We start from the raw sequence: 1153433 nt of genomic DNA on the forward strand, positions 1-1153433 counted from the left end.
ATCACTATAGATTACTTTAGCCTGTCCTAAAAAGTCACATAAATGGAATTATGTAAGGTGTAGGCTTTTGAGTCCGGCCTCTTTCACCTAGCGTATTATTTGTGAGGGCATCTGTTGTGCAATTAGAAGAGTTCATTTTGTTCTTGTTGTTGTTGCTGGGTAGTGTTCCATTGTATGAATATACAACAATCTGTTGAATATTAGGATTATTTCTAATTTGAGGTTATTATGAAGAAAAAAGCAGCTCTAAACATTCTTGCACAAGTCCCTTTGTGGACACATGTTTTCATTTCTCATGGGCAAATACTTAGGGGAGGAATTGCTGAATCACAGGGCAGATGTTTAAATTTGTTTTTAGAAATTATCATACTGTTTTCCAGTGAGATTGTACCATTTCGCACTCCCGATGTAAGAGGATGAGGGCTCCAGTAGTTTCACATTTGGTAATGTCAGCTTTTAATTTTAGCCATTCTAGTGGATGTGAAATGGTATCTCATTGTGTTCTCAATCTGCATTTCCCTGGTGACTAATGATTCAGAACACATCCACTTAGTTTTTATGAAGTTTGCAAGGAAAGGCCCCACTATTGAGATCTTTCTTCCCCTTAGGTCCTCGCCAGAGGCTCTGTTAAATTAAATTCAGTCAGGTCCACCCTACCACTTCATCAGACAGACTTAAATATTTCTAACTGAGAGGGTGTGGCAGTATATCATTCAAGCTGAATTTATTTTAGAATATTACTATATCATGTGTATCAAGCATCTGCAGTTTTGGCCATTTTGATTAATGGTGAGGACCGGCGGCTTCAGAACTGTACAACTGTGAGGCCTGTCGCTATCAGGACTATCTAGAGCCCTTTTGCAGCCAATGACTAAGGGCCCTGCTATTGACTTCTATGGTTTTCATTCTGGAAGTGTTTCGGCTATCTCACTTTCATATTACACACAAAAAAATTAAAAACCTGACTTGGAAAGTCTATCCTGAGCCTGTAGTTTGCTGATTTCTGCAGCTTTGCTTGAAACTGTCCAAAGACTTTTCCAGAAATATGTAACTGGGAAGGACTTCCTGCATCCTCCATTTGTGAAATACACATTTTTCCTCCTTATGTAGCATGATGTGGAGCAGTGTTGGTGATCTGTTTGTGAGCGCTGCTCTACAGAGCAAATTAATGAGCGGTCTTCTCTGACACCAGGAGCAGGTGATACAAACCAATGGACCAATACATTAGACAAAAGCAAAATTAAATTAAGTAAATTGTTCAGGTGTGAAGGGATGTAGGTCTTAATTGGGCAATTCTGAGAAATGTTCTAAGAAATACTGAACGAACAAAGGAAGAAGTGAAAGAAAACCATTAAGGAGTAAGTCAATTAATCCTCTATGACCTCAGATTCTTCATCTAAAAAATTAGATGAGCTGCCTAAGGTTTCTTTCAGTTTGTAAATGGATGATTCTAAATTATCCTTATCTCTCTCCATGCCTGCTTCTCCACCAAGTTAGGGTCACTCCCATCTCTATCCAAGCATTTTCCAACAGCCTCCTAACTAGTCTCTATTCTGTAGCCAGAATGATTTCTATAATGTGAGTCTGCTTAAGTCACTCTGCTGCTTAAAATCTCTTATAATTTAAAAACTCTGTTGCCCCTGATATAAAGCTCAAAGGACTTAACATGTTCACCAGCTCCATTTCAATCTTTCAAAGTCCTCCCTTCACCACTGCCCCTCGAACTCCAAGCCTCCTTACACTGAGTTGCCCTCACTTCAAGTGTAGCCACATTCACACCTATCTCCCACCTTTACAACGTCATTCATACCACAGATTTTATTGAGTGCCTACTGTGTCCTAAGAATTGTTTTAGCACAAGGGATAAAGCAATAGGCCAAACGGACAAAATCTTTGCCTCCAGAGCTATTTCTTCTTGCTGGATTGCAGTTCCTCACAGCACCCCATCATTGTCCTGAAGGTGCTCCGCATGCATGCAAACATAAAAACACAAACACCCACCTGACTCGGAAAGATACAGCCTACCAAAAGTGTGTCTAAGCTATGTGTCAATAGTTAAAGACATATTGCTATGTCTTTAGCACCAACATCCAAAGAAATGGCTTTCTCCTCCCTGTAACCCAGATCCTACAGGCTCCTCTTTAGTGGTGGTTCATAATTTACATAATATCTTAGACATACCAAAAAAGAGAGGCGCCACAATTGTTACAGGACTTAGTAACAACCAAGAAGTTAGCTAGGCAGCATTGAGTCTTAAATTTGGAAAAAAGTCCTCTTGGGAACAAGGGTAAAGGAATAGAGCTCTCTCCACTCCCCAGGGTGAAGTGAGCTAGCACAGAGACCTCTTCACTGGTAAATGTTGGCAAAGCACACAAGAGTAAGTAGGGAACATACTTACCTATTAAATGTATACACTTGCCTATTAAAACCTTTCCCAGTGATAGACATGCCATTGGACAGTAATTTCTTTGGAGTGAGTGTGGAGCAGTAGAGAATGGGACCAGGAAGACAAATGGGGACAATCAATGGCGTTGGTAATACTCATTTTTTAATGTGGGTGGTGGGACCTATATTTTGTTACATTAGTTTTGTTAAATTATTTTGTATTTTTTTCATGTCATATTAAAAACTCACAGACACGTATAATTCCTCCCTATGTTTCCAGTACAATTTGGAATATATAACTGCAAGCATATATTTTCCCTTGCACTCATTTTCCATAAAGCAAAGTGATACAGGCTTTTCGTATGTAAGTTTGCATTCCTTATGTCCAGCTTCTGTGGATGATTTTTCACCTAATCTTAACACAGCAGATGGCAGTGTAGGTCCAGTTTCCTATAAATAATAATGGACATGTTCATAGACAAAATTTATTTTAGCTGGAAAATTCTAGTTTTAAATGGTTAACATAGAAAATGTAAAATTGTAGAAGTTTATGACCCTCTTCCTGGGGATTTAGAGACACATTTTCTAATTATATTAAACTCATTAAAAATACTTCATCAATAAAGTAAAAGCTAATTCTCAAGCAACAATAAGAATCATCGCCTCCAGAGAGATTCTGAGCAACCCTCATTCTCATAAGATTTGAGTGAATATCTGAACAAGTACTTCAAGTTACTTGGCAAATAACCCCTCTTACTTAAAATTACTTAAGAATTTTCATGTTTTGTTACCATGGTATAAGATTACACTTTTGACAAGACTTTAAAAAAAATTAAACACAAAGAGAGTTAAACTAAATAAATTTTTATTTAAGAACTGCAGATATGAGATAATTGCTAGTACCTTTTCTTTGCAGTTTTGCCCCCCTCCATGTCCCAGATTCTTCTACATCTGCTGCTTCCCTTCCTTTATCAAGAACTTGGGAGCAGTACAGTGAGACGGAGGAGAGTCCAAGCTCTAATTAAACAGAACCAGATTCAAATTCCTGCTTTGTTGCTGACTGCCTGCGTGATTTGGGGAAAGTTAATTGGCCTCTGTGAGTCTCAGGTTCTTTCCTGTAAAATGGAGGTAACAGTAGTATTTAGCAGAGAGGATTATTGTGATAGCATGTTCACAATATTACCACAGATGACTGTTCTTGAGGACTGCCAGGCTCTGCTCCCTATGCTACCCTCTTGTATATATTCTTGTGTATATTCTCTTTCTCTCTCTCTCCCCTTCTACAGAATGTGTGAAAACACCCATCACTGACATTTTCCTTCAGTCTCTGGAATGATGTGTCTCCAATATGCTGCCCTACATTAGGCCCTGATTTTTTTCTTTCCTTCTCATTCTCTCTTCCATTCAGAAACTCTACTTCTCTCTCATTTTGCTCACCAGTGTTCTTTTCCATCTATTCCTAATTTCCAAAGAAATTAGTGACAGACCTTGTTTACTCCTTCCCTGCTGGGGACACAGCCATCTTCTTTCAAGTCCACCCACCTTTCCTAGGGAAAGGCTTCAGCTAGAAAATTCACCAGATGAGCTTTTCTCCTGATATTAGAAATATTTGAAAATGGGCCTCATTAGAAAGACCCTTGAAAGTATTAAATCATTGTAAACTTTTCATTTTCTTGGAGAGATTTTTGGGATCATTTAATTTTGTATTTGACTGTATATATATTTTTGAAAGCTTCCTGAATTTCCCTAAAACAAAAAATATATCAGAGCAAGAATTACCTAACTTTATTTTTACAAAGAATCACTGGATATGAGCAAAAATTTTAATCACAATATTCTTCTTCAACACAGAACAACAAAACAACCAATTGATTATTTCACTAGTAATATGCTGAAATAAGCTCCCATTTTTTAATATTTACAATATATTAGGTATAGTAATAAGTACTTTAAAAGTGTTATCTTAGCTTATTCTTTAAAAAATTTAAACTCAACTGTAGATATTAGTAATATCTCCATATTACAGATGATAAAACTGAGGCTTAGACAAGTCAATAACCTGAGTGAGATCAGACAGTAAGGGTAAAGCCAACTCAGTCTAACTCTGGAGTCTAACCTCAATGTTACTATTCATTTTTTAAATTATTGACATAAAATTGGCATATAGCATTCTATTAGTTTCAAGTGTACAACATAATGATTCTGTATATGTATGTATTGCAAAATGATCTCCACAATAAGTCTAGTTAACATCCATCACCACTCAGCACCTTTTTTTCTTGTGGTGAGAACTTGTGAAATCCACTCACTTAGGAACTCTCAAATATACAGTACAGTACTATTAACCCTAGTCACCATGCTGTACATTACATTTTCAGGACTAACTTATTTTATAACTGGAAGTTTGTACCTTTTGACCACCTTCACCCATTTTGCTCAATGTTATTATTCTATGGTAACTAGTAAGTATAAGGCAAATATTCCTGGTAAAATTGGCCAGTTAGATTCTGAATCAAATCCATAGATTCAATCTGTTTAAAACTAGCTTTCAATTGCCAAGGAGCTTATTCATACACAAATTTATTAAGCACCTATCACATAAAAGCCACTCTTAATTTCTCATTTTTCCTTCCCACCTCCAAGAATTCCACCTACAAATACTGCTGGCTTAATCTAAGAAGCATATCTCCAGTTGATCCTGTTCTCTCCCTTTCCTCCTCCATCACCCTATTCTAAGCTACTATTATCTTTGTTCCCTCTATAACAGCCTTCCAGCTTGGCTCTCTTCTGATCTGTAAATATGCTATACTCTTATATGTTTACTGACTGCCTCTTTCACCCAACGTAAACTCCACAAGGGCAAGGACTCTATCTTGGTCAAAGCTGTATCTCCAGGACATACAACAGTGCCCAGCACATGGTGAAGAGTTCAGTAAGAACTTATTTGTTGGATGAATTTAACACTGGGCATATAAAGATGAAGAAAGCACATTCTGTACCAGCATGGAATGTACTTTATATTAGTGGAAACAGACACAAAATCAAATATATAATGCAATGTGATAAATTTTATAAAAGGAACATATACAAGATTTAGTTCATAGTGGCACAAAAAGGCAGGGGAGCAATTCTACTTGGTGGGGTGGGAAGATCTGGGGAAGGTTTATAGATGCTTAAAACAACCTCCTAGGTTAAAGACAAGTTTACTGAGTGAAAGAGAAGAAAGAATATTCTGGGCAGAAGAAATAATGCGTACAAGGACGGGGAGGTAGGTGTTCGTAAGTGCTAGTTGGTGGGGTGGAGAGAATGATTATAAATATCTTGATATGGCTAGAGCCAATGGTACATGTGGGGGAATGGCTGGGGATGACGGTAGAGTGGTGGGAAGGGGCCTCATCACAAAGACATGAAATATGCCATGCTAAGCAACTCAAATTTTATTCCATAAATAATGGGAGTGCTTTAAGAGAGCTTGAAGCAGGGGAATAAAGAGATATTAATATTTTAGAAAAAAAATAATGTGAGAAGAAAGAATTGTAAACATTTGAGACAAGGTAATCCATTAAGATCCCATTCCAAGACTACCTCTTCTGGTTAATTTGGAGTAACAGGCCTGGATTTGCCCTCCATGTAAACAATAATAACAAACCATATATATATGGTTCTAGACTGTGGTGCAGGGAGAGGAAACCAGGTGAGGCCCAGTGGTCTCCCTGATTGAGGAGACAGAGCTAAGAGTTAGGGACACTAGGACATCTGAGTTCATAGAACAGAGCACCAGAAAGGAGAGAGCTAACAGAGAGAGGTGGAGTCTGCAGAGATTCCCCCTCCAGTATTCAGTAGAGTACTGATCAGCACGTGTGTGAGGCCAGGGAAAGAACCATTCAAAAGGATTGGAGAGGACAGTGCCTGACACTCATGCAGGGTGAGAACATTACCTATTTCTACCAGCCAGACTGGGAAAACCAATAATTCATGGCATGGGGTAGATCAATCAGGAAGGTTTTGTCTCAGTATTGGGGAGTAATTAATTATCCCTAGACTGAATACTTCTCTGGACCTGCCTAACAAATCATAAAAGCTAGACCTGAAAGAATCAGTTTCCAAGTTACTTAACTGCATCTCAGAAAAAATTTTAAGATTTATAGGAATACAAAAATATTCAGTACTCAACAAGGTAAAATTTACAATGTCTGGCATCCAATCAGAGATTACCAGACCTACAAAGAAGTAGGAAAACATGGTCCACTATAAAAGGAATAATCTATCAATTGCCACTGACTGGAAACCCACACAGATGTTAGAATTAGCAGAGGAGGGCTTTAAAACAGTTACTATAACTGTATCGCATATATTTAAAAAGTTGAGTAGAGATATAGACCGTATACAAAATGCCCAATTGAACTTCTAAAGATGAAAAATTCTTGTTTTAACCTTCTTATATTTTTAAATTGAAGTATTTACAATGATTTACGATGTTGTGTTAATTTCTGGTGTACAGCATAGTGATTCATTTATACACATATATATTTCTTTTCATATTTTTTTCATTATAGGCCACTGCAAGGTACTGAATATAGCTCCCTGTGCTTTACAGTAGGACCTTGTTGTTTATCTGTTTTATATAGAGCAGTCAGTATCTACAAATCTCGAACTCCCAATTTATCCCTCCCCACCCCCTTTCCCCCTGGTAACCATAAGTTTGTTTTCTATATCTGAGTCTATCTCTGTTTTGTAAATGTGTTCATTTGTAGATTTTTTTTTTAGATTCCACATATGAGTGATATCATATGGTATTTTTCTTTCTCTTTTTGGCTTATTTCAGTATGACAATCTCCAAGTCCTTCCATGTTGCTGCAAATGGCACTATTTCATTCCTTTTTATGGCTGAGTATTATTCCATTGTGTGTATGTGTGTGTGTATATATATATTCCCCACATCTCCTTTATCCATTCATCTATCAATAGACATTTAGGTTGCTTCCATGTCTTGGCTATTGTAAATAGTGCTGCTATGAACATTGGGGTGCACATATCTTTTCGAATTAGAGTTTCCTCCAAATATATGCCCAGGAGTGGGATTGCTGGATCATAGGGTAAGTCTATTTTCAGTTTTTTAAGGAATAAAGATAAAAGATTCTATCAGGATTTTTCAACCGTTGGATGACAGTGTGGAGGCAGAAAGGGAGAGGGAGATTGGGTGTCATTTGCTGCCATTAACAAGAACAAAGAATAAGGATGGAAAGATGTGAATTGGAGGGGGACAAATTGAGTTTCAGTTTTATTGACTTTGAGGTGCTCCATGATAGAACTCTGACGAACCCTAGTTTTGAAGGATTTGATAGAAAAAGAGGAACTTATCAAATTTATTGAGAAGATATGGTCCCAGAAAGAGAGGGAGAGCAGGTGTAAGAGCTTCATGCAAGCCAAGACAGCCCAAAATTTCAAGGAGGGAATGGTTGGCATGATCAGTGCTGCAAAGATCAAGTAGGAGAAAAACTGAGAAGTGGCTGAAGTGGACCTGAGACCTGGCAGGTAGGAAGTCACTGGTGATCTCACATATGTGATGGAAGGGACCCTATCTATTTGGTTAATGCTGTATACCTAATGCATATTCCACAGTTTCTGGAACAGAGTGGGGGCTCAAAACCATTTGGTGAATGGATGGATGAATTCAATAGAAAATTCTGAGAGACTGTGTGCCTGGTAGATCAGATCAGACCTGCCCTTTGTGATCGTAATTGTAGCAGATTTAATGGGATCAGAAGAGTGAGCTAGACTACAGTGGTTCAGTGAAGACTGGAAAGTGAAGAAAAGACCACAGGAAGATGCAGGATCAAGAAAAACTTGCATATGCGCTGGTGGTACAGATCTGAATACTGAGAAGTTTGAAAAATATCGAGGCAGAGAAAACATAGTGTTGCAGAGCACATGCTCAAGAGTCAAATTATCTGAGCCAAATGTTATTTACTTGAGTTAATTTACTTCTCTGAACCTTATTTCCCTGATCTGACATAGTACTCCCTATCTCACAGGGCTGTTATCAGGATTTAATGAGGTAGCTCATGCAAAGAGTTTGAGGTTGTCCCTGGTTCAGTGAATATTAGCTGTGACTACAGAGATGATGGGTGTATATCCAGAAGAAATTCTAATTCGATGGGACCAGAAGAGACAGACAAGTGGGAATAGGTGGCAGGGTGCTGGAAGAAGTCTCTCATTCTAAAAGGCAGGAGGGAAGGAGGAAGGATGGGGTATTGGAAGGTAAGCTCAAGAGAAATGAAGAAGTTCACGGAACTGTAGTTATATTTTAGGGATGTGAGGCTTAAAAATCTGTTTGAATTTTGAGAACGATTCTTTGGATGTAAAAGGAGCCACACTTCACAGCTTCGCCATGGAAAATAAAGGCGGATTCGGTGAAGGTGTGCTAGAGATGCATTGGAGGGGTGGTTGGAAAGGAGGTGGCCTGGGTCAACTTGAAACAGCAAGTGATAGCAACCATTTAGTTTCAGCAGCTGTGTTGGCTAGATGTAGCATATTCCTTTAGCCGCAATTCTGAAACTTACAGCACTAATCCCTGGTTTTGCATAGTACTACAATATAGAAGTCTTTACATCTGATTAGGGTAAAAGAGGCTAGAAAATAAAACAGTCTGGGTTCTTTGGCTGTGGGCAAAAGAAATGAACTCTGGCTAATTTAAGCAAAAATAAAAATTTTTGGAGTAGCTCACAAGATTCAAAGGAATGTTGAAGAACCATGTTTCCAAGAGCATAGGTCCAAAGGCCTCTCCAGGGTTCCTATGGAACAAAAGCTGACAGCCCACCTCCCCGGGGTCTCAGGCCACCCAGATGACAGCCTCACCTCTAAGAATTTCCCTCCAAGTATTTGCCCTCCTGTGTAAATTTCAGGGAGAGAACAGGTTTGATTGGTTTGCATCGAGGCACGTGGTGACAATCAGATTGCTCTCTGAACGTGTGACTTCAGTCACCCCTACTCACTCTTCAGTAAAGTTGGCTGGACCTGAAGAGGGATGGCTCCAGGAAAATAATCTAGTGTGTTTTCCTTTTCCTTCTTTCCTTCTCAATGAATACTTAATGTGTTGCAGAAAGAGATACAGTCAATAAAGAGCAAAGCCAGACATGGGCTCTGCTACTCTAGAGGGTAGGACCATGAAAGATGGACGTTGATTCAGCATGCCACTTAATGATTATACAATACCAAAGCAAAGATATGATCTGAAGGAAATGAATATCTCTAGGAAAGTGTACGAGAAAGGAGTCTGATTTGACTTGGGGGCTGAGGAAAGAATTCCTACAGGAAGAGATGCCTGAATTGAGATCTGAAGGATGAATGAAGAACATGGCAAACAGTATAAATAGCATGTGCATGGGGCCTGTGGCTGGAAGGAGTCTGTGTTATACCCTAACAGCAGCTCACTCTGAAAATGGGACTTCCCTCTCAGTACCTGGCAAGTTTGACATAAGCACAGGTTTCTAGGTGATGCCACCTGTTCCTATTTGTGATATCAGTATACTTCAATTAATAAAAAATTTTAATGTAGGTTAAAGCAGGTTACCTTCTTTTCCAAGGACGAAAAAGATTACAATTTTTTGTAGTTCAACTGACACATATCTAGAGATTGAATATAAATTTTGTAGTAAAAATTAGGTCAAATTTTATCAAGCTGTAGCTTTCTATGGTATGGTAATAAGGATCATGTTGTATAACTCACAATTAAAAAAACATAATTTAAAGCAAGTTTAAGAATTTTATTTTAAATGGACTGTTTTCTGTGGTGAATAATTCTATGAAATTTGCATAAACTGCAATAGCTAAGATAGGTGTTTTCATATCTGTGCATAGATGTTTTCATATCTGTGCAAGTAATCATTAATTAAATATGACACCTTAAAACCTGTCTACTAAGTAGAATTAAATGTTTATCATAGACATAATTATTATGCTTGCACTTTACAAATTCTAGCAATACTATATTATTAATGGTAAGATAAAATAGCCATGAAAACACAGATCAAATTCTGTAATTGTTCTTTAGAGGCATTGTCACGCACAAATACCTGTTTCACATAAAAGTTGGCACACATAAGTCTTTCTAATATTAGTACAAAGTTTCAGTATCATATTGGGCCTTATTTTTAAATTAATAAGATTTTGGGGAAAACCTTTCCAGAAGTTGTTTATCACCACCATTCAGTTTTAGAACACTGCCATTACTCCAGAAAGTTAGCCCTAAAATTTATGTGTTTTTCTGTCTCTCTTTTTAACCTGAAAGAATAATTACATGTAAATGACTAGACTCTAAAATGTTTGTTGTTGATAAGGCAAGCCAATCAATCTCAAAAATCCAATTTCAAAAATAAATGACTTCCAATCCACACTCTCTCCCCTGACCGCAGGCAACCACTGATCTACTTTTTGTCTCTACGGAGAAATTTTTGACCTAGTTAAAGTCAACTGAACCAGAGAAAAATGTGGGGGAAATTGCAAATACTGTGGTTTCACATGTAATCCATGGCACATAGTAGGTGCTCAATAAATGGGGTCTCTGGTAACACCATGTATAAATGTCAGCTGAAAGTACATATTGAAATTACTCTTAAATATTTCTTTCCTTCTTATACCAATGTGCAAAGTTCTATATCCTTAAGAGTTACAAAGGGGATAAATATAGTCTGACTCTATCCTCTTAGGTGCTTTGTTCAAATCTTCTTGAATAATGTTTCTGTTGTCAATAAGAGCCCCCTGTGTCTGTTCCCTCATCTACTGTCCATTTCTGGAGGTATAAATACCACCAGCTAATAAAGTAGGAAAGCCTTGAGGTTCTCTCTCTTCAAGTCTACTTGAGCCTGTTTAGATTTAATATTATTGCAACAACAAATAAAAGTAGTTTCATCATATAAATATTCTTATTTCTCTTTTCTTGATAATTCTTTTTCCTGAGTGTAATAATTTGATGCACCTTATTTTTGAGATTGGATTTTTTGAGGTTGGATTGCCAATTCAATAGTAAACATTTTATCATCAGTTACGTATAATTACTTTTTTTTCAGATTGTAGAGGTCCCAAAAGAGAAACAAATGTAAATTTTAGAATTTGTTATCTAATTGTAGTAAAGCATTAATTTTTAGAAGATGAGCTAATATGGAAGTTTCACAATTAACACATGTTCAGGAATTTTACTCTCTGCATCTTTTATAAGTTTAGCTACATATTCCAAAATGACAAAGCTCTGAACTCAAGGACCCTACTATTATTCATTATTTTCAGAAATAGAGTCTGAAAGAATTAACTATGGAAATAGGAAAACCATAACTTGAACCCAAAATGTTCCCTATTTATAGATTTAAAAGCATTCATGAGGTATAAAAATTTATCCAACACACGAATTTATTATTTCATTTTAAAGCAGTCCAAATAGTTTAAGAGGGAATGATAATTTAACAATGAAAAATCTTCAGAGGAACTGAGTACATTTTGTGCTCAAACCCAAAGGAACTTCTTTGGCTTCTCTTTCTGTAGATGGAAGGAAGGAAGAGGCATACAGGAGAGGAGAGAATGAACAAGTGAGGAACCTGATGACAACACTTTAGTTCAAATCCATCCATGTTTAAGTCATCTTGACTTCCATAGTCTCAGATATTGAGCCAATAAATTCCCCTTGCTCTTCAGCTAGTATAATTGGATTTCTGTCGTATGCAACCAAAACCATCCTGACATATGTATCTTCTATTTTTCTTTTTTCAAAAAGAAATCTATTATTACAAAATTTTCCAGTGTACAAAAGAATATAATGTAAGGGATACAATAAATCCACACTGGGGTATTCACATAAGAAGTAAAGCTTCACAAAGACCATTGGTGTCTCCCAGGTGCTCCTTCCTGGGCTCATCCCTCTCCCAGCCCCAAAAAACCCCACTATTTTTTAAATTGAAGTATAGTTGATTTACAATGTTGGGTTAGTTTCTGGTGTATTGCATAGTGATTCATTTATATATATATGAATATATATATTCCTTTTCATGTTATTTTTCATTATAGGCCACTACAAGGTATTAAATATAGTTTCTTGTGCTATACAGTAGGACCTTGTTGTTCATCTATTTTGTGTATAGTAGGTTGTATCTGCAAACCCCAAAGTCCTAATTTATTTGTCTCTCTCCCCTGCTTTCCACTTTGGTAACCATAAGTTTGTTTTCTATGTCTGTGAGTCTATCTCTGTTTTGTAAATAAGTTCACTTTACAATGTGTACTTTTTTTATATTGGCATAAAAACAGACATATGGATCTACGGAACAGGATAGAGAGCCTAGAAATAAACCCACACACCTACAGTCAATTAATCTTCAACAAAGGAGGCAAGAATATACAATGGAGAAAAGACAATCTCTTTGGCAAGTGGTGTTGGGAAAGCTGGACAGCTGCATGTAAATCAATGAAGTTAGAACACTCCCTCACACCATACACAAAAATAAACTCAAAATGGCTTAAAGATGTAAACATAAGACAGGACACCATAAATCTCCTAGGAGAGAATGAAAATCCAATATTTTGATTTGAATTTCATCTTATTTTTTGCTTTTTATTATAGCTTTACTCATATGTATGTGTCTATTAAGAGGTGAATTGTGTTCCCCCAAAATCCATTTGTTGAAATCCTAACCCCAGTACTTCAGAATATGACTGTATTTGCTTGTATTGTTTGTTTATGAGGGAGAGGTAATTAGGTTTATTCCTCGATTTCTGCTTGGAGGAGGTATTAAGGATTGAACCCAGGACCTCTTGGGTGCTGAGCATGCACTCTACCACTTGAGCTATGCCCTTCCACCTGAATATGACTGTATTTGGAGATAGTCTTTAAGGAGATAATTAAATTAAAATAAAGTCATTAGAGTGGGCCTCAACCCAATATGACTGATACCCCTTATAAGAAGAGGAAATTTGGGCACAGACAGAGGAAAGATCACATGAAGACACATGGAAAATACAGTGATCTGCAAGCTAAGAAGAGAGGCCTCAGAAGAAACCAACCCGATTCACACATTGATCCTGGGAGTCTAGCCTCCAGAATCGTGAGAAAAATGTCTGTTGTTTAATCCACCCAGTCTGTGGTACTTTGTTATGGCAGCCTGAGCAAACTCATATCATATCCTTGACAGTATATTTATTTAGTTTGATTTGTTCTTCAGCTTTGTATAAGTGGATTCATATTCTAAGTATTCTTCTGCAACTTGCTGTTTTCATTCAGTGTCATGTTTCATCCATGTTGTTTCATCCACGTTGTTTCATCCACGTTGGTATGTGAATAGTAGTTCACTTTTTTATAGCTATATAGAACTTCATTATTTGTTTATGACACATTGAAATTTCCCCTTACCTCTTAAGGGACAAGAGGTTGCTTACATGACTTTTTAAAAATTCTTGTTTTTTATTGGAGTATAGTCAGCTTACAATGTTAGTTTCAAGTGTACAACAAAGCAATTCAGTTATACATAGACATACACACGTATATATATTTCCAGTTTCTTTTCCATTACAGCTCATTACAAGAAACTGAATATAGTTCCCTGTGCTATATAGCTTACATGACTTTTTGTCTGTTAGTTTTTGTTTTTTCTCTCACAAACAATGCTGCTATAAATAATTTTCTGATCATGCAGACTCAACTTTACTAGGTAGGGAAAAAACATTAAAAAATTTTTTTCCGATTATACTCCTACCAGTATAGCACAAGCATTCCTATTGTTCCAAATCCTGACCAACATTTAATATTTCAGATATATTAACTTTTGCCAGTCTGGAAGCAATATAATGGTATCTCATTGTTTCTAACTGGCTTTTTCCTCATTATCTATGAGGTTTCTCATCTTTTTATGCACTTACTATTTATATATTCTCTTTTGCAAAAGGCCATTTATATTTTGTTCCTTTGTATACTAGACTGTGTATTTTCCTCTTATTTGCTCACCTTTATATTGGGTTGTCTTTTTCTTATTCACATTTATATATATTCTGAATACTAATTCTTTGTGGCTTACATGCATTGCACATATCTGCCCTCAGTTTGTGACATACCCTTTCAATTTCTTTATGGTGTTTGTTAATAGAAGTTCTCAAACTGAATATAGTAAAATACCATCCTCTAGTATTTGTTTATGTCGTGTCTTATTTAAGAAAAATTTCCCTACCCCAGAAATTTCCCAAGTTGTATATTTTTTTCTAATTTAAAGATTTTTTTTTTAAAGAGTAATTTTAAGTTTACAGCAAAGTTGAAAGAAAGGAATAGGATTTCCCACATACGCCCTATCCCCACACATGCATAGCCTCCCTCACTATTACTATCCTGGACTGGAATAGTACGTCTGTTATAATTGATGAACCTACATTGGCACACCCTAATCACCCAAGGTCCATAGTTTACATTAAGGTTCACTCTTGGTGTTGTGCATTCTATGGGTTTAGTCAAATGTATGATGACATGTGACCATTATTATATCATACAGAGTAGTTTTACTGCCCTTAAAATCTGCTGTGCTCCACCTATTCATCTCTTCCTGCCCCCCGCAAGATGTGTTTTTCACATTAAAGTCTTTAATCCACGTGTAATTGATTTTTTAAATATACATATATTTTTAATAGAAGCATAGTCATTTACAATGTTGTACCAGTTTCTGGGGTACAGCACAATTCTTCAGTGATTTTTTTGTGTGATATGAGTTTGAGAAACTTCTGCTCTGTGATGCCAGCTAACTCACATATCAATTTTCCATATGTGTGGGAAGCTGGGTTTTATTTTATTTTATTTTATATTTTTGCCATCAGTATATTTACTTATCCTGTGCTAATACTTCATTGCCTTAATGACTACAGCTTTCAAGTAAGTCTTGATTTCCAGTATGACAAGCCTTTCCACTTTGATTTTCATCTTGGAAGGTCTTTCCTCTTCCATTTAAATTTAATATTAGCTCATCAAGTTCCTTGACTAGAACTGCACTGAATCTATAAGCCAGTTTAGGAAGAACTAACAGTGTTTCCTTCATTTGGGTTATTTCTAAATATCTTTCAAAATTTTACAATTTTTAAAACAGAAGTCTTGGACACTCTGCTAGATTTATTTTAAAGTATCTCACAGTGTTTGTTTTTAAAAATGGTATTCTTATAGTTGCTTTTGCTTTGGTAAATAGTATATTTTTAAAAACAATAGTGTAATGCCACTTATAGCAACATGGATGGAACTGGAGATTGTCATTCTAAATGAAGTAAGCCAGAAAGAGAAAGAAAAATACCATATGATATCACTTATACGTGGAATCTAAAGAAAAAGACAAACTTATTTACAAAACAGAAACAGACTCACAGACGTAGAAAACAAACTAATAGTTATCAGTGGGAGAAGGGGGTGGTAAGGGATGAATTTGGAGTTTGAGATTTGCAGATGCTAATATGCATAAAATTGATAAACAACAAGTTCATACCGTATAGCACAGGGAACTATATTCAATGTCATATAGTAACTTATGGTGAAAAAGAATATGAATAAATACATGTATGTTCATGTGTGACTGAAGCATTATGCTGTACACCAGAAATTGACATAACATTGTAAACTGACTATACTTCAATTAAAAAGTATATATATAAAAAATTAAAAACAATGGTGAATGTTTATTACTCATAACTTATAAATTATATCTCGTAACTGCATTAATTTTAATAATTTATAGATTCTTGTGACTTTTCTACATAAACAGTCACATCATTTTCAAATAAACACAACTTGTTTTTTTCCTATTCAGTCTCAATAACTTTTATTTCTTTTTCATCTCTTACTCTTCTGGTTAGAACCTCTGATATAATGCTAAATAAAAGTGGTGATAGTGGGTATACTTGTCTTGCTCTTGTTTTTAACAAAAATGTTCAAGATTTTGCCATTATGGGCCATCATTCAGAAGTCCACAAATGACAAACGCTGGAGAGGCTGTGGAGAAAAGGGAACCCTCCTACACTGCTGGTGGGAATGCAGTTTGGTGCAGCCACTGTGGAAAACAGTATGGAGATTCCTCAAAAGACTAGGAATAGACTTACCATATGACCCAGGAATCCCGCTCCTGGGCATATATCGAGAAGGAACCCTACTTCAAAATGACACCTGCACCCTAATGTTCATAGCAGCACTATTTACAATGGCCAAGACATGGAAACAGCCTAAATGTCCATCAACAGATGACTGGATAAAGAAGAGGTGGTATATTTATACAATGGAATACTATTCAGCCATAAAAACTGACAACATAAAGCCATTTGCAGCAACATGGATGTTCCTGGAGAATGTCATTATAAGTGAAGTAAGCCAGAAAGAGAAAGAAAAAATATCATATGAGATCGCTCATATGTGGAATCTAAAAAAACCATAAATATAAAATAGAATCAGACTCATAGACATAGAAAACAAACTTGTGGTTGCCAAGGGGGCTGGGGGTGGGAAGGGACAGACTGGGATTTCAAAATGTAGAATGGATAAACAAGACTATACTGTATAGCACAGAGAAATATATGCAAGATCTTGTGGTTGCTCACAGCGGAAAAAAATGTGTGACAATGCATTTATGTATGTTCATGTATAACTGAAAAATTGTGCTGTACACTAGAATTTGACACAACATTGTAAAATGACTATAACTCAGTAAAAAAATGTTTAAAACAACAACAACAACAACAACAAAAAAGGTTTTGCCATTATGAAAGGTATTTGCTATCGATATTTTGCAATTATTCTTTAGCAGGTTAAGGAAACTCACTTTCATTCTGAGATTGATGAGATTTTTGCTATGTGTGTTAAATTTTATCAAATAGTTTTTCTAAACCTCGAGTTGATTATATGATTTTTTCTCTTTTAATCTATAAATGTCATTTAGTACACTAACATGTTTTTCTCATGTTAGACTAATCTTACATTCTTGAATGAACCTAACTTGGTCATGATGATAGTGTATAATTTAGTTTATTTTGATAAAAAATAAACAATGTTTTGTTCAGAATTCTTGTTTTGATGTACATGAGTGTAATTGGCCTGGAGCTTTCTTTTCTTGTATATTCCTTATTTTCTTCTGATATCAAGGTATATTAAATTTATTAAATGATGTGAGACTGACTCTTCATTTTTCTTTAATCTGTGGAAGAGTTTGTATAAGATTGGAATTAATTATCCACGAAAACTTTAATATACATATCTTTATCTTACCTATAACCTTCAAAGTTAGGTGTGGAAACAGGGACATAAAGGGTCTGACATTTGCAAAGTTGAATAATAAATCAGGATTGAAATAATTAGTGTTAACAACTCAGCCTCCCTACAGTATTAACAACATGTAACTAACAAGAGAGAAAAGAGAAAGCAATTATGAATTGTGAGAATCTTCTCTAAGCCTAATGCTACCTTGGTGAGCACTTATGTAGATAGGAAAGACAAATACGAAAAGCTTTGAACTTCCATTGAATGAAAGAGAATCCTTATTTACGGAAGACAAATTGAAGCTAATTGACACCTTTCTCCAGATATACATCTAGCTCTTCTCTTTTGCCATCAGATATTTCAGATTGATGCGTCCTGTCAGTACTTAGAATGTTGTGTTGCCATAGACACTGGCCCAATTCTCAAATCCCCTTCATTTCACATATTTCCTTCACAAAAGGAGTGCTGATTGAGTTCAAACAAATTTATTCCAAAAAAAAAAAAGAAAAAAGAAAAAAGCATACATAGAAAGGAAATAAAATTAGAATCTGGCTGAGTTTCTTCCCTTCCTAAACCGCCACCTCCAGATTCTTTTCTTAGTTAATGGAAAGAGCAGCTTCCTTAATGACACATACATATACATTTCACTACTCTTTCTAAACTCATTCAATAATTCTTGAAATAAAACAAGCTAAAAAAGTAAAGGCCACATAAAAATTAATTGAGGTGTCCTGTCACAAATTTCTTATGTAATTGTATCACTCTCCATTTTTTTTGCACTGGAAGACAATATTGACGCTTTCACCTTGTATTAAGTTTGCATTTAATAGATTAGAGCTACTGTTGTTATTTATTATTGTTTTCCCAATACTATCTGGTGATAGAGATAAGATGGGTATCATTCCTATTTTGCAAATGGGGAATCAGGTTCTGCATAGTCATGTATTTCCCAATGGGAATAATTCTCTAGGTCTTCTAATTTTCATCTAGTTCAATCTACAAGGCACCATGTACTTAAAAAGGGTATTAAAATTACTGAGAACTTAATTAGGATTATTCCATCGATAACTAGGCCTTACCTAGAAAAAGGAAAAACTAGACCTTTGGGAAGCAAATGCATCTTTATGCTATTAAATTTTTTTCCCCTCTTGGCTACAGAAGCAAAATGGAAAAAAAACAAAAACAAAAACAAAAAACACATTATGAAACTGCCTGTCTTTCCCGGTGGTGAAGTTGAGTCTACTTTAATGTTCCAGTATTATTTGAAACTTCTGTAACCTGTTGGGTCAGTTTAGATACTGCCTGTTATGAGCTGAATTATGTTCCCCCCAAGTTTATATGTTGAAGCCCTAACCCCAGATACCTGAGAATGTGACTATATTTGGAGAAAGAGCCTTTAATGAGGTGAATAAGTTAAAATGAGGCTGTTAGGATGGGCCCTCATCCAATGTGACTGTTGTCCTTATAAGAGGAAATTTGGACACACAGAGAAACAGCAGGGATGTGCATGCACAGAGAAAAGACCATATGAGGACACAGTGAGAAGGCACCATCTGCTAGCCAGGGAGAGAGGCCTCAGGGAAAACCAAGCCTACTGACACCTTGCTTTTGGACTTCTAGCCTCCAGAACTGTGAGAAAATTAATTTCTGTTGTTTAGGTCACCCAGTCTGTGGTACTCTGTTGCAGCAGTCCTAGCAAACTATTACATTGGCCTAAAAACATTGGCTCGGAGGAGGAGGAAGGGTCAATCAACAATGAGAAGCGTCCTTAGTCTCCTTCAGTTGCTCAAGTCACAAGTTGAGGCTTTCAAAAAGAAGTCTTTCCATCAACTAAAAAAACAAAGATTGGCATTTAACTATAAATACTCAAAGAATCATTTCATAAATAGCATCCTCTATTTTGGAAAAATGACTCCAAATTACCAAACACTTGACTGGACCACATTATGCAAAAGCATGGCAAGGATTCAGCAGCATTTCAAGTTAACAATGAGTTATAAACAGCTTTATATTCATTTTCTGGGCCTTTCTCCAGAGGAAATTATTTAATTTGGAATTAATCTTTGTATTTAAATAAATGTTTAATAAAGTGTTTTTTGAAATAGCACATTCACAGAAAAATATATTTTAGGTGCTATTTTAAAAAACAATTTATTAAGGTGAAATTCAGTTTAAAGTAAACAATTCAGTGGCATTAATTACATTCATAATGTTGTGCAACCACTGCCTCTGTCTAGTTACAAACCATTTCTATCACTTCATAGTAAAACTCTTTAACCATTAAGGAATTTCTCCCCATTGCCATCCTCCCCCAGTCCCTGACAACTAATCTGTGTTCTGTCTCTATGGATTTATCTATATTGGATATTTCATATAAATGGAATCATATAATATTTGCTTTTTTGTGTCTGGCTTCTTTCACTTAGAATAATGTTTTCAAAGCTCATCCCTGTTGTATCATATTATCAGTCCTTCATTCCTTTCTATAGCTGAATAATATTCCATTGTATGTGTCATCCACAGTTGGTTTATCCATTCATTTGTTGATAGGCAGTTGGACTGTTTGGGTATTGTGAATATTGCTGCCATAAGCATACATGTATAAATAAATACTTGTTTGAACAGCTGTTTTCAGTTCTTTTGTATATACACCTAGGAGTGGATTGCTGGGTTATTTGGTAATTCTATGTTTAATTTTTTGAGGAACCACTGAACTGTTTTACATAATGGCTGCACCATTTTACATTTCCACCAGCAATTCATGAGTGTTCCAATTTATCCATATCCTCCACAACCAAAACTTGTTACTTTTCTTTTTTTTTTTTTGGTAAATTATAGTCATCCTAGTGGGTATAAAGTGGTATCTAATTGTGGTTTTGATTTGCATTTCCCTAATAACTACTGATGTTGAGCATCTTTTCATATGCTTATTGGTCATTTGTATGTCTTCTTTTGAGAGATGTCTATTCAAATCCTTTGCCCATTTTAAAATTGAGTTGTTTGTCTATTCGTTTTTGAGCTTGCAAGGGTTCCTTATATATTCTGGATATTAAAACTTTATCAGATACATGATTTTCAGATATTTTATCCTATTCCATAGGTTGTCTTGTAACTTTTTAAATATGTAATGCACTAAAGTTTTATATTTTGATGAAGTTCAAATGACCTATTTTTTTTCTTTCCTTGTGCTTTTGGTGTTATATCTAACAATCCATGACTAAATTCAAGGTCATGATTATTTACTTCTATGTTTTCTTCCAAGAATTTTATGGGTTTATCCCTTATATTTAGGTACTTGATCCCTTTTAAGTTAAGTTTTGTATACGGAGTGAGGTAGAACTCCAAATTTATTTTTTTGCATGTAAAAAGGTAATTGTCCAGGAACCATTTGTTAAGGAGACTCTTCTTTCTCCATTAAATGGAATTGGCACCCTTGTCAAAAATAAGTTTTACTTCTGGGTAATTTCTATCCTGTTGGTCTGTATGTCTATCTTTATGGTAGTATCGCAATGTACTGTAGCTTTGTAGTAAATTTTGAAATTGGGAAATATGAGTCTTTCAACTTTTTAATTTTTTTCAAGTTTGTTTTGGCTACTCAGAGCCCCTTGCAATTCCATACGAACTTGAGGATTGACCTTCCAATTTCTTCAAAACAGCTATTGGAATTTTGATAGGGATTAATTTGGAATTGTAGATTGCTTTGCATCACTGACATCTTGAGAATATTAAGTCCTGAGGGCTGGGGAGAAGGGGAATTGGATGAAGGTGGGATGACAAAATTGGGATGCAGTTTCCAATTTTGGCTTTTACGGAAGTGGTAAGACAGGATCATAGTGATATCCATGTCAGAGTTGTGAGAAATATTTTTGAATGTTGCCACTTATATACATCATTGTGCTTTTATAAAAACTTAAAGAAGCAAAATGAAAGGAGTGATCCTTGGCTCACTTTTTAAAGATTTATGCCAAGTCTCCTTTTCCTAAGTTGACTAGGAGCTCTAGTTACCTTTTCATAAGCTCTAAGAGCTGCCTCTTAGAGGCATTTGGAGCTGGCATTTGGTATTCATTCTTTCAACAAGCACTGTAGGGTTCTGGGGACTCAATGGTGGACAACAGGGGCTTGGTGCCTGCTCTGGAGAAACACAGTTTTGGGGGAGGACAGTCGATTAAACAATCATCTAGTAACTCTAAAGTGTAATAAGAACCTTAACAGTGGAAACACATGCTACAAGCCCCCTACTCCACTAGAGAAGCAGAAGGTATCTTGCTTACCATTGAGTTCAAAACCCCTATTTTACAGGTGTGGAAACTGAAGGCAGAGAAAGGAAGTTACTCACCTTTTGTTAGTAACTAGATCAGGACTAAAACTCTCATTTGTTATTTCTCAAATCAGCTTAAAAAAAATTTCTGCTATACTATCTTTCTAACTGAGTTGGAAAACCTGACCTTTGCTTTTGATTTCTTTTTTTACTCACATAGAAGTTAGTTTGATTGTTCAAAAACCAGAGAATAGTACCAGCAATTGTGTAGGCTATTTACCCTGTGGACTTCCCATGGCGCTCTCGGGGCAGCCAGCCCCTACTGGTTTGTCTGTGGGCAGGACTCTCCTCAACTGAGCCAGCTCCTGGGATGAAGTCTGAAATGGCTGGATGATGCACAAATGCTTCCAGCAGACCCTGGGTGATTTTAATCCCGCTCTTTTCTTTCTCAGACCAATCTGTAACCTGACACCCTCAGATTCACTTATGAACTCAGCCTGTCTTTAAACCACAACTGCATTTAAAGCTGGGCAAATTTTTATAGCTTAACTGTTGGTTATGTGATGACATAAAGAAAACCATATTTTAGTTTTCATCATGCATTGGGTCCAGACCACATAGCCACTGGTAGTTCCTTGGATTTTTATTTCATGTGATATGAGTAGGTTGAACAGAGAGACATGACTGGTTTTACATGTAAAAAAAAAAAAAAAAAAAAAGAAAGTAGGATTTTTGAGGGATCTCAAAAGATCTTCCTTGGAGGTCATCAAACAAACTGATCATCTTCCCCTCACATCTTCGACTACTCCTTTTCCTCAGTCTAGATTTCTTCTCCTAGCAGCTGCAAACTCTTCAGGGTTGGTTCTGAAGGATCTTACTTCATGTGTGGAATTCAGGTGTGCCTCTTGGAGGCTTGAGGACTCCCAAGCCACTGCCCAGAATGCTGCTTGCTCCAGAATTTGCTGCTGCTTTCAGAACCAGAGAGCTGGCATCATCTTCTAATGAAACCCATGCAGGTGAAAAGATACAGCCAAATGGCCACATACACCCACTCTTTATGACACTCTTACTCATGCTGCTGCCACCAAATCAACATTTGGTGTGTTTATCTGCAGTTGGAAGAGACATGGCTTGAGCTGAGCTCCTGGCCCTGTTGGCTTCGGTTGCTGCTGCTGCTGCAGACCCCAAACAAGGCCTCAAAGGCTCCTCAGGGGACGACATGATTTCCCTCTGAGTAATATTTAGGAGTAGTGCTGTTTGCTAAATTGTTGGGTCCCAGGGTTATAACTCTCTAAATTGTCTCATACTGCTAATCTACCAGTAGGTGATGGATTGCATGGGGCAGGTTCTGGTTTTGGCTGTGTTTTGAACCCACAGTGAAGATTTCCTTCTATCTGATTCCTGGTGCAGAGAAGTCAGCACATGTGTCTCTTCCCATCTTCATGATGTTTCCTCTTTGGGACCTCATTGTCCCATCTCATCTCCACTGGTCAGGGTCATCCCTGAACTGGGCCAGGCCATAAAAAGTAGCAGGAACTTGGATGCTGGAGAGAAGAATGATTAGACTTGGTTTAAAATTGTCCTGTCTGTGTTGTACCACTAAGCCAACAAGTACTCAGTACAAAGGACACACATGCAGGACCCAGTGAGTGGACATGGTTTCCTGATGTCTCCTCCAGCTCATAGAGATTCCCCCTTGAAAGTGAAGATCTTACCATTTTGCATGGAGTGAGAAGTCTGCATTGGGAAGAATCCTAATCTTTAGGTTAACTATCTTTTATCACTTGGCTGAGAGTGGAGCCAAGGTTAGCTCCACCTTTACAATATAAGGCAATTCCTTCTGTATCAGTTACGTACTTACCTGATCTATTTCTTATTATGCCATTGTGGCACAGTAGGTCTAATCATGCCCTATTTTTACCCTAAGCTACCAGGTAATTTTCAATAGCTCTGAACTCAAAGGAGCAGAGACCTTAGTTCCAGCCTGAAAGGATTTTCTTTTCTTTTTTTTTCCCCCTCCCCTGAAAGGATTTTCTTGTTGCAAGCAGTAAAACAACTGATTCTGGCTAATCTAAGCAAAACACAAAACAAAAACAAACAAGGATTTAATGGAAAATTATCAGATCGCTTGAAAGATAGAAATCTAGACAGGCTCTGGAATCTAGGGATCGGAAACCAGCAAACATTAGGGGGTGCTGTACAACTTTTTTCTGTCCTTGTGTTTTTCGGTTCACGATTCAGATTCTAAAGAGATCATCTGATTGGTCATGCTTGAGTCACAACCATGTCTGGGCTAGGTGAGACTATAACTGACAATCTACCAAGACTGCTTTCAATGGGTTCTGTGTATTTAAAGGAAAGTCACAGTGCTGTTAACTAACAAAGCAAGAATGCTCATCAGGCAAAACACCAGATATCCACATGGACAGAATCCAGCCAAAGTGTGCAAACCAGGGGAGTGATTAGTAAATACATCATCCTAGATCCATCCTGAAGGAGAGCCATTTGTTACCTTAATGTCAAATGGCCTGAAATGAAATTATTGAGGGAGTCTGATTCCTTGATAGAAAGATGAAGACCTAAATGAACACAAGTTATAACATCTGAGGTGTCTTCTGAACCTGGAAGGGCAAAACCCGATGAGGGCAAAAACAGCCCAGGAATTGGTGTCAGATAACCACGGTTCAGCAGCTTGTCATCAGCTGTGTGCCTATGTGCACCACAGCCTCTCTGCCTGGGACTGTGTCCTCATCTTCAAGATCAAGATAACAATACTTGTTCTGGGGATGATAATAAAGAGAGATACACAAAAGGGCTGACACAGAGAGCAACTCAAATAATAGCCTTTTTTTTTTTTTTTTTGCCACAGAGTAAATTGATGGATTTCTTTGAAAATTATTCTTTAAACTAGTGTATTAACATGTTTATGTTTCAAGCATGCTTTTCAAAGAGCTTCTATTCTAAAAGATCAATGAGTGGGTCAGCTATTGATTGCTTTGCAAATATTTAAATAAAGAAACACAACTCCCATGCAATATCTGGCATGAATTTTATCTGGCAACCCTATGTAAGAGAGTAATCTAGAGTTAAGATGATTACCAGTGAACCTGAATCTACTTATTTGTATCCTCTGGACTTGATACCAACTGCCCACTGATGCTTGCACTGCCCAGTTTAAATCAGTTCTACTTCTTGTTTAGCCGCCATGTTAGTAGAGTACACAGATCAGAAGAAATTATTCAGAACAGATGGATAGCTCAGAAAACAGACAAACTCTGGGTTCAGAGAAAGGTGGTGTTTTCAGTCTTTCACAGGACTCTTGAAATTTTGGCTGCTCTTAGAAACATATTTCTTTTAAGTGGAAGTTGCTTTTTAAATTCAATTTAGGCTGAGACTTATTTCCAGAGGAGTCTTAATAAGGAGAGGTATGCAAACATTGTTTATTAAATAGAACTATTTTCTAGCTCCCTGTAGAATTTTAAAGATGAAAATTCAGGTAGAAATTGATCATTATCAAAATGGTATGTCTACAAAGAGATTTTATCTGTATTTACCTGCCTGTAGGAAAGCAGTCTAAATATCTTCCTGCGACTCCGCAGGGAGAGAAAGTTGGGCAGCAGGTGAAACTTTTATCATTTGCCCATGGTTTCAAAATACATCTGTTATATATTATATATATTTATATATAAAAATGTATATATAATACATATAGATATAATTATATATGTAATTATATTCCAGCTGGGTCCAAAGGTTAAAAACTGCTTTAAAAACTCCATTTGGATACAGGAAGATACAAAAGACAGAAGAGGACAGAACAAGACAAAGTTATTTAGACAACCTGAAAATATTTATTATGGAGAAAGTAGAAGGAACCTCCTCCTCCCCATACACACAGTGCTGATTGCTAAAAAATGGTGTGCATGTACGTCTGAGTAAAGAAAGTCACTTAGCAACAGGAGATTTTTAAATTTCCAGGATCATTTCACAGCATTTGCAGTCATGGGAGGCATAGAATTCAGTAATTTCAAAGTTGGACTAACAGACCTGGTGCAAGTTTTAGCAACCTCCCAGCTGTGTGACCTTGGAGAAGGTATTTCACTCTCAGGTTCACCATTTGTAAATCCACAGTAACACCACTACCACCTTACAGTTGCCGTGAGAATTGAGACACTATTGCAAAGTGCTCACTGTGGAGCTTGGTACTAAAAAGGTCAATAATGTTAGCTTTGGTCATTTTTGAAACTCTGAGGCTGCTGCAACTGACAAGAGACTCAGAATTGTCATTGAGCAGAAGAATCAACACTTCCCAGGGGGCTCCTGCATTGGAGGTGGTGGTGAGGGAGAGGGGTGTCATCCTTCTGACTGAAAAGTTTCTTTTTCACAGGTAGCTTCAAGGTACTAATTAAGGAATATGGTTTTAGTTTTATTATTCTTAAACTGTATAAGTTACACATACCTTTGTATGAATATTTTATAGCTTTGTAAAAGTAGCACTTTTAATTTACTAAGCTTTACTACATTAATTGCTTTAATAGTGATACATATTCTCAGACACCCACAGTCCATATTTACTTTTTATAAATGAAATTAATGACAAAGTTCTATAAATGAAATTAATGACACTGTTCAATAATATTTCACATGGTCTGCTTGGATAGTGGGGCCTTTTTTGTTTTTTTAATCTTCTTGAGATCCAGTAGGAGGCTAGTATATTTGCCCCTTGTTTTTGTCTCTTCTGTCTTTCTGTATTCAAATTTAACTAGATAATTTTTTAAATCTTAAATTCTGTGTATTTTACTTATTTATTTAATGCATTCATATCTTTGGATGCTGCAGTGATATAGTTAGACCTCTGGCATGTTGCACACTGCTTACTGGTTTAATTTATTCTTTTAAGTAGGTAAATTTTTAAATGTCCATATCAGAGTATAAACTAAAACACAAACATCATATTGGGGGAAACCATTTCCTCTAATTATGCTTGTAAAGCATTATAGAATCAAGAGGTATCAAGGAACTCTGGAAGAATGGATTAATACCCTGGATATATGGTGATGGTAGCACAACTTCATAAATTTGTGAAAAATTATTGAATTATACACTTACCATGGGTGAATTTTATGGTATGTAAAATACATCTCAATAAAACTGTGAAAAACTGATATACAAAGAACGACAAAACAGTTGGGAAAAGAACAAGTCAACTACAAAATGTGAAAGAGATATAAGCAGGAGGTTCACAGGAAAAGAAATACAGAGGCTAATAAGATAAAATTAAGCTGAGTTTTACCAGCAGCTAGGAAACTGCGCTGTAAAGCAGCAACAAGAGCACTTTTCACCTATCAAATTGCATAGATAACTTGAGGAGGCACTACATTTAAAGAGTTCAAAGATAAAAATGAAAAAGAGTGTAAACATGCACAGAGAAAGTTCCATTTCCACCTCTTTCTCCCGGATCTCTAGTTTCTTATCCCCCAACACAACCAATGTTATCAGTACCTTGTGTAATTTCCTAGAGATCTTTAATGTACATACAGGACAATACGTACATTTACCACTGCCTTATGCACAAAGATTGGGCCCTGTAGACATTGCTTTTTACCTTACTTTGTTCTTTCAAGAGCTTTTCCTATAACTATATTCAATATCTTGTAATAACCTTTAATGAAAAAGAATGTGAAAATGAATATATATGTATGTATATGCATGACTGGGACATTGTGCTGTACACCAGAAATCAACACATTATAATTGACTGTACTTCAATAATAAAAAAAGGAAGAGCTATGAGAACCTAGAGAGCTTCCTCATTTTTTTTATAGCTGTGTAGAATTTCATTGTGTAGATATACCACAGCCTATTTAAATGTTTCCCTATTGGTAGAAATTTTTTCTTTTGTATTTTTCCATGAGCACTCTCCTGTACATTCATCACTTCGCATATGCATGAGTACATCTGTGGAGTAGATTCCTGGATGTAGTTTTGATAAAAACAGCAAAGCTTCCAAAGGTTAATTGCATACAGCATCAATGACAGTTCAGGGAAATGGGTAGCTCATACCCTGCTTTAGGGGAGCAATCTCTCTGTATATCAAAATTAGAAATATGCATACACTGTGACCCAGAAGCTCTATTTCTAGGAATCTCCCCTGCAGAAATTCTTACAAAGGAACACTACATTGTATGTTCCAGCTTCATTTAAAGTGACAAAGCATTGGAATCAATTAAATATCTTAACTGCAATTAAGCAACTTAAACACAGTAATCTTCGAAAACAAATTATGGTACATCTATACTACAGGATATTATGGAGCAGTTAAAAAAAAAAGGGAGAAGGCTAGATCTTTATGAACTGACAAGATGTGTTAATAGGAAAAACCTGTTATGAGTGTGGTGAGTCCCACATAAAATGGATGGATAAGATAGATCCATCAATCTATATATCTAGATACCATAAATCTCTCTTCCTCCCTCCCTGCCTCCCTGTCTTGCTGCTTCCCTCCCTTTTTTACTGCCGATGCATAGAAAAAGATCTGGATATATACATATTAACATTTAGTGTAGTTAACAAAGGAGAAGTGGAATGATTAAAGGAGAAAAAAAGGTTAATTTCTAATCTTTATTATATTTTTGTACTGTTGGACAGTTTTTACAATGAGCACATGTTCACATGTAACTTCTGTAGTTGGAAAACGACATTGGTAAATACAAATAAAAATTCTAATGAAAGCTATCACGACTACTCCGAGACTTTCTTTTTCTTTCTTCCTCTACCCTGTTTTTGCTAATCATGAAAAGTTTCAAGTGTACATAAGGTACAGAAAATCATATAACAGATACTCCTGAATCCACCATCCAAATTTAACAGATGTTAACATTTTGCCAAATTTGTTTCAGATTTTGCTTTAAAAAAAAAAAAAGAATGAAAATGTTACTGCTATAGTTAGAGTTCTGTGCCTTACCCTCAAGGTGGCAATTTTCTTGAAGTTGTATATCATTTACAGTTTTTTAGATCATAAAATAAGTTGCTTTAGATGATTTAAAAGAAAAAAAAAGCCTTAAGCGTACATTTCCCCCATTTTGTAGACTACCCATAAGAGGGATTGCAAATTGCATCTTTTTTTTTCTGTTTGAACTACTTAGAGGGTTTTCCATTTCCTGTTCGTTCCCCACCACCCCTTCACCCAGCCCTGGACCTTAGTCTCAATCCTATCTCTCTGAATGAACATCTTCCTTGGGCTCTTTGCTTCCATCCTCTTCCCTCTCTTCCAGCTTGACAGCTACTGCCAGACAATCTTCTTAAATCAGGGTTTCTCAGCTTCAACACTACCAATATTTGGGGTAAATAATATTTGGTTATGGGGGTGCTGTCCTTTTCATTGTGTGATGTCTAGCAGCAGGTCCCTGTCCTTGACCTACTAGATGCCAGGAGCACCTTCCTCAGTTGTGACAACCAAAAATGTATCTGGACCTTGCCACATGTCCCCTGGAGGGCAGTCATCCTGGTTGAGAACCACTGTCCTAACTATGACTTTTTTTTTTCTAACTACGAATTGTGATACAACTTTCATGAACAAATAGCTCCTGTTTGCCTATCACAACATATTCAAACTCTCCCCTCACCCTCTTCTGCCCTGACCTGATTTCAAAGCCAGTCACAATCTGCCCTTACTTCCACTAATTTCTTACTTCTTCCCATCAGTCAGGTAGACCTACCTCCCTGTTCTCCTGCTCTCTTATGTTAGGCTAATTCTCCCGTCTGGGCTTTTGTGTGTGCTTTCCCACATCTTAAGGTGTCTTATCTATTACTTTCTGCCAGTTCAGCTCTTGTTTGCCCTTCGAGGTCAGACTCAAGTCCCATTCCTTTGTATAATGTTTCCTGATGACTTTGCCCTCTAGCTGTGTCCTTCTTTGGAGGCAGTGAATTCTAATGGGTCAGTGGATGGGCTTCAGAATCAAGTGAATATGTAGACAGCCCTGACACTCCCACATACAAGCTGTGTGAAACACCCTGCTTTGCTGAGGGCAAAAAAAGCAGAAAAATAGAGTTTGGATCCTTGACAATGCCTGTTAACCCCCAAGTAAATCATCCTGAGGTCAAAAATCTCCAGATTTATTTAATGAGGGTATACAAATTCTTTATTTTCAAGTCAGTTGAAGTTAGGTTTTCCCCTTACTTGCAGCCAAAAGTGTTCTAATTAGTACAATGGAAACCCAGAACAAAACATATTACAGCAAAATAGGTTCTGTAAACCCCTGGATGCCTTTAGACCTGTAAGTACCTAAAAGCATGAACTCCCATATCTAACAAACTGCTTCAGCATAAAATAGCTTTTTTTGAGTAAAGCCCAAGGTCCTTGTGAAGGACTCATTTTTTCAGAATATTGACACCCTTAGAATACACATGCTGCCCTTTTCATGTTTCCATGTGACTGAATAGAGTGAGTACAAGTGGCCAAGGGCCGTGTTGCCTAGCAACCTCAGGGATTATTTAATTGGAACAGCAGTCACATCCCAGCCAGCTAACCTCTGAGTACCCATGGAATGCATAATCCAGGACCCTGTGCTGATGGGAAGCTGGGGGACTATGAAGCATAAGGAATTAGGCCCTGCCTGCAAAATGATTATGTTCAAAGTAGGGTAATACAGATGCGTGGGAGAATCCCCAGATTATTTAAAGACCATGTCTGGGTAGGTAAAAGGGTGGGTACAGTGTTTGTTTTCATTGGAGGAGGGTAGAAAAGAACCAGAAAGTCAGGGCTGTTTCCTGATACCACATATTTGCAAACCATTTGCTATTAGTTTTTCACTTCATTCAGATCCCTCGCCTAATTTCATTCCCATAGAGAAGTCGTTGTTAATTACCCATCTAAAGTAGGGTTCCCCAACTGTCATTCCTGCACTCTCTTCCACGTGCCCTCACTGCTTTGTTTTTTGTTTTTGTTTTGTTTTTTTCACAGCACTTATGCTTATACTGACATGCATCTCTCTAGGGGAGATTGTCTCTTTCAGTTTTTTTTTAAAATAGAGGTACTGGGGATTGAACCCAAGATCTCGTGCATGCTAAGCATGCACCCTACCATTAAGCTACACCCTCCCCCCAGAGATTGTCTCTTAATCGCTCTCTCAGTGGCATTATGCAAATCAACCAATTATGTGGATTCTAGGAAACTTTTGAAGTTAACTGAAAAGTTTTCACTCTCCTGCTGGGAATAGGTCTTAAAGAATCACTTACACATGGGCATGAAGACATATATACTACAGTAATCAGTACAGCATTGTTCGCAATAGAGGAAAACTACAAAACAATGGAAGTGTCCATCAATAAGAGAGCCATTACACAATTTATGATACATCCATGCTCTGGAATTCTGTGTAGCAGTTAATGTGTAATTAATAGTAGTAATGATAATAGTAAATAGCAGCTAAGAGTTACTGAATGTTTATCTGTAGTTCATCATTTATTTCCCTCAAAAAACTCTCCTGAGATATGAACTTTTATTATCCCTACTTCACAGATAAATGCACATAGAAGTTAAGTGACTTGGCCAAGGTCAAACAATTAGGAAGTGGCAGAGTTAGGATTCATGGCCAATGTGTTGCTAGCACACACACTTTCAACCACTCCTTCATACTGTCTTCCAGGAACATGAGGAGGTAGGTATGCTCAAATTTAAATAAAAAAAAAATCCTAGAAATTCTAATAGCTGAAAATAAAAGCAAATAGGTCTAGAATAAATCTGTTCAGAAAACAAAAGATGTTGGTAAATAAGTATATATGAGTGTGTTGTGTATTATCAATGCTTACCTCTGAGTTGGGGAGAAATAAAGGAGAGGAAACTTGCATATTTATTCTCTATATTCCTAAGATGCTTGGGTCTTTTATAACAATAATGTCTTCACGTACTACCAAAGGAGTTAAAAAACAGTTCGCAAAGTGACCACTAGAGGGCACAACAAGATGCTTACCAAGATTTCCCTCTAGAAATCGTGCCCAGAGAGCTGTCCAGGTGCTGAAGTACATAGACTGAGTAGTTCAAGGGAGTGACCCTGGGGGTTTTAGATAGCCTCTTGGAGCCTCCACTGAGAAGCTCTGTGACTTATCTGGGAATACGCTAAATTACTCATCCTCTGTGTCATTCCACCATGAGTCAGCTCTAGCATATCAGGGTAGGCAAGTGACATTATTCAATATGCTCCTTAACCAAGAAAAGGGATAACACTTTGCCATCAGGAATCCTGGTGAGATTGGCAGCTCAGAAACTCAGGGTGGAAGCTTCAGCTAGCAACAGAGGCCAGAAGTTTCCAACTAGTTCTCAAATAATTGGGATAAGATATGGCCTAGGGTAAGAAGATAAGTTTTTCTTTTTTAAGATTTAATTGCCCCAAATTAACTTAAAGAATGCAAACTTTAAACTCCTTTGTCACATACTTTATGAACAGTGACAAGGTCCTTCATCTTACTGTTTTATAAGAGATTGTAAATGCTAATGTGGAAATAAGAACTTTGTAAAAAATGAATACTGCCTACAGTGGTCAAAGTTGGTGAAGGTTTGAGGAAATAAATATGGATGTATGCTGCTACTAAGAGTTTAAACTGTTGCAATCCTTTAGAGGACAATTTGGCAGAACCTATCAAAATATCAATGAGTATTCATTTTGGCCTAGTAAAGTAATTTCACATTAGGAATTTAACCTAGAGAAATATTAGTAAGTATGCAGTATCTTTGTATAACAATCATGTAGATGTTATACCATTGTTTGTTGTAGTGAAAAATTAGTACTAACATAAATGTTATTGGCAAGAGATAAGGTTAAGTTATGGTTCAGCAATTAATATGCAGAATTAATAAGAAGGTTGATTTATAACAACAGGCAAGGAAAAAAAATATTTTGTCAGATTAAAAAACAAGGTAGAAAATGGTATGCATAGTATAATCTATTAATATAAAGAAATTTGTGTATGTGTGGGTAGAAGAATCTAGAAGGCTGTACACTAAAATATAAATGGTAAGTTTTATTTAGAGACTGGGATGGCAAGGGGAAATGTGAGGGACTTTTCACTTGCTGGTTGATACACATTTGTATTATTATCCACACATACAGTGAGTATGTACTATTTTATACTTTTAAAAAGAAAAGATGAAAAGGAATTATATAAGCCAAAATATTGAGGTAGAATGTATTACTATTCCCTGTGTCTGTATCCTTTTAAATTTTTTTTTCAGTTTTGTATTAAATGTCACTAGAACATTTGATTCTCTTTAGCTTTTTCTTTTCTTTTCTTCTCCTTTTTGGTTCCCACCAAGGGATTTTTCCAAGAGGTCTTTTTAAAAGTGAGATGGATAGTAACCTGGAAATTCCTCACCAAGAATAAAATCATGAAATTCCCTTGGCAGCTCAGCAGATCAGCTCACATGTCCATTCTGCAAGAATTATGGTAACAGACAGCTAAAGATATATAAACTACTCATCAAGATTTTTTGGCTGTGAGGTTTTAGGTGCAGCTCTACTGAATTCAAGGATCTGAGACAATATGACTTGAGTCTGTGCTGTTTTATAAGACTCATTTTAAAATTGCCTATGCCAAAAATGGCCATACTACCCAAAGCAATCTACAGATTTAATTCAATCCCTATCAAACTACCTCAGACATTTTTCACAGAACTAGAACAAATAATTCTAAAATTTATATGGAATCACAGAAGACCCAGTATTTTCAAAGCATTACTCAAGAAAAAAAATGAAGCTGGAGGAATAACTCTCCCAGACTTTAGGCAATACTACAGAGCTACAGTAATCAAAACAGCATGGTATTGGCACAAAAACAGGCATATGATTCAACGGAACAGAATAGAGAGCTCAGAAATAAACCCATAAACTTTTAGTCAATTGATCTTTGACAAAGGAGGCAAGAACATACAACAAAGTAAAGACAGTCTCTTCAGCAAATGATGTTGGGAAAACTGGACAGCTGCATGTAAATCAATGAAGTTAGAATATTCCCTCACATCATATACAAAAAGAAACTCAAAATGGCTTAATGGCTTAAATATAAGACAAGACACTATAAACCTCTTAGAAGAAAACATAAGCAAAACATTATCTGACATAAATCTCAGCAATGTTCTCCTAGGGCAACTACCAAAGCAACATAAATAAAAGCAAAAATAAGCAAATGGGACCTAATTAAACTTATAAGCTTTTGCATAGCAAAGGAATCCATAGGCAGAACAAAAGGTAACCTATGGAATGGGAGAAAATATTTGCAAAAGATGAGACTGACAAGGGCTTAATTTCCAGACTATATAAACAGCTCATACAACTTAACAACAACAACAACAACAACAACAACAACAAAAACCCAATCCAAAAATGGGCAGAAGACCTAAACAAGCAATTCTCCAATGAAGACTTACAAATGACCAATAGGCAACTGAAAAAATTCTCAATATTGCTAATTATCATAGAAATGCAAATCAAAACTACAATGAGGTATCATCTCACAGCGGTCAGAATGATCATCATTCAAAAATCCACAAGCAATAAATGCTGGAGAGGCTGTGGAGAAAAGGGAATCCTCCTACACTGTTGGTAGGAATGTAGTTTGGTGCAGCCATTATGGAAAACAGAATGGAGATTCCTCAAAAGACTAAAAATAGACTCACCATATGATCCAGAATCCCACTCCTATGCATATATCCAGAGGGAATCTTAATTCAAAAATATACATGCACCCCAGTGCTCATAGTAGCACTATTTACAATAGCCAAGGCATGAAAACAACCTAAAGGTCCATCGACAGGTGACTAGATAAAGAAGGTGTGGTTTATGTATACAATGGAATACTACTCAGCCATAAAAATAATAAAATAATGCCATTTGCAGCAACATGGATGGACCTGGAGATTGTCATCCTAAGTGAGCCAGAAGTAAGCCAGAAAGAGAAAGAAAAATACCATATAATATCACTTATATGTGGAATCTAAAAAAAAAAAAAGACAAACTTATTTACAAAACAGAAACAGACTCACAAACATAGAAAACAAAATTATGGTTACCGGGAAGGGAATGGGAAGGGATAAACTGGGAGTTTGAGATTTGCAGATACTAAATACTAACTACTATATATAAAATAGTACAACAAGTTTATACTGTATAACACAGAGAACTATATTCAATATCTTGTAGTAACTTATCTTGTAGAAAAAGAATATAAAATGAATATATGTATGTTCATGTATGACTGAAGCAGTGTGCTGTACATCAGAAATTGACACAACATTGTAAACTGACAATACTTGAATAAAAATATATATTAAAAATGAGAAAAAAATTGTCTATGCCAAATTCAATTAGCACTGATTAAACTTTTGGCTTTGGAAGAGGCAGTGAGGTTGGGGAAGTGAGAAGTCTTTAGCATTGGAAAGATTCCTGAGCCAACCATAGAAGAAATAGTTTCTAAAGATTCTAAATTAAAGGATGAATTTTACAACAGATTCTTCATAAAAATGAGCTGACACACCAGATTTATCAGTGTTTGCAAATTTTACAATTGCAGGATAATTCCCCTGACTTGTGTCAGTGAGGTGGGGGAAATGAATCACCACAAAAACTGAAATACTGTAACAGATTACACCCCCATCTGCATATGGGTAATTGGAAGTTTTCTAATCAGATGTTAATACAGTTAAGTTGTCTTTCTCTGCAATCTGTTCAGAATCATGTTTGGGACATTGGGATTTTCAAAAAGTTAAAACAAAGCAAAAACCAGGGTCTTCACATCCAGGGGCTGATAACGCCACTTTTAACATTTATTAATCCTTACTTTTAACATGTTCAGTAAAGAGAGCATATCGAAGTTGATGCTTTAACCATATCAAATTGCTGCTTAAACAGAAACATAACAACTAATGGGACTAGAAAATGTTACAGAGGCAAAAAGCATTCCATTCTGAAGTGCCAGCGGAGAGAGAGGGGAACATGGACTCCATTATTTATCTTTTCCAACCAGTAAAATTCTATCTGGCTCAACTCAAAACAAAAAAAAGTAAAAGGCAAGAGACATATTTTCTCATCCTCTGGAGATTAAATCTGAAGTGATTCTGTGCCTTCTAGTGAGATCGTTTTCCTTTTCCCATATGTTGCTTCAGAACAAAATAATAATGATAATTGTTCTCTTTTAATGGAGCACTTACTATGCGGCAAACAATTTTGTCTCATTATCCCTTACTACAATCTCAGATTAATTCTACTTAGGAGATATAATTTATTCCCCTCGTACAGATGTGAAAACTGAGGATTGATTTATCCAAGGTCACACAACCGGTAACCAGCAGGAGTAGCTTAATTATAACTTATTTAAGCAATTTAGATTTACTGAGTGCCCAGAGTCTAGATCTTCCTTTTAGGCATTTTAGAGTAAAAGAGTCTTGTATCACCTGATTCTTTTCCTTGCTAGTTAATGCTGTGCTTTGGGAGACAACACACGTATTGATGATGTAATATGTGAATAAGGGCACATTAAATAGAATAGACTTAAATCTGATATAATGACCGAGAACAGAACAATGTAAGCTACCAAAGAGGCAGACCAGGGAGAAGGCCAAAAATTTCTAGAGGAAGTGTTGTCATCAGCATGGGCAGCCATAAAAAAATAGCAAAGATTGGGTGATTAAAACAGAAATTAATTTTCTCACAGTTCTGGAGGCTGGAAGTCCAAGATCAGGGTGTTAGCAGAATAGTAATTCTCCTGAGAGCTCCCTCCTTGGCTTGTAGACAGTCACCTTCTCCCTGTGTCTTCATATGGCCTTTCCTTTGTGCACTGCACTCCTGGTGTCTCTTCCTCTTCTAACAAGGACACCAGTCCTACTGAATTATGACCTCATTTAGCCTTAATTATCTCTGTTAAGGTCCTGTCTCCTAATACAATCACATTGGAGGTTAGGACTTCAACATATGAATTTAGGCGGGACACAATTGAGTCCACAAGAAGGTCAGGGTGAGCTGGTGCTGTCAGTAAAGGCTATGAAAGATCAATAAAGTATGGACAAAGTGAGGAAATAACAAGGAAGGCATTTAAGGTGCCAGAACAAGTAAAGGGCTAGTGAGTGACAGACAGAGGGAGAGGGAGAGGGAGAGAGAGACAGAGACAGAGTCGGAGAGAGAGACAGAGACAGAGTCAGAGAGAGTTTGAAATATAGAGCAGAAGAGAGGAAGAACCTTTCCACAGTGAAATAGTAGTCGCTTCCTTTTGGGGTGAGTGTTAATCCCCTTCCCACCTATCTTGAGTGGACTCAACACCTTTGGGAAAAGCAAGAGAGATCAAGGCAACAAGTTGGCTCAACAATTAGCAACACAGGAAAGGAACCTCTGTTGCTTCATAGTCACATAAAGGGATCTTCGTGTGGAGATGCTAATGTCAAGGATACATGAGATGTACCCAAAAGTTCTTGTTTGGCACAACTTTCTCCTTTCTTATTCCAAACCCAAATATTTTCCATATGACCTCAGCCCATGTCCTCTGCTTGGATTGCTCCCAAATTCCCTATCTTCTCTTGCAGCATCAAGATCATAAAAAATATATAGACTCTTTTTTTCATCATGCCTCTTTTGGCTGGGCTGAGTTCTCATATTTATCTGCTTTTACTGACAATGTATTCCATTTCTTTTTCTTTTTCTTTTTTTTTTGCATAAAAAGCAAAATAGTTCTAAATACACATGTTCACATAGTCATACCTTTCTGCGTATAGAACTTTTTTCAAGTCTGAGTTCTTATCAGTACCACTTGATTGAAGAATTTTAACTTGCTTTGATATATTTTGCTTCCTGATTATTTGTCCCTATCCTCGTGATTCAGGGGAGACAAAGGAAGTGATCCAGAATCAGGGTTTGAGACTTTGGGGAAGGACAGGTACAGGGAAGTGGCCTACTCAGCAAGTAATGTTTATTGAGACTCTATTCTGTGCAGGGAACAGTGGTAGGGACTGGAGATTGGAAGACAGGTAACACCGTATTGTTCTTCAAGAAGTTTATCATCAATGGAGAGGAAAGATGAGTACAAAATACCAATATGACATGTTAACTGATGTGTAAGAGAGGTAGCATGCGGAGGGAAATGGGAATACAGGCTTGAGATCCCTCATACTTGACATATCTCTGCCATTTCCTATCTTTGTGACCTTGGGCAAGTTATTAGAGAGCAAGTTTATCCCATTTCCTATCTGATCATACCTATTATGCAGGGTTATCATATAATATTAGATACTTTAGTGCCTTGGGCATTGCAGGTGCTCAGTAAGTTGCAACTATTTTTATGATCGTTACAATGATATATTTGTGATGTATAAAGTGTTACAGAGACTGGATGGGAGCAGCAGTGAATTCTGACTGAGTTCAGGAGAAACTTGATGGGAAATGCTGCTAGAATAGTGCCTACATCTGTAAACCATCTGTCAGGAATGTCAGGGAGGACGCTCTGCACCAGGAAAGTGTTCGATGAGATGACCTCAAAATGCTCATCCAAGTATAAGATTCTGTGAATATTAGGTCAGAGATTTCTCTGGCTGGCAGAGACCTTTTGGGAAGAGTGCTTAATAAACACTCCTGACAATGTGGAATGAACTGATGAGGCTACATTGATCCTAAATGTGCATAAATAATTTCTTTTTCATTTTTATGCAGATAGTGTAGTATTTAAGCATCTAATACTTTCTAGGATTTCTATAAACCAGAAGGTCAAGGGTTTGTTTTCTTGGATTAGGATATTTACAGCTTCTTTAGAGGGTCATCCATTTTCAATTGGATTTGATTTTAAACTTTTTTTTTGCAACTTTGGAACATAAGATAAATGATAAGTGCTTGGCAACCTAATACAGGCTTAGTAGATACTTAATAACTACACTAATACAATGAGTCTCCCTGCCTCCCCCAAAGTTTTCTTATTTTAGGAAATATAAAGAGTAAAACTGTAATACTATGCCTACTGGATGTCAAACATCAGGTTTTTTTTTTTTTTTAAGTAAAAAATTCAGATTTTTTGAGCATGTTGAGTCTCCCCAAGATAAGCCCTCCAGCTGTGCAGGGAGTTGTTCCGTGATGCTCAGGAAATCAGGACTCACGGGAACAAATATGGCCCTCATACAATCTCATCCATTTCCTATTTGATTCTAACTTTTACAGAGGCAGGTCTTGTGGAATGTTTTCCTCTGGCCTTGAATTTCTCAAGGTAATGTGCATTAAAGCATTAAAGTGAGAAGTCGATATCTGAAGTTCAAGGGCAAAAGAGACCATAAGGAATGGAAAAAATTGGAGTTCTGCAACTCAAGAAGGCTGCTGTGTTGTGCTGGCATATCAGGCCACAGCAGCAGAGTAAGCCAATTCTTGAGGTGAAAGCCACAGGGAGGGAATTAAAGCAACTCCGAACCTCTTACTCAGCACATGCTGTTATTCATGCAGAAGCAGGGATACCAGTAAGACTCAATGTGCTGACTCAGTGTCAGCCTACAATTCTTACTATGAATAGAGAAATCTTTGAAAGGGCTAACTCCTAAGGGATGAAACACCCATAATACTTTGGGTTAACATACCCAGATGTGAATTTTGCTGTGGGCAATGGAATGGTGATTTGCCTGATTGAAGGTACAGCTTGAATTGAAATACTTCCACTTGCAAATTGTCCACAAGTTGTGGAGACCTTGAGAGCACTTGTGTGGAGGCAAATGCCTTCTAGCTGTACCCTTGGGCAAAGGGCTTATTTTCTCTATGCCTTCCTCAGTTTCCTTATCTGTAAAAATGGGGAATAATTTGGAGGGAATGGGAAACACTTGCTTTGTAGGTGGCCTAGAGGATTAAATGACACAATGTATGTGATGTGCTTGCCCCAGTGCCCTAACACTTCATGAGCACTCAATAAATGTTAATAGTAATCAAGACAGCACCTCATGATACTTCCTGTCTGGAACAGCAAACATTACCAGTTGCTTTTAAGCAACTAGACATTATTCCTTATGTTTCAATTTCTAGACTTATGCCCATAAAGATTACTTTAAAAAAAAAAAGAAGAAGTAAATATGTAGAGAAAATCAGAAAACTTATTTCAGAAACAGAACAGGAAATTCTCATCAGTATTCTGAAAAAAGTGATCAGTATCACACTGGAATCTTAAAATCAGGATCTAACTCTTGTGATTTTATTGATGATAATTGTGGACACATTGAAACACTGTATGACTGTCACTATACTAAGAGTTTTGCCTGAAATATTTCATTTAATTTTCAAACTATCCATGTGAAATATGATATTATCCCTATTTCATAGATTAAGAAACTGAGGCTTTGAGCAATTAAGTAAATGTCCAGAGCCCTGACAGCTGGCAGACTAGTTATCTACTGCCCTGTAACAAATTTTTCCAAAGTTTAGTGTCTTAAAACAAACATTTTCAGAAATGAGACTAGGTAAAGGTGATTAAGGTATAGGCCTTCAGTGCAAAACTTGGGGGGGTGCCCCAAAAATCATCAACAAAGATAAATAATACTTTTAAAACTCAAAATTAATGCAGAAAAAAGTCCAGATGAACAAAATACCAAAATTTTAAATAAAGATAAGATTAGTATTACTTAGCATTAGTGATTCTTCCTTTGCCTCAGGCTTCAGTATGGCTCACCACAGCACTATTAGTAATCCTGTCTTGCTTTCAGTTTCCCATCTGTCAAATAACCACATATTCTCCGAGCTTTACCTCCTAATCTCAAATTTGTCTGCTTATCTCCATTCCCAAAGCCACTATGTTTAGTTCAAGCTACCTTTTTCTTTCACTTGTGTTTCTGAAATAGTACCCCCCAAATGTCCTTCCTACCTGTGCTCTGGATTCCCCAGGAAGCAGACTCTGCCTGCAGGGGGTTTATTGGTGTGTGCATGGGATCAATATAGAGGGCAAGTGAGACTCGCAGGGTTGGGCAGATGGACAAACTGAACTGTGATGCAGTCACAACAAAGGCCTCAGCTGGAAATTCTGGAGTTGTCCCAAATTGCTGTTGACAAGGGGCCAGGCCTTTATACCAACACCTACCCTCCTCCCACATACACATGTGGATTTGTCATTTGATAGCCCAGAGTTATTATCAAAACAGCCTGGAACTTAATAAAAAAAAAAAATGACCAGTAGAGATGAGTCAAATTCTACATATCTCTAAGTGGTGGTTCTCAAAGGATAGTCCCTGAATCAGCAACGTCAGCATCACCTAGAAGCTTGTTAGAAATACAAATTCTTAGCCCCACCCCAGACCTGTTGGATCAGAAATTCTGGGGGCTCGCTAAGCAATCTGTGTCTTCTCAAGCTCTTCAGGTGATTCTATTGAACATGAAAATTTGAGAACCACTGTCCCAAAGTATGTTCATTGGAACATGAGTTTCATGAGATTTAAATAAATGTTAAAGGGCAAAAAGATTCCACAGACCAATAACTGGGAAACACTGAATTAAACACAGACAGGTTTCTGTACTGCAGGACTTCACTTGCTAATGAGCACTAGGAATCTCTAAGAGAGATTTATGGTGTCCAGTTCCTCTTTCAGGAGAATTTCGTGGAATGAGCATTCCAATTAATTCATTTAGACTCTTGAGGAAGACGCTGCTCTAAATTAGAAACAGTACATAAACTAGAGAAAACAAAAACCATAAAAACAATGCTCTCCCCACAAAAATCAATTACAATTGAGAATTATCTATTGAAAAGAATTTTATAGCTGATCCAGGCTCCACAGAACTTTCAGGTCTAAGTCACTGTGTTGTGTGACCTGCTATCAATTAGTTTGATGGCCAAACCATCTCAGTGTTATTTTCAAAGTTGTGTTATTTCTAAATGAAATCTGGGTTTTCTGTATTATCACCAATTTACAGATAAGAAAAACAAGGCTCAGAGAGAGCAAGAACTTCCCTGAGGTCACAAAGACAATGAGTGTGAAAAGGAGATCTCAAACCAGTACAAGACTTAGGTCCACAGACAAGTTAACATTTACAAAACACTGATGTACCTGGATGTAGGCAGGCAGAGTTCTTTTGTCTGGTTTCTTGAAGGATATCAGTAAGTCCTGGGGATTCAGGACATTTCCAACAGCACTGAGCCCTGACAGGGAGCCAGCCAGCTGGAGCTGCTGCTATTTCTTCCCACATAGTGATGGTACTGAGACCCTTGGTATGCTCCCAGCATTGCCCACTACAGCTGATCCTCACGTCAACAAGAAAGGCCATTCCCCAGCACAACTGGTTGCCAGCTGGTGGATGCTCCAGTATCATTTTCTTAAATGAAGGAAACCTGGTGCCTCCTGCATGGCCCTCATCTGGTGCATTGCTGGTTTTGCAATAAGAAAAGAGCTAATAAATCATGTCTTCCTGCCCTGCTGTTGGTGTCATTCTGGCTTTCTGTTTTCCAAGAGGAAGCAGTCATCACTGTATAATGACTCCTGAACCCTCTCCATCAAACAAAGTCACAAATCTAAGCTTCTAGGAAAAAACACCAACAAAACACCCATTAATGAGAAGTGGCTATTAGCAAAGAAGAAAATAAAAAGTTACAATCTGAAATCAGAATATTTTGCTTATTATAGTTACTTCTCTCCTATTCATTATTAACAATATCATTATGTCACTATGATGTGATAGCAGCCGTCTTTCACTGAGTACCCACGACGTAATGAGAGCTGTGCTAAAGGCTTTGTATATTTCATCACTGAATTCTCATAACACTATAAGGTGGTTTAATATTATCTCCATTTACTGATGAGGTAACCAAGACTTAAAGAGTTTCTCCTGCTTCAGAGCCAGCCAGACTACTGAACCCTTCCACTATCCTATATGTAGCAATGGGAAATGTAGAAATAATTTAAATGTTCCTTAAAAACACTTGCCTGATTTTTTCTTTTTGGCATGCAAAATCTTAAGATAATGTACTTTTAAGGTTCCGATGACTGAATTTTAAGAATTGCCTTTCCTTTCCCCAAGCCATTAATTACAGGAGGCAGCATGGTGTTTTGGGGAGCAGTAATGGCTTTGTTGTGAGAAATGCCCAAATTATTTGGGGAGAGTTACTTTGTGGAATATGGTCACTCATGCTGCAAATGGAGAATACTGTGGCCCACCTCCCAGGATTGCGGTGAGTGCTAAATGAGGAAATGTATGTATGTAAAGCTCTTGGCCTAGCGCCTGGCACACATCAAGTGATCAATGAGTGGTGGCTGGTTCTATTATTATTAGGGGAGTCCTTCAAATGCAGCCAAAGAATCCTCCTGTGTTGTATCTTCCCCCTCCTTGACTCCGTAGTTTTCATATACATCTTTGTTTATTTAGGCTAATATTCCACCACTTCTAAGAGTGTTCAAGACAGGAGCTCTAAGTCAATCTGTATATAAGTATGGTTGGCTATGAATTTATTGGAGAGCTCAGAGGTTCTATCCCCAGCCATGTAAAACTTGGCAAGCCCTGTTCCTCAGTTTCCTTATTTGTCAACAGGTATAAAATCTGCACTCTGTTCCTCAAAGGGTTGTTAGGAGGATGATAAATCAAACAAATGGAAAGCTAAAATGTACTACCAGCAATCATTAAGGTCAACTTCTAGTGGCCTGTAAATGCCACAAGGGATATGTTCTGCAACAGGGAACAATCTTGAAAGATAATGAAACCCAGGGATAAAATTAAACCTTATTTGTTTACTTTGGGTCTTCCTCCATGGACAGCCAATGTTAGAGAGTTGGCCATCCTGTTTTCTGCTTCCTTAAATGAACTCCCTATGGTACAATTACATACCTAACATTGAAAGGTAAGTTTTGAAGGCAGAGACAAGTTGGGAATCTCATTGTCCCTTCTGGCTTACTTCTGACATCCAAGTGCTTCAGCTTCTTGAGGTGAAGGTGCTGTGAATAAGGCTACTTTTAATGATACGCTTTCTCAGAAAATGGATAGAGACAAGGAATACCATAGAGTTACTCAAAAACATATCATACGTATTATTGATATCCTGGGAGAAGTTTCCACTGTCCAGAAGCTGAGGTTTGTTCATAATTTTATGTTTTAGATGCTGGTCTCATGGAAGAAATGTGTCCTTTAACCTTTGTTCCCACCTAAGACTACTTCTGCTCCCCGCCCCCAGTCTTTAAGTGTCATGTAGCGTTTGCTTAGACAGACCACCAGCTGCCTTTTCTCAAAGTGGGTTGAGTGGCCAAATCTACTTGAGCACTGCTGCTGACAATTAAAATCAGAAAACCCAACCACAACCCACTCCGAGGCGGTTGGTACAAATTTATATCCTGCTGCTGTGTGGGCAGCACCTTCTGAGAAGTAGTTGTTTGCCTGGAGGCTAGGATGGGCATTCTGGAACTGTCGAGAATGTGTCAGATGGTGGGAGTCTTTGTTGTCTAGCGGCTGGTCAGGAGCTTGGACTTGGCAGGCAGATGAACCAGTTAAAGCCTGACCTTACTAGCTGTGTGAGCTTAGGTGGGTCACTTCACCTCTCTGAGCTTCCCTTTTCTCTTAGAGTGCAGCTGGAATGATAGCTGTTTCACAGAGTTGCTCTGAAGGCTAAATGAAATTAAGCCTATAAAGCTCTTGGACTAGAGCCTGATAGGTAGTAAGCACTTGCTGGATATCAGCTATTGGTACTGTTCACACACCTGTAAAGTGCTTGGCTCAAGAATGTATCATAAGGGTGGCTGCTGTTACCATTATTATTTTAAGTGTCATCTCTTGCCATCTGGACCTCAGATCAGCTCTGTCTCTGCCCTCTGGTCTCTCAGACTCTTACCCAATGGAAGTGGCTCCATCACCTCTGGCCTAGAGGCTCGCTAAGGACAGAACTCAGGACTTTCCGAGGCAGTGGGTGGACACCGTCACCAGTATCTGAAACAGACTCCAAACTGTCTTTTCCCAGCTCAGTCTTTGACCAAGACTTGTATAACCATCTTCCTCTTTGTCTCAAAAACCCTCCATCAAATGCCTCCAAATCCTCATGCAAATTCAGAAGTTCCTTAGGTAAAATTCTTTCTTTCTCCTCCCAAAACATGCAATTGACTTGCCCCTAGAGTTCAGTCACATATAGCAGGTGTCCCTCTCCCAGTCTTGGTCACTGTTTGGATAAAAACTGTACCAGGGGTTCTCAATCCTGGCTACACATTAGATTTGTCATGGGGTGGGGGGGCTTCTTGAACATATAGGTGCCCCACTGTCAATGATTAAATCAATGTGTGGGTGTGGTCCTGGGTATCTATGTAGCTAACACACCTGAATATTTACTTTATGTCAGGCACTGTGCTAAGAACCTTCTATGAATTACCTCATGGAATCCTCATAACAACAATATGAGGTGTTACCCTTATTCTCCTGAGTGGTTAAGTAAGCTGCCAGGGTCACCTGGCTTAGTTAGAGGTGGAAACTGGGTACAGTTTGGGCGCTCTTGGTCTCCAAAGCCATAGCTTCCTAATTACTAGGCTACTTTTCCCTCAAGTCTGTTTTAGGAATGACTAAATATATGAGCCTCCCTAATATTCTTGCACACTTGTATGATATTAGTGGGTGCCTGATTTCAACTGTAAAGTTAGAGGAGGAGGCAGTGTTGAGGTGATACCCCCATTTCACACCCTCACCCATGCTTCATCTGCAGCCACTGCAAGGTGAGGCAAGTGTTAGTCATATTTCCTGAGACCCAGGACTTACTGGGCATTTATTCTAATTAGAAGCAATTAAAGAATTACTCCTTATGGTGTATGTATTTCCTTGCCCAAAGAAAAAAGATTTTGGGCTTTGGCAAAGCAGACAAAACATTTGACTCTTTTCCATCCTTTGTCTTATAATAAAGATGAGGCAGATATATGGGTTTAGCCCATAATTAAATTTATTTTATTTAAATGCTTTGATTTTAATGGCTTTGAGAATTAACAAAGATGGTTATAAAAATACCTATAGTGGAGTAAGCCTCCAGAATCTTATAAACCCACTTCTATTTATACTGATGTGGCAAAAATACATTTATACACATATACCTGCACCCACATACACACACACATACATGCTTGCTCACAATTCACACACAGAATGAAGAAACTTAGAGGTTAATCATACTTTAAAATAGAGCAGGAAGCCTCATTTTGCCTGCAGAATTAGTAAATACTAATTGATTCACACATCCATTTATTCTGGTTTTGATGAGTAGAACTTTGGTCTTAACATAGGAAGAAACTACCTAACCCTTTGAACCATGCGATAGTGGAATGGACAGCCTTGTGGTATGAGTCCTCTCACACAGAGAGGATCCAAGCAGAGGCTAGCTGGCTCTGGGAAGGGGAAGCTGTCTCAGAATTGTTTTCTATTCCACATTGTGCTAAACCCTAATGTAGTAGGTGCTTTGGGAAGGTAAGCAGCACCATCAGTGACCTGACAGAACTTTGGCTTTTATCTAGAATCATCACTTTCAAGGGCGCCTGTGCAGGGAGGTAAGCTATGACTTCCAAACCCTCTCTTACATTAGTCTCTTTCTATTCCTTTTTGGGTCTAGCCAGTTACACATCCAATTAATGCTAATTGTTATAATTATCACCTTCTTTCCTGAAACTGATAACCAATTAATTTCATAGAGTGTAGATGATATGACATCAAATGGCTATAGTGGGTTTTGTTTTGTTTTGTTTTGTTACAAAGAATAAAGGCATTCTTCTGATCTTTGTAAGGAAAGCTTCTAGCAAATTAGCTATTCTTTGAGTTGAAATTCATAGAATAAAAGGGTTTTTTTTCTCAGATTTTCAACAGGTATCTATTATATCATGACAGTTGACCTGACATTCAGGTCAACATAACAGAAGTGGTCCTATTCCTGATGGAACTGGAGCATACAGTTGAGTGGACAGCACTGAGACCATGAGTCATCAGTTATCCCATTATAGTCATGATAAGAGCCATAAAAGAGAAGTGTAGGGAGCAATGAGATTTGATAGCACAGGCACCTAACTGAGAGCTCAGGGAGAGCTTCTGGAAGAAATGCCGAATTGAGGCTAAAAGCTGAATAGAAGTTAACTAAGTGTAGTGGCAGGAAAGGAGGGTGATAAGCAGTAGAAATGGCAGGAAGGAACCCATTTCTTGGAAGGTATTAAATCAGAGCCCAAATCAGGTTGCAGTACTGTGGACTGAATATTAGTCTGAATTCCTGAGACCTCAAAACCATTATGGGAAGGGCCTTTGAATTCTATTTCATAAACTATTTGCTTTAAGGCTCTAGGAAATTATACTTTTTCTTCCTGTTTGTACTTTGCAGAACATAATCCAGGGAAAGCGTGAGTGCTGTGGGTGTTGTAATAAAATGTAGGACCCATCTTCCTTCTTCAGCCTGAAACACCTGCTAGAAAAAACCTCAGACGTGCAGCGTGTGCTCACATGTCATGAGAAGGGCACGTGCCATTCTAAACAACATCTGACATGTATCACACTCCAATAAGCTTCATTTTTTAACAAGGTCACAGAAAGAATGAATTTTGTTCTTTACTTGTAGTATAATTTTGCTTTTAAAGAGAAAACCAACATTTAAAAAGTCATGCATCTTTTTCTTATTTTTAGGACTGTTTTGCTTCCAAATATATCCTGGCTAGCACTCAGCTTTTTATGTGTGTTCTGAAACTTTAAAAAGAACAGTTTTGAAAGTCACACTGTCAGTAGAGAAACTTGGAAAGTGGAAGCAGCATACAGCCCTGACAATTGAATTTACCATGTACATGATGAGAATGATGTTAGCCTCTATTTTCTGAGCATTTACTATGGGCCCAGCACAGTCAGGAACTTTCCATGCAATTTCTTATTTAATTTTCTCAAATTATTTGTGAGGCAAGTACTATTAATCAAACCTCTTTTTTCTTTTCTTTTCATGAGGAATCAGGCTGAGAGAGGTTAAGTAAATTTCTCAAGACCACAAAGGGTCATAAAGGGAGGGACTGGGCCTTGATGCTGTTACTGTGTGACCACAAAGCCCAAGTCTATCTCTTTCTTATAGTTGCTCCATGTCTTGGAAATATTGAGTATTGGATCTTTAGATATTCAAACTCAACAGTAATGGTACTTACAGCCTTCTCTCAACTTCCCTCAAAATGTTCCTGTAACAGAGGCTTAAAGACCCTTTCAGTGAATGGATGAGTTCAACTCTACCACTAGATGTGGTGGAAAAACTGGGGCACATAAGGCATAATCTTGAGTCACCCAGCAGAGGTGATATTAAACACCACAATGTGGTCTCCTTAAAGCAGGTATGATAAGTACTGATGGGTAGTTGGGGAGTAAGTGCTACTTAAACTTTGTCAGTGTTGGCCTCTCACTTACATAACAATCCTCATCACTCCTGATGTAGCTGCAGCTCTTCCATATGAATATAATTTTCTGTGTTTATCACTTATAAAACCTTCATGAGTTCCTTACTCTAGAAAAAGGTCATAAACATTCATCAATACAATTATTCAGCTATTGAAAAGTAAGAGGGAGATGTGCACTAACATGGAAACTGTCCATGATGGACACAGTTTTAGCTGAACAAAACCAAATTGCAGAAGAGTATGTATATTAGGACTGTTTTAGTTGCACATGGCAGAAAACTATGGGGAAGCTGGTCCATGACAGTGGAGCCATGGATGCTGCCAACTCTGTTATTACATTCTTACTCTTCCTTGACTAGAGAAGAACAGAGCTCTGGTTGAAAAATCCCAGGAAAGGATTCTGATTGGTTTGACTGTGGCCATGTGTTTAGCCCTTGGAGCAATCACTGTGGCCAAGGAGGGAAGGTGATATGACAATTTCTGAAGCCAGAAGAGCAAGGTCTAGAGCCAGAAGGAGGTAAGGGATAGATACGGTTTTTGAAAGACAACAACCATAATTGGGCCCAATTTTTGTTAAAATATACATTCCAAAAATCCAAGGGAATATATGCCAGGCTGTTAAAAAGTGGTTGGTTGTCTTTGAGGGTAGATTTTTCACCTCTTCTGGAATGTTTGAATTTTATTTTATAACCAGCTTTTCTTACTTTTATAAGCTAAGAATATTTTTAAAACTTTCATTAAAAGTTTAAGTAAAAAAAGTCCTAAAGCAGTAAGCTCTTGTTTGTACAGTCGATAAAGTATCTCATTAATCAAACCCAGGAGCAATCATTCTGAAGCTGTTGCCAATTTGGTACATATTTTTATCATTTAAAATAACTTGTTTTCTTTCATTATTCTCCTCCAAGCAAATTAGTTACCTTTCACTTAATTGTGTAGCTAAGGCTTTTGTTTGGAAAAGAATTCTGTTTCTCAGAGCTGATCCAAAGCCTGTTTCAAGAAATGGATGAATTTTTGGCAACGTAAGTTATGAAGCCTGTACTGTCTGTAAGAGTTGCTTGGTGGTAGAACGTTTAGTAATCTGAGCCACTTTTGTAGGTGGTAGGATATATACCTAATGCTTGGAAGGAAAACCAGCACCCTCTCCTGTTCTCTGGGTCCATGCCCTCTTCTACCTTTATCTAGCATTGGTCCCTGGCTGATTAATGGGCCCATCAATCCTATCTTTGCAGAACAACTGTGATTCTACTCTTCAAATTTACACTAACAATTCTCCTATTATTAAAAACTGGCTCATATTTATGGAGTACTTAGAGTGTTTGTTCAGACATTTATCTCAGTGACTTTTCAAATATGTAGCCTTAAGCAGGTATTTTGCAGACTTTTGAGATCCTTGGTCAAGTTGGGTAAACAAGACCATTTTGGTCCCAAGAAACATTACCGGTGGCTGGTTACCCTGTCTCTCACAAGAACCCAACCTTTGGGCAAACGTTTTTCTCCTGCTCAGAGAGGCTCCAGGCTGTAAAGATAATAGATAAATGCAGACATTCTCAGCAGCACTGGAACGTCAGGAAGTTGGCTGTTAGTTAAAAGCCCTAGTATAAGAAATTCTTATTTGGAACCCTAGGATGAACAATCCCTATAAATGAAGCTCCAGACCTTTTTTTCTCTTTGCTTTATTTGTTCCTCAGAAGTTCCAATAAAACTTTATTTACAAAAACAAGCAGCCAGGGGGAAGGCATAGCTCAGTGGTAGAGTGCATGCACGAAGTCCTGGGTTCAATCCCCAGTACCCCCATTAAAATAAATAAATAAACCTAATTACCCACCCCCCCCAAAAAAGTAAAAAAAAAAAAAAAAAAAAAGCAGCCAGCCCATGGGTTGTAGTTTGCTGATTTCTTTTTCAAAAATACCATATTAAGATATGATTTACCTTGATTACTGAGATTCTGGTGCCTCCTTAAATTTTTCACCCAAAGCTAGAGTCTCACCTGCTTTACCCTAGTCCTGCCCATTTAGCAAGGAGTTCACATATTCATTTAAAACTCCTAACAATGTTACAACTATTAAATGCTGAATTTTTGCAACTAAGGAGGAAAAGAGAAAAAAGGTTGGTTTTTTTTATGTTATTGATATTTCAAACAACTTTCATGTTTTAACACCCTCCTCCCAATTTTATTATTTTTCACTTGTAATGAATGCCATTATTAGCTTGCTTAAAATTTTTTGTTGAGTCTTTTGAGCATCTGTATGGATGGAAATGCAGACAGGATTCAAGGTAACAACTCTTCATGGGTTTTTGGAATAGCTTAACTCTCCATAATGCCTTTAGCTTTTTAGAAGGAAAACATGGTGGTATTTGAATATAACTCCTGTACTAGCAAAAAGCACAAGTCTAAGGAACCAGGGTTTGGGTGAAGCCGAAAAAATATGTAAGCCTGTAGCATTTTGAGGTTTTAAAAACCTGCATCTATTAGTTATTTCTCTTCGCGGGGGTCTCTGAGGGGCCTTTTCCACCTTGAAGTTGTTCTTGAAAAATGGGCATGGTAAAAAGTTCTTTTAATGTTATAGTTTTAGCATAATTTAAAATATGCTAATGAACTACCTTTAAATATCCAAGTGAGGGAATGCTGTAGGAAGAGGAGGCCTAAGGGATGGGCAGTAACTCATGGAAAATACCATACAGAAACAGACACAGCCCAGAATCAGGCCTCAGCATGGCAATCTGCCATATCGTTCCAGAAGCAGAGTGAGAAATCCCCAATGACTGTAACAATATCTACTTATGAGGTTTCCCAGGGTTTGTTTTCTTTGGGGAATTTAATCACTGGGCCAGATTTGGCCACTGGATTCTAGTGGACTAGAGTGAAGGGCTTAGTCTAGGCACAAGGAAGCTGGTTTTCCAATTCAGGCAGTACTTGTGGCTGCAAGGAGGAGAAACTCACTCAGGCTACCTGAGACAGAAAAAAAAAAGAAAGGTATGTATCTACTGGAAGGATACAGGGACCTCTCATGGAACCCAAGGACAGTAAGGGTGGCCAGACTTCATAAGTAGCCAGAATCACAGAAATGGAAAGTTACTGGAAACCAAAGAACTAAATAAATTGATGTAATTTCAACATTTAATTAACATTTTTTGCAAGCCCCTTAAAGACTTGCATGCTTTGAGATAGCAGATTTACAGAAAACTATTAGTGGGCACTTAATGTTTAATGAGAAATCCCTACAAAGCATAACTTCATGTTTTTTTTCATATTTACAAACATTTCATTCCATTTGAAAACCATTATAGGTTTGACTTTGTTTTCATCTCACAGTAATTCTTGAATATGCTTGATGATTATGACGAGTTATAGCCACAAGTGAATAAATTAAATTAGTCAAATAATTTTACAAGTAAAGTTTAAAAAAGATTTCAAAAATTTCCACAGAAGAAAAGACATATATTTTGATGGTGCTGGGTTTTGATATGTTTGCTATGATGATTAGGGCTATGAAGCTCTTAAAACATTTTTGGCAAAGGAAATTGCCAAATAGATTGGCATGTCAATCAATCAGTCAATCCAGTTTTCCTTTTGCTTCAGGCTCTGATATGGCAAAGGGTAGAGCTGACAGAACTGGCTGATGGGGTGGGTATGGAATTAGCAAAAAGGAGAAATCAGAGCTGCTCTTAGATTTGGACCTGAGCAACTGGTTAAATGGTGGGGTTATTAACCTGATGGGCAACCTTGGGAGAGAAGAGACTTGGTACATAAAAATCCAGAGTTTTGTTTAGGACAAATCAAGTTTGAAATGCTCGTTAAATATCCACATTGGGGATATCAAATAAACAGCTGGCTAGACAAGTCTTTTAGGCCTTTAGGAATTTCAGTTTCTGTCTATATGGCTCTCTATTCTCTTTACAGACCAGCTTCCTTCGTAAAGGTCTTAGAGCTCACTTCTCTGTGACATCATGGTTTTGGGTGCCATAGTTCTGATTTGGGCCACCATGGTCTATCAGCTCACCATTCAGTACCAACTGGCTGATTCATTCTTGTGGTACAGTTTCAAATACTGTGGAGATAGCCTGTGATGGCCCACCCAGAGGCAGGTATATACTAAAGATCTGATCTTCTCTGGTTGGGTTCACATAGCTTGCAGGCTGCTGCTCCAGACTGAGCACAGGATAGGGCAGGAAAGTTGGATGTGGCAAGCAAAAGTGATGACATTTCCTTGGAAAGCCTTTTCTGAACCACAGGGGGAAAAGTTGGCTGTCATTTCATGCTCCTACAGTTCCCAGAGCTTCGTCCCTTCGTAAGTGTATTATAATGGCCTGTTTTCTTTATTACTCTTGAGGGCAGAGACTCTGAACCCGCAGGAAATAGCACAGATACTCACTAAGCATCTGTTGGATGAATGAATGAATGACAACGTGAGAAAAAAATATCTGCCCAAAGTGCTCCTTCTAACTTGCTGGAAGGGACTGCCATGATGGAGAAAGATGTGAAAAACCAATAAAGCAAAACAAAATAAAACAAAAACCAACAAAAAGCCTGGAACCACATAACAGATTTTACAAAACATAGCATATATTATAATTTTCTGTGCTTAGGGGTAAGATCCCTTAATGGCTACTTGTAAGCATTTTGAACATTGTATACGTACACACACACACACACACACACACAGAAACATAAAGTTAGAGAATATTGGCTTTGGAAGGAATCTTAAGAACCTATAGTTCAGCTTTTTGACTTTTTAGATAAGAAAACTAAGTCTCAGGTGGGTAAAGATGACTTACTTAAGATACCTAAAATACCTAAATGCGAGTCCTTGTTCTCCTATATAAAGTTGCTTTCTATTTAAGGTGATTATTCTTAACTTTTTCAATGACCCAACGTGAGAGAAATCTCTCATATATATATATAACAACTCTCTTCAGCTGAGGTTGTCAAAGATGTATGTGGGAAACTAAATGTAACAGGTGTAGCTTGCTTTTGTCCCTGGAGCATCCAGGTCAACAGAATGTGTACTGATTTCTTGGTAACTGAGAGAAAGAAGAAGATGAGGGCAAAGAGGCCTCAGGGGCCATGAGTCTGTGAAAAAAACCTTAAATACCAGAGATGTAAAAGGAAAGCTTAAGGAACAGGGCATTTGGGCTGAAACAGGAAGGCATCTTCCTCTTCACAGTCCACTTCCTTCATTTAATATTTGAATTCTCACCAGGGGAGGAAAGAAAGGAGTCATCCCTGTTCTTGGATGATTCCATACCTCTGCTCACCCAGACATTCAGATATCTCATGGCTGGATTTGCTTCATTTTCCTGAGCTTCCCCAAAGACTCATCAGGACAGGAAGGAAATCACTGCTCTAGTCCTGCAAATTAACTACTCAGTGAAAGAGACCATATCTGGAGATTCCCAAGAGGTTTGGAGTCCTCCTCCCTAATAGAAAATGGTAGCAGTTGTGGCTTCTGACTTAGATGGGAGCTTTTTCCAACTCAAAACCTATCCAACTCCTCAAGCATGTCATCTTGAGATGCATTTGTTGTGAATGAACAGACACCACCTTTGTACCACAAATAGGACGATGCACACACATTGCAGGGTAGAGAAGCCACTCAATGAATGATGGCGATGATGATGGATTTTTTTTTCTTGCTCCCTTCTTCATCTTTCATTCTCTTTTTTCCCTGGAGAAACAAGAAAGTAAAAATCTTAAGAAATCCCTTCACCCTCCCAGAGAAGATTAAGCCAATGGGAGGGTGCCGGGATAAGGGAACCTCAACTCCAACTCTAAAGCTTAACTCGATAGTTGCATCCCCTCCACCTAGCGTCATCCCTGTCCCCTGTCACCGAAGCCACCTGACTAGTCCCAGGAATGCCAGGCAGCTTTTGGAGGGGGTTACCCGGGAAGGGGCGTCGGGGACAGGAGATGGAGATCAGGTGCTCGAGACGGGAGGCCTCCTGGGAGGAGGCGCTTCCAAGACCCCCGCCGCTAGCACCCCGCGGGGGTCGGGCGCTCTCTGCTGCCCCCCCGCGGAGGCGCCCGCATCCCAGCCCCGGCACCCCCAGCGGCTCCTTGGGAATGCTGGGAATGTGAGTCAGGGCCGCAGCGAGCTAGAGCGAGCGCGCGGAGCTGCCGGGCGGGGGGCCCGGCGGAGCGCAGTTCTGGCAGCGCTAGCGCGAGCGCGCGTCTCGGGACTGCGGCGGGTGCCGCCCCCTCGGCCGTCGGCCCCGCCCGGCCCGGCGCCCGGCCTCGGGCCTCGGAGCGGCACCCTCTCTCCTTTACTCCCTCCCTCCCTTCCTGCCCAGCTCCTCCTCCTCCTGCTCCTGCTCGCTCAGGCTCCGGCTCCGGCGCCGGCTCCGGCTCCTCCCGGCAGCCCGGGGCCAAGGCGACGTGAGATTGTAAAAATCCATGTGGGACGGCCCCGGGGTGAGCATCAGAAAGGTGAGACGTCGACGCCGGAGCCGGGGCCCCTGGGTGCCCGGCTCCTTCGGGGTTCCCGTGCCTGGGCATCCCTTGTGTCGGGTCCCCCTCACTCGTGGGGAGCTGCAATGCGTTATCTGGGGGAGCCAAGGGGTGAACCATCCGCCTCCACCGGGGCTTTCTGGGAGGGGGGAAGGATGGGGCGGCCTAAGGACAGATTTGTCTTGATGTAGAAACCCCTAGATTGGAACAAGTGCACGGCTTTCTCCGGCGCGCGGGCGCCGCTAGCTCGCCCCGGCGGCCCGGGCCACCTCCCGCAGTCCCTCTCCGGCAGCCTCCCTCACTGCCATCTCCTTTCTTCTTTTCAGCTCCCCCCCTTTCGCTTGGCTTTCCCCCTCTTGCCTTGAAGGGTGGGGTGTTCGCAGAGGCAGGGGGCTCGGGGAATCCCCAAGCAGAACAAAGTATAGAGATGTGGAGCCCTAGCCCAGGGGGTGGGGTACTTGGCTGCCTCGGCGTGTTCCGAGGGGAGCGTGTTAAAATAAAGAAATCCGTGTCAGGGAAAATGAAGCCGGATTTATTGGGGAGGGGTAAGGGCTCGTGGTGTATGAAAACGAATACGATGTGAAATTAAACTGGATGACATTCCTTCCCTCCCCTTCTCATCTCCGAATTATACAAGAAAAGGGATACTTAGAGGGTTGTATTTATTCATTTTGATTTATTTTATTTTATTTTATTTTTATTACTGTACGAGCCTTTGAAAGATCATCTTAGGACAGTGAAGATTAAGGGCTGCTTTGGTGCGGGATAATAGAACAGCGCTCGTAAACTCTCTGATCTGCCCTGCCTTATTTATTTTGTACTTAAGGGTCTCTGTTCTCTTTGCCTGAGAGGGAGGGTCCGCTCTGTTACGAGCAGATCGATTTTAGGCGGCTACCTGCCTTTGCTGGATGAAAGGCAATTTACTCCCAGAGCGGTGAATTGTCAGTTCCCTCTGTGATTGACAGCCACACCTGCCACTTATGTGGGCAGAACGGGGACCGCTGGAACCTCAAGAGCCAATCAATGCTCGGGAGAGGAGGGCAGTTCCCACTTGTCAGGGTTAGTTTCCTGGTTGGCTTTTTAAATCAGTGGTTTTACTTAACCATTGGTTTCCACCAGGTATGAGGCTCCAGCTGTGAGAGACAAACAAGCGGGACGAAAACTCTTCGAAAATGGGCTTAGAAGCAAGTATGCTTGATCTGTATTTGTTAACCCCCTCCCCCTCGATTTTTTTAGTTGTAGTAGTTGGGGATGCTCAGGCCATTGGCTTAAAACATGAAATGGATGTGTAAAAAATGAAATGGGAGGAGGTGCTGGGGATTAGAATTTTCCACCTATTTCGAGAATTGCAGATTCCTCTGTAAGAGATATCATTTACTGTTGCGCTATCTGGAAAAGGGTGTGGCACTTTGTCTCCTATGGTCACTCTTGTCCTTGTAAAGTCACGTTGTTTCTCTGTATACAGTATTTGGCTCTTGGCTCTGTCTGGTGGATTTATAAGATATTTTTGAAGCAGGCAAGCATGCTTTATTTGGATTACCACGAACAGAAGGGATTCTTTTAGTTTTTTACAGTATAACACAAGTTCTGGAAGTGAAGGCTGACTTCTTCACTTCCAGTTTGGATGTCAGTTTGGAGGTGGCAGTGGGGTCAAGCCAGACCCTTTCTGGAAGGTAGAAGAGTTTGCCTTTAAGGTGAGTTTGCCTCTAAGGTGAGCCATCTTGTCGGTCTGCTTCTGTGCTTTAATGAAAGCCTCGCACAGTTTTGGGGTAGGGGTGGGGGCGGTATGTGGATGGTGATGGAAACATGACTTTCATAAGCAAGACTTTCAAGGGTGGAAGGATTGTGGGTGGAAGGACCATATCCTTCTCAATTCTCTATTAGTGAAAAGCTTACTTTTCAACACTCTTCTCCCTGAATTCAGTGGAAAAATTACTGGTTGATTCAGAGAGCCTGTCATCTTATAGAAGATGTATTGGATGTGAATATAAAGCTGTGCATTCAGCTTTTCGTGAACAGATTGTGAACCAGAGTACACTGATTAGGATGGTCCTCATGTAGGAACCAGATTTGTCAAGGTAGTATTGTTACTTTTACTATTATCATTATCATTATTATTGTTATTGCATATGCTAACACTTTGGGGAGTATTTTACATGTATTTTTTTTTAATCCTGCATTTCCCCTATGAGGTAGATAGGACTATTATTATCCTTGAATTTTAGATGAGGAAACTAAAAGGAATTAAATATCTTGCCACAGTTTAGTGTGAAAGCGAGAACATGAGCCCAGGTTTCTCTGAACCAGAGCCTATGTCCTTGGACATGGCCTTGAATTTAAATTTTGGTTGTGCACTCTGCATGTGTCCAGTCTGCAATGTGGGCTCTTCCAGATTACATAGGGCCTATTCTGTTGAGTCCACTGCAGTGTTGAGGATCTTTGAATATCCTATTTGCCTTGCCACTTTGAAGGCAGTTGCCCCTACCAACAGGCAAATTAAGTAACTTTGTATATTATGTATTTCCATTATGTCAGCTTTGGCCCAAAGGAAATTTGATTCCAAACTTAATGATGACTTAAAGGAAGGTAAAACAAAATAAAATACACACTCTTATATTTTTCTTGATATCTTAAATTTCCAATCGGAATTTTGGATAGGTCTTAGTTGAATGCATTCTCTTATCATTCAGTTGACCTTTTTTCCCCCTAAAGGATAGGAATTTTATTTTCTCTTTCACTAACAGAGGGATTCTTTTCCATTAGTGATTAAATATAATTATATTTAAAATCACTCTGTTGAAATAATATGCCCCTCTTATTTTATTACGTTACAAAAGCTACAGATGTAAGTCTGTCAGTATCTTCTTCTCACTGATGAAACTCAGAGGTCATGGTTTGCCAAAACAAGTATCCTGAAAAGGAGTTTAGATGAATGGGGTTGGAGTCCACAAGTTCACCTCAACAGATAGTCTTTGATTTTGGTGAGGTTGACTTTGTACCATCAACATTTTAGTCGTTTTACTAGGATTTCCTTTAATCCCTTTTATCGGCTTGAAAGTTAACATTTTGACTGTCACATGGGAGACCTACCTGTCAGCTGACAGTTTAGTTTCAGCAGTGTTTATATTATTCCTTGATACTTTATTGTGATTTTCCTTATTTTAGAAAGATAGTAGAACAAAAGGAAAATAGAAAAGCACTGATATTAATGATAATGCCAGTCTCATAAGTTTAAAAGAGTTGATCTAAAGATAGAGATCATTAGGTGTACCAATGACAGATGTACTTCAACCAGTTATTTCTTACAAGAAGAAAAGGAACAAAATGAATGATTATGTAAGAAATGCTGAATTATATCAAATGGTAAAAGATAAACTAGTCAACTTTTGCTGCATAACAAAACTCCTGAACTTACAGCAACAGGTATTTATTCTCACCCTCATGAGTCTGTAGGTTGCCTGTTGGCTTATCCAGGTTGGGCTCCCGGTGGTGGCTCTGCTGTAGGCTGTAGGTTGGATTCTGGTCTGCTCTATATCTGTTCTAGGGCCCACCCTAAAGGGATAGCAGATACCTGGGGCATGATCTTCTCATGGCAGGTCACTATATTCAAGAGCCAAGCCAAACTGCACAAGCAAATGTCACTTCCATTAACAACATTTTTGGATATTGCAAGTCACATGGTGAAGCCTAGCATCCATGGGTAAAGTAGACTCTGCCTGTAGGAGGGGAGGGAATATTTGATGAACTCCCATAGGGTGTAAAAAGTATAGTGTTTTTATAGAATTTTATAATTTTTTCTTCTCATTCTTGGGGAATGTAGTCTTCATCCCCTTACTCCTACCCCTAGCTTTATGACATATACACCTAGGTTTTACTTTTGCATTTCAGGAATATACCATGTTTGATTCTAGAGGACTGACTGTAAAAGCAAGTATGAGCATATACATTTATTACTTGAGTTATCAAGGCACTAATTTTTAGAACCTACTGTATTCAAGGGAGTATGCTTGATGGAGCACAGGGGTTTTTGTCTGATGTAAGTTCTGCTACCATAGAATTTATTAGGAGAAGGAGTCAGGAAAGAGTTCTTGGATGAAGAGGCATTTTCCTGGACCTTGAAGCAGGGACAGTGTTAGAGATACAGATAGAGCAGTGGATATAACAAAAATGTGAGGAGCATATCTGGATATAATGAGTTATTTCATTTGACCAGAGGGTAGGATGAATGGGTAATAATAACAATAATAGTTATAATAGTAGCAATAATTATAGCTTAACTTTTATTGAGCAGTTAACTATGTGCTCAGTACTGTGCTTAGTACTTTACATGAAATATATAATTTAATATTGGAGTAGACATTGCTGATTGCCTATCCAATATTCATGCTCTCCTTTCTGAGAGAACTTCGATTTTGTTTGAGATGGGAATATGCTCATCTCATTTTCCCAAACTCCTTTACATGAGTGGTCATGAGTCTCAGGTCTTATAGAGATGTAAGTGGATGCTGTTGGATAGGGACTTTCCTGAAAGCTTAATGAGCAAGACGCACTTGGCTGGTGTACCCCAACAGCATTTGATCTCTTTCTGCTTCTTGTTGCTGGGAAAGTGGGTGCAATGCCTTGAGGGGCAGCAGCCAACTACAACAACAAAGATAAGATCACCTACTGTGTGTCTGTCCCTCTACCAGTAACACACAGTCTCGATACTGTATAAATTGTATAGACTTATTTCTCCTAATTCATTAATTTTCAAGTTGTTTTAGCTCTTCTAGTTTCTTTGATTTAAACATTTAAATATTGGAGCAACCTTGTCTGTATGTACAAAAAAATTATTTAGTTAAGTGTATCTTTGAGTAACCTTTTTTTTTTAAAACAGGAGTCAAATGTGGGGTATATTTCCTAGAGCTCATAATAAATATATCAATATATGGTAAATAATAAGTCTTTCTTTAAACGTGAATGAAGTTAGGAATAAATAGGAAATTCCTGGTTAAATCTTAAATTCTTTTTACTTACTCCGAAATTCTATAGACATTGTTCCACTGGCATCTAATGTTCATTGTTATGCTGAAAAAGATACCCCCTCCCCCATTAAAAAAGAAAAGATAAGATCACCTATGAAAATTAGCCAAGCTGGAACCTGGAAGGCTCTTGGTCTCAATGACATTGTTGAGCTATAGTACCAGCCTAGATTGCTTTCCCCTATTCTTCTTTTTTCATAAAACAAATAACTTCCTTACTAATAAGCAACTCTTTGTTACCTGTAGTCAAATATAATCCTCATTGATACATACCTTCTTAAGAGCCTCTCAAAGTAATTGCCATCATATCTATTTCATAGGTGAGAACATCAAAAATCAGATTAAGGCATTTGCACAAGATCTAGGATTCATTACTACGTCATTTTAACTTTCAGGGCCATCATCACGCCTTTGGCTGGGTACATAAGTACCACAGCAGAGATAACAAGTAGGTTGGACAAGTAGGTTGGGGTAAAATTGAGGCAGCAATTGGATTCCAGGTTGAAAAGTTTGAGTTTTATTTCACAGCCTAGTGAGTACAGTTAGCCCTCGATAGACGCGGTTTCTGCATCTGTGGAGGGTCGACTGTAAGGAACTTGAGCATCCTTGGATTTTGGTATCCAGAAGCGTTTCTGGAGCTAATCCCCTGCAGATAGTAAGAGACAACTGTAAAAGGTGATTTTAAAAAGACAGAGACTGGAGGTTGGAAAATCACTGAGGCTTAAGTACATGATACCCAAACCTTTAGTGTGAATTAAGGTAGAGGAAAAGCTGAGCATAAAGCACAACTGGGGACATGAAGAGAGAATGGAATTGAGTGAACACAAATCATAGTTGGCTGTTAACCTGTAATCTGAGAACAAAACGAAAGCCTCCTGAAGGTTAGTATTAGCTTCTGCTAATGACTTCACATTTTGCCAGGAAATAGGGAATGAGTAATGTAGAGAATTGCTAACGGGATGTGAATCATTATTTAGTGCAGTAGGGTGGGGATGGCTACTTACTGTCCATACCATTTATTGAACCTTGATGACCTTGTATGACATGATTTTGGTCTGGATCTGGCTCCATTGTGCCATTTAAAGGAAGCAGAGATGAAAGGTGAGGCCAGAGAGTGATGCAGCAGTACAACAAATTCTGTCAATGGACATATTTTCACAACTGTGAAACATTCTGAAGGTTTCTTAGGGGTGGGGTGGGATCCCTTTAACTTCCCAGGCCTCCTTTTTTCTTCCTCTCTCTCTCTGCTTTTTTAATTTGTAAAACAAATGATTTGGATTAGTGGTTTTCAAATGTTTTTCAGCTGTAGAAACTTCTGTTTCCTGAATAAAAGCTTATCTGGACCCTTCGTATATTTATAGAAAAAAGCAGAGTTGCTGTGAAAATTCAGGATCCAGGTTTATGTAGTCTGGGACTTCCTTATGTTGAGGCTACTGCTCTAAAATGATCCCTACACATTCTCCCAGGTCTAGGATTATGTGAATCTTAGAGCTGTCCAGATGTTTTACTGGAGCATCCTCTGTAACAAATCCCTTTGTTATTCCACAGCTTGTTGTGGCTTAGGGTCATCTAGGGTGGAGATGGTTAATGTTCGTCATAGCTACTTTTTCTCCAGGTGTACCTTGGACTTGACTTGTGTTAATTCTATACTAGAGCATTTAATTTCCAGTGTGAGACCATCCAGTGCTCTCTTCTGCTGTGGTGATCATGGAAGCATGTGTTGAGAAGGAGCCTCTATCTACCATGGTTCCATTAAATAAGCAAAGCTTCCAGTTAACTGGTCCTGGACATATAATGTGATTGGGAAATCAACCTTTGTTGTTTTAAGCCATTGAGATTTTGTGATTGTTTATGCAGCACTTTTGTTTTTAGCTTATGTTTACTGATAGGTCATCTTTTAGCACATCTGCTAAACTTTATTTAACTGACTTTTTAAGTGTCTTCTGGATGAACCTGAGGCCTGGCCAACTTGTCCTTATTTTGTGCTTAGGAAAGCATCAGGCAGCATCTACAGCAGCTGTCTGTGTAGGTCTCTGTACTCATAGGTTCTATGAATTGGAATACTTACGCTTAATTACACTTGCTGTCTTGTTGAAGTTCAAAGATATATTGTGCAGTGTACCTTACTTTAAAAAAAAGCCTTTAATTTAATGTCCTTTTGTTTTTTAAGGTAATAGAACCTCAGTGGCTTGGAGGAAAATAATGATTATCAGTTACTATAATAATGGCTATTATAAAGACTCATTAATTGATTTGTGAAATACTTATTGAGCATCTGCTATATGATAGGCACTGGGGGTATAGGGATGAGCCATAGATAGTTCCTCACTTCGAGCTTACACTCTAGTTGGGGGTTGTGGATAGGTTTGCTCTGTTCTTTGAAGGATACCACTTACTGAGCATTTACTATGTACTAGGTCCATTATATTCCTCATTTCATACTACCTATAAAGGTAGATATATTATCCCCACTTTATAGATGAGGAAACTGAGGCTCAAAGGATTTGATAAGTTCTGTGAAGGCAAGAGCTTTTGCCTTTTGCTGTATCTCCAGTGCCTAGAAGAGTCTTTGACACATAGCAGATGCTAAATAAATATTTGTTGAATTAATAAATGAACGGAGGAAATTTGCTCAAACTTAATGCCGTGGCAGAGCCAGAATTTGAATTCACATCTGCCTCACTCTCTCTCTTTTAAATTATCACTGGGTATAGTAGGAGCAGTGGGTTTACACACAATTACAGCAGAAGCAGCAACTAAGCCCCACTAGTGTCAATGACAAAGGCACCAGGAAGAGCCAGGTTGTCTTTCTTGTACAGCTAGGGCCAAGTCCTCTGCATGATTTGTTACTCATTCCGTCTTAGCTAGGGAAACTCAGGGCCACTACCTCACTGGCTTGATTGCTGATATAATTGGTTACCCCATCTCTTGGTACAGTTCAGCTTCTGCTCTAGCCAGATTTCCTTAGCACTTGGCTGGCCCTGTTTCCCAGGGCTGTGCCTCAAGTTCTGCCTTTAACGTTTTGCACATTTCTGCTCCACTTTCATTTTCCAGATTTATTGCTTTGAAGTTCCAGGAAATCTCTAGTTGCTGGCACCTAGTGGGCACTGAACAAAATTAAAAAGAGAGCTGCGCGAGAGAGTGAGCGAGCGAGAGACAGAGAGAGAGAGAGAGAGAGAGAGAGAGAGCAAGAGAGAGAGAGCAAGAGAGAGAGAGCAAGAGAGAGAGAGAGAAGGATAGAAAGGCAGCCAACATTTTCAGGAAGGAACTAAGTGATTACTTTTTCCTGGAAGTCAATAGTGAGATTGCAGCCCCAGGAGATGAGAAGTGTGGGCCCGGTAGAAAGGCATCTCTGGGAAACACTTACAGATGGAAGGCCAGTGGCAATGTTCATCGATGTCTTGTACGAATAACTTTACTTTGCTGTAGTTTGTTCTTCGGAGTCTACATTTCGCTCACTTAATTCTCTCGCATGGGTGCAGTGTGTGCATGCAAGCGTATGTGTATGTGTATATGTGGGACGTCTAATAACGTTCCTTCTTTCTTCCTGCCTTACAGCTTTATACCCTTAAAAGTAGTTGTCATTCTACGATTTCAGAATATGAATGAATTGCAGGCAGCAAAGTGCATTCCCTGTAAGTGTATTAAGAATGAACTATTAATTCAAGGCAACTTCTTAGTGGCTCAGAAAACGAGAGCTTGAATGGGAATTGAGCAATGTGTTCTTTAGGAATACTCTCAGATCCTTATGCAAACTGTGAGAGGCTTTCCCCTAAAACAGTACAGCTAATTATAGCAAGAAAGAACAGGGTTTTATATAAGAAGTTAAACCTAGTTGTGCACTGTAGTCACTAGTTCTTATGTAGCAAATTTCTCTAAAACAAGTGGATGTGGTCAGGGTAGGAGGTTCATCCTCTGTGGGCTCAAGGTGATTGAAGGTAGGGACCCAAGGTGACTTGGGGTCTAGGAGCTACTCTGAAGGTGGAAAACTCCACTCTGAAGGTGAAAGGTTGAGCTCTACAAGATGTGAGTTTGGTCTGATCCCTAGTTATTTTCCTAGTGAAACTGGTAGGCACCAAACTCTTACCAAGATGATTTTCTTGTGCCTGGTTTAAGGCAGGTTAGCCATGCTGCCTTCCTGCCTGCTGGCTCCAAGCTAATGCATCCCCAGAGGAGCAAGATTTGGTTCAAAGAGCAGGATCCTAGTGGAGCAGTGTTGTTGATCCTTTTTCACGTATGGCTCTCAGGAGATGGCTTTTGGTGTGTTTTCTTTCCTTCCGGTGATGTGTGTTTTTCGTTCCTTCTGGGTAATGTTCCCTTCTACCCTCCTCCCCTTTTCCCCCATTTTGACTCTCTAGCCATCTTGTTTCTGAAACCTCTCCATGGGGGGAAGCAGGAGGTTGGGTAGTGACTGGGATGATAGCTTGGCATTCTTAGGAGCTCCTTGAAAATAAGTTCTGTTTGATGCTGGGTGGATACAAAGGCACCTGAGTTTCAGTGACTGCTGTTCCTCAGGCTTGGAGGCATGGAGCAGTTAGCAAGGGTACATAAGGGCAATTCTTTACCTTTTTTGTTAAGTCTGAGAAAGAACCATCTTTTGTGTATAGGCTTTGAATACACTGACAGGCCACCTTAAATTCAGCAACATGAATAGTTGCTTAGAATAACTTAAGAGCATAGTCTTTTGGATATAGAGATGTGAGCACTGACCTGCCAGTCAAGAGACCTAAATTCCATTTCTGGAATTTGCTTTGCTACTGGCTTTTCTTATTTGGGGATCTCTGTTTCTTGATATATATCAGAATCATCTGGCCCTTTTCCAGATCTAAAATATATTTTTTCTAAAATATATTTTATATCTTTTATATATTTTTCTAAAATATATTTCCAGATCTAAGATACATTGTTAGCGGGAAGGATGTAGCTCAGTGGTAGAGAGTGTGCTTAGCATGCATGAGGTCCTGGGTTCAATCCCCAGTACCTTCATTAAAAAAAATTGATAAATAGACCTAATTACCTCTCCCCCCCAAAAAAAGAATATCTAAAAAAATAAATTAAATGATATATTTTTACAACAGATTTTTTTTCATGCACATCAACTAAGTAATTGTCATTTTATTAGCTATTTTATCCTGGAAAACAACAATGACCAGTGTGCTTTCATGATGGACTTTATTAAAAGAAGAGTTAAGCTGTTATACTATATATTCACCGTATGCGTGTGTCCTAGCTTTATGCCAGCTCTCTGTTGGGCACAGGGGAGGCAGCTATAAACAGAGTAGGTGATTTTAGGGGGCTCGGGGATTTTAGCTTCTAGTGGGGCTCCAGATAAGTAAGAAGGCTATTATAATGGGAACTCCTATGGGGAAATACCCAGGCTGTCCTCCTCTAGGAGGATGGACAAGATTCATGGATGAAGGATGAAGAAGGGCTTCTTTTTTTTTTTTTTTAATTTTATTGACATGTGGTTGATTTACAATGTTAGTTTCAAGTGTACAGCAAAACAATTCAGTTATACGTATACATACATATATTTTCATATTCTTTTCCATTATAGCTTATTACAAGAAATTGAATATAGTTCCCTGTGATATACAGTAGGTCCTTGTTCTTTATCTGTTTTATATATAGCAATCTGTATCTGTTAATCCCAAACGAAGGAGGGCTTCTTGAAGAAGGTAACTCCTAAGGTGAGGTGGAATACTAAGTGGAGTTAGCTGGGGTGGGCTTGATTTTGATGGTATGAACAACAGAGGGAGTCCAGGTCCAAGGGTTAGCAAGAGGATGGCAGTCTTAGGGTTTAGGGAGATGACAGTAGACTTGTGGAGCTGAAGATTAGCTTGGCTGGGGTGGGGGATGGTAAGAGAGGCCACGGCAAGTGACAGGCATGAAGACCCTGTGATCCACTAAGAAGATGAAGTTCAAGCTTAACCATTAAAGGGTTTCAATAGGGACTGACAAATGGAGATGCTGAATTCTCTGTATTTTCCTTTCATTCCACTTTCATGGCAATAACTACCTCCTTTGGTGTTTGTGGGAGTATGGGGTTTGAAATTGGAGTAAGGGAGTGGCAGGATGACCTGAGAAAGAAGAGAAAGATTATGAATATGGTCTTGGGAATCCTAGCAGTGCTCAATCTGGTTTCATTCAGCAAACACACTTCATGCAAACTTTATAACTTTAAAAGACCATTTTTCAGGTGAAGATGCCCCTGATGAAAGATCTGTAGTGGGGCTCTGTGCTGCTTGTTGGTTTTGAGCACTTCTTTGAATTGAATGTCATCTGGGGTCAAGTTCTTTTCAGTGAGTTTTGAGCAGAGCACAGAAAGCATGGGTCTTGTTTTAAAATCTCTGCAAATGTTTGCAGTTAATGGATGCAATTAAACTGACTTTGTTATATCAATAGAAGGAAATAGTTGAAGTAATTCATAGTGTACAACTTCTGAAAGTGGTGTGAGAAAGTTCATGGATAGAAATGGTTTAATTATTCTGTGAAATGTACAGTGTAATTGAGAATTATGTACTGAAACTGTATTCAATGCCCCATGCATGCCAACTGCCAATGACCTTACTTTTGCATGATTTATACCACTTTCGTTGGTCACGTTGATAAGCTCCCTTTCACACATTAATTTTGACTTCTGTGCTTCAGCTTGTGAACCAGCATTTTGAACTACTATGTCATGGCCTTACCTGCTAACAAACAGTTTTATTTCAGTAGCGTCAACATTTTGTATAGTAGTTTGTGCAATCATTTGAACATTTCTTTAATCTTGTCATTATTTTATAAAAAGTAAATGGAAAATGGAAAAATGTAGGCACTAATAAAGGGAGAAATATGAGCTTCATAAACATAGTGTAATTGAGGCAAAGATGGAAACCATTAAACATACCCAATATGGATGGTGTTTACTTACATACATTGGACTTAAGTTGGCCAACTATATAAAGTTGTGAGGGATAAGGACAAAGTTAAAGGCTATGGACATATGAAATTTTGGGGAAAAAAAAGCTTTGGGGATTATGATAAAAGGCAAGACGTAATTTGGGATTTTATCATTTATTTGTTTTGGGAAACAGAGCTTCCCTTTTAAACATGACAGTGTAGTGAACTTTCATTTGTTCAGCTTTAAAAAATATATTAAGAAAGGCATTTTCTCCAAAAGTAGGAGATAGAAATTGGATTTCTCACCAGTCTTATTTAGGAGAGTCTACCAGAGTCATTAACCTATTCCCTGCGTTTGCTAGATGATATAGGTGATCATTGTACTTAACAAAATTCTCTGTGAATTTTGGCAACTCAGTAAAAGAAACCGAAGAAAATAAAATGGTACTTAGCAAAGGATATACCTCAATGGATTTTCATGATTCCATGGTTTCATTTGGTGCACCGTGGAACAGAAAAAGACTAAATGCATCTTAGTCCTCATCATGTGCTTCAGGGATGCTAAGATGGTACATTTGGAGCCAAAGAGAAAGAAGGATAAGAATGAAGATTTGTGTACAATTAAGCTCACAGCCTTCTAACTCCCCAGGACAGCAGGGTATGATAGTGATCTGTCTGCCTTGGAGGATCTAACTGATATTTGGGAGCTTGTTTAACTTCCTTTGTGGGCTGTCCACGTCTAAGCACAGGAGTGAGTTCGATGCAAAATTCCGGTTCCTTCTCATTGTGGTTAACTGTTGAATGTTAAATTTTGGGAGGTGTTAATCAAGTCAGTGATGGGAAAGAAAGCTCTTGGATTTCTAATCTCTTCCTGAAACTGAGAGACATGGTTTATCTTCTATCAAAAAGGCAGATAACTACCAAGAAACTCATATTAAGTACATGTGTCAGGTACTGTGCTAAGAATGTTCAAGAATTATCTCACTTAATCTTGACAATAACTCCATGATCCAAGTATTATTTCTCATAATGAGGAAATTAACATTTAGAAAAGAAACTTGCCTGGGTGTCTTAGTTTAGCTTCTCCCAAAAGTAGACCCTGAGATAAGTGTTCTAGTGGACGTAATTGTTTGGGACATACAGGGAACACCAGTAGGTGAACAAGGATATGAGACAGGGAGAAGGCAGTCAATAGATGGGACAGTATTCAGTAAGTTACTACAGTGGCAGCTGGAGTTTAATCTGACCAGGAAACTCTGAAGATAGTGTAAAAACACTTGCCTCCAAATGATCTCATGTGAGGGGTGAGGAAGCAGGGGTGTGTAACCACCAGTTCCTGTCAGTTGTTTTTCTTTTTATTTAAAAGAAAATTATTTTTTATTATTTTTAGTTTTTATTGTGGTGAAATGTACACAACATTTATCATTTAAACTACTTTTAAGTGTTCAGTTCTGTGGTATCATGTACATTCACAATGTTGTGCCGTCATTACCTCTATCCATCTCCAAAATTTTTGTATCATCCCAAAGTAAAATTCTGTACCATTAAACAGTGACTCCCCACTCCCTCTTGCCCCCAGCCCTTGGCAACCACTGTTTTCTATCTCTATGCACTGATTATTCTATGTAACTTATATAAGTGGAATCAGACATTATTTATCCTTTTGCGTCTGGCTTACATCTCTTAGCATAATGGTTTCAAGATTCATCCATGACATAGCATGCATCAGAGTTTCCTTCCTTTTTAAGGATGAACAATATTCCATTGTATTTATATACCACATTTTGTTTATCTATTCATTCATTGTCGACATTTGGTTTGTTTTACATTTTCACTATTGTAAATAATGCACATATGAACATTGGTGTATAAATCTTTCTGTCAGTTGTTTTTGAGGGTGGTTAATTCCCTGGCACTTCTATCCCATCCCCTGCAAAAGCAGAGTGGTTTTCCCAAGTTCAAAAGAAGTCTTCAGCAGAGACGCTGATATTGGCAGTGTGAAGTCCTTCAGGGGACTCAAAAATGTTCAAGTCAGAGGGACATTAGTAGAGCACTTAACAGCATTTGCTCACAAGGTCTTTACCTAAGTAAGTGGAGAAGCTAGGATTTCAATCTTGGACTCTTGACTGAAAGCCCATGCTTTTAACTGCTCTACCCTGAGTACTATTAAAAGTGTAACAGTACTGAGCTTTGAAGATGAATGAGATTGGTTATTGCCTTTGAGGACCTATCACGGTTGTATCATCTGTTTTGCAAAAGGCTCAAGGTAAGACAGTGGCATCACGTGGCACAATCTGGATCTCACAGAGCCATTGTAAGATGGAGTCACAGATAGCAGTCGTATGGGTTTCCTTTCTCCTGATATCCTGTGCTGAGGCATGCTTGGGCCAGGCATGACTAGACTCTTCAATAGGCTGTGCTCCAGGACAGGGACTCACAATGTGCTGATCAGTGGAGCCATGAGTTCCAGCCCCCACACACTGATGCTTCCTGGCCTTCACTTGAGGCTTTTTTTGCAACTATATTACCTCAGCAGCATTTATCCTCCTCATTTGAGCCTTTCTGATGATTGTCTTCATCTTGATGTCCAAGCATTAGGAGCAGCTACTTGTTAGGAAAGAAATTAGGGTACAGGAATGATAAAGAGAATACAATGGAGGCAGTTATAATGGTTCATTATGAGTATCTGTGTCTGAAAAGACATCATTTACAAGTGACTTGGATTTATCTAGAGACCTCACATGAGATATTTTGTCCCTGAAAGGATGACATCACCTAGATTGGTATTGTGGCAAAAGGAAGAAAGAAATGAGAGATCAATCAGTGAAAAAATTCTGCCCTATTTTTTAACCTGAATGTTAAATATTTTGTTTTAGGTCTGCATTTGTGGGAACTGGGTGTATTAGTCAGATTTTGCTGGGGTATGCTGAGAGAACAACCCCAAATCTCAGTGGCTTATTTCCCTCTCATGGGTTGTGTATGGTTCTATTCCACGTTGTCTTATTTCTGGGACTCAGGCTGAGGGAGTGGTCCCTTTCTTGGATGAGCTATTCTCATGGTAAGGAGAAAAAACAATGGTTTACTCACAAGATGTCATTTACAGCTTCTGTTTGGATATGGCATGTGTCACTTCAGCTCACATTGCATTCTGCAAAACAAGTCGTGGCCAAGCCTTATGTCAGTGGGGCAGGAAGGATTCTCCTATGAGAGGGAGACTGTAGGGATGAGCTGACTAGAGAGGGACAGTGAATATTTTGAACAAATGATGCAATTTACTGCACTGGCTAAAATTCTACTCTTATGTGTAAATTGCTTAGCAGCCTTTTCAACTATCTAACCTTTTTAGATCCATTGTAACATGCTTAATATTGTTTTCCTTTTTTTTTTTTTTTTACTCATAAGGAAGAAACATTGTACTTAAGTCTAGTTTTCTTCCTTGGATCCATGTAAAACCACCTATGTAGCTATTATTATTATTCCTAATAATTCAATCAATTGTACTGTCTTTCAAGAACTAATCTTAGAGATTGAAGGGAACATTGAAGCTCAGAATTTGAATGCCTTTTATAATCATATGTGAAATTAATAGAAAACAAAGGACTAATTATTACCAACATTATGATCATCCTTTAAGAAAACATAATGTGTCTGTGGTTAATATTGATGATGACGAGGGCTGTTGTACTGAATCTTTACTAAGCCTGAGGCACTTTTTTGAGCAGTTACACTTTCTCTGATTTAGTCACAACTCATCTTACTTTTGTAAAGTACCTATTCTTACTCCTGAGTCCATTGGTACTTACTGAGGTACTTAGGCTCAGAGAGGTTTGTTAACTGACTCAAGGTTAAATGGATAATAAATGTGAGTTTCAGGACTGAAACCCAGTATATGTTTAATCACTTAACCAAAGTTTCTAAAAGTTGGACGAGATACCTTTTAAAGAAAATAATTTCTTGTAGAACCCCAAGGTTCACTTAAATTATTGCTATTGTAATACTTTTAACTGTATAAACATAAAGCTGCTGAGGTTTTATTTTAAGCTCCTACACCTTTCTAAAACTTAAATCAATTTAGAAATTAAGTATACTTCATATTACTAACTCAAATTAACAACATTGATTTAACCGCATTAACTAAATTGCTACTTGTAACTGGAATATGATGCCAACTATTCTGGGTGGGTTCTTTGGCAGTCAACTGGTCTATCCTGCTGTGTGCTGGGTGATGACTCAATTTTCCCACCATGTTCACAATATTCAACTTGTGTGAAACTTTGCTTCCAGCTGAGGAACTTGACCTCTCTAACTTCTCACCCAGTGAGAAAACATTATTTAGATTCCCAGGTCCATCTTTTTCCTTTGACACATGATGATTCCTTAGGGTATAGCTTATTGCTCAAACTCACTGAGCATGGCTGCCATGATGATCCAGAATATCCTTACATTATTTGTTTCCAGATTTTTGAAATAAAAACAACCTTAATTTCTCACAAGATTTGTAAATTCTTTAATATACACATCTATGGATCTGCCCCCTTCTCCTCAGTTTTTGCCCAGGTTAAAAAACCTGATTTTCTTTCTCTGGTACTATTCTTTATTTCATGGAACTCTCTCCATCTGAGACCACAACCTATTACTACCAGAAAGATTCTCATCTATTTCCAGTATTCACAATATCTAGCAGGTTGGCACAATAATTAGAGTTACTCATATAAACCTGAATAAAGGGGCTATTGCTCCCTTTTGAAATGGAGGAATTTGCGTCCCTGGAAGGTCAGAAACATTACAGATTTGTTCTTGAAATATTTATTGAATAGATTTAAACTGTGTCCCATAATTTCCCTTTTATGTATTTTTGGGGAGTGGTAATTAGTATGTATGTATGTATGTATGTATGTATGTATGTATGTATTTTAATAGAGGTACTGGGGATTGAACCCAGGACCTTGTGCATGCTAAGCATGCACTCTACCACTGAGCTATCCCCTCCCCCTCCTTTTAATATATTTTTGTTAGATAAGCTTACCCTTATTCATGAACTAAGAGATTTAACTAAGTTACTTGATGACTTAAAGTGATTATTGACTCTTATTCACTATTATTGCAGTTTTTAGAGTGGTTACAGTTTGCTAGTCAGTATTTTTGCTAAAGGCTCATGTGACTCTTCTATGGTGATCAGTCATGTTTTTGAAAGACTCCAGAGTTAGGATATAACATTTATTTTTTCTCTTCTTTCCAGAATACATAAATGAATGCTTGTCTCATTTGCACATTTAAGTCATTCCCCATCCCTTGACACCAATTGTGGTTGTTTTGTTTTTTCCCCTCTTTGGAATAGTGTACAATCTTTACTAAAAATTTTCCTTCTGTATATGATCATGTGTATATTCTTTTCTAGTAAAAGGCTATTTAGACATGCTCCTTACATGTTGCTTTTAAATGTAGAAAAGTGCGTGTGACTGGACATTTAGGGGCAAAGAGGTAGAGTTGTTATTTTTCTACCTTTCTATAATTTTCTCTCTGAAAATTCTGTTTATTGACAGATTGAGGATTTTTTTAGTGTAAGACCCAATAATTCCTAATTTTTTTTGCTAAGTACACTCTAGCTAGAGCTTTGCTGATCGACATTTTACATTTGCAGATTGAAGGAAATGCACAGATGTTTATAAAATATACTTCAAAACCTTATTTATCTCTTCAGTGTATCCAGCTTAATTTGTTACACTTGTGAAACTTAATGAGGCGGTGAATTATGTTGTAATCACCATATTGTATTAACCGTAATTGTTCTTTAAAATTTGATTTAGCATCTCAAATTATTTTTTACTTTTACTGTTTATTGTTTGGGGTTTTGCTATATTTTAAACTTGTGAATTTAGCTGTGGTCTGTTCCCTTAACAGAAGTTTGTAGGTGTTCCAGATTTTAAACTTAATCCCTGAGAATAAATTGATAGAGTTTGAAATTAAAACAACAGAAATGACTGTACATTTAACTAGGACTTGGGTATACAGAGTCCTTACCTTGTAGTACAGAATGTAGTCAGCCTCTTCACTTAAACACCTTACCACAAAATATAGCCAAGGCAGCTGAACATGTAATCATGCTAAATCTGCACATAGAAAACAATAATTATAAAATGAGTTTGAGGGAACTAAAAGAAAAAATAGTGATATGTGGATGAGTGTGTTTGAGTTGCAGAGAGCTTCTTGGAGAAAGATGGGAAAGCACTTTTCAAAATCTCTGCTATGTCAAGATGGACATTTTTTCCCCTGATTCATATCATTGTGGCATTTAAAGAGGAAATGGCTTACTATTGGGACTTTCAATACCTACAGATGTATGCTATTATAGCCTGTAGACAATGGGAAAATGTCTATTTTTCTTTCCAGTTTTAAAAAATGGCTGATGTCTTGAGCATTTTTGAATAGTGGGCTGAGTTTGATTCAGGAGTGCCTGACAAGGCAAACTTAGTGGACTGAGAGAATTCTAAGACAACATTCAGGCTCAAAAGCACTGTACCCTGTTCTGGTAGACTTGGGCTTAACAAAGTTAGCTTTTATTGAGCATTAGCTGTGTGTGGGGCATTGTATTAAGTACTTTTCTTCTATCAGCTTATTTAACCTTTCCCAAATTACTGTGAAAAGTACCGCTTTATACTTATTTTACAGATGAGTAAACTGAGGATCAGAGAAGTGAAGTAATTTGCTTATGGCTACCCATTAAAGAATTAAGAGACATGACTCCAGCCAGGTCTGATTTTGAGGTCCCGTCTTTTCTTTTTTAAAACACCATGTCTCACCTCTCTGGCTACAATTACAAAATTATTGCATTAAATGCCTTGGAAGTAATTTTAATCATACGATGAAAATGTCATAATATTAAACATGTTTTTTCAAATATTCAAAACCCATTTTACGAATCTCCTGTGTACACTGAGACCTCGGCAGGAAGGGCTCACTCTGGCCCTCATCTGACTGCACCTTCCCCGTGGGGGAGGAGTCTGTGGAGCCAAGTGGAGGTTCCCAACTAGAGCCTGTGCCAGGCATTTCAGAGTCCACTCTGGGTACCCAAGATCTGGGACCTCCCTACCTAAATGACCCTGAGTTTTCTTCTAAGATCTGCTTGGGCTTTTTTTTTTGCCAGATCTGTCCTCCTGAGGATAACCTATGCTACCACTGTACCCGCCATTAGGCCTAGAGTTGCTGAGGGGCACCTATTTGTGAAAGTATAGCCCAGGTGTCAGCAAACTACTGCCTGTGGGCCAAATCCACCTAACATCTGTGTTTAGAATTAAAGTTTCATTGGAACACACTCATACTTATTTGGTTACAAATTTTCTATGGCTGCCTTTGTGCTGAAATGGCAGAGTGAATAGTTGTGACAGAGACCAAATGGCACATAAAGCCTAAAATATTTACTACCTGGTCTTTTTTAGAAAAAGATGGCTGGCCTCTGGTGTACAGAGCTAGCTTAGTGTGCAGGCTGCAGAGTTCACATGTATGAGATGCCTGAGGTGTGGTTGAGCCAGGAGTGGGGAGAGAAGGATGTTGGCTGGAGGAGGGCCTGTCTCTTACCACCATGTTTTGGCCAGAGGTCTGAAGAGTCCAGGAATTCTAAGTTCAAAATTCAAACTGCACCTACATCTTTATATTTGTTAAGGTAAGAAGATAGAATGTATTTTATTTACCAGTTTTTTACCTCAATTTATAACTGTAAAATATATAGACATATGGTACTTGGTCCTCTCTATTCTTGACCTGGACTCCACAAATATTAGAACAAATGTGAAGCCCTGGAGTATAGTGTAAGGGTTTAAAGTAGGAGGGAAGAGAAACTCCGAGTAATTACACAAATTAATATTGAATTATAATGTGTGGAAGTCCCTTTATGTCATATATGGTTTATTTAAAAACCTTGCTCCATGTTTCTTTTGTCCAAATTAAACCAAAAATGCTGGAACCCACCTGACAGCTTAGCTGGAAATTCTAAGTCTTTCCATTAGGGCTCCTCCCATCTCTCTCCACTTCTCCCTGTCTCCTCCGCACCCCACCACTACCCCAGAATTACACTGCTCTAAAATCAGGGGAATATGGAAATAAATCCCATACCCAAGCCCAGAAATGTGTTCTATCCAACAATTGTGCCACATGATTGTATCTTTGTTCCACAAGTTTGCTGTTGAGGCTGGTATTCCTCAGATGAAAGATGCTGTGGGTCTCTCTCTGGTCCCCACTATATGGTCCTGCCAGGAAAGGCCAATCCTGTCTCCCAGTGGCCAAGCTCAGCCACTGGTATGCCATGTGTGGTGTAGCAGATGCCGTCGGTGCCACCCCTCCCATCTCCTCAGCACTTGTGGCCTGTATGGGAACATAAGGGCTTTCTCTTGGCCTCCATGTAGCACAGACTGGAAGTGCCAGGGGAGTGGCCTTCTGCCAGTGATGCATGGGTACCTTGCCCTTAAAGAGGTGTATCTGTGAGGCAGGTTTTACACTGTCTCTCACAGCTCCTTCAGCAGGACTGAGTTGCCTTGAAAATGTATCTACATTGACTTCCTTCACTTCCTTGCCTTAGTGCTAAACTCTCCCTTTAGTACTTCCTGGGATTACCTTCTAAATGAACCACCTGTACCCAAATCCTTGTCTCAGCATCTACTGTGGGGAACCCTACTGGGAAACATGGACCTCCTCATAAGTTATAGATCCACCCCATGCACAGCATTGTGCCGCACTGCACAGGCTCCACTCAGCATAGCAGGGTCCTATCTTCAGGCACTTCCCGTGTCACCCAGATGCTTTATCCACACAAGCTTCTCCATGGTTCCTGAGTCACTTATCTTGAGTCCCAGTCACCAACCTGGACTCCCTCTTATCTTCAAGTAATTATTTCTGGAAACTCTAGCCTTGTTTGCAGCCATGTTCATCTCCTCCCATAGATCTCACTTACTCTGAATCCTGGGCATCATGACTTTGGTATCGATGATGTTCTTTCCCATAGGCTCCAGAATATTTGTGCATATCAATTCCTCTTCTTCATGGCTTTCTATTTCACAAATCACAGATCTGAGGAGGGGCAGCCTTGATTGGGTTACAAAAGGCTTTCTTACATCTTCCCTAGAGGATCCAGGCTACTTGGTCACCCTTGTTAGTCTAAACAAGAGAAAAACTCAGACAACCCTTGCAGGGCAGATAAAGTCAGATTCTCTTATTTTAAAAAATTACTGTGTCTTTCATATCATAAAGAAAAATGCATTATGCTTTGAGACTACATAGCTGAGAGACCTTATTTGGGTGGGATAGACCTTATGGAGGGTATGCTATCAAATGCTATGATCTAAATGATGAATAGGAATTAGCCCTGCAAAGAGAACAGCATGTGTGAAGGCTCTAAGACAGGAAGGGACTTGATTGCATTTAAGCAACAGAAAGAAGACCCAGACAGTCAGTGAAGAAAATGGCAAGAGAGGATGCTGGAACCAGATGCTATATGGCCTCAGGCCATGGGAAGGGTTTTGATCTTTGTCCAAAGAGCACTGGGAAGCTTTGAAGGGTTTTAAGCAGGTAAGGGGAGATATTTTGTGATCAGAATTGTTCCTTAAAATAGTTTGGTTGATGTGTGAGAAATAGAATGGAGGAGGATTGGAAAAGAGAGATGCTTTAGGAGGGTATGGAATAGCTTAAGCTAGTCATGTTGGTACAATAGAGTGTGATAGTAGAAGTGGAAACAAGGAACAAGTGGATCAAGGGAGATTTTGGAGGTAGAATTGATAAGATTTTTGTGATGGACTTGAAGTAGATGGTAAAGGAGAATCAATTTTTACTCAAGACTTTTTATATGAATTGAAGTAGTAAAATAAATGCCCGTAGGGACAAAAGAGGGAATCACATTGTTATAAGGTAACAGGGAATGGAGGGGGCTTGGCTGACTGGAGGATGCACGCCCTTTCTTGACAGGCCAGCTGCTGGTTGGTTCTAACCAGTTGTTGCCATGTAGGGAAGTGGGCTTGATATTGTCAGATTTTCAGATTTTTCGGGAGAAGCCTGAATCTGGATTTTAATGTGAAATGTCTGTATTTCTCTATGTTGGCATCTAAGTCAAAATTCTAAAGAATCCTGTGCTAGCCATATACCACACATCTGTAGGCAACGGCAGGCTTCTAGGCAGCTACTTCTTGCTTGAGATCTGTTCTACCTCATGTCCTCCTCTAGGAAGGCTTTAGAATGAACTGTAGTCTGATACACAAAATATTTTAAAAGTTAGGGATGCCAATAAGAAAAAAAGAATATTTTAAATTGGGCTAAATCTTGGGAGATACTGATGATCTCAGCTCACACAGTCTGTCAGCAGGGCTCAGGTGATGAGCTGAACCTGAAATCTGTGGAAATAAACTTAACCTAATTTAGAGCCGATAGCAGGAAGTGCTTTTGTCTTAAAATAGACCATTCCAGACCATGATAGTCTGAGATACTTGAGGTAGACAGGAATCAAGCCTCTCTCCACCTTTTTTCCCCGAGACTACAGTTCAAGAATCCTTAAACCTTTTAAGAGAGTGAGTAGATGAGTGTACATTTTATTTATGAGTCCATATGTAATTAGAGAAAGTATTTGTATAGGTTCATAAAACCTGTAAGTTTTTTTTATGTTTTCTTTTTTTATTTGTTTAAGTTTTTATTTTTATTTATTTATTTATTTTGGTGGAGGGTGGGTTGACGGTAACTAGGTTTTATTTATTTTTTTGATGCAGGTACTAGGGATTGAACCCAGGGCCTCTTGCAAGCTAAGCATGCACTCTGCTACTTGAGATATACCCTCCTCCTCATGAGATATTTTATTTTTTTGTGTGTTTGAGTCTTAAATGGAACCTATCCTTGGACTTCAAATTTTATTTATGAGGTGCTTTTAAAGTGAAAGTTGTGCAGTTAATTTCTTTGATGTTGTATCCAGCAACATTTGTCTGTTTCGGTGCACAGTTTGACCCAATTAATAATTTATCCTTCTGAATATTGTAAATCACAAATATAAATAAAAAAGCAGGTATTTTTAAGGGTTTACAAGAAAGCTTAATGACTGAGCCTATCTTCACTTCATAACAGTATTTAAAACACTAAGATCTTAACTGCTACCTCATTTCCTATAATGCATTTATAGGTGGGTGGCAAAGTATAGAAATAGTTTTCTTGAAGTCAGTAATGGGAAGTCGAAGTCATTGCATTATTGATTGCTGAATAAAGTTGATCATCTTGCTCTTTTTCAAGCATTCATTTTATAGAACTAAAAAAAAAAAAATCAGGATGGATGAGAATTAGGCGACATCCAAAAAAAGCCTGAGTGTCGAAACAAGTACCTAAAAATATATTAGGAGACTTAAATACATCTGGGGTGGGGGGTTTGGGAGTGACTCAGTAGAACAAGAAAGAATCACGAGATTTAGGAGGACTTGACAGCCATGGGAACTTGCCTTTGGTTTACCTTGTCAACTGGGCCTTTTTCCTCATCTGTGAAATTGACATCATTCTATGTACTTCAGCTTTATGGGTGAAATCGTTCCAGGAAACCACCCCTGATCTTTGTGAATTGGGTGGAAGAGACTAATTCCCAAATATAGGATTGGGCCTAGGTTGCTTATTAAAATTTACTGTTTAGAAGCAGGTATATAGTGGTGAAGAAATTATTCTGTTACTATTTTGATGTTTGTGGGAGCTCATTTATGGTTTGATGTGTTCTGTGGAATTGTACGTAATACCTCTTGTCTGTTGTGATCTTGGAGGAAGCAATATCAGCCCGTTTCCTCACTTCTTAGACAAAGGGTCTGCTGATGACTGACTTGTGTTCCCTTCGGCATTTAGCTCCTTTATTGAGTGTTTAAAACAAATAAATACAGAATTATATTTATTTATTGTCATAGAGGGTCAAAACTCCAAACAGTCATTAGTTTGATCTTCCGTATTTCCCTCTTAGAGGTCATTTCTGAGTCTTTTGGGTCAATTTCGTGTCCTTGCTCTTAAAGCAGCACCTAGTTCCTAAAATCATCTTTCTCTCAAACTATGTTAGATCTGAGATGAAGAAAACTCTGAGAAAGTCTATTCTAGTGGGTAAACGTCCCACATACAGAAGCTGTGTCTGTCTTAATCACGGCATTATCCCCAGCTTTTAAGACTTGGAATTAAGCTGATGCTTGAAAAATAATTATAATGTGAATAAAATGGAATGTTCAGTGAAATATTTTCAGGTGTTCCGAAGGGAAAAGTGTTCTCTTGGCAAATAAATTTGGGAAAAGCTATCTTATGTACTCAATTTTGGAACAGTTACAATACACCTTGGTGTCCTAAAGTCTCTGAGACATTTTGGTATAAAATCAAAATCCTGCTAATCCTTGTTTATATGAACATTTACGAACTGTTAGGAAGCAGTGGCTTAAGGCAGAGCTGATGTAGCACACTAATGGTACTTAATAAATACTTCTTTAAAAAAAAAATAGGTACTGCGGATTGAACCTATACATGTTAAGCACACACTCTACCACTGAGTTATTACCTCCCCCCCAATAAACACTTCTTAAGGTATATTTACTGGATATGCTGTGATCCTGAGTTGGATAATTCAGAGGTTTGTTGTTTTTTTTTTAATATTTTGAAGAGAAGATGGTGGCTTTCAGGCTATGTTGAGAGTAAAGACTAGAGGCTGTGGAGGAAAAATAGTCAAGGGTGAGGGGTGTGAGTGTAAATTGTTTCAACAATTCTGAGGGGAATTTTGATAGCGGGTATCAAGAGCCTTTAAATTTCGATCTTGTAATTTTACTTCTAGAATTTTATCCTAGGAATGTAGTAAGAGGTGTATACAAAGATTTATCAATCAGAATAATACCTATGATATTTTTGTTTTTAAAAGAATTCACAAGTCCAGTTCAAATTCAAGTAGAAGGAAAATAGAATCCGTTTCTTGGTAGAAGGAGAGACAAATGTGTACAGGAAGGGGAGGAATTTTGCTGGCCATCTTTGGCCATGTTTTATAAAAATATCTTATGGCATAATGTTGAGTAGAAAAAGGAGATGATGTTAGGAATAAAACATTGAGGAAGAAGATAGTACAAGATTTGTGTAGGCTATCATACTAATTTTGTCTAAAATTATACACACACGTAAAAGGAATTGAAAGTGACAATATCAAGTTGTTAACAGAGATTGTCCCTGATTAACAAAATTGAGAGTGTTTTCACTTTCTTCTGTATACATATTTGTATTTTAAACTTTTCTATAATCATCTATTAGTTGTTTTAAAAATTAAGAAAACTAATCGTTTATTAGACCATAGAAAGTCCAGACAAATTTCAGAGATTAGAAGATACGTGTTATATTCTGTGATCTCAATGCCATTAAATTAGGACTACAAGATTTTAGCCAAAAACTTATATCCACTTTGACATTTAAATATATCCTGAGTATTCCCTGGGATAGAAAAAGTTTGAAAAGAAAAATAGCAAGCTATTTACAAAAGAGTTCTATACTTAAAACATGCAGCGAATGTGTATAACCTTACATGCATTCATCAGAACATATGATTGAAGATCAATGAACATTTAATGCAAAAAGGTGAGAGTAACACAACACAAATGTAATGGAAATTATTATTAAGGATAAAGAGATATTGATGAAATGGAAGTAAAATGTATCAGTAAAACAAAAAAAAATTTTAAAACACTAAAAAATAGATGAACATTTGTCATACTGTCATCAAGAGAAAGAGAAAAATACAAACATTAGGAGTGAGATGGAGACATAACTGAAAGAGTTTTTAAAATTTTAAGGAAAAGTTGTACAAAGCAATACTAGGAAGACTGAAAAATCTAGGTGAAACATACCGTTTCTGAAGAATCATTTTAATGATCATTGAAACAAAATGGGTAGTAAATCTGAGTAGATAAGTAAACATAGTAAAAAGTAGAAGAAATAATCAACAACCACGCCCATTTAATTTTATGGGTATGTTCTACAAACAGTTGAGGAATAGAGGTCTCATTATGTTAATTGTTCCAAAACATGTGAAAAATGGAAAGCTTTTCAGTCCATTCTTTGACACTAGCATAAACCTGATACTAAACTCAAAAAAGGAGAATTCAAGAAAACATGTATTGTCCTTTAAATAAACATTATTTCAAAGTAGTTAATGTATCTGTGCATACTATATGTTATGTGTATGTTGTGCATGTGTTTCCAGAAAGAGCAAATTCTACTTTTTGTTTGTTGATTATTGACGTTCTCCAAAGCCTCAGCCAATTGGGGCTGTTAAAATCACTTAAGATTAAATCTGTGTGGCTGTAAATGTTACTGAATTTGGATTGGGACCTAGCTAGAGACCTCAGAAATGTCTGCCTCTATATACAAGAGAAGACAGGGAAGGACAAGTTAGTTTTCATGATTTCTTCTTGGAAGTTACCTCTATAGTAGTGGCTGAGCTAGGACCTAGATTCCTAGATTCTAAGCACAGCAAAAATAACAAATTCATTTAACTATCAGAATTATAGAAGGGAAAACGTATTTTCTTAAGTTGATAAGCAAAAAACACCTACTTTGAGAAGAAAGAAAGATCTCAAATAAACAATCTAGCTTTATACCTCAAGGAACTAGAGGAAGAACTAATTGCCAAGTTAGTAGTAGGAGGAAAATAACAAAGATCAGAGCAGAAATAAATGAAATAGAGATTAAAAAGGTAATGGGCAAGATATTTATTATAGAAAATTTAGAACATGCAAATAAACAAAAGGAAGAAAATGAAAACTGTTTGGAACCCCACCGCTGTTAATATTTTGATGTGTGTTGTTCCAGTCTTCTCTGCAAGTTAGTGTGTATGTGTTTTACAATGTGAGTCAGCCATAAAAATGTTTTGTAGTCTTCCCCCACCCCACTGTTAGTATGTGATGAGCATATTTCTATCTCTTTAAATATTTGTGTAATGGTCACATTATGCCACTTACTATCTCTCTCATCATTTATGTAACTGAATTCCTAATTATTGGAAATGTTGATTCACTTTTTTTTTTACAGAACAGAATATTCATGCAAAAATCTTAGATATAAAATGTTTTTATATATTTTCAAGTAAAACAAAATTAAGCTCTGAGCAACGTAAATATTTGAACCTAAGTTCCTTAGTTAGAAACAGGTGTATAATTCTTTGGAGGGACTTTTTAGGGAAAAGAGAAGCCTGTATGGAAAATATTTCTTTATTCTATACGTGAGGACTCTCTGGGGTATAAATGACAGATACCTTAACTAGAATTGAATGTAGCAAGAAAGGAAATTTATGGGTGAATGTATCAGTTGTCCGTTGCCTAAGTCATGCTGTGAAACCACCAACTACAAAACACTAGTGACATACTAAGAAGTATTTATTTAGTCCTTCAGTGTATGGGACTCACTGGATCTCAGCTGGTCTTGCTCATCCACTTGTGTTCAGCTGCTGGTTTGCTGGGCAGCTCTGCTGATCTTGGCTGGGCTTGCTCAAATATCTCGGGGTTGGTTGGCTAATGGCTTGAACAAATTGACTCTATTTTATATTTCTCATCTTACAACAGGCTAGTCCAGGTATGTTCTAATTGCTATGGCAGGTGAAAACGAGCAAGAGGGTAAACACACAAGTGCTATTTTAGGCCTCTGCTTGCTTCACATTTGCTATCACTTTATTGACCAAAGCAAGTCACATGACTGAACCCAGAGTCAGACTGGGAGGGGACAGCCAAGGACTCAGGTACAAGAAGAGGTAAAGAATTGGGACTATTAATGTAGCCAGTCTACCTGGCATATGTAGCTAAAATGGCCTAGGGAATAGATGTAGCTTCAGTGATTGCTGGATACAGGCTATCAAGTGATGTCACCCAGTTTGGTTTCACACTATTCAAAGTTTGGCTCTTTTTCCTTTGCGTTAGCTTCACTCTCAGAGAAGCATTTTCCACATGGTAGTACTCAGAATCTCCAACTTGAAAGCAACTAATTTTAGCTGAAAAAGAACTTATCTTTCCCAATTGTTCCAGCTATAGTCATGATATGGAGTGTTTGGGGACCAATGTGGGTCACATGCCCATCCCTAAACTAGCTGTCATGTTGTGGGGATGGAATATGATAAATGGCTATGGCTGGGTCTGGGTCATGTTCTCACCATTGGTACCCTTCAGAGTGGAGCAGAGGGAGTCAGCCTTATTTCAGCCTAATGAACAATACAGGTAGAGAGTTGGGAACAGTTTCTCTAAGGAAAATAGAAAGTATTATCAGAAGAGGTGGGGGTGGAGGGATACTGAATGATAGACAGATAAAAATAAAAGATGCCTTATATAATGCTAGTAATGTACTTATTTCATTGACACTACCAACAAAAACTATTGACTATTCTGTGCTAGGTATCAAACTGAGTGTTTTAAAAATATCATCTTACGTATTTCTCACAATACTATGTTAGGTGATTTTACCCACATTTTATTTATTGGAGAAAGGAAGCTCATAATAGTTAAATAATTTGTCTAAGATCACTCAGTTTATCAGTGTTAGACTGGGGATTTGAACCTTGGTTGACCCCTCTCCAAAATCTGTGCTCTTAGCATCTAAAACCTGAAGAAAATGAAAGTACAGTAAACATAACCCAAGAGGAAGAGCAAGAGGCCATGATGACCCTATTAAGGCCATTTGGGTCCACTGAAGGGATAATCACAACCTTGTAGCCATGACTACATAAAATATGCATCAAAGTACTTGAGTAACCATGACAGTGAGCTTTTTCTCTGCAGGTTATAGGATCAGGAACTCTAACAGGGCATACTGTTTCCCTGTGCCATTTCTGTACAGTTATAGAGTGGATAATATGAATATTTAGGTCAGCCAAAATGGAGAAGAATTCTCAAAACACTAGCCTGAAAGAGATGTGTGAAAGGGGAAAGAAACAAGACTGCCATTTTCTCTGATGATAGCATTTAGGATCTGGCTATATGTGTAGGAGACTTCCTGGTTGAGCTACCTCTTTTCTTCTAACTCCAAAATGGGCAGTGGGTTACCACTCATGTGTCAATACTAGTTGATTGGTAAACCATCTAGAGTGTTGTGTTGAGAAGAGTTCTGAATTTAGTGTAAAAGAGGGCTGTGATGGGTTAGTGATGTATGTAATGGGTATAGGAAAGGAGGGTAGCAACCTGTTTGACTATTATTTGACATCCTAGGAGGCACCAGCTTCTTAGAGTCACTGTCAGGCCACATGTGTATGGGGTCATGTCCCTTGGATGGAGTATCTCATAGCTAAGGTCTCTATGAGAAGGAATTATATTGTGAATTTTCTGGAGGTCCTAGCCTTCATTTTGCACAAACCGAAATGCAAATCTTCATTTTCCTAAGGAAAAAGGAGCTTCTTTTTCAGTCTGCGAACTCTTGATCTTGCTTGGGAAAAGGGTTGGGGGAATTTACAAAGTGGTTACATATAGTAAGTAAAGTTTGGGGTTACTTTTTAAATAAACATGAATGTGACTCTGTCTATCATCTATCATTATCATCACTGATCAATCATCTCTATATATTTTTAAAATATAATGCAGTTGTATTCAGATTTCTAAGGAAACTTGTTTTTGATTATCTTCTTTCCTCATTTTTCAGATCTCTGGAGTCATTTTCTGGTACAGATTGTGAAAAGAATGCAGTGAAAATCCTGGGCAACAGTAGCTTAATTGGCTTAACCTCCAACTTAGTATAGCATTCCTTCTCTTCAGTAGTACCTCATAATAGAAGAAAAATGTATGGAAGTGCAAGAACAATCACCAATCTGGAAGGCAGCCCTTCCAGATCTCCTCGTTTGCCAAGGTCTCCTCGTTTGGGCCACCGAAGAACAAGTAGTGGGGGAGGTGGAGGAACAGGCAAGACTCTGTCCATGGAGAATATCCAGTCCCTTAATGCAGCCTATGCTACATCTGGACCCATGTATCTGAGTGACCACGAGGGAGTGGCTTCAACAACTTACCCAAAGGGCACCATGACACTGGGAAGGGCCACAAATAGAGCTGTATATGGAGGCCGAGTCACAGCCATGGGGAGTAGTCCCAATATTGCTTCTGCTGGACTTTCCCACACAGATGTCCTTTCATACACGGATCAACATGGTGGTCTGACCAGCTCATCCCACCATCACCACCACCAGGTCCCCTCCATGTTGAGGCAGGTAAGGGACAGCACAATGTTAGACCTTCAAGCCCAGCTCAAGGAACTTCAGAGAGAAAATGACCTCCTCCGGAAAGAGCTAGACATCAAGGACAGCAAGTTGGGATCTTCCATGAACAGTATCAAGACCTTCTGGAGTCCGGAGCTCAAAAAGGAGAGAGTCTTAAGGAAAGAAGAGGCAGCCAGGATGTCTGTCCTCAAGGAGCAGATGAGGGTTTCCCATGAAGAAAATCAGGTAGGTTATGACTCATCTTAGTGTTTTTCAGCCTTGGCTTCTCACTGAGTAGTTGATGCTTTGCAGATGGTACCATGGCCTGTGCAGAAGAAAGTCTGGCATTACCAAGAAGGCTATGTCTTAATATGTGTTTGACTTGGAGACTACAAGAGGGCATAGGGAATACATGGTTACAGCTTGTGATCGCCTTATTTTCCAATAGCCTTTTCACACTGTTGAGGAGGAGGGGGGATCACTCCTCATTGGCTAACTTTTATACTTGGTTAATTTTGTTTTCTTTTTCAACAGTTACAATAGCAGCTCAGATGTACTTCCCTCTGAATAGAAGAGGAAAATGTTAATTTTTGCAAGAGTAGACAACAGGAACATTTAAAAGGCCACATTTCACTGGTGAATTGTATTTTTTTTTTAAGCACAAGCAATGTTATTTCCTTCTAGAATGAGAGGATTTTGTTTACTAAATAGCAAACTGAACATTATTAAATGGGATTGGGTGGGATAGGTTTAGTATCATGCTAAAGAAACATAATCCATTTTAACCTGGTCTTTCTACCTTTATCCATTCAATATTTATTAAGCATCTGCTATATGCAAGACACCTTCTTACTCTTCTTTGATCCATCTTCCATGTCATAGCAAGATTAGTTTTCCAAAGGTCTATCTGCACTTATGCCATTGTCCTGCTTTAAAGCCCTCAAAAATTACTCATTACCTCCAGACTGAAGTCTACCTCTGGTTGATCCTACAGCACCTTCTATGGGGAGGCCTGAGCCACCTTTCTAGCCTTATCTCATACCCACCTCCTTCTACATCGCCTGTGCTACCATTTGGTAATCCCTTCACATACTCAGGGTTTCTCACCTCCATTTCTTTCTGTTCCCCTCCATTAGTGGCCTTCTCAGCATCCCCTATCTCTCCCTCTTTCTTTTAAGTCTCAGCCATTCTCCATTTTCAAATCCTACCCATTCTGTGAAGCTCATTTATATGCTGCTGTTCATAGGGGCTTTGGAGTAAGACGTGCTTGGGTTTAAGTCCTAGCTTCACCTCTTATTAGTAGTGAGATAAATGCTAAGAGATGGGGAGTAGAGGGCGTTGTGCCATTTGGCTGCAAAAATTCCCAGATATCATTCAACTTTCTGTAGAAATTTGAGATAATTCTAATTTGGCTGAATGAGTGATTCTCTGATAATTGGTCTTGATGCTGGCCTAATGAAGCTCTCTGCCTTTCTTGGGGTCATCTGCTGACCTCCTGTTTCCTTGGCTGCCACCCCTTTAGAGTCCAAGTGACTGTAGAAGCATTTCTCATCTGTATGAGAATCTACTCTTCGTTCTTTTTCTGTGTGTGGAAAGTGATCACCTTATCCCTTTGATTATCTGACAGGGCCTTTGCTGTTTTTCAGATGTGGTAATGTGATTTTTAGTTGGAACAGAAAGCTTTGTTCTTCGTTCCTGAATCAAATTAATGCCCTTTACTATTGTTTCTGCTCTCTTCTGACTTTACTGGTTTATGAAGTCCTGTTATTGCTGTGTGCATTTCCCCAGTTCTGTACTAGTTTTCTTCCTTTTCTAGTTGTTTTGGAAAATGGTTAAAGCAGTTTAGGAATGATGCAAATAGTGACAAAAAAAATTGGAAACCATTTTTAAAACTGTCAGTTCCAAAATGACTTTTGTCTTATGCTTCTATCATTAATTTTTTTTTTAGCATAGACCCCCTGCTTATACATGTATATTTATTTATAAATTACATGATGTGCTACTATGCCAAAATGTTATGTCTTCTGTGACATTCAGAAAGAATTAAATATGAAAGAGATAAAGTAAAATAAATAATTTATTGAAGTAAATTTTAATGACACATAAACCTTTTTGCTGTTACAAAAAATATTTTAAGCCTCTTATCTACTTTATAAGGGTTAGTTCAGTTTAAATTAGGTAATATCCATAATTCCACTTAACTGTCCTGTGTTGCCTTAAGCCAGAGCAAGTGAATGCTTGAGGGTGTGCCCATTACCTCTTCCTTATTCTAGAACCTACTAAGATCACAGGCTGCCTTGGGCACTGAGGGTGACATTTGACTATGGGATGTATGACCCAGAGAAATCCCGGGTCTTAATCTGTATATTAAATATAAGTAAACTGTAATTGTTTTCTTTTTTAGGGTAAAAATATAAAAGGAAGAAGCATGGAGATTTTGAAAAGTCAATTTACTTGCAATATGAGGTAATATTACAAAGTAAAGAATATAAAGATTGACAAAAAGCAAGTTATTTAAAACAAAATTGAAGCACTCCTCTCCTCCTGCTTGGAAGTATCAAGATCCCTTTTAGGGGTGTACAAATACCTATTGGTCGGACTAGGGTAGATCCTGCTGCAGTAATCAACAAACCTCAAATCTCAGTGTATTAACACATCAGAGATTTATTTCTTATTTGCCTGAAGTATGAAACAGGTCAAGTGACTCTCCAGGGCAGCTCTCCTCCAGTCAGTGACTCAGGATCCAGGTTTTCTACATCTTGGCATGTGACTTCAAGAGTTTCTACAGGAGAGGAAGAGAGTGCCTAGAGATGGCAGATTGGTTCCTCCATTCCTTGGACTGGAAGTGACACAATTGTAAGGGGATGTGAGGTGTAGTCTACTCTTCTTTCCAGGAAGGAGAGGAGAATCAGGTATAAGGGGGCACTAGAAATTGCTACCAGTGGGGTTTTTATGTTTGTCAGAAAGTTAGACTAGATAAAATCAAGTCTGGGAACAATCCAGACTTTGCTTTCCTGCTGTTTGTATTACTACTGGTATTGCTACAAGTAGATATCTGTTGGGGGCTTACTCTGTGGTAGGCATTGTGCTGAGAGCTTTGTGTACATTATCTTATTTAGTGTTTGCATCAATAAACTGAGGTAGGCGCTAGACTTTTACTCATTTTATAGATTAAAAATAAATGTAGAGAGAATAAGCAGCTTGCCCCAGTTCACACAGCTGGTAAGTGACAAAGCTGGGCTTTAAGCATTTGGTCTATTTTATGCCAATATCTAAGATCTTAACTTTATGCTCACTACCTCCTTATAGGATTGCTGAGCTGTGAATAGAATCTTAGCATAATAGGAAGATCATACTTCATATGTTAGATTAAAAAAAGACTAGGTTTGATAGAATTAATAAGAATGTAATTTAGTTTAATTAGGACTTTTATTCTTAATTAGGAATTTATTTATTTTTCCCAGAAATGACTGTTTAGGGTTTCTGCCATTTGCTATTTACCGTAACTTACTATACTTTCCCTTTAGAGGAAAAATCATGAAAACTTTTTCTATATGGAAGAAAAGAATGTAAAAGAGATAAAAGACACTTGATTATGGTTTTATATCCACAACAACCAGAGACTGCATCTACAAGTGTAGTTCTACCAGAGGGTGTTTGGATAATTAGAATTTCACTAAGTTATATTCAGATGATCTAAAACAATCTGAATTGTGCTATGTGGATAAAAATGGGAAGCAGGTCTATTACAGGGTGGAGGTGAGGAAGCTTATATGTTCTTGTATATGAAATTCATAATTCTATAGACTAAATGACCACTAGCACAGACCTTTTGCCCTTATGTGCTGTGTTATAGAGAGCTGCCATTCATCAATTCCTTGGCAGTATATTTTGAAGTGCTTGTGTTCTGTCCTAGGGAGCTGATCCAACTTCAGATCTAAGGGAGGATGTTGAACACCCTCCCTGTGTTACAGGAAGTGCAGACTGTTTGGAACCTTGGAGCCAATGGGTAGGTGGCTGTGACCAAATTTCTTATGTATGAAGGATGGATACTCAGGTTCCTGGATGGAGATTCCACCCCAGACACCCCCTCATTCTTACTCCCTAGGTTCTCTCCAAGCTTACTTTTCAGCCACACAGGGCTGCATGTACAGAAATACATTTGGGATACTGAGTGCAGTACTCAGGTCTGGAATCTTTGGCTTATTTGTAGAAACCAGAGTGCATGGATGCGGAATTATCCTGTGCTGTCACTTGTGCTTTTTGCTTCATGGTGTACTTTCTTAAATGTAGGAAGAGTAGGGTGGAGTATTATGGACAGCTAATCCTTTGGAATGGCATGAACCCATAGTCCATGCTCTCAATGTCACGCTGTAACTGATTTGGGGAGAGTTGAGGAGAAAGATTTAGAATGGATATTCGACTGCTACTTGAGGAAGTCCCCTTGTTATCTTTAATGGCATGGGGTATTAAGGTGGATGTTGGGGGCACAAGAATGCAACTACATATGGGGTTGTAAAGTGACCTAATTTTCTCCAAAAGGTTATATGGTTGTCTTTTCTTTACAACTCCATTCTGTATACCTGTATGATGAAGATTAGAGAGAGAAAACATGGTTGAGGATACATTTTCAGAAAGTTCGTAAGTTCTTGCTGTTTGGTGCATATAAAGTTACTGAATTTCATATTCTGGGATTTTTTGTGCAATTATTAACTTTGTATTTTTAATGGATTATTTTTTTCCAAATTAGATGTACATAAAGCAGTTTTTTGATATTTTCCTAATTTGAGCATGGATAGTCAAGGATCTGCATGAATATAAATAGCATCACACTCTGGGAGACTGTACTAGATCTAATATTTACCTATCTCGTGTGTGCAGAAGTGGGACAAGATCATTGGGAAACGTAACCTAAGAATTGTAAGTAAACCTGTCTGGGGAATGTTATGGCTTTTAATGGTTATGTGATAATTTCTATTTCTGGCTTAACACAATAGAAAATAATCTACTCTAAATCAATATTAATATGGGTTTTTGATGAGTTTTTAAGCTAGTTTCCCAAATGATTTTTTGATTCTAATTTTGAGTCTGTAACTTGAAAAGGTCAAGATGGATCACATTTCTGTGTTTCCTTTATTATTCTTTTTTCTTTTTTTGTATAACTGCAGGGCCATTTCACTAGAGGTCATTCAACTTTGTTTTAAAATACTCATTTCATTTTGAGTGTTGACATATGAAGAGTTGTACCAATTGGAAGTGGGTGATAGGATTAATTCTATCTCCTGTTGAGAAGGTGGTATGGCAGCTGCTTTGCAAAGGGGTGTCCACTGACCGTTAAATGCAGCTGCAGTCACCTTGAGCATTTGTGAGATCAAGGGCTTATTCCTGGACTGTCAAGTCCCATCAGATTTGTGGGTGGGCCTTAAATATATTCACTACTCAGACCCGTCTTATCCCATGTCTTCTTTCAGGCACCATTCCTTCTACTACTCTAATAGTAGTAGACCTCAAAGCCAGGTTTCTAATGTGTGTCCAGGGAAATGACACTTTCCAAGGGTAATTTTCCAGTCAAATAAACTTGAGACACAACGTCCTAGATACTCCTATCCTAGAAATTCATAATGCTGTATGTATATGCATTATATGGTTCATGATAACCATAAAAATAGGAGCAATTTAGTGAGTTGAAATGAAATCTTAAAGGATCTTACACATTAGAATGAAGGAACCCACTTACTAATTTTATTGGGCAATATTCCAAAGCAGTGACACAAATGCTACTCCAAGCCTGTGTGAATGTTAAAAAGGGAAATTTATTAGTTCCTGTAATGAAATTGTAGAAAGGCTCAGGTGTGAAGCTTGGGGCTGACTGGTTCCAGGGCGTCAAACTGGAGCAGGACTTTGTCTTTCCCATTGCTTTATCTCTGGTTCTCAATATCTACCTCTTTGTGTAAGCTCATTTTCTCCTTTATGTGGTGGATCACAATTAAAGTGTTAAGAGACCCATATGTCTTCACTTACCATTTGGAAAATTTCCTGAAGGACTTTGGTCCAGCCTTGGTTATGTCCTGCCTCCAGGATTTAGTGTGTGTGGTGGAGGTGGGGGGCAGGTATGTAAGAAGTGGTTAATGTGACTGGTGACCTATTAGAACTGCAGACATTGGAAGAGGAACAATTCTCTGAACAAACTGAGATGAAGGGTGAGGGCAGGCTCTAGGATGAAAGCAGATGTCCATGGCAATGACTTGACCTGTACTTAGTCACCCTCTTTCTCCAAATATATAAGTCATATCAAGAGATCTGAGAAATTAAGAATTCAATTGTATGTCATATCTCTGTGTAACTTTTCCATTTCAACTCTGATTTGAAGTGTATGTCTGTATGGGTTTTGCCCAATGTTACATAGGTGCATGGATTTAGAACTAGGTAACATGGGCTAGTTTAGCACAACATAACTTATTATGCTGAATTAGAAGAAAAAAAATTGCATCTTTTTCGTCTTGAAATAGTCTTCCTCAGCTATTCAGAGAATAGTAGCTTTTGTCTACCTTTCCAGAAAGGTGGAAAAACTTTGGTCCAGACTTACACAATGACCTACTCAAACTGAAACCACAATTTTAAATGCCTTTCATGGGTAGGTGAAAACTTCCTTTGGTTCTGAAGATAGATGAGATGGCACAGATCCAATAGTTGATTTCCTTGTTTGCTAGAATGTAGGAGAATGATTTGAAGTGAACTATACATCTTTGTCACAGATGTCAGCCACTTTCTGCCTCAGTAATCTCTTGCACTCAGCCCTTGGATCAACCATGTGTGCTGCATTAGTAGCCTTACAGATTTTTATTCCCAGGTTTTCTTATGAAAAACTTGGCTAACGGGAGAAAAATAAACATTCTTGTATGCTGGACCTTGGGAGAGCTAAATGACTTCCATCTTCCATTTTCTCCCTGAATCGCTTTATTTTGGCGATAGGATAGCAACAGCACACAATCAACCAAAGAAAACATTTTGGAATATTTCAACAAACAGATTGTTTTAGTCTCACTTGTGCCAAAGGCACTTATTGAAACCAAGCTTTGAGAGGGGAAGGCAGAGGGAGTGGTCACCCCTAAACATTCACTGCCTAATAAAATTTCCTATAGACAACATCCTCAGAGGATTTTTAAGAAGCAAGTCTATGTTGACAGGAGAAAAAGTAACAGAGTGATTTGATCGGCCAAAGCATATGGGGTGGGTTCCGAACCTGGCCTCTTCTGGCCAGAGTGCAATTTCAGTTTCTATAATTAGTTGCAGGTGGAGCGCTTGTGTTGTTGTTTTGGAGTCCACTGACATCTGTGTGCAAATTCCCACCATCCCCAGTTGACATTTGGGCTCAATAAGTGGTTTGGCTTTGCAGGAATAGAGAAAATTGTAAATCTATTTCACACACATACATAGATAAAGCTGCTCTAAAGGTCAAATTCTGAAAGCTGTGGAAAGCATTTTCAAAAGTTTGGGAAGTAGGTTTTAGGCAGAATGTGGGCATGCAGCCAAGAGCTAGAGCAGCCTGACAAACAGGATTCTGGCACGTGCAATTTCTTCTCTGTTTTTCTATGAAGCCAGCATTTGACTGTATCTTGGAAGTGATGATGTGCAGCCATTTTGTTTTTTCAGTAGGAACATTCTGGAGAGAAGAAGGAATGACTGAGGCAGCTACTTCCAGTCTTATAAACCCATAGTTTGGCTTGTGCTATCTGGTTTGGCAGTACACATTTGATCAATATATACATTGATCAAATTAACTTAGTGATTTTCAGCTGGGGGCAATTTTGCAAACAGCTCCACCCCTCTCCCATCCAAGGGCACATTTGGCAATGGCTGGAGACATCTGACTGTTGCAACTGGATCAGTTATGCTACTGGCATCTGGCGGGTAGAGGCCAGGCATGCTGCTAAACATTCTACAGTGCGTTGGACCATACCCCATATTATCTGTCCAACAATGTCAATAGATGGAAGGTTGAGAAGCCCTTACTTAATTGGATGATTACTGTATCTTCTTTTTTCTTGATACTTTGCCTGTACTCAATTCATTCACTTCATGAAGTGATGATCAAAATGTATATACTTATGTAAAAATAATAATTTAAAAGGTAAAACTTGATTCATCACTGTTGGGAAAGAATTATGAATGATCTTTTTTTTAAAAAAAATCTTGGCCTGGACTAGTAACCATGGATTTCCAAATACCTTAAATTCTTTTAGAAGTGAATATTTGGTAAATAGAGATCAATCTTATAAAGAAATAGACAACTCTTTAAAGGAAATGAAACCTATTTTTTAAACTATCCTTTCTTTATACTTTCACTGACTTTCTATGGTGTTTTTTAATGTCTCACATTGATCTTTAGAAGGAGGGAGAATAAGAATTTTTGAGCTCCTGCTATGTACCAGGAGCTTATTAGCTGCTTTCCATGTGTATGCATTCAACAGCCCTTCAAGACATATGGCATCCCCATTTTATAGATGAGAAACAAGGTGCAGAGAGATTAAGTGGCCTGCCTGAGGTCTCACCGTTAAAGAGAGCAAGGATTTTAAAATCTCAGGTAGGCTTAGCTCCAAAATTGTGTTCTTTCCATTGTCTTGAAAGGGAAAACAACAGAATTGCTTGAAAACCAGGGAATTTGGTGCTGAAACGGAAGAACTAATATAGAGTGGAAGTAGCAGTGTGCTGTCTGACAGTATCTTAAGGACAGAAAGCAAGAACGAAGAAGGGAGCATGTTGCCAGGAGCAACAGAGGAGAGAGGGCAAGCAGAAAGGAGCAAATGCATTCTTATCAAGTGAATAAACAGAGGAGAGGGGCAAAGGAACTCTCCTATCTTGGAAACCCATCCAGAAGGATGGGACGAAGCAACTCCAGGACTCGCTGGAAGATTAAAACCACAGGTGGCAGAGGAATGAGAGATTATCTCTCAGGATGCTCATTAAAGGCCCAACACATCCTTTCAGGTGGTTATGACTTTGACAAATTCACTGGGTCCACAAGAGCAGAGCTTCAGGGATGAGGGAGCTCTTTATTATGGATCACTGGACTCCAATGAGGATGGTCTCATTAATCCAGTTAGATTTTTCCTGACCTTGTCTCCATCTTCAGGAAGTTTAGTGTACATAGACAGTCTCCTGACCCAGGAGTCCCTCAACTGGCACCTCTCAGCTTCCTCTTCAAGTAATTTCTGACCTCTCTGGGGTAATCACACCTATTCAGGATTTGTCTTTTGGATTTTCCCAAACCGTGTCTCTCAAAGTCAGATCTTCCCCTCTTGGGTTCTAGCATTCCTGATTTCTACCTCTCACAGCATCTTTCCCCTATAAAACCTCTTCTCTGTCTTCTTTGAGAATCCAGCTCATTTACTTACTAATTCATTCAGCCACTTCTTATTTAAGGGAGAATGTAGTTGCAAGTAGCAGAAACCCAACTGAGCATGTTGAAGGGAAAAGCAGTGGGATTTACTAGGGACATTTAAGAGTTCCCACCAGACCTAAGGGTAAGTTGTCAGGGGGCCAGGTGTCTTGGGGGACTGGAATTGAGTTAGTTGGAAAACAGTCAGGAGTAAGGATAAAGTCAGTCTCTCACTCTCATTTTTCTCTAATTTTCTCTCTCAATATCTGATTCTATATGCTGCTTGTGAAGAAGTGGCCACTCAGGGAAAGCAAACATGTCTTCTTCATTCAGGTACTCAATAGACACTGCTTAGTTTCTCTGTTTCAATTTCAGATTCAGAGAAATAAGAATCTGATTGGCCCAAATTGAGTTGAGAGTCTTTTCTAGATCCAGTCAACTGTGGCCAAAGGAGTCATGAGATCCATGCCCTGCCCTCCCTTGTCTCACCTTCCAAAGAGCTATGGAGAGTGCCTTTGAGAAGGGGCATGACAGGTAGCTTCTCTATCAAGGGAGCCTGTGGGTAAAGTGGTAGGGAGTAAAGGACAGCTATTCCCAGGAAATATGTTTTGTGCAACACATAATTGGGAGCTTGCCTTATTTCAGTTATTAGGAAGATTAAGACCAGTCAAAGAAAGTTAACTACTATCACCTCTGTCTATAACTAGCTATGTCAGTAGCCATCTGGACTCTTGATCTTCCCACCCACCTTCTCAATCCCCAGCTCTGATTGTGCCCACTGGAGAAATTCCAGAAGTAGTACTGTCTGATGCTAGGTTCATGCTGTATTATCTTAGTGGACCCACATGACTTCTTTTAATAATGTCAGATTTCATCCTGTATGGAACTTGAAAAAATTCTCCACTTTTTGTAAACTCCTTTAGTCTCATTGGAGACTTAAGTCTCCAAATTGGTTGGGATTATGGTGCTAGTTAGGATCTGCAGACTTTTAGAATTAGGCATGTTATAATCTGACATCTTCTATTCTAAAGTGTAATAGTTAGCATGAGTTATACAAATATTGGCTCCTGAGAACATATATTATCTAAAAAGGAATTGAAAAAAATTAAAATTCACTGATTTTTCCCTTGGAAGAGCTTTCTGAAATATCCATGTTCCCATGGAATCCTGAAACCAGTAGAGCTAAGGTAAATATATGGATGGAAGGTTGGACAATGCACATGATGACCAAACTTAGATATTGCTCAAATTTAGGAATGTTGCAAATAATAAATAAAATTTGCCTTCTCAAAATTTTAAAACTTCTGTTTCTGATTTTTAACTTTGGGGACCATGTACTCTTTGAGAAGTTTTCATTTACCTTTGTAATTTTCCCTAGAAAAATGTGCATAATCTGAATTGTGCACAACATTTTACTTCCCTATCCCTGCTCTGAACCTCAAGGGCATCTAATTAGGGGTATTTAGGTAAAACTCTGTCTAGATATTGCCATTTAATATTAAATATTGCACATTATTAGAATAAGTAGTTCCTAGTAGTTAATGAAATGAATGAGCTCTTGGTAATACGAGACATGTCTGGCTCACAGCTATTAAGTATATGCTGAGAAGTGGGGACATGTGCCAGGATTTTGGTGATAGTTAAAGAGTATATATGTTGGTAGGATGGAAACTTATGGATGGACTGTACCACATTCACTAAATGTATTCTGGTACAGTATATAGTGGTGGTAGATTTTAGTTCACACTCAGGAATGTTACCTTGAAAGAGTTTGCATAGTGTTGGATGTCATAGTAAAGTGCACGCTTAAATATTTCATTAAGGACTTTTAGGTCATGTTTGTCTCGTTGTGCCAAAATTCCCACTTAACCTCAGGTAATTCTATTTTATTTCTTTGTGATTGCAAATAAAATCTAAGACTGCAAATTAAATTATGCTATAAGCATTTGTGATGGAGCAAGAAACAAAAGATTTTGGTGAGTTATCAAGTAAAGGTTAATTGGGTATCTACTGTGTTTCCAGTTCTGTGCTCAGGACTGAAGAAGACCGTAAAGAAGTATAAGACACACTTTTGCTCCCATTTCTGTCTCATGAAAATTGTCTGAGACTCATTTCTTTCTTCTGTGGAGAATGTCAATCAGGAACACAGCAGTGATGTACTTTGTTTTTCATGGACAGTTAACTCTACCTTGGAACTTTCCATAAGTATGAAGTTTGAGCTAGGGAAGGAAACTTCTTGTCCATTGTTTTTTAACCTTTCTGAGAAGAGCCCTTGTTGTGAATGTACTCTCTCTTCCGTAGAAGCCTAACCAGAGTCCAGGGGAGTGGGCTCAGCATCCTCCCAACCCTTAGCCAGGGTAGGCCTTCTGGAAGGGGTTGGAGAGGGGGAGCTGGGGAAGATCTGGGCTCCTGCCTTTGTCAGGCAAGCATGTGAGGTCTATGAATCACTTTCCCATTTAGCACACCCACCTGACTACAATATGTTCCCTTGATAAGAATAAAAATGATCAATATAGCTCATAAAGCACTTCCTACATGTATTCTAAATGGCACAGTGATATTTCATACACTGTGCCAAAAGGTTCACATATAGTATCTAATTTAATCTCCACAATGACCCTGTGAATTAGGTACTATTATATTAGTATTATCCCCATTTCATATGTGAGCAAGGCAAGGCTCAAAGGAAAGGTTACTTGTCCAAGGTTACAGTTGGCAAATGGCAGAGCTGAGGTTGAGCCCAGAGAGACTAACTCCAAAGTTGGTCTCCAAACTCAGGACTGGCTGAAGTATTGAGTGGCCAGCCCTGTGTATACAAGGTAATCTTAGGACAGACATGGATTCTGCATTAAACAACTTGGAAGTACATGTTGGAAAAGTCATTGCTTTTCCAAATCTCATCCAGTATTTCTGAGTAACTTCTATGAGAAAGTCTTAACTTAGTGCCAGTCTTAAACACTTTCTTAACGTCTATTGTTTCCTACCCTTATTGTAGGATGTGTAGTGACATTCGTACATGATGCTTATACTGTAATTCTGGCACCCACAGTTTACCCTTTGCATCTGATATGTTGCCTGTTAAGAGTTTCTGTAAGCAAACTGGTAACGTGGCATTAGTGGGGCCTGCCTTTTCGGTTCTTGTTTGGTTGTCTTTGACAGTGGTTTGAGAGCACCAGCTTTGGAGATGGATTGCCTGGGTACCATTTTCAGCTGTGGGACTTTGAGCAACTTACTTTATCTGGCTGAATCTGTTTCCTCACTGGTAATGTAGGTATAATAATAGTACCTGCTTCAGATGTTAATTTACAACTACGGGGTAAATTTAATAGGATTTACATTTAGTTGGATTAAATGGGGGGGTTCAATAAAAATATTTAGCACCATGCTAGCATGAGTAAACATTCAAATAATAGATGATGATGATAACCATGAGGGAAACCATTTTGGGGACAAAGGCAACACAAAAGGGAGTTAGCTGAGAGAGTGGCAGAGAAGTGAAAGCAGAGACATACCCGAGGTTTCCTTGGCTCAATTCTTTGTATTATTTATAATAATGTGTGTGTATATTGTGTGTGTGTGTATGTGTGTGTGTGAGAGAGAGAGAGAGAAAGAGAATGAGGGGTGAGGGGAGGAAAGGAGGGAGGGAGGGAGAGGGGGAAGATGCCATGTCTAAAATGTCATCATTGGATGCATAGGTATTGTTATATGCCAACAAGACTTCATATCACAATCATGGGAATGTTTTTTCCTTGTTGTCCTGTTATTCTTTCTCGTTTATAGACTGAGTGGAATTAGAACATCCTGCTCTTGAATCAGTTCAGATTAGCTTCTTAGGGATGGCTAGGAGAGTTTTCTTGACTGAGGTATTGACCCCCTTAGCTGAATCCAAGCCAGTTCATGTTGTTTTCCAATTGGCTACTCTGGAGAATTTTGGACCATAGCCAGACTTTTCTCATGCTAAAGAAAAAAGGAAGACTCATATTACATTTTTCTCATAGCCTGAAATATTTTCTGCATGAGATGGAAAACATTAATTTTTATATCACTATAGGGAGTAACAGAGAAAAAAGATGAGGATGATTTCCCAATAAATGCTGTTGTCTAAACCCTCAGGAAAGACAAACTCTCAAGTTGTCCAAAGATGATAACATGGCTTCTAGGTCTAGATAGCTCCACATGTTAATCCAACCAAGCTAGACTCCTGAAGACTCAGAGGAGGTGTTTGATTGATTGACTTTTGTAAACTTTGGCATGTTTTGTTAATTTCTGTCTACTGAATCCATCTGCTGCATTATCTCTGTCTAGCTAAAACTCTTATAATGATGCTTTAAAAGTTTGTACCAAATGAAGGGTCTCTCATATCAAATTCTCTAACCCAAATCTATTCACTGGTCTTTAGATGTGTCTACCTACTTTCCACTGGAGATATCACTGCTGTCTGCTAAGGGAATCAAAGATGATGACTGAATGGCTGAAATGGATCAGGTCAACAAATATGGAATTTCCACCAGGTGCTAGGCTGGGTATTGAGGGTACAGTAATAGACGAAAATTCCTGCCTGTATGGCGATTCCATTCTAGTGGAGGAAACAAAAGGAGTCAAAGGTTTTGGGCTTGATCCACTTGGGAAGACAGAGGGCAAAATAGGATCAGGATGCTGGTAGATCAGTTTTTTGTTTTTGTTTTTGATCATGTTTTGTTGTAAAGCTTCACTCATTCAAGTGGTGATAATGAGTAGGGATATGGGTTTAGTGGAACTGGCTTTCTCATGGCCTCTACTGAGACATCATGGAGGTGGTGAGAATGGATATTAAGCTGCAGTGGGTTGCAAATGATAACATTGATTTTTACACTTTTCTTACAAGGAGCTTGGCTTTGAAGAGTGGTAACTGGAGATGATGCAAAGTTTGGGGAATTCTCCCACCAATTTGTGACTCATTTGGCCATATTTTTAACTTGTAGGGAATAGGCCAGTAGAGAGAGGGATTATTGGTAGGATAAAGTCTGAAAGAGGAGGGAGAAGATGAGATCAGCCTTGGGCAGATGGGTTTCTCTTTCCCAAACCCAGGGAGGAGGTGGTCATGAAAGGTCCAGATAAAGAGGCATTAGTAGGTGTGGAGTAAAAGAAATAACTTTCAACCTAAGGAGACTGCTTTGTTTAACAAAAAGAGAAAGCTATGGAATAGGAATTAACTTAGTCTTGATTTTGGTGCCAAATAGGATGTGATGTCGGCCAGATTATCAATTCTTCCTGGACATTAGTTTATCCTGAGATACCACTGAACTGAAAAAAATTGTCTCAAATGCCTATATTGGTTTTGAAACATGCCATAACTCTAAAGCTACTCAAAAATTTTCAGGGAAGTTAAGAGTGCCCTGGTGGCAAAAGAAAAAAGAAGTACTGTTTAATGACTCATAAGTTGAGATTTGATGGTGGGATGGGGCTAGGATGAGGCAGGTGTGATTGAAGCAGGCAAAGGTAGATGTTCTGGCAGTCCAGTCTGATGTGTTGGTGGTTTTATTCAGGTGCTTCTGATGGGGAGATTTGTTTGCTGTGGGATGACCCAGCAAGTCCATTACTCTGCTTGGTGGAAACAGGAGCCAGCAGCATTTCCCAGGAGAAATTTTACGAGTAAAGGCTAATTTTACTTTTGCTATTGATGGCATTTCTCAGCTATACTAATTACTATCCTGATAGAAACAGGGCAAAAATATACCCCATGGTCTCAAGAGTGCACAGTTGTTTTTAAATAATCCAAGAAGAGGTTTTACCTGTGGATTACAAAGCTACAATGCTTCCTTAGTCATGGCTTTCTTAGTGGAAGATGCTCAGGTTTACATAGAATTTCTTTGTTTGCCTTACTTTTGGCTTTGAGGCTACATGATCTATTCCCTATTCAAAGTCAATTGCAAATAAAATTATTTTAGGAAGACAATGATAGTTGTGGATTGAATGTTGTGTCTCAATTTTTTAAAGGTATTTTGTAAATTTGGGAACTATGTTTTGCATTTTCCCCTAGTTTTTAAAAAAATAAATATCTGGCTTTCCATCCATCTATCCAGTTATTTAAAAATATCACTAAATATGGCAGTTGTTTAGTAAATAGCTGTTGAATGAAATACACAAGTATATACAGAACTAAGTCCTCTTGGGCTTCATAAGGCTAGGAAGTCTGGATATAATTCTTACTCTGCCACAAGTTGGCTGTGTGATCCTGGGAATTAGTTGTCAACATTGAAAAACTGGGAGACTTAATGAAAAACTTGGATTTCTGAATTTTCCTGGACCCTGAGCAGATCTGGTACCTCTGAACCCAGTGAGCTGCCTCACTTGGGTTGTTGCTTGTCTTAGGTGGGAAGTGTCTCTCCAGGTTGCTCTAGTCCACCCCTTGGTTGACAGATGTACATTCTTAGTTTGAAGATGAAATGAAGAATATTTTCAAATTCAAGATGTTAGTCAAATACAAGCATCTTTGAGCTTAGACCTGAGGTGAAAATCCTGACTCTACCAGTGGGAGAATATGGTGGCACCATCTTAATAATTTTTTGGCCTCAAGGAGTTTAAGAGCTATCTACACAGGATTTGAAATGGCAAAATACCTGCTTCTGGATATTTGGGGAGAGAGAAATACTAAGGTATATCAAGCATTGGTTAATTCTTGAAAGTCAAAGATAATTGATATGATTAAGAGTGATGGTGGAATTCTCCTATCTTGCCTGGAGAAAAAGGGGTCATATTTCCCAAATGAATGGAATAAAAGGGAAGAGAGAACTATTAAAAATTCACCCTGGATTATGGTGCTGCCCCCTTATGCTAAGAAGGCAGATGCTGAGGCCCTTTTAGGAATTTGCTTTGCAGGAGAGGAGCTGCCTTTGTTTGCTTTTCTGATGATTTGAATTTCTACAGCTGTTCATGGTTCTTGAACTTCCTGGAAAAAGTACAGGCAGATATAATTGTGATGAAATCAGCATCCCAGGCCTACACTTCCTAAGAAGACTGTTAATTCCAATACTATTTAGCTTAATTCCAGCAGCTGGCTTGGATTTTATGTTGGGATGTATAAGACAAGGGGCATGGTGTGCATGCGTGCATGCGTGTGTGTGTGTGTGTGTGTGTGTTTGTAGATCCAGTGCTATAATTAGAGCAGGATAACCATTACAGCAGACTGATGGTTATTTGGTTTGGAGGAGCAATGGCTTTAATCTTCCCAAGTGTTTCATTTTCTTGGTATTCTTCAAGTCTGCATTATCATTCAGATGACTAATAGGAAGTTCATCAGAGGACACTTTATAATAAACATTATTCTTTGAAAAAACATAGCTTATTGTACACATTTTCCATCGGGAAGTAATATGACTTTATTAGGAGTTTGAGTAGGGTTTTGGTGTCTGAATGCTACTGCTCTGTCTGCCTCTCTCCAGAGTCTGATCATCTAAAGACCAGCAGTCAAAAGGGAAAGAGTACTGCTTTTTTAATCCCTGAGGATGGGCTCAGTATCTCTCCATGCAGGGATTTTTTGATTAGGTGAGAGAGCTTGCTTTTCTGTCCCGACCAGACCCAAGATAGCCAAGCCTACTTCATACTGATGCCAGGTAGCCACCATGCTCAGGGGAAAATCAGAGTTAGCAAGAAGAGGAAGCTCTGGTGTGTTTACCACATAAACACCCAGAAGTGAAAGGGTAAAGAAGGGTGGACAGGCCCCTGTCCTGCAAGGCTGGGAAAGGCACTACCTGCATCACTGATCCCCATGGCTGGATAGCTGTGTGGATGGCACATGCATGAGAAAGAAATGTTTCCAGGAGTGGTCAGGAATGGGAGAGCAGGAAGCAGATGGGAGGCCTGAAGTCAGCTTGTCCTATTGGGGCTGCACAAGTGGGAGAGAGGATGTGGGGCTGCACAAGTGGGAGAGAGGATATAGGGCATGGCTTTGTTCTTTTTGCCCTACAGTGACCCTGTCCACTGGCACAACATGTTCCAGTTGATGTTCTGGTCACTTGCCAACCATATTAGGCACTCCTTTTTGGGGATGGGGATGACTCTCAGAGAGGTTCAAGTCAAGGGTGATGGACAATATATCTCTTTTTTTTTGTAAGCTCTGTTCAGAGTTCTTTTTCTTTCTTTTCTTTTCTTTTCTTTCTTTCTTTCTTTTTTTTTTTTAAGTGGGGAGGTAGTTAGGTTTATTTATTTTTTTAATGGAGGTACTGGGGGTTGAGTCCAGGACCTTGTGCATGCTAAGCATGCACTCTATATGCACTCTACCACTGAGCTCTACTCTCCCCTGACATTCTCTTGATGTCCAACCCCCTCATAAGAAATTGGGAAATAAGATTTGTCACAAATTCCCATACATAAAGATAAACCCTGCTAATAAGTCTATCAGTTTTTTCCTAGGCCCTGCCATATTCCTGATTTTATAAATTATCCTTTATCAATTGATAAATAGAAATTGGAATAAAATAATAGTAATAGAATTTATTGAGAGCTACTACATACCAGGCATATGTATTGACTCATTTGTCCCCAGAATAACACTGTGAGGTAGCTGTCATTTCTATTTCCATTTTACAGATGAGAAAACAGAGGTACACAGCTAGCAAATGGAATGAGGACAGTGATATAGGTAGTCAGGCCCAAAACTGCATGTACAATTCTGTCTCTCAAAGAAGTGGGTAAGAGATATGGAAGAAGAGGCTGGCCCAGGCATTAGGAGACCAGAGTGTAGCCTAGAGCCTGCCTTGGCTCTACCATAAACCTGCTGTGTGATTGACAGTATGCTAATGAATTCCTTACTCTGAGCCTCAGCTTCCTGATCTGTAAAGTGAGGATATGATTTCTGTTTCAGGTTTTCGGGCCCATGATTCACTATATTAGCTTTCTGGGGACACCATAATAAATTACCTCTAACCTGGTGGCTTAAAAACAGCAGACATTTATTCTCTCTCAGTTGTGGAAGCCAGAGATCTGAAATCAAGGTGTTTGCAGGATTGGTTCCATCTGGAGGCTCTGAGGAAGAATACATTCCTTGCTTTTCTCCTAGCTTCTAGTGGTTGCCAGCAACCTTTGGCATTGCTTAGCTTGTAGGCATATCACTGTGATCTCTGCCCCTGTCCTCATGTCACTTTCTCCTCTGCGTGTCTCTGTTTCTCATATCTCCCTCTGCCTTTCTCTTATGAGAATACTTGTCATTGGACTTTGGGCTCCCCTAAATCAAGGAAGATCTCATCCTGAGATCTTTGATTTTATATCTGCAAAGATTTTTTTTCCAAATAAGGTCACATTCACATGTTCAGTGGGTTAGGACTTAGGCATGTTTTTCTTTGAGGTCACTATTCAACCTGCTAAACTCCAGCTCTTTTTCTGCTGCAATATGACCACAGATGTTGGAAAAGAAATGATTAAAGCTAGGTAGTGGCCAAAGCCTCCTGGGAAGTTTGGTGCAGTGGCTAAGAACATAGAATCTGGAGCCCAGAGCCCTGGTTTCAAAAGCATTAGCTCTGCTACCATCAGCCCTGTACCTCGAAAAAGTCACTGAACACCTCTGGGTCTCAGTTTTCTACCCTGTAAAATGGAGCTACTAATAGTAACATTACAGGATTATTAAATGAATGACTTTATGTAGAGTGCTTAGAACAATGCTATGTTCCTTAGAACAATACAATTCCTAATAGTGTTACCTGCAGTGATTGTTGTTATTGCTGTTGTAACTTCCATTTAGAAGTTAATTTCATGCCTATGATTTCTGATAGAGAAGTGAATTTTGTGAGGGATGCATTTAAAATATGGCAAGGAACAGCCCACAAGTATGCTATTTTTTCCACCAAATTTTAAATTAGGATGTCCAAATGTGTCTGAAATGTGAGGCTTATACTTTCCAGTGTGCTGAAACAATTTTTGGCTTAATCTTTTTAGACATCAAATAAGCTGAAAACAGAGTGAGGCTCTGCTCACGTTGGAAGAGGCGGGCAAGCAGATGGAAAGTGGCTGAGGGAGCATTTTGATGTGCTCATGGAGGAGGCGTTAATATTTCAACATCTTTCTCGTTATTTACAGATAATTTTTATGAGAGATTTTTCAGAGATGCTCAGTTTTTTCCCTTTCCTCTGAGTGGCACAGAGTTGTTACAAATCAATCTGTTAATAAGAAGCTAAAGAACTTAGCTGTTTGGGGACTGATGGCAGTTTAAGTTTTGTAACTAGAATGTTTAATTTTCAGGATTCTGATTTTTTTTTTCTGTGATAATTCATCACCTTGCAAAATTAACCCGATAGCTTAGATTCAGCAGGAGTGATTACTGGCCTAGGTCTTGTGTTAGAAATAGACCAGCTAATTTATTTGTATTACTACTATACTTCTACTCTATCTCAGGCAAGGAGGAGATGGAGGTGAATAAACTCTTTGAAGGTGGCTTCATTGTGGAGGACAGACTTTCATACAAACCATCACAACACAGGATAGAATAATTGCTCTAATTGAGATGCTTGAAGTAGTTAAGTATTGGCCCCTGGAGGTAGATACACCTGCATTTAAAACTTGCTTCTAAAAACAAAACCAGCTAATTTGGTCTCTGAGTTTCTGTTTTCATGTCTGTAAATTGGGGTTATCTTACCATTTCCCCCAAAGTGAGGTTTAAATGAGATAATATACACAGAGTGCTCAGCATAATGCCTGGTACATAATAATGCTCAGTAAATATTAGTCATAATTACTATAGATATAAAGTTCCATGGGAAGAGCTGTCTATAGAGTCATTTTCTTAATTTATTCATATGGCTTGATATTTATGTATCATATTGTGTGGTATGTTTAATGAGTGATTTTATAATAAGGTAATGCTTTATTACCTGCCTTTAAATCTTTCAACAAAGTTCATTTACTAAGTTTATATTCTATATCACACAGACCTAAATGAAAATCAGTTTGCTTTCTATACATACTGAAAATTTGACATTTTGAATATAGCTTTGCATATAATTTTTTAAAAAGCCATCACTCTGTAATTACAGGCATGCATACATTGAAAAGTATATTCTTTAGATCTTATAAGGAACAGAACCTCACTCAGGCCAGCTCCAGTAACGCGGCTTTGTTCTAAGAAAATGAGAATCAGTTAATCATAATGATTAATTGCACGAACTTTGGGGTCTGAGGTATGCGCATTACAGCTTTATGACTTGGAGTGCGTAACTCAGTTTCTTGGAGATTCTTCGTTAGCTGTAAAAATGGGGATAGTGATTCTTGCTTCATCACTTGCTACCGAAGACTATGTGGGAGAACCTGGGAAACCCTTAATGCAGAGCACGGAATAAACGTTCAATGAAAGTGTTCAAATGGTATTAAGATGGCTGGAATCTTCCAGAAATCTGATAATGAAAACCAAAGTATAGTTGGGGCTTGGAGTTGCGAACACATGGTGACACTAGGGGTTGGGGAGTAGGAGTTTTAAATCTTTACTCAAGTGCTCACTTCGGCAGCACATATACTAAACCTTTACTCAAGAGTTCTGTGATTAACATAGCCACATGTTTTCTTTAATATTCCCGGTTAAATTTCTGAGAGAATCTGACTGGCTCATCTAAGTATCACTTTCCTTTTGCGAGCGGAGTTTTTGCACCAGGTGTTGCCATAGGTTGCTGGGCAGACTACTGATGAACGCTCTGGGGTCACGTGCCAAGTCCGGACCAATGGGCTTCAGGGGGTGGGGCCTCACGTGGAAGCTCGAGACTCGCCCTCTTGCTTTCGTCAGACGCCGGGTCCAGGAGTCCTGAGGAGAGGGTGTAACCCACTGGTAAATATTTTGGTAACTTATTTGGTGATACTGTGAATGGAAAATTTGCTGAATATGGAGGTGTGATTTGGGCCCTGCCGGGCTCGCCGGCTTTCTCTCAGACCCCGTCCTCTTCTTCCCTCAGCGACCGCCATACCTGTTGTTTCTTGTCTGTCAGGCGCGCGTGCAGAGCTGTGCTTTGAGGCCTTTGCACGTCCCGCCTCTGGCGGTATTGCGTCTCTCTCCCTCGCCCTACGCCTCTTGGTGGAATAGCTGGCTTCCTGTCCTTCCTCGTTTCAATTAGACGTCGCCTCGGAGAAGACTTCCCTCCTCACACGGTCTAAAGGAGCCTGTCAGCCCTTGTCACCTCCCCATTTAGTTTCTCCTGTGCACTTATCACAATTTCTGTTTGCTTACTCCTCTATAATCTGTCTGGTAATAGATAAGTAAATATTAGTTACTCATATAGTTCTAGAATCTTCACATTAGAGCAGGGACTGTTGAATACGTTTTTTTTTTTTTGAACGAATGAGTGTGAGCTAGGGTGTCTACCATGCGACTTTAATAAATGTGGCTCCCCTGGCACTGTGACCGTTACAAAGTGTGAGTGTGTGTGTCCGTCCGTGTCCCCGTGTCCGTCTAGTCCCTCATTGTGCCTGTTTCCTTTTCTTAACTCGGGTTGCCTGTGTTCACATTCTGCCTCCTCCACTAGTGACCTTCAGCTGTGAGTCCTTGGGCAAGAAATTTAGCGTCTTTGTGCTTCAGTTTCTCATCCATCAAATAGGGATAATAGTCACACCTACCTTATAGGATTGTGTGAGGATTAAATTAATGAAACCCTATAAAAATGTTGAGAGCAGAGCCTAGCACAGAGTTAAGGTCGCTCAGCACGTTAGTATTTGTTACTACGTAGTTCTGGGGAGCTGCGGGAGTTAACAGTGGTGAGCCGAGAATTGTCCTCTGACTGAGGGATCTGTAGCCTACCAAGGAGTGGGGTGAGGCAGACATTATTTCTTTACCTGCACAAAAATACATTGTTATAAAATATGTGACACTCTGAAGGATGTGTAGGGTGCTATGAACAGTATAAATGCAGGAACCTCATTTGAATTTGCACTGGGGGCTGGTCAGAAAGTCTTCCCTGTGGAGGTGACACTTGAGCTACAGTGTGAAGACAGAGAGTAGGACTTAACAAGGCCGAGGAGTGAGAGGGTAGCTGGTGGTGGAGGAATAGTGTACACAAAGGCTCCAAAGTGAAGGGCAGCATGATGGGAGTGCAGGGAGTTTGGGAGATGACTAGTGATGAGGTATGAATACTGTTCTCATTTTATAGAGACGGAAACTGAGGCTCAGCGGGTATCTACCCACAGTCATATTCCAGGGTGGTGCCTGGGTCCCATCACAGAGATTGTGATTGAGTTCGGATACAGCCAGATTTTAAAAACCTCCCCCATGTGCTGCCAGGGTGGGAACTACTACTCTCGGCTTGTTAGAAATGCAGACTCTTAAACACATACCCAGACCTAATGAATCAAAACCTTTATTTTAACAAGATCCCTAGGTGATGTGTATGCACAGTGAAGTGTGAGAAGCTCTGGTTTGTGCATAGACTCATTTGTTTTTGGTCAAAGATTAGATTTCTGAGTCCCCAGATATGTTGATTCCGAAGATCCAGCGTGAGGCCCAGAGATCAGCATTCTTAAGAAAGCCCCTATGTAGTTCAGAAGCAAAATATCAGACCAAATTTAAGAACATGCTCTTGAGAATGTCAGAATAGAAGTTAGAGAGGACATGAGAAGGATGTGAACTTGGATTTAAACCTGAAAATACTTCTGGCCTGATGAAGTCTGGAGCCTCCCTCCTGTGAATCCATCTGCAGAATTGTAATACTTTTTGATCTTCTAAGCTTTAAATAAAACTTGGAAAAAGGACAGTGTTCACACTTGGAATACTAATAGTCTGTTAAATTTTGGGGTTGGTGTAAGTTGTTGAGGGTAGTAAAATTAGCGGTCTGAGTTCCTCTGGAATAGTTTTTATCAGTTCCTGAGACCAATTGTTTTATGTGGCTCAGAATAATAAAAAGACACTTATGCTGTCTGTCTTAATTTTCCAGATGGCCTCCAGGAAAATTTCCAAGCAGAAATCACATATATTCAGTTCAAGAACCCACTGGGAAGATGATATAGTTGTAGAAATAGCCAAATTCTCATTGACTTTGAACTTAATGATTTTCTGAATTATTGTGTCTCTAGGTTTTAAAAACTTGTTGACTTTTTTGTTTCATGATTCCTCTGAATCTCTGTGATTTCGATTTAACTTAATTGTCCCCTTGATCTCTGTAACTAATGAAATTAAGAGGTAATTTGATAATGACTTAAAAAATACATTCTCTTTAAAAATGCTTTTAATATGGCTTTAGTTTTGATTTTCTCCCCCTTTCCTATAAACACAATAATATTGTGCTGTTTGGGGGAAGTTTTGAATATCCCTTATGTGCATCACAATCTCCTAGGTGTGGGAATGGTGAAATGACCCTAATCACTATTACTGGGGGTCTATCTTGCCCCAGCCCCCCCGGGGCCAGTTTGTTGTTAAAATCCGTATTTTAAATGTGTGCACCCTTTGCCCATCCTATTCTACTTTTAGAATTTATCCTGGAGAAATAATGGATCACATAGGTATATATACGTGGACATTTGTTATAATATTGTTTATTATGGTGAAGATTAGAAAGAACCTAAATATCCAACTTACAGGACAGGCTAAATAAATTATGGAACATTTCTACCAAGAAATATTCTACACTTTGCATAATAAGGTAGGCATGATGAATGGAAGGATGTTGATGATAGAAGTAAATATTGATCAGGTTATAGAATAGTAGTTTATGTTGAAAAAGATTTGCACATATGATCAAATGTTTACATTTGGGGGTATGGGCAAATATTGGAACTAGTTGTTAAGGGATTTAAATTCAGGTCAGCTACTCCTTGACTCTTCTTATTTGACAAATCTGCTAATTAAGTGTCTCAGTTTTTTCATTTATAACATGAGGGTAACTCCTGACTAATCTACTCGCTTCACAAAATGCCTAGACTGAACTATGCTTTGCTTGCCAAAAGGCACTGTGTTTTGTACCTCCAGGTTGACACTGGCCTAATTTAAAATTATTTGAGCTTTTGTGGTATAAAGGTTTAAGCAGAGCTAGAAAAGTTCACAGGCTGTCTCCCCAGGCATTGTTTAGATTGTACAACCTTAGGACTTGCCTTTTCCCCTCTTATCAGGTAATTGCTAGAGAGAGAAGACAAACTGCAAGAGGATGCAAGAGAAGGGCAGCTTTGCCGCCACCGCAGCTCCCCAAGATTACAGCTAATAAGGCTGATAAAAATTATTTCACAGTATGGCTGTTGAGGTTTCTTACTAGCAACTTAAGAAAAATGTTTGGAGCATAGGTTTCTTATCTTCTATTAAAATCAGACCAAATTATCTTTCTCTTTTGATATTTGATTGATGTTCCAATTATATGTCACACTAAAAACTGGACCACAGAGTAATGAACATAGCAAAAACAGGCATTAGGAAAATTATTTCTTAGGGTTCTATTTACAATTGGTTGGTAGAAAATAGTAATTGGTTTTTAGGAATGAGGTCTTGATATTGCTGGCTTGTAGGAAAATTAAATGTTTTTGAAATAACCTTAGCATGTAGTATTTTTCCTCATTTTAATTCATGACAGGTAAATCAAACCCTTCCTTTTGAAAAATGTTCAAGACAAAGGGTTTTATCTGAATTAATGCATTATTCACAGTGGGATCTGAAATAGTGGGGTTATTTACATTTTTTCTGGTGGAATATTGTCGTATTTCAGATGTTTACAACTATACTACTCAGGTTTTATTTTAATTTGTTTTGGCATGTACTGGAAAAATTTTTTTTAAATTATGGAAGATTTCTAACATGCAGAAATATGAACAGAAAATAGTATGATGATTTCCTGTGTATCCATCACCTTCTCCCAGTCCATCAACGTATGGCTATACCTTCTTCATTTACACCCCACCTGCTTCCTTCTCCTCAGTTATGTTATGGTAGAACCCAGACATCCTTTCAGTTCATCGGTAAATATTTTAGTCTCTATCTCTAAAAGAGAAGGAACTTAAAAAGAGTTTTAAATATAATACTATCATATGCACTGAAAAATTAACCGTACTTCTTTAATACCACCAAATATGCAATGTTCAAATTTCCAAATGTCTCATAGGTGCTATAGTTTTTCTTTTTTTAAACAATTTGTTTAAATTAAAATTTAAATAAGGACCACACATTGTGATTGGTTGATGTTTTTAAGTCTCATTTACCTATTTTTCATTTATTATTTAGTTATTGAGGAATCCAGGTTGTTTGTCCTGTAGAGTTTCCTACAGCCTGGATTTTGTTGATTGCATCCCTGCAGAGTTTATAGTGTTGTCTCTTTGTGTTTCCTGGAAATTGGTAGTTGAATCTAGAGACTAGATAACAATCAGAGGTTGTTTGTTTATGCCCATTGTGTTAAGTTTTCAGGTAGTTTTCTTTTAGGGAAATAACGTACATTACCCAACATGCAAAAATGTACTTACAGCATGGTTCTTGATTTTTTTTTGTTATAAAATGTGTGTGTACCTGTAAAATCTTGTGATATGAAAAATCCTTCAGAGTGTTTCTTTGTAATCAGGAGGAGGGGATATGAAGAGTTCCTAATTCTTAGGTTTTAACTTTTTAAATCATACATGTAGAATGTAATGAAATATATTTACTGGCATAATTGAGATTTTCAGCTTGGTTCCCCACTCCTAGACATTATCACTACTATGAAGTGACTGAATTTCAAAGGAGTTCTGACTGCTGTGTCCCATATTTGTGTCCTTTTCTACATGTGTAATAAACTAGAACTCTGGCAAGATTTGCCTACTTTTAGCCTCTGGGAATTTGTGTTGATTTAAGGCTAATTTTATTTTCAATAGGACCACCGGGGCTCTAATGGCTTTGGATTGAAGCGTTTACTGTAACCTCTGTGGAGTGGTTGGTTTGTTACCCATGTATCTATGACATAGAAAAATTCAGTTAATTTAAGCATATGGCATGGATAGCATGTCTCAGCCTATATAAAAGCTAACCTTTGGTAGGAGATATTTTCTTTGTCTGTGGATTATTGGTATGCATGTTGACTTTATGTCATTTATTAAGGAATGTCCACTTGATATGGCCATGTAGTAGATAGGAAAAACTGGGATAGAAAGTCAAGAGATTTAAATTCTAAACCCAGTTCTGCTGTAGAATTGGTAGGATTAGCAAATAAAAATACAGAATGCCCAATTAAATTTGAATTTCAGATAAATAAAGGATAATTTTTCAGTATAAGTATGTGCCAAATACTACATGTGATGTAATTTATATTAAAAATTATTTGTTTACTTGAAAGTCAAATTTTGTTGTGTGTCCTGTATTTTTTCTGACAACCTTATTGTGCTGAAAGCTAGTTATGTGAATTTGGGCAAGTTATTTCAGCTCTTTGAACCTCAATCCTCATCTGTAAAATGAAGGAATTGGAGTAGGATCTCTAAAGCCTCTCACATTCCTCTTATAATTTGTTCAAACATACACTCACGTAAGTGTACAAAGGCAAATACATAAGGATGTTTTTTGCTGTTTTGTTTGACTCGCGAAAGATTAGAAGAAACCTGTGATCGAGAATGTATTATTTCCAACTCTCTGTTTCATCCCATATACTAAAGTAAAATAATTCTTAATTTATGGTGGGCACAGGGCTGCGTTGGAGTAGAGTACATTTCTCAGCCTTCTCTGTAACCAAGTATGACCGTGTCACTAAGTTGTAAGTGTAAGTAGTATGTATGTGCATCTTCTGGAAGTGCACTTAAGAGAACTTGGTTTTCTCCTGTGGTTTTTTTTTTCTTTCTTTTTATTGTCTGGAGAATGGACATTGTAGCTGGAGTTGGAGCCATCATCTTGGACCATGAGGTGAACTTGGAATAAGGCCATGCCTGGCAGAATAATCAAACGGCAGAGACATGGGTGTCTGACATTGCAGAGTATCAGAACAGCCCTGTACTACCTACTTCCACACCTTTTTGTAATAGAGAATTTTATCTTGTTTAAGACTCTTATCATGATTATAGTTAGACCTTATCCTAAATAATATACAAACTATGTTAGGGAGAGACTGGCTAAATTAGTTTATGGTACAGCCATAAAATGCAATATTGGGAAGCCTTTAACAAGATTAATGTTACTGAACCAAACTTGGGTATGCTAGCCCACATGCAATAAAGCCAATCTACAGACATTGGGTGCCAATACAAGGAGGACAGGTGGCTTGTGCTCTAAAAGCCTAAACTCCCTGAAGAGTTCCAGCAAATCAGTTTTAAAGGCCAGGTTAAGGGGGGGTGGTTCCCAGGGTATGGGATCAGCTCGTGCACAGTTCTCTGACTGGTTGATGGTGAGGTAATAAGGTGTATCAAAGAAGTTAACATCAATCCTTAGGCTCCAAGAGGCCTGGGGGCTATGTGCTCTTGTTCATCAAGTAGTTAACATCTTCTGTTTGGTGGGGGATTTTCACATCTGTAAAACAATTCAGGAAATGTGCATTAGATACTATTATCTAGGTACTCAGAGAGGAGCTAAAGCAGAGGGTATGGGGGAGGGGTCTGTCCTGGGAAGGCCCTGTGGGGTCCTGTTCAGGTACATTAATACAGTTTTATTAATTAGATCTGTATGTACCAAAATGAAACATTTCTATAATTATATAAGTGAAAAAGCAAGCTGCAGAACAGAGGGTGTGCTACCATTTGTTTAAAGAAAAGGGGCTACAGGAATGCATTTTTACATGTAACTGTTTCTGAAAGAAGAGACAAGACACGGGTAACAGTTGCTGCCAGGCAGTGGGAAACTGAAAATCCAGAATGAGAGAAAGACATTATAATCTTTTTGCAGTGTTTGAATTGTAAAACCTAAACCATTTTAGTCTATTTATTTATTTATTTATTTGGGGGGGTGGTCCATAATTTTATTTTTATTTATTTAGTTACTGTTTAGTGGAGGTACTGGGAATTGAACCCAGGACTTCATGCACGCTAAGCATGCTCTCTACCACTGAGCTATACCCACCCCTCCTGAAACCAAAACCATTTTAAAAATTTTAAAAAGAAAAGCTGTTTTTTAAAAATTCTGATATGCTTGCTGAAGTTCTCCAGAATGCTGTGTACAGATATTGTCCTTTGTGCTGTGGAGGACCTAGAGATAAGTTGAATTGGGTCCTTTGTCTTTTGTCTTCTAGGATCTTGTGCTCCAGCAAGAGGGTGAGGACATGAATTGATTGTCATTTAGTGGTTTGAAGTAGAAAGTGGTCAAATTTGAGAGTAGAGAGAGGAAGGGCTGTGGAAGATTAAGAAAAGTGGGACAGGAAGCAGGTGGAGAGACTTCACAATGGAGGATAGAAAATTGCCATTTTCCCTAGTTACTGGAGACAGTTGCAGTTTCTGAGGGTCTCTTGCCTCTTCCCCACCCCTCAACCTGCCAGTTCTCCAGTGAGTGAGAGAAAGGAAAGGGAAATTAAAAAAGAGATCTTTTCTTTTTCGGCTTGAAAGTAATGCAATTCAGATTTGAATTGTAAAATATTCAAACATTAAGGAAATATTTAACTAGAAAATGGAAGTCCCATCATTCTAAGACAACTATCATTAAATTTGGAGTATATTCCTTTATATTTTTCCTATGTGTGTATTAACATTGTAAATGCATATTATATGCTAACTTGCTCTTTTTGTGTAAAGATACATCTTGGACACCTTTCCATGTTAGAACATGTCAAACCACTTCATTCTTTTTAATAATTGTCAAATATTCTATTGAGTGGACTGATTATTTTATTTAGCCAATCCCTTACCATTGGACATCTGGTTTGTTTCTGGATTTTTAGTATTACAAATAATTATCCAAGTGAGCAAGCATTTCTGAAGAATGAACTACTAGGAGAGCATATCTAGGTGAAATGGTATGAGTGTATAAGATTTATTTTTTAAGTTTTTAATTGAAGTGTAGTCAGTTTACAGTGTTGTGTTAATTTCTGGTGTACAGCAGGATGATTCAGTTATACATATATATATTCCTTTTCATATGGACATGTAAAATTTTAATAGCTATTGCTAAATAATTTAATAGCTATTGCCCTCCAAATGGTTGTGTGAATTTCTACTCCACCTAACAGGGAGTATGAATTCCTATTTAACCACAAATTTTTTTATCTTCAGCTTTTAATCAAAATTATAAGCAAAAAATTAAGTCTCATTTTAATTTGCATGTCTTTAGTTTTTTCTTTTTGTAGATGTCATAGCTTAGCACCCATTTGGAGTTCCTCCTTGGTGAACTGTCCATTTATGTGAAAGGTGAGATTCTAACCCACTGGTGAAAGGTATTCTTTCCCAAACATCTCATTAAAAATACAGCAGTCTCCAATTGGATAATTTAAGCCACAAAAACTCTAGTTTCCCCTTTAACAATTGAAGACTGAATCCAAAGACAAGTTAAAGAACTTAAGGTTTGAAATAAAGAACTTAAAGGCTCTAGCACTTCGGTTTTTATAGCTTAGAGCCTGCAATTTTTTAAATAACGGCTTTAATAAGATGTAATTCACATGCCATACAATTCACCCATTTAAAGTGTACAATTCAGTGATTTTTAGTATATTCAAAGAGTTGAGCAACATTACCATAATAAATTTTAGAACATTTCATCATCCGGAAAAGAAACTCTGGTTGATGGCTCATTAAACTTTGTGCTACGATGATTTTGTGGTCTTCACTGAGGTTTGTGGTAGTGTAGATGATGGTTTGCAGATTCCAGCTTTCAGTCAACTGGCCCATGTTTGATTTGGGGAAATAATTAAAGGAGAAAGGTTCTTAGTTAGAGAACTTTATAGTTACTCAGTTGAGTTCATTCGTTCATTTATTCTGTAGATTTCTAAAGCTCTCACTTTGTGCTGGAAAAATGTCTTAACTATTTGGGAAAAAGTTAAAAAAGAAAGACTTAATTCTTGATTTCAAGAACCAGTACTGTAGGTGATAGTTCCCAAATAGACAATTACACAAATAATTATAGATGTGTTATATGTCATGGAAAGGGCACATAATTGGGGGCCATAACTAGAAACCTTACCTGTGTGAGACACGGAGAAAGCTTCCCAGAAGGAGTGACACTTTAGCTATAATACAAAGGATGACTGGGGAAGAGTGGAAGCACCAGACACTCCAGGCAAAGGGAGTAATGGCTGTGGGAGGAAATGGTGAGTGGGAGGAACTGGGAGGGAATTTTAGACAAAAAAGAGCTGATGGGAGAGCAGTTTCGGGTGAGATTATGGAGACTGTTTGTTGCCATGTTAGGTAGAACTTCCTAGGCCGTGGTAGCTTGTTTGGGCTTTGCCCGCTGCAGTGAGTGGCCATGAGGAGAGTGGAGAAGGTTAGAAACAGGAGGCCCTTGTTCTCTGATATCTGTTGATCATAACCACTGTGTTTTTTACCAGAAGCCATTTCTGTTAAACTTTGTATAAAAATCTTGTGTCCAAATGACACTTTAAAATACATATTCAAAGATTATCTCCCCCCGCACCTTCTACCTTCATAGAAAGCTAGTTAACTTTTCCCTATTCTGATAGTTTGCCCTGAAAAAGAATTTTATGCCATGGTGAATTCTAGTATAATGGTCAAAGAAGGGGGGTAGGCAAATGTTAATGAGTACAAGTATCTTTGGGCAAAATGCATCTCTGTAAGAGAGTCCATGTGAATCATTTTCATCTCTTGAGAGAAACAGAAATGTCACATGCTTACCACTGCCTTTTTAAATTATCCTATATAAGCCCAACAAGATAGATAGAGGATGCTTTTGCTGGTGACAAATACCATGGTGAAATAAGCATTCCATGAAGTTAACTTGATTCGGGATAGAGAACTAAAGATATAAGTGAGGTATTTCCACAGCTAGGATCCAGGAAACGTTGTAAGGAGATGAAACTATTTTGGTGACATTAAATGTTTTTGGGCATTCCTATATTCACACATACACATGTTGCATGTTTATACTTTTGATATTTGAAACATTTATTTAAAATAGTTTGTCTCTTTGAAGGGCTTCTTGATCTTTATCTAGAAGAGGATAGCGTCTTTGCTATTATTTTCACTAGGATTCTAATATGTTTACTTGAATACTTTGCACAGCATGTCATCTCCTTTACTGTGCTTTGTACATGGTAGGTGCACGGTAAGTACTTGATTTTACTTAAAATTGAATAGCATCTATGGAATGGAAAAAATTAATCTTCCATCAGATATGATTTGGGATATTATGATGCCCAGGGGATGGAAAAGTTTATTTTTAATATTTTTGCTAAAGCTCAGAGACCGATTTTAATTTGGCAAATAAAAAAAGTATCTGATTACAGGCACATTTTTTTCTACCCCTGGAGAGATATTCTTCACAATCTCATTAGTAACCCATTCTTGTGTGTGGTTGACTTATCAGTACACTCTCCCTTATATGAAAACTTAATTTCTACCTCTATAATTATATCTCATTTTCTTTGATTTCTTTTGAAGTGGTAACAGAGAATACAGGGTCACTATGCAGCTGACACAATTTACCTACTTACTTGAGTTGATAATACCTTAAACAGAAGACATGGCATGGTATTTAGGATCAAGGTTGCAGCCTTCTCCCTGTTCCCCACTTCCTTTTCCTTTAATCTTTCCCTTTTTCAGGCTCACTCTTCCTAAAATGGGAATGATGGTAATACCTCTAGTTGATGTGAGGGTCTTCTTGCAATCAATGATTTATTAACTCTAAAGTTCTAAACAGAAGTTAATCACTGACATTATTTTGTCCTTATCCTCTCACTGGTGATGGAGGAATGGTCAATGGTGCCCATTGAAATCTGTGACCAGGCAACTTAGATGGAGTGACATTGTGGCCTCAATCCAGGGGACAGAGGGGAATTCAGCCTTCTACTCGTTATGGTGATCTTTCAATGGAGAATAATTTGCAGTGTTGGTATTTGGGAGCCTTACTTAGCATTTATTTTTGGAATGTCTCCAAAATAAGTATAAGATCGAAAGGTGTTCAGGGTATGTTGTGCTCTTAATTCTTTGCTTAGATTCTCATTTTAGCCCCCACAACATCTTCTGAGATGAGTGCAAGAGCCATTATCCCCATTTAATTGATGGGGTCAGTCTGACATAGTATGAGTCACATTTAGAAGCTGAAGCAGGTGCTCTAAGCGCAGTGCTTTTTCTCCACAGCACTTTGCCCACAGCTCTGTTAGACTGTCAGAGTCCACCATTAAGTGGGTGGGCTTCTCCAACATGGGAGGGGTCCTTAAGAGTAGTACTTTTTGCTAATCCTCGTTGTGCCATAGGCCCAAAGCATTAGATTATATCCCGTGGCATCATAATCCCGCTTCTTCATCAGGCCAGGTCAGTGAACTCTTGATTATATTGCATGTGAACTAGCTGAATGTTAAAAACAAAACAACTTTTAAGAATCTTTTTGCTATTGAAAATGTTTCTCAATTCTTTCCTCTTCTTTCCAACTAGTGTGTATATAGGTTGCCCGAATGACAAATATACTGCCACTCTCCATTTTGGTTCGAATGGTAGAAATCACTAATGAATCATGACTCTTTCCTATCAAACCTAGTTTTGGCTTTAGAATTCTTCTAAACTCAACGTACCAAGCAGCCAGTCTCTACCATCTGCTGTCTTTTGTTGCTTTTCACTGTTAATATAGCTTATAACATTCTCATTACTTAATCACTTGGTTGGGGGGTGGGGTGGTGACCTAGAGTTAGTTTAGTTTGAAAAGCAAGCTGTGAGAAGAAAGTTATGAAATTCTATTTTTTGTGTAGGAATAAAAACATTATCAGAAACCCAATGTTGAGTTGGTTGAAATTTTTTTTCCTCCTGAAACTCGGTGGGAGGATTTCCAAGAAGCAGGGTGATAGATCTTTTGTGGAAGATAAAATACATTTGATGGAAAAACTGATGGAAAAGCTAATTAATGGATAGTTACTAATCAGGGCATTTTATCCTGTTGAGAGAGGTTTTGAGGAAGGCATTATTTTTTTCATTGTAAGAATATATTATCCCATTCCTGAGTTCAACATGATCATTTATTTTATTGACTATCACTGGTTCAGAATGGAAAAAGGAATTATTAACTGAGGTGATTTTTCATTGTTGAAATTTCAGCCCTATTTTAGGCTTCCTTTCAAAATTAGCTGTGGATTTAACCACCAAAATTTAGCAACTTTCGTGAAGTTGGATTTATAGAGCTGTTGTTAGCTGCTGTTCATTTCCTGTTCTTGGCCTCCATCTGGATGTCTAGCTGTCTTATGTCAAGGCATGGCAGATTGCGTCAGGTTTCTCGAATGCTCTGAACCTCTCTTTATCTGGAGAATTACATCTATGGGTTCTCAGCTTGGGCTTCCTGTTTCTGGGATTTCCTTCTAATTCGCAGAATCCAAGTAGATAGAATGAGATCATGGCACCAGGCAACGATTTATTACCTCTACTGATACCAATCAAAGTTAGCTGCAGAAGCAACAGGCCAGATCCCTTGAGAGCACAGGCTTGACTTTATGTCTGGTCTTCCTTTCTTAGGACCTCATTCTCTGGCGCAACTCCTAAGGTGGTGCTAACAAGACTACATGTGAACCTCACCTTTCTTTGTAGGTGGGATGGTTTCATTTCATTTGGAGGTGACTTTTCTCATTCTCATCCTGTGAACTGGGGTTTCCCTGTTGAGTAACTGAAGATTACGCATGTAGCTCTGGACATCATGAGCACTGCTTGGTAAGGTTCCTTCTGTGTGCCTTAGGTAGTTAAAAGATCATCCATGGTGAGACTTGTTTTGTCTCTGTATTTTCCTCTCTTTCTTCATGAAGTACGACTCTCCTTCAAAGTCTGGCTGACTGGCACAGTTTCTCCTGCATTTGTTAACTGAACTCCTTGATTTATTTCCCTCCTCCGTTGTAATAGATTCTCCTTGTGATCAATACTTTCCACCTAACAGCTGTTACTTAACTGGCTTATATTTTTTGCTTTTCCCCATTTAGAATGTGGTCAGACTAGAAAGAGCTATTCCTTGTTCATTCTTACAAGGACGGTTCTTTAAAATGTGTACTATAATTTCTTGTACTCTTTGTTAATACTGTAAGTGTTCTATGGCCCCATAATTTTCATAAATTCTCTTCCTAGTCTATAATTTCTCTTTAGACTCTGAAAATGTAATTAGTGCTGAATTTAAAGTGACACATTTCTTCTCCTTTCTGTTTTTTTATGCAATTCATAATTTTTGGGGGGGCACCACCTATAAGTGAGGTTATTGGGTGAGATGTTGTTGGGGTTAAAAAATGAATGAAGGCTTACGATTCTTGTGAATGGACAGGAGAGATGAGATACGTACACAACTGCCATACAAAGTAGAAAATGATATGGACCAAAACCATAGGATGAGTAGAGTGCTGTGAGGATGTAGAATAAGAAATGGACTCATGAAAGGCTTTCTGGAGGAGGTGGCATTTGAAATAGCCTAGGAAGTCTAGACTTTAAATTCCATGAGGGCAGAGTCTGGATTTTCTTTGATACCTTTGTATGCTCAGTGCTGATCACAGACCTTAGCCCACGAGAGGGGCTCCCTAAATATTTGTTGTGAAAATGATGATTTGGAATTTGGACATGTAAATATGACATTAAAAAAGTCTTACTGAAAAGCAAGGCATGATCATGGAGATAAACAGAATGGAAGATCAAACTGGGAATCATCTATAAGAATCATATCTGTCTACAAATGTGCAAGAATATATCACCTGTTAATTCCAATTTTTGCTATACACCAAATTATTCTAGTCACAAGCACAGAGCCTTTGTTGAAAATGAGAGTTTGAGATGGGAACATGGAACTTGCTCTATCCCCTTATCCAGTCATGTCTCTTTAGCATTGATGGCTGGGTCATACACTTCTTGCGAGGACACTCTTGGAAAAGAAAGAGGTGACAGAAGGGCAATGATATTCTTCCTTGAAATGGAATTTGATTATCCTCTCCTCTGTTAAGGTGGCGAGAAGAGCCCAACTAGAGAGGTTATAAAATCTCATCATATTTGAAGACTTGGATGCATTAGCAGAGACGATGGTGTTGTCATGGTGAAAGAATATGATCCTGCACCTGCCTGACCTAATCCCAGGTTTCACAGACACAAAATGACAGAGAGTCTGAATAGTCAAATAAACAAGGGAGGAACAGCAGGGAGATAATCTTGAGTATGGTCCACTGCCCATTTTATTGGCATGTTCATTTTCGATGATTTGAAAAATCACTTTGCATTGTGCAGGTTAAAGAGAAACCAAGAACACCCATAATGTGATGAGAATCCTTAAGACTTAGACAAAAGTAGACAAAGGCCAAACTGCTGAATTTTGTGACAGATATCCTGTGTGTGTTTATGAGGCTGTATAATAATAACATATTGTGAAATACTTTCACAGTGATTATAAATGATTTCAATTTATAGCATTTTTGCATTTTCAGAGTTGGTGTGATATTCCTTAATGTCTATATTCTATTTATAATGTAGCTAAAATTTTAACATACTTTAATTTTAATACAGATATTAAATTCTTATAGATTGGTGACTTTTCTATAGATGCTATTTCACTATAGTACATTTTTGGTACACTTTTAATAGTATATAATCATACATCCTAATGTGCCTCAGTTCTGGTTGACTATGGTCAAACCTTATCTTCTGGCTTGACTGTCTCAGTTGGTAAGTTCCAGATAGAGCCACTGTCTGATCCAACTCTAGCCCCTGATGTGACTTTCATAATAGTAGGATCATCATAGTTCTTCAAAAACTGTGGGATAGAATTAAAGCAAAGCATATCATTTATTTTGTTGTTGGGACATTTATTTACAAAATTGAGTCAGGAAACTTGTGGTAGATGTTATTCCTACCCAACAACTCTTACTCACCCTCTTTACTGATAACAGAATCTGATTGTGTTTGGATCAGCAATTTATCCAGGCCCAGCAGATGAACTAAGATTGGTATAAACTAGTCAAGACAATCCTCCCTTTGATGGATTTAAAATTTTCCAGGATCCCTTATAGTTAGGGGTGGTCATGTAACCATGGTTGATTCATACATAAGAGGAAATTGACTGGAAAGGGGCATTGGCACAGCTCATGATTCCTTTCTTTTCCCCTTTCTTTTTTTAAAAATGAATTTTTATTGAAGTATAGTCAGTTTACAATGTTGTATCAATTTCTGGTGTACAGCATAATGCTTCAGTCATATAGGAACATACATATATTCATTTTCATATTCTTTTTCACCGTAAGTTACTACAAGATGTTGAATGTAGTTCCCTGTGCCATACAGTATAAACTTGTCTATCTATTTTATGTGTACTAGTATCTGTAAATCTCAAACTCCCAATTTATCCCTTCCCACTCCCTTTCCCTGCTGGTAACCGTAAGTTTCTTTTCTATGTCTGTGAGTCTGTGTTTTGTAAATAAGTTTGTCTTTTTTTTTTTTTTTTTTACATTCCACATATAAGTGGTATGATATGTTATTTTTCTTTCTCTTTCTGGCTTAGTTCACTTAGAATGACATTCTCCAGGGCCAACCATGTTGCTGCAAATGGCATCATTTTATTTTTTTTATGGCTGAGTAGTACTCCATTGTATAAATATACCACAATTCTTTATCCAGTCATCTGTTGATGGACATTTAGGTTGTTTCCATGTTTTAGCTATTGTAAATAGTGTGCTATGAACATTAGGGTGCCTGTATCTTTTTGAATTAAGGTTCCCTCTAGGTATATGCCTAGGAGTTGGATTGCTGAATCACATGGTAAGTCTATTTTTAGTCTTTTGAGGAATCTCTGTACTATTTTCCATTCCCCTCCCTTTTGCTTTGAACGTGGATGTGATGCCTGGAGCTGAAGTGACCATTTTGCTATAGTGAGACAAGTATGAAGATAAGAATAAAGAAAGACTGAAAGAATCTGGGCGTTGGGTGACAGAAGTGGCACAATTAATGCTAGCAACCACCTGTCTCTAGACTTCTTGCTTGTGACCTATTGCTTGTAATCACTCTAGTTGGGTTTCTGTTGCTATTGGAATAAAGTAGAAATGCTGTAGTGGAAGGAGAATGTCTATGGAAGATCTTCTCTTCATCTAAGAGATATCTGTGACAGGAGAACACTTGAAAACCACCTGAATCCCTCTTAGAGGTGGTTCCAGGCAACTCCTTTTGCTATCAACAAAAGATTTCAGGTTCAGTTATGACCATCTTTATATGCTATTCATGTTAGGTGAAAAAGCTTCTGTTGTTATTTTACTGGGCCAAACTCTTTAAGTTACATATAGTCCTATATTTGGTGTTTGCTTTTTAGTTAGCATTTTACTGTTTGCACTTCTCCAAGTTTCTGTGTGGTCTAGCAACTCATCATCTTTGATAACAGTACCTGTCGCCTAATGATCATGATGCCATATTCATTGGCAGAGCCAATCATTAATGCTGTTTCTCCAGCATGGAAAACAAGTAGAGGTATGGGGTCTTGACCAACAGGTCCCAAGCTCCACCTATTATCAGAATCACCTTGGGGAAACTTAAAAAAGCAACAGCAAAAAAGCCCAGAGAACAAAATCCAACTGTAGAGATTTTGATTTAGAGAGTCTAGGGTGGATCCTGTGTTTTTAACACTTTCCAGAGGTTTGGAGGACTGCCAGGGTTGGGAAGTTTCAAGGATAATTCCACTATCCAGTTCTTCCTATCAAAATGAGATAAGAGAAAAGTGTAATCAAAGCTGATCTCTGTAAGCATCATATTGGGAACAAGAGTCAAAGAAACGTGGGATGTTGAGGTATTTTACTCTGATTTACCTATTGTAAATATCTGACTTCACTAGAATATTTTGAAGTTGACATCTTATTTTTTGCTGTTACTGAGTTTTGAGTCTCTCTTAACTTTCCATCTTTAGTCCCTCCCCTACCAAGTGATCTGGCGTTTTGCTGTTTAGATGTGAACCTTTGTATAAGTGTTTTCCTAATCATTTCCACTGGATTTCTAATTTTTATGGAGCTGTGTTCACTCTAGAGAGGTAGTTTGGGGTATTCTTTTCATTCATAATGAAACTCTTTCTGTTCTCTTTTTGCTTTATCCAAAACTGAGGTGACTTTGTAGAGATTTCAGTATTACAGAAAGAATTTGGCATGTGACCTGTAAAGCCTTTATAAGGTACACATTAGATTGATTTTTTTTTTTAACCCACTGGTTGCTCAAATATGGTGGATTTAGGTACATGTGAGAGTTGGGGGAATTATTCTTTGCTAATACTGGCTGGACTTAGGGTGTTGTGTAGAAGGGTTTTGGCTGTGTTTTGCAGTCATAGATAACTATATAGTTGATAAGACCTTAGGTATTCTCTAGCCAGGGTGGCCCCAGGTTTCAACTGTGTGCCAATTCGGACTGCCTGTTAGGGGCTGCCTAAACTTCCTTTTTGAGGAGTCTGATAATATAAATGAACCTATAGGAAATAGTGCTGTGAATGGTTAGTGATACTGTCCTGTGCTTTGGTTGTGGGGATGTGATGTGTGTGGCACATATATACCATTCCTACTGGTGGTGACTGTTCATTTTGCATTTGGAGGAGTTGAAGTTGGAGAGGTTAGGAGAATTACTCAAAGATATAAGGGACAGCCTAGAAGTAAACCCTCACATATAGCCAAATAATTTTCTCCAGGAGCGCTAAGACCATTCACTGGGGGAAAGGACAGTCTTTGCAACAAATGGTGCTGGGAAAACTGTATATCCACCTGTAAAAGAATGAAATTGGACCCTTATTTTATATTATATGAAAAAATTAACTCAAAATGGATAAAATACTTAAAAAAACACTTAAAACATAGGAGAATATCTTGATGACAGTGGACTTGGCATTGGTTTCTTGGCCAGGAGAGGAAAAGCATAGGAAACATACAAACAAAAAATAGATAAATTGGAATACATCAAAATGAAAAGTGTCTGTGCATTGTAGAACACTATCAACAGAGTGAAAAGGCAACCACAGATCAGGAGAAAATATTTGCATATCATATATTTGATAAGGGGTAATATCTAGAACATATAAAAAAAGTCCTACACCTCAACAACAAAAAACCCAAGAAACCCGATTAAAAATGAGCAAAGGACTCAAACAGACATTTCTCTAAAGAAGATACACAAGTGGCCAATAGCCATTAATAAAAAGTCCACAAACAATAAATGCTGGAGAGGGTGTGGAGAAAATGGAACCCTTTTACACTGTTGGTGGGAACGTAGTTTGGTGCAGTCATTACTGAAAACAGTATGGAGATTCCTTAAAAAACTAAAAGTAGACTTACCATATGATCCAGCAATCCCACTCCTGGGCATATATCTGGAAGAAACTCTAATTAGAAAAGATACATCCACCCCAATATTCATAGCAGCACTATTTACAATAGCCAAGGCATGGAAGCAACCTTAGTGTCCACTGACAGATTATTGGATAAAGAAGTTGTGACACACACACACACACACACACACACACACACACAATGGAATAGAACTAAGCCTTTTTATTTATAAGAATAGAATAATGCCATGTGCAGCAACATGGATGGACCTGGAGATTGTCATACTAAGTGAAGTAGGTCAGAAAAAGGAAGAAAAATACCGTATGATATCACTTCTACGTGGAATCTAAAAAAATGACACAAATGAACTTATTTACAAAATAGAAACAGACTCACTGACATAGAAAACAAACTATGGTTACCTGGGAGGAAGGGGGAATGGAGGGTTAAATTGGGAGTTTAGGATTTGCGGATACTAACTACTGTATATAAAATAGATAAACAACAAGTTTATACTCTATAGCACAGGGAACTATATTCAGTACCATGTAATAGCCTATAATGAAAAGGAATGTATATACATATAAATGAATCACTGTGCTGTGCACCAGAAATTAACACATTTTAAACCAACTATATTTCAATAAAGAAAATGGCCAGTAAGCATATGAAAAGATGCTAAACATCAGTGTTCATTAGGGAAATCAAAATCAAAATCACAATGAAATATCACCTCAGACCCATAATGGATGACCATTATAAAAAACAAAATAATATGTGTTAGTGAGTATATGGAGAAATTGGAGCTGTTACGCAATGTGGAAGGAATGTAAAATGATATAGCCACTGTGGAAAACAAAATGATGATTCCTCAAAAAATTAAAAACAGAATTACTATATATATCCAGCAATTCTACTTCTGGATATATACCCAAAAGAACTGAAAACAGAGACTCAGATATTTGAACACTTGTGTTCATAGCAGCATTATTGTAACAGCCAAAATGTGGAAGCAACCCACATGTCTGTCAACAGATGAACGGATAAACAAAATGTGGTATATACATACAATGGAATATTTTTCAACCTTAAAAAGGAAGGAAATTCTGACACATACTATAATATGTATTACATGTATGAAGACATGCTAAGTGAAATAAGCCAGTCACAAAATGACTAATACTGTATGATTCCACTTATATGAGATACCTAGAGTAGTCAAAATCATGGAAGCAGAGGGTAGAATGGTGGTTTTCAGGGGTTGGGGAAGGGAAGAATGGGGAATTATTGTTTAGTAGGTATGGAGTTTTAGTTTGGAAAGATGAAAAAAGTTCTGGTGATGGATGGTGGTGATAATTACACAATAATGTGAATGTACTTAATGACTTTGAACTGCACACTTACAATGGTAAATTTTATATGTATTTTATAATAATAATAAAGAAACAAGGGACATGACAGAAATGAGATGAACTTTCTAGTCCTCAGATGTGATTTGGTGCTTTTCTTCCTCTCACAGGTCCATTTATTCAGATATTTTGTTGAATATCCACTATGTGCCAGATACTATTCTAGATGTTAGAAATATAGAAGTGAACAAAAACAAACAAAACTCCTGCCTTCTTGGAGCTTACATGCTAGTGGAGCAGACAATAGACAATGCAACAAAGTAGAATATATGGGATGTGAGATGGAGATTAGTGGTATGAGAAGAGTAAAACAGAATTAGGGTGTAAGACGCCAGATTATGGAGGGCTTTGTTGTTCATTTTAGGGGCTGGGCTTTTGCTTTATCTGAAATTCCACTGGAGTGAGAGACTCTGGTCTGGGTGAGAGAGGTTGGTGACTTGGACCAGGATGGTAGCAGTGATATGGTGGGAAGTGGACAGATTCTGGATATATTTGATGATAAAACTGAGTAGATTTACCAGTAGATTGGATGTGGGGTGGGAGAGAAAGAAAAATTAAGAATGATTCTAAGGTTTGGGGCCTGGGCAGTTGGTAGGATGGAGGTGCCATTTACCAAGGGGATTGTTTAGAGGAACGGGTTTGGAAGATAAAACGAGGGATTTGGTTTTGGCTATCTGAGGCTTGACTTGGGATGTCTATCAGACATCCAAGTGAAGATGATTGATCAGCTGGCTCTGCAGGTTTAGAATTTAGGGGAGAGACATCCAGACTAAATACATAAATTTAGGATTGATACACAGAAGTATGGATCACATCACCAAGAGGGCAAGTATAATATAAAGTATATAGTATAAATACTGAAGAGAGGATGGCCAAGGACTGAGCCCTGGGATATCCCAACATTAAGAAGTCAAGTAAATGAGGTAGAATGAGGCAAGAGACTATGGTGTCCTTGAAGGTGAAATGAAGAAAACTAAATAAAAAGGCAGGACACTGTCAGTTGTTTCAAATGCTTCAGATATATCAGGTAATAAGAAAACTGAGGATTGACCATTGGATTTATCAAGGTCACTGATGACCTGTATGGTTGAGAGCTCTTTTGGAGAAATGGTGGGGGGAAAAAACTTGATTCTAATTGGAGGACATAGCCTTAGACAACATTTCAAAGAAATTTTGCTGAAAAGGAGAACGGAGAGAAATGGGAGAGCAGTGGAGGAGGAAGTAGGGATCGAGAGAGGGTGTTTCTGAGATGAGAGACATGACAGTGTATTTGTCTGCTGATGGATATGACTTGGTGCAGAGGGCACTGCTCGAGTGGTGTCCTTGAGTAGAAGAGAAGGGACGGGATCTGGTACACAGGAGGGCTGCAGATAGGCATATGGACAGGGCATCCAGTGTTATAGGAGCGATGGTAGTGACAGGTGCAAGTCCATGGGTTATTGAGGTGGCAGCAGGTCAAGGAAGTTCTCTTTTGCTGCTTCCATTTTCTGGGTGAAGGAGAAGGTATGAAGTACTTGCTAAGGGAGGTAGGAGGATGAATGGGTTAAATCAGGAAAGGAAGTTATCCCTCTCCAAGAGGTTGAGGCTATAGGGATTCTTTGCTATTGAAGACCCTGGATTCCAGAATGCAAAGTTGAAAGAATTTTGAGCGTTTCAAAGGGGGGAGAGAGAGAGATGTAGTTAGATGAGAGGATATAGAGCTGTGGGGAGTTCAAAGTCCCACATAAGCCATCAGAAGAGATCACTCTGGTAGTTTTTTCTTTTCTTTTTTCTCTTTGTTTTCCTTAACATTTTTTTTTCTGTTTTCAGTTTTTCCTCACATCCTCTGCCCTCCCTTTCTCTCCCCCTGCCCTCTTCTCTCCCTTGCTCAGCTCTGCCCTTTGGGACACTAAGAAGAATCTGCTGTTGAATCTATTTTCTGCAATTAGCCAACACACTGAAAAAAAATAGTATGAATAGAAATCCTCTTTCCTTCACTGGAATAGGTACAGGCATTAAACAAATCATACAATTCTTTAAAAATATTGAAGATGATGTGGTTAGAAGAAATTACCATTTTTTTCCTTTAAAAAAATTCTCTGTGAGCAATATCGGAATAATGGCTTGTTTTAAGTGTGAGAGTCATAGGATTTTCCTTGACATACTCAAATCAAATAATGTAAAACTTTTAATGCTTGAAAAGTGCTTCCTTATTAATTCGTTGTGTTTAGTTAAGCTTTCCTGATTTTCTCTCTTTTTAGCCTGGGGACTGATGGTTAAGAAACAGGAGGAAATTGACACACAAGAAAGTGTTTTTCTTTTCTTCTGCTGTTGTCTCAGTTTTTAGGTGGTTTCAGAGGGATTGTAGGTGTAAATTGGCCTAGTTTGATAGTCAATTATCATTTAAAATGATTTTGAATTGTTTAACAGGCAGATTATAAGTAATTTTCACATACCAAAATAGGACAAAATAATTAGCTTCTGTTTCCCATGTGTTTAATATTTTAAGAACAAATTGACAACTCATAGCAATATAAACTTTAGCTTCATTTGTGAAGTTTACATTTTGAAGTCACATCTCACTTCATGTTAAAGGTGATGTGCCAATAGCTTAATTTCCTTATAAAAACATATTTGTGGCTTTTAGTTGCAGTTTGTCAGACGTTTGTATTAACATGAGGACACATTCTCCATGGGTATGTATCCAGGCTTTAAAATATATTTGTTCATTCATACTGTATCTATTTCCTGAAAGGTGATTAGCCATGAAAATATGGTACAAATAGAGCTGAAAGAGTGCAAGATGAAAGGGGAAGCTTAAAGATGGTTGTGGCAGGAGGAGAACTCAGCAGTGAGCCCTGCAGCTGTCATTTTGTTTATATTCCTCTCTGGGATCAGATGAGAGAGTAGCATGCAAATCGTGCATGGATCAGAGAGAAGAGGGGAAGTTGTGTTGACTAGCAGTAAAAATATGCTTTAGAGTCAGATAAACCTGGATTCCAGTCCTAGCTCTTTCATTTATTAGTGGGACCTCTGGTCAGCTCCTCAACCAGACCTTCAATTTTCTCTTCTGTAAAGTGAGAGCAATAATATTGCTCCCTTTAGGGCTGCTGTGAAGAATAAATGACATGATGAATACGAAGGACTTAGTACAGGAGTTCATCAATGGCGGGGGGTGGGGGGAGAGTGCAGTTGTGCTCCAGGGGGACATTTGGCAATGTTTTAGGACATTTTTGATTGATACACCTGGTGGGGTGGAGGACTGTTAATGGTCTCCAGTGGGCAGAGGCCAAAGATCCTGCTAAACATCCTGTGGTGTACAGGACAGCCCCCATAGCCATTATTTGGCCCCAAATATCAATAGTGCTGAGGTTGAGGAACCCTGACTTTAACACAATGCCTAGCCCAGAGAATAGGATCCCAAGAATGTTGGTTATTATCATCATCATCATTGTCATTGTCATTATCATTTGTTGGCACAAAAGTTTTCGGTTGGTTGCCAATTTTCCTTGCCCTTGAACATGTTTCTTGCTCTCTTCCCTTGCTAGGTTAATTTATCTCTGTACCTCAAGCCTAGATTTCTGTCTCAGCCTTTTCGAATTCTTCCCTATCTTTTCTGATATGCACACTAATATCAGACTAAAATTTCTTAATTATTCATCTCCTGTTCTTCCTTTACTCCCTATTGTTACATTAGTGCAGTGGATAAGAGTGTATGTTCTAGAGTCAGCCTGTGTGGGTTGAAATCCAAGCATTACCACCTGCTAGAAGTGTTCCTTAGACAGAATAATTTTCTGTGTCTCAGTTTTCTCATCTGTAAAATGGGTATTATGTTGTACCTGCTGATAGGGTTGTTGTGAGCACTAAATGAAATGAGCTATATAAAGCTCTTGTCTCAGCCTAGCGCAAAGAAGGTTCTGAGTATAATTTTATGAGCGAATAGAAGCTGCACTAGGTTATTTTGCCTTTTCATCATCTCTGTGTGGTTGGACTTTTGTTTAAATTCCTGAGAGATGAGCTTTTTTTTGTTTTTTTATTGAAGTATAGTTGATTTACAATGTTATGTTAGTTTCTGGTATGTAGCAAAGTGATTCAGTTATACATACATATATATATTCTTTTCCATTACAGTTAGAGATGAGCTATCTTGATAAATAATAAACAACACAAAAATTTCTCTACTGAGTAATCAGATAGGAGAAATGCATGAGCTCTGCACTGTCCAATACAGATGCTACGAGCCACATGTGGCTATTAAGCCTTTGAAATGTGGTCTGTCTGAATTGAGATGAGCTTTAAGTGTGACATCCTGAATACTAAAAAAAAAAAAAGATTGTAAAGTATATCAACAATTTTTAATACTGATTACATGGTGAAATTATATTATTTTTGATATATTGTATTAAATGAGATATATTATTGAAATTAATTTCACCTGCTTGTTTTCACACTTTTAAATTGTGACTACTAGAAAATATAAAATGATATACTTAGTCCATTGGACTGTGCAGGCCTAGGAGGCAAGTCTTCTTTTTTTAAATTGAAGTATAGTCGATTAACAATATTATGTTAGTTTCAGGTGTACAGTATGATTCAATATTTTTGCAGTTTATACTCTTATAGATTATTACAAACTAATGCCTTCAATTCCTTGTGCTATATAGTATATCCTTGTTGCTTATCTATTTTATTCATAGTAGTTTGTATTTGTTAATCCAAGGTTTCTTTAATAGAGATGGCATTTGCCAGAATTAGAGTTCCCTGTTGCAGCAGAGATGTCCCATACATGTTACTGGCACACTGTGGATACAGTCATAACTAGGGATGAATGAGAGCCTGTCTGAGTCCAATTCAACTAACTTAATTGGTGAAGTTCTAAACTAGTGACACGTGGATGATTTTGAGCTCTTTAAAATTTGGAATTATGTGAAAGAAATGTTTTCTCTCTGTATAAATCTCGAGTATATCTGGAGAATAATTTCAGGTGGCTGCCTTTGTTTCCAAAATAAAAGGTATTGAGCTTCTGGTTGAGTTGCTGTTCTTCGCTGCTTTTGTGATCTAGTCCAGAGACTCACAATAAAAATGTGAGGTTTACACACACACGTGCAAAATTGCTTTCCAGTTAATTGATTGCATTTGGGGGTAATCTTGTTTTGTAGGTTGGATGCTCCAATGCATTTTAAAGACTGGTTGGAACTAATGTACTGAGCAATCCAAAGGTTCTCCTGTGGTTATTTTTAATAGAACGTGTTCTCTCATTTGATACCTTTTTTGAGGCCTAAGGTGTGAAGTGATTAATTCTATTTAAAGATGAAAATCAGTGATAACTAGTGTGCATAATATTGCTCTGCAGCTGTTGATTGCTTAATTTATATTTGAAAGTTACTGCATGGTACTTAAGAATTCAGTTTTCAGGTTGAAAAATTGGCAAGTGAGATGATGATCTATGATAAATAAGTCTGAACTTGAAAAGTTATGTTAGAACATAAAATTGTAAAAGTAAACTGCATAGAATCTAAAAGATCAATTTTATGGTGGTCTCTAGTGTGTCTTTTGGTATTAAAGACATTCTGGAAAAAGGCAGACAGGTTTATCAAAGAAAATTTTAAGATTATACTCTTAAATTTAGTGGTTATCATTTTTGGTTTGTTTTGATGCATTCTTTCTGATCTTTTTTCTATGCATATGTCCTATCACAGACATGGGATCATGTTTTACTCATTTGGAAAAAATATTTTGAATTCTTACTGGGTGGCAGGCACTGTACTTGACACGGAGAATTGGTGGTGCATGAGCTGACACTGGCCCATCAAGCCTTGACAGTAAACAGTTCATTTACTGTATAGCATATAAAGAGATTTGATTGGGGAAACATAGGGTGTTGTGAGAGCTTTGAAGTACCCTTGAAAAAGTAAATCTAGGGGAAACCAAGTTGATCTTTTGCCTCCTGAATGATGTTTTAGAAATAGCTTCCTGTTAATTGTAACTTACTTCCTGCACTTTTCTGCCATTCTGGTTCTACTAGAATCCCTCTACTGGGCCCCACTCTTACACTCAGCCCATTGGCAAAAGACTTTCTTTTGTCACTTTTTTTTTTTTTTCTCAGAGCAAGTGAGATTCTCTGCTGAATAGTTGCAATCAGCTCAGCTTCCGCCATTGGGAGGGATGGTTTCCATTTGTCATATCAGTGTTACTATGAGCTTCTGGACCTTAGTAGTGAAAACGCTATGAACTGTATCTTGTGTGCAGAACAAGAGAAGTTTGAAAAACAGCGTGAGGTATTTTCTAGGCAACTTGATTTGGCATTTCTATTAGTTTATCTATTGCTATCTAACAAATTTCTCTAAAATTTAGTGGCTTTAAACAATGATATTTATTATCTCACATTTTCTGTGGGTCAGAAATATGGGAGCAGCTTAGCCAAGTCCTCTGGATCAGAGTCTCTAACAGGTTACACACAACATGCCAACTGGGGCTGCAATCTCATCTTAAGGCTTGGCTAGGGGAGAATCTACTTCCAAGCTCACCCATGAAGTTATTGGCAGAATTCCGTTCCTCGCAGGCTATTGGACTGAGGGCTTCAGTTCCTCATGGGCTGTTGTTGAAGGCTTTCCTCAGTTTCTTGCCACTTGGGCCTCTCTCCATTGAGTAGCTCACACATGGCAACTGACTTCCCTCAAAGTGAATGAGAGCAAGGAAGAGAGAGGGTGCAAACAAGGTAGAAGTTACAATATTTAATAACCTAATCTCAAATGTGACATCCCAACTCTTTTGCTGTATTCTGTTCAATAGAAGCAAGTTGATAGATATGGCCCATACTCAAGGGGAGGGAATTACATAGAGCATGCATATTAGGAGGTGAGTATTATTTGGAACCATTTTAAGAAGCTGCTTAACACAGCTTCTGTAATGGTTTTCTTCAAACTGATATTCCCATTGGATTCAGCATTTCTTCATTTTACATTCCTCTACCATTACTGTCAGTAATTGTTTTGCCTTTCATCAATAGCCTGTATACCCAGAAGGCAGGGACTATGTCTGTCTTATCCACAGTTGTGTCCCCAAGACTTAGGCTTGTGGCACAAAATGATGTTCAGTATACATTTGTTGCCAAGTTCTTCCTCCTGTTGGGTTTCCTGGACCTACTCTGCCGGACCCCAACTGAGGACCCTTGACCTTGGACCTAATTCCTGTGTCTCTTCCCACTCCAGATCTGATGTTTTGGGAGTCACTTTGGTGTCAGAGCTCATGTCCCCTTGCCTCCATTCTCCCTTTCTTGCTCCTTTCCCATGCTTAGCCCTGCCTCCAAGGTCCCAGCCTCATCTTTCCAGGAAGAGATTTTGAATCTCTTTCCCAGAGGAAAGATTTTGGTGAGAGATTTCTATGTAAATCTCCCTTACTGTGGGCAGATATGACCTGGTAACCTTGGGAGCATCCTTGGTCCCCTCCCTTAATGCAAGTACTGAGGAAGAACATATAGGGATGGCTGGTTTCATTCAATTCCAAAAAAGGTAAAATATGACGATGACCTTCTTGTACACTGAATAAATGCTCAGCTAGACTTTGGGAGACTCCATTTCTTCACATTCAGTGATAAATATTGTTACATTGAAACTGAAAGACTTCACTGTTAAATAAAAGGGGTAATTGAGACTAGTCATTTTCAAAAGAAATGCGGAAATAGGAACTTTCCTTATTGTGTTGGTGGTTGTCACCTTTGCTTTGTTGATATCTCTTGTTTGTTACTCTTCATATTAAGCTTCGTGGTTGACTGTTTTTTTCTCTTCTGCCTCCTGCCTCATTGAGGCCTTTTTAGGAAGGCATATAGTAGTGGCATAATAAGAGCAGGGATTGTGGTAGACTGCTTAGCTCTACTACTTACCAGTTTCATAATCTTGGGTAAGTTACTTAACCTTTCAATTTTCTCACCTGTAGAATGAAGATAATGATGGAACCCACCTTTAAGTTTAAGGAGAGAAATAAATGACATGATCCACTCAAGCACTTTATGAATTACCTGACATACAGTAAGCTTAATGAGTCAGCTGTGTTTACTATATGTAACAAATACTGGATGACCTCTGCAAAGAAGTGGGGATATGAGGTGTGAACTTGATTGAGGATGCAATTATTTTAAAAACCCCAAACTGGGCAACTTTGCTTTAGACCAGGAGTCAGAAAACTAGGACCTAAGAGCCAAGACAGTCCCACCTCCTGTTTTCATATAGCCCACGGGCAAGAATGGATTTTTCATTTTTAAATGGTTGGAAAAGATCCAAACAGTAGTATTTCAGAGCACATGAGACCTCTATGAAATACAAATATCTATAAATAAATTTATAAAACAAATTAACAGTAAGTAAGTAAAATTTAACAATAAAATTAATTAAAATGAAATAAAGTTTATGCAGTAGACACACAATCATCTAAGCATTGTCCCTGTCTGCTTCATGCTACAGTGGTAGAGTTGTGTAGTGGCAACAGGCTGTCTGGTTGGCAAAGACTGAAATATTTACTGTCTGACCTTTTATAGAAAAACTTTGCTGACCCTTGCTTTAGACCAATATGCTGCTGCTGTCTGTATGAAGCAAAAAGTTGGAAAGAGTAGAGACAGATGGGAAGCTGAAAAGCTCTGCAGCTAATCTGTTGAGTCTTAAGTATGCTTTCATGATATGCTGATATTCCCAATTATTCATATCCTATATTCAGATTTAGAAAGTAACAAATCCTAAGGTTGAAAAAGCTAAATGACTTCTAATTTTAGTTGATAGAAATTGACTCTGTATTAAACAGTAAGTTACTGAATCTGCTGCTTCTGAAATAACACACTAGGATTACTTTGTTAATATTTCAGCCTGGCTTCCTTATAATTTTATAGGATCATTGTGGTTAAATTATATTAGTTAAATTTCCATTAATACTAGGCTGAAAAATGCTGATGAAATGCTGATCTGGTACAAAAAATAGACTGTTACAATATATGAAATTACTTTAGTGGTTATCATCTCTAGTAATTTGGAAGACAATTGCTGATGCAAAGCCAATTTTAAAACCACAGTAAAAAAAAAAAAAAGACAAATAAACATATATAAAACAGAAACAGACTTAGACAGAAAACAAACTTATGGTTACCGGGGGAAAGGAGGTGGGAAGGGATAAATTGGGAGTTCAAGATTTGCAGATACTGACTGGTATATATAAAATAGATAAACAAGTTTATGCTGTATAGCACAGGGAACTGTATTTGGTATCTTATAGTAGTTTACGATGAAAAAGAATATGAAAACAAATGTATTTGCATGTATGACTGAAACATTGTGCAGTACACCAGAAATTGACACAATATTGTAAGCTGACTATACGTCAATTAAAAAAACATAAAACCAAATGGATCAAAGACTTAAACATAAGACAAGATACAATAAACCTCCTAGAAGAAAACATAGGCAAAACATTATCTGACATACATCTCAAAAATGTTCTCCTAGAACAGTCTACTCAAGCAATAGAAATAAAAGCAAGAATAAACAAAAAGGACCTAATTATACGTACAAGCTTCTGCACAGCAAAGGAAACCATAAGTAAAACAAAAGGACAACCTACGGAATGGGAGAAAATTCTTGCAAATGAAACTGACAAAGGCTTGATCTCCAGAATATATAAGCAGCTCATACGACCTAATAAGGAAAAAACAAATGACCCAATCCAAAAATGGGCAGAAGACCTAAACAAGCAATTCTCCGAGGAAGAAATACAAATGATCAATAGGCACATGAAAAAATGCTCAATATCACTAATTATCAGAGAAATGCAAATCAAAACTACAATGAGGTATCACCTCACACCAGTCAGAATGGCCATCATTCAAAAATCCACAAATGACAAATGCTGGAGAGGCTGTGGAGAAAGGGGAACCCTCCTTCACTGCTGGTGGGAATGCAGTTTGGTGCAGCCATTGTGGAAAACAGTATGGAGATTCCTCAAAAGACTAGGAGTAGACTTACCATATGACCCAGGAATCCCGCTCCTGGGCATATACCCAGAGGGAACCGTACTTCAGAATGACACCTGCACCCCAATGTTCATAGCAGCACTATTTACAAGCCAAGACATGGAAACAGCCTAAATGTCCATCAAGAGATGACTGGAAAAAGAAGTTCTTTGGTATATTTATACAGTGGAATACTATTCAGCCATAAAAACCAACACCATAACGCCATTTGCAGCAACATGGATGCTTCTGGAGAATGTCATTCTAAGTGAAGTAAGCCAGAAAGAGAAAGAAAAATTCCACTTGAGATTGCTCATATGTGGAATCTAACAAAAAAAACAAAGCATAAATACAAATCAGAAATAGACTCATAGACATAGAATACAAACTTGTGGTTGCCAAGGGGGTGGAGGGTGGGAAGGGATAGACTGGGATTTCAAAATTGTAGAATAGATCAACAAGACTATACTGTATATCACAGGGAAATATATAGAAGATCTTATGGTAGCTCACAGAGAAAAAAATGTGACAATGAATATATATATGTTCATGTATAACTGAAAAATTTTGTGCTCTACACTGGAATTTGACACAACATTGTAAAATGATTATAAATCAATAAAAAATGTTAAAAAAATAAAACCACAGTAAATTAAAACACTAAAAGGAATTTATATTCCATATTTGTCAAAATGTAACATAAATGTCTAATTAGAATTGACATAGTAATAGCTGACTTGATATAAATTAGAATTTAATTTTCAGTTGCTGAATAATGATGAATTTTCTCTTCCGTGTCACATTTGTTTTTCTTTATATTAAGCTGTCATGCCTGAGTTGCTAACATGTTCTCAGTCAAATTTGGGTCATATGTGAGCTTGAAAATTAGAGATTAGTAGCTCAGGGTATGAAGTTTAACAGATTATAGCTGGGTTCTAGCTCCTGCTCTGCTGTGTGGCCTTGCTCCAATTTTGTTAGCTTCAGTTTCCTTATCTGTACAATGGGTTCATTAATAGAACCTGTTTCATCCAGCTGATGTGAGGATTAAAGGAGAAAAAATCATGTCAAGTACTTGATAATAGTGCCCAGAATACAGTGAAAGCTCATTTAGTGATAGTTGTATTATTAGGATATAATCAGCCTTAGCAATATTATTTAATATTTAATGCTAATCAATACAATTTAGATGTCCTGCTGTCATTGAGAATGTGAGAATATTATGGGTCCCACCTGTTTGGAGCCATGCTGTTGCTTGTAGCTTGTATAGTTCTCAGATTTTGAAAGCATGGAACACCTCCTAACCAGAGAACATTTCAACTCATTTCCTTGGGTGGTAACTCCCTTAACCCATCAAAAGCATCACATTCATGGCCCTCTCATTTTGGGCATCTTGCCAAATCCCCATAGGTCCATACAAATTCCTAACAAGGATGAAAGTTGGCATATAGCATAAGAGATCCAAGGTCTGAGTGGCATGGAAACTCCGTGGTACCTTTCCAGTTTTCTTGAGCCATAGCATACACAAATAAATTATAATGTTTCTATGTCACTCTAGAGTGAGTAGATGAAGTTTTCCATGGCTGGAGATGCCTGACTAGGGTGGTGGTGTGAGAATAAGTGACTGATTACTATACTGGTAACCCATTTGTGGCTATGCCATAGCATGTGGTTAGGAAACTCCATCTCTCAGCAGAGTCTAGATGCAGTGGTAGGATGACAGGCAAGTTTTCTTACCTAGGAAAGGTATATTTCATAGATGGGAGCGATTATACCCTAGTCCTTGGCAGGTGGGGTGGAGAAGTGAGAATGTGCTACATCTCTGAAGAGTGACTCTCCATATTTGGCTGCTGGGATTTCTACTGTGTTGCACGTTGCCCTGCTATTTGTGTATGTGTACATTTGTTTGTGTGTGTGTGGCTATATGTATTGTGGAAATGAAGCCCACCCATATGAAAACAAAGGCTGTTTATTCAGCACTTGCTGAAACAAGGACGGCAACCACCATCACTTGCATTTGACAGAGACTCTCAGAGGCAATTGGTAGAGTAGGAAAGCTCTCCAGTGAAAAAAGGGGAGCCTTCAGGTATATACGATTTGATTGGAGGTTGTTGGCGTGGGGAAGTGACAAGCAGACTAACTGAAGCAAGTAATCTTATATGATTGATTTGGGGGAGAATGTTTGGCTTCCTCTCATGGGTCATGAGTTGGAAGCAGGGACCAAAAATAGGGAAGCTGGCAGTCATTGATGAAATCTTGACTGTTTCAGGCTGGTTGCAGCAGGTTTTGGGTCAGAGTTCTACTGTAATGGCCGTATTTGTTTGTATCGCCATTCTTGCAGTCCTCTCTTTTAACCATTCTATTGCTTGTGAGGTCAAGACAGGTTAGAGATCCAGATGTTCACCTGTCAGAGATTATCCAGTTGTCTGTATAGTCAACTGTAGTATTGAAAGTTCTTCTTGACCTTTTTGTTGTTCTATTACCATGGCAGTCATTTGACCACTTGCCAAAAATGAAAATAATTATTAGTACCTGTAAGGTGCTTCATTACCAGGTACACCAACTGCACAACCCCGACCAAGAGACCAAATTTCATAGGCCATGAGGGTCAACCTTGGAGAGCCACATAATTGTTTTCTTATGGCAATGTTTAGCTTATTCTGTCTACCTTTTCTGTTTCATTGATTCATACATAACAAGCAGCATTAGCAATAACACAGACATTACAAAGACTAGCCAACAAGAAATGTAGAACAATGCAGTTGTTCATCGCTACTTGTGCCAGCGAGCTGAGACTAATCTGTATCCATCTAGGGCAGAAGTAGTATTATTATTAATAATTTCTGCAAGAGTTAGTTATTAATTTCTTACAGATGTTTCTATTTGTAAGATTCTCATCATTGGGAACATTGCTCTGATTGTTTGCATAGTGAGTCAGTCATTTCCCCAGGTAGAGTGCCTGAGTAATCAAGGGTGGCTTCATTTTGGAGCTCATATCCAGCCTTGGTGATTTATAGAAGTAGAGTCTCTGTGCATGGAGAGGTCTTGGACTATTATTCCTGAAGTACAAGAGGTATTAGTTTGAGGCAAGTAGTATCAGGCGTCTTGGCTGTAAAAGGAGTAATATCCAGTGGATGATCATGGAGATAAAGGACATAACATCAGATCAGAACTAAAGCATCACATTAGCTGGGTTACATATTTCAATCTTTGAGAGTCTCCTTCACACCTGAAGGACCATTACTCAAGGAAATTTTTTGAATTCAAATGTGAAATTACCTAGGATTTGAACAACAGATTGTAATAGTTTTTTATTTTCTGTCATTAGTAAAGTCACAGATTGATTTGTTTAAGGTCATTTGGCCACATAGATGTAAGTGGAAATGCCATCAACTGTGATTCCACATGGTTTCATTTGATGAGAATAGAATTGCAGGAAGAACTATATCATGGGTGTCCAGTGATGGATGGGATATCTGGCAATCAATAAGATTAAGGTAGTGGCTACTGTTTGGGATAATCTAAGAATGAGTATTTTCTAACCTAACAATTATTATGAAAAGAAAAGAGAAAAAGGGCTATTATGGGTGGACAACAATCAGGGTTTTATAGAAAATTAGAAGAATGATTTTAAGGAGGCAGATGAAAAACAAAACAGGAATTGGCATAATGCCTTGAGTGGAAACTGTTTCCTGTTTGAGGTCAGAAGTTTGTTCCAAAGGCCTTGGGTCAGCTGCCTACTTCTGGAAACTGGCTACTTCTAGAGGATCTCTGAGAATTTTCAATTTGAGGTCCCAGTATTGGAGTAGTTCTTTGGAATTCTACTTCTCTAGTTGTGAGGCATGAACCCAGGTACTGACTTCTTGGAGTTTCACTGCTGGTTTTATTGTTGACAGTACCTGATAATGTCTCTTCCAACAAGGTTCAAGAGCAGTTTTTCTCTCATATTTCTTCCAATTGATGAATCTCCTCAAGAACTTGAAAAGGCTGTTTAGGAAGATGTTGTAAGAGGGGTCTTAACCTGTTGGTGATAGGGCTGGATGTAGTACATGAGTCCTGGGCAACATTTTGCTATGTCGTTGAGTCTAGTATTTGGAACGAAATCCTTAAACATATGGACCTTCCAGTTATTCATTCATAGGAGAATAACTAATGTATCCCCAAGAGAGTGGACCACATGGCCTTAAAGGCTAGTGGGAATACCTTTGGACAAGATGAAAGAGCCACTGTTACATCATCACCTTCTTTAACTCCTGAATATTGTTGAAAATTATTTTACATTCTGTCCTGAAAATCTCTTATAGTTTCATCTTTTCTTAGCATGATTGAATTATGGTCCAATCTATTTTTATTGGAAATGTTTTGGATATGGCTTTTAAAAGACTTTGCCTTACTCTTCAGGGTTTTTAATTTATTTTTTTACTCTTAGGTTTATTGTGGAAAGAGAGATCTTACAGATCTTTTTGTGGGACAGTCCAAGTAGGATTTAGATTCCAACAAACACATGTACAAGTTGATAAAAGTCTGGTAACGCTGGATCATTATGCACTCAAAAGAATTCTAAACTCTATGAATGGTTGCTGGTCTTGTCTGGATTTAGGAAGACCCTTAATTATAGCTCTTCATTCAGCTCAGGTTCAAAGTTTAAATTCTGTAGTTGCTTGACTACCAGGCTCATTGGCAGGATGGGTCAGCTGGCATCTTGGAGTCTTAAGAGAGGTTCTGGATAAGGGGAAGAGAAGTTGACAAAGATGCAGAAGGAGAGAGAACAGAAGGATGAGGGGATGCTGGGCATAGGGAGGTAATTGGAGGACAAAGGGGGAGGATTTACTAGGGAAATAAGTCTAGTATGTGGTTGTTCAAGATTGTTAAATTGTTAATTAGCATTGGCCAAAGGATCTTTTAGTGAAGCAAGTTTTGAGTCAATTTTGTTTGGTGGCCTCTACTTGTCAATAAAAAATGGTGCCCATTGATTCTGAGAACTCTTATTCTCCTTTTTTCTCTCAGACAATTTTATTTAAGTCAGATGTTTAGATGTTTTCTAGATTGTCCATTGAAGATGTCCTTGGTGAAATTAGGTTTAAGAATTAAGATTATAATGAGAGTATATATGAGAAGCGAGAGTTTTTCCTGGAGGATGAGAGGAATTAGATTTAGATGACCCCATAAGAGCTGGCAACGATTGAAAGTGATGCTTGTGTGCTTAGTGTCTTAGACCCTCAACCTGAAGGCTGACTGCTTTCAAACTCACATCTGAGAACAGATTGGTAGTTGCCAGAGTAGGGGGTAGGGGTTGGGTGAAATGGGTGAAGGGAGTCAAAAGGTACAAATTTCCAGTTATAAAAGGAGTAAGTCCTGGAATGTAATGCACAGCATGGTGACTATAGTTAATAATACTGTATTGTATATTTGAAAGTTCTAAGAGAGTAGATCTTAAAGAGTTCTCATCATAAGAGAAATAATTGGTGACTATGTGTGGTGATAGATGTTAACTAGACTTACTGTGGTGATCATTTTGCAATATATACACATACTGAATTGTTATTTTGTACACTTGAAACTAAAGTTATATGTCAATTATATCTCAGTCAAAAACAAACAAAAAACCCCAACCCCTTCTTAAAAAAAAAACAAAACAAAACCCAACCGACTTGATAATTTTTGCCCATATAGCAGGAAAACCAGAGAGAATGATCTTTCTGAATTGAAACTAAGCTCTCAGGACAAAATTAAAGATGGAAGGAGAACTTTGTCCAGTTTTATTGATGACTCTCATAAAAGCTTGTCTGAATGGACACTTGTCCGGTGGGAGCCACAAAATCACCAGTCTATGAGACTGGCTCCAACAGCAGGCTTGTCAGGGCCTGTTTTATGGTGGGTGTATACACTGCCTGTTTTCTATACCCTGTGTTTCTTTTTATGACAAAGAACACCTTTTAAATAGCACAACACAAAATAGAAAGTTAAAAGAGAGCAAAAAGAGATGAAAAGGAATGATCTGATTCCTCCAAACAAATGGGTACCGATAACAAAACCTGGGTACTACCAAACAGAATAAACAGCCAAGGAACTCAAGAAAAAGAGTGATGTTCGGACCCTGTGCTGACTTACCAAGTTGACACAGATTTGAAAAGCTGAGAGCAGCCAGGCACAAGGGACCGACCTTCTTGGGTTCCGTACTTGAGAATCAGCAAACATTTTTTGTGAAGGGCCAGATATTTTAGACTTTACAGGCCAGACAGTTTTTATTGCAACTACGTGGAAGCAGATGTAGATAATACATACATGTATAGGAGTGGCTGTGTTTCAATAAGACCTTATTTTTTTGATACTGGAATGTGAATTTTAAAATAATTTTTACATGTCACAAAATGACATTTTTCTTGTTTTTTTCCCCCCCTAAACATTAAAAAATGTAAAAACTACTTTTAGCTTGTGGGCCATACAGAAAAGAGGTGTGGGTCAGATTTGGCTGTTGGGCCATAGTTTGTCAATCCCTGCTCTACTAGGGGATAGATAACAAATATTCACATGAGCATAACAGAGCAACAGCAGCAATAGAAATGACTAGCAGACAATAGTTGACTAAACACTTAGGTCAAAGTAGAGGGTGTCAGACATTGTTTCATGTACTTCATGTAAATTAGTTCATTTACTCTCTTGATAACATTGTGAAGTAGGCACCGTTATTATTCCCATTGCACAGATGAGGAAACAGGTTCTGAGAGGGACTTAGTGGGTTGTGGAATGCTGACAGTCTTCCTTCGGAGTCCTTGGTTGCATTATAAGCTCTTTTGGCCACCAGGACATAGCATCATAAACAGACACATGGAAGTGGCCAGGGGCTCACTCAGTGAAGAAGAATATAGGTAGTGCTAGGTGCCTGGGGTCCTCTCTGACACTTCACCGCTATGCACCTTGACCTGCAGCAGGAGAAGATCATGCTTATATCTTATCTTCTTTAAACTTTTAGCATTTTAAAAATAATTATTCTTCCTCTTCCAAATACAAAGGCAACACAGCACAAGCTCATTATGAAAAGTTGGGAAAATGTAGAAAAGCTCAGAAAATAGAATGTTCTGCATCTTGCCACCCAGAGTTAATCCCTGTTAGTAATTAGGAATATATTCTCCCTGTCTTTCTCCCACACTAATATGCTATGTACATTTTAAAACAGCTTTATTGAGGTATAATTTACAAATAGTTCATGCTTATTTAAAGTGTACAACTCAATGGTTTTTGGTGTATTACATTATTATTTTTTAAAAATCATGGTAAATATATGTAACATAAAATTTGCCATTTTAACCACTTTTAAGTGTATAATTCAGTGGTGTTAATTATAGCCACAATGTTGTGCAACTGTTACCACTTTTTCCCAAACTTTTTCATTACCCCAAATAGAAATTATGTATCCATTAAGCATAAATACATACTCCCCTTCTCCTCCAAGCCTCTAGTAACCTTCAGTCTACTTTCTGCCTCTATGAATTTTCTTGTTATAGATATTTTATGTAAGTGGAATCATACAGTATTTGTCTTTTTGTATTTGGCATGTTCACTTAGCATGTTTTCAAGTCTCATCCATGTTGTATCATGTATCAGATGTTCATATTGCTTTGTAATGTGGTTTTTTTTTTTTTTTTTTTTTTTAGTTTAACAGCGTATTGTGGAAATGTTCTTGGTTGGGCAGGGCTATATGATAGATGTGGGCTGATTTTTATAAACCATGCTAAGGAGTCTGGATTTAGTTCTGTAGGCAAAGAAGGAATAGCAAAGTTTTTTTTTCTCCCCACTTCTTCCTTTTTTTAAGCAGGAGAATGACATGATGAAATTTCTGTTTCAGAAAGAGCAACCTGACAAAGATATGAAAGAGGTCTGGGACAGGGTGGTTTTGGAAGCTCTGGTCGTCAAAGTTGAGTAAACAGTAGAGTTGCCCACAGTGTTTATAAAAATGTGTATTTCCTGGCCCTACCTCAGAAGTCTTCCTTCAGTGGTCTTGGATGAAGCCAAGGAATCTGCATTTTAAACTCATGTCTCAGTTGATTCCTATGTAGATGTCTCCTGGACTTCGAGAAATACTAAAGGTTGGGAAACTAATTTGTAATTCTGTCTAATTTTATTTTTAAAATTGTATTGGAAGAAAACATACCTTTCTATTTAAAGTGGGGCAAAAGTCACTCTGTAGTTGCATCTTTTCTCAATACAAAGAAAAGTGACTGGGACTTACTTATTTTGACAAGGAGAAACACATGAGGCTACAGTGTCATTGCCTAATGACTTCTGCCTCTCATTGTTTAAATTCTCTTCACTAATTCAGTTGTGTATAACTTGCTTGTACCAACTTGAGTTTCAGGCTGCTTTGGATAAGAAGTGTACTCTACCTTTCCCTCCTATGTCCCGCGTTGTTTTGTGTCTGTTGGCAGTCCTGAGTGCTTGATTAATTGATTTCAAAATGAGAACTTGACTTCTGAGGTTGAAATATTTTATGTTTATTTTTTGAAATTCAGCAAATCTATTTTTGTTTTAAAATTTAGTCATTTTCATTAATCAAGGTTTGATTACACATTTAATCTATTTCTCATTATAGTCCTTTTAATTATGTTCTGTTGTTACTCTACCCTTTAATATGTTGCCCTCCACAGATTCAATTCTTTATTTTCCTCTGTGTCATAAAAGTCATGAAGAAATGATGTTCATTATACTGCTATATAGAAAGACTACTCTTCATTTCTGTATGTGGCTGTCCTAAAAACAACTTGCAATCATTCTGTTTACCTATTCCAAAGGAGACCAGGCTATAAGAAGACAACATCTCTGTTAGATGTGTCTGCCAATTTATGTGTAGATTTTCAAGACACCTAGAAAGCTTAGGCTCAAAAATCCCAAGAAAGGCTGCATTATAAGTAAGGAGGAGACTCCTCCCAGCTGTTGGGCAGAGCTTCCAGAGCAGGGTCCCTCTACTCCAATGGGACAAAAGTTTTCATGGGAGGAGGTTGGCATCTGCCAGGAAGAGCCCACTATCAACCTTCTTGCAGATGTAAATAGCTAATTGTCCCTTCTGAATAAACTTGCATGTAATTGTTCATGCATTTTCATAGGAGAAAAAAAAATTTGAGGCACACTGGAGACACTCACAAAATAGGAGTAGGCTCTGAGAGTGGAACCATCCATCACCAAATCAGCAATTCAGAGTGTTCCAGAGCCAGAGTGTGGCTGGTTGGTCTTTCATTCCCCAAGAAGGGTTTGAGCCCACTAGTAAGAAAGAAGGGCTGCTTTACCTAAGGACTTGGGTTCTGAACTCTGGGAAAAGCAGTGTCTTGGAATGGAAATTGTGACAAACCTTGTTTTTTTGTTTTTTCTCTTTTTCTCCTCTCAATGTACTGCCTGAGACTAAGGGTATCTTTCTTATTTTGGTCTTTATTTTCTTAATCTATAAAGCCGAAAGTTAGACAGGATGGTTTCCAAGGAACATGGCAGTTCTAACACTTAAAATCCCTCCTTGATTTCCTGATAGCTTGGTCCATGGATCTTTCTTCCTGTGTGTACTTGGTTTTGGTAGGCCAGTGTCCTTCCTTCTGTTTGATGGGAGATACAGTATTCAGTCTTTATTTTTTCTTATTTGAACTCTGTTGAATCCTCCTGACAGAGGATTGGCTTGTCTTTAAAGTTCTGTCTATATCAATAGAAATATATCACTTTCTTTTCTGTAGAAGTGGTGTGTATAATTGAGACAGGGCTTTTTGGAGAACTGTTAATTCCTGAGCGTGAGTCATGACTTGCAGCCAGCATCATGGGAGCAGTGTTGAGGATACCAAGGAAGTTGTGCTGTTATTTCAGATCTTAGTATTTCATGGGTTGTACCCTGTATCCACACCCCTTATCTATATATGATTTATGATGCATTTCTTAGGGGAAAATACAAAAAGACTAGCTCTATGAGCATGACCCCCATCTCTCTAGCAATATGTATCATCTCTACTGCTTGGGTCAGCTTGGTGGACCATCATCTGCTCTAACAGTGCTGGTTCGCTTCTTGATGTCCTTGTGAGTCTCCCATGGTCCAGTGGCTTCACCTCCAAACCAAACTTATTGCATTTATTTTTAGTTTTTGGTTGCTTTCAATTTCTTATTCCTTTTAATTGGATTCCTCTTCAAACATAGAAGATTGAGTCTTTTCTTTTACATTTCGAGTTCTGTTGATCTCTGTGGAAGACATTGTGCTAACCTCCATCACTTCCACTTTTGAAACTTCCTCTCCCTTTTTCTTACTAGTCTAAATCAAATATGTTATTAACTTGTTCCTTTTTCAATTCTGTTTCCTAAATATGAAGGATCTTATACTATTCTTATTTTTTCTTGTTGGGCTATTTTTTGCCTAGCTGGACCTCCTTTGAGAAGGCATTATCTTTCTTCCATGTGTTTCATGTCAGCCTTTGATGTCCTTGCCTCCCACAACATCTCTAACCCATGAATTTGCCTTCACTTCACCCCATTGTCCTTACTCTTCACCCTCTTTACTGTGTCCTGGGACAGCAGCTGCTTTGTTGGTCTCTTTCTGCCTGTAGTTTGTCTAGGGTGTCTACTCCACACTCTATCACATGGCTGACAAGACTTCATCATCAGCCTCTAGTCTTCCTCTCTAGCCTGTTTCCCTTTCCTTCACAGCTCAGTCATATACCTCCCATCTTACTACCTCCAACATGCAAGGATCTTTCCTATCTCTGTGCTTCTGTTTGCATGATTACCCCAAGCCTTGGATGCCTGTTTTCCTCTTTTCTGACTGTCAAACTCTTATTCATCCTTCAGTACCTAACCCTTACATTGGCTCTTCATTGCTGGATTGAAACCTTTCTCCTTGGAGTCTCCATCATAACACGTTTTTAGTCCTGGAGATCATGCTTTACATTGTATCACCATTACTTGCCTCTGTCCTTCCTTCCCATTAGACTACATGCTCCTTGAGGGCAAGGGCCAGCCTTAGTTTCTTTATTAAGGACCTATGCCTGTCACAGGGCTTTGAGAAGTGGCAGGGGCTATTTGGAAGAGTTTATATTACCAGAGAAGGTAGAGTTCAAATCCTTACTCACTACTTACCAACCTTTGGCCTTAGGTAAGTCACTCCATATATATAGGCCTTGATTTCCTGATCTATGAAATGGCAATAAGAATATGTACTTTGCATGTTGGTTATAAAGATCAGAGACAACAACACAGCAGTTCATAATCTGGTGCTGGTCAGCTCATAGTGTTAATTATATGAATAATTGAATGGTGCTGCCTTTTGATTTCTTTCTTTGATACCCTTATTCTCCTAGGTTTTTCTTTTTCATGTTAATTTTTTTCCTGATCTCATTTCTGAGCTGTATATTCTTGGCTTGGATAAGCATGTTCATTTGTGGGAGGTTGATGAGAAGTGGAGAAAGAAAAAGGAAATTGAAAAATTGCCTTCATTTGGACAGCGAGGATCCAATTTTAACTTCACAGTTTTCCTGTGATAGACTCCCCAGTCTGGTTAGGTTCACAAGGCATGATGATAATATGGTGGAGTTTTTAGCAGATATGCCAGAATTTGCACATATGCACATCTTTCCAGATGCATGCACATGTACACACATGTTGAAATACATTTCTACCAAGTGAACTAAGCCCTTGTCAACGTGTCACCTTAGATCATCCACCCTTCCCTGTAATTTTATTGCTCGGCATTCTCTTTCAGCTCTTCTTTCAGAGCTGCCTATTATTTAGCATCTCGTCAGCAATAATAAGCCAGCATTAATAAAACACTAATAATCATAACCTACAGGCATTGAGTCCTTACAAAGAGTCAGACAGTATATTAAATGGTTTACATTCAATATGTATTTATATGGATTTATTATGCATTTATGTGGATTATCTCATTTCACTCTCATAACAAGCTCATGGGACAGATACCATCATCCCATATTATAGATGAGGATAAAAAAGCTTAGAGAGGCTAGGGACCTGCCCATATCCTCAGTAACTTAGTGTCAGAGTTGAGATGTGAACAAAGGCTTTGGCTCTCATGCCCTATGCCACCAGGCTGAGCGGTCATCTATTGCACATTTAGGGATGTATTTACCTTTTGGAAACTAAGCTATGTCTGGCTAATTAGGTATTAGTTGCATTATGTTAGCTACACTGACTGTGTAAGCTCAGTTGAAATATGCTTTTGATTTAACTATTTCATACACTTGACTGTGGACCTAAAAAGAAAATCCCGGAAGACGACCACTTTAGATAATTCCCATTTAAATTATCACAGTGCCTCTTTTACCTTATGCTAATTTGGAAGTTTAAAAGATTGGATGTGAAAAGTTAAACAGTAGCCACTATGACAGCTATTCTGTTTCGTGTGTTTTAAAATAAAATCTTCACTTAAGAGGAGAAAGAGAGGAGGGTGGGACTAGTATTGGGGCTAATCTCGTTAGAAATATTGTTTTATTGAATCAGGAACCTGTGCCAGAGCCACTTCTGTTCTCATGCTCTCGATGAGGAACTTGAGGATTAATGAGGTTCAAGGTCACTCCAACAGTGAACTACTTTTTTGGCTCTAAACTCACATTTGCTCCACTGGATGACATATCAGCCTTATGGGGAGAGGAAAGATGTATTCTTTTGTAATCAAGATCCTTTTTCCCCATTTCTCTGCTCAGCCAGCGTCAGGGCTTGTCTTTCTTTATCCATTATTTATATAGTAAGGGTAGAAGTCTTATGGGAAATAAACTTTATATGAAGAATGTGATAATATGGCAGGTTGATGCCTCAGTGTAGAATCAGGCACACATGGAGTGGAGACTATAAATGAAATGGTCTCTGGGAAGTGATTTTGTTGGTGCTTGCAATATTTATATATAATTAAAAAAATGACATTGTGAAACATGATGTGTTTGATCCTTTAGATCATTCATTCCACTGAATGTAATGGCTCATGAAAGTTTAACAATAGCATGTGAAATCGGGCCTTCTGAACTGACCCTTGACCTTTAGTTAGCTAGAAATGTTTTCTGTCTATTCAAAGTGGTGTGAAGTGGCACTCTATGTGAGACCTGCCTTGGGAGCAGGGACTGCGGTGGCCCCGTAAATATTTCCTGTGAATGTACATGGGTAGCAGAGCATCCAGGAGACCAGGACTTTGTTCTGGGTGGTCACACTGAAGAGTTGTGGGTTCCAGCTTCTGTCAATCTGGGCATATATCGGCTGTGGAGGTGGAAAATGCAGCTCTGGGTTAAAACTGCTTGGGTTCAAATCCTAGCCCACACATCTAACCAGCAGGGAGCCTTGTGAAGTTCCTTTACTTCTTGAAGCATGTCCACTCAAATGGGAATAGTGATGGCCACTGCCTGGTGGGAGGGTTTTTGTGAGATCTTTGGGAAATAGGGACAGAATCTGGCTTCTAACAATCCCCTAGTTCAGCTTGCTGTTACTGTGGGTAAGTCTAGAGCTGTGTGCACTGGGGTGGGGGAAACATTGCCAAGGGGCTTGTAGCCCATTGACTTTACATAGGGGAAAGTTTCATACAGGCCTACAAACCACCTGTTTTCATACTGCTGGTAAGCTAAGAATTTTTTTTAAATTCATTTTTAAATGTATCGTCTATGCTATCACACATCAATAGTGGGCAGAGTTGAGAGGTTGCAACAGAGAATATGTGGCCTGTAAAGCTAGAATGTTTACTATTTGGCCATTTACAGAAAAACTTTATGAGCCTGATTTAGTGCCCAAGACAGACATAGGCTCCACTGTTTACTTGCTGGGTAATCAAGGGCAAGTAGCTTTTCCTCTGTTGGTCTCAGTTTTCTCATCAGTGAAGTTGGGGAAGTGATATACCTGGCATAGGAAAATTAAATGAGGTCAGTTATGTGTAAAGAATTGAGCATGATGCCTGGAACATCATAGGAGCTCCTCAAACAGCTGCCCTGATGCCCTTTAGTCAGAGAATAATGTGACATCATGTTGGCTGGAGTTGGTCAGGATTGACTTCTTAGAAGAGGTAGAGCTTGATTTAGGCCACTAACTCAAGTGGAGAAAGTATAGAAGATAAGTGAGCAGGCACTAGAAAAGGAAGGATAGTCAGAAAAGAGGCCCCATGTGTGAGTAAATGCTTGGCTAATGTAGGTGGAATGAATAAAGATAGCTATATCCTCCTAGGTCCTGAGGTCTGGGCTGAGGAATCAGATGTGAATGACTGAATGAAGGGGTGTAGACTTAATGCCAGCTAGGTGCATACTCAAACTCCAAACCAGATTTTAGCTCACACGAGCTCACCGACCCTTGTAGAACCAGGTTAATTCTTAGGTGAACTTTAACCCCAGGCCACTTGACCCCAGACCTTGATAAGTATTGGTATTTCCTGATGCTGTTTAGTATATGCTCAGGCATGTGCCTAGGAAAATTATATTTGAAAAGTTAGACCTGTTGTTTCAAAGAATAACCTTTAGAAAATTCCAAATGTGACTATTAGTGATTTTGGAGGTCCCCACTGCTTTGAATCTCTCCTGCCCCCATTAAAAATAACCTGTGGTTCTTGCGTCTTCCCATACATGGGAAAGCACTAACTTGAGATAGCTATTCTTTGTGACTAGCAGTAACCTTTTTACCGAGATGTATGCCTGATTGCACGTATTCCTTAGCAAAAATGCATATAGAAGCTAGTTTCTCCCCTACATCTTCAGAACTTCTGAGAGACTGTCTCCTAGGCTACAGTCCTTAGTAAGGTCCCTGAATAAAACAAACTCACACACATAAAAAGTAATCTGTGGTTCATTTTTCAAAGTGACCACTATCTTTCACAACCAGCTTGGATTTGATTCTTTGAGAGGTAGGAAACAGCATGAGCTAATGACATTGGTTTTCCAGCTCTGCTGACTGCTAGGTTTCAAAGCTGTCTGATTCACTTGACTTCTGTGTGTGACCTCACTAATTGGGCGTAATCAAGATGCTTCTGAGGAATTTCGGAGACACTCGTACTCCTGTCCAGTCTGATTCATCAGCTCCCCCATGGAAAGTACAGTGCTGGAGCAGACAGAACAATTTTGGAGTCTTCTCAGCAGTGTGAATGTGGTCCCAAAGGTTTAAGTTATTTGGGGATTCAGTGGACTTGTTTTTTGTTTTTCTGAGAGGGAAAGAGGAGCCAGACTGTACCTTGAGATTGGGTCACAGAGGCATGGAAATACACAACATGGCGATTCCCTACTTGGTAGAAAATTTGTTGAAGTGATCATTTGACTCATTGTCTGGAGTACAGGTTTATATTGCTTTATGTTGAAAAATAGAATAATGGCTCCTTATCCTTCTTAGAATTATGTGTATTCTACTTAATATACACACAGCTTCTACTTGTGCTAGCAAAAAGGGCTCTTTCATCATTCAGCAAATTCATCTGACATGCTTAAGAACAGTGTTCTCTTCTTTCACAATGATTTGTGATTGAAAAATAAAAAGAATCATTTTTGGAAGCTTGTCTATTTGCATGTCCTTGGCTTTTATGTGTTTAAGGGGTGAATGGTTGTATGAGGAAATAAACATCTTCCAGCCCTTGGCATTTGATGATGCTTCTGAGTCTCTTTATTTGTCTCAGTCTTGCATATTGTTTTATTTATCTCATTTTTCTAAACCAGAGAATTGTTTGCTAATTCAGATAGACAGGTGCTGGAGGCTGCTCTGGATAGGCTGTATTAATTTCAGAAGTAAATTAGCCTTTAGTAAATTCGAAGTGGAAGTTTTGGAGGGGATATGTTAATCATTGAATAAGTAACTCTTGGACATTCACCATGTTTGGAGCTTTGGTGTAAGTTGGGAAAGGTGAGGTGATGAGAAACTCAGACAGTTGCTGCTCTGATGGCATGTAGGTTTATCTTGGAGAGTTAGGGACAAATACATATAGAACAATGAGAGAATTTTATATTGATATACATAAGGGTTTCTCAGGCTTGACATTACTAGCCCTTTGAGCTGGATCATTTCTTGTTGTGGAGGGCTGCCCGATGTATTGTAAGAAGTTTAGCAGCATCCCTGGCTTTTATCCTCTAGGTGCCAGAAGCACCCCTCCCTAGTCATGACAATTAAAAATGTCTTTAGACATTGCCAGATGTCCCCAGGAGGGCAAAATCACCACTGGTTGAGAATTGCTGATGCAGATTATAATTCAAATACCAAAAGAACGTGACAGGGGCCACTGGAACGTGGAGGAGCCAAGAGGGGAAGGCTGTGAGGCTCTGCAAATGGTTGCTAATCCTCACTGACTGGAGGGAATAAACATTTGCACATGTATGTACTGTGTTTTGCAAATATTTGTAGATTCTATTGTGGGAAAAAACTACAAATATATTTACAATTGTTATTGAACTCAAAGTAGCTTTTGGCAGTTATGTATTTTCTCACTCAGAGGATCCTAAAAATGCAGCTGGTGATGTTTCAGTGCCTAGTCTGGCTTTGAGTGTGGGCTCTGGAGTCAGACTGCCCATTTTGAGGATTAAACTGATATTGCTTATATGTTTTCCAGTATAGTCAGTGATATATAGTGAGCATTTGATAAGTGGTAGGTATTATTATTTCTTTTGGTATGGAATTTTTTGACCCTCAAATTTTGGAAATCATTATTTTATTTTATTTTTTACATTTTTTTATTGAGTTATAGTCATTTTACAATGTTGTGTCAAATTCCAGTGTAGAGCACAATTTTTCAGTTATACATGAACATATATATATTCATTGTCATATTTTTTTTTTGCTGTGAGCTACCACAAGATCTTGTATACATTTCCCTGTGCTGTACAATATAATCTTGTTTATCTATTCTACATTTTGAAATCCCAGTCTTTCCCTTCCCACCCCCGCCCCCTTGGCAAACACAAGTTTGTATTCTATGTCTATGAGTTTGTTTCTGTTTTGCATTTATGTTTTTGTTTTTTTTTTTTTTTACATTCCACATATGAGTAATCTCATATGGAATTTTTCTTTCTCTTTCTGGCTTACTTCACTTAGAATGACATTCTCTAGGAACATCCATGTTGCTGCAAATGGCTTTATGGTGTCGATTTTTATGGCTGAATAGTATTCCATTGCATAAATATACCACAGAACTTCTTTATCCAGTCATCTGTTGATGGACATTTAGGCTGTTTCCATGTCTTGGCTTATAAATAGTGCTGCTGTGAACACTGGGGTGCAGGTGTCATTTTGAAGTACGGTTCCCTCTGGGTATATGCCCAGGAGCGGGATTCCCGGGTAATACTGTAAGTCAAGTCTATGACTAGTCTTTTGAGGAATCTCCATACTGTTTTCCACAATGGCTGCACCAAACTGCATTCCCACCAGCAGCGTAGGAGGGTTCCCCTTTCTCCACAGCCTCTCCAGCATTTGTCATTTGTGGATTTTTGAATGATGGCCATTCTGACTGGTGTGAGATGATACCTCATTGTAGTTTTGATTTGCATTTCTCTGATAATTAGTGATATTGAGCATTTTTTTCATGTGCCTATTGATCATTTGTATTTCTTCCTCGGAGGATTGCTTGTTTAGGTCTTCTGCCCATTTTTGGATTGGGTTTTTTTTTTCTTATTGAGTCATATGAGCTGCTTATATATTCTGGAGATCAGGCCTTTGTCGGTTTCATTTGCAACAATTTTCTCCCATTCCGTAGGTTGTCTTTTTGTTTTACTTATGGTTTCCTTTGCTGTGCAGAAGCTTGTACGTATAATTAGGTCCTACTTGTTTATTCTTGCTTTTATTTCTATTGCTTATGTAGACTGTCCTGGGAGAACATTTTTGAATTGTATGTGAGATAATGTTTTGCCTATATTTTCTTCTAGGAGGCTTATTGTATCTTGTTTTACGTTTAAGTGTTTGATCCATTTTGAGTTTATTTTTGTGTATGGTGTAAGGGAGTGTTCTAGCTTCACTGATTTACATGCTGCTGTCCAGTTTTCCCAGCACCATTTGCTGAAGAGACCGTCTTTATTCCATTGTATATTCTTGCCTCCTTTGTTGAAGATTAGTTGACCAAAAGTTTGTGGGTTCATTTCTGGGCTCTCTATTCTGTTCCATTGGTCTATATGTCTGTTTTTGTACCAATACCATGCTGTCTTGATGACTATTGCTCTATAGTATTGTCTGAAGTCTGGGAGAGTTATTCCTCCAGCCTCTTTCTTTTTCTTCAGTAATGCTTTGGCAATTCTAGGTCTTTTGTGGTTCCATATAAGTTTTACTATGATTTGTTCTAGTTCTGTGAAATATGTCCTGGGTAATTTGATAGGGATTGCATTAAATCTTGGGCAGTGTGACCATTTTAACAATATTGATTCTTCCAATCCAGGAGCATGGGATATCTTTCCATTTTTAAAAGTCTTCTTTAATTTCCTTCATCAATGGTTTATAGTTTTCTGTGTATAATTCTTTCACCTCCTTGATTAGATTTACTCCTAGGTATTTTATTACTTTGGGTTATTTTAAAGGGGATTGTTTCTTTACTTTCTTTTTCTGTTGATTCGTTAGTGTAAAGAAATGAAACTGATTTTTGAACGTTAATCTTGTAACCTGCTACCTTTCTGAATTCTTCAATCAGCTCTAGCAGTTTTTGTGTGGACGTTGTAGAGTTCTCTATATATTGTAAAATGTCATTGACATATAGTGACACTTTTACCTCTTCTTTTCCAGTTTGGATCCCTTTTATTTCTCTTGCCTGATTGCTGTGGCTAGGACTTCCAAGACTATGTTGAATAGGACTGGTGATAGTGAGCAGCCTTGTCTTGTCCCAGATTTTAGTGGGAAGCTTTTGAGTTTTTCCCCTTTGAGTACTATGCTGGTTGTAGGTTTGTCATATATAGCTTTTATTATGTTGAGATATGTTCTCTCTATACCCACTTTGGTGAGAGTTTTTATCATACATGGGTGTTGAATTTTATCAAATGTTTTTTCTGCATCTATTGAGATGATCATGTGGTTTTTGTCCTTTCTCTTGTTGATGTGATGTATTACATTGATTGATTTGCATATGTTGAACCACTCTTGTGTCCCTGGGGTGAACCCCACTTGGTCATGATGTATAATCTTTTTTATGTGCTGTTGGATTCTATTTGCTAATATTTTGGTGAGGATTTTTGCATCTATGTTCCGCAGTGATATTGGCCTACAATTCTCTTTTTTGGTAGTGTCTTTGCCTCGTTTCGGTATCAGGGTGACGGTGGCTTCATAGAATGAGTTTGGGAGTATTCCCTTCTTTTCAGTCTTCTGGAAGGGTTTGAGAAGGATTGGTATGAGTTCTTTATATGTTTGGTAGAATTCCCCAGTGAAGCCATCTGGTCCTGGACTTTTATTTGTAGGGAGGTTTTTTATTGCTAATTCGAGGAAATGATTATTTTAGATTTTAACTGCTGTGAGATCAGAATGAGGCAGAGCAGGGGTAGAAGGGAGAGCCTCCTTGGAAAGATTTTATGAAAGAGATTGAATTGAGAGGGATGTATGGGTTGTAGATCTGTATTTGCATACCTGGTGGTATCTAGCTGGTTAGACTGTGGAGCCATAGGGGGCGAGAAAGCAGGTCCAAGGGTTTCCAACTTTTGGGGGCCAAATGAAAATGAGTGTGGTAAGTAGACTCTAAGGTGGCCCCCATGACTGTCACCTCCTGGATTCATGCCTTTCTGTGATACTCTGCCCTTGAATGAGGTGGGGAGGAGGGGATTTGTGACTTGATTCTAACCAATAAAATATAGCGAAGTTGATGATATTTATGTAATTACATATATGTGATTATGTTACATAAAATGTAATGCCTGTGTTGCAAGGAGATGCGCATTCTTGCTAGATTTAAAGAAGAAATCTGCCATGTTGTCGGGTGCCTATGGAAAGGGCTTTGTGGCAATAAGCCTAGGATGGATGCCAATCAGTAACTAACTGAATGCTCCCAAGAGTCATGTGAGCTAAGAAATGGAGGCTTCCCCGGTTGAGATTCAGAGTGCAACCCAGCCCTGGCTGACATGTTGACTGCAGCCTTGCAGAGGAACCAGCTTAAACATACCTGGACTCCTGATCCTCAGAAACTGTGAGATAAATATGTGTTTCTTGAAGCTGCTAAATTTGTGCTAATACTGTTATGTAGCAATAGATAACTCAAACAGTGAGTAGGATATGGTGGCACAGGTGACTAGGAGCTCTCACCAGACAAAGACACTTTAAACTCAAAATGTCGAAGTTTGAACTTGTCATCTTTCCCCAGTTTTATCCTGTGTCCCTTCCTTAGGGAATGTTTCCTACATCCTAACCCCATCGCAAGCAAATCACACACTTTGAGATTATCCTTGACTATTCATAACCTCTGTCCTAATGGATCCCCAGTTCCTATTGATTCTTTCTGTGTGTCTGTTGATTCAGTTCCCTCCTTGTCATTCCTCCCATCTCTACCTTTCCATATTTGTAGCCTGAACAACTGAGTAGTCTCTTGAATTACCTCCTCTCCTCCAATCTAAACCTCTTTCCAATCTGTTACCTATGTTTTCTCCAGATTTTTCTTTTTTAATGCCAATCTGGACATGTAATTCCTCTGATAAGGAAAATTGAATGGATTTCCATTCTCTTCAGGATAAAATATAAAGATCTCTCACTGTGGCATGCAAAACTCTATCCCTGATAACCTTTCCAACCTTGCTTTCCTTGGTTATCCCTCCCTTCAAGAATTACATGTCATTTCTGAGCAGCCTTCCTCAAACCTTGCTCTCGTAGGCTGAATTACTAGGCTCCCTAGGATATATCCCATTTTGGGTAGAATTAATTGATTTGTTACTTGCTTGAAGTTTTCCAGCAGATGGTGAGCTTCTTAAGGTCAGGGTCTATGTCTGATTCCCCACAATGTCTCCAGCTACTGTTGATGAGCCAGGTTTATAGTCAGGCATGGTAAATGTTTGTTGCATGCATGCATGTATAGATGAATGAATGAATGAATGAATAAACATACCAGAGCTACATCTATGTACTAGTTCTCTAGGCAGTTTGCCACCTCCTCTAACAAATCTCCCCAAAATAGTTCTCTTGCCTTTCTGAGTGTGAACCTTCTTCCTTTTCACATCTGTCACTTCGAGTGTGATTCTGCAGAATTTGGAAGGGAATACATAATGAGCTGCCTAGTTTTCTAGATTGTTAGTTTTCTTTTCTGTCTGTCTCTTTCTCTCTCTTTCCATTCTTTTTAGTGATGATGTCTTACATCATTGTCATGGGTAAACTTTTCAGGGGTTTGGTGCATAAGTGAAATTTTGTTGCAGAGAGAACTGTTCTCCTTTGCTGATCTTACTGCAAATTATGTTATCTCAAATATTAAAGGAAAGAAAAAGAAATGGTATAAAATGTCTGTTATTATATATTGCCAAGTAGTTCTGCTTTATTTTTCTTCCCAGTATTCCATCGGTCATTTGGGCAGTCAAAATACCTCTGGTTTTATCTTTCACTGGGAAAGTTTTATTCCTTCTCTTATAGACCAAATGCTTTAAAGAGTAGTGGTTTATTCAATAGTTAAATGGGAATAACAGTACCTACGTTATACAATTGTACTATGGAAAGAGCCATACACTCATTCATTAGCTATAGAGAGCACAGACCTGGGCCAGATGCTGTGCTGAAGAGACACGGTCCCTCACAGAGCAGTGGTGGATGAAGAGTGCAGAGTGTCAAGGGCAGGGTGGGTACGTTGCATATTAAATAGTATCAGCCTTTTTCTTTCTTCCCTTTGCCTCTTTTTTCCTCCCCAGGGCAAACTCCGGAACTGGAATTTGATTCTGGGTATGTATGCCCTTTCGTCGCCACGAGACCTTAGGCTTGAACTCTCCAAGCCTGTAGCTTCATCTGTAAAATGGGTTTCTGAGAGGGTTGATTAAGAGAAAGTAGGTGAAGCACTTGTTATTGAGCCTGCATGCCTAAGTCCACAATAAACATCAGATGCTACGCTAACAACTGTGAGAATCATGTTATTTTGCCAGTTGGTCTGTTTCGTATTGGTTCCTTTCCTATTGATTGGAGCATATTGCCTATTTCTGTCCTGTCTTCTTTTACCTGGCTCCAGTCTCTTCTGGCCTTTCAAGTAGTAGCACTGTCTTTTAAGGCCCACTTTGAGTGACAGGCTCATGCACTCCTCTTCATTTCATTAACTTATCTCCCTTTCTCTTCGGCATTTGGTGTCTTCTATATGTGCTCTAGTATTTCATAATCTATATGGCCTTTTTTTTACCCCCAAGTGCCTTTGATTTGTCTCCATACTGAAATTTCCTGGTCTGATCTATAAACTTTGAAAATAAAACAGACTAATTAGAATTTGATGTCAAAAAAGAGTCAGTGGACTGAAGATCTTGTAGGCTTCAAAGGAGTCTTTAGGGCATGGCCTTTATATCAACCATATGAACTCTGCAGAGGCCTTTTATGGCTCTTGGACAGTGAGGTTGTGGGTTTTAGATGGGCTAATTCTTATTGTAGTTGACATAATCATTTGTGGAGGTGAAACAATTTCCCATAGCCAACTTAATTTGTGATTTTTCCTTCTGTTGTAATAACACAGAGGGGCATGTTGGAATAGGAATGAGAAATTAACCACTTCTGTACCCCTTCCTGGGCCCACTCTAGCATTACTGGCCTTGCTTTGTCCCCCAGCAGGTGGATTTCACATTGCTCTGTGTCGTTAGACATTCCAGGCAGCAGGCATCACACTGCTTTGGCATTTGCTCTGAGGCTGATAAAGTGTGGCTGGCAAATGTAGCTCAGCTTTTAAAAGAGCATGATTTTTTAGTTCACATCTAGTAATTATAGAGCCAGTGTGTCTTTCTCTTGCAGACTGGGTAATTGTACATGGGGGGCTTGGGAGGTAAGTGGGTGTGTGCCCTTATGCATACCCAAGTGGCCGACTTATTCAAATGATGCTTTCTCCATTTTGGAGCCTTAGGTGTTGGTGAGATGAGCAAAGGGGTAATTTACCACTGAATCAAGCCCTAATTTCATTGTCACCATTTTGGCGTGTGTATACCAGGCCTATTCTATTTGTATCATTTAAAACTCTAGAACAAACTGTTCTGTAAATATTACTTAAAAAATAATGTAGCGCTACCACCTTCTTCTAAAATAAACTTAAAAAGCTTTGCTTTAGGGAGCTGTTTTTCTTTTGTTAATCTTTTAAAAGTTGAATCCCAGATTTTGAACCCAGAAGGTTTAAATCAAGTAGTATCTTCTGTTACTTAGCTCTTTCTCACTTTCTTTCATTTTGGTGGTAACTTTGAAAAGTGGCAGGGGAAAAAAATCCTATTTTTGGTTTGCTGTTACAGTTCAGAGCTCTGTAGGTAACTATTAAAAATAGTTTTAATCATCAAATCTTTGCCAAGAAAATAGAATGTATCTAACGCACTTGAGGCTAACAGCGCAGTCGTAGCAGGCAGGATTGGGCATGTTTCATTTAACCTGCACAGAATGGTAAAGATCTAATGTTTAAAAACCTAGAGATTTCACATAAAAAAATCTCGATTATTTTGCCTCCCTTGAAAAATTGAAGCTCTGTTATCTGGACAGGCATATACTCTGCAGTCCCCACTTGCCCCACAACTCCGAATTTCCCCCAACTTTGAGGCTGAATGTAGTTGCAAAACTGTACTTAACACAGTGATGATGTTGGAGTCCCAGAGTTCTTATGCATGGCTGCCTTCTCTCCTTTATTCTGCCTTGTTATCTTGGGCATTTCAGTTTGTGACCTCTGATGTGAGGAAAGGAGCCCAAGTGCCTCAGCTGTGCTGCCTTCTGAGGCTCCTCTTTTTTGCAGAGTTGTTCTTGGGATTTTGTGATGGATAATTAGGGGGAAAGTTGTTGAAGAGGAAGACAAAAGAAACCAGAGGAGAAGCAAATGGTTGAAGGAATCTTAGGGGAAGAGGATACTCTTGAGGAGTCAGCCGTGGGAGCAGCTGTAGTATCTGAAAGCAGCAGACGGGATTTTAAGTTCAGAATTATGTGTCTGCTTCATAGTGCTCAAGAAACAAGAGTGGAGGATTAGAGTTATTTTGAAATTCTTGGACTGTGTTTATATCAGTCACAGTTGAGTCAGGAGACAGAAACTACACTAAATATTTTAACAGAGAGAATTTGGTATTAAAAAATATCAACCAGATATTAAAGAACTGAAAAGGCAATAAGAGAACACTAAGGCATCCTGGAAATAGCAACTTTAGGAGGCATTTGCCACTCCTAGGGTTGGGGTTATTAAAATTTAGAAGCTTGGAGGAGGGGCCCTGTGGGACTGAACTCCTATCTCCAAGATAATGGCTGGTGCTGAGGCCTTTGAGCTCAGAGGAGGGAAGCTGAGGGTCTGGTACCCAGAACTCTGAGAGATGGTACTGCCTGGTTGGTCTTACGGAGTCTCTGGGCTCAGACAAGGGGCAGGGGCTGGGACTGTGGTCCCTAAGGGAAATAATGGTTCCAGAAAGACTGCCAACTGGATTCAGCCAGCAGCTGCCACAGAAAGGAAGTGCAGCTGCTGGAGTGAAGAAGGAGGGATAAGCCCACCCAAAGAAACAGGAAGCCAGTAGGGGCCAGACAGGAAGAACAGGCTACACCTCCTTCTTCTAGCCTCATAGCTTCCATCTAGTGCCCTCTATGAGCATAGCCTAATAGGCAGCAGCTGACAAAGTAGTGCAGTTCACAGAGCCCAAGCCCTAGCTTCATAGAGATGGTATTGAAGGATGGGTTTGGAGCTAAGACACAGTGGCTTAATTACAGGCTCAGTGTCTCTTCAACTGGTATAGAATTTTGAGACTGAACTGTGGAGGGCTTCACAAGCACTACACAAAAATCCATAGTTCCAATCTTATAAGGGTAATTTAGGAGAGTAGTTGTTCTTGTGGTCTCCAGATTTTCATCTTGTACAACACTAGTTTCCAACTTGGGATTTAATTACTGAGCTCTTTATAATACACCCCAAAGTAGTAGTATTATTAATTGGTTTTGTCCTTTGGTGAAGGGCTTGGCAAACTGTAGCCTGTGGTCCAAATATGGCTGGCTGGCTGTTTTTATAAATCAAATTTTATTGGAGTACAGCCATGCCCATTTGTTTACCAGAAAAATTTTACAGACTCCTTCTGTAGTGTACATTTCAGTCTTTCTTTAGTTCTAATTTAAGAAAGAGGACAATGACACATATAAGTTTAGAAAAGTAACTTTCATACTATAAAAGTCAAACACACAGGATAGATCTTTATGTGCAAAAAATAAAGGCATTGTCCAAATGTGAGTGAGTGCCACCAGAATTTACCTTGGCTTTCTGAGAGATTGGGCAAATATGGGCATTTTTTTTTTTTTTTGATTTGCTGATAAAAATAAAAATAATGGCATCTTTCTTGAACAGATAATTGCTACTTGAATAGAATCTGTCTAAATAAGACATTCCACCAGAAGTATCTTCAGAAAGAATGTTGAGTTTGGGGTCAGACTCCTGGAGGCCTGGTTCCATCACATTCATGCTGCTCTATGACTGTGGGTAAATCAGTTAACCTTGGAGTTTCATTTTCACATTGATGTCCTAGGGACTAGAACTTTCACATTTGACCTTTGACCTTTTAGCTCCTTTGTATCTCCCACTCTGATACTTTTCCTGAGCTTTAGCCTGCACATATGATGGTCCTCTAGATGGTATGCTTAGTTTGTCCAATAGGTGCTTCAGACCTAACATGTCTTTGATGGACATCGCTGCTGACCACTGATATCTGGTTCTTCTCTACTTCTGGGCTATTTCTGGGCTACTTCTAGGAGGATTTCAACTTCTCTACTCTGTTAAAGTGAGGCACAGTCATATGTCTATTTCTGACCAATAGATTGTAGGTAGAAGTGATGTGTGCCACTTTTGTCAGGGTATGAATCTTTAGCACTCTTTTTTCCTGCTTTTGCATTCAGCAGTGTTGCAGATGGCAGGGCCTCCATCAGTCTGGGCCCTGGAGGGAGACCTGTTGAAGCACAGTAGACGTGTAGCATGAGTGAGAATTTAGTCTTTGTTTTTTAAATCACTGAGATTTGGGAACTGTCAGTTATCATAGTTTAATCTTGCCTGACCAATACAGTGTTTAACAAGCACTTACTATCTTCTGCTTCATGTCTGTTGCCTCTTTATTCCTTAGGTCATAGGATGGCACAATTATAAATTTACTTGCCAGAAACATGGGAATTACATTTTTCTTTTTTATGTTCTCTTGCTCTTAATGTCCAGTCAATTTTCAGATTACTTAGCTTCTATTTACTAAATACCACTTATATTATACCTGTCTATTGATTTCCACCACTATTGTCTTATTTCAGGGTATATAACCTCTCACCTGGACTATTATTTTCTAACTATTCACTCCTTTTATAATCTTATTCCTGTCTACCCCATATAGGGAACCTAAATTGGATCATGTTCCATTGCTTCTCATAAATATTTATGTGTTCTGTGTTGGCCCTGAGAGAAAGCAAACTACTCAGCATGGTGGGCAAGGTTCTCCATAGTCTTTCCATTCTCCCAGTGTACCCTCTGTGTCTTAAGGAACTCCTTTTAATGTTCTCTACCTAGAAAGACTTTTCTGTCTGCTTGTCAATCTCTTGTAAGTCTTCAAGATTTAGCTCAAGAGTTACCTTCTCTATAAGCTCTTTCTGAATTTTCCAGATGCATGTAGCTATTCCTTTCTCAATATTCTCTTTGTTCTTTGCACACATTTCTTTACATATGCTAACATATTTAATATAACAGCTTGCATGCTTGGTTCTTTTTACTAGAAGGTCATCTTCTTGAGGGCAGGTTCTGAATTTTGTTTCCTCTTTGGCCTAAGTAATTAGCAGAATGTCTAGCATTTGGATAATTATAATTAATGAATGATTTACTGTTACTTTTAAATAAAGAATAATTGTTTTTATAAAATAAAGATAGGGCAAAATAATTTAAGTTCAATAACAAACATTACTAACATTCTTTTTGAGGGGAGGATGGCATGCACGTTAAGAATCAAAGAGCTTATTTTTCAACACTTAGGCTTAGGTGACTAAAATACTCTAATTAATATCAATGAAAAGTTATTGTCATTTTTTTATTGTCATGTTCTTATAGAAGGATGAGGAATATTAAAATTGGCCAATATCAGCCTTTAAAATGTTCCAGTTAGCAAGTAGAAGCTTAGAAAACACTGACACAGCCATGGAGATCACATTTTAGTCTTCAAAAATATGTTAGCAAATTCAGGAAGAGCAGCTCTTTTAATATGTATAGTGTATCTTTTTTATTCAGTGTTACACTGAATTCTGTTCCGTAAAGATTTTTAGTAACATAGGAAGCCAAAATGAAATGGACAAAGTATCTCAAAAACCTCAAAAATATTCATATCCTGTGGCCCAGTGATTCCTCCTCTGGGGTGATGTCTATTTGGGTGGTTTTGGTCTCCTGTGGGGTGAGGGGTAAGTCTCCAAATAATAAACAGAATGAGACTTCGAAAGCTGTATGAAGTCATTTTCTTTCTCCCTTTGGCCTGGCACAGGCAACAGGCAGAATGGGAAGTGATTCAGGGTTCCTGGCTTCCCAGAGGCCACTCAGAGCCTCCATGCTCCCTGACTTAATAGTTAATGATTACATACCTCTGTTTGCCCTACAATCTCATAATATTCCCAAATGTGACGTCCATGTGGGGAACAGGTTGTCTAAGACAGTGGAAGTCTTCGTACTGCTCTGATGCTCTTTGTACCACTCTCACACACTCTCACGTGTAAGCTCCCTGCAGAACCTTCCAGCTAAGCCCTGCAGCTACTTTTGGACAGTTTTCTTTAATGTTATCATTGTTCTCTTTCTCTCCCAAAGCCCACAGTCTTCCTGTTTGTATAAATGTCACATTGTTTTTGAACTAGACAACCTTCCCTCACCTCTGCAGTCCCCAAATGCCATTTTCTCTTTTACTGTACAAATGATTGTTTCCCCAAACCAGTTGTTTCCATTTGCCTGCCTCAGTTGAACCAGAGCACCTGTGTTTTAATTTCATAGCCCCTGAAACTTTTCTGGGCAGTATTTGGCTAGATGCTTGCACTTCTAGCTTGACTGTAAGCTCCATGAGGGTTGGGTTGTGTCTCTCTCTTTCAGAGTTGTGTCTCCAGGGGCTGGCATAAAGTAGAAGTTCAATAAAAGCTGTTAAATGAATAATTGGCAAACCTGTATTCAGACTTCATTGCTTTCAGAGAATATAAGCTGGATCTTTGCAATGCAGCTCGGTGCTGTTAGTGGCCTTGATAAAAATGAATGTGTACTTTGGCTGGTATGTGTGCTTTTCGTTGACATATCCCATGAGGATTTTGTTGACACATCCAGTGAAGGTTTGTTATACATCTCTTCACTTCTCTGTAACTGACACTATGCTTAGAACTGGGGATATGTGTCATTGTCCTTGAAACACTTAACAGATGAGTAGAAGACAAAGTGTAATGACCTTTGGCACATAGTAGGCACTCAGTCACTGTTGAGTAGTGAATGACCCAGTATCACAGGGACATAATGGAATCAACTGATGTTCCATTAGTGATAGTGTTCCAATCCCATTTTTATTTGCTTGGGGTTAATGGTGTAATGGAGTGGCTTGATAACAGAAAAAAATCACTGAGGGAGTAACTTAAATCCATTTTCATAGTAAAGGGATCATATTTTTGTCAGGGCTCACCTTTTACTGAAGGATGGTATTTTTTCCTTGCCACTTCTTGAGGTTTTGGTGTGGAGTGGGTGAGCTGGAGAGCAGCTGGGAGCAGCTCCTGGCTGGGAGCAGCTCCTGGCTCTTCATTCTGAGCGACGGTGTGGGCATTTATTGGAGGCAGACATTAGGGCATTTGGTTACAGTAATTGTGAGCTTTGTACTCAACAGACCACATGAAGGCGTGTTGCTGTCAGGCTCCCTCAGTGAGCTAATCAGGGAAGGTGGAGATAAAGAGGAGGAGATGCAGAAGGATGGAAGGGTTGTTGGCCTGAGCACTGAAGGCCTGATTGTGTTTGAAGGCTCTAGTGGCCAGCTTAACTTAGGTTATTAAATATTCTGAGAGGCCATGGGTCCTTATGTTTGTTTTCTTTTTGCCACTTTATCCAGGAGTTATGAGCACTGAAATGGTATTTATTTTACAAATGTAAAAGGATATTTTGTTTTACGTGATATTCGAAATATGCATCTGCCTCTCTCTGCCTGTTTACTCTGATAAGTCCTAGTAACACAGGCATAGCTGAGTCAGGAGTGAGGGATATGCAGTGTATTCTCTGGGGAAAAAAGAATGTTAAATTGCAACACATAAGATTGTTGAAATAAGTAATCCTTTTTTTGTTGTTACTGAATTCTTCACTCTGACATTTGAATGCAAACAACAGAATCTGCAAAGCTAACAAGGACAAGACTTTATGAAGGAAGAAAATTTTTGATTAAAAAACTTTACAGTAAGGAACAATAATTTAATTAGACAACTCTGTCTTGTGGCCTAAGGTTTGCTGTTTATTTATTCAGTGAACATTTTGGTGTACTTTCTGGAAGCCAGACATTTTCAGTCTTCTATGATCTTACTGTCTTTCAAGGGAGAAAGTCAAGTTATCTAAAAATTAAACTTTATAATTCAATAATTATCTATTAAGTGCTTTTCATGTTGCAGGCATTGAGGATGCAGTGACTAACAGGACAAAGCCCTGTCCTCAAGGAGTGTACAGCCTAGTGGGGAAATGTTGGCTATTGAGCTTCTAACTAACACAGCCTTGTGTGTGTGTGTGTGTGTGTGTGTGTGTGCACTTGCCCGTGTGCATGTGCACATGCGTGTAGCTTGGAAGGCTGCACAAAGGAGGTGGCTCCTTAAGGACAAATCAGAATGTGCCTGGTGGAGGGAGAAAGAGCATGTGATATAAAGGGAAGAAAGCTTGGTATGGTGTGGTACTTGCTTCTAAAGGAAGGGTGTGATCAGCCCAGAGTCTGAATAAGGGCAGAGAGAACAACAGGCAGAGGGTCTTGAACTTCATCAGAGTAAATGGCCCCTTAGAGAATTTATTTTTCCTTGGTGAGGTAAAAGAAAATCCTCATATGAGAGATCATTTCCTCATCCCATGGAAAATCATTCCTCAGATTCTTAATGACTTCTCTATTTGTCTATTCAATTTTGTATTCCATTTTATTCTTCTTTCTTCAATTAAGGATTGTTCTAATAAAGGTGGGGTCTAGAATACATGGATGGGTAATCACCCCCTCCTTGGGCAGTACCTGATATATACCTCACAGATGCCTTGTATTTGTTCTCCTTCCCTACTAGGGTGTAAGTCCTTTGAGAGCAGGGACCATTGCCACTTAACCTCCCTGTCTGTCATGGTGCTTGGCGCAGCCTGGTGGTGTGTGTTGAATGCTACAGGAGGGCACACTCAAGGATTTGTCTTAGGTCCTTTGGAAATTTGCAGTTATGATATACATTTTTAGAAGGAAACTGACAAGTGCTTAGCACAGTAGCTGGCACATGGACAATGTTGAATGAATGGTGGTTTTCTACCTATTTTAATCAAAGCTGCATCACTGGGGATGTTTATTGTGGATTCCAACTCTGAAACTCATCATGCCATTCCCCGTTAAATTCTTATAATTTTTGTGTTGCTTGGTGAATTAAGTGAAGTGATACATGCTTTGTGATTACAGTATTTTATTGTGTGAATTTGTTCTTCATTCTGTGATGTCAGTAAGTTAGTAATGTTGGTTTAAAAATCAGCATAAGAAAAGGCTTGTAGCAGCATTTTAAAAATGATCTGGGACGTTTGAGCTAAAATGTTGGCCAGATTGCCCTGTACTTAGACTGCTTGGAAGAGAGTTATGTTCTGAGAAACTAGAGTTCTGTGTTCCTCATGTGGAGGAAGAGGCAGAGTGGAAGGGTCAGCACTGCCCGTTTGCAGAATGCAGTGTCAAATGAGCAGACTGTAAGATCATTGTTAATGCAACCACACCCTTGCTTCTCTTTGCCTCCCTGCCTCTTGAGCCACCCTGTGGGAGGGTCTGCCTTGATGGACAGCACTGCCTGCAGACAGCACCCTGACAAACCTCCCAGAATGCCTTGTCCCTGAGATCTCAAACCACCTGCATGTGGTCTAGGGGTGAGCAGTGCCTTACCTAGGAAACATAAATAAGTGAACATGAAGTTTACTTTGTGTTTTTAGGAATCACAAATATATAGGCTTGTAATTAAGGGTGTTTCCTTGGTGGAGCAACGTTCTGGAGGCTGAACAAATGACTCAGGATTGTTAACAGGATTTGAGAACCTTCTCAGGCATGCCCAGTGGGATGATGCTTGATGAAAGGTAGGTTGGTGTTCTCAGAAAGGGATTTATCTACCTTGTTCCTTTAGTTTTTTTTTCGGTAAAAGTTTGATGAACTCATGACACAAGCCTTTCACAGATGGTCACTCTTATCTGTAGTGGATGTTGCAAATGGGAACAGCTAAACTTCTCTTCCTACCAGGTTCTCTTTTCATGCTAACAGGAAGCTGAGCTCTTTGAGGATAATCTAAAGCTCTGCTTTTTAAAAATGGAAGTCTCGGCTCTCAGGGGCTTTAGCCTAGCGCACTGTTTTTAATTGGCAGAAATATCCCCCAACCCAACAGTGATGCATTGTGCGTGTTCCCAGAATGACTTTCATTATAGGTTCTGAGAGCTCTATGCCAGCCGGGACCAGTTCACCTTAGAACAGCCTTTGTAGGATGGAAGAGGGTGGAGGAGGGTAGGAAGGAGAGGGTCTCCAAGAATAGATCTCACTCTTTAAAAATAACCATGACCAGTTACATTAAGTATTAATTACAACTCTGTCTCAATTTTTAAATAAGATTCAGTTCTTTAAAGATTTATATCGGCTCATCTAAGCTCAATCAAAATAAAATTTAAAATGAAGTAAAGAATGATCAACTTCTGGGCACCGTTCAGCGCGTTAAATTAGTTTTAGTATTTTTTCCTCTCAAGAAGTGGGACATTTATTTTTAGGATTTATATACTTTTTTTTTTTTTCCGTTGAAAACTACTGCACAGAAGTAGAACAGGTCTATCTTGAGAGGAGGTCTGTCTACTTTTAAAGTTTTCTTGTAGGCAGTGTTAAGTTTTAACTTTTGTATCATATAGGGAGAAGAGGAAACATATCTATAAATCTGGCTCATTGTTGAGGATAAGCTGTAAAATAAGTGGTCTGCTGAATATTTGAAACGTCTGCTTTCTGATTAAAAAAATTCCCTTGGTTGTCTTCTGGGCATGAGTTTGGTGCCACCTTGTGGGCAATTGTCAGACTATTATGCATTCTATTAAAAGAAAACTCGCCCCAAGGCAATTAATAATGCTAAAAAAAAAAAAAAAAGCTCTGTAAATTAGTTAGATTAATAAACCCCAAACTTCGGTGATTCTCCAACTAGATTCATGCAGCCTCATCTTAGAAGCATATTGCTACCTAATTTCAGGAAACTTTTGATTCTTCCTCGGGGATTTTGATACCCTGCTCAGGTACCAGTGCCTTAATATCTGTAGAAAACATTGTTTGAGTATCTGTATTCTTTTTTTAAGCCTTCATGTTTTCAACGTATTTTAACATTTTTTCTTTCATTTTGAGCTAAAAGGTATCTAGCAATATATATCTTCTTAGTGGTAGTACTTAATGTTGTCCTTGTTAGAAAAAAAACAATAAAATCAAAACAGATTACCTCAAATATAATATTAGACATGTACAGGTATGAGAAATTATTGCTAATTTATTTTAAAGTTTAGATGTCATATTTATATGTATTTGCCAAGTCATAGAATTTATATACTTTTAAATAACAAGAGAACAAATAAAGTGTGTTGTGTGATGCTATTTTGCTTCAGGATGCTACTTTTACCAAAGTCCTTTGGCAGGTTCAACTACCCTGGGGATGTGATCTTTGACCCACTTTATCACTTCTCAAAACAGCCCTCTAAGATAGCTAGAACCGATCTCCTTAATCCTTATATGGCCTTATTTGTGGAGAAGATGTGGTGGACAGCATGGGTGGCTCAACCTAGGTCACAAGGCCTGCTAGTGGTGGGACAAGATTAGAACCCAGTTCTCAGGACAGCTAATCAGCTGCTCTTGTCAGTTGCTGATGCTGTCTCTATTGTTTACATCATAGGGTGACAAATGTGAGAAATAAACATGTCTTTGCTGATGGGAGTTTTAGAGAATAAGAATGTTGGGCTGGGATGAGAGGAGGCAGGAGAAAGAAAGAGGGAGAGAGAGAGAGAGCAGGGTGGGGGAGTGGAGAGAGAGAGAGGTTCTTGATGCCAGACAGTGGACTTAGAAGACACCTCCTTTTTCTTTCTAAAAGGTAAAATTGGACCTCATTGTTCCCCTGATTAAGGCTTTTCAAAAGCTCTCTCTGCCAACATGACGAAGTCCAGACTCCTTTAAGGGGCTCTTAGCTCCCTGGGTTCTGCCAACCACACCTCACTTCAGCAACACCTGAGGGCTCTTATTACCTCCTCCACTAATTCCTTTTAATACCTTCCTACCTTTGAACAGTCATCCACGCCTGTAGCCTCGATCACCCTTTCTCTTCTTTTTCCTAATGAATCCAAATTATTCTACAGGGCTCAGCTCACAGATGGCCTTCGCTGACCCTTCCCTCTTCTTCTCTAGTCTAGTTAAGGTGTTCCACCTCCGTACATCCCCATAATGCTGTGCAACTATGTTAGAATATCTGTTTTCCTAATTAGTGACATCCTTAAAAGGAAGTCCTGCATATTATTTACCTTTCTGTTATTAGAGTTGAGCACACGATCTGACTCATACTGTCTCGCCATAGCTGGGATGGGCAGAATTGAGGGTAAGTTGCAGAAATTGGGGGCATCATTGGTGGAACTGGTGACAAGGCTTCCAAAACCTTTTTCTGTCTTCACTGGCTTCTGTTCCTCCTGGGCTGAGGCACTGTTTTCAGACCCTTGCCTTTTATCCCTCCAACCCTCAGCTCTCCTTCCGTCTTCTGTCAGCCTTGTTTTGTCCATCTACAGACATGGCTTCCTCTATAAGATTTGAGAAAGTGGCCTCCAGAAGCTCTGGGCTCATCCTTGCAGCCTGGCATCCTCAGGGAGAAAAGTGCTTCCCTCCCCCAATATCCCTGTAGGATTTTGGGGAATGACTTTGGCCCAGCTAGAGTCATATGCCCATCCCGGGAACGATCACTCTTTGTCCTGGCACTTTGTGTACGTTAAATGAATAGCCTATGCAGCATTTCTCTTTGTGTCTCTCATTTCTCACCTGTGCCAGTTATAATCCTCTTCATTCACTTTTCTTCATTTTCATCTCTCAGAATTGACATGACAGGGGTGACTTGGGGAGTATCCCTTGACCAAGACAGAAAGTTTAGGCAGTTCTGTCTAGACAGTGGTGGTGGGTTCACCTCCTTACCTCTCCTGCATCTTCCCTGGCTGTCAGCTTCCACTAGGATTTTGGTTCAAGGAGACAGGGGATTTGGAAAGCTAACTAAATAGATCACATTCCTCAGACCTTTGACACTCCTAGAAGAGGGCTCAGATTAGATGGGGCAGGCAGAATAATTAGTTGTTCGACTATTGTGAAATACAGAAAGTATGTAAAATCTAAATATACAGCTTAATGAATCAATATAACATACATATAACCATCATCCAGGTCAAGAAATAGAACCTGAGAAGCCCCTGTGTTCTCCTCAGTCACAACCCCTGACTCCCCCGTCCCTGACTTCATGGTAATCTCTTTTCTTTATTCTTATACCCCCTAAGTGTGCATCTTTAAACACTAGCGTTAACTTGATTGTTTTTGAACTTTATATAAATGGAACAATCTAGTATTATTCTTTTGTGTCTGGCTTCTTTCATTCAGCATTGGGTTTGAGAAATTTATCCCTTTTGTTGAGTGTAGCTGTGATTTTTTTCATTTTTGGAACCATGTGGTATTTTATTATATAAAATACCATTATTTAATCATTTATTTTTCCATTCTACTGTTGATGGACATTTGGGTTGTTTTCGATTTTTGGCTATTATGAATGATGCTCCTGTGAACTTCCTTGTTCTTATTTCTTCATTCACATGGGATGTGCTTCAGTTGAGTGTACACTTAGGTGTATCTTCACCATTAGTTGATATGACAACTTTTCAAAACAGGTAGCCCATTTACCAGCAGTGTTTTCTTTCTCTACTTCTTCTGATCCCCAATTTTGGTGGCATTGCAGAACCACAGAGAGATAATAATCTTAACTGCCATTTATTAAATGCTTATTCCATATGAGAGGTGCTTTATAAATAGTATATCAAGTCATCCTCACAACAACCCATAGAGACAGGTGAAATTGCTTTCCCCATTTTGCCAGATGACAGTCCTGATTAAGTAACTTACTTAGGGTCACATAACGAGTCTGTGGCGGAGTTAGAACCCAAAACTGAGTCTGAACTCCTTGATTCCATAACCTGAGCTCTTACCTCTATGCTGAAAAGCTGGGGTTTGTCTGATAGCCAGAGTGTGGGAACTGTGGTTTGGTACTGTGGGCATGTGCTTTCCTTCCGTGAGTCCCTGATATGATGTGGATCATACCTGTTGGCAGCCATTCCTTTAAAAAGAGATTTTTAGATTTTAGATTTTTAGATTTTAGATTTTTCCTATTTTCCAGAAGGAAAACACATGGAAGAAAATGGGGATATTTGGGAGCTAGAAGCACTTATGTCTCTTTTCGCTTATGCACTATTAAAGCCGGGCTCAGCTGGTCCTGGTGCTGAGACTTTGCCTCAAGTATTTGTCCGTTTAAATTTGTTTTTCTCAAATTGTCACAATTGACCATACCTCCTATGCCCCTATTAAAATTCTGAGGTTATAAAATATTCATGCGTTTTTCTAGTAGGAATTAGAGTAATAAAGATTGATGGGTTAATATCTGGTTTTTCTATCAAGTTTTTTTTATTAGTGATAAAATTGAAATCTTAAACATAGAGTAATATAATCTCATATAAACTCTATAAACATATAGAGTAATATAATCTCATATAAACGTTTTCCAAGACCTTAACGCTATCTTCATTGACCTTTTCTTCTTTTTCAGCTGCATACCACAGAAACTTTCTTACTGGCCAACTGGCACATCTGTGTTCATTACCGTACCCCCATCAGTCTTTTTGATAACAGCCAGTGGGATCTTTAAAAAAAAAAACCTAGTTTGCTTATATTTCTTCTCACCAAAGCCCTGTATGATTTGGCCCCAGCCTCATTCATGCTACTTTCCCCTTTTTCCTTCGTTCGAACCACAGTATTCAATAAACACTTTTTCATGTGCCAGACACTGTTCTAATAATTCCATTGTATAGAAATTATTATTCCTATTTTAAATACGAAGCACAGAGAGGTTAAGTAACTTAGGTCACCCAGTTAATAAATATCAGGCAGAGGTAGGATTCAAACCCAGGTCCCTTGGCTCTAGAAGAGTCTATGCTCTCACCCAATGCACTGAGCTATCTCTTTCCTAGACTTCTCTAAGTACCTTTAGTACACCTTACTTCTCTCTTCAGGGATTTTGCACCTGGTGTTCCTTTTTTCTGAGATGCCCTTCCCTCACCCTTCCTCATCTAGTTAGCATCTCTTCCCCTTCAGAGCCTGGTTTCAGTGAACTTGCTTTAACTACTTAATCTTATTATTATTTTGAAAACACTTAGTGCCATTATAATTACTTTTAGACTGTAAGCTCCATGAGGGGTGAGGCCCACCAACCCTGTTTATCCCCAAGTATCCCATGCTTGGTGCACAGCTGCATACTTTGTGTGTTTGTTCAGTCAGCAAATGAATGAATGAATGAATGAAGGGATGGTTCACAGCAGAGTGTTTTTGTATCCCCAGATACAGCTTTCAAGTAAGCCCTACTTTAAGTGAACTCAGCTTCTAATTATTGTTTAGATGGCTTTTTTGGTCTGGTGCCTATTGATCTGGATTTTTAATATGTATTTTTAGTTCTCAATCTACTTTTTTTCAGGCACTGCCTTCTAATTTACAAGGCTCTATTAGCATAAGGTGTTTTGCCCATGGTATTGCACTTCATCTTATGTTGTATGGGTCATTAATAATACTTAGGCACAATGTTCCAATTTATTACGTAGTGCACACTGGAGCTGCTGCCTATCAGAATATCCTCTCACTTTTTTTTTTTTTTAAATTACAGCTTTCTCAGTTGACTTAAAACAATCCCTTAGTCATGTATCTGTGGAAGTCATGATCTATTTTAGGTGAAATAATGGAAGAATTGTGGCTGACATGTGTTTGTCCCATAAGGACCCTTTATGTGCTAACTTAAAAGAAGGTAGGAACTTGAGATGAAATGAGTTTTAGTTGGTTCTTTAATTGTGAGCATGTTAAATAGTCTTCTTACATTATCTAATTGAATAGTGAATCTGCCAGCCTTTTTTCAAGTCACATTTTAACCTAATGTGCTAGTATAAATGCCACCCTTCTATATGTGTGTATATATATATATACACACACTTATATTCTAATCCCGAGAGTTTTGCCTCACATTCAAATTTTTTGAGAGACTTTTATGATCAACTTTATCATCAGTATCAGTCAGCTTGGCAACTTTTCAAGTGTTTTCAGCTATTCTAATAAGTAAGTTTATTAGGCGTGGTCTTTCCTTAGTCTCTCAGAAACAAAGCAGTGGTTTTTTTCCTATACAGTATTTCTTAAGGGTTCTAACTTGATACTACATGTTTATAGTTATTGGAGACACAAGGAAGTCAGGACAGTTTTGGTTGCAAATATGGATACCCAAACCAAATCAAGAAAAATGGGAATTTATTGTCCCACCATTTCTGGGAAGGACAGAATTCAGTCCTAGTTCCAGGAATGGGGTCATCTGGGCTGTAACTGGGGTCTCAAGGCTTTTAGAACTCTCTCCCTCTCTCTGCCTTCATTGGTCTCTGCTCCTCTTGATCTAGGCATCATTCCCCAGCGCTTGCCTTGTCTCTGTTCATCTTATAATCCTCCTTCCCTCTGCCTAGCAGCCTCCTTTTGTCCTCCTGCAGGCGTGGCTTTCTCATGTGGTTTCTCGTGTGGAGAAGGTGGCCTCCAGATGCTCTAGGCACCTTGCACCTTGGCATCTGTGGTACACTGGGAGGGAAGTGCTTCTTTCCCTCAGTATCCCCATGTTGATTTTAGGGAAGTGCTGTACCCCTGCTTGGTCCATTCCCCACTTGAACAGTCCCTCTGTCTGGTCAGGGTGCTGTGAATGACAGACAGCCTCACCTGAGCTGTGAGGAGGGAGCATGAGGTAGCCAGAGCATAGGGGGACTGTTGCTGGAAGGAGGATAAGAACATTTCAGGAAATAATGAAACCATGGCTTCTATAGTCCACTGGATGGTTGCTCTTGAAATTAAATAAACATTTACTGAGTGATTCCTCTGTGTCGTTCACTATGCTACACTCTAGGGATTCAAAGACTAATGATGAAATTATAAAGGAAGTTAAATGGGCCAAAATTACAGTGGGAGGGAGCAGGCTAGATGTAAGGAAAAGCCTCCTGGGAATGATTGGAGTTATACTTTGGAACATGTTTCTTCTTATTCTGTAGAATTTTCCGTTTTGTTATGTTTTAATGAATCGTCACTTCTCTGGGATGATTTAGGTATTGCAAATTCTCTGGGATATCACAGGTATTGCAAATCAATTTCCTGGAAGGTGAACATAAATTACCTTTTCTTTTTCTGATAAAAAAATGTTTATTTAGAAAAGATGAAGTATAAAGAGGAAAATAAAAAGTAATTTATTCATACAACTCAATAACAACAAAAAGCAACCCAATAAAAAAATGGGCAGAAAATGTAAACAAACATCTCTTCAGCAAAGACATACAACTGACCAACAGGCACATGAAAAAATGCTCAATATTGCTAATAATCAGAGAAATGCAAATCAAAACTACAATGAGGTATCACCTCACACCTGTCAGAATGGATATCATTAAAAAGTCCACTAATGATAAATGCTGGAGCGGGTGTGGAGAAAAGGGAACCCTCCTACACTGCTGGTGGGAATGTAGTTTGGTACAGCCATTACAGAGAACAGTATGGAGAGTCCTTAAAAAATTAAAAATAGGTATAACATATGATCCAATAATCCCACTCCTGGTCATATATCTAGAGGAAACTAATTAAAAAAAATACATGCACCCCAGTGTTCATAGCAGCACTATTTACAATAGCCAAGACATGGAAACAACCAAAATGTCCATTGACAGATGATTGGATAAAGAAGTTGTGGTATATATATGCAGTGGGATACTACTCAGCCATAAAAAAGAATAAAATAATGCCATATGCAGCAACATGGGTGGACCTAGAGATTGTCATACTAAGTGAAGTAAGCCAGAAAGAGAAAGAAAAATACATATGATGTCACTTATATGTGGAATCGAAAAAGAATGACACTAATGAGCTTCACAAAACAAACTCATAGACATAGAAAACAAACTTCTGATTACCAGTGGGGGAAGGGGGAGGGGATGGATAAATTGGGAGTTTTGAACTTGCAGGTACTAACTAGTGTGTATAAAATAGATAAACAAGGTCCTGCTGTATAGCGCAAGGAACTATATTCAATACCTTGTAATAGCCTATAATGAAAAAAATATGAAAAAGAATGAATATATGCATACATATGTATAACTGAACCACTATGCTGTACACCAGAAACTAACACAACATTGTAAAAACCAGCTATACTTCAATAAAAAAAAATAATTCTAGCAGCCAAAGATAGCATTTTGGTTAGTTAGCATTTTGGAGTATGTTCTTACAGTTTTTGATATGCATATGTTAAGGTAAAATAACTTAACCTAATTTTTATTGTTTAGAAAAATTTATTTAATAATGTTAAAGTTTTGAGTCTTGCTTTTTTATTTAATGTTTTATTGTGAGCATTTACCCATGCCATAAAATATATGTGAGAGATAGGATTTTTATTATTCTCTGCTTCATAGTCCACCAAATGGCTGAACCACAGCTTATTTAACCATTTTTCTATTATCCTACATTGAAGTTGTTTGCTAAATTTTGTCAACATGAGAAACTCAAAGAATGTGCTGCAACCTAAATCCTTGTCTGCTTTTCAGATGATTTCCTTGGGTTGCATTCCTAGGGGTGGACTAGGGAGATCAAAAGGAAGGCACACATTTGAGTCTCTGGATCCAGATGGCCACTCTGCCCTTTGAGAGGTTGTTTCAGTTTACATTCTTACCAGCTGTAGAGGAGAGAGAGCATAAGAATTTAATGGACCATCTCTGACAATTAGCTCATGGGTCCAGTCAACTGATTTTATCCTATCTGTGAGGGGCTACTATGTGTGAACCAAGTGTGGCCGCATGTTGGATACTAGAAAAGGCTCTGGCAGCATGAACTGAAAATTTTAACTTTTCAGTGAGAAATGAATGCATGACTTCCTCTAAAGGATTTATCTCTTGTTTCAAAAATTCCATATTTTTATGTTGAGGCCAAGTAAATGGAAAATGTAGTGTCCACGATAGGATTAAAAAAATTCTTTTCCTCCTCTTCCTTTTTCTTCTTTCTTTCTCTATCTCCCTCTGTCTCTCAAAATAAAAGAACTGATTGTCCTCTTGACTATGATTCTTAGGAGTGCAATTATGGGATCAAAGGGTGTCTTAGTCAGTTCAGGCTGCGATAACAAAATACCATAGACGTGGTGGATTATAAACAACAGAAATGTATTTCTTATAGTTCTGGAGGCTGAAAGTATGATAAGATCAGACTGCCAGTATGGACAAGTTCTAATGAGGGCCCTCTTCCAGGTCATATATGGCCATTTTCTTGTTGTATCGTCACCTAGCAGAGAGAGAGCAAGAAGCTCTCTGGGGTGTCTTTTATAAAAGTACTAATCCCATTCATGAGTGCTCCACCCTCATGGCCTAATCACACTGAAGGTTAGTTGTCAACATAGGAATTTTGAGGAGACACAGGCATTCAATCCATACCAAATGGATATAATAATTTTCATTGTTGTTACCAACAAAAGCAGGAAAACTTGGTGAGAAGAGCCCTAAATTAAAAGATATATTCTTTAATAAACTTGGAAATACAGTTTAAGAACCTAAACAGATTGTTTCATTCAGCACCTACTCTGGTTGTAGTGTGTTACTGTGTGAAACTAATTGGCTTAGGAAGGACTTATCCTGAGACACTGAGTATTGTGTCCCACCCATGTGTTTGATGGAAATGATTCCTGATGTGAATTTATGGATGAGGTGGAGAGGATGCTGGCCTTGGAATTGGACAGATTTGGGTAGAAATCCTGACTCTGCTAGGTGCTGTTGGACATGTTACTTCACCTCTCTGAAGCTCCGTTTCCTCATTGGGAAATCTAGCCAACTCATAGGGCTGTTAGGAGTAAACACAATGATTTAAGTCACTAGTGCATTGTTGGCATTAGCAGGAGTTCAATAACTAGTAGCTGCTCTCATTTTTGTTATAATTATTATCATTATGGCGATGACTCGGGTAAGATGAGTTTGGATACTTTGACAAATAGTTCCCAATGCTTCCCTAAGTACCTTTCATCTCAGAGCAAAAGCAGCTCTGTGCATTTGTGTGTGTGCGTGTGTTTTTGTGTACATGTGTGTATGTGAAATCTTGTGTATGTATGTTTGTGTTTTGTAATATAAGAAGTCTCTTCTCTGGAATAGGTCCCCAGAGCCTGTTTCAGGAGGGTTTTCTTGTGACTGTTAGATTCCCATCTTCCCTGCTCTGTGTCCTGAACCCTGAAAACTCAAGATGGAGGCACATGGGAGTGAGCTCCCCAGTGAACCTTCAGCCTGAAACAGGCCTTATATGATCTAGATTGTGAGGTATAATGAGTACCCTTTTTGGGTTGTGAGGTGCTTGGCCCTGAAAATCTAGATGTGAGGTTTCATCATCTCTATTCTAAGAGCTTTCGGGGTCCAGAAGGCAAATGTTGGTGATGGAGGAGAGTAAGAAGGTGATGTGCCTCACAGCCACGTGCCCACAAATCGTTGGCTGGGCTGGGGGAAGCAGCGGTGCTACTGAAGTGTGGTTGATTCCACATGCACTATCAGCCATCACTCCGATGTTTAGGTGCTTGATGCTCTTGTACTTCATCCTCCTATCAGATAAAATACTGATATAAAATGAGCTTGAACATCTTAGTCTATATAAGCTTGTAGGATCAGGCCACCCAAGGTGACTGTTCTCTTGCTCTCTGTACGTCCCCTGCTTTATCAGTGCCTGCTTCACCTGTACCTTACTTACGTGACTGACCTTCCTACGTTACTTGCCCCTACCCCAGCTGGTGATTGTTCTAACCTTTAAATCAGAACATCTCTACTATGATATCAAAGGACCAGTGAGGGGTGTGTCCTTCTGCTAATTTCCCTGGTAACCGAAGATGTCAGTTCTCCCTATAATTGGTAAATTCCCGCTCCCCCAACCAGGAAGGAAGACTGTCCTTATGTCCTGCCCCTGCCATCCACTGCAGGGATGGGTTGTCATTTTAGGGCCTTGCTTCAGACATGTAAGCTCCCTTCACCCATTAACTCATTAATATGTCTGTTGCTGACTTCAGGCTCTTTCTTCGGTCTTGAATCTGGGCAAGTATAGGCCTCATAGGCCTGCAGGGTGCAGCCCAACAAAGCGTCAGAGTCTTCTGGATGGTAGAAACTTGATTCCAGATCTCCTGAGAACTGTTATTTTGTTCGAGTACCATTCCTGTGTTCACACAAAAAAATTATTCTGACACTTGTTAAAATAGTAAGGAAGACTTTATTCAAGACTGCTGCAATAGGGATATGGCATTAGAGGAGAGAGATTGGGCTCAATTTGGAATACACCAAAGATAGTTGGATGAACAGAGTAACGGGGTCGGTAGATGGAAAATTACTAAGGGGAGACATCAAGGGTAGGAAGAGTCTTCAAAAGGCAGGACAGAGAATTAGACATCAAAGGAGGAGAATGAGGGACATCATCAGATATCTAGGGTGAGAATTCTCTTTAAACTGACTTAACAAGATTCTTGTTAAGACTGGGTTTTTCAGGCCTGACAAGGACAGAACAGAGGCCAAGTCGAGGTCTAGTTGATGAGAGGGTCCAGAGAAACCTAACTTAAAGTTGGATCAGGGAGAGAGTCATTTCTACCTGCTGTGATTAGAATGAAGCACGAGTGGTTAAGAGTTCACCTTTGTAATGACACTTGCTTGATGTGTGACTTTCGGCCTTTATGATCCTAAGTCTCTTACTGGAAAATGGACCAAACAGTAGTAGCTTCCTCATAAGGAATGCAGTGAGTATCAAATGAGATAATGCATGGGAAGAACTTGTCACAGTGTCCATCCTAAATTAAGGGCCCAATAAATGATATTAGTATTATAAGTTGGGGACTGTAATTAAGTTTTGATCCAGTAAACTTAATTTATTGAACTCTTTCTAATCTATAAATTATACAGGAATGTATGTGGTTTAGTGAAAAATGCTCTGGACTGAAAGGGTTTAAATAGCTGGATTTAAAGTCTGTCCCTACCAATGTTTAGCATCCTCCCAGAGCTTAAGTTTTTTTTTTTCACTGCAAAATGAGACAATATCCTTTTCCTTGCCTGTTGGACAGGTTGGCATGAAATGAGAAAATATATGTGAAAGTACTTGGTAAACTAGAAATTTGTCTAAAGTTGTTCCTTAATAGTCCTATGATTACATTTCTGTCTGTTAGTGAGCCTGTGCTCCCAGACTGTGACCTCCGCTAGTGCTTCTCAGTTTTGTTTTGTTTCCCACTTAGGAGAGACAGGAAGGCTAGAGGAAGCTGGAGTTGGGTATTTCCCTTCTCTCAGTCAGTTAGATTTCTGGTAAAAGTTTCCTTTCAGGGCAGACCTTGTAAAGAAGAATATAATACTCTGGGAATACAAAATGATTACTTTCCGCAACTTCCTTGTAGGAAGATCCAAAGGATTTTTCTCCTTTCTTCATTGTGAAAGCCTGATAGGGCTCCCAGAGGTAAAACTCATGAAAAGTGTGAGGGCTGGCCAAGACTGGATCCCCTGGAGTTTTTTGTTTTTTTTTTTAACATTGTTTATTTAAAAATTAATAAATAAAAGAGTAACATTTTTCTTTATTCCCATCAGGCTATAGATTAGAGATAGGAACATGGTTAGCAACCATTTAAGGAATTTATTTAGAATAGTGATAATAGCTGGCAGCAAAAGTATAACTGTTTTGTGGTTATAACCAGATGTTTCTAACACAAATGTGTGGTCGAAAGGAAAAGGGAATGGATGACAAGAATAAGCCACCTGTCGTTTGGCTCCTTTGGAGGAAACCAGGTAGTTAAGTGGATATTTTACAAAACAGAAAACTGAATTGTATCCACTTCAGGATATGGTGAATCTTCAAAATCTACTGAAAGCTGGAAAGTTGTAGAAGTCATTGGCTTACTTTAAGTATCAGATAATTATTTAACCAGTCATTGCTTTGGAAGTTCCCTTAAATTATTTTTAAAAAGTACTATTGTGTTGAATGATTTTAATTATTAGACATTTTATATAACTGGATTGATTTCTGATTAATGTTCTAAGTGAAATTAGAGTAAAAGCGTAGAAGATAAATTCTTAGCTTTCCCCTCAAACAGAACTTATACTTTAATTTGTTTATAACAAAATCTTTTAAATATCAGAAGTCTACTTCCCATGTTATAATTTGCAAAGAAGATTTTGCTTTTAATTATTTTCAGGATCCACAAATGTCCTTTTATTGGAAAATAAAATAAGGGTTACAAGGAGGGGTTGGGGAGAGGCACACTGGGAAGATATAGGGAAATGTCTGAACTTTGATGTTGATGGACTTGTCTGTTGCTCTGCTCTTCCACCATTTTTACTTGACTTACTTTTAGGATGCCCTTTTAGGGGTGCATCCTTCAAGAAGCTAGCTCTCAGAGATGTTCCTGTACTTTTCCAAACACCAACTCTAGGTATCTTTCTCTCTCTCCTCACAAAGTCTACTTGTTCTTTTCCAGATTCTGTGTCGGGTGGTGAGGAGTTCAGCATCTGAGATCAGACTCCCTAGGTTCCAGTCTGGCTCTTAGTCTTCATCGTGTGTCCTTGGGTGTATATAACCTTAGTGATTACTTGACTGCTCTTTACCCCAGTTGCCTTGTGTGTAATACTAATACAGAATAATAGCTACCTACATCTTAAGAGTGGTTGGGAGGATTAAATGAGAGAATCCATGTATGGGGCTATTGTAAGTGGTTGGTAAATGTTGCTTGATGCTATCATTTACCATCTCCCTTTGCCTCTTCTCTCTTCTGTTCCTTTCTCACTTCTATGCCTTTGCAAAGGCTATTCTGAAAATTCACATTTGTACCTTCTCTTTCTCAAATACAGATGTGATACATCTTACTCATTTCCAGCTCAGTTTCATTATACACACATATACATACACACACGGGGACATAGGCATATATTTCTTTACTGTGTACCTGTAGTGTGAAGAAGCACTCAGTAGATATTGAGGATGAGATTCTTAATTTTGTGGAGTTTGCAGATAGAAAAGTACACAAAATAATGAGTCAGTTATAGAAGTGAAAGAAGCATCAAGGTGCTGTGGGCTTATACAGCCAGGACACAAACCCAGCCTGTGAGGTCATGGAAGCCTGTGTGAAGGGGTAACATTCAAGCTGATACTGGAAGCATGAGGACCTTCTCCTTGGAGCCCTTTCTGGTCACATTTATTTTTTACACTCCTGATTTACATTACTATAGCACTTTATTTCTGCCTCAGGTATAGAATGTACAGATACTTATCTTACCACATAAATATATGGTTGATCTCGCTCCCACTGAGTTACAGATTCCTTGCAGAGGATGTTACTCATTTTCATATGGTCATAGCTTTCTGCATAACGCTATTGAAATTGACAATCAGTTAGTGTTTTCTGAACTTAACCACATTGTGCTTGAGGAAGGTGAATTCTACAAAGGATTCTCCTTACTCATGTTTGTCTTTTTTGGGCCTGAGGTTCATTCTTGCCTTGTTATAACTCAGTTACATAATATGGAAACTGGAAGGAATGAATTAGGTTCCTTCTGGTTAGTGTTTCTTTGATTCCCTTGAGGGAATCTAGAGGCAGTATGTGTAGCATAGACAGCAGTACAACTGAGTACTAATAATAGTGGAATGTAAATATGGGTCCATTATCTTTCAGTGGTCTTCTAATGGGATATTTTGACTGGGACCGAGTTGAAACTGGTCAGCAGGTAGAGTTAATTAGCAGCAGCACCCCCTTTGTATGTCCCAGGCCTCCCAGGTATCATGTAACATTTATGGGGAAAGAACTTGAGCTTTTTAGTGAAATCTAGACGTTTGCAGCCCCAGTTTGATGGACTGAGGATCATCAAAGAAAGACAGATGTAGAGACAGAGATCATGGGACCCTTGAGAAAAGAAATCATCAGTGAAGAGAGTTCACAGAGAACAAAGGAGTAGAGGAGAGGTGGAGCAGGTGCTTAACCATGGTCTGACACAGCCTCTATCCTGCTGCTTCCTGAGAATGAGAGGACTGTGGCGTAAAGAAAGAAACAAGTCACCAGGGCCCCACAAGCTCTGCTGAGGGAACATCCTGAACAACCTGGCCATCTGTGGCTGCAGGAACTGTCCTTATGGCCAGAAATAGCCAAGAACAGCAGAAGTTGGTGACCTTTAGAAGTCAGCAGTGGTGGAGGGAGAACAATCTGAAATCTGGAACTCTCCCAGCTCTCACCTTTACATGTCCAGAATTAGTAAGCAATTCAAGGTGGTTCTAGAGAAGAGTTCCAAAGAGGGTCCTACTGGAGAAAAATACTATTTCTTATGCTATACTTTGTTTTAGTCTGACCAATATGTTACACTATGATTGATTGGGTAGATTGAGACAGTTCAAGCTACATCAAGAAAATGAAGCCAAGGGTTCACTGGAGCCAAAACTGAAGTGCTGTTGGGATCTAAGTCAGCTGTTTTCTTGAGCATTTCTTTGGCTTTCCTGCCCTATTTTGTCCTCTTTACCATCTCCCTTCCACAGCCTTCCATATTTAATTGCTTCTCCAGAACTTGGGCTTTCCTGGGACTTCGGTTTGTCAAGGCTCCATATCCTTCTGACGAATTCTTTACAACTTTGCTTCCTCTGTTGACTTGCTCAGGCTCTCAGTTTCTAATTCCAATTATCTGAGAGACATCTGATGGCCCACTTAGGTCATGAGTGAGAGGCCTATTCCTTAGTCCATTTAGTCATGGAATGGGGGGAGGCAGGATAAGGCTCAAGTGACATGGAGCTTGGCTGTGCATGGGTAGAGTTGCTTGGAGTAGGCTATGACTAGAGCAAGTCATGATGGGCTTCTCTAGTTCATAATCCAGTCATTCATTCGTTCTGTTTTCCACCTGGCAGTGTAGCATTGGGATTAAGAACTTAGGTTCTAGAGTCAGAGTCAAATCTTGGCTGTAACTTCCTCTGTCTTAGCCTTACTTTCCTTATCTGTAAAAAGGGGATGGTAATCATACTCACTTCATAAAGTTGTTTTGAAGAAGACTTGGGGAAATGCATAAAAGAGCTTAGCGTAAGGCTCAATGCAGAGTTAACACTTTATAAATTTTAGTTATTATTTTTACATACAGTCCATAAATGAGCAAGGCAAATAGAACACCTATATTTATAGAGCTTATAATTCAATTTTCATGAGCCATTCACAGCACTATTGATAATACACTTACAATGTATAGAAGACATTGTATAGTTACTAAATTAATTCATTGAACAAATATTTATTGACCACTTACTAGGTGTGTGGCTCTGTTTTCTGCAGAGTATATAGTTTTTAGCAAGTAATCAAACCTATGCCCTCAGGGAGCTCACATCTAGTTAGAAGACAGACACACTAATTAAAGACAGATAGGATGGATAGATAGATAGATAGATAGATAGATAGATAGATAGATAGATAGATAGATAGATAGATGAAAGAAAGAAATGTCTGGTGATGGTGTGCTATGAGGGGAAAAAGCAGGTTAAGGGAATAGAGAATGCCAGGGTGTATGTGAGGGGCCTAATTTAGATGGAGTGGTCCAGGATGACCTCTCTGAGGAAGTGATATTTGAGTGGAGAACTAGATAAAGTGAAGGAGGGACCCATTCAGTCATCTAGTGGAAGAGCTTTCCAGGCAGAGGGAAGGGTGAAGGCAACAGCTTTGAGACAAGAGTGTGTTTGCCATGCTCAAGGAACAGCAGGGAGACTAGGGTAGCTTGAGCCTAGGGAGTGAGGGTGAAAGTGTTGGGAAATGAAGTCTCTGAGATAGCCAGGGGCAAGGGGTGATTTTAATTTTTAACTTTCCAACAGGCTTAGTTACATCTTGTGTCTGTGGCTCATCTGGGCTTTTCAGATTGGCCTGAACTCCTTCCTGGCTTGTCATTTTCCTGAGACCAAGGGCATCAGACAGATGCTTATTTTGAAGTCGCCTAACTTTGGGAGATTCACAAAAGCTCATTAGTTTTGAACTATATTGTGGACTATTGGCCCTTGAGACTGCACTCATTATTTCTCCCCACCAGGTTAGTGTGAGTCATGGGGTGAGATGGGGTCCTGAGAAATGTAAAGCCAGCTCCTCTGTCATCAGTACCATAGAACTGCTTCCTTAGTCATCCTTTAATCCTGTCTCTGTGTTCTGACCTCTTTCTCAAGGATTAAAATAGTTTAGCATGCTGCATCCAGTGTAGTTACTGTTTAGGGACAGGAACTGTTCTTAGTGACTCACCACATGTAAGAGGTGAACTGCTTAGCTGTGCCTGGGGCTGACTGCTTCTGAAGATAGGAGGTCCACAGAATACCCTGACATAGATGTAAGAGCAGGGCTATTGTCAATGTTCCATGGAAATGAGGAAGGAGTGGGTATTTCCATCAGCAGAATCTTGGGAGCATTTTACAGTAAATGTGATATTTGAGGTCTGAAATTTCAGGATTCTCTGATTTGAAATGTGTTTCCACAATAGTTTTGACTTCCTCCAAGAAGGCTGTGAATCTTGCTGTAGTTGGGGCTGGCTGCCCTTAGATACTGGTTATGCTTGCTGATGGGTGGCAGGGAGGGGCCATTTACTGGACAGTTATTACTCATTTTCTGTGTATACAACATTGTTTTAGACCTCTTGTATATCAGTTATCTATTGCAATATAATAAATCAGCCCCAAACCTGGGGACATAAAGTAATACTTTAATTTACTCATGGTTCTGAGGACTGTTAGTTTTGGCCTAACTTGGCTAGGCTCAGCTCGGTGTTTCTGCTAATCTCTCCCAGGGTCATTCATAAGGCTGTGGTCATCTGGTGATTTGACAAGGCTCTTTGGTTTAAGATGAACTCTGTCACATGTCTGATGGCTTTTGACTGGGCCTTTCTTCTCATGCTCTCCTATCTTCAAAGAGGGTGGCTTGAGTTTCTTCATATCTAGAGGGCAAAGGTGTGAGCTCCAAGTAAGAATTCCTCTACCTTTCTGAGTGGTTCTTTTCCTGGCCTCAGGAGTTTCTTCACACACATGTGATGGTTGATAGTTGAATACTAAAGGGGGACCCTCTGTAGCTCTCCACCCTGTGAACTTTAGTTGACTTGATCTTTCCAGACTCGTCTCAAATAGGAAGACTAAAGGTCTTTGCCTGGGATTCTCCTCCTAGTGCTGAAGACTGGACATTGTCTCTAGGCAATAGCTTGGGGTGGTTATTGTTCTCACCTCATTTGATTCCCATCTCTCAGGGATCACTATTCTTGAAACCATTGTTTTATATGTTGTACAGTTTATTAGTTGTTTCAGGCATGAAGATTATTCTGTCTCTGTAACTCTTATCTTGGCCAGAAGGTGAAAGTTTCAAGAAGGTGAAAGTTTTAATACAATCAATGCTTACTTAGAATTACATTTACCATATTTATTACCTTTCCTTCATTCATATAAATTCTTCCTTCTAGTTTTTTCTTTTTCCTTAAAGTCCATGTTCTAGAAGGTCCTTAACATTAGTAGTGTGCTGGTAAATGTTTAACAGCTGGTTCCATGGGGGCAAAAAAGCCTGATTTTTAGTGTTAGCTGACTTCCGTGGTGTAAATGCTCCCACGATGACCGATTCCAAGTAACCAACATGTTGTCAACTGACTCAAAATTTCTGAAAATTTGGCTCTTATCAGCTAGTATAAGTACAGTGCTATGTCAGATAGATTATATTAGTGGTAAACTGTTTTTGTCTGAAGATACCTTTATTTTACTTTTATTCTTGAATGGCAGATTAACTGGGAGAAAAATTCTAAGGTTGAGAGTTGTTTTCTCTTAGCAGTTTCAAGCTACTGTTGTTGAAATAATTTGTTACTCCCTTGAGAAGTCTATTGTCATCTTAAATTGTTCCTTTGTAATTAATCTGTTCCTTCCCTCTGGTTGCTTTTAAAACCTTTCCTTTGTGCTTGATGTTCTGTAATTTTGCTTTGCTGTGCTTGGGTGTGAATTTAATTTTACTTATCTTACTTGGATACATTTTGCTCCCCTCAATCTTTATGAGTTTTAGAAAACTTTTAGTCATCCTTACTTTGAATATCATTTGATTTCTGGGATTCTGCATGATCTGGGTTGAGAAACTTTACCTTCAAAGCATTTTTGTGTTTGTTTTTGCTTTTACAGGTATCACCTTGATATTATTTTTATATTTAATTTTATTTATTCATTTGGGTGTTCCCTAGACCTTAGGCACTGTAAAATGAGCCCCATATTCACATGAAGGTAGACCCTTGGGGAAACTAGTTCTTGTCATGAGTCCAGAATTCAGGCTATCATCTTTCTGTGCTGTCATCTACCATTTCACTGCTCCAGTTTTATGGAGACTCAGCTTTAACTTGTCCAGAGCCTATTCTCCTGGCACACTTAAAGGCTGTTAACCCGAACTACCTCCCTTTGTCTCTGTCTGATCTTGACAGACAAACCCTCAGCTCCTTTGACTAATCTGATTTTTTAGTTTTCCTCTTTATTTTTGACTCTTGAGGATTTCTCTCACTTTCATGCATGCTCACCTATGCATGCAAAGTAGTATTTTTGTATTTTATTTTGATTTTGTATTTTCGCTAGCTTTTCCAGTTGTTTGTAGTTATCTCTTCTGCCATGTTGCTTGAAACCAATGTAAACATTTAAAAAAAAATTCTTACAGATCCTTAAGAATGTTTGTGACAATGGTGGGGAAATAAAATCTCATTTTCTGAGGATACCTTTCAAATATCTTCCCTCAGATCTTTGCTCAAATGTCACATTGATGAGGAATTAGGACTGACTACCCTGCATAAAATTAATATCCTCTTACTATGTTCATGTTTTATTTATCTGTGTAGCACTATTTCCTGATATGCTATACTATTACTTGTTTATTGATTGTCTCCCCTTTTTTATTCTAAGTTCCACAAGAGTACCTGACCTTTTTGCTCATTGTTGTATCTCCAATGCTTGGTATTGTACCTGGCATGTAGTGTATGTTCAGTAGATAATTTTTTGAATAAATGAATGAAATATAACTTGTCAGTACAAACAACAGTTACATTTTAATTTCCAGGTAATTTTATTTTTATTATTATTAAAATTAAAACAAAGAAATTTCAAATTGTTATAGACCTCACAGACCTCTGAGTATGCATTCATAAGCTCAGTAACATGCCATATTGAACACTTCATTTACATCACTCTCTACTTTCTGAAGTTTGTATCCTTTTTATAACATTTGGGTCTTTTACTGATAAGCATTACCAGCTTTCTGGCTGCCTCCTGCCACTCTTGATGCTCATATTTGGCTACCAGTCTCTATTCTTTTCTGACCCAACGTGCCTTGGTTTTTCCACACTTCTAGTCTTTGCTCATATCCTTCACCCTGCCTGGAATACCTTCTCTTTTTGCCTCTGGGAAATTCTCCTTTGTTTTAGGCCCCACACAAAGTTCACATCTTCTGTGGAGTTGTTTCTTGTGCTCAGACCAGATTGATGCCTCCTTGCACTATGCTGCCTCAGTCAGCACTTTGTACACGCTCCCTTATGCTTACATCCCTTTCTGTTGTAATTATTGGTCTCCACATTTCAGTTTCTCTTGACTAAGGACTTCTCAAAGCCAAGGACATCTCCTGCTTTATCTGTTCTTGTATCCTCAATGCTTTAACGTAGTGCTTATCACACAGAATAAATGCTTAGAACAGTGAGTTGAGTGAATGTTGCCTGGGAGTGGTTATGACAGAAATGAATAACCGGTTTATATTCTCAGACTCTCTGAGTGGACTCAAATGAAGGAAGAATAGATAGTAGGTCGATGGGTGATTATGTTACATCCTTTAAAAAGCTTTTTTTTTTTTTTTTAAAAAAACAAGTCTTTCTGAGGAAGTAGGTAAATGTTATCCTGCCTAGAGTTTATTGAATAAATCGCTAAATAACCTTTAAAGATATTTTCTAATACAATGGTGGTTTTCACTTTTAATACTAACATTAAGAGAGGTTGTTTATTGAATTCATAAATTGTACTAAGCTATATATAAAAACATATGTATATGTAAATTTACATATATAAATGCATATAGATTTATTCACAGCTGCGTGTTTCATCTTCATTTTACAGTGGGAGAAACTGAGGGCAAATAATTTGCCAGAGATTAAGCAGTGTAGACATAAACAGTGGTAGAACCAGTTCTTTCTTGAGTCCAGGACTCAGGCACTTAACTGAAATCCACACTGGATTTCAGTAACTCTTCTAATAACAAAATTTTCTTTGCCCCTTTAAAAGATGACTTAAAAGCTTATTTAAAGAAGTAAGTGAGGAGGCTCTTCGCAGACACTGTAAACTGTAAACTCGTCCTGTGTTTATTTTTTCCTCCTTTCTAAGACCATAAAGACTACAATTCTTTCCACTGTTAATTCCCTTTGGATTTTTAAACTAAAGAAATAAAACCTTTAAAACTACAGCAAAAATTCTACTCATTTCCCAGGCCCCTGTCTTCACTGGTTTTGTACAGCAATCTTCACCTACTCCACAACTAAGAGCTCAAACCATGATGAGAGAGACAATCCTGCGTTTTAAATAATGTACAGATGCATGGATTCAAGAGAGCCATTGGCTTTCCTGTAACTTGCTGAAGGCTCTGGTATGTTGACATTTATGTAACCCAGAACTAATAGTTTATCTTATTAGGAAAAATGGCAGTAGGACTTGGAGTTACTAAGGTATTACATTAGGGCTTGCTTCAATTTAAATTCTTCTTCCATTCAATAATGCTTTTGTTCCGGGCACCAGCAGTATCTGCACTGTTAGTCACTTTCTTTATATCCCTGTTGGACTTGATAGGTCAGCTCTGTTCCAGACTCAAATTTGAAAGCCATTTTTTTCTCCCTTCCTAACTTTAAAAGTCTCAAATGAATTATGAAATAAAATAAGTACCCAGGGATGAAAAACGTACTTTGCAAGTCTTTGTTTAAAAATAATTTTTACTATCCTTTTGGAGACTGTTCTATTCAGTTTCACTGGTTTAAAGATTTGAGAAAGACTCTTAAAGCATATGAAATGTATCCATGTGATCAAGAATGCTTACATGGATTTCTGAGTCTTTGCTAAAGAAAACTTTGGTATTAATAATACATATAAAATTATTCAGGTAAAATAAAAATAACCTCAAATTGATATTATTCAGGATTGGTATCAAGGGATCTTATTACTTAGCCATATAACATTTTTTTCCAGTGATAGTATCTGTAAAAGAACCATTCCTTCTTTCTGGTTTTTGCTTTGACTTTCCCAGTGATAACATGGATCTTCTGTGACTTACCATTATTGTTTCCAGGTTCCTAAGCGGCCTCTTCATTCTTGACATTTATCTCACATTTTTTTGGAGGGGGGGGGAATTACTCTAAACCCTTCCACCTGAAGCTCTCAGGTGGAAGAATGCTAAATCTTTCAAAATTATCTAAAGGTATTCTTTAATAACCCCTTTCAGGGAGAACAGTTACTTCATCGTGGTTGGAATTAACCATCTGTTCCAACTCCTGAAGTCCTGGAGCCACTAGGGTATGGAGTGTGGTTATGGCAGTTGCACCACCAGTGGTATGTGGTGGAAGGGATGTGTCTGGGCCAAAGATGTTTGACTCTAGTGTGGAAATCTGGCTTGTGGCAGCTGTTGTACATGCCCTGGCACTAATTATATGTTAGCAGGATCCTTCTGCAGTTTGGTGGTCAAATAAGACTTGTGCATGGGGTGAGAAGGGAAAACCGGGACAGAACAATGTGCTCTGAGTTTGGTGCCTGGGCTTTTTAACTAGCAGTGCTGCTGTCTCAGCTGTGACTGAGTGAGAAGTGGTCCTCCTCTTTGGGCCTCAGTGTATCCTTCAGTAAAACAAAGCAAAGATAATTGTTCTTCTGATGTCTTTCATCACTAATGTTCAGTAATTTTGTTGTTAAATATTTGCTGTCTTTAAAATGCATGTACCAGCTTTTGGAAGAATCTACGGTTATTCTTTCAAAGTGTTTTATTTACTATTGAAAGGTTAGCATCTGAAATGGCTAAGCCAAAGAGTTCCTCTGGGTTAAAGGTTTTATTTGTATATGATACAGCCAAACGTAATTTTACATTTTTCCCCCACTCTCTTTCATTTTTTCCCATTGCATTTTGGGTTTGTATATTCATAATAATAGTGGCTTTTAAAAATGATGGCTTCCTGTGGACTCTACTTGTTACCTGTTTAACTTTATCATAGTTTTCGGCAATGTTTGTATTATTAGCAGCTTGTAAAAGAGCTAGGAATTGAAATCTAGAGAACAGAATTGACCTGCTAGTGTCATACAGCCTACACAAGGCTATGGGACCCTGTAGCTAGTGAGTGATCAGATTGACCCCACAGCTAGTGAGTTACCAAGCTGGAGATCGACCCAAGGCTGTTTGACTTCAAAGACAGAGTTCTTAACTGGTAGTATTATTTTCAATCAAATATTTAGTACTTTCACTGTCAAATAAATTATTCCTTTATTTCCTCCTGGAAGTCTATAATTCTCTTTAAGTTTTCAGTCTCTTAGCTCATCATGTCTGTTGTTGGATGTCAGAAGCTTGAACTGGCATGGTTATGTTTCTACCATGAAGATCACCCCTAAGTCCTGTATGTATAGTCCTTTAGGAATTCCTTGCCCTGAATTAATATAACCATTGTGCTATTATATTATTTATTTTGCTTCTTTCTAAAAATATTTAATTATAACAGCAATTGTAGTAGAATCTTCTAGGGCTCTCTGCCTACCTCACTTTTAAACAAATATCCTTCTCTTTCAAGTAGCTCCTGATGAGGAGATTCAGCTGCCCCAACTGCCTGATTCATGGTGGACACCTGGCCCATGCCAGGATCATTCTGTCTTCTGTCCTGAGTATTTACAATTTGGAGCAAAGTGGTGTTAAATCCACGCCATGACTTCTTATAGAGATTCCTACTGTGTCCTACTTGCTGCTTTTCCTGGGTTTTGTTTCCACATTTGCTGTTTTGATTCAGGGAGATACCCCGGTACCTTTTTCATACATTCCCTTCTTTGGCTTAATGTAGGCCAAGTCAGTTTCTGTTGCTTGCAACTCAAAGAATATTAACTAACCCAGTAGTGATAAGGACATGGCAGGTGCCTTAGTATATTTAGGCTGCTATAATGAAAATACCATATCCTGGGTGGCTTATAAAAAGCAAACATTTATTTCTCACAGTTCTGGAACCTGGAAAGTCCAAGATCAAGGTGTCAGGATATTTGGTGTCTAGTGAGGGCCTACTTCCTAGGGTTCACAGGCTGCTGTTTTTTCACTGTGTCCTCACATGGTAGATAGGGTGAGGGAGAGACTGTATGACACTAGCAGGTCACTTCTGTTCTCCTACATAAGGGCACCATTCCCATTCATGAGGTCTCTACTCTCAGGATCTAATCACCTCCTAAGGATCCCACTTCTAAATACCATCACTGGTGATTAGGTTTCAACATATGAATTTTGGGGGGACCTAAACATTCAGGCTATAGAAGTAGGCATTCAAAAATTATTCTTGGAAAAAATATTTGTGGATGGCCTCCATAATGCGCCCACCTTCCATCATTTTTAACAGCTTTATTTAGGTATAACTCATGTGCCATAAAATTTATGCTTTAAAAGTATACAATTTGGTGATTTTTAGTATATTCATTTAAATTATTCTTATCACCTTCTCCCCCAAATCCCATACCCTTTAGTAGTCATCCCTTATTTCTCTCTCTCAGCAATAATCATTTTGATGTATTTTATTTTAGTTTTTTCTTGTCTATTCTTTACTTTTGTATAGTATGTTGGCCATAATTTTTATTTGTGGGATATGGTATATTCATTCACATTCATTCATATTCTCTCTCTGTGTATACATTATATATGTATATATATGTATAATATTAAAGATCATAGGATTTAATCTTTAATATATAATATTAAAGATCATTGTGTGGATACAGTAGTAATCTTACCTTCATATCAGAGAAAAAAATGAAGGTATAGGTCTTTGATTCTAGTTCATTAGTAAAATGGAAAAACTTAAGGAGTTTAAATAATTAGGTTACTTAGGAACCAATATATTCACATTTTCCCTATGTATTGTTGAAATTATAGTTTGTAAAATATGATTAATCTCAGACTCCTCATGGTTTTCTCAGTCACTTAAAATTTCATCGAGAGCACAGACATGCATACGGAAATGCTATTTAAAAGTAAAAATGAATAAAATAGTAAAATAAAATAGTACTGTCATTTCTGATGACTCTTTAAAGGTTCTCTCAGATTCTTTAAAATAATGATAACAAAAATAACTATAGAATTAAAATTCAGATATTTTGTAGCACTTAAAAATAAATAGCATATATAATAATATGTAATTATATATAATTTATTACATATAAGCATGAATTTTATATATAGTAAAATAGATATTGTTTATATATATAAAAAGTTTATTTATTTATACTTTCCTTTTCGACTTGAAAAGGAAACTTAAGTATATATGTCTGTCAAATAACACATAATTCAGTTAGGATTGAATGAATGAACTTTGTCTGCTTTATCTAGTATTGTCTTGTATTAAGGGGCATTACTTATAGTTTACTCAGATTTTATTAATCACACAAACTGACTTTTCAGTGTCTCCTTAGGACTATACTATAGTACTATTTTCATGATGTTTCTCTTACCCACATTCAGTTACCAAATAACCATTTCTTAAAGTAGTAATAGAGCTGAAACTTTTTTTTTGAGGTCTAGAGATGTGCTTCTCAAACCTTTATGTGCTACAGATTACCTGGTGGTCTTGCTATAATACACATTCTGATTCTGTAGGTTTGAGTGGGACCTGAGATTCCACCTTTCTTATGATCCCAGGTGATGCTGATGCTGCTGGTCCAAGGACTACATTATGAGTAGCATGGTCAGTTATCTTCCCTTCCTACGGGTGCAGTTACTCAAGAAGCAGAGAGGAATAGGAGAGTGTTTAGGAAGAATCTTTCCTCATGAAATCTCTGAATAGTAAGCATTAGAGTTTGGTTGAGCACACCATGTAGGTCAGAGTAGGAAAAAATCAGTCGTTCAATGCCTGCTACCCAGCTATTTAAAATGATATTAATTTAGGTTCTCTTGTTTTTAAAATACTTAGCTGCTTAGTACTTTTGTTAAATGAACATGTTGGGGGTGGTGAAGAGGAAGTAAAAGGGAAGGAAATTGCAATAAAGATTTTAAAATGTTATTTACATGAAATATTTGCTAAGCAATTAAAATGAGATAGAGGGTCTTCAAGATGTTGGAAAAGAGGGAGACAGAGCTCACCTTCTTCCACAGATACATAAAAAATACATCTACATATGGAATAATTCTCACAGAATACCTACTGAAGTCTGGCAGAAGAACTTGTGTAAGACAAGTAAAACTGCAAGAAAAACCTCTGCATAACCAGGTAGGAAGAATAAAAAAGAGAATTGGGATGGGACCTGCAACCTAGGGAGGGAGCGGTGAAAGAGGAAACATTCCCTCACCCTCACCCTTACCCTAGGAAGCCTCTCCATCAGTGGGAAGATCAACTGGGACAGAAAGGGTGCTTCAGAGGCTTGGAGGAGAGTGCAGCAACTGCTTTGCAGCAGACAAAATAGAGAGAAACCAGGACAGAGGATCCATGTAGTCCCCAGCCTGAATTGTGAGTCTGCTGGTGGGTGCTGAAACTCGGGCTTCAGAGAACAGACCTGGGGAGAAGACTGGGGTTGCCTCTGTGGAGATGACCTGAAGGGACTGGAGTATGGTACAGGCTGAAACTAGCAGTGTGCGCAAAGGAGCCCAGGTCTACCATAAAAAGCCTCATTTTTTGGGTGTGCAAGGGAAGGGGCAGACCCTGCCATAGCATGTTCCGGAAGGGTGCAACTGCTTAAGAGTTGACCCTAAGTGGAGGTGGGCTGAAATTGAGCTGCCAGTACCTTTGTAAACTGAGTTCCTGTAAACTGATGGCTGAGCAGAATATTGTTGCATGGCTCGGGCAGGTCTGGTGTTAACAGCGGATGTGCACACATGGAGGTGAGGCTGGGGTCAGAGCTGACCCTGTAGCCCACAGTGGATCCAGGTGTGCGACTGTGGTGGGTCTTGCTGCTTGACTTCAGTGGATCTGCGTTGGTGCCTTTGTGAGCAGCACTTGAGGGCATCAGGGCAGACTGCCTGCATTTCCGTGGCTGAAGTGGGACCAAGTGCAGCACCCAAAACAGTGTACTTTGTGAGCCTGCACAACAGTGACAGGTGACACCACAGAGTGTACTTCCTAGTGAGCAAATCCCATGGAGGTATACTTGGTGGCTTCTCTACCAGCAGAAATGCTCCAGTCCTGCCGACCTCACATCACATTCCATCCTCAGAAATGGATCTGGGGGCCTTTATTCCAATGACTGGTGAACAGACCCAGCCGTCGACAGGGCTGTGACAACCACAGAGCAAAGAGGAGACCCCACTCAACATCCAGTGAAAGCTCTGGTCACTGTAACACCAGTCACACCCACTATCAAGGGGATAGCAGCCAGCACACGTGGAGGAAAGATGTGACATCCATCCATACTAAAAACATCTCTTACAATAAAAATATTAGATGCATGCAGGCTACACAGGGGTTCTCCTACATAAAAACAACCCTTCAAGACCACAGTAGATAACTATTACTCCTAAATCACAGAGTCAGAGAAATATAAGTAAAATGAAGAAGCAGAGGAACAACACCCAACTAGAAGAATAAGAGAAATATGAAAGAACAAACAATGAAATAGATCTCTCCACTCTATCAGATTTTGAGTTCAAAAAGGAGATAATAAAAATACTGAAGGAATTAAGGGAGGCTATTGACAGAAATGCAGATTACTGTAAAAAGGAACTACAAACTATAAGGAGGAGCCAGATAAAAATCAGAAAGCTCAGTTTCAAAGATGAAAGCCAAGCTAAAGGCAATAAATAGCGTACCAAATAATGCAGAAAAATGAGTAAGTGATCTGGAAAATAGGATAATGGAAATCACATAGTCAGAACATCAGACAAAAAACAAATGAAAAAAAATAAAATCAATATAAGAGACTTATGGGATAATATAAGATGTGCTAATCTACACATAATAGGGGTCCCAGAAGGAGAAAAAAAAGAAGAGGGGGTCAAAAACGTATTTGAAGAAATGGCAGAAAACTTCTCAAACATAAAGAAGGAAACAGATATCCAGATATAGGTATCCATTCAAAGAAGATGAATCCAAGCAGACCTACATCGAGACATTATAATTAAAATGGCAAAAGTTAAAGAAAAATTCTAAAAGCAACAAGAGAAAAATAGTTACAAAGTTACAAGGGAACCACCATAAGGCTATCAGCTGATTTCTCTACAGAAATGTTGAAAGCCAGAAGAGACTGGCAAAATGTATCCAAAGTACTGAAAAAGTAAAAGCTGCAACCTAAGATACTCTACCCAGCAAGATTATCATGTAGAGTAGAAGGAGAGATAAAGAATTTCTCAGATGAGAAAATCTAAAAGACTACAGCAATACTAAACCTGTCCTGAGAGAAACATTGAAATTTCTTCTCTAAATAGAAAAGAAACAAAAATCTTTATGGAAGAGAAAATCAAAATTGGAAACAAAACAAGAACGACAATGAACAGCTAAAGAATATACATGAAGATGTGAAAGAGGACATCACAATCATAAAATGTGGGACAGGGGAGCTAGAAGATGTAGATTTCTTCTTCTTCTCCTCCCCCTCCTCCCCCTCCTCCCCCTCCTTCCCCTCCTCCTGTTTTTTTGTTTTTAGGAATGTGTTTGACCCTATATGATTACCCCCATAAAGCAAGTATAGTAGATATAGTAATGTGTTAACATACTTGAAAAACAGGGCAACCATAAATCAAAAACATAAAATACTGTCACAAAACCCAAAAAGAAAGGAACTCATGCATAAAACAAAGGAAAACCATCAACCACAAAAGGAAAAATGAAAAGAAAAAGAAGAAACAAAAAATACAAAATCAACTGGAAAGGAAGTTTTAAGTTGGCAATAAATCCCTACCTATCAATAGATCTTCCAGACAGAAAATTTATAAGACAACAAGGATCCTAAATGACACAATAGACAGTTAGACTTAATTGATATTTTCAGAACATTACATTAAAAAAAAAAAAACCCAGAATATATATTCCTTTCAAGTGCAAACGGAACATTCTCTAGGATAGATCACAAATTTGGACCCAAAACAAGCCTCAGCAAATTAAAGACAATGCAAAATATTTCAAGCTGTTTTTTTTTTTTTTTTACCACAACAGCATGAAACTAGAAATCAACCACAGAAAGAGAAATGAGAAAATAACAATTGCATGGAGACTAAGCAACATGCTACTAAAAAACCAATGGGTCAACAATGAAATCAAATAGGAAATTAAAAAATTACCTTGAGACAAATGACAATGAAAACTTAACTATAGAAAATATATGAGATGCAGCAAAAGCAGTCCTAAGAGGAAAGTTCATTGCAATACAGGTCTTTGTCAAAAAACAAGAAAATCTCAAATATGCAACTTAACTTATCACCTAAAATGATTAGAAAAAGAACAAACAAAGCCTAAAGTCAGCAGAAGGAAAGAAATAATAAAGATCACAGAGGAAATAAAATAGAGATTTAAAAAAATAGAAAAAATTTATAAAACTTAGAGCTGATTTTTTGAAAGAGTAAACAAAGTTGATAAACCTCTGGTCAGGCTCACCAAGAAAAAAAGGAAAAGGACACAACAGATAAGCAACAAAAGAGAAACAAATTACAACTGATATACAGAAGTACACAAAATGTAAGCGAATACTATGAACAATTATATGCCAACAAATTGGATCACCTAGAAGAAATGGACAAGTTTCTAGAAACATAAAGTCCACCAAAACTAAATCAAGAAGAAGTAAAGAAATAAATAATTTGAAAAGACCAATCACTAGAAGTGAAATAGAATCTGTAATAATAACTAAAAAAACTCCCTGCTAACTAAAGTTTAGGACCAGATAGCTTCCCTGGGGAATTTTTTTAACATACAAAAAAGAACTTACAGTGATTTTTATCAAACTCTTCCAAAGGACTGAAGAGGAGGGAGCACTCCCAAACTCATTCTATGAAACCATCACCCTAATATCAAAACCAGACAAAGATACTACCAAAAAAGAAAACTGTAGGCCAATATTGTTGATGAACATAAATGCAAAAATTCTTAACAAAATATTAGCAAACTGAATCAAACAACACATAAAAGAGATTATACACTACAGTCAAGTTGGATTCACTCCAGGGTCACAAGGATGGTTCAATATATGCAAATCAATCAATGTGATATTCCACATCAACAAAAGAAAAGATGAAAACCACATGGTCATCTCAATAGATGCAGAAAAAGCATTTGATAAAATTTAACATCCGTTCATGATAAAATCTCTTGCCAAAGTGGGTATAGAGGGAACATATTTCAACATAATAAAAGTTATTTACGACAGACCCACAACCAACACAATACTCAACGGTGAGAAGTTGAAAGCCTTCCCTCTAAAATCTAGAACAAGGATGCCTACTCTCACCAGTTATATTCAACGTAGTATTGGAAGTCCTACCCATAGCAATCAGACAAGAAAAAAATGAAAGGGATTAAAATCAGATGGGAAGAGGTAAAATTGTCACTATATGCTGGTGACATGATACAATATATAGAAAACACTAAAGACTCCATGTAAAAACTACTAGTGCTGATAAATGAATTCATCAAGGTAGCAGGATACAAGATTAACATACAGAAATCTGCTGCATTTCTTTACACTAACAATGAAATGTCAGAAAATGAAAGTAAAAAATGATGTTTTAATATCATATGAAATACTTAGGAATAAACCTGACAAAGGAAGTGAAAGACTTCTTTGTAGAGAACTATAAAACATTAATTAAGAAATGAGAGATGATTTAATGAATGGAAGGATGTTGCATGCTCTTGGATTAGAAGAATTAATATTTTTCAATGGCCATACTACCCAAAGCAATCTACAGTTTTAATGTGATCCCTTTGAAATTTCCCAGGACATTTTCTGCAGAACTAAAACAAATAATTCTAAAATCTATATGGAATCACAAAAGACCCATAATTGCCAAAGCAATCCTGAAGGAAAAGAATCCAGACTTCAGACAATTCTACAAAGCTACAGTAATCAGAACAGCGTGGTAGTGACACAAAAACAGACATGTGGATCAATGGAACAGAATAGAGAGCCCAGAAGTAAACCCACATACCTATATGGTCATTTAGTCTTTGACAAAGGAGGCAGGAGTATACAATGGAGAAAAGACATTCTGGTTGGCGAGTGGTACTGGAAAAGCTGGACAGCCACATGTAAATCATTAAAGTTAGAACACTGTATCACACTGTATACAAAAATAAACTAAAAATGGCTTAAAGACTTAAACATAAGATAGGACACCATAAATCTCCTAGAAAGGAAGATAAAACATTTTCTAACATAAATCATAGCAATGTTTTCCTAGGTCAGTCTACCAAGGCAATAGATATAAAAGCAAAAATAAGCAGATAGGACCTAATTAAACTTAAAAACTTTTGCACAGCAAAGTAAACCATAAAAAAAAAAAAAGAAAAGATAACCTACAGACTGGGAGAAAATATTTGCAAATGATGCGAGTGACAAGAGCTTAACTTCCAGAATATACAAACAGCTCATACAGCTCAATAACAAAACACAAACAACCCAATCAAAAATTGGGTCAAAGACCTAAACAGATGTCTCTCCAATGAAGGCGTACAGATGGCCAATAGGTACATGAAAAGATGCTCAGTATCGCTAATTATCAGAGAAATGCAAATCAAAACTACAATGAGGTGTCATCTCATACCTGTCAGAATGGCCATCATTAAATGGTCCACAAATAATAAATGCTGGAGAGGGTGTGGAGAAAAGGGAACCCTGCTACACTGTTGGTGGGAATGTAGTTTAGTGCATCTGCTATGGAAAGCAGTATGGAGAGTCCTTAAAAAACTAAAAGACTTACTATATGATTCAGCAATACTACTCCTGGACATATATCTGGAGGAAACTAATTCGAAAAGATGCATGCACCCCAATGTTCATAGCAGCACTGTTTACAATAGCCAAGACATGGAAACAACCTAAATGTCCATTGACAGATGACTGGATAAAGAAGCTGTGGTATATTTATACAGTGGAATACTACTCCTGTAAAAAAGAATGAAATAATGCCATTTACAGCAACATAAATGGACCTAGAGATTATCATACTAAATGAAGCAAATCAGAGAAAGACAAATATCATATATCATGTTATATCCCATATTATATGTGGGATCTAAAAAAATTACACGAACTTATTTACAAAATAGGAACAGACTCATAGACAGAAAACAAATTTATTGTTACCTAAGGGGAAAGTTATATATATATAAAACAATCACTATGCTGTACACCATAAACTAACACAATATTGTAAATCAACTGTACTTCAATAAAAAGTAAAATGAAAGAACTATACTCTAACTGCATGTTGACTATTAATAATGTAAAAATTCCAATTTTAATCATTGTTTCTATGATTGCATGTGTAGCGTTGCTTCTCTAATTACATTTAAAGATATTAATATTTCTTAAACTTGTATTTTTTTCCCCACTTGTAACAGGTTGTGCAATGTTAACATCAGGTGATGCAACTGTCCTTTAGGTGCTTATATATTACTGGGTAATAGTAGGGAAGGAAACCTGACCTTCAAAACAGAAATGTTTGGTATTCCCAAGAGCCCCGTATAGAGTTATTTATAGACCAGTTAATGGGAAATCAATTTTATCCGTCTTTGAGTTGGTCTTAAAACAACTGTTTTCTGTTTTCTCTTATTCAAAAAAATGCCAAAGTACTTATTAGCATTTTGTTTCCCACTGTTGCATGTATTTGATGATCACGATTTATGTTTATTGTGCTCATTTCTTTTCCCTGCCCAAATGGGAGGAGGAAGGAGAGACATTTTAATTCTGGGTCTCTAGCCACCAGCACTGTCTCAAGAGCAGTGATAACAGTGAACATTTATTGAGCACTCATGTACCAGGCCCTGTGCTTTATGCTTTATGGGAACTTGTTCATTTGATGAGCATCTTATGTGGTCTTTGTGCAAACCGTCTTAGTTACAATGATTCTTTTCTGTTTATGGATGAATAATTTGATGCTCAGAGTACTTAAGTAATTTGTCCAAGTGACATAGGCTGTCATAGATAGATGCATAATTCAAAACCCAGCTTATCACTACTGCTGTTGGAGGCCCAGACAAATTTGGTGATTTTTCCCCAGATCGTGTAATTAGTTAGTAGCAAAGCTGGAATTAGAACTTAAGTCCTTAACTCTCAGCTCACTACAATATTCCAGTACTGTGCCACCTTACAGTATTTGTCTGTAATGAAAACCAGAACTCCTTCTTGCTTACAAAAGCAACTGTCAAGAGGGCTTTCTCATGTATACTGTTCTTAGTATTATGAATCTTGGCAAAATGTCACATATTACCAACCAAAGTAGCTTCTACAGTTATCACTGACAGTGCATCTGTGTGAGGATCCCAGGATTCTGGTGCTTTGGTACTTAAAAAAAAATCACCTATCAATAATTTCTATTAGCTATGTGCTTATTTTACCCTAAAGGGGAAAGCCTAGTACCATATGCCTAAATACTAATTTTTTATACCTTTCTTAACAGAAGAATTCTCCCACAGCACACTTGGGCCATATGTTTTTAGCCAATGCATGCTGTTTGTCTTTTCACACACGTGATGCAGTCTATGGAAGGTTTGGAGCCACAAGGAGTGCTGCACATCCTGCACACAGGATTATGGAAAAAGGGATCAGAGAAACTGCCCTTAATATTTGATTAGGAACAAACTGTAAAATGATAAATAGGCAAATAAAGCCACAGCAGAAGTAGAACAGGCCAACTTGTCTGCAAAGAAATTCTGTTTTCTTTGAAAGAATTATGTAAAGCCCTTGCTTGAGAAGGAGTATGGATTTATTAAAAAGAAGTTCAAGACTTTTGGGTATAAGCCAATTCATATTTTTATATAGCTTAGAGACAGTTTTCATAGCAATGAAATCTTACACCACTTTATAGTACAAACCTTTATCATTTTCTGTTTTTTCCCCATAGTATGGAAAAGAGCTTAAGGTCACAGATTTTTTTCAAATCTGCCAGGAACTCATATTTTCCATGTTTTGGGGATAAGACATAGTAGATTCTAAACATCTGGCTAGTCCCTATTTAAATAATTGTGTGTTCTATGTGCATCATACATATATAATTGTATTTTCATTCTATTTACCTTTTTGTGTTTTAGACATTCTGAAATCTGGATTAGATTCTGACTCCAGTAGCTATTGGAAGTCACTCTCCTAAACATTGGCTAAAGCAAAGTATATTCCCCCCATCCCCTTTTCCACATAAACTCAAGTATGGCTTGGTTTCTTATATTTTCATTGTTCTCCTTTTTTCAAAATTAAGTGACTACGGGAGCATATAAGAGTTGTGCAAAATGAAGTGCTATAGTATTTTTAGAGCAGGGGAGACTTTAGAATTGGCTGGAGGAAACCTCAATTTTAGACCCTGGCCCATATTTGCTAACAATGTGATTGCAGTCAAATCCCTTAAGCCAGCCCAACTTATTCTTTTGTGACGTGGACATAGTGCTGGCAGCTTTGGAGCAGTATTGTCAGACAAGTGAGCTGGTGGACATGAGGAATTTTGAGTTTTGCGGGAGAGAGCAGGACAGAGTAGTCTGAGGTCAAGGCTACTCTTCCCACTCCTTTCCCCACCCCCACCTGCCTGTCTCTCCCAACCCCCAAACCTAATTACAGCAAAGCAAAGAGGAATGGAAACTGTTCTCCTTCATTGTTCTGTGCTAACCATTGGGTAAGACAGTTCCTCTTCTGGACCTCTCATCTTTCTGCTTATATTTCACTCACTATTTATTGAGTACCCATTATGTGCTAGAGTTGGGGATATGATACAAATTTGGTTCAGAACCTGCCCTCGAGAAGCTCACTTTCTCAATCTTTCTCTCTCTTTCTCGGAGATTTACCTTACTTTTTTTTGTAAGCACAGCAATATTTAGAAAGATATACTTTTACCTGACTGTTGAGTACTAGGAGGGCCTATCAGAAAATGTAGCCTGCCGTAACATGAGAAATAGAAATCGGTATGGCCTCATTTATTGTCTGAGACTTGGAATGAGGTGGACAGACATATCTTCAGCTCTATTCTGTTTACCTGTGTTTAATGGACAGACCAATGATACTAAACTTTTTTCCTTCTGTGGACTGGAGATGCGGCTAGCCTTTATTCTCCAGAGCACAGTTCAAAGTGCAATTAAGTGTAGGGTGGGGAAAAGATTAAAAAGAACTGGGTTAAAGGCCAGGTATTAGGATAAATGTGATGCATTCTATTTGCACTCCAACCAGAGTGACTGCAGAGAGTAGCCTAGATGCTTGTTGTCACAGCTGCTTTGCTTCCCTCATTGGTGTCCTCAGTGGTCAGCTGTGGAGAAGGGAGTTTGCCTGTTTAGCTTTGCTTCTTTGAGGACAACTGGAGAATGATCTCACAATCAGGATGGTAAGTAAAAAGCTTTCTGAATATTCATCCAGCCATAGACTCACTTTTGTGCTTGAGGGGAATTAGTTTTGTAACAGACAGCAGTTACTCCTGTGCTCTAAGTGCCACATGGATAGCAGCCTGATTGGGATCCAGGAATGAAGTTGATCACCTGGTGCTGTCCCATCCAGATGTAGATGAATGTTGAAATGGCTTCTCTCTCCTAATGTGCAGTGGAGTGGAAACAACAGAAGGAGTGGTTGAGGCTTTGGAAAGTTGAGACCACAGTGATGACTGGGAGATTCCAAAGAGATGGTCCTAGAACAAAGTCTTACCAGTTGCTGGTTTGTAGGTACTTGATGTGTATAACAAGCTGAAATGATACTTTTGATTATTGATCCAGTGAGGTTTAAGTGGCTGCCTTAAAAGTAATGTGCTTTCACAGTTGAGAAGTGGAAATTGATTGAATCTGAAGGAATTGAACAATCAAGGATGGCAGGAAACTGAAAACTGTGCACTTTTTTTTTTTTTTGAAGTCTTTTGACCCTTAGAGAAAGTGCTTTGGCCTTGCCAGAGTTTTCACTTATACTATTATAACCTGATCTTTTAGAGCTAGTTCTTAAAAAATTGAACTTGTCTTCTAATAGCTACACAGTAGCCGTTACTAATTGCAAGGACTTAGAAAGGAGGTCTCAGGAAATTATTCTTGGAGTGTCCCATGCTATTTAACTATTGGATGGGACAAGTGATGCAGAAGTGAAATGATTTAAGCTGTCTGTCATCCTCCCTGTAAGAGACACCACTGCTGTCTCCTTAGCTGTCAAAGCGGAGAGCCATCCCTTTTTGGTCTACTCTTAGGATTATTAGAATACATACCAGGATGGAGTCCAGGATTCCAGAAACTAAGATTCTGGCTTTAGTACTGTGTGTGTGCTCTTGGGTCTGTCACTTAACCTGCATGGATCTGATTTTCTCATTAGTGAAAAGAAGTTAACAAGCTGATCTTTAAGATCTCTTTGAGCTCTAAGAGTTCTTACTCCATGACATCAGCATGTCAGGTGGATTTTCTCTTTCAGAATGTAGATTTTTGTGCTGTTGTCACAGCAAAATACGCTAGCCTACGCTGATTGATATAACTGATTACTGTCTACTTGGTACTTTTTAGAGCTTTGTATGTATTAACTCACTTAATCCTAGAACAACCTTATGCAGTAGGATTATTAGTCTTACTTTGTTTTTCACAAATGAGGAAACTAAGATACAGAGAGAATATTTTTTCAATGGGTTATTTATTAAAAGTACTGTTATTATATTTTGAAATCATGTATGTTAAATATCCAACTAGAGATGTATATTTGACAAATAATTTATGAAACTTAGGAGTTGAGGGAGGGAAGGAATGAGAGAGAGAGAGATTGTTTAAAAATCCCTCCCCATCCTATGAGCAGAAGGATGATCATTGTTCTATAAGGTGCCTTCCTTTTGCTCAAGAATCCCTTTTTAGAAACAAAGAGATTCCTCCTTAATTTAAATATATTAAAAGGGAATGAAAACTAAATGATGTGGAAATTTTTGAACACTAAGTTTTAGATTGATCATCAGATTGTGTTTGGTCATGCTGAAGTCATTCGGTGACTAATAAAATGATTACTTGGAAAATAAATTTTGCTTCTAAATAAATGTACAACCTGGAAGTATCCATTATGACAACCTCTGAGTGATGAACAGCTTGGTAAGGGTGGCTAATTTTTAATTTTGAGAATTGCTATACCTGTCATAATTGCCTACCTATTTGCTCTCACTCCTCTTGTTCACCTCCCTACTCTTTTTTTTTAGCCATCCTGAAGTATTTGTGCCAATTTAGAGGTCAGATGATGCAGTGGTTCATGCAGAGGTGTTGGGGTCAGACTTCCTGGATGAACACCTGGCTGTGCCACTTACTAGCTGGGTAACTTAGTGCAGGTTACTTAACCATTCATCCGTTAAATGGAGATTATAACAGCAACTGTCTCACTGGGCAGTTGTGAAGGTTAAAGAAGCGTAGAACTGTGGCATGTGGCAGGGGCTACACAGATTTTTGCTGTTACTGTTCCTTAATAGATCTGGTCTGTCTTTGCTTCTGGGCTTTTATACTTTCTCTACTCTTTCCATCATTCCTCATGGGACTGACTCTCATTTATTCTTCAAAACATAGTTCAGTGGTAGCTCTTGGTTTGAGGTATTTTCTTACATGTCTCTAGCCTGGGTTACATCCTCTCTGCATTTTCAGCCACCTTGCTATGACTTCTCTTGTATTTCTATTATCAATTCACTTGTTCACATGGACTGGAAGCATGGACCATTTCTTTTCCTTTGTTTTCTTTTCTTTTTGATATTTCATATGTATGAGGAAGACACTGGGTAGTTGCATGTTGAATGGATAAATGGACTGATTCTCCTTTCTATTCCTCTCTCCCTCTCATTCTTCTTTTCTATTTCCTTTCCTTCCTTTCTACCAAACTTCCTCCTTCCTTTTGCTCTCAAACCTGGCACTTGATGCATTATATTAGATATTCCTCACAGGAATCCTGTGAGGTAGGTATTATGATTATCCCTGTTTTGCAGGTTTGGAAACAAAGAATCAGGGTAATAGGCACCTTGCTCATCCAAAGGGGCAGCCCCCTTTACAGAGTTATCTTCCGGTGTTGCAGTCTTTGCTTGAAGCATTTTGGCTTTTTTTTTTTTTTTGGAACTCCCTTCTGGCTAGTTTATGAATCACATAAGAAAACCAATCTTATTTTTGGTCACTTTCAGAAAAGATGACTTCCAGTCTAAGCATCCTGATTCATCATGTTCGTCTCCACATAAACTTAAATTGTCTCAAAAATCCAAGCCACTTTCAAAGGATTAAGATTTGGCATTGTCAAGAATGTTTAAATGACCCGAAGACAGTTGCACACTCCCAAGGGGCTTGGCAGCAGCCATATCACTAAGCTGAAGACTGTTGATACTCATGTAGACTTTGTTTTGGTGTAGTTTAGGGATGGGCTGCTAGTGGAGGAAGGTCACATGACCTTATAATCCTACCTGATGTTTTCTGTGACAGCTTTATTGAGATATAATTTATGTATCATACATTTACCCATCTTAATGTAAAATTCACTGGGTTTTGGTGTATTCACAGTTTTGCAACCAAAACCACTAATTCCAGGACATTTTTATTATCCCCAAAAGAAACACCACACTCTTCAGTAGTCATCCTCTGTTTCCCCTTCCCAACACCCCTGACAGTCACCAATTTATTTTCTGTCAATGGATTTGCTAATTCTGGATTTTTCCTACCAATATAATTATATGACAGTGGTCTTTTTTGACTGGCTTCTTTCACATGGCATCTTGTTTTTAAGATTCATTCATGTTGCAGTGTACATCAGTATTTCATTGCTTTGTATATCTAAATAATACTTCATTGTATGCATGTATCATGTTTTATTTGCTCATTCATCAGTTGGTTGACATAGGTTATTTCCACTTTTTGGCTACTATGAATAATGCTTTTATGAATATTTGGATGTGAATCAACTATTGAATGGATAAATACAATGTAGTATGTCTCTATAATGGAATAATGCTCGTCTATAAAATCAATGAAATACTGATACATGCTACAACATGGATGAACCTTGTAAGTGAAAGAAACCACTTATTGCATAATTCCATTGTTGTGGAATGTCCAGAATAGGCAGATTCATAGAGAGAGAAAAATAAATTAGTGTTTGCTAGGGCCTTGGGGATAGGGAGGAGTGTGGGGAGTGACTGCTGAAGGCTACAGGATTTCTTTTGAGGATGATGAAAATGTTCTAAAATTTATTGTGTTTATGGTTGTACAACTTTGTGAATACACTAAAAACGGAATTTTGCACAAGGGTGAATTATGTTTTAAAAATTCATAATCAGTACATATATACCAATTGCTTACTCTGCATTCAGTACCCTGTGAGGCACTGTTGCACAGGACTTAGAAAGAGAGTGCTCGTTCCTTGTGCTCTAGGAGTTTCTCAGTGGATGTTCCTAAATATAAAGTTGAAGTGGATTCCGATAAAGAGTTTAGTCAGTGCATCACTCGATGCTAGTTTCTGGGTACAGACCACACTCAGAAAAATCTCAACTCCTCTGAGTGTCAGCTGTGGGAATTCAGAAAAATTTCCAAATGTGGACTGCTCCAATATTTATGTATGTATCTTAGACATGGTATTATCCATTACTTGCAATACTGTGAGTTCTTTGCAGGCAGAACCTATGTTTAATGTCCATCTTGATTCCCACGCTTAGCCTTGTGTCTGCCCTACGGACAGGAGAATGTGTTTGGTGAATGGATGAGTGACTATGTTTTGGAAGCCCCTTGGTTTGTTGCTAGGACGAAAATGCCTTCAGCTTATAGCTGCCTGCTCTCATCAGCCTAGGGGTTACTCCTGTGGAGAAAATGTTGCTGAATTCACCAACTGTCCTCATGCAAGGGTTTCTTTTCTCACAACTGATAACTATTTTGTTTCTCTGATACTTTCACTGATTTTGGTTAAAATGGTGACCTGGAATGATATGTGAGTACATGTGGAGTATTATGCTTTCCTCCCTGGTAATATACCCAAGACATTGGGTTTCTGGGTCAGTGAGATTTAGGAACACAAAAGAAGAAATAACCCTCACTTTTTTTTTTTAAATCATGCTTATCAGGCATCTCTGCTATAGATTCTGTGTAGCTTATTGGTCTTTACTGTAATATGAAATTGTTTTTTTTTTTTTCTCTATGAAGATACTTTATGTTGATTAAGTTCTTTCTGTTAAATATCCTTCACTTGCACTGGACTTTTCTTTGTGTTGATTTTTGCTTCATTTTTTTTTTCATTTCCCATGCTGTTCAGTTACTGGATGCCAGAAGAACCAAGGTTTGTCCACTCTTTGCAGCTTGTTGTTTTGCTCTTCACAACCTCACCTCCTTGTGTGTGTGAGTGTGTCTGTCTCTGCATTTGTTCCCTTTTGCTTGCAGATGCAGTAATCCTGTTTACTAAACCTATTCACAGTTCTATTTGTAAAAATAAAGTCCTCGTTTGTGTCTACTTGTAATGGAAGCTATTATTTTTATTTTTAAATGGACATGCATTTATCACAGAAAATAACAGACAGTAAAATAAAGAAGACCTTAGGAAACGAGGAATACTGAGTCTGGAGCATTGTGGGTATAAAGAAGGTGTGTTTGTGAAAATTTCCCTCTAACCCTTTCCACTTCCTAAAATTGAAATGCTGTAGATGTATAATTTCCCTTGTGACTGATACTAATATACTGTTTCTGTGTATGTGTACATTTCTCTTCTCCTAAAACATTCAGAAAGCATCATTGAATTAATTCCCCCTCTCCATGTGCTGTCCCATGATTCTGAAGTCACCCTGGAGGACTTCTCGGCTGGCCCTCTGGACCTCATGATTAACATTCCATCTTCATAGTGTGGTAGCAGCAAATAGCACTTGGCACGTCCATTGACTTTTTTCTCCTTTCTCCTTTCCTGCTCCATCTTTCTCATCATAGCACCTGCAGTTGACAATCCAGGCACTTCAAGATGAGCTGCGAACCCAGAGAGACCTCAACCATCTCCTGCAGCAAGAGAGTGGCAACCGAGGAGCCGAGCACTTTACCATTGAACTGACCGAGGAGAACTTCCGGCGGCTCCAAGCTGAGCATGACAGGCAGGCTAAGGAGTTGTTCCTATTAAGGAAGACCTTGGAAGAAATGGAGTTGAGAATCGAAACGCAGAAACAGACCCTCAATGCCCGAGATGAGTCAATTAAAAAGCTCCTTGAGATGTTGCAAAGTAAAGGTTTGCCGTCCAAAAGTCTAGAGGATGACAATGAACGGACACGGCGGATGGCAGAAGCTGAGTCTCAAGTCAGCCACTTGGAAGTGATTTTAGACCAGAAAGAGAAGGAAAACATACATCTTAGAGAGGTAAGGACATTCACTCTATTTCCCCAAAGCTGTATTTTACAAGTTAAAATATGTTAAATATGTTATCAAGTTATTTTCACAGGTTGGAAGTTATCTACAGTCTTAACAAAATTCCCTTTGTCATCTGTTTTATAATCTTCTGTCTGTTTATCACCTTTAAACTGGAATTTTTCATTAGTCTCTTTTTAACTCTGCTTACTGCACATATGTTCCATTATTACTCAATATGTTTTCAGGATCCAAGTGTATGCAGCACATGTCCATTCTAAGGTGGTTTACAGTTGCTTTCCTACAGATCTCCATTGTTTCAGGGCCTTTTAAGTACAGTACTGTTTAAGTTTAGACGTTTATCAAATATTCTCTTTTTAAAGGAGAAAAATAAATTGGTGATTAGCAAAACAATGAACCTAAATACTTTTATAGCTGAATTGGGGGTGGGAATTTCAGAAGGTAAAGTGTAAGGATATTTCTGGAAAATACGGTAAAATGTACAGACCAATTTTGGACATTTAGATAATCTTTGTCTGCATTTACATTCATGTAGGACAGAGTGTTCCAGGTTTTTTGAGTATGTGTTTTGCATTTAGTAAATTAAATCATTTGAAGTCCCTCAGAGGCAGCTTTTTTGGCTTGCCACCACCATTGAATGCTGGGATGCTCAGATATCTGAGAATATGCGATTGGATAAATCTTAGAAAGAATGTGGGTGACAGCCGAGGTTTGAAATTTTTACAGAGTTCCTTGCCGCTGTGGTGGATATGGATCTCAAAAGTACCATGAGGCAAAATGCTGTGGCAGACACAGATTACACAGAAAGTAGGAAGCAATAGAATCACATTAAGTATGTTTTCAAAATATTCTACAGTCATAAATAAAAATTCTAAAAGATATTTGCTTCCAGACCAAACTAGATTTCTTGGTATTATATACCTTTTTGGATGGGCAGCCCTTCCAGTGAGTCACTTGTTTGAGTGTTCAGAAAGCATGGCTTCCATGTTGGGACTTACTAATGCCAATGCTTCCAGGAGTTTTCTTTGATATAGATTGTTGTATCTTCAAACTGAATATCCTCCATGCTTATTCTCCTTTGTTTCTTTTTTATGAGACCTTAGCAATGTGTTTGGGAAATCACATGATTTGGTTTCACATTGAGATAAAGGTATGTTTTGTTGGGCCTTCCCATCCATTCTCCAAGAGAGTGAATGTGGTGGGAAGACTTCTGGGATGGCCCCAATGATCCTATCTTTTGGAATTCATATGCTTATGTCCCCCTTGAATATAGTCTGAACCTAGTGATTTGCTCCCAAATAATAGAATGGCAAAAGTAATGCGATGCCAAGGTCACTTGCATGATTAGGTTACAGAAGACTGCTACTTTCATCTTGTTAGCAGACTGTGCTGCCTTTTCAACTTGCATGATTTGATGAAGCAAGCTGCCGTGTGGGAGAGGCCCTGAGTTAAGGAACTGAGGGCAGCCTCTAGCTGACACCCAGTGAGGAGCTGGGACCCTCAAACAGCCACAAAGAACTGAAAACTGCCAGCAATCACTTAGTAAACTTGAAAGTGGATCTTTTCCCTGTCAAATCTTTCGGTGAGATGACAGGTCCTGGGCTGACAACTTGATTGCAGGCTTCTGAGAGGCTGTGAAGCAGAGGACCCAGCTGAACTGTGCCTGGACTCCTGATCCACAGAGACTGTGAGATAGTAAATGTGTGTTGTTTTAAGCTCCTGAGTTTTGGGGTAATTTGTTACATGGCAATAAATAGCTAATACTGTAGAGTGGAAACTAATCTCTTCCTGCCTTACTCCTTACTCCATAGACTTTCCATTTAGTTTATGGAAGAGAAGCAATAACCACCAGCATGTTATTATTGCATGTTGAGAGTCTGTGGATTTTGAAATTTTAGTTGTGTTATCTCAAAACTCTGATTGTTTGAAAAAAGATGCTGTTTTATTTTGAGTGCCAAGAGATCATGACGCATGTATAGCAAGGCTGTGTTACGAGAGAAAACTCCATCTGCAGCACTGACCTTCACTCCATCTTGTGGTCTTATGGTCAGGGTAGAGTCACTCTTCTTCTCTTATTAGATTCTGCTCATTGGTACCATTTAATAGATGGTGCCTTGATTCTATTGTGTGGATGCCTCCACTTAAATAAATCTAAACACAATTCAATTTCTGTTTTATGAGATTAGTTGGTCCTCACAGTGGTCTGGCATGAATATACGTCATGTTTAGAGCCTTACACATCAGTCTAAGAGTCTACAGAGAGTGGTACAGAAAATGCAGACGAGCACATCCAGCTAATTTTCTTGAGCATCAGACCAAAGTCAGTGGATAGCTCTTATTTTGGCTCATCAAGAAGGGAGAATGTGGGAAAGGTGTCTATATAAAAACTAATTTTAAACTTGAACTCAACGAGCAAGATTTGGAGGCCTGAGAGAACCCTTCCAAAGATTATACTGGCGTGTGAGAGCCATTTGTTACATTTCCAGGAATTTTGTGAGCCTGCTTTTAAACCATTAGCAGTTTGAAATTTGTGATGGGAGCATTTGCACCATGGAAATCAGCAAATGCTACTCTCAGGGTCTACTGCCCACTTCGCCCCAGCCCTGAAAGTCTGTTTACCAACACACTTCTGAATAAGTGCTGTGAAATGTTTACCCACAATACAGCAGGAAGAGACAAGTTAAATAGTGCAAGAATTATGATTATGAATGCATCAACTACTCATTGTTCATCAAACATTTTCGTAACAGCATGTGGATAGGTGCTTAAGTGTCAGGTGCTATGAATAGTGCTTTACATTGATTCACATTTAATTCTTACAGCCACCACATTTGTTCATTCTTTTATTCATTCATTCATACATCCATCCACTCATCCATTTCATGAATACTTCCTGAGGGTCTATTTTGGGATAGAGTAATGATAAGTGATAAAGTTTGACTTCATGATGCTTATATTTTATTGGGATACAATAGATAACAGTTAAATAGAGAAGTATCAGGAAGAAAGAAGAAGATGAAGTACTGGTGACCTGTGTGGGGACAACTTCGTATTGGATACTCAGGGAAGGCCTCTTGGAGGGGGTGACATAGTGAACTTGAATGACAAAAAAGAACCAGCCATGTAAGGCTCTCAGAAAACTGTTTCAGTTAGATGGAAAGACCCATGCCTAGGAGATAGGTGCTATTATTTTGCCTATTTTGCCTAGGTAACTAAGGGACAAGGACATCAAAAAGCTTGCCCAGTGTCCTACAGCTATTAGTGGTAAAGCTGGTATTTGAATCAGTCTGCCTCCAGAGCCTCAACTCTTAAACCACTTCCTTGTATCCCTTTTAGAAGAGTATTTCCCAAAGTGTGCTCTGCAGGACAGCCATTTTGTGGGATGTTGATATATGTTATGAGAGAAAAAGGGCGGCACAGCCAAATGAACTTTGAAAAATGTTGAATTCTATAGAGCTTACTGCAGGACTCTCAGACTCTTTAATTTGCAAATATTCATCAGTCATTTATTTCTGAGAAGAGGACTGGGGAAGGCAGAGCCTCTCAAATTGATTTGATTTACAACATCTTGTTGCACTGATGTTCTTCGTAAAACACTTTGGAAAAATGCTATGCTAGAAAATAAAAATTGTGCTTTTAATTTGTGACCTACAAAATATATAATAATATACAAATAGTTGTTTCCCATGGCCAAAAAACTGGGTAATTTCCTCCATTAGTTATTCTAGAAGGCAGAGTTTATTGTAAGCTGTTTCCATATTCTCTACTGAGTTTTAGAATGTTTGTTCTCCTGTCAGGGTATTTTTTTTTTTTTTTTAGTGGAAAAATGTGGCTGATTGCTTTTGGTATTAAACCAGTAAGAGTAAACCAGCTTAAATAAAGAAGTTCCCTGACCTTTGTTAATTTAAATGAATCTAAAACAGGATTTAAAATATACTTGAGGTTTTAAAGTTCAGTGTGTTCCTGATTTCTTTTTCATTTTGCATGGTTCAACCCAGTTGGGTTTGGATGGTGTAATGCTGGGGAATGGAGTGCTAGTGGTTTTATGATTCATTCTCGGGCTGAGGTGTTAGACCTCATATAAATCCCATATCCTGGAATACTGGCCTTGTTTAGCCTATTGTTTCAGGAGATTTAGAAATTGGCAGGAGTTGCACATGGGGAGGGTCAGGTTGCTTTAGTGTCTTGTCTTTTGGTGGTCTGGAAAATGCTGAGGGTGAAACCACTTCTTTGCCTGGCAGGAAATAATAACAAAAAGATTATGCTCTCAACTTATTTGGAAGACCAAAGCTATTGCCCAAGAAGTACAATTGACAGGCTAATGTGAGAAGTGTTGGCTGAAATGCAGCATTACTCACTGGTGTTGTCTGATGCTTTTGGATACAGGTTGATTTGATAAGACATTGTTTGATGTGGTAACAGTTTACCTTGCTCTCTAGCTTCTTCCACAGAGAACATATTGTTCCATGTAAAGGTTTTAGTAATCAGGTACCCACAATAACTACTGATCTCACTAAAGAAAAATGGGTTTATGTTTATATACCAGGATCCTCCTATACTCACTCTCCTTAATATTTTCTTGGCTGATCCTTATAAGAGAGTCAGGAGTCTTTGGATTCATCACACTGTAAGATATTTGAAGGGAAGGGAAGTATATTCTGCTGCCATGTTTGTTGATCTCCTGTACTAATCTCTTTGGGCAGCTTGCCTTTCTTTGGAAGCAAGAGCAGAAGAGCACTCAAGTCACTGAGTCTCAATTGCTACTATCCCAGGACAAGTAAAATCCCCAGGAGACTGGGCCTGGGTTTCCCTCCATGCTGTTGGGGGGCAGGAAGGAGGAGGGAGAAGGAGGGCAAGGCAACAGGAATTCTTGGACTCCTAATTTATTTATCCAGGTTGTCCCTAGGCCAGCAGGAGATTCACCAAGGTAGAGTCTGTGACCTAGAAGTTCTTGAGCTCCTAAACCTTTTACTGACAGCTCAAACCTCCCCTATATAATTTTTGCACAAACTTCCAATACCTCCCCTAGTCCTCCCTCTCTCAAAACCATATGGCCTCTTTTTCTTTAACACACACTTGTCTCTAATTTTGCTGGTTGCCATGATTTTGCTGATGCAGACATTTCTAATTCTGACTCTACAGATTATACATTCTATTTCTATCAAGAGAACTTATCACAGAAAATATTCCCAAACACAAGTGACCACACAAACATAACATTTTATATATTTTCTTTTGCAAGAGTTTTCCCTATATATATAACGGAGCCTAACAATTGCTCCCTATTTTAATAAAGTAAATTTTTTACCTGATCAGTACATTCCATCAATATTCCTAGGCTTCAAATATTGCCTGCAAGATGCTCAACAAATATTTGAAAGAGTGAAAAAAATCTTAAAAATACCTTGAGAGTTGCTTTGTTGTTTATTTTGTCAATATTGTAAAAGTTTAAGATTGTACTAACATCAGTTTCTTTTATGTTTTCTCTATCATTGCTTTGTGTTTGGAGTAAAGCAGTAGTTTTGAGGGTGACCTTAACTGGAAGTTTAATTTTTTTTCAAAATATATTGAATATCCATATGCAGGATGCTGTGGGAGCACCCATGGCAAGTTTGTGGTTTTGTTCAGGGATTCAGAAGGGCAATAAGAGAAACAGTTCACACTTACTGAGGTTTATTCTGTGCCAGGTGCTGTACTAAGTGAAAAATGTTGTCATCATCCCTATTACACAGGTAAGGAAACTAAGGCACAGAGAAGTAAGCAATTGTACGTTTTCATGCAAAGCAGGCGCTGGAGCCAAGATCAGAACCTGGGAAATGTGGCTCCAGAGTCTATCCTTGTCACCACTACACATTACTGCTTCTTGAGGTGATGCGTGGAGAGGACCTCTAATGGCGCTTAAATGCTGTGCAGCTTAAAAGCAGAAGACCTGATGACAGGTTCATCCATAATAGAGCTGGTCTTCAAAGGCTGGAAGAGGTTTGGTGGAGAAGCATGGCTGGAGAAGAGGTAACTGAGTCAAGAGTTAGAGGTGGGAAATGTGGTGAGTTTGGGGCATAGTGAGTTTGAAGCAGCTGAAACTCCACCTGTCAGGAGAGAAAGGAAATAAAGCTGAACAGGTGGTTTGAGGTCAGGTCCCTGAGAGCTCAGAGCATGTGACACAGGGAATTGACCTTTACTCTGTAGGCTCTTCCGGGCAGCCTCTGAAGGAATTTGCCCTGGAGAATGGCATGATCAGAGAAGATTAAGTGCTAATTGAGAGGGTTACATAGGAAGAGTCTAAAGGCTTGGAGATAAGTTAGAAGGATCCCGTCACTGTTCAAGTGACCAAGAGTCTGAATCTGGGTGGTGGCCACAGAAGTTGAAGGGCAAGGTCATCTCCACCTGCTTGCAGAACTTTGACAACTGAGGAACTGAGTGCTAGGAACTGTGAGGAGCGGATAGGCACCGTGGGCCTGGGTTTAGGCAGCTGGTGAGACTGAGGGCGGGCAAGAATCGTCAGTAGGCGGGGTTGGGGTTGAGGAGAGACTTTGGATATGCTGAGTTTGATGGAAGCCTGGTGGAGCTGTCCAACCAAGGTTGAAGAAATGATTGTGAAGTTCTGCCCAGGTGCACAAGGCATTTCTAACTATTGGTCGCGTTTTGTTGTTTTTACACACACCTTCTCATTTGTGGCCACAAAGCTCCCAGTTTGTGTGATTGTTCTAAAAGCTTCCTTGTTGCTTACTTCCACTATTATTTAGGAGGAGACCCTTAGAACTGCATACTTCTCCTTCATGTCTCTTTTCTGAATAAGCATTTAGTTTTTAATATGGTATATCTTTTGAGATTACATGGACTTTTCATTGACTGATGCCAACTTGGTACAGATTTCCTTTGTTCTCACTGAGTTGCGTTTTCTCCAAGCGTTTCATTCAGGATAGATTCCAGTGAAAAATCTTAACAGAAAAATGGTCTTTCTGGACTCTGCTAACAACACATTGAAAAGAAGGATTTTGTATCTTTTAATCTCACATTTATGTTGACATAGGGAATGTATTCATTGCTATTTAGCATCATTTACCTTAACTTTAAATTCTAATACATTCTTTAAAATTTGAACACATGCTAATTTGAAATGGTTCAGGTTTTACCCCATATTGGTTTTAATGAGTGTAATTGATTCTTTTTACAGTAGCAGAAACTAGTGGAGCTCCAGGGGCCATTAGGCACAAGGCACATTGCAACCTGCTGAGAAGAGAAACTGGCAGGGTAGAGAAGGGTATTGGGAGGTGCCAGAGAAGGGGGGAGAAGTCAGGAAGGATTTATGGTGGGAGAGACTCTGATTACTGTCCTAATCACCCTGTCTTCCGCTCTACCTTGAGTGTGACTGCTTTTTGAAAACTATGTTTTGGGTGGCTGACCTAATTTATTCTTGTCATCATTTGGTAAAACAGTGTACCTCAAATATAATCTCAGCGGTGAGAAAGTGCTCCAAGCACCAGTACTGTGGATACTGCAGTGTGTTTCACAAGCTGCCAACAATGAAGTTGAGACCACTCAGCTATACCAGAATCCTGAGTGTCTTGAAAGGGAACATTAGCTAATACCTTACATGTGGAGAGGCTTTGTAGTTTATAGAACGCATTCCATTTTAATGATTTCTTCAGATGCTTCTGTTAACCCTGTGAGGAAACTGAGGTGCCGAGAAATTAAGAGGTGATGACAGGTAACATTTACCGGTCACTCGAGCTCATCATTTTTCAGGGAGTGCCATTTAATCCTCCCAACAATACTCTGGGGTGGGTGGTAGTTTCCTGTCTCTCAGATGAGGATGCCGAGTCCCAGAGAGGTGGTGTGTCTGGTCCAGGTTCTCAGAGCAAGTAGTGATGGATCTGAAATTCAAAATTGGGCCTGCTGGTTCCAGGCATCTGACCCTAACCACTCCTTGATACTGCCAGGGATTTCAACCTAAAATCTCTGAATTGACCAGAGATTTATAGAATAGAATTCTGGCCTTCTGGTTTCTTTTTGCTCAGGGATATTTTCTTGTAAATGCAAAAAAAGGAAAAAACTATAAAAGGCTCTGATTTTTTTTTTTTTCTTACCACAACTTATCAGGGCCTGTTGAATTGGGACTGTAAATCTGTGAGGTCACCGAGCAGTAGAAGGTTAAACAGTACCATGTAGAAGGCAGCATCAGGGCTAGGCAGTTTCATTTGCAACTCATGAAAATGAGAGTACTTGCTTAAAATAGGAAGAGTGGTACTGCGTAAGTAAGCCCTTCATGAATTCCTAAGGAATAGATGAATTTTTGTGAGCAGAGAATAAGGGAAAATGGGAGGTGTTTAGAGTCAGACTGTTTCCATTTCATCTGTTCAAAGTTAGCATTCTTTTTAAAATTTTTTTTTTACTTCATCATTAACTACCTTTATCTAAAAGAAAAAAAAACTGAAAGAAAAAAAAAGAAAAAACTACATTGTCTAAAAGAAATGTTTTGCCTCCTCAAACTGACTTTACTTTTTATCTATTTTTGTTGGGCATTTTGAGCATTTTGGGTTTCTTTTTGTGTCAGTTGTGAGACATCAAAATTATATTTATAACCTCATAATAAATTCCCCATTTCATTGCCCTTCTAATTGGCTAAAATCTAGTAAAGCAAAATGTACTTTCCTACCCACCTGATTGGATGAAAGGGATAGCTTTATTTATGTTTCCAGTTTGGCATATAGGTTGAAGGCTATCTTAAATGTTTTGGGTAGCATGTTAAATAAGGCAATGAGAACGGTTGATAGTTGATTCTTATGAGTTGCTTATAGTTACAGCAGTTTTAACTTAGATAAAGAATGAATTAAACACTCCTTACTAAAGGAAAAATATAATTATATATGAGTAGTTTGTAGAAAATGGAGAAAGAAAGAAAGATGAGTGAGACTTCAGAGAGAAAATTACTAAGACTTAACAACCCACTTAGATCAAGAGTCGGCAGACCATAGCCTGTGGGACAAATGTGGTCCACCACCTGTTTTTTTATGACCTGGGAGTTGAGTGTTTTTTACCTTTTTAAGTGGTTACATTTGAAATGATTATGTAAGTACCTATGTAATATCTTCTATTTTGCCTTGTGGCTCTCAAAGCCTGAAGTATTAACTACTTGTCCTTTAAAAGAAATTTTGGAGACTCCTAATTCAGAAGATAGTTAAATAGTTTTAGAATCAAGATGTTTGGTAAAAAGCAAATGTGCAATTAGTTATATTTAGAGTATAAAATCTTAATACTTTAATGTATATAGTTTTTGAGTTTTTTTTATTAAATGTGGAGACAATTTTTTCATCATTTCTGCACATTTTTCTTTTACAATTATTAGACCAGTGTTTTTAATCTCCAGAGTCACGGCACATTGGGTATTGCCAGTTATCACAAAAGTCTGCTGCTCTTTCAGGAGTGGTGAGTATTGAGAAAGGAGCCTGTGTGGATTAAAAATGGACTCTGTGTGAAGTGTTCCCTAACCTGTAAAGTACTAGAGAAATGGAGATTGCCATTAATATTCCAATAGAACTAGCAAGTCCTGACCTAATTAAGACACAACCCTCCAACTCATCCTTCCCTTACTTTTTTTAAAAAAAATACTGTGTTTATTGATACTTTTTAGGCCTGCACAGTTAGTGCTTTAAAAATCTGTGGCTGCTGTGAAGGAACAAGTCTGAAAAAGAAACTGCCTATGTATATACAAGTTGTATTAAAAAGTATTTACTCATAATAATTGTTGATGTGCCATAGAATTGCTAGGTTTTCCTATGGGAAGTATTCTTATTTAGGTAAAGCCAGGATCTGGTCAGGATGACAACTAAGAAATCCTCTTACCACCCTCTGTCCTTCCTTCAGCCTCCAAGACTGTCAGATTTCTTTCAGCCATATCTGAATGTATGGGCTGGGTTGCCAGTTTGAGCGTTTTTAGTGTTGGGGGAAGACCATGCCCATTAATGGAATTTTGCTTCATTGATACAGACCAGGGTTTCTCAATCTTAGCACTTTTGATATATGGGGCAGGATAATTCATTGTTTTGGGGCCTGTCCTGTGTTTTGTAGGATGTTTATAGCAGCATTCTGGGTCTCTACCCACTTGGTACAAGTAGTTCCTTTCCCCTTTACCTAGTATGACAATTAAAAACATCTCCAGACATTGCAAAATGTCCCCTGTGGGCCAAAGTCACTCGGGTTCTGAACTCTGGTATAAGGTGACTGACACATCCTTCTAGTGGTTGGCTTGTGAACATGGCAAATACAGTAATTCCCAGCCGACCTGCTTGAAACTGTTTTACTAAGGAAGGGCAGCCCAAATCACGATACTCTTGACCCAAAGACTGACTGCAGGGGATTGAACTAGGAAACAGATGTGCTGAGAGAAGGTGGGAGTTTGAGCTTGAAAAGAAACAGAAATGTGTGCAGTGTGTGTATTCGTGTGTGTGTGTGTGTGTGTTAGTGAGTGAAAGCGAGAGAGAGAGAGGAGCTTCCTCCAACTTCTCCCTCCCTTTCGCCTTCCCTCTCAGAGAAGGTAGCACCAGGAATGAGGCAAGTCCTAGAAAAGAAATCTAAGGGAGGGATTGGAAGTGGTGTTTTGATCTGAGATACCACGTAGGAAGACTGAGATTTTGTGAAAATAAGAGACATTTGATTCTCAGGAGGTAATGGTAATGAATCTGAGAAGACACATAGCCTTACTTTTTGACTACTGGACTCTCACTGTTAATTGGCAGTTTTATTTTACAATAAATGTTGTCGTCCTTACTTTCCCTCAAATGGTCTTTGAGTCTCCCTTTCTGTTTTTTAAATAAACATTTCTCTACATGAACCAATATACCCCCTCCCCAGCTCCACCAAACTTGAGAATAATTTTGGAGTGTGGTGGTTTTATCATGTGGAAATGTAGTACAGATGTTCAGAATTACTTTTTCTTTCTCCTCTTTAAAATATCATGACCACACACGCTTTGCTCTAAGTACTATTAAGCATTTTTATTATTACTATTAAAAAATCTTGCCTCAGGCAGAGTCCCACTAAATCTCAAGTAAAGGGAAATATTAAAATAGCAGTAAGTACTTATGCATACATATCACACTAAAAATCTGAACTCAAGTTTGGCTTTTTATGCAACTGAAACCTTTATTTTTTGACTCTCTTAACCAAATTCTCTAGTTTTACCCTTTTTTCCTGACTCTCTATAGGATTTTGTTCACTATCCTTCTCCCTTCCCCTAGTTTTTTCTAGACTTGAGTTTTTCTCTTTATCCTGCATGTATCTTTGAACTCAGCCTGATCACCTAATGAAGTTTGATGGGAGGATTTGGACTGCCAGCATGAATTAGTTAGTGCATATTTTTAGAAGTTATTAATGGAGGAAAGTTCTGTTCTTGCAGAGAACTCCACAGATGCATGGCCGAGTTTCCACGCTGTTCAAGTGCTGCACGCTGGGGCCAGTGGTCATATACAAAAGAAAGACTTGATCAGCACTCAACACATCCCCCACTCAAAAACCTATTTATGGAGATTAGCCACTCCAACCTTAACTAATTTTGGGTTTATTAGTGTCATTTTCTTTATGTATTTCTTTGTGAGACTTAACATGTATTTCTCTAATAGTTGATAAAAGAAAAACCTCTTGATTTAATCACTCAAACCTTCAATTAGGAACTCTCTCACCCTTATGTGCACTTTTTAGTGTGTTGGAAATTAGTTATGGCTTAGATGAATGAACTTCTTTAAGGTATTACTTTTTCCATGCACATCCAAGTAGAAATGCATTGCAAGGTGATTTTCTTTTAAAGGACAGTGGAGATCTTTGTCATTCAGGCAGAGTTCATACAACAAGGAAGAGGCAAAACCTGATTATGCCTTAGACATTAGCAATAACACTTAATATGGGTATTCCACTGCAGCTTCATGATACCACGTGGTGTTCCTGCCAGCAGTTTCTTTTCAGTACTTTCATGATGCATGTCAAGGTTTAGACAATTTTAAGGACTCCAGCTTTAGTTGATTTAAAAAACAGAATGTTGCCTAATGACTGGATTCTTGCCAATTCCACACTGGAGACTGGAGACACTTCAAAACCTGCCTGGTGCTAACCTTAATAGGTATCCTTAGGATGCTTCTTCAACCGTTACAGGTACAGTGATCATGGGAGGCTAGTAGAGACTTGATGATGTTTCTGCTGAGTGGGGACTTCTGACATGTGATGACCCAGGATTCTCCAGAGGACATGAAACCTTTTTGAAAAATATACTCTCTTTTCCTTTTCTAGACTGTGGTTATCTTTGTATGCTGGCTCTTTCTTTTGTTGCCTTATAGACATAAATATGCTACTTCTTGCATGGAGAACTCAAGGAAAATGGTCCAAAATGACCACATTTCCTGCAATCACAGCAGCCTTCCAAGGAACCTGTGTAGCATTGATTGTCTGAGGGTTATGCAGATAGAGAAAGGTTTGTGGAATCTCATCTTGGGAGGTCCTGGCAGGGTGTTAATACCATAAATCATTGTGGTCATCATTACCACTGTTAAATGGAAGGCTCTCTAGGTGCCAGCCTGGAGCACAGTGCTGTACTGAGTTACTCCTCAGTGCAACCCTATGAGGTTCAGGTTCTGACATTGTCCTCTTACTTAATCAGGGCAGCTAAGTAACTTGCCTAAGACCTCACAGGGGCCTTGACCTCAGAAATGAGAACCATTGTATCGTCTACTGTTTTGTAGAAAGTCAAAATAACTTTTAGTTGTTTCTTCTTACCCAGTTCCTCTCCTCTCTGATTTATTTTCTTTGAAACTTTCCATTTCTATTTAGGTTTTCCATCTGGTTTCTATTATGACTTCATTTAGAATCTTATCCTATCTCTCAATATTTTGATTTCTTTCTCTTTTATTTTAACCTCACTCATTTTCTTCCCTTTGTTTTCATCTGCATTGTTTTATGGGGTTAATTGCCTTTGTTGTCTTCTCCCAAGCAGCAGTTCTGGGCTTTTACAAGAGACCTGAGAATGCTAGTTAAACTTACAGGAGACTTCCGGCAGGCCTAATATAATTTTAATCAGCAGTTTTCTCTGCCTCCTATAAAACCTTTTCATCCACCTGTGAGTTTATTCTTTGGTCTCCAATGAAATGATCTGTGCAAAGCACTTTTCACAGAGTTTGGCTCAATTAATGCCATGTATATTTTTTTGAAGAAAGGTGAGAAGGGGATAAGTAAGAGTTACCTTCACATCAGTTGGTCTCCTTGTAAGTCAAGTCCATGTATCCTTTACAAACCATTGATTTCTTTCTTCAGAATCAAAACTTGCCTGGTAGCATTTTATAGGTCACTTGTTTGGGCATAGGTGCTTGTACTGAGCTGTGCAGACTCAAGAGTAATCTTCGCTCCACTATCCCAGTTTCCCTTTGTAATTGCTTCAGAATGTTATAGAGTGGATTATATTGTATGGTAAATACCTGGTTTGAAGGCCTTGAATAAAATAACTTTAATGTAATGCATGTGATACATGAATTACATGTAATGACTGGCACATAGTAGATGATAAATAAATGTTATTGTACTATTCTTTATATATATTTGTCTCCTCTCAAGACATTCCCTGAGAGCAGGAATCACATCTTCCTCATCTTCAGTATCACCAGCACCTGGCACACAGTAGGTGCTGACTGTTGGTTTATAATTATCAATGCACATCTGCCTCCTGCCAGGACTGTGCACTCATTGTGAGCAGAGATCATGTCTTTCACACCTTTAATATTATATAGTAAACAAGTGTTTGATGTATATAGAAAATGACTGGGGAAAGAAAAGAAACAATTAGAAGTTGTTACAAGTTTTGGGATGACATAAAAATTATTATGACGCATCAAAATATTTTTAATGAGTTGTATATAAGCTGTACCTACAATAGCTATCTTTTTTGGGGCAGTCACCTAAGTGCCAGCCACTCATTATACATTTAATCCCAGTTAGTTTTTATCCTTCTTTTACTGATGATGAAACTGAGACATACAGAAGTTTTGCCTTTCTCAGGGTAATACAGCTACCATGTTAGAGTCAGAATTTGAATAGAGTTCTTTCCACTATCTCACTCTTACCTGTGGAAGTAATTACTCCTCACAGTGTATTTCATAATCTTTACAATAGTAACAGTAATACTCATGCAGCTAACTTTTTATTAAAAGATGAAAATTCAGTAGACCTATTTAAATATATACTGAGTACCAACTTTGTGAAAAACCCCATCCCCAGACTGGACCTGTCTCCTGAGTATCAGTACCGTATATGTAACTTTTAAGTGAACATTTTGTGTGTTTCAGAGACATCTTAAGCTTAGCCTGTCTAGATTTGAAATTATTCTTCTTCCTGTGTTCTTTCTCTGTGTCCCTGTCTTTCTGACTGCCACTATGGTGTGGCTCTCAACCTAAGCCAGATACTGGAGTTATCATCGATTTCTCTTTCTCCATCACTCTTGTATGAGTTTTCTATTGCTGCTATAATAAATTACTATAGACTTAGTGGTTTACAACATAAATTTATTTTCATACAGTTTTGGGGGTCAGAAGTCTGAAATCATTTTCACTAGACTAAAATCAAGGTGTTGGCAGGCCTGTGTTCCTTGTGGAGTCTCTAGGGGAGAATTCATTTCTTTGCCTTTCACAGCTTCTAGAGGCCAGCAATGCTTGGTTTGTGGCCCCTTCCTCCATCTTCAGAAATTCTTCCTCCATCTTCAAATCTCTTTCTATGACTTCGGCTTCTGTTGTCACATTTCCTTCCCTCTGACTCTGACACCTCTGCCTTCCTCTTATAAGGACCATTGTGATTACATTGGACTCACCCAGATAGTCCAGGATGGTCTTCTCATCTCAAGATTCTTAATCATTTCTGCAAAATTCTTGCCATGTAAGGTAATATATGCACAGATTTTAGAGATTAGAGTTTGGCCTTCTCTGGAGGGCCAGTGTTCAGGGTACTATACTCCCTATATCCAGTGTATCACTAAGTCCTATTTACTCTCTCTACAAACTTTTGGATCTGTCCATGTTTTTTTCATTTTCATTGCTCTTACTTTTGGCCTGGTCAAGAATAGAGAGTTCATTCATTCATTCATCCATTGATCCTGTCTTTCATTTTATTGAGAGTCTTGAACTCTAAATTATGTTTTGAGGGGGACACTAGGATGACAGAGACCCAATCCTGGGGGCTGTATTAGGGTGGGACCTTCAGGCTAGGCCCCTAGGGGTGAGAAATTCATTGATAGATAAGGTAGGAAAGACAAAAGGATGTATAAAGCCCGGGGCTTGATATGTTAGCACATGTGTTCTATATTAGATGACCATTCTTCCCAAAAACACTATATGAATTTAACCAAACCTTACCTTCCCACAAATTATATTTAAATGTACAATCTTCTTAAAGCATATGCTGTGAACAAATAGTAAGACATTTGAAGATTCTCTTAACACCACAATAAGTCATGGTTACTTCAGTAAAAAGTACTAAAAATTGAATTAGTGTTTTGGTGCTATGAACATTAAAGATTGAGATAAATAAGTAGTTTCTTTACTGAGTTTTGGGAATTGGGTGGATGCTGGGTGCAAAGCACTGCAGTATCCCAGCATGATATTGACGGTAGATAGCAATAGCTAGTGCTGAATAATAAAAGATGGTTTCATGTGGTCCTTGTCAACAGGGTAAATATTTGAGCTGCCAGAGCAGGAAATTATAAAATTTGCATCTAAAAATAATCTTATCCTCTGGCTTTTCAATTGTGACCTCTAGTGCGAAGAAACAAGGACCTCACAGAAACTCCAGGCATATGTGAAACCCTTCTTTGTGATCAGCTGATTTGATTTTCTTCAGTATAATGGCAGAGTATTTGTGAGGAAATTAAACTTCACCATAGTAGCCATTTGTTGCTTGGCATCAACTTTTCTATCTGGCTTTCAGGAGAATTTTTGAAATACTAGAGCTACCTTTGACCTCAGCGCAAGTTTGCAAAACTACAGCAGCTCTGGAAGAAGTTTAAATGAACTTAGGATCTCTAACGCAAAATTTCTCAGCTGTATCACTACTGACATTCTGAACTAGATAATTTTTTGTTGGGGGTGGAGGGCTGTTCTGTCTGTTCTAGGATGTTTAGCAACATTCCTGACCTCCACCTGCAACAGCCAGTAGTACAACCATCCCTAGTTTTGACAAAATGTCTCCACATATTGCCAGATGTCCCTTGGAGGAGTGGAAGGCAAAATTGTCCCCAGATGAGAACGACTGGTCAAACTGCACTACTCAAAATATGGTTCAGCAACCATCAGATCATGGACATCTTCTGGGAGCTTGTTCGAAATGCAGCATCTCAGGGTCCCCTCAAGTCTCTGGAATCAGAATCTACATTGTAACAAGATCTGCCGGAGACCTGTGAAGGTTTGAGAAGCACTGACCTAAAGCTCTGACCTGGGTAGTGTGATGTAACATAAAGATATAAGGTGGTGTAGTATAAAGGTAAAAATATGGCTTATCTGTGTGACCTCAGGCAAGTTGTTCAACCTCTCTGAGACTCAGCTTCCTCCTCTGTTAAAATGGGACTGAGAAAACCTTCTGTGCTATGAGAATGAAAAGGGGGAATCCAGCTGAATCAGCAAAAAGGGTACCTGGCCCTATTAGGATCTCAGTTGGTCTAGTTTCCTTCCCTCTCTTTATAAAGCTGTTTTACTCCGCCCTGCTGCCAAGTAAAGTGCTGCACTCACTGTTACTTGTAATGATAATACAAGAGGGTGAAAAAAAGGAGTATGTCTTAAGTGCTCCACAAGTATAGCAGGCTGTAGAAAATCTGCTTGTTTACCGATTTTTATTTTTGAATTATCTATTTTCTTTAAGCTGTGGCTCTTGTGGTCTGGCTTTCTCATTGCTTGGGAAATTGGGATCTCATTTCTGGAAAACCCATTATCTTGGGCCTTGTGAACTCTTAATGGTCTCATTTAGAGATCAGAATCTAAAGGTGGAAAAGGTGAAGTTGATGGCAACTAGATGTAAAACTATTTAAAGGAAGAAGACACTAACATGGTAAACTTTATTCCTGTGCTATAGCAAGTAGATTTTGAAATAAGGCAATTATTTTTATGACCATTAATAAAATTTTTGGTTATGCAATATAAGAATAAATATTTCTGCCTGTTGTCATGGCTTTGAGCCCATAATCTAATCTGACATAGATAATTTTTTTTGGCAAAATGTATTACAAATAATATTAAATGCAGGTACATACATGCACACATGAAATTACAGACCCACACAAATGTGACTTGTCAGGATAATTTTTGGGTAAATAGCAAGTAGTTTATCATAGCTGTGATGCTATGAAGATGAAGGGACATTGTCCAGAACCAATGTACAGTTGTATAGATTGGGCACTGCACAATGTGCAATGTATATCATTATGACAGTTTGTCAGAAGATGGTGATACAGTCTCTTGTTCCAACAGAATCATTATATTGCAACAGTTTCCCAGCAGATTAAACTTAAATGTCTTGAGGAAGGTGCTTTCTTTCCTGATTTGCATAAAGGAGCCAGATGGGCTAGTGGCAATCCTGTCATCTCACTTTTTTTTTTAAATAAGTTTCTACTCTGCTGTGAAAAACAATACAAATTATTATCCCAGAAATCATAATGTGGCTGAGAGCCACAGGAAAGGTATGATTGGTTTAATTTTTCCATTTCATGAATATTGAAAAAGAATCCTCCGTTAAAGTGTCCTCGAATATTACTTTCATCTTGAAGCTAATGCTGATGTCTGTGTGTTTATTGCCATTTTTTCCAGTAAAGGAGAAATAATTTAAGAAGTAGAAGAGGTTTGCCCATGTAAGTTGAGCAGATAAATGTCAGGTTATATCAAAGAATCTTACCAGCTCAGATTAGTTGAAATCAGCTGACACCATGAAATCAGCTGACACCATGACAAGGTGATTACGCTGGAGAAATGGGGGTTATGATACTCTTTTTACACATGAGACTACACCTAGTGTATATTCTTCCTCAGAACTTTGCCTCTTGGACTTGAGTGCTACTCACATAATTTAGCATTGGTCATGTGAGCATTTTTGGTTTGTCTAATGTCATGCTTTGAGTTGACACATTTTACACATGTTCTTGTTGTGATTCCACTTTAACCTCCATTTCTGTCTAGAAATAGACTACAGTTTTACATAGAATTGCATCTGGAAAGCCACTGAAGAGGGGAAAATGTTTCACCTTGGCCTTTTTAATTGCAACGGTGTTGTTGGTTCAGGTAACAGAGAGCTCTTCTAGATGGGCAGAACAGGAAAGGGAGAATGCAATTACTGACAGGGACCCAGGCAGAGGAAAATCTTTTTTGTTCAAGTGGTTAACTTCTGGAGTTATTTTTCTTGAGTCTGGATGTGCCCAAATTGATAATTTGACTGAATTGCAAAGAAGAATCTCACTTGTATTTTTTGGTGGTGATGTCATTTTTATGGTTGTGACCAGTAGAGTTCTCTACTGTGAGCATAAATTGTGAGGTATAGGGGAAACTATTTGTTCTTAGCTGTTAAGTTCGTGAAATTTGCAATTTAGTTAAAACTGCATGATTCTAATATAATGATGATAAAATAATAGTCTCAATATTAGATAGTTTATATAATAGAAAGCTTAGTTTAGGTTCATGATTTCACTTGATTCTCATATAATTCCCTGAAGAAGTTTCTGTTGTTATCTTTATCTTGTAGATGTAGAAACTGAGCTTAGAATTTGAACCCAAGTCTAACCAGCAGACCCCCACTCACAGTTATGTTTCCCTGAGCTAAAAAGACAAGGGATAATGCATAACCGTTTCTGGATACTGCCATGGGATGTGTGAATGTTACAGTTCCTGAGGAGAATGACCAACTGTCCCAGTTACCCAGGAGTAAGTGGGTCCTAGGACATGGGACTTTCAGTTTAAAGACTAGAATAATGCTGAGCAAATCAGGAGGAGTTGGTCACTCTATTCCTGCATGCATCGGTAAGAACAAGGTAAGGATAAGGTGGGAACCACTGGATTGCTTCATCCTCCTTGGAACTGTTATATGTATTCTAGATAGTTTTGATGAGGGTGTGGTTTTTCTGTTAAATTTTTTCAGGATATAAAGAAAATCTGTGAAGAAGAGGCTCTTTTAGGCAACTCATCAGCCAGGATCCTTGAGGTCTGTCTAGAAGGAAGTGAAGAAGTTATAGATAGATAGATAGATAGATAGATAGATAGATAGATAGATAGATAGATAGATAGATAGCCTGCCATGATGGTGGGAAACACACTTACTGTACTTCAGATTTGGCCATGATGGTAACATTTCAGCCAAATATCTAAGTCCTGTTTTGCACTAAGTTGGTGGATCTTAGTAATTTGTTACTAGGGGTTGGGATGGGGATTCATACCCTCATACAAACCTGCCATGAGTATGGGTTGTTATTCTTCCATTACAGGAGTTTAGAAACTAGAATTTAATGTTTAACTGCCATTCACATTGTTGTATTGGAGAAAATAACAATAAATATTCTTATTCTGAAATACAAATTTGATACTTGGAAGTATCTATTCCCTTAAGGAAATTTTTCAGATTTGACCATCTCATACTGGAAAATCTGCCTGTGGGCCTGGCAGTTGTACAAGGAGAAATTTATTTGGTTCCTTTTTTGTAAAAATATGAATGATCTATCTTTTTTTTTTTTGAAGGTACTCTTGTGCCTTCATTAGAAACTTGGAAATTTGTTTTTCAACAATTGATAGTTTGCCTATCTGGTCGCACAATTTTTTGTCTATTTTCCTCCCTCTGAAACAATTTGGGTGTGGAGCAGAGATATCTGTGCCTCTTCAGGACATCTGCTATTTGTTATTTTATAGCTAACTTTGGAATGCTGTCCTTGGAATGGAGTGTCCATGTGTTGTGCTTCACTAACTGATGGTGTGGGAGAAAGGAGGTTTTCTTATAAGACAGTTCCCCAAGTGACTAGAGCCTCACCCTCTACTTGTCAACACTTTAAAAAATGATTAACCACTTTGAGGGGAATCTTTATAAATTATGATTATTTGAATGCTTCCTGGCTTTCTTACACACATTGTATCTTGAGCATATTGGAGCCTTTTTTTCCATAGCTCAGAGTCAAGATTAGCAGTGTCTGTTATTATTCTTTCCCGTGAAGTGGTGGTTTTGGGAATATAGGGTTCTTTTCCTCTCTCCTAAGTGGTCTCAGATGATCTCCTTTAATGTCCACTTTTGGTGGTTTTGTTGTTGTTGTTGTTGTTACATTTTTTTTATTGAGTTATAGTCATTTTACAATGTTGTGTCAAATTGGTGGTTTTTTGTTTGTTTGTTTTATTCTTCCTATGCTGCTAGAGATCACCTATTCTTGTATTGGTGTCTTTAGCATGTCTTTCACATGTTAATTCCTTATGGACTGGGAATTAGATCGTCAAGCTTGTTAGAAGTGTGTAGAATAACTAGAAATTTGAACAGCCCACCAGGAGTAAATTAAGTATGTTCTAGTAAGGTTGAGCTTGGATCTTCTGAGATAGGACTTCTAGATAATTGTGGTGCAAGTGTGTTTAAATATCTCCAATGGGTTTTGTCACAGATGAAATAAAGTTTGTGAAAAATTTGAGATCAGGATCAAGATCTCATGTCTCAGAATGTTAACTTGATTTCACTTCTTTTTAGTCAAAAATTCTCAATTTTTTTCAGATACCCTTTTTTCCATCTGGATGGTTAACAAAATTTTATTCAAGCTGCTTGAGTCTTGCATATTTATAATGTTAGCCAAAGTACTAGTATTTATGAAATTTCTTTTGTTTTTATTTTTAATGATGGATCCAGAAGTTTTTTTATCTTAAAAGATTTAACCTCCAATTTACATCTTTATCCCCAACCAAGCTGAGTGTAACTAGAAAATAGCATCACATTAAGTAACCAAATTTGGAGAAACCCCTAGCAGATTAAAATTCATATTTCTTAATACTTTGTGGAAGTCAGCTGAGTATAGTGTGAAGAGGTCTGGGAGAAGGCAGGTGAAAATTAGAACTTTTAAAGCAATACGTTTCCCCCGGCCTGTTTTATTAGACTGTGAGTGTAAATTTTACCAAACCACCAGCCTTTCTCTTTTTGATCTTTTAATGTTTCTTTGAAATTCAAAAGCAATTAGACTTGCTTTGGATTAAGTGGGAAAGTTAAGCCATTTTTACCAGTTAGGCTTAATATAATGTAACAAAAGCTGTTTCAGCTTGTGCATTACAAACTAAAAATTGTTTATTATAATGGCCTATCAAAAATTTCTCAAGTTTTAACTTTCTGTGAATGTGTAGTGGGCTAGAACAAATATGTGTATTAGCAATCTCTTGTATTTATGAGTCAGTTAGAAAATCAAAAGCCTATTGAATTAATAGAATAAGAAATCACTTTGAATTTGTTCTTAACTTGTAAATTACATAAGCCTGAGAGTAAAAGTTTCTTTTACCTGAAAGGTCATAAACTGAACGGAAATGGGTTAGTATTGTTGTATTTCTCTTGTTGCTACTGTGGATCTTCTAGTTCTGAAAATGCCTTCTCAGTCAGTCTTCAAGTAGGTGATAAGAGGATAATTCTGTTTTAGGGAAATTAGCTTGTGGCTGTGAAGACATCTAAGGTTATAACTTCTGTAGCACAAATGTGAGACAAGAAGTGACAATCTTTGGAATGTAAACTTGTTACAGGGAATTAGTTAAGATTGTACCATCATGAAAGAAGTCTTCCTTACATGAAGATACTCATACTGGGACCAAATTGAGATAAAAATTTGTATAAGTAAGGAGAACAAACTTAGTAAGTTTAGATTGGACCCTCATCTTACAAATGGAATTAATGGTATGGAATGAGTTTTTAAATCTTACATTTAACAAAATATAGGTTACAGGCATGAACTATGTGCTAATTTTTAGAAAGAACAAAGTGAAACTCAAATATCAATTTTCATTTGGGCAAAATGTTTCTGAAAAAATTGACAACTACCATGCTGCAATATCTGTCACTCAATGTTTGACCTTCACACTGCCATTTTTAAAAGAGTCATTTTGCCAAAACTATATTGAAGATCTTCTTCACATTTCCCAGAAGCCTCTTTAATCTGTTGTTATTCAGATAATTCTCTTTTGAAGTTCCTATCCTGCTGTGTTGCTAATCATTTCTGCTCAACAGTTCACCACTTGTTGATGGTTCTGTCTGAGATTCAGTAGTTTCCTACTGCCTCACTCTCACTGAGAGTAAGATGTATGTCACTATGGTGCTGGGTCCTGGGATGATGTGGCCCCTGCCTTTCCAGTCATACATTAGGGGCAGGAGAATGAGATATACACACTTGAAGAGCCATAATGCCAAACATGGTCTTTGAAAGGTGCAGAGAATGAGCGATTTCCATTAATGTTGGAAACCCTTTTGGGAAGTGCCATTTGGAAGGGGGCAGATTTCAGGAGTTGGAATGGGATGGGGTAGCATGACAGGGCACAGCCAAACAAAAGCTCAAGGGTAGGAACACACAGGAGTAGTCAAGAGGGCAGTGGGTTGTGCAATTTGACTAGGAAGTAGGAGAGGTAGGGAGGATCAGAGGAAGTCCAGGATGAAAGGTAGATGAGGCTTCTCCTTCTTGCAAAACATTGTACGCTAGAATGAAGTTAGTAAGTGGAAGAGTCCTTATTGACTGCCCACCAGCTGCTGCAGACACAACTGTCCATAGGATCGACAGCACTGATCCTTATGGGAAAAAACATAGTGTATGTAGTTAAATCATTTCAGTTATTAAATATGCCTGGGAGTGTTTAACAGAATTACTTAACCTAGTCATGGGGACAAAGAAGGCTTCTCTGACTCAGTGATATTTAAGCTGAGACTTGAAGGATCAGAAAGGATTCAAGGACAAGGTTGGGAAGGGGAGGGGAGGGATGCACTGGAGGCTAAAGGATTAGCTTCATAATGGCTGAAGGCAGCAGAGAGCTGGGTCCATAGTAGGAACCAAGGGAAGTCTAGAGCTGTGCTGTCCAGTATGGCAGCCATAGTCACGTGTGACTTCGTGTGACTTTAAGCACTTGAAATATGACTATTGCAACCAGAGGACTGAATTAATTGGCCACTCTTGGCTGGTGGCTACCATATTGGATAGCACAGGTTTAGAATATCTGTAACAGAATGGATAAGAGGGAGAGAGGTTTTCATCGGTCTAAAGAGGCGCATAGGAGAGAGATTTTGTGAGTTATGATAGACCATTGTAAGAAGTCAAGACTTTATTCTAGAGCTTCAAGAAAACCACTAACAGGTTTTATGAAAGAGTGAGACATAATCAAATTGGCATTCTGCAGTTGGCCTGGGAACAGGATGCTGCTGCTAAGTATGAGCAAGGACTCAACAGTAATAAAACTGTCCTTAAGGAAGATTGATCTGGAGTAGGACTGGACAGGGGATGAAGGAAGGTGAAGAGATCAGAGAGGGAAGAGGGAAAGCATAGTGTTTAATAACACAGGCTCTGGAGTCTGAATGCCAGAGCCAAATTATGAGTCCACTATCTTCAGTTTGCCTGGAGGAAGGGTACTTCAGCTGTGTGAGCAGGGCTTTGTCCCAGAGCTGGGCTAGCTTACACAGCTACAGGGCACATGACAGAGGGGCTATCTGAGCTTGCAGCCATGTCTCTGGGAGTCACTGTGGGTTACCATTCTGCGGGTTGGTCATGGGGGTGATTTTCTCCTGTTTTTTAATTGTTTCACTTGGTGCAGAAATTAAGGGCCTTTGGTGACATCTCATTCAATCTTCCTTTACTTTATTTGGTAAGCTTTTCACTAAACTTTTATGAAAAGTCTGTCATTCTCATCTGTTTCCCATAAGGAAGTGTTCAGCAGTGGCAGAAAGTCCCTGGACTTACGGGAGAGGAGTGGTTTCCTGAGGTCCCCCACAGCATTCCCATAGAGCTTACTTTCCCTGGTTGCAAACTGAACAGACTGATGGAACAGATTTGCTTTCTCTCTGGAGAAGACTGAGAGAAGTGGCTAGGAAGGTTCAGTGAGAATCTGAGCAGGCAGTGTATGTGGAAGTTAAGATTCTGGTTGCAAGAAATCATAGCTAGCACAATTAGAAAAGAAGTCTTTACTGAAAGGGCAATATGTGGAATCTAAGTGCTGGATGTCACTGGCCCTACAGAAGTACTAGAGGTAGAAACCTGAGGGCTGCCAGGATGTTCCAGTTTCTCTGAGCACAGTCTTCACCTGTGCTGTATCTTGGTCCATGTGGTCAAATCAGCCAATCCAAAGCTCTTGAATTTACCTTTTATAGATCCAGCTGGGACCTGGGAGGGGGCCCAGCTCAGGTCAGTTTTCATCTTTGCTCCAGTCAGATCTGGCTTGCTGTGAATGACCACATGGAACAAATAGAGCTTTTGGACTTATCCTTTCCATAACCCTAAAGGGTTATGGAGTTCTGCCTGGTTGTCAGAATGATGTTCAGTATGGTGTCATATCATATCGTACATAGAAAATATAATATATGTAAATATAATACATTATCCTAAGCAGTGTCTAGGATGTTATATAAAAAACTACTCCAAAACCCTAATCCCCCCCCCCCGCCACGTCCCCCATACCTATTGCATCCTCAGCCACTCTGGTCTAATGCTTATTATAAGGAAAACTCTTTTAACTCTGCTTTTTTTTTTTTTTTAAATAATATGAGCTATTTACACAGGAGACAAGGGCAAAAAGTAATTTTATGTGATATTTATGAGATATTGGTATTTTTGAGGGGGAGAAGGGAGATTAATGTGTGGAGCTGCATTCTCTAAGAATGTCTAATCATCTTCATTGTAAGCTGAAGTGGTTACCTTGACATAATGTCTCCAACTAAAAAATCCTTGATGGGAGTTTAGATGCTGAGATGTACATCTGTAAATATTGACTTGCTGGAAATTGCTTGTTAAGTCTCTGGTGGCCCATTTTCCTTTTTTGTGTGCAAAAGCTAACCTTTCTCTACTGCAATCAGATTTTAAAAAGAAGATATGACTAGAGTTGATGAAAGGGTAAAGTTCATACTCACAAGGCAATTGCTGAGAATTAAAATGTGCCAAATTCTCGACTTTGGTTCTAATTTTTAAAGCATCAGCATATTAATTTGGACTTGAACCTGATGCCATGGAAAATGACTTCTTACTTAGCTAACTTCTTCAAGTATTTCTGTTTTTGTCACTTAAACAAAATCTAAATGTGAGTTACAGTAGTTACTCAGGGTTGGAAATGGGGCTTTGGGATGAGGCTATTCAGTGCAGTTTAGGTTAAGTCACTTAAACTGCAGGTGGTTATTAAGCTTGCCATGTCTGATAAAGATTTTAAATCATGATGCATTAAGGTATATGCCAAAAGAATCTCAAGGTTTTGCCAATTTATATGGGCATAAACTTGGGGCATATGTTTGCAAATGAATTTTCAGGGTGTTAGATCAGGGAGGGTGGGTTTTATAGTTGGAGCAAGCACAATATATACATATGGATGCAGTGACTAGAAGGTCATCTAGAAGGGAAGATCCAGAAGTGGTTGGGGGGTGGGTAGCACTTGCTTCATTCCAGAAGTTTTACATACGTTGTCTTATTTAATCCTCATAGTTTCCCTCTGAGATGAGTATTATTATCCCTGTTTTACAGATATGGAAACTAGTTAATTAAGCACTTCTAAAGGTCATGCAACCAATAAGGACTTAAGCATGTTGGCCCAGTTTTTTCAAAGGGGATGTGGTTGAAGTTGGAAAGCAAGTGATTCCTGGGAAGAGATCCCCTGAATCCCGCCCCATTTCACATGAAGGAAGAGAGAATTAGATATGGTATCCTCAGATCAGAAATCTTTCAGGACAACTCAGGAGGAATCTAGAGCAGTGGGGGAACTAAGCTTGCTTCCCAGAGCATCCTGGGGAAGACTAGATGATGCAGTTCATCTGGCGTCTTGAATGAAGTGGCAGTGGCTGAGGACAGCCATGTAGGATCCATGCTCCAGTGTGCTATGGGAAAAACATCCAGGAGGTCCTGGGCCTTCAAGGGTAGCTGTGGCAGATGCTGAGAGGCTGGAAGACTGGGGAGACCTTAAACAAGGGAGGAGGAGGACTCAGAGTGTGTAGACCTTGTTGGAGTCCATGGTGGAGGCTACAGTCATCAGTAGTTGATGCCACAAGTCAGGTGGCACCTGCTACTTTGACACTAGCTATACATGGCAAGTATGCCCCCAGGCTGCTTTCCCAGTGCCAGGAAGTTAGGGGTAGATGAGAAGATGGGGAAAGAAGAGAATCTTAAAAGGCAGATGTTTAATTAGTGTTGACTGAGTTGCTTCTAATTGCCAAGGTTAAATCACCTATACCTTTATTCTCCACTAGGAATTTATAGGTTACATTGAAATTCAGTTATAGAGATATGACATTATACTTTTGTGCTTCAGATGTAAGATTATATTTTGCACATTGTCTCTTTTTAAAAAAAATTAAAAATTATTTATTTTTTCCTTTTTTAGTTTTATTAGGTAAAATTATTACAGTTTGCACATATACATTATACTGCATGTAAATACATATATACAATATACTGCACTTTTTTTTTAGTTTACATATGTGTACTGATCACTGTTTCTAAGAACAGATTAGAACTTTAGCTTTTTAAACTTACATAGTTATCAAAGAATTATAGCCAACCGTAACATAAGAATCAACAGAATGCAATAATCTAATCATTAAAGGGCAGTCAAATTGTGCTTACACATATTCAAAAAAATCAGTCAGCTAAGTTACAAATAATAAGTAGTTCATTTGTGTCCTTACCATTTTATTTTATTTTACTTTATTTTATTTCAGATTCCACATATAAGTTATAACATACGGCATTTTCCTTTCTCTTTTTGGCCCACTTCACTTAGAATGACGATCTTCAGGTCCATCCATGTTGCTGCTGATGGCATTATTTTATTCTTTTTTTAATGGCTGAGGAGTGTTCCATTGTAATACACATACCACAACTTCTTTATCCAGTTATCTATTGATGGACATTTGCACATTGTCTCTTAGTAATTGTTATAAGTTTTAAGCAGAATCAGCTGAATTAATGCTTCTAATTTTTTCACATGTGTCACTAAGATATACTTTAAAAATATTTAACAGATGTTGGAAACCATGTTCATTATGTGTATTATCTCACTTAAGTTGGAAGATATGTATAATTAATTAATATTGTGAGGCATATACCATTATTATCCCATATTTTACAGTTGAGGAGACTGAGACTTGACCAAGGTCACACAACTGATAAATGAGTGAGGCTGGAGTTATTGATGCAGCATCCATTTTGACCTCTCAGAGCCTGAAATGGGACCTGACACATAATAAGAATACAAAAAATATTCTGAATGAATGAATGAATGATTGCTCAGTTATGTGGCAGCATTAGCTGACTAGTGGTATGTTGGGAATCCTGGTCTAAGCAAGGTAAAGGAAGAAAAATTAATTAGACCTGAATCTTCCTCTTGATGAATTAGCTATCCCTAATGTGCTATGCATTCTAACTCATAGCCAAGCCTTTGGAAATATGTGTGAGTGCTGTCAGAAAATATACAGAGAGCAAGAGTTTTTAGAAGTGAAAAAAATGTTTTGTGGTTTAGGGACTCCTGAGGAAAGTTAACTCTTAGCTGAGTAGATGAGGGGAAGTACGTGAGGGGCCAAGAAGGTATTTCAGATCAGTCATGCCTGTTGGAGTCACTTTACAACATCCCCTCATGTTGCTGTAATCCATGAGCAGAATAAAAGTGGATAGCCATGCAGGACAGATGTAAAGAAATTACAGCCAGCTCTCTGGTGCAAAGCAGTGCCAGTTTCAAACTTGGGCGCCAGCCCTCTCCCAACTGGTCCAGCCTAACTGACAATACTTTCATCTGGTTTCTGCTTTGCACTTGGGTCTCTATTAATCTGATTTAAACATCAATCCTATATGTAGGTGTTAAATCTTTTGTGAGTATGTTGAGGGTGGTGTCTTAATTAAGAGATTTCTTTTCACCTATTGGAAGCACAAGTCCTTTTGAAAACTTAGTTTTGTAAATCTTTAGAATTTGCATCTCATATATAGGAGAGGATTTTTTATGTTGAAATCTGAGAGTGTGTGCAAACAAGTATTTCCAGAGCCTCCCAGTTGCTGTACGTGTTCCACCTGAACTACACGGAGAGTGGTCTGCACCTACAGTTATCTCTCAAGCCTCCTATTCATAACTGAGGGATAAGAAGTCTCATATGTAGTGTAAATTGGGACAACCATACTGGGAAAAAGCTTGCCAATATAAATGAGCCTTACACTTTGATTCTGCGATTCTACTTCTGGAATCTATCCTTTGGAGATAATTCTTAGTGCAGAATACGTTTTGTGCCCAAAGATACTGAGAGCAATTTCTTCCTTTTTTAAAATAAGAACTTAATTTTTTTAAATAATAGAAAATTATTTTAAATAGGACAAAACTTGAAAGTTTCCAAATGTGAAACAGGGATGGAATATTATATAGTCACTGAAATGATTTTAGAAGTACCAAATAAGGTACTTATTACTTGTGTTTATTCTTTAATTTTCGTTCAAGTTATTACTATTCCATTTTTCAGTCTTGAGAGAAGGGAATGCGCTGTGGAGCCAGAACTTGTGAATACGTAATTCCTTCTTAGTATAAACAGCTCATAAAGTACAGCAGTGACAAACACTGAATCAGGTGTCAGGAGACTTGGCTGGGGCTGGGCTGTCTAAAGAAGATGTGGATCTGGGGCCCCTTCACCAGTACCACCTGAACAAAGTACCCTGAAAGGAGCTGTATAGCTGGTGCTTCATAGATTCTCTGGGATGCAAATAAACACAACACCCACAATAATTTTTTGTTGTTGAAATTTTACATTTGTTTTCAAATGCAAATATACCTTAGTTTTTCAGGATAACTTGTAGCAGTAGCCTTAGAAGCTGCTTTTTAAATTCCATTATATTATTCTATGCAATATTTTCTGTATTTGGGGTAGGGGAGCTATGTAAGGCCTGCATTTCTTCAAGCTTATTACTTTAGCCTGTAACTCTTTGATTTTTGATCTACATAATCACTGCTAGGCATTGTGGTTGTCCCCAGGCTTATGCTTAAATGGAACATGTGTGGGAATTATCAGAAATAACTTGTATGCACTCTTAAATTGTCTTTCTACAAAATGCTAACTTTAAAAATAACAAAATTTATAAAGATTAACAACCGCTCCTGTTGATATGTAATATTAAGGTCAATCTGTAAACAGATTTAAAAATAATGGCCATCAGAGCTTGAAAGGAGAATATTATTTTAAGTTTTAAAATCAATATTTAATCTGAGCGCAATAGAATTTCTTTGCAGCTAACAGGCACTTTAAATAAAGCCCCCAGACCTTCTGCAGTAGAATTTTAATGCCAGAGAAGAGGGGTAAGGGAGAGTTGATAGCCTACCGCCCTCAGGTGACTTCCACTCACCCCTCAGGTTATAAAGACAGACCTGCCTTGGGGCTTGACAGCTACAGGCAGTACTGGGAACCAGGACAAGTTACTTAAATTGCTGGAGACCTTATGTGTAAAATGTGGAGGCAGGAGTTGGATTAGATCAGCATTTCCTAAACATTATTTTATGAAACCCCAGTGCTCTGTGAGGAGTTCAAAGGCATCCACAAATAAAGAGTTTCCTTGAGCAAATACATGTGAGAAATGCCATACCTCTCTTTGGAGATTTCCCAATGTGTGTGAGCTTATTCTAGGTTGTAAGATATTCTGTAGTAAAGACATAAAGACATATTTTCCACAGTGTTTCACCTACCATGTCTTAAATGTATTTGATGACAGAATGCTGTTAGCAGGGAACATATTTTGGAAAACACTGAACTAAGTTTTTTCTAAGTTCCAAGATTCTGGGGTTTTAAACATGCCCTTCAAATGTTGCTTAGCAACAGTACATCCACCTGATTTCCCCACTAGATGGCACCCTTGAATGAGATTTACTTTTTATTTTTGACTGGTTTCTTTTTGGACATTGCTTTTCCTATGCACTGGGAGAGGGAAGATCAGTTATTAAATTGATTTTAAGGCCATTCTTGTAACATTTTACAGACCATTTAAAATAAAGCAGTGTGTCAACTGTAAGGATAACACTAGATTGAAATTGTATATGAATTTTTCTCACTAGAGCTAACTTCAAAAAAATGACACTATTTGAACAATACCAGTATGTCTTCTTTTTTCATGTTGTAAATCAGACTTTAGCCAGACAAAATCTAATTGGATATTTGGGTTGTTCTGTTGATCAACTTGAAATGTTGATGTGTGAGGCTGTCAGGTTATCAGGAGGCAATTGAGAATGTCGTTTAATTTCTATGATGGATAAGAAGTGTCTTCAACCATTACATATGTATTATTTTGTTAAGGATCACTGAAATATCGCATTTAGATGGCAGTGTACCTTCAGAAAGTCTTCCTTTCCAGGCTGGCTGTGTTAAGTGGTCTCTTAAAGTCTCTTTCATGCTCTGGTACATTTTTGCTAGGCTCTTTATTAGAAATAATTTGCTATTAGGCATTAAGATTTTGCTGGTCTGTGGGTTCGTCAGTCTGTCATTCACTGGGTCTCACTGTTGTACTCTTAAGCACTTTAGCTGCACCTCCCCACCTCCTGCCTGGAGTTCATGGAATTTCACACGTTGGTTTAAGTGTGCCCAGGAGTTTTGGAAAGTGAAGGCAACTTTACTTAGAAATAGTCATGCTTCGAGTTTGTTCAACTGAAGGATGTTTACCTATTAGAAATGTGTGCCTTTTTAATGATGGAAAGGGAGCTTTTAAAAATATAATGAGGAGACTTCCTGAACAACTTCCTGAATTATCTGAAATATGTATATATTTGCAGGGGGCAATGAGAAGCCACATGCTGTGACTGGAGTCTCATCTTGCTCTTTCAATGCTACCTTTTGAGGGTGAAACTTTTGTAAGGTCTTTTAGATCTTACTCCAGTAAAAGATTCTTTCTGGGCCCCAAATAGCACTCCAGGGAGGTTAAAATTGTCATACTTTCCAAAGGTCAGTTGTCTGAATTATGATTTTAGCATGACTATCAGATCTGCTACTGTCTTTTGCTTTATGTTTAGCATTTTATCTTAGCTTTGTTCCTCCATAGTGTTCAGCATAGCATGGACTCTGGTTTTTAGTTTGTTTTGGGCCTTAGATTTTTAGCATAGTTCATATGTTACACTCTTATTTGATTAGACCATCTGAGAAATTTGTTGTGGATTTTGTGAAGGGGGTAATAGAAATATCAGATAAAATAGACAATAACAATCATAGTTAATATGTATTGATTGTTTATTGTTTTAGGCACTGTGCCAAGCATTTGACACATATTAGCTCGTTTGATCTTCACAACAGCATGAGTGAGATAGATCCTATTTCTATGGTATTTTCAGATGAACAAATTGAGAGTTAGGAATGTGGAGTAACTTAGTTAATGTCACACACTTTGTAAGTGGCCCAGCAAGGACTGCTGATCTGGCCTCTCATGCCTTATGTTTTACCACCACATGAATAATATGGAATATTCACGTCCTGAATGTTTTGTGAAATGTGCATATGAATCTTCATAAGGTCAAGGCAGGTTGAGCCAAGTGGCCACAAGGCAGGAAGAAATCTCGTGATAATGAGAACTCAGCTGTCAATTTTGTTCTTCGCTCTAGACACCAAGATTTCTTGGCCTGATGGCTTCATATTCAAATATGTTTGGCCATGTTTCTCAAAACACTGAGTTACTATACTTTACATTAACAGTGCTTGGCTTTGTCTTTTATGCAGAAAGCCCCTCCAGGCCTCTGTAATGTGCTAAAAAAATCTTGTCTAAAACTCATGAAAATAAATAACATAAAACTGTTCTGAATAAATTTGAGTTAAGTGAACAGAACCCTTTTCTGTGTCTGTGTATTGCATACATATAGTTGTGTGCACCCATGAACACATGTTCTGTCAGAGAGCCTAGGACAAATATCCTCCATAGTGAAGGACATCTCAGAATTTCCATTATAAATTATTTTAGAGGTTTATAACTAATACTGTAAAAAAAAAATTCAGCCCCACCTGTAACTTACTTTATTGTGTTTTCAGGATTAGTTGCAAGGAAGAAGGTAGATGAGAACAAATCTTTGTCTTAGAAGTTGAGGGTGGTACAAATGTTTGTGTAATTGTTGGAAAAGATGGGAGTGTTGTTAGAAATAGACTTGGGACCTCAAAGATTCAAGTGGCAAAGAGTAAGTAATACATCTGTTGAATATCAGATACCTAAGGGGCAAATGCAAAGCCTGATCTTTAACTTGCATGTTAATTATAAACAGGAAGTGCATACAGCATGTCACTGAATTCTGTGAATCTCTCTTTTTTTTTCTGAAAAAAAGGTGGTAGGAATTAAAACATTATTAGACAAAGGTCCATAGATTTCTTTTTACCATCAAGACCAAGACTTAACTTTAAAAGTCACCTCTTCTGGAAAGCCTGCACTAATTACTAAGATATATTAAGCCTTTTCAGGGAGTGTGCTAAATGCTTTTTATGAGTTTTCTCATTTACTCCACTGAACATCTTCATTTTACAGATGAAGAAGCCAAAGATCTGAGAGAAGTAAGTTGGAGTGTAAGTTGGAGCTGGTAGAAGAGATGTGCAAGAGCCTATAGTACATACAGGGTGTGCCCAGTGTTTTCTGATTCCCCCTTTGCTCTGACATTCCTTTTGCCCAATTGTCTCAACCCTGGGGCTCATTGGAACAATCCAAGGAAATTAAAAATGCAGACATGCAGGTCCCACCCCAGATCTGATTAATTAAATCAGAATCACTGGAAAAGAGGCCTAGGTGATTCTACTATGCAGAGAAGGCTGCCTGAGAACTCCCTTCCACTTTGCCCTTAATTTCTGGTCAGCTTTAATAGTTGTGCGGTCAATTATTTCTCAAGTAAAAGATTAATTACTTCATTTATAATTTGCATCAGTTTTTATGGGCTGGGAGAAAGTTTGCCTTTGCAAAAGATTTGCTAAGCAAATTAATAGGTTACACTGGAGTATAAGGGAAATGCTTATCTTATTTAAGAGCACAAACAGCTTTCAAGAATAATAGAAAACTATATTCATTATAAATAAATTGATAGGTGAATTTCAGGTCACTTTAACATCCATTAATAAAATTTTTAAGTCCAGTTAATCCACACATTTTATTAACTTGATTGATTACCTGCTTTTAAAAATTATTTCTAAGAAAAATATTCTATAATTCTAATTTTTGGTGTAGTCAACTTGGGTTCCCCCAACCTTTAAAGAATTGAAATTAGTTGTTACTGTTTGATATGCTGTCAGTCTTCTTAATGTCATTTTGTAGCTTAGTGTTTTGCCTAATCTATGAGATTTTAAGTTTCTTAAAAGCAAGGATCTCATCGCTTACTTTTTTTTAGTACCTATGCCTGTTTTTGGTGCTCTGCATCTTACAGGTGCTCTATGAATGCATGCTTTTGACTAAGGCAGTGCCTGCTTGGGCAAAACAAAACTTCAGTTAAGGAAAATGTAAAGCTCATATTCAGCCTGTAGGCATCAGATGGTCATACTCATATGGGTTGCTTATGACCTATGCCCATGGGTTTGGTCCATGCCTATTATTAAATAGTTGAATTTTACTCCTGAGAAGATGCAAGAGCTCCTGCTGTACAGATATCCTTAAATGTGTGCTGGGTCTCCTAGATGACTCTGGGTCACAAAATGGGGAAGATACAGAGAGAGACTGTAACTGGTTTACTGCTGTCAATTTTGTGCATTTCCAGAAAGGAAAAATGGTACAGTAGTTAAGAGGTAAGTGGGCTTAAATTCAAAAAATGGTTTACCACTTCGTAGCAATGTGACCTTAGAGAAGATACTATTTTCTCTATTTCCTCATCTTTAAAACGGGGTATTGTGAAGATTAAGTGAATTAACTTATAAATGTGATTGAAATAGTGGATGGCCAGTTGTAAACCTCAATATGTATGTTACCTTTTACTGTTAATATAAAGTGGAACTATTAAGTTTAGTGTAGTGATTATTAACAGAGGATGATTCCACCTCCCAGCAGACGTTTGGCAATGACTGGAGACAATTTTGCTTATCATACTGTGTCATGTGTGTTACTGGCATTTAGTGGGAAGAGGATAGGGTTGCTGCTAAACATCATACAATGTATAGGTCAGCCCTCCACAACAAAGAATTATTTGGTTTCCGTTGTCAGTGGTGTCGAGGTTTAGAAACACACGCACATGAATACAGGCCTAGCAAATTAGGTGGAATATTACAGTAAGCTCATTTGGAAATGACCCCTAATCCATAGCCAGCAGTACATTGGCTGCTAGACTAACATATACTGGGTCCCTTCTGTTATCTCAAAATAATGAAGAAATGATCAAATTCAAGCATTTGAGAATGAGCAGTGGCACTTTTCTTAGTGAATTGAATTCGTATTTTGCTCTGTACTTTGCTATAAATACAATTGGCTTTAAATACTAGTGTTAAGAGTGATCTCTAGAGTGATAGAGTGCATGCCTAACATGCATGACGTCCTAGGTTCAATTCCCAGTAACACCATTAAAAAAAAAAAAAGATAAATAAACCTAATTACCCCCCCAAAAAGAGTGATTGATCTCCACCCTAAAATGTGAGTAGAACTTGTATTATAATGTATTAAGTATGCATATGTATTTAATTTATTATATAAATACTTTAAAATATTACAAATATTCTTTAGAATAGACTCCAGCCTCTTTGGTCTGGCATCCTAGACATGTCACAGTTAGATCCCCAATCTACCTACTGAGCCTTATCTCCCACCATTATTCCTCACCCATACTGTATTCTCTATACTAGAGTGATGATAATATGAAGTCAACTTTATAGGCAGTTTTTCTGCCTCTAGAGAGAACTTGTCTTGCTCCTAGATATGTCACCTGGCACAGAATAGGCATTCATTAAACATTTGGAGGATGTATAATAATATCTCTCCTTGCAGAGTATGTATAGACATACTAGGCACTGTGCCTCCCTATTACTGTGCCTTTATTTCTTCCTCACTCTGAAAGGTTTTCTTACTAAAATTCATCTTTTCTTTTAAAATTTACCTGAAAGCCTTTTTCACACAATCTTCTCTTATTTCTTCTTCAATCTCCAGTCTTATACAAATTAATTCCTCCCTCTCCAGGGGCCCAGAGGACTATGTTTTTCTTCCATTTGCCTTTTGTTAGATGTAATCACAACAATACCCTTCTCTCTGTTTTGTGTACAGTTCAAGGTAAGAAGCCATGATTACACCTCCTTCTTTTTGCCAGAGGGCCTTTGCACACAATAAGCACCCATGTCCTCATTGAATAACACAGTGGGTCCTCCCTTTGTCATCAACTTGAAGTTCTGTTTGCTGTCATGCTATTTACACTGTACTTATTTTGAATGAGTCTAAGGAGAGTAAGTCTAAGTAGACATTTATCCCCCAGAGGGTAAGTGCTGTGTCTAATTCTATTTGGTAGCTCCTTATCTAGAGTAGCACAGAGAGAGTGCCTGACAGATGTCTGGGAAATGATTGATGCCTTGTATTGCTGTTAAGTGGTTAATGCTTCTTTATTATATATTGTTTGTTGTGCAAGAGACAGTTGATGATCCTTTAAGTGTCTGCTTAATGAACTTAATCAAGGGGTGTTTCTCTCTGTATTAATCATACAGCTAGTATAGAACTGAATTATATACCAATTCTTAACTTGTAAAAAGGATAAGATGGAGGGTAAAGAGCTTCTCTAGAAATGGAAATTAGCTTCCAGAAGACTTTTAGCTTGATTTAGAGGCATGTTACTCTTAGATTTCTAAAATCTACCAATAAGTATTCATTAACTGCTTTTTATTTGGAGAGTAAGACCAGTTCATAATATGGCTCCTGCCCTGTAGGGCCTATGCTCTAGCACAGTGCTTAGCAAACTTTTTCTTCTTTAGAGGACCAGATGACAAATAGTTGAGGTTTTGCGGACCATACAATCTCTTGCAGTTATTCAGTTCTGCCATTGTAGTGTGGTCATAGCAGCCATAGGCAAAATGTAAACAAATGAGCATGACTGTATTCAAAGAAAACTATGTACGAAACTGGCAGTCTGGTGTAGCTGTGTGCCATAGTTTGTTGACCCCTGCTCTAGAGTGTGGGTAAATGTATAAGTGGATACATGTATGCATATAAAACTAGTGTTAGGGCGTGTGCTTTTTACTGCCAATGTTGTAGAAACCATGAGATGAGAGAGAAGGCTGGGCCAGAGTAATAGAATAGGGGCCTGATGAAGGGGGACTTTTTGTTTCTATGAACACATATATAAAATTTTTCTTCATTCCACTTTCTTAGCAAGAAAGTTTATAAAGTCATTCAGTTTTTCATATATTTTACAAGTATTTGCTAAGTGGTCACTATAGACTAATGTTCATTCTAGTTTTTTTTTTTTTTAAACTGAAGTATGGTCAGTTACAATGTGTCAGTCTCTGGTGTACAGCCCAGTCATACATATATTCATTTTCATGTTCTTTTTCATTAAAGGTTATTACAAGAAATTGAATATAGTTCCCTGTGATATAAAGAAGAAATTTATTTTTTCTAATCTGTTTTTATATACAGTGGTTAATACTTGCAAATCTTTAACTCCCAAATTTATCCCTTCCCACCCCTCTTACCCCTGGTCTCCATAAGATTGTTTGCTATGTCTGCAAGTTTGTTTCTGTTTTGTAGATAACTTCATTAGTGTCTTCTTTTTTTCTTTTTCTAGATTACACATATGAATGATACCATATGATATTTTTTTCTCTTTCTAGCTTACTTCACTTAGAATGATTATCTCCAGGTCCATCCATGTTTCTGCAAATGGCATTATTTTATTCTTTTTTATGGCTGAGTAGTATTCCATTGTATAAATATATCACAACTTCTTTATTCAGTCATCTGTCAATGGACATTTAGGGTTTTTCCATGTCTTGGCTATTTCAGTGCTCCTATGAACATTGGAGTGCATGACAGTGCTGCTATGAACATTGGAGTACGTGTATCTTTTCAAATTTGAGTTCCCTCCTGATATATGCCCAGGAGTAGAATTGCTGGATTTCATTCTGGTTTTTTTCAAGTTTAATAATTGAATATATTTTCCATGTTTTAATGTCTTATTTTACACATTTTAGTATCTCTGAATTTGGGATGCATCTCCCAGTTGATGCTGTTATTACCAAATTTTCCTTTCTCTACCGATATAAATTAAGATGTGTCTTACAATTGGTGGAGGCTTAGAATCTAGAACAGAGGCACTTACTTTAGATATTTTACTTTTTACTTTTATATTTACTCAGCAACCTACTAGACACAAAGATTCTGAGACCATTTAAAATGAAGATTGGAAACACCTTTTTAAAAAAAATTAATGCCTTAAATCCTGACAGAGATTGGTTACTTTACATGTCTCAGTTAATGTTCTGTTAAATAAACTCTCATGTCAAGCATGGCCTTTTCTGTGCTCTTCGATGATTTTGGCTTGTTTCACAGATTTCCTTCATAAAGGTAATATATGGACCAAAATTTCAGAAATACCATTCTGTGGCCCAATGAGGAACCTGGTCACAGTACTCTGTGTCTATTACCTATAACTTTCCCTTTGTTAGAAGCACAGAATTTGAGAACAGGTGTTGGAATATGTGTGTTTTTCCCTAATTTATCTCATTTTTATTTCATTGCTCTCAGATTTTCTAAAACTGTGAAGTTCTTTATGCAGGTCTGGCCTAATTAGGAGAGCTTGGGAAGGTTTGTAAAAGGTTTAATGTTCCCCCTCTTTCCTGTCTATATAAATCAATTAAAATGAACTATGAAGGAACTCACACTCAGATCATGTATAACTCTAGATTTCATTGCTATGTGCTTGTTTTCGACATTCAAGGAGGAGGTTCTGCCTAACTATTTATGATTTACAGTAGCCAGAGATACATTTCAACCAGTTCCATAATATATGGGAATAAGACATAATATAGAAACATTATTTATGCCTCTGATCAGAAGGGGAAAGCTGTTTCTTATTCTGTGCTTATGGTCTAAGCAGTGTGAATAGTAAGCACAATTGTCTTTGTAATTAGTATAAAAAATCAGAAAAATTAAAATTCAGATTGGTATTTCACAACCAATATGTCTAAATATTTTAAAGTTAATGCTCCTAAGTAAAAGTAGTAAATACTCCTCAGTGTTCATAGTCTGGTTCCTTTTGGCATGGCTTTTGTGTTTTTGTTCTCTATAAAGTTATTATTTGAATGCTGAGTCTTGAAATAATCTCTACATGTATTTTTTCCTCTTGTGTATTTTAGAAAAGGTCTTCAGTGCAAGAAAGTGGTTAACTATTAATTGGCAATTGATCATTAGAGAGAGATAAACTGTGATTCTTATACCACATGGAGAATTTTACAGTGTGGTATTTGTGGTACTTTTGTGTATGTGCGTTCCTCAAGCATTTCAAACCATAGTTTTACGTAATGACATTATTTTTTATAGGGCTGAGAGGTAGGAAAGGGAAATCCAGAAGCTGCAATTTATTCAAAGATTTCTTCTTAGAATAACTCTGGAAAAATAAATTTTATTTTATTTTTTCTGACATCTTGAATTGCAATTTTTACCTCTCTTTACCTTAAGGTACTTAAGTGAAAAATATAATGACTTTTTAGAGCAGGTCCAAACTGTAGAGCAATTTAATTGAGTTCTCTTATTTTTAGACAAGGAACCAGAGCAGGCTGCTCTACCTACCATTTGTGGAACCAGGACAAATGCTAATGGAGACCCACAGACCAAATATCTAAATATGCTAAAGGTCTAATCAAGCTATGCTTGCCTTCTCTCCTGAGGGCTTCAGTCCAAAGTCTGAAACTGCAGGACTCTCAGTTTCTCCAGTGCCAGCCCTGTGGCCTGTGGGTCTGTGTGGCAGCATGGGTTTGATGGAGCAGGACAGTGGGAACTGGACTCAGGCCCACTGAACCCAAAATGAAGATGGCCTGCCCAGGCTCCCCAGGGAAGTGGGTTGGGCAGGATCTGTACCTCCAGGCCCCACTTGTCTGACTTAGGCCTTCCAGGGAGTTCCTTAGACCATATCCTCTGAGCCAGGGGAAGGATGTGAACAGAGAGATCTGGGAGATCTGGTATACCTAGACATCCATTTTTGTCCTTTGTTTCCAAGGGCAGAGGCTGTGGTTCATCCTATCATGGGCTCTCAGCTCAGCATCCTCTGGCCTGGGGGCCAAGTTTAGCTAGTAAGTCCCTCCTGTTGGCTCAGGCAGTCACCAAATAAAAAAATTAACAAAACTTCCTGGTGAGACTCAAAAAAAAAAAAAAAAAAACCTTGCTTTTTGAGGTTTGTCCTGTGTGGGGCCCTCAAGAGTATGTAGCCCAAGAGAATAGCCCCTCTGGCCTAGGTCTAAGAGAGGACAAGGGATTGGACAACATTACACAGCTAACTAGTGGCAAAAGCATGATAATATCTCCAGAAACTATAAATTTGTTCCATCCACGTTATAACTTACAAACATGCTTGCTTTGGATAAAGTGCAAAAAAGGGAAGGGGGAGGCAGAAATCATTTAAATGATGTATTATTCACATTATCATTATCCCATCTTAAGCTTTCTTCCTCTACTGGGTAAGGAACCCTTAAAACTCACATGTACATCGTGACTTTGAAAGAAAGAAAAGCTATCAAAATACTCCACTGTGAGAAATTTTCCATTTTTTGGGGAATTCAGGTGTGTGAATCACTTCCTTCTGTCCTGTCATAGAAAAAAAGAAAGCAACGTGACTTTATAGCTCAGCTGAGGAGGCCAGGGTTGGCATTTTCCAGGGAAGATTGCTTATCATGGAGCAAAGCTATATTCTTAAATGGATTCTGCATAGACCTTACAGGAACGGTTTGCAGATGTGGACGGCCTTCCCAAGAAAAGATTTTTACAGTGACTGACATCCTCAAAACCTTCCCAGTAAAAGGAAAACGTGTCCTTTCTCAATTTCACGTATGCTTTCTCCTTGATCAAAAGACTGATTTATCCATGGTGGCATCCGAAAAATAAATTTTTTAACAAGGTTGCTTCACAGTAAAGATGAAAGTACAAGCAAGTATTAGACAGGCCAACTGGAGGGACTTGAGTGTGGAGGATTTTTATTTCTTCTTGCAATAAACACATGTGTAGTCCAGGAAGAGTGATGTCGTCATCTGGTGGTGTGATGGAGATCCCCACTGATGCTGGAAAAATACCAGGTTAATGAAGTATAAAATATAGTGTTAGGTACAGGCAGGTATTTTGTGGGTTTGGGAATCTGTTGATTGGAATAAAATCTTAAATCTTGTTGGTCTCAAGGATCTGGGAGTGGGCAGAATGGCTTAGGCCAGGAAGTAACAAATTGGATTTGCTTTTGCTTCAAAAACTTTACCTGGATATCTGGTGAGAGGTCAGTGGAAGGACTGAGTGGTGGTTCTCCTGTAGGTTTTTTATGTTGACTTGCTTTCATGTTTTTATTAACATGTGTGTTGGTTGTTCATTGAGCACCTGTAATATATGTCTGTTTTTGCATTGTTTGGAGGGATTACACTTGCTTACATGCCTGGCTTTGTCCCTGGGCTGTGAGATTTTTAGAACAGTACTTAGTTATCTATAGTTTTTCTCTCTATTCTTAACAGAACTAATGAAGCTTTGGAAATAGTTGTCACTAAAGGTTGGTTGCATGGAACCAGAAAAACAAGGTCTCCCTCAATGAAAAGATCAGACCTACTTCCATATTCTTACCACCAAGCCTCCCAAAATGCCTCAAATAATAAATAAATCCCAGCACTCAAGAAGCTGTTAGCGAAAACTTGGCTTTAGAAGCATCGATCTGAAACAACTCCCAAAGCACGTGATTTTTACAGAAGATGCAAGTTCTAAAAAAGATTGAGTATGTCTTCCACAAAGAGAAGTCACTGTCTTTTAGAAAGGAAAAATATTGCAGTGGAATCCTCAAGAAGAGCATTTGTTGTTCTTAGGGAAACGGTCTGCTCAGCAGATGGCCTTCACATTTAGGGCCTTGATAGTGAGCATCCTGAAATAGAGAGGAAGAAAAGTTGATTTTTCTGGGTGTGTCCTCTTCAGATGGAGATAGTTTCTCAAATGATACTTGAGAAAAGAAAGTATGGCAATATATCTGAAGCTCCCAATTTATTTGTAGCCCTGTACTGCTTGGATATGCGCTAACCAAGGATGTTTTTTAGTACGGAGACATGAAGTGAGCTAAGGTCATCAGGAAAGATTTCCATAAGGATAAATTCCCACCTTACATTCCCTATGCACTGTTCTTTCTGTCTAGATCACTTTTCCTCCAGTTACCTTCAATCAACTAATGTTGGCACATCTTTCAGATCCTAGCTTTGGGCCACTTCCACAGGGGAGCCTTCCTTGAATCCCAAGATTCATTCTGGTTCTCCTTTTGAAACAACTCCATATGATTCTATAGCAAGGTTTGCAAATTGGTATGCACATGTGGTGTTATAAGTAGAAGTGCAAATGCATAATCTGAAGAGGTGGTCAGGAAGGGCTTTCCTGAGGAAGTGATTTTTGGGTTGAGTTTCAGATGCTGACTGGGAATTAGCAGGGAAAAGGAGATGATGGGGAAGAGCATTCCTGGTAGCAGGACCAACATGTGTGAGAGCCCAAGGAGGAAGTCTCCGGTGTCTTTGAGGAATTAAAGACTTCTTTAGTTGTGTGGATAGAAGGAAAGGTGCAGGAATAAGCCTAGCCCCCCTAGGCCTTGGATGCCAACATAGTGGAAAATCAAGGAAAGATTTTAATCTGGGAAGGAATCAAAGACTGTAGTAGTGTAGTAAGTATCATTTTGCCTGTGATGTAGAGAAAACGATTGAAGTGCAATGAGAATAAGTGAGAAGTATAGTGACCATATCTCATCCAAACGGGAACATTTCTGAGAGTGAGAGGAGGTGCTATTAGTACTTCCTGTTAATAACTTCTGTTAATACAGAATTAACTAGGACTCTCCCAAGCAGAGTGGACAGTAGGAAGCTATTAATTTACTTCATTAAGTTATGAATGTACATCTTGTTGAGTAGGCATAATTCTGAATTTTTATTTGTATTTAATAATGTAGAGCAATTTCAGCTGAACTTTCTTCCTTTTTCTTATTAGTTCTCAATTGTGGTATAGTTTTTAAAAGAAGTTGTAAGATTTATTTTAAAGAATTTTTCCCACAGTTTGGGCCATCTTACTTTTTTCCTGAATTACTTAGGTTTTGCTGTGTAGTCAATTTCTAGTATATTTCATATGGCCTTTGGTTGTGTCAAAGTTTGACAGTGTTGCTAGGAAGTAATTGTTGAATTTATTTTTGAGTGTCTTTACTTCATATCCTCTGGGCTTCTCTTAAGCTTTCCTTTTAGGGAAGGCTTTCAGAAATGTGTGGTTTGGTGTCCATGAATTCCTGAAAGTTCTGGATGGTTGGAAAATGATTCACACAGTAAATATCTAGGACTGGATTTGCAAATCATATGGTAAAATATTGCCAGCATCGTTGACCATCAATCATTACCCTGTTGGAAGTAAATAAAAGAGATTAGTGTCCATGAAAATCTTCTCTGCTATGGCTTTGTCATAAGGGACATTCTTCAGAGTAGTGGTTATCAAAGTATGGTCTTTGGACAAGCAGCACTGGCATCAGTTGAGAACTTGTTAGGAATTCAAAGTTTCAGGGCCTACCCCAGACCTACTGAATCAGAGACCCTGAGGTTGGGCCTAGAAATCCACATTTTAACAAGTCCTGCAGGTGATTCTGATTCACACTTGATAGCTTGATTACCACTGCTAAAGAAGATAGGGGGGAAAAAAGTATTAGAAATTGTCCCATCTCCTGCATGTACTTGATATTTAAGACCTAGAGTAAACCTTGGTTTTCTCTTTAGCTCCTTTTCTGAGCTTCCTCTGAGAAGGTCATCATCCTGAGATTTTGTTCATTTACTTATTTAGAATCTGGAAATTACAAACCTCAATGCTATATCTGAAAGAAAGATCTGATTCTTCGTTAGGAAGGCAGCTGGTAGAATACAGGAATTTGAAAAAATTGTTATAAATGGTTGCTTGTGACGTTAATTAGTTCTCTCACACCTCCTTCCCTAATGGAAAGAGGTTTGTGTATAGGAAGATTTATTTTTGTTCTGTCTTGAACAGCATTGTGCCAAAATTACAGCTGGCCAAAAATCTTGGGTATGGCACAGTACTTAGGGTTTCACTGCATTAGAAGAAGAACCCCATTGTGCTGAGAAGCAAGCAGAGCCTTCTCCGGGAGGGAAGCCACTCATTCAAGGTCCTGTAGCTAATGAGTGGCTGAGCTGGGGCACACCCAAGCCCTCTTCCACAGTCTCTGCTTTTAACTCCCTCACCAGTGTCTCTGGGCCTTGCAACAGCATGTAATTGCTGCTCTCTGGGCCTCTCTGCCATCAGAGGATCCATGTTCTTGAAGCCCTTAAAACTGTACCTCCTTCTCCCCTCTCCAAAGTATAAACTTCCAGTCCAAGAAAAGTAGTACCTTCCAGGAAAACCTTTGAAAAACTACTTAAGATAGCAAAGGGAGCTGGAGATACTACTTAGACTTATAGTTCTCTCTTAGGACTTGGAGTAAAGAAACAAGATATATCAAAAATAAGTTAAAAACATGTATAATTATTTATATGTATATCACTAGGTCTTTGAAAATGGCTATAGGGTTGCCAGCTTTTAATTTTTCCAATTTAGGAAATTGAAAAAAAAATGCAGCTATCATCAGCTACCTTCATCATTTTCAGTCTCAGACTTCTTTTTTCTTAACAGTCAGTCCCTGCATGAGCTCATCCAGTTTATGGCTTTAGATACCATCTGTTTATTGATGATTCTCAAATTTATATCTTTGACCTCATCCTCACCTTTGAATTCTAGAGTTGTCTGTTCAATTGATACTCCACCTCTCTTCTTGTATGTCTCATAGACATTGCAAATGCAATGAGTCCAACTTAGATTCTTAATTCCCCCCATTCATTTCTTTCAATGTTTCCCATCGGATGTTCAAGTTAGAAATCTTTCCATTATCTTTTGACCTCTCTCTCACATCTCACATTCAATTCACGAGCAAATCTTGTTGGCTCTTCCTTCAGTATGCATCTAGAATTCAACTCCTTTTTACCATATCAGCTGCCACAATCCTAAACCACCATGATCATCTCTCACAGGAATCATTCAGTAGCCTCCTAATTGCTCTCCATGCTTCTTGCCTCCTACAAACTCTTCTCAACACAGCTCCAGAGTGATCCTTTTAAAAGTGAGATCGTGTCCCTCTTCTGCTCAAAACTCTGTGGCTCCCACCTCATTCAGAATAAAAGCCAGAATCCCTTAACCAGTAATAAATCATGTGGATATCGTATCATCATCTGATAGAATGTGATGACAAGGGCACTTTATCTCTGTGATATTCTCCCCAAAACCCGTAACTCTAGGCTAAACATAAAGAAAACATCAGAGAAACACATATGGAGGTTAATCTACAAATACCTGATTAGTATTCTTTACACTGTGAGGGTGTGACAAAGAATGACTGAGAAAGTGTCACAGAAAGGACTCAGGAGACATGTCTAAATGCAATGTGGTACCCTGGATTGGATCGTGGGACAGAAAAAGACATGAGAGAACTGGTGAAATCTGAATAAAATCTGAAGTTTAATTAATTTTATTGTACTGATGCTGTTTTCTGTTTTGACAAGTGTACCACAGTTGTATGAGATGTTTGACATTTGGGGAAATTGGCTGAGAGATCTATTTTCTGAATTACTTTTTAAATCATTCTACAAATCTAAAATTATTCCGAAATTTAAATTTTACCTAATAGTCTTTATAGTGTCCTACCAGGTCCTGTGTAATCTGGTTCTGATAAATGCCCTAACCTTATCTTCTATAACTCATCCACTTTAGCCACACTGAACTCTTTCTTGGATATGCCGAGTTTATTTTTGCCTCTGGGCTTTTGTAGTTGTGTCTTTTGCCTGGAATGCTTTTTCTTCAGTGCATGGCTAGCCCCTTCACCTTCTTTAGATATTTGCTCAAGTGCCACAGGATGATAAAGGGCTTCCCAGACGCTTTCCCTCCCTATTCTACTCTTTATTACCTTATCGTGCTTTATTTTTCTTTGTGGACTTCTGTGTGGGTTTATTGTCTTTCTTCCTCCACTAGAATGTAAGCTCCATGAAGCAGGAAAATGTTTTATTTACTCTGTATCCCCAGAATAGTGCCTGGCATATAGAGAGGACTTATTGTTGAATGAATGATTAAGTTTCATAAAAATTTATAGTGAACATCCAAATGCAGAAGGAGCAATAGTCCTTTAAATGGATAGATTTAGCTTTCTGAAAAATTCATAAAATTTAACTTTTTGGTTTGTTTTGCTATGGACTATTGAGAACTTGATGGCTGATTGGTACTGGCCTACCAGTTGGGATTTTAGAGCTATTAGGCTAGGTCATTCTCTATTTACTTTCAAAAGAAAGTGGTATTTTAATTATTCTAAACTCATGCTATGCAATACAGTAGACACTAGCCGCATGGGGGCTGTTCATATTTAAGTTAATTAAAGTTGGATACAATTAAAAATTCAGCTTCTCCATTGGACTAGCCATATTTCAACTGCTCCAGAGCCACATGTGGCTAGTAGCTAACATAGTGAACAGCACAGTTATAGAACATTTCCATTGTCACCAAATATATTGGCAGCACAGTTTTCGACAAAGTCTTTGTTTTAATACCTTCAGGTAATGAAAATCACATGATAATAGCAGCAACTGTAATTTATTGGCATTTATATGGCATGGACTGTGCTGTCAGCTTTCTAAGTGTTGTCTCAATTCCCAGATCACTGGGAGAAGTACTATTTTTATTTTATAGGTGAGGGAATTGAAAGTCAAAGAGAGTAAATTTCCCAAGGCCACATACTTGGTAAGCCAGGTTTCAAACTCAAGATCACTGCCAAAGTAAGGCCTGTGAATAATACATTTCAGAGAAGCAACATTTACAACAGTGGTGTGTCTTTGGATAACCATCTCCCATTGTTAGGCAGCAGAGTTGTCAGGATATATTTTTTTCATTTCCTATTTTTCAATCTCATCAATAAACTCCAGCATTACTCTGCAGGGTAAATTTTGTCACTTTATGCCTCCTCACCATTCTGATTTTGCAAGTATCTATCCCACATCCTTTTAAGTTCCCTAGTGTAAATGTTAGTTACAAGCACTGCTCACTGCTGATGGGTAGGGGTCTTCCTTGCGATGTATGATAAAGGATGGACGAATCATATGATGGCCCTGGCCATTTCACTTTCCCATTTCTCTTTGGATTGCTGATTCAGTTTGTTATCTCTGCTTGTGCCCCAATGGGATTGTGACTTGTTGCACATGGGTGAAGTCCCAGACATCAATAGAGCCAATAATTTCACACAGCCTCTCTCGAATGGAGGCCACCAGAGCACAGGAGGATGTTTTCTGAAAGAAAAAAAGAGAAATTCTAGATTATTAAGAGAAAGCCCTCTGAGAGAGACCCAGCTTGGTTTGGGAGACTATCACCAAACTAGTCTTTTTAATCTCATGTCTCTAGTTCAGAGAGGAATTTTGTTTCTTATTTAGAATTGTTTTGGCTTACAATTAAGAAATATGTCTGTATCTTATGTATTTTTTCTAATGTAAATTGTATAATGCTTATTTTGTGTGGCCAAAGGGTATTTTTAGAAGCAACTGAAGAGGTAATTTATTTAGAATGATTTTTCTTTCTTATTTAAGTATTCCATGAGGGAAATGGTCTGACACGTAGTAAGTAGGCCATGTGTCTGTTATTGAACTCACTGTTGACAATTTGAATAATATTATTCTTGAAAAGAACAGCTAACGGTGGTGATTGACTGCTAAAATACAGCCTGTCAGGCCTGACCTATTTTTCTGTGGCTCAAAAAGGATAGAAAAATATGTTAATGCAGATAAATGTGTCCTAACAGTAACCCCTGCATAATTGCCACAAGTTTAACAACTTTAATTTATAATGTATTATGTACAGTTATATCATGGACTCTCAGGGAGTACTGATTGGAATGTTCAAATACAAGGCAGCGAATCAAAGATGCTATACCACATGCACAGTTGGTTGAGGGAATGCCACAGAGGTGGTGACTTTTGAGCTAGGTCTTGATTAATGGGTTGGTTTTTGACGAGAAGAGATGAATTGGTGGGTCATTCCTAAGAGAAGAGTGTGCACATAGGTGAAGGGTTTGGGAAGTCTTATATATATTGAGGGGAAAAAATGCTCAGTTCAACGATTAAAGTGTGAGAGACTGGCCTTGAAAGATAGGTTTGGGGTAAGGGCAGGAAGGGCTTTGACTGCTCAGTAAAATAATTTTTTCTTCATATGGAAAGACTTATTCAAGGTTTTAAAGCACCATGCTTTAGAGAGCTTAATTTGAATTTAGAGCAGAAGCTTTGAATCTGTATATAGTACAATGCTTAAAGACATGAACCCTGGAATCATACTCTCCTGTTTTGAATTCCAAGTAACTTAAAAGCTTAAGCCTCAGTTTCTGCATCTATAAAGTGGGAGTAATAATAGTTCCTACCTCTTAGGGTTATTGTGAGGATTAAGAGAAGATAAACAAAGTACATGTCATGGTGCTTTACTCTTAGTCAGCACCTGACATAAGTTGTTGTTATTTTAATTTTAATGTTATTATCACTTGGGTGAAATATGCCTAAAAACTATTACAATAATCTGTATAAGAGGTAATACATATCCTGGAGATGATAGGAGAAGTGGCAAAGAATATTTGAATGCCATTAGTACTATTTTAATTTTATGACACAATCTTTAGTTTACTTTTTTATTCCTATTTTAACAATAAAATGCCTAAAAACACAAATTTAAACTATAATTAGTTCTATAAAGAGGATAATATGTTCTGACATACACAATTCTGGCATGCATAATTTATAAAGTTCTTTCTATTTCCTCCCTAATGACTTTGAATTCAAGGGTCCCAAGGGAATATCCTACTACTCTGTAATAATTTGGATAATTTTAAAAGCACTTTACTATAATGACATATGGATGCTGACTTGCCTTATTCAATACTACTGGGTTTGAAATTGTCTTTATCATCCTTTCAAATAGTAGACTTGAAAATTATTTTATAAATATAAGGCTCAATAGTGTGATGAGCAGCATTTAAAAACAGTGGAGCTTATTGTCATTTTCTATTTATCATCACAGATGTCTCATTCAATATCATGTGTTCTGCTTAATTATTAATAAGCATTTCAATAAGACTAGGAACCTTCTGGGAAAATTGGCAAAGACTGTCACATCTTATTTGACTGTTTTATCTTGTTGTTATTGTTTTTGGTTTTTCTTCTTAGTTGGTTCTCTGATCAAAGACTAAAACCCTTCAAACTTTGAACTTGAGTATCGTACTTAAGTACCCTTAGTTCTTAACAGTGTGCTCTGTATTTGAAAGGTCCTAGAAGGAAAGCTGGAGACCCAAATTCTATTCAGCTTGATATCATTTAACAGTGTAACTTGGGTGGCTATTGTCATTTCTCTGAAACCACCTTTTTTGTTTGTAAAATCTGAAGCTTGGCTGAAAGTGCCTTCCAAGTTTCTAAAGAGTGGTAGAAGTGCCTTTTATGTGTACAACACTGTGCTTGGGCCTGGATAGAGGACAGACCTTGCCCTCATGGAATTTATAGGGCAAAGGGAGAACTGGTGAAAAATGAACACATGAATATCTTTACCAGTTGACCCATTAAAAAAGTATCTATTGATTAGTATGCAAGTGCTTGAAAGGGAGGGACATTTTTTGATCTGTTTTGTTTACTACTATACCCTTAATAAACACAAACAACACCTGGAACATGGTAGGCACTTGGTAAATACATTCTAAATAAATACATTATCTAGGCTTTTAAGAATTATAACAAAATGTATGCAGAATTGAAAACTCTATTCTGTAAAATCACGCAGTACAAATATTGGGGCTTATGGAAAAAATAGGATTGGTGCAGACTGTTCCACACCTATGTACTTGTGTGACCAAAGTACTAACAAAAACAATACTTGGCATCCCTGCCCTGGCCCCCATCAGGAAAACATAAACAGCCAAAGCAGGCGTGTAAGCCCAACTGGAAGCTGTTTCAGGGGAATTTTTTGTTGTTGTTTAGGGTTTTTTTGTTGTTGCTGCACTTTTTAAAATTTATAGTGCCCAAATCAGTAAAGTGTACATATTTTAAACATATAGTTTGCATTTTAAAAAATGTACCCTTTGGATAATATGCAGAAGAACTGAAAACAGAGACCCAAACTATTTGTCTATTATGTTCATAGCAGCATTATTCACAATTAGATTAAAAATAGTGCAAGTGTTTCTATTGTGAATGGATAAGCAAATGTCGTGTATACATACAATGGAATGTTATTCAACCTTAAAAAGTAAGGAAGATCTCAGACAACCTGTAATACGGATGGACCGTGAAATCATTATGCTCAGTGAAATAAGGCAGTCACGAAAGGATAAATACTATGTGATTCTGCCTATATGAGGTATCTAGAGTAGTCCATTCACAGAGACAGAGTAGAATGGTAATTGGTATGGACTAGGGGTGTGGGAATATGGGGATTTATTGTTTAATGAGTATGAAACTTCAGTTTGAGAAAATGAAAAAAGTTCTAGATATGGATGGTGGTGATGATTGCACAACAGTGTGAATGTACTTAATTGCCACTGAACTGTACACTTGAAATGGTTAAGATGGTAAACTTTATGTATATTTTGCAAGGAAAAAATACAAAAAAACCCAAAGAAAAAGTGTTTACACTCATATAATTACCACTCAAATCAAGGTATAAGAGATTTCCTGTCTCCAGCTGATCTCTTGTGCCCCTCCCTATCACTTGTGTCTCCTCAAGTTGACCACTGTTCTGCCAGTCCTTGAAGTTGACATAAATGGCTTATATTGTATGTACTCTTGTGTTTGGCTTCTTCTCTTACCTTCATGTCTATGAAATTCTGCCATGTTGCTGTGCATATTAGTAGTTTGTTATATTTTATTACTGTGTGATATTCTACTATATGAATATACTTGTTGATATCATTTGCTGTTGATGAAATTTAGGTTGTTTTCAGCTTTTGTTATTCTTTAAAAATTTTTTTAACTAAAGTATAGTTAATTTATAATATGTTAGGTTCCGGTGTACAACATAGTGATTTGATATTTCTGTAGATTATACTCCATTTAAAGTTATTATAAAATATTGGCTGTATTCCCTGTGCTGTACATTACATCAGCTTTGTTTATTATAAATAAAGCTGCTATAAACCTTCTTATATATGTCTTATATATGGACATCTTCACTCATTTCCCTTAGGTGGAATTGCTGGGTCATAAGGTAGTTTAGTAGATACTGCCAAATAGTTTTCCAAAGTAATTATACCAATTTACACTGCTACCAACATGGTATGAGCATTCCAGTTGAGCCACCTGTTTATAAACAATTCTTGCTATTGTTGGCATCTCAGGGAATAATAACAAAGCCCCAAAAATAGTAGGATGGAAAGGCTTATTTTGGGGTGCCGAGGCAGTTTAGATATAAACAGAACTGAGTTGTTGGGGCTTCTACTAAGGAGGGCACAGGAAGAAGTACAACTTTCTACAACCTGATAGCCAGGTAGGGATGAGTTGTAACTCTGGGGAAGGAGGAAGGCATGCAGGAGGTTTTTGTTTCCATTTTTGTTTTTTAATTAAAAAGTATAGAGCTGAAAAGGCTTTATTTAGTCAAGTTGACAGCTGTTTCCTTTCTTCCCTGTAGGAGGTTGTAAATCTAATCTTGAATTCTTACTCCCCACTGCCTCAGAAAAATTGCTTATGAATCAACACAACTTCTACATTATACTGAATTCACTCACCTATTCATCAGTCACATTTGAGCTAACTGGTTTTATGAAAACACATTTTGTAGCAGAACACACTGTGTTTGTATATATAGTTAAGAAAGAGGTTGAATGTTACGGGATGAGAAGAGCAGAGGATGTGAGGGTGTTTGCAAAGAAGTAGTTAAGATGAATGACTTAGAATCTAAGCAGGGCAAGTGATGAAGTGACCAGGGAGGGCTGATGATGATGTGTTGGAAACCATGGGTTAGAGATCAGGATGTGCTTTAGTTGAGCAAGGAAGATGGAAGGTTGAGGTTAAAGGGCAGGTTGTTAACATAAAGATTGTTAATAGGAGTTAGTTTTTGATGTTGACAAGATCTTGAGAGTAATCTTGGGAATATTGCAACAGAGCATATAAAAAGATAATTGGAGATGAGGAAGTCAAAAACAAGGGGTCAGGGAGTTTGAGTCTTCCACAATTAGGTGGAGGTTACCAAAAAGATGTTAGGAATTGAGATGGATAAGATGGATAAGATGGGTAAGTCCTGTGAGCCTATGATTTCTAGATGGGACTGTTTATATGCTTTTCCTTCCTGATCACCAGCTGGGAGAGTAAGCTGGGAGTGGGGTTCTCTCATACCCACAGTGCCTCAAGCTATCTTCTCATCTCTGCATACTTTCACCTTTTCACATCTCTTTCCTGTCTTTTTTAAAATAACCACTTTCCATGTACTTTAAATTTTATGCAGCTACAAAATGTTAGCAAGTATTTTAAGCCTCTTTTATGTTGTAAGCATGGTGCTAGGTGCTGGGGAGATCATGGTAAACAAAATAGGATTCCTGACCCAGGAGATCACACAGGATTAATTTAAAACAAAAGGGAAAAAGTCTCCTTGCATGTGGGCTGGAGGTATTTTCTCTCACTTGCTCATAGGAACAATCATAAGTGAAATATAGGTCAGGAAGTCTTTTGTAGGTGGATATTGTGTGTCTTGGAGCAAAAAGAATAGCATCTCAGTTGCAATAGTAGTTTAATAAACAGAAAAATGGTACAGCTGCGTGCTGCATAGTTCTTGTTTTCCATAAATGCTAGTGCTTGTGGAGGCAGATTGCTGGATCTGAGGAGGTAAAGTTCTGGCCAGAGCCCTGTGAATTAGGGGTAAGTGATGAGCTGATAGCATCAATAGAATGACATCCCAGTTTCCTTCAGAACATGGAGCTTTGTTTTCTTTCATGTTAGCATCAATGCCATCCAGCCAGTGACCATCAAGAACCCACTTTGAACACTTTGAATTTATTACTTGTTGCAGAAAGGGAGAACACGCACTAAGGGGAAATGAGGAGTTTCAGTAAGAGGATGTTGGGAAAAAAGTAGGATTTGGGCTTTGGTTGGGTAACTCAGGTAAGGGGGTTTTGCTTTAGATTGGAAGCCATGAAAAAGTAGGCACAATCTGTGATTGAGTAGCTCAATAAATCTTACCTATAGGGAGAGCGAACTAGAGTGCGGACAAAACCATCATCGGTAAATAGGCAGCAGTCACGCATTTTAGCTAAGAGAAGGGAGTGTTTGGTATTAATGTTGGTGGCATAGTGTCCTTATTAATATCTGTACTTAGACAGAATTATGCCATGGGCTTGTTTTGTCTAACTTTACCATGGTCTCAGAATAACCTTGTCTGAAGTCGGTGTTCTATGAGGTCATTTATGTCCAACAGGAGATTAACATGGCCTCATGTGAGCACCAGGCCTGCGTCTACATGCCAGATAAGACCTTTTCCCCCCCTTGTAAGTATCTTGACAGTTTCAGGCTTCCTCCTGGAGCAATTAACAAATGGGAAAAAAGAGGGGCATGCAGAAAGAGGGGACCAAATTTTAAGAAGTAGAATTTACTGAAGAACCTAGGTAGGGGATGGAAGGCTGAAGTGAGGGTAGAAGAATGGAAAAAGAGCTGGTGTTTATGAGAAAGGGGTTGTCTGAGGGGAGATTAACAGGATAAACAAGGGACAGATGCGGAAAAGTGAGAGAAAGGGATGCAGATCCTCTCCTACCAGAGACCAAGAAATGAGGTGATGATAGGAAATATATGCCAATTGAGAGAGTTAATTCTCTGGGTGGGCTGCCAGCCATTGTGTTGGCGGCCATGTAAAGCCTTTAGCATGTGCCTGGATCATAGTGGGTGTACAGAGTCTCTCTTATTTTTACTGGTATCTGAGTCTCCCAGAGGGTAGAAGTAGAAGAGAATGATGTGCGAGGGCATTCCACACTGTTTGGATGTAGAATACATATGAGTTTGTGGAGTAAGAAAGGGTTTGTGACCTTGGGTATACTTCCATATTAAAACCTGTGTGTGTCACTGAAATATCACTTCACACTTGTCAGGATGGCTATCATCAAAAAGACCACAAATAATAAATGTTGGTGAGGATGTGAAGAAAAGGGAACCCCCTTGTCCACAGTTGGTAGGATTGTAAATCGGTATAGCCACTGTGGAAAACAGCATGGAAGATTCTCATAAAATTAAAAATAGAACTACAATGTGATCCAGCAGTTCCAATCCTGGGTATATACTGAAAAAAATGAAAACACTAATTAGAAAAGACACATGAACCCCAATGTTTGTAGCAGCATCATTTACAATAGCCAACATATGGAAGCAACCTGTCTATCAACAGATGAATGGATAAAGAAAATGTCGTACACACACACACACACACACACACACACACACCCATGAATACACATTCAGAGAAAGACAAATACTGTATGTTATCACTTATATGTGGAATCTAAAAAATAAAACTAGTAAATATAACAAAAAAGAAACAGACTTACAGATATAGAGAACAAGCTAATGTTTACCTGTGGGGAGAGTGAAAGAGGGAGGGGCAAGTTAGGGGTAGGGGATTAAGAGGAACAAACTACTATGTATAATATAAATAAGCTACATAGATATATTTATTGTACAGCACAAGGCATGTAGCCATATTTTATCATAACTTGTATATAGATTATTACCTTTAAAATTGTGAATCAATATGTTGTACACCTGAAACATATAATAGTGTATGTAAGTTAATTATACCTCAATTTAAAAAAGTGTGTGTGTGTATGTGCTTACTTTTTAAGAAAGCCTAGACCTACTTAGTCCATTCTTTACAATAGTGTCTCTGATTATCTTGCAAAAACAACAATAATTTCAAAGTAGCTCAAAGCTCTGTAGTTAAATTTCTCAAATACTATGAAGAAGGATAAATAGACTGTGGCAATACTTTCATATAATAATAAACAAGGACACTCCTCACCTGCTCTGTTTTTCTTAGTCCACCATCCTTGTCCCTATTACCATGAAAACCCCTTACCCCCCACTGGAGCTGTAGCTCTGAGAACTTGATTCTTTTTTTTTTTTTAATCTATTTGATTTTTTCCTTATTCTGCATTTTGGACTTTCTCTGGCCATAAATAGACATCCTTAGACATCTTTTTACATAAACACCAAAGTCCTTGTGTAAATAAATTCATGGGGTAAATTCCTAGCAGTAGGATCAGTTGGTCAGTCAATTGAGATTTTGCCACATTACCTTACAAATGAATTGTGTTCATTTAGACATTCACCAATAGGATGTGAGAGGGCTTCTTTTTCCACACCATGATCAGCCTTGGCTATGCTAACCATGAGCATTTTTGCTGATTTGAATCTAAAAATATGATTATATGAAACCCTTTCTGTGCATATGTATATATTAATTAGTAAGTCTAATTGACGTATAGTGAATCTAGACAAACTTAAAATCTTTATATCATTTTCCACTCATATTCTGTGTTGCTACAGATAGCTTTATATATTGACATAAAGTTATCGAAAAATATAATGCAGAAAGATATGGGTGAATTAACATGTATATTTGGCAGTTTTTAACTTTCAGAGATGATATTTGGTGGAATTTTTAAAAAATGTTTTTGGTGGAGAGGAAACACTGTAAATAAATTTTGACATAGAAATAGTCACTCAAGGAGTAAGGACCCTTTGATAAAGAGTCCACCCTCTGGTTGACCACCAGGGCTGGGAGATGATTAGTTACTACAGAGAGATGCCAAAGAGAGCTTTAGTAGCTAAGGTGCAGGTGCCAAGAAGCAGTGGATTGAAAAAAGGGTAGATTTACATAAATTGCAGGGCTAAAGTGTCAGCAGAAATAGTGTGGTTATCCTGCCAAGTCAACTACTGGTTGTCATGTTTTAGCTATTTTTCTTTGGTAGTCCTTGAGTTTGTTGTCCCTGTTTTAATTTGTCCCCTCTCTATTTGACAAACATGGTTGCCATTTCCTAGTAAATGTTGTCTTCAGTTTATTTGCCATCTTGGTTTTGGGGAAAATGTTTTTCCATCTAAGAGACGTAATTCAGTCAGTGCAATGTGAAATGGGGACAGTGGTTAACGGGTCCCACCACAACGCTGACAAGCCTTGCCCTCCCAGCAAAGGAATCTCCTCAAATGGGATCATTCATACTGACCTACTTGGATGCTCTATTTCTGGTTTCCAAAATGTTCATTTTAGGCACAAAGATTCCTTTGAAAAATGAAATGTGAAGAGGTGAGGACAGTCCAGATTCCACAGAGCTCTATTTGTTGGCAGACATGGACGGCTGCCTTGTGTTTGGGAGGGAACTGGTTAAATTCTCTCTGAGTTTAGTCTGTGGTGGCTCAGTGTGTGTCTTCATTCCTGGCATGGCAAAAGGCACCCAGCTGGAATATGGCTGCTCATTGGGAAGATGAGGGGGAGGGGAAGTATGATGGCCTCAGTCAGAAGCCAACTTGTTCTGGGACCTGGTTGTTCCCATGACAGAGGAAAGGTTTGGGCATAATCTGAAGCTTGGTCAGGCTTGAATGAGTCTGTCTGTAGGTCTCCTTTTTTTCCCATTTGACATGTCACGACCAGGGGGCTTCTGTGTGGTTATTTAGACCATAGAAACAATATGACTGTGATGTCTTTTGCCTCTATCTATAGCAGCTATTCATCCATCCATCCATCCATCCATTCATTCATTTATCTGTTTAACATTTGTTGAGCATTTATTAGAGAATTCATTGTCAAAGGAGATCTGCATGGTACCTGTCCTCTGACCTTCCATTCTAGAGGGAGCCAAAAACTGGATAAGTACTTAAAAGTGTTGTATGGTTCAGAAAGTGGAAGGACAGAGCATGTGGAGAGTGTTATGCAAGGGTACCTAAACTTATTTTAAATGGTCTGGTAAGGACTTCCCAAGGAAGTGATGTTGCAGCTGTGAACCGAGGGAGGAACTGCAGTTGGCCAAAGGATGATGGCAGTAGCAGGTGGTGGTAGTGGTGGTATGTTTGTGCCCATGGTGTTCCATGCAGAATGACATCATCTGCAAAAAGTCCAGGAAAGAGAAAAAATTATTTGTATAGGAAACTAAGAGGAAAGTAGTATAATTGGAGCTAAGAGAACTGTGGACCTTGGGTTCAAACCATACCTTGTGGACATTTCTCACAAATGAAAACAGTGGATATAATCTATGACCATAAACTTCTGTTCCCTTCCAGTAAACCAGAATACATTTTGTATTAATTCTCAGCCCAGAGAATTTTCATTTGGGCTCACCACCTTAAATAATTTTTAGCATCTCGAGTCCCAAGGTTGTTAGTAACATTGTCTTTGACTACTAAAAACATTTTAGTATGTTCTTGACAGTAAATGGCAGTAAAATGTTATCTCTCCTTGTACCAGTGAGTGAATTATCTAAGCTTCCTCCATGATTTGTCGTAACTCCTTGTGTCCTCAATTTTTATTTTTTACTTAGAAGATGCCAGAGCTTCTCATTGTTTTGTTGTGCAGATTGTTTCAGGAAGTTTGAAATACTTATTAGATTTTAGGCAAAAATGATGGACTATTTCCATGGAGGTAGGTAAGCGTGCCTTGGAATTGAGTGTGGCTCTGAGCAATTTCATAACCTATATGGCCTTTGATTTGCATCCTGTAGAAGGATGCAAAGAACTGAGCCAAAACCCCATGTTAAGCACTTGCTCTTCTCTAGAGCATGCTGCATAGTAGGTCCTCATTAAACAAGAGTTACCATTTTTTTTTTGATGAGCTGATAACTTTTATTGGGCTCTGAAATTACATTCCTTGACTTCTGTAATCAAAGCCAGCAGAATATTATTTAAACTCACTCTCCATTTTTGCAGAAGTGGGTGGCTTCTGTGTTGACACTTGGTGTCAACTGATGCTTAGTCAGTACCTAATATTAGCCCAACAAAAAGCAGAGAAAAAAAGAATCTTAGTAACAGATGCCAAATTGCCAAATTAAATTATGGACTTTTGAAGTGTCTTACCTCAGTCAGTGTCTCTGACAGATATTTGTTTATGTATGTGACTTCCAACAGGTTGCTTCAACTAACATAGTATTAGACTATTACATATACTTAATTATTTTTATTCATAAGAGTACCTGATCAGAACATTTAGAGCACACTGATAGAGTAAACATTCTTTTTTTTCTCTCAGTATCATAATATCATTTTTATATGTGGTGAAGGAAATTCTTTTACCTTAGGAGTCTTAATAAGAAGCAGAACTTGAGTCCCTGAAAGAAGTGGAAAATACCAAATGCTTACTTTCCAAGTTCCCATGCAACCATCCCTCAAGTAAGTGACCTTGATTCAGCCAATCAGATGCATTTTCTATGGAAGTTGAACAGGAACTAGTGACACTTTTTGTGGCATTGGTAAAATCTGAAGCACTCAGGCCGTATGGCCCATTGCAGTAGAGCCAGTGGCAATGTGCAGCTGTCAGTGAGTGCTGATGGTTGGACAGCCATGCCAGATGCAGTGGTGGTGCTTTGGGTTGTGATCCTAACTGCAAGGCATCTCAACCTGGTTCTCCACCCCTCCCAGTGATCCTGTGAGATGCCTCATGACCTTTCAAAACATTTCCCCTTCATTCATCTAATTGCTGGCTTGCAACCTGAGCCCCTGTTGACCTACATTGTAGGCAGTGTTTATAAAATTATTTGCCCATGCAACCTGTTTTTAATAAAGCATTTCATGGGATTACTATGTTGGAAAACATCGTGGGAAATGCAGAATAGCATGATACAGCAAAACCTGGAGATAGAGCTGAATTAGGAAAATAACAATCCTTAGAAAGTCCCTGTGTGTGTCTGCAGCTAATCTTGTCTGCAGAAGGTTTCATAATTATAGTTTAAGGTATTGTAGGGGATAAATAGGTAGACAATTATTAGTACCTCCAAATCAAGGCTAGACTTTGTTTTGTTCTTTGTGCCATCCAGAGGAGGCTACTTTTGTTTGCCATATTAATCTGATTATAATAATTATAAGCAATCATAATACACAACCAACTTTTTCATGCTCTTACCATGTCCTAGGCACTTTCCATAAGTTCCATTTAAATCCTCATAACAGCCATTGTGTGGGCAATGTTATCTTTATTTTTCAATTACCAAAATGGAGGCACAAGAAGATGAAATAAACTGTCTAAGATTATCAGCCATAAAGCTGTGATTTGAACCTGGAGCTCACACTCTTTGGGCTGATTGAAACTAAGGTGTTAAAATGTCTCTCAAGTCAGGGAGCACGAATTTTCTTACCTTCTTTGTTTTCAAAGTATCATGATTTTTCTGGCTCGTTCTCTATGCCCAGCACTGTTTCTTACTGTTCTTTGCTGCAGTTGAGCTTTCTTGGCCTTTAGATCTCAGCCTAAAGTCTCTTCTGTGAAGAGGTAGTTTCTGCCTTTCAGTCATGTTCCCATATTTTTCTATCAGAGCACTCTGATCTACATTTGTGTCTCCCATAGGTCTGTAAGCTTTGAGAACCCCAGGGTCCATGTTGTTTTGTTCACCACTGTATACTTAGCCCCTGCACAGTGCCTGGCCCATAGACTTCCCTCAGATATCACTTAATAAATGAACGGGTCCATCACTTACCAGAGGTTAGGTCAGTGTTTCCCACCTTTTTCATTACTGCCCCACCTAGGAAGAAAAATTAAATTATGTTTGAATTCTTCCTAATGAGAGAAATTAAATTCTAGGGAATAAGATTTTATGGGGGTGGGGTTGGACACCAACCATTATAATATGTAAGGTTTTCTCATCACCTAAGAACTATTTTTTGCCTCCTTGGTGGCAATATCACCCCTGTTAAGAATGCATGGGCCAAGTTTTTGGTTTCTTCTGTGAAATGGAGCTAGGAACATCTAATTTGTAGGGTTGCTAATAAGATTAAAGCATCGATATGTATCAGTTCTTGTTGTATTGTAGGCGCTTAAATGTGGGCACAAAGTGTTCTCTTAAATCTTAATTGAATATCAAGAATGATGTCAGTTGGTCAAATAATTTTTATGTTAATGCTATAGTTTTTATAACATACAAATCTGAAAGAGGAGACATAAAATAAAGTAGCATTTACTGAGAAGTCACAGAGGTTTATCCAAGATTTCTTCATATAATGGAGATTTCTGGCCTTGACAGTTTACTTAGTATAATTCAATTTTGAATCTTTAGTTGCGGAATTTCCTAAGGAATGCCTGATAGTGTAATTTAAGCACAAAGTAAAAGCCCACACCTACAATGTGGATGCATTACTCATTTTAGAGCCTAAAACATATTATTTAGTACAAAGCATACTTATACAGATTCCCTCAAGAATATGCCATCAGACCAGTAATTAAATTATGTAAAAACAGATTATCCCTATTGTATATGCATTCTCTGGGCTTAAAAACAAATTTGAGTCATAAATATTAAAATGTGCCATTTTGGGCATGTTTTCTTCTTTTCAGTTAGATAGGCTCAGCAAATTATTTTTCCCATGGATAACAACTTTTATTAAAGGAAACATCACAAATGCACTTCTCCATGGCAACTGACTAGAATTTTTTTACTAAGCTCTCTTAAGTGTCTGATTTACCAGCCCCCAGGTAGTTCACTCTTGCACAAAAGAAAACTATTGTCAGTTAATTAGGAGAAAGAAATAAGACCAGGAACTTGTAATTTAATTTACTATAGTATGTGTTTACATATGTCCCATTGATGATATTAGGAAAATGTCTGTTGATTGTAAAAATACTCTTAAAATGTGTGCTTGGTATTTGTTTATGTGTAAAGTATATATTTTTATACTGTATTATTTTGTCAAGGATGAAATAAGAAGGGAAATATGCTGCCCCTAAATTCCACAGAGCAGCGCTCTTTTGTCTGAATGAACTTGATGCCATGACTTTATGGAAATTTCAAGTGTATTTTTCATGGTCAACTTGTTTTGAGAATTCTCTGAAGCCTGGAACTGGTGCTTGTCTGTAGGTTAAAAATGAAGAGGATGATACTAGGGTTTATTGAAACTATTCAGTATGGTAAGAGTGAGCAGCCAAATTGGGCTGGGCCCTCTGACAGACTCTCATTTCGTCTCTACTTGTGAGAGGACTTTGGGGATACCTTCACCAGGTAAGACCCAATAGTCTTCCTGCCAAGTCCATTTGAAAGAGGAACAGCACAGTTTATCTGTCCACCTTTAAATGAATATTTACAGAGCACTGGTCATGTACTGCGTGCTCTGCTAGGAATTAGAAACAGAGTGAATTGACAGAAGTGTTCTACATCTTCATGGAACTTACAGTCTAAAGGCACCTCAAAGGAAGTTTACAGAATTCAACGAGATTTCAAGGTGAAATCAAGGAGAAGTGCACTGTTATCTAGAGACTACAACCTAGTTTGGGGGTCAAGCAAGGCATCTTGGAGACCTGATTAGAAGCTGGAAGCAGTCCAGGTAGAGAGGGGAGAGGTGCATAGGAGGGAGGCAGAGCAGGGATGAAGATTCAAGACAGGGAAGAGCATAGCATGAAAGATGTTCTCCAGAAGCTGAAATCAGTTGAACTCCAAGGCTAGTGAGGGAAGGAGGGAGGGTAGTGTGAAAAGAGACTGAGCAGGATAGCAAAAAGCCTTAAATACTTGGACTTGCTCTACTGAGTAGTGGGGAGCCTTTGAAGGATTTAGGCAATGGAGAAGAATGATCAAAGTTGACCTTATGGCAGCTCTGCATAAACTGGGTGGAGGGCTAGAGTAGACTTGGGCCCTGTACCATCACCATGTATCCCATTTTCTAAGCCTGTGCTCTTAAAGGAGACAATGGCTGTGGACATCCTACAGTTTCCATCCTTCCTATTCTAGCCACTGGTTCCCCCGGAGATGTCAGTTGAAGTTGTAACTTCAGTTTTTGCAGAGGGGCCCCCACTTCTCTTTTCAACACCTGAGTTCCTTGCTTTATCTAATGGACATGCCCCTTAACTGCAGAGCAGTTCACCACCCCACAACACTATCTGGACTATACTTTCTTATGTCCTGTACTTTCTTTCCTGTGGGAGAGCTTAGAATCTACCATTTGCCTCTTCTAATGAGGCACCAATATGTTATTTGCCACTGAGTCAACTTCTGAAAAGTTATCAGCTCCTGGCCACAGCCTAAGGATAAGAAAGATTTTAAGTGTGAAGAACAACACAAATTTCCACCTTACTCAGCTGTTGCTCCTTCTTGTTAGCTGTTCTGAACATTGAGGATTTATAACATCTTAGCACCATTTGCCATTACATCTGAAAAATGACAAAATGTAGTGAAGTAGTGCTTTAGAACTAGAATTTGAGAAAATATGGGTAACATAAGCAAGTGTCCTGAATTTCTGACCTGTTGACTCAAGCAAAACTTGCTAGAATTCACTTGTGGCAAATAATTTTATTTTGAAATACTTGTTCAGAATCTCTTTATGAACTCTGGAATCACCGTATTTTCAGTCAGAAAGAACAAAATTAATATTCCTGGCAGCAATTAATGATCCATTTGTGGTAGTCCCTCTGATATTTTTATGATTTGATAGGCTGATCAGGCTGACGTTCCAGAAGAGATTGAAAAATCTGCCTGAAGATGCGTCAGTTTATTCCCACATTGTCTGGATCTGATAAACCCTTATGCGTATTGGGGATCAAATTGCCGCAATTGACTTTGCTGTGTTGCCAGCTAGTTTGCATGCTGCAAAATGGAAGCAGTTTACACTTAGTAGAAATGCCGTCTGTGAAACAGTAAAACATTATTATGTGTGCCAGCCTTTTACTTCTTGATCTCTGATTAATCTAGAGGAAGCTCACAGTGATTGAGGAACTGAGTTTTCTAGAAATTCCAAGTGTACAACTCTCTAAGTATATCCTCCAAACTCTTAACACCTGCCATCTGTTCTCTTTCCTCCCTTCACATAAATATTTATTGTGCCAGGGACTTTTCTTGGCCCTAAAGATATCATGGTGTGGATGAGGCGGATATGTACCTAATCTCATGGTGCCTAGGTCGGGATGTGTCCTTTTGTTTGCCGTTTAGTAAGTAACTGAACACCATAAAATTCACTTTTAAAAGCATTTTTTTTTCCCTTCAAAAAATTTACCTTCTCCCAAATCTATGTTTAAATTTCTAAATGTACGCAAAGGTAATTGTGATCTTTAAGATACTTTAAACCTATAAGATGGAATATTCTAATGCTATTATATATATTTTTGAAGAATAGCTGGTGGGAAATACCTCAGAACATAATGCTAAATGAAAAAGTAAGAATATAAGCTTAACATATCATATGATCCCATTTTTATTTTATAAATAACTACAGAGATATAGACAGATCTGTAAATTGTTTGACAAATAAACACATAGATAGGAGGCTGAGTAGAAGTACAGAAAAATGTTAATAGTTACGTTTATGTAGGGGCATAGTGGCTACTTTTTTTCTTAAACTATTCTGTATTTTTCCTATATTCAAAAATAACATGTATTACTTTTATAATCAGGGAAAAATGTTATTGAAAATAATCTCTAGTCTTGAATCCCTATGAAATAGACATGTTATTGTCATAGAGACTCTCTCACCAAACATCTTGAAGTTTTTTGCAACAGGGAGAACAGCAACTGGTGATAATTCTTCTCTATTTCTCATATTGTAAACACTTTACTTTCCTCCTTGAAGCCACCCTTCATTTTGCTTATCTCTGTCCAGTTCTGATTATTTAACTAATTATTATTGGTATATAGGAGAAATTATTATATTTCAGGTATAGGGTGACTTACCTAGCTGTGTTGCATCTGCTTAAATACCAGCTTAGACAAGAACTTAGTTATGTTAAAAAGTTATGAAATTAAGTAAAGATGTGCATGATATGCAAATCTATTTGGGGTACCTTTGGAAGTGTAGGGTACTACTGCTATGAAAATTTCAAGAAAGGAAGGAAGAGGACTGCAAAAAGATTGTGGAATGCCACTCTGTGAAAAGTTGGGACCTCTAGAGGAGTTCCCAATCTGGTGTTGTGTGTGTATTTGTGTGTGTGTGTGTGTGTGTGTGTGTGTGTGTGTGTGTGTTTTACAAGGTCTGCCTACACATGTATGATACAAGTATTTTTTTTGTACTCAGAAAATCATATATATGTTTTGGGGTCTAATTATATATATACAGTAGTATATATACCATATATATAATACTTTTTTTCTGTATCATATGTATTTTTGGGATCAAATAATATATACAATAGTATATATAGTACCTTTTTTCAAATGAATGTAGATGCTGTTATAATAGATACAAAATTAATTAATTCATTGGCATCTTCATCAATGCATCGTGAAAGTACAGTTACTATTCTGAGGTCTTCTGTAATAAAGGTAATGAAGATAACACATCTAACATTTCTTGGGTCCTTAGTATGTGTCAGGCTCTTCATTATATGTTAACTTATGAATGTTGTTTTGTCGTTGGAAAGGTGTCTTTATTCTTGGAAAATTGGGAACTACCAGCTTAAAATGGTGTAAATTCTAAGACATAAAAGCTTTGCAGGCAGTGTTGTTTCTTGGGTTAGAACCTTAATCCTGGTGTCAGCGAGATTTGGGTTCAAACCCTGGCTCTGCCCTTTTCTGGCTGTGTGACTTTGAGAAAGTTGTTTAGCATTCATTGATCTCCTTCCCCATTTGTAAAACCAAAATTATTGTTACAAGATTAAATAAAATAGGCAAAATCCTTAAAAGTGCCTGACAAGTAGAGGGCTCAGTAATGATACCTGTTCATAATGAGCTTATAGTGACAGGTTATCTTGAAAACAATATCAGTGAGTGGCATTTACTGTAAGAAACTATGTATGTGATTTTTGTGGAGTTGACTCTTATGGCTGGAAAAAATGAAATAAATTTTGTCCATTATTCAAAAATTTTAAACCTTGACCAAGATAAAATTTGACAAGAAAGGAGATAAAAATTTTAAGAGACAACTGAACAGAATTAGGCAAATAACTTGAGGTACCACCATCTATATTCTCCATATCCATGGGATTTGCTGCCCGATGCTCTCCTTTGCTAACACAGATGGATTTGTTTTCTTGATAGTGTGTTTCCTCTGCGTTAGTCTTGTTCTTGGCATCTCTTGCATCTGGCCTTGTGACCTGATGGTAGTTTTGATAGCCATGCCCACAGCTGGCAAGACTGTTGTTATTTTAATGCCTTTAAATAGTCTGTCTGAACCTCAGCCCTTGGATACCAAGAATCAACACTGTAAAAGATAATGGGCTTTAATGATATGGGTTGTTAGGTGGTTAGCTGAGTTACAGAGGGTCTTGTTACTAGGCCAGAGTTTGGACAGACATTAATCAGATGCTGGAGTAATTGGGGTCCTGCTAAGAATGCAGTGTTCTCCAATGACTCTCACTGAAAAGATACTCCCCTTTTCTAAGAGAGCATCCTGGACTGGGGGACAACAATTTGGAGATGGGCTTAATGAGGAAAATGTCCGTGGTAATCATAAGTATTGCCATACATAATCATGGAGCACAGGCTCCTGCTTGCTCGAATCAAGTATTTAGTTGTCTATGGACTGAAAGATAAAATCTGAGAGATTACCCGGTTACTATATTCCCTGCTAATTTCTTCAGTGAAGGAAATGTTTATGTTTGGGTGGCGGATAGTAAGGATTGGGCCTGGATTTTGTTTTTTGTTTTTGCTTTGTTCAAAGAAATGGGTATTATATGTGAGATAAACGATTATGTTAAGATAAGCAGCTATTTTTTTATGGAGTGTTAAAAGAGTTTATGTGAAAGTACTTTTGAAGAAACAGAATTCAAAGACAATCTGAATTCAACTTTGTGGCTTTATAATGAGACACCCCCACCATTCAGTTACAGTCATTTTACAATGTTGTGTCTTTCTTGCTGAGTATAAGTGACTCTTTGGGGGGGAATGTTATGTCATATTGATGTGACTGTAAGATTTTTTCAATGCTTTCTAAATATGCATCTAATTAAATGTAGATGTCACATTAAGAACTTCAGGAGAACTAATTACAAATGTTTGTGTGTCTTAAAATAGAGTTAGCAGAGCAAAAGTAAAATTAAATCATGCATCCAGTCCACAAATATGTTTTGAATGCCTACTCTGTGCCAGGCCCCATATTGGGAGATGGGGTACACTGGTATGAACAAGGCAAACAACTCCTGCCCTCATGCAACTTTGAGCAATCTGACTAATACATTCAAGGCTGTCTTATGAGTTTCCCCAAGATAATAAAAAATATCTCCCATCAAGTCCTCTACATAAGGTTGTTCTTCGGGTTAGTTTATGAGCTTATTATGAGACAGCATTTACTTAGCACTTACCAAACTCATTGTAAGTAAGTATTAGAATCTCTGTTCCCAGGGTTTCAGTTTGTCCTTTGTGTTTTCTGTATTTAATATTTAATAAATGGAGAATAGTGACAAGGTAATTGGAATGAATCAGGGGGGTGCTCAATCCCTAATCTGTCATAAACAAAATATGGGTGGGAGAAAGTGCCTTTTCATCATATCTGGAACATTTTCAGTTGGCATATTATTTAATAAGTCATTTAAGAAAAGACGATGCAGATTTTTACAAAATTGCTGTAAAATTATGTATAGTTAGAGAGTATACCATAACTTGATAATCAGTTTTTCTCAAGTGAGAAATAATTCTTCCTTTTGTCCTAATTAGAATGAATAGAACTTAATTGTACCCCTACAAAAGTGATCAGAAAAATCTAGCCTCTTCCAGCTTCCACAGATAGCTCTTAAAGTTACTTTAAGGTCGGAGGCTGTTAGGCCACTGTCCTTCTCTCAGGAACTTAATGATAGTTTAATCAAGTCAAGAAGGAGATGCTGGATGATCTCATTCTTGATAGACTCTGATAAGATGGTAATGGGCAGAAGTGTTTTCCCAAAGAGGTTTAGGTTTCAGCTGCACAAAGAAACTATCTTTCTGGAAATATGAGCCCAGGTGCAATACAAACTTGTCTTTTGCCCAAAAGCTGTCTTAGCTGCAAGGTCCAAGAATCTTTGGACTTCAGACATGTATGATTTCAATGTCAGTGGTTGTGGGATGCATTTTATTTTTCCAAAGCAATTAGTATCATAGGCTTGGTTGCCTTTTAAGAGCTTGAGGTTAGAGATGCTCAGAATTCTGTATTACGGTTGCCAACTGTCTTTTGTTCTAGAGTGCCGTATAATTTCATATGAGCTCCTCAATTGGGACATTTGGGGAGGCTTTATAGAGACAAATCATTATAATCAGACTTTGTAATTTTAATTTACCTTTACAGCTATTTATAAGAGTGTATAATATGTTTTGGATAATTAAGAAAAACCAGTATTCATCCTCAATATGAGACATTTTTATGTCCCCCTAAAATGCACAGTAATTCATCGATGAGGTAACTTGAGGCTTTCAAAATGGAAAATAGAGTTTTCACCTGAGGACATTCTTGGTTACAAGTGGTTATTAGGGAAAGTGATTGCAGACTTCGGATACTGCCAGCAGGCTAAAACCTCCTGTTCCATTCAGATGGCCTGTGGTATTCTGGAATACAAAGGTGGCCAAACCAATGTTCTGATGACTGTTTTGATCCAGGCATTGGAAGAAGCTGTGTTTTTGCAATTTGACTCTGAATTCATTAATGGCAACATTTGTTTCTCGTGTAGCCAAGCATGTTAATAAAGCTTCCTTTCTGAAAGTGGTCCAGAGAACCAGCTTCCAGAGCAAGGAGGAATTCTCTAGAAACATATTAAGACTTTATGCTCCTCATGCTGTAAAGAAGTTATTCCATGAGAACTAATTTATTGTTCATAAGAGCGTATTATTAACTCTTTGTTCTTTGCTGATAGCAAAATGTATGTATCTGATGGTTAGATATTGTCTTAGTGTGTGTGTGTGTGTGTTTTAAAGAGGTCACTTAACAATCTGGGTTTCTATATAGGGTATGGTTTATTGTACCCACAGAGGCAAATGGCTTTGATCAATTCTCCCCTAGTGGCTGGGCTATGTATGCATAAAGGTTTTGGAGTGTTGGGAAGGGACACTTAGCTAGGCTTTTGTTTTAAGAGATGCTTAGAATTGCTTTAAATTCTCTTTTACTAATCCTATTCCTAGTTCCTTAAAAAGGAAAAGAAAATTAATGAAAAAAGGGCTTGGGCAATGCTGATTTCTTATACAAGTTTTGGTTTACATACAGTTCTCCCAAGAGGAGCAGAGTGACTCCAAAATGACTCCATCCCCTGTTTTCTAAGAAAAAAAAAAGTGAATATGAGCATTTTCATGTAGTACAAATAATAAATAATGATTAATTTCCAAATAACAAACTTCCATAAGAGAAGTCTATACATGGAACAGAAGGGACACAGAGGAAATGATAATTAATTCTATTTGCTTGATACATGCTAGATGGTTTGCTGATTTTAATTCTTGAGGGATCCAGTCAAGGTTTCATAAGGAGAGCTAAGCTGATTGTTAGGTAGATGCTAGTGAAGATGGGATGAGGAGAGAAGGGAAAACTACACAGAAGGAATGAGGCTACAAAATGAGTGAGAGGAACTCTGAAAAATTCAGTGTCCTATCTGAGGGTTACTGAACAGAGTGCTGAACAGAGTAAGGCATTTAGCACAGTGCCTGGTACCCAGTAAATCCCTGTTGAATGGTACCTTAAAAATAAAAGCTGCTTCCAGTGGTGTTCTGGTAAAAGTTTAACAATAGAAGGGAGGGAAAACCCTGATTTGTTGCCTTTGCAGATTTAATGGGTGTAAATTCTCCCATTATGGCTGATTTCAAGTTACTAATATGATGTCTTTGAACTCACAGTTGGGAAGAGGTGTACCATCAGCTCTCCTAAGTGGGTGCAAGTTTGATCTAGCACATCTCTGTCTCCTTCTGTCTTGTGTGTAATGCTCGAAGTTTTTGCAATCCATCTTTTATGTCTGAAGGGTATTCTCCGCAAGTCACCCTGGCCTAAGCAGCAGAAATTTAACTCAATTACTAAAAGATGAACGGTGTTAATGTGAGGTATGTTATTGGAAATAATTGCTAAGCTCTGGGGTGTGAATTTTGCTTGGGGGAATTTCTAGACTCAGATCTTTGGCTGAGAGCCACTCTAAGTTTTAGACTTGAGAGTAGGAATGGTTTTTGATTCTCAGCTGGATGAGGGTGGCTCTGGTGGGAGGAACTGACTAATGCGAGTTACTTGTTAGAGTTGGGAGGAAAGATATTTTTGTTAGCAGGAAAGAGATACTAATTATTTTTCAGTTTTTTTCCTGCTGATGAAGGTTTGAGTAGGCAAAATGTGTAGGAAAGAAGAGAAAAGTCCAGAATTCCGTGTGGTGGAGGAAAGTAGAAACTGAGGACAGAGCAGTCTTTAAACCTGCTTTCAGTGGAGGTGTTGTGGGGGAGTCCTGGGGGAAGAGTAATAATGATAAGAAAGACACTTGTGTACAGCTGCTCACCTAACATGCTGGCCTTGGTTCTGAGTGATGTACGTGTTATATTTTTTCATCCCTGACGACTGTCTTGAAGGATAAATACTCAAATCCATTCAATTGCTCAAGCCAGAAATTTAGGAATTAACCTTGATTATTCCTCTCACCCACTACATCCTATTTATAACCAAGTCTTGATGATTATACCTCCACTTATATTTCACAGCCACTTGACTCCTCTCCATGTCCTCGTCTAATCCCCTGGTCTAGGCCACCATCATTGTTCACTTCTTATTTGGTGTCCCTGAGTCCACAGTTCCTCTTTCATTCTTTTCCTACCTGGCAGCAAGAATGATACTCTCAAAAAGGTCATTTCATGTTATTCTCCTGCTTAAACACTTTTGATAGATCTCTGTTACCTTTACAGTGAATTCTGGACTTCTTCACATGATCTAACCCTTATTTAGCATGCTCTTTGCTTTCTAAGCCTCAGAACACTGATTTGTCAGTTTTTCAAACATCCAGTATCTTTTTTTTTTGCATTTGCCTAAAACTCAATTCCCTCTGCTTCCCTTCCCCTCTTCTGGGTTCTTTCTTATCCTTGAGGTCTCCATTTAAATGCCATCTATTAAGAGAAGACTTCTTTATCTTGTAATTCAGGCAGATCCTTCCCCTTCTTGATAGTCTCTGTCTTAACACCCTGTTTCTTTCATAGCATTTTCTGTTCAATTTAAAAAATTTTATTCCTTATTTTTAGCTTCCTTGCCCACTAGACCATGGATTAGTACTATGTCTCTCTTGTTTATCATGGTTTCTTCAGTTCCTGGCACCATGCCTGTCATATAGTAGATGCTTGATAAATCCCTTTTGAATGAATGAAGAAACTGTGTCAGAGTTCAGGGTCACTTGGGTTTTATGCTGTTGCCTCTTCTCTCTAATTGAGTACCTTTCCCTCTCCTACCCACCACCTTCTGTTGTACAGTGGCCTGGTTGCAGTGGGGGTTGGGATTTGGCCTGTGGTGTCTTTATAGTCTGATCCAGTCCCAGGGTTACACCCTGACTTTACCCATCATTCGTTTGCTGATAACGCATGAATCTGGGTCTTCACAGCACTCTTACTTCACCTCTAGTCCACACTTCCAATGCCAACTGGGCACCTTTTGACTGAGCCTCGGGTGCCTCAAACATAACTTATACAAAACTGAATTATCCAAATTCCCTGTTTCTCTTTCTGTATTCCTCATCTCAACAAATGGCACTTTCATCTACTCAGTTTTCCAAGTTAGAAACCTGTGCATCTTCCTTGAGGGATTTTTCATATCTCCAAGTCAGTCAATAAAACCTACCAGTTTGAACCTCTGTATATCGTTTGACTCAGGACCCTTCTTCCTCTTCCTGCCATCTCTGCCTTAACCCAGGCCACTATCTTCTCTGACCCATTGCTATAGCAGCCTCCTCACCATCTCCCTGCTTCAGGTCAGTTCAGCTCCAGTATATCCTAAGGTATCTATCTGAAATGCACATTTGATCAGGTCACATCTTTCTTGAACCCTTACATAGCCTCTTCATGATTGGCAGGAGGAAGTTCAAATCCCTTAGCACATTAAGAAGGCCAGAGAAGTACACTGTACTAACTTATGCACAAGTTGTGAGGAATATATAGGGCAAGGATATGAAGAGCAAGATCTGATGCATCACGTGCACTTTTTGATAAAGCAGTGCCTTACATCGTCTGGGTTCTGTGTTGGCTGCTGTGTATTTAGAGAGGACAAATATTCCTTTTTCTTTTCTTGGCCCATTCTTCTTTATGTCATCTCCGGTCTCCTTTTAGTGGTCATTTTTCATTTGTACGCACACACACATATGTGTGTATGTTTATTTCTATTAGTTTCTACACTGTACGATTATAATTATGTGTTCTGCAGGCAGCCTGGGCTCTAGGAATTGATCAGTGTTTCTAGATTCATGTTTCAGATTCCTAATATCTGAAGTCAGAACCCAAGCATGTCTTTGTTGTAAAGTCTCATGAACCCAAATGCCAGTAATTTTCTGAAAAACTTGAAAGTATCTAGTTTGTCTTTTTGCTCACTGTCGCTGTCACTACTATTGTCAGTAATGATACTTTGCTGATCTGATGGTGAATTGCAAAATATTAACAGATTGTGAAAATCAGCTGATTGGGTCATGACCAATATGTTTTAAGTGAAAAAGATTAGAATGAAGTGTAATGGAATAGAATCAGAGTTTTTCGTGTTTAGTAAGTAGAGGAATTGGTTCATGAAGCTTTCATTTCTGTTAAATTCATGTTGTTATAGACTACTTGTTGCTCATAGTACCCCATTCTTCCAGTCCTTTATGGGTACACAACTGGGCCACATTTCCCATGTGCCCTTATTGGCCCTGTGACTAAATTTTGGCCAATGGAACATGAGCAAAAGTTAATATTCTACTTTCAGGCATTGCCTCTAGAAACCTTGACTCAACTTGTCACTCAAATTGTTTACTATAGTTGGAGGCCTGTTCTAAAGTGTATTTCAGAAAACTGCAGTCAAAAAGTTTAGAAGCTTTGCATTATTACATTTAATTCTCATAACCCTGTGGAGCAAGTAATACATTACAATTCCCATTTTACAGATACTGAAGCTGAGACAGAGAGAGATTAAGTTACTTGCTCAAGGTCACAGAGCTAGAAATTAGTAGACCCAGGATCTGAATCCAGGCCATTAGTCTGTAGAGCCTAGGCTTTCCATCGTGACATTGTGCTGTCTCTTATGATGATGCCTATCTCAGGCACAGGCACAGGCTCAGCCAACGCCAAGAGCTTTTCTTACGCCTAAGGTGGCTGGAGCTCAGTTTCCAGTTATCTTTTTTCATTGTTTTGAAGCTGTTTTAATAAATATGGTCTCTACAGACACTTTGAAAACACTACTGTGAAATCTGACTCTGAAGGCTTCGAAGTGTCGTGTTGGGATTAGCAGTGTTATTCCCAGGGATTCTAATGTGAGTCTGGCTGCCAAAAATCCCTTCCACTGTTTTGGAAAGGAGAAAGGGGGGTATAGTCCCATTTACAGGGGAGTGAGGGTAATTTCTAACATATGGCTCATGATTTACTATCTTGAAGAAACTTTTATCTGTGGCTCAGTAGCTAGGCCTCGTCAAGCCAAAGATGATGAAAGTGTTTATGAGGAATGGACTTACTAGTTCAATTATTATTTCAAGGGAATGGCCAACAGGAAAATTACACCATTACAGTTTTTAGAAGCTAAGCTCCAATCGTATCTTTGTGGACAGCTTGATTGTTTTTAGAGCAGTTTATTCAACTTCCCTTATATCTTCTCAATAACTCATATCAAGAAGTTTTGGTCTTTGATATGTTAAAAAAAAGAGAAAGAAAGTCATCTGTCTTGTTACTCAGCAGTGAGTTTAGAGGGGGAGCTGCCTGACTATGGATGTAGTTGTCTGGACTCCACTGAAGATGGGCTGCATTTTTAATATATTTTGCATTTTTACCTTTTCTGGTACTTCCCACAGCATGTTTAGATTGTCCTATTTTAATTAAAGAGAACACACACACACACAAACACCCCCTCACCCCACACACATATCGCATTTATACACATCCATGGTGAAAAGGTCTGAAAAGCAAGTTTATGCCATATTGCTGATAGCAGTTATCTCTGATACTGGGATTTTTTTCCCAAGCATATGAAAAAATAAGAGAAAAAAGAAAAAAAACCCACCACTTTTGGTGGTGGTTCTTATGATCAAATGATTTTTTTTTTTTAATGTTGCTTCCTCCAGCCGAATCTGCTCACCAGCTATTGTCTCTGTAGCCATACTTTGTAGTGGGACATGGGGGCACCTGAGTCAGGTGTCAGTTCAAGGCTTGCTTCCTCTTTTCCAAACTGGGTACCTCAGGTGAGTGCTTCAATCTCCAGATTTGTGTTTTAAAATGGGAATAATGATGGTTACCCTGTGAGGATTAGAAATATAGTAATGTCTCTCAGCAGTTGGCATGAGGCCTGGCCTAGAGTAGGAGTTCAGTAAATAGCAGCTGTTGTTATTTTCCTGAACAAGTCAGTGTGGCCTGCTTGTCCCTGTCCTCTCCACGCTCACAGCCTCACTTCTCTGCAGGCCCCATTTCCTCAGTTACTGAAATAGTTCTTAGTGATCTATGTTCCTTGAACTCCCCAGCCTCCAGGTGGCTGCCTGATTCATCTTCAGGGAGCATGTTTCTGATCTTGTTAATTCTTAATGCTCATGAACTACGCTCGAGCAGCTCATGAGAATTGGCCGCCACCTCTTTATCTTCATTGCACCCCTACATTTTCCCCTGTGCCAGGGTAAATCCAACTACTTGTTGTTCATGTGCTGTTTTGAAAATTGGGTCAAACAACCTTACATTCCCCCAGGGCTTTTGTGAAGGTCAGTAAACTAATGTCGCTGCAAGTGTTACAAACTAAAGTGTGGTACACACCTGCATTGCTGTAGTAGTGCTATCTAGTAGTTTCCTAAGGCTACTGTAACAAATTACCAACAAACTTGGTGGCTTAACACAACATAAATTTACTTTCTCACAGTTGTGGGAGACGGAACTCTGAAATCAAGGGGTCAGCAGGGCCATACTCCCTCTGGAGACCTTATAGAAGAATTTGTTTCTTGCTTCTTCCAGCTTTGGTGGCTCCACGCATTCCTTGGTTTCTGGCTGAACTCCCTCCAGTGCCTTCTTGCATCTCCATATCACCTTCTCCTCTGTGTGTCTGTGTCTTTTCCTCTCCTGTCTCAAATCTCCCTCTGTCTTTCTCTTATAAGGACACTTTTCATAAGTTAGGGCCCAGCTTGGTAAATCCAGCATGATCTCATCTCAAGATCCTTAACTTAATTATATCCACAAGGATCTTTTTGCAGATAAAGTAACATTTGCAGGTTCCTTGGAGACATGCCTTTATGGGGTGTGGGTGGGATGAGTACCGTTTAATGTACTACATGCTATTTTCTGAACTTCACTCTTTCATTCTTCAAACAAATCTTTATTGAGTGCCTACTCTTTGTTTGATCCTTGCTATGTGCTAGAATACAGCAGTGACTAAGACGGATGCTTCACTTGTCTTTAGGTACCTTATGGGCATGGGAGAAGATGTAGATACTAGGCAATGAATAATTTGACCAGACCTGATGGCTACCTTGTTGGATAATCTTTCCAAATTAATTAAGCTCCCCAAGTCTCAGTTTATTGGTCTATATAATAGGGATAAAGGTGGTAGCCCTGCTTAATTCACAAGAAGGTTATGAAGATCAAAGAAGACCATAGGTGTGGAATTGTCCTTGACCTAGCAATTTTATTGCTATGACTTGGCTCATGATGTCCCTATCAGCCCCAGAGTCTTGGCTCTGGGTTCAAACTGCACCATCACGAGGTTCTGAGACCTTGGGCAAGTGATTTAACTTCTCTGAGCCTCAGTTTCCTAAGCTACAAAATGGGAATAATAATAGTGCCTCATTGGGTTCTCATTGCAGTTGAAACAAACTCATGCATTGGCAGTTTTATTTAAAACATTTATGTATAAGTTCTTAAAAGATTAATGCATATTTCCTTTAGCTAATTAAAAAAGTGTAGATTCACAAGAAAGGAACATGAAAATTACTCATGTTCTTCTTACCTGTAACTAATCTCTGGTAGCGTTTTGATATATATTCTGTCAGTCATTTTTCCCCATACAGTTTATAATTTTCTGTTAAAATAAAAATATGCACTGTTTTGTAAACAACTCTTTTTATTTAATTTATTAAGAACATTTCCCAATTTTTCCCCCAACATCATTAATACAGGCTATCAAACCATCATATACCAGTTTTGTAAATTAATTGAACAGTTATACACAGAGATGAATCAAAATGGAGTAGATAGTTCTATGAGCAGAGGCAGTTCAAAGAATGCCTCTACCATAGGGGCCCCCTCTCTTGGGAGATGGCTGCTGGCCTTGGCTAAGCGGCTTAGCGGGGAGAACTTACGGGAAATTATCTGACACCTAATATCAAATAATTGTGTTTCTTGGAGTCTGTGTTTAGGTTCTGCCTGTATTGCAGTCTCCAAAGCTCTCCAACTCCTCACTGGGCCATCACTGAGGCCTGTGGGTCCCATTCTTCAGGTTTAGCTCCATCTCCAGTTATGACTCCATGGGCCCTTTCTTTGAAGGGAATTCATCTGATTCAGGTAACACAGTATCAAATCCACCTTGAAGTGACTCCCACTCCTGCAAGATCCCAAGCTTGGGCCCCATGTAACAGAAAAGCATGATCTCTGCATTTAGGGAGGCCTGAGTTCATATTGCCTCAGTTGGTCACTCACTGCATGACTTGAGTAAAGGTTCATGAATTCTCTTACCCTCAGTTTTCTCAGTTGTTAAATGGGGATAATAATGTATCCCTTAGAGCATTAGGGAAAAGGTTAAACATTGTCTTAAATCTCTCCTAAAACAACATTGAGTAGAAATAAATGGATAGAATATAAATGAGATTATGTACAATATCTCATGGAGTTTGTCTGTTTGCTTGTTTATTTATTTATTTATATTATTTCATACTTCCCATGTTACCAGGTCCTGTTACAAATAGTAACCTCATTTTAAACATGGATGCAATTTAAGGAAGCCAGCTAGACTTAGTAGTCAATGGTGAGTGTCAACAGTGGGCAGGCACTGTGGAATTATGTTAGGGATTAGGAGGCCACCTTCTGCTCCACTTTCCCATTGCCCCAAGGAAGATATACACATACACAGACAGAAGGAATATAGGAAAGATCTGGGTAATAACAGCTAAGAGCACAGGAAGGGGATTGAATCTGAACTGTGTTATAGGCCACTTAGTTACTCAGCGTACTTGCCTGTAAAATGAAGAGAATTGTGAAGATTGACGTTCATAGAACAAGTACAGTTTTGCACAGTATCTACTATGTAGAAACTAGTCTAAAATGTTGGCTATTGTTATCAGCATTCTAATGAAAATAAAAGAAAAATGCAGGATGAGAAGAAAGAATTAATGTATGTGTGTGTGTGTGTGTGTGTGTGTGTGTGTGTGTGGCCTTCTGCACTACATGGGATTTGAACTGAGCATCTGAGAGATCGCAATGAATGAGGGAATATAAGGGACAACCTGAGGGCTGTGCTGGGGGAGTGTAGATGGATGAGCATGACTGCAGTGCAGGAATATTGGGGCAGTTATGGTGGGGCATGAGAGTAGAGGGTAATGTGTATCATCTTTCTAGGAACGGCTTCTGCCTTATGTTTGAGACATTTGCGAAGTTATTTCATATATTCATCCATCCATCTACCCATCCATCCATCCATCTTTCCCTCATCTGAACATTTAGGCTAGTTATTTTACCTCTGGGCCTTATTTCCCTCATCTGTAAAATAAGGATAATCACAGGACTCTGGGAGTTGTGGGTGAGGGTTGTGTGAGAGAAGCCATAAAGAAGACCTAAAGTGGCTGAGGCATAGAGTAGGCACTTGGTAATGGATATTAGGTGCTCTTATTTTAGCCATGTGCTAGAGAGTGTGCTGTGTGCTGGGGATTAGGTAGCTACTCAGAGCCTGCCCTCAGATAGTGTAGCTTCTCCAGGTCTAGTACCTGGCTTGGCATTCCACTATTCTTGCTTTTAGACTGGGGCCTAGGTTTTTTGCTCTGGACCTTCTGAGGACTAGAGCTTGCCCCTGGGCTTCCCCCTGCTGCCAGCTTGCTCAACGAAGTCTCTCCCTGTGAATGAACTCCACATGTGATCCATCACTGTCCTTGTGTCTAGGCTGCCTCTTGCCCATTACACTTTGCCAAAGGGACCATCTACCATCCTGAGGGCATCCTCCTCTTGTGACCATTCCTGCCCCTATCAGGGTGCATACCTCTTTTCTAGCCCCTTGCCCTTCCTGCACTGGCTTATCTTAATGCCCTCTGAACCCCAGATGGTCATGAGGAGTGGGTCATACTACTACATAAATGTTAAATAGCCAATATTTATTGAACTATGTTCCAGGTACACTTCTAGGCACTATTGCATACTGGATTTATACCTGTTAACTCATTTCATTCTCATAACAAATGGGTGCAGCTCCTGTCCTCATTTATTGATAAGCACATGAGACACAGTTCTTGCTGTCTGAAGTTTCACAGCTGGTTAGTGGTAAAGCCAGAAGTGGTTTGTAAATCAGACATCCAAGAGTTAGTTATTACACTTACATGTTTTACGGGAGGAAGAGACCACTGTTCTTAGAGATGTGAAAAAAAAACTCAAATTAGATTTCATTTTTTTAGACATAGTCATTAGAGATCTCTGGGAGTGTTAATAGTTTTGTTACTCAGCCTCATACTTGACCAAAGTGTCAGATTTATGCTAAAGATATGAGACATTTAGAGCTGTGCACTAGTGCCACCTGTCTCAGTTCTTTGGTTTGTACTTGTCACTTATGTCAGTCCTTTTGCTTGAGCTTTTCCTTGAGTTTTAATAAAATAGCAAAGGCAAATGCAATATAACATTCCAGAGTTATGTAGAATCTGCTGCAAAGAAAGGCTGTATGTTGAGGATTTTGAGCAGGTTTAGGGTTGGCTTGCAAGCAGCACCAACAGGTTTTGTTCACCATCTGAAGCCCTAAAGCTCTGATTGAGTGCATGGTTGGTGGTTTAAACGGCTCCATCTGTGATGCCTGAAAGCCAAATGTTTGCAAGTCCCATAGGGGAAGCCAGTGACTACATGTGTATTGCGTACTTCTCTGGAGTGGGGATTGGCCCTTGGCTCATTCCTGTGAGGCCCCTACCTTGCCCCTTACACCATTTCTGATTCATCTTTGGGGTGTTGGGTTTTGGTTTTGGGTTTTTTTTTTTGTTTTTTTTTTTTTTACTATTCTGTAAATTGAAGTACAGTCAGTTACAATGTGTCAATTTCTGGTGTACAGTACAATGTCCCAGTCATGCATATACATACGTATATTTGTTTTCATATTCTCCATTTCTGATTCAGGAGCATCTCTGATGCAGAACAGTTTCAGCTCACAGTGGCTGAAATGGCTGACTAATTTTTGGCTGCTTGAGAAGTTTAAGGATGGACTTAATGGACTCTCCTGTTGTCAGGCTGTGTGTGGAATGGGCAGTTTTTGGCACCATGTTTTAGAAGGAGTATTAGAAGCTGGAGCTTTTCCAGAGAAGGGAAGCCAGGATGATTCTTATTTGGGCTCTTACGTTCTACCAAGAATGGCACAAGGACTTGGAGATATTTCAGGTAGAGAATAAAAATCCCTTGGAGAGAGAGGTGAGCTGGATTCCCATACTTGGAGTGACATCTTTTGAAAAGGAGGTTGCATGTCAAGAGCTTGGGTGAGCTTTTGCTGAGTGACAGCTGTGGGTCCAAATCTCAGTAGTCTGGTCTTGAGTTGCTCCATTATCCTCTCTGAGACTTAGGTTTCCTCCCAGTAAGTGGGGATAAGATTAGTTCTCCCACGTTTGGGTTGAAGGCTAGATGAGATATTTTATATCAAGTACTTAGCAAAATGCTTGGGACATGGCAAGACCTCAGTGAATGTCCAGTGTGGGTGTTAGTATTAAATTCTGTGTAATGAAGAACCAGACCAGATGGAGGAAAGCTAGAGGGAGCTCTAGAGTTAACATATATAAGGAGAGAACTTTCCAACTGTGAGTTGCTTCATGAAATTGTGACTGCCTGGATCTAAAATTGTTCAAGCTTCAGCTCAGTGAGCCACATCAGGGATATGAAGGGGTTCATACTGTGACTGAGAAGCTGCACCAGCTAGTTCCTGTGGTGCTTTCTAATTCTATGAGCGCTCAGTATCTTACACTGTAAGATTTTACTACAGATGGGTGTTTGAAATGAAAATCTGCAGCAAAAGAAAGACTATGTCCTTTTCTATAAAAATGTCACCACCACTGCCACATTGTGTTCTCTCATGGGCTGTAGTATGGCACGTGTCTCCAGCCTGGGAGGTCTTTCTGTGTAGGAGCCTCCTTCTGCTCCTGTAATGTGCAGCCATCTGGACCGTGGGTGTGTTCAGAGAACACACTGTTGATTCATATGTCATCCCCTGCTGGCATCTCTAAAATGGGCACTCTGGTTGGAGCTGTGAGGCAGCCAGGCCCTCCCTCTCCCACGCCTTCTCCAAGTCCTTGAGTGAGAAAGGGACATGAGGAAAAGTGTATAAAGGTCCAGGAATATAGAATGATGGTTGGGTGGTCCCTGAGAGCAACTGGACAGAAAGGCAGTGACTTTCCTCAATCCAGTTTTAGAATCTGTGACTAGAAGTATGAGACCTGGAATGATAGTTCTCAAATGGCATTCTAAGGAGCCCTGGAGTTGACAGAGGTGCTTCAGGGATCCCTGGAGTGAGTGGGCTCTCTAGGCCTTTCCTCTCCTCCCACCCGATCAGTCATAACAGAGCCACTTTTTTTCTACTTCTTTGTTCTGTACCTGGACTGCTCTCCCCACAGGTGTTTGCATGGCTGGCTCCTGCTCATCCTTAAGGTCCTTCAGGTATTTGCTTGAGTGTCACCCCCTCTAGGAGGCCTTCTGTGACTACTAGATTAAAGGGGGATAATAACAGGGAAAAATAAAATACCTTAATTGATACTACAGTTCAGAGCTAGAGAATTAGAAATTTGACCACTTGTTCAGCATTGATCTGGATCATAACAGTTCCTGTCCCCATTTTCTCCATCTCAGCATCCATTTATTGCTATTATTTATTACAGCACTTACCTTCTGTGTACATTAGCAGTTTTTGTTTCTTTACATGTTTCTTCTGCCTCTCCTACCAAATGGTAAGTCTCATAAGGGCACGGACCAATCTGCTTTACTTCCTCCCTGTCTAAAGGTACTTTCACACTGTCTGAAACATTGTAAATGCTCGAATAATTTTATCGTGTATGTGTGTGTGTGTTTGTGTGTGTGATACAGAATTTTGTTTGGGGACAAAACAGACTTATACTGTTAAAATGAAAGTTTTAAAGCCAATTATCTAGAATAAAAGAAATGGAATCCAACCTTACTCACTCCATGTTGATTCAGACCAAAGTTGGCATTCTGTGCACAACCTCTGAATCATAAACTGTAGCAGATACTAATTTTGCCTGGTTCAGACCCCCTGGCATCCCATTTACTTGGCAGATGTACCCATCTTCCAGGGGCTGTGGGTGCTGCTGCTAAGACTCATTGCCAGCAATCCCGCAGCAGTGGTGACTCAACCCCAGACGACGTCACGGGAGGGAAATTGAGAAAGAAAGATGTCTTCCTTCTGTGCTTTGGTGGAGCCCAGTAAGTTCACAGATTTATGTCAGGTTGGAACTGGAGCCCTGGCCTAATGGAACTGACCATACTTCAGACCAACTCAGACATTTTCAATTAGTTTTATGGACATTCACTATTGCTGTGATGCTCAGAGAGACTTGTTAATGTGCGCTACAAGCATGAGGTCACGTGCCAAGCCATTCCAGACTGAGCATCCCATGAGATCTCAAAGAGAATGTATGTTTTCTTCTAGAGAATAGGGAGGGTGGTGCATTCTTGCAGAATAAATGCCCCAAAGTTTGGCATGAAGTATCATTAGCTTTATAGGAATTTACCCCTCAAAAATAGCATGTATTATATTGACCTCCTCTATACCTGATCTTTCTTAGAGGTGTATCTTCAGGTGACTAGAGTTTCCAAACTTCCGCCTGTCCATAAGCCTCCAGGCAGTGACTGACTAGAGCAGGGTTAGAGAAGCCCAGCCCCTTGGCCTCAAGTGGAACAGATTCTGGAGCACAGTTTACTCCCTGGAGATTGTGCAGGCTCAGATTTTCTTTCTTTTTATTTTTTAAATGAAGTATAGTTGACATACAATATTATGTTTGTTTCAGGTGTACTACCTAGTAGTTTGACCTTTGCACACATTATGTGATCACCACAATAAGTCTAAAAACTATTTGTCCCCATACAAAGTTATTACAGTATTATCGGCCATATTCCTTTTGCTATATACTACACCTCTGTGGCTTATTTGTTTTATAATTGGAGGTTTGTATCTATTAATTCTCTTCACCTATTTCATTCCCTACCCTTCTTCCCTCCTCTCTGGCAACCACTTGTTTGTTCTCTGTATCTGAGTCTTTTTTCATTTTGTTTTGTTTGTTTTGGCTTTTAGATTTGCATATAAGTGAGATCGTATGACATTTGTCTTTCTCTGACTTATTTCACGTAGCAGAATACCTTCTAGATCTATCTGTGTTGTTGCAGATGGCAAGATTTCTTTCTTTCTTTCTTTTTTGGCTAACATTTCATGAAATATTTATACTACATTTTCTTTATCCAGTCATCATTGATGGGATACAAGTTACTTCCCTATATCTGTTATTGTAAATAATGTTGCAGTGAACATTGAGGGTGCATGTATCTTTTTGAATTAGTGTTTTTGCTTTTTAGAGGGGTAAAACCCAAAAATGAAATTGCTGGTTCATATGGCAGTTCTATTTTTAATTTTTTGAGGGCTGTTTTCCATAGTAGCCAAATCAACTTACAGTTCCACTAACAGTGCACAAGGGTTCCCTTTTCTTCACATCCTCACCAGCACTTGTTATATGTTGTCTTTTTGATGATAACCCTCTGACAGGTGTGAGGTGATATATCTTTGTGGTTTTAATTTACATTTCTCTGATGATTAGTGATGTTAAGTGTCTTTGCATGTGTCTGTTGGCCATCTGCATGTCTTCTTTGGAAAAATGTATTTTCAGGTCCTCTGGTTTATTTTTAAATCAGGTTTTTTTTTGATGTTTAATTGTGTGAGTTCTTTGTATATTTTGGATATTAAGCCCTTATCAGATTTTTACCATTTTAATTACAGTGTGTCTTGATGCGGACCACTTTGGGCTCATCTTGTTCGGGACTCTCTGTGCTTCCTGGACTTGGATGTTTCTCCTTTCCCAGGTTGGGGAAGTTTTCAGCTGTTATTTCTTCAAATAATTTCTCTGCCCCTTCCTTTTTCTTTTATCCTTCTGGGCCATATAATGTTAATGTTAGTATGCTTGATGTTGTCTGAGAGGTCTCTTAATTTGTACTCATTTCTTTTATTTTGTTTTTTTGTTCAGCTTGGGTGATTTCCACTACTTTGTCTTGCAGATTGCTGATCTATTCCTCTGTATTATCTAGTCTGCTGTTTATTTCTTCTAGTTCATTTTTTACTTCAGTTATTATATTTTTCAGCTCTATTTGGTTCTTCTGTTTATTTTTTAATTCTGATGAAATTCTCACTGTGTTCACCCATTCTTCTCCCATATCTTTACGATTATTACTTTGAACTCTTTATTGGGTAGATTGCTTATTTCCACTTTGTTTCTTTCTTTTCCTGCTTTTGTCTTGATCTTTCATTTAGAACATATTTCTCTGTCTCCTCAACTTGCCTAATTCTCTGTGTTTATTTCTATGTATGATGTAGGTTCATTACATTTCTTGGTCTTGGAGAAGTGGCATTTGTGTAGGAGACATTCTATGAGATCTAGCAGCATTCTCCCCTCTGATCATCAGAGTTGTATGCTCTAGGGGTGTCCCCTATGCGGGTTGCTTATGCCCTTCTGTTGTGGGAGATCCAACTACTGTGGGAGTGATGTTAGGGGGTGCTGGCCTCTGGCCCAGGGGGCTACAAGGTCTTGCCTTGTGCAGTAGCTGTGGGTCTGCTGGTGGGCAAGGTAGCCTTTCTGAGCCACTAGGTGTGTGGCCTGTGGGGTCTGGTGCTCATGCCAGACTGCTGGTGGGTTGACTGTGTCTCTACATGGCTAGGTATGCAACATCGGGGAGCTGGTACTGCTGCTGGCCCGCTAGTTGATGGGGCAAGGTTCTGGTGTGGCTGGGAGCACAGCCGGTGGGTCATAGGCCTGGTGCCAGCCCACTGATGGCTGGGTAAGACCCCAGTGATAATAGGCTAGAGGGAGGGTTCCAAATTGGCCCTTGTGGCACTGGTGTCATTGCAGTAGAGTGAGATCCCCCAAAATGACTGCTACCAGCATCTCTGTCCCTGGAGGGAGATGGCTGGGGTGTGGGGTCCCAGTTTCCTCCTGCCTCTCTGGGAGACTCTCCAAGATCAGTAAGTGGGTCTGACCCAGACTCCTTTCAAATTATTGCTTCTGTGTTAGGACTTAGAGTGTGTAAGATTTTGCATGCGCCCTCTGAGAGTAGAGTCTACTTTCATGTAGCCCTTCATCTCCCTGGAGTGTTAAGTTTCCCTGGTTTACAAAGCCAGAAATCCTGCAGGTTTGCCTTCCCAGTGTAGGACCCCCACACTGAGGAGCCCAACATGGAGCTTGGACCTCTCCCTCCTTGGGGAGGAGCTCTACCATTATGATATTCCTCCTGTTTGTGGGTTGCTTACCTTGGGTAATGGGTCCTGACTATACTGTGGCTCTGCCCCTCCCACTCATTTCATTGTGGTTCTTTCTTTATATATATCTTTAGTTGTGGAAGATCTTTCCTGCTGGTCTTAAGATTATTCTCATGGATAGTTGCTCTGCAAGTAGTTGTAACTTTCATGTGCCCATAGGAGGAGATGAGTTCAGGGTCTTCCTACTCCACCATCTTGGCCTGGATCAGGCAAGATTTTCTATATAACAGCATCCTTGCTTAACTTTCTTCTCTTCTTCATATGGTTTCCCTCCCATATGGGTTCCCCTATGAGCTCTCTCTTAAGAAATCACTTACAGAAGCCCCTGTATCAGACTATGTCTCTTAGGAATCTGACCAGATATAGAAATGGACTAAGATAAGTGACCCAGGTACAGCTGAGAGCACCTGATACATATCATATAAGAAACAGTGGGTAGAATAGGACTCTTTAGTAAGAAAGACTTTGGACTGGGAAGCTGTCATCATGGAATAAGAACCTGTTATCATGGAAGAGGAACCTGATTTGTTCTTTTGTCCTTGAATGAATAGAGCATACATCTGCATATAGAAGCTTCAGAGCCATGTATGCCACCGCATTGTAGAAAGAACTGCCTAATAGGGCATTCCAAAGATTAGTGAAAGATTAACCACCTTTTATTAGTTTTCTGTTGCTGCCATAGCGAATTACCACACATTTAGCAAGCAGAAATTTATTAGCTCACAGATCAGCAGTTCTGGTATATCATGGCTCAACTGGATCCTTTGCTTTGACTCATAAGGCCAAAACCAGTGTTGTTAGGACTGTGCTCTTTTCTAGAGATTCTTGAGATCAATCTGCTTCAAAGCTCATTTAGATTGTTGGCCAAATCTAGTTCCTTGTGTCTGTAGAGTTGAGGTCCCCACTCCTTATTGGCTATCAACTGGGGACCACCCTTATTTCCTAGAGACCTTCTCATATCCTTGCACATGGCCCCTACATCTCAGAACCAGCAATGGCACATAGAATCTTTCTCATGCTTAGGATCTCTCAGACTTCCCTATCTGCTACAGTACTCTCTTCTGTCTTCAGTCAGAGTAAGTTATGAGCTTTGAAAGAGCTCATATGATTAGATTGGACACACCTCGATTATCCAGGATGATCTACCTATCTTAATATCTATAGCCTTAATTGTATCTGCAAAGTCCCTTATGTCATGCCATATAATATATCAGGCTTTAAGTGAACATCTTTGGTAGGGAGCATGACTCTGCTGACCACAACCTGCCCTCTGCCCCTGGCAGATTGACGTCCCTCCCAAATAAAAAAATACATCTGCCCCAACCCATGTTCTCTAAAGGTCTTATCGCATTACAGCATCAACTCAAAGCTCCCAAATCTCATCTAAATCTCAGCAGTTCAAAATCCCCATTGTCTAAGTCATCTAAAATTATGTATGGATGAGGCTCTTGGTATAATCTATTATGTACAATGCATGAGGCACAATTCCTGTCAGTGGACCTATGAAACTAAAGAAGGAACTTATCTGTTCCCAATAGACAATGATGGGCCAGGCATAGGATAACAGTTACAGACATTCCAGTTTAAACAAGGGAGAAATGGGAGATAAAACGGAGCCACTAGTCCAGTGCAGTTTTGAAATCCAGCTGAGTGAGCTTAACTAGGTTTTAAGGCCTGGAAATAATCCTCAGTGTTTCTTGGCTTCACAATAAAAACCTACAGCATCCATTTTTCTCAGGTGCTTTCCCATCTAAGTACTAATCAGGCCCAAGCTTGCTTAGCTTCCAGGATCATATGAGATCAGGTGTATGGGTGGAGGTAAATGACCAGGAGGCTGCTGAGAGCACCCAACATTGTGCCATATAAGACATAATGAATAGAATAATGACTGCTTAGTAAGAAAGACCTTAGACCAGGAAGCTATCACTATGTGAGAGATGGATCCTATTTTCTTCATGTTTTCAAATGAGGAGAACAAAGGCCACTGTATATAAGGTTTAAGGAGAAGTATTTCAGCTCAGAAACAGAGTCCAACAGAGAAATCTACCAAAGGAGTCCCCAAATGGTTAAGATTAGCTACCCACCTGTACTTGTCCATGCAGTTTTCCACAGTCCTTCCCTCATTAGGCTTGGATACTTGCCTCTCATTCTCTCCCACAGCATATTGTTCAAAACTGGTGGGGTCCTAACAGGGAACTGAGGAACAAACAAGAAGACAGATTTAGTTACCTATTAAAATCCTAGATGTTTGTGAAGCATGAAGGGAACACAAATAGCAATATAAAGAAGTGTTAGTAAGTAAGGTGTGAATTTAGGTGTCAGACGCCTTGGTCACACTCTCAAGTCTTACTGACTGTGATCTTGGGCATATTATTTAACCCTCTGACTCTGAGTGTCTGCAGCTTTCTCGTGGGGGTGGTAACTGCTACCTGTACGAATGTTGTGCAGATTTAACCAGGGGATAGATGGGAAGCATGGAGCTTGGCAGATGGTAAGGATTCTGTAAGTGGCAGCTGCTATTATTGTGGTCTGGTATTCCAGTTACATACTCCTTCTGCTAGACTGTCAAATTCATTGAGAGTTGACAGGTAACATATTCACTTTGTTACATATCTTTTTAAAATTATGTTTCCTTTTAATTACATTTTTTAAAGTTTTATGTTTTTATTAACATTTTTATTGAGGTATAGTTGATTTATAATATATAAGTTTCAGGTGTACAAATAGCGATTCACAATTTTTCAAGGTTATACTACATTTATAATTATTATAAAATATTGGAATCTGTGCTGCATGATATATCCTTGTAGCTTCTTTATTATACATAGTAGTTTGTACCTCTTAATCCCCTACCCCTATTCTTGCCCCCCCTTCCTGTTACATTTATCTTTAATATCTCCACATTGTTTAGCATGGGCTAGGCACACAATAATTATTAAACTAAATAACTAAACTTTATTATTTGTCCTATGACATTGCTAACACCACTGGCCAAATATTTGGAAGGTGGCATCTCTGCTATTAATTTCTATGATTCTCAAAACCATAGCATCCAAAGGACTAAGATAAATCTGTTAAACAATCTTTAATGCAGATTTAGCAAAAATAGTAAGTTATGTATTAAAACAAAGTAGGGGAATTGTGTATGTGCAGAGATTCAGATGGTATGGCCTTCGGTTCCCAAATATCCGTTTTTTTTGCGAAAACTAGAAAAATATTTTAACAGTAAGTTTGTATAATGTGTATATATTTCCACATAAACTTTTTCTCCATCTCTCTGAAATTCTAAGTCTTTTATATAAGACCAAGAGGGCTTATGAGGTCCTACATGGCCTTGTAGAATCTGTCCTCTCCCCAGCCCTTACCTCTTGGGCCACATCTCCCAACACCTTATTCATCACTCTCTTCACTGCAACAACACTTGGTAACTTGCTGTGCCCTGAAGCCTCTAGGTACGATATCACCTCCATTGAGAACGCCTGCACTATGCTGTAAGGCAGGCATTCTGTGTGTGTTTTACTTGGCTCAGAGTGGTCCTTCAGTATTTCTTGAATTATTCAGGCAGATCCAATGGCAGTGATAGCTAGTATAAGATCACAGAACAAGTGGTCAGGGAAGGCATTCTGCCAGGCTGCATTCTGTAATATACTTTCAGGAATACTAATAACCATTCAGGAGCAACAACAAAAATAAGGATAAGTCTCAGTGATTGAGAGTGTACTGAGTGCCAGCCCAGAGAAGTACTATACATGCCTTATTTCATCTCAATTTCACCATGGTGAGGATTAGAAAAAATTCAGGAATTTACCTAAGATTACACACTTAGTAGGTCAGCGGATAGGATCTTTTTAACTTAGAGCATGAATTTTAACACTCTGTAAGTTTTACTTTCCAAATAGTGAGGTTTATTTTTAACTTTTGTTATCAGTTTGTTCTATTATGTTTGAGTGAAGAATGTGTCCTATATCACTCTGCCTTTTGGAATCCATTTGAGGTTTTTCTTAGTGGTATGGTATGTGATCAATCTGTTTAAATGGAGTCTTGAAATGGGGGTCTGTAGGGTCCAAAGTTCAGTGTAATTTTCTATTAATGCAGTTTTACTAATTATAACATTTAAATCTTTTGGATAATTTTTTTTAGTGCTTTATCTGTCAAACATTGAGAAGGATGTTAATACTTGAAAGTAATTTTTTTTCTCCACTTCTGTGTGTCTAACTATGTTTGCCATTTGTTTTAATATGTAATGTGGATATCAGTACCAGATAACTGTTACTAAGCTAAATTTATGTTAAATTTCAAGTACTCCAGAGAAGAGTGAGAAATGGAATACTGAATCAAAGGAGGATTAGGGAAGTGACTACAGTGAAAGAAGCCAATGGAGATGTAGGTGTCAACCTCAAATATCAAGTCAAAACCAAGTGGTGAAACACGGGCAGTAGAACATGGTGGTTAGAAACAGAGACCCTGGAACTAGACCTCCTGAGATAAATCCCAGCAGAGCAATTCAGTAGTTTGGGCAAGTTACTAACTTCTCTATGCTTCCATTTCTTGGAGTGAAAAATAGTAATAATAATAGTACCTACCTAAGGAGGTTATTGTGCAGACTAAACAAGTTAACATTTATCAAGTGTTTAGAATAGTGCTTAGCACATAGCAGTGTAAAAGTAACTATTAGCTACTATCATCCTTCACATCAGACTCCTCTTGGTCAAAAAGTATTGTAGAACCACCAGGCTTATAAATATAATGTCATTTGTACTGTTTTGTTGAATGTCAATTTTAACTGAGCATGTACTCTTGGCAGGCAGGTACCATGTTAGTTACTTGGAGTATAATGGATACACAGAGTCCCTGTGTTCGTGGAGCTTACCACTCAGTGTTGAACACAAACATGAATCTGTTAATTTTATAAGTTAGTATAAAATTGTAGTCATATCCAGTGCTATGAAGGGAAGGTACACACAGTGCTATGGGAGTGTTAATGAGGGTGGAGGATGTAGACTACTTTGGTGGGTCAGGTAGTGACCTTTCTTTGACATATTTGTAATATATGGGTTCATAACAAATTACTTCAAACACTTGGTGGCTTAAAACAACAAATATGTATTATCTCACACATTCTGTGGATCTAGGAATACAGGAGTCACTTATCTGGGTGGTTCTGGCTCAGAGTTCCTTATGAGGTTGCAGTCAAGCTGTTGCAGGGCTACAGGCATCTGAACACTTCCCTGGGGCTGGATAATCCATTTCTATGATAGCTTATTACATGTGGCTATTGTCAGGAGGCCTCAGTTCCTTGTCACATGGGCCTCTCCTTAGGACAGCTTGAATGTCCTTATGATGTGGCAGCTGGCTTCCCCGGGACAACTGATTCAAGAATGTGAGCAAGAAGGGAAACTATAATGTCTTTTATGACCAAACCTCAGAAGTTGCACGTGCCACTTCTATCATATACTCTTTGTTAGAACTGAGTTACTAAGTTCAATCCACAGTCAAGGGGAAGATATTTAGGCTTTACCTTATAAAGCAAATGTCAAAGAATTTGTGGACATATTGTATGTAAATGAAAAACGAATGCACTCTATTGTTAGATTTATACTATTTATGAGGAGTTGCATATGTAATAAAGACACAATACATGTATGAGAAAGACAGACACCAACTTTAAGATAATGGTTTCTCTTTAGAAAAGGAGGTGGAGAGGATTATGGTACTTTAACAGTTTCTGTTATGTTTGTGGTTTTTAAAATTTTTAAAAATTACGATGAAGTATACACAACATAAAATTTGACACCTTAATGATTCTTAAGTGTATAGTTCAATAGTGTTAAGTATAGTTTCACTGCTGTATAACCAATCTCTAGAACTTTTTCATTTTGCAAAATTGAAACTCTGTACCCATTAAACAACAATTCCCCATTTTCACTATCCTCGGTCCCTGGCAATAATCACTCTACTTTCTGTTTCTAGTTGAGTTTGACTACTCTAGATGCCTCACATAGGGGAGATTGTACAGTATTTGTCTTTTTATGACTGCATTATTTCACTTAGCATAATGTCCTCAAATTTCTTTTATGTTGTAGCAGGTGTTATAATTTCCTTCCTTTTAAGGCTGAGTAATACTGCATTGTATGTATATACCACATTTGGTTATTCATCCATCTGTTGATGGAAATTTCAGTTGTTTCCACTTTCTGACTATTCTGATAATGCTGCTATGAACACGGATATACACATCTAAAACAGAGTTTTGATAAAAGAAATGATCAGTAAAATGTACCCTGTGCAAATATGGTAGCCTGAGGCTCTTTTCTCCTTCCATTCTCCCACAGCATATTCCAGTCAAACTTTCACTCACACTGTTCACTAAAACTGATCTAGTCAAGGTTATGAATGACCTGCATGTTGCTAAGTCCTGTGGTCAGTCATCTGGCTTCATCCTATTAACTGCTCAGCAGCACTTGATAAGGTGGTCATTCCTGCATCCTGGACTCATTTTCTTCACTTGAATTTCCGGATGCTACACTCCTGGATCTCTTCCTACCTCTCTGGCTAATTTTTCTCAGACTTCTTTGCTGCTTCCTTTTCATTTCTCAGACCCCTTAATGTTGGTTGCCCCTGGTCTCAATCTTCTGATGTCTCTTCTCCTCTTTATGCTTAGTTGATTTTATCTAGATTCATTGCTTTAAGTGCTGTCTATTCACTGATCTCAAATTTGTAATTGTAACTTTTACTTCTCCCTTCAAATCAAACTCATCTATTCAGCCACCTACTCAACATCTCCACTTGCATGTCTAATAGCATCACGAACTTAATACATGCAAAACCAAACTCAGTTCCCGTTAACTCCCACTCCTCCCCAGTCTTCCCTATCTTGGTATTCCACCTCCATTCTTTCTGTTTTTCAGACTAAAAGCCTTGAAGCCATCCTTCATGTGTCTCTTTTTCTAGTCTCAGGCAATCTATCGAGAAGTCAGGTGAGCCTCACTTTTAAAAAATCCAAACTCAATTCCTTCCCATTGCCTTTAATCTGACAGCCTGGTCCAGTGTTTTATCATCTCTTGCTGGGGTTATTCCAGTTGCTTCTTTCTAGTCCCTCTGGTTCTTGTCTTAATCTCCCTCTTCAATCCCAAATCCCATACTGCAGTCTAACAGCTGAAATATTCCTTTAAGAAAATGTGTCGTATCTATATCATGGCTTGTCTTTGCTCAGAACCTTCCAATGGCTTCCTGTTTTTCTTAGACTAAAACCAGTATCCCACACAATGGACTCCAGATATATATCCATCTTCCCCCCACCCCCCACCCCTGGGCTCCTCTGACCTAATACATTCCTCATCTCTTATGTAGCTCTAGCCAGGTACTTAAACGTTTGGTATTCCCACTGCCTGGAATATCTGCACAACCAATTCCCTTACATCCTTTAGATCTTTGTTCCATTGTCACCTTTCCCTGAAGCTTTCCCTAAACACCCATTTGAAATGGCTACTGATTCCCCATCCCCTGAATGTCCTGTTTCACCTTCATGACTTATTTTCCTTTACAGCATTTACAGCAAACTTGTTTGGTCTCCTTTTGAAATTGTCATGCCTCTCTCCTATTGGAATTTGAAATAAAAAACCTGTGAAGACTGGTTCACTGCTGTATTTCCTATATCCCTTGCTTCAAATTATTATTTGATATATAAATTTTAAGACTGATGTGAGTTGATTTTGAAATTATAGCGTTGCTTTTCTGTAAGTTTCTCCAGTTGGTTTTGTTCCTTAAAAGTGACAATTAAAAAATATGGCTTCAAAATCTTTGACACTCTTCCGTGGAATCTGAGCAGGCTTGTGACTGCTTGAACCAACAGAGCATTACAGAAGTGATGCTATGGGACTTCTGAGGTTAGGTAATAAAAGGTCATGCAGTCTCTGGCTTATCTGCTGGAACACTTGCTCTTGGAATTTTTACACCTCAGGTTGGAGTACCCTGAGACTGCCATGCTGTGAGAAAGCCCAGGCCACATGGAGAGGCCATATATAGTTGCTCAAATGGACAATTCCGGCTAAACTCAGCCTTCAAGTCATTTTTCCAGCCAAGGCACCAGACATTTGAGTGAAGAAGCCATCTTAGAAGTAGATCCACCAGCTCCAGCTGTTCCAGCCCCCGATATCATGCCTTAGAAACAAGCCTTCTTTACTTTATCCTTTGTGAATTACTGACCTAGAATTCATGAGCATAATAAAATTGTTTAACACCACTAAATTTGGGGAGATTTTGTTACACAGCAGGAGATTACCAGAACGGTAAGGCAGAAAAGTCAGGTAAAAATAAGAAGTTACTTTTGGATAGAAAGTTAAGTTTTGATTTTTTTTTTTTTTTGTCTACTGAAGAAAGTATATGGTATGTGCAGACATTATTCTGTCAGGCTCATCTTGGATGCTAATGTCCATCCAGATTAACTCAGTAGACTTTAGATTCTCATTAACTGCCAAGAAATGTCATCCCGATGAACCACTTGAGATTTCATGCTCAGAATTATGGATTATTGGTAAATTTCCATGTTGATCACCTGGAGGAACTGGCGATTTTAAACCAGCTAAGGCCAACCTAGTCGGGAAATTACAGAGAAATACATAACCTCAGTATCAGTGTCATTGTGCTATCTACTTTTCTTCTTTTAATTTTATTCTGTTTTAAAAATTGAGAATGGGTGTAATTAGAAATACCAGCCAGAGATGAACTTTTCAGAATCATCTGGCTATTAGAAATGGATGTCCTCAGACCTGGAAGGGCCATTAGAAACCCACTCGTAAAGGTTCTTATTTTATAGATGAGAGATGGGAAGGGGCATGCCCAAGGTCTCAGGCTGAACTATAGGGTCCTGACTCCACACTTCCCATATGGTGCTCTTTCATCTCAATAAGTGTTTTTTAGCTTGTAGTCTGGTTCAAAAATGAACTTCTTGGATGCTGGGCCAGGCCCTGTGAACCAGCCAAAATGGTATACCATTTTGTTTATGTTTGCTTTTTTGTCTATTTCTGGAGAGAATCCACATTTTCCATCTGATTCTTACAGAGATCAGTGACCCAGAAAAGCACTAGAACCATTGCACTTGATGATTTAATACTGTCATTTAAAAACTTCCAGAGTAAGTTAAATCTTGTGCTTCCTCATCCGTATATCAGATACTCCTGGGGAAATTCTTTAGTTGAGATCAATGCATAATGGGTGCATCTTTCAGATGGTTAGGGATAGTTGGAACACCCAGCAACCAACTCATCTTGCTGTCTGTTTGATAACACTCACATGTTAAAATTAGTTTTGTAATTCAAAAGCAGCAAACAATACAGGACTAATTAGATATTATTTTTCCTTCCAACCATTGCAGTAGTTAAAGCAAAGACAGCTGGGTTCTCCCCAGATAAAGCCTGAAAGCACAGAGGCTAACTTATTAGAAGTTTATTTTCTTGTGTACCACCATCCAATGTGGGTGTTCAGCAGCCTTTTTACATGGCATTTCAAAAACCCATTCTCCTTTTATCTCTAGGTTATGCCATCTTCTTGGGTCTTGGAGTCCTTTACTTATAGTCAGCAGACAGGAAAAGAGAGTTGAGGACAGGGTAGGAGACTTTTTATGGAGTTGAGTTCCTCATTTTTACCCATATTCCACTGGCCAGAAATAAGTCACATGGCCCCATCTGGATACAAGGGTGGTGTTGGTGGTACTTCTGAGCAATAGCTTTGCAGTACTGAAGAGGAGCACAGATCTTCATTGGGCAACTGGTCCTTTCTGCCACAGACAGAGTGAGCAGTTTAAAGATCCTGAATCTCAAGAGATGGATAAAGTATCTGGAATGGTACTTTCAGACAATCTGTGAAGTCTGCATATGGCTTATAATCTTCACTTACCTGATACCTTAGGAATTAAGGTGAACCTCAGAAACTATGAAGTCAACATTGATTGAAATATAACGTAGTAGGATAGGAAAATTACAATTCTTGGGTAATTGGATATTCTTTTATTTATTTATTATTTAAGGAGTGACAGAGGGTAAGGGTCCAATCTGGATTTTGAGCTGGTTTGTATTATAACAGAACTTGCATAATTATAGCAAAGAGGACTCTGTTTTCATTTTTGTAAAACTGTTGCTACAACTTTAGTTTTGTTAATGCATGTTTGCCCTTAAAAATGTTTTCAGGCTTGGCAGAAATTATAATGGCACACGTCGTTGCCCTATGGTTTTTATTTTTGTTGTGTTGCTTAGTTGCTTCTTGATTATTTCTATGTGTTTTATATAAGCTTAACCTCTCCCCTCAAATTATCATGATTTATATTTTGGAACCAGATTGACTATGGTATTAAATTATTATGAATTTCATTCTTAGTTTTAAAAATTATGATGCCTTTGGTGCCACAAGGTATCAGAAATGGTGACCTGTGAAATGTGTTTCTTCTACCACTTATTATGGAACAGCTCTGACAAGTGACTTACTTTCTGTTTTCTCATCTATGAACTTTTATTGGTCTGGTCAACTCCAGCAATCTTGGAAGTAATGTTGAGGGTTAAGTTGCTTCTTTTTTTTTTTTAAGGTTGAAGTCCTCACATGATACCCCCAGTGGTGTGCTAGAACTGGATTGCACTGGCCTAGGAAAACCAAATATTGGAAACTTGTTGTAATAGCTGATGTTACAAATACAAACTCATGATTAAAGAAACTGTATGAAAAACCGATAATTTCCTAATTTTTGTTACATTACTTTATGACCTATGCTCTTGATGTTATCTGTTTTGTCCATATGGTGGAAATACCATATGATGGGGTGCTGTTGCAACTCTCTGCCCAACTCTGCATTCAGTGATGCCACTTCAGTAGCTTGAGGTTGGCCATGGTGGGTGCTAGTTGTTAAATGTTTACCAGGAGTCCACTGGACTCACCACACAGGTCAGTCTTTACAGGGTAGTGTTGAGGATTGACAGAGACAAGTGGTGTCAGGGACATTGTAGATGTTCAATAAAAGACAGTTGCTTTTAAGGATATTCCTTCAGAAAATCTCTGCCATCAGCACAGAGCTTCAAAATGACCTGTGTTGTCAGGTCATTGCAGTCCAGGGCCTCTGAAAGGACACTGAATCTCTTTCTGTTTCTCTATTTATAAAATAGGCTCATTAATACTTGACTCCATCCCTTCCAGGGATATGTTAGGGAGAAAATGTCCCAATTGATGTGATACCATTTTGAATAATGAGGAAGCACCAATTCTAATTTTTCTCAAATTGAAGGTTGAGAGGTAGTTTTGCACAGATTTTCTGATTTGTGCCAATGACAACTTTGAGAAGAAAAAATGTTACAGTCCAGAGCTGTAGCAGTAATTCTCTAGTGCTGGTCCCTAGGCATGTGCACTATGGTCCATGACCAAGTCCTCTCGGGCTGCTGGCAGATAAGGACAATGTAATAGGATATAGGTGAAAAGTTGTCTGTTTTCTCATCCTGGGACCCAGGGAAGGACTGTCTTTTATTGTTTGTTGGTTGTTTTATTGATTTTGTTCTTTTGGCAATTTTTATATTAATATGTTCTATCTTTATGAAATGATGATGATAGTAGATGGTAGTGGTGGAGGTAGGGTTCATTTTAATGTCTTTACTTGGAAAAAGCCAGAAATGATAGTTGGTCCTCTTCTTTAATGCCTAAGGTTTTTCTTTTCTTTCTTTTTCTTAAAAATACCCGTGGTCCAATGAAATGTAAGGACCTAGAACTCCTCCATGTTGACTTTCAGTGATTTTTCTGGAAGCAAATAAATCTTATGGAATTATCCATAGGTGGCTTTTAAGGCAAATAAATCTTACGGAATTATCCATAGGTGGCTTTTAAGTCAAATAAATCTTAATGGAATTAATCCATAGGTGACTAATTGTTTCAGCAGCATGGACATGCATGAGCACTTTTGTTTACTCCTGTCATTGGCTACGTTCATAAAACCATTGATAATTATTATTAAGAAAATCAAAACATGAACTGAACAAACCTTATCTTTATCTCTTCTGCCAAGGGCAACCTTTAAGAGTCTTAACAGAATTGGTTTTTTTTTTTGTTTTGTTTTGTTTTTTTGAGAAGAAGCATGTGAAAAGTGAGTCTTGAAGCTTAAAATTGTAATTATGTTGTTTTCTTTTTAGCTAAAGAAGTACTTGGGTCTACATCTGGCTTTAACCATTTTTGTCTCCCCTCTAACACTGTTGATATTAATGCCAGTTTTAATTTTCGGCATCATGAGTGCATAAATATATCACACACAGATGTGGTTTTGAACAAGGACTGAAACTGTAAATTAGGAAACAAGAGATTCACAGGGTTTCATCAGATCAGTTCACTCCAAAAAGTGACACAGTTGTACTGAAAATGTTTTAAATTGCTCATTTCAAACCTACCTCAGTAGCAAAATGCCATGCGTGCAGCGGGTTTGCAACCACGTTAGTCATTTTCTTTTCTCCGTTTTCTTGCTATGTTTGTATTGGGAGCACAGAGTAATGTAATTTAGTAAATTTGATGGCTGGGCAACAGCCCCAGTGTTGAACAGTATTTGGACTATGATTACTTGCTGGCATTGTCACAGTTGACGTTAATTATTGATGGAAGTTTCAGAAATAGCGCATGTGCCAGGAGCTTTTCACCGGAACGCAGGGCTCCAGGCAGGAGGGATGCTAAAGAGGGTGGGGGAAGAGGCACCTGTGGCTTTTTCGTGTCTGTGCACAGTGAACCTGAATCTGGTGGGCTGTGTGATGCCTGTGTAAAGGTCATGGTATAATGGAAGGATGAACCGTCAGGCTTATTTCTATCGTGTTCCTCCCCAGGAATTACACCGAAGAAGCCAACTTCAGCCGGAGCCAGCCAAGACGAAGGCTCTCCAGACTGTCATTGAAATGAAGGTAGGAGCTGTTCACGTTTGTCAAAAACAGCTGTTCCTTTGGAGTTTGTTCTAAACTTGATGGTGCCTAACATAAACACATGAAATTAACCTTGTATTTTTCTCTAGGCACCCTGGTGGGTGCTTTTCTTCTGGATTTCTTTGCCTTCTCCAGTGCATTTAATTTATTGCCCCTTTAAATAGGATGCCTTATCTGGGCAAAAGAATAAAAGGCTCAAGTATCCCTTGGCTGAAAGGAGCTGGATTTATTTCCAGGGCATAGCCAATGATTTCAACCCTAAGGGAGGTTTTGTGTGTGCTTTGAAAGTAAATTTCTAAGGCTAGAATAATTCTTTTCCTCACATTCACATTATAATGAAAAGACACCTTCAGAAACTAAGATTTGGCAAACAGAAGTTGTTTTAATGCAACAGAAGTTTTAAATAATTAAAATTATACTATCAGCAAAGTTTACTTTTCAAAGAATAATACTTTCCTATGACTCCGGTATTTTCTCCTAACTAAGTCTGGAAGTCATGGTTACTTATTAAATATTCACAAGGTATTTTATTTAGCTGTGGAGGAATAGAGATACAGTATTTGAAAGAAGTGAAGATCCTCTTGGATGGATTTAGAGCATTTAAAGAATAATGAGGTAAATAATGATGACATAGCCATTGAACTATGATTAAGAAACAAATCTAAATGAAACCCAGTTGCTTTGTCAGTGTCTAGAAATTTAAAGTCTTTTTACTTCCAGTATTTGCCAGAAGGAAACAAATAGTATTTATCTTAAGAATAAACAAAACTTATGCCAATGATGTTTGCAGTCTGATTATTCTACTTATAAGCTTAACATTCGAGAGTTCGCTAGTCACCATCAGCCTACAAAAGAAGTCTGAAGCTTGCTGATAGGATAATGATTTTTCTGTCTTTTTTGTAGCACATGATTTTAAGTTGTCTGCCAAAAATTTCCCAAGTCCTGGGGAAAAAGAAACTAATATGAACTACTGAATTCTTGGCATGTACAATTCTGACTTGGGATTTTTTTTTTCTGGTCAATGACAGTGTCTTCATCCAAGTGGATTTTTGTGGAAATAATGTAGAACATTTACTTTAAAACTTTATGTCCCCTAAATGAGGTTACATGACTCAGGGCACTTATAATACATTTGCAGCAAATTAGTTTGAAAAATATTATCAAAGGGACTAAATACCAATATGATTAAAAAATAATTGCTAATTTTGACTCATCAATTCATTATGAATTTGTGTAATTTTAACTTATTTTGAAAAGAAACTTACCATTCTACACATGTGGGGGAGTGATTCATAACTGAGATTTCATCCTCACTTCACTTTGGAACCAAACTTGAAACTTGGCTAAAGCTTAGAAAAGAAAATAAAAAAGACAAAAATTTTTATTTTATTTTTTTGCAAAGAGTCATTCAGTTCCCCATCCACCTACCTCCATACCTCCCTCCCTCCCCAGTTCTTAGCACAATTAGTAATAGAATAAAGGATGCATATAAAATCTATTTACAAATTATCTTTAAAAAAAAAAAAAAAGAAAGCATGAGTTCCGAATCTGGAGAAACCAGGAATGACATCTCACCCAGTGCAGTGGGTATTTTCCTGGTAAAGGTCTCTATGCAAAGACAGTTAGTACTTTTTAGTGACTTTTATAAATTTTGTGTATGGATCTCTCTTCCTAATATCATGTTTTTATTAGAAAACAAAAAATAGTAAATAAACACTCATTTAGGCCATTTATAAGAGAAGGCATAACAACATAATTTTTAGGGCAAATTCACATCCATATATTATCGGTAAATTGAGTCTGGAGTTTCTTTTTAATGGGTGCCAATGACGCTGATTTGTAGAAGAACACATTTTTAGGACAAATGATGATCAATACACTTGTCAGGGAACTGACTCTGGAGGTTTTCTGTTGTCTTTTGGGTGCTTGTTAATTTACAAAGCACTGTCTTCTGTTTTGTCAGTGGAGAAGTATGGGTCCCAGTATCATCTATATTCAACCTGCATAAATTGAGTTATGAAGGTACCTGGTCATCTTCTCAGTCATGTGTGTAGGTTGTGACAGAAGCTGTGATCTCTTCTAATTTTGTACGTTTCATGTCTATGAAATTGGAGGGAATGTTGGAAAGCCATATTTTGCAAGCCTTGGGGTTGATTACCAAATAGAACTGACCCTTAAACCTTGTGGGTGGAACTTGAGACACAATTGTGTTACACCTTTGGGTAAATATCAGTGTCATCTAATGCCTTGGCACACCTAAAGTTTAAAGGGGCTCTCCTAGAGTAAACTGGACCTGTAGTTTCAGACAGATGACATGAATTAAGGGTTTAGAAGTTACCCATACCTTTTCCCTTGCTTCTTAGAGAAATTGAGGGTCAGATTCTTGCTACCCATCTTCTCCAAAAATATACTTTGCATCTACTTAAGAAAGGTGTTTGTTGTGAAAATCTGTGAAATCTTGCTCATTTAAGGAACTTGTAGAACCACAGTCTGGTAGTTCTAGTAGATTTATTTGCACCCCTCTGGGCTTTTATTTTATTTTTTAAACTTTTTAAAAATCTCTTTTTGTCCTTGTTTTTATTTTTTATTGAAATATAGTCAGTGCACAGTGTGTCATTTTCTGGTATACAGCACAATGTTTCAGTCATACATATACATACATATGTTCTTTTTCATATTCTTTTTCATTATAGGTTACTACAAGATACTGAACATAGTTCCTTGTGCTATACAGAAGAAACTTGTTGTTTATCTATTTTACATATAGTAGTTAGTATTTGGAAATCTTGAACTCCCAATTTATCCCTTCCCATCCCTTTTCCCCCTTGGTAACCGTAAGTTTGTTTACTATGTCTGTGAGTCTGTTTCTGTTTTGTAGATAAGTTAATTTGTGTCGCCTTTTTTTTTTTTAAAAGATTCTGCTTATGAATAATATCATATGGTATCGTTCTTTCTCTTTCTGGCTTACTTCACTTAGAATGATGATCTCCAGGTCCATCCATGTTGCTGCAAATGGCATTATTTTATTCTTCTTTTTTTTAATCCCTCTGGGCTTTTAGAGTTGTGAAAAATGTGTCTCAGTGGGATGACCATTGGGGAGGGCCAACTGCATTCACAAAAGCTGGGACAGCTCTCTTGAAGCCATCATAACTATTGCCAGCCAGTTGAGCCGGGGGGCTAAAGTCACCTGAATGAAAATAAAAGGAAGCAAAGTGAATGAAGTTATTTGTGATTTATCTTCTTGCAGGAAGCTCCAAGTTTTAATTTTAATCCTGATTTGGTCTGGCAGGTATGTTCCAGGTTTGCACTTAGAACATTGTGTGTGTTTTTCAGAAAAATTACTTTTCTTGTAGATGTTGCAATGCTTCTCCTTTTCTTTACTAATCTTCTCTTTTCTGCTCTTATAGAGAACTGTCAATAAAAATGGTTGTTAAAAGGCTTTTTCCCTTTTTTCTTTCTTTAATGTTAGTTCCTTTAAAAGAATGTGTTTTTAACCTACTTTTGTTATAAATTTGACCTAATGTAAACATGATGTTCAAAAGTTTCACTTTCTTGGGTTCATTCATAAAGCTGTACCTAGTTTGTTTTTTTAAGAAAATGAATTACAGTAATGACAGTACTTGTCAAATAATCTCAAAATTTTTTTTGTTTAAACTTCTTAGTGAATGAAAATCTACTTCAAAATGACTGAAGCCTAAAGGAAATGTATTGGCTCACTTAACTGGAAAAAAACAGGGTATTGCTTCAGGCACAGCTTGGTCCTGGGACTCAGATGTTAACAGATCCCATTTTCTCTCATTCCATCTCTTGTTTTGGCTTTCTTCACATGAGTTCTGTATTCAGACAGCCCCTTTTTGCCTGTCTGAGCAAAATGGCTACAGCAAGCAGTGCCAATAATCGCAGATGGAAGGGACAGGCAGAAAGTTGTGTTTTGAAAAAAAAAAATGCACTCCCCCCCCAACAAACCAACCCTAGAATAATGATAATTACTGAGATGGAGCATAAAACTTCACTCCAAATTTAACACCCCCAAATTTAATTTAGGCTGAAAGAAAAAGCATGAAATCCCCTAATTCTCATTTGCTTAATGAGTTAAATGACACTCACTCATCAAGATAAACATTATGCTAACACTAAATTCATCAGAATTTGGGATATAGATGAGTGATACAAGGGTTTTAGTAAAAGTCACAGAAAGCATACTTGATCTGGTGAACTTGTTAACTAAAGTGGATTAAGAAGGTAGGGCCATAATGTGAATATGTGCCAATATTTCTGTGGCAACTGAAGTGAGGATTATAAATAGTTGAGTTTCTAGTCACACGACCAGCCAGGGCACTTGTATGTCACAAGAAGAGTGATTCTTCTTGTATAACATTTGTCTCCACCAAGCTTTTCTATGGAAACTGAGTAGTAAGCAGTTCAAGATTGAGCATGACTAAATTGCTGTTTTGTGGATGTGCTATTGTTGAAAGAATATGAATTCGCATTCAGGTGCTAAACTCCAGTGGTGAGGTTGATCTTTTGTCATTAAAGCCAAAACCAAGCCTTGTCTTTGTGTTCTGGCGGATGTCTTCTATTCTTCTGCATGGGGTTAACTGACCTATAGTTGAGTTAATTTTTCCTTAAAAGATAACTTGTTATTTGGTCAGATTCAGCCAATTCAGTTTCACCAGGCATGGGAAGGATACACTGGAATATGGAGAAGGCAAAGACTACTTGGCAGCTTTTCCCAACATTACATAGCTAGGAATGGAAAGATTTCAAATCCAAACTTAGGCCATTGAATGCATCCCACTTCCCAGTATGATTTTAATTTGAGGCCTGGGATCTAATCAGGAATACCTAGAATTGGCTGAAATGTTTTTTTTTTTTTGGCTTTAGGGCCTACCTAGGTTTATTTCATCCATCGTTTGAACTGTTACTTATTTGAGTTTAAACACTGCACTCAGAATTGTTTCTTGTTTCAAGATGATGTGTTCATAGAAAATTTTTGTCAAGCCTAGTTTTTCTATCAGCCATTATGATGGCTTTTAGGCCTTAAAAATATGCCATGACATCTTTTGTGGCTATTAAAAAGAATAACAGCAATAACAACAAAACTACACCTGTATCACCAGTGACAACTATAGCCTGAACACCAGTGAGCACACATGGGGACCTGAGTACAAAGCACCTGACATATAATAACCCATGAGTAGGCATAATTAGCCCCATTTCACAGACGAGAAAGCCTTGATTTAGAGAAGATAAGCAACCAGCCCAAGGTCCTATAGCTAGTAGGTTGGCAGCTGAGATTTGAACACAGGTTTCTTCTCTGTAGTTCTTATACTCTCTACTCCTCCAGTCTGCTTTTACTAAAGACAGTCCGTAAGTTCAACTGGTTTTTCTTTCTACATCTACTTTGGAAATTTGCACTGAGTTTTGCATCATAGAACAGGTTGAGGCAACTAATGAGAGCTAGAGAGGTCTATGATATTTTTTGGAAAGGTATGATATTGTACTTTGTGCTATAAGGCACAATTCATCCTTTTTACATGTACGTTATCAGTCCTCCAGATAAGCCTCCAAATATGTACCCTACAGCCAACATATATGCCATTTCCTTGCCCCTGAGTTTTAAGGCCTGCCCTGAAGACTTTATAACAGTGTGGAGCGTAACTCATTTAGACTTGCAAAGCCCTGTTTTTGATGTGCACTATCCATTTACGATACCAGAAATTATCCTTTAGCTTATTTTTTTCGTGAGAAATTTCATCTTCTCATCTTTCAACTTTAAAAAAAAAAACCTTATCCCATTTAACTAGGTCCCTTAAATAAGGGGGAAAATGTGGGTTTTAAGTGATAGCCAGAAAAAGCAAAATGTCAAGTTAAATGTTAAGTTCTGGATGATATATGGTTGTCATTTAGAAGCAAGGAAGATTTTTTTTTTTTAAGTGAGACTTTTTCTTTCTTTTTTTTGCCCAAACTCCTTTTTATATGCATTTGACTCTAAATGTTTGAGTTGCTAGTCAATAATTCCTGCTATAAGCAGGTTTAGTTTGTGTGAATATAACTCCTGAAGTTGAATTACAAATACCAGTGTTTACCAAGCAGCTATTTTGTGCACAGCACTGTGGTGGGTCTTTGAGAAAAAGTGAGCCCTCAGTCTTTAAGGGCTAATGGAAGGAAGTATATAAGCTAGGATCTAAATAGTGACCTAAGAATGCAAAATGGGCTGCAGAGACTCAGAGGATATCAAATAAAACAGGGGCAGAGAATGCTTCTGGGAGGAGGTAGCACTTGAAGAGGTCCTGGGAAAAATGGCATAATTTTGATAGTGGGGACAGGGATGATTTATAAATAGTGGGAACGGAGGCAAGGAGGTTGGAAAGTATGAGAAGTGTCTGGCGAAAAGCAGGTCATTCAGTTTGGCTGAGAGAAGACTAAGTTTAAATAGAAGATCAGATGAAACCATTGGAAAGTGGGAGAAAATAAGTAGTAGAGAAAAAAGCTGAAATTAATGAAATAGAAACTAAACATGTACCAGAGGGGAACACCAAAGCTAAACCCTGATTCTTTAAAGAGATAAACAAAAATGATAAATCCTGGTTAGAATCATTGAGAAAAATAGACAGCACAAATAAACAATGTCAGGATTGAAAGGGGACATCACTATCAATCTTATTGATGTTAAAAATATGAAGAGACTTTATTAACACCCTCATGATAGTACAGTTGCAATTTTAGACACTTTTTTAAAAACACAACTTATCAAAACTATGTGAGAAGAAACAGAGTATCTGAGTAGTCCTTTATATTATACAAAATGTTTCTATGACTCAAAATCTCACCACTAAAAAAAAAAAAATCTAAAAACCAAACCAAGAAAAACAAACAAACAAAAAACCCTCAGAACCCTTGCAGGCCCAGATGGCTTCTTCAATGAATTTTACTAGACATTTGAAGAAACAACTATATTAATCATACAGAAACTATACCAAAGAATAGAAAAAGAGGGAACATGTCTCATCTCATTTTGTGCAGCTGGTATAACCGTGATACCAATACCCGACAAAGCCATTACAAGAAAGGGAAATTATAAGCAGTCTCTCTCATAAATGTCAATGCAAAATATACTAGTAAACTTAATCCAGTGACAATGACCAAGTTGTGCTGATTCCAGGAAAGCAAGGTTGGACTAATATTTGAATATCAATCAATGTTATTTACAACATAGAATAAAGGAGAAAAATTAATATAATTTCAATGAATGCAGAGAAAGTATTTGGTAAATGCAACATCCATTCATGCTAAAAAAAAAAGGAAGCTTTTAGCAAACTCTTCGAAGGAGAGAATTTTCTTAATCCAATGAGAGGTAGCTACAAGAAAACTACAGCAAATATATTTAATGGTAACATGTTGAAAGTTTTCTTTGTGGTATCAGGAACAAGACAAGAATGCCTCTTACTATCATTTCTTCTCAATAATATTCTGGACACCCTAGGTTGGGAAGAGGCATGAAGGAAGCTTCTGGAGTACAAGTATATATTTCATGATATAATTTTTATGTACCCAAGTGTATTTTCTTTATCATAATTCATCATGCTGAAAACCTATGATTTGGCTACTTTCTTATGTATAGTTTACTGTAATTAAAAAGTTCATTTAAAAATAAAGGAAGAAAAACTCAGTGATAAAAAGATAACCCTATTAAAAATTGGGCAAATAATTTGAATGGACATTTCTCCAGTGAAAACATACAGATGGCCAATAAGGACATGAAAAGATGTTCAACATGATTTGTCATTAGGGTAATGCAAATTAAAATCACAATTACATACAACTTATCCCCCAATAAATAAAACAGTAACATTGGCTGAAATAAGACAAGGGTTATAGCAGAGTCTTAATATTGTTGATACATAAAGAATTTGTATTTATCAGTATAGAATAAAAAGCTTGGGGAAAAAATGTACCCAGATTTTGACACTAACTCTGGAAGGAGAGATTATAAAGGATTTTTTCTTCTTTTTCCCCCTAAATTTTTATGTTTTCAATAATGTGCATTCATGTTTTAGGAATAATCAGGAATTATTATTTAGGAAAAACAATAATACGTTTTCTGAAAGAAAAAATCACCTATCAAAAAGCTTAATAAGCATTCACAATTTCTTCTATTCCAGTTTCTTTTGCTAAACTGAAAAGGCTCCAAAGGGGAAAAGATTGTATTGTTTATGGAAATTGAGAATCTGGCTCTGCTGCTTACTGCTACTCTGAAGAATAGCTTTCCCTTCTGTGAAATGGGACCATGATACCAGCCCTGTAAGATTGTGGTGGAAATTAAAATGGATTAAGGCATGGGAAAACTCTGGCATACAGTAGATGCTCAAGGAATTCTCTGTTTCTCCATCCTTTCCCTTTCAGTCTGGAAATTGAATTTTACCTGTAAAAAAGAGGTTGTACCTTTGAGCAAGGACCACCGAAGAGAGAGAATATAACAAGCTTACCTCAGGCAGAGTCTTAGCTCTGAATACACACATAATTTGCATGTGGAAAGACTTTAAAAGCATCTTTGAAATGAGAAACGAGTGGGAGTGGTGAAAATAGCAACTCCCAGTAGGCCTGTGGCATAATAAATGACCTAGGGGACTTAGCTTCCTGGCTGTTGGGCCCTTGGCAAGTCAGTTATCCCTGTAGCACTCACTATTCTCATTTGATTCATGAAGGAATTGAACAAAATGTCCTGCTTTAAAAATTCTACCAAGTCTGGAGGCTTGGTGACTGGCAATCTTGACTCTCAAAGGGCCTGCTGGGGGAGTCTGAATTGACATGACATTCTTGCAAAATTTAAATCTTTGCTTTGTTTGCTCCATCTTGGCCAGCCCTGCCCAGGCCAGCAGCCCTTGCCCTCTCCCTTGTTGGTACTCAGGTTCCCAGCTTATTGTTTATGTAGGGATTGCAATTTCCTATTGGCGTGCGCCCCCCGCCAGCAGGGTTGAGAAGTCAACCACAGGCCTCAAGTGAACTTCCCCCTTCAAGTTTCAGTAATGACAGTGTACCAGCTGTCACATGCCTCATCCCTAAGGCATGGTCCAGTTTCCACATCCCTCAGGCCACGCTGGTGACTTGGGGTGGCCTGAATTCCTCTGCCGCCTGTTGCTTTTTCCGTAAGATAAACTTGTTGAACATAGAAGGATTTGCGATGTATTTGGAGATCCTAAGAATGAGGCCCCAAACCAGGGCTGTTGGGAGCATTGGAGGGTGGTAAAAGGAATGGGAAGAGCTAGACCAGGTTGCTAAAAGACCAGTAAGGAGAGCTTCTTTACTGATCTTTTCCCAAAGAGCCTTAAGCTTAAGCTTTTTTATTCAAAGAGAATAAGAAGTGTCAAATGTCCTTTTTTTTTTTATTATTCCCTGAAATGTATTCACAATTTTGCAAAGTAATATTTCACTGAATTTCTGGGAATTCAAGCCCTCTTTGTTCTCAGATGTTTGTGAAAGACGTCATGGATCCAGCCTTTGGGAGGGCAGGCTGCACATACCAAGGGGCTACCCTCTCATCTGGAAGCAGTTTCTGAAATTTCTTCCTCCCTTTCCTCTCTTCCCAACCTCTTCACTATTTTCTTTTGACCTTGCTCTGTGATCTTTAAAGACTAAAAGTACTATGTGGAAGAAAGGACCAAAATAGCCCAGCTTCTAGGTGGCACATTTTCTCTGAAGCCAGTTTGTCCTAAGGTTGTCCTGGGGACAGCAGGGTCTCAGGATGTGGCATTCTCTCTCCTATTCAAGGGAATGCTATGTGGAGGGAACCTTTCCAGTTTATTAAAGGTGTTTAAAAAATGATCAGAGAAGACAATTCAGGTGATACAAACAAACACCTCATAAAGTGTTATCATGAAGCAGACTGTCTCCATTTGGAGAACTGCAAAATGAATGGAGGGCAGGAAGCTCTTGTAGGATAATGAACAAGGAAGAGAAAAATAGCAAGTATCTAAATGGCTAGGGCCACACAGGCAAACTTGTTTGAGTTGAGAAGGAATAACGAAATAAGTATAAAGCCCAGAGTTACCTTAGTGTTTGGGGATTGGCTGACTGGATATACTGCATTTCTGGTCAAGTGGAACATTTACAGGGACATGAAAGTTACAAGTTTTGTTTTGCTGACATGGCACCCTGGCCAAGAGTGGTGCTATCTTGGGCCTAGAAAGTTATTTCAGCAAAAGGGAAAATCTTAGTCAGGTTGTTTACCTTTTTGTAAGTATCCCAACCTGTAAAATGGCTAAAATAAATACTTAATTCGTAGGGTTTATGGGGAAGATTAAATGAGATTTTCTAGCACAGTGCTTGCATTAGTAGTCAGTACACATTAGCTGTTGCTGTTATTAACTGCATTTTTTAAGAAGTGAAAGTAGGTTTATTCTGTGAGATACACACTCCACAGATAGAGTGTGGGCTCTTTCACTCAGAAGGGAGAGCAGCCTAACTGCATTTTTAATACCAAAATGGAGAAACATTGCTTCTGTACTGTGCTGTTCCTTTCTACATATTCAGATACAAATATATTTATATTTTAACATAAATGGAGAAGAAAACATAAGTATAAAAATCTTTTGATGTATTTGTTTCCCCCAACTGAAGGAACTTACAAAGTACTTAATATTAATTGAGGCAGTTTTCTATGTTGGGTTGATACTCAGTTGAGTGGCATAGGAACAACTATCTGGTTGTTAAAACACTGAAACACTTGTATGGTTGCCCCAAACCCTCAGAGTACCCCTCCAGCCCTTACCCTTTGATTCCCAAATCAAGCAACTAAAGAGTTAACCTCTCCCTGTGAGAACTTCCCAAACCTGGTTTCAGTGCTCCAGAGGGAATCTGTTCTGGTTGGTTCTTGCCCAGTGCAGTGCTGGTTGTTGAATGATTCAGCAATCACCCCTGACTCTATGGGATTTAAAACACTGGGATTCAGTTTCTGATTAAGGTAACTCAACTCCATTGAAATTGCCCATATGTCACCAGTGATATCCTGGTTTTCTTCTTAGTCTTTAGTCTCTTTAAACCTTTCTTTGACTCTCTTTCTTATTGTATGCAACTTTTTCATGATTTTTATCCATCTTTCTCTGATGATTCCTCCATTGTTTTTTCTATACCCGATTCTCGACTGTGTCTAAGAATTCTTTCACCACTAGGCTGATGAACCATGATCTTTACTGTCTTAACTTCCACTTTGGCTTCTGGTTTTATTATTAACTGCCCAAAGGCTATCTCACTGCCTTCTTTTTACCAGCTTATAAATGACTCCTAGTCAGACCCAAGTACAGACTCCTAGTTTGATTCTGAGGACTGCTTATCATTCAGCCTCACCTTCCTTTCATTTCTGACTCCACTGCAACTGAAAGTGATCTATACTTTTTAATCTGTCCTTACTTCTCCTTGATACATATTCTTATTCCTTCAAGTTATGTTGACTAATTATTATGTACTGGACATCATATTGAGTGCTCTTGACTTTGAATGTATTATTACTTCTGACTGGAAAAAAATTAATCTCTATGATAATGTTATTCAACTCCACACCTCATAATCGCATCCTGTGCTTCCTGGAGATTTCTTGCCTCTTTTATGGTGGTCTTGCCCATTTTTGACTTCTCTATTTGTATTCTTTAAGAATATTACATCTAACTATATTTTGCTGTTCTCTTTCACACAGTTACTTGTGTATTATACTCTTCTGGTTACAAGTGACCAAAACCCTGCTATTCTATTTTGGTATTCTGGAGAGTGGGTGATTCAGATGTAGCTGTATCTAACTGTTCAAATGATGTTATAAGGGCCCAATCATTCAGGCAGATTCTTAATACCTGGTATCAAAGAAAGCCACTACCAGCCACAGGCCCATATTTTTCTTATCATTCATAATCTCGGAGAAGGAAGGGCCCTTGAATTTGTATCAGTCCCTTTAAAGATTTCTGATTGGTTTTGATGGCATAATGAGTTCACCCCTGGATCAGTCAGTGTCCTGAGCATCCATAGTGCTTGCCACTGAGGGTCAGACATGAAAACCCACTGAAACCACAGGGAGCTGGGGAGATGTAGTTCCTGAGAGGAAGAGAAGTTGAACAGATAGACAAAAAGAAACAGCTATGTGCTACAGCTAGAAATAGGAAGGAAGGTAATCTTTATAGAGCACCTACTGTGTGTTAGGTATTCTTCTAGATGGTATACGTGTTCACTTACTTAATTCTCATAACAACCTTAGATTATAGGATTAGCAAGGCTAGGAACACACTCACAAAAGTAACTTGGGTGAACTAAAAATAGAAGCTACTGTCTTCTACATGTGTACCTCATAGAAATGGGGAGGGGATGGATTGGGATTTAAAATAGTGTTGTTGGCTTATGATAATAATGGCAACCTTTATTTCCTGGGGGAGTTTCATAATAGGTATTTTTCATGCATTATATATAGATCACTTATTATTTTCATACTGTGCTCTTGAGCATGGTCTTATTTCAGAGGCTCAGTTTCTTGCCTAAAAACATAAAAGCCTGAAACAGGATTTGCATCCAGGTTTGTGATTCTCTAAGGGTCAGCTGGATTGTTTTTAGCTCGTTTTGTGAGACTTGAGTTTGTTAACAACAGCAGCAAATTCATACATGGAGACCAAAACCTCAGAGATCACTTAGTGTCCAGCAAGAATGACTAGAGATATATCTTCTCCCTGTGGATCATTAGTAATGTGTACACAGACAGGATGACAGGATGTATTCCTGGGGCATAGGCTTCCTGAACAATGAGTCAGAAGTAGGCAAATGAGACCATGAAAAGAAACATCAAAGCACCCTAATTGCTTTTAATATAGACTAGCCCAACCTGATTCTGTGCTTGTACATTTTGCTCTAAAGTATTAGATACCATCTGAATCAACAGAAAAACACAACCACCAAAAACCAGCAAGTCCCCTGTCATCTTTTAATCTAGGCCATCATGTTTTTATAATTTGATAAGGCCCAAGAAGAAGAGTTTTTGATTTTTTGTTTTTCCTGATAACATGCCTTAGGCCCAAGTCGACTTCTTTCTGGAGTGCTTAACTTGGGCTCACTTAACCACAGTAAATCCCACACAGTAAATCCTTCCAAAGGCAGGGCATTACTCAGATAGCAAGACCAGGGGCTGCTCAATTATGTTTGCAACTACAACTAGATGATTTTTTAAAAGTTAAGCCTTCAAGAGCCTCTGTGGTATCCAGTAATAATAGTCTAGAATTTTATTCTAAATAAAGTGTAATATAATTATGTAGGGACGTTTCCTGAACATTAGCTCACGTCTTCTCTTTAAACCAATTGGTCCTAAATTTGTTGATTAATGTCCCCAGACCAATATGTGATCACAGTGAGTTGTATGCTCTGTAAAAACAGCTTGTATTTTCTTTCCTAGCCTGATATTAAAATGAAACCAGTAATTCTTCCTGTATTTGAAAGGAAAGCACATTGTGACACTCAGCAATAAATGTAATTGTTACTTTTTGTGACTAAATGATACTGCTTTTTTGATGTTCCACCCACTCACCATTTCAGTGTTCACAGTTCCTAGAGAGGAATTGAAATCTGATTCTTGCTGTTTAAGAGGAACATAATGTTTAACAAACACAAAAAGGGTGATAAAGGCATCCGTCAGGATGGCAAAGATGCTCTGTAAAGTTTCTACCAGGTTGTTGTACACTTAGGCCAAGTTGGATAGCTCTTGAGAGTAGCTTCATGGTTTTCTAAATGTATATGGCCAATAAGGTTGTCTTGGTCTCTTGGTCTTGTCCTTGTGTATGCTGGACACCTGAAGTCATTTAGAACGCCCAAGTCATGTGAGGACCTTATAAAAATGCAGATTCAGATTCAGTAGTTCTGAGTGTGGTCTGAGATTCTGCATTTCTAAATAGCTCTCGGGTGACATCAGTGCTGCTGGTCTATGGACCACACTTTGAGTAATAAAGATCTAGATGGTACTTCATGTTAGGAGAGAAGGTTGCCTATGAATCTTATTGAGATCTACCTGGTATCTCACACATCTAGCAAGGTGACTGGTACCCAAAAGATGCTCAGCAAATATTTGTTGAATGAACGAGAGAACTTCCTGTGTCTAAATTTACTATCAACTATAGCAGACATATTGTAGAAAAATCCAGAGATTATTTAAAAAAAATATAAAGCAGAGATAAAGTAAATTTATTTGAGTCTTCCTACCTGATGTTCATCCTCATTGCTGTAGTCCCTGCAGTCATGGGCTTGCTAATATTCATGGCTGATTTAGGGGTTCAATTCTAGTGATTTTTTTTTTTTGGATGCTCATCAAATACCTATTTTGCATCTTTTGGATGATAGGTGTGAAGTAGTCTTGGTTATAAATCTTTAAGTAGGAGTTATGATCTGTAATTTATGTAAAATAAAGTTTTATTACAAGTATTATTTTATAACTATGTGGAAAGGCATGACTTAAAGAAATATTCAATTCAGATATTTTTCTAATTCATGGAGAATGAAGCAAACATTCTTCCACTGTTTTTTTACCCCCTGAAACTTAAAGCAAAACAGTTTTATGTCTGTCCTATCTCAAGAGTATTTGAAAAATGTCACCTGAGACATGAAGTGGTGAGTTCGGGGAGCATGGAAGTTTATGTCAGTTCTTTCACTGCTCTGGGCTCAGAGCAGGCTCTCAGTAAACCACTTTTGAGTGACAGAAGCTGACAAGGTGATCTGAATATTCAAGCCTTCAATTATTTTAAATTGGCAGTAATCATGCAAGTTTTCTCTTGAAGACTTCAAATAATTGTTTTGACTTTTCCTTTTAGTATATGACCCACAGCTTAGATCATTTAGAGTCTTACTTTTTTTTTTCTCCAAAAATTGACTTTTAGAGTAATAATACTGGAAAAAAATCAAAGTAAATAGAATACTTTACTCTAGGATTTCCCAGGGCCATTAATGCTAGTATTTTGGGGAATCCACAATAATCATTTCTCAAACTTACTCGACCCTGAAACCCCCTTTTCACAGAGCGTTTGGTTTCTCTGGACTTTGGGAAAAGCTGTTCTATGTTGTATTTCACTTTCCCCATCTCTAAGGAAGCCTGCAATTATCTCCTTTGAGAACTTGCGTATTTGTGAAACAATCTAGGTGAATATTTGAAAATCACTACATAAATTATTTTTAAGTAGCAGTTGTAAATAACACGTAAAGATGTTCCAGTGATAACTCTTTGGTGATTGGGAGTAAAATGTTGCTCTACTTTCTAAAACGCCACTTTTCAGGATGTTACAGCATATGTCTTCACTTAAGTTTTTCCCTCTATTCTAGACCAGTGCTTAGGTTATTGAGAATGTGCATTTAGTATCTATTTTGAAAGGCAACAACCATGTACCACATTGAGCCATATCAGGACTTGTGAGGTAGTTTCCTTCCATAGTCTTCCTTAAATATGTAAGTTTTTAGTCACTTATCTTAGATTCAGAGTTGGTTTTTTTGTTTTGTTTTGTTTACTGAAAAAGATAAAATTTCTTCTTGAATTCTTCAAACTGAGGCAGGGGAGAAGCTATGGTCAGAGAAGTAATTTTCTTTGCTTTATGTTTCATGGTTATATTTTTCACGTCTTCTTCTGGCTCAGCATTTTGAATATCTTTTTGGGCAGTCAATACATCATCTAGTATACCTGTGTATTTTGTATCTGTTCTCCTCGCTAGATTTTACTGATCTTACCCACCTCTTTTTCTCAATGCTTATGATTTTAGGTATAAGTTCTGTTGCCCTTGAAATTGACTCTTTATTGTAAGAACAAAAATATAAATAAGGACAGAAAAAAATTTGATCCTTATTAAAGTGACTTCCACAGTACTCATTTCTCTTTTCTTTCATCTTCTCTCCTTCCCCACCCCCCCCTTTTTTTTTTTTTTTTTTTTGGTATTTTGGGACACCCATGGCTAAAGGAAAAATGAAGTTTGTGAGGAAAAAGAAAGGCTGGTTAATTTAAGAAAATTAGTAAAAGTTAAAAATACTATTTTAAAAATTGTGTTTAACCTTTTGGTGAAATTTTAACTCAGATGTACATAGGTCAAGAGGATTTTCTATGTTAAGACACTTTATGTCTTAACTTCATTCTGATCTTTCTTTAGCAGTATGTAATTTTTTAAAGTCCAATGAAAAGCTCCTTCTAATCCATTTAGAACTTGGCATTTGTGGTCATGGCTAACTAAAGCCTCAGGAATTGACTGAGAGGAAAGCTGAGGGTTTCTTTTCTCCTTGCTTACATAATTGAGACCTGAAATTTTAACAAATGCTATAAAGAAATTAAGGTATAATACATATTTGTACATGTACATCGGTGTATACATACATACATATAAATATGATCACTTTAGACTTGAGTTTAAATTCCAGATTTTATATCAGGAAGGAGTGATGTTGGCCCTTCCTTTCATGCTTAACTTATAGTTAACTCTTGTAAAGATTATATTTAGGTGTTTATAAATACTGAAAGATTATATCTCAATAAAGAGAGGAAATCTACATTATATTCATTAGTTTTAATTGAGAGCTATCTTTTCATATGTTTTAAAGAAATAATATAGTTTTAAGGCTCATGGGGATAAATAAATTTGTTAATAGTGGATATGTCTGGGTGATGGGATTGGGGTGGATAGTGTAATTTTCTCAGTGGCTTTTCAGTTTTTCTGTAATGAGCATGAATTTTTATAGTCAGAAAAACTGTTGATTCAAAATGATTGTTATTTACTTACAAAACTCTTAAGAACTTTTAGAAGCTCTTTTTCCATGGCCTTTTCCTTATTGCTTCCTTTTTTTTTTTTTTTTTTTTTAATTGCTGCTCTTTTTATCTACAGAGCTCTCATAGTGTAAAACTCAAATGAGTCACTAAGGATGACTCCCAACATTCATCAGCTTGGGCTGCTATTACAAAATACCACAGACTGGGTGGCTTAAAAAGCAGAAATTTATTTTCTCACAGTTCTGGAGGCTGAAGTCTGAGATCAGGGTGACAAGCATGGTTGGATTCCTGTGAGAGCTCTCTTCCTGTCTTGCAGATAGCCACCTTCTTGTGGTGTTCTTATAGGCAGAGAGAGAGAACAGCTCTCTGCTATCTCGTCTTATGAGAGCACTAATCCCATCCTGAGGGCTCCATCTTCATGACCCCATCTAACGCTGATTACCTCTCAAAGGCCTCATCTCCAAATATCATCACATTAGGGATTAGGGCATCGACATACAATTTTTGGAGGCACATAGGCATTCATTCCAAAACATTCTCCTCACTCAAACTGGCAGTATACAAGATTACAGGTATGCATTTAAAATAGGAAAAGACTGGCAGGCTATACATAAAAACATGAAAGTTATTGCTGGATGGTAGGATTAGAGAGCATTTCTCCTTTTTCTGTGAATTTAAAGTGTATTGCTTTTATAACTGCAAAGATACAATAAAAATGTTTTTAAAGAAATATGAAATACTGTAGCTTGTAACATTTCATAATAATTTTGCAAATTTCAGTGTCGTTTTCTTTCATTTTCTTGGGGTTTTTCTGAGAATTAAGAAAAGTGTTGCCAGCACATAGAGCACCCAGATATGGGCACATAGTGGAGCTCAGTAAGTAGCTGTCGCTGCTCCTGATTTTTCTCTTCTTTACAATGATGGCAATGATAATGATAATGATGATGATATTGCCACAAGAAACATGCAATTGGGCATATAATATAAAAAAGTAAAATAGCTGCAGAATCAGGACAGATATATTTGTTGCAAAATTTTTTCCATAAGTTAAGTTATAAATAGAATAACCCATTTTGTCTTTACTTTGGGAACTCTTTAGTTTTTTAGATTCTAAAAAATGAATTGGTAAAAATATGAGTTTGTGGTATACTTATATAGTGGAATACTATTCAGCCATAAAAACAACAACATAATGCCGTTTGCTACAACATGAATGTCTCTGGAGAATGTCATTCTAAGTGAAGTAAGCCATAAAGAGAAACAAAAATACCATGAGATCACTCATATGTGGAATCTAAAAAAAAAAAAAAAAGAACATAAATACAAAACAGAAACACAGACTCATAGACATAGAATACAAACTTGTGGTTGCCAAAGGGGCACGGGGTGGGAAGGGACAAACTGGGGTTTCAAAATTTGTAGATACTGACAGGCATATGCAGAATAGATAAACAAGATTATACTATATAGCACGGGGAAATATATACAAGATCTTGTGGTAGCTCACAGCGAAAAAAAATGTGACAATGAATATATATATGTTCATGTATAACTGGAAAATTGTGCTCTACACTGGAGTTTGACACAACATTGTAAAAGGACTGTAACTCAATAAAAAATGTTAAAAAAAATCTCTTCATCAAAAAAAAATATGAGCTTGTTTTTCATTAACTTTCAATTACAAAAGTAATATAAGCTCCTTGAATCTACACAATAAGATGGCAGGTAGATGGTGACAGTGAGAAAACTTGAAGTCTAATTTTCAATGTGTTTCATTCCAAAGACTGATTTGAGTTTAATAGTTGAGGTTGGGGAAAAGTTTTTTTCCTCTATGAGAGCTCTCTCTTCTCTACTTCTAATGCATCATTTCTTATTATGCTCTACCTTGTGTGTAGAGTCTGTCATTTCCTTTTTAAAAAAAACTTCTTTATGATTATTTTTTTCTCAACTAATCCCACATTTGAGTGTAATATTTCTAGTTTTTTAACTCTGTAAATCAAAAGTTAGAAATACCCTTCAAGGTAGTAATGTTTTTTGTCACGCAGGGAGCGGACTGCTTGCCAAATAAATCATGATGTTGTGATATATTATTTCCAGTTGCTATAAATTTTCAATATTTAGTGTATCAGTCATACTAGGTCATGATTCAGTTATTTAATTTCACTTATGTCTGCATTTTAGATGAGAATCCTTTTCCCCATTAGTAGATTTTAATTTCCTTCTCTCTCACAGTCAAATTCCAAGCATGCCTTATAAAACCAGCCACAGAATACACACATGAACAAACTATTTTTGTGTTTACAAGCAGACTCAAAAACATACACTGGCAAACTATATGTGAAATTACAAATTTGTCCCCTTAAATGGTGTTTTTTTTTTTTTTAACACTTTAGATCAGTTTTATCATTATTGCTTTGATGATTTGATTCTTGGATATAAGACAAATATATCTAGGTAATTTTCTGTAATGTATTGGCACATGATCTTTATTGGGAGCTTAAAAAATAATCTGACAGATAATCTTCACAAGTGAAAAAATAAATTGTTCTGAATTTAGGGCTATGTCTACACCATGTTTAATATATTACTAAAATTGCTTTCTGAAATTCTGTTTCAATGATACTGAAAAAACAATTTTCTTTGTCTTGTTCTTCTTCTTTTTTCACCAACAGGACACAAAAATCGCTTCATTGGAGCGAAACATAAGGGATCTTGAGGATGAGATCCAGATGTTAAAAGCCAATGGTGTGCTGAACACTGAGGACCGCGAAGAAGAGATAAAACAAATAGAGGTTTACAAAAGTCACTCCAAGTTCATGAAAACTAAGGTATGGTCCAAAGTTATAAACTTTTATACTCTTAGTATGACTGGAAAGTTATGGTTTACATACATACTTTCCATAAATACCCAGTTAATCTGATTTATGTGATATATGAAATATATAGACAATAAGGAAGAATGCAGAAGATGTTACAGAAGCATAGATTACAGAAAGAAATTAGGGAAAATCTTTGGTAGAATTTCTCCTTACTAAAGGTTTCATAATTTTCTAATGTGTTATTTTGGTGTCCCTCTGTCTTGGGAATTAACATTTATTTTTAATAGTCCTCTCTCTTCCAAAATTCCTAAATTTTCAAAAGTGTGCTATTTTTTAAAGTTTTTGTCATTGCCAAATTTTTGGCTCATCTCTAGAAGAAGATTGTCTTAAAAGATACTAATCTTGGAAGTCAGTTTAACTGATTTCAATGCTATGAAGACATTTTGGTTTTATTACAGTGTTTAAAACAGAACTGGCTTTGAATTCCAATGCTGCTATTTGCTTAAACTATTCAACCTCTGTAAGCCTCAGTTTCTTCATCCGTGAAATATGAACAAGAAAAAGAAAAGTACCTTCGTTGTTAGATTGCTTGACAATTCCATGAGATTATGCATTTAAAGCACTTAGTCCCTTGACTTATCTCTAGAATGCATTCAATAAATGTCAGGAGTTGTTGCTGAGAGTTTTATTATCATTATTATCTATTGCTGTGAAATATTTATGAAATACCATTATAGTAATTGGTTCCATTATTTTAGATTGATATTACCAGTTTTAAAGAATTTGGCTTGTATTTTTCAAAATTAAACTTCGGGCTGCAAACGGACCAATCACCTGAATATCTATTATTTTTATATATGAATAATTATTAAATTTATGAACAGCCCCAAATAGGCCTTTGAGACTTTGAGATGCTTTTATTTATTCCTCTATTTAAGCAATTTTCTTTTTTTAACCTTTATTTTTAAACCATTTTCTTTCTGAAAATAGTGACCACACCAATTAAATTTTTTTTCTTACCAGTTGCTCTTAAACATCTCTGTTCTTGTCCCAGGTTTTACTCTTGTTTATTGCCTTATAAAATGCAGCAGAGTTAAGAGTAATGCAGACTGCTGTGAGAAAGCAGTGGGAGTGGAGAGAAAAATGTTTGAATGATAGCTATGATTTTTATCAGTTGTGAAATACATGCATACTCATTGCAGAGAATTTGCAAATTATAGAGGGAAAATAATATCTAATATCTACTTCAACATGTATGTGTGTTGTGTATATATGTGTGTTTCTCTAGGGAAAAAAAAAGCAAAAGCTATTGCTTACTTCTGCCAACTTTCCATCTGTAAGTTGACATTGAGATTATGACTGAAAATTTGGATCGAGGAGTAGAGACATGAGGGGGAATGTCCAGTGGATTTGAATGTAACCCCTTCTTTTCAGGGATGGCCACAAATGCAGGATGGTTTTCCCTGCTTAGTCCTCCCTTCTGGTTCCTTTTTTGCAATCCTTCCCTCCTTGAGAGTTGTACCCTCCTGTGGTACAGCAAGCACAGAAGTGGGGTGGCCTGCAGACAATGACCAAATCACTCTACGAATGAAGATGAAATGCATTGAGCACAGATATGAATGAAGGCATGAAGTTGGGGGAAATTACTGTTTTGGCTGTAACTTTTCCTCCCCACCCTGTCCTGTCATTCAATAGTTGGAGATCAACCCACTTCTACAGCTGAAAATGTCATGTAATTTGTTAACTCTGTCCCTCATTATTGATTCTGTCCAGGTGAATAAAACAAGTATATGGTCTTCAGCAAGCAAATCATGACCTTTATTAGTCCATAGTTTTCTGAGACACCATCACTCCTAGAGTTTTAACTTTTAATGGTGAGTTACTTTCAAGGGTTTCCAAAATAGTCAGGTCAGAAGGATGTTTGAGGAGAGAAATGGAGTAAGGTGGAAATAGTGCAGGCTAAAGACTGAAGCAGACTCTGGCAAACCTCTAGCCTGCCGTCGCTGACTGCGTGGCCTTGGGGAGTGACTTAAGTCACTCAGTGATACTTTCTTTTATAAAGTAGGGGCAATACAGCAAACCTTAAAGGGTGACTCAAAGGGTTAAATGAAATAATGTAGTTTAAGTGCCAGGCTCAAAAAAGCAGCTAATAATTACATGCATTATTATTGAAGAAGTATAACCAAATATAATAATAATAATAGTAGTAATAAATGTTATATTTTACTTGACTAACAAGGAAAAATGGATTTCTAAGTAATACAAGTAAAAGTGAGTTGTTATAATATCATGCAGATATCCATTATAGACTGATAAAAATTAGCTGAAAAGTACTTGTAAGAGTTAGTTTTTAATGTTTTCTCCATTGAAAGAATATTTTTATTGGATTGAATCATAACATTTATTGCTTATACCTCATAACGTTACTTCAGGTGCTATTTTTCTTACTTCTTCCTACTTTGAGAAGGTAGTGTGATTCCTTATTTAAGCTTGGGTATGGTTGAGCAGGTCTGTTAAGACATAGTTATTGCTAAGCATTTAGTTCTGAGTGCTTATGTTTTGTACTTTGGGGGATCCCTTAGGCTGTGTGAACTGATTCTAGTAGGGTGAATCATTTATCATGGAACTTGTTAAAATTTAGGGACAGGGGCTGATAGCCTGTAAAACTAGGTTGGTAGCATAGTTCATGGTCCATTGTGGCCTATTTGGATAACTTTTCTGCAAAGTTTATATGAATATGTTGCTTGTCAACATCATCACAGATATCTGAGGAGTTAATTTTTGCAATAATTCGCTACAGACATAGACAGGAGAATTGTTTAATGTCGCCATTGGAATCTCTTGAACTCTTTCATTTATGCAGAGTTGCATGGATAAAGCTTTCAGTGGTGGATTTTGAGCTCTCTGGTCCCCAGAGACTTACTAAATATTGTTCTTAGTACGTAGTACTGAGCTAGCTACTGAGGGGCATTAAAAGTAGTGCATGTTCAAAGTATCCTCCATTTCCCAGTACTGACCACTTAGTTGGAAAAGTAAAAAATCTTCTAAAAACATTACCCTAAAGGTTTAATGGCAGCAGACTTCACTTCTGGCTGCAGTAATGCAAGTTGTTTAAGTTTAGAGTTAAGAGTTTTTTGTCTAAATAATCAGATTGGCAAAACTGCAGTGACAGGTTTGGTGAAGAATGCAAACTCAAATTGATGTCTGAGCAAACCTAGAAGGATAGGTAAAAATACCATTCCATCCCTGTTCCACACAGATAAGGAAGTAAGAAGAACTCAAGTCTATATGAAATGACGGTGTTCCAAAAAAGAAAAGAAATGTTAGATTTAAATTGCAAAAATCTAGAGGCTCTGAAACTTACTTGGGAAATGGAAATGTAATTGTTAAGCTCATTGGGTTTACTGAAGCAGTGATAGAAATGGAAATCATAAGGTGACTTTGGATCCCAGTTGGTAGAAAATGCTAGGTTTGATTTGCATTTGATTTTTGAAAATGGTTGTTATTTCATTTTATTTTTTGGCAGGGGAGGTGATTAGGTTTATTTATTTGTTTATTATCATTATTTTTTAATGGTGGTACTGGGGATTGAACCCAGGATCTCTTGCATGCTAAGCACACACTCTACCACTGAGCTATACCTACTCGAAACTGTTGTTTTAATAGTTTATAAGGACTCCAAGAGTCATGGTAGACCATTTCAGAAATTCTTATAAAATGCTATATAAGGAGGAGAGTAGTACTCTTTGGGAACTAAACTTGTAACTGCAGCTAAATATTGTTACTTCTTCTTGCTATTTGTAATGAATATATAGGAAACTTTTAAAACTGCCCCCAGAGAACTTTCCCTTTACCAGGTCTTTTGGAGAGGCACCTTCAGAATGATCACTGTTCACAAAGGCATCTGTCTTGGTACTCTTTAATCTGTATATTTCTTTAATAGAGGTCTAAAGTGTGTTCTATCATGATTACTTGGACACTTACTATTTTTTTAATTAAAAAAAGATTTTAAAATTCAACCTAATCATGAAAAAACTCCTAAAATTTCTGTGTTCTTATTTGCTTATATTTTTGAAATTTTAGCTGAAAATTACTTTTATGACCCATTGGTGATAAAATTGAGTCAGCATTTGATTCCTCTTCATTAACAGGGCATGATTTCAATCAATCTCAATGTCAGTATGCAACTGTTCGCTACAAATAGATAATAAAAGCAGCTAATAATGATTCCTATATACAGATTCATTTAAAGATACAGAAGTATGTTGAAACAAATAATTTAAATCTTTCAATGAGAATTTGACATAGAAAACAATGTTGTGGTATGAAAAGGGAATACTGCTTGCATTAATTCTTAAAATAAATAAAGAATGTAGGTTGAAGGGAAAAGAAGTATTTTAACTGGCCATTTGATACGGCATGTGCCCCCATTTTGATCCTGAGCAGATGTCTGGGACTGGTAGGGCCTCTTGAAAGCTTTGTGATTAAATTAAGTATCAGTGAAGACCTAAGTTGCTTTTGTAAATATAACATAGAAAAACCATGACATAACATTGTCAGAATAGTGGAAGGTGAATTGCAAAAATGTAAAAGCAGAGTTTAGAATCTCAGCTTGTGCAAAGGCAGGAATACCAGACATTGTCAGCCAGGATGGAAATCCCCACATCTTGCGAGCCCTTTGGCACGTGCATGTTGTCTCTGAGAACTGAGACTCTGGGAGACCTCCTGAGCAGTACAACTCTCCCCTGTTTGAAACTCCAATTTCTACCCCAACTCCAAAGGCTTAGAGGAATCAGACTGTGAGAGCAGAATCTAAGGGGCCATAGAAAGCATGAGTTACCTTCAGGAGCACTGTTAAGCCTTTAGGAATGGAATGTACCATACAAATAATTGTTTTTCAGTAGGGAAAGAATTATGGCATCCCCTATTCTATGCAAAGCTTTGTTCCCAGTCTAACACATTTTTCATATACTGATCCCAGCACTTCTATATTAGCCACTTCCTCTGTTTTCAGAATTGGCCAAAGATGCCACTCTGCTGCCTTAGAGCTCCTCTTTTATTCTGAATTTGTAACACATTTTCTTATTAACCTCTCATGGATTACAAATCTCATAACCCAAACTGCATGATAATAAGCATATCACTTTGTAGACATGAGAGCCATACCTGCAGTGAGAAGGAAGCTGTTTTCCTTGGCAGAGTAGTTTTTTCAGGGTGTTAGTTGTGTCACAGACGTAAGTGGTGGAAGAACTTTCAGATGAGATGAAGTGTGCCTGATGTCCACATGGACTTGATATAAAGCATGTGATGTAATTCCGATTGGCTTTTCTTCTTGCCATCATGGAGACAGACCTTCCCTGGCCTCAGTTCTCATGTATGTTTGATTGCATCACTTTCCATTTTTATTGAGTTTATGGCTATAAAAGAAGCCAAAGGCATATTTTTATGAAAGAATATGATTTTTTACCCTGTAACTATAATTCCCCTCAGAAAAGCCTTTTTCTGTTATTGTCTGCATAAAATATTTATTTAAAATTTACCTCATGGCAGCAATAGTCTGAAAACTATTTAAAGCAACTGCCTATTTAATATTTATAGACTGAGGTAGTTTTATCATTACCAATCTATTTTTATTGAATAAAGTAGGTGAATGTAGAACCTGCCATATCTTCCTTCCTATTAAATACCATTCCATTGATCAAATTAATTTCATTCAAATTCCTCTCTCAGTACCCTACTCCTACATGATATTTCTACTCCAATATTTGTAGAAGTCAGCACAAATCAGGTGTTTTTTTAACTATAAATATCATCTTTGCTTAAGCATTTAGAGTTGAAAGGTTTTTTTTAGTTTTATTTTCAGATGAATCAGTTTCATATGTGGAATCAACTATATAGTGTGCTGTTAACTATAACTGCATATGATTTGGGGCCATACCCCCCGAGAAGAATGCTGATCAAACAGGTTTAATTTATTTTATAATTTTTGTTAATCCTAATCCTGATTTTTTCCCTCATTTTATTTATACTCTGTTTTTGTTGTATGTGAGAGAAAGAGAGAGGGGCAAGGGGAGACAACTTACTTTTGTTCTAGCTAAAAATAATAGATTCGAGATTTGTTAAATTATAAAGACATGATGTATTTCATGGATTCCACAGACCAGAGCAGTGCCACCACCTGGTCACACATATCCAGAGCATGTTGATTATCTATCACAATTCTTTTTCAGTGAATCTTTAAACATAATCAAAATCCTTCTCAAGACTGCCTTCTGGCCAGCCACTACCAAACCTTTAGATTTGGCAAACAAGATTAAACCTATTTGTCCCTTGATCTAGTCTGACTTCTCCCTGCAAATGGAATTCTTTATCAACTTTTCTCGTAAATAGTGCAAGCTGCACACTTCTGAGGATTGGTATCTCACTTCTTTTTAAGCATCTCACTCTGTTCATTCTCAGCAGTTGTTGTCAGTAGCTTGGTTCTTGTTTATGCCAGTTTTAGTTGCTGAAAACAAAAATGATGGCTCAAATATAGTTTAAAAACATACATTTTAAAATGTATTTATGAGCTTTCAAGTTAGAATCTCAGGGGCTGAAACTAAGCCAAAGCAGGGAGCTGAAGTAATAAGTAAAGCACTGGTTATGTCTTCTTGTTGGCATTTGCTAGACAAGTGAACTTGAGCTTCAGTTTTCACAGTCACAGGGACACTGAAGGAAAGAGATAGAAGCCTAAGCCTGCTCAAGGTGAGCAGTTAAATAGGAATCCCAGGACCATTACCACACAAAGCTGGGAGCCCAGACAGCTACACTCTTAGTCCAAGGGTAAAGTAAAAATAAACTCCTCACTACCCTCTCCTCCCACATAGACTAGGAGGCTCCAGGGCACATTATTTTTCTATTTTAAAACTTTGGGCCAAGAAAAAAGTGAAAAAAACTAGCTTTGAGAATCCATAACCACAGCTGGCTCTTATGCAGATGTGCAGCTTGAGGTGATCCAAAAAATTTTAAGTATAGAATGTAGTTTATAGGGGGCCTTGGTTGGTACTACCCCAGGTATTGGCAGACACAAATGCTCTGAATGGCCACATATTCAACTCAGACCTCAATGTATTTCTCCAGATAAAGTTCCAAAACACGTGAGCACACAGTAAATATTTTTTTAAAAAATTATAAAACCTGCAAGAAAGCAAGCCACCATAAGTAAAAGCCAGTAGAAAGGATAAACAGCAGAACTGAATGTAAGGACTTCAGAAATTGGAATTTTAAGACAAACATTATGAAATAAGAATGTTTAATATGTTAAATAAAAGGAGTTTAAAATATGAATAAAGGGCAAGGGACTATAAAAAATACCAAGCAAATTTTAAAAGAACCAAATTAAATGTCTGGAAATGGGAAAATATGAAAATGGAAATTTAAAAGTTCGATGAATAGATTTAAATGCAGAGTGATCATAGCAGAAGAAAAACTCAAACTAGAAAACAGAGCAAAAAAATTAAATAAAAGATAAATGTATGGAGTACATAAAAGACAAATTAATATGCACAGAAGATAGAATAAGGAGAACTAGTACAAGTCTAATCAGAGTTTTCAAGAGAACGAGAGATGGAGTAGGGACAACCACTATTCTGAAGCCATATTTGAAGTGATGAAAGCTGAGAATTTTCTAAAATTGATGACAGGTACCAATCCAAAAATTCAGAAGCTCAAAGTACCCCAGATAGAAAAAATAAAATGAAATCTATCCATTTACATCAAAATTAAGCCATAAAATCTCAGAGGCAAAGAAAAAGTCTTAAGAAGCATTTAGAACATTTGTCCAAAGAAGATATATAAATGACTAATAAGTATGTAGAAAGATGCTTGATAGCCTTTAGTCATTAGAGAAATCAAAACCATAATGAGATACCACTTCATACTCACTGGAAGGGCTATAAGTAAAACAAAAGATGAAGAAGTTAGAACACTCATATGTTGCTAGTGGGGATATAAAATGGTATAATCACTTTGGAAAACAGTTTAGAAGTTCTTCAAAATGCTAAACATATAGTTACCATATGGCCTAGCAATTCTACATCTATATATATACCTAAGAGAAATGAAAACATACGACCACACAGACTTGCACATGAATGTTCTTAGCAGCTTTATTCATAATAACCACAACATGGAAACAAGTGTCTATCCAACTGATGAATGGATAGAAACAATATGGCATATTCATACAGTGGAGTATCATCCAGCCATAAAAAGCAATGAAGTACTAACACATGCTACAACATCCATGAACCTTGAAACATTGTGCTATGTGAAAGAAGCCAGTCACAAAGTTATGTATTTTTTTGAAGTTTTTGTAAAATATGTGTATTTTAAGAGTCCATTTTATATGAAATTCCCAGAAAAGGTCAATCTATAGAAACAGAGTAGACTATTGGTTGCCTTAGGCTGGGGGTAGAGGGTGAGGAATGGAGAGTGACTTCTAATAGTTACAAGATTTCATACTGAGATGATGAAAATGTTCTAAAATTGGATGATGATGATGGTTGCACAATTTTGTGAATATACATAAAACCATCACCTGTACACTTTAAGGAGGTAAATTGTTTGGCAAGTATATTATAGTTCAATGAAGCTGTTAAAAATGGCAGCTAGTGGGAATAAAAATCCCATTACCTTCAAAGGAATGAATTTGGAGTGAGAGCTTGACTTCTTAATAGCCTCTTTAGGCAGAAGGTAGAATAATATGCTCAGTGTGCTGAGAGAAAATGTCTCAACCTAGAAAATAGCTTTTAATTGTCAGAAACAGTATTCACAAAGAAGAAATAAAGTTGATATATTTTTAGACAAAAATTGAGTTTGCCACCAACAAAAGTCCACTAAAGGAAATTTTAACAGATGCATTCAGGCAAGAGGAGATTCCTAAAGGAGTATCTGAGATGTAAGAATGAATAAAGAAAAAAGATAGTGATAAATGTGGGGAGTAAATCTAAGCAAACATGGACTGTAAAAAAATAATGATGAGTTAAAAACAAACAGGAAAGAGCTAAAATATATGATGACAATGTGATTATCAAGAGGATGGTGACTGGACTTAAAGGGTTTCAAGATCCTTATATTCTCAGACAGAAGATAAATATATGGATTGACTTTAGACTTAGGTAAATGTAAGCCTGTTATAATTTCAAGGGTAATAACCTAGAGGTTAGAAATAAATAAAAATATAACTTTTGATGGTAGAGGCAAAAAAAAAAAGTCATTCAAAACAAGGCAAGAAAGAAAAGAGAAAAAATAGAAATGGTAGCATAGATAGAAAGCACAGGTAAGATGGTTGAAGTAAAATCACATATCTCCATAATGATAATAAGTGTGCCACTTAATTTTATAAGACAGGATATAAGAATCTGGGTATATGCTATTTACAAGAATCTTCTGTAATGTTGTGTTAAAGATACATTGAAAATGAAAAAAGACACACTAACCAAATACCAACTGTAAGAAAGCTGTTGTAGATTTTGAGGCAAAAAGTCATTTTAGAGATAAAAAATTGGCAGAGCTGCAAGGAGAAATTAATTATTTCATCATTATGGTAGATGGTTTTAACCCACTCTCAAGTAATCAACAGAAGAAGCAGATTAAAAGATCAAAATATAGAACACTTAAACTACCCAATTAAAAGTGCTATCAAATGTCATGTACATATACAGAATATTGCACCCAGTAATTGTTGGATACATATCCTTTTCAAGCACATAGTATGCAGAGTACATTTATGATAACTGACCACATACTGTGTATAGGGTAAGACACACCAAATTTCAAATGCATAGTATTGAACAGACTATGTTCTCTATTCACAAAGCAAGTAAGAAATAAAAACCACAAAGATAACTAGGAAACATTCATGTATTTGGAGATTAAGAAACATATTTCTAAATTATTCATAGGTCAAAGGATAAATGATAAAGGGGACTGGAAAATATTTAGGACTGAACAATAATGTCAGTTCTACATATCTAACTAGGGAGATTGAGCTAAAATGATACTGATAAGAAAATTTATAGTCTTAAGCCTTAAACATGGAAAGAAAAAAGGAAAGTTAGATAAATATTCAATTTAAAAAAATTAGGAAAAGAAAACAGAATAAATCTAAGGAAAGTAGTAAGAAAATAATGTAAAAATGTGAGCAGAAATTAATGAAATAGTAAAAATGTTAGATAATCAACACAGCCAAAATTGGCTCTTTGAAGAGGTTATTTAGTTGGACATGCTTCTGCTGAGATTCATCAAGAAGAAGAGAGTAAAACTAAAGTATATTAGGAATGAAAAAAAGACATAATCATAGATGCCATAGATATCAAAAGATATATGGGTTTTATGAAAACTTCCTGCTATTTAAGGTGAAAATTTAGATTAAGTGAAACAAGTTTAAAGGAAAAAACTTACCAACATTGATTCACATAATTAGAATATTCTTCTAATCATTAAAGAGGGCTGAAGTAAGTAATGGTCTTTGATAAAGAAAATACAAAGTCTAGATGGCTTTGCTGGTGATTTCTAATGAACACTAATGGGAAAAAATTTCAATTTTACACAGACCATTTCAGAACACATTAAAAGGAAGAACACTCCCTACTTTATTTGGAAGGCTAAGTTGATACTAAAATCTGATAAGGATAGCACAGGATTGGGAAATTACAAATCAGTCTTACACATAAAAATAGATGAAAGATTCTGACAAAGTATTAGCAAGATGGATCCAGTAACCTAAAAAAAAAAAGATACATCATGATAGAGTAGAATTTTTCATGTTAATGCAAGAAGAGATAAATATTTATACTAATTTAAAATTAGTATACTTTATTGTAGTAACATTAAAGGTGAAATGTGATAAATTATGAGATGCAGGAAAAAATGTTTGCTAATATGAGGTATTCCTTAATGATTAAAAAAAAAAACTCTTGGCAAAGTTGTAATAAAAGTGAACTTTCTAAAATTTAAGAATGCCTATAACAAGCTAAAGCAAACATTAAACTTAGTGATGAAAAATTGAAATTCTTCCCTTTAAAATCAGGAACAGGACAAAGAGGTCACAAATTTCCCCAGACCTCTCTGTCTTTCTGCATGGCCTGACCATGTGGCTGGTATGGACTTCTTCATAGCCTGGTGGTCACAGGGTGTTTGGACTTCTGTCTTGGTGGCTGGCTTCCAGTGAGAGGAAGCTGAAGCTGCCAGTCCTCCTATAGACTAGGACCAGAACAGGCATACTGACATTTGTGCTGCATTTAGCAGGTTGAAGCAAGTCACGGTCTAGCCCAAATGCAAGAGGAGGGTGAATAGATTTCTCCTCTAGTTGTGGGGAGTGGCATGTGTATACAAGTATGAAGAAATTGTTGCAGTTATTTTTGGAGATCATCTACCACAACTCTACCAGACTGGCAAAAATGTAAAAGGCCAGTGACATATGATATTGCCAAAGATGTGGAGTGATTGGCCACTTACACACTGCTTGTGACCGTGAAAATTAATATAACTGCTTTGGAAACCACTTTAGTGTTATCTAGTGGAGCTGAAGATGTGTATGCTATGTGGTCCAGCAGTTTAACTCCTAGATTGTTTTTGCTTTGTATACCAGGTGGCATGTGTAAGGATGTTTATAGTACACTTTTTGTAATAGCAAAAAACCCTAGAAACGAACCCAAGTGTTTACCAACAGCAGAATGAACAAATAAGTTGGAATGAAGTCTTTCAATATAATACTGTACTTCAATGACAATGAACAAATTGCATGGGCAATAAGATGATCTAATCTCCAGGACATAAGATTTGAGTACAAAAATGCGAAGTACTAATTAAATATACACAGTGCAAATAAAGTTAAAAACTATGCAAAACTAAATAGTATATTATTTACAGATGCAAAAAAAATATGGTAAGCCTAAAAGACAAGCAAGAAAATGACAAACCCGAAATTTGGGGTGGTGCTTATTTCCAAAGTGGTAGAGAAAGATATAAATGGGTTGGGAATGGGTAATTCTAATAATCTTTAATGGTGACTGAATGATGGATATCTCTTGTATTATTTTTCCTTGTATGATTTTGTATGTATTTTATGTTCTTTTCTGTCTTTTTAGTATTTAATGTAAGGGGAAAAAAAAAGGAGAAAAACCCTCAATGCTTGCTTGCTTGCTTGTTTGCTTATTTATTTGTTTGTTTTTGATGAAGGTTCTCTTCTGTTGAGTGATGTCCTTGAATGGTTGTTTCCATCATAGAGTAGCAGAGAAGGTCTAGGTCCTGTCTTGGGTAATTACCTTTGTCAGTTCCTTGTTGACCCTTCTGAAGACTATGGTGAATAGGCTTTGTGGTTTCTTGGATGAGTTGTAGGTTTAGCCAGGAAGCCTTCATTCCACTGTGAACCTTAGTTCTCTGTCAGGTGGAAGACAGTCTTGCTGACCTTACCTTTCCTGTTTGCCAATCTCAGCCACCTTTACAGAGTCTCCCTAGACCCCTAAGACTGAGTGACTACCAAGACCATAGTTTTAAGCAAACTCATGGTTTGCCTTGTTGGGTTAATAGTCACTGGCTATTGAAAATTAAGAGAAATCAGTAGTTCTCATATGTGAAGAATAGAATAGGAGCTATGACTTCTAATTTCTTGTAATTTTGTTTTTTCACAGATTGATCAGCTGAAGCAGGAACTTTCAAAGAAGGAGTCAGAACTTCTTGCCTTACAAACAAAGCTTGAAACCCTTAGCAATCAGAATTCAGATTGCAAGCAACACATTGAAGTGCTTAAAGAGTCGCTTACTGCCAAAGAACAGAGGGCTGCCATCCTTCAGACTGAGGTAAGGCACTGTTTCAGGATTCCAGACATCAGGCGTTGACTCGATAGAAAATGTCCTACCTGAACAGCTTTCTTTAGAAGATCCTTTATCCAAACCTTTGGGGTTAGATATATCTTGGATATCAGGTATTTTGGGGATTTTGGAAAGGTAAGACCCATTGCATGTACCATAGATTGTGTAATGTTCCCAATAGGGTTGCAGCAACATCCCATAAACAAGCACATGGCTATTTCTATGGAAAAAAATCTTCTTACATTAAAGTAGGATAAATGAAGACTGTGTAAGGAGACTCCTGTCAGTTCATGTTATGTTGCGCCACCAGAAGAGTTTGCTTCACACTTGTATTTTTCATATTTCAGAGGGGTTTTTTTGTTTTTTGTTTTTTGTTTTTTAATTTGGCAACCACAGATAAATGATTGGATCTAGAATGGTTTCATTTTATCAAAATTAATTTAAAAAAGTCAAAATGTCATCTACCATACTTGACTGTGTATCTGTATAGGTCCCCCTCCTGGCATTTTTGGTTCCAAGGGTTTCCTACTTCCTAAGGAATACCCTCAATTTTCAAGATTCTTTTACCCATTGAAGAAAGTTGATATTGTGTGAGTTTCTTAAAGGAAATATTGGTTTGTTATTTCTTAATCATACTTAGGAAAAAAATTTATGTTAGTATCCTATTTCTTTGCTATTCCTCATTGGATTATATCTTTGAGTATGCGAAGATATGCAAAACACAAGCTAGTTATTATGTAAGTAAAACAGCTGCCAGAAAATATAATTATTACAGAAAATAAATTTAAAAATAGATTATTACGTGTGGGCAGTAGCAAAGAATGTGGTGAATCTCCCTGGTTTTTGTGTTGAGGCAATGTGTTAGGTAGATTACTTTAGGAGAAGGCAATATAATTGAGTTGCACTTTCTTTCTTGTGCTCTTGGAGCCATGTGTTTGCATCTATAGAGAGGTTTGGATTTTCCATAGGAGTTAGTGGGCCTGTAAAGTAGGTCTGTGTCCTCAGTTAAGGCGAGGGAGAGTGGCCAGAGGAGAAGGGAAACAGGTTCCAGGTTATATAATTATTGGCATAGACCTGACTCAGCCCCTGTGCTCTTGATTGGCCAATAAGCAGTTACTTGATTGCTTCAAATCAAAACTGTCAGTTTGGCCTCAATGATGTAGATATTTCACATTTAAGAAATAACATGTTCAGTTGTGTATAGTTGCATTGTGAATGTAGAAGCATAGATATTTTATTTTGTAAGGCAGAAATGTAAACTACGCGATAAATAGGAAGGGGGGAAGCATCAGTACATAGTATCTAGAACTGTGTAGTCTAATACTGTATCCACTAGTCACATGTGGCTTCCCAAATTTAGGCTGATTAAAATTCAGTAAAATTTATGCCCCCCAAAGCAAGCCTTAGTAAATTTGAGAAAACTGAAATCATATCAGGCATCTTCTCTGACCACAACACTATGAAATTAGAAATCAACTACAAGAAAAAAAAAACTGTAGAAAGCACAAACATGTGGAGGCTAAACAATATGCTACTAAACAACCAATGGATCACTGAAGAAACCAAAGAGGAAATAAAAAAATACTTAGAGACAAATGAAAATGAAAACATGATGATCCAAAACCAATGAGATGCAGCAAAAGCAGTTCTCAGAGGGAAGTTTATAGTGATACAAGCTTACCTCAGGAAACAAGAAAACACTCAAATAAACAACTTATCCTTACACCTAAAGCAATTAGAGAAAGAAGAACAGACAAAACCTGAAGTTAGTATAAGGAAAGAAATCATAAAGATTAGAGCAGAAATAAATGAACTATTGACTTAAAAAGAAAAATAGAATGGATCAATGAAACTAAAAAGTGGTTCTTTGAAAAGATAAACAAAGGTGATAAACCTTTAGCTAGACTCATCAAGAAAAAAAGGGAGAGGGATCAAATTAATAAAATTAGAAATGCAAAGGATCCTGAGAGGCTAATATGAGCAACTATATGCTAACAAAATGGACAGCCTGGAAGAAATGGACAACTTCTTAGAAAGCTATAATCTCCCAAGATTGAATCAGGAAGAAATAGAAAATATAAACAGACCAAGTACCAGCACTGAAATTGAATCAGTAATTTAAAAACTTCCAAGAAACAAAAGTCCAGGAGCAGATGGCTTCACAGGGGAGTTCTACCAAACATTTATAAAAGAGTTAATGCTTATCCTTCTGAAATTATTCCAAAAAATTGCAGGGGAAGGAACATTTCTGAATTCATGGTTTGAGGTCACCATCACCCTGATACCAAAATCTGACAAAGATACCACAAAAAAAGTATATTACAGGCCAATAACACTTATGAATATAGATACAAAAATCCTCAACAAAATACTAGCAAATTGACTCCAACAGTACTTTTAAAAGATCATACACCATGATCAAGTGGGATTTATCCCAAGGATGCAAGGACTTTTCAACATCTTGAAATCAATCAATGTGATACACCACATTAACAAACTGAAGAATAAAAACCATATGATCATCTCAATAGTTTCAGAAAAAGCTTTTGATAAAATTCAACATCATTTATGATAAAAACTTTCTGGAAAGTGGGCATAGAGGGAATATACCTCAACATGATAAAGGCCATATATGACAAACCCACAGCTAACATTATTTTCAGTGGTGAAAAGCTGAAAGCATTTCCTCTAAGATCAGGAGCAAGGCAAGGATTCCACTATTGCCACTCTTATTCAACATAGTTTTGGAAGTCCTAGCCACAGCAATCAGAGAAGAAAAAGAAATAAAAGGAATCCAAATTGGAAAAGAAGAAGTAAAACTGTAACTGTCACTGCAGATGACATGATACAATACATAGAATATCCTAAAGAGGCTACCAGAAAACTACTAGAGCTCATCAATGAATTCAGTAAAGTTGCAGGATACAAAATTAACATACTGAAATCAGTTGCCTTTTTATATACTAACAATGAAATAGCAGAAAAAGAAATTAAGGAAACAGTCCCATTTACCATTGAATCTAAAAACATAAAATACCTAGAAATAAACCTACCTAAGGAGGTGAAGGACCTGTACTCCAAAAACTATGACATTGATGAAAGAAATTGAAGATGACACAAACAGATGGAAAGATATACTGTGTTCTTGGATTGGAAGAATCAGTATTGTTAAAATGGCCATACTACACAAGGCAATCTGCAGATGCAGGGCAATCCTTACCAAATTGCCAATGATATTTTCACAGAATTGGAACAAAAAATTTTTTAATTTGTATGTAAGCACAAAAGACCCCAAATAGCCAAAACAATCTTGAGGAAGAAGAACAAAGCTAAAGGAATCATGCTCCCTGATTTAAGACTATGCTACAAAGCTACAGTAATCAAAACAGTATCTTACTGGCACAAAAACAGACATATAGATTAATGGAACAGGATAGAAAGTCCAGAAATAAACCCATGCAGTTATGGTGAATTAATCTACAGCAATGGAGGCAAGAATATACAATGGAGAAAAGACAATCTCTTCAATAAGTGGTGCTGGGAAAACTGGACAGCTGCATGTAAGAGAATGAAAGCAGAACATTCTCTAACACCATATACAAAAATATACTCAAAATGGATTAAAGACCTAAATGTAAGACTGGATTACTATAAAACTCCTAGAGAAAAACATAAGCAGAACACTCTTTGAGATAAATTTCAGCAATATTTTTTTGAACCAGTGCCTAGAGTAATGGAAATAAAAGCAAAAATAAACAAATGGGACCTAAATAAACTTACAAGCTTTTGCACAGCAAAGGAAATCATAAACAAAATAAAAAGACAACCTACAGAATGGGAGAAAATATTTGCAAATGAGATGACTCACAAGGGACTAATTTCCAAAATATACAAACAGCTCATACAGCTTAATACAAAAAAACTAACAACCCAATCAAAAAATGGGCAGAAGACTATATAGACATTTTTCCAAAGAAGACATCCAGATTGCCAATAAGCACATGAAAAGATGCTCAATATTGCTAATTATTAGAGAAATGCAAATCAATATTACAATGAGGTATTACCTCACACCAGTCAGAATGTCCATCATTAAAAAGTCTACAAATAATAAATGCTGGAGAGGGTGTGCAGAAAAAGGAACCCTCCTGCACTGTAGGTGGGAATGTAAATTGGTGCAGCCACTGTGGAGGACAATATGGAGGTTCCTTAAAAAACTAAAAATAGACTTATTATATGATACAGCAGTCCCACTCCTGAGCATATATTCAGAGAAAACTGTAGGTTGAAAAGACACGTGTATGCCAAAGTTCATGGCAGCAGTATTTACAATAGCCAAGACATGGAGACAAGCTAAATGTCTATCAACAGATGACTGGATAAAGATGTGATGTATGTATACACACACACACACACACACACACACACACAAGAATATTACTCAGCCATAAAAAAGGATGAAATAATGTTGTTTGTAGAAACATGGATGGACCTAGTGTTGAGTGAAGTAAGTGAGACAGAGAAGGACAAATATAATGTGATATCACTTATATGTGGAATCTAAAAAAGAGAAGGATACAAATTCTATTTACAAGCCAAAAACAGACTCACAGACATAGAAAACAAACTATGGTTACCAAAGGGGAAAGGGCAGGGAGGGATACATTAGGGCTTGGGGATTAATAGACACACGTTACTATATATAAAATAGATAAACAACAAGGATCTACTGTATAGCACAGGGAGCTATGTTCAATTTCTTGTAATAACATAATGGAAAAGAATCTAAAAAGAAAAAATATATATGTATATATATGTATAACTGAATCAACTTTCTGTACACCTGAAACTAACATAAATCAACTACACTTCAATAGAAGCTTTTTTAAAAATAAAAAGTATCCCCCCCCCAATTCAGTAAGATTTAAAACGTAGTTTCTTAGTCACACTAGCTACATTTCATGTATGTAATACTCACATGTGGCTAGAGACTAGTGCATGGGATAGCATGGCTATAGAACATTTCTACCGTCTAGCACATGTCTAGAATAAGGCTTGAAAGCTACAGCTTGTTGGGACAGTCCTACCCTCTGCCTGCTTTTATAAATAAAGTTTTATTAGAACATAGCCACACTCTCATCTATGTGTTGTCTGGCTGCTTTTGTGCTGTGAAAGCATAATTTAGTAGTGACACAAACACTATGGCCCACAAAGCTGAAAATATTTACTCTCCGGCCCTTTACAAGAAAAAGTTTGCACCCATGATGTTGTGATATTTTGGGAAGAGGGTTAAGTGGGAATTGGAATGCCTGGCTTGTCTTCTGTTTAGCAGTCTTACTCTAATCAGGGCCGGATTTGCTGACCTCCATTCTAGAGCACAAGTTCTCCTTCAAAGTGATCATTCACAAAACAATAGGTTATAATCACAGTTGTCTTAAGTTGGCAATAATACCAGGATTAATAGTAAATTTACTATAATTGTGTTGCTGTGTATTGGATAGAAGGAAATTTGAGAAGCAAGGCAATCTGCTGAGGTATTACCCAAACAGGTGTTCAGGGTTCTTGATAGTTCCTCTTCAGAAGGAAAGAATGAGAAAAGTCAGCTCAGGTAGGTTTACTACCTTCCTCTCACTGCTTTGTACTGATGAGTGCTGTATTCCTCAGCCTCTTTCCCATTTCTTATTCTCTCCCCTGTATTTTACCTTTCTTGAATTAATGTAGTCCAAACTAAACCTATACATATTTCATGAAGAGGATAGTGGTGACCTTATGTGGATAGCTTCCATCCCACATTTAGTAATTAAAATGACCCAATAAAGAGGTGCTGCTTTGAAGTAGAAAAAATTACTCTCCACGTGCAGAGAAAGTGAGATGATTTTCTGGTTTTCTGCTTTGAAGCTGGGAGTATGAGATTAATGATTTTATCAGCTGGAAATATCCAAAGAATTTTCTTTTGCCTTTTTTTTCTTTTAAAATCTTTGAAACGGGAAACGGAGAGAGTTGCCTAATGATATCCATCTCCTAGAGGAAGGAATTTAGGTTGAAATTAGCCCTAATTGTTGGATCATAGGCAAAGGATTTTTGGCAGCAGGATAAGATACACTAATGTGATTTTCCCGCTTCTTGGAGAAACAGTGAAATAAGAGTCTCCCTGTGTAACATGTAGTGGCTTAGTGGGTGAATATTCAGTCGGTGAGGTATGTTGTTTCATTGTGCCCTACAATGAAAGAACTGAGTTTACATTTGTGTGAAAGATATGGTGCTCATCCTTGGAAGAGGTTACATATAATAGCTCCTTCCAATTAGATTCCTGAGTCATTACTGAAAGCTGTTGCCAAACAGAAGAGGGCTCTCTCTAGAATGGGAAGAGCCCTGCTCATTTCTCTGGAAAATCTGTGCCATCAACTTTCTTCGGCTATCCTTTTAGAATATGGTAGAAATGACAGATGTCACTGGCTTAATGATTCATCTCTTCAAGGATGGCTTTTGCCACTAAGGCGTTTGCGTTTAGGAGGTTGTAGGTTGAAGGGTGGGACGAAGCGGGAGGCAAGTTATCTGGGTTTGTGGCTATGTGGCTTGGCTCCTGAGAAGGTTTGTTTTAACTTGTACAGATGCCCAGATGCTCTTTGACATGTGTGCAATAAATCAATAGAATAATAATTACAGACACACACACACACACACACACACACACACACACACACACACACAGATACCACATGGCTCTTAACATAACGTTTTACTTTTTAAAATAGCTTCAAAGGACCCTAGGGCCAAGTATCTTACTTTGCTACTTCCCTTGATGTTTCCCACATACAAATTTACCCTTATGTGTCACCACATTAATTTTGTGGCAGTAGAGATAATAATAAATTAACTTCAGCATCTTGATTTTTATGGATTTCAATGAATAATTACCAGCATACCCAGAAGTTAGGAAGAAGAAAGGCCTACCTATTATTTTATGATCTGAAGTAAAATGTGACATGAAAAACACAGCATTTAGAATTGGGAGATGTGTAGACATGTCTTAGCTTCCCCGTTTAATCACTGAGATGTGAACAAGACTAAAAGACATGGTGGCTCAGAAATTTATCTACAGAACAGCAGTCATTGTGCCAGCCTGATGCATCTATGTGAAAAGTACTTTGATTCTAATAAAGGGTTTTAGCTATAAATTGTGTTATCGTCATTAATGTGATTGTTGTTACTATCATATATCAGTATGTTTGGGGAATGCTGTACCTCATTTCTCTTCTTATCATCCATTCTGTGTTCTGCCTTTGTTAGTCTCCTTTGAATTTTTGGTGCCTGTTTTTACTGAGCTCAGACTTACATATTTTGATTGAGTCACTTTTATATGTCTTAGGATGATGCAGAGAAATGAAGATACTATGAAAGTACCATCTATTTTATTCTGTTTCCAAATTAAAAGATTTCTTTCTGTTTTCTGGAAAGTGCAGTTTTCCCTAGCCCAGCGTGATTTTCAAACTATCAGGCATGACAGCTCTTTTGCATGTTTTCTGGAAGATTTATTATTTGACAGTAGTATATAATGCTTGTTTTTATAATCATTTCTGTTCAAAATAGATCAGGGAAGCATTATATTTATCTGAGAGTAAATGATTGACAACTTATTAATTAAAGAATGTAGAGGTTTTGTGTCCATGAAAGTGAGGGACAATGCATGCAGGTTAGGTTAATGGCAGCTCCATAGCAAGGGTCGATAACATTTTTGGTTTTGTTTTTAAAACGTAATCAATATAAGAAAATCTCATGCAGTCTGCTGGCTCACTCCCAGAAAAATCCCCCCTAGCACATATGTACTCATTTTCATATGTAATAATATATATACTTGTAGGTAGTTTACAGATGCCCTAAAGCATGTCCAAGAGTTTCACATTAAAGATCCCTGCCTTATAGGTTTCATGCATTTTTTTCATTCAACACATTTTTTTTTGAGTGACTACTATGTGCCAGACATGGTTCCAGCCCTCATCCAGTTTACATTCTAGTAGGTATATGGATACATGAGAGAACTGATTTATAGTGCCGTAAACACTCAGTGATTTCATTATCACTGGTTAGTAATAATTCCACACAAAATCTTAATTGGATTTCATCTTTCTTTTGTTGTTAAAAAGAGATAAGTAAAGGAAGGAAAGAAGATAGAACTAAATGTTCAGCTCTTTGAAGACTAATGTATGCAAGCTGTCTGAAATGTCCATTTATATCTCTTATAATTTAAGGTTAATATTGCTAAGGTGATTGCTCTGATAATATTAAGACTTTATGTCTTGATTAAAACTGACCCTTTTTGAGCCCCACATTCAAGCAACCTGACTCTGCTTGAGAACGAGAACTGTGTTTATAGGCTTACAGATTATTTCAGGAGTTACTGCATCTACTTAGAAATGCTTCAGTCAGCTCTACTTTAGACAGACCCTTCCCTCAACTGAGTAAGGTATCATTTGATAATATTTTAATGAGTGTCTACGATGTACAAAGTGCTGAACAAGGTGGGACCCATAATCTCAGAAGCTATTTGACATGGTGCTATATTGATTTCAGTGAACTGTGGCTGAGTGTTTTCCGTATAATATATTATTTTAAACTTGACTTACAACTTGTGAATTTGGTATTGTTGACCCCCCTTTTTTAAGCTGAGGAAGTAGGGGTTCAGAGGGGATGTGTATCTTGCTCAAGTTCACATAACAGTGAGTGACAGGGCCTGGGTTCCCAAGTGCTAAACTCTTAACTAGACATGTGGCACTTTCCACGAGAGGTGGGATTGAGGGCTTTCTTTGTCTCAAGTAGCTGACATACATTATCTTATTTAATCTTCATGGCAAAAGTTATGGCCAGTTTTATAGTTATGTCTTAACAGGTAAGTTCATTGGGGTTTCAAGAATGCTTACTAGGTATAACCATTTACTGGCTACGAAGAGGGATAAAAATGAATAACTCTGGGACTTAAATTTTTATAGTAAGATTATGGCTGTAGCAGTTACACTCTGGCCATAGAAATGAAGGTTGTTACCCAAACTTTATGGAGGATACCATTTTTCATGAAATCTAGAATTTTAGTATATTAAGAAGAATTTATTGTATAATATTTAGTTTTTATTTCTTTTAAAGATGTTTATGATTATGTATGTATATATGTATATATATATTCATACATGTGTGTACCCTTCAGAAAAAAAAGTGTAAGAATAGACAATAGTATCTTACTATGCTTTCTTTTTGTGCTAGAGACTCAGATGATCTTTAAAGGGTCTATGATATACATGCTGTACATTTGTAATGTAAAAATTAAATGCATTTTTAACAGAAGTGGTGATGATCACTTCTAGTGGAGGAGGAGGTGTTTTCTGAGCCCATGGCAGCATTTTTTGGTCTCTGAGTCATGGATGATTCAGTATGATAATAACTAGACAGCAGACTTGGGCTGTCAGTTTTCAAGATGAATCATAAAAAGCAAGTTTTTGACAATGAAAATGTTGGTGTTACATGGAGAGAAGAACAAGTTTTATGAGTCCTTATTTCTTGGCTTATTTGCACTGAAATGGGCCCTCTGCCCCACTTCATGGTGAGGCTGGGACTCTTGGGTATAAAGGTCACCATGACAAGAAATGCTTTCTGGCCTCCAGAGGCGATGGGATTAGATCCATTCAGAAGGGCTTTGAAAACTATTCAGACACTTAAGGAACTTGTTTCCTCTGAACCCCACACATTTTGAGCAAAGGAGTTTTTTAAGTGGCTGGAAATAGTATTTGCTACAATATATAAGGTGAGATTTACAAGAAGTACTCCTTTACTTTTAAACAGTAATGTCAGTTTTCCTTTTTACCTCTTGCCTTGGCAGACTGGCAAGCAGTAAAGTCCTTTTAATCACTTTATCCCAGTCTTCAAAGGATAATATTTGAAATGTTCTTTTTGAGATAATCTTTTGTTTAATGCCCTTAATAATTATGACATTTAAAGTGAGATATTTTTTCAAAAAGTTAGCAGCATACAACAAACCAGCTTTTTTAAGACTATCAAAATACCTCAGTGCCAAATCAGGGTGCAATTGTATCATTTTTAAGACTTGCAAGAAATGTGGGCCTTGGTGAAAAAATATGCAAAACAAAATCCTGGTGTCACTTATATTTTTCCATTCTAATTCCATCTTTGGCTTCATATTTTAAAATGTTTTTATTTGACCGGGAAAGGCATCATTTGAAATTTTTACTGATAACACTCTTAAATGCAAGAAAAAAGACATAAACCTGCAAAGCTGTAACTATCATGGTGGCCACAATCGGGAGGTCTGCAAAATGGTTTATTACCAGTAGAAAAAAATGTTGGGAACCACAGTCATTATAGGGGTCACCACCTCTGCTACGTACATTTTAGTTTTTTCCCCTTTTCATTTTGAGGGTATGTATGATGGCAGTGCCAAACTACACACTTTCCCCTCCCCTAATGTCTGTGGGCTTTGTTTTGATTCTCTTTTTATTAATGATGTGAAACCTTTGGGGTCACATAAAAATGAGCCAAGGTCAGCCTTTGTGGGCCCTAGAATGCTGAAAATATGCTGGTATCTAGTGAAGACATTGTTTAAAGGGGCCAAATTTTACTTCCTGAGATTTTTAGCTGTTTTGCAGATTTTAGGATTTTAGATATCCGGGTGAATTTTGCAAGGCAGCCTCATACTGTTGCTTTCTTAAGGTAAAACATGAAAGGCTTGTGGTGGAGGAATTAAAATGTGCTATGATTATTGGCTGCAGTTAGATGACAATTTTTTGGCTTATTAAAGGATGGTGCAGGTAGCGACAGACATTATTTTATTCCATAGGTCAAGACTCTTGTGCTTTTGTTGTTGTTACTGTTGTACAGGCTTTCAGAGAATGCCGTATTTAACACCTTGTTAGTATAAAATTGCTTTTGACTTCATAAACACAGGTGTTCAGTTTGAATCTTAATGAACTGTGAAATAGGTAGATGTCTAAAAGGGGATTCTATAAATTGTGAACATGGCTCTGTCAGCACACTAAATGGATTAGGAAAATTCATTGTCTGCTTTGTAACTGAATACCAGCGTGATGCATGGACATGAATTAGTCCTGAAAAGCCAATAAATCGGAGGAAAAAAGTAGAACCTAGGAGATGTTGATTGTGTGGGTTCCCCCCACCACAAATGAATGCTGGTGCAGAAGGTTTCGGAAATCAGAATGGCTATTCAGAGGACAGCCAAGAAGGAATACATATGAGCAGACAACACAGAATTTATAGAGTAAAACCACAAACACCTTATTTTCCATTGTACTAAAATAATGATATTTTATAGTGCTCATTTTATATGTAATTCTGCTTTCAATTTTATATTGTTACTGCAGCTCAAATCTCATTATAAATGTTCCAACAAAAATCTCATTTTAATCAAGAACTTTCCAATCCTTAGCCCATTGTCAACTTATTTTGATCAACTTATTTTTCTAGTGAAATAAAGGAATTTGGTCCTTCTTTTTGAGCTCATTGGCATGTTATTTGATCTGTGTGGCTAAATATGTAATTAAGACAACTGAATCATTTTAATTTCTGCATTAAATCTCTTCATAATGTACGCCCGTTGTTTTTGAGGTGTGGAGATACGGAGTCAGAGCCCTTTATATTCTTTGAAAGAAAATAAATAGATCATTAGTACATTTGCTTGGTTATACTTCTGTTTAAAAAAGACATTGTCTATGCTATGTTAAGCTGTAACTGGAAGTGACAATTAGCTAATCATCTATGAGAAAGTACATGTCCATGGTAAATGTTACTTAATGGTGAGTGGTTTGTAGGAAAAATAGAATGTATTTCTGTCATGTCTGTGGGAAGCTGACATGCCACTTTAGAAAAAGAGATGACAATTTAGGAGGAGGGATATCCAACAAAACTCTCACTGACCTCCAAGCTCACATTCTTTCTTTTTTTTTTTTTGGTATGAATTTTGTGGAAAACAGAATTTATTAAGTACTTCCATTCATTTTTTTTTCCTTTTGGGGGACACCATTTGGAAATAACCAGTGTACATTGTGATTATGTTCTCCCTGACCCTGGGCCCACATTTGTAACACTTGCTTCCATTCCTTTGGAAAAAGGCTAACATTTGCTGTGGTTGGGTTTCTTTATGTGTATATTTACATACCAAACCAAAATGTAAAGAGCAAAGTTAAATTGCAAGGCTCCTGCAAGAATCTTTTACCCATTTTCATATGCACTTTATTCTTTTAAAATTAAATGCAGATATTTATTCCATACAGGTGTATTTTTTTTTTAAAAGGGGAGAGAGAGAATACAACTTGAGGAAGTAAATTGTGAAGAAAAGGATCATTTTAACCCTAGAAGTTTGTTTTTATGGCCAGCATTTCTTTCTTGAAGTGTGTGAAATTTATTATCTTGCATTTATTATTTTATTTTAAAATTTTCAATGTAGATGATTTCTTAAATCCTTGTTATTATAAGAGAATGACGTTTGGCCTCTAAAAAAACTACTTGGTGGCTGTTTATTTGAAACTGGACAGATCGCAAGTTTTGTCATTAAGATCTGGTGAGATGTGAAGGAAAAGAAAAGATTGAACTCCTCATTTTCTGAGTGTGATTCCTTACCTAGTGCCAGTGAAGCTAGGCGTCAGAGGATCGGCTCTCTCTGTAGTAATGACCACCTTTGACACCTCTTCTGAGAGCAATTGAGGAAAAAGGGAAAGGCATGTCTAGGATAATTGCTTGGGACTACCAGAGATTTAGACCTTATGATTCATCAACTCTTCAACCTTACTTCCATCCAAAGTCAAAAAGTACATTTGTGGAAAGCTGTATATGAATTTTAAAGATTTAATTTGGAAAAATGTAATCGTATTTGCTCTTTGCTGTGCTTGTGTGCATAAGTGCATGTATGTGTGTCCAATAGAGAAGACAGAGCACTTAGATATGGGAGTTAAGTGTACAGCATCATTTTGGTGACCTTTGTTGAATCTGCAATAGATTAAATAAACCTACTAAGTAAAGTACCTACTGTGTGTTAGGCATAGTGCTAGGTGTCAGGATACAGGAATAAATAAGAGATAAATGTTGCCAAAGCTACTGCTCATAATACGATTATTAAAAATGTTTAAGAATTTGTAGTTCTTTTTGTCCTTGAGTATCCACTAGGATTGATTCATGGAAAATTCAATCTAGTGGACTGTTGGTTGCTTGTCAGAGCAACCCCGTGAAGACCTTTGGTGTATAACAGGGCCTCTGAGTAAGCCCACAAAAGTAACTAACCAGAAGGAGAACTTTTTTTTCATGCTTTTCATTTACAGATCTTTAAATTTTCAAGGGTCACTTTCTTGTATAAAGTCTCTAAATACGTTGTATATGACACAAGAATATAATCTCATTTCTCAGAAACATTGATCCTTTATTAACATATATATATTTATATAAGAAAACTTTATCACAATATAAGTTTCTTGAAAAAAAAGTTGAATATCTCTATATACTGGTATGGAGTGACCTCTAGGATATATGGTTAAGCGGGGGAAAAAGGTATAGAAAAGTGTATAGGCTATGTTACTGTTTGTCTAAGAGATTGAGGGAATGCAAATATATATGTATGAATGTGTATATTTACTTATATTTTAAAAAATTGATGGACAAACCACAATATTAAAAAACAAGTTTTTTTGTAATAGAATGTGGACATGGAGAGAACCTAGACTTCTTTGAATATAGTTTGTTTTGCAGATTTGACTTTGGAACCATGTATTTTACATAATTATAAAGGAAAATTAAATTTAAAAAAGCAGTCTCTGAAAAGTTAAAGGAAAATGAAACAAATGAAACGATGTGTGTATCTGAGTGGTATTACAGCCACTCAGGATCTATTCCAAGTGCTTATAAAATACAGTACTTTGAGTATACATCTCTACTGAGATATAAAAAAATCTGCATAGAATCTTAAACTTTTCAGTGATTATATCATTGGTTGTAGTATACATATTATTCTAAGACAGGTGTGTGTGAAGACTGGGGTAAGACAAATGTATATTTCTGTTGGTTTCAGTAAGAACTTGGATTATCAGAGCTTGGGAGAAAGGAAATACAGATGCAAAATTGATGAAGTTAAGTAAAAATACTGCAGTCCTAGGATGTATTTCATATTTTAAAAAAATCTATATTAATATATCTATTTCTATTATGTCCTAGCTGTGTCCTTTCAAAGTCTTAGAAACAAGGACTGATCAATCTGGTATTGATGACCATTCCTAGTGTCAAATTTGCTGTTTTCCCACTAAAGGCCTTTGTAGAAATGGATAATTCTGTGTCTGGAGTAGGAAATGATGCCTAGAACATCTTGTCATGCCAAAAAGTAGGGAAGCTATCAAAGATTTGTAGGATATGTCAAAAGGATTCAGGAGCAAATTTTTAAAAATGTGCATACTGGACAAAGAATTTGAGCATCAATAACACATAAAATATGCTTCATTCAATCCATGAGTTCAGAATGAAAACTACTTTAAAAAATCTTTTTTGGTAAATTCTAGGGAGCCAGCACATTATTTTTAAAGCTGGTAAATAAAGGGAAAAAAATAATCATTCATCATAACTCTTTTATGTAAATTGCACTTCAGGGTAATAAAGAGTTGATGCTGAGAAGATTCTCTTTCTAGAAGTATTCCAGCTAATAAATGAAGAAAGAATGCTAGACTGTCATCATTTGGAACTTCTAATGATTTAGTGGATCTGGTCCTTGAGTTTTAATGGATGCTACATCAAATATTACATGCCTCCTGATAGAAGTATGCTCTGTTGCCAATGAAGTAGTCTTGCCAGAAAAATCAAACCTGAATCTTACTGGAAACATAGAGGACAGAGAGGAACTTAGCAAACCAACTCCAAGGGATGCAGTGAGCAAGCTCCCCACGATGGGAAACTTTGTCAGGATAGATGACTCCCTGTTTTGTTTTTGTTTTTTTAAAACAAAAAAGTTTAGAAGAAAGAAGGGAGAGAGAGTTAACAGAGGGAAACCATGGATTAAAAAACTTGAGACATATGAACCAGTTATAATATATGAACCTTATTTGGATCCTAATTAAAATAAGCAAAATGGTAAAACTGTGAGCCAACTGGGAGAAATTTGAAGATGAATTGTTGATAGTAAGGAATCATTGGTAAATTTTTCTTAGGTGTGATGATAGAATTTTTAAAATATAGACTCCTTATCTTTTAAAAATACCAAAATATTTACAGATGAAATGATATATTATCTAGGATTTGTTATAAAATAATCAGGGACCTGGGGAGGGGGAAAGGTGGGGTTATAGAAGAAACTAGAGTACCCATGTGTGGATCCTTGTTGAAGTGGGAAATGGGTACATGGAGATTAATTATATTATTTTATGTACTTCTTGATTTGATATTTATGTAAGAAAAGATTTAAAACAAATGAGTCAGTGGCTTGCATACACTCTTTGAATTTCATTCCCAGTGACATGAAGATGCCACAAGATGTCTCCCACCTACTTATCCTGGGACTTTATATTCTCATTTATATAGATGTTGTTGCAGCTAAATTAATCTAAATTTGATGGTGACCATGAGGATGATTTCAGAACTTTTATCAAATCAACTGAAGTATACTCTGCAGAGGGAAAAAGTCTTGTTTTAACTTTTTGTAGTTTTTCTAAGTCTTTGTTTTTATGAGAGGGTAATTTGGGTGTAAAAGACCTCGAAGAAAGAATTTTGGAAATCTGATAGGGAAGCTGAATCAGTTGGGCTTTTTATGTTGAAACTTTTGGAAATCTTTTTCAGTCCAGGCAGTCACTGTAAGACTTTGCAGCTGGCTGACGTCAGGGACCTGTTGATGACTCACTCCACTTAGGCAGGGTTGATCCTCGATAACTTCTTTGGAAATGGCTTGGGCTGCCAGGCATGACTATGTCCACATGATTTTTGCTTGACATCATTTCTTTTACCCAAATTGGTGGGTATCAGTCATCAGAGGATCTAATTTCTATCTTACTCTCAGTCTAGAAGTTTAGAAGACTTTATTTTGCCTGCTTGGATCCTTCTATTAATCTTACAATCTGGCTGTTTTCTGATTAGTAAAACAGACGTCTGACTCAAGGAATCCTAAATATTTGTCTTACATATTTTAGAAAGATAAAATATATAAAAGATGAAATATAGGTAGTAAAACCTTGTTAATTCTATTCTTTCTCCATGCTGAGTTTTTTTAATATTCTTGGATACTACAAAAGGAAAAGTACTTTCAGTAGGGACTTTTTAGAGTGTGCCAGTGTGTGTTTTGTAAATTGAGTTTATCTAAATCCAAGTCTAGAAGAAGTAAGCCAGTTTTCTCTAGTCTTTTTCTAGAAAGTGAATTTTAAAGTAATATCACATGTTGGGTGAAATACAGTAGAGCTAAGATCATTATCAAGATATCTTTATATATGGTAGAGTGCATTTACAAACATTAAAAAAGAAAGGGATGCTCATTAATTTTGGAAGATTTGAGAGAAAATTAAGACATAGGCGATTTGAAAATATATCTTTTGTCCAGTTATAGAACTTGCATAGGTAAGTTCCTGGCAAGATCATTTTCAGTTCTTTCTTTTCTTTAGTACATATTTCTCATCTTCATTTCTCTACATATCTTTAGGTAATGGCAAACATCTATTTGTGCTCATAATCCCTGGATGATGTGGCCTTGATCACTTTGCTCTGCTCTCTCCTTGCACAGTGCTTAACATTGAGTTTCCAAAATTGTTCTTCCAGAATTGAATTTGGCTGTAAGTTTGTTGTTGGTGGAGCCATCTTATATTTGTTCCTCCTTCTGCAATGTCTAGTTCTGCTCAATTCCCCCTCTTCAGCTACTGTGGGTTTATCTCAGAGTCTTTACAAGTTTTAGGATTATTTCAGAGCCCAATAAAATGTTGCATTGACTGACCATTCTGGGAAGGTGAATGCAGATTTGCATATATTTTCACTTTCATAATACTTTGCTATAATGCCAGAATTTTACAGAAAAATTATTACACAAAGCCTTATCCTGGGCGTTATACTATCTGCAGGCTGAAATTTGTAATTTCAGTTAGGAATATTGCTGAAGCTCACAGTTCTTTTTATTGGCAAAACTAACCCTTTCTATTGATGATTAACAGAATTAAAGTGCTTTTCCCTTAGGTGCCTACAATTGGAAAAATCAGTAGAATAAAGTTACTAGTGTCATCAATGCAATTTGACACATTTTGCCAACAGGAAGTCTTACATACCATTAACATAAACAATAGTAGCATATCATGTTTATTAAACATTTATCGGCTACCAAGCCCATTTGTGATGCCAAATAATCCTCATATCAATCCTATGAGATTGATGCTACTTGATTCTGATGGACTTTCTTATTTTACAGAACTTTTATATGGGCAAAGTGACCATAGTTAAAATGGATTTTAGTAACTATCTGTAATCATAATAATTGAGAAACCTCAGGGTTAGTTAGATGGCATAGCCTTGTCCTTAGGATTTCCTCATGTATAGACTCAAAACCAAAACCAGCATAATGGAATATGTTCAATTATAAAGGCGGAAACAAAGAACTATGGTGGGGAGTAATGTGCCAATGGGGGAGGGAGTCAAGGCAGGCATAACAGAGGAGGGGACTTTCAAATGGACCCTGAAAGATGAAAACTGTTTTCTTTGTTGGAAAATGTCAGGGGAAAAAGGGTATTTGAATCAGAAGAAATAATACAGAGGGTGAAAGTGTGGCCTGTTTAAGGAACAGTGAGTTATTAATTGTGGCTGGAGTGCCCTTTGGGGTGTGTGTGTGTGTGTGTGTGTGTGTGTGTGTGTGTAAGAGAGGGAGGTAGGGTGGGATGGGTAGACAGGGCTGTATACCATAGTGACCATAGTGGTTGAGTTGATCAGGTTGGGGGTCTGAAACAAGCCTGGTTTAGAGTCCCAGGTCTGTGTCTTCCTACCTCTGTGTCAACTGAAAATTTGCTAATTCATTTATTTATTCAACAAATATTCATTGATGTCTTCTAGGAAGCTGGCATTAACCTAAGTACTAGGAATGGAGTAGTGAAAAAAATAGGCAAAACCCCCTGCTCTCAGGGAGCTTGCATTCTAGTGTGTGGTTTTTTTGGAGGGGTGTAGTGTAGAGAAATCAAACAAAAATGAAAAAAACTATTTAATGGCAAGCACAATAGATTAGATAATAATTCCAGGTGGAGGGAGGAGCAAGTGCCCAGGCCCTCAGGCAGGAGTGAACTTTTATGTACACAGAGCAAAGAGAAAACTAGTGAGGCCCAAGTAGAGTGAGTGAGTGAGAGGAAAATGGGAGAAGGTGAAATTGGAGGAATGGGCAGAGGCCAGGCCAACGAGGGCCTTGTTGGCCACAGTAAGGAAGTGAGATTGTGTTTACAGTGCAGTGGGAGGTCACTGAGGGATTTAAGCAAGGTGACAAGTGATCTGATTTGTGTTCTTAAAAGACCACTCTGGCTGCTGTGTGGGTAATGGCATATATGAGGCCAGAGAGGGGGCTGAGAGGTCATTGGAGACATACTGGTGAGGAGTTATGGTGCCCTGGACCTAGAGGTGATGTGGAGGTAGAGAGAAGAGGGTGGTTTTGCCATCCATTTTGGAGGGATCGTTATCAGGATGTGTAGAGGAATTGGATGGGGTTGGGGAAGGGTGGTGAAAAAAGAAATCAAGAGGAATCAAAACAAATTCTGAGGTTTCAGTTGGACTAACTGGATGGGCAAGTCGCATAACTCCTTGAATTCCAGAGAGCTATTCCAAGGATTAAATGGGATAGGAGAAATACAGTAGATGAGTTCATTAAGTACGCTTTGTGCTCTTTTGGAGTATTTGAACTCAAGGTATAAAGACACAAAGCACATAGAGTGGCAGAGAAGTTGAGAGAGGGCTAAAGAGTAAGTACTTAGCAGAAGCCATGTGGCAGCAGAACCCAAGAAAAGGCAGAAGCCATGAGATGGAGAGAAAGGTGGGTGATAGTAATAGTAGTAGAAGCAATGGCCAAAGAGAGATTGAATTTTAAGTCCAGTTGACATTCTGGTGTCGCCCCTGAGCTACCTGGTTTCTGGGATACCAGAGAGGGAATTTCCGTTCTCCCCAAGACATTACTGTACTGTCGTGCACAGTTTTCTGGTTTTCCATTTGCCTCCCATGAGCCCTCTCTACTTGGGAAAAATCCCAAGCTATCTATTTATTTAACCTGAATAAGACAAAATAAGATGACTAGATTTCTTTGATGTTGGAGGACCCATCTTTCTTATTACAAATAGATTTTTATTAATCTTAAAATTCTAAAGTAATGCACATATATATTGGTAGTGTCATTTTAAAAAGTAGGGTAAAACAATTTAACATTGAGAAAAAATTCCTCTTCAGTCTTTCTGAACACAGTGAAGTTGTGTCCCCTTATCATTTTGGGGATGTGCCCTTCCATATAATTTTCTAAGTAGTTACATACTTGTTAAATATATACATATACTATTGTGGGGATTTTCTGAGCATAAATGAGATTATATTGGATGTTAGAAACAATACCTTTTTTTTTTTTTCACTTACTGTTTCTTAGTGGTCCTTCTATGTCAGTACGCACAGGCCTGCCTCACTGTCAACAGCTGCCCATTACTCCACTTACCATGCTTTAGTCAGTCATTCCCCTATAGATGAATAGTTAGGTTATGCCCAAAGTTTTTGCTGTTACAGACTTATGTTTAAGAGCAGGACTGTGCTATTATGCAACCTTTCACTCTTGTGAGCAAAACCAAAATGGTCTTAGAGAAGTCCTTTGTCAGTTGGGGCTGTGCAGTATATCTCAGCCCTGGGGTTGTGCTGAGCTATAGAGGGAATCCATGAAGCTTGTATGGATTGCAAATCAGGCACATGTGGCAGCAATTTTCCCCATTTTCTATTGCTGCAGGGAGGAATTAGAACTGCTGGGCAGGGTGAGCCTCGAACATTGCACTATCCTCAAGAAAAACTCTTAAGTAACGTACCCTGTTTATATTAACACCTAGTAAAAGAAAATATTAACTTTACTAAAATAATATTCTAAAGAGACAGGTTTAATGAGAATTTCTGAATTAAATTTAAGGGTTTTAATTAAACATGGAAAGGATAAACAGTATCTTCAAAGTTTACCCTCAAGAAGTAATAGCTATTTCTTGAGAAGAAAAAATATTTAACTGCATTGAATGCCTGGATGTTTGATCTCTGAAAGTTGGAGCATTTGTGTTTTTGAAAATTAATATAAAAACCTGAAGTTTTATAATATAAAGACCTAAGTTATAAGGGCACTCGTAATTTGCATGCTTTCTGTAGATAGGTTTATGGAAGCCATGGATATCTCTGAAGTAATACACCTTTGTTTTAGAGAAAGACATTGTACTTGATGAAAATCAACCAGTGTTCTAATTGATCTTATCATACCATAACTATATATTTTGCAAATACCCTGTACCTAGTAAAAGGAAAGGAAGTAAAGACAGTAAAATAATGCAAATGGTTAAGTTTCCATGTCTGTTTCAGGGAGAATGGAAGGCTGGAAAAGAGCAATTTGTGTGTCCTAGAGACATTACAGACCTTGTCTTAGATTGTTATAGCAATTCTGCAAAATAGATGGTGATATCCCCATTTTACAGGTGAGAACACTGTGACCCAGAGAAGTAAAGTAGATGTCCCAAAGACATACAGCTAAAAGGTAGTAGTGTAGGATTTGAACCTTGGGTTGGCATGACTTCACTAATCTTTCAGCTGTGTGATTCTGGGATTATTTTTGTTTGCTCTCCTTTTTGGATTTGTCAATGATTTTATTACCAGGAACTCAAACAGCCTTTCGTCATGATACTATAAAGTATCATGATTATTAAATTTACTGGTCAACCTTGACTCTAAAATAGACTTTAAGGTCTTAGGTTAACTCCTAAGGTTACCAGAGGGCCTGGCAAGCAGAATGGTCGACATCTATTTACAGAGTAGTTTGCTGGCCTCTACTCTTAAACACAGTTTCCAGATGTGGAGGGTTTGGATGAAATAGTTGCTACTATTTCTGCCTATGGATAACTCTCGTCAGGTATTGAGAACCCCTTGCATCATGTAATATTAAATCAGATCATTCTACAGAAATTGCTGTGGATAGTCACTACATTAGTGCCATGTACTCTAGGAACTGCTTTCTCTTCCTTCTCCTATCCTTTATTTGAACATTTACAAAATTACAACTGAGGTGAAAACCTCCCACCTCCTCGATGTTTCTATTTTGGCTTCTAATCTCAATGCTATAATTTCTTTCCTTTTTCTCTCTCTGCCTCCCTCATTCCTTCCTTCTTTCCTTTCAATATCCTTTCCAAAGGAAACTAAACAATCACTCTCTCCTGTCTTTCTACTCAGCTTGTAGCCCTCTCCCCCTAAATCACCTCCACTGAGTCTCCCTATAACCTAGGGGATCCTATATCAATGTGACAGGGGCCAGGCAGGTTTTGTAACTCAGGAAAGTCAGCTGAGTGGAGACTGTTGAAACTGGAGAGCAGAGGCCCAATCTAAAGCTCATTCTTGCCCTCAGGAAGTAGGGGTCCAGTGTTGCCAGACCTTCTGATTTTAAGAGAGGCAGGAAATCCAGACTTTTGGGTGGAATCTTTCTTTCTGAAATGCTGGTAGCCAGTTTAAAAATTATTTTGCAACAGTGTGCAGTCAAGCAGAAGACATCTGTTAGACATCACTTGGAATTTCTTAGCAGACCAAAGAAAAATTTAGAGCTTTCTTATTTTGAAGGTAATCACAAAACTCCTTCCATACTTCCCTACCTTTTGACTAAGGTAATCTTATCTTTGGTACACTTATGTCCCACAAATGTTATCCCTAGATCCTTAGGAGGCGGTGGCATGTTCTGCTTAAAATCAACTTTAGTATCAGCCAAATCTGAGTTGAATTATAGCTCTGTTGCATAATGATTTTGTTACGATAAGTCATTGCAGCTTTGTGAATCACCAAGCAAAGGTGGCCACTAATGATTGTCTTAATTGCTTTATGGTACATGATGCAATAAATATTTATTGAGTTCCAACTATGTACTAGACACTGGGTTAGGTATTGGAGATGCCACAGTGAACAAAATCAGACATGGCTCTGGCATTCCTGGGGCTCATTGTCCAATGGAAGAGAAAGATACTAATCAAGTAATCTCAGTAATACAATTATAATGAGAAAGGGAGATTAAAGGCCCTGTCCAAGTGAAAGGTGATTAGGCTGGGCTTCCTGGAGGAAGAGATGTTTGGTCTGAGGTTTGAAAGATGAGTTGAAGTAAACCAGGTAAGAAAGGGATGAAATAGTTTTTCTGTCCAAAGGACCAATTTGTGCTTCCTTTCCAAGGCATTGAAATCATACTGATATTATTCAACCAGATTAAATAATGATCTGAATCCAAGTCAATTTTACATGGTCCCATTTAACAAATATTCTCAAAGAGAAACACAAAAGTCCTGTTAATTTTCTGCAGCTCCCTAACAAGATTCCCTTTGTCAAGTGTAGTCGTAGTTATATCAGATAGTATAGTCTAGATTATGCTGCAGTAACAACCTCAAAATCACAATGACCTAAGGCAGGGATCAACAAATGATGATCTGCAGGACAGATTCCGTTTATGCCTGCTTTGGTAAATCAATTTTTATTGGAACTCAGCCATGCCCACTCATTTACATGATGCTGGTGGCTGCTTTCCCACTACAGTGGCAGAATTGATTAGTTGCAAAAGAGACTATATAGCCTGCAAAGCCAAAAATATTTACTACTTGGATCTTTATAAAAAAAAAAATTGCCAATACTTGCTTAAAAGTATTGGTAGGAGCTTCCTCAATGGAAAACTGGAAATTATACTGTCTGTGCATGGGACTGTATAAGGGAACAAATTAGTTCATGGAAAGGACTTAGCTTGGTGCTTGGCATGTAATATACTGCTTCCGCTATTTATCATTATTCTTAACTTTTTCTTTTTTTTGCTCTACTTAGAAACCTCTGCTCTAATTACTGAGCCTTGTGCATGTTACATCAGTATTATTACTGCCATTACTAACAATAACACTTCACATTTACTGCTCACTATGGTGTTTAAGGTATTGTGCTGGGAACTTTGTGTGTCATCATCTTGAACTCTTACAATGGTCCTATGAAGTAGAAGTATTAGTAACAAACACTACCATTGACTGAGCATTTACTCTATGACCAAGCATAAGTAATGGGTCCTTATAAAACCATCCCATTTTACAGACAAGGAAGCTGATACCTAGAAAGGTGAGTAACTCGCTTTGGGCTCCATGCTCTGCCCTGAAGTGGTAGAGCTGAGATTCTAACTGCAGCCCTTCTAACACCAAAGCCCCAATCATACAGTCCATCACTATACCATCCCATGTCCCATGAGTAGTCAGGGTAGAGTGGCTAAAATGGCAGCCTCAGTCATTCCTTGGCCAGGCTGACCCATTCCCTGTCCCAGAGCCAGCTTCTCTGTCACATTTCCTCTGTTCAGAGTAGTCTTGTCTTTTCCTTCCCAATGTCTAAGATCTGATCATCTCTAAACCCCAGTATCTTAGAGAAGCTTATTCTCATTGCCATTGTGACCTCTCCTTCCTTGGAGCTCAGCTGAACGTTGGATTGCTCATTGGATGCTGAAGTGACAAAACAGTATATACTAGGATGAGCCCCTTGCAAAGAGTAGACACACATTTAGCGTGGTTTTTCCCTTGGATTTAGTGAGCTTCACCTATCATTTCTCTTTCTCCTCTCTTTTTTGGAACAGCTTACTAAGCACTTTTATGTATGACAGTCTTCATGCCACACACATCATGCCATTTTCATAGCACTCCTGTGAAGGGGTCCTCTTATTATCCTTATTCACAGGTGCAGAAACTGAGGCTGGCCCAAATCTCTCAGCTAGGGAGGGGACATCCAGTAAGAATGAAGATGTTCGTTGTACCAGTTGTCTTTGTCTTAGTAGCTACTTATGTGGAATGGAGGCCAAATAGTTCCCTTCTGAGGATTATATCAAATTTACATTGACAAGGAGAATCCAGGTAATGGCCCATTACCAAATAAGTGACGAAGCACAATGGATGAACAATTGCAACTTATAATTTTCAAACATAATTAGAATTATTTGTTCAGCTTCTCAGACATTAAGCACCCACTATCCACAGTGAGTGAGCACTAAGCTGAGCATGGTGAGGGCATTTGCCAATGTCAGAAGCAGTATTATCCTCCTAGGCAGTATGTAACCCAGGAGGAGGCAGCATCATCTATTAAGAAGCAAGGCTTTGTGTCCAAGGGACCCAGGTTCCAATCCAGGCTCTACCACTTGACTAATATTGGAATCTTGGGCAATTTGCCTAAGTTTTCAGAACCCTAGTTTTCTCAACTGTAAAACAGTGATGATAGGCATAACTGCCTCAAAGGGTTAGTGTAAGCTTTCAGGGATAGGATGCCTGTAAGACATTTAGCACAGTGCCTGTTACATGGACCACTCAATGAAGTCTTAACTATTAGTAGATGTTATCTATAGTAAAGATAAACAGGGTCCCCAAGAAGGACCAAACAGGGAAGCATGAACAAGGTATTGGAGAAGAGGGTAAGAATCAATTCCTTCAGGCTACAGGTGTGTTGGGGAACCTCCACTATGGAGGCAAACTGGAACTTGATGGATAATAGAATCCTGATGGGCAAAGCAGCTGTGAGAGGGAACAGCATTTGAGGATGAGGAAACAGTGTGAGCAAAGATACGGAGACAGGAGAGTCAAGGGTATGTTCAGGGAATTCTTCATGGTGTTGGGTGGCTGAAAAAGGGAGGGCAAGTGGAAAGATGTGGAGAGTCTGAGTTTATGAATATTGAATAAAATATTTCTGGCTGCGAGTACGTGGTCTTGTCCCAATGAATGTGCAGCTGTTCCTTCTGTAGATGCCTGCCATTCCTGGAGCCTGCAAAGTGATCTCCTTCTCCTGCAGGAAGATATAAAGGCTTGCTATTCTGCTCTTGAGACATTAGTGCCTTGACTCCACATTACTGGCAGGACAAGTTTGTACCTCCCAGGTTCAATATCAGAGACACATCTGCCCTTACAACTTGTAATTCCATGATGGAAAACAGGCCTCTGATCATAAATGTTCCTAAAGCCAGGCTCCTGGGTCACACTTGCTTAGGTAAAGGTGAAATAGAGTTAAGCATGGCTTTCTTATTGTTTTAAAATGTAGATTTTATTTTGTTCAGGTCTAGTGAGGCCAACAGATTGGAAGACTGCCATTGAAAAGATTGTTACTCACAGTTCTCAAGAGGAGGTGGGGGCACGCCATGCCATGGTGGGGTACACAGGGATGCACCAGAGTCATTCAGGAGGCAGAGGGACTGGGGGGAAAACATGGGAAAGTGCCTTTACTGTGGTTTCCATGGGAAGGAACGGATGAGGTAAGGTAAGCAAGTATAGGACTGGCTAGCCTGAATAATTTCAGCAGGTTCTGGGGCATATGAGCTGTCCCTAGTTGTTTGGTACCTGGCCTGGGGTGATTAGGGCAGGGGAACAGTGGACCTGAATATGAGATCCTAATGGAGGAGGAGGTAGGGATGTGGGCTCTGGATTGGTTGGTTTTCATATGAAAGGCACATTTGCAGGTGAGCCCTTTATTTTTTCTAGGATTTGGCTGGCCCTGTGAGGGGCAGTCTCTTCTGGGTCATCAAGGCCACATAGATCAAAGCATCATAATAAAAACAAAAAGGCATGATTAATATACTTGTGTCCTTGATAATGCAAGAAAATTGTGCCCTTCAGGAATTTAAGGAAACTCTGGTGTTTCTAAAGCACGCGCGTGCGCATGCACACAGACACACACAGAGCAAAGCAAAGCATGTAGAATTTCAGTATGGGTATTACATCACAGAGGGCTGCTGCACAAAGGCATATTCTTACCTGCTTGCTCAACACCAGGAATGAGACTTTCTTATGGCCAGAGGCGACTGATGCCATGGAACACCATGAACACACCCAATTCATCTTTTCAATATTGCTCAAGTAACTATTTTCATAGAAGCTTTCAGAGTAATGTTCTCAACTTGATTCCTTCATTTACTATCACTTTTTCCTAAATGCACCCCTTCTTCCTGTATTCAAAAACAAGAAAGAAAAAAAACAAGAAAGAAAACTTGTGTTCACACAGTGCACTAGTACAAGCTGATGTCTCCTGTGGACTGGAGCTTGTATGTTGACCTCTGTCAAGTTGTTTAATTCTCGAGACGAATATTCACACCCTCATCTATAAGATGGAGAAACACGTATGTGGAGTTGCTCAGTAATTGTCCAGAGTTTTCTGCACAAGAGCCAGAGAAGCTTTTCCTGATTTTTCATATTGCCTCTTCGGGGACCACTTCCCTGAAAGACCAAATGGTTTTGGTCTATTTTTCCTGCTTGGATAGCTAATATCTCTGATGTTGGGCCTTTATCAAGTACTGCTCAAGTTTATTTGTTAGATCATGTTTGCAGGAAATCTGAAAATTTTGCAGTCAGAGGAGTGGCACATTGATCTGCTAGTAGAAATGGGAAATTTAGTCTCTCTCCTCTCATTCTCGCCCCAAATCTTTAACGTGTGTTATCTTTATCATGGTAAAGTACTTTTTAACGATTCCTACTGGTTTTCTCATAATGTATGAAGTAGTTAGCTAAATGCATAAACCCTGCTTTCCAGTTTGTCCCTGAACTTAATATATTTCAAATTATGATTTTAAAACTCCAGGATCATCTTTTAATAATAACCATCCAGAACTAAATTGTTTAACGTGATATTCTCCTTAGAGACTAAAGAGGAATTGATAGCTGCTCTAACAGCAATTTTGTACCTTTCGTAAGTGTGTGTGTTTTATTCTCTCACTCAAGGCCTATTACTCTTTGCTAGTATGCTATTACCCAGGATTACTTAATTAAACATGACTTAAAAGTTTGCATTGTACTTTAAACTAGTGACAGAAATTGCTTAACATGATTTCTTGGTTATATGCTGCCTTTGGAATGGCAAGAAAGCAGAGTCAAGAAAATACATTCACTCTGTTAAATCTTTATTTATTTTCTAAGGAGTGAGAGAGCATTTTTATCCAAGTGGTGAGAACCTCCTGGAGTTGATTGACTTAAATTAGCTTGATTGCTTTTTATCAATTGCAGCTGCACTGTTTAGCATAAAAATGCAAAACATCTAAAAAGCATTTGCCTTGCAGCATACTAGAAAGATGTTTTTAGTTAGTTTTAAGATGTTTCAAATTTTTATTCTGCACAGATTCTCTGAGAATGTATCCAGAACGTATCTAGTTACAGAGAATTAGTACAGATATTGTAAACTTTGAGAAAATGAATTAAAGAAAATATGCTGTTTTATGAATTACATATTTAGAATTTGGGCTTTTTAGCTTTTAAATGTCTCTCTTAAGTTAAACAGTTCAGCAATATTTGTTGCAGTGGCCGAGCCAAGCAAACCGCTGCTAAACATTAAAAAACAGTCGTTGGAACTTTTCACATAATGAGCCATTTGGCCTTTCTTGTGGAGCTGTGACATGGTTCAGTGGAAACTGGCTGTTGTAAAGTTAGGTAAAACCAGCTTTGTCTTGAAAGCCTATGAATGAATTTCAGACTATCATCTCCGCTTTCTCCCTGGCTTTAGATAGTTTAGTAACAGTATGGCCGACTTACTGAATGTCTTGTGTGGGTGCTGCTGGGAGTGGTCTGCTCTGGAAGGCACTCCAGTTCTGTTTCTGAATCAACTGCTGTTTCTCTGATTTCCTCTTATTTGGCAGATATTTGCTCTTTGGTGTTTTTGGGCATTATCAACACCCAAATCAGAAGAAGGTGCACTCTCAGTTGATGAGAGAGAGGGAGTGAGAGCAGGGCAGAGAGAGGTGGGTGGAGAGAGAGAGCAAGGAGAGCAAGCTGGTGCTTGTCTTCTTATTTTAGTCAAAAACCACCCACTAGTCTTGGTTGATAGAAAGTGAATTTCTTGCAGACTCTAGGACTGAAGACAGGACTTGAATTCATAGAATAGAGCTTCATGGACACACCAGGGGCATGTTCCTTCAGCATGAGCCCTGGGTTGCAATTCATACCTGAAAGACAAATTTTCCCTTTAAGTATGTTTTCTGAGTGGAATATCAACATTTCTTTGCTGGACATTATAGAAGTTCTGTGTGTAAGAATGGTACATGCCTACCTTTACTTGTCCGATTTTTCTCCCACTTTAAAAAGTGTAAAGAGTCATGCTCTTGGGTCTGTAATGAGGATATGAGGCTACATGCCCCCAGTTGGAGAGAGAATTGGAGTCCTGGAGTCATGGTCAGGCTGTGGGCTTCCCCTACCCCTGTGAAAGCAGTTGCTGGGTAACAATCAAAAGTGGCACAGGAATTCCACATGAACAGGTAGGGCCTCTAATAAAAGCAGATACGTGTCCTGTACTCCAGAGGTAACCTTGGCAGATACGAGATTAACAAGCTGAAGGACTTTTCATTCTGGATAAGTCTCTGATTTATCGATTTAGATTTGTAGAATCAAATAAGCCTGTATTTGATGTGTCACATCATTCTGGGGAAATTTTTGAAAAATGTTTATCTGTTTCAATACTGGCTATGGGGCACTTTTCAAAAAATCCTTTTTCCCCCCACTTTTAATATATTATTAATATGTTCTAATGATATTATTGATGTTTAAATCAATCACAAATTTAACATTATGATAGAATTTAAAAAATTATTTCCATATTCTCTTCTCATCTTTTTTACGCTGTGTTCATGCTGTTTATGTCGTAGTTGCTTTTATATATACCTAGAATTTAAGATTTCAAGTTTTAAAATTTAGCATCATTATTAAAAGTGTTCCTGTGTGATTATAAGACTCCTTATTTTTATTGTTAATCACATTGGGTTCCATGATTTCCCCAACCACACTTCTACTTTTGGTTGTTTCTAAAAATTTTCACTGAAACAGATACTATTTCAGTATGGATATCTTTGAATATTTGGGTTGTTGGATCAAAGAATATAACCATTTTTATGGCATTTCATGTGCACTTCTAAACTGCTCTTTAAAAATCTACCAAGTATAATGCCTCTGAAAGATACTGATACCAAATTCCCTACACCCTTGCTAGCACTTGGTCTTTTAACATTAAAATGTTCAGCATAGCATTATTATGCTTTGTTATGACTTTAATTATTAGATAGAGTTGAATGTATTTTAAATATATTTGTACACTATGTTTATGAGGGTATTTTCTCCATGAATCTCACATGGTGTATTCTTAGAATAATTATACATTAGAAATGGTAACTCTTTGTCTTAGTCAGTGCAAATATTTACTCCATTTTATTACTTATCTTTTAAATTTTCATTTTGTGAGTTTTCATCAAGTTTTTGGCTATAAATGGAGTTGACTCTGTCAACCATTTCTGATATCTTATTTTTTTGGTTCTCTAGAGGTCAGAGAAGTACTCTGTTCTAATTTCAGCTTATTGTCTATGCCTTGGTACTTGTTATTGTTATTTTAAATATTTGTTTGTTTGTAGCTTGCTCTTTTTAAAAGCATGATCCATGTACAAGATCAAAATAATTTATGCATTGAAGTTGAATGTGTCCCTGTCCATAGTTGTGTACCTTCATATTCTTCAGTTAGCAGTATGCCCAAAGATTCATTCCACCCAAAGAGATAGCTGATCTCATTCTTTTCAGTACTGCATCATATTCCATTAGTAGTATGAAGTGTAATTTAAGTAGCTAGCTTGACTTTATTTGAAAAACTAATTCTTTAAAATCTGTCCAGAGTCTATTTTACCATATATTGCAAAGTATAAATCTAAGGTCAGTCTTTCCATTTGACTAATTTATCCTAATGCAATTTATTTAAATGGTCTTTCTTTACTGTTCAATCTTGACTCAATCTTTATCTTATTTGCCATACATAATTGACTATTTCTGGGGGGCTGTCTTCCTGTCAGCTTGATTATTCATGCTATATCTTGCATCAGGCTCCTCTATTTTGTGTTCTAGATAGGAAGGGAGACTGCTTCCCTAAATCCAAGTTTGCTTTTTCAGAATATTTGATATGCTTATCTGATTTTTCCCCAGTTTATTTCTAGCACCATTTTCTTTTCATTTCTAAAAAGAATCATCTGTGGGGTGCGCTCAGTCTGGAAGTTCTCTTGGGACAAATTGATTAAATTAAACAAATTAAGTGAATGATATATTCTGTATCCTGTATCAGGTATTTCCCTAATTTTAGTATCTTTTATGATACTTATTAAGTTTATTCATATGTTCTTTATCTTTTGTTATTATAAAGTATATATTTATATGCAGTAGGTATATGTGTATATATGTATATTTGTATTCAGATCACTTACTCTTTTTTATAAGAATTATGAATTCAATTTTCATATTATAATGTTAAGACAAATAATAATGTTTTTATCCCTTTGTTGTCACTGTTTATTTTTTAAAAAACTTTTCATGGGTCCTTATGTAGTGATCAAACTTCAAAACAATATTAAATAATTTTTGCTTCTACTTTCTGAAGGAATGCCTAAATAGTTTCTCCAGGACACTATGCTTTTTTGCTATGGTGATACTTTTCCTTAATGTTGGAGAGCTTCTATTTTCCTTTAAAAATGTTATGGGAATGAAAGTTGCATTTTATTAAGTATTAATTTATTGACATGAATATATAATATCAGTTAAAATGCTCATGGTTTTTCCTGCTTTGCTTATTATTATGACATTTCTATTAACGAAAGTTCTTATGCTGAAGGATTCCAGGTGAAAGCCTGTTTTTTGTGCTGTGATTTCTAAAGTATTTTAAATTCCATATGCTAGTTTCATTTGAGACTTTTGCATCTATATTAATAAGGAATATTTTATACACACACATAGCTAGATGGGTTTTAAGATGAGAATCATATTTTTCTTGGTAGTATAAATTAACATTTTTTGCCATTCTTGAATAGTTTATTTAATATGGAAGTTATTTGTTCCTTGAAAGTTTGAAAAAATTCACCAGCTGTTGTCTTAGAAGGAATAACTGTCAATTTAGGTGTTTCTCTTTGGGTAGGATCACATCTCAAGTTTCTCTCTTACTTTGTTTAGAATGAGAAGGTTGGACAATTACTTTTTTATTAACTATTTCGTTTTCCCAGTTAATTATGTTTTATTTAGGTAAATTTGGGGGGTATAGTTAAAAAATCAGAAAGGTGACTTTCATGATAAGGAGCAGTTTCCCAGTGTTTTAATCCTTGTGGCTGCCTGCATATCTTTAGAGTGAAAGCAGAGTATCAGAGGTGGACAGGGTCCTTGAGATGCCCTCATTTTTCAGATGAGGAAACTGGAGGATAGATAGGTTATAGGTTATGGCTTGACCAGAACACATCAGTGGAAGTGCATCTTGGGAAAAAAAGGAACTAGGACCTAAAACTCTTTAGTATTTTATTCAGGCTTCTTTCTGTTATACTCTGTTGTCTTTTGTGAACTGAGAAGATACAACAATGGATATGAGGGCTACCAAAATGTAGGGAGAGTAAATCTGGAATCCCATGACAACCTTTAGACTCTTTAGTCTTTATTCAGGCTTCTTTCTATTATACCCTGTTGTCTTTTGTGAACTGAGAGGATACAACAATGGATATGAGGGCTACCAAATGTAGGGAGAGTGAATCTGGAATCCCATGTCAACCTTTAGAGCTTAACCTCTGAGTCAGAGATCACTGTATTAAGCTTGAGGATTTATGTTCCATTTTAAAGAACAGTTGGGAAGTTTAATGGACTGTCGTTTATATTAGTCAGCATTCTTGTGCTGGCAAGTACCTGGAACCCATTTCAAATTAGTTTAGGGAAAAAAGGGGATTTAGTGATTTGTACAATTGAGGATTTCAGGATTGCATTGACTTTAGACATGGCTGGATCCAGGAACTCAAACATTATCATTGCACTTCTTTTGTTTTTCCCTGCAACTTCTTTGTCTTTGTTCCTTTTTTGGTTGTATTCTGTAAGAAGTTAGGGCCACCAGTGACACTCAAATTATATCCTTCTATCTTTGCAACCACAGCAGAATAAAATGTGTTTCCTTATTAAGCGCATTGATGGTTCTAAGAAGGACTGTAATTGGCTGGGCTTAATCAACCACCTGATTATCTCTTATCCAATCACTGTGTTGGTTAGGTCACAGTCAGTGAAATATCTCTAGCAACCAAAGTAATTAAAAAGTAATCTTCTTTTATAACATAAAGAATAGTTACAAGTCTCCAATTTATAAACAACAGCAACATTTCTCTCATTTTTTAAGAACACCCAGGGCTACTGCTACTCTATCCTTGTTACTCTCTGACCTCAATGACTTTTTGTTCCTCATCTTTCTACCCTTTCAGCACTTAAAAAAAAAATCGTAGACCTAATCTTTGGGGCCGTTTTTATGTTCCCTCCTTTTCACATTGTCTCTGGAGTCCAGGAGGGCCCCAGAAACAACCCAGAGTAAGTAAAAGTTTGCTCCCACTTCAACGCTGGTACAAGTGGAGAGGAAGTGAAGAATAAAAATATTTATTATTTTGTCCAAGTGAAACATTAATAACTTTGGTCCCTTCTTCCTAATTGTAGACATCCACAGAAGAGAATCTAACATTCTGGTTACAGATAAACATCTATCTTTTCTCCTCTTTCCACAGGGGCCAGTGTAATTTTCCTGTGCATCTGGAGGTACTGCCAGACAGCTTGGCAGTGTTCATTGTGATTCCTCCTTAGGAACTTTCCATCTAGAGAATAGGCCCTTCTCAAGGGTTCCACTCACCCTTAGTGCAAAAGGGACCATACTTTCTTAACAAACTGGATTCCCATAGAGATTACAGTAAAAACTAATATATAGTTTGGAATTTCATAAAGGAATTTTGAAAAGTTCTTTTAGTGAACTGAAATATGTCTTGTAAGTTTCCTTCTGTATCAGAAACACCCAGTTCTGCAGTCCTGAATTGTACACTCGCTTTAAAATAACATGCTTGCTTTAGATCATTTCCCCATTTCTCTTTGATTTTGAGGTTGTATTTTAAGAGCAAGGACTTCTTTTGTCTGATATACCCTGATTCCATTATAACATGAGTCCAACAGTCCAGTAATCATGTTGAAGTGCCTGCCTGGGCTTTTGCTAGTTTATCCCTCAGTCAAAAGGATGTGAGGACATCCTCTTGAATTGGTCCACTGTTCCACATTGTTACTGAGGACTGTCTGGATTGTTGCAGCTGCCTCCTAACTGGTCTCCCTGTTGCTCCCAATGCCTCCTCACAGTGAGCCTGTTAACATGTCAGTCCAGTCTTGTTTCTCTTCTGCTCAAAGCCTCCCAGAGGCTCCTCATTTCACCCAAAGTACTCACAGTGACATCAGGCTCTTTTCACCCTCACCCTTAGCCTATAACTTCATGTCTTTGTCACCTAGCCCATGTCCCCTTGCTCACTCCACTCCAACCACACTGGCCTTCTGGCTGTTCCTCCAACATGCCACTTTTGATTTTTTGTAATGGTTCCTTCTACCTGGAACCCTTTTCCTTGGGCTCACCACATTGCTAACTCTCTTCATCTCATTCACCTTCTTAGTGAGGCCTGCACTGGCCACCTTATTTAAAATTGCAGCCACTTCCAACTGCAGGATTCCCCTTGCCCTGCTCTATATAATTTTATAGCCTTCTATAATTTTAATTACTTGCTATATTCACCATTTATTGTCTTTCTCCTCTCCTTTTCCTTTCTCTTTAACTGAAAGCTATTTTGTTCACTGATATTCCTAAGATCTAGAAAATAGTAGAACAAAGTAGGTACCCTATGAATATCTTTAAATAAATGAAGTTCTTTATGGATGTTTTAAGATACAGTGCAGCTGGGTACTTAAACTTTGGTTCAAAATCCCAGATATGTCCTAAAATATAACTCAAAAAAAAAATCTAGCATCTCATATGACCCAGTCCTGTCACATTTAAAGACACATAGCCAATAACTACAGAAATTAAAAAGTAATTCGATTCTGTTGATTTCCCTAAAATATCACCAGCTGAATTTATTACAACTTATTTTAGTGAGGGAGAATACCACCTTGACAGAGCCTTTGAGGCTTCTCAGGAGGGGGAATTAGAAGTGGAATATTTATAGGACTTTAAGGTTTGGGCTCCAGTGGTTTAAGATGACTCTTTCCGGCATTACTAATTGGAATTGGCCAAAGTTTGTTATAATAATTTAGAGCTGGTAGACACAGCAAAGTGAGGGTCTTGAAGAGAGTCATGATAAATAACTGGTTGGTAAGAGAATGGTTTGACTAGGTGAATAGATTTTTGTTTCCAATAAAAGTGGGAATTTCTGGAAGCTAATGGTGAACTTATGTATTGGTTTCCAGCCTTGTCTTTTCTGGGAAAAGATTTCCTGGAACAAATAACCAAGATGTTGACATGGGGGTCTACAGTCATATTGAAGTTATCGTGACAAAGATAGTCTCAATTCTCAGTCCTTTACTTGTGACTTGTTAAAGGAGATGCAAAGCCGTTTATTCATCAGTTTGATTGTTTGCTAATTAAGCAATCTGCAAAATATTTATTGATTTCCTACAGTGAGTCGACACCAGGCTAGTAGTGCAGCAGATCTTCCTATCAACCATTCTTTCCTTTTATCCCAGGTGCCTTCCTTAACTTACTCAGCTATTCTATATCTTCTCTTTTTTAAAATCCCTGCAAACTCCTTTTGTTACCAAGCTCATACAACATTTTGGAATCTTTCCCCCTCTCCTCTCCTGCCCCTTTAAAAAATATATATATATATTGACTTTTAGCTTTTTCTTAGCTTATTCCAGAGTTTCTCAACCTTGGAACTACTGATATTTTGAGCTGGATAGTTCTTTGTTGTGGAGGGGCTTCCCTGGATTCTGCCTACTAGATGTTAGTCACACTCCCTTATGCCCCAATTGTGACCATCAGAAATGTGCCAGACATTGTCAGATGTCCCAAAGGAGTCAAGATTGCCCTCACTGGTTGAGAACCACTAGCTTAGTCCATTGCTTGGATTTTGTGCAATGAAGGGAAGTGTGAGAGCTGACCCAGCAAGTGAAAATTAATCTCTCCTAGAAAGAAGAGGGAAGGTTTTGTCTGTACACACGGTAATACTTTGGCCCAGTACATCTTTGCTGAGTGATCCTTCTCAAGAGTATCTATGATCATGCCAGTGCCCGTGGCCATCAGGATAGAATCCACAATATGGCTCAGTTCATCTTTCTCATCTCTCCACTGTCGCCCTCCCTAGCTCTGTCAAGTGAACTCTATAGGCATCAAACTCTTTTTAGGTTCTCTAACCAGTACTCGATCTCCTGCCTCCAGAATTGAGGGATTTTCTGTCTCAAATGATTCTCTCCCTTTCACTGACCTTTATTCCTTCAGTCTTAGCTTCAATATCTCTTCTTCCAGGCAGCTCTCCCTACTTCATCCTAGTCTAACGTAGGTGATCCCATAGCACTCTGTCCCTTCTCTGTCATAATAGGTGGTCACGATTTACTGGGATTGCTTATTTAATTGTCTGTCTTTCTTGCTAGGTTATCATTCCAATGAAAAAGATAGGACTATCTCATACACCATTGTTTATTTCCTCAGAACATGGAACTGGGTCAATTTTGACAAAAAAAATTTGTTAAATAAATTTTTAAAAATTGAGTTAATATACCAATTTGGTGAATAATGCATATGTTTTTGACAAGTTTTCAGTTAAAGTCTAAAAAACTACCAACTACTTATAGTATTAATGGGTTAATTGGAAGAAGAAATTCAACTAATTTCCTCCCCATCCTTTTAGAAGTTCAGAATTTCAACATATCAATAAAAAGGACACAGTATTGTGTATTATTCTTTGTCTTATTGTAAATTCAAAGTAAAACTTTTCTTAGGAAAAAAAGAAGCTGTTATTAACAAGCTATTTCTGCTGTTCTTTTAAATGAAATGATCTTAATGTTTAGCATAAATTTTATAAGTTGGAAGCCTACAAGTTGTATCCAGTCCACAAGTTGACTTTTCTGGGCTCACCCACTGTTCTTTTTTTTTTTTTTTAATAAGGAAATTTTAAAAAGTTGTTAGAAATGAAAAAAATCAGGATGTCACATAATAGTGTAGATTTCTAGTTTCTCTTAAGTGATCTAGCACTGCCATGATTTTCTCCTGGCACCCTTGCACAGGGTTGGGACAGTGGCTGCCCCTTGAGATGAGGTGTGTGCTCCCCATTTCTCTCTGTCCCCAGCCAGCCAGAGGCACTCTTTAGTGTCATTGGCCTGACCTCCTTGGCGTTTAACTTGTGACTCCAGTATTCAGTCTACTTTGTAAGTGAAATTAAGGGAGGGAAAGGTTAGCCAGTGAATGTTTGAATAAAATATGAGTGTAAGAACATCCAGGTGACAAGGATCTGGTAACAATTGTTATTAAAAGTGCCTGCCCATTTTACTGGATCTGAAGTTTAATTCTGAAAGGAAGCCCAACAAAATCCATTTTTATGCTACTAACACCAACACAGGTTGCAGAGGATGTGGGGAAGCTGTGAAGCTTCTTTGCTGAGACATACTTAGTCTACTTTCCTTAGCTCAGCAGGTCTGAGCAGAGATATCTTAATTCTTGCCTCTGAGGCACAGAGCAGCTCAGTTTCCTCTTGCTGGGTGGAGTATTTCCAACTTAGTACACTTTCTTCTCCAATGAATAACTTCCTCCTTTATATATTGGGACAGTAAAACTACAATGGCTCCTCTGGGCCCTGATGGGGGAGGCAGAAAAGTTGAGTTGTTGAATCCTGTTTGTCACTTACGTCCTTCAGATCCCCTGGGGTCCAGACTATTCTGATGGACAGATGAGGGTCAGTTCTGAATTCTAGCCAGGCCGGGGGGCGGGGGGTCATGGGATAAGTCCTTCATTTTTCTGAGGCGAACTTTTCTTCTCTGAAAACAGGAGAAATGATACTCTTTACCTCATCATCATACCTGTAGGCTGGCATACAATGCTTAAGGCTTTCGATAATCAGCAGTAGGTTTTATTATTATTACAGTGTTGTTGTTTTAAAGAGGGACTAGAATGAGCCCTGAAAAAGCATACAGGAATAATGAAGGCATATATATGAATAATGTGAACTCTTTGAAGGAAAGCAGTCTCTTTCTTTTTTTTAAAAAAATTACAATATTATTGTTATTGTCCATTGTGTAAGTGCTCTTATCTTTATTGGTGACTAAAAGCAGCTCTTGTGGTGTCTGTTTTCCTGAAGTGTGAAAAAGATTATAGAGGTGCATGCTGGAGGTCCATGTGCCCACAGCTCGAGGAGTGTAGGACCTGCTCACTCATCTCCCATCACATCGGAGTATGGCTGCTTTTCAGAGCAGGCATCATCCTATCCAATGAAATAGATCTTTATTTTCACAGTCTTTTCAGAGATTAGAAAGAGCAGAATTTCATTCATCATTGCCTGGAAAATAACTTTGCATTCAGAATTGTACCAAGAAGAGAAAAACAGGAGGCATCTTTTCCCCTCCATAATTTGATTTACTCCCAAATTTCTGTGTAGAGGACAATTGTCAGAGGTAAGAGAATGAGTTTCTAGACTCCATTCCTTGTAATTCCATCTTTTTCATAATTTTTATAGCATGTGCAATCGTGAAGTAACCAAGAGATTATTTTTCAGCTCTTATTTTACCATGATTCAAGCAAAAATATATTGCAACTTAATAATGTTAATGAAAGTAACTTGTGATGACAGGGAATACATAGAAAGGAATGTCATGGAAGCATACCTTAGCCCTGATCTTCTGAGGGAAGATATTTTAGAAAATGTCTTTTTTTTAACGTTCATAGTGATTCTTATGAGTATGAGAAAATTTGACATTTGAAAAAGGTAAATTTTGTAGGCTCCTTTGTATAAACAATGCTTAGAATTGTTAGCAATCAAAATGAAAAAAATCTCCTTCCAGTGGGATTACTCTAACCCACTTTTAGTATGTGGCCATTTTGTCAAGTGTAGATTTAAATCATACTGCTGCATTATGTGTGGCCATGTAAGCGTCTAAGGGCATCTTCTAAATGTTATGTTTCCAAGACCTACCACTGTGCGCTGGATTTGGAGTGCTTAGTCTGTACTTGCTCAGTGGTCCAGAGGGCATTTGTTCAGTCCGATGTGTTCTGCAAAAGGTGCTGGGTTCTGGGTAGGAAATGGGAAAACACTCAGACTCTGAGCTTAGCTATCAATACATATGAGAGTTTGCTGAATATAGAATATAATATTAAACTTACATTTGAAAAATAATATTATTCTAGTGCAGCATTTTCCATAGTATGTTCCCTGGGATATTAATAGGATGTTATAAAAAAAAAAGAGAGCATTGGAGTTAAGTAAGTTCGGGAAATGCTGATTAACCAAAGTTAAAGTGGACTTCACAGAGTGTTCTGCAAATTCCAGAAAGAGGAGTTCCCAAATTAATTCTACTTTGGAACATTTCTTCCCCCACTCCCAGTCCTATTTTCCCCAACGAGAGTACTTGTAGAACTGGTTTTCTCTGGAAATACTTTTTGGAATGCTTGGATTACACGTAATAATAAATTACCACAAACTTGGTTGTTTAAAACAATAAAAATTTATTGTCTGACAGTTCTGGAGGCCAGTTATCCAAAATCAAGGTGTTGGCAAAGCTGTACTCCTTCCAGAGGCCCTAGGGGAGAATCCTCCTTTGTCTCTTCCAGCTTCTAGTGCTCCAAGCATTCCCTGACTTGGGATAACTCCAGTCTCTACCTCCATCTTCAGTGGCCTTCTTTCTCTTCTACTGCCTGTGAGTCTTTTATGAGGACTTTTATTGTTCTATTTAAGAGCCACCTAGATAAACTAGGATGATCTCATCTCAAGATCCTTAATTACATCTGGAAAGGCCACTTTTTTTCCAAGTAAGGTCACATTCACAGGTTCTGGAATATGTGCACTTCTTTTTGGGAGCCACCATTCAACCTACTGCAGATACTAAATAGATTTTTCAAGATCGGAGATACTTAAGAAACTCCATAAGCAGCTAAGGAATTCAAACTTAAAGGACATGGGACACAAACATATTTTATCCAGCAACAGATGAATTGCTGTTAGTGAATGCTTTGGGGATAGGTGGAAGTGTTTGTGCATGTTTCTGGTCATTTGTGTGCTTACCCACAAGATCCAAAGTGCCTGGTGAGAAGAAAGTCAGGAGGGAAGAAATGCCCTCCTCCATGCTCTACTTCTAAATCTACAGAAGAAATTGGGACCATTCTGGTTAATGGTGACAGCTTCTAAAAGACTCAAATTCTGCTTTCTACGTGGGCATAAAGGAATCTGGCAATATGTTTGTCCTGATAGCATCCTTGCTCATCTTGTCTTTTGTATAAACTTGCTTGTATTTGAAATGCAGTGGAGTGGCAAGCTCACTTGGTGCATTTGGTTTCTTCATCATCAGAAGGTTGTAGTTTCTAGACATATTTTTCCCCTTCTGTCTCAGACAGTACTTCCTTTTAGATTACTGCTCTCATTTCTGGGTATTTCTTGTGTTTCAGCTAGATAGGATGCTGTCAGCACAACCGCACCCCCACCCCCTGCTGGTATAGCTGGTAATTGTGAAAGATAGGGCTATGATTTTTACTTATTTTCTATCTAAGACACTTCTATTTGTAAAACTAAATGTGATGCAAATTGCTGTCTGTATCCCCCCCTTATACTGCAGTGAAAATGCTTACTGTTTAAATGCATAAGTGCCTAGTGACCAGGTTTGCTTATAGGATATCAGGCTGCTCAGAAATAACTGTCCCTTAGTTTGTGGGTGGTTTGATGGGTTCCAGTGTTGTAGAATGTGAACCAACAAAATGGAATCATAAAACCATAGAATGGAAGATTTGGAATTGGATCAGTAAGTTCAATTTCCTCATTTTACAGATGTGAAAATGGTGGGAACTCCCAATCACCAATTGTTACTCTTTGAGCCACTCACTTATGATTTCTCTCATAAAATAGTAGAACTCTGAACAAAGAAACCACTGCTGGAAGAATAATATAGTAGGATATGATTGATTCATTGCACACATGGTAAATTGATTTACACACACACTCAACAGATACATACACATACACACACTGAAAATTTGCAGGATGAAACATATTTTCCATATCAAAATGTTCCCTGCCATAATAGTGTGTGATCACAGTAGATATTTTCAGGAGCAACGATGGTGAACCCAGAAAGAGATGGCTGTTCGTTTTCTTGTAGGGAAAAAAAATGACCAAAGAATGTATATAACATGAGCTTAATTTTTTAAGCATCATGACAGTTCTTGCTTCTGGCTTAATTGATTTTTGTAACAATCTTGCTTCTGGCTTAATTGGTTTTTATAATGATCATCTTCTTCACTCCTGGAGCTCAGTTTATTTCCAGCTCCATGTTCCTTAGTAACAAAATGCTTTCAAGTTGGAAGAGTCTGTAACAAGTCCCAACAGAGAAACAATTGCTTGCTTTGGCCAAGGTAAATTTGCACAGGGTTTGGTGTTACCACCCTTTTCACAATCATTTATGCTCTACCTAAAAGTCAATGATGTGAAGCCTCAACTTGGCTTAAAAGTTAAAGTGTTTCTAAATTCAACACACACCCTACTGGGATGTGTTAAGGTGGAACTTTAGTAGTGAACCTTTTTTTCCTTCAACTGTTTGTATGTGTAAAAGATGTTTCTGAGTATCTTAAGATAGGAGAATTGTTTTCACTATTTTAAAAAGCAAATCGATGAAAACTATTTCTGTAGTAAATATTTGGCTCATGTTGAAACATCATAGCATAAGACTATGTAGATGGAATGGTGTGTGTCTGTGGGCGACATTTTTCAGAATTTTATTATTGATGACTTTTTGTTCAGGGCATTTTAGACATGAATGGAAAATAGAGCTATTGTTTGCTGCCACATGTTATATATTACATATGTTACATATTACACATACATACGTATGTAATATGTAGTATATAATATATGGCAGCAAATAATATATGTTATAAATTATTATTTATATATAAACATCATTATATAGTATATAGAATTTAACATATAATATGTAAACATAGATATAGTATATGAGTATATATAATATGCAAATATATAAATCACAGCTCTAACATGTTAGCCTGGAGACTCCTCAGAGCATCTATGTTTTCACCTGTAAACAATGCCCACCAATACCAGTGTGTCAGAAAGGATAAAATACGTATCATAATTTTGCAACTTTTATCTTTTTTTGCTTCATACTGTATTCTTCTTGACTCCTGTGGTTGTTATTTATGGTGTTCAAATATTTCCAACTTTCTTCTTTCTGAGCTTGATTCATAGTGGGTCTTTTGGAGTTTGGTAGACATGTGCTCCAGTCTTGACTTTGCCATCTATAATCTGTGTGGCTCTAGTCTTGTAAAATGGAGAGCAATAATTCTCCCTGTCTCAAATGAGCACATGGAGCTGCTTCACAGGTGTTAGCTAATGTTAACATTGTCGTTATCAGTGATAGCTGCTAAAATATAACATAAAGTACGCTAATGACTAAATTTACTAATCATATATGGATTATGGAATGTATAATTATCATGATAATCATAATTTATGTTGCTATTCACTATTAAACAACAGCCATTGTTCATTGATTGTTGCTACTTTCTTAGTGCATTTTAATGAAGCACCTTGCAAGTCATGTTTCAATTAATCCTTGTGGTATTGGAAGTGCTATTATCCTCATTTTATGGATGGGAAAACTAAAGTGTTGAGAGATTGTATCATTCTCTTGGTCATGGCGAGTAAGTGGAAGGTTAAGATCTTAATTTGAGAAGTTTAGCTCAATAGCCCCTATTACTCTTTCCTGTCTTTGAACAATGTATTTTGCCTTAGCTTACAACTGGAGTTGACTAGTGTGTTAATTTAATCCTTCTTTTTATCACTTATGTAACTGAACATGTAGTAGGCATTTAATAAACTCTTATTTAGTTGCTTATACATCATTCCAGAAAAATTCTGTGTACACACAAACAAATGTTCTTCTCTTATTCCCAATTGGAAACATATACATAATGAGACACACATTACATTTTACTTTTGGCTTCCACAAAAATTTTCTGCAGTTTGCATTTTGTCTTTTTTTTCATGAAAATATTTTAATTTGTATTTAATTTTATTTGTCTAGCTTTTCCTTTATGGCATCTGAGTTTTTTCTCTTGCTTGGAAAGAATCCCCATACTTGAAAAATAAAAAGGACTCCAATATTCTAGAATTTTTATGGTTAAATTTTTTTACATGTAACTCTTTTTTAGGAATTCATTTTTGTCATAAGGAGTTTGATAAGTTTTTACCTTTACTATTATTTTTCTAAATAGGTAGTCAGTTTTTAGCCATTATTAATTAAATAATCCATATTTTTTTCTACTGAATCTTGTACCACTATCATCATATACTAAATATCTGTAAGTATGTGAATTTATTGTGGATTTCTTCTGTCTCTTTCTTTCTGCATCAATACCAAGCTGTTTTAATTACCAAAGCTTTAAAATATGTTTTAACATCTGCATCACTTACCTCCTGGCATCATGAAAGTTTGGAGTAGATGATGACCTTAGAGGTCATTGAGCAAATTTTGTTGGTTTATAGAGGAGGCAGATGAGTTGCTAAGAAGCAGGTGACTTCCCTGAAGTTTCCATCCTCAGGTGCTGGCACAGCCAGAAATGAACTTGGGATGTAGGCTGGAGTGGATCCTGAACTAGAAGATGGAGCTTTAACATAGTCTACCACTTTAGCCCTAAGAGCCCTCAGAGCTTCAGTGTTTTTACTTATAAATAATACCTACCTCACGGGTGGCCCCTGAGGAATGCATAAGACATGCTGGCACATCACCTAACTTACTGCTAGCCACAGAGAACATCTCAAATGAATTTAGTTGACTCTGCACTAGGGCCTTCTGAATCTAATCCAGGGGTGTGTTCCCATTTCACCACACTCAAACATTTCATATCCATGTCATGCCTTAAAAATTCGATGGCTAAAAGATACTTGAGAACAATCTTTTCTAAAAGGAGAATATTGTTATGTGTTCTTAGAAAACACAGGTTCTGTTGTTAAACAGATGCAGGAAAAGGTGGGTCAAATCAAGTTAAGTAAGATCTTTGCTCTGGGGCTTCAGAACCTTTAGTATGATCATATCTACCATAAATCAGTGGGGCTCCCGTGTTTCTCAAGTTAGCTTTATCATAGAAAACAAACCTCCACTCCCCATTTAATTTTTGCACAACACCCAGAGGGATTTTTAAAAAACAAATACTCTTTACTTTAGAGAGGTATGTCTCACACTTGGGAAGAAATTCCTTTTAAAAGAAAAAAAAAACATTATGAACACCAAATATTGCTTTATGTAATAATTACTACTTATGTTATTAATTAGGTGCAAAGATAAGACTAGGCATAGCTCTTACAGAAGTATGAAACCAAAATTACACAATAAATGAAAATGCAGTGTCAAAGCATATAAAATTTAAATTAATAATACTAACTTTATATGGAAAATGATTGTGTTTGCTGGACATAAATTTACACTTGATATGAATATGGTGCCAACCACTATGGATCAGAAGCTAGCTCAGAAGTCTGCATAGTGGCATGCTGTGTGATAACCTAGTTTCCTTACTGATCACTGTTTCTGTAGTGCTGATAAACTCCTTGTTTGCATGTTCACCATGATGTCCCACGGCCAAGATTTGGAGGGATTATATAAAAAAATTAAGAAGTCCTTCTGTGCTTTCTTCGGTCCCAAAGGAAACCTCAGTAGAAACACAAAGGCAGATATTGAGATTTCTTAACAATCTTGTTCATAAGGGGTTATTTACACGATCTAGAATTAAGTTCACTTTAACTTTTGAGATAATCTCAAAAAGAAAAGACAACATAAAACTAATAGATCGTTGAACACAGGTCCCCATCCTCCAAGAGTATGGGCCCTGATTTGAGAGCCATGACTTTAAAATATGGGTTTAATTCTCTTTTAAAATAAAAGGACTACAGTTCCTAATTTGTTAGTCATTTACAAACATGTCAAGCATACCTGGATGGAGGTATGCTTATTTGGATTTATTAAAAAGCACTGACCCTGAGATCACAAAGTTATTACTTGATCTTGGTACTAAATTATCCGTGATTTAAGTTCTTTGGGCTTCAGTGATAGTTTAGAAAGTTCATGGCATATCTAAGTAGGACCAATATTTTAAAAATTTTATGTTAAGATACATTTTCATGTTTAAATTTGATGTGCTTACTTGGAGAGAAAGTACAAGGTGAATGATACATGGTGTTTTCTCAAACTTGTTTTTTTTTGGTAATAGTGTTTTGAAGATGGACTTTTCAAATGTTAGGAGGTACTAAGATTGATAGTTTTGCAAATTGGTTTTAAGTATTTAGAATTTATAACTATCATCATGTTGCAAAATAATATTGACTTTGGAATGGCTTACTTCCTTTTGTAGTAATTCAAAAATATTATGACAGCTATAGTTTTATAGTGAGCATAAAAACCAGTGAGGTAAGTTCAGTGAGGTAAGGTTAGTGTTGGAAGTTTTATTAACAAAAACTTTAAGTATTAACACATGAGTTACAATTCCCATGTGTTTTCAGAAATTTTCTGGAACCGAACTGAACATTAAATTTTGAACTTTGGACTAGTCTCTTAAAACCACCTAATTTTAGTGTAAGAAGTAGCCAAAAACTTAAGTATGAAAACAGGCTTTATAAAGTTGGCTGGGTTATTAACCCACATATGATATGAATTCTTCCATGTAGGTGATATGAAGCACTCTTTACCCAGCATTGTTTTCTTCAAGTAGGTGGCATGTGGGAGTTAGGTGTAATTTTTTGACGGGTAGGTAAGACAAAAATGCATCTTTACAACCTGAAAATCTCAACTGTGTTATTAACAAGCTGGTGATTGTAACTGAACTTTTATAAGCACAGCATGTGGTTATGCAATACTAAATATCCCTGAATTTTATTTTTTGAATTAAAATTGTATAAGAGAATAGACTTATAAGTTAAGAGTAAGGCTATTGTAAATTATGAAGCAATCTATAATACAGTCATTATTGTTTTTCATTGTGCTATTTAAATATCTTAAAGTATAATACAGGTCCCCCCCGCCCCAGTCAAATGTGTAAATTTTGGGTTGCTGGATGAAAGCCAGCACACAGAATTGGGATTATCTAGTCCTTCTTTCCCCCGTCATTATCACTCCACTGACTCCAATGATCAACCCGAGGGTTAATACATGATTGACATTAACTAGCCACCTTGAAGAGCTTAAGAGCATAATTGAAAAGACCAAATCTCTTGTTACTCATGACTGTGCAGGGGAGCAAGTCCTAACTAAAGATTGAAAACCAGGGACCCTTTTAGGAAAGGGATTTCTCTCAGTCTTCAGTTGTATAGCTGTTCGTTTCTTACAAGTTTTTGTTAGCTTAATCTCAGTGGGAGTAAATGCATCTAAGTGAGAGTAAATCTGTAAATATGCAGAAGATGTCCTAATCAGTCTTCTTGAAGAATGTTGATATAACTACAGGACTGCTCATCCACAGTCCTGTAGGTTATATTCTAATTCAGGTTCTGTTGTCTCAGGAGCTTCCAATTTATACAGCCATTTACCTTGTGGATGTTTCCTAGCATCTCAAGCTACATATACCTAGTCCTGAACTCTTATTTTCCTACCTTAAGTCTGATTCTCCCCAGTCTTTCCCAGAACAGGCAATAATTCCACTGTCTACTCCAGCCTGTTACCCAGGAGTTCCCTTTGATTCCTTCCTTTCTTCCATCCTCATATATACAAACCCTTACCTCTCCCAGCTGCCTGCTGATTGTATCTCAAAATATGTCTCAAACACAGCCATGTTCTCCTTCTCCACCACCTCCATCCTAGTTGTGGTGGCTGCTGTCTCTCCTCCAGTTGACAGCCTGTTCCTGACCTCCATCCCCACCCCCTAGTGTCTGTTAATAAACAGTGTCAAATTGTCCCATTCTTGGCCAACAAGAAGACTCTGTTGGTCTTCCATAGGTTCCTTGCTTTCTGGTTCAACAAGATATTCCATACTTATCTTATATTTCTACAGATACAGATCTGAAATCAATCATTGCTACAATAAAACTGGTTTCTTTCATTGAGAAATGGTTTTAAGTGACCGCATTTGAGGTGGGTGATCATTGCTATTGAGGTGGTCATTTTTACCTAAGCCTTTTTATGGACAAAGCTAGAAAATAATATTTTAAAAGAGAAAATACATCATGTGTTCATACTTATTAGTATTACAAGACTCTTTTTTAAAGACCCAAATTTACTAAAATCCAAAATTATCTTGAAAGCAGTGGAGCAAGTATAAAGTACAATTTACTTAAAGGTCAGTAAAGACCACTTAATGTTCCAATATGGGACAGTAAAGAGTAGCCATCAGTTAACTAAACCACTTTATTGAATACCAAGGGGTCAGCTCAAGTCTAATTTATAATAGCTGATAGACATTTGCTAAATCATGAATTTTATTATTTTGTATGCACACAAACACACAATATACACTTTTACCAATAAACACAGGTATCCACAAATTAGCCTTTTGTTATCCCAGCTTTTTTAAATAAGGCTTTTACATAAGTTCTTAGATTTTGTATTTGTATTACTTTCCCTCTTAACCCTAAAAATCATGTTTACTAATGATATTTATGTAATACTTACTTGCTCTACCTCAACTCCAGCTTCTCAAATACATGGTTCAGTAAGTCATGACCTGATGGTCTTGTTAAAAGGCTGTATCTCTAACTTAGGACAATGCCTGGCACAAAATCAATTCTTCATATTTGTTTAATGAACAGATGAATGAATAATTTTAGTTCCTGGAGATAAAAAGGGTACCTGCAGAGAAGAGAAATCTGAAACCAAAATAGCTGCAGAAGTCAAAGAGTGAAAAGATGTAACCCAAGCATAGGGTAAGAGATGGACATACCTTATCTGTATAGCTAGTTTTTCATGGTGCAGTTGCTGAAGGTCATTTTTTTCTGGAAGACAACTTTTCCTATAGTTACAGATTTGTGTGAAATAGTTTTTAAAAAGCAGTGATTATTCTGCATTTTTCTTTTTAACAAGACTCCAGAAAGATCTTGGCTAACTGAATCGCCAAGCCAATTAGGTAATTCTCTTTGTAGAGATCAGTAGCCTCTGATGCTGAAAGAAGGGAAGGCTGTAGGACTCCTGCCCCAATACCTTGCCCCCAGGTAGTATGTCATAGTCATACAGTCTCTCTGAGTGCTTCTTGAAGTTCCACCTCTCTGTCCTTTTGAGACTGTAAAAGGTTCATGCTAGGTCAATGTGATGATATTTTTTGTGGCAAGGCTCAGCCAACCTTGTTTGCTGTTGGTCCAGAATCCTTCCTGAAGTGTCTCTATGCAGGGGAGATCAAAATCTAAGAGTTAAAACTTTTGGGCTTACTAGAATCATAGACCTGCAGTGTCCAATATGGTAGCTATGAGCCACATGGGGCTATTGAACACCTGAAATGTGACTAGTTTTAACTGAGATATGCTGAAAGTATAAAATAAATGCTGGATTTTTAAGAGAATACTAAAAAAGTGTAAAATATATTATTAATATTTTATATTGATTACATCTTAAATAATATTTTTGATATCGTGGGCTAAATGTATTATTAAAATTAGTTTTACCTGTTTCTTTTTACTTTTTAAACTTGGCTGCTGAAAAATTAAAAATTACAGATGGGGCTTGCATCGTATTTTCATTGGACACACTGTCTTAAATCTTGTTTCTGGAAGGGTAAGGGTGCCCGTGCAACGTTTCTAGCCAATCCACACATCTCAAACACCACTCATTTCACCAAGAAAAGAATCACTCCTCACATCAATTATGTTAATTGACCAAATTTCAGATATTCATCAAATACAAAGAATATTGAGGCTCTTTTGGTAGCTAACTCTGGCATGTCAGCTTTTAACTGAAGTCTTTCATAGACTAATTAACTACCCCTGGAAAGTTTATTCACAGTTAGGAAATACACCCATCTGCTCACCCACCCAGACACCCTCTTCACATAGACACATGGATCATACTGTGTATACTGAAATATTTTAAAGTAAATGACAGACAATATAACACTCTGGTACATGTTAGAGCACAACATTTTATTTGCTGGTTTTCCACTTTTCCTGAGGGCTGTTGATTAGCAACCTTTATTGCATTCCTACAGTATATAAATCACAGGGTTAGAGGCTGTGGAAAGCAGAAAAATAAAATATAATAACAATAGCAAAAATTTATTGAGTGTGTCTAGGTGCCAGGCACTGTGCTAAGTGCATTACATATGTTATTTAATTTAATCCTTGAAATAACTTGATGAATGAGGTTGTCTCATTATCCTCATTTTGGTTATAACACTTTAATTTTGTTCCCTGATATTCGGAAGGCCTGTGGGTAAGTCCATGGCCACTGCTGCGAGTTGCTTGAACACCTATATTTGCAATGCAGAGACTGCAAAACAGGTTTGTCTGCTTGAGCCACTTGATAAAATCTGAAGTTCAAATCCATGCACTTAAGGAGACTCTTCCTCTTCGATCTCTTTCTCTCTTCTCCCCAAGGTCTTGATTTTTAACTTCTGTGTTAACTCCCTAGGCTTCTGCTACTTCTTTTTTAGCTCTGTCCTTTACTTTCTGTCCCTTTTCCTCCTTCTTTGGACTTGGGGTGAAAGGCCAGGAAAAGTAGATTTTGAGGTCTTACACATAGAAAGAGCAGAGGGAGGTACAATGGCCCTATTTCATTCAGGTTCATGGTAACCTCTAAGACAAACCTTCCTAGTTTTAAGGTGCCCACTTTTTAGCAAAACAAAAGCAAATTATTATAATAATTGATGAGTGGTTTAACACATCGTACTGGAAGTCGAACCCCTGTTGGGGATGGTAGGAGAGGAGGCTGGAGGTTATCCTGCTTCTCCTGGTCACTTGAGGATCCCGATTTATGGAGGTTCTGCCATGTTGTAGCTCTACCTTCAAGATCTCTGAGGAAGGGAAAGGGTATGGGGATGACACAGGCAGGAAGTGATGTATGTTGTTTCTGCTTACATTTCATGAATAAAACACATGGCCCCATCTTCCCACAAAGGGGCTGGGAAAGGAAATCATCCCTGTGTTCAGGAAGGAAAGGAGAATTGGATGTGAGTGAGAACTAGTGGTTACTACCACAGCAAGTTTTATATTTTAGGTTATTTTTAGTGTTTGTGTCTTTGGAGGCTGTGTACATTATGCATACTTACAACTTTGAAACTTTCTCCCCATTTGAATGATTGCAAGTTGAATCAAATTCAAATATACTCTTAACCCAAGTCTACTATTAGGAAAAACAAACAAATGAAACTTTGAATGGGAAGTAAAACTATATTGGAAGCGTTTGTGTGTGTTCCAGTTTCTTTTTCTTTTAAAGTTGTTCTTTGTGATAGCATGTTTATTCAGTGCCTGAAGTGTTGTCAAGTAAGTAGTATTTAATCTGTGAAAATTTTCAAGTGGCCCCTTTTTCTTTCTCAAGTGTTTTTTTTTTTTTTCTCTCAAGTGTTGCTGTAGTCATTTTAAGATTGAAATGAACCATTTGATTAAAAAAATTATTTATGGCACATCAAGTAACACTTGGTATTCTGTCACAACATTGAAACCATTTGTGAAGGCCCATGTAAAATATGAAAGAAAGGTCAGAAGGCTTATGTATAGGACTTCTAGAAACATACCTCACCATTGGAATTGGTTATAATTCCTGGGTGCTGACATGAAGATTAATAATGTTTAACTCTGATTTTGGCAATTTTTGCCAATTTCATTGCCATGGTCCTTTTCTTTCAAGTTAATACCTGGAACTGAAGTGATAACAAGTGTTTCATGTTTTATACTGCCAGATAAAAGGTTAAATTTTCATATGTTACATGCTCTTTAACGTACACACACAGATATACGCACAACTGGATCAGAAAGAAGTGAGTAATTCACCTAAAATGAAAAGATTGTCCCAATTTTTCCTTCTGGTGACTGGTCCCCATGCAGTTAAGTCATATGTAAAAATTGGAAATTAAACCTGTGGCTCTTTGTGCCCTGACTATATCATACAGTTCTAATTTTCTTTTGTTTTTCTGGGAAATGATGGTGTTCTTTGCTTTGCCAAGTTTTATTACTGAGTCAACTGCCAAAGTTTAAGAGAGAGAGTCAAGGGCTCTTAAAATTATTTGGTGTTGAGCAAAGAGGCAGAGATAGGTATTTCATATTCCCAAACATTTTAACTTTTATGTCTCTACCTGATGTTGGAATATAACCTAAACTTCAAGGCTTTTCTGATTCTTTTAAACATGATGTGCATTGTCTAGTTAAGTTTGAATGTTAGTGAGAGGAACTTTAATCCTACAGATTGATACTCAGTTTGGAACTACAGATTCTAATTTTTAGTAGACTATATTCTTTCTGGCCTGATCTTCCCTGTATTTAAACTTCTGTGCATCAGAAAGCCTGTGCGCCTGCTTGTGGTTTTGCACCATCTGGAAGTTAAAATTTGACTTTAGAAATGATGTCATACTTGCTTACTGCAAACTGGGCTAATGTTGGTTGAGAATTGGATGCAGTTCAGGTCAAAGTTTTGTCTTGAAAAAAAAAGATCCTTAAGCTTCGTTTCTTGATTCTAGGAAACTGTGCAAAGCTGTAAAGATAGAGTGAAGGTGATTGAAGGACACAATTCAAGTTCCTTTGAAGCTAAGTACATGCTTTGGGGTATATGGAAAATAAACTGCCAAACAGAAGACCTCAGCTGGCACAGACTGCCTCTTGCCATGTAGAGTTTGGGTGTTGTGAGTAGTGTGTTGATCACGACCATCCTTACTCTCTATTTTATTCCTGGGAAAATATTCTTACAGCTAGGGTTGCTTTTTATCTCTTCTGGGCTCAGTAAACTGGGGCAGGGCACTGATAGATCACACGTGGTGAGAAGATGCTAGAAATGTTAAGCTTATTATTTACCAATACAGAGTCTCTCTTTCTATACTCTCTCCAGCACCACTCACTACCTCCCATATTGTAATTTATTTATATCACAGTTTTGGATATTGGGCATTTCCTTTGGTCCAGATATAGACCATCCATCTTTGATAGCTAGAATGGGACCACAGTTTCTTCTCAGATTTACAGAGTCCTTGTCAGCCTGTGTGCAAATCTAGAATTAAATGTAACCCCTTCTAACCACTGTTATAATCTCGAGTGCTCGACATGTTCTGCCAGTTTCCAAGGAACCCACTAAATGCCATCCTTTATGTATAAACTAAAGATCATATTTTTTCATCAGGTAAAATGAAAACCCAAAGAGAAGTATTGCTGTTATTCCAGGTTGGTAGATGAAAATAACTTTAAACAAAGATAGGCCACTTCAGAATCTGGGATGTTTAAGCCTTAGTGCAACTGGCATGAATTTTCATTTAGGAGTAGGCATGAATATCTCCTTCACCTCCCAACCCCTAGATCTCTACCGCCAGTATGTCAGAAGAGCCATAGCTATCAGATGTTTGAAGAATCTGCAGTTCTTACCTTCTGCAGGCACGGAATGTCCTCTCTTTCTCATAATGCACTCAGGATCATTTTGCCAACAGGAATTCAAGCACTCTTCGTCCCCTCTTCCCTTGCTGGGACCTCCCAGCTTCATCCTCCTCTCTGGGACAGAATCTGGAAAAACACTCTCCTCACTCACCTACCCATCACCTTTGACCTTTAAAAACACAACTTTGGCAGCCCTTTCTCGGAAAGGGGTGGAGAATAGGAGATTCAACCTCAATTACTTTTTTATCTCTACTATCATTATCCTTCCCTGATGCATTCTGCCTAAGACTGATTCCTGACTTTAAAATCATAAAATGTCAGGCACTTAGGGATGATCTGTTCTTATCTCTTTGTTTTATGAATGAAGAAACTGAGGCTGGGAGGCTGGGTGTGGGGAAGTGAGAATTATTGTCCTGATACTCACAGGCAGATAGAAGTAGAACCTGGCCTAAAACCTAAGTGCCCTCTTTCCATTGTTCCAAGTTGCCTTTTGATTCCATGTCCTTGTAGTATTTACATGTCTGTTTGTTTTGGCTTATTACGATATTCCTACATACTTTAAAAAAAAACTTTATCTTTTTTCCTTTTAATCCAAATTTTACTAGTAGTATAATGAGCAAATGTTCAACAAGATTTGCTGTGAGATGGAGCAGCCTCCAACTTACCCCTGTCCCATTTCTTCTTCCTCAAGACCACCTGTTTTAACTCTATGCCTGGTTATATGATATCTCTGAATAACGTCCTTGCATTGTTATTTCCTGATGGTTGACGTAGCTACTATCAATCAAATTTCTGTTATGGAGAGTGAGGATTAAAGTCTTCCATCACCCCAATCGCCCACATCACCCATGTAAACTTTTTTTGCACATTTTTTGGAATTATTTTTGAAATGTTAACATTAAAAAAATAAAATTTATGTTTCCTCATTTTCTTACCAACATTTGAAAAGCAGGAATTATAATAAGATAAAATTTTGAGCTAAGATAGAAATAGGATTTTTTTTTTGCATGCTTTGTCTTTTTTTTCTTTAGTATTTGGAGAGCAGTCATTCATAAAGCTGGAAAATGGGTGTCATTTCCACAGCATTTTCTTCCTCTAGCAGCATTTGCTTCCTCTTGGCAACATGTCTTTTTCTAATTCAGGAGTGTTTCTCTACGTGTCAGTCTTGTTCTCCCAGATGTCCGTGGCATGGCTCATTGTGTTCTCCGTATTCCTGGAAGATACTGCACAGCATGAGCAGTGTTGTGCCCACCCTGGGCTCCCAAAGACACGGAGAATTAATGTGCTTTGTTTCTCAGCTTTTGGTTTCACAACATGGAGAAGTACTACTGTTTTATAATGTCTTATTTCATATAAACCTTATACTTTAAAAAAGTATTTCACTGTTCAGGCATACATGCAACAGGACTTCAAGGTGGTTTAGTGTAGGCTGTTAAAATGCCTAGCATGGAAGTACCCATGAGCAGTGTTTGATCATGCTGTGCTCAGAAGGCATACTACTGCCCCATCCTCCTCCCAGGGCAGGACTGATGGTTACTGATAACCTCTGAGTAAACCTCAACCTTCTTTCTTTTTCCTAATCTCAGGTAGATGCACTGAGATTACGACTAGAAGAGAAAGAATCTTTTCTCAATAAAAAAACGAAACAGCTGCAGGACCTCACGGAAGAGAAGGGTACACTGGCTGGAGAGATTCGTGACATGAAGGATATGTTAGAAGTGAAGGAAAGGAAAATTAATGTTCTTCAGAAAAAGGTGAGTAACTAACATAAGCCCTTCAGGTTGAGAATTGGTATCACCCATGTTTTGTCTTTTCAGAGAAATTTTGAGCATGTGGAAAAGAAGAAATTATTCAAGAATTTTGGATTAGGGAGTGTAAACTTTAAACTTACTGATATGTAACTGACTTGTGGTTGTAACATAGCATTTTTAGCATGGCCTGATGAATTTTCTATTTGATTACCTGAAAACTAAATAGTGATTTTTTTTTCTTTTGCCAGCTTAAGCATGCAGATAATTTTACAAACTTAGATATAAATCTAAAGTAATAAAAAGTCTAAAATTTAGTTAATTTTTCCTTTTTCCTTACTGAGAGTTGAGCAGTGTTTTTTTTTTTAATATATATATTTTTATTGAAATATAGTCAGTTTACAATGTTGTGTCAATTTCTGGTGTGTAGCATAATGCTTCAGTCATACATGAACATACATATATTCATTTTCATATTCTTTTTCACCGTAAGTTACTACAAGATGCTAAATATAGTTCCCTGTGCTATACAGTATGAACTAGTTGTTTATTTATTTTATATATGTTTGTTAGTATCTGCAAATTCAAACTCATAATTTATCCCTTCCCACTCCCTTCCTCCCTGGTAACCATAGTTTGTTATCTATGTTTGTGAATCTATTTCTATTTTGTAAATAAGTTTGTGGGGGTTTTTTTGTTTTTTTAGATTCCACATATAAGTGATATCATATGGTATTTTTCTTTCTCTTTCTAGCTTACTTCACTTAGAATGACAATCTCTAGGTCCATCCATGTTGTTGCAAATGGCATTATTTTATTATTTTTTATGGCTGAATAGTACGCCATTGTATACATATACCACAACTTCTTTATCCAGTCATCTGTTGATGGACATTTAGATTGTTTCCATATCTTGGCTATTGTAAATAGTGCTGCTATGAACATTGGGGTGCATGTATCTTTTTGAATTAAGGTTCTTTCTGGATATATGCCGAGGAGTGGGATTGCTGGCTCATATGGTAAGTCTGTTTTCCATAACGGCTGCACCAGACTACATTCCCACCAACAGTGTAGGAGGGTTCTCTTTTCTCCCCAGTCTCTCCAGCATTTATTGTTCATGGTCTTTTTAATGATGATTGTTCTGACTCCTGTGACTTGATACCTCATTGTAGTTTGGATTTGCATTTCTCCAATCATTAGTGATATTGAGCATTTTTTCATGTGCCTATTGGCCATTTGTAAGTCTTCATTGGAGAATTGCTTGTTTAGGTCTTCTGTCCATTTTTGGATTGGGTTGTTTGTTTTTTTATTATTAAGTTGTATGAGCTGGTTATATATTCTGGAAATTAAGCCCTTGTCAGTCTCATCTTTTGCAAATATTTTCTCCCATTCCATAGGTTGTCTTTTTGTTTTACTTATGGTTTCCTTTGTTGTGCAAAGCTTATAAGTTTAATTAGATCCCATTTGTATATTTTTACTTTTATTTCTATTGCCTGGGTAGACTGCCCTAGGAGAACATTGCTAAGATTTATGTCAGAAGATGTTTTGCCTATGTTTTCTTCTAGGAGATTTATTGTATCTTGTCTTATATTTAAGTCCTTAAGCCGCTTTTCATTTATTTTTGTGTATGGTATGAGGGAGTGTTCTAACTTCATTAATTTACATGTGGCTGTCCAGTTTTCCCAACACCACTTGCCGAAGAGACTGTCTTCTCCATTGTATATTCTTGCCTCCTTTGCCACAGATTAATTGATCGTATGTCTGCGGGTTTATTTCTGGGCTCTCTACTCTGTTCCATTGATCCATATGTCTGTTTTTGTGGCAATACCACACTGCTTTGATTACTGTAGCTTTGTGGCATTGCATGAAGTCTGGGAGGGTTATTCCTCCAATTTCATTCTTCTCCTTCAGTATCACTTTAGCAATCCTGGGTCTTTGTGATTCCATATAAATTTTAGGATTATTTGTCCTAGTTCTGTGAAAAACGTCAGGGGTAATTTTATAGGGATCACATTAAATCTGTAGACTGCTTTGGGTAGTATGGCCATTTTAACAATATTAATTCTTCCAATCCAAGAGCATGGGATATCTTTCCATTTCTTTAAGTCATCTTTAATTCCCTTAGTCAGTGTTTTGTAGTTCTCCACATATAAATCTTTTGCTTCCTTGGTCAGATTTAGTCCTAAGTATTTTTTTTTTTGGTATGCAATTTAAAAAGGGATTGTTTATTTACTTTCCTTTTCTGATATATCATTGTTAGTGTAAAGAAATGCAACTAATTTCTATATATTAATCTTGTATCTTGCTACCTTGCCAAATTCTTTTATCAGCTCCAGTAGTTTTTATGTGGAGCCTCTGGGGTTTTCTGTATATAGTATCATGTCATCCGCATATAGTGACAATTTTCCTCTTCTCTTACAATTTGGATCCCTTTTATTTCTTTTTCTTGTCTAATTGCTATGGCTAGAACTTCCAATACTATATTGAATAAAAGTGGTGAGAGTAGGCATCCTTGTCTTGTTCTGGATTTTATTGGGAAGGTTTTCAGCTTTTCACTGTTGAGTATTATGCTGGCTGTAGGTGTTTTATGAGTCTTAAAGGTATTTTAGGTGCATTTTTTATTTACATAAACTTTAGTAGCTCCTATCCTGTCACACTCATACAAATTTTAGTGGGGGAGGGGTTATGTTTACACCCAATACTTAATTGGAATCAGAGAATATATAATAAGTTGTAATACAGTTACTTAACACAGAAGATGCTTTATCTCATTAAGGTTCTTCTTTACTCCCTTCTTTCAGTAATTTGTAGAATTACTGTTTGCTACTGTGTACAGTTTTGATGGGACCATAGGGTCCGCTGCCTTCCCCAAGGAAAAGTGTAGGCAAGAAGAGAAACCAACTCCTGCTCTTTTAAGAAAAAGAAAGTGTATTGGAAACATATAGGGCTTTTAGATTAACAGGCAGGCAGCATGGAAACTGGGCAGGAACTAGTAGGAGGAAGCAGGAACTGGCTGGCCAGAACCCTGCCATAGACAGGCATGTTGCCAGACACCCATGCTACCGCTACAGGCAAATGGAATCTAACTGGCCCTCCTCTTGGTGTCATTTGTCACCAGTACCTCTCACCTTGTTTTTATCAACAGTATCTTAGCTATTTTTCCTGCTTTTATCCTTACCTTTTGTACAGGCTGTTCTTAACATAGAAGCTGGAGTAATCCTTTTAAAACATAAAACAATTCTTATCACTCTCTGACCAAAACTCTCCAGTCACAACCAGCTATATAATTTGTAGGTCCCGGTGCAAAATGCAAATGTGATGCTCCTTGTTTGAATTTTATTGAGATTTATCAGGATGTTAGTAACAGAGCATTAAACCAAGCATGGGGCCTTTCTGAGTGTGGGCCTTCTGCATCTATATAAGTTGCATGCCCATGAAGCCAATGTTTCCATCCTCAGTGGCTTCTATCCTTACTCTCAACAGTAAGGTGATCTGATAGATCATGTTATTTATTTCTGTCAAGGTCTTTACAGATAAGGCCCTGGTCACTGTCTCCCCACTTTGCAGCTCCAGCTAATTGATATAGATAATTAGAAGAGGGCTGGGAAGAGATGACTAAGGACCCTTTGAATCAAAGGACTTTCTAGGGCAGGTGAGACTTAACAGAGAAATAGTTACAGTGGCAGTTCTTGTAGCAATACTAAGAATTTAAAAGAAGACTTTTCATATAAAATCCCAGCAGAAAATGATAACAAAAGCTGATGTTTATTGAACTTAGGTTGAACACTGTATGCTAGACACTCTGCTATACTCATTATGTGCCCTATTTACTTTTTACCATAACCCTGTGAAGCAAGTATAGTTATTGACCCCAGGGATACTGAGGCTTATGGTAGGCTTGCCCAAGGTCATACAACCTAGATACAAGTTTTTTTGTCTTTAGGAAAATAGAATAAAATAGTTATTGCAGATTAAGAGAATAAGCTTCATTTTCCTTTGGCTCTGAAGTTTATAATGATGACTCCATGTGTGAAAGTGAATCGACGAAGAACACCACAATTGCTGAATCAGGAGTTGAAACTAAGCTCTCTCATTCTTGAGAAATGAATGGCAACAATTTTCTAGTAATGATTTTGGGAAGGCACTTTCAGTGCAAAAGTGGCAAATGGCCACTTTTGCTGATGTGAATATTTTGCAAAATTTCTGTCTTTCCCCTACAGCCAGACTCAAAGGAAGTTCTAGAGCAAAGCCTGTTGTGTATTACGGCTCCCTTGGAAAATGTGATCACAATACCACTTATTTAAACCATGGAGATAATGGATTTGAAAATACTTCATGTGTATTTGGAGAGGTTGTTTAGCTTCAAGTTTTTTTTTTTTTCCACTGAGTATTTACCAATACATTTGGGGAGGAAATAGAACCACTGGCAACATAGTGAAGGGGCATGAATACCACTATACCTCCAGTGTGAAAGAGAAATAATCCTTTAAGAAGTGATGCACACAATTCAGGAACCAACTCAAAATGTGGAAATAATACAGAAACTGATGGGCTAATGGAACATTGTCTTTGGACTGGAGACTCCGTACAGTTTTGATCACATTCAGTATAATTGGCTGTTTTAGGGCAGGCCTGGATTGGAATAGCATAAGCTTTGGATTAGGGTGTGTTAGCATGGAAGAATAATAAACTCATGTCAATGTCAGAAGTGCAGTATTACTTAATATTTCTTTCTCGTAGACTCTTTGGCAACCAGCACTGTGCTTTGATGCCAGTAGAACTGGGTATGCTCCCTTCATAGCCATGTTTAACCTGGCGAAGCTAGGTTTGCACCTCGTATCCGTCAGCTCTGCCTTCAGAGTACTGGGTCTCAGAAGTCTTGTGCGCTCCATCAGCCACTTGCACAGGTCATATGTCTGAGCAGCAGGAACAGACACAATGCTCTAAGCATTTTGTTACTTGAGGAAGGAAGTGAAATTGAATAAACAGAGAACCTCAGGTGGCATAATATCTCTGACCAAACTTTTGTAGGAGAACAGACGTCATCAAGAATGGATTTGGTCGCCATGTTTTTGGCTCTACCCCATAATTCCAAGAAATGGAGTTCTTTTAGTAGAGGTCAAAAATATGCATGTATGAAAATTGTTGAGTGAATTATCCCCTTGTGGCTATGATATTGAAGTCAGAGAAGCAGCACAGTTTTCATGCTGCAGCCATAGCATTCTGTTCCCATACCTGAATTCAAACTTCCACTGATGAAGTACTACCTGAATATTGAGTTTTTGTAGGAAACGTCATAAAACCTTGATGACATTGTACATTTGGAAAGTATATAATGTCCAGTGTATAATTTTAGAACATGGTAGCAATATTTGTACCAGATCAAATTCAGACTGTTGTGTAACTCATAGATTCTTGCAGCATAAACTTACTACCCAAGAAATTTTTTCTTCAAGCCATTAAGTTAGACAAAAATTCTATCTCAATTTTCATTCTAGTTCTCAGTCCCACAAGCAATGTGAATTTATAGAGCAGAGGTACTTTATTTATTAGTGGTAGAAAAACAGATGGTGATATCTCTGGAAGCCAAGTTCACTAGCTGCTTACTGAGCTTCATAGATTACCCTATGGGTTGGAAAAGGCAGGGAGAGGGGCATGTAGTTGGCTCCTGGGAGTGGTGTATATGGACCTACACACTTTAACAGCTTTATTCTACCCATTGGAAATGTGATGGTGAAAATTCTGAGTGATGAGAGAGGTAAGAATGCTACAGGAGTATGTTTACTAGCATACTGGGTTGCTTCATGTAGTTTATATATATATATATATATATATTTATATATATATATGTAATATCTGAGAAGATGACTATGGAACATAGAGATTTCCATGTTAGTGTAAAATTGACTTAAGGTACAGAGGACTTTTTGACTCAACTGAGTTCTTTCTCAGTGTTAAACATCCAGTTGAACTTTTATATTTATTATTGGCAAACCTCCTAATTTCCTCCTAATTTTTTGAACATGTGCAAAATCATAGTCATTTTGCATTTACTGAGTGTCAGTCATTCACTACCCTAGGTCCTGGAGGTTTAAAGAGAAATAAGACATTCTTTAGTCCTCAAGAAGCTATGATAGTCTGGTTGGGGAGATGGACTTGTATAATGTGGCATGATACCAGAAGCAAACCACTTGATGGACGCAAAGAGCAGAAACTAATTCTGGTTACCTTAAGCAAAAGGGAATTTACTGCAAGAATGTCCAGAGCCCCAGTTTCTGGCTGGTAGAACCATATTAGGGATGATTAAGAACCAGGGCAGCTCTTGGAGACCAAGAAAAAGGAGACAGTGCCCTGATCGCATAACCAGAAGTGTCTGGTCAGGTGTCTTCTCTGCTGATGGCTGCCCTCGCACCCTCGCCACTCTGCCCTTACATCCTGCTGTTGGTCTAGAGTTCAAGTACTAGGACAGAGCTCCAAATTTCACACATGTCTCTCATTAGCAGGATCTAACCAGACCCTCCCAAAAAGGAATCTGGGAAATGTGATTCCAAGCTTTACACCTGAGCTTTCCACTCAGTTACTGTGTCAGTTAGGGAAGTCTTTGTTAACACTGTAGGCTGGGAGCAGTTTTACACTCTTTGAGAACCATTTCTTGTTTCAGTTTGAAATTATGCATCCCTTTAGTGAATGTTGGCTTCCCTCCCAGGGCTAAGCTCCTTGAGTGTCCGAGCCATGAGCATCAAGATACCTCCAGCTCCCCGCAAAATTCTTTGCAGGTGATGGTCCTCCGTCAGTATGCATTTGATGAATAAATTGCATCAGTAAATTCTGAATGAATGAGAGCTTGGGAGAAGAGAAATCACTTTGAGATCCATCCCTGGCCCAAGAATATTGTTAGCTGTGAGAAGAGTCATTTGCCCCAGTGAAATGTCAAACCCACTTGTTCCCAGGACAGTATGTTTTGTGTAGCCTGCAAGATGGAACCATCTTATGAATAATAAAACACAGATAAGGAAATTATTATTGCTTTACCCACATCTAAAACCTCCAGCCTCTGTTCCATTACCCTGGGAAGGTAAAAACGGATGAAGACTTGAGTAAGGGAGTTTAGCCACTCTTCCTTCATTTTCCCTTTTCATGAAAAGAATATATGACATTTATAATAGAAGCGCTGTTTTGTTCCTCAAACAGAATACTTCCTCTTCCAGTTCTTACTTCTAACTTACTGGATTGTTACAGGCATGGCATTTTATGAGATTGATACAGTGAAATTGCTGATTCTCCATGGTCATTTCTAATTATGACCATGCATAATTTTTTGTAACAAAAGGATAATCTGCTATTGACTGAGCACTTACTATATACCAGGCACTGTGCTAAGGGCTTTATATCCTTAGGTTGAGTCCTTATAACAAACCTAATGATACGTAGATAGAATCATAATCTCTAGAGAGTGACTTGCCCAGAGTCACATGGTAAGGGAGATGAGATAGCTATTCTTAACCACCACTCTGTTCTGATATTTTTCTACTTATGATGCTGTCTCCCTCATGAGACAAGTGGGATCATTTACTTTTAGGGATTAGCTAAACTATAATTTGAACAATTTACCTGAGGATGCACAAGGATGCCTATTTTTAATACCAAACTGGCAAGAGATGCAGCTACTAAGTACTGTGATGAAAAAATAGGAGAACAATAAAATTAAAAATATATGACATCAGGTCTGGATTTTTTAAAATGTATGTTAATCTATATTTTAAAAAGGAAAAAACTTTGATGACCTTCGGTTTTTGTTTATTTTTGCCCCCATAAGATTCTTCATGTATCATTCTACGACATTGGATTGCCTCTCATTTTCCTTTTCAAAGGACTACACTACTTTTGCTTTCATAGTAGTTTCACTTTGTTTTGGTTTTTGGCTTAAGGGACTGAGACTTCAAAAGATGATTTGAGGCATCTAAGCAGCTTTCCTGGACTAGTCATAGATGAACTCATAATTTGGTAGACTCCTTTCCTAGTCCTAAGAGGAAGCAGTCTGGGAAGCCATTCCACTTTGCAGTGAGCTTGTCACCTAAGGTCTGACCTCGCTGTGAGCAGGCTCACTCTGCATCTGAAGCTAGGAACTGGGCTGATGTTCAGGGATTGTAGCAGTAACCAGGGTGGCTGTGGGTCTAAGGCAGCAGTTCTCAACTGGGGTATACTTTACAAGCCCCAACTCCTCCCCAGGAATGGTTGGCAATGTCTGGAGGTAGTTTTGGATGCTACACCTGGAAGATTGCTGCAGACATCTGGTGGATAGAGTCCAGGGGTGATGCTAAACATCATACAATGCACAAGAGACACCCTCTGCCCCCTCCAAAGCAAATTACTATCCACACCTAACACTGCTCTACGAGGAGTCCTTTTCTTCCTGTATATGGACCAACTTACTCATCTTGGATCCCTGACTTGAGATAGTATTCCGTAAACTGATTTTTACTTAGTATAACAGACATTTCTCTGTAACATTTTTAGCTATACCTTTTCTCTGGCATGATTATAGGCAGTTTGCAGAGGTGAATGTCGTGTGTGTGTGTAAGTGTGTAAGTGTGTATGATTGAAGTATTAATATTATTTTCTCTTTTATAATTTTCACATATATGAATCCGTATTTATATGTATAAAGAGTATATATAGCACTCTTAATAATTCTAATAATTTTAATTGTTTAAAACCGATCTGACCACACTGAGCAATTTCAGCTGATTTGGAGATGAGTGCTAGTCACCTGTAGTATAGGGAATATATAATAGAAATAAAACATCTGATTTAGAATAGAGATGGATTACCCAGCAATTATCATCTGGTTTAAAATTTCTTTGGCTAAATGCTAGAATTTCAGTTATTTGAAAAAGTGACCTTTTAAGACTAATTTTTTTCCTGACAAAAAAGCACTTTATTTTAGCAGCTAGTTGGGCTCAAAATATGATTTCTATATTAACATTTACCATATTTTTCATGTATTTTATCTAGTCATTTGGAGTATGGTAGCATCATTTGTTCAATGTTGACTCAGTGTAGATTTACCTAATATATTGCTTAAATATCTTCAACTAAAAAGTATTATGTAGGTTAGTGTTTATGATTTGCCATTTTTTTTTGAAACTGCCTTCTTCAGTATTTGAAAATATGAGAAAAAGCTAACTTACTATATTACATAATAGATTCTCTGTATGTATTCTGTGTTTGTAGGTAGCAGTATGTCATTGGGTCTAAGCAAAAGTGTCTTTAATCTGACTCATTTAATACCTTGCATCTTTATTATTGCATGAGGTTGATATCAAGTGTTCTAGTGTAAATTAAATTCCACAGGACAAATGAGCATGAATGGCTTCTACTCTTAGCTGGAATTATTTGCCCACTGTTAGCAGTGGCCTAGGAAAAAAACAACTTGGCGATTTTAACCGGTTGATCCTATTGATCATTTTGCCTCAATGAAGTGATATATTTAAGATTACTTTGTGTCTCTTGAGTAAAGATTGTGACTTCCTCGGTAAGCCTTAGCTTCTCTGTGAAGCAATAAATTCACCAGCCTTCTCCATTGTGTATATTACTTCTCTTCTAAGGGACCTGGAGTTGCCCTCCTCTTGGAGATGACACTGATGAAATCACATTTTATTAGCAAAAGAACCAAAGCTAAAAATACTCACTTTCTAATGGAGTCATTAAAGAGATTTAAGGAAGCCTCTTCCTTTATTCATGCATTCATTCAGCATCTACAGGCATTGTCTTCAATTAGCTGCATCTTTCTATCCCTTCACTCTGTTGAACACAACTCAGTATTATTTGACTTTAAAAGACATGTTAAAATGAGTATGCTTATGAAACATGGACAGTCCTGAAGACAGAAAAATATGAGAAAACATAAACCTGAAAGAGACTTGATGGATTTTCCTAGTCTAGCCTTTTTATTTTCCCACTCAGGACACAGAGGTTCTGAGAGATGAAGTGACTTGTTTGCAGTCAAAGAACTAACTAGTGATGAAGCCTGGACTCTGATTACACTTTTCATTTTTCTTCTCTCCATGCCCCTGTGGACGTATGAGACCTTGGGCACCGTTGCCCTATTCTGGACAGTTTGCTTTCCCTTTCTTCCTACCATCTAGTCATCTAATAGTACATATTCAGCCCCTGTAATGGTCTGGATGCTCTGCAGGCACCGGGGGATACATAGGCTATTGAAGAAGGCATAGTTTCTGCCGTTTGGCTGCTCACACATGGAGGAAAAAAACACTAAACAGGAAATTGCAGGATAGAGTGTGACGTATGCTTTGCCAGCCAGGTACATGGTGCACGTAGGAGGGGCACCTCACCTATTGTGGGGAGTAGGATATTCAAGAGGACTTCTGGAAAAGTTCATGACTAAATTGGGATCTGAAGGAGTAGGAAGTGTTGTCCAATCAAAGCAGCAAGACTAGCACTTGCAAAGGTTTGGCTGGAAGAAGCAGCACAGTGTGTTTGGTGGAATTAGAAGTGATTTAATATAAATGGACCACACTCCCCTGCCCCATTCAGGAAACACATTTCACAGTTAGAAGTTTTTCTATTCTTTACATCTTCAAGCAATCAAATATATTTTATAATTAAACTTTGAGAGTCATTTTGACTTCCATATTATAAATGTTCTCTTCCAATCCTTTGTGACTTGCTAGTGGCAATAGTGATTATCTGTGTTATTTCAAAATGCAGTTCAGGGCTAGATCATGCTGAGAATTGATTCCTATTCAATGAGAGGGCTGATTATGAGCCAGGAGAGGCAAATTCTCCTTTAAATAAATATTTGCTTTTGGGTAAAGACCTTATATTCAGTACTTAATTTCAGCATGATGGATTTTTTTTCAAGGTTTGTTTATAATTACCTGCAAAAATCCTCTGAAGATTTGAAATAAAAATGCCCAGAGTGCCCTGACTGTGGCTGCTACCCTAATGGGTACAGGCATCTTGACATATCTGTCAATCTTAGCTGCTAGCTGTTGTTTTGTGGTATGGAATTAGAGTTGGTTGAGCTTTCACGTATTTTAGTCTGTAGATTATTCCATTTTTCTTCCCACATGCTCCCCAAGCCATTTTATTTAAATTAACCTTATTTATGTGGGAAGGAAAATTTTCTCTCTGTCTTTTTTACTTATCCTGTGTTTAGCAATGGATTCTACCTTGCTGTGGAGAACTTACGCATATCTATATTAGCATTTATTGTGTTACATGATACAGAGAAATCCATAATTCAAGAATTATATAATATGTGTCTTAGGTTTTCCTTAAGAATAAATGTAAATTAGAAGTGGTGTGTTCTTGGGGCACATTGCTCCACAGTTATTGTGGGTAAGGGGCACCTTAATATTGTTCTGATATTGCAGTCAGTCTCATTGCCATTTTTATCCTTTTATCTTTAACCTGATTATACTATACCTTTTTCACATTAAAAGATACTACTGCTTTAAACAGACTACTTTCCAAGAAGTTGAACTCTAAATTAATGGCAGAGAGTATATGGAAGTTTGAGGCCTTCATCATAACATTTTATCACACTCATATCCTTTTAAGATTGCTGATTTTTGAGAACCAGCAATAGCACCAACATGTAATCAGCCCATGGATAAAATAATTAGTTTTTTTAAAGTAATTTACGGTTCTAACAAAAGTGCTATGATGGGTAGAATTCTAAGATGACTTCCAAGATTTTCCATCTCCCTGGTGTACATTCCCTGAATAATGCTGAGGACTGGATATGATGGGTTTAGCATAGATTATGATGTATGGCACAGATGACATTAAGAAAAGGAGATTATTTGGGTGCGCTTGACCTAATCACATGAACCCTTGAAACCTAGATCCTAAGGTCAAAGACAGGGAAGTGAGGAATTCAAAGTATGAGGGAGAGTCACTGCATGAGAAATTCTCCACTGTTGATTTGAAGATGGCAGAGACCACATGGCTATGGCATGGAATGTGACCACCTGGGGCTGAGAGTGGTTCTCACTGACAGCCAGCAAGGAAGCAAGTACCTAAGATCACAAGAAACTGAATCTTGCTAATAACAAGAATGAGCTTGGTAGTGATTTTTCTCTGGAGCCTCCAGATGATTAACTCATTCTGACCAACATCTTGTGGGTACTCTGATCAGAGACTGCAGTCAGACTGTGCTGGACTTCTGACCTACAAAACTGTAAGCTGATAGATGGATGTCATTTTTAGCCATGAAATTAGTGGTATTTTGTTGCATAACAAGAGAAAACTGATACAAGTGCATATTAATATGACTTCAGTACTAACTAACAAACTTCTCACAGAAATCCAGAGGCAAGTATACAGTAGTAGAGTTCATAGGGTACTAATAAGTGGTGTTGGCTTTAGTCACTAATGTGGTAGCTCTTATAACTGTAATGAAAGTAGCATCCAGTGCCTTTGTTCAGCTTAGAAACCATCTAAGTGTTCATGTAGTTTTGTATTTTGAGGGAGATTTGTGTGACTCATATGCATGTAAATGAGCCTTTATTGCATTTTTCAGATTGTATTATTCCAGGTTGCAAAACTAAGATTTCTTAAAATATGATATTATCTGCCTGTGTCTGTTTCCCCATTAAATCCTGAGCTCAGCAAAGGAAGTGACTGGGTGTTACTCATGCCTTTATCTCTGGTACCAAGCACAGTGCTTGTCATGTTGTAGGTGCTTAATAACTATTAGCTGGAAAATTGAACATAATAGAATGAACACACAAATCTCTCTGGTGAGATTTAGGGTGAGTAAACAAATAGGAGTGGCTGTGTTCCAATAAAACTTTATTTACAAAAAAGAGGCAGTGGGCAGATTTGGCCCAAGGGCTATAGTTTGCTGAGCTTTGGTGTTGATCACAAGTTATTATAGCTTAAAGGCAATTCTAACATATAATAACCTTCATGGCAAGTTTGAGACTTTAAAAACTATATACTGCAAATTTTTGATAGAGTTGAACAAGGTGTGCTTCTTTTTGGGACCGTGTTTACTACTTGTCTCAGACATTCCTCTTGGTGCAATGGAAAGTAAGTCATTTGCTTCCAAGCTGGTGGTGTTCCCAAGTTTCTGTAGCATTCTGTAGCTTTTTTGGTGAGTAAAGTCTGAATGAAGCAAAGCTAAGCAAACAGGATGTGCTCGAATGAATAGCACTGATTAACTTGGGGTGTAGATACTTCTTTAGTATTGACATATGAAGTTAAATTCTTTAGCTTGCACAGGATACTTTGACTTATAAAAGTATATGAAAGGTAGCATACATACACTGAAGCTTCCCCAAATTATGAATGTTTGTGAACTTGTGAACAGCTGGAGGCATAGGCAAGGGTGGCCAGGTGGGAAGGTAGGAGTAGAGGCAAAGATTCTTTGCTGCCATTCTGTGTTACCAACACTTTTCGTTAGAACTTATTATAGGGGAGGGTTCTCAGAGAGAGAGGGAGATATAAAACATCAGGCAGCTGGAGGAAAGATAAATGTGGGGCAGTCAACTAAAGCTACTTCATCTATAGATTCTTCACCTAGGGATTCATCCTAGGAAAAATATTTAAGAATGTAGACATAGATTTAGCCACAGCCTTGTTCCTAATATGGTTCTTTTTTTTTTTTTTTTTTACCTGTAGAGTGAAAATACTATAAAGTGGAGGAGTGAATAAATAAATGATGGCATATTTCTACATGAAAACTCAACAGAAATGATGTTATAGAAGAATATTTAATGACATACAAAGATATTCACATTATTTTGTTAAGAGAAATAAACTATTTACAATATGTATGTACAAAAAATGAGAATGCTGTTTTCTCATACCCTCACCACATAGTATGATACTTTTTTTGTTTTTAAAAGTTTATACACACACAAATGCATCAGTGTAATTAGCTTAAGAGCATGGACTGTGTGAAGACTGACTTTGAATCTCAGCTTAAGGGCTTTTTAACCTTAGGCAAGTTACTTACATTTTCTATGCCTCATTTTCCTTATCTTTAGAATGAGGATAAGCTGACATCTCACTTTCAGTCTCAATTCTCCTCAGCATTGTAGGTATTTAAGAAATATTTGTTGAATAAACAAAGTGCCTATTGCTGCTCATGCACAGGTAATTATTATTTTATATTAAAAATCAGAATTTAAATGTTAGATCCAACAACTTTTTCAAAGAACTTGGAAAAATGGAATTACTTTATAAGGATTATTTTAAATTAATTTTTAAATTTATATACAGTAAAATTCACTCTTTGTTGCAGTTCTATGGGTTTTGACAAAAGCATAGAGTTGTGTAACTACCTTCACAGTCATGATACAGGACACTTGTACACCTGACAAACCTCTCTTGAGCTTCTCCCTCTGTAGTCAACCCCTTTCTCTAGCCCCCAGTTTTTGGCAACCACCAATTTGTTCCCCATTCCAATAGTTTTTCCTTTTCAAGAATGTCATAGAAATGAAATTATACAGTATATAGCTCTTTGCATCTGGTTTTTTTCACTTGGTATAATGCATTTGAAATTCATCCATGCTGTAGCCTTTATCAATTGTTCATTCTAAAGATAAAACTTTTAAAGATAACTCCTATTATTTATGAAACGTCAGTATCATAACCACACAAGTATTTTTATCCTTGAGGTTGTCCTGAAGCCAGAGTTGTGACAGTGTAGAATGTTAGCACTGAAGAAGATTTGAGAAACAGCCTGGTTTAACTGAGACAATTGAGGAGATGAGGGTTCTGAGAAACAGAAATCAAATGCATTACCTCAGGTGAGCTCAAATCAGAGTTGAGACCAGAATCCAGATCCTTGTTGCTAAACTAGCAAAAGTTATATTGGAAGTCAGATAAAGGAAACCATTTTAGTGATGGACTAGCAGAAAAGTCCCTGAAGGGCAAGGAGAGGAGAGTGTATGTGTATACATGTGTGTATATTTGTGTGTGTGTCTGATGTGATGTGTTTTGTTGAAATGATGACCTTAAATTATTTTTAGAAGGAAAATAAACCAGCACTTTTTTGTGTTTAGATTGAGAAGAAAGGACCTTCTGTTACTATTATTTTTTAAATTGAAGTATAGTTGGTGTACAATATTATACTAGTTATAGGAGTACAATGTAGTGATACACACCTTTTAAAGGTTATACTCCATTTATATTTATTATATAAATAAATATACTATACAATAGTATAGTATATACTTCTAGTATATCCTTCTAGCTTATTTTAATGCATAATAGTTTGTACCTCTTAATCCCCTACCCTTAAACTACTACTCCCCTTGTAATCACTAGTTTGTTCTCTATATCTGTGAGTCTCTTTTTTTTTTTTTATTATATTCACTAATTTGTTGTATTTTTTAGATTCCACATTTAAGTGATATTATACAGTATTTGTCTTTCTCTGACTTATTTCACTTAGCATAATACCCTCCAGGTCCATGCATGTTGTTGCAAATGACAAGGTGTGAATTTGTGTAAATCTACCTCAATTTTCTAGCATTCATAATAAGCAGTGGTTTGAAGAATGGCCAGCAGGTATCATAGAAGTTGATTTCACCCCTGAACATATTAAATATATGTAATTGTCTAAGTTAACAGATATGGTCCTGTCTAAGCATCTATTAGACATTTAGTACAAGCCAAAAGGTCCTTGATATTTGGTCTTGTCCAGAAACATTTGGCTTGGACCAAATATGCTCATAGACGTTTTGGGTAGAACCAAATTTCTGGGACTTTTTGGCATGGACCAAATGTCTCTGTGGACATTTTGGACAGGACCAAATGTCCTGTAAGAATTGGCCAAGTCTTTTAAACATGTAAGCTTGGTCTGATGAGCACCGGATCCCTACAGAAAGCTTACACTAGATCCTGAACTGTACAGAGGTGTGTAGATTGCTTTGAAGGCTGAGTTAAATTGAGTCCTTTTATTGTTTATAAGTTATTTTTTATTTCTAAAGGCATAGTACTACTTTATTTAAAAATACTGTACATATACATATGTATGTAAGTACCATATTATATCTCTGTTTCTAAGAAATAAAATAAAAAATAAAAATATGTTTTTATTTCTTAAAAATTGAATTAGGTTTTAAAGAATGGAATCTCTTAGATATATTTCAAATGTTTATCCATTTTTATTACACAATACAATGAACCAAAGTAATATTTAACCTTAAGGAAAATTTAGACTTATGGTTTATAATATGAAGAAAACTCCTGTAAATTACATGAAGCATTTTTTAATTTAAGTAATGCATATCTATACCCGTGTACATGTCAACTCATTTTCCTCTACCTTATTTTAAACCTCCCTTTTAAAGCAGTTGATTGAATGTCACAGACAGAACTTAATCACCAAGGTGATTTATATATTTGCTCTGATTATAATAACTTTAATTTAAATCTTTAGTAAACATGGTACTTGTTGTAAGGAAACATATGCTATTTGCCATGTTCAAATCTGAACTCTCAAACAGTTTTTAAGAAACTGTAATTGTGTCTTTGGTTTGGTATTTCATTTCCGTTTATAGTTCAAACATTTGTTGTACATTTCTTTGTGGTTTATATATTTTTTTATGTCAGTGCCACAAGGCCTTCACTTAGAATTTTAAGCTAAATGTTTTTTCTTTGAATAATTTATCCCTTAAAGTCCTTTCCCTCCTTTTGTAGAATCCCTACCATCAAGGATATGGAAACTAAGCAGAGACTGTGCTAAGTGTTATGGTAGTTGACAAACTAGTTTGGTTAGATAAGTCTCCCAATTGGAGTGTCAGCACAAATTAGTCTAGCCCATGGAGAGAAGAAAGTAGAAAATAATGTCTAAAATGCTTAAAAAAGCAATGAGCTGTGACAGAGAAATGGCCTGAGACATCATCCCTGTGTTGAATTGAAGGAAAAATCAAGAACGTCAATTTTAGCTATTGAAATTGCTTTACAGTACATGGGAGGTGCTAATTTGCTCAGACATATTTTGGCAACCTTGCATGTAGAATCTTTTCTGTTCTGTTGTTATTTATGTGCAGTAATGTCTGCAGCCAGAGAGCTATCTTTCTGGACTTGCCTTTTTCTAAATGAGAATAAAGGCTTGAGGAATATGAGAGATGTCAGTAGCAGCAAGCAACTTGAATTCTTCAAGATAAAGACCATGGCTGGGAAGAATTGAGCAGGCAAGTCAAGGTTACTGACTCCACATTAATAATAAATTTACGAGAGTACAGAACAAATCATGCCAGGCCATCTTTATCGTTTTCTAGGTGGATGTGCAAGAGTAAAGAAAGGAATTCAATTGCTGTAATATCTGGAATTGAGTAAATCATCTAATTCCATGTCTCCACAAATCTTTGGGGGCAGTGGGGGTGGGGACAGGGGATGGGGAGAACTTCAATGAGAATTGGCTCTGAGCACCGTCATGTGGATTCAATTTGGCTGTTGTAATAAATTACAATGGAACAAGGTCCACTGGGATGATGTTGGGATCAATAGAAGGTCAGGCTGTAACATCTCCAGCAGTGGTCTGGAAGAATGGATAACACACTTTATTAAGCTTGGCAGGCCAGCAGCTTTTGATACTATTGTGGTCACCACCGCTATCATTAGCCCTATGAAGCACCTGTCAGGTATGCAGCACTCTGGTGGCTGCTAGTAGAGAGACTGAATGTGTACAACTGTCCAAATGGTCAATCTGTTTTAAAATGATGATAACAGATACAGTTTATTGAATAACCTCTACTGGACATGTCAGAATTTGTATGATTATAGACAAGAATTATTTTCATTTCTATGAGTTATCTGTATTTTACCAAGTTGCAAAATAGCTCAAAGACAATGAAAGACTAGAAATCAGATAACCTGGAAGGGTATGATCTAAACAATAGTTTTCTGTTGAAGCACAGTTTTTTCCTGCAAGATTAAAGAAAGAGAACTGCTATGCAGCACAATAGGGTATGATTTGGGATAAAAGACTTAAATACAGAGAATAAGTCCCCCTCTCCTAAGGACTTCTAGGCAGATACGGGAATTAAAATGAGAATCTCTAAGCTGGAAGGCATCTCATTTTTCAGATGGGGAATCTGAGGCCTAGAGAACTAAAGGCAATTATCCAAAGTCACTTACCTCCTTAGCCCAGGAAGTTTTGTAACTTCTTTTCCGTGATCCCTTACTGGCCTTTGGCCAGAGGAGAGTAGGTAGGCCTCAGACCAAAGTGTCTGTGGTTGGGAAGGAAAGACGAAATGTATTACTTAGGATTCTCCAGAGAAACAGATCCAGTAGAGTGGATAAGTATGCACATGCACACACACACATTTTAAGGAATTACCTCATGTGATTGGGGAGGCTTGCAAGTCCAAAATCTGATGGAAGAGGTAGCAGGCTGGAGACTTAGGATAAAGTTTCAGTTTGAGTCCAAGGCAATCTGCTGTTAAACCAGGAAGAGCTGATCTTGCAGATGAAATTCCAAGGCAGTCTGCTGGAAAATTCTCTGTTGCTTGGGGGAGATCAGTCATTTGTTCAATTCAGACATTCAGCTGATTGGATGGGGTCCAGCTCACTTTATGGAGGGCAATCTGCTTTACCCAGAGACCACTGATTTAAATGTAAATCTCATCTAAAAAACACCCTCACAGCAACATTCAGAATTATGTTTGAACAAATATCTGGTCCGTCTGTAGATGGATAGTGGTGATGATCACACAACAAAGCAGATGTACTTAATGCCACTGAAATGTATATTTTAAAAAAGTTTTATGTTATGAATGTTTTACCACAATTAAAATAAAAATTTAAAAAATTTTTGAAAGTTAGGATTTAATAGCCATTGTTTATGATGTGTGTGTGTTGGAGGAAGGAGGTACAGGTGAGAAATAAACATATTTCATTGGAGCAATGAGAAGCAGAAAATACATGGAATTAAATTTTGGCTTCTGCTATTTAGACTCTGTGGCTTAGACCAGTTCTTTAGCTGCTCTCAGCCTCAGTTTCCGTAATTTTTGTGATAAAAATGACCATAGTACCCACCACAGAGAAGTTGTAAGGATTCAAGGGAGAATGAGTAAAAAGGGCCCGGCAGAGTGGCTGGCTCCTAATGAATCCCCTTTTAAGGAGCATTTCTAATCAAATGATCAGGGCAGACACCTTTATTCTTGCCAGATTCTTACTATATTTACTGATTATTTTTATAAGGCAGTGAGTGCAGGATTGAGAGCTCTCAGAGACCAACACCAGAGAGCACTTTACACATGGTCCTTTCTATTTTCTACTCAGATGATGTTAAGTAATGACCAGTCATTACCAACGCTGACTTCTTAGCTCTTAAAGGTTGATACCCTATTGTGTAAGTTTCTTCCTATGTCTGAGCAGTGCTAGGAGACCTGGCCAGTGTTGCTGATTTGCGTCTTTCTCATGTATGAGAAGGTTGACAGTGGGGCCCCTGAGTTGTAACTCTTCTTTCTTACTTGGGGCATTGAGAGGTGGGTTTCTCCTGTTTCCCAAGAGAAACATCACAAAGTTGTATCAAGCATGCAAATATCCTTATGGCTTTGAGGCAGCTATAAAGACTTAATGGTGTTTCATGTCTTCCTTCCCTCCCTTTATGGGAACTGATGTAAATTATCTCTTAGGAATGAAACAGACCAACCTTGCATCCTCTTGGGACAGATTTTTGAAAGTGTTTGTCTCCAGGTGAATACATTTGTCTCCAGGTGAATGAAAGATTGTCACATGGCAAGTAGTTAAGGTGTTGCCTGGCAAGGCAGGATGATCTGGGGGTTTTCTGGACATTGCTGAATGAGCAGTCATTATTACTTAACAGAGATGAATTTACTGGGAAGCTAATTATGCTCAAGTTTTATGCCCTCCCTTCTGCAAGTCTCTTCTGAAGTCCTGGCACTGTATTCTCATGTTTATGTTTTTTTAACTTTTCAAAATTAAGTTATTTCTGTATTTCTTTAATGAGTCTTCCCTATTCCCACTCAATTCAGGCCCCACAAAATCTGGATCCACCCTTGTTGTTACTGTTGCTTAAAGTACCAACCACAAAATGGCAACCCTCAACACAGAGGGACAAGTGCAGGTAGAAAGAGCTCAGAGGAGGGTGGACCAAGAGGTAGAGATAGAATTAATTCAACAAAAATAAGAAGAGAGTCTCTTCAGCTGAGTTATGCTAATGATGGGGCTCGTGGGCCTCCAGAGAGTGGCAGATTTGGAAGCCAGCCTCCAGTACCTCTGAAGTCTATCCGTCTTGCCTGTTGTACAGGCCATTCTAGTAGGAAAAGTACTGCTTGAGCTCTTTGGGGCAGACTTGATGACTAATGTCTTTTAAGTCAAATTTTCTCTGAACAATAGAAGCTAAGGTTGTATATCAGAACTAGACATAAATATATTTGGCCATGGATTACAATAAAATTTACTGGTGCTGAAGATAATCAAACCATTTCACTTTCCATGAATTTTATTGTCTGAAAAAAGTGATATCACTCCTTGGAAGAGAAGAGAATAACTCGCTCCATTTGCTATTCTGCTGGGAGAGAAAAGCTCTGCAACCTGATGGCAATGAATGTCTGTCTTTTCTCCTTGAGTCTGCCCTCCCCATGAGAGAACACTGCCATCTCATAGAATGCATGAGCTCAGGTTGTTTGCTTGCCCTACCCAGGCTATATAGTAGGGAGGCTGTATCACATTCCCTTTGCTGTCTGGTGCAAAGAGGCAAACTGTTGAGCAGATGTTGAGCAAAGGGGCCCAGGTTCGCCATGTTTGGGATTTCAGTTTAAATGTAGTGGGACTTTGATAGTTTATACCCAGGGGGCCCGTGTCTCGCCTGAGGTAATGAGTGCTGCAACCGAACACTAGCATTGTCTTTTTGTGCCCCTGTGTTGGAATATTGAATTACATTGCACTGCTGTGAGGGCTGTGAACCTCTGAAGACCAGCATTTGGCCTATGTCAGATCATAATTTCTTTTTGATAGAAAAGTACATACACTGAAGGCAATTTTGAACAAATGAATAAAAATCGAAGCATCTTGAAAACAGGCTTTTGCTTATATGTATGTACTGATTTTTCCATCTTGCTTGGGTATTGGCAAAACCACTAGATTTTAACCATTATACTAAAAGATCTGGCCCATGTTTTTATTGATAGATGGTATCTTGAGCCAGTGACTACTAGCTAGGTGGACTTAGTCAAGTTATTTTATCCCTTTAAGCCTCAATTTCCTCATTGATAAACAAAAACAATTTTCCCCCGTTTTGAGAGTGAAATGAATTATGGATCTTCAACACACATAAGGAGAGTACATGAGGCATAAGATATATTTAATATGCAATAGCCAATCATATTTACATATATTCAGAATATACTGAGAATCATATATACGAATGGCACTTATTCAGTCATTTATCTAATATTATTGTTCACCCACCATGTTCCGTGTTTAGAATTCATTCATATGTTATCTCAAAATAAAACTGGCTATAGTGGTTTGAAATGGAGTTTCTCTAAAATTTTTATTTTGAAACCCTTGACCTCCCTTTTCCCCATTCAGCAATGTTTGCTTTTCCTATTCCATTTCAAACCAGGTTCATTACTTTGGGCCATATGAGCATAGCACTGCTATTTCTCTTTAAGCACTATTTGATGTCCCCTAAAGAAATAGTCCTATAGCCCTAGGTTGGGATGCAGTTACTGTATACAACTTTATTAAAAGGATAACTTTATATTATTCTCATCTTTTTTTCCTGAAAGAGTGTGATCTTAATTCTAAAAGACAAATGGGTATGATTATTGCCATACAATTGATAGCTATTACAAAGTTTAACTTAGTAGGAACTTGAAGGAAGAGTTCACAGATGGTTCAAAGTCACACTTTTGAATAAATAATCTCAGCCTATTGGAAAAGGGGACCATGAGCTGTGCTTGGCTTGTCTGCCTCTTTGCATCTCCTACTGCAACTTTGAGGAGGTTATCAGTTTTATTGCCTGGAATTAAGAGGGGAAAAATGTAAACTATTTCTAGATGTTTGAAGTTTTGATTTTAAGGGGTTAGACTTGGTTAATGCTTTACCAAAAAGTCAACTACTTCTTAATGTTGCCACATGACGTTGGTATGGGGCTTTACATTTTTCGAAGGGCACATGTTGTCCATTCAGTCCCCTCCACAATCCTTTGGGGTCATCAGGGCAGCTATGTTTATAGATGAGGAAGCCGAGGCCTAGAAGTAGTTAAATGGTTTGGTTGAGATTATGAGATACAAAAGCAACTGGAATCAAGTTTTCTGACTTCCACTAAACAAGAACAGTAATCACAATGGCAAGGATATGTGAAAGATCAGGAAAGCGATTTTTTTGTGTCAGCTTCTATCCTAAGTTCCTGAGTGTGTAACTCAGGTGCTAGCCGAGGTCATCCTGTCCTTTGAGATGAGTAAATACAGCTTGCTTACCCTCCCTCATCCAGTAAGAAGCTCATCCCTTCTCAGGAGTCCTCACCATCCCTCAGGGCTTCCTGTTCTCAGGATGGCCTTCAGTTGTGAATTTCCACCCCTGTTGCACTGTTGTTTCCTATGCCTTCTTCACTGAGTCTGGTTGTTCCATTATCCAGCCATGGAACACAGCCCCCTTCCCTTAATGTCCACTGTTACCACTCGCAAAAGGAATCTGGGGGGTGGGGGAATGTGAGAGGCTTTTCCTGAAACTTTGAAATGGGAGAGCAGGTCATAATAGGGTGGACCTGAGAAAATGGCTCCTCAGTTTTCCCTGATTCTTGAGAAAGCTTGTGTTGCCTCGTCATGTGGAGTTTCTCATTGGTCACCTTTGTCTGTTCATTTCAGCAGCTTACCAAGTTGCTCAGCCTGTTTCTTTCCCACATCTGTCCCTGGCCCACCTAACTACCTTTCTTCACAACTTAGTCCTAGCCCACTTGAGTATAGTGGAGTTTAGGTCTCTGTTCCTCTGCCTTCCTATAGACCATACCTCCAGCCCCTCATCTTTTCTATGTAAAATAGACTGTGTAATACTTCATATTTCCCTAAGCAGGGACAATTTCATCCCAAAATGAAATTCAGGTGCCAGCTCTTAAAGTTCCATTTTCCCTCTTTAGCCACCATAATTACACTATGGGATAGGTATTCATATTATCTCATTTTACAGTTGATGCACCCAAGGCTCAAAGAGATTAGCTAACCTGCCTAAGGTCACAGAGAGATCTAATCTCCTCACATCCACTGCACTGGCAGTCATCAGTATTTTCTTGAAGGACCAGATAGTCTCTGTTGCAACTACGCAACTCTGCTATTTGAAACAAAGCACTAAAGCTGATAGAGACATTATATGCACAAACAGACATGGCTGGGTTTCAGTAAGTTTTGTTTACAAAAACAGGTGGCAGGCTGGAAACTAGCCTGTGGTCCAGAGTTGCCGATCCTGCACTTTACTGTACTGCCTTTTCACATAATACTGGCACTCTATTTAATGTCTCTAATTTAAAGCCTAAAGTAGATTGAGAACAGAATCCAGAATGGAATCCACTTGGGCTACATCATTTCAAATTCCTTTTCATTTTCTTCCTGAAAGCAATCTGTAGCTCTGCACAGAGCAAACAAGTCTATAATAATTGTTAAATTATCTATAGTGTAACTATGATATTGCTGCCTCTGAACTTGGTTGGAGACATGCTAGGGTTTTAAAGTCTGGGCCAAGGACACATTTCTGGAATTGTGTGACTGTTATTTATATTTTCTTTTAAGTAAAATGGACAGTGTGTGAAATGCCCACATTTCTCAAAGTCTGATTTTCTCTCCGAGGCTGTAAGGGACCTTAGAGTGCATAGTTTACGCTCAGTTTATTGTGTGTAACGAACAGCAGGAGTTGCTGTTTCCTTGGGACACTAACTCTGACAAATATATGTGACCAGATTAAATTTGTGTGTTTTTTTTAAAATGACTGCCCAGTGTGCCGTGGTGATGGAATCAACACCCTACTTTGCCTGAGTCAACTTTCCCATGAAAACATTTCCCACATTTGTGCGATGGGTCTCATCTCTGATCACCAGTTCTGAAGATGTTGAAAACAGAGATATTTTCTCTCTACAAGAATGATTTAAAGAAACACTGAAAACTGCTTTTTCAGTTTTTCTTTTTTTGGCAATTCAGTAACTTACAGGTGGCCAAAGGTTGGACTTTTTCTTTCTTTCTTTCTTTTTCTTTAAAAACATCTGTGAAGACAGTCCATCATTATCGGCAAGTTGCAGTTTAGAATTAAGTTTTACGGCTAGCTTGTTCTATAAAGTCCCTGAAAATAGGCTTTTATAATGGAAATGTTGAAACCACCTTAATCTGTGTGTAAATATTTTCACTCTAGCACTTATCTGAGTTCTAAGAGGGCCATGGAAAATTATTCCTGGGCCCCTTATTGAAAATCTGCGAATCAGGAGTTGCATTCATTCTGAAACAAGCAGAGCAAGGTTCCCATTAAGCCTACAGCCTAGGAAAGTGCCTCATTCTGAACTGTAAATAGGTCCCGCATGCATATGTCTTATCTTGAGTATTTCAGCTGCATGCATCAGGGAAATGAGTGGGAAAGGAAATTACTTCTCTCTGTAAAAGCCTTATAAGTGTTTCTCATCTGTTTTCCCTAGCTGCTAATTTAGAAGAATCTGGATGTTCCATGGCATCTTCAGCAGACCTAGTATTTCTAATGGGCAACTTACTGAAATTCATTGAACGCATATGTATTGAGGACCTATTATGTGGGGCTTGAAATACAGGAGAAGATGAGAGAGATAGAGTCCCTGCCCCATGGAGCCTAAACAGAAAGTGATAGTCAGTGAACAAAAGTCAAGCTATGATTATGAATGTGGAGTTAGTGACCTGGTGAAGTTGCAGAGAGTGTCATGAAGAAATACAGGTGCTGAGAGCTTAAGAGTATGTAATTTGGGGTGGTTAGGGAGGGTGCTCCCTTGTCAAGGGCTGGAAGGTCTCAGGAAGACTAAGGAAAGAGGGAAAGAAGACAAGGTATTTGACAAACTACAAAGGGTGAGGCTGGGGGAGCTTAGGATTCAATGTGACTTCAGTAAAGAGGAAGGGTTGAGAGGAGATTGGGAGTTAGGGATGGCCAGTTTGCAGAGGGTGGGGGTATGTCTTATAGGCCTGCATGTATTTCATCCTTGACCTCAATACTTCCCCATCTCTTTTTGCATATGAAGTTGAGACAAGGGAGTCTCAACAATCTGCAGCCACCTTCTACTCTGGTCCCCTGTGGGTCCTAAACCCAACTACGGGGTGTTCCAGACTGACGGAGTTGTGCAGAAACAACTCCTGGAGGCCACGGGCTATGCCTCTACCTTGAGTCTTAGTGGTACAACCTTTAACCCTATGAGCAATTTTAGTGGTACAGTGACTTAAAAAAAATGATGTAATATGTGTATAGTAAAGTATATCCTATTTGCATCATGTAACTATGCATTTATTAAAAATGCATGCATCAAAATTATGGAGACAGTAAAAAGACAGTGATTGCCAGGGGTTGAGGGTAGGGAGATGGTTGAATATATGGAGCACATAGAATTTTTAGGGCAGTGAAAATATTCTGTTTGATACTACAGTGGTGGATATTTGTCATTATATTGTTTGTCCAAACCCATAGAATGTATAACACCAAAAGTAAACCATAATATATAAAGTATGGACTTTGGGTGATCATGATGTGACCATGTAGGTTCATCAGTTGTAACAAATATACCACGCTGATGAGTGACGTTGATGATGAAGGAGGCTATGCATGTGTTGGAGCACAGGGTATACAGGAAATCTCTGTATCTTCCTCTCAATTTTGCTATGAACCTAAAACTTCTCTAAAAATAAAGTCTTTTTAAAAAATCTTAAGAAAAATGCATACAGTCATATGACCATCACTGCAATCAAGATACACAACAGTTTTATCATGTTGTAGAATTTCTTTGTGTCCCTTTGCAGTTAGCCTCAGCTGCTGGCAGCCGCTGATCTGTTGTTTTGTCTTTTTATTTTTGCCTTTTGTAGACTATCATATAAGTGGACTCATACATATATATCCTTTTGAGCCAGGCTTCTTCCACTTGGATAGTGCATTTGAGGTTCATTCACACATTTGTGGGTATCAGTCTGTGGAATATCAGCAGTATTCCATTGCATGAACTGCAGTTGTTTGTTTACCTGTTGAAATTACTGTCACATTGGGTACCCCTTCACAGTAATCTTGCCTGCATGACTGTGGGGGCTATCTGTCCTTCCTGCTTGCACTGTGTCCCCATACATTCACTCACAGCAGCCAGTACCATCTTTATCAAACAAGTAGAGTTTGATAAAGTAGAGTCATGCCATCCCCAAGCACAAAACTTTAAAGGCTCCCATTGCCCTTAGGATAAAGGTCCTCAGCATTCTTGCAACACCCTTTAAAGTTTGGGCCTCATCTGTACCTTCACCCTTGTTTTACTCTCTCCTCCAGCCATTTGGACCTACTTCCAGGTCCCAGAAAAAAAACGTTGCTCTCTTTTGCCTCTTACCCTTTGCAAGCTTTCTTCCCTCAGACTGGAACATTCTCCTCTCCTGCCACCTCATTTCCCACCTTGCTAAATTTTACTTGTCCCTCAGGTATCAGCTTGGTTGTCAAGTTCTATAGGACATTTTCCTTAACCCTACATAATAAGGTTGGTACTCTTCCTTAGGGGCATGATAGCTCTATACTTACTCATTATATTACACTGTATTGTAATTCCGTTTATTTCTGGGTCTTCTCACTTTAGACATGAAGTTCCTTGAAGACAGGAGTGTGTTGTTTACTACTGTGTCCCAATACCTAGTGGTGGCCAGTGTTCAACTGATTTCTGTTGAATAAATGAGAATGGCTGGGGAAAACTTACTATCATTCTAGTTAGAGAAGTTAGAACACTGGAGCTTGGAACATCCAAAAGCTTTATGTTGCTTGTATAATTGGGGAAATTCCAGCTTCTCACTAACCTGCATATGCTATCATATGTGATATGACCCTTGAGGGAGCCTCTCCAGTTTTCTACAACACAAAATGTCTTGTTGCTGCAGGTACTTTTCCCCTCTTTCAGCCTAGTAGTGAAACCTAGTAATGCTTCTAGAAGTAGAATCCCAGCATCTCTTGAAGTTCAAGAACATGCTCCTGTATCCCATCCAGAGAGTCTGAGACTGAACACCACTTGACTTCAAAGAGTTGCCCAGTCTATTACTGAGTTCATCTTGGCATTGTCTGGATTTGGGGGGAAGGTTCTGTTTGGATCTCTTGCATCAGATTTTGCTTTTCTTCTCTCTCTGTGGTGTCCCTTCTGATATGCTGTTGATGAACTGACCTCTAGATTAGGAGTCACACAGTAGGGAACATATCTCTGTAAATCATCTAACTAGGCAGCCCTCATGTAGTGGACACTCAACAATTATATGTTAGGTGAATGACTGAATAAATAAATAATGAAAGAATGAATGACTGCCTCAGTTTTTGCATAGGCTTCAATCACGTCTCTTTGGAGAGTAAAAGCTTTGTTACCAGGTAATATGATGCTATCTGTTGCCCTGTGTTTGTGAAGCCACCTTGCTATTTGCTGTTCCTCAACTCCTCTGTCTCCTTTTCACCTCAGGACCTGCATTGCAGTTCTCCCCAGGTGGTTCACAGCACCCACATCTCTGCTCAGATGTCACGTCCTCCAATAAGTCTTCTTGAGCACCCCATCTGACATAATTCTGTTCCAACCCCAATCATCCTCAATTCCTTTATATGATTTATTTTATTTTCATAGGACTTTGTACTTACCACTATCTGAAGTTACTATGTTTTATGAGCATTTGTTGACTTCTTTGTTAATTCTGTCCCCTAATGTGCATAAACTCCATGGAGGCAGGGAGCTTGTCTGGCTTCTTCTGAATAAATTAAAATATATATATTTTACATATATGTATTTTATTACACACATGTATATATGTAATCACACATATCAGGAAAGAATATGCCTTTTGATTTTCTTATTAATGAACAATTTACCATACATTGTCTTATGACTGACTGATCTTTACTGAGTATCTGTGGGAGGGATGCAAAGGAAAGTGTTACTGTGTGTAGTCAGACCCGTCTAGAATAGATGCTTATAGAAGAGCTGTTCTTGAGCATACTGTGTCTAATTCACATTTAATATTAAAAATTAAACATTGCAGTGGTGGCTAGGTGACTGTGGTTAAAAATAAAAAATAAAGACGCAATGTTAGAATCTGACAGACCTGAGTTCAAGTCTCACTTTTCCTTCTAGTAGAAATGTGATGGTTTCCTTGTCTGTAAAATAAAGATTATTGTCATCAAATCATAGGGTTCATGAGAATTCAATCAACAAACATAGCACCTGACGTGGGAGGCCTCCCTCTGGACATATGGTTTCCTTCTTGTACCCTTCCTTCTTGAATTAAAAAAAAAGACTGAGGTAGAGTTAGGCCAAACACTGAAGGAACTTAAGGCTTAATATTTAAACCAAGATAAATGTCGTAGAGCAGATTTGCCTTGATCATCTGAATATAATTCTGTTTTTTTGGTGGTTCTTATTTTCTTGTTGTAAAGAAAATCACCAAGGCAGCACATTTAGGGGACTAAATAGAGATGTAACTCATGAATTGCTGAGTTACTGTGTTGCCTCTCTTGGAGTTCCGCTGTATCTAAGCCTCTATGGTGTAGAAGCTACTTCTTTTTTGTGGGTACAGGTCTACATCTGCAACTGATTCAGTCTGCAGCTGGGCCTGTACAGAAATAATTAGCCACTTGCCCCTAATTTTGAGGTGTAAGTGGCCCCTCTTGCCAGCAATTACTGAATCATGGAAAAGAGGGAGCCTTAGGAGAGAGAGTCTGTGGAAATTTAAGCATGAGGGCGAATTGCTTTTATTTTTTAAAAAGTTACAGCTATCTTTTTCTTTTAAAAATACACTTGCAAGTATATAAGCTGCCTTGGAATGGACCTTACCAGTAGTAACTCCATGTACCTTTCCTGGGGTGAAACACTATAAATATTCACACACACACCCCCCACTGAATTTTATTCTAAGGACTTATTTAAATATGCCACGTGCTTTAAGTGTTGCATTCGGTTTCACAGTCAGTTCACACTGCACATTAACTAATCATTGGTGAACTATCTGGCTTGTGAACTTTGATCCATTTTCTTTTGGAAAGATCACTACATTTTTTAGTATGCTTTTGTGGGAAATTTTGCATTAATCTGTAGTGTGACACCTTTGGATACATCTGGATTTGAATCATAACCCCTATTGCGTCCTCTGATTAAGAGCAGCATCCAGTGATATTAGGGGACCAGAGGAATTTGTTAACAAAGGATAGAAGTTATTGATGACCGTCTTGAAACATCGATCCATGAGATTCAGAAATTACGTGGGGAAGCTGCCTTGGACAATAAAAGAACAAAACACATTCTAGATCTTAATAGGAAACAAAAGTGCATAAACAAATGCAGACTGCTTCTTTAAATATCCAATTTCAGAACAAGACTAACCCCCTAGGAAAGTTTAAGGAACCCTGAATCTAATTGGGGAAAGAAGCCGTTTATGTTTTCTTCAGTGTCAAGCTAGCAGATGAGATTGAATTTTTGACACTTTGCAGAAGACAGACCCCTTTCCATTAGCTGAATGAATCCGGGGCCTGAGTCATTATTTTATTTTGTAAATTCTGCATGTGCTGTAATCAGACCTCTCAAATGCAGACAGTTACTGCTGGAAGGAATGATGTTAAACTTTGAAGGGAAGGAAATGAAAGGCCTGCTTAACCATTTCAGCTCATCTATCCAGCCCCAGGGTTTAAATCACAGGCTTGCAGGTTTACCATTTGTAATCTTTTGTGCTTATTTTCTTCCAATACATTTAATAAGATCCCATGAAGTTCTTCTACCAGGAACTTGAGAGGCAGAGAATATACATAATCTGTTTCAATTGTACTGAAGCTCTGTCCACTAGGATCTGCCAGGTCCCATTGATTTTATGTTTTTTTTTGTTTTTTTTGTCTTCAGCCTTTTTGTTATATCTTTGGCATCCAATGGGTTCTAAGTGAAGATACACTGTGGGTAAAGTTTGTCATAAGTGAAGTTTAGTCACATTTAAAGAGTCTTTCAGGGAGATTGGATATTTGCAGGGCCTTGTTTTCTCATAGAAGATGCTCCTATCAAATGCAAACACCACTGATGAGAAGGAAGGTGCAAGAGAAAAGGAACCCTCTCTCCAGCCTCCACCTGGATCCATAATCTGGAGATGGTTTTTGAATTCTCGGATCTTTGAAAAATAACTTTACTTATGAGATACCAAGGGAGAATATTGTCAATTTTCTAGAAGATGATGATGATTAAGGGAAACATGTAGTCACTATTTCTCTATTCAGTTTGAAGTAAAAATGCTTCCGCTTCAGTGTTTTTAAAACTTTGGCCTGTGGACTGTTAGATCAAAATCACCTGTAATACTTGTTAAATATGCAGATAACTAAACCTCGCCCTGGACCCAATGAGTTATCACCTCTGGTCCCAGGGCCCAGGAATCTGCATTATCAGGCACCTAAGATGATTCTTGTATGTTGTCAAATTGGGAGCCACACTGTTTTGGATAATTTTTATATTTTAATAATTGGTTATGTTTTTTTTTTTTTTTTTTGCAGATATGTGATTTATCACAACACAGTTAGTGATAGGAACAGATTTTCCCTATACGACCCCTGATAGCATTTAATTGTGTAAATCATTTGGATGCTAGTGTCTCTCAGAGGTTGCTGAATTACATTCTTGTGGGCTTTTGGTCTATCCACCCCTTTCTTCCAATGAAGAATATAACTCATTGTGTCACAAAAAGTTATTGAGAAGGAATTTGGCCTTAACCTCATGAAAACTGTTCATTTCCACAGATTTTTTTTTATTCTTAGTTCCCAAAATATTTGAGATAAACGTTGAAGATGTTCAGAATTATTGTATAACATTTGTGAAGCTCAGACATGACACTGTGGCTTTAGTCAGAATGATATGTAAGATTATGTGTCCCTAAAGAAATCTATCTGAAGTGAAGTTGGGGCATAGGTAGGATCTATCTTTGAGGTCCTGCCAGAGCCATGTAAGACTGGGCTCTGGAAGGTTTAGGCTGGGGCAAGTCTTGCCAAGTATAGATAAAGCGCATGGTTTAAAGAGTCAAATGTAAAAGTCAAAGGAAAAAAATACTATGGTATAGAATGATATTCCAACAGGTCATGCTGCTCATGAATTGAAGGACTGTTACTGTTTGTTTATACTTCTTGTTGTTTCTAAGATGAAAATAAAAAGTGAATTTGCAAATCTTCCCTTTAATACTTGTGTGTAACAGAACCCTCTTTTAAAGGTAGCCTGATGATGGTGAAATATACTTTAATTTCTATTTCAGAAAGCTTTCATTCCAACTGAGAGAGAATTCTTATATACTGTTGAGTTATTTTGCAAACTATATAAATAGTGAAATTCATACATACTGAGCTTCAGTAGTAATATGAATTTTTCTAATTTACCACAAATACATACTGTAGTCACCAGAGATATTGCTTTGGTTGTTTCTATTTCCAGCACATGTTACTGTGTTTTTGAAATGGAACATTTGCTGTGGGGGACAGAACATTTAGCGTGAAGGATACTAACCAATAACAAAATAAATTGTCTGCAAATAATGATGTAGGGTGCTTTGACATAATGTTTCTATTTTTCAGTCTGGTAGTTATGTCCCTGTCCTTCTTTTGGGTTTGTATTTGATTTGGGGAGAAAGAGCCAGGATTTATTTATTTAGGAAGTAGATGCAGGAGTCCAAAAATGAACCACGTCCTAATCCTCCCCCCAGTAGCTCTTACAACAGCATGGTGGGGGTATTTTTTGAAATGCTATCTCTTCTTCAGAGGAAATTTTCTGTGATGTGAGTATTTTATCCTATTAAGTATTTCTTAAATTAAATTAAAGAGCATAGATTGAATACTTTAAGTTGAAAAATAGTTTCATGAGTCCTAGAGTGCTGTCTTTTTTTTTCTTCAAATGCATACATACTTTTAATCTCAAGTTCAGTTTCTTCTATTTCATTTTTGAACTCAAAATAAATAAATTTTATTTTGATTCCCTCCATGGGTTTCAGATGTTTAGCTCCTAAAATTATATAATCTCTTAAAAAAGCAAAAGACCCTAAGCCAAATTTAGAATTCAAAACAAGGACTATAAATAAAATAATTCTTTTAAAATAAAAAAAAACTCTCTTAAGACCCCAAGAAGACAGTCAAAATTGTGAAAAGACATTAACTTAAAGTAATTTAAATGACACAGTTTTATGACTGTCTTAGAATGACCTTGAGAAAATATTTCCCCCAAAGAATCCTCTCTTAAATAATTCTTTTAGACAGGCTCTTGAAGAACAAATTCTCTTGAAGTGAATTGTTTTCTTTGATGCTGCTATTTTCCTGCAAATTCCAGAGGACAGAATCTTTGGTTTTAACTTAAGATAATGAAAGTAATTTTCCTTTGAGAACCAGATTTTCGGCCAAATTGTAAAGCCTGTCTGCAGGTGAGATTTAATTTAATCCTTTGAGTACTTAAGAAGCATTCCTGAGACAGTGGCCAAAAAAGTGACAAGATTAGCACTTTGTTTATTGACAGTGCATGGACAAGAAAAGACTTTTATCCTGAAGAGTTTAATGATTTTTTTTTCTAGTGATCTTAATGGCAATTTTTAATTACTAAACATACATACATTATTTAAATAGTCAAAGGTTAGATGATGCACTTAAAATTTAAAGTTAGTTACAATTGAATTGTAGCCTAGGAATTAAGTAGCAGCAAAGCAAGCATGAAAGGCAGGTGCGGTATCTTGCTAACTAAATTTTAAGTTTAGAATAGATTTATAGAGTGAAAAATGAATATGTAAATATCAAAAGAAAGTGTATAAATGAAAATCTGCAGATCAGTTGTTTCTTTCTCAAAATCAGAATCATCCATATATGATTTTCATGAGATTTTAAATACTTTATAAGATGTTTTTGTCCCATTATTTCCTCTATAGTTCCTCTTTTCGATGTGTTTTGTGTTTTGCAATAAACAAACCAATTTTTCTCATGTCAGATACTATATGAATAAATTAAAAAGTCCCAAAAAAGAAAGGTGTATGCATGGTTGAAACTTGAAACAAAAGCTGTATAATGTATATAGCTATGACTTTCAGATAAAATTAATATCATAATTTTTAAAATTACTTCCTGTTCAAGATGTGTTCAGGTTGTACTTTTGCTACAGACAGTAATTTCCTTGTATATACCTTGTTTATTTTCTTTTGGGGAGTACAAAATATGGGAAAAAAGGAATATTTTGCATTCTAAATTTAGTAGATTTTCAGCTTTTTTATGTGGAAAACCAAAGTAAAATCTTTTTATCTTTTTATCATGACATTCAATAGAAATTAGAGCATGATATTAGGAGATTTTTCTGTTTGGGAGGCTCTAGACCTCTTAACCACCTGCCATCCTCTCAGTGAGTTTAGCTGTGGTTAGCAAACCATGAAGATGTAGTTTACAATGATAACTTACTAATATTTTTATATCATGAATGTTTCTAGTAGCTCCTTTGGATCTTTCCTGTCATTTTATCATTGGACATTTTCAGGATGTTCAATCTTAGAACAATTTGGGGATGTTTTAAATTTGCTGCCTAGTCATTTTATGTCTAAAGGAAAAATTACATAAAATTCCATACTATTTGGGAACATGCTGTCTTGGTTAGGGTTTGGATCACATTTTAAAGTTAGTTTTAAAAGAAAGGAAATCATATAAATGCTCTTCCCTGCACCAAGCATGGAAAGCAGGCACTTTTATTTTAGAGTGCTTATCCATTGGGGTCAGATTGTTGATGATAAAGAACATTCTAGACCTTTAAATATTGATTATGCACTTTGGGAAACTTTTATTTTCTGCTTTCCCCCTGTCCATTTGAATTTGGGTTTTGGTAGAAGTTACAGAGTGCAGTGTCTCAACTATTCCACAGGGTGTCATGATGTGGTTGTTTCTTCTCAGGAAAACTGTTGTGGGAGGTAATTTGAGCCAAGGCTCATCCAGCATTTAAAAGGACTGGTTTATTTTGGTTATAGGCAGTAAATATTTACCGAGGGTCTATTACGTGCTAGCCCCATGATAGGAAATGTAGATCTTAGTGGTATTATGCAAGTCCTTTTCTTCACTTTGTGTTAGGCATTTTTGCTGAGGGAATATTTACCAGCACAGTGAGTTTGCTTGAGTTTCTTTGAATTTGCTTGCCATGTAACTTCATGCCACTTGTGAGTGAATCTCAAATGAAGTCAAATTTGGAAACTACTCAACCCTCCAGTTAGACTCTGCTTCCTTTCCCTCCATCATCTGGTGTGAATAGGTCCCTAGGTGTGCCAGTATAGGGAGGGGGCTGAGAGTTCCTGGTCTAAAATGCTCCTGGGTTGCCACGGGGAATCTGAAGTAGGGCAGGGGCCCCTGGAGTCAAACTGTCTAAGTGTGACTCCTTTCACCACTAGTTGTCTGGGTTACCTTAAACAAGTTACCTAGCTTCTTTTGTTTAAATCAGTGATAGGATTTTGAAGAACAAATTAAATAATCCATTTCTGAAAAGCAGTTAGTGGCTTCCAATTCTGGAATAAGATAACATAAACTCACTTAACCACGGTCCTCTCTAAATACAGCTTAATTCAAATTATCTGGATATAATTAAACAGACAATCATAAGAGGACTCTGAAAGCTAGAACAGAAGGAGAAGGACTGGCTAGGGGCCTCAAGAATTGAAGAAGGACACCACAGTGAGTTTCCTGGGTTTTCTCTTATTCCCAATGCATCCCTGATTGGAGCTAGTGAGCCCTTCGATTCTGAACTGCCAGCAAAAGTAGATGAAAAGAAGAGGAGGAGAGGGGGAGAGTGGAAGAAAGAACGAGGTAGGGAGGTGGAGAGGGTAATGAGAGTGGGAGGAAGGGAGGAGTAGGAGAAGGGAATACCTGCTTTCCCTTCTGGGAAAGGGGAAGCCCAGCTGGGACTTAGCAGCGGCCCAGTCTGCCCACAACAGCATTGCTAGCAGAGCCTCAGTGGGCCAATCCATATTCCATCTATACCTGCCAGCAGTGGTGGGAGCAGGCTACCCCTAGCAGCTTCACCAGCAGAGCTAAGGCAGGCTAATCTGTCTCCAGCCCTCAAATCCCTAGCAGCAAGCTGCTCTGCCCTTAGCAGTGATGTCAGCAAGTAAGGGAGGTCAACCAGAACTCACATGCTAAACTGAAACAGGGTGACTGCTTGCTAAAATAGAGGATAGAAATAGGAAAATAAAACCAAACAAATCTTCTAAGGTATATTCAAAATCCAGGCTACAATAAAAAATCTCTCATCATATGAAGAACCAGAAAAAAAAGCACAATTTGAATGAGAAAAGAGAACTAATGCCAACAACAAGATGAATCAGATATTGGAATTATCTGATAGAAATGTTAAAACAATTATCATAAAATTGATTGAACAAGTACTGAGTCCTTCCAGTGAGGTTTTCCACTATTTCAAGATTTCAAAAAGTGGAAAACCTCACTGGAAGAATTCAACAGTAGAGTGGAAATAGTAGAATCAGCAAAATCAGTAGGACAGATCAATACAATTTACTTAATCTGAATAACAGAGGGACTGTAGACTAGAAAAGCAATGAACACCACTCAGGGATCTGTACAAAAACAAATATCTAACATATTGTTGGAGCACCAGAAAGAGGGGAGAAAGATTAAGGGGCTGAAAAAGTATTTGAAGAAGTAATAGCTGAAACTCCCCAAATTTGGCAAATGTATAAACCTACAGACTCAGAAAAGTGAGTGAATTTAAAATAGGCTAAACCCAAAGAAAGCTATGCCAAACACATCATAAGTAAACTTCTGTAAACTGAAGACAGAGGGAAAAAAACCTTACAGCAGTCAGAGATAAACTACTCATTATCTATAGGGAAATAAATATCAATTCAAATGATGTGATTTTTCATCTGAAATCATGGAGGCCAGAAAGATTTGGCACATTTTTCAAATGCAGAAAGAAAAAACACTTTCCTTCACAGAGTCTCTACCTGGTGAAACTATTCTTTAACAATGAATAAGGAAATGAAGACATTTTCAGATAAAGGGAAACCAAGCGTATTTGTCACCTAGTACATCTACCCTTAAAGACTGACTAAAGGAAGCTCTCTAAACAGAAAGAAAATGATAACAAAAGATAGACCAGAACTTCAGAAAAGAAGGAAGAACAGTGGAATGGAAGAAGATAGGATGAATATAATAGACTATCCTTCTTTAAGTTTTTAAAATCATATTTGATGTTTGAAGCAAAAATCATTACAATATCTGTCATGGTGCTCAATGTATATAGAGGAAATAATGAGACACCTATATTTTACAAGTGGGGAAGATAAAAGGACCTTAAAAGAAGTAAAATTTCAGTACTTCACTTGAAGTGGTAAAACATTTATATCAGTAGGTTGTGACATGTTGTATATGTAAATTTTACCACATATGGCAATTACTAAGAAAATATGTGAAAACTATATTCTCAAAACTGGTATAAATAAATGGAGATGAAATACTAAAAATATTTCAAGTAGCTAGCAGAATTAAGCCCTAACATATCAAAAATTACTTTGGGTATATGGTCAAAATATACCAATTAAAATACAGAGATTGCCAAAGTGTATTAAACTAAAAAACAAAACATGACATAACTGTATGCTATCTATACAAATTCACTTCAAAAACAATGACATAGGTGTGTTGAAAGTAAAAAAAAAAAAAAAAACGGAAAAAGATATATTATGTTACCATTAATTTTTAAAAAGGAGGAATGGCTATATTAATATCAGATAGGGTAGAAATAAGAGTGAAAAAAATTTCTAGGGATAGGGACAATAAGTGATGTTACATGATAATAAAAGAAATCCACTAGGAAGTCATAGCAAATCTAAATATGTATGCACCAAACAGAAGAGCTTCAAAATATATGAAATAAAACCAGTTATCCAGTTTTATAACAGGAAGGAGAAATAGACAAAGTCACAATAATAGTTGGGCACTTCAACACCCCCACTATCATCAACTGATAGAACTAAATACAGAAATTTTGCAAAGATATAGAACTGACCAACTCTATTGTTAAAAAAGCTATAAATGTCAAAAAGCTATTTGACATTTATAGAACATTCTACCTAACAATTGCAGACTATACATTCTTTTTCTTTTAATTGAAGTATTGTCAGTTTACAATGTTGTGTCAATTTCTGGTGTACAGCAATAATAGTTCAGTCATACATATACATACATATATTCATTTTCATATTCTTTTTCATTTTGGTTACTGCAAGATAATGAATATAGTTCCCTGTGCTATACAGTAAAAACCTGTTGTTTATCTATTTTATATATAGTAGTTAGTATTTGCAAATCTCAAACTCCGGATTTATCCCTTTCTACCCCTTTCCCCTCCTGGTAACCATATGTTTGTTTTCTGTGAGTCTATTTCTCTTCTGTAAATAAGTTCATTTGTCTTCTTTTTCTTTAGATCCCACATATAAGTAATATCATAAGGTATTTTTCTTTCTTTTTCTAGCTTACTTCACTTAGAATGACAATCTCCAGGTCAATCTATGTTGCTGCAAATGGCATTATTTTATTGTTTTTTATGGCTGAGTAGTAGTATTTTGTATAAGTATACCACAACTTCTTTATTTAGTCATCTGTCGATGGACTTTTAGGTTGTTTCCATGTCTTGGCTACTGTAAATAGCACTGCTATGAACATTGGGGTGCATGTATCTTTTCGAATTAAATTTCTCTCTGGATATATGCCCAGGAATGAGGTTGCTTATCATACAGTAAGTCTATTTTTAGTGTTTTGAGGAATCTCCATACTGTTTTCGATAATGGCTGCACAAACTACTCTTTTCAAGTATACATGTAACATTCACCAATATAGACCATACTCAGAGTTGTAAAACAAACCTCAACATACGTAAAAGAATTGAATTCATAGAGTATATTCTATGAACATAATGGAATCAAAATAGAATGTCAGTGTTTTGTAGAAGAGAATCTACAAATAATACATGGTTCAAAGATGCTAAACAAATAATAATCCATGGTTTGAAGATGAAGCCTCAAAGGAAAAATATACTGATAACTGAATGAAAATAAAAAATGCAACATATCAGAATTTGTGCGATCCAGCTAAAGCAGTGCTGAGAGGGAAATTTATAGCATTAATTACTTATATTAGAAAAAACAGGAATGTCAGAAGTGAATAATCAAAGTTCCTACCTCAGTAAACCAGAAAAAGAAGAACAAAGTAAACCCAAAGCAAGTATAAGGGAGGAAATAATAAAATTAGAGAATAAATAAATAAAATTGAAAACTTAGAAACAATAGAGAAAATCAATAAATTTAAAAGCTTCTTCTTTGAAAAAAATCAGTAAAATTGATAAACCTCCAGCAACTCTGACAAAGATAAAAGAGAGAATACACAAGTCACCAATATCAGATATGAAACAAGATACAACATTATAGATTCTGTAGTCATTAAAAAGTTGAGAGAGGAATATTACAAACAACTTGACAGTCATAAATTTGATAGCTTAGTAGAAATGGCCTAATTCCTCAAAAACTACAAACTACCAAAACTCAACCAAGATGAAATGAATAACATGAATAATCTTGTATCAATTAAATACATTGAATTTTTAATTTAAAAGCTCTTGAAAAAGAAATTTTCAGGTCCAGGTAGTTTCACTGGGGAATTTTACCAAACAGTTGAAGAATTAACACTAATTTCACTTAATCTCTTGCAGAAAAGGGAAGTAGTAATTTTTTCCAACAAATTTATGAGGCCAGTATTACCTTGATACCCGTAACAGAAAAAGATAATACAAAAAAGGGAAAATAACAGAACAGTCCCCCCAAAGCAAAGCTATGGACCACTGTTTCTCATTTGTGGTGTCTAGTATCCTGAGACTTTACTGAGCCCACAAAAATAAATTATATTTCTATTTGCTAACAGTGAATATGTGGAAGCTAAAATTAAAAATACAATACCACTTATAATCACTCCAAAGAAAATGAAATGCTTAGGTATGAACTTACCAAAACATGTACAGAATCTGAATGCTGAAATTAACAGAAACTTAATGAAAAAAATCAAAGAAGACCTAAGCAAATGAGTTATGCACTGTATTCATAATTTTTAAGACTTGACATAGTAAAGGTGTCAGTTTTTCCAAAACTGAGCCATAAGTTTAATGAATTTCCTCTCAAAACTCCATCAAGGGTTTTTATTGACATAGACGAGCTTATTATAAAATTTTTATGGAAGGGCACAAGTCTTAGATTAACTAAAACATTCTTTTTTAAAAAAGGAATAAGTTAGGAAATATCACTCTACTGATATTAACTTCTACAATATAGGTACAGTAATCAAGAAAGTTACATTATTGGAGACATAGAGCAGCTTTGAGCAGACAGAAGAAAGAATCAACAAATTTGAGGATAAGATAATGGAAATTTTTAAATCTCAGGGACAGAAAGGGAAAAGAAAAACAGGATTGAAAAAAAGTGAACAGGGCCTGAGAGACCCATGGGACACCGTCATTCACACCAATACACACATTGTGGGAGTCCCAGAAGGAGAAGAGAAAGAAAGGGATAAAGAGAATATTTGAAGAAATAATGTCTGAAAAGTTTCCAATTTTGTTTAAAGATGTGAATATAAACTTCGAGAAAGACAAACTCAAAGAGACTCAGACACGTTATAATCAAACTTCTGATATCCAAAGGCAAAGAGCTTCTTGAATGCAGTAAGAGAGAAGTGGCTTGCAGGAGATCCTAGATAAGATTGTAAGCAGATTTCTAATTAGAAACTTTAGAGGCCAGAAAAGTGGGCTGACATATTAAAAGTGCTGAAAGGAAAAAAAACAAAAACAAAAACAAAACCCTGTCAACCAAGAACCCTATGAGATTACAGCAGTACTGTTCTTCAAGAGTGAGAGAGAAATTAAGATACTCTCAGATGAAAAAATGCTGAGAGTACCTGTTACCACTAGAGCTGCCCTGCAAGAACTGTTCAAGGGAGTTTTGCAGGGTTAAATGAAAGGATACTAGATGGTAACTTAAAGCTGTATGAAGAAAAAAGAAAAAAAAGCTATATGAAGAAATAAATATTTCAATAAAGATAAATACATTGGCAATTATAATACCTACTATTACTATAGCAATGGTTTGTTTTCTACATGATTTAAGGGACATATATTTTTATAGTTATTTGTGTAAAAGCTAATATTATTGTAATTTCAGTTTGTAACTCCATGTTTGTTTTCTACTAAAGAGACCAATGCATTTAAAAGAACTGTTAGTTTGTTTTTGAGCACACAATGTATAAAGATGTAATTCTGTAACACCAGCAACTGAAAGGGGTGGGAACAGAGGTTAAAAAAAAAAAAGCAGTATTTTTGTATGTTATTGAAGTTAAACTGGTATAAATTCAAATTAAGTGTTACAAATTTGGGATGGTAAATGTAATCCCCATGGTAACAACAAAGAAAATAACTATAGAATGAATATACACAAAAGGAAGTGATAAAAGAATTGAAATACTTTACTACAAAAGATCAAGCCCAAAAGAATACAGTAATGTGGGAAATGAGGGGCAAAAATGTTTTAAGGTATATAGAAAACAAGTAGCAAAATGACAAAGTCTCTCCTTTTCAGTAATTACTTTAAATGTAAATGTACTAAATTCTCCAAATGAAATATTGATTGGCAGAATGGATTAAAAAAAATGATCCAATTATATGCTGTCTACAAAAGACTTACTTTAGATCCAAAAACACAAATAGGGATGGAAAAATATATTCTGTGCAAAAAAGATCAATAAAATTGACAAACCTTTAACTAGGTGGACTAAGGAAAAAAGAGAGAAAACTTAAATTACTAATTCAGAAATTAAAGTGAAGACATTACTACCAATTCTGCATAAATAAAAAGGGTTATAAGAGAGTACTATAAACAATTGTATGCCAACAAATTGGTAACCTAGATGACATAGACACATTCCTAGGAACACTAAGCCTACTAAGAGTAAATCATGAAGAATTAGAAAATCTGAATAGACATAACTAGACAAAGAAAATCGTGGACCTGATGACTTCATTGTTGAAGTCTACCAAACATTTAAAGAAGAACTAATATCTATCCTCCAAAACCTTCTCCAAAAAAGGAAGAAGAGGGAGCACATCCTACCTTACTCTATAAGGCTAACATTACACTGATATTAAAAATAGATGAAGACACTACAAGAAAAGAATACTACATACCAATATCCCTAATTATATTGATGCAAAAATACTCAACAAAATCAAGCAAATAAAATTCAGCAGAATATTAAAAGGATGATATACCATGACCAAGTGAGGTCTCTTTCTGAAATGGTATGAATGGATAAACATACAAAAATTGATTAATGTCATATACCACATTAACAGAATAAAAGGGAAAAAATACACATGGTCATCTCAATTCATTCAGTAAAAACACTGACAAGATTCAACTTCCTTTTATGTTAAAAATATTTCAAAGACTACAAATAGAAGGAAACTACCTCAACATAATAAAAGCCATATATGAAAAATGCACAGGGAACATCATAGCCAGTAGTGAAAGAGACTGAAAACTTTTCCTTTAAGACCAAGAACAAGGCAAGGATGCCCACTTTCACCTCTTCTATTCAACACAGCACTGGAAGTTCTAGCCAGAGCAAGTGGGCAATAAAAGTAAATAAAAAGCATTGAAATAGGAGATGAAGAAGTATAAAATAATCTCTGTCTGTTGATGATATGATCTTATATGTAGAAAACCCTTAGGATTCCATACCAAAAAACTGTTGAAACCAATAAAAAATTAAAAAATGGAGCAGGGTCCAAAGTCATCACACAAAATTCAGTTGTATTTCTGTATACTAACAATGAACAATCTGAAAAGGAAAATAAGAAAACAATTCCATTTAGAATAGTATCAAAAAGAATAAAATACTTAGAAATTAAGTAAGGGGATAAAAGACTTGTACAGTGAAAACTGCAAAATATTGCTGAAAGAAATTAATGATGACATTAATAAATGGAAAGACATTCAATGTTCATGGATTTGAAAACTTAAAAGTCAGATATTAATACTAACCAAATTGATTTACAGATTCAATGCAAGCCCTATGAAAATCCCAATGATTTTTTTGTATGAATAGGAAGCCCACCATAAAGTTTATATGAAATGTCAAACGACCCTGAATGACCAAAACAGTCTTGAAAATGAAGAATGAAGCTGGAATCATGTTCCTTCAAAACTTACTACAAAGCTGTATTAATCAAAACAGTGTGGTACTGGCATAAATACAGGCCATGAAATAGAACAGAGCCTAGAATTAAACCCTCACAAATATGGTCAAATGATTTTTGACAAGGGCACCAAGAGCATTCATTGAGGAAAGGAGTCTCTTCAACAGATGGTCCTGGGAAAAAACTGGGTATCCACATGCAAAAGAATAAAGTTGTACTCTTACCTAACAACATATACAAAAATTAATTCAAAATGGAACAAAGACCTAAAACCTAAAGACTTCGTCTAAAGTCTTCTAAACCCTTAGAAGAAAACATGAATCAAAAGTATCACAACATTGGATTTGGCAGTGATGTCTTGATTATCACACCAAAGGCACAGGAAATAAAAAAATAAGTAAATAAACAAATTGGATTTTATGGAAAAAAATTTTTAAAGGTGCATCCAAAGACAATATCCACAGGGTAAAAATGCAACCCACAGAATGGGAGAAAATATTTGTAAATTGTATATCTGATAAGGAAATGATATGCAGAATATATAGAGAAATAAAACTTAACAAAAGTCAAATGACTGGATTAAAAAAATGGGCAAAGGACTTGGATAGATATTTCTCCAAAGAAGATACACAGGTGACCAATAAGCACATGAAAATACCACTCAACATCATTAGTCATTAGGAAAATACGAATCAAAAATACAATGAGATACTATCTCCCACACCCATTAGTATGGTGACTATCCCAAAACAACAACAACAACCCAGAAAATAATAAGCGTTGGCCAGATGTAGAAAAATTGAAACTTTTGTGTACTATTGGTGGGAATGTAAAGCCACTGTGGAAAACAGTATGGTGGCTCCTCAAAAAATTAAAAATAGATCTAACACATGATCCAGCAACTCTACTTCTGGTCATATAACCAAAAGAATTGAAAATCTGATCTCAAAGAGGTATTTGTACACTCATATTTGTAGCAGCATTATTCACAGTAGCTAAAATGTATAATCAACCTAAGTAGCCACCAACAGATGAATTGATAAACAAAATGTGGTATATACATATAATTGAATTAAAAAAGAGGGAAATTCTGATGTATGCTTAAAAAGGAGGGAAATTCTGATGTATGCTATAACATGGATGAACCTTGAGAACATTATGCTAACTGACATAAGCCAATCACAAAGAAAACAAATACTCCATGATTCTACTTACATCAGGTACACAGAGAACTCAAAATTGTAGAGATCAAAAGTAGAATGGTGGTTGCCAGGGGCTAGGAAGCAGGGGAATGGAAAGTTATCATTTAATGGGTGTAGTTCCAGTTTTTCAAGATGAAAAGAGTTTGGGAGATGGATGATGGTATTGGTTGTACAACATTATGAAGGTATTTAATCCTACTGAACTACTACTGAACTACACACTTAAATTGAGGTAGATGGTAAATTGTATGTATTGTATATTTTACCACAATTTTAAAAAAAAGGAGAAGGAAAGGTATTTCCGAAGCATTGTGAGAGATTAGCAGGCCTGTAAATTCATGCCTCCCAAGCAACCTATTTCCTTTTTTAAATGTCTTAATTTGTCGTGGAACAATATGTGGTCCTACTATGTATGATCACTGTGCAGTTCTGGTGTGACACATGTGACACATGAGTTCAGTAACATCTCATTTTGTCTATACACTGCTCATGGTTACAGCCACATTCTTGAATATTGGTATAATAGACAGGCAGTCTTGATTTCTGTAGTTATTTTATCATAGACTGGTAACAGTGTTGAATGGACCACATTTGGAAAAGTGTCTAAGTCAGATCTTAGCTTTATAGACCTGTAGGAACTTAGAGAAAGTTCAGAGAAATTGTTTCAGGATGGTGCAATTTGCTGGTTCTGGAGCTGACACCCAGGTTCTCTCTAGGTTTTGTGGTTATATGTCTTCTATTTTGGCTACCCATACTTTGAACTGTCTTCTGATCTTATGAAGGACCTTTCCTGATGGGAGGTGAAACTGTCAATACTTGATTTCTTAGCTCTCCTTGCAGTTGGGCTGTACACTGTACCTTGGCTCTGCTCATTAGATGTACCTGCCCCAGAGTTGTTGGAATGTTGGGAGTGTGAAGGACTCTCTGCTGCAGACACAGCAAGGTCAAGGCCATGGGGCTGCACAACTTCATGGCTAGTGGTGGTGTCCAGTGGTCCACGGCAGCTGGGTTGGTGCTCTAAGCCTCCATTTCTGGTATTCTGCAGCTGGGGCAGCAGTGTCTGCACTAGACCAATTGCATCAAAACTTTGGGCATTTTTCTGGGTTATTTTCCCCTACCCTGGTTCTCCAGTTTTTGGTGGTTTTGTGAATTCTCCTTTTCTGCTTAAACCAGAGTGGGTTGTTTCTGTTGATTCAGCTAAAAGCTTTAACTGATACCCTAGATGTGGATAACACAAAGTACAGAGATACATGTTACGGAGAAAAGATTTTTTTTAGTAGCTAAATGTCAGAACTCTATAAAAAAACAACCAAAAATATACCTTTGAATATTTGAAAGCACAAAGATGCCTAGGCATATTTTAGGTACACTGTGGCTATATATAGACTTTCTCCATTGCTTTTAATTTCTTCTTTGTAGAATCTAAGTGCTGAAGGGACCCTGCTCTGGTCTCTTCCTTTTATATAAGACACTGTCTTTAGGGTTCCTTCCTTCATTCTTTCATTTATTCAATAAGTAATTGTATGGTATTTCCAACATAGCTGGGAGCTGTGGCCAGAAATACGAGTATGACAGAATTCCTGTCTTAATGGAACTCACGGCCCCATTGTGCAGAGACAAGAGGTGATTTTTAAGAGTGTGTGAAAAGTGCAAAGCAGAAGACAGCCTGAGCCAGAGTGGGGTTGTGGTTCTTGGAGGAGGTAAGGAATATGTGATATCTAAACATTTGAGTAGAACTTATGTGGAAAATTGGGATGATAAGAATCTCCCAAGTAGAGGAAATGAACAGGCAAAGATGGGGAGGCTGTAAACAGCCTGGTTCTGGGAGGTAGCAGGAATGATTTGGCAAGGCTGGGGCAAGGCTAGGGAATCCTGGGAGACCAGTTGAGCCATGAAGTGCCTCATATATGATGTCAGGGAGTTTGGGCTTTATCTGGAGGCAATGTGGAACAACTGAAGTGTTCTAAGAAAGGAAGTCATCCAGTCAGATCTGCATTATAGGAAGATTACAATTGTGCTACAATTTGGAGACCAAATGAGAAGGGGAGTAAATGTGGAGTCAAAGAGGCTGCTGCTGTTTAGTCAATGACAGTTCTCCCACTGGGGGCTGTACTTATGTAAAACCTTTGCATGAAAGCTCCCTCTAGGCATTGGCCCTCTTCAGTCTTGGTGGGCCTGGAGCTTTAGAAATCAGCTTGAAGCCATTAGGATTAGGGTTGTCTGTTGACCTCCAGGGCCTGAGCTCTCCCTGACCCCTCCCTGATCCCTCTCCAGTGACATGCTCTGGAAGGTGCAGGTACTATTTCAGCAAAACTGGCTCCTTCTGAGTCTGCCCAACTCTGATGGAAAGGCAGCTCAGTTCAAAGGCAAGGACAACCCTGTGCTCAGGTCCCTCTCCAGCCCCCTTCTGCTCAGGTGCATCTCTTTTTATCACGTCTAAGTGACCAGTGCGTTGGTTTATGTTGCTAAAGTGGATTCCATTTTTTGCAGCATGTGGAATTTCTCACAAAATCTTTACTTTCCATCCCCAAACCTCCCCATCCTAACTTGTGTTTTCCTTTGCTTATTTTCCATTGCTTGCTGTTTGAACTTAGTACAACATTACCTTTGAAAAAAAGTTTCCAAACATTTTCCCTTGTAAATCATTAATAACCGTGAATATCAGAAAGCTTTAAATAATTTATAAAAAGATACAGAAGTTTACATTTACCCCAGTCTCCTAATATTAAAATTTTAGGAATTGAATCCTCCTTGAAGTAACAAAGTGATAGTTCCTCCTACAATGAGTCCTTTTTTTTTTTTTTAACATTTTTTATTGATCTATGATCATTTTACAATGTTCTCTCAAATTCCAGTGTAGAGCTCAATTTTTCAGTTATACATGAAAATATATATATTCATTGTCACATTTTTTTCTCTGTGAGCTACCATAAGATCTTGCATATATTTCCCTGTGCTATACATTATAATCTTGTTTATCTATTCTAATTTTGAAATCCCAATCTGTCCCTTCCCAAATCCAGCCCCCTTGGCAACCACAAGTTTGTATTCTATGTCTGAGTCTATTTCTGTTTTATATTTATGCTTTATTTGCTTTCTTTTTTTTTTTAGATTCCACATATCAGTGATCTCATATGGTATTTTTCTTTCACTTTCTGGCTTACTTCACTTAGAATGACATTCTCCAGGAACATCCATATTGCTGCAAATGGCGTTATATTGTCGGTTTTTATGTCTGAGTAGTATTCCATTGTATAACTATACCACCTCTTCTTTATCCAGTCATCTGTTGATGGACATTTAGGCTGTTTCCATGTCTTGGCTATTGTAAATAGTGCTTCTGTAAACATTGGGGTGCAGGTGTCATCCTGAAGTAAGGTTCCTTCTGGATATATGCCCAGAAGTGGGATTCCTGGGTCATATGGTAAGTCTATTCCTAGTCTTTGGAGGAATCTCCATACTGTTTTCCGCAGTGGCTGTACAAAACTGCATTCCCACCAGCAGTGAAGGAGGATTCCCTTTTCTCCACAGCCTCTCCAACATTTGTCATTTGTAGATTTTTGAATGATGGCCATTCTGACTGGTGTGAGGTGATACCTCATTGTAGTTTTGATTTGCATTTCTCTGATAATTAGTGATATTGAGCATTTTTTCATGTGCCTATTGATCATTTGTATTTCTTCCTTGGAAAATTGCTTGTTTAGGTCTTCTGCCCATTTTTGGATTGGGTTGTTTATTTTTTTCTTATTAAGTCATATGAGCTGCTTATACATTCTGGAGATCAAGCCTTTGTCGGTTTCATTTGCAACAATTTTCTCTCATTCCATAAGTTGTCTTTTTGTTTTACTTATGGTTTCCTTTGCTGTGCAGAAGCTTGTAAGTTTAATTAGGTCCCATTTGTTTATTCTTGCTTTTATTTCTATTGCTTGAGTAGACTGTTCTAGAACATTTTTGAGATGTATGTCAGATAATGTTTTGTCTATGTTTTCTTCTCAGAGGTTTATTGTATCTTGTCTTATGTTCAAGTCTTTGATCCATTTTGAGTTTATTTTTGTGTATGGTGTAAGGGAGTGTTCTAGCTTCATTGATTTACAAACTGCTGTCTGGTTTTCTCAACACCATTTGCTGAAGAGACTGTCTTTATTCCATTGTATATTCTTGCCTCCTTTGTCAAAGATGAGTTGACCAAAAGTTTGTGGGTTCATTTCTGGGCTCTCTATTCTGTTCCATTGGTCTATATGTTTTTGTACCAATACCATGCTGTCTTGAGGACTGTAGCTCTATAGTATTCTCTGAAGTCTGGGAGAGTTATTCCTCCAGCCTCTTTCTTTCTCTTCAGTAATGCTTTGGCAATTCTAGGTCTTTTGTGGTTCCATATACATTTTATTATGATTTTTCTAGTTCTGTGAAATATGTCCTGGGTAATTTGATAGGGATTGCATTAAATCTGTAGATTGCCTTGGGCAGTGTGACCATTTTAACAATATTGATTCTTCGAATCCAGGAGCATGGGATATCTTTCCATTTTTTAAAGTCTTCTTTAATTTCCTTCATCAGTGGTTTATAGTTTTCTGTGTATAATTCTTTCATCTCCTTGGTTAGATTTACTCCTAGGTATTTTATTACTTTGTGTGCTATTTTAAAGGGGATTGTTTCTTTACTTTCTTTTTCTGTTGATTCATCATTAGTGTAAAGAAATGCAACTGATTTTTGAACGTTAATCTTGTAGCCTGCTACCTTTCTGAATTCTTCGATCAGCTCTAGTAGTTTTTGTGTAGACCTTTTAGGGTTTTCTATATATATAGTAACATGTCATCAGCATATAGTGACACTTTTACTTCTTTTCCAATTTGGATCCCTTTTATTTCTCTCTCTTGCCTGATTGCTGTGGCTAGGACTTCTGAGACTATGTTGAATAGGAGTGGTGATAGTGGGCATCCTTGTCTTGTCCCAGATTTTAGTGGGAAGCTTTTGAGTTTTTCACTGTTGAGTACTATGCTGGCTGTAGGTTTGTCATATATAGCTTTTATTATGTTGAGATGTGTTCTCTCTAAACCCACTTTGGTGAGAGTTTTTATCATAAATGGTTGTTGAATTTTATCAGATGCTTTTTCTGCATCTATGGAGATGATCATATGGTTTTTGTCCTTTCTCTTGTTGATGTGATGTATTACATTGATTGATTTGCGTATGTTGAACCACCCTTGTGTCCCTGGGATGACTCCCACTTGGTCATGATGTATAGGCTTTTTAATGTGTTGTTAGATTCTATTTGCTAATATTTTGGTGAGGATTTTGGCGTCTATGTTCATCAGTGATATTGGCCTATAATTCTCTTTTTTTGGTAGTGTCTTTGCCTGGTTTTGGTATCAAGATGATGGTGGCTTCATAGAATGAGTTTGGGAGTATTCCCTCCTTTTCAATCTTCTGGAAGAGTTTGAGAAGGACTGGTATGAATTCTTCTTTGTATGTTTGGTAGAATTCCCCAGTGAAGCCATCCGGTCCTTTTATTTGTAGGGAGGTTTTTTTTTTTTTATTGCTATTTCGATTTCATTTCTAGTGATCAGTTTGTTCAAGTGGTCAGTTTCTTCTTGATTCAGTCTTGGTGGACAGTATGTTTCCAGAAACTTGTCCATCTCCTCTAGGTTATCCAGTTTGGTTCCATAGAGTTTTTCATAATATTCTCGTATGACATTCTGTATTTCTATGTTATTTGTTGTAATTTCTTCATTTTCCTTTCTTATTTTGCTAATTTGTGCTCTCTCTTTTTTCTTTGTGAGTTTGACCAGAGGTTTGTTGATTTTACTTACTTTTAAAAAAAACCCAGCTTTTGGTTTGATTGATTTTTTTCTGTGGTTTTTTAAATCTCTATTTTATTTATTTCCTCCCTAATCTTTATAGTTACCTTCCTTCTGCTGCCTTTAAGGGTTTTTTGTTCTTCTTTTCCTAGTTCTCTCAGCTGGTGGGTTAAATTGTTTATTTGAGATTGTTCTTTTTTGAGGAAGGCCTGTATCGCTATAAAGTTCCCTCTTAGCACTGCTTTTGCTGTGTCCCATAAATTTTGTGTGGTTGTGCTTTCATTTTCATTTGTCTCAAGGTATTTTTTAATTTCAGCTTTGATTTCCTCATTGACCCATTGGTTTTTTAATAGCATATTGTTTAATCTCCATAATTTCCTTTTTCCCTCCTTTGTTTCTCTGTTGTTGATTTCTAGTTTCATGGCATTGTGGTCAGTAAAGATGCTAGAGATAATTTATATCTTCTTAAAATTGTTGAGGGTCCTTTTGTGCCCAAGTACATGATCAGTCCTGGAAATGTTCCATGTGCACTTGAAAAGAATGCATATCCTACTTTTGGGGGTATAATGCTTTGAAAATATCCACCAAATCTAATTTTTCTATTGTATTATCTAATTTCTCTGTTGCCTTATTTATTTTCTGTCTGGAAGATTTGTCTAGTTATGTTAATGTGGTGTTAAAATCTCCAACTATGATTGTATTCCCATGAATATCCCCCTTTATCTCTGTTAGTAATTGTTTTATGTACTTAGGTTCTCCTATATTGGGTGCATATATATTAGTGAGTGTAGTATCCTCATCTTGTATCACTCCTTTAATCATTATAAAATGTCCTTCTTTATCTTTCTTTATAGCCTTTGTTTTAAAGTCTATTTTGTCTGAAATCAGTACTGCAACACCTGCTTTTTTGGCTTTTCCATTTGCATGGAATATCTTTTTCCATCCTTTCACTCTCAATCTATATGTGTCCTTCTCCCTAAAGTGGGTCTCTTCTATGCAGCATATTGGAGGTTCTTGCTTTATTATCCAGTCTGCCACTCTATGTCTTTTGACTGGAGCATTTAGTCCATTAACATTTACAGTAATTTATGATAGATGTGTGTTTATTGCCATTTTGAACTTATCTTTGCAGTTGATTTGGTAATTCCTCTTTGTTCCTTTCTTCTTCCTTTTGTGGTTTGGTAATTTTCCTTTGAATTATCATGGATTTTATTTAGTTTTTGTGACTCCCTTGGAAGTTTTTGACTTGTGGTTATCCTGTTTTGTAAGTCTATTAGCCCATTAATATAACTGTTTTTATTAAACTGATAGTAACATGATCTCAAACCCATCCTATTGATAACAAAAAATTTTAAAAATGAAGAAAAAAAATCTATATTTTCCTGCCTCCCTCTCCCACTCTCAATGATTTGTATGTCTTCTTTTATAATTTCGTGTTTATTTGTAATTCATGAGTTACCACCTTTCCAGTTGTGAGTTCTCATATCTGTAGCATCCTGCTGCTTTCCTATTTAGAGTAGACTTTTCAATATTTCTTTTAGCATGGGTTTAGTGTTGCTAAACTCTTGTAGCTTTTTCTTGTCTGTGAAATTCTTTATGTCTCCTTCTATTGTAAAGGATAGCCTTGCTGGATCAAGTATCCTAGGCTGCATCTTTTTTTCATTCAGGACTTTGAATATATCTTGCCACTCCCTTCTGGCCTGTAGTGTTTGTGTAGAGAAATCAGCTGAGAGCCTTATGGGGGTTCCCTTGTAACTCACTCTTTGCTTTTCTCTTGTTGCCTTTAGGATCATTTCTTTATCCTTGACTCTGGCCATCTTGATTATGATATGTCTTGGTGTAGGTCTATTTGGGTTCTTCCTGTTTGGGACCCTCTGAGCTTCCTGTACTTGGATATCTGATTCCTTTTTTAAGTTTGGTAAGTTTTCAGTCATGATTTCTTCAAAAACCTTTTCAATTCCCTTTGATCTTTCTTCCCTTTCTGGGACCCCTATTATGTGAAGATTGGCACACTTTATATTATCCCATAGGTCCCTTATGCTATTTTCATTTGTTTTTGTTTATCTTGTAGCTTTTCTTATTGGGTGCTTTCTATTGTCCTGTCTTCTAGGTCACTAATTCGTTTCTCTGCATTATCTAGTCTGCTTTGAATAGCCTTTAGATCATTCCTCATCTCAGTCAGTGAGTTTACCCATTCTACTTGGCTCTTCTTTATAGCTTCAATTTCATTTTTGATATATTTTATATCTCTAAACACTATTTCTTTTAGTTCCTTCAGTATTTTGATCACTCCTTTTTTGAAATCTTGATCTAGTGGGCTATCGATGTCTATTTCATTGATCATTCTTCCAGGGGATTTCTCTTGTTCTTTTAATTGGGAATGGTTTCTCTGCTTCTTCATCTTGCTCCTAATTCTGGCACTGTGGTTTATGGAGTATCAGTTATCTATTGTGGTCCTTAAGGATTTTATCTATCTAATGCCTATGTAGGAATAAAGCTTAGAAAAGAAAAAAGAGAGAGAGAGAGAATTTTAAAAGGAGGGAGAAAAAAGGTTTGAAAACAGTGTATAATGAATAGTAGAAGACCAAGTTGAAGCAGAATAGCAATCAGGTTGAGATGTCCTTTAAAAACCTTTAAAAAAGGAGAAAAGAGGAAAAGATGTATTTGAAACCTGTGTATAATCAATAACAGGACATCAAAACCAAGAAAAATAAAAATGAAATGATGTGGATTTTTAAAAATAATAATAATAAAAATATTTTTTAAAAATTTACAAGAGATTAAAACTGGGAGTATATATAATTGTTTAAGAAGTAAAAATTAAAAGGGTAATAGAAAATAGAACAGGTAAAAACAGATTTAAAAGAAAAAAAAGGTAGGGGGGTGGGTGTTCTCCTGGAGACCATGTGCTTTTAATGCGAAGTCTTTCTGTCTGCGTCCTGTTTTGGAAGCTCAGCTTGCTGTTTCCAGAGGCCCTCCATGCGCTCACTCATCTGTGCTACTCCCAGTGCCTGTCCGCAAGCAGATCGCGCCTCCTCCCAACACTGGGTCAGGTGCAGCTCTCCTTTGCTGTGGGCAGGCGGGTCACTGACCCTCTCGATGCCACAGTCAGATGTTGCAGACTGGCCGGGTAGGAAGGCGGGTCGCGCCCCCTCCCAGCACTGCGGTCAGGGTGCTGCGTTCCTGCCTAAAAGGCGGGGGGCCGCCTGCCCTCTGCCGGCACCGGTAGCCCCGCTGCTCTGTGCCTCTGCGCACTCTGCCCTGGTCGGTACTCTGCAGGCGGGCTGGGGGAAGACCGAGGAACAGCCCTGTCCCTGCTGCAGGCCAAAACCTAGCTCCTTGTTTGTCTTGGCGGAGCAAGTTCTCTGAGGGACCAGGACAGAAGGATCCTAGCTGCCTCGCAGTGTAGACAAGTCTCCGGCCTTTGAGGCTGCTAAGTCGTTAGGTGCAGATTCAAGTTTTGCCCCCCTACCTGCCTGGGTACTACATGCCGGAGGATATGGTGGCTGTGCCTGAGCCCCGCCTCTCTTCACCTGAAAACTTTCCGAGGGTTTTCAGAGACAGGGGTATGCACCCTTCCCCCCAGGGCACATCAGCCATGTTGTTTTATGGAGGGCCCAGGTTGTTCTGCCCTGTGCACCCACAGCCACGGCACACAGCTCCCTGCAGTCCCCTTGGGCTGCCTCAGTGCAGCCATCCCCGTCCTCTGCCTGTCTCAGGCAGCCTGGCCCTGCCCCTGGCTGCCGGGCCGCGTCTGGGGCTGGGTGTCACGGGGACCCTCTGTGCCCGTTTAACTTAGTTCTGTCGGTCAAGGGCTGCTCTATACAGAACCGAGCCTCGGAGGCTCCCCCTCCGCCCCGTTGGTCTCTCAGTTGGAGAGGAGAGACCCAGCGAACGAGCGCCAGTCTTCCTTTGCTGCTTCCTCCCTGCGGGACCTGTCCCATTGTTTTGCCTTTTCTTCTTTCTTTTTTCCTTTTCTCCTACCAGATTTTTGGCATCTCTATCTTTTGAAGAGGAAGATGTTCTGTCGGAGTTCCGCAGGTGCTCTGGTTGGCTGAGTGGGTCTGTGGATGTGAGTCTTGGTGTATTTGTGGGAGAGGGTGAGCTACAAGCATCCTTCTACTCTGCCATCTTGGCCTCCTCCTGTAAAATGAGTCCTTTTGAAAAGCACAAACTTACGTTCAAAACACAATTAAAGAACAATTCTGATATTTTGTAGTTGGTCTTAAATATCTTTTATTCTGTTATGTTCACAGAAAACAACCTGGGAAATGCGGGAAAGTATAAAGAAGAAAACTAAAATCATCAGTCATACTATTGCTAAATAAAATTTTATTGAGTTCCTTTTATATATGTTTTTATTCTGTGTTAGCTAAAGTTTTTTCTTTGTACAAAGAAATGTCTTTTAAGAAGATTAAAAATTATCTCAAGCATCTTTACTGACCACAATGCCATGAAACTAGAAATCAACTACAGAGAAACAAAGGAGAAAAAAAGGAAAGCATGGAGATTAAACAACATGCTATTAAGAAAACAATGGGTCAATGATTAAATCAAAGTTGAAATCACTAATTATAAGAGACGTGCAAATCAAAACTACAATGAGGTATCACCTCACACCAGTCAGAATGGCCATCATTCAAAAATCTACAAATGACAAATGCTGGAGAGGCTGTGGAGAAAAGGGAACCCTCCTTCACTGCTGGTGGGAATGCAGTTTTGTACAGCCACTGCGGAAAACAGTATGGAGATTCCTCCAAAGACTAGGAATAGACTTACCATATGACCCAGGAATCCCGCTTCTGGGCATATATCCAGAAGGAACCTTACTTCAGGATGACACCTGCACCCCAATGTTCACAGAAGCACTATTTACAATAGCCAAGACATGGAAACAGCCTAAATGTCCATCAACAGATGACTGGATAAAGAAGAGGTGGTATATTTATACAGTGGAATACTATTCAGCCATAAAAACTGGCAACATAACTCCATTTGCAGCAACATGGATGTTCCTGGAGAATGTCATTCTAAGTGAAGTAAGCCAGAAAGTGAAAGAAAAATACCATATGAGATCACTGATATGTGGAATCTAAAAAAAAAATAAAAGAAAGCAAATAAAGCATAAATATAAAACAGAAATAGACTTAGACATAGAATACAAACTTGTGGTTGCCAAGGGGGCTGGATTTGGGAAGGGACAGATTGGGATTTCAAAATTAGAATAGATAAACAAGATTATAATGTATAGCACAGGGAAATATATGCAAGATCTTATGGTAGCTCACAGAGAAAAAAAATGTGACAATGAATATATATATGTTCATGTATAACTGAAAAATTGTGCTCTTCACTGAAATTTGACACAACATTGTAAAATGATTATAACTCAATAAAAAAAAGTCATATGATTTTTACATACTACTTTTTTCCCTCCTCACTCTAGTATTTCCACTTAGTTATCAATTGTATGCAAACTTGATTTTAAATAGTTGCATAATGGTTTAAAAATTTTTATATACAAATATAAACTAAAATGTCCTATAATCTCACCAACCAGATAATTTCAGTTGGTATTAAAAATGAATAAAACCTACATGGCTAGAAAATTCAAGCAGAAAACTACAGAAATAAGAAAAAGAAGCTCCCTTCCACCTGTTTGCAACCTAGACCCTTTCCCCCAAAGTTAAACAGGTGTTAACATTTCTTGTGATTTTTTTTCCCAGAAAAAAATTTTATTTCAGTAGCTACATATATGTATCTATCTACAGGTTTTTAAAATTTTACAAAAGAGGTTATATTCTCCATCCTGGTCTGTACCTTGTTATTAAGAATCATTCCTTATCCAGTCATCTGTCTATGGGCATTTAGGTTGCTTCCATGTCTTGGCTATTGTAAATAGTGCTGCTATAAACATTGGGGTGCATGTATCCTTTTGAATTAGAGTACCCTTCAAATATATGCCCAGGAGTGGGATTGCTGGATCATATGGTAAGACTATTTTTATTTTTTAAAGAATCATTATACTGTTTTTCATAGTAAAATATGCTGTACACCAAAAACTAACACAACATTGTAAATCAACTAACTACTTCAATTAAAAAAGAAAAATAATTTTTGGCGATATTATTGCAACATTTCTTAAAGTAGTGTATTCTTAGCTTTATAAACATCTCCAGTTCCCAGATGTGTCTTTTGGTCTTGTCTGCGGTATAATTGGCTCTTCTGCTGAATTCTTAAGATCTGACATAAATAGATCTGTCACTCCTGTGTCCCCAGGTCTCAGCAGCCCACATTTCTCCAAGTCTTATCTCCTACCTGCATACTTCTGGGACCCCTGACCCTCAACATCCTTAGTCTTCTCAGTAATTTGAGAAGGCCCCAGGGAATTTCACACAGGCTAACAACAGTCTTCTTTAATCTCTATTTCCAGAGCCCATAGTCTCTTGAAAACAGTGATGCCACTGCCCCAGTGCTGACGCCCTGAGGGAGAGTCTCCTCTCCCCTGTCTAGGGCACTGTCTTCCAGGTTGGACAGAGGGAAGTTAATCAGTTTGTTTGCAGCCACCATGGATTTGCACACATATGTGTACACAGATGTATCTGTGGGTGTAAGTGTGCTCAAAATAATAACACACATTCTCTCTCAAGAGTCAGTCCTCTCAGTTGCTGGCTCCTTCTATATAATGACTATCATTCTGATATGTAGCCATCCATATTTTTGCTCACTTGTATATTTGCCTGTGGTGTTGTGTAACCACATGAACACTTGTCTGGAATGGAGGAAGCCTTTGTTTTGACTGTGGATGATAATACCTTTTGAGTTCCTGTGTTTTTCATGGAGGGACAGTGAATTCTCACAGTGGTAGCTGGATAGGAACACAATGCATTTTTATGAAAGAGAAGGTTAATCATTTGACCTAAACCAGGATGCCTGTCTCAAGGCTGAAAACATGTCATACTAAAAACCTCACTGGCAAAAAAGAGGAAGAAGATGGTGGAGGAGGGGGAAGGAGAAAGGAAGGAATAAAAGAAAGAAGAAGGAAGGAAAGGAAGGTGGAAAAATTGGAAGGAAGAAAAGTTTCTCTTCATTAGCCCACATCCATTTTAACCATTGGAAAAATTAACCAAGTCCTCTGTTCTTAGATTAAGGGTCAGCAGAGTCGTTATCTTTGCATTCAGAGCTATTTTGATGCTGCTACTGCTCCCACTTCCACTTGTCACCCCTCCTCCTCTTCATTATTGCTTCTACTATTGTCATTATTTGTATTGCCGTTCCAGATTCATGCTATGTGACTTGAGTAATCCCCAAATTTGTTAGTTCCACATTGTGAAACATGCATTTGGAATGATTTTCTAAGAAAGCCTGGGTGCAGAATACAAATATTTTGAATGGGACTTATCTTAGAGTTGTACTGCTTTTTTTCCTTGTCATTTTAAAACCCTTAATACGAATAAATTGTTTGTACAGTGGGTTTTTTTAATCCTTAGATAAGAAATACATGGTTTGAAAGCAGAGAATAAAAACATGAATGATAATGTATGAAATGCCCAAGAGAAGGTCCTTGCTGTGGCTCCTGGGCAGGCATTACAATCGGCTATTTGCTGTGTTTATTTCAGGCTGCAGATAGTAGATAATAATGGCTGGTTGGTTGCCAGCACATGACTTAGTTGCCAAATGGAGTGTTCAGTACTTGTTACATTTGATTTATATCACAAGTTCTTCCCATTAACAGTCTACTGGTGATAACCTACTTGGCTTTTCATGTGGTTACTTTAAAACAGCCACTTGACAACATTTGGCATATCACAAAGTTTAATACTGAATAAAAGAGTGAGTGAATGACTACATAGGTTCTGCCACATACTGATAAAGGGCAGAATGGGCACCCAATATGTGCCTGCTTATTGAATGAATAAGTCCTGTATGTGTGTTTCTCTGATTCACTACACCAAGATTAGGTTTATGGACTTGAGACTTAAAAAGGACTGGTGAAAGGAATAGAAATATATAGAAATAATAGTGCTTATGTGTCTGGAGGGCTTGCATTTGCATGGAGGAAGATATGCTGCTCATCTGTATTGCCATTTAAAAACAAAGTTGGATTACATGAAAGAAAGAAGGTCTCATCAAAATGGCCTTGATTCTAAGTCAAAATGTAACGTTGTAATATCGACAGTTTCCATAATCTTGGGTGTTTTTTTTTTTTTTTAATAGGTCCACTTCAGGAATCTTGGCATTAGATATGTAATAAAATGTGTATTAAATATGGTGGTCTTTACTTTCAGATTGAAAACTTACAAGAGCAACTTAGGGATAAAGACAAGCAACTGACCAATCTGAAAGACAGAGTGAAGTCCTTGCAGACTGATTCCAGTAATACGGACACTGCGCTGGCGACACTCGAGGAGGCTTTGTCAGAGAAGGTGAGCTTGGACTAAAAAGCAGGGATATCAGGATTTAGGGTAACATGGTTGAGAGGAGATGATCCCAATGCACTTCAGTGTGCCTTCTTTTCTCCGTGCACTCACACTAACCCTGGTCTCAGCTGGGCCTCCCACTCCTGTGCTAGCCCTCTGCAGTAGACTTGGCACACTGGAGCCAAGGGCATCTTTCTGAAATGCATATCTGATTGCATCATCCTTGGCCCTGCTTGAAAACTTTCACTACCTTGTCATTATTTTTAGTATGAAAGAAACTGAAATTTTTAACCTTCCCTGTAGGGTCTGTCCCTTCATTTGCTCTGGCTCTTGTATGAACAGCCTGCTTGCCTCACTCTCTCTCTTTCCTTCCTTCTTTCCTTCCTTTCTTCCTTCTTTTCCTCCTCCCTTCCTTCCTTCCATCTTTCCTTCCTTCTTTTCCTGCCTCATCCTTCATCTCTCTTCCCTTGTTATTTGTGCTCTAGCCTTGCTGGCCTCCAAGATTTTTAACTGCACCATGTTCCCTCCTGCCTTAGACCCTTTTCACATGCTATTACTAAGCCTAGAATGTTCTTTACTGTCTGCAGACTTAATTCCCCTTCTGAGAGTTCAGCTTCCTGAGAAGCTGTATTGCGTAGTAGTAAGAATGTGGACATTGCAGCCATACTGGTTGGATTTAAATCCTAAGTCTGACACTGACTACTTTGGACAAGTTACTTAACTGCTCACTTTCTCCATTTGTAAAAGAGGATATAATAGTACCTACTTTAGTGGATTATGTTGAGGAGAAATGCATTTAGTCAAAGTGTTTAGAAAAATTGGTATAACAAGTTATAGCTGTTATTATTACCATTTCCTCAGGGAAGCCTCCAGGGTAAAATCCTCTGTTATGTTCTCATGAACACCATGAACTTCTCAGAGCTCTTGTTACAATCTTAATTGTTCATTTGTCTGTTTTTATGTGATTAATCAGTCTTCTCTGCTAGACTCCAAGCCCAAGCAACATACCCATATTTGTGTTAGCTTGCCTTCCCCCAATGCTAGCACAATACCTGCATGAAGGAGTACTCAGTGGGTGCTGGTGGAGTGAGCCCCCACCATATGACAGGGAGTGCTGTGGGCACTGGGGATCCGGCAGAGAAGAGAATGGGTGAAAATTCTGGCTCTTGTGGAGTTTAGATTCTAATGGGGGTAAGGGAGCCATAGACAATAAATAAGTAAAACACTTGGGACTTCAGAGGGTAATAATTTCTGTAGAAAAAAAGCATGGAGGGATACAGGTAGTGCAGGGATGAAATGGCTAGGTTTGAAGTCTTACTGAGAAGGGGGCATTTAAGGAAAGACCTGAAGAAAGTGAGGGATGAACCATGAGCACTTCTGGAGGGAGGATGTATTGGAGGGGAGAGCAAGTGCAGGGTGGGAGGGGGAGGAGAGAAGGAGCAGATCTTGTAGGGCTTTCTGAGAAAAGATGAAAAATTTCGACTTTCACTCTGAAGAGGATAGGAAACCATTTGAAGGGCTTTGTTCTGACTTACATTTAAAAGGATTACTTTGTTAAAAGAATGAATGAAATCTATCAGGAGAATAGGTCATTCTGATGTTAAAAAATTTCTAAAATGATTTCTAGTGCATTTAATTCTAGCTAATTAGTTGATTCGTTTTCTGGGCATCTATTGTTGGACTGGAACCTTGCTGAATGTTTGCAGTGCACTGAGCTGAGCAGCAGTAGGCCTTGAGTTGGATTTGCATGTTTTATCTCCCGTCACTTCCTAAGAGTCAAAGAACCAGTACCCAAGACTAGAATAGGTCAAGTTCATAGGCATTCTGAGGAGACATAGCTTATTTTTGGTTGGACATGTCATGCATCAGTGCAGCCTTTGCTCCCGTGTTATTGACATAATTATTTTCAAACTCAGCTTGAAACAAAGAAATTTTAACTTTTAAAGTATGTGAGTAGACCCCCATTATGTTCTTTTTCTTCATGTTTCTCATCATTTTTGATTCTGCAGCACTTTGCAGGCTTTCTCACAAATGTAGGGGGTAGTGGTCTTTTTTGTGGGGGGTGTTACACTATAGTAACAGCATTATTTCCTTTATTCTATATTATCATAAACTTCGGGGTAATGAGATCAAGTAGAAGGAGACCTAGGAGCCAGTCTCTGCCACTAACAAACTGTGTGACCTTTACAAATACTTTTCTCTCCCAGGGCCTCAAATTTCCCGTTTGTAAGATAGGGGAATTAGATTCAGTAGCCCACTGGTTCCCTAAGTCAGTGATTCTTAAAGAAGTCTTCTCTGACTTCTACTTCAGAACCACCAGGAGGTGCCTGTTGAAAATATAATTATTAGGCCCCATGTATACCTACTGAACCAGAACCTTGAGTAGGGCCTGGAAGTCTGCACTATGGCAAGCTCCTAGGTCATTGTGATGTACGCTGTAGTATGAACCACTGCTCTATGCTAAAAATATAGAAGCTAAAAAAAGATCCATGATTGTATGGCTAGATAGTTTTAATGTCCCTATTAAAAACTGTTAAGATTATAATTTTAGGATTAGATTTTAATTGTAATTATTTGGAGACTTATAAGAATAAATAAAATTTTTTCAGGGAAAATACCCTTTTTTCAATTTTCAAGAATTTAGTATCGAAACTTTCTTATAGTAATTTTGCTTATGAAATTTGAATAAGGGAATGTCTCAAAAACTATTAATAATTATGCGTCTCCTTTGCAGTTTTGATATGATGTCAGCCCATTTATACCTCTTAATTTCCTTCTCCAAATATACAGAAGTAAACTGATTTCCTATAATTTTCTGTGTCATGGATTCTTTGCAGGATTTTATCATTTTTTCCCTTGGGCCCTATTAAAAATTTCATTTATTCTGGTTTAAATCCCAAAACAGTTCTCAAATCAGAAACTACTCCCTTTATTTCAGGACTTCCTTTGAGACCCAGGGGAAGTCCAGGAAAGAAAGCTGAGGTCTGTGAGGGTCTGGCCTCCTCAAACTGTCACCACTACTTGATAGTTGTATCACGTGGAGGCAAGCCTCTTCTCTTCTCAGTACCTTATCTTCAAAACACACATTTAAATTAGCTGACCTCTAAATTCCATTCTCTTTTGGAACTACATTAACAATAATTATTCAGTTTGCTAATCCACAATCTCAGGCACGTGAAATCTCCACTGGACCATGGATGAGGAACTGAGAACTTAGATGCCATGAAGGTCCAGGTAGGGAGCAGAAATGAGGGAAGTACATTTGGTGTTAAGCAGTAAGGACTGCTGGTGACTATGGCAGGATGGAGAGTCTCAGACTTATCTCGGAATGCTCAAGTTCAGATTTTAAAATATGACGCTCAAGCCAAACAAAATAGCTCTGTGAACTCTTGGTTTCCAAACCCTATTTGCATCTGATTTTTCAGTCTTTCACTTGATAAAGAATAAAAGCAAGCGCAGAGCAATTTACTGGTAGAGGATTTTCAAAAGTGCCAAAATCAGAGTGTAAGTGTATTTGAAAAACAGACAAAAACACTGGATAGGAACTGACAAAGTTCTCTATCAGAGACGAAGAATCGTAGACTTTTTTTAAGTATTTGTTCCAGTGGGTATCAAACTTCTGTGTATATCCAAATAATCTTATCTAGAAAGCTTCTTAAATATAGTTTCCTGGGTCCTATTTCCTAGTGATTTTGATTCAGCGCTTTGCAGTGGGGACCAGGAATCTGTGATTTTTAACAAGAATGCCTAGTGATTCTGATGCAAGTAGTTGAAAGACCACACTTTGAGAATCACTAAATCCATGCTCTTTCATTTTAAAGATGGGAATTGGGCTTGGTGAGGTGAAATGACTTGCCCAGAAATGAAAATCTGGGACATGTGCAGCACCGTTCCTTATTTCTGGGCTTTAGGCAGACATCATTAATCAAACATGACACAAGCTAACTTCTCAACCCAGCTTTCCGGAAAGTCACTTCTACTCTGTCTAAATTCATCTTTGATTGGGACTTTGTTGCCTCCCCTGTACTATCCCAAAGCCACTCAGCTCATGGGTAATGGATGGGACTAAAACATAAATGTTCTGATCTTTGTGCTTTTGACAACATCACATTCTCCTTTAATGACCTTTTCCTCACAAGTTCCATTTTTATCCACATATAATTGGACAGATCCTCTGCAACAAGACATGGTTCAAAAAAGAAAGTGATTAATTAAAAATCGTGGACTTCTAAGAACGTTTAATTATTTACTGTCTTTTGGCTGATGAATAGAACCCATTAGGCACTAGTCACCATTTCACTTGGATTATTATATCACAGGGAGTGTGTTATTCCTTTTAATTTCCCAGAACTTATTCAAATATCCAGAGTGTGTAAAAAAATAATGCTGTTTAGTGAGTTAAGATTGAGTATGCCTTAGCTCTAGGATTGACACACAGAAGCTCAAGAGACAGAACCCCCAGTATTTACAAAGCTGGTCTCACCAAGCCTTGCTGTGGCCACATAGCCGATAAGCAGTTAGCAGAAAGCCAGATACCGGAGCTGGAGGCTACTGCAATGCAGTTCCCATCCAGTGATAAAGCATAAATAGATTAGACCTCTGCAGAGCCAGATGGGTGTACAAGGAACACTTGCCAATGCAAATAAGACTAAAACAAGAACACATTGTTGGAATTTCTGCAAGTTAGTTGTTAATCAAGTAGATCATGGCATATTAGGGCCTTTTAACACATGTTTCTGACATCTGGCCCTTTGCAGCTGACAGTTAAATTAGTTTTGTGATTGACAGAGAAATACTTTATAGTACTGAATCATCAATAACACTTAAAAACATTATACTGCTTGCTGATTTTTTTTTTTTTTGTCATCGATGCTTAGTCAATAGTACAAGTGCTTAGAGCAAATCAACCTAATGTCCGAATGACTCTGACACCTTCTAGATGTTAGCACGCATGCTTAATTTTCTTTCCCTTCCTTTGAGGACAAGATGATCCCTAATTTGAATTCTTGTTCTTTCTATCAGCCATTTTATGCCAGACGGTTTGCCCAGCCCTGGGCTAAGAGAGTCATAAGATTTGAGTGCTGCCCTTTGGAAAGCTAGGCTGAGAAGAAGGACATACCGAGTGGGAATAAATGCCACATGTTCTGATCAGAGCAATTCCTGGGAAGGTTTCCAAATAGTGAGGTGACATGGTCAGTTTGGGGCTTAAAATGTCACTCCAACAGCCCTGGGATGGAAGCAATGGGATGGAGAGGGCTTGCTTGCTTGGTGATCAGTCGTGAGGCTTTTGCAATATGTGCAGGCAAAAGGCAGTGAGGGCTCAGTTGCTGAAATTGTTAAAAGCCCTTGAAAGACTTAACGTTCACTGAGGCCATTCCTTCTTCTGTCAATCACATAAACATCCACTCACCAATGTCACAGACAGAGTAAAATAGGTCTGTAACTAAAACCAAGAAGAAACAAATGTAGGCAGTTAGTACTTACTTGTTCTATTTATACTTGCACTCTTATAATAATATACTTCATTTTAAAGTGTTTTTAAATAATTGCAAAACAATAATAGTATTCTTTTTCTCCCTTGAAAGCATTAGATACATAAATTATTGTCACTGGGGTAGAATAGTTGCTTGCCTGCAGGATCTTAAATCACAGGCTTAGTGTTCAAACCAACTTCCCTCTGAATTAAACACTGGGCTTTACAGTTGTCTTATGTATCAGGCATCGTCTTGTACTTTGTATGTATAAGAATGTAAAAGATAGTATCCTTAAGGATATTATCCTTGAGCATCATTGTTGAAGCAATATTTTTTACCTTGGCCATCCAAAAGGAAGTTCACATATGTATTGGCTAATTTGAAACAAATTTCAGAAATCTAACTAAAATTTTACCCAAGTGGAATTTTCTTTCCAAAAAGAAGGTTCTTGTTTTGACATCAGTAAGATTTCACATTTTTGAAAACATGTCTACTGGAGTAATGTTTTCACTTTAATATAAAAGTCAAGGACAGACAGGTCTTCAGATCTCCTTGAATCGGTCCAGGCACATGTTTGTGGCACTGTGATCTCATGGGTGTAGCTAAGACTCAGACGGCCCTGAATGCCAGTGTAGGCCTTTGGTCTTTGAGCTGGGTCCCCTTGGATGGGTTAGTTGGCCTCTCTGAAGCTAGGTTTCCTCATCACTGCACTGTTAGCAGTAGTACTAGTTCAGTTCTCACAGATGTAGGGAGGACTTAGATGAGAAGGGTACATCACAGTTCCTACCATTATAATAACCTCTCAATAAAGGAAGCTCAAATTCTAGCAATGTTTTGGAGTCATTACTGATGGCCATGAAGTCATTAAAAAATAGGGAAGTGAATAAACACTTCCAGACACATTGGAAAATCACTTATATAATGAGCTTATTCTTTACTTTGCTTTGATTTCTCACTGGGAGTCCAGACCTAAGTCCTGGAGGGTCTCCGTCCTGCCCTACTTTGATCGCCTTTCTAATGAGAAGAATCTTCAGAAACCAAGGAAAGTTCATTGACATCAAATAGGAAAGCCAAGTGAAGATTCTGGTTCTGATCCATGAGTTTGGTTCTGCTTCTTCCCCTTGCTTATACAAGGCTTTGGGTCTTGATGCCTAAAACTTACTCCTCTGGAATTGCCCTTGGAATTTTCCTGGTACTGCCATGAACTTTAGTATTAAGGTCCCTTGCAACCCTATGATGCTAACTTTTATTAACAAGCTGAAAGCTATATTGATTGTCTTTCCCAAATACTATTGTGCACAGCCTCTCTTCACAAACCCAATTTTGAATATCTTTTGTATATTAATTCCTGTAGAGCATTTCTTACATGTATTACCTCTTATTTCCTTTTGTAGCATGCCTTGTCACACACATTGATGTGTTCTTACCTCTTCTTTTTTGACAATTGCCTCACAGGAAAGAATAATTGAGCGTTTGAAAGAACAGCGGGAGAGAGATGATCGAGAAAGACTAGAAGAAATAGAATCATTCCGAAAAGAGAACAAAGACTTGAAAGAGAAAGTCAATGCATTACAAGCTGAACTGACTGAAAAAGAGGTGAGTCTTGAAAAATGAATGAACCAATTGATAGTCCTCATAAACCTATAGCCACAGTAGCCTGGAGAGACTTAGTGTGAGGGGATTGTGTGAAGGCTTGGGAGACACAGTTACTTTTGCTTTGTAAAGCTGTCTGAATTCAAAGAATATTTGCTATAACTCCCTTCATCCAGTGATGCTCTGTGCATGTATTCTGTACTCTGCTAACCACATACAATGTAGCTCCTTGAAATTTTTCTTAATGTCTTACATATCCATATGGCTTGGAGGATTCTGTATTTTTTTCAATGTCCCATGATCCCTTGTTTGAGATAACAACAACAACATTGATAATAGCAACAGCTTCACTTTACTGAGGGCCTCTTATGTGCTTATCCTTGTGTTGGGTACTAAAAATTCATCTGTGCTTCTCAAATAGATCACTCAGTAACTCCCAGATTAGGACCTATGGCACCATGCTGGACACACAAGTATAGGTTGTAGCTGCTTTTCTGGGACATCATTTTTATATATTATGATAAATTATTTGAAACAGTATTTCCTGGTAGAGCAAACATGGATACACAATACAAATCTCACCTGCATTTTTAATATAAAACAATATGCTTTAAAGAAATTTTTTGCTTAGTGGTTATGGAGAGTGTCCTTACTCTGAGGTTTACCTCTTAACCCCTAGGTTTACTTAGAGATACTTTGGAGAGAACTTTGAGAAGGAGCAATGCGTATTCTTTTATTCAGTGTCCAAAACTCTGAGATATGTGCCACTGTCCACAATCAGTCCCTTCACACTTATTATTTCTGCAGGAAGTGACCATCTTTTAGGGCTGTTACAGATTCTTTTGTCCTGTTTGTCATGGTTATATAGTTCCCAGCTCCAAAGTATCACCTCAGCCCTTGGGCTTTGATAATTCTATATAAATTAAAGTACTGTCTGTATTAGTAATCCAAGAAGGAAAGAATTGATGAGTAATAGGAATTTTGAGGAAACTCAGAAGCAAAATTTGTATTACCTAAAATTTAAGTTTACTAGTTTTTGGAGAGGAGATTATTCCTTTGATATGAAAAGAAAAAAAAATGTAAGCCCTCTTCCTACTATTTCACTGATAAATCCAATGTGGGGGATGTGTAATTACTGTAGTTGGTATATGACAGAAGACACAGAAGCTTTGACCACAATTTGCAGCATTCTTCACAGATTGCAAGTGTTATTCATGGGTTTGCACCTTAAAATCAGTATATGTAAGAGTGTTTGTGTGTATATGTATATGCATATAATACATCTAATTGAAAAGAGATCTTAATGACATGGTGGAGCATAAGCTTCAAATGAAAACAATTTTGTAAACAATGCCTGTATGAAATTCATTGTATGAATTTTAGACAGACATTGCTGCAAACATTTATTTTTCCTGTTATAATAATGTGCCTGCCGCTGGGTGTGTCAGTCAAGGTTCCACCAGATAAACAGAACTGAATTAAGAAATTTAACAATATTAAGAAATTTACTACAAGGAATTGGCTTACATAGATATAGGGGCTGGCTAAACAAGTCCAGAATTCACAAGGCAGGCCGTCAAGAAGGGCAGACTGCAAAGTCTCGGACAGGAGCTGATGCTGCAGTCCACAGGTGGAATTTCTTCTTTCTGAGGGAAACCTCAGTTCTGTTCCTAAGATCTTTCAAATGATAGGTTCAGGCCCACCCAGATTATGGAGAATAATATCCTTTACTTAAAGTCAACTGATTGTAGATGTTAGTTACATATACAAGATACCTCCACAACAACACTTAAATTAGCATTTGACTAAATAACTGGGGGCTATAGCCTAGCCAAGGTGACACATAAAGCAATTGACACACCTGGCAATTTAAACTTTATAAAGGAAAACAACATGCAATTGTTGTTAGCAGGGAGCTTATAATTTAGTTGCGGTGCTAATAATCTTCACCATGACAAAATCCCTGTATTATAAGGTCTTTTATTATTTCTATGGGAGTGATATGGTAAAGACCACTAAAATTGGTGTTGGAGACTTGGGTGTGAGACCTGTACCTTCCATTAATAGCTGGAGAACCTTGGAGAAGATATTCAGCTCATGTGATCCTCAGTTTCCTGACCTGAAAAATGAGAATGGCTAACCTGTCCTTCAGATGGTTCTTAGAACCTGGGTTGTTTGCTGGATGACTGTGGTGATATATTCATTAATAAGATTATTCCAGTGCCCATGAAGCAGTCAAGTATTAGACAACATCATTACTGAGAAACCCCTGTGTGCTTAGTGTCTTCATAAGTGCTACAAGTGGCTACAGAGGAAATGCACAATGTCTGATTTGAGGTGGAACTTGAACATTTTAGTCACGTAGTTAGATGTTAACCAGTTCATGTTTGGTGATGGACATTGCCCTTCTAGCTGCAAATTTGTATTCTGCGATATATGCACATATTTATTTCTTTACTTTTTGGGATTCAGACTATACAGGGAAGCTCTTGGTTTCTGGGCATAATTGATGAATAATACAACTGAGGTAATCCCATATCTGAGTTGGGGAGATTCATTGTATCTGCTGAATCTGGATTTACAAAGGACTGGAACATAAAGTCTACTTTAATTTTTAAAATAATTTTATCTTTGATTCTATGGAAGATGTTCAAGAAAGCTTTGGTGGTTTTTCTGTTACAGAATGGGATTTGATTTAAAAAAATAAAAGGCTTCTTTTTTTTACTTCATTTGACCTTTGTGGGGAGAAAAGCATTAAAGTTGGTATTTTCTTTCGTATTTGTCTTACAGTCTGCACAACCTGACACTAAAAAACATAAATGGAAGATTTAGGGTGTCTGTTTTGCCAGGACATGTACAAACCAACTGGGGAGTTAGATCATTAGCGTAACTTTTAGACGTGAAACATGCATTTACTGACCATACTATTTGATCACATCAGATTCTACTGCAATTAGATCCTTCTTGGTTCTGTAAACTGGCCAACTTTAATTTCCTGGCCAGAGCCAACTATTGTTACCTTAGTAAGACTATATTTACCCTTTCTGTCTAATGCATACTTTATTGCTATGTATAGAATCAGTATATTCAAACTGAAGACACTGCTAGTAGAAACTGCAGTTTTACTTACTAGTGTTCTTTTCCTTTCAGTCTAGTTTAATTGACCTCAAGGAACATGCATCTTCATTAGCCTCAGCAGGGCTGAAAAGGGATTCCAAATTAAAATCTCTAGAAATAGCCATTGAACAAAAGAAAGAAGAATGTAGCAAATTGGAAGCACAATTAAAAAAGGTAAGTGAAGTCTAAGCAAAAAACACACTCATTTTGCAATGAAGTTATAAAATAGGAAAGGAAGAGATATTTAAAAAAATACAAACTCTTTATCTTTTGTTGTCTGCTGATGAAAGAATTAATTAAGCAGCCTTTATTCCTAAGAAGTCTACATCAAATCTGTCTGTGAACCTGAAAAGTTATCTTAGATTTCCTGTCTGAAAGAAAAAAAGAAAGAAAACCTACTTGACAAATAGGTGAAAGTTGTAGTAGATGTGAAAATTATTACAAAAACCAGCCATTACTTTCTGGGAAACTATCAAAAAGATATATGGAAATGTTTGCAACAAACCAAAGAATTCAGGGGCCCCATTATACGTTTATAAACTTTTACTACTTTCAGAAGTAGGCCATTTTTTAAAATTGAAACTTGGCAAAAGGTTTATCTGACAATGCTAAATTTCTAGAAGTTCACCAAAATAGCCAAGTCCCTGGAAGATCTCTCAGATGACTATACTTGACCAAAAATGGCTTTAATGTCTAAGCAAGCTTGTTGTATGTAGAAGGATTCAGAAAAGAAAGCAGTATATTTGCATTGCAGCATTAACATGTTTTCTCTGAACTGGACATTTTTGTGAAGTACATTTCCAGTCATGCATCGTTCCTTTGACTTTTTCCCTGTGTTGTTTGGTTCGTCTGCACTCATTGTTCACATGAAACTCATAACATTATGAGTTTAAGCATTTTGTTTCCCTTTGACAACTTATAAACTTATTCAAAAGAGATGATAAGAATCTAAATCAAACAAAGCATATAGTAAAATTTGAGTATGTATAATTCATAGCACACTAGAATGGGGATTTGTTTACTAAAGTTGTGAAAATATATGGTACAGGTGATAGGGAAGTGAAAGCATCATGTATCTGTGGAGAAATTATTCTCGATATTTTAAATTTTAATATACTATTTTGTATGATGCAATATAAAACTGAAATGTGATTATACTGTGTTCACTCTACTGCAGAATTTTAGGAAACTGTCATGAGATTTCATACTAATAAAATCTCCTTAGTAATACAGAAAAAAAGATAAATAAACAGATCAAATCCCTTTACAACAAAACAGCCAGAAAATCTCTATGTTGCAACATCTATTTCCTAATCAACTCAACATTTCACTTTTTTTCAAGCAATACCTAGTTAAGCAGAAACCTTGAACAATAAATAGAAGGGTTTAAATTGCCCATTTGAGGGTGTTTAAATGGAAATTGACTTGGTTATTTATGCTTTGGGTGTATGATATATATTCTTGACATATATGAATGTGTTCTGCAATATGTTATACATGCATATGTCCATTAAGAAATGAACCTAAGAAAGGTACTTTTATTTGATGAACAGTTTTGTGATCATAAGGCAGGTTCTAAGATAACTCTGAAAGAGCAATCTTTTTTGCCTCACTATAGTGGTCCTTTTTATTATCTTAACTCAGTTGCAGTGTGCTGAGTCCAGAAGGAGGAACCCCCAAAAGACCTGGGCATAAAAGATGTTCTTCATTAACTCTGAGGAGCCATTATGGAGTTGAGGGCACCTCATATATTATTTCTGCAGATACATACTTGACACCCTCTCTTTTAGTGTTAAGTCATCTGTGGAATTTGAAATCCTCTAGTTAAAAGGAAGAGATTCACATATTGATGCTTGTAATTTCCACGTTTATGGCTTGACTAGTTTAATAAATGAACATCTATGCAATTCAGTTTAATTTCTTTCAATATAGCTGTGATTCGCTCTCAAAGTCATTTAGAGCATGTGGTTTCCTTAGACTCTCATGTAGACATCATGTACTGGAATTCACAGATCAAATTCTGTAAACATTTTAGTATTATTTCTGACAACATTTTAACATTCTGCCACATTACCAGAATTAAAGTAACAAATATGGTTGTCTTGCTGGAAAGGACCTATTTAATTTCTGAAAAGATAATTTATTTCTAAGTATATAAATAATCTTTGCTTGTACTATCTCCTAAATGCATAGTACAGTGAGATTAAATAAGGTAATTATAATTTAAATATTTTCATACCTAACCTGCACATGCTATTTTGTTATTTTTGGCTCTCTAGCATCAACTAAATTCAAAAGTTTAAAATACTTTTTCTAGTAGTCTTTAATTTCTGCTAATAAATAGTTCTATAAAAACCTCAAGTACCCATCACCTTAAAAGGAATTGAGATCTACATGAAATATTTGAAAATATAAGCCAACAGTATGTGAATATACACATAAACACATCATTTACTCATGGAAAAATAAGCAGCTATAAAAGCTAAAAGAGTGTCTGGGCCTCCTTTTAAATAAAAGGGTATGTGACTTGTGAATAAAATTTAAAGGGTTACTAAATGAAAGCTGAAAACATAATAGTTTTATTATGACATAAATAAACCATGAATTCCCAATGGAATTTTGCTCAGGATTTGTGAGTGTCCAGGTATTTTTGCCATAAAATCCAGACAACATAGTAGATGTGTTTAACTGAACAGAAACCTTCTCTGCCAGGGACAGTAGAATCCAAATGGTGATTTAAATTTGTTTTTCTCTCATAAACAATGCTAGAAATTGGTATCATGAGTTTTTAGCATAAAAGCTTGTGGAGAACATTTACACACTTAGTTGCTTTTAACCCTTTACTATATGTTATTTTAAGACATTTCCAAATACTTTGTGTTGAAAATGGTTACTGCAGGCAAAAGAGGAGCTATTCCTTACACATTCCATCCTACCTCTTAAAAACAATGCAGTCAAATATTCTCTTGTGAGAAAATCTTTACTGATATTAGACAGGCTAATAAGATGATAATAACCAGATAATGCATAAATACTAGCTGTGAGTGTGCTTTATAAATTAGTGCATTATTTAATATTAATTCATCACCTGGGATTAAGAAGAACCTGATTAGTGATGTGTGGATAATTTCATCTTTCAAGAGTATTTGGTGTTCAGTATGTAAAAGTAAATTTACCTTGTATGACTAGAAATCAGTTGAGAACCAACAGCAATCAAAATGTTATGATTTGTGTTATCTGGTAATTTTCCAATTAATACCATCTTTGAGGAGGGTGTTTTTTTTTTTTAACCACAGTAAAATTATTATTTCATCAAATTTGAATAAACAAAAAAATTCATGTTTTTCAAAAGCACATCTTAGCTTAAAGCAAATTAAAAGTTCCTACAGTATTTCACCTTCTACACCTTGACATTGAGCTGCAAATTAATGATGTAGGTATATAAGAAATATAACTTGAGTATGCTATTTAAAATAATATTTAGTATACTTAAATCTGCAAATGTTTAAATCTACGTAAAACAGAAGAGCATTACAGATTCTGAAGGACTTGAAACATAAAAGGATAGTCACTAACAATTGTAATTTTTGTTATTATAAATTAACAGTAGAAACTGGTAATAGGCAATGCATAATACTGTATTTTGGTTCCCTTCAATCATCCTACTGACTTAAATTTTTTCTTTTCCCGTTTACTATTATTCCTATAATGTCTTGCTTGCTGATATTTTGCTGTTGCTATCCTGCTGTCTGCTTATCTATATTTTTCTAAAGTTAGACTGAATAGAAGATTCAGGCTTATGTTAATATAAAAGAAGAGCTATAAATTTAATGATAAGATTTAATTAATCTTTTATTATTACCATCTTTGAAGTTCAGGTAATAAATTGCAGGCTTGGCCAAAAGCACTTCTTCTGATTCATTGCTAGAGGCCAGCACTTCATGTATCATCAAAAGTGGACAGCTTTCTTTATTTCATGGGTTATTTAACTTGAGAAAGGGAAAGTAACACAAACCTTAAATTTCTTATTCCAGCTATTCTTTTTTAGGAACCAAAGTCAACATTTCTATTTCCCTAGAGCCTCTCACTTTCACTGTGGAATGTTTAGAAACTGAAATTTCTTCTTTTTTAATCACCAGTTTGTCTGTGCAAATGCACTGGATTTGTTGAGCTAATGCTGTTTTTCTGGATCTTTCCTTCTTTCCTTGTCTGTGCTTCAATGCCTCCCCAACTTTGCAATGTAGCAAGCTGAGCAGTTGTTCAATCAGATGTACAACCCAGTAAGTCATTTCTGAAAGTTCCCGCTGTAACATATCAAAGCATGAGGATCCATTGATCACATGTCACAGTGTGCCAACTGGGGAGGCTTCAAAAATATTTATGAGTCTCTTCCCATTTCCATTCTGTCAAAAGAAATGACCTGTGCAGAGGCCACTGCCATTTCTTTTGAATATGAAGTTTAAAAATTAAGAACTCAAGGGAATATTGCCAGCTCTGATATTACCTCTGTCTTAACTTCAACTCTAAGGCTATAGAAAAGCAGAGGTCAGCTGCAGATATAGGCTTATGGAATTCTTTCCCAGATCCTTCAAATACAGACTTAATCTATACCAAAAGAGATAGCATTTGTAAAAGAGCAAACAACTCAATATATGTTATATTCAAGTGATAGAATTTAAAATTGGTTTAGATTTTAAAATAGGGCTATGCCTTTTGAGATTGGTAAATGCCTAACATCATTTTGGATTTTGTAAGAGTTAAAAACATGTCATTTGACTTGAGAACAAACTAAAATATAGTCTTCTAATAAAAAGTAATAACAATTCTGATTATAGCTTATTGGTACAAAAATCAGGTAACTAGTACAAATATGTGTAAAACAGCCCAGCTGCCAACACTGATTTTTTTATGCTAATGACAAATGTGTATTTATATGAAACACTTTGTTTCTTTAACTTTTATTAAAGAAGGGCTTTTTTTGTTTGTTTTGTCAACTCAAGTGACTTAATGGGAGAAATATTACATAAAAGTGACCAGAATTTGTCATTTGGCAGATGTGATCTGTGCTATCATGCATTCTAATTACGTCCTATTTATAAATTTCCATCATGGCAGAAAGGAATAGCATGGATAAAGGAAATAATTCAGCTCACAACTTTTTGTTAAGCTGCAGCTGCAAGATACATACAGCATGTATGCAGGATGCTTGGATGTATTTAATTAGATTCAGTCTCCACCCTCCATTCTTTAAAACAAATTTGATTTTTCCAAATAGAATTCCTAAAGCTCCATTGGAGCATCTTCATTAACCTCTTTCTCCAAGTAGGATTTTTAGCAGAGCAACAAAAATAATCCAAATTTCCTTTCCCTTACCATTTGAATAGAAGTGTTAATAAGTGGGCTCGAGACAGTGGAGACGTGAAAAAAAGACAAATAATATCTTCAAGCTTGAAAACTGACCCTGGGAAAATGAGTGGGTTTTTTGTTTTTTGTTGTTTTTTTTTGTGTGTGTGTGTTTTTTATATCATTTTAAAGAGGTGTAAAGTAATCTTATTGAAATATCTCACACTGACCAGTTAAGGACAGGGAGAAAACCTAAGTATGTCATGTTTAGGATGTGTGCAGGACAGATGGGGAGGGCTTTGTTTCTGCAGCACCTAAGATTTACCAGGATCATGATAGGAGTTCACCATCCCTGTCAGTATATGGAGGGCCAAAGAAATAGCTTTGTTAACTTTTAGATCATTTCTGGAAATACTGATGATGTGACAGTTATTGGATTTTGCCTTCATTTCATCCCAGTATGAGTCTCCAGGATGCAAAAGAAAATATTTTAGTGCTTTAGGTGACTAATTCAAAAGTCAGTGACAGATTTTTCTCCCTAAGTTAATTAGCTAACTTATTGTTCTGGCATCCTCAGAATTTAACCAGTTATTAAATGTATATAGCTCTACCTGTCTGCAGGTATTCTCAGGGTCCAGATCTTTTTTGGACTGAAAAGCATTATGGATTTTCTATCCTTAACGGTATTTTTTAAAAAACGACTTGTTTTTCTGGTTGTGAAAATAAGATGTGGTCATTGTGGAGAATTTGCCAGAGAATGAATGGATATAGGAGAAAATAAAAATAACAAGACATCTCACTGCTCAGAGATAATCACTAGGAACATTTAGGTTGTCCCCCACCCAGACGTCTTTTGATTGTTAGTGTTCTCACTTCTCCTGTCTCCCTTTCTCCCTTTTCTCTTTCTTTCCTTTCTCCTCCTTCCCTCCTTTCCTTCTTCCTTCGTCCCCTTTCTACCCTTTTTCCTTCCTTTTCTCCCTCCCTCCCTCTATTCTTTCTTTCTTTTTCTTATCTAATAATCTATTTATTTTCATTAAATTGTGTCAAAATGCTTATTGGGTTTTATATCCTATTTTTGTGACATATCATGAGAATTTTCTCATGTAATTAACTATTCTTCGAAAACACTATTTAATGGTTGTATGATATTTCACTCTATGTGCTCATTTCCAAAATGCTGATCATTTCATTCCTCTTTTTTTTTTTTGCCACTGTAAATAATACTCTGAAGAGCATCTTTCCATATTAATTTTCCTACTTTTCTATTTTTTAAAATAGAATAAATTCCTGGGCCAGTGATTTTAAAATGCTCCTAATACTTCCTGCTATGTTGCATTTTAGAGAAGTTATGTCAAGGCATGGTTCTTCCAAGCACTGAATAATGGCAGTCTTTCTTTCACACCCAGACCAATACTGAGAACTGTCATTTTACATAACTTTGACAAACGCATAAGTGGAATATTTTTTTCTCATTTTAACTTTCCTTTCATTAATTACTAGTGCTGTAGAAGTTTTTAGTACATTTATTATCTGTTTCCTGTAAATTGTTTCTTCAAGTCATACAAGCATTTGTTTTTTAGTTTTCTGTTTTGTTCATTGGTTTCTATGAGTTATTCTATGCATTATATGGAAACTTTGTCAGATTTTGGTCAAACTTTATTTAATTTAAATTTTTTATGTAGGAAACTATTTTTAGGTTCTGAGTTTGTGTTTCCCTTTAGGAATTTCCTCATTGCCTTTATGCTCAGAAGTCATACTCTGATTTCAAGAATAGACACTCACCTATACTAAATTTTTTTAATGTTACTTTTTACATCAGTTTAATCACCTTATCTGTCTTTAGATTATTTTGATTCATGCTGAGTGGTGAGGTTCTAACTCTATTTTTCTAAACAATCATCTGGTCATCCCAGTGCCATTTATCAAATAATTCTTTATCCACTGATCTTGCTACTGTTTTATTTTATACTAAATTCTTATATGGATGAATATCTTAGTTTCTGAGCTTCTGTTTAGTTTTATCAATGTCCGTTGCTTCTTGGGTCAGAATTTTATTTATTGTGGCTTTATAATATTTTAAAATATCTACTGAAACAAATTCCACCCTAATTCTTTCTGCTTTTATTACGTCTTGTTCTGTTTTAATGTTCTTAACCTTCACATTTTATCATTCCAAATAAACTTCAGAATCACCTTGTAGATTAAAAAGCACAATTGTTAATTTTAATTTGAATTATATTCAGCTTATAAAATAATTTTAGAGTGATTGATATATTTCCAGTATTTTTTCTTCCAATTCACAAACTTGATACAACTTTTATTTATTTCAGTTATCTTTTATACTAAAGGTTTGACATTTTCCTATTGTAGGCCTGTGATATTTCTTTTTAAGGATAGTCCTAAGCATTTTTGTATATATTTCTTAATTTACTGTTGTGAATGCTATATTTCTTCTTTTATTTTATAACCAGTTATTGGTACCTAGGAAATTTATTTATTTAAAAATAAAATATATTTATTTTGAATATGGCCACCCTACAAAATTTGATGAATTATAACTTACTTGTTTTTGTTAAATAAGATAATTTTGCAGTCAGTCCTATGTCTTTCAGTCTAAAACTAAATCAGAATAAGTAAGAATTAAACTTTGAAGTCCCACTGGGAGTATTTTTTTCCCAGAATAGAAATAAACCTTCTGCTTTTAAAACCCTTTTACTTTAGTCACTCCATTTTACTAAGTGCTACTCTAATGCTGCTTCTTAGAAATCTAAAATTTTGCCCGCATATCTTTATTACTTCTTATAATAACCTTTCTATAGCTTAACTACCAGTCTCTACTCCTGGAAGAGTTTTGTCTTGCCATTGTAAACACTATGCAGATTATCTTCAGTTGAGTTCTTTTCTTCCCTTAGTTCTTAATTCTAGACAAATAATATGTTTTTTCATCAATCTCCAATACCTTCTTTACTGTAGTCCTAAAGGTTATTGTGCCCAGAGATGGTACCAGAGGTCTCTTATAAATTTTTAATAAGTCTTTAGACCTTCTGGGTCCTAAATTTAGTGCTTCATTTAGTACCTGCATTACTGCAAGGCAAATGCTTGACTTACTTGGGGGCAACTTTGCTACTGACCAAGACATACTTGAGACCTTTCTGATGTTCCCACATGAGTCCTCACTGCCTAATCACTATCCATTGAAACACCATCTCTTCTGCAAATGCATCTTTTGCAAGGCTCACATTTTACATAAGAATTTACAAGAAAAAGACTAAGCATTTTTCCAGTACAGAGCGGGAGAAAAAATCTTGTAAATGTTCAGTGAGTTCTTCCTGATTTATATGTCATCATATTTGCAAACTCAGGGACTCGATGGGCTGAATTATAAATGTTTTCACAGTCCTTGTCTGGGTACAATGGTTCCTTTTTATGATTTTTTTAGCCTATTTCAGAAAATTATTTGGTTTACTCATAGACTAGCTCCCCTGACACAATGGAAAACTGCAGTTATTTAAGAGATAATTCAGGGCATACACATAGCATGTACAAACACATGTACATACACAAACACACACATCTTACATTTAACTCAGGCTTTCAATAACTGAAGAACTCAAGTAATATTTGAAATAACACTTAAGACTTGAAGTCTCATGTTTTGTAATTGACTATCCAGATAATTACTCAGTTCTCTACATTTCTAATTTTAGGAAATTCCATAATTAAAAGGTATTAGATTAATAATTGTTTGTTTCAAGGGTCTTAAAAAGTATTAAGGTTATAGTTGGTTCTTTTTATTTTGTGTATGTGGAATTTAAGAAAAATTATTTTGGACATTTGTTTATGTTTATTTAAAGATACCCTTTTTCTTTCATCTATGACAAGAAATTTGTTTTTTAGAATAGTTGTTATAATATGCAAATGATGAATATTCTGGTTGTAGTTAGCTGAAATTGTGAAAGAATAATTTCCTTTTGAATTAAGTAATATAAGATTCAAAGATACATCATTATTAGTTTCCAGATGTATTACTTACACTCAGCTATTATATTTGGTATTAATTAATTGGATTTAAAGTAAAATTTAAGTTTTGTAATATGTTAGAGTTCTATAATCACCATAAAATTTTATTTTAAAGAGCAATATATTGTTCATAATTCAGAATCATGCAAAGATTGAAACTTCTTTTAGAAGACTGAAATCAAATATAATGTTTCCAACAGTTTATATACCGTTTTGCTGTTAAGATATGAAAGGACTGTTAAAGTGCTGTTAACAGATACTAAACCCCCAAAGTGCTGCAATGAAGAATCATGTTTTTACAGTGCATAAATTTAGCAAATTATTGCAAAAGCCATAAGTAGCATGGAAGAAAAGTCCTCAGATTCATTATTTAGTGTTCTTGTTGCACTTTATGGTCATGACTAATCATTTGATTATTTTGAGAGAAATGGTTTTTTTTTAATTAAAATTGTTAGGGCCCATTTCAAAGAGAGAGTGCTATTTTACATTATAATTGAATATTCCCTGCCTAGTTTCACAGCAGGTTTCTGGACTAAAGTTAATGCTTTCCTTTCTAGGCACTTGGGATGACGAACTAACATTTTATTGAAAATAATCAATGACTAACTCTCATAAGAGGAGTATAAATAAACTTGTGATTTGTCATATTGATACTGTCATTCCCTGGTTTGGTTTTAGCCACTTTTTGCTTTTAGCTTTTAGTTAGATATAGTATTAATCTGAAATTTTGCCTTATTTTCTGAAATAGTTCTAAATTCTTTCATTAAAATAACCACTAAGTATTGTTATGTATGTCTTGTCATAAGTGATGACTAGATTTCTCTTTTGTGCTTAATTCAGGCTTTCAAAACCAGTTCACATCAAAATGCCAGCTTGCTCACATCAGTGAGGCTCCAAACTTTGTTTTGATTATTCTCATTTGTGGAGAAATTTTCTTACATATGGAAACACAAGAAATTTAATTGGGGACCCTCAAAATTTACTGATCTAATATGTAGTAGAGACATTTTTGAAATGTTCTTTTCTCAATTTTGTGTTTTTATAAGGTGCTTGAGAGTTGCTCTAAAAGTTACCAGAAATATTTTGAAGCAGAAGTAGATGCCTTAGATTTTTTTTAAAAAAACGAGTTGCTTTTAAATTGACATGTCTAATCAGAAAAATTAAATCTCTACATTAGGGAAAGAAGTGCTCATTGATATTCCTTTGGTTTTAATGACTGGTGTATGTCTTTGAAAGTGACAATGTGTTTTGCTATATTTATGATAAGTAAGTTCTGAAACCATTAAAAGAAAATCCATACCAACCTGCAGTTGTCAAGACCTAAATTCCTGCCTAGTGAATGAAGTTGATGTGCCTTAGATAAATGGAATGCGCAGTTGCTTCCTGATCTTATAGGGGAGCTCATTTCAAACCAAGGGGAAGTACTTATACATTTTCCATCTAAATCTTGAATGGGTCAGAGTGCCATGATAGGAATTTGCTCAGATAGTGATTTATTCAAATATATTTATCATGTTTTTGCAGTGTCTAAAGTACATTATGCTCAAATCTGTTACCTACTTTTGTTCCACATCAGGAGCTGCCAGTCCAGATTAAAGAATCCATGTTATAATTTGAAAAGGCAAGAGTACTGCCTAAATGCAAATAAAGTACTTCCTTCACTCCATTTTTAGAAGAGGCTCTGGCCTTGCAACTTTGAAGGCAGCATTGGCTTTATAAGCTCAATTTCCTCTTGCATTTCTTTAGTATAGTATCTCCCCTATGTCTGTAGATCACAGTATAACACAATCATGTTATACTGCTTAACAATTTCAGTTTATCCTCTGGAAAGTTGTGAATCATGCTGAGTATAGTGGGTTACCTGCAGTATCTTTTATAAATTCCGTGGAGACTGTTGCCTCCACTACTTAGGTTGGATGGAGGACTGACCATTCTTCAGTCATGTGAAACTCTCTCTTCTTTTGGGTCTTCACATGGACCCTAGTGATGACCCAGAAGCAGCTGTTACTACCCCATTTCTAAATGAGAAATTCTTATAGCTTTCTATTGACTTAAAATATTTTAAATGATACCTGTTTACACCTTTATTTAATAACCTTTCCAAGAATTCTGGCACCAATATTGAAGGTGGTTTGACATAAATTATTTTGCCCAGAAATCAGTAGATACTTTTATGGAGATGAATAGATGTATTTAACTCAAAGATATTATTGAAGTTGTCTATTCCTTTTAAGAGGAAGAATCATTAGCACCCACAAATTATCTAACAGATACCAGGCCAGCTATAAACTTGTTTATGGTCTTTATTTTAATAACATGATCCAGGTGTAGCATCACATGAGGTCAGCGGTGGTCTAGATTCAGGGTTGCTTTTTCCTAGGCTTTCTGTACTTCTAAATATCTTGTGAGTCCCTAAACCATACTCACTTGCTAGTTTAAAAGACTACCAACCCATCTAATTTCACCCCATGTTGAAAATTGGCCTTGGTTAATCTTCTTTTCAAGGAACTAAAATAAGGATTGTGCTCACATACCTATAACCAGCAGACTACTTTCTTTGTAAACCTAACAGGGAGGCTTCTCTAAGGCATATGTAGTATATTGTCAAAAATTAAATAAACCTATTAACTTAGCTGTATAACAAGCCCCACTGATGGGATGCATATTATAAAATAATAATCCCAATAAAACCACAAATGAATAGTATACCTTCCCCATGTTTTTCATTTTGTAGTTTTCATTGTCCTTAGAGAAGCTTATTCATTTGCCCATAGTCATAAGACACAGGGCTAGATTTAGAATCTAAGTCTTGCAACTAGTAATCCTGTATCCATTTATTAAAAATTGTGATAGTAATAATCTTAAGAATGAAAACAACCAAAATAAACACAGCAGCTAACTGCTAGCTCTTTTTGAGTCTTCAAATCTGAGTCAAAAAAGGAATTTTAACTCGTCAGAAATAAACATTTATTCATTTTTTTGAGTGTTTCTAGCTGTTTATTACTCAGAACCATAATTCTTTTTAAAAAATCTCAATGTCACTGGTTGTGTAGTTTGAGAAAACTGCCATGAAAAGGGTTTAACTGCCATGAAAAGGGTTTAGCTGCCATAAAGTGATGATAATATAGCATGAAAGGGAAAGAGATTTAACATGAAATTTTTGTTTTCTTTTTCTTAGTAATCTAAAAACTATATATTTTAAGTGCTTTTCTGTTATAAGAGTAATGAGTTTATTATTATCACAAATAGAAGTAGTTATATGGAGTATTTTCTTTTAAAATAGAATATCTACTCTACATTTTAAGTGGGGGATTAACAAATTTTAATATTCATTACTTCAATTTTAAATAAAATTATTAGATGAATAAACTCCTAAAAGCATGTTAGCTCAGAATTCTCTTTCAGATTATCTTAATTATAAAAAGCTCACTAATCTATTTTAATGAAATTCAGTATACATACTAAATAAATAAAAATAAATGTTTTCTGAGAAACATTGATGAAGAGGGTGCCTGATAGTGTGTTGAACTGATACATTTTTTTCTAAGTTCCTTTATGTAGTTGATTTATTTTTTGAATAAGAAAATCTTAGATTAAAGATTGTGAAAACAAATTATTCTGCATCTATCCTCATGCTTAAATAATATGTTACATGCAAAAATATCCTAAAAATGATTATTTTGTCATAAATAAGAAATTTATTTTTATTTATACTAATTTTTGAATTTTCTTCTACTAAATCATTGCAAAGACTATCAGCCTTCTAACAGTAGTATTAGTATTAATTTTCTAACCATGCATGATTCATTTGACCCCACAGTAGCTATAGCTTGCTTGCCTTGTTTTTTCCCTGAAAATTTTTTTAAAAAAGTGTATAAAAGCACAATAGACATCTGTTCTACATAGCAAGACAGCAGGACAACTTAAGTCCTAATAAATTGTTAACATTTTATTATTTCACATGTGGATTTTGGAGTTACATACATGTATGACCTCTCTAAACTTTCTATGTTGAATGTGCACTGTTGTTAAACTACTTGTTTTTTCCCTGCCTGCTCTTTGAAGAAGTCAATTAGGAATAATGGGAAACAAGGGGTAGGCAAAACATTGCAGTGCAGTGTTATTTCCATCTGTCATGGAATATTTCAGCCAAAAGTTTGTTTTGGGAAAAAAAAAAGCCATAACACACTGTCACACTCACAAAACCACAAATACTTTGGCTGCAAATTATTCTGCAGTGTTGTTGCTGTGTTGTTGCCTGTGTCTGTTCTCCTGTGTAAAGCTGCCTCCGCCCCCAACCCATGCATGTGTTTGCTGATTCTCATCTGTGTGCTTGTTCATGAACCAGCTCATCCTCCTCCTTCAGGTTAATTTAATCAAAAGAACAAGAATTTATGGGTATGACTGTTAGCTGGAAAGCCCTTCTGTGTTTTCAAGCCTTTCTTTCATTCTGCATCTTTTGCTGAAATTTCTCAGTGGGATGAAATGTTCAATAATCAGTCAGCCAGTTCCTTATGTGTTACTTGGTTTTACATATGCTCTTGATGGTTATTGGAGAAATAATTTGATATTGTTTTATCTCAGCTTCTGTGTATTAGAAAAGGAAGCTGTTACTGTGAATCACTTCCTTAACTGTGAGGAGTTGAATTGTGTTAGTTCTGCTAGCCAAACACCAGGAATAAAGACATTGCTGTCTCTATATCCCCCAATTCTTAGTGGGGAAAAGAGTAAAAAGTAGCATCATGTAACGAAACAAAATACCAACAATAAAAGAAATTCCCCTAAAAATCAGGATTGTTCTAAGGTAGCTGAAATGTGTGAGTTTTCCATTTTGCCTTTTAACTGACAGTATACCCATAATTCTTGATAGTTATTATTTTTTATCTCCAAAGTTAATTTCTGGGCCATTGGTGGACTGCACTATCTGTTGTTCTAAATTGTTGTCTTAACTGCATTCTTTAAAAATATAATGTTGAAGGCTCATAATGTTGAAGATGACTCCAGGATGAACCCAGAGTTTGCAGACCGAATAAAACAGCTTGATAAAGAGGCATCTTATTACCGTGATGAGTGTGGCAAGGCCCAAGCAGAAGTCGACCGGTTGCTGGAGATCCTCAAGGAGGTGGAGAATGAAAAGAATGACAAGGACAAGAAGATTGCAGAACTTGAGAGGTAAATTTTGGAGTCATGTTGTGAATTGTCTATAGGGAGTGAACATTGATTGCTTAGTTGCCCATCTCAGGTTATGGTGGATTTGGAATGCATATTCATATTTCAAGGTAGAAACAAGTTATGTATGAGGAATATGGCTTGTTAGGGATGATGATGTGTTTCTGTGGGATGCTCAGAAGTCAATTGGCTTATCTTTTGAGGGCTACGTATATCCTCCGTGTTTAATAATGGTCAACTTTCTTTGAGTGATATCCATGATCTAGCATTTGTGCCAGTAAATCATGTCAGAGATTAAGGCTTTACGTGAAACCTCAGTTTTTTTTCCCATCAAAGACAAACATTTATGCTGTAGGTTTGTTTTTAAGCACAGAATATGAAAGAATATGTTTGGGAATTTATTCAAGACAGGGGAAAGGGAAAGGAGCTTATGTTCTTTGGATGTCTTTCAGGACACCGCAACAAATACATCTTGGGATTTATCTTTTAAGAGGACCTTACGCCATTTGGTAAATAAATATGTTTGAATAGTGTCCTAAGGCAGGCCAAGCTGATAGCAAATTCTGTCTAAAAACAAAGAGGGTTATATTGGATTCCAGAGTAGTTAGATTTTCAGATAAATCATATTCATATTGTATTTATGTATAGTATAGACTCTAAAAATAAGCTTTCTTTCAATGCTTCATATAAGGAAAGAGTTTCTGAATAATCTTACATAACTCTATTACTTCTGAGGATTTCTCATTGGTTCAGCAATACGATAGAATTTGTCTTTCCTAGATTCAATCCATATGGAAGAGATCAGCAAATTTTAAATAAATCAGTGAATGTTTGCCAGCTCTGATCAAGACACTTGTGAGGCCCTAAAGGACTTCAGGACATATGTAGAATAGCTTTCTATGGTCTTGTAGAAAGATCATGATCTTTAGCTACAGAAAGACCTGGATTCAGATTTTGCCTCTGCTTCATGCCAGCTGTGTTACCTTGAATCTCTTTGGAAGTGAATCTCTTAACAACCTATTAAAATGTATCACATTTTACAAGTACCAGTTCCGAGTGTAATGTGAGATGTAATACAATTATATTATTAACAACAGCTGAATACTAAAACAAACAAATTATCAATATTATGTTACTCTGCATTAAATGGATAGGTTAATTCTCAATAAAATTTCATTTTCAAAAATAGTAGTTAATACATCTAAACTCCGAAACAATTATTTCATTCAAAAATCTTAGCATTAGATTGATGATAATCTGATTCTTACTCAGTGTGACCAACTTTAGAAATTAAATCAAGATTTTTTTCCCTAAGAGCAGTGTATAAAATCCTTAAGGATTTTATTTTAATTTTAAAGTGTGGGAATGTTATACCAGCCTACTGGGTCTTAAAAATACTGTTAATTTTAGACATATCTATCTGGCTATTTTGGAACAATTAGATTTAAATTTTTTTTTCTAAAAAAGCTAGTTTGAAATCACAGGGAAGTTATGATCATGTCTCTTTTATTGCTGAGAAAATTGAGACCCTGAAAGGTTGAATGACCCTTTGGAAATTGGTCCTGTGATCAGAAAGAAACAAAATTGTAGGTTTCTTTACTTCTTGTCCACTGCTCTGAGAAGTGACTCATAGAAAGGATGCCCTAGATAATATTACTGATAGTAATAATAATAATAATAATAATAATAATAATAATAATAATAATAATAGGTCATGTGTATTTTACGCACACAGCATATCAGGTCCTCTGCCAAGCACTTGACTTGCAATACTGTATACCATTTAATCTTACCCACAACACAGAAAGTCTCATTATCGTCATTTTATAGATGACAAAACTATGACTAACAGATTAAGTAACTCCTCAATGTTGCACAGTTTATAAGAATCAAAGTTGAGATTTGAACCCAGGTCTGGCAGATGAGTGACTGAGAACAGTCCCATCCAACAATGGGCCAGAAGGAAGAACCTAGTCCAGTAGCACTCAATAATCACATAGCTGGCAGAGAGGCATCACTACTGGGCCACAGGAGATCTGCCTCATTTTTATTAGCTTTCATGATGGAAAGCAATGTGCCCCACATTCAGAAAGCATATTTTTTCTGCACTAAACCAGCTCTGTAGAACTGTAATTGAGAATGAGGATCAGCTACTATAAATATTTGCATAAAACAGCATAATTGTCTAGTTGGACAAAGAGGTCTTAACTGGACACTACTGCCATTAAATCATCAAGAATATTCACATTTTTATTTCCTCAATATGGAATGCATTAAAACAACAGTGATTTTATAGGCATTTATCTTTATGTACTTTCTGCACATTTTCTTTATCTCTGCCTTTGCCTCTCCTTAAAGCTGATGCCTCCCAAGCACTGTAATTCATAAAATGTGCAGTGGGACTCGACTCTGTCCCAGTTCCCTGCCTGCCTGTGTCTTGAGTCCAGCAGCAAAGCATAGTCTGGGAAATGTCTGAGCCCAAGCCCCAGCCCAGCCAAGACCCAGAAGGAGGTGGGGGTGGAGATCAAGATGGGAAGTTTCTTGGGAAAAGGAGAGCTCAGCCTTGGCCTGCCTTTAGAAGCATTATCTGCTGGGCTACATATGTATTCTAACCAAAACATCTTCCTCAAGTTGTCAGGCAGCCCTTCTCAAATTGGGCAGTATCTCCATTTGCTGGCTTAAAGTACAAAATTCATACCTCATAATGTTGGGAACTAAAGATTTCTTAGCAATGTGACATATATCTCCATTTTGGAGTCAAGGAGGAGTGTTTGCAATTAAGTCTGTGATTTTGAAAACCAGAAAATTGAACTTGAAATAAATTTGTGGTCGCTGGTCTGTAATGTGACCTACCAGTGTGAAAAGACAGATTTTTTTTTTTTAAAGCAGCTAGTGTTCTAAAATATTCTCAAGGGGGTATTGCCAGCATGGCGGAGTAGAAGGACGCATAGCTAATTCTATCCCATGAATACACCAAAAATTACACCTACAAACCAAACAGTTCACACAGAATACCTATTGAACTTTGGCAGAATATCTCTTACTTCATAAATACAAGGAGATTCCTCACAAAAGCGGGTAGGAGAAAGAAAAAGGAAATGAGTGCAGGACCTGTCCCTCAGGGAGGTAGTGGCGAATGAGGAACAGCACCCTCACTCTAGGATGCCCCCTCTCCAGCAAGGAGGTCAGTGGGGACAGAAAGGAAGATTCCAAGGCTTGGAGGAGAAAACAGTAGCTGCTTGGCACACACAACTGAGAGGGACCAACACAGAAGGTCCTTGCAATACCCAGCCCAAGATGTGGGCCATAGGGGGCGGGCCAGGACTGCTGGAGCTTGGGCTTCTGCATATGAGCCCCAGGAGAGGACTGGGGCTGACTGAGCAGAGGCAGCCTCAGAGGGCTAGAGTGTAGTGCGGGCTGTGGCTGGGAGTATGTGCAGAACAGAACAGCGTGGCACCCTCATTAAAAGTATTACTGCTGTGTGTGTGATGGGAAGAGTGCAACACAGCGGGGCCATAGCCACCATCTCTACTAGCCCAGGGGGCATTGCTTAGGACCTCTGTTGGCGCACATTCTTGCAAGAATAGGCAAGGATCAGATGTAGCCTTCTTCTCAGCTTCCTCTGGAGGGACACAATCCCTGATGCATGGCTCCCTGGGAGAGGTAGGATTGAAACCTGAATCCATACCCAGGGGTCCTGCAACTTCACAGGTGGAACCAAAATTTGGTTCTAGTCCTAGGCAGCAGTGGCACATTTGCTCTGCTGGTGACTTTGTGGACCTGTGCTTCTAAAACAGACAGGTTTGACATTAACACTGGGCCTGCATACCATACATGGACATGGGGATGGAGTCTATGCTGACCCTGTAGCACGCCATGGATGCAGGTGTGTGACTACAAGCTAGAACTACAGCGGGTTCTAGTGCCTGATGTCCCCAGATCTGCATTGGTGACTCTGTGGGTGCAAAACGTGGGGGACACCAAAAGGGGTTGCAGACATTCCTGTGGCTGAGGCGGGGACAAGGGCACCGTCAACAAAGTGTACTTTTTAAGCCCCCATAACAAGTGACAGACAACACCACAGCGGGCTTACTGGGAGACATCTCCTGTGAAGTAATACTCTGCAGCTCCTCTTCTGGCAGAAGAACTCCAAACCCACCTACCACACACCTCAGTTCAGAAACAGGTCTGGAAGCCTCTATTCCAACAACGGGAGCAGTCCCAGCCCATGTCAGGGCTGTGACAGAACAAAAAGGAGGCTCTGCTCAACAACCGGGGCAGGCTCTGAACACCACAACACCAACCACATCCCCAGTCAAAGGAATAACAGCCAATACACATGGAAGAAAGACGTGACAGAGGTCCATACTAAAAACAGCCTTCACAACAAAGTAATGAGATTTGCACAGTCTACACAGAAATGCCCCAACTTAAAAAAAAATACCCTTCAAGACCACAGTAGATAACTGATACTCCTAAATCCATAGAGTCAGAGAAATATAAGTAAAATGAAAAAGCAGAGGAACCACTCCCAGTTAAGCGAACAAGAGAATCCCCTGAAAGAACAAACAATGAAATAGACCCCAACAGTTTACTAGAACATGACTTCAAAAAGGGGTTGATAAAAGCACTGAAAGAAATGAGAGAATATCAATAGAAATGCAGAATACTATAAAAAGGAAAAGAAGAGCCAATTAAAATTAGAAAACTCAATTGCTAAGATAAAAGCAAGCTAAAGGCAGTCAAAGGCAGACTAGATAATGCAGAAGAACAAATAAGTGACTTAGAAGACAGGATAACAGAAATCACCCAATCAGAACAGCAGACAAAAGCAAATGAAAACCAATGAAGGCAATATAAGGGACCTATGGGATAATATAAAGCATGCTAATCTATGAATGATATGAGTCCCAGAAGGAGGAGAAAGAGAAAAGGGGATAGAAAAGGTATCTGAAGAAATCATGATTGAAAACATTCCAAACCTAAAGAAGGAAACAGATATCCATGTATAGGAAGAACAGAGGGTCCCAAACAAGAAGAACCCGAATAGACCTACCCAAGATGTATGATAGTTAAGTTAAAGATGAAAAGATTCTAAAGGCAGCAAGACAAAAACAAAGAGTTAGAAGATGTCAATAAAAGAGGACATCAAAATCATAAAAGGTGGGAGAGGGGAGCAGGAAAATGCAGATTTTCTTTTCATTCTTCTTAGAAACAGATATAATAATGGGTTAACATACTTGAAAAACAGGGTAACCACAAATCAAAAGCATACACTAGAGTCACAAAAATGAAAAAGAAACCAAGGTAATACAAAAGGAAATTACCAAACCACAAAAAGAAAAAGAAAGGAACAAAGAAGAAATACCAAAACAACTGGAAAACAAAGTTTAAAATAGCAATAAAGACACATGTATCAGTAATTACTATAAATGTCAATGGACTTAATACTCCAATCAAAAGACATAGAGTGGCCAATTGGATAATAAAACAAGAGCCTATAATATGCTGTCTACAAGAGACCCACTTTAGGGTGAAGGACACACATAGATTGAAAGTGAAATGATGGAAAAAGATGTTTCATGCAAATGGAAATTACGAGAAAATGGAAATAGCAATACTCATATCAGACAAAATAGACTTTCATACAAAGGCCATAAAGAAAGACACTATATAATGATCAAAGGAGCAAGAGAAGAAGATACTACATTTGTTAACGTATATCCACCCAATATAGGAGCACCTAGATATACAAAACAAAATCTAACAGACATAAAGGGAGAAATTGATGGCAACACAATAACAGTAGGAGACTTTAACACCCTACTAGTATCATTGGACAGATCTTCCAGACAGAACATCAGTAAGGCAATGAAAATACTAAATGACATAATACAGTGGTTGGACATGGTTGATAGTTTTAGGACATTACATCCCCCAAAACATAATATACTTTCTTTTCAAGTGTGCATGGAACATTCTCTAGGATGGACCACATACTTGGACACAAAGGAAGCCTCAACAAATATAAGAGAATAGAAATTATTTCAAGCATCATTTCTGACCACAATGTCATGATACTAGAAATCAACCAGAGAAAAATGAACAAGAAAAAAATGACTGCATGGAGACTAAACAACATGCTACTAAAAAAACCAATGAGTCAGTGATGAAATCAAGGGAGAAATTTAAAAATTCCTTGACAAAAATGACAATGAAAATACACCACACAAAATTTATAGCAAAAGCAGTCTGAAGAGGGAAGTTCATAGCAATTTGGCTTTCCTCAGAAAACAAGAACAATCTCAAATAAACAACCTAACTTACCACCTAAATGAAGTAGAAAAAGGAGAACAAACAAAACCTAAAGTCAGCAAAAGGAAAGAAATAATTAAGATCAGGGAGGAAATAAATAAAATAGAGATTTAAGAAAAAAAACAGTAGAATAAATCAATCAAACCAAGAGCTGGTTTTTTGAAAGAGTGAACAAAATTGACAAACCACTGGCCAGGCTCACCAAGAAGAAAAGAGGACATAAATAAACAAAATAAGAAAGGAAAATGGCAAAACTACAGTCAACACTACAGAAATACAAAAAATCATAAGAGAATACTTTGAATAACCATATGGCAACAAATTGGACAACCTAGAAGAAACAGACAGGTTTCTAGAAACATACAGTCCACCAAAACTAAATCAAGAAGAAAGAGATCATTTTAATAGACTGATCACTAGAAGTGAAACAAAATCAGCAATAAAAAAAAAAAAAAAACCCTCCCTGCAAACAAAAGTCCAGGACCAGATGGCTTCACTGGGGAATTCTACCAGACATATAAAGAACTCATACTGATCCTTCTCAAACTCTTCCCAAAGATTGAAGGGGAGGGAATACTCTCAAATGCAGTCTATGAAGCCATCATCATCCTGATACCAAAACCAGACAAAGACACTACCAAAGAAGAAAATGATAGGCTGATATCATTGATGAACATAGATGTCAAAATCCTCAAAAAAAAATATTAGCAAACAGAATCCAACAACACATAAAAAAAGATCATACATTGTGATCAAGTTGTATTCATCCCAGGGACAAAAGTATAGTTCAACATATGCAATTCAATCAATGCGATGTACCGCATCAACAAAAGAAAGAACAAAAATCACATGATCATCTCAATAGACACAGAAAAAACATTTGATAAAGTTCAGCACCCATTTATAATAATAATTCTTACCAAAGTGGGTATAGAGGGAACATACCTCAACATAATAAAAGCTATTTATGACAGACCTACAGCCAGCACAATACTAAATGGTGAAAAGTTGAAAGCCTTCCCACTAAAATCTGGAGCAAGACAAGGATGCCCACTCTGACCACTTCTATTCATCGTAGTATTGTAAGTCCTAGCTGTAGCAGTCAGGCAAGAAAAAGAAATAAAAGTGATACAGACTGGAAGAGGAGAGGTAAAATTGTCATTATATGTGGATGACATGATACTACATATAGAAAACCCTAAAGGCTCCACATAAAAACTACTAGAGCTGATAAAAAAAATTCAGCAAGGTAGCAGGATACAAGACTAACATACAGAAATCAATTGCATTTCTTTATACTAACAATGAAATATCAGAAAAGGAAAGTAAATAAACAATCACTTTGAAAATCACATCCCAAAATTAAAATACTTATGAATAAATCTGACCAAGGCAGTGAAAGACTTATATGCAGAGAACTATAAAACTTTGATTAAGGAAATTAAAAATGACTTAAAGAAATAATAAGGTTATCCCATGCTCTTGGATTGGAAGAATTAATATTGTTAAAATGGCCATACTACCCAAAGCAGTCTACAGATTTAATGTGATCCCTATAAAATTACCCCTGATGTTTTTCACAGAACTAGGACAAATAATGCTAAAATTTATATGGAATCACAAAGACCCAGGATTGCTAAAGTGATACTGAAGGAGAAGAATGAAATTGGAGGAATAACCCTCCCAGACTTCATGCAATGCCACAAAGCTACAGTAATCAAAGCAGTGTGGTATTGCCACAAAAACAGACATATGGATCAATGGAACAGAGTAGACAGCCCAGAAATAAACCCGCAGACATACGATCAATTAATCTGTGGCAAAGGAGGCAAGAATATACAATGGAGAAGACAGTCTCTTCGGCAAGTGGTGTTGGGAAAACTGGACAGCCACATGTAAATTAATGAAGTTCGAACACTCCCTCATACCATACACAAAAATAAACTCAAAATGGCTTAAAGATTTGAATATAAGACATTGTAAACCTCCTAGAAGAAAACATAGGCAAAACATTTTCTGACATAAATCTTAGCAGTGTTCTCCTAGGGCAGTCTACCCAGGCAATACAAATAAAAGCAAAAATAAACAAATGGGACCTAATTAAACTTACAAGCTTTTGGACAGTAAATGAAGCCATAAGCAAAACAAACGACAGCCTATGGAATGGGAGAAAATATTTGCAAGTGATGCGACTAACAAAGACTTAATTTCCAGAATATGTAAATAGCTTATACATCTTAATAACAACAACAACAACAACAAAAAACTCAATCCAAAAATGGGCAGAAGACCTGAACAAGCAATTCTCTAGTGAGGAAATACAGATGGCCAATAGGCACATGAAAAAAATGCTCAATATCACTCATTATCAGAGAAATGCAAATCAAAGCTACAATGAGATGTCAAGTCACAGTAGTCAGAATGGCCATCATTAAAAAATCCACAAATGATAAATGCTGGAGAGAGTGTGGAGAAAAGGGAACCCTCCTACACTGTTGGTGGGAATGTAGTTTGGTGCAGCCATTATGGAAAACAGTATGGAGATTCCTCAAAAAACTAAAAATAGACTTAACATATGATCCAGCAATCCCACTCCTGGGCATATATCCAGAAACATCCTTAATTCAAAAGATACATGTACCCCAGTGTTCATAGCAGCACTATTTACAATAGCCAAGTCATGGAAGCAACTTAAATGTCCATCAGCAGATGACTGTATAAAGAAGTTGTGGTGCATTTATACAATGGAATACTACTCAGCCATAAAAAAGAGTAAAATAATTTCATTTGCAACAACATGAATGGACCTAGAGATTGTCGTTCTAAGTGAAGTAAGCCAGAAAGAGAGAAAAATAACAAATGGTATCACTCATATGTGGAATCTAAAAAAAGAAAAAAGAAGACACTAATGAACTTACCTACAAAGCAGAAACAGACTCAGAGACATAGTGAACAAACTTATGGTTACTGGGGGGAAAGAATGTGGGAAGGGATAAATTGGAAGTTTGAGATTTGCAAATATTAACTACTGTATATAAAATAGATAAACAAGTTTCTTCTGTAGCACAGGGAACTATATTTAATATCTTGTAGTAATATATAATGAAAAAGAATATGAAAACGAATGAACATATGTATATGTATGAATGAAACATTATGTTGCACAGCAGAAATCAACACATTGTAAACTGACTATACTTCAATAAAAATAAAATAAAATGTTCCAGAGCTTCAGTCATGTGCAACAAAAGGTACAGGGTTAGGAATAACTCAAATGACACTGACACTGATCTGCTTTTCTCTCAGAGGGCAATTTGTGTTTGCTTTGTATTCTGTTAATCTCATTTTTTATTTTCACCACAATATATACATTCTAAATAGCACATGACTAGCACTTACACGGATGAATTTACCTCTTAAATTCCACATGAATGATGTTTTTCATCAGCCATTAAAGATTTTTCTTTTCAAAGTGTATATTGCTCCAGTGTGGTCTCCTTGTCCAAGTCTGCCTGTAGACGCTTGCTCTTGATGCTGATGGCTCAGCAGGGAGCTTCTGCCTTGGACTGCAGGCTGCTCTAGGGGAGTTTGACACAGGTGGTGGGAGGGGGCTTGAGCAAGCCCCTGATTGTTGGTCCAAATCAGGCTAAAGTCTTTATATGATCACCAGGGCTAAGTATTACGTGTGCTGCACAATCAAGTAGCTAATTGAACATTAGAGGCAATTAAATATGTAGTCTTTTTGTGTCAGTGTCCATTATAGTCTCTGAATTTTATTTAGAGTTTCAGAATTAATCTTTTAGTTAGGGAAAAGAGAGAGGTTAACTCTGTCAAATAAGATCTGATGCTACTGGATTTCTGGCATCTCACCCAGAGGAAGGAATCAGTCAGGTGACCTTTCATGTAATTATTTTAAATATGTTAGAGGCTTTGCCAGTATTTGGAGGGCAGGGAATGCCTAAATTGAACTCTCAGTCACATCCCTCCCCACCCTGGAGAGGAGGGTGGGTCCCTCAGGGTTTTAATTCTAAAACATAACATCAGAATAGAAAACAAAGTAGCATATAATTATCTGGATTGGAACTTACGCCACCAGACATTTGGACATTGAGAAATCATTTTAGATGCCTAAAAGTGCTTTATCTGAGGTTGAAAAACAGACTATTGTTTTTCCCCCTGAATTTGTTCTATAATGTGGTGCCATAATTGCTTTGTTGCCTTTCAGTACTCTTTTCACAAAATGTAAATTTAAGCTTTAGTTTTTAAATGATGATAATATAATCTACAAGTCTGATGGTGAGTGGAAGGAACTTGATAACAGTTATATTTGTTTTGATATAAACTCTACTTGCTAAGTCATTTCCATTTATGTTTGTTAATATATTTGAAGAATTTTCTTTAAAATAAGTGGCAGATGGTTTTATACCATCACTAGCAGCCTTTTGGGGAAGGTCATGGATATCAAAGAAGCCTTTGAGAATTTAATAGAAACTAGGAGCCCTTGGAAAAGGTAACTAAATCTTAAATGTTTGCTTGCTGTTTCACTTTAGGATTCCCTAAAATTTCACTGTGGACCTCAGTTTGATATACCTCTGCTCCAGGAGGATTTGAAAACAGTATCTGGGGCCAGGGTCACCAGAGTTCCTGTAAAGACCATGGCCTGACTTAACTCTTATTTTTGATCAGTTGTGCATTTGTGATGAGGAAACACTGAAGGGAGATTTCAGACACGAGGGGTTATTGCATCAGTTCTTTCACCAAGTTTTTAATCTTGAGTTTTCTATTTGATTTTTATCATTATAGTCTATGCTGTTTTCATTTGAAATGCTTTTGTTTAAGGATTTGTTCCCTGAGGATTTGTTTTGCTTTGCTTCTATATGAAATGCTTAAAACTACTTCTTAATAGTTTGGAATGGTGAGCAGATACCTTACCCTCTGAGCAGATAGCTGGTAAAGTATTTATTAATCCACTTTGTTTTTATGCAAAGGGAATTTTATAGGTTAACAAAATGAATGTCCACTATGCCTTCTGTGGTAGCCTGAAGAGAATTTGATTTTTTTCTTTTAATTTTTGCTTGACATTGGAGACTATTTTGTTTTAACAGATTAGAAGGACATGCTAAATATTCTTCTACAAATTAGTTATTGAAGTGTCTAAATATCTTTAGTGATGAAGTCTGATCCTCATTTTCACAACTAAAAAAGATGACTCTCAGCTTTGGAACTTAATCTGTCTTTCTTGGGAGGTTGATAGGCAGGTGGCGCTTCACCTGACGCCATCCTTACAGTGTGTTTGATCACTGCTGTGTGCAGTGCTCTTAAATGGAAATATTTGAACAGAAAGCCAGATTGCTCAGGTCGTCTTGGCTTTTAGGGATGAAGGAAAAATAGGACATAACCATCCAACTTACTGGTTCTAATAAAATCTTTCTAACAATGCTTACAGCCAGCTCTAATACCTCTGTAACTTCCATTTCAGTTTATTAAATAATAAAATTTTATGTGCATACAGATAGGAGCTTTCTCTATAAATATTCTTCCAGAAAAGGGCAAATTCTGCCATTGGGTTGCTGGCACACACCTCTGGTTCACATCAGTGCTTGTGATTATGTGAATGAGAGCAGATACCAGTTTTTATGTATAGTATTTACTGTAACAACTTACAGTGTATGCCCAGGCCTTTTGGAGCTAATATCAGATAAAACTTGCTTTATTGTCCTTTATTTGGTTTTAAAACCTGCTGATATAACATCTGTTGGCTGTATATTTAAAACTAATGCGTTTCCTTCCTTTTATTCTCTTTTGCTATCCCTTTTCTTTTCTGCTTATCCTCCAAATTGCTGCTTTCACCCTTGCTCCAATCAGCTTGACTCTCAGGTCAGTACTTTCAGTTTTTCTTCTAACTGCTTTTCCCCTCTCAGTTCAATTTATTGCTTGCACTTGTTTAACAAACACATTTCTGAAATGATTTTCCTCTGGCCATCACATTTTTTCCCCATTTCATCCCATGCCTAGGGAAGGCTTATTTTATGAGAAGCCTGTATAGGTGGGAAAAGGCAAAGAAGAAGATGAAGATAAATCACCTTTGGATTATTTGATACATTCTATTCCTGGTTTATAAAATCAGTAAGAGAAATCATTGCAAAAACTCCTGAGTGCATTTCTCCTGTGCAGCTTAGAAAACTGGCTGCATGATGATAAAACATGAAGCAGTGGAAAAAGCAAAATTCAGGATGCTAAATTTAACCTCGAAGAACAAAAGATTTGCCCATGACACAGCAACTTAAAAGCTAAATTTAATAGTGCAAATCGTTCAGACTTTTCGCTTAATAAATCACTGTGTTTTGAAAGATTTATAATACTTTTTTTAAAGTCACTTTTGAAAATTATCAGTGTCTTAGTAACATATTGAACACACATGTTATTTCCTGTCATTGTTTTGGTTTTAAACTTTTTAACTTCATTTTTATTAGCCATAAGACATACTTTAATTACCTAGGGCATAGCATATGGAACCAAATGTAAAACTAGTTTCAGTGTTGACTGAGTGCACCCCAATATTAAGTAGCAAAATGGACATTTTGTTTGAAAATGCATCCCAGTTTTGATTCTCCTAAGTTAGGGAGCTCAAGTCAAAAATGGGTTCTCCTTTTAGTTAAGGAAGACTTCTCTTTCCAATAATGCCTAGTAATATCTAGTGATTTCTTTATCAATCAGTGAGTTTATTAGAGAATGTTCATGCATTCTTTGGACTACCCAGACTTAAAAAAAGACTCAAATTAAGTTGGTAGCCAATACAGTTGCTCTTTTGAGAGGCAAACTGTATTATTTTCTTCTCCTTATTCAGGGTCTGCACCTCTTCATTCCGTCTACTGCTCATCACCTAAGCCAGCAGAAAATAATTTCAAAACAAGGCCTCCTGCCCACACACCAGTTTTGTTCCCCCTGCCTGCTCCCGACCCTGGTAGGGAGGCTCATAGTCCTTGAAATTGAAACCACTTGTCTGCTATTCTCACATACCACACTGGGTGTCCCACAGGAACTGCCTTGAACTTCATCACACTGAAGGAAGCCCATCCTCAATAGTTCCCAAAACAGAAATCTAAATAGAGATTAAAAGCGGTGCCTCAGAACTGCTCTCACCAAAAATCTAGTGACTGTTAACTCACTTTCTGGTGCCCCTATATGCAGAAACAGACATCATAATGAGGGTAGGGGAGGAGGGGCCTGGGCCACATGGCATCTGAACCCTTCCTCCAAGTTTTGGATTAGCTCATTTAACAAAGCTTTAAGCTTTTCTCCTTGCCTGTCTTTTTTGTTTTCTTTCTCCTTTTGCCATTCCTTTGCTACCCCTAATCTGCTCCCTTGAGACCAGAGACCCCTGTCACTGTCACACCTCAGGCTGCCTGATTTGGCCTTCAGATGTTGTCCACAGGTATTCTGCTGTCTTTTATGCACCAGGAACTGTATTGTGCAGTTATTTTGTTTTTTTCCTGTTGCATGGTGAATGAACATGAACTCAGATTCTCAGAAGATGGGATGCAGGGTTAGAGCTGGAAGAGTTGTGGGTTATAAGGTGTTCTTTGAACAAGGGTATGCTAATTGGGTTTGGCAAAATGTGCAGGCTGAGTCTAACTGGGAGAACTATAGTGATGAGAACAAAATTCAGATCATTTCAATATATTTAACCTCTTGCCTCAAATGAACATGATGGAGAAAATGTACAATCACTGTAAACAGTCTCTAGTTATATTATTAGTGTAGGAGGAATTGGGCAGCCCTGATCTCCCGGAAACATCTCCTATGGAGTCCTGGAAGCTTTTTGAGCTTTGACAAAGTTTCCTGAGTTAACTATGCTTTTTTTCCCAACCACTTATAGGTTTACCAGTTAAAACAAATGAAATATAACAATTGAATTGAATATAGGATCTCTGGCCCATGTGCTTTCTTTATATGGTTTACAATTGAGATACATATATTTGTGTGTGCATACATACATTTGTATGTATGTACATTTATCATATTAAAAAAATCTGACCTTTCTTACCATAGAAGTTTGTAGTCTGCCCTGTACCTGCCTGTCTCCCAATCTGAATTTTGAAAACTTTGATAATTCTTGGTTCTTTTCTATCTACTGTGCACTCTGTGCGAAATTCTCCCCTCCAACTATTTTTTAAAGTAGTCTCATTTCTTTTTCAAATTCTGTGTAGTCTGTCTTGCTTCAGTTCAGGTGGACAGATGTTAAGTATTGGGTTTGATAAAACGCAAATGTAATATTCTAAACCTACTTAGGGTCTCACTCTAGAAAACTGTGCTTCGTCAAGAATCTTTTTACACACAAAGCAGTGGGAAACTGGAGAGATTTAGCAAGATCCCTGCATTGCACTCAGGGGAAAAGTTTATGTGAAATTTGCTCATTTCTAGTAACTATTTGTGAGACTAGTGTGTGACTTATGAGAGATGAGGTTATCTAGTTAAATGTATGCAACAATTGATCAAAAATATATCTACCCTTTAGGATTCAGTTCAAAATCTTGCCAGAGAATCAACCAAGTGAAAATAGAAGCCTCAGGCTTCTTGTGGGCTCCCCCAGCCTCTGTTTTGCTCTGGATTCTGGGTCAGCTGCTTGTTTGTGCCTCAATATATCCTTTTGGAGACGAAGTAGCTGTCTTTGGAGCAGGTCTTCTAGGATCCTTCCTGCAAATATCTAATGGAGGGACTGTTGGTGATCAGCCTTGTGCATCATCCTGGCAAGCAGGCTCAAGCTGATCGCTAGCACCTGGCAGCAGGTGTGAGCTCATTGTTACAGAGTCATTTCAAACACTCTACCAAAATAAACTCTTTGTGTTGTTTCCTAAAGCTGAATACTGCACTCTCAATCCCTCATTCTTCTAGCAAAAGATGAAGTCACTACTCCTGGACCTCAGAGACTTGTTGCCCAAGAAAATAATAATAAACATTTTGCTGAGAGCATCACCTTGCTGCCCTGCAGTTTGCTCTTTGCTAGGATCAGTTCATGGCCCCTTTCCCTCCACAAATACAGAGTGAGCTCCTCCTGTGTGCCAGGCTGGGCATTACATGCTGGCTTGGCGTTTTCAAAAAATAGCTGATGAAAAATTGACCAAACTGTTTAAGAAATGCTGTGTGTTACATTCTTCATTTTTATATTCACCATGCATGTTGAAATTAGTAATAATGGAAATAACAGAAGTAGCAGCAACAGGAATAACATTAAACATTAAGTGCCAGCACTAAATTAATCACTTTTATGTAGTATTTACTTCTCACAACTGTATGAGGTTGGGACTGTCATTTCTTCCATGTTAGAGAAGAGGAAACTGGAGTTCATAAAAGTTAAATATGTTGCTCAAGTTAATACAGCTAGTAAGTGAAGGCATTGGAATTTCCCCCCAAAAGTCAATCCTTTCTGATTTACTTAAAAAAAATTTTGTGCGACTTCTGTTCCATTTGGATAGTAAAAGCACTGAGAGGCCTGCAGGGGGAAAACTTGTACAATTGTGTTCAATCCGTAGTTTCCCAAATATGGTGTTCATATAATACATTCCATGAAGCATTTTAGGGGAATATTGTGCAGCCAGCCTCTTCCTTCATCCTGACATTAATGCACTACCCCACCACCACCACTTCCTCCACCCCGAGCTGGTTCCTTATGCTCAAATCCTGCCTCTTGGCCACCTCAGGTATAACCTTTTCTGCCCAGCCTTCCCTGAATGCCTCAAGCAGAAGCAATTTCTCTCTTCCTTGAATTCCTCAGAGCTTTATCCAACCCTTTTCCTTGGCCTGTGTCATATCCTGCTTCGAATTAGGCAGTTAAACAGTGTACTATGTCTTTGAGTAGACATCCACCTCCTCTACCACTGGATGAGTCTCTTGCTCCCTGTGGTGGTGTGCCACACACTGGAGTCATGCTCCTGAATGTTGTTGAAAAAATGATTCTTGAAGAAAGGAACTTCCATTAGCTTTGTCTCACCCCTCCTGCTTTTCACTTGGTCCCCACAGAGATTTGCTGGTGGGCTTTTTCTGGAGGCTGAGTTGACTGCACTAGATATCAAATCTAGCTTCAGACAGGAAGCCTTAAGAAAAAATATGATTGTTATTTTTTTATCAAGCTGGATGTTTGGAAATTCATGAAAAGTAAAGACACAAATAAAAGGAGAAGGGAAAAGATCTCCTTCTGAACTTACCTAATTTTCTCCCTCCTTCCCTCCTTTCTTGACTATTCATTAAAATCCTTCTCCTTGCAAGGGACTGTGCAGGGTGTTGGGGGTATAGCATGACCCTCCCCTCACTGAATTCAAAGACCAGTACTTCCTATAAGGAAGGATTTGGCCAGTATGAAAAATAGTTTGTCCCATTTATACTAATAACTGGAAAAACTGGGTTTCAGGTGTTTTTTAAAATTCCTTTTCCTGTTGGGGTTGAAGGGGTTATCCACAGGTCAGAAAATCATTTCCCTCTTTAAAGCTGCCTTATACTAATGCTGACATTTCTGGTGAAGTGTCAGAAAATTTTATGCCCAAGTAGAACTGGTAGAAAGCCAGAAATCAGTTGATTTTGCTTTGGGTGCAAATATTTTATTGGGGATAGAAAAAAAGTTGTTTTCCCTGATTTACAGCTCCTGCAAACATAAAGTGCGTTCTATATTTAGAGATGGTTTTGAACTTTGAGGTGTAGCCAGAGATTGGTTCTTGCACCTTTCCAACCTGGCCTTAGTGGGACTTGCCGTGGCTAATGTTTTGCTGAGCCAGCTCCAATTTGTAGAACTAGGGCTTTAAGCTCTGTTTTTTTTTTTTTGTTTTTTTTTTTACTTTTTAGCTTTTGCTTGAGTTGCTGCTCTGGCACTCTTATCTGTGCCTTCTAGAAGAGAGAAGAAGATTGAAGGAACACAATTTGCATTGTAGCTGAAATATTTTGTAGTGCAGTGTGTTTCTGAGGTTCCTTGAAATAAGTAAAACCACTCTTAACTAGCAAATCTTTTAAAAGATTGACAACAATGAAACAACAACAGCAAAAATCAAGAGAGAGTCCTAGGTGGGCCTGTTAAGTCCTGGCCCCAGAATAAGAGTTGTCAAGTTGGTAGAAGTAATGATTCATTTGTCAGAATCTTTTCTTTTCCCTATTCCTCCCCTGCTCCTGGCTTTTGGTTGGTGCCACCATATGGATGAATATCAGCAAATAGTAAATCTCTCAAGATATGTTAGCCTTTTCTGTAAATGTTGAGAAGAGGAAGGAATTTAAAAAAAATAGTTTCTCAGTATTATTATAAATCACTTTCTAGAAAAATAATATCTTATTTCCTTTATATGGCTTTTCTTATGAAATGTGAATTCTGTCACTTCATTACCCACAATACCAGCTCGAGTTGTAGGGAAACGTATCCAGCTAGTGACTGGGACTCTTCCGTGTTAGGTAAAGGTGCTTGAATTTTCACACTGTGTAATGTCACATTTTTGTGAAACTTACATTTTTGGGGAAACTTTTTTCAAAATGAGTGGGTATAGTGTGTTTCTCTGAAGAAACTTTGTTGATATATCTAACAAAGGCTTTATAAACTTTATAGGGCATTTTGATAGCTTCAGTGTTTGCCACTCTTTTATTTTACTCTAAATTTAATGAATACTATATAGGTGAAATGACTTATAATATTAAAGTAGTAAATATGAAGAATAGACTAGGAAGGCAGAAATTGGCTGATTTAGCTTTGGGTGCAACTCTTTTATTGGGTATGGAAAAAATTGTTTTTCCTAATTCACAGCTCCTTCAAAAATAAAATGGCTTGTATAGAATTATTTTTATAGAAAAACTTTCATTCTAGAAACCATAGAGTGGACTGAGAAATGGAAACAAACTTCCCCTTGAAGAACATCTTATTACTCCTTTTTCAGTCCAAGAACAGTAAGACTTATGTTTTAACTCCAGCTTGCCCATTATTTTTTCTTCATTTTTTTCTAATTGGTAATATTGTTAATATAAGCATTATTATTGTTGGTACATACAGAGCTGAGTATACAATAACTTACGCTTTACAAAAATTTTTTCAAGGAAGTGTGTGATTCTCATGGTGTACTGAAGAAATTTTCTCTTTCTTGTAAGACCCCACACATAACTGTGAAGACGTAACAGTGAATATAAGCAGCTCTTGAAATATTTTAGTGGGGCGGGGGTGGGCAGAACTTCATACAGAGATTGCTTTGCAAAATTTCACTTTAGGTCCTGGGAAAATCTCTTTAGAAAGTTTTGAGAATATAATCACCACCTTTCTCAGATGGGAACGTGAAGTAATGGAATAGTCTCTCACTGGTCTTTGGTATTGTTCAGCTGGAGTATTCCCATGGCTGGACAGATCTCAGTGTGATGTGTGAGTTGAAGTGTAAGAGAGTAGTTTTAAATTTAACTTCAGAGCCCTCTGCTATTTAATCATATGTCAGTTTGATGGTTCCAAGGACAGCATGATATGTTGCTCACAGATAATTACCGTGGAGAGAATGAGTTGTTATAATAACGAATAGCCAGAGAATCTTCTGATAACCTGTGATGAGTGAGCCTTGGTGAGAAACACTCACTGGATATTTGGCATGTAGGTGTCCTATCGCTTTGGTGAGTGTGGGTGCTCTTCTGCTACCTAAACATGTGAAGCAGGGGCTTTTTAGGGATTCCTGAGCAGATAAAAAAAAGCACTACTCCTGGATTTCATGTGTGTCATCTATACCAGGCCTGTTATTACTTTATATTAATATTTTACTTGTAATCCAGGTTATTCAAGCTGCTATTTATTGTCAGGAAAAAATACTACAGTAGAAGATTAAATAAACTCCATCCTAAAAACAACATCATCATGGCTGTGGCATGGTGGACACATGTCACTTGTCTTTAAGCCTATCACTATGTCTGTAAAATGGAGACAATTGTATTATAATTCATCTCTCATGAGCTTGTGGTCATAATACACATTGAGTGTGGAGAACAATCTGGCACAATGTAGATGTTCATTAAGTGGTGATGGTTGTGGTTGCCATGGTTATTGTTGTGATGAAGGTTTTCATGCTGAGAGTAACAGGTGAGAGTAGGGAGTTCATGCAAGAGAGAAGTGGGAGATGATCCCCTCAAGCCAGCTTCCTTTGTTTTCCTAGTTCTAGAAAACTCAGTTGCTGGAATAAAAACTGTAGACATTTTCCCCCTAAGCCATTGAGAGATTTTGAGGGAAAGGTTGAAAACAATGTCTTTCTTCTGAATGCTTTATTCCAGAGGGATATGAACAAGTGAACTAAAAAATTCATCTTATGCTCATTGAAAAGTAATCTTTTCCAATTCAGTTATTAATTTATTCAATGCATTTTTGTCTTATATAAGGATGCATTTCTGGTTTTTCTCGAACTAGAGAACTTGATAGCTAGGATTCAGCCACAGCCTTTTGGTATCCATGTATAAAAGGACCTGATACTGAGTTCAGAGGACAGGCTAAGTATCCAAGAATGTTTCTTCATCTATTTATTTTCTTTATTTATTAACTTTTTCACTTTTGTCAAGTAGTAATTATACATCTGCTCTGTACCAGACACTGTGGTGTAACTAAAAGTCTTCTCAGAAATAGCATCTAGAGAGATGGAAGCAAATTAATAGGATTTACATTATGATACTCATGCATGTGCCATAATATAATGCATACTGTTCTACACCTCAGTTTTCTTTTTTAATCAAAATATCTTTAAAGATCTTCCCATATCCATACATAAAAGCTTTCTATTCCTTTTTACCTCTGCATACTGTTCCCTTGTACTTATCTCCTCCTAAAGGACTTTTAGGTTGTTTCAAGTCTTTTCCTTACATGCAGACTGCTATAATTAATAACTTTGAATAGACTTAATTCCATATACATATATGAATATATCTGTGGGATTAATTCCTAGATGTGGAATTGCTAGGACATTTCTAATTTTGCTAGTTGTCTTCTACAAAGACTAAACCATTTACAGTCCTATTAGCAGTATGTAAGAGTGCCTTTTTTTCCCTTTAACTCTATCAATGCAGTGTAGTTTGTAAGTTTTTTGATCTTTGTCAATATGGAAGGTGAACCATAGCATTTAAGTGTATTTTTCATTTGCTTTTATCTTCTTATAAGCGAAGTTGTGCATCTTTAAATGTATTTATAGTTTGTCATATTCTTTTGTTGATCTTTTTCTTATTTATTTGTAGAAGCTCTTTGTATATTAGGAAAATTACCCATTTGTCTTTGATTTGAGTTTTAAATGCTCCCCCCCAGCTAGTTTGTCTTTTTTTTTCTGCTAATGGTTGTTTTTGTTACACATAAATGTTTAAAACTATTTTTATGAAGTTAATGTGTGCAGTCCTTTATGTCTTCTGAATTTTGTGCCATAGTTTAAAACCTCTTCCAAATTAAAAGAGTATAAGAAAAATTATCCTGTGATTTCTTTCGGTATTTTTATGGTTTGATTTTCTGTATTTACTCTTTAGACCATCTGGAATTTATCTTACTGTAAGGTATAAAATATGGATGTATCTTTTTTTTTTTCTAGGTCAAGTGAAGTTTAAATGTCACTTCCTCTATTTGCCTTTAACTGGAGCTAGCCCAGCCCAGGTTAAGTCTGTCTCTTATAAATTCATGTGACTTCTCACTAGAACATGAAGCACAGTCTTAATTCTTGTTCAATGCCTGTCTTTTAGTCTAGAGTGGAACTTCCATCTGGAAAGGACCTGTCTAATTCATCCAGTGCCTGTAAAATAGTAGACACTTAATAAATATTTATAGAATGGATTAATAATGTGAGTGTAAGGATCTAAAGTTATGAGGAAGTAGAAGTTACGAATAACCAGAAGCTGTGGAAAAGGTGTGCAGAATGGAATGTGAGCCTTTGAGGCTCCCATAAAGGAAAACCAAGTCAACAGGGTGGTGGAAGATTAGTCAGCCCTGCTGTACAGGACAATAAAACAATCCCGCGTCTAGAGTCACCTTGGACTTTGAATGGCTTTCCTGTACCCTTCTCTGTGAGACCCACCAGGAATATCTTTTTATTTCCTTCCTGGGAAACCCAACTTAGCTTTCCTTGGGTTCTGTGAGACCTACCTACGTGATTGAGACCCTTGCCCAACTGTTGCAGGATGTAGGAACAGGTATGGGAAATATGTCAGGAGCTAAGAACAGAGAAGTTTTGTCCAGACTGTGTTTTAGATGCTTTAGGATAGCTAGATAGGCCTTCCCTAGCCAGTAGGTAGATTGGAATGAAAAATATGAAACTGGACAATGAGGCATTACCCATGGCAGAATGTGGCAAATTCTCTATGAATGTCATGGGCTTTCAGAGGAGGGAGGGGTTGGGGAAGTTTCTATGAACATGATGATGGTATTTGCACTGGACCAGAAAAATGGAAAAGATTTTATCAGATGTAGAATTAAGTGGGGAGCTTGAGCAAAGGCAGCAGAGGTGGGAAGGTACAGGGCATGCTTAGAAGACAGTAGGGTTCTAGAGCTTAGGCTCTGGAGTAAGGGGAAGAGGGAGCAATAAGGGTTTGCTTGGACAGGGAAAGCCTTGAGAGCCTAGCTAAAGATTTTGAACTTTTTGAGCCCGGAAACACCATAGTAAGGAGTATCCCCTAGAATGATTAATTATGTAACATCTCTGTGCTGGAAAGGGTAGGTAGTAATCCAAGCTAGAAGGGAAAATAACACTGAAATAAGGTGATGGCACTAGAGGTTAAGAGGAGAGAACAGGTTTAAGAACTACAAGGCTGATTAATGAAACAAGCAAACAGACAAAAACCCCAAATCAGTAGCCTGTTTGGTTTAACAAGAACTGGCAGGACAGGAAAAAATGAGTAGACAAACCTGGGTACTGTGGTAGTAGGAAGAAAATAAAGGTGTGGTGGAAGATACTTTGCTCATGCAGTCTGTAGATGTAACTGTTGCTGTTATAGCAGCAGAAATAAGAAAAGACTTAGCTGAGCACTTATTTGGTGCTAGACATGGTGCTATACATTCTTCAAGGTTTATCTCCCATTTTCTTTATAGCAACTCCAAGACAGTGGTACCATTTGTGGCATTATTAGTTCCATTTGTGAAATGAGGCCAGCAAAGCTCAGAAAAGTTAAGTAACTTGCCTACTAACACACAGCTATTAATGGAGCCAGGATTTAAACTCAGCTGTTTTGATTCCTGAACCCAGAATCAATCACTGCAGCCTATTCTGCAGTGAGACTTTTTTGTGCTAGGATAAATTGGTTTGGCCCAAGAATTCTTGGTACCATAGGGACCACTCTTTAATGTGCTTCTTTTGGGGTGGAAAACTATTTCTATAATACAAAGGATTCCAGGCATTGATGAAAACCTCTTATAATGGAAGTTGAGAAGCTGTTTGTGTTGGCGGTTTCAGCAGCCTTTTTTGAGTGCTGGTCTGAGTCTTCATCCTCTCTTGAACAGGAATGTGGAATTCCTCTTTTTGAAGTGAGTTTGAGGGGGCTTGGTGAGTGCTCCTCCATAGAGGCAACAGCAGCTTTGCAGGCTGGAGACGGTCATTGACTCTGGAATGGTTTCAAGAAACAGGGACTGCAGAGATGCGGAAGACCTCAGGCTATCCATCCTCCTGCTTGCTCAAGACAGTTCCTGCTGGAGAATTTTGGGGAAGCAGCCAAGAGAAAAGATGTATTTCCAGGAGGGTTTTTCTGCTTCTTCCAGGAATAATTCTTGGGACAGTTTTTCATGGCCCCACACAGTATGATCAGAGAATCCCAGCCGAATAAAAGCCGAAAAGAAATGAAGGCCTTTTTGGTGATATATGAGAATGTTCCTTTTGGAAAACAAAACAAAACAACTCTGATAAAGAGATGGTCTTCTCTGCCGCACAATATCTGCATCTCCCTTGATCTTGTCTCAGACAAGTGGGAGGATTGGCAGCACATAACAAAGCCTGAAAATTCAAACTCATGTGCTAGTGCTCTTGGCCAGCCAGTAATCATACAGTGGAATCATTTCTTCCCCTTCGTTATGTTAGGTCAAAGGGTAGATACCATGCTGTCAAAATGCAAGGTCTTCCTCCTACAGAGCTTGTTTTTTTTTTTTTTTTTAACTTTTAAAGCATAAACTTTTAAGCTTTAATGACTTCGTCTGTATGCCTGATAGAAAGGAACTGTGTTGGCTTCTCAGTGCTTACAGCTGCTGGGGAGAGTTGGATTTCTTTTCTGTTTGTTGCTTGTCAGTTTGTTTGGTTTACATTCTCATCTCTCATAGACATTTTACTTTTGTCCAGTCCTGTAAAAGTAAGAAGTTTTGAGTAGACTGAGAATATACCTTTCTTCAACTTTGCTACATTTTAAGTGTTATATGCAGGTTTTTTAAAAAACTCATACAGTCAGCTAAGTTTTAAAAGCACATTGGACATTTCAAAAGACCCTATATTTTAAAATATAATTTAGGGGAATGATAATTCTAAGTGCCTTTCTTTGAGAACTTTGTTGCCATTCGTTAATCACTTTCCATGGACCAGGTAGTGTACGAAACACTGATGTATAATATTTTTTCTAATCCCCACAATGATGCTATAATAATAATAATAATAATCTTCAATAGGCAGATTAGTAAACTGTGGCTTGGTAAGATTATTGGTAACCTTCTCAAGATCACTCTGGATTTGAACACAGATTATCTCAAGATCAAGGGACACGTGGATATAAGCACACATGGAAACTTCCTTGTGTGCATAATAAAACAATTAAAAATGTTTTCACTGTGAAGGCTATGGGGAACCAGGATTGTATTTTAGAAAGATGCCTACCTTGTATTTCCAATACAACTACAGCTGGACTCATCACACTTTCTTTCACTCATCCTCTCATCATCATTCACTTGGCATTTAGTTTTGGAACTGGTACAATCCCCACCTGTGTTTCTAAGACAGAAACCTCCAAGTGACCCTTGACTCATCCCTCACTGTGTCTAATCCACCACGTTTCATTTTTGTCATTTTCTCTCCCTGTTCTAGGTGATGTTGTCCCCATGGGTCATTGGACTATTGCAGTAGCCTCCAGAGTCACAGTCTGTCCCCATCCTCTACTGTAGGCAAAATCAGTGAAGCAGCACCCTCTGCCTAAAAGCCCTTGCTGCTGCCTCCTCTCACACTGGGCAAAATAGAAAGCTCTATGCCTGGCTTATGAAGTCCTTCACACTCTAGACCTGGCTTACTTTCAAGTCTTATCTTAAAGCCCAACATGCACACAAAGCTCCTCCACCTCCTCAATTTCCACGTATGTTTGCATTGCTGAATATTTTCTCATTCCTTACACTAGCTAGACCTTTCCCACCTCTCTACATTTGAGCATACTCTTCTCATTGCTTAAATGCTCCTTTCTTCCTCTTTTTGTGCAAAACTCCTACTCATCTTTAAAGTCCCAAATCATATGTCAGTCACCCTCTGATTCCTCTCCAAAATCAGAAATTCCACCTTGTATTCTGACAGTACTTACGTTGTTGTAAAAGCATTTTGTTATTTTCCAGCTCCATGTTTCTCCCTTCCATTAAACTTTGAACTGTCTAATGATAAAGACAATTTCCTTTTCATCTTTGTGTCTTCTTTTCGTGGCACATGGTTATTGCTCCATAAATATTTGTTAGATGAATAGGTGGGTAAATAGATGGAAAGATGGGTGGCAGGACAGATAAACTGGTAGCAGAGAAGCCAGATAGGAGCTATTTCAGTGTCTGAATAAAGAATACAAAGGCATGAGCTAAGATGGCAACATTAAGAATAGCGAAGAGATAACTGTTTTGATAGACATTTTAAATTAAATGAAAATGGCAGATCGTGACGATTCATTGCATATGAAGTGTTAAGACAAAAGACTTGTCCTCCTTTACTCTCAATCTTGGATGACTTTAATGGAGAAGAAACAGCAAAAGAAGTATGGTGAGTTTTGGTTCTGGAGAGGGGATGGTTGAGAATTTAGTTTTGAATATGTTGAGATTCTGTGTGGATATCCAGGCAGAGTTGTTCAACACGCATGTGAAAATTTAAGAAACTGACAAATCCTTGCTCCTCCAGAGGCTGGGATTGCAGGTTGTTGCCTGGCATCCCCTATATCCACATCCAAGCCTGTGTGTTTCTGACATGGAAAGATTGCCAAGATATATTGTAAAGTGTATAGCATTGTCTGTTGTATTTTTATAGACAGATGTGTGTCTATTTGTGCATTATGCATAAAAATTTCTGGAAAGATTGGCAAAAAACCCTTAACGGTGGAATTGGTTATTGGGGGAACTGGAGGGAGAATATAAATTTTCTTTTTATAAATTCTTTTGTATTATTTAATGTTTTTATTACTAGCATGTGTAATTTTTTACTAAAATATAATTCCTGTATCATAAAATTCACTCTTTTAAAGTGTATAAATTCAGTGGTTTGTATAGTCACAAGGTTGTGCAATCATCACCACTATCTAATTCCAGAATTAAATTTTCATCACTCTAGAAAGAAACCTATACCTATTAGCAGTCAGACTCATTCCCCAGTTATTTCCCCTCTTCCCTCAGGCCCTTACCTACTTTCTGTCTCTATGGATTTGCATATATGGAACATTTCATATAAATGGAATCATATAATATATGGTGTTTTATGACTGGCTTTTTTCACATAGTGTAATATGTTTGGGGTTCATTCGTGTTGTAGTATGTTTCAGTACGTCATTCCTTTTTATTGCTGAATAATTTTCCATTGTAGGGTATACCATATTTTGTTTATCTTTTCATCTGCTGATCAACTTTTAGGCTGTTGGCCGTTTTTAGCTGTTATGAATAATGCTCCTGTGAACATTCATGTGCAAGTTATTGTTTGAATATGTGTTTTCATTTCCTTTGGGTATATACCTAGAAGTGGAATTGCTATGTCATATAGTAACTCTATGTTTAACTTTTTGATGAATTTCCAAATTGTTTTCCACAGTGGCTGTGCTATTTTTACATTCCCAACAGCACCGTATACTTGTTCCAATTTCTCCACATTCTTGCTAGCACTTGTTATTGTCTGTGTTTTTATCATAGCCATCCTAATAGTATGAAGTGGTATCTCATGGTTTTGACTTGCATTTCCTAATGACTAGCGGTATTGAACATCTTTTCATGTACCTATTGGCCATTTGTGTATCTTCTTTGGAGAAATGTCTATTCAGATCTTTGCCCATTTTTAATTGTATTTGTCTTCTTATTGTTGAGTTGTAAGAGTTATTTATATATTCTGGATACTAGACCCTTGTCAGGTATATGATTTCCTATATTCTTTTGTATACTGGTAATTTTACACTTGTATTTGCTGTGTTCTATTAAAAAAATTGTTCAATACACAATAGTTGACATTTTGAAATAATTAAGTGATATTTAAAATAATAAAGTGATAGCTTTAAAAATTATACCCTCAGAGACGGTAAGTGAATTTATGCTATTATAATTAAATAGGATGCTTACAAATAAATTACCAGTTAACAGTTTTACACTGGCACTGCTTTTTTGAGGGTTCCATACGATAGGATTAGGAACAGTGTACCAAATATTAGGAATGTATTCAAAGTATAATTTTGACCCCAAACATATAAACTCCTTCAAACATACATGTGGTCACATATCAAACAGATGCTTACCCTCTTTTGGTGGTCTTATCTCTATTTGAAATAGACCTTGCCTTGAATATTCACTTAGTTTTTGTTTATTGATATGACTGAACTCCAAAATTTGAGCCCCTTCCAACCAAATAATTTGCCCATTTAAATGCTCAGGGTATGGCCTCATTTTATAGTGCCATAAAATGAAATTTTAAAAGCCTCTCCAGAGAGCTGTGATTACCGTTTTTTCTTTAGTTGTTTGCCAAGCTAATAAATATTCTTAGCAGTTCTGTCATCACATGTCATATAAAACTAGATCTAATGATTAAATCTAAGAAAGGATCCCAAATACCGCAGCTTTCTATGCATCTTGAGAGGAAGAAGTGATCCACCTGATCATTAGACACTTGGATTTTCATAAGCAAGTCTTAACACATCCTCCTCTCTTTCCAAGAAGGGTGGATGAAGGGGCCCTTGAAAAGTTTGGGCTTGCTGAGGATCAGCTGGCTGGCTGGCTGCTTGGGGGAACTGAACTTATAACTACATGGCCCTTGGGTGCTGTATGTTCCCAGTTCTCACAGAGGAAACATTTGACTGTGATTGCAGATAGTCACACGAGCCTCTCTTCCACCATACGTATATTATTTTCCCCCCAATTCCTGACAAGTGGCTTTCCAATCTTCCTGCTTCTCTGACTCCCCAATATACCTCCTTGGGTTCTCCAGTACATGGTCTCTTTTTTTCAGAGGTCTCTATTAAAGCCTGGGACCTTTCTCAAATTTTTGACAGCCAGTAATTCATAAAGGAAAAATGAATTAACTACGTTTTAGTGTAGCTGTAGGGCAAGAGAGTTGTTTTGAAGTGATTGCTGCAGGCTGTTAAGACAGCTACTTAGCTTTCAGGGCTGGCAAGAGAAGGATGAAAAGTAATGAGTTAACCTGCTAAGAATTTGGCCATTTTAATCATTTGAGTCTGGGTATACTTTGTCTCCATTTATACCAAGTGGGGAAACAGTTATCTTGATAAGCAGGGATTTATCTCACCCCACCTCTCAGAGGCTGCCTGGACTCAGAGTAGAATGGACTCCTTTATGTAGCAAGGGGAATGGGCATGCTTTGTATGAGTAAGAAAAAGGAAAAAAGCCATTGGTATTTTTTCAAAGTTCTTATCAGCAAAGAGCATTACCGAGAAATCCTATAGGGTAGTGATGACATTCAATTTTATTTGTACCAGGAATGCACAGATGGCTGGAGTTAGCAGCTATTCATTTTTAGCACGTATCTCTCATTAATGTTAGTGGGAATTACAACAGACCTATCAAAGGGGAAGAATAGAGGAGGGTATGTTGTATCAAATAAACGTACATCATTTTTGTGCAAAGGTCACATACTTGGAATAATTCCTTTCTGTAATTGTAACTTCCCATAGTTAGTTTATTCTTTTTGCTGAATTTTTATGTTGTCATTGGTATTTTTAATGGCCTGAAGAAAAGCATTTCAGCAAACTGCCCAAGTCTGAGACTTATAATTAGTCACTGCAGCTTGTGGGATCTTTTGTAAATAGCTCGATCGAGATGTGTTTTTACATAAAAGTTCTCCTTGATTAATTGCCCAGGAAATGCTTCCAGTCATAGAGATTCGTAAATCTGTAACATAAAATATTCCATTCCCAACAGTTGAGTCAGTGAGAAACTTGTGATTTTTTTAACCATCATGTTTTCAGGTGTTGCCAGGACTTTTAATCAATTTTCACCTAACAACAATATAGAAATTAAATGCCAACAACCAGGAAAACTACAGTTCCTTATTATTTCACTTCTATATCTAGGACAGAAACAGATATCCTGGTTTTCTAAAAGACTCAAATGAAAATGTAGTATTTTAAAAAAGAAGAAAAGGAAGATCAAATGGAAAGAAAATCAATTAATTAAAATACAAACTAGATAGAACTTGAATTCACTATGGTATGAGAATTTAGTAAAAATTTGACGTGTTATTTTCTAATAGAATGTTTTTTTGTTCCTGTGGGCTGGACTTTGGGTATATTGAATTTATAGGGGTTTTTCGTTTCTTCAGTTGGGAAAGTAGAAAATCTTTCTTGCTTCTGATGTCTTCTTTGGATGAAGAAGAATTCTGATTTTATAAGGTGCAACAAGAAAGAATTTAGGATTTATACCAGCAAATGGATTTAGTAATAAGCATCAAAGCACAGGGTAAAAATATGAGGTTGAGACACTTAGGTGAGCAAAATACTCACTTTTTGCAAATCAATTCATGTTTTCTGCTTTATCTTGAATTTTAAATATTTTTATATTCACCTAATTAATATCAAGGGTGTTTTTCTCAAAAGTGAAAAAATTAATGACTTATTACCAACTGGTATAGAAAAATCAGCCTAAACAATGTAACTTGAAATTAGTTCTCATTTCTAAATTACACTATAGCTACATTTAATAGAGTTATTCATCACTATCCTGCAGGAACTTTATAAAACTTCAGTTATTCCCCAAACCTTAGCCATTCACTGGGTAAATGGTTTCCTTGGATGCTATATGAAGAATGTTATAGCAGGCTTCTTCTTATCTGTCCGTTTGTCTTCAGTCTCAGTTTTTAGCCTCTTTATTGTGTCTTTTTTTTTAAGTTTTAATTTTAATTTTTTGAAGTATAATCAGTTCACAATGTTGTGTCAATTTTTGGTGTACAGCATAATATGTCAGTCATACATACATATACTTATAGTTGTTTTCATGTTATATGTTACTATAAGATATTGAATATAGTTCTCTGTGTTATACAGAAGAAACTTGTTGTATATCTATTTTATATGTAGAAGTTAGTATCTGCAAATCTTGAACTCCAAATTTATCCCTTCCCACCCCCTTTTGTAATGTCTTTTTATACAATGAATAGTCTTTGTTTAAAGGAAAGATTTGCAGGTATATGTGTGTATGTGTATGTGTGTATATGAAATAAATAATTATATATGTATATATGTTTGTATGTTTATGTGAAATAAATTTAAGTCATATGTTTATGTGAACTGAATATATGTATGTGTATATACATATATATGTAGGTGTGTGTGTGTATTTTCTGATGTAAGAAGCAGTATTTGCTGAGTTTTCTGTGGTGAGAAGAGAAGATGCTTACAACTGCTGATGGGGAGTGGTGGTGACATGGCTTTGGGAAAATAGTCTTACAGATGGGTAATGGTTTTTTGGGGTTTTTTTAAGTGAAAGGATTATCCTGGTTAGCTCTGACAAGAAATTAGCAAGTGAGGTAAATCCAAGAATAGCAATGATAATAACATGAATTTTGGATTGTGACAGATTGGGATGGAACACAGATCTACTCCTTCTAAAAGGAAGAGCCCTTTAAGCAAGTTGCTTACCTGCTTATCCTCATTTTTCTGGTCTATAATGGGGATAACAATACCTACATCATAAAGTGGTCTTGAGGATTAAACATGTACATTGCCTAGTCTGAAGAGATGCTGATAAAATGCTACCTTCTATAGCATATATGTTTATGACCCTGAGTCTTGGTGGCTGCTCTATGGATTTTAGATCAGATAACATTCCTAAAAGTGGGGCCACCCTACCTCTGGGAGTTCTAGAAGCACTGCCATCCAGACAGAAACTAGAAAGGGCATGAAAATGGATGCTCAGGATTTTCCTGTATCCCTCCAAGTAAAGATTCTGTCACCATTGTAGTATGGAGGATTATATCCCTTGAGAAAATAGACTAGGTCAGGAACAGGGAAGCATGAGAGGGAAGGTTGATGTTCCTGGCGTCTGGAATCTGCACATAGGCACTGGAGGAGGCCCAAGAGGTCACTCTTGTTCAGAATCTTCCTGAAATGGACAGAGGTCTATGCTGGCTCTTGGGATTCTCTGACCGTTTTGGTTTGAGTAACCGTTATTGAGTAGAGGACATTTTCACAGCGGCAACTGAGAGAACAGAAGTGCATTGATACACAAGAAGGAAAGATGGAATGAAAGCTGCTCAAATATATTCTATGATTGCGAAGTGACTAGGAGTTGTCCTAACTTATATAGCAGAGCTAAGTCCTGCTCCACAAACTCAGGGGGACAAGAAATGTACATAAAAAATATAAATCTTTATATATTTGTTGCTTTTAAAGCAACTTAGATCAGACTCCGGTCTTAAGTCCACGCTACCAGTAAGGGCAGAGATGGACATATGATCTAAATGCCACCTCCAAAAGCTCTCAGTAGCCCTCTTACACTGCCTCTTGAAGTCTAAACTGTTAACCGTGGAGATGCGGTAATCCAGAACTTCAGATGGATGCCATCTTCACAGTGCTTTGTGATTCCTAGGTTTGTATGTGTGTGTATGTATATATGTGTGTGTATATATTTCCTCCTAATCTATAGGTTGCCTTTTCATTTTGTTTATGGTTTCCTTTGCTGTGCAAAAGCTTATTTGATTACGTCCCATTTGTTTGTTTTTGCTTTTATTTCTATTGCCTTGGGAGACTGATCTAAGAAAACATTGCTACAATTTATGTCCCAGAATGTTTTGCCTATGTTCTCTTCTAGGATTTTTATGGTGTCATGTGTTATATTTAAGTCTTTAAGCCATTTTGAGTTTTATTTTTGTGTATGGTGTGAGAGAGTGTTCTAACTTAATTGATTTGCTGAAGAGACTGTCTTTTCTCCATTGTATATTCTTGCCTTCTGTATATTTTTCACCTTTGTTGAAGATTAGACTATAGTATAGGTGTGTGGGTTTATTTCTGGGTGCTCTATTCTGTTCTGTTGATCCATATGTCTGTTTTTGTGCCATGCTATTTTGATTACTGTAGCTCTGTAGTATTGTCTGAAGTCTGGGAAGATTATTCCTCCAGCTTTGTTCTTTTTCCTCAGTATTGCTTTGGAAATTCTGGGTCTTTTATGGTTCTATATAAATTTTAGGATTATTTGTTCTAGTTCTATGAAAAGTGTCAGGGGTAATTTGATAGGGATCACATTAAATCTGTAGATTGCTTTGAGTAGTATGGCTATTTTAACAATATTAATTCTTCCAATCCAAGAGTGTGGGCTATCTTTCCATATCTTTTATTCATCTTCAGTTTCCTTTATCAGTGTTTTAGAATTCTCAGCAGATAAGTCTTTCACCTCCTTGGTCAGGTTTATTCCTAAGTATTTTTTTTTGGATGTGATTTTAAAGGGATTGTTTTTTTACTTTCCCTTTCTGACGTTTAATTGTTAGTGCAAAGAAACGCACTGGTGTAAAGATTTCTGTTTGGTATGTATGTTAATCTTGTGTCCTCCTACTTTGCTGAATTTGATCAGTTCTAGTTGTTTTTGTGTGGAGTCTCTAGGGTTTTCTATATGTAGTATAATGATATCTGCATATGATGACAATTTACCTCTTCTCTTCCAATTTGGATCCCTTTTTTCTTTTCCTTGTATGATTGCTGTGGCTTGACTTCCAGTACTATATTGAATAAAAGTGGTGAGAGTGGGCATCCTTGTCTTGTTCCAGATTAAAGCAGGAAGACTTTCACCTTTTCACCATTGAGTATTATGTTGGCTGTGGGTTTGTCAGGGTTGAAATTTCTTAACGGAGAGTGATATTCAGTCATTTCCACCCCTCTGGGAATAGTGAAGATGCTGAACTGCAGTAGAGGGTGACTTACCTTAGTACTGAAGAATAGGAAACATTTCAAGAAACTCTAATTAAAGAAACCTGGAGACTAGCTAACTCAGTGGCAACTGGAGATAACTGTTTATACTTCATAGCTCACCTGAAAATTCCCAGTGTTGCTGAGGATCTTAGACATAACAGTTGAGTGTATATGTGCAAGTCATTGAACTACTCTGAACAATGTCTCATCAGCCATATAGGGAAGACAGGTACTCGGCTCTTGTTCTTCCTTGTTCTTAGAGCTGTCTCTGTCATTTCTACCCATGGCTACAATGGTACCCAGGAGTCTTTGCTGTTGTTAATTATGTGTTTAAAACTTGGAATGATTTTAGGTAATACAGATGAACATGTATATATTTTATTAACTATACTTTTTTACTAGAACATCCATAACTTGCAGTTCAAACATATGATTTCACTAATTCTTGTCTAGAAAGACTCTAAGGCCAAAAGGTATATAAGGTAAAAATATTTAAAGAAAAATATTAAGTAGCACAGGTAATGCATGGTATAGCAAAAATTACTGACATAACACATTAAGTTGGGAAGCCCTGATTAACACTGTTATTCATCTGACTTTATACCTCAGAGCAGTAATTCAGTGGGAAGAATCCTGGGGGAAAAAGGAACTTGGGTCAAATAAGTCCAATAAACACATCCTCCTATTTTGAAGATTCACCATGCACTTTATAGTAAATAATAAAGGCTCTGAAAAGTTCTGCAGTATAAAAAACCATTTACACTTATTTCTGTGTTCTCAAGGCTTATTTGATCCTAACCCCTCTCCTTTGGTTTTGTTTTTGGTTTGTGTATTTTTTTTTTTCTTTTTTTGGTAACAATTATTAACATCCCCCAGGGATAGTGCTGTCATAACTGTTTGTAAATCACTGAGTTGAGGAAAACATCATCAGGAAAAACTGAAGGTGGCATGACAGTGATGATTTTGGAAGTGGTTAATTGTGTTGAGGCAGTTGTGTGGGGAAGTGGTTTGTTCTGTCTTCTCATACAACTGAGGAGAACGGCTTATGCCCTCTTTGCTGATAATTCTGCAGTTTGGTTGTCCTTCACTGATTTTCCTTTCATCCACCACCCACCACTGATTCTGTTTTGCTCATTGACATTCAACTAAGAACTACAAGAAGTTTGAGTTATGGGAAGAAAAGTGGAAAGAACAGGCATTTATTTTTGCACTGTGTGTTGTCATGGGGATAAATACTTGGGGAAGTATAAGGATGCATAATTTTCCATAACCCTTCATTGACCATAAGTTAGGCCTTCCAGATGCCTCAGGTTGCATTGGTGAAAATGGTTTGGGAAATGGAAAAATGAAGTCTGTTAGGTAGATACTGAAGTAAATAGTCCCCAAGAAATGTTTGAAATTGGCAGTAAAAAGGTTGAGAAATCTTTTGAAAGATTAGCACAAACAAAATAAAATAAAAGGTTAAAAATCTTTTAAAAATAATTAATATATAATTTGGACACTGGTTAATAATGTCCAAATTTGTGCTGTCCAATATGGTAGCCACAAGCCTCATGTGACCATTTACACTTAAATTAAGATGAAATAATCTTGAAAAGTCAGTTCCAAAGTTGCACTAGCAACATTTCAGATATTCAGTAGCCACATATGGCAAGTGGTGACTGTACTGGATAACATAGAAATAGAACATTTCCACAATTGCAGAAAATTCTGTTGGCTAACGTGTATGGTAGACAGAATTCTGATATGACCCCCATGATCTCTGCCCCCTGGTTTTCACACTCTTGTATAATCTCTTCCACTTGGATGTGGGCAGAACTTGTGACCTACATCTAGCTAATAGAATATGGCAAAAGTGATGGATGCCACTCCCTAGAATAGGGAATGTTAAATGGCAAAGGTGATGAAATAGCACTCCCATGATAAGACTCTATCTTAGCAGGCTGGAGAGAGAGATTCTGCTGGCCTCAAAGAATCACACAGCCATGTTGTGAACTGCCTTTAAAGAGGGCCACATGGCAAGTAACTATGAGCAGCTTCTAGGACCTCATGGAGCCTCCAGCTCCAGCCAACAGCCAGTAAAGAGCTGGGAACCTCATTCAGCTATAAGGAAAGGAATTCTTCCAACAACCTGAATGAACATGGAAGCACATTCTTCTCCAGTTAAGCCTACAGATGAGAAATGCATTCTGGCTAACATTTCAGCCTAGTAAGACCAGGAACAGAGGGACCAGCCAAGCTGTGTCTGGACTTCTGACTCGCAGAAGCTGTGAGATAATAAATAAGTATTGTTTTAGACTGCTAAATTTGTGGTAATTTGTTACACAGCAAGGGAAAACTGATAAAGTGGTAGTCTAAACTATCTTTGGGATGGTCTGATAAGCTGCACTTCAGATGGTCCTGATCCTAAAGAGAATATAACTTATTTATTGAGGCTAGTGCTTTGCCTCTCTCTTAGAAAAAGAAGATTGTAGTTTTCAAAAAAAAAAAAAAAAAAAAGGAATGTCTAGGCCTGGCCAGGATGCCCCATTCACTTTTGTGGCAACAATCTCATAATAATGTACAATAATATTTTATTATTTTTATATAGCATAATAGATAAGACGATGAACTTTGGCATCATAAAAACAATGGTTCAAATTATGGACCCCCTGCGTATTAACTGCATTATGTTGGGTAAATGACTCAACCTCTCTAAGCCTCATTTTCTTCATCTATAAAAGAGGGCTAAAATTACTTTTCATGTAGGGGTGTTATTTTGTTTAACTGGAATTATATTTTTACAGTGCTTAACACAATGCCTGACACATAATATGATATCGAAAAATAGAGGATGTTAAAATTAAATTAAATTAAAAAAATAGAGAATGTTTTTATTATTTAGCAATATTTTAACATTGATTTCTGGTAGGAAATAGTATAAACCTTGAGACATTATTTCTATGCTCTAGTTTGGAAAATAAGCATATAAGATTTTTATCTTCTTATTCTTCTGCTTTATTTTATGTCTCGGCTGCTACAGCCCAATTCCAGATTGAATGCAATAAAAACAGGTCTTGCGTACACAAAGTGCCCCTGTGCTCATAGGTTGCTTTGGCTGTATATTGTCTGGGCAAATCGCCCCCAACCTCTGGCCAGACTGTGGAATGTTGGTTTCCTCCAACATTAACCCCCTGGGGGTCAATTTTCACAGTTTCCATATGTTTTTATATTACCCCAAACTGTCAATACAAATGACACCCTACCAAATTGGCCCTAATGTGCCTATGTCTAACGGTGGAGTTGGAGGCTTTTATAACAATACAGTACTCCATGGAATTGTGGCAGTTATACAAATGTTTCATTTTTAAAGTGTTCAGATTCCTTTTTTTTTTTTTTTTTTAATTTGAAAAGAAGTAGATGATGTGCAAGGAGAAGATTTGAGGAGGTAACAGAGCAGGAGTTTTAATCTTATGTCTGGGCCTTGTCTTAGGTTTGCCCCTATGGTCCCAGAAGTTCTGTCCTAAGATCTGTTACCTGTTGTCTGCAATTGTCCTTGCCCCTTTGTTTTTCTCTTAATTTCTGGTTTTGTTACTTTTATTTTCATTTATTTTATCATCTCCAAGCCCTTTGTCTCTGATTAGATTTGTTCGTACAGGAAGAAGAGCCAAGCTCATTATGAGGCAGTGGAGTCCCAGGATATGAAATACACTAAACATTTCTACTTGTGGAGGTAGACTCATCCATAAAACCTAATAATTTATTCAAAAAGTGGTCACATTGAGGTTAACAGGTTCAGAGACTGGAAATTAATAGGGAAATTGCATAGCGTTCTTGTTGGTTTTGTGTTCTACTTCATAGCGGTGTCTTCATTTCAGTAACTGTTGCTGCCACCATGAAGTTTGAAGCTGTTAAGCTCCCACCTTCCATTCCAAAGCTCCCTTGGTGGAATGCTAATATTTTTGGGTAATTAACTCATATGTATCTAGTTCTCTGATAGTCAACCAAGTTGCTGCTCAGGGCATCGTGTGAAGTTTAGAGTGTTGTGCCTTAAAGTGGCTGGACTGCAGGACAGAGATTGTATCCCGAGAATGTCTGTTCCTATTCCCTAGAGCGTTCCCGGGCTGCTTGGAAGAGGAGAAAGCGGGACAGTGGTGTGAAAGAACTCTACAGTATTCTCTACAGTTAGTTGGCACAGCACAGAGATTAAGGGGCTAGGGGTGGCCTCTGGAGCCAGAATGACTAAGAATTCTGCCTCTGCTCCTCAGTTAACTGTAGCTTTCGTCTGTAAGAGGAATAATCAGAGGACCTGCCTAATAGGGTTGTTGTGAGGATTAGTGAGCTAATATGTGTAAGGTGCTTAGAGCACATCATGTGATAAGAGCATTTGCTGTTGTGATTACCATTACCTGGGTTCAGCAAACTCTGGCCCATGGGCTAAATCCAGCCCTGCCACCTGTTCTTATAAATAGTTTTCTTAGAATACAGCCACACTTATTTGTGTACATACTATTTGTGATTGCTTTTATGCTATAACAACAAAGTTGAAGCAAAGTTGAGTATTGTTTACAGGGGCTGTATAGCCCCCCAAACCCAAGATACTTACTGTATAGCATTTTACAGAAAAAAGTTTGCTGACCTCTGTTTTTAGACTTTAAAAAGCTTTTCTCAATGGCATAAATGAGAACAAGCCATTAGCCTGCTGTGAACCATGTAGATTTTTAAAAACTACTAAAAACTAATGTAATTTATGAATTACATTAAGAAAGAGATAGCCGGGCCATTTCTTTTGGACTCAGCCTTTTAGATTTTCAATTTAATTTCAAGGATGAGTTTATAGGAACGAGAACTCTAGGTTGTTATTGTGGTTTTACCAGGTAATAATACCCAATTGTATTCATCATTAGTCTAGTTTTTTTTATTTCTTTTTTTTTTGGCTACCATTTCATTGACAATAAACTGATATTTATTACATGAGATTGAATTCTTATATATAGAAAGTACTTTCATGAAAACAAAAAGAACAACCTTCATTCATGTAAATCTTTAAATATGCATTCCTAAATAATTTCAAGGATTCACATAAAACATGTGGCAAAGGGGTTCATTTCATCCTTCGACCGAAAGCAGCAGGTTTCAGAATTAAATTCAATCTCACAGAAATTTGTTGGTGACAATGGACTAGGCATTGTGCTATGTTCTTAGAGAAGAGAATGAGACAGTGTGATAACTGTACAGAGGGTGCTTTTAGGAGAACAAGGAAGACATAAAATGATGAAAAGTGTGATGGGTTCTTACTGAGGCAAGCATAGCATGATTTGGGAATTTATAATAGGAAGACCCAACTTTTAGATTGACCAAGAAGGCTTTCCAGAGGACAATGCCTTTACACTGAAGTGAGAGGGATCAATATGAGTTATCTGTAATGAAAGGACCAGGATGGGAATAAGGTGAAAAGTTTACTGAAAGAGAAAACTGCCATGCAGAGGTCCTAAGGACAGTAAGGCTTGGTGTGTTCATGGTGCAGATGGAAGGCCAGTATGGCTGGGAGAGAAGGATAGATGAGGTAAGACTTGGGGAGGCAGGAGTTAGATCAGGTATGAGCCACAGGAAGAAGCATGGAGTTTTCCATAGATAGTGGAAATCTAATGAGAAGGTTTAAGTGGGACAAAGATATTGTCCTGTTTGGGCACTGGAGAGACTCTTTACTCTGTCCTGTGGAGAATGGATTAGATGGGCTAATTGGAACTGGCATCCTTGCTCAACTTTGAGATGATGGTAGCTTGGACCAGAAGGGACGTGGTTAGGAATCATTCCTTCACTCTGGTGCATACTCCAAGGATGGGCTCTGTTCTAGCAGTAATGCCTGTTTGGTGGTAGAACAGTCAATCATCAATTAAAATGCAAATGTATGTATAATTAAAAATTGTGTATGCCCAATGAAGGAAGTGCACAGAGTGTAGTAACAGAAATTATCAGTGGCAAAAAGGGGACATTCTTGGGGTGGTGCCCAGAAAAGGCCCCTCTGAAGAGGTAATATTTGAACTGAGACTTGAAGGATGAAAATCAGCCATGGAGGAGGCTGTGGAGAGGAAAGGGGAGGGAATCCCAGACAGAACAACATGTGCCTGTGCTCTCTGGTGGGAAGGAGTTGATGTGATTTAGGAACCAAAGAGACTGGATTCAGGATCCTGGGGGTAAAGGTGAGAATGGTGTGGAATGAGGCTGGCTATCTGGTTTTATTCTTTGGGAAATGGAAAACTGTTGGAGGATTATATGCCAAAAGGAGTGTATGATCTGGCTTGTTTTGAAACATTCACTTTTGCTGCTGGGTGAAGAATAGATTAAATGGGACCAGAGTGGAAGCAGGGAGACCATTAGGGAGAGAAGAACGTCATGGTCCAGGCAGGAGAAGATGCTGGCTTGAGTTATCATGGCAGCAAAAGTAAGATTTTGCCCATTCCCTGTTTCCCCATCTGTACTGCTGTTCTGTAGACTCTCAGTAGGGCATTAAGGCACCATGGGATGTGTGGAGCCATGATATGCTGAAGTAGGGGATACTTGCTGGGCAGATAGAGTTGGCAGGGAAACCCTGCTTTGAGTTCCCTGATGATGAATCTGCATCCAACTTTGACCATATGAACTGAGAAGCCTGAGCATGTAGTCCATTCCATAGTGAGAAGGATGTGGAATATCACATTTATTGCTTTATAATGAGAAAAATAATCATTCCAGGGATATCATTCTCAGATCTACATGACCAGTCTGTGCTCTCTGGGTCACCAGACCTATGTAGGAGGCCAAGCGATAAGAAATTTATTTGGTAGATAGTAAATTGGAGCCAGGCTTGTCAGGTAATCACGTGACACTTACAGCTGTGTATGATCTGCTTGCCAGAGGAGTGTCTTATTATTAGATGCCCATATAGTTTGAACTTTGATTCCTAAGGCAGATGAAAATCAAGTTTTGCCTTTTCCCTTTGAGTTTCCTGTGGGTGCATACCAGTCCTACCAACTGCCCTGGAGGAAGGCAAGGAAGCATCAGAGGGAGCTTGCTCTCTCTTGGGGTCTTCACTAACAGGCACCCATCAACTGTTTTTTCCCTAACTATCTATCTATCTATATATATATCTATATATATATATATATTTTTTTTTTTTTTTTTTAATGAAAGTACCGGAGATTGAACCCAAGACCCAGGACCTCATGCACCCAATAGCTCAGTATGTGCTCTACCACTGAGCTATTCCCCTCACCCCATCTACTCTCTTTAGCTTAGGCTCTCAGTCACTGATTCCATTCAAATTTAAGGCAGTGCTTCATTGATATTCTGTGGGAAGAGATTCTTTAGGGGTAGAATAATGGAGAACAGTTGAAGGAAGCCAGCCCTTTGAAACCTCCCCTAAAGTGAAATATCTGTAAGAAAAAAACCAAAAACAAATACCCTTCTCTTGCTGATTGTGACCATCTTCTGCTATGTAACCTGTTCTCTAGGTTTTCCTGGCTCATGTGGGGGAATCATCAGTGGAGGGGAGTAGATATATTCTTTAGAAAAGGATTATTTGGGGCAGGAGCATCAGGCTGACGTTTATAAATTACTCACTTTGTGCCGGTAACTGTTTTAAGAGCCTTAGGCTTATTAAATCATTTAATGCTCTCATAGCCCCAGTGAGGTAACTTGCCCAGGGTCACACACTTTGTAAGGGATGCCTCTGTGATGAGAATGTAGTCAATCTGGCAACAAAGTCCTTGGCTCTGGGCATCTTACTATCCTATCTCTTGACCCCATATGTCTCAAGTGATTCAACCATTTCATCAGGCTGAATGAGGAATTGCCTTCCAGAAACATCCTCCTCCAAGGAGAATTTTGCTGATGAGATCCGAAACTACAAGGAGATTCTCTTCGCCTCTAGGAAGTTCCACTTCTCAAGTTTTCAAATCTGAACACTCCCTGCCCTTCTTTCTTTAGCTATGTTATCAAGTTCTGGCTATGTCCTAGTGTCCTGGTAAATGATAAATGATGTCGCTTTAAGGTGTATTGTCATCGTGTGCTTTAACTGAGGGTGGCCTTGTTTCTGGGTCCTTGTGTAGCTCCAAACACCATAGAGGAGATGGGAATAGAGGAGAAGGAGATGGGAGGGTACTCACCTCCAAGGAGTGAAAGGAGCAAGGACTATATGTAAGGAGTGGCAGAGGAATCCACTGAGGAGGGAAGCCAGGATGGAAAGCATGGGGAGAGATTTGGCATCCCTTTGAAGGGTTTTGGCAAGGATCTAGGCAGTCATCCAACTAGTGGCCAAAGAGGTAAACTACTTTTGAGGAGCTACTGCAAAATGCAAGGTCCAAGAGGTCTGGCTCATTCTGGAGCTAACTCCTAAGACCTTGACCCTGCTTGTTCTTTGTTGGGAGGAGAGCTAGATTCTAGTAGCCACTGTTGGCCAGATACTTCTCTTTCAGGAAGGAATACCATGCTCAAGACATTCAGCATATTTGTATGTGCTGTAAAAGTATCTTTGGAATATTTATGATACCTTTCTAAAATTTATAGCTATGCTGAAGTACTGAATGGTATTTACAAGCCTTAAAAAAATGGGATCATCTCAGTGGTTAAAAGTAAAAGCCTTTATTATAGGAAATTCTGCATGCAATACTCATTGTCAGCTTTCATTATGTGTGTGTGGCCCATCTACTTGTGCAGTCGCATCAGGATCCCAGCTCACTTAACATGCTTGTTGTGACCTTCCTGCAACACTTCCGTTAGGATAACCTTCCAGAAATGTAACTTACCTTATTATTAAGGAAATGGAAACTAACTGTATGACAGAAAGGATTTAATAACGCATTCCAAAGTCCATTGTTTGAGGTATTTGGAATACCTGCTATTCTGGTGTAGGGAGCAAGACACTAAATATGTGTGCAATATTGGACAAGACACGATTACATTCATATTGTAAACTAAGAGTAAGAGAGGGAACATACTATAGTCTGTTCTAAGCATTTTACCTGTACTAATTCATCAACTCTTCACAATAATTCTATGAGTTACACACAGTTATTCCCATAAAAATGTGAAGAGGCTGAGGTAAAGAGAAGTTAAGAAACTTGCCCATGGTCACACGGCTAGAAAGTAGTGGACTTCTGATGGAAGCCCATGCAGTCTGTCTCCAGAGTTTATGCTATTAGCCCCTGCACTGCTGCTGCTCCTGGAAGATTCATATAACTCAGAAATTGTCTTCCATGGTGATTGTACCATTTTACACTCTGAGTTAAACCTACATCTAGTTATTTATCCAAGAGAAATGAAAACACATGTCCACACACCAAAAAAACTGGTCACAAGAATGTTCATTGCAACCTAATTCTTAACAGTAAAAAAAATTGGAAACAGCCCAAATATCCACTTAATAAGGGAATAACTAATCAAACTGTGGTATATTCACAGTAATGGAATACTATTCAGCAATAAGATAGAACTTAATATATAACAATATGAATGATCTCAAAAACCTTACACTGAATCAAAGAAATCAGTCACTAAAGAGCATTTACTATATGATTCTATGTATATGAAGTTCAACAGTACACAAAACAAATCCATGTAGATAAAAGTTAGAAAAGAGATTACTATGGGGCAAGGGGAAGGGATGTGAGGCTGGATGATGGCAATGCCCTGTATTTTGATTGGTCAAAAATCATTGACTTGTACATGTAATATCTGTTCCTTTCCCTGTCTGTATTTATACCTCACTTAAACACATACACACAAATACATACAGTAAGATGTGAAACTCACCCTCCTCCAGTCCTATTACCTTCGCCTGCAGTAACCACTGTTTATAGACTGGTGTGGAATTTTCCAGGAGTTTACAGGAGTATATACATGCACCATTTCCATATGCATACATATATACATCTTAGTAGGCTTTTATATTTTAACATAAGTAAGTTTAAACTATATGTATTATTTTGATACCTGCTTTCTTTTTCGATTAACAATATGTCTGGGTTTTTCCATGTCCATCCTTCAGTTTTGCCTTAATGTCCTTTGCTAGCTTAGGGCTCCATAGCTTAGGGCTCATAGTATGAATGTGTTTGATTTCTTCAGTCAGTTTCCTTCTGATGGATGATTAGGTATTTTTCAAATTTTCAATTTTACAGTGCTACTGTGAAAATTTTTGTACATATATGTTTGTACACATGGGCAAGCATTTTTCTAGGCTGCTTTTCTAGAAGTGGATTTGCTCGGGCAAAAGTTACGTACACAGTACTGACAAGTTGGTTTTCAAAAATGCTTTTGTCACTGACACTCCTCCTGACCACATATGAGAGAGCTAGATTCCTGCATCCTCTCTGACAATGGATGTTATCAATCTTTAAAGATTTTGAGAGCAGGTGGGTAAAAATGGCATCTTATTTCTGCTGAAGTTTTAAAAGAGGAAGTTTTGATTTTTTTCTTTATATACGAATATACATGTGCCCTTCGAGAAACATATGCTTCTCCTGCCCTCTACTCTGGGCTATATAATTCTAGAGAACTGTTCTATTTCCTTTGGGAAGAAAGATAAAGAAAGAAGAGAAGTACTAAGCCCTGAAACATAGTATGATAAGTGGGAGAAAATACAGTATTGAAAGTAGGAGAACTAAAAACTTAAAGGCTTAAATAGATGAAAGTGGTTTCAAACCAGGTGAAAGTAGTAGTTATTTTAAGTTTCAGAGAAGGTGTAAAATTTTGGAAAGCATGTGAGATGGTTTCTATGTTCTACTAGACATATAGTATCTATTAGATCCAAAAATGTCAATGACATAGATGCAAGCATTTATTCATTCAAATAAATATTTTTGAGAGCCTGATGCTCTCTCAACAGCAAGTTAGAGAGTACTTTCTAATTGTAATTTGACGGACTATTCTAGTGAAAACAGCAGAATTCTGTCCTCTTGGACATTCATTCTTACTATGGTAGCGTTGATACCTGTTGGAATTTTAAGATTTAATCCAAATTCATTAATGATGGCTGAATTTTGAAAAGTGCCATGACTTGCTTTAATGAAACTGGTCAATTTAAAGTGGACATTTGGAAACTAATCCTATCACTGACTCTCCAACTAACTTCCATCTGCCCTGTCACCCCATAACTGCTTTTTTTTTTTTTTAATTGCATCTTGGATATATTTTTTAATGTGTTTCCTGGCTGAAGAATCTCACTCTAAAGAAACTTTTTTTTTCCTAAACAGGTCAGTCTCTGGCAGAGCCTTGGAATGCCTGAGTTGCTTAGTGGGTGGGGGTTTGGGAAGTGAATGTTAATGACACCTTCTTCTGAGGCAGTATTGCCAGAAGGCTTTGCAGTCTGCGCCCTGAGGGGCTCCAAATTTACTAAGTTTGGAGACAATTGATATCTGTACTGAGTTAGTTTGATTTATGCAGTGTGGGTTTGTCTTGCAGGTGAGGTAATATGCTAAGAGGACTGATAGGTCACTTACAGAAAATGTAAGTAATTGGAAATGCCGAATTTATTACTAGCAAAAATCACTGGACATTATTTCTAGTGAGCTTCTGTGGGTGCATTTTTTCTTCTCCGAAGGATCTCAAAATTGTTTTTAATTTCATGACTTCTCCATCTTGCCTTGCTCTCTCTTCTCCTACTCCATAAATTGCGGTTTCTGACCTGTGCTTTAGGTAGACTTACGGTTTCCCTGAGGGGCACCTGAGAGATTGTCTAGTAGATGAGTCACTCATCACCTGTTCCCACCCGACCTTACTCCTTACCTCTTTCCTACCTCTGGCAGAGCAATTTTTCCTTCCCTTTTTAAGTTTCAAGTAAGCTTTTATTAGAAGAAAGAGTTCCACTGCAGCTGGAAATGTATTTGAAAACCGTAGCACTTCTGCAAAGGAGTTTGCACACTGTATATGTATCTCTTGATATTCATATGTACAAAGACAAGATGATACTTTTTATCACCTTGCTCTGCATTGATCTAATTGGTCCAAATCCTAAGCAGTGCCATTCAAAACCCAACTTTTCTAATCACTGGTGTATTAAGTAGGACAGTATTTGAAGGAATGGTTGGAGAATGCTGATGATCAGCCTCCATCATAGAGTCTGAACTTCAGTTTCTCTCTTTTTCTGAACGACTTATTCTCAATTTAGGAAAGTCTTTAGGGATGCATGGATTTTGAGTTCAGTTTTTTTGGCTGGGCTTTTTCTGGGGGGGGGGGGGTATTGGAAAAACTGCAGAATCCTAGAGAATAAGGTCTAATTTGTTCAGATTGCTCCTAGAACTTTATGAGAGTCTTTTTTTTAACAGTGCAAATCATGTTTGTGACAATATATTTTATTTATCACTGAAACTTGGGAAAAAATATTTAGCAGTTAGTTCTATGTAAGTGTGTGCTTCAAAGTATTAAAAACATATTTTTTTTATAAAACCATCCTCTAATTAAACAATCTCACATCCTGAGCACTCACTTTATTTCTTAAGTAACTAGAAAATGTGCTTGCCCTGGGTTAATATGAGCTTTGGAACTACTATATCCTTGTTTATTTAGGAAGCGAGAGGTCATTCCTAACATCTTTATGGTAACCAAAAGATAATTTCCTAAAAGTAGATAGTGTGTAGACTTATAGTTGATAGTTTCATATGTGTGTTACTGTATCCAGTAAAAATGGGAAATATCAGACAGCGATTTTCTAATCCAAATAATGACAAAAAGACGGTTTTTCTATCTCACCATTTACCCTCTTAGTTAGTGTCTCCAGGAATATTTAAATCACTCCTTCAGCTGATTCTGTAAATATTTATAAGGAGCCAAAGTGTTCAGAGTATTTTTATTAGCAGGATCCCTTAATAAATAATTGTCTTGAATTTCATTTTCTTGGAGTGGGAGGGAGTATGGAGTATATAACTTTATGAAGACTAGAAATAAGAGTTTCTTATTGAGAGTGGCTTCTACCTGATTATTAATTGTTTCAGTTAGACATATTTGCTGTTTATTATCTAGTTCTGTTCTCGTTCATAACTCTGCTAGAGTGATGATTCTCAATATGCTTTGGGGGTCAGGGCTCAGTAAGAGTGGCTGACTCAGCAATGCTGGGGAAAGGGGGAAGAAGGATTAGGAAGGACCCCAAGTGATTATGCTCCATGGCCTTCCTCTTTTGGAATCACTGCTTCTGGGTCCTCTGTCCTGCCCTCCTGCCTCCTCATGTGTTGCATTAGATTTATTGCAGCTGCTGTGGACATGGTTGCCTAAATCTGTGGAATGTTCTGTTAAATGCTGCTGGTGAAATAGTTCATGTTAAGCCTGTGACTACCCTCAACACATGCACACCTTTTTTTCAACCTGTCCTCTATCCTTAGTCTTTTACTCACTTGATCACTTTAGAATTTTGTACTTTGGCATCCTGTAGATTCGTTAAGAACTTTTATTCCAAGCACCCAGACTTTAGTTAAAATGATGATTAGTCAAAGTGTTACTCTGTTTGAGCTAAGTGATGACAGTTGTTTGACTGGACCCTTGTAATTATTATTTTAAAATCAAAGTAATAGATTATGATTTCAAAACAGGAACATGATCCAAAAGAATAATAGTAATTAGAACAGCAACCACTTAGAAGAAAATAAATGCCCCATCATAGACCACAGGCCCTGTGGGCCCTGAGTCCCACCTGCCTTTGCAATCCCATCTCCTACCTCACTTCCTCCACCACCACCCTCCACCCTCTGGACTAGCCTTACTGCAGCTTTCCGGTTTCTAGAAGTAGCCATGTTATTTCCTACCTTGGGAGTTACGCTTGCTTTTCTCTCTACCTGAGGAACTCCACCGCTAGTATTTTCTTGGCTGGCTCCTTTGAGTTTCACCCATAGTCTCATCTCCTTAGGGAGGTTTCCCTGACCACAGTGACTGCAGTCATTCCCCCACCTCACCACCTGTCCACACAGGCAGTGCACATCATCATCTCTTACAGCATGCTATTTATTTCCTTCAACATTAGGAAACCTAAGTTGTGCCTCCCTGTTACTTATCTCTTTCCCCCACTGGATTCCAAGCTCCATGAGGAGGGTGAATACTATACTTGTCTCATTCACCACTGCAGCCATAGTGCCTTCCTGGCACCTGGCATTAAATGAGTGTTTAAGACATGTTTGTGGTTGAATGAATGGAACATTCTGAGGTCCTAAATTTTTCTGAATCCCTATCAAGATAGTCTATACTTAGTACTTCTATTATGATAACATATGATCTTCCAATGGTTGAATTTAACCGAACTGTGCTGACTTTTCTCAGGCATATGAAAGATCAGAATAAGAAGGTAGCCAACCTCAAGCACAATCAACAGTTGGAAAAAAAGAAGAATGCCCAGTTACTGGAAGAAGTCCGCAGGCGAGAGGATAGCATAGCTGACAACTCTCAGCACTTGCAGGTGAGCTCAGCCTTCTCCTCTTAATCCCTAAATAATTGGAGATTGACTCCCTCCAAAATATACCCATTGCTATGGGAAAATGTGCACAGAAATGGTGGACTTGCCTTTGCTCTGACTCTAGCACTAACAGCATACTCCCAGGGAACCCGCTAGATCTTTCTGAGTGTGAAGCATCATTTTCAAAATGGTGCCCAAGAAAAGCTGGTTATGGTGGAGCCTACTAATGCTTCACAGAGTCTCTTGGTTCCTGTACCTCAAAAGGTAAGGGCTTGTTTATATAGTTGGCAAAAAAGCTTAAAACAGAAATGTCTTCCTTTTAGAATTATATTTGAAATTGTTTTGGTGTCAGAAGGGAAATGTGTACATATTATCATAGAAGGTATTTGGAAGAGGATGCATTAAGCCAATTTCAGACAGTTTATAGAACTGGTTTTGTTTTGTTCAAAACTCTGAGACTCTGATCATTATTCTGTCTTTTCTGTGGAATATAGTTATCTCTGAATGTATGGCCCTATCTCAGAAACCAACCAACCAACTGAAAACACCAATTTTTCCTCATTAACCATCCCTATTTTTGGCAAAAGAGCTCTCCCCATGTGCTCAATAAAACATTCAAGCTAAAATAGGGCATTTGCTTTGAAGTTCCTTTATTTATTCCAGTGTGCCTTTAAACAGAACAGTTCAAGTTCGAGTTGGCCAGAGTTCATGTTAAATTCTGCTTATTAATTAGTGTCTTTCTCCAGTTATATATTAGGTTTCCTCCTTGGAGATAGAAGAAGTTAGATAATTTCAGTATGTTCTCATAATTCATCTTTAATTGACCAAAAGAGAAATAAATAATTATTCTAAAGTAGGAAATACAAGGAAACGTCTTGCACAGAACATGGCAAGTGGAGGTTACTTAGTCAATATTGATTTCTTTTTTCTCTGTGTACTAGAGATGCCTTAATGGTGTTAGTCAAGCCCCTTTGCAGCAGTGCCTGGTTTGGATAGCACAATAGTAGCATCATGTCCTTTGTTCAGTCCTGGGATCACCTTAGAATGGACTGGTAGTTTATTTGAATCCAGAACTTCTTTAGTGTTTTTGGCAAATCACATCCCAGGTTTTGGGGTATTAATTTTTCCATGAGTTATATGAGATATTAGATTAGTGCCTGCAGACTGAGATAATAATAACTAAAATTTGCAGAACATTTTACTACCTTGTCAGGCATATATTCTTATTTATTCCTTATAACAATGTTGGTGATTTTATATGTGATGAAACTAGAATCTCAAAAAAGTTATGAAGGGACATCCTAGTAAGGAGTGGAGATAGATCTGGCTTCTGGTCTTCCTGCCTTCAAGACACTAATGTAGAAGAACAATAACAGTAGATATCATTTATTGAATTTTAAGTATGCTGTGTATTGTTTTGTACTTTATAGCAGCTATTTAATTCTTATGTCAAGTAGGTTAGTTGGGTCTCTTATTTCCAAGTGACAGGAACACAACAATCTGAATTAAGCAAAAAAGGGAACCTGTTGGCAAAATTAACTGAAAAGGCCAAGGATGGACTTCAGATCTGACCACATGCAGATATTCAAACAATGGCAACAGGAATCTGTCTTCATCCTACTCACAGGCGTGCTTTGATCTTTGCTGCCTTGATTCTCAGGAATGAGCTCTACAGTGATGCCAATGATGGCTACCAGCAGCCAGCCTACATTCTATAAGTGCAGTCATCCCAAGGGGAGGAGAAGGGCTTTTAGTAGTTCTAGCAAATATTCAAAGTCTGATAGAATAAATAAATTGGCCAGGCCAGGATCAAGTTATGTGATCACCCAGAACCTAGGAGAAAAGTATTAGCCTCACCCACATTCCATGAGGCAAGATTGAGGACAGGTGATTTCCTATAAGAAAGAGGAATTTTGTTCAGAAGGGGTGCTGAGCAGGTGAAATCACAGAGATCTATTATATCTGTCATATGGGGGTAAACTAACTATTATCCCATTTGATACATGAGAAGGAGACTCTGAGAGGTTAAATAACTTACTCAAAATTACTTAGCTAGTAAGTGGCAGAGCCAGGACTCAGACCAAGATTTGTCTGTCTTTAAATGGTGCGGTTTCTAGAAAATTAAAAGAGGAAGGCAAGAAAATTGTAGAGTGGCAGAGAGTCTTCAGGGAACAGGTGGGATTAGAGTTGAATGAGTTTGACATGGGAGGGATAGACCAGTAGGGAAAATCTTCCAGGCAGGAGAACTATCAGCTGAAGTAGAGAGGCTGCACAGAGCAAGGTACAGTCAGAGCACAAAATATAATTGACTAATTGATCATGGTGGCAGAGAGGTTAACTGTTGTTGTCATCTTTCTTAGCTGACTCTGGAGCTAGACTGCCTAGGATTCACTCCAAGCTTCCAAATTTGGTAGTTGAATGGGGAATGACCTTGGGTGGGTTACTTAACTTCCATAAGCCTTTGTTTCCTCATCTGTAAAATTTAGAGAATAACAGTTGCATCTATTCCCAGGTTATGGAGAGGATTAAAAGAGTCAATGCATATAAAGAACTTAGAATTGTACTTGCTTAAAATAAGTGTTAATGATGAACTGTTATTATAGTAACAAGAAAAAGGTAAACTTTTTTTTTTAATGTTTGGGTATTTATATAGTTCTACTCTGATGTACATTGAACATCAAAGTTTCTGTTTTTTCTATATATAGTAATTTTTCCTTTCCTAAGGACACATCTAGTTATGGAAATTAATGTCTTGTTTTGGCATATGAACTTTTGTATAGCAACATTTCATAAGGGGCCTCGATAACTACCTCATAGGCCTATTCATAAAAGATAGCACGGTCTGGAATTGCTTAGTTGCATTCCTGACCACCCCAAATAAAGGATAACATTTGAAATGCAATAAAATGCAATCACAATTAATTTTGATGAAAATGTCTCTGGTTAAGGTTAATAGACAGTGAAACTCCCACTTTCCTGGATTGTTAAGCAGATGTACTCAGATGCAGTAATTACTGACTTCTAAAGACAGAACTTTCCTTTCTGAAGGCACTTGATTTTTTGGTATTGCTATTGTTTTAAAGTACTTATTTATAAGTTAGCCTATTAATCCATTTTAAGTGTCAGTCAGCTGGGATCTGATTTGGTTAATTGGTTGGTGGTTGTGGGATTGACACTAAATTAGATTTATTCTATACCAGCATTTTATAATGGTTGGACACCCTGGCTTCATTATTTCAACCAACCAAATAGGTATTACATCCAGAAAAATCTCACGTAGAGTACTGCCTGCAACAGTAATACCTACTGCATCTGGCTTCAAAGAGATATCAAAGAGATTCACCTAGTTGGTATGAAAATTGGAGACAAATTTGAATGTAGATAAAGTGACTATGTTATTCATTGTCCAAACCAGAATATAGCAGCAATAGGCAAAAAATGGGCCATTTCAGTCAAACCTAGGTATATAGTCATGCTAAGAAACATTTCACAAACTCAACCTTCTTTAGTTTCTACGTTTATAGTTTTTTGAAAAGAATTGCAAACTCACATGCCTTCAGGGTCTAGGATGTTAACATAAATAAGAAACAGGTTTGCAAGTAAGAAAATCTATGATGTTTGGTTCTTTCAGCTTGATTTTTTTTTTGGGGGGTAGAGATGTATCAGTTAGCAATTGCCATAATAATGCTGTGTATCAAACTACCCCCAAACTTGGTGACTTTAAAGCATCATTATTTATTCTCACAGAGGGGCATCAGCAACCCATGGGAAACTTCTGATGATAGCAACAGAGGCACAAGAGAGTAAGCAAAAACATTTTAGGCCTCGTAAGGCCTTAGCCAAAGCAAGGCACGTGGGTAAGCTTATAGTCAAAGACTGGGGAAGTACACTCTATCCATGAAGAGAACATTGTAAAGGAGCAGATACAAGGAGGGGTGAGGAATTGAGACCAATCATTCAATCTGTTAAAAAAGTAAGATTTGGAGAAATATTTCTCTATTATAAGAAGACCATTAACAAACATAATGAAAAATTACAGTTACAATAGCCTTAGTATATGGATACAATTGAGAGTGGTGGGGATTGTGGGGAACTCAAGAGCCCATGTTTCATTGAAAGGAGTTGGGACCACTAGCTTTGGCTGGGTGTTGCCACAAAGGTGGGCCGAGGGTTGAGGGACCTTCTGATTGCCATAAAATGTGAATTTTTATGTGAAATCCATGGATTTTTAGAAAGTTGATTCAGCTTTTTTTTTTTTTTTAAACACTCTATGGGTCTAGTGAAGCACATGTCCTTGTGAATTGATGGTTTATTTGTAGCCTGAATTGCACAGCCTCAAGCTCTGATCCCACTGGTTTCACATGATATAAATAAGGAGCCTAGGAATGCACCCTAGCTAGCTTAGCTTGACCCATTGAAGAGAGATGGCAGTTTAGTGTATTTGTGTGAGCCCTTTTTTTTTTCTTTGTCAGAAAATACCTTGAATTACTGTTTCTCAGAGGAAATACCCAAAGTCTATAGGAATAGAGAGTCTTCTTAATTTAACTTCTAAAAAAATATTTTTGAAAAATTGACAAGGAGAGCAGGAAGGGAAAAATAAAGATCCATGAAGTTAAACTGTTTAGTGTCCAAATACTGACCCTTATTATTTTTAGCTCAGCACCTTGAGTAAGGCAGAGAATCTCTCTGACCCTCACTTTTTTCATCTGTAAGTGGGGATTACACTCTGTACCTCCCTGGGTGGGTTAAATAAGATGAGGTTTGTGAAGGAGCCTAGCATAGTAACTGATCTGTGTGGGGTTTAGTTACTAGAGCTTTCTCCCAGAGAGACTGATAATGAGCTTTTAACCATTGAAGACAGTGGCCATTGGGAGTATCACCCAACAAATCCTTTGCAACTATTTTTACTGATGGGTAATACAGACAGAGAGCACACACTAGTAAATAAAAGTTTCCAATAAAGCATTAAAAAAATTTTGGGCAATAAAGAGGAAAAATTAAAACATTTTTCAAGTTTATGTTGAATTGTGTGTGAAAGTAAGATGTGGAAGATCGTGATTTTCTTGTATAATTCTGTAGAACTGTTCCCCAGGACACAGATTATAGAGCATAATATTTATGTCTGGCCTTGGGGCTTTGGGCTTCTGTGTGTCCCACTAGAGCCCACATGGAGATTTTTCAACAAGGTGTCTTGCAGGAGATTCACACTAAATCGTCATTACCAGAATGCGATGCACCACCTGCCCCCAACCTCTAACTATTTCTTGCTGAGTAAATATGACAATTTGAAATCCCAGTGGACATCTTTGTAGATTTTGGCTGCATTTTTCCCTGTGCAGCTTATCGAGTTAATGAACTAACATTCTAAGAAATACACACGCCAATATTTTACGCTCCTTTTCTGTTGTGTGTCTGCAGAATTCTCTTCAATTTATTGCCTGAAAACTAAAGTCTGTTCTTGTATGCTTCCGTTTCCAAATTATAGGTTCCCAGGGAACTGTAAAGTTTCTTCTCTGCCAGTGGTTAAAACCAAGTGTGATCAGTTTAAAAAGCAAATGAATGCTCCCATTTATTCTTGTCCTTTTAGCAGAGTTGTTAAAAAAAAAACTAGAAAGACAATTTTATTTTTCAATTTGTGCAACTCTGTGCATCCATATCTTTTTTCCAAGGGGATTTCCTTTACTTTGCTCCTCCAATTAGAGTTGGAATCAGCTAACAGAGGAAGTGTAGCAAACAACATAAACCTCAAAAATGCATAGCTTTCAGCAATACATATAGTTCATTATAAAGTTGAAGTTCCCAAGCTTTGCTATGTTTTTTCTTTGCAGAGGGACATGTATATTTTAAGCAGCAATTTTTAAGCTTCATATCTATGTTCATCTCTCTAAGTCACTGAGTTAAGTTCATTTCTCTTTCAATCCCCAAGCTTAAAATTGTTACTCTAACTGTGATCTATGTTCATGTGTTATGGTACACTTATATGTACTGCCATTAGAAGAAACCTGACCAGCAGAGTTAAGAGATTCATCATTGTCAAAATACGATTATTTAGTTCCTGCGTTTTCATGGCTGTTCCACAGGCATGGTGTAGAGTGATTTAGGAAGGCTCTATTTCAGCCATCTTGTTCAACATACGGAAAGATGAGAAAAGTCATCCTAACATAGGTTTAATAGAAAAGTCACATTTGTTCAAATTTTTATTAGAACTTAATAATGATTTTTAAAAAATATTTTGAAGTGTTTTATTTTGTTTGCCTTGTGATTTTCTACCTTGATGGGTAGAGATTGGGAAGTTCCATTAAGTTGTGGATAAATTCCATCGTGTTGTTGAAATGTGGACTGAGCCTCATCCAACATTTCCAGACTCTGTTCATGGTTTCAGACGATGAGAAATATTCAAGTATTTGTAAGTCTGTGGAGGACACAGAACATTGGCGAGCGGGACTAAGGGTTAGTACAGAAGTGCTTTCTTTTCTTGGGGATTTATTTTGACATTTGTTTTTCTTTCACACTATAATCCCCCACGAGCCAAAAAATGACTTTTGTTGTAGCAGGTCCCTGTAGGCAGTCTCAGAAAATCTTATTTGACAATCAGTTTCTAGTAGCCTTGAGTTGAAGTTGTTACTCTTTGTTGTAACTCATAGACTGTCAGGAGTGACAAGGCATCCTGTGCAATGTATTTGGGAGCTAACCATTTGTTAGAAATGTTCAAGAAGCCAAGTGAAATCGTGTAAATAAAACTGTTGTATGTGGAGTTTTTCTTCTTTCCTCCCAATAAAGTATTACTTGTTTTTCCAAATGTGCAGTGACTTGCATATTTCTTTTGAGAAACGTCTTCTGCTTTTTCCTGAGGATTTGTGACCTAATCCTCCACTTCATACAGCCCCTCTGTACAAGCACAGTATATTTCTATGGAAAAGAGAGGTTTACCCTTAATCAAGTGTTGCCTAATCTACCTACTAAATTACCCCCTGGAGACAGAGTGGGGTTCATTATTCTTTTCTGAAGGGTTTTCAGGTTTCACTCCATTAGTACCTCTTCGGCAGTCCTCAGCAAAGTGGATGTTTGTTTGTCAAAGACTGAAGATCCTGCAGAATGAAATGTAACATATTTGTCAAATGAAATCACTGTTATTATAGGAGTAGAGGCTTGAGTGCTCTGGAATAACAAGGCTTGAGGGGATAGGGGCTGGAGAAAAGAATCTTGCTAGAATGATACAGTAATCTCTTATTCATTTCGATGGAGGTTACTTAGGAGGATCAGTTTTTTTAAAATGTTATCCCATTTTGTGCCTTTTGGCCCCTGAAATTCAAATTGGTAAGGAAAAAGAAGCATGCATCCTATTGTGATCTCCAGTGAAAATTAGAAGCAGACATAGATGTGCTAAAGGGAAGGTGTATTTCAGCTCTAGGGAAAGAGGAAGAGTTGCTTTATAGAGTCTGCCTTTCTCTGTTTACCTTTGACTCTGACCTCTGGGCTTATTTTGAGGTGAGGTTTGGGCTATAAACTGGAGACATCATTTTTATATGTTTGTTAAAATCACTGCAGATGATCAATTTTACCAAAAATAACAATAATATAGCTCAGCCAGAGCCCTGTGGGCTTCTCAAAGTGCTTTCATGGGGTGATCTTCCTTCTCCAGGTGGAAGTTTGTGAACCAGAGTTTATGCTTTAAAAGCCACTGAGAAATGAGACCTCTAAGGTGTGTACTTGGGAGCACCTATATGTTTTCTTCTGTTCTGCTTGAATCCATACCATGTGCAGTGCAATTTTCAAAGTAGATATGATGAAGGCATTGCTGAAGAACCTACACTTTGAAGGCAAGCTGATTGAAAGAAGAAAAAAGTCTGACAGAACACATTATTATTTTTTCAAAGGTAGAATTTACATAATAACTCACACAAGTGGGATTCTGGAATTCAGTAATCCCTAGAGGGCAATCATGTTCAACGTGCATCAAAAGAGCCAATCCAGTTAAACCAGCTCTTCCTGGCCAGGGTAATTATGGCAGGTTTACCCTGAGATACAACTACCAGAGGTTAGTCATGGGGGCACCTGCAAATCACAGTGCATGTCACCCTGACATCAATTACCTCTTTCTAATAGATGCTGGTATTTCAGCACATCACTGCCCAAAATGGAGACCTGGGCATGGTTAATTTAAAAAACTGTTAACTTTGACATATGGCTTGTCCAAAACATTGCTAAGCTGTATATTCAAACACTCCAGATTATGGAAATGACAATTAATGGCATGGGCAATGATTTAGATTGAAATCTTGCAAAAAGAAAATACAACCCTAAACTCATGTTCCTATTCACTTAATAGTCTCTCCTGTAATATGTGTTTGGGAAGTTGGTAATTTGGATTTATGACACTTTTAATTTCTTCTCTGCTATTACTCTTTCCCTCTACATCTTATTTATGTTGCTTGGAAAAAATCCTGCAAGGTTAAGCAATCATAATTTTTTCTTACTAGAAAGGACCGTATACTTTCTTGAATACAAGCTTCTTGTTTTGCTGATGAGGGAAGTAGGGCTCAGGAAAGGCAAATGACCTGCCCAAGGGCCCAGAGAAAGTTATTGGCAGAAAGGAGACCAGATCCCAGGCCTTCTGCATTCTTGTCCAGTGCCATTTGTGCAGCCCTCTGGCTCCGTAAGATATGTCTGCCTTCAGTGGGATCTGGACCATTAATCCAAAGGTCCAAAGGTCCAAAGATCAGGCCTGTTCTCCCTCAGTGTTGGATATTAGGTTGACCATCTAAGATGACATAAAATTATTCCTCACAATAAGCTAAGCTTTATGCATATTTTATAAACAAGATACCCTGTCATCTCCTGTTTTCTCTTATGTCTTTAAAATTAGAGTAAATAAAGAAGTGGTAAATTGGTAGTGAAGAAGATAGCTGTGAAAACAGACTGTGAAGCTTAGGACTCTTTAGATGTTAAACAAAAATGGGTTTAAGTTATTTCTATGTTTGCCAGTTTTTCTCATCCATAAAGACTGGTTACCCATAAAGAGACTCAGGCAGTCTTGTCATGGAAAACAAGTGTAGATTGCTTAGACAGTTCAACAATAAGAACGATAGCTGCTACTTTTCGTCGAGCAATGAACTAGGCCAAGAATAATGTCTTGAGCTTGAATTCCTTGGGAAACTGAGAGTCTGAGATTAACATGCAGGACGTTGGTTGGGAGTGCTCCCAGGAAGGAAGGGAAGCAGGATTGGGCACGGGAAGAAACTGACCTGTAATGTTGCTGCAACAAAGGTCTCAGCAGTTCTTATCAGTTGTCCTGGAGTTGGGGTGGCCTTTTGGAGGGAGTTGACCCTAGTTGAGATGAGAGGACTGGGCCTTTGTAACCCCTAATCAACGATCAGTGGCTGCAGACAATCTCTGGGGAAGGCATAACAGCTCTCAGGGAGGGCTCATCCCTGGCAGCTGGGGAAAGAGTGCCTTAGTCCTGAAGAGGAATCTGGGCAGCGAACTACTCATCTGTGGCAAATATCCAGTATGTATATTGCATTCTCCCCTTTGACCCCCACAACAGACACACACAACTGATCTCAGGACTCTTGCCTACACAGCTAAATAATTCTTTTCAGTCCAAGCAGCTGTTAAAAACCAATCCTAGTTGGCCAAGTTGTTCTGTATACACAATGACTTGTTTAATCTTCCCAAGAAATGAGTGAGGTTGTTACTATCTTTGAAACCATTTTATGAATAAGAAGATTGAGACCTGGTGATGTTAAGCAAGAGAAAGAGCTGGCATTTTTTTATTTCTCAGCTCTCAACTACATTAACTATAGCAATAGTGAAAATAATGGTCAGGCTACTCCAAAAATAGGTAAAAAATGAGATGGCATAATAAAGTAAAAAGTTAGATAGACTTGGATAAGGAGTCTTCACATGAATTTATAGGGTAGGAGTTAAACTTCTTTTAATTAATAGGATAGACTTAAATGCTTCTTAAAAGCATATAAAGCTCTACCTTCAAGTTGCCTCAATTCACCAAGCAGGCCCACTGATATTTTGTGAGAACTTTGTTATGGCAGGCACTGTGCTATCGGCTGAGATTTAACAATCAGTATAACAAAATTCTTTATCCTTGAATATCTCAAGATCTTTTCTTCTGGCTAAAGGTGTCCTTCCCAGGCATCTGATTTGTAGCAGCTTCTGTAAGTAAACCTGAGCATGTGTCCCTGGGCTGTTGGTTGTTCTGAGATGGAAGACCATTTGAAAGAGGTAACAATGAGGATGTACCTGCAGCTGGAGCCTTGGTGAGCCAGAACAGAAGCTTCTGGAAGGTCTTATGAACCGTAGCTCTGCAGTGAGGCTTCAAGTGTCTGAGTGGGTGAGGGATGAAAATAACAAAGAGGAGTTGAGGATCTGGATTCTATTCCAGGCTCAGTCTCTAATTAGCTGTGTGACTTTAAGCAAGTGATTTTTGTTCTCTCTGAGCCTGCTTTTTTATCTACAAAATGAGAGGCTTGCTTTGGGGTAAGGGCCCTTTCAACTCTGAAATCCTGGGGTCCTGGGGCTACCTGAAGGGTACACACATGTAATGAATTAAAAGTGCCATCTGAGAGGGCAGTTCATGATCCCACTGGTGATGCTGCTGACCAAATAGAGCATTCATGTCAGTGATAGGGATGTCCTCCAACTGGGAATCCAGGAAAATGGGGGAGATTGGCCTCCTTCAGTATCAGGCCTATAATAAATTATCTAGCTTTAAATGTAATTTATTCTAAGAGCTCATTCTGTTTTCCATCTGAGGTGCAAGGTCTGCCATTTCAAGAAGACTTTGGTAGTGTGCACTAAAACATTATGTTTTCTTTCTTTAAAGTAGCTGATTATAATAATACATCTACCACTTGTTACTTTTTTTGGTATAAGATAAAGATTAGAACTGTGACAGTCTAGACACAAGATACACAATGCAGGAACTCCTCAGCATTGAGCTACCTGGATTACAGACTTATTTCTCAAGGAGGAGAGCTATGTGGCTTTTAAAAGTAATTATTTATGAAGTAGACTATTGTTTTAATAAGCCATTATGTCAATAGGGGCTATTTTCCCCCTTAACCGTGTGGGTCATAGTGAGCTGTGGGAAAATAGAAAGACACTAATTTGACAAAAACCTGGATGATATTATCTAGGTTCACATTTTCCAAAGCATGTTTATGAAAGTGAAGTTCTATGAGATACTATTAGCAGAAAGGGTTCCAGTCCTCAAATGCCTTTGGAAAACAATAAGTATTATCTCCTTTACTTGGAGAGTTACCACCATGCATATTAGACTTTAAGAAGTCCAGCAGTCAAGAGAACTGCTTAATGTTCTTTAATCCAAAATTTCTCCAAATCATTTGACAAAAGTCCCCCCAACTCTGGAACATATATTAACATGGCAAAGAATTAGTATTTTATGGAACTTGGGTAAATGCTGATCTAGGCAATTTGCAGTACTGATAGCTGAATTTGCAGTCAGCTCTTTGACTACAGTTTGAGGTTGAACAAAGTCTACAATTATGCTTTATTAAGCATTAAATTGTCTTCTCTGAGTAAGATTTCACCTGGACCACTTATAATGGCTTTGCACCTGCCACTTGATTAAAAAACAGTTCTGTTATAATGATTGGCCAAGAGAGTTCTACTTCTGATATAATTTTTTAAAAAATGGACCTCATTTAAAAAGTTGATGTGAAACAAACTTGAAAAATGTTCATAACAGGCATAGTAATATTTCATTCTGTCACTCCTTAACTCTGGGATCTGCACTGACTTATTATAAGCTCACATCATGCTATGCCCCAAATCCAAATTGATGAAGAATGCTTTGGAGGAAAATGTGGAAATTATTCCAGGCTTAAAATATAAAATTGAACTTTTTAGGTATCTATTGTTAATTCTCACTACAGTTTTGCCCTCTTCCTGCTAAGTGTGGAATATAGTGCTTTAGATTTCTGTTGTGCTGTCAAAATCAATTATACAGGTTAAAAATGAAGCACAGAGTGTCCCTGCGTCATTACTAGCAGGGTTGTTTTTATTTTGGTTGTGCATTTTTGACTGTGAAAGGATCCTTATGAGAAATTAGAAAACCGCAAATTTGAAAATGTTAACAGTTAAACAATATAACCTTGAATGTATGTCTCCTGGATGCCTGAATCAGATCGTAAATGGGCCTATAATTTCTGAATGAATGGCATCTCTTTTAACTTGCCTTAATGATGGCTTTACCCCTTTACTTATCTTACGAGATTATTTTCCCACATACTCTAAATGAGGGATTAAGGCTATACTAAACTGTGGCCTCCTTCACCTGGATAAAGTTTCACTTCACAGGAATCACCATATGTACATTAGAGTCCAATGTTTGAGTCCAAGGTAGTAGTTAGAATTTTATCTTTAGGGGCTGTGATGCCTGGGAGATATATTATAGGTGAGGGGAGAACTCTTTTTTTCAGTTATAACAGATTCTATAAAGTTTTTAATTCTTAAAGCTTGTTTTTCACCCCCCCCTCTTAAAAATAAGGTCATATCTCTATATTTTAAGTGCTGATAAAATGAAAATTTCATTCATGTATTTATTCATTCTACAGACATTGTGTCAGTCACTGTACTAACCTCTTGAGTTTCTGACACCACGTTCTGGCTTCTCCCTCACCCTGTATAATGGACAGATAGAACTATGAAGACATAGTCATAATGCAAGACATACTAGGAGATGGAGGAATACAGCCCAAAGAGAATTTTATTTTCAGGTTAGACTAGACAGTAGGATAAGTTCAGAAAATGAACATTCTAAGCAAAAGTAGCCCGAGTTTTTCCACCTGAGGCATCTCCTGCAGCTTTGTTGGGGTTCCTCGCAAATGTTCCCAGGCTGATGCTTGGGCCCCTTGCTTGGTTATGATATTTCCTTCCAACTTTTATGTGTCAGGAAATATCATCATATATACTAAAATATAAGCCACCCTGATTACAAAGCCACCTACTAGCTCTCAAAGAGAAATTTCAACTTTTTTTTTCAATTTTGAATATATAAACTTACAGGGGTATAGATAAAATAATCACGCTGTCTACTTGTGATGTGTTTATTTTGTTAATTTAGTTATATCCAAAATCACTTAACTACTTTTTGCCACTCTTGTATTTAATGGCACACTCACTCTCCACAAACATCCTCTGAGAGTCAGTGACATCTCTGGAGGGGCTTTTCTATCATCTGGTACAGTTTTCCTGGTCTAGTTGCCTTCACCTCTTAGTGGCTAGATCCAAGTACTTTTAGAGTCTATGTGTAAGTCATTCACTGGAGACCTACACGAAGCAACAGCCATCATATAACATTCATGTAACACTAGCAAGGTTTGTTTTACATTTGGGGGGGGGTAGGTGTAAATATTTTAATCTCTTTATCATATAGAGCAGTAATTGCTTTTTTTAAGGTGATTTGTTACATTGATTAAGAGCTTGGACTCCTAGGTTGACTCCCAGTGCCACCATTTGCTAGCTGTGACAGGTTGTTTCTGAATCTCAGGTGATGATAGTAAACCTCCTCCTAGTGCTATAGTCACCTAGAAATCAGTACCCAGCACAGAGTAGGTGTTGGATGGTGCTGTGATCATGCTGATGAGGATGTTGATGATGTCATGTTGTTCAACACTTACATTTATGAGGGCTCCCTGCTACTAGCATCTGCAGTGCCCTGTGCAGTTGGCCCTGGCATTCTTTGGGAACTCCTCTCACTGACTCTCTCACCGACTGCTCCAGCATACCAGTCTCCAAGTGTGCCCTGCCCTCAGGTCTTAGAACCTGCTATTCCCCCTTGACTAGACATCCTTTCTTCAGGTATATATATGACTTACTTCTTCACTTCTTGCAGGTCTCTGCTCAGATATTATCTCCTCAGGAGGCTTTCCCTGAATCTTCTAATTAATTGTCCGTGTCATCCTTTATGCCCCAACTTTATCTTTCTTTGTCATGCATGTCACTGCCTAAAAATAATAATGTACACTTATTTGTGTACTTGTTTCCTAGTTGTCTTTCCCATGAGCACATGGGATTTTGTCCATCTCCCCCACTAGAATGTAGAATTCCTTTATATTTGCAGAACAGGGTTGATCCATGGTAGGCATTCTAAATATTTTGATTAACTGAATAAATAAATTATTATAAGTAAACAGAATGGGTAAAAAATGTCCTGTGGCATTTCTGTGGATTGTGAGTGGCTGCCTGCCATAGAGCAGAGAAAGACTAGGTACCTGTGTCTAGGAGGAAAGAGAAACATGATGCTGGTCAACAGCAGATGCTAGGGGTTTGGGAGAGAGCAGAGAGCATGTGTTCTGAATGAGATGCAATGGTGACCTCCTTGGAAGTAAGGACCTATTATGTCTTACTCAACTTGGTCATTTCAGTTCTGATAGGTAGTAAGATAGTAATGATTTATTAATTATTAATAAATGTGGAGTAAATGAATGGCTGACTAATCAGATAGGCTAACGATAAATAAAGGATGCACCATCTAGATTTGTCATGAGGTTTGTTGGAATAGGATTTTCCTGCAAGAGACGTTCTTGCTGGCATTTGAATATGTGCATCTTTAGCGATCTGTCCTGGTTATTTTTCCTCTCTTGTATAAGCTGCAAGGGCCATCATCTTCTTTGGAAGCTGCTTGGAGTGGCTGTCAGAGCAGGGAGGAGCAGCTTAACGAGAGGGCCAGAGGAAAGTCAATACTCACCCTGCCCTCAGAGCCACTGCCTGTGTGGTAGGCACCCTGTATGCACACATTTAGGTACCACAGTCTGCAGACTGGAAATGTCTGGAGAAGGATGGCAAAATGAGGGGGCAGACCCCTAGAGCAGGTTTATCTTTGTATTTTAGTTCTCCAATGAAGCTGTACTTTTGTGAGTGTTTAGGTTTTTGACTCGTTAACTGTTGTATGAGCAAAGAATTTTCTCATTAGCAAAGAGTTTGTTTTTTGTTTAATTGACAGATGGGAAGTCATTGAATCATTCACAGCCATGTAGTAGGCACCTACTATGTGCTGGGCACCACGCAGGGAATGCCAAACTATGTAAGCATGATGACTACATCACTGCCACCATCTTAAACAGTCTAGTTTTTTACACTCTCATTTCCAAATGAATGTTTCCCTGCTCAGCCATTACCCAGTGGAACTTATGTACATTTCCCAGAACGGCAGCTCAAAAGCTTTCTGGCACTCCTCTGGCTACCTTAAGAGCCACACAAGAGACCTTACTCTTTAGAAATCACAGCATATTTTCTCCTAAAACCAGAATTTCCTATTTTGATTACTATTCTTATTCCCCAGATTTGGTTCTTAAAGATATGTGGCTGTAAAGTTATGCTGTTGGCATAATACTTTGTCACAAAAAATGTGCCAGACTCTGGAGATGGTCCCAAAGAAGGGTTTCCCAAAATATTTTGGAGAAAAGCCTGCCTTCTTGGAATAACTAACAGCCTCCAAGGTAACTACTTAAAATAGGGATGATGTGCATGGAGACGGGAATGTTAGGGCATATTTTGTAACCTTATCTCATTTCTTTCAGACCACATTATTTTATTTATATATATAAAATAGCAAACTATTTTGTAGGCATCATATAAATAATACACTGATTAGGTTTCCAGCTTTTCAAATGACTGCGTCTATACCGTGAAAGATTCAAAGTCATTTACAACCACAAAGAAACTTCATGTTGCCAAAATTATGTCGACATTGTGGATGATATTGACTTCTTGGAGGCCTAAATTATCCAGAAAATTCCCTGAATTCTTCTCAACTTTCTTTATCTAGATCTGGGTTTTGTTCCTTTCCCATCTTAGGGGAGGCTGCATACCAATGGCTTCACTTTTCATTCTTTAATCTAGAGATACATAGGCCTGGAATCCATTCACTCTTCTACCACTTTACAGCTGTGTAACGTTGTAGTTTCTTAATCTTCCTGGACCTTAATGTTATCATCGTTAAAATGGGAATAAGAAGACTAGCTACCTCACAGGTTTGTATGAATCAATGACATTTCAGTTACCACAGGTCTTTGTGCTCAGGAAATGACTGACACAGTTACTTTTGCCACCATCATCATTAGTGTAGTTAGCATTGACCAAATAATCAGTCATTTTCTGATATTATTGGTGGAGGCCATTGTTAATTTTAGGTTTTCTGTTAAACTCTCAATTCCTTGGGTTACACTGTGTTAAAGATGTGTATGCCTGTTCTTGTAGTTTAGCATTGATTAGGAGAAAAATCTAAGATTTATGTCTTCGTATACTTTTTCCCAGCATCGTAAATTTTTAAAACTTTTCTTAATGTTTGGCAGCAAGCCATACCCGCATTGTTCAAGCACACATGCACATATGGAATATATGCATGTGTAAAGATATATATACACACATATGTATATCCATTCCCAGATTGTTTTATTTTCTTGCCTTGAAACATAGCCTCCTTAATTTTGCTTGCTGGTGTTAGATGACTATTTTCCACCTCTAAATTAAACACCCAAAGAATTTGACGCGTAGGCACCAAAGTGGTAGCCTTTAAAAAGCCTCTGACTTCACACAGACAGATACTTGAGACAGAAAGCCCTTTCTTCTTTGTGCTCACTTGGTGTCTGGCTTCACCTGGTTGGGTGAAGTGAACTCTGGGTAGGTTGAGCTAAATATGGCCTCGTGTACCCACGCGCAGGAGGTGGGGAAGGGATTCCCGTAAAATGAGGCTGGACACCATCTCCAGGCTGGAGGCCACAGGAGCAAGGAGACTGAGGAGGAAATGGCATGGCTCCTGTGGCCAGGCAGTTTGCCTGCAGTTGGTTTGGGCCGCAGAGCACCCTCCAAAAGGACTTTGACGGCTACTTGGTTAATTTGATTGATGCTATGGAGCGTGGGAGGGAAGCAGGACCCCTGAAGAGTATTTATAATGCCCTGCACATACAGTCTGCAGAGGCAGCCACAAAACCAAGCTAAACATAAATTTTAGCTATGAAATAAATTTTAGAAATGCTCTGTATACTCCCCTGTTGGACTAAGCACATGCAGCTATGATTATTCTTTCTTCTCACATCTGAAGGATTTTGTTTGCCATCTTTATTGTTGCTTAACGTTTGCAATTAAAACTTAACCTAACAAAACTCATGTGCAGCTGTTTTGTTGAGAAATTAAGACTCTTTTCCTTGGCTTTATCTTTGCATAGAGGATAGATTTTCTCTTTTCCCAGACTGAAGGTTGGTGCTTGTGATCAGGCACCCCTACTATCTTTATTCTTTGTAATAATTAACAAGAGCATTTTTTTCTGGCCAGATTCATGTGTTAATTGCTTGCTTTTTCATGGCTTCTTGTCGAAAAGCATGCATATCTCAAGATAGTCTTATTCCAGCTGAATATTTATTGAAAAGAATTTCAGGATGGCTCAGTCATCAGGATGATTTGTTACTTTCAGAAGGTTTTACTACAATTGCGAGCAAGAAATGAGGAACTGAATAGTTGCTTTTCTGAGTGCTAAATGGGTTAGGAATATGTTTTAAGGGGTACTAAAAGGGGGAAGGAGGCTAATTGTGGAAAGAGAAGTGTGACATTTAAGCTGAGATCTGAAGGAGAAGCAGGAGCTAGCCATGCAAAGAGTTGGGTGGAAGAGAGTTGAAAGTAGAGGAAATAGCAGGTACAAAGTTCTCCAGAAGTGAGCATGGGCTTGGCTTGTTAGAGGAACAACAATACACACTGTAGAATTATTAAGAAAAATAGTATCTATCCTTTAGAGTTGTAAAAATTAAATGTGATGAAGTACATTAAATATTTAGTCCCAGGCACACAGTAACAATAGATGTCATAATAATAGCATCTTTACTGCCTTCATATTTTCAAAGTTCTCTGCACATACTAATTCTTAAAAAATGCTTTAATAGACATAGAAGGAAAGGGGCATTATATTTTTAATGCCTACTCAGGCCTTTTTTTTCTTTAAGTTGTCCATCATTCACAATTTTCTTGGGCCCAGCTTTCCTTTGATATACTCTCTGTCTTCACACTGATGTTCTGATTCATGAATGGGGACAAGCGAATGAAAGTTGGATATGAAATATTTATTGCAGTGATGAGAACTTGCAGAAACTGGGAAAAGATTTGTACATTTCTCTATTTACAGAAGTCTAGTTGGTCATTATTCCCTAGCTAAGTTGTAAAGTCGAAGAGGGTAAGAGCTATAAAACAAAGAAAATAAATCATTGTTAAGTATAATGCAAATACATAAAAGCTAAAAGCACATGAACAGCTAATGAATTTATAAGGTAAACATCTTTGAATTCAACACTCACGAAAGGACCTTGGACTTTCTAGTTACTCCATAAGCCCTCCAAGAATCGTGTTCAAAGCAACTTATTTCCTTCTCCCCAAAGTAACCACTCTTGACTTCTGTGGTAATCACTGCCTGACTTTCCTTCATAATTTTTCTTACTCAGTTGTGCATCCTTAGCTTTGTCCACCTTTTTGTCTACTTGGAAGCAAGCTTTAAAAGATTCCACATTGGAGAAACTGGAAAAAAATAAAAGTGGCCATGTAGGAGAGACTAAAAGTCAACAGAAAAAAATATGTAAAACTTGAACTCAACCCAGGTTAGTGGCAAGAGGAAGATTCTAGGAGAAATTGAAGAGGACAGGGAGGTTCCCCAGAGGGGCATGGTTGGCTCAGAGTCCCTTCCCAGAAGAATCTCAAATCCCTTCTGTAAAGTGAGGGAGGGAGTCTTGCCTAGGAGACTTGGAGGTTGTGCCCAGCAGGAGGCAGCCCGAAACAGGGCCTTTTAGGGTGAGATGGAGCCACAGCCATTTCCCCATGGTCTGATGCTCAGGGGAAGATCACCAATCAGTGAATAGAAATAATGAGAGAAAGTTAAGAATGGAAGCCTCCCTCTGCTGGCTGAGGAAGGAGGACGCTGGACAGGGAAATGGGGAGGGGACCAGATGTTGACTGTCCATATCAGCAACAAAGGGATGGTGGAACTCCCTGGGGTGGGTCATTCCCTGTAGATGTTTAGGAGAGAAAGGAAACAAGGCTTAGTTCTGAGAAGTTACTTTGAGATTGTGCTTATCTTTTTAACTTTTCTTTTATATGTTATTAAAAAAATTTCTATCTGGCCTCTTTATAAGTATTAACATAAAATCTGAAATAAATCTAAATGAAATTTTTGTTTACTTTTAGAAGAACCAGGAAACCTGGGGAAACAGTTTAGGAACAGGGCCCATCAGGACCTAGTGAGAGAGGGACCAGCTTGGAAAGCTCCTGATGAGGCAGGTCCCTAAATGATCTGATAGCAAAGAAAAGATGAACAGGGATCCAACCTGCAGCTGAATTGTCCTCCATTCCTAGGGGGCACATCAAAGGATCTGGATTTTAACTCTGACATTGCTAATATCTAATTACAGGGGGGAAAAAACCCAAGATTTTTTAAAGGAGATTGGGAGGTTTCCTGAAAATATTTATTAAACCTCTTGAGTGCCAGGCAGTGCACTAAGCCTTAAGTATACAGAAATCAACAAGATTACAAGACCCCCATCCTCATAGAGCTGCCTTCTAGGCATGAAGACCAACATTAAACAGGAAATTAATGATAAGCTTGTTGAGTGGTATGGATGGGAGGTTTAGTGCTATGTGGGAGGGCTTACCACGGGCACCTAGCTGGGGGATCTGGCTGGAAGGCCCATGGTGATCTTGTTCAGCCTCTTCATTTCCAGATGTAGAGATGGAAGGTGAGGGAGTAAAGGAGGATGCCTTATTCAGGGCTATTTGGTGAGCTAGAGTTTAGAACCAGGATTTAAACCTGAATCTTACCTATGTTCAGCTGTTCCATAGTCAGTGGAACACTAGTATGTTTCACTGTGAAACTGGAAGATCAGGAGTCTCTAGTGTGAGTAATTTATTTTAATCCCTGACAAATTACATAAAATCCTTGTGTGACCTCCAGTTTGTAGGGATTTTGCTCTTGTAGTTTTTATAAAATGTTCCATTAGGGCAGCAATTGGAATATAGAAGCCAGAATCCTGGTGCTTGGTTTGCATTTAGACACAGTTTACAGTCCTTAAATTACCCTCAGGGAACAGATTTTGCTAAGCCTCTGGACCTTTCACTGCTCATTTTCATTTTTTCTACCCTCTGTGCCTTTTTGAATTTAGTTACCCATGACTTGTGGTGCTTTAAGTGTCCAGCAATTCCATGTCATTTTCCATAATAATTTGACATCTGTTTGATGATGTGTATAGCATTTAAGACAACTTGAAAATATTTAAAAAGTTATCAGTTATAAATTATAATAGTAATTTATAAACCAGAACAGTAAATGGGTGCCCACCCACTCAAATCTTTTTTCTGGAGGGGTAATTTGAAATATACACTTACTAAAATTTCCTCCAATTGTTTAAAAATGCTCTGTCTAATGAAATACTACAGAACAGAAGTGTTCATCTGAGGCCTGGTGGTTGTAAAATACCCAGACACACATGTGATATACATTTTATAGCTTTGTGTATTTTGCAGGCAAAACATTGAAACATGGTAGAAATACTACCGTGTACAGTGAAACCGGCATTAATAGTAGCATCGTATAGCCGTTTATCTCTGCTGGCCTTTTATTTATACATGTGTAATTATGATTTCCAGTACTTGTTACCAGGATATTTAAACTTGGTTTTGTCTTTATATCTTTCCATCTTGGGAACTTTTTCCAGATTGCCTGTTTTCTGGGAGAGTTATTCTGTAGTTGGTAAGATCATGTTGGGGTGTGGCATGGTCTGACCTCACAGGGATATAGCCAGCCAGAAATCTGAGAGTCACCCTTGATTCCTTCCTGTACCTCTACCCTCAATATAATTGCTCACCAGGTCATGCTGACTTTAGCCTCTAAATGTTTCCTGAATCTACACCCTCCTCTCTATCCCCTGCCTTTGTTCTGATCTTTTGCTTGCATTATGCAAGTTTCCTGACTGGCCCCTCTGCCTCCACCCTGATTGTGTTCTGATTCACTCTCCACATTTCTTCATCACTGCCCCTACCTAATACCTTCAACATCTCTGCCATCATGCAGGGTAAACTCTGTGCTCTTTATTGGGACATTAAAGGCCTTCCATTGTCTTTGCCTTGGCCTAACTCTCAGCCTCATTTTGCACAAGAACCTACCTCCAGCTTTAGGGTCTGGGAACCCTGAACAGATCCACTTCCTACATGCACTTACTCTGTTATTTCTCTCCCCTGGGCTTGATCCCTGTGGTTCCTCATGTTTAGAATACTGCTACTCCCACTTGCCTTCCTCAACTAACTGCTGCTTATTCTCAAATCCCTAGCTTATGTGTCAACTTAGACAAGAAGCTACATGTAGTTTCTGCAGACTGGCTTACCACTGATCTTTGTGCTTCCATAATTCCATTCTCAAATCACTTTTTCTCCCTGTCTCCTCTGCATTCCTCTCTTGCACCACCAAGTACCTTTGTCTCTTTTGGTTCTACCTTATTTTGAAGGCAGATCATCAAAACTTTTTAGGGTGAAAGCTGTTTCTTCCCTTTATTAGATACTATCTTTTATTAGTCTAAGTGCAGATCACATGGAGTGTGTATCCTTGCTTAGCCCTGTGTGGAACCAGCATTTGAATTCCCACTCTAAATACAGGAAACAGATCTTAAGTGACTTTTCAGGGTCAGTGAGTTACAGCCGCTGGTCCAAGACTGAATGACCCTGGCTCTGACCTGCTATATACTAACCCTGTGTATCTAATTGTTTTGGGGCATAATTTGTTGGAAGTGGCAATGGATTAAATTTATCTTAGCTTTTAACCTGCCTTGTTCCAGTCTTCTGAGTGATCTAAGTATATCATTTTCTATATTACCGTTAACAAGATAATACAACCCACAACCAAACTGGCTCCTAGTCATGTCTTGCTCAGACATGAAATCCAAGGGCATACCCAGGTTGACTTCACTTTAGATGAATTTGAATACCATATTCCAATGCATCCAGGTTTTGTGGGTAAGTATGCTACTTATCTACCCCTCAGCCTTCCTCTGGTAGAAGGGCCTTAGTTCTTAACTTTTAGTTCTTAACTCTACATGCACTGCTGCCCCATCCCCCACCCTGCCAGATTTTAACTGTCTTAGATCCTTTCTTTTTGTCCCTCTTTACCTCTAGCTTGATGCCCTGACTTCTGTGCCACTTGTCCTTCATTCAGCTGTATAGGGGAGGGGAGTGGGAGTGCTCAGGTGGAGGTAGAAATGGATTTAAATTCTAAAGGTAGAAAAAAAGAAATCAGCCTTCAGAGATATCTGGACTGAAGATGAAATATCTAGAACACTTGTTGGCAAACTATGACCCACAGGCCAAGTCCCACCTGCCACCTGTTTTTGTAACTGGAACACAGCCAGCCCATTCATTTATGTATTGTCTATAGTTGCTTTCATAGGACTGAGCTGAGTAATTAAAATAGAGACCACACAGCCAACAAAATCTGAAGTATTTACTATCTGGCCCTTTATAGAAAAAGTTTGCCAACTCCTGCTCTAGAAGACAATGAGGTCTTTCATAACAACAGGTTTAATTATATGACTATACTAGCATATCTCCTTTTTATTATTGTGCTAGAAGAATCTGTGTGTCTCTGGTCATTTGAGTTGTATTCCTGGAGGTGCTTTTCTTGTACCCTGGCCCTGTAGGCCCTGTATGTATAAGAATCTAGGACAATTAAAAGTCATGGACAGAGATTGAGGCAAACCTGTCATCTTACATCTGTAATCTGGTGTGCTCAGCTTAATTATTGTAGCTGGTTTTTAATGTGCAATATTTTAGTTTGGGTAAAAAATAACTAGATTGCCACTATGGCAAATATATTTTATTTTGACAGACAACTGTGATTAGTTGGTGGCTGCCTGAACCCTATGTTGGGAAGGATTATGAAGTCCCAGGGGGCCTCAGCACAGAGGAGTGCTGTGATCAATTAGTGATGTCTGTTAGGTCCTATGCATAGGTGAAAAGTGATCCTTTTGTCTTCTTCCTAAAGCTGTATAAAGTTGAAAGGCATGAATGACGGTGGTTCATTCCACCACAACCTAGGCTCTGATCTGATGGTCACTAAAAGAGAGTCTTTTTAATTTAGACCATCATATTAATAGCCTGGCAAAGAGCTGCAAAATGGCAGATTATTGATTTATAAAAGCAATAGTTGACTGAAAACCATTCTGTGTTTGTAATTATATCCTCTGAGTCAACTTTTTTTGTTGTAAAATATATGTAACATAAAATTTACAATTTTAACCATTTCTAAGTGTACATTTTTTGTGGCATTAGTACATTCACTTTGATGTTCAATCATCACCACCATTCATCTCCTTAGGTTTTTCGTACCATTAACTGAAACTCTGTACCCATTAAACAATAACTCCTCATTTTCCCCTGGGCCCCCAGCCCCTGGAAACAACTATTTGACTTTCTATCTCTAGGACTTGACTATTTTAAGTACCTCCTATGAATGGAATCATACAATATTTGTCTTTTTGTGCCTGGCTTATTTCACTTAGCATATGTCTTCAGTTGTAGTATGTGTCAAAATTTCCTTCCTTTTTAAGGATGAATAATATTCCATTGCATTTATTTACCACATTTTGTTTATTCATTTAGTGGTCAGTTGGCATCTGGGTTGTTTCTACCATTTGGCTTTTGTGGATAATGCTGCCATGAACAGTGCTTGAGTCTGTGCTTTTAACTCTTTTGGGCACCCACCCAGAAGTGGAATTTCTGCATTGTATCTTAATTCTACAATCAATTTTTGAAGGAACTGACACATTTTTTCACAGTGGTTGCACCATTGTACATCCCCACCAGCATGTACAAGGGCTCTAGTTTCTGTACATTCTCACCAACACTTTTGACAATAGTCACCTCAGTCAGTGGGAAGTGATATCTCATTGTGGTGTTGATTTGCATTTCACTAGTGTCTAGTGATATTGAGCATCTTTTCATGGGCCTATTGTTTGTCTTCTTTGGAGAACTGTCTTTTCAAACTGAGTCAACTTTTTAGTTAGTTCACACTGCTGATTTCTTTAAAGAGCAGGAGATAGAGTCAATTTCAGCTGGGAATTTCCCTGTGAGGGGTCTGAAAAGTCTTGAAGACAGTCCTGTAGGGAGCTCCCTGTGATTGTAATTATAAGCCAGGGAAATCTGAGAGGGAAAAAAAGTCTTAAGTAAAATGGAGATGTTTTGAAGCCATTGTAGAAATGAAGACAGAGGTGATGGAGATGAGCTGGTTGATTTTTTTCAACTTGTACCTTCTCTCCTTCTCAACAGTGAGAAAAAGAGGAGGGGAGACAGAGAAAGATCCAAAGTATGTTGCTTCCTCTTGACTTCTGTTTAAAATAGGTCCTTCTCAAGCTTCTAAAGCCTCAAAAACCACAAGTGACATTTTTAGGACCATTTTTTTTTTCAGTGTGAAGGCCTTTGATTATCTCACCATAATTACTATGTTTATGATGTTTTTCTCCCTGTTAGCCATATTTTAGAGAAGCAAAGTTTGGGTTGGTTTTGTTAGAAACATCACTCTAGGAGTACTGAATTTACTTTGACTCCAGTAATAGAAATAATTTAAATTAAGCTTTAATGTACTTTAAAGTCACTGATTTGAACTATATGGATCAGAAACATTCTGGGACACTTGACGGAAAATCCTAGTCCACTTATATAATTTGAAGACTAAATGACTGCAGGAAATATGTCTGGGGAGTCTTCTGAATAAATACTCTTTGTATGAGCTAATGTGTAGGGTGAGACAGTAACTCTGGACTGATATTTGTACAATTGTAAGAATTTAACAAAGAGTAGAGACATATGTGACTGATCTTATTTAATAAAGCTTAGCTTAAATGAGGAAAAATATTAAGTATATTATCAGTAGAGATTATCTGAAAAAAATGATTAACCAACAGTGAATTTGTTTTTTAGATGCCCCACCAAATACTCTTTGATGTTTCCTATTGTACATAATTTCTAGAAAATATGTTTTTCCAACTGTTTCAAGTTATGAGAAATAATCTCCTCTATATATAAACTGCATAAATATTTAGTCTCTATTACCAAACAAAAGCTAGTAGAAAAGTAGTATGCTAGTTCCTTTTCATTTTTGTGGCTAAAGGTAAAACAAAATTATTTACATTTTTCAGCTTTGGTTTTAGTGATCTTAGATGCCATTGCTTTGTGTTTATTTGATCTTAGCATTTATTTTTCCAAACTACGTTTAGTTTTGACCATTCAGCTCATGGTGGCAGAGAATTTTGGCCTGCCAGGTTGAGAATTCCCAGTTGAGAAGCAATACCCAAGCTTTTCCTATCCGACCCTGTAGGACTGATGCATATGGGAATATGGCCTTTAGGGACGTGAATATGGCTTTCAGTGAGAATCAGGAGCATCTCAGAGCTAAATTGGACCCCACATCCGACTTCTCGGAACACTTTCTTATGGATGACAATGTTTATAAGAGTTTAAAAGGTCATAACTATTTTGGATGCAATTTTATTTACATAGTTTTATTTACAAGAGTCAGCAAGATTGCAAATTCAGGTTAGTGGGTAGTGAAGGTTCAAATTGATTCAATTGAAGGCTATAATCCTATTAGTTGAAGCAAATGTGAACCATATAGTTAATAATTTATTGCCAGTCACACAAACATACCCACAGTTGGTTTTAACTTAAGTGTATAAGCAGTTTTAGGGTGGGCTTAGAGGTTTTTGTGTTTCCAGGAGAGCCTAATGGTTAAAGTTCAGCCTCTGCCATTAGACAGGCTGTTAGGTTTGAAGCCTGACTTCATCACTTGGCACCTGTATGACATTGGGCAAGTCAGTCAACTCTTCACCTCTGCTCTTCAGTGGTCAGGTGGGGGTAATAACAACACCTACCTCATAGAACTATTTAAAAAATTAGGTGATTTAATATACTTGGAAACTTGAAACTAATATACTTGGAACTTAGAAAAGGGGCTGGCAAATACTGAGTGCTTAAGAAATGTCAGTGCTACCATTGTCATCATCATTATAAACCTCTTCCCTTCCTGCCCAGTTTTACAGAAGCACCTCCTCTTTTATTTTGATGTAATTTTATGTATAAATGTTACTTTGAAATTATATTAGAAGTAGATAGAGAGGCACTTAAGGGTTAAAGCAGAATCCATGTTGGTGTTTGCCATCATCAAAATAGAATTGCACTAACAACATATGGATTAAGTCCTATGTAATATTATGTGTGAAATGTGGTGGCTATTATCTGCAGAGAAATTTTGTATCCTTCCCACTGAGGCCCACACTCAGATGATGCCTGTTGGGTTTTTAGACAGTTAGCAAAGTTTTCTCACTTAGTGTGTGTGTGTGTCTAACTGGTCCCCTCATTTAAATAATTGTTGATTATTGATTAAATACTTATTGCTTCATTTCCTCTTAAAGCCAATTATGAAATATTTCAAACGTAGTAGAAAATACAGAATATTATAATTAAAACCCATTTAACTTACACCCACAATAAATAAATTTTACTTAATAATTACATAAATAAATGAATTTTGCCATATTTACCTGACATTTTTAAAAGAGAGAGAGTATTATACCCCTTTTTGATCCTATTTACCTCCATTTTCCCCAGAGGGAATTCTATCCTAAAATTAATGTGTATTTTTCCAGGCTTATTTTTATACTTCTTCGACATATGTATACATTCCTAACCAATACAGACTGTTTTTTAAAAAGTTTACTAGCTATTTATGAATTCATAAATAATACATACTGTTATTTGTGCATTCATAAAGTACAACATAAATGGTTTCATACTTTCCTCTTTACCTCTTAGGTCAGTTACTCATTGGCCTCCTCCCTAGTCCTTGGAAACACTGGTGGTCTTTCCACTTCCTTTGCACTTGCAATTCCCTTTGCCTAGAATGCCATTCCCTGCTAGCCCATGGCTAGTTTCCTACTCCTATCAAGACTTTATTTAAATGACTCTGCCTTAGGGGCTTCATAGGGCACCTCATCTAAAATTGCAAATCCCTCCAATGCTTCATCTCCTTTCTCTTTTGCATTATTCTTTAGTACTTTTCACTATCTAGATTACTAAGCATTTAGCTTGTCTTCTGTTGTATTGCCTGTCTCCCTCCACTATTAGAATGCAAATTTATTGAAGACAGTAATTTTTGGTTTTCTGTTTTTCTTTTTTGGGTCTGTTTTCATAATTGCTTTGTCTCACTCACCTACATAGTGTTCAATAAATATTTAATGATTGAATAAATGTATATCATTGGCTAATTCGCTTTCTTTTCTTAATAGTTCAGTTATGAAGTTTATCCAAGTTGATACCTGTAGCTCTGTTTTCTTTTCACTATTGTATAGTGTTCCTTTGGCTATCTAAATTATACATTAAATATCCATGTTTTGTAAAGGTTGGCATATTAGTTTTTTCCATATTTTTCCTTTTATAAACAGTGCCAGAGTGGGCATTCTTAAGCATTTTTCTTTTGGCAAAAGTGTGAGAGTTTATCTTTAGTATATACTCAGAGGTAAAATTCCTATTTGTTATCAGTTGTCTATTGCTGTGTCACAAAACCCCCCAAATTTACTAGCTTAAAATAATGTTTTGCACAACTCTTTGGATAGACAGGTGGTTCTTCTATTAGTTTTTCTCATCTTATTGCAATCAGATGATAGGTGGAATGACTGAATAGTCCAAGTGGCCTTCCTTACACGTCTGGCCATTGGGACTGTCAATAGGCTAGGGCACCTCAGATCTCCGCCATATAGCTTCTCATCCTCCAGTAGTGTAGATCAGCTTCCTTATAGCATGGCATTCTTGAGACATCATTCTAGGCAGAAGCTGCAAAGCCTTTTAAGGCTTAGCATCTGGAATGCATAAAGCATCTCTTCCACCACATTCTGTTGGTCAAAGCAAGTCACAAGGCCAGCGCCAATTCAAGGAATAAGAGAAATTGTAAAATATTGTGGCTGGGTTATTCTAATGTATCACATTGGAATAAATTTCACACATCTTCAATTTTACTAGATGTTGTCAAATTTTTCTCTGAAGTACTTGTATCAATTTATTCTTCAATTGCTACCAACACCTTGTTAAGAAGAAATATCTTCGGAGCAACTGTGTGTGACAAAATAAATGCTCATAGACCCCTTTTCTTTAGGTAGTAAACCCTGCTATGTCTCTGCTATACATCCAATAAAAAACAAGAGAGAAAACAAAAACAAACAAACAAAAAAAACCCCTGATTTCCCTTTCTCCTGGGCATGCAGGTAGATTACATATCTCAGATTTTGTTGTAGTTAGGGGTAGCCATATGACTAAGTTGTGGTCAATGGAAGTTATTTTGTCATTTTCAGACATGACATATATATTACTTTGGTAATTTATTACCAAAGTGTAGTTTATTCTACCCTCTTGTCCCTGTCCACAAGCCAGGTATAAAAGATCCACTGGAACTCTGAGGCCCAGACTAAAGCATGGTTAGGGTCAGACAGAAAGGCAGAAAGAACCCAAATGACTGCTCATAGTGAACATCACCCCCCACACCCAAATTCCTGCTGTTGATTGGGATTTATTTGAGCTAGAAATAAATTTAGAGTAAGTCATTAAGATTTCAGAGTTTATCTGTTAGAGCAGCTGACATTTCCTTAAACAATGCAACAGATGGGAGGAGCAGATATGTCTTTATCTGCTTTATCTGTAGACTTTAAGACTGGATGAGAATTAATCATTCAGTTTAATCACCGAGGATATAATTGGTATCTATATGCCATTTCAAAATATGTTATTGAGATATAATTCACATATCATCCAATTCACCCATTTAAAGCATACAATTCAAAGATTTTTAGTGTATTTACAGAGTTGTGTAACCATAACTGCAGTCAATTTTAAAACATTTTTATTACCCCAAAAGGAAACTCAATACCTATTAAGCAGTTACCCCCCATTTTTGCTCCACCCCCCCTCAATCCCCAGCTCTTGTTAACTACTAATCTGCTTTTTGTCTCTATGGATTTGCCTGTTTTAGACATTTCATAAAAATGGAATCATAAAATATGGTCTTTGTGTCTGGCTTCTTTTACTTATGATAATATTTTCAAGACTCATTCTTGTTATAGCATCTGTCAATACTTCATTCATTTTTCATGATTTTAATATCCATTGTATGGATATTTGGTTATACCACATTTTATTTATCCATTCATTTGTTTATGATATTTGAGTTGTTTCTACTTTTTAGCTTTTATGCATAATATTACAATAAACATTCTTTGTATACTTTTTCCCACATGCCATTTTTTATCTTTCAAAAATTCTGATAGAAAGTATATAAAGGCATAATACCAATTTAATAAAAGAAAGTTTATTTAAAAAGGAAACTTTTAAAACACTGACATCGTGGAAGAAAAAATTCAACACGATATCTTCATGATGTAATTTTGAGAACTAGTAAATTAATATAATCTCCTTTATTCTGTAGACCATGAACTTGATCTTAATGCATCTCATTTGGAATATATTTTGTTTTTATAATGATGGAGTATTTAGAATATAATATAAATTTTACCATATGGCTTTGCATTGTTGTTTAGTACAAAATCCTAGTGCTTTGGATTAATTAAACTTTTTGCTTATAATTTAGCACAGATTTTTTTTGAGTGCCTACTCTGTCCTCTGTGTAGTTACAGATATTAGAGATGTGACTGTGAATAAGGGGGATGAGGCCCTGCCCTCATTAACAAGAGATACATTTAAAAAATTGAACCAGACAATTGAAGATTGTAATATGTGCTATGAAGGAAATCCCTAGGCCATATTATATGCAGTGTGACTTGGAGAGGCAGGAGGGCTACTTTTGAGGCTGAATGATGAGTAGGAGGCAACCTTGCAAAGCACTGGTACTGCAAGTACAAATTTGCTAAGGTGGGAACAAGCTTGGCGTGTTTGAGGAACAGAGAAAATACCAGTGGATGTAGATCTTATACACCAAGAGTGAGGAGGAGGTGTAGCAGGTGTAACTTTGAAGATGCTATACTATCTCACATATGATTATTAATTTAAGTATTTTTACTTCTTTGTTTAAACAGAATCTATACTCTGTGTGATTTGACATTAGTTGGAATCTTAGAGGCAATTTTGGCACAATTTTCTGGAATCACATTCTGGATTCCTACTGGTGTGAAAAATCACCTGTTACAAGTACCAGTCTCAAAATTTGTCAGCAAAATGATAAACATTTGGAAACTCTAGAGTAAATCTTTCCAAAATCCTGGGCTTTTTTGGTAAAATAAGCCCAAAGTCAACTGGCATGTCAAGCATTTTATGGGAATAAATTGGTTGCTTTATAAAGTACACTCATTATTCCAGGCCAGTGGGATTGAATTACTCACCAAGCTGTTGCCACAGTGAGTTGATTGGGTTTACAGTGGTTGGAAGATTTAGCACTTATTTCAGAGTCACCCGGCTTGACCTCAAGGTGAAGTTCTTGCTCTGGGTCAGCAACTCTGTGAATGGCCTTATACAAATACTATAGATATGTATGTCCTATTTAGAAGACAGGAACTACTAGGAAGAATTTTAATAATCTTTTATTTTTGTCCTACAGTCTAAAAATGTCATAGTTTTCAAAATAGTCATATAATTTCTTCCATTTTTACTGAGATATAATTGACCTTCAGCACTGCAAAAGTTTAAGGTGTATATCATAATGATTTGATTTATAGACATCATGAAATTATTACAATACGTTTAGTGAACATTCATTATCTCATACAGATATAAAATAAAAGAAAAAGAAAACATTTTTTTCTTGTGTTGAGAACTCTTAGGATTTACTCTTAACAACTTTCATGTATAACATACAGCAGTATTAATTATGTCAACCACATTGCACATTATATCCCTAGTTATATCCCACGTTATATCCCTAGTACTTATTTATATTATAACCGGAGGTTTGTACCTTTGGACCACCTTAGTCACCATACAAAGATATTATGTTATTATTGATTATATTCCCCACACTGTACATTTCATCCCCATGACATTTATTTTGTAACCGAAAGTTTATACCTCTTAATTTCCCTCACATGTTTCATTCATTCCCCATTCCCCCTCCCCTCTGGCAACTACCTGTTTATTCTCTGTATCTATGACTCTGTTTCTGTTATGTTTTGTTCATTTGAATGAACATTCAAATAATTGAAAATTCAAAAATGAAGTCAAATAATTTTTAAAATAATCTACAACTCCTAACGTTTTAGGAACTTACTTATCTAACTTTTTCACTATCTGCAGTATAGCAGTGAATAAGAAGGTGGCTACCAAGCCTCTGACAGGCCCACTAAATTGGTAGTCAGCTATCCCAATAACTTCATTGGAGCTTATTGTCTTTCTGAATATACATGTGTCTAATGAAGGCATTTTTTTTCTTGCTTAATTCCTAAATTATTTTTAGTTATCAAATGACAAATTATTTCATGTTATCTTGCTTCTAACCCCCCAGCCAATCAGAAAACAGGAAAGATGTTACTTGTACATAGGTGAATTACATCAATAATACCTAGTATCTTATTGCACATCCCTCTTTCCCAAGTATTATGTGTCTCTCATTAATCCAAACCAATTCATCTTACTCTTCTCCCAATTAAAATTATAGTTGTCAAATGGCAGAATTTTATCAAAAGACCCAAAATATTAGAAACACAGCAATTTATTTCCTGAAACCAAAGCATGTTATAAATTAAATTGTTCTTGCTTTTTTAAAATTGAAGTATAGTTAAGTTATAATACAGTGTCAGATATACAGCAAAGTGATTCAGTGATATATGTGTATATATACATATATATGTATATATTCTTTTTCAGATTCTTTTCCATTATAGGTTGTTACAAGATACTGAATATACTTCCCTGTGCTATACAGTAGTTCTTGTGGTTTGTCTATTTTATGTATAGTAATGTGTATATGTTAATCCCAAACTCCTAATTTATCCCTCCCCACCTTCTCCTTTCCTTTTTGGTAATCATAAGTTTGTTGTCTATATCTGTGAGTCTGTTTCTGTTTGGTAAATAAGTCCATTTGTGTCATTTTTTAGATTAAAGATATATGTGATATCATATGATATTTGTCTTTCTCTTTCTGACTTACTTCACTTAGTATGAATCTCTGGGTTCATCTATGTTACTGCAAATGGCATTATTTCATACTTTTTTATGGCTGAGTAATATTCCTGTGTGTGTGTGTGTGTGTGTGTGTGTGTGTGTGTATCACATCTTCTTTATCCATTCATCTGTCAGTGGACATTTAAGTTTCTTCCATGTCTTAGCTTTGGTAAATAGTGCTGCTATGAACGTTGGGGTACATGTATCTTTTTGAATTATAGTTTTTTCCAGATACATCCCCAAGAGTGGGATTGCTTGATCATATGGTAACTATTTTTAGTTTTTTTAAGGAACCTCCAACTGTTCTCCATAGTGGCTGTACCAATTTACATTCCCACCAACAGTGTAGGAGGATTTCTTTTTCTCCACATCCTGTCCAGCATTTATTACTTGTAGACTTTTGAATGATGACCATTCTGACTGGTGTGAGGTGATACTTCATTGTAGTTTTAATTTGCATTTCTATGATAATTAATGATGTTGTGCATATTTTCATATGCCTGTTGGCCATCTCTGTGTCTCCTTTGGAGAAATGTCTATGTAGGTCTTCTGCCCATTTTTTGATTGATTTTTTTTAATTAAACTGTATGAGCTGTTTGAATATTTGGGAAATTAATCCCTTGTCAGTCTCATTGTTTGCAAATATTTTCTCCTAATCCTTAGGTTGTCTTTTTGTTTATGGTTTACTTTGCTCTGTAAAAGCTTTTAACCTTAATTAGGTTCCATTGTTTTTTCCCATTACTCTAGAAGACAGATCCAAAAAAAGTACTGCTATGATTTATGTCAAAGAGTGTTCTGCCTATGTTTTTCTCTAGGAGTTTTATAGTATCCACTCTTACATTTAGGTCTTTAATCCATTTTGAGTTTATTTTTTTATATGGTAGTAGAAAATTTTCTAATTACATTCTCTTATGTGTAGCTGTCCTGTTTTCCCAGTACCACTTATTGAAGAGATTGTTTTTTCTCCATTGTGTATTCTTGCCTCCTTTGTCATAGAGTAATTGACAATAAGTGTATGGGTTTATTTCTGGACTTTTTATTCTGATCCATTGATCTATGTGTCTGTTTTTGTGCCAATATTGTACTGTTTTGATTATTGTGGCTTTGTAGTGTAGTTTGAAGTCAGAAAGCATGATTCCTTCAGCTCTGTTCTTCTTTCTCAAGAGCTCTGTTCTTCTTTCTCAGTACTGTTTTGGCTATTTGGGGTCTTTTATGTTTCCATACAAACTAAAAAAATTTTTTCTAGTTCTGTGAGAAATACCATTGCTAATTTAATAGGGATTACACTGAATCTGTAGATTGCCTTGGATAGTACAGTTCTTGCTTTTGGGGTTAGATTTTATACCCTACATACCTCTACAGTAGCCTTTTGTGTACCGCATTGAAAGTTTTTCTTTTTAAGTCAACTAAAATGATTCTGTCTATTATGTGAGAATGTCTTCTATAAGCTGACAACAGCATCACACTCTTTGTTGGTACAGCAAATGATTGTGTAAACTATATGAGCTTCTAAATTTCATTTTATTTTTAAAAAGTACCAAAACTAATAGCAAAGAGCATGGGGTTTTTTAAATTTGAAATTACAGAATACTAATGTCCTGACAAGTGCCCATCCTGAGACTTAATTAGGAACCCAATTGTGAGCTTAATTGTGAACTTTTCAACTATGTACTTGATTAAATAAAGAGCATATACAAACTATGAAACAACTGTATATGTATTATAAAAGACTGTATCTGAAAGGCAAGATGGATATAACTAGGTAATTTAACAATCTTTGGTTCTATCTTAGTTGTTTGATTTTCACATACATTTCCAAAAATAAATCATGTACCCAAATAGAAGGCTGCAGATATTGTTAGCACTCAAAAGGAAGCAAGTATGTATCTGGTTTCTCTCCTTTCACCTTCCAATGGTAGGTGTCTAGTTTTGTAGGAAAAACTTCAAGAGAGTCCTCAAAGTCAACTTGACAAGTAGCTGCTTCCATTGTGAGTCCAGATTCGTATGTTTGTATATCTACTGGTTGACAGACACTACAATAAATGGAGAAATTTTTTCTCCTGGCCTGAGGTAAAGCTCAGCCAGCAAGTCAGTTGTATCAGGGTACTTCATGAGCTCCTCAGACCTTCCTTATGTCTAAGGAGAGGAAGACCTATAGGGTGATGGCTTTCTAGAAGTGTTGGAAAATTTGTGTATGTATCAGCAGAAAGAGGATTTTGGTAAAGGTAGGTCTGACTCTTCAGAAAAGAGCTGGCAGTATTCTCAAATGTTAAAGGTGACCTTTGAAGCAAACAGATTCATGGGCTCTGAGTTCTTTGATCTTCTATTTTGTTCTTAGTCAAAATTCCTTTTCAGTTTCAGGGACAATTTTAATATTTAAAGAGAGGAGACCTGGTCCTTGCCTCCCTTCCACCCCAGATTAGTCAGATTTGACAGAGAGAGAGTGAGATTAAGAATGGAGGGATTTTTGAAGCCAGGGCTCTGATTGGTAGGAAGCCAGTGTATAAAACGCTGAATTGTTGACTAATTTCTTCATGTATCTCAAGATTTCTTCTCATGCTACATCTTCTCTCTGTCATGCAGCTAATAAACTTCTTGACAAAATATTAACTTAGTATGTTTTTAAAACGTATTTTGGAGACTTACAGATTACACTGTAGTCATTAAAGAATGAACTAGATTAATATTTATTGATGGGGAAAACATCAGTGGTATTTTGTTAAGTTAAAAGGAAGGCCACAAAGCAGTATGAATAGCATGATGGGCATATATTGAAAGACATTTGGAAGGCTATAAAAATGTCATCAGTGGATCTGTGGGTCCTGGAGTTGTGTTTTTGTTTTTATCTTGTTTTTATTTCCCTTTCTAATACTTTCCTGTATTTTCAAAATTAAAAATACGTAAGCATTTGTTATTTTTGAAATTAGGATCAAAGAGTCAATAAAACTATTTGGGTTTGGATCATTAGAAATAGAAAAAATAATCCATGATTCACAACCAAGGAGAAATACTTTTAATTTCCAGATGGATTTCTTTCTAAACAGTCTTCTCTGCTCTGTGTATGAATATGTACATATGTGCATATAATTTTGTTTTAGAAAACCAGAATGTCCTTTTATTAATTTAGAATGATAGCTACAACCATCAGGCAGGTTGATTCTCATATAAAAATAAACATACACTTATACACTTATACATATTAATACCCATTAATAGGTATTTGTTAACAGGTAATTAAAATATATTTATTAATAGGTAATTATTAATACATATTAGTGTAATAATAAAGATAAGACATTTCATAATTCTTTAACTTAAGTGTTTTTCATTTTTTTCTTGCTTAATTCGTAAATTATGTTTAGTCATCAAATGACAAATTATTTCATGTCATCTAATGACTATTATCTTTCTTATTAGCATGGGCAATTATCAATTAACTTTGCAAGGCTGAAATATTGGGCTCTGGGATATCTCCTCTGAGACTGCTTATCTCTTTCCTCCCCGGTGAATACTATCACTTTTCACTACACACTACATGCTATGCCAACCCTGGTCTAGTTTAAGCCAGTTTACACTAGTTCTTCAAAAAGGATATCTGATCATTCCTTAACACCATCAATGAAGGGCCTTATACAGTCTTCTAGATTAACTGATTCCCTCCAGTAGATTATTCTAACATATGGGGGTCCGTTTGACTCTGTTGCTTTCTTTGGATGTCTGTGTTATCCCTTTAAATACTGTGTTTTTGCTGGTAGAAGGGCTATTCTTTCTCCTGTCTGTGGTCTATAAAGAGGACCCACAAGCAAATTGCTCCTTTGACCTTTCAAGTTTGAGGGAAACAAGGGAGACCATTCAGCTAGAATTACCTGAAAATCTGGTCACATCTACATGAATGTAGCATTATGACTTATGCTATTTTCTACTTTTAGTCCCTATTGCTGATTTTATTTTGTGGAGGCGTTAGCAAAAAAATTCACCTCGTTGAAGAAAAGGAATTTTAATGTCTTAAAATTTTCCCTCCACATGTGGGAACCTGAAATCTCATTCATGCTCTGTGAAATTGAAGAAATTGGATATTTGGGAATGGAAATTGGTGGTCCTCCAACCAATATGGGATCTAAAAGTGTTAAATCCTTTCACAAATAAACTTTGATTCAGACTGGAATGTCTTGGCTTGATCTTAAAGGTGATATTATAGGAGACATATAGCCATTGACTGGCCTTAAAGATAATTATCTTTACATTCCAGTCTTAGTCTGCCATCAGCAGGGCCTGCCTTGCGATAAAGTCAGTGCTCTTTCCCTTATAAGAATATTACATTTAGACAGGCCTCCAACCCCAGAATGTTTATGAACCACACTCAGCTCATGAACTATGAGTGCAAAAAAAAAATCTCTTAATAGTGACAAATGTGTCTCTCAAGCCTTCCTAGATTTCATTGCTACATGTCTTGACAGTTTGGGTTTATTTTTAATCAGACCACATCCTGCTGTCTTTGGGTTGGGAGATCAATATTTGTGACTTGCTTTCCTAAATTTTCAAATTTAGCTTTCTTTTAGACCCATTAAACTGTGTATTAGATTCAGCTACATCACCAGGATATGTGTATGTGAGTTTTTTTGATAAAGTTGTGAAATGAAGTCTGTTCACGTGGGTAACTTCCTTGGGACTGAAAGAGTGAAAGAAGAAGGGAGGGATGAAAGGAGGAAGAGAGGAAGTTCCTTCCTGGACTGTGAATACCATGAGTACAGGGACTGAATCCCTCATACCTGGCATAGTGCCAGGCATAATTTTGTTGAATTAAAGAGTGAATTTATAGAGAAATTGAAACATGCTAAATGTTCTACCTTCAATCCTTACAACAGATGCGAGGAAGGAAAGTACTCTAGAAGTCGTCACAGACTCTGGAGCCTGACACCCAGGTTCAAATCACAGCTCTGGCATTTAGTAGCTCTGTGACTCAGGGCGAATTACTTAACCTCTGTGTGCCTCAATTTTCCCATCTATAAAATAGAAATGATAACTCAAAAGGGTGTTGTAAGAAATAAATGAGATTATAAACAATTATTCACACTCACACAATTAGATCAGTGCCTGGCACAGGGTAAATGCTATGTAATTGTTAATTAGTATTAACACCTACTAGTTAATTAATTATTGAGTATTCATATTAGAACTTTGAATATTTGGTTTCTCTCTCAAGTGCGAATAGAATAAAATATTTATGTGTCTATGTATAGCTATATACATTAATGTTTTTCAAAATAGAATTTTACGTTTGTCTTATAGGCTACCCATTGATTTAACCTAAAAATAGAGTATGTAAAGAGAAAAAAATCAGAATACATAGTGTATATGTATACAAGAGAGAAAGCTTTCCATAATCAGATGGACAGTACTCCTCAAACATATGAAGTTTTCTCAATATAAATATTTTCCTGCATACATAATTATAATTGGCCAAATTAACCCAATAATATTTGAGTGCAAAAACTTTTTTTCTAAGTCAAATTAATGTTAGGTCATAACTCCCCTCCCCATTAGGTTGCCAGAAAAATCGATCTTCAAACATAATGGGGGTCCTTCTTTCTCCTTCAGTGTTCTTATAAGAGCCCCAAGGTTTATTTACCAGAGTTCTTGAGGCAAGGCCTCTGGCCTTCTGTCCAGGTGGCTGCCTCTGGGATGCTCAGGGTGCATGCCAAGTAATAGTTGCTAACACACTCCTTCCCATGGCTGCTGAACCCTTTCCCTTAGCTTTTTGTACTAGGCTCATTGTCTCCCCTCTCTGGGGAGATGCTTGGCGGGAGTGATGCAGGCCCCCGTCATCTGTGAAATCTACCACCTCTTTAGCCACCCGAGGTGGATTCCAAATCCAGCAACTCCTCACTCATCCAGGTTCATTCTGACAGTTTGACTCCTTAGACTAAAATCCAAGTTTTTGGCAACAAAGACCTTTTACCTCTCCTATATGTCAAGAGTTGTACAAAATGCCCCAGGACTCAAACCCTGGGCCACCCTTTGGAGCAGAAGAGGGAACCCTAGTCCTTAGCCTTTCTAGGTACACTTACAGCCAAGGAACATTTGTGGTTATTTTGGCACTATTGTGAAAGGAACACAGAACCAAAATACAAATTTTAAAGACTCTTTTAAAAGGGAGAATGGCTGGGACTGAGGGGTCTGGATCAGATAGACTACCTGGCCTAGCTGCTGGTCCTGCAAGTTCTAGTTATTTGACCTTGGGCCTATTTAACCATTCTATGCCTGGCCTGTAACATGAAAATAATACTAGGCCTGCAGCATTCAATGGATAATTTTGTTCAGTAAATAGACCAGAGTCTGGCCAAAATGTATTCAGTGAAGTTGATTGTGTTATTATTTGAGCTGATGCTTCATCTAGAGATCAAGTCTGTGCTTAAGGTTTCTGGTTCCCTCTGCTTTGCTCAGGTCAGTGTATCTTATATGGCTAGTAAAGATGGTCCTGGAATAGACCTTGACTCCTTTTCCTCCTGCTGATGAGCTAGAGTGACATCCCCCACATCCTGGAGCACAGAAGCTGAACATGGTATCCCGGGAAGGGGAACTGCAGTGCTCCTGAATGGTGCAGAAAGGGCTGAAAGGGGGCTGAGAGCTCATCTCATTCAGGAGCTCACTTTAAAAGGGGGAAACTGAGGCCCACAGAGGGGAAGAGAGAGATCTGGTAGGCTTGCTGTTCTTCTGGCATTTCAAAGTCCTTCCTTTTTCATGTCAGCATTGCCAGATTTACTCTGTCAGCTTGGCCCATTCCTCTCTCTGAAAGCCTTCTCCAACTGTTCTTTGTTTCCTGACCCTTCTGTTCCTCATCTTCTCCCTTTCAACCCTCTGGAGTAGTATTCTTTCCAAACACTTCCTGGACTTTCTTGCCTCCTTTTTCTTCACCTATACTATTTCCTTACTGGAGTGCTCTCCTCACCATCTCTGCTTAACCAAATTCTACCCATCCTTTAAAATTAGGGGTCAAAACTAGTAGCCAGAGATCCAGATGTGCTCCACAAATGCCTTTTATGAATTCGAATAAGTCTTCTTTTTAATTGAGGTATTATTTGAAAAAGTCAGATATAATGAGAAAAATTCAGATACCTTTTCTTCTTTTTATACGAGGATCTGGCTTCATGGAACCTGCAGTTTTCCCTGGTAGAAATTAGTGACCACTAAGACGCATTTTCCCTCCCTGGCCAGCATCACTCCTTGATGATAACTGCTTTGCTCTGCCAGTGTTTGGGTTTGTGACCTCATTTTAAGACGTTGTTTACATGCTATCACTTCCGAGCAGCTTCCACTCCCTAGCAACTTCTCCTTCCTTTGTCTTGCTTTTCAGAATGTATCATTTCCTCATGTTTATGCCTCTAACCCTCTGCTTAAGCCTCTTCTGTAATAGAGATGGAATTCTGTCCTACTTATTGTTGATTTTAGTGAATAATCCTTATCATCTATCAAGTGCTTACTAAGAACAGGGCACAGGGCTGAGTGCTTCATGGACATTTTAATCACCAGGCCTCACTACAACCCTGTGTGAAGTATATGATTATCTCCAATCTACAAATGCAGAAGCCCAGAGAGTGTAAGTGGTTTACTCAAGGTCACACAGCTGGTGACAGAGAAGGGACTTGAGCAGTCTTCTACCTAATCTCAACACTTGTGTTTCATCCTATTTTATACTGGTGGATCTCTCCCAACACACAGAAAGCTATGGGATGGGCAGGGAAGTAAATTCTCTAACTCCCTTTTATTAAATGCTTCCAGAATACATATTACATCAGAGGCACAGAACTCTGATCCATTTTCCCCAATTCAACATGTAAACAATAATGATAATACAGATCATGGCAGTGTCTTGAGTGCTCACTACATGCTTAATGCTCTGCTGGACATTTACCCAGAAAGCTCATGTAATCCCCACAACCCCCTATGTGGCAGGGCATGTAATCTCAAATCCAGTTGAGAAGTCACAGGTCGGGCACCTTGGCCAGAGACATACAGCAACAAGTGACCAGGATTTGAACCTGGATCTTTCTTGATTCTGAGTCCTATAATTTTTTCTTTACCCACGGCCAGCTCTTTTATGTTTTTGAACCACTTTTCTCATATAAAAGCTATTAGCCCATTAATAAATCCAGCAAGCAAAGACCCTTTGTTTTTTTCTTCCCAGCCATACAGATGACATGGCAGCCACTTCAGCCACTGGTTCTTTTGCAGATACTTTCTGGTGGGAGTAGGCAGGAGGAATGCTACATGCGTATGCGCTCACGCGCGCACACACACACACACACCCCTTTCACCCTACATGCAGCACCAAACTGAGCAAGAAACTTGTTAACTGGTCTCCCTTTTTTCACATTTGGAAACAGGAGCTTCTTCTATTAGATTAGAAGGGTTGCATCTGGGTAGAAAATGCTCTTTCCATGCTCACCTTTGCCTTTGAAGAGGTCAGCCATTTTGCCAAACATTGTAAGTTAAACCCTAGTGGGGATGACTGTAAACACAGACTGAGTCACAAATTGAAACAGGAATTTGTATCATTAGCTGTCATGCTTTTTCTTCTGTCTGAATCAAAGCAGAAGATGCCACCAGGCCAGCTGTCTCTGCCCACACCTGGGTGGTCATGAGTGCTGAGGAGTTCACGTTGCCATCTCATTCAGAGCTGTGTACCCCCACATGTTCTCTGTCTTCACTGTAGAGTGGAGTGAATTAACACTTTATAGAATCATCCAGTGAGAACATGTTCCTGATGGTTTCTACAGCACTGGGGATTCCTGCTTTTTTGGTGGGATCTGCTAGAATTGTAAAAGGAAGCTTTCTGGACATTAACTTTGTAGCAAAAAGGGGTAGAATGAGGTTGGCAAGGGAAGAAACGATTTTGATGTAATAAAAATAGGATTGTTTAGAGCTGAGATGAAACTTTTCTTACTATTTGGGATTCAGATGAAATTTAGCTTGGAAGTCACATCAGCGAATATTATATTTCTTCAGAACCTCAGCTGTGTTTTCAATCAGAGGGCATCTTTATTTTGCTTAACTTGTGCAGCAAGTAGAAAAACCATAGATGGCTTCAACTTTGTTTTTTTTAACCTACAGGTATTCCAGCCATTAAAATATGTTTTTGGTATCTATTTTGGAACCTTAAAGAAATGATTTGGGACAAGGGCAAACATTTTGTGCCACTTACTCCACACGGTTCCTTTCTTTTTGGTGCTTACTTGCACTGGCACTTAATTTATTATCATGTATTAGAACATTTCCCTGTCGCCTCAGAAACAGTCTCATAGGCCAGGCTTTTAGAACCTGAATTTTTTAAACACAAAACAGGATTATGGATTAATCTCAGGCAGTGAAGTCCCTGGGGCCAAAGAACCTGACAAATAAGACTCTGCTCTTGGCAAGCCCCTTGCAGGGTCACCCTCTATTCCTGCCATTGACCCAGTGGACGAAAGAGTGGATGTGTGTGTGAGTCTAGGCATGACTTCTCTAAAGATCAACATTTGTACACACTGGAGTCACCTTTTATACATAGTGCTACTGACATTAACCAGAGAAGTGGGCCTGACAGCCCTGGCCTCAGAGCCAGCACGAGAGTGGTCCGGCTGTGTGCACACAGTTTATCTGAAGGGATTCAGCACAACATTACACAGCCTAATTGTTTTTCATCCAAAAGGAACTATTGCCCAGAGAGAGGCGCCTCTAAGGTTACTGAGTGTGACCCATCAAAATGGGGTACTCATTTCCATATATGTATACTCACTAGTTATTTTAAATACCCAGTTATTTAATGTATTTCTTCTCTTGAAGTCCAGATACCATGATTTCCTGGTAGCTAGTTACAACAGTATTAATTCTTAAAGAAAAGAGAAGAGAAATAAGGGGAAATATTTTTAAACAAAGTAATTTAAATATTTGAGAAGTCGTAAAAGGGGAAGAAAGTCCCAACTGAGGCAATCAAATCCTTGAGTGAATATTTGGCATTCGAGCAAGGAATCCAGTGTTTTCACTTAGGTTTGTCTTGAGAGTATGTTTGATTCAGGGTTATGTTTAATCACTTTATATAGGACTAGACTATAATCTCATATTAGTAATGAAAAATGAGTGAATTTTTTTTGATCTGAAAAGAACTACTAGGAAAAAAATCACTCATTTTGAAAATAGAGAACAACGGCATCAGCTGTAGAAAATATCTTTTGGAGAAAACATAGACATCTACTTTCAAAGCATGATACGAGTATTTGGTGAAGCCTAGCATTTAATAGTATATAATGGTATAAAGTGTACCATCTAACACAGAACTCTTCCTCACAGTTGTGGAGTTTTGAAGAATAGTGTCACATATTAAGGTTAGAGTAGTTTTTTTTTTTTCTCTGCTCAGACCAGTAGTGAATGCTGTCATGAGTCAGGGTAATCGGGAAAAACAAAAGTTGCTGTTTTAAAGCATGAAAATTATGCTCGGCAGGATATGTTCTTTGGTTGTTTTTATAGAAGTGGACTGGATTTGACCCTTGCCATCCACCCACTCTCTGCCCGGCTCCCTTAGGGACCAATACACAGCCCTTAGCAGGGGTTGGGAGACAATCTCTGGTGCAGAGCCCGGTGAGCAGAGTAACTGGTCTGGGAGCCCAGTGTCATAACCCCACTCTCATTAGTTCAGCTAGACGGCCAGAAAGTAAAGTCTTGTTCCCTGGAGTGCAAGGAGGATATTGAGCAGCTCACCAATGACTGCTAAGACTGGAGGAGAGGCAGAATTTAGTGGATCTGCTGTTGTGATCTAGTGGATACTTACTCCATGTGGAGATGGAAGAAAAGCAGATAAACCCTCTATTCAGCTTGAAAGTACAGCGAGGTTCAGTCTGTCAGCCTTGCTTATGTGGTGTCTCATACTCATCACCATTCACTTTGGATGTAAGAAGAACTGACTATTTGGGTGGGCATCTTTGTTCGAGGTCTTTTTATGAAGCAATTTTCCCAAAATTTAACCAATTAAGAATTGTTTTTTTTCCATGTAGCAGTAATCACTCTGAGAGAAGGAAACCAAATTGCTGTGGGGGATGCTGTGCCCCAGGGACGCATTTTCTTCTCCTGAAGCCACAGGGTCAACATAAAGCCCCTATAAAATATTTTAAATAAAGGAGAAATTGAAGCGGAAGTTTTATTCTGACACTTCATGTCTGGTTTTTGCTTTCCTCCCACTGAGAAGCTAAGCAAGCCAGCAGTCTGGAGGATGTATTTAGAGGATAATGAAGCTTTACTATGATTTTTTTCCTTACCTCGGTTATACTTATAAGGAAACCAGTACCTGCCAGTGGCCTTTATGGGTTAGCCGATGATGCACTAGTAGCTGTTGTTGAACATGGCACTTAAAAATGCTCTATTGTGTGTATGTGTGGTGATTTGTTTGTTTTATAAAAAGGGAACTACAATTATAATATTTTCATCACTTGACTCTTGAGGAAGTCAGTTTCACATCCTAATTCAATAGGTGTCAAGCCATTGATTTGAATGCTGATGGTTTTATCTCTGTACGTAGTTGCTCTTGGAAATGGCAGGCATTTACAGCATGAAAATTGTCTGCTGAAATCCTTCTAGCTATAACATTTTGGGGAGGATTCTTCCTCAAGAGGTTGGGAGTGTCTTCACTGACCTTATGTGAGCATCACCCGTCTTCTCCCTCAGCATTTGTCCTGGCTGTCCTTTTCCTGCAGTAGATGCCTAATATATGTGGCATGTTCTTTAATTTTTAAGAATTTAAACCTTTCATTTTGAAATATTCATAGCTTCATCTACAGTTTTAAGAAATAATAGAGATCTTGTGTACCTTTCACCAATTCCCCCCAATGATAACAGCTTGCAAAACTAAAGTATACTGTCAAAACCAGTGCATTGACAGTGATACAGCCAAGATACAGAACAGTCCCAGCACCCCAAGGATCCTTCATGTTGCCTTTTCTAACAGTGCTCAACTCCTCCCCAATACCTGTCTCTTACCTCTGACAACCACAGGTCTGTTCTCCATTTCTATAATTTTGTCATTTTAAGAAAACTATCTAAATGGAATCAAAGAGGATGTGACCTTCAGGGGTTGGCTTTTTTCAATAGCATAATTCACTGACAATTCCTCCAAGTTGTTGGGTATATCAGTACTTTGTTCTTTTGCATTGCACAGCAGTGCTCCATGGTATGGATGACCTTCAGTTTGTTTAACCATTCACCAGTTGAAGGACATCTGGGTTGTTTCCGGCTTTGGGATATTGTGAATAAAGTTGTTATAAACATTCATGTGTACAGGTTTTTGTGTGAACATGTTTTCATTTTTCTGAGATAAATGATAGAAAGAGTGCAGCTGCTCTCTGCTACTATATGGGTCATATAGTAGTTGCATGTAGAGTTTTATAAAAACAAAACCAAACTGCCAGATTGTTTTCCAGACCAGTTGCACCGTTTTACATTCCTACCAGCAATTTATGAGGGATCCAGTTTTTCTGTATAGTAGCCAGCATTTGACATTGTCATTACTTTTTATTTTAGCCATTCAGTTAGGTGTGTAGTGATGTTTCATTGTGGTTTTAATTTGTAGTTCTCCAGTGGCTAAAGATATAGAACTTTTTTCCATGTGCTTATTTGCTGTTTATATGTTCTCTTCAGCAAAATGCCTGCTCATGCTTTTTGTCTGTTTTCTAATTGTTTTAGAAATTTTTACTGTTGAGTTTTGAGAGTTATTTATATAGCCTCATACTGATTATCTGTCAGATATGTGTTTTGCAAATATTTTCTCCCAGTCTATAGCTTGTCTTTTTATCTACCTAACAAGGTCTTTCATGGAGCAAATATTTTTCAATTTTGATGAAGTCCAGTTTCCCATCACGTATTTTTATGGATTGTAATTTTGGTCTTAATTCTAAGGACTCACTACTTAGCCTTAGATTCAGAAGATTTTTTCAAGTTTTTTTTTCCCTGAAAGGTTTATAGTTTTATGTTTTATATTAAATTCATGATCCAGTTTGTTTTCATAAAAGGTATAAGGTTTAGGTCAATGTTCTTTTCTTGTTCTTGTCTATGGATATCTAATTGCTCAGCACTATTTGTTGAAAAGTCTATCTTTGCTCCATTGAATTGTTTGATTCTTTTGTCACGCATCACTTAAACATTTATCTATTAGTTATAATATCACAGTATATCTATTTCTGTGTTCTCTATTCTGTTCTACTGATCTATGTGGCTGTCCTTCTGCTAATATCACACTGTTTTGGTTACTATAACTATACAGTGGGTCTTAATATTGGGTAGAGTGATTCCTTCCTTTTTGGTTTTTTTTTTTTGTCAGGATTGTTTTGACTATTATAGGACCTGTGCCTTTCCATATGCATTTTAGAATAAGCTTCTCTATCTCTACAGAAAAACTTGCTGAGATTTAGATAGAAATTATATTAAATCTATAGATTAATCTGGGAAATATTGCCATCTTTCCTATGTTTAGTCTTGTCATCCATGAATACTCCATGTCTCTTCATTATTTAAATCTTCTTTGATTTCTTTTACCAGAATTTTATAAATTTCCATGCACAGATCCTGTACATATTTTAAGTTTATGCTTAAAAATTTCATTTTTTGGAGTGATTGTAAATGGTATCTAGTTTTTAATTTTGGTTTCCACATGTTCATTATTAATTTACAGAAATGCAGTTGATTTTTGTGTGTTGATCTTGTATCCAGCAACTTTACTGAACGCAGTTATTAGTTTCTAGGTGGTTTTTTCTTTTGTAGATTCCTTAGGATTTTCTACAAAGACAGTTATATCATCTGCATATAGGTGCATTTTAATAATTCCTTTTAAATTTTTATGTCTTTTTTTATTTTTCTTGCTTTATTGAAGTGTCTAGAACTTCAGATATCCCACTAAATAAGAGTGAAAGCGTATATCCTTGTTTTGCTCCTGATCTTAGAGGGAAAGCATTTAGTCTTTCAGAATTGGTAGCTTTAGATTTTTTTTTTTTAATATCTTCTTTTTATCAAGTTAAGGAAGTTCTGCTATATTTGGCCAATATATTTTGAAATGCAATTTTATATCGTTAAAAAGGGAACTAAACAGTGGAAAGTATTTTGTTATTGTGCCCATTTTGTTTTATGATCAATATGTAAAGAAAGCTATAGTTGGCAGAATTGTGAGATGATCCTCAAGATTTCCTTTCTCTGGAGTACACAACCTGTATAGTCCCTGGAACTGTGGATATGATGGGATATAACTCATGTGATATGAGGCATGATGTCATAATCCCCAGGACCATGGCTTTAAAGATTTGAGGGGTCTGTGTGACAAGTAATGTAAGATGTCCCTAGGAATGTTAAGGATACAGGGACTTCAGACCTGTATTTGTTGTGTTCAGGCCTGGGTGTACTGAGGAGAATGAGCCATGGTCTCTCCTTGCTGTTGAGGGACTCATGGCCCAGAGTTTCCTCCCAGATCCTCTCAGTATATGTAGTCCCCTCTAACAGTTGACACATTACATTTGTACTCAATAATCAGAATCACATCCTAGTAAGTAGTAAGCCATCTCCTTACATCCAACCTGGAATTATCTATTGGCCATCTACTGTGTGTTTGAGAAGATGCTGGGTCCAATGGGCCCATTCAAGGATGCATTTGATTCCATATATTTAAGACTAAGATGACATACAGGGAGGCCACTACCTATTGTTCATGTAGATGGAACTGTGATGCGAGGATCCTGAGGAGATGAGACGAGGGCTTGGAGTCAGCTTGATTTGCCCTGATTGAATTGTGTTCTCATCAACAAGTATCTCCTGCAGAGGCAAGCAAGCAGGAGAATTCAGAGTAAAAGAAGCCTCCTTTTTTCATTCTTCTTCTTTGAAGTTGCCTCGGCTGATTCTTGCTTTACAAGAAAGAAGGCCTATTTGAGAATACTGCCCTGATTTGTTGAATGGGAATGAATAGACCACGCTAACAGAGGTGGCCAAGTGGCATGGACAAATAGTTATGATTTTGTAGGACTTGCCAAATTATTTTGAGTGTTGTGGAATCAAAACAATAATAAAAATAATAAAATTAGAAAATGCTGAGCAAGCACAAACCAAAATAAGCAAGCAAGCCACGAAACTGGACTTTAAAACCCATAGGAACTTTATTAGGGAACAAGTTGAAATGAGCAACATTCAAGCACATTGTGGGGCAGGGTGGAGGTGGCAGGAATGGCTGTTGACAGCTCTGGAGTCACTAACACTCAGGTACTCCCTGGTGAACCCGGATTATAATCAACATAAATCTAAGTGACTGTCAGGGGCAAAGAAACCATGCTTAGAAAGTGTGGCCTGTCTTAAGGTCATTTTGGCTGACAGTAGTTGCCACCATAACTGCCAGCAGAGGGCCCCTCCCTGCTCTGGAGTTCTACTTTATTGCTATTTGGAGGTTATGGGGTACCAGCAACTAATTTTTCCAAGGGAGCAGAAGTACTTTCTATGCAGACCTTCCTTGGTTGCAATTTTAAAAAACTACTCTTCTGTTAATAATTCATATTTGCAGCAAAAAGTACAAAAAAAATAATAGGTTACCTGAAACCTCTAAGCCTAAAAAAAGCCCTGTCATGAATATTTTGATGCCTTTCCTTCTAGTCTTTTTTTCCCTAAGACTGCTCATTTAAAAATCCACACACAGTTAGTATTATATTGTATTTATCATTTACTAAGCTGCTTTTCTCCCTTAGGATTTCATGAATGTCTTTTACATTAAATCTTTCTACTTAGTGCTTAATGTCTGACCAGCATGTCAAAAACTGGATGCCTATTTATTATCCAATTTCTTTGCAACACATACACACACATTATAATTTACTTCACTCATTTCTTTGGAATGTGAGGGCACATATATGTATGTTTGTATATGTATGTTCTTGTGTTTATATATATCTATATATATATATATATGTATATACATACATGCATAATTTTTATTCTGATTTTTGTAAACAACACTGTGATGAACATGTTTATTATATCCTTAGAATAAACTCCTCTGGGCATATCCCTTATTATATCCTTAAAATAAATTCCTGAAGTAAAATTACTAGATCAAATGCTAATTCATCAGTTATACTGAATTTAAAGCAATTTAAAAGTTTTTCTGATATATTTAAAAAAGGTAAACTTTCTACAAAGATTGAAATAATTTCAGAACACGACCATTGGACAATAAAGTTGTAAAACTTGGATGCTCTGCCTCTTTTCAATCCAGCAGCTACTAGGCATAGGGATATTTATATTTAAATTTTAATTAATTGAGATTAAATAACATTAAAAATTCAGTTCCTCAGTTGTACCAGTCACATTTCCAGTGCTCTATAGCCATGTGTAGTTAGTGGCATGTGTACTGGAAAGTGCAGATTAGGACCTTGTCATCATAGCAGGAATGATGTTGCTCTAATATCTTCATGAGTTCCTTTATAATTGTGTTTGGAATTTAGCACATTCCATTGAAGATGAAAAATGTTACGTCTTTCTGAAAATGTAAGAAAATGGAAATTCAGCCCTTTGTCTTGCTTTCTCATCCTCTAATAGGCTGAAAACTAAGAGCTGCTGTTTAAACTAATGTCACTGTTAATGATTACAGGCCACTCTGTGCTTACTGTGTGCCAAGCATGTACTATTGTAACTCAGGTGTTCTTTACAAGGACCTCAGGAGGTACAGCTATTATCCATACTTTACAGAGAAAGACACTGATGTTACAGGGAGCTCAAGTACCTTACTCAGGGTCAGCATATGGCTGGATCCTGGTTGGGACCTAAGCCCTCTGGCTTCAGAGTCCACACAATTAGGTGCTCTCTATACTGCTTCTCAAGAATGCGAGACTCTGTTAGGGAAAAGACGAGTTCTTTGCTATGCTGAAGAACTGTGCACACTTAAAGAGAGAATACTTCTCAGTTGCTCAAGAAGCACCTACACCAAACATAAACAGAAGCACATCCACAACCTTTTTCTTGGGGAGGTTCCACTGAGCCAAATTCAACCTGGAATGAAGAGTGCTTAGGGGCCTTCTGGAGAAACGGTTATTCATCTGTACTCCAATGCGGAATCTGTTAAGTCGGAATGTATGTAGTTGACACATTTCTTCTCCACCCATCCTTTATTATGGTATAACACTGTTAATAAGCCTTGGAAGAGTAGGGAGAATAGGAGGAATTTAAAATGTAGTCAAAATCAAAGAGCTCAACCCAAAACACACTCATCTGATGAGGGTATTTGTTTGCATTTAAAGGATCAGAGGTGATACATTTAAGCAAATCTCCTAGATGTTTAAACTTCAGTGAGGAGAAAACAAATCCCAGACAGAACCTTGAGGGTGGCCAGGTCTAGGCAAAAACCAGTCTGGGGATTTTCATTTTCTACCTTTTCCAAAAGGTGTCACTCTAAGGCAGCAGTGGGGAGGTGGGAGGGAGGTGGAGATAGAAATGTCAGATAAGAGTAATTGGAAAAATAAGATTAGTAGTCTTCCTTTTAATAGATCCTTGGGTCCACAGCATCACTCCCTAAGAATTTGTTGCTGTTGAAGAGGGAGGGTTTCAGCATTTATCTTTACCTTCTGATCTTAGAGTGACCTTCTCTGTGCCCAGAGCAGAGCTGGGCCAAGTCCCAGCTATTCCCACAAGACCAATTCACATTCCACTTTCGCTGTAACCTGGGATACAGAGATTTCATTGGCTCTGTGTTCTGGTGCAAACTGAAAACTACTATCCTCTTGCACTCAGGATGTAGTGAAGACAGAAAATTAGGGTAGTTGATGACGGGAAAGGCAGAAGAGCCTGTGTATTTTTAAAATATGGTTTTAAAAGATGTTTAAAATTCCAAATCGTTAATACAAAATAGACGCTAACTCAATACTGACATATAATTTAAGAAAAAAAATTGTTTTATCAAAACATTTAAAGACCTCTTCTTGCCAAGTGAGCCTCTTGAAAAGTACTGAATGTTGCCACGTGTCAGGAAGAGACACACAGAACCAGGAGCGGGGCTCTTGGCAGATAACTGAGAGAGAAGCTGGTTTTCAAATATTTAGTTAAACAACACAAATGTATGTGTAAGTTTAAGTCGACACATGTTAATGATTTAAGGTCTTAAACAGAGTTTTTATTTTATTGTTTAAAGGCTCCACTGTTCACTTTAAAAGTTCCGACAGTTTCTCTAGAGCTGGGCATAAGCACTAGACTCTTTAGAAATTCATTTGATAGCTTTATTATTCTTAAAGTGTACAAAGTTATGAATTATTCAAATCCAGTTGAATAGTCCTAGTAACTTAACCATTTTATAAGACAGTTTTTATGACCTGCCATGTGGAATGACTAGTAAGATCAGGAATGGCACACAGTTACTTAGGGGTTTGTTTTGTTTCGTTTTAATTGGTGACGCCAAGTGGAGATCTAGCTTGAAGAAACCTTTCATTATTATGTTCTAGATATGTAACACCAAACCAATGCATATTTTAAAATGTAATCTTAGCTTTCTGGATATAGGATCAGAATTCCAGTTTTGCCATATTGTGGACTTTTGAAGAAATTTTTTTAAATGGAACATGTTGAGTTTTATAGAAGACTTCTGAGGTTGCTGTGAATTCTTCTGTTTTCATCAAGGTTGGCATTTTAGGAATAAAATACAAGACAAGTGCTTCTAAAATTAGCAAATGCTGTGTTGAATTGAGACACACGGGTTGCTTTCCTGCTGGACTTTTCAAAAGCATTTATTGGCTCATAATCATTGTAATTCTTCAAGTAACAATTCCTTAATGAACAGGACCACAGGGCATCCCAGCCAGGGTCCACCAGCACACTTTTCCCCCCTCCTCTTCAGCAGGCCAATCCCACTTGCCTTCTTCAGGGAGACAGGCCATGAGGCCTAGGGCAGGATTGGCTCTAGTTTAACTCTTGATCATCATTCAGTACTTTCTTTAATAGTTTTTTTAAAAATCACAATTGTAATGAAACAGTTGTCTGATTCAAGCTTGGCTGTCAAGGCAGTCAGCTTCTGAAGATGAGCCTATTGCTTGTGTCCAGCGAGGGCCTGGCACATAGCAGACTCCCAGTGAGGCGAGGTGATAGAATGAAGGAAGGAAGGACTGCAAGTTTCCTAGGTCCCAGGCAGAGCAGGTGGAATGCAGAGCAGGATTAAAAGTTGCTTGTTTCTATCCCAGCTCAAAGCTTGGGGCATTTTTATTGTGCCATCCTCAAACCTGCAGGTTCCTGGATGCTCTTGGTGGCTGCTGAGGTGGCAGTGAGCATAGGGGCTTTATCCGTTCAGGAGCTAAGTAACTGAGCCCTCTCGTCTCCATAGCAAAGAGAAGGTGCTTGAGGCAAACAGAGAGCAAGAACTTGAAGGGCGTTTGGTGGGGATGGCAAGGGGACCACTGATTTATGGGGTAGGAAAGTATCAAGTTCGGACCTACACTTCATCCATCATTGCACTAAGTGGGTCAAAGGAGGGTGTTTCAGAATCACATCTTTGCATTTCCCTTCCTCTCATTCCTCAGGTATTTATTGAGTGTGGATACTGGTTCTGTGTCGGGCTGAAGGGCCTTCTACAAAGAGGACGGAGACGTGGTCCTTGCCCTCTGGGGATTACAATCCAGTTGTAGCAAGTAAACATTCACATGAAATAGTTGTGCAGAAACATGAAGTAGTATTTGATTAGGTGCTAGAAAGTCAGGGAAGAACTGAAGGCACTTGAGTTGGGTGAAAGTAATGTGTCTAGAAACCCATACTAGGGACAATGGTAACTGTCACTCACTGGACACTTCCAGGGTGTCTGTCAGAGAGGGTTGGACGCTTTACATCATATTACCTCCCTTCATTCTCATGCCAATCCTGTGTGGTAGCTTCTGTCTCCTCCCTATTTTATCAGGGATGACCTGCAGGCTAAGAGAGAGGTCAGTAATGTCCAGGGTTCCCAGACAAGGCTGCACTTTGGCATCACTTTGGAATCATCTGCATCTTTAATAAAATACTGGTGTCTAAGTTCTGCTGTCAAACATTTTGATTTAGTTGGTAGAAGTGTGACCATGGCACCAAGATTTTAAAACATTTTCTAAAGGATTCAACTGTGCAACAAAGTTGAGGAAGCATTAGGTTAAGATTGGCCTAAGGTCACAGAGATCCTATTGGTGGAGCCAAAACTTGATCCAGGTCTGCCTCTTTTCAGAGCTCTAGTTTTTAATCACTGTGTCTGTGAAGGAGGCCAGGGCTCTGGCAGAGCCTTAAAAGATAGGCGATTTTGGTAATTGGAGAGGTTAGTATAGGGCAGTTTAGGGGTATGTGTGTGTGTGTGTGTGTGTGTGTGTGTATGCATGTTGAGGGTAGGTGATAGCAAAGGCAAGATCTTGAATTCAGTAATAAGCAAACATAAAATGGGTTGAATACTTACTAGGCACTGTATTAATAAGAGCTGTCACTTTTATGGCACCAAGTACTAGGCGTTGTTCTTAGAGCATCACACATGTGAACTCACTGAATCTTCACAAAAACCCTTTGAGTTAAGTTCACACATCACAAGTGAGAAACCTGAGGCTCAGAAAGCTTTTATAACTGACTCAGAATGACACAGGTAGTAAATGGTAGCCTAGCTCTTAAGTTCTGTTTGTAACCACTGTGCTGTGCTCTTTTCTAAGAATGTACTGTTTTCATATTTGCCAGTCCCTGCACCAAGAGCTTTACTTGCGTTTCTTTACTTAGTACTTGTAGTAACTGTTATGAGATGTACTATTATTATAGATGAGGAAACTCAGGCACTTTCCCAAGGTTCTTTAATTAATAAGTGATAAAGTAGTTATTATTAATATAGTCTGGTTTCATAATCTATGCTTTTAACCACTCTTGGTATTCCAAAATATTTAAAATTTAAAAAATTCAGATTAAATCATAAGTGGAATGCTACATATAAAACAAAAGTAGAACTACTCCCTTTGGGTGTGAGATGGTGGACAAGGCTCTCTGCTGATTCATACTTCTTCCTTTCCACTGATCTGTTTATCAGCCCCAGATGCCTTTGTGGAACCCCTGTTGCACTAGGGAACGCAGTTTGAAGACCACTACTGTGGGTAATCGGGAGCCCCTTGAGATGTTGGAACCAGGCCAGTGATATTTTTCACAAAATATTGGTGGTTTAGGCATGTTTTCCTGGCAGTAGGAAGATAAGTTGTAACAATAAATCCTGTGGGACATCTTTTAATTCTAGATCCACAGGGTCCACTTCAAAGATACACAGTTAAAACATCTGAAAAAAATCAAAAGGGAAGTCTAACCTTCAATTTGTGTCTTTGTAAAAGCATTGAAGGGGCCCCACGAATAACCCCTAGCAAGTTTTTCCCCTTCTCTTTTCCTCTTCTTCTCAGTTCTCTTATTGCACCCTTAAAACAAAACAAAACCTCTGTGTCCCCAGTCTTCAGGCTTATTATTCCCCTTTCCTTTCTCACTTTTATGTTCCACTTTTTATTATAACAGTCATTATAACCTGCCCTTCAAAGTCCTATACTTTTGCACTCAGTTGTGTAGGTTCACTTTGCTACCCATTTGCTAATTCCATTTCCTAAAATCTAGGCACAGACCTGGCTGAGAGATAAATAGAGACAAAACACACACCCATGCACACATACACAATTATTTTCAACCCTATCAGAAATGTGGGAGGGGAAGGGATCCAAGCTTGAAGCATCAAAAGTAATGATAGAAAGAGATAATGAGGCTGAGAAGTGTTTCCAAAATAGAGCTATAAGACACAATGATGAATAGAAAATAAACAGGACAGAGAGGGAAGAGACAAATATGATTCTGAGATTTTAAACGTGAGTGACTGATAAAAGGTCAGGGCATTGGACCAAATGGTGGATGAGTGAGGGAGTGGCATGTTGGGTGGGTATGGATGGGTGGTAAGGATTTGGTTTAGACAGGTATCCAAGGATTATGAGCTGGCTTTTGATCATCCTGAATTTAAAGTGATATTATGACACCCAAATGGAAATGATGGACAGGTGGTTGGGTATATGTGAAAGATGTCAAGTGAATAAAAGAAGATAAAGTTTCCAAAGGTACCAGAATAGAGGTGAGAACTGTGGAGACAAACCTCAGTCCTCCTCCTGAGGATCCACATGGATGAGGAAAATGTCTGTGGGACAGAGTCATTAGGGGAAGGTTCCAGTTATGCAGGGAGATGAAGAATTTGCAAAAGAAACAGGGGAAATAGGTTCCCAATCTAAGGAGAGCTTCCAAGGACCCAAGGGAAGGGTTGGCTTTTAGGAAAATGGGGAATGGATACAGTCCCACTCACCCATCAAACTGTGTTTCAGAGAGGTTATTTAATAACAAGGGAAACTTCCCAATGATACATTTATTGAAAATTGTTTAGAAAATTATATATAGCATCTCAATTATACACACACACATATAGAGAGAGAGATGGGGAAATTACAACAAAGTATTAAAAGTGTTTATCTGCATGTAGTAGGATTTTAGGTGATCATAACTAAAAAGAATATCATTATTTAATCGTAAATAAAAAGAAACATTAAAATTTTCGTATCTGTATCTTTTAGATTCTAGAGTGTACATTATCCTTATTATAAGAAAAAATTGTTATTTTATTGATATCAGTTAGATGGAAGATAAATGATGTGTAGGCTGTATCATCTCACTTAATGCCCACAAACATCTAATAGAATAAGCAGCATGATTTCCTGCTTCCAGATAAAGAAACTGAAGCTGAAAGAGATAAAGGTGTTTGTGTCAGACAAAACTGATGGAGCCACTGGTAGATTTTAAGGCACAAGCTACATATACATAGCCAGTTAAAATGTTACTTCAAATGAGGGGAAGAAGTTGGAAAACTGTTTAGCTGTACAAACTACACATTGAGAAAAGACATATGGCAAGGAGGAAGGTACCAGTGGCCTGTAAGAATATTTTCCATGGGATAGAAAAATAAAAAACACTTTCCTCTTGATGAGAGGGGACTGGTGGTAGGGAGATGGAGGCAGGTATAGAGCACTTGGTAAGAAGTGTGACAGTTGACCAGTCAAGACAGGCCAGGTCACACTGATGTAACAGCCCCTTATCTCCTGGTGTAGCACAATAAAGATGTGTACCTTGCTTATGTGATGTGGGTTGCCCTTGGACTTCATTATAGTCACTCAGGGATTGAGGCTGAAGGAGACATCATCTGAAACATGCTTCTGCAGTTACCATGGCAGGGAAAAGGGAAGGTTGGAGTTCACTGCTAGTATTTAAACTCTTTTCCCTTGAAATGACAATGATTTTATTAGCCAAAGCCTCACCCATCTTAAAGGAAGAGGAGAAGTATGGTCCTACCAAGTGCCTATAAAAAGGAGAACTAGAATATTGTGAGTCACCTTAATGACCATCACAGCAGGGAAAACATTTTTTGCTTTTTAATGCTCTTGCTTTGATAGGAAAAGAAACAGTTTGCAGAACTCTAGAACATTTAACACAGGAGGTACCATGGGCATCATCTAGAAAACTGAGGCTTCAAGAGTGAAGTGATTATTTGCACAAAGTTACAGATGGAAACAGTGGCTGTGTGAAGACTAGAACAGTATATCTGAGGCCAGTGCCCCAGGTGGTCCTCAGTGTGCAATCCCCACTGGCCAGGTGAATTAGGAGGAGTGGAAGGCGTTGGCCTGGGAAGCTACTTCAAGACTCTGCTTCCAAGGTGTGGAGAATAGTAGTCTCACCTCAAACTAGGAATTATTAATGTTGGAAGCCAACAGCATCTCTATTAGTAAAAACTCTGGATTATCTCTCTTGGGTGCCCAGGTTTTCTCCATGTGGTTATTGCTGAAATGACCAGGGTAGTCTAATAGTAATTACTCTAAAGTAAAATTGTTAAAATTGGGTTAATATAAAACTAGTTGGTGCCTGCCCTAAGCAGTCAGGTGGCAGGTAAACTAAGAACTTGGAAACCCAGTTGAGTGGCATACTGTGTCCATAGATTGCAGACAGGTCAGCTCAACTAATGAGAGAGATTTAGCAGGAGAGAATCCTGAACACTCTTATGCAGCTCTGGGATCAGTAATACACGGGATAAAGAACAATTTATGAAAGGAAACAGGGTCCTGAGGACATGGGCCATCCATATGGAGGGTCAAGCAGACTATCTAAGTTGACACTTGGAATGACCATAATACTGATTTTTTTTAACACTGATATCAAAATAGAGGGAAAAAGAAGGCAAAACAAAACAAAACACCAACCCTCACATCTGCTTCAGCTTCATGGTATTGCTTTGTAGAAGGGTTTCTAGTCATATTTATGATATTCTATGAACTTATATGAGAAACTGAAAAGTTTATGATTGCATTTTAGATTTTGTATATTTCTAAAGTTAAAGAATAATGCAATTTTTGCTACAATTAAACGTGTGCTTCTGTGACTTTCATAATTTAGCCTTTATATTCCTTGCTTTTTAAACCATTTTTGGTTTTGGCTTTTATTTACATTACATGGTCGTCAAGTTTCCTCTTTTTATCAGGGCAAAATGTAGGGTTTTATGAATCTTAAAAGCCTGTAATTTACTTTGGATGTGAACTATAATGCTTATTCTGAATAAATTCCATGTAAAACTGCAGAAATTGTGTAGAAAGTCTTTATGAATTGGAACTTAACATGTCATTGACACATTTTGAAGGGTGTTCTGTTGACTTTAGTGATAGATGATCCCATTCTGCCAAGTTCAGCTGGAAGGGGTGACTTAGAAACCCAAACATCAACTTTGGAATCTAGAAACTTCCTGAAACCATGATTTTAAATCAGCATGCATCTATGTAAGGGATGGCATTTCACCAGCTTGCTCCACGGAAGTCTCTGGAACAGAACCATAAACACCAGCCCTCTTTGTTGTGTGTTGGCTTTTAAAAGCCTCCAATGGTTTGGGGGAGGATAAGGCCTTGCCTTGGGGCTCCCTGGTCCAATTTTTTGGGACCTGGCTGAAAACCCTGGATATTTGATAGTCTGGCTTATTTCTATGGTGTATTAGCACCCTATAAAAGTTACATGTCATTTATTTCAAGTTTAGAACCCTCTCAAACTTCAGGGGCAAACCAAACTTGAACCTTTTGTGGCTAGAATTCTGTTTACCTTTGGCCAAACCTTACTTCCTGAATGTGAAAAAGGGAGGTGAGGTGAGGGGGGGCCCCTGAGGCCCCTTGGACATCAAATCGCTTTTGCCAAACAAGGCTTTGATAGGTTAAAATACGAATGAATCTGAAACACGTAGAGTAACTTCCTGTCAGAATACTCTGGGGCCTACACACAAAAGTATATTGTGCCGGGCAAAATGCATTTTGAGTGTTGCCTTCGGCCAACTGTGAAGGCAGTATCTGAGATTTTTGCCAAACACAGGTTGAAATTGGGTCAAGCCACTTTTCTCCACTTCTAATAAATATATTAGTTTCTATAAAAGTTATTGACAATACAATTGAATGAAGACCTTGGAGAGATTTGGACATTTCTTGTATTTGAAATATTTATTTTTAACCAGTGACAAAGAAAGAATGGATGCCAAGATGCAATGCCCATTCAAGGATGACTATGATTCCTTTGTGTCTACTGTCAGAACACAGGCTAGCAAGGAACACCTTGTGCTTGAATGGAGGAGAAATAACACACTGAATTCCATGTGCCTTTCAGATAGAGGAACTGATGAATGCACTGGAGAAGACTAGACAGGAACTGGATGCCACCAAGGCACGCCTTGCCTCCACGCAGCAATCCCTGGCTGAAAAAGAAGCACACTTGGCCAACCTTCGGATAGAAAGGAGAAAACAGCTGGAGGAGATTCTGGAGATGAAGTGAGTACCAAGTTTTGCTTTTCTTGTCTCTCTTTTTCTAAATTCTCTTTAGAGATGGGAAAGGGAAGGCTAGAGAAGAGGAAGAAAGAGCTTGGAGAAAGAATAATTTAGCACTTGACTAATCGTTTCCGTGACTATGCTTATGTTTTTACATTATAGCTTCTGTGTTCCAATTTGCACATTTTTCACATCTGTTATTTTAAAAAAAAATCCAGCATTAGGTTTTGTGCCTCTGTGTTTTGCGGACGGCACTAATATTCTTAGATCTATCTAAAGGTCTGAACTGGCCAAGAGACAGAGGCCTTGTTAAGCACAATGGTAATTTAAGTCCTGCTCAGAGTTAAGTGGAAACTTTCCCGAGGAGGTATTTCCTCATTGTGACTATAACTTTGCTAATTATATTCTTTGCACTTGTGTACAATACCTGACTTGTGTTGGCTTTCATAGTCTCAAGGTTGGCACCTCTTTGTTTAGAAAACAGGACTCTGATTTGCTGGGCTGATAAAAACAGGCTTGGAAACCCCTCTGCATTTTCCCCACAACACCACCGCCCCTCCCCCTGCCCCTCTGCCCCCCCGCCCCCTGCCCCTGCCTCATTGAGGAGGTAAGGGCTAGCAGGAGACTGGAACAAAAGTCTTTCTTTGATTTAATCAAAGTGAGACTTTAAAAAAAATGAGGCTGCATGTCAGGCAGTGGTCATTCCTGTAGGGTTATGACACACCCATCTCCACCTAGCTGTTGCCTTGTTCTCACAATGAAATAATACTGCTGTGGAAGAACATAGGAAAAATAATTGCTCAAATACTTTAGAAATAATCGATTGCTACAGATCTGTTTCTTAAAAAAGCAGGCAAGAAGCATCATCTCTCTCTCTGCAAGTTTTAAAATGAAATAATCACTAAGATATAATTTAAATTCAATCCCTTTCCACAATAAGGGGAAATGTTCATAATTATGGCATAGTAAGTCTGTAACACAGACTTTGAAATTGGTGGCTAGGTATGGGAGAATAACCTTATCCTGACCCTGCAAGTCTTACACATGGTTAACATTAAACCCAGAAAGCTTAGATCATGGAAAATATGGAATGAAATATTTTGAAGGATTTAATAATGAGGACAAAACTTTTATTCCTCGTCAACTACCTCAGTTTCTCCAAGACCAAAGAATAGTAATTTTTTTCCACATATAAACTCTGATTTTTCCTAATAAAAGATGGTATAATAAAAACAGATATTATTATTCTCAAGTTAGAAGTGAGGGAACTGAGACTCAGAGAGATTTCAAGTAATATGCTTAAGGCCATCTCGCCAGGACCAAAACCAAAATCTTCTACTCAGGCTCCCTTTCTACTACCCATTTTCTCATGGAGCTTAGGTGAACTCCGCCAAGCCCAGAACTTTTGTCTATTTGAGTCACTGCGGTAATCATACTGCTTAGAACAGTGCCTGCATATGTAGGTGCTCAATAACTGTTTGCTAAAGGGGTGAATAGAGTGAATGCTGGAGATTGGATTTTATGTAGCCTAAAAGAAAATTATCTCAAGCATTCATAACACGATCACCTTGAGCAACAATTTCTTTGCAATGTGGGTACATTGATTCTGTCAGCCTTTATTCCTTCCCATTTGCTTCTCCCTTCTTGTGTGTTGTTATGTGTCAGATTCAGCCTAGTTTCTCTCATTGTCCTCCAGCTGTTCCCAAGTTAACTCTACATCTCCTGGAGTGATTTATTATGCCATTATAAGGAAACTTTCATTATTTCCTGTTTATAAAAAGAGTACATACTTTCAACGTTTTGAAAGAAGAAGTAATGGTGAAGCATGGTGTTTGGGAGTCATCAGAGCTGGGTTGAAATCCTGTTGCTTCCACTTGGTGGCTGTATGACTTGGGGGAAATGACTTTAACATTGCCGACCCTCCAGTTTCCTCCTATAATGACTTTCGTGGGGTAGTTCTGAGGAGAGGCACTCAGAGGAGGGCTTGGCATACGGAAAATGATACATGTGTGTAAATGGCACTAATGGCCAATGAAAATATGTCATTTGTTTAGTATACTTTGTGAAGAGGATCATTTATCTAAAATTTGGGTTTATTTTTCTAAAACATATAAACCTTTTCCGTGTGTATGTTTTCCCACTTAATTTCATGATTTCAGATAGCACCTAACTTAGACCTGTTTTGGTGAATTGCCACATTATTGCTGAAGTGCTTAATCTGCTGCCACTGCAAAATAAATATGAAATTCCCCTGTTAATTCCTTTGATAAAAGTAACAAAGCCCTGCTTCATTAAGCCCAATATGGACCTCATTCACTATTTAACTGGCCCAGAAACCTCACTTACGGGCTTCTTCCTGGGACAATGGGGACACAGGTACCAGGCAATTATGTTGACTGAGAACCCCAACTAGATTTATCAGCCTCTTGGGCTTTTCAAGTCAACCAAATGGTTTGGTCAATCTTGATTTTGAAGCTGAGTTGACATATTAGTTACTTGATGTTAACCAAGTCAGTGTAGGTTAGTGGGAGCAGTCAGCAGGATATATCATTATCAGTATTTACTATCACTCTGTGCCGAGCATTGCTGGTTTAATGCAACTAGCAGGCACTATAGGCAAATCTACCCAATTTCCTAACCCTGGTAGCAAGGGAGAGATTGTGTGGTGTTAGAGGAAAGAGGAGTGGGGCCGTGAGTCAAGAGAAAGATGTGGTTTGTCAACTCATCCATAACATTAAAGGAGATAATTTTCTGATTGCCTCAGTTTTCTCTTCAGTAACCTGGAGGTGATAATACCTGCCCTGCCTACTCTACAGAATTGTCTTAGGGAAAGGACTTTTTTTTTTTCAAGTACTGAACTAAAATTAATATAAACTAGCATATGTGAAAGTGCTTTGAAACATAAAAAGGGATTTTGAAATGAGAGGCGGTGTCTGTTAAATTTGTTGCAAAATCAAATGGCACAGAGTGTTAGTACTGAATTGGAAAGCAGCTGGGTCTAACCTTCCAGCCTACGTAAGCCAGAGTCCGGTCCCCATAATTACTAATAAAGAATCCTCTAGGCCCTGCCCTGGTGAACACCATTTCCATTGGAAGTCATGGGCTCATAAGGTGGTGGTTCATATTCCATGGCTCTTGCAGGTAGCTCATTCATCCCTGTATGGAACTGAAATGGCTTTCCATGTAATCTTCCCACTTGTCTTGGTTTTTGTTTCAGAGCTACACACATTTCGCATGAGCCCCACCCAAAGAACAGACAGCCTTTTAGATATTTGTTTGGGCAATAGTGTTCATTTTAGAAAAAAAAATATAAGGAATAAAATTAAAAAACAAAATCACCTGTAATCTTACCATGTGGAGATGGATGCTTATAGCATTTTGGTGTATACTTTTACAAATGCTCTTTATTTTTTAAGAAAATTAGATTGTACTTTCATGTTTTGTAAAACCTCCATTTAAGAAATGAAAGGATGAGTTAGTACAAGAATTCATAAATGTTTGTTGAGCACCAACTTTGTGGTGGGTACTGTTCTATGTGAGCAAACAGAAATGCCTGCACTTTTTGAGCTTGAATTTAAGTAAAATGAGTGAAGGAAATGAACAAAAAAATAAATAAATAGGTAGATGAATAAAGTAGCTTCTTATGGAACCAGAGAAGTTTGGAATCCCACTTTAAAGCTGTTTCCATTGGTAAGGACCTCTCATGATTATTTGGGGTAAAGAGGGACATGCTGTGTACCACCCTAAAGTCTGAGAACTCTTTTAGAAACTGAGACCAAAGGAGAGCCTTTGACTCTACCTTGTGTAGAATGCTTTCCCCCAGTACTTCCTTTTTCAGTTTGATCTTCATTGGTTTGTGTTCTGTCAGTCATTATTCCCACACTGGAAGAAACTAAGAATTCCCAACCATACATTTTTATGGAAGAACATAATATTGTCTTTCCTTGTGTATAATATTATTCTTTTTACTTAAAAAATATCTAAAAGCTCTTACTAAAACATTTCATAATGGTTTGTCTTTGTTACGTTTGCTTCTATTTAAAAGGGATTTTATTAAAATAATATTAAGAACATCATTCTATATGTTTGGTTTTATTAGTGCTGGTTAATGAGCTTGCATTCCAGTAACCAGAGCTCAATTATTTAACTTGAGGTTGGTGAATTTGATATCTGTGGCTAAAAGGAATTGAAGGCCATGAGATAGAGTACTTAAAATCTATCTGTGTGCATTTGCTCAGATGATTTAAACTAGCATAGGAATTTAATAGGCAGACAGGCAGGCTAACTGATCTGTTCCATTTAGTATTAAATACTGAATGAGTAAGAGACATGAGAGCTGGTTATAAGTTACATACTTTTAAGTGTGTATTTTGGATTTTTTTGTGGTGATTTCTTATACCTATGTAAAGATTTTAAGGGGACCTCTATGCTTTAACTCATCTGGTGACATTGTGAGATCCATCTTAATTTACTGGGTATTGTTGCATTTTAGACATCTTCCCCAGATAGCCTCAAAAGCCTTTGTATACACTGGGCTATTTTAGGAAGTTTACAGTGAGGTAAGACAGCAGCTTATTCCAAGGCATTATCCTGTTGGCCTCTTTGATCTAGGATCCTTTCTGAGAGAGCCACTCTATTAGGTAAGTACACTTCAAAGAAGACGCAGGGTGCAGAAAATGATAAAATCAATTTATTCTTTACTTCATGCCAACATGAGAAAAGACAAATCACATTTCTTTAGGAAGGAATCCTAAGTGCCTGGCAATTTGGACAGGATAAATGGAGCCTGGGAGAGGAGTTTTGAAGGCAAATGTTACTTAAAATTGATAAACTCATTTGCGAGAGATGTTATGGGGATTGAATGAAATTATGCATTTACGAGAAAGTGATTTTTAAGCCGTAAAAAGCCATATATGTATAATGTTATGTGATATATTAATATAAATTAGGTAAACCCGTTACAGTTAGCATACACTGATCCTATCTTCAAATTCCAATTGGCCTTATGCTTTCAACAGTTTTTTTGGTGGGGTGAGGAAGCTGCACTGCAATTTTTTCTCTAACCAATGGTTTGTTTAGAAAAACCTTGGCATGTTCAATTTTTAAAAAATTAAATACTACGGTGATGTGTCTTGGAATGTCCCAGTCTGTTTTTATTTTCCTCCTGCTCTATTCTAAAAGTAAACTGAGTCAGCTAGAACACTAGCAAAGCTTGTCACAGCTTTCTAAGTTACCTGCAGTGATTGAGGACAGGTGGTAGAGAGAAGAACTGCTTATTCAATTGTGATTTGAGCTGCAGGCAGTCAAGTTGGTTACCACTCATGATTTCTGTTTCTTGTAACCCTGAAGTTGGTGGCTTAGAGCCTTTAGTGGAAGAGAAAAGGCTTGCTGTACATAAAGCTTATAGTGGGTAAGCAAAACCTAACTGCAAAGAAAATAACCTTAGAATAGTAGAATGGTCTAATTAGCTTCAATGCAAGGAACAGAAAACCCCACATTCCAGCGCTCATTCAAGTAGCTATGTAGTCACTGGGGACCCAAACACCTTCTGTCTTGATACTTTGCCATTTTCTGCATATGATGGGTGTCCATCTCATGATGTGAGGTTTTTGCCTCAGCTCCAACTATCCTAAGGGGCATCTACTGCATGCAAAGACTTCTACACCTTAGACATTGATCTCAGTGCTGTTCTAAGTGAACAGAAAGGACAAAAATCCCTCCATTCTACGTAGGTGCAAGAACCAGTGCAGGGAAGGGGCCCACTGATCAGTGTTTAAGTCATATGGTCACACTTAGATGGAAGGCAGGCAGGGAAATGCAGCCTTTAGCTGGGAGGCTCTATGCCCAGCTAATACTTAGTGAACTCAGAACCAAGGAAGGAAAGGGGTAAAGGGGTATTGGAGGCAACTAGCAGTCTTTGCTGAAATAAAGTATGAAAAAAATGTGTCAACTGGTATGTTATCTCACTGATTATTTTAAAAAAAACTTTGCAACTACACCTTTAGAGGTAGTATTTCTAACAGGTATTTACTTGTATGCATACGTGTCCAGTATATATCTGAGTTCATTTCTGGATAACAGGGTTGGTAAATTAGGTAAGGTCATGTGATGAGTGAACAAGTTGAGGGATCCCTGAAAAATCTTCTCATGGTTGGGATAACTGATGGGTGAGGGACATTAGAGAAGGCCAAGAAGCGGATTCTTCCTTTAACTGTTAAAGGGATGACATGAAAGGAAAGGAGTGGACTTGATTTATGCTCCTTCAGAAGATTGTACTAGATAGAGCTCAGGTGTAGAATTTAAGAGGAGGAAGTCCTTCCTTCAGTGCTTAGTAAAGCTTTGTAGCAGTTGGAACTCTGTAGTCTTTTGAGATATGTCACCAAATTGGGGGGGGGGGGAATTACCTGTTCTAGGTGCTGTAGAGAGAATTCCCATTCCCCAGGGAGGGGACAGAGGGGTGGTCTTCACAATTCCAATTTCAATGTGGAATTCTAACAATAATTCTAAATAAATGAATGATCTGGAACATGAGAAATATTTAGGAGATACTGGAATCTTCTTTGTTTTCTTCCCTTGAGGATCTTTATTTGAATGCAGAAACTTTTGCCAAAAGCTAAAAATGACTGCTTGGTTTAGGACACTGTCTTCTGTAATAGGGCCACAATAGAGTTTCCCTATACTTTTGTATATTGCATTTATTTTTCATAAAACTCTCTAGATGTGAAATATATGAGCCAAGCAGAGACATATTTCACAAATCATTACAGAGAAAGAATTAGTGGTTAAATTGCTTGTCAGGTAGAATCAAGAACCCTTCACTCTCCCTGCCCTAAGGAATGTACTGTCTCTGATTAAAATGCCTTCAAAGAATTAAACTAGTCCAGGCATATATACTATTCAGTGTATGCAGACTCTGTTCAGTGGTAATATTAATCCCATTTCCCAATTCTTAAGTGCTTATTAAATGTCAGGCTGTGGCTAGGTACTTCACCCACATACTGCTGCTACCTCCTGTGAGATGGGGACTGTTATTGCCCCCATTGTTTAGATGCAGAGACTGAGGCTCAGACAGCTGGAACTCAAATACAGGTCTGTTTGACACTACAGTCCATGAGCTTAACCACTGACAGACTGCCTCACACTGTCTCCTAGTGAAGAACCTGGGTTGTCATCGTAAGAGTTTTAAGTCTGGGAATAGTGGGACCAGTTTTGATTAAATCGTAGAAGGCAACGGGCAGGTAGGTGCTTCCTCCAACTTGTGTTGGGAAGCAGGACAGCAGGCTGGAGTAATGGCGGGAGGGAGGAGGCAGAGATAGAGCTATTTGAAGGAAGCCTTTGAAGTCAGCTTCCTTATCTTAAAACAAAATAAGGGACACACTGTCTTTTGGTGAAAAACATGCTCTGTATATATAGTTTTAATAGTGAAAAATGTCAGTCATAGGAATCCCTTGGCCTGGTGGTTTTTAATAGAAATACAAACATTTTCTGAGCTAGAGCCATATAATCTTTCAGCTTAAATAATCATAATCAGCACTTAAATAATCTAAATGCTTATGAATTGTAGAGCTTAAATTATTCCAAGCACCATACTTCATGTTATCTCCATCCTCATAGCAGCAGCTCCATGGGTGCCAGGGAAGGTCAACCATTAAAAAAAAGAAAGAGAAATGTGCAGGCCTTCTAACTTCCTGAAGCATGGCAAGTCAAAGGAGGCAGTTGTGATCCCTTCCAATCCAAGATCAACTTCCTGTTGGAGGAATTTTGTTAAGTACTTGATCTAAGACTGTGGTGGGTACTGCTGGGTTTAGCCCCAGGAGGCAAGGGAGAAGCCAAGGGGTAGTCTATACAGCCAGTTCACATATCAGGTCCTGAAACAAAAGTTCTCTGGTGCAGTGAGGAGGGCTCTCAGCCCTTAAGTTCATATCCTGAATCTGCCACTTAGAGCTGAGTGATCCAAGGCCAACCTTCCCCAGTCTCTCCAATTGCAAACAGAGCTCTGGACTCAGATGACCATGTTGATACTTTCTGATTCTCTAAAGCAATGGTTCTTACTCTGGAGGTAATTTTGCCAAATCTTGGCAAAGTCTGGAGACATTTTTGGTTGTCACAACTGGAGCGGAAATTCTACTGGCATCTAGCGGGTGGAGACCAGGGAAGCTACTAAGCACCTTACAATGCTCAGGACAGCCTCTCCAACAACGAAGAATGATCCAAGCCCAAATGCTAAGAGTACCGGGGTGGGAAACCCACAGCTAGACTTTCTTTTTTAGACTGGTATTTATGAAATGAGGGAAAAGAGAAAAGCTTAGTAGGGTCTCATCTCTGATTGAATTTAACTTATTTTTAAAGGGGACTCATGCAGGATGTGATGTGTCTTCCCCCTTCAGACTGTGATCTTGGCCCAGAGGGCCTGGTAGACCGGGGACTTCATGTTTTGTGTGACTTTGATCTGTTGACTCTGGCTAGCTTTCTTGGTACGATAGACCAGCTCAGCATGTAGTTCCCCAATGGAATGGCACAAATCTCAGATCCAAGTCCCCCAGAGACTGTGTATAAATTCTGGCTAAGATACAAAAGATCTAATCCATCAGTGCCTACTGCTCAGCAGACCATGCAGTCCTCTCCAGCTCCAGTATTCCATCATTTTTTAACCTTTGGCTCTCTCGAGTTCTAGGTTTGCCCAACTATATGTGTATGAAATTGGCCAGTCCTCCAGCCTGTAAACTGATGCCCCTTTTACTCTCTTTCCACCTTTGTTCCTTCTTTCATCACATCCTTCCAGATAGTTAGGTATTTTCCTAGGAACCACTTTTTGCAGTGGTCATTTAGAGCAAAAAAGGATAGAAGAAAAATGAGGACACTGCAAAGGTGGGAGAATGTGTTCCAGAGCAGGGACATCATTAGGAAATGGATTGTGGCCCAGACCAGCTGCCTGCCAGTACTGTGAAGGGCAGGACTAGGGTCAGATCCCAACTTTTAGGGTTCCTCTGCCTCCCTGTGGTATCATCTTTGCATAGGTTAAATGTATGGCAAATATAATCAGGGGAAGCCTCAACCCTGAGGATGTAGAGGGTGAACATCGAGATCTGCGTCCTCATTGACAGAGGGCATGACAAAAGGCTCCAAGTGAGTGAAGACTTAGCAGGGTTACAGGACGAGGTATAATATGGAAGTAAGGAAGGCTTTGAATGTTCTTGGTCCCTGAAAAGCACTTGATAAAAATTTGATGAAAGAATGAATGAATGCTTATGAAAATTATACTCTGCCTCCTGCTAGCTGCCTCTTTCTCTTCCCCCTACCTTATCCACTCCTGCTGTCTCTTCTACCCAATCTCCTTTTTTCTTCTTTCTCTCTTCCTTCTTCCTTCCTTACTTTCTTCTTTACTTTTTCTCATATTTCTCTCCTCTTCTTTCTTTTCTCTCTCTTTCCTATGACTGATATGGTGTCCTATGAAGTGATGAGGGTCAAAATATTTTCTGTATTTTTTCAACATAATGGTTATCTTGCTAGACTGTAATTTTGACTATTGGGCAGGAGGCAGACCAAGCACCTGGAAAGGAGAGAGAGAGAGAGAGAGAGAGAGAGAGAGAGAGAGTGTGTGTGTGTGTGTGTGTGTGTGTGTGTGTGTGTATTTGTGTGTGTGTGTGCATGCACATGCATGTCTAGGGGCAGAGAAGGGGCAGGCTCTGGCAATCTGGCAGGAGAATGAGATGTTGAGGGGAGATCACTCATTTCCTCGGGAGCAAAGCAATTGAAAACTACAGCCTGAAGCCAAGCCACCAGTCAAGAACAGCCAAAATCTTTTGTTTTCCAGTCATGGAATTTGGGAACCTATGTATGGATTGTAAAAATTGAAATGCAGTGTTTGACCTGATCTTTAGGTTAAACCAATATCCCTAGGATCTTAATTTGAACCTGCAGGAGGCTGTGGCCAACTTGAGAATCTGTTATTAACTCACACCCAACGCTTTGCTTACTTGAAGAGATTTGTGGAGTACACTGCAGGTAGTGCCAGCATGTAGTTATGATGAAAGTTAAATTGTCTTTCTGTTCTGTTTTGAAAGTGGTGTTTGTGTGTTCACATCATGAGCCCTGATCTTGGAGCTTCTTTCTCTTCCTGGCTCTATCTCTGGAAGTTTCCTTGGAAAACTTTTCCTTCTGTGCATCTCTAAGACTTCTGTCAGCTAAGGCTTTATTCTAAGGCAATATGGGGTTGGGTAGACCCAGTGGTTATGCTCTGCTCTCTCCTACTCCTGCCATTTTTAAGGAGGGGAGACTGTGCCATGGGAAGCTGCCCACTGTAGGATAAAATCGATGGGGTTCCCTGACTGGCTAACTTCTGGTTGGGTCCAGGGCTGGTAGGAGGCACTGCAAGAGATGAGAGGCTAGAGAATTTCCTCCCTGTTTCCTTCTTGCTTTGGGGCCACGTCTCTGGCAGCAGGGACTTCTCTCCATGTCTATAGTTCTCTCTCAGCAGTGCCCCATGCTTAGCTCCCACTGGAATTGTTATTAACTCATGTCTCCTCTTGTCCCTTCAGCCCAAGGTGCAATAATGGCTACCCTCTGTTGCCAGTTTCTGGGTTCTGTAACACATTTTATTTGCTTTATTAAAGCTGCCCACCTCTCCTCTGTGGTCCTTTCATTGAAATCTCATCATTGGGCCCATCTGTGGTGAATTCTATTTCCGGCCAGACCCAGACCAGTAGAGTGGGGAAGGCCGTGATGCTGTGGTCACATGTGTGAGATTTGTTAGGATAATTTGAGAAGGCGTTGTTAGAAAATGTTTACATTTCCCATAGTAAGTAATTTTGGAAAAAGAAGCAGATTGCTTGATGCTGTAGTCAAAACATTAAAACAAAACTGCCATTCTGTGGTTTTCTAAAAACAATTGGTTGTCAAATGACCCTTGAACACGAGTGACTGCTGCTGCCCTGACCCCAGAAAGACGTAAAGCTGATGTTCTCAGAGTCAGCCTCAGTCTTAGGACTAGTGAAAACAGCCCCCTGCTCTCACCATACATAATGAAGAAAAAATTCCTTTTTCATTCTTTAGGCTTGGGGAAGTTGGTTTGACTGAACAAGGAAGAGATTCTTGGGACTGAAGGAAAGAACATTCTAGAGGTCCTGGGCTTGAGTACAAGTCAGCTACCTCTAGGCCATGGATGGCATCTTCTCAGCTAAGCTCAGAGCATTTGGGGCTCCTATAAAGCTAAAGGCATTACAGCTTTGATCAACAACTGCTGTAATGCAGCACTGTGGCCTGAGGTACAAGCTCATTGATCAAGTCATTTGTTCAGTCATTGACTCACTCACTCTTTCATAAAACAAATCATCTAGGAAGTCAGAGTTAGTTATTGAGAGAATGGATGAACAATCTAATGTCCAATTACAGGATTAGAAATCTGAATGTAGAATTACAGCTGGGATAAGTGTGGGAAAAAAGGAAAGTTTTGTGGAACCATGAGAGCATCCTGAAGGTAGTAGAAGGGCTGCCTGAGGATAAGCCATGATATGTTGGGTGAGTGGGAGTTAATTAAATGAAGAGGCAGGGTTGGTGAGTGGAGTCAGGTTGGGGAGCACCTTCCAAGAGGAGGTGACTGCCTTTGCAAAGGCCCTGTGGCAGAAGGGACCAACATACCTTCCATTAACTTGCAGGAGGCCTGTGTGGCTGGAGCACAAAAACCAAGGGGAAAAGCAGGATTGGTTGAGGCTGGAGGGGTGCCAGAGGCCAGACCACCCAGGACCTTGGGGGCCATGGTCAGATTGTTGATATTTGTCCAAATAAGAGGAACCCATTGAGGGGAAGTGACATGATCAGATTATCATTTGAAAATTATAAAAAGCAATTACAGTATAGTTATCATGTGCCAGAAATGTTTGAAGAGCTTTGTAAACATCAACTTAGTATCTTCACAACACACTCTAAGAAAAGTACTGTTGTCATCTTCATTTTACCTTTGAGAAAGCAGAGGCACAAAGAGGTTATATAACTAGCCCAGGGTCATGTAGCAAAGATGGGATTTGAACTCCTCAGGATTGTCATGTAGTCTGGCCACATGCTTGACCAGTACATTGTACCAAGGCTTTTGTGCAGAGAATAGATTTGGATGCGGACATAACAGTTTGAAAGCTGGTGCAATCTTCCAGATGGGGAGAGCTTGTCCTAGGTTGGTGACAGTGGAGATGGAGAGAAGTGGAAGATTTAAAGAGACATGTGGGGAACTGAATTTACAGGACTGTGTTTAGATTGTTTATAGGAGTGGCAGAGATGGGTGCCCCTCTCTTCTCTTCCTGCCAGCTCTGTGTTTTGCTCCCCTGAGCACGTTCATCCCTCCATGCATGGGGGCTGTGAGGGAATTGTGGCAACCACTGGTCTACCCCAGGGGTTCTCAACAGCACTCTACAGCACTGGGCTGGATAATTCTTTGTTTCAGGGTTGTCCTATGTTTAGTGGCATTCCTGACGTTTACCTACTAGATGTCAGGAAAAGTCCCCATCCTCTACTTGTGACAATCAAAAATGTCTCCAGACATTGCTAGAAGACAGAATCACCCTTGATTAAGAAGTACTGGTCCACTCCTAGCCTGCATATATTTAGTTTTTCTCCTTGAACCAGCAGCCCACCTCCTTCCTGGAATACTACGGGCCTTGAGCCAGCTGTGTTAGTGGCTGTAGAAGAGTTTTAACACTGGCCCATGCCCAACACACAGACCTTCTCCCATCTGGAGGCAGGCAGCCCCAGACCAGGTAGATTCAGAAAGCTTAGAAATGAGCCTTCTCCACTATTTAACAGTGTCATGCAACTTTAGTATTTAGTGAGGTAGCCTATACACTTGGCTATAATTCAAGGTGATTTTTTTTCTTTGGGGACATAGATTCTTTAGTTCTATCCAATTGATTTCAATATGAACTTTTCTGTAATCTACTCTTATTCTTGGGCATTGCCTGCATCTTATGTTTCTGAACAACTGTTTCCTAAATAGCTCTAAAACTTTCCTTTGGAAACTTTCATTTCCTTAGAAGGCCTTTCAATGAAGAATGTATCGAAGTTAGATAAGCTTCTCATTTGGAAAGGTGAATTTATCAAATGCCTATATTTAGAGGAGAAGAGAATTTTAAAGAATTTTGATCAATTGAAAATTCTTTACTAAATAATATTTTTTAAAAAGTACTTTTGAGAAGTCTGCCTTTTAATGTGGGGTCCATGCAGATACTGGGAAGAAACAGACAAGCACCCAAATGAGATACGACTATAAGTCTGGTATTGGTGAGTGCTGGTTTTCTCTTCCTCTAAAAGCAGAGGGTGCTTCTGTGGAATAGAGGGGAATATTTCTATGAGAATGATCACTTTCCTAATTGGCAGTCCAATGGGCTTGCATAAATTACTGTTAAATGACAGTCTTTTTAAAAATACTGTCAGTTACACACAAAAGTAAAGTGAACCCCCGTATACCCATCACCCAACTTAAGTAATTATTCAACTCATTCCCAATCCTGTTTCTTTCCTATCCCCCATTTCCCCACTCCTATCCCTGAGTTATTTTGAAGCAAATCCCAGACATTATATCATTTCATTCATAGATATTTCAATATAAACATTCTTTTTTTAGATAAACATTTGTGACACCAAATTAAAAACACTTTAAGGTGGAGGAGAATTCTAATGAAGGCCTTTCCCTGTAAAGTTGAAACCCACTGGGACCCAAATGTGAGAGGCTTAGATTTTAACTTTTTTAAAATATTGCTATAAAGCAGCAAAATGGACCATTTAGTGGTAGTATACAGGGAAATCAGAAAGGTTTATACCACTTGACACATTCATTAATCGATTTTCTGTTCTAGTCACCCTGGTTTCTGCCATTATGTCTCAGCGTTCCCAGGACTGACATGATTATATTTTGTGTAGAGTTTTTGTTATCTCTTGGTGATTATTGACATTTCTACACATGACTGGGAGGGAAGGCCTTTCTTGATCATGCCTCTTTTCAACTTCTTGCCTGAATGGTAACTCTTCAGGATTTTGAAGAAAAAACAAATAACAACTTTCAAAGTGTGAACATGAACTGGTGATTGGTCATATCTTCTATGCCTAAGGGTTCTTGGGTCTTGATTAATGGTAGCTTTTCTGTACAGAATGAATCTTGAGATTAAGCTCTCTTTGTAATGAGATTAAACTCATGAATTTCTGCTGAGACCTGAACATAACCATTCAGCTTCTTGCACTATTTCTGTTAATGATCACATCTGCTTGCACCCTAGAAGCCCCCATTTCATTGGGGAAAAACAATATTCTGCAGAGTTTCTTTAGAGCATTTGTTCATTAATTAATTCAGTTGTAACTCACTGAGCAATAACTAGGGACCTCCTACTGTATTAGATGCTGATCTAGTCACAACTCAGACATAGTCCCCATCTTCCTGGAGCTTAACTCTAGTCTTGATGTCTTAGTTATGAAAGTTTATTGTACATCCAGTCTCAGTGATTTGAGGGAATAGTAGGATGGTTTCCATATCCAAATGTCTTCTATATCCTTCTCTCCCTCAACTAGGTTACCATGGGATATTTTTGGGTTGAGCTAGACTTTTGTCTTGGTTTTAGTATTCACATCTGATTGCTCTAGAGGGGAGTGACTCAAGAAGGTATAAGCGCTGGGCCAGGAACTTGGGCAGCATTCCAGCCCTGGCAGCAATAAAAGTGGAGAGAGAAGGTATCCCAAAAGGATAGGGAAATGTGAAGGCTAGGGTCTCACACCAAAACAGACTTTATGTCCATCACATTTTAGTTGACAGTTGGCCTTGAGCCAAGCAAGACTGCATGGTGACAATGAAGTGTCATCATGGAAATTTAGTGTTTCATATCACGTAGCCTGTCCTCTCATCTGGTGGTACTCCCTAACTCCTTGACAGCATCTATGGGAAGGGGTCCTTTAACCTCTGCCTGGCACTGGGGGTGATGAAGAATGCATTAGTACAAGGGTTAAGAGCCTGGGCCTTGAGGGGAGAGACAACTTAGGATCTCCATCTTGCCATTTACTCTGCTTGCACTGTGACCTTGACCAAATGTATAAATGACATTACCTTCCCTGTGGGGTTCCTCTCATGATGAAATGAGGTAATACATATAAAACACTTAGCATAGGTGTGCTACTTAGTAACTCTTAATACATATGCTCATCAGTGTCCTCTGAAATCTCTCTTAAATGGGTTGCCTTTTGTTGTACAATGAGAACTTTCTTTATCATTTCACCCTCTTGCCTTTTGATTCTTTTACGTTTTGCTTTTTGAAGCCACTTAAGCATTTAATTGTTCTTTATAACTCTTAATTTTTTATTTTTTTATTTTTATTTTTTAACATTTTTTATTGAGTTCTAGTCATTTTACAATGTTGTGTCAAATTCCAGTGTAGAGCACAATTTTTCAGTTATACATGAACATACATATATTCATTGTCACATTTTTTTTCGCTGTGAGCTCCCACAAGATCTTGTGTATATTTCCCTGTGCTATACAGTATAATCTTGTTTATCTATTCTACATATGCCTGTCAGTATCTACAAATTTTGAACTCCCAGTCTATCCCTTCCCACCCCCCTCCCCCTTGGCAACCACAAGTTTGTATTCTATGTCTATGAGTCTGTTTCTGTTTTGTATTTATTTTTATTTTTTTTTTTTAGATTCCACATATGAGCGATCTCATATGGTATTTTTCTTTCTCTTTCTGGCTTACTTCACTTAGAATGACATTCTCCAGGGACATCCACGTTGCTGCAAATGGCATTATATTGTTGGTTTTTATGGCTGAATAGTATTCCATTGTATAAATATGCCACAAAACTTCTTTATCCAGTCATCTGTTGATGGACATTTAGGCTGTTTCCATGTCTTAGCCATTGTAAATAGTGCTGCTATGAACATTGGGGTGCAGGTGTCTTTCTGAAGTAGAGTTCCTTCTGGATATATGCCCAGGAGCGGGATTCCTGGGTCACATGGTAAGTCTATTCCTAGTCTTTTGAGGAATCTCCATACTGTTTTCCACAGTGGCTGCACCAAACTGCATTCCCACCAGTAGTGTAGGAGAGTTCCCTTTTCTCCACAGCCTCTCCAGCATTTGTCATTTGTGGACTTTTGAATGATGGCCATACTGACTGGTGTGAGGTGATACCTCATTGTAGTTTTGATTTGCATTTCTCTGATAGTCAGTGGTATTACCCTTGAGTATTTAAGACTTTTCTCCTGTCCTGTCCTCAGTAGCCTCCACACTGCAGAATTTTCTTATTTCCAACGTACCTAGTTCTTCTTTCTCTTCTTCTTGTGACACGTTTAAAGGACTCTCAATATTCTAACCTATTTCCATTGAATATTTTGTGGATTCTTTTTCTGTGCATCCCACAGTTAGTCACTGGGCTCTTTCTATGGCCAGAGCACTGAGTCTGGCCCTGGTGACATAGTCCCTACCTAGTAAAGTTCATATGCTAATGAGGGATATGGAGTAAGTGCTCATAAGGAAGGTTCTTGGTGGGGGCTAGTATTGGGACATGTAATAAAGATTGGAAGGAAGCATGGAGGTTTCAGGAAGCTGCCAGGAGGAAGACATGGCTTATGTGAGAAATAGTGGGTGAGAGAAATGGGCCATGTAAAGAAGGGGGATAGGAGGACTGTTTCATATGGGACTTATAATCAAATACAATATTTAAATGGCTAATAAAAAGAATTCAGTGATTAAACAGATTGGCTCCTGCTAAAAGCCCAAAATAGCTCTGGAAAATTCTACTGAAAAATGGTCTCTTACATGGGGAGAGCAGCTCAAAAATGTCACTGTCATAAGTATGTAATAATAGCTAACCTTCTACCACAACATCCTTGACTCCTAACCTTGTCTTTGCCTTAAAACAAATAATTTCCCCTCCATGCGGGGTTAGAGCCCATTTTCCCCTCTATTCTCACCTTCTTCTTGATGTGTGGCCATTGAAAGTTGGCTACTGACCCAAGTCATTTTCCCTCAAGCTGCAGTTAGGGATGCTGTCTCTGCAATGTATAGTTTTAACATTGTTTACGTTCACATTGGTCAGCTGTAATTGGATATGAAATTTTCAGCATTACCTTTCCTTCATGATGGTATTAAAAATAATTTATATGTTTATAATAAGAAAGGACTTAAAAAAGCAAGATACACAATGAAACGAGTTCCCAGAACTGGTCTGGAATTTTTCAGGAAGATATTGAGCTTGGGAAGTATTTAAAACTCCAGCTTGGACTTTGCTTTTTAATGCACCTAAAAGTGTATACATGAACATTTGTGGCAGCACACCTGAACTGCTTTCCCTTGCATAACCAAATGTTTTATTGTTTTAATTTTTGAAATAATACAATAACTTTAACAAAAGAATATAAAACATTAGTAAGAAAAGAGTTGATTCCTGCCAAAGCTGACCTCAGCCAAAATGGGCCTCTACTCCTTAGTGTCTCTGAAAACATGCTTTCTTCTTTAAGTTTATTAACTGAGGAAATAATAATGATCAAAATAAGATGGTGTTTTTATTGAACAGCAGCTAGTAGAGGACCAGGCCTCTGATGTCAAAATCCACAGAACAAGGACTCTCCCAAATCAGCTGGGAGAGGAGAGTCGGCTTCTGTTGTCAAGGGTTGCTTTTTTGCTTTTCTTTTTTCTCTTTCTTCCTTTCTTTCTTCCTTCCTTCCTTCCTTTCTTTCTTCCTTCCTTCCTTTCTTTCTTCCTCTCCTCCTCTCCTCCTTCCCTCCTTTCTTCCTTTCTCTCTTTCCTTCTTCCTTTCTTCCTTTTTGTAAGCTGACTGAATTATGCCCCTGTCTCCTGAACTCTCTTATAGCATCATTCCCTTGGGCCTCAGTGGCACCCAGAGCAGAACTGATCAACTACAGGCTCCTGGGTTCTTAAATTCAGACAACAAACCAGTTGCAAGAATGCAGCAGATGTTCCTGCATCTTAGACTCAGGTTATATTATCATCAGCTTGCCACACCTGCAAAGACAAAGCCTACCTGTTGCAGATGCAGGGTTTGACTATGCATGTGCATTTGTGTACAGTCTGCACACACCACTCATATGCTTCCTGATAAGACCCAGAGGTATAGAGACTACTTTATATAAAGATTAAGGAACCAATAAATTCATCTTTAATATATAGAAATGTACACAGGGTCAGTAAGGCAGGAGAGAAGAGGAGGAGTTATGTTATTATCATGGCAGGGCCAAATGATTATGGAAAATTATCTGTACCAGATGAGCAGAAATTCTATGAGTGCTACATTTTTTAACAGTATAATGGATTGGATGATACAGATTCATTGTGTTACTATTGAAGATAAGAGTAGTAAATCATATTTGTATAGGACTTTGTAATTACAAAAAAGCTTCTTCTCGTATAACATTTTCAAGTGACTAATAGCAGCGATGTTACATCTCTTTCTGTATCTGAAAAATAAAGAATAAATAACATTTATTTTAAAAGAGACTTACATCTTTTTAAAAACAGCAATTAAATGAGAATTCTGATTAGCAGCAAGAAGAAAGCATTTACCCAAGAGAAAGACTTGACATTTTAAATTATTTTTTTCTAGTCTCTTTTCCTTTGCATACATTTTTGCATAGCCATGATTGTGTTGTTACTATTTTTTCTCTCATTTTTTTTCATTTACATGGAGTAATGCTTTGTATTCTCCAGTTAGTATAAAATATTTTTTTTCAAAATTGAATATGGTTGGAATAGTGTATGTAGTCACTGTGGAAGAAGGGAATCCTTATAGTTTGGTCTGGAACTCATGGACAGAGTATAACTATTCAAATTCAATCCTAAAATACTTATTGAGTACCTACCCCATGCCAAGACTGATTCTTGGCACTGTGTGTGTGCAGTGGGATGGTGGTGGCTGGTAAAGGGCTGCGAAGATGACCAAGACCTGTAGAAGATGCTTTCAGTGAGCTTACCTTTAGTTAGGAGAAGAATTAAGAAAAGAAATTAAAAGGTATATAAGGGAAAAAAGTAGTTAGGAAGGAACTTACAAAGAAAGGGACGAAGAGTTGAGCAGAGGGCAGCTAGGAAAGAAGAAAAGAAGGAAGGAAGGAAGGAAAGAAGGGAGGAACCAAGAGAAGAAAGGAGGGAGGGAAGAAGAAGAAACACCACCAAAACCCAAGAAACCATAAACACCCTATTGAATTTCAACATTCAGAATATAGAAATCACTTAAGGCAATGAAAGAAAATATCACAGAACAATATAAAATCAAATATTCAGGAATTTTATCAATATTAACAATGTCTTGGTGATGAACAGTCTTTTTTTAACTTTCCTAGAGTCTTCCTATATAAAATTCTCAGGATATCTTGAATGCCAGGTTTCTCTCTAAAATGCTCATGATAAAGCATACTTGAGTATTATTGCATCTGAAGAAGAAACTATTGCTAATGCATATTTAGATACATAAAAAATGTGACAACTATTTCTGAAAACTCTAAACTATGTAAAGGGCTCTCTCACACCATATATACTAAATAGGATATATAGTGAGATGATGATAATGGTGTTGGTAGCCATGATAGATGGTGATGATGATGATGACTACACTAAGGGTGATGGTGGTGGTGGTGGTGGTGGTGGTGGTGGTGACGACCTAATGATGATAGTCATGGTTGTGATGATGGTAATGTTGAAGATAATGATGGTGCTGATAACGGTGATAATGATGATGATGGTGGTGATGGCTATTTTGGAAATTCAGTCTTTTGAAAAGGAACTTTTGAGGTATCTAAGTGATGTGCTTCCAGGCATCTGCAGCCATAGGCCTTGGGCTGCATATGGTAGGCCTGGAACACCTGTCATTGGCCAGTGCCTTGCTTTTTGACCAAATATTATCTTCCAGCCAAGCCTGTAGAAGCTACATATTAGCCTATAAAAGAGGAGCCAAACACTTTAGCAGTTAATGAATTTCTGCACTTAGACCTAAAATATAGGGGTTCATACTTTTGTAATCAACAACTACCCAGTGATTTGCCTACTGTGGGCCTAAGTTTTTGATCTCACCATGACCCCTTTCATGAAAACTTTGGGTTAAAAATATTAGGTTGAACCATGTGAAATTGCCAGTTTTTTAGGTTACTGGTTAAACAGTAGCAATTTCATCTGGATTAAACTATAATATGCCTTGTGCTGATTTATATCCCACCCCCTTTCACTAAGTGTGTGAAATGGGTAGGAGGAGTCAAAAAATGATATATATTATTCTGCTATTATGATAGTCTTTGTGCCATGGATTCTGTGTGTGTGTGTGTGTGTACAGGATAGGTACTACAGATCAATGCTGTCTAGTATAGTAGCCATGAACCTTATGTGGCTATTGAGCATTTGAAATGTGGCTAGTCCAAAATGAGGTGTTCTATGAATGTAAATGCACTCCTGATTTCAAAAACTTAGTATGAAAAAAAAGAATATAATTTATTTCAGTAATAATTTTTATATTGATTACACATCAAAAATAATATTTTGAATATATTTGATCAAATAAAATATTAATTTTAATAGTTTCTTTTTACATTTTTTAATGTGGCCACTAGAAATTTTGGCTTATGTTGTATTTTTATTTGACAGTGCTGCTACAGACAGAAAGGATTTTTAAAGTCTTTTCAGTATACTTTTTGGCACATTCAGGCGGAAGACAATTCAAAGAGGTTTTAGAAATTGCCCTTGGATATTTTGAGCCCAGATCTGCTTCAGTTTCCTCAAAAAAGGAAGGAAAATCAATTTGGCCTCTAAAATCTACATTTTGAAAATGGCATTATAGACATGTATTCCCTCTCTAATATTCAAAATAAATTCTAGCAGCTCATAGTTTTTCCATGTACTTATGGTATTTTCTTTACTTTTACTTTTTGTTCTCTGTGTTCTTCCTGTCATCACTTTATCAAAATATTGAGGCCCTGGCATCAAGCAAGCAGAGATATTCAAGATACATAAATGCCTCACTTATTCAGTACTGAGTTTATCTGAATCACTTGGGGATTGGCTAAGTGTGTAAGCATTTGGATTTCTCTGAAATTGAGACCATGCCACGCAGTGTGGGATTAGTGGGGAGAAAAATGTGTCAGTCTCTTGGCGCTGACAATTTGAACTGTCAGGGTCAGGGCCCTGTGGTCTCCTTTTGCTCCCCTAATCCTGACTAAGAAGGTAATTTAAGTAGAATCCTGGGGTGCTAAATTAAGGAGGCTCTAATGGGAAAATGGGAAATGAGGGTTTAAAGGACATCCATTAATGTGCTCACTTCAAGATGTACTTGCATCAGTGCTTCTTAGGAAGGCGATGCTCGCCAGTAATGTCTTTTCTTTTTGGAACACAACCAAGGGCAAGTATGGACATTTTTAAACATAATATTTTGGAACCCAAGGGAAGCCAAAATATTGCAGACAGTGATAAAACCACAATTTAGTAATTGTGTTCTGTGATCCTGCAGCATGTGGTGGGGCTGCTAGAAGAGAAAGTGTGATGAGTTTGGGCAGCAGACATTCTACATCTCAAGTTGCCATCTAATCCTTCCTTAAATAGGCCCAGACAAATCTGCAAGGTGTCCAGAAATCCTCTTTTCTCTGTAGCCACATCTTCTGAGCCAACAAGAAATCAGGGTAGGTATCAGCTAGGGATATACTTGCCTGCCCTAACAGAAAAAACCCAAATTGAATAATATATAGTCTCACATAACAATAAGTCTGGAGGTAGGTAGTCCAGAAAGTATAGCATATATTACAATTGCTATTCTATTTTATCCTCTGTCATGACCAGCTTTTGTCTTCATGTTGAAAATTGCTGCTGCAGCTCCAGCCATCACATCTGTGTTCCAGAAGAAGGAAGAATAAGTGCTAAACAACTTCACCTGCAGGAAGGGACATATACCTTCCAAGGACATTTGCCTATAATATTGGCCTAGAGTGGGTTGAATGACTCTTCCCAGATGCCAGGGACTCTAAGTTGATGAAGAAGCAGCTAGAATGTGGAACCCAAAGAGCTTGACAAAGGAAGATGTAGTCTGTATAGATAGCTCCTAGTTCACTTCTTGGCCCATAGTATATAATCAAAAAATAGATCTTAAAATAGCCTCACCTTTGTAGTTAAAAGAACAGACTAAGAGAAGTAGTAGTTACTTTGATTAGTGTCTGAGCTTACTGAGCCTTCCTGTTAAGCACGTTTGGCCGATAGAACACAGGGCTCAGTGCTTTACATCTTACTTACACCTAGTAACAACCTAATGAAGGAGATATTCTTCTCAGGTTACAGAGAAGGAAACTGAAGCTCAAGAAAGCTAAGTAAACTTGCCTAAACTACACAGCTAATGTGGAGGAGGGCTAGGATGCTAACCTTGCCTTCAGCCTGTACCTTTATAACCTCTAAACTTTTCTGTAAGTAAAAGGCTGTCAGTAGGTGGTTGGTTTGCCTAGTAACTTGCTAACCCAGTTCAAAGCTTAGAACCAAAAAACTTAAAGTAAATAGCAAAAAGGACCAAAACAGAAAAAAAAAGTTAAGATAACTTTGGAATAATTGAAATAGGTCCCCATATCATGAGCTGTTAAAGTCCTAAATGATTCTAAATTCTGGACTCTCTCAATCCTAGAATATTTTCCACCAGTTCTCTTTTTGGGAGGATTTGCCATGTCCATATGGTAATGGTTTGTTTCGGGTTGTATAAGGGCATTCTCAGGAAGAGTTAGGCCATTTTGTGCTGGGTGCTGTTCCAGAGGAGTGGGAAGGAGCTGTGTGCATGTCTTGAGGTGCAACCAGCTCCCCTCCCCCTGGAGTGGCCCCTGGCTGCCATGAGATCCAGTAGCACGGAGGGAGAGGTAGATTGGAATCGCCTCCAAGGAATGGAGGTTCCCCAAGAATGATGGATCTGCCTTTGATGTCTAGCAGCTTCCAAATAGCACAGAAATGATACAGATACATGCCAAAAGGGGGAAAAACAACTTTTGATCTAGTTAGAAATAATTAAACTTTCAGTGTGCATGAAAGAAACTTGAGTGCTGGCCAGTTGTTTGCTATGGATGGATTTTGTCAAAGAGCATAGTTGAAAATAAAGTAACTAAAGCAAACCCCTGCCTGGTGTCCCACTTGAGGGGAGATAATTTTTTGGTCTTTGCTTTTAAAATGTTAAGGATTTCGTCCCTTGCAGGCTGAAATTACCTGCAGTCTCTCTCTCTCTCTCTTTTTTTTTTTTTTTTACCTTTATACAGAGATATTAAGAGTGATGTTTTTCTTTAATGTTTTCTCAGAAGGCTTTCCCTTCAACCCTTCCTTGTTGTCATATCTTGTTTAGTCTAATGTGTGTTTTTTGTTAGTGTGTGGACTAAAAAAGGTAATCTAATTAACAGTAGAAGGCAAGAAGCCCTGCAGGATTTTGGCAACAGAGGAAAATGTGAGCTCTGGTATTTGATCACCAGCTCCTACTTAAGTCTCACAACTCTTGCCTCGTTAACAGGGGACTTTTTTGCTCTTTGTAAGCAGGCTTCAGCAGAATGTAAAGTGTGTATTTGACAGGACAACAGTCAGGTCTAAGAGTGGCTTTTGGAAATTTCGGCTGTCTTTATTCAGAGCGACTGGCTTGGTAAATGTTTAGAGGGCCCTAATTATGCTTTGAGGCGATTAAAACATTGTGGATTTATGCTGTTTCACTGAGGAGAAAGGCCCACTCCACATACTAAGAAAGGAAAAAAAAAAAAAAACACTAAAAGGGGAGGAAAGAAAAGAAAAAGGGGAGGTGGGTTGGATGGTGGGGGGAACACACACCGCCCCAATGTGGAGAGGCGGCCTCTTGGTAGAGCATATGAATCCACTTACATGTAAATTGCTTGTCGCTATGAATTAAGGGAAGGCTATGAAAGAACTGCTTTGCCGTGTTTACTATAGGATTTTTGACAGACTCTTTCCTCTTTCAAGTAAATTTGGCTTAAGTCCATAGTCAGTCCAGTTTTAAGTAAACTCCTCTTTTGTTACATTAACAAGGTTATAACATCACTGGGGCAGATTTCCAGCTGCAGGAACCGAGGCCTAAGTATGGGGCTGAGGGTATAATTAAAACCTTCGGGTGGGAGAGTTAAACTCTCAAGTAAAATTGGATAAAAGGCTAATTGTCCATAGCAACATAATACATGCTTTAAATATCTGTGAAATGAAGATGAATAGTAGGAGTCTTGGAAAAGTTCTTTTCTGCTCTGAATTGAGATCTGATTTTTTAGTTTAGGAAAAAGGGCATTGACTTCTGCCCTACCCGCCCTACGCAACACCCCCCCCCCCAATTCCCCAGTTTTGAAAGCTCCTGCCATCCCCTGTGACCCCATGGCTTGTCCTCTATCTATGCTAAATATCTACTTACCATCTTTTGTGGAACTTCTTTTACAAAACAGGGAGTATCTATACCTGAAAAGCAGGACCATAATCAGAGGCCTAGATTTTCTTGTTCCATAGGTCCAAACAAAGGTATCCAGTACTTTGTCCACATTTGCCATGCCTTCCTTTAAAGTGTGTGTGGGGGGGGTTAATGGCAGGGGAGGGGTGGTGAGTTGGACGGCAGTCTAGGAGAAGGGCGCACATACCTTTGGTGACCTTCTCAAAGATGACATCCAGCCAAGCAAGATGATACATTACCACAACGCTAAAAAAACAAAACGGCTTGTAATGGCAGCTTGTCCTGAGTGAATGCATCGGGAAGGCCCATTTGTTATTCATTAGGAGAAGCCTGGCTGGGCTGGCATGGTAGGGAGCCTGGAGACTTAAGGTCATTCTACACCCCTGCCCCAGTGGCACGGACAACAGCGAAGACAGCTTTAGCAGCTCCTGCACTTCTAGACTTTGCCGAACTGCTGTTTGAAGCTCTGCAGGAATGAAGGTGTTCTAAAACAGTTTAGAGTTACTCCGGGCGGGTGGGGATGGGGGGGAATGGAAGGGAAGAATAAGAAGGGAAAAAAATAAAAAGAAATAATTTCATGGGCAAAGTGATTCCATGGAGCTGAGTACAGTAAGCCCACAGCTGAAAAGTCCTGCAGCTTCCCTCCAGCAGCCCAGAAAGTGTACCCCCAAAGAATTCCAGGTCTCTCCTGAAATAAGGACAATCAGAAGAAAGAGAGTGTGTGAGGAGCACAAGGCTGTTGGAGAGTGCTCAGTGTTTGAGGGCTTGCTGGGAGAGGTGCATGACCATACCCAACTAATAGAGTTGCTGGGTGCAGCATGGTAAGTAAGACTGAGGGTGTGCTGGCTTGCAAGAAGGGCGGGCCAGTTCTTTGTGAGCCGGAGATGCAGGACTGCAGCCCAGAAGAGAGCTGGACCTGGACAGAGTGAATGGAAGGGTGGTGGAGGGCTGACAGTTTAGGACCTCATCAAGTGGACTGATTGAGAATGTAGGTCCTGTATGCCAGGAAAACAGGATCCAGTCCCTAGGCTCTGAAGCAGAGTGGTACGAGGCCGGCCTAAACTCTATGTGTCCTGTCAGCTCTATGATGTGACTGGCTTAAGGGAGAACCCCCAGGAGTTGCATTTTCCTTATTTTAAGCCTAGTTGTGTTGCAGAGTATTTTCATCTTGCTGCATAATATGGAGACTTGCAATTTGAATCAAAAAGTTCTTTCTTACTATGTGAATTAGAGTACTTTAATATAGGATACACCTACTGCTCGAGCTAAGATGCTTTCCATCAGAGTCACGATACCTATCTTCAGTTTCATCGTGAGCATTGATGTGCTTTTATTATATACATTGGAGCCTCCTTTCAATATTTTTTGCTCAAAGAGTTAGTTAGATCACACATTTGCCTCATGGCAGCTATCAGTAGTGTTTTAAGTATGTTTAAATATGTTGAATAAGAGCTTATATTTTAGAGCATATAAATCCATTTCTCTCACCAGCATTGTAAATTTAAATTCTTTCTTACATGTACCAAAGTCATGTAATATATAAACCTGGTTATAGCCCCAAATAAGAATGACATTATGAGAAAATATAGCTGAGAATGCTGTGTTTCATAAGAACCAACTCTTATGAATTCAAGCTAATAAAATTTTAGCTATCTTTATATTTCTTTGTCTTTAAGTAATGTATGTTTCCTCTTTAAAGGTTTAGTTATCGTGTGTGTATATATACATATATATTACTAAAGTGAAAAAAGCACTGCTCTTTGTGTGAATTATTAAGGTTTGATGCGAAAACATGGAAAAATAGTTGTTATTTTTTTTGAAGTTATGTACTATTTGGGGAGTAGAAGTTGAGACTTTTTTTGACTTGGATTTGATTGGGTGGCTATCCGTTTTGTAGAGCACATGAATGTGGGAGGTGCCTGGCCATTTCAGAGACAAGAGTATACACTGTCTCTAAGAGTCAACAAATATTTGAAAATCAAATGTTTCATGATGAGGGAAGGACTTTTTCTACCAAAAGGCTAATCTTATCAGACACCTCTTTCTCCCCACCTCTCCACCACTTTATTTCTCTCAACACAGAGGCTGAGTATCCTGAATAACACAAATATTGCCATTGTCATCATTAATCCTTTATTGTACAGGAGAGAAACAAAGCAGTGATATAAATTCATTCTCTACTCACCTCTCCTTTAGTAAATTATTTCTCAATTTTTCTTGGGTTTTTTCTGTATTAATAACCTAACTATCATTACAAGAGGAGTAGCAGTTTTCTCTTGTGGGCAAGGAAGAGTTTTGGAAATAGATGGTGGTGATCGTTACACAATACTGTAAATAGAAATGGTTAAAATGACAAATTTTGTCTTATATATATTTTGCCACAATGAAAAAATGATGAGAGAGAGAGAGAATGAGAAAGGAATAGAAAACAAAGCCCCAGGTATCTCTTTGGTTTGTAACCTCATTATATTGAGGTTTCTGCTTCAGTGTCAACTTATCTGAGAGAGCTTTTCTGATCACATTAGCTAAAATAGCACCTTTCTTGTTACTCTCTGTCCTCTTTGCTCTAATCTTATTTGTAAAAGTATTTTGAAAATTTGAATAAAATTCACATAACAAAAATTCATCTTTTTAACTAAGTGTATAATTTTAGTATATTTACGATGTTGTGCAATCATCACCACTAATTCTAGAACATTTTCATGACCCCCAAAACCTCATACTCATTAAACAGTCACTCTCTATTACCTCTTTCCCCTAGCCCTTGGAAACTACTGATCTGCTTTCTGTATGGATTTGGCCATTCTATCTATCCCACAGGTGAAAGCAGTACATGGACTTTTGTGTTTGGCTTCTTTCATGTAGCACAGTGTTTTCAAGGTTCATCCATGTTATAATATGTATTCATGTAAACTACTTCATTTCTTTTTATTGACAAATAATATCCCACTGAGTAGATATACCACAGGTTTTGGGTTTTTTTAACCCATTAACCAGTTAATGTACATTTGAGTTGTTTCACTTTTTGGCTGTTATGAATAATGCTGCTATGAATAATGCTGCTATGAATATGTGTCTACAAGTTTTCTGTCAATACATGTTTTCATTTCTCTAGGGTATAGATATTTTTCTTCATAACACTTACCACCACTATATAGATATGTGTATTATGTGTGTATGTGCATGCATGTATATATATATATATATATATATATATATATACACACACACACACACACACACACACATATATATATACATTTTTGTTTGTTCATTGTTCATAGGTTCATAGTCCCCACTTTAGAAGTTAAGTTCTGAGAGTACCTAGACTTTATCTTATTCTCCATTGCTTAGGACTGTGCCAATTGAATGAATTAGCAAATGAAGAAAGAAGAATGTATTAGATGAGCCACAAAGTACTTCCTGAGCCACAGAGTATATCCTTTGGTCATTGTCTCTTTTAAGCCATTCTTTGGGTTGAGTATGGCAGGGAGGAACACTCAAACAAGAAGGCTGTTACTCAGTGTCACAGGAGCTCTGATACACTCAACCAAGCCTGCTGACATCTGACCACAGGCCCAAGTTCTTTTTGATGCCAATTACTGATATCTGGAGAATCAGTTCTTCCTGTGGCAGGCATTCTCTTGTATTTGTAATAAAGGCAAAGAAAAAATTCTTTTTCAGTAGTGCCAAGAAGAGCATGATCTTCATCTTTCTCAGAGGCATGATGTCCATCTCTCCTTTGACAGATATGCCAAAGAGGAAAGAATGGGATGTTGCAGCCTGGGGGTGAGGGCCAAGTATATTTTTATTCACCAGTTGCATTTAAGAGGCCAGGAACATCTTTTTGCATAAAGCCAAAGTAAAATTTAAATTACTGAAGAACATTTGAATACTTCAGCAAGGGAAGTATTAGTCCCAGGGAAAGGGAAATAAGGCATTCTAGCATTTGCCTGCCCATCTCCAGTGAATCCTGGCAAGTATTATTTTAGCTTTTAGGAATTTTGCTAGCTCCACCTATGTTTTAATGAACTACATAGTTCCTTTTAAAATAGTCTTCATGGATTCTATGGGACTTTGATTTTGTTTGATTATTTTTTTCTTTATAGTTAATCTGCCTTTAAACATTTGGAGGAAGTAGTTCAGTTTTTAAAAACTTCCACAGGATGTGATATGTACAGTTTAAATGATAAATCTTTCCCCTCTAAAGAAATGTCAGGGCACAAAAGCAGACATAGTTATCACACTGTTTATTATTTGACTTGGCCAAAGTCCTAGATTTGCGTTCTAATTTTAATACATTAGAATGTACTTTTCTTGGAGGTTTGCATATAAATGTTCTAGGTTTGGTGAGTAATTGAGCAGCAGGGTAAATTGAAATTACATTTGACTGAATTATTTTTCCATGTATATTAGTTATTTCTTTTATCAGTAAATGAGGAATTTCTCGTCTAGTGTGTTACAGGCAAGTATATTTCCATCCAAGATGCTCTTGTGATAGGGTGGCTCAGGACAGGAGATTTTGGGTTTACTAGGGGTGGTTTCTATCTCCAAGATGCCTTTCAGTCATGGGAGACAAATCATCTGTTCTTGCAATCTAGGTAGAAATGGGGCAGTTATCTTCCTCTTGGGTATTTCCTTAGCTGAATTCTTCTTATTATTTTAATGAAAATAAAAAATTGGTAAGAGAGAATCTTAAAGAAATTCAAGGTTCTGGACTCCCATGGACAACATAGCTTATTATGCTTTGAGCATTTGAAAACTGTAAGACCCACATCAAACAATGAAGAGAAGGGCCCCATTGTTAGCTGAGCTTTGGGGAGGGGCTGTCCATTGAAACAAGCTTGGATGAACCATCCCACCACCCCACCAGCCTCCCCCTGCAGTTTACAGTACGACAGCGCATAGGAATGTGAAGCCCACTTTGGAGCCCATTGTGAATGTGTTTCTGAGTTGTTTAACGTGTTTCTCACAAACAGGACATGACATGTATGGTTTAAATGAAAATAATGGCCTTGCCGCTCGGTGCCAGACCGTCTTTTGTCAAGAGCATCCTGGCAATTGGAAGGGCTCTGGGCTGACGTGGTCCACAGGCCAGGTCCTTAGGGGATCCGGACTTGCTGTGTTTCACACAGAGAAGGCTCTTAAATCAGGGGGCCTCCCTGAGGGCCTGCATCCCTGGTGTATGTGTATGCACTGTTCTGCAGCAGGCCCTAGAGCCTGGCTGGCTGCTGTTGCTTCTGGCCATGAAAGCTTAGCCATGAATTAAGAGAGAGATTCTTTTTAGTCTTTTGATTCCTTAACCATGAATTTTATTTTCAAAACAAACAACACCCCCCCCAGTAAAATAAAAAACAAAAGAACAAACTCCAGGGTGTTTTGTATGGAAGTTTTAAAGCATATCTAGGTACTTTTGCTTTGTAGAGTTAGGCCTTAAAATAACTATAAAATTTCTAACCATTAAAAAAAATTGTAGTAAAATAAACATAATGTAAATGCTACCATTTTTCATCATTTTTAAATGTACAGGTCAGTGGCATTAAATATATTCATAAGGCTGTGCAAAAATCACCACCATCCATCTATAAATCTTTTCATCTTTCCAGGCTGTAACTCTGTAACCATTAAACACTAACTCCCCATTTCCTCCTCCCCCCAGCCCCTGGCAATCACCATCCTACTTTCTGTTTCTATGACTTTGACTCCTCTAGGTACCTCATATAAGTGTAATCATTTAGTATTTGTCTTTGTGATGGGCTCATTTCACTCAGTATAATGTCTTCAATGTTGATGCTGTTTGATATATGCAGATTAGAGTCTATCAAGTCAGTTAATACTGCCTGAGTTCTTGGTGTGTGTATCTTTTAAGGCACAGCTAGCTGATTTATCAACTTTTGTGTCCCATGAATTGCAAGGGGGTGTGCTGTTGCCATAGATCAGTTGTTCTCATCCAGGGTCTACTGGGCCCCCCAGGAATATTTAACAATTACTGGAGATATTACTTTTGGTTGTAACAACTGAGGAGGGGTAGGGGCAGGATGGTGTGGTACTGGTGTGTGGAGAGCAGAGGCCAGGGATGTTCCTAAACATCCTGCAATGGCCAGGACAGCCCCCACAACAAAGAATTATCCAGTCCCATTGTCAGTAGTGCTGTGAGTTTGAGAAATCCTGTCAAGGCTTTCTGAATTTGCCAGTCACTAATGGAAAACAGTCTGGAGGAAAATGCAGGTTGTATTTTCATTGAGTAGTTTTGAAATAAATTTCTATGCTTCCATCAATTTATTACTAATTCAGTAAAGCATTAAATATTGGAGGTTAAATATAAGCAAATGCAGACTGAGTCCTATCTCCATGGAGTGACTTCACCCATAAAAACTGCAAGATTCAAAAGCATCCATATACTTGTATTTTCATTCATTCTGCTATGGATCCTTTAGGAATGTTTACATTTCTGTGCAGATCACTTGGTAATGGGGTTGAGCGGCTACCCAGAGATTCTGAAGTATGGAGCTGGAGCTTAGAGACCTTGTTCTGGCCCCTATTCTATTACTAAGTGGCTGCGTGACATGTAGCAGTTCTGATAATTTTGGACCATATTTTTCTCACCTGTAAAATGAGGGAGCTGGATTGTAAGTAAAAATCTATGTCTTTGGCATGGGTAAAATAGAAACTTCTTAAAAAGAAAAGACTTTCTTATGGTGTAATTACTAAAAAGTATATTCTGCTACGTTAGTTACTTTTTAAGTGAAGACTAAACATTGCCTTAGTAATAAATCTGTAGGTTAAGCTTGAAGCTGATTGACAGTAAAGGTACTACATTCTCTGCAAGGGGCCTGAGACCCTGGGCTCTTTCTGCTGTCATGTCCTCTCTTTATTAGGACAGACTCTTACCAGCAACATTGGTATGACTCCTGTATGATTCAGTGAACTCACATTTTAAATGTAGGTTTGTTATGGCACTTCAATGAGAACAGAAAATCTGTCTTGAATTTTTTAAAGTGAGGTTCATAGGAAAAGCAAAAGATAATTAATAAAAGCTATTTTTTTAAACCTCTAGACATAAGAAGTGAGGAACAAGTATCTAAACCAAAGCTTTGGAGTCCAGTTATTGACATGCCTTGCACGCCAACAGAATGAGCCAAGCTCAAGCTCATATAAAACTCTGGTGATCCTTAAGTTTGTGCACACAACCCAGGAATATTTTGTTATTTCCTTGGAATATATTGTGTATCTTTTTCTAGTACACTCCCTTTGGTTACACGTGTGTTTAAATAAAGACAACTGAAAAGGAATTTATTACAAAGAGTTGTAGCAAATGCCATTATCTGCAGTGAAGTTCATATCAAGAGCAACTTGGTCATAGGGAACACTGAGGACGAAGTCTGTGTTCTGAGGAAGCCACATATGAAGCTACTGCAGTCCAGTACTACCTGCTGTCCCATTACCATGTGAATTCCCATACTACCCCATACCCCCATCATTGGCTTTGGGAAAAAAGATGTTATTATCTAGTATTTTTCTTAGTAATTGAAGCAAGTTTCCTGCTAAGGCCAGAGCTTTTCCAAGAATGTGCCTGTAGCCCCTGCAGCCTCTAAATTTCAAACAAAGTCTGATGGGGTCTGGGTTTTGAGCTTGGACTTTAATCTGGTTTTCCATGCTGTTTGATGTGATGCAGTTTTGCTCTATCAGACTTGGGAAGTAGGTGCAAGTCCTAGAGGAAGTCAGGCAAGAAGACAGGACAGGGGCTTGCCTTCCAGCACAAGACAGAAGAGACTAAGCTTCATCTTTCTGTTTTCTCCTATATTATTTATTTACTTATTTACTTACTTACTTGTTTGTTTTTTGTAAAATAGGAGATCCTAGAATGAGGATGGCAGAGAAGTCCATCCTGAGTGTCACCTTCAACTGATTGCTAATAAATATTTGGAACACTTGAGGCTAGCTTCAGACTCAATAGGAAATAATTCTGTGATCAATTATTGATGTCTGCCATGGTTGGGCATAATATATTATGTACTCCTTAATGCTGTCTACTTTGGAACTTTACTTGGTAACAGTGTAACTCTCTAGGAGTGGTCCTGGCTGTTAATTAGGACACTTTGATTCTGGTAAATGTTTCTGAAGCAGTTGGCCCTAGTGTGAAGCACACGAACTCTTGGGTCAGATTACCTGGGTTGGAATACTAGCTCTATCTTTTCCCACCTATTGGCTCTTTGGGAAATTAATAGGTCTCTCTATGTCTTTATCCTCCTCATCTATAAAATTGGGGAGTGGTTACATCTTCTAGTTACTGTGAAGATAAAATATTAAAAACACCCCTTTACAGAGGGATAAATTAGGAGTTTGGGATTAACATATACATGCTACTATATATAAAATATATAACCTACAAGGACTTACTATATAGCACAGGAAGCTATATTCAATATCTTATAGTAACCTGTAATGGAAAAGAACCTGAAAAAGAATGTACACACACACACACACAAGTATATACATACATATATATAACTGAATCACTTTCCTGTATACTTGAAGCTAACATTGTAAATCAACTATACTTCAATGAAAAAACCCTAAAAAAATGCATTATTTAGACTGGTGCCTAGCACATAGTAAACTTTCAACCAATGTTGGTATATGGATTGAATAGTGGCCTCCAAAAGATATACTCATCTGGAACCTCAAATTTTGACCTTATTTGGAATAAGAATCTTTGTAGATTTAATTAAGGTGGAGATCTCACTATAAGACCATTCTGGATTAGGATGGGCCCTAAATCTGATGACTGGTGTCCTTGTAAGAGACAGAAAAGGGAAAGAGACACAGCAAAAAAGGAAGATTATGTGAAGATGGGGGTAATGCACAGTAAGCCAAGGAATGTCAAGGTAGGCTGGCCATCACCAGAAACTGAAAGAGAAAAATGGAACAGATTCTCTCTCAGGGTTTTCATATTAACCAACCCTGATGGTACCTTGATTTCAAGCTTTTGACCTCCTGAACTGTGAGAGAATAAATTTATGTTGTTTTACGTCACCCCAGTGGTAATTTGTTATGACAGCCCAAGGAAACAAATACAATCAGCTGTTGATATTATTATTGCTGTTATCTTCAAAGTTAGGATCAAGTCCTCGGTTATCTCATAATTTGGTCAGGCCTGGAATTTGTTGACATTGATGAAGTCAGCCAGAATCTCAGGCTGCCCAGAAGCCTGTTTCCTCTGATGTTGGTGAGTGAATTGGTCAGTGGACTCCTTTCCCCTCTCAGTCATTGGCTCTCAGAAGATCTTAATTTGAAATAATCAGAATGTACAAAATGAAGAAGAGGGGCATGGACCATCATTGAGATAGAAATAAAATGATAGACTAGACAAGGCATCTTCCTGGTGTATGGATACCAGATATTACATCAGAATTTGAAAGAGGCCTGGAGTTGAATTCTAGGCAAAGTGAGCTCTAAGACAAAAACAAAAAAATGTGCTAAGAGTATATATTCTCAGTTGTACAGAGTCTGAGAGACCACAGACTCAGGGCATGGATGATACTTGAGCTAGCCTAAAGCAAACTGAAATTTGATAAACTGGTAACACAGTAATCACTTACCCAGTTGGGCAACTGGATTTTAGGAGTCATCACTTTCTGCGTGTTCAGACTAGTCCAGCTCCGTATGCATTTGTGTAGGAACACTGGTCAGGAGAGGGAAGGCATGAACCTGGAGGTAGACAATGGTCCAGGGCTGCCATCTCGGATCTGCCATTACTTTGTGGTTTCTGGCCAGTTACTTAACCTGTTAGCCTCAGTCTTGACCACACAGAATGGGAGTAACTGTGCCCACCACACCAACCATGCTGTGAAAACAGCTTATTATGTTAATATGGACTCATCTAGCACAGAGCCTGGCTGATAGCAGGCACTCTTAGCTTTTTATTTTTTGGTTTTTTAATGTTCTAAGTGCCTAAGGTGTGAAAAACCCTGTGCTAGGAACTTCAAGAGATAAGGGGATAAAAGATAAACAAAAGATCATCTTCACTCACCAAAACAATATAATAGAAGCTCCATATCATAGTGGTGAAGACCAGGACACACTTAGAAGTATGAAATATTGATGAAGAAAAGGTAATCATTTTTGGTTTTGTTTTGGTTTTCCAAACTGGGGGATGAGCATGGGCCTTGTAGTGGGGATTCGGTTTGATGTGAATCTTGAAAAATACACAGTTTCTATTCCCAGAAAAGGACAGGTACGTTTTCTTCTCGTTGGACAGTATGATCAATGGCATAGAAATATAAGTGAGTGTAGAGAATGATGAATCATCCCAGCGACAAGAAATTACTGGGTTCAGAATGGAGAGGGTTGAGTATAGGGGAGATGAGGCTGGAAGTGCAAATTTGGGCTAGCAGACTTGAATGCCTCAAATTTAGGGCCAGAGGGAAATATGGAATACTTTTGAAGGCCCAATAGAAGGGAGGCTCTGTGGTATGAAGGATGAATCAGAGGAGATGTCACATCTACCAATTGTATCTTCATGGTTTCTGGTTTTCAGGTCATGCCTAAAAAGACCTTCCATTACCTCCGCCAAGAAGAGGTAGATGTCTGAATCTGTTGGTCTGGCACTTGCTGAGTTACTGTGCCATTTACCTCACAGCTGGCGCAAGCTTTCTCTTGAGTTTCTGAGGATGTCATTATGAGCTTTGACTATCTTGAAATGGAAGACTGTCATCTCTCTGAAATCCGTTCTGACAAAACACATTATGCAAACATAAGCTGAAGTCAAATCAATGCTGAGAGAGAGACAGACAGACACAAAGACAACAGACAGACACAGATGAAATCCTCACAAAAAGTCATTTCCAGTGCAGAGGCTGCCCTTCTCCCTGGGAGTTTCCCCTCAGTCCTTTCTATCCACATGGTGGTTGATATAAGTTGACATTTCTATTCCAAATATATTTGTATTTGACACCCAAGAGCCAGCCTGAACTTCATCAGCTGCTTGCTCTATTTGCACAACCTCTAGTGCAGGTGGCTGCTGTATTGAAAAACTAAGTTGAGCTCGTATAAACTGAGTTGCCGTTATTCCTCTACACACAATGAACTTCTTAAATCCAGCGTTCTGGGCATTATAAACCCAATGATTCTGGTTTTCCATGAATAACCTAGATTTTAAAAATTATGATGTGATCTTCTTTTGATTTCCATTGCAAAAAATGGATTCTAAGTAAGTCAAATGGTGAGGTGTAAAAGTGAAAATTGCTACTTGTAAGTAAGAAACGTGGTGATGAAGTTTTATATTGTTGGCTTTCGACCCAAAGGTTGTTAGCAGATTTTTCTAAAAGGCAGTCCTTCCTGCTTTTCCACTTGTGCTTACTCTATATAGTGTTTCTTTTTGTCCTTTGATGTAACTTACTCATTTTTATAGATGTGAGTATAGAATTTTTTAGTGTCAGTGTTTTAGAGGAAGGGTAGTGACAATCTTTTCACACTTTTCTTTGCTTTTTGTAATGTAACAAATCTGATGTTTTGGATTCATTCATTTTTAAAATCATTTAAAAAATTTACATATACCATACATGCATGAAAGTGCACAAATCACAGAATATCACCTTGGTAAGTTCTTCTAAAGTGAACAAACTCATGTCACCAGCACCTAGATCGAAAAACAGAACTCTCAAAATCTTTCATACTTCCCCCAGTCTTTATTTCTCTCAAAAGTAACTATTCTGATTTCTAACACTGATTAATTAATGCCTGATTTTGAACTGTAGTTTAATGGAATCATAAAGTATGCTCTTTTCTTCCCGGATTCCTTTGTATAACATTGTATTTGTGAGATTCACCCATATGGTTGTGTGCACTTGTCAATTTATTCTCATTCGCATTGAGTATTCCCTTGCTCGAGAGTACCATGTTTGTTTTTATCCATCTTACTCTTCTTGAACATTTGGGCTGTTTTCATTTGAGGACTATTATGAATAGCGCTACTGTGGCATTCTACTAATTGTGTTTTGGTGAACGTTTGCACACATTTCTATTGCTTATATATTCAGTAGAAATGCTGGTAGGAGGTATATGCAAAATGTGTATGTTCAACCTTTCCAAAGTGGTGGTAGAGAGTATGTACTGCGTTTTGCATGAGAGTTGATTGTGCTGATGTGCATTTTTATATTTCTGGGGGAATATATTAGTATTTAATATTTGAAAGGAATTGAAAAATGTTCATTTACTTTGGCATGGTTTCCATTATTTGCTTTTATCTGAGAACTCACAAGTTACTCTACAGGTAATATGGTCTGAAGTAAATTGGGTATAAATGTACAATCCTTGCCCCATTCCAGTTTCCCAAGCCCAGAGGAAAACATTTGTTACCCTAATTTTTACAATACTTCATTGTGATATGATGAGGCTCCAGGCTTTAAGAAAAGGAAATTGGGAGGAGAGAACTAATATGATCCAGTGTGATTTTAAGATAACAACTAGAGTCTTTGCAAAGGAAGGAGCCAACACGTCTGACATGAAGCATTGGGGCCACACGTTTTTGCAGTGGGATTAATGAAATGGAAGAGCTTATGCTTTTCAGCATCAGAAAGTCCTCTCCCAAACATTCCACATTTAAAGTGTAATATTCCAAGCCTTCAGAAAGAAGCTACAAGGGAAAATTGAGCTGGTTCAACAACTTGACTATATTTTCTAGATTCTAAGTTAATGACAATAAATCCTACTTTGGATCTCTTCTTGAATTTATACCATTTGGAAATTGGAGAAGGTCGTTCTAGAGGAGTTTGTTGCAATGAGATAAAATCCTTCTTTCCATCAATACAATTTAATATTATTATCCTAATGATCAATCTCATATGATCTGATATATTAGTTAGGATTCAGATTAGACTTCCTAGCAAAGAGACCCTCAAATCCAGTGGCTTATATAAGATGAAATTTTATTTTTTCCTTGTGTCTCAGTCTGTGTAGGTCTCCTAGGACTATTGTGATGGTTTGACAGAGAAAGAGACCTAGGCTCTATCTTATTGTTCTGCCATCCTCAGCACATGACAGTTTCCATCTCATGGTTCAGGATGGCTGTTGCAGCTCCCTATATTCAGTCTGTGCTCTAACTACCAGAAGAGGAACAAGAGACTGGGGAAGAATATATTCCTTTCCTTTAAGGGCACAGTTTGGATGCTGTACACATCATTACTGCACTCATCACCTTGGCCAAAACTTAGTCACGTGGCTACCTCCTGTTGTAGGGCAGCTGAAAAATGTAGTCCTTCGCTGAGGGTTACAGGCCAGCTAAAATTCCCTAACTATAGAAGGGGGGAATGGATATTGGAGAACAACTGGCTGTCCTATGTTGGCTTGGAGCCTTTATAAATATGTCAAATATCTTTATTTTTGGACTCTGATCTCTCCTTCATATTCTCTCACTCCTTGTCTATTTTCTTGTTTTCCTTCTTGCCTAGAGCTCATCTCCTAAAGTGCCTCCACTCACTTTTAATCCCTGGAAGTTCCCTGTTAACCAGGAAATAGGAGGACAGCAAACCCTGTGATCCTACCTGTCATTTCCCAGATCTTAATCTGAGAAAAAAAAGACATTTTTCTTTATTTTACTCAGTCTACCCATTAATTTCTCTGAGGTAATTGTGATGGTTCTAAAATCCAAAGTCCAAATACCTTTCGTAAAGTTGAGCTAAAAAAAGTGTTCATCCCAATTCCTAGCAACCTATATTTAACTAGAGCACTTGTAAGTATGTGTTAGACAGGGAAATAATAGTTATCAGTCTCTAGCGAATTATAAAGGAAAATAATTAGTTAACCTTGAGATAGCAGGGGTGCTGGACAGCTGAATAGCAGAGCCCCTCCACTCTTCAAGAGGGCTGGGAGCTTGGAATGCATTGTCTTCAGAGACAAGGAGAGCTGAGCATTCATTGTGTTCCCTGGAATAGGACACCCACATTCCTTTGTAAACTTGTCTCAGCTCATCTGCAACCATTCAACACCTCTGAGCCCCTTGTGGTTGTCTTAGAGGGTGTAATTTTCTGGCAGGCACATTTTGAGCATCTTTTTCAGAATCAGAAGTCGTCCAGGAGTTAACCAACCTGAATTTGACTTCTAGTTTCACCACTACTCATTTGTTGTGTGGCTTTAGGTAAGTTTCTTAATTTCCTTCTGAGCTTGAATTTCCTCCATTTTTTAACACGAAGAAATTTTCCTAGTAACCTTAAGTTAATTCACTCATTCATTCATGGAACAGTTGTTGGTTATGTGAACACCAAAGGAGGATGGATGTGGGTCCCATCTATCCTAAAGAGGCTCAGAAAGTACACATTTACTTAGCACAGGTTTGGTCAGTTTAGGGTAACTATTATGTCTCTGGCACAATGTTTCCAAGGGATGCAAAATAATGAAACAATGAAGAGCTTGGGCACTGAAGCAAGACAGATGTAGGATGAAGCCCCAAGCTATGTGTGGCCTTCTGAGTGTCAGTTTTTTTATAGTATTGTCACTAAGATCATTGACTCTGGAACAAATGCAAGATTTACCCCTTTCTAATTATGTGACTTTAGGCAAATTATATAACCTTTCTGTAGCTCAGACTCTCATTAATAGCCCCTCCTTACGTTTTTCAGAAGGTGATGTAATGTATGAAAAGCATTTAGTGTAGCACCTTGAACATAGTAAATGCTCAGTAAAAGGCAACCGCTACATTGCTTTGGTTGTTGCTAGAGGGTTTTTTATTTTAATAATTTATTAGTTGAAAGAAAGGTAGCAGCTTTATTTAGATATGATTGACATACAATAAACTGAAGTTATTTAGTGTGTAAAACTTGATACACTTTGACATATGGATGAACATGTAAAACAGTCAAGATAATGGACATACCCATTTTCTTATCCAATGCCTCTTTGTAATCCATGTTTCCTTCCTTTCCACAGTCCTTCCACCCTACTCCCCAGGCAAGCACTGTTCTGCTTTATAGTTGCTATAGATTAGTTTGCGATTTCTTGAATTTTGTAAAAATGGTATCATACAGTATGTACTCTTTTTTTGACTTGCTTATTTTCACTCATCCATGTTACATGTCAATAGGTCATTCCTTCTTATTGCTGACTAGTGTGCCAGTAATCTTGGCAGATTATTTATCCATTTACCTGTTGTAGAAAATTGGGTTATTTCCAGTTTGAGGTTATTATAAATAAAGTTATTGCGTGCATTCCTGTATAAGTCTTTGAATGCAAAAATATTTTCTTTTGTCTTAGGTAAATATCTAGTGGAATGGCTGGGTAATATGGCAGAATGTGTTTGACTTTTGAAGAAATGGCTACTTTTAAAAGTGGTCATAGCATTTTACTTCCTCACCATTAGTATCTGAGAATTCCAAAAATAATTTTTTGCACTTTGTCCTTAAGGAATATTGGTTTATAGTTTTTTTGAATTTGTCATTTTAAATTGCAGGCCTCATAGGATAAGCTGAGTTTTGTTTACTATATTCAGTTTTCTCGAGTTTCTGTACAATTGGTATTTATTGTGGGAAGATGTTTACACATTCAGGTATCTTAGTATATATATATATAGGGTTGTCTATTTTTCATGAATAAACTTTGGTGTCTTTCAAGGAATTTATCCATTTTTATCTGTTTTTGTCAACATTTTTGACATTATGTTGCTCATGATATTGTTCTACCCTTCTGATATCAGTGCAATCTGTAGTGGACCACTTCTACCATTGCTAATATTGATAATTTGTTTTTATTCTCTATTTTTTTCCTGATCAGTCTGATGAGAGATTTATCAATTTTGTAGATCTTCTCAAAGAATTAACTTTGCTCTAGTGTTTTTCTGTTTGTATTTATTGATGTTCACTCTGATCTTTGTTACTTCTTTTCTTTGGTTACTTTGGATTTTGTTAGCTCTTTTTGTGGTTTCTTAAGGTGGAAGCTGAAGTCGTTGATTTGAGACCTTTCTTATTTTTTAATGTAGGTATTTAGTGCTATAAATTTCCCTCTATCACTTTACCTGAATCCCAAATATGAATTTTTTATATTTTAATTTTCATTTTCATTTAGTTCAAGATGCTTTCTAATTTTCATTTTAATTTCTTCTTTTACTCCTGGATTATTTACTAGTACCTTTTTTTGTTTCCATATATTTGGGGATTTTTCAAGATATCTACATATTATTGACATCTAATTTAATCGCATTATAGTCAGAGAACATAATTTGTCCTAATTCAATCCTTTAGATTTATTGAGACTTGTTTTATGGCCCCAAAATATGTTTTATCTTATTAAATGTTTCATGTGAACTCGAAAATAATATGTATTCTATTGTTGTTGGGTGGAGTATTGAAAAATGTTGATTAGGTTAAGTTGATTATTAGTGTTGTTCAAGTCTTCTACGTCCTTATATTTTCTGTCTACTTGTTCTGTCAATTATTGAGAGAAGGGTGTTGGAATATCCAACTCTAATTATAGATTTGTGCATTTGTTCTTATATATCCATCACTTTTTTCTTTATTTATTTTGAAGCTCTGTTAATAGGAACATAAACAGTTAGGACTGTTATGTCCTCTTTGTTAAATAACCCCTTTATTATTATGGAATGAACCTCTCCATCCCTGTTAATATTCTTTGTTCTGAAATCAACCTTGGTACTAACATAGCCACTCCAATCTTCTTTTGATTAGCATTAGCATAATATGTCTTTTTCCAACTTTTTACTATTATGTCTTTATACTTACAGTCGATTACTTGTAGGCAGCATATATTTGGGTCTTTCTTTTTTTTTAATCCAACATGAAAATTGCTGTCCCCAATTTTTAATTGGGGTATTTAGACCAAATATATTTAATTTGATTCTTTGTTGTGGTCATATTTAAATGTATCATCTTGCTTTTTGTTTATTTGCCTCATATTTTCTTTAATCTCTTTTTGTTGCCTTTGCTACCTTGATTGAGAATTTTTAAATTGATTCACATTTATCTTCTCTGTCAGCTTATTCAGTATAGCTCTTTCTATTGTTATTTTGGTGGTTGCTTTAGGATTTATAATATTTATCTTTAACTTATCAACATCCACCTTCAAATGATATTATACCATTTTATGTGTAGTATATGAGCTTCACAACATTGCAACATTATGTTTCCATTTCTTCCTCTTGGTTTTTGTGCTTTTGCTGTAATGCATTTTACTATTTTTGTTGTAAGCCTCAAAATACATTTTTATTATGCTTATTTCAAATAGTAGATTATCTTTTAGAGAGATTTAGATAATATGAAAAAAATATTTTTATTTTCTCATGTGGTTAATATTTCTTGTGCTCTTTATTCCTTTTTTGCAGATTGAGGTATCCATCTGATGTAATATTCCTTGTCCTTGAAGACTTTTACATCTTTTAATAGAGCAAATCTTCAACTGATAAATTCTTTAAGCTTTTGTTTATCTAAAGAAGTCTTTATTTCACATTTGTTTTTGAATTTTTTTTTAATGTAGGATTCTAGGTTGATTTATTTTTTTCTCATTAGTTCTTTAAAGATATTATTCCACTGTGTTCCAACTTGTATTGTTTCTGATAAGAAATCTGCTGTCATTTTTATTTTTGTTTCTCTGTTTGTAGTATGTTTTTGTTTTCTTCTCGCTGTTTTTAAGATTCCTTTTTATCATTGGTCTTAAATAGTTTAATTATGATGTTTCTTGCCTTAGTTTCCCTCATGTTCTTTATGCTTGGTGTTCATAGTGCTTCTTGGATCTGTGCGTTTATAGTTTTTGTTGTTGCTGTTTTAAGCTACCTTCATGACTGACAGCATATATTTAATAGATCACTTAAGTTATTTATTTCTGTTTGAATGAGCTTTGGTAGTTTGTTTCTTTTAAGAAGTTGGTCCGTTTTTATTAATATTGTCAGATTTATGTACATAATCTGTATAATACATAATGGGTAATATTTCTTTATTAATATTTTAGGGTTTCTAATGATGGTCTATTTTCTTTCCTGATACAGGTAATTTCTGTCTTCTTTCTTTTATTCTTGGTCAGTATGCCTAGAGGTTTATCTACTTTAGTGATCTTTTAAAGAACAAACTTTGTCTCATTGATTTCTTTTTGTATTTTTTCTGACTTCAATTTCATTAATTTCAAAAATTTTCACCTTATTTTCTAATAATGCATTTAGTGCTATAAAGTTTTCTCTAATCATGTCATCATCTGCTTCTTATATATCTTCATTTGTTGTATTTTTATTTTCATCCAATTCAAAATATTTACTAATTTCCCTTGTGACTTCCTCTTTAACCCATAGGTTATATGGAAGTGTGTTATTTAATTTCCAAATATTTGGTGATTTTTCCCAGGTAACTTTCTGTTATAAATATCCAGTTTTACTCTGTTATGCTCAGAAAAAATACATTTTATTATCTCTATTCTTTTATATTTCTTAAGACTTATTCTGTGGCACTGAGTGTATTCTTTTTTGGTGAATGTTTTATTTGCACTTGGAAAGAGTATATATTCTGCTATTGTCAAGTGGAGTGTTCTATAAATGTCAGTTAAGCCAACTTGGTTATTAGTGTTGTACAGCTCTTGTATACCATTTTGGTTTTCTGTCTACTTATTCTGTTGATTATTGTGAGAGGAGTGTTGAAGTCCTAGTAAAATAATCTGTTCTTTTAATTCTATCGGTTTTTGCTTTGTGTATATTGAAGCTCTGTTATTAAGTATATAAGTCTTTAATATTATCATAACCTCTTATTATTATGTAATCACATTCTTTTATTACCATGAACCTTTTTTATTCCTAGTAATATTCTTTGTCTGGAAAGTGACCTTATCGATATTAACATAGCCACTGCAACTTTCTTTTCTTTAGGTTTTGCATGGTGTGTACTTTCCCTTTTTATAATTTTTAATGTTATGTATATCTTTATATTTAAAGTGAATTTCTTAGACAGCACATAGTCGAGTCTTGCTTTTTCAATTCAGTGTAACAGCTTCTGTCTTTTAATTGATATATTTAGACTATTTGTTATAATCATTGATATGATTTGATTTAGGTTTAACATTTTATTATGTGCTTCCTGTTTGCCTACTCTAATTTTTGGTCATCTGTTTCTTCTTTATACCTTCTTTTAGATTATTTGAATTTTTAAAATATTCCACTTTAATATGTCCTTTTGACTATATTTCTTTAATTTTTAAATAATTTTTCTAGAGATTACAATATATATACCTAACCTTTTAAGGCATACTTAGAATTAACATTTTACCATATCATATATAATGAAAAAAACTTACCATCTCATTCTTTTTACTTTTCACTTATATATTTGTCATACATGTTACATATATACATTGAGAACCCCACCAGATGTTACAATTTTTACATTTAATAAGTCCACATGTAACTTAAAGGCCCTAAAAGGAGAGAATATATTCTATTATATTTTCCAGTTATTTCCCATTGCTCTTGAACTTCCTTCTTTTCTGAATTTCTGTTTTTCTTTTGGCTTCACTTCCCTTCCTCCTGAACAACATTTTTTGTCAGTTATTTTGAAGCAGGTCTATTGTTGATAAATTCTCTGAATTTGTCTTTATCAGAGAATGCATTCTGTCTGAATTCCTGAAGGATACTTTTGCAGGCTATATAATTCTGGATTGACAGGGTTTTTTCTTTTAAATACTGTAAGGACTTTTAAGAACTTGTTCTACTGTCTACTGACCTTCATGATTTCTGGTGAGAGATACACAGTCATTCCATTTGTTGTCCCCCTCTGTGGACATATTTTTCTTTAGACTGTTTTTTGATCTTTGATTTTTAGAATTTTGATTTTGATGTAGCTATGAGGGGTTTTCTTTGAGTTTATCCTGTTTAGAGTTTGTTCTGCTTCTTGAAATTGTAAACTTGGGTATTTTACAAAATCTCAGAAGTTTCAGCCATTTTGTTTTCAGATCTTTTTTCAGCACTAGACTCTTTTTTGTCTCCTTCTGGGACTTCAGTGGCATAAACATCAGACATTTTGATATTGTTCCACAGGTCCCTGATGTTCTGCTTACATTTTGTTAAAGTTTTTCCTCTATTTTCTTTGGATCAGATGATTTCTCTTGACTTATCTTCAAGTTTCCTGTCTCTTCTTGGTCATTTTCATTCTGCCAGTGAGCCATCCAGGGATTTTTAATTTCAGATATTTTTTCTTTACAGTTTCTATCTCTGCTGAGAATTTCTATTTTTCCATTCATTTAAAGTGTATTAACCTTTATCTCCTGCAGCATAGTTACAACTGTTGCTTTAAAGTTTTTGTCTAATAATCTGGGTCATGTTGGGGTTGGCATCTATTGGTTATTTTTTCCTTTGTAAATTGGCCACGTATTCCTGTTTTTCATATGCCAAGCATCCTAGACATTTTGAATATCATGCAGTTTAGATTCTGGGTCCTGCTAAGATCCTCTAGAGAATATTGAGTTTTTTGATTTAACAGGCAGTCAACCTAGTTAAGTTTATACTGCAAGTTCTGCTGCATCTTCTTTGAGTGATGTTTCCAATATCAGTTCAGTTTTCAGACCTTTAGGTCTGTCCCACACATGCACAGTTTAGGAATGAGCCCAGTAATTTTGGGGTTCATACACAGAATTTTGGGATTTTCTTCTTCAGCTCTTTACTCTCCAGAATTCCCTTCACACTCTCCAACTCAAAGGGTCCTCTTCCCAATCTTCTGGCTAGGAAGATGGGATTTCTCTTGGAGGTTTAAGTGCTCACTGCTTCAGCTATTGTAGCACAACTCTGCAACTAGGATCCATCTTGGGGCAAAATTGGAAAAGGAAAAAAAGAGGGGAAATAGGGATTTCCTCTGCACTTCATGGATCTCAGAGTCCTCTTTCCCCAATTCTGTGGCGAGAAAGATGAGATTTCACTCAGAGTTCTAGTTTTGTGGGCTGCTACACTCGTATCACTTTCGGGGTCCTCAGGAAGTTGCTTTTATACTGAGTGTTTTGTTGTAATCTGTGAGAGATACAGGCTGTAGAGGACTACTCCATTTTGGCCAGCAATGGAAGTCTCAGGGCATTATTTGAAAGGTTAATTATTGCCTGCTATTATGTAGTTTTCCCCCATGTTCCTTTAGAGTCAAGTTCAAAATTTATTCTTTCATGCCTCTTAGTGCTTAAGTGATTTTTCCAAACAGTCACAGTTGGTAGCACAACTGTGATCTAAGCTGAGTGTTTAAAATGGCTGACAACTTTCCAGCTGGTTTCAATTGATTTGGCCACAGCAGTGGATATACTGAACACAGGCAGTGTTGTTTAGATTCCACCATTGCCTCTGAGTGGAACAGGTCTGTAAATGTCACGAATGACAGTCTCTCAGGAGAAGCTCTGAATTTATCATGGATCCTAGAACTTTCTGCTGGTGAGGGTTCTTATTCTTGAGCCATGAGTCATATAGTTCACCTTGATTCTTGACATTTCTTTCAGGCTTAAACTCAGGCTTTGTCCGTGTAGGGGCTGAAGAGATACGGAATTCATAGGGACCCACATACCAGGAGAGAGGTAGGATCTGTTTACAGAAACAGTTTCTGCTCATCATATGAGAATAGACATTAAAACAACAACTTGATTTACATTATGCCCAAGATTTTCCCATGACACATTGAGTGATCAAATTTGTGTAGTGATTATTCAATGTCTTTACCCATATATGCAGTGGTGTTTATGAAAAATCAGATATAGCATTTGTAGAAGCAAGGTAGGGTTAATTATGACCATGCAATTATTTATAATTGTTTTTGCAACCTGAGGGAATGAATAAGTGTACTGGAATAAGGCCAGGAATGCTCCTTACCCACATGGGAATTGTTGCAGAGGAATCCAGAACAATTAAACTGTGTTACTTCCTTTTGTTAAAGCAGTCATCTGGGGTCATCGCTAATGTAAAGGAGGGCATTGTCAGTAACAAGTAAAGTGAGGCTGTTGTTAAAATGAAACAGGCTGTGCTTTGCTCTGTGACCTCTCACTACAACCAGCTTTTCCATGATAGCCATTGGCGCCGACAAAAATCGGGCAGAAGAGTTGGAACCCTTCCCAGTCCAGAATATGCATTACCAGCCCTTCTATTTAAAGGCTATTTTAAATCTTTTTGGAACTATCTAAGTAGTTAGAGATAAAGTAAGAGAATACATACATTGTTAATAGATAAACAAGTCTAATAAAGGCTTTCTACAGAATGAACACAGGAGAGAGAAAACCAAAAGGAAATCAGGAATCCTGGACTTGACCTGACATGATTTAAGATACTCTCTGGGCCTCAGTTTTTGCCTTTGTATAATGGAGTGGGGGTTATATAATAGAGCAAAAAAAATGAAAATTATTAAACAATGTTAATTGTAAGGTTTTGTGCTATGTGCGTTACATGGATTATCTCACTTAACCTCACAGCAACTATAATATACACACTTAACATTTCCGTTTTTCAGGTAAGGGAACTGAGACTTTGAGAAGTTATCTGATTTACCATAGTCAAATATTTAGGCTTAAAATTAATGTATTCTGACTCTAGACTCTGATAAACTCTTGAAAATTGTAACGACCCAGTAGTAGAGGTCATCTGGAGCTCTGATTCTGATTGTTTTTGGTGGCTTCCTGGAGCACTGTGTTTATACTCATTTTGAGGCCCATACTCGCTAAATGCATTAGAATAGTCCCTAATTGATTATTGGTGCCTACTGTGGCGCAGGAGAGCAAAATAAAGGCACGTGTGTCCAGTCTTTGCCATCAATATTAGGTGGTTACTAAGAGCCCTTCCAACAGAAACAGCAAACACAATAGTTACTGATGCTAACACTAGCAAATATAGCAGGTTTTCCATTTGTATTATTTTATATTAACTTTGGCAATTTGTAATATCATCACAGATAAAATATTAGTTTCCCAGAGGAGATCTCTTTTCTTTAAAATGTCTTTTGAGAGATGTCCTAAATTATCATAGGACTGAAAGAACCATTATACATGTCATGTTTCTAATGTGAAAAAAAATTCAGAAGTAGCTATGTTAGTCAAGAAAAACAGCATGATATGACCTTAAATAATAATTATTAGGGGTTTTTCAGATAGATGTTTGTATTCTGAAGAACAGTAATGTTATAAATTCTTAACACAGATGTGTACATACATACACATACTTAGTGGCAAATAAGTCTGGAGAAATTTTTAGATTATATCCTACTCTTGGAGGTTTAGAGGTTCAGAATATTATCATTAGATAAAGAAATCTGATAAATTTTACATTTTTTTTTCTGATAACTTCGACCATGGAAATATTTAATTTGTTAACAACTATTAAAATCCCTTGTCACACTTTGAGAAATGCCAACCCAAGACTCACATATGTAAAATGGAGTAGGAGTATTTTTCAGGGTGACTCATTTTTTCTCTGACTCATCATGGACATGAAATTGTGACATTAAAAACTAAGCAGCCCTGCTCACAGCTTGAAATAAGGACGCAAGAAGAACTTTTTGGATAAAATTCTTTGTCAACTGTAAATGTAATTTCAATGAAAGTTACTAAGAAAAGTCATAATAATAAACAAATGGTAGTTCTACCTGAGACCTAAATCACTATAAAATAATGATGATTAAAGGGAAGAAACAATTATTTGTTTTTACCCAGAGTAGAGAGGAAATAAAAATGAGTATGTTCAATAATTCCATGGAGAAAATCTAAAAACTTCTCTCAATAGCTAATCACATTTAGTCAAGAGCAGCTTTGCTATTCCTACTCAATGTTCATTTTAAAATTAGAAAGAAACCCACTGAGTAAGCCAGTGTTTCTTAAACTTTAGTGTGCATTTGAGTGACATATAGGCTTATTAAAAATTCAAGGCTCCCAAATGCACTGAGATTTTGATTAGCAGGTATGGATTGAGGCCCAGGATTCCATACTTTTACAACACTTTGAGAAACCCTGATATAAACCATGTGATAATACTAGACATGATAAAGTATTGTGGGAAACCTCAGAGTCCTCAACATAAATAATCATTCCACCCAGGCTGATTTTTGGCAAAATGTCAAAAAACGTATTGCCTTTCATATTAGTTGGACTCAACTAATGCTGTAACACATAGATTCCACAGTGTATAGACGCTCATACATGTAAGAGTTTGTTTCTTGCTCGTACAGGAATTTACTTTTTGCTCATGTAAACAGCCCAAGGAGAGTCCAAGTTAACAGGGTCTCAGTTCCCACATACTTTTTCTAGGGCCCAGGATCGTGGAGGCTTGGCCATCTTCAACTTAAGGCTTATAACATCACTTGGGTGTTGACAGCTAACTGCTAGACAGGTAGAGAGCCTGGAGAATCAAGAATAGTTAGGACTGAATTGTGTTCCTCCAAGTGTTGAAGTACCTCACAATGTGGCTATATTTGGAGATAAGGCCTGAAGTTAAAATGAGGCTCTTAGGGTAGAACCTAATCCAATATGACTGGTGTCTTTGTAAGAGGAAATTTGGACACAGACATTAGGGACGAATGTATACAGAGACAAAGACCATGTGAAGACACAGCAAGAATGTGCCAAGAAGAGAGGCCTTAGGAGAAATGGAACCTGCCAACATCTTGATCTTGGACTTCTAGCCTTCAGAACTATGAGAAAGTAAATTTCTGTTGTTTAAGCCACTTAGTCTTTGGTATTTTGTTACAGCAGCCCTAGCAAACTAATACAAATGGGAGTTTAAAGGTTGTCCTGGGAATGGTATACATTATTTTCACTCACACTTCATTAACTAAAAGTCTGTCACATGGCTCTTTAAGTGCAGTGGGGTCTGGAAAATGCAACCTAGCTGCATGCCAGGAAGAAGATAAAGTGAGTTTAGTGTCTGCCACCACTTTTGCCTCCTCTTTCAAATTTGGGCTACTCATCTATGGGTCTAGAGAAAGCTTCTTAATTCCAATAGACCAGATCATCAGCTCCCTTCTCTAACCCTATAAAAGCTCTTTTTTTGGTGGGAAGTAAGTGGACAGGCACCAGCGAAGGTGAAGGGAAGAGGTACCTGCAGAATGAGGGACAGCCCTGAGCCTAGCTGCCTGGAGCATTAAATACATAGCTGTTGGAAGTGAGGAAAGGCAGAAAGAAGAAAGAGACAAATGGATCTGAGAAGGCCAAGAGTAGTAGCCATTTACATTTACCGAAACCCAAAATGGAAGGATTGCTTCCATAGCAAGTCCATTAGCTACAACAATGTGAAAGAAGGGGAGCTGTTCCAATTTTTAATTTAAAGCTAACATACATACAAAAATAACACAGAACCTAAGTGTACAGCTTGAGGAATTTTACACAAACTCAACTTACTCATGAAACTCACATTCAGATGATGAAATAGAACAAAACCAGCACTGCAAGAGCAGCAGCTTCTTATACCCTTCCAGTCACTGCACTCCCAAGGGCAACTCTATCTCGACTTTTAACACCATAGGTTAGTTTTGCCTGTTGAACTTTATAGAAACGGGATCATACAGTATGTACTGCTTTGTGTCTGTATCTTTGACTCAACATTATGTTTATGAGATTCATCCATGTTACGTGTATCCAGTTTATTTGTTTATTCATTTTTATTGTTGCATAGTACCTCATTGCATGACTATATCAAGTTCATTTATTTATTCTTTTCTTCATGGGCATTTATGCTGTTTCCAGTTTGAGGCAATTACAAATGATGCTGCTATTTGTGATAAGTTTCCTTTGTGAGCATGTGTGTATGTTAGTCTCGGGAAGAACTGCTTGGTCATAGGTGTGTGTATTTTCAACTTTAGTAGATTCTGCCAGAAGAATTAGTCAAAGTAGTTGTACCAAAAGAGTTTATTTTTTATTCCATGTACTACTATTCCCTTTCGTCCCACTCTCAGAATATCCTTCCACCTGTGGACCTATTGCTGATCCTTGGGACCTGAATCTGCCAGACTTGTCTATGGGAAGCCTCATTTAGACCTGCCATGTGCACCCACCCCTTGTCAATATTTGCCTGTTAGTTGTGTCATTTACTTGGGTCCTTTTTTAACTTTAAATAAAATCAATTCCAGAGTACATATGAAGCACTCTACTAGTTAGTACACTGCAATTGACAGAAACTCAATGCAAAATAACATGAGCTAGAAAAGGAATTAGTTGGTTCTTATAATTGAGAGAAGCTGGAGAGATGAAGTGCGCAAACACAGGCATTAGGGCTCTGTCCCTCAGCCATCTTCTCTCTATAGAGTGGACTTCTTCTCTCCTATTAGGGATGGGTTTTCTCCATGCAGTGGGTAATAACATCCCCTTCACCTCTTACTGGGCACTACTTGGTTCAGACACAACTCTGAACCAATCATTTATTGTAGGGTGAGGAGAAGGAGGGCCTTGTACTATGAATGACACGGGCTGGGTGAAATGCCCATCCTGACGCAGGGAGGCGTAGGACCTGTGTATGAGATATTCATCAGGATAACAGGGCATAAGAAGGCCATTTGCCAAAGAGTGAAGGGTACTGGGCAACAGAGATGAGAGCTGTCTACTATGAAGGCAGCTTGTGCTTTCTCTGGGAAGATATTGGCATTTTCAAAGAGCATCACGTGTGGTCCAGTTTGAATGATGGGAATTTAAGGCCCTGGGGCAGGTGAACTCTTTGGGGTCACTTCAGATCACTCAGATGGGTGACTGCCCATGACCAGCTTTCTCATGAGGCCAGCTCAATTACAATGGGCATAAAATGTCTCATTAAAATGGACCCAGTTTTGGTCTGCTAACTCAGCACAAAGAGGCCAAGTGACTCCTTCACATCTTTTAAAATGGAAATGAAAGGAACTGCACAGTATCTGACCTCGTCAGTTTAGCCAAGATGGTACTGGCAAAGCTATGTCTCATTGGTGAATCAAGATGGGAGGGAGGGGTTTGCTGTGGAGATTCTGGGCAATGTAATGGCTATTAACAATTCCTCCATGTCAAAAACAGTTCAACTGGTGATAAGAGCCAATGATAAGGATGAGAAAAAACAATTAAATAGGCTTACTGAGAGGGGCAGTCAGCCCCTACTTTCATTGCCATGAAATCCATGGTAAGGCAGAATGATTTAACTAAAGGGACGTTAACAGATCTTGGCCCTAATGGAGTGACTTGAAGACTATTTTGTAACTGCATACATTTCAGGAACAAGCCCCATGTGTTGGTTGATTTTAAATTCTTTGTGGAATAATGAGGATCTTAAAAGGAAATTATTTTGGATGACTATCACCATACCAAGTTCTAAATCTCCTGAGTGACGGCACTATGCCAAACTCAAATATCATGGCATTTTAGAAAAGACAGCTAAAATGTACTCTTGCATGGCTTTACAGTAAGCCAGTAGAATAAATGCCCAGCTATTTAATGAAACCAGTAAAGCAAAGTGGACTTTAACAATGGAAATATCCTTTATGCCCCCTCAGAAAAAGAAAGTATGTTTGAAGTTTTAAGTGAGGTCCTAAGAAACATTACAGGAAAAATCATTTTCAAATCACCTGTATGTGCACACTGGCAGCAAAGTCTGAGAGCATCCAAATGTACAAATTCTCGCTGTGTCCTGCCACCTGCTAACTGTGTGATCTCGAGCAAGGTACTGGACTTCTCTAACCCCAGCCTATGGTATCTACTTCAGAGGATTAAATATTCTCCATCATCATGTCAAAAAGCTTTGTACAGTGCGAGGCATGTGGAAAATCTCAATATGTATTATTAGGTTCATAGATTCATAGGTTTGACATGAGGATTTCATAATGAATGGCCCCTGAGAAAAAGTGTGCATGCACACCAGGTTAGCTCCAGCTACGATGACCGTTAGCCTCATTGAAAAACAATGGTTAAGTTTCTTTTAGTCCTGAAGCTCTCTCAAGTTTTGTCCATTCTTTAGGAAACATTACTGCTAATCTTCTGTTTCAATCTGAGATACTTATCCCAGCAGTAGGTTAATATGCAATTATGCTGTTAAAGTTTGCTTCAGTAGAAATGACAGAATACAGTTGGTTGGTCAGTAAGGGAATGGGTCAGTGGAATTTGGCACAGCAGCACTTGACTCAGTCACATCTTAAGATTCTTCAAGCTCGTTGCCATGTATCAGATGGACTGTCCAGAACTCAAGCACTCAGAATTAGCTCCTTCTTAGGCCACAGAGGACTACACAGGGAACCTGGGTTGATTTTGGTTTTTAGATTTCAGTGTAGGGACTAGCTTTTGGCCATCCATGGAACACTTGCTCTTGCTGTTAAAGTAAGAAATAAGCTTCTGAAGATATAACAGTGTCTCTCTTTAACATTCCTCAGTATAATCCCATGGGTTGGCTGATGTAACTCCTCCTCGTCTCTCATAAAGAAATTTGTTTTCAAAAGACAAAGTAATTTCCAAGAATTCTTTTTCTCCTTTTTCTTTACTCCCTAGCTCTTTCTCTCCTGTCTCTCACTTCCTTCCTACCCTTCTCCTTTACTCTCTCTCTATTTCCTTCCTTCTTTCTTGCTCCCTCCTCTTTATTTTCTCCCTACATGAAAGAAGCAGTCAGGGGAACTTTTAGATTATAAAACATTTACCTGACATTGGTGCCAAGAAGTTCTCTCCCTCTCCCTTACTTCGGTGCCTAGCAGAGTGGTTAGACCACAGCACTCACTAAATGTTCCTTGGGCTGTTAAATGGTTGAAAAAGTGGATGACCAAATGAATGATCTTGTGTCCAGCAGAGCAAATCCTTGATTACCTGATTCCATTTTCTCATTTGAAAGTTTTCTCATCTTGAGTGGCAGGCTAGCTAGCACCCTGGAGCTAGCCTACCTTGCTTTGAGATCTGGTTCCAAACTTACTAAGTTTATCTTCTTTAAAATGGGTATAATAATTCTTTAAAGTGGTCTGTTAAGATCATTAACTGAATACACACACACACGCACGCACGCACGCACGCGCGCACTCTCTTAGAATAACATCCGCCACCGTGAGCGCTCAGTGAATGTTATTATTAAAATTTTGAATATTATAACTTTATGTGAGGTCACTTGAGATAATTTATGTGAAAATGCTTTGATTGTGAGGTTCATCGCAAAGTTAATAGAGAGTTATTCTTCTCACTGAGTTGCTTTTCTTGTTCTGCAAAAGGTTAATTCTGTAGTTCTGGCCCACTTCTGTTTTGGAGCTAGTTTTTTCTTGAGTTATTCAGTAAGCTCAGAGCTTTTGCTTATGCCTCAGAGAACCCACCTGTGATCCTTGTTCCTTGATGCTGTTTTATAGTTCCATACTCTTTTATGGCTGTGAAGAACCAGAGAGCCCCTAACTCTACTCTCCATGTGGGGCTCCACTTCAAAATCCAGAAGCACACCTGACACTTATTCCTGAATGCCCAGCATTCCATTTCGTGGAGCTAGATACCCAGATAGCAGTCTGCAGTGGAGCATTCTGCTCAACCTTGTCAGGAACCGTTACCACCTCATGGGCACAATTATCCACTTGCCCCCTCAAAGTGAGGTGGAAATTGCTAATTACACCTGCAAGAGGCTAATTGGGAACTCATTCCATTGCACAGCAGAAATGCACCTGCAAATGATTAACTGCAGGCACCCAAATTGTGCCCACAAGAAAGGAAAGGAAGCCCAAGTTGAGACTCTAGCCCCTCAGAAAAGGCTCGTGTTTCCCAGGTTTGCAGTTAGACCCTTTGAACATCCAAATGGGCAGAGAGGGAGGTTTCTGTGCATAGCCACGGAGTCTGTGCAGCGTTCCAAAGTGGCACGTGTCTTTGCAGTCCTAATATCATCATTATCCAATAGATGCTATCCCACAAGTGGGAAAACAAAAATGGGCTCCAGAGCCTTGCCTTTCTCTTCCCTGTGTGTGTGGTAGAGAATTTCCACTCACCACATGTCCCTCTATTATATCTATATGGTATCTGCCAAAATAAATATTGTAGTTCCTTTATTTTTAGTTGGTACTGCACAGGTCCTTCTCAGATTAAACTGTCAGAGGTCAGGAAAGTTGAGATGAACCATAGGTTTAAAACCATTGTACTGTGTGGAGTTATTTATATAGAGGTTTTCATATATAGACTTGATTAAAAGCTGAGGATATTTGCTCAGCAGAGAGGGGAAAAACCATCATTATCTGATTTTACATGGAATTCAGTGGCTGCTAATCAAACCCGGGTCTGCATCTGGTTGAGACATACTTGGCACTGGCTTGTCACAAGTAGAGGTTTTGCCATGTCAAGGGGATCTTTCACTCAAAGCGGCGACCCACATTGGACTGAACAAACACATGAGTTTTTAATCGAGAACAATAGTTTAAAAAACCACTTCCCAGGACCATCGAAAGGAAAGTATGTGCCCATGGCAGTTCTGGCACCAAAAGATGTTTATTTGAGTACATTTACTGCAAACCATAGCCCTAAATGCCCAGCAGAGGAGGACCATTAAAAGCTAATGCAGAAAACTGAATTTTCATGGGTTGACCCACATTATCTGGCATCACTGTCAACCTTGAAGTGTATTCTTTGTCTTTGCAAAAACTGGTCCCTTCCCCTGTGCCCCAGTGGAAATTGGGTCACTTATGGACTTGCAGAGGCCATTTATATCCATTAAATGCTTTCTATTAGAAAACATAAACCTATTATTCCTTTTCTAAATCCTTTAGTAGTTTCTTTGCTGAATTTTTGCCAGCAAATTTATGTAGGGAGTTTGAGGCATTTTAATAAGAAGAAACATTTCTAATAATTTTGAACACCAGGTGCCATGCTAAGTGCTTTAACTGCCTTGTCACTTTCACATACATAGCAGCTCTCTGTGGTCTTGATATCACCATCTTGCAGATGAGAACAAGGCCTACGTGGTTAGGTCTCTTGCTCAGTAGCCCGACTAGCACATAGCCAGCCAGAGTTTAAACCTAGATCCATCTGAGCCGAAGATCAGTTTCTATGTTCCTGCCTTTTTCTTTGGAGAAGAATGATCATTTTCTGTTGTACTATGTTTTATGGAAATCTTATCAGTGCAGTAACATTTGATGGTTGACCAGTGTTCGATCCAAAAAGAAACTTGTGTTGACAGCATTCATTTAGGGATAAAATGTGGTAGCACTGTTTTATAATTCTGATTTCTAGGATTTATTTGCTCTTTCAAGGTTCTGCTCTTTCAAGGTCCTGCTTTATGCTGGTAAGGTGAAACACACTTTACCGTGCTTTCCTTCAGGGCAGGGGCCAGGTTGATTTGGCTGTGAGGCTCCAGCTCTGAGTGTGGAGCTTGGCACATAGAGTATGTTTCATGAATGTCAGTGGAATGAATTGAAACATTCAGGGTATGGTCTCCTTCCAGGGCAGCTCTGGAAGGCCTTGGCAGTTTTACCAAAGGAAAAGAAGAATTCCACTCGACAGTCCCATCATGCAGATCTTAAATCTTATGATCCCCTACAAGTGTGTTGCCCTGTGAAAGAGGCGGTGACAAGCAATCAGATGGCTGACTCAAAAGGTCAACAAGGAGAGGCCAAGTCTGGGGCTTTATCCAGTGAGAGGACTGGAAGGCAGTTCTGGAGACTTAGCTGTAGTTGCTGTGTCCTTATCAGCGGGAGGTTTGCCACTAATAACAAGTTGGAAAATAATAGGATGATAATGATGATGATAAGACTAACATTTATTGAGAGCTTGTTATGGTCCAGGTATGGTGCAAAGCTCTTTATGTAAATGATTTCATCTGATCCTTACAACAGCCCCATTAGCAAATATTATACAATTGTCCACTTGACAGATGGGGAAACTGAGACTTGGAACTTAATTGCTTTGTTTTACAAGCTGCTTGGCTAGTAATTGATGAAATCAAGTAGGTGAACTCAAAAGTTCTTTTGGCTTCAGAGCCCAAGGACTTAACCACACCACAGTAATGCCTCAACCAAGGCTTGGGAATGGTTAATTTTTTTCTAAATACATGAGAGTGGATTCAAGGTTATTCTTATAACAACATAGATCTCACTTATTTGCAAACTGAAGTGCTTTCTTGAATGAAAACGGTAAGGTTGGACTTGATAAGCTGAGGACTGCCCATTCCTTGGGTGGACTCCCCGAAGTGTCCAGTTGTAGATTCTGTGACACAAGTCAGGGCTGCTGGCCAGAAGCAGATGGATGTTCATGCTCACTGCCAGAAAGCCTGAGCCATTTGGTGCCTGGCACTGTGCATGTCTGAGAGTGAAACACTAAAAGCTGAGAAATGTTTGAAGCAGGGACCAGAACATCAAATCAGCTCTGGGTTCAAATCTTAGTTCTTTGTGACCCTAGTTAGGCAAATAACCTAACCTCTTGGAACCTTACTTTTCTTATCTGTAAAATGGGAATGATAATAATAGCAGAGAATGATTATGAGTAGTACATAAATGATGCTTAGCCCAGGGCCTAGAAAATAGAAAACAATACATATTTTGGGGGCAAGGGTGAAAACCCCTCTTCTCCTACAAACCTTATCCTTGAGAAATGGAACTTGAAGCATTTGGTCCTAAATCATGCATGAGACTTTAGCCCTGGTATAAATATTCTGAGGAATCCTGCCTCATTTGAAAGGCAGGTGCCTCTCCCAGTTATTTCCTCTGCACCACCACACACACTAGCCGTTAGGAAATGTTTTTAGGTCCCTTTCATGATTTTGTATAGGGAGTTTCCACCTGTCTGGCTCTTCTTGCCGATGGCAACCTACAGGCATTTCCCCCAGGCCTGTTCTGCTTGCTTGGGGTACAATATGTTCTGTAGAATATCCAGTTTATTCTTGCTGTAGAAAGCTCCTTGTTTTGCAATCACCGCCTTTCATCTGAGGAAAGGTAGGATTTGAATTGTCTTGAAACAAAAGGAGTTATGTGGGAGTGAGATTGCATCTGACAGAGGTACAGTTATGCCCCTGCTAAAAAACCAGTTCCTCCATTGGTCTCCCACATCCTCAGACTGTCCCCAAGCACTGGTTTTCACTCCTATTCTTTGAATTTATTACCATTATTGCTAGTGCATATGAATAATGCTTTGTATTTATAATGTGGCTTTCATTTGAGAATCCCTGAGTGGTTAAAGATGTACACAACAGTGTGGAGAAAGGCCACATAGAGCATGGTTTTGATAGGGTTCACCCCTGTGAGAGAATCTTCCTGCCAGGAGCTCACAGTCTAGTGGCAAAGACAGACTAAACAGAGGATTAGAACAGAGTGGCTCTTCCCAACAAGATGGGACATGCAGCTGCTCTGGAAAGAGTCTGGAAGGCTGAGGAATTACAGGAGGCTTCTGGATGGAATAGCACCTCCAAACATAGACCTAAAGATTGAGAAGGATTTAACCAGGCAATATGGCAAAGGACAGAGTAGTCTTCTTGGCAAACACCATGCCTATTTTAGATGACTTACTGTCATTGCATGGGGTCCCCTGAGTTTCAGCATATACTGTATGTTTGTGTGTTTGACAGAGAGGAGAGGGCCAGGAAAAATGCTCTCATGTGGGACATGGAGAAAGGTGAGTAGAGCCATATATTCATCCAGCTTTCATGTAGCTTGTAAATAAGTAGCCCACATTTACCAGCCCACATACATCTTACGACTTGTCATCTGCTGTGTAACTACTTTTTTACAAAGATTGACCACATCAGTCAATTTTTCTATTTTCTTAGTTATTTCATGCCCTAGCTATGGATTTCAGAGGCTTTCTTTAAATAAGACTGGCCGCTGTTGGTTTAAACTGAAAGGGAAGAGTAGAGGATTTGATTCATGCTTCAAAATGCAAAAATAAAGTAAAATGTAGCATAGTATAGTACAAACACTTCGAAGTTGATGGCATGAAATCTTCTTTTGATCTTTTATCTCCAGTAATTTGCAAGCTTGAATTGTTGAGGTTTTATTACTTGCAAGATGAACATAGTGTTATTAGCTTTGTGTAGGTTGCAGGGTTGTCAAGAAAATCAAAAGGAACAATGGACATGAAGTGATCTTGAAGATTTGATTATGCATGTCTAACAACCAATGGACATTTCTCTAACTTACTTCTTTCTGAGTTTTAGGACACTTGAATAATCAGGTTCCTGGAAAGGGCATTTGATTGGGATGACAAAGATAGTTTTATTTTTGTTTTTCATTCCTTTTCGTCTGCAGTTTTCTCATGCTGCTGCCTTTGTGAAGATGTCTATAATGCTTTCATCTTCCTCTACGAAGTTCATATCTTATCCCTCCCTGGAATCTTTTCTTCTTGGCCTTGTAGATCCTGTTCCCGCCTCACACACTTTGAAGTGGGTTTTGTGGCATTCACGGTAGCCAAGAGGGTTACATGAGAAGTAATGGAAAAGTGTGTGTTGCCCAAGGCTAGGAGAGCAGTTGACTAAATGAGCAAATGTGGCTTTGATGGAGGAGCTTGCTTTTAATAGGAGAAATAATTTTGAAGGAATGATAAAAATTTGGCGTTTATAATAGGGCCAGCTCTTTGAAGGTGTTGTAGCAAGTTTTTATTTTCTCTTATGTAACTATTTACACATGCTGAGCATTTCTGTGTTCCATAAGTTTTAGTTTCCCATTTGTTAGGAAAATTGGTTAGTGCAGAGCACAAGGCTAGCATCAAAACTGGCCACCCTGTCAGACAGTCCCAGGTCTCCCCGTATTCTTTCAGCTTAGTGCAGGGCAGATATCATTGAACCCTCCTGAGCTGTTGAAATTCTGTAAGGGGCATCAACATTAGGAACCTGTGTTTGGGAAGCAGTGAGGAGTAGTGGAAGGAGGACAGAACCAGGGGATGAATCAACTTGAGCTATGTTTTTTGTTCTGCAATCATTTAAGCCAGGGCTGTCTCATAAAATTTTCTGCGATGATGAGTTCTTCATGTCCACTGTCCAGGATGGTTGCCACTAGCTCTGTGTGCTGTTGGGCACTTGACATGTGACTAGTAGAACTGTGAAACTGAATTTTAAAGTTTACTTAATTTCAATTTAAATAGCCTTATGTGGCTAGTAAGATCTGTATCATATGAATAGCCTGAAAAATTTGTGGCATAGTGGTTTAGAAGATTGTGGCTCTGGAATCAAACTTCTTGTTGCAAAACCTGACACTCATTTGCCGTAGAACCTTGACTAGGTACTTGTTTCGTCTGTGCCTCAGTTTCCTAGGGATAATAGGGATAAAGGGAGTACTTAACTCATTGGACTATTGTAAAAATTTAAAGGAGAAAGTGTTAGGTGCTTAACAGAGCGCCTGGTATTCTTTTTTTTTTTAAGTGAACTTCAGGTTATCAAATTTGTTTAACCATGATATTTAATTCATAACATACTGCCATCATTGGTCCATGACCCATGAAAGGCATATACACATGATCTAACCACTTTCACCAAGAATTGGATCATGGATGATAACTTTATGTCTATATGGGTTTTCACCTCCTAACCCATGGCCTTGCCCTATTGTACACCTGTGACCCTGGATTTTGTGTTTACTATTACCAGGCTTTTTAGAAATGGTCGATCACATATATATGAATACTTAAACTATTTGTAATTTGGTTTTATTTGTTTAATATTACAAAAAGTTCTGTATGCAGAACTTCATTTTTCACACCCAACATATTACTCAAAACCATTCATATTATTATATATAGCACTGGTTTATTAATTTTGCTGCTTTATAATAATCCCATTGTGAACAGACTATAATTTATTTTTCTTTTATCCTGTCAATGATGGTTTTTTTCTTCTACAAACAGGGCTTCAAATAAACATTCTTTTTTAAATTTTATTTTTATTGAAGTGTAGTTGATTTACAATGCTAGTTTCAGGTGTACAGTAAAGCTATTCAGTTATACATACATATATACATGCACACATATATTTTCAAATTCTTTTGCATTATGGCTTATTATAAGAAACTGAATATAGTTCCCTGTGCTGTACAGTAGGTCCTTGTCGGAAATAAACATTCTTATATTTGTCTCCTCATATACATGTGCAAGAATTTCTCTTGGTTATGTGCTGAGGAGTGTGATGGCTGGATCATAGTGCAGGTGACAAGTTCTCGGTTGTTTTCAGAAGTCATTACACTAGTTTATACTCCCCACTAGCCATGTGTGAAATCTTGTCAGCATTTGGTATGGTATAACTTCTTAATCTTGCTAACTGGAATAATGTAAAATGGTGTCTTCTTGTGGTGTTAGACTCCATTTTCCTGGTTGGAGATTGACTATCTCTCTTCATCTGCTTACCCAGATGCTGGCTATGATAAGATGTGAGCCAGAGTCCCCTCTTTGGTGTTATCCAGTGGCCCACATTGCCCCTCTGATCACTCTAGCCTCATGAGTCTGTCTCCTGGAATCTATCTGCACATAGAGGGCACAGCACACCATCCTACCCTTGTCTTTGTTTTATATATTGATTTCATGAGACCAAATAAATGGCGAGCTCCTAAGGTAAAGGTGCCTGCCATAGATGATGACAAGCATTGCATTGTCTGGAGTGTGTCCTTTGTGCCATGCTCTGACCCCATGTTTTGCATCTCCTTTAATCCTGGTGAAAACTCCAGGAAGTATGAATTTCATTCTCATTTTATGGGTAAAGAAAGCAGAGTTCAAAAATGAGAGGAACTTGTGGTATTTGGTAACTTGATATATGATGAAGGTGGCACCACAAAGCAGTAGAAAGAGGCCATCCAGCCATTTTGTAATAGTTAGGAAAACAGGATCACTTTATGGAAAAAATAAAACTAGGTCCTTATTTGGCCCCTTTTACAAAAGTTCATCTCAGCAAGATTAAAATCTCAAATGAGAAAGGTAATACATTAAAACTAATAGAAGAAAATTTGTAACAATCATTTTTGAGACCTAAGAATAGGAAACTCTTCTTTTTTGGGTGAGGAGGCAATCAGGTTTATTTTTATTTACTTATTTTTTTAATGGTACTAGGGATCGAACCCAGGACCTCATGCATGCTAAGCACACACACTACCACTGAGCTATACCCTACCCCTAGGAAATTCTTCTTAATGAAAATCCAAAAAACACAAATCATGATATGGAAAAAATAAAATAATTTGATTTTATCACAATCTAGGATTTTTATCCAAGGAAGGATACCATGGGCAGATGATGGCTCAGAAGATATTTACAATATCAGAAACTGACTAGGAATTAATATTTAATGATATATAGAGAGAGAACATCTAGAAACCACTAGGCAATAGACAGACAACCCAATAGAAAAAAAAGATAGAGTTATGAACAGGTAATTCTCAGAAGAAGAAATACAAATGACCAAGTCTATTTGGAGGTACTCAAACTTGTGAGTATTTAGAGAAATACAAATGAGACAACCATGAAATACCACTTTTTACTCTTTAGATTGGCCAAAATTGGAAAGGTGAGATTTGGCAAGAGATATATGAGCTTGCCTACACTGCTGGTGGAAATTTAAATGGGTGTGACCCTTTGGGAGAACAATCTATGGCAGCATTGAGTCAAATTACTTATGTACCTCTTTCAGTGGTTCTCAACTAGGAGCGATTTTTCTTAACAGGGGCCATTTGGCAATGTCTGGAGGCATTTTTGGTTGTCACATCTGGGGGCAGGAGTGATGCAGCTTAATATCCTGCAAGGTGAAGGACAGCACCCTGCTAATAAAACAAAATTGTCTGACCTCTTTGTCTGTGACCCAGCAACCACACAGACTCAAGAAGAACCACTAAAAGCCTGAATGAGGATACCTATTGCAGCACTGCTGGTGTAATGGACAATTAGAGGCAATACAGGGCTCTATCACTATGTCAAATGCACTCAGTGGGCACAGATGATGAACTACTGTGACGAGAAGCTACAGACTAGGCACATATATAGCAACGTGGATAAACACATTTCATTAAATGAAAAACATATGATCCAGTTAAGAATTACTGAATATACCACATCTTTATCCAGTCATCTGTCGATGGACATTTAGGCTGTTTCCATGTCTTGGCTATTGTAAATAGTGCTGCTATGAACGTTGGCGTGCAGGTGTCTTTTTGAAGTAGGATTCCTTCTGGATAAAGAAGGTGTAGTATATTTATACAATGGAATACTATTCAGCCATAAAAAACGACAACATAACACCATTTGCAGAAGCATGGATGTCTCTGGAGAATGTCATTCTAAGTGAAGTAAGCCAGAAAGAGAAAGAAAAATACCATATGAAATTGCTTATATGTGGAATCTAAAAAAAAAAAAGAAGAAGAAGAAAAGAAAAAGACAAATAAACATAAATACAAAGCAGAAACAAACTCACAGACATAGAATACAAACTTGTGGTTGCCAGGGAGGAGGGGGGTGGGAAGGGACAGACTGGGAGTTCGAAATTTGTGCATACTGACAGATATACATAGAATAGATAAACAAGATTATACTGTATAGTACAGGGAAATATATACAGGATCTTGTGGTAGCACATGGTGAAGAGGAATGCGACAATGTATATATATATATGCTCATGTATAACTGAAAAATTGTGCTATACACTGGAAATTGACACAACACTGTAAACTGACTATAACTTAATAAAAGTTTAAAGAAGAATTATTGAATAATTTCATTTTTCTAAATTAATTAATACATGTACTAATCAATACTTATGTAATAACGCTACTCATAAAAACATGTATAAGCAGAAGAGTATGAGTCAAACACATTAGAGTGGGTTGCCTACGTAGTGGAGTTGGGGGTCTGTTTGATTCCTCAGAGCCTAGATAGAGCAGTGTGAACTTGGTTATTGGTGTTTTTAAACCCCTCTGGTGGCAGAAGAAACAAATGAAGTCTTAAGTCTCCAGACAACTAGCCAGGTTTTCTAAGATAGGACCTTACATAAATGGCCCACTGATGTAAATGTTTCATATTATAGTAAACCTTCACAGTGCTCAGTCTTTACCCTTGCCATAAGGAATAGAAGTCTGTTCTGAGGACATGGTCAGAAACTACATAGGTACATGCAAGTTAATAAAGTAAGGGAGAGCTGGGTGAATTTTATTTGAGATGGAAGGAGCCAAAAACTTCTTAGTGTGGTCTTCAAGGCCCTGTGTGTTCTGGCCCTGCCCACCTCCCCAGTCTCGTCTCCACTTACTACCCTCCTTGATCACTAGGCTGCAGCCACACCGGCCCTATTTCAGTTCCTTGACTGTTCCACATTCTTTCTTAGGGTTTGCATCTGTTGTTCTCTATGCTGGGAATGCTCCCTACACCCCTTTCAAGTAGGTCCTCTCTGCATTTCCTTCTGACTTCCCTATTGACCTCATTCATCTCACTTCCCACCGCTTGTAATTGGGTGCCTTGTTGATTGTGTGTTTCATCAGATTTGAGCAGTGATTGAGTCTCATTTATTCCCTATTGAACCATTAGGATTTGGAATCCACAGTGTTTGGCATATGATAGACTCTCAATAAGTATTTGTTTAATGGATTTGTTGATATTCGTTTTTTATTATTAATTCTTTTGAGTATTACATTAGTGGATTCTTTAAAGTTATTTTTCAACCTTAGATTACTCTCTCCTAACAAACCTGATTTGGGGATTCCTTCTCTTATGCTTTTACTCATTGATTCAGTGAGTTTTTATTGAGGCCCACTGCATGTAAGGAGGCACTTTGCTAGTTTCTGATGGTCTTGAGGTGAACAAGAGTGACATGGTTCCTACCTTTGCAAAGCTCCTGGTTTCAGATAAAGAAACAAGCAATTTTGATGCACAAGAAAAAGTATTATGCCTAGGTGAGAACAGAATGCTGTAGGATCTTATAAAAGGGGCACATAAACCCAGGCGTTGGAGGTGCATGCAGGGAAGGGTTCCTGAAGGAAGTAAGGTGACATCTAAGCTGATTTCTGGAAGATGAAGAGGAGAGCAAAGAACTTTGTTGTTAATTTTTATATATAATAGTATCCGTAAAATCCCGAACTCCCAATTTATCCCTCCCCACCCCTTTTCCCCCCAGTAACCATAGTTTGTTTTCTATGTCTGTGAGTCTTTCTGTTTTGTAAGTAACATTTGTGTCATTTTTTTTAGATTCCACATATAAGTGATATCCTATGGTATTTTTTTTTTCTCTTTCTGACTTATTTTACTTAGTATGACAACCTCCCGGTCTGTCCATGTTGCTGCAAGTGGCATTAATTTTACTCTTTTTTATGGCTGAGTATTATCCCATTGTATAAATATACCACAACTTCTTTATCCAGTCGTCTGTTGATGGACATTTAGGTTGCTTTCACGTCTTGTCTGTTATACTGCTGCTGTGAACACTGGGGTGTAGGTATCTTTTCAAATTAGAGACTTTTCTGGATATAGGCCCAGGAGTGGGATTTCTATCTATCATAAGTCTATTTTTAGTTTTTTAAGGAAACTCCATATTGTTTTTCACGTCAGTCAAAATAGCCATCATTAAGTTCACAAACAACAAATGCTGGAGAGGGTGTGGAGAGAAGGGAACCCTCCTACACTGTTGGTAGGAATGTAAACTGATACCTTGTGTTTTGGCAGAACTCCACGTGTGTGAGGTTCAGGTAATGTAAACCAGTTCTATAAGAAAAGAACAATATAAGAACAGCAGAAGACTTGGGTTCTGGACCCAATTTCCTCTTTTTACTTACTGTGGGTGAATCATTTTACTTTCCTAAATGCAAGTTTTTATGACATATGAGATGGGAAAAAATAATGCCTACCCTTCTTTTCTCAGAATATGTTGTAATGATCACTAGAAGAATTATACATAAAAGCTCTCTGATAGGAAAGACAATGTTCTTTAATGTCAAGGTTGTGTATGGTATTCACCAAGAAGAGATATGATTCATATGGCAAATTCATTCTAAAAAGTTCAAGTAATACTAAGTTGATCTAGCATCTGTGCTGTCAGGAGGATAGTCAGTAGCTATGTGTGGTTATTTAAATTCAGATTATAGAAAATTAAAAATCAATTCCTCAGTTGCCCTGTTACATTTCCAGTGCTCAGTAGCCACACCTGGTTTGTGGCTACTGTACCAGACAGTACAGCTCTAGAACATTTCCATGTCACAGAGTTCTGCTGAACAGCTCTGAACAATATTCATCCTTAAGCAGGAACTGTAAGCTTCTGAAACCTTAAAATATTTATATTCTTAGGAATTTAGCCTGTGGAAACAACTGGACAGATATGTAGGGATCTAGATACATGGATGTCCACATCTTTTAAAGAATCATTTATGATAGAGACAGAAAGAAGATATTCCATTTTTCCAACAGGGAGTGCTAATTAAATAAATAATGGTGTTTATACACATACATATGTTTATACATATTCATAGTGGAATACAATATGACCATTAAAAGGAATAATACAGATATGTGTTAAAAGAGATTCTACACATATTACTGAGTGAAAAACGTCAGGTTAATATGTATAATGTGTGTTCATTGTAGGATGTGTATGTCTGTGTGTTGTGTATGTAGAAGAGAGGGGAGGGAGAGGAGTGCCTGAGAGAAAGACACAGAAATATTTGGAGGGATATTTCCCAGTGTCTGATAATTGTTTTATTTTCAGTTGATGAGATCATAGTTTGTTTTTATTTTTCCTTATTTATATCTTCTTTTTATTTGTATCTTCTGAGTTTTCTTCTAAGATGTAAATTATATGAGTGAAAAAAAGAAAAAAAAGAAAATGTTTGCACATGGCAGAAATGTCAGAATATGAATACATGCGTGAATAGAAGACTATCAAGATAGATTTCTTAAAGTACAGTAGTTGTCTGATGATTTGCAGACATGCCTGTGAGTTACACATATTTTGTGAAGAGAAAGATTTATCTCCTTAAAATCTTGTCATTGTGGATTATTTCATGTGAAAATCATCTTTGCTCTTTCTGTGGAAACCTTCCCAGTCCCTTTGATACTAGGCTTGAGAATTAGCAGAACTGGTCTCCTCTACCTAAGAAGCCCTTGATCGTAACACATTTGCTGTATCTGAAAATGTGTTGAAAATGTTTGTATGTGCCTTTCCTCTGCAGTATGGGGGATCAAAAATGTGACCAGCTATTGTTTTGGGTACTACCTTACCACAAAACCTCTGTGATTTGAGGCATGGATGCCAACCGACACGTAGGAAATCTCAGTGGGAACTTTTGTTGTGTGGATAGACAGACGGTCCTGGTGTCAGCTATCTCAGATATTGGATTGTGATCCTAGAACTTCACAGCCAACCATATCTTTTTAAATACCAGGCTGGCAAATTTAACTTTTATACATACTTGTTCGAAGTACTGTAAAATAGATGGCATAAGTGAAAATCAACCACATGGCAACCACGTTCTAATCATTTTCATGCCCTAGTTCTGTCTTTTCAAAGAAATGATGGCTTATTGAATTTGGGGGACTCCTTGAGTGTCTGTGCCATTCTAAGGAAGATAGGGAATAACTGCTTCTGAGACTTACAACTCCATGATGAGTGGCAGCCTGGTCCAGGGGCCATGCCACGTGAAGCAGTGTTGGAATGTTTATCTTTCTCTACATTTAGGGTGTGGCATAAGATGGTTTGGAACAGAGAGGAGAACGTTTGCAAAGGTACAGGGAAATTGAGAACAGAAAGGTGAATTTTGCTCATGAAAACCCTTTCACATTTCAGTTCAGACATAACTAGATGTCAGTACCTGCTTCCTACATCTTATTTCCAAAAGCACAGAAATCAGTAGGGGAAAAAAAAAGAGGCTGCATTGGGGGACACAGCTGCCATTATTTGACAGGAACACATGTAAATATCTTACTTTAATCATTTTTCTCTAGAAACTTGATGATAAGAAATCAGTCAAAATTCTGGAGGCTTTATTAACTCCAAGTTTCTTAAGAGTTTATGATTTGGTCATAAAATCGATTTAAAAATTGAGGTCCACATTTACGTCTGGATCTTTTCAATATAGCAAGCAAAAGGGAAAATGGACAATAGAATTGTATCTGCCTCCCCAATTTCAAACAAATAGCAAAATTCATAGTTTTGCCACCCCAAACCATACAGTATATGATTTCTAACTTAGTTTTGTGACCTTGAAAAGTTAACCTCTCTGGGCCTTAGTTTTCTCCCATGTGAAATGGGAAATTCAGACTAAACTGGATACTTTTAAAACTCCTTCCAGCTCAGACATCTTGGCAGTGCTACCCAACCTGCCTCTCCACCTGCCTTAGGCTGGTTTACTTCTATTTTGTCATAGTCTGGGGATTATTTAGATTTGGCAATGGTTAATATCTAATGAAGGTCAAATTATCTCAAATACAGTTGCAGATGTAAATATATTATGAATGTAAAAAGGTTTCTGACAATTTTATTTCAAACTGTTTTGGAATGAAGTCTTCCTAGGACACTTTCACCTTCCCACTTCCCCAATAAAAACAGCTGCAGAGCAAGTGAAAAATAATGAAAACCACCAATGAACTTGGTTCAGAGATTCACAGGAATTCACCTGTCATCTTACGTAAAGTTCCTAAAGACATCTTCTAGCCAGCATGGCCTGCCACTGGAAGCACTCAGGGTTTGTTTGCTGTTTCATTGCCCCCTTTGTGTGTTCTCCAACATGATTGAAAAGACCAGCTGTTTACTTAGAGGGGGTTTCCAGGAGGATACCAACATGCATCCAGCAGCCTAAATTAGATTATTTGTTAGGTTTTCTGTAAATCTTCGATTTTTAAATCATGGTCATGTCTCCAATTTGCTTCTCTCAACTGGAAGGGAAGTGCATGCTGAGAGTTTAACTCTGGACCTCTTGGTAAAGTATGGATTCCCTCCAGCCTGAAGGCAGCCTTGCTTCCAAATTCCTGATGTGCAGGGCTCATTTCACTAAAAGACCCTATTATATGTACATAGTTATTGGGTTCCCAGGACAGTCTAAATAAACCCAAAGAGTCCTGAGAAATCCATATGTTCGTTAAGGCAAGGCTAAGCTGTAGGGCTTAAAGAATATATATATTTCTCTCTCTCATAACAGTTCCAAGGTGATGGGGTCTAGGTTGATAGAGCAGTTCCATTCCATGCCATCTGTCATGAATCCAGGTTCCTTCTATCTTACTGTTCCTACATCCCTTCACACAGGAGTCAGAAAACTGGCCTGCAGGCCAAATTTGGCTTTCTGCTTATTTCTATAAATAAAGCTTGATCAGAATATTTGCTATATATTGTAGCTGTTTTTGTGCTACAACAGAAGAGTTGAGTAATTGTGACAGAGATCATATGACCCACAAGCTGAACATATTTACTATCTAAACCTTTACACTAGAACTTTGCCTACTCAAGCCTAGCATGGCTGAAGTTGGGCTGGGCCACATTCCTACTTAGCAGTTAGAAAGGAACAAAAATAAGTCATGGAGAAATCATGTCCTTTGATCTAAAGCCCACACCCAGAAATCAACATATCACTTCTTTTCTCATCCTTTTGACAAGAACTTGGTTCATGGCCATATTTAACCGTAAGGTCTCATGGAATGTCTAGCCAGGGAGCCAAGTACCTAAGAAGGAGAAAACACAGTTTACTAAACAGCAGTCTCCACCGTATTAGAACGGTCCCTACCAAAAAACAGAATCCATTTTATGCATAGTGGCCCTCTTTAGGACATTCCAAATCATTCCCATTATGAAATGCTTACATAGCACCAGGTACTATAGTAAGGGTGTCACATTTGTTATCTCATTTAATCTGCTCTTCTTCACTTGAATAATCCCTCACCAGCCTTCCCATGTCCAATTAAGTGCTATTTTTTCCAAGAAGTTGTCTTTGATTCCTCTTGCCTAGGGTGTTTATTCCTTCTTGGATCTTCTTTAGCCTTTAACACTTCTCTCCAGTAGCATCTCTACCTCTTTATTACTATTGTTCACTTCTGTGCCTGATTTCCATGATTACCTCCATAAGAATGGGGATTACATTCATTTTATCCACTGCACTATCCTGGGACCTAGCAGAGTGCCTGGCACATAGGAGACCCTTTACACATATCTGTTGCTGAATGAAGGAGTGGCCGTTACGAGGTAGGTGCTACTGGCATTTTCCATTAAAAGATGAACACACTGAAGCTCAGTGAGGATATGTTCATTTGCCTCTTGGCTAGTAAGTAGCCATTTGAGGTACTCAGCTACTTTGATGCAGAGCCAGGACTCCAACCCAGATCTATTTGCCTTCAAAGCTCCTGTTCTTTACCCTAAGTCAAGCTTCCTCATCTTGCCACTGTTGGCATTTTGGACTGAATGATTCTTTGTTTGGGGGTAGAGGGGGTGCTGTATTGTGCATTGTAGGATGCTTAGTAGCATTCCTGGTCTCTACCCACTAGATGTCAGTAGCACCCCCTAGTTGTGACAGATGTCTTTTGACTGTCAAATGTCCCCTGTAGGGCAAAATCACCCCTTATTTAGACCAGATGGTAACCACTGGGCTATAATCTACTGCTTCTCAGTTTTGCTTTGAACTCCAGGCATTCATGATTCCCCTGCTTCAGGTTGGTGGTGACTTGGGGATTTTGTCTTTCTTGGGATAGTGACCCTCTTCTTTAGCCCAGGTGACATACCCCCTCCTCCCTGAAATCTTCCTTGATACAACCTTCAGATAGCCAGATTTTCCTTCCTCAGCACTCCTAATGTATGCTGTTTTTATCACTTTCATGATGCTTCATATTAAATCTACTTGTTTCACTGCCTTTCTCCCCATAGTAGACTGTGAGGTAGTTAAAAACAGGGCTGCATCTTCCTTAGTTACCACCTGCAGGTGAAACAGGGTGGACCTCAATCAATGTTTGTTGAGTTGAATTGTATCCATTTGAACCAGACAAGCTGAAAACAAGGAGGGAAGCAGCAAGGGTCTCCTGCTGGTATAATCCCATCAGGACCATTTGAGAGTTTCCTAAATAATATAGCGGCTGTCTCTGGACTAAACTTCTTTCTTCTTCTTTTTTAAATTACTGTGAAGAAGCAGTACTTTCAGGGCACCCCTGGTCAAAAGTGCCATTATTCCCTGTGAGATGCACTGCCAAGTGATATCCTTACTGTACTGTCCCAGCTCTCTGCCTGCTGGCAGGACTCTTCAATCATTCAAATTGCCCTGAGTCCAGTGTTGAAGTGTTCATGTGCGATTGGGTACACATGCAGAGGGTGCAGTTCCAAACTGTGTGGCCTCAGGCAAGTTATTGAATCTTGCTGAGCCTCCATTCAGTTACTCAACCAATGTTTGCTGTGCGCCTACCATGTGCTGTGCACTATCAGGGATATAGTAGTAAGTGAAACTGGCCAATCAGTGTCTCCCTTATGAAATACAGAGTCTAAGGGGGTGAGCAGGACACAGATAATAAACAAATTAAACACATAAAACATACAGTAGATGACATGATAATAAAAATTAACCAGAGGAAAACAAAAAGCTGTATTTGGTGCCTATTGTGAAGATTAAAGGAGCTCATGTATGTCATATGAGCATTGACATGTAGGTGCTTATTTAAGGTTGGTAGGGTCTCTCTTCTTTCCTCAATTGTTTCACTTGTAAAGTGAGAGTAAAAGTATTGCTACTGTATGAAGGTGGAACAAATATAGTATTCCTGTTGTTAATTCATACTGTTGCTTGTGACTTACGACATTTGGAAAGCTCTATCATCCACTTTATCTCCAACAAGTTATCACATTTCAAGTGGAAGACTTCTTAAAGGAAGCGGAAGGAACTGATGCTTTCAGACACCTGGTCCAAGCACAAAGTGGACTGCCTGCTCTCAATGAAACAGGCTCTGACTGAAGCAGTGGAAAGAGTGATGGTGGCTACATTTTGTCAGTTGTTGCTGTTGGTTTTTAAGATCCAGTCCTGCTGTGGAAGGGGACTGGATTCTGTTAGTCATCAGAGGGCAGAGTGGCAGAGAGGCTAAGCACTCTAGCTTCTAGTGGGCCCTATCTCCTGGCTAGAGTCGTGTTTCTGTCATTTCTTCACAGTGGGTCATGGGGCAAGGAGCTAACCTCTGTGAGCTGAAGTTTTCTTGTGGGATGCAGAGAGGATTGAAGGAGATAAGGCAGATAAGATATTTGTGTTCACTGGCAATTGTGTTCCGCTGGCAAACCCAGCCAACTCCTAATCATTCTCCCTGCCTCCAAGATTGGGTGAGCATTCATTGGCCAGTGTTCTTTCTGAAGGCAGGATGACAGTATCACATCCCATTGTTTTGATAGCAGAGTCTGTTCTCCTAAGCAGCATACTAGCATGGAGTAAAGGAACATGGCATGTTTAATGGGTACAAGAGAGCTTTACTACAGGAGTAGAACCAAAGCTGTAAATAGTTCCCCTCAAAGGGTAACCTGGATACAAACTGAATAATGGGATAATTGTGGCTGCTTTGCTAGATGCTGTGAGGCAGTGACAGATTAGACTATTATTGTTGTTGAAACATATTTATAATTGTTTTCAATCTTTTAATTTCTTTGAGAGTGCTGTTAAATGTTCCAATATTTGAAAATATGCTACACATATATTTGAGAACCACTGCAGGATACAAGAGTTAAACACAGAGAAAGTAATTTGATCTTGTACTTCTTCCAGTCAATTGATGGTGACTGCCAGAGTGCTGTGATAAGAACTGTACCAAGGCTAGTCTGAGCACTAAAGAAGTTCTAAGATCATTCAGTGATGTCTGCCACTGTGGCAGAAATGGAGAGCCGGGACTCAAGTGCAGACTTGGCTCCTCCTAGATTTACCTGTGCGTTTTAAAAGTTGTTAGAAAGAAACTAAATCATTACTGTGTCTCCTATAATCACAGAGATGGCCCAACATCTGTTCTTAAAATGAACCTATATTCCATGACTGTGTTTACAATTTGACACACCACTACAGTTCACAGTTGTTAACTTTATAGATAAATATTTATAAATCAAGCTTTGTGCAATTTCATTGTGAATTAAAAAATATTGGCAGTTAAACTGATATAAATCAACAGGGGACCAGATACAAAATATTCTTTGATCTTTGCTTGAAAAAAAGTGACACTCTTGCAAAAAATTACCAGAATCTCATAGTAAATATTCATCTGTTGAAAATACTTTTGATTTGAAGATTTTCGTTGGAAACTGGGGTTCCCCTTATTTATTACTATGTTTTGGAAGTCTAACATAAAGTTTTCTTAGCATTCTTCAGTAACATTCTTCCCAGTAAACTCTTGTAATGTGGTACATATATTTTCATCTTCTTCGTGTTTATGTGGTGGGTAGGAAGGCTGTGGGAAAAAGATCACTCACTTTATTTTCTCAATGTAATTAAAAATTTTTACAATAGCAATTATTTAATTGTACCAGAATTACAATTGAAAGGCAGTAATTCAGCTTAGAATAGTAGGCAGTTAATTATCAACACTAGAGGCCTAGAGACAAGAATATATTAGAAATTTCAAACTATTTGCAGTCAGTTGCTGATCTTTCTTTGAGGCCAGACATGACCTTATCAGATTTGTTTAATATTGCCAGAGTTCTCATATTTTTCTCTGGCTTCAGAACAATGGAGTTCAGAGGTCAAGAATACCTACATTCCACATGAGCAAACTTTTCATCCTTTGAAATCATAATGATGAATAGTCAACAGCCAGCCACACTGTATATCTAGGAGGAGAAACCAGGACACTAAAGCTGGTATGGGCTCTTACAGGCTGTGAAGCAGGAGATGTTTGTGAAAATAAATTGTCAGTGGCTTTGTGAGACTTTGTAAGTGACAATGAGATGATTTAATCTTCTTTGTAAAAGGTGTCTGACTTTTTCTTAATCCTTCAGAAAAATATCACCCTGGACTCACCTATCTTCTCAATTAATAACTTGGTTATTCCAAGTAGAGTATTTGAAAACTGCTGAAGGCTTTGTTTGTGTGTTTGTAGACTGAATATTCCAACATAGAATGAAAGTTTAAAATTTTTATAGTCACCCTTGAAAACCTAATATCTCATCCTTATTTGACATGAGGTATTCTTTACCTTTTAAAAAAATCACTCAACTATGATGCATTTTCTATATCATGTATCAGTTGATCAAAACAAGACGGTTCTGTTAAACTATATTTTCTTGATAAGCTTACAACAGATATATGCTTATAAAAAAATGATAGTTTTTCTGTATTCTAATTTCCCTACCTGGGGGATCTCACTCATCCCAGCTCTGATCTCCTCCTCCCTGGCACTTGAGATCACTATTCTAAATAGTATCCTCATTCATTTATGACTTATTCATAGATAATGCATGAGCAAGCACAGTATCCTGGCACATAGTAAACATTTAATAAGCATTTGTTGAAAAAAGCATATTTAAATGTGGTATAGGCAGTTATTATTATTTGGGTTATAAAATTTATGTCTATAAATTTATACATGAGTAAATTTAACTTTTTATAAATTTTAGATGTATACTGCAATATCCAATAGAAAATCTATTCATTCAATCAACTTGGGCTCTAAATATACTGGTTAGTGTTCATTTCATCCTGATAATTTTTCTCCCTTTTATATTCTCTAGGGTAGTGGTTCTTAGAGTATGGTCCCTGGACCAGCAGGATCAGCATCACCCAGGAATTTGTTAGGAATGCAAATTCTTGGGCTTCATCCCAGACTTACTGAATCAGAAGCTCTGGGAGTAGGGTGCAGCAATCTGTGTGGTAAAGCTCTCCAAGTAGGGCTGGCTTCATAACCATGTGATTTGTGCAGCACACAGGACTCTGCTTTTAAAAGAGTCTTGTGCTTGGTTTAATGGTTCTGCTGTCATCATCTTGGAATTCTTAATAATTTCTTAGCAACCAGCCCACATTTTCCTCTTTGCCCTGAACCCTGCCATAATATACCCCATCCTGATACCAGGTGATAGTCATGTCCACTCAGAGTTTGAGAACCTTCATCTTTGAGAAATATTCAGATTCCCTCTGAGTATCTGGTTATTTGTCCATTTTATTATAAATTAAAGCTTATCTAAATTGTTCTAAGGAAGTTGGTCCTAAGACAAGTTACTACTTAGTTGTATTAATATTTCTCTTAACTTAGTAATCTGGGTTTTAGGCAAACTTTTGGCCGTCTCCTATCTTTCCATAGCAATTGCCGCAACAGTGGCCAGAAGTAGAGAGCTTATGACTTTTTGTGTCCATCCTCTTCCTGGTTACCCAGTAAGTATTCTTCTTCTTCTTTTTTTTTTAAATAGACTATTCTTTTAGAGCAGTTTCAGGTTAACAACAGAATTGAGCAGAAAATACAGAGTTCCCACATAGCCCTCCCCACCCACACATATATACTCCCCTACCCTCAACATCCCTCATCCGTATGGCATATTTGGTACAATTGATGAACGAACATGAGCACATTATTATCCACCAAAGTCTGTAGTTTACATTAGGGTTTACTCTTGATGTTGTACATTCTATGGGTTTTGACAAATGCGTAATGACATGTAGCCACTATAGTATCATACAGAATAATTTCATTGCCCTAAAAATCCCCTGTGCTCCTTCTGTTCATTCCTGCCTCCCTCCCTCTCCCCAAACCCCTGGAAACCAAGCCTAGGAGGTATTCCTTTGCCACTTCATATCTTCTGTCTGGAGTCACGGTGAGTGGGTCAATCAGGGTCTCAATAGAAATGGATATTTCAAATTAAAATAACTTAAGAAGCATTTATTTTAAAAAGAGATTAATTCCAAAGGTATGGTATAGTGTAGAGGAACCATTAGGGTTTGTGCAGGAATCCAGGGTTATAGTGGCAGAAATTTTACCACTTCTAGGCCCAGAGAGACAAGGGAAGGAGAGATTCTCAGACCTGGAAAAAGAGAGAGTCACATGGAGCTGCTTTGAAATGGATAGTAGTCTTCTATTAAGGGACACAGCCAGTCTAAAGTGAACTCACAGGGAGGGAACCAGAGAGATAAACGTACTGACTTCACTCCCTCCATATCCACATCCTTCAATTTGCTTAAGTGTACTGGAAGCCCGAGGGCAGAGAGCACTCTCCTGTGACCCAGTATCAGCCGATGGGGAAGAAAACAAGGATAGAAAGGTGGAGGTGGACCTAGAGGGACAAATGGACAACACCTGTCATAATTCACCTCATTTACCTCGTGGCATCTACTCTCAACCTTCCTTCAGATGAAAAGTTAGCATCCCCAACACAGGAGATGTGTGAAGTCACCTCAGTGTCATTGTGAGGCAATGTCAATGTGGTCATATTCCTATCTAAAACTTGAGCTGCTACCAGGCTTGTAAGGTAGCAGAAGGTAAAAGGGAGGAAAGAAATGATTTAGTGAAATAAACATAACTGCTATAGTCCCCATCTCTATAGCTGGCCACAAGGCCTTGCTGTTAACCATGATTTCCTTCTCCCATCATCTTTTCTATAAACCCCTTATCTTCTGCTGTCACTTCAGCTGGATAGGGCTCATGACTTGGTACGGTGATCCATACCTTCTTTCCTGCAAGGTCTAAGTCCTTGACCACCTGGACTTTATTGGGTTGCTGCAGTTTTACATTTTCACTTAAGGGTATCTCAGTGATTGCTTGGGTTCTGCATATCTTCTTCCTTATATCCATGGCATTGCAGTAGTGGTGACCTCCTTCCCTGTCTGTTGGTTCAGTGGAATGAGAAGCCCAAAGTGACCATGGGACAGTATAAACTTCTAACTCATCACACCATGATAATGTTCTTCAGTGGAAGCAAACCTTCTTGTAGTGAGTTATTAGGCATTTTAGTGAGAGAGACTACTGCCACCTCCTCTTCTCAGTTTCTTGATCCATATAACCTTACTGTTGGGGAGATGGCTCCATATGTTGACCTGTGATTTAAGATATATACTGCATTTCTAAGGACAGTAACCCACCTCTTTAGGCATTGTCACCTAACCAGTACTAAACCAGCGTTTCTAGGTAATGTGCCCATTGATGGTAAAATGTGTCCCATGATTGGTGGTGATGTTGTTCAGGATACCATGTGATAGATAAGGCATTTTATATTTTCAAGAATTGTGGTCCTGGCAGAAGTGCTGAGGAAAAGAAGTTAAATCCATAAACAGAAAGTTTCTATCCTGTTTAAGTCAAAACACTGACCTCTTCAAAGACAGAGAAGTCTAATGTCATCAGTTTTTCCCTAGGTAGCTTGTTAGTGTACCCAGGGCTCAATATTGGCCTTCGCTATGGGCAGATTTGGTACTTGGCTTGGTGGTAGCTGGATAAGCTTTGGTGAGAAGACTATGTGACTGAGTTGTGCATAGCCCCTATCCCTGCGAGTGTGGCCAATGAATTCCCTCTTACAAACAATATAAAGATGATAAAACATGTTAACTCTTCTCCTCACCCTCCTACTTATGTGTTCTTATCCAGTACTTTAACCGTACTTTTTTTGATAGACAGATAAGACATTATTTTTTAAAAAACATATAGGCAATTATAAACAAACCTGTATATAAAATTATTTTTTAAAATAATGTTCTTTGTTCACCATTTCTTCTTACGTCTCAAACTTTTCTTCCTGGCTTATAATTCTTATTCTTTTACAAGGTCTTTTAGTGCAGATCTATTGGTGATAAACTCTTTTAATTTTTGTTTCTCTGAAAATGTCTATTTCACTCTCATTTTTGAATCAACCAGTTTCAGGTTGAAAGTTTTTTCTTCTCAGCAACATATTTCCCCCCTAAATTCAGGCTTCCACTGTTGCTGTGGAAAAGTGTGCCATCTGGCTAATTGTAAGTTACTAGCTTTCCTCTGTAATTGTTTTTAGTCCTACTACAATGTAGAGATATGAATTTTATTTATTCTATTTCCTATATGTATGAATTCAATCTTTCACCAGTTCTGTATAGTTCTCAGCTGTTAGCTCTTCAAATATCACCTGCCCTCTGTGTCTCTAGTCTCTATTTATGGGACTCCAATTACATGTGTGATGTGTATTAGACTTTCCCTTCCTGTCCTCCATATTGCTTAACCTCCTGTTTTCATTTTCCCTCTCCTAGTCTCTCTGAGCTGCATTCTGGGTAATTTCTCTATTTATACCTTCCAATTCACCCATTCTCTCTTTAATGCTCTCTAATCTATGGCTAAACCCATTTATTGAGTTTTTTAGATTATCAATCACATTTTCTATTCTCCAAAGTCTAAAATTTAATTTAGATTTTTCAAGTCTTTCTAGTCTCTTGTTGCATGCTCATTTTATTTAATTCTTTATTTCTTTAAGCATTTTATAAACAGCTATTTTATAGTCTGTAGTTAATAACTCCAAAATTTGAAGTCACTGAGTATATACATCTAAATTTGCACTTATTCTTGTTTATTCCACTGTCTTTCCCTCATTGGTGATTGGTTTCCTTATGTGATGGGTAATCATTGGGGACTTAGTGGGAACCCTCAGTGACTAAAGTAGAGATTCTTTTCTCCAGAGAGAATTTATTTTCTCTTCTGGGAGCAAGGACTACTACCAATCTAGGACCACTTGGTTCTTTTAAGACTCCTGGCTTAATCAGGGTTTTCAAGTTAAGCTCCTCCAACTTGCAACTGGGTTAGTCTCTCAGTTGTACAAATGACTTTGGTATTTGCTCTCAGAGCAACCCTTGCTATTTATGTGGGCTTTCAGCACACTATTCTGGTTTCAGCTCAGTTTTGGAGTTTTGTTTGTTTATTTTAGTCTTTTAGAGGTTTTCCTTACTCCCCATGAGCCCAACAATGCAATAAAAATTATGTTTTGAAAGGGCCCTTCATAGCATCTAGTGAGATATGTTGCTAGAAGCAGAAGTTTCTTATTTCATATGCCCAGTATGCACGCACTAATAATAGAAATCATTTCTGAAAAATCCTTCAATATTTTAAGCCTGTCCATCTTAATTTTACAAAATTGCTGCATTCTAAAATTTTCAGGATTTTCAGTTTAACACATTTCTCAAAGATTTTCAAGTTAAATACCATTACTGATTCCCACGGATATGAAAGGTGGTTTACTTAAAGCCATATTTTTCTTTTCCAATTAAAAATTACATTTATTCATATCTTGAAATTTGCTCACAACTTGAAATTCAGGGGAGACTTTTTTTGAGTTGCTGTATTTTATGTGGACTCCAAGAAAAAGTAGATTTGGAGCCTGAATTACAGAGAAAATTACCTCAACACCTCCCCCACACACACTTTTTTGTAGCAATTAGGCACTGCTTCTGAAGATCATATTACCGAAAAATAGACTTTATTTTTAGAGCAGTTTTAGTCTTACAGCGAAACTGAATGAAAGATGCAGAAAATTTCCATATACCACCTCTCTCATCACACATGCTAGCCTCTCCCATTATCAGTATCCTCCACCAGAGTGGTATGTTTGTTATGGTTGAACTTACATTGACACATCATTATCATGAGAGTCCATAGTTAACATTAAAGTTCATTCTTAGTGTTGTACACACTTTGGGTTTGAACAATTTATAATGACATGTATCTACCAGTATAGTATCATACTGAGTAGTTTTTCACTTCTCTCAAGTTCTCTATGCTCAGCCTAGTCATTCTAACCTCTTCCTAATCCCTGGTAGCCACTGACCTTTTTAATCCATAGTTTTTCCTTTTCCAGAATGTCATTTAGTGGAATCATACAGTACTGGCATACTTTATTGCTGTTACTGTTTTTTTTTTTTTTAACATTTATTGAGGGTTACCCTGTTTCAGAGTTGACAACCTTTTTCTTAAAGGACCAGATAGTAAATATTTTACAATTCCAAATCTGTTGCAGCTACTCCGTTCTGCTGTTGTAGTGTGAAAGCAGCCATAGAAACACATAAACAAATAAATGTGGCTGTATTCCAGTAAAGCTTTGGTTACAGATACAGGCCATGGGCCCATGAGCTATAGTTTGCTGATACTTGATCTATTCTAAACTCTGGATCATATTTTTTTTTTTCATATTGAATCTTCACTGATATTCACCAACTTTGTTTTGGGGGCTCTCCCTTCTCACACAGTCCACCAGAGATAAAGTGGTCCACTTTCTTTCTCAAAAAATCCAGGCTTTGCCTGCTTAGGGCCTTTACACATGCAGTTCTCTTTCCTGGAATGCTCTTCAATATGCCCTGTGTCAACTTCCTCCACCATAGCCTTCAGATCATAACCTAAATGTTTCCTGTTTAAGAGGATTTCTTTGATTTCCCTCTGTAAAGCCAATCCCACCCAACTTCTCATTGATACTTGCCAAAGAGTTTGTCATTTGTCTAGAGGACTGATCAAAATTTGTAACTATGTATTTTTCATTTATTTGTTTAGTATCTAACTCTCAACTAGACTGAAAGAAAGTTCCATGAGGGCAGGATTTTTTTTTTTTTTTTTTTTTTTTTGTATATTCTGACTGTGTACCTAGAGCCTGGCCCAGTTACTGGCAAGTGATAGGTACTGTGGGTAATTATTTCCTAAATAGAATGAAGCAATCCTATGAGGCAAGTACTGTTATTAGTATCCATCTTTTATAGATGAGTATACTTGGTTTCCACCAAATTAAGTAATTTACCTAACGTCATCTAGCTAGTAAGTGGCAGACCCCAGATTCAATCTGCAGTGGATCTGTCTAATTCCAGGCTGTGTGCTAATATCCAGTCCCACTGTGTTCTCTGGTTTCTTGGTTTTGTGAAGAGTTGAAGAACAAAGTCGCCCAGATATTCTTGGAGCCCTGTCAAGGGAGTGAGAGGTGTTGGGTGGAGAGGTGGGCTTACAGAAGCCTGGTGTTAGTATCAAATGAACTGACTCAAGTTAAATAGGAAAAGGATCAGTTACTTAATTGCAAACAATCCCACTGTTAAGGTACAGCTTTATGATTCAGGGGTCAAAACAGTTTTATGCCAGAGGGATCCCAGTGTTCTTAAGGTGGTAAAGGGGAAAGTAAGTAGGAAGGGTCCATTCTCAATGGAGATCCAGGGCAAAGCAAAGTGCCCCAGCTTATACAGGAGGTCTGGCAACCATTAAAGAGAAATGACTTCCTAAATTCTAACTGACAGGAGGACTGAATGCATTGTACCATCCAGGAGGCAAAGCCCCCATGCTCAGGGAAATGAATATGGTTTAAAAACTCATGGGATCTTTCCGGTTTATCCCAAGCTTGGGAATTCAACGTGGAACATTTTTTAAAACTACAATTTGAAAGAAAGTTAATGTACTTAGGATTTTGGAAAGCTGTGTTTTGCTTATTAGTCAGTGGAAAATCTATATGACTAAAATATGTTTAAATGTAAGCTGGTTAATAGAGCAGGCTCAGGGCAGGAAAATAGACCATTTGAAGCAAATCAAGCATTAATTTCATATGTATTACTTAAGAAAAAAGAAAACATTGAAGCAAAGTGAAAATGACATGATGGTCCATTTCAAACATTTGGTAAACGTAACATAAATGAATTCTCTGCAGTGATTCTGTGAGTTCAACCAAACCATCAGAGCCAACTTTAAGGACTTCATGATAACTGTGAGCTTAACAGAGTTTTGCAGAATTACAATGTTAATTTTCAGAAAGGCATCAACTGTAAATAAGAATATGTTACCTTGTCAAAGAGATAATCCATAAATAGAATTAAACTTGTCTGGGTATAATATTGACTAACACTTAACTTGTATAGGAGTGGTTGTTCCCAAAGAGAAAGATAGGATACTTATGCTCACATACATGTATGAACACCATTTTTGTCAAGAAAAAACATATTTTTACAATTTTTTGGATCTTTTATTTATACAGTAAGCATAATTCTTTATTTTTCAAATAAGAATTAAAGTTACAATAAAGCCCATGCCTGCAAGTATGTGCACACACACACATACACACAACATGATTAATAAAAAATAAAAATTGAAAATAAAAGCTTTGACAACCTGGAGGAAGTAACTCTGCTAACCACAAAGTCCATTATAATTATCATGACTGATCATCAAGTTTGGCCCTGAACTCCCTGGCAGGCAGGGCAAAAAGGGAAACAGGATAAATTGTACCATTTTTGTTATTAGAAAGGAGGAAACAGACTGGTTCCTGGAGGTAGAGAGTTTCCTGGCACCAGATATTAAAAAGAGTTTCTTGTGTGTGATTTTCTATAGGAATATTGAACCACATAATGGATAATGCCCTCAACAGCCCTTTCCAGCAAATACAGATGTGGTTTTCATAGAGCTGTCTCCTGCAACAACCCCCAATAAAAGCTGGTGCCCTAACATTAAGTGCAACTTGGAGAAGGCACATTTTGTGAGAGTACTGGTTTTTATTTCCATTGTGAAAGGAGTGTGGTTTTGCTTTCAATACATATTTTAAAGGTTCAGAAAGAAATTCTAACTTGTTTGCCTATGTTGCAGAGATCAGACACCATTTCTATAAACATTTCCCCAGGGATTTTTACTTGGGCATATTGCATATTAAAAAATTCCCACTCACCACCATCTTCTAAATGGTTTTAAAATTTTGAGCTAGCACTGAAGTTTTTCTGTTAGTGTACCTTTCTCTTTATTCATTAATGATGTAGTAAGTTTTTTTTTTTAAATAATTTGGCTAAGTGTAGATAGAGGCCCTGAATTACATGGTTATTCATAAGAAGGATAATGTTATCCCTTTCAACAGATTCAGTTATTTTTATAAATGGAATTATTTCTGCTTTATCTAGGCTTTTATACTTGTTTTTAAGTTTTATTTTTATTAAAAATATTATTTTGTTATTATATTTATATAGTCAATATGTCAAACTAGTATGACTTGTGTAACAATCAAAACACATTTTTTTGGTCTCCTACCACCCCTTTCAACGTTTAAAAAGTGGAGAAAACATTCTTCGTGGCACTGGAAATAAACTTAGCAGGCCCAGTATTTTTTCTGCTCACTCTTAGGCAAAAACAGTCCTATAGACACTGTAAGATACAGACATTCTGTAATGGGAAAGTTCATCTGTCTGTTCGATTAGCAAACAATCAAGCAAAATATGCTCAAAAGAAGATGTTAAAAATTGGTTGAATCCATTAGCTTAGAAAGGCTAAATAGACAGTTCTCACCTTTTTGTGTACACAACATTCTTTTAAATTCTATCATTATTTGGACAGATCCATTGACTGCCAAACACTCAGACTTGTATCATCACCAGGCATGGCTTGCTCATGTACCCAGCATGAACTTCTGCTGGTGATGACTTGACATTTGTCTTCTCTCTCTTATTTATTAGTTGCCAAAAATGACACTGCCCTCTACGCTGTATCCTATCCCACAACCCATTCAGCTTTCTAGTCTCTGGAAGACATGGTGGTCCTAAGCAGTACAGAGCCTCGTTTGTGGCCATTGGAGATCTGCCAAGGACTTGGTTTTGCCTTGTCAGCTTTGGGGAAAATCATATGTACTCATTTGTTAGCTCATCCTATATTTTGGGAAATGTTAAATGTGAGAAATTGTCCAAGATTCCCATTTGCATGAAGATGTTAAATTTTATTCAGGTTTCCATTACTGTTGTTAGTGGACATTGTATATTCATGGGTGCATTTCATTGCTGCATCCAGTAGACAACAACTGGAAATCAAAAGGAAGTTTTTTCAACAAATGTTTATTGGGTGCTTACTGTGAACTGAGCACAGGGGCATGCGATAGAGTGTGGGGAAGGAGGTTGGTCAGTTCTCTTCATTTTAGCAGTGCAATAACGTAAAGGAGACATAAACTTTTGTCAACAGTAAAATTATCTATTAAAAAGATAGTGGATAGCCTAGTACACAGCGACTTTTTAACGTCTAGCTTTAAGAGCTAAACAACACCCTCTCCACCCTCGGCCTTCTTGCCTGCTCCCCTTATTGGAGAAGATGGGGTTTTCTTTTGATTGTCCAGAGTTTTGCTGAGTTAGCAAAGACAGTGCAATTTACCCAGTCTTAACCTCATAGACTGCAAGGAGAGTCGGTGAAATATTGCCCAAGCCCAGCCTTGGGTTAGCCATGAATTATGCATTGTGTATTTAGACTATTCTACTGTTATAGTCTGTTTATCTGTTGACTTCCACCAAGATTTAGGGTTTTGTTGTACTTAATAACTTGCTTTATTTTGTTTGACATATATTTTATGTCCTCCATGTGCATGGATACATAAGATACACAGTCGTGGGTGAGGGTCTGGAGAGAAAGCCCAGCCCTGGAAGCACTAACTTTGAGAATTCTGGGGTAAAATTTTTCACATAGTTTTCACTCTTACAGAGTGCTAATCAATATGATGATGAATCAGAGTTCTCCCTGTGCCCCCTGCTCTGCCCCTTCCTAGAAAAAGAAAAATAGTTAAAGGAAAGGAAATAGAGTTTAGGTTTTTTTATTTCTAAATTTTTATTTTTTTTTTTAGGCTGGTCCTTAAATTTAAAAGATGTTCAGTTAATTCCATACTGAAGTTCAATATTGGCCACAACTAAGAATGTCACTGTTTTAGGCCACATTCTAATGGTTTGTTCTTGCTATTTTATTAAATCCTATATTCAAAATTATTGTCTGATGGGCTAATACAGGGTTTAGCATGTCTCAAAGAATAAAAGTAGTACTATGAAGACATTCAGATGACACTTGATTTAGCTTAATTTGAAAAAAATCTCAGACATTTCTCAGCAGGTATGTGTTTGTGTTTAGGAATTTTGAAGCTTTAATGGAGAAAAGCCAAGTAAAAAACATACTGAGATTGTTCATATTTAATATGGTTCATTACAAGTCTGAGAGAGAGAACTATAGACATATCTTTTTATGTCTACTCATATTTAGCAATTATTTCTAGATGCTTAAAAGCCCATTTTACTTCCTTATTTCCATCCTGGTTTTTTGGAATTTAAATGATCTGATTTATCAAAACAGAAATGTCAGCCTCTAAAGACTCTCCAAATGGAATTAACTGTTTACCCATCCCCTATTTTCATTAACTTCCTCTTCCCACCACAAGTGTTTGTGGTATCAAGGATGAAATCTCTTTCCTCCTATTTAGTCACAAAGAATTACATAAGAGCCTAAAATAAGGACAATTTATACTTGTGTAACTCCCCACAGTTTTAAAAAGCTCTCTTTGAGTCTCACAAAGACTCCTGTTGAATAGAAGAGGAGCAGGGTGAGGAGTCTTACCACTCCCCCGTCTCCCCCCAACCCAAAGTCACACTCATCAGAAGTGGAGGATTTCATTTTTTTAATTGAACCCAGGACTTTTGACTCCAGAGCTTGTGCTGTTTGCTAGGCTCCATCTTTCCTTTAAATAGAAAACTAACAGTGAAATAAGTGTTCATTGAGTGTTGTACCCCATTTAGTCAATAAACATTTATCTACTCTGTGCCAGGAATATAGCAGGCACTGGGGATGCCCACTGGTAAATGAGAGACCTCTGTCCTTAGCTTCACTGAGCTCATAATTTGGCTGGGAGATGGGCCAATGTCTCAGGTTGGGTTTCCCCAGAAACAGACCCTTCAGGCAAAGATTTGAGTACAAGTAGCTTATCCAGAGGGGGAGAAAGTTGAGGTATTCACCCTCCTTCACCCTCCATCTTCATTCTACTATTAGCTGAGTGATGCTCTCAGGAGCATAAACTGGTGCTCCTGGCCCGTATGTGTGGGGTAGGCCAAGAAGAAACCTTCAGGTGGAGTTGCAGTTTTCCACAGTAGGACTCCATTGGCAAATTCTGTGGTTGTGAGTGCCAAGGGGCTAAGGGTAAGGCACTGGCCAGGGCTGCTGCAGCAGGGTACCTGGCAGCAATCTGTCATCCGTGTGTTGTGGGAGGCTGCAGGGGCACTAAAGGGCCATCATGGAAGCCTTTCCAGAGAAACGAACAATTTCCTGAGACCAGCAGGACAAGCAGAATTAGCCGTAGCCTTCTAGGTAGAGGAAACTATAAGATGTTCCCTTTGGCTGGAGTATGATGGGAGATGGGCAAGGCAAGATGAACAGAGGTTGACCCCAAGAGCCCGGGAAACTACAATGGAGAATTTGGACTTTATCCTGTGGGCAACAGAGAATCGTGGAAGGATTTTAAATGGAGTCATATTGTGACTAAATTTGCATTTGGGTAAGATCCTTCAAGCTTCAGTTCAGAGAATGGAGAGAAGGAGTCACAGTAAGAGACTGGAAGCCCATTTAAGAATGTTTTGCAATAATCCAGGCTTGTCAGGCTAAGTCATTGCCTTAAATATGGCCAATAGAACAGCCTCTCTTCAAGCTGATAAGTCCCAACAGTGTCAATGTTGGCTGCCAAATCAAATCATATTGATGCCAAAAGGTCTCTTGGCCTTGTCAAGAGATGTGGGTGATGGCTCTGGAACTTCTCTTGCCTTTTTGCATCACCAGTGAGCTCATGACCCTCTATGTTTAATCATTTGCTTAAATAGGAAAGATTTTATTTCCCTTTTTTGAAAACATGGCTAAATTTTTTTTAAACTCTATCCAGTTTATTATCCCCAGATTACAGCCCTGTATCTTTGTCTTCCAGTGTTCCTTGTAAGTTCTTCTCAGACTAATTTTTTGGGAAAACCATAGTGATTTTACTGACGTAACCCTGCACAAGGGCTTTTCCTTCTTCTTGCACATAAATTATTTTCTTTCATTTATACTGAACTTTTTTTCTTTAAACTAGGTTATATATTGGGTTTCTTGTCTGTGTCTATAATCTCTCTATGCATCAGAGTTGTCTTTTTTGCTTGGAAACTCGTAAAAGACCTTGGGTCTTATCTGTATAAATCTCACAGAATAGTACCAAGTACAAAAAGATGCTGCTCAAATAAGTTTGGTGCTGTTGGCACTTGTTTTCAGCTTCTCTGACCATAAGGCCCCTGAGGATTTAGGAAGAACATAGCAGCCATGGCCCCAAGATGCAGGAAACAAAGGCTCTCTTAGGCAGTTCAGGTGAGTTCTGATTTTCTGCTTCTTTTTTCAGGACAGTCATGGTGGATTGTGAGTAACAGGACAAAATTTGGGACACCTAGTAGTAACTGCAAATATTAAACCTTAGGCTAATGGTATATACTCTAGAACAATGACAATGAACTATTGTAACTGTCACAATCTCACCAACCTGTTGAGTGAAAGAAGCCAGGAATAAAGGAGAAAAGAATATATGATTCCATAAAAGTCCAAATGAGCAAAACGAATCTATGGCGTTAGAATGCATGACAGTGGTTACTTCTGTTAGGTAGTGACTGCGAGAGTGCACAAGAAGGCTTTTGAGTGCTGCTTTTGCTCTGTTTTTTTGAGATAGGCATTGATTACACATGTACGATCATTTTGTGAAATGCATGGAGCTATGCATTTACAATGTGTGAAATTTTCTGTATGCACATTATACTTTAATAAAAATTTATTTAAAAACAAAGGTGAAAGTGGAAACTTTAGGCATCAGGACTGAACAGAGCTTACTCTAATGGCTATTCGCTCCAGCCTATGTATGTCTGTATCTGGGAAGCCAAGGCTCAGGGAAGAGGTAGGGTGTGTTCCAAGCTTTTAGCCAAGTACCCAGCTGTGGAATTGATATGATGCCCAAAGGGACCATCTCCTAGGCCATTGCTCCTGTCTCTGTATCATCCTAACTATATGATAGACTTGGTGTATCCAGATAAGAATTGAGGAAGGGGGTTGAATTCTTAGGGAAAATAATCTCTAAGACAAAAATCCATAGGACAAACTGACCAAAACACTTTTGTGTTGCTGTTTGTTTATTTGTTTTGGATTGCCTCCTGTCCTCCCATTGTAGCTAATGATCATGCTGGGAGAAAAAGAGGAAATTTTGTGGGGCCTTTCTCAGCACATGGCCAGGACTCAAGATATTCTTTGAGGGGTGGCTCTTGCTGCCCAGTGTTTAAGGAACTCTGAGATTGTCAGTGGAGATTCTGGACCATATTTTAAGGCAGACACATGGCTTTTTGTCACAGTTAGAACTGACCTAACCCCTGCCACATTCTCCTTGGCTTTCAAATAAGAGAAAGGAGGTTTTAAGTAAGACTTGACCTAAACAATATTTAAAGTGAGTGGATTTAGCTAGGTCTGTGAGGGATTAGTTAAGAACCCTTTCCTCTCCTTTCTTCTAAGAAGTTTAACATAGAAGGTTTTGGAACTGCTGGGTTATTTTGTGTAGTTCACATAATGAAAGGATTGTAAGAATGAATGTGCTCTTGGCTTCATAGTAAGTAATACCAGTGACTGGGGCTGGGTCCACATCAAAAATCTCCCTGGGTTGGAGAGGTGTCTTTCAGACATGGATTTCTTCTCATAGGTCTTAAAAGCTCGTAGGAATTAGAAAGCCTCTGTGTTTCTGAAACTATCATAAGACTTCTTTGGACTAGAGCTGCGGTCTCTTCTTAAATATTTGACCTTACATTCTTTTGCACCTCAGTGATAGTATTATTAGATGTGGGCTGTTAAATCTTCTCCAGTGAGTTCTTATGACTAATGGAGACCTGTTTTGGGTCTTTGTAGATTTACTGGAGAGATGAATGCTTCTTATCACTCTTCTTCCTATTTCTCATTTAAAATAAAATAAAATATTAGTAACCAAAAGATCTTATGTGAAGTAAAATGCATAAAAACTTAATAGTGAAATATTCATATAAGAAATAATTAAGATGCCGAGTCAAGCCCTATATCTGAATGGAGATGGCTGAGCTTGGCTAACAACAATAAAAATAGAAGTTATTTTTCAGCAATCAGGTACTAGGCTTTATCTAACATATTTCTCATTAACTAGTATGTATTAATAAACATGTACTATTCTTATCTCCACTTTACATATGAGGAAACTGATGCTCATGGACACTAAGTACCTTGCCTAAGGTCCAGATAGTAATTAGGGGAGCTAGTATTAAAATCAAGTTTTGTCTGACCCCACAGTTCATGTTGCATCCATACATATTCTAGGACAGGGACTCAAAGCATTGTCTTTTCTCCTGGGAGTGACCTTTCTAAGAGCTGAGTAAATCTTTCCTTTTTATACAGGCCAAGGGCATTTTTTATATTATTCACTATCTTAAGGAAGATACTGCCATTGTCCTTGGGTAGGGTTCATTCAACTCACCCTGCAATCCAGTCACAACCCAAACCTGTTGCCAACATTCCCTAGGACTCTGGTTTGGCTGCATACATTCAGAATGGCAAGGAAGGTATTGGTCAAGACTTTGGAGTGGACGGATTTTTGGTTCAGGTGACTTTTACCTTTCCAAGGCTCAGTTTATTCATTCATAAAATGTGAATAATAGTAGTACTTACTCAATGTAATGGACTTATTTGGAAAGCTTGATTAAACATTTATGTAAAATACTTGGCACAGTGCCTGTCTCATAGTAAGCATCACAAAAATTATATGGTTATTTATAACCAGCAACGGAAGCAGGAGAGTCTTTTGTACACACCCACACTCACAGTCACACATGTGAAGTCTATTGGGAGGCCTGACTCTAGCATGAAGAACTAGAGATCAGACTCTCTTGTCCTTCCGGAATGAACTCAGTGGGCCTGGACCTGGCACAAAGAAGGTATTTGAATAATTTTCATGGCATTAGATTCAGTGTGTAGAGGGCTCTGTAATCCCTTCCAAAATACATGGTTACACCAAGCTCTGGCTTTGCCTAAAGAATGCCCCACTTTCCACCCTACCACCATTCACACACATTCCATAGAAGGACAGGACTTGGCTCATTTTTTAAATCATATTTGCAAAAGAAAAGATCGTTGTACCACTGTATGTTGGCATATTGCAAGCTAAGCGTGACATAGTATGGAGAGTTTAACTCAGACGATGAAGGAATTAAAAGAAATTCCCACATCTAAAACAGATGTACAGGCAGTATCCATACGTGGTAGTCAATTCACAAATTAAGAAAATAAGTGAAAGGATAAATGCACATTTCAAGTTCTAAGTCTTTGTTCAATATTTTAAACACATGGCTGATTTCAAAGTCCCTGTAACCACTGAGTTGGAAAGCAACCCACTCAGAAGTAGCTGGCACCTTAGAGGAAAGGATTAGAATTCCTGTGTCCTTGATATGTTAAAGAAGTGATCAGAAACAATCAGACTGAATTCAGTTCAGTGGGGCAGGAGAAAAACAAACTCTGTGAGCAGAAGGCTATGGGGAGCTGGCTTTGTGTAGACCTAGTCAAGACAACCCACCCTAAGTGGAGGCATTGCTGAAAGTCAGGGGCACTTCTCAGCAGAGTTAATGAGAAACTGTGGACTGTACAGGTCCTGGGAGGCCTCTCTCACTACCTCTTCATTGGCACGAGGCCAAGCACCCTTCAATGCCACAGTGTAGGAGAGAGTTGAGGTTGAGGAATGCAGGGCATTTGGGTGTTGGAAGAGAGAAAAGACAGTTGATGTAAAGACCATGAAAACAAATATTGTCCATGGATATAAGAAGAAGAAATAGGCTCAAAATTGTAGTAAGGGGATTGTGATTAGCCAAAAGAAAAAACTGAGAAAAAGTGGGGGCAGAAACTGAAAGTTTACAAAGTTAATAGTATTTCTTTGTTAGAGTACTTTGAAGTGAGATTTGGTGAGATGGTAGAGGATGGTGCTTGTTAATTTGTGAAACCTCTTAGTGTCATCTAAACATTCAAAGGCTGAGCAGGAATATTAAGAAAGTATTCTGATCAGGACTTATTTTAAGGTTCTCCGTGTGTACCCTGAATGATCACACCTTCAGGTAGTTCTTTTAGTCATTCTGTTTGGGTCAAATGCTCTTTTTACTATTCCTGTATAACTGTCCTACCTGATAGCTAGGACTGGCTTAAATGACACCTCTTCCAAGAGGTCTTTCCTGTAGTGGTTGGGGATGAAAGATATAGAGGTGTCATGGAAGCCAATACCGTTTTGAATATTTAACAGCTGACCCTTTTTAGTTAGTGGCCACCTATGGCTTTCAGTGTTGGGACCCTGCCTTGGGAATGTGTTTGGTGATCTTTGTGTTATCACCAATAGGAGCAAGCTGTGATGCTTTGTCGCTCAAGGCAGATAACCATTTTTCCTGTGTTCTCAAAGAGGGGCATTCTCCAACCTCAGAAATCCTAAGAGATAGGCTCATTGAGAGAATGCGTCAGTCCACCTCAGAAGTTAACTTGCAGATAAATAATAATGATACTTTTAAATGGTATCAGCAGGAAAGTTTTTCTTAAGGGCTTTCATTCTTGACGAAAGAGCAAATTATTTCAAAAAGTAAATACCACATGTCTTGTTACTTGAGATTGAATTAGTTTAGCACTAGTAAATCTAACAGTGATAGGTGGGAGGTGGGCTGTTAGAATAAGAAAATTGACATTTGTTTATAAGATGTTTTAAAAATAACAATTAATCTAACGTACTTATTGTTACTATAAATATTTATTCCATTTTATCCATGGGGAAACTGAGGCCCAGACTAGTTACTTGACCAGGGAGTGGCCAAGCTGCCTTTTGAGTGCACCCAATTGGCCTGCCACACCCAAACTCCTTGCTACTGAGCATACTTCCTGCGTGTGAAGTTTAGATATTTGTAAAAACTCTATGTAAACCCTTCATCTCATGCTTTGGTGAGTATTTGCTGCATTGTTCTAGGTGCTACTGGGTGAGAATTGTCTGATAGCGTGAGTGAAAAGTATGTACCTCTGTGTGGGACACCTCAGAGTAACAACTGTAGGAAAGGGCCACATTTTGTGGCCTCTGCTATAACTGGACACCCTGGCTGTTTCTGGCTTTGAAGTCCAAGCCATGAATTCTGGCTCTGCTATTTGCTATCTGCTGAACCTCACTTTACTTCTGTAAAATGGGGATAATAATAGCCCCACTTCATGGGGTGAGGTGCCAATTAAATTAGAAAACACGAAGTAAGCAGTTAATCTAGTGCTCAGTAAATGGTAGTATTTATTGTCATTGATATTGTTGTCATAATGACATGAATGTGATATTGTCATAATGACATGAATATGTGATACACATATTCAAGTCTCCTTTGATACAGCCTCTTATCAGGAAGCCTTTCCTGATGTACCCTGCTCGTGACAGTAATGTAGTACTTCTCACCCTCCGTTCCATTTCCACCTGATGGGTTTTTGTTTATTTGTTTTTTATTTTATTTTATTTTTTGCTGCTGTGTTCCCAGCACCTAGAATAGTTCCTGGAATATCGTAGGGACTCGACATTTATTTGAATAAATAAATAAAAGTGATATAGTCAGTAAGGAGTTTATCGGGGTTGTGACATGTTACATGGCAGTAGTCCTTCCAATGGAAATGGAGAAAAGACTACTGATTCGGGATGAGTAAATGGAATGAACTTGATGGGTAAGAAAGAGAGAGGAGTCAAGGATATCTGGTCTGATGATCTGATTAAATGGCCAGGTAATGGTGCCTGTTGCTGAAATGCAATAGGATGAAGGCAGAGGAGGTAAGGGTATGGGGAGCTGGGGATAAGCAAAAACAAAACCATTGGGATTGAGCAACCTAAGGCCCCCAGGAAAATGCTGGCATTACTGCTTGAGTAAGGCACCCATGGTCTTTTACAGCAGCAAGAGTGTCTGCCTGACACATGCAGATCTTCCTCAGTGAACTGTCTCCCCTGGAGAGGTGGGGATGAATGGAATTCCAGTTCAGGTGTGAGAAAGCCTTAAAATTACAAGAATGTCTCAGAGTACGCAGTGAGAGCCAACATGGGATGCCCCTCCCTGCTAGTCCAGGGATATCTGTGGGGGGTGGAGCTTGAGGGGAGAGGAGCAGTGAGATGTCTCCTCAAGTCCCTTCTTTTCACAGCTCGACCATTCCTGTTTTATAAGGAAACACCATGGAATGAGGGAAGGTACTATAGGCTGTTTTTCTGATATGGTGCTTCATCCTTTGTATGTCTTCCTTTTTTTTTTTTTTTTTTTTTTTTTTTTAATATAAGGGCCATTTCTCTCCTCAGACTTTCTGAGAAAAGAAAAGGACCAAGGAACCAAGGCATGACAAAAAGTTTTTTAAAAATTAAATGAATGTGCTATATGAACTTGAAAATTCACAGATAACAAATGGTTCTTTCCCCAGGCCTCCATTAGGATCATTTGGAGAAGTCAGGGAGTGTTTTTAAGTACCTACCCTGGAAAGCAGAGTTGGTGGGAAGCATCTGTGGTTTTAAGAATGTAGGATCTCATTCCCTCCCCAGCGCTTCTCCTTCCAACAGTTGAAATGTTACTTTCAGTCTCACGTAAAAGACTCTGGAAGAGGTCCCAGGGGTTGTATGAACTTGAAACATAGTGATGAATATGGGTGTCCTCTGCAAAATGTCACAGCCCTGGACATCCCTTCCTGGGCATTTCTGTGGCTACCTCAGCATTATTTTGAATGTTGACAGAGTACTCAGCTCAGCAAAGGCAAACTTCCTTGTCCAAGTTCTTACACAAAGTCTTTGGCAAGAGCCCAAAACAACAGTCACAACTGAGTGTCTAAATGTATTTGGGTGACATACCACAAGCTGAAGCCATGGAATTCACCGATGGTTTCCTTCAAAGCTTTTTGTTGCCGTTCCCAGTTAGGAAGTTTTAGTAAATAGTGATATGGAAAGATTTTGACTCTCATGAGCTCTTCCTGCTATTTCATTTACTGACACATAACACAGAACTACAGAACAAGATGCTCCCAAGCCAGAGGGGGGAGATATTTACCATAAAACTTGTGCTCAGGAACATGGCAGATTTGGCTGGATTTGAATTCAGATTTGCCACCTATTAGCTTTGCAACCTTGGGCAAAATGTACATCTGTAAAATGAATATAATATTAGCATGTCCCAGCTAAAAGTGAATTGTTGTGCATGTAAAACTCTCGTCTCCACACAATAGCTGGCACACATTACACATTCTGTAAATAATGGCTATTATAATTAAGGTATTCTTTTATATTTTGTTATTTATATTCCCTTATTGTATGGCTTTAATTCTAAGTTGTAAATTTCTTCCATTTTGATATTTTTCAAGTGGGAACTTGTAATTGATTTATTATGTTTGTTTATGTTTTATATACCTGTTGGCTATTATGAATGGAAATGTCTCCCATTGTTCTTTTGAACTGGCAATGCACATTATAGGAGAGGTTAGTGAATTTTTTTAACCTGTCACCTCCCTGAATTATTTTATTAGTTCAAGTAGTTTTTTTAATCAACTTTTGCACTTCCTAAGTAGATATGTATAATCTGTAAATAACCACAATTCAGCTTCTCTTTCACAATAGTTATGTTTTAATATTTTCTTCTCTTATTGCTTAGAATATCTGGAACAATACTAAACACCAGTGGCTAGACTGGGTATCTTTGTCTTGCACCTAGTTTTTCTGGGAATGAAGCCAGTAGTTCACCATTATTATGTTTACTTTTCAGATGAGATCATCCTTATTAAAGAGATGCATTCTTATTTTTAGTTTCCTATGATTTTATATCAGGAATTTTTAATTTTTTTTTATCAAATGTCTCTTAAGCATTTTTGTAAATCAGTGGATCTCAAAGCTATGCATAAGAATTCCCAAAGAGCACACACACACAAAAAAAAAAGTAAAGAAAAGACAAGGACTTGCTCCAGATATGCTGCAGGATAATTTGCCATGTTAAAAACCAGATCCATGATTCTGATGTGTTCCACTGAAACACTGAATTAGATTTTGTTGATCACATACTTATTTGTCTGTCTTGACTTATTAATGTGATGAGTTATAGAATTCCTAACATTAAACCACCCTACTTTCCCTGAATTAATCCTATTTGGTCATGTTTATATTATTCTTTTAATATGCTACTGAGATTTCTTGGCCAGTGTTATTGATTGATTGATTGATTGATTGATTGAAGTATAGTCAGTTACAGTATGTCAATTTCTGGTATATAGCGTAATGTCCCAGCCATGCATATATATACATATATTCATTTTCATATTATTTTTCATTAAAGGTTATTACAAGATATTGAATATAGTTCCCTGTGCTATACAGAAAAAAACTATTTTTTTAATCTATTTTTTATATATAGTTTGCCAGTATTATACTTAAGATTTATACATCATAGTCATAAGTGGAATTGGCCTATAGTTTCTTCTTTTAGATATCAAAACTATGGAAGCTTTGAAAATTAACTTGTGAAATCATCTATATTTCCTGAACTCTTTAAGTTGACAAAAAATTTTGGTCTGTTCTTGAAAGTATGAAAGTACTCTGTTAAGTGACCCAAACCCAGGGCCATTTTTGGAGATAATTATTTTGCACCATTTTCCATTTATTTCATATTAGTCCAGTTAGATTATCTTCCTTTACCCAATGAATTTTATTAATTTTGTTTTCCTAAAGTATTGTCCATTCCAGCCACATAGAGATCTATTATCCTTATTCTGATCTCTTCTTTATCTATTATATTCTCTTACCTTTCGGTCATTTTGTAATTACTTGCTTGAATTTTCCTGTCACCTCTTTTTTTCTTGAGTAGACATCTCAAGAAAGAAGGTTTTTGTTGTTTTACTTTTTGTTTTCCAAAAATCTTTGTGTGTGAACATTTTTTCATTGATTGGTCATTTGCCTGTCTCTAGTGATTTGCCTATTCGTATCCTTTGTCCGTATTTCTGCAGGGCTATTGGACATTTTTCTTATTATGTGTCATATTACGTGTACAAATTCTTTTCCTGAAATGTGCTTGCCTAGTTGTCATTTATTTTAAACCTTTGCTAACGTGAGGTCTTTTTCTGTTATTTGTTTTTGGTTGTTGTGGTTGTTCTTTGCCCCACAGAACTTCTGTAATTATATGAGTTGCAGTCTTCCTTTACAGTGTCTGGATTTCATGTCTTTTGAAAAGTCCTTCCAATGCCAAAATTTTGAAAATAAAAATTGAGAAATAAAATAACTGGGCATTATGTCTGGCAAGGGACATGAAACACAGTAGGCATTCGGCAAATACTCCTTCTCAGCCTCCTCTTCATCTTCCTTTTTTCCCCTCCTCTTCTTCTTTACCATATCACTATGAATGGGGAGGAAAAGTGCCAGAAGTAGAGTCTTAGAAACAGCCATGCTTACCCAAACCATATTTCCAGAAGACCTGATTTTCTTCACAATTATCACTGTCAGTATCCCTTCTAGGATTTGAGGAACACCTGCACGTGTCTAACCGTGTGTCCATGTGTATATATTCATGCTCACGTGTATTCATTTAGTTATGCATAAGCATATGCATATATATACATGGGTTCTACCATAACAAATCTCTTTTTGGAGAATTTAAAATCTATTTTTTCCACACAGATATTTGGATTTATTCCATTGAAAAAGGATCATGTTGACCAGCAGTGAACATTAATAATCTTACCTAATTGGATGTGAAACATCATCAAGGAAATTATCTATGCCCTGAAAGTTTTGTTTCTTTTAAAAAACAAATAAACCCCCAAAAGCTCATTTTTAAAATAATTGCCTCACAGAGGAAATAGACAATTATGTCACATTTCACCATGATAAACAGTACACTAAATGGGCACAGTATTCTAAAATTTACATGTGGAAGAAAACCACACAAGTATAAAAAGTAAAATTTATATACAGGATTAAGGGTAAAAGTGTATGTTACAACATGTTTGCCTGATAGTGTATAATTGCTGAGCATTATTTGTCGGTTAAGGGGATCAGCTAAAGCCTGGTGTATAAAAATTCATGCCAGTAGGAAATTTACTATAAATCAAAATCTAGATTACTCCATAACATTACGTCTTCTAGTTGTAAATTAACTTGCACAATTTGGCTTTCTGGGTAATGAGCAACATTTCCAGTGGAGCTGGAAGCCTTCCATAAGTAAGTTAGGTTAGAACAAAGCCAAACTTCCCCTTCCGCTGTTCTGGGAGGGTGTCTGTGTGCCTGTTTTTGTTGCTGGACTTCTATCCAGAGACAGCCTGGAGGGCGTGTCCGTGGGTATGGGTTAAGGACACTCATCTTTAGCCCTGTCTGTAGCACACCATGGGGAATTTTACTATAAAACACAGCTGCAGCTGTTTCCTGCTCTAGCTGGGTACAGTTCTGCCTTCTAGCAGGGTGTTGCCCCAGAATCTGGTGATGTGTGGGTCTTCAGCTGCCACACTGAAGCCCTATGCCCCTGGCACTGGAACATTGACAGCAGGTGGGAAGCATAGAGTGCCAAGTGGTTCTGCTTGGTAAAGCCATTTGTCCTTGGGGAGAAATGACATGTTACTTTTTGAGAGACTGCATATTGATGTCGGTTTTTCTTTTTTAATGTGTTTTCACATGTCCTTGATGTGAGAGGGGGAGTCATGTGGGCCCTGTAAGCAAGAAGTCAATCTTTAAATCTTTGCAAGAGAGTTCCAGAAAAGAAGGGGCTTACAGATACCCACAGTGTTTCTTCAAAACCTGCCAGCTGAATGGAATCACATTAAACAGAAAATCTAATACTAAAACTAACATTGATGGTTTAATTGTAACCATAGTACGAATGTCTAATATTTGTGTGTATTTGCTATATATCAGGCACTGTGCTGTTATTCTATATGAGCTTTCTCTTTTCTTCTCCCAGCAACTGTATGGGATGGTACCATTAATAAGGAACCCAAGGGTTAGAAGTCTGGGTCAAATATCTGCAGTTACTAGCTTCAGTTTATAATCTCTACAGTGCTCTAAAGTTAGTGTTCTAAGCCATGTCTGTCTGGCCCTCAGTTTGCCCCTTAACCGGCTTGTTATGTCCTTCTAGGATGTGTATCAGAGGCTCATGCCATTTCTGTGTGTACGGATTTTCCCTCTGCTTCTAGATTCCTCTAGTTTGAGAATCCCCCATTGATGTTTCTAGTAAATCCCTGGACCATCTATCGCCTCTTTAGTCCTGCCCTGTCCACTTGGTGGCTTCCCTGTTCCATCCCTCTCTCACTTAGGTCTGTTTCACCCTTAGTCACATTTTGTGCCTGAAAAATTGAATCATCAGTATATTCTTATTCCTTAGTCTTCTCCATGAGATCTCTCCTTCAGTTTCCACCCTTATTCTCTCTATGAGATCCCCCGGGCTTTCTTCTCAACCAGCTAGGTGGTTCTTAGACTACTGGGGACATTGTGGTTATGTCCCATTGTCTCTTCTTTCCTTAAAGTAAGGCCTGCTTCTGACTTTTCCAAGGCCTAGGACAGGAGGACAAATGAAGGCTCGATTTGGCTGATGTGTTCTTCTTTGAAATTCTAGTTCACTTGGTCAGTTACTAGGCTTTCAAGAACAACAGCAACAGCAACAACTTTCTTAAGAGCCAGAAAAGAAAAAAAAAATTGTGTGTGGGTATTTTGATTTGTAGGCCCTCAGAGCTGGGCAAGGGGACCCTCTCACCAAGTCTCAGTATGGAAGGAGGCTTAGTTCTAGCTCAGTAAGCTGGGCAGGGGGACCACCACCAAGCTGCCTTTCTAATCCTTTTTCTCCTCTGGTACACAGGCTCATTGTCCTTCTTTCCTTTAAAATTCAAAGGAAAATGGATTATGCAAATTATACTGACACACAGACTTCCCCTGAACAAATCTCGCATAGAATAAATCAAATTATCTGGAAACTAGCAGGGAAGAGTTGGTTTGGGCTTGTAGCTTGCCTGCTGCTGTGAATATCAGAAGGTCAGGAAGGAAAAGTATGTTTTTGATCAGATTTTTCTGGTCAAGCTTGGGGAGAGTTTTCTTATTATCTTTTCTCTCCCTGTCCCAGCCTCTCGCACTTATTCATACTCACTTTCTCTCTCTCTTTTCTTCATCAGCAAGAAGAAGGAAGGGAGGTGGGAAGGAAGAAAATAGTAAATTAAAGACAAAGAAGGTCTCTTCCCTGAGGTTTGGTATATTGAAAGCTGAGTAATGAGATTAAAGGCAGAATGATATATGTGGGGACTTCCAAGGCATGCCAGGCTCCTGCTTCAGTTATACAAAGGCCTCTACAAGGGTGCTAGCTTTCCTGAAATGTCCACTGAATTAAAATTTGTTCTCTAGTTAGAATTAGTGTTGGTGTAAGCAGTGACCTATGACAATTTAAAATTTAATGAGGCAAGAACCAGATTTGGCTTGTGTTTTAGGCCCCTAAAACTTGTAAAGCATGCCATTCTCTTAACCATGTTAAAATAAATATTAGTAATTAGTTAACATTAATGGATATTTTGATTAAGTTCTTCCTTTTCAAATGGAAAATAAAGCAAATTGACTGGAAAAGCATATTATGTTTCCCCTGGCTGGGCCAGATCATGCTGTTTAGCTGGTGGCAGCCACCCTGGCTCAAGTCTCAAGGCAGAGGGTCTAGGGGAGATGAGCACCTCCAAAGGCCTGGCTTGTAAAGTCTGCAGAGTGAGGACCAATCTCACCATGTGTAAACCAAGTCTGTGGGAAACCATTGGAGTACCTAGGGAGCAGGACCAGGAGAGCCAAGCCCAGCAACAGGAGAGCCAAGGAAAGAGGGTACTGCAGCATCATAAAAATGACCAAAGACTGTTGATTCTGGGAGTCCTTAAGTGCTTTGTCTTCATTCCAGGCTACAACTCAGGGAGTTTCACTTCCCCAGTGTGTAAATGCATACTCGGCTCTGAACTTGGGCTGTGGAATTCATCTTAACTTGCTAGAAGAACCGATGTTGACATTATGCCTCCCTGCATGAGATCCCCCGGGCTTTCTTCCCAACCAGCTAGGTGGTTCTTAGACTACTGGGGACATTGTGGTTATGTCCCATTGTCTCTTCTTTCCCTAAAGTAAGGACCATGTTTCACCCAGCCTGGTTTGAGACTGAATGTATCACATTAAAACTGTGTGTTAAATGAGGGTGCACCATGTCTCAAGGGCTATGGAGTTAATTACTGCCTTGAACTTAAGCAGGGCAGCTAGAAGGATGTTTTTAAAAAAGATTATGATTATGGGACTTCTGGTTAGAATCCTTTGGGCATCAGGCAGGGGTAGCAGCCCAAATTTGAGGGAGAGGAGAATAAAATGACAAGAATCTCAAATTGGATAAATATATATACAAAGGCAGCCTCCTTTCCCTCTGTAATCTCTGTTTCTTTCAGTATATTCCGGGTGTTTAGTGAACCGAAAAATATACTTAAAGCTTTTCCCACTGCACTTTCAAGAAGCTCAGGATACTTTAACCAAAATTGCCTTTCCCAGGAACACCTGTCAGCAGTTTGATTTTTTTTTTCCATTTTTAACTGAAACTGAAGCACAAAGCCATCTTCTTTACTCATTTGTGCCAAGCACTGTTATAGGTGATGGAAATGCAGTGAGCAAAACCACCATCCTCACTCTCAGCATTCTAGAGGAAGAAAAATAATCAAAAAGATAAGTAAGAGAAATATTAGGCTGACCCATATGACACTGTCAATTTCATAGGTCAAAAAGTTTAAAAATGGACAATTTCATAAGATTCAACTTAGCATATGGTAGTTGATAGTGATAAGCAGTAAGGAGAAAAAACTTAAAAAAGGAGACTATGAAATGTTGAGGTTAGGGATTTTTAGTTAAGGAAAGCCCTTACAGAGAAGGTGAGGTTTGAACAAAGGTTGAAGAGAGTAAGGGAGCCAGTCAAATGCATTTCTGGGGGGAAGAACATTCCAGGCAGAAGGAACAGAAAATGCAGCGGCTCTGAGGTGAAATCAGCAAGGAGGCCTGTATGGTAGGAATAGAGTAAGTAGGTGAAGGATATTAGAAATAATGTTAAAAAAGTAATCAAGGGCCAGGACATGTAGGGTTGGTGCCATTAGGATGCCTTTGGCTTGAGTCTGAATAAAATGGGGAGCCCTGTGGGAAGTTTCTGAGCAGAGGAATGACTTGCTCCAGTGTAATGTTTCAACAGGATCCCTGGCTACTGAGTTGAGCAAAGGCTGCAGGGCCAAGGGCAGAAGTAAGGGGACTGGCTAGGAGGCCATCACTAAAGTCAAGACAGGCGATGGCAAGCCAGATTAGGTGGTGGCAGCTGGGTGGTTGTGTTTGTCCACTTCTGGACCTGTTTTGAAGGTAGAGTCAGTCAGAAAGGCTGAAGGATCAGAAGTGGGGAATGAGAGAGTGGCGGGGGTTGGGGGGTGTATGTTTTAGGTCTGAGCAACAGGAAAAAAGAATTGCCCTGAACTGAAATGAGGATGACTGCAGTGGGAGCTGGTTACAGGTTAAGGGACTCTCTCCTACTTGGGAGATTTTACAAGCTCAGTTCTGATGAGTAAAAATGCAGAGGGGAGGGGAAAGAAGGGAAATAACCTTGAATAGTCTTTTCAGTAATAAAAATAAATGGCAATTCTAAGAACAGGTATTGACCTCTGATGGCAACCTAGTGCTAATCTTGGGGCATGGATTTTCTTATCTAATAAGCACAACAACATTTCTTATGAGTTGAGAAACCCACAGATGCCTAGGAGGTCAGAGACTTTCTGAGTTGCTCCTGGGTTACTGATGGCTTATTTCACCCCTCCGAAGTGAGTGGCTATTTGTAAGGCTAAGCACTGGGTGAGAACAAAAAACAGACACAGATGGGACTTCTGAGAAAAAGGTAACAACTGACATACTAGATGCTCTGCTCAAAGATGAATTCCCACAGCACATGGAGAACCTGCCTTAATAATCAAGTTTCAACTCGATGGGAATGAGAGATGTTGCTGCCCAGGAGATGGCGATGGTTAATTGGAAGCTCAGTTCGATTAGGTGGCCCATGCTCTGTGCCTACCAGTCAGCCAGCCTGGGAGGGTCTATGCCTCAACACCCAGGTGGTGGTGAAGATGGAGACCTGGGAGAAAGGTCTCATATTCAGGGACAGCAGCAGTAGACTGAGATCCAGAATGTGATTCTGTGGCAAGAGTTGACAGTTAAATCATCTCAACTACTCTGTAGCTTCTCTTAGAACTTGCTCCTCATTACTCCTGAGGGAAGCCATTCCTGTAGCCTTCCCTGTATAATAGAAAAGCCCAGGATACGGATGTCACAGCCAGTGAAATTACTGAGGAAAACAAAGGCATATTTAAATTGTATGAATGGTTGTTAAGTGAAAAAGGATGCACACACATACCAGACTCTAGAAGGAGCCATATCATCATGTTCTGGTTGGTTGTGAGTGGTTTTTTTTCTGCCATTCTTTCCATTTATTTTCATCTTCTGATTTTTCAACCATGAACAAGTAATAAGGGAGTTAAGAGCATGGAATTTGGAGACAGACAGAGCTGGGTTGAAGTCCTAGCCTCACTTTTTCCCAAATGTCTAACTCTGAACAGCTGTTAGTTTTTCCAAGCCTCAGTTTCCCCATCTGTGTAATAGTAGCAGGTTTGACATGACCAGTCAGTGAAATAATGCATGGATAGTATCTAGCAGGATGGGTGTTGCTAACATCATTCTTCAATTCATTTTTAAGGCAAATAATCAAGACAATTTATAATTTGAGTAATCTAGTTGGGCTGGGTATAAGGAAAACAACAGTTGAACAGTTGTGATAAATGACAACCAACTCTGAGAGTCAGAGTTGGAGAGCTACCAGGGATTAGTGAGGACTGGAGAGCATCTATCACATTGGAGGAGGCAGTCTCTACTTAGTTCTAGGTGATTTTTGCTATGTGGGAACAGCCTTGGTATTACTAATTCTTCCAATTGTTAACGAAAGCTCCACATTGGGATTTTTACATAATGTCAAGTAATTAAAAAAAACAAACTTAAAACTCCATGCAAGTCAAACAAGATGTTCCTATGGGCCTGGTATGTCCTGAAGCCTGCCAGTTTATAAGCCATATGTATCCATTTGCAGTATAATAAATGATCCCCACAGCTCAGTGGTTATATGTTGGTCATGGATCAGTAGGGGCTGTGCTCCACATGTCATCTTCATTTGAGGATCCATGATTTAGTAGCAGCTTCTATCTGGGACATGCCATTCTCATGGTGGAGGGAAAAGAGTTGGAGGGGCACACAATGGCTCTTAGAGTTTCTGCTTGGAGCAGCATGTATCACTTAATTGCATCTTATTGGCCAAAACAGATCATAGGGCCATGCCTGATAGTGGGAGGGGGAATGTATTCTTCCTACAGAAAGGTGTTCCAAATTACCTGGCAATGGGAGGGGATATTGACTGCTCGTACAGTGAAGTAGGAAGCAACTAATTGGAAATGATAAAATAGCCTACTACAGAAAACTTCTGCCTGAACCTCTTCCTTCCATTCACTTGCCTTTCCAGAGTTTTGTTCAACTGTTGCCTGTTATCTTCTGAAATCTGGATCAGAATATATACAGATTTCCTTACAACCAAGTGTGACTCTCTCTGGCTTGTGGGGTGAATACACAATCCCTTAACATGGCACTCAGGCCTTCTATAATTTGCCCCTTTATTATATATTAGTTTAAACTGAATGAAATTGCTGATACTCAGCTAGTTTTTAATCTTAAAAAAAATGACAGTTTATAATATTCAGCCAAACAGTTACAATATTTTATCCTTTGAGAGCTGAAGGCTGGCCTATCCAACGTTGTCTAACAATATCCTGTAATTTCCACCTGCAGGCCTTTGTTCCTGCTGTTCCCTCTGACCGTATGTACCTTTTTCACCTTCCACCCACCCCAGTCAGAGAGTCTGTGGCTTTTCTCCCTAAAATTAGCTCAGGAATAGGATGAACACGTAGGGGAAGAAGGCCATCTCTGGCGAGGAGGGGTATAAACTACTAGAGGATGGCCTGGTGTGTCCCAGAGCTCTTAGCCCAGGCTGGGCTGAACCTGAGCCCTCAACCCACCCCTGAATAAATGTTGAATGACTTTACCTTATCAACAGTGATGGTGACCTCCTTGGTACAGAAGTGCAGACTTCTTAAGTGGCAAGAGGACAAGTCTTATGTATGTAGAGAGCAGACATCAGTTCAGTATATATTTACAGTGTGCCTGGCCCTGGGCACTGCTCCAAGGAGGATAAGAGTGAACAAGGCAGACAGGCTCACTGCGGCTCTAGAGCTCAGCCTGGTGCATCACGGATGTTAGAATTTCAGAGCCAAAGGGACTTAGAGCCCAAATAGTCCAATGTCGCCAGTTTATAGAAGAGGAACATGGTCCTGCTTTTACCCTTGCCCTAGAATCCATTCTCACAGCAGGCACAGGAATGATCTTAGTGCATGAGTTAGATCCTGTCTGTTTCCTGCACTACATCTTTAGATGCATAGCACTGTATTTATGTAATTAAATAAAATGTAAAAATACAGTAAAATCCCAATTCTTTACTAAGATATGCAGCCTATCTCTGTCTACTGCCTACCTCCCCAACACCATCCCTCTCACTTCTAAGCTCCAGCCCCTTTGGCTTGGCTTTTAAAGTTCATTCTTGCCTCAGAGCTTCTGTACTTATTGTTCCCCCTGCTGTGTATGCTTTTCCCTCTACTCTGCCTGTGGGTGACTCCATCTCCTGCATTCTCTGGAGCTCAGTTCAGATGTCTCCTTCAAAGAGGAGAGCCTCGCTGAAGTTTACCTTCTCTTCTGTAAAACTTTATCACTTTTCTTTATCTGAAATTATATTTATTTGTTTACTTGTTTGTTGTTCTTCTCTCCAGTAGACTGAATTTCAGGAAGGTGGAATCTAGTCCTTTGTGTTCACTGGTGTATCCCCAGCACCAAGCACAGTGCCAGTTACAGAGTTGGTAATCATTAACAAGTTGTTGAATGAGTGAATGAATGAAACATGTGAAGAGGCTGACTTATGGATACCCAGATGGTGCTTTGTTCCAGGATTGGTGTTCTGATTTACAAGTCAGCCTTCTTCATATCCTACTACTTCTGGTACATAGTAAGCACTCAAATATTTGTTGAAGGAATAGTTTCACAGCTTGAACGTATTCACAGCTTGAGTGTCAGAGTGGACATTTCATTTTCATGTCTATAGCAGACATCACTAATCATTCAAAGCAACCATTTCTTGCTCAGCCTCAAAGCTCTTTTCAACTTTAGTATTCCTGGAGGGCATCACCTATAGATAGATCAGAGAGGTCTATTTGCCATCCCTCTGGTAGGCTGTCTTCATGTAACTGGGTATGTCTGATTAAGCAGGTTCCTTAGAGGAATCACCTTGTCTCCTGGGAATTAAAGCATCATAAGGAAAACTAGGCTGAGAGCGGAGGAGTGACTCTGAGTAGAGCTGGGCATCTGTCAAACAGGGAGTTTTCTGTTTTACTTCCTTCACACTTGTGCCTGAAGGCAATGAGCTGCAGTTAGGACAACTAGTGAAAATTGAATAGGCTGCCTTGCTGAAGCTTCTGGGGTCTTTGACAGCCCCTGGAACCAGCCACTTTGGAGCTGGAAGATATGTTAGCCATGGAAGAAGATGCCAGTGACTTGGAATCTGGCACCCCTGGCAAAAAAAAGCCAAATCCTCTGAGCAATTTATATTTTATAAGTATTGTGTACTAATTGATTTTTTCACTAGAGCTTCGAAGTTTACATTTTATCTATGTGACTAATTAACACTTCCCCACCTATTATTGCCCCAACCTCCACTCATTAATTCATAATAACTCCATGAATGCAGCAGGACCCTTGATTTTGCTCATCATTTTATCCCTGATACTCAGCACGGGGCCTCGCACACAGTAGCTGCTCAATAAATATTTGCTAGCTGAATGAATAAAGGAACAAATGAAGGGTTTTCTAAACCCCAAGATGGTATGGCCTGGGAAACGTAGGTGACAGGAGGAATATGATCGGTGGGGAAGGATACAGTGTGGAAGATCAGGCAGGTGACCCACCCTCAGGATCCTATTCGGGGAAGTGGAGGTGGGGCGGCAAAGAAAGAATATAGTGTTCTTTTGGGGAGCTCTTTCTCCCCAGATGTTGGGCTTTCTGAGAAGGTGAGCTCTGGTTTATCACCCCAGAGTTCTGTACACAGCCAATCCCTAGCATTCCTGGGGTCTCCAAGAGGATCATCAACCGTTCCTACTTCTGCACGTAGAGGTGAGGCCAGAGGGTGAGTACTGCCTTCCAAGATTCTTCCTCTTGTGGGTTCTCGGCCTGTCTCCGAAGCTCCACTCATGTCCCTCCCCTCTCATTGTTCCTGGGATGAGCTCCAGTCTGTTTCCCTCCACATCCACTTGAAATGCCAACCTTGCTCAGCCTCCTTGGGTCATTTCCAAGGCTGGAGAGGGAGAGCTCTCATACTGTTGTTTGATTCAATTAAAATCATCCAGCCAAACACTCCTGCATCCATTCCCCTTTTATCTTGTTTGGGTCTTTGTTCCCTTTCCATGTGGAGAGAGCCAGGAGGCCTGGTCTAACCTTCTAATGGAGCAGATGCCCTTTCTGCAAATCCATAGCTTTTTTATTGCCAGCCCTGGGCAACAGCAGTGATCATGATGATCTGCTGAGATTTAGCACTGCTATGCGTGGACTGGACTTTGAAATCAGCCTTTCCTCCCCTCAGGCCTTAGAAGTAGTTACAGTTCCCTTAGTGTTCTAGGATGCAGGACCTGGCACACCCTGTGTAGGGTTCTGAGTCCTTTAGCAGGTTCCTCCCCCAGTTTGGAGTCTAGCCTGGAGCCAGCTCATTCAAAGACTGCATCCAAGTCTACTGCCCTCTCACACTCATTCTATTAACATTTTTTTTTCCCTGAGATTAATGAAAAGTAAAACAGAGACAATAGGGTCACTTAATAATTTTATCCAGCAAAATAAACTGAAACCATACTCACCCAAGCGGGCAAGGAATAGCAGCTCAACGATGACGGGCAAGATTTCCTCCAGGCCTTTTGTCTAGTCTGCCACCCCCTTTAAAGCTGCCTTTGCAGTGCTTTGCATTAATACACTGTCTGCATGATGTCATAGCTCCAGTGACAGCTACTCCCTAAACCTTGGTAAAAAAATCTGGAATAATAACCCACTCTCTGATGCTCATTCCCTCTGTTGAGGATGCCTCTGCCAGTTTAGATTGTCTAAAAATGTTCATTTTGAGTCATTAGGGCAGAAAGCCATAACAATAGTTGCGCGTGCTACGTCATTGAGTGGAATACAATAGCTCTCTTAGACCCTGGGAAAGATTGATTGCTGCATTTATCTTCAGATTAAGTATGAATTTGGGGACCCTTTAGGATCAGCCTTTGCAGAACCATTACACCAGTTTGAATAAGTACCAATGGCTGGAGATGGATGGGCAACTTAATCTGCCAAGAAAAGTAGATTTCAGATTGTTTTTGCGTCTCGGGAGAAAAAAAAAAGTCTCCTTTATTCAAGCAGGTAATGCGGGTAATTGCATGTGTTTTGCATAATTTGATTTATGAGGATACTATAGTCACGTATGTGCCCTGGTCTGAATTCTCTATATTAAAAATTTCAACTTCATTCAGTCAAAAAAAAAAGGAAAGAAATAGATCATGTGTACTTGCAGGAAGACTTGATTATGACTTACTTTTATGACCATTGGAAGGAAGAACCAGTAGTATGTTGACAACTTCTAAGAAACTATCTTGAGTTGGATTAAAACTCGTCTCTTAGAAGTTGTTCTAATAGGGAATTCTTGAAATTGACAGTTTGGCACAGAGTTGAAGGGCCTAGAACTTGGCAGCTGTATTCTAACCCTAGATGTTGCCAAGAAGAAGAAAAGCCCCACCAAAAATGGGCCTGGCTGTCTTGTGTTACATAGTTTGTAGTCACATTCAGCTACACACAGTGGAAAAGTGCTTCCCTCATTTAAGAGACAGGGGAAAGGAGGCCCCCGCCTCTATTCTTAGACCTATAGATTTTATTGGGTGTTAGTTGGTCTGCAGGTGAATCCTGGGAGATACGTGGACAAGTGAGAATTCATTCAGTAGGGATCCTCAGAAACTATCAGAAAATCTTAGTGTAAAATTTGTTGATTCAGACTTTGAGATCATATGACCTAAGCAGAACTTTGTTTTTGCTCTGTCTGGGAAAGGGAAGTTTGATGAGGAAAATAGCAGCATGACCAGGGCTGTAAGTCACCTTATGTATTCATGTCATCATTCAGCCAGCATGTATTAGGAGTTTAGCATCTGCCAGGTTCTGGGCTAGACACTGGAGACTGTGATGACCATAGACCTGATGTGTACAGTCCAGGTGAGAAGAAGCCATTAAAAAGTCAACACAAGGTAAATGTCACAGCAGATGCAGCAGAAGTCAGTTCTCTTACAGGGAGTAGTGGAGATAAGAAGGAGGGAGTAGTCTGTGCTCACCTGGAAGTGAAAATTGTCTGAGAAGGAAAAGAAATTGCTATAAACAGGGCTAGTAATTAGAAGTGTGCCTCATAATCTTTTAAGACTGTTACAGAGACATAATTTCAGTTAAAACTTGCTACTCAGAGAGGTAAACACTTTTTCTGAATTTGGGGAACATTGCAGAGCTCCAAAGTAAGAATTGGAAAATTTCATTCTGAAATAAAGAGGATAAGGAAACAATGAAAGTATTCTGAGAGTGTTAGTATTTGAGAACTTGCTTTGAGGACTTTAAATTTTAGAAGGGATAGATCTGCATGTGTAAATTAGTGAATATACTAAAATAATGTTCATAAAATTATATCGTGAGAATCTAACAGTTTTTAAAAGAGAGATGCTTAAAATATCTATAACATTATTCTTTATATTCATATATATATATATTAGGTGTTTTTATATAGGAGAAAGCACTTGTATTTTTAGAAACACATACTGACGTATTTAGGGGTGACATGTCTTGATGTCCAGCTCACTCTTAACTATTTCAGAAATAAAAGATGAGAGAATATGGTGCACCTGTTAAATTTTGGTGATGGGCTTGTGGGTGTTAATAACCCTGTTCTCTTCTCTGATTCTGAATGTTTGGAAAATGTCCATGATTTAAAGCCAGCAAGTCTATACCTATATTATTTGCTGAATACCTACTATGTGCCAGACAATTATGCCTGGTACTGGATAGGCATCATTTCTAAGTTTCACAATCCTGTCCTTGCAGGACAATAAATTATTCTCCCTTAAAGATGGTAGAACTGAAGCCCAAGGTAATGCAGTTGGTAGGAAGTGGAGTCTATCTCTGAATCTGGGTGTGTTTAATGCAAGACACATCCCATATATCTTCATCATGAGTTCAATCTCCTGCCCAGAGCAGGAATTCTCTCCACAGTCTCTGTCAAGATGGCCATTCTCCCCCTTCTTAGAAAATTCAGTGGAAAGCATTCTATCAATGCTAGACACCTCTTCCTTAGGCTGAGCCACATTCTACCTCTGTAAAATTAAAACCTACCTACTAATTTAAACCATTTACTGTCTTCATCAGCATCTCTGGGAGACAGTTAATTCTTCAACTAACTCCCCACTTTCTAGACACTTGAACTTCTTATTGTTCCTACTGTATATCAAGTTATCTCTATGCTTTTGACATTTGCCAGTGGTTTCCCAACTGCCTGCTGACTGCCTCCCACCTCTTTCTTCTGGGCAAATCCTGGTGATTTCCCAAAGTCCTCAATAATGCCATTTCTTCATCACTCCTTTCCATGATGCCCTATTTAATTATATATTTACCTCTCTCTTCCCACCTAGACTGGAACTTACATGTGGCCAGGTTCTGGCTGAACTACTTAGTACATGTTCAGTGGAGAACTGTTGCATTGAACTGAACTAGACTCTAGTTCTGCCATCTCCAGCTATATGAAAAAATTCAGATACCTTGGAACCTGTATGGAATGAATTGGGTTTCTCCCCCACACAAGAGCCCTTTAAATAGTCAATCACTCTTCTCTGCTTTTCTCTTTTGTAGTCTTTTTTCTTTGAATAAACATCTAAGTTTCATTATATTTTTCTGCCTCATTTATCATTTAGGTGGACTACCTTAAGTGCATGTCATCTGTCACCAAGAACAACTACATTACCTTTTGGTCTATTAGTCAGTTTTTTGTACCAACTGTGGCCAAGAATTGCTTGACCCAACTAATTTACAGTAGTGATTACCTTTAATACTACTGCTTGAAAAAAATGGATTCTCATGACATGGGTGGGAGATCCTTGAAGGTGAGGACAGGGTCTCATTCATGTATCGATTATAGTTGATCAGATGTTGGAACATGTATGTGTGTCAAATGTTTGTTTTCATTGGCTGCATTCTCAGGTGCATTCCAATGTAAGAAACATCTTCATGGGCAAAGTAGTAGATGGGAAGACCCGGGAATTGAATCCAGTCAGTGGTGAAGGTTTTATACTGTTTGTACAAATGGGAAAAAAAGTCCCATTCACGATGTTTAGAATAGTCCATCCTTTTGTTAAATCCTATTATTTCACTCTATGTTGGCTTAATTTTGAGCTGTGGTGTGGGTCAGCAAACTGTTTTTCATGGGTCAGCTCCTACCATCATCTGTCATTTGCTTTTGTAAATAAAGTTTTATTAGAATGCAGTCACATGACATTATGTATTGTCATGCACAATAGCACACTCAAGAAGCTGTAACAGAGAACCCATGGTCTGTAAATAGGGTTGCCAAATAAAATACAAGAAGCCTAAGTTAAATACAAAATTCAGATAAACAATGAATAAATTTTTAGTATAAATATGTCCCAAATATTTCATGGAACATACTCATACTAAAAATAAAAGTATCCAGTGTTTATCTGGAAATCAAATTTAACTAGACTCTTGTATTTTCATTTGCTAAATTTGGCCACCCTGGGAGGTGGGCATAGCTCAGTGATAGAAGTGCATGCTTAGCATATATGAGGTCCTGGGTTCAATCCCTAGCGCCTCCATTTAAAATAAAATAAAATAAAAGTCATCTTTTAAAAAATGGAATTTTCCTTTTTTTAAATCTGGCAACCCTACCTGTCAAGCCTAAAATATTTACTTTCTGGTCCTTTACAGAAAAAGTTTGCTGACACCTAAGCTACATTAGTAATTACAGTGATGATGATAGGAACAACAGAATTAAGAACAACACCAGTAATAGTAGCAGCAGTACCTCTTTTATTTGCATTATCAGTGTCAGTGTGTTATCTCAATTGATCCTCAAAACATCTACCTTAATGCTGGCAGAGGCGCTGGATCACACAGTGAGCACATAGTGGTGCTTAAGACTGTATCACCTCCTCATTTGGCATGTTTCAGTCCACCCTGGACCTACCTACTTTTTTTGGAGGGGTTCTTTCCCACAGGTTTATAGCACATCCTTTAGACTTTTCTATTCCAGAAGCAAGTCAAGGGACCCACTGCACCACTACCATTTTCTGTATTTCATTCACTGGTTAACTGACTCCATGTGCTTATTATACATGTCAAATAATTGTAGTGTTTCTGGATTATTTTATCTGAGTTGTTTTTACATGGCACAGTCTCATGCACCAAACCACCTCCATGCAGACCAGCAGAGACACCCTGTGGGAAACCAGATTTCACATGAACAAGCATTTAATAAGGATGTCCTCGGGGCAGTCTTCCCAGCTTTATCTACAGTGTGATGCATCCTCTCTTGGTGAAGCCATATATTAATTGTACATCATTGTTCACTCATTTTTCTCCCTGACGTATTTGTGAAAATAATAATGTATTGGATAGCAACTAGATTTGATAACTAAGTTATGCTACTCAGTCTATTTCAAGTGTTTCAGAGCTAAGTAAAAGAGAAAAAGTTAAAGAGAAAGTAAAAGGTAAAAAAAAAAGTAAAGAAAGTAAATATTTATGCTCCTATTTGCAGCAAATATCAAAGAGCTGATCTATATAACTATTATTAAAAACACTGAGTTGAGGTCTCCAAAGTGCCCTTTATCAATTTTTTACAACCTAACTGAGATTTTTGCTTACATTACAGACAGTAGGCTATTACCTTTAAGAAAGAAGGTGATTGGGAGATAAAACGGCTTCACAATGTGTTTCTGAAGAATCCAGCCTGCTCATTGACTTTGGGCAATGGGAAGCACATTAATTTACCTCTGATATCACAGGCTCTCTTGTGTCAACGTGTTAGTCTGTCGGTGCTGTGAATTTGCCTTTTTCAGCCATTGGAAAAGGATGAGAGAGTGAAACCTACAGTCTGTTTTCATGTGATAACCTTGACACTGGACTACTGTTTGGTAGAGGGCTTATGTCAGGGAGGAGTGCTGACGCTGTCGGTAGAAAGGTTAAGCCTAATAATAAAGTTTGTATTATGAAAAGTCACAGAATTGGAATATACTAACTTTTAAAGAACCTTTAACCAAAATGCTAAAACTTCCATAGTACAAAAATGAACTTGTTAAAGTATAATTTCATTACTCTTTTTCCTTTGTGTAAAAATATTCTTCATGTAACTTCAAGTGTACTGCTCTTCAAAATCAACTGTCAAACTTGAAAGTGTCAGTCATTCAGATAATTAGAAACATAAATTTAAGGAATGTGCAGCTGTAAAATTAACTACTGGATTCATTTAGAAGACTAGATTTACTAAAGGTAAAATTCTGTTTTCCAAACCTCTTTTTCCCTCCATGATTATGTTGCAAGGGAAGAAAAAACAATCTTTATCATGCATTTAGTGAATTTTAATGTTACATTTTTTTGTTGTTTAGTCTTTCATCCTTGAGTATTGAGAATAGAAACTACCATGTTTATCATACTTATTTTGACCTTAACCTTCTTTTTTTAATGAAAGAGACTTAAAATGTCCCAGCTGGTCAGACTCCTCGTGAGGGGGAGGAGACAATGGCGAAGCCTTCTTCCTGTGCAAACACCGAGATGGGACTGAGTGGCTTAAGTGAACTGCAGAAGTAGTCATCTCCTTGTGTGTGTGAAAAATATATAGAGAGCTGTTTCTTAAGATTATAATATGATTATAATTTTCACAATGACAAGAAGATATGGCACAACAATGCACCAACTCAAGGACAGTCTATTTCTTTTAGGATACTGTTCACAATTTACTTTAATTCATGCTCTGTTGGATTGGTACAAAAGGAAGAATTCTGCAGATAGGTAAACTGGAGGAGACTGAAATGTCGTAAAACAGAGTTGCTTTTGAGGTTTGGCTTAATTGTTAGGGAGTAAAATACTATTCCAAATTGAAATTCTACTGCAAAGAACTAAAAATATCAAGAATTAGTCAGAGTGTATAATCTAAAAAGAAAAAGGAAAAACTATCTTATCTGGTGGAATTTGGTGGTTAGCCCTTACCTTGGCAAGCCAAGTGTTTTGAATTTCCAAAATGGTCTCTCTTTTAATATGCTTAAGCTTTATTTGGTAGAGACCTTACTGAGGTATACATTTGATCCATTCACCTTCATTGACATAAACCCACTGTAAACTTCTTGGAAAATATTATATAGTTTGAGCTTTTTGCAAGGGAGTTGGTTTGGCTTTTAATATACAATGAGAAGAGTGGAAAGATCCAATATCCACCATTTCTTACATGGAATAGCTGGATGTCTTTTGGCTATTGACGTGACCCACCTTGTCTGAATGCCAACCCTCAGTGTGCAGGCTAGCAATATACTAGGAGACAAGGAAATCAAACTAAGAAAGTTGTATAATGGGGGAAAAGATTTTAAAGTCCATAGATTCCTAAAGGGCATATGAGACCTCCGGGGGGCTCTGAAGATGGCAGGTAGCCCTGCTCCTCATTAGTTAGCCTCTCACTTTTCACAATACCAATCAAGGAAGTGGTTCTGAGAATGATGGATTTCTAGGAAAAGCACAAAATGAGAAGAGGCAGGGGTTTCTGTGATCTTCCCAGGTGTGTGTGGAGGGACATCGTTTGGAGTTGAAGAAACCAATTCATATGATGTGACTTAATCCATTTCAGAGTCCTAGACTATCTCAGACATAGATTCCAGACCCTTAATCTTTCAAAAGTGAATAATTTAGTGTGATACTGGTTTGTTTGGTTTTTTGCATGGAAGATTTTAAGATGAAAGTTAAAATATGGAACTCTGTCTCTTCATGAACTTAGAACAATCCATGTTTGTTTTGGGGAAAATAGTAGATTACCAGAGTCACCTAGCACAGTTCAAGGAATTCCTGGGAGATATTTGGATAGACAGAAAACTGGAAAAGAGTTAATATTTCACCCACTCCTACAGTGATCAAATGCAATTCTCTCCTGATGAGAAAATGTTCTCTATTGTTATTTGAATTCAGAAAATAGGAACTCAAAGACATAAATATGTGTATGTATATATAATACCTACCTTGATTTGACATAATTATCTTCTACAAAAGAGAAATACTACCTGAATCTAAAATAAAATGGACTTTTGGAGATATTACACTGACTGAGAACATTGTTGATATTAACTAAGAATTGTGATTATATGTCTTAAATTGTATGTACTTACTTTTTCAAAATTTTAAGCTATTTGATAAACAATTCATGTTTACATAAGCAGTATAGCCTAAACTATTAGAATGTTCAAAATGAACAATGTTTATAGGTTTATCATTTCTCTTCCCATTCTTTTCCTGAGTGCTCGTCATGTGCCAGGCACTGTGTTAACTCTTATATACAGTATTCATTGACTTCCCATATCAGTCCTGTGAGATAATTGTTATTAGATTCATTTCATAGATGCAGAAAGTAAGGCACTTGATTATTAGGTTGAAACTTAGGATATTGTCATTTTTGTGGGTTGAATATACTTGGGCACTAGAAGTTTTCTATATATCCCCCAATATAATTTTGTTATACTGATCATATGCATAAGTGTACTTGGCATGAATTTGATTTAATACTGGTCAAATCACATTGCCAGTATGAACCCCCTTATCACAAAGCTTGAGATAGAGGGATCAGTCTGGAAGGGAGGACTCCTGCTGCCTCTCACATTTCTTTAAAAATTAGAATTTTCTTTATGCTCAGTAATATCAGAGTGCTCTTTTGTAGACCACAAGTCTTCCAGAACAATTTATGTATTATGGAATTGTCAGTTAAGGTTGGGAAAAGTGTCACAAAATAAGGAGATGGCCTCCTAGGCTGGAAACAGCAATAATTCACCGTGCTATAACACGAATATCGTTTGATGTCCTTTTCTAATTGCCAAGATTCACTTTAGTTTCAAGGGAAATAGCTTTTACTTCAGCGTGGAGCACTTGCACCAAAAGCATATTGAACTTGGTATGCCTACATATTTAAAAAGTGGGTTTTAAGCTAAAATGTGAAAACGTAGAAGCATAGTTTAACATGGATTTGGGCGTACATTTTTTCTTTCTTCTTTGTATCCTTTTTTTTTTTTTTTTTTAAAGTCAGTTAAGAGTAGGTATATTTGTGTTGAAGGAGGGAACCCAGGTGGTTTTCTTTGCCTTGATAGTGGGAGGGTGGAGTGTGGTAATTAATAGGTGAGAAAGATTCAGAGGCAAAAGGACTGACTACCTTTTCTTTCTAAAAGGAATGATCTTCCAGGCATTTTAATGGCTTGGAAACAAACAGTTACTGGTGCCACTTTGTTTTCAAGCTGATTTGATTTTTTATGGCTCTGGCCAGTGTTTGGAAATAATTCATCAGAAGGAAGATGTCAGGATGAGCAACAAACACATTAAAGTCAAACAGCCTTTGACATGTCATACCGTTGGTGCTTTGAGACTTTTGATTTTGAAATTTTAGGAAGATAAGCTAACCGGAAAAACAGTGATTCACAGACTCAAAAATACTTACTGTCAAGTCCAATTTCCCATTTCTTGTGTCCCATTGGGCACGTATGGGAAGCTCCATTGCACCTTTTAAAGTGAGACTAGCCTTGAATATTTTAATGTCAAATGGCATAAACCAAATTCACTAATATTACAGTCACCCAAGATCACATTAGCATTGAAAAACCTCCTGGTGCCCCCCCCCCGTCTTAATAATCATCAGTGTCTATTATTATGTAGGTGCAAAAACACTTGAAGATGATAAAAGTATGTTTAAAAGAATAGATAGTGAAATTATGTCAAGGTAGCTTTTAGCTTAACGATTGTGTTTCAATTTGTAAATGTTGTAACTGTTTAAAAAAAAATTTTTTTTCTTTAGCAGGCTGCAAACTTTTAAAGACATTAAGCCTGCCAAATTATAGCCACTTATTTCTGCCTGACGTATTTTTCAGCTTAGAACCACAGAGGGACTGCCAAGCCTGTTCCTTTTCATTACCTGTTCTGTGTCTGGCCCAGAGTTTAGATTTTCGAAAATGGAAAAAAGCTGTTTGCAAAATCACAAGGCTCTTGAGCTCTTAGTTTCTTCTTAGTATCAACGTTTATTTATTTAGGTTTGGGCTGGGTTTCAAAAGATTGAAATTGGAAACAGAGAAGGTGACTCTGAACACCATTTATCTGTATATAAGCGAACGTTCGATGTACGTTTAATTTAAAAAATTGCTGTTTCCTACAAGAGGGAGCTATTTTTCACATTGTTACAACATTTTTAGAGGTCACTAGGTGGTCATGTCACCAGCAGGGAGTTTTTGTTTGGCAGCCGGCATTGGCAGTTAGTTACAGATGCCTCCCATGATTCAGTGTTCAAAGGGGGCTGCTTTGCAAGTAACAAATACTTACAACCTGAGAACTGAAGTATAAAAAGTAGTGACAGGGGAAAATGTTTGGAAATGTAAAACAGCATCTTTAGTGGCCAAATTGGGGTGTTCGGGGAGTTGAAGATTGTATGTCTACTTTATACTTGGTTTTAGCATTTACAGAAGCATTAATGTCTTAACTACCACAGTTGGCCATCACCTTGCTTCTAGTTAGCAAGTGCTCTTAATTTGTGACTCGTTGGTTACTATGATTTGGAATAACATTCAGATTCCTGACAATAATCTTTATTAACCTCATCCCCAACATTTGCCATCCTAGTGGTTACTCAACCTGAGCCTCTCGGTCATTCCTCATTGTGAACACTGGTAATTTAAGTAAGATTAAGTGGGCGGCTAAAAGCCCCAATTACTGGGGCTTCTAGGCTTCCATATTTACAGACAAACCAGTATTTCAAATTTGGGATAAGCGAATTATAAGCCGTCTTTATGTGGAAATAAATAAATGAAGTGCAGATGGATCTTTGAGGAAATGGTTAAGAAAATAAAAAAGATTAATAGCCAATCACTGGAACTATGGACATTTTATTTGTAATTAGTTTTTTGGTTTTTTTTTTAAGTTTTAAAATGGAGATAGATTTTTGTCTTCTTATCAGGACAATTGCTGGGTCTCCTCCATCCTCCTTTTTTTAAACTAAGGAATAACTTAAAGAATGCAGCTATCACTTAAGAATGCAATGTAGTTATTTTGCTATATTATTACAACTTCTAGGTTATAGACACTTTATTATTTTTTAAGCTAGAAGTTAAATTAATTGGATTTGAGCAAAGAATTGTCAAGGCTCATGAGCTGTTTAGGAAAGAAAAGCCCAAGAATTTCAGACTTCTTTAACAGGACAAAGAAAGACATTTGGCACCTGTGTCTATTTACAGTTCAAAGAGAAACTACACATAAATTGATGGTACTTCATTTCTTTGACCATAGCAGTCAGTCCATTGATATTTTCTCCGTTAAAGTTTCACAGGGTGGGGTGGGGGTTCCCCATTCTTTACATAAGAACGGGCAACTGTCACAGCCTCACAGTTTTTGGGTTTTTTTTTTCCTTCCTTCGAGTGAGTTAAATTCGTATTCTTAATGACGCTTTGCTACTTCTTTAATCCTTTGCAGAAAGCTTTTTGGCTCTGTAGATCCATTGAAATACTGAGTTTGGATATTCAAGAGTCCTGCTAAGTGATTGGAAAAAGGAAGCCAAAATCTAGAGTGGAAATATTGTCTTAGCTACACTGTCACTTTTATAAAGCAGTTCTTCTTTTTGCATTTATCAGAAAATTCATTTCCACTTTCCAATTTACATTTGCTTAAGTGAGTGGAAATGGAATTGTGATACCACGATAAACACTAGATATGTGTTAAATCTCTGGATACAAATACAGAAAACTGAGAATATCATTGATCAACATAACTCTTTATTTATTTATTTATTTATTTATTTATTTATTTATTTATTTATTTTTAATTTTTTGGAGGAGGAGCTTGTAGGAGGTACCAGAGATTGAAACCAGGACCTCCTGCATGCTAAGCATGTGCTCTACCACTTGAGTTATGCCCTCCCCCTCTCTTTAATTTTTTTAAAATAGTTTTCTCTTCTTGTCTCTGGCAGCTGGGAATGCTCATATTACTCCCTTGGCAATTGGTGATTTGAACATATTTATCTTGTAGCTGATAATAGTAGTAAACTAATGAGCTAACCTAGTAATTATATCAAAATAACTATAGCTTGCATTTATAATAGTAGTAACTTTGTTACCTGAGTATGCTAAATAGTTTACATGTTTTATCTCATGTAATACCCCATGAAAGGATTATTCTCATCTTTATAGATAAGAAAACTAAAATTCACCCAGTTAATTAACTTCCCCAAAATCACACAGCTGATAGTGGTGCAGAACTAGGATTTGAATCCAGATCTGTGGAATCCCTTTCATTCATTCAACAAATATTCATTGAATTTTCAGTGGATTTAAATAATTGATCATTTTTTAAGACTACTTAGAATCAGCCTTGTCTTTCCTGTCAATGAATTATGGTCACTTCTCCCAGGAAATTATTGGAAAAGGAAAACTGTCTTGTGTTTCCTTCAGATAGTCATTTTCCCTTCGTGGACTTAGGTGTATCCCAGCAGAAACTCCCACCAGCCATTTGGTGACTTTATGCCAGCTTAATGAGTTTGGCTTAATTGATAGAAGCAGTACCTAGCTCATAGTGGGTCCATAACAAATACTGTTTAAAATAAATCAAACTGCATCATTGCTGTTTGGGCCTTAGGGGCCACAGCTATGTAAGTAGGGATACTGCTCACCATTTTTATGAGGTTTTGCAGTTTACCAGATGCTTGCCTGTGGGTTGTCTCATTTGAACCTCTCAGTGACCTTGGGAGTATATAATATTGTTTCATTTTATAGGCCCTACAGCTAAGATGCATAATGTTAAGTGACTTGTCCAAGGCACACATCTAAAATCAGGTAACTCTTTCTATTAGGCCCCTGTTTTCTGTTTTCCATGCCTACCTCCCAGTAGTACTAGTGGGGTAGGGGAATAGGTCGAAGGTTTAGACTTCTCTCCCCCTTCTTATTGGGATTGTGGCATGAGGCCCATTCAGGAGCACCAATGTGATAGGTAGGCACTGCCCACTGAGTCCTGAAATGCTGTTGTCACTCACTTGGAGAATTCTGGCATGTACGCTGTGAATCTCTCTCTTCTCTGGGGGTTTATAGCAGCTTTTGGATTAGGCTTCAATTCATGGGGCATCCTGGGTAATGAAAGGAGTGAACATTCAAGCATTAGTTGTGAGCTGTCCTGGGCTACTCTCACTGATAGCAGCATTGTGATTGAAGGGTGATCCACTTATCGGGATTCAGCCAAGTCCTTACTAGATTCAAAGTGATTGGGTTGTCTGGTTTCTCTGTGTCAAGGATGTCACAACTCAGAATGGCTGTTACACATTATCTATTGTATTTTGAAGCCTTATTAAATTATAGATTGGGTTAAAATCTTCATTTTGCCGGTTATTAGCCATGTGAACTCAAGCAAGCTAATTTGCCCGCTCTCTCTCTATTTCTTTATCTGTCAAATGGTAAGTAATAACACCTACCTCGTTAGATTGTTGTTCAGAGTGAATGAGTTAATACACATAAATAAGTTAGAATAGTATAGTGTACAGTAGAATGTTGCAGTAGTATAGACCAATATAGTGTTCACCAAAGAAAAAGTAATGGTGAGTGTTAGCAAATATTAGGAAATATTCTCAGTTATGTTATCTATGGCATGTCCTCTTGTGTGTATGGCAGTCTTGGCAAGATGGTTCAATCATCTTGAAATAGGGCAATGATGTGCTGCTAAACCATGTCAACGGGGAATTAAAAAAAAGCTCTGATTGGTAATGTTTGCCAGTTTCCATAGTGTAAGTACTCTTACCGTGGCCAAAATACAGACTGACCATGGAATTGGAACGAGATGCACATAATTGATTTTTGCTAGCTGGTAGCTGCCAGTTCCAGCACACAACTGAAATAGACCCTTCAGGTTGTAAGATAATTAGAGTAATTGCCAATTTGGATGGTCCTCAAATCATACCTAACTCCCTTTTTTTGTGTGACCCAATTATTTAGGGTGGATTCCTAGTGCTAGGGACCTCACGTTGTAGATTATTGATCTGGATTGGACTAATCTATTTCCTTTCCAGGAAGGTCAAACATCACTCTTTTTTATTAAGCCTGAAGTTGTAGCAGACTTATGATGTAACCTTTCTAAGAAAAATTTGGGATTTCTTGCTATGAGGGTTTTGGAATGACTTTCTTACTGACCTTTCTAAAACTCACTTGTTAGCCTGTTTTCTTTGTTTCATCCAGGTATCCCTCTAATACATTCTCTCTTTGCTGAGTTAGCCAGGATAAGTTTCTGTTGCTTGTCATCCAAAGAAACCTAACCAAAACATATGTTTAGTCTCAAAGTCATTCTTTATTAGAAGTATTTCTCTCAGAATTGCTCAAGATGGTCCTCTGTTGTTTGTACCAGTACCTTCAGAGATGAGAATGAGGCAGCCTGCTGTGGTATTGTTTGACATACTTGACTTAGCCAGAGGTCTTCCCATTATTGAATTGGTATCAGCCTCACCTACCTGTGACTCCCATCCTAGGTCCTAAATCAAATCTTAAGATCCCCCAGAGCAAGCCTCATCTGTATTCACTTTAGCAGATAGTTGAAGGAATAACTAACATGTCCTTAAGTCTTCCCAGATACTGATTATCCACACATTCATGGGTTCTATACATATACATACTGCATTAAAAATTCAGCAAAAGGGACAATGAAAGGAGAAGCAGGTTCACACTGGATGCTCTGGCCACCATTAAATGACTGATGTTGACCAATTCAATTTTCCTTTCCTTCTGTGATCACTGAGGGTCCCCAGAGGGACCTGGACTTTATGCCCAACAATGCCTATTTGTGAAATAAAAGATTATTCTCCATATATCCTATGGATACAGTATCTGAAACAGAATTTCCTGTTCTTAAAAGGATGGTCACTTAGTAAGAACAATTTGGGTTCAACATGATGTTTATAAGGCAGCCTACTTAGAAGCTTCGGTGATATTTAGGAAAATGTCAAGCACTTTTCAAATGGAAAGACAAGCCCCCATCTGTGCAAAGCAAAGGGGGACCAGGGAGAATGCCCCAGATGTTTCTAATACACACCTTTATTATAATAATATTTGACAATCAAATGAGTGCTTTCTAGACTTTGGATGCCATAGACCAACAATATGAAAAAATATTTTTGAAAATAACATAAAGCTTGATAACCCACTTAAGCTATTAAACTAAATAAAGCTATTCAAATGTTAACTACTATCATCATCATTTGATAAAAGGGCATTTTAACACCAAATAGTAGGAAAGACATTACCTAATTTCATAATAAAAGACCTAGAAACTGGTTGACAATCTTACTCCCACAGTATTTGCCTGTGCCCTCATGTGTATGCATATGTATGTGAATGAGTATGCAGAGACTTGCATGTGCATGTGTGAGTGCATATACCTACATATGAAAACTTCAGTACGAGTCAGTACCAGTCTTTGGGTTGGCACTTAGGAATTACTTAGTTTGATTGCACTTTCTCCTTGGTGGTAGTCTAACATTCCCAAAAGTTGTGCAGCTGGAAATAAGCGTAAATAAGCAAGGAGAAATAATTTTAAATGGCTGAATCTGCTCAGCTTTTCCTCAAATGCTTATCCCCATCTGGAAGCGCCTCTTTCCCTCCAGAGCCCTCCTAGTCCAGCCCCCCTTCACACCCAGCTGTCACCCCTGCCCTCTGTGAAGCTTACCTCCATCATCCCAGACCCTAAAGGGACATCCTTTCCTTTCTACAATCAAGCATTTTAGTGAAATGACCAACTCACACAGACTTGGATTCAAATTTCCGTTCCACCATTTAAAAGCAATATGATTTGGGGCAGTCTACTTAAATCTTACAGACTCAGTTTACTCAACTTTACAATAGAAATAAAAATAACTTTATCCTTGGAGGATAATTTGAGAAGATGAAATTAAACAATATGCTTCACTTATGCCTTGCATATCATACAGCAAACACAGTGATACCTATTAATGATTTTCTATCCTACATCCTAACAGTGGAGTAATTTATCAAATATTATTTATCTTTTGTGATTCAACTTTTCATTAATGCATTTGCTTTCTTTATCAGAAGAGTTTGCAAGCCTTATCCCTTGCTGATCCCTCACAGCATTTAGCAGTTTTCTGTCCATAGTAATTTCTCTTCACATATAAATGGAGATTAAGACACTAGTTGACAACTCTTTTAGCAGTCATTAGACTGCTTTCTTATGCCACTACCCATGAGTGTGTCGCCATCCTCAAAGACACTTTTTTATTAGGCCTCTCATCAGTGAGAATTTGGAAACCCCCTTGAGAGTTCTACAGCTCCATTTTTCTTTGAACTCCTGCTTTATGTCCTGTGACTTGAAGTTCAGATCTAAAGGGAGGTGCTCCATTGCTGCATAGCGGGGCTGGGCAGCCTCAAGTCTGTCCTGGGAGATAGATGATCTAATCTTAAAGCGATCAGTCAACTGATTAGTATCTTGGGGAGTAGTAATCAGTATCAGGTTGGGGTCTGGTCACCAGGATGTTTCTCACTAAGTGGTTTTCTAGGTCTGGGGACCCATTCAGGGACTGAGCTCTGTCACCTTTCTGGGCTTTTAGTCTCCCTCTTCTCCCTGAGATTCGTGTAGCAGTCTCTCTCCTATGGACTGGGTTAATTGCCTCTAGTGGTTAGTCTTGGGTGCATGTGGAATTAAGAGCTGAATATTGTAGAGAGGGAAATGCCTCAACCTTTTAAATCTTTGAGAGTAGAAAGTGGTAAAGAAGTAAAATTATCCATGGGTGCCTATTATAAACAAGCAAACCAACAACAACAAAAAAAAAAAACCCCAATAAAGCTGCTTTTATTGTGGAAGAAAACTATTAGCTTGAACTACATGAAATCACTCATATTTGCCTGCTTCTTATCTACAAAAAACACTTCATAGCATTCAGCCTAATAGCTATAAATATAATGTGTTGTATTTCTGTTTATTTGTTTGTTTTGGGGCTTCTGGATTGCAGCTGGACTGCACTAGACATGGAGAATGAAGAGGGAGGGAGTTTTGAATCAGTTATCCCAGTATTTGACACACATGGGTGGAAATGCCGTGTGAATTATTATTCCTAGCCTTTAGACTGGAGACAGGATTCATGGATATCTTCTTTGCATAGTATTGCTGATTATCTGGTATTTGCTCTGATGGAGGTAGAAGGGTATTTCCTTGTGTTTTGAGGCATCATTGCAGGGTCAGCTCGTCTCATGACTATGTGGATTGAGAGTCTGTGGGGTCTGCTGTGTGGTAAGCCCCACGGAAGCAGGAGTTGTGCCTGTCTTGTTTGTCCTTTCATCTCTGGTACCTGGTATACAGTGGGCACTCATGTTTGAAGGAATTGAAGAACTGAGCTCTGATCATTCGGTTGGTTTATTCTTCTTTCTGTGGACAGCAAACAGCCATCCCAAAGGAACATGTTCCTTTCAGTTGCTTCTAGTTGGACTTCATAATTTCACATCAGAAATGTTCCTGCTTCTAGTGATCACTTCTCTCAGAGTGGAAATTTCACATCCATGAGCCACAGGGCCACCCATACTGTTAATCCAAGACTGCTTTCCATACCATTGTGTCTTGGGCTGGTTCCCCCACGATTCTTTCCAGATGTGGAGTGCTTTCAGGTAGTTTACCAGACTCTTTCATTCTGCATCCGCTGTCTGGTTTCATGTTCCCTCACCCTCTGAGAGGAGCCCTCTACTAGTGTCCTACACATTGTATTCAAGAATCCAGAAATTTCAGGAAGCTAACAGATATAACTTCTCATTGTTTTTACACTCACTAGCTGATTTTTGCAGCCCTTTGTTCTGTGTGTCTTTTAAATCAGTTGCTTAGCAGTGCAGTATTTTAGGTGTATGTATAAGTATGTATAGTTCTACATTTCTATAATTTGGGCTCTGAAATTAATTTATGGTTATTGTATATGCCCTTGCATCTCTTTTTAGTCTAGAGATTATGACACGTTGGTGAAGCCTTGCCAAAGAAATTGCCATATACATTTGCTTTCTCTCCCATTGACACATTCAACAAGTAGTTAGTGAGTGTCCCTTAGACAGACTCAGTGTGTTTTCTTGGTGGCACTTTAGCCATTTCTTCCCAATGGGATCACTTTGGTCTCACTTCTTTCCCTCACAGTGTTCAAGTGTGTTATTTCTAATCTCTGTCATTTGAACTTTTAAGTTATTTCCGGAAAGACATACCTTCCTGGTCTTTAGGTTTGAAGCCCCATTAGATTTATAGTCTTATTTCATTCCACATGTTCTCTTAGCAAATCTATGGCAAGAACAGAAATGCTGGGACTTTCATTTGCAGGCAACTATGTGTCAATTAAGTTATCTCTTTAAAAAATGGGCACCTAAAACATGCCTATTACCTCTTAATTAACTTCTCAGCAGGCCCAATCCCATATAGAATGATTATTTGATAATTTGATAAGTGATAATGTGATTCTAAGCTTTCATCAAAGAATGAAAAATATGAGCAGAAGGGGGATAAGACTGTGAAATGCCCTAGCTCCCTCTGCATTGTAGAGTTCTCCTGTTGCTAAAGTTCTTTTTTTAAAGGCATCCTTTGTGTTATCACTTTAGAATATAAATTATAAAGGTGTAACTACTTCTGAAAAAAAAAAAAGAAAAGGAAAAAGGCAGAATTTATTACAATGGCCACGAGATGGCAGACCTAAAAGCAAGACTTCTCAGAGATTTTAGTGAGGAATTTCTTCTTTGAGAATGCTTTAAAAGTCATCAGCTTCCCAAAGGAAGACTCCTATAGGTTGTCCCGAGTTGCTGAGTTCTTTGGCAGGCACAGCAAGGTAGAATGGCATTAAGTTGATGGACATCTGTTTAACCCTCCTCCCTGGTGGTATCATGCCTTTCTGCCCCTCCTAGAAACCTGCTTTTTGCCTGACTACTACCATCATCCACGACATATATAGATACATGACTCTGTGTTTCCTTCCCCCAGTGTAGGAGCACAACTGCCATTTTCCTTCCCATGAAGAGGAACTCTCTCAAAGGAGCTGCTTCCAACAAATCCAATTGTTTTAAATTTCTCACTACAAAGATCTGCTCCAGAGAACCTTAATTTGATTTTCTTCAAACGTTGCATTAACAAAATTCTGAAATGTGCCCCCTTCTGCTCATATCCCTCTTAGCACAGTGACATGACAATCTGTTTTGGTTTTCATTATAATATAGCCTATAGGAATATTCTATTCCACGTAAACATAAACAAAGGGAGGTTTGATTTAACACAAAAATTTCAAATTAAGAAGGGAAATATTTAGTTCAAGATACAGGAGGGCAATTTGCTGCTCTGTGCGAAGACTTAGCAACAAATCTTAGTACCCTGAAATATGGGGTAGAGGGGAAATTAAAATATACTATCTTTTGGGAAACTTACATAATACACGCATGCACACTCAACATGCAGCCCACCAATAAGAAAAAAAAAAATTGATCGGATGCCCTAAGAGCCAAGCCTCAAAGTCAATGACCTATTTTCTGGCAGTTGTTCATTTCCAATCAAAAAGTTAATGTGATGCAGCAAATCTCTTGGCAGTAACTGATCATCCATGGACAATGAGTTTAGTTTAGGTGGATGCTGGCAAAGCTCTGGCCCACAGTGAAGTCCAGATGTACTTTTCTTATTATCAATCATTGTAACCCTCCCAGGGAGTCTGGTTGGGTGCATTTTATATAGAAAGCTACTTTGGCAGAGTTAAATGCTCAACAGAGAAACCTTCTCATCACTGAATGGGAATAACAAGAATGAATGAGCATCATAGAACATTACACTGACACAGGGTATACTGGTAGGTCATGGAGTTCCTTGCCCTCACTGCTTTCCAAATCTACCAATTTTTTTTAAAGTTGTTTTTTTTTTTTAATGGAAGAATTTTTTTTTGAAGTTGTTTGACTTTGGTTAGATTTTGCACTTGACCTTGTCTTTTAAAAGGTCACTTTTTAGAACATGTTTCCATTTCTCACACTGCATGAAATCACATCTTGCCCATCTTTGTGTGGCCTTTCCTATCAATTCAGACATGATGATATTGAACAGTCAGGCCTGGTTCTGGGATGCAACTCTTCTACGAGGGACAGATTCTTCTCCACATTCAAGCTCTGTTTTCTCCTTTAAGTTTGTTTGCAAAACAGGCATCAGCTCATGAAAATCAAATAGGCAGCTTAACAGAAACCAATTTCAGAGGATTCTCTGAGAGTCTGTCTTGAAAATAAGAGACCATTGACATACTTAGATATGTTTCCTACAAAGAGGAAATAGAAAGTAGAAAATAATGCAACACTTTTGAGTCTACATTTGGTGGTGTCTGTATTGTGTAATAATAAGTAATTGTTACCATTTGTGTGGTCTTGTCAGGCACTGAACAGAGTACTTGTGTTATCACATTTAACTCACAATAATCCAACAGAGAATCACTATTATCCTTCTTAGTTTATTATGAGGAAATTGAAGTTTCAGAAATGTAAAATAACTTGCCCAGGGTGACAGAAACAAAAGATATCAGTGAGATTCAAACCCAGGTATGTTCAATTCCAAAACTCAAGTACTAAGTAAGTACTTTCTCCTCTAAAGGACTTGAGTAGTATTTTATTTGGATATTTTGTGGATAAGCTTTTAAAAATCATAATAGACTAAGATAATCAAAAGAAGCATTTTCTTATTTCATACTCACTCTCTTTCTGAATCAGGTGTACAGTAATCAGTAATCCCTCATATGTGTCCTCTGCCAGAACCTGGAAAGTGGTCCCTCCCATCCCTTATTGCCTTTTTTATCAATCTCCAAACGGCTGGGAATGGAAAGAGCATTTTAGGAGGGAGGCAGTAGCTCTTCCTGGCACTCATCCTCCTCTGGCCTCGGCCTTTTTCGCATGGGAAAATCAGTTGGCCTCAGATTCAGCAATACCTCTTTGTAGTAGGTTGCCAAGAGCGGGGCCAGCATTAGCCACCTTTGTATCCTGAAGTGCACGATATTGGCCCATTAGCCTTCCTGGCCCGGCTGCACTTGGAGGAGCTCAAGGATGGGCTATCTGCCTCCCTGAGTCATACCCTGAGAGAGTAGTGTGGTAGAAGCAGTTGCACGGAGCAAAGAACTTCCATGAGACTCATGGCTCCTGTGTTAGGAAATTCCAGTCGTGAGCTATTAAGTTTCAAAGACAAAATTCTCTGTAATTGGAGTAAACTATTTCTGGAGGTCAGTTTTAGGTGGGCGACAGAGAGCAAACCGCATTAAGGAGACTGGGCTGCCAAAGCCTGGCCTTTACAAATTTGATCTGTTCTTTGTCCTTGCTGAAGCTCATGTTGTTCAAATGTATCTCACCCTGTGGGCTCACCTCATGCAAGCTGCGTGGGCCTTCTGTATACACAATACATCATTCTGCTGGTGGGTAGTGTTGATACTAATTGCTATCAAAAGCCTTTCTTTCTCAAGATGCCATTTGAAAATACAGCTTTTAAAATTTAGGCAAATGAGCTTCTATCTCCAGGGTTGATCATAGCAAACCTCACCCACCCTCACCCCAGGGGTGAGAGAGAGGCTGTTTTGAACAGGATCTTTCGTCACTGTCTGTCTTAAGTCACCTCCTACTGAACTTATGGTTGAAGATTCAGGGTCATGAGGGAAAGAAAACAGTAATTAACTGGGAAAAGTTGATTGAACAGAATTTTTTTTTTCCCACAGTATGATTAGAACATGACTGTGGGCTGAGCACCATACATAATATAGGTTTTCCCTTGAAATTATCCAAACATTTCTTAATGGAATGCATTTTTTAAGCATCTGCTTTTGTAATTGAATGTGTTCCTAAAGATGGGTCAGCTAACTAAAACAAGAGCCCACAGGAAAAATTGTGTTAATGCTTCTCCCCTCAATCCAATTTATAATAGTTCCTAATTGGCCTGCCTCATTTACAACTCCTGAAATTAATTTTAGACCCTCTCTCAGAGCTCAAGTCATCATTAATAGGACGACAGCAACAGGGAGTGAAATAGAAATGTTTATAAAGCTCCCTTTTAAATTGACTGTGATAAGTGACATGGGGATGTATTACCATCAGAGGATTCTGGAACTCTCTTTGTGAAGGCTAGCCACAGGCAACACTCAAAAGAAGGCATTTATCTTGGCAGGAGATGCCCTTCAGTCCTCTTTTGTTTTAGTCCATGGAGGATTTTTTTTTCCAGGGTGGCTAAAACCATTTTTTTGGTGTTTTATTAGCTGTATCTTGACTACCTCCTACAAACTGAATGACAGTTTAGGGTTATTAAATGTATTCTTGCACATATTTTTATCCATTGTTAACCCTGACTAAATGCATGTGAGGGCACAGAATTCCCCCCTTTACCCCTCCATTGTTGCCCATATTTGTTAAAGAAATTATTCCCCTTGACGTTTGTTTAGGCTGTACTTTGATAAAATGCTGTCTATGGTCCACTTTCTTAGCTTGGCATTCAGCAGACTCTTATAGATTTATTTCTCTTTGCATTATCTTATCTTCCTTTCTAGCATACTTGGGCTTCCTTTTCATATTTTAAGTTACATTTTGGGGCATAGACAGATCACCTTAGTAATTGTATACTGGAGCATTGCAGTGTTCTAAAGATAATTTTGCAAGCCTTTGGCATATACTTAACCCCACTAACTGTCTAAAGATGAGTATATATTTTCGTTTTCGTGTTGTCTGTGAATAAGCAAAAAGGACAGATTAAGTGCTGGAAGTGATTTCAGGCTTACAGAAACTTTCTTGAGGTCTATGGGACAGTGACAATTTCTGCAGGAATGTAAATCTGGCCTTGAATCTAGAAGGTGGCTCACTTGATGAGGAAATTAATGAGGATTTTTTTCTTTGTATTTCCAATTTAAAGCCAAGTGTATACACTTGAGCCTTTAAAAAAAGATGTAGATGTAAAGGAGGCATCAGAACTGCAAATATTTCAGTTTTCCCAGTTTGAGGGGAGAATTTTTTTAAAAGCAGGAACATTTAATTTAAGCTTCCTAATTTATTTCAGTGTCTACCATTTTCTAAAAACAGGACTGTATTTTCAGTGAAGTATTTGTCATTAGGTGCTTTCAGTTAGATATATCAACACATTGGCTTATGGGGATTGTAAAAGTGTGGAATCTAATGTAGGGCTGGCAGATGAAGTTAGTCTTTAAAAAAAACTTATGTTCAGTATCCCTCACCCTCAAAAAAAAAAAACGAACCAACTTTTATAGTAGGGTTAATGAAAACCCATAACCATGAAGGATTAGCTAGCTCATAGTGATTTAAACTATTAGTTAAAATGTATCAGCCTAATAAAAAGTTATTTTAAACCCATTTTATAAAGCATATTGCTTTTTAAAAAACTAATGTAATGACTCTGTCAGCCTATAATTAAGAATATGCTTTGCCTGGCATCCCTGTAGAAACAGCTAATGGCCAGATACAACCTTAACATACTCAGAACATCTTTCCAACTATCCTAAAGTAAGAAATGTCCCAGTTTTCTAGTTTTATATACTGTTAAAAAAATTTCTGCCAATTACTCTTTGATTTCAGTAGATTGGAATTACTGAATGTAGATTTCAATCAAGGTATTTTAGGAGAATTTTTCAGTTATTCATGGACATATACACACTCATTGTCACATTTTTTTCTGTGTGAGTTATCATAACATTTTGTGTATATTTGCTGAACACTGGAATTTGACACAACATTGTAAAATGATTATAAATCAATAAAAAATGTTTAAAAAAAGGTATTTTAGGAGAAGTTATCATTAGTTTATGGCCAATATTTAAATGAGAGTTTCAGAATGTATATGATCCTTGTTACACTAATTTTATTCAGAATTGTATCATTGTATAATATCGGTACTTATAAACCAGACTTAATAGCCAAAAGCAAACAAAAACACCCAAACAATGTAATAAGGAAAAGATGAGGAAAAACAAAATGAAAAACAAAACAATTTGTATTGATACTAATATTGATGACTGGCTCTAAATGTACTTTTATAAAGTTACATTTATAAATGTATTTTGAGGTTTAATCATAAAGAAAAATTCAATTTGGGGCCGTGTTTTATGGTAACATCTATAGAGAATTAGAAATTAATATATTTTTCTCTGGATTGAGAGAAAACTGAGAATTCTTAATTTATTGGGACTTTTGATGTTATTATAAGACGAGAAATACATGTTAAATACATGAAAATCCTAATTATAGAATTATAGGAGAAAAAGGGTTTAGAAGGTTCATTCTGTCGGTTGCTGATGACTATTAAATTAATATCATCATAGTTATTAAACATCATCATATCATGACATAGTTATTAAAGCTATATCATTCTGAATTTTGACCTGGAAGAGGAAAATGGGTTTAAAAGGGCCATAGAACATAGGACTATAATAGTGGACATAGGGGGCCTAGTTAGTTACTGTAACTGTCCAAGTGGGAGATGATTTAGATTGTACCAGACATGTATGTATGTGAAAATATGTGTGTGTGCACTCACCTGTGCATAAAGAGTGAGAGGGACAGAGAGAATGTGTATTCCTTGAAGGGAAAATGAGCGAATTTCAGGCATGCCGCATATTTGAAGCATATACTTGCAATTTACTTGGTGACTGAAAGCTTCATGTACAATTGTTTAATGTTTACTCTTATGATATTTTGCGGGAGGGAAGGATAACACAGAAAGGTATAAGCAGAAAAAAGTGAAAACTAGCCTATACTTTCGACAACCATTAGATAATGACTATTAGCATTTTGGTGTATTTGCCTCTCATTTTTTTCTATGAATATAGTTTTATTTTGGGAAGATCTTACTGTATATAAATTTACATGTCAAGCACTGTGAAAGGTCTGAGATTTTTCCTATTGACATGCTAGCAGGTTAGCCTGCCTCAGTTTCACGGATACAAGCAGATGAACAGAGACTCTTGGCTTTAGAGGCAAAGGACTTTGTTGCTCAAGGTGCAGAGAACAGCTTCAGCATATTTATGTCAGTTCCCCTTTCCTCAAGTCCCACAGAGGCAAGGCACGTGGGCCAGGTGAATAGCAGCACATGCAGTGGGTTACAGTAAAGGAGAGCAACCCTGAGCTTAGGGAACTTGAATCTTTTATAATGGGCAACAACACGTCTTCCCTCTGCTCTGGAAGGAGACACTATTATACAGGGCAATAAGCATGTCTACCCTTTGATCCTAAGGGAGACACTATGTCTATCTTCCAAGGCTACTCATTATACAAACATTCTTGGGAAACTGTGAGAAAAGAAGATAGTGCCTTTGCTTATAGAATGTGCAGAAATACAAGACTCATGGACTCTCTCAATAAACAGAAGTCTTTTTATTTATCATTACATTTTTTATCAGCATTTTAAATGGCTGGATATAGCTGTAAAGAGTAAATTGTAGGGATATAGCATACTATACTATCAACTCCTAATTTTTCTAATAATGATCTTTTAGGTTGTTTCCATCAAAAAGCTTCAGCTTGACCTTGTGTAGAAATATGCAGTAGCTATGAATGGCCAACATGTCTATTGTCTCAAGATGTTATCCAGGAGACGGGCTCTGTGAAGCTGAATATTAATGCTGTTGTTTGTAGTCCAGCCTGCACTGGTTTTCTTCTGGAAAGCAGAGATATTTCCTGACATTTCTGCTGCTCACATGTCTGACTGAATCTCAGACAGAAGCTCCTACTACCTGACATTTAGTGAGGCCCAGAAAAGTCCATATAAATCCCTGCAGTGAAAAGGGGAAAAAAAATTCTGAGAATCAAATAATGGCTATCTTCTCCAAACATCTGGACAGGGCCTGGTCTGGTGATAAGGATTAAAGAAAGGCAAAACAGGATCATGACCAGGTTCTACTCCTGGGGTTTGTATGCAAGAAAGTACCCAGTATGGAGGCTTTCCTGGGGCTACAGGGTTTTCTAAATTATCTAGGATATTGCTGTAGTGACACAAATGGTTGGGACAAAGCTTTCTCAGGGGGAAGGGGAACTAAATGAAACATACCAGAAGAGCCATTTCCTAGTCAATAATGGTCTCAGAAAATTCCAGGTTAAAATATGTGACAGATGTTGCTGGAAATTTAGACTGTAAAATGGGAGGAAGCAACTGTAATACTTATCTGAGTATTGATCAGCGATTAATCAGCAGTCAAAGCATTGTAATTTTATTTTGAATGAGAGGAAGAGTTATCCAGTGGTGTCTTTAAAGGTTTTTGAAAAGTATAAAGTGAACTTATTTATTTCTTGAACACACATTTTTGGCACCTGCTATGTTCTCAGTGCTCTTCTAGAAGCTGGAGAATTGGTGGTGCCCAAGACAAATGAAGTTCTGAGTCAGGGAGTGTTAAGTCTAGAAAACAAATAAATAATACCTTATGATTCTTTCAAATAGTAAAGAGTTCTATGAAAAAGCAGTGTAATGTGATAGGCCAGTTGTTTGGGCACGAGGTGGAAGCTGGGAGGACACTGCCAGGGAGAGCGGCTGGAGAGGGCTTTTCTGAGCAGAGACACGAAGGATGCTGTGTGAGGCAAAGGCATTCCAGTCCAGCTGTAGGGAATGGCAAAGGCAAAGCTTATGAGGTGAGAACAAGTGTAACATTTTCAAGCACTAGAAAAGAGATCAAGAGCAAAATGTGCTGTAGCCTAATGATTGAGGAGGGAGCAAGGGAACAAGATTACCTCAGAGAGGTGGTCAAGGCCAGCTGATGTCTTGATTTGCAGGTATCAGGAAAGGGTCTGGATTTGAAGTCTAATGGGTGATGCAATGGACTTTTCATGCAGCAGAATGGTGGAATTTGAGTTTACAATGTTTTATAAAATTACTTTGATCTCCGTACCAGGAAGACAAGTGGGTGAGCTACACAGGTAGATGCTGGTGGTTGGGAGAAGTTTGGTACCAGTAGAACAGTTTAGATAAGGGATGTATTTTAAAATTAAATCTACTGAAGTTGTCAGTGGTTTGGCTCTGAGTGGAAGGAAGGAAATCACGAATGACTTCTAAGTATGGAGCTTGGGCTACTTAGTGGATGGTGGGGCAATTACTGAGATAAGGAATATGGAGGAAGGAGTAGTTTTTGGTGGAATGGCAGAGGAGCATTACTCATTCCATTGAAAATGGAAAGGAAACCATAGTAAATATCTCTGCATGCCTTTCTTCAAAAGAAAATCTAGTATGAAAATACAATGCTTGATATTGAAGTTGCTGCTCAGTTTTGTTGCTTTTTCTTGGAGTACCTAGAACATTACGTGGGTGATGGAAGGATGGGCAGATGGATGACTGACTGGTTGGATAAATGTGTAGCTGTCTTAGAAAGGAATGTTCAGATTGACTCTCCATTTATCATATGCAGCTCTATCTACGAAGCCATCGAAAAATCCGTGCCTCAGAGGACACAGTATGTGGGTCTCAGGGATTCCGACCCAAACTACCTTGTCCAATGTGAGAATCATGGAAGTAGTTTTTCTTAAACATTATCCATAATTCCTCCCCATGATAGAATACTTCATGGGTCATTTCAACTATGAATGCTGATTTTTTTTCACTTTATAAAAATCATCACAATAATCTTTATTTTACCAGGCAGGAAGCACTGCTTGCAGCAATCAGTGAAAAAGATGCAAACATTGCCTTGCTGGAATTGTCTGCCTCCAAAAAGAAAAAGACACAGGAAGAAGTTATGGCCCTCAAGCGGGAAAAAGATCGACTGGTGCATCAGTTAAAGCAGCAGGTGGGGCCTCATGCACGAAAGGTGTGTTTTGCTGGTCTGGGGCCTTGGGTGCTTTCTCTGGGTTTAGCTTCTCTTCATCTTGCCATGTCCATCCTGCAAGCTCAAGCAGCTAAAATCAGGTAGGAGTGAAATGTCCTGACTTGTTGCTGAAACATCATTTTATTACTTTTCTGTGCTTATGTGCATGTGCTTGGGCTTATGTGGTTTGCAATCAGTGCTGTTTTCCTTTCTTTTGTGTTAGCATCATCCCTCCAGAAATAGCTCTCAGCTCTCTTCCTTCCAGTGGACTTTGTATGACTTATGACTAAGTCCTAGAAAGTACTAATTAAATTCTGGGTACCTTCTTTCTCATTGGACCTGTTACCTTCTGTCTTGCTCACTTTCTGGCCCTGCGATAACTCCCATCATCCAGTTCTTTTGATTTCTTTCTCTCCATACCTTCAACTTTGATTCTTAAACTATTTCCCCCAGGACTTTCTGGTCCCCTATGCTTGGAGACTGCTAGACTGTGCTTGGAGACTTTCCTAGTCATTGTTTAGTCAGATATTTTTTTATCACCTGTTTACCCCATTATCCTGGTTTTTCCTCCTTTCTAGGCCACTGTATTTCTTCTGAGAGAAAAGAAAGGAGGGACAAAATCCTAACTTGTGCAGAAAATTCTTTGCTTTCTGGAGGGTTTTCTAGAAGTGGCTTAAATAGAAATATTTACACCTGAAGCATATTGCAAAATCATCCCTGAAATCTTCAGACATTATTTCTTCTCTGTATACAGCCTGAGGGCTTTTGGAATCAATGGTTAAAGATACTAGATTCTAGTTTCTTTATAAAACCCATTCAGCAGATAATGGCTTAATGGTCTGTGGTCTCACGGGGTGGCTGCCACATCTTAGCTAGGGCCACCTGTGGCTCTGAAGCTCTCTAAATGCCACTCAGTACCATGTGAAGTGCGTCCATATTGATTCCAGCCCCCAGGACTGGCTCTCTGCCTGCTAGGGTGATCTGGGCTGAGCACAGTGTGCGAGATGAGTGGCAGGGAAGCCCAAAGGGATAAGCTCTCTCTCCTCACAATTGGGCCAACCCTTTCTCTCCTCAGGAAGGAAAAGGTATCCTTCGGCCCTGACCCAGAGTCTAATTCTCATGGGGCTGCCTTGCTGTGAGAGAGAAAGAGACAGACCACCGCTACACCTGGGTGTCCTGTCCTGCAGAGGGAGGGTCCCAGTCACTGCTGGACATGGGGGTCATTCCACAGAGCAGCATGCCTTGCTAGTGCTAGCCCTAGGGGTTGGGAGCTGCTTACATCTGACCTCTTTGTCTGGGGCTGTGCATCTTCTACACTGGTTTTTCCACCCACTTGGCCAAGAAAGTTAAGACAAGCCTTCTTTGCTTTCTCCTAATTCCTTTCTTATGTGCCCTCTACCCTCCCCTCCTGCACCTAACCATTATAGCTTTCTCCCACAGGTTTATAGACCTAGGAAACAGCCCCTGAGCTCGAATATACCATGCACTTGTGATGCTGGCTACAGTCCAGATATTACGGCCAAGTACCACGGGTCCAGCTACGATGCATATATGATCCAAAGGTCTCAGGTCAGTTAGCTGCTAAGGAGACACTCATCCCCACCATTGGGGTAGGAGTGCATAAGAGCTACATCACATCTTGACCTTCAGCTCTTTTGATGATTTCCAGTTTTCAGTGGCCACAAAGTCTGGGATCATAGATGTTAGCACTATATCTTGATTTGTATTGCAATTTCGTGTATTACGTATTTGCCAGTGGTTCCAGTCTTGGTGGCCACCTTATAGGGCCAGCTTTTCTGAAATAGCCTGGCACTGCTGTAAAGGCAAGGTTACCAGAGGCTTTACTGTTAGGCCCAGTGCATTAAATTTTTCTTTTTGTCTCTTAGACACTCTGCTTCCCAAATCTCCCTCTACTTTTCCCAGTAAGGAATTTTTTAAGGCTGTTTTTTTCTTTTTTTTCTCAGCATCATGAAAATGCACTCCTGGATTCCAGGAAGGATTGAGTGTAGCCCTTCAATTTGCTCCTGGGAAACAGTACAAAGCCTTCATTATTCACAACAGGCTTGGTTTTGGGTATCATGGGGCACATTTGGGAAACCCCAGCCATGCAGAGTTAGGCTCCTGCCTGGGCTAAAACAAGATCTGAAGGGCTGTTGTGGAAAAAGAGGCAGCAAAAAGGGGGAGGATGGGCTCCTTTCCATTACTTAAGTTTGAAATTCTTCCCCCACACCTTACTGGCCACAGAGCAAGAAAAAGAATGTGCATTTAGGTATCTTTGTTGCAGATAATAATGATCCTAAGAATGATGACCAATTTGCCTATAAAAGCAAGCCCTTTTATTGAGAGTTTACTTTGTGCCAAAATGTGAATCCAGTGTACTCAAGGATTTTGTCCCACAGTTTTCACAGAAGCCCTGTGATGTGAGTGCCAAGATGACCTCCTCTTTCTAGGGAGCATAGCTGAGACTCAGAGTATGGAATAACCAGCCCAAGACACACAACTTGTAAGTGATAGAGTTCAGGTTTTGTATAGTCCACCTGAGTCCACAGATACCCCACTAGGTTCAGGAAGGAATTCAGAGTGACAAGCAGATGGGTATTCCAGAGATTGTGAGGTCCTCTTATATATCTTTGTATACCTGAAATAGATGCCAAAATACTCATTTAAAAAATGTTCCCCAGTCATTCACAAAGAGGGGGTTCTGCCTAGAGCTCTTGTCTTAGGATGTTTGATCACATCATCAACTACTAGTCCTCTTGAGGTCTCATCATGTGCATGGATCTACGGGCTTTATGTACATTAACTTGTCAACTCCCACCAAAACAGAAGTGCTGATGCTCTTACAGAGAAGGAACCAGAGGTCCAGAGAGGCTGGGTACCCTGCTCAGGCTTCATAGCTAGACATACCATGATACTTAAAGAAAACTTTTGCCACATAACCTTAAGTGGATTTTGCAGATACCATCTGGAGTTGGACTGCTTAGATTGAATTTTGTTTCTTGCACTTGTTAGCTGAGTGATCATGAGCAAGATACTAAACCCCCCTGAGCCTCAGTTTCCTGACTTGTAAATTGGGCTAATAACCTAATTCAAAGGGTTGTTGTGAGGTGTAATGTATATAAAGTGATTTGCACATACCTGACACATAATATGTGCTATATATGTGTGACCTGCCATTACTACTGCTGCTACTAATTGATTTCATCACCACCAACACTCATAGGCAGTTTGATTTTGATTTTATCTTTGCTATTTTTCACACACCTTGGAGTCACAGCTCATTGAGAACATACTGTTGAACTGTGGGAGAAAGAGCAGGCAGATGTTGGCAGTGAAGCCTTCCTGGTCCTCCCACCCCTAAAGCCTAAGCACTTGGGGAGCAGTGAACAGACATTTCAGGAATTCTAGACCCCAGTTCCCAGTCTGCACTGAACTGGCCCACAGCACTTATTAAATTTGCTTGATTTGTTTGCACAGCCCACATAGACATCAGTCAGAGAGGATATCCCTGGGAGGGCAAGTCCCAGACCTCAATTATCATCACCTGCATGACTGCCTTGGCAGAACAGAGCTCTTTTAGGCATCCAGGCCAATGGGAGGGGATGGTCACGGATCTGGGTGTTCACCTGCCTAATGTTCTGCAAGGATTTGAGGCAAATGAGCTCATGAGAGATGCTACCCTCTTCACACTGCCCTTTGAACTCATCTCATGCAGGTGTCTCTGCCCATAGCATTTCCAGTGACCAAACACAAGTACTGGGTTAATAATCCCCATAGTTATTGCACTTTGCCAAATACATAGTAGGAACTCAGTAAATATTTGTTATGTGAATGAATGCATGATTTCCACATGCCAGGTCTATGCCAAATGTTTTATATATACATTAAGTTTACAAACATTATCTCACTTTTTCCTCACAATCAACCAACTATCCAACATATTGCATACCTACTATGAGCCAGGCTCTCTGCTAGGTACTGGGGCTTCATCCACAACAGATATTTTACATATAATATCTGTAATCCCTTCCTTATGGAGCTTACTTTTTAAATTAGAGGGGGTAGAGAGAAAGATAATAAACAATGAACATAATAAATAGTTACATGGTAGGAAAAATATAGACTAGAATAAGGGCAACAGGCATGCCAGGTTAAGACTAAGGGGCTGGTGACACTGTAAAATAGGGTAGACAGGATGGGCCTCATTGGGAAGAAGACATTTGAACAAAGACTTGAAGGAAATGAGAGAGTAAGCCTTGTGGATATCTGGGGGGAGAGTATTCTGGCAGAGTCAGCCAGTGCAAAATCATTGAGGCAGGAGAGTACTGGTGTCTTTGGGAACAGCAGTGAGCACAGTGTGACTAGAGTGATCAAGGAGGTGAAAAGGCTAGCAGTCAGAGTAATGGGGTGATGTGGGCTGTGTAGGACTCTTGTGTGGGATCTGCTCCAAGTGAGATATCCTGGAGCAGAAATTCCCCGCAGTTAGGAAACAGAATACACCAATCATGCGGCCTCAGAACAGGGATGACTCCTTCCAGACCACTCAGAGTGCCCTGTTTAAGGCTACTCTATTGAGCCTACTCTTCGAATCCCCTGGCCAGCCTCTAAGGAGTCCCAGTGCTTAGTCTGCATTTTAAAAAAAGCATTGGCACTCCACTGGAGCTACAGAAAAGAACTAATGCCAGAATTTGCTTGTCATGGCTAATGAGGTTTTCAAATAGAGTAGGAACAGGGCCCTTTGACAAAATGCCCTCCCTGACCTGGCAGTCACAATAACATATCATTTAAGTCTAAATCTCATACTCTCTTTGCTGTAAGGAGCTAGGCAGGTGGACATTAGCCACCTCCATGCCATTGGCCTCCTCAGGGTGGTGGCTATGCCTGGGAGAAGTGCAGCCAGCCTCCAGGACAAGCCAGAGGTTCTCAAATCTCAGTAATCAGAAGTATGATCTTTTCTAAAGATAAATCTCATGCTCATCACCCTGTAGCTCTTACTGGTGAAAAACCTTCCTTGGCTTCCCTTGCTGGTGGGATAAAGACAAATTTAAACTGATGTGCTCTCTACCTTATACATGCAATTCCCTTTGCCTGGAACACATTTCCCTCTTTTCCTCACCTAGTTAACACCTACTGGTTCATTCAGTTTCAGTCCAATATCACTTTTTCAGGGAGGCCTTCTGGGACTTTCTCATTTGAGTCAGATATTGGCACTCTTGTAGCACATGTACATCGTTTAATTGCACTGTGGAACACATGCAATTTTGCATCTGTTTTGGTGATTATTTGAATAGTAACTATCTGCCCTGCTAGTTAATGAACTCCGTGAGGGACTGAGAATGTGGCTCCATGACTTTTTTTGTTGACCATTTATCTCCTGGCCTAACGCAATTGTTAGCACGTGGTAGGCATTCAGCAAATACTTGTTGAGTGTATGAATGAGTGAATTTACAGGGAAGTTTATTAAAAAAAAAAAAGACACATCATTGACAATCATGACTTTAGACAGACTTAGCATCATAATTCTTTTCACCCTAATATTACAGGCAGCCACCACCAAGTTACAGGAGTTGGTAGAAAACATGAGATCTGTTTGCTGAATGATGACCAAAAAATGGTACTATGTTCTTTCTTGCCATGTTGCAAGACACTTTGCAGAGATGCCTTTTCCCATACTTGAATTATTTGCAATGGTGTTCATTTTGAATCTTTTCCTTCCAGTCTCTTCACAGTATCCTATTTTAGATCCCCTCCAATTTGGGAGGTTCTTCTTGAATTAAATGCCACTGAGTTTCCAGATTTGGCAGATACTACTTGCTGTTATGAAGGAAGTCCCTCCATTTCATCCCTGAAAACTTCTGGGTGTCTCATAAAATAATTTGCCTAGAAATACCTAAACTCCTGTTAAACATCTGTCAAGGGAGCCAGAGAAGGTGATATAAAATGAGTTCAGAAATTCCAACTATGCTTAACAACAAAAGAATCTTTATGACACTCTTCAGGTGTTGACATTTGGGTTGATGCTAGGCTGAGTACAGTATAAAGGTAAGAGAGCTGTACAAATTAACTTTCTGTTACTTGTTGCTTAAAAAAGGATAAAGGATTAATCATGATTTGGTAGTAGATATATAAGTCTATCCAACTTTTGTATTTTTCCCAATTCCGTTTCTTCACAAGCACACACCTCTGATTCCTTTACTCCACCTCTTTTTTAAAAAAAAAAAAAAAATCTGCCTTCCAGATTTTTGCAGTTTGGGGAAAGAGTCTCAATTGGGAATTTGTTAAGGTTTTTTAAAAACTTGTTTTTGTCCTTTCTCTAGGAATACTAGTTCTAAAAAATATTATTAAAATTAACCATCTTTCCTTCTTTTGTGTCTTGGATCCAATCCCCGCAACTCTTTTCCTCCACCCTTGAAGAAAGGACTGACATCAAAATAATTAATTCTGAAATCATTGGATTTTCCTGCTGCTAAAGGGTTTTTGAAGAAAGCTTAAAACTAAATCTTACCCCCTAAGCCTTATTCCCAAATGCTCCCCTGTGTGCTGAAGTAGTGAAATGCACATCCTTGATGAAAATTCCTTTTTAAAATGAGGGCCAGACACTATTGTTTAGTTAAAATTAGAACCAGCTTATTTCTCAGAACCAGTTAGAATGCTTTTGTGATCAGAGATAAATTGTGCTTGGTTTTCTTTTCCCTTTCCTACTGGTTCTGGGTATTGCTTTTGGTTACCAGGAAGCATACTGGTCAGTTGGGAACAGGAAGGCATTAAGACAAGAAGACTAGACCACTGATTCTCTGTGTTTTCCCCCAGAGCTTGCAGAGAAGAGAAGTTCTGTGTCCAGGTTAACATTCTGGAAGCTATTCCAGATCTGCACAGTATAACTGATTTGGGTAAAGTCTCCCCCTTCCCTATGTCCAGACCATGATAGAATTTTCTCCAAGAATTAGCCAAATAGGTTTGTCCAAGAATGGGAGAAGGCAGGCGCTGCCCTGGGAAGTGTTCGGAAGAGCTGGTTTTAAGCATGGGGTTCCAGTCAAAACTGGATCTTGGCAGAGGTAGAACCATCCTGTCAGGGAAGGCAGGAAGCACCTGGGTGAGATGGTTGACCAGACGTTTCTTTCCCCCTCAACTTGGGACTACATGTGGTTGTGCTCTGCATTTACACTTCCATTGCATGATATGCAGATGATTTATAATTATCCTTTATGGTTAGGAGGTGAGCACAATTGAACAGCAGTGGAGGAACTCCATGCAGTAGGGTTCCCATAGCCTTATGTTGTGGTTGGATGAGTGCCAGAAAAGCTTGATTTGATCCCAGCATTGTAATGCATCACAGACTTGCCCCAGATCAAATTGCTGAAATGCAAATGCATTGGTTTTCACTGTAGACACACTTTGGGTTAAGCTGTTCATGTCCCACTGGTAGAATCTAGCCACATCTCTATTTATCATTGACTTCAATGCAAAATGTCTTTACAGGGTGTTCTAGAGAACCCTTTAAAAAAAAAATACTCAGATCTTTCCTTGGCAGTCCAAGGGCACAGCATTCTCACGGAGGTAAAACACGAACTTCTTGGTGGTACTGAAAACAATTTACTCTTAGTGTCTAAGTAATTGGTCTTAGCCTGGAGAAATTTCTTACTCTAGGTAGCTGGTGCCTCAATCCCAATACTCAAGGAATCCATTTGGTTTGCCATTTGCAACCCAACCAGCATGCAAAGATTGTGGTGGCTAAGTATTGTCTCTGTGATTCCATATGTTTGTCAAATCCCTTTTAAATGCACCTTCCCAAAGCATCAGGTTGATGCTAATGGATCACTTTCTGAGTCTCTCATTTGGACAAAGCCATGTTTTAAAAACCATTTTAGTTGCCTTCCATAAACATTCATAGGGTACCTGTGATGGGACTGTGTGGGGCACTCTTGGGCTATAGAAGATGTTGACTTTCTTTTTGAGCCTTGGGTTTTTATCATCCCTACCACCTATAAGGCAGATATTAGCTCATGAAACAGATAACAGAGAAGATTGCTACTTTTTGGTGCAGAAGTGTTACCGACATTCAAAAATCTTTGCTTGCTGGAGAGGGCAGGGAATGTTTCTTCCAAAGGTAGAAATTGCTATAAATTTTGTGATTGGCAATCCATAGCTTATCTTTTGTGACAAATGCCTATTCAACCATGATCTTTTCTTTTAAGTTTTCAAGGATCCTAGTACAAGTATTGCTAGTTCTGAAAAAACTTAACTCTTTGCTTTTTGAACATACCTTTTTAAGTAGAAAAACTAGAGAAGACCAACTTTACCATTGCATTCCCCCATTTTTAGAAATACTGAAAGGGGGAGATGGGTCTAACTTTTAAGTTTTAGAGCAATTTGCCAGCTTTGTTTCAGTAATTTGAAGCACCCCCACAGTATCTAGCAGTTGGCAGAGTACATCAGGATAATAGGCTTAGCTTAAGGTGACCAAAACAGAGAACAGCATGCAAATGCCAAGACGATCTCTCACGTGCTGTCTTTCTCTTTTTTTTTAATTCAAATTTCACATCTGTGCTCTATTTTTAAACATTTATTCTTTAAGTGATAACGCATGTTTTACCAAGCCTCTTATTGGATTAGACATGTTTGAAATCCCCTCAACTTTAACCTGTTCATTACTGCCTCTAAGAACATTCAGGTCTACCATCAAAGCGGAGAGTGTATATGGGGGAAAGTTTCCAAGATGTCAGCCACCAGGGAGCCATTGTACTTTGAGGAGGGAGAGACCCAGCTGTTGTGCTGTGTGGATTTTGGGAATCTCAGACTGACATTGCTGCAAGAAGAATTAAGTGTGGGTGTAATGTGTGCAGTTTTCTTGATCTTCATGATCGTTTTTCTACTCACATTTTAGAGTGGGAGGAACTAAGTGTTTTTGAACTCTTATTGTATATGGCACTGGACTAGGAATTTGAAATATATTATTTCATTTAATTCTCACAACAACTCTGAAAACCAAGTGTTATTAATCCCATTTTAGAGATGAGGATACTGTGGTCCAGGAACTAGGCAGAGATGCCACAGCTAGTGAGGTGGGGAGGTAACTCCAAAACTCTTCCATGGTTCTTCCCAGTAGATGTCCCCAAGTTAGTGCAATACCTCATTTAGGTAATAGCCCCCTGACCTGGGGCTAAAAAGGAGCATAAAAAGCAGGCTTTATTCTGTGACCCTGAGCACCATTCCCAACCCCTCCTGCCGCCCAAGCCGCCCATGCCGGCTCCCGCCATGACCCGAGGTCACATGTGCAGGCTGGGGAGGGCTACTTATCTCTTCCTGCATCACCAGGCATCACCCGCTGCCAAGGGGAGAAGGGCTGCAGGCTTGATCAAGTGTGTTGCAGTTTCTTCTTTCAGGCATGAAATGTTGGCAGTTGCCTCTTAGAGCCTTTGTGTTTCATTCTCAAGATATCTGCTTGAAAGCCTTTTTCCCCTTTAGTTTTCCTTTTTCTTCTTCATCATTTAATGTATAAAAACAGGTTTCTCCTGGTCCCTTTCTCTCTCTCTCTCCCTCCTTTCCTTCCTCTCATCATATAATTAAAATCCTTTCAGGCTGTCTTCACCTTATCATTTCAAATGAATTGAAAAAAGATACGACTTCCTGCCCTTGTGTCTTCCTGATGCTGAATTTCAAAATGAAAGAAAAGTCCTTCCCTCCCCCCATCTTTTGCTTCAGACTGCCCCTTGAATAACTGTGTTTAAATCATGCTGATTTTTGTCATTGATCAGCATTGCTGTACAAACTGAGTTCACCCTTCCCAGGCTTCAGAATTTCCTCTTTTTTGGCTTTTTCAAGTAATAATTTAACAGGAAAAGGAGTCTTTACCCTCCTCTCTCGTGATTACAGAAAGACAATTATCAAAGACAGAATTTAATGTTTCCACTAGTTTCTATTTACTCTTACTTAACTCCATATTCTTTTTGGGAAATGTCACTTTCTTTTTTCATTCTCTGCAATATGCAGAGGTAAGAATTCCAGAATTCTCCTTGTTCACTGTTTCTATAAAGGTAACTCATAATAATGCACTATATGAAAAAAGTAATAAGGATTTAATTTTATAATCATCCTTATTATGTAAATGATAGTTTTCCACAGTTGGAAGCACATAAATAAATGTTTTATTGTAAAAATAATATATACTCATTATAGAAACTTTCAAAAATGTAAATAAAAACTAAAATCACCCATAACCCCACCAGTCAGAAATAACTGTCATTAAGATTTATAGTTTCCTACATCCCGTTGTCTAAATACATATTTGAACAAAGACATGACATACTACATAATACAGTTTTTTTAGCCTTATAGACATTTAATGTTGTGTGCAAGTTCCCATGTCCTTAAAAGCCTTCGAAAACATATATCATGGGTGTATGATTTCCATCATTGCCATAATTAATTTTATCATTCTCCTGTTGTTGGGATTTCAACCATTTCTAGTTTTTCACTTTTATAGTCATAGTTGGTGAACATCTCAGTACATAAATCTTTTTTGTGTGTTATTTTTCTTAAGACTGATGCCCCCAAAGTAGAAATAATAGAATTAGGGGAGTATTAAGAATTTTAGAGAATTGAGAAATAGCTCTCTTCTACAAAGTAGTTGACATTTAAAAATTCTAACATAAATGTCAACTGTTTGTGTTAAGGTTGTCTCTGATAATGTGCCACTTGTAGATGTAGGAAAGAATATTGCTAGTCTAGTACAAGTGGTAGGTAGACTTAGAGAGGGGGAGGCAGAGGCAGATTTTTACAGCTTCTTAGGGGAGTAGTCATGGGAAAAAAAGGAGCAGTTCATTCAGCAAATCTTTATTGAGCATCTACTATGTGCCAGATACTGTTCTGGACACCAGGGCTACTATAGGGAACAAAACAAAAATCCCTCCCCCAGAGGAGCTTGTATTCTAGTGGAGGACACAAATAAGAAATAAAATAAAGACATCAAATGTATAGCATGTTAAATGACAATAAATGCTTTGAGGAAAAATAAAGATGATATTCTGTGAGGTGTCTGGAGGTGACTTTGAATAGCGTGTTCCTAGGATGCCTCCCTGAAAAAGGGACCTGTGAGCAAAGACTTGCAGGGAGGTGGGGAGTGAGCCCTGTGGAGCACTGCACAGGGAGGCAGTGGTCAGTAGAGACAAACTGCAGCCAGGAGAGTTGGAATCTGTTCTTCTCAGGTCAGATCCCAAGTGCAGTTGCTGAGTTGACAAGGTGGGGGAGCCAGAACCCCACACCACCAGTGTTTAGATGAGATTAACTTTTTCAAAATATGCACACAACAACCAATACCCTATGCTCTTATCTCTGCCCTGATATGACCATTGGGAAATGCCCGTTCGACACAGCCAGCAAATATTTATTCAGATGATCTTTGACACAGTCTGGGAGTGGAAATGTGCAGGGAGGTTACAAATTCAGATTGTACAGAGAGGAGGTCACTTTAGAAAACAGTGACAGTTGACTGAACAACACCAGCGACTCAGAAGGTCTCAGTCTGGGGTGGTTTTTATGCCCTAGAAACCTCTGATTAACTGATCATTGAAGCTTATTTCCTTTCTCTCATAGCCCAGCACTCCTAGAACTACCACACAACTAAGAAGCCAACCAGAAACCCTACTGCTCTGGGCTACTTTAGGTGTGCCAAAGCCACTTTGGGTGCTAGGGTAGGAAACAGGTGTGTGGATCACAAGGCCAGCAGAGTTTCTGTTGTCGGTCTTCTTGGATTTGGTGGCCCAGTGCTCTCTGAGATGTTTGACTGCAGCAGCCTTCTAGAAAGTATGATGTTAAATCTTTAATCTTTAAACAAAACAAGGTAGCCCACCTCACTAGGAAAGCCCTGGCAAGTAGTAGAAGGTGCAGGGTCTGAGAATGAATGTGGGGATCAGAGTTCTAACCCAGCTTTTTTTTTTTTTTTTAGCAGTAACAGATACAATAGTCTTTATTGTAAGTCCTGTATAGCCAATCAAGCCTCCCAAAAAGGTTTTTGCCAACCTTTTCTAGCTGTCAGTAACCTATGGTTGCAGTTCATCTGTGATTGGACAAGTGGAGTTGCACCCCATCCCACTAACTCTTTTCTTAATAAATTTACTATCATTAAATCTGATGTGTAATCTACTGTTCAGCTATTCCTCATCCTGACACAAAGTATATTCATTAAATTGAAGCTGCTCCATCACTTTAACTCTAGACAATCAACAAAACAAGAAGACAAGCCCTGATTTGTAGCATTTATCCATTTCCAAGGTATAAATATTCTCACCATAGCCAATTTCAAGCTACCAATATGAAATCACTAACTGCAGAGCTGGGAAAAGAGACACAGTAGCCATCATATAGTGTTTCCACCATACAGATACAACAGACATAAACCACCTCAGTTCTAGCCCAGCTTTGACCCCCAACACACTGAGAAACCTTGGGCAGCTTGCTTTGCTTCTCTTACAGGCTCAGCTTCCCCACATGTAAGGTGAAGGGAGAAACTAACAGACGTCTAAGTTCCTTGCAGTTTTGATAGTCAAACTATTTCAGCACCTTCATACATGTACTACATTGAGTACTTGACCTACAACAAGGACTTTGACGATGCATAGGCAAATGGCAGTATTTACTTCAATAAAGCCTACAGTTTAGTAGGGGACATGTATTGTCCAGCAAGATGTTAACACAAGCTATTATTTCTTGAAGAAATGACATTCTAGGCACAGCATTGTACTTTTTTGGTTTTATTACAATTCTTACAAAAACTCAGGGAAGTTGTACCATCATTATCCCCACTTCGCAGGTGGGGAAACCACGTCACAGAGTTCATGAGTAAATCTGCCTTAGGGGTAACACTTTTAGCCCCTTTGTTTTCATTGCAATGCAGTTGCCATCTTTCCCACTAGGGAATATTTGAGAAATCTAGATTTCAAAGATGAAAGAGATGAAGGAAGGCCCTGAAGTTTGCTCATTTTGCTTGTATAGTCCTGACTTATCTCCACTTATTAGTTGTATGATTGTGAACAGGTCAACTTACCTTCCTGTAAAATTGGTATGTTGGTCCCTAAATAACTCACAGAGAAGCATTATCATGGAGCATCTTCTCTGGGGCAAGGTCTTTTTAAAATTTTGAGGGCTGCACAGATATGCAGGATATTGATCTGAGTTCTGAAGTGCAAAGACAGAGCTATGTTTTTCTTCCCTGCAGGGTAGCCTGTGTTTTGAGGGGATGATCCCAAACTGTCTCTGTGACAATACAGTGACACAAACCTGCTCTGCATGATTTGTTCTCTTGACCAAAGAAGAAAGAACTTGAGTGTCAGTGTTCATAAATAGGCCCCCCTCTTCTACTTTTCTGAGAGACAGACTATGATTATTCTTGAAGAAAAAATAAATGCTGCAGAAGGTGCAAACATTGCCTTGAAAGAACCTAGTTCAGTATGGGTTCAGACATCTTCCTTCCAGGAAGGAGTGTCCAGACCTCCCAGCCCCAGTCTTGCTTGTTCAGGCTCCTGGGAGGTCTGCTGGGTCCAGGGTCTTCTGAGGCTTCTTGAGATGAGATCGGGCTTCCAGGGAGAGCCTCTGTGTTCCTGACCTTTCTAGTGATGCAATCCTTTGTGAGGCAGGGGAACAAAAAGCTGATATTTTGAAGGGGGAAGAGGCATCTCTGGGGGATTATTTTTTATGAACCCAAGACATTTAAGTGTTGCTGATTTATCTTAATAGCAAATGCTATGAGCAAATGTCCCAGTTGCCTCTTTGTGCTTTTGGCAAGTATGGATGAGAAATGGAATAGAACAGACTCAATCAGAGCTGGCTAGCCCAAAGTGCAGGAGTCTGAATCTTCCTCACTTCAAATACATAACTTAGAGATGTTTCCAAAGTTTTCCAACTTGCAGGTGGACACCCAGCTTTGGCAAGAGACAAAGAGGGTTCCATCACCAGATCTTCTGCTTTCAGAATAGTTAATTATCTTGGGCTTGAGGGGAGAAACTCCTACATCTCCCCTAGGTAGTTAGTTCAGTTACCATGTTCTGGTTCTGAAGGTACCGTTTTTGTATAAAGAAGAGCTCTACTGCTTGTCATACACATGATTGGGATTCTCAGAGGACACTGCAGGACTAGTCTACATATCCTCCTGTATCAGGGCTGGAATGAGACCATGCTGAACCAAGCGCCTTAGAAGCTGGAGTATAAATTATGTCAAGGCCATGTTCAGTGTTGTAACATTTACTAATACTTATTAGATATGGATAAAGTCTCCTGGCTTAATTTGGCATGTTGAGCCAGTGCTTCAGATTGTCTTTGGGGACTGGAAAGGAAATGCACAACTTTAGTGTAATTTTTCTTTTGTTCCTTTAGAATGGGACATAATTTTTTATTGTTAGCTGGTGGAAACTTTGGTGAATTGTGGCCAACTGTTGCTCACCCCCACAGGAAGAAAGCATCAGCCTTTAGCTGAGAACATATTCTTTGAAACAAACCAGAATATTTGATTTTTGAAATATCTTCCCACTTAAAAAACGTGCTGTCCAACAAATATTAATGTTCTGACCAAGACCAAGAGAATTAAGGAAGTAGAAAGCTATGGTTTCTCTCTGTGGAAAATTTTAGAGTGATGTGTGATGCTTTAGTTTAACAATAACTCCACTGAGTATGGAAATAGTCTGTAAGGATGCAGGTACAGCCACAAGAACTCACAGAGCATCCTTTTCACTCTTGGTCCTTACTTCTTCCATAGTAGAAGGAGCTAGGTTTTGGCTAAATGTCAGGCATTCCACATTCCTTTACCAGATCACCCACATATACATGACCTTGGGCACATCCTGTCATTTCACTTCCATTTCTGGAATTTGTTCAAAAATATATTTGATAAAAGTTCTCCCTTTTTGCTGCCACACAGTTTTATATTGAAAGCCACTGCTGAGCATTTTTAATTGTTTGGGTTGAAAGCTATTGTCCTGTTCTTTATTCTTTTTTTAACCAGCTCACATAGTTTGGTGGTCAGTCATGCATACTTAGTAATCACCTTCAGGGGACTTAAACCTTGTCAATTTTGACGAGTCTGATCAGGTTTGGAGGTTATTGAATTAATCAGTATTATAGCTACAAAATTATTTAAGTGAGATTCTTGTTCTGTTCATAATTACAGGATTGTTTTAACAGATCTCTTTTGCATATTTTTATGAGCAGGAACTCTCTTGGGCAAAGTCTCAGTGGGGTTAGTGCAGGCAATTTTCCATCTGTGGGGTGGTTTTTCAGAATAGTCACATAAAAAAGCCCATTTCTGACCTCTTAGCCACACCTAATTTTCAGCTTCTGCTGAGAGCAGGACCCAAAATTATCCCCACATTTTCTTATGAAATTCTGTTGAAAAACGTTAGTCCCTGTGCACTGTGCACAAAAGCCAAATTACTTTTGGAATGCTCTGTGGAACTCTGGGAATCCAGATAGGGATCAAGGAAACTGCACAACATCTCCCCCTGCACCCCACCCCCCATCTGCTCAATGTGTTGATTGATTTGTAGGCAATTATTATCCTTACCTTGAACCCTCTGAAGTAAAGTCTTAGGTCTTAACTTCCATTGCATTTTGTTGATTCCTTTATTTGTTTGTTTTTTAAGTATTATAGTTTGTTCCCAAACTTATAAAATGCAAAGAAAAGTTCTGGGAAAGCGGAGGATTCATTCTCCAGTTAAAGCAGTATTCTCCCTCCTAATAATTTGCCAGGATGTTGAGATGTTTCTCAGATCTTTTACACTGTTGAAATGTAAATCAAAGAAAGAACTCCTGGAACAAACCAAACAAAAATCAAACACTTGTTCAGGAACAGTCAGTATATGCTTATGCCGCTTTTTCATATCCAACAATACCAAGATCTTTATGGGCATGTAAGCTTCTGAGGACTTCAGACAGGCATCTCTGAAGAAGTGAGAAAACCTGAAAAAGAGGAAGAAGAAATTCTTTCCTGGTTATTCTTTATCAGTAGCATACTGAGAACAGATAATGAGAACTATTGGACTCTTTCAAAGTTACAGTAATTCCCAGCTTGGAACTCCCCAAAGGCTTAATATGCTGTACCCTCACAGACTCATAGATAAAGAAGGAGGGTCACAAATTAGAATGGAAAATAAAAGGAAAGCATTATAAAATTGATATAGACATTATTTTAACTTACGGCTTTTTGCAGTGTTTCTGGCTATCTCAGGCATAATTCTCAAAAACAATTTATATGTGTCTTAATAGTTACATTAACTGCAGCAGCAATTCCTAAACCTGGCTCTCTTTTGACATGAACTGTTGAGCTTCTTTCCACCTTCACCAAATAACAAGAAGAAGGCCAGGCCTCCAACCTACACCCTCAGAATCTCAAGGGAAGGTTACCAAAAGCTGATGGATTGACAGACCAGCATTGGGGAGGCAGTGAGCTACTAAAGGAGATCAGCAGCCTTCCCCCACTCCAAAAGTGGGAATCATTGAGTCCCCATATGCTTGATCTCTCTATATAGATAGCCTTGCAAATTCAGGTACTGTAAACGTAAAATAAATGGCAAGATTTGGGACAGCATTTAGCTGCAGTTGTAACCAGAAGAGGTATAACTGAGGGCTGGTACAGGACTGTGTAACAGGAGTGAGGGTGGGAGTGGAGATAAGCCTGTCAGCACAGGGCACACAATGATAATGGGTAAGAGAGACAGTTGATCAACAGAGTTTATTGAGCACAAAGAGAATCTGAGCCTTGCTCCAGACATTCCAGGGCTATAAAAAGGAATCAGAAGCCACAGACTGAACTCAGGTACCTAGAGTACCCTTAATATCCAGCAGCCTAGCCTGCTGATGTCGTTTGCACAGAATCAGAGAGGCTGAATAACTTGCTGGTAGTTAAACAGCTATTAAATGACTTAATTTTGACCATTTGACTCAGGCCTTCTTACCCCACTTCTAGGTTTCTTTACTCTTCAGGATGCTTCCAGTTGTGGAAATTGTCTTAACAGGATACATTTGAGCCTGGCTGTGATGAAGGCTGTAGTTCCTGGTTTTGTAGGGAGGTGTCATTCCTGACCAGAGGAGCACTAGGGTGGAGATGAACTGTGTGGACATGGGATTAGAGACAGACCATCCTTGGGGAGAATTTCTGTGGAGGAAGCTGGGAGGAAGTCACTTGTTCAGGAAGAAAGGGAGAGGTTGGCCTTGCCCAGCAACTGAACTCCTTCTATCTGAGACACAGGACAGTAAGAAGCTACTGTGTATTCTTCAGGGAGAGTAAGGCATGAAAACTGTCAACATGAAGCAAGTTTGAAATCATCATTTTTGATTGATGATAAAATGGCTTTTGAGATTAGATTGCTGGGTAATTTCTGTTCATGAGAGCTTGCCATGTGTCTTCTTGTCTGCATTCTCAAAGACTAGTTGGTCAGTAATGATTTGAGTCTTTCATTAATGCATCCTCACCCCCACCATGTTAAGGATAAAATAATAGCTTCCTTCAGTTATTCCTATGAGACAGGGAAATTCAGTCTTTCCTCTGAAGCACAGATTTCAAATAGTGTCCTATAAAAGTTCAGGATCTGAGAGGAGATTCTCAGATTTTAACCTTAAAATTCCAAAACTAAAGACCTTATTTTGCTACCAGTTTCCATTTCAAGTCTGTTCCTAAATGATCACTGTGGTGCATGATTCTTTTAATGGGCTATTTCCCAAAATAAGGGAGAGAGATGGTGGGGGGAGGTTGGTGGGGACAGAAAGAGAGAGAGAGAGAGAAGCAGCTTACCATTTTGGGTGCTGTTTTTGTTGTTGTTGAGTGGGATCTGGCCTAAAATGTCCTCAGGCACATGCTGTTTCTGAGCTGTAATTATTCTTTTAACCCACTCCTTTATGTCTGGGTCCTTAATGTCCAAGCTTCTATATAATTATCAAGTTCAGTGTGTGGGAATGGAACAAATATTTTTTGCATGACTTTAGCCTATACATTACTACAGTGCCATATTATTACAAGATATTTCCTGAACTTGGAACGGTACCATTAACACTCTCAACTTAAAAAGCCCAGCAAAGAGATACTCCCAATCTTTGGTCCATGATTCGAAACTCAGATGGACAGTGACTTGATCCAGCAGAGGGTCCTGGGGCTCTTGGGGGAGAATTTGAATTTGGCACTAGTGCGTTGGTCCTAAGCCTGACAAAGACTCGGGAACCCTTCCTCTTCCATCTACCTGTATTGCACAGCTACAGCCGGGACGCTCATCGAAGTTGTGAAGGACATACATTCTTCAGTATTTGATAGGGGCCAATTTGTTAACTGCCTCTTCTAGAGGAAGTTTACTGTGTTAGTTTGCTAGAGTAGAGAGAGAATGGTGATGCTGATGGTTAAGAGTAATCAGAATTTTAAAGGAGCAGGCTGAAAGGAAGAGAGCTTTGGTCAACAAGGCAGGGCTCCATTTAATCCTAGACTGGTTTTTGAAGTTCACCAAAATATAAGACAGTGGGAGTCCTAAGTGCCTCAGGAATCTCTTCCCCTAAACTAAAATGATTCCAATACCATTTTCCCCTAATTTGGGAAATATTTATATCTCAGCATTTTTGTATATGGAGCACAGAAAACTTTTTTACTGTTTCATTTATTATTTCCTGTCATTTATTGAATATTCAAGTAATATAGAAAGAAATAAAGGAGGAAATAAATGCCCTAAAACCCAAGCACCCAGCAATAATCATCAATGTTTTGTGCTCATCTTTCTAGACTTTTCTCACATATGCATGTATGTATGTAACAATATATACACATACATCTATAAACCCATAAATATGTTTCTATGTAGGTATTTATATACTATTTTATATGAACATGTTGTTTTACCACCTGTTTCACCTTCCATTCAACTGTATGTTGTAATACTCTTTCCTTCTGATAAATATAAATATACATCTCTCTCTTGAATGTCGTCTGAGGATTCTATTACATGAATAATGAATATTCAGTAATTTGGTAAACAGAATCCTGTTTCATGGACATTTTGCTTACTTCTCATTAATTGCTCCTGTGATCATCATTCTAGTGAGTATCATGTTATACTTTTCATTCCTATATATTTGTCCAACTTCCTTTTCAAGAGATTGTTGGACCCCAAGTTGTGCATATTTTGAATTTTAATACATAGTGCAGAGTTGCCCTTGAGAAAGTTTATACTAATTCACAATCTTATCAACAGTGCTTAAGAATAGGGAAATTAACTTTCCATTTTCTTAAGCTTTTCTGAATTATAGCCAACTCTGGAACATTACCACTAAATGACTCAAAGACAGATATGATAATGTAGTGCTGTAGGTTTGATATTTATCCACACCCAAATTCCGGAACAAATTATTCAGTTAGTGGTTTATGAAACTTGGAGTAAAATTGACAATCATTAAGATTCTTTATTTGTTCACTAAGATTAGGTATTGCTAAACTCACATTGTTTTTGGGGAGGTTAATGTAAAGGCAGGATTTCAGCTAATCATTCCACGCAAAATATATGTGTATATATATATTTTAAACCAGATAATTAAACAGCTCAACCCTAGGCAGGTTGGTTAGAGAATCCTGTCATCTCAACAGGGAGATTACCAAAGATGCCTGACTCTGTCACCATTATATACAGCCTTTGAAAGCACACTTTTTGAAAATGTGATGCCTTCAAAGCTGGGAAGGTTATGTAAAACAATGGAAGACATAATTAGAATTGAGAAATATCTCAGCAAGTTTAGTTAGGATAAGTCTAAAGCAAATATTCAGTAATGAAAAGAATTAAGTTTATATTTAGAATTAAAATTCAGGTAGGGGTGTATGTGTGTTTCTCTGTGTCTGTGTCTTTGTGTCTGTGTGTGTATGAATGGCAGGGAAACTGCCACCAGGATATGAGTTTAATCAATCACAGATTTGAATATTAGTCATCATTGCATAGCAGATGCTAAGAAATCAATGAAATGCAAGAATACATTGATTGTCTTAAAATAGTTTGGCACAGGTAAGGACACATGTGGAGACTTGGATTCAGACCCTGTTCAGGTAGTTATTCTCTAAGAAGAGCCCTGACACATTGTAATGACCCTGTGTATGATGGGGTACCGAGAGGGGACAAAATGCAGTGGAGAATGACTAGCTGGAGGACAGAGACTACTTAGGCTACATATGCTAGAGAAAAAAGGTAGTAACTGTATTGAAGTGTCTAAAGACCTGGGTCCCCTCTAAAAATACAGAATTAGGAAATTGCAATCTAAACGCTCAAAATACATATAGATGAGAGATACCCCATTTAAACCATTCAGTGCATAGTCTCAGAAAGTATTTAGTGTCCCATCGTTAGTGATAATACATACACCAAAACTGCTATGCAGGGAATTCCTGTTTGAGGAAAGAGGGGTCTATTAACTCTTTCCACCAGCATGTCTTTGATGAGTGGCATTTATATGCCCAGTACTCTCCCATGGATGACCCAGACTTCCCCCACTCCCCACCCCCCCCACCAAAAAAAAAAACACCACAATGTCTTTTGCAGAGAAATAAAATATAATAACTGCTAATGCTGGGACTCCTGTTTATGGTCCACCAGTAACCACCACCTGCTAGAGCTGGGGCACAAAGGGAAGGAATCTGGGTCTCTCTGCATCCCAGCATACCAACTAGCTAATATTTCTCCCCTTTTCTCTTCTGCTTAAGTTAACATGTCAGATGCTAATGTATTTGAATGATGGGGTTCCCAAGTATCCTCAAGTCTAGTCTATCTGTGCACATTTTCTTTTCCCCCCGTAGCCTGCTCTTATATGCTTTCTCCCCACTTGTACTTAGGTTCTTCTTGCCGAAAGCAGCTCTCACCAATTTTCTTATATGTGCAATTATTCTCACAACCAATAAGAAAATGTCTCTCAAGAAATTGCCCAAATAAGTGGACAGAAGGAATGAAAAGGAGACTCCACTGATAATGAAATAGAATGACCAATAAATGAATGAAAATATGCTTAGTCTCAAATTATAATTACGGAAATATGCATGGCATACAGTTTTTCATCTATTGGATTTTTGTAGATTAAAGGGTTTGAAGAGGCTCCGTGTTGGCACAGTGTAGGCAAAGAGGTGCAGAATGGAAGTTGACCAACATTTTTGAAGGGAAATTTGGTAATATCTTTCAAAGTTTAAAATGAGTATACTTTATTTTAGGGATATCTACTGAATCTCTTTTCCTAGTATGTTACAGAAACAGCTATTACATGTTTCAGCATCCATCCTTGTTAAGAACAAGCGCGTGAGGATGAGCAAAGCTGTTCCTTCAGAAAAGTATTCTTTGAAAAATTGTTGGAATAATGAAAAACTTGAAATTACCCAAATGTTCATCATTCATTCAACAAACATTTGTTGGTGCTCACTATGTGTCAGTCAGTGTTTTAGGTTCTTGGGATAAATCTTTGGACAGAATAAACAAAGATTTCTGCCCGCTGTTTCAGTACATTAATAGAAGACTGGTAAATAAAAGTACATGCATAGAATGGAATCATATGTAACCATTAAAAATTTTAAATGAGATATCTCTTATGTGATCTTGACATGAAAGGATGGCCAAGACATACTATACATTTTATTTTTTAAAGGTGTGTGCATATTTTTGTGCTTGCATTATGCATAAAAATTTTCTGGAAAGACTGGCAAAAATCCTTAATAGTGGGAGTGGATATTGGGGTAAGGGAAGCGGGAATTTTTTTCATAAACTCTTTAATGCTGTTAAATTTTTTGTAACTAGCATGTATGATTTATATAATAGAAAACTTACAGATGTTATTTTAAAAAGAAGATATTAGAAAGCCACATCACTAGTTCTGCTAGAGAACTCATATCTTAAATAAAGTGGAAAATTCCTTAACGTATCTGTAGGCATTGAGACCAAAATGATTAGATGTTTGATGCTGTTCAGACTCAAGAATGGAAATTAATACCATAGTACTTTGGAATGCAAAATGAAGGACATGAGGTGGGCCTGTGGTATTACTGGTCAGGGGCATGGTGGGCTTGTCTACACATGCAAATCTAATTGGAAGGCAGCCAGGGGCAGGGGAAGGGCCTGGGACCAGCAATCAGGTATTCTGGGGCTTTCTCCTGGGTTTGTGATTGACTGACCTTCAGCCTCCTAGAGCCTCAGTCTCCCCTTCTGCAAAATAGTGAACTTGGAGTCACTGATTTAAGGTGTGGACACCAGTAACATTACACTAATCTAGATTAGTCCTCACTTGTCGGAGAGAGATTTGAGATAGCTCCTGAAATCTCAACTTTCCAGTTACCCATATTCTCCTAGTGCTTTGAAGAAACATCACTTTTGTACTTTAGTATCTGTTTTTGTTTAGATTCAAGTTTAAAAACACTAAGGTATTTTGTACTTAGGCTATTTCAACTTCAGGGTCATAGAAGATGAGGCTTTTTGGGGTCAGCCTTAAACAGGTGACTAAGAAATGGATTTTCAAAGTGTGTTTCTTTGACTAATTTGATGTGCTGGAGAAAAAAATATAACAAAAAAACAACATGAGTCAATACTCTGGGCAATTCTAGATGACATTTCTGAAACTTGGCTTTTTCTCAGATCCCAAACCCCGGAAGTTCCACTTTGCCTCTTCTTTGGGGGTAAGTTTTCACAGAAGAAGAGGTGGTGGATATAGATGAGTTTTCATTCTTGTGTGCTGGGGGACTATTAGCTTGGAAGAGCATGTGAGGGGACCTGTGAGTGATATGCCTGTCTTGTCCTTGTGTCTCTGGGAGGGTCCATGGAGGTCTTCTTTCCAGAGGGGAATATGTGACTCAGACTTTCCTTCCACTAAATTGGTCCTAGTTAGGGTAAGTTCCGAGTATCCGATATAAAGCTGGTAAGGGTACTGAAATCCAAACAGAGGGAGGACAGCATAGCAGGCAACCCAATGAGAAGATAAACGCCAGAGGGAATGTTTCATAGATTTGGTATTTGGGACACTCCACTGCTGTTTCTTTCTTCCCATTTGTTTTTCAGTTGATTGGAAAACTACTAATGAGCATGTTTACATTTTCTCCAGTTGTTTTACCCAAGTGTGAGACCAGCTGGGGAGAGGGGTTTGTTCTCTGTCCAAGTCCCTAGCTGTCTCTCCCTCTGTCTTCCTCTCCCTCTCTGGCTGCCAGGCCCCCTTCACCCTGCCAAGCCTCTCCTCACTGTCTCACCACCCCGCTCCCTGAGGTTCTCTCTGGATTCAGCACCGGCCAGCAGCCCCACCACATGTTTTGCATTGCACACACCCTCCCTGCTCTCCCCTCTTTGTTGTCATTTGTTTTGTTTTGAAGGGGATGAAGTACAGAGGAGGTGTTGGGTTTGTGCCGTTCCACTCAGCTTCACAACTGGGAGCAGGCCCGGATTTCATTTGCTCCCATTTCTGCACCAAGGTCAGCCCCTGTAGGAGAATGTCCGTCTGTCCTGCATTGGTTCTCTCTGGGCTGTTGACAATTTCTAGTCTCTGTTGTCTGTAACCCAGTCCATTCTTAGTCGCTTTGCTCTTTCCTTCTGAGGGTGTCTCAAGCTTCTGTCATTTTGAAAACTACCTTCACAAGATTTTCCATGCCTCATGACATAATTTCTATGAATTCACAGTTGGATGTTGTTGTTATAATTTATTCCAATATGTTTTAATACAAATCCGTAACTGTGAAAAACTCTGCTTCCTGTGAATCATCTTGCGTATCTCCAGGTATGTGGACTCTTCTGTTCTTAGCCCTTCCTGTGTAAGACTCTCCTCCCTTCCTGAGGAGCTGCTGGGTTACTCAGACTTCAGGTTCTCCTCAGAACACTCATTTGTACTGTCAGTTTCCAGTCTATTGGTCAGTTCTATTAGGCCAGACCCTGAGATTTTTTTTTTTCAGTTCATTAGTTGAAGAGATGATTTGGTGATGCCAGTTCTGCCTACTAGACAAATGATAAATATTTGTTGGATGTATGAATCCAGTGAAGACCTTTACTTTCCTTGTCAGCAGTTTTAGAGTCAATTCTAATGCCTGCAAAATTGCCTTCTCCTTTAATTTCTTCCTTTCTTTTTTTCTTTTTATCAATTCTCCATCCTTCATTCCCTTCCTTTCTTCCCAGCCTCCATTTTTTTCTTTCGTTTTATTTTGAGTTAAAAAATGGGGATTTGATTTTGAAGCTAACTTTCTAAAGAAACTCCTAATAGACCATGCACAGAATATGTCCTTAGTAGGAGAGTTCGGGTGTTTTTCAGAGACCCTCTATTGACTCTCCAAGTTGAAACAGTTTAGACTCCACATAAAATATGCATTGTTTACCCAGGCTCTTCATGCTCTGCATACTGTTACAGTCCTTGAAGAGCTTGTCAGTGACAAGTAAGATAAATGAATGAAGAGGACTTTACAAGTGTTTAAAAGCTAAGTATAGCATGTGCTGTCCACTACTTAATTAAACAGACCTGTGCTTAACTAAGTAACTCTGTGGTGGAAACTTCTAGGGCCTTCCCCTTCTCCCAGACCCCCACCATGCCAACTGTGCTCAGGATGTTAGAAATTTCTTGGTTGTGTGCAGTTGCTAATGTGTTAGCCTAGATTTGAAACCATCTTACTGGTTAAAGCATTAAAAATTAGTTTGGATTGTGGAAAATGACTTTTATATTTATATTCAGACTTGGTCAGCAACATGGACTCTCTTGGGGTTTGATCAAGATTTTATGATGTATCTGAGTTTCATCCTTTTCACAGAGAACTTTAAAATAAAAAATGAGCTGTTTTCTCTTGTCAGTTCTGATTGTGGCCAAAAAGAGTTGGAGCCTGTTTCCAGATCAACCTTAATTTTTATAATAAAGGGGTCAGTTCTTATGGCTCTGAGCAGTAGGGTAGAGTGGCTACTTAGGAAGCTCTGGAATCATAGTCCCAAATCTACCAGTTGTATAATTTTGGCCTCAGTTTCTTCATCTGTAGAGTGGGGATAATAACAGCCTCTACCAGGGCTGATATTGAGGTTGTGTGCATTTGAGTCACTCTTGGTTTTTATGTGTTTCTGCCCCTGTTATAGCAGTAATTAAAGATTTTGAATATGCCCCCAACCCCAGTCTATATCCCAGTGTTGATGTGACTGACTAGAAGAGATGACAACAGTAAATTGCTGTGATTGGCACACAGAAAGGGCTAGGAAAGCATCAGTTATTATCCTTGATACATTCATAGGAGGCTCTGTTTCACAGTACCAATCTTCTTTCTGCCACTATTGAGGATGCTAGTCTCTACATCATCAGCAAGGTACACAGAACTCTTCCTCTGTAAATAAATTCTGCCCCCATGGGCTGCATTGGCTGGTAGCAGAACAGAGGTAATGATGCCCTCAGCTATAATTGCTGTCCATAACCTTCTGGGGAATTCCTCAGGTTCCTAAGGTGACAGCAGGAAATAGTTTATCAGAATAATTTCCCTCTGATTTTAGAAGAAAAAAAAGAAATAAAAACTGCACAAAATAGGTGGTGAGGAATAAGAACAGTAGACCAGCATTTATCATGTGGAGTTTGGTTCATGCTAAAGACATTCTTTTCTCTCTTGCCCATTTTATAGATACAGGAACTGAGGCTCATGGAAAAGTGATTCAGTATGCGTCTCAGAGTGAATATTTGGCAGAAACAGAATTAGTGCCAAGCCTCTGTAACTTCCCTAAGAAAGGTGACAGATCTGTTTCCCTCAGTGATGAGAAATTTTAAGAGCTGTCCATGGAAAGGCCTGGTAGTCACAGGAGTGTTAGTCCTGTGAAAAATTTAGACAAAGGTTTGTTAATCATTCAACAAAGGTGCTGGGATTCCCATAAAAACAGACACAGAGACAAGGATTTGGTGTAAGTAGTTTATTTGGGAGGTGATCCCAAAAAGCATGGTGGGAAAATTGAGAAGTGAGACAGGGAAGTGAAAGGCAGATAAAGATGCATTAATGGGTGATATCCTGACATAGTCAACCAGGGCTGCACCCTGCTGGGGACCTACTGAGAGATTCTGGAACACCCCATAGTGTAGTTCCACTGAGGGACTGGGATGCTGGTTATGTATCCATCACCTCCCTCCCTTATAGATTGAGAGTTGTTCAAAGGCATGGGTCTGCCTCGTTCCCTGGCCAAACCAGCACCTGTGACCAGAGAAGGACCTCAGGCATAGAGATGTGCAGGGGCTCGAGGTGAAAAGACAGCAGCACATCCGGGACTACCCATTCAATCAACAAGTGACCTCTGGGGTGGAACAAGAGGATATGGGAGGGGCACTGACATTCTCTATAACAATTAAAAATAAAATAAAATAAGGGTACTTAATGAGTAGGTACAAAAATAGCAGCCAAACTGTCCATGGTGGCTACTAATTTTCTGTCTATAAATAAGGACTGAGGGAAGCGGCTTCAGCAAAGTTGGGAGGGAGAGTCTCATGGATGTCCTGTTCGGCTGCAGAGGGATGGCAAGAAGGACTGATGAGCTGAATAAGTTGGGGGAGATCAGACCAGTTTTCAAGGCAGGACTGGTGCTTCGGCAGTTGGTGTAGATATTTGTAAATAGATAGCTGTCCAGAGCCTGGTCCATTTTCCCAGAAAAGTCATAGTTTGACATGTGTGAGCATATTGGTAAGGCTCTGTCTTAAATTCCTCCCAAAATGCCCGAAGTTGATAAGTTCTTCTGAGAAATAAGAGAGTGAATTATCATCTCAAATACTTTTCCTGCTTCTCTACATCCAATAAAGGAACAAAGAAAGCAGTACGCACGCACGTGAGTCATACTTTGGGTTCCAGTTCCCCCTCATTGACCTGTTTTCCTCTCATAGTGATTAGAGGGTGAATGTACCATGGACTCTCCCCAGTCCACTCTTCTTTATACCCACGTCCACACCAACTCTCAAATCTTAGCTCAAGAGTTACCTGACCCATGGAGCCTTTGTTGATATTCCAGCCCTTAGCTAGAAGGGATTTCTCCTGCCTTCAGACATTCATATAAACCAAAGTTCCTCATGTATTTATCTTTGTTCTGTTGCTTGTGTCTTGCCTGGGAACTTACCCTTGATACATTGCTGTAGGATTCTGGAGTCAGAAACCTAGGTTTAAGTCCTGTTCCTCTCCTCATTAGCTGAGCAATCATGTGCTTGGTTTCCTCACCTGTAAAAGAGGGTTCATAAGAATAACTGTCTCAAAAGTGAGGATTCAATAAACACATTCTAGTCAAACACTTAGCCTAGCACATAATTGTTTTCGTCTTTATGGCTACAGAAGTTCAGTAAGTGTTGAGTAAATTTCTGTGCAGTGTCCACAGGAGAAGCCTTTCCATCATTGATTCTTACTTACTACCACAAGGTTCCCCAATGCAGCATATTACCCTAATAGCTTCTTTGTCCTCCTGCTTCATTTTGTCTTCCAAGAGAGACCTGAGCATTTGAACCCAGACCCCACTCAGTTATGACTCACTGCCATGTGGGCCTGGCAGGTGTTCAGGAAGTCCCTCCGCTCCTCACTGTCTAGTTGTTGTCTGGTTTCTTCATCTTTAACTCAGAGACAAGAACTGTTGACCTTGCTCTGATTTCACAGAAACAAGACCAGTAGAAGAGTTCTGGACTATTTTGGATTTCCCTGGCAGGAAAGAGGGAGAAAAGAAAACCTGAGAGAAGAAAGTGTAATTGCTATTGTATGGTATTATCTCCATATCCCATAGCAACAAATCTTATTATATATTTTTTCTTATTTAAACCATATTCATGAAGGTTTTATTGTTAACTTGATCCAGATGACTGATCAAAGCATTGTTCATTATTGCCACCTTGCTAAAATATTTTTAAAAGCAGTTTTAATATTACACTTTTATAGCTACATATTGCTATTAAGCTATTGAGTCTATTACTAGTCAATCAAGGATTTTCATTTTGTTTCAAGAGTTCCTTGGATAAACTCTTCAGAAATGTCAAGAGAGATGGAGTATATGGCACCTTTTCACAGATGGTGTTCATCAGGGATTTTAGTTAATGGATAAAGTTTCAGTTTTCCATGGCTGACTTTTGATGCTAGTGAAAGTATTCTAAAGATCCCTGCTCTTCCAAAGGCTGGAGGATAGTAAGGAAGTGAACCCCATAACACCCCCAAACTCTTTATTCTTAATGAAGTAAGTAACCAAAGGCACGGGGTATTTCTGTATTTTACTTAAGAATGGAGTATTTCTCAAAGAAGAACAATCTGACTTTTCTAATAGCTCCAAAACTCTACATTTATCCTGCTGTCCCACTCCCAGGAACAACAACCAAAAACAAATACACAATAGGGAAAATTAAACTGTCGCATGAAGAGTTACATATTCTTCATGGCGAATCATAGATGCTAATTGTATATTTTTTACTTTCATGTGTTCCGCGGTAGCCCATACCCTTTCCATTCATTCCTTCACACACTTACACATTTATTCAACACACATTTTCTTATATACCAGACTCTGCGCTAGATGGTGAGTACAAGGGTAATTCACACATAGTGCTTCCCTCAAGAGAATTTAAACCTAGTGGAGGAGAAAGCAAAGAAAGCATGTGGTTATTTACCATTCATGGAGATACATTCCATGACGGAAGTGGGTGAGGAGTAGGTACAGAATTCTGGGGAAGGCAGTAGAAGAGTACTTAATCCCTTATGAAGTGGACTTAGGGAAGTTGGTTTTGGAGGTGATGGTGTTGATGCTAAGGCTGGAGGAACTAATGGTTATAACTCAGGTAAATGGGGAGAGGATAAAAGGCATGAGAAGACCAGAGATCAGCACGTCCCACAGCCAGGGAGGTGGGGGGATGAGTGGCTGGGAGGTGAACAGCAGTTACTTTGAAAGAGCTTCATAAGCTGTGGTAGAGATGGGGCTCTTTCCTGAGGGCAGAGGGGAGCCTCTGAGGAATTTGAAGCCAGAGAGTAACAGGGGTTTGATGTCACTTCAGCTGCAGATTGTGTTCAGTGGGAGGCAAGAGTGCAGCAGGAGAGCAGTTAGGAACCTGTTGCCCCAGAGAAATAAGGGGGCGCCTGGAAGAAAGAGGAAGTAGAAAATGAAATCTGATTAGATTTGTCTCAGCAGTCATGACATAACATAGTAAAACGAATATAATATAGTTAGCCAAAGGTGAAAGTGTCAGGTCAGCAGTTTGGTAGATTCTGAAAAGGAAATAAAAGTGGGCTTCAGTGAATTACTAAATGAGACCATGAGTTCCCAAGTGCAGTGCTGTGGAAAGCTATCCCTCTCCAACTCTATATTAGCTTTCCTAGGATTTCAGTTATAACTGCCCGGAAGATTTGTGTCTAAGGCTTTGCGTTGGGCACCTTGTGCATCAGATGACTACTGTTACACGTGGAATCACCTGGTAGATGTGTCCAGAATTATTTGAACAAATAGTATACTTGTTCCAATCCTTCTTTAACTTTTTTCTGCAGTTTTCTTCCATCCACCATTAGGGAGTGTTATTCATAGCTTCCTATCTTTCCAGACCATTCTTGGTGTCTTAGAAAACCAGTGTAGTTGGGTGGTGGATAGGTAGTGTAGACTGAAAAAAAAAATTAAAGAGACCCCATTTCCAGTTCGACAATTAACCGAGCAGATTTGGTCAAACTTTTTTATGGTAGGGAAAGCTAGCAACCAGCCTGTAAGAACTCGGTCACAGTTTAAGGGATATGCTACAAGCAAGATAAATAAAAATGGTCTAGGGTATCAGGCCAAACTCTCATTTTTCATCTCCATTTCACACTCTTCTCTTCCAGCCCAGACTAATCAAAAGAAGCCTCTTCCGCTCACAATTGCTCTGTGTACATTTCCCCAAGATCTGGTATTCACATGAACAACGTGGTTTATTTATATTTCAGCACCAAATTGGAAAGATGACATCATTCATTTACAGTCTTTATCCCATGACATGCCTACTCTCCAACACCTCATTTCGGCAGACACATTTAGGACTGCATATAGCATCTTGTTTAGCTTGTACATTCTTTTATGGGATACAGTTCAAAGGTAGGGAACTTTAGGCTTGTCGCTGGTAAGAAAATAATCTCATAAAATCACAGGAGCTTCCCCAAAGGATAAGGACATTATAATGTTTACAATAACAGAGTTATTATTTGTTCATTTAGGTTTCATCATTCATTCTTGGGTGAGTCTCTTCCTTCTTGACCATAGGCAGATCTTAACAGCTCCCTTCAGACTTTCAGAATACTATTAGAAGAAACAATTCCAGATTTATTAGTTCATGAGTTCAAAAGTACAGGCTCCTGACAATACTGGAATTTTAGGTGTGAATGCTGAATTTCACAATCTCATGTGTAGGGCAGGCAGAGTAGATGAGCCTCAGCACTTGGTGGGCAACAACTCCACTGACCTGCTCTTTCTTACAAGGTGTAACGTGTCTATTGGGTCTTCTGACACTTTAAGTGGACAAGTGAAGGATGGAAATGCTATCAGCTGACAAAGTTTGCCTGGGATTTTTTATTTGATTTTTAGATGGCTCTTTCCCTCTATTTTTATTGTTTTTATCCATACGCATGCCTTTTTTACATCCACTCTGGGGCCTTTCAGATATTATACACATTTTAAAAAATGGAGTGAGTAAATCATGAGACATCCTCTGTCACATAGAATTGGGATGTGAGGTGTTTCCAAAACTTAACAGAACTGAAGCATTTATGAGAAAGTTATTTCTACCTGTTCAGCTGTTTGCTTTTTTTTTTTTTTTTTTTTAACTTGCAACATGGCGAAGAGGGAAGCCTAGAGATTGAGAATTGGGAGACCCAGAAGATATCCATGTTTTATGTCAAGAAAGAGACTCTGGAGGCTGAAATCTATGCCTTGATTTTCTAGCTGGAAATGAGGATAGTAATAATTCCTCCCAGGAAAATTTTGAGTATAATTAGACTGTACATGAAAAATACTACAAATATATACTGCTAGGTCCTTTAATATTATCAGAATATTATTTATATTACATACTAAAATTCCAACTAGCTGGAGGCTCTGCCAGCCTCTGCCTTCCAGGTCTCTTAAAGTGCTTATGGGATTGTTATGGCAACTCATGACATGTCCTCAACTCTTAGTGACCTTCTCTGGCTGAAAACAAACTTGCAGCACCCCTCAAAATCATGGCCCTTTCTTTCTTCCAGTCATTCGTTGCAGCAACATGCATAGTATTATCTGCATTTGCTTAGCTCTGTATTAGATTCTGGGGAGAGGCAGATGAAAGAAAGAGCCTCAAGCCTAGCGACAAATGGACAGATAAGTCCGTGGCTGTAGAGCTGTGGTAAGTAGGAGGTACACGTCACCCGGCCTAAAGGGCGGGGTCAAGAAAAGGCTGTCCTTTAGCCAGGCATAGAAGTTAGAGGCAAAGGAACATGTATTAAGAAGGAAAAGTGTCTTCCACTAAGTAACAGCAACAATATTAATGGTAATAATAGCATATGACTTTTACTTCAAGCCCATTGCCTGCCAGATCACTTTCTCCTCACTGCAACCCCAGGGAGGGAGGCACTATTACTCCCATTTTAAAGCTGGGGAAACTGAGGTGTGGAAATAGTTAACTCTCAAAAGACTTCATAACCAGTAAAGAGGTGGAGAAGGACTTGAACCCAGACGGTTTTATCTCTAAACCCACACTTGTACTCTACATTTTGTTGCTTTCTGGGCTAGATATTTTTATCTGCCCTTTCCCATGGTCTTTAGGCATTTTTCTAGAGTCTGTGACCCTGTTAAGTAATTGATAGTTATTCTGTTTCTTGCCCTTCATAATAAAACAATACAGTTCTGTGGCCCTGGGTTTAACTATGACACCTAGTTGCATCATGTGACAAATATTAAACTTTGCTTTTTTTCTGCTTTATTTCCCAAAGAACAGTATCATTTAAAATGTCTATAGAGAGCTCTTTCCCTAGAAGTCATCATAGCAACAAATCATCTCCATCAGTATTTTGCATTTAGCAGCTTTTAAGTGGATTTCTCTGCCTTATCTTGCCAGACCACTGTTTGCTGTTTGTCTGTAGTTCTCTGTCTCTACCCAGCCCTTTCCCATCTTTTCATCCAGGGCTTCCTTCTTTTGCTTGCTCTAGAGTGTAGGATGTGATTGTTGGCAGTATGTGATTGCAAGCTTATTCTGGATCTCAGTGATCACTTGATAACAAAACAAAGCACTTTAGAAAGTGTCCATTTTTTCTCTTTTAAATCACATGGATGGGGGAAGTACACTTATGTCTACAAATGTAGATCCAAGAACATAGTGACTTCAAGGATGTGACAAAGTCTCTTTCATCAAAGCTGATGGCATGATGCATTCTTTATTAAGTTTCAGTTTAACTAAAAATGAAAATTTCTGGGTTAGGAACAAAGGGAGACCTATAGGTGCTATAATTATGCCCTGAGTCTCTTTGGCTGGTCTTCTAGCTCCTGATGGAAACTTTCCTGGTTTTTGTTCTGCACAGACCCAGAACAGAATGAAGCTGATGGCGGACAACTATGATGAGGACCACCACCACTACCACCACCACCACCATCACCACCACCACCGATCTCCTGGGAGGTCGCAACATTCCAATCACAGGCCTTCTCCTGACCAGGTCAGTTTCATTGCTGCTTACCTCCAGGACCCCTTTTACCCTTTGGATATTTTAAGATAAAATAAATAATCCTCAAGAAATAATAAACAGCATAAAGTGATATGTTCTTTGAACTGAAACTAATAGCTTTGGTATTTATTTCCATCACTCAAGGAATCTAAATGTTTTCCTTTCTCCTTCCTCTTTAAGGTTTTGTCTGTTCTTGTTTATGTTATGCATTTTCTTTCCTCCCCTCCTTTCTTCTTTCATAGATATGTAGTCTGTTGCTGGCTCAGTATCTAATGGTGGGTTACTTTGGAACGTCTCTTTCAGAGTTTTAAGTGAGAGCACTTTGTTTTCATGAGCTTGGCAACCAGAGAAAGCTTGAGTTTGCTGAGCACTGTCCTAGAAAATTCCTTAGTGATGCAAATTAAAACTGGGGTAAAACAACATAAAAAGAAATCAGTTTTGCTTGCATTTTAGCCAGTGAAGTCAAGGGGTCCAGTTTATTTGATTTGGACCCTATCTTAACCCTTGACTAAGTAAAGTAGTGAAGAGATGGACTGACAAAAACACAACCCTCCTGTAGTTTTCAACAATATTTGCATTCAGCCACCAAATGCAAAAACTATTTATGGTGTTTAGCATTAAAATTCTTAAAGGTGAACTTCATAGAAATTATGAAATTAAATGCAAACTAGCAAGGTAATGTAGTCAAAATTAGCAGCATTTCCTCCTTTATTGTTCTATGACCTTTTAAAAAATTGTGTAACATACAAAAAATTACAACAGTGATGGGGCCATAGGTAATGGAATAGAATCATCTGGATAAGTGTGAATGCCTTTGTTACATATTTCTGAATATGTGAGGGGAGATCTTATTGCAATTACCTGTGTGAAGAGGAGTTTAATTGTTTGCTGGAGGGAGGGGTGCTTATTATGCTCCTAAAACTATTTTTCAGATGGCTGTTTCCTTTTCATCTCATGTCACTAGCATCCCAAAGAAGAAGTTAAGATTCCAAGTCTCCAAGGTGTTTTACCAGGAGTACAACTTCAGGGAGCACTGTTTATATAATACACAACGTAAGATGTGCTTCCCGGAGCTGTATAGTAAGGTAGCTCGAACCAGGAGGCTCCCTGCCCCCACCTCTAACTTGGCCCTACCCTCGTACTGGGAAACATTAGTCCTCAGAGACCTCAACCCTGCAGAAGATGTTCACACAGGACATCTTGGTTTCTGAAGCCAAGTGCAGGAAGGTACCAGTTTATGTCATTAGTTCTCAAAACTGGTTCTCAATTTGGAGATCAGCAAAATGGAGAGATTAAGTTTATGCCATTATCTTGTATGTCTGTAGTTTTGGTTGACTTGGTTTTATTTATTCAAATCTCATTCTTCACTGCCACCACCACTTCCAGCACTGATTTATCCCAGTATACTTGGCATCCTGCTAACTAAATCTCTTCATTCTCATTCTTGATCCCTGCCCTTTGCTCCTTGACCTTCTGCCATGAAGAGTTTATTGGTTTTATTGGTGCTAGAAGGCCACGCTGGACTTTCCCCTAGAGAAACAGGAACAGAGAACAGTATAGGAACAGAAAGGATTTGGAGCCAAACTGTGGGAGTGGATCACACAAGGACCTGCTAAGAGAACAGTCTCGTTTCATCACAGAGACACATAGGCTAATGTGTCCTGCTAGAGACGTGGCACAGTTCAAATTTATCTGCCTTGTGAAGGATATTTTTTATGAAAACTTGTCTCTGGATATTTTCCTAGAGTTCTTTAATCATTAAACTAGAGTACTTGCCTGCTTGGTTGACTTCCTTATGTTTGTCTACCGACACTAGAGGTTGTCATAGGGCAAAAAACATTGCTCAGAGGTGGTGCCCTTCATAGAAGGGTTAGCATTCCTTGAGGAATGTCTGGTTAAGCTGTGTTGTCAGGACCTCTGGTATACCTTTCTCATTGCCACTGTTAGAGAGATGGTGACGACCTTCCACTTTTACATCCTTCATCTCAGTAACTACTGTAAGCGACCCACAGGCATAGAAGCAGAGAGCTTTATCCTCTTCTGCATATGAAAAACCCAGTCCCTGAGAGAAGGGAGGTGGCAACTGAGTAGAGTCCTGCTGCTGATTGTTTGCTCATTCAGTTGATATTTGGAGCACATATTCCATACTGGCCAATCTGCTGGGCTTGGGGAAGAGCATGATAGATAAGACAGAACCCCCTTCAAGGAAATCCCCTGCCTTCAAGGAGTTTTCTTGAAGGGGGTTCTGTCTTATCTATCATAAATACAGGACAAAAATCGTATGTCTCCTGATGTCTCCTTCAATTCTGTTCTGGATCATGTTAATCAGAACAAGACAGGTAAAAGGTAGTTATAACTTAATTAAGGGGCCCATGACTTAGGAACTCCAGTGGGGTTCCAGACTGTGAAAGTGAAGTGCCCTTGACCAGAAGGAAAGCCTTGTGGTTTAAAACTGGAGTCAACAATCCTGTAAAGCTCCCAAGGTGTACTTTTTCCATCAGAGGAAACTTAAGTTAGGAACCCTGGTATAAGTAGGTTGACTCCAGTGATGGAGATGATAAGGTCCCCTCGGCTAGTTGCCCCTATTGACTAGGTGTCCCAGGTCTAGGACAATGATGCCTTACCCTGTGCTGGATTTTTGAAATTCGTATTCACCAACTCATATATCAATATGTGCATTGTTGTAAATCTGAGTCCCAGAATGTAATAGCCATTGAAAGGCCAGGAAGTCTTTCCCAATTGATTACAAAAGCTACTCAAAATTGTGTGAGGGTATATACTAATATATTTGGAGTGGAACTACTTCTTAGGAGAAAGTGACAGATTTATATCAGTATGTGACAACATTAGAGTCTAAATAATGGATTGATTTGGATGAGATTTAGACTAAATGTTCATGATGTACCCGTGTTAACTGAACTGACTTACAGGGGAAAGGACTCTTCCAGGGATTCTTGATTCCCTTTCTATGACTCTTCCAGCCCTGACCTTTCTGTGGCCCTGAGAGTTAACCAACAGTGTCTTCTGGAAGAGGGGCTACAAAATGTTGATGTTGCCTTTTGAGCTTTATTAAGAGGTCTGAACATATGAAAATGAAGAAATACAAAAAAATCAGCCACTTTGCTACTTTTCCAGAGAAGCTCTTTTTTTCTTAGGAAACTCAATTTAACTATTGCCAGGTACTTGCAGAATTAGATTCTTTTTCCATTTCTTCCCTGTCCCTCTCTCCTTCACTATGATTTTTCTTTCTCTTCAGGAGAAACCCAATCCAAGGGTTGTAAGTCTAGACTAGCGTTTTTCCAAAGTAACTTTTGGAACATTAGTCCCAAGGGGAGAATCTTGAAACAAAGATTCGGTGAGCAAAGAATTTTGGTAAAGTGCTGCATATTAGAACATGATGTTGGAGAGTCTTGGTGCAATTAACAGATCAAAGGATCTATAAAGTCATATAAGAAAGAAAGCTCTCCAGTTTTATTTAACCCAGCATTTCCCAGACTTATTTCACCATGGAACCTTTCTTTCTTATTCTTTTCTGGTAACATCTGTGCTCTGAGAAATGCTGTTCTCAGAGTATCAGGTGAAGAAAGAGACTACCCAGTTTAAAACATGGCTGATCCAGTTTCCAGCAGTGTTTTTCATCAGAAGGTGGAGTTTTAAGGCAATTTTCCTTATGCTTTGCGTAGCAGAAAATGAGTGACCCTTTCATTCATTTCTTGGGATACCTTTTCTAAAGACTATAACATCTGAGAAGGAGTTATCCTACCAAAGGAAAAAAAAAAACCCAATAGACTGGAATTAAGGGAGCCATTATAATAATGAGGACCCAGGAAAGCAAGAAAATCATAAATGCGTGGCCCCTGACAGATTGAAAATGAGTGTGATGGGGGAATGGAATATGGAAAAGTCAGTGGGGGATGGCAGTCCCACAGCCTAGACCCTACCCGAGAAAGGAGCAGTTAATAGTTGGTGGCCTGTGACCCCCAGGATGGCCATAGGTCATTGAATATGTTCAAGCAGAACTATCAGAGAAATCCCAGTAATGTCTTAGGAAATCCTTCAAACCAAGAGGTGTTCACATGGGAAGATGACAAATATTTCCTATGACACAGGCTGCTGGTGAGCTTTGAGAAACAATTAAGTCCAAAGAATAAATAGTACATTCTGGAGACATATTAGTAACTTTATTTTTCGTGAAGTTACCCAGACTGACTTTAGAAAAGCTACATGGAAACTCAACTTCTCCTAAATGCCCTCTGTACCTGTTATCATCACTGTCTGTTATTTTCTCTAAGTAGCATCTTTTCATTTTCTTACCAATGATGCCAATTTTTTGAACTTGCTTTTCCAGGCATCATGTGATTTTTATAGTCATATTTTATTAACCTCTTTACAGTGGCTCCTAGGTATGAGCTAACCTCATGGATAAGAAAAGCACAGCATCAGAGTGAGCACCACACTTCAGGTTCATTCAGGCTGCTCTTCGGCTTCCAGGACTCACACTTCTGTGCTTGGGTCTTGAGTTGGATGTTGGGTCTTTAAGGACCTGGACCTTATTGCTTTTTTTGTGCAAAATGTACCTTCATTTGTTAAAGCATCTGCCACTCTGAATCTAATTTGTAGGGACCTAACTGGCAAAAACCTAAACATTTTTTTGGATTGGAAACCCTAGAATATGTGGCCACTTTCCAAACCCACAACTTGCCTCTCCTCTCTGTCCCTCCTTCTTTGAATGGAAATGCTCACTCAGAGGAGTTTGAAAGATCAAGGAATTTTGACTACCTTGAAGACTTTCAGATCTCAATTAAAATTTAAATTTCATACCTTATTTTATAGAAATCTTACTTCTAAAAGAATGCTACAGAGTCCAAGAGCATGAAGGCATACTACTTATTAAATTGATTATGGAAAAATTGGTTGAATTTTGTGTTATATTCACATACTTTGTTACATATTGGAAAGCACATTCATAACTGTCTGGCTTATAGTAGGCATTCAGTAAATGTCTGTTGAATGAGTTGTTCCTATAGTACCTTTAGGAAATAGGAAGGGCAGATGGGAATATCCCCATTATGCGGATAAAGACTGGAGCTCAGAGAGGTTAATTACTCAGAGTTACAGACCTGAAAATCAGTTGGCCCTCTAGGAGGGCCCGAGTCCCTGAGTGCTGTATGCTGTGGGTAAACCACCTTGAATGTCAGTATGGATATATTTATGCAATCTCATATGTTGAATATGGTTGCATGGCTGCAATATCAACTTCCTCTAGAATGCAGATGTCTCTTTCCCTTTCTCATTAAGTTTAGTAAATTTCATCTAGTTTTGATTTATTTCCCAAAGTTGAATTAAAATGTCATCTCATTTCCCTTCCCATTTGCCTCAGCTTTTGTTGTCTTTATTTTCATTCTTCTGTTCTGTGACTTTATTCCTTTCACCACCACCACCACCCATTTCCCCTGTTCCCCTTTACTCTTCTCTATTCCTGCTGTCACTGTGCCAGTGAAAATGAGGCTTCTTACTACTCTCTCACTGCCCTGGAGTCACCAGAGTGAGATACTTAAGGAGTGAAGTCTGGCACAGAGAAAGAAGGAAATTGCTCTGGGTTACAGGAGGCCCTTGGCAGTGCATTGCCAGGACCCACATTCAGTGACTCACTCATTCACAAGCCTTTGTGCACACAAGGCCTGGCACAAGCCAGGCCCCCAGAGCAGAGTAGCAGTTGCTTCACTTGGCCCAAGGCTGCCATCAGACCAACCAGGGCTCTTGGAATACTTTCTGATAGTGACCTTATTGTGCCAGAAGCTGGGTTTTCAATTCTGCATCCTCAACTTTAGGGTGTCCACTCTACTAATCTGTTTCTATGAAACTGATTGCCCTAATCCTAAATATTACCTGCTCCACTTGGCAATTTCCAGAATCTGCCTGCAGATGTAAATAGTGACCTTTGGCTTTCTCTGTTGCTCCTGTTTACCGTGTGGTCCCAGCATGTGATGACTCTCAGCCGAAACATGAATTTATACCACAGACACATATCAGAGCACCTAATGACCACTTCCATTTTCTGCTGAAAATTCCCATAAAATTCTGCTTGAGACACATGTCATTCTCCCAGAAGCATCAAATAACTTGATCATTAAAGAACCCAGACCTAGATTTGGCCTTCTTTAAAAGCAAGTGGTCATGGGACAGATATACAGATTGCATTTTAAGATATAATGAAGTGATCCCAGTGATCTCACCCATGCTGACTGCACCTATGCTCTGCTTTAAAGAGGCTGCAATGTTTGCTACCTTGGTTTTGAGATTTCTGGTCTCAAAACATGTTCCCTCTCCCTTCTTCTTACAGGCAAAAGAGCTATAAGGTAGAGTTAGCTCAGAAAATAGAAACGAAGTTCGGTCCCTCTCGCTCTCCCACCTCTGTCCATGCTGCACACACCTGAGCTCCCAGATGGAATTAGTCAGTGTCCTGCAGAGCATTCCTATGGGGGGGAATTTCCTGCCATCCTTACAATCAGGTCCTCACTGAAGTGGTGACCAGAAGTAGGTGACAACATTTCCAAGCCCCATGTGTTTCTTGACCCCAGATCTGTCTGGTAACCACAGCCCTCCTTCCCTGCTTTTCTCCTCCTCCTCTTCCTCCCAGGGGCTTGAATTTTCTGTCTGGTCAACAGGAGTTGGTGGAGTCTCGTCCACTAGGAGAACAAAGCAGTCACAGCAGCCCCTCCCTGGGCCCTGTTACTTCTCAGAAGCCAACTCAGGCCTGTGGCTTCCCCACTTGGCCTCTGTGAAATGCTGGACGGGGTTCTGTGATTGATGCCCTGCTTTCCTTGCACTTTCACCAGCAGATTAGCCAAAGTGCAGCCCTTTGAATTCTAACAAACAGACGAGGGGTTTAACTTGTGCCATTGCCCCCAGAAGATGGATTCTGTATATAGAGTTGTTATTCCTAGCTTTTGCTCAGGGAGGAAAAAAAAGAATTTATTTTATGTTTTGAGGTTAAATGAATGTGGGATAAATGTATACATAGTGTCCTGTGTGTATATATATATGTATAGCTATATGTCAGACGAACTGAGGACTTTTCCACATATGGAAGAATTTCTCAAGATCATGTTTAACTAGAAATTTCTCTCCCTAACTTCCCCTGAGTGCGTGTTTGAATATACATTATATATACATATATGTGTGTGTAAGTACATTTTTATGTTTCCTACATAGAAGAAAAATTAACTACCATGTATCAGAGCTTACTATAGTTTCAGGACAACCAAAAAACAAAAATTTTTAGTTCCTCAAGTTGGTAACCTAATAAGAAAAGTTACATCTCTTAGGCTTTTAATATTAGTTTCCCATTCAAGCTAGTATGTCTGAAGCTTGCCAGAATAAGAGACGATAGAGGTTTTTTGCATTGCAAATCTAATTTCATGGCCTACTTTTGGGTTTTGGCTTCATGTAGGGATGAAGCCTTCAAATTCAAAAACCCACGAAGAAACCTCTTGTTTGGGCAGATGTTTATTGGATGGGAGAAGGGTTCAGAGATTTCAACTTTTCCCACTCTTGGGCCAATCCTCTCGGAATCGGAGCCAAGGATGTCCTGGGATGCATTTTAAAATAAATCTTGTGAGCCACTTGCCTCTTTTCTTTCTGTAAAAAATTAATTTTCAAAAATTGACATTTAACATTGTATTAATTTTAGGTGTAAATATAATGATCTGATGATATTGTGAAATGATTACCAGATAAGTTTGGTTAACATCCTTCACCACACATAGTTACAATTTTTTTTCTTATGCTTACTTGCCCCTTTTCTGATGCTCCTTTTATAGCAAGTAGATTGGAAGATAATGTTTAAAACTCAACAGATTTTTTTTTAAGTACATGAAGTAGAAAGTACATGACACCTCAGATGTCATTTTTCTCTTTATCCCTCAAAGACTACTAAAAGTCCCCAAAGCTACTAAAACATGAGCCAGAGGGAATATGTGATTTCTCACCTTTGGGAAATAAAGGTGGCAGTTTATTTGCTTGTTTTTAAGAGCAGAAGCTCTGGAATGACCCCGCCATGGCTCTCTGTGAGGCCGCAAGTAAGGAAGGAAATAAGGACAAATGTCTGAACTGTTGTGTGAGGTATTTAACTGCTCCTTCCTCTACCAGCAGTTACATGCTCACCCAGCCATTACAAGCCACAGGAGAGGAAGGGAGGTGGGGGTGACACAGCCTTTGGGAAGCTGGCTTTGCAGATGAGCAGGTTATTGCCAAAGCTCTTTAATCTGGGTGTGATGTTAATTCCTTTACATGTAAGCACACGAGGGCACGATTTGATAAACCCTGCCAGGTAGGGTCTTCATGTTTGGGAAAAAGGCAGCGCTGCTTAATGCATCAGGATCCTCTTGTTAGAAAAGGATTTTTCCTTAAAGGAGGTTTGAGCCTATTGAAGATTTCAGTCTTACTCTATTTTGGGTAAAGTTGCCCCCTCCTCCTCCCACTGATTCCTCCTAGTTTTAAACCTTGTTTTCAGTATTAGGGTTTCATTAAGAGATTTGTTACGGCATCTTTGGAGTCATCAGGGGTTTTCAGACACAGTCTGCCCTCCCAAGCTTGTAGATGTACCTCATCTTGGCAATATTTGGAAGGGTTGATTCCTTTGCAACTTGCTGCTTTAATCCAGTCACATTTGTCTAAGAGGCAGCACTTCAGCTCCCCCACTGAAAGGAGGTGGCCAACCTTGAAAGGTCTGGAAGCAAGGAAATCCATTTTCTGTTGCTAAACATCATTACCCTCTTTTTAAAAATTTTTTTCTTGAACTGCTGTAATAAGGATCATGTTGGACTTCCACACTCCAAGGCGCTTACAAGCACTCAGGAGATAGCAGAACCTCTGGAAAGAGAATTGAAAACATGCTTTAAATGTATACTGCATACACACAGTATCTAAAAACTACCTTATTTATGGAAAAACAGCATTTTAAAGATTGTTCCAGCATCTGCAATACTAATGATCTGAATAAACTCTAGCTTTGAACAGCCCATATATGTTAAAATAACTAAGGACTGTTTAATACACTAGCAGATCCTTTTTACACACACCCTTTTTTGCTTTTGTTCTTAGTGTAATATCAAGTAATTTGTAGTAATAGTGATAAACTATCAAGTGCTACCAACAAGGATGGTGTGCTCAGTTATGTTTGTGTGTGTTTGTACCAGCTACAGGGTAGTTTAATTTACATTCTCAAGTTTAATTCATACAGCAACCCTATGAAGTGTCAGGATCCTCTGATCTCATTTTCTTTTTGAGGCAACTGAGGAAGCGAAGAGACAAGAGGCTAGGGGATTTGGTTGCCCACTAGCCAGGAAATGGCAGAACCAGGAACATGTTAAAAAAAAACAAAAAACCCACAATTTTCACTCTGTTTAACAAAGCCAAGGGTTAATGACTGATGGATGAGGGAATGAAAATAAAGCCTGTCTCCACCCCACCCCTTTTTTATGGCTATCTGGCAATGGCGCAGCTTTTAGCAGATGTTGACTTTGGGCTCCAAAAGAATACTGTTGGCCAACATAGAGCCTTCCAGCACTCCCATCTTCAGCTGGGTATCCTGTATCTTTCAGCTGAGAGAGCTGGCACCATAAGCCAAAGATTGGTTTGACAGAATTACTTCTCCTTGAAGGAAACAGAAAACTGGTTTCTTCAAGTGACCCTATAATGATAGTCCAAAAAATTGAGAAAGTGCCTAAAGTTAGAAGTGAAGGAGAACCCCCCCCCTCCAAATCTTCTATAATGTTCTCCATGGCTTGGCAAAGAGGACTAAGATGACTGCCTGCCTCAGGGGGCCCCTGCAACCTCGACTTGCTGAGAAGAAGCAACCCCGGCTTCACAAGCCTCCAGTCTCTGCCTCTCCCTCGAGAAACACCCCAGTGTGTCTTTTAAAATGCGGACTCACCCGTCATGTTCTCCTCTACCAGTGCCGTTCAGCTTTCACCAACTCAGGTTAGAAGAATAAGCCAGGGATGCAGCTGCTGTAGTCAGAAGAGGGAAGGAGCCATTCTGGGGAGAAACAAGTAAACACAATCTTGGCAGCCCTAAGGAATTCTGGAATCCAGGCAGCCTTCTCTTTCAGAGGACTAGAGTCATTCAGAAAAGCAAGGACTGATCCTATAACTTACTTATTTGGAAATATGTGTGGAATTCCCACATCTGAGATGCTGTGATGCAGTGGGAAGGGAATGGAGGCGCTGCCTCTTCCTTCAGGGACCTTGAAATTTCTTGGGATGCTGCTGTTATGCCGTAGAAAAGACAGCTGCCATGTGCATGTGAGGTGTTCTTTCTTCCAAAAGCCAGAGAGATCCCACCTAAGTTGTACCATCCAACTCTACCTGGGACCTTCAATAGCTTGGAAGGAGGCAGTGCAGAGTTTGAAGGACTTCAGAGCTGAGCTAAGCAGAACCAATACCTTTTCTGGGGCCAAAATGAGGCTTCTTTCTTGGCTTCACAGCTCACACGTCAGGAGGATACACCTTTGTGGTCAGACTGAAATTTGACCCTGGCTCCACAGCTCCTGGGCAGGAGTCCTCAGGGAGCTGCTTAATCTTTCTCCCCAAGCCTGCCTTTCCACATCTGCCTAAAGAGCCTCCCGGCACCTGTGTCATGGTGAGACTCAGTGAAGAAACACGGAAACCTGTCACACTCTCCAACCTGGGGCAGGTGCTAATACCCACTGGCTCATGTCTAGCCCAGGTCAGAAGTTAACATTTATATTTAAACAGGACATATACCAGGTATCTGAACCTGGATAGGACTTTCCTAATTCTTTAGTGAGAACTTGTCTGCAAATAGGTCCCACAGGCTGTAACAACTACAGATCATGTAAGAGTGTACAGCCATTCCTGACCTCATCACCTGAACAGAGACATCCATCCATGGGCTAAGCATTCCAGGAGGCAGGAGAGGTGAAAGACACAAATGGGTGGTCTCTAAAGGGAAGGTTTGGATTTGACCCTGAGAGAAAATTCGTTAGTGCCTGACAAGGCTCGATGCCCTTGTTTCCAGGTTCATGTTTCTTGCTTTCCTTTATACATGCACCTGCCTTTCCCAGTTCTGGCCAGGCCTGCATTTGGACATGCCAAAAGGAGCTGCTTTGGTCAAACCCAGGCACAGGGTACATCATGAGTCCTGCACTATGGTCCTGCTACCGTGACTCATGTGGCCAAAGTTTGCAGACTCCTGGAGCTTGAAGTTTGCAAAAAATGTCAGACAAGCCATGAACTGCAGTAGGAGTAGGATTGGGTCTGGTGATTGTCCACACCACACCCTGTTAGTAACCAGGACAGTCTTCTTGCTTTTCCCACAAGGAGACCAGGGTGGACTTCCTGGCAGAGTTAGCTGGCTGAGTTCTCACAGAGGCAGTGGGCTGATTTGAAGATGATATTTCCATCATTTAATTCTCATTCGCATTTCCAGGTAGTACAGGTGTGACAGTAAGATCCCCACTAGGAACCTAGTCCTTCTATTTCAAGAAAAAAGCCAGCTATCAACTCAGAGAAAATTGCAGGTGTTTAAAGAATATATATCCTGTGATGGGCCAGGGCTTGCCTGCTGGCGATACCTAATGCTTCAAAATAGAGACCAATTAAAGGTTTACACTGGGCCATTTATCATGTCATATTATAGAGTTCCTTCCCAGAGCTTCTTTGCTGGGGCTAATAAGTGTCCCCCACAACAGCAGGTCTCCTGTTTTGTCAGTGATGACTCAGTCACTTTGCCCTTAGATCTTGTCATCAACATAGCCCAGTGAGCAGCCCATCTGGTAAGGGATTTTGTTTTATCTCAGTATTTCGAGAACCCCATTAGGGCCCAACATCTGGGACTACAGGATTTCCATCAAGGCTTCATATCATCTCTGAAGCCATAGATACATCCTGAGTTTACTTGATAGTTAAACCTCCTCCCTCTTCAAAATCTGCTGTGTTTTGTGGTCACTGTGCTCTGGGCTTCAGCCCACCTTGGATGTTCCCATCCCCAGATGCTGTGAACAAAAGCAGATGGATGACTGATGGACTAGAGGCTTTCTTCCCATTCGGATATTTTGGCAACTCCTGGCATAGCAATCATTGATGAAGAACACACAAGGGAGCAAACCAGGCAACATCGAGAAACACCACTGCAAAGTCGATTTGAAAACAGAAAAACAAGGGAAGGAAACAGACTCTTCCAGGCCTGATAGATGCATTTAAAAACCCCAAGAATTTCTAAATAAGTTGGCCTGAATTTAGGGATCAAGTAACATTTATCTGTTTCTTATTTTTTGATCCTCAGATTTACATTTCTGTACAGTAAGGTTGCTGAAAAAAATTAATATTTGCATACAAAGATGCAGGCAATGCAGGAGTCAAACAGCTGTGAACGTTTGGAAATGCTTGGAGCTCCGTCTCTGATTAGCTCCTGCATTTTTGTTTTTTATTCCCCAAGCGGACACTCACTCTGACCCAGATCACTTAGTGATTAGGGTCAATTCATGTTTAAGCTTTGAAGATTAGAGAGACCAGAAGTGGCCACCACTTCCCTTTCTATTTTCTTTTGAAAACTTTAAACTTTAGAAACAAAAAGCTTGAAAGAAATGCATAATATTCTGAGTTCACTGAAGGAATTTATCCACATTTCTGCCATGTTAAATGTTAGCAAAGTTTATATTGGACTGTCATATTTCTTTACTTTATTCACCAGCATATAAGATGTCAATCTCAACATCTGGCTTTTAATAACCCTCGACATCTGGGAGCTCCTTTTTATTCCTATGGTGGACGAGGCACAGTAGTGATATTGGCAGTGTATATTTTCAAGCTACAACTCCTGTCTGCTTCAATCATAATTAATTACCACTTTTTAATATATTTAATTTGCTAAAAGTAATTTGCATTAGACCACATTTCACTGTTAGGAAAATAGTGGTAGATTTTGGTTGCAGTGGCTTTCTTTTCTTTCCTCTTCTTTTTTTTTTTAAATTTAAAACCTCTGTGAATGGATTTGAAACCAACTGAGTGTATACATGCTGTTGGGTTTTAAATGCAAAGTGAAATAAACTGCTCTGTAAGGAGAGTGATTTTTACAGCCATTTAGAAGCAGTCAGCAGGGGCTGTGGGTTACATTTGAGGGAAAACTTCCTATTTTGTTTTGTGACTTTGGCAAATCATAGCATCTCTCTGAGCCTGGAGTTTTCCTAGAGCAGTGACTTTGGGGGTTAAGAACTTCATAATGGCAGCTAGTGCCTCCATCCGGAGAAAGATACATACAGGTACCCACAACATTCTATGCTGAATTTCAAGAGATTCCTAGACCCTTTGAAACCCATTTGTGAATGCCTGAGGGTCCCATGCTATAGATTTTCCTTCTTCATTAGTATAAAAAGAGACTTCAACTTTGCTTTTCTCCTGAAACTGAGAGGAAGTTTAATGAATGTAAAAATCCGTATTTCTTAAGTTTTGTAGGGAAAAGAGAAATTTATTGCCAGGAGCAATTATAGACTGTGTAGTGATAAATAAACACAGGTAAATTTTATATGAGAAGACCCAGCTAAGATGATCAGTTGTACTCTATTTTTTGCCAGAATAGTGCTATCTAAACTGTCAGTGCAAATTCATACTGAGTTGTTCACTGTAGACTCTGTGCAAATCACTTGATTGACTGAAATTAGTGGGGCATTGTACAACGTTTGTGGGCCACAGACCCCTCTGGCAGTCTGGTGATCATCTTTTATCAGAATAATATTTTTAAATGCACAAAAGTAAAATTCACAGAAATACAAAGGAAAGAAATGATACAAAAACTCATTTCAAAGACCACAGATCTAAATCCTTGAGTAGATGAAAATTACCTTGACCTAACTGCAAGATGAGGTTGAACTGTATGAAACTGCTGTTTTTCTAGATCAAAAATGATCAAATACTGGCATTTTCATAGGATTCAACCTAATAATGACAACAGGTTAAGCAATAGGGATACAAATCACAAGGAAGTTTTCCAAGTTGCTGTTTTTCCTGTTCCTGATTCTCAAAGAAGCAAATCATAGGAAAACCTGATTTCGTCAGGGGTTTATTAAAAGACACAGCTCCCAAATGATGTGTGAGGCCAGGGTATGAACCACTCAGTTTTCTACACTTTGTTTCTATCCTCGCAGTAAACACTGAGAATTCTTGTTCAAAACAGGACCTTGTGATAGTAGACATATTTCTGTCTTCAAAGTTTCAATTACCCTGCCTGTTGGCCTCTTCGCTAAGTGAGGAAAATGGCCTGAACCATTATGGAAATGTTTTCAACAAGAATTCAGACCAAATAAGTTTCAGTTTATCCACGGTTGAACACAATTTGAAGTTAAACAAAACTTCCTTTCTGCAAGCATTCTACCAAATTGAAAGTTTATTCCCTTTGCTTTGAAATTTATTTGATTGTGATTGTATAATCATTCCATGCAAATGTATAATTATTCTATGGCGGGCACATCCTTTTTTAGGCTAAGAGCAAAATAGAACCTGACAAATCGAGAAGATCATAGCCTTTGTGAAATAACTGATGTGAATTCTCGCATGCTATAGGAGTTTGCTCCACCCAAGTCGATGGAGTTTTTTTTTCCTTTCTAATTCTTCTTCAGCCTTTATTGATACTTTAAGCTTAAGAGAAATTAAGAGTATTTGGTTACTATAATTACTTCTCTGCTTACTTAAAAGGTTTAATCTACTCCTTAGGCGTATGCAATTCAGATTGCATGCTTTCCAAAAAAATAATCATCTGCTAATGTAGACTAATTTTAATCTTCTAATCCAATCTTGACACAGAGTCAGAGCTGGGTGGGTGGAATGTTTTTGTGTGGGAGTTGCCATAGATACAAAACTCAGCTATGTATTTTACAAGTCAGTGATGTGGAACTTAAGTTACTATGGATTTTTTTTTTCCCTCGCTCTTTAAGATTAAAAAACAAAGTGAAGATCAGTGTGCCTTTGCAGTGCATCACGGTGTAACTAACCTTCTCTTCTTTCATTCCGGTGCTCCCCTCCTCTCCGTGCACCTCCCTACCCCGGGCCGGCCACAGGATGACGAGGAGGGCATATGGGCATAGCCGGGCCTGTAAACCAAAGTTCCAGTTTTGTTTTGAGGGGTGAGAAACCATCTTTTATATCATTTTTCTTTTAAAATTGCATTCTAGTGTTATATTGTGTGTGTGCTCAATTGTGTTCGCTGACGTTTGTGACTGTGCCCTGTGTTTGCTTCTGTGTTCTGTGACCATCCCCAAGAGCTTCCTCCTTCCTACTCCCCCTCCCTGCAACCACATTATCGCTCTGCCTTGTTGGGGCTGGGTTGAGCACGATTCAAATGTTTCTGTGTTATTTAAGATGTCAACTATGCCCTTGTTAGGACTTATACACACTTTTTAAGGCATGATTATGGACTCAGGAATTGTCACAGTTCTTCGGTCGTGATTTTCAGCCGACTGCTTGCTTTTACCAGATATGCCAGTGTGGTGTGACTTTCATGTCCTTCTGGTTGTGTCAGATGTTTGGCAAGGAATAAGGGAAATAAAACTATATGTCTTCATGGAGCAGAAACTATCACCTCTAAGAAGCCCATTTAATGGATTGTACTCTCTTCTATGGCAGTTCTGAAGAAAACACAAGGATCAAGGCATAGTAATGGTGAATGGGTAACTGTATCTCTTTAAATGAATTAGAATAGAAATACTACTATCGGTAGGTCTCGTAAGTGGTACTGTATCTGTTGCTTTTTGACAATTGTGTTTCTGTGGAGTTTTGCATTATAAATTTCATGCATTACGTTTTCAAAGGATTTTGCTCTTTTAAAGGGTGATTTTTAACTATTAAGAACCCACCCTTTATTTCTGTGCTAACTGCATTGTAATTGAATAGTGGGGTAAGTGATTGCCACACGGTTTTAATGGGACATTGAACTCTAGCAACTTTTGCTGCTGAGAATCATACCTTTCCAAAATATTGCAGGTTGCTTAACGCCAAGTCACAACTCTATGGATTTGAATATACCTATGGTGATATAGAATATGCTGTTGAACTTGGTGACATTGTATATGCCATTTTGTTCAGAACAAGGAATGTAGATTGTGTGCCATGGTCAAAAAGTACTCAATGTGCAGTTCCTTTTGGGGGGACAAACGTGAAATGTCCCAGGTCTGTGACAAAGAGGCAATTCTTCAGGATAACTCACCAGGTGTGCCCTTCCACAAGTCTTGCCGTCAAATTTTAGAACAGTGGTGCTTCAGATGAATTTTAAAACAGTAACTGATGTGTTTTTGATGTAGGTGACAATTTCATTCATGTGTTTCACTGCTCAGTTGAAGCTGTTGTAGGTCCCCCCAGTGAGTCAGATTGCTTTCTCTGGTCGTGCGAGGAACACACAGGAGGTCGATTTTCAGATACAACATCCTTTCGCATAATAAAGATGTAACACCTTCTGGATCATTTTGCTGCCAGTAGAAACTGCTTCCTGGTCATATCAGAATGTCTGTCTCCTCTCTTCTCCCTTTCCTGGGTAAAGGGGAAAACAACACTAGAATGAACTCTTCAGATACAGAGTGGTTCCAAAGGGAAGCTTGTCAATATTGGGAGGTAAGGAAACCAGAGAAATTCCCAAGGTTCTATCTGGGAGACTCTCTCCCTATTTAAGGAAAACTTTAAGAGAAACATCATATTTATTCATTCAGAAAAGCTAATAAAATTGTAAATTGACCTTAAAAAAGCTTTAAATGAGAAGTAAAGATTTTATAATGGTAAAGAGTGAACTCTTGAAACTTTCCCACAGCATGCATGGAATAGGAAGGCAAAGGAAGTTTCTAAGAGTTTGGAGACTGTCTTGAGAAGTGTAAGTCCTCTGGGGAGCTCTCCTGCGAGGCTGCGTCTTCTGCCATTGTAAGCGTTAGGGTGCTGGGCTACATTTGTGTCACCTCCTGAATAATAGAAATTTTTATTGCTCTTTCACAAGATTCATGACACCTACCCTACCACCCCCTGAGATAGGAACCTTGTCATCCTCAGAATGGAACTGGAGCCAAGGCCCACAGACAACCTTGCTTTTTTTGCTCGAGGCAAATGGAGACAATGGTGCTAAATCCCCATCCTCCTTATTTCTTCATGAAATTTCCCCAGATACCATGTACCCCAGAAAACAAATGTCTTCTGAAAATTAGTCAATACATAATTCTACTTTAATATGTTGTAATAAATTTTATAAGCTTCTGAGGAAAACTACTTATCTTTCTTTATGACTCCTTTAAACAAGTTTGCTCAGATATCCTCAGGCTTTTAAAACTGTATCTTAAGGATTTAAATAATGAGATACTGGGAGAACTTTCTATTGCTGAACAGCCGTTGCATGTTTTGAGTCGCATTACAGTCTATGGGGCCTAAGGAGACATTAAATTTATAACTAAAGATGGATAATAGTGGTACATTAAAAATTAACTGTTTTAAATATTTTGATTTATGGCCCTTATAAAAGAAACATTACAAGAAGTTATTTTACTAGGCATCAGTAATATGCTTATAATAGCGTCAGAAGGCCCTGACTTGAATCTGGTGTTTTGGTGCTGAAATGAATCATAATTTAGGAAAAGCCACTCCAAAAATTATAACAAATTGGAATTAACATAACAACTCTGACAGCTCCTCCCTTTTTTGGCACTTCTAGAGACAAGCCCAGGCATGATTTATTTGTCTCACTGTGATCATTCAAGGGTGGTGTTTTCTGAGAGCAAAGTGACTGAGGAAAGTTTGCTTTTCTAAAGAGTTTGACAGAGGTAGTTGTTCCCTCCATAAACCTCACACCCCAGTCCAGCATTATCAGCATGTGACCTATGTAGTCCACAGAACCCCAAGCTTGGTTTAATGCTCTGCTGTCACTGGCTTGAAACTGTTAATAATTTTTGAACAAGTCACCTCACAATTCATTTTGCACCGGGCCCCGCAAATTATTAGTAGTCTGTCCTGTTTAGATCCACCGTATATTCCTATACTCTGCCTCTAACTTCTCTCCAATCCCCCTCCCTATTGGCTCATCCCCACTCCTGTTTTCTTATGCCTGAAATTTACCTTTGGCTGCCTTATTTTTCTGGTTTTCTTGCAAAGACTTCAAGGGATTGCATTTCCAGCAAGTTCTTACCCTCATGGGCATCACTGAAATGTGTATTCAGCCACTGTCCTCTCGGTACCTCCCTCCTCCCTCAATTTGATTGTGAAAATGTGCTCTTAGAGCCCTTCTGCATTTTCTCTCTTGCTTTGAAAGTATAGGAAAAGCGACTGCTTAATTCTCCAATGTCCTTTGGGAAAATCCACTTGACGTGGCAATCATTTGTGTCAGCAAATAACTCTTCATTTCCATTAAATGGAGGTGCTTTCCTTGGACCCCCAAGGAGCAGTTTGGTTTGTGAACATTCAGTGAGGTGGGACAGTGAGGGGCCTTGTGAGATCTAGTGCCACATCTGCCTTGACATTTGAATGTTTGAACTTTTACTGTGGACTCCCGTAATTGAGCAGACATAGAACACAAGATCATTTTTATTTCTTAAAGAATAAGTCTTCTTAGATTGAAGACATATGCATATGTTTAGGACCTGGTTTGTAAAAATATAGATGTGGGCATTAACAAGTTTTGGCACAGGGCCATGATGCTAGTAGATGTAATCTGTTAAGATGAGGAGTTGTAGCTCTATTGCACCAGCACGTGGACAGTGTTACAGTGAGTGCACATATGAATCACAGAGCACTTGGACTTGAGAAAGGAATTCTATACACATAGAAGCAGTGCTCGAAGGCTTGTGGAACTCCCTGGCATGCCTTCTCTCAGGAGGAGTGAGGAAGGAGATATTTTATTGTGGCTAGGAAGTTTATATGTTCCATGCCTTCTCTCAGCAGAAAAGGTCTGGACACAAGGCCTGTGCTCATCCTGCTTGTCCTGTGCTCAGCCTCCTCAACTGAAGTCTTAGTTTCTCTGCGAAGTGAAATTTTCTTTTACACCAGCTGTCCAGGGATACCGACTAGTGTTTTTAATTCAACCTGTATTTCCTGTGACTGAGAATCGGATACATCTCCTCCTTGTGTCATTAGCTACTAATACTTTTCCTTCCTTCATTCATTTATTCATTCATTCAATCATTTTTTTTTCACTTATTCATCTGTTGTTTCATCAAATGGTTTAATTCTTGGTTAGATGCTGAAACAACAGTGATAGTTAAAATAGACATGGTTGCTACCCTCTGAGTCTTACAATCTAGTTGAGGGAAAGAGACCATAAGAATGTAAACATATGAATGGAAACCTCATACATTTTGGCCATTGCTTTGATGGAAACTTGGAAGATACTGAGATTAACAGGAGGAACCTACTTCAGCACGTGGCTGAAGGTGCGAAAGAGCTTTATGGGCTGAAGGAGCTTAACGATCATAACTCTGGGTAGAAAATAAAACAGTGAGATGAAGGTGAAATAGGAGGGGGCCAGATCATGTAGGGCCTTAGGCCAAGGAAGAGAGAGTTTGGGTTTTTAGCCTAAGAAAAGTGAGAAAAATAAAAAAGAAAGAAAGAAAGAAGAGAAAATTAGAAGATCTACAGCAGGGATGTGATAAGATTCGATTTACGTTGTAGAACAACCCAAGCTGCTGTGTAGAGGATGAATTGTTACGGCAGAAAGAGCAGAAGTAGGAGGTTTTCCATCATTTGTGGAAGAACTGATGGTGCTGCCCAGTGGAGCAGTGGGGGAGATGCAGACAAGTGGATAAATTGGAGATGATACTAAGAAGTGAAGTCAGCAGACTTTGATGAAGAGTTAAGAGAAAAGACTAAATCAAGAATGCCTCCAGATTTCTATCTTGGGTGTCAAAGCTGGGGTAAGCCATTGTTGGAGGGTGAGGAGCTGAGTAGGAGTCCTGTTCTGTTCTGTTTTCCCCAGGTGTCCAGTGGGACTGGCCAAGGAAAGGCAGACTTTTGACCTCCCTATTTTCTATTTGCCTGTATATCAACAGGGGAATCTTTGGCCTCTCATTGTAGTGACATGCAGGCTGTCAGGTTTAAAGCATAGCTGCAGTCCAACTTCCGGAGTGTGTGTCTCCTTTGACTGTCAAAGAAAAGGAGAGAATTGAGTGGGGGAGGGTATAGCTCAAGTGGTAGAGCACGTGGTTAGTATGCACGAGGTCCTGTGTTCAATCCCCAGTACTTCATCTAAAAATAAATAAATAAACCAAATACCCCCCCCTTAAAAAGAAAAAAAGGAAAGAATTGAATATCAAAGATTGCAAAGAAAAGTCAGCAGTCATAGAATAGGGAGACATGTGTGGGCACAGTGGTCTAGAGAAAAACGGAGCTCCCAAAGTTGTAGAAGGATGAAAAGGACCTAGGGATAGGAGGAAAATGCCACTGTTTCTTGCAGTTTTTCCTGAGCTCTCCAGGCATCAAGAATTTTGTCAGTTAAAGCATGACTCATAAGATTTTGGCTGCTCATCATGACTGGCTTTCCATTTTGATGTTCCAAGTATATTACTTCCTGCAGAAGAAGCTTTCAATAATCTGTTTTCAAGAGTTAAGATCAGAAGTAACTGGAAGTAGCTATGAGCTGTTTCGGAACCACCATGGCAAGGGCTTGGCCTACTTCCAGTTGCAGAATTCATTCCTAGGCAAAGTGAGACGTTTTTGCTTTAGTTCTTCCCAACTACCTTCTTTTTTTGGCTTCTTTGCTTCTCTGGAAGACATCTATATATTTATATCTTCTATTCAGGCTTGTAAAGCTGTTCTTCAGAGCAATAGCTTGAATGTCCTACCCCAAGTCCTTTTAATCAATAATTTGTTCAAAAAATATTTCTTCATCTCAGTGCTGGAGTTGAGGCAATGAAAAAATACAGTTCCTACCCTAGAGGAATTTAGAGTAGAACCCAGATTCTTAAGCTGGTGTTTATGAACTCCCAAGGGTCTGCCAACCCTGGACTTGATTAACAGACTTTGATGTTATGATGCTGTGATTAACAGACTATGATATCATGATGGGGTATATGCGCACCCCACAAAGAGAGAGAGTATCTGTATCCTCAGTGAATACCCATAGGGGCCAGTGACTGAGAAAAGGTGAAGAACTGCTAATCTATGATAAACAGAGTGGCAGTGTGGCAGGGTGGCTCGTAGTGTGTTCTCTGGATTCAGACCAGTCTATGTCTGGATCCTGGCTCCAGCACTGTTTATAAGTATTCTTCCCTTTCTGCTCTTCCATTTTCTTATTTGGAGAAGGTTGTGCACATCTTCCAAGGCTGTGGTGAGCATTAGGTGAGATGAGGTGAATGAGATACCTACCCATGTATGATTCATGGTGAGGCCAGTCCTCCCGAGACTATCACTGTTGTTGTTGCTGGACTCTATATGCCGACTGAAGAAAGTAGTTGATACTGTGGGATGGGTGAATTTGGTGGAGGAGGGAGTGGGTAAGAGAAAAGAGAGAAGAGATGAAAATCAAAAGGGGAAATCTATTTTTATGACTATAGTTACATGAGCCAAGTATACATTTTCTAGCAGGTCTTAAAGCTTTTTTACCAGAAAAACACACCTTTTTTAGTTACCTTTGATTTAAATGATGCCTGGATCTAGCAAAGGAAGGTTTGATTACTGGAGACTATGGATTAATCCATGTCACTAGCAGAGGGTTTCTTTCAGCTCAAAGAAAAATCAAGTGAATAACATGAAATGCCAACAAATATTTGATGAACAGTTGTGAGCTGATGAATTGAAAGAGAGAAAAGGATAATGATACCTCAGTCTACCTTTTTCTGCTCTCAAGTCTGATGGTCTTGGAGACAGGGGTAGAAGCTTTTAAGCAGAATCAAGTGCAGTAAATAAGTTCTTGTGGGTTTTTCTGGAGTTTATGAGGGTTACCTGGCAAAGCAATGCATATTGGCTTGGATATGACCACACTCTCAGGACCTGAAATCTGGCTGAGAAATCATAAACAAACAGTGGTGATAAATGACCGGGGGCCAGAGGCGGGAGGCGTCTAGTGGAGTGTTGCTGCATTACATTACATCCTTCTTGTGCCAGGGCTGGCGCACAGGGAGCTCTCCAGCCTCTTCCACCCCTTTGTCATTTGCCAGAGTGTGGTGCTGGTCTGGTCTTGTTTAACCTTTTTATTAATGATCTGTAAAGGGGAGAAAAGAGCATGTGAAGGAAAGTCGCAGATGACACTAATTTGGGACGTGTTGGAAACACTAGGGAGGTCAGAGAAATCATGCAAATGGCTCAAAGAAGGTTAGGAGCATGGAGGGAAAGTAACAAATCTTGGAGAAATCCAGACACTCACATCTGGCTAAAATTAATCTGAGACACAGATATCAATGGGTGGGAGGAGTATGGAAACTGGACACTGAAAGAAAAATAATAAGCTGAGTGGACATCAGGAAATCCAGCCATGGGTGAGAACAGGGGGAAAGGCACTAATGGCAGTTAGCACTGTCTGGATGTTTGCAGGTGCCAGAGAGACATAAATCACCATTTGTAACAATCCTTCCCATAAATTGTGTCTTACGCTTGGGACATCAAAATGCTACACACCCTCTCTTCCAGAGGATCAGCCATAGGTCTCATTCCTAGACTTGTAGACCAAGAGTAGACTCTTCTCAGAGGCTTGCTTTGGAGAGATGCCCAAGTGGTGGGCAATGTTAACAGGCTGAAACAGAATTTCTTGGAGAGAGGAGTTCCCCAGTTCCATCTCTTTCCAATCTTTTCCACAGTCCCAACAAAATGAAAAACAAAAACAAAAAAACTAGACAACAACATCCAAAACAATGTACATATATATAGCCACCACTGTGTATATCAACCAGAATGACTATATTCCTCTCTGCCATTGAGGTATTAATTGGCTGGAGGCCATTGGCCATGTCCAGATGGGTCTGAAATCTATCCTCAGCCCTCCTCAGGTATGCCTTCCCCTGCAGGAAGAGTGCAGGCCCACTAGACTACCAGATGATCTCATGAAACAGATACAACAGTCCCATTTTGCCTGGGTGGCTACAAGGCACCTTTCCCATGAACATGTGTGTCAGATTCATTGAGCTGCTAAGATACATTCTCTCTAGCTTTGTTTTCCAGAAAATATAATATAAATGCTAAGAATAGCAGCATATAGTAATCGAGAACTTTCATCCTGCCAGGCCCTTGTCTTAGCTACCCCCATCTCTCCCATGCAGATCCTGTCCTGATAAACCGTAGGCCACACTTGCCTTCAGTCTCACAGACCTGTTCCCATGGTAACAAAATCACTGAGATGCTGAATCTGCATAAAGAGGCGGCCTGCTGTTTCTTTCAGCTTTCAGATGCTTTCCACAGGCTAAGGGTCAGCCTGACTCACTTGCGATCCCACTGTGTGTCCTCATATGTTTGGCCCCCTCCCGTTATATCTGTGTCGGTGGTCACAGGGCATAGGCAATTGAGGATTCTTCTGTCCTCAAGCATTTCCTTAGTGCCCCAGTCACTGTGTATATGCAGAGCCGTGGAAAAAGAGCTCCTGGAATGATGTAGAAGAGATTGTTATCTTTTTGAGAAAAGATCATGTCTTCATGAAACCTATTAGATTCAGAATAAAAAAGGCAAATGTCTATATGTAGCTAAAGACCCCTCTGGTATACATTGTACCTTTGTCCTTCAGAGGAAAACATAGGATGAGGCTCTGAAATAAAAATCACAAAGATCACTGTTGCTGGAAAACTTGAACTTCTTACAGCCACCACTTCATTTCCCCATTTATTACTTTTATGTTCATTGTAGAAAATAAAGTTTAATGAGCAATCATGGGGAGAAACAATTCTTAAATTTCTCACTCAGAGAAAGTACCATTTTTAGGCCCATTATCCCTACCACATATAGTCATGTAAATATATAATTGATGGGGACAGACCTGTCTTTGGTGCTAAGTGGTTGGCAGCCCCCAGGCTCTGGAGTCATAGAGACCCTGTTTCAATGCTGGTTGCACCACTCTGAGGTGCTGCTTTAAGCCTTTAAAGGTACTAAGGCTATTATTGCTGTTGTTATTTACACAATGCCACATGATTGAATTGTTGACAAATTGACATCTGTTTATCATTTTGGGGAGGGCACACTACAGCCCGCTGGGGAGGGAGTGGGAGTTACGCTGCCCAGTGCATCTGTTCTTGGCAGTGGAATGAGGCTTCATTGTTCTGCACTCAGGTGTCAGCCTAGGGAGCCCAGATGCCTGTGGCTGCCCTGAGTCAGCGTGCAATGGAATTAGCAGCCCTGCTGATCCCCCAGCATCCATTCTTTCAATGCACCTTAATCTCTGATGTCTGCATTATTTGAGAGGAGTTTCTGTACAAGTCCCTCTATAGAAAAACTAAAAACCAAAGACTCCTCCATGATTAAAAAGGGAGTCTCCCCATTGTTCCATGACATTGAGTTGTGATTTGGTTCTGTGTGAGGGCTTTTTGCTGCTGTTACTGGTTGCTTTTATGGTTTTGTTTATTTTTTATTCTTGTATCCCCAGACACCAAGGCACTGGCTTGGGAGTACGATGAAATCCTGTTAGGGGAAATCTTTTTCTCTCTTCTTTCCAAACGCAGGTGACACAGTAGGAATTGAAAGAACACCTGATTTTTTTGAGAGGAACAGCTTGCCCAGCTGACTGCATTTCCACCAGCTGATCAGAAACACGATTCAGCCTCACAGGTTGTTCTGTACAATTGTCCACAGAGAAGAATTGTCCTTTCCTTCCACAGAATATGGAGATGAAAGAGGGAAAATGAGGAAGTGTTAGGAACCAAAGAACAATCTTTTTTCCTCCTGATTCAACAGGCTTGGGACCCAGCAAAATTCAGTATGTCAGATAAGGCAGTGACTGTGTGAGGGTACAAGCTGAGACACGCCAGATGAATTTCCCCATGTTATTATTTTTAAAAATTATAAATGCACTAACATGTTTGAGGAGGCCAGACTGTGAAGCTGTTTCCACACTGAGTGTGTGAACCCAGTACCTGGTTTGAGGCTCGGAACTCCCACCACGGAGGCCTTCTAGGAGCTTTATGTAACTGGGTGTCTGCCCTGGACATACCTCTCACCTTTGGCAGGGGCTGGAACAGAAGGATGGGCTCCCCCCATCTCCCCCTGGGCTGACCACTGCTTCCCTCAAAAAACACTGAGGGCAGGGGCAGCTGAGAGGAGGCCTTCAGCCCGACTGCTCTGTGCCTAGTCCACTCATTATCAGAAACATCTTCAAAGTTCTGAGGGCTGACAATGCCACTTCTCCCACTTCTTTGTTACTCACACAGCTCCCTCACCAGTTTAGAAAAAATACCACACACATGTCCCCGATTCTCATCTGACCCCCCCCACCCCCGTCAGCTCTGTGAAGGTAGCAAGCAGGTAGCACGATGCCTATTTTACAAAGTAAGAAAGGTGACTCTTGGTCAACTGCTCATTCCATGATAGTAGTAATTCCCTAAAGATACTCGTCAGAGCACTGGTAGTACTGGATATTAAGAAATACTATTTTATAAAATTATAATGAAAGCATTCTATGTTCAAATAAGTTTAATCAAAGCTGGATTAAACCGACTCAAATAGTTTTCTTCATTGCAGGCCTTCTCAGAGCCTTTGATGGGCCAGTGCCCTCAGGCCAGCTGTCACACTCCAAGAGAGAAAGAAGGTTGGCTGGGTTTGCCATGCTTATTGCTCATAATCTTTTTTTCCCCCAGACCCTGATCTGGCATTATATAGAATATATTTGGGGAAGATATATTTGGGGAGCATATTTAGGGGAAGCTTTGCTGCAATCTGCCATCTCTTTAGTCTTTCAGATGGGCTATTTGCCCTAGCGGGTATAGCTATCATCATTATTTGAGATCGTTAACTAGGAGCCAGCAGAATTCTATGCCAAAAAGGAAGAATGAATGGGCCTAAAAAGGAGAAGGCACGTATCCCAGCCCACCATTAAGTTTTTATTTTCCTTACTATGGTTGAACAAGTATGTTTTATCCAGTATTTACCTGAAACTTGATGGGTATATATACCCAGTGTCCATTAAGACCTTTAAAGGGGAACTTGTGGTCTTTAGCCAAGTTCCCTTCATGATGGAAATAGTACAGGGGCTATGTATGATGTCAGCAGAGGTGAGAGCCAGCATTTCCTCTCCTGTACTGTTTACCACACGCCGGCCACTTTCCTAAGTCAGGGCTCAGCAAACTTTCTATAATGGCCAGATAGTAAATATTTTAGATTGTGTGGGCCAAAGGGCAAAACCAAGACTATTGTGTAGGTATTTATATAACAAGAAAGAAAAAAAGTTTTCACAAAATTTTCACTGATGAAATTCATAATATAATGAGCACAATTTTTGTAATCCATGTCTACTAATGAGAATAGGATTCTTCAGTGGGGCAAAGAACATATCACTTAATTGATGTTCAGAGTTAGTATTCTCTGTCATCCAAATGTATTGCAAATGTTCATCTGTGAACACTGATCTGTAATGGTATTTTATGTATTTCATCTTTGAAAATATCCACACATAGATGTCATATATAGATGTCACACACATGTCACTCAAAAAGCTATTGTGTTCTAACTGCCTCACTGTCATTTATAGTGGGCTGAACAGCAGTGCAAAGCCATGAGAGTGCCACATATTGTCTTGGGGGCAGCTGCTCAATTGCCATTCAATGCAGAAGCAGTGAAAGATAGCAAGGAAATGAATGGGCGTGATAGAAATTATAGACAATAAAATGTGAATTTCATATCATTTCCACATGTTACATAATATTCTTCTTTTGATATTTTTCCAAGTGTTTAAAGCTTTTTAACCATTTTTAGCTTTCAGGCCTTAAAAAAACAGTGGCAAGTTGGATGTGACTCAGTGGGCCATACTTTGACATCCCCATTCTAAATGCTTTCATATTAGTTGTCCTATTCCTGTTCAGTCCTCACCTCTCCCTGTGTGGTAAGTACTGCTATTATCCTGTTTTCCAGGTGAGGAAATGTAGACACAGGGAGAGGAAGTTCCTTGTCCAAAGTCACACAGGTCGGGAATGTCAGAGCTGGAATTTGAACCCAGGTGTTTCTTACTCCAAAGCTGCTCACCAGCACTCTTGATTATTGACTCACATTGCATTTCCCCAAGGTGACCCTTTCAGATCTCTGCTTTAGTCTTCAAGCTCGCCACCCAGCCCCCGCCTCATGGGAAAGGAAGATGGCCCTGTTTTTCTGAGAATCATGATGATAGTCAACAAGGACTCTGTCATTTTTCTCCTCTCCACTTCAGGACTTTTCTCTATTAACCACATCTCTCCTTCCTTCTCCTTATACCTTATTTTACCTCATCTTCCTCCTCTTGCTCTTCCCTCTTTTGTAAATAAAATGCCTATCCTGCATGTAGGAGTCCATGGAATGGGAGTGAGAGCCCTATATCCCAGATCTGCCCCTTAGTAACTATGTGACCTTGGGTACCTTATTTAAACTCCCTGAGCCCAAGTGTCCTCATCCAGAAAATGGGCAAAATAATGTTTTATTTTCCTCTGTCACATGAGTTCTATCTCATCAAGAGAGATGATGATGTAAATGCTAGCCCAGTGCTGGTGCGTAGTAATCACTCAGCAAATACTAGGCCTTGTTGTTTTTATTTTCTTCCCCACTACCACCTCCTCTGATGCCTTCTTCGCTGGTCACCCCTTACAGTCTTGCACCCTCAGTTTTCTCTCATTATTTATCAAGTATCTACTATGTGTTATCAAGATCTGAACGTTTACTTGATGAGTATCTTCTGAATCAGGTTGGGCATTGAGCATCAGTCTGACCACTGTAACCACTTGGCATCAGCACACATGACCAAAGAAACACAAAGAACCGCTCTTCCCAGGGATCTTTTTGCTTTGGACCAAAAACCCCCTGCCTGGAATTAGTTGGGTATAACTTTCTTAGGGTCAAGCAAATTACCTAGGCAACAAAAACATATATGCCTGCAAATTCAAACGCCCTCAATTCACAGTCCAAATAAACTAGCACAGTTAATAGCCAATTGGAATTAGACGCATGAAGAAGCTAGAAATTTTTCAGCCCTTACATTGAAATAGCACCAAAATGTGAAGTCAGGGAAATGTGGGCAGAGGCCAGAAAGCCAGTGAAATTACAAAGAAAATGCTAAAGCTGCCTTTTTTCCTGGATGTTTGTATTCTCTTATCTTGACTGATCCAGAATACATAAAGGAAATATTGGAAATAGCTTGTTCAGGAAGACAATAGTGCATCTCCTTTGCCTGCAGAAAAGCAAGTACATGCTTGCAGGCTCTGGTGTATTCTTAGAGAGGCTTGTAAGGAATTGTGCAAGCAGGTATGTTCCAGGAGATTACAAGTCCTTTGTGTTTCATGTTTCATGGTTGCCAGCAGCTGGCATCTTTCAGAAATCCCATGAAAAGTGGGCAGAGCTCCTTGTGCAAACTTCTGAGCAGAGGGTGAAGGAGACTTTGTGTGTGACTCTTAATCTCGTTGGGAAATTTTAGGGTGAAAAATGTAATTAAATCTGAAATGCCAACAACCAAGGCCAAAGGAATGTCTCCTCTTTGGAAGGTTCTTTGTTGATGAGATTAAAAACTAAGCTCTCGTGCTCCTGCCTACAAATTATTCAGATTATTTGAAAAGAAATGAAAGAAGACACTGAGAAAAAACACCACAGACTGCATTATGTAGCATTTAACTAATTCTCACCTGTTTAGCAATTATTTCAACAAATATTTACCAGGTACTTACTATGTGCAATTCAATAAAACTAAGCAAATGAGGTCCCCACTTTCCTAGAATCCTTTTACCCAAGTAAGGTGTGTTCTTAATTATCTGTCAATGTAAAATTGTAAGAAGAATTCAAGGGCTCTGCCATTTAACACAGGGCAGCCTCACTGATCTATATTGCCATGGATTCTGCATAGATAGATAAGCATGGGCAATTCAGTTGGCTGGCATAGAGTTTGATATGGTTTGAATGCCAGGGTTGGAGGCAGAGAGGGATAAAATATAGTAACTAAAGGAAAGATATGAAAGTGACGCAATGTCATTGAAATGTGGGGTAGCAGTTAACTGACCCCAGCAGTCTCATGAGCCTCATAGCCCTGAATCCAAGTCATGATGATAAGCGGAATTTGTTCAGAGGTGGAAAGCAGCTGTTATCAAGTATCTCCTTTGTTCACGTGTAACTCCACTCAGTCTTCTACCCCAACATGTAGTCTTAGGTTGTCCCATTTTGCAGAGAAGAGGTTAAACCACACTGCCAAGGTCGACAGCTAGGAGGTAGCCAGACCAGGCTGGAATCCAGTTCTGTCATTCACCACCACGTCCCATGCTGTTTCTTCAATAATATGTGGCCACCACCAGCCACTATATAGCAAAGAGTTCTTCAGACTCAGCTCCTTAAACCGGATACTGAAGTTTATCCCAAAGTGGGTTGAAAGTGTGTTGAGTTGTAAGAGTTTATAAGATAATATCTATCCATCTATCTATCATACGTACATATATGTATATAATTGATTATAAATTGTACATTTATTATATGATACATATTGTGTATGTTAAACAGTTGTTAGGTGCCCAGGCTAACCTACAAAAGCCTGCGTCCTGTTGCTAAAATCCCTATGCTTTTGGAGAGAGTTGGGGAACCTACAAGAAGATAACAGCCATAATATAATAGGAAAAACAATAATATTGAATGCAGATTTAATAAGGTATTGATCTTGGGCCCCAATAGTTCAGCAGAAGCGGTTTTGTTCAGAAGGAATGAGAAAAGGTAGTGCATATCTCTTGAGGTGGTTTTGAGGGTTAAATCCATTAAACCATGTATTATCTGGGCATGTTGTAAAAGTGATATAAATGTTGCATAGATAAATGGGGACCTTGAAAAGATTCCAAGGGGAATTTCTGAATACTTGTAAAGGTCTTAGAGAAGGATGGCCTGAATTATTTATCCTGCCTGATTTTACTGTGAAACAGAGTTTCCATCCATATTGCAACTTGTGGTTTGGGCAATGGCAAGTGCCTATGTCAGGCATTCATAAATCTGAGACTGCCCACCTAGGCTAAAATTGAAGAACAGTGCAACTGAGCAACGGCTACTGGAGCCCCACAGTCAGGCCCCTCACCTCCAGCTTTGGAAGTAATAAGGGTGACTATCCTGAGCACTTACACCGTGTCAGACACTTTACTCAGTGCCTTGCCATGCACTAACTCACTGCACTCTCCCTAAACAAACCCATGAGGTAGGTACTATTATTAGTCTCCTTTTGAAGGTAAGAACACTGGACCCCAGACAGTTTAAGAATATTGGCCCAGGTTGCAGAACTAGTAAGCAATGGAGCTGGAGTTTGTATGTGGGCATTTTGCCTCTAGGGGGAACATTCTGTGTCAGGATTTCTCAACCTCAACATTATTGACATTTGGAGCTAGATACTTCTTTGTTGTGCAACTGTGCATTGTAGGATGTTTAGCAGCATCCCTGGACTCTAGCTTCTAGATGCCAGTGGCATCCTTGTGTCCCAGTTATGAGAACCAAAAATGAGTCTAGAACTGCAAATTTGTCCCTGGGGACAAAATCGCCCTTGGTTGAGAACCACTGCCCTATATCCAGATGGTCTCTAAATGCGTGGTCAAGGAACTGGCTGAGAATGTTATCGGAGTTTGACCCACAGACTGAAGCAACTTAACAGACTCTGTAGTCATAAAGCCACCTTATGCACTACTTGGAGGAAGCAGATCTTTCTTTTAGAGGGAGAGAAGGAAAATGAACTCTCTGCAAATGTCCGTGTGAGCATTAGGATTGGAAAGATGGAATGGTGGTAAGGGCGTGTGTGGTGGGTGGATATACAGATGGATGATGCTAGCATGATGACATGAGAGAGGGGCAGTGCTGATCTGGAAAGGGACACACACCTGCCACTGACAAATACCACATACTCAGCAAATCTGTGCTTCCTTAGTAGACGCTAATTAGTTGTCCTGGCCACTCTACCTGAAGTTTAGTGGTAAAGAGAACAGGATCTGGACTCACACTGCCTAAGTTTCAATCCAGCTTGGCCATGTGCTAGCTGTGTTATCTTTATTGAGTTGTTCAACTTTTTGGAGCCTCAGCTTCCTCCTTTCTAGTTGCTCTACTCCCCAGATTGGATTTGAAGAAGCTGTGAGATGATGCATGTGAAGCCCTCTGCCCAGGGCTTGGCACGAGCATTAGCGCCAAGATGGTGCTTCCCACCCTGGGATTTGTAACAAAGCACCACAAACTGGGTGGCTTAAACACAGAAACTGATTGTCCCACAGTTCTGGAGGCTAGAGGTCAAGGCATCAGCAGGGTTAGTTCTGTTGGCTTGCTGTTAATCTGTGACATTCCTTGGCTTGTACATGCATCACCCTGATCTCTGTCTTCATCTTCACATGGCTTTCTCCAGGAGTGGATGTGTCTGTGCCTACCTTTCTTCTTTCTATAAGGATGCTGGTCATGTTGAATTAAGGTTCCAGTATGACCTCATCTTAACTAATTATATCTACATGACTTTATTTTCAAATAAGGTCAATTTCTGAGGTACTGGGGATTAAAACGTCAACATAGGAATTTTGCGGAGGGATGCAATTTAACCCATAACAGGATTCTATGAATCTTTTTAAGGTTTCTCGTAATCCTGTGAGGGATTATTGAGATCTGAGTAGTTTGGGGCAACCAAATAAATGAATCTCTATGAGCAGGGGAAAGGGCATTGTTTTAGGAGTCAGGAAATGTGCCACTTGAGGGAAGTGTCTTGATTTGTTTGACTTTCAAAATGTGTTTACCTGGCTGTACCTTCTCTGTCGTATGAGACTAGTGATGACTACCTTCACTTCCCCCTTCCTCCAAAAATTAGTCCGTGGCTTGAAGAAGAGTGTGTCTATAAAGACACCTTGAAACTCTCAAGGCTCTGTCTGGGTGCATTATTATCATCCTTATTATTTACAAGGAATAAAGGGAAATATTGATTCCCATGTAGGAATTTGGCGTCTGTTAACAGGGTCTCACTTCTCCATCCCAGCCCGCCTCTCCCCATCAAAAACACAGACCTGCTGCTGAAGTTTTCTAAAGCTCCTTGTGTTGCGAGATTTGAGCAAACTTGATCTTCCAGGTTTAACTTAAATATTGTTTCCATTTTGAAGCCTGTCATGTGGGTGCACCACAAAGGGCGTTTGGTTTCCCCCCCTGAAGCCCTGGGCCGCGGTATGTAGGCAGTAACAGAATCCTAGGAAGAAAGAGAGAGCCTGAAATAGATCCTCAGCTCTCGGCCTGTGCAGAGACAAAGCAGGATGTAAGTAAAACCATTACTTCTCCCTCCTGATCAAAGGCATGATGGTAACCCCGCCCCTCCTCCCCACCACCCAGCAAGCAATTAACATGGCCTGGCGTCTCCCAGGGAGTGATGGGGATTCAGCAAGCAGGACCAGCCCCAGCTGATTGGTGATTGCAAGTGGGGTGCCTTGTGTACCCAAGTTGAAAAATGCTGTATTAGCAAATAGAATACACTATGAAGCTCTTCAGTGAGGGAGACACACAAACCAACCTTGTTAATGGATTACTGTTCATCTGTGTTTGGTGCAGATGTGAGATCAGAATTTGCTAGCAGAATCTAAGAGTAAAAGATTTAATTTGCAGGAACAAAGTAAACCAATGCCTCTTGGATTTTACAACCACCTAGAATTTTATTAAATGCACATTCTGAATCCCCAGGTCTGAGTGGAGCCTGAGATTCTGCATTTCTAACAGGCTCCCGGGTAGGGTTGCCAAATTTAGAGGAAAAGAGAAGCTGGATGCCCAGTTAAATTTGAATTTCCTATGTTTTATCTGGCAACCTTACTCTCAGGCAATGTTAATGCTGCTGGTGTGTGGACCTCACAAGGATGTACATCATCAAAACATAAAACTTTGATGAAAACACGAAGCTGAGTTAGTGGATGAGCATCTGGTACAGTTTAGAAACAAACTTGTGGCTCGCAGGATAGTCACACTAGAAAATGTTGCTCAGTTGTTGGCAGAAACAAACCAATAGCAGCAAAGAGTGTGCATACATCTCTAGAAATGGGGCTCCCTGCATTCCTCGGATTAGAATCCAGAGGCCAGTGTGGTACTCGTGTTTGCTTTATGTATTTATTTACTTAGTCACTTATTTAATGTTGATAAAGCCAAAGTAAAGTTACTGCTGAGACAGAACAAAAATAATAAGAGTAAAAAAATGTTTTTTAAGAACTAAAAATTATGCCAAGTTTTATGCTGAGGGCTTTCAGGTGGCATTTGCCACATTCTGCCTCCCTTCCCAGCCTGCCCTTTGAAATGAAGGGGCCACCTTGACTCTTGCAGCTCAGCCCCTGACAGGTGATATGCAGAGGAAGTGGGGGCCAGGCTTAGGTTTACTCTGACATTTGACATACAAACCCAAGACTTTGTTCCTTTGAAGCTGAGAGAACTGATTTTAGCCTCTGTGAGGCTACTAGACCCGCTGGAGCAGCCACTTACAGATTGCTGGAAGCTTGGCACTGGAAGGAAGCTTAGTAATCATTTATTCCAGCCCCTGAATTCCACAGATAAAGAGGGAGAACTTCACAGAACTTCCTCCTCCTCTGTACCCCTTTCCCTTTGGCTGGCCAGTCTGGCATGCACCTTGTATCCCAGGGCACTACATAGGGTTAGAATCTGGTTTTTAGGATCTTTTTTTCAAGGGTTTCTTTGTTTTATTCTATTTTAAAGTACTGCACGCAGGATTGCTGACATTCCAAATCTTCCTTGCCTATATTCCTTAATGGAATAATTTCTCTTCTGTTCATTCAATCCTGAGATTGGGTTGAATCTTGTATATCTGTCTACTACAGCTTTAGTGTGCTTGATTTATTTAATCAAAGGCAGACACTGTACTTTCTCAAATCGAATCATTTTCCTTTATTCTTCAAGCATTTATTGAACACTTACTATGTGCCGAGTCTGTGGAAAGCCACAGTCATCCAGAAACTAGAGAACAAATAGCTCTTTCTCGTCCAGCCTGTTTATACTTCACTCTACTGCAGCAGTTAATGAACATAGGATTTGTGGCTGAAATACTCAGAGATTATTCATTTTAGCACTTTGGCAGGCTTTAATTTATGAAAAAAAATTTAAAATAAGATCATTTCCCAAGTCCCATTTGTAGAAGCCCTACACGCCCCTAACTCCTCAATATTATTTTCAACCTGGCATATTATACCCCCTTTTTTTTTTTAAAGTCTATTCAGTTATTTCATCATTCAATCAATTCTCATTGTAAAAGATTAAGCTATACTGAAGTAAACAGCTTGAAATCCAGATGCCCCTCTCCCTCTGCTCTCCAACTTCACACTTCTCCAGAAGTATAATATGCCAATTATTGGTAGATATAACCTTCATATGCATTTACAAATATATATACATTTACATATTTTGTTTATAAAACAAATTGGGTTGTAATATACAGATTCTTCTGTGATTTGCACTTTTTACTTAACAGTATGTCTTGGTAAGCTTTCCATTTTTGTACATATCAATCTACCTCATTCTTTTCCAATAGCTGTAGGAATATGCCATGTAATTCCTCTGCCAAGTTTTATTTAGCCAGTCACAATTGATGAATATTTGGATTGTTTGCCATTTGTTGTTATGACTAACAAGACTTCAGTAAACAATTATGTATATCTGTCTTTGAACATATGTACGAGTATTTCTGTAGAACAGAGACCCAGAATTTTAATTTTCTACATCAATTGGATCTGATAAGCTGATGAGAACAGGATTGGGTGCCAATTAGCAAATACATTTCAACTTGAATCTTAGATTTCTCAATCCACACTATTCTATTTGAATTAATTCAGGATTGTCCAGGACTCTTCCATGTTTGGGCATTGCTAGTTGATACTTTGACAGTTGAAGTTGAGTCTCATAGATAAAAACCTGACAGATACATTTTAAAATTCCTTAAAATAGTATGGACTTTATCAAGCAGAAAGTGGAAAAGAGATGAATAAAGATAGTTTGCTTGATAAATGGATGAAAAAGTCCATATTTAACAGAGCATTAGTCTCTCATGAAAGGAAGTGGGCCATTCTTTTTGAAAATTACTTTTTTGAAAATGACTTTTTCTTTCCAGCTAAGTCAACTCCACAAAATAGCCAAAACAACACCTAATGAGTATGCTGTGTTGACATGGATTTTGTTGCAGGTTTTAAAGTAAAAGTGATTGGGGGTAGTAGTCAGAATTCCAAAGGTTTCTCCCTAAGACTCCTCTCCCTGGTTATTCAAACACTTATCCATCCAGGCACTGGGTGAAGGGAGTTTACAGATGGAATTGAGGTTACTAGTCGGCTGACCTGGAAATAAGGAGGGTATCCTGGATTATCTAGGTGGACCCAATATAATGACATGGGCCCTTAAAAGTCGAAGAGGAAAAGCAAAAGGGTCGGAGGGATGTGGTGAAAGAGGAAATAGGAATAAGAGGTGAGGCAGAGGAGAGGTCAGAGAAACTGTAAGTATGAGTAGAGGCTTTGAAGATGGAGGAAGGGGACCATGAGCCAGAGAATGCCAGAGGCCTCTAGAAGCGGCTAATGACTCCTAGCTGACAGCTACCGAGGAAAATCATACAACCATAGGGGACTGAATACTGCCATAACTTGAATGATTCAGAGCTCCAGAAAGGACAGCAGCTCTGCCAATACCTTGATTTTGGTCTTAGGAGACCCAGAGCAGAGAGATAATAAATGGGCATTTTTAATCTGCTAAATATATAGTAATTTGTCATGACAGCAGTAGAAAACTAATACAGAGGTTGAAGCAACATCTGTGTGTTGGATGGAGCAGAAATGGATGCCTGTAGCAGGCTGGTGTGTTTCTTACTTCCGTGCATCTGAAGCAGGGTAGGGTCCGATGTTATAATATGAGAAGAGTAGCTCACATTTTCTAAATACTTACCCACATGATAGGTGCTGTACCAGGTGCTTTATGTGCATTCCCTACCTTATTCTTTCCAATAGGCTTAACAAGGATTGGTGGTTTTATTATTATCTCCATTTTATAAATGAGTGAACTAAGTGAGCCTCAGAGAGGTTAGATACATGGGCAGGTATCCATGGCTTGTAAATAGCAGTACTGGAACTCAAACCTATGTCCGTGGGATATCACACCCAAGTCTGTGCATATGAACACTCTGTTTCACAGTGCACCAAAACCACAACTGCAATTAAATATGAGGCTAATATGTTTCCTTATGCAAAATCACTGATACTTAAACTCTAGCTAAACATTCACATACAGGAATACCTTTTGTCACATAAAGCCCACTGACCTTGTTTTAATACCCTTGAAATACTACACCATCAGACGCTAAGCAAGAAGGAAAAAAAAATCAAAGTTGGATGGTCAAGGAAACAGGAGACTTCTGCCCCCCACCCCAGGCTCTTCAAGCCAAAGCACAGTGCACACTCTTGTATTTCTCTTCAAATCCTTGGAGGTCCTACTTGCTCTAGATTTTGTCAAAGATTATGCTCTCTTCCCCACACCAAGCACTCAATTCTAGAGGTGAAAGCTGTGATGGAGACATTTTTATACCTTGAACATAAACCTCAAAAGCAAAAAGGAGTATCAAGTGGAACAAATGTGGTGCATAACTGATATTTTATCTAGGGTGGGCCAGTGTGCTGATTTGATCTCAGTTGTCTGTACAAAAAGTGTGACCTCAAATTCAGCCAATGGGAAGTCTGAGCATGCAACAAACTCCTTCTTGCACTTAATCAGTCACATATTCATACCTTTAACAGATATGAATTGAGCTTCTATCATGTGCCAGAGTTTTTGTTGGAAGCTGAGGATACAGGTATGAATAAGTCAAGTCCCACATTCATGACTCTTCCAGGCTAGAGAAGGAAGAATGGATAAGCAAGCGATTGCAGGCTGGTATAGTCACTGTGGTGATGGAGGAGGTATTGGATGCCACGAGAACATGTGGAAGAGATACCAAACCCAGGTTCAGAAACCACAAATAGTGGTCCCTAAACTGGGGCCTAAAGGAAAAGTAGAAGTTAGCCGAGCAAATATGGTATAGAGGAGAATGTTCCAGACCAGAGGAATTTCATAATGGAGGTCTGATCTGGAAACATACATAAGTCCATAAATATATCTTGAGTATGGAAGGCAAAGAGGCAGAATAGCAAAGGATGAGGCTGAGGATACCAGTAGGGACTGAGGTCAGAGAGGCTTTCTACTATTTTAGGGAGTTTGAACTTTACTATAATAAGGAACTTGGAAGCCATTGAAAGAAAAAACTGAGCGGGGACGTGATCAGATGTGGCTGCTTTCAAAAGATCGCTCTGGTGGAACTGTCAAGAATGGAATAGGAGAGTGAGTGGATGCAGGGAGACCGCTGGGAGGCAGGAGAAGTGTGGTTTGTGTAGAGGAAGGCTGGGATTAGGGATGGAGAAAGGCAGCTGGATTCTAGAGATATCTGGGAAGGCAAGGCGATGGAATTTGGTTAGGGTGTGGAGGGAGAAAGGGGAGTCTAAAATGACAGCCAGGCCTGTCTTGGGTAAATCTTCATCCAGATATGCTTCTGGGCAGACAAGCCCAAGTTGTGGTCCACAGAGGTGAGATGGGTTATAATTTGTAATTTGTGGAAGGTTTGAGGAGTAGGGGATCTGCCAGGAAGCACATCTCCTGCTGCACAGAGCAGCCAAGAGTACCTCTGTGGATGGGCATCTTGGGCCTTTCAGAGCAGATTATTGTGAATATGCTGACAAAAACAAAAACTTTCAAGAAAACAACATCCCAACTCCTTAATGAAACAGGAAATGATGTATAGTTTCTAATGTTTGTTTTCTTTCCTATGCTCTTGCTTTCTGCAGAGAAGAATGCCTTTGCTGTTGAAGGTTGTGGATTGAGGTTTCCCTGTGGGTTTAGGAAAGGGCTTTGCTGCTATAACCTGCCCACTCCATGTGTCCTGACATGCTGTGATGTCTTGACAGGTATCCTGATTCTTGGTTTGACATGTCATGTCAGGGCTGCCAGTTTGCTGGGATAGGACCCTGGGAAGAGCCTGCAGGCCTGAGACTTGGTTGCACTTACCTGGTTAAATGCCTGTGGTTGCTATGACCCCATGGCTAAGCCCTGTCACATGCTAACAGGTCAGGGATACTCAGATCCACTTACATGGTGATGGTCATTCAATCTTCTTCTTATTACTATAGCTCTGTATCAGGGGAGGGAGATTTTTCATGAGCAAGTGTGTGAAATGCATTCTGTGCCTGGCAGTGGTGCACAGCTAGTATCTACTGCTTTGCTCTGCCCTTAATCTGTCTCTTCTGATACCAGCAGCCAGATTTTCTCTGGGAAATTCCTGTCAGTTTCCACAGTTCTGGGGAACTTTTGGCCAGCACTATGTCAGAATGGGCACTTGACTCAAGCCAGCAATCAAAATCCTCTACCTGCAGACTTGATCACTCAGATGGAGCTATCCTTTGGGCCACAGGGATTGGTTCAGGGGTGGGTGCATGACCCAGTTAGACCAGTGGGTCTCAGTTCTGAGGTTAGGACTGTTTGGAAAAAGAAGTGACTGTTCTGTGGAATTGGAAGCTGGGATGATGACATTTGGAGTACCAGGGGCCACAGCCTGCCTGAGAAGGTAGTAAAAAAAAAGAAGAGGAAAGCAGATGTGAGTGATGGAGAGAGAGAGGGGTGGGGGGGCAGAAACAGATCCCTAGGAACATTGTTAGAGCCCTTGAATTCAGCTATGCCCAAAGACAGCCTAGTCCTGAATGATTTAGTTATAAGAGGTAATTAACTTTTTTGATAAGCCAGTTTGAGTCCTGATATGTCCATTATTGAGCCTTGGTTCAAGTCAATTTAACAAGTATTTGTTGAGATCTGTAGTGGGAGCTATACCTCAGAGCTGTAGGGAATAACACTAGATATGGTTTAGTCACAGCCGTAATTACTATAATTACTGTTGTTCTATTTATTGGACATTTCCCTTGTTTTCAGACACTCCTTTGTACTTTACATACATTATTTGATCCTTTGACTAAATCTTTGAATTAGAAACAATTACATGAATTTTATAGAATAGGAAACCTAGACCTAGAGAGGATAATATATATATATCCAAAATCATCATCATCATCATCATCATCATCATCATCATAATAATAATAATCATGCATAGTGAAGAGGTAGGATATGACTTGTGATCTGCTGTGGCTCCATAGTCTGTTTTCACCACCCTACTGTCTTGCCTCCTCCCCTTGGGTACCCATACCCTGGTCAGAGAGACATAAAGGAAATTCGCCACATGCTACAGGGCAGGTGAGGTTGCTCCTTTGCCTTGGAAATAAGGGAAATGGATTGCATACCCATGAAAGCCACATGGAATGGATCAGAGCTGGGATTTGCCAAGTTTCCCTAAGGAGCCACAATGGCTGCTGGCCAACCAGGTTAGATCTAGCTGTGTAAACATATTGACAGCAAAGAAGGAACAGGTATGTGAGGAGAGGGGTCACCCAACCATGGAAGCAAAGAACAAAGAGGTTGGAGAGGAGAATCTTGGGGATGCTTCTCCTAGCACTGTCCAGGGGATGGGAGCCATACTCATGGAGCTCCCTGAGGGCCAGTCTGTCTGTATGGGGTAATGAGTGAGGAGGTTGTGGCCATGGAATCCAGCAGTCACTCTTCCCAAGAAAGCTACTGTCTTCATTGTAGACTAGCACACTGGGCCTCCTAGCATGATGCCCCTAAACGTCTGCTTCAGCCAACACCCCTAGGTCTGGGAACACTGTGTTCATTTTCATCATGATACCTCCTGTTCTCTTTTTAAACTGTTTTTAAACCACCACTTCTCTGAATAGTGTACCTATAGGAAAAGGGTCATGCTTGTCACACATAGACATTCCAGGTTCAGGAGTGTTGGCTTAATGTCTTTGTAAATGAACGAACTGGCTTTCAAAGTCTAACTTGGATTCCCTGTGAGTCTGCCGGTGAGTGACTGGGTTGGTCAGAAGCTGGCAAGCCTTTGGGGCTATACATCTATTAGAGTTCTCCACGTAAAATAATGACAAAGCACCCTGGAGCTGGCAGTTTTGAAACTGCCCTTTTGGAGGTGGATTTCTTCCTTGCACTGACAAGGTGGGTTTCAGAACTTCCCAGACTTGAGGCTAGGCCTGTATGATGGAATAGTAATTACTGCCAACAAATTCTCCCATGCACACACCTACATCCTAGACAAGAGGGGCTGAGCAGACAGGAAGAGCAGCATGGTTAGATGAACCAGAACTTGAATCCCAGCTTCAGCATTACTAGCTATGTGGACAAGTATTCCAGCTCCGTAAGGCTTAGTTTCCTCCTGTGAAATGTTAGGAAAATAATAGGATCTACTTCATAGAGTGCTATGAGGACTAAAAGGAAAAAAAGAGATGCAGATGCTTAGCAGCATCTGACATAGTTGCACTCGTTAGCTGTTAGCTACTCTCTGGTGGCCTGTATCACTTCATCCTCTGGCAGAAGACACCCTTTGCTCGCATACTTTTCTAGGTGTGGTCCAGCCTGAGTGAGCAGTACAGTGACAGTATAGGTCCTCAGGAAGGCAGGGAGATTCAGAGGAAGAATGCACTTTGCCTTACAGGTGGGTTGGCTAACCCAGCTGTCTACAGGGTCCAGACTGGAAATATCAATAAGGGAAATGGACCCAATGAGATATGGGTTGGACTGGATGGTCAGGCCTGGCTAAGGAGTCGTCACATGTCAGCTCCAGCCCCACATGTCACAAGGGAACTCAGGCCCAGCATGATCGTATCTGTGTATTTTTAGAAGAAAAGCCAAGAATCTAGATTTCTTTATGAAATACCCCATTTTTACATTATAGCAACTAATTTGAATTCTTTTGAAGACTCTGCAGGCTAAACAACCAGCCTACATGACAGAAATTCTTTGGGACTTTAACTAAGATCTCCACCTTAAAGGCTGGGCAGGATTTGGGTAAGGGAGCCTGAATTGGGGCTCCCCCAGGAGCAGACCCTACAACAAAGATAGAGTACAAGTAGTTTATTTGGGATGAGGTCCCAACAGGGCAGTGAGGAAGTAGGATAGGGATAGGAAAGTAGCCAATAGAGGAGCTGTTACCCAGTCGTCACTGTGGGTGACTGGTGACTGCAGCTTAATCCTGTAGGGACCTCTGGAAGCCAGTGCAGGACACATGCCTCAGTGACTCGCCTAAGAGATGAGGGAGATGGAGTATATACATATATTCCCTCTCATGAGTCATTGACTGAAGGCTGCTCCCTGGAGTCATCATATCTTTCCACCTCTTCCCTGCCATAAGCCTGTGCAACATGGACTTTGGGGGTCAGAGAACCCCTCAGGCAAAAGCAGGCCAGGATCAGCAGTTGGAGATGGATGGGACACCAACAGTGTCAGCAGGAGTTGGGCAAAATGAAGCATCAGCCATTGCATTAGCAAGTGTTCTAGAGACCTTTCATTCCATCAAACCCAACAACTAGGGGAGGATGGTGAAGGCCCTCACACTGGTTTCATTTGTCCCATCACGTGAGGCTTCTAGCACATGTCTCTGGTCTCCCGCTTGTGCCAAAGCAGAAGTTGAGGCTGGAAAGAGATGTGAGCTCCTGACAGGAATGCCCGCTCACTGCGCTTGCCTCTCGAGGCTCTGCCTGTCAATTATAGAAAGCTCTGCGAGATTCCATTTTCCTCCATTACCTTCCACCAGGGTCTCCAGTGGCAACTCTGCAACCGTTTTCTGCAGAGTGGTTTAAATTGTTTTATATCTCCTTAGCTGCCAAGTACAATATCATAAGCAATAAATAAATAAATTGTTGGCCTATATGGAAAGCATATTTTGTCCAGATGCGTCCTTGAAACTTCAGCCCTGAAACATGAAAGTCAGATTGGAAACCACATTCTCAAAGCTCTGGGGAAGTAGGCTCATATGGAAAAGTCCTTTGATTGGCAGATGCTGCCACCCAGCCCCTGACGTGTGTCTTGCGGATAGGCCAGGCTGTGCACCTCCTGAAAAACTGAGCATGTGAGTTTTTCACACCAGTTTTCAAGTTTAGCATGCGTAGGCCATTTGGACAGGCCAGAGGCAAAAGGGGCCTGGAGCTTAGAAGATTGCTTAGCTGGAGGGGCTGAGACCTGTATCTTCCTTTTGATCTCTCCTTGACCAGTTGGGTTGGAGCAAGCCTTCCTCAAGAGGGATACATTCAGCACCCTGTCTGGGGTACAAACAGTTCCTGGCTATTTTGTCCTTGCTGCACGTGGAGGGTGAGTCCAAGGGGGTATGTAACCAGGGAGAGGAAGAAGAGGAGCAAGACCTGGATGGCTGAAAATCACAAAGAAAGATTTTGATATATTTCAGCTGGTCTAGTCAGCCCTGAGAACCTCAGAAGGGATGGGGTGCATTCCAAGGCAGAGCTGGGGCTGGTGGGTACATGACCCAGGAGAGCAGATATGGCCTTGATGGCAGGAACCACCATGTGGGGCTCACCAATGTTGACTTGGGTTGCCTGGGTCGGCTGGCAGGGAATACTTTTAAATGTCATCTTTATTGCTATTTAAATTAAAACTACATGCTTATAAAAAACTAGACAGACTAGAGATGCATGAAGGGAGAAGTAAAAGTTCCCTCGGTGTCCTCCCAAAGATTCTTCTAGAATTATACTCTCACACACATACGTACACACACATTTTTATAAGGAATGAGCTTGTATTGTGTAGATTATTTTATAACTCCCTCTTTTGCACTTCATATACTCTGGACATCTTTCTATATCATATAATCTTTATCATTGCTTCATGGTGCTCTTTTGACAGATTATAATAATTTGTTACAATTTTCAAAATTAACTCTCAGATTACTTCCGAAATTGCCTGCCTATGGTAAACAACACCAAAAATGTTACCAGCTGATGCTATAATCATTATCGCTGATAGGAGTAATCTTTTATCTTACCTGTGGAATTCGATAGAATTAAAGAAAACAATGGAGGAATTCATAAGAAAAATGACTACAGAAATAGTGATTTGGAACTTGTATATACACATGTGAAGTACATACATGTTTGTGTGTAAAGTATAATCAAATTTAAGAGAGACACTTGACTGGGTAAAACTAAAGATGTTACTTCTGTACCTGAGTTACTTTTCTTGAATGAATTCCTTCACCCACGCGCCAAGATTTAATTTTAGGCTTGTATGTATTCTTTGATTGGTAGGCCAACTTAGTGGTGAAGTGTGAGGCTATTGCAGGATGCCATAGACGATGAAGAACGTGGACTGTGGGCTCAGACACCAATTTTAATGCTCTCCAGTCTGCAGTCCTAGTGTGTTTAACGCTCTCTGTGCCTGAGTTTCCTAGTTTCTCCACACCCTTCCTAGCATGGTTGAGTGGACTAATGGAGAGAAGGCCTCTGAAGCCCTTACTTGGCACTGAGTGCTTGTCTAGGAAATAGTGGTTATTAGTAGTAGGAAGAAAGTGTGATGACCAGCAGATATGTCGGGTATGTATGCCTGATAAGATACATGCGATACACACACTATAAATAACCCACTTTATAAATGCTCGTTGTCTTCTCCCAGCTGGGTGGTTGAGAAAAAATCATGGAAAATAAAATGCCTATAAAGTAACTTTTAAAGTCAATAGTCAATGAAAACTTTTTTAAAGTGCCTCGGAGGTTGTCACCAACCATCAGCTGTTCTAGACCAGAAACAGAACCTGATTTCCAGTTGTTGATGATAAATAAACAGAGTACATTGCCCTTTGCAATGAGTGGCTATTTTTTTAACCCATGCAGATGTATCCTATTTACATTGAAGCTGTCATACAAATTAGCAAAGAATCTGAAAGAAGGCAGGCTTCAGGTCCTGAAATGTTCACAGGAATGGAAAATGGCTTATCCACACCTTCTAGCCGTGATGCCACAGTCCTGGGAGGAGTGACTGGGGAGAACTGAAGAGCTTTTCCAGGCCAGCAGACATGTTTGCTGACCAAGCAGGCTTTGAAGCTCATCTGCAAGGCTGGGTAAAATGAAATGCGATAGGCTTTGGAGCTGCTGTGATTTTAACTTTTAGGCAATCTGTGAAAAGTCCTGACCCTTCAACAGATATGAAAATCTCTCATTTGGTACAAGCCTGTGCATGGCAGATTGAGTCTGAACTTAAACACCAATTAGAGTCAATGGATGATCTCCTGTTTCTCTGAGGGTAAGATTTTCTTGGCAAAGTAACTGTTTGACTATACTTATCAGACATACCCCTTTATCAAACCGTATGTATGGGCTGACAGAGGGAGAGTGTGGAGGACTAAGCCACAAAGTCAAAACAAGTAAAGGTGAGGAGGATACTTCACAGTCTAGTTTTTCAATCCCGCCCATATGATAAAAAGATAATGAAGGCTCAGGGAGGTGAAAGGGCTGGCTCAAGGTCCCTCAGTGATGCCTGAGACTAGAACCCAGGATACAAGGCTTCCACTAAGTGCTCTTTCCACTAGACCACGTGGCTTCCAGATGATCTTTCTCTTGGGGAATGCATACAGACACGAAGATGTAAACAGTTTAATGTAAGCTTTAAAGCTCCGATGGCTAATCTTTTCTGCAGAAGAAGCAAATATCTAATTGCGTGAATATAGAAACGTTTGGGTTCTAGAAGAGGAACTCATTAATTCTCTAAGCACTTGCAGGACCTGCAAAGGACCAGCTTCCAGCAAAAGCCTAGGTCTTACAAAATGGCACACAGGTCCCTGCCCTCAAAGCAGATGTGTGGCCTCGAAGCAGTGAGGACAGAGTCACGTTCAGCATCCTCTGAGAAGCAGGCAGAAAGGGTGATAGGGACACAAATAAGATGGCTTTTCATTCTGCCTAGCTATTCAAGGAAAGCTTTACTTGACCTGGGCCTTGAAGGGGTAAGCAGTCTTTCTTGGCAGAGAATCATTCATCCATCCATCCATCCATCCATTTAATTGAAATTTACTGAGCATCTACTTTTTGCCAGTCTTTGCGCCGGGTAAACAAGCTGTAAGTACAGAGCAGTAATTGATACTCTACTCTCAGGGATTTTATATTCTCTTGGGTGGAGTCAGAAATCAAGCAGGTAAATAGATGAATGAATAAATAAGATGACTTTATATAGTGATAAATACAAAGAAGGAAACCAGGTGATGTGGTGGAAAAGCCTCAGATAAAATAGTCAGAAAGGCTGATGTGGTACTGTGACACCTGGACTGAGAAGCCAGCACAAAGCAGGCCAGGGCGGTGGTGGTCAATGAGACGGGGGACAGTGGTGGAAGATGAAGTTGGAGAGGTGGGCAGTAGGCAATATGCACAGTGCCTAGCCTGAAATAAGTAGACTAAATGTTCTTTTAGAAGACCTGGGAGCCTTGGGAGGATTTTGAACAGGAGAATGCAGTACTCTGTGAGTGACGAGGCAGAGAAACATTAAAAATCACCAAGGAGGTGATGAGAATTGCAGTGGTGGATTCAGGGCTCTCCAGAATGCCAGGTAGTCAAGCTGAAATCTACTAAGCCTCTCTTCTTTAGCATCATAAACAGGCAGAATTAAAATTAACACAATCCTTGTGCTTCACAATGGAGAAACTGAGGCGTAGAGAGTCAGCATGTATGGACAGCTTGGGCACGGGAAGGGCTGGGGCCAGACCCAGGACCTGGGATGGCGAATCCTGCGTTTCTCCCCTGCCTACTTTTCCTGCCTCCTTACCCACCTGCATGTCTTCCAGGGACTGGAATTTAAAATCTGTTCCCCATCAGACATTTCAGAGGTCTTTTATGGTTTGTTTTTAGTATCATGTTAAAAGGCAGTCACCTTGAATGACTTCTGCTTGACAGAAGTGTCAGCATTGTCACCACCTACTCCACAGAGCAATGGCACATGCCAGGGGTGCCCTAGCTCCATGGGGAAATGAGAGGAAAAGCACAGAGCTGCTCGCCAGAGCTAGAATTCAGGGTTAACTCTGCCCTGACGGTGTGGCTGTGAGAAATCCCTTCTTCCCTGTGGACCTGTGCTCCTTTATGTATGAATGAGAGGATTGGGACATAGGCATTATGAAAAGACTGTTTTGAATCACTTTGAACTAAACCAAGCTAAACAGATTAGGAGTTGCAGGACTTTTCAGAGCCTTTAATGAACACTATCAAGTTCCAAGAGGGAAATACAGTCACAGGTGTATTTGTGCACGTGGCCTGGATTTCTTGGGCGGGAGAGGACATCTCATAGAACTTGTGCTCCTCAGGACACCCTCAGGGAACTGGTCTGTGAAATGAGCCCAAGGCTCTAAGACAATGGAGAGGAAAGGGAACCTCCATTCATGTCCTTGCCCTGCCTTGTTCAACAGGGGCACAGAGCAACAGGTTGTCCCATGTCTAGATGGTGTGTGCTCCCTCCCCCACTACACTTTCACCAGCTCTCTGTTGCCCCCCGCAGTGACTCACAAAGGCTCTCCTCTGAAGGAGCATGACTGCAGAAACAGCTTCTCTCCCTCAGGGCCCGCTGTGGGCCGTTTGTGTGCTCCAAACTCTAAGGCTACATCCCCTGCCTGGTGCCCTCAGTGGCCACGTCTCTGTAGGATAGCGATATCCTCCCTTGGTAGACAGACTGTAGGTCCAGTGGTCTCTCTTTCTCCATGGGGCTTTCTCTGGAACTTACCCTAGGAGTTTTTCACTTCTTACATTTTTATCTTACTGTTTGTGTATCAGCCTTTTCTGCTCATTGACAACCACACAACGTGTCCTAGGAGGCAACAGCCTGTGCGATGCATCTCTAACAGCTCCCACGTAACTGTCATCCTCATCCTAAAACCCACTATGTATTGAGTACTTCCCATGCTCCAGGCAGTGTGTAAAGAGCTTTACCTGCACTAATTTAACAGTGTCCTGGCAGCAGCCCTATGATGTGTGGGCACCATTATTCCTAGTGTATAGCTGAAGACACTGAAAACTGGTCAGGTAACTCCTCAAAAGTCTTACAAGCTAGTGCGTATTGGGGCTGGAGTCCCACCCAAGTCTATCCCCAGTATCTTTGTGTTGGCTCACTGTACTGGATTGCTCTATTCATATTTGGATGAGTAGAAAGTGAATGAATGAATGAGCCAATGAATGAACATGTGAGGGAAGGATACCCCCCACCATCTCACCCCCAGCTTAAGGAAACTAACCTGGCCACAGGACAAAGCAGCTGTGCCCCTTTTGAACCACCAGTCTCTTAAGGCCACACTGTCCCTGTCTTGCCATCCCCTCCTGCCAGGATATAAGTGGGCGCAACCTTGTTGTGTGGCATGGCGGCTGCCTGCCAGCAGCCGCTGGGCGTGTCCCACCAGCAGCCCATGTCAACCCCACCTACCAGTGAGCACACACAGCCAAGGTGAGGCAGCCTCAGCTGGATCTCAGCTGCTGGGGTTTCATCCTGTTGGGTTTTATGCTGCCACTGCTGAGTTTCTCACCAAGAGGAGGGCAGCTGTTCTGGGATTGAAACATGAAGAAAGATGGGCTGAGATCAGATAAGCATCCCTTCCCAAGCAGACGTACCTCCCAATTTGCAGGCCTTTGTTATATTACTAGCAGTTAAGGAATGTTGAAATGGAGCTCTAGCCTTGATCTGAATTATAATCTCTGAAGCTATATTTAAGTCCACCTAAAGATATTTCAATTTGCTCTCTCTCTCTTTTCCCCCCCTCTCCTTGGCTCAGAACACAGTTGTATCCCTGCAGAACACAGAAAAGCTGGGACGTATTTCTTAATGTTTTACATTACAGTTGTAAGTCCTGCTTATCCTTTGATAATCATATTTTAACTTTTAGTCAACGTACTTGTGGGTGTGCCTGTGTCTGTGTTGTATATAAGTTCACATTTATACGAATAGCCTTAGCTCCTTTTATCTTTTTTTTCCCCTCAAAGCCATACTTGTAAGACTACATTCAGCAGCGGATTAATCTCCAAATAACTTAGTTCAGCTTTCACAGCTGCTGCCAAACAGCCTCTCTCCTGGACGGGTGTAGACTCTGTGGTGGTTATAATTAACAAGTCTTTAGGGGGTGGGGGGGATGTAGCACAGGGAATGAGAACTGGGCTGGAAGGTCACCAAATACTAGTGAAAACTGCCAGCAGAAGAACCCATGGAGGACTTTTGTTGGAGGAAGACAGTTTGGGGTGGGGGTGGGGGGCAGCGCGGCAGCTTGTCGTTCAGCAGTTGGCCAGTGGTGAGCTAAGGAAGCGGATGAGCTGGGTGGCTTCTGTGTGCGTGTCTGTGTGTGGGTGGGTTTGAGTGTGTGTTGCCGTGTGTGAGTGGGTGGGTGTATGTGTGTGTATTGGATGGGAGAGGGGACATATCTTTTAAGACCATAGGTTTGGGAATTAAAGTTTGTTCGAAATACATTTATCTCTTATCACCTCTGTGACCTTAGGCAAGTTGCTTATAATTGACGTCTCTGTGCCTCAGTTTCTCTGTGTAAATAGGGATTCATTCATTATTCAACAAGTATTTGTTGGATACTCTATTCCAGGCACCAGGGATATATAAACAAAATGATAAAAAATCCCTGCTGTTACAGAACTTCCAATCTACTGGGGGAAAAAACCTTTCAGGGAAGGATATTATAAGGATCAAGATAGATTGTGCATATAAAATGGCTGGCAATGTGTCTGGCACATAATAAAGATTTGGTAAAAAGGAGAAAATATTAATATTATTATTCTTTAGGTTGCATTTACAAAGTAACACCCACACACACACACAAGCGTCATGAATCTAAATTCCACAATTTTATTTTACAAACTCACTTTCCTTTGGGAAGTAACCCATGCGTACTTTGGGAAAAGATGTTCTGTATACGTTTTGTTAGCTCAGTCAAAACAGTCTATCTGTGCACTTGACATCTTTAGGATAAAGATACTTCTTGAATGGACTTTAGCAAAGGAAGATCAGCTCTCAGGTGACAGTTCAGACATGACAAACTGGAACAATGCAGAAAGGAATGCGTGAAGGAGTTGGATTAAGAATTGCAGGGCAATTACTTACTGCAAACTGATATGCAAGAAAGAAACACAGGCACACCTTGTTATCAAGAAACACAATAAGCAAAAATTCACTATTACAGAGTTATAGAATAGGCAACCGCTATGTAAAAATGAGTTGTTATTAAAAAGGGGGGGGGTTGTGAAACTGGTTTGGAATGTGGGCCTCATTTTCCACTAGATCAGAGTTCATGGACTGATCCTCAAGGGCTTACTTAAGATGCACTTGCCTGAAATGTATTCTTTCCCTCTCTCCAGCCACTATGCGCAGCACAGCTTTTATGGGAGGGTGCACTTGAAAGGGCGCTCTTGTCCCTGCACCAACCTGGTACTAGTTCGCATTAACTATACAGGGGTCCCCTTATCCAAAAATTTGCTAGCTGAGGGTGGTGGTTCAAAGGTTGCAGGAAAACCAATGTTGTCATAACATTAAAACTTTGATGAATTAATTGACCGCTTATCAAATTAGCTTCACTTAAACATCTTCCCCATTTCATGTTGGGCCTCCCACTTTGTTGACAGTCAGCTCTTTGTACATCTATCTTTTCTGGATTATCCAGCATCCAGAAATGCAGTGAAAATAGATCATACATTTCTTGAAAAATGAAGTAGCAAATTTTTCAAGAGATGTAAGTTTTTAATCAAGTAGATGAAAGTGATGTTGAAAACTGAGCTCGTATTACATGCAAATTCATTAACAAATGAAGATAACTTGCTCTCAATTAAAAGGACAAAAGTCAGTAAGCATGATGACAGGGCAGGGGCTTCAAAGTGAGTGACTGGGTGTTAGAGGCTTATGACATATCCTTAGGGAAATGGTAAAAGTCTCAAATATTTTTGCTAATGTCACCTTCTTAATGACTGTGCTAATGGGAGTGAAAGCTGTCACATCATACACTCATACAACCAGGTTAGGGAAAAAAGTGGTTCAAATAAACCAACATATTTTGTTCTTTGTTTTTTTTATAGGAAATAGTGAGTTATTGAAATTGTAATCTAAATTTTATTAAAAATAAGATACATATACTCATTTCCAAAAACTCTCTTTTCCACTATTACTGTTACTATTTTGAAATTTTGGTCCCTGTCAAAGGGGGTGTTCTTGCCCAGATTCCAGTCTTCCTCCAATAGCGCTTTTTTATTGGAGAAGTCCTTGCTCTAGAGGACCACCGTTTACGTACAATAAATTGGGGGCAGTGGGCGACATGGGAGCAAAATACCCATCGGTCTGTGTTTCTCTGTTTACACTGATGATGCTTAATCTTTTAAAAGTCATAGACCGTTTGGACGGAGAATGTGATAACAGGATTCTCATTCTAGAAAAGGCAGATGCACAGAATAAATTTCAAGGGATTCATCTACCCTCTTGATGCCTATCCATGAGTCATAGATAGAAGTAACCTTTGATCTACTCCCTTGGGTTCCAATCAAATATTATTTATTTATCACACATACATGTATACTTAAGTATCTGCTAAGTGCCGCAGCACTTTATGTATATTTATCTTTTTTGTTGCTGACAATGTGATATTATCCTAATTTCAACGTATGGAAAAACCTTGAGAAAAGCAAGGTGACTCACTCAAAGTCATAGTTAGGTGTCTGGTATTGAATTTTAAACACCAAGGTTTTCTAAGCCCTAAAGACCCACTTTTCTGTAACATTAGGTCAACTCTATGTGTTTGCTTGCTACACTGACTCTTTTCTCCTTAATAAGTAACTTTTAAATGTCTTTCCTTATTACACAAGAAATGCATGTTTGTTGTAGAACAATTATACTTTTTAACTTTTAACTTTTGAAGTGCTTCCCGTTCTCTTTTTCTTCATTTTAAATTAAAGAAAGGGATTATTATTATTATTATTATTATTATTATTATTATTATTATTATTATTATTATTATTATTATTATCATTTTACAGATGGTAAAATGGAGGTGCTGGGACTTGAATGACTTGCCTTATCAATCAACCTGTTGACAGCTCACTGATGCTCTAAGTCAGATCGCCTGGCCTGGCCTTGAGCCTGAGCATGGGGTTGTGCTGCCCTCTCACACACACACACACACCCTACTTTTGGCATCTCTTTCACCCCCTTCATCCTGTCCACAGAGGCCCCTTATCACTATATGATACGTCCATATGCAGTGTAGACATACCCACAGTCCAAAGTCACTTTTTAAGCCCACCCTGGCATCCCAAAGTCTGCAGGGCATTAGTGAGTTTGGCTCTCGTTATTTTTTCCACACATTTTGAAACCCAGAGTCCTAATATTTGTAGTGAAAACTGCTTTGCATTAATAATTCAGAGTCTCAATTTTATTTAAAATTTAACACTTACTTTTCTCTAAATATTTTATCTTCAACTTTAGATGCTGACTGAAGTCTGATTTTTCTACAAATGGGAGCCACACATTTTAAGGTGATATACCTGTGCAGTAATATGTTGAAAATGAGAAATATAATAGCAAAAAAATGTTGACCCTGTACCAGATAGCCTATTACGTGTTTTCTATGTATTAACTTGTTTAATCTTGACAACAACATTGTGATTTAGGTATTGTTGTTATCTTCATTTTGCAAACGAAGGAACTATAGCACAGAGAGATTGGGTCACTAGTCCAAGATTGTAGTGATAATGAGGAATTTGCATGCAAATTCCTAATTCCTTCAAGTCTGGTACAATTCAACTCAGTGACATAATAGCAAATCCCTTGAAAATAGGGCCACACTCTAAAGGAGGCGTTAGAGACTCTTTTATCTAACAGTGTATTTCCCAGAATTTTTTATCCACAGAATAATAATTGATGGTTATAGTGATTACCTCAAGGCAGAATAAGATTTTGAAATATCTTCTCAATTATCAAGGAAGTATCAGTATCAAGGAAGTATTCAAGGAAATGGTACTTCAACTTTTTATTTTAAAAAAACTAGCGTTCTAAGTCTACAATGATTATGAATCCCATTTTTAAACCTGATAATGCTTTCTCTGGGTATCTCTTTGATAATACTCCTATAAACAAAACACCTTCATCTATTGAAAAATAGTTTATTGTATAAATATGCACATAATTTTGATCTCTGTGTTGACCTAACAAAAATTTAAGGAGAAATTAACATTTTAACTTCACAAGAAAACAATCTTTTAAAATAAGGAAAAACTACTTTGGAAAAAAATACATTATATACATTTCATTTTGGAAAAAATACATTATTACTAAATAAAAAAAAAAAGGTTTAAAGGCTTAATTTGGACTAAAAAAAAAAAAAAAAAAAAACCCACCACCAGATGGGGAAGGGGGTAAGCCAAAAAACTTTGTCAGACCTGACTTGTTCCTGTGACAGAAACAACCTCTTACTTAACATGTGCATTTGCTGACCAGCCATGATAGTGTCGGGAAGAGGTACTCACAGAGCCCCAGCCACCCACACGGGGAGACCAGCACTGCAAAAACATTTCTTAAAGCCAAGCAGCCACTCCCTTCTAAAATTTTCAAGAGTAAATTTCTAGGCCATATATTTGCTTATGAAAATGTAAACCAAGGGAGATAAAGCAGTAGCAAGATTTTGTAATTATTTCCTCTTTAGGCAACATACATACACCTGAATGTATGTGACTCAGTGTAAAAATACCATTTTTTTCCAGTCAAGGAAAATATTCACCCTCATCTATTTCTGAAATGTTGAGTCCTGAGAGTAAAACACTTCTAAATTCATATGCAATATGAATTTAACAAAAAACTTCTCTTTTTTTCCCTTCTTTACCACCCCCACCTCCTTGCCATAGGATATGTGACACATTTTGGGACAGTGTAGGAATGGTACAGTATAATTATGTGGGGAGCACATATCAGGGTAGAAAGCAAAATTAATTAATTAAGCTTCTGTTCTGTAGAAAGAATAAGAGACAAAGAGAAAATTTGGAGTGAATGTGTAGAGAGATGGAACTTACTTAAGCAGGCTCCTCCCTGGAGAAAGTGCTCACCCATGGATAACAACGGGACATGGCTTTTCAGGTTCCATGTGTTTTTCTCTTTACCTGATAGCATAAAGAGGAATCTCTGAGTCACTCACAAACCCAACTCCACATATTCCTCATTGTTTATTCATTTAACAAACACTGTGTGCCTACTATAGGCCAGTAATATTTCCATGCAAAGAAAGCATCTACTCACCAGTGCTGTTTCTCTTTCCTGGGTATAATAGACTACATTTCTCCACCATGCAACTGGGGTTTTGGCTATGGCATTTGGGTGGAAGTGATGGGCAGCACTTCTTCAGCATTAACTATACCTCATGACCCTCTTATGCTCTCAGAACACATTTAAGACTACTTGAATCAAACTGAGAAACTTAGTGGGATAGCAGGATGGGTGGGAAAGATGGCCAGATGGTGAGTATGCAGTTTACAAAGGCACCAAGGTAGCTGAAGGTAGAATTTCCTACTCTTCTTTTAACACCTTGCTCATGACAATGTAAGTAGTAGAAGGAAAAGGAGGACAGTATTGGGAGGGAAGGTTTCTATGCTTCAAGGAATAGTGACCTATCCAGGCTATCTGAACTCAAAAGAGATATGTAGTAGTTAGTACAATTCAAACTTAAAAAAAAATAGAAGAAGAACATTTGATTCTTACATCTTAAAATTCAAGGTGTAATGCCTTCAGATATGGCTGGATCTAGGGTCTAGAAAAATACTATTAGGCTCTGTCTCTCACCATCTCTTGGCTTTACTCTCCCCTAAAGAGATCTCATTCTTTAGCTGAATGCTACCAAAATATTTACCATGAGATAGAAAAACAGTTGCTGATATCCCCAGATGCTTATAACAGTATAGATATCTGAGAAGCATGAAAGTCTTGCTCTGCCAATAGTTCCAGCAAAAGCCCCCATATGGAATCTTATCGCACCAACTTTTATCACATTCCCATCCATGAACCAATCACTGTGTAGCTAAGAAATAGGATATTTTGATTAGTTAGGCCTGTGTCATGTTCCCTCCCCAGGGTCTGATAATAGGGGAACTGTGGTCCCCAAAGGGAGAAATCAAGGTACTGATACAAAAAGAAGCTATACTTAATGATGTGCAGGCAGAAAGAGCACCTGCTGCAAGGGATTTGTTGAAAATCTGCAGGGGACTGTCACAGAGTTGAAGGTGCCAAGCTGTACAGGACTGGATCTGGAGAGTGGAAAATCAAGATGTTTATCTTCTGTTTTCTTATCTGTTTTTCTGTCCCCTCTCATCCAACTTCCTCTACCTTCATTATATTCTTGCGATAGCCTGCATGTCCCCACAACATTTTCATGGACTGATTCAGTCTCTTGGAATCTCTTTCTCAATCTCTAGGGGAGGAAACTCATTGGTAAATCTGAGAACCAGGCCACAAGCTACAGGTCACTGGCCAGACTTACAGATGTATTTGCCTGAAGCATGAGTCCTCTCTTAGTATAATCAACTCAAGCAAGTTAGAGCAAATCAAGATGTTTGTGGGGTTTCTCCTTCCAGGCCTGTGGATAAGGTGGGACCTGTAGAAAGATATGGCAGAGAAAGCAATAATATGTGTCAAGAACAGACAGAAGCTTGTTCAGAATCAGGCCTTAAGGCCATTCTTGGAATGGGAGCCTTGCTGAAAGACCTGGAATGTCATTTATTGACAAAGATGGATGAACAGGAAGGGAGTATCAAGGAGGCAGGAAGGCCATGTTAGCCACCAAGGAGGCAGACAAAGAATCAAGGCCAGGGCTTGGCTGCTCCAACACAGCCATGGCCTTCTCCTCCTGGGGAGATAAAATGTAGCCACAGGACCTGTGAATTTTGGCTTCCTTTATATCAGGCAACACAGGATTTCCCAGGCAGCACTCTTAAAGTTGCTTCCTCCAGTTTGACATGACTCTTTTGGGGACTGCAGCCCTTTGTGGGTCTGCCTCCTCATCACAGTGATGTGGCACCTCTTCCCTCTCATCCTGGGTTCAAGTGTGAAAACAGCTGCTTCCTCCCCTTCATAAACTCATAAGCAGCCCAAGGGGTTAAGTAAGTAATTTTTTTAGAAACAAAAATTCAACATACACATACCCCAGAGGAACCAAAATACCATAAATTCATGCAAGTGGATCGGCATGGCTTTGGATGGGTTAAAAGCAGGGGAGAGTTTTCTGGAATATAAGTGTCGAAATGAGCCTAGGTATTGCACACAGATAATCTTTTTCGGCTGATGCAGATTTAAGTTGATAGAGCTTTCAGGCCAAGCAGGATATTAGGTCTCTCTCCATCATCCATCCATTTGTTCATTCATCTAACAAATACGATTTATGTCTGTTATGGGCCAGATACTGTGTCCCAGCAGCTTGTTCCTCTTTGGCCCCAGCTTGTGCTTTCTTTTTCTTTTGTGGGCACCCTAGCTTCCCTGGCCCCCTAGGTATGAATTCACTGTCCATCCTGGCCTAAAACAACCCTCCCCTGAAGCTCTGGATATGCGAGATTCATTTCCATACCCTTGAGATAGTTTTCTTCTCTGTCCATTTGGTTTAGAGACATTCCAACACTACTTCTGAAGATGAAGGTAGTGTTCCTGTTCTAGCACTTGGATGTGGTCTCCCAGAGGTGGGTGGCATAATTCTATGGTGTCTGAGCATCAGATTCTGGGCACAGTCTAAGCCCTCTTTTGATTTAACCTCCACATTTCTGTTTTTCCCATTGAGAACTACCTCCAGCTCTGGGCTCATTTGTAGAGTCAGATAGCTCACTGACCCTGTATCCAGTGAGCCATTCACCTGGCTTTGAAGGCATTTCTCCAGAGTGTTCTCAACCCTCAAGTATGGTCAGGGGAGATGTAATAGGTAGTGATTTTACCAGGATCCATTCATGATATTGTCTTTGAAACCAACCCCTGTGCTGCCTAGTTGCCAGCAAGATAAAAGGTGGACCATTTTGTGAAGGCTGCAGCTGCACTGTTATTACTATTCTAATGTAGCTTGGTGAGTAAAAATGAAAAAAAAATTAAAGTTTTCCTGATTTCCTTTTCATTTTTAAAACAAAGTAGTAGTGATTAGCCAGCCCTGTCCACCTCTAAGGAAGTCAATTTAAAACCTGGTAACCAGCCAAAAACATAAAATATTTGAATGCTGTGTATTTATTAATTAATGTATTTACTTGGGGGATGGGGAGAACTCTAGTTTCTTTTCTTATGATGCCCTTTGGCGAAAAGACAGCAAACTCCAACAAGATTCTTGGGGAATCTCTCTGAAGTAGTAAGTCATTCATGGCAAACTTTTTAATTGAAGGTAATAATAATTCCAATAATATTATTAAGAGCTACCATTAGCGCGAGAAGGACTGAATTCACTGACATCATGTCAAAGCTATGCCCAGCGATGACTGCCGAGCCCCTGGGGGAATAACTTTCATAATCCATTGAAAAATTATGAGCTCCTTGTATTTGTACCAAGAAAGAAATCAGCATTAACCATTTGGGAAGCCATGGAAAAATGGAGAAAAAGCTACTTGTACTTTTAACAGCTTAATTAATAGCTGCAAATGGAGTTAATTCTCACAAAAGCCCCATGGAGGAGGTTGGGATGTATGTTGACAATGGAAAATTATCCCGATTTTATAGGTGAGGGCAATTTCCAGACACTCGGAACAAACGTGGTCAGGGAGAAAGAGAAAAGATGACTTTTTGTTGTGAAAGGAACAGGGCCCTGGGCCAGTGGGCTCACTGTCTGGGTTGGGACAAGGGCAATCATTGTGTGGTGGTAACTGAATGGAGTAAGAGGAATCTGGGTTAAGAGACCAACAGAATTGGGTTCAATTATTGTTTCTTCCATTTGTTAGCTTTCTGACCTTGAGACAGAAGGGTTAACCTTTTAGAACCTTAGTTTTATCATCAATAAAATGGGAAAAATGACAGTAACTAACTTGTGGAATTGGAGGCATTGTGGAGCTAATGAGTATCAAATTCTTGGCCTAGTGCTTAGCTTATAAATAGTATTACTATCTAATATCCTCATTATTATTCTTTCTTAACTAATTCTACAAATTCATAATAAACACCTTCAATGTGCCAGGGTCTATGTTGAGCATACAGATCAGTTCAGTTTCTTTTGAGTTTATAGTCTAATGAGGAAGATGGCAAAAAACAAGTGAACATGTCAATAAGAAAAATGCTGGCAAACTGTCCTAAATTTGAATGCCTGACTCCAGTGAGTACTCAGTAGGTTAGAGCTGCCATGTGTACCCAGGGACAGAATGGTTTTTTCCTAACGGGCTTTCAAGTCTGTCAGACCTGGGTCCGAGCAGCTTGGGTGCCAGTCCTTGCTCCCAGGCTGTGTCATTGGGCAAGTGCTCTGGGCTTTCTGAGCTCTGCTTCTCTCTCTGTACACTGGAGAGTAGGGGTGAAGTATGGGAGTGGGCTCTTGGCAATGCCGGGAACACAATAGGCACTCAGCAACTAGAAATGCTACCTCAGCAGAGCCCCAACCCATCATTTTAGCAGCTCTGGCTCATGCCTTTCCATCTTCCTGAGATTAAAAGAAGTGTGAGAAGGAATAGTATTTCCATTTCTTTGCCTGGACATCAACGAGTAGGTTCCTATCTCCATCTCTGAGGATTTTGGACAAAAGAGAGTTGTCACTGGTTTGAGTAGGAAAAGAAGAGATGCAGTCCAGTAGGGCCTTTGGCCTGCCACAGCCTCACTCATGCCTGATCCCAGCAAGGAATTGGGTGCAGGCTGGTTTGTAGGAGAATGAGTCCTCGGGAGAGGGACTGGGGGACAGGAGGACCCTAGCATACCTGTGAGACCACAATGGGTCATGACAATGATGGAGGAGAGTGTGACAGGGCACAGGAAATAGGTGGAGTGAAGCTGGAAGGGACTGACCTCTTATCACCTCCAAGTTCCTTTTTGAACACTTTGATCTGACACTGTGCTTATAAGTCATGACTGAGCATTTACTTTGAGAGTCAGTCTGGTTTATCTTTAGAACATGGATCTGCCTGCTGGGGCCTGTGGGCCAAATCCAGTCCCCTGCCTGTCTTTACAAATAAAGTTTTATTGGAGCACAGCCACACCCATTCTTTTATTGTCAGTGGCTGGTTTCTGCTTCAAAGCAGAGTTGAAGTCATAACAGAGACCATATGGCCTACAAAACCTAAAACATTTATTTTCTGGCCCCTCATAGGAAAAGTTTGCCAGCTAACCCCTGATTTAGAACATTACAGTTATGAAGGGAATAGATTCTTTCATTGATCCATTCATTCATTCATTGAATAAATAATCACCCATCATCAAGGTGCTTTATATACTGTGCTCAGTCCCAGGCACTGAGCTCAATCCTTGTAACAACTGTGTGAGTCGAGGATGTTATCAACCCATTTTGAAGATGGTGAAATAGAGACTGAGGGAGGCCGAGTAACTTTCCCAAGGTCATTCAGCCAGCAAGTCACAGAATCAGGGCTGGAACAAGGCCCGTTAGTCTCCAAATCCTGTGCTGTCAACTTTATTCTCTGATGACATGGCTCATGTTTGCCCTTAATCTCCCCCGTTAGTGTGGATTACTGTGAGAGGGGAAGAAAGATAAAAAGGTTGAAAACATATATTTTTTAACTCTCTGATGGAAACTTGTGCTATTTAAAGTGATAGGTGAGTGATGTTGCTACTTATTTGGCAAAGCCTGTGTTTGAGATGGTTCTTCATTGTGCGTCATCCTGAACTCACACAGAGACTGCTTTAGACGATATCAAAAAATCATCTGAAAATGTTTTCCCTCATAATGATATGATTTCACCACTAATGTTGATAAACATTAAAATGACATAAAGCATTTCCTGTTCCAACCTGAGAGAGATCTTGGAGGATTTGTCTAAATATTAGCATACCTTTAAAATAATCAGTGGGTGATTATCTGGATAAGAGTTCAAAAAAGGGATGTTTAGGAAAAAGAAATAATAAAGTGAAGCAGGTTTTCCTTTTCAGAACTGTCTGAACTGCTGTGGGAAAGGGAAGAGCTGCTATCCTGCTTTAACAGGTTAAAAATGAACCACTATTAGTGAGCAAAAGTGAGACTTCATTATCCTTTTGATGCTCATTCTAGACGTGGCTTTTGCCAGCTTCTCCAGCCGAGAAATGCAAACCAGAATCTCTAACTGGAAGTAGGAGAAGAGTTGAATGGACCATGCCTCCTTCTAATGACAATTTATGAAGACGGTTTAATCTTACAGTCCAAGTAGAGGTTCTACTGACAAGTTCTCATATGAACTGATTAGGCTTCCCCTGTAGACATTTTTATCAGACTGATTCATTCCCCTGGAAGAAAGCTGGCTTTTACATTTTTTTAGAAGAGATTCCAAATGGCTTGTCAAGATTACATCTTGCATGTGAATCTCAGCCAGGATTATGTTACAGCCAAGACTGACAATATTTAATAGGTAGAATCATGCAGGAAGGTAGAAATGGAGTAAGCTTGTCCCAATAAATAGTAGGAGCATAGATGTATGGTGTATGTACATCCCAAGTAGCTTCAAGGCAGTCTGTGGATTGGATATTGTGAGAGAATGCATGGGTGCATAAAATGTAATATTCAAATGAAATAAATTACTTCAACTTTTGTCTGTTACTTATGGCATGGGCAGATTCTTATAAATGGCCTTCATGTCTGGGGCATTCCATGACCTGAATTCCTAACCACCCCTACAGATCCCCTGTAAAAACCACAGACTTGAGAAGAGAAGGGAACCAGACCCTTTTGTACTAAGCTGGCTTAATGCAGAGGTCTCTGCTGCATTTGATAAGTGTGACAAACTCACCACATCTGAAGGGGCCCCTTTGGAGTGGCAGGTCTCCTGCTCTTGGAACACAAATGAAGCCACTAGTAGACCGTATGGAAGTGGGGCACAGCAAGGCGCCTTTCCCATCTGAGACCCTTCATTCTTAGGTGTGGTATATTTTCTAATGAGGCCCATAGCCAGAAAGGAAAGGGGACTGGACTGGAAAGATACGCATCTGAAACATTTTTGTATTGATTGGAAAGAATCAAGGACAAAACTTCTTCAAGGTTTAAATTTGCTTTTGTATGAAGGGTCGAAGAAGAAATCTGTTAATTTCAGTAGAATGTAAGCTCCATAAAGGCAGATGCTTCATTCCAGTGTGCACCTCCACCCCGTACCCCACTTTTTTTTTTTTTTTTTTTACTTCTTTGTACGTCCCTTCATGTCTGTGAAAATTAGTTCTGGCCGAGGTAAAGTTTGACCTCATTAGGTAGCTGGCTAATGATTTGCTCTGATAAACATGAATGGGAAAAAGTGATATCTATTTTCCTTTAAAATCCTTAATCATAGAAATTCACACTTGAACTTCATTGTCTTTTGTTCTCAGAATCACTTATTTACCAAACTGTACATCTCGGTTTATTTCTGCAGATTTTCTACACATGTGCTGCTCTGGGCCAGTCATCCAGGATGGCTGGCTGGACTTTCAGTCTCTAGAGAATAGGTGCAGGCACAAGTGGTGAATTTGAGGAAGGCTGAATTGGTGATTAGTCAGCCTGGATGGTTCAACTGCCAGGAAATGGGGAAGCAGAACGACATCTAAGAGTTGTTTCTTGGTGATGGCACCATGATCAGTGTCCCCTAAGGTTGCCAGGTGTCACTAAACTTTCATGTCAAAGGGAGTCAGGAATGGTGTTCTTGCAAACTGTTCAGCAGTCAAGAGTATGGGTGGAAGGTCAGCCCAAAGTTCTCTCCAACCTGGAGGAAAAGAAATGATTCTCAGAGGCTTATGGTATCTTCTGATCATTTTTTGTACTTTCATTTAAGTCTTAAAATTTTCATTACATGTGCAAAATAAAATACTCAGAAGGTATAAATAGGTATATAATGAAAGGTCAGTATCACCCCAAGCCTTCAGTTCCCTTCCCCAAAAGAAATTACTGCGCTAGCAGTTTGTATATCCTCCTTCCAGAGACAGTCTATGTATCATGAGGGCACATGCCTGTGTATAAAGACAATTTTAAGATATACAAATTCTATCAAGCTGGTTTGCTCTTTCTTTTTCATTTAACAACATATTTTAGAGGTCACTCCTTATCAGTACATAAAGAGGTTATTTATTCTTTTTAATGGCTTCTGCTGTATTTTAATTCTGTTCATTGGGGCTAGCAGCTTAACTTTATTTCATCTAACTGATTTCACTGAAAGAATCTTTGCCTTAAATTTAAATTAAATCCTATGCATTTAACAAACAAACAAATCCTATGCATTAAGCATCTAAAAAAAAAATCTGGCATGGAGCAAAGTTTTCCACTTCTATTTGTGTGATATTAAGGAAGTTAATGTCTCTAAGCCTAAATTTCCTCATCTATATAAAGGGTACTATCCACCTGCCTGATATGGCCAATTTGACTAGCTATCAAGTGTGTGATTCAAAGTTCAGAATCATTTCTGTGAAGAAACTGTTTCCCAGCTTTCCTTTCTATCTAATGTTACCATGGAACTAAGTTTTGCTAGTGGAAGATGAGAAGTAGTAATATGTGTCAATTCAAGGCCAAGGCAATTAAAACTACAACCATACAATAAGGCAAATTATTGGGATAAAGATTAAATTCAATAAGATAACATAAGGAAAGCATTAAAGCATAGTAATGCTAAGTAGTATCTATTATTATTAATACTGTAATCTTTATACAGCCCTCCATGTGAATAACCTCCAGTTTTTCCTGTACCAACTTTAATAAGGACTCAGTACTTGGTCGTGTGCTCCAAAAACAAGTGCACTTCACAGAAGCATTAAGGAGTAATGTAGATTTTAATGGAAGAAGTAAAGGAGTGAATTTATATTGCACACTTCATAGCTAACGGCTTAATGATAATCTTTATTAGACTTTTTTCTCCAAGAGTGATTCTTTAGCTACCAGCCAATAGGTATACCAGCCAATAGTCTTTTTTCTTGATGTTTTCCCCATGAATCTCTAAATTATTCTCTATTGTTTGAAAAAATTCAGATTCTACTCAAAACTTACATGACCTCACTTAAAGAACTACTCAAGATGACTGTACCCATCCTCCTTAAAAGGCAATTTATCAAAAATCCGTTGTTATTCAACTTGCCTTTTGACAGTCTCAGCTCTTCTTCAGTCATATTAAAATATTCACCCAACAAAAGTGAATCTTTACCTAGAAGGGGATTTTTCTGCTAGGAAAATTCCCAGGAAATGGCAATCCCAATTTCATTGGAATTATAAAAGGATTTCTCATTTGACTCCTTGTTGCATTCAGAAGATAGAATCTATTAGGAAGTACCCTCCTCTGTGATTAGAATAGACAGTCCCAGAGAAGTCTCTCAAAAGGAAGCCTTAGAGGCAGCATCTGCCAGTCAGCCCACCATCTATGCCACAACTGGCCTTTTGAGATTCACTATGGCCTTTGCTTCTGACCCTGTGTTGGCCATCCCTCCCACTCTTCTCCTGAATATAGCTTATGAACTCTGTCCCTGCATATGCTGAATTTGGTCCCAACAACATAGCTCCTTCTCTCTTTCCTGCCTTGGGAAATTCTACTTTTGTATTCTTGCTTTCATTCACCTCTCTAGGCGTCTGCTTTAGAACTCAACTTCAGAGCCTCCCCAGTTCACTAAACCTCTGGAATACTTCATTTCAATCCCCGTCCCCTAAACACCACCAGCCCTCTTTATGTGTAGTTAATAAATCTTGGTTCTTCCAGATTATTTACCACCCAACTAATGGCCAGTGTACCTTAGTCTACCAGTATATTGTAGAACACAAAAGGCAAGCAGAAAGATACACACATTGTCTGTGATTAACCAGGGTGCAAGTGCCGAAAAAACTCCTTGAAAGTGTTTCATAAGAATCAAAACTTGTTTAGTAACTATCTTCCCCCAGTATACTATAAATTCTATAGTAAATGAACTGTGTCTGAATGATTTCCTGAAGTATCCTCAGAATCTAGCCCATGGGTATATTAGGGCCTCAATAATGTTTGCTATATAAATAAATGATATAGATAACCTAGAAATAAAAGATGAAATGGTCAAAATATACGTATTTTACAGGATAAAATCCATATTTCATATTTAAGAAACTATAACTAAGAAGTATTTAAAATTACTAACTTTGTAAATTTAGATAAGATACTCTTTAGGCCTCACCTTCCTTGTCTTTAAAATGATGTAACAATAGAGTGAAAGAAATTAGATCATAGAAGTTGCTGTCTCAGTGTTAAGAGATTATTGTTTTTACTCATATTGGCAATATGAAGTTGATAATCTAGTTTTTAGAGTCTGAGGGTATTAATCACCTGGAAGCCTGTAAGAAAAGTAATATGTCTCAGTGACAATTTTATAAGAACTCATCTCCTGGCTTGCTGCTCCTAACTTTGTTGGGCATAAGAGGCAAGTCACTCATTTCCTTCATTTCCCTTTAAAATGAGAATAATGCGTATCTGCCTCCCAGTTCAGTTGTATATATTAATTCAAGTGCTTATAACTTACTGTGTATCAGTTCACCTATTTCATCTATTTCCATTTTTTCACTGCCACAGTCCCAGTTTCTAGACCAGTGCCTGGCATATAGTAGGCATTCAATAAATACTTGTTGCATGAATGAAAGGCCACTGAGTGCTCATGCATGTATCTGCTCCATCAGCACATGTTAAATTAAACACCTATTATATGCTAAGCACTAAAGTAAGGGGCAGCCCCTAAGGAACTCACCGCCCAGTAGAGGGAGACACATATGCCAGCCAATGGTTCCTGCAATTTCAGAAACTTTGTGGGCAAAGAACATAGAATCATTTCATAAAATCCCCAGATGTGCCAGTCTGTTCACTGGATTGATAAATAATATAGTATAGTATAGACTATTTTTCAAATATATGTATATTTGGTGTAGTTGGTAAGATATAAAATAATTTAAAAGGGTTAATGTATCTTGATAAGTATTTTGTCATTGTGTAATATCTCATCGATAGTAAAATTATCGTCATGAGAGGGTCATGGAGCTTTGTGCCCTAAAGGGCAGGCAGAATGGAGTAGTGGAAAGAGTGACATGGGTGTGTGCCTACTCTCAGCAAGGCCGACTGGCTAACCATGGGCAAAGCAGGGAAGAGCCCAGCCCGTGAAGGTCTCATGAGCCTTCTTACCGTCAGGGCTATGTACATGTTCTTCCTGTTTCCCAGATCATTCCAAGCAAAGCCATCCCCATTCCAAGACCCCCACCCACCTTGGCCCACTTAACTGAACTCATGGCCACCCTCTGCTTCCCCAGGGAAGTTTTCCCTGGACCCATCCTGGGCAAATCCCCTCACTCTGTGCTCTCCTCGCACCATGACCTTTCCTTCTTGCTCCTTTTATCCTTTGTCACGTTACCACTATTTGTGGAATTTAGTTGATTAACCTCTGTGAAAGCAGGTACAGTGTTGGTTTTGTAAGTGTTCGTAGCTCCAGTGCCTGTCATAGGTCTGGCATGTCATAGGGCTGACAGATTAATAAAGAAATAAAGGAAACTCTGCACTCCAGTTTTAAAATGTGGACAGCAACACCTAACACATGGGATTATTACAAGGTTATATTAGATAACATATATGAAACTTCTGGCTCATGGTGCTAAAGATTAAAAACTATTATTTTTATTATTTCTATAAATATGACGGTGATGATGGAGAATTAGAGTCTATAGGGCAGAAGATGACCCAGCAAGCAGTGGCTGAATCTTCCAAGGCAAGAAATACCACCAGAGTTGTCTATATATCTTGTGCTTTCCCTGGCATCAAACTGAGGTTCCAGACCAACCCAGCTGTGTCCTGGGTGGAGAAGCCACATTGTCACAACTTGATGGCGCTGTAGGAGCTGTGGGTGGTGAGAGTCTAGTCACCGGTGTCCTGGTGCTGTTTGCTTCAGTGAACCATGTCACTCCTCCAGTAAGTGGGTTCAGAGCTATAACTATGCCTTTCCAGGCTGACATGACCATTTTGATTATCACATTAATTTGTTTTAAGTATTAGGCATTAGTCTTGTGAAAATTATTGTCCCCAAGTTTTGAACCATGTGGGAATCGTGGCGAAAAGACCATTTAAGTTTTCAGGGAACAGGAAGTGAGCCTGTTTTCACTATTGGCAAGCAGCAGAGCACAGTGACCAAGTGCACAGACTCGGAGACTAGGCTGTCTGCACCGGAACTCTGCCTTGGTCACTTTCTAGCTATGTGACTTTGGGAATTCACTTAACCTCTTTGCTCCTTATTTTCCTTGTTTGTAAAATAGAAGATAAAAGTATCTGACTCATAGGGTAGTTATGAAAATTGAACGTGTCAGTGCTTCTAGAGTGCTAAGATAATGCCTGGCAAATAAGGAAGTATAAATATATAAATAAATGGCAATGGATGGATGGATAAAATAGAGAAGCTTTTAGTTCAGTTTGAAGGAATTCCTGTAGGAATTGCTTATATTTCTTGATCTTGTGTTTCTTTACTGATAAAGTAAAAGTTTTAATCTTTCCAGCAGCCTAACGAGACAGGTTCTATGATTTTGCCCTCTTACTGAGCAAGAATCAGAGAGGACAAAGTATTGACTTGGCAAGGAAATATGGTGAGTAGGCGGCAGTGCAGGAATCCAATGTCGGTCTTTCTGATTCTGGAGTCCTGAGATCTTAGCTACTGAACTAGCACAAGACCCCCTCAGGAAGGTCATGTAAGGGAGTAATTCCTACAGACTGTATTGCCTAGTGTTCTCAAAACCCAGCAGAGTGGATTATACTGGACTCATTTTTGTTTGTTTATTCACTCATTCATTCAGTAAGTAGTTTGCAGTGCCTTCTCTGCAGCAGGTGCTCTTCTAGTTGTATTGAAACCAAGAGTATTTCTAGCTCCTTTTAGTCTTCCCTGAATTATGTTATCCCTCTCCCCTCCCCTCTCATCACTCACGGGGATGCTTTCATGCATCTTTTTAGCAAACTTTCACTGAGTGCTTCAGAGGGCAGACACAGTACTAGTCATTGGTTCCTTGTCTCAGAGCCCACAAAAGAGGGGACTGACTCATTTTCGCACTTTCTAACACCTAGCAGATAGTAGGCCATAAGGATTCTCTCAGTTGAATAGACTGATGGACAGATGGACAACTAGTGGATACTCAGGAAAAAATAGTGACAGAATGATATAATGGGAAGACCACATACTAGGATTTTGGATGCTTGCCTTTTCTGCCCTGGTTTTGCTACTAACCTGGTGACCCCTCATAAGTCACTTAACCTCTTAGAAAGTTACTTGGCTAAATAAATTCCTTTCTTCTCTGCTTTAAATTTTATAATATAAAGATAGTTTAGATGAGTTCCATCTCCTGAGTAGTCTTAAATTTGTAGGTTAGGACCAAAATCATCTCAGGCTGCTAAAGGTCCTATAGGATAGAGTGAAGGTGGAGGGTAATTAACCCATGTTCAAGCCAGATGTCTTTGGGCTTCCACTGAAACCAAAGTTAAGAGAATGGAGAGATGGGAATTTTGGCCAATAATCATTGCCTCCTTACTTCCATCTCACCCTGTCTCCCAGAGCCTGACAGCCTTCCAGCAGTGGATTAAGAGTGAGCAGGACCAGATTCAAAAAAAAAAAAAAAATGGCTTGAGCCTCACACTTATTCATGCCCTGGGCCTCCTTACCTCTCTTCTCCAACCAGTTAGTTCTCTGATCCAGCTTGTTGTTCTGTGGATCCACTGGTAGCTCGTGCTACTTGCCAGCTCTGCAAGTTGGGTATGTACGTGGGCACACAGCACACATTCGCCCTCTGGTTAAAATGTCGGGCCTTCCTCTGCTGGTGTGCATAGAGAGAGCCAGCTGTTTGGCAATCCCTCCAGCTCATCCACCCTGTGGGAGTTCACCTGGAGAGTAACTCAGCACAGGATCAGGTGTGAGCAAGAGTTAGTGCAGGCTCCAGGGTCACGCACCCTTGGTTCCAATCCCAGTTCCTCCACTGACTAGTGATGAGATCTTGGGCAAAGGACTTACTATCTCAAAACCTCAGCTTCTGCCTGTGTTTCACAGCTCATGGTAAGAACACTGACCAGTGTTGTGAAAGTTAAATGAGATCATCTACGGGGAACACCACACATAGGGCTGACACACAATAGATACACAGTAAACAGAAGCACTTTTTATTGTTGTTATTGTTGTTCTTTATGGAATTCCCTCAGGAGCCAATAGTGTGGATTCTGTAATGATAAAAATCCTCATGTCTTTGTCCAGCGCCTGTCAGGTGATGTTTGGTGGCCAGCCAAAAGCAGTCCGTTTAGTCACAGTATTCCAACCACTCTTCCTACCTCCTAAATTTTCTCAAACCTTCTTTTCACTGCTGAGAGCTCCTGACTCAAAATTAGGAAGGAACCAAGTGAGAATTTAGTTGAGCATGCCTTGTAAAGATGGTCCATTTAGTTGGCAGAGCAAGGGTTTTGGAGAGGGTGTTTGAAAGACTAGCTTGTAACTTTCAGTGCCAACCCAGGGCGTGAGGCAGTATTTTTTCTTTCCTCCTGGAAGGTCCACAGCCACCTCTGAGGGCAATCTCTTGGGTATCACTCAGTTGGCTGCTAAGTTTGGAAACCAATGTGTGCATCTGAGCATTTGGGGGAAAGCTGTTGACTAACCCTTGCTCTCTTTTAGCCTGTCTTCCTTTTTCCAATATTTAGGAGCCTTAGCCAAAACAAAGAGTCCATTGTGTCCCTAGTACAAGCACCAGAACTAAATTAAACATTCATTGAGTCTTAATTAATTGTATTAAGGTTAGGCAATTCCCATCGCTTGGAAAAAAACCCAAATACTTAATTTACTCGCAATGTGGTGTGCGTCCCTTACTATTGAACTAAACCACCACGAGACAATCACTCACTTAACAGAAACCGGGGCCTCGGCCCAGGAACTAATTAGCCCCTCTTTCTCTATATATAGCTATCTTCACCACCAAGACCATCTGGAAGTTGTTACCTTCCAAATTCTTTCCATCTATTTTTTTTCAAAACCAATCATTACTGCCATGATTCTTTCTTTCTTTTTTATGCTTATGTTACGTGACTTCCACTCTTAGATTCACCAGTGTTATCTAGATCTCAGCCCAGCTGCCCTGGATATTTACTCTCTGTTTGATTTTCAAGGGGCACACCTATTTTTATGTACTTTTCCCAGTGGCAGAGGAAAAAAAATCTTTGTATAAAACCCAGAGGCGGAAACAGGAATGATTGCCAAGGGGTTTGGGCCTACCCAAGTTGACTGTGTGCCCACCAGGGAGGCCCCTGAGCTCTGTGAAGCCCCTACAGTAGTGTCTTTGATGGTCAGAGACACATGGGGAGTTCTTGGAAGGACTTGGTTTCCTGCCCAACTCACTGAGCAAAAAGCACCAGTGTAATCTGCCCTTTCTTTGAGGAAAACTGGCTTAGATCAGGGTCTACTATTCTTTGAGAGTCTGTAAGGAAGTATAAAATCTGTCTTAGCTGACAATATACTTTAGGAGAGTGGCCTCAAATATTTCATGAACCCTTAATCCAAAACCCTTACTCTGACTCACAAGAGCTAGGGTTTTGGAGATGGTGTTTGAAAGACTAGTTTGCAACTTTTAGTGGTCTGGTCTGCCCCTATATCCCTCTCTCACCTCCTCTCTTACCACCATGCCCTGGTTCACTGCAGGCCCGGAACCCTGGCTTGCTTTCTGCCCTACAACAAGCCAAGCTTATCCCCACCTCAGGACCTCTGAAACTACTGTCTCCTGTGCCTGGAACCTATTCCCCTCCGTCTTTGTTTCTCATCACATAGGTCTCAGCCTGTTACTGCTGGAAGTGCCCCTCTATCATACCATCCAAAGTGCCTCCCCTGTCCTCCGGGCCCTCTCTATCACATTCCCCTGTTTTGTGCACTTGATAGCACTTGTCACCACGTGAATTATGTTGTTCATTTGTGAACGTGTCTGCCTGTGTTCAGTGGAATCTCCATCCGTGAGAAGTACCTTTACTAAACGGTTTACCATTGTGAGCCCTGCCCCTGGCATAGTGCCTGGCACTGTAATTGGTTGTTTAATGTGATAAATTTTCAGGGAACAGCTAATACCTGAGTCCATAACTTTCTGGGTATAATTACATAATATAAGTGTTTAGGATTCTTTGGTCATTTAGAGTATAATCCAAAAGTAGCAAGAGGCAAAGAATATTATGACACCTTGAATTACTCTAGTAAAATCACCAGGAAAGCTCAAAATCATAGGCTAACTGTACCTGAAGTGCTCCCCAAGTCATCATAAGTTTCAATGTGTTTTAAGTTCACTCTCTTTATTTCTGTTATTTTAGAGTCCCTTTGGGGTAAGCCTTGCCCTTCCCCCTCCAACCCTAGCCATCATAGCAGAAATAGCCTAAGCCTCCAGAGTTCATTGTTCAGTAACTTCTGATCATGTATAGGAGCTGCGGCCTCCCCACCACCCCACTGCCCTGACATCCCTTGTGATGTCAAGCTTCACAGTATGTATTGCATTATGGCTCAAAGTGTAGAAAGGCCTGGAGGACTGGAAGTGTAATGAGTTCTTGTTTTATGGAGGGTGGTTCTCATCTTCAAGCCTAGAGACTGACTCCCTCTAGTCAAAAAAAGATTTCTTCTCATCCATTGAGAGTAGTTCTTCTGCTTTTTCCCCACTGTTTCTTCTATCCCTACTTAGTCCCAAATGGCAGAAATCCCTGGATAGCTAAGCTCCTGGTTCTCAACTCTATTTATATTAAAAATTCCCCTTATAAAAAGGCCCATGGTGTCCAAATTTCAGCAAGGCTAGCAGGACCCTCTCCACAAGGTATCATGTGTCACAGCCTTCAGTCCCAAGGAGGAATCCAGTTACATGGGAGTTCAAGTCTACAACCTGCTCTTCGAGCATTTTGACTTTCCTTTCAGTGTCACATTGGATTCAACTAATTCATTTTTCAGAGGAGAGAAAATATTCTTAACAGCAAGGTTTCTGGCTTGGTTTTCATCTGGGAGGCCTGCAGCTTTTCATCTTCTCTCTTCAATCACCTTTTTCATAGACCTTTCCTACTAAGCCTTTGGGACTTGAATCCAAGGAAGAAGGAATTCAGGCCTCAATAGAATGCTGCATAGGTCTGTTTCTTGGCTGATGACTAGTCTTCATATAAACAGTCAGTGAACATAAAGAAGTAAAATGAAGGAATTTTTTAAAGAGTTCAGGCCGTAAATAAATAAACTAGAAAACATCAGCACAAGAAATGATCCAGAGAAAGATAAATCTTTGGAAAGATTTTATATCTACCTGTGTTGTCCAATATGGTAACCACAAATCGTATGTGACTATTTAAATTTAAATTAATTAAAATTATATAAAATTTTTAATTCAGTTTCTTAATCATATTTCAAGGGTTCCATAGCCACATTGAGCTAGTGGCCTCTGCTGCAGTGTTGGACAGTACAGGTCTATCCATATTGTATAAGCAGACAATGAAAGATTTCCATGGTGGCAGAAAGTCCTGTTGGACATCGCTTGTATAGCCTAACCTTTGTCCAGGCTAAACGAGATAGAGCAAGGAGAGAAGCTACAAAATACTTCGTAAGGAAGAAAGATAGGGACATAACTGCAGATATAATAGGGACTTTTTATTGTACAAGGTGATATGACTAACTTTGTGCCAATACATTTTAAAAACAGATACAATGAATACCTTCCTGAAAAAAATAAACGTTTCCAAAATTGACTCAAAATAAAATAGAAAGTAAGCCTAAACATATCAGTAACCATTGAAAGAACTGAATCAGTAGTAAAATATAACCCCACATCCTTCCTCCCCATCAAAAAATGGCACCAAGTTAAGACGATTTTACAGTCAAGCTCTACTGAAGCTCCAGAGAGCAGCTAATCTCTTGAATTAAAAATGGCAGCGGCCAGAAAGTCCTGGATTGAGGATTTTAGTTCTTCCTCTGCCCCATTCCTGACCTGTGTCCCAAGGCAGGATTCTTTCCCCCTTGTCTATACCATGAAGCAGTTAAACTAAAAGTCTTTCAAGATCCTAGGCAGCTCCATGGTTCCATGACTTGTTCTCCCAATACTCTTGTCTACACATTTAAAGCTTCCAAGTATTACAGTGACAATACTGGATCACCCCTATGTCTTAATCTGATTTGTTGTGCTAAGGGTGATTGTTAAAGTGGACTGAGAGAAAAGGAAACTTTGTAGAGAAACAGCTGACCCAACAGTATTATGAAGCTGAAGCCAATTTTAATTTGTTTCTGTCTCATTCAGGGAGGATTTCTCCACTGAAAAGAATTTACACGTAGCTCTGAATAATAATACTGTGCAGTGGGGTAGAGGTGAAGCTTTTCTTGATTTTACATTAATAGCAATAGCTAGTATTTATAGAATGATTCTTACATGCTAGGCGTAATCTAAGTGCTTTATATGCAGTAGTCCATTTGACCTGTATGATGTCCTGTGAGATAGGTAGGTATTGACCCCATTTAAAGGCTAGGAACTGAGACTCAGATGTAGTTGCTTGGCCAAGGTTACATGGCTTTTATGTGTTGAACAGAACTCCAGATCTGAGAGACCTACAACCTGTGTTCTTATGCACAGATGACAAGTGAAAAGTGCTTGTGGAGCTTCTGCAGTAGGTAAAGGTATTTCTCTTTAGGTTTTATATCTTTGGTGGTCAGTAGCAATTTTTCTGTGCCATGGATCTGTTAGAGGCTACTTTTCTAATGCTACCTTTTCTGAAGGACCTTGAGAAGCCATTTATTTCCTTCTGTAATCAAAAGAATCACTGTCTTGGGCAATATTCAGTAAGGAAGCAGGGCTGGCTAGTAAAAACTTATGTATGTCATAATATTAGCCTGTGTAAAGGATGGAAAAATTTATCATTGCTCAGGCATACCATGGTCCAGGAAAGTTTATGGACTGGAGGGCCCATCCTTCAGCAAATATGCGTTAGCAGACATGGGGAAGTTACTCCATTATTTCTCTCCTGCTAGTTTCTTGAAGGGTCTGAAGTCCTCAGATTGGTGACCATCAGAGCTGATTACCAGCACTGATCAGCAGCAGGTCATTTTACCTGATCTCCTTTGATTCTGTGGCTTTTCTCAAAACTTTGCTTCCAGATACCTCACAGCTTAACAGGCAGGCAAATGTTCACATGGTAGGGCCATAAAGGACAGTTCTGCAGGGGTCAAAAAGGCATGCTGATGAAGAGTTTCCCAGGGTTGCCCACTTCCTTAGCTTTTCATTCCAGACTTACTAGGTCAGCATGACTTACCTCTGCAATTTTGCATTGTGCAAGATGGATTTTGGGAAACTTAGGTAGATGAGAAATATTTTCCAGGAACTAAAACAGAAGTACATTCAATTTAGATTCTTCAGAACACACCTACCTAAGATGATAGGGCACTTCTTTCAAAGTTTTCTGAACCTACCACGAACCTCCTGTAGAAATGCAGAAGTGCCTTTCAGTCCCCTTGAGTTAACACAGGGGCTTAAAGGGATAATGCACCCTGGATTTAGCTTCAGTTTAAGTCTTTGTGTTGATGACAGGGCTTAAAATGGGCAGGTAATCACTGGTACAATGTGTCATCTTTTTCCTCCCTCTTATGAAAGGAAGTACAAAGTACTTACCTTTTTTAAAAATCTTAAGCTATTTCTTTTTAATGAACAAAGTTACCACCATTTTCCTTTGGTCCAATATTTTTGGAAAGGCTTGGTTTCAATGGTGAGATGGAAGTGAGTTAGGTATGTAATAAAGGGGATACAAAAAAGTGAGTCACCATTCATACTGACACTCTGTCTATGAGACATTAAATGGCTGATATTAAATGTTAATAGGGTCTCCTGAAGAGGGATCCAGGGAGTAGCCAGTACTGTGTCTCTCAGTGGTTTAGGGACCAGGTGTAGAACCTCTATTTTCTTGCCCCTCATTTTTTTCTTTCTTCTTTCTCATAGAAATGGTTACTATTTTTTGACCACTTTGGGATGAACCAGGTGTTGTGCTAAATAAAGCCTTTTTGTCCATATGAAGTCGGTACTCTTGCTTCCATTTTGCAAAGGAAGAAGCTGAGCTTAAACTGTGTCAGTGCCCCAAGTTCAGGGCTGCTGAGTGGCAGAGCTGGGCCTCAAACTCAAAATATGGGACTCTAGATTCTGTGCATTTCGATTTCATGTCTAGATGTCTAGACACTGACCAAGGCCCGCCAGTTCTTCCCACAGAGCACCTCTCTCATCCACCACTTCCTGCCTGTCCTTTCAGCACAAGTCTGGTTCCCACAGCACCTCACCCCTCCGGCAACATCCTGGTGGTTTCCCTGACTCAGAACTTTCTCAGTCCATCAAACCTGTGTGCTTCAGCCAGGTTCACCTTCCTGAAACACCACTTTCTCTTTGTACCTCCCCTGATGACAGATTGCCAGGTCCTCCTTTTCCGACCACAATACATTCAATTACCTCTCCCTAATCCTCATATTCCTCCCAAATGGGTCCCCCAGGCAGTTTTATAAATTTTCCACCACTCCAAGATAATGAGCTATTTTTTCCTCTTCTAAAAATATATGGTTTTCATTCTTTTTTCCATGTCTTTATGAGTATTATTTGCCATTATATGAAATGCCCTATTATCTGTCTAAAGCCTACCTATTAGATTCAGCCTAGGTATGTTCCTTTAGGAAGGCTACTCTAAAATTTTGGGAATGTTATTATCTCCCTCTCCTGACCTTCTGAGACTCTTAAGAGTTCTCACTCAACTTTCCCCAGAATTCCCTTTCCCTGATCACTGTGTTTTCTGCTATGGATCTGGTCTCCAGCTAGACAGTAAGTCCCTTATGACAAAGCAACGGTCTATTTCTGTTGTTCTCTCTGTGCTTACCAGAGGACTAGAAAATAATTATAACTAACATGTATTGGGCACTTAATATATACCAGACACTGTTTACATGTATTGATTCTTATAATCTTCACAATAATCCTCTGAGATGAAGACTACTATTAGCTACTCTTCCAGATGAAGAAACTGAAGGACTGAAAGGTTAGGTGACTTGCTCGAGTGGTGAAACTTAAATGCAAACCAGGCAGTGGAGCCAGTGCCTCCACACTGCACTGTGCCACCTTGCACTGTCCTAGGGGTCAGATACATGTAAATACACATCTGGGTATAGAGACCAATGAGAGGATGTGGATTCTTTGTCTGAGATTTTTATGCGGCTGATAAAGCTCATGGTTCCCAGACTTCCTGTAGAAATGGGTTCGCAGCTCCTGCCTTGTCACCCAGCAGCTGGAGAATTGTGTATTCAATTGGACTAATCTGTTTCAGAAAAGCTTTCTGAGTTTCATCAGCACTGTCTAAGTCCCACTTGGAACCAACTTGACCTTTGCATGGCAGATGTAATTCAAGCCCCCCACTCCTCCCTTCTCCAGTAATATGAGCCTCTTCTATTTGGTTTTAGGTGTTTTAATCCTTTTTGGAACAAGGTAGGCTCTAAACAAACAAACAAAGCCAAGCATTTAAAAATTTTAAGAGCAGCAAAAACTTCCATAAGACTCTTGAAAATGAACTAAATTTGATCATTTTGAGAAACTCGTGACTGCCTGGATCAACACTGTCGCTTTCTGACCCTGGATGTCTGTAGTACATTTAAGCAGCTCATCTGGGGAAATTGCCAGTAGCTTGCTTTTTCCCAGACTGCACGCTCACAGGTGCTGTTGCTGTAGCATATTTTCCACACTAGTGATCTCCTTCCACCTAGTATGTATTGTGCTTTTTTTTTTTTTCTCTTTTGGCCCAAATCAACCAAATTATCATCAGAATTGCAAGAATAAAATAAAAATGATAAAAGACCTTTAAATTATAAGATCCTGAGTGTGTCACTGTGTACCTCAAAGTCACACTGCATGCTGAGGTCATAGCTCCTCCACCACATTTCTGACTCATCCCCTAGACAGTGCCTGGTGTGGAATCAGAACTTAGTATATGTTTACCAGGTAGAATTTTGGATGGTTTACCTGCCTTCTACAAATAGCATTGGCTTGCTAGTCAAAAGCAGAGTGTTCTCTACCAAGGGAGATGTGACCAGAGTTTTAAACAGTTCTGTTGCCATGTTAGGCTGGGGGATTTTACAATGCCAGCTGTTTAGTGAAGCATGGAGCAAAACAGATTTGAGTGAGAAAAAAAAATTTTTTGTATTCAACTACATCCAGTTGGTTTTGTGGAAAGGGTGCCATTATACCAGGTCTCCTTTGAAAAAGAAAGGTAATAGCTTATGGTACATGAATGCAAAACCCTCCAGGAGCTTGTCCTGACTTCCTTTCCAGCCTCAGCTCTCACCACTGCCCGTCAGGTATGCCATGCTCCAGAAAACCGACCTGCTTTGCATTCCCCACACCTCCTGTGCCCTCCTCTCGAGCCTTGTTCCTGTTCTCCTTACTGGCATTGCTCTTCTCCCCCAGTAGGCTTGGCTATCTCCTTGCATTTCTCAAGCCCCCGACTAGGAATTCCTTTTTCCAAGGAACCTTTCCTGATGAACTCCCTCCCCTCCAAAAGTGGAAATGCCACTTCTCAGGGCTTCCAGAATTTGCTGTGCAAGACTCTCTTGTTGCCTGTTAACACTTTGTATTATAATTATCAATGTGTCTGTGTCTCCTGCCAACCTAGGATTTCCTTGATCTCTGTATCCCCATCCCCCCCCAGCACAGTGTCTGGAATATAGAGGGGTTAGGGTTCTTGTTGAAAGAGGAAACAGCAGGAGAGATACAGTGCAAAATAAGTGATACTTAACAAGGGAAAAGGAGAAGCTGTATAACCTGGCTGCTTGAAATCCCCCAATATATTCTATTCTTTCTTTGTTGTCACCCTATTCTACCTTTAATGAGGGAGCAGTTTGCCCCATGTGAAAAGTAAAACCTACTTGTGCTCAGGGACATGTTACACATGTGAAAATGTCTGGTATTTCCCAGCTGGAAATGGTCCCATCCCACCACTTGGGAGTTTTATCAGAGGGTGTCTCAGGTGTTATCTCCCCTCTTAGATCTTTGGAGGAGAAAAGGTGATTAAAGAAACCAACAATGGCTTTTATGGATAATGAAGAGGTCAGAGCTTCAAGAGAGAGTGGAAATGGGTGTGGATAATCATAATATGGGGAAAATGTTTCAAGAGCCCCCTGACCATTTTCACATGCAGTCATCTTTCATATCCTCTATAAGATAAAATCACCCTCAGGGTCATAAACCACTGCCAGAGTATTGGACAAGCCCCATAGGTAGTTGTTCCGCGCCAGTAAAAGCATCTTAATTGACCTAAATGACAACAGTTATGTTATAAATATCTAGAATTTATGACCTGAGAAGGCATAATCACATCTTCCATCAGTTAAGTTTGCATAGGAGAAGCTTGGGGATTTAAGATAGGGCTGCAGGTTGGGAGAAATCTGATTAGCCTTAACTTTATGACAAACACAGAGCTAAGTGAATCGGAGTGCTTTCAAGTTCCTGATCCCTGGGAGTTAAAGGCAGTGGTGTTTCAGAGTCGGTAAAAGCCACCCCGTCCCCTCTGTGCAGCTGTCATTTTATTAGCCTTGTAAAGTCTCGCGTTCACCGTGACAAATCCAAGACCATATACCTGTGAAGAGGAGATGTTTTAGATTATGGGGTGCACAGGAAGCAGACGGTGGGGTTAGAGGGTGAGAGCTGAAGGCTGGTGTATGTGTTTATGCCGTGCTCTCTTTGGAATGTGCGGAGTCATTGTGAGAAGCAAGTAAATGTTGCTCCAAAGAGCACACCAGAATCTGATGAAGTGCCTCAGCCTCTCGGCATTTGAGTAGGTGAAATTTAAGGCAGAATTTAAAAATGAGTTTATGTATCTGAAAATACCACCTACCTTTCAAGTCAGTTGAAAAATTAAAATTTAGGTTTTTAAAACATGATATATGTCCTAAAGTTTTTTTTTTTTAATCAAGAGAGAACATTAATATCAAGCAGTGCTACTACATCTAAAGCAAAAATACTAACAAAGGCAACCCATGAAAGGATGTGAGTTTTAAAAGGGACACATTAAAGAGATAAATTTGATATCATTGATCAACCAGGTGATGGCCCCAGGACTCAGTGATCAATGGAGGGGAGTCATCTTGGGGGTAAAAGGCAAACAGCCAACTTAATCCCAATTTGCAGAGCTTCAAAGGTGAACAGTCGTTTTGCAGGGCAATGAAGAGCTCAGGTTATCTACTTAATGCCAAAGTCTGTGAAGTCAGTGAAATTTCTTTAATGAATTTGAGAACAATCCTTCAAAGAACCTCCAGTTGAAACCCCTTGAGAGGCTAGTTGTCTTTGAACTCTAGAGATGAAGTTTATCCTAGATTAACCTGATCTTTCAGTTTACTCTGTTTTATAATCTAGGGACAGAGTTCCGAATTCTGAGAGTAGCACAGTAGTGCTTTGGCAGACGTACCCATCATTGACGTATAGACCCTTTTCGCTTCCCATAGCTCCATCCGTTGGTACGGAGATGTCCCAATCAAAGGGTCTGTTTTACACATTAAATTCTTATACACATGTCCATGTGCTAATAGTTTCTGAGGGTCAGATGGGTCCTGAGGCATGTACTCAATTTGTTACTCCTCAGTGAGTATGAAACAAAACTTCAATTTTGATTTTATTTTTATCATACTTTCCACTGTACTTCTATACTCTTAAATCTTATATATCCCAAATCCAGAATTCTCTGCCTTACAATGTGAAAGAAATAGGAAATCTGGAACTGATTATGAAATTATGAAGCAGAGAGATGAAGAAATGTGTGGGGATAAGTGTAGAAGTGAATAAACCCTGATAAACACGAAGCCTGGTGTGAAGGACACATCATTTTGGTTTTGAACCCCTGCTTTTACATTTCAGCGTAATGCATTCTAGCATTTGCTTTGTGTAGTACTTGGGGAGCTTTTGGTGTTAACAGAATTCTTTTCTAAAGAAATTCCTTTGGATTCCTTCAGAATTTGTCCAGTTTCCAGGTTCCAATAGGAAAAACATGGAGGAGATTTTAATAGAAAAATAATGTTTCAGATTTTTCATTTGGCAAGCACCCTACTCGAGGGCTGCTGTTGTTTTATTAAGTGGAACAGGTCAGCTTAATAGAGGAACTCTCAGTTTGTACCCTGTTTTAAGGGAAGAGAGAAGCATGGGCCACCTGGGAAGTAACACCCCTTGGGATTTTTAAGTCCATTTGTAGTTTTACTGTTCATTCTCATCTCATTGGAGAATACTCTGGAACAACAATTATATGTGCTGATAAATCAAGACCAAATCCTTTAATGTTCTTTACTTGTGTCTCCTGGAGAAAGGAAAACTGGATCTTTCCATAAAGTTATTTCAGATGGGATTCTCTTCCTGTTGATCAAGAAAGTGGTCATGGTGGTCAGATGTTTTATTTTTAGTTTTAGTGTTTTAACTGATTTTAAAGGCAATGCATTTTCATTATTAAAAATTTCAGATAATTCAAAAGTCTTTGCAAAAGAATTTCACCATACAGAAATACTAACACTTGGTGAACTGTGTGTCTTCCTTTTTCTCTGTCTAGCCTCTGGTGGGTGGGGGGAGAATGAAATCAAATAATAAATGTTTTTATAACTTGCTTTTTGAACTTAATGTCTTAGGTTGGCCATCTTTTCACATTAATAGGTATATACCTACAGCATCCTTTTGATAGCCGCAGAGTATAGAATTTTTCATTATTTAACCAGTCCTTAATGATTAGTTCTTTTTAATGCTTCCTATCAGAATGCTGTAGCTCCTTGTGCTTTATCTCAGTGCACTTTTCCAATCATTTCTTTAGAATAAATCCCTAAAAGAAAAGTTGCACAGTTATATTGATAAATATTGTGAAGTGGCCTCCCGGAGAGGTTATGCCCTTTCACCTTTTAGGGCCCCACCCCTTGCTGTACTTCCCCTAGTCTTTTGGTTTTACTTTGCTTTTTCAATTTAACTCCAATTTGTACAGAGTCCTCAGAATTTCTCTTCTGGGTGGTAGGATAGAAACCCACAAAAACAACTAAAATGCTAAACTCCAAAGTCAGTTCAGGGAGGGAGAGATGGAATATGTCCTCGTAGAAGTGACCACAGTGGTGATGAACACAATCTATTCACCCACCACCAGGACCCACGTGGCTTCCCTCCTGTTGGTACCATTCCCAGACTTGAATTTTAGAGGTTTCTGGGTGAGTTGCCTTTCCCAGTTTCCTTGTGAGAACAGTTTTCTTTATTGTAGGTGAAGATCTGTAGGCCTTGGTCAATAAAAGGGAAATGGCTGGTGCTAGAAACAGGCAAGTGGCCCCATTCTCTTCATGCTAGACCTTACAGACATGTGAAACAAAATTTAGTTAACAGGTTGGTTTTTGCTGGGCATACGGTTTGAATCTGTGGCTTCTTGCCCATTGAGGGGTCTGAGGTTCGGGCCCCTTTTATCCTTTTATTGGTGAATTCACTGAAGTGTAGGCAGACAGAAAATGTTCAAGTGGCAGGCAGATAAACTTGTTAAATCCCTGGGAGTCTTTCCTTCCTTACTCTGGGAGTTTATCATCTTGGCGGAGTTAAAAGGCAATTAGGCCTGCAGGTCTTTGCTGGCTTGTTTATTGGCGTTTTACACATGGGTGTTGAAGAGACAGGGCCATATTAAACATTCCGATCCTGCTGGCCGGAGGGGAATGAGACCTCAGCCCAACTCTAAGTCTCCTTGAGAGAGAGTTCTGCCAAAAAGCTGGAGGAAAATCGTTTAAATATAGTACCTGTGCCCCATGATGCTCATTGTTGGTGGAAAATTGCAGCCGGCTAGCTCCATGCTGTGTTACATTTCCTGGGAAATGGTTTTATGGAAGGGCGTTTGATGAAAAAGTTCATTCCTTTTGTAATTGTTAGCTGCCCCCGTGGTGTTAGTTAAGGTAGAGCCACACTGGAAATATTTCTTACTCCAAATCTCTAGGGTCAGCCTACTCATGAGAGGGGAAGGCTATCAGTTTAAGGTTGAATGGGGGACAGCTTTCCACTAAGCCGCCTGGTCCTCTGGTTCTCTGAGTCTCCCCAGGCAGTCTAATCCTGGGCAAAATTGTAAAGGAGGTAGGTCTTGGGTTTCTGCAACAATTTCTCCCTTTTCTCACACCTTCCCCTCCATCTGCCTGGTCTTTCACACTTGAGTGTTAGTGAAGAAATATGGCTTCTCATCCCCACCCTCAGGAAATGTGTATTTTTTTGAGAGTCAGCATGGGCACTCATCTCAATGGAACTGATGAGAATTTCCAGGGCTCAGTATACCTCAGTGGTTAAAAACACAGGCTCAGGAGTCAGGCACCCCTGGCTCTATGACTGATTCTGTGCCTCAGATCCCCTCTAAACTTAGGGTTTTTCATCTGTAAAATTGAAACAAAGAAAAATTTCTACTGTACTAGTTTGTTGAGAAAGAAAATAAAATAATACATGAAAAGTGCTTAGTATAGTGCCTGTCACAAAAGAGCACAATAAATGGTAGGTAGCATTATTGGTGGTGGTAAAATATGCTTTGTTTATTTAACATATATATGTGTGTAATATATGTGTATATATATATACACACACACACAGTTGAGTGACAATTATATTTTTTGACAAAACCTGTTATACTTTAGCTATTTTTCTTTTACCAATCTAGGGTGCTTCTGAAATATAAAAATCTATCTGAATAAAATGAGAAAATCCTTGCTCATGTCCAGAATACCTGGAATGTGAACTTTCAGTTTCCATAACTGACTGCTCAGCAGTCAGTGGAAGTCCTTTCCTAAGTGGCTGCTACTTATCCAAATCTTAGTTTCTTAAGAGTTAGGCACCCTGCCTTAATTTTCTCAACTAAAGAAAACACAATAGATAACTGCAGCTTTTATTCCCAATCTGACCTTCCCTGTTCTGAAACTAATTTGCCATAGTGTGCCAGCGTCCGTGCAAGGACTTCCTCTCACTGAGTAATGTGGTTCTGATTAAGGACATCCTATAAGACCCAGGAGGATCGCCTGAGAAGGAAACTGGTCTGAGATGCGAGTGAATTTCCATCCTCCAGTCAGATATATGATATTGAAGACCAGAAGGTATATGGTTTATCGTTAGGAAGACTCAGAAAGAGAATTAAAGCAAATGGCTGACAAATTGGCTGTCTTTTATGCAAAACTGACAAGCAAGCCAGGCTTTTACCGGAAAGAGGATATGCAGAGCCCTCAGGCCAAATGGCTCGGCAGTCAGCAGGCTTTTTGAAGTCTCTACTTGCATGCCACTACTTTTAACAAGGCCTCCACTGAATTGCCTCCTCGTAAAGATGTGAGAACTTAATTTTTACCTAAAATATCTGAGTTTCAACAACTGTGATAATTCATTCCTCTCCTTAATGCATGGGATGTTGCGATGAAATGCCTGCATTGTATACAAACAATATTTTTTTGCCTTTCTACATTTTTTTGAATTGGGTAATAAATACTAAATCTTGCTTTATTCCATGATGATGCTAAATCTTTCCCTAGAGCCCATTCGGCACCAGCTCACCCCTGTGAGAGCCAGGGGTGACCCTGAGGAACTCTAGAGGATCTTGTTTGCTCTCCCTGGATTCAGAAGCTGTGCATCTCTGGGAGGAAGGATGAAAGCTGTGCAGTGGGCAATGGAATTTCGAGAGATTGGAGTTTCTTTACCAAATACCTAAGAATCTACTGATAGTTGTAACTCTAATGTGATTTTCTTGTTAATCTCTGTCAAACCATGAAATCTGATACGTTAGCCATGACTAAGCCGTGAAATTCGTCAACTTTGCCTGTGATTTACACAAGCTCTGTTTAAAAAAGAAAAGTCTTAACACAAAGTGTGGAACATTACTTCCCAGCATGCCACTAGTATCTTGTGACAAGTAAGAACAGAGTGTATGCATTTAATGTGCTGTTTCAAAGACCAAGGGTGGATAAGATAAAACCCAAAACTAAATAATATATTTTCCTTTGAGATGATAAATATGCACATGGAAGATCTGCTTAGTAGATGTCAGTAAGTGTTAAATAAACATTCAGAATAGTTTTATGAACAACAAAGTCCTATTGTATAGCACAGGGAAATATACTCAATATCCTGTAATAAACCATAATGGAAAAGAATATAAAAAAGAATATATATATGCATATGTATATATATATAAATGAATCGCTTTGCTGTACACCAGAAACTAATACAACGTTGTAAATCAACTATGCTTCCAAGAATATTTTTAAATAGTTTTATGGTTCATATTACTGGTGATATGCTTATTATGCATAGTACATGATAATAAGCTTCCTTAAAGTGATAGATTCTCTATTTTCAAGAGAAAATAAATGACTAAAACCTGTATTTTTTTAAGTCACAGAATTGACTGTATAATGAATTGTATAATGAATCTTTTCAATATAGTAAGTGGCTATGGGTGAAATCCCTTTTTGTCATAAGCTAGCTGGGTGAATTTGCATAAATCACGTAACTTTTTTGCCTTAGTTTTCTCTTCTGAAAACTAAGGATGATACTGAGACCTACTTTTTAGGTGGCTTGAAGGCACACAAGAACTATTATCTCTAAAGCACAGAGCTGGGCACACATATTCTTTATCCATTTGGGCTACTGCTATAGTTAGTATAACATTAGCTAATGATATAATAGATCATTGAGTATCTTTATTGCCCAAAGGAAATTTGATTAAGTTAAGTTCATGCAATTGGGAAAAGTATTTCTTATTTTACCAAAGGAAAACTGGGCAGTGTTTGAATTTTCCATATGAAGAAAGGGAACTACATTCAATATCTAGTAATAACCTATATTGAAAAAGAATTTGAAAAGGAATATATATATATATCTGAATCACTATGCTGTATACCAGAATATATATATATATATATATATATATATATATATATATATATATATCTGAATCACTATGCTGTACACCAGAAACTAACAAAACATTGTAAATCAACTTTACTTCAATAAATAGAAAAAAAAATTTTTAAGCTTGAAAAAGAGATTATGGGGAAATGGGCACCCTCCCACCCCATTGTGGGTGCATAAGTTGCTTTCAAACATTAAGGAAACCAATTTGGAAGTCTTTACTAAAATTTAAAGAGAGTACACTCTCTGACTCTGAAGTCATACTTTTAGGAGTTGATTCCACAGAAATAAAAGTACCAGAATATATAGCAAAACATAAAGGTTTATTTGCTGCAGCCTTTTTGATACCACCAAAAAAAAAAAAAAACCAAAAAAAACTGGAAACAACCTATTGCCCATCAAAAGGGTATAACTGAATAAATATCTTTTTTTCTTAATCTTTCAAGGCAAATGTAGCGTATAACCCTTTGAGTCCCAGGCTTTTGAAACAGCAGTTGGGTTGTGAGTTCTTCAGACTGTTTTGCATAAAATTTCTAGATCTAATGAAGCTCATCTTTAGATACCAACTCCTACCTTAACCTGGATTCCGCACACTGTTAAAATCCTTTTATGGACCCTGGCAAAATCGAGGAGTTGCTGCTCTTGGAAGTCTTATTCAGTCCTTGACTGTGAGGGTGACCTGCTGTGACACCTGTCACCCCAGTGAAGCTGCCTCTCCCCTACTGCATGCTGAGAAGGACATGGGGAGGGCAGTACTTATCTTAGGATGTAGGTAAAACCTTGGATTTTGTTTTTTTAGGAAACAGTGACACATGCCTGCTCAAGTGGACCCATGGTTCCCCCTTGACTAACTTTGGTGCAAACAAAATGTTCATGTGCCAGTGTGTGGACTCAGTCAGGAGGTACCTCCATCAAACACAGAAAACTCATCCTGGGGTTTTAGTGCCAGTGGAACTGAGAAGTTGGCTACTCTTCTTTCTTATCTCTGTTGACTTAGCCAGCTATTCTCAGAAACACAGGAAGACCAGGATGAATGATTTCAGTGGAGAGAAGATGGATTGGGGATGTTTATCCACAAAGCATCTGAAACATTCATTCTTTATGTATCAAGAGTTAAAGACCTGCTCCTTCAGATTTAATTACTAAATGCTACAAAGGACAGTTCTTTATGCTGCTCCTAGAAGTCCCTGTGGACCTCTGCGAGACCCTACAGACAAGTACTTCAAGTTTTCTATTATTGTTTGTTCTAAATGTTACCTCCACGAAAACCAAAAAAAAAAAAAAAAAAAAAAAAAGCCTAAAAGGACAATGGGAGGAGGGCCAAGGCCCCTCAGAGATGCCTTTATTCTCTTTCTCCATTTGAGACACCATCACACCCTAGCAGTGAGATTTCACTGGTTGCAAGAGAGAAGTGAGGGCAGTTGGAGAGTGAGGGGAAAGAAGAATGGGATGGCTGGAACCTGTTGATAGCTGGGGAGGAAGGCTGCATGGGAACTGAAGAAGCAGTGGTGTCACAGCTCCGATCACATGAGCTCCCTAATACACCTCTCCATGTGCGGAGACATTAGAACTTCTAGTGAGAGAAACTGCTAGAATCCAAATATTTTCACCCAACGAAGCCCCAGCAAAGGCCAATCTTTACACACAAACCAACCTGGTTCTTCTGACAGACTTGATGGGAAATCAATACTTTGAAGTGTGGAGAAGTTTGTGCCTTAAAGCCTTTTTGGAATCCCACTAATGTGGAATTCTTGGGCTGGCCTCAGCTAGCTGCCAGTGTGAAGATATACAGCCAGCGCTCCACATCCGTGGGTTCTGCATGTGCATATTCAACCAACTAGGAATCAAAATTACTTGAAAAAAAAATTCCAAGAAGTTCCAAAAAGCAACACTTGAATTTGCCATGCTCTAGCAAATATTTAGGGAACACTTACATTGTGTTTACAACTCTTAACATTTACTTTATATTACGTATAGAGATGATTTAAAAGTATACTGGAGGGTGTGCATAGGTTATATGCAAATACTGTGCCATTTTATATACAGGACTTGGGCATCCATGGATTCTAATATCTGCTAGGGGTCCTGAAACCAATTCCCCAGAAAACTGAGGGACTGTAACTAATTAGTTCATTGAGGACAAACCAATTCAAACCCCTTCTCTAAAAGTCTTAACAATGCACATGCTAATACAATGAATTCTATGTTATCTTCTCATTGAAATCAATCCTGAAGGAAGAACCTCTGCCAGCCCACTCTTAGTTACTGTTGGAATTTGAAAAAAAGTAAATGCCTTTCCTTAAAAATTTCTATAAATCCGTCAGCCTTACCTATTTTAAGTGTCTTTGCCCACATTTGTCCAAATAAGTGAGACTTTACCATTTTTGGCTTTTTTCTCTACAGAGTGAGTTTTAGACTTCTGCTGGAGGGACCATTTCTGTTTGAGCCCAGCCTACTCTAACATTTTGGGTGAACCTGAGTCCAGGAAACCCAGCAATAATCCTAAGGTTTCATTTTCTTTCCTGTGGAAATGAGAAGCCACATACTCACTTTGGAACTCACTGTCTGGATACCTGTTCTTCGTTTCTAATTTTCTCCTCCATATCCTTTTTTTCTTTCTGGTCTTTAGGTAAAATTATTTCTATTTGATACATCTTTTCCCCACTCTGGTCCTTAATGGGTCAGCGAGCCTTGTGTGGCCTCATTGCCCTGACAGAAGGCAGTATTGTAATCCTGGGTCTTTCTGTTTAGCCAGCTCTCCTCACTGAATCTTTTTATACGGCTCTTACAAAGTTCCAAGGAGCATGGTGGTTCCTTACTCCTTATTCTTTAAATAGAAGACACCAATAATAAGAAACCATATTTTCAAAAATGCTGCAAGGAAAAGCCAATAAATACCTCAAATGTTCTATTAAAGCCATGATTCTCAACCAGAGCTAGTGTTAACCCTGACGCCTAGACATCAGGCAATGCCTAGAGACGTCTCTGGTTGTCCCACTTGGGAAAAGGGGTGCTGCTGGCATCTAGTAGGTAGAGGCCAGAGGACTCTGCTACACACCCTTTAATGCATAGGGAGTTCCAGCAACAAAGAATCACCTGGGCCCAAACTTAACAAGAGCCAAGGTTGAAAAATCTGTGTTAGAAGTATTCTTGCTCTTTTTTTCCTTTTTCCTCAAGACATGTGATTTTAAAAAAGAGAGAAAATGCTCCATTTTGATGAGTGTGTGTCGTCAGTTCTTACATCCCACGGTGATCCAGGAATTGAAGAGCACAAGGGTACCACTGAGCAAGGCAAAGTACAAGGTCGAGGCAGGTCTTCTCTGCTCTGATAGCTGTCTCAGCTCCAAGGAGAGACAACTTTGACCAAAGCAGAGGACGAAACAGTTACAAGGATGTTTAGTTTGTGATAAAAATCATTTTGCAGATTAAAGTGCTTCCTTATGTCCATAAAATGGTATGTTCTTTAAATAACTCAAAAATAGGAGGCATTTAACTGTGTTGTGAGCAGGGGGTAGAGCTGCTGCTCACAGCCGTGGTCAATTAATTCCATCCTTGTAATCAAGCCTATACAAGCCGCAGGTGGTAGCGCTCTTCGTTTGTTCTCCAGTGTGCTATTGAATTACCCCATGTTCTAAATGCCCCTACTGTCAGCATGAAGGGATTTAGGGAGTTTCCTGGAACCAGTTTATCTCTCTACATCTCTTGGCGCCATTATCCCTCACTCCTGTGGTGGTAGCAAGAGGTCTGCTCAGCTCCCAGATTGTACCTCCTCTTACAGGAAAGTCCAGTTGGAAAGAGTGAGACTCTTTCCCAAGATTCTCAGTGTGTCTCCATTGGCTTTGACTGGGTCATGTGCTCACTCCTGAGCCAATGGTGTGGCTAGGGGAGTGCTAAAAGCTGATTGGCTGAGGAGTAGGTTACAGCACAGCCCTGTGTTGAAGTGGAGCCTGGCGTCCTGCACAGGAGCTGAAAATTGGGCGGATGTGTTACCTCAAAGGGAAATTGGGGTAAGTTCCCATGAAATGAGCGGAATGGATGCCTAGGAGAGTAAACCCGTGTGTGTGCATGCATGGGCACAGACACTACTCGTTATTAACAGGCTTTGGATTCGGTTGTGGAAGACTCAGCTTTTTGTCCTGGCTTTGGCATTAACAAGTGTAACTTGAGATAACGTAACTCTCCCAGCTTCCTTTCTTTCCTCTGAAGCATGGATGTAATAATACTATTAGGGTGGTTATGAAAAATCAAGCAAGTATCTTGGGATGTTGGAAGGATTGTGCAAACAAGCGGTGGGGGTGGGGGTGTTAGATGCAAATGAATCTAGAGTCCCGAAGAATCTAGACCAGCTGTAACTCATCCAGCTGGTCCATGCTGGCCTTCGGAAGCCAGGGTCTAAATTTATCCCAATCCTCATTGTTGCAGGTCACTGTAGGAAATCTTCTGAGGTCAATGATTGAGGTAATTGACTTGCTGTGGATCTTGAAAAAGTCTCTCTGTTAAATGACATAATTGGTTTTAATTATATAATTATGGCACTTAAAGTGTGGGGGTGAAAGGTTACTATTATATTTAGAAGTGAGACCCCCAAATGAAGCAAGGGCGTGTACATTGGTGTTGCTTCAAATTTCTCTTCTTATTTTTTCAGAGGGAAATCAGAGTAGGCTGGTGTTGGCCCTCGCCATTTTGGGATGATTATCTTGAATGAGGTAGTGCTGGGGCTGCTCATGGCATCATAGGAACCTTTGTAAAGAGACGGGAAAGGGCTTCCGTAAAGACCTCATTGTGATCTGAAGCTAACGAGCAGTGGGAACTCAACTGTCAGCAATTGAATCTGATTGGGCAGGATAATTATATGATTGCCTCTGGTGTTTGCACATGCACCAGGATATTTTTATTGGACAAAACCTAATTGCTTACTTACTTAGTGGAGGGAAAACCTAAACAAATTTGTGTTGTCATAGGTTAAAAAGACATCCTTTCTTTGTCTCTAAAATAGCTGCCTGCTCTGCTTTTCAGAAGTGAGGGTTTTGTTTCTTTCTGTCTTCAATCAAGGATGTTGTTTGCAGGCTTTGAATTGTATGATAATGTGAAAATATAAAAGAAAGCTACTTTGGACTGTAAGTTTTGGTGAAATGACCATGTGCTTATTGCCATGTCTTAAACCATCCCCTACAGTGGTCTCTTTCATAATGCAAAGGCTGCAAGAACCCTGGACAACATTCAAGCTGCTGGAACTTTCACAGAGTTTTTTGTTTTGTTTTCCTGCGTGGAGGACTCTGCAGGATTGTCTTCATAAACTATCTGGTTTTCCTTAGCTGCATAAAGCAAGTGGGAGGTATCATGTCTGTGGTTGTCTTTCAGACATCAGAAATGGCAAGGGTAAGAGGAGCGAAGCACCCACTCTGTGATTTTCTGGGGTCTTGGAGGCAAGGAAGGGCAAGTGAGAGAGCCAAAGGGAAGAAGCCTGGGGCTCCCACTTTGGGATTGCCAAGTCATACTCAGACACCTTGTCGTTGAGCATGGTGCCTCTCTTACCTGTAATGCTGGTGTACAGAAAACAAATTGTTGCAGTTGGGTCTATTAGCAGTTCAACTCTGCATTATTGTTTTTCTTTTTTCCTGTCTTCTTATAGAACAAACTATTTTCTAAGTTCCTTCCTTTTCTGAGATCCTACTGGAAAACTCAAAACACACCTGGACAGTAGGAATTGGAGGAACACTTGTGATGAGAGCTGCAGACTCCAGATCACATGCCCTGGTTGTGTGTAGGATTATAGGCTGGAGAATAGCCGAGAACAGCGGGCATTCAGCCCCTCAGACCAGCCATGCTTTCTCATCACAGGATCTGGCACATGCTGACACATCCAGTCTTGTCTGGCTGACTCCATGGGTCCTCTAGGCTCAGCATTAAATGGCACTTCTTCCGAGAAGCCTTCCCTCACCACCCACCTCCAGTCTGGGTTGGCTGCTTTTGCTTTGTGCTCCATGAGCACCCTCTAGGTCCTTTACCCACTGTCCTTTAACTGCTTGTCTCACTGTCCTGAATAGCCCATAAACTCCATGAGGGCAGGGCTTATGTTTATATTTGTCACTACTTTATGCCCAGAGCTCAACACAGTGCCTGATGAGTGTGTTCAGAATGACTGAATGAGGAAAGGAACGGTTGCTGGGTGTCCTAGGGAATCGTGGTGTGTGCTGCCTGGGCTTCCCTACTCTTGCTGTTAATACCACTTTCTTGTTGCTTATAATTTTCATTGCCCCAGATGATCCAGCTCTGTCGGAGGCATGGAGGCACAGTCAAATCTCATGCTGTACATTGATCACCTGTCCAACCTTTGCCTAGAGTGGGAGCCCCCAATTCCTTCAAGAGATCCAACTTTACCTGTCTGTAAAGAAGAAGAGGAGGAGGGAGACAGCAGGGAGGATCCGGTGGCAGTTTAACACCAGAGCAGGTCCAATGTTTACTTTTACCCTTTTGGAGGTGGGTAACTGCAAATGCCACGGGGAGTTGGGTTTCAGAGATGCTGCGTAATGATCTTGAATTTGTGGGCACCATGTGTACTTTGTTTTCCTAGAGTGTAGGGGTTGCTATTTTTGTATTTAATTCATAGCCAGACTGTTCTGTGATTTCCACCAGCATAGAACAAGAATCCAGGTTCATTATTCATATGATATAAATTGTCATGGGCCTCACGTTGTTTGTGTCTTGCTACGTGGACAGAGAGTATAGTTCTTTCATTGGTTCCCGTTTCGTGACTATTACATTTATCATTTGCTTTCCAAGGCCTATGATTTTCAACAGTCTGTCTTGTTTTGAAACTCTGGCTTTTGATGTTTTGAATCCCTCCCTCCTTGGTCAGTCTCTTAGATCGTGAGATCCTCAATAACTACTGAAGAGATGAGATTTCATTTAGAACCACTGGTCAGTGTTTAAGACTAGCCCTACACAATCTCGGGTAGGTCTTAGCACCTTTTTCCCTAAGCAGAAAGTAAATCTATGGCCTTGTAAGCCTCAGGCAAAAGGGAACCCCCGCAAAACCCCAGCGGCCTCTAAGTTTGTACTGCTGGGCAGATGGATGTATGCATGTAGAAACCGCCGTGTCACATAAGTAGGGCCAGAGTAAACCCTCAGAGACCCTGGGTGCCTCTCCCTTCTTGCATTGTGATCTGTGCCAGCTCTCCTAGGTCAGAAGCATATTATCCCTCTGTTAGTTCTGAGTATTTATTTACTTTGCATTCTTCAGTTGCAAATCTGCTATATCATAATAAGCACCTAAATTGGAAACTTCAGGGGTTCCTTCAAGAAAGAGGTTTGAACAACCTCTTCTTATAGTAGGTATGTTCACCAATGCTGTGTGCTCTGAACCAAACAGAGATGGGCCATCGTGAGCTTTATTACCGAACCCAAGGAGAGTTTAATTTTCGGTTTTGGAATAGCATCAACGGATGCCTCACCACCTCATATCCTTTCTGGATTGAGGCAGGTAATTACTGCCTACACAAGTAAATCACATACTTCTGCAAAAAAAAAAAAAATTTGAATGACATTTGATTTATAATTAAACTTGGTGATGCGATCTCTGAAGTGTCTCATCCTGTCTGATCACAATGGTCTGTTTCCTTTGCGAGCACTTCTGTGTGTAGGGGGTAGTCCTCTTGCTATCATCACATAATATGGTGAAGGAAGTAATTTAAGAAAAAGAAAAAAGAAAAATTAGGGTAAATGATTGCTATTTTAGGTCAAACTCGAACTGCTGATTGTTTCTATTTGTTTTGTTTGAAAAATATTTTTATGTCCCTCCGTTGACTGATATATTCAGCAAATAGATATAAACACTGGCTCTCTAAGTGCCCTCCCTGGGCCAGCAAGCTGCTTCCCAGCATTACCTGGGAACTCGTTAGAAATGCTCAGGCCCCACCCAGACCTTCTGAATTAGAGACTCTGCAGGTGAGGTCCAGCACACTGGGTAGGAATGAGCTGCCTAGTGATTCTGCTGCACACAGAAGTTTGAAAGCTCTTGGTTTAAAGCTTCTGTGAGTGCACTAGGCAATAATAGGAGTTCACCTCTAGCCCTGTCATCTAGGAGCTTATGATCCAACCATGGGCAAGAGGCATAAATTCATCAGACAGTTAAGCAGCCTGATCTTTATAAAATGTAAATTACATCATACACCCACTTCCTAAGTCCCTCCAGGCAGTTCCCTTTGTACTTGAAATAAATATAAATGCTTGGCTAAGGCCTACGAGGCCCGGCATGCTCCCTCCCCTGCCGACCTGCCCAGCTCATCTGGTGCTCTTCCCTCCATACCCCTGTGCTCGGCCACACCTCCCTGGCCTTCTTTCTGATCCTCAAACATGCCCACTGAATGAGGTGTCAGCAGGGACACAGAGGAAAGGGAAGGAAGACAAAATTGCAAAGGTTAAAAGATAGGCTTGGTCACTAAACTATTTTTAATGGTACAATATTTCTAAACCACCATGAATGCCCCATTGGTTAATATGTTAATGTGTTTATACTTAGATATATTGATTCAATAATGTGTTAATGTGATATAAATATTAGTGGCTCCATCCTGTAGCAGAGCAAAGTCTGAAAGGACTCTCTGAATCATGAAGGAAATATGCGGTGTAGTTTAGTTTAACCTTAACTTTCATACATTTGTATCGATTTCTCTTTCTGAGAGTTGGCCAAGCAGGCACAGTGCTCAGCTACACACCACATACCGGAAACTGGAGGTACAGGATGCTGAGTGTGAAATCATCTGTGTGGCACCGGGCATTGATGGAGCCGATGCATGATTCTTGCTGTCTTCACTTAGTTTTAGGAAAGATAGTGACTATGTTAGTTAGATTTTTGTCTTTGTAAAAAAACTATCTTTAAGTGACAGTTTTGATCTTTGGGATATTGAATGGACCATATGATTTGGGTACAAAGTAGCTGTTTGGATTTTTATTGAAGGTAAAAAAAAAAAAATGGTATCTCAGTTTTCTCTCCATAAACGAAAGAGGAAACACATATTTTAAGTATGATCTCTTGGGAAAAAACTCAAAATTTAAATTTGAGGAAAAGGGGTTCTTTAAAGATTTAGGACTACTAGAGCTAAGAACAGGGGCAATGATTTTTTGATTTGTCTTTTTTGTCTTGATTTTGTTTTGATTCTCCACGGCTTTGACAGTAACTGATTGTCTTATTTGGTAAGTGTAGCATCTCTGGTTTGGGGCATTATTTGCTTTGTGGGAAGCCCATCATTTAAGATCTTCAGCAGAGAAGGTGAAGGCCGGTGGTGGGAGAGCCATCAAAGGGAATGGGTGTGGAGGTGTGCTCGGGCCTGGCGGCCCTTCAGCTTCACCTTGCCTTATAAATTGTAAAGTTCTCCCAGGAAATGGAGACAAGTCTCCTCATGGTGTCAGCAAGCTCCTTGCCTGGCCAGGAAGCCCTTCCGGCTGGAAGGCGAAGCTAGTGTGCTCCTGGTGGCTGGTGATGCTCAGTAAATGCCCTGACCCTACTCTCAGGGAGCCTATGGCCGTGAGGCCTGGAGACTTCAGCAGTTCTCTACACGAATAAAGGTGCATTTTCACACTTTGAAAAGTGCTTCAAAGGTTGAGAGAGCTATGAGGGCAGAGAGTAGAGAAGCAGGTTTCTGCTCCTCTTTGGACACGGGGTTGAATCTAAGAATTGAAGGATGACCAGGTATGCGTTCAGGTGTGTGTTGAGGTTGGTGGCACAGTGGGGGGGTGAAGAGTGTCCCCTGGGAGCTGGCACCAACTCCCATACTAGCTGGGTCTCTGCCTAGAGAGGCTGCCATAGCAGAGAATCTTTTGAGCAACCACATGGGTGAAAACACCCAGAGCATCACTGCAGAGTGAACCCCAGGGGAGGGTCTGTTTCCCCAGAGAGACTGAGATTTCACAGGGTCCACTAACAGCACCAGTGCCACTGTGCCCAAGCCTGAGGCCAGCACCTTGGTGTTCACTTCTCTTCCTTTTGTCGGTCCCTCTGACTCCTTCTGTGCCTCTCTGATATCCTTTCTTTCCAGGGTGGCCTCTGCTGGTCCCCTCCTTGAATGCAAAGCTGCCTGCGGGGAATGTTTCTCATACCCTGGAAGATTCTTACCTGGCTTTTAGGGAGGCATTTTAAGCATCTTTCAATAATCTTACTGAGTGTGGCCAATAGCTCTTAGGAGTGAGGAACTGTCTTCACCCACTGCCTTCTTGACTTGTGGTCATCACTACACATGTCCCATCTGTCCTAGCCAGGACATACTTTGAGAGCAGGTTCTCTGGTTTTGTTTGGTGCTTGACAAGCTAACTTTGCACAGATCTGATACTCAGAAATAGTTGACAAATGAAAGAAGAGGTTGTGCAAATCCAAATCCCCTTGCAAAGCTGAGATTTGATCTCAGGAGTGTGAAATAAAATTGATACCCGATTCATTCATTTCTCCATCCACCCATCCAAAAACAGTTATTAAGGACTTCCTGTTTAACCATGCAGCTGAAACACAATGTGCAGCACATGGTATGTTCACAATAGATGCTGGCTGTTATAGAGGAAATGCAAAACTAACTCTGGCTTCTGAATCCCTTTCTGTTCTTGTCCCACTGAGTTTTGTGGAAGCCCCAGCTGTTCATCCTTCTCCTGTCATTTAGGACTGACAGGCCAGGGGCCCAGCCTCTGAGTGTCTGCTTCTCTTCAGTGAGGCAGAGCTCAGCCATAGTGGGGAACTCATGGCATGAGCTCTGACATTTTAGAGTGCCGAAGGACAGCTCACTGGTTGTCTTCACAAAGCCTGGGTGAACACAAAATGACAGGGGAGTGGTCCAACTTCAGGGCAGTCTGAGTGGCTCTTTAAAAAATTAGTCAATTAATAAAGATAGTCACTTAGAGCAGCTAGATTTCATTTAAAAATATTACTAAATTCCTAGCAGCTTTTTGTTATCAAAGATAAGAGAAATAAAATTACTTAGGTGGAGGGGTATGCAAAATTTTTTGATCTTTAAAAGGAGTCTCTGTCAAAATTATGCTTCTCCTGTCTGCTATGTTAAATTTGAAGTTTGATTGTGCCCTTCTTTAAGCAGCTCCCAGTCCGCGGGGAAAATCCTGATGGCTCTCACCAGTGGCTGCAGTGTTGGGATAGATCTGGCAAGCAGATGTTTATGGTGGAAACTTTCCATTCTAGAATAGTTCCTTCTGAGGCAGGAGGAGGGTTAGGTCACAGAAGAATGTGCCAGACAATATGCCCCTTTGTTAATCAATGCTGTCATCTTGGCTGCCCCTCCAGCAGCCTCATCTTCCTGAAATCTTCAGTAAAAAGGCCATTCAACGAATACATCTGGCATTGGCCTGGATTTTTCTAGCTCAGCTCTAACAATAGGGAATGGATTTAATCAGATTCAAAGAAGCCTTAAGACTCATTCTATCATTGTGTGTTACATCTCCAGAAGAGTTCCGGAAGGCGGAATATCAAAAACTAGTTTCTTGAGCAAAACTTGCAAACAGCTAATGGAAAGTAATCCAGTTGACTCTACAAGGGTCTGGAATCTTAGAGACATTTATCAGGCTCATTGGAACATAAACTATATTCAGTGCTTTGATGGATTAATCTGATTAGTCTTCATAGCAACCTATGAAGTAAGCACTGATGTTATGACCATTTCATAGATGGGGAAACTGAGGCTTAGGCCTAGTAGGCAACTCGTTCAGGGTCACACAGTGCTCCCTCCTACATTAAACATTGGGCTGATAATATGGCCACATTGTTGATTTTAAGTCATCAAACTGTTATTTTAAGCTTTACCCTTGTTTCTTTAATTGGAAAATGCTGTCCTTGCACAGATAGACATGCAGTTATTAAATGATCATTTGAGTCAATTTTAACAGACTTGGCAAAGATTAGCATCTATATAACTAATAGAAACCCTGTTTGATGAAAAAGATATTTCCAAGTTGTCTTCTCTGTCTTCATTTGCATCCTCCACACATGATAAGATGTGATTCAAAGGTCACTTAGAGGGGATCAGGGTGATGCTCACAGTGAGAAACCAGACACGTTATTAACAAGATGTGGCTTTAAGCAGATCATGTGACTTCTTGAGGTTTCAGACTTCTGGCACATGAGGTGATCATAGTGTTATTTGACAGCCGTTTATTTGGCCTCTGTTGCCTATGCAGATATGATGACAAGCTCACTATTGCTTACTGAGACTGTCACACAAATAATCATGACATAATGGGATCTCTTCCAAGGGAGAGATCTGTGCATCTATGAGGGGCCATAGCACTGCAGGCTGCCAAGTCAGGCTGACATCAGCAAATGTTCCTTGAGTGCCTACTATGTGCCAGGTTCCATTCTGGGAGTGAGAGATTGCAAATGCATTCCATTTTAGTTGGGGGTGGGGGCATGGGGAAAAATGATAAACCAGTGAACAAACAAATAAGGTGATTTCAGAGACTAGTCAAATGTATGAAGGAAATATAGTAGAGCAGTATAATAAAGAGTGACTGGGGTTGGAAGCACCTACTCTACCTAAGGTGATCAGAGAAGTCTTCTCAGAGGAGGAGAGACCAAGAAACAGTTGGAAAATGAGAACTGCTTTCTAGGCAAAGAACTGGATGAAATAGCCTTGATGTGTACAGTTCTAAAGTTTGATTACTTTTTCAACAGAAAGAGAAGTTCAGATGTCAAGCATGTGATATCACTTCTTGGGATTTGAGTTTTGGTTTTTGTTTTTTTTGTGTGTTTTTTTTTTTTGAAGCATGTGTTCGATTTTTTGTAAATTTTCCATGTGTACTTGGAGAGCATCTGTATTCTCTCTTCAAGTTCCTATTTGTTTTTCAGATGAGGCTTATAGATTATGTAACTGAAATCTTCTATATCTCTATTAATGTTTTGGCTGTTTAACTGCTCAGTTTCTTGGAGATAAGCATCCTGATACTCGTGGTGACTTTGCATTTGGACATTTCTCTTAGTAATTCTATCAATTTTTGTTTTATATTTCTTACCTGTAATCTTAACTATAGTTAACTGCTTTGTCTAATGTTACAGATCCTGGTGGGTTGTTCTTGTTACTATCTCCCTTTATACTTATTAATACTTTTTCCTATATATTTTTTGTCTGACATTATTGCTATAACATTCTTTTGGTTAATGTATGTGAGTGTATGCTTTTTCCATCCTCATATTTTCACCCTTTGTCATTGTCATTTTATAAGCAACATAAAGCTGGATTTGGGGGTTTTTTAATTGTGTGTCTGTCTTTTGATGGGTGAATTTAAGCTAATTATATTTATTATAACTAACCTATTTGGACTTTGTCATCTTATTTTGCATGTTCCACGGGTGTTTTTCTCCCCCCTTCCTTTTCTTTTCATGCCTTGTTTGAATTAACTGTGCTTTCTGTATTTATTTTTATTTTCCCCTCTACTGATTTGGAAGTTATATATTCTGTTTCTCTTCTCATAGTGGTTTGGATAGTATCTAAAGCAGAATTTGGCAAACATTCACAGGCCTTTAATGCATCCCCTTCAGTTGGTTTGACAGCTTTCTCTAGTATCCTGACTCCCCAGTGGCTGGACCTTCAATGGGATGAGGTGTAAATGAAAGTGCAGAGTGTAGGCACTGTGATGGTTGTATTTTGGAGTGCAGATTTCCAACTTGCCTTTGCCAATATCTGTGCCCTGTTGCCTGAGGGTTCTGGCAATTGACAGACTATAAAACCCTCATGGGTTATGAGTAACATAGGAGCTTCTAAGCAAGGAGTCACTTGGTTTCTTCTGTTGCCCTTCTCCTTGTCTGCATTTGAGCTCTCGTAAGTGATGATAAATGTTAAATAGCTCCTGTAAAACTGTTGAATTGTCAGTTTTTAAACGGCATAAAACAGTGACATTTTCATTAGATCCTGGCCCTGAGGAATGTCCGGCTTTCATCATCACAGATTTGTTTACTTCTGCAGAGAGTCTTAATGTGCTGCCTATGGGAGAGATCTTACTGTCACCTGCTCTTAAATGGGGAAGTCTTTGTTCAGCCAAAGATTTTTGGAAAAGGATTTGTAAGAGGGCTTTTTCACCTCCTCCTCTCTTCCCTGCCACCATCTCCCAAAAGGGTAAGGGATGAGAATAAAGTCTTTGAAGAACTTCAGTATTGGACAGGAAAAATTTCAATGTAAAATAATCCTGCAAAGTCCATTAGGAGACAAAATGTTGCAATGATGCTGTTAAACCACTATTTAGTTTCAATGTATCTGTTAAAAGATAAGCAAGTCGTATCTATGTCTTCTTGACCTCAATCCTTTGGTCCACATTTAAACAGATATCTTGATTTTGGATTAATAAACTCTCTTGTGTATCTTAGTAGAGAAAACATTTTAAACTGCTGGGTCCTTCTAAGCAAATAAGAAAAGAGAGGACTTTTATCTTCTGATCATTACATTAGATTTTTAGCAGAAGATGCCAAACTCTTCATGAACAAATGTAGAGTCATCTCAATTTAACAAGCTGGGAAATGTGTGTGCTGCAAGACAGGCTTGTCTTAATATGACAAGGGCTGTGAATGTTAACTTTTCTGGTATCAACTTGTTTGCAATTTATGGTGAGATTTCTTGCTTATTTTTTTAAAAGGACTTCCTCTTCTGTTCTAGCTTGTTGAATGTGTCATTGGCAGGTCTTTCTACTTTCACATTTCAAGAGAGGCAGCCTGGCATAGGGAAGCAGTCTCCCAGGCAGATCAGCATTTGAATTCTGCTTCTAGGACATGCTAACTGTGTAATTATGGGTGAGTTAATGAACCTTTCTGAGCTTTGGTTTTATCATCTATAACATTGAAATAATAACCTGACTTCTTAGAGTTGATGCGAACATTAAGTGAAATAAAATATGTATTTGTGCTCGGCCCAAAACCTGGTACGTACTAGAGGATTATTCAATGACATTTGGTGATGACGATGATAACAGATGTGGTTGTAGTAGAGTGAACAATAATAAAGTTGATGATGATGGTGGTAGTGATGGTGCTGGGAGTGAGGGTACTGATGTTGGTGGTAATAATGGTGATGAAGATGATGATATTGGTGGTGGTGATAACAAGATGTTAGGAGTTCTTTAAAGTCTGAGAAAGGATAGCATATAAAGAACCTGAGAAACGGCAGAATTATCTACTACTACCTTACCTAATCTAGTTGGGCACTTTGTGTCACTAAGAGGTCCTTTCTTAATAAAATTCTGTTATAGACAGCAAACCACAAAAGTCTAGTTCATTCATGCAATTGTGTTTTCAGGCCTGGATTTGTCTTAGAAAAAGCTAAAAAGTGTTACTGAGTCATTTGATTTTGTTAACATCTATCTTAAAAATTGCTCATTTCTTGGCTTCCATGACATTGGACCCTTTGGAGTTGTTCTTCTGTCTCCTCCAACACTTCTTGGTCACCTCATTGCCAGCTTTTCTTTCTGTGGTCATTGGGAGTTTTATATATATATATATAAATAAATAAATATTTAAATATATATAAAACTCAGGGAAGGCAGTGCAGGAGGGAAAAAGGGCCAGCAGCAAGGCTGGGACAGAATCTGGGTATAGTGTCACAGAAGCAGAAGGGGGACAATTCCAGGTAGAGGAGGGAATGTCAGTGTTTTTTTTTATTACAAGGTAAATGATGAGGATAAGGAAAGCTGGGCAAGACCATTACTTTTGACACTGAAAGTTCAGTGCTGGCATCTGACACAAAATTACTGGGATGGTGAAAGAAGAGTTGAGGAGTATCTGGGAGATGAGGAGGTGGGGCCCACAGACATTGAAGAAAGAGAGGGGTTGTAGTGGAAAGAATTTTTTTTTTTCAGATAGGAGAGAATCAGGCCTATTTGCAGACCAAGAGGAGGGAGCCAGAGGAAGCTGAGTATGAAGATACAAAACCAGGAGGATTCAGGTACTTGGTCCTGGAGGAAATGGGAGAGGTAGGAGGACAAGTTCATTAGCCCATAAAAGCACCTGCCACATCCCCAGTGAGCAGACCAGGAATATCACTAGGTGAGGAAAAACATAATCTGTGAGGCTCATCTTGAACGACCTTGACTTTCTCTTAAAAGAAAGTGAGATCTCTGATGAGAGTGAGAGGTGTTTGGAGGCATGAGAAGAGAGTTTGACAAGAACCACTGTCTGAAATTGGAGAAGTAAACCACTGATGATTAAAAGACTTGGCAGGGAGCACTAAGCACTGTGAAGGGTAGGAGGTGTGTATTTCTGCATCTTCCCATACTACTCACCCTTGAGTCTATTCCTGGGCTATTCTGCACCATAAGCACCCTGGGACTCCATAGATGGCCTTCCCACTCCCTCCCTCCCTTGCTGTCTCTCTATGCATACCCCTGCACTTAGGTGATTATCACATAGAAATGAACCAATAGACTGATTTGCATCAAGGTGAGGAAGCTTGCAAAGGTGTCTTGTGCCATCCAGGCATCAGTGTGGCAGATACTCAGATGGAAGGAGCACAGGATCAGGAGTCAAGGGCACAGAGTGCGGTCCCAGGTCTAGTTTGTTAACCTGTTACGTGCCCTCCTATAGCACAGGGGGTCATGTCTTCCTTGCTTGCCATTGCAGCATGTTTTCAGGTACCTGGCATACAGTAGGTGCTCATAGAATTTGTTTGAATAGGTTAATGCAAGAATATGAAAGATCTTCAAACACCTCGTCCTATGCAAATATGAGGGACAGTGATTCTGATGGCGTTTTAACAAGCACAATATCAGCCCAATGGATGACTCTATAATAGCAGAATGTCAGCTACCACCAGTGGGCAGGTGAAAGGAAATACTTTCAGCAGAGCTGGGTGGGGGCTTTCCAGATTGCTCAGATTTAACCACCTAAATGTCTACATCTATTGGTTTGGCTTATAAATAAATTAGTTCCTATCACCTCAGCTATCTGATCCAAGATCTTTTAGTCATTTTTCATTCTTGCTGTTAAAAATGTATATGTATGTACACACCATCTGTCTGTGTGTGTGTGTGTGTGTGTGTACTTTGTCATTATAGACAAGAAACTTAGGTCCCAGCAAGGCAAAGAGAAATGAAAATGGGTTTCAAATAAAGAAACAGGTCCCCCTTCTTATCTACTCTTTCTACTCTCTCCCCCAACCCCTTTCTAAACTAGATCTATCTCTACTTTTCCCCATGACCACCAGCTTGGAGAAATTGAATTATCAGCCAAATCCCAAAAGAATAAAAGAAAACTATCTCTTCAAAAGTACAGGACAGAGGGGAGAGATAGAAGCATCAGTAAAGGCTGAAAGGATTGGCCTAGAGAGTGTGGAATCCTAGGATGTTTATTTTTAAAACAAAAGCTTACTGATGGGTGCTTTTTAACAGATGAGAAGAATAGAATGAGCAAAGCTTGTGCCTGGGCTTAGGGACATGCCCACAGTGGCCCGAGCTACTGAGTCAGCAGGAGTGGCTTTTGTTCTCCTTGCTCGGGCAGCAGCCTTTGGGTAAGCAGGACTTGTCAGCGAGCTACACAGAAGCTCCGGGAAGCCTGCGTCTGGCCTGGCTGCCCTTCTCATTTTGCTGGGTCACTTAGAATTCTAACTTCCTGCCTTGCCCACAGGTTGGAACAGACCAAGGAAGCCTCACTAGCCATTCCTTGGCAGACAGCCTGGTGTGATTGAAGAGATGTCCCTCACAAAGCCCGCTTTTGGCTGGCATCTTTTTGAGCACTGCTCTTTTTCACCAGTGTTCTTCCAAAAAAGCCTTTAGACAGGGAAGTCCTTTTTTCTTTAGGAGCTTTGTGTCAGAGCATTAGACAGGCATAACTGGATTTAAAAATCTGCCTTGCCACTTATATGCTTTGTGACCTTATGCAACCAGGTTATTTTTTTTCTGAGCCTCAGTTTCCTCGTTGGTAAATGGAATACATCCAACCTGCCTCATAGGGTGTGGTAAGGGTGAGCGTAAGGGAGATGAGATGCTCGATAGTCTGGCAACTTGAAAAGGGCAGTAACGGGCAGTGAACCTGATTGGAGAGACGCCCTCAGGACCCACTCAAGACTTGTGCTTGTTTATCCTTGTTGTGGTTGTTTGGTTTGGGCCTCAGTCAGCTGCTTCTTCCATCAGAGCCACACACACGCTTATGTTTTGAGTGCTCATTCCCTTTGTAAATAGCTCCTGGCCTGCATGAGTAACAACATGTTCCAGTCCCAGCGTCTGCATCTGGAAAACAAAGGGTGCAAACTCGATTTTGATTCATGTGAACCAGCTTTGAGGTTCCATTTCAACCCTGCTGTCTGATGACCCTCCACCAGACTTTCTGCACCAGAGACCTTCCCCTCCCTATCATAGTACTGGGTCCCACCGAGTTTGGACATTGAGGTTATACATGACATAATGCAGTCCTAAGTAAGAGAAGAGACAACAAACAAAAATGAATAAATACTTCTCAGTATTTCCTAACTGCTCAGTAATATAGAGCAGGTACTTTTTAAAAACTTGTCTGAAAAAAAATGCTAAAATCATGGGAAGGGATAAATTGAGAATTCAAGATTTACAAATACTAATAACATATATATATATAGTGTGTGTGTGTATATATATATATTATATATATATACACATATATATATACAGGTATATATATACAGATACTACATATATATAGTAGATAAACAAGTTCATACTGTATAGCACAGGGAACTATATTAGGATCTTGTAGTAACTTACAGTGAAAAAGAATATGAAAACAAACATATGGATGTTCATGTATGATTGAAGCATTATGCTATACACCAGAAATTGACACAGCATGGTAAACTGACTATAAAAAAAGTATATATGCGGAAAAAAAAAAGCTAAAATCACAAGTGGAAATCAACCACAATTCTACCCCTTAAAGTTATATAGCCATATAAAGCAGGAAGTCAGTGTCTTGTACCCCCTCCTTTTGGCAGTTTGATCATACCCCCAGATGCTACGACAAACATTAACAGTTTGGTGTTTGTCTTTCCCATCTTTTTTCTCTGAGTTTATAACACATACCCCTATTTATATGTACACATGTATCGATATATATGTAGTTTTTGTAGAATTGTGACCTACAATTTGCATTTTTGGGTCTTTATGGTTCACTTGACATCAAGTTCATTCCTTCAGGTCTGTGTATATAGATCTACCTCCTTAGTTTAATGCAGCATATTGTTCCATACAGTAGGAAAAAACATATTTATTCATTTATACCCTTTTGATGGGCAATAGGTTGTTTCCAGTGTTTTTGGTGGTGTCAAAAAGGCTGCAGCAAACACACCTTTATGTTTTGCTATATATTCTGGTACTTTTATTTCTGTGGAATCAACTCTTAGAAGTATGACTTCTGAGTCAGAGAGTGTATTCTCTTTAAAGTTTAGTAAAGACTTCCAAATTGGTTATCTTTATGTTTGAAAGCACTTTATGCACCCACAATGGGGTGGGAGGGTGCCTGTTTCCCCATGATCTTTTTTTAATCTTTAAAAAAATTTTTTTTTAATTTTTATATGAAGTAGAGTTGATTTACAATGTTTTGTTAGTTTCTGGTGTACAGCATAGTAATTCAGTTATACATATGTATTCCTTTTCATATTATTTTTCAATATAGGTTATTACAAAATATTTAATATAGTTCCCTGTGCTATACAGCAGGACCTTGTTGTTCCTTCCTCCATAATCTTAATAGCTTAGGACATGATCAATCTTTTTATTCTCAGTCTGCTGAGTGGAAAATTGCCTGTTTTAATTTTTATTTCTCATAGATTTAAGCTTATTTTCATTTGTTCCTTGGCCCATTTTTGTCCTAGGAATTGCTTATTTGTATCTGTGGCCCATTTTTTTGAGTGAAATTGTCATCTTTTAAAAAAAATTCTTATTTTTATAATTTAGTAACAAATAAAACCCAATAAAGTGACTTTTAAAATCACTTTAAATACAAGACCTCCCAAAGCCATTGAGAGGACAAGGAGTTCATGGACTGGAGATGGGTGAGCAAAAGGTAGTAATCCTTCAGCCTGTCATGCAGTTCACGGGCATTTTCTTTCACATGTGTTATTGCCCCCATATGCTCCTCAGTGCAGTCCTGGTGTAGACCTGCAACTTGCCCCTGACTGATGAGGCTTGCCTCTTGGGCTTGACCTGAGAATTCTGAATCCTCTGCTTGCCTGTCTCCTACTGGGACTGTTGCCTGACAACCTTCCATTGCCCTCCCTACGCTACCCCTCCCAAATCCCCCAACCATGAATCTTGTACACTTCCTGGAGTCCTGGGAACTCATTTACAACTTCCTTCAAGAATTCATTGCCATCTGAAAGACTCCTCATAGATCTCTTGAGCGATAATAGTTTTTATTCTTACTAATAAAGTTAGTTACTGTTTATTGAGCACTTACCATTTGTGAGGCTAGCACTTATGGTGTGCAGGTTGTTCATTGCACAACGCCAGGGGGCACCATTCGTTGCATAGTCATTGTGGATTTTCAGAATTATTTCTGCCAGATGGCCATCAAGTGCCTTGAAGAGTGGGGTCTGTTTTCTAATTCATACAGAATCACCATAATTGTGAGCAGCAGAGTTAACTATATGTCAGGCACCATGCTATGTGCTGTAAACACATTTTTAAAATCATTCCAATAGTCTGCTCAGGTTGGCGATATTACTTCCTTCTCTGCAGCTAAGGAAACTGAGTCTCAGAGAAGTTAAGCTGCTTGTGCAAGTCACACAGCTAATCACTAAATTCAGAGTCAGGTCCAGCTGACCCCAAAGGCTGTGTTTAACTCTTGCCATGCCCTTCCTTTGTATTGGAATCTGGTTATCCGTGAAGAGTCCTGCACAATATCCCAAGCCGTGGTTACAGCACAAGCACTGGGTTCAGTTGGCCTGTCCACCACTCTCTTCCTACGACACTCTGGAAGGGCTGTGTGGTCAGTAAGCAGTACTCACTATACTGCTGCAGCCAGGATGAACTTGAAACTACCCAGGGGTCCCTCGTGACCCAACAGTGCCTTTCTGTGAATTAAAACCAAAGCATTAGGACACAGTTCCTGCCCCACAGTGATCTCAATAGGTGGGCAGCATCTCTGGATCTCACTTGGGAAGGGGGAGCCACTTTTCTTGATGTACAGTCGTCCCAAGTCAGGGTTTCCTGGTCTCTGTCCCAGAATCAGTTTTCTTTGACCACACTCAGTGTGGGTAACAGTAACACAAAGGTGCTAAGAGAGAGAGAGCCAACATTTCCCATCTTCTGACTCTGGTGCTGATGGATGGGGACCGGGTGAAAGGGTTTTTCTGGAATTGATTCATCAGGCCGAGGGGATTTCCCTCTCGCTCTCTGCTTTCACTTCTGAGGTTCATGTGTCTTTTTAACATTCCGTCAGCTTACTGGGGCCTAAGTTGAAAGTCGTCTTTAAGATTCCATTTGTTCTGATTCAATTGCTGAGACTTTATGATGTTGTTCCTTCTCTTGGAAAAATGCTCCAAATGGTTTGCATGACTGATGCACTCCACAGCGCCATGATTAATGGTGGGGAGGCCCTGGCTGGAGGACTGTTCCTGGAAGGAGGGGCTGGGGTCTATGAACACCATTACAAACAGGCTCCGGAAGCAGGGTTGTCTGCCCTTGATGCCACCCAGCTTGGGGCCTTCTGTGGTCCCTTGGGAAAACTATTAAGGATACAACCTTGACATTTGTGCCAGCCTTAAATTGGGAGTAAGGAGTCAGGAGTGCTGGGAGAGCCTAGGGGTGCATACCAAGTTTTTAGTCACTTGGGTAACTTTATTGTTTCTGTGGCTTCAAATCATGGGTCTGGTCAATGAAAATGGATGTTTTTGCAATTTTGAAGGCATTGATACTTTTTAAGAGCTCTGGAGCAAGACACAGCTGGTTGCTATTACCAACCCACCATGTGCTGTTAGCTTGGCCATGTGTAAATGCCTTCCCTTCTTCAGTCGTCAGATTCCTGTCTGTGAAATGGGATTGATAAGACCTGTTTTACAAGGTCATTGTTAGGATTACATGGGATAATTAATGGGATAATATGTGTGAATAGCAGAGCCCAGGGCCTGGCACATAGAAACCACTGAATAATATTATCACCAGCTCAGCAGGCAAGGTAAATAACACTCTATACCACAGGGATAGAGGATTTCCCTGACTCTGCTGGTGTGGATTTTATAACCACTTTGAAGTGTAACTCAGCAACATCTAGTCAAGTTTAAGTTAGACAGTCGCTATGACATAGCAGTTCTACTTCTTGGTATATACTCTAGGGAAATGCTTGAATCTGTGTATATGAGGACGTGTAATTAGCATCACTGAAGCTCTGTAATGGGAAAAAAATTGGATGCAGTCCAAATATTCATCAATAGAAGTTCTGGTATATTTATGCAATAGGATACTTCATAGCATTAAAGTGCACTGAAGCCAACTATATTAACATGAGTAAATTGCAAAAACATAGTATTGAATGAAAGAAGTAAGTTGAATAGTAATAAATGCAGTATGAAAACATTTACTTAAAATTTTAAAACTTGCAGATTTATACTAAATTTGTTAATGAATAAATAACATAATAGTATATTAAATGTATGACAAACATGCATAGGAATAATACCAATTTCAGCTTAGTGTTTACTTCAGGATTAGGAAAGAGAGGAAGAAAATCGAAGAAGAAGGAGCTTAAATTACATCTGTATTTTTTTTGTTCCTAGGAAAAAAGATTTGGAGAGAATATGGCAAAATGTTAAGATTTATTTATTGCACTGAGGGTGGGTATTTACATGTTGTAGATATTACTTTCAATTTTATTGTGCCTGTTTGAAATATTTTCCAATGAAAATTTTAATAACTAAAAGTCAGTTGCCTTTGGAAGAGAAGGGATGACAAAAGGTTAAAAATACTCCTTTCAAAGAGTTTGTATCTCTTTTTCTTATAGTACAAGGCTAAGGGGTTAAGGAATTTCATGTTATGTCACAAATATGGAAAAGATTGGAGCATTAAGAGATTTAAAAAGAATTTTAAAGCATTTGGTTAAAAAATATACAATTTTTTTAAGAACAGTTAGAAACTAGTTGTTTTAATATGTATATTTTTATTGAAATATAATCAGTTTATGATATTACGTCAATTTCTGGTGTACAGAATAATGTTTCAGTCATACATGAACATACATATATTCGTTTTCACATTCTTTTTCAACATAAGTTACTACAAGATATTGAATATAATTCCCTGTGCTATACAGTATGAACTTGTTGTTTATCTATTTTATATATAAATTAGTATCTGCAAATCTCGAACTCCCAATTTATCCCTTTCTACACCCTTCCCACCCTGGTAACCATAAGTTTGTTTTCTATGTCTATGGAAACCACAGTTGTTTTAAATGCACTTTTCTTTAAATTAATTATGGCTAAATGAGTCACCAAGTCAGTCACCAACTCAGACTGTGTTACTATGTTTGTGAATTCGAAATGGAGAAATCTCCCAGTAAGGTGGTTTTTTGTAATGGTTTTGTCTTTTTGTTGTGATGGTTAAATGCAGTAATATAAAGTTTCACTTTAATCATAAAATCTTTTTCCAGAGTAACATGGGGTCTATGAATAGTATCTCTCTAAGGATCATGGCTGGAATCTACCTTTGTGCTGGCCTAGGAAAGTCTGGAATTAGCGTTGAAAAATGCAAAGAAAGACCCACAGTCCAAGGGCTGCTCCACGCATGTCTTCACAGGGCTATTTACATGCCAGGGCCCTCCTCTTATATTTGAGGAGGGCTTGTGGGCATCTGCTTTCCCTTCCTACAAACAGGTTATTCTCTTTTGGAATACGGTCCCATTCACCCAACCCACTCTCTTTTGGGAAATATCAACCCTCCTCCCGCAACTTGGTTTCATCCTGATCTTTCCCCTATCCCCCATGACTACTGTTCCTCCTCCAGGCTGGGGTCCCCGTTGGTGGGCCAGTTCCCTGGACAACTGGCCTGCAGCCAGGGCCTCTTTGTGACTGGGACATAGCCCTGTGCTCCCAGACTCCCCTTCTGGAAGTCCTGCTCCCAAACACTGCCCTTTCCAAAGCTCCCTCTAGCCTCCCTCCCACGTCTACAGGCTGAGAGGAAAAAGATTTTCTTCTCTTGTTTTCAGTCTGGTTTTTGATTTTTGTTCTGCGGTTCTGCTCTGCCTCGCTTTGCTTATCGGCATCAAAGCCGAAACCAGCTGTGTTTGTTTGTGGGTCTTTCATTTCCATGAAACCTGCAGACTTTTCTAGGTCACTCTGTGTTCTTAATAATCAAGAAGGTGGTTCATATGGCCACAAAGGAAGGACTGGGGTCAGAAAAACCTCAAACCCACAGAGACCCCTCAGTTGACCTACCTTTGGCCCAGATGACTGGGAATAACAATTAAACATTGCTGATACAGTTTGGGGTTTTATTATCTTCCAGGGTGAAGTTCCTCACAAAGCTCTCTCTGACAAGGGAATTCAAGGGGAAATCTTGCTTACTATTTTTCATCAGCACTCTGTGACAAAGGTCTCATTTGTGAAAGCCTAGAACCATAGCAGTTGCAGAAAGAGGAAGGGGCTGTGTTGGGAATTTTCTTCATATCTTAATAACTGGACTCTTAGTTGGATTATTAGGGCTCGGCAGCCACCTGAGGTCACAACTGTCAAGTTGCTTATTGGAGGAACATTTGGCTAAATGGAGCCCCAGGTCAGTGGTGGTAAGCCTGGCCATTTAACGGGCCACTTGACGCCCAAAGATAGTTACTGGTGCAAAACCCTGAGCCCTAACACAGAAGAAATGGGAGACTGGATGGAGGCCACTTTTAGAAATTTAGTTCTAAGACAGTTACCCCACCCTGCTAAGTGCTGCCCAGTTGACAGCACAAACAGCTATGGACACCATACTGGGTGTTATTTATCTTAGAGCAAACTGGGGAATCTGGACGGAATAGATGATACCACTTGAATTTTATAGTAAATAGGGGAATTCAAATAACCAAATCTCCGGGACCATAGTGGCAGCAGCAACCAGCTCAAAAGAGCCCAGTTTCTGCCTAAGCTCCTCCCCACCAAATGGACTGACATACATCAGGCTCCTGAAACAGCAGAGACAAGACCGTATTTGGATTTGTAACTCCCCGGGCACTTGCAGGCAAGTCTGGTTCTTGTTGTCCATTGACTCCACGATAAAATCAGGGCCTCTGCTCAGCTTGAGACAAGCCATTCATTTGGACACCTCCCTCTTTGGACGGGAGTGCCCGAGTGCTACACGTGTGATTCCAATTTGCTGGTGGAGTTCCTCTGTCAATCTTCCTGACTCAGTGAGGAATTGCTGCTCTCTGTCTTAGTTATTCTTCCCGCACATATCCTTCGCTCCCCACCCCACTTTGGGGGTCTTGTGAAAAAGATGGCCTTAGCAGGAAGTTCTGGGTCTTGGCTGCTTCCACTTACCAGAGCAGGATGACACAGCTGTAAAGAGGAAGGTCATAAATAGCCCGTTTAAGTGACATGTCAAGTAAGATAGTTTCTGGCCTCTACAAACAAAGTCCACCCCATGCCTCAGGGTCGCCACATTAAATGGAGTGAGTGAGAAGGTAAGAGATGTGTGGTTTTAAAACCTCATTTAATTGAGGGGAATAGCCTTTTGTCTGAGGCTTAGCAAGACAGAGGCAGAGTCAGGAACTGAGCCCAGAACACCTGGCACGAATAGCGAGTAGTAATAGCAGCCATCTTTAGTGCACGTTGATATAAAGCAGGCATGGTTCTGAGGGCTTCATGCCTATTAACTCATTGACATCAAAGCTCTGGGAAGTGGGTGCCATTATAGATCCCATTTTGCAGATGGGGAAGCAGCGTCTGTGAGAGAGGAAGTACATTGCTCCAGGTGGCGCACAACTAGGAAGTGGCAAGCCCATCTTCAAACCCAGGTCATCTGGCTCCAGATTGAGCTCTTAACCAGTAGGTTACACTTTAGGACCTCTGAGACTACCGTTAATAATAATCATAATAACGACTGTCCACTTTCCCTGTTCCAAGCACTATTAAAGGAGCACTTTCCCTGTGTTATGTCCTTTGATCCTCACAGTCACTCTTAGACATTGATACAGTGCTTTTTACTCTTTAATACATAAGAAAACAGGCTCAGGAGGTTGAGTGACTTACTCAGAGTCACATAACTAATATGTGGAGGAGCCAAGATTCTAGTCCAGGAAGTCTTGGGAGCTTGGACTTTTAACCCCTGTGCCTGTGTTGGGATGGGGAACTAGGGAGTCGGGGTGTAGTTGGACTTGCTGACAAGGACTCCTAGGCCCTCTGCTGCTCTTTGAGGGCCACAATGGCAGGAGCAAATCATTGAGCCCTTAGATACCTAGAACATCTGGGACTTTCCCATAATATACTTGGCTGGTTCCATCACCTGTGTGGAGCAGGTCCTCCAGTTTCTACTAGTCAATGTTGTCTGATACCACTATAGCTTTGACCATAGTTGCTGACATAGAATTGTACTCAGTAAATTATTAAGGAAGCTGATATCACCCAGTGCATCCTTGCCTTCTTCTCTGAATGAATGGATGGATGGAATGAGTGCTTTTACACTGGAAACTAGCCAATAGCTAACAGATGTGTGACTTCACATGTGATTTTTCTAGATTCGCATTCACTAATATAAAGAGACTGAAGGCCATCTTTTGGGGGTAAGAATGTGACATTTTGCTTTGACTCTAGATACTCTGGGTAACTTTGAGTAAACCACCCAGGTCCTCTCTCCTTGGCTTAGCTGTAGGAATAGCTGTCTCATTACATTCTGGTCTACATAGCATAACAACTATGAGGATAATGTAATAACAATACTAGTACAATAATTAGTACTTAGTAAGTTCAATCTCAGTGCTAAGCAGTCAGTATTTTTGCAATAAACCTTTTTTAGTCTCATTTTGTCAGATGAGAAGATTTAAGCCCACAAAGTTTAACCCTCATATTGCCACTCAGTTGGCAAATGTTGAGTCATCATTCAAACTCAGGGCTTTGCCTTCAAAGCCCCACACTCTTAACCACCAAGTGGTTCATGAGATGATCAAGTGCAGGGAAACTGAGGGTCAGAGACATTAGATGGCTTGCTAAGGTCTTCAGCTGGTTTGTGATAAAGTCTAAATTTGAACTCAGGCCACCTATGTCTGTTTTAGCAAAGGCTCTCAAGGTCAGACACAGCATTTACTCCTTCAGGTAAGGGAAGGCTCAGTGTTGAGCCCTGCAGAAGAAGAGCACCATATGGAGTTGTGAAGTCTGATAAGTTTGATGTGGTACAAAGGCAGAAGGTAGTTTGGGCTTGCTTAAAAACTCACTTGAAATGGGAATCAGTTTACTGTGCAAAATTTAGTCCTTGAGGTAGATCAGAAATTCAAAACAAAGAAGATTCTCCCTTAAAAGATTGATAGTCAACTACTCAAACCATAACAACAGGAAATTGTAGGTTGTAATAGACCATTTCATGAATCCTGCCATTGGCTGGGCAGTAGAGCAAACTGTGTCCAGAATAACTTGCCCTCTGCTCAGAGTAGTTTATCAGTACACCCATCTGTCCATCTATCTAGAAGTACCTCTTGGGTACCTACTAAATCCAGAGCCCTGTGCCAAAGGATAGAGCCCTACTTTCTGCCCTCACAGAGCTTCCATTCTATCAGAGAAAACCTCTATGAAGTTAGAACGCACAGTAAATTCTGGTGGGATGAGATAGGAAATGTAGGACGCTGTAGGTTTCCGTAGTCTAGTCTAGTCACCAGGAAGTGCCTCCTACAGGAGATGTCATTTTGCTGAGACCTGGGTGATGTGTGAGAAATAGTTATGTGAAAATCAGGGGAAAGTGTTCTAAATAGAGGGAACAACAGCATGTTTGGAGGCCAGGAGGTGAGAGAGCCTGTGTATCATGCTAGGACTTGATAATGCTCAGGCCAGTTAGATTATGGGAAGTCAGTGGTTCTTTGTTTTGGAGGAGGTCATGAAAATTTCTGAGAAGCTCTGGACCCTTTTCCCAGGAAAAAGCATGCAGCACTTATGAGATATTGTATATTATTTTGGGAGATTCACAGATACCTTCTGAAGCCCACCCATTAAGTGGGGCTGCAAGGACCACTGGTCAGGAACCCTGTTAGTTTTGCTCTCACTTTGACTCCCACTTGGAAACAGTGCTGGCCACATTTTCCTGCATATGTAGACTTCTTACACATCTAAAGTTACTCTTGCTAACTTCTCTGGGTTAATCAGCCATCAGTGTAATTACTGTCTTAAAGAAGTTATAGTCTATAAACTCACCTTGATGGATGACTCTGGACATCTCATCTTTTCTCCCCACGGCAGGACTAGATATTATTCCATATCTATTTTTAGACCTGCTGTTTTCTTTCCTACTTACTTTCCTTTTAAAGTAAACAGAAGTGGGAGAACTAGGGCTTAAGTATTTTAAAAGGAGATTGACAGTACCTTTGTTTCCCCTCTAAGCTGCTCATCCTAAAGTTAACTCCTTTGAGGACTGATGAAAATCAACCAGCATTGCCTCTTAGTTAGAGGAATACATCCTTAAAATTGATGTCACACAGGTCCCCATACAATATGTCCCTTTTACCCCACTCCTGCCATTCTCCACCACTGGCCTCCTAGAGGCCCCTCTAACAAGCCAGGCACCTACAGTCACAGGGCTTTGACATTGCCTGTTCTCTCTGCCTGTAATTCTCTTCCCCCAGGAATCCCTCACTCATTTCATTCAAGCCCTTGTTGAAATGTCACTTACTCAGTGAGGCCTCATCCAACTATCCTTTTTAACAGTAAACCCCATCCCCTTCCCTGGTTTATTTGGTGGTTATCATCATCTAAATACTATTGTATTTCATTATCGATTTTGTTTATGAGCCTCATGCAGGCAAGCATGTGGGCTCACCATGCCCAGAGCAGTCCGTGGCACATATTAGGGGTTTTCAACCTATATTTAATGAATTAAGGGACCAGTGATGTTCCTGTGTGGATTTGAAGAAGACAAGCATCTCGGGGATCAGAATATACATGTAGTACATCTGGAGGTTTAGCTGCCAAAACTCCAGCATCACTCAGGCCCAGAGAAATGAGAACATCACACTTGCCTGATCTTGGGTTCCACTGTAGCCAGCACCCTCATGAAAGCAATTAGCACCTTTGATTTGGAAAAATGATTTCAAGATTCTCATGGGAATAGGTAACAATCTGAGGACCCCTGATGCAGACAGTATTTCCAAAGGAAATGAGTTTGGCCTCTCTTGGTTTCCATCCTCAGTCTTTTTCTTCCAGATTTCCCTGACATGGAAAAGTCATTGCCACTTTTGTGACTGAAATAGGTTTCTTGCCCTCAGGTTTTCAGCCAAGTGATAACCTTGTGTCTTTAGCCCCTAGCAGCCCTGCCCTTTCCCCAGATGGAACCCTGTAAAATTCATGCTCCTGAGAGAAAAGATGCCTTTGATGTTGCTAGCAAGTGGCATTACATTCACTTTTGACAATTGTGGCAATGACTCTGCTTGCTGCTTGGTATTTTAGCCTTATCTCAAATGTGCAATCATCCCCAAACTGTTATTTCATCTTTTGGGTCTCCTCTGGTGTCCCTGAATCTGCAGGCTCCATAACCACCGCTGTGGAGATACTAAATTAAGTATTGCAGCTTGGTGTGGAATGTATGGATACTTGAAGCAGGATTTAAAAGAGATTCTGATTTCCTAGAAATGTAACAGTATATTGCCTTGGAGCAGAGAGGTTGCAGGAAGGAGCCTCCTTTTCCAGCACTGAGTCTGCTGCTCTTCTATGCAAAGGAGGTTAAATCATGAACTGAATGCAGAGCATGTGAAAGGTTGAGGATGTGTTCTGTTTAGGAGACCCTGTAAACGGACTTGTTTTGCTGGGTGGAGGAATGAATCATTTCAGCCGTGCACACCAGCTGCAGCCCGTGGAAGTAAACCGAGGGCTTTCCCACAGCATGCGCTGTATATTTCATTGTTAGAGCTTTGCGTTTTGACAGGTAGTTCTTATCCTTCTGGAAAGAGAGGTCTGAAGCCAGCAGCTGGAGGAAGACCTGGCAGGGCCTGCTGTCTAAATTGAGAGCAAGCATGTGCAGTGAAACCTCATTATAACATGACCTGTTATTACGTGGATTTTGATATCCCATGGGGCAAATATGTCTCCCAGCATAGAACAACTCCATACAACAGATGCCTGTTGTAACTTGTCTAACTCAGATCACAACCTTGTCCCAGAATCCACTGTTAGAAAGGGGTTTGTGCCATTTTTTAAAAATCGACAAACACACCAAACACAGATCATGAATTTATGTATACTATATGAATGGTTAAAGCTGTGTATGGTGCATGGCAAGTGCTCACTGAGGTCCTTCCTCTCGTGGAACTTACATTGTTGACGGAGGATGGGATAGACTGACTGCAAAAATGTCCCCAGTTCTTCAGGATCCATGTGTCCACATGCTTTGCAATGTAGTTTTGCAGCTTCTCCCATTAAAACGTGGAATTCTGTCTTACCTCCTTTTGAATCTGGACTAGTCTTGAGACTTTGATTAGCAAAATGTAATGGAAATGACAGTATGTCAGTTCTGAGCCTAAACATTAACAGGCCTTGTGAACTCTGTGTGCTCTCTCTCTCTCTTACACACACACTCTCTCTCTCCCCCTCTCTCTCCCACACACATACACACACACAGAGAACTCTGCTAATCACATTAAAACAAGCCCACACTAGCCTGTTGGTAGATAAGAGGCCATGTATAGGAGACTCCAGTTGTCCTAACAAGACCATCCTAAACCAGATCACAGCCAACATGCGAGAGTATCCAGTTGAAAACAGCAGAGCCACCTGACTTATCCCTGTAGACCCATGAGTGAAAGATGAATCATTCAGTTGACCTATAGACTCACAAGTGATATCAGTCATTGCTATTTTAAGACACTGACTTTTGGAGTGGTTTGTTACACAGCAATGTCTAACTAATACAGGAAGACTGGCAATATGTAAGTGAACAAATACATAGTGGAGAGTAAGCAGTTCAGAAAGAGGTAACTGCCTTGAAGGAAATAAAACAAAGTCACACACTGGGGAGGGACTTGCACAGGCTACTTTATATAAGAAGCTGAGTGAAGGCCTTTCTGAGGAGGCGACAGGTAAGTCAACCCAATGGTTAGTGGATGCTGACTGTAGGGAGGGTCAAGGCAAGAGTTTCCTAGAGCAAAGAGGCATGTGTGAAGGTCCAAACAGAATTGGGGAAATAACGAAGTAGAAAGGGAATGGCAGGAGAAGAGGCCTGGAAGAGAGGCAGGAGCCAGACTGTGGAGCCCTGGAGGCTGCAGTAAGGACTTTGAATTTGGGTACACGTGGTGCTCGGAGAAAAGCCATGGAGGATATTGATACAGTGAAGTGAAACCTTATTTTATTCTCTCTCTGGCTGTTGTGTGGTGGCTGCAGAAAAGCAGATGGTGGACCACTGCAGAGGTCAGATGCGACATGTTGACTCCAAGGAGGATGACCCTAAATGAGCAGACCCCCTCTGTGCCTGCCATAGCACTCACCCCATTCTTTCTTGCCTTCTGTTTACCCAGCAAGTGATGTTGGGCTCCCAGAGAGGGGCCTGGCTCCTTTGTCTTCCTGTCTCCAGTGCCTCACACACAGTAGGTCCTTAGGAAACGCTTGCCGTCTCTGAATGTTTGATCCCTAACTCAGGCAGTGAAGTCCTATTCAGTCTTTTCCACTTCCTTTCAGTCTAGTGGCTTGGTGGGTGGGGTGCTCTTCCCTTTTCATAGGACTGTGGAGGCCCCAAGAACTGCTCCAGGACATGGTCTTTGTTATTATACAGCATCTCTTGATGGCCTGTGGCCACCACCCAGTGGGTTTCTCTCTAAAGCTTGGAGTGCATGCCTGGGCTCTATTTGGGGTTCAGCCTGACTCATCAGGTGACCATGGGGGAAGTCTTCAGGCTTTTTGGCACCTCTCTCTACTGCAATAAAATTCCTCTGGTTCGAGCTTTCCACCAACCCACCTCGAAGGCCCTATACTGCTATGGTCCAATGTTTATGTAGCACCCAGGGCGGTGGAGGCAACCTTGGGAGCAGATGCTGCATTTGGGACCCTGCCCTGATGAGCTAACGTTCCCCAAGTGCCTGGGGAATCACAAATAAAGGAACTTTATGAGGATATAACCTTATTATTTTTACCCTGTGTCTCACTGCCCTTTTATTAGTAGAATTATTTGGGGCTGGCCTTCTCCTTTCAACTAGCATAAATTTTCTTTGACTCAGCTTGTTTTTTTTTTTTTTTTCCTCTCTCTCTCATCTTTTTTTTTTTCCTAGGGAGGGTGGGTGGAATTTAGAATTAAAAAGTAGCAATGCAGTGGGAATGCAGACTTGTCTTAAATTTCACAGCAGTTCATGAACTTCAGGAAATCTGAACACACAGCATGCAATTAAGAGCAGGGAGAATTTTTTTTTTTTTTTTTTTTTTTTAATCAGCTGTGAAAGAGAAGGTGGCCGGGTGGAGACGGGCTGCTCACAGGCCTCTGAGGCCTGGAAAGCGGCTCTGGGGACAGGCAAACAATAGCTTGTTGGCAAGCCAGAACCCTCCACTTGCCTTTTGATCTTTTGTCACCTGACCTGTCTAGGACCAAGTGTGGCAAGCCCCTCCCCTGGGCAGAGAGACCAGAGCCATGGTCTGAGGACTTAAAATGAGGCTCAGGAAAGACCAGGGGGGCCTAAGGGTGTGACACCTCCTCCCCCCACCCCCAAGAAGATTGTTCCCTGAGCCTCTCCTCCATGCTGTGTGATTAACATTTGTCACCATTTTGGAGCTGCAGTTTTCCAACATGGTGCAGTAGGGCAGAAGCTGAGGGCTCCGAACCAGGAAGAGGCCAGCAAACAAGGCTATAAAGAGACTGAGAAGGCTCTCAGCCAGTGGGAAGGCCTGCAGGATGGTAGACTTATTTAGAGGCTGGTTATCTACCTCTTGTCTTGGCTCAGAGTTGGACGGAGAATGCCCTGCTCCTGCTTCTGCTCTGGAGATTGGGAGATGCCCTAGGGTGATGACACAGAAAATGCCTAAGGGTTCCTGCTTGGAGCCCAGCAGACCTAGGTTCCAGTCTTGCTGCATTGCTGCCCTTGGCCACATCCCTTTACCTCTATGAGCCTCGGTTTCCTCATCTATAAAATTATATAACCCTTGAAGGGTTTTAAGTATACCTGTTTTTGAGGAATAAGTGAGTGAATTCCCTCAATTCTAAAATGCCCCCTCCATTTATTAACAGCTCTTTGGTGATGAGAAACACTACATAAAGTACACTCATTTGGAACGTTAAATATGCTAATAAGCCACCAGGAGTTCCTGGTGCACAGCAGGGACTCCGATGATGTTTTTATTTTGGAGTAGGATCTATAGAGTGAAGAATATGGGTCTTCAGATTCCCACAGACCTGGGTTGAAATTCCAGCTTAATTGTGAACTAGCTGTGTGACCTTAAGCAGATCACTCAGCAGACTGAATCTCTGCTTGCTCCTCTGTCAAATGGGCATAGTGAAAGCACCTGTGTGATCATTTATGGTGAGGATTCAGCACAATCAGATAGGTCTCATGCATGGCCCAGGGCTTAGCACACAGTTCTAGCAGCGTTTGGCTGCTCTTGCTATTTTGATTTTCCTCTAAAGCTAGACTCTTTAACCAGAGGGACGTGGGAGGGCAGAATTTAGTCTGGTAACACCTTGATATCCATAATCCTTCTCCTTGCATTGCACTGAGCCCCTTCGTGGGGTTAGAGAAGCTCTTGAGTCAAATCAGCCTGAAGGGCTCATGGTTGGCTGGTGGGGGAGACTGCTGGGGCCAGGGAGAAGGCATGGAGTCCAGTTTGGGAAGCGTCAGAATGACAATAGATCTGTATGCTACTTAGTGTATGTACATCCTCCTCAAAGAATTCTTACAACAGCCTTGGTGGTTTGTTTTGTTTCTGTCATCTCCTTTTTGCAGATAACTGAGAGGTTACATAATTTTCAAGAGGTCACATGGGCTAGTCAGATTTGAACCCAGGAAGCCTAGCTACAGAACATAGTGTATCCACTGTACTCTGTTGGTCAGAAGAACCCTGGGTCGGCCAGACCAGGAGAGGGATAGGGAAGCAGACCTTCTGTGAGCCAGTAGTTCAGAAGACAGACCCCCAAAGTCACCACTACTTTGGTACGTGGTTTTCTTTTATGGTCAGTTGGGTGCTGGTATGGTACTGTGGACCAGCTAATGCCTTAGAACTGGCCCCAGGGAAACAGAGGACTTATTCTGACCTGTGTCTGGTGGGGACTGGTGATAGTTAATCTAGGTTATGACTCTCTGAAGAGAGGTTAAGGACTTTGGAGTTTGAGGGGACAGCTTCAGTGATCAACTCAGGCCTTCACAGTCACAGGAAAAAAGCCACCATCATTTGAGCTCTCCTAGGAGGGTCACCCTGTAAACATCCTGAATCCTCAGATGGCTCTACGAGACTCCTGTCTTTATTGCACATGCAGAACGCTGAGCCAGGGGAGGCACAGTGATTCACCCCAGGTCACACAATTGGTGGATGACAGACCCAAGGCCACAGGAATCTTCCTTGGCACCCCCATCATGGGGCATCTTCCCCCTCTCAGACATATCTAGTGTCAGAGAGCTCATCAGTCATGGGGCGGTCTGTTCTCTACATCCTTTTATTTAGGTTCATGCTTCGGCCAGATGACTTGGGAGATAAAAGTTTATTTTATTGCAACGTTTCCTCAAGGGGCTTTGGCAAAGTAAGGTCCTATCAAAGATTTCATCAGGGATTTGAGAGAGAAACAGTAACTACCAAATGATGAAGATTAAAGCAGGAAGAATTTGGGAGCCAAGTGAGACTAGGTTCAAATCCAGGCCCTTTGGCTATACAGCTGTGAAGCTTTGGGTGAGTCACTTCACCTCTTTGAACCACGGTTTCCTCATTGGTCAAACGGGATTAACAGAACCTACTCTTCAGAGCTGTGTTTATAGGGATTGAAAATATCACATGCAAAGTCCTGGGCATTTTTAAGAACTCAACACAAAGTAGCTGCTAATAATAATAGTAATAGTAATGACAATAATAATAATTAGTAGTAGTACTACTACCAGCCCTAGCAGGACAATATTTACCTCTGCACAAAGTGCAAGGATAAATGAGTGAATTCCCTGACTTCTAAAATGCCCCTCCTATTTGTTAACAGCTCCTCGGTGATGAGGAGAAACATATGATGAGTCCATCATGTGAACTCATCAAATGTAAACTGTGTACTCATTTCAGAAAAGCTTAGAGGTAGGAAAATAATGCATTTTAGGATTGTGGAAATTCATGGTCCCTCCTCACTCCAAAACAGTTTGTAGACAGAATCATCCTTTTAGGCTGATGCCTATGGCAGGCTCCATGGATACGTGAACTGTGTACATGCAAGGTGAAGACAAGGCAGGGTCATGTGGGCTCAGGAAGGTCTGGGCAGCTGACTCTTACAAACAGAGGACTGAGGGACAGACAGGCCTTGGCTGTGCAAATCAACGAAGAAGTAGTAACAGTTGTGGGGACCACCTGAAGGTAGCCCAGTGGGTTGTCCAACTACCCCAGTCTTCCCTTTAATGGCCTGCCTCAAACTAGCCGTGACATTGCCTCTTGGCGCTGCCTTTCTGCTCGCTACCAGATGGCCGCTGTGGACCCTCCCATCCTGACTGCCCTTGCATCTGTTGCTCTTCACATCATCATTCCAGATGTAGGAGGCATGCAGGGAATAGAGTAAATCATAAAGTTCAACGATCATGTTAATGGCTGACATTTATTGAGTGCTTGCTCTCGCCCAGCTCCATGCAAAATGCATCATCTCAGGCAATTCTTAGATACTCTGTGGAACAATGGCTATTATCAGTGCCCATTTTATAGATGAGAGAATTGAGGCACAGAGAAAGCTAAATATTTCCTAATAAGTAGTGGAGGTAAGATTCAGCCTGTCCAACATTAAGGCCTGTCCCTTATCCACACCTCTGTGTGTGTCATGTCCTGTAATTCCATAACATTCCAGAAATAGTTGCCTTGACACGGGAATACTGGTGAGGAAAGAGGTGGTACAAGTGAAGAATACTTACAAAGAACTTGGAGTTTTGGGGTCACACCTGCTTGGGGACTATTCCGTTTCCTTTCCTGGGTCTCAGAAGTTAAGCAACTTGCTCAAGGTCACAGCCTAAAAAGAAGGCTTCAAGCACTCCACTCTTTCCGCAGCTCCCAGAGGAAAATCTGCAGTGCTTGGAAGTGTCATTTGTTGAGTCAAATGATAGAGCATAAAAAGCCCCTTAGTGGCATCATATGGGGAAAATGCTTCACAGTAGAGGGAGAGAAATTGAGGCCCTGAGGGGCCACCCACCTAAGGCTTTTGAATGCTTAACACAATTTGGCTATTTGAAGGAGGCCATGTGAGGCATTGGAAAGACTTTAAAACTAGATATTGAGAGTTTAAACCTCAATGGCCCCACCCCTGACACTGTGACCTTGGGCAAGTCTCTGTACACAAACTCCACATTCCCATCTGAAAACAGGGATGATGATACCCCTTGGCAGGGTTATTGTGAGGCTTGGCTATCACACGTGCAAAGTGCTCAGAATGGTACTGGCATGTAGTAACTGCTCAATAAATGTTACCTATCATCTTGTAGGAGATTCCAAATATCCCCCAGGGGTCAAATAATGTCCCTGGTGTTATTTAGGTATGGAATTTCTTCACCGATGCCCACATAGGTGTTTATGGAAGTTGATTGGGGATGGGCATGAAGAAAACTAATTTCCAGGAATTGTGCCCACCCCCCCCCCCAGCAGTCGCATTTTTACTTTCAGATCCCTGCACCTCTTATGGTGGTAAGTGTTTTTCTGGCTGGAGGACCAGTGGCCACATAAGTGGGTGACAAGGTCTCCCTGGCCCCTTGTCCACTTTCTGGGCTGTTCTGAAGTGCTGCCAGGACAGGACCATAAAAGGCGAGGCTCCCTGGCTGCTGTCTTTGTTCTCCTTGCTCGCTGGACTGTCTCACAGTGACAGGCAGCCAGAAAAAGCCCCTTCAGTGTCCCAACACCATCTCCCTTCAGCAGCAGCATCTGGCTTGCCTTCTTGGCCACACAAATCCTGCTAGGGGTGGGAAGGACAGCACTCCCTGGCTTGGGAGGGACCACCTGAACTTTGGCCAGAGTGGGTGGCCTTGTGTTGACATTATCCTGTAAGGAAGGAAGAAGCCTGAAGGAGCAATAGGCAGGGAATTTGGGGAAACTTTTAAGTTTGGAGGAAGGGCTGGAAAAGCCATCCACCTATTCAGTCAGTCTGACCCCTGCAATTATTAATTGAGCATATACTCTATGCCAGGCACTATGTGAGTGTTTTAAAATGCAGGTTTTACTATTTTCCAGGGATGGTGAGTCCAACAGATTTGAAGATAGTTGCTGTTGAAAAGCTAGTTTGTTACTCACCATTCCCAAGGGTAGGAGGCACACCATGCAGGGCCACATGGGGAAACACCAGGGTCAGTCTGGAGGCAGAAGGAGCAAGGGAAAAAAAGTGCCTTTATTGTGGTTTCCACAGGAAACGAAAGAAATGGAAAGGCAGGGTAAACAGGCTTAGGATTGATTACTTTGAGTAATTCCACTGGTCTCTGGCAGGTAGAAGCTGTCCCAAGTTGTCTGGTACCTGGCCCTGGGATGATTAGGGCGAGGCAATATTAGCCCGGAGCAAGTATATGAGCCCTGTGAGTGCCTAATAAAGAAGGTGGTTGGAAGTATTGGCTTCTGTTGGTTGGTTTGCTTATGTAAGCCACACTCAAAGCCAAGTCATTTCCTGCCTCTAGGAATCATCTAATCCTGGGATAAACAGTGTCTTCCTGGGGTCAGTGAGGCCCAGATGTCAAAACATCAGAATAAAACAATATTTAATACAGCTAAGCTCTAGGGGGTACATGGTGCACAAGACAGACCTGAGCCCTGTCCCCATGGAGTTTTCCATCCAGCAGGGAAGAAGACATCAGATTACTGATTATTATAAAATGCATTGAGAGATGAAGTAGGGAAAGAGCAGACTTCCGTGGGATTTTTCGTAAGTAAATATCACAGATAGCCTGAAAGAGCCTTCTGCACAGACAATGGGTGTGGAGAAAGGAGCATCACTTTTCATTATTGATGTTGGTCAAAACTGGCCTATCTGATTAAGAATTAGCACATGTCAAGAGTGAGAAGAAAACAAACAAAAAAACACATGCAAAGGAAAGACGGAGTGAAGGAAGGGCAGAGAAGAAAAAGGAAGCTCCAAGGTTTCAAGTTTTCCTTGAACTTCCTTATCACATCCCAGTCTTTGTGACTTATCTGAAGGTAGACCATCTGTTCTTCTCCTGATGTGTCAGCAGTGTGTTAGAGAATACTGTCAGAACTCTTTGAACTCCTGGGAAAGATGTCCTGCAGAATAGCCACCTCTTCCAATCCAGGCATCATAGGGCTGCTGCAACTCCTCCTGGCCCTCCATTTACACTCACCTTCCAATCCCAGACCATTTGGAACCAACCTGGAAATCATTATCTCAAAGTTACATTGTCACATCTGCAAGTGAGGAACTATGACCCTAGAGATAAGACCTGTGATTTGCTTCTCCTCTGGCTGAGGTTCATATGCTGACCATGCTGTTGTTGTGCTCCTTTCCAGTGTCCAGCACAGCATTCTCCTCCTTCCTGTAATGTAGTTGGGATCAAGAGCACCAGGACAAGAACCATTTTGGAGCATGAATTTGAAAGGGGGTGGGGTGGTGATTCAAGGCACTATTAATCCTTGGGAGGAAAGGAAAGTCAATGAGTAACAGAAAAGAAGCCATCTTGGAAGCATCATCTAAATGTACACCTTTATTTTCTGTGTCTCTTTCTGTCCTCAAACTTTGGGCACCACAAAATGATAATCAAGCCCAATTAATTACTTGTCACATCATTTAAAAAGATGAGTAGTGAAATGTTTTTCAATTCTTGACTTAATTGAAATCAGTGTTTATATGACTTGCCAAAGTTTTAAAAATGTGTGCGACGGGCTGAAATGTTAGCATAAGAAGAGTTTCAGGCACATCAGATGCAAAAACATTGAAAATCATTCGTCTAATTTAATTGTCAAGTTGTGCCAAAAATGCTAACATGATATCTTTGAAGAGTAATTGGTACAAAGAATATCCTCAAAGAGAAATATTTCCACACGTCTGGCTCTTATCTTGCCCTCATTAAAATTTTTTTCCTCCCGATTGGCAGAGTGAGTGCATGCTCCTTCCCTGCCCCTTCCACACCGGGACCAACTTGTTCTGCAGATTTTTCAGCCACTGAACTTTAACATGTTATCACAGTGAGTGCAGATTCTTTCTTCAGATTCGGCCCAAGATAATCATGGATGGATTTTTAATCCTTTGTTGCTGCCAGATGTGGTATTCTCATATATTTGTTTAATCAGATATGTTGCAAAGTTGCTGCCTGCTCGGCTCCTTGGAGACAAAGGTACCTGCTCACCGAAGTGTGATGAATTCTGGGGTTTCAGTGGCATTTCCTTGAAGTAGGTCCAGAGGCAACTTTTAGCCCCTCTCCCTCAATCATATTACCCAGAAGTTCCTGGAATGGTCCCAATGAGGGATGAATGAAAGGTGAGGAAAATGGAGAACTTATTCCATTTTCATCACTCTAAAAGGAAGGGGATTAAAAGAAGCAGTGGTCCTGTACAGGGGGGTGATGAGAGCCACCCACAGCATCCTGGGATACTAGCTTTCTATTCTGCTCACCTGGGCCACGGGTGACCCAACAGCTTACCGTACTCTTCTATATCACCTTCCTGCTTGGCGATGGTGTTCACCGTGGCCTGGAACAACAGATCCGTCTCCAGCCACATTCCAAATCTCCCTTCCTCTTCTCCACTTCTATTTTTGCTGTATCACCTGGCATCTTCCAGTACTATAGCGTTTTATCTTGTTCACTATCACCCCTGATAGAATTTAATCTCCTAGAGGGCAAGGATCTTTGTCGTGTTCACTATATACCTGACACATAGTAGATGCTCAACAAAAATTTGCTGAAATGATGACTAGAGATTTAAGTATTCACAAAATTATTGACATAGTAACACCTCTAGTAAAAGGAATAGCGAGGGAAATGGGTGTAATTCTGCCAGCCTAATAGTCTGGTTAGGCATCATAGATTCCATACATTAAAAAAATAATCTAAATAAAAAAAATTTTTAAGGCACAAAATGCCAAAGGACTGGATCTTCCTCTGATCGCTCTAAGATCTTGGTGTCAGGGATGTGGAAATCAGCTAGTACTATACTGTGGCTTGTGGGCAAGATGCCCTGTGCCTGTGCTACTGGAAAAAGTGTAATAATTTGTGAGCTTTTCCAGCTTTGCCCTCAGCCAGTCCCTGCAGAAAAGGTTCTGGCTTAGTCAGCTGAGTTATCCCTACCAACCTCACCCTCTGCAGAGGCTGGCCCTGCAGAACCAGGTCCTTGGCTTCTGTGATGCAGAATCTGAGGAATGATGTGTGTTTGTGTTCTGGGGAAGGGTTAGAGCTGGAGAGGGCCATTCCTTGAAGAAAAAAGGAGAATTGTGTTGGAGGAGCTTTCGGGAACGAGGGGACGAGGAGTTGGAGGAACTGGGAAGGCTGCAGGGAATATGGGAAGTAGGCATAGATGAAGGGGATCTTACTGTGTTCTGTCAGACAAGGGTGGTCATTTGCACCCTTGACTAACCTCACTCTGGGCACAAAGGGGAACTTCACCTCCCTTCCTCCTGAAGTCAGACTTGAGCTGGTGGCTTGCTCTGGCTAATGAACTATGAACAGAGGAAATGTGTGATACTCCTGGACAAAAGCTTTTAGAGCCACGTGTGGTTCACCTTGCTCTCTTCTCCTTGCCTCTCTGACTTTGGAGGTTGTGCTGAGATGAAACCCAAGTAACTGTGGCAAGCAGGACCCCTTGATGACACACAGTAGACACAGAGCATGAACAAGGGATAAACTCTGCTATGTAAAGCCACTGAGAGTCAGTTTGTTACTGCAGCATAACTTGGCTGACTTACATGTGACGAGATCTCTTCATAGGGGTGAGGTCAATGCAATTTTAAAAAACTTGAATTTTTAAAGCATATCTTTTTATTCATTCATTCATTCAATGCATGCTTATTGAGCATCTACTGTGTGCCAGGCACTGGATGAAGCACTGGAGATACAGCAGTGAACAAAGCAAAAATACCTGCCATCAGCAAGCTTATATTCTAGTTCAAGGAGACAGACAATTTGTAAAAGATAAATATGTGAATCTTTGCTCATGACAAGTTCTTCTGCTTCCTATTGTTAAGAATAATAGAACCAGAGAAGAAGAGGCTATGAAAGGTATGTTACAGTTGCAATTTTAAATCAGATTGCTTGGGAAGGCCCTGGTGAGAATGTCATGTGTCATATTTAAGACCTGAAGGAGGTGAGGAGAGAGTGAGTCTTGCTTATATCTGGGGGAAGAACATTGCTGGTGGCAGAAGAGTACACGCAAAGGCTTGGGGGTGGGATTGTGTCTGCTGTGTTCATGACATTCAACGTGAGTATAGTGAGAACTGGGAGAGCAGCAGGGGATAGGTCAGAGGAAACAAGACCAGACCATGCAGGGCTTCATAAGCCATATTAAGGACTTCGGCTTTTACTGTGAGTAAGAAGGAAAGTTATTGGACGGTTTCAGGCAGATGTTTGTCATGATCTGACTTCATCTTCATGGGAATTCTCTGGCTGACTTGAGAATAGACAGAAGGGAGGGGGGCAGTGTGCCAAGGGCAGGAAGACTGCTGAAACAATCTAGAAAACAGATATTGAGGATTTGAACCAAAGTGGCAACAGTGGAGATGAAGGGAAGTGGTTGGATTTTGGATGGGTGTTGAAGGGAGAAATGACAGTATTTGCTGAAAAATTTACTGTGGAGTGTGAAAGACAGAAGTCAAAGAAGCCTCCAAAGTTTTGGCCTGAGCAGTTGGAAGAGCAGAGTTGCTACCACCTACAATAGGGAAGATTCCAGAAGGGGACGGATTGATTATGATAGGAACTCGGTTTGGGAGGTGTTAATTTTGAGACCAACTAATGATTTGTTGCTGAGTGATTGTCCTGTCACCTCTTTGCCACTCTGAGCTTAGATCTAGTGGGTCCCAGTTTAAAAGCGGCCAAGTGGAACCAGACAATGGTTTAACTAGTGCTGACCCAAACTATGGGCCTCTTGTGCCCACATGTGATTCATCATAATTTAGGGGCAGCCTTCTGGGAGATACCAAGAGAACATGAGATTTCTCTCTCAATAAGAGCTCACTGTTATGAAATGTACTTGGCTAGTGAGGCCCATACACTTGTAATGAGCTGAATATAGATTCGACTGAGCTATAAAATAAAATAATAACTATTTTAATATATAGCATCTCCCTGCCAAGGCAGCTGAAGAGAAGGCTATGAGCAATAAAATTAGTCCAGAGAAAGAAATGAAAAACCACTGAAAACAGTCACCTTCTAAAAAGAAACAGATTAGAAGGGCCCAAGGAGGGAAACCATCACCAGGAGTGAAACTCACCAGATAGCGATAAAACAGTTGTGAGGGAAAAGGCCGGAAGGAAATTTTCCAGGCTGCTGTCTGTTGCTCCACTAATCACTGGAGTGACCTCATCCATCCCCCTTGGCTTCATCTTCCATGCATGGGTGATGACTCTAAAGCCTGAAACAGAGCTCCAGGCCTCTGTTTCTACTCCCACTGGGAAATCTTCTCAGATTGAAGGGAGAAGTGACAGTATTTTCAGTACCACTCTCTTTCCAGATCTGGTCCTCCTCCTGAAAAACCTTGAAATTATTGTCACCTCTTCGTTTCTTCTCTCCTGCTGCACCCAGTAGGTCTGCCCTACCACTGTCTGTTTCTTACCATCTTACCATTTACCAGTCCATCATCTCCCAGCTGGACCATGGCAGCCTCCTAGCTGGTCATCCTTCTTCCACCCTAGTGTCTATACATTCATAAGGATCAGGTTTTAAACTGAAAATCAAATTAAGCTCTTCCTTAAAACCTTCCAATGAGATCTCCTTTCATTTAGATAAACTCCAAAAGACTTAAGTTCCATAAAATGAGGGACTTGCCCACCTCTCCAACCATTCTTTATGCCACTCTTCCCTTTGCTTAATTGATCTTCTGTCTGTTCCTCACACACATCAAGGTCTTTTTGGCCTGAGGGTTTTTGCACAGGCCTATCCCATTGCGTGGAGTGCTCTCCCAGATCTGCCCCTGGTAGTTCACACCGTCTGCCCATGGTAGTTCACACCGTCTTCCCCTGACTACCTCGGCCCATACCATCATTGATTACTCTTGATCATATAACTCTAGCTAGTTGTTTTCATGGCACTTATGACCATAGGAAAGGATCTTGTTTATGTATTTATATATTACCTGCCTTTCCTACTCATATGCAAGTGCTGTGGGAAGAAGGAATTCTTTTGCTTCCCTCTGGATTTCCAGCACCTAAAATGTGGTGTAATATATAATAATATAGCATATAGCATAATAATGGCAAGAATTAATTGAATAATTGTTTTGTATCAGGCAAAATACATACCTGGTATTTGTCTACTTTATTCCCTGCACATTGCATAGTATCCAGTGCATAGTAGGCGCTCAAAATTTTTTTCATGCTGTATGAGTGAATTAATTCTTCATGTCACGCATTTCGCAGATGAGAGGTTACCCAGAGTTCCACCACATTTGGTAAGTGGTGAAGCCAGGATTTGAACCCACACAGTCAGAATAGAGCAAATGTTCTTGACACACAGTAGGAAGTTCCATGAAGGAATATCATAGAATGAGCATCAAGTCTTAAATCCAGAACCAGAAAACTCAGTAGCCAGAACATTTTCCCCCTGCGTTATAGACCTCTGCCTCCCTCCAGATGCAACAGTTTCATTTGAGGCATAAGGAAGAAGAAATTGGAATTTGAAAGAAGCGTATTTTTGCATTTGAAACTTGACAGCAAAAACTTTTGACTGGCCCTGAGTTCAGTTACTATCGAGTGTGCCTGTGAAGACAGAGTATTTACATCCAGCTCAGTGTAGCCTACAGTTTGGAGTCTGAAATCAAATGGTTATTTCTGAAAGTATTTTATTTTAAAAGCCTTTGAGTGACAAATGATTTAGCAAGTTTTCAACACTGTGCTTCATGTGGTTTCGGTTGCCAGAGGGTGACTTACGGCCAAGCCTGGGCGCTCTAACCCAAGTGAGCTTACATGGGCCTAGGCAGTCACATCTTTTTTATTATGTTTAATAAAGTTTAGCACTTCTTCTCTTCTGAGTGGTTTATTGTCGTCCTGATGGTGGCATCTCAGCAGGCTAGGAAGGAATACCAGCCCGATAAAATAGAGGAGAGCGGATTCCCCGACCCCGTGCAGAGCAGAGGTGCAGGCAGAGGGCAGAGGGCTCATTTATACACTCTGTGGTCCAAACTCCTTCCCTCTTTTCTAGGCAGACTTGATATTTGTGGGCCATTAGGTCCTCAACTTGGTGTAGGTTAAAGCTTTTTTGAATATAGCTATCTACTTACTACTATGAAATACTTTGTTTAATATCCACTTGTCTTTAATGTTTATTCTAGATATTTTACATGTATCATTTACTCCTTAAACAACTATTTTTGTTAGAATTAGATTTGATTTGTAAGGACAGAAATTCCTGGTAGGAAGGAGGCAGTTCATGTCCAGGTTAGGGATGTCATGGTATCAAGGACTCTGGTTCCTTTCACTTGCTGCTCTTCCATCTTAGCAAACTGTGGCCTACAGTCTGCCACCTGTTCTTAGAAATAAAGTTTATGCTCATTCATTTACATATTGTCTAAACCTGCTTTTGCACTACAACAGAGCTGAGTAGCTGCCACAGAGAACATTTGGTCCACAAAGCCAAAAGTACTTCTTAACTGTCCCTGAAAGAATGCATTTGCAGATCCCTGACCTAGAACATGGTTTCTGCCCTCTGTTTCAAAATGGCTGCTCAAGCCCCAGCCCTCATGGCTGTATTCAAGGCAACGTGAATATAGCCTCCTTCTCCCTCCAAGGACATGTCCTAGAAATTGCATATATCCTTCTGCTTACATTTCACCAGTCAGAATTTAAACAAATGGTCACATACAGCTGCAGAAGAGACTGGGAGATAAGGTCATTATTCTAATAGCCATGTATCTATCTAAAAGCCAGAGATCCTGTAACTAAGAAGAACAGCAAAAAGTAGGGTGGGCAACTACCAGTGTTGCTGTCGCAAGAATCCTGCAGCGTGGGTATTATTATTCCCACATTATACTTGTGGAAGCTGAAGCACTTAAATAACTTAGAATCTGTATCCCAGTTTCACAAATGATTAAAATGTGAAAAAGAACAAAGCCACTTAAAATTAGGAGATCAGAGGACGTCAAGGAAGCATCTTTCTTTAATAGTTTTCTAATCTTTCTTTAATGATTTGCCACTGTACTAAAACACTACAGTTGAACTTCTGAGTCCACATCCCCCAAGCTCTCCTCCTTCCCCTAGACTTTGCTCACCTTTCTCAAGAGCAGAATGATGGCTTCCCCACCTTCAAAACACCAAGAAGAAAGCCACCTCTTGGCTTGAGAGGGAGATCCTTTAGGATGAGGACTGTATGGTCTTCATCTTAGAATCACCCAGCACCTCACACAGGTCTTGGAACAGAATAGATACTTAGCGAACCATTACCAAACTGAGCAAAATTAGATTGTGAGTTTCTTTGAAGTAAAAACCGTGTCATCCTTCTCTTTTGTCCAGCTTCTTTTATGGTCTTGATCATGCTGCAAATATTGTGGGTAACTGTATCAGTCAAAATTAGTTCAGTTCCAAATGGCAGAAGCCCAGCTCAAACTGGCTGAAGCTGAAAAGAATATTTATTGGCTAACATTACTGAGAAGTCTAGGCAGGGGTGGTTCTGTTTGCAGGCACAGCTGGATCTCAGATCTCTCTGCCTTTGTCTGTCTGTCTGTCTCTCTATCTCTCACTCTATCTCACTCCCTCTGTCTCCCTCCCTCTGTCTCTAGATTTCTCCCACCCCTGTTGCATTTATCTCTCATCTCTCAGCATATTGGCCTCATTCCCTTTTTATGCAGAAGGCTGAGGGAGAGGTAGCAATTTCTCCACAGCACATGGTCTTTTCTGCTCAGAATCCTGCAGGAAAAGGTCTGATCTCCTCCCCTGCCCCCTTCAGTATTCACTTATCACATTGTATGGAAGACTCAGAAGGGGCACTTGCCACCCTGGATCCAACCACCATGACAAGGGTTTGAATAATCTGATCGGTCAGGTCCCAGTCAGGAGCCGTTCCTAGGACTGGAGGAGTGGATTGGCCCTTCCAAGTTCATGATGAGGTGGAGAGGGTCTGGAGAGGGCTACATATGTAAGAGTAATCTATTGGACTCTTTTTGCTCCTTTTATAGACATGGTCCTTGAAGTAAAAAATGTAGACTCTAAGGATGCCTTCTTGTCAGTCCATTAGCAAAATTCTCTCTGAGGAGCAGAATTCAGATGTCCATTCAGGGTGAAAGAGTCCGCCCCACTTATTGCTAAGAAGTGGTTATTATTTCTTTTTAAACACTGATGAAGGTTTTAGAAGCTCAGCCTTCCAAACAAACCTCACCATCATCTTCTTCACATGTGTGCCTTCTCTCTGCTATCCGAGGCTGACATTCAGGCCTTTTCCTTATACATCAGTTACTGTTTATTTGGGATTCATATGTTTCTTTGACCTTCCGTGCAAGGTTGATGGATGGGTTTTTAAGCATCTTTAAATGAATTACAATATATGCCAAACTTATATTTTTGTAATATTTCTGCCAAACTGGACTACAGTGGATGGCTTATTTCCACATTCCTTTGGAATGTGCATGTTCATAAAATTTTACGCCTGTCAGTTGGTAATTTGCCAACATTCATTTGCTATCACATCACGATCATTTTTTTAAACACAACAAAAAAATTTAAACACAGGTATTAGCATGGACAGAAATGTCTTCCAATAGCATGTTACTTTGGATGTCTTGACTGGAGAAAGATGAGCTCCATAAAAGAAGGTGCAGCTGGAAAGAAATGGGAAAAAAGGGATATGAGGGCAACTGGGCTGGGTGAACTTGGTGTTCTTTGGTGTTGGACAAACTCTCAGCCCACCAGTCTGGGAGGTTGCTTTCTCTGCAGGCAGGGTATGCAGAACACTTAGGCTTTTCTCATATGACATCCCCAGATTAAATTAAACTGTAAGTACCTACTCTGTTAGTTGAAACTCTCGGTTTCAAGAGACGGGTGCCTAACTCAAATAGGCTTAATTGAAAAAGAAGAGGGAGAAGAAGGCTTTTTCAGCTTAAACAACTAGAAGGTCCAAGGATCTACTGACTTCAGGTATAGCTGAATCCAGACGCTTATATGATGCTTATACTGTCTTTCTCCATCTCTTGACTCTGCTCTTCTCTGGGCTGGATTCATTCTTAGGCTGGCTTCCACATTGAGGAGGCAAGATGCCTGCTGTCAGCTCCAGGCTGACATCCTACAACCCCATGAAGGGATGGCTGCTTTTCTAACAGTTCTAGTAAAAGTTCAGGGCAGACTCTGATTGGGCTGGTTTGGGACCCTTAAAACAAAGGCTGTTGCAGTGTACAGAAATCTCTGCGTAGACAAAGGATCTCCCAACTGTAGCACTGGATTGACTTGGTGAAAGCAGTGTCCCATTTCCAGTGCAGGAGCTCCCAGGAGGGTCCAATAATGTGCATTCCTGCATCAGAGGACCCCTAGAGCAGAGCTATTCAGACTTTCCTGGCATATGCTTTTCTGGGGGATCTCATGAAAATGCAGACAAGGAACGACATTCTACAAATCTGATGATCTCCCAGGTGGTCCACACTTAGAGAGCAAGGCCCTAGAGCGAGAGTTTTTAGCTCTATTTAGCAGCTAAACCTGTTTTACAAAAGGAATCTCAAGTTGAGGCTCACTGCATATAAATGATAAAAGCAGAGGTGCTCTGGGTGAAGGGTGTGGCACAAGGGGACCTGGGATCTGGCTAATTGCTACCCTCCAGAGAGTCCCAAGAGAACCTCAGAGAAGGGCTTAAGGACCCCAGAACCCAACGTGAAAAATACAAACTTAGAAGGAAGCTAGAGAAGAAACTAGTTCAGAAGTAGCAGCTACTGTATAGAAAGAGACCATCAGCCCCGGTAACAGTAATGATACTGAGGCTTCTAAGGTTTGCCATCTCTTAAACCTACATTATCTTTCTGGTCTTCCACCAGCCTGTCAAGGGTAGTACTATTATCATTCCTGCTTCACTGATACGTGAAGCTGTAGGAGGATGGGGCACTGGCTTAGGATCAGACAGCTAAGTGTGGACCTGGAGAAGGCTAGCTCTTGTCTCTGCACTGCCTTGCAGAGGCAGAGAGTGGACAAGTCTCCATTCCAGCAGACAGGTCGGACTTCAGATGCAAAGGACCAGCTCTAGTCCCAGTGTCAGAAAAATCTGGGTGAGGAAGGCAGATGGAGAAGAAGATGGGTATCAGAATCAGAATGACTCAGGGGCCAAGGGTGTGGCATTCCAGTCCCTGGGCAGATAGGCTGGGGATTTGAATCCCAGCCTCTGTACTTGTTGGCTGTGTCATCTGTGGTCGACCTAGCTTTATCTGATTTGCAGTAAAGCAGTGCCTACTTCATAGGGTTGCTGTAATGAGACATACAAAGCATGCAGCACAGAGCACAGTTCGTAGGACATACTCAGTAAGTAGGAGCTATCTGATTCCAGGTGGAGTGTGTGTTCCATGTGGGAGTATCAAATATGCTCTGCCTGCAGCTATGCCAGCTGAGGCTGGGTAACCCTGGGCAGAGACAACACTTGAACAGACTCAAACATCAGGATCTCTTTAAGTTCCCAACAAACCCAGTGGTTTTCAACTTCTGGCAATTTTGCTCCCCATGGCAATATCTGCAGACATTTTTAGTTGTCCTGACTTAGGGGGAAGTGCCACCAGCACCTAATGGGCAGAAGCCAGGGATACTGTTAAACAATGCACAGAATAGCCCCCACCCAATTACTGGGCCCCAGCTGTCAATAGTGCTGATGTAGAAAAATCCTGCTTCAATCTGACAATTTCTTGAACAGGAACTCTATCTCTGGCAGATCTTATACTAAGACAGGCTGAGCAAACAGTTTGGCTCACTGTGTCCTGTGAGCCAAACACTACCTGTTTTTGTAAGTAAAGTTTTATTGGAACACAGCTATGCCCACTCAGTTATATATGGCCCCTTTTGCAGGAGAATGAGTTTGTTACCACCATGCTGCACGGGCCATGAAGAAGAGCTGGGCTGCTGAGGGTTTGCCTGAAGCTAAGGAGGGCCAGCCTGGGCATGATTCAGGAGAGGCGTCTCACCTCTGAGCTGAAGCTCCTTCCCAGCGCAGCTGAGATAAAGCTCCATGCCCCTACCTTGCTCCAGAGGGTGGGGATGGATGACATCATGTCTGAGCAGCCCCCGTGGGCTCCTGTGAGATAGGACAGCCATCCATACCCCACAGGGTGGTGCCTTGTTCCCCTAGAAACTGATGATTCAGCGTGAAATATGGCCTTGCCTGGGACGGAGCTGAAACAGGCCAAACCAAGAGGTCAGGCCCTTGCTCAAAGGAAAGGATTAAAAAGAAATTAATCTCTCTTGTTCTCTCTTTGTTTGCCATCTCCAATGGAGAGAGGCCAAAGGCAAGGAGGACGTTGATGGATCAGCGGAAGGCGCTGTCCTCTGAGGCCCCTCTGGGTGGAGTTTTGCAGGGATCTGGGTCACCTCTGAAAACCTAGCCCACCACAGTGGCCCCATCCATCGAGGCCTCCCTTCCAGCCTCATTTTACTAGCCAGGTCTCTCAGGGACACACGTGTTGTCTAATGTGGTTAATCTGGTGGCTTCAGTCCCAGGATAGGGGTGTGTGGGCATCAGGTGTACGTATGCACTTCTTATCTCTCTTGCACTTTCTTCTCTGTAAGAAGCCATTGTGAGGGGAGCCATTTCTTTGGAGGGGAAGGAAGAAAGATGTAGAAAAATTTTCAGAAGATTGAACAATCTGGGAAGGAAAACATCATCTCTGTGGTTCTGACCTATAGAGAGAGAGATGCAGGAAGTGAGCGTTGCTGGGCTGGCTCAGGCACTCAGGATGGGGGAAAGCAGGATAAGGAGCCCTGCTCCAGGGAACCAGCACCCCGACAGAGCTGCGTGCCAGGGTCCATCCAAAGTGGAGCTCTGGCATCGGTCTCTGTTGCCTTCATTTCTGTCAGTGCTCATTTGGCATCTGCCTCTTCAGACCTTGTTGTAGGACTAATTCGACTAGTTTTGCAGGGGGAATGTTAACGTCCCCACTGCGAACCATGCTTACTTTCAGTCATTCCCATCTGAGGGGACCATAGAACAGGATGGGTCAGAAGTTTGGCATGGAAATTGCTGTTTGCCCCTAGATCTATAACGTATTCCTTTCTTTGGAGATCCAGGGTGGATTTCAGAGGAGAATTTGGTATGGTATGAGGTGCCTATTAAAAACATACCCTAAACATTTAAACTCTCAGACAGTAGCATTAAAGAACAAAGCATTATATTATTTAAAATCTGGATCAACAGTCACAAATACAGAAATTTCTCTGAAACTCTTAGGGATGCTAGAGGAGGAATTAAAGTCATTTGACGCATGTCAGGTGGACTTCTGCTGAATTCAGAGTGTTGCATCTGGTTGACTGGCTACATTTACTGAGGCTTATATCCATTTTTTCAGGAGGAAATGAATTGCTAAAGGGCAATTCAGTGGCTGGAGCATCCTCTGGAACCTGTTTTCTTCATCGTTTTAAACAACAGATGTTTGCAACTTTAAGATCTCACTCCTGAGTTACTTGGGGGTACATCTTGAGATCAGGGTTTCTACAAATGATAACAATTATTTGGGAACTTTTTTTTTTTCCATCTGAATTCTTTTATTCACAGTTGCATTCCTGACATACTTAGTAAGCACCTACTATATGCCAAGCAGTGTACTAAGTGCCAGGGATAGAACAGTGAGCAAAAGCAGACATTACCCCTGCATCACAGGGCTATCAGTCAATTGGCAAAGACGGATGTCAGTCAAAGGATCACATGAATATATTAAATTATATCTGTGAAGAGGCAAAGAGGCAGAAGGGTATGATGCTCTGAAGTCATACGATGATGGCTCATGTTTATTGTTTTTATGTTCTAATACTATTGCTGTTATTGAGCCTCTCTAGTAATCCTGTATTACAGATGAGAGAACAGAGGCACAGAAGGATCACACACCTAGTAAATACTAGAGCTTCAGTTCAGACCCAGACATTCTGACTGTGGAATCCTGGCCCTTAACTCATACTTGGAAGAATTGAGCCCTGGAGGTCCAGGAGGGCTTTTGTGATGAAGTGGCAATTGAGTCATGATCTGCAGAGCAACTTGGAGTTAATTAGATAAAGAGATGGAGTTCCAGGCAGAGGGAACACCATGTGCAAAGGCCCTGTGGTTGGAGGCCATATTGGAATGCCAAAAGCAAAGAGAAGGCTGGAGTGAGAAGAGGTTAGTGGGGAGAGACCATGCAAGACATTGACTTGTATTCTCCTCCCAGTCTTTTCCCAAATGGACTATGATTTTATGTTGGAAGCAGCCTTTGGAGAGTGCCAGGTGAACTGTTTAACTTTCAGAGAGAGCAGAGTTCATGTGGCAACTACTTAACTCATAAAGGATTTCCTCCAGAGGTGGCCAGAAAAAGTAAAATCTAGATTCTTTTGCAGGCTGAGATCTGTTGTAGAAATCATTGCTCTCAGTAGCCTAAGATGACAGAACTTCAGCCAGAAATGGCTGCATGATGGAGACAAAGACACTAGAGGTAGGCTGAGAGAGAGGGCCCTGGCCATGCCCCCACAGAATTCTCATCTCTTCTCCTAGTGCTTATCTGTCAGTGGGAACAGTGGCATCTGCCATCCCAGAACACGTGCCCCTCGCCTTTGCTTACACTGTCCCCTCCACCAGGGGTGCCATCTCCCACTTCCTACTCCAAATTCTGCTCATGAAACTCTACCTCTCTTCAAAGTGGTGCTAAGATGCCAGCTCCATGAGTCCTTCTCCTGGCCCTTAGCCAGAGGAAGGCTCTTACTCCTTGCATGTCAGCAGAATATTTTTATCCCCCTTTTGTAGCATTTGTCACATTTTTCCTTATATTTCTGTCACTCAAGCTCATGTCTCATCCCTCCTGAAAGACTGTAAACTCTGGGTCTCTGAGTGTGGGACCAAACAGTCCCAGTATCCCGTAGTCTGCCTAGCACAGTGCGAGGCACGGAGTAGATTTTCAGTAAATATTTGTTAGATGTTGTTAACAGGCTTTGCCTCTTGTCCATCACATATTCAGCTCTTCTCTTTCTCAACTCTCAGTTGTGAATGAAAGAAAAACCAGGTCAAAAGCAAATGAGAGAATGTATTGGCCTATGTAGTGAGAAGATTGAGACCCCACTTTCAGGCATGGTGGGAACCAGGGGCTCAAATGATGTGGTTAGGACCTGATTTCTCTCCACCCTGTGCCTGTACTTTCCTGTGTGTTGGTTACCTCCTCAGGCTCCACCTGGTAGCAAGATGGCCACCAGACATAATCCTTTCAGGTTCAGACCCCTTGGCAAAGAGAAAGCACCTCTCCTCCAATAGGCCAGCAAAACTCTCAGTTCACCTCACTTGATCTGATTGAGTCACTGTGGGCCAGGGACTGCCGTGCTGATTGGTCCAGCTGAGTTGTCTGCTCTACAGCTGGAGCTCGGGGTGGAGCATGTGGACAGAAATGGAGGAGGTGGGAACTGGGCTACCTCCCTGGAGGTAAGGTAACTGGATGCCAAAAGGCAGAACCCCATTCTCCCTCTATTCTTCTAGAGGGCAATAATGGGACCCCATTTGAGGAGTTAGATGGGAGGGTGAACCTCCCTGCTTTTGAAAGGCCACTGCTGACATTGTTAGAGTGGGAATAGCCAGAGAGGGAGAGGAAGGATGATTCAGTCCCTGATTTTAGGTCCTAACCCATCTCCCCAAAGACCTGCAAAGGAAATTCCCCAATTTTTAAGGCTGGACGAAGAGTGAAGAAATGCAGTTAAGTGAGTCCCTGAGGCTTCTTCCTTGCTCTTTCTCAGCCAAAATGAAAAATTTTGTCCTCTAAGGGAGGACTTCCATCCTCTGATTAAGAAGGCAGAGATTCCTCCTGTCCTGGGAATTTCTGCAGCTCTGTGTGGTCATCACTGTGACGGTCTCTGGCTGCTGTGAATTCTGGAGTGGGATTTGGGGGAAAGGCGTTTGGAGTTCCACAGGTCCTGGGACACAGCCACACTGAAATTGTTGAAAGGGCTGCCCCCCCTGCTGAAACCTTTCCTCTCTGACCTGCTTCCTCAGTGAATGGGGGACAATGTTAGGAACTCTGGGGGTCTTTACTGATGAAGGCACAGAAAGGCTGCGAGGAGATACCCCAGGGCTGGGCTTGACTATCTGACAAATGCCTCTTCTCTGCCTGGCCCGTCTGCTTCCCGTGGTCAGGGACCTTGCCAGCTTTGCTCGCTGTCGCCGATGCCTTGGGCTTCATCTCACTTAATTATTCCCAATCTTTGAAGAAATTGAGATTCACTAAGTTTCACAACTTTGCCCAGGGTCACTCAGGTGACAACAGGTTGACCCCAGTTATCTGATTCTAGAACTTGTGCTCTTAACCATTTTGCTGGGCAGCCTAATCCATCTCTGAGGTATCTGTGATCCTCACCTCAAAATGTTATCACCTTGGGTACCCATTTCTCTTTCTAGAAGATGCTTTGGCTTTTGCTCTGGACTAATTTGAGAGGCTGTCTGTGATGAGATGCTGCTTCCTCAGGCAGATCTTGCTCAGGACTCAGCTTTGCTTGCAAGCCTCTTCCCTTCTTAATTTAAAGCTCAGATGTGCTCAAGCTGGAGTTGATAGTGTTTCTCCACCAGTCAAGACAATGAAAATGCATTTCTGGCATGGTTTGAATTAAAGGAGAATTTCCCGTTTTTCATAAACATTTACAGTAGTTGTGGATGCAGAGTTGAAAGGTTTAGGGTTTTGGTGTTTAATTAGAAACAAATGCCTGTTATGGTCCTGTTAGCAAGAACGGCAGGTCTCAGATTATTAGGATTATTACTATTATTTGTGCCTGCATTTTGATTTTTTTTCTTTTCCCTGCAGCATCCAGGGCAGATTTCCCCAAGGTGGCTAGGTGTGGGGATTGGGGTGGGGGTTGGGATCCGTAGAATCACGGCTGAAGTTTATGTCTGGGAGCCAGGGCTCTGGGCCGGCTTCAGGCCCCACTTTGCAGTGAGCCCAACGCTCCCTTCCTTCCTTTCCAAGGGCGGTATAAGCTGAGGGCTTAGTGGGCAGAGCAGCTGCAGCCTCTCTTGGGGCCTTGAGGACCCCGGTGCTCCAAGCTGAGGCTGCCTTTGCCCCCAGGCTCAGCCCTAACTTGATTTAAAAGGGCAGTCTGCAGCATGGGGCACGTGTGTGGAAACCCAGCTTCCTGGGAAGCAGCAGAGAAAATTCACAGCCATGCAATTTGCCAGTGGCTTTGTTTTGTCTTTGATGGAGATTCCAAGGCTGTTCCTGCAGGAGCAGGAAAAAGAAACAGCCAATCATAGCAGCCTGAGACCCTTCATACCCCAGGAGAGGATGTCATCCATTTGGTATCTGCTGAAAACAGGCCTGTGTCTCCTGTCATAGTCTCTAAGAAGCTAGCTACAGCCTGGCTACTAATCCCTTGGGGCCCTCTGTGCATCTCGGTCTTGAAAAACTTAATAAAAGGATAGAAAATCCTTGAAAGTCCCTTCCACCTGTTAAGGATATCATGAGCTCCCATAAAACATTGTCTTTGAATATTTGGTGAGAAAGAGGCCATCTAATTTATTTATAAGCAATTGAAAAGGTTATAGAAGTTTACAGGCAAAAAAGCTCTTGAAAGCATTTCAGTCTATCAGTCCCATTTTACAGATGAGACAACTGAGGCCCAGAGACAGGAAGGAGCTCACGCACATAATCACAGATGAGAAGTTGGATAGCCAGCCCAGTCTAGGTCCTCTGCATCCTGAAACACTGCATTCTGTCTCATATACAAAGAGTTGGGCATATTTTGTATTATTTCCTCTCAGATACATTGAGACACTTTAGAGAAGATATTGTCTTCTTTTTACAGACCTAGGCAGGATTACATTATTTTCCCCACAAAACAGTTATAAAAACACTATTGCATGATTCATTATAGAAACTCTGAAAATTTTAATCAAGTTTAAAGAAACTAAAAGTCACCCAATATTCCAACCTCATTCAGACACTTCCATTACCATTAGTATGTCCTGGTCTCCTGTCCTCTTTTTTTAACTTGGCAAATTAGACTTTAAATGATGCAGAGGTTTGACTGTAAGGTTTAAGTCTCAGTGCTGTCATTTCCTAGCTGTGACCTGGGGCTGGTTACTTAACCCCACAAAGCCTTTTTGTCCTCATGGGGTTCTCGTGATGAAGAAACAAAATTATTAATGTAGGGCGTTTAGCATAGTGCTCAGTGCATTTTATAACTCGTTGTTATCATCATAAGAAAAATAGAAAAATCTGGAAGCCCCACAATCATAATAACACAAAATTATTAAGTTACAAAACGCAAACAAAATGACGCTAAAGTAAAAGAATGATTACAAATTATTCAGCCACTCAAGAAAATAATTTAGTCGGTTGGTAGGTTTTTAACCCTAGTTCCTAAATCTGTTTGGACAATTAAAAAATTTTTCTTAAGGAAAATTATTATAAAGCAACATAAAATGAGCCCCTGTATCTCCTACTTTGAGGAAAACTCCATTCAAGTGTTTTTAAACTGACAGAAATGGTATGAATGTTGGTGTGGAATTATAGGACCTATATACCATTGGGACATGTTCAGGGGTCCCTTTCTTCTCTCTCTCTCTCTTTTTTTTTTTCCAAATTCTCAGCGTAGGGTTAGTTACACCAGGCAGTTTTAATAGAACAAAGCCATGTAATGAACTTTTCACATAAAGTGGATTTTTTCCATGATTCACTCACTGTACCTTGTTTATGAAGCTTGTAAATATGGTAGATTAAATGGGTCCCTTTCTCTAGTGTGCAAAAGTCCAAACCCCTCAAAGCCAGAGAAGAAGAATGAGGGGGAGGAAGAAAGGGAGGAGGAGAAAGGAGGAAGCAATAAACGATGGGGAGTGGGCAGGCCCAACATGAAAATGAAAATAATGTACGGCTGTGGAAAAATAGAGAGTGATTTCCAGAGTAGAAGGTGCAAATCTTGCTACCTGCCCCCACCCCCACCCCCACCCTCACCCCTGCCAAGGTCAATTTGTGTGCAGACTTACTGGAGCATAGAGGAAACTTCTGACTAAGACCATGAAAATTGTCCTACAAATCAGACCTCACCTTTCAGGCAGTAGAGATTGGGCCCTGAGCCCTGGGCCTGTATGCATTTTGAGAGGCCAGATTGCTCTGAGTTGAAGAGGGGACCCCACTCTTTAGGGTGCAGGGGACTCTGGGCATGCACTGTAGTTGAGTAGAAAAGAAGGCTAGCTGAAGCAAATGTAGCAACTTCTTGATCATTGTTGAATCTGAATGATGGGCATGTAGAGGTAGTGATGCTTAATTTTACATGTCAACTTGTGTGGGCCATACTGCCCAGGTATTTTCAAACATTATTCTGGATGTTTCTATGAAGATCACTTTTTGATAAGATTAACATTTAAATCAGTGGACTTTGAATAAAGCAGATTATGCTCCATAACATGGGTGGGCCTTGTCTAATCAGTTGAAGTCCTTAATAGAACAAAGACTGACCTCTAGTAAGCAAGAAGGAATTCTGGCAACAGATGGCCTTTGGACCCTGGACTAAGGTTTAGTGGGTTGCTAAAGCTGCAGAGGGAGCCCAGTGGGTGTCTACCATTCTCCAGGCTGCAAGAGTGATAGTCGCAGAGGCAGCTGCCGCTTTTTACCACTGTTAATCCTGCTACTGAAAATGAAATTTACCAAGATGCTTCAGCTGCCTGAGTACTCACTGGAAGGACTCTATACATTAAGCCTATATGTAGAAAGGTATGTCTTTTGCAAGCAGCTGGCCACCCAGAAAGGATAGCCATCTGGAAGTAGTCTAGGTCACAGGCTCTCTATCCTGTGCAACTTACTTCTTCTGGGACCTTGGCCCAGTCATTCTTATCTCTGAGTCTCAGTTTCCCCATCTGGAAAGTAATAATACCTGATCTAACAGCCTTGCAGGGCAGCTGTGAGTTTAGTGATATCAGAGCTCATGAATGTGGAATGACTTTGAAAAGTTACAAAAGCACTAGGGGAAAAAAAAAGAAAGGTAAGGCGGTGTTTGCTCCGCATCTGGTTTCCATATTGTCTCAGGCATTTTGCTTTGGGAGAGCAGCCTCGCCACAGAGACGACTGCTTAGTTCCAGGTTTAGGCCTCAGGGTTCCCAGTGGTGAGAAGAATTTTTAGATAATGAGAATAGCCAGGGCATGGCACCCTATCCTTCATCAAGTCCTCCTGTGCAAGAGACCCTATTTAATCCTCACGCCACACTGCTGGGACAGAGGGACAGATAATCTTGTTCCATTTCATAAATGAAGATCAGACACTGGAGGTGATGGCTGGTTTGAGTAAGTGGTGAATCCAGGACTCTCATGCAACCAAATTCAGCTCTCTGTTTTACACAGGCCGTGCTTTTCTGTAATACATGAGTATGGAGCATGGAGTTTTAAATCCAGGGTTACTTTAGAGATGAACAATTGGATTTTTTTGTAACCTGCATGCGTGGCATCTGAAACATCTGATTTTGTTGCCAAGATTTAAGAATTTGGTGGTTCCCATGAAAATTTAGGTTTTTAGATTCTCTTGAAAAATGGACAGTCTGGCCACTGAGGATTTCCATGTCTGAAAAACAACATGGATTGGAACAAAGAGCTGGCTGCCCCCTCAGTTGGTGCAGGAACACTCCCAGTTTGCCACTGTCCCTTTCACTCGCAAAAGAGAACTGTTGCCCCCCTAGTGCCTAAGCAAACACTGTACACTTGTGACTCCTAATTTGAACCAACCTTCTCATTTGCAAATGAGAAAACTGAGTACCAGGGAGGCTGAATGACCCACCCTGGGACACACAGCTTTGGGATGTTAGGATTGGAACGGAGGGAGAATTTGGCTGCCTTCACTCCCAGCTTTGACACACTTTGCAGACACACGTCTGTCAGGTCTATGAGAGAGGCTCCAGCATGACCATTTGTTTTTTGCTCTTTTTTTTTCCTCCCCAAAGGAGAGGGTTCAGGTGAGAGCAAGCATGGCAGATGGAGTGACAGGCAGATTAGGAGGAAGTGTGGAGACTCCTTTAGGGAAGAAAAGTCCATGTCACTTTTGCAAAGAAATCAATCAACTCTGTTTAACCCTTTTATCTCCTGCAACAATTGACAAAACAGTCAATTGGTAGAGTAGTTCCAAAATGATTTATTAGCACAAAGGTAATCTGAAAGGAGAAAAATAGCTGTATCTCCAGTAGTAGAGCATTGCTGTGCTGGGTAGGACCTTCCCCGTGAGGCATGTCTGGGGAGGACCACGTCTTGCCCACAGTATTCACATCAGCTGGTAACCACCAGTGCCTGGGCTCCAGGGCATTCGAGCACAGGCATCTGAAATCCTTGTGTTTTCTATTTGGAGGAGGCCTCTGGCTGTCTGTGAAACTGGCCGCGAGCTGCTTCTCGGCCCGTCCTGCTGACCTATCAGATCCTCATCAGGCATCCCCGGCCTTTGCCTAGGCCTGACAGCCTAGAGGAGGTCCCCTGGCCCTGGCTCATGGAGTCATCCAGAGCAGAAAGTTCTGGATGAGGACTCAGGAGAACTGGCTTCTGTTCCCAGCTCTGCTCCAACTAACCCAACTCTGCTGTCTGATCTTAGGTCTTTGATTTCTCTGGCTTGCAAATGTTTACTGAATGGCTTGTAGACTACCCTCTTCCAGAGCACAAATTCTTTGACAATTTGGTTTGACAATTCTTTGAGAGGGCACGAGGAATCCAGCTCCATTGCCTGCGTCTGCAGGTTTCAGGATCCCCAGGCCTCACCTCTCCTCCTCCCTAGTAGAGGCTACACTGGCTTGTTTTTCTCCTCCAGTCTCTGAAACTTCCTGGGGACTGAGCATCTCCTGTGGCTGAGGGTTTGTGTGCTGCCCCAAGGAGGCAGCGCTCATCTTCATTATTTCCAAAGAGGAGCTGCCCGAACAACCCTGAGACATTTTATGAGAAAGAAGACCTTAAACTGGTTTTCATTAAATGTGGCTTGATGGAGGCGAACCGGAAACATCCACTGGAGCAATGGCAGCCTTTCAAAGCCCCCCTGCAGAAACGATAAGCTATAAAAACAAATGGCCCAGCAACAGAACAAAAAACAAGGCTCCAGGAACATTTGCTGGGCTGCAAACACGGCCCGCTGGGCCCTACCCCGCCTCTCAGAGGCTCAGCCAGTCAGGACCTGGCTGCTTCAGAGGATAACAGGAGCCAGGGTGCTTCCTGCCCCAGGAGATTCAGCGATGGGGGAGCAGAACAGAAGCAGGGCAGGGCTGAGCAGGGAGTGGGTCTTAGGCATCAGCAGACCGTGGCATTCACTTTGTGCCGGGTATTGTCAGGGCTCTTTACGTGCATCCTGGCTTCTCCCTGACTCCCCTGTTGAGATGCACTATGTCATTCCCATTTTGCAGCAGAGGAACAGAGGCTCAGAGATGCTGAGGATGTCCTAAGATCCCAGGGCTGAGTGAGAAAAGCAGGACCCAGACTCTCATTCCCCGAACCCCCGAGACTCCACCTCCCTTGAGGAAATGATCACAGACTTAAACTGGCTTTCAGACTTCCGGAGAGAAAGCCCTAGAAATCATGGAGCCCAAGCTCCCTTTTTTCCATGTCAGTTGGAAGTGACAGGGTTTGGGATGGGGAGGAGACTGCCCTCAGCTGTCAGAGAGACCCAGGCACACACACATATTCCTTCCTCACCACTTAACTGGCTCTTTGTTTAGACAGTTCCCCACTCTCACTGAGCCTCAGTTTCCTTATCTGTGACAGGAAAAGACCCACAACACATGGTTTTGATTAGTCTCATCACGATGGGTACATAAGATTCATTCAAAAAACGTCTGAGCACATTCTATGTGCCAGGTACCGTGTTTGGCCCTAGAGATATAGCAAGGAACAAAATAGACTAAAATTCCAGCCCTTGTAGGGGCTGGATTCTGGTGGAGGAGACAAGACAGACAATAAATATCATAAGGAAGTGATGCCGTGTGTCAGAAGATGATGTAAGTGCCTTGGAGAAAAATGCAGCCCAGAAGAAGGGGTGGAGGGTGAGGGTGAGGAACAGATTAATAGGGTGGTCAGGGAGGGTCTCACTGGAATGTGATTTAGAGCAAATACTTGACAGAGGTGAGGGAAGAGTGCTCCTGGCAGAGGGCACAGGGAGGGCAAAGGCTCTGAGGTGGAAGCAGGCCTGGTTTATGAAGGAACAGCCGGAAGGCCAGGGTGTCTGGAATGGAGACAATGGTTAAATGCCTTGCACAGTGCCTGGCTCCCTGTAACTGCTGCCTTTGTTCTTGTTTTCATTATATAAATTAACAACAGTCAGGAGTCTGGACTACCTCCCCATAGCCATCTGAAGCTTTTCCTAGGCTGCCTCTTACCTGCATAGGTGCCGATGCTGCCTGGCTCTGGGCCACTTGGTCCTCACTTCCCACTCTCCCCTCCTTCCTTCTAGTCACTTCTGGAACAACTACTGAGGGCCCCTATGTGTGCTGAGCCTGTGAATGCTCAGAGACCCCAGGGAAGGCACTGAAAATAGGATGAGGGGACCTGGGCACCCTAAATGCGGTTCTCTACCTCCTCTGCCCTTGGGTTCCTCCAGGAACAGGGGAGTGCCTAGCTATGCAGCCACCCTCAGCCACACCCCAGAACTCTGCGCTATGCTTCTGACAACCCTGGCGGGAGGACCCCAGCCCAGTGGGCCGTATCTTAGCTTAGCCGGGGTAAGCACAGCTTGCCATCCTCTGTTTGCTTCTACCTTGGACTAGATTCTGTCCATCCCATCTTTTGTACTGTTTCTGCTCCATTGTGGCACATACAGAAATTCCTTCCTGGAGGACAGAGATTTGCCGATACTGAGTGCTCCTTGTGAAAGAAAGTTGCCAATGGGAGCAGATTGTCCTTGGCAGTCCCACTAAGAGGATGATGAGCTGCTTCTCAGATGCTCAGGCCTGCCGCACCATGACCCATCCACCTGGTCCCACACTTAACAGCCCCAGTCCTTTTGCAGTAATAGAAATTCAGTAGGACATCAGGGTTTGCTGAACATCCTCAGGTCTCCCTGCTTCTCACCACTCCATCCTTCCATCCCTCCCTCTGGAGTCATATCATCTGATCTGCCTCCTATAAGGAACCCTTTGGTTGCCATTTGGAGTTTGCAGTGCAGATGGGGAGGGTGCAGGGACTGGAGTCAGGGAGCTCTGTTAGGAAATCATGCGGGAGTCTAGGAGAGAGATGTGACAGCTGTGGCAGTGAGGATGGAAAATAGACACTGATTCCCAGAGACAGTCTGAAGATAAAAGCAGCAGGACTTGGTGACTGATGGGAGAGAACTCCTTTGGAGAAAGCACTCATAAGGCCATGAAAATGATAACCAACAATACAAATGAAGATTCACTGTGACAGTAGAGAAAAGCAGGAGCTATTCTATGATATGTGAGTCATATAACAGTGATAACCAGAAAAGATGTGTACATATACCTTTAGTAAAGACAAAAATGGATGTTAAATTCACATCTGGCACTAATCCCCAGACCTTGGGCAAAGTAGTTAAACTTTCTGTGACATATTTCTTCATCTGTTTCTTGGAGATAATAATGAATCCTTTTTCATGGAACTGTTTGAGGATGTGATGAGGTGACAGCATAGCACAGGGTCCAGCACACTGTGATGCTTTGTATATTTTTGTGTTGAATGATGGTGACTGTTGTCTCCCCCATCCCCCGTGCACCCACTATCCCCCTGGTAAGGGTCTCAGAAATGGTTCCTTGACTTTAAGCTGAATTCTTTAATAAATCCAAGGAATATCAAGCAAGGAACCAGCACTTGGCAAATATTTTGGAATTCAGATTTATCCTAAATGACTCTGATAAGTAAGAGGAAAACAAACAATCTCCTAGGAGATAATTTATAGAAGGATGCCCCTCGCTACCCCATCCATTGATACGGAGGTGGGGGAGGATTGGCCTCTTCACAGCCAGAAGCAAAGGGTAGATGTGGTAGAATGGGGGGAGGGGAAGGGGAACAAATGGCACATCCGTCACTGATAAAAGACTGTTGCTGAGACCCAATAAACCCTGTAGCCAGTCCCTGGGCCATATGTGTGAGTGGAAAGGTCACCTTCTTTTTCATCTTATGAGCCATCACCCAACCGAAAAGGGAGGGCCTTGGAGCTCAGGAGGGAGTCTAGCTCTAATGGGAAGGCTGAAACATGGAAGTTAGAGGACTGAATTACATGCTCAGACAGGGGAGTCCCAGTAGCTCTGGTGGTATCAAAGATCCATATCACTTTTTAAACCAGCCCCCTACTGCTGTCCATGGCTCCTACCACATAGGCAACCACGTGTAGGCCCCACTGCCTAGCCCTGCCCCAGCCATCACTGACTGGATGAGGGTGGGGCACCTGGTTGCAGACCTGTGTCTTCCAGGAACAAATGGGCCCATTAGGTTCTTGTTCTTGGGATTCTGAATTGAGGGGTGGTAGAGTTGATTAGTCATGAGAGGTAAGGCTGCAAGGCTGGCAAAGCAAGTGAGGCCAGAGCAGCCACCACCTGCAAGCTGAAGCTGTGTGGATGCAGAAAGTGTGAGGAACCAGAAAAGGAGGTTCCACAGAGAGGATCAGATGGCACAGAGACAGCACAGCCAGAGAGAGGAGTGTCGTGCTGCCCCAATCCTGACACTTGTCAGATCCTCCAGACCAGCAGAATGTGTCCCCAAACTCCCATTTCCTTGATTTAGCATAAGTGCCTCCTGATTCTTACAACCAAGGTTGACCACATGCTGTATGATCTGCATGTCCCACCTCCATGGTCTTCTCCCAGGGAAGGGAAACTGGAGGGTGGCCAGGCTCCAACCCGCCTGAGGCAGTGTAGCCTTGTTTATAACCCGCTGGAGCTGAGCTGGGGAAGCGCGGCAGTGACCTGACCGCTCACTCATCTTTATGAGAACATCCCCCATGTGGGAGCCTTCCCTTTTTCATGAGGATGTTTTTCTTGATGTCCAGCCGAAACAGTCCCATTTTTTATTTCTTCCTATTAGTCTAAGCTCTGGCCCTCAATATTACTGGCTGATATAAACCCCGTCTCCCTAAAGCTCTCCCTCCAAGTTCAGATATTCGACCGCTTACATGTGGATAGCCCTCTGCTACGGCTCCCCTCTCCAACAACTCCCTAACAGCCCTTGTTGTTTTTTCAGCCTTACTCCTCCATTTCCCCCAGAGATGAGGTCTGACGGAGTTCAGGGATGGATGGAAGGACAGATTAAAACACAGAGCATGAAGGAGGTGAGGAGAGCAGGCCAGGATAAGGGGTCCTCTCGGGCTTGCAGAGGAATACCAGGCATGCAGAAGTTTTGAGTAGATGCGGGACCTAGGAGACCACCCCAGCAGTCAGAGCTCCAGAGGGATCTCTAGAGAGTGTTCCCTCTGCTGAGGGACAGAAGCCAGGAATGACTATACATGATTGTGTAGGAAAACTAGATGCCTTTCTGCATGGAAATAGGATGCAAAAGGAAGGTAAGTATGGGCCACAGTGAAATCTAGTAGAAGACTCAGAGAAGTCTTTGGACATTCTTTTTTGTGTTAGGCAAAAGAGATGTGATCTGCTGTTAGACAAGCTGTGGGTCACATAGACAAAAATTTAGATGAAAAGGTGACTCAGATCAGCTGAGAAGGGACAGAGGGGAAATGACCAGGGTTTTTCATTTTTCTATGAAAGGAGATCACCATCCTCTCTCTCTCTCCCTTTTTTTTTTTTTTTTTTTTTTCATACTGTTCTTGGCTTTTTTACTGCTAGAGTAATTCCCTGGGGGAGGAAAGTTTTGTGGAACGTGTCATGGAGTCACTGATGGTTGCCTTTTCAAGGCATGAGAGAAAGAGCAAGAACAAGATTAAGACAGGGAGATGAATTTTTGTCCTGATAGTATCCTGTAGTTCAGAGCAGAAAATAAATAATACAGGGGCCAATACTCTCCTCTCCCATGGCTGGTATCACCAGTACCGCTCAGCTTTCTTTTCACTGAGCCACAGTGAGTACAGCTCTCCAGGCAGCCATTAGCACTTTAATGAGATGTATTTGCCATCTTGGGCAGTGCTCTCTTTTTGATACAGTCTTCCATGGTCTTAGAATTTCGGTGTTAAAGTGGCAAAGGGAACGGTGACCACTGCTCTGCCTGTACTGAAAAGAACCAGAACTAGCATCATTTGTAGAATATAGTGGAAGGAACCTAACTCTGCAGACTTGGGTTCAAATCCTGGCTTCATATACAAGTCCTGTGATCTTGGATACATTTTTAGGTTTTCCGAGTCTCAATTCCACCATCTATAAATTGGGATTTAAAATATGGACTGTGCGGGATTGCTGTGAAGATTAAAGATGGTGCATGTCATTGCTTTTCACGGTGCCTAGAAAACAGTAGGTGCTCAATAAAGGGTAGCTTGACATGAAAACTGAGGAAACCCTTAAAACTCTTTCAAGTCTATTCACTCAACGTAGTATGTCTGAGGCTGAATTGATTCAAACAACATTGACTTGGCACTTAGCACACTGACGTGTCTATTTTCAGTGTTTATGAAACTAACCAGGGCAAACACATTCCTGCTTATATTATTATCTGGAATCAAATGACAGTCCTTGTCTGGCTTTCTAGACAGTCCATTTTGTGTAGACACTGAGCTGTACAATTTTTGGATTCTGTGGTATGTGCTGAGAAATGACCAATTTTTATGTTGGAGAAGGCAACATAAAGATTGTGAAAGTTGCTCTTGATGAATCGTTAAACTGTCCCATGGACTTTCCTTACCAGAGATAATCAGATGCACAAGGCAGATAAGAGCAGAGAATGGGAATGACCATTCCTAGCTTTTGTTTACAATGGAAAGTCAATGACTTTTCCTCTAGGATCCCCCAGCAGGGCTCTTGGCAGCTAGGATGCGGGGTCCAACCCCAGCAAGCACCAGTGGCACAACTTGACAATCTCAGACCTCTCATCAAAGTTGTGGTTTTGCTAGGACCTAAGGGAGAGCCGAACTGTTTTCGGCTGGTCCAGGGGCTTTGTAAAAGTAAGCTGTTTGTCATCTTACTTTGTAAAGCGTGGAATTTGAAGTTCTGGCCAAAAAAATTAGCAACCTTGTACATTGCATGTAGCTTGCATAACAGATGGCAGTTTGGGAAGTTGATATTTTTCAAAACTTGGTAACTTCACGGCTTGATGTCCTGAATGAGGTTGTTTTCTCTCAGATAGCATTTCAGGAATGGGGACTTTTGATCAGGAGGAAGACCTGAGCTGAACCCAGACTTGGGACTTAACTTTTCGAAATTTTATTACAAAGAAAACTTCATATATATATTGGCTTCTGCACATCTGCACCTCTTGCTTTTCTTCATAGAGTGGGAGCCAGACTATAACAAGAGAAGCTGTTATCTGAAAGTCCCTGCAGAGTAAGGAACAGCCAACTCTTCTTACAGGACTGCTCTGGGTGCCTCCCAGAAAAGGCATAAGCTTTGCATAAGCATTTGGTCTGTGGGGTGCTGGTCTGAACTGACCTTGCTCTTTAAAGGAACAAAGATAGTTCTTTCCCCTAGAAGAGGATTTTGACTTTAAAAGCAGCTATTCATGGTAGAGTCATTGTGTGAATGTGGCTTTGAATGTCACTCCCAGGAGAGTCAGATAAAGAACGTTAAAGCTGGGAGGGGCCTTCAAGATATGGGGTTCACCTCCCTCATTTTATAGATGGAGAATCTAAGACCTCAGATAAAAAGGCATGTCCTAAGCAAAAACAGCAAGTTAGTAGCCAAGCTTTCATTAAATCTTATATTTTCTTCTCCCAAGTGAGGATAGGCTACCTCCTACCCCTACCCCTGTGGCCAACCACATCAGCATTCATATTTTGTGGCAAATGTCAGCCTGAAATACCACCAGCCTAGTCCCCTAGCTCTCAATCTGGAACATCCCTACCACTCCAAGCTGTCATTAGCCAGAGTAGCAGAGCAAGTAGGAAATGATTCCCATGTAAGAAAGAGGCACTTGTTCTGATGAACTGGCGCCCCAGTCTCCCAAGTGCACATCACGTCAATTCCCCGAGTATGTTCTGTCTTCTGGCTTAAAACGCACAATCTTTTGAGGATACTGCGGAGAGGCACAGTGACTTATTCCAATTATGGGCTTGAAGACCATCCATTCTGTCTCATTGCTGTATTCTCATCTCTCAGGTAGAGCAATGAGGTCCGATCCATAGGGCGCTGGCCTGGGAATATTGTGATCCACCCTTCTCTTCCTCCAAGGTCCCTGTAAGATGCTCTTTCTGGGACTTTGTTTATAAGGCACAGAATTCATCTAGCATTTCTCAAAGTGTATTCTGAGAAATTCAGGTTCCATAGGAGCATAAAAAGTTTACTTAGAAAAGAAATTCTCCCCAGGGTGTATTAAATCAACGTTATTTATTTAAAATATGTACTTTAAAATATCTTTAATTTATTTCAATAAAACATTACTTAAATAAGTATTCTTTCTATAAAATCACATAAATTTGGCCAATTTGGGACTAAATAAAATTAATATTTTGTTTATTGTAGGACTTAGCCAAACCTTCAATATAAAAAATATGCCTTAGAAAATCAGCAGACAGGGGTGAAATAGTCACTGTTTCTCAAACTAATGGTCTTGTTTAATCAAGTGCACTGCCTCAACTTGACAAATATGGGACAGATGATCTCTCAAGCCATGTGGAGTCCTAGCACTGTGCTTCTGCCCTGCACTTGTCCTTGATACATCTAGTAGCTTTATTTTCTAAAATAATAGGTGGACCCACTTCCAGGTTTTTCTCTCTCATTATCAGGGTAATTCTGTTTGCGTTTTCTCAGCTTATGTTTTTTCAGATGCAGAAAATTATGTAATTAGCTGTGAGGTCTCAGGCCATCATTTGGGAAACATTTCCCACTTAAATTAAAGGCTCTGCACGCCCACCCAATCCGTAATTGTGTGGATCTTTCAAAACTCTCCGTTGGCTTCATTTAATTGTTAAACATTAATTTAGTAGGGGGAAATCTTCAAAGAAGGGGTAGAGGGATAGAGGAAGCGTGGCTGGTAGGACAAAATATTAATAGGCTGGTTAAAAGCAAAACAGTAATTCTTCCCGTCTAAGCTTGCAGCCTTTGGTCGGTGGAAAAGAAACAATCGGTTATTCCGGGATTATGTAGATTTCATTGACTTAAAATGACCTAAAAGCAGCCAGAGGGGGATTTACTTTGTCTTTATTTTTTGCCTAAGGAGACAGAAAGAAAAACAGGGTTTTGTTTTTCAAAATCTGTAAATGCCATTTTCCACGACGGTTTCCAAAAGTGTTCGTTAAAGAACGCGATGCTATTCGACAAAGACCAAAATTAAAACGGAAAAATCCCGTTTTGCCAGCAGTGTTGCTCTTATAGCTATTTAGCTCAGCGAACTCCAGCCCCGTCCCCAGTGCAGGGCAGGACTCGACACCTTCGTGGGCATCTGAGTTGAGGCCGGAGATGTGTGATGTGTGGGGTTGCCATGGTGATCCCTGTCAACAAAGGTTACCCCTGGTGGAACCTCTTTGGCCCCGTGACCCACACACAGAGTTGGAATAATAGGCTCTGTAAGTGGCTTCTGCTCTGCAAATAGAGACAGGGCTGGAAATCAATTATTAATGAGCTGGGTGACATTGACATTCATCCACATTTAATAAGCACAGCCCAGCAACCAGAGGAGAGCTGGGTTTTGCCCAGTAAAGTCTCACGGGTTGGTGCGGAATTCAGAGAAAAAGAAAAAACTGAGAGCAGAAACCCAAAGAGAAAGAGATAATGTCTATAGCCACTAAACAGATTTCAATTAGAATTCTCTGCTTGACATTCCGTTTGATATCCACTTTTTATCCTAAATGGACTCAAAGGATTTGACAGGCTGATCATACAGAACGTCTTCTCCGTGCTGCCTCCCATATGCCTAACCAGAAAGAAAAACCGAAGGTGGTGGGCTTGTCCACAGTTTGGGGGTAGGGGGCAGTTTGCAGCGTTCTGATAGACTGAGAGGCAGCACCTTCATTTGTGATTCAAAAACTCTTTGCTTCATTTTTGGACTTCTTTGCAGAAAAGTAAAATGCTAATGTAACATTTGGGGGAAAAAAAAAAGATGTTGAAATATGTGTCCTCATTGCCTGTGTTCTCCATGCAGAATAAGCAGGACTTTGGTTTCTAAGGCTTCCTGCAGAAATTACTCTGGTTTGTCTTTTTAATTTCCTTCCAAGGCATCCTGCGATTTCTTTATATCTGAAATAGTGCAAAGAAAAGCTGCACTTGCGCTGAACTGGAGGCTGACCCAAACTACACATGCAGACTTTCTGAGAAGAAGGGCCTTGTTTTATTTAAAAACATGCCTCTGCTCTAAAGTGGGAGTAAGGGGCAGAGACACGGATAATTTTCTGGAACCACTTCACACGTTGGTAAGCTAGGACCCGAAAGAATGAGCTGACTATGAAATTTGCTCAACTGAACTTTGAATTAAAAACGCCAGCCGATCAGCCTCCCTTTGGCCCAGACTTTGTCAGGTGTTGGGCTTGGCATCTCACCTTTTGATACTCTAGTGTTTTCTAGTGGTTTTTCTGGAGTCTGTCACTTCAAGGTGGAGGGGGTGGAGGATGGGACCATCATTCACCTCTATGCTCCAAAACTGTCCCAGCTTCTAGGACTGTTCTCTCAGCAGACTTGTCATTTCTAGACATTGATTGCTTGTGGCACCCAATGTGGCAGTGATGGGAGATTTCCCAGGGAAATGAGTCTGCTGGCTGCACCCGTCTGCAGAGAGGTACTGGGCCCTGTGAAGCCTGACCCACAGCCCAGCACGCTGACAAAGGAGGCAAAGGTGCTCAGCAGAGACTGGAGTCAATTAAAGGCTACGACTTGGGAAAAGCCCTTCTTGCATCTCCCTTTTTAATCTGGACCCTTTACCTTTTGATATTCTAGACACTTTTCTCTTGCCCTCTGTCAGCGCAGAATTTTTGAAGGTGACTGATGTCTCAGGCCAATAATTACATATGGCAAAAGTTCTTAAGCTACAGGTTTAGATGCCTCTAATTTCAAGGCAAAAGCTTGAGGTTTCACAGTCCCTTCCTGTCGGGCAGGGTGAGGCAATGGGCAGAGGGAGCGGGGAGGCCATCAGTGTGCTACTGAGAGCAACCCAGGGCCTGCCCCACTTCAGCAGCGTCTCTTGATATCTGAGTTGGATGGTAGAGGCTCACCCACGTCGGCCATTGCCCACACCCTGTGTTTAGTTCCCTGGGAGTCAGGAAGTTCTGATTCATTACTACCAAAATCTTTTAAGTTTCAGCTTTTATTTTTCAGTCTGTCAGTTTATGACTTTAGTTCTTTAGACAGAGACTGACAAATTTGGATTTTGTAAGACCTTGCTTCAGGCCCTACATCAAGTCAGCTCAGTGGACCGAATATTTATTGGGCATATACTATGCTTCAGTCACAGTGCTTGGGCAGAGCTGTGGACTCTGTGGACAGGGTACTGTTCCCATGGATGGGCAGTGTAATTGGGAAGCACCAGAAGGGGGTGTGTGGGTAGGGGCACCTTGGAAGCAAGGGCAAGGGTCATCTGACATAGACCAGGGGACTCAGGGAAGGCTTCCTGGAGGAGAAGCTGCTGTCTGACCTGAGCTGGAAGGGTGAATTTGACTTTATCAGGTGACGAGGAAAGGAGAGAGATAGGTCAGAGAGCGGAAGCAGCTGGACGATGAAAGAAGCTGGAAGAGGTGAACTGGTCTTTCTCCTGAGAAGGCCAACGGGAGCTATGGAAGGGCCTTACACAAGGGAGGGGCTTAATCTCTTTCTGTTTTAATAAATTCACTGTGGATGCATTGGAGACAATAGATTGGAATTTGGGACTTAAAATTACTGTTCTGTTTGATAGCAAGAAATGGAAGCAGATCCCCGTAGGCTAGGGGAGATGGTCCCTCTCCCTCCCCAGATCACAGGGCAGGGAGAGGGCAGAGACCTCCCCATTCATGTGCCTGAGCTTCACATCTATTTTAGCCCCTCTTTCTCACTGTCTGTGGCTCACCTTGTCACCAGACCCTCAGTTTCCCCAAATGCTTGTGTCCTGGGTGTAAATCTTTTGTTCCAGCATCACCCATCATTTGTGACATGGGATAGTCTTCCACTGTCTCATCCCCCTGATCCCAGCCTTTCTTTCTATAAATAATATCCCCTGGCCTGAAAGGGCTCACACGTGCTTTTGGCCGTCGTTGGATTTGGAAGGCGGTTGGGTAGTAGAATTCCAGCAGGTTGGCTTAAGGTACCCATTTATTTTTGAAAAGTAGTTTCCTGCTTTCCAATATTCCAGAGGCTATTTCCCCTGTCATTTAGAAGCGGGGCCTGGTGAAATAACAAGTCAGGCATGATGGGGAATGTGTGTTAGCCCCACTCGGAAACCCGGGGAGGAAATGAAGCTCCAAGCCACTGAAATAACCTGGGGAACTCCCACTCGATGAAATACTACATCCTGATGCACTGGGGGTGAGTTACGGCCACACGTGCCCCAGGCTGTTTCAGATGCGAGACTCCAGCCACTGCAGTCTTTGGGGACACTTCACCTCTCCACCACCAGGTCTCCCACTGACTGTAATGCTTAACTGTTTTCTCTTCAAAGCCATGGGGACCCCCACTGTGCTGTTGGGTCCTGGTTCTGAAATGACTGGAGAAACTTGTGCACCGTGCCTGGTGCAAACTTCAGATTCTACACTGACTCCGAGAATAAGAGGCAGAATTCAAAGGAGACTGAAAATAATACTTCCTAGTGTTTACTGAGCTATTACTTTGTGCCAGGCTCCACAATAGGTTCTTTAGTCCATGTTCTCTGCAAATCCATCCAGCCAGTGAGGAGTTCCTCTTATCCTTTTATAACAGAAGAAATGGGCTTGGAGAGATGATTTAACTTGCCCAGGGCACCCAGCCAGTAAGTGGCAGAGCTGGGGTTCAAACCTGACACCTCTGATTGTAAAGGCCACATTATTAACTGGCTTATTGTGCCATCACTCACCCACTGGGTGGCTCCCTCCTCTCTGGGCCTCACTTTATGTACATCATCAGGATGATATGGAAACTTTGGTTCCTAGGAAATCATATAAGGAACCTCAAAATGTAGGAGAGAGAAAATGCAGAGCTGTCCTGGATGAAGGGTGGGTGTATGAGAGTCAGGGGGTAAGAAGAGAGAGGTCCTGAGACTCTCAGCAAGTCACCTCCCCCACAAGGGGCACACACGTTGCTGTCTTGTCGGCTCTAATCCTGACCTCCACACACCAGCCCAAATGGAAGAAACTGCCTCTGGGTTTCCTACCTGCTCCCCTCACCCAACTTCCTGTCTTACCACCTCTCATTTTCTCCACCCTTCTTTGCGATCTTCTACCCTTTGGTTCCTTTGCCTCCTCTTGTCTGAGGTAAGAGTCATATAGAGAGTAGGATCAGGATTGGGATGGGATGGGAGTATTAACAGCTACCATACAGGATGGCGGTGAGGATTAAATGCCAAAATACACATTGTATGCTCAGCCTGTTGGCTGCACAGGGCACTCAACAAGTGGTAGATCCTGCTATGATTAATTTGAATCCCATTATAAGGACGTAGAGGGGAGGTGTTGATGTGGGGACATTTGAAGGGTCATGAGCCCTGGTTAGAATCTGCAGTGCTGAGCTCCTCCCTCTGCCCTACCCCTGCCTCCAGAGTCACAGAAGCACTGAGAACCCTTCTTGGGCTCAGACCACGTGCCCAGGAGGCCTCTGCCTCTGCCTCTGCCTGGCCACTCCTGCCTGTGATGCCCCTGCCAGACTTCACTGTGTCCCCTGATGGATGCATGTTTTGCTGACCAAGAATATACCCCTGTTAGGCGAGAAATGTACTTTGGGAAAATGAATCTTACTCTGAGCTGCTCCCAGCCGTGACTAGGTCTTTGCAGTTTAGCCTGTCCTGTCAACTGGGAAGACTTTTTCCAACTCATGCCCCAGGGTTCTAGGGACAAAGGAAGGGTTTAAAGGGATTTCGTTGGGAGAAGGGGTCTTTCCTGCCCCATCGTGAGCCCTGTGAGAGCAGCAACCCTGTATTTCCTGATCGTTGCCATAGTCCCAGCAATGGGTCAGGCCCCCACAAGGGGTTCATTAAAATATTTGGGGATAAAAGGAAAGGTGAATTGATTAAGTGAGAGCACTGCACAAGTGAGGAAGGAGCCCCACACCACCGTTATGTCCTGGAGGTGGGAGTGCAGCTTGAGAGAGCCCTGCGGTCAGGCTGGGTTTGAACCTGGCTTCATCACTTAATACCCATGTGATCCTTAGCAATGGTCTTGACCTGTTATGTCCTTGGTGTTCTCCTCTCTCAAACTAGGACGAAAAGAGTATGTACTTAAGAGGAGCTTGAGGGGAATTGATGAGTTAAAACATAGAAACAGCCTTGGGATCTGCACTTGACACCTGGCTTGCTCTCAGTATCATCACCATTATTATACACTGTGATATTAGAGATGTTGGTGTGCTTTTTGTTTGAGGGCAGAGATGGGTCTTACGGAGTTTCCAGTCTCAGAACTAGCTCATGCCTAGCACATAATAGGAGCCCCTTTTGCTGGTGATGTTTGTAATGATAAAGGGAAGGTAGTCATACTGTGTTGGTCCTTAGGGCAGAGGGAGAGACCTGTACAGCTAGAGGGACCCTGATCAAAGCGTTGAAAAGTTGAGCACCTTAACCCAGGTCTCCCTATGTCTTAATGTTGATGCCGGGACAAAGACGCAGGTCCAGGCAGGACTAGAAGTTAGCCCTGTGGTTTTTCCATACCTGTGGGGGTTTCTCGAAGTCACAGTTACTTTGAAATGGCCCTCACTATCTTTATACCACAAAAAAGATCTGAAACACCTATGGAGGGCGTGTCTGCAGCTCCGGCAGAAATCTTTATGGCCCTGGAGTCTTGGTATGAAGCAGCCTGGGATATGGAATATCAGCATGGAAAGGCTGAAACCTGGAGGACAGTCTCCCTGGGTTTCATTTGCCAGTCTTTTTACAACCATGATTAATGACTCTGAAATTTACAAGCCTCTCATTCAAACAAGTGAGAGGAGCCCTCCCCCCCCCGCCCCGGTTTGCTTTGTGCCTTAAAACTCTTCCAGTATGTTGAAACTGGAAAGAGAAGAGGCATTCTGTCGTTGCTATTGGTGGCCCAGGGGAAGCCTAGCTTTCGAAGAATGTCAGCCAAGCAGGGGAGGCAGTTTTTATCACTGAGCTGGAAGCTTGAGCCTGGCTGAGAGTTCCCGTCAGCAGGTTGAAATCAGGGGGAAGACTTACCTCCTCTCCCGACTAGATCATGAGTATCTGATTTGTGCATGCTGTTGTATGCCAAGCCACTCTTTATCATCTTTTTAAAGGGAACTGAGAATCTTTGGGGACCTCTCTGTGCTCTGATATTGTGCTAGCAGGAAGTCGAGAGTCATTACTATGAAAAATGGCAGCAAGGATGCAAATGCACATCAGGGGCAGACAGTGGGTTGAGCAAACACATTAATGTTCAAGGGGTAAGGGAGGAGTGGCCTGTCGTGTGGAGGGATCAGCTTCCTTTCTCGAGAAGCTACTCCCAATGACTGCTTTACAAGATGGGAAACTTTGTGCTTGCTTTGGCAGGGGTTCCTGCTTGCAATTCAAGGGTTGCATCGATTCATTCCAAGTGCTGTTGGTAAGGAATGGGAGTCTTGCCTTCTGGAGAATTACTGCTCCTTAAAGACATCCTTGCCAGCAAGCCCAGCCCAGGGAGTAGCAGGCCAAGGCCCCCAGGGTGGATTATTCACTTAATAATCAGGTCTTTCCTCCTGGTTCCTTGCATGACTCCCCTCCCCTCAGCCTATGCCTCTATCAAGGCAAACATCTAATCAAAAGAATGCAGGGGCAAAGGGAATTGGAAAAAATCAGAGAAGAGATCGGCACAGAAATGCAACATAATGAGGTTCTGAGAAGACTTCAAAAGGTCAGTTGGGCTCTGGAGCCCCGTGTGATGACCTCACGATCAAACTATTCCTTCGTAGTCCTTTTAGAATCCAAATTGCTCACGTGTGAGCCGGAAAGGTGTTCCGGTGGGAGCAAAGCCCACCCCCACCTCCAACTGCTGCCTGCAGTAATTGGGCCTTGTAACTCTTTTAACACTTGGATTTGATTTTCCAGGGAAGACAAGCCAAGTTCCCGTGCATGGGTGCTCTATTTCCATCCATCCCTTCTGTCTGATTTCCCTGCTCTTGAGGCCCCAGCCTAATGCAGGGAGACAGTGTGGCTTTTGATGCCAATAATCTTGGAGATCTTTGCTCCTCAGCTGAAAACTGGGTAGAAGGACATTTCTGTAGGCTCTGACTGCAGGAAGATGAGCCAAGGGAGAGATGGGGCTGTTATTGCAGATATTTCAGGAAGTGGCCATGCTGTTTTCCAGGCCCAGACACCAGAGACAGATCAAGATGAGGAGGATACATATCAGAAGCTTTGACCGCACCAGGGCTGGCCGACCCATAGATCACAGCCAAATCCAGCTCCCAGCCTACTTTTGTTTTATTGGATCACAGCCACACCCATTCATTTACTTAGTGTCTATGGCTGCCTTCATGCCACAGTTGCAGAATTGAGTAGTTGTAGCAGAGACCGTTAAGATTCGCAAAGCCTAAAGTGTTTACTCTCTGACCCCTTACTATCTTGCCAACTCCTGGTCCACACTGTGGTTTTCATAAACCTGTAAATTCCTTAAGTCCCAGAGTAAGTTATCCTTAGTTTGAGATCAAGTGAGATGGTAGCAGCAGCTTCATGCTCCAGTTGCAAGCATGCCCCACACTCATTCCTTGAATCATTCATTCAAGGAATGCTTGCCCTGAGATATTATCATCAATGTCATCATCTTCACAGCCCCTTCCCCTAAGGAACTCCCAGGCTATAGGTCACTACTGTGGAGAAGAGGAGGCTTCTGGAAAAATCATTATTAAAGCAAGATAAATCCTTTGTTCTCGTCTAGTCCAATGATCCAATTTTACAGATGAGGAAGCTGAGTCTCAGTAAAGGAAAAGGTCTTGCTCCAGATCACATGGTGAGTTAATAGCACAGTTGGAACCAGAACCTACGTTTCCCAAGCCAGGGACCATAGATTACAATAGATGGCCGAATTAATTCAGCCATGTCCTCTAAATTTGGTCAGTAGCAACCAGTGGCCTTGGCACCGTTTTGGGGAGCAAAAGTTGACTCTGTGACTCAGCAGTTTCTTCTTCTAAAGAGAGTCGTGGTTCTTAAGTACGGCTGATTGCAGTGATTATTCACATAAATTGCACCTGTCACTCCTCTGCACAATGCCAGACCAGGGGTAACGTGAGCTCCATGTAAAAAGAACCTGTTTTTTTCAGGGTGATTATAAATTAGATATGAATGTAGGCTTAGGATCCTGGCAGACACTCTCCCAGGGAATTCTTTATCTTGCATGTATTTGCAGAGTAACCTTTGCAAAGGTTAGGCTACTCTTGGAACTGAAATGCAACTTTGAAGTTAAAAAATTCCAAGATATTTGGGAATATAATAATCCCAATTCTCTTTCCTATACAACTTTCTGTACAACCCCCACTGACTTACTGTTTAAGGAGTCGAAACATGAACTGGACTCCAAAGGGCCATCCAGAGCCTCATTGGAGAACTGACTTACAATATGTGAGTATGTCTTGGGGTCAGAGTGTGGGTTACTTAGTTTCCTCCGTGTTTCAAGAATGAAAATGTTTGTGACTGACGTGATTTGGCAGATAGGGAGAGAAAAAGCCAAAGAACCCGAAGGTAGAGTTGAAGAGTGAACATGCATTGATAGCAAACAAGACAAGATCACAGTGGCTCTGGCCTTGGGATCCCACCGCTGGGATCTCCATAGGCAAAAACAGCCATGTCAGCATCAGAGATCAGTTCTGGCTTCTGCTTCTTCTGACTCCCTTATTAGCTGTTCAACCTTGGACATCACTTCTCTGAGATTCACGTTTCTCATCTCTTTACTGAAGGCAGTAGTTCTCAACTGGGAACAATCCCATCCCCCACCCTCCAGGGGACATTTGGCAGAGTCCAGAGACATTTTTGGTTGTCAAACTAGGGTACTGCTGGCATCTATGTGAGTAGGAATGCTGTTAAGCACCCTGCAATTCACAGGACAGCCCCTTTCCCCATCAAGGAATTATCAAAGAAGTATTGGCCCAAAAAGTCTGAGGTGCTGACGTTGAGAAACTTTGATTTACAGGAAGGGACTAGACCTTGTTCATCATTGTATCTGTCCCAGGCAGTACTATATCTGGCATACAGTGGCACACTCAAGAAATATCTGTTGAACAAATAAATATATGAAAATATACGAATACATGAATGATTGAATATTATACCTGCCTTATGAAAGTGCTTAAAAATGTTTACCAAAAATAGAATCTATGCAGAGTTCCTGGCACATAGTAGGTATTCAGTAAATGGTAGCTCACGATGATGCCAACAACGTTTACCTGAATTTGCTTCATCCTCATTTTAAATAAAAATTCACTTGTTTTCATCCTTTGCCAAGATAATAGGCAGTCTGTGCAGGCAGAAAGCCCAGTGGGGCTTTTACAAATATTGGTTTACAAAGAATCTTTTTCATCTTGTGTTTTCCAGATAGGTAAGCCAAGGGCCACTTGGTTGTGCCTTCATTTCCACTCGCTCTGGCAGGCTTTTCCTAGGCTGGGTTTTGTTTCTCTAAAATTATTGTTTCATTGCTTTGTTCTGAAGGAACCTGTTGGTTAATATTAATGCATTTTTATCTTGGGCCATTTCCTTCTGGTTCTCTTTTCTGATCTGCCATCATATTTTGCTTCATCCTTTTTAATATCAGTGCTGCTTGCAGAGCACTTTTATGTACATCTCATATCTGAGCCTCAGAGAGCAAGACTGGGGAGGTATTATCATCCCCACTGGACAGATGGGGAAACTGAGGCTCAGGAAATTAAACAACTGCTAGTCAGTAGCTTCTGGTTCCTCCTTTTTGCCCCTGCCTACAATTTGAGAACTGCAAGAGATTTAGGGACAGAGGTCAGAGAAGGGGAGGTGACTTGCCCAGACACACACAGGAAGTGGTGTCCAGGCAGATCTCTTAACACTCCATCTGTCTTTTTCATCTCAGCTCTTACTACCCCCACCTATTCCTGAAGATCATTTTGCAGTTGCATCTCTCATTCATTTATTCAGGGAGGAGTCATCGAATGCCTTTGTGCTCTGTCCTGATGTGATGGGAAAACTTCTGGGTTTGGATTTTGTTCTGCCACTTATCACTAGAAAGCATTTGCCTGAGTTACTTAACTGCTGTGAACTTTAGACTCTCTTATCAGAAGTGGAGATGACCACCCTTGACCTGTGTCACAGAGCTGGCATGACAGCCAGTAGTGATCAAGGCAATAGAAGGGGTTTGCAAACTGAGATCTTAGGAGGATTTTTCCACCCTCTCTTCTCTTCCTCTGCCCCTCCCTCCATGTCTACAACTGGCCGATATTAATACTTTTGTTATACTGGCACATGACTGTTTAAAGAAAAATAATGATAAATTGTGGTGGCTAATATTTATTGAGCCCTTATTACTGTCAGCCACTCCACTGAGCACTTACCTCATGTAATCCTCCCAGCACTTCTGTATTTTTAGCATCTCTATTTCATAGATGAGGCAGTTGAAGCTCAGGATTGCACAGCTAACCATGTTCCAGGTCAGGTTTGAACTTAACTTCTCTTAGATTAAAAAGCTTATGATCTTCATTCATTTACTTACTCATTTCTTAAGAACCTCCTAGTGCCATGTACAGTCCTTGGCACTGAATGGCCCTGCAGATGCTTCCTGAATGCCCACCCTCACCCAGGCAGGACCAGGGGCGCAAGGCATCTTCTCCCACACGGGGTGTAGGGACATGTGTGCTCCTGATGGCCTGGAGTCCCATCAGCTGTGTCAGCTGGGGTCCCTGGGAAGCGGATAACATTAGTGCTTCCAGCTGGGAACAGCTGATCAGCACAGAGGGAGGGCCCAGGAGGCTGAGCTGAGCCACATGAGGAAGTCCTGCCTGCTGGCAGCACAAGCACAGCAACTGTCTGCCGAGCCCCCCTGAAGACCCTGGCCCTGGGACTGTCGGTCCCCTCGAGCTTCCTGAGCCACTGCCTGCCAGGGCGTACTATTAGGGACTTTCCCCCCTCCTGGCTCATCTTCTGGGGTTTCTTCGGGACAAGGTTACTTCATGGCCTGAAGACCACACGTATTGAAATCTCTGTAAAAACCTGTTGGAGCTTTCATAGTGCAAACACAACTGTTGCCTGTGCACAAATATTGACTTTTGGTGCTAACTCACAGATGGCCACCCTTGGGAGAGGCACAGTGCAGGCCATCAAGCAGGTCAAAGGGCGCCAGAGTCAAGGGTAGATGCTTCTTAGATCTCTGATGACCCTCTCCCACATGGACCCCAGTGCTCTCAGCACCCAGGCAGCTTGGAGTTGTGGTGTTGCTGGGAGCAGTACAGCAAGACTCCATTGTGACTCCTGTGTGAGTTTGCTAGAGCTGCTGTGACAAAGTGACACAGACTAGGTGGCTTAAAACAACAGAAGTTTATTCTCTCAAGGTTCTGGAGTCTAGAAGTCTAAAATCCAGGTGGCAGCAGGGCCACACTCTCTTTGAAGGCTCTTCCTAGTTTCTTGTGGTTGCTGGTTATCCTTGGCGTTCCTTGACTTACAGATACATCACTCCAGTCTCGGCCTGCATCACCACATGCTGTCCTCCTGTCCTCCTTGTGTGTATTCTCTGTGTCTCTGTGTCCAAATTTCCCTTGTCTTCTAAGGACATCAGTCAGTGGATTAAGGCCTACCCTGATCCAGTGTAACCTCATCTTAATTTGATTACATCTACAAAGACCCTATTTCCAAATAAAGTCACACAGGTACCAGGGATTAGGACTTAAACATCTCCTTCTAGGGTACATAGTTCAATCCACCCATGGGGTTATTTTTCCCTTAAGGAAAGGATATGCACCTCCCCACAGCCTTACCAGCCACCTCCATCCAGCCTCCACGTGACCCAAAGGGACCCTCCTAAATCATGCATCTGGCCAAATCCTCCTCTTCCATGGTATCCTATTGTCCCAGGGAAGCATCCAATCCCCTGTGTGCCTAGACTTGCTTTCCTTAGTGCCTGTAACCACCACTTCACCCTCTACATTCTGTGTTTGACTGTCCTTGGTACTTGCCATTCTCTGAGTAAGCCTTGGTCTGGCTCTACTTCAGGCCTTTACATATACTGCCCCTTCAGTCAGAAAGCTCATTCTGCCCTCTTCTTCTGGTAACTGCCACTTCTTATTCCTCACATCTCAGGCTGGAAATCATCTCCTCCAGGGAGTCTTGGCTGACCCTCCCTGACACCGTATCAGGGGTTCCAGGCTGCCTCGGCACACTGTTTTCCCTCCCGACTGCCCACATTAGCTCACACATCTCATTTACCTGGCTGTACCTCCAACTTAGCTGTCAGACTTTAAGATCAGGGTCTATGTCTTACTCTCCATTGAACCCCACTCATGGCCAGCAAAAATAAATGCTTCTTGAGTTGAATAACCAATTGAATGAATGAATAAGAAAGCAGAAAGCAAAAATAATAATAGCCCAGCCACCTTCCTAATTTTGTGAAAATTAAAGGAGATTGTTTCACCTTTTTGCCAATGACTACCTGACACCAAATTTAAGCAGTGTCAAATGCTCAGAGAACTGATGGTCTAGAGACCATTATTATGGCAGGATTTGGTCAGGACTGAAGGTAAACCAGGAGGGCAGTTCCTAAGGGAATCTTGATGATTTGCTGGAGATGTCCAGCCTTTGGCTTTGCGGAAGGCAACTGTAGTGCCGATGGCCACCTTTTGTGTTTTCGGCCCCATTTCCTTTCTCGGCAAAGGTGAAAGGCAGGATAAGTGGCTAAACTGAGCTAATTTCTCCTGCTTTGGCACATGTGTGGTGTAGCTTTTTTGCATGATTAAACATATTGGCCCTCTGAAGAATAAAAACTGTAATCGCCCCCCCACATTGTGTTTAGCCAAAACAAGCTGTGAAAGAATGTAAAGTATGTCACTTTGTTGGCATCAGTTCACAAGTGAGTCAGTGAGCTCGCTCACATTTACCACTAAAATTGGATTCTAACCTCCAAAAAATTTATGACAACTGCTCCTTCTTGTGGCTTAAATGTTGACATATAATTAATTTAGGATTTCTTCCCGAGGCTTCCTGTCCAGGTTTGTACCTGCCACAGAAATATCCTTGAAAGTTTATCTAACAGCTGGAGCCATGAAAAAAACCCTCCTGAAGGTTTGTAAAGTGGGTGGGCTTTGCCAACAGGAAGAGCCCAAGGAGAATGGGGGAGGCTGCCAATGTGGCTGGCTGCCGGAGTTGCTGCAGGTCCTAGGCGTGTAATTGGCAGTTTGGGGGAAGCTTTGGGTTCCTTCTGCCACTGCTCCTTCCAGGCCCCTCTAATGTGCTCCCTCTTGTCTCTGCATACTTCCTTGCATGAAGATAACCAGGCCCTGGTCCAGCCCATGAATAATAACCTGGGCACGAATACCCTAGACTGGTGCTTTCCACACTCTGGATCAAGCTAGTCCTGGTGCCCATCTCTGTACACTGTATGGACCAGTGTAGAGGGGAAGGTGACAAGAACTACTGGTAACTGAACACCTGTTACATGTCAGGCACTGATCTAGGGGCTTTGCAGCAAGCTCTATTTATTTATTTAATATATTTTTATTGAAGTGTAGTCAGTTTACAATGTAGTATCAATTTCTGGTGTATAGCACAATACTTCAGTCATATAGGAACATACATATATTCGATTTCTTACTCTTTTTCACCATAAGTTACTACAAGATATTGAATGTCATTCCCTGTGCTATATAGTATAAACTTGTTTATCTATTATATATATATATTAGTATCTGCAAATCTCAAACTCCCACGCTATCCCTTCCCACCCGCTAACCCTGCTGGTAACCGTAAGTTTGTTTTCTATGTCTGTGAGTCTGTTTCTGTTTTGTAAATACTTTTTTATATTCCACATATAATATGGTATTTTTCTTTCTCTTTCTGGTTTACTTCATGTAAAATAACATTCTCCAGGTTCATCCATGTTGCTGTAAATGGCATTATTTTATTTTTTATGGCACAATAGTATTCCATTGTATAAATATACCACAACTTGTTTATCCAGTCATCTGTTGATGGACATTTAGGATGTTTCCATGTCTTAGCTATTGTAAATAGTGCTGCTATGAACTTTGGGGTGCATGTGTCTTTTTGGATTAAGGTTCCCCCTGGATGTATGCACAGGAGTGGGATTGCTGGATGATGTGGTAAATCTGTTTTTAGTTTTTTTGAGGAATCCCCATACTGATTTCCATAATGGCTGCACCAAACTACATTCCTACCAACAGTGTAGGAAGGTTCCCTTTTCACCACACCCTCTCCAGCATTTATTGTTTGTGGACTTTTTACTGATGGCCATTCTGACTGGTGTGAGGTGACACCTCAGTGTAGTTTTGATTTGCATTTCTCTGATAATTAGTGATATTGAGCAGTTTTTCATGTGCCTATTGGCCACTCATATGTCTTCATTGGAGAATTGCTTGTTTAGGTCTTCCCATTTTTGGATTAGATTGTTTGCATTTTTCTTATTAAGTTTTATGAGCTGTTAATATATCCTGGAGATTAAGCCCTTGTCAGTCTCATCTTTTGTAAATATTTTCTCTCATTCTGTAGGTTGTCTTTTTGTTTTGCTTATGGTTTCCTGTGCTGTGCAAAAGCATTGTAAGTTTAATTAGGTCCCATTTGTTTATTTTTGCTTTTACTTCTATTGCTTGGGTAGACTGCCCTAGGAGAACATTGCTGAGATTTGTGTCGGATAATGTTTTGCCTATGTTTTCTTCTAAGAGGTTTGTACTGCCTTATCTTAGTTTAAGTCTTTAATCCATTTTGTGTTTATTTTTGTGTATGGTGTGAGGGAGTATTCTAACTTCATTGATTTATGTGCAGCTGTCCAGTTTTCCCATCACCATTTGCTGAAGAGATTGTCTTTACTCCATTGTATATTCTTGCCTCCTTTGTCAAAGATTAATCGACCAAAAGTTTGTGGATTTATTTCTAGGCTCTCTATTGTGTTCCATTGAGCCATATGTCTGTTTTTGTACCAATACCATGCTGTTTTGATTACTGTAGCTCTGTAGTATTGTCTGAAGTCTAGGAGGGTTATTCCTCCAGCTTCATCTTTTTCCTTAGTAATGCTTTGGCAATTCCGGGTCTTTTGTGATTCAATATAAATTTTAGGATTATTCTAATTCTGTGAAAAATGTCCTCGGTAATTTGATAGGGATTGCAGTAAATCTGTAGATTGCTTTGGGTAGTATAGCCATTTTAACAGTATTAATTCTTCCAATCTAAGAACATGGGATATCTTTCCATTTCTTTAAGTCGTCTTTAACTTCTTTAGTGAATGTTTTGTAGTTCTCCACATATAAGTCTTCCTTGGTCAGATTTATTCCTAAGTATTTTATTATTTTGGATGCAATTTTAAAAAGGATTGTTTCTTTACTTTCCTTCTCTGATACTTCATTGTTAGTGTAAAGAAATGCCACTGATTTCTGTATGTTAATATTGTATCCTGCTACCTTGCCAAATTCTTTAATCAGCTCTAGTAGTTTTTGTGTGGAGCTTTTAGGATTTTCTATATATAGTATCATGTCATCCACATATAATGACAATTTTACTTCTTCTCTTCCAATTTGGATCCCTTTTATTTCTTTTTCTTGTCTAATTGCTATGGCTAGGACTTCCAATACTATATTGAATAGAAGTGGTGAGATTGGGCATCCTTGTCTTGTTTCAGATTTCAGTAGAAAGGCTTTCAGCTTTTCACCATTGAGTATTATGCTGTCTGTGGGTTTCTAATAAATAGCTTTTATTATGTTGAGATATGTTCCCTCTGTACCCACTTTGGTAAGAGTTTTTATCATAAATGAGTGTTGAATTTTATCAAATGCTTTTTCTGCATCTCTTGAGATAATCATGTGATTTTTGTCCTTTCTCTTGTTGATGTGATATATCACTTTGTTTGATTTGCATATGTTGAACCATCCTTGTGTATCTGGGATAAATCCAACTTGATCATGGTATATGCTCTTTTTTATGTGTTGTTGGATTCTGTTTGCTAATATTTTGTTGAGGATTTTTGCATCTGTATTCATCAACAATATTGGGCTATAGCTTTCTTTTTTGGTAGTATCTTTTCCTGACTTTGGTATCAGGGTGATGGTGGCTTCATAGAATGAGTTTGGGAGTATTCCCTCCTCCTCAGTCTTTTGGAAGAGTTTGAGAAGGGTGCATATGAGCTCTTCTTTGTATGTTTGATAGAATTCCCCAGTGAAACCATCTGGTCTGGAACTTGTGTTTGCAGGGAGGTTTTTCTATTGCTGATTCTATTTCACTTCTAGTGATTGATCTGTTCAAATGATCTATTCTTGATTCAGTTTTTGTGGACTACATATTTCTAGAAACTTGTCCATTTCTTCCAAGTTGTCCAATTTATTGCCATATAGTTGTTCATAGTACTCTCTTAAGATTTTTATATTTCTGTGTTGTTGGTTGTAATCTCTCCATTTTCATGTGTTATTTTGTTTATTTGCATGCTCTCTCTTTTCTTCTTGATGAGCCTGGCCAGAAGTTTGTCAGTTTTGTTTACTCTTTCAAAAAACCAGCTCCTGGTTTGATTGATTTTTTTCTATTTTTTTAATCTCTATTTTATTTATTTCCTCCCTGATCTTTATTATTTCTTTCTTTCTGCTGACCTTGGGTTTTGTTTTGTCCTCTTTTTCTAATTCTTTTAGGTGGTAGGTTAGGTTGTTTATTTGAGAGTGTTCTTTTCTGAGGATGGCCTGTATCGCTATGAACTTCCCTCTTAGGACTGCTTTTGCTGCATCCCGTAGATTTTGTGTCATTGTGTTTTCATTGCCATTTGTCTCAAAGTATTTTTTAATTTCTTCCTTGATTTCATCATTGACTCACTGGTTTTGTTTTGTTTTGTTTTGTTTTTTTTAGTAGCATGTTGTTTAGTCTCCATGCTGTCGGGTTTTTCTCCTTTGTTTTTCTATGGTTGATTTGTTTTCCTATGGTTGATTTCTATCACATTGTGGTCAGAAAAGATGCTTGAAATGATTTCTATCCTCTTAAATATGTTGAGGCTTCTTTTGTGCCTGAGTATGTGATCTATCCTAGAGAATGTTCCATGAGTACTTAAAAAGAATGTATATTCTGTTTTTGAAGATGTAATGTCCTAAAAATATCAACCAAGTCCAACTGTTCTATTGTGTCATTTAGTATCTCTGTTGCCTTAGGACTTTCTGTCTGGAAGACCTATCCAATGATGTTAGTGGGATGTAAAAGTCTCCTACTATTAATATATTCTCATCAATTTCTCCCTTTATGTCTGTTAGTATTTGTTTTATATATTTAGGTGCTCCTGTAATGGGTGCATATATGTCAATGAGTGTAATATCTTCAGCTTGTATTGCTCCTTTGAATATTATATAGTTTCCTTCTTTATCTCTCTTTATGGCCTTTGTTTTGAAGTCTATTTTGTCTGATATGAGTATTGCTACTCCTGCTTTCTTGTCATTTCCATTTGCATGAAATACCGTTTTCCATCCTCTCACTTTCAGTCTACGTGTGTCCTTCATTCTAAAGTGGGTCTCTTGTAGGCAGCATATTGTAGGCTTTTGTTTTATTATCCAATCCACCACTCTGTGTCTTTTGATTGGAACATTTAGTCCATTGACATTTATAGTAATTATTGATAGATGTGTGTTTATAGCCATTTTGAACTTTGTTTTCCAGTTGACTTGATATTTCTTCTTTGTTCCTTTCTTTTCCTTTTTGTGGTTTGATAATTTTCTTTTGTATTAACTTAGTTTTTTTTTGTTTTCTTTTGTTTTGTTTTGGTTTGGTTTGGTTTTTGTGACTCTATTTTATGCCTTTGATTTGTGGTTACCCTGTAGCAAGCTTATTTAATTTTATCTTCTCAACTACCAGGAGTGGTTAGAATTATCTTCACCTTGTAGATGAAAAAGCTGAGGCTCAGAGGATCAAGTGATTTACCTATATCAAACTACAAAGGGGAAGATGTGATAGGCAGTTCACATGTGCAGAGCTTCTTTTAGATCCTGTCTCAATGTAACCTCCTGAGCTAGACAGTGCTACCCCTACCATCCACCCTTAAATGGGAGGCCAGGGGTCCACGAATGGAGTCACTTGAATAGGTGCAAAAAGGTAGATGGTGCCTCAGCTTGTACTGCTACTTAGCATGGCTGAACCAGTCCAGGGCTTACTCCCCACCATGCTGAGATGCAGGCAGACCTGGGTCTGAGTCCCGGCTTCCCTATTACATTCCAGCTAGCTTTCCACAGGCCTATGAGTGAGGTGCCTTTGACCTTATTTTGCTGGTTCCTGACAGCCTTGCTCCAGGAGGATCTGGACATCACTGGCCACTGACCCAAGAAACAGAAGCAGTCAGTGAACAAAAGATATGCAGCTACTTCCAGTCTATGAGTAGTCCTTCCATAAGCCCAGCCCCAGTAAAGGGTCCTAGTTTGGGACAATATGATAAGGCAGCCCAGTTCTATGGCCAGGAAGCTTACTGGGTGTAGGTGAGAAAGACGATGTCTCAGTCTCACATTGACACCTCTCACCTGTGTGACCTGGGGCCAGCCCTTTCTCTTTCCAATACCTCTTTACATGGAGCAGCCGAACTTCCTGTGTCCCAGTTCTGTTAGTGTTGTGACTTTGGGCAAGTTACTTAACTTCTCTGGGCCTCTAACAGGAGGGGAATAATAGTGCCCAGTTAATGGGGTGATTGTGGAGATTAAGTGGGTTGGTATGTGTACATCAGTGGTTCTCAACAGGGAGTAGGTGTAGGATTGCCCTCCCAGGAGGCTTTGGCAATATCTGGAGACATTTTGTATCGTCATGACTTGGGAAGGGGGTGCTTGCTACTGGCATCCGATGGCTACAGGACAGGGATGCTGCTAAACATTGGCCAGAGCACAGGCAGCCCCCACAACAAAGAATCATCCAGTCAAAATGTCAGTAGTGCCAAAGTTGATAATCACTGCTGTAAAGCAGTTAGGATTATTCCTGGCATGTAGGAGGCATTTGATAAACATTTGTTATCATCAAGGATTCACTTCTCCCCTTAATCCACTGATGTAGTTATTGGACACCCACTACATGGAAGGCAAATAAAAAATACTGCATGGGCAAGACATGCACATTCTGTCCTCATGAAGGCAGCTGAGGTTACAATCAGACATTAATCAAATACTAACCCAAATGCATGACACCAGATTGTTTCAAAGCAGGAACATGTAGTGGGAGAGGTGAGAGAGTGCTGAGGGGAAGCTAAGCAAGGGGATTGAACCAGGAACCACAGTCAGGGATGCCCCACCGACCCCCCCGAAGAAGTGGCATTTAAATGGACATCTAAGGACAAGCAGAAGGCAGCCAGGAAAAGGGTAACAGGGAGAGTACTCCAGGCTGAAGGAGCTGACCTGAAAAAACCCTGAACAGGGACCCAGCCGAGTGCCTCCGCCTGCGGTAGGAATCCGTATTCATAGATTGGTGCTGTCAATCAGGGATTTGCTGTGCTCTTGCAGGGGTTTGTAACATTGCATGGGGCTGAATCCTCAGGGAATTCTCTGCAGAAAAGTCAAGGCTGCTGGTGGATCCCTGGATCCCCTGGGAACTTCTGGGGGACTTTGGAGTCCTGCCATATTGGGCTTTGGAAGTGGCCCCAAGGGATCCAGAATGTACTGATGTCATGCCTCAAGTGTCCCCTTTGTCATGTCCCAGCAGCTTGATCTCTGGCCCTGTTCTTCCCCAGGGCATTTCCTGGCCTTCAGTCCTGGATGCCAGGCCTGTTTTGGAAGAGTTAAACCCAGCCCCCACCTGCCAGGACTTTGGGATTTAATAGGGAAACTTCCAGCTAGTTCATGTATTATGAAAATGCATTTTCCCCTCTTTAATCTTCAAAGTGACCAGCGACAAAAGCAGCAGCACAGGAATTACCTCTCAGGGCACCTCCACATCTAAGTTGGAAACATTTGTGATAGCCAGAAGCCTTGTAACAGATGGGAGAATGGATCCACTGAGGGGCCCACTGTTAATGCTCTTTCAATTACACTCGGAGCCCATATGTCCCAGTGCTGATTACGAAGTTCACTTATATCCCTGAGCAAGAGCTGGATATGGAAGACCCAGGGCTACAGCTATGACGGGCCTTGTGCTACGTGCAGACCTACAGGGGCAGACTTTGGCATGGAATTTAAACATAAATTCAAACCAGAGAGCATGTCTGCTTTTTAGCACTGTGCAAATGTGACTGGCCTTAGATTCCCTCAGAAATAACCTCTGGTTTTCTCAAATGTTTCATTCTTTGGAGAGGATGTCATTGTTTCCCTATATGGTGGTCCACTGGGCAGTGGGCTTCCTGATCAAACTGTGCATGTGTATGTTTGTGGAGATGAATTGTGATTTTAGAGGCATCTTGTTCTGTGAATGTTTCTTAACACCTACACTGTGTAAAACATCGTAGGTACTCAGTTGGGATCTACCATTATGGAATACATACTTGGACTTGAGGACCATGTTTTTGTTGTCTGCTTCCACACATACATCTAGCACAAGGTCAGTGGTATTGTAGATACTACAAAAACCCTGTCCTTTTTGACAAAGCAGTTTTAGATTAAATAGAAATCTCATGGATGAGAAGTCAAGTCCCACCAATGCCAATGGATTTCATGTCAGGATTTCCCCAGGCCTGTCAAGGTTACCTATGAAAGGATAAGAATCCTTGTGTGGGATGGAGGAATGGCAGTAACTCAGCAGCAGACATCCTCGCTATCACTAGGGGAAGCTCTGATGAGCAAGTCAAGCCTTGGAGTTCTACTTTGCTGGTAAAGGCAGAGCCCCTTCAGTAATCTTTTTAGCATCCTATTCCTTCAAAGACAACCTGGACCCCAAAGCCCTTGTGCAGCCAGAAGACATATGAATATCCCATCAGTTGCATAGAAGCAATAGGTTGGAATCCTCCAGATAGTTCACTCAATCTCAGAATGATAAATGATCAATCATTGCATTCCTCCTAAATGAAATTAAGATGTTAAGATATATTGCTTGGGGCTTCTGCATGGGATTTATCCAGTTGAATTTCCAACAGAAAATGTATTGCTTTGGAATTGCTGAGAAAGGGAGACATTCTGGGTCTATGTTAAAGCAAAACTTTTGACAATGGAGAAGAATGCTTCAGACATGTTAATTTTTTTCATATTTAAAAGTGATTAATCATCCCAAATACCATGAAGCTGGAAGGCCACAATACAAAGTCTTGGAAGGGAAGGAAGATCCACGGGCCTTGATACTCTGAACTGGGGGTTGTTGAGGGAGCCTGTAGGTGAGCTCATGTTGACAGACAAAAAGCACCAACTAAAAATTCATTTGAAAGGACAGAGAGTCTGGGCAAAACCCTAGGAATACATAGAAATCCACAGACTTACTTTTCAATTAGCACAGAGCAAAAGAAGAGAAGAAGGGGGAGAAAGAAGTAGAGGGGGAAGAGGAAGAAGTAGAAGAGGAGGAAGAAGTTATCGAAGAAGTCATTCTCTGCCTATAGGCAGTAGGCATATATACACCACCCGAGATACTACTTCCTTGGAAAGTCTTTTCTAACTCTGTTGGCAGATCAGGTCAGGACCCAAGTTTGTTCCTGTAAACTGGGGATTTGATGTCCTAGTGTGTGCAGTTGCCCCCTGGGCCCACCGCCTACTAGCTGTGTGACGTTGACAGTGTAACTTTACCTCTCTGTGCCTGTTTCTAGAGCGGTATAATGGATTAAAAATAGCAGCTTCTTCAGAGTGTGAAGACTGGATGCTAAACATCAGAAGTGCTGTGCTCAGTGTATGTTGGCAGGTCGTTCTTCCTCCTTGGTACTTAATGCAGTTTTAATTAATTAATCACGTGCTAAATTTAATTATTTGTTGAATGTAATGTCTGACATGTTCAATAGATGTTCCATGAAGTGAAAGCTAGTGCCTGTCTCCTTCAGCCATACGTCCCCCGTACCTAGCGTGGTTCTTAGTAGATGCTTTCAAAATCGTGACAGAGACAAGGAATTAAGGAAGGATTCTCGTGCTTCTCATAAATATAGCTTGAAGACAATATAAAATCCGAACTGAATTTACCTTTGTGTCCCATTTAATAACCCGTTTCACTTTCAACTCTTCGTATCAAAACAAGGTAGCTTTTTGCCTGTTCCTTCATTTGCAAAGGGATGTGGATTAGGGCCCAGAGGGTTCAGAGACCCTGAAAATCTCTAAAAGAGACTTCACTCAGCTGGTTGCTGCCTTGTGTTTACATATTTCCCTTTTCCCTTTTCACCTACCAAAGTCTCCCCTCCCGTCAAGAAAGCTAGTTTCTTTCGTTGCAGGAAACTCTGATTTGGTGTTGCTTAGAAAACACAAAAAAGTCTGAAATAAGTTGAAATTAAAGTATAGTTATTCAAATGCAAAACTCCATTCAGCCCCTATCTGCCAAAAATAAATAGTTTAAAAAATGATTTTCAGAATCATTGACAGTGCTGACTGTGTTTATGGCAGTGGGGTTGCCGGCCTTCGGCAGCCGTCCTTGCCGGCGTGCACCCTGCATTCAGAAATTAAACAAAACCACATTGAACTTGCTGCATTAGCTGTTGCCACACAGGAACGCTGATGGGCTTAGTGAACACCACCAACCCAGGCCAGAGTGTGTCAACAGCTGAAGGACCAACCTAGTTCAGTTTGTGCTTTGCCCAAGTTGTTCCAAGTTTAATTCTTTGCAGCTTACTTTTCCTGCTGTTTTGGCCTCTCTCTCCTACACTGTGTCTTAAAGAGCATAACAGCCCGCTCAGCCTCATCCAGCAAGGCCATGGGGGCCCTGGTTAGGGGTTGGCAGATGCAGACACCTAGTCTCTGGTCTGATGATCGGTTAGACTAGGGTTTCAGAAGGGCAATTGGCTGTCCTCCTCCTCTGCCTCCAGCTTTCTTTAGCTGGTTACTTCTAAAATTCCTTCCCAAACTAGCCCAATCTGAAGTAGATGCAAAGAGCTTCTTGATTCTCCACTCATCTGGAAAAGTGGAGTCTTTCTGCTCCTCTGCCCATACAGGAAAGCATGCTGCATAGTGTTTGCCGCTTGACCCTGAGTACTTGCATCCTACCCGGGGCTTTGGCTCTTCCTGAGAAGTGAGGTCAACTGTCTCTATTTCTGGGCAGATGAATTGAGCAGTGAGTTGCAGAACCTTGGTGGTGAAAAGGTTAAATTGCTTACCCAGCCGGATCTGGGTTTTCCTGCCCGCACTTGCTCCTGGCCTCAGGCGGTGCCTGCTGTTTGGGGAGGGGGAAAGGGAGGTCTCGCCTGGACCCAGGTGGCCGACAGGCCAACCATGTTATTAAGAAACAGGGATCGAAAAACCTTGATCTTCAAAAGAGACCCCTAATTAGTCACCAGCCCCAAGAGTAAATGGCATTCCACCTCAGCGAGGCAAGGCGGGAAGGGCGCCTTCAAATCCTGGGGACTAATTGCCATTATTGGCTCTACGAAGATCCTGTTGTAAACACTTGTCATCCGAGCCACTTCTGGTCGGCAAACTTGAGATATCAAATGGTTCCTTCATGTTTCAAATTCTCCCAAATGCCTTGCTGGGCCCTTTTTCTAGGAGGGCAGCTCACTCCTGCAGAGGGCAGCTCTCTCAGCACCCAGGCTTGAGCAATGCCTCCTCCTCCCTCCGATGAGCTTTCCCAAGATCATCCTAAGGTGAAATCCTTGTCAATAAGGGATTTGAAAACCTATTTTATTCTCACTTGAATTTGAAAATGCAGTCTCAAAAATAACCTTTAATTGCAAGCAGAAAGGATTTATCCTGAAGCTAATGGGGCACAAGCTTGGGACCCCTCAAGTACACAGACCTTTTTTCAGGCCCCGGGAAAGGCATTAGCAATGTGTTCTTGTGGCTATATAGTTTGGTCAAGTTTGAAACAGTCCACTATTTGTCAATCTTTTTCTAAAAGGGGACCCGCCAAATGGTATAAAACCAAGATGTGATCTGTAATGCTCCATGTTTCTTACCTTTTGCATTGTGCATTCTCATTGCTCCTGGAGATAAGTATTTTCTCTCTGTTCTTAGATTTTTTGCTTCTTGGTCCTCTTTGGCATTCATGCAGGAAAAGGCACACTTCTTCAGGCCACATGCCGGATAATAGGTTTTGTCTAAGTTTACTCTTGAACTGGGGAAGTGTTTCAAGACCCTGGATCCATTCCTTTCAAGGGCAGCCTAGGTAACACCAAACTCAGACAGTGAAAGAGGTCAGCCTAGAGAGAGGTTTGGGGGCCATGGGGATTTGAGATTGTGGCTCCCTGGACCACTGGGATTCTATTATCCAGACACTCTCACGGCAGTAAGTATGTCAGAAGGAGAGAGGGAGGAAGGAAGCAGTGAATACTTTCTGAATATTCTTGTGAAACATGAGTTTTCTTTTCACCTTTAAGATCGGCTTTTAGCAAGCATCTAAGGGCCCTGAGGTGCATCTCACCCGTACATCCACTGCAAACTACGGTGCAGGGCCAAATCTCATGTAACTTCAAATAGCTTCTTTCTCCAAAGCTGAGCTCCAGAACCATTTCTTGAGAGAGATAAGGCATCACCATTACTCAGCAATAATTCCTTTGTGTGAACAGTGCAGGGTGTGACAGGCAGGTGGAAGTTCTATACACAAGGCTTAGGATATTTGCTCATAGGATTCCACTGTCTCCATGATGAAAGCCAATGGTTTTCCCTCTACAGGTAACCTAATAACCTCAGACAACTGTGAGGACACAGAGGTACTGGCCCTCCCCCAGTGGGGTTCTTCAGGATGACATGGGCATTCCCCCAACCCCCGCTCTGGGGACAGGCCCTCTGTTTGTTGACTCAGCCCTCACCCCTGATGCCAAGTGTAGCATCCCCAAAAGATTCCCAGAGTGTTATCTGAACCTGTATGTTTCACTGATTTGAGATGTTAGAAACTGTATGCCAAACTTTTGGTTATTTTAACTAGTTCAGGAAAGAAAGACTAACATGGGTTTTGACAACAAACAAAACCAGTTTTTGTTCTATCAGTTATGTTTAAAAGATTCCAATTTCAAACTAAACACAATGTGTGGTTATTCTGTCAGCAATTTATACAGCCACCGGGGCGCCACAACTACACACTGCATACATCATTGTATTTTTAAAATGTACTTAATGAACTTTTTTTTTCTTTTTTAGTAACTACTTCATTGCCTTAAATGAATGCATTCCAATAGAATTTGTAACAAATGACCACTTTGTGTTTGCATTAATGCCAAACACGTTTAACAAATTTTTAACAAGGAACCCTGGCAAAATGCCAAACTCCTAGAGGGACACTGAAGGAATGCTATAAATTTAAACTAGATTTTACCTTTTCACTTAGTTCAGCAAATGTCTTAGGTGTCTTGCTATCTCAGGATTGTGACATTTCTATTTCATGTCAGATAAGTTGTATATTTTCATTATTTTTATACCTTAGGCGATACCTATTTCCACAAGACTTTTAATTCCAGGCAGCGGTGTCTGAAATAATATGATGGCAGCTTAGAAATAGATCTTTATTTCTGCAAATTGTTCCTATCTTTTGTGGGTTGATAGATGCATGTATGCATATACATATCTTAACAAAACATCTTACAATATGTGATCATCTACATCTCCTACAATCCTTATCTTACACAGTCAACCCGTTAAATGCGGAAGCAATCGATTAGACCAATGGTTCTCAGATGGAAGCAATTTTGCCCCTCACCCCAGGGGAATTTGGCAATATTTGGAGGTGTTCTTTCTGTCATGATTGAGGGAGGGAGTCATGCTATTGGCATCTAATGGACAGCAGCCAGGAATATTGCTAAACATCCCATCATACAGGACAGACCCCACAACAGAGAATTATCCATCCCCAAGTGTCCATAGTATCAAGATCAAGAAATCCTGGAGTAGAGTGACAGACTTTTGGCATATAGGCAGTCTCTCAGGTGAAAAAAGGTATTATTTTAAGGAAAAATTACTACTAAAAGCACATTTCTACTCGACCAGTGCTTTTAACAATTACACAGGGTACCTACACTGATGTTGAGTGACAGATTTCTGATTTTTACTTCTGTTACCATCTTCCCCTGAAGAAAAGAGAAAAGAGAGCCCATGGGAGCCAGGCATAAAGTGTCGACTGAGGTGGTGCTGGGGTGGTGGTGGCCCAAGTGTGGGGCGTGCGCAGGCCAGCCGACTGGAGCCAGAAGCTGTTCTGGAGAAGGCTGCCAGGGCTGTGGAACGGTCTCCGAGGCAGGGCTCCAGGCAGGCAGTTAGTTTTAGGTGTTTCATGGGCAAGCACTTCTATCTTAATAGCTATGCAATTATTTTAAGTTTAAAAAAAAAAAAGGTATATTAGTCAAATACTGGCTCCGCTATGTTATTAAAATAAATCATTGTTTAAGAGGAAATTTGGTTTTAGAAAACTTTTTAAGCAAAACTATGAATTCAGTGTGACAGGTGTTATGGAAACATTACAACCACTGGGACAGTAGAACACAAAGGCCTGAGGTTTAGGAAGTCCTAGCCTTACAGGAAAGAGAATGGGGTCTGGAGTTGAGAAGATATGGTTTTAGATCAGGCCCAGGAAGACGAGGATCTGACCAAAAGCATTCACTTCCCGTAAGCTTCAGTTTCCTCATCTGCTAAGGGACTGTTGGCCAGGTCAGCGTCACGGCACTGTCGGGCTTATTGGAGCTAACTCATGCACAAGCACAGAGCGCCCACCGTGGCAGACAGCATGCACAAAACGTTAGCTGTGAATCATTCTGACCACAATGATAATGGTGAAAATAAATTCGAAGGAGGCACAGCAGTATATGTTGCCACTTTGATGGACACATCTGAATCCATCTGAATCCCTTCATTTACAACCCCGTGGGTGATTTGCACCCCTGCACAAAGAAACAGGAAGGGGAAGATGAAGAAGAAATCTGGAGACTCTCGGGCCCCTCCCAGCCTGCAGGCTCTCCCAGCCCAACAGCAGTTTGCAGTCAGGAGCTGAGGCCTTGCTGGGCCCACCCCCATCCCAGGCCCTTTGGGCTCTGAAGTGTTACATTTTATTGCCCTATGGAGCTGCAGGAGGCCACTCGCCAGGTAACATGTTGCTCTCCACTCATATTTTTGAATTATGGTTTCAAGGTGGTTGCTCCTATCAAGAAAATTAAATGATTTAACATAATTTGTTGCCACTTTGATCACAACAATAATAAATAAATCTTCATGAGGAAAACGGGAAACCCATTCTGCCCCGTTTTAAAAGATGTTAAGTAATAACACAGATGGAGTTATAGATTTTTTTTTTTTTTTTTTTGAGTAGAAACAACTCTACTGGGTTTTCCTGGGAGCAGAGTGGGTAGTGGAGTTGTTCTATGGGATGCCCGCTGCCCCCAGAACCAACGGCTCTTCTCTTCAGACCATTGTTAATTAGCTGATCAGGGGCTCACTTTTATGTGGGCACCATGTGCAGTGTCAGAGGCGTCCAGAGCCGCTGTGAATGTGTGTCTGTTTTTGTACCTGGGGGCACACTGCACACATTTGGAAAGCACATGGAGCGTAATGGACATTAACCCAGATGTCAAAAATAGCCTGCGTTTTACTACTGTTATTAAACAGTTTCCCCTTTAACCCCACCGTGTTTACCAAAGACCCCTTTCTCCCAGCCTGTTTCTGCAAATCACTACTGAAAGGGCAGGAGAAGAAAGCTGTAATCCGGCAGGTGTCTTTATTCCAAAGAAAAACAGTCTGAAAGAATATTTGTGAGATACCACACGTTTACAGCCTGCTCTCCTGAGGGTGCTTGTCCTGGGGCGGAATCTTACTCAGCTCACCCCACACCCCCTACACCCCCACCCTTGCACACCAACTGCAGGATGTCCTTTGAAAAAACAAGTCGAGTATCGATCCCATCCAATTCTGATTTTTTTCGCAATGGAAATCGCTGTTGTACCAATAACACAGTCTCTGGTTTAAAAAATCCAAAATGTGCAACCAAAAAAAAAAATTCTAAGGAAAATGTTAAAACACTGCCCAGAGATAATTATTAACAATATGCTGGTTTATGCATTTACAAGGGTTTATGTTTATGTGCATCAATGCAGAAATAAGATTGAACTACACATATGGAATTGCAATCTGCTTTTTTCACTGAAAAAGTGTGGACATATTTCCATATCAAAAAAATAGATCAAAATTGTTATGTAGTCAATAACTCTTAAGCATACCTATCACTGCTCCCTGTTAATTTCTTCCAGGCACAAATTTTTAAAGTTCTCATTTTCTTATTATGTATCTCTTTGTTGCCTGTCTTACTTCTGAAAATATGGGCCCCACAGAGCATACATAGATTTTTATCTGTCATTTTTACGATTACGTCCCTGGCACCAAGCATACTGCCTGGCACCGAAAGGAGCTATATTAGCTTTCTATTGCTGTATAACAAACTACCACAAACTTAGTGGCTTAAAATAACATCCATTTATTATCTCATTGTTCTGTAGGTCAAAAGACCGGTCAGGCCCCACTGGGTTCTCTCCTTAGTCTCCTAAAGCCAAAGTCAAGGTGTGGGCCAGGCTGGATTTAACCTGGAGGCACAGGAAGCACCTACCTCTGAGCTCATTCCACTTGTGTTTTTTAGTTTCTTATGGTTGTAGGACTGAGGTCCTGTTTCCTTGCTGGCTGCTAGCTGCAGGCCGCTTTTGGATCCTACAGACGATCTCAGATCCTAGCCCTCAGCACAGCAAATCCCTCTCCTGTTTCAAATTTCTCTTTGTCTTCTGCTACCGGCAAGAGAAAAGTCTCTGCTATTAAAGGGTTCCCATGATTAAATTAGGCCCACCCACTCTCTTTTGATTAACTTAAAGTCAACTGACTAGTAACCTTAATTATATCTATGAAGTAACATAATCATGGTGTGAGATGTTCACAGTCCCAGTGCCAAGGATTGCAGCAGGAAATCTTGGAGTGGGAGTGGGGAGCTTTCGGATTCTGCCTGCTTTAGGTGCTCTCTAATACTTATGGAAAGAGTGAGTGAATAAACTTGTTCTGTGAACTATGCATGGCTCAGGGGATGCCAAATGAGCAAGACTGGCCTGACCCTCATAGAGGTTGGAGCCTAGACAATGTTGTTCAGTAGAAATATATGGCAAGCCATATCTGTAGTTTTGAGTTTTCTAGTAGCCACATTTTAAAAGAGTCATAAGAAAGAGGTGAAATGAATTCTAGTACTATATTTAATTTTATCCAGTATATCCAAAATATCATTTTAATATGAAATCAGTAGGGGAAAAAAAACTCAAATTCATACTAAATCTTTAACATCTAGTGTGTATTTTACATTTATAGCACATCTCAAGTTGGACTAGCCATATTTCAAGTGCTGAGTTGCTACCATGTTGGACAGTAGAAGTCTAGGCAAGTCACCAGAAGGGGACAGCACAATACGTGTGAGACTTCCTGTGCCACTTCCCACACTCCGGAGGGTAAGGAAGGACCTCCAGGGAAGAAGTGACATCTAAACTGAGTCTGAAGAATAAGTAGGAATCGGTCAGGTCAAGGATTAGTGTGACTGCATGTCAGAAAGACAAGTTTGTGAAATGAGGAGGAAAGAAAGCTTTAGGACTGCAGAAGCAAGCTCAGCTCAGAGGGAATGTGAAGCATGGAGCAGGGGAGAGAGAGAGGGAGGCCAGCATGGCCAGGGATCTATTCCGAGGGCCATGGGATTGTAAGTGAAGTCTGTAAAGAACGAGTGCACTATGAAGCGGGTGGTGGTGTTGAAATGGCGCTGTTGGCTGCCCGGTGAGAGTACAGAGCAGGGGCTGTATGAGAGGACAGGTGGGGATGGCTAGGGCTGCCGGAACCATCCAGGTGAGGGAGGACCGGCCAGAGATTTTCTCACAGTGGGTGGCTGCCCAGATTGCCTCCTTGCTGGAAGCCATGATTCCTCATTCAATTTTTGTTTTAAATCTGTGCATATATTGGCCCCTCAACAAGGGATCATCTGCATTTCCAGCTGCTGCCAATGTGATCATTTGGTGAATGGACTGTCTGATTAAAGGAGCGGCAACAGTTTTTGAGAGTTCTCTTTTCCACAGCATAAACCTTACCCCAAAGCAGTGCACAGCAGTCATGAGGCACTGTATTCTGCCCTGTGACCTGTTACTCAGCTGGAAATCTTTCTCTCCACTGAATAAATGATTGTTCTTTGCTACTTTATCTTGGAAAAACATCAAGGACATCGGACATGCGCTGTAATTGTTTTTCACTCATTTCCCCATCTGTAAAATAGGACCAGTGCATTTTAGTACTTCTTTGGGTTTCTCTTTCCCTTTTAATCACGTGGCCTTTCAATATATTGGTCAGCTCTTTAAAAGGATGATTAAGAAATGCTTAATGCACAAAAGAATTAGAGCTATGTGCAGCTCATGAAGCAGAAAGCGTGCTCTGACTTACAATTTTCATACAAAGTTTGCAGAGATTTTATGTGCCAGAATGAGTAATATGATCTGCTCTAGGAACTCCCTAGCTTTCTGGCTCTGCAAAAGTCATTTTTTTTGCCCCGATTCAAGTTTCTTAACCAGAAGGGTTACACCAAACTCCTCAGAGTATGAATTAGCAGAGTTCATCCAAGCCACATATTTCATTTGCACTGTTTAACGAGGGCTCAGAATAACTGCCTACCTGTGCAGACATTGGGATCTTTGGTTCGCTCATTAGTCAGTGTGACTCGAGAAATGCTCTGTATCAAGCACTGAATCAGACAGCTCAGGCTAGATATAAAAAGTGGGTCACACATGTGTGAGTGTGTGTGTGTGTGTGTGTGTGTGTGATCTCTCCTCTCCCCGCCATAGTCCCCAGATAGCTGCCCTACTGCCATGTGCCCGGAAACTCCCAAACTGTTCAAAGGCCATATGTGAATGATAATGATGCAGGCACACAAAGTCAAGCATCAGTAGGGAAGAAAGTCATCATTCGAATGTTCGAGGTGGGATGGTCCTCTCTCCTTACCCGATTTGCTGTTTCTTTCCAGGCTGCAGTTATAATCCACACCCAGGGACCCTGATGGGGACAGTGAGAAAACTTGGGGTGCTCCTGGATATGGATGACTGCTGCATTTATATTTAAGGCTAAACATATACACACATGCTATGGGATGTGGGGATGACAGCCAGCTTTGTTTCACTCTGTTCTCTTTAAGGAGATAGCCATATTATTTTTTAATTATGCTTTTATTGTGGTAAAAAATACATTTAAAATTTACCATTTTAGCCAGTTTAGGTGTACAATTCAGTAGCATTAAATACATACACAGAATTATACAACTAACACTACTATCCATTTCCCATTCACTACCCCAGACAGAAACTCTATACCCATTCAAAGATTCATTCCCCTCTCCCCTCGAGTCCCTGGTAGCCTCTAATTTATTTTCTACATCTTTGAATTTCTCCATTTTAGATAGTTCATATAAGTGGCATCATACAGTATTTGTCCTTTGGTGACTGGCTTCTTTCACTCAGCATGATGTATTCGAGGATCATTCGCGTTGTAGCATGAATTAGAGCTTCATTTCTTTTTAGGGCTGAATAATACCATGTTGTATGTCTGTACCACCTTTTGTTTATCCAGTCGTCTGTTGATGGACACTTGAGAGTTTGTTCTGCCTGTGGTTATTGTAACTAATGCTGCTATGAGCGTTTATGTACAAGTTATCTGTTTGAGTATCTGTTTCCCACTCTTCTGAGCATATACCTGGGAGTGGAACTTTCAGTAGTCTTTTAAATTGTTGCTCTTAGTTGGTTTGTAAGTGAATGTTAAGTTTTCTGGTGTCTTGACCATCTTTAACTCTCTAATGTCTACAAAGTCAAGTTTAAAAATAATTTAAAAACTATTCTCTTTGTAGAAAACTGGAGAGGAAAAACTTTACAGTCTGATTACATAGAAATAACCACTGGAACATTTTGGCTTATTTCCTTTCAATTTCTTTTTGCACATCAAGAGGCATCTACACCTGTATGTGAAATATTTTGAAAGCGGCCTCTTCTCAGATGTGTTTGCAGGACATAGCTGAACTTTCTGTTGACTTTATCATTCTTCTGCGCTTCTTCCCCGTCACTGCCACCCGCAATCCCCATCAGCCCTGACCAAAGAGAGTGGTGGAGGGTTGGTGCAGGGGCAGGGGAGTGTCTGCCAGGATTATCTCTGAGATGCCTGCCCGTTACTTTCCCTGCTAAATTGTGTGCTTTCTTGTTGCAGCTATCAGAAGGGCTGACTAAAGGGGAAATGCAGCTCTGCAGCAATACTCTGATAATCTATTGCAGCACAGCTCCCATCACTGTCCATCACCACCTGGAATGCTCATCAGGACCGAAGAGGGATTTTTACTTTCATTATGAGCCCGATTCTTTTCGACTTGGTATTTCCTTCATCATCTTATGTCCTTTCTCACGGATGCAGACCTGTTGGAAAGGAAGAAAGCACAGGAGGAGAAAATGGTGGAGCCTCCTTTTTTTTTTTTTTTTTGGTCAGGATTTGGATATTTCAAATGCATTCATCTCTTCGGAATGTCATTATTTGATAACATTTTACTTACGTTACTTAAACATCACTGGATAAATTTGAACTCCATGGGATTTTCACTGTGGATTCAGCTTCTATTGGACAACTAGCTTCATCTCCTGTTTTTCTGCCGGTTCAGTCTAAGTAGTCATTCCTAATGCATTAGATTATCAAAAAGTGTAAATCCTGTGAGTGAGTGGTGTTGGCAGTGCTTGTATGTCAAGATGCATGGAGTGTTTGACAGAGAAACCAAAACACCAAAAATGGTGAGCCTTTACCCTCCTCTGTTTCTTTAACCCGCTGTGTGAAGAACTACATTTTGATGGTATAACCAGTAGTTACCTCTGGGCCAGGTTGGAAATGAAATCAATTTTTAAACCACTAATACTTGCCAAGAAATCGCCTTATGAGAACATGGTTGTGTGTCTCTGACAATGCATGGCACATCTAAATTGATCATTCATAGTTCTATCTACCCTGTTTTTGTACTGGGGAGTGGCTGTAGCCTGAGGCACCTGCGTATTTCTGCTCTGTGTGTTTCGTACATCTCCCGCGGCTGGGATTCGGCCGAGCCTCAGACTCTTACCATTCCCATACATGCAGGTCTCCATGAAGAAGCTGGGACTCATTCACATTCAAGGTCCAAATGCTGTGCAAACAGTGTAAGCTTAGATCTTCTGTAAACGAAGGGTCATTTCTCATTTTTTGAAAATGTCTCCAATGTGGATTCCAAAACATTTTCAGCATCAAACATGAAAACATTGATGAATGAGGAATAATCACAAAAGCTGTGTATCTGTATATAGCTCTACACAACATTTTTGTGGTACAGAGTCATTTAAAGCACATGCCAGGGAAAGAGACCGAATTTTGAGGTCTTTTACATACAGTGACTTGGTACGAAGGAGAATTAAACTCCTACTGCTTCCTCTGAAGATGAAAAAAAAAATTCAAGTTCTTATAACTTCATAAAACTCATGATCAAGTCTGGCAAACATGTGCAACTCTTATATTGATCCATTTTCTTGTTGATGGAAGAAAGCCTTCCACGTGTATGCAAGTGGGCGATGAAAATCTGCATTTTTAAAGGACAAACAGTGAATTTAAGCATGAGTGGCCTTAATATAGTTGTCTTTTTTTGCTGCTGTGGAAAGGATTCTAAGCAGATGTTCCTGAAGTCTTGCATTGATTTTAGTCACTATTATTACTTTTTAAAATGTTGGTGCAATTAACTCTAGACCTCTCCTGTGAGCCATAGAGATATTTAAAAGTCAGACACCTTATTTATCTATCGAGGAAGACAAAACTGTGTCTGGGTTGCACTGTTCATCCTTGGTGCATTAGGAGTAATATATTCAAGCAGGTTTCTTGCTTCTGGCTTTGTTCTTGTTGTCAGTCAGTATCGCGAACTGTGTGAAGCTTTCGTGTTGCATAAGCAATCCAAATACATTCATGTTTAAAAAGTTTGTCCTTTAATTATCAAAGGGATCTAGGTCTTGATCGGAGAAATGAGCAGAGTTCTTCGCAAATGTATTTAATACATTTTGACATAAGGTCGATCTGAAAACCCAGGCCACCAACTCGTCCCCATGAACAGTTTGGGTGTCCTCAACTAGGGGCGAAGTGGCCTCACTGCCTCCTACAGCCAGATCCTGATCTGAACTCTGCCCCTGAATACTTGAAGTAGGAAATAAGAAATCCACTAGGGAATATAAGGTCCTAGAAACAGAAAAAGCAACCAACTGTGTATTCTTAGCAATTTCCAAGTATGTGCCAATTTTGTTACAGCTGTTGTTGGGGGGGGGATCATTTTTTGCCCCACTTTTGTTGGTTTAAAGTATTACCAATCTAAACTTTCTGGGAGCATATCATTTAGTCCCTTAAAAATTAAACTCTGTCTAACATAGCATCTTTTCTCATTTCATATAATATTCTCTCATTTGGGGTGGGGGGAGTTACCAAAAAAAATCCCTTTTTACATATTAAAAATAGTCTCTGTGTTTACGACAAACACTGTGATGTTGGGAAGATGTTTCCTTTGCGCAAACTTTAGCAGGTTTCCCCCTTAATCAGAATGAAGTTGAAAAAAAGTTGAGGCTAACGTTTAGGAGAAGTTGGTCTTCTTGCTTTGTGCAAAAGCAGGCTTGTACTTTATACCCCATTTGATTTCGATGTACAGTCTCGATTTTGTATTTAATGATTTTTGTGTATCTAGTATGCACGTTAACAGCGTGTCAACTTTCATTTGAAAGTGGGTTTCCATTTACTTTTTAAACAGTGTTTATGACGAGACCTCAAATGTGTTGACATAAGCTCTATCTGAGATGTTTTTGTGTCGAGTGGCGTTTGAATGCTGCCAGGGGTCAGTGTATCTAATTCCCAGAGACCCTCGTTTGATAGTGCTTCTTGTAATATTTCTCCAAGTGAGTGGCATGTGGGTTGTGATATTGACCATGTGATTATGGACTTCGATATGAACAAAATAAATAAAACTAAGGAACCCTCAGAAACTACCAGTGGGCATGTAGTAGCCAGTCATTGTAACCTCGTGTCTAGTAGAAGTACAGCGTACAAGGTATGTACAGTTCATAAATTTGTTATCACGTGTATGAAAAGTACTTTGTGCTGATCGCCTTATTTATATTCATCAAATAAACTTTGTTTCTTTCTGAAGTGAGTTCCTTCCATGTCAAACAAATGCTCCAATTGTGGTGGTTTCTAATCTCGTTTAGGTCATGGATCCCCATTTGAGGAACCTATGGACTTGAAGATAAAAGAAAGAAAAAGGGAAATGATGGACTTACTTTACTGGAAGAGCCAAGGTGTAAATCTCCCCTTATGCACAGCTGGACCTAGAGCTCGTGCTGTACTAAGAAATTAAGCCATTCGTGGCATCCTTCCTCCTCCTCCCCCTCTTTCCCTTCCCTTTTCATCTCTCTCTCAATTCCTCCCTCTTTCTCCATCTCTCTTTATCCCTCCCTCTCTTCTTCCTTCCCACCTTTTCTCTCTTCCTTTTTTTCTTCTCCCCCGTCCATTCCTTGCTTCCTCCTTGTTTTCTTCTGCACTTTCCATGAAGTTGATGTCAGTCCCTGCTAGTATCTGTTTACTTGGTGGCAAAGATTACCCCCAACAGCTTTGAGTATTCTTGGACTTTAGAGGAGAGATGCCCCTCTCTCCCAGCATCCATCTCAGCTCCCTGGAGGTCCTTTTTAGATAATACACCTGATTACCTTTTTCAAGGGAACTGGGAGGGGAATGTGTGATTGACAGCCCTACTGGATGTTGGAGGTGCAGTTTCCAAAGGAAAAAAAAAATGGATTCTAGGCTAGAAGTGAAAGACAAGAAAGCTGAGCAGGCAAACACAATATCTAGTCCTGCCATCACTTGGATGCATGCACAGAATCATCCAGAAAAATACACAGACAAAATCATCCATGCAAGGGCTCCTCAGCTTTTGCAGCTTACCTGTGAATCACAGTGGAGAACCAGCTCCTGGTTTCTTTAGATGTTTGAATTATACTCCGGGAAACAAATGATCAGTTCTTAACATTGTTGCAATTAAACAGTAATTGAGTATTAGTGCCAGAAAGTATGCTGAATGTCATGTAACCCAATATCCTCATTTTACAGATGGAGAAACTGAGGCCCAGTCAGAAATAACTGATCCAAGCGTACCTGGTAAGTTCATTGCAATCCAGGACTGTCCCCACAGCTCCTGAAATGGAAATATGTGTCCCTGAAGACCCTCTGGGGAGGAGGGGATGGGACAGAATCTCCCCTGAGTTGGCCCTTGACAACACAAGGGAAATAATCATTTGGTTTCTGTATATGATGGATTCCAAGCCACGGGATATGCAATTCTCTCACATTCAGGCACATTTTGGGGCAACCTACAAAGTCATTTGCCCTTTTCATTATGAATCCTTTTTTTGGAAAAAAAACTTTTGTTGGACAAGAATTTCTTACCTCACAGAACTTCCTGAAGGAGCCGGCTTGCCTTCAGGCCAGATTATAAGAGCCCAGCTGGCCAGATGGAGCTGCTGCTTCTTGACCCACAACCCAGTCCTTTTGGGAGGAGAGCTGCCGCCTCACACCCTGCTGCACCCCACACAGGCCCACCCGTCCCTTTCATTCTGCTGAGGCACAGAGACTTAACTTTGGTATGCCTACGGTTGACCTTAAAAATCCACCTTGACTGCTTCTGGTATCTGTAAACTGCTGTTACAAAAGATGGGAGACATTCTAATTCTTGGGATCACTGATCTGTAATAATAAGGATTGACAATAAGGAAACAAAGATAAAAATCATGTTGAATGTTATTGAGCATTTGCTAGGAGCCAGGCCATGGCATGAAGGACTTGTTTAAATGCATTTAAACCCACTCCTTCATTCTTGACTGCAGTCCCATGAGGTGGGTCCTGCCATGATCCACATGTCACAGTGAGGGGAACAGGGGCCCACAGAGATGACCAGGAACGGTGCACATTTATAGCGCATTTACTTGGTGCCAGTGTGGTGCTGAATGCTGTTCTTATGTGAGTTCATTTATCCTGATGGTAATCCCGTTAGGGAGGTATTATCCTCATGTATTAATATTATCCTCACTTTACTGACAAGGAAAAGCAGGCCCGGAGAGCTCACATCCCTCACGCAGGGTCCCCCAGAGGATACGTGGTGAGGCCAGGCTTCGTACCGGTGCTCAGCAAGCCCTCTGCTTCAAGGATGCATCAGGCCACAGGTCAGATGGGGGACGTATGGGGCTGGGATTCAGATCCTGTTCCTACTCACCAGCAGTGCTTCCATGTTGCAAATTTGGTCTCCAGCACAGCTGTACAGCTCACGGGGCCTTCAAGGAGTTTCTTGCTTCATCAGTGCCACTGTCAGCCAAGAGGATGAGAGAATGGGAGTGTAGAGCCTAGAGGAATTCAGGCCACACGTGGAAGGAAATCCCAGACAAAGCTGAGCACCTTGCATTTAAACCTGCTCTCCATGGGCCTCTCTTCTTTCTTCTAAGCCCTTGGTGTCTGGGCATCAGCATCTGATCTCCTAGGCATCCATGGATTTGCAAGGTGGAGCATCTGGTGACAGGAGACTGGACAGATGTCCCCAGGTGGGAGAGGGCCTTGAGTACCAGGCTGAGGGGTTGAGACCTAATCCTGTTGGCCATTGACTCTCAACTCCAGTAACTTGTATGCTGCTTGCCTGATTCTTGCTACGTCTGAAGACAATACATAGTCTGAATTAAGTACTTTCTTCAATAGGCTGTTTTATGTAAATAAATTTACTTTAAGAAAAAAGTACCACAGTCATAAATGAGGAGGAAGTAGGATGATTTTCCGTACATAGCCATCACCAAATATAAGAACAATCAACATAGTGAAAGTAAGAGCAATAAAGATAAATATAAATTATCAATAATCAAAACAGAGTTCTGAGTCTGAAGCTTTCTCTCTCTTTGTTGAAAAGGGAAACTGGCAAAGGTGAGAGATGTGTTTGTAGGGCTGAACAGAGTTTCTTTTCGTTGCTGAATCAGAAGGATTAAAAATGGTCCATGAAGGAAGATTTCACTCTCGCTCAGGGATATTTCAGACTGCCTGTGACCCCTGTAATCATTTCCAGGACCCACTTTGATCTCTGAATTTTAGGAAACCCTCCTGCAGGGACAAAAAACCAGAGGCGGATTTTTAAATAAACTTGATTTTTAGTAGGATTTATTTTTTTAGAACAGTCTTAGGTTTACAGAAAAATTGAGCAGATAGTAGGGAGCGTTCCCATATAACCTCCCATCTGCACAGATGCAGTTTCCTCTACTATTGAGATCTTACACTCGTACGGTATATTTGTCACTAGTGGAACACACGTTAATGCGTTGTTATTAACTTGAGCCTATTCTTCATTCAGATTTATTTAGCTTTTACCTGATGTCCTTTCTCTGTTCCAGGAGCTCATCTGGAAACCACATTCCATTTAGTCGTCATGTCCCCTTAGGCTCCACCTGGCTGTGAGTTTTTCACACTCTCGTTTTTTTGTTTTTTGCTTTTGTTTGTTTGTTTACAGCACAATGTCCCAGTCATGCATATATATACCATATATTCGTTTTCATATTCTTTTTCATTAAGGATTATTACAGGATATTATTATAGCTCCCTGCGCTATACAGAAGAAACTTTTTTTAATTGGGTTATAGTCAGTTTACAATAAAAATATGGAACACTTCACAAATTTGCATGCCATCCTTGTGCAGGGGCATGCTAATCTTCTCTATCATTCTAATTTTAGTATACGTGCTGCCAAAGCAAGCACCAGAAGAAACTTTTTTAAAATCTATTTTTATATAGAATGGCTAACATTTGCAAATCTCAAACTCCCAAATTTATCCCTTCCCAGTGCCTTCCCCCTGGTAACCATAAGATTGTTTACTATGTCTGCTAGTCAGTTTCTGTTCTATAGATGAGTTGTTAGTATCCTCTTTTTTTTCTTTTTTTCTAGATTCCACGTATGAGTAATATCATATGGCATTTTTCTTTCTCTTTCTGGCTTGCTTCACTTAGAATGATCTCCAGATGCATCCATGTTGCTGCAAATAGCATTATTTTATTCTTTTTTATGGCTGAGTAGTATTCCATTGTATAAATATACAACATCTTCTTTATCCAGTCATCTGTCGATGGACATTTAGGTTGTTTCCAGGTCTTGGCTATTGTATGTAGTGCTGCTGTGAACACGGGTACATGTATCTTTTTGAATTAGACTTTCCTCCAGATATATGCCCAGGAGTGGGACTGCTGAATCATATGGTAAGTCTCGTTTTAGTTTTTTGAGGAATCTCCATACTGTTTTCCATAGCGGCTGCACCAAACTATACCCCCACCAATGGTGTAGGAGGGTTCCCTTTCCTCCACACCCTCTCCAGCATTTATCATTTGTGAACTTTTCAGTGATGGCCATTCTGACTGGTGTGAGGTGATGCCTCATTGTAGTTTTAATTTGCATTTCTCTGATAATTAGTGATATTGAGCATTTTTTCATGTGCCTAGTGTCATTTGTATGTCTTCGTGATCTTGAAGTTTTGAGGACGACAGGTCAGGTATATTGGAGGCTGCCCCTTTTCTAGGAGGTATCTGATCTTTTCTCATGATTCGACTGGAAATGTGGGTTATGGACAGAAGACTATAGAAGTAAAATGCCATTTTCATCACATCATATTAAGGGTGTATACTGTCAGCGTGGTTTTGGCTGTTGATGTTAACTTTGATCGATAACCTGGCTGGAGAAGTGTTCGTCACCTTGTCCCGCTATAGTTACTCCTTCCCCTTACTTTATGATAGATGCATAAAGTGCAGAGATAAATGAATGGAGCTCTGTCTTAGATGGAACATTCTGCTGGCAGTGTAGAGGATGCACTGGCTAAAGGATAAAAAAAAAAATCCCCGAAGTCTTTTGGGCCAAAATTATCTAAAACAACAATCTATTGTTTGGTCTATTGTTTAGGCTATGTTTCTCTTCCAGGTGGAAATACCTTTGCCACCTGTAGCCGTACCTTCCCCTGTGGGACTGCTTCCATTATCTACAGCAGAAACAATCAGTGTGGATGGCGTAGACCACTTTCCACGTGCAGGGCAAAGTCAGCATTTCTATGGTTTAAAAACAGATGTTGTCTGTGCTAACACTGTGACTTCACTCAGGAGAGAAACTGCATAAATTCAAGACAAAACCTCCATGTCTGCATAACTGCAACTCACTGGTTAAGGAGGTTAGTTACGGCTATTTGAATTCGAGAGGAGAAATACGAGTATTTATTTGAATAAGTATAACTGTTAGAATTCTTATCTTTTGCAAGTAGTCCCCTCCACCACCAAAGAAGAAAAAAACAAAACTGTAAGACAAGACAACTTGAGCAAAAGTAAATATATACACATACAGATACATACACAAATATGGCTTCACGCAGTGAGCAGTTTAGAGGTAATGGGTTTCAGGAGTGGCTTGTCCCAGGGGCTCAAATGACTGCTCACCCTCCTTTTCTTGGTTCTGCTTCCTTCATGGTAATCCATTCTTGAGCACTCTCAAGGTCTCAAGTGAGACCCCAGGCCCTACATCCCTCTCCCTAGGGGAGGAGTCACATTCTCTTCTCCACTAGGGATGGACGCCACCTCAGTCTTGCTGATTGAAAAAGGGGAAAGGTTATACGCTCACATAAGAAGGAAAAATGGATGCTAAGAAGGCAAATGTCAAAGTCACATAGCAGTATGACACACTCACAGCAAAACATCATTAGAGACTGGTTTGTTTTTCCTTTGAATAGGGCCTTGACCCAGAAAGGAGCATCAGGACGTACGTTCAGGTGGAAACAGCATTATATTGGCAATCATGACACCTCAGCCAAAATCTCAGTTTTATAACAATTTTGCCACACTTGCTCTATGGTCACATGCAGTCAGGTAGCTGCGTGCACCCTCTTTTTCTGAGTGTAACCAGTGGGAATAACATGATTCCTAACTACCTGACATGGGATGCAGGAACATAGAGTGAGAAAATGTTTAGAAATTTTTTTTTCTATTTCAGTTTTTTTTTTCATTTTAGCAATTGAAATGTAATCTATAATGTTTCAGGTATACAGCAAAGTGATTCAGATATAGACAGACAGACAGATACTCTTTTTCAGATTCTTTTCCTTTATAGGTTATTACAGGATATTGAATACAGTTCCCTGTGCTATGCAGTAGGACGTTGTTTATCTGTTTTGTATGTAGTAGTGTGTATCTGCTAATCGCAAATTCCTAAAAATATTTTAACAACAAAGCTCTCTTCATAACTCTAGCAAAGTCCTGAGTGACTTGGTTCAATTTTTAAGAACCTGTTTTCAGAGAAGGAAGTCTTCCTCCTTAGAGGCTCAGCTATAAAGGATTCAGGTGCATATACCAAGCAATAGATTTGAGGATAAAAGCTGTCGAGAAGGAACTATTGCTATTTACCACAACATAGATGAATCTCACATAATACGAGGTGAATTCAGGGGGACACAAGAGGACACACTGTGTGACTCCGTTTATGTAAAGCTCAGAAACAGACACATTTCATCCATGTGGTTAGAGTTCAGGATGACTAACCTTCGAAGGGTTTGTAACTGGTAAGGGCACAAGAAAATGTTTCTGGGATGCTCGTGACACTCTGATTCTTGACCTGGAAGTTGGTTACATGGTTATGTTTGGTTTATGAAAATGTATCAAGCAGTATACTTAGGATTCGTATACCTTTCTGTCTGTATATTATGTCTCATTGAAGAGGTTCATCCTAAAAAATGTCATTAAGCATGAGTCCAGTTTCAAATTACAGAGGCTGGAAAACTAGGGACTATGCTGACTTTGCCCTGCACTTGGAATGAATTTAGGCTTTGGATATTTCTTATCTGGCCAGTTCTGTGTCTTAAGGGGTTTTTCCCAGGGCAGTAATGGTAGGCTTGGAGTCTGGGGACTTGGGGAAGTGTTCAATATTTCTCCATTGTCCTTATTTCTCTCTAAAAGGTGACACCTGGCCAACTTCACCCAGGATGTTACCTACCTGATCCCAGAATGTGTTTTCTCTGGGAAGGTTAAAATCCTGACTTCATCACAGCCCAAAAAATGACCCTGGCCTGGTTACTTAGTCTCTCTGGGTCTGTCTTCTAATCCTAAAACTATAATGCATTCCCAGAAAATTGTGATTTAAAAAAAACAAAACACAAGGATCAAATGGGCACTTAACACAATGTCAGCCATGCAGTAGATTCTGAACAAATGGAATTGATAAATATTATTACTAGCAATATTATCATAAATAATAGAAATGTTTAATGAAATATATAATGGATGGTCACTTGTGTACTCCCAGCCATTGTCTCACAAGAATTGTTGCTGAGCTGGTCCTTGTTCAGATCCCATTTGCCATGTCAGTGTTTTCTTCAACCACCTTTAACAACCAGTTACTAGATCTGGATGTTGGGGGCTGTAAATTTCCCTGGTAATTGTTGCCAATGGCAGGGAAGGAAAGACTTGTGTAATTACCACTTGTATTTCCACAAAACACGTGATCTCAAGTCAAAAGCAAAGGTTTTGGACAATAAAACACCAGAGTTTTAAAATGCAGGAAAGAGATGCCCAACCTGTATGATAAGAAATGTGTGCCTGGTTATAAAACAGAAAAAGGACTGATCCCAGTGTGGCAAAACACCATCAGAAGCCTTTGCACTGGCAGGACCATGTCCTCTTTGTCTCCCAAATGCTGCACACATCTGGACAGAGAATTTAGGCTTTAGGATTAGCAATGGGTTGGTTGGGAATCAGTACCTTGCCTCTGACCGCAATCCATGGCCTTGGTTTTCAGTGTTCCTTTGGTAATGTTGTTGCCTTTCTCAGTTTACCCTGGTTGTTTGAAAAGGATGCCTGGCTGTTCAACATCCCTCAAACAAGGTAGCTTGATGGTTTCCATGGAAATATCCCAAGACAGCAGTATAGTAGGACGTGTAGAAATATTAAGACATCATAACTCCAATTGGAAATGCTCAAGATGGTCATTTGCAAGATGTTGGACTTAGACCCTGGACTCTAGTTGAAGATTCTTTGGTATCCGAGCATCATGTTTTCAGTTTATGAGAAAGGAAGTTAAGATGGGTTACAGGGAAAGAATTTCTTGCCTTTGGACTCCTCCAAAGTGTTTTGGTTATTTAAGAAAGAAGATAATGGATAAGCTTAATATTTTTTCCCCTGCAATGTCGGTGCATTAGCAAGCTAGCGTTCTTGCAGTAGGCTTAGGTCATTTGTGTTTCTGGAAGGAGCTGTCCACACCAGCACAGGACCAAGGAGGGTGAGAATAGGTTGAGCAGGTCGAGCAGTGACAGGGGACAGAATTGGAATTTCTTAGGATGGCCAGTCCCAAATCTCCTGGACTTCCAGAAACTGTAAGATCATGGGAGAAGAATTTCTCCAAGAGTCTTATTTGACTGGCCAGAGAAACTGAAATTCAACAAATCCAAAAGTGATCAGAGTGAATTCTTAAAGAACAAGCTCAGAGCATGGCACGTGGCCATTTCTAAAAGTGTAGATGTCCTTCTACCAAGTTAATGAAATGGGCCTGTTTTCCTTCTGACAACAGTGGTTTCATTGATATCTCATGTTGCCCCAGACCAATCAAAATTGGTAACAGAGTACTTGATCTCAAATAACCTAAGACTCAAGTAAGCAGAAAGAAATAAAAATTTGCTCCAGGTATTTATGGAGGGGCAGGGCCTTTTGCAAAATTGTTCAAGAGGAATCATCAAGAGCATTTTCTCCAGGAGACCAATTTTCTGTGCACATCTCCTTGCAATTGTTAGTAAAAGCATGGATTCTTCCTGGCTCAGTGGAAGTCTTCTCTTTTCCTAAGCTGTGACTTTGGCTCATACAATATCACCTACTGTCAAAAGTATCCCACTCGGAAGAGTCCGGGGCATTTGACTGAAGAGTGACAATAAGGGCAAATTGCAGTCCAGATTTTGTGCAGCTCCGAAATGGTTTATGTTCATCTTTTCTCAGTCTCAATATAGGAGTAAACTGCAAGATGCCCCCTAAACCTTTTTATGTGCTGCAGCTTATCTGTGAAGAAAAGAAAACACGAGCAGGACTGCTGTGTAGAACAATTCTTCCTTTATCCTACAAAGACGGCGCTTGTAGGTGTGATTGAATGTAACAGAGCAGGTAAAATAGATACCACGTTTGGGCAAGGAGCTGTGTTTTCCTTCAGCCAATATTTTTGACAAACCTGATGTCAGCTGGGACATTGGTATGAACCCAGTCCATACAAATTCAGGCAAACACAGCTGCAGAAATCTCCTTTAAAAGCCAGTCATTTTGTGGTGAGGGCATCTAACTGGATGTTAGCACACAGTGGAAACTAGCCAGTCAGTCTGTGTGTTTGATTGGAATTTCAGAAGATAATTGTTTCATTTCCAGGTCTGTCTCTAGCTCACCATTTGACCTTGGACTAATTGCTTAATCTCTCTTGGCTTCAGGTTTTCTATCTTGAAAGTGAGAAGAATAGTAACATCCAACTACCTGTCTCATCCGGGTATTGAGTGGATTAATGGGGTCATGTTTGTAAGGTCCTGGAGCATTCTCCGGAGAGAAACTTCCTCCACGTACTTGTTTCTGCCTGGTAATAGTTTAGAGCCATAGATGGGGAGGGCTGCATTTGTTGGGGTTGTTATTACAGACAGATGTTCTCTGCTTCCTTATAACTAAAGAATAGACACCTTTTGAAAGCAGAACTTTTCATGATTAGGAACATTACTGGTGCAACAATCTGGAACCCCTGTGGTAAGCCAAGCCTTCTCTAACTGAACAGTCTACGGAGCTCCAGGGAGGGCACCATGGTTTAATGGCCACTAGGAATGACCCAGAATATTTCTGCTTCAGTAATATATAGGTTGCCTTTGGGGTCAAACAGATGGGTTCAGTCCTGCCTCTGTCACTTCCTGGCTGGGTGACCCTAAGCAAATCTTTCAACCTCCCTGGGCTTCAAGGCTGTTGGGAGCATGACCTTTAGGTAAAAAGCTTAGCGCCATGTCCAGCATATGGTAGGCTCCCAGGAGCTATTACCTCTGTGAATAGTAAGTGTGACAGTGACTGCATGGATTCTCCAGTGCCAGGAAGGAGTGTAATGAGTACTAGTTCTCCATTAACCAGAACCTAACTCATCAGAGCTTGTGCTTAACCAGAGCCTGGCTCGTCATGGCTCTCTGCTAACAACACCCTCATTTTGTGATCACTTTAGATTTAGCAGCAAATTGAGGAATCTACAGAGAGAAATCAGTTATTTCAAATTTTATTCCTGATGGGCACAGGGAATGTAAGTTCCTTCTTTCTCTCTCCTGAGTATTTGAATTTAAAGGCTCAAATTAAGAATTTAATTTATTTAAACCGTGAATGTTTACAAACGGAATTGCATTGGAGAGACCACAGAAACAGAGGGTCTACTTTTAAAAGACAGTTGCTGACTTCCGTACTGATAGTCCCAAATATGTCAAAGCCATATGTCCTGTAGATGTGGACATAGGTTGCAGGCTGCACCATCATCACTCAGCCTCATAGTGTTTCGTCTCTAAGAGAAATCCCTCACGTCCTCCTTCCTGGCCTAGACCTCACTGCTTACCCTCAAAGTGTTCCCACAGTCCCCACCTGACTCACATTTCTCCTCCCACTGCACACCATTCATTAATGCTCACTCGCCCTGGTTTCCTAGCCCAAAGATGTTCTGGCAGGAGGTGGAGCCAGCTCCACCAAACCTGGCTAGGAGGTGACTCCTCAAAGGAGAATCAAGTGTTCCTACCGGAGGAAGGAGGAATCAATGCTGGACAGGCCAAAGGTCTATGTATCCAAATTCAGTGCCCCGTCTCCAACGCTGACGTAATGTCTTCTTTCTTTGGTAATGTGTCTGCTTTTCCTCTTTGCTGTGGCTCCCAGTACCCCATTGTGTATTAAGCTTTACGCGCATCGCTATTCCACGTGCCTAGATAGCCTGCTTTATGTGAGCCTTTGTAAGCAGGAGCAGGGCTTATTCATTTCTGCATTCCAGGGCTTAGCATCATTCCTGGCACACAGTAGGTATTTGGCAAAAGTCTGACCAAAAAAGGAAGAAATAGATGAGCCCCTTGGGAGTTCAGCCCCTGGCTTGGGTGACATGGTTCAAAGGTATGGACGTTGTTTTACACCCACGTGAAAACTCTCCATCATGAAAAGGGACATTTGGAAGCAAACTGAAGAATGCACTATTCTGAGACTGCACAGCTAGGTTCAAAACAAAAGAAAACAGATAAGAAGAGACCATCTAATTTTGGCCTTGTGACCACTTCATCGAGGACATGCAAATAATTACAGTTTTGATTTAAATATGGGTATTTGATATCCTGCAGGCTAATCCTCTGTAACAAAGGGTGGAGAGCAGATGTAATTCTTTCTCACCACTCTCCTGGGAGAATTGTCTCAGCACCTGTCTTTCTTCCCCATTTTGTTCTTCGTACCTTTCCTCCATCCTTCCCACCTCTGTCTTCCGCCCGCCGCTTCTTCCTTTCCATCCCTTCTGCCTCTTCTTTCTCCATCTTTGCCGTCTGCTTTCGCCCTGGGATCAGGGCTCTTGATCTGCAGGACTCATTTTTAAATCCTGGCTGTGTGTCTTCGGGCAAGTTGCTTCACCACTCCATGCTTATGTCCCCTTCTGTAACATCAGGATAATGACAGCCTTCAGGTCAGTTTAGGTATTATGTATGTAAAATGCTTAGCACAGACTGGAGTGAGTCTTATAAGACAGAAGTGGAGGAAAATTCTATTTTCTATGGGGTAGGTAGTCAAGATTGTAGAAAAGAGACTGTTTCCCTTACAAGTTCTGCCAACCTCAAATCAGCCTATCCCACAGAGGCCAGCGTGTGTCTGCTCTTTGAGACCGCAGTGCTTGGGAGCCCTGGCAAAGACATGGCTATAGAGGGTTTGTCTTCTGATGGTGACCCGCTGGGCCAGAGTAAACGCCTCTCTTGCTGGACCCCCTCGGGACTTGTAGGGTGGCCAGCCAGCACAAGGAGGGATCCCCAGTGTTGAACTTGGTTTTTAAGCCCTTTAAGTGGATTCCAAACCCACTGACCTAAGAGGCCACAGGGCCAACTGCCCTCCCCTAAGCAACAGTAACATCCAGAATATATTTACAGATGCCTCTGGGGGCTTCCATCTCACTCATACATTTGAGATTTTATTCCAGAGCCCGTTGAGGTCTACCACTCAGTATAAATGCTGAAAAATTACTTGTTGACTAAAATGAAAAAACCAACATAACATGATCTGGCATGTACTGTACTAATGTGATGAATGAATGAATGAATGGGTACACCATAATGCTTGTTATATGAATGGTTGGTGAGCCACAGTAGATAATCCATGAGTACTGGTTGAACAAGCAAAGAATGAATGAATGAATGGGTGGATGAATGAATAGCCTATCAGTCATGCCTACAGCTGTGACTCTCCATATGCGTTAAGCTGATCTTTGATTTATTTTCTATAGCTCTAATTCAGTCCCAACAAACTGACTCTCTAAATTTATGACTTGTTTTTATTTTCTGCTGTTGAATTTTGGAACAGATGATGTTGTCATATGGATTGAATTCCATTTTCAAACAGCAAAGAAATCTTTTCCAACATTCTTGAATCAAGCATGCAAAGCGAGGGAGGGATGGCGCTAACGTACCCACTAATCTCTGTTATGACAAGTGTGCGTGACTGAGAGGATCATGCTCCCGGGGTTGAGAAAAGGAGGGTTGCCCACGAATGACACGTGAGTGGAGCCATCGTGTTCCTGTATATACTCGGTAGATATATGTACGGGTTGGAATAGGTAAATGTAATCCTTTGCCATTATTCATTTCACTTCCCTGAATTCTGTGGTATTTCCGAGGAGTGGCTGCTTTTCTTCTGGGTTAAGTAGAAATCTTTGCTTAAGTCAAAACCACTTACTTTAAATACATTCAGAGACATTAGGATCTTTTGCCCTGGGAGTGTTTCTCATGTTTTTCAAAGTCAAAGAATTGTCACTTGACCTTAATGGACACTTACAGATCCCCGAATTAAGGATTAAACTAAGTGGAGAAAAGATGCTTTTATCCAAAATTTACTGATTTATTGAGACAGATTTGAGAAGTCATAACAGTGTCACTTTATTGAGCGTTGATGACTATTGTGGCAAAGTGTACAAAATTAAAAGGACTTGGGGTTTAATTCTGCTATTTAGAATTATTTGTGGTCCCTTTTAGGAGGTTGAATATTTGCAAAGAAGAAAAAAATCTTATTAAAGTCATTCCAGTTAAAATTAGTAAGATGTGAAATTGCTATGGTAAGTCAGAACATTCCTGAAAAGTTAGAAAATGCATTTAGTTTCCTAGATGTTTTGTGCACAGGTTGGCATCAGGAAGACGAAATAACACTAAATGGTGAAATTCTGTCCTGTTCATTTAGAGATGTTGCTACTATGTATCTTTCTTGCTTAAAAATTTTCTCCAGCATTTGTTTGGTGTCAAAAATTGTCACATAGCTGAAATTAGCAAGAAGAGCTATTCCTATTCTTAAGTAGTCCTGAGATGCCGAGATGTGCTTTTCTTCTTCAGGCAAAGTCCATTTGAATACTTGTCCAAATGTGTCCTCCAGGTAGGTTTTCCAGTTGGTCATGAAAGGAGGATTGTTCATTGCTTCTTATCTGGAAAGGGTAGACTTGAGCTATGTTGGAATCTGGTCAGAATCAAATCTGCACATTATCAAGCCACTTTCTAATGAGATCGTATTCTTTTGCCAAACAGTTTCATTGCATGCCTACATCCAAAAATTTTGAAAAATATTATGCTTTTCTAGATTTTCCTTCCAGAGAAAGGAAGTTTAGCCAAAGAATTTGAAAATCTGCTCTTACATACTCAGGAGTTTGGCAGGTAATGGGTGGTTTGGGAACAAAAGTCATTAGTGAGAGTAGCCAAATCAGATTTCCAAATCCTAATACACAGATTTAGGCACACAATATTGAAATTTGTGAACAATAAATAAATGAGACAAAATTTTAATTCCAGCATTTTCTCCTGTCTCTCTGAAGAGAAAGTCAGCTTCTTCTGTGCCAATAAAGGGACTTGGGTTCCCCTGCAAATAGCGCACCTATATTCTCCTAATGCCCTGTGGCCCACATAGAACATGGAACAGGCAACAACACTGACCATGCCAGCTGCCTTTTAAAAGAAAATGCCGATTAAGAAAAAAACAGCCTTTCTGAAGAAACAATATGGCAAGAGGGGAAGTGAGGAAATGCTGTCCTTCTTCAGAGGAAAACTATTTCTCTCATCAGATTCTTTCCACTTAAGGTAAGTCTTATGTGGGAGAGGCTGGGGGGAAAGTGAGGGCACATCTGGGGAACCAAGGAAACATTAAAAAAATAGTTTTGCCTTTATTTATAGGTAAAGTATAGTGGTTAAGTCCCTGATATTTAGAGAAAGATTACCGAGGTTTAAACCCTTGCTTAGCAGTTTTGTGGCTATGGGCATGATCATTCATGCATTCATTCATTCTGAGGACTTTCTCTGGGCCAGTCACTGGAGGTTACAGCTCTGAATAGGACACATGAGACCCCTGCCTTCCTGCAGCTTACATTATAGTGAGGGGGAACAGAAAAGAAAGAAATATGCATTCTAATGAAATAAAATAATTGTTAAAAATGATGAAGAAAATTGTTCAGAGAATCATAAGCAGGGGGCTCAGGAGCTCCAGTAGGTCACCAGGTACACTGAGGTGGTGACCTGAATGCAGTGAGGGCACCCAGATCAGAGGAACAACATTCTAGACAGAGGGAACAGCAAGTGCAAAGAATGCACGGTGATGAGCCTGGCAGGCAGGCCAACTTGTTTAGATTTGCCTGGTAAACGGAGGATTCTGTGCAGGACTTCAAGCAGGGGAGCGACAGGATGTGAGCTGCACTGGGGAGGGCAAACCCTCTTGTCCTTGTCCATCACTTCAGGGATAACACAGGAGGAGCCATGACCAAGGAATTCAAAGGACACTGTCCAGACAAGTTCAGAATTCAAGGTGGACTGCTGGGTGTGAATGCTGTGGTTCCTGATGGTAGTGGTGAAATGAGGGCAGGGAAGCTATGGCTTCATCGTGGACCAGAGAATGAAATAAGGACAAATCTTTGACAGATCCATCGAGTTGGACTCGAATCAGCCATTCCTGGTGTCACTTATTCTGGTGGTAATCATGTTTGGGGCTTAATGAAGTGAATCCGAAGCTTTCAAGAAAGACTCCACGAAGGTAAGCCTTGTGTGGGAGAGGCCAAGGGAAAAAGTAGGGGCACATTTGGGGAACCAGGGAGATACCTTAAAAAATAATTTTCTCGTTATTTATAGGTGAAATATGGTGCTAAGCTTCTGTTTTATTTAGAGTCAGATTACCAGGGTTCAAACCCAAGAGTTTGAACCCAAGAACAGCTTGGGTTTATGGAAGTTGTGACCTTTGAACCTTTTCTTTTCTCCATATCGCACGGATAATAACAGGGTCTGCCTCTTGAAGTAGCAAGGATGAAACAAAGCAGTGAATATAAAGAGTTCAGATGGGGCTGAATGTAATCTGGCACGTAATAAGAGCCCAATAAATGCTACCAGCAATTATTACTATTATTCATTACTCATTATTATCTCAGCACTTATCAGCCTCATCCTTACGGAATTCTATCCTGCAGACACGGTGGATCTTCCTCTAATTGCCTCCCATATTTCTCTCCTCTTCCCAGACCTCTGCCCCTACCCTCCTCAGGCAACTCATTTGTCTCAGGATTTTACCCAGAGACCCATGGACAGATATTCTAGTGTTGAAATCATCACAGAAGTTTTCTTCTCCATGGGCAGAGGCTAGAATGAGGCATTTTGGACATTATCTCTATTATTGGAACATCCCTAATATATTCTAATTTACAAGTGAGGAAATCGGAGCTCAGAAAGGAAAGTGACCTCTGTAAGGCCACTCAGTCAGCAAGAGGCAGAGCTGAGTTTCAGGCTCAGGTCTGTGTAACCATGATGTCCCTTAAAACTCAAAAATAAAGCATCCATTAAGCCCCCCCACCCCACCTCCCCCCACACACATAAAACACCATTGACTATAAAAAATAAAGAGGGCTCCAAGTTAGGAGAGCACTGTGATTAGGCCCAGTGCAAGGAGAGCCTGAGGCTCTCAAAGAGACTCCTTGAGTCTGCCCAGTGTCTAAAAGTGTCCTCTAACCTCAAAGGAACCTCTGTTCCCCACCCCCTAACCCCTAGGCCTGTGGCCGGTGGCAACACAATGTGACGGTATTACTTTGACTGTGGCCATGTGGTGGTGAGGAAGCCCTGACCCCCTTCCGGCCTCTTTGTCCTGTTTAGTGCTCCATCTGCAGCCCACTCACCAGCAGCCCGGCTGGTCTTGACTCTGAGGTGGAGGAGTAAACATCTTGGGAATCTTTATTAGTTTATTTCTGAAGATGGAGCCTGTTTGTCCCTGGGGCCCCTCCCTCTTTTATGGCCTCCAGCCCTTAACAAATTCTAGTGACTGGAGAGAAAACCGCTTTCTACAGCGGATCATTAAAACACCACCATAAACCCAGAGCCATAAAATATTATTTGCTGGGCATAAAAGGGGGGTAGATTTTCCCAGAATGACAACCCAGGCCCTGCTTTCTCCCACTGGGGAAGGCGGCACAGGGATGTGATCGTTCATAAATTCCTTATCTTGCACTCTGTTTTGTGAAATGACCCCTATTGGGAGAGCAGCCAAAAATATTGATTTATTTATTCCATAGACTCAGAGGCGTTCTTAATGAGTGGAGCATGGCAATGCCTTCCCAGTGTGTCTGCGGATGACTCAGTCAGTGTGCACACACCCAAATGCACACATGGTTTGCGAGGAGAAATTGTGGAGTTCCAAAAATTGGAGGTCTGTCAAATAAGAATCTTCAAAGATGGAGATGAAGAGGTAACAGTTTCCCTCCTCCCAAACTGCTCACCTCCCAGCCAAATTAACCAATATCCATGGTGGGACTGGCTCTTAAAACTGAGCCCGGCTTTCCAGAGCAGAACCTGATTGCAGGTTCAAAGTGGATTTCCAGTTGGTTCCCCTAAACATTTTCCTCTGGAAATAATCCCATCCTCCATGCATGCATTCATTTGGCCATTCAACAAAACTACTGAGCACTTACTAAGTGCCGGGCACTGTTCTGAGCACTGGAGTGAAGCCATGAAAGACACGTCACAGAGCTTACTGCATCCTTGTGGGGTGGCGTTTCAGCACACCCATTATTCATATCATCAGATAAAATTCACAATCTTTTATCAGAGTCCTTGGGGCCAGATGGGTTTGTCAGAAATTTTGGAATTTTTTTTAAGGATAAAATGGGGCATATGATTATTTAGTTTGCAAAGAGCCCCAGTGAGGTCTGGGGAAGTACCCAGTAACCCAACACCGTTCATATTTCTTCTGTGAAAAGTATGAACATTCACTCCAACTGGGATAAATTAAGACTATAAATGGTCTTGTCATGTGAGGTCCAGCTTGGCCACCAAAAGAGCCTGAAAACGTATTTTCAGAGCTGCCTTTTGTAGAGCAGGTATGGCATGCCCAGTGCACGCCAAGTCCTCCTCCATCCTCGCAGTACATTCCCACCCTACTCCTGATTTTCAAGGTCACCTGTTTCATTTTCACTGCTCTCCTACCAGGTAGGTCATTATATTTCTGTTTTTCTCTGTTGTGTGGTGAGGTCATTATATTTCTCTGGGGTTTTTTCATTTGCATTGTAACAAAAATCAGTATTTTTCTTACTGTTTGTAGTATACGTGTGTTTAAGAGGATCTTGAGCTACTGAGAGGCTAAATGACTTGTGTAAGGTTTCGCAGCTAGAGAGTGGCAGGTTTGGAATTGGAACTCCAGCTTTCAGAGTTCACAGTCTTAACCATAACCTAACACCAGTTTCCACTAGAGGAAAGATAGCACAGAAAAATAAAACTGTTGGGGCTATGTCTACTCACACAAAGGCAGTCTGAGAGAAGCAGGCAATTATCCAGATAATTCAGAATAGAGCAATTGAAAAAAAGAAGGTTTGTGGTTGTGTGGCTAGTGTTTCTGGACTGGCTGTATGGGTGGAGCAAATTCTCAGGTCAATGGCTCTGCCTTTCACAGGAATAGGCTCCTATTAAGTGCCCACCTCCCGTCACTCATCACTCGGGTTATGCCGAGGCTTCAGCACCCTTTGGGAGCTCCATTCTTAGCCAACTTACTTACTGCCACTTCTCGGTGCCTAAGCTCTGAACTGGGTGCGCGGAACGAATGCCGCAGAGCCTCTCTGGGGTGCCTGAGGAGGGTATGCTCCCCATGGCCGAGACTCCCAGGTTGCAGCCGCTGGGCAGAACAGAGCTGGGGAGAGGGAATTGCGGAGGGACGCCGCCCAGGGGCGATTCGCTAGATGGAGACCCTTCTTTGTTTAGCCCCTCCCTCCTGAGGGCAGATCTAAGGCTAGATTGGAAAACTGGAAAATGCCCGCGGGTCGTTAAATGGTCAAGGCCTAGAGAGGGTGAGGAGGAAGGGGACTCAGGTGAGTGGGTGATGTCCCAAGGGGAGCTGTGATAACCTTGGGCTCCCTCTCCTTCAGGCCGCGTGCATACCTGGTAAAAGAGAGCGTGGAAGGAGCAAGGGCTTTTCTTGCAGTTTCTGGGAAGTCCATACTGCCATTTTGGTAAACCCTGCAAAGGAGGCTAAGACTGTGGAGGGGTACAGTCAGCTGGGACAAGTAAGGGCCAGGAGGGGACTTGCGAAGGGTGAGACAGCGTCGTTGGAGCCTCTCCTCTCGCGCCCTAGGGTGGTAAGCCAGGGATGGGAGTGGGGGACCGAAGGAACAGAACAAAACAGCCACGGCCCCGAAGTACCCAAGCTACGGATTTTGCGCCTTAAGGTCAAGTGTATGCCAGATGTATGGCGGAAATTGAATCGTGTGTGTGTGTGTGTGTGTGTGTGTGTGTGTGTGTGCGCGCGCGCGCGCTGAGAACAAGAATTGCACTCCAGTGTGACGCACAGTTTGGAGGTGGCGCCCCTGACATGGAGGAGGTGGGGGACATGTGTGTCCCAACCCCGCGCAGCCTGGGTCCGCAAGACCACCGGTGTCTGGAGTGCCTAGAAGTTGCCGTGCCTCGGTGGAACCCGGTTTTGCCGAACTTCTTAGGCTTCTCACCTGAGACCAGCCAAGATCCACCCCGCAGGACAATGCGACACGTTACAACCAGATGCTCAATCGCGCACCCCGGAACCCAAATCTACACTGGGGGCGTTGCAGGATGTATACGCCTACCCTATTCTCCAGCCCCCAGGCTTAGTGACCCTCCCTCAGAGGTACAAATGGGGAGGTGGTCCTACTAGAGGTTCCGTGGCATGGCTGCAGCTCTCGTGCACCCCTAGTGCGAGCTCAGGGGTCCAGTCCGGGAAGTTGGGGTTCAGCTTTCATCGGGTAAGCGGCTTTGGAAGGAGAGAAGAGCGCTGGGCGGCGGTCAGGCAGCAGATGCGGAGTGGACCTCTCTCTTTCAGCAGATGCCTGGGGGATGGGGAGCCGAGAGAAGGGGGCTAGAGCAGGGAGTGTATTCCGCTCCCCCTGCACCCCAGCTCGTGGTACGGCTTTAAAATCCTGCGGAGTTTGTCATAGGTCGGCCTCACCACGCATGCGCATAGGCAAAGTTGAGGGTTTTTTTCTCCCCTCCAACCCCCCCCCCCTTCTCTTTCCAGCCGCTTTTGGTTCTGTAACTTAAAAAAAAAATTTTTTTTTTCCCTTTGAGAACACCAGGGGAAAGAGGAGTCCGGAGAGAGGGAGGGAGAGAGGGAGGCAGTTGGCCAGGAAGGCCGGGGGGTGGGTGGGGGGGACGCGGTCCCTGCGGTCGGTCAGTCTGTCTGCGGGGCGCAGGATCGCGTGAAAGGCTGCTGCAAGTTCCGAAGCGCCGCAGAGTCCAGTTCGGTGAGGCCGCTGCCGAGCGAGCTCCTCCCGCCGCCGCCGCCGCCGCCCGTGCCCCGACCACCCGCTGCCCGCCTGCTTGCTCTCCTGCCCCTCCGGCCCCGGCGCCAAACGAGGAGGTGGGCAGCCGCGCCGGCCATGGACCGCCGGAGCTGAACAGCCGCTGTGGAGCCCCTCGCCCTCGCCCCTCCCCAGCCCCACGGCCGCGGTGCCCTCGCGGCTCCTCGCCCTTCGCCCTGGAAAGGCGGGGGAAAGAGGGGGATTAACCAGAAGAGAGAAAGAAGTGGGTGGGGAGGGGGGAGCCAGTGTCTCCCCTGGGGCAATCGCCCATCGTCTCCCGAACCCACTGGAGGCAGAACGAGGACGTCGAGGACGACTTTTACCCAGTTTGCGCCCGCCCCCCCCCCCGCCTTTGCCAAACCCTAAAATGAAAGGACAAAAGTTGGCGCCGACTCTTGCAGCTCGGATGGCGACTTGTGCGTTTTCAGCGGCATCTCTCGGAGAAAAAACCGTGCGCGTTTGATTGTTCTGTGGACCCCAGGCTGCAGTGCGTGTGGGTGTGTGTGTTTGGGTGTGTGTCTGTGTGTGTACACAGACTTAACAAACTCATTCGCGGCCACAGGATCAGCGCCTGGAAGCAGACGTTTCGGCCACAGACTTGGAGAGGAGGAGCTGGAGATCAGGAGGCGTGAGCCGCCAGGAGTCTGTTGAATCCGTGGTGTGAATGAACTGGGAGCACCTGGGCGCACGGGTCGCCTCCCCCACTCCCCGCCCCGGGGCCAGAGTTGACTTGTGGGGCATTTTTTTCACCATCTTGTGAAGAATTTTTTTATTATTATTTGTTGTAAAGTCTTTTGCACAATCACGCCCACATTTGGGGTTGGAAAGCCCTAATTACCGCCGTCGCTGATGGACGTTGGAGAGGGAGCGCCTCGCTGCGGAGCAGTCGCCTGCGCGCCCTCTCTGGACCCGCGGCTCCCTTGTTGCGCGCCGGCCCAGCCCTGTTTCTGCTGCTGGCCGGCGGGTTTCGGCGCCCCCTCGGTTCTCGGGCGCATCCTAAGGCTGCTCCGGCTCAGGCACCCACACTCGGGCGCCAGTAACTGCTTGGGCTCCGATTCACTGAGCCTGCCGGACGCTCCCAGAAGGAGCCCGAAGCTCTGCGCTGGATCGTCCCCCCAGGCTTAACCCGGCCGCTCCGCTCGGATTCCTTGGCTGCCCTCGCTCCGGTGGCGACTTCCTCCCTGCGCCCCCTCCCCCTCGCCATGAAGGTAGGTGTTCTGTGCGCCGCCGAGGCTCGCCACTTTTTTTTTCTTTACTTTTTTTTTCTTCTGGAAGTTAACTGAATCTCCCCTCTTCTGCCCCCACCTCTTCCTATCCCTCCATTTCTCCTTCTGCCTGGAGAGGCTAGAACTCCCGCGTAGCCGGCAGGGACCCCTACCTCTTCACCCCCGCCACCCCCCACGTACTGCCTCTGTCTCCCGGGAGACCTCTTCTTGTCCCACCAAATGTTCTGCAAACTCTTTAGACTTTGGAGAAAAAGTGGGGAAGAATCGGGCAGAAAAACAGAACGCTTCACGGACGACTTTCCTTTTGCCCTGAGAAACTCAAGTGTAATTTACTATGTATATTTCAGTAACAGGATAATGATTCAATTCAACAAATATTTACCAAGTGCCCACTGCGCGGGCACCGAGAGGGTGTGTGGCCGAGGCTCAGAAAGGGGAAGGGGACTCCTTGGTTGAGAGACCGTGATGCCAGACAACAGGCCGACTACCCCAGAGCAGCGCACCCCCAGTCCTCCGCAGCCGGAGGCCAGGTTGCAGGCTCGTCGTGGCTGGGGAACTCAAGCGCTGCAGGCCCTGTGCCTTTAAGAGCGCCTGGCGGGGGGCCAGCGCGCACCCCGGAGCGGGGAGCAGGGTCGCGTTATTAGCATTATTAGCCGCCACTGGGTGAGCTCCGCACTTTGCAGCGGTGATGGGGGCGGGGAGTGCTGGCAGTGGTGGCCCTAATCCTGTCCGCTGGGAGAGCGCGCCCCGGCCCCCTGCGCTGAATCTGCCTAGTCCTTTAGAAACATTTGGGCCTCCGCGTTGGGAGAGCAGGCGGGGGGCAGTTTGTGAACTCTTGTTTGTTTTAATTGTCAGTTGTATGTTAAAGCCGAGTCACACACTCCGAGGGTCACCGAGAGTTCACTTTTACAAAAAGTTAACATTTCTTCCTGCAATTTAATTTGCTATTTTCCAAACAACTTTTCTTCTCTGTCCTCTAAGCTTCGGTCTTTATTTTCATTTTTCTTGATCTTTCTCCTTTTCAGTTTTCTAGAAAATAAGGTTGGAATGGGAATTAAGATGTTTCCTAAAGCAATTACCCTTTTCCCCTCAAAAAAGATTAAAAAAAAAAAAAAAAAAACTTGGAGACCCCGGCCTTGTTTTACTTTACAGTCGCAGTCTGGCATTGGGGCCCCTTCTCTCTCGCATTTCTTTAAGTGGACAACTGTTTAGAAGTCCCTAGGAGCCAGCAGTGGGATCGCAGCTCCTCAGCCCCTGCCCTCCCGCCAACGTTCAAGGCTGCTCTAAGCCAGATGCGGAGGTTTTGCTTCTAGGTAGTCTCTGCCAGAGGAGTTCCGAGGGGGAAATGGTGAGAGCGCTCAAGCGACGGAAAGGCATTGGAAATTGTGTCCGAGTGTGTGAATCTGTGCCCTAAGTGTTGTGTATGTGCGTTGGGGGTGGGGGAGTAAAGGGTCAGTTGTTCTCTGGTCTTGGATATACTAGCCTTAGCCCAGCCCAGTGCCACAAAGGAGGACCCTCCCCAGGAGGCCCGGCGTGAGAGTCCCTTGCTTTTTCCCTCTGCTCGGCGGAGCGCTCCGGTGCACAAGGGGTTAGCACTGTGCGCGCAGGGCTCAGTTTGTCCCGCTGCCTTTTCTTCCTCGCGGTACGGTGCCGGCTGCCCCCTGTTGACCGCCTTGAGGTAGGACGTCTCAGAGTCTCCGTTCCTTGGGGCGGGCGGGCAGCTGCTTGCCTCTTCCTCTCACCTCTGGCTCTGCACATCACTTGGCGATCACCGGTGCTACTCTCCCGGGAGGGCCCCTCGGAGGCCCACAAAGGACAAGCTGCTCTGCGTGGCCGCTGCAATACGGAAGGGATCAAGGGTCCGACCCAGCAAATGGCTCGGGCAAGTGGAGGGTTGGTACCTCCTCTCCAGGGTGTAGAAACGGGAGCATCGCCCTAGGAGGCCTCCGGTTTGCCCTTGGCGCTCTCACCAGTTCTCTCTGTGGTTGAGGACAAGTGGTACTTTATCTCGGCCTCAGTTTCTTCATCTATAAGTGGAGTTGAAGCTGCCTCTGAAGAGTCGGGGTTGAACTGTTCTTTAATTTTTTTTTTCTCCTTCCTCCGACATTCAGCTCTTCTGGACAGAGTTGAGAGCCTGTCTAGAGAGAGCTAGACATCTTGTGTGAGAAGGTGTAAGTGGTATTTGTGTGTGAGTGAGAGAGGGAGAGCGAGAGCGAATGAATTGTCTTGCAATCTGGAGAGCCTTGTCGGGGTGCATGGGGGAAGGAGGGAACAGAACTAGACTTGGCCGCCATTCTTCCCTTGGAGACTCCCTGTTACTGGACCTGCTGTCAGATCCGAGTTGGAGCAATCAGAAGCTGCACACCTTATTTACACTGATTTGGACTCCAGGAACTCCCTCCTCCACCTTCTCTCTCCTCTCCCCCACCCTCCCCAACATGCAGTGATGTGGACACATTCCGGTGGTACGGAGCAGTCGCTACTCCCTTGTGCCCATGCTAGAGGTGTAGGGGAGCTCCGGCTGCTTGTCAGCTCCACCAAAGTGGACCTCCTATCATCTTGGGCCAGTCCATCCTTCATAGTCCCTTCCGCTTCTCTCGGCGTTCCCGGGGGCAGGACGTCCTAATTTTGTGGCTGCAACCAAGTTTTTCAACCGCAGTTTTCTCCATCTCTTTCCTTGATGTAGGAAGATAAAGCAGTGGGGGGGGGGGGGGAGTTTATTTCCCACCAAGAGCTGAGATTCTTGGAGCGTCCTATGCTTTTCTCCACCACGAGTCCAGGTCAATCTAATTTCTTCCTTCCAGAGATTTCCGCTCATCATTTCCGCTCACAGAGATTTGGAGGGCGGGGAGGGTGGACGGCAAGAGCCTAGTGAAAATGGAAGGGGATGCCCAGACCTTAAGCGCCAGTGGCCGAGGGCCTTAGCCTTCTTTGCGGAATTTCTCTTTAGAGGCCTCGGACTAGGGTGCTTCGTGGGTTTGCATGCGCATTCTGAACCTTTTTGCCGCCTTCGAACGTCCTCTAAGCTAGCGTGACGGTTTCCTCCCTCTCGCCCCTCATCACTCTCGGCTTGTTCGCTAGTTGATAAAGTAGAGTTAAGGAACACTTTTAATGCGAAGGCTTTGGAGGAGAGACAGAATAAGCAGCCTCTATGTCCGTCTGTTCTGGGCTGGAAACAAGGGCGCACAAACGCCCTACCCCCACCTCACCCTCCCCTGCGCTTGAACGTCTCAAATGCCCCCCAAGCCCTCCTCCCCATCGCACACTGGGAACAGATTCCAAGGATCCTTACAAAGTCAGCTTCCTAGGGCCGTGAAACTGTTCAAAACCTTTTAGCCCGTTCTCTCGTAAACTCAGCTTCTGCCCAGAACTTTTGTTTTACCCTCGGTTTGACAGTCTCCGAAGAGGTCTCGTTTCGTGCTTTTTTCGGATCGGATCTCTTGGTAAACAAGCAGGGATGTTTACCCTAGAGTCTGTGTATTTATTAGTGAGTTTGCTGTGGATTCCTTCAGTCTTTCAAACTTGTGGGGCCTTTTCTGGGTTGCGCGGGGATTGGAGTGGGAAGAGGGCCAAGGTGTTTCCGGGCGAGCGCACGGGGTTAAGTGGAGACGAGACTCGCGGGGCTCTCCCGCCCGATCCCCTTTGGGGCACCTCCGGCCTACCCTCAGCCCAGAGCAGAGACCCGAGTCGCGGAAACCAAATAGCCCGCTCCCAGTTGGCGCCAGCTCTGTGAACGGGTGGACTCTCCCCGGGGTCGCTGGGCCGAGAGCGGGTTCGGTTTGTGTGGCTTCGCCTCTAACAAAGAGATCCGCAGTAATCCGCCGAATCTGTTATCAATTTCTCAGCTGCCCGCGCCCCGCCCCGCGCGCTCCGTGCGCCCCGCCTGTCGGGAAGCTAGGAAAGTGCGCGCAGTCGGCCGCGATCTCCGCAGCCGCCTCGGAAGCACGTCGGAGCGTGTGTGTGTGCACGCGTGAGTGTGTGAATGTGCGTGTGTGTGTGTGTGTGTGTGTGTGTGTGTGTGTGTGTGCGCGCGCGCGCGTGGCCTTGACCGCCGCTGGGGAGAGTCTTTGCAGCCGGGCCTTGCGTAAAGGCAGCCTTTGCAGCCTACCCCCTCCCCTGAAGGAAACTTGACACTTCGGGCGGGGGTAGGGAGGGAGACCGAACCTTCTCTCTTTGGCTGGGGAAACCCCAGGTTTCTATGCTCTGGGATGCGGCCCCAGCTTTGCGGCGTTTGGGGGCACGAGTGGGCCATAGGCGCGGAACCCTGGGTAGCTGGCACTAGGACCACATAAGCATTTCCTCTCGAGAAGCCCCGAGGAGTCCGGGCCAAAAGGGCAGCTGGCAGGGAAAAGCCATGGCGCGTTCCTGAGCCCATTCGCGTTTCCACCTCTGCCTAGGTCCCGTCAGTCTCTTTCCCGGCGCAGGTTCCAGGCCAGGCCCTTCTGCAGCCTGGAGAAGGTTCACCTTTCCTTTTCCGAGGAAGGGGCTCCCTTGGGGGCTGCGGGCGTCGCAGTGCGCCGGGCTACTCTTATCAGAGATGTAAAAAGAGATTTTGGAAACCCGCTCCTCCCACTCGCACCCGCCACTGCCTCGCTCCACCGCCGCCTGCAGGTGGAGAAGTCACCAGTGGGGAGGACCGGCTTCGAAAGCTTCCAAGGCCACCCCCTGCCCCCGAAATTCTTCACAACGGGGATGTTCGCCGCCGCCGGGGCTCTCTGCGCCCTGGAATCCAGGAGCTCAGCCGTGGTGCGGGAGCCAGTACACCTCTGGCTCCGCCGGGGACTTGCTCGCACGGGCTCTGGCCTCACCCTGCACCTTCACGTTTTGGGACTGACCCAACTGAGTCTGAATTGGGCTGGAGGGTGGGGTAGCGGTGTTCGGAGACCAGGCTCACGGTGCCACGATGGCGAAGTGGTCAATAGACCAGGACCAAAGGAAACTGGAGTCCTCCTTTGCTTCCTTTTCCCCTTCGTGGCAGCTGCCAGGAGTGGGGACAGGAGGGGCCGATAGGGAGATTGAAAAATCAGAACGAGGGGGGTGGTTGTGGGGAGGGCAGGGCAGGGATCCCCTCTCTGGAATCCAGAACTTTCTTTCCTCTGGGGTGTATCCCTTCTCTGGGGTACACTGCATCCAATGAGGATGAGGCCGAAGGCAGGGGAGAGGGCACTGTGTTGCGGTCTCCTTGGTTGGCAGAGCCTCTCTCTGCCCCCATTATCTCCTGTGCCCCCCACTTCCGTCTCCCCACTTCAGTCTGGCTGAAGAGCATCGTAAGGAAACCCAGGCTGCCCTTCCTCCCCCTCTGGAAGTGGCTGGCCCCAAAGCTGGCGTAAACTGATTATAAAACAGACGATGTTAATTCCGAGCCGCATGTCCCAGCTGGGCACTCTTGCGCGCGCTGCTCCCGGGGGCCTGGCCCCCCACCCCCTGCCCTTCCCTCCCACGTCCTGCCCCCACCCCCACCCCTGCGCCGGCCACCCCGCCTCCTCTGCAGCCACCGGCGGCGCGCTCCACTCGCTCTTACTCGCCTTCTCGCTCCTCTCGCCCATGGAATTAATTCCGGCTCCACTTGTTGCTCGGCCCAGGTCGGGGAGAGGACGAGGGTGGCGGCGGGTTCCCGAGTGAATTTCCGAGGAGGGACCGAGCACGGCGCGAACTAGAGGGGAGCGAGGGGGTGCGGGACGCGAGCAAGCAGGAAGGAGGCAGCGCCTGGCACCGGGGCTTTGACTCAACAGCATTGAGACATGTTTGTAATCGCTGGCGTGCCCCGCGCGCAGGATCCCAGCAAAATCAGATTTCCTGGTGAGGTTGCGTGGGTGGATTAATTTGGAAAAAGAAACTGCCTATATCTTGCCATCAAAAACTCAAAACGGAGGAGAAGTGCAGTCAATCAACAGTAAACTTAAGAGACCCCGGATGCTTCCGTTGTTTAAACTTGTATGCTTGAAAATTATCTGAGAGGCAATAAACATCTGCTCCTTTCTTCCATCTCCAGAAGTCGATTGGAATATTAAGCCCAGGAGTTGCTTTGGGGACGGCTGGAAGGGCAATGTCTTCCAAGTTCTTCCTAATGGCTTTGGCCATATTTATCTCCTTCGCCCAGGTTGTAATAGAAGCCAATTCTTGGTGGTAAGTTCGTTCTATGTGCATATTAATTTTTTTAAAAGATTCAGTTGTATGATGCTGCAGTATTTAAAGCTGAATCGTGAGTTCGGGTGCATTCATCTAATATGTGTGTAATGTGTTTTATTTATATATACCTTTAAATCAGAATTTTCTTTTAATTTGCTAACACTGTGAAGCTTTTCTAGCTCTATAGGGAATCGGGACCTAGAAATGTAGACCTTTTTCTATGAGGCCCTTGGTCAGATGTATGCTTGTAGTACAGCATGGAATAAAAAGGAACTGAAATTCACTTCTCTAATAATTGTAAGCCTATCTATAAAATTTACTTTTTGCCACCTCTAGGTAGTAAAAATGAGTTCCAACGTTTATTTTCTGTCATTTGAGGTTATTAACCTTCAGGGTCTGAAGCAGGCAGGGTTCTAGGAAGACAACTAAACTCCAAGTGGGGAGGTATTTGGGGCTTGAAATTTGATCAAAAGGAGGTTCACTTGAAGTAGTCAAATGTCCCAAAACGAGGGTTTCTTTCCGGTAGGGGCCTTGAGGAGAGACTGCAGTATATCCAGAGGATTATTTTTGACGGTGTTCTGGATATTTTTTCGCTGTAAATGAACAGCATTTTTCTGACTGTCAAACATGACTTCTGTTCACTGGATACCCCGTCTTGGGTCCTTCACAATCACATAAGGAGCCCTTTTAAAATGTCCAGGATGGGGGAATTTTCTTTAGCCTATATACTTGTCCCACTGTTCTTCCCTCAGTCAGAAGGAACTGTTATCTTCTACCCGTGTCTAATTGTGTCTCCTTTCAGCATTTATACATTTTTAAGGCAGATCAGTCCAATTTGTGGGGCAAAGTGTGTCACTTTCTCCAATGGCAGAGGCCCATCCCCTAGACTGCCATTTCCCCCCTTTCCGTGTGGATTTCAGAAATTTTGGTTCAGGTACATGGCAACAAGGGGCAAGGAAGGGAGTGAAAACTCTGAGGAGCCAGATGGTGGGATGGGGGCTACACAATACCTCCGTTTTCTGAGCAGAGTTTAAACAGAGGAGTTTTATGAAGCCCTTCTCATACTTTGTCATGAGGACAAGCAGGAGAGAAAAAGCATCTGTGTGCTTAAAACTCTGTACTGCTGACATGTTTTCAGGGGGCCCACCTTGAGAGTTCACGTAAATCTTGAATGCACATCTCCCCCCCCCTTTTCAGGTCGCTAGGTATGAATAACCCTGTTCAGATGTCAGAAGTATATATCATAGGAGCGCAGCCTCTCTGCAGCCAACTGGCAGGACTTTCTCAAGGACAAAAGAAACTATGCCACTTGTATCAGGACCACATGCAGTACATCGGAGAGGGTGCGAAGACAGGCATCAAAGAGTGCCAGTATCAATTCCGACACCGGCGGTGGAACTGCAGCACCGTGGATAACACCTCCGTCTTTGGCAGGGTCATGCAGATAGGTAGGAAACCATTTCACGTATTTTTAACTAACTGTGTGTATAAACTTTTCTCCTAGGAGAAGTCCTTGGTGTTATTTAGAAGCCTGGTGAGGAGGGACTCACTCGTCCATCAGGGTGGTGGCTTGAGGATTTTGTCATTATAGCTACTTGTGTTCTTTCCTGTCCTCACACCTAATTATACGTTTTGGTCAAATCAGGAGGTGGGGGCATCAAAGATGCATCCATTTTTTCTGCACACCTAATTTTTTTTTCTAGAACGCATTTTGTTTAAAATAGTAGCAGAACCCTTATTTTGGTTTCTTAAAAGTGGATGAGGAAAGCTGAGTCATTTATAGCCTTTTAATCTTCAAGATGCTTTAAGTGTTAGAAGTTTCCTAACTTAAGCCACAATTCAAATGGCCCAAGTACTGAACTGTCATCTGTCAGAACACTGAATTTGTTGGCAGCATATAAGGTTTTCACTTTTCTAATATAAGGAAAGACTTCCTAAGGCCATGGAGATATATGTAAATATATCTTATCTTATATAAAGCTTTATTTTTAGTCCTAGAAACAATTTTAATTAGAAGTGATCCAATTTACATTTGTGATGGTCACTGATATAAAAGCACATGCTTCAGATCTCAACTTAGAAACAAAAAAATTTTAATGTCTCACTCACAGTCTAATTCTTTATTTTCTTTATTTTAAATGTGTTTTTGATCTTGTTAGTCCACTCAGGGAGGAGGTGGCATTAAAACTGGGCTGAAGGCAAAGAATTTGGAAAATCACTTTGCCTCCGGTTTGGTTGAACAGCATAGGACACAATCTGACAGATGTGGTCCTGTGTGTTTTCTAGTGAGTATTTTCACTCTCTCTACTTTTATGCAAACAAGCCCTTATAATTAATATGACTGCAGTGACTCCTAAAATAAGCAGCAGTTTTTCAAAGCAATTAACTATTTATACTGACTGAAGATAAAAAGTTGGCTTAATATCCGTCACGGATGGATAAAATGCTTTTTTAGAAACCTGAAAAGTGCATTCATTGAGAACAAAAAGAGAGTTGTCAGTGGATGTTTGAGCCAAGCGGCTTCCCAAACTAAAATAATACAGGACTGGAAGCTGTTCCTCTAATTGAATGGGGAAATGGTCTGCAGCTTCAGCCTGCACAGTTTCATAGGGCTTTGTCCTTCCTGTTAATGATTAAAATGTGCTAATGTATATACTGGGATCTGAATCTAGGAGCTGAGCTTCAGGGACACCAGGACTTTTTCCCTAAACACGGGCTGCCTTATGTAGTTAACTGGGGGTGGAGTGGAGGTTTCATTCTCCTGCATTTTGAGATTCCGTCAACTATAACTGCTTTTTAGCTATATTAGGATGGTGACCTGTCGGCCTTTCGCCCTCACCTTCGCCTTTATCTATTCCCCTAAACTGTCTTCCTCTCCAACTATGGAAGCACTTTTCCACGTGTATCTGGGTTAGTGAAGAACCATACACCTCTGATGCTAAACCAGGAAGGGAAATGGTGCTGGGAACTGTTCTGTGTAGTCACTGGAACACAGCTTTAAAATCGTCTTCATTCATAGCCTGTTTGGGGCCAAAATGTTCAGAATAAGCTATCATTTGCTAAGGGATTTGAGTTCTGCTGAAGATTTATTTAAAATGTGGTCCAAAGAGCCTGCTTCCTCAGGGAACAAGCAGAACCCTGGGGACAAAGGCCTGTATTTAATTGTCCCCTGTAAGTACACTCCGTGGTCCTCAGCTGTGTGGCACTGCCATCTGGGTTGATAGGAAGTAGGCAGGAGTGGAGCCCTCCTGGATCCTACCATCAAGTCAGCTGAGGTCCTGGGAGGATGAAAACACCTCTCTTGCCACATGTTCCTCAGGTGCCTGAGGCCTCAGAGCAGAATGCTGGTGGGGACTTCTCTTTGCTATTTACAAAACACATGGAGAGACGAAAAACAGAATAGGTTTTTATAGATGAGGAACATGGACCCAACTGTGGAAAGGTTCCTTAACTTTCAGTTTTCTATTTAAGGGTATATCTGAAGAGAATGAGAAAAGGGAACACTGAAAACACCTTTGATGCTAGGTGTGTGGGTGCCTGCTCCAGAGCACCTGGGACACCAGGGACATGGAGGATAGTCCTTGTCTCTGAGGATCTGACCCTGTGATGGGACCAGTGTCTGGCAAACTCAGGTGCCACCTCCAACCCTCACCTTCTTCCTGGAGGCCAATCGAGGCACTGTACACAATCACCTCATGAAGTGTCCACTCTTCCTTTTGGAACCTTTCTCATTTTGCATGCATGCTACCCCTTTCCTTCCCGCTTTTGTCTCCGTCTTGTCTTGTCTTTGTTTCCATGCTGTAAAAAAAAAAAAAATGTGTAAGAAAAGGCGCCATTTTGAAGGAGAGTGAGGATGGGAGGAGATGTAGAATTCACAGGGGAGATGGAACTGGACGGGTAGTATCCATCCAGGGCAGCTGTAGCTCCAGGCTGTTAGCCAGAGAGCACTTTTTCAAGCTGACGTTGTCCCTGCAATGACCAATTAGCTTAGAGATTCGTACCAGGTTTGTATTCCTGGACAGAAAAGGAACTGGTCAAGATAGACTGATGAAAAAAGCAGCGTGGTTATGTTTTGTATAAAAGCCCTTTTATGCTGTAGATCCTTACAGGACAGTGTTTGATTTCTCCTATTGCCAGAGGATTGTTTATCTCTCTTCCTCTGGCTACCTCTTTATTCTACAAATCTCTCATCCTGGGACAGCATTTTCTGTATTATCAGCGGTAATCCTCCAAGCACTCCCGAGAATGCCTGCTCTCTTTTGCCTCCACTCCCCCAATGCTCTCTGCCTCTGATTCAAGCTAGATAGATGTCATACCCCACAGGAACTTTCTGGATCCTCCTGCCAACCACCAGCACACTCCTCAAGTTATTCATTTTTCAAAATGTGGGAGGGAAGGTCTGGTAAATCAGAACCATCGCCATTCCTGGAAGGGAATCACAAATGGCTGTGGATTGAAGTTGTGGAAGAGAAATCCAAGACCAGGGCAGCCTGCGGGCCACGTGAATTGGCGTGGCCGTCCCCCTGCAGGATGGCCCTTCTGGGTGGGGCTGAGCCCTGCCGTCAGCTGTTCTTGTTCTGCCCCCGCCCCCCCCCCAACCCGCTGCTCCACAAAAGATTGTTAGCAAGCTCTTTTAATATAGGTGAAACTGATGCTGGTATTCCAGGGCCAGAAGGGGCCTTTTTTTCCCCCCTAGGCATCTAGTTCACTATACTTACTCTATAGTTGAGGAAAGTTAGGCCCCCCTCATCCTGCCCCCCAGACCCAGCCTCAACTGGCCAGGTGTTAACCCTTTCTCTCTCTCAGTACAACACTTTAATCAAGTGACTTCTTGCTACACATAGAAATGTCTCCACATAAAAGCGGAGATTTAAATAGTCCGGGATCACCTCCATTTTTCTCCTTACAAATAGAGCTCCTGTAGAGCCCTTTTACAGGGAGACAGTGTTCTTCACAAATTTTAGGGAAGGGGAAAATGTGTTTCCCCTAGGCTTGTAGCTTGTATATTCTTTTCAAGTTTCAGGAAGAATTTTTTCTTTTCCCCTTCTTGCTATTATCCCAACACTTTGAGGTAAACGCTGCGGGGGAGCTGCAGAAGTGACGTTAAAGAACAGCAAACAGCAGCCCGTTTGAAAAGGAGACCCTCATCCTCAGGAGTGAGAAATATTCAGGCCAGTCAGCTCCGGCTTTAAGAAGAGGCAAATTTCATTTCTAGCTCTCTAGGAAGCAGTTTAGAAACGTCCTCTGGGGAAGTCGGGAGCTTGTTCCGAGAGAGACTTCGTGCTGCAGGTGGAGGAGGGGGAAGCCAGGCTCCCTTGCCTGTGGCCACGCGGCGGCGTGGAGAGGGGCGGCTGCGGGGTCTGGCTCCCCTTGGGCCTAAGACTTCGAGAGGCTCTGAGCCTAGTGAATTCTGTGCTCCTGCCCAGTAGGTAACTCGGAATGAAAATAGGAAAGTGAGTGGGAAGAAGCCTACCCCAGTGCAGCGTCTTCCCTCAGTGACTTCTTTCGTGGGCATCTGGGGAAATAAGAAGTTTGTAATTATTTGCAGAAGAGGGATAGAGACAATCAGTGCAGCACTGCCGAGAAGCCTGCGTTGGGCTCTGAAACGTCAGAGCAAGGCTATCAGGGATCTGCTGCTCTGTCATGTGTTGCTTTTTCGTGTTTGGGGGGGGGGGGGGTGTCTCACGGCTTCCCCTCCAGGGGGTCCTCCCTGCTCTCCATCCAGGAGGGCGGGGGCCGCGGAGTTGGCGCCCCCGCTGACCTGTCCTCGCCCGCAGGCAGCCGCGAGACGGCCTTCACATACGCGGTGAGCGCCGCGGGGGTGGTCAACTGCCATGAGCCGCGCGTGCCGGGAGGGCGAGCTGTCCACCTGCGGCTGCAGCCGCGCCGCGCGCCCCAAGGACCTGCCGCGGGACTGGCTGTGGGGCGGCTGCGGCGACAACATTGACTACGGCTACCGCTTCGCCAAGGAGTTTGTGGACGCGCGCGAGCGGGAGCGCATCCACGCCAAGGGCTCGTACGAGAGTGCGCGCATCCTCATGAACCTGCACAACAACGAGGCCGGCCGCCGGGTGAGTGTCCCCGTACAGGGTCCCTCCTGGTGGGTGGGGAGTGTCCCCGTCTCTGTCTTCCTCTCTTCCGGCCTCTGTCTCCGCCTCCCATCCTAGCTTTTCTGGTGTCAATCCCCGTCTCCCTGCTTCTGTCTCTTTTTCTTCACCCCGGACCCCTTCCCGCCACTACACACAGGCCTCCCCACCGAGGCCTGCGAGAGGGGACGCATCCCTCCGCGGCCATTCCAGCCAAGGTGCTCCTTCAGTGGCCTGAGAAAGATCTTTCTCTTCCTTTTTAATTAGTCCCCAGTGCAATTGGCCAGCCCAGCTCTGAAATCAAAATATTGGTAACATTGACTCTCCTCCCTGGAACAACTCTGTGGTTGGGGGGGTTGGGGAGAGGGGCTTACTTATCCCAGTAGGTGCACAGCTGAGAAAGCCCCACCCCAGCTTCCAGGGTTAACTTACCCCCCCTCCTCCTTTCCTCCGTGCCCCTCCTCGTGTCATCAGATAGCAGGCCTGATGGATTGAGGGTTTTTTAAAAAGAGCTTTTCTAGGAAAATGAGGAGCATTTTTAGCAGTGTGGAATTTTATAGGTCTGACCATCAGGCCAGTCAAGGGTGGCCCTGGAGAGAAGAGAGAGCCCCTCAGAAGTGTCCAGAAAGTCCTTGCAAGGCAGCCCCAGCCTCCCTGTTCCAGTCTCTCCTTCCCCTGGTGGGGATGGGAAAAGCTCCCCCACAACAGTTAAAAAGACCCTTTTTTCCCTGCGGTTAAACACATGGCACTTTATGGCTGCTTTAAAATGAAGGGGTGAAAACTTTTCCTAACTTTGGCAGCACTGAAAACCAGGGCCATTATTTTTTCACAAAACCCAAGGTAGGTGCCAGGAACTTTCTGGTCAGAGATTTCACTCTTTATTTTGGGGTGAGGAAAAGGGATGATAATCACAGAGTAAAATCTAGAGGACTGGAAGGGGCCTTCCAGCCCTCTGGCCGCACACTCTCATTTTGAAGATTAGGAAACTGAGGCTAGAGGACCATTTCAGGTTCTGAAGGACAATTAATGGATTGAGATGTAAGCCCAGGTGCTTTTGTAGAAAACTCATGCATCGCGGCTCAGAGTAAAGGGCTATAGGTTTTGAGATTAAAAGAATCTAGGTTAAAATCCCATTTTGTTCATTCCTTCCTGTTTCTGAGCCTCAGTTTCCACATTTGCACATCTGTCAAATGGACATTAGCACTTGGGGGGGTTACTGTGAGGACTCACTGGGATCAGACTGAACCTTATGAAATTACCAATATTTGACCATGTCTGACCTACCAAGTAACAATTTCATAAGGTTCAATCGAAGGGCTGAGTACAGTGTTGACCAGTAGTAGTAAGTGCTTGATAAACAAGTGACTAAACATTATGACGCAAAGGGCACAGGGAAGCCAAGATTATCTAGATCACTCCAGCTAACCTATTTCTTCTCAAATTGGATCATAAATATTTGGCGGTGTAGGGGAGAGACTAAGCTCTGCAGAACTTTACCTGTGGTGCCTCGAGGGGTCAGATAAATTGCTCCAGGGGAGCGTGGCCTCTCTTTTCTGAAGCCTCCCATTGCTGTGGTACCTGCGCTGCGTGGACTGTCCCTCCTCATGGCAGCCGCCCACACCACAGTGGGCTGCCTGCCCTGCTCTCTGGGAGCCTCGGACCTCGGTCCTGTCCTCGCCAGGGGCCCCATTACCTTACTGTGTGCCTGTGCACAAGGTGCCCAGCACCTTGGACCAGAAACGCCTCCAGGACAGGTGTGGCTGACTCTTCTGTGCCCCTGTGTGGTGCTTTCATCTTTGGGGATTGCTTAGGCTTCTCACACGATGAGAAATCTGCAGGGCCCCCAGCAACCAAGAAGAGTGGGTCAAGGGATTTCCGGACCGAGTGGAGGGAGGGGATTTTGGAGAGTGGGAAAAGCACCTTTAATATAAATTCATTTAACATCTGCATTTTTAAATAGGTTTCTTTGCTCCAATTATAAAACTTCCAACAACAATGAACTGTGCTTGAATCCTGATGGATGGGACTACATGGAAGACCGTTTCTCTCCAGGAGAGGGGGGTGTGGGCAGGAAAGTTAGACATTCTGCCAGGAAATCGTATTAGAATCTCCAAGGGACACTAGCTCTGGGTTTTCCTCAAAGGGGAGTGAAGGTTAAATATATTTGCAAAACCCTTCCTCAGACTTGCTGAGGGCCTGAAACACTACGTCAAGGGAGTACACTTTAGGCACCCTTTCAAGAAAGCCCCTTATGCCTCCCTGGTGGAAGCAGCCTCCTCACTCACTCCAGCCTCCAGGTTCCTGACAAGCCCTCTGTCGTGTGCCCACACTGTGCCGGCTCTGCTGGGTCGCTGGCACAGGAACTGTGGGCAGTCAGCACTGTAACTGGGCAGCCAGCAGCTCCCAGACTGCCGGGCCCAGTGCTGTGGGGCCAGACCCATGGGTGTTGCCACTGTGAGGCCAGGGTGACCGGCCCAGGACTAACATCCAGATGCCTTGCCCTCACCACTCTGAACACTGGATTTACTGATTGGATCCTGCCTGCTAAGTACTTTCATGCATCTCCTGATTTTATCCTCGTAACAATGCTGTGAGGTTGGTACCATCACAGATGGAAGACAGAGGCTCAGAGAGGTGCAGCCAGTTGCCAGAATTCAGGGACAGAGTCACGACAGAACTGTGGATGCTCTTAGCCCCAGCAGTGGGGGTGGAGGGTAGGGACTGCGCAGGAAGGAGTGAGAGCACCCGAGATCCAGGCCCAGTTCTCCCACATTGAAGCTGTGTGACCCGCGAGGGCCACTTCCCCTCTGTGCATCACCGGGCCATCCTCTGATCCAGCCCGGGGTTACAACCTTGCCGGCAGGACTCGGGGAGATGAAGGGTGTATAGGCTCTTACCACAGTCCCCACACGCAGCAGTGGTGATAGTAAGAGTGAGGAAAGACTGAACTCACCCGGCCTGGGCTGGACACCCTCCCAGCCCTACCCCTTACCAGCGGGGTGTCCACGGCCAAGCCGCTGAGCATGAGCTTGGAGCCCACCTGCCTGGGCTCCATTCCTGGCTCCCCTCCTTCCCAGTGGTCGGGGAAGGAACTCACCTCCCTGGGCCTCACTGTCCTTCCCTGAAATGGGGACGAAACAGCTCTGTCCTTAGAGGCGGGTGGTGGGGATGAATCCAGATGATGCAGATGGGGAATGGAGAACAATCTCTGGGATGAGTGTTCAAGGTATAGGAATTGCTGCTAATGTCGTTTTTCTGCAAAAAAAGAAAAGCAGATGTTACAATTTTTTTTCTGTTCCCATTCAAAACCTGTGGTCACGATGATGATGGTGTGTAACGAGGGGCTGAGAGCATCTTTATTTTGCAGACTTTTAAAGACAGCAGCACAAGGCTGGTGGTGGTGGAGAAAGAGGGGGACGTAGCCCAGGCCCCTGGTGACCTTGGCTCCGTCCAGAAGGGGAGCTTTGCTCCCCAGCCCGGGCTCCTGGTGACTGTGTGTCTGCTGACCGTCCCCTTCTCCCCACAGACGGTGTACAACCTGGCTGACGTGGCCTGCAAGTGCCATGGGGTGTCGGGCTCATGCAGCCTCAAGACGTGCTGGCTGCAGCTGGCCGACTTCCGCAAGGTGGGCGACGCCCTGAAGGAGAAGTATGACAGCGCGGCGGCCATGCGGCTCAACAGCCGGGGCAAGCTGGTGCAGGTCAACAGCCGCTTCAACTCGCCCACCACACAGGACCTGGTCTACATCGACCCCAGCCCCGACTACTGCGTGCGCAACGAGAGCACCGGCTCGCTGGGCACACAGGGCCGCCTGTGCAACAAGACATCCGAGGGCATGGACGGCTGCGAGCTCATGTGCTGCGGCCGCGGCTACGACCAGTTCAAGACGGTGCAGACCGAGCGCTGCCACTGCAAGTTCCACTGGTGCTGCTACGTCAAGTGCAAGAAGTGCACGGAGATCGTGGACCAGTTCGTGTGCAAATAGTGGGCGCCCCACCGCCTGCCCGTCACCCAGCCCGACTCCCAGGACCCACTTATTTATAGAAAGTACAGTGATTTTTTTTTAAATATTGGATTTTTTTCTTCCCCAGGAATTGCAACGGAACCATTTTTTTCTGTTCCCATCTGAGAATTCTGTGGTTTATTATTATTATAATTATTATTTGGCAATAATGGGGGGTGGGAATCAAGAAAATATTTATTTCGTGGATCTTTGAAAAGGTAAGACAAGACTTCTTTTGAAGGTATAGGATGAGGGGGAATAACACAAACCTTTACTTAGGTGTGTGCACATCTGGAAGGTAAAGGAGATTCTCCGTTTCCTTCGTCTCAACCATGGGGTCATATGGGACAGGTCCATCCAGCTGGAGGAGGGTGGTACAAATCTATGCACGATTTAGCGTCTGTGGCCAGAAGGACTGGTCAGCGCTCTGGTGCGAGCTGAAAGGTCTTGAGGGACAACAGCAAAAAAGTGAGACCCCCCACCCCCAACCTCTTTTGCAGGGGCTGCCAGCCTGAAAACATTATCAAAGTGTTTATATCAAACATTATAATTTAAAATATAAGAGCAAGGATCTCATATCCCTTGAAGAAAAAGGTTTACCTTGTATCTCACTGTCCTCAAACATTCCACCTGCAGATGGTCCTATTCTAATAGCTACTGAAAACAGGAAGCAGGGAGGGGAAGCCCTAGAAGATAAAATTAAAGAAAACCTAATTCCTTTAAGTCAGTGATTTGAAGCTGTTCTAGAAATTAGGTCATCCAATTGGAAAAGGACCCCTGAGTGATTCTGGGTACTCGAGTTTTTGTTTGGAGAAGGGCAGGGGAGGTTGGCTCGAGTGAAAGGAAAACATACTGCCATCTTATTACGGATACCTGGTTAATAAATGATAACAATGAAAATAATAAATGAATTCCATTCACAGATCCTCAGCCCAAACAACACGGTAATGGTGTGCAGCGCAGCACTGCACCCAAGCTGAAAACCTCTCTGAGGGGGGTAAAGGTAAAAGCCGCCCTCCCTGCTGGACCCCAAGGCCTCTGATTCCTCCGCGCCTTGCTGCCACGTGACACCGGCCACGTTTCCAAACAGCAGCTCCACTGGGTCCCCTTTGATGGTAGGGCAGGAAATGAAACATTAGGAGCTCCACTTGGAAAACAGTTTGCTACTTGGGGATTTTTTTTCCCCCTAAAGCATTTATTTTGAGGAGCAGTTTTCTATGTTTTCATGACATTACTTGGTACATGGACTTCAAAGGTGTGGCAGTGTTTCCCTGTTATGATCCTGTGTTTAGACTCTCCACTCATTTTCCTATTATTCTGCAGGTGTACCCTAAAACTGTTCCTCGTGTACTTGAACAGTTGCATTTAGAAGGGAGGTAATGTGGTTTCATGGTGCCTGATATCTCAGTCTTTTGTATATAACATATATATATACATATATAAATATAAATATAATTATATCTCAGTGCAGCCCATGATTTAGATTTACAGTTTACTCTGGGGTTATTTTTCGGTCTAGAGCCTTGTTGTCCTTCACTGCAGTCCAACTGGGATTTTTCCAAACGGCTTCTGAGTTGAGCTGTGGCCCAGATGCCCTCATACCCTGAGCACCATGAAGCAGCCTTATTTCTGAGGAATCTGGAAGGTCTTACTGATACGCACGTTGGTTTTGCAGATTTATCTTCCCTGCCCTACCCCTGTTCTCAGCCTCTTTTCCGTACCGTTTCTGGAGAGGGCATTACTTGTTCTTGTTCGTTGTAGACGTGGGAATAGAGAGAAAGTCAAGCATTGTCAGTGTCTCTTTCCTTCGTTCATTTTGCCGAGTGGAAACCGGAGCCCCTTAGATCTAACGGTACCTATTTGAGTCCCTAAGGAAAATCCAGCTCACCTCATATTATTGCTAATTTAAAAATTTTTTCTAAACCAGGACACCTCTTTCCAAAGAGTGCCATCCAATGTGTTATCTCAAACTTCTACTGTTTTAAAAGTTTGGAAAGATACACATCTGCAACCCTCGTGGGCTTGGTGGCCTTCCTATCACCTCAGCCACCTGTGGCTCCTAACTTATTGCACAAGGATATTCACTCCCCCTCCGATGCAGTGAGTTGCAAGCAAAAGATCTTGAAATGAAAAAGCACTAATTAGTTTAAAATGTCACTTTTTTGGTTTTTATTATACAAAAACCATGAAGTAATTTTTTATTTGCTAAACCAGATTTTGTTCCTTTTTAGTGATTCATGTTTATGAAGAGAGTTGAGTTTAACAATCCTAGTTTTTAAAAGAAACTATTTAATGTAAAATATTCTACTTGTCATTCAGATATTATGTATATCTTCTATGGCCTTTATCCTGTACTTTTAATGTACATATTTCTGTCTCGCTGTGATTTGTATATTTCACTGGTTCAAAAAACAAACATCGAAAGGCTTATGCCAAATGGAAGATAGAATATAAAATAAAACGTTACTTGTATATTGGTAAGTGGTTTCAATTGTCCTTCAGACACTTCATGTGGAGATTTTTTGAGAAAACATGAGGGATAGTTTAGGGGTGACTACATGTCAGGATAATAGAAGAACAGAGAGTTTTACCAAAACCAAACTATTTGAAAGCTTCAAAAGAGTTCTATATGTAACCGAACAGAAGGGGAATTCTCTTTTCCTATGTACATTCCTCAAAAAAGGAAATCAAGCAGCTGGCTTAAAGCTGGTTATAGGAATGCTCATTCTTGGAGCACTGTGCATGTAACTTAATTGTTTTAGAGCATGATGGTGTTGTAACATCTCAGAGAAGAACCGAAAAGGCACATGCTTCTAACCATGAGCAGTATTTTAGTCCAAAAAAGGTATCAGTGTTCACCACTGCAGCTAGCGTGCCTCTCTATTTGAAGTTACTGTGGATGGAGACTCTCTTTTGCCCCTCGGAAGGTAGTTTTATGAAAAGCCAGCCTCAATCTGCAGAGAATGAGGACTCTCTGGAAACTGAAGGTTTGTTGTGTTAAGTGCAGTTAATACGAGCTCTTGTGCTGCTCAAAAATGGGCAGCAGAGTCTGGCCTGTAACATGCGCAGATTGATACGTTAGCCTTTTGCTTTTTTTCTTTCCGGATAACCTTGTAACATATTGAAACCTTTTAAGGATGCCAAGAATGCATTATTCCACAAAAAAACAGTAGACCAACATATAGCGTGTTTAAAATAGCATTTCTGGGCAAATTCAAACGCTTGTGGTTCTAGGACTCACATCTGTTTCAGTTTTTCCTCAGTTGTATATTGACCAGTATACTTTATTGCAAAAACATATACTCGATTTAGGAGCGTCAGCATATTTTTTTTCTTCTCATCCTGGAGTGCATTTAAGATCTTCCCAATACAGGAAAATTAACAAAAATTTTATATATAGGCAGCGGTGAACAGAGCCATGTTCAAAATAGTAATTATGGGCTCAAATGAAAAGAAGACTCTTTTAAGCTTTAGGCCCACGTATCTTTGCAGTTCTTTGAGCCGCTGACCTCCTGAGACTGCGCTGCTTTAGTATCCCTTGCACACCCTTTCTCGTACGATTTGCCAATACAATTTTCAGTTTGTTTTTGCAAAACATTATCCAAGCCACCAGATCATCAAATACGACACTCTAACAGGGCAAGTGCTCCAAATAAGAGATTGGTACTGGCTTTTAGAGATCATTAGCAAACGGCCCCCAAAGCCTGAGTGATCTAGAATTTAAACAGAGACGGCTAGAAAGGCACTTGTAACTTGGAGCATAGGATACAAATACACAATGAGGCATAGGTCTAACATACTGCATCATCACTGCGAAGTAGACATCTAAACTATTTCTTTAAAAAAGTATTTGGTAATCTCCCCTCTGTGAAATGGTGAAAACCAGATGCCATGCTTTGAAAGTAAGATGATGAAATGCATTTTTAATACAGTAAACATTTGGCAAGGCAGGAATTAAAACTTAGGAAAGAAGTCTTCCAATTTACCTATTTACACAGACTTTACATTTAACTCTGACGATTAGATATTTTAGTGAAACATTCTGTTAGCCAACTTGAAATGGATGTGGAATGATTAAAGATTGGTAGGTTTTTTTTTTAAAAAAAAGTATTTTAATCTAGAAGATTTAATTAATGTGCTGTCTCAGTATTTCAAAAGCAAAAATCGAATGAGGAAAATTGCATTTTAGACCAGTTTTATATGCCGTGTACAATTTGCTGGGCTAGAAATAAGATAAAGATTATTTATTTTGGTTATACCTTGTACTACTTTTCTATTAAAATCATTTTATGAAATCAGCGCGGTCATGTGTGTGTTTAGCAGCTCTGGTACTCGTGGCAGTTGAAGTTTGATGAGGGACTGCATGATTATGGCTTAGGGAATCAGGAAAAAAATTCACATTTCAGGCATGTAGATGATGTTATGGTTGAATCTCAAGGATCTGTGGTGTATTTTAATGCTCATCTTTCTTTTGCTTATTGCTGTTTTTTCCCCACTTGTTCTGCTGCTACTAATGTGTAAGAGAATTGTACTGGGAGATTATTATTCAGTGTAGGCTTTTTTTTTGCACAGTGACTGGGGATTCTGAAGGAATTCCAGGGCAAGAGAAGAAAGACAAGACTAATTTGGGGAGAGGAAAGAAAAGTCCTAGCTAAACAGACGGAATCACCTGGAATACTGCGCTGTCTGCCTTCGGCATGTCGCCGTGGTTGCCAGCCCCGGTGTCTAGCCAAGGTTTCTCCAACTTAGCGCCGCTGGCGTTTAGAGCTGACGGTTCTCTGCTGTGGTGGCTTGTCCTGTGCGGTGCTGAGCAGCATCATTAGCCTCTTCCCGCTAGATGCCAGCAGCACCCATCTTGACAAGCAAAACTCAGAAACGTCTCCAGACGTCACATAATGTACCCCAGGTAGCAGAATCAGCCCCAGGGGAGAGGCAGGGCTTTAGACGGTGGGGCTGAGGTTCTGAGCACTTGGGGACCGCAGGCTGACCACAGAGTGGACTGTGCTTGCCTTGGTTGACTGATGAGCCTGAGAAGTGTCCCTTGCCAGCTTCCCCATGGACAGAATGGAGATGTCATATCCTTCACAGGGCAGCCTGGCTCAGTGGTTAAGAACAAAAGGTCTGGGGCCAGGCTGCCTGGGTTCAAATCCTGGTACTGCCATCAACTCAGTCACCTTGGGAACATTGTATACCTCTCTGAGCATTTGTTTTTAAAATGCGAGACAGAATCACACTGGAGGGTTCTTGTGAACATAAAATGAATTAACATGACAGGAGTGCTTAGAGCAGGTTCGAATACACAGTAAGGGCTCACTGTATGTCAGCCCAGGAGGATGGAGTAAGTCTGAAGACTGAACCCAGGAAGCTTGGGCTTGTGTCGTTTAAAACACCGGCCAGCTCAGTGCCAGGAAGGCCCCATCCGTGCTTGGGGGAGGTTGCAAACTGCGGCCCTCTGTCTTTGTCTCATTTCCAGATGTGTTTTGTTTGACTGGCAAAGCATTAAAAACATTCTCAAATAGTTGCAGCACTTAAAGGATGAGTATTTTCACATTCAAATTTGGATTTCTGGCTTGAAAAATGGGAAGAGCTGGCCACCTGGATACCAGGTATCACAGGCCACCTGCAGCGCCCCAAGCAGCCACGGCCCCTTGGAGATGGGAGACGAGGCTGGGCATGAATGAGCCAGCTGTCTGCGTCACCTGATGACCCCCTCAGGCTCATGCACCCGCCATGGTTTTCCCGGATAGTCAGAGTTTCTCCGCCTCACTTTCATTGACATTTGGGGCTGGGTGACTCTCTGTCATGAGGGGTTACTGTGTGCATCGTACCCCACCACGGCCCTTGCCTCAGAGGCCCTGACCAGAGCTGCTCACAACAACAGTTACCCCTTGATGCCCATGCTGCCAACTCCACTCCGTGCTAGACTCAAGAGCCCTGAGAGTCACAGACTTCATCTCACTCACTCTTCCAGACAAGCTTATCCACATGGATATGAGTATCATCCCCATTTTACAGATGAGGACACTGAGGCTGGGAGAAATTAAGTCAATTTATCAGTTGTCTACTACTGAATATCACACCATACTCATGCCAAAAAATTAGTGGCTTAAAACAATAACCACTGTATTTGCTTAGGATCCTGTGGGTCAGCGATAGGGGCTGGGGTAGCTGTGGCGCGGCATGCCCTGCTGCTGCTCTTATGCGAGGCCTGGCAGATGTGGGGGGCTGTGCCTCGATGGCCTCACGCACACTTCATGGCCCATTCTGGCCACAGGCTCGGCCTTTCTCTCCATGTGGTCTGTCTTCAGGAATAAGGGCTAGCCTGGCTCTTTCACACTGTGGTACCATATGCCATGAAGGGGACACCAGAAGCTTCAAGGCCTCTTGAGGCCTGAAATCCAAAGTTACACTACAACCACAGACACAGAGGGCTAACTATGGGACTTGAGCATTCCTGGATTCTGGTATCCCCGGCGGGTCCTCAAACCAACCCCCACAGACAAGAAGGAATGACTATTTGTCACTTTTGCTGCATTTACTGGCCAGAGCAAGCCCAAGGACAGCCCAGATTCAAAGAGATGGAGAACTAGACTCCACACCTCCATGAGAGGAGCGGCAAAGTTGCATTGCAACTGAGTTCTGTAGAGATTGGGAGAAGTTGCTGAAGTGTCCTTCCAACAGTCCCCCCTGGGCCAAGATTCCACAGTGTTTGAGCGGTACTCCACCCCCCACCCCCATCTCCTGTGACAGTACCTGCAGTAGGATGCCCGTCTCTCACTCCCAGAAACCCACCGTAAGCATGGTACAGAGGGTAGGACGCAGGATTTGGAGCCAAGAAAACCTGATTCCAAGCTTTGTTTCTATTAGCTGTGTGTCCTTTGACCACTTACTTGACCCTTCTGGGCTTCATTCAGTTTTCCTAGGTGTAACATAAGGGTATGTGGGAGGGAGTAGGTAAGGACTGTTAATCATGGAAGTAAAGGGCCCAGTCCCAAGTAGGACCTCAAGCAGCGGTAGGGATGGTGGTGGTGGTGATCACTGGCATGGGGAGAAGCCAGCCACACTCCCATCACCAGCTCTTGATGACTCATGAGCCTCCCTGATTCAGCAAATTGCAGGGCGCTCCCTTCGAGGCACTGGGAGGGGGCTCCTGAAGATTCTTGATCAGGCTCAGGCTGGGGAAGCAAAGGGTGGGGAGTCGGAGGATGGGCTCAGGCTCAGCTCAGACATGCCAAGTCCTCCCCCATCCCTGGGAAACTCTGCGGAATGTTTTCCCATGTCTCAGGAGAGACCTATGACATGAGCAGGGTGGGGACCTACCTCCTCTTTACAGAGCAAGATTCTGAGCCTGAGAAGAGCAGCCCTGGGCTCCGGAATCCTCAGCACACCTGCACCATACCCCACTTTGCTCCCTGTGGGTCGCCAGCTGTGCCCCCGTGGACAAGCCCCTGTGCTTCCTCTGGGCCTAAGTTTCCTGGTGTACAAATAGTAAGACCTGTGCAACTCACAGCACAGATTTACTAGCAACTGTTCCCACTTACTAAACACATGTCCTAGGTGGGGTTTTCTTTGCGGTTTTTTGTGGGGTTTTTTGGTATTTTTCATTACATTATTTTGTTTGATCTCATGGCATCCAACAAAAAGGGTTACTCTTTCCATTTTACAGAAGAAAGAGAAGCTCCAGAAGATTAAGCGTCTTTCCCAAAACTATAGAGCTGGTCAGAAGCAAATCCAGGTCTGATTACAGAGCCCTCGTTTTTCTCCTCTAGGTGACAGTGCCTCAGGGTTACTGGGAAGAGAAAAATGGAAGGCTAAGAACACTAGAAACCTAACATTTCATTCCTGACCCAGTCATTTGTCCCACTTTTCGAGCTGAGACCACCTCAGAGTTCCTCCTCTAAGCTCTCACACTTGTGCCAGGGAAGCCCCAGTGGGCATCGGACAAGGTGCGCTCTGCACACGAACCAGGCCTGAGAGACCCAGACCCTGGCTTTACGACCCGCCTGACAGAGTTTTCACTATCTGGACAGTGGTCGTACTATGGCCACCACTTTGCCGTGTGACTTTCAGCAAATCCCTTCCCTTTTTGGGGGCCTTATTCCCTGACATGTGCACATGGTTTGGATGGGGTCCCAGGAGTGAGTCCCATTTCCTGTTCTGCAACATCGTGTCCCAGGAAATTGATGGTATATAGAGGTGGAGAATGGGATCTGAAACCCTGATATTTGGGAATAAAAAGAATACAAATGAAATCCAGCCTCTGCTGCTTTGGCCCAGCAATGCTGTGATGTCAGGAAAGCATCTCTTTGGTACATCCCTCTCCTGCACGCACCCTCACACCCACCACGTCCTGTCCAGGTGCCCCATCCAGCACGAGGCAGAGGCTCACGGAAACTGTGAGCTTTGGAATCAGAAACACCTGCACAATCTTAGGAAAGTTTTTAACTTTTCTGAGCTTTCATTCACTGTGCAAGGGGCAAACCCTCTGAGATTACACAGGAAAGGGTTGCAGTGACGGGCACATGATCACCACTTGGTAAATGGAGGCTATCATGTCATTATCTTAATCTGCAAGCCTGGACCCCTTCTGCCCTGGAGACAGAAGCCTGATAAATTATTTAGTGGCTGATCACTCACAGTTAATCCCATATAGTCCCTGAGCACATTGTCTCATGAGTGTTTTCTGGAAGAAGAGACTGAAAGGGGCAATTTTTACCCCCGCCCCCCAACTCTCCCCCCAGCAGTCTTTCGAGAGGAATTTCTGGTGTCATCAAGGTGAGTTTCCCCTCCCTGGGCCTTCCCTGACTTCTATAATCAGGCTATGCCCGGAGGCTGGCTGCTTCTACTCCTTCACTCCACCTGCCCCAGTGGCGCATGTTCTACGAAGTGCAGAAAAGTAAGACCCTTTGGTGCCTCAAGCTGCTGCAGGTCTACCTCAAGGTCTACTAGGAGGTGCGCCGGGGGAGCTGGGGATGTGGTCGGGACGCTGAATCCCAGGGAGCCTCCCTGCGCTGGCCGACAAACCCCACTCCAAGCACGTTCTCAAGGAGCAGTTTAAAGCACTTGAATCCGGGTCTCCCAAACCAAGAAACCAGTTCTGAGTGCTTTCACCTCTCCCACTGCTTCCTCCTAAATTTTATTAGGGCAGTTTGTACATCCACTTAGAGTGTAATGTGATTGAAATGGTGACGTAACTGAAATGCAGTTCCTCGGCGTGCGGAGCGGGAGGGGCACGCGGGGACACTGCCAGCCCCGCAGGAGGGTTCAAGGCCGTCAGCCGTGCTGTCCGGCCCGGCGGGGTGGGAGGGACTCCTCTTGGCCCCCTTCCCTCCTCACCCCACAGTCACTTTTCCTCCTGGACACTAAGCTCTCGCGGAGTCTTCGGCTGCAATAAGACACACTCGACCACAAGGCTCCAAGTGCAGCCAGGGCGGCGGGAGGAGAACGCCAGGCCCGTTGGCCGCTGTCTGCACGGCTGGGTGGAGCTGATAGTGTGCGTCCTGCTTTGTGGCTTTCCTTTTTGTTTTGGCTTTGTAACTAAAACAGAGCTGATGCCCCAGAGATGGGGTGTTTGGTTTCAGTTTATCCACTATCAGTGTTCCCAGCACATTGTGTGTGTGTGTGTGTGTGTGTGTGTGCGCGCGCGCGCATGTGCGCACATTTGTGTGTTGGGGGGTTTGTGTTTGAATGCTCACCATGTCTTACTAGGTGACCTCAGGCATGCCATTTTGCCTCTTCAAGTATCACTCTCCTTGTGTGTAACACTAAGCTGGTGTTCCTGCCTTGCATAATTAATTAGGCAATGTATCTAGACGTATCTACACTGCCCAATACAGGAGCCATTGGCCACATATGGCTATTTAAATTTAAGTTAATAAATAAAATAAAATATGTGGTCCCTCAGTTGCACTGGCCACATTTCACATGCTCAATAGCCATATATCAAAAGTTGACAGCGCAGCTACAAGACCTTCCAGCCTGGAAGCACTGGTTCAGAACCGCGCCTGTTCCCATCAGATGCTCAGGATGTACCTACGGGAGGAATGGCGGCCTCCATGGTCTTTAACCAGCACCACCACCAGTGGTCAAGAGGGGGCTGAATTAAATCAGAAAAACATCTTACCGAGAGCAGTTCCCCCCCAGAATTTAGAATTTGAAACTCACAGAATGGCCGTCTTGTTCTGAGGACCCCGTTTCTTGTGTGTGTAATGTCCAAATGTGGGAAACACTCCACAGAACGGCAGCTGCCACCCAAGAACAGCAAAGATTGCAAAACGCAACAAAGAGGCTGTAACATGGCAGGTGTTCAGAGTGCCAACGGGTCTGGACCATGTTAGTTAAGGTTCTCATGACTGCATTCAGAGAACCTATCTCCAGCTGGAGGAGACAACAACTTGTTGGAAGATGCTACAAGGTCTCCTGGAAGCCAAGGAGGTCTCAAGCCACTGGGGCAGCTCTGGGGACCTCAGATCAGAAATGCGTGAATTTGCCCTCTGCTGTGCTTTCCAAATTGACAGAGCTCCTGAACCAACTACGACATTCATTATGTACAGAGTCTAGGGTCCTCCCTTGGACGTGCAGATTCCTTACACTTGGAGGGAGTCCTGGGATCTGCTTTTTCCTAGGCTCCTCCGGTAAGACTGAAGCAGTCCTCCAGGAACCTGTGCTCCAGATCTGCGCTCCCAGCCCTCCTAATCTGTGCTTCTAGAAATCTCACGGCCAGGTTGAATGCTACGATTCAGAGTGAGGATCCGATTAGCCCACTTGTCTGTCAGCACAGTTGTGGGCTCGGGAGGAAGGGGAGTGGAGTTTCTTGGCTCAAGACTGACTCCTGGGGTCTAAATTCCTAGAACTACCAAATGACCGAGCAATCCCACTTCTGGGTCTTTATCCAAAAGAATTAGACCCGGGATCTCAAAGAGGCATCTGCACTCCCATATTCACTGCAGCACTATTCACAATAGCCAAGATCTGAAAACAGCCGCAACATCCATCAAACAGATGAACAGATAATGAAAATGTGGAATATACACAAATATTATTCAGCTTTTTTTTTTTTTAAAGAAGAGGAAACCCTGCTACACACGCCAACATAGATGAAACTGGAAGACAGTCGTTATGCTAAGTGAAATAAGCCAGTCACAGAAGGACGGATACTGCATGATTCCGCTTACAGGGAGGCACCCACGATCGTCAAACTCATAGAAACACAGACTAGATGGGGGATTGCCCGGGGAAGGAGTCGGGGAGGGGAGACAGGGCGTTGCTGTTCAACGGGTATAAAGTTTCAGTCACGCAAGAAGAATAAATTCTGGAGATCTGCTGCACAACACTGCGCCTGTAGTTAACAATACTGTACTGTACACTGAAAATTTTGCTAAGAGGTAGCTCTCATGTTAAGTGTTCTTACCACAATTTAAAAAAAAAGAAAGAAAAAGAATGGAGAGAATTTTGATGAGGTGTTCAGAGAGCGCAGACACCGCTCCTGAGGGGAAAGTGCCATTTCAGGGCTCTGTTTTGTGCCATCTGGGGTGGTAACGCAGTCTGTCCTGCTGTCACAGATAATAGTGCAAAGAGCTGTATTTTCTTTTCTTTGCGGGGAACCCTTTGAAGAAAACATTTCTCTTACTGTTTAATGTGCGTGCTGTTGCTTTTGCAACTTTTCAGTGACAAACTCAGTCTGGAGAACATGTGATTTTTAAAGGGTGCTTCACGTGCCTGACTTAGTGACATCCAAGGAGCTGCGTCTCCTTTTTGCCCTTAGACTAAATGTTTGATTTCATTATGGAAACAAATGGGTAGAACTATCTGTGTGTGCATGTATCTGTGCGTATGGAAAAGTCTGAACTGAACAGCAGTGCACCGAAGTGTTCGCAGTGACAGTTTTTCACTTTATTCATCTTTACGTTCTAAGTTTTCTATGATGAAAATGAATTTTTTGCAATAATTAAAGGTCACTTTAAAATATAAAAATGGATTCATGAAATAATGGTTGACATATGTGTCAATCTCTTGTAAAAAGTGTGGAAAAGGATCTCTGAGGGCTCCCTTCATGCTTGAAGCTGAGAGAAGTTTCAGTTTTCAAGGGTGGAGAATTGCTCCGGAGCTTGGCAACTGATAACCACCCTCGTCCCTCCCAGGTGACAGGAGCAGGATCTGCTAGGCTAGATCCCGGGAGTCTGATTCTCAAGGAGTTTTTTCTTTGTACCTGGGACAGTGCTCAGTGCTGACAATTATCGACAAGTGTTGAAGCAACGAATGAAGAAGGAATTGAAATCAGACTTGCATGGTGAATGAAGCCTGGGGAGGAGGGAGAATCAGAAGATGTTTCCCTGACACAGGGCATTTGGGTTCGTTTAGGTTTCTGACCTGGGGCTGGAAGAGCAAGGGGCCGCTGACATGTGGCCACCCTTGGCATCCAGTGGGGGCACTGGAGGAAGTGTGCCCAAGGGCAGCAGCAGTCAGCCCCCTCAGCCAGCGGGGAAGGGAAGGGAAGCCGTGGTAAGCTTCAGGGGATCCTCCTGTTTGAGGCAGGAGGCGAAGAGGATGGCACGCGCCCAGCATGGTGCTGCATCCTCAGTTGGGGGGGCGCACCCCCTTGCTTTCATCAGAGCTGCCCCTTTCTATGTACGGGTTTTCTCAATGATTTGAAGACACAAATGAATTGATGGCATCTTACTCATTTCTTCACTTGCTACCTTGCTGGCAAATGGAAACTTTTATATCATTATATAGAGTCTCGATCTATACCAAATAACATTTTCCCCCGCAAAGTCTGTTGGGTTTGGCGTCAGTGTGGCTACCGTCATCTCATTTCGGCTGGTACTTATCTCTTTCAATCCTTTTATTCAACTGCTTTGCAGCTTTAGATTTTGAGTGTTTCTTTTAAATATTCAGAATTGGATTTTTTTTTAATCTGACATTTTGTTTGTTTGTTTGGTGGGGGGAGGAAGTAATTAGGTTTATGAAAGTCCAGCCTTTAGAAGTTCTTTTAGTGAGTTGGTGGGAATAGTCTTAGTTCGAAGTTTTCTTGGGTATGAAATGATAATTATTCATCCATTCTATTGACTCACAAAATATTATGATTACCAAGCTGTGTCCTAGGCACTAAGGACTCAGGTACGAGCCAGGGTAGACTCTTGTTTCTGTTCTTGTGGGATTAACCAGACAGTTGGAAAAACAGACAAACCATTGCACAAATAAATGTGAAAGTGTAATTGTTGCTGACATGAAAGGTTCATGGTGCTCTCAGAGTTTATAAAAGGGACCTTGAGCCAATCAGAGGAATCAGGGAAGGTTTCCCTCAAAGAGACAGAAATTGAGCCAGGGATTAAACTCAATGCTTGGTGAGTAAGCAGGATGTATCTTGGGCAAAGGCAGGGCTGGAAAGAATGTGGCCAGGGAAGAGTATTCCAGGCATAAGAAACAGCACATGCAAAGGCCTGATGGTGGTCTGGCATCCGTGAGAAGCTGAAAGATGGCCTATGTGGCCAGATGACCAAGAACGAAGGAATGGTGGCCAACTGGGCTGAGAAGCTCAGCTGGGCTCATGAAGAGCTTGTAGATTCTATAGAAAAATTTGGGCTTTCTACTAAAGTGATCTATTTCTATTTATAATTCATAGTAGAGAAGTTGAAGGAAGGAGAGAAGGAAAGAGGAAAGGCAGCCAGCCAGACAGGTTGATTCCCAAGGAAAAGACGAGACCCACTGTAAAGCACAAGGCACTTGCTATCAAAGTCCTCCCGCCAGCAGTCTGTGGCCAGACCATCTAAGCTCCTTGTCTGGGGGATTCTTGAAATGGATATACCTTGCTAAAGCTCATTTTATCAAAAGGAGACAGATGGAAAATCAACTGCTTCTTGACTAATTTTTCAAAACATTTGGTAAGAAGTAATAAAGTTAGTGTCAGCAATCTCCTGTTCCATTCTCTACTCAGGTCCCTGCTCTGTCCCTTCCCAAACATACAATGGAGAAAAGACAGTCTGTGGTATTGGGAAAACCGGACAGCTGCATGTAAATCAACGAAGCTAGAACACTCCCTCACACCATACACAAAAATAAACTCAAAATGGCTTTAAGACTTAAATTTAAGACATGATACCATAAAACTCCTAGAAGAGAACATAAGCAAAATATTTTGACATACTTTGCAGCAGTTTTTTTTTTTAGGTCTTCCAAGGGAATAGAAATAAAAGCAAAAATAAACAAATGGGAACTAATCAAATTTACAAGCTTTTGAACAAAGGAAACCCATAAACAAACAAAAGGACAACCTATGGACTGGGAGAAAATATTTGCAAATGATGTGACAGAAAAGGGATTAATTTCCAAAATATACAGACAGCTCATAAAATAGATTTTACAAGCTCAGTAACAAAAAACAAGCAAACAACCCTTTCAAAAAATGGGCAGAAAACTTAAACAGACATTTCTTCAAAAAAGACATACAGATGGCCAACAGGCACATGAAAAGATGCTCAACATCACTATCGGAGAAATGCACATCAAAACTACAATGAGATATGACTGCACACCAGTCAGAATGGCCATCATTAAAAAGTCTACTAATAATAAATGCTGGAGAGGGTGTGGAGAAAAGAGAACCCTCTTACACTGCTGGTGCAAATGTAAATTGGTGCAGCCACTATGGAAAACTCTATTTAGGTTCTTTAAAAACCTAAAACTACAGTTGCCATATGATCCAGCAATTCCATTCCTGTGCATGTATTTGGAGAAAACTCTTAACTAAACAACACATGCACCCCAATGCTCATAGCAGCACCATTTAAAATAGCCAAGGCATGGAAGCAACCTAAATGTCTGTTGACAGATGAGTGGATAAAGAATGTGATGTCTGTGTGTGTGTGTATACACACACACACATATACATATGATAGAATACTACTCAGCCATAAAAAAGAATGAAGAAATGCCATTTGTACCAACATGGATGGACTTAGAGAATATCATACTAAGTGAAGAGAGCCAGAAAAAGACAAATATTGTATGATATAATTTATATGTGGAATCTAAAACATGATACAAATGAACTTATTTACAAAACAGAAACAGACTCAGACATAGGAAACAAAATTATGGTTACCAAAGGGGAAGAGGGTGAGGGGAGAGAGAAATTAGGAGTTTGGGATTAGCAGATACAAACTACTACATATAAAATATTTATTTATTTTATGGAAGCACTGGGGAATTCCCCCTAGAACCTCCGTACTTGAACCAGGACCTTGCGCATGCAAGGCATGCACTCTACCACTGAGCTATACCCTACCCACCTATGTATAAAACAGATGAACAACAAGGTCCTACTGTATAGCACAGGGAACTACGTTCAGTATCTTGCAGGGAGAGATCAAGATGGCAGAACAGAAAGACATGGACCTCACCTCCTCCCATAAATACATCAAAAATACATCTACATGAAGAACAATTCTCACAGAACACCTATTGAACACTGGCAGAAGATCACATACAACCAAAACTGTAAGAAAGATCACCACATAACTGGGTAGGACAAAAAAAAAGAAAAAAAAGAATCGAGATGGGAACCCCTCGAGAGAACCCCTGGGAGAGAGCTGTGATAAGAGGCAAGGCTTCCTTACCCTGAGAACCCTCTTCAGCTGCTGGGAAGTCAGGCAGGACAGGCAGGGAGCTTCAGAGGCTCAGAGGACAGTGCAGCAGCCAGCTCGCAACCCGCAGAACAGTGAGAGTCTAGCACAGACTGTCCTGGCCACGTCGATGCAGTCCCCAGCCAGAAACATGCGTCTGCTGGTGTGTGCAGGGGCTGGGCGCTGCAACTTGTGGGGGAAGATTAGGGTTGGCTGTGTGAAGACAGCCCAAAGGGGATAAAGTGTGGCCTGGGCAACAAACTGGGGGTATACGCAGGATGGGAGCTGGGGTCCACCACTGAAGCCCCATTGATAATGTGCCCAGGAAGGGCGGGCGGGGCCCAGACACCAGCCTCACTCTCTGTGTGCTCACATTCGGCCTGGCTCTGCCTCAGTGGGCGCTGGGAGCGTGCAAGCACCAGCAGGCTGTGCACACGTGGAGGCGTGTCCCGGAGACTTGAGGATTTACAGCCCCAGTGCCCTTGTAAGCTCAGTGCCTGTGGGGCAGTAGAGTGCATTACTGGTACTCCCCTGGCTAGGCAGTTCCAGTGTTAGTGGCTGCGGGCTTTGTGGACACGTGCATGCAGAGAGGCGACCAGGGTCGGGGTTGGCCCCACAGCTCCCATGGCAGATCCAGGTGCAGGGCTCCGAGGTTCCCAGGCCCTGACTTACCAGATCTGCTCCATTTGATCTGCAGGGGTGCCTTTTGAGCACAGTGGGCCAAGGAAAGTGCCAACAATAGTGTACTCTGTGTGCGTGCACAACAGGTGACTGGCAACACCACAGAGTGCACTTTCTGGTGGACAGCTCCTATGTAGGAAGACTCAGAGGCTCCCCTCCCAGTGGAAGCCCTGCAGTTCCATCTACCTCACAGAACAGCTCAGAAAGGGACCAGGGGGCTTCTACTGCAACAACTAGGGAGCCGCCCCCCACCCCCCTACAGGGCTGTGACAACCACAGAGCAAAGAGGAGGCCCCACTCAACATCCAGTGCAGGCTCTTGTCACTGCAGCCCCAACTGCACCCTGTGTCGGGGGATAACGGCCCGTACACGTGGAGGAAAGATGGGGCGACCATCCACAAACAGCCCTCTCACCAAAAGTACAAGACTCACACAGGCTACACACAGAAACAGCTCTTCAAGACTACAGTAGGTAACTCTTCTCAAATCACAGTCAGAAAACTATGAGCAAAATGAAGAAGCAGAAGAACCACTCCCAAATAAAAGAACAAATAATGAAACAAATCTCTCCAGTCTACCAGACCCTGCGTTCAAAAAGGAGGTGATAAAAATACTGAAGGAGTTAAGAACGGCTATTGATGAAGACTACAGGTCACTGTAACAAGGAACTAGAAACTATAAAGAGGAGCCAATTAAACTCAGAAAACCCATTTGCTGAGACAAAAGTCGACCTAAAGGCAATAAATAGTAAACTAACACAGAAGAACAAATAAGTGATGTAGGAAATACAACAGTAGGAATCACCCAATCAGAGCAGACAGGACAAATTTTAAAAATGAAAGTAATTTTAAAAAATGAAAGCAACATAAAGGACCTATGGGGTAACATAGAGCATGACAAATTATGCATAATAGGGGTCCCAGAAGGACAAGAAAGAGAAAAGGGGATCAAAAATGTATTTGAACAGGCTGGCAGCCAAGATGATGGAGTAGAAGGAACTGGAGCTCCCCTCCTCTCATAGACACACCAAGATCACAACTAACTGCAGAATAACTATCAATAAAAATAGACTGGAAGCTACTAGAAAAGATCATCTATAGCTAAAAACTTAAGAAATCACAACGAGACAAATAGGAGGGTTGGACTCAGGACATAATCAGGTCCCATACCCTCCCACCACTGGTGGGCAACCCATAAACTGGAGAATAATTATATTGCAGTTTCTTCCATGTGAGAGCTCTGAGTCCCATGTCAGGCTCCCCAGCCTGGGGGTCTGGCACTGGGAAGAGGAAGCCCCAAAGTGTTGGGCCTTGAAGGCCAGTGGGGCTTGATTACAGGAGCTTAGTGGGACTTGGGGAAACAGAGACTTTACACTGAAGGGTGGCACAGAAAATCTCATGCTCAATGGGCCCAAGCACAAAATCAGTAATTTCACAGGAACCTGGGCCAGACCTACCTGCTAGTCTTGGGGGTCTTCTAGTGAGGTGTGGGGTGGCTGTGGCTCACCTTGGGGACATAGACATGGTGGTAGACATTTGAGGGTGTTCATCTGAATGAACTCTCCTTCCAGGGGGGCTGACATCTTGTTTGGACATTAGCACAGAGACTTGACCCTACTCAACAGCCTTTAGGCTCCAGTGCTAGGATGCCTCAAGCCAAACAACTAACGAGGTGGGGATATATCCTCCCATCAGCAGACAGACTGCATAAGGCTGACTCACAGCTGCCTCCAGACATGCCCCTAGACACAGCATTGCCAAGGCATTACCAAAGGGCCAAGACCCAGCTCCACCCATCAGAGGGAAGATATCAGAAGCTAGAACACTTCGATCTCACAACCTGCAAAACAAGTCTGCAAACGCAGGCCAGAATCTACCCTGGGACCAGCTGGCCATGGGCCCCTGGGACAAGGGGGGAGTGCACTGCTGGGATGCATATAATGTTTTCTCAGAGGTCCACTTCTTCAAGGTCAAGAAACATAACTAACCTACCATACACAAAAAAATACAAATAGAAGTTTAAACAAAATGAGGCGACAGAAGAATACTTTCCAGATAAAAGAATAAGATAGAACCCCAGAAAAAAAACTAAGAGATGTGGAGATGATAGGCAATCCACTCAAGGACAATAAAAGATCTTGGGAGGAGAACAAATGAACAGAGCAGGAAGACAGAAGTTCTTGGCAAAGAGAAAAAAAATGAAGAGCAGTAAAGAGACATGAAGAATACAATAACTGAAATGAAAAATACACTAGAAGGAACCAACAGCAGACTAAATAAGGCAGAAGAATGAATCAGTGAGCTGGAAGACAGAACAGTGGAAATCACTGAAACAGAACGGAAAAAAAGAAACAAGAACAAAAGGAAATGTAGACAGTTTAAGAGACCTCTGGGACAATATAAAACATACTAACATGCACATTATAGGGGTCCCAGAAGGAGAAGAAAGAGACAGAGCCTGAAAAAATATCTGAAGAGATAATAGCTGAAAACTTCCCTAACCTGGGGAAGGAAGCAGTCACTCAAGTCAAGTAAGTGCAGAGTCCCATACAGGATTAAAAAGGAGTATACCAAGACGTATTATAATTAAAATGCCAAAAATTAAGGATAAAGAGACAGTATTAAAAGTATAAAGGTAAAAGCAACTAGTAATATATACAGGAATTCCCATAAGACTATCAGCCGATTTTTCAGCAGAAACTCTGCAGGCCAGAATGGAGTGCCACAATATAAAGTGATGAAAGGGAAAAACTTACAACCAAGAATATTCTATCCAGCAAGGCTCTCATTCAGATTTGATGAAGAAATCTTAAGCTTTACAGACAAGCAAAAGCTAAAAGAATTCAGCACCATTAAACTAGCTTTACAACAAATGCTAAAGTAAGTTTTCTAGGAAGAAAAGAAAAGGCCAAGACTAGAAACAAGAATATTCCAAAACAGAAAAGTTCACTGGTAAAGGCACACATACAGTAAAGACAGGAAACCATTCTCGCACAAACTGGTAGAAAGGGTAAAAGACAACAGCAGTAAAATCATCTGTATCCACAATAAGCAGTTAAGAGATACACAAAACAAAGGTAAAATATGGTATTGAAATCAGCAATTGTGAGGAGAGAAGAGTACAAATGCAGGATACTTAGAATCCTTTTGAAAATAAGAGATCAGCAACTTAAAAGAAATCATGTATATATACAGAATGCTACACCAAAACCTACTATACCAGTACGCTTACCAAAAATCTCCAATAGATAAACAAACAAAAAAGAAAAAGGAATCAAAACATAACATTAAACAAAGTCACTAAATCATAAGAGAAGAGAAAAAGGAAAAAAAGACCTACAAAATGGCAATAAGAACATATATATTGATAATTACCTTAAATATAAATGGCCTAAATGTTTCAACCAAAAGACCCTCTGGCTGAATGGATACAAAAACAAGACCCATGTATTTGCTGCCTACGAGAGACCCACTTCAGATCTAGAAACACATACAGACTGAAAGTGAGAGGATGGAAAGCTATTCCACACAAATAAGGAAAAAAAAAGAGAAAGTTGCAACCCTTATGTCAGACAAAATAGACTTTAAAATAAAGACTGTTACAAGAGACAAAGAAGGACACTACATAATGATAAAAGGATCAATCCAAGAAGATTTAACAATTGTAAATTTATATGCACTCAACACAGGTGCACCTCAGTAAGGCAACTGATAACAGACATAAAAGGGGAAATTGACAGTAACACAGTAATAGTTAAACTTTAAAACCCCACTTGCATCAACGGACAGATCATCTAGACAGAAAATCAGTAAGGAAACACAGACATTAAATGACACGTTAGACCAGATAGACTTAATTGATATTTATAAAGCATTCCATCTGAAAGTAGCAGAATAAACATTCTTCTAAAGTGCACATGGAACATTATCCAGGACAGACCACATGTTGGACAACAAAGAAAGCCTTGGTAAATTTAAGAAAACTGAAATCTTATGAAGCATCTTTTCTAACTACAACACTATGAGATTAGAAATCAACTACAAGAAAAAAAAAACCTGCAAAAACCACAAACATGTGGAGGTTAAACACGTGCTACTAAACAAGCAATGGGTCACTGAAGTAATCAAAGGAAATCAAAAATACTTGGAGACAAATGAAAATGAAAACATGAAGAACCAAAACCTCTGGGATGCAGCAAAAGCAGCTCCAAGAAGGAAGTTTATAGTGATACAAGCTTACCACAAGAATCAAGAGACATCTCAAAAAATCTAACCTTACAGAGAAAGAAGAACAAATAAAACCCAAATTTAGTAGAAGAAATCATACAGATTAGAGCAGAAATAAATAAAATGGAGACAAAAAACAATAAAAAAAAATCAATGAAACTAAAAGCTGGTTCTGTGGAAAGATAAAACAGATTGATTTAGCCAGACTCAAGGAGAGGGCCCAAATTAACAAAATCATAAATAAAAAAGGAAAAAGTTACAAATGACACCAGAAATACAAAGGATCATAAGAGGTTACTATGAGTAACCGTATACCAACAAACTGGACGAACTAAAAGAAATGGACAAATTCTTAGAAAGGTAAAATCCCCCAAGACTGAATCAGGAAGAAATAGAAAATATGAACAGATCGATTATCAACACTGAAATTTAATCTGTAATTAAACTCCCAACAAACAGAAATCCAGGACCAGATGGCTTCACAAGGGAATTCTACCAAATATTTAGAGAAAAATTGCAGAGGAAAGAATTCATCCAAACTCATTCTATGAAGCCACCATCACCCTGATACCAAAACCAGACAAAGATATCACAAAAAAGAAAATTACAGGCCAATCTCACTTACGAATATAGATGTAAAAATCCTCAACAAAATGCTAGTAAACTGACTCCAACAATGCATTAAAAATATCATGCATCATGCATTGCAAGGATGTAAGGATTTTTGAATACCCACAAGTTAAATAATATGATGCACCACATTAACAAATTGAAGAATAAAAACCATATAATCACCTCAATAGGTGCAGAAAAAGCTTTTGATAAAATTCAACATCACTTTATGATAAAATCTTTCCAGAAAATGGGCACAGAGGGAAGATATCTCAATATGATAAAGGCCATATATGACAAACCCACAGCTATCATCACATTCAGTGGTGAAAAGCTGAAAGCTTTTCCTCTAAGATTAGAAACAAGGCAAGGATGCCCACTCTCACTTTTATTCAACATAGTTTTGGAAGTTCTAGGCACAGCAATCAGAAGAAAAATACATTTGGAAGAAAAATTCAAATTGGCAAAGTCAAACTGTCATCGTTTGCAGATAACATGACACTATAAATAAAAAACTCCTAAAGAGACTGCCAGAAAACTACTACAGCTCATCAATGAATTCAGTTAAGCTGCCAGACATAAAATTAATATACAGAAATCAGTCGCATTTCTATACACTAACAACAAATTATCAGAGCAAGAAATTAAGGAAACAGTTTCATTTATCACCCCATCAAAAACAAATAACTAAGAATAAACCTTACCTAAGGAGGTAAAGGACCTGTACTCCAAAACTTTAACTGATAAAAGAAAATGAAGACAAACAGATGGAAAGATATACCATGATCTTGGATTGGAAGAATCAATGTTATTAAAATGGCCATACAATCCAAAGCAATATACAGATTCAATGCAATCCACAAAGTACCAATGTTATTTTTCACAGAATTGGAACAAAAAATTTTTTACATTTCTATGAAAATACTAAAGACTCAAAAGGGCCAAAACAATCTTGAGAAAGAAGAAAAGAGTTGGAGGAATAACACTCCCTGTCTTTGGAGTATACTACAAAGTTATAGTAATCAGAACAGTATGGTAATGTCACATCAATGGAACAGGATAAAGTCCAGAAATTAAGATCCACACACTTATGGTCAATTAATCTACAACAAAGGAGGCAAGAATATACAATGGAGAAAAGACAGTCTCTTCAATAAGTGGTGCTGGGAAAACTGGTCAGCTACTTGTAAAAGAATTAAGTTAGAACATCTTCTAACATCACATACAAAAATAAATCCCTAATGGATTAAAGATCTAAATATAAGACTGGATATTATAAAACTCCTACAGAAAAACATAGGCATAACATGTTTTGACACAAATTGCAGCAATTTTTTTGAACCAGTCCCTAGAGTAATGAAAATAAAAGCAAAAATACACAAATGGGACCTAATTCAACATTAAAGTTTTTGCACAGCAAAGGAAACTATCAACAAAACAAAAAAATAACCTACAGAATGGCAGAAAATATTGGAAAATGATGCAACCAACAAGGGACTAATTTCCAAAATATACAATCAGCTCATACAGCTTAGTTAGTATATATATATAAAAAAAAAAAAAACAATCTAAAAATTGGCAAAAGACCTAAACAGACATTTCTGCAAAGAACACATCCAGATGGCCACCAGGCACATGAAAAGATGCTCAATATCACTAATTATTAGAGAACTATAAATCAGAACTATAATGAAGTATCACCTCACACCAGTCAGAATGGCCATCATTTAAAGGCCACCAATGATAAATGCTAGAGAGGGTATGGAGAAAAGGAAACCTTCCTACACTATTGGTGGGAATGTAAATTGGTGGAGCCACTATGGAAAACAGTATGAAGTTTTCTTAAACTAAAAATAAAGTTACCCTATGATCCATCATTCCCCCTCCTGGGCATATATCTGGAGAAAATTCTAAATTGAAAATATACATGCACCCCAATGTTCAGAGCAGCACTACTGACATAGATAAGATATGAAAACAACTTAAATGTCCATTGACACACACACACAAACATACATGTACACAAACACAATGGAATATTACTCAGCCATAAAAAATAATAAATTAATGCCATCTGCAGCAACATAGATGGACCTGGAGAATATCATATTAAGTGAAGTAAGTCAGACAGATAAAAGACAAATATATATAATACCACTTTTATGTGTAATGTAACAAATGATACAAATTTTATTTATAAACCAAAAATGGACTCACAGACATAGAAAACAAACTATGGTTACCAAAGGGAAAAGGTAGGGGAGGGATAAATTAGGAGCTTTGGATTCACAGATACACATTAGTATATTTAATACAAATAAACAACAAGGACCATAGGAAAGCAGATAGCACAGTGAACCATATTCAATTTCTTGTAATAAAATATAATGGAAAAGAATCTGAAAAAAATATGTACATGTATGTATAACTGAATAGCTTTGCTGTACACCTGAAGCTAACACTGTGACTCAACTACACTTCATTAAAAAATAAAATCTAAAAAAAAAGGAAAACATATTTAAAAGAAATTATGGCTAAAATTTTCCCAAACCTAAAGAAGGAAACAGATATCCAGGTACAGGAAGCACAGAAGGTCCCAAACAAGATGATGCAAACAGACCTATATCAAGATATTATAATTAAAATGGCAAAATTTAAAAGATAAAGGGGAATCTAAAGGCAGCAAGAGAAAAACAAAAAGTTAGTTACAAGGGAACCCCCATAAGGCTATCAGATGATTTCTCTACAGAAACATCGCAGGGCAGAAGGGAGTGACAAAATACATTCAAAGTCCTGAAACCTGAAAGGGAAAAACCTGCAACCTCTACCCAGCAAGATTTATCATTTACTATAAAAGAAAGAATTTCTCAAAGAAGCAAAAACTAAAAGGAATACAGCAATACTAAACCTATCCTAAAACAAATACTGAATGGCCTTCTCTAAATAGAAAATAATAATCTATAGAAAAGAAAAACTCACAATTGGAAATGTGATAACTACAATGAACAAAAAGTGAATAAACATGCATATGTAAAAGAGAACATCAAAATCATAAAATATGGGGCAGGAGAGCAAGAAAATACAGGGGATGTTGTTTTTAGAATGCATTTGAGCCTATATGACTACCAGTCTAAAGCAATTAGATATAGTAACAGGTTAACATAATGGAAAAACAGGGCAATGACACATCAAAAACATACAGTCACAAAAACCAACAAGAAGAGAATTCAAGCATAATACAAAAGAAAGTATCAAACCACAAGAGGAAAAAGAAAAGAAGAAGAAGTACAAAATCAACTGGAAAACAAGGTTTAAAATGGCAATAAAAACATATTTATCAATAATTACCTTAAATGCAAAAGGATTTAATGATCCAATAAAAGACAGAGTGGCAGATTAGATAATAAAACAAGAGCCTACAACATGCTGCCTAAAAGAAACTCACCTTAGGGCAAAGGATACAAAGACTAAAAGTGTGGGGATGAAAAAAGATATTTCATACAAATAGAAATGACAAGAAAGCTGGGGTATCAATACTCTTATCAGACAAAATAGACTTTAAAACAAAGGCCATAAAGAAAGATAAAGAAGAACACTATATAATGATAAAAGAATCAATACAAGAAGAGGCTATTACACTCATTAACATATATAGGAGCACCGAAACACAAAAAACAAATACTAAACGACATAAAGGGAGAAACTGATGGCAGTACAATAAGAGAATTTAACACCTCACTAACATCCCACTGACATCAATGATCAGACGTTCAAGACAGAACATCAATAAGGCAACAGAGATCCTAAATGATACAACAGAAAAGTTAGACTTAGCTGGTATTTTTCAAGACATATATATATAAATATATAAATATATATGTGTGTGTATGTGTATACATATACATATAAAGAAACTCCCAAAATAGACATTCTTTTCAAGTGCACATGGAACATCCTCTAGGGTAGACCACACACTCAGACACAAAACAGTTCTCAACAAATTTAAAAGGATAGGAATTATTTTCAACCATCTTTTCTGACCACAACACCGTGAAATTAGAAATCAACCAAAGAAAGTGAAACGAGAGAAAAAACCTAGCAAAAACGACTGCACTAAGACTAAACAACATGCTATTAAAAAAAGCAATGGGACAATGATGAAATCAAGGAAGAAATTAAAAAAATACCTTAAGACAAATGAATATGCAAACACAACCACACAAAATCTATAGGACATAGCAAAAGCAGTCCTAATAGGGAAGTTCATAGTAATACAAGCCTCCCTCAAAAAGCAAGAAAAATCTCAAACAACATAACCTACCACCTAAAAGAACTAGAAAAAGAAAAAAACTGAACCTAAAGTCAGCAGAAGGATAAAAATAAGGATCAGTGATGAAACAGATTAGCAAAACAACAGAAAAAGTAATAAAATCAAGAGCTGGTTTTTTGAAAGAGTAAATAAAACTGAAAACCTCTGGCAAAGCTCACCAAAAAGGAAAGAGAGAGAGGACCCAAATAAAATAAGAAATGGAAGAGGAGAAATAACAACCAATACTGCAGAAACGCAAAAAACTATCAGAGAATACTCTGAACAATTATATGGGAACAAACTGTACAACCTAGAAGAAATGGACAAGTTTCTAGAAACATACAGTCCACCAAAACTGAATCAAGAATAAATAAATAGTTTGAAGAAACTGATTTCAGGAAGTGGGACAGGATCAGTAGCAGTAGCAGTAGCGGTGGCGGTGGTGGTGGTGGTAGTGGTAGTGGTAATAGTAATAATAATAATAATAAACCTCCCTGCAAACAAAAGCCCAGAACAACATTGCTCCACTGGGGAATTCTACCAAACATACAGAGAAGAACTCACACCAATCCTTCTCAAACTCTTCCGAAAGATTAAAGAGGAGGGAGCACTCCTAAACACATTTTATGAAGCCACCATCACCCAGATACTAAAACCAGACAAACACTACCAAAAAATAAAGTTATAGGCTAATATTTTTGATGATCATAGATGCAAAAATTCTCAACAAAATATTAGCTAATCAAATCCAACAACATATAAAAAAGATCAAGTTGGATTCATCCCAGAAACACAGGATGGTTCAACATACACAAATGAAATAGTCATCAAATCACATAGTTATCAACAGATGCAGAAAAAGCATTTGATAAAATTCAATATACATTCATAATAAAAACTCTAACCAACGTCTTTATAGAGCTAACATATCTCAACATAATAAAAGCTATTTATGACAAACCTACAGCCAACATAATACTCAATGGTGAAAAGTTAAAAGTCTGCCTCCCCAAAAATGGAATAATACAAGGATGCCCACTCTCACTGCTTCTATTCAACACAGTTCTGGAAGTTCTAGCCACAGAAATCAGAGAAGAAATAAAAGGGATCCAAATTGGAAGGGAAGAGGTAAAACTGTCACTATATTCAGATGACATGATAGTATATACAAAAAACCCTAAAGACTACACACAAGAACTACTAGGGCTAATAAATTAATTCAGCAAGGTAACAGGATACAAGATTAACATACAGTAATCTGTTACATTTCTTTATACTAACAGTGAAATACCAGAAAAGGAAAGTAAAAACCAAAATAATCCTTTTAAAAATCACATCAAAAAATAAAATTAAATACTTAGGAATAAATCTGACCAAGGAGGTGACAGACTTACATAATGAGAACTATAAAACACCAATGAAGGAAGTCAAAGTACATATAAAGAAATGAGAAGATTTTTCATGCTCTTGGATTGGAGAATTAATACTGTTAAAACGGCCATAGTACCCAAAGCAATCTACATATTTAATGTGATCTTTATCAAGTTACCCAGGACATTTTCCCCAGAACTGTAATAAATAGTCCTAAAATTTATAATAAATTACTAAAGACCAAGAACTGCCAAAGGAATACTGAGGAAAAATAAAGCTAGACTTTAGACAAAACTACAAAGCTACAATAATAAAAAACAGCATGGCACTGGCACAAACACAGACATATGGATCAATGACACAGAACAGAGAGACAAGGAATAAACCCACACACCTACAGTCAATTTTTGACAAAGGGAGGCAAGATATACAAGGGAGAAAAGACAGTCTCTTCGCAGGTGGTCCTGGTAAAGCTGGACATCCACATGTAAATCAATAAAGTTAGAACCTCACATCATATACAAAAATAAACTCAGTATGTCTTAAAGACTTAAAGATATAATAGCATAAAAACCCTAGAAGAGAACATAGGCAAAATATCTTCTAATATAAAATATAGCAATGTTCTCTTAGGGCAGTTTAACAAGGCAATAGAAATAAAAATGAAAATGAACCACTGGGACCTAAATATCTTATCAAGCCTTTGCAAGGCAAAGGAAGCTATAAACAAAATGAAAAGACAACCTACAGAAAGTGAGAAAATACTTGCAGATGAAGCAACTGACAAGTGCTTAATTCACAGAATATACATACAGCTCATATAACTCAACAAAAAAAAACCCACAAATAACCCAAACAATGGGCAGACCTAAACAAACATTTCTCCAAAGAAGACATCCAGATGGCCAATGGGAACATGAAAATAACACTCAACATCATTGATTATCAGAGAAATGCAAATCAAAACTACAATGATGTATCTATTACCTTACAGGGTCAGAATGGCCATCATTAAAAAGTCTACAAATGATAAATGCTGGAAGGGGTGTGGAGAAAAAGGAACCCCACCCTACACTGTTGGTGGGAATTTAAATTGGTACAGCCACTATGGAAAACAGTAAGGGGGTTCCTTAAAAAACTAAAAATAGAGTTACCATAAGATCCAGCAATCCCACTCCTGGGCATATATTTGGAGAAAACTCTAATTTGAAAAGATAAATGCACCCCAATGTCCATAGCAGCACTATTTACAATAGCCAAAATACAGAAGCAACCTAAATGTCCATCAATAGATGACTGGCTAAAGATGTGGTATATACAGATGGACCTGGAGATTGTCATACTAAGTGAAGTAAGCCAGAAAGAGAAAGAAAAATGCCATATGATATCCCTTACATGTGGAATCTTAAAAAAAAATGACCCAAATGAACTTATTAACAAAACAGAAACAGACTCAGACACAGAAAACAAATTTATAGTTACCAGTGGGGGAAGTGGGTGGGGAGGGATAAATTGGGAGTTGGAGATTTGCAGATACAAACTACTACAGGTAAAATAGATAAACATGGCTGCTCTTTTTGCTCCCTCATCTTCGGAGACAGCCTGCACTCTGCCTATGGAGTGTGTATCTATCTACTTTTACTCTAACCTGAGCACCCAACCCTCAAAACTTGTGGCCTTTCTCTTGCGTTCTGAAACAGCCTACACTCTATGCACTATGTATCTCTCTAAACGAATCTACCTTTACTCAACTGTGGATCACTGTTGAATTCTTTCCTGCACGAAGCCAAGGACCCACACCTGGCAGGGCACATCCCAGGAGCTCCACTGAGACCTGGGACATGGCCCTCCTCACACCCCACATTCATTTTTCCTGCATCATCTCTCTGGCAACCAACATGGGGCATTTACATAAAGAAACATGGCTCAAAGGGCATAATCTCGATCCGCCTATTGGGCTATGGCTCCCCTCTCTTTGGAGGGTGGCAGGGGGTTTCTCCTGCACCGTGCAGGTTCAAGTAGTCCTTCAGGTGGCGGCTGACGCTGCCTGCAGGATCTGGCAGAGGCCAGCTCTCTAGCCGTGAAGGAGCCCACCGAGCCCAAGGCTTTTCTCCCCTCGACTTTTTCTCATTCTCTATCACTCTATCTCTTTGGACTCGAGAAGATCCACCAAGGTGACCGCCTGGACATCCAAATTAAGACCAAGTGGCAAGTAACTGGCAACTTGACTGGGTGAGATTTCCCTCTGTGGTTCCTTGAGCCCAATTCCTTGTCTCAACTCAGTCTTAGTCTTAGTCCAATTCTGATTCCAGGATGCCGGAACTGCAAAAGGGGGCCCAAATTAGGGGACTCTGGGAATTCTCCTTTAAAAATTTGCGGTCCAGCCCTCCCTGAGTGCCCTACAGCATCACTGCATCTGTAGGCGGGAGTTGTGGGCAGGCACTCCCTTTACGGATCACAGTTTCTTGCATCCCTAAGCAAGAGTTGCAGGCAAGGACTCTCTTCACTGGTCACGGGTTTCTTGCACCCCTGGGCGGGGCTGCGGATTTTTGCACCCCTGCATGGGAATTGTGGGCAAGTATTCCCTTCATGAGTCACGGTTTTCACACCCCTCCTGGAGTTGCAGTTTCATTATACCACTGAGTGGGAATTGCTTGCAGGCGGGCACTCTCTCTGTGGGCCTAAGGATCTCTGGTCTAGGAAGCGTCATAGCTTTAGCATTCCCTCTTTGTCCTAGATTTCTACCTTTTGATGCTAGTTTTCTCCCCTTTCACAAAAGGTAATCTGCTTAGTTGACTCAGGACCTAGGTCTCCTCCTTCCCTCTGAAGGATTTAGACCCTGGGACTCCACTCACCTTTTCTCCCGCTGGCCCTTGCTCCTTTCCTTGACTAGTCCAGAAGAGCCACCTCAGGCTCATGGACAGGACATCCTAACCAAGATGGGGACAACTACAAGTATCCCAAAGGACTCCCCATTAGGATGCATATTAATTAATTGGGGAAAGTGTAAACAGTATAGTTTGAGGAAAAAGAATTAATTTTCCTTTGCAATGCTGCATGACCCCTATACACACTAGGGGACCAAGAGGTCTGGCCAAAGAATGGGTCATTAAATTACAACACCATCTTGCAGCCAGCCCTATTTTGTAAAAGAGGAGGTGAACAGTGGGAGAAATCCTATATGTCCAAATGTTCCTGTCCCTATCCCAAGACCCAGGTCTAGGGAATTCCTGCCAGGTATGCCTGGCTTGCGTCCCCCTCCGCCCCCCACAGGAGCTCAATGTTCTGGATGACCCCCTTATGGGTCCAGCTCCCCAAGGCCCACAGCCAGGGACTCCTACTTCCCCCAACCCTGAAGGGGAACAGTCTCCCCTACCATCTCCTTCACCGCAGGAATGTCCTGCCAGTGCTACTCGAAGTCGGGCCACCTATCAACCTCCTACTACCAAACTCCGCCCCTTAAGGGAAGTGCCAGCCAGTGATGGAGAAACAGAGTTCACGTCCCCTTTCCTATGACCGATTTGGCTACTTGCAAGGAGAAATCTGGATGTTTCTCTGAGGACCCCAGTAGGTTCACAGAAGAATTTGTGAGTCTGACAATGGCCTATGAGCTTACCTGTGGGGTAGGCAGGTCCTCTTTTCAACCTGCTGCACTTCTGAGGAAAAAAGCTGGATCCTCAGTGCAGCCCGGATGTATGCCAACGAACTGGCTGCCCGCAACCAGGGACATATTATCTACCTTACCAGGGGTGGGGGATGCAATTCCTGCCAAGACCCCCACTGGAACTACCAACAGGGAGGTAGAGGGCCTGAACACAGCAACCATATGGTAACTTGCCTCAGAGGGGATGAAAAAGTGTTGTTAAGCCCGTCAACTATGACATAGTCAGAAAAGTAACACAGGGAAAAGATAAAAATCCAGCCCTCTCCAAGGGCCACTTAGTGGAGGCCTTTAAAAAGTATACTAATGTTAACCCCGAGACCCCTGAAGGGAATGTGCTGGTAAATACCCATTTTATCACTCAGTTGGCCCCAGACATTAGGAGAAAATTACGAAAGGCAGCTGTGGGACCCCGGACCCCCATGAATCAGCTCACAGATCTGGCGTTAGGAGTATTTAACAATAGACACAGGGTTGAAGAGGCAAGAAGGATTCAGGGACAACAGCGAAAGGCACAATTCTTAGCAGCAACCTTAATCCCCGCACCACCTCGGTTACCCTCCACAAAGACCCATGGCAAGGACAGGATCCAGGACGCCTGGATCAGAGCCACTGTCTCGCCAAAAAGACACCTGTGTTAAGAGAGCCAGGAGGGCCAGCGGAAGGACAAATGCCCCATGTTTGGGAACAGTCCACCACCTGCCCGATACGCAAACAAAAAGGCCACTGGAAGTAACAGTATCCCCAATCTTGAAGGGGACTTGGGGCTCCCAAACCAATGATGGCCGAGATGACTAAAGACTGATGGAACACAGGACCCTCCCTGGCTCCCACAGGACACCTGGTCATTTCTCTGAAGGAACCTCGGGTAACCCTTGACAAGGCAGGAAAGTTATTTTTTTTTATTGAATGTGGGGACTGCCTACACAGTGCTGACTAACTTCCCTGGTCCTCCCAATCCTGTGTAATAATGGGGATCAATAGAAAACTCCAAAGTGCTTACTAGAAAATTTATTTTTGCACATCCGTTTCTGCTGGTGGCTGAGCGCCGCATCCCCTGGTTGGGAAGGGACTTACTTGCTCACCAAATTCCAGGCAATAATCCAATTCAGAGACCCTAACATAAAAGACACCCACCAAAAAAAAAAAAAAAAAGACTACACTTAGGTTTGGAAGCCTGCCTCATTTTCAAGCCAGAGGAGGTCTCACTCCCATCCTGAGGAAAAACAAAACTCTGTTTTACAAATCTAGTCTTTACAGGACCAGTAGTGTGGCTCTAGAAATAATACAAAGCCCACCAATCGTTTTACCACTCACCAAACCTCCCCTACTATCTTAAGAGTCAAGTTTCCAGAAAAGATTTTTTTCTGGCCTTAAGGCAACAAAGTCTTTCTAGGAGAAACTTGCCTTCCTATGCCTTTGAGATACAAATATTCTACCTCCAGGAACTACCAGGAACTCTGATCTCACCACCTTTTTTAAAAAATGCAAGTCTCAAGAAAGGAGGAATAATTAATTTTAAACTTAACTTGTTAAGGACAAATTAATATTTTGTCTCTTTTTCTTAAATACTGGTAAAAAGGTTTAGCCATCTAGATGGGCAACTGTGACTTGCTCTATCTGGTAAAAACCCAATTTAAATCCAATCTCTTTTGTAGCTAATTGATTTTACTTTGTTGTATCTGTTTCATGGCTAAAATTTTGAAATAAAAGGTCTCTGTTTTGTATGTTTGTATGTCATAAATTATGACACTGACAAAATTAAATGGTGAGAGAGCTCTATTTAGTTGGCTTAAAGGAAATTAAGTGCTTATATAAATACTCAAAAATATAAAGGAAACTGGCCAAAATGAATTTCAGGTTCACATTATCTAAAAATATTCAGTACTGGTATTGGTACTGAAGCTAGCTAGCTTAAGCCTGTTGTTTTAATCAATATAAACATGTCTTTAGAGCCATCAGTGTTAAGTGTAACACTTCTGTTGAGCCTAGGCTCACTGGAGGTCAGATATGACTACTTTATCTGTTACAAATTTGTCAATAAGAAAAGTAACTCAAGGTAAAAATAAAAACGTTCAAGAAAAGAAAATAAGAACTTTGAGGCAAACTCTATAGGAGTAATTTTATTTTTAAAATGTGTATCTAAAGTTGTCTCTCCAAATTTTGGTACTTAAAACTTGAAACTAAGTTAAAAACTTCACTATCTGTGTCATTTATAAAATATTAAAACATTAATGGCTGGGCAGGTCTAAGTTTATCTACCTTTGCCTTCTTAGGAAAACAAACTAAAGCATAAGTTTTCCAATCAAAAAGGAAAAAAAAAAAAACGCTGATATGACAACCAACTTACAATTGCTTACTTCTTGGTTTTTGCCAGAGTTTTAAGGTTTTTAAGGATTAAAATTATAATATATGTAAATAAAGCTACTAAAATAATAATGGAAACACCTCCATATCCAGTGGGAAAGTAAGATGTATGCTTCTGGTATAACAGTTTCATGAAAAAGAAATGCTGAAAAAAAAGAGTTTCATGCATAATTGGGATTTTAAGTACTCAACAAATTCTAAGAGTTCTTTGTAGCTTTAGCTAAATTTGAGATACTTTAAAGGAACCCTGAGGCATCTTAGATATTAAATTAACTAGAATTACTTGGTATGTTAAGTTAAATGTAATCAATCATGATTTTAATAATTGTAAACAAGTCATTATTAATTACAGGTGTTTAACCATGCCTTTAAAGTCTTTTGTCCTTATAGACAGTTGAACTGCTGTTACAAAGGTGCTTCCTCTTTAAAAAGATTCACAGAAAGTCTATGAAAACAGAGGGTAAAAACCACATACACCACCATCTCATCTAAGCTGAGGACATAAAATACTATGGGACTTAACAATTTTATACTAATAGACTCTGTCCCCACATTGTAGTCATAAATTATCTCTTCCATGGGTCCAGATGACTGCTTCCTTGTTAAAATTCATCTGCTCCCAGATCTTTCATTGCGTTTTTAAGATATTTCTATATGTGTGGCACTCCCCAAAGCGAGGGCCCAAAGACAAGTGTAACCTAGGGAAAATTCGCCCCCTATGAGGGCTTATCCTTTTATCAATAATGTGTGGCATGGAAAAACCTGTACATTAAGACATTTGATCTCTACGAAAATGAATATATATATATATATTTATACACATATACATACATATATATTTTCATGTATGACTGAAGCATTGTGCTATACATCAGAAATTGACACAACATTGTAAACTGACTATACCTCAATTTAAAAAATAAAATTTAATTTAAAAAGACATTTGGTCTCATTTACAGTTAACAGTCATAATCCTACTCTTTCTACTTAAAATGTTTTCTCTTTAACCTCTTGATAAAGTTTGTGTCTTCCAGGTTACAACAGTCTCACATCAGGTGATGGCTAAGCAGATTCCAGCCCATACAGCCCTAGGGTGTAAAAACAACAGGCTGTCCTGCCCCTGGGGCCCCTAGATTAGGGATTCAGAGATTTTTACGCCCTGATAGGCAGGGTCAATGCCCCTACTCAGCCAGGAAGTAGTTTCAGAAGACCATCACCCCTCTGTAACCCATTAAGTTTATGGGGTAAAATCTCTGAGTGGGGAATGAGACAGGAAGGAAGGGGGCAGGGCACAGCCATTCAAGGAATGACATAGCAGTTAACTAGATTCAACCCGCAGTAGGCCTTGAGGATTAAGATGGCAGGAGATTTGACTTCTAGTAGACCTTGAGCTTCATTATAGGCTCATTGTAATATATTAGCATGATAAGTAACATGCTCACAGGTGCCATGACAGTTTCAAAGCTAACCATAAAAGGTCAACGAGTGCACAGGGGCTCAATTCTTGGTATTCCCAGCCCCTTCCCCAGGGTAGTCGGAATGGTCCTCCCACTTGTTAGTATATGAAGCTACCGAGCCCATAAAAACTAGCAACACCATGCCTTGTGGCCGCCCTTTTTGCTCCCTCATCTTCAGAGAAGGCCTGCACTCTGTCTATGGAGTGTATCTACTTTTACCCTAACCTGAGCATCCAACCCTCACAAGTCGTGGCCTTTCTCTTGCCTTCTGAAACAGCCTACACTTTATGCACTATGTGTCTAAATAAATCTACCCTTAATCAAAAAAAAAAAAAAGATAAACAATGAGGTCCTACTATATAGTACAGGGAACTGTATTCAGTACCTTGTAAGAGTCTATAATGAAAAAAAATGAAAATGAATATATATATATATACACCTGAATCACTTTGCTGTTGAGATATTAACATAGCATTGTAAATCAGTTATACTTCAATAAATAGAATAAGATAATTTTAAAAAGAAGACGATTTGAACAGACTAATTGCTAGAATTGAAATGGAATCTGTAATAATAATAACAGCAATAATAAACTCCCTGCAAAGGAAAGTCCAGGGCCAGATGGCATCACTGGGGAATTCTAACAAATACATGAAGAGGTACTCGCACCAATCCATCTCAAACTCCTCCAAAAGACTGAAGAGGATGGAACACTCCTAAACACATTCTATGAAGCCACCATTACCCTGATACCAAAACAAGACAAAGACACTATCAAAAAGAAAATTCCAGGCCAATATCTTTGATGAATATAGATGCAAAAATTCACAAGAAAGTATTTGCAAAGTGAAACCAACAACATACACACAAAAACCATACGACTTGATCAAGCTGGATTCATCCCAGAGCCACAAGGATGGTTCAACATGTGCAAATCAATGTGATACACCACATTAACTGAAGAAAGAGGAAAAAAAAATGATCATATCAATAGATGGAGAAAAAGCATTTGATAAAATTCAACATCTATTCATGATAAAAACTCTTACCAAAGTGTGTATAGAGGCAACATATCTCAACCTAATAAAAGCCATTTATGACAAACCTACAGACAACATAATACTTAATGGCAAAAAGTTGAAAGCCATTCCACTAACATCTGGAACAAGACAAGGATGAACACTCTCACCACTTCTATTTAACATAGTATTGGAAATCCTAGCTGCAGAAATCAGAGAAGAAATAAAAGGGATCCAGATTGGACAGGCAGAGGTAAAATTGTCACTCTATGAAGATGACATAATACTATAAATAGAAAACACCGAAGACTCCACACAAAACCTACCAGAGCTGATAAACGAATTTAGCAAGTTAGCAGGATACCAGATGAACAGAAATCAGCTGCATTTCTTTACACTAACAATGAAATATCAGAAAGGGAAAGCAAAAAAAAAAAAAAAAAATCCCTTTTAAAATCACATAAAAAAGAAGTACTCAGGAATATACCTGACCAAGGAAGTGAAAGACTTAGATGCTGAGAACTATAAAACCCTGACGAAGGAAATTAAAGGTGATTTAGGGAACTGGAAAGATACCTCATGTTTCTCTGACTGGAATAATTAATATTGTCATAATGGCCATAGTACCTAAAGCAATCTGTATATTTAATGTGATCCCTATCAAATTACCCAGGACATGTTTCACAGGACTAGAACAAATAATCTTACAATTAAATGGAACCACAGAAGACGCAGAATTGTCAAAGCAATACTGAGGAAAAAATAACTAAGCTGGAGGAATAACCCCGAGACTTCAGACAATGCTACACAGCCACAGTAAGTAATCAATACAGCATGGTATAGGCACAAAAACAGCCACGTGGATCAATGGAACAGATCAGAGAGCACAGAAGTACAACCCATACACCTATGGTCAATTAATCTTTGACAAAGGAGGCAAGATATACAACAGGGAAAAGACAGTCTCTTAGGTAAGTGGTGCTGGGAAAGCTGGACAGCTGCATGTAAATCAGCGATGTTAGAACACTCCCTCACACCATACACAAAAACAACTCAAAATGGCTTAAAAGAAACTATAAACAAAACAAGAAGACTGACTGTGAGAAAATGTCTGCAAATAAGGTGACTGACAAGGGCTTAATTTCCAAAATACACAAACAGCACATGCGACTCAATAACAGAAAAACAAACAATCCCATGAAAAAATCGGCAGACAACCTAAACAAACATTTCTCCAAAGAAGACAAACAAATGGCCAATGGGAGCATGAAAAAAAAAAAAAAAACACTCAACATCATTGATTATCAGAGAAATGCAAATCAAAACTACAATGAGGTATCACCTCACAGGGTCAGAATGGCCATCGTTAAAAAGTCGACAAATGATAAATATCACAGGGGGTGTGGAGAAAAGGGAACCCCTCCTACCTACACTGTTGGTGGGACCATAAATTAGTGCAGCCACTATGGAAAACAGTTATGGGGGTTCCTTAAAAAACTAAAGTTGCCATATGATCCAGCAATCCCACTCCTATTTGGCATATATTCAGACAAAACTAATTCAAAAAGATACATGCACCCCAACGTTCATAGCAGCACTATTTACAATACCCAAGACACAGAAGCAACTTAAATGTCCATCAAGAGATAAGTGGATAAAGAAGATGTGACATAAATATATCATATCTCATTATATATTATATATTATGTATATTATTATATTATATATTATAATGGATATTATATATAATGGAATATTACTTAGCCATAAAGAGAAAGACAATGCCATTGGCAGCAACATGGATGGACCTGGAGATTATCATATTAAGTAAGCCAGATAGACAAAAACCATATGGTATCACTTATACATGGAATCTAAAATATACAAATGAACTTATTTATAAAACAAGAACAGACTCACAGACATAGAAAATAAACTTATGGTTACCAAAGGGGAAAGCAGGTGAGGGGTTGATAAATCAGGAGCTTGGGATTAGCCTATATACAAAACAGATAAACAACAAGGTCCTACTGTATAGCACAGGGAAGTATATTCAATATCCTGTAATAACTATCATGGAAAAGAACATGAAAAGGAATGAATATTTTATATCTATCTATCTATCTATCTATCTATCTATCTATCTATCTATCTATCTGTCTCTATCTCACTTTGCTTTACACCAGAAACAACACAACATTTTGAATCAACTATACTTCAATTTAAAATTTTAAAAAATCAAGAAAAAAACAAACTACCCCCATCAAACTACCAACAGGTCTGTCTTCCCAACACTGGTGTTTTCCATGTCCCAAATGCAACTTCAAACCACACGAATTAACTCTGATTTGCAATACCACCAAATCATTTCAGAGAAACAAATTTTCCTTTTTACGAGCCAGTGTTTTATCAGGTTTGGTATACTGTAATCAGGTTCATGTCCTGTAGTGATTCGAGATGTCATAAACCACTTACATCATAAACCACTTACAACCTTAAAATATTCATTTAAAAATTTTTTAGCCTTCTTTTAGAATTCTTAATTAACACACATTCATTCTTTTTGGACTTTTCCCCCACTTAACTTCTATATACATTTTTAGGAATATAGTACGTACAAATATATGAGACTATTTGTGATTTATTGCTGTTTTCGAGGTGATGTTAAATGAAGGAGGTGTTTTCCTCCTATTCTATGGGGAAAAGTTTGCTGATGATCTATTAATGTAAGCAAACTGTATGGGCTATTTTATCCTCTGTAAGAGAGCTGACTTGACTAAGCCACGCATTAGTCACGTTGCAACCTGGGGGAGAAGGAACGTGGATGCTGGAGCCAACAGACTTGGGTTTGAATCCTGGCTGCACAGCTACTCCTGAGTGATCTGAGCCACTTACAAAACCTCTCAGTCTTAGTCTCCTTGTCAATGGAACTAGGGATAACATTATTTTGTAGGATTTAAGAGTTAATATGGTATTGCATGTGAAGAACAGGTTACTTGGAACTACTCAGTAAGTATTGGTATTTGCTTCCCCTTTTGCTTATCTGTTTCATAAACCTGGGCTTTTCAAACCTTCCCATTATTTCTTTTGTTAGCCACAAGTTAGAATCACAAATTGCAGTTAAACATACTAATAGTCCATTTCCTGAAAACAAATGTCTAATTTCAGCCAGCGTCAAATCCAGTAGAACATTTCTCCTACTTTTTTCCCCAGCACCAAACTTTGTTTCATATCCTCCACAGCACACCAATATCCCAGGAATGTAAAAGCATCCATCTAGAAGCCAATTCCTTTTCTCCCAAATCAAGGAGATGCAAAAGCAGTGAAGAGAAGACTTGCACAACTTAACCATGGCACTTGGTCACCTGTAACAACCAGCTCCCGTTTCAAATTCAGCCTCCCCTGCCCTCAGCTGTAGCTCTCAAATACCAACAGATTCGTGGTTAGGACTTCAAAATATGAATTTGGGGGGCATAGAAACATTTAGTTCAACTTACCTGCATTCACCTGGATCCCTCTGTCTCACCGTCATCATCACAGTACTTTCAAAACCATCACTGGAGAGTAGGGTAACGAGGATGGGAATGGTCCAGGACACATCTCTCATATTCCAGGAGCTCACAGCCTAGTGGAGAGCAAGATTGGGTATTCATATCAACAGCTACCGTTTATTGAGCACTTACTTTATGGTACCCATAGGCACTGCTTTAAATGACAACCCTGCACCAACTTAATCCTCAAGATACCTCTGAGATGATCACTGCCATTTTACAAATGAGGAAACTGAGGCACAGAGGGTTTAAGAAGCTTGCATGGACCTCAAACTTACAAGCTTTTGCATAGCAAAGGAAACCATAAATAAAACGAAAGAAGAACCTACAGTGAGAAAATATTTGAAAATGATGTGACCACTAATGGCTTAATTTCCAAAATATACAAACAGCACATACAACTCAGTAACAAAAAAACAATCCAATCAAAAAATGGGCAGAAGATCTAAACAAACATTTCTCCAAAGACGACATCCAGATGGCCAAGAAGCACATGAAAAGATGCTCAACATCATTAATTATCAGAGAAAAGCAAATCAAAACTACAATGAGGGTCAGAATGGACATCATTAAAAATATCTACAAATGATAAATGCTGGAAAGGGTGTGGAGAAAAGGGAACCCTCCTACACTGTTGGTGGGAACATAAATTGGTGCTGCCACTATGGAAAACAGTATGCAAGTTCTCCTTAAGAAACTAAAGATAGAGTTACCATATGATCCAGCAATCCCACTCCTGGGCATATATTTGGAGAAAACTCTTAATTCAAAAAGATACATGCACCCCAATGTTCACAGCAGCACTATTTACAATAGCCAAGACATGGAAGCAACCTAGATGTCTGTTGACAGATGAATGGATAAAGAAAATGTGGCATATACACACATACACAATGGAACACTATTCAGCCATATGAAAAATGCTACTTGCAGCAACATTGGGTGTATCTAGAGATTATCATATTAAGTGAAGTAAGCCAGAAAGAGAAAGACAAATACCACATATCACTCATATATGGAATCTTAAAAAAATGACCCAAATGAACTTATTTACAAACAGAAACAGACTCACAGACATAGAAAACAAACTTATGTATGGTTACGGGGGGGGGGGGAGGATGAGGGGAGGGATAAATTGGGAGTTTGGGATTAGCTTTAAAAAAAAAAAAAAGGAGCTTGCAGTCACAGACGTTGAAAATGATAAAGCTGGGATTCAAACCTTGGTCCGTCTTTGCTCTTCCTGCAACACTAAGGAGCGTAGAGGCTGCAATATCGACTTCTTGGCTTCAGAGCCTGGCTCCACAGGATGCTGAGCAAGTTCCTCTATCACTCTGAGTCTCTGTTTCTTCATTTGTGAAATGGGCCTGATTGCCACCACGTGGAATTGCTGCGGGGATTAAACGCTACAGGTGAATGTGCTTAGTGATTATCAAAGGACTGCAGAGCACGCGGGGACTTCTTTCTGCCCCAGCAGTAAGTGCTTTCGGAGTTCTAAGAGCAGACCTCACGCTTGGTTGAGCTGAAGGAAGGAAAGCCTGGGGGTGGAGGGAGAGGGTTTCTGCAGGAGGCAAAGCCCGAGTTCTTAGAGGAAGGGTGGTCAGGGAGAAGAGCTCCCAGGGAGGGGAGAGCAGTCACTGTTGCTCTGCCCCGGTGTCAGTGCCCAACAAGTGTGCAGCCCGGGGCCAGAGGCTGGGCTTGGTGGGCACACACCTGTTGGGCATGTGCGCTCGGGGAGGTCGGGCAGCAACTGGCCCTAGATGGAGGGCAAGCCCGGGCCTATGTTCCCCGCACCGCAGATGCCAGGAGCTCATTAAAGAGGAGGGAAAGAGCAATTACCTGCAAACTTCAGAAAGTAAAAGACCATGAGGAGCGGGGGCAGGAGAGTTAGTTCTCTACCTGGGGCGGGGGCAGGGCAGTGTGCCTGGGAAGGCGGAGGGGATGAAAAGATGATGGAGACAGCTTCCGGGGTCACTGGCTGAGGTCAGGTCAGGGCCAGTGAATCAACTAGGGTGGCCCAGAAGGGCTGGGGAGAGCGGCTTAGGCTTGATGTGACCTTTCAAGGGGAGCCCTGCTGAGCTCTGGAGCAAGGCGGGGGCAGACCTCACAGGGCGGAAGTGCTGCTAGTGACTGAACCCGTGGGGCTTGAGCGGGGAGAAAGGAACACCAGGGCGGTGCTGTCAAATAGAAATATTATGCCAACCCCCTGTGTAATTTAAAATTGTCTCCTAGTCCATTAGAAACAGTAAAAAGAGGTGCAACTAACTCTGTTAATATGTTTAACCCAATATATCAGAAATATTTATCATTTCAACATGTAATATCAAGCAACGTAAACATCGCTGCCGAGATCACTCACATTTTTCTTGTGCTAAGTCGGGAGATCTGCGTGTATCTCACGCAGGCCATCCGGATTCAGACCAGCCGCATTCCGGGTCACAGGTGGCTTGTGGCTGCCGTATGGGACAACGCAGGTCCAGCCCGAGAAAAAGTTTCGGTGAAGTTGACGGCAGATGTACCCCTTCCCAGGCTTCCACCTCGTCCCCTTTTGAGCACTGCCACCAGCTCGGGCCTCGGGCCGTGCTGTCCTGTGACCGCGGGGCGCGAGCAGGGAAGGGCCCGGCCGGCCCCCGCTCTGCTCTGCGGAGCCCTGGCCTGGGCTCCACTGCACGCCCCACGTCCAACATGAGCCTGGGCCTTCTCAGGGCTAGTCCAAGCGAAAGAAGCTGTTTTTAGAAAACTACCTTCTCCCTAAACCGAAGTGTTCCCGTCTTCCGAGGGCCGGGTGGACGGAGGAAGTGCGTGCTGAGCCCGTGGTAGCTGCTCTCCCGCGGTCAACTCTCGCGTGAAGACGGCATTAGAAATTTAATCTGGGAGCTACAGCTGAGGGCAGGGGCGGTTGAATTTGAAACAGGAGCTTCTTGTTACAGGTACCCAGGTGTCACGGATAAGTTTTCCTCTGCTTTCTAGCGCCTTCTCTTAGCTGCTGCATCTCCTTGATTTGGGGGAAAAGGAAGTAGCTTCCAGACGGATTCTTTCATTTTACCTGGGATATGCGTGTGCTGTGAGGGTGTGAAACAAATTTTGGTGCTAGACAACCCTGGATTTGAGTTTCAACCTTACAACCCTGAGAGAGTTGGGTCATCTTCCTGCCTCTCAGTTTCCCTGTCTGTGAAGTGGGAACAGGAATACATATGATTTGAGGATTTATTCAAAGGATAAAATGGGAGAATGTGTGTGAAGCTCTTCACCTGGGACATGCGAGCTCAAGAGAAGGGAAATGATTTATGGGTTCTGATTACTGTCATGACCATTATTATTCATGGAGCAGGGCCTGGGTTGTGTTGAGTTTGTGGTTTGGGTCAGGAGAAGGAAAATGGGGAAAGGAGAGGCACACAGGGATGTCTCCTTACCAAAGCAAGTCTGAAAGGGGGTCTCTGAGGGATGAAGGTGGAGCCAGATAGGTAGGGCCTGAGCTGCGGAGGCCCAGAGGGCCTGTCCAGGACCAGTGGGCACGCAGCTCTCCAGCCATAACTGTGAACTCTGTCTGGGGGTCATGTTCTTTCCCACAGGTTTCCAGCTCCACCTCCCATGTCCAGAGTTACCCAAACATTTTCCAAACCAGTCTGACCCCTTTCTAATGTGTTCCAGATGCATCTGCAAGAAATTGGAGAAATACAGAGCCAAGTGGGAAGTTGCACATTGACACCACCATGCTGAGCCCCAAAGATTTTGCCCCATGAGTGCCCAGTTCCAGGGGATGAGTTGCCTTCATTCCTCCTCCTCCCTCATCTACCTCTGAAGGCATCTTCCACAGCCCCTTCCCAAGGGCAGAATTTAGCGTGTGTGTAGGTTCTTGGTGAGGGAGGGGGTTTGTCTCAGGAATGTACAGTGACACTCATACCCATCAGGAGGGCTTTGGTTTACTTAATTTTTGAATATTTATTGAGCACCTACTATGATTTGCTTTGTGTATTCTTTTTTTTAATTGAAATAAAACTGACATATAATATTGTATTCACTTGAAGTGTACTGTGTATTTTCTTAATGATTAAATATTTATAATAACAGTTTTGATCTCACAAACTCCCTGAAAAGGTCTAAGGGACCTCCCAGGAGGGAGTCCAGGGATCACACTTTGGGAACTACTTCTCTAAAGGAAAACTGCATGGGGCCATGAGAGCTTAAAACAAGGCAACCCGACCCAGGTTAGGGGACAGAAGACTAGATTAAAAAGGAGGACATTCGAAGATGTTTAAGATGTGGGCAAAGTATGTATAAAGGCCCAGTGGTGAGGGAGAGCATGGTACCCTAGAGGAACTAGAAGAAGCACTGATGAATCCTCTGCCTGGGGCATACTGGGGCAGCTGCAAGTCTTCCCACCCCTTAAATTTGTGCCACTAAAAATTTATTGAGATGCTGTGACATGTCAAGTACAGAGCTCATCTCTTCCCTCTTGGAGCTGACGGTCTGGAAGACGTCAGACGGGGAAGTTGGGTTTGACAAGTGTGCAGGCAGGAGGGGCACAAATGTCAGATTTGGAAGGCCAAGGTGGCGAGGAGGTTTCAGTTCAGTCTGGAATGGTGAGTAGGGGTGATCCAGGCAAGGGGAGTGATGTGTGTACCAAGCTGAAGGACAGGAAGGCTCAAAGGTCTGGAAGCAAGAGACAGCACAGGCTTTGGCGGGCATGGGAAGGGTGTGTCATGGGGCAGGGGGAGGCTGGGAAGGGCGATCACCATCCACTGCAGAGTGTGGACCAGACCAGTTGGCTCTGAGCTCTAAACCCAGTGTGGTTTCTTGTTGAGATCACAGGCTGGATTCTAAGCCATGACTCCGTATCTTGTGGGCAGGTCACTTCACCTCTTTGGGCCACCTTAGAGAGGCTATACTGGTTGGAGTTTAAGAACACAGACACTGGAGTCTATCTGCCTGGGCTCAGATCCCAGCTCTGCTATAAACTACCTGTGTATCCTTGGATCAGTCACTCAATCTCTGTGACTCAGCTTCCTCCTCTCTATAATAGGAATAATACTAGTACCTACCACATACGATTATTGTAGGGAATCAATGAGTTACATGTACAGTTATAGGACTGAAGTATTATTATTGACCAACTCCTCACCCCAAGAAGGATGCTCATCCCAACTTACCCACTTCAGATGATGCTGTAGGAGGCATGGGGTCTTACCATTTGCAGCAGCCCTGGAGGTTTATCTGGCTCAAAGTCCCATGTGATTCAGGTGACCGCCAGTGTCCCTGTCCACCTGAGCATCCTGGACAAGTGGCTACTCAGGCTATGCTCATGCACGCCCTATGATTCTTGGTGAAGAAACCAGGGGGGAAAAGATAAAAGTCAGGAAAGTGCAAATCTAACATCTGTACCCCTTTCTTCCACTTTAGGGAAAGTGATGCAAGCATGTTTCAACTGATAAAGAGAAGACCTTCCTACAGTTCTCGACTCTCTTTGTTCTCTAAAGTACACTGCTGAGCAAGAGCCTGAGCAGCTCAGCAACGGGAATGGAATAAACTGGAAGGCCAGCCATAACACAGTCCAGCTTCAAAAAAGGGAACCACCACCAGATGGAAGGTAAGTAACGCAGATGCGGTGGTCAAGCTCAGTTGCTCTAAATGATTCTGGTCCTGTAGCTTCAGAGCACACAGCTGACACTGACGGTGCAGAGGGCTGACCCCTCCTAACTCCGCCTGCCACTGGGCTGAGGCCCAGGATGGACTTAGCCTTTCCAAATCCAGTAAAACTTGCTTCTGTGGGATTTGCAAAAGGGGGCCCCTTGCCAGACTTTTGGCCATGTTGCTCACCCAACTCACTTTTCCCTGAGCAGGTTTGGCCAACTTGTGGAATGAGGGGCCAGGCCTCTTCTTACTGGCCTTCTGGGATGCTTTTAGTCCTCCATCTGCCCTGAGGATGCTGCTTCCTGCCTCCCTGCATAGAGTGACCCACCTTCCATGGCTTCTTTCCTTGGTCATCCCCACAGATTTATTTCCAAGGACCACCCTGCTATGTGGTGGGAAGAATGCCTACTGTGCTTTCCTGAGGCCTGTTTCACTACAACACTGAGCACAGGTGCAGACAGAACAGCTTGGCAAAGAAGAAGGTTGGGCGTCTGGAGCTGGATTGCATAAGTTTGAATCCTGCCTTCATCAGTTAACAGCTTAGCAATTGGGGTGAGTGACCTACCCAGAATATGCTCATCTGAAAAGTGGGACAGTACGACCTACCCAGTGGGTCGTTAAGAAGGTTAAAAGCAACTGGAATAGTAGGTCCTCAATAGATATTTGCAAGGGCTGCTGCTTGTCAGGCAGCGTGCTCAACCCACTGTGTATGTCAGGGTCTCACAGAGGCTCGTAATAGCCTGATGAGGGCGCCACTGCAGTTGTTCCCATTTGTAGGTGTCAGGTCAATTGCCTAAGGTCACAGAGCCAGGAAGGTCCATATCCAACTCCAAATGATTCCAAAGCCCATGCTCTCAAGTGGTTTCCATGTTGCCTTCAGCAATAAATGGTTCCCAGTCCTCACATTGCTACTTTCTGGCTGGGGGCCCTTGGTTAAGCTGGGTCCTTCATCTGAGCCCCAGTTTCCTCTATTAAAAGATAATACAAAGCCTGAGATGTGCAGTGGAGAAGAATGTGACCATGAGGTTGGACTTCCGCTGAGACCTGGGCGTGGCTCTCCTGCTCATTCTTGGAGAAACTTTGACCAAGTCATTTCACTGTTCTCCGCCTCTGTCTCCTCCACCTGTAAGAATGAAATAATTTGCCTTGATGGCTTCTGAGGCTCCTCCTTTATTGGACACTCTGGGCTGCTTCTAGGGAAGCTGAAAGCGGCAGAGCACACAAGGATCAGACCTTACAAGGCAGCCAGGGGCCTCCACCCCTGGGCTTGCTGGAAGTTGGCACTGGAATCACAGGATGAGCCTTCTCTGGAAGCTGTACCTGACTGAGGGGCCTTTCAAGTGTTGAAGAGTGAGGGCACCAGAATTCAGCCCGCCTGGGACTGAGTCCTGGCTTTGTCTCTTACTTGCTGTGTATGCAACCTTGTTGGATGAGTCTCTTACTCTAAACTTGTTTCCCCATCGTTAAAATGGGGGTAGTAAAGCCTCCTTCATAGAACGGCTGAGGGAAATGAGGTCCTTTGTGTAATGTGCATATCACTGATCACAAGTACAGCATGTAAGGTGCTGACCATGGCCCTCTTCCTTGTGCCTGACCCAGTTTATGCCCTAGTCTCCTTGAGGGCAGGTACCTGTCTACCATAACCTGTACCCCCAGGGCCTAGCACAGCAACTGCCCGCGCTCATCACTTGCCTCTGACACAGGGAATAAGGTCCCTCCTGTTACAGCTGAGGAGTCTGAGGCCCAGAGAGAGGACAGCCTGTGCCCAAACAGCCAGCTGTTGGAGAAAGCAGTACAGGAACCCCAGCTTCGGGATTTGAGCCAATGGTGCATCCACAGCAGTGCACAAAACCTTGAATTTTGTCAAGACAGTCACCTGAAGGTTTTGCTGGTCCTTGAAATGTCATCGCTTAGTGCTGTGGAGTCAGGGTTGGGGACAGAATGCCTTTGGGTCTTCCCTGGACCTTGGGAGCTGGTAAACACTTCTATAAAACTGATTTTGGGAGGTCCTCACAGCCTGGAAGTATACAGAGGGGGACTCTGGGGGTACAAACTGGGTAATTTTATGCTTGCACATTTATAGGACGGGGCTTGCCAAGGAGATGCGGAGCTGGTGCCAGTGTCGCCTGAGAGGTGACCTTGCTAATAGTTTTTCAGTGACTCAAGCAAGTCCAAAAGCTCGCAGAAGTCCATGAGCCCTCCTGTCTACCTAACCACCCTGGCATTTCCAAGCTAAGCACTCCTGCTGAAAGCAGGAGGTGGGTTTTCACAGGTCCAGAGTTGCTTCAAGTTGAGCAGGAAACATTTTTCATGAGCCCTGTATTATGAGGTGTGGTGACCTCTTGTAATGAAAACTGGTCCTCCCGCTAGGAACCTTGCTTCACTCCAAAGGACAGCAGGCAGTGATGGACGTGTGTGACTTGGGGAGATAATGGGACTAAAAAGATGCTCATAAATGTTTGTCAGATGGCCAAATGGATGTGCAGAGAGCACCCCTCTGGTTTGGAGGGGTGGAGGTGCTGGAAGCCGGAGCAGCCCCTGGCCTGTGGGCAGAGAAGCGGCAGACTCACTAGTAGTTACCTTCAGGGTGAGTCTTTTGAAATACATAGTCTCAGAGAGCGGGCTTCTAAGGTTTCCTGTCTCCATCCCCACCCTCTCCCCTGAGTTCCAGACTCTTAGATCCAACTCCCTATTTGACATTTTTTTCTTGGGCGTCTTAAGGAGACGTTCTCTACTTTACCCAACTCCTGTGCAAACTGTAACTCCCAGTCCTCTCTGTCCCGGCAATGGTATCACCAACTGTCTAGTTTAAGCCAGACATCCAGTCCCCACCCTAACTTTTCCTTTTCCCCACATCCAATGCAGCACTAAGTTCTGTGTAAGTTCTGTGGGCTTCACCTCCAAAGTATATGTTGACTCTACCCAGGATATGCATTTGCACACCACTACTTTGGTCTGAGCATCTTCATCTCTCTCCCAGGCTCTGGAAGAGTCAGCCACCCTCTGCTTCCAGTCTTGTTCCTGTGGGGTCAGAGTGAACAGGTCCTGTCTGTCTTATCTCATCAGCCTCCCCTCCTTCCATGCCCACTTGCCCCAGCAAAGGCTGGTTTTCTGAATCTTCCTGCCTCAGGATCTTTGTACTTGCTATTTCTATTGCATGCAATTGTCTTTCCTCATGGCCCTTCACAAGCTATGGTTTATAGCTTGGGGGCCTTGGGGTCTCAATTCAAATCACATCTCTCCGGTGACGCCTTCCCTGACCCTGGCTGTCAGTGCCTCCCCTGCATCTCACCCCAATGGTGTCCTCTCCGTGTCTTGCTTAGTCTGTAATCACTTTATTTTCCTGTTTAGTCTGCCTTCTAGAACAGCAAGCCTTTTCAGTAAAGGGCCAGAGAGAAAATATTGTAAGCTCTGTGGCCATACGGTTTCTGTCACAAGGAGTCAACTCTGCCACCTCAGGGTGAAAGAGTGCAGTTAGACGATACGGAAGTAAATGGACGTGGCTGTGCTCCAACACTTTGTCTACGACACTGAGATTTGAAATTTATATAATTTTCACGTGTCATGAAATATTCTCCTTTTGATTTAAAAAAATCTTCAAAAATTACAAAAACTATTCTTAGCTCCTGGATCTTACAGAAACATGCAGTGGTACAGATCTGGCCTGCAGGTTTAGTTTGCCAACCTCTGTTTTAGAATGTAGGCTCCATGAGGCCAGGGTCCTGTCTGTCTTGTCCATCACAGTATCCCAGCTGTGTAACAGTTCTTGGCACGCAAAAGATGCTCACTAAATATATGGGAATAAATGAAGGAAGAGCAGGCTTTATCTGGAGTGAAGTAGACATACCTCAAACGTGGGACCATCATGTTTCTGAAAACAAGGAGTAAAGGAACAAGGATGAAAAAGAAGGACAATCACGAGACAGGCATCTGAAGACCTGGCAACAGGAATCTCTGGCCATCAAGTCCACCCTTCTGCCTCTGGCCTAGACAACAGCCGATCATCCATGATCTGTACTTTGTAGGTCCAGAGATTCCTCCAAATCAAGCAAGAAGCCATTGAGCCCTGTGAACAATCCTCTGAACTCAGCCAGGCTGTTAGAATTCTAACCCGTGGAAATGTCATGGAAATTTTGTCCTGGCACAGGGAGTTTTACCATCTGAATAAATTAATATTTATGTGCTTGTATGAGGGAAGTTATTCTTGATCTTTAAAAATGAGAATCAATCTTTCAACCCAACCCGGCATGTGTACCTTTTAGTTCTCACCTTGCCCAATGACTCAGAATAAATATTTCTCTGGTTTGTTTTCTAATAGCATTTGTCCCCCCTGCCATAGCTTTGAGATAAATCCTTTCCTTAATAACACTCTCCGAGAGAAAATATTTGGCTCTCTCCTCCATAATTTTTGATGCAACCTGTTTATTGCCTTGTGGTCATCCCACTGGCGGTCATTTGATGCTTTGGATGGCCAAACGAGGCCCCGTTTGGGCTGTGTCTCTGGACACCAGTAGAAACATTTGGAAAGTTTAAAGAAAACTCACAGAGTTGGTTGCACTGGGGAAAAAATAACTATAACTATAACTATAAAAATAACCTCATACTAAAATCCTGAATGAGTTAAAGATTTAAACAAGGAGAAAAGGCGGATAAACATTTAAACCATAAAATTTTGGGGATATGAATGTCTCTAAACATGTTACTGAAGGCAGAAACAGAAATATAAAGACAACATCTGTGAGCGTGGTAAGAACTGACTGAATACTGGATAACGGAGTGAATGCAGAGATGCATACCAAGGATGTGAGAGTGTTTTGAGCAGCCAAACATTGAAGACCTTCTCCATGCTCATTAGTGGTGTTGCTTAAATCTATCTACAGTCTAGGTTGCCTAATGTCCAGTAGGGTAACCAATCACCTAACAGCTGGTTGACTAAACTGATATGAATTCAGTCCCAATGATGCCTTAGGGGAGGGGTGTATGCTGTGTTTCTGTTCCATCAAGTGTCCATGCCAGGGACACTGTTGTTACTTCCTTACTGAATTGGAGCCTAAGCATATGAAATACTTTCTATGTTAAAGGGTTAAATGTATTTACGATCACCCACTTCTGGACTTTTGAAGTGTAAATGTGCCTTTCTTCCAGCCTCCTCTGGGGTCAAGACTTTGTAGAAAATACTGTCCTCTATTTTAGCAGCACCGCATACACATGTAAGCTAGACTTCAGTCCTGGAGTTAACGCCACTATCAAAAACCTTGGAGAATAACATTCCTGCTTGAGGCAATCTAATTAAACTTCTGTCAACTTGAAGTGGCCCCCAATGGACAGATCAAACCTATTTTTAGGTTCCAAGTGTTATAAGAAGAAATATTTAATTAGAATGGGGGATGTTTAAAATAGCTTTCTCTCTTAACATCGGTGCCTGCTGGCTTGTTTTCCCTGATGTCATTAATCACCAGTGAATGGATGTCAGAATTCACAGCTTTAACTCCTGTCCAAATCTGCCTTCTTTGGGTAGTTTGTCCCATAACTCAAAATGCCACGTCTTTCCAGATTTTGACACTTTTTCTGCAAGCCAGTGGCACTGAGAGCTTTAGACTATTGAATTTTGAGCATTTCTTCAGAATAAGAGCTCCAAGCAGCGTATTTCTCCATGGAGTGCTGTGGTTCTTGGCATCAGTGGAGAGATGGTCATGCTCAGACTGAGAAGGCAGAGAATGTTCCACGGTCCTGTGACCAAGAAGGACTGGATGCTGCCTTGGGACCTATGTCAAGAACTGAGCTATGCACAACGTGATGGAAGGGAGACGACAACTCGAGTTCCATTAGAGCTCAAAACTTACTTGGGGCATTCCTTTATAATTTTTCTGGATTAACAAGTTAAAGTCTACTTTAGAAAGTGGCAAATTAGGTTTACTCTGCTATCCAGAAAGTTATAGAAATTAGACTTTATTTTTTAAAAATTCACATGAGTACTCAATAAAGGCAGGTAAGTGCTTTAAGTGTTTTTAACTCACCTAGTCACTACGACAGCCCTTTGAGGTTGGTAGTTTTATTATTCCCATTTGACAGATGAGGAAACCAAGGCACAGAGAGGATGAATAACTTTCCCAAAGCCACTCCCTAGTGGGTGGCAGAACCAGGATTAAAACACGGTCAGTCTGGTTCTGGAGTTGGGTGCTTAGCCGTGTCTTCTGTTTTATTACTTTGTGATTAATATGGAGTTTCTTTATTCCTGGTAAATTTTAAGTGGTGTATGCCTCCTACAACTTCACTTTTCGGCTTCCTACAAATTGTTGTCCTTCTTCTAAACTCAAAGACTGTTAGAAAGTCATTATTTGTGAGAGGAAAAGGCACTTCTATATGGCACTTGCGGGAGCACAAATTATATCTGTTTGACCCTTTAGTCCAATGTCTCTACTTCTAGAAATGGATCTAAGGAAATAATCTAAGATGTACATAGAGAAATCTGTTTAAAGTTTGTCTATCTTGTTTCTAGTATCATCAGCCTCTAGAACAGTTTCTGGCACATAGACGACATTTGGCAAAAAATAAAAAACAAAGATATAAACAAAACATCAATGTCCACCCAGAGGATGAAATAACTTTATATCTATTGATAGTATGCTATATAAACATTAGACATCATGCTTGTAGAAGAAATTCCATTAATGGTAGCCTTTAAATAATCCATTAGTGAGTAAATCAAGCACCAAAGGATTAGGGACATTATTTTCTCAGATTCCTGCAGTCCAATAACAACCACTCCTAGCAGTAAAATGGTGTTTATAGTTTTTCAATTCATAAATCATTTATTCACTGTAAGAGCCATGTTTAAAATGTAAAATTCACATTTTACACTCTATTGTTTTCATGTGTGTTTATAGTTTTAAGCTATAATCTGTTCAAATTCATTTCAAAACATCATTAGTAGTTATCTGTGGTTGGCAAGTGGTGAATGGTTTTTAGTCTATCCTTTGGATTTGGAATGTTTCTCACCTTTTTTTGCAATAAATCCATGTACTTTTGTAATCAGAAGAAATAAATACTTAAAATTTTAATCTTCTGTGGGGTCATAAGTATTTACAAAAGGAAGGAACAAAGATAACTAAGGATAGAAAAACAAGTGTTGATAGGAAAAATGCCAAAAAATTAATAGTGGTTGTATTTACCTGGTGGCGTTAAGATCAGCATTTCACTTCTTCTAATTTATCTATGTTTTTCAGTTATTTAATAATGAACATATATTATTTCGACACTATAACATTCATTCTTTTAATGAAAAAAGTAGAGTCTGAGTGCGGGAGTTTTAAAATTGGCTGCCACTGTTCAGGGAGTTTCATTCTGGTCTCCACATGTGACACCTCCCTCTCCTGCCCCCCTTGTCCTTATGACCCTGGGCCATCTTGCTGACCAGTTGGGGACCGTCATGCCTCCAGGGCCCTGGTACATAGTAGATGTTCATAGGTTTGTTTAATGACTGAACTAAATAGCTGTGGAGTAAATTGTTAATTTAGTATTTAAAACCGTGTTATGTTTGCTTTATAAGGCTTGGTTTTCCCACAGTGTCACTCACCTCAAATAATCCCTCATCTCCAGCGTTGGTCATCCATTTCCTGGTGGATTTCGGGTCATTGTGCATTCTGTCCTCTTCAGGCACCAAGGGTGTCCGGAGAATCAGCAATCCCTGTGTAGAGAGCAGCCTTTGAGCCCCCCTGAGGATGGAGACTTGCCTGGGAGGCATCACTGTTAGGCTCAGACCCCTACCTCCTGATGATGTTGAGCCATCTAGGCTGGAATTTTTTGGTAATGGGGTTGGGGGAACAGTTAAGGCTTAAGAACAGTCACGAAGCTCAGAATGGCCACTGGGGGTCAGTCTTATGCATGGGAGGTGCCATGGTCCCCAGCACCTCTCCTCCCCCAGTATCTTCCCAGTTCACAAACTGGTCACTGAGATTCTGCCACAAGAGATACATCTTTTTAGTTTAAGACTTCTGGCATGGCTAATATTTAAATATTGTCAAACATTTATATTTCAATGTGACTGAGGTTCTGAAAGCACATTGAGTAGGAAAGGGTTGGAAATGGCCCAAGGCCTATTCTTTGCTAGGTTTTGTGTTAGGAGCTGTATATATGGGGTGATCATAGAATTTACCCTCCAAACTGGGATGCTTTTGAGAGTGAAAGGAGGTGCTAATTGGATGGATGGATTGCCAGGGCAACATGCAAAAGCTGGGAGTGTCTTGTATCAACAAGATTGCATGGTCTGCATGGCCTTCTTGCATATGGATATGTCTTGTTGTGCTTGTAGAAATGATAAATGATCCTGCTCATTTTATCGATGAGGAAGCTCAGAGAGGTCAAGAAACATGTCCAAAGGCCCTGGTTTCAAAGTCTGTGCTCTGCTATCCCCTTAAGGCTCAAGGTCAGTGGGCTCCTAAAGTCAACACGGTAGGTACATCACTGAGGGGAGAGGCCTTGAATGGGGTAAAATGAGGAACAACCCAATGGTACTTAAACTGCATGATTTTTCCAGGACCAACCCTGGGTGCAGTCTGGAAGGTATCTAGGGTGAGGCTCATGGCTGAAAAAGTCCTCTGACCTACTGCCGTTTTGCCTCAAATGTGGCTCCTCACCCAGCATTAGGCCACGTGTGCAGGAACTGTGAGTCCCTCTCTTGGGCTGTGCGTGTGGCCTGCGTGGAGGCCAGAGCCCTGCTCCCTCTGTGTTATTTTACCCCCAGGCCCTTGCCTTTCTGTCTCATAGACTCTGTCAAGGGAGGGTCTCTCACACAGCTTGCATGAGAGTTTAGGGTTTCTCTCACGTTGCCAGGTTTTGAAAATTTCCCTGGACTTTGCCTTATGAACGAGGGAAAGAGAGGAATTTGTTTCATGTCCTGGAAAGGCTTTTGTCACAGACAGCCACAGAGGATTTGAGGCACCCGTGCTTCATTCCACAGCCTGGGATTCCAGGGGAGGAACCAGCGTGCTCTGCGTTCATCTCATATGCTAGGCTAGGACTTTCCCTGAGCGGGGAGCGCACTTCCTCCCATGACAAGTTAGTAACCACCTCCCTACTTCCCCATACGAGGACTCCATCCCAAGTAAGTCCTACCAACAGAGCCATGTTCGTCTGGTGGATTCATTCCACAAGGAGTAGGAACGATCCTTTTCAATTTCCGTTTCTTCATGGCTATTCACATAACATTGGTCTTCATGCCTCGGCCTCCTCCCCCTGAAGTGGTCATCTGGGCTGGGCCTGAAATCTCACCTGGAGATTCTGGGACATCCCAAGGGGATGCTCTGGCAAGAAGAGGCCTCCCTGCCACTCATCACCAAAGAGACAGTCATCGGCCCCTGACTGCACTAGACCAGATGACAGCTCCCTGTGCACCTTCTGAGAAAGTCCAAAGCTCTCTCAGACACCTTGGTTCTTTCCCAGGGGCAACCTTTCTCAAGGTACCTCTAGACCTAAGCCCCTTCTTCTTTTGAATTTATTTTCTAAATGTATTGTCTCACCATCCTGCCTTTTCTCAGTGCCTCATTATGCTCTAGGTGAAACCAGGTGTGGGGCTCACCCATTTCCTTGATTTCCACCAAAAAACAAAACCAAACCCAAGTCTAGGTTCTGGGGAAGTGGCATCATTTTTAATCTCTCCAAATTTCTACGTACAAAAAGGACAGCTGGGTAGCAAGGCCTAAAACCAGTGGTCAAGATTTACCAAACATCTCAACTGCCTCCCCCCAAACCAAGGCGTTTCTACAAACTCCCAAACGGCAGGAGTAAGGACAAACCGTCAAGAACCACGAGACTCACCCGGAATCAGCATCTATGCAGCAGAAGCAGAGGGAAGCAACAGGGCGTCTGAAGGGCATGAGAACAGGGGGACCTGAAAACGTCCCACAGGTCTCTCCTGGGCTGCACAACTGGCCAATTCAGGGTCAGTGGTTGAACCTGGCGGCAGGGCGTGCTCGCTGATCACACGTGAGGGCAGCGCTCTCAGCAAGGTGAAAAGGGGCAGGAGCAGCCGGGCCCGATGAACTCCAGGAACCAATCTGCTCAACAACGTCAATGGGCCCTTATTGTTTAGAGTGTTAATCCTAACTTCTGTTCCCCAACTTCTCGGGTCTGGAATTGCCCTCAGCCATTATGGTATGGTTCGGGTGAATTCTGCATAGCATTGCTGAAACATGCAGGCTCAAGACACAGTGGGTGGCTCTCAGGTAACTTTTGGCACTTGATTTTTATAAATCCAAATTCCTTCTGGAAGAGAATACTGGCCAGATGAAGTTCACTCAGTTCCACAAACAACATCAGGACTCCTGTCACTACAGTTCTTGCTACAACACACTCGTCTCCCTTGGCTTTCTACTAATTTAAAATAATTAATGTTTTTATTTAAAAATTCATCCCACATTTGCAAAAAGGCTAAAAGGCATTTGCTTGATTTTTGAAATGATGATTGGGCATTTCCTCTTGCCCAGAGAACGCCAGCCAAGTTCAAGTGCCACACAAGGTGCTATGGAGACGTTGCTGGTACTGCTCACCACTTTGGAAGATTCCTTGGGGAAATGAGTGCCCGTCCAGAAGGCTCGGGACAGTACACATGATGTCAAGGGTCCTCCTGGTGACTCTGGCTGTACCGTGTGCCCGGACCCCATGGAATGTGAACAGAACTGCTCTTTTTGAGAGAGGGCATGGATGCAATATTTTCCATTCTTTCCACCGTATGTGAGTGTGTGGTAGGAGGAAGATTTTGATATGCAGAATCCCACCACGTCCTCAGAGAAACAGATGTACCATATGATTTTGAGTGTGGCACCCAGGATTTGGGTCTAGTTCAAGCACACAGCTCATAAAAGCCCAGACAATAAAAAGTGAAGATGTAAAAGATAAAAGGGTTGCTTTCAGATGCCATAAAATATTGTTTAAAACCATTCTTAACCATAGCATTCTAACCTTTACATTTCCATTTTTATGCATGGAAGAAAGGACTGTTCAGTATTTGTACTAACCAAGCCTCAGGAAACGAGCATCTTCTGACCATTAAAAGCAGGTTCTACTAGTTCGGTCACGGCATCTGAATCACTCTCCTTGTGGTGCTGGGCTTCTTGCCGTCATACGTTGGAATGCATTCATTTCCTTGTGCTCAGGACCCTGCTAATGCTTTAATTCCTGTACGTAAATCCTGTGGGAGAAAGCAGTACTGCATCTGAATTTCTGAAAAAATTATAGGCAAGTTTTTTTTTTTTTAATAACTTGAGAGGTCTTCTGTAACTGATTGAAAATAGCAACAATTGTGGAGACCTCTTGAATATAATTATGGTTAGACTTGAAACTCTAAACATTTAGCTAATGCTATTTTCTAGGTATCATTTAAATTAATAGCAAAATAATAATGAAACAAACAATAGCTTACAAAAATTAAACATTCTGTATGGATGAAACCCTATGCTCTTTGAATCTTCCCAGCATGTCTGGGGCAGGCACTGATGCGCAGCTCCATTCTGCAGGTACCTTGCCCGAGGTCAAACACTGCCAGAGTTAAATTCCAAATCTGTCTGGCTCAAAAGCTCAGTTTCTTAATCACTTTTGATGTACTGTATTTTGCCCACTTAAAATTTTTATGAAAAGCAAAATAAAGTTTCTTAAGACCAGAAACTGTGTTTAAAATATAAAACCGTCCTCCTTTCGACCCTGAAGTTGGGGGACCACATTGTTCCCTGTGTGAAGGCCGTGTGGTCACAAGAAGTAGTTTAGTCACCTAGGTTTTAGTTTAGCAAAGCTCTGCAGGATCCGTGTATGTTCTTGGCACGTAGGCTCATTGTCTGGCACAAAAATAGCAATTGATAAGTATTTGCTGAGTGAACAGCTGTACTCTCCTCCCTCCCAAGGAAGTAACAGACTGCAGGTTTCTCCCCCAGTATATCAGTGAGCCCTCTGGAACTGGAAAGGAGGAACTGGACAGAATGTCATGGCTTGAAGGAGAAACAGCAGCTTCCCGTCAGCAGCTTGACTATCTTTTTGGCCTTATCAGCCCAATAAGAGAAAGAAAAGGAGTTTTGTAACCCAGTGGACCTCGACCAATGTGCAGTTCCCACTCTAAAACTAAAAGGGCGTTTAGAGTCTTTTCAAGTTCGTGTCTAATTTTCTCCTGAATTTGAAGTCCTGAAGTCTGCTTTCCTTATTGAAAAATCTCCTGGTATAAAAAGAGAGGCAACAAACTCACTAAATAAGATAAGTAGATAAATGCAGAGGATATTAGATGGTGAAGAATATCAAGCAAAATGAAAGCAGGGACCAGCGACTGGTTGTATGGAGGGGGAATGCAATTTCACATCAGAGAATGAGAGGGGGATTCACTAATAAAGTGAAGTGGGTGAGGCAGTGAGCCAGGGGCTATGTAATGCAGAGTGTCCCAGACAGAGGCCAAGGCCCTGAGGTGGGAGCGTGTATAGCACGGCTGAAAATCATTGATGAGGCCCTGTGGCTGGGTCAGAGTGAGCCTGGGAAGCCCAAGAGGAGGTGATGTCAGGGAGGTAATGGGCCACCATCAGGTCACGGAGGGCCCTGTGGGCCATGGCAAGGATACTGGTTTTGGCTCTGCATGAGATGGGAGGGTTTTGAGCAGAGGAGGGCTAAGGTTTGACTTGGAGTTTGACGGAATCACTCTGGCCGCTCTGTTAACATCAAACTGAAGGAGGATAAAGATGAAAGTATGAGAGAGCAGTTAGGAGGCCAGCAGGTGAGGGATGATGGTGACTTGGAAGATGATGAGAAGCGTCTGGATTCCAGATAAACTTTGAAAGTCGAGCTGAAGGCTCTGCTGGTGGCTCAGATGTGGGGCAGGAGAAGGAAGCCCCTTGGAATGGTGCTCCCTCCTTTCCAGTTTGGGCCTGTTAGACGCGGAGGCGGGTGGCATAGAGACAGATGCCTACCCATTTTCACGAACCCTGTAACCAACGGACTGACTCAATCTTCCTTTCTGAAACCATTTCCAAGTTTAGTACTGTTTGTAGCTTTTATTGAGCATGCAGCCTTCTATCAGCAAGTCACAGATGGTCAGCTTGGAGGCAATTTTGAGATCAAATAAGCCAGTGTGTCCCATGGTGTCAGGAGGTCCCTGGTGCCCAGCCAAGGGATTTCAGATGGTACACAGTAATGGATATCACCACAGGACATTTGGAGAAAGCAGTTTCCTTCTCAATCCTATTTCCATTGTATACCAAGGAGCAACCTCAGCTTGGCAGTAAATCTCAAGTGCTTCTCAAACACCTCTTTTTAACTAAGAGAGACCAGGCCTTGGGCTCAGAGATATAGCAGGCAACAGACTCTCACTAGAATTTAATACCATGGTTTTTAATCCACTAAGTGTATTTCTTTTTCCCCAAAGCATATTTATTTGTGGACTCGTATTTATGTATTTTTTGGACTCACATTAGTATAGGACACCAGATGACTCTAACGTTTGACGCAAATAATTCCTAAAAGCATTAGGATAATTGCAGATACTCTCTTGTGTGTTTAATTTTAAAAAGTATCTATTGACGTGTACATGCATGCAGAAAAGCACTCAAGTATACAGCTTGATGATTTTTTCAAAAAATGAGCATACACATGTAATCACTGCTTAGATTAAGACATAAAGTAGCAAAAGTATCTCAGAAGTCCCCATCTCTGCCTCTCTCCCACCCAACCCCCAACAAAGACCACTATCTTGATTTCTAATACCTTAGATAAGCTTTGCCAATTAAAAATTTGTGTAACTGAAATTATTCAGTATAAATTCTCCTATGTTTGACTTCTTTTGTGTCATATTACATTTCAGAGTTTCCTTTGTGTGACTTATTTTAGTACTATGTCCTCAAGGTCTATCCACGTTGTTGCAAATGGGAAGACTTTTTTTTTTTAAGACTGAATGGTATTTCATTGTAAATATATGCCACATTTTCTTTGTCCATTCATCCATCGATAGACACTTAGGTTGTTTTCATATCTTGGCTATTAGCCTCCACATTCTTGTGTCACTGTACTTTAGTTCTACACATAGTTCACATAGCACAATATGTTTATTATTATTATTTTATGCAGTTAAGATTTATTTGGTTTTATCCACATATTGGTACTTCCTATTGTTTTCATTCTTTTCTATATTTCCATGCTTTCATTTGATCTCATTTTCTTCTGCCCTGAAGAATTTTCTGCAGTATTTCTTTTCATGCATTTCTGTTGAATATGAATTCTCTCAAGTTTTATTTGTTTGAAAATGTCTTTATTTCATGTACATTTCGAAGGATGTTTTCAATAAGCTTAGAGTTCTAAGTTGACAATTCTTTGCTTTCAGCACATTGAAGATGTCATCTCATTGCTCCTTGGCTTCCATCACTGTTGTTGAAAAGTAAGCTTCCCTCATTACTGTTGTTCTTTTGGAGGTAATATGTTTCTTTTCTTTGGCTGATTTCAAGATATTTTTGTCTTTGTCTGTAAGTAGTTTTCCTATGATGTGCCTAGTTGTGGTTTTCTTTATCCTGTTTGAAATGTAAAGATTTAAAAATCTTTAGCCTGATGTTTTGGCAAGCTTGGGAAAAATTTCAGCTAGTATCTAGTCAAGTATCACGGCTGCTCAATATTCTCGTTTCTCCTTTAGGATCTTCAAATACATACATGCTAAAAATTTTCACCAAGTCTTATAGCTTTTGTGCATTAACTATACATTTTTTTCTTTCCATTCTCAGTCTGAATATTTTCTGCTGTCATATATTCCAGTTTACAAATTCTCTTTTCTGCATTGTCTAATCTGCCATAAACCCCATCTGTTGAATTCTTATTTTTGGTCACTGTATCTTTCAAGTCTAGAGTTCCATTTTTCATTTTACAAAGATTCTAGTTCTCTTGAAACTCTCCATCTTGTCATCTATTTTCTTGAACTTATTAATCATGGATAGTTTGAAGTCAGTATCTGATAACTCTGTTATTTTACTCACATATGGATCTGATATTTTTTTTTGTTTTTGGTTTTTTATTTACATCCCCTGGCATGCCTGGTAAATTTTGGTAAACATAATCTATGACAAATTATAAAGTCAAATTGAAGCTCTGGATTATGTTATCTTCTTCCAAGAAACTGCATTTTCTTTTGCTTCAGTAAGGCATGTCTAGTACTGGTAGATCATCTTGTTTCATCTGGGTTTGAACTGGCGAGAAATTGGGTTTTAGTCTTTGTGACGGTTGAGCTAATTTTCTTCACTCACTTCTAATGTGTAGCCCTTTCATGGTTCCAACTGGAAGTCTGCAGTGTTTACCTTCTCTTTGGTGGACCCCAAGCATCAATTTTTATCATGAGACTGACTGTTGACTTTTGAAGCCTCTGGGTCTTATGAAATTGACAAATCAGCAAATGCCTGGAGGGAAACTGCTTTAAATACTGGACTTATTTCAGTGTTCTTTCCTCGTCTCTTGGCTCTTCAGGTCCTCACTGCCTTAGTATCTCCCCAATGTCTTCAAACAGAAGTTCTTTGTTTTTATCTTTACATTTTATATATTTTATCCAGATTTCTAAGTTGTTCTTGGCAAAAGGGTTGGTCTGAAGCAAACTAGTATGTCATGACTAAAAGCAGGAGGCCATTGTACTGATTTTTGTCATTACTTTCTATTTTAAGACCAGTGATTCTGGCTTTCCTTTTATATTACTGAAATAATTCCCTTTCTAAGTAAATGTATTTATTATGAGAAATGTACAAGTTGTAGCAAAATGCAACAAACAGTATAATAAATACTTGTTTCCCTCCCCAGTGTGTGTAACCATATTCAAATAAAGAAGAGTTAACTCAAATGAAAGTAGTACGTAAAAAGCAGCACAGATGGTGCCTGGGGACGGTAAAAATGGTGGTGATGGGGGTCAAACAAGTTGTTTTATAGAGAGAGAAATGGAAACCCGCAAGAGTCATCGTCTTGCCTAAAATTACACATGGTAGAGCTGATATGATGATTCAGATTTCTTGGTTCCCAAGGTAATCCTTTATCTGCTCTAACACAGTTCCTAGGGCACATCTCCCTCCCTGATAGATTTTATTTCTGTAGCTTATTTTCCATTTTGACCTGAATTCTTCCATGTGTATCCTAAGCCTATTTTTATAATTGTCTTTAAGTTATTGAATTGTAAAAAAAGAAAGTATGTCTAGGACTAACCCATGTGGTGTGTGTGTGTGTGTGTGTGTGTGTGTGTGTGTGTGTGTGTGTGTGTGTGTGTGTGTGTGTATTTCAAATCCCCATCAGTTTTTACTAGCAGTTTCTATGTAATGTTTAAGCCTATGAGACGCAGGGTGATTGATCCTTCTAAATGTTCTGCTCCTTTTAAAACTGCGTGCAAAAGAATGACCAGTTCTGTGGAATTTATTGTTACTAAATCTCCTCTCCATTTGCTTAATTGTATTATTTGCCTGGGGGATGCTGTTTAAATGCGGAGCCAAGTCAGCTAAATGAAACACGATCCTGGTGCAAGAAAATAATGATGTGTCTCTTTTGCTAAATAACAGTCTCCCCCCTCATCTCCAGATGCTTGGAAACCACACCCTCATATTTTGGAGGCAAGGGAGGGTGGTGCCCAGCTTGGTCTTGGCCGTCAAGGGCATTGGCCGAGGAGTGGGCAGACCAGTGCAGTGGGAACTGGAGCTTGGAGATGGAGGGAGAACAGACACAGAGGACACCGGGAGCAACTGGAGAGGCGGAATCACTGGCCTTCCCTCTGCTCCTGGGCTTTGGCCAGGCCTCACCCTGTGCCCACCCAAGCAGCTGCAAACCAAAGCTATTGGTTAGCCATTTAGTTGAGAAAACTTTCAAGGTTGGAGGGATCTTCGAGGAGATCATCTGCTTCCTTTTTATCTTAAACGATCACCTGGGCTCAGTACTTAAAATTTCTAGATTAGTGTTTTTCAATCATGGCATTATACAATCCTTCACAGAGTACCTTTCTCATTTTTCTGACCTTCCCTTTTGAGGCTCTCTGAGGTCAAATGAGAGCATGGGATGCAGCAAAGACCACTTGACCAGTATTTACTGAGTACCCACATGTGCCAGGCACTGGGGGCATGGCAGTGAAGGAAATTAGGAGGTCTGCCCTTGTTGAGTTGACATTCAGGGTCCCATGGGGTGATAAAACACAAATACATTGACTATACGGATGGCATTACAAATGGAAGGTGTTATGGCAAAAAATAAAATTGAGCTAAGGTGGGCTGGGTGGGGGTAGGGCGGTCAGGGAAGGGTCCCAGAAGAGGTGAAGGGGATGAACCTTGTGGTTTGGGGTGTAGGGAGAGGTTCTGAGTGGCTGCTACACTGGTGGTCTTGAATGCTAGTGGGTGTCAGAATTGTGGTAACAAGACTCCCAGGCCTCAGCCCCTGAGATGCTGACTCTTCAAGGCTAAAGCAGGGCCTGGCGATCTGCCTTCTAGAAAGCCCCTATGCAATTCTGACGCAAGGGCTGAAGACCAATTTAAAAATATCTGTATTACTTTGAACTTCTTGTACTTTGAAAACCTAAAAAAAGAATTATTCCAAGGACAAGAAATTTTCACATTCCAGAAAGGCTTTTCTTATAGACTGCCATCTTACTGGCAAATGCAGACCCCAGAGCAAGAAAGAGGAAATGGGCAATTATTAAGTGCCTGCTGTGTGCTGGGAGCATTCTCCACTTACTGCCTTATCCTATCCTCCTGACTCTGGGGCTGGGTGTCAAATAAGCTGGCGACTCACTGCTTTAAAGGAGTCGACTCCACCTTTAGTGCTCAGTTTCAGGTGTGGAGAAGCCAGTGTGTGGATCTGCTCGGTCTCCCTCCTACACCAGGGCTACTGCCTTCACCTCTCTGACCTCAGTTTTGGCCAAGGCTAACTGGACTCTTGGTGAAAATTTTTCTCAAGAAAAGTTTCTGGAATAACTCCTGGGTGTTAGGCATTTTGGAAAATGCTGATTTTCTGAATTAAGAGGGATATTGGAGATCACATAGCTGCCTAGGAGTAGGAAAAATGCGTTGTGTCTGCCACCATCCTTCCCCGTGCCTCTGGACTCACAGAAAGCATCGGTAATGGATGGTGGCGTCCTTTCTTGAAGAACATAAATGCATCCTCAGAGCCCTCTTCAACTCAGCGTGCTAGCTAATGGCTACGATTCATCCAATGTGGACCACAAAGAAGAAACCTATTTGCCATCTATTATATGAACCATTCCTTCTTAACACATCAGAAAGCCAGGGTCTGATGGGGTGATAGTTTATCAAAGACACACAGTTAGTTAGTTAGGAGCAGAGCTGGATCTCATACCAGACCATTGCCTTTTTTTTTTTTTTTTTTTATGAATCTCATTCTTCAAACTCAGGTGTATAAGATAAACAGCTATAAACAACCATCAACCATGCTCAGCTTCTGAATCAAGCCATTTCTGCCTGGTAGCAGCAACATGGCATCAGGTTCCCTCTTTGGAGCTGTGCCAAATTCGGGGAGACAGCAGAGGGCCAAGGCATGGTGTCTGTATGGTCCCACCTTAGTCATGGCTCTCTCTGCTGGCATCCACTGGTGCTACCCCACCCCCTGGCTTTTGATCATCACCCTTCTGCTGGCATGCTGGTGCCCAAGTGCGTGTCCCTCATCCCGCCTGATCATGGGCCTGGATCCTTAGAGCTTGCTGCTAAGTCATTCCATATTCCTATCTGCAAGGTCCCTTCACACCCAATGCTTTCTCCTTCAACCACTGGCCCTGGGTCCTTGTTATTCTCTCAGAATGTGGGATATTTCTGTTTGTGTCTCTCTCTGGGATGGAGGGTATTCTGAGAGGTTGTCTTAGGCTTGATTTTCCCAGCCCACCAAGAAGATACCTTTTCTCTGGCGTCCTTTTATTTTTGGGTGGCCTCCACTCAGCACCTGTGGCTCAAGACTCATCTCTGCTCTGACCCTAGACATCAGCCTGGGGGATCTGAGGTCCCTTCCCCCTCTGCGGGCACTCAGCCTAACAGGGGTGGGGGAACTGGCACTGGGCCCCTTTCTAACAGTGCACTGATAGCCACGTACTCACGTGTCCACGTTCAGGCTTGCCATCCACCTCCTGGGACCTCTCCTCCTGTCTCAGGTGGGGAGCTTTGTCAACACAGATTCATCCATCTCGTCCACATCTGTTACTACCCAGGAGTCCTTCCCTCTCTCATCACCCCCGGCTGCAGAGAACTAAAGACAGATGTTTTCAGACTCCAAAAGGTTTATCTTGTCCTGAGGCAAAGAGCTCAAGGTGGACTGACTTAAATGGAGAAAAGGCCTAGGGGACAGTGGGGAGGAAAGAAAAAGAATAACACACTGGTTCAAAACATTATTTTCTCTCAACTCTCTGAGGCTATTGGGGGAAGGGATTCTGGGTTTACCTGTGCTTACTCATGGTCCAGCTCTTGAGAATAAAGTACCATTGTCTGCTCTTCCTCACCAGCTGATCCCAGTTCAGAAAAGTCGATGAAGGAGAATCTTCCTCATAAAAATCCCCTTCAGCATTACTGTTGCCCTTAGTGACCCCCAGGAGCAGACGTTGTTTCTCTGGGGAGTTGCTTTCGACTAGCAGTGTCGTGTGGAAAATCTACTCTGGATAGCAAGTTTCCTGCCCTTAAGGTAGCATTCTGCCATCATCCCATAGACCACACTGGGAAACAAATGTAACTCTTACAATTTGGTTCACCTGACAGGAAAAATATGTCACTTGTGTCAATGAATAATATATGTTGCTGTACATTTTTAATAAAATGAACAAATTGTTTCGGAGTATTTGGAAGACTTCATTCTTCATTTGCTAGTTCATTTTGAAACCATTACAGTTCTGTGTATTACTCCCTACGAAGACGTGAAATTAACCATCATATTTTTTGCTGCGGTCTGAAAGTTGAACAAGTTAATGTTTCACCCAAATTAGCTTCTTTCCTTTCACATTTGCTCTATCATTAACCTTCCCCATTTGAGCCTGCAATAAAAATTACATCACGATCAAATTCAAGGAAAGGTTTTGTGTAAGCCATGCCTAACACAAATTTTTATTACTGAGCTAAAGGGGCAGGAGTCAGATTTATTTGGATAATTTGTTCACAATTTATGCTGAGACTATTTTAGACTCTTGAACACACCAACACATGCTCTTATGTCAACCCATTGCCATAGTGATGGGCACATCGACTACACCCTGAGAGCTGGGTTTTGCTGACGTCAGTAAGCTGAGATCTTCGAGCAGATCTTTTTGGCATGGCCAGTCTTTGCTATGAACTGTGAAAATTCATCTTCTTAATTTTGATTAAGCTGCTGGCCACACCAATTTGATTATTTCTACTTACTTACTGTAGAGTTAGTAGCAATGATACTAATGAAGGTTATCCTTTACATGCGACCAAGCCTTTGGATAAATTCTCTCTTTTGATCCTCAAACTCCCTATAGAGAACATAAATACCTTTCTATTTAAAAGAAAAGAATGCCAAAGCCCAGAGACAGGAAAACGGATCAGTGAGGGCCACACAGCTCATAAGTGGCCAGTTCCTCTGCCTTCTAGCTTTAAAACCTCCCCTCTTTGGATCATGCTGCTTCCTCTCCTGGTTTGATGGTCAACATTTGAGGGGTCCATATGAACCCCATAATCATTAGATAGCCTGAGTGTGTTTAAGGTACCTAAGAGAAGAGTGTTTATGGAGTTTAGAATAGACTTAAGCATTCTGGTCCCGAATTTAGAGGCAATTTTACTTTTTTTTGAGGTTTTGGTCAAATCACTTGAGGCAAAATAGAACTTCTTTGCTCAAAGGAAACAGATTTTTGAAAGTCTTGTAAAGTAGACCCATAATGCTTTTTGGGACTCAAATAACTCTGGCCCAAAACGTTTAAATAAATTAAATGTAAGTGGATTAGAAACAGACAGATTGTCTTTCCATGAAATACACCGAGGCCAGACCCAGGAGGAGAAGCACTCAGAGAAACGTGTTTAGGGTTTCCATGGACTCCGGCATGCACACATCGTGGCCTCACTTCTCTTTCTGATAACAGAAGGGAGATGGAATCTGGTCATATTCCTGAGTCTGTTTCTTTGGGCTTTTCCAGTATGCATCTCTGAATGTGGTCATGTTTAACCCTTACTGTATTGAATGGTGTTATCTCTGCCTTCAATGGGTAGCCATTTAATGAGGCATGAGGGGTGGGGTGATGGTGTTTCATTTGGCCGTGCCCATTATCTTTGATACTCCAACCTAAACGATGCATGTGTAACATCAATAACAGGGCAATGATGGGGAGGTTTTGGTGGGTTGTGGAATAAGTACAGTGGCTAAGAGCGTGGGATTTAGAGTTAAACAGACTGGGGTTAATCTCAACCTTCCCACTCACCTCTGTTACATAAGTAAGCTAGATAATCTTATCTAACCACAGTTTCCTCAGCTGTAAAATGGGAATAACCATGAAGTCTGCTATTATTAAATGGGGTGATCTCTGGCACATGTGTATTTAGCTGGTGTACGGCACATGGTGGGGCCCCGACAGTCAATGTCTTCATGGTGGATGGTCGTTGCTTTTACTCTTTTGCCTCCATAGCCCTTTGCTTCCGAGGGGAGCTCCTCTTCCCTTACCACATGGAGTCATGCTGGGATTGTCAGTTAGGGTGACCTTTCCTCAACAGAGAAGGGGGTGGGAAGATGGCCTAAGATAGACCAATAAATTGTCTTTCCTGGGATTCGACGCTGGAGCTGAGAGAGTCACGGACTGAAAGCAGGTGAAGTTTTAAGTGGTTTCTGCTGCCTGGGGAATATATATATATATATATATATATATATATATATATATATATATATACACACACACACATATATATCTTTTAAAGTTAAGTAGTACAGTTGTTACCCAAGGTCTGCATTAATTGTATCACTGATTTAATTTCTAATTGACATATTTCATCATCATTACATGACTTAAGTAAAGAACTTACTTTTAAAGTGATAAATCTGAAACATAGTTTGAGGGAAAAAAGAAAACACCATTAAAAGGATACAAAAATCATCCATAGCACTTTAACCTGGAGATGTCCCCTCTTTTAACATCTTTATAAATGTACTTGTCTTCTCCACATATGTGAGGTTTGTATGTTTTTCTGTATTTCCATGAAATGATTTTTTATGAACACCCATAAACCTTTGAAGATGATGTCAGAGAGAGCAATGTGTCAGAAAGTCTTTAGGGTCAAGGTAGAGAGTTACTTGTGGAACTTTCAGGTGACCCAGTGACAGAATTCTTATAGTAGATACTTATGTAGGAACTGAATCTTAGACTCTTGAGTGTGGCTCTGATGGTCACCTAGGTTCACACCCAGGAGATGCACTTCTTCAATCCATGAGCCAAGTGGTTATCTGGTTGGCCATGTCCAGTTCTGGAGAACTGAAGGTGATCTATTCCCTCCTTAGAAGAATTCTGTCCACCAGATGGGTAACTGACAGCACAGGGGATGCATGGTCAAGGGGTTAGGTGCTGAACACAGAGAGTTGGAAAATAGTGGGCTATCACTGGAACCATTGCCTCCTTGCTGAATACTGAACATGTTTTCTATATAAGTGGGTCATATTTGACATAGGAGTTACATTCAAAAGGAAGTATGTAAGATAAAAATAAAAAAATAGCCATTGTTACCTTCAATGCTGGACAGATCACTATTTCTTTGTAGAACATGGATAAAGTACTGGCTTGCCTCTAGAGACTGGTCTTTATTAACTACACATCCAGTGCTAGAATCATCCTGACTTCGATGATTCCCACCCCCTCCTCTTCCTCCTCTCCCCTTTATACCTTCTCAGGTGTAAAACTGAGACCGGACACACATCCAGCAATCTGACACCTTTCATCTTGTACTTATTCCAGTGTGTCTAAACACTGGCATGCCAGCAGAAACTATGAGGAGTTTTGTTGTTGTTATTGCTTTTTGTTTGTTTTAGTTTTAAAAGGAATGGTGAAAACAAAGCAAAAAAAAAAAAAAAAAAGTTCTGCTGAGCAATCGTAGTTGGAGTCTCCAAAGCTGAGTGTTTATGTGTGCAATTCCCTTGAGCTCTGCTTGGAGATACAGAATTTTAGATCCTAACTGCAGACTCAGAGCCACCAACCTCAGGGGCTGGGGCCATAATAAGACAAATGTGTTACGTGGTCCACACCAGTTGGGGTGCCTCAGCTTGCAGAACTGGCCTCAACCAGGATTGATTCCATCCCATCCCCTCTGTTGAAGGAGTCCTTCAGTTCTTGTACAATCTCAGGATCCACTTTCCAGAGAGGATTAAATCCAGTTTTATCAAATATCTACTTGGTTACATTTAAAAAGAAAATTGTGCCATAAAAGAAGTGTCTCATCTTTATCATGTAGACCATGGATTGAACAGATTACCTGTGCAGCACATGTGAAAGTGATGGACAGGACGTTAGTAAAGTGGCCATCTACATCGGAGTTATCACTGCACTATTGATGGAGCCCTTTAGTAGAAATTATTTTAAAATTAGCCAATCTCTATCATCTTGAAGTGTTTTAAAAGATAATTTCATTAAACTGATGAAATTTATTGTGGTGCCATTCTTGGCAATTATAAACTATATACATGAAGCATATTAAGCAAGATACATCTACCATGGGTTTTAGGGGTGCAATCACAGCACACGTTGGTGGAGAGGCTGTGATCTTGAGAGGTAGTGCAGCGCAGTGACTGCAAGTACCTTGGAGCCAGACTACCAGAGTTCCGATCCCGGCTCTGCTACGTGTTAACCTTGCGGCCTCATACAAGTCACTTCGTGTCTCTGAGCCTTGGTTTTCTCATTTACCAAGTAGGGTTAATAATGGGGTAAGCTCATGAGTTTGTGGTGAAAAAGAAATAAAATATTATGCAAAAGACTTACCTACCATAACCACTCAAAATATATTGTTTATTACATATAGTTGGTATTGCTGTGGTGGTGGTGCTCATGAAAAACTATAAAAGGTGTGGAATCTGTAATAGAAATATATTATTCTGGAGTCTTTAAATTTGTGTGATAAGAATATTTCTTTTACTAAATATTCTCTCGATTTCAGAAACTCATTTTTATCAACTTCATCAGTCAATTAAACATTTTCCGAGACTATATATATATATATGGAACTGAGCTAGGCTCTAGGAGGAGCTCCGTAGGACTCCAACATGCTTCCACCATGATTGGGGGTAAATGGTGAGTATCCAGCATGTTTTCTGACATGTCACCTTGTAGAGCAGTGGCTCCGGTAGCCAGTGTTTGGCACCCCAGAGGCAGGAACAGTGGCCAGGGCTGGAGTGGTCAGGGGAGAATCTGCTGAAAAGAATCTTGGTCTTGAAAGATTTTTAGATTTTAGGCAGGCAGGGAGGAATAATGAAGGCATTCCAGATAGGAAATTACCAGATGCAGGTGAGTCCAGTCAAGGTTTGGGTGTAAGTAAGACATAAATGTAATCGCACATGTAAATATGCTCCATGAGAACGGAGGCTGCAGGCAGGGATAGATGTACATGTTCTAAAGATGCCACCAGCACCCAGTTTCTGTCCTCTCTTCATCTCATCCCCTGGTCTCAGTTCGCACAAGGAATTGCCTCTCTCAGTCGCAAAAGAGCTGCAGAAGCATCGTCTTCATCTTTTCTGGTTCTAGTGGGGAAAGACTCTGGGTCCCTATCTCAACAATGCAGATCAAGGTCTGATAGGGTCCCACTGACTTTGACTGGCTTGTGCTATCCCTGAGCCAACCACTCCGGCCAGGAGAATGGGGTATGATTGTCCCAGGTGACAGCTGGTTGACCTAAGCTGGGGGAGGGTGGATCCCCAAATGCAGAATGGAACCCACTGCTGACAGTAGCGGAGAGTACAGGATTCCTATGGACAGCAATGTTTTTCACCAGAGGATATTTTTATGTCTAGGTTTCTTCTCTTGAATTTGATACCTGAAAATCAGGTAATCTATTACAGACTTTGGAGATACTGAGTTTAATTCTCTGTGTCCATTTACATCAAAGGACAAACAATTGGGAACAGTTCTCTTGGTCAAATGAGTAATATTGGGTTTACTTCATGGCAAACCATAGCCTCTTAGTCCCCTAAGGGTACTTTGTTTTTGTGTAATACGAGGGACAGGATGTGACTGAAGAAGCCACAATTGCTGCTTTAAAGTTTTTTCAAGACTGCCACTAACTTATTTTCTCTGATCTCCTTGGTTCTTTGAGTCGATTTGGAATTGGCTCTCTGTGTTTCGTGGCACTTGGCTTCCTCAGAGTTTAGGAAGTAGAGTCAGGGTTTTCAGAAGCCAGGCACTAATGAAAAAGATTGAACTATATTTTAAAACCAGTATTTTAATACCAATGAAAATTCTCCTTATTGCTTCTTCCTTGGAAGCTTATCTAGTTTCTTCTGCCTCCTCCTGAGAAAGGCTTTATCCAGTTTTTCTTATTGCACAGGAAGTTCTGACAATGACCCGATGCAAGATGGGTTGAGATTCCTCTTTGACTGCATCTGGCCCTTTTTTGGTTGAAGATGTGATAATGAGAGTAGTGATGAATACGGCCAAAGCAAGAGCCATTATCGATGAAGCACTTGATGTGTTAAGAGTTTATATTTATTACTTAATTTATTCATCGTAATAACCTTGTTAGGTTCACCTTGTTATTTCACTTTTACAGACGATGAATCAATGAGTGGATAAATTACTCCTCACATGTGATAATCTCTTGGGAAGGCCACAGACACAGTGGTGAATGCAACATGGATGTTGCATTCCTGCCAAAGCGGTTCAAATATTGTCGTTACCATTTACAGCATGAATAATTTTACTTTCTGAGCTCCAGGTTTCCTCTTTTGTCAATATTAACCTTTTTGTGAGTTGGTCATGATACTTAGCTAAGAAAACTTGCTTAAGGATTTGCTAAGTTCTCAATAAGTGATAATTATTATTAATTAGTCCCTTTGTGCTTCAGACTAGACTTTTATACAGTCAGTTCTGCTATGATGCTTCTCTTATAAATTCACCTATGTTCCAGTAAGATTGATGTATTAGGGAACAATAGGAGCATAACACAAATATTACATTTGGGTATGCTGAATTTTGCCCAGAAGAAACACTTGGTGAAGTCCGGAAACTGCATCCAGCTGAACAAAGACATGTAGGAATACACAAAAAGCACACACCTCCAACACACCATCCCCCTCAGGTCACTGCAGATGTTATGAGCCACAACATCCGCATCTGGCACTACAATTTTTCGTCTCATTTCAGATAATCCCCTCCACTACTGCCCAAGAAGAGCTCACAGGCTGCCAGCCTTCCGCGTCCACTTCCATGAGTGAATGCCAGGTCTGTTCTTCAAGGCCAACCGTCATGTTTATTGGCCTGCTATGTATTTCTCAATTGTCGAACATGTGAAGTGTGCTACCATTTTTATGAGGTTCCTATCCTCTTCAAAATGTGTCCCTGCTGAAGATTTTGAGAATTGTGCTTCAACACCATTCCCCCTGTAAGTCCTGTGATTTTTATTGCATGATTTTGCATAAGGTGGTGAGCTTTAGGAATGCACGTACTCTGTTACAGCAGAGCTGATGGTCTGGGCCGTTCATCTGTAAGACGCTGCCCCTGTTCTCAAAGGGGGGTTGCAGTTAAATGGAGGGCACTTGTGCCACTAAGGTTTGATTCAGATCATTGGCGTCCAAGTCGCAAATGCGAATGGTTTAACTGCAGAACAGGTGTGCTGTGCCGAGCATAGCCAGGACTCCTGCCCACTGGATCCTTCCTTGGTTTCTCAGAAAAGCTAAATGGAAATCACGGTTGGCATCACCTGCAATGTGCAGACCTCTCTTCACAGGAAACTGTAGTGAGTAAAGCTTGCCAGCACTTTCACTTCTCTCCTTTCATCTTCTTTTCATCTCTTGTGCACTTGAATCCCTGAAGACAGGCATGTGATACCATCTTTCTGCTTGAATTGGCAGCTGCTTCTGGTAGTAATGATGCTTCAAATTGGCATAGTGTGTTAAGATTCTTTCAATGTACTTTTGCAGTTAATTAGTCTGCTTTATTATTTCAATTTCTGGGGAGGTTGGTAAGACTGTCTTCATTCTGGAACATCTACTGTGGGAAGAGCATATGAATATGCGTCGCCACTTTCCATTTCAGGTCATGGCAGATATTATTAGTCAATCCTAAATTTCTTTTCTTGCTGAGTTTTGTTGTTGATTTCTGAACCAGACTGATTGCTCCTCTGGACCCCAGCAATTAATTTATGCCTATAACCCACTGCTCATGCTTAGTATCCTAGGATCGAGCTTTACCCTCACAAACTCTCACCATCTTTCTACCAGAAAGGTGTAGGAAGAGGGGCAGAAAGAGCTAAATCTAACAATAACCGTTCGGCAACTACAAGACTTAGGGGATTGAGGCCCTGACAGATGAATCGTGTCTCAAGCATTTGGTGCTCACACAGCCTCCCCTTTGTGACATCTTGCTGCCAACAGAGACTAAATCACATCGTCTAAGTCACATGGAATCTCTCAGCAGAGCATCTCAGAAGAGTATATATGGGCTCCCAAGCTGTTAAGGGCCCAAGTTCAGCACTTCACTGCTAGCTTCCTGCCGTGATGGGCCACGATGGTATCTTCTTAGAGCAGAGTGTGGAGTAACACCCGTGAAAGGTTTTTGTATATGAATTCCTTGCACTTGAAAGTTGCACTTCACTTAGAGATGAAAGGAAAGTGGTATCAATCAGCTGTGGGCCTGTGAATTATCTACAGGGATGTTAGGGTGTACAGGGAAGCAGCTTGGGAGAAGCCCCTGCTACAAATGGCAGTCAGGAGCGTCTCTGCAACAAGGCTGCATATGGGCACCTGGAGGAAAGCTTCTGTATTCCCAGTCTAGCTCTCTCTGCTTGCCTCCTTCTACCTGGTGCTCATCATACCTTGAGTGCGTGGATCCTGATTAAGTGGATATTCCAGATTCTCAGCAAGATGAGATGGTACCTGAGGGCAGATTCTAAGAGCTTCTACCTACATCATGGTGCAAAGGGTAATGTCTGCACTATCCAGGGGCTTAATAAATACTCATGGACCACAGATGACAACTTAGGACATCTGGAGACAGATGAATTTTAACAAATATATACACCCATGTAATCTACACTCCAATCAAGATACAGAATAGTGCCATCATCCCAGAAGGTTTCCTCATCCTCCTGGGTGGTCAGCCCTCCATCCAGAGGTGACCACTGTTCTCATTTCTACCCCATAGATAAGTTTTACCTGTTCTCGAACTTTGTCTAAACGGAATTTCACAGTATGTTCTTGTGTCTGCTTCTGCAAAAAAATCATATTTTGGAATCTATGCCATTGTTATACGAATCAGAGTTGTGTCCTTTTCTTGAGTAGTATTTAATTGCATGAACATGTAAGACTTTGTTCATTCTTTCTGTTGACTTGTGCATAGGATAGTTGCTTCTAGGTTTTGATTTCTTTGAATGAAGGCCGTGAATTTGTGTACAAAACATTTTGTGGATATATTTTCATTTCTCTCAGGTAACTATTTAGGAGTAGAATTTCTGGGTCTTATGATGAATGGATGCTTATCTCTATAAGCAACTCCCAAACTGTTTTCCAAAATTGTTTCATCATTTTATATTGCCATCAGCAATTCCAGTTGCTTTACATTATTGCCAAGAGTGGGTATTGTCAATTCCAAAAATTTAGCCCTTCTGGAGTAGACTGTGCTAGCTCATTGTGGTTTTAATTTGAATTTCTTTAATGACTAAGAATATAGATTTATGTCCTAATGGCCATTTGTGTATCTACTTTTGTGAATTTCAGAAAAAATTTTATTTCAAATTTTTACTCATTGTTATTGGATTATTAATCTTACTATCATTGAATTGCATGTGTTCTCTATATGTTTTGGATGCAAATATATATACATATATGCACATAAATACGTATGTATATATATTGAATATTTCCCCCAGTATGTAGTCTATTTTTTATTTTTCTTACTGATAACTTTTAAAGAGCAGATGTTTTTAATTTTTATGAACTCCATTTTATCAGTTTTTCCCATAAATCACAATCCTTTTATCCAATCAAAAAATCTTTACTTAGCCCAAACTTATAAAAATTGTTTCCTAAATTAAGTTTTATAGTTTTAGCTCTTACATTTAGGTCTATGAGCCATTTTGTATTAATCCTTGTTTATGGTATGATGTAGATGTTCACTTTCTAAAAATATAAAGATATCCAGTTATGTCAGCACCATTGTTGAAAAGACCATCCTTTATCCAGTCATTCACTTTGACTCCTTTGTTATAAATCAACTGACCATATACAAGTGTGTCCATTTCTGTTCTAGTTCCATGTCTATACCCACATTCTTATTGCATTGTCTTGATTACCTCCACTTACCAGTAAGTCTTGAAATCACACAGTATAAATCCTCCAAAGTTGCTCCTCTTCATCAAAGTTGTTTTGGCTATTCGTTTAAATTTTGGAATCAGCATGTCAATTTCTACAAAAAAGCACATTGGGATTTAGATTAGGATTACGTTGGTTCAACTGATCTAACTGGAGGAGAAATGACATCTTAACAATATTGAGGTTCTCAAGCATTTCTCCATTTAGTTAGGTCTAATTTTTAAATAATTTAAAAAATTATTGTGGGCTATATTTTTAAATTTTCAGCATGCCAGTTTTTGCAGATCTTTTATTAAATTTATACACAAATGTTTTGCACTTTGTAAACAGGTGTTTGTTTCTCCTTTAAAAATAAACTTTTTTAAACATTTTTTATTGAGTTATAGTCATTTTACAATGTTGTGTCAAATTCCAGTGTAGAGCACAATTTTTCAGTTATACATGAACATACATATATTCATTGTCACATTTTTTTCGCTGTGAGCTACCATAAGATCTTGTATATATTTCCCTGTGCTATACAGTATAATCTTGTTTAAAAACAAACTTTTAATTTTAAAATAGTTTTACAGAGGAGTTGGAATAGTATAGAGGTACCATCTACAACCTTCATCCAGTTTTCCCATTTATTAACATCTTACATAACCATTATGCGTTTGCCACAACTCAAAAACCATCACTGGTACATTACTATTAACTAAACTCTGACTTTTTTTAAGATGTCACCAGTTTTTCCACTAACGTCCTTTTTCAGTTCCAGGATCGCATCTAAGAGACCACATCACATTTAGTCGTTATGTCTCTTTAGACTCTTCTGGTCCACGGCAGTTTCTCAGACTTTCTTTGTTTTTATGATCCTGACAGTTTGGAGGGGTTTGGTCATAGGTATTTTGTAGAACACGCTTCATTTGGGATTTGTTTGATGCTATTCCCATGACTGGATTTGAATTGGTGGAGGAAAGCTCAGAGGTAAGGGGTCATATTTGTTCCATCAACCATTCCCCTTTGGATTTTGCTAGTTTTTGAGCTGGGAGGCAGCTAGACTGTCTTTTCAAATATTTTTGTTTTATCTTTGATTTCTACCTCCAGTAGGATCCTTGAACCCTATTTTTTTCCTTCTTGTATTGATACTTTCTTGGCAAAACTTGAGGGTGTGGAAGAGGGATGAATGTTGTTGGGATGAGTCATTTGTTTTTGCATTTGGATTTAGTCCTGCTCATCCAAGCTTTCATCTGAAGTTTGGCTGATTTCTTCTTATCTGCACAAATGATCTCTGTTTATGGTTGAAACCCACTCCTGTCCATCTGCACCCAGACTGAAGCTGAGGTTCTACTCACTTCACTTTTTTTTAATTTTTGTTTTTTATATATTTTTACTGAAGTATAGTCAGTTTACAATGTTGTGTCAATTTCTGTTGCACAGCACAATACTTCAGTCATATTATGAACATACATACATTCGTTTTCATATTCTTTTTCACCATAAGTTACTACAAGACATTGAATAGAGTTCCCTGTGCTATACAGTATAAATTTGTTGTTTATATGGTGCTCTGCACAGAAAGGTAAGGAGAGTCAGCGGTAATAAATCCTACTCACTTTACAATAAATGGCCTCGTTTCTCTGTAATTCGGTTATTCAAGGCTCTAAATGCTCTTTACTAGCTCCTGATGATTTTTCATGTGGTGTCTTGTTAACACAAGAGAAATGGTCCATCATATACCCTCTTACATCCTAAGGAGTAAAACTTATCTATGTTTGGGTATTTTCTTTACCTTGCTTATTCCTTATGATTTTCCCCCCTCCTTTCCTTCCTTTGTTGATTTGCTTGATTTCTTTTCTTTACAATTCTTCTTTGATTCCTTCACCGGTCTGCACATTACGTATTTCTTTTAGATATATTTTTCAGAGTCAACACAGTATTCTTAACACGGTTGCTTAACTTAAAATCATAGTATATGCAATGTTTTGCCTCTCATTACCCCCTCTTTAATGATACATTATTGTAATCTCATGTTTTTGTCTCACTCTGCAAAATTAGTAATTATAATTTATACACCCAGTTCTTGCTTTAGATTTTCCCAATTTGTTCACATTGCTTCTCTCTTCTTCCCTCCTCCCAGAGGGGTTCAGATTCTTCTCTCTGTGATCCATTCTCTGATGGTTCTTTCAGAAGGACCTTCAAGTGGTAAATTCTTGCAGACTTTGTGTGAAACTATATTTTACCCTATGCTCTCATTCTGGAATGGTAATTTAGCTGAGGGGGAAAATTCTAGGCTTACTATTTATTCTTCCTATTTTTGGTATATTATTCAAGTTTCTTCTGACCTATACTGTTGTTTTTGAGAAGTTTCCTGCCCTTCAAAGTGCCATCTTTTGGTTCATAGTATAGTCTCCTCTCTACTCGCTTCTAAGATTTTTCTCATTGCTTTTGGTGTCCTATAGATTTTTTTTTAATTGAAGTATAGTCAGTTTACAACACTGTGTCAATTTCTGATGTACAGCATAATGTTTCAGTCATATATATACATGCCTATATCCCTTTTCATATTCTTTTTCATTATAGGTTACAACAAGATATTGACTATAGTTCCCTGTGCTGTACAGTAGAAACTTGTTGTTTTGGTATCCTATAGATTTAATGTGAAGTATCTTGATATGGATTAACTTTTATTTAGGTTTTTCATGTTTCATATTTATTGATATAATACTGAAATAATAGTTCAATGTCTACTGTTATATAATGTATTAAATGGGTTCATACCAATAGACATTAAGATTGCTCCTATTCTTTTATTATACCAATAGTGCTCCAGCAAACATTTTGGTGCAATATCCTTGTACTTAAGTAAATGTCATATTGTTTTTGTCACCAAGGCTTTATGATGCATTTTAATATCCAGGAGTTTGAGAAATCTCTGCTAGAGCATTACTTCTACTTTTAAAAAATATTTTCCTTGCAATTTCCACTGATTATTCTTCAAACTAATTTTAGAAAAATTTTATCAAGTCCTAAAGTAATGAGATGGTATTTATTTCACAGGCTAGTTTTCAAGAAAATTGATATAATATTATGTCTTCCTATCCAAGGGCGTCTATGATGTACCTCTTAATTTATGTCTTTATTTTGTACCCAGTATAATTTTACTAGTTTCTTAAGTAGGTCCTGAATATGTCTTGTTTATTTCTAGGTATCTTGTACTTTGAAGGTATTTTTTGAATTGGATGTTTTAAAAAAATAGAATATTGCATAATTTTAAAATTTATTTTTGTATATTTATTTTGATCCACTGTAACTTACTTCTCTTTCTGATTCTATTAGTTTTTTTTTTTTAAACTGATTCTCTTGGATTTTTATGAGTTAAAAAAATCAGGTATGTGACAGTCTGGGACATCAAGCCTAGGAGGGCATGTTGACAACAGAGACACACAGGACCAGGGTGCTGAGGACCTGCAGCCCTGTCACTGCCCCTTAGGCCAGCAGTGCCATCCAGCTGCTCAGGGAACAGAGGTGGACGAAGGTCTCCATGACAAAGGCCTTGTAGACGCTAAGGAACATCAGCAGGAGGACTGCTGGCTGGAAAGTGTGGTACAGGTAGTAGCATGTCATCTTCCACAGCTGGGCAGGTGTGACAATGTAATGCACCAGACTGGTGCTGGGGTCAAAACTCATCTAGATGTATTTCCAGTCAAACTCAGTGCTCCAAGCTCCAACCCAGAGGGGGATGCAGCGGGACATAATCAGCTTGGCGGTGGCCCAGCCCAGGGCAGCAACCAGGATCTTGTATTCCGCCTTGCCGGCATGCCGGGATGACAAGGTTTAGGCCTATCAGGTCTGCCACAACCACGCTGGCCTTCATGAACTCCCCAGTGAAATCACAGATGTCGCCTTCCCAGGTGGGAAAGAAAGTGGCCAGGGCCAGCATCTTGCACAGCTGCACAAAGAGGTAGGTGACCCCAGCCTGGACGTACTTCCGGACGGCGTTGTACTCTGACAGGCCGCTGCCCTTGTAAGTGGTGAAGTAGGGGAAATCTATTCTATCCATTCTATCAAAATTTTTAACTTTATTAGCATAAAGTTATCCATAATAACCTGTTATTAACTATTAATCTCTGCAGCATCTGCAATTGTCTTTTCTTTCACTCTAAATACTGCTTATTTGCATATTATCTGTTTTTATTTTATTTTTTTGCTTTTTTTAAAAACATTTTTTATTGAGTTATAGTCATTTTACAATGTGCTTTTGTTGATTAATATTGGTGACAATTTTCTATTTATTAGTCTTTTTAAAGAATCAACATCTGGATTTGTTGATCTTCACTCTTCTGTATTTGTTGCCTATTTTATTAATTTTTGCTTTATCCTTATTATTGCTTTCCTTCTATTTTCTTTGTTTTTATCCTGATACTTTCCTCCCTAAATCTGTCCGCTGAATGCTTAGTTCATTAATTTGAAGAACTTCTTATTTTCTAATGGAGCGTTGAAAGTATAATTCCCCTGAGAGATGCTTCCCACATAAGTATTTTCTGATCTCCATTATTATTTCCCTTTGACACATTGTTTTTTTAATTTCCAAATTTGTGCTTTTTTTAAAATATATATTTATTTTTTCCCCTCTACTCTTTCCCCCCTTCAGTGCATAAAGGTCAGAGAATGTAGCACAGACGAAACCAAGTTTCTGAACTTTCCAAGGCTAGCTTTGGGAAGATTTTGTGGCCAGATTTTGTGCTTGAAAAGAGGGTGTATTCTCAAATTGCTGGGCTCAATGTTCTATGTAAGCCATCAAATCAGGATTGTGGATTGTCTTTTTCAATTGTTAATGGTTTCTTGGTCTGCTTGATCCGTCGAATACTGAAAGAGGTGTACTGAAGAAATTTCTATTATATTGATAGATTTACCCAGTTCTTGCAAGTCTGTTACTTTCTGCTTTTATACACAGCATATAACTGAACTTTTAAAATTCCAACTCTGCCTGGCAGTTTTTGTCTTTTATCTGTAGACATTAACCCATTTATCTTCATTATAAATGCAGGTATGTTTAAGTTTTTTTCCTTTACCTTGCTATGTGCTTTGGATTTGTCCTACTTCTTCTGATTCTTCTCCTTTTTTTCCTTTTTTTGGCTTTTGTCTTCTTATTTCATTTTTCCCTGCTACTTCTTTGGCGGATGTTATGCTCCATGCTTATTCTCTTAGTAGTTACAGGCAATTTTAACAAGCATACTTAGCTTAAAGAAGTCCAGATTTAATTAACATACTTCCTATCCTCCTAAACAATCCACAAAACTTAGGATAATTTCACTCCCAGATCACCCTCCTTCCAATGATTATTATCCATTATTATTGTCTCAGATGGGCTTCTTTTACTACCATGCGCCAGTTATTTTTGTTTCAGCTATTATTTTTGCGTTGCTCCATCCCATTTGGTTTCATTTTTATTATCACTTTATACATTCATTCAATTAGTCCATGTATTGAACAATGTCTTTTCTTACTCTTTCTACTGACATCAGATTTTCATTTGGACTAATTTTTTTTCTAACATATATCCTTTAGAATTTAAGTTTTAAGGACATTTTGTAGGTTACTAATTTGTGGCTAAACACTCAGTTTTTGTTTGTCTTTATTTGATTGCCATTATTGAAAGAGAGTCTCACTGGGTATTGATCTCTAGGTTGACAGTAACACTTCTCAGCTCACTAAAGAGATTCCACTCTCCTGAGCTCCCTTGTGGTTGAGACGTCAGCAGCCAATCTAAAGGCTGTTTCTTTGCAGGGAGTCTGTGTTTTATCACTTGCCTGCTTTAAAGCTCGTTTCGTTTTCTTTGGTTTTCATCAGTTTCACTATGATGCCTCTACAGTAAATCCGAACTCTGATAATTGGTAACACTCTCTTTGATATTACTTCTCCCTTATTTTGTCTTTTATCACCTTCCAGAACTTGGATTAGATTTGTGTTAAACCTTCTCCCTACATCTTCTGTATGTCTTAACCTCTTGGACTTATCATCCATCTTCTCACTACATTTGCAGTACACTCTGCCTTCCACTTTATTGATTCCCTCTACAGCTCTGAGGCTCTGGTTCAAACATCGGCCACAAGTTGTTAAATTTAATTGTTGAGTAATGTGCCTCCATTAGGAGAAATCATAGGCCTTACCCATCTAAAGCCTTGTCATCCTCCAGAGGAAGAGTGGGTCTTTCCATTTGAGACCTAGAGACAATAGATTTACTAAGAGAAGCATAGACTCTGCTTGGTAATACAATTCCAGCCTCGGTGAATCTCTTGCCACACCACTTCACGCTTATCCTGTTTTCCTAACAGACACCCGAGTATTTCTAGCCAACTCTGGTAGGAGATGCCAAGAGCCCAACTGAGTTACTACCAATATATGTATCCATAATTGGCCACATCGGAGGATGAAATCAACAATTACAGGCTTCATACTTGCAGCGAAGAATATAATTTTATCATAATATTGATAACAGTTCCACACTCCACGCAATTTGACCACCAGAAAATGATTTTTCCTCATGGGGAAGAGGCGAGTCTCTGTCCTTCCTTCTCTCCATCTTTGTCAGATGTTGGAAGTCTTCTTTAGGCTGCTGTCCTTGGCGTGGTGCCCTTTTGGTGCTAAAGGGTATTAATTAGAACCTACTGAGTGGTTTATGCTACCACGAAATTTGTAAACCAAGTAGATTATCTAAGTGATTAGCTGGTTTGTTTTGTAACTGCCAGAAAAGACATAAAGCAGCAGTAAAGTTCTGCTGACCCTTGTCCCATTTTTCTTCCTTTTCTGTGTTTGGTTTCTAATGGAACAGATGGCTTGGAGTAGACATTCTGAAGCAACTGTTGAAGTCAACCATACAGGAAAACATTCTGAAGTGGCTGGGAATTTGGAGGTCTTTGGAGAGGACAGGTGCCCTGATAAGTGTCACTCAGCACATCAGGGCTAGACTTGTCAATCCCAGTAAGGACCCTGTGATGTGCTCAATTCTTCAAGCTCCAGCCTTCTTGAGTAGTAATGATTCTGGGCAGTACTGATTTTGGTCTTAAATGGTCACCGTGGTTTTGGCTGGCATCCATTTTCCTTTCCCCATCACTCCTCTAACAGCAATGATGCTAGCCCTAGCCAAGTAGGGTGTCATGTTCCTGTGGCCTCAGTGATTGGCTAAGGAATGGCATATGATCTGATCAAAACCACAGTGAGACTTTTTTGAGGAATGTCAGAAAAGACATATATCCTCTTTTCCACTGGACTAGGCCCTACAAGGATAAAGGCAGGAGTAAAGTGGCCATCTTGCTACCATGCAGGTAAAGTCTTTATGAGAATGGAGCCAACACAGGGGGAGTAGGGCAGATAAATTAAGAGACAATAGGTGATACCTTCTGAGCACCTGGATTCAGCCATGCCTGAACTCATCTCTCCTCTGGTCTTTTCAGTTTCACAACTCAGTCAAACCAAGCCTTAGAAAGTCCTGATCAGTTTTAGTCAAATCATTCATCTCTAGATTCTAATCAGGGGACCATTTAACCCCAGTTCTTAGGAACTTTGTCAGGGATTAATTGCTGTAATGGTTAATTTTATATGTCAACCTGACTGGGCTTAGGGATGCTCAGATAGCTCATGAACATTGTTTCTAGGTGTGCCTAAAAGGGTGTTTCTAGAAGACAGCAGCATTTGAATCAAGAGACTCAATAAAGATGACCCTCACCAGGGCAGGTGGGAGTCATTCAATCTGTTGAAGGCCTGACTAGAAGAAAAAGGAAGAATAAAGGCAAATTTGCTTCCTTTGTTTGCACTGGAATATCCGTTTTCTCCTGCCCTTGGACATCTGTTCTCCTGGTTCTCAGACTAGGACTTGTACTATCAGCCCCCTGATTCTCATGCCTTTTGATTTGGACTGAATTATACTAACAGCTCTCCTGGTTCTCCAGATGGCAGACAGCAGATCCTGGGACTTCTCAGCCTCCTAGTCACATGAGCCAAATCCCATCATAAATCTCCTCTTATCTCTGTCTATCTCTACATCTACACCTACAGCTTTATCTATATATCTCTACAGCCTAGTGGTTCTATTTCTCTGGAGAACTCTGATAAATAGAATCACTTAACTTTTATCTAATAATAGTATTAACCTTAGATGATCTACAGACTTGATGGGGCTATTCAAACATTGTCCTAGTTGAAAGATGGTCCCTGGGCCTATTCTGAGTATATCACATGCTTGTAAATTAGTTAGAGAAAATGATTCAAACAAATAAAAACAAAGGATACATTTTGAGTAGCAAGAGGTGGTTTCTGTCCCCTAAGTGCTATTATTCTTGTTAGGTATTAAAATACTCTTTCTGGCAGAAAGTCAGAAGGCTTTGGGGTGAATATAAACCATGATGGCCCTATGGATCCACTCACCCCAGTGAAGACTCTAAGTTTTCCTTAAATAAGAGAAAAGAGAAAGTCAGTAATTACTTGGAAGATTGTTCTTAGCAAATAATATGGAAGCTATACAGGTCTCATTATTGATGGAGAATCCCAGAGCTCTGGGAATAAAGCACAGATTTAATTGCTGACAGGAGAATGACTGTAAGCTGATCCCAGCTAGGCATCTGTAAGGAGAGCTCTGGACATATCTTGGAGACAGGGCGGGGTCTCTCTCTAAATCTCTGGTTCTCAACCTCAGCAGTAATGACATTTGAAATGGAATAATTCTCTGCCCAGTGCATCTTAAGATGTTCAGCACTATCCCCAGCTTCTACTCACAAGATAGCATCCCCTGCCTTAGTTGTGACAAGCAAAAGTGTCTCCAGAGATTGTGTCACCTGGGTGGCAAAGTCACCCCCAACTGAGAACCACTGTTGCACCCAACATTCTTCTGCCTTTGGCCTCCATCTAAAGTGAGACAGCAAACCAGGCCTGCACTAGAAATGACTAGTGGATCCTGACAGGTAGCCAGGCACGACCTGGGATCAATATTTATAGAGTGATTGTGTCGTGTGCTAGAAAACGCGTGGGCTTGAGAGGCAGGCAGAGGTGAGTTCAAATCCTAGATATTGCCAGCTGGGGCTTGTGGTATGGTTGTTTGATTTCACTGACTCACAGTTTCCTCATCTGTGAAATGAGAATGATAATTCCCTAATCAAAATGGTGCTTTGGATTGAGGTGGGAGTTGTTAAGCATTTAGATGTTTAGTACTTAGATTTGTTCGTTATTAAGAATTTAAGATGTATTGAGTATTGGAGATGGCACATAGGAAATACTCAAACTGTAGGGGTGTTAGCTTTGGTCGTTATACCCAGTGTTTGAGAGGAGGTGGAGGAGTGGTAAGGGGGATTTTATGTGTTGGAGAGGGTGAGAAAGGGGCAGAAAAACTAAGGTGTATTAAACATGCTTCTTGTCCATCAGCATGTATAATCTCATTAGGGAGAGAAGGTTAGCGTGTTAGAAAATGTTTGTTACGGTAAAAAGGCAATTCCTTGATGATGTCTGAAAAGGAGACATAAAAGACTTGAGAGGGAGGTATGGATGCAGCGCCTTAGTTGTCCTCTGATGGGGAAGCACAGAACAGCTGCTGCTGGGATGAGGCTCCGGCAGGCGCCCGGCCAGCGTTGGCAGGGAGGGATTTGGGCTCCAGCCTCAAGGTGCACCTTGAACTGGTGGAGGCTGCGCGCAGCTGCCTCTGACTTTCCTCAAAGTAACCGATGACTGGCCCCTCCTTCCCAAATCCTAGGGATTTGTTTTATGTTTTCCTCAAAGGATCCAAGGTGAGCGTGACGCTGGCACATAAATCTCAGTCAAGCAGGAGGGCCAGGGGGAGGACAGGTCAGGAACAAGAAAGCCCCAGCACACATGGGGAGGGCAGCCAGTTCACACAGCCCCCCGCTCGGGGCACCCGTGGCCAAGGGGGTGCCTCCCAGTGCCCACTCTCTGGGCCAAGGTCTCTGGGGTCAGTGGGTCCCCAGCCCTGACAGAGGCAGCACCTCCAGCTGCTGTTAAAAAAAGAGAAAAATCCCTGTCAGGTGTTGCTGCGATGCACTCGTTTGTCTGAGTCCTTTCCTACTGACTCAGTTTCCTGGATATTTATGGATTTGATGCCTACAAGGGTGGTGCTCGGGCAGATTGTGAGGTCAGCACACCTCCCACCAGCTTTACTCCTCAACTTCTCGCTGCCAAAATCTGACAGCTCTCCTCCCTTTACCACCCTAAACACTTTAACAAAAAAGAAAGAAATTCAGCTGAAGTGGTCTGTGTATAGATACAGCCCTGAACTACCAACAAACACTAGTGGCTGGAAACAGAGTAAGGAGTTCAGAAGTTCGAGAACTTTGTAAACAATTTTAATGAACTGGTCCCAGGATCCCTAACTTTCTGCATGGTCACCCCTCCTTCAAGGTTAGAGTCCAATGTCCCAACACCAGGTAAGCCCACCTTGACCACCCATGCTCTCTTTTCCATCAGCACTTGTCTGGAAGATGGTGAGCAGTTCAGCACTGGGGACAGTCACATGGCAAGGAAGGAGGAGAAAAAGTCCAAGCTCCACATGCCCAGTTGGTCTCTAAGCCCTTCAAAGCCCCATCTGCCTCTGTGGTATCAAGACTCCTGATGCACTAGCTGGTGCTTTCCCCAGATCCAGAGAGAGATGGTGGCTCTGTATGTTTCCAAAACCAGGCCAAGGGAGGCTGGCAAAGTGGTGGGCCTAGAAGGTCCTTTCCTGAGATCCATAACATTGAAGAGTTGGAAGAATGCACCAGAATAGGTGTTGTTTTAAGTTTTACCTTGATTGCAAGTAGCACAACACCCAACTCAGACCAATATAAGTTTAAAAAAAAAGAATTTTTTACTTGTAACAGATATTCCAGGAGTAACTGACTTTAGGGATGATTGAAATCAGGAGTTTAAAAGATATCACTAGAAGTTAGCTTCTTCCCATCTCTTTGCTCCACTACTGCCATTTTGGTTCAATTTTCAGTCCCTTCAATGTTTGCCTGGCTACTCTAAGCTCCCATGATTATAACAAGTGCAGAATGAGAGCTGGCTTCTCCACCAGCTCGACAAGTCTAAAATTATTAGCTCTGAGTGGCTTGACCTATGCCGCCCCTGAACCAATCTCTGTGGCCAGGGAAATGGAGGAAGCAACTGGTCATGTGCTCCACCTCGGCTCCAGGGATGGAGTCAGTGTCCCTGGATGCTGATAAATTAGGAGTAGAAGAGAAGTGGGTCCTCAAATGAAAATTAGAATGTTATCATAGGAAGGAAAAGTGGATGCTGAGGAGGAAAAATCACAAATGACTATTACAGGAATGTAAAATGAAACCCATGCAGAGCAGAGGGACAGAACAGTTCCACCTCGAAGGCCAACTCCAATAGACTAACAGTCTCTGGAATGGCATGTTGAGAAATAGTCTGAGCCTGAGCCAAGGGGAAAAAATAGTGCCATGATTGATTAGAAATGTCTGCTATGTGCTCAGGAAACAGTTGGGGGCCAGATATTTGTTCTCAGGTATTTAGGCATTTGCCAGTGAAACTGATTACAAATTAAAAGATGCAGAGTGACAATTATGCTAAGTCATGGCCAGTTCTGCAGTGAGTTGTTTTTTTTTTTTTTTATAAGTCCTCATTGCTTTATTTTTCACATACTCAGGACAAAGTGTAGGACTCTAATTAACAAGGTCACTCATCACCATTGAAGTCAACCTGTAATGCTGAAACAAGATGACATTTAACCTTGCCTTTTTTACTGATGGCATTGCCAAGACTGTTCATGATGCAGCCCTGACTGGGACCTGCCAACTGGCATTTGGTCAGTAATCATTTGCTTGTTCTTTACTCCCCCTTGCTAAACAAATCTTGATCAACAAGTTGCGTTCACCCAGGGACACAAGAATGGTTCAATATATGCAAATCAATCAATGTGATACACCACGTCAACAAAAGAAAGGACAAAAATCACATAACATTGCAACAGATGCAGAAAAAGCATTTGATAAAACTTAACACCCATTTATGATAAAAACTCTAAACCAAAGTGGGTACAGAGTGAACATATCTCAACATAATAAAAGCTATTTGTGAGTACTAGCCATAGCAACTAGATGAGAAAAAAAACAAATAAATAAAAGGGATCCAAATTGGAAGAGGTAAAACTGTCACTATATACAGATGACATGAAACTATATATGGATGACATGACATTATATATAGAAAACCTTAAAGGCGCCACACGAAAACTACTAGAGCTGATATTCGACAAGGTAGCAGGATACAAGATTAACATTAAAAAGTTGCATTTATTTACACTGACAATGGATTACCAGAAAAGGAAAGTAAAGAAACAATCCCTTTCAAAATTGCATTCAAAAAAATAAAATACTTAGGAATAGATCTGACCAAGTAAGTACAAGACTTACACATGGAGAACTACAAAATGCTGACTAAGGAAATTAAAGATGACTTAAAGAAATGTAAAGATATCCCATGTTCTTAGATTGTAATAATTAATACTGTTAAAATGGCCATACTACCCAAAGCAATCTACAGATTTAATGCAATCCCTATCAAACTACCCAAGACATTTTTCACAGAACTAGAACAAATAATCCTAAAATTTATATGGAATCACAAAAAACCCAGAATTGCCAAAGCAATGAAGCTGGAAGAATAACCCTCCTAGACTTCAGACAATACTACAGAGCTACAGTAATCAAAGCAGCATGGTAATTGGGGGAGGATATAGCTCAAGTGGTAGAGCACATGCTTAGCATCCATGAAGTCCTGGGTTCAATCCCCATTACTGTCATTAAAAATAAATAAATGAACATAAAAAACAGCATGGTATTGATACAAAAACAGACATATGGATCAATGGGACAGAATACAGAGGCCAGAAATAAACCCACAGACTTTTGGTCAATTAATCTTTGACAAAGGAGGCAAGACTATACAATGGAGTAAAGACAGTCTCTTCAGCAAATGGTGTTGGGAAAACTGGACAGCAGCATGTAAATCAATAAAGTTAGATACTCCCTCTCACCATACACAAAAATAAACTCAAAACTCAAAATGGCTTGAAGACTTAAATGTAAGCAAGACACTATAAACTTCCTAGAAGAAAATATAGGCAAAACATTCTTTGACATAAATCTCTGCAATGTTTACTCCTAGAGCAGTCTACCCAGGCAATAGAAATAAAAGCAAAAACAAACAAATGGGACCTAATTAAACTTATAAGCTTTTGCACAGCAAAGGAAACCATAAGCAAAACAAAAAAAAACAACCTATTGAATGGGAGAAAATATTTGCAAAAGATGAGACTGACAAGGGCTTAATTGATTGGCCACTAAAGAATTATAGGGAGTTAAGAATCTAATGATGTTTGTATTTACTCTAAGTGGATAGGGCCCAAGCCCTGGGTCCCTTTTTATGCTTTTCCCTCTTCCCATGTTGGATGCAATGCCTGGGGGTTATAACCATCTGTGTATCCCAAGGCCTTCTGGCATAGTTCCAATTTCATATAATTTTCTTCTTTTTAGTAAAGGTAACTCCTGATGAGTTTAACTGAGTGAGATTTAATTTTTACATCTTTGTAGGAACTTTTATAAAAATAACCAGGTCAGAAAAGTTCATTTTGCTATTTTCTGCTCTTTACTTGAGAGATTCTGTGTGTATGTGTGCACAAAAGTGGGCCACTGTATTTATGAGACCCCTTTTGAATTGAGCTAGGCTTTCATAGGTTTAAACAGACTTTTGGAAAATTTTCCTTTTCTAATTCCTCATGTAGGTGTCTTCCTGCCAAGTGGATCGTTGCGGGTCTATGGAATTAGGGGTGAGGTTATTTCCTTACTGCTTTTTATAATCTCTTCCCAGAGCTTCCCATCCAAGTACAACATCCCTAGTTTTCATGGAGGCCACAACTTCACCTGGAGGTGCCTAAGCGCTTATGGATGTGCCAGCACTGGTCATGAGGAGTCAACCCAATAGGGTCTACATCACAGGGATTTAGGAATTTACGGATGAAATTAAAATCTTGTAAGCATTACATTTCAAAACTGAAAGAATGTGAAAGCCCCATAAGAAAGAGATTCTCTGGTTCCCTCCCTGACCAGGAATGTCTGGCAAAGTAGGTTCTGAAGGGGCTGCCTGTAAACGTTTCTTCATAGCAGAGTTGAAGATCATTATCCTGATACACAGTCATGAGTTCTGATGGGGGACCCCCCCCCACCTTTTCTTCTGGGTGTGTCCGTATTTTCCATATCTCTGAGGTCTTGATGTCAGGAAGGGAGAGGCCATCTGATGGTGAAATTTCTTAGGGAGTGGGTCATCATAGGTCTAGATGCCATGATCAATTCTCATTTGTCCTTATAAGGAAGGGGCAACAGCTGGAGAGGAGTCAAGGAAGGACCCTTTGATTGGACTGCCCCTGACACACACTCCCAACACACACGTATGGCATAAAATGGAATAAAGAGATGTGAGAGGTGACTCTAAATGATAAAAACCCAAATTAAACCAAACTAAACAAATTAGGGTTTTATAACCAAAGGTTATGAAAGTAACTGAAAAGTTCACGACTAAGGGTAGAGCTGCTTTAGATAACCCTGAATCAACATGCTCAGAGAGAGTCGTTCGGATCTCTCTCTCCGACTCCTGGCTCTGCCTTCCTTTGTGTTGTCTTCTGTCTCAGATAGGCTTTTCCCAATTGGAAGCAAGATGGATATCAGCTACTGCAGACCTCATTCTACCAACTCCGTAACCCCAATAGAAAGACAAAACTTCTTTCCCAGTAACCCCAGCAAAAATCTCAAGACTCACTCTGGTTAACTCGACTTGAGTCTTATTTTCACTCATGGAAGTGAGGGATGGAGTCAGCCTTATTTAATCCACAAAGCCGAGAGTGAAGAGGAGGAGCAGTTCCATAAATGGAAATTTGCAGTGTGGGATCCAGGAAAAGAGGGAATGAAAAAAATTTCTGAAACATATGTACAAATTACCAAATGCTTTAAAATGTGGTATCATAGTGAAAGTAGAATTTTAAGCAAATCTCAAGGTTTAAAGATTAAAGTTAGTAAAATATTATATCTGGGGTAAATGTTTGTATATTATAACAGTTCCTTACCCTTAAGTAGAATTGCCCCTGGCAAAACAAAAAAATGTCTCCTTATAGATCTGTAGACTTCAAGGTTAGAGCTGATGAGGGTACAAAAAAGTACAGCCAAAGCAATGGGAGACATTGAAATAATGCAAGTTTGAGAGAAAAAAGTCTGCTTTAGTCAGTGAATGAGAAAGCAGAGTTTTACTTACTAAAGTCAAGTTTATATGCATGAGAAAAAAATTCTCCCTTGAGATTTCAGCAATTTTTATAACAGTAGTATAAAAACTAAATTTTTCAGTTGAGGGAGAAAAAATGAGCTGAGTTTTCCAGCTGCATGTCTACTCAACTAGTCAGGGACAGTAGGAGAGAGGGCTGATAAAAGCACAAATCAACAGTGTTATCTCTTAGGCCTGGGAAGCTACCAGTGGCTGGTTGGGCGGTTACATTTATAGATTTCTATCTACGGTAGCATCTGAAACAGGGCATCTTCCCTTAGCCACTCCTGCCTTGGGTGTATCATTCAGGAACACATCTGAAATCAGGACCTAGACCCCACTTGGGGGGTGAAATTGCTTCATTTCACTATCTTTGAAATTGTCATATTGAAGATTTCTTTTTTAAAAAGCTGAAAGAATTGATTCCTGGATGTTGGCTAGCTCTTCCTTCATGGGGCTTGAGGTCACTAGCCAATGCAATATAAGAGCATGATTGATTGCAATGGTATCATATATAATAATAATAAAAGATGTGTTACTGATACCCTGATACCGTAAGAGCTATTTTTATCTTGTTCTTCCCTTATTTTTCATCTGTATCAGTGTGGTTTATGTAAACCTGACACATTTGTGTATGTGAAACAGATGCAGGGTAAGGCACAGTTGTGTCTGTTTGAACCATATTTTTTTAATCATAGACATGATTTATGAAAATGTTCTTTGCGTATGAGTTTTTTCTTTTTTTCTGAAACAGAACGCACAGTAATTATAAATCTAACATTCAATTTTTCCGGTACTTAGAGAGCTAGAAAATGTAAAGTTTTTAAGTTGCTTTGCCCAATCTGTCTTCATTAGGTGTTGTAAGAAAAATAGTATGAGTTTTCTGCAGATGCAAATTAGAATTTTAGAAAAGAAATTGCTTTCCAAATGCATGATATGGAAACGGCTTTTCAACCACACTGAGCCTAATCCCCTGAAACATTCTCCTCTGCTAAGGTCCTGGGTGCTGCTTCCTCTGTAGTCTCTTAGCAAATGGCAAAAAGAAAGAACTTTTCCCAGCCTCTCCTTCCAATGAAATAACTCACACAGTGTGTTTCCACAAGAGAGATTACTGAGTCCAAGTGTTCCTTACCACTGCAATGGTGAGGCAGTTAACCCATTGCTAACAGATGGCCCAGCATCCATCATATTTCTCAGACCTACAACCTGGAAGTCTTCTCCTTCACCCTCATTGTCCAATCTATGACCATTTCACGACCACAGGTAACACAGAGTTTATCTCCTTAGTGCTTTCAGAATCTAGCTACTTCTCTCCACTACACACCCCTAGACCAAATCATTACCACCTTCCTCCTGGACACAGAATAGTCCTCAACTAATCTACCAAAATCGACTCTTGCCCACCTTGAGCCCTTTCCTTCTATAGTCAGACCTTGGCAAGACCTATAGCTGGAGGAAAGGGCTACCTGCCAGGAGCTGTGGCCTTCACTAGAATGAATGAATAAGGAATTAATACCTTGATCTCCCCCTCCTCTCCTGCTTCCATATCCTCTGGCATCTCCCACTGCTTGAACCCAACTCAAATGTAGACAGCAGGAAGGCCCGGGGATGAACTTGATAGAGGTCAGCATTCTTGGGGTACAGAGTAGGATGGAGAAGAGCCAAGGATGGATGTGGCACACACAAATGACCCCACACACGGCTCCTCTGCTTTAAATAATTCCAATGGCACCATTGTGCTTAGACCTGATGCCTGCTTCCCCACCTCAAATAGCGAGAAGTCATAGTGTAAGAATTAAGGAAAAAAGAATTGTAGTTTTCTTACTTTTCCTAGCTATCGTAAGAAGTTGATGCCAAGACTTGTTTTATGAGAAGATTTTCTCAGATTAGCACATTGTTCAAATGGATGCTGTTAAATTAGTGTTATTTGAAGAGCTTGTAGGTGGTCTCTGCAGTCTTGTTTATGTAGCTACTTTCTCGTAACTTCCCCACATTTCTTCCATTATGACCTGTGCAAGTTGCAAATGTCACACCAGCCCGGTGTGAATGATCCTGATTCTGAGTTCCTTTCCATCAACAGAGCTGCCCTGTCACTGGGATTCATGCAAAGATGAACCAAGTCTGTTTATACAAAACAAACATGGTTAATAGTTCGGTCTAGCATATTTTCTTAGCCTTTACAAAAAGGTAGATGTTTTGCAATACTAGCTCTTAATTAATGAGTGCATTTACTATGCAAAAACAGACATCACTTTGAAAGCACTCTTTTAATAAAAATAATGATCTCTGTCTCTGTCATCTATTTTGTCATGGCTTTGTTTCTTTTTCTTTTTACCCGCCTTTCCTGCCCTCTCTTCTTGCCTTTCTCCTCCCTTCTTTCTTTTATTCTGTAATATATTCTCCTCTTTTCTAGAATTTTTCATCTTTAAGATATCTTATTTTCTTTCTAAAATAACTTTTTAAATATAGAGAAGTACAATGAAAAAAAATTACCCATAGTTCCAGCCTCGGAATTAACCACCATTGACATGTAGCGTATCTGCCTCTGGGCTTTTTTCTGCAATGCGGTGTCATAAGACAACTCTTTCAGTCTCGTTTAGCAAACAACCAAATAGTATTTAATGCCTGTTGTTTGGGGGCCACTGTAGACAATGGACAGAAAGAGGTGCATTTGAATACCTTAGAATACTTAGAAAAAATTCACTAGACCATCTCTGTGGGACATGTAAACTAGGTAGGTGAGGGTAAGTTTTGAGAACTTTAACCCCTCTCTGAAGGGTATAAAAGGTTTAAAAAACTAAGAATGTGTAGTGAAAAACTGAAGAAGCTGAGGGGTGGAAACAGGGAGAAAAATCCTTCGGGGAGAGTTGTGAGTCTGCTGTGACTGCCACCTTACCCCCCGACCCCACTCCCTGTGTGTGTGGGGGTTGCTTCCTCTGAACCTCTAGGCACACGAGCGGGGTTTCAAGCTCACACTTCAAGCAGTTGCACAGACTTCCTGGAGGCTTCGGGGGCATGTAGGCCTGGATGACACATGGCCATGGGGGACTGCTGCCCTGGTGGGCATGGGGTTGGGTGACGGCCCTGGGCAGAGCCCACATTGCCGGAATGTTTCCTCTGGACCAGATGCAGGCCACATGGGGAGAGTCCCAGGCTGCGGGATGCTGGGACTGCAACAGAGAGACTCTGCATGGGGTGAACCCCACCAGGTACTAAATGAAAAGTGGGGAGCAACCAGTGGGGAAAACTTGGCTTGCATAAAGGAACTGGAGAGTAGAGCTCGCCAGTGATGGAAGAAACATCAAACAAACCAGACCCCCTAAAAAAGGGCTGGCCTTAAACATCAGCCACCGCCAGAGAAAACCAGTGTCAGGTTACACTAGTGTTGATGCTGAAGGACCCCTCCTGCCTTTTATTTCTCCTTACTGTCGCCCAGGCCTGGAGGAGTCAGAAATCCAGCCCCTGGGGGCAGGAAAGTATGAGAAAGACAAGGAAATAGAGAAGGATCTGCATGCTTCTTCCCCCATTAGAGGGCTCCACCTGAGGCAGCCTGAGCGGGGGAGGGGTAAAGCTTTACCTCTAAGTGGAATTTTGACTATGACATGAAACTGTACATTATTTATCAAAATGACACATTTTCTGACACTAGAACTAACAAGAGGACATTTTGTGGTCTCAGATAAACCAGAAATTGTATGGGATCATCTCTAGACTTTTGCCAAGAAGTAGGAAAAAATTGGCCCCACAAACTGGGCTTGAATGGGCAAATGGGGAAAAGAATAGAGTTGTGTATTGGCATGAGCTGCAAGACTTTATGAATATACCAATTTGTAGATACAGTACATATTGTCTGCCTTCAAAAATTACAGGAACTGCATGCGAACTTGCCACCCACAAACAAAATTAAACACTGTTCTTAAAGCCAAAGCCCCCTTTGATTTCTACGTCCATCTTTACCCCCTCCCCGCCAGCCTGTGCTGTGAGATACTTTATATTCGTATGGAACAGTTAACTAGGCAAAGTTTTCTTCTTTATTTTCTCCTGTCTACTGTCATTTGATCCTTATGGCAATTCCTTGCAGATACTAGGAGCTGAGTGGAGTGTGAACTCCGTTTTACAGAGGGGAAAGCTGAGGCTCGTGGATGTCACAGGGGTGTCCATGTGCTCACATCTGCTGGGTGTGTCAAGGGCCCTTGCCTCAGGCTGCGTTGCGGTCATAAGTATGGATTGGTTAAGCAGCCCATTTCCCAAAGGCAGCAAGGTTTGTCTTCTCTTTCCTTCCTTCTCCCTGTAGCTCGCCCTTTGGACAGGATCTTTGTTTGCATCCTTGGTATGCTGACCCTTGCTGCTGCCCCTGCGTGCCTTCCCTGTTAATGGAAGGCCTGGCATCCCTACACCTTAGTCATGCCCAATTCATTTTCGCGGACCAGGTCAGCCAAGCCAGCATTTACTCAGGCCCAAAGCCACTGGGTGGAGTCTTTTACAACATCAATACTGACAGCCAATGAGGAGGCTTGCTTAGTTCAAGTTCACTGCCTTTTGGCATTGATGCCCAGTGCCTTTGGGATACATCCATGGCATTCCTTTCAAAGGTACAATGACCATCTCTTGGGCAGCTTGCAAGCCCCACAGATTCAAATGAGGCCCCCTGGTGTCATTTCATTTGGCCCTTAAGGCTGGAAGCCACCCCTGGGCTTCTCTCAGGATTTGGAATCATCACCTTGTAGCTCGGAGTGAGAAATTCCTCACTAAACAGCCAACTCTATGCAGTTCTTTACAAGGGGGAGGCTATAAAATGCACACAGGGAGTATTCAGATTTCGGGGGAAACTTGTTGGGATTGTTACCTTCCCTTCTTGCCTTTTAAAATTTAACTTAAAATTCTAACCAATTGAGGAAACACAGCACCCACGGTTAGGGTCATCATAAAACAGATCATGTAAACCACATATATCACCTGGGACTCCCTGGTGATACCCACCCCAGTTTTAGCATCCCATCCAGGCCACCCTTTGGCTGAATTTATTCATCTCGTCCATACACCCAACTTATTTTTTAAAATTCTAAATTGAATGTCCCCTTTACTGAATAGCCATGCTATTAAATTGATGGATTTGTGGTTGGGGTGTCATAGCACTGTCAGAATACTGCCATTAGTATGAACAAGGCTTTGGGATGAGACCTAAGTCTAAATTTTGGATTAACTACTTTCTGTAAGTGAGACCTTGGCTAAGACACCCACTGCTGGCTGCTGATGGGCCTCAGTGTTTTACCTGTACAGCGATTCTCAGTGTGACCCTTGGACCAGCAGCTTCGACATCACTGGGGAATCTGTTAGAAATGCACATTTTCAGCACCGCACCCCAGCTCTACTGAATCACAAACTCTGAGGGTGGGGCCAGCATGTTGGAACAACCCCCCAGGGTGATTCTGATTCTGCCAAAGTGGAGACCCTCCTGGCTCTGCATGACGGAGTGATGGTCTCTCGTCTTGCCTTGATTGGGTTGGGGTTTATGACTTAAGGAGGGGACTAGCTGTGCTTTTCAGCACTCTGCCCTGACACCTCTGCCCCAGTGCACACAAGATGTTAGAAACGTGTGTCACAGGGTGAGCACGTAAGAGTGAAGGGTGGTGTCATTGCTGCGTTGACATCTGAATAAGTAGCTAGGAGATAGTCTTTCTGGTCCCGCAGGAACTCTGATGGGGAAAGGGAGCCAATGCAATGATGCTCAGTGAGCATGGGAAGGTGCTTGGTGAGGTACAGCCCTTGAGGGACACGGGCAGGCACCACAGCAAACCTTCAAGTCCACGTTCAGGTCTTAACATAAACCTGATGTCGCCTAAACTAGGCTGCAGGCTTCTGGACCCTGACACGCTGCTCATCTTGCCAACATCTGGGGGGAACTATCTTGCTTTCTTTGTTCTCCGTCTCTCTGAACTTGGTTTGGTGGTGGTATTGGCAGGGTCTTCTCATTAGGAGAATGCTAGGGGGAGAATTCTCCAGTTGGCCTGGTCCTTGAAGTGCGTCAAATGTTTCCCTCCTCTGCCGTGTACAGGACCACTCCCGTCCCGCACACATAGTTTCTGCATGACCACAACCCTCCCTGACAGCAGGGTGACCCCCCCCCCCCAGTTATCCCGAGCACAGGCCTTTTGGCTCCTTGGCAGAGGCGTGTCCCTGGGAAGGCTGGGGAGCCTGGAAACGTCTGCTGAAATTAATGGCATTCTGCCTTGAAGGAGCTGAACGCAGGGCCTCCCAGGCAGCCGCGGAATTCACAGTCTCTCAGGTGAACTGTGAGAACACGGAGGTATGAACGCATCAGGCGATGCTGACAGGGCAAATGTCAGCCTTCCAGACTGAGCCTCTGTGAGTCTAGCCCAGGGTGTGATTAGAGGCAGCTTCCCAACCAGCCCGCGGTAAACACCAGCTCTCCGCTCCTTCCAGATCAAAAACCAGTCATGCGGAGCAGAGCCTTTCCACCAGAGTCATCCTCCACCTCATCCAAACACCTCACATTCCGAAAAAGAAAACACACCTCCTCAGATCTCCCCCTGACCCCATCAAAATCAGAAAGCAGAGGGAGAACAGAAAAAGGGCCTCTTGGACAAGGACGTTCAAACAGATTTCCATTTAGAAGAGGTAAACCACTGAGGGAGACGGCAGATACAAACACACACACGTTACCTTCCAGTGATGAAATCCGGAGTCCTTGCTTGTTTCTCCTTGTACTGTTTCTTAACCTTTGTTCACACGGGGCTCTCTAATGGGTCTTCCAGATGTCTCTCTGTATTGGGATTCCACTGTAATTGTCTCATGAATTATTATTGATAATTTTGTTGTGTGAGGAATGAATAATGATGGTTATCCTTAAGAGAAAACTCGCAAAGCGGGTATTGGTTCATTTATGTCTCAGCTCAAGCACGCTGGAGATTCTGGAAGGCAGAAGAGGGAGAGAGGTATGTCCATTAAAGAAAAAAAACAATGCAAACAACGTAAGCCTCATGCGTGTTACATGAGGGTGAGGAGGAAATGTTTGCCACTCTTAACGCTGCTCTGTGCCAGCTACCTGTGCTACAGGCGTGAGCAAGGTGGTGGTGAAATGAGCTCAAAGTAAAGTTCATTAACAGAGTTACTGCTAGTCAGAAGGAATAAGGGTCCCTGAACTGTGTTCCAGGGCCTTTCGGTTCCCTAGATCTCCTCCTCTCTTGCTGACTGGTGCTCCTGACATATTGAATGGGGCATGATAGCATTCATTTTTCTACTGGAAAGAAATAAATAAGACAAAGTTTTAACTACAAGTGGGGCAATGTGCCTAAGAGCAGATTAATGCATATTTGACTAATAGAGCATCTTCCCCACAGTGACCTTGGCCAATGAAGAACACTCCAAGCCCTGGAGCCAAGGGGAAGGGCATCAATGTGCTCAGGATTCTATCAGCACGACTCAGATTTGACTGCTTTATCCCACAATCCGGGACTGATATTAAACATTCACCTCTGAGCTGACTGTTGCAAGGAATTCAGACTTAAATACACTATGATCACCCTTCTCTGTTGGTCTCCTTGGAGAGAGACGTCACAATTAACTCACATAAAGTCTGGCCTCTGATGAAGCATGAGGGGTGCACACACAAGGCACAGGATGGTAGGCTTTGGGCCACAGGATAGGAGGAAAAGGCCCTGGAGGCAGAAGTCACAGCTCAAGCAGGGGCTTGGAGGTGGGAGTGGGTGGGAGGGGCTTGGCGAGGGCGGGGGGTGCCGTGTGGCTGGACTGAAGGATGGTAAGAGGCACCGATAAGATCAGATCTGTTTTGGGAATGACAACCAGTGTAAAGCATGGAAGGTGAGCTGAGAGAAAGTGAGGTAGGCACTGGGTGGGCCATCTGGAATGCCTGTAGTACCCCAGGCAAAAATGTCTCAATAGCATTGGAGGCAGGAATGGACTGCAAAGCTGACGAGGGGTTATCGTGGGGCACGAGCTTTTGGTTGAGATGGGGATAAGTGCCACAGCTGAGAGCCTCTGGTTGTCCATCTCAACCCACGATTTGTAAGGAACGGCTTCTGAGGGCCTGGCCCTTGCAGGCCTTCCCCGTAACCTCCCCCTAACGGACGTGGGCAGCTGAGACATCTGAGGAATGAGGCGAGATTGCACAATTGAATTTTTCACCTGGGCCCAACCCGAGGTCTGCGGGGTTGGGTGGTACTGAAAACTTTGGTGACCTAGCTTCTGATTCCATCAAGGGGAGATTTCTGAGCTGTTCTGATTCATGCTTGGAGCCCTGGACCCCTCCCAAAGAGGAACAGGCTGCTTTGGTGTCCTGATCAAGGTGAGTTTTGAACAGTAATGAGAGAAACTGCCCATTCATCGCATTACTGAATACTTCCGACCTTGCTCGCCACATGATAAATATAATTTGTTAATCCACACTCTTAACATTTGATCACCAATTTACTGATGATGAAACTGGGGTTCAGACAGTTGAAACTGCTTTTATCTTGCTTTACTTCCAAATTTTGGGAAAAGATAAATCCACTGGTATTCTTGTAGCATTTGCCATTCTGTTTGGGTGTCTTTGTAATGTGAGCCATTTTCTCTTTCTTTCCCCGACAGGTTTTAGGTCCTTCTCCTTGTCTCCTTGTCTTTCTTCATCCACTGTTTTGGGTACCTGGTGGACCCTTTCAGCTGGAAACTCACGTCATTCAATTTGGTTGACATCTCTTGTTTGCCTTAGTCAGATATCTTGTTCTCACGGTGCTGCAAGTTTATGACTCTTTATATCTTTGCCATTTTGGAAGGGTTCCGTTGGGAAGGAGGGCATGGAAATAAAAGAGTGTGTGCTTAGGCCCTCATATTTAATAAGAGCTATTTTAAGTATTTAAGAATTTTAAGTATTTTGAGCTACTTTAAGTATTTTTATAAAATTCCATCAGAAACTGTTGGTTGTCCAACCTAATACCAGATAGGCTAATTAGAAATAATAGGTTAATTAGCACCAACCAGCGTCTAGAATAATGCCTGGAACTTAGTGAGTGCTCAGTTAAGACTTGGAGAACACATGTTATAGAAACTTAATGTTGCTCTTTCATTGCTCCAATAGTGCGTGTGTGTGTGTGTGTGTGTGTGTGTGTGTGTGTGTGTGTGGTGGGGGGGGGGTGTTTGGGACAGTGAGTATGGTGAGAAAGTGTGGACATGGACTTACAATACAAGGACACTTGGGTTCTAACCTTGACCCTACCACAAGCCAACCAAGTCCTGTGACCTCCCAAAGGCTCACCTTTCTCCTTCAGAAGGTAAGAATAATAACATCACTGCAGAATTACTGTCAAGATTAGACATCCTGATAATGATAATTTTAATGCTAATTAACAGCTACCAGTCCTCACACCTTGCTATGTGCTTCACATGCATTCTCTTAATTATTCCATACAACAGCCCCATGAAGTGGGTAATATTCACATCTCATCTCATAGATGAGGAAAGGAGACTTGGAGAGGTGATGTTAGTTCCCCAAAGTGACCCATTATAGATAGGGAAGGCAGGCAATGTTCACATCCAAGTCTGTGATATTTACCATAGGGCCATATAAATGATGGCTATTATCATTGTGTTCAATGAAATTGAAAAACAATGCCCTTATTGATGAATAATTTAGGGGGGTTTTTTTTTTGTACACATAATCTATCAAAACAAGGTAGCAGTAGAGAAGGAGTAATAAAAAGGATCTATTGGTGGTTAAAAAGTGAAGTGGCCCCTTGAAGAGTTATGCATACATACAATGTCTTCTAGCATTAACATTCTGTCATTCAAAGGTCCTTCCACTCCCTAGCAGTTACAAATTGTGTAGAAACCCAACTCAAACTGGTTTAAGCCAAAAAGGAGGATTTCCTGGCCCATGTAACTGAAAAGTATAGGAATTTCTAGGTTCAGGCCTTCAGGCATAGCTGGATCCAAGCGCTCAAAAGATATCTTTTGACTCAGGATTCCTCTCAGCTCTGTTTTGCTCCCATTGATTCTATTTTCAGATGAGATGGTTGCCCCAGCAGCTTCAGGCTGACATCAACTCTTCTCACAACTCCTATGGAAACAAGGCCTTTTTTCAACAATCCTCACACAAGTTTTGAAGGTGAATCTCTCATGGGCTCTGATGATCCCATTCCTAGATCCTTGGTTGGAAGTCTGTCTACATTAAATCACATAAAATTGAAAGAGAGAGCAAGGTGATTTCCTCAACAACGATCAAACTGCTGAGTCTAGGAGATGGGGAGGTGGAGGCTGAGCAGCCAAAACAGAAAGATGTTCCCATGTGGCGCTCTGAGGAATCCCTCAGAGGGCTCTGAGAGGCGGAGATAGTGGATGGAGGTTGAAGCCAGACAGAGAGGACTCAGTGGGACCCAGACCCCCAAGTTAAGGACCACTGGCTCTTAGGACTTTGGTGGGGACTTGGGGGCACTATTCATGTTGTAGAGTCTGTGTGAACAGCCCACTTGCCCAAACGCCATTACAACTAGAGCAGATCAGTCCTTATCAAACCCATTGCCTAGACTTGTTATTGGTCAGCCTCTTGGCTGTGCTTTCTGTAACCGAGGCAGGAAGCCCGGTTGCTCATCTCCATCTCCTCAGGGTGATCAAGAAAGGCATAGCAAATGTTTGATGAGTGAATAAATAGTGAGTGTGTGAGTGAGTGAGTGAATACACTGGGTACAGAGTGGTTGTGGAGGCTACAGAGATGAACCCGAGGTTCTCTGCTCCACATTTTCATCTCTCATGATGCCTCTTGGTTCTGGCAACCACTATATATGTGGCCATCTGTTTAATGGCTATTTGTGTAGCTGGACTGTCCCTCCATGAGGACAGAGATTGTATCTGGCTTTTTACTGTTGCAACCATATCTGGAACATAGTACATGTTCAATCAATACTTGTTGATTCTGGCTGACTCTACAAAGTTAACAATACTTTTTATTAAAAATAAACAAATAATACACAAATGTATATCAGTTGGAAAAATACTCTAACATTATGGAAAAGGAAAAGTGTCTTCTGACCAATCCTAATCCCAAGTACTTCCCTTCTGGCAAATGAAGAAAGCAATCATTCTGGTATGTATCCTTTTCGCTTTTTGTTTGTTTTCATTTAGTTACAAATATATCTATGGAAATATATGGTATTGTTTTGAGACTTGTACCCAGATCCACCCAGTTTCCTCTAGCAATTACATCTTATATAACTATACTACAATATCAAAACCAGGAAATTACATTGGTAAAAATAGGTATACAGTTCTATGTCATTTTATCACATGTAGATTTGCACATCCATGACCACAAGAAAGATACAGAATTATATCTTCAATAAATTATTCTAATTACTTCATCAGCTACTCCTTTATAGTTATACCTGCTCTCCCCCCATCTCTTCCCCAACCTCTGCCAACCACTAACCTTCCCTCCATGTCTATAATCTGTCATTTTGAGACAATTATATAAAAATTATAAATCATATAAATGGAATCATGTAGCATTTGACTCTCTGAGACTGTGTTTTCTCACTCAACATAGTGCCTTTGAAATTGAAGCTTTTTTTAAATATAAATGGCATTGTGTTGCACATATGCTTTTTAACTGGACAATATGTCCCAGACCTTTCTCTTTCAGGATATTCTGATGTAGCTAATCCATTCTGTCACATGATATTCTATAGAGCAGCTGCATCACACTTTTATAATTTTCCTATTGATTATTGCCTATGAGTTCTTTCCCCTCCCTTTAAGAGTCTCCTTACAGGGTGACAGGATTCCCAGGTGCCTTTGCCCAGGCCTGCACCTGTGAGTTGCACATAGCCACAGCCTGGAAAGTGGGTACTGGGGAGAGGATGCCCCAGAGAGTCCACAGGGGAGTCTCAAATCTTTAAGCAAAGCACCTGAAACAAGTTCTCATGGTTCTTGAGTCTTTTCTGCTTAAGTTGCTGGAGGTAACTTGTCTTCCCACCATCCAGAAATATGAATGAAGCCGGGGGCGGGAAGGTAGAGGAGAAAAATGAATGTTTTTCCAGTTGCCCACTGTTGTTAGTGGGTAAATCCCATGGCAGTGATTTCTGCCCCTAGTGCTCCACAAAGATCCCCCTACACACACACACACACACACACCAAGAGACATAGGAGCAGATGACAACACCAATCAGCCTTCGTTTGCCGCCTTTGCAGGGTAATAAGACCGTCTCCCTGTGTGATGAGTGGGTGGAAAGGTGTCCCACAAGCCCGTGAGGAAGTGCTGATTCTGAGAGACCTTGGGTATTAGGTAACAGGGTGGAAGTGAGACTCTGGGAACCCCTCTGTGAGCCCCACTGAGCCAACATGAGTCACAAGCTCTCAGCTCTGTCCTGACAGAAGATCATGGTTTCCCGGCCAGAAAGCTTTGGCAAGCCCCAAACTTCAAACTCTGATACCCGGGCAAGCCTGATTTGTGAAGTCTGCAGGCCTGGGCCTCCCTAAAATTCCTTCTCTGCCCCCCACCCTTCTGTTGCCATGCTTTGAGCCTTTTGTACAAAATCTTGGGCATGTTATCCCTGTCTGGGAGGCTCAGAACTTTATTTAAAGTTTTTTATTCTTTGGGAGAAAAAAAAAATGAGGCTCATGTTAATAGACTAAACCAAGAATCTAAACTGAAAGCAGAGGCCATGTAAACAAAACCCTTTTATGTGGTGGCTCCAAATGAGTTTACGTTAACAAAAACAGGACAAGTAAATAAGTGAGGTTTACAAATATAAACTGCAAAGTTGCTGAAGTGTGAGATAAATTGTCTAAGGCCCTTCTGTTTAAATTCTATGGCCTGGCATTTCTCCTTTTGATTTTCTATCAGAGGGAATCTGGAGTGGAGAGAATGTTCTGTACAAGAGAAAAGAATGTCTCATAGTGGGGCCAACCAATGATCTGATTAGGGGACCTCCTGCAGGGACCTGCCAGGGTTGGGTCCTCCTCCCTTCCAGGGCACAGGGAGACACCTGGCTGGTGATAGCACCTGACTTCCCCCACCCAGTGGAAGGGACTCTTCAAAATACCTTGTTCTGCCAATGTGACCCCAGAGAGCGATGTTGTGGCAGGGGGGTGGGGTAGGGAGTGGACCTCGAGAGGGATGACAAGAAACATTCCATCAGATGTCATGGTCACTTGAGAGGGAATTTCCTCCCCTTATCCACCAAGAAGAATAGGGTGTGCCCAGCAGGTGGAATTAATTATGAAGACTAGCGTCCTTGCCAGCGGGATTGGTGACCTGGCATTCAACCACTCTCCCAGGGAAAAAATCTAAACATGGCATGAGATTTCATCTGGGTGGTTCTGAGACAGACAATTGGATGTGGAGGTGGGGGAAGGGGTCAAACCAGTACAAGTACTGTGGGAAGAAGGCAAAGAACAGAGAGAGGGTGGTAAGATGGCCTGTGTGCCGTGGTGTGCTAGTAAATGTTTACCAAACTGGCTCTTGGGGTTGTGGGGAGAGCCCTGATTTGTGGTGTTTCTGGATTTCCACGGTGTAAATACTTCCAGCAAGGGCCATTTCAAGTTATCAATGGGAAGTTTCTTGGCTCACAAAATTCTTGAAAATTTAACAATCAGCTTTCCCTCGCTGGTTCAGGAAGTAGATCTTAAAAGATTTAAAAAAGGGTGGTAGGCAAAGGGAGAGAGTAGTGTCTGAACCATTTTCCCAATCATTTAGAGTATTCTATTTTTTTTTAATAATACTTAGAATATTTGTTCAATGTCTGCCTTTTCTTTTAGACTCAATGGCTGGAACTCATTTCTCTGGGTTACTACCTACCTCAGTGCCTAGCACGTAGGAGGGGCCCAAAACATTCTTTGATTGGCCCAAAAGTCTGTTGAATGCTCTAATTAATAGTAAGAGTGCCTACTATGTGCAAGGCACTGGACTAAGTCCTTGACAGGAAGTACCTAATTCCATCTTCATAGTAGGCTTCTCAAATTATGCATCACATGGAGAGCTAATTACATATATGGTTACCCAGGCTGCACCCCAGATCTTGCCCAGGAATCTTCATTTCAACAAGCTTCCCAGATGGATTTTATACAAACTCAAATTTAGAACCACTTCCTGGTGGGGCAGAGCTTATGATTCATATTTTATAGATGAAGTAACTGAGGCTGGCGAGTTTCAGTAACCTCTCCAAGGCTGTACATTAGATAACTGGTACAAGAAAAGCTAGGTCCGCCAGATGTCAAAACTAACCAGTAGGCTAGATGGACTCCCCTACAGCAAAACTAAATAACTGAATGAATGAACGAGTGAGTGAGTGAATGAGTGAATAACGTATCTCCCCTCTGGATGTTTACTGTGGTGACAAAAGGTGACATCAAAAAAAAAAAGGTGACAGTCGATGCAGGGAGTCAATAGGGGTCAATTATATTAATTTTGGGGCAAGGTGATGAGGCCATATAGAAACATAGAATATAGAAAATAAGACATTGTGGTAATGATCCACTGCTTAGCTATGTATCAGGCACTGTCTGAGTTCTGCATCACTGCTTCATTAAATCTGTATAACAGCTCAACAGGAGAAATGCTGTCATTCATGTTTCACAGAGTGTGATTCAGAAAGAGTAACTCATTGACTTTACCATTAGGAAGTGGAGTGGCTGAGGTTGGAACTCTAGTTTTTCTGGGTCTGTGCTCCCTGGCTTCTGATAAATCGGGGTTCAAACCTATGCACTGTGACTAGAGGGGAAGGTAAAAGCTACCCTGAGGGAAGGTGGAGACAGTCTTAGGGAATGGGTTTCCTGCCAGTCCTAGTGAGGTGATCTTCAGCAATGGTTGAAAGAAACACGGTGGAGGACCACCAGATGTCATGACCACTGGAAAATGTGAGCCTGTGTCTGTCTGGTTCCTGGAAAATGTCACTGAGACTGGGGCATTCCCAGCGCTTGTGTGGACAGATGTTAACTGCTGGTGAAACGATTTTCTTATGGCTCTTCAGAAGTCCAGGTCCTGTATTTTGTCTGATTTCATGACCATGTACATACAGGTTGAAGGAGGCTTAGAGCATCTCTTCTGGGAACTGAGGCAATTTCTTGGACACAAAAATCATCAGTGGAAATTAAAAGTTTAGAATAAAAAGGAAACGCCTTCTGAAGAAAGTTCTCTGTCTTTTTTTCCTATGAGTGGGAAACATGAAGAGGAAGACGACATTTTCCAGGAACCAACCTGGGTCTCACGCTGTCCCCAAATACAACTACTGCCAGTTAGACAGTGAAAACTTAACTCAATCTTTGGCGCCCTCACCCCTTCCTAATGGCACTGATGGCTGATGTGACTGGCATGTGGTTGTACAGTGACTTCTGCCAGCTCTCCTGGCATCCTGCAGGCAAATAAATGTGTGCTGGTTCACATCAGTATGTGCTTGTGCAGCCAAGTATCTATTTATTAGTAAACATGGTCTCAGAAAGACTCAAATTAGTACTCCCTTAATACTAAAACTGCTACTACTAATAACAGTAGTCTTCAGGCTATTGATATTGAGGATTGACTGTGCAGGGCCCCATGTTAAGCCCTTCTTGTGCACAATCGAATTCGGCCCTGGCCATTCACGTCTCCCTGAAGGGGTGTGATTATAACATGCACTTCGCAGATGAGGATGCTGAACATTGGGAGGTGAAGTAAATGAGTCAAGGTTGCTTAGTATGGAAGGGGTAGTACTGAGTTTCTCTATCTTGCACTTTAGTTTGAGCTAGAATGTCTCACTTTTGGTCCATGGCTTATTAATGGTGAGGCACATGCTTTGAGATATCCCTCAATCCCCACCATGATCTCCCACTAAGTCTATAAGCCCTGGATCTGAGTCAACAGAGGGGATGGGAGAGAAGGAATTAAGAAATCTATTGTCAAGGCATATAATCTCAGCAATGCTCCCTCCTGGAATCTCCCCAGGTGAGATCACACAGAGCCTGCCTGGCTGCCCAGGAACCACCTCTCTAATCAATCAGTTGATCAAACACATCTTCCGCCCATGCCTACAAGACGGCGTCCAAGTGGAATGCATAGGGACCCATTCCTCCCCTCCAGCACGAGTCCTTTCCTTCTGCCACAGTGCCACCAACAATGAGATGGGGGGGGGGAATGCCAGTAACCTAACAGCCCTGCAGACAATTGGTCTGTGTCTCTTTGGTCTGAAGTTTCTATCTCTCAAGGGCCAGTGTGAAAAGAGTAGAAGAGATCATGATTTTGGATAATTCCACCTTCTTTCCAGCTTTGCAACCTTCACTACAAGGCCACTCATGCAGCCCAGTTAGAACAGCCTACCAGCGAAGTTAGAAAAGTAGTTTCCTTCTCTTAGGACCAGGATGGCTTCAGATGGGTGACTGGGCCCTTTAGAACCAGGCCTGTGTACAGCTCTCACCGCTGCCACCACCTCGTAACTATTCTCCTCTGTTGAACTTCTTTTAGTTCCATGGATGTACTCCTACTCCAGTCTCCTCAACCTCTGAGCCTTTGGCTGTAACATTTTCCCACCAGGACAGTGTCTTCCCATATCAAAACTGCACTCTCCACCCGACCCCTTTACTGGGTAAAACAAAGTCATCCTTTAGGACTGAAATGCGTTGTCCTTCCTACAGGAAACCTTGGCTGGCTACCACCTTCTCAAATACCCTTGCCTGGAGTAAATGTGCTCCCATCCCATCTTCTCAATTCCACTCTCCTTTTTCTTTTCTTTCTTTCTTTTTTTCTTTTAACTAAAATTGTAGGGCTTATCACACTGTTCAAATATTTGACCCTTTTCTGATGCTCCCTGACCTTTTTATTCTCACGAGTGTATCTATACAAATTTGTTTGGAAAAGTAGTCTCTACTTGAGAGGAATTCTTTCCTATAACCACACTGATGAGCTGACTATTTGGCCTTTCCTATAAGACCCCTACCCTACTGAGGGCAAACTACAGTTGTTTCTATCGTATGTGCAAACTGGATGGAGGAATATTTTTAAATGAAGGGCATAACTTGGGTTCCTGGGATGTAATTTGCTTTTTTGTTTATTTCCCAACCCCCTGAATTGTATGCGAACTTCAGTAAAGCTTTCTTACTTGTCCAAAGAGGGAAAAAAAAATCCCTAGAGAGATAGAGGAGATTGCAGATTCCATGTCTATCCTTCTCACTGTGTACTCACAGCACCTTCGGTGACCAATAGGTGACAGACAGCGTGTGTCGAAGGGAGGAGTGGGGCTGTGCGGGTAATGAGCCGTCTTCAGCATCACAGGCAGACATTTCGGCTCTGTGATCTTCCCTCCTCTGCAGGGAATATTTCTGCACCCACCAGCCACAGCAAAAACTCCTAAGCTGGTTATCATCAGGCTTGTATTTTCCAGTGCTGAGTTTCCCTCCCCATTCCTGCTGGAGGAAACTTACTTTCCCCTGGCTTTTCTCTCTACTCCTACACCAACGTTGCCTAACACCCACGCCGCCAACAGCCTCCCTCATAGCTGCCTTTCCCGCTGTTCTTCAAATGCATCACTTTGGCAAAAGCAACGCTCCTTCCGGCCATCCTCAGATTTCCATCACGCTGAAGCTTGCCTTGCATATGTTACGGACACACAGAGTCATCAGGCACACCCTGGTCCCCTGCCTCAATCTTCACAAGTCTTTCACTGATGAACTGATGGACCACCCCAGAACCCTCTTGGATGGTCTTGCTGCTGTCCCTATTCCCTGGGGAAGGATGACACAAAGAAGGCATTGTGCCAATCTTTGTCTGAATCAGTCCCTCCCACCATATTGCTGATGTTGCCATAAGGACCAGCTAAGAAATGTTTATATTAATTCAAATGCTCGTGGGGGGGGGGGTGCAAAACCAAACAACACACGCTGTGGAAAAGTTGCAGGTGTGCTGTGTGAAGAGGATTAACTCTGCTGTGTACAGCCTTGTTTCTGTGGTGACCACATGTGCTGCTCTCCTTAGAAATGCCTGGGTTTGGTTTGATTTGCTGGGCTGTTTGTCAACATGTGGGCCTCTTCTGGAAAGGTCAGTGTGGTCAGTGTGGCCATCCTTCCGTCTGTCTTTGGCCTCTGTTTCTCTCTCTGACTCTCCCTCTCCCTCTCTTTGTCTCTCTGTCTGTCTCTCTCACACACATATATATTTTAAGGGCACTTTCATGCTCTTAGGGGAGACATAAGGCACCTTATACAAGGAGGAAGTTGCATCTGAAAAGAGCTTGCTGGGCGCTCCTTGTTGCACCAGAGAGTTAATTGAGTCCAAGTGGACAAATATCTGAGCTCAGCTCTGGGCCAAGGCATTCTGGCAGAGTCATCTGAGGAGCGCATGAGATTCTCCTCCACTGGTGCATGACAGCTGAAGTGTGGTCCCCCAGGAGCTGGGACCACCTCTGGGCAAATCTGCTCACTCGTTACACAGGCTGTTGCCCCAAATGCCCCTGCCAAGGCTTGGTTCCTGCCAAGGGACCCTGCACAGACGTGTCCCACCGATGAGCATTTGGTCTCCTTTATGAGTGTGTTCCTCGTGTCTGCTCATCTGGTTCACACGCAGTGCACCTTGAGAGCCTGGTGCCTGAGCGTGCCTGTGTGTGTGCGGGTCCCCCTGTTAGTGTGTCACTGGCCTGCTTTGGCTTGAACAGCTTTGTAATGTGGCAAGTCTTACCCTAGACAGGTGTAAAAACTTGTTCTTGGCTGAACTGTTTTTCCTTTAAACTGGGATGGCCCCTCTGAAGTTGGTGAGACTGGGAAAGGGGCCCCAGTGTCCCCAGAGCTGGGGTAAGGACCTGCGGGCCCACTTCTCCACGAAGGGAACTTGCCCCACCACCTTCAGCCCTCCAACCTTTTGTGGGGGCAGGGGACCTTCAAAGAGCCTGTCAGCTTGTCCCAAAGTGTCCCTGTGCTGGGGCCTAAAAGCCTTAGCCTCTGTGGGCTGAGTGGTGGGCGATCGCCCCCCACAAAGGCCCACTATTCCCTCAAAAGCCCGCAGAACAGCAAGCGAGGGCAGAGCAAAGGCAGGCCGTCCGTAGGAAGATGAAAGCCCCTCCCTCGTCACCCCGACCGCACCTGCTGCCTTCACGCTGCGCCCGCTTGGAGAGGCTCAGTGCTTTGATGAAGCCAGTGGCACAAAGGACATTGTATAGGGCTCACCAAGGCAGACTGAGGGCCAAGACCCCTTCAACATGAGAGCCTGGGAATAGAAAAACGGAAACCGAGAAGCCCCTTTCAGTAGCTTGCCTCTCTCAGAGTAAGTCCTCAGAACCACGGAAAACATTTGAACCTCTCTTCCTGAGAAAGAAGGCCATGTCGCTTTATCCAGGCAGTGACGGATTTAGCCATCAAGCTCACAGGGGACTAGCGGAGGGGCAGGGCTAACCTTCAGAGCCGGCCCTCTGGGGCCCAGCCCGATCTCCGTCCCCCTATCTCATCTTCCCTGAGGCTAAACTGTTGAGTTCGGGACCTGAGTTCTGAGAGGTCGGTGGTTTCTGCTTTCATCTGGACACATGTCCTTTCCTCCCTCTCTGCTGACAGCCAGTGCGCGAGGCCAGGTCTCTAGGGAAGGCAGGAGGAGACAGCCTTGTTTACCTTGGATAAACACCATCAGCGTTGTCAGCATTGTTGTGTAAATGAGGTCCTTTCAGCATCTCCAAAGGTAGGTCTCGTCCTATCCCTCATCTCTCCTGGAAGTGCTCGTTTTTTGTTTTGTTTTGTTTTTTAAAAAAACAACCCTGCTGGTCTCTATCTCTTGCATTCTTAGGAGTCACTAGCCTCCCTCTGTTCCAACCAAACCAATCTAAACCAGAGTGTGTTTAAACATCACCCAAGGAGCATTTGAAATGATCTCCAGGGTCCGCACACAGATTCTGATTCTGCACATGTGGCAGGACCTGGGAATCTCGAATCCGTGAGGCCCCGCAGGGCTTCCTGTGTAAGTGGTCACCAGGTCCCACTGGGCGGGTCAGTGCCCTCTCACAACTCCGAAGCCAGGAGGACTGGGTTTGGTTGTGTCTGTGCTGCTCGGCAGCTGTGTGATCTTAGGAGGGTTGCTCAAATGATCTGAACGTTCGTTTTCACTTCTAGAAGAATCCTGAAAAATCATAATAGCTCTCTTCAAGGACTGGCATGAGCGTTATACACGACTGTGTATTAAGCCCTTAGCCTGGTACCTCGCACCTAGTACCTAGTGAATGCTGAGCACATGTCAGAGGCTGCTGCTAATAACCTAGCTGTAACTACACGGATGAGGAGCTCCTCTGATGACTTCCTCTCAGCCCGAGATCACCCGAGTCTGACAACCCACTCCCTCTTGTTCCGAGCTTCCCTTTATTTTCTTCTGCTTCTGTAGGCTCTTTACTGTCTCCCGTTCCTAAAAGAGCCTTGCTACTTGCTATTTTTCCCTGGGTTCCCTGTACATCTCTCTGCTCCATCTCTAAAAGGTTTATCACAGCTGTGTCTTCATTGAGCCCTTTCTAGAATGTAGATTGGCTCTCAGATGAAATTTTCACAAGGGGCACAAGCTTCTGTAATACACACACGGAACTATGAGCCTAACAACCTCTTGGCCTCCTTCACCAGAGACCAGGCCCGGGCCCTCGATTCAAAGATTGATTTCCCATTTCCCAGGCATCTACCCCTTTCCTCCAACCCCCGTCGCCTGCAGTGTCTGACTACGTCCACAGTTACCTAACCTAGGATGCAAACTGGAACAGCTTAAGAGACTTGATAACATCCCCAAATTCCAAAGCCGCGTGCGTGCCATTCCCCTTCAGCCTCACTCTGCCTGTCTGTTGGCTCTAGGGGGAGTGCCAGTTTCTTCATCTTAGGAAGAGGCCTGACAGCTGCTGTGGGTGGTCGCGCTGTCCAGGCCTCCAGCTGGTTGGGAAGGGACTCTCCTAGCCTCCAGCAGCTTCCCACAAGTGGGGATGGGGTCATTCAGGCCCACACACCCTCCCTCATTTTGTTCCTCTGTCCTTTGTTACTGGCACCTGTGCTCTTTCTTTCACCAAAATGCCAACATAAGTACCTGGGTTTCACCTTACCGGTAGAATGTTGTTTGCCCATTCAGACCAGCCCACTTGAGGGAAAGGGGTTTTTCTCAGATCTCAGACTCTCTAAGACTATTGCATTTGGAGATCCCAGATCCCAAAGAGTAGGGTTGATTTTTCTTGCTTTGCTTTCTGTGGTTTCAAGTCAACTTCCCCCACCTTCCATCCTTCTACCTCAGCCTTTCACATTCCATTCCATTACTGTCTTCACAGCCTTGTTACGGTCTTAAATGATCATGCTTTCATTTGTGTACTTGTTTATTGCTTCTCTTCCCACACAAAGCCGTGAGAACTTTTACCTCATCTGTTTTTGTTGCTGGTTGCTACACAGAGCTGGACAGGACAGGTGGCAGGCACTTATTCATTCACTTACTTACTAATTTTGAGTAAGTAAATGGATGAAGCAAGAAAGCAGGGCTAGAAATCTATGAATTCTCTGGCCAAATGCCGTGTTTAGTATCTTCACTGATATCCTAATATCCACCCCTACAGGGCTTTCATGCAGACAACCTCCCAGAATGAGCCGTGGGGATACCAGAGTCGTCCCAGGTAGATGGTACCAACTTCACCCTAACAGAAGGAATAGTGTGTTCAGGGGCGGAACAGATGTGATTGGAGGAACACCAAGAACTATATCTCATCCTCAGAATAACCTCCCAACCTTCCTGGAAAGGTAAAATCCTTTCCACTCAGAGTGAGAGAAAACCTTATCAGGAAGAAACTTCACAGACTTGAATTTCCAGGGAGGGACAGGAGATGGAGAGCAGGTTGGAGAGTGGGATACCTTGGGGAGCCAGATTTTCAGAGCTCATGCATGGAAGAGGAGAGGGCAGCATGTTAAGGCTGGAAAAGTACCCCCAGTGTCGGGACGGCTCCTGGCACTTCATACACAGCTTGTGTGACAGAAGCCTCCCTTGCATGAGCTTGCTGACTGAAGTCTGAATTTACATTCCAGGCCAGCAAGAGGCCCAGAATCAGACCCTGGCTTGGATCCAGAAGCCAGTTTGGGCACAGGCTCTGACTGTGGGAAATGGGGCAAAGGGGAATCTTGGACATTGGCCTAAAGAACCTGAGGGATGGTACTAGAATAAGTTCCAGGGATGGGTGAGGGCACAGGAACTACCTCGATACGCAAGGGTCAGCCACGGAGGTGTGGGCACTATCTCTCAGGGGCTGGGGAAGGTGGGAGGAGGCATTCCCCGAGGCCTAGGATGGAGGGGTCAGTTTATGGGGCGCCTGTGGCTTCGCCTGTGGGTGGAGAGGGAGTTGTTAAAAGTACTGAGGTGATTTGGACAAATAAAGATTTCTTTCTGAGGCTCCCTGTGTGTTCTTCTACCCCAGCAAGACCACCTCCCCTGGGTGAACCTCCTCCTTGCCCCACAGTGACTAGTGCACAGTTGTGAGTACAGAAAGCACTTGGTGTAGAGATGGGCCCCGCACCATGGTCCTTTGCCCACGATTCATCCTCGGCCCCAGGGTCCACCTGTGACACTTTCCCAGGTGCTGAGATAAGTCACCTCAACACATTGGGCCGAGCAGGGTGGTTGTGAAAACTCCAAGGCGGTTTCAGCATTCAAAGGGAGACATATTCACAACTCACGCAGCCCTGAGAGCCACATTTTACAAGACAGCTGAGCAGCACTGAGAGGGGCCTCCGTGTTTCTCATATTTGGCCTCTCCCACACTCACCGTGGCCTGGTGGGCGGCTTTCACTTTAAAGCTAGAAAACATTCCAGCCCTTGCCCGTTAGTGTGACTCCTGATACGCCTCATAAACTATTCATAAAACAAAACGATTCCAGCCCGGGTTGCTTCCCGGTCTTCCTCCTCCCCTAGGTTTATTTTCCCCGGCCGGTTCTGCCCCCTCCACCTTCCTGGTTAACCCTCGAGGGCCTCACTTAACAAGGCAGCGCCAAAAGACGTGGGTGATGTGGATACAGCTCCCCACGTCTTCACAGGAAACCTCGGGCTCCTTTCCACCTCAGTCCTCTCGTCCCTCCCATGTGACCTTTGTCCTTCCACACTGACTCTGACTCATCCCCTGCCTCCTGTCCTTCAGCTTCAAGGGCATTTGGGATGCTTTTTAGCTGGATTGCTTTTTGCTGTGTCCCTTTGTCCCAGACGCAGAGGGCCTGGGAACGCCTGAGAAGGCAGTTGGCTATGTTGCCACAGGGTGTTCCAGGTTCCTCCTCCGCCCATGGATATAGGGTGTGACTTTTGGAGATGGGCTACTGGTGATGGTGGGACTAGAAATACAGATTGCATTCTCCATGGTCCATTCTCCCTTTCACCAACTGTGGCATGGTGAATGGGAAGCTTTGCAGCAGACCTGGGCTCAAAGCCTGGCTTGGCCACTTCCATGCTGGATGGCCTCCCTATGCCTTAGCTTCCTGTCCATCTACTCATCCATCTGTCCATTCATCCATCCAGTAATTAATGAGCACCTACTATGGGCCAGACTCTTGTTACAGACACTGAAGATGTGGAAGGGATTAAGCTGATCAGTTTCTGTCCTCATGGAACTGACATCCTAATGAACTAGGAATAATAAGAGAACCTACCTCACAGGGAGTAAGTGTCAAGTATCTATAAGGCTGAGCTGTCTGAAATTGCCTTTTTTTGTGGGACAAAGCTATCTGAGTAGCAGCCATTTTCTATGAATCAAGCCAACAGTAAAGTGCCTAGTGCATAGTGGGTCCTCAATGGAAGAGCCGGAAATGAACATCTTATGCACCCGGGAGTGACGTTCTTAATGAGAACAAAACTTCATTCTCAATGTCTAGTTCATTTGATGAAAAATGCAGTTAAAATCAGGTATTATTTACAGCTCATGTTTTTAAACTAAGTGTTATGAGCCCATGAAGTCTTGAGAAGCAGCTGACAGGAAGTAGCTTGTTGAGTTTTGCTGCGTTTTAAAGCTCCCGTCCGCCAGACTGTATGACCAATAGTTCCAAATATGCTGATCCTTTTCTTGAATAAATCAGCAGAGCTTAAAACAGACTTTGCATTATTCAAAGCATCCGTAGGGAAGGGCAGGTGAGGAGGAAGACCCTGTGTTAAACATTTATGTCTCACCGCTGAATCACAAATGTTACCCATCTTTACTAAACCCTCTCCAAATGGTTGAAATAAATTTCATACAACGAGTCTATTTTTTCCCCCTCCAGAAAATATACAAAAGCAGGTGTCTAGACTTCCTGGTGTGTAAAAAAAAAACCCTCAGTTTTTAATGTTTACTTGTTTTCAGGTGCAGTTAGAATTGTTAAGAAAACATTGATGAAGCTTCCCAGGGATTCACATCGCTGTGGTATGTGGTTTTCCAGGGCTTTAAGACCAACTGCTACTCCTATGACTCAGTGATGACCTGGCTTTGAGTCCTGACTCTCATGTTTTCTCACATCTTCTTCCTTGGGAAAGTTCTCTTTACCTCTGAGCCCCAGTTTCTTCATCTGTAAACTGAACATATTGATGGCACCCACTGCTGGAGTGACTTTGAAGAACGAGCGGAAGAGTGACTGTGCCATCCTTGTGGAAGTGACGGGCGCACGTTGGGCAACCAACTACTGTTCTCACCACCTCCAGTTCTCTCTAATAACAGTACCAGTGATACTAACCTTGCTATTACTGGGGGGGAAGTTTGGGGGGCATCCATACCTTTCATCCAGACTCCATTCTTCTTCTGTTTTGCCAAGTTTCATTTTCTGCCATTCTCCATTCAGCTCGAACCCTTGAATGGACTGTACAAACTTCCCTGCCTTCTGGGCTCCATTTGACGTGGGGCAATGAGATACGACATGGTATGAAGCGGAAGTCTGAAAGACATCGAAAGCATTTCTAGGTGGGACTAGGTTTCGTTAGAAAAGCATCTTGCGTTTAAATTTCTGTTGCCACAGCTCAGGAGGACTTTTGAGATCATCCCTCTAGTTTGTGTGTGTAAAGAGGACACAAAGAGGAGAAATCATTTAATATAGAAAACAAATTCAACCTCCTCCCCGCCTTCTTGAGAGGTCACCACTGATTACTATGGTGTCGTACAAACAACAGTAAATATTTTTAAAAGAGTTATTTAAATATTTACTGGGCCTCTATCGCAGGTGGGGCATCTATATCTATATCATCTAAATCTAAATATAACCAACACTTTAAATTCTTAGTATCAGTAGAAATGGAAAGGTTTTTCTAAACAATCAGTAACATCTTTTGTCGGGAAAAATGGGTTCTATATATGTAAAAGCACTTCAGAGCCCCCTTTCTTTTGCTTGGCACAAATTAGGGACTGAGTTGGTTACATGGCCCTTTGGCTACCTGTGAAGTTGAAAGCTCTTTCTTAGAAATTTGACCCTCACCTCTCTTTCCACCCCAGTCTCTCCTTGCACCTCAGCCTCTCCTCCACTACACTCTGGAAGCCTCCATTGCTGCCATGCTTCCCAGAGGCATCTGCTTCAGCATTCTCCCACTGAAAAGATTAGGCAGACGCTTCTCTGAGAGTCTCACTCTCTGCTGGCATTTGAACTGTCCTTAAGAACCCACTTGGCTGATGTCCTCTCCTGCATGGACCTCCTGGATCCAACTGGAAGCAGGAAGCATCTTAGGGCCCATTTGGCACTGAAGAGAAACACATGTGGTAGGAATAACTAGATTTCCATGTCTGTGTAGGATGTTTCCAGAAAGTCCCTTTCTGCTCACTGGCCAGTAGAAGTGCTGGATATTGGGGAAGTCAGGGTGTTGTGGCCAGGAGAATTTTTGTCTCTGGACAAAATGCTTCTGGGTTATGGTTGATAGTGTTTATGCAAGTTGGTGACAGGTCATTCACTCCATTAGATCTTGAAGGGTCTGCTTATCAGGCAGTTAGAAGTTTCTAAGGGAGTCAGGAGAATTTATTCCTTTATCATAAAAAATTTATCAATCATCTTTCTTGCATTAATTTTTATGATAATAAACAAAATAGATATATAATTTCTGCTTTTAAAGAGTTTAGACATTAGAGCTATCCTATCTAATATGATAGCCAGTAACTGCAGGTGCCTGTTTAAATTGAAACTAATCCAAATTGAATAAAATTTAAAACTCTGTCCCTCAGCCACATTTGCCCCGTTTCATGTATTCAATAGCTACATGGAACTAGTGACTGCCAGGTGGACAATACAGAGGTAGAACATTCCCGTCACTGTAAAAATTCTATTGGACAGCAGTGTTCTGATGTACAGATAAGTAAAAACCAATTACAGAACAGTATATTAAACGCTATAATGAGAGAAATGCTGGCAGCCATGGGAACCCTTTGGGACACTATCATTTTCAGAGTCCCTTTGTTGTAAATGGTAGAAAACCAACTATCATTTGTTTTTTGACACTGTAATACTGTGCAACAAATCACCCCAAAATTCTATGATGTCAAACAATAAGTATTTCTTTAGCTCAAGAATCTATGGGTCAGAAACGTACACTAGGCTTAACTGGGTGATTGTTCTGGTCTTGGCTGACTCACTTGTGTTGTGGTCAGGTGGCTATTGGTTAGGGCCACACTGACAACCAGGTCAGGCGTGCCTCATCCTCCAGCAGGCTAGCTTGGGCATGTTCTCACAGCAATAACAGAAGTGTAAGAGTGAACACATTCTAGCATGCAAGCCTCTGTATGTGCCTGCTACATTTCCAATGGCCAAGGCAGGTCACAAGGCCTGCCCAGATTTAAGGGCTAAGGAAACTGACTCTGCTTCTTTAGGCAGAGAAATTGAAAATTCACATGGTAAAGTTATGTTATATAGGAAGGAGAATTAAATTAGAGATAGTAATGGATTAATCTACTATGTTCCTTCAAACTTGCTTAATTTTTAGAAAGTCATTTATTGCCCTATAAAATTCAAAAGACTAAGAGTAGACTAACTTCAGTCCTGACTGGATGCAGGTGATCAAATAAAATGGTTTGTAATTTATAATAATCCCTCACCCTTGCTTACCCTTGCTGATTTCTTTCTCAAGCAATCTGTCCTCAAGTGATGCCAAAGATGATCCCAAACAGGTTTAGACTCATTCCACCAGCTCTACAATCCATATAAAAAGTCCTAGGCTTGATCTCAGTGGCCTGGCTTGGGTCATGTGCCAATCTATGAACTAGTCACTGCAGCCTGGGGGCTGAATGCTCGTACTGGCCAGATGAGTGCAGATCCTTGGAGGCTGAGGTAGGAAAGGATAGATGGAGACCAGAGGAAAGATAGTTTTCTCAAGGAGAACTGGCAAGTTCTTTTCAGAAAAGGGGTAACAGACACCAGGAATGGAGATGAAGGATTTATCTTTTTTATACATTCTTTTTAAAACTGAAGTATAGTTGATGTACAGCATTATGTTACTTTCAGGTGTACAACATATTGATTCAACATTGAAACGCATTATGAAATGGTCAACACAGTAAGTCTAGCAACCATTTGTTACCATACAAAGTTATTACAGTATAATCAACTATATTCCTTATGCTGTATAGTACCTCCTGTGACTTATTTATTTTATAACTGGAAGTTTGTACCCCTTAATCCCTTTCATCTAAACTGCCCAACCACCGCAGAACCTCCCCTCTGGTAATCATCAGTCTTCCTCTATCCATGAGTCTGTTTCTGTTTTGTTTTATTTGTTTTGTTTCTTAGACTCCACATATAAGCAGATAAATACAGTATTTGTCATTCTCTGACTTACGTCACTTAATATAGTAATGTCTAGATCCATCCATGCTGTCACAAATGGCTAGACTTTGTTCTTTTTACTGCTGAGTAATGTTTCATTGTGTGTGTGTGTGTATGTATATATGTATATGTATATGTGTGTGTGTGTGTATCTATATATTTATATATCTATATATATATATCTTCTTTATCCATTAATCTGTGAATAGGCACTTAGGCTGTTTCCACATCTTGGCTGTTGTAAATAACAAACATAAGGGTGCACATATCTTTTCAAATTAGTGTTTTTGTTTTCTTTGGGTAAATACCCAGAAGTGGAATTGCTCAGTTGTATGGTATTCTATTTTTAATTTTTTGAGGAACCTCCAAACTGTTCTCCATAGTCGATACACCAACTTATATTCTCACCAACAGTGCATGAGGGTTCCCTTTTCTCCACATCCTCACCAACATTCGTTATTTGTGTTCTTTTTGATAATAACCATTCTGACAGGTATGAGGTGGGCAACGTATAGTCACTGCCTAAGATAGATAACTGACAAGAGTGGCTGTGTTTAACTTTGTGTTACACATATCATTTTTAATCATCACAATAATTCACTGTGTGGTAGAGACAATTATTCCTATTTTACATATAGGGAAACAGAGACTCAGCAAAAAGTTTGCACTGTTGCAAGTTGCACAAGGGGGACTTGGACCCAGGTTTCTTCAACTCCTGATCCGTGCGCTCTCCAGGTGCAATACTGCCTCTCACTGAGTGAGCCAACATGGACCCCACCCCTGGCCAGTGGTCCTTCTGCCACCTGTCACCTGGCTCCACGTCTGACTTCCTTTTCCTCTCATACTCCACGCTCACCTTCTCAGAAGAGAAATATGGGTCCTGGAGTGTTCTGGAATTTAGAAAAGGCCACCATGCTAGCCTTTTATCAGCAGCAGCATCATGCGGAAGGACCGCACGCTGGTCTGAACCCAAAGGCAATTTCTCTGTCTCCCCTAGTGACTACCATACAGCAGGTCCTTGTAAACGTTTATACACTGAAATGAACAAACCTGGCCCCAGACAGGCCCGCTGGTAAATCTTCACGGTGTGTTGGTTGACTTCCTGCAGTGTCTCAGGCACCATGGTAGGTGCCCCATCACCTGAATTTTCACTCAGGCCTTAATTTAAGTGCCATTTCTTTGAACAGTCCTCACTTTACCCTCATCACTCAATTCTTTCACCTTTCCTTATTTTTGTCAAAACTTAATATATTACATACTTTTTGTCTACGTGTTTATCTTATGTTTCCCTCTCAATGTCCCCACTCCTCCACACACTACAAAGTAAGTGCCAGAGGAGAAATTTCATCTGTCTATCCCAAATGCCTGAAGCAGTACACAGAAATAACAGGTGCTCAGTAAATATTTATTGAATGATCAGTTGGATTGTTTAGATTTTCTCTAAACCTATAATGTGGAACCTAGCGTCCTTTACTAAGCATTTATTATATGCTAGGTACTATGCATTTACTACATGCTACACACTAAGCCAATTTAGATAAATTTGGCTAATTTGTAGCTCATAATAACCATATGAAGATAGGAACTATTATGATATACATTTTACAGCTGAGGAAAATGAGACACTAAGGAATGTGTTCAAAGTCACACAGAAAGTAGCAGAGATGAGATAAACAGGCCTGTCCACATGGACTTTGGCTCCTGTTCCTGAAAGCTTCTGGTCTTATGGGCCAAATATAGCCAGCTGAATAGCAAAGGAGGTTCCTGTTGCTGGTTTGTGGGCCGCCATCCTTCCTAATGTGTAGGGAGAAGACGGGTAAAGAGGAGTTCAGAGTTGTGATCATTTAAAGACATCCCTGTGAGAGGCCCAAACCACAGGAATAGAATATGAAAGAGCGAGGGCAAGTACCTTCCAGGTACCATAAGAGAGAACCCTTGCAATGAGCTGGAGAGCTTGGGCTCGACTTTGCCCTTTTCTTCCTGTAAATTTGGGCCAGGTTCCCCACATGTCTAAGCTTCAGTTTCCTCATCTATACAGTGCAGTATAATAATCCCTGCTACGTGTTAATCACTCAGTATCAGTCCTTATTTTCAATGTCAATACATTATTTTAGCTATTTATACTGTCAATATTAGAGCTACAATACTAATAAGGGGCACTGGACAAGAGAGAAAATTAAATTCTCATTTTGGCCCTGGGACTCTATGCCAACATGGAGTCTCTTGAAGCCTCAGAGGCTTTGTCTGAGATCTGAGCTAATCGGCACCTGCTATGTAGGCCAACTCTGCAGAATTCAGCATTAGAAGGAGCCAAAGGGTCTTTGATGAGGGCGGAGGGTGATACATGTGGAAAGTTTGTCCTTTGAACTGTAGTTGACCAGTGCGATGAGGAGAAGGCAAGGGAGGGCAGGGCCTGGAAGCTCTTTGCCTTGGCAGACATGCCCTTGGCTGCTTTGGAACCTGTCGGGATCTGTCCCACTGGAAGGGTTCAGGTGATGGTTGTGTGTGTCAGGGAGCATTGTGTGAGGGGAGTGACTTTAATTTTGGGGTCACTGGTACAACCAGTGGGGACTGAGAGGCTGCCTGCTGGACATAGGTTATTTGTGTCCTGGCAGTTCTGGGCCTGGTTTGAGAAGGCAAACGACAGATGAGCCTTTGGACAAATTCTGAAAGAGCTTCTCATTGGGAAGATGCCATGGAGTACAGCTGGCACCAACAGTGCAGAATTCTTCTTTAACATCCAGTGGACCTCATGTTCAAAATAGTAATTGAAATGTATGCTGTTTATTACACTTGCATATGTTTGTAATCAAGGTACAACTCTCGTGGATGAGAAGCAAAAAGCTATAATTTGCTGCTTAGCTTCATAGCTGTCGTACATTCATTTAAATAGCTTTATTTATCTTCTTCTCCATAAAGAACCTTCCATATTGCAAATTTATTGAATGGTTAATGGCCTAAAAGTATGGGGTTCATTACAGAGCGATGTATTTATTGCAGTGTTAATTAAATAAAAGCATTGTAATCTTTCCAAATTGAACAATTATGTTCATTTAAACATTTTAAACAGAAAAATCTTTTATATACTAATTGAGTTGCATAATGAAAAGCATGTGTAATGGAAATTTAAATCAAAACAAATACTGAAATAATTTGAACAATTTTTTTAACAATATAAAATGTCTACCTCCATCTTTATTAGAGATACTCTAACGGCCAGCTTGCTTTCAGAACCCGTGACCCCTGAGCAGAGTATACGGTTTCAGAGCCCATCGGCCACCCTCACATACCAGCTGGCCAGCCCTTCGACATCAAAGCTCTGGTTGGCTACCAGCCGCAGCCCCTGACACTGGCTGTTAGCCTGGATCCTGACAGGCTGGCTTGAGGCCTGTAGGCTGAGCTGACAGCCTTCTCTGCAGCATCTGATGAATGGTTTCTGGCAATGGACAGCTAGGTTCTGACCGCCTATGAGAGCAGGACCCTATCTACAAAATGTACACTGTCTCTCCCGGCTTGCTTGGGGTCGGGGCTTCAGAAGCGCCTGGTGCTGCTGCGTTTTTACACCCAAGAGGGGTCTTTGTTTGCTCTTGGATTTCCCACTCCCAACCCATCTCTGTCAGGCTGTGAGGAGTTGGTGACAAAAATGGTGCCATCGTCAGCATTAAAGGGATTAGCCTAATTCATGCACTCCAGTAAAGATTTTTCGCTGCCTACACTTTGTGGCTCTATTCCTGCTTCAGTTATTTAGGGCGAAATCTTAATGTAACACTGGGATGATAGGAAGGGGTGTGGAGAGCAAACAACAGGCGCATTTTTCAACTAGATACTCATTTCCTGGTTCCACAGGATTTATGTGGGATCCTTGGTTTGCCCACGTCTTATTCTCCTGTTTTGAAACGGTCCTTAGTTTAGCTAGACTCCATTAATACTATGTCTTGGATACATGGCAAAATTCTAGAGGGTTGCCTTCCATCTTCTGACACCTAGAGTTTGCTGGGATTATCGAGGGGCTTAAGACTAAATCACAGTGCTAAAACCCTCAATTATTAAAAGGTAGAAAGAGTAAGTTGCTTTGGAAGCAAATTCCTGCTTGCCTTATCCTTAGGATAAAGTTTAGAAACAGTAATATCTAATAATAATCCTCGTACTGATGAAATATATTAATAAAAAAGGCTTATGGCAGCGTAAATGAAAAAATATATATACTCTACTTAGGCATGTGATTCAGGCTCATTTTTCCTCCTTCCCATTCATGAAAACTTGCCCAGAGTATCACTCAAGCTGAAAGGATTTAAGTAGATCCCAAAAGAACAGAGAAAAATTCATAAGGTCAACTCAGTGTGGCCAAGGTTATAGGAGTGAGGATGACTGAAGACAGGTGAGTATCCAACAGTCAAAACTTGGCTAAGAGAATCTCAAGGTTGGATTCTGTTCCTTAAGAGAGTCTAGTCACTGGCTTTGACTTAACAGATGGAAAGAAAGAGGTCATTCGAAGAGGAGTCATGTTAACATGGCCCTTGGTTCCCTTTTTAAGTAAGGGTCAGCCAGGTTCTAACTTCCGGTATAATCTTGAGGGATGGAGTGGGGTCTGTGCCACTGACTGGTGGGGGCATTGGCACTTTCATAAAAGGTTTCTATTCCTTGATTGCCTCCTCTTGTGCCTCTCACAGATGAACTGCTGATGCTTCGAGCTCATTTTGTACTTTTTTTCATATATTTTGGTCACATTCCTAACAATCACTGAAAGGAACCATTTTGCAAAAGGTGATTGAGAACCAGCTCCAGATTGAGGATGGTTTAGACAGAAGGTCCTGAGATATTTACTGAGAGTTGGACACATACTTTATTCCCAGTAGCATCCCCATTTCAGCTATGAGGTTATGCCTGGAATTTGCAGAAAAAGCCCTCAGGGGCTTAATGGCTTTCTGAGGAGTAAAACAATTTATAATGATAATAATAACAACAACAATAACAATTTACCTAAGATCAGATAGCTAGTAAATGGCAAATTGGGATTTGTGCTTGGGTAGTTTAGCTCCAAAGTTCCCAGCCTTTACTATTCTATACTAGTTCCGTATCATGCTAGTTATCTGAACACCAACTCTGTTCTGAAGTTATTATTATAGATGATGCTGATGACAACATGAACAGCTCCTTATGGACCTAAAGGATGTCATCCTCTACACATTCTGACATGCATTATCTCATGGTGGTCTGAAAACAATTCAGTTTGACATTTGTGTTGTTATTTAATGAATGGGCACACTTAGGCTTGGGAAAGTTACTAGATTTATTCCCAGGTCATATAACCAATCAGTGGTTGATTCAAGCCTGGATCTGAGACTCATAATGTGTGTAATTTCCCCCCTACCATGCCTACCTCCTCTCCTCACCTTTAAAGGAGAGAAATGACTGATTTAGTAAAAATGAAACCCCCACTGGGAAAATTCATTGGTCACAGCTACATAAGAGGAAATGTTTTTCATCCAAACAGAACGAGTGTATGGACTGTTTGCGTTCAGGATTTCCAGAGTCAGGGCAGCCCTCTATCGACAAGAATAATTGGAATATGACCATATGGTTTTGAGAAACAATACATATGCTGGTTCCTTATGATCATAGTCACATGCAGTGTGCACTGCTCTGTCTGTCCAGCTCAGGGACAGAGTGGGAAAAACCACCTTCTAAGGCTAAGGATATCCATTGCTCAGTCACTCAACACTTTTCTCGAGCTCTCGCTAAGTGCCAGGCCCTGCTCAAGGTGGTGTTGACACCAGGGTGATCAAGATTAAAAAAAATGGCCTCTTGAAGTTTATATTCCAGTTAGTGGGACAGACTCCAAAACAACCAGTATAGAAAAGGACCATAAAGAAAACTAAAGCAAAGGAATACCAGCCACCTCCGATGAAGCCACTCTGGCACAGATACACTTCCTCTTTCACCCTCAACATTTCCATCTTGAAAATAGGAGCAGTAATCCCTGTTTGGTTTTAGCGTTGTGGATAGTCTTTGTGCCAGGCTATGTGCTGGCTGTTTGGGATAAAACAGACAAGAGCCTGTGTACCTGGACTTCCAGCTTTGGGTGGAAATAATAATAAATGATTAGTAGAGAAAATAATTATAGAATGCGTTAAATCTATGGAATAGAAGTCGGCAAACCTTTCCTTTAAAGGGCCAGGTGGTAAATATTTTTGGCTTTTGGGGCCGTATGGTCTCTGTCATAACTACTCAACTCTGCCATTGTAGCTAGAAAGCAACCACAGACTATGCATAAGTGAACAGGCATGGCTGTGTTCCAATAAAATGTTATTTACAAAAGCAGATGGCCTACCAGATTTGATCCTCGTGCCATGACTTGCTGACCCTACTCTAGAGGGGAGCTAGGCGGGCATGACTCAAGAGAGTCTCCTGGGAGATGTTCTCTGTGGAGGTTGCCATTTAAATGGAGTGCTAAGAGAGGAGACGTTGGTCGTGAGAGAGAACATTCCAGGCAGAGGAACAGCAAACACAAAGATGCTGAGGTGGGAAAGAGAAAAAGTCCTGGCTGAAGGCTGAGTGACAGGTGTGCCGCAGGTGTGGGAGGAAGAGGGGTGTGAAGCGGCTGAAGAGATAGTGAGGACTCAAGAACAGGGAGCCTGACAGGCCTGACCTCAAAGGCAGAGCCCTCTCATCTGTCTACATAGATGGGGAGATGGCATATGAACATCTCCTAGAGGAAGGGTCCACTTGACCCAGAGAAGCCAATTGTCCGTCTGTGGTTGGAGGGGGCATCTCCCTTCCTGAGAGGGTGATGATGGGGAAGAGTACACCCAGGGTCATTGGCATGAAGCTGATTTCACCCACAAATCCTTGTAAAACCTCAATCAGTGTTTTGGCTTCATTTCCCTTCAATGATGGCTGTTATTCAGAACTGATAATTGTGCACAGGTTTTATTACCCAGGATGGGGAAACCTTAGTAGTTTACAAGCTCAGCTCAGATAAGTAGTTTAATATTTGGTTGCTTAACCTTCCCTTACAAGCCAAGAAGATACCTTCCCATCTTTTTTAGAGGCCAAGTGATGAGCTACAAATCCCCCTGGCCATGGACACATACATGGCCATTCTAGTTTCACTGTAGAGCCGCAGTATGTTTTCTACTGCATTAGTTACCTTGAATGTTTCTCTAAGACACCACATGGTGTCTTGCCAACCTCATGCACGCTCTTCCCTCTGAGCTTGCCCTTCTACAGACAGCTTCGTACTGTGGGGAAATATTTCCAATCACTGGATCACTGGGATGGTGGTTGTCAGAGCAACAGAAAAGGTTTCAGAGCCTCTAAGAACTTCATTTTCTCCCTGGACGTTGCCAAGATCTTGCCTTTCTGCCTTTATGGGATTTCAGGGGAGAGTGAAGATGCACTCAGCAAACATTTTCCAACCTCACGTGTCCCATGACCGTGACAGCTGCCTTCTGTTGCCTGGGTATATTTTTTCTGGATTGGATAAAATTTTGAAGAAAGATTTCTGCTTTTATTTCCGGAAATTTTGTGCGTCATTGTAAATCATATGTAATTATGTGTATAAGAACCAAAAAAAGAAATATTTGGGTTGGAACTCTGAAGCTTTGATTTGGCTACTTTAACCAGTTAGATTCAATTGAAAGGAGTCATTTTCAATATCCCCCAAAGGTAGTGAATTAATAGTAATGGGGCTTTCCTAAGGAGATCTAATTAGTCAAGTTCATTAAGAAAATAAACTAATTATCTTTGGTGAATGGATTGGTCCCTGACAACATGATGCAAAAAAACTTTCATTTTTGATAAAACAGCAGAAGTAGCTGCCGTGTGTGTGTGTGTGTGTGTGTGTGTGTGTGTGTAGGATATTTTCATTTGAGCCATCTTTTAAACTGTTTGCAAGGAGACATCCCACAAAACAGGCAGGTAATGTTGAGGGGCAACTAGATTCAGGCTGGCAGGAGGGCAACTTTTCCTAAAAGGTACAACTTACATCACCTGCAGCAGCTGTTTTTTAGTACTGACGAGACTAGTTATCAGCTCAATATTCTTGCCTAAGGTGGTTGAAACCATCTCAGTGCATGTGGAATCAGAGCACGCACAGAACTTTCTTCCTGAAGTCTCCTGGTTGGAAGTATTGGTCGCTAGCAGTATAAACTGGTTTTGGCTAATTGAAACCTTGAGGCTACCGGGGACTCGCAGAGAGAGGAATGAGAAGCTATAAAGGTGCGCAGGCAGCAAGGGCTGGTGGGAGGGCCAGGAAGATGAGAGTGGGAAGGAAAGCAAAGCCACAGCTAGGACAGCCTGGTCCAACAGCGTTGCTAGTCTGGGGCCTGACTTCTTGCCCTGGATTTCTGAGACCAAAGTTCAGGGTCCCAGGAGACAGCCCTGACCTGTCGAAGCTGGATCTGTGAATGGTGGGTCTAGCTCTGGCACTTTGACTTCCACAGAGGAAGGTGGTACCAAAAACTGCACTTCCTCCAAGGTACCACAATGGGACCATGGAAAGAAGTTACTTCCTGGTAGGGTATTAGGATAAAAACAGACGGTGAGCAAGCAAGCAGAGAGAGACAGAAAGAGACGTGTTTTGTACAATCTTTTCTGTTAGAAAAGCTCATAGGTAGATGCTATCTTGACTCAACACCTCTCATTTTTACCAGTATAGATTCCAAATTCCAAGTTTCATAATTCATTTGTCATTCAGTGGTTTTCTATTCTACCTTCCTGAAAGTGGTAGTTGGGATTAGGGTGTTGGAAGGAGAGATCGGAGGACACAGACAGGAATGGTTCGGTCGTATTAAACCCTCAAAAGGTAATACATTTCATGCTAACATAAGTAGTGTTTTCACACTTAATTCACTATTTTTTTTCATGGCTCTCTGGTTCATAGACACAAATAAAATCACTATTCATTCACTTATTTTATTTTCTATGAAAGATTTATTGAACACTGACTTTATAAGAGGCAATCCTCCAATGTTCTTGAAAAGGGAATCCATGAGCTCGCCTAAACAGGACTTCAGATCTCCAATCAGTATAATAAAAGGCAGAGTGAAAGAAATGGCAAAAGAAGTAAAAGGAAGGAGCGATCATGTCATGCCAAGATGGAGACAAGCAAGGAAGGATGCCCAGAGGAGGTAGCATTTGAGCTAGGCTTTGAAGGATAAACACAACTTTAAAGTTCAGGAGTAAAGACATAATACGGATGCTACAGCTATGGAGATGTAAGTATGTCCACACGTGCAGGTCCACATATGTGCATTCAGAGAGGGTGACAGTCAAAACTTAAACTGGTACAGCAAGGCACCCTGGGCACTATCAGGTCAGCACACCAACGTGTAATGACTAAACACCAGGCTTGCCTATGAGAACATCAGTGGAATCCTTCTTGTTCTTGCTCAACTTAGGCAAATGGAACCGTGCCCACCCAGATCACCTCTGGGTATCATTTCCTTCAACTGGGTTATGCCTAGAGTGGGCATGAGCTGGGAAAAGGGAATCTGGTGTTTCCTTTTTCTGTTCTGGTTCCCTACTGTATCTCCTAGCACAAGCATCTGCCTATTTAAAAATCTACATTGTTTGAACAGAATGGCCCTTAAATTCAAGCCAATTACTGGTGAGGTGCTCCACTGAAAGAACAGACATTTCTTTCCTTTCCAGTGGACAGACTGGCTGCATTTCCCTCACTGACAGAGGAACGTCTATTGCATACTTCACAGTTTCAAGGTTGTACAGGGAAAGGTGAACTCTTGGCGAGTTTTGCCTTACTGACTTTAGAACTAAGCCCCTCAACGTAAGCTTTACTGCACACAGTCAGATACAGGCACGTGGGCAGAGTAACAATAGGTGGTGAGTATGTACACAGGAAGTCTCCAACTTGTACCCTGCAGGGGACGGTAGCCATTGGTTGTGAGCCATTCTGGACACTCTGGCTGCAACTGAGTGGAATCATGTAGCATTTCCCTTTTGTCTCCTCATCCCTTACCCTCTAGGATCACCTCGACACCTCCACCCAGACCCTCCTCCTTATGTGACCCCACAACACCTTGCCATGTTGATGGTGGAAGAAGAGGAGATGTTGACCTTCTATGGTTTTCCTTCAGGACTGAGTCCACAACAGCCTCTGACTCTCCTCACCTCCACACCTTACAACTGTCCCATCGATTGAACGGGCTACTCCTAATTTTCTTGGCTGCATATTGACATCAGTAAACGAAATTAAAATATGGGTCAAGACCCCTAATATAGGTATGTTTGTTTGTTTGTAAGTGTGTGCTTTTCTTTTCTCACTGCTAAGTGGAGTCAAATGGTCAGAGCTTGGACTCAGAGCTGGGATTTGAGTCCTGGTTCCAAACTTTAGTGGCTATGATCATAAGCAAACTGAAAAAAAAAACCAAAAAACCCTCTGTGTCCCAGGTTCCTCAATGATGAAAAGTGCAGAAGTATAACACCTACCTAATAGGATTGTTGTGAGGATTAAATAAATCAGCATGTGCGAAGTGCCTGGTACAAAGCCAAATGCTAATTGTTAGCTCTTGTTGTTATATTGGTGGGGTTCATTGCCAATGACTGGGAAATGGGGGAGTCATTTGCACCAGAGGTTCAGGACACATGTTTCTGGTATTGCTGTGACAGGGAGAAATTCACCCCAAAGGAGCCACAGTGAATTTTCTCATGGAGACCTTGTGTTGCATGGAGGTGAAGTGCTAGCACTCTCCACACACTAAGTTTTGTGGAGATATGACTAGGACCCCAAACAACTCTGACTGTTCTTCCCGGAAGAATGTATTCACACTCTGCCCAGTCAGCCTACTAAGCAAGACATAGTGTAACCTAGACTCTGATCCTCCCTGGGAAGGTGGTTCTGGAGACCCAGAACCAGGTGGAGGAAGTGAAGTAAGACCTTCCGGATGAGTAGGCAGTGGTCAGATCTGGGTTCTCAGACCCACCCAGAGACCCTGGCTTGTGGGCATGACCTGGGCACAGGCATAAGACCCTCTGAGAACTGTTATTTGGATCAAGTGAGAAGCTGTAAATAAAAGTGACAGGCACAGAGCTGGGTGTGGCAACCTGCCTCCATAACCCTATACAGGGCCTGGGGGTGGGCATTAGACAGTCTGTGGATTCACTGACATTGTAAGCAACTTATTTATGTGCTAGGGTTTTGTATGTCAAAAATGGTTCAGATCCATTGTTATAAAAACTGAAAATTTAAGGTAGGGCTGTCTTTCAAGGCATGCTTTTTAAACCATAGAATGGACTCTTTTTGTTTGTTTGTTTTTAAATTATAAAATAGCCTAGGAATATTTTCACCAAGCAGTGGAATTTTAATCAAAAGTTTTAGCTAAAAAGTAAGACAAGAAAAAAAGTACACATTTTGGAAATTAAATAGAGCATCACCCTAATATTGTTTAGGCAGTTGTACACCACTCCTCAGTCTGGGTGCAAGATAATGTGTTTTTCTGGCATAGAAAAAAAATGTGTCAGTTTCTATCTTGCAATTTCTTCTGGAATTCAGCTTTAAAAGACAAGCATTTATCTTGTTGAACTATTAACACCATTTATCTCCAATTTATAAAATGTCTTCCTTTATCTCCCTCCCTTCAACAGTCATAGTTATCACCCCCACGGACACATACGTATCACAAGCTGAACTGCTAAATATACTTATACAAAAATCTCTGGGAGTTATAGGGTATTTTATCTGAACGCTTTCCCCATTGCTTGCTGAGCATGTCTTACTATCTGGTTATTATATTTAGTGGTCGTCTAAAATGATAGATCACTGGAATTGTAGTAATTGCCTACACAAGAAAAAATCAGAAATCATTAGGAGGTTTTAAATTTCACTTGTAGCCGTGTAATGGAGTGAAGTCATACAAAAACAGGGACTAATTGTATGTCCTTTGCCCCTCAGTGTGAACACAGCTCTGGTTTCCAAATAGAAAATTCTTGCTTCAGAAATCAGTCAATGGTTTGATAAATATTTGATTCAGAAGCCCAGCTTGAACCTCAAAGGGATTGAGTGTACTGAATAATTTTGATTTATCCAAATACGCCTCCCAGTCATCCCAGGGACAAGCAGCGTCCCTGGCAGGGGAGGCTGACCACCAGGCTTTCCAAGTGCAGCTCTCGTTTCCCTTTGTGAAAAATCTGGCTTGCCTGTGTTTGCCACATTAGTATTCCCTTCCTGAAATGCAAATTCACACTCTTATTTCAAATCCAGGTGAATACTCAGCACATCGATCGCCCGTTTCAAGGCCAGGCATAGAGTAGCGACCTATCAAGTGATGACATTTTTTAGATGTATTGGGTCCTGAAAAGGTGTTTGAAACAAGAATCAAATTAAAAAATGAGTGGTTACATATGTGTAACTGACTCTGTTGCAAGCCATTAAAATGGAATGTGTTGAGGACGCCATTTACCTCAGTTCCACAGACCCTTTCTCTGCGAGCTTGAATGGAGGCCGGGCCCTTTACTTGGCTGTTCGGGTAGGGTATTGCCTGTTCTGTTTGAATTGGGGGCGGACTCACCTTGGGATCCCAGTCCGGGGTTCCCATTTGCGAGAAACATGATCGCAGAGGTAATTATTTGACTGCTGAAATACTGCTTTTCAAACATAAGCCCTCCCCCTTACCTCTTTTTTCACAAGGTCTGTATCTATTTTATCTAAACCAGCAGTGGTCATAACAGCCATCTCTCTTCTAAGGGAGAAATGAGCTATCAGTTTCTCTCAGGCTTGAGCATTCTCCCACCTGTCCTCAATTTAATGCACAAATGAAAGCACATAAATCTTTGTGACATTTTGGCATAAAGCACCTACTTCAGATGACTCCTTTAGGAAACTCTGAACCCAGGTGTTTGGTTTTTGCATAAACTTTGCAAAATGAGAATTGTAACACGCCGTGTGTACACACACACATACACGTGCACCTCCCCCAGAAGGTGGTTGCATGTGAAATGTGGAAAGCCGAAGGGATGTGGGTGGGGGCAGGAGAATAACATGTGTGCAAACTTAATATATCTTTTCCTCACCTTAAGTTGGACCCAGACAGTTAAATTATAATTACAGCCCCATCTGGAGGGGGAGAAAGTACAGTACTCGAGTGCTCCAAACCTTTCAGCCATGGGTACTTTGTCAGGTAAAATAAACACACGTCCCGTTTTCAGCCTGGGGTCAAACTCAACAAAAGCCATGAAAGATGGGACACTCATCAGGAACCAGATTGTGAAAGTCGGGATGACAGAAACAACAGGAAGAAGGAATAAAATGGTTGGTTACTTCTCTCAAGCCAGATGGCTCAACAAGCCTGCTTAAGGCTTACCTTAAAGGGATATAAATCCTCAGCAAAACTCATGGTGGATTGGTGCTGCTGCCAAATGTGGTGCGTAGAATGGGAAGGAGTCCTTCCCTGGCCAGAGAGATTGGTCCCCAAAAGGGCAATGACCCAGACAGGGCCATGGCCACTCTTGGAGTGTTTTAATTGGATCACCTCTCTGGTCACAAAGTGATGAGGCTGTAAAACTAGAAACCCTTAATGACTGTGTTCCCTGACCTACGAAAGCGGCTCATCTTGTTGTCTCAGAGAATGAAGGTGATGCAAAGAGGAGAGAGACAGAGACGGCTCGGGATGTATTTCACTCCCCGGTTCCCCTTGTTCTCGAAGCCAATTCAGGCTACCCTTTCCACGGTTTGGTCCCTTAGACCAGTAAGTTCTGTTCTCTCTTTTTGCCTAATCTAGTTCTGAGTTTCTGTCACTTGCTATCAAGAGGGCTCATTCATAAAAGGATGACTTTTGTTTGATCTAATGGTATCACTGCTGATAATAACAGTTGATAATATTTATTGAGTACTTACTATGTGCCCAGCCCTATCCTAAGAAAGTTCTGTGTATGTATATATTCTTTCATTTAATCCTCACAACCTCATGAGATCAGAGCAATTATTGTCCCTATTTCATAGATAAGGAAATGGAGGCACAGAAATGTAAAGAGACTTGTCCAAGATCTCACAGCTAAACCCAGGCAGGCCCTGGAGCCCAGTCTTTTAATGACCCTTTATTCTTCCCATATATAAATCATGATGGTGAACAGAACCATTACTCTCACCAACTTGTGATTCTGGTAAGTGCTCTTGAGTGAGAAAGAAGTGAAATTAAAGCCAAAGTGTCCAGAGTTTATGCCTAAGTCTATAAACAGTTTTAACCATGCCATAGCCGAAACAGAGCGACAATTACTGATCTCCTATAATAGATTTCAAATTATTGTAGCCTTTTATTTCCCCATAATTTTCCCTTTGTTTCCTTGAAAAATTGTCTTATTGGAATGTGTTGTGTAAGTCAGCATAATATGGCATATGTAGAGCAAGAAGAGCAAGAATGAATGAATGAAACTGGTAACCCTTGGATCCTCAGTGGTTCTCTCAGGGGTCCTCAGGCTTGAGGGGGCATCAAAGCCATCTGGAGAGCTTGGGAAAGCCCAGTGCTCTGTTTCTGATTCGGTTTCTGATTTGATGGGTCCGAATGAGTGAACTCACGTTTCTAACAGACTCACAGTTGATGCTCATGTTTCTGGTCTGGGTGCCCCACTTTGAGAACCACTGCAGCCGACTGGTTTATAAGCACCTATGGAGCATCCAGTCAACTCAAAAATAAATCAGCCCAATTTGATGATTTAGGTACATCACTGATAGATTAGCCTGACTAGTCTGTTTTCCAGAATCAAATCAAGGTGAGCATATTTTAGGGGCACTGAGATTAGTAAAATGGCACACAATAATATTCTAAAACTTTAACAAGCAAGAAAATAGTCAACTACTATCTTTTTATTTAACAGTTTATCATATAAAAATAACTTAAAGTGGTGTATTACTATTCGTTATCTAAAAAAATTACAGCTCTTCTTCAATATGATTTGTTGCCAAGTGGTTATGAAAGCCTTTAATGTATGAGGATGTCCCACTATGTGTTTGCTTTCACCTGCAACTAATCACAAGAACACAGTGGGGCCGATCTCCCTGTTAGCATGGTTTTGTTAGCAGATATTTGTCATGCAAATGAGTTTTGGTGAGCTGGGCTGATGTCATTTTACTCTCTTAATTTTAATTATTATCTTTAAATTGATCAGAAGATGGGTTTGATCCAAAGAAATTACGATTAATTTTGTCCTAGGGTCACAATATATTCTTTGGTGGTATCTGGTAAACTACAGGCACCTAGTTTTCATAGGCAAATTTCCAGTTTAAAAAACAGAAATGTTTCTTAGAGCCATCAAATGTACTTACAAGTCAGTCTAACTGAATAAAATGGATGTGAAGCCAAGAAATATCTTTAAATTTTTTTCTTTTTTAGAGATATAATTATTATTATTTTTTTTGCTTATGAGAGAGATTAGCCTGTAGTTTGCTTTTCTTGTAATGGTTTTGTTGTCAGTTTTGGTGTCAGGGTTATGCCGACCTCATAAAATGAGTTTTAAAATGTTCCCTTTCTTTAAACTCTGAAAGTGTTTATGTAAAATTGCTGTTGTTTGTTCTTAAATGTTTAGAAGACTTCACCTATGAAGCCATTGAGATTGGAGTTTTCTCTGTGGGAAGGTTTTTCATTAAATATTTCATTTTTTTTAACAGATTTCTTATTTCTTCTTGCGTCAGTTTTAATAAGTTGTGTTTTACAAGGGGTCTATCCATTTTATCTAAATTGTTTAATTTACTGGCATAAAGATATTCAACGTAACCCACTGTTATTCTTTTAATGACTATGTAATCTACGGTGAAATGACCTGTTAAAAATCATGATATTGGTAATTTGTGTTCTCACTCTTCTTTTTCTCTTGATCAGTTTTGCTAAGGGTTTGCCAATATTCATCTTTTCAAAGAATCAACTTTGGGCTTTGTTACCATTCCCCATTGTATATCTGCTGTCTATTTCTTTGCTTGTTGTGCTAATCTGTATCATTTCCTTTTTTTTACTTTCCATGAGTTTAATTTGCTAATCTGTTCATAGTTTATTGAGTGGAAATTTAAATAATTTTCCCCACTCTTTGTTCTCTTCTAATATATGCATTTAAAGCTATAAATTTGCCTCTAAACACTGCTTGAGTTGCATCCCACACATTTTGATATTTCGTATCTCATTTTTATTCTGTTCAAAATATTTTCTATTTTCCATTCTAATTACTTCTTCAACTCATAGGTTATGCAGAAGTGGGTTGCTTAATTTCCAAGCATTTGGAGATTTTCTAGTTATTTTCCTATTATTGATTAGCATTTTGAGTCCACTGAGTTGAAAAACATACTCCTTTAAAATTTGTTGAGATTTGCTTTTTGCTCCAGCATCTAGTCTATCTTGGTAAATGTTCCACATAGACTTTTAAAAAAATCTGTATTCAGTAATTATAGAATATAGAATTCTACAGTATATTCGATTAGTTAAGTTACTAAGAAATTACTTCTTTAAAGAAAAAAGTGAAATACTTTCCAAAGTTTAAGGGGTAAAAGAACCACATTTACTAACTACTTACCGCTGGAATTTTGACATTTAACCCCTTAGCAACACATTATGAATATCTGTCTCACTTCCACCTGACTACTCATCACCTCTAGTTGGATGTGTAAGGAGTGTTTTAAATTAATATGCCCCAAAAGGGACTCCTGATTTTCCCTCCAAATCTGCTCCTTTTCCCACCCCTTCATCTCAATAAATGCACCCCAGTGCTCTTGCTGAAAATATTCAAAGTTGTCACCAATTTCTCTATTTTCCTCATTCCCACATATTCTCCACCTGGAGGTTCTGTTTCTTCAACTTTAAAATATGTCCTAGTCTGACTGCTTCTCACATCCCTTCTAATATTGCTCTGGTCTAAGACCCTGCCGTTTCTTTCATGAGAGCTATTGTGGTAACTTCCTAAGGGATCTCTCTGGTGAGAGAGAGATTTTCTTCTTTTTCTCCTCTCCCTTCTCTATCTCTAGACCCTACCATCTCCTACAACAGGACACACAGGTCTTGTTTCTCTCATCACAATTAGAGTTATTTTTAAAAAGAAAATCAGATTAAACCACTTCCTTATTAACAAACAAACAAAATTCAAAGGCTTTCTCTCACAGTTAGAATATATTGTGAAATCCTTACTATGGTCTATGAGGCCCTTGGTGATCTGGCCCTGCCTCCCTCTTGAATCCCATTTCCCAACACTCTCCCCTCTGCCCACTGCTCCAGCCACAATGGCCCTCTCACTATGCTTTGAAAATGTCTAGTCCATCTTGCCTCAGGGCCTCAGAACTTGCTGATCCCTCTGCCTAGAATGCTCTTCTTCCATATCTTTACACAACCCACTCTTTCATCTTGACTCACATGTCACCTCCTCTGAGAGGTGGTCATGACCACTTCTTTAATACCCCATCCTACCTTCACTATGCTATCATTTGTTCTCCACTTCTTGCATTTTAATATCTATTCTCATCAATGTCAGGACAGGTTAGGCTGAGAATCATCAGCCTAACCTATCCTGCTGGTGTTCAACAAAGGTGGACCTAAGAAACACGTAAGATGCTACAGTGGTGGTCTTCCTCCAATACAGAGGATGAAATAATATTGCTGAATAGACTTTTCTTAACTGCTGTGTCATGCAGTCCCCTCTCCCAGAATTTCCTTTTAAAATCTGTGGTGCTGCCTAGCTCACTAACAGATTAAATAGTAGCAAAGGCATTTGCTGGAAGAACTCTGAAATGACCAGGCACATGCATTCTGAACACCTCCTATTTCTGAAGATGCTTGTTCAGGTCCTGGGAAGGCAGCCACAAATAAGATCAAGTCCCTGCCCTTATAGAGATGGTTTCAATCTTATTTGAGAGAAAGACGGTTTAAAAAGGAAAGTGCAATATTTAGGGTTGAGCTGTTAAATCACATATCCATATCACAGCCATAGTTTTAGCAAGAAAAATTGTTCCTAGCACATGTGCTGGAAAAAACGGTATCAGTGTTTCCTGGGGTTCTCCAGAGAGAACATAACTTCCAGATGTTCTTTCCCTGGGCATGTTGGGGCGCATTCGTGTTAGAAAAGGAGGTCCCCTCAGCCCTGGGTTCTTGTCTGATCCTGGTGGTTGGGATACACGATGTCTACCCCACTACGGATATTTAGGCTACAAATTCTACCAACCCGCTGTTGCATATATTTGTTTATTCAGCCTGTAATAAATAGCTTCATATACAGAGATTTCGTGTGAACACAAACAGTCCCCGCCTTTAGAAGACTCTCCAGCAAAGCTCTGGGAGTGCGTGTGTGTTTCGGGGTAATCATCTCCAGGCAACCCTGGTCATAGAAGTTGTCATTGCTGTTATCTTCCTGTGAAATTCTTCATCCTTTTGAATGCTCATAAATGGGCATTTTCATGCAGAGTACATCATTTTGAACTGGATTTCAATAACTCCTCCAGTGGCTGCCTGCCAGCCTGACAAGGTCCGTCCCTTATGAAACTAGTCCTCATGAGTGTGTTTGGAAGCACACTGGCTTTGGTTTTAGCGGCAGACAAGGCTGAGTCCAGAAAATATTTTGTGATATTTATTTTTATAGTATGAATGAGCAAAACATTCAAGAAAGTGCTGATGGCTCTCTAATTCTCAAACTCCAGCTTAGAAAATAGAAATATGAATTCTCTATTCTACCTCCCAACCCCTCCCCGTTCTCCTTTTTTTTTTTTTTTTCCAGTGGGGGCTGATCTTGCTGGCTTTGGCAAAAGCAAGGATGTGTTGAAAAGCTGTAAATTACAGTTAATGTGATATGATTCTGTTTATCCTTCTCCAACACTGTTGAACCTACCAATTTTTTCCCTTCTTGGCTTCCCATGAATTAAGGCAAGCAGAGAATAGCCAGTTGGAAGACTGGACCATTTTCTTTTTCAGTCAGAGTAAAAGACAGGCACAGCTGATGAATGCTGGCCCTAGAGAAAAGGTTTTATGCTTTGACAAGACATTCAGAAAAAGCCCAAGACACTGCCCTACTTACTTCTGAAGAAAAAGGATTATGTTCTGGGATGTAAGGAATAGAAAGCATGATTCGATTTCCTAAAGGAGAGTCACACCAACAATGTTCAAATGGGAAATGTTAAGAATTTCATGAGGACGAACTGAATATTAAAGAGCAGCTGTCATCTTTCAGTTTCTCATTCAGAAGTGGAAGGATCACCTCAAGCAGAGCCACTGAGAGGGCCTTATTGTGTTATCCGTGACTCACTCAAGAGCGCTGCATCTTCACAGGCAAGCCTCTCGGATGCCAGTGACTCAGGCACTCTGGCTGTCATGGTGCAAAATGACCAGTGTGACTAAATTGTTCACTGGATTTGTTGGGAAAACGTGGCATTGGTCAGATTTTTATTAGAAGTAAAAAAATTTACAGGGATTTGTTTTCATGTAAGTTGAGGTTTTAAGAAGTGGCTGTATTAGGGCTGTGGAGTTATTTTGGGAGGAGTTAAAAAAGTCCACATATGCGGTTGGGACTAATAATCATAAATAATGAGAAAAAAAGATCCAAAGTGATCATTTTCTGATCTGGTTTGCTCTCAATATTGCCCAATCCAGTTTAGGTTTGGTTAGATGAACAAGAGTGCATAGTAATGGCTTTAAAGAACAGCAGAGAATAATTTAAGGAAAAATTGATTCCATCCCCCAGTTAATAATTGCCTTTAAAAATTGTGTAAACAGTGGTTATGAAAGCGTGATATGAATTTAAGGAAAGAGGCTGATGATGAGCACTTCAAGGTTTTCTAAAACAGAGACAGATGATGTCTCGTGTGTGTAGAGAGAAACGACCCCTGGACAAACTCCCCTCCACCCTACATGCAACTTTTCAGTGACGGACCTGATAACTCAAATTCCTTACATTTGTCTAGCACATTGCATTTCTGTATATATTCCTTTAACAGTCGCAGAACTTAAACGATTTGCCAGATACTATTCTAAGCACTTTGCAAATATCAATCCAGCTGAACCCACATGACTAGCTCATGAGTTAGACGCTCATATTTTCTCCTTCTCACATGGGGAAGTAGAAGCATCTGGAGGTGAGATAATTTCATTTATTTATTTCAATTTACATTAACTCACCACACACTTATAGAGCTCTTACTCAGCACAGATGCTGTCCCAGAAGCTGGAGGCACAAGAGGACTGTGACTTATTCCTCAATTTCAAGGTGTTTTGGGAATGGAAGAGAAGACAGACATCTAAATAAGAACCCGCCACAGGAAATGATAAGCAGAGTGCTAGAACTACATTCAAAAAGCCCTCCCTCACACGGCGTTATCTCATCTCGCCCTGACACCAATCCTATGGCATATTCATTTCAACTAGTACCCACTGAGTGTCAGCCCCACTGTTATGAGATTAGATTTGGGGAGACTGACATTCATTGAAAATATCACAAAATATAAATGAAATGGCACAAATATGGTAAATGATATTTAAAAAACTGGAGGAGTGCAGTGGGGGGATTTGACGTCATCAAGGAAGTCAGGAGATGCTTCTCTGAGGATGCAGCCACATGAAGGGTGAAGAGGAATTAAGCAGGTGAGACAGGGAAAGTATTCCAGCAAAAAGGAGCAGGATGGTGCGTGGAGAGTTAGATGAATTCATTGAAAGCAAGTCAGGAGAATGCAGTGTGAGATGATCAAGGAGAGGCCAGACACAGAAAGTCCTTACAAGCCACGTGGGGAGGAAGGCCGTCCTCACCACGGCACAGAGAAGCCGCTGAAGTTTGTAGCACACGGTGGGTCATGCTGCTTACTGGCATCTCTTAAAAACTGATCCTAGAATACCCCACAAATCATATACAGAAGAATATTTGTTCCAGTGATGCTTAGGATAGAAAGCAATTAACAACTGTACCAATTATCTATTGCTATATATCAAATTACTGCAAATGTAGCAGTTAAAACAACACACATTTATTATTTCTGTGGTTCTGAACTAAGGCATGGCTTAACTAGGCCCCCTGTTTCAGGGTCTCTCACAAGCTGCAATTAAGATGTTGGCCAGGACTGGAGACTCAACCGAGACTCCAGTGGGGAAGCATCTACTTCCAAACTCACATGGTTGTTGTTAGGATTCCATTACTTGCGGGCTATTGGCAAAAGGCTGCCCTTAGTTCCTTGCCACGTGGGTCTCTGGAGCATGAATACTGGACATCATTGGGGACCATCTTAGAGTCAGCCAGCCATGATGACCCAAATGTCTATCAAGAAGGACAAGTTTAATAATTTACGGTAGCACCACACCGTGGGAAATACCTCAGTAGTTAATAAAGAATGATGTCGGTATGTGTGTGCACAGACTTGGAGCCATTTCCCAAACCTATTGTTAAGTGAATAAAGCAAACACAGCTATTCTGTAAGCAAATGTAACACCATTTGTGTTGAAACAGAATATTTTTCCAAAACAAAACATGTCTATAAGCATACATATTCACATATACGTTCAAATGCAAAGGAAAAAGCTTGGGAACGTGCACATCCAATGCATTGATGGTGGTTACCAGTGGAAAGCGATGGGGGTTCAGGGTGGAGGTAGGCAATAATGAGCAACTGTCTCATTGTATTCATCATGCTTTTTTTTTTTTTTTTTTACAGTGGGAATACATGTGTGTATTGTATATTTGTTTCTAAAATAGGACTTGAACTGGGAAACCGGGGCTATGTCCAATAGAGTCAGCTTTTGAAAAGTGTAGCATGCTATCCATAAATGTGTCCCAACAGTGCCTTTTCATTGTCCACATTTTAAAGGTTTGCCTGGTTTTCCATCCCAGCTTTTTCTCAGATGTTTGCAACTATGCTTGGCACAAGGGGGCTAATAAGGACTCTGTTGTCCCACACCCAGGAGCGGCTCTGGAAATACACGAGTGGGGCTGCGAGGAGCTGGCAGCTGGATCCTATCGAACGCTCTTTCTTTCTCAGACACAAAGGAAGAACCACAGTAGCCACCCAGAGTGGAGCCTGGTGCTGCAGGGCGCTTCTGGGAGGCCACAGGAAGGGATGTGGGACAAACAGTCCCTTTTGTGGTGTGTCTTTTTGTAAGTTCCATGACCCACTTTATAATCAAAAAATGAGCCCAGGCTCCCATGGTTGGAAGTGCAGTTCAAGAGCCACTGCTTGCTAGTGACCTTGGACCAGCTGCCTCATCCTTCTGTACCCCGGTGGCCTCATCTATAAAATGGTGATGGTGATCACACTGCTCTCATAGGCCTCCTGTGGGGATTAAATGAGCCGATGCATCTGAGGCACTCAGCCTAGTGCACAGAACATATTAGGCATTCCAGGAGGTTAGCAGCTACTGCTGTTGTTGATGTTGTTTATTGTTATCAACAAAAGTTGGCATGTACTAAGCCCTTACCAGTTTCCTGATCCTGGCTCTGTGATAAGAGCTTTACATGCACGATCTCATTGAATTTGCTCAACCTTCCAGAGTGGAAGCAACTCTTAAATCTTCCCATTTTATGGACTGGAACTCTGAGGCTCAGAGACTCTAAGTTAGCTCTCCAATTTCACAGACTGGGAAGCAGGAGTACCGAGATTTGGACTCAGGTTTGTGAGTCTCTGAAGCTTCCACTCTTAACAACAATAGTCAATTGCTTCCTGGGTCTTAACACCACAGAATTCTGCTCTCAGGCTGTGAGGAAAGCCCCACTAAGCTTCAGAGGACTTGGAAATGGACCAGAACACCCGGGAGAGGACTCGATGGGAATCTCTGCTGTAAAGACACTACAAAAACGGGTGAAGAAACAGTCATTGTGGGAAACTGTCCACAACTTCCTCAGAAACCAACCAACCAAGAAGATCAGAAAATAAATAGGTGGAGATAAACTGGATGTGACATACACTTCACATACTTGATATGCATGTATATAAAATCTTTGTACTCAACAGAGGACACTCATTCTTATCACACACATGGAATATTTTCAAATATTAACCAAGATTTCCCTTTCATCTATTGATGGGCCTAGAGGCACTGCCACAAAACTGCAAGACTTCCAGAAGAACTGTTAAGAATGAGCTTTCTAGAAAGCCCGTTGCCCTCATTCCAGATGAGCTTCTGGATAGATGTCCACAAACACATGCCTCACTCCATTTGAATGAATAATGGAAATACTGTCTTCATTTCACCTTTGAGGCAACAAAGGGTCAGACAATAATCTACCAAAGGGGCACCATTTGCAAATCATGGAGCCAAGAAGGAGACCACAAGGCGCTTGCTTCCTTGCTCTCAGGCACAGCAGCATCTTCCTTCCAAAGTGCTCTCACTGTTCCAGATACCCTTCTTTCCCTCCAATTTATTTTCTGAATTAAAGCTTCAGACTAAGGGTGCAAATTCCAAAGTCAAAAAGATAGACAATGACAAGTGCTGGCCAGGATACAGAGAAGTTGAAACCTTTTTACATTGCTGGTGGGACTGTAAAATGGTGCAGCCATTTTGGAAAACGGTTTGGCAGTTCCTACAAGTGTTAAACATAGAGTTAACAGATGACCCAGAAATTCCACTCCTGTATCTGCCCAAGAGAAGTGGGAATATATGAACGACCGTGCTAAAACTCATACATGAGTATTCACAGCGGTATTATTCATACAACCCAAATGTCCAAAAACTGATGAATGGATAAACAAAAGGAGGTATATCCATACAACAGATAAAAAGGAGTGAAGTACTGATAGATGCTACAGAGTGGGTGGATTTGAAAATATTCCAAGTAAAGGAATCCAATCACAAAAGGCTGCATATTGTACAATTATATGCATATTAAGTGTCCAGAATAGGCAAATCCATAGAGACTGAAAGTTGATTAGTGGTTGCCAGGAGTTTGGGGATGGGTGGGATGGGCGTGACTACTAATGTGTACAGTGTAGGGCATTTCTTTGTGGGATAATGGAAATCTTCTAAAATTAGATTATGATGATGGTTGGACAACTGTTAATAGACTAAAAACTACTGAATTATTCATTTAAAAAGAGTGAATCTTATGGTTTGTGAATTACATTTCAATCAAACTGTTAAAAAAAAAAGAATGCAAGCCTGACTTGCCAAGATGCCCTGATTTTGAAAACTAAATGAACCAACACCTGAAATTTACAGCTTCTTGTGTGAAAGTATGCAGAACTGGGGGAGATGACTTCCAGTAGGGAAACAGGTCAAAACTAGAGAATAAGGAATTTGAGCCTTAAAGGTTGAGAGCCTTCATATGTGCCTTCAAGAATGAAATAGATTGGGGCATATGTAGGAAGGATATTATTCTAGATTAAAGGAATGGCGTGAGCCAAGCTCTAGAGTTGAAAAGGCAGAAACGGAAAACACTGACCAATATTGTTTGAACTAAACAAAGAAAACATACTGTTTTTTTAAACCATACTTACAAATACTCACAGATAAAAAAAGCTTTTGGATAACTGTTGTAGTGGAAGTGAAAAGGAAAAATACAAAATACTTCACTGAGGTTCACTTTATAACATATGTTGGTAAGCGACGTTTATTTTTGCAAGCTAAAGGTATCAATCATGGCTCCCATTAAGAAATTCAATGTGCATCTGGAGTTGTTAGTAACTCTTTTTAATACATTAACTGAAAATGTAATCCTAGCACACCCATTTTCAATAATCATCGGGTCTCTCCTTTTGGTTGGATGGCTGGTACAGGTTGGTCACAAGTCAGCCAGGCTCAGACAGATAAAATGACAGGTAGCATCTCTGATCACAGACATTTGTCCTGTCAGAGGAGAACCTTCACATGTCAGGTAGGTGGATCAATGACTGTCTTAGAGCCTTCAGTGGTGACGGTTCATTCTAAGCCCAGGGCAGACAAGAAGCCCTTCTATAGATATGCTAAACAGCTCTCCAGATCCTCTCCCCTCTGCGGACATGTCTTAGCAAGCCTAATGTCTTACATATTTTCTGCCTTTGGCTCCTTGCTCAAAAACTGTATGGTCCTCTATGTTGATCCTCTAACGGCAGTGATGAAGAAGACTATCTCAAGTTCTCATTAAATTTCTACCCTAACATAAGACAGGAATAAAGCTCACTCAGTAAGCATGAGTCCTGCTCCTTCAGAGACTGAATCTAGAGAGAGAACACAGATCTAGCCACTAGTTAGAAAGAAACCGGAAGGTAACCGGAGAGATTGTGAACGATAATAAGCCTCTAACCTGCAATCCGTGAGGTCTTGTGGGTGCTCCAGGCAGAGGGGCGTGTGCATGTTCCAGGAGCACAGATGAAGGTGGAGCAGGAGCAGCGGGGTGAGTAGTGGGCTTCTCACAGTCAGCCTTCGTGGGCCCAGAGGTTTGGGTTCTTCTTACCAGCAGACAGAGTAGTGACATCAGCTAGTCTGGAGACAGGCAGCAGGCAGGTGTTGCAGAAAAGTGGCCTGGTGGAGAATTTGGGAACAGGGAGTAAGATGTGATATCTAGCAGGGCTAGAAGACCCACCAGGCAGCCTACAGTCTGCTGAGGGCACCAGCAGAGAAGTCCCCTTCCCTCCATAAAAGAAACAGAAGCAGATAGAGGTCCATTTTTATATACTTATCCAGAATATTGACATCAGGAAATGGTATTTAAATTTTAGCATGATCTAGGTTTGGGGACAATGAGTTTGTTTTGTATGCTACACGTGCGTGTGTGTGGGTATGCGGGCATCTGTGACCATGGGTGGAAGGAGAGCATGAGTGAGTTATGTGTGTGAGCTGGGATGTGTGGGTGTGTGCGCACATGTGTGAGTGGATGGATGTGGATATGAAGGTGTATATGGCCATGTGCGTGTGTGTATGTGTGTGCGTACCGGGTCAACAGAACACCATATCCTTTTTATTGCTTAGGGTTTCTAAGAGTCACAATCTGGCTGGAGATTCTGCTGCTGGTGCAGCATCTTGACCAATGTCACAAATGCCTCTACCACCACAAACGGTGATAAATTACACTAACAGGGGCCTACCCAAGCCCAGGGTTTCCCACACATCATCTCAGAACTTCCTCACAGCCACCAGGTGACCTGGGCTGTAAGGACCCAATTCACAGGTAAAGAACATGAGATCCCTGGTCCCAGACAGTTGTTGGGCTGGAATTCACTCCCAGCAATGCCAGACATCAAAGCCCTGCTCCATCCAGGGCACTGGGGCAAGATGACAAGAGAGCTTACTGAGTCCTCTGATGGGGAGAAGTGAAGAAGACCCTCAGTGGAGAAGGCTGGAAAAGGGCGTATTGGATTGGGAAACTTGTGCTAAAGCAATTTTGTTTTACATATTCCACACTTGAGTTCCATAGCTGGGCCAGTAGGTTTGAGAGTTCCTTCTTTCCAGGTAGCCAAAGTGCCCAGAGTACCTGATAGAGAAACAGGAAGCAGGGAAGCAAATCCTGCTCAGCCTCTCAAATGAGAGAAATATGGCTCTTCCTGACTCACACAGACAGGTTCCTAGGGCTATCTGGGGATGGGGCCTCCAGGCAGGCTGATCTGAAATGCTTCCAAACGGATATCATGCTTCAAAGAGTCGGTCCCTGCGGGACAGGAGCTGAACCCGAGTGTGGGAAGGGGACGAGAGCGCTGGAATTCAGGCTGTCCTCCCATCCCCCAGGCCCTCGAGGGTTTGTTTAACTCCTCAGGGGTGCTGTGTGCCTTCCTTGTTGAGGTGGTTTGTGGCTTAGTGAAGCGATATTTATAGAGTGCTCTGTGATTCTTGGGCGAACACTCGTTTTATAAATGAATGATCAAATTTATTAGCAATGAGTAAGTAACCCGTCTACATTTATTTTGTTGATAATACAAATTTACAAGGTTTTAATTGCCAGTTTTAAAACCCCAAAAACCCATATATAAATACATCGGTAATAAAATATCTTCTCACTGTGCCCTTGACTTCTGTAGTTACATTAGGGCTTATGAGGAGGGTCTGAAGGAGGTTTCAGATGTAATCACAAAACTTGCCTAAAAGCATTCAGGGCCAGAAACAGTCTAATTCAAACCTGCCTGGTGGCAATTTCATGAGTTTTGATCAAAATGTTCCTCTTGATAATAATTATTAATAATTTTTAAATAATGCTTTTAATGTTAATAATCATCTTTTATTTCTACTATTATCTCTGTGACCTTGCTACTCTGAGTGTGGTCCCCAGACAGCAGCGTCCATATCACCTTGTAGCTTGTTAGAAATGCAGGCTCTCAGGCCTTATCCCAGACTTACAGATTCTGAACTTGCGTCAGACTCGAGGCAATCTGTATGTGCATCCAAGTTTGCTGTCTGCTACATCCTGAGGTAGTTATAGCCTCTCCCATTTCACAGTCAAAGAAACTGAGCCTCAGAGGAGTTCAGTATACTGTCCATAGTCCCAAGGTCAAGCTGGATTTGAATCTGGTCTGTTGCAGTCAAAGCTCTCAGCCATGAGCCAGATGCTGCAGGTGTGCAGAATCCGCACAAGCGTCCAGAAGCGTGGACTTGCTAGAGCAGTGATGACAGTTCTGGGCCCCCAAAGTAGTGACTTCACTGGGCTCTGGTCCATGGGTTGTATTCTCAGCTGTTTGTACCTTCATCCTTTAGATCTGGTGTGGGGGAAGCTTATGATGTCCAGTCTCTGCGCAATGCAACTCTGAGAGACCAAGGGACATCTTGAGGTTGGGACCAAGGGTGGTCTCACATAACATTTTCCTTCAATGCTAGAAATGATGGTTGACTTATTGCTTAAGAAAAAATAACCTATTTTAGAACTATGATTAGAATCCCAGAAAGTCAGAGAATGGCTAAGGCCAAAGTGGAGTGGTATATTCATTAATAGCAATTTAACAAATACACATGGCTCCCCGTATCCACAGATTCAGGACCCATGGATGCAGAGGGCCGACTGTGGGACTTCAGCATCCATGGACTTGGGTATCCAGGGCAGGTCCTGGAACCAATCTCCCATGGATACAAGGAATGACTGTATTTAATGAGTGTTTACTATGCATCAGACGCCATCTGGACTGCTACAGATAGAGTGAGGCACAAAGAAGAAAGTTTAACAAGTAAGAAGATTTGAGCAATTCCTGTGTCTCTCCACCAGACCCAAAAGGAGGTCAAATAATGTCTCTACCTTAAATCTTGAACTGATGGATGCAAATGTCAATTAGAGCAGGATTCATGCAAATTATCCAAAGTATCTGAGCTGTCTCACTATTTCCCTCTGTTATGGTGGCCATAACTCAATTGGCTGTCACCCTGAATGCATCTATTCCACCTAAGTCAAGAGGTCTCCATTTGTTGGGCTGAGTACCTCTGATGTCAAGCTCAGATTCTAAGCATGAAGAGAAAGAAAAGATATTAGGGTACATGGAGCCTGGCCTATTGGGCATCTCCCCTCCAAGGTACTCTTCTGACATTGCATTCAGCAACCCCTGGACTCAGTTTGCCTACCTGTCAAGTAGGTAGGTAAATATCCTCTTTATTGTTGCAAAAAGGTGTGTGACTTGGGTGACCAGAAAATTTGTGTTTTAGGAAGTAAATTGGCCTGTATTCCCACACAGACCTCTCCTTTCTGAAACCTCTGGCGGAACATTTTTAAAACCGCCACCTCCTTCTGCACTTTACTGAAATCATTCAGAGTACCTTCTGAGACCAGGGCCTTCTAAATTTATGACCTGTCATCTGGAACTTTCCCCTAAGGGCAGAGTTCCTCAGCAAGGAACACCCTTCTTTGAATGCCATTTTCAAAGAGTTGCATGGGGGTGGGAGGAAGAAACTCACTCTCCCAATGGAACCACAAACAATGGGATTTACAGGGGCCAAACCTCATCCAAAGCTCTGAAAATTTCCCCTGGAGGTTGTCCGAGGAGAGGGGCAGACAGACAAAGACCCTTCACAATTGCCCTTTGTTTCTAATTTTATTAGAAATTATTTTAGGATTATTGAATAAATAGGCATTCAGGGATATAGTTTCATCTTTCTGGGTGTCCCCTGATTAGATTCCTGGAGCCTAAACCAAACCCAGGCCACCCAAAAAACAAAACTTGGATGCCTGGGTCACTTCCTGGCCCTGTCCTTTCACATATTTAAAACAGCCACTAATCTCAGCTGTTGGATTTGAAAATGGGCAAGCCCAGTGGGATCCCTGCCCTCAGGGTATCTTGGATAAGACAATGGATGGCAACTATCAAGCTCAGACCATGAGGATGGACAGAACCCCGTGGTTCAAACACGGCTATCTGGCCTACCCTTGTGTATGGGGGTTCATTCTGCATATATGTGGATTTCCTGGAAAAGGGAGTTATTAGGTCAAAGTAAATGCAACAGGTGAAATGTAAGTATATGGTTTAGAATTTCTCACCACAAAGGAAGAAAGGATATTTGTTTTTTTTTTGTCTTTTTTTCTCTAGCACTGACAAGACATTGTCCTTAATCCTAGTAGAGCTTACAAAACATTAGGTAAGAGAAGGGGCATAAAAACAAAAAACAACTTAACATTGTAAAATTCTAGGTAATTGCTAGAATTGACCGTGGTACTGTTTTCATGGATGTTTCCTTTTTTTAACTGAAAGTTGCAACTTCCATGTGTGTACAATTCCTAATGAGTCCCAAGTCTTCAGAGAAAGCGTAAGCTCAGAGAAACAGGCACAGCAGCTTGACAGAGAAGGTGGGTAAGTGAATGATCCAGGAAGAGCTCTCTGAGCAGGTAGCAGTTTGGCTGTGACCTGAAGAATCAGGTCTTAGTCATGAGGGTCATGGGCAACAGACTTAGAGGCAGACAACAAAACTGTGTGTGAAGGCCTTAAGTGAGGCCGAGAGCTGGATGTTTCCAAGAACTGAAAGAAAGTCAATGAAGTGGCAATGTATTGTAGGGGTGGAGAGGAGAATGAGCGGGGCTGATGTTGCAAAGGAAGGGAAGGACTAGATCACACCGTTTATGTGGCCCATTACTGAGCCATTGACATGACCTGTTTTAACAGGCAACAGAGCTTAGGGGGCATTTCCAAAGCTGCTGAAATAGTTGAGACCAAAGATGTCCCAGGTCCATAATGATGAACCTAAAGAGAAGCAATTCTAGGCATTAGAGTCTATAGGATTTGTTGGTTGGTTAGATATTGGTGGGTTTTTCAAGGATGTCACCAGGGTTTTAGTTTGCAGTCTTGAGTAGATGTGTGGATCAACTTACTAAGGTTAACTAAGATTGCAGGAGGACCTGGTTTTGAGGGAAAGGCCAAATAATATCAAAGGGACCATCATCTTGGAGGCATGGCTCTGTAGAAATGCAGAAAAGCTGCCCTGGCCAAGATGTTACTGTTGCTCTGCTTTGGGTCATCAGGAAAATTCCACCATGAGTGATTATTGATGCCTGCCATGACCCCCAGGTGGGGCAGTTACGGCACATTTGTTGAGTATTTGCCATTGCTGTCTTATCAGATATAGGTCAATGTCCAGCTCACAAGGCTAGGCCTACTGGCAGATCTGTGTTGGAGCCCTTCTCTTGCCAGGTGCCATCTAGACACTGTCAGGGCACATTGAATGACTAGTTGACAAGAACCAATTACAATGTTTTCCTTCAGGTTTTAAAGCAAGTGTCATTTATGGACCAAAAGAAGCATTTTGTTTCTTTAGAATAGTGAATGTGCACTATTCTTAGATGGTACACAGATGTCCACAGGTGGGAAGACTAAGGTTTACTCTAGAGTCTGGAATTTTGTATACGTGGCAGCTTCCAGTTGAATGGGATAGCCATGAAAATTGAAATAATGAGATAAATATTGTAACCACAAGTCTTTTTTCACCAATTTAATACATGACTGAGAAAAAAAAAAGAGTCTTGATTTTTACACTGTGAAGGTCTTAGCTGTGGACTACTAAGATTAATACTCTTTTTAAGGGTACAGGATCTCAATTCCAGGGCTCATTTCAAATAACATTGGGTCCAAGGCCAAGTGCCTTGTGTCACTGGCCGGTCAAACCAAACTGAGAATACCTATTACAAAAAGATCTTTATTGCATTGTATTTCTTTAAAGCAGCAACCCTTTTTGGCAGCTGGAGCTGCCTTTTCTGCATCCAGTTAGTGGCTATACGGAGGCTCAGGTTTCTGGCAGTCAATCAGAACACAGGTGGAGCTGGCCTTGGACCCCAATAGCCTCCTGGCCTAGGCTCAATGGGGACTTAGTGGACCTCCATGGGATTTGTTGGGAAAAAAAAATCACATTTCGTGTGGGAAGAAATAAATCCAGAATCAAGGACGAGAGAGGTAGCTTACAACAGTCTCTTATCTCTGTACTGGTTTCTACATTTCAGAAAATAAATACAATATTCTATTTGGTTCCCCCCGCAAGAAATACTATGAGTTATATCCTGTTATCCTCATCTTACTGATTTGGAGACCTAGGCTCACAAAGAGAAAGTGGCTTGACCAAAGCCATGGACTAAAAAACGGGACTTATATTCAGTCTGACTTCAAGTCCAACCTTCAAGGGAAAGCTTTAAGGGAAGTTGAGAGGAACTAAAATGTATTGCATTTTACCTTGTGTCAGGCACAGTGCAGTCCTACATAGAGAGACAAATTAAATACTGTTTACAACTTTTTCAGAGCCCATGCTACGTAAGGCATGATGTTTAAGACAAACAAATAAATAAATATAAACCAATGTCACAGGGATTGAAATGGATGGTGGAATTTACATATGGCCTCTATCACAGTGACTGAAAAATGTGAGAATGATTTAGAGCAGGGGTCAGCAAACTACAGCCCATGGGCCAAAGCTGGCCCACTGCCTGTTTTTATAAATCACGGTATTGGAACACAGCCACACCCACTGGTCTGTAGCGTCTACAGCTGCTCTTGTGTTTCAACATCAGGACTAAGTAGTTGCAAAAGAGACCTAAGTGGCCTAAAATGTTTGCTATCTGGTCCTTTACAGAAAAAAAAAATAATTGCTGACCCTTGATTTAGAAAACTTTTCTCATCTTGACCTGAATCATGGACTCTTTCTTTAAAGCCCTTTTTAAATGGGATCTGGAGTGAAGGGTAGATTACAAATTGACTAAACATATAAGTTTAGTATTGGAAGTACTTGGATAAGATCTCTAGGATGTCCTCTGGACGTGAAGTGGGGGGTGTCTGGGACACGGCAGATGCATCTGCGGACAGCATAAGAGAGGACTTATCCGCAAGGTGTCTACTGGTATCACCTGCCATGGAGGGAACAGTGGAGCAAAGAAGTTGTTATGGACTGAGTGTGTCCCCTTTAAAATTCATGGGTTGAAATCCCAATCCTCCACGTGATGGTGTTTGGAGGTGGGGTCTTTGGGAGGTGATTAGGTCACAAGAATGGAGCCTACATGAATGGGATCAGTGTCCATATAAAAGAGACCCCAGAGAGCTCCTTCACCCCCTCTGCTGTGTGAGGACACAAGAATATGGCCGCTGATGAGCCAGGAAGTGGGCTCTCACCAGGCACTAAATCTGCCACACCTTGACCTTGGACTTCCCAGCCTCCAGAACTGTGAGGAAAAGATATTCGTGGTTTAATCCACGTGGCCTATGGTATCCTGGTAAAGTAGCCCTAACAGACTAAGACAGGGGTGTGTAATTTAGGGCTGGTTAACAGTATGGAAACCACCTTCAGGTATAGGTCCTTACCTCTCCTTCTCGTGTCACAGGCCAGAATGGCGGAAGCACTGTCTCCCCACAGTCAAGCAAGGACCCAGGCGCCTTTATCATGTGGCTCTACCATCTTCCAGGGCCTCAGAGACCTCCACTGGGCCCTACGCATGCAACCAACAGGAAGGAGAGGAGGAAACCTGGGAGACAGACTAGGAGAATTTAGGGGCCATTTTTGGAAGTGACACACATCCTTCTGCCCACATTCTGTGAGGAATTCTTCATTCCAAATTGAGAAATGCAGTTTAGAAGCAGCCAAAGATGAAGGAAACAGGGATATTGTGAAGAACTAACCAGATTCTGCCTAATGATTTATGGGGATCAGATAAAGTGTTTGAGATTTACTAGCGTCTCCTTCCTTCCTTCCTTCCTTCCTTCCTTCCTTCCTTCCTTCCTTCCTTCCTTCCTTCCTTCCTTCCTTCCTTCCTTCTTCTCTCCCTCTGTCCCTCCCTCCCTCCCTTTCTTATTTGTTTATAGTCTTACATGTATAACCCAGGCCTTCATCATGATGACTACAAAAGAAATGTTAAGAACTAGTCCTTGTCCTATGATCCGTGTTTCTCACTCCAATCAAATTGACAGAGGAAAAAATTAGGAATAAATAAATGCAGGAATCCTATCTCCACCACAGCAACCGTGATGGAACCAAGAGCTTGGAGACCCAGCTTGAAAGCAGAATGGATTGGAAACATTTGGCTTCTACATGTGTGAGTTTAAAGTGGTATTTAATTAAAAAGTTGCAAGCTCATGAAACAAAGGGTTTTGTTTGGCTCCCCCTTGTATAATCCCAGTTTCTAGGAAACAATAACTTGTGATTTATGGATTCCCTTTTCACAGAAGTATGGAAGTTATATGTAGCTCGTGTTCAAATGAGAAAAAAAATTCCCTGATGGCAACTCATTATCTGTCTGGCTAACAAAGGACAAAGGACAAATCCTGGAACATCTTTCTTTGCCATTTCATATTTATGACACATCCTGTTGGTAAAACATTATTGTCAAGGCAGGCTCTGGAGTTTATTATTTTTTCTCTTCTCATTCTTCATGACTGCATCATTTTTTAAAAATGCCAGGCCAGATGGAAGCTTTCTGCCTTTTGGGTCAGGGGTGGAAAAGAGACTGTGTGAAACTGGGTGATGAATCCTGTGGGATGTGACCCATTTGCAAGAGGAAGGGGCTTGTGTCACAAGGGCTTCATTTGACCTTATTGGAGTTTATTCTGAGGAGCATTCTGGTTGGGAGGAGAGATTGTTGTAGAGCTGCTCTGAGAGTCATTTTACCCCTTTTGTAGACATTTAACCATCTGAAATTATTTTTACAGATGTTGGTCAGTGTGTGGATGATCCTGTGGACTCAGAGAGGGCAGGAGCCTTTGATGGCTTGGCTTACCTACTGCTATCTCCTCAGTGCCCAAACCAGGGCTTGGCACACCATATGCCCTCTGCAATATGACAAGGGAGGGAGGGAGAAGGAATGAATGAGTGAATGAGTGCATCGGCGTAGGGAATAGATGACAGATACCTCTTATCTCCCCACACCACTGTATCTAGAGTTAAAGAGAGATGTACCGTAAGACTTTGTGCCTCCCTTTGCCTGAGAGCCATCACCTCCCACTGATTGGGGTCCGTGGATTTGTCTTCACTAACCACTCTGAACATTCCCACCAGTGACAAAATGGTGTTCCACTGACTGAAACACTGGTGAGGGGAAGCATCAATGAATTCCTAACTTGTCCCCTCTGAGAGACAGTGCATTGGTTGGTTGTTTAGAGCCTTAGTTACTATAATCCAATTCTAGTCTAAGGACACTGGGTTTCTTTCTTGGAGAGCTGTGGGAAAGGAAATATTTTCAGAAAAGTATTTGTTCTTTCATATTTCACTTATGAGATTTCCTTCTTAATAGGAACCAAATCAATAGGCTGCCTGAGAACAAACATTTTACTACCCTCCCAGCTGCTTCTAAGAATATGAATTCATCTTGGCACTGATCGGATCCCTGGGAAGGACTCAGACATGGGATGAAGATTTTTTCTTGTTCCTCTGAGCTGGTGAGGCTCTGCTTGGCCTCCCTGGGCTCATTCTGCAATGGGGGTTACCAGTTCAGTCCACGGTGGGAGGCCTCCTGGTTGAAGGAATCTCAACACATACCATCTGTAGGACCTTGGGCAGAATTCTTAATCTATGATGTTGGTTTTTCTCACCAGGAAAATGAAGACAATGGTAGCATTGAACCTCATAGGTTCCTGAAAAAATTAGGTAAGATAGTGCTCTGTGAAGGGCTTAGCATAACATGCAGCACATTGTAGGAGATTTGCCCATGTTATTTATTATAGCCATATTTATTATTATTCTAGCTCCATGAGGAATCCCAAAGCTGGCTGCATTTTTCATGGACTGTTTTAGAAGAAGCTGAAGTATCACATTGCAGGTTGAACCAGATAAACAAGGGTATCTTCAGTTCATAGAGTCTATGTCTCTTGGATTTTCTGCCCTACTTTTAGACAAGATTTTACTAAAAATTATGCAATTGTTTTAAAATTCCTTTTCCTGGCAAGTCTGAACAATCATGACTTATTACATCTGTTATACCTAAATGGCATTAGTGTAAATCTCAGCAATTTAGAGGGTCATCATGGTCTACAGAGGACAACAGATCTACCGCGTGGCCCTGAGGCCCCACATCCAAAGCACAGAGCAGACATTACTAATCAATCGAGGCACTCACCCTGCCAGGCCTAGACTCAGTCATGCATTTGAGCACATCACTCCAGACTCCCTCAGTTGACACATTTCCTTCCTAACGAAGGAGGACGTGAGAAGCACAGGGTCTGTTTCTGGTTGAACCATTAACCAGCTACATGGCAGTCAACTCTTTTTCTGTATTGTAAAGCTTATATTTTATTAACACTCAAATAAACATTTCTCTATTTTCCTTACACATACATTGGGGAAAGTCCAAGTTTTACAGCAACTTAACTCACATGCAAGTGTCCGTTAAGCTCTAAAGAAAAACCGACTCTAAATCCCATCTCATGACTTGTGATACATCTGTTCCTCAGTCGTCAAGATGTTTGTGACTTTCAGGGCGGGTCTCTTGTTCTCTTAGTCAAATTTATCTCAAAACTGCTGCTTCTGCTTAATGTTACCTTGCGTCCACTGCCCTCTGTGGGACATGCTGACCTGGCTAAGGGTCCTTAGCCTTTTCTCTAGGTTTACACCCTCTTCCCACAGCACATACCCTATACAGGGGCTTTGTGAATGTAGTAAGTTTGGGCAGATGGAAGAGGGTTGACATACTGGCCATTCCTGTTCTACAAATCCATTTGGCTACCTTACCACCTAGGTATTTTTTCTCTCCTTCCATCCCTTCCCCTCCTTCCTTCTTCAAAACTCACTGCACCACCCCTTAGAGTTCTCTGGCTCCTTCACATACATGTCATGCCTTATCTTGTCCTCAGTTATTCCTCTCACTTCTTACCTGGGCACAACAACAAAAGTCAGGCTTTTTCTACTTGAACTTAAGTCCTGGTTTAGGCTTGCCCTCTTTCTCCAGATCCTGATTTATGCCCTGTCTTCTCATACCCAAGTAACACCTTATGTACTACTTGGGTATGAGAGGTAACAGCCCCTTCTCTAGGAGTTTTGGTAACAGTTATTAAAATTATGCATATGTGTGCTGGTATGTGCTTACATGTTGCCTCCTAATATTCTATTCATTCTCCTATTCTTCCTATGAACAAGGATCCTGATTTTTAGCTGGATAATTACCACCTGGATTAAAAACAAAGAACTAAAAACACCCCAAAAACTGCTTCCTCTAGCTTACCTTGTAGCTATAGGCAGCCAAATAACTAAACTGGGATTTACATACCAGTATTGTGTGGGATTTGTGGGAAGTTTCCAAAAAAATAAAGAAAAGGTCTCTTTCTACTCCTTCCTTTAATGCTATTTGGAATGCTAATGAGATGGCTAGAACTCCAGCAGCTCTCTTGTAGCATGAGGACAAGGGCCCATCCTAGGGATGATGGAATAGAGTATCTGATGACTTTGTCAAGCCACTTAGACTCTCTAGCTTCCTATTTCATTTCTACTTGAAAATAAAAATTCCCTCTGGTTTATGCTCATTTTATTCAGACTTACTTGTTATATTAGAACACCACTCATTGTTTTTGAAACTTGCATCCTCTTGCCTCTCTCAAATTTTACCCCAAGCATCTATAAGATTCATCCCCCTACAACACTCTTTATTTCTAAGGCTGAGTGAGGGAAACTCTACTGTGACAGACAGATGGGTTACATGTGAGCCTTTTGCTTTCAAATGGTAGAATAGAGGTGCTCTGATGGCGCACAGGAGCATGGACAGAAGCAGGGACTCTTCTGCCCCGAGCTAAACCTCTGACCCAGGCCAAACAGATTGAGATAGTTTCCAGAAGACAGTAGCAGGCAGGGCATTCCGACACGAATGTCAAACTTATAAAGAAGACAAATGAGTGTGGTACAGAGGAAGGCAATGAACCCCCTTATTCCTGTGATAGGCTCCTGGGGAAGCCGCAGACAGTTTTGCGGTTCAAATGACAGACGTCACCAAAAGTTGAGGAGTTCACATCAAGTGAAGTGCACATTTAAGAATAATCAAAACATAAAACAGATGTCAGTATCAAAACACTGAGTGTGTCCCCAAATTAAAGTCAAACATGAAAAATAAGTTGAACTAAAGCAAGAATATTTGACTGCTTTCTCAAATGGGAAGAGGTTAGAAAAATCTAAAAAATAGCCAATATTGTGGTAGAGTTACCACCACCTGAAGCCACACAGGACTTTGCCGTTGGCTCTTTCATCTCAGAGAAATTTTGACCATTTAATGCCTCACAAGAGCTGTAGTTAATTGACTTTTGTATTCATCTTTGGATGAAGAAGACTTCTAGATTTGTGAAATCTACACATGACATTCTGTGTGACAACTGTGTGGGTTTATATGGACAGGAATATTGTTCTTACTTTAAATTTGATAAACAATGATAACATAGTGATCAGAATGGGAAACACTACTGCAGTCTGAATAATGCGAATTCTACCCTTATTTTCTAGTACCCACCCCCACCACCAAATGCACCACTCTTCTCTTAATAACGAGAGATTCAGAGTTAGATGTTGATACTCTCTCTGCTTCTCGGGAAAGGCAGCCAAGGCTGTTGGTAATTTTGCCTCTGTTTGATTAATCTCCAGTTTTGTTGGAACTTCTACACAAGAAACCACCCAACTGGAGAGGGAGTGGATCCCATCCTAAAGGGTGGGTTTCCTTCACATTTCAGTTTTTCCCATCTGCGGTGTGAGCAGACTCCTTTACAGAGTGAGAGTTTCAGAGGAATCCTGTAGCCAGCAAGCATTTGATTTGGTGTGGTTGCAGGCATGTTCCTCCTTTTACTCTACCTCCTTTGCTGCCTGGCCTTAGTTGAAACACTTGCTGGTAGGGTATTATTACTTACTTGCCTTCTGCCATCTGCTAGACTAGAGAAAACGATTACTAAGTTTATCTTCTCCAACTTCACCCCTGTGGCCTCAGAATATTGTTTGTGGGGTGAAGAAAGGTGGCTCCAGAAGGCACACTGAGATCTTCTCATGTCCCCTGTCCCAGTCCTTCTCTAGTCTGAGACATTAAGATTTTTGAGAATTCCCTTGCTTGTTTTCAACCATTCTATTCATTTCTTCCAGAAGGAAACTCTATTTTGATTTCCAGGATCTTCTTTCCATTTGGTCCCAATAGTTTCATAACTATACGCTATTTCTGTATATTTAAAGTATCATCAAATTTAGTTCATGGAATCATTCATCATAAGGGGATTATTTCTACTACTAGTGTCCATAATAATTTCTTTCTTATTTTTCTATTTGGATTAATTTTGTGCCGCTTGGAAAGGGGAAGTTTGTAACATACTAGGCTTCTTGTACCTTTGCACTCATCTTTTTCAGAATCTTCCTCCCCTCTTTGTAACATTAAACTATTTCAGCTTTTTAATACATTTATCCTTGTCTGCTTCATAGTTTAGTCATCTGTATATCTGACCAGCACTGCTCAAACTATAGTTAAGGACAAGTTTTTTTTTTTTCAGTTTCCAATTTATTGTAGACCCTTATCTTTATAAAACATAATCAGTACTGAATTTGTATAAAATGAATTAAAAATAAGATATAAGATGCAAATTTGGATTGTTGCTGTCAGAGTCAACAGACGTAACATTACTTACTCTACGAGTTTCTAAAGCTTACTCTCAGTTTCTCTTTGTATCCATTGTGGAGGGTCACAGACAACCCATGGCATTGTCCATGGAGCTCCCTCTGAGTGGTTTCACAATAAGCCCCTCAAGGGCAGGGTCAAGGTCTTGTTCACCTGTGTGTCCCCTCTAATGCTCACCTAGCACTATGCCCCCCAAACAGCATCTACTGAGAAATAACTGTTGACGATATGAGTAAGACAATAATACTCCAAGTAGCAAGTGCCTCTCGAGGTCAAAACTCTTAAGTTTATTCCTGCCCTTCACAACTTCCTTTTTCACTGGAAAGATGCAGGTGCTATTATTTGGATTTATAGCCAAGGTTCTGAGAAGAATGGGTCTGCACGCAGGAGGACTTTTTATCCACGCTGTTTTAGTTGACCCAAGGTATTTTCTCTCATACGCTGTTTCATGTCTCTATGGGGAGTACGAAGCGTGGTGTGAAAGACAAGGCAGGATATTAACCGGACCAGGGCCTGGACCAGGTGTGAGCATTCCGTCTTCTGTCCGTCACGTTATTTATCATACTTCTCTTGAGGACTTTGTGAGGACCCTCTGATTCCCAGTCACACAAACAGACTTTCTGCTTGAGGAGCATGTTACGATGAAATGCTTATTAGGATTAATACTGGCCCTGAACTGAGAAATAATGATGAAGCTTATGTATTCTAATGTATTTCTCTCCAGGGCACTGGTTTACCAATTTGGAGAGAGTGGCTGAGGAATTAGCCTTAGTTGGGATGGAAACTGAGCTGACAGTCAAATGGCATCAGTGGGGAAATCACAGTGAATACAACGAATAAAAGGGGACTTACCTACTGGTTAAGTGGAGCCCAGCTCTACTCCCGAGTGTCAGCCGTGTGCAGAGAGCACAACTGCCCCAGGGACAGGCAGAGATGGAGAAGCAGGGGCCGGCTCTGGACTGGTGGGGAAGAAAAACACAAAGAGAGCTCTTGATAAGGTAAGGCAGCTTGTATAAACGCTGTAGCAGACTTAGGCCTACAGTGCTAAGATGATGTAGAAGAAGGAAAGAGTAATTTTTAAGGGCAAAGGGTGACTTCCCAGATTACTGAAATATACTTTCACCTTAGATTGTAGGTGTGTCCTCTAAATATTTATCTGCTGACCTCCCTTGAGTATTTAACATTCATCCTTCACCTTCCCGGGTGGCCATCTCATTTTGTATGTATTTTTCTCAGATTTCTCATGATTACGTTTACAGTTTCCTTGTCTATGTCTAATGCTGCCTTTGGATTAGAATTGTCGCCGGTGTGTTGCTAGTGTGGAAAAGTATCTGGCAAACCGGAGACTTCCCATCAATAGTTTGCCCTTGTTTCTGGTTTTCTGGACCCTGCTATCTGAGGAAAGGCTGTCAGTGATGAAAACTGCAAAGCATCACGTTGAGCTCCTGTTAATGCAGAGATGAGAAAGCGAAGCCCTGAGCAGGCAGAGGGATAAAAAGTGATCAAACTGTTCAGAAATAGTACAGAAGCACAGAAGTTGGCAGATTAAAAATATGTTTTTTTTTCTCCCCTTTGAGACAGGAAAGGGACTTTACCTCGTAAGAAACTTCAGACAGATCTTTCCAAAACTCTATAACCTGGTATAGTGTTTGGTAAGTAGCTGTTAACGTAATGAATGAACTGGAAGACGCTGTCCTCCTGTACGTCAACACTGCCCCAAGGAAGACCCTGATTCAGTTGGATTCAATGAGGTTGGAGAGTTTAGAATGATTTGGTGAGCTTGCACCAGGCTCGGAGAGAAGTGTAACCAAGCTGAAGTCTTTCAAAAGCACAGCTAGGCTGGGGTCACTGGGATAGCTCGGGCTGTATCTTGGGTGAGGTTTCACTTCACAGCTGAACGTGAGAGTTACCAGCCTCTAGACCAGTGGTTCTCAACTGGGGGCAATTTTGCTCCCCAGGGAACATTTAGCAGTGACTGGAGACATTTTTGGTTGCCACCAGTGGAAGGAAGAGGGTGATGCTACTGGCATTAAGTGGGTAAAAGCCAGCGATGCTGCCAAACATCCTATGATGCACGGGACAGCCCCCAGGACAAAGTATTATCTGAGAGTTTGAGAAAACCTGCAGCAGACAAATTCCCTAATTTAAAGGGCAGCTCTAGGAAAGTTATTCCTAAAGGCTTCCCTTTGAAACTTACCCTCTCAAAGACCTTTTGGACTTAATTCCCTATGTGGTCAGATGACCACTGGACCTTCAAATTACATCTTTGTTGCTGTGCGTGCAGACTTGCAGGACCCAGATAATAAGCCCCTCCTCCATAAACAAAGCAGGCTCAGGCCAAGTTCTTTAGGTCCCCTGCCCAAACGCCGCTTACTGTTTAGATGTTGCTAAACTTCACACACTGTCACCGTGTAATGCACTTGAGGCTGTGGCGGTAAAGAGAGCTGTGATCTGACTGGCCCCTGCTCTGGGAAGTGTGTGGTAGTTGGGCAGACAGTGAGAGGGCAGCAGGTACATTGTAGGATGAGCATGCTCACTTCATCAACAGTGCTTAGCTCCCCTCCATGCCCAACTTGCTGCTTTTGGACAAGTGATTACCACCCAGGAATTCTGTTGCATTACAGCTCCAGGCCACTGAGGTTTCACTGGTCAACCTGCAGAATTCCTGGCTTGGCAGACCAGTTGGACAAGGTCCCCGGGAACTAGAAGGTGACTTGGTGCTCTCCATAATCATCTCTGGAATGTGTGCTTCAGTTCTGCTCTGATCAAAGTGTTTCACAGCACAGCTAGCAAAATAAGGCTTTTAACATCCACTTGTAGCTGTTCTGAACAATGACAAAGATGTCATCAAGACGTATTTCAACCAGTGCTCGTGTGCCAGTTGCAGAGATCTTGAATAGTGCAAGATCATCCTGGGGAAGTAGAGGCTCTTCAGTTTACTCCCTGGATCTGTGAGAGGTGCAGAATCTTTTACCCAGTTTAGCAAACACTGATGGGATTTCTGCCACATGGCAGGAATTCACAGATCCAGCCTAGCAGGCAGGACAAAGCATGGCAGAAGACACAACACACAGAGGGTAACTCAGCTCAGCCTGGGGCAGCTGGAGAAGGTGGGAGAAGAGGCCCTGCAAAGAGCCTGAGTGGAAATGGAAGGGGTGAAAGGAAAGAAGGTCTCCAATGGAATAAAGCACATGAGCCATTCAGATGAGAAGGCGTTTTGCCATTGACAGCGAAGAGTGACAAGTCCTGGCTGGCTCGACTCTTCTCTTTGGCTTCTTGTATGTTAGTACCTTTCCTCCTCCCCTCCTTCCCTCCTTTTTACTTCACCTCCTCCTTTCCTTCCTGTTGGCTACCACTGCTTGGAATTATAAGATGTCTGCCCCAGCAAGCCCCATGCCTCCTCCTTTCTAATTCTCGTTAATGAATGTCTGTGGACTTAAATCCTAGATCACCCAACGTACAGTATCTATAAAATAACAGACACAATCCAGTAAAATAATTACCAACTAAGTAAGACAGCTGTGCCATTTGGGACTTTAAAATTAAGTAAAGGAGAAAGACATGTGTATTACCATTATTATCAACATTGCAACACAAAGTGCCTATCATGGACCAGGCCCTAAAGTAGACATTTTATGGACATTATCTTTCATTGTCACACCACTCTTTAAAACAGGCCTGATTATTTCCATTTATCAATGACTTACTGAGGCTAAGAGATTAGGGATAGGAAAGAATTAAAGATTAAAGACACAATGACCCTGAAATATCTGGAATGAAATATAAGTGGTGATAGATTTTTTTAAGATAAAAATTCTAATATATTTATTTGAAGCTTTGAGGGTGATTGTCATAAAGAGAAAACTTTGATACTAAGTAAGATATAATTACAACCCCATAAAATACATCTTTTGTATGTAAAAGCTTGACTATCTCATCCATCTCATTCCTCAAAAAACTACATTATAGTCCATGAGGGGAAAGGAGACAAGAGATAAGAGAGTCATAAAACAAAAGATCCAAAGATTGCAGTAGCTGTGGCAAATGGATGAATTTCTTCCTGCGGAATTTTCCAGTATAACCAAGCGATCTTGGGTCCCGTAGTCAGTGTCTGCCCTTGAAATTGTGCTTGGATGAATTGGAAATTTCATACATAGTCTCCATCAGCTATTTGTACTGTTATTAATCATGCCTATTACTAATTAATATTAACTGTGTAATTTGGGGGATGATACTTAACTTTCTGAGTCTTGTTTTCTTATTTTTAAGAAATACAGATTAAAAACAATAGTGAATCTATAAGGTTTGTTGTAAAGACTAGACATGAATGGACATAAAAATGCTTAGCATTGTGGCTGGCATAGGGTAAGCTCTCCATATATATAGATATTATTACTGAATTTGCCTATTAATGGCTTGCCCAAGCCAAGAGAAACATATCTTCTCTCTTCATGGAGTGGATTCTTTCATTTCTTTCAGAAAAGTAAAAGTCATACAATTCCAAGTAATATTTAGCTATAGATTTGAAACTTCCTCCTCTAAGCAAATTCAAATCAATTCCTAATATTTTACAAAAGCAATTATTGTGATAATAAATATCAGTGCCTGCCTTTCTACTTCCCTCCTCCTTGCACTCACCTATCATGCCTCCTCCCTCCCACTTCTACAGGTCTGCTGTGGTTTTCTGAATATTCAGAAACAAAAGCATGTTATGGTTGTTCTTTGTTTGAGTGATGTGGAATCCTTTTATTTTTTTCCGAAATAAAGTCTCATGCAGAGGGCTAACGTAGAAAATAGACCAGTGAAGATCTGCTTTCTGAAACAGGATGAGTGCCTGCTTGTACTTCCTGCCCATTTTGATATATGTCCCTCTGCATTCCAGGGGTACCCTGAGATGTTTCCAAAGGAAACTTAGGATTTTAGTGAATGAACCTTAGGAACCACTCATCCATATGGATGACATCAAAGTATTCGTTCTCCCCTTTCCAGGATGTTTGTAGACGTAGTTCTAGCTTAATTGGGAGTGGAAGGAAGGAGTAAGAAAGATGAACTCCCATGGGTCCCCAAAGTACCCACAAGAAATGTATGAGATAACATTCCCTGGCCTGGGATAGCCTATATGGGACTCTCAACATCTATGTGGAACCAATGCATGTAATTCAGTCACCTACATGTCTCCAAATATTTTGATACTTTGGTAGTTTGACATCACCCCAGTGGTCCAGCCATACAACCTGCCTCACCAAACACAAAGCACATTTTCCATCACCATACCTTTGAACTCAAAGTTTCCTCCTCCTGGAATAATGCCTATCCTTCCATTTCTGCCTGGCTCTCTGACTCACCTCTGCTCCAAAGTCTTCTCCGCGAGCTCCTTCCCAATTCCTAGGGCCAGAATTCATCTCTTTTGTGCGTTTGTTCATTTTTGCCTCCCCCACATTCTTCAATCTCCCTCATATACTCATCTTGCCTGGGGCAGTGTCTTACACAGAACAGACTGGGGAAACGTTCACTGCATCAAACTGAATGGATGCTATGTTGATCAGGTCTCAGGTCAGCTGCCTGCATTTTCCACTTGGAATCATTCATTAACACTCCCTGCAAAGTCTAACCAGGGAAGGGTCATTTCCAAAGAAAAGCCAAAACTTTTCATTTCTAATTTCCTTCCCTTTGGATGTCAAATGGAAACTGGAAGATACAATCATCCAGTTTACTCCTTCAACACTCTAATTTTCCTCTTGATCCTGAGCTTCAGCTAGAGTCTATAAAATTTCTTCTTTGAGTGAGATGATTTTCATCTTGGTTCTCAGTGATTATAACGAATTACTAACTATCCGTTTGTTCCTTGAAAATCAAGCTAGCTGGTTTGGGTGACTCTTATCTACTCATGATCCAGCAGATTTTTAAAAATCCAGTATTTCCTGTGCAAATACTTTGTTTTGAATATTTCAACGCCTCTTCCCTGAGTGATTGCAGAGCTGATGCAGAACTGTTGTTTTAATCAGGGGCAGTGCTCAGAGAAACTATTTTAGTGGTATAAATTATATCTACAAACATTTACTGAGAAGTATATTGCATACAATGCTGAGTATTAAGACAAATACAAAAACAAATACCATGTTCTAATTAGGGAGACAGAACCCCTGTCCTCAAGTAGCTAATCAAGTACAAGACAAAAAATGCTGGCACATGACTAACTAGAAACATTCTTTTGTTGTTTATATCCAGCTTTGTGTTAGGAATCTATGGCATCTTACAAAGAAACATATAATACTGGGGGAAAAACACGAGCAAGACAGACCAGGGAAATGGAAAACAAGGTCAACTAGTGCCAGAATTGAGGCCAGTTCACAAAATATACCCCCTGGAAACTGTAGAAAAGCAAGAGCCATCTCTGTCGTGTGCACAGAAACACCCTCAGTGACTGGCACAGAACCTGCACACAGCAGATATTCAATGAATGAGATACGGTGGGCATGTCTTCCATTTTAAGCTTTTGTAGCACCTCTATTAGTTGCACCTAAATCACATTTGGAGAATTCAGAATTTGAAACCACATTCTCTGGATGGGACTACATTGAAGAATTTGAAGCTAGAGAACATGCTGCCTTATCCTTCAATCTGGGGTGAACCTGTCTTGTTTGGAGAAAGGGGCTGGAGGAACACGTACGATCGTCTTACTGCACTAGTCTAGTGCTGCGATTGATCCTTCTAAAGGATCGCTCTTGAGCTGCATCATTATTACATTTTATTTTCATAGGAAGGACTTTTCTCCCCACGTTTATGGCTTTCACCTTTCCAACTGAAGGCACGTAGAGAGCAGTAAACAGCTATCCGTTATCTTGGCAAATTTCCCTGTTTCTTGAACATACAGCACAACATCTTGAATGCAGTAGCCAACTGATAATGACTTATAAAATTTTAATTTTATTGGGATATCAACAAGTCCTAACTCAGTTTGAGATAGGGCTGCATTGTGCAAACACTGGTGATATTCTGCAAAGCCTTGAAAACATAGTAACAGCTAGTAGGGTTAGCCAGCATAGAGAAAAGATAAACCAGCGTGCAGGTGTGTGTCTCATCATTCCATCAGACCGAGTTCTCTGGCCACATGAATCTAGGCTTTTGTGATACCAGATCTGGAGAATGGGTAGAGGAAATTAAGACTGGAGGGTCAGGAGGAAATGGGGATGTGAGGTAACAGCAAGGACTAAGTGCTATGAGACGTTGGATGCAGTTTTTGATGGGGAGGATGGGTCAGGAGAGAGACAGCTTTCAAGCAGCCATGGGGTAAAAGAAAGAAGCAGGGTAATTTTTAAAGTAATAGCATGGATGATAAATTAGATCTTTAAAAAATGTTCTTTAAGAGAAACAAGTAAAGTTAGACATACGTTTTAAAAATTGTTATTAATTTTGGCTCCTGTATCGTGTTTATTTGAACAAGAAATCACATTGGGACTGGATCACATGTGACTAGGGAACTATTCAGGTTACCCAAAATGACGTATTTTTACTTCAAAACACATACTCTTGGTTACACTAGTCACAATTACACACTTAGTGATTTAGGAAATCATGTAGTCAGAAAGGAGTAGAACTGAGCAAAACACTTCAGACATCACTTTAATTTAAAAACAAGGTAACTTTAAAGCCTAAAAGTTAACACATTTCATTAGTCAATTCTAAGAACAATGAGGTCATATTTTCACCTAACAAATTAGCAAATATGAATATTTGCAAAGCTTTGACACATAGGAAGTGAATTCTAAGTTTTCAATACCTAACCCTCCCAAAATTAAAATCTCATACACTACTGGTACGATTAAAAATTAAATCAGTTTCTGGAAAATAATATGACAATGTACATCAAGAGCCTTAAAACTATTTGTACACTTTGGTGTAATAATTGCCCTAAAGCAACAATCAAAAATGGAGTCAGAATATGGAATATTACATAGCCATTAAAATCAGGGTTTAATAAATATGTAAAAAAGAATTAGACTTAAAAGCTTTTGCACAGCAAAGGAAACCATAAGCAAAACAAAATGACAACCTACGGAATGGGAGAAAATATTTGCAAATGATGTGACTGACAAAGGTTTAATTTCCAGAATATATAAACAGCTCATACAACTTAATAACAAAAAACAACAACCCAATCCAAAAAGGGGCAGAAGACCTAAATAAGCAATTCTCCAATGAAGACATACAAATGGCCAATAGGTACATAAAAAATGCTCAGTATCACTAATTATCAAAGAAATGAAAATCAAAACTACAATGAAGTATGATCTCATACCAGTCAGAATGGCCATCATTCAAAAGTCCATGAACGATAAATGCTGGGAGGGTATGGAGAAAAGGGAACCCTCCTACACTGCTAGTGGGAATGCAGTTTGGTACAGCCATTATGGAAAACAGTATGGAGATTCCTCAAAAAACTAAAAATAAACCTACCATATGATCCAGCAATCCCACTTCTGGGCATATATCCACAGGGAACCCTAATTCAAAAAGATACATGTACCCCAATGCTCATCACAGCAGTATATACAATAGCCAAGACATGGAAACAACCTAAACGTCCATCAACAGATGACTGGATAAAGACATAGTGGTATATTTATACAGTGGAATACTACTCAGCCATAAAAAAGAATAATGCCATTTGCAGCAAGTGGATGGACCTAGAGATTGTCATTCTAAGTGAAGTAAGCCAGAAAGAAAAAGAAAAATACCATATGATATCACTTATATGTGGAATCTAAAAAAAGAGAAAAGAGGACACTAATGAACTCATCTACAAAACAGAAACAGACTTGCAGACATAGTAAACAATCTTATGGTTACTGGGGAAAGGAAGTTGGAAGGGATAAATTTGGGAGTTTGAGATTTGCAAATGTTAGCCACTATACATAAAAATAGACTTAAAAAAACAAGTTTCTTCTGTATAGCACAGGGAACTATATTCAATATCTTGTAACAATCTTAAATGAAAAAGAATATGAAAATGAATATATGTATGTATATGCATGACTGGGACATTGTGCTGTACACCAGAAATTGACAAATTGTAACGGACAGTACTTCAATAAAAAAAGTAAATATAGATAAATTTTAAAAATAATAAGTAAAAAAGTGAATATCCATATATGTAAGATGACTTCAATTTTTAAAAAAATATGGATACTATACACCCACAAAAACAAAAGGCTGGAAGAAAATACTCCAAATGTTTATCAGACTGTTAGAATTAGGGATGAAGTTTTTTTCCCCTGCTTTTTAAAATAAAATTTGTATGGGTGGGTATGGGTTTAATAATGTGACAAAAATAAACATTTTAGGGAAACAATCTAGTTCATAACTTAAGCCAGTCTCATTCACTTTGCCTAGCAAAGGATGCTGTTAAATTTTCTACCAAAGAAACTTGACATGGAGACCTATCAAATAGATTTGTCACTGTCTCTTCAAAGGAAGGAATTCTGTTTCAAATTCATCCTTAGCCCAAAGCAACTAATTTGATTTTATCAGTCATCAGCAAAGCCCTTACATTAAATAATTTATGCATTTTTTTAAGCTCCATCCCTACAGGGCAAGATTCAGTACTTAATGCAAACCATCACACCATTAGACTTCCAGAGCTCACCTAACATGTTGGCTTGGAGAAGCCTCATGCCTGAAGTATTGAGTGGTCACTTAGAGCATGTTTATTTGATCTGACAGCACTAGAGAGGAATGCAGAGGTGGAAACAAGACAAGGAAATCATGATGGGCACGTATCAGGCTGGGGAGAGAAGGTCTGGAAAAAGATGCAAGGACATGAGGAGCAAAAGCAGGTGCAAAGATGATTTTCCAATGGATGTCCATGGATGGGATAGTTACATAAAAGTTTAACTAATTATCAGCACCAAAGTACCTCTCCTGTCTGCAAGACATTCCCAGATCAGCCTCCTTCTCTGGGGCATCTACTGTCTGGAAAAGCCCTGGAGTATCTGTTTCTCATTAACAGTTTAATTCATCTCCAACCTTATCTAAAATCATACCTGGGCTCGCTCTTCTGTGCTCTTCACTTCGCTTTCTTTCTGTTCCTGGCATAGAACTGAATTTAATTTGCTCCTCGTTAAAGGACTTTTCATCACTAAATTTCTCAGGAAGTTCTGACACTTGGTGTTTATTCCCCTGACAAGTCAGTTTTGAGGAGGAATCAGATGTAGCTTGCCAGGCACTTTGAAAACAAATCTCCTGGCAGCTAGGGAGTTGCTTATGAAGGGTGTTCCTGGCTTTGTCTCTAGACCCAGTCTGATTCTGAGACAGGTTGCATAACGAGGAACCATTTTATTTCTAGAAATATATCATCTCAGTTTTGTGTCTGCTGGCGAGAGTAAAAACAGTAAACACACCACAGGGATGCCTTTAGAAGTACAAGGGCTTCAGGGATTCAGGCAATGGTCTGTATTAAGAGAGATTTGTGAGAATCTTGGATAAAATACAGATGCTGGAATAAAACCTTTCTACAGAATGGCAGAGAGGAAAAGCGTCCATTAGATTCCTTAACAAATCATTTCTCTCATTTTCAATATTCTTGTTGTTTAATTCAATAGGTGTGTTTCTGAGTTAAATGCTTTTGAATGACCCATTAGGGGAATTTTTCAATTTCTTCCCAGACAGAAGTGTTTTCAGCCTACATTAACATTTCCTCTTGCTTTAATGTATCCTTTTGGATCACTGTAAGTTGTTTCCATCTTCTCTTACAGCTTTCCCTTTAAACTAGTTTGCTGATGTTTTTTATTTTTTATTTTTCCAATTCACCCTATCCCAATTCTTGCCACAGGTGCTGGAAAGAGAACAGGAACCTTTAGTAAGCAAGCGATTATGACGTGTACTAAGGTTCACTCTTTCCTTCCAATTAAAAGGCACTCAGCTAGGGCCTCCTTCTAATAGGGAGGTAAATCAGCCACATTTCTGGGAGAGAAACAATTAGTTGCACTCACATTTTCATTGACTTTTCACTCCCCCAGATTCGTATATGTTGTCTGCCACGTTCTTTTTTGTTATCTTGTGCTTATGTAATTTTTACCCCTTTTTCCACCATTCTCTTCTCTATTGATTTAAATTAAGCTTGGTTGGTATTTCTTTAAAAAGAAAACACAAGCTTGCTGGGTTGGGAGGTTTTTCCAAGGCCTCGCTGCTCTAGTAAAATCCTATATACATAGGTCCTGCAAACTAACATTATTTTTGCTGTACAAACACCACGTGCATGTTCTGAGACATGAGCCCTCTGTGTAAGATCCTTTCACACATGCAAAAACAGCTGACGTGTCAGCACTTCCATAGGGTGAAAACAAAAGGATCCTGGTTCAGAAAGGTCAGGGCTGTTCTACTGCGGCTGGTGCATGGCTCACCTTGACCTTCACCCCTGGCCTGAGCAATATGACGCCAGGTATTCTAATTTTACACATTCTTATACACAGTCTGCTCCCAAAGATGTGCCTCAAATTCTGAACTCCTCCAATGGAACAAGTGTTAGTTTCTATTGTCACGTAATTATACTACCACAAACAAACCTAAGGGCTCAAAACAACACACACTCATTATGCAACAGTTTCTAGATGTAAAGGGTTCCGGTGTGGCTTAGCTGGATCTTCTGATTAGAGTTTCAAAAGACTTCAGAGTTTTGGCTGGGGCTGTGGCCTCACCCTGGGACTTGACCTGGGTAAGGACTCACTTATAAGCTCACTTGGGCTGTTGGCAGAATTCAGTTCCTGGCTATTGTAGGTCTGAGGGCTTGGCTTCTTGCTGGCTGTCAGTCAAGGATGACATCAGCTCCAAGAAGCTATCACATAGTACCTTGCCACAAGAGGTTTCCCCAACACAGTCTCAGCTCCTGAAAGCTAGTGAGACAGAGAGAAAGTGAGAGAGAGAGAGAGAGAGAGAGAGGAGGAGAGAGGGAGAGGAGAGAGGAGAGAGAGAGAGAGAGAGAGAGAGAGAGAGAAAGGGAGGGAGGGAGGGAGGGAGAAGTAATGAAATATATGGTAACAGAAGCCTATAAAACGTAAACTGCTGTGTGATCCCATCAAAATGTGTTTCAGCAGAAAGAAAGAAAGACTAGAAGATCACACATTTGGTTACTAAGAGTGGGCACACCTGGGTGGTAACTTATGAGTAATCTTGTTTTCATTTTTACACACTTTTACATTCCAAATATTTCCAATAAGCATGCAACAGCTTTGATTCTAGTTTAACATTCAAACCAATAGACGAATGTATTTTAAAAAGTAAAGTAGCACCCCCAAGGCTTTAAGAGAAAGCAGCAGTCCTCTGAAGCTCCCCATCTCATCCCTGAATCCCACTTGCCAGAAAAATAATTTTTTTGTTGTTCTAAATAATATAAATACAATGCTACTTCCTTTTTTTTCAGTTTTAGATATTAACCACTGAATTTCTAGAAAGATGAAGATTTAGTTCTCCTTCCTAATTCACCTTAATTATATGCATATATTTCTCTTCTCTCCAAATTCCCAATACAGTAATATAATTATGCATGATTAAATACATTATTAAAATTAGTGTTGTTCACTGATAGCATATACGATATACTATGTTTATATGATGTTTTTTCTATAGAACTCTATTTTTCATGGAATTAATAATTGCCTCACTTTTCCCTATCTTTTGTTTTCTATCAACCTAGCAATATTTCATCTGCAAATGCTCTAAAAGAACTCTTTACCTTCTCTCAGCGTAACCATGAGCATCAGCTAAATTGACACCTAACCCTCCAGTGCTGCTTTTAGAAGATACCAATGCCATTCTGGCCCCTGATCCTTTATACAAGACTCATTATTCTGTCCACAAGCTTTTAGGATGTCTGCTTCATTGTGATGTTTGACACTTCATGATAATGTACCTTGTTGTGGTCATTTTATATTCATCTTGCTGAACACTAGATGTCCTTTTCAATCTGAAAACTCATTGCACAGGTCTAAGAAATTTTCCTTATTGTTTTGAAAAATTTCTCCTCTCACTTCTCTCATTGACAGGCCTTTAGGGTTTTTGTTTGGCTGGTTTGATTTAGCCTTGTTTTTACTTTTACAGAAATACTACAATGAATAACCTTGGGCATACTTCCTTGTGCTCATTTGTACATTTTTTTTTCCATACAGTAAATACTGAGATATGAAGTAAAATTTCTACAACTGTATTTTTGAAGTTCATGTAAGAAATGCAAACTTCCCATATGGAAAAAAAAAAAAGGCCCCAACATAATTGGATAAGTTTTTCAGTGCTTAATTACAATATATCTGCATAATAGTATCACATTCGTTTTTTATAATGCTCACAATTTCATTTTTGACACCCTCCTGCAGCCAGTTTCTGAGTCTCTCTTTTATGGAAGAAACAGCAGACAGAACTATTTCATAATCCTAGGTCCACCACTCCCTAGCTGCAAGAATCTCAGTGAGACCCTCTCTTAATTTAAGTTTCCTCATGTGTAAAAGGGGTTATAATATCTACTTCCCAATGCTATTGAAGATCAAATGAGATGTATCTAGCACAGAGCTTATCACAAAAAAGATACTAAAAAATATTAACTCCCTCCCCCTAATGATCAATTCTATGCATTTGGAGATAGTGGAATTAGCATGTGTGTTTAGAAAAGCAACTTAAATTCACACTGTAAATATAACTAGAATTACAACGATCCTGACAGATCTAAGTCTACATGTCAAAATCCAGATTTTCCTTGAAGGCCATCTAGGACCTACTCCAAAACCCATTCCAAGAAATAGAGCCTGAACAAGTCCTTTTGACTGGACATCCCACTTTATAAGTCCCAGCACCCTCCTACCCACTGGAGGGGTTTGGAATTTTTTTTTTCTACCCGGATGGAGCTCTGTCTATTTTAGATCCATGACAGGGGCCCACAGTCAGAGAGAACAGCTTCTATTCCATAATTCCTTTTTCTTGTCTCATTATTCAATCAATCTTCATGAAGCTTATGGCATAAAGTGACAAAGAACCAAGTGATTAATGCTTATTTGATTATATCACAACTCAGGTAACAATTATTTCTTAAGCACATGGTATTTGAGCCTGACTTTGCAAAAGTGAGTTTCCCTTCCATCCCCTTCCAGTCTCTTTCTTCCCTCTTTCCCCTCCTTATGATACTGAATGGGGTGCCCCTAGCTCTCTGTCCTGTATCACTGTGAAGACAGCATGGTAGCATCTTGTCTGTTCACTGCTCATGTCTCTACATCTTTCTCTTGACCTTCCCACTCCAGAATGTTCACGTGGAGTCTGGCAAAGAAACCAGCTGCCCTGACCCCATGTTACAACTTCCATTAGTGATTATTACTCATCCTTACACTTAGGGGTCTGACATGAACAGTCCAAACCAGAGAAATTCCTGCAAGAGTTTTAGGCAAGATCATAGGTCAGGATACATGGTCAGGATGGGTGCATAGAGACAATCTAGAAGCAACTTGATCATATTCTGTGTTCCAGAATGTCTGTCTGTTTATGTGTGTTTCTTGGCCTAACAAGACCAGTGGGATAACCTTACTGTTTCTTTCAGAAAGCAGTTGAAAAACAACTTGGCAAGTGGAGCTGAGTCCCAACTCAGTATACTGAAAGACCTGTCTATGTGATGCATCCCTTGGGAAAAACTGACTGAACACCTCTTATATGTCAGGCATTGCATGTGGGGTTGGGAGACCCTTGTCCATGGTACACTCCCCTCCCTGAATCTCTTTATCAAATCTCATAATCATGCCTATTTCTACCGCAGTGATAAAGATTTAAATTCTAGTTTACAAACTAACAGAAGTTATCGTTTACTAACCATTTATAATATTCCAGACACTATGCTAGTTACTTTGGCTACTTGACATATGTTATTTCATTTAATCCTCATCTAAGCCCTTTGAGATAGGTACTTTATCTTCATTTTAGCAGACACAAAAAATGGGGTGTAGAGGAGTTAAGTAACTTGCCCACAGACACACAGATAGGAAGCGGTGATGCCAGGAAATCTAGTTTCAGTTTACGCCTGTAACAACCACTTGACTCTCCTGCCTCGTAAACCTCCAGTATCAGGGATCCCATCTCTCTTCGATGCTGAAATGATAGGGATCCTCTTAATTTTAGGGTTCTCATCTCTTTCAAAGTTCTGCTTAAGAGACACATTTCTCTCAAAATCCCTACTTTTCTAGGTTTCTTCCTAGAGCCTTTTCCCATCCTTGAATTTCTTCTCTAAACCTTCTCTTCACTAAAGCAGGATGCTCGGCTGGGTTTTGGTAACTCATGGGAAATCTTATTCTTAACAAAACCCATGACAGTTCTTTGTATAGGATTTCCAGGAATTGAAGAACATTCTGTTGCTAATAAACTTCTTGACCACAACTGGTTCTGTGCAGGTATGCATTTTTAAACAATGAACTGCCAGTTCAAAATGAGCTCCAATCAAATCCCTGCACAAGCAAGCAGAAATTTACATCCCGAGATGGTTCTGTTGTTTGTCCTCTCTGCTTTGTGTAGAGCAAAAAGGCACTCAGAACCTCAAGCCCGGGGGGTTTTCCTTAAATCACCCTCGCACAAAAGGGTGGCACTTACAAGTCACTCTGGTCTTCTTTACCCTTTACCTGGCTTTCAGAGTAAAGAGGGGAAGACATCATTGATTCATTGATCTGTTTCAGGGCATGCAGGCAGAAAAGCCAGGCTCCTCGCATTGCTAAGTGTGGTACAGAATTAAATCTGAAGCCTAATCCTAAAACTGGACAAAATGTCACTTGTGAGCGCATCTGTTCATGAGGAAAACAGGTCCACTGAGATGCCCCCAGAAGGTACATAAACTCTCTGAGGCCAAAAGTAAGAAAGTGTACGTTACAAAGATGCTATTTTTCCCCTTGTATATGGGTCTAGTTAAACTCCCCCAGCAAAAAAAAAAAACAAAGAAACAAAAAAAACTCCCAAACCTAGCAGGAGCTCACCTGATAGCCCTAGCTTCATTTATCTATGGGATAATGTGAAGACAAGGGCAAGTTTTGCCTGATTATTCATATCCAGGCTACTGTACTTATTTTTTCTATACAAATCCAGATTTAATGCACTTGTCCATCACCTTGGAGCCTGTCACTGTGTCTAATAGCCTTTGACAGTCACAGGTCACAGGGTGTCTCATTTCCAATTTTTTATATTATCCTTCCAACATGTCATAGGAAGTGCATCTGTAGTCTTTGGGAATTAGCAGCCTAATAAAGTTCCAAAGTGTGTGTGTGTATGAAAATGATTTTCTCCATCCAATAGCATAACATCTTGGTTTAATGTTACCCACGTAGGGAAACAGGAAAGGAATTAATGGATGAATTTATTATCATAGTTATTATCAGGTAACCACAAGCCCAGGTCTGGTTTCATGACCAGTACTAAATCTACACTTGGCAGGGTTTCATCACCAATGGGAAATCTGACAAGCAGGCAGAGAAACCAATAGGATTTTAAAATATTTTTTGAATTCCCATTTCAATATTCAAAAACCAGTTTATCTAAAACATAGCAGATTTTATCTGCTGTGCAAACTTGTACTCAGGACTTATTTCCCATACATACTGGTAAATTAGCAGAGAATGCTCTAAATTCGCTGACCTTTAATAAATTCTCCAGGGGTACATGAATGAGTTCTCCTTCTTAAATCTATTCCTGGGTTTATTCTAGTCTGGAATGCAAACTGGGTGCCTCTCACATTTACATGTGATTGTTTGTGAGGGCCCCTAACCATGAAAATAAATCAAAGGAGGAAGTCCTATATCTTTATAGAGAGAGCCTTGAATTAGCATAATGCCATACTGGTTAGAAAAGGAAAACATATTTTTCCTAATTTTCGTCATATATATATACATTTTTTATATATATGTATATATTTTATCCCAAGTGAAATCTGGCTGAGAGATCTGCTTACACATTAAGTGAATCCGGTGGGGAATTAGTACAGCTGGAATGCTTGCTGGAGTTTTGATAATGAAACCACTGCTTTGGCTGCATTTTGTGAGTTTCATGTTCAGTCTTCAAACTTACAACAAGAAGTCACCTAGAGAGCTAGTTCAGGGCTAGTAAAGCTTAAGAACCAAACGGCCCCCAAAAGGACTCAGAGCTTGAAATTTGCAGGCTATATTTGCATTAGTTGTTTGAGTTTCCTGTCACTTCTCTGAAGCAGATGCCACAGGAATTATTTTTCTGTGTTCTATAGGGGAGGAAACTGGCTGAAAGAGGACGAGTAGCTTGCTCCAGACCAACTCTACCAGTGGTGACAAAATCAGTTAAAACATTGGTCTCTCATCACAGATGAGATGTTTCAAACACACAGAGGAGGTCTTTGCAACCCAGCAAGAGGGAATAACCATCTGCCTAAGGCATCCTGGTATTCCCAACTTGTAGTCTGGAATAAATTCTCAGCAAACAGTTGCTAAATAAATGAGAGCACAAGCAATTTGCAAAAAGCAGAATAAAGCAGTTATGGACATTGTGTGCCACGTTCTCAAGTCTCTGCTCCATCTACTGCAGTCTAACCCATCCTCCCTCACACGGCCGGTTTAAGGAAAGCACTGCTGGCCTGGTGTGCTGTGGACTTTGTCATGAGACAGAGGCCTGCTGTTTCTAAACTTTCTTCCCAAGTCCAATTCTCAGGCTTCAGGCACTCCACTCATGTGTTTGGTGTGTGAACCAGCAGTGACATTGACATGGACCAAGCTGGAAGCTGTAATACTCATTAGCAGTTACTTCCAACAGCATTTGCATTCAGCCAAACAGAAGTGCTAAAACACATTTGCACCTAAGTGACTACAGGTCCATCAGTTAAATGTCAACAGGAAGTATCAGACAGGGATTAACATATTACAAACTCTAAGCAAAAAATCACTCAGATTTCCTGACACTTCAAGGTGGGAGAGACGTTAGCTATGCTCTATTATTATTTATGGCTCACGAATATGTAGTATGTGATGCCATTTCTTGAAAGGCCCTCAAGTCAAACACTCCAGAAACTGAAACTCTCAGTAGATACTGCAATTGGCTGGAATGCTCATTATTAATATATTTCATATGGCAGGATGGAATTTTGAAGCTCTCTCCCTGATGCTGGTTCCATTTTCATTATTAGTATATTGCTAACCCCATTACCTAAGGGTAATGCTATTAGGTAATGAACCATAAGGTAAAGGTGGGTTGTACAAATAAAGAAAGGTATCCGGGGATGAACTATTCCCACATTTAAATATAAACTGAAACAATCCATTCCTTTTTCCAACCTCTAGATCATAGTCAAATGTCTTTTTTTTTTTTAGTGACTTGTAACAAAAGATTACTTTAAATAAGCCTGTCCTTGCTCGAGTCGAAAGCTTCGGCTGTACCACCCATGAACGCTCATGCCCCAAATTCCAGGCATGAGCTAAGAATATTATATCATAATTCACATACAAACCTCTCCCTTGCCCACCATTAGAATTTTAAGTCCCAGGCGAAGACTAGGTCTCTAGTTGAGTACAAATTTCAGCGGGATTTGGAAAAATCCTTTAAATAGATTTTTATTGGTTTTTAAGAACAGGGTTATTTTGTGTTAATAATGGGCATACATTAGGCTTTAGATAATTGCTTTATGTAACTTGGAGTTTTGGCTTTCAGCTAAATAAACACTCTATGTGTTCACAGGTGTATTGTCCTCAAGGGCACTCAGCTTTTAAGGGTGGCAGCTGTTGCCAAGGTGTTGCTGATACAGCTCTGCATATAATTTATTGGAAACAGGTGCTAGCTCATGATGAAGATAGACAGGAAACTAAAGCAGACAACATGTTTAACCACGATTAAAAAAGTTCAGGTTCAGAGAGACAATGTGTCTGAGATGTTTGGGGGATGTTGCCAGTATCCCAGTGCAAGTTTCAAAGCTCCTGCGGATCGGCATAAGGAAGAAATTGTACATGAATTTCAAGCAGCCTAGCCTAATGAGTGCCTGATGCTACACTGCCAGATTTAATTGATTACATGAAAAATTTTTAGTTTGTGTAAGGCAGCAAAAAATTTTAAAATACTTTCCTAAGCTAATTGTTAAAAATTACTTTCAAATGAGGTAATAACTGTTAGTTTTCAATGATCTGGACAGTGGATTAGGCAATAGTGTGTTTTCTTTATGCTCAGAGTATTTGCTTTGGATGCTGTCTGTGGATTCTGTAGTGTTGGGAAGAGCCCAGGATTCGTGTCGTGTCCCCAGGACATGGGTGCCGCAAAGGGCAACGAGGCCAGAGACAGGATTTGGAACCATGAGATGTGGGTGCTCTTGGATCTTATTATCTTGGGTATTACTCCGCTATGGAGATGGTCAGCAGGCTCGGGGACAGCTACCATATGCAGTGTCTTCTAGCCCCATGGATGTGTGCAAATGGCCTGTAGTCTCCTCACTCCAGGAGTGAGCCCTCAGGACCAGGGCTTGCCTCAGTTCTACCTCTTACCCCCCAAAGGAGGACTCATGCTCTGTCAGACACTCCCCACTATGAAGAGGCATTTGTGTATTTTCCCAACTAATTTCCAGTCTAATCGGCATGCTGCATAATACACATGTGCAATAAATATGCATATGAAATACAGCTACAAATGAAGTTGTGAAGAGTGCGTGCACAGTTTTTTCAACCTCAAAAACCTAAATATCTTGGCCATTTACATGTTTTAAAAATACCCACCGGCATTAGACCACATTACAGACTAATGGCCTGCCAAATTTCATTTTTGGGAAAAGAATCTATGTTTGAGTTACAACACACCAGTGTAAAAAAAGCAACTGAAACAACAAAATTTGGTTAAATACATTTCTTGACGCCCAGGCTCAGATTCCATGTGCCAAAAACGTTGACAAAAATTTATACCAACACCAGCGGGTATGCACAGTTTAATATCTGCTTTATGTGAAAAATCATTGACAATTTAATGCTTGCATTAATTTGAAAGAATTTTATGCAGTAGGAGGAAACTTTTACATTACCATTCCTAATCTCTCCCAGCCGTCTTGTTCCCTTCTCAAAGGGAAAGTGACTGACAGGGCTGGAAAAACCAAATCTGCTGAAGGGCCCACGCAGCTGCTTTTATCACCCTTCCAACAGCCCCATCCCGGCCTGAAATGCAGGAATTCAGTTTGCATGCTGCTCAGAGCCTTCAACTGAGGTTTAGCATAGGAAAGCAAATAGCTGATGTAAAAATAAACCTTTATTAAAAAAAAAAACTTTATAAGGCCCCTTTATTTAGAGGGAGAGTCACTCAAATAAATATACCGTTAACAAACTTCTATAATGAATAATAATATATACTGTAGCAAGTGATGAAATGGAATCCCACAAAACAAGAGCTGAAATCCAATGATTGATTTTCAAACCTATAGGATAAATAAACTTTCTCCAATTAATAGCCAGTCTTGGGGATGAGTTTCTAGAGAAATGTCCCACAAGGAAAAGCACCAGTGGCGTAGAGTCAGATTCTGAACTTGGCCAGACTGAGCTGAAACACAGCACTCTTGCCAGTGCAGTTATGAGCTTGGAGGTCATAGTGAGATGAGTCCAAGTCACTGATGGAGAAATACGCTTTCTCCATCTGAGCTAATGAATTATCCGGGCCATTTGGGACCCACGTGTCTAAGTATCAGAAGAAGCTATTTTTAATTTATGAAGAAGGGAATTGAGAATCAACCTGGTTTCCTTGAATGAGTTTCTTGCCAACAAACCAATGAAAGCACCCATTCAGAGATTTTTATTCTCTAGTTTTGGTTTTCTAACTTTGCATCCTTATTCTTCTTTCCGAGTCAGTCCAGATAGGCCAGTCAAAAGTTTCTTATTGATTTTGGAAGGGAACTGACCTCATGTTTGTAACCAGCCATGCCCTGATGTCTCAGCAGCAGAGTTATGGGGAATAAGAGCTAATGCGAAATCCCAGGTGGCCAGCTGCATGCCTACCATCTCCCTCCACATCATTTAGCAGGGTCTACATTTTGAAGCAACGGAAGAAATATCTATCCAGGGGTTGCATGAATGCCGCTTTGTGACTATGCTTTTATCCCAGATCTTGAAATAGGGAAGTTCCCACTGAAACAACCATATATGTTAGACTAGAGTTATGGACATCAAGGAGAAGAAACCTCACATTGGTCCATGTGATCGTCCATTCATCCATCCATCCATCTATTCATTCTGTGTCCCCTCTGCTCAGTTTCTTCATATAAGGTCACCCTTAAGTCTATTCTCTTCTAGTGTGATGTATTAGGCATGTCCTTTTATTTTGACTCTTTGACATCTTGGAGCCTTGTTGACACTGGATGGGGCTCCTCCTCCCACGGTTAGCTGACTCCCAGACATGCAAACAACTCATCAGGGAGTGTACATTTGTACGTAAACCAACCAATGTGAAGTCCATACTTCAGCTGCCTCTCACACTGAGGCCACCATCTTACCCTAATCACCCCAGGGCCAGGTACTACACAACTAAGGACAGCCCCAATGACCCAGAAACCCACCAAAATTATTCAAACTAGTCAATCCAAAACCCATTTAGCCTGCGTGCCCTGCTTTACACATTCCTTCTGTGAAAACACCAATGAAGTTTCTTGCCCACTTTTCCCCTCACACTCGCTGCCTCTGAACTGACCCTGATGCTTCCCTATGTGTCCCTGCATGGTGTGGCATGTCCCCTCCTCTTGGAAACTATGAGCAACAAACTTTCTTTTCAACAGCAGTCTTCTTCTGATCTGTTTGCTTCACCCTATCTGAAAAATAAAACCTACGTTTCCAAACAGATGGAATAAATATATCTTCCTTCAGAGCCTCAAAGCAGTTCTGGTAGGATGGAACTATCCTAAGATCAGAGGTCAATAAACCTAGTCCTGACTACATCATGAGCATAACTGAGTGGTTTGCACCAAGCCACTTGACTTTATTAAGGTTCAGTATCCATTTCCATCAAGACAGACAACTATTTTGCTGGATTTTTATAAAGGTCACATAAGTTTGCATAAATGAAAGACCCAAGCATGTGATAGGAAGAGAGTTGACCCTGATATCATTATCTTGAGTATTTTGTCCTTTCTTGCTCAAGTTTATAAACACTGACCCACGTTAGGACACCTTCCTGTGCATAATCCCCATTTTGCTTGTGGGGACATAGGGTGGCCCATTTTCATGTTCTGTACGAGTAATAAGATTGAGGATAGTAGATGAGAACACAGAAAGTCAAGCCAGATTTCTTGGGGTGACTGCACAACTCACTGATTGGATGGTCATAGGAAAGTTACTCATCTTCTCTGTGCCTTGGTTTCCTGATCTGTAAAATGAAGGTAATTCTCTACTTCATAGGATTGTTTTGAAGATAAAGTGAGTAACACACTTAGAAAACAGTGGGTGCTCTGTGAATATGAGCAAGTGGGAGTAGGAGCAGGTATGGGGTGGTAACAGTACTAGCAGGCTTCTCATCACTCTGTCTTGAGGCACCGTTACAGTACGCTCCCACCTCTGCAAGATGCTACTGCTTAGGCCAACTGCCTTCTAGAAAATGTGGCAGCTGGTTTAATTAAAGCTACTTTTGACATAGACATGACACATCTCTTAGTTAAATCTCAATCAAGAACTCAAAGATTATGTGTTGATAAAACTTCAAACATAAAGAATTCTACTGTTATAAATGAGATTTTAAAAAATCAACAGTAAGTCCTGCAGGTTTATGAAATGACTACACTGGAACATTTTAATAGGTTTTTAAAAACCTGATATTTGAGTTAACTTCAATTGAGGTCACTTTGAGCCACCAGACTTGTATCCTTTCATTGAACCAGAGACATGCAATTATGAAAACTGGGTTTCTCCTCTCTTGCCCACTGCTCAGTTCTTTTTCCACTCAGGGAACTTCCTCCTAGTAGATATTTTCAAAATACACTAGGCAGTAATGATAAATAGTTTTCATAAACACTGGAATAATAACCAACAGATAAATGACTGAAATGTATAAACACTGATGTAGCAGAAGCACAGAGACTTCAGAGCTAATTCGATCTGCTTTTGAATTTAAACTCTTGTCCTAAAAGTAAAGAAACAATTCCTTTTAAAATCAAATCCATCCAGAACAATAAAATGCTTAGGAATAAAACTGACCAAGGAGGTGAAAGACTTATACATGGAGAACTACAAAACATTGATTAAGGAAATTAAAGATGACTTAAAGAAATGGAAAGATATCTCATGCTCTTAGATTGAAGAATCAGTATTGTTAAAATAGCCATGCCACTCAAGGCAATGTACACATTTAATGCAATCCTTGTCAAATTATGCAGTACATTTTTCACAGAACTAGAGCAAATAATCCTAAAATTTGTATGGAATCACAAAAGACCCTGAATTGCCAAAGCTATACTAAAGAAAAACAACGAAGCTGGAGGAATAACCCTCCTAGACTTCAGACAATACTACAGAGCTACAGTAATCAAAACAGTATGTTGCTGGCATAAAAACAGACATATGGATCAATGGAACACAATAGAGAGCCCAGAAATAAACCCACAGACCTACGGTCAATTAATCTTCGGCAAAGGAGGCAAGGTTATACAACGGAGAAAAGACAATCTCTTCAGCAAGTGGTGTTGGGAAAACTGGACAGCAGCATGTAAATCAATGAAGTTAGAACACTCTCTCTCACCGTATACAAAAATAAACTCAAAATGGCTTAAATACTTAAATACAACACAAGACATGATAAACCTAGAAGAAAACATAGGCAAAACATTCTCTGACATAAATCTTAGCAGTGTTCTTCTAAGGCAGTCTACCCAGCAATAGAAATAAAAGCAAAAATTAACACATGAGACCTAATTAAACTTATAAGCTTTTGCACAGCAAAGGAAATCATAAGCAAAACAAAACAACAACCTACGGAATGGGAGAAAATATTTGCAAATGATGTGACTGACAAAGGTTTAATTTCCAGAATATATGAACAGTTCATATAACTTAATAACAAAAAAACAAACAACCCAATCCAAAAATGAGCAGATGTCAACAAGCAATTCTCCAATGAAGACATACAAATAGCCAATAGGCACATGAAAAAATGCTCAGTATCACTAATTATCAGAGTAATGCCAATCAAAACTATAATGAAGTATCATCTCACATCAGTCAGAATGGCCATCATTCAAAAGTCCATTAATGATAAATGCTGTAGAGTGTGTGGAAAAAAGGGAACCCACCTACACGTTGGTGGGAATGTAGTTTGGTGCAGCCATTATGGAAAATACTATGAAGATTCCTCAAAAAACTAAAAATAGACTTACCATATGATCCAGCAATCCCTCTCCTGGGCATATACCCAGAGGGAGCTCTAATTCGAAAAGATACATACACCCCAATGTTCATAGTAGCACTATATAAAATAGCGAAGACATGGAAACAACTTAAATGTCCATCCACAGACGACTGGATAAAGAAGATGTGGTGTATTTATACAATGGAATACTACTCAGCCATAACAAAGACTAAAGTAACGCCATTTGCAGCAACATGGATGGACCTAGAGATCGTCATTCTAAGTGAAGTAAGTCAGAAAGAAAGAAAAATACCATATGATATCACTCATATGTGGAATCTAAAAAAAAAAAAAAAAAAAAGAGGACACTAATGAACTCATCTACAAAACGGAAACACTCGCAGACATAGTAAACAATTGTATGGTTATTGGGGGGGAGGGGGTTGTAGGGATAAATCTGGGAGTTTGAGATTTGCAAATGTTAGCCACTATATATAAAAATAGATTTAAAAAACACTAAATTTCTTCTGTATAGCACAGGGAACTATATTAAATACCTTGTAATAACCTTTAATGAAAAATATGAAAATGAATATATGTATGTATTTGCATGACTGGGACATTGTGCTATGCACCAGAAATTGACACACTGCAACTTACTATACTTCAATTAAAAAAAAAAAAAAAACAGTCCTTTTGCACATTTGCTTTCCCTGAGCCTTGTTTGCACGTCAATAGAAAGGCAGTGGCAAACTGAGCTTGTAGGATTATAAACCCTGGGTGTATGATAACAGTAACCATGACAGTTAATATTAGCCAGGCACTGTATTAATTCATTTTTACCCAACAACAACCTCAAGGTGGTTATTATTATCAGCACAGTTTATAGAGGAAAGTCCTGAGGCACAGAGAGGTAAGGTGATAGCTGCAGCCAGTACTTGAACCCAGAAGGCGTGGTCTGGAGCCTGTGTCCTTAGCCACTCAATTATGGGATCTCCCGGGAATATGTGAGTGGTCAGTGCACATTTTTCTTGATTTCAAGTTGCTTTGGGGCCTCTGGCACAAGGAGTGTCAAGACCCCTCCCGTCTCATCCCGACCTTTTCCTCTCGTGGCTCCACTGCCACCCACACTCACTGCTAAGCCCCTTCTGTCACCAGCTCGTATCTCTGAAAACACAACACTCCCTTCACTTCAAACTCAGGCTTCAGGAGCTGGTGGAAATGGGGGAGTCCAAAGGGCCAGGGAGGGGGCCGGGCTGCCTAGAGAAGCGGCCCAGGGAAACTTGGAAGCAAGGCCAGAATGAGTCAATCAGTCAGCAAGTATTTATTTAGTGCTAGGCAGCTTGGGGGATACAGAGAAATTATAAGACGCCATCCGGTCCCTGGCTAGATTTCTGGCCGGGTTCCCCGAATGAGAACCAGGCCCAGAGCTGGGGCCTGCCCAGCCCGTGGAAGGCTGCCATAGCTTGTGAGACCGGCTGCCCTGTCGAGCAGCCCCCACTGGTGGGTAGGAGCTGGGAACAGCAGGCCAAAGAGTCCCTGTCTCTGCTATGCCACACACCAGGTGCGAGTTACATCACTGCTCTGGACCTCGGTTTCCAAAAATGTAAACTAGGAATAATACCAGTCCTTGCCTGGTCAGGTATGGCCACGTATCAATAAGGAGATATATGGAAAGTGTTTAGCCCAGTGCCGGGCACCTAGGATGCTCAACACACGTGGGTTCCTCCTGGGAGGCATGGATTACACTAGGCAGTAAAAGGAAGTGTGTTCTGGAAGCCCTTTGTGCCCTGCATCACACCCTCAGTCATCACTGTGGCAGTGATGTATTTGAAATGTTTGAGAGACAGGCAAATAACACCGTCATTAGGCAGATGGCTCTGTGGGTCTGCAGCTCAAGGAAGGCCACTTGGTAAGGCTACAGATTGGAGTTCTGAAAAGAGTCTGAGCTAGGACCTACCACCACAGAGGAGTAAGCCTGTGCTGTGACCTGGCCCAGCCTCAGATCTAAGTGAGGGATGCGCATGTCTGCAAGACACCTTTGACTAGTGTCTCTATAGTGGAGAGCCTATAATTGCTCCCTCTAAAGTCCTTCCACAATCTTAATGCTCCTGCCAATGGAGTATTTAAAAAATATCACTGGCAAGGCATCTCTTTGGAAGAATATGCTCAGGGAAGGGGGTCTACTGCTCTCCCTGTTCCCCAGCTTCTGCCACCACTTTTCGCCTGACACTGTTAGGGAGAGTGGCCCTCCTCGGCTGTCTCTGGCTGAGAGGTCAGGTACTGCTTCCCTCCAACACCTTCATGTAGTGAAAACTTTCAAATTCTTTAGTGTCTCTGTGACTCTCAAGACCTGGTTAACTTCTGTTACTCTCTTGGAGCTCTATGACTTTTCTTAAAACCACTGATCTCAGGTCATGATTATCCTTTCCTTCGTGTCATTATTTAGCCATCTTGCCTACTAAATTTTCAGCTCTGGTTTTGCTCACCATCAAATCCCCAGGGCCTTGCATGGTGCTTTCTGACATGGTGGATATTCATAACTACATATTGAATAAATGAGTCCTCTTCTGGTTCCCTCCTTACTCTTGAAAACTTAGGTCCCAAACTGGGAGTAAGACTCTCAGTGATATAAAATATCCTGCTTCCTTGTAATTCTAATTAAAATCAAATCAAAAACATCTACTATATCTCTTCCCAGTTTCTCTGTTTGGTTGTATGGTAGCATTCTTGGTTTCCAAAGTGGTCTGAGTTTCCTAAGGTCTACCTCTCCTCAGGTAGCCTTATGAAGCCTATGGGCTTTCTCAGTAGCTCTGAATACGCATAGTCAAAGTTAACCCACTGCTCGGTTGTCAGAGCCTGAAGAATCTTTAATTACAGAAAACATGAATATCATGGAAGATGTTTCTAAGCTTTTCAAACTATAGGTCCCATCTGGAAAATTTCAAAGAGGTTGTTCATGTCGTGTATTCCATGCTACATAACCCATGCCCAGCACCCTTGCTCATGTTCCCAGACACACCACGAAAAATACGTTCCGGACATTTTTAACCCAAAGTATCTGGAGTCTTTATGGAAAACCTTCTCAAACTGTTCGTGTTTCTGCCCAGATTCAACATGTAAACCTTTTCCTTTGCTTTCCTCTTCAAACACCCATGTGGGAATAGGCTCTTATGCTGTCTTGAAGATTCCTTTAGTCATTGGCCTGCCCCATGTCAGGTAGTAATCACCACTTGAAAACACTGAGATTAGCGCACTAAAAAAGATTTATGAATATTAATTCATTTTATAGCAGGTCATAATGTGAACTGGAGAACAAACAGAGTATGGTTTCATTCTAAGGTTTTACTGCAAACAAGAATGGGGTTGCGTGTTGTGGAAAATATTAGTTGGAGATGCTGGTTTGAAAACCAATTTGTTTAGAAGGTTTTGGCTATAACTTGCCAGACACCCTGAATTTGTGGAGTGCCTGTTCTGGAGAGTAAGGATCATGAATTTTATAGCTGTCATGTTTTTCATAATTGGCAGCGTTATCCAAGAAATTTTTAAAAATATATTCTTAAAATGCACACTGCAAAACACTAAAGTGGATGAGATTAAGAAAAAGGATGAGTCCTTCTTAAAATTTCTAGAGTTGTAGTTTAAAAGATTGAGCTGTTTTGCTGGCTGGTTACTTCTCCATAAGCCAGCATGGCCTCCACCTGAAACAGGACTTTTGGAAGTCACTGGAGTATTGCATTCAATGGTCTCTGTTCCCCATCCTTGCGGTATTGGACATCCCTAACTCTTTTCTTCCCCGACTTGCATCCCTTGGCATCAGCAAGGAAAATCCTGAAAAGCTGTGTAGTCACAATTAAAGAGGACAGACTCTGGATTCAGCCAGTCATGAGGGTTCAAATCTCAGCTCTGTCCTTCACCAGCTATGTGACTTTAGACAAGTTTATTAACCCAGTATCTTCTTCTGTGAAGTGGGGGTGACAATAGTACTCAAAAAGAGTGAATGATTCAATGTGAATAAAGTACTTGAAACAGTGCCTGATGCATAGTAATTGCTCAACTAACACTGTCATTGTTTAATTGATGGAATTAGAGTCAAGAGTAAGTCTGACCCCTTCCTGATAATTTTGTCTCTGGTGTAATTTGAGGGGAAAATCTTTCATTCTGATATCAGAGACATCAATTTATCTGTTTGTGGTTTACATGTTGGAGTCTGAATTAAATTTATCTACATTTTCTTTATAAATTCTTTACTTTTAACTTTCAGTTTAGTTCTTATCGCACGTAGGGTTTATTTTAAAATTTCACAGAGTGAGGCTATTCTTCCCATGCTATTTATCAAATATTAAGTCCTTTCTCCCACTGTTTTGTGATGCCATCTCTGTAATCTGCCAGGTCCCAGAGGAACCAGGAGTCGATGGGGGTGCTCTAATTTGCTCCCTCGGTTCACTGTACTGCTCCAATTTCAATGCCATATTGTCTTAATTACTACTGCTTTTTAGTATGTCTTAATACCTGGCAAGAAGAATCTTCCTACCTTTCTGTTTCAAAATATTCTTTGCCATCGTGAACCTTTATTCACCCACATATATTTTAGAAAACATTTTCCAAAAAAAAAAATAATGCATGAATTTTTAATGTGAATTGCATTTAAGTTATTCCAGGGTATACTGATTGATATCATTTCAATGTTAAAGAACCCAAATCTTAGGCAGAATATTTAGGCAGGTCATGTTTCATGTCCTAGAATAAAATTTAAAAATTTTCCACAGAGATCCTGTGCAGTCTTTATTAAATTAGCTAACAGATAATTCATAGATTTAGTTGCCGTTATAAATTTTCTTATTCTCTTACCCTATTTTTCTAACAGGAATTTTCTTTAGTAGGTACACACTTTAATAACTTAATCTTGTTTCTGGCAAACTTGCTGAACAACCTTACAAATTCTAATGCCTTTCTCCTGACTCTCATGGGTTTCTATGTAATGAATATTTTGTCTCGTCCTTTCCAATTCAATATTTTTGTTATTTATTTTTATTATCTTATTGCTTTTCCAAATATTTGGAATAGTAGTTATTACAGTGGTAAGTTTTATCTTGTTCCTGACCTTTAAAAAATGTTTATAAAATTTTTTTATGAAAGTGGTATTTTCAGTGGACCCCACTCCATTAACAGAGGCTTAATTATTTGTCTGAAGTTTGATATTTATGAAAAAGGTATTTATATAAATAACATGCTAATATATATAATCTGTTTATGTATATTAATATATATCATACTAACATGTAATATCTATTGATGATGACTCAATATACACAAATTATCTATTGACTCAATATCTATATGTTCCTATAAAGCCAAACTGAGATATAACTTATAAGAAATGCTGTACCTTGACCTTCTTATCATCATAATTTGTCTTTATTGTTAG

At 39.7% G+C, this 1153433-nt stretch overlaps 2 protein-coding genes, 5 long non-coding RNA genes, 1 other non-coding gene and 2 pseudogenes across 9 annotated transcripts; 4 read left to right on the forward strand and 6 right to left on the reverse strand.

The window, feature by feature from the left end:
• Positions 1–54447: 54447 nt before the first annotated feature.
• Positions 54448–930336, forward strand: ERC2 (ELKS/RAB6-interacting/CAST family member 2). The gene is made up of 21 exons (XM_032458251.1): positions 54448–54652; positions 84205–84997; positions 207907–207930; positions 208569–208985; positions 305105–305179; positions 324623–324778; positions 337444–337611; positions 390958–391125; positions 448844–448981; positions 455905–456045; positions 459193–459333; positions 463404–463439; positions 473501–473694; positions 485872–485883; positions 520534–520669; positions 578588–578748; positions 711734–711881; positions 744373–744507; positions 759593–759658; positions 833774–833991; positions 927524–930336. Exons 2-19 carry the CDS (start codon positions 84341–84343, stop codon positions 759617–759619), a joined length of 2934 nt encoding a protein of 977 aa, XP_032314142.1. The 5' UTR covers positions 54448–54652; positions 84205–84340; the 3' UTR covers positions 759620–759658; positions 833774–833991; positions 927524–930336.
• LOC116657122 lies at positions 258693–263015 on the forward strand. Its single transcript, XR_004312124.1, has 3 exons — positions 258693–258706; positions 260399–260403; positions 262824–263015. It is a non-coding gene; the product is annotated as an uncharacterized LOC116657122 (long non-coding RNA).
• LOC116657121 lies at positions 446125–465737 on the reverse strand. Its single transcript, XR_004312123.1, has 3 exons — positions 465727–465737; positions 463756–463758; positions 446125–446203 (listed from the first exon to the last, which is right to left on the reverse strand). It is a non-coding gene; the product is annotated as an uncharacterized LOC116657121 (long non-coding RNA).
• On the reverse strand, positions 752023–754553 carry LOC116657119. Its single transcript, XR_004312120.1, has 3 exons — positions 754454–754553; positions 753124–753390; positions 752023–752157 (listed from the first exon to the last, which is right to left on the reverse strand). It is a non-coding gene; the product is annotated as an uncharacterized LOC116657119 (long non-coding RNA).
• On the forward strand, positions 781549–783270 carry LOC116657306 (annotated as a pseudogene).
• On the reverse strand, positions 906411–916617 carry LOC116657116. The gene is made up of 3 exons (XR_004312116.1): positions 916606–916617; positions 907431–907435; positions 906411–906697 (listed from the first exon to the last, which is right to left on the reverse strand). It is a non-coding gene; the product is annotated as an uncharacterized LOC116657116 (long non-coding RNA).
• A 3690-nt stretch (positions 930337–934026) lies between the features above and the next one.
• Positions 934027–934130, reverse strand: LOC116657336. The gene has a single exon (XR_004312457.1). It is a non-coding gene; the product is annotated as a U6 spliceosomal RNA (small nuclear RNA).
• A 13116-nt stretch (positions 934131–947246) lies between these two features.
• Positions 947247–970354, forward strand: WNT5A (Wnt family member 5A). Its single transcript, XM_032458255.1, is given in 7 exon segments — positions 947247–947356; positions 950992–951637; positions 957648–957781; positions 958982–959232; positions 963562–963614; positions 963616–963855; positions 967397–970354. Coding segments are annotated over 6 exon segments (1143 nt in total). The 5' UTR covers positions 947247–947356; positions 950992–951631; the 3' UTR covers positions 967856–970354.
• On the reverse strand, positions 961065–963555 carry LOC116657117. 2 transcript variants are annotated; one of them, XR_004312117.1, is made up of 4 exons: positions 963258–963555; positions 962101–962209; positions 961437–961582; positions 961065–961148 (listed from the first exon to the last, which is right to left on the reverse strand). It is a non-coding gene; the product is annotated as an uncharacterized LOC116657117 (long non-coding RNA). The 2 variants fall into 2 exon arrangements; XR_004312118.1 differs by lacking the exon at positions 962101–962209.
• A 74785-nt stretch (positions 970355–1045139) lies between the features above and the next one.
• LOC102505370 lies at positions 1045140–1045859 on the reverse strand (annotated as a pseudogene).
• Positions 1045860–1153433: the final 107574 nt, after the last annotated feature.

Source organism: Camelus ferus, chromosome 17 (assembly GCF_009834535.1).
Source record: "Camelus ferus isolate YT-003-E chromosome 17, BCGSAC_Cfer_1.0, whole genome shotgun sequence".
NCBI classification, from domain to species: Eukaryota; Metazoa; Chordata; class Mammalia; order Artiodactyla; family Camelidae; genus Camelus; species Camelus ferus.

Excerpts from the sequence above, each read along its gene's own strand:
- ERC2 (XM_032458251.1), top strand. The coding sequence starts at position 84,341 with ATGTATGGAAGTGCAAGAACAATCACCAATCTGGAAGGCAGCCCTTCC. Across the intron at positions 84,998-207,906 it reads TTTCCCATGAAGAAAATCAG|TTACTGGATGCCAGAAGAAC; the intron begins GTAGGTTATGAC and ends CATGCTGTTCAG. Across the intron at positions 578,749-711,733 it reads GAGGAGATTCTGGAGATGAA|GCAGGAAGCACTGCTTGCAG; the intron begins GTGAGTACCAAG and ends TTATTTTACCAG.